The following is a 1,153,433-nucleotide window of genomic DNA, read 5'->3' on the forward strand; positions in this document are numbered from 1 at the left end:
ATGGGTTATTGCATTTCATATTCATAATACAGTAGCATAAACTCAAATAAACCAGAGCTAATTTCCTGTAAGCAGAGAAGGTCTACATTATAAAAAATTATTATTCAGATTCTGCACTGCTTTTACATCCTTTTATTAGACCTGTTGTTCATAACATCACATTTTTTGCAGTATGCAACTCATGTGAGACTGCAATTACTTTCAGTGAGATTTATTTTTAATTTGTTTTATTTTGCGTGTTGTTGCACCAAATGCTTCGCCATTTAAATGTGATTTATGAGTTAGATTGTTTTTATTAATACAGTTCTGACCCATTAATTAGTTTTCCGGTTAATTCATAAATGTAACCCCCCCATGGAAATAAGTTTATTGCTTTCAATATTATCCCATCAACCTAAGCTATAGAATCCTTTTGTGGAGATTTTCCAGCTGTTACTTGTTGTCAGCTGAATGGCAGGGCCTGGATATATCAAAGTGTTTTTCAATATGTTCACTCAGGACACCATACATCTGTTCTGGTATATCTGATTCCCCGGTTGCATAACCGGCTCTTGAGTAATGTAATAACCTCTACACATACATCTCTTGACAAGTTTGGCACCCACAATGACAATGTAGGCTAACTGTAGACCTTGCAGAATCTCTGCACCGTAAAAAACAACATACTGTCTGAACCCAGGCAAAGAAAAAAGTAAAGTTCTGTAGAAGGAGAATACTAAATGTCATACACCCACAATATAATTACATGTAGAATGTATACATTCAGTATTATATTTGTATTGGAAAAATCCACAAAACATACACAAAGTACATCAATGTTTAGGGTTTGGTTTTCGTTTATTTTACATTGTGGTTACTAGGTTTGAATTGCTTTCTTCTCAACAGGAGACATTCCTGTGACATTTTGAATTTGTGATCAGCACCAGTTCTTCTGGATGAGACACAAGATTTCACCGCTGCACTTATATGCTTATATTAAATGAAGAATGAAGCTGAACATGCATAAGATATAGATGTAGAAACAGTGACAACAAAAACAATCAAGATTGACACTGCAGTTTCAATACCAGAGAGATAACAGATGGAACTAGACCTGCTGAAACGTATAAATCAAACACTGACAAAAATGATGCATAACGTTCACTCTTCTCATATCTCTGCATTGCGTCCCTCACTGTGTATTGCTTCACTACTGAAACAAACCAATAAAAGTGTGTGTGTAAGAAGAAAATATTTCTGCTGATAAAGAAACAAACCATATGAGCAATATTTACTGATGAAAGTGGACTCGATGTAAACCATGGCATTTCTCTCTACATAGGGCTTTGCCTAGCAACCATGATTTCTCCTTTCCTCCTGAAGATTGCCTGTATACCTTACATTGCACTGTACAACAGCAATGGCGTTTGAACGACCAAGAATAACCAGAAAGCTCTTGGGTCTAGAGTACATAATTAATTACATTCAATGAAATGCAGTTTCACCGGAGCAAATCGTCAATAAGATTACACTAGAAAGAAACCATACTGGCCTTTAATAGTGTCAGATAATCAACAAGTTTAGTGCATTTGCCTCAGGGGTTGTGCTGAAATGAATGGTACCAATAATACAAGATGATGCAGTAATAAGATGGGAAAGAAGCTTCCAGGGCTAACCTGAAATCACACAAAGGAGAAGCAGAAGAACAAGGTGTTTACTGTAACGTTTTTCAATTTTTTCAAAGCTTGTTGTGAAAATCAGATTTGAACATATCAAAACCATATTCTCAGGACTAATGGTCATAGTGTCCATGCTTACATCATTTAAATGTAGGAATGCAAAGGTTCTCTGACATACAGCTATATATATCATTAAAATTTTGATCTTACCGGTGAAAATAAAACCCTCTAACCTTCCTGTGTACTGATAAACTAAATTATTTAATAAATAAGATGTGTGTGATCCACAGCTCTCCTTACTATCTGTTAGCTCTCCTTTACAGGTTTGTTTCTCTGACTGATTGAACATTGTATTGTAAATTATATAAAATGTCATTCATTATTAAAATGTATGTTTTTGAAATGAATTTCCAAGAGACATCAGAAACAGTAACTGTTCAAACCGCAAGTGTGCCACTTTTCACAAATAAAAGAATGGTATAATTGATCAGCTTTATTTCCTGAAGTATTGATTACATATCAAAATGGAATATTATTATTATTATTATTATTATTATTATTATTATTATTATTATTATAGAAGCTGGTACTTCTATCCCACACATTTTAAATAAGACATTTGTAAACTGTATAAATTACTATGTAGAAAAGTTATCAAAAATGGTGGGATTCAAAACATTATATATACTGTGAAGCACAACCAGCACACACCAAGGGGCTAATTGGTTGTATGAGTTGACAGAACCGCAAGAGATATGATTTAAAATATCCAGCCCCACTCTTCCCAGCACAGCTATCAGTGTGCATGCAGAGGCGTGCCATTACCCAGTTATTCCGCACCAGTGCACCGCCTTCCCATGCCTCCTCTTTAAGCCCTTCTGCCCCTTCATAGACTACTGGAAACTGAAATAGCTGCCAATCCGCCCATGAGAAAGCAAAACCATAAAACACAGGGATATCATATGCCAGCTTTATGGAGTCATCAAATGTCAATATTACGGCTTTGCGAGATGTCAAAGTGCATTACTTTCACCAGAATAAGAACTGCTGTTAAAACGAATACAAAATTCAGAGCAGTGATGGAGGCTGAATGTTGTCAATTGACTTACTAGCCTTTGATCTCTGTAGGCCTGCTTTCATCTCACCTCATATTATATAACACTGTTTACAAAGATGACAGTAGGGCTCCCAAGTTTCCACACAATCGCAGAATCAGGCATTTGGAACAGAACTGGGCATTTAAGGCAAGTTTTTTGCTAAATTGATGAAATTGTACTCCAAAACTCTGGTGCAGAATTAGTTCCACCAATATTTAGTCATGTGACTTTCTTCTATAACTCAACTTGTAAATAACAATAAAAACATTTTAAAAAATCTGCAAAACGTCCATCAAGAAAGAGAGCAAGAAGATTTTCTGAAAATCTAGGAATACTGAGGCCAAGCCTGTATGAGTTAATACCGTGAAAGATTACATTACCATCCCTTAAAAATATGTAATGCAGGCCTATAAATGCAATAATTTGAAAGCACAGTCATGTAAACATTGCTCCTTCCTGGATATTGCAGTAATCTACAGTATGAGACTGCTTAGCTGACACAGCGTCACAGTCCAGGCAAGGGTTCCAAGACACATTTCTAGTAAGAATACAGCAACAATACAAACATTATATTTGTAATACATAGGGGGAAAGTTTACTGAATTGAAAAATAGAACTAGGCATTTCCAAGAACAGAAAATCAGGAACTGTACAACAGTGAGTTTCAGAAAATATAAAGCATTAAACTGTACAGCACCAGGTATGTAAGTGACATACACAGTTGATTTTGTCATTGTTGCTAATAAGTTCAAATGATGAAGGCTGCCTGCTTTCAGTGTGTATTTCTGCTGCCTCAAACTGCCTTGAAAGCTGTAATTAGCATTGTTAGTCAATGTCCATTTCTCAATCAAGGAGATGTCATGACAAATCAATCACTAATTAATTGCTTTCCTTTAAAATTACACTGTTTAAATTGCAATCACTACCCATTTGGAATGATCTAGTCAGTGTGCCACCGCACAATTCGTCCAGTGAAAAGAAAGACTCATTAACAGAAAATCTCATTCATTAGGTTGTTTTTTAAAATACAAGAACAGATCAGCTATTGAGATTTGTGCACAATGAGTCTTCCTTTTCACTCTAAGAATTACGCTCCGGCACACTGATTGATTAGTTAACAACTCTGCACCACCAAGTGGCATTTTAAGGATGCATGTGGGATTCATTACCAGATCCCTGGGATATAATTGACAAACATACATGGACACAACTAATTACTAATCTCTCTTTAGATAGAGGTAGTGACAGCAGAAATAAACACTGAAATTAGGCAGCTCTAATTGTAAGGCATTTCTGCAGCAGGCAGGAGCTATGTTATTGAGGCAGCTGTCGACGAATGGCAGCCGACATCATTAAAATGGTGGCAAGAGCAGACCTGCCAACCCTGGAAAAAAAAAATGGAATACCATTTTTTGAGTAGCACATCAGCAGCGTAAGCTAAAGATACTTAAAATTGTTGTGTGCGTATGCGCAACATTCCTCAACCTGTCCATCAGAAAACAATACAGTATGCATATACTTTAAATAACTCCTTTATTACTTTGTTTTTATGTTAACCTGGAGTCCTGGTATCAGGATAGCGCTCCCTGATAGGCTCAATATAAAGTGCAAGTAAATTATTAATCAACAAAAACAGAGCCTCTATAGCTACATGAAAACAAGTATAAGTAGCTCATTGCTGTTTACTTTAGCTCTCACTACAAAAAGACAAGATTTAATGAATAAATAAAGTGAACAGCAGCACAATCAATGAATAATACCTAAAATAATAATGCACTTTTTGTTCTAGCTAACCTTGCTATGCCATGCATGGCTGCAAAAAGGCACCACACGTTAGTTTTGTTTCCAACACTCAGACATGAGACTGGAAAGTCAGAAGGTCTGGAGAGGAGCGCCAAAGGCACTATAACCTAGGCCAGGGGTATGGGGGCTGCCAAGGCCCCCTTTGGGGTCCACGGGTGAATCCCTGGTGGGGGTTCCAAGGGGGCTTTGCCAGGCATTTCTGGCTATTTCATGAGTGTATCTGGCACTAGAATGCCAGCATTGAACCTAATTAAAATCAGCCCCAGAGCTTCATTATGTGGTTGGTGTTTTTATGTTCAGTATTTGTAATCCTCCTTTACACAAGTAATTAAGGTATGTTCTATGTTCAGTATTCTACTCCATGTATACATGTAATTATGGTTTACTCGGTTTCCTAGGTGGTATTGTGTTGAGGGAGAGAGCGGTTACTGTGTTGAGAACGAGTAATGTGTGGAGACAATACATTGTGTTTAACTGCAGTCATCTCTTGTCAATTTAACAGGTGCTTGTAATTAAATCTCGACCAGCTCTCTAATAACTTGTTTACAGTTAATATAAGTGTTTGCGGTTTACTCAAATGATCATGATGGTTTCGAGTAGACACTTCTGCTTCAACATGTGTCTCGACTTACGTGGTGTCGACTCGTGTCGCCGGTCTCGGATCCAAATTAGGACGTAACTTCGGGGAAGGACTGCATGCAAATGAAATCCAGTCTCTGCATCACTGTGACTGTGCCTACAGCGCTCTTCACATACCGGTATACATACACATACACATGAGACATTCTCTTTGTACTTTGATGTCAAAATGCGTACATGTTGGCAGGTTTGCAAGGAACTGATAATTCAGGATTAAAAACATTAGGGTGTGAATATTGAAAGGTATATAGAAAACCCAAGGTGACGTATGAAAAAATTAGTTTTTAGGAATTCCACTATTTACTCTTAAAGCATCAACATACTCTTTATTTCACCAATCCATCTCATATTCTGTCAGGTTTTTCTTTTACAATTTTATGGAAGAGAAGATCCATAATTGAGTGGGAGTGGGTTTAAGTCAGGTCTGATGCAGGCTGGAAGAGAAAGGAACAGTCTCTGCCAGTACCTGCTGACATTGGGTTGGATTGTAAAATGCTGTCAGCCATCACTTTTTTACATCACTGAATCCAGTAAAATATAAAATAAAAAATAAATCCACGAACTGATCACATTTCTAACGCTCTTGGAGCTTTAGCTCAGTACATAACACTCTACACAGATGTCAAAACTTATCATTTAAATAAAACAAATCAAATCAACAACTGTTAATAGCAATTCCTTTTTAGACCTGATTTATTTAGTTGTACACAATCCTCACACAGATCTATAGAATTGCTTTAGTGAAGGTGGTTACTTCCCACCCTCTAACAGGTTTGCGATTACTTGGTCACCGGCATAGCTGTCAGTGTAAATCTCTCTCTCACAGGACTGAGTTGGATAAGGCTCTGGTTCAAAATAAATGGTCATTTGTAAATCCAGAAAAATGTATTCACAGTGATGTGAGGTTAAATATTCACAAAGCATGCCCCCCTCGCACACAAACACACACACACATCTAAAAGGGGATCTGTGCAGGACAATTACCCATTAGTGACAATCTAATAAGGTGTTTAAACTTTGAAATGCTGATTGTGTTTAAAAGAGAAGACCTCAACCTGCAAAACAGAACATTTGAGTACAGATTGACAAGAGTGTCACCCTACTCACCCTAAAAACAGAGGATCACTCCAACAGTGTTAACTAAAGCAGTGGTGGGCAGCCTGTGGTAAAGAGAGGACTGTATTTATTGCCCGAAGTCACCTGTGGGCTGCAAGATCCTCTCGAGCACATTTACAGCATATGATGTGTTTTTATCCGTCATACAGTATAAAGAGAGAGAGAAAACTAGTTAAACCTAATTGGAGTCATCATAAGCATAAAGTATTGTCATTGCTCTTCAGTGGAAATCATGTCTGCAGGCAACACTGCACCCAAGGGACCAGCAGCTTGTACTCCCCTGGACTTCAGGAAAGAGTCAGTCTCCAATAGTACTGCACATGGATAGGCGTGCACCATGAGTAGCTAAAACGTAGAGAACTTAAATAAACATTCAGTGAAGAACTGGTGCTGGTGCATGGTAACCATAACATGAACTCTGATGTATTGGAGGAAACTTAAAGACTTCCAAATCCATGCATTGGGCAAACGCAAGAAATACATTGATTAGTTAAAAATGCAGAAAATGGTTAACCAGAAACATAAACAATACAAATACTGAAAATGCATATGAATCATTGCCACATTCAATTCAATTTGTCTTTCACTTGTTTATATCATGAAGGGGGAGGAATTTGCTCTGTGTAAAATGCAACAGGTTAGTCATGGTTAAAGGCTTTGGATATTCTCATACATAAGCTATCAACCTCCCTGGAGGGTGCAGTATCGAGCTTCTGTGCAATCCCAAGGCATTAACTGAATGTTAAACAGAGTTCAGCTATAAATTATCAATTTCATTTTCTATTACATACTACTCATAGTCATACACTAGTTTTAACACATGTCAAAGTGTGATGTAAGCTACATCTTCCCAAAGCAATTACATCATTAGTCTACCAATAGTTACTACATGACAAAACTAAATGTAGAATTACAAGCTTGACATTGGTAGTTAAAGGGCACATCAGATGCATTTCAAATTACATACTTTGTGATGATATCTGATATCTCATGCGATTCATTTCAATCAGATTTGCTGCTAAAACTATACATTAAAAAGTAAAAAGAACAGGTACCTGTCTCCTTGTCACATACCCGATGAAAACATAAGTGTCTTACACTTCAAAGTCCATGTGCCCAGTAGCGCTTCAGTTCTGACAGAGCTCTTCACACAAGCTTGTCAGCCTGTCTCACAAGATAGTTCAGAGACAGTGCAAAATGTGTCAGCTTTGTAGACAATTATAGACAATTTACAGTGCCCAGCATGACACATCAGCATTGGCTTTGAGTTGTAATAACTCGACTGTGTGAGTAGCTCTGACAGGGCTACAGAATACCATTTTGTGTCTGGACTACACTGTCCTCATGGAATCAGTCAGATACAGCAAGACTTCAGTATAACAGGGAGAAAAGTACCTGATTTTGGGATATATAGTATTTCATTTTATGGCAATTGAGTGGACATAACCTGAAATAAATACAATTTGTTCAAAGATCATGGTAAGGTATAGGTAATGTAACTGTCTTTATACACTAGAATAATTTGGCAAGAAAGATAAAGAATATCAAAATGATGTTTGCACAAGACTGACATTGTACAAGCACATCCCCGATAAAATGTTTTTCCATTTCAACTGCCCAACTAGAAATAAATCTGCATCCAATAGTATGTTACAATCTAGCCTCATGTCGCACTGCATTATTTAAACAGAAACACCTTTATTAAATGTCTTATTGTCTAGAGGCATGAAAGAACAGACCAGACCAGGCAGACTACCTCTTTCATAACAGACCTACTCTATTTATAAAGGACATTTATGCACAGAAAACCCACTTCCATATTGAATATGACCTCAATAATAATAGGAATGAATGCAGTGTCTCGAGATTTGAAAACGCAAAAAACAGAGCACGCTTTCTGCTTGGGGCTTTATTTTAATGGAACCAAAATAATTGTCACAAAAATATAATTGGTTTAAACTACATGGTAGACTAGTTTAGTGGAGAACAGAACACCATTTTATTTGCCAAATTATGTCAAAATCTATTCTCTTCATTCATAACATGTTTTGAAGAGAGCTTCATGATTCAAGAATGAAGGATTAGGAGATTAAAAAAATCCCACTTATCCCATAACAGTGGATCTTCCATAATCGCTTTTGAACAACATGGCAGAAATCCAATCTGTCCAGCACTAACAATATATGTATATAATATATCCCTTACGATGTACAAGTTGTGCAACTGGGAAGATACTTTCATCTTTATCCATAGTGACCACAAATCCTTGGCTCTTTTAACGAATGCCTTTTTTGCACAGTTCCTGACCGCAGAGTGATGACTAAAGAAAACCAACATAAACAACAAAATACATAAACACAATTTTGGTTCAGGACATCTGTGATTCTTTCTGGGTTGCATGGCTTCAGGAAAACTGGTTAAACTGATGTGCAAATTATATGTAAAGCACGGCCTAGTTAGGCATCACTATTTGCAGTCAATTTACTGGAGGTTCAGTTCTGGCCTTGTGGGGTTTGCGTTTTCTCCGAGAGCTCCTTGCCACTCCCAAAGATGTGCTGCCTGGGTTGATTGGCTTCATGACATTTCCCTGTGTGCATGACGTGTGTGTTTGCTGCCCTACAATAAACTGGCATCCCATCCAGGGTGTGCCCTGCCCTGTGCCTGTCCTATGCCTGTCCTGTGCCTGCCAGGTTTTGCTCCGGCTCACTGTAACCCTGCACTGGATAAGACCTTTATTGATAATGGATACATAAGCAATTGAAAAATGAATATTTAAGTGATGGATTTTATGAATGCCTCAAGTGAATATCAATTAACTATTCAATGATAATCTGCTGTTAAGAAAACCAAATTACAAATGTACAATGCTTAAGTGATGGTACTTCAACACCACATCAAATTGAACAACCTAATCAGAATTTGTATTAGAAACACATTGCAGAGAAATGGGGAATGATTTATAATGTGGACCTTTCATTAACTTATGGAGGTTCAGTTGATGTTTAATTAATTGGAAGTATAGTAATGCAGTATCAATATTAAACACAAAACCTTTCCTGATGCACTATGATGTAATAAAAGCAGTCATGGATTGAGCAGTACCACAAGTTCAGGCTAAAGGTCTGTTTATTCAACATGAATACAGTGAGCAATAAATTAGTGCCAAAATAAATTAATGATAACAAAACACATCTATCTTTATGTGTTACAAATTCTTCCAGAGTAAAATACATTAAACCATATATTATGTATCTGCTCCATTGTTCTACACAAGAGGTGTTTATTTTAAAGAAAAAGGGATAATGAATTGAATAGCAGCTTTACAAATATAATATAAAGTATGTTGTGAATGGTAAACTATCCAGCAGAAGTAATACTTAAAACTATGTGTATGAAAAAAATCTGAATGTTCCTTGCAAATCCAATCTACATTTAAGTAAAGACATTTAAATTAAGTTGGCCTAAATGATACAATGACAGAAGATATAAAATAAACAACTCATAATCCTTAGTTCAATAGGTTGAAAATGAAAAGCCTTTACAATTATTGATGGTAAGAGATGCTAGAAATATATCTGGTTCTGATTTATCTAACCACTAATCAATTGGGAAGCTAAGATTTGATTTTCCTTTTCCTTTTCCTTTTCCAATTTCCAATTCCAATTTCCAGCCTAAAGAGGTCTTCTCAGATATTAATTAGATATTAATAACACGTTGTGCCCCCTAAAATGGTCTGTGCCTTTATTATATTACACAACAGTAATAAATTAACAGATAGTAATGTAATATCATGTAAAAGAAAATATCATGTGTAGGCTATTTTTATGAACAAATAAGTTGCCCTATGTCAAGGCCTCTGACAAGAAATGAAGAAATAATACATCAATATAAAAACAGACCCTGCCAAATTATGACCAATAAAAAACAGTAAGAGATATTAATCAATAACCTTTTTTCCTTTCCCTTGATTAATGTGTTTAGCATGCAAAACATCTGGTAAACAGATGTTTTAAGCAATTAATACATCCATAAAATGTGTAGGAATCACCTTTGTAATGCGATTTTAATATAATGAATTAGTACTTCTGTCAACACCCATAATTTACATGATCAATAAACAATGATAAATACCCTCAGGGTCAAATGTTGTAATGCTTTTTTAACAGCATTCATTAATATCAGTTGTCAGTTTTGCTGATTTCCACCAACTATGTTTATCTTTTCCACTGGTATGAAATTGTCCCCGGAAACACTGATTAATGAAATTCAACACATCTGGCACCAAAATCAAAATGTTCATTGCAATTCAAAACATATGCCCTATGAACACAGTGCAAATACACTGACATATGTGTTGACACGGTCACAGCTGACCTGCACGTCATTTACAATTTATTTGATTTCTTACTGATATTAATGTTTTCTATGGTACATGCAAAGTGTCAGGAAATTTCAATACTCATTGTAGTTTTTGTGCATTGGCTCATAGCTTGCCTATTGACTCCCTACTCTCAGGGTTACCATGAACAAATCATTACATTTACATCATTGTTTTGTAATGCTTGGGGGTTTCTAACAAGCAGCTTTAATTCTAGGAAGTAGATGAATCACATACTTGACTGATCTTGAATATTCATATGAAGACCTAACAGATTGTGTGCAGCATGGCGCACAGTGAAAGTATTGCATATTCCACAGTGAAGACTTGACCAGTAATGTACTTCCTGTTTTATTCTGTTCAGTAGAGCACGTAACTTTGTTGTAAATGGGTTCTAGTTCTAGTTCAGAATTTGTTTCTGCTCATCTCATACATTTCAATCACTTGTGCTTCAGTGCAGTGTACTGAGTTGTTAATCAGTAAAGGATTAATTTCCTTCACTTTCTAATGATTTCAAGAAAACTGTAGAGAAGGGAATGGGAAGCATACTGAAATTTATATCTAGAAATAACTGGATATTGATATTAGGAGATAAGTATTGTAGAGCTCATGTGTAATTTTATTTCTGTTTTCATAACACAAGTTATTTTATTATATTACAGACAGTGTTCTTGTTTCACATGTGCAGCAAAGTTAATAAAGGATAATATTTAATTAGTAAACTGTCTCTCAAATATAGCTGGAATATTGACCTCTGGATTGAGATTTCTTAGAAGCCCCAACCTCCTATTTCTAACAACAAGGTACCTTTTTAGTACTTTAGAATAGGTTTTCCTGCTGTGGACTGCCATGTTATTATAGTTATACTGAATGTTTCCCTTCATCAGTATAGTGAAGGAAAAAAATCTGTTAGGAATGTACATTTCCCTGTATTGAAACCAATGACCTGGATGAAATATATGTGCCAACTGACTGGAAGATGGCAAATGTCATACCAATCCACAATAAAGGGGACAAACAAAGCCAGGAAATTAGAGACCAATCAGTCTCACCTGCATCACTTGTAAAATGTTGGAAAAAATTATTAGACAGAAAATAGAGGAGCATCTCAATGAAAACCATATTCTTGGAGATAGTCAACATGGGTTTAGACAAGGCAGATCATGTCTTACTAATTTATTAGAATTTTTTGAACATGCAACTGCAGCTGTAGATCATGTGAAAGCATATGATATGATATACTTAGATTTTCAAAAAGCTTTTGATAAGGTTCCACACCAAAGACTGATCCTCAAATTGGAAGCTGTAGGCATTCAGGGTAATGTAAGTAGATGGATTATGAACTGGTTGATGTATAGGAAACAGAGGGTGCCGATTAGAGGAGTTGCTTCTAACTGGAGTGAGGTTGTTAGTGGAGATCCACAGGGATCAGTACTAGGGCCTTTGCTTTTTCAAATCTATATTAATGATCTGGACTCTGGGATAGTTAGCAAACTTGTCAAATTTGCAGATGATACTAAAATAGGTGGCTCAGCAGATATAATCTCGGCAACACAGGCAATTCAAAGGGACTTTATTCAGTTGTGGGCCGATACCTGGCAGATGAAATTCAATGTGGACAAGTGCAAGGTATTACATGCAGGTAACAAAAATGTCCACTATAATTACACTATGGGAGGAAAAGAACTAGATGAAGTATCGCATGAGAAAGACGTAGGAGTCTACATGGACTCCTCACCTCTCCCCATCCAAACAATGTGTGGAAGCAATAAAAAAGGCAAACAGACTGTTAGGGTATATTGTCAAAAGTGTAGAATTGAGAACAAGGGCAGTGATGTTCAGACTGTACAATGCACTAGTTAGAGCTCATCTGGATACTGTGTACAGTTCTGGGCTCCGCACTTCAAGAAAGATATCGCTGCTCTAGAGGCAGTTCAGAGGAGAGCAACCAGACTTATTCCAGGTCTGAAGGGAAAGTCCTACTGAGAGACTGAGGAACTGAACCTTTTCACCCTGGAACAGAGGAGACTACGTGGGGACTTGATCCAAGTCTTCAAAATCATGAAAGGCATCGACCACATCAAACCAGAGGAGCTTTTCCAGATCAGCAGGGACACTCGGTCCCGGGGACACAAATGGAAATTGGGCTACAAGGCATTCAAGATGGAAAACAGGAGACACTTCTTCACACAGAGAGTTGTCACAATCTGGAACAAACTTCCCAGCGATGTGGTTGAAGCTGAACATTTAGGAACGTTTAAAAATAGACTGGATAGGATCCTTGGATCACTTAGTTATTAATGGACACCAAGCGAGCACAATGGGGCGAATGGCCTGCTCTCGTTTGTACATTTTCTTATGTTCTATATTCTTATATGAATTGTAGCGAGGGATATTATTATTGTTTCCTCTTCCTATGTTGGAATTTCGAACTGAAGGAAGAGTGGGTCTCATATCAGAAACATCACAGACCTGAAGGGATCCAGCAATATTATTTGGAACAAAAAGCTTGTATTACTTTACTAATGTTCTAATAATGCATGACCATGCATGATACTACAAAGATGCACACCTCAGTTTTCTTCAAGTTACATGCCACTTATCCAAGCCATTGCATTTGAATATCATTTACTCAAGTTTTCATGAAAGTGCCATAAAAGCTCCAGAAATAATCTTATAAGTTTTCATATTTCCAGTATTTAAAAATATTTTCTGTTTAGTTTTTATTGAATGCCTGTGAAGTAACAATCTATTAATGAATCATAACACTTCCTACATTTATTGATACTGACCTGAATATTAATTATTCATTAAAGGTCCCTTAAGAAAGTTAAAATGTACAATCAGGTAGCTACAAATGTAGCTAGTATGTTGGTTGCATAGAAGCTTTACTTTCCCTTACCAAAATAAATTAGGGGTCAAAGTACAGGTCACAACAATATCTAAATAAACCGAACACATTTGCTTTTCAGATTAAAGTAAGTAACAATGCTATATTTTGCATCCTGTTTCATAGTGTGTCATTTCTTTTCTTGAAGACATCTGACTGAAGGCATGCAGTGGAAATTCTCCTTCTCTCTGCAAAAGGAATAGGCCAAACAGACGGCAAGGGCTGGACACCAACACACTATTGTAAGCTATTGTAGACTTAAAGAAATCAAAATACAAAAACAGAGCACAATTATGAAGACAACTAGAAGAAGAAGAAAAAATTATAATGAAACAAACCAAAAATATATAAATTTTGAATTAAGTTTAAGAAGCTTTCACTTCATTAAGTTCTACCAGAACTGAACGAAAAACAATGCCTTCAGGTCTGCTCTGCTCTGTCTGACTGGTTAGTTGTTCTTTCAATGAGAATTTAGCAATTCGTGGTCTTCTCAAGCCAGCCACTAGAAATTGCCACAAAAGACTAGTTTTGTGTTAACACACTAACCATAAAAGTATTAGAATAAGGCAAATTATTCTGTTAGACCAAATCTATTCCTGAAAATGAGGATACTTTCACTTTTAGAATTAAACATTTTTCAGCCCCACAAAGCTTTTTAATAATCTTTGTTAAAAGGTGGGTGTAATCTATTCGTCACAGCAAGCTGGCGGAATTGCATGTCATTCAGAGCTTTGATCTCTCACTAAATGGTTGCATCTGCAATCGAACAGACCTGAATAGACTATGATTAGAAACCCAACCACTGTCTTACAATAGCTTTTTTTTTTTTTTACTCCCATGAATGCTGTGCCGTTGATCATATTTCACAATATGACACTATATATTGGAGCACTGTGCTGGAACTTCATTGTCTTGGTTGTTTTTTCAACACAGAAACCACTATTACAGGAAATCTTGAATTCTGCAATGGTAAAGATTCTTGAAGCCAAATACATGCATTATATCATTGCCATTGGAATGCTAGAGTAGATAAGGGAGAATTTTAAAATAACTGGTATTCAATATTACATTTTTCAACAAAGATAGGTGTGGCACACACACACACACACACACACACACACACACACACACAAAACTATGCCAATGTAATTAGTGGTACTGTCTATACAGGCAACAGCAATTATATTGAATAGAAGAAGCTAATATGGTTGACATGCTGAAGAAAGATGAATTGCAGGAGAAGGTACACAGCTGAAAGTGATGGAGTACCATAAGTAACAGATCGAATTTTTGTTTAGTTACTAGGAACAAGGTTGAAACTAGGTCTTTACAAATGTATGCCATAACTGAAACCAATTGGGGACACATTGTTCAAGAAATATGGCAAGTTCCTCTGGTGCCAATGTTTTCACCACTAGGTCTGGGGCCCCATTGTAAATAAAGTACATTTACATAAAACTTGAGTTTAATCAAAATCAAACTAATGTTTTAAAGTATATAGTAATGTGAAACTAGTGACCTATACATTAGATATGACATCTGACTGGCACCTAGCATTTGGTTTTAAGCAAGCAAAACATGAGAGGAGAGAGAGAAAATGGCCATGTGACCGATTCAATTTTCTTGAATATCTTGTAATGTAGGCTACTTCATGCAGCATTGTATTCCAACCTTGACATCAGTGCAATAAGACATTTCTGAGAATTTTTTGTTTTTATAATTTAACTAAAAGGGTCATAAAACACAATTTGGTTGCCATGTGATCCATCAGTGCAATTTGCATGCAGGTTACTGCATAGTGCCATTACCACACGTGACATAGCTGTAATTTCATGCGCTTATATTTTGTAAGTCGCCCTGGATAAGGGTGTCTGCAAATAAATAAATAATAATAATATTGTAGATTTAGCAGCAAAACATTGTGTAATTTTAGTGAAAATTTTGAAAATGTAACTTACAGAATTAACACATTATGAAAATTTGTATCACTTTTACACAATGTTCGGTCTCTAATCATGGTGCAATGCTGTACATTTCCATCCCTGATCAATAAAAAAATATATACCTTTTTTCAGTCTATAAGCATAATAAATGCAGGCTATATATTACATTCATATACACTGATCAGCCATAACATTATGACTACCTGCCTATTATTGTGTAGGTCCCCCTTTTGCCGCCAAAATAGCCCTGACCCGTCGAGGCATGGACTCCACTAGACCTCTGAAGGTGTGCTGTGGTATCTGGCACCAAGACGTTAGCAGCAGATCCTTTAAGTCCTGTAAGTTGCAGGTGAGGCCTCCATGGATAGGCCTTGTTTGTCTAGCACATCCCACAGATGCTCGATTGCATTGAGATCTGGGGAATTTGGAGGCCAAGTCAACACCTTGAACTCGTGATTCATCAGACCAGGCCACCTTCTTCCATTGCTCTGTGGTCCAGTTCTGATGCTCACGTGCCCATTGTAGGCGCTTTCGGCAGTGGACAGGGGTCAGCATGGGCACCCTGACTGGTCTGCAGCTACGCAGCCCCATACGCAACAAACTGTGATGCACTGTGTGTTCTGACACCTTTCTATCAGAACCAGCATGATCTTTTTCAGCAATTTTTACAGTAGCTCGTCTATTGGATCGGACCACACGGGCCAGCCTCTGCTCCCCACGTGCATCAATGAGCCTTTGGATGCCCATGACCCTGTCGCCGGTTCACCGCTTTTCCTTCCTTGGACCACTTTTGATAGGTATTGACCACTGCAGACTGGGAACACCCCACAAGAGCTGCAGTTTTGGAGATGCTCTGACCCAGTCGTCTAGCCATCACAATTTGGCCCTTGTCAAAGTCGCTCAGATCCTTACGCTTGCCCATTTTTCCTGCTTCTAACACATCAACTTCGAGGACAAAATGTTCACTTGCTGCCTAATATATCCCACCCACTGACAGGTGCCATGATAACGAGATTATCAGTGTTATTCACTTCACCTGTCAGTGGTCAGAATGTTATGGCTGATCGGTGTAAGTATGTTATGCAAACATATGTACACACTAGGGTTGGTAGCGTACTGGCTCCAGAGCAGAGTGGGACAGTTTTTGTTAGCTGTGCTCCAGAGCCTGGAGCCAGAGCTGAGGTCATGGAGCTGCTCCACTCTCCCCTCCCTCCATTGAACTCTCCCAGATATTATGTTCAGTTTTCTTGAATTAACTAAATTAATAACTTCATAGGTATTGTTAGGTGTTGGGGGTTATAAATAAAATCAGTTCTCACACCGGCGGTTAGTAAATCATATTTTTAATGAATTGAAATTCTATAACACCTTCACTTTCTCTGTTCAAGAAGTGATTATAGAATCTCAGGGCACATCTCTTCTAGACCACTTGCAAAAGAAGGAAAGTCTATATACACTTTTAAGTATCTCCAACTGATTTAATTTTATCCAAATTATGCGTCTGCCTAAATTCACATCATTTTACAGCCATCTGTTATCAGCAATTTCCTGAATTTAGATTTGACAAAAGTTGGTTGCCAGGGCATCATGGTCATGTAGGAGTCATGGTACGGTTTTCTACTTTTTCATGTTTGAATGATTAAACAAATGTTTATGTTATACATATTTGAGTTCTGTTAAAGTTATTTATACAAATGTTTATATTGTATATATACAGACAGGTGAAAAATTAAGGAAAAAACAACATAAAGTGTCTCAGAAAGATGTTGGGGCATCATGAGCCACCAGAACAGCTTCAGTGCTCTTGGCACAGATTCTATGAGTCTCTGAACTCTACTGGAGGGATGAACACCATTCTTCCAAAAAATATTTCCTCATTTGATGTTTTGATGATGGTGGTGGAGAACTCTGTCTAACATGTTGGTCCAAAATCTCCCATTCAATTTAATTGGGTTCAGATCTAGTGACTGCGAAGGCCATAGCATATGATTCACATCATTTTCATACTCATCACACCATTCAGTGACCGACCCCTCGTGCCCTGTGGATGGGGGCACTGTCATCCTGGAAGAAATGACCATCAGGATAGAAATGCTTCACCATAGGATAAAGGTAATCACTTAGAATAACTTTGTAGTGATTTGCAGTGACCCTTCCCTATAAGGGGACAAGTGGACCCAAACCGTGCCAGGAAAATGCCCCCCACAGCATAACAGAACCTCCCGACCCTCTCACTGTAGGGGTCAAGCAGTCAGTCCTGTACCGTTCTCTTGGCATCGCCACACATGCACTTGTCGAGAATATGGTGAAGGATGACTCATCTGACCATATCAATTTTTCACATCTCTGTAGATCAGTGCCTATGATTTTTGCACCACTGAACTCTCAAATGTGCATTTGTCTTTGTAATGAGGGGTTTATGCACTGCAACCCTACTATAATATCCTCTCTGTGTTGTTCTCGATGGACTGTTCTTGCTGACACAGTCTGATCACGTGCTGCATTGACATTCTCAGTCACCTGGGAAAGAGCTGCTCTTCTGTTTTTCCTTACATATCGCAGTAATGCACGAGCATCATGGTCATTGAATGTGCGCTTTCAACCACAATTTCCAACCCTATTTACTGATATCTTTCACATAGATCTAAATACAGATGTAACTTTAGTTACTGTTCCTATTGAAACACTAGCCAGTTGAGCGTCTTTGTGACTGCCATTCATGCCCCAATAATGACCCCACTTTCAAAGTCACTTAGATCCTTTCCTCTTGCCATCTTGATACAAAACTGAGGTCAACTGGCCTTCTCGGCATTTTTATACATGCCACAGAGCATGTTAATTGCTAAATTTTATCATGCAGTACACCTGTTTGGAGGCATCTGCATTCGTTATGTTCCTCCACTCATTTATTCAGGTTTTTCCTTTAATTTGTCACCCGTCTGTGTGTGTGTAATGTATGTGTATATATATATATATATATATATATATATATATATATATATATATATAAAATACACTGAATATTTTTATATTCTCTCTTTCATCACCTTGGAAAATGTAGAGCAAAGTAATTCAACTTAAAAAAAATACAATGATCCCATCCTAGTTTGCACTGTTTTTTTTGCACTGGAGTTGGAGCTGAACCTCTGGAGCCACTCTGGAGCCAGAGCCAGGAAACCCGAAGCATTTCCAACCCTAGTACACACACAGTGCACAGAATTCTAGTACTACAAATAAGATGGACCTATTCTAATACAACTGTAAAATATATTTAACTTATAGGGCCTTGATGAAAAGAAATGCATTTTACATTATTTACATTTTAAATATGAACAATACTTCTATGCTATTTTTGGTTTGTGAAATGGGATTAATTTGTCTCTAAATTAAATTTAGACAGTGCATCAGTATATAGCCAATTTATTTAAGAATCTTAAGTGCAGTTTGCTTTGATTAACGTTAATTTTAAATTAAATAAAGCTTTTAGTCTGATTAAAGAAATCTGGTGCTTTTCCTATAATTTAGTCAAATTATCTGTCATCAGGGAAACAGACTTGTTCTCTGAGATACAATAGTTGTGAACTGTAGTTCATTAAAATAATTGCTTTCCCTAGCCTAGTCTGTCTGAATTATTTAGGAGAAGCACATGCTCATATCCTGTCTCCTGCTTTTTATGACAGCAGCACCGCACAATTCTTGTCAAACAAGGCAACGATGTGTGATTAACTACCAAAATGTTCTTCAAAAACGTGTGCTTAATTGTATAGCCAAATTGATAAACGCATCATGTTGCATTTTAAAGTCTTCCAAAGCCTTTATAGATCATATATATATATATATATTGAAAAGTCGAAAAGGAAAGTTTTGAGTGAGGAAAAGAGGGGTTCAATTCTGGCTTTACTGGCAGAGGGATATAGTGAGCGTCGGGTTGCTTCCATCCTTAACATTTCAAAGACGGCGGTTCATAAGAACAAGGTCGAGCAGCAGACAACAAAGCTACAGACCAGCAGAGGGCGTAAATGACTCTCCACTGACCGGGATGACCGCCAACTCATTCAAATGTCACTCAACAACCATAGGATGACATCAAGTGACCTACAAAAAAATGGCAAACGCAGCTGGGGTGAAGTGCACGGCGAGGACGGTTCGAAACAGGCTCCTAGGGGCAGGGCTGAAGTCGTGCAAAGCTAGAAAAAACCCCTTCATCAATGAGAAGCAAAGAAGAGCAAGGCTGAGGTTTGCAACAGACCATAAGGATTGGACCGTACAGGACTGGAGTAAGGTCATCTTCTCTGATGAGTCCAATTTTCAGCTTTGCCCAACACCTGGTCATTTAATGGTTAGACGGAGACCTGGGAGGCCTACAAGCCACAGTGTCTCGCACCCACTGTGAAATTTGGTGGAGGATTGGTGATGATCTGGGGGTGCTTCAGCAAGGCTGGAATCGGGTAGATTTGTCTTTGTGAAGGACACATGAATCAAGCCATGTACAAGGTTGTCCTGGAAGAAAACTTGCTTCCTTCTGCTCTGACAATGTTCCCCAACTATGATGATTGTTTTTTCCAGCAGGACAATGCTGCATGCCACACAGCCAGGCCAATCAAGGTGTGGATGGAGGACCACCAGATCAAGACCCTGTCATGGCCAGCCCAATCTCCAGACCTGAACCCCATTGAAAACCTCTGGAATGTGATCAAGAGGAAGATGGATGGTCACAAGCCATCAAACAAAGCCGAGCTGCTTGAAGTTTTGCGCCAGGAGTGGCATAAAGTCACCCAACATCAATGTGAAAGACTGCTGGAGAGCATGCCAAGACACATGAAAGCTATGATTGAAAATCAGGGTTATTCCAACAAATATTTATTTCTGAACTCTTCCTAAGTTAAAACATTAGTATCTATGCATTATTCGAGGTCTGACAACACTGCATCTTTTTTGTAATTTTGACTAGGGATGCACCGATAAGAAAATTATTAGCCGATGCCGATACCGATGTTTTGACATTTCTGTAACTTTCTACCCTGTCATAAATTAAGTAAAAATGTTGCTTTTGATGAGGCTGATAAGAATCTCAGGTAATTTTAATTAAAAAAGTTTTTCCATACATTTCAATAAGAAAAGAGTTCTACCCCATTCAAACATACGATTTTTTCCTGCTACGGAGGTAGTCTATTTTACCTCGGATTTGTATGAATGGGGTACAAGCGTTGGTGGCATTTTGTAATTAATACTGTAGTAATAGTTTCAATAAGAACACATTATCTGTGATACAATAGGCTAACGCAGTAAGCTAATTAAATATGTACATAAGTGCACATCTTGTTCAAATTCTTGTTAAGATTATTATTCACTACTATAGTAGCAGTCTTCATGTGTTATGCATATGTCATCTGAAATGAGCAGGGAAGGAACATTTATATATATATATATATATATATATATATATATATATATATATATATATATATATATATATATATATATTTCAGACAGACGAGTTCATAACGTAGTTTGGGGTCACATTACACGATTTCTACAATCCGACCCGATTTTGTGAACAGTGCGCAGCTCACACATTTGCGTCGTGAAGGAGCGCGCACTACACGATGCTTCCGTACAGACACACATTTCATGACTGATCTGACATCCGTGTCGTGGATCTGCGCCACAGCCTCCAAATCTCGATGAAACACGCGTGATCCACACAGAGAAACGTCAACAGACACGGATGCGCACATGTACAGGTCACGGCTGTGTAGCGCAGATCTGCGCTGCTGCACCAATGGGATCAGTGGATTTCTGCAGATCTGTGCAAAACTGCGGAAACGCGACCACAAGCCGCTGTTGTTGTTTGTGTTCGTCTGTGCAAACACAAACAGCGTATAGTATTTTAAAATAACGTGCCCCGAAACAACCATCGGTAGTTCAAGTATTTAAATAAATACGTATGCCCGTCTCTCACGGCTGCTTGTCGTGACGATCAGTGCCGATCTGTGTGAGGGCCAAATCGGGCTTAAAATCGTGTCGTGTGACCCCGGCATTACGAACTGAGCCGATTTGGTTTGAAACGAACCCAGTGTGAGGGGGTAACATGTTTGCCTGTATACAGATCATATATTTTGTATGATTTATTGGTACATAACTTCTGACATGTGTGACAATAGTTAGCATTACATATGCCAACCTGTTGGTTCATCAATAACACTCAGAATTGCTGCGACTATATTATTTCCAACCTCCGCCATTTCTAACAACCCAGTGCGTTTCTTGTTATGGTCACAAGTCCTTGGTCAAAGGTGGCTTAACCTTGTCATGTTGTGGTCGCAAAATGCGCCCCTATTGTGATTGGTTACGGAGTTAGCGGACGCACTGCGAGGCCACGCAAGGACTTGATGCTGAATTTGCCAGCAATCATATTCCGGCTACAGTCACACAGACACTTGCCGGCAATTTGACTAGGACCCTTGCCGGAAAATTGCCGGAAACGATTTGCTGGTAATGACCCATTCACACAGACAAAGAGATTGTTTCTTAAAATTTGTAATCTTCAGTTATTTTTTGCCTTTGTAATCCAAGTTGGAATATCTATTTAATCAACTGAACAAACACTACAAGTCTGTGTTTCAGGAGGAATGAGAACCTTTTGAAACGCACAAAGAACCATGTTCTTTTTGAGCTGCAGTATTTTGCACAGCTTGAACTGCTAACAATCTGACCATACAGGTAAACCGCAATGTCATAGGAAGTTAATGAACTGAGGATTCCCCATCCAGCTCCTATGCAGCCAACCCCAGTGACACGTCATTGTCATTTTAAGATCTTCACTCTTTCAATTATGTACCTTTAGTTATACTCCAATGCAGTTTCCCCCACCCCCTCTTGTTATTCCAAGCATACATCTTTCTATTCTTAATTATGTTGTCTGGACTATTTCAGGCTTACTTTTAAGCAAATGGGCAGATTTCCACTCAGTGTGCCCTTTCTCCAAATGCGCTCCATTCCACTTGTTTTTCTTTTGATTTCTTTTCAATCTGTGCTGATTTGTTGGTCAAGATAGACAACTGGCGACTTCAAATTCCTTTTGATCTAAATGAGTCATAGTTTATACAAAACTTTTGAACATGACTTTTGTCTTCATTATTTTAATTTCCCACTCTTTACTTGCATTTCAGAGTTTCTTAATTTAACACTCTAGGCTTACACCCATTTTGGCAAAGATGATGATGTAATTGGCAAATGACTTAACTGCATGAAAAAGGTGCCTTTATCTTAATTCTTTATCTTCCCGAAGTCCCTGACACACTCCTTTGCAGTTCTTGACCTTGTCAATGTCTTGATGGAGTCCGATTGCCAATTGTCAGTTTTGCATTATTGTATATTTTATGAGATTAATGCAAGTTTCCTCAATGTTGTGATTTCTCAGAGTACTGATGACCAAACATGTAGTTAATCAGGCTGTAGGAAGTTTGCATTTCCTGCATCATTCTCTGAATCCTGCTTGTTCTCTTGGATTGACTAACACTTCTTCTGTAAATACTTTGTATACGATGTGAAGACGACTAATGGGCATATAGGCCTAGTTCTTCAGATTTTCTTGGTCTCTTTTTATTCTGAGACACTTTGTGAGAAGTATTACAATCTTCTCAATTGTTTCTCCAGCTTCTTTCAGGATCTTAACAGTGATTCCATTACACTCCAGGTCTTTATCCATTTTCCATTTTCTTTATGGCATAAACTACTTCTCCTGGAATTAAATCTGGTATTATGCATGCATTTATTGTACATGTACACTGCTGCTATCACAACTATACAGATTTCTGTTGAACTCTTCCCCTCTCTTGATAATTGCATCTTGTTCTTTTTTGTTTTTTTATTATTGCACCATCATTTTCCAGGGAAATGGTTTGATTATTTCCTATTAGGAGAAATTCACTGCATTTACATGGTCAGTATAATATCCCCACTAGTATTTAGAAAATTCTAAATATATATTCCGTCATCTGAACACCATATCCAGAATATGGCAAAATGAGGAAAAGTGTTTAAGTAAGTTAAAAAAAAAATCTATAGGAGGTTTATTACTTTTAACTTAATAAATCTTAAAATATTATAATAAAATAAAATAAAACAACAACAACAACAACAATACAGAATCTTACAAAGCTGGATGCAGTGACCTTGAGAAATGTCACGTTTGATAAACATGAAAAACTGCCTGGATATGGGCTCATCACAACATATCTTTCAGTTTCAGATTTTGTTTTCCTCCATCTCTCAGCAGGGTCATTGTGAGGTCAGGGCAATCAGATGTGAGGCTTCCTTCTTATCACCTAACATATTACAGTAAGATTGTATGTTTGGCCTCTTGATTTGTCAGATATTTCTGAGAATCTTACTTTCAAATGTAAGAGCAATAGACACTTGTTGCCCCAACTGGCAAGACTTTATATCTCCATATTTTCTGCTTTTACCACTGAATGAAAACAATAATTATTATTCTGAACACCTGTAAAAAGTACAATCTGTAAAACTAAAGCATGAAGACATTGTGGTATCGTTTTATTAAACCTTGTTCTAAATTCCCTTATATTTTTATCTAGAGGGAAATAAAACCTGTTAATGTTCCAGTGCTTGAAGTTGTTCAAGGATAGATTGCATACAAATGTAATTATATTTAAAAAAAAAAGTGAGGTTATATGTGAGGATCAATGTGATGATCAAAATACAATAAGAATTTAAACACTGAATAATCTGAATAATAACTGCAAACAATATGTATAATACAGCACACGTTATGTAATACATTATCAAAAGTAATGGGACAAGCCTCCATCTACAAGTAAAGGCTATAGTAGAGGCCATGTGCCACATTGAGGCAGTGTGTATTTTACACAGCACTATTCCCAGCAGTGATTTTTCTTTTGCAGAGGACACTATTAATGTACACAGTAATGCACCGTATGACAATGCTTGGAGTGTCACAGTTTTTAATGGAGAGTAGCACTGAATACCTTTTTATGGCCTTCTCAGAGTCACAAACTCCCAGAGAACACTTCTGGGAAAATTCTGAAGAATGAATCAGGAAGAGCACTTGGTAACCAATTTCTCTCAGTCATATGTGCAAGAATTATGCAGTCATTAAGCCCACCAGTGGGTCTACCACCTAGTAAGTGCACGGTGCTCTTCTCCAGCTTCTTATAATGTATACCATCTGTCACTGTGATTATATTATTCATCTGTTATGGATCAGCTGCTCAGTGGGGGCTTCCCCAAGATCGCTTCATGAACTTCACTCTTTCGTGGTCTGCATACCGATTGGACATAGGGCTGGGCGATATGACTTAAAAATAATATCTCGATATTTTTAGAAGTTTGGGCGATACACGATATTTCTTGTTTTTATCCAATCAAGCTACAAAATAAGACCAAAGACATTCAAACTACAAGTATTTCGTTAATCCTTCAATAAGCAAAACTAACAAATACCACGTGCAGGCTGTCATGGTAAATATATGCAGAATGCAACACATTACAGCACAAGTGTTGTGTGATTATTGTTTACTATTACGTGTGTTATGTTGTTATGGGATATATATATATATATATATATATATATATATATCCCATAACAACATAACTAAATCTACCTGAATCTATACCATTATATATATATATATATATATATATATATATATATATATATACACTCACCTAAAGGATTATTAGGAACACCTGTTCAATTTCTCATTAATGCAATTATCTAACCAACCAATCACATGGCAGTTGCTTCAATGCATTTAGGGGTGTGGTCCTGGTCAAGACAATCTCCTGAACTCCAAACTGAATGTCTGAATGGGAAAGAAAGGTGATTTAAGCAATTTTGAGTGTGGCATGGTTGTTGGTGCCAGACGGGCCGGTCTGAGTATTTCACAATCTGCTCAGTTACTCGGATTTTCACGCACAACCATTTCTAGCGTTTACAAAGAATGGTGTGAAAAGGGAAAAACATCCAGTATGCGGCAGTCCTGTGGGCGAAAATGCCTTGTTGATGCTAGAGGTCAGAGGAGAATGGGCCGACTGATTCAAGCTGATAGAAGAGCAACTTTGACTGAAATAACCACTCGTTACAACCGAGGTATGCAGCAAAGCATTTGTGAAGCCACAACACGTACAACCTTGAGGCGGATGGGCTACAACAGCAGAAGACCCCACCGGGTACCACTCATCTCCACTACAAATAGGAAAAAGAGGCTACAATTTGCACAAGCTCACCAAAATTGGACAGTTGAAGACTGGAAAAATGTTGCCTGGTCTGATGAGTCTCGATTTCTGTTGAGACATTCAGATGGTAGAGTCAGAATTTGGCGTAAACAGAATGAGAACATGGATCCATCATGCCTTGTTACCACTGTGCAGGCTGGTGGTGGTGGTGTAATGGTGTGGGGGATGTTTTCTTGGCACACTTTAGGCCCCTTAGTGCCAATTGGGCATCGTTTAAATAATGGTATAGATTCAGGTAGATTGAGCACATCCGGGTTTATAGTGGCACATTTAACATCTGCTGCTAGACAGGTACATTTCTCCTCTGATGGTCGCCTTTCGATTCTGCTTACCAGTACAGTACGCGTTAATACAAAAAAGTGTTGTACCACTTCACCATCTTAATAAAAAGAAAATGAAACATTCTGCATTTGTTTACATTGCTTTTCAATTTATTGAAATGCAATCAAACTTTATTCTTTAATTTTATACAAATTATATCAGTCTATATTTGCAGGCGTGGGGGGTGCTTGCAGATCGAGTTTAGCCCGGCGACGAGAGCGGGGCGGAACATGTGCGCTTGTGCATTAAAGTATCTTTTGGTTATTTTGGTTATTCTTTGTCAAGGTCACTCTCCTCCATGTTTGTTTGTGTTTCTGAATGCACATGTCTTGCCTGCATCCGGCACATGTGGAAGAACCGGGAAGAACCCAAGGGGGCCTCCAAATGACGAAAAATGTTGCTGTAAAGAGTGGGATTTGCGACACAATGCAATAAACAATAGAGCATAATATGAAACGATAGACGTTTTTCTATCGTCACACAATATTATCGTCATATCGCACAGCCGTAATTGGACATTGTTATCCAGAGTGCATTGGATAAACTCAGTTACAAGTGAAACAAGTGTAAAATCAGTGATGGTAGCAATAATTCACAATGAGATAATGCCCTGTATGTTCACAAAGCCCCACGGTCATGCTCAGAATATATTCATAGCAGGTGCTCTGTAAGAATAATGAAAGGGCTTTTATTTTTTCACTTTGTAAGTGCTCTGAAGTTTGTAGTGATGTGAAGTGTCATTATCCATTTAACACATTCAAATTCCTGTGAAACCTTCTCTAAGTGAACTTAGCAGAGTATCTTTTACAGCTATCAGGGATGGATCATTTCTGCATGGTAGTGCAATACCTTGGCTTATGATCTTTACATATAATGTGTGTAGAGCTCTATAAAAAAATCATAACGATAAATAGTTAACGTATTACAACATCAATTTCCATATTACCTTCACACTTTATAAATAGAAAGTCTTGGAACTTTTGCAATCTATAAATTCATCACAGACGTCCTGGCTGCATCCTGGCATTTTAACACACCACACCACACCACACCACCAGTCATAGATTTATATACTAAAGTAATATTTCAAGACACAGAATGTATTGGAAAAGCAGTGAAGATAAGCACATAGTGCAGTTTGTACAGTACACTTGTCATACAGCCACCTGGGCAAAAATCTATTAAGAGACTACACAGCCTGAGAAAAATAAAAGGTCTCTCACTGTCCAATTAGCACACAAAAACAAACTTAAGCATTATCTGGAGAAACATGGATTCACCAGAAACACAAAAGGAGAATAACAGAAATTATCTAGATAAATCAACTGATGGTCACTTTTTTGTAATGACCAAAAGAAGGTTGAAATGCATAAACGGAAGAATAGACTTCATAAAATAGTATGGCACAGCAGTCCATTATAAACCATGGGCTCCACAAGGAATGCCATGCAAACACACAGTGCAGGGCATTCAAACAGGGAACATAAACATGAGGTACAGAACATTCTTGAAAGCCACACGGTGCCTCTTTAAAAAGACAGGAAGGTCCTCACAGCAGATCTGAGCTTGGTAATAGAGAGCCCAGTTCAGTAATGGGTAACAAGGGGCAAATACAGAGCAGAGGAGTGCAACGTGAGTTGGAGATTAAATGGCAGCACAGCAGAGTCTTTTATGCAGGAGATGCGGTCGCCCAAAACATGGGGCATGGACGAGTAGAGCTAGATTGCAGAGATCCATCTGACACTTCCGTGCTAAAACATTCAGCTGACACAGTCGATGAACTGCATTCATTTATAAAGAGGGGGAACACAACATGAAAGTTGTGCATGAGCAGGCAGAATCCTACAATGAAGACAGATTGGAAAATAGATATTCACTGAATCTTCATCCCTGAAGAGGTGGTGCAACATTTGTGCTATTTTTATCACAATACAGTATTCTTCTCTATATGCTTAAAAAAAAAAGTTAAAAAAACATGGGATATAAAAAATCTTTAAGACATGCCGGACGCTTACAAGGGTGTTTCCACTGGCTTAAGCGTGCGGGTGCAGCCTAGGTTTTGTGGCCGGTTAACTATCTGCTGCCAGACGTGGCCATAAGCGTCCGTCACCCACTGAGGAAATCCTTCTCTTTCAGGAGGAGATGAGTGCTTGACTTGCACACAGACAGGGAAGAGATCAGATACATTATGTCAGAAGATATAATCTCAAATGCCGTGTGGGATCACGAAGAAATTACAGATTTATTAGCAGCATGGAGTGAATTCTACATACAGAAACAACTAAATGTTTTACTGCTTACATTTAATATCCGAGTGCATTAAAAACTTGGATTTCACAGCACCGGTTAAATGAATGAATAAATAAATACAGCAGATCTGGGTTTCCCTCTAAAGACTGGTTTAATAAATGCGTCCATAAGTCCATAAATGCCATGACTGAAATGCGCACACTTTAGTTACATTATAACCTGCTATATTGTAGCTGCTGTTACTGTATGATTAATCGTGAAACGTGTGTATTTTGTTTCAACTGTAACTTGCCCTGGTTAAGGGCATCTGATAAGTAAATTATAAATAATTCGGCAAAAAGTGTCGTTTGCAGTTACAAATCTGTAGTAAGAGTAATAAAGGGAGTCAAGTTGTGCCGTTTAAAATACATATCTACTAGCACATATCTTGATGATGGTTACAATAACAATAAAAATAGCAAATATGTATTTTATTGTTGCACATGGAAACGTTTTCTTACGGTAATAAGAACATAAGAAAGTTTACAAACGAGAGGAGGCCATTCGCCCCATTGTGCTCGTTTGGTGTCCATTAATATCTAAGTGATCCAAGGATCCTATCCAGTCTATTTTTAAATGTTCCCAAATTTTCAGCTTCAGCCACATCACTGGGGAGTTTGTTCAGATTGTGACGCCTCTCTGTGTGAAGAAGTGTCTCCTGTTTTCCGTAATGCTTGTCTGAATATAATGCTGCCTAAACAGGTCTAGCCATTTCTAATATCTCTTAACAGAAAAGTGTATGTATTACGCTGTCTCCAATCATGTAAAGCATAAAGAATAAAATGGGCACAAAAGTCCTTTCCACATCAGACTCTATCGCTATTAGTGTTGCTTTTAAAACGAAACACAAACCAAACCCACAATCCCTCTGCTCCTCGCACAACAGGGGACGGACAACAGCCTGGTTTTACAAACCCCTCTGGGCCGGGTAAGCACGGCACGGCCGCGTAGGCCTGTGGAAGTGAGGCACGGCCATTTTTAAAAGGGTGATGTTATACAGCACAGGTTCCCACACTGATCCCTTTACGGGGAAAGAGCGCAACAGGTAAAAAGTCAAGACGAGACACAAGAAATCCCCGAGGCCATCTGACAGCTGTTGATTGCCGCCCTGCTGAAATCGCACTGGATAAACTGATACCTTTTGCATCGACCTCTCTCTGTGAAACAACTTTTTCCACACTTACACACATTACACACACTGTACTGTCCGACTCACACGAGTGGAAACTGGGTCTCGGTTATTTATTGGACTCTTCCATCTCCAGTCCCGGCCAATCAGAGTAGAGGATGTCAGTGTCTGTGAGCCGCTGATTGGTAGCTGATCACAACACACAGCAGTTTATATGAGGTGTTAATTATAGTAAAATAAATACATAAGAATAAGAGCAGCTCCAAAATGTCATCGAGTGGAAACGAGCTCGCCAGGACTCTCTGCTGCCATATTTTGGAAACGCTTTAACAAAAAATACATTAAATGCGAAATAATGCAATGTGACAAATTTTGCAAATGCAAGAAGTTCTGAACTTTATTTTAAAATACTCATCTAACACAACAACTTTATTACATACATTCGGAAACATACCTGTGCGTTCAAGTTCCAGTGAAAACAAAATATATAGCAATAGCTGGCTGTGATATTAGTTTGTTTGTTGCTCCTCTTTCCTTTTCTGTCATTGCTAGTTTCACGGAAGGGTTTCCACGCAGAAATTCTCTGAGATTAAGCCATTGGTCTTGTTCTTGTAGCGCCGCAGATCTGCGCAGATCTGCAGAATTGCACCGATCCCATTGGCGGAGTCGCGCAGATCTGTCATTGTCAGCCAATCACAGACAAGAAATAACAAGACCCTCCGGTCAATCTTCATTACAGCTACAGAGAGCCAATCAACCGTACAGGCTTTAAAATACAATTATTATTATTATTATTATTATTATTATTATTATTATTATTATTATTATTATTATTATTATTATCTAATGTTAGATTCACTTGTCGATAGTGGCCATCTTTAACGAATATATTAAATAACTCGTAAAATTGTATAAAATGGAAAGAGCGTTACTGTATCTTTTGTAACTATGTTGATTCAGGCTCATCCTACTAGATTAGTAAGAATAGGTTCATGCATAATGAGATTCCAATGTGAATGGACAAATACAATTGTGAAAAGAGAAATGCAAACAAGTTCTACATATATTCATCCTTGGTAAACGTTAGGGCTTTCAAAATAATAATAATAAAAATAATAATAATTAAAAAAATAAAATAAAATAAATAATAATAATAATAATAATTATAAATGGAAATATTAACATGTGGGACAAGGTGGGGGGGCGTGAGCTGTGACCCAAATGTTTTTGGGGGTCGCCACCCAGAAAGTTTGGGAACCACTGTTATAAAGAACATAAAATCTTATGTCAACATGTCTTTATCTGCTCCGTATCCACTCAATACACTTCTTCTGTACCTATAATACCTGAATCGTACAGCAGAATTACTTTTACTTTGTATTTTCACACTAATCCACCCCCTACCTTGGCAATACCCTCCATGTTTCCCTATTGTAATTTATTATGTAATTATTCTTGCCTTTTTAATCACGATATTGTAAGTACCTCTAGATTTTTGGTAATTCTGAAGATGTTACGAGTAGGGTGAGTAAAAAGGCAAACTGCATCAATGTAACTACTGCACTGTATTTTGTACTTGTTTACCTTTATTAGAACTTCTGCTGTGTATTGAATTTGGCAATTACTGTAATATGTAATGTTGGATTTTAAAAAGTATTTTTATGTCTAAGTCACCTTGGGTAAGGTCATCTACAAATAAATGTATCAGCTGGAAATATGGAGACACTTTTGCCAACTAAATTGTATATTATTGCAATTCATAATACTTGCCAATTTATGTTCAGTATTTCAAGGTGAAAAATAAATTATGGAAATTGATGCTTTCCAAGCTAGGCCCCATGAACTGCAGTCCTGTCTGGGGGAATAGAATAGAAAACTAGCTGCTCAGATCGTTGGGGGATGCTGACTTACATCAATGATCAGTGTTCCAGAACTGCTCAATACTGTATCTAATGCAAACCGTGGCATCTGTCTCTCTCTTTCTCTCAGTTTAGCAAAATAAAAACAATAATTCTGTTCCTTATTTACTTGTTGGAAACCTAGGTAACCCATTTCATCCAACAAGGTTTAACCTTTTAGATCAGAGCAGATGCATTCTGCAATTACTTTGAATTACAACAGGAGAGAAATCTATAAAGCTGATTCAATTTATGGAATAAAAAGCTGAAAGTAACAAATGGATTTAAAACAAATGCACCTCTGATAAAAAAAGGACTTGAAGGCTTAACAGAAGCTTCATTTCCAGTGCTTATGGTATAGATGTTATTTTTTGGTATTCTAAATGAGAGAAAACACCAAGGCTAAATTCAATAACTAATTTAGAACATCTCTGTGACCGATATGTAATTTTATTCCGAGCTGCTTAAAGGCTTCATATAATCCTATCAATAGAGTATTAAATACCTTACATACCTTATCAGGGTTCCCAAATTATTGAATATTATCAACTGAAAGGCCGACACGATCTGATTAACTTAAATTGTGTCTTTCATGTTAAATAAGTTACATTTAAGTTTTTAGTCCCATAATGTGGAAAACATGCATAACACTTCCCAAGGATCAATGCACTATAATTGTATTTATTTTTTCCATACAGTAAATTCCAGCATTATTTAAGAAAATATATTTGCCTGTGGGATAAGAATTATTTTGAAAATAAGAAAAAATGTATTGTTTTTCAATATACTCAGCACCTTCTGCTTTATCACTTTATCACTTTTTTTTGGCAAAACATCATCTCTCCATACTACAGTGCTGCTTGTAGGGGTGATTTTATCCTGGAAAGATAGATAATACATCTAAGCAAGGTAAATTAAAAATTGCAATTTGCTAATTTTTCTTATATTTCAGGTTGCTGGTTAGATGAAGAATTACCTTCAAAATCATAACATGGCTAAAACAAGACAATTTGCAGATGAAAAGATTTTATGTCTCACAGTGTGGCATGCAAGTAGAAAGTAATGTAATGAAAAACAAAGGTCTAAAGTTTTTTTGGTTTTCTTAATTACAAAAAATGAGGAAAACACTGGCTGAGAAAATGAATTTAAAATAGGTTTATGAGAACTTCAGGTTTTTAATATCAGCACAAAGAACAGTTTTCAGATGCCTTTTTTTAATTTATAGAATTTCTTGCTTTCAGATACAAAATTGCTCTCCAAATCCACAGGGCAAAGTTAAAAACAAATCACAAAACTAATATCATTCCCTTTCCAGAGTAATGATATTTGTTTGCATTCATAGCTTAGATTTCCATATTCATAGTCCACAACCTTCAGTCTTCTGCAGCAGTGCTATGTAGCTGTCTGACATTTAGAGGCAGATCTGCACCAATACACATGTTTAATCTGAGGACATGATGTTTGCCACTCATGACACGGTACCAATATCAGCTTTGCAATCAAATAAAAGGAAGCTTCCTTTATCCGAATGCTGTCATATGTAATTTAGATGTTGGACAGTATGCAGCACTGTCTTTCTATGATCACCTACATTCCACATGGAAAAACAGGTTATTACCACCCAGGAAATGAGTCTTGACTCTGTAACCCAATCACTGCATCAGTGTGCATAATGCATGGCGCGTGCATCTATCAAATCACAAATGGACTGTCCTCCCCTTATGCTCTCTGTATCACCGAAGGTTTGCCATTATAATTCATAAAGGTCACAGATTTAATTCTTATAAGATTTATCTGAGGTATTCAGCCATTATGTCGTCACCTGTATGGTCACAACAAATTTTCTACAGAACATCTAAAATGTACCTTAAAAAATAATGTTTGCATTGCACAACAAGTGTCTTCTTCCACAACATTATTATTCAAGAAAGTGTTGTCTAACGGAAAAAAAAGAGAAGAATGATACTGTGAGTTGTTTTTAACAAGGAAAAAATATGAATTGGTTTTGTACACGTGCCTTCATCAGGATGGCATGTGATTTTGAGTCCTAATAGCCAACAGATATGCAAATTACTTCCATTAGATATTTAGTAAACAAGGGTGAAATTAAGAAAAAGCTTAAGAAAGGTTTCAGCAGCACCCACAATATAACTGGAGACTCTACAACCTGAGACACTCTGGCACCCCTCAATAATGGTTTTCTTGGGAAGCAGTGACTTTCAATAATGCATGTTCATATCTAAATCGAAGAAAGTACTTTTATTTATTTTTTGTTTTTACAATTAAAGAGAATTTACAGTATAACACCTACAAAAAAAAAAACTGAAGCAAACAAACAAGGAGGTCACATTGTTGGGGAAAGGTTGGAACACTTACCATTTGTTTTTCCACTGATACTGATTTTACATTAGTCCATACTTTCCATTACGGTTTAAAATATTTCAAATTTTAAAACCTAATCTAGTCTTCCTTTATGCTGATAAAGGCTCAGGACAGCAAACAAACTAAGCCTGCAGTACCATAGCAACAGAAATAATGGAAACTGCAAGCCTTTTCTTACTGCTACTTTTGATTCCAGTAGGAAGGAGAGGAAAACACATTATCTGGACAGATTGGCATCGGGTGTGTGGTTTTAATTAGTTTACTATTGTTTAGCTGGATTGGATTTTTTTGTTTGTTGTTGATGTGGTTTGTATGAGATCAACTTATTTAATGCTCACACTAAATATTTTTTGAGATGTCAAGGAATATAAGGCTTTAAATAGATTATCAGTTTGCGATTTCCACATTGCATTAAAAAGGTTTAAAGAAACCTTCAACATAAAACCATAAGACCACTCATAGCTGAATGTTTTTTAAAACCTATATTTGCCTCATCCTTACACCCCATTACTGATGCCCTCTGCCATTATTTACAATAAGACTGCAAGAGAAAAGAGGGCCCCGAGGGTGAACAGGAATCTGCAAGAATGTCCGCAGATATGTTAGGCTGTAAATGGTTAAAACAATGAATATAAAGTATGTCTTTTGAACAGTTGACATAAGGAAGCAATAGTGTAAGTCAAACAGCACTGCATCTTCCTGATAAATGGCCATCCCATAGAGACAGCTGGGGGGTAATAGACCTAGGTAGGATGATTTATTGTGAATTTGTTAAAAACAAAAAAAGTCTGGTAAAATACACCGAGTGGAAAAAAATGAAACTCTTGTCCTGCAGGCAACTGGTATGTCTGGTACAAAGCCCACCCCTCAAGTCAACTATTTTTAAAGTATTTTCTTTATGGGGAAGATGAAAAGTTTTTCAAATCTATATTTTGTTATTCATATTGAATGACAAAACTGGAATTTGACAATTCCCCAAAGAATACACTTAATAACAGTTCAAAGATGTAAAGCAGGCATTTTCATTTATTAATAAGTCCTCCGTTTAGTGTTCAACACCCCACCCCCCCCTCCCCGAATATTCCCAATTAGCCCTGCTTTGCTGAGGGCGAACTATCCGATTTGATACAGATGTGTGCCTGCATTTTCTGTTCAATCGTTGCTAATTTCCATCGATTTTAATTGGCCTCACCATGATGGACAACTGTGTTGAATAAGCAGAGTTCCTTCATTGTTTTTGAGTGTGTTTTGAATGCTGCTGTTAGAGAAACTCACACCAGAGGTACAACTATACATTGCATAATGGAATTAGCTTTAAAAATGTTTATTTGGAACAGAACGGAAATATAGCTGGTCTATATTTAATAAGAGAAACCTTGTCAAGTCCAAAGAGATATTACAGGGTAGTCTGTCTTAGACACTGTCTTTTATCTTCTGTTCTCCCCTCGTCACAATAACTAGTTCCCAGTCTTGATTGTTAACTAGGTAACCCTGGGAACAGTCCTGATAGATCCGAGACCTACCACCTTGTGATGGGTATTATCACATTTTGCTCTGCTCTCAGAGACAGCAATGCCAACTCTCTGCCACTTTGTCCAACAGACATGAAACACAGGTCAAAAACAAGTTGAATAATGTATGTAGTCAGAGCTAAACAGTGAAATAACCTGAATAAGTCAAGCTTATAACAGAGAAAGGTGAATAAAAGGCTGTAATAAACAGCCTGCACATTTGCTGAGTATGGGTAGATGAGTCTATGATACACAGAATAATACTCCCAAGATGGCAATGTTTTTATCAGCTGTTCCCTAATTTCTTAACCTTATCTTGATATCTCCTGCTCTGACTTTCTGATGCATGATATTCAATCTCCAGAACACAAATTATATTAGGAGAGGATGTGCAGTTTGAATTTCAATACATCTGTATCTTTAGGAAGCCTGGTTGCAGTCTCTTAGCATGCTGATTATTTCAAACATTGTCCAGCATTCTGTAATATATTCTTTTTCAATTTTAGATATTGAAAAAAACCCACTATATTATATTTCTGCATATAACTCCCATGAGGCCCGTAAAGCATCTCAGAGTCAAGATCCCGACTGGACACGCAAAATGAATTCCTGGACTGATATGGAAAATGATCAGATACAGTATTATTGCATTTGAGGCAGCAGTACAGTTCCTTAAATGCGTCACTTCTAATTTCAATCCTAGGCCTGATATTCAGATCTAAAATATTAACCTTAAATTTGATTTTTAAAGATCCTCTGTGATTAAAGATGTAATTCTTAATTGTTGTTTCTTCTGCCATGATACAAAATCAAATTTTGTAGGTTGAGCAGTGGACCCGTTATGAATATGAATGACTATTTGTGTTTTGGCTCTGTCTTCTCCTCCTCCCTCTGCTCACCTCCATGTATTTATGGTTTAATGTTGGCATGGATATTCCTCCATTCCCATCAGCCAGTCCCAACAAAGTAGAGTCTCCTCCACAGAGTGTCTGTTCGTGTAATAATTCCGTGCAGTTCATGTGTAATTAGACATCACACTTACCTATAATGCATACAAATGAGCATATTATACAATAACGGTAATAACCCATTGGTTGATAAATAATGCGGTTATGAAATGAAGTAGTCATGTTTATTATAAAGTTATCGATTTAATTACGTATACACATCCCCCATAATACCTGGGGTGCCCTACAGTCTTTTTATTCTGTTTCAGTATGTATAGTGCCACAGCACATGAGCCTGTAGGTTACATCGTTTTCATATCAAGCACCACCCGCATGGCATTATGGGAAGCAACTGACATGCACTTCCGCTCTTAATAATTGTATTCTATTGACTGGGACACGTGTTTCCACCCGCGCTGGAGGTAGTGAATGCAGTATGTGTGAAACGTTCGACAGGCCCTTAGTGAAACTGTAGTATTTTCATCATTATTGAACGAGTTGAGTTCTACAAGCACTAAACTGTTTTGCTTTTGCGGCTAGATCAAAACCGGGGCCGGGAGCTAAGCTGGATGTGCTCTTCCAGCAGCTGAAAGTATTTATCCAGAGTGCTGCTGTTTCAGAATGAGTCATTTTATGTCAAGAAAGTTATGCTAAAATTAACCAAACCCTTAGGAAATGTGTGTTAAATTTGCATGTGGAAAGCTGAAGAGTGAAAAAAAAAAACCTCTGTAGTTTTTCGTGCTGTGTTTATTAATCAGTGGGTTATGATTGTGATGATGGCTGGCAGGCCTTCTGCTTGCTGTCTGTGTCCGTATACAAAGTATATCCTTAAACTCTAGCTGGTCCAAGAGCAAGGTTAAAGTGCTCTTTCTAATTAATTTTATAGTCTCCTCAATAATGACATAAAAGATCGATACGTATTATGCTTAAAAACAACCATAAAAAACAACAACCAATCATCATTATTAGAAGCATCCAGCGCATGCATTGGTATTAGAAGGTATTTGAAGCAAAATGTCTATATTAACATTCAATGGTATATTATCATTTTTTGTGATCACTTTGTAGTCTTCCTGGAAGAGAAACATGCTGCATTAAACATACTTTAAATTCTGTGGTGCAGGGGAAATTCACAGCAGAGAGTAGCTTTAATGTTACAGTCGTCACTTAACCTTAATATTGACAAACCAGAAGACAGATGGACCTCAGTCTATTATATAAGACTATGTAAAGCACGTACGTCCATAGTATGGCTGTATAAGCAGTAGCAACTCTTAGCATCCATAAACTGCTGATTTATCCTGGGTGGGTTTCACACAAATGTTGTTCATCCTCTGATTAGCATTATTAAACAGATGGGAAATTAAATAGTCGAGCAAGCTAAAAATGAGCTTGTTACACTAAAATGCTATACATGTCTGTGTTAAAAAAAGACCCATCTGAATAACTGGTGAGAACAAAGAAGCAATCAACAAAAAGTCTCTTAATATAAAACTACTCCTATTTGTAACTGCAAGGAGCCAGAGCTCACCACACCACAGAGATTCAAGTGGACAAAAAGCTGTTTAAATAATTCATAGCACGCACTACAAAGAAATAACAGAGGTGACTATCTACACCAAAGCAGACAGATTAAAAAATAATGATAATATTACAATAGTAATATACATTCACAAATACATTTATAATGGAATTGTTTTAAAATTCATCAACACCAATTGACAATACTTGACACTGAAGGGATATACAAAATACTGAACCATTTGAACCATTGCCTCAAACTAATACAATAGATTTTTTATATTTTCAAAGGAAATTGAGTTTTTGCATTTCAGATTGATGTTAATTACTTTAAAGAAGAAACATTATCTTCACTTCTTCTCCCTGATTCCACAGCGTGTTAGGGAATTTCAACCAGAACAAATAAAACAAAAATCAGCACAATTAATTGATTTAATCTATAAATATATAGGTTGTGTGATGCGTCTCTTATTGTATAACTAGAGATGTTATCTAGTGAAATTTGGGCGAGAAGACAGTGAAGCTCAAAGAGTTTCATACAATAAGAGACACTACCTTTCACATGACATATGAACTTTATATCAATCACATATGACAGGATTAGAGACACAAAAATCTTTACACAGTGGAAAAAAAACCCCATTTATTTTCATTACATGTCACAATCAACCCCTTTCTCTCCATCTAAAAATGTGGTGGTGCAGGGTCCACTGTAACTGACCTACAGTAGCCGATCTATGTTGTGTTTTCATGCTGGTTAAATGTTCCGAAACTATTAAAAACCAGTACTTCATTTGAAACCTGCACCACTAAGTGACCTGAAACATTTCTGGTAGGTAAAGATTTTTTAAATACTGATAATTATATGAACAGGATGACGTTCATACACAAGATAAGAGGTAAAGGATAAGGTCGTCTGCCAAGAAATAATAATAATAATAATAATAATAATAATAATAATAATAATAATAATAATAATAAAGGAGTTTTTGGAAATGCTGCTTTGTAATTGCATATGATTTATAATATATGATCAAACCATCTGAATGGTGCACATCATGCTCCATGATGGGATCCGATGACTCGTTGTCACCTGTTTCAAACTAGAAAAGATGTGGACAGGGTAGAAAATACACTTTGCACATGAAACATTTTATCCTTACCATGCAGATGCGAAAACATGTCTGTAGAATATCATCTGTCGGGTTTTTAAAATTAGACTAATATTGAGTGGATAGGAGTCTTCAAACAGCAATGTTAATTCACTTTCTTCTTCATTTTCAAAATCATAAATCATCTTACGTGCCCTATTTGAACATATTTTGCTTCTGAAATTATTGACTTAAATTATTCTCTACTGTTCATGGCAATATGGTTCATATTTATATATATGTAGTGTTTGTCCGTTAAATTGCACTCTGAAGATCTAATTTTAATGATAATTAAATAAATCCTCACTGTCTCCACTTCGCTGAAGTACTGCTGGACACTTGGCTTCTCTTACTGACAGATTAAATCACACACAGGGACCAATCTTGCCCCCTTAATCTCTTCAGACAGAGGACCCTTCCATGTCTTTCTGTCAGACAGAGAAACTTTACATGATGTCTCATGGGGGGGTTGTTCATATGAGAATTTATCCAACAATGTGATTCCTCTTGGTGAAAATGTTAAATAAGATTAAGAAATTGATTAATTATTTATTGCACGTACGAGATCCTTGATAGTTAAACAAAAAAATACAGGGTTAAGAGATAGGTGTAATTTATATCCAGTTTTCACAAATACAAATACAAGTGCATGACCAAAGAGGAGATTGCAGAATGAGAACAAACTATTTCCACAAAAACCTGAAATACTACTCACTTAATATCTATAGACTTAATACAGAACAGAAAACACAAATGATACAGTTGGGAGCTGAACTAAAGGCTATAACAAAAAATCGTTTACCTGCTCCTTTCAGCAAAATATCACATTTTAAATTGAATACACTATTTTATTCTACAGGGATACACAAGAAACAACCCTGTGGTTTTGTGTTTTACTACAATGATGCCAAAAAACCTTCAACATCATACTGTATATTAAAATCAGAATCTAAATATGCACTGTTCTTAGTAATGCCATTCATGTTATATTGCATTTCGAAACATTGTTTCACCCTATAAAAGTGTGCTTTAGGTTTCAAAAGCAATATCAAATTTGCAGTCTTCTCACATAAACTATAAAAATCCATATTCACCTTTGCTGAACTTTGGTTATTATTTTCAATACAAAACTTTTATAACATGTAACACCAGCAAAACACAGGAAGACCCGTCAGTGCTTCTTTTTCCAGATTATTCTACCGTTAGGTGTCGGTTCAACAGTGTATATTTATCATGATAAATGATTGCACATTTCATATGGTAGGCATGGCTGCACGTTTGTTTCTGTTGCTGAATACAGGAATCTGTTCAGGATTGATGTTAACGTGCCAGAAAGTGCCAGAACCTTGCAAATCAATGAATCTCATGTTCAGACACTCAAACGCTTACCTAGAAAAATAATTCTGACAGCTCCTTGAAAAACATTTTCTGGAAATAAGCAGTAGATGTGCATGCTTATCCCATTTTCTTGAAAAGAAAATCCTAAGTCTTTGATTCTCCACTGTCCTGCATTTTGAATTAACTGTTCTTGTTTATCTTGTTTATTTGAATGAAACAGTAATTAATTTCCACACACTTTTTTTTTTTTTTAAACTGCTCGCCCTCCTTTGAAGCAGATTAGTTTTCTTCTGCCCTTGGCTTCATTAGCCTGTTTTCAAAACTTATTTGGGAAAATGAATATGAATTTCTCCAAGGGTCTCTAATCTGCATCACAGCACAGACAAATAAGATCCCTTGCTATCTCTTAATTTCTCCTTGTTTTGGGGTTGTTTATCGGCATGTTTAAAAGCCTCATGATGCCACAAAAAGTAACTCGGTTAAGTCTTTAGAGTTATGCAGTTTTCTGTAATTCGGCTGAGATTTTAAACAGATGGCAAAGAAGTTATTTTAGACAGCCAAAAACAAAACCATGGTAACAAAACAGCTAAACATGTTTTACGTGAAGGTTATTAATATATTTTTTTCAGTTGTAAATATAATTGAATGAATCTGAAATGTTCAGTTTATATATAAACAATTGAATATGCATACAATCTAACATTTAATAAAACTTAAATTAACTAAACTTATCTAAAAAGTTAAGTGTTTATCTTATAAGGTCAAAAACCCATCTTAGAAAGTATAGAGCTATTTTGGAATTAATGTGCAAAGTAGGATATTTTGTTTCTGTTAAAACCCACTAGCATTTTACAGGTATGTTTTCAATAGGACATCAAAATACTGATTCAGTTGCCAAATGGATTTGTCAAATTATGGTGTCAGTTTCAATAAGATTCACAACTTCATATGAAAGCCTGATAATGGCTTCTCAAAATGTACTGACAATAGCACCCTGTTCTTACATATTATTTTTTATATCAGGAAATAGGAAATGCACTACATTACAAATAAGAGCAAATGTTACTCCATCCATGCTTCTTCTGTCTTGATCGAAAAACGTGTGAAGATTATTCTAGAAGTGTCCTTGTTTAAACTGGTTTTAGTTTTGACTGGTTTGCTGAAAGCATATTATCCTGTATATGCATCATATTTTCTGATGTTTGTCTCCTGGTTGTGAAGCAAATAATAATAAAAAACACAGAGGGAAGCTAAAAATAGTCTGTTTAGCATTTACATCACCAAGCACTCAGATACCTGAATTGATCCCCAAAAAATCCCTGTGTGAATTGTTCATTCCCAGAATATATGATCTCTTACTAGTCCATCCATTTAGCTTTGCTGAAAATGTATTTGGATCAATAAAAAGGAGCTTTTACTAAAAGCATTGCTGGGCTATTTTAAAAATTATTTTGTGTATTTACAAAAATAAGATCTATTCCATGTCATTTAATGCTTCCAAGAACCTCAAAATTAACTTTCCATAATGCAAATACAATACAGTACCATACAACTCTTATAAATACAATACAATACATTGAAAATAACAGGATATTTCTAGAACTTAAACTATTGCTGATGACGCTAAAAACGTAGACCTGAATCCTACTGTTCCAATATGTATGTCACAGAACAACTGAGGAAATCGTCAATCATAGAAACCGCATAAATATTAACATTTAACTTGTATTTTGTTTGTTTTGTCTTTATGCACTGTGATTATTTTTAATTATTTATGCAAGATATCTTTGGACTCTTGATCTGATGGCAATTGATCTGCTTGGTGCCATGGATGTCAGCTCAGAGCATGAAGCCATTGTGTCCTCCTCAATTGGACCCCAGGACACCACAATTCAATATATGCATGGCTTTGATAAATGAGAGCTTACAACTGCAGCTTTCATTACACAATGCTTGATTTAATTTCAGATTAATTTGAAGATGCTGGCAGTTCAAATTCAGAGAAATACAGTTAGATTGTTAATTCCATTCATTCTCAAAATTAAGGTTCTAAGTTTCCTTCACAATACCAGATCAGCAGCACACCTGGGCACCAAAAAGCATGTGTCAATGCATCCAGCTGTGGTGCTACATGAGAGGAATGGTAAGGGACAATGTCGCTGTAACATCTGTCTCCCTGAAATCTCTGAACTGCTGTTCTACAGTGGATGTCAGGGATAAAACATTAATTGAAGTTAATGTTTACCATATTAACTAGTTTATTCTATTCTCAGTTACTAAAAGGTAATGTATTATGCAACAGCGGATGTGCCATTAATGCACATACATTACATTCATGTATCATTTTCATTATTGATTCTTTTCAATATAAATTCAAGTCACAGTCCAAACAAACTAATTTTCGTCTATTTTAAAAATGATCAGTTTGTGCTTTTCTTGCTAATACTCCAGATACATGCAATCCTGGATGATCCCAGAGTAAAATAAATAAATAAATAAATAAAAATAATTTACAGTGTATTTATTTTATCTGAATCTTATGAAAGTTTAGTGAAGTGTGGTGAAGGTCAGAAAAATCACTGTAAAGTGTCGAGAGGTTTGGCGGTAACCATAGCAAAGTGTAAGTATTTTCAAGCTTATGTAATTAAAAGGACTATGGCAGGTTCACAAACTTAATTTGTTTCAGCAAGAATAAAAACACTTCAGTAAAGAAGCAATACACGTTATACATTACACTTTCACAAAGCCTTAGGTAATCCTAAGATATTTAAATGCTTATGACAAAGTAAGCCACAAAATGCTGATCACTTACTGGTATTTAAATGTATACCTGCTCTGTGGCAAGGTAACAATATAGGCAGTTCATATGCAACTCTCTGATTAGCTCTCATTGTTTCAGCTTGAGTCATAATTCAGAAGGAAGCCTTCAGACATTTTTGGTGTCAAACCTCATGAAGCACAGTGTACAGAATTCCTCTCATTAAAGACTGAATTAAGTATACAGAAGTATGCCACTCTAGCAGCCTTACTTGCAAAACTGCAACATTGTTTGAAGGATAGTGATGGAAAATAGTTATACTGGTACTAAATATACAGGGTCATCAGATTTCTAAGTTATTCAAGTTGGAAACCCCAAAGTTCTTTTACCCAGTTCATATCAGTGGCTAAAGACCTGGTACAATGTAAATTTGATTAAATGATTAAGAAAATGACATCAATTAATCAATCTGCAACTCAGGATTTGAATTTTCAGCATGCAGGTTTAAGCCCACGGAGGAACGAAGCCGTCCAAACTTCTTGTAGAAGTCTTCCTGCGCACGTACAAGAGCCTCTTCATCGATGTAGACCGCCGCCCTTTTGGCTAGGACGTAGTATTGCACTTCCCTTATACTCCACCCTGTGACATACATGAGGAATCCACACACAGCTGCCGTGGATCTGCCCACCCCAGCGTTGCAGTGCACGTAGACTGTGTGTCCGTTTTCCAGCAACCCATGCAGGAGGAACACAGCCTGGGGGAGCATGCGGATCCGGCCTGCAGAATAGACATGCACCAGACAGCAAGGTTAAATACTCATAGATACACCTGTATAGTTCAACAAGGTGATTGCTACAAACGATAGCGATGCTTGTATGGCAAATTAATATCGTCCTGGTAAACACCGACTATATCCGCTCTAAAGGAAAATTTGAAGCATGATATCATCCCTGCAACCTTTTTGTCATAAGAGGGCAGTCCACTCTCCCTTAATACCTGACAAGCAAACAGATACATAAATGAATAAATATGTGCTGAAGCAAGGTTTTGCTCTCTAGAGCTATTTAGCAGCTGTTGTGAAACGGTCAAGTTCAAGGTAAATTAAGAAAATGAGAGTATTGCTTATAGTATGACTTCTAATCAACTGTTTGGCATTTCAAGTCAGCTATTTTAGTCCCTAATCATCTAATGTGCTGTTTAGTCAGACAATCTCAGGTGAGCAGGAGATGAAGTGGATGGATCAAACGCTGCACCATCTCATGATTAATAGACATGATCTATTTATTTATGTTGACGATTTATACAAGGCCTCTCGCATTTAAACACAGTAAAATACAGATGATTGTACCAGTAACAGTGTAGAAAGTTACACATAATAGAGTACACAATAATAACTGTGTTTCTCAGTGATGAAGAGTATGGAAAAGACATACAGAAACTATGGCTGTTACTGTATAATGTCATTGAACAGATGGTGCTTATGACTGGAACTTCAGCATGGGTACTGTCAAGCAATGCAGGGATTATTTGATGTTGCACCAGCTTCACCCACTGATTTTTAAAAACAGCTATATCCAGAACTGGGTCACAGTGACCCGGAGCCTAACCCAGCAGCACCAGTCCATCACAGAGCATCAAACACACCACACTCACATGACAACAGGGCAATTAAGAGCCAAACAAGCGAAGCAGCATGTCTTTGGGATGTGGGAGGAAACCAAGGCTCCCAGAGAAATCCCACTCCGATATAGGGAGCACAGGCAAACTCCACACAGGCAGACACCCAAGGCTGGGATCAAACCTGAGAGGCAGTTGTGCTAACCACTGCACCACCAGGCCACCCACTTTGATTTGAACTCTATCAAATGTAAGAGGAATCCATTCAGAAAATCAAAACTCTTTAGGTATGATTGTGTTGTGTGCAAGCTCGATGCCTACCTTCGGTGCTCATGTCTGGGGTTGGAATCCACACATACACGAGTCCGTAGTCTCTGTACAGTTCCATCATGGTCTCTGGGCTCATCACTTCTGCTTTCTTGCGTTTGCACCCAGAGGAGTTCTGGATTACGTCCCACTCGGTCTGAAAGTTCATCACAGCGGTCACCCCAAGTTCATGCTTCAACTTCACTGTCACATGTTCGAGCTGCCGTGGGCAACTCCCCAGCCAGACCTTTGGCAGAATCCTGGGAAAGATCAAAAACACTGAAGACTGTACCCATATATCCTTCGTTTATTTTTTCTTTCACAAAAGTTCCTATTTGCTTGAGTGCCAAAGGGGTGATTTTCAAAGTTTTGCTGGCACCAGAACACATTTACTTCCTATTAAAATAATAGTAAAACAAGTTTCAAGAGCTCAAAGTAACCATCCATCATCTCTTCACTCTGTAATTATTTTTTTCTTTCCTTTTTTCCATCGAAACCTACAGCCAGATTCTTAAATCTCCTTTGCTAATGAGAGGAACTGACCTGACTGATAATGAGAGCCCACAAGTTCTTATAACTCTGGTAACACGAAACCCTCTAGGCAGCTACTATGTGGGTGTCTGGTACGTACCATGCTATGGATATGTTCAATTACATGAAGATATAAGATGCTTGAGGATATAGAGTGTGAGAAGCCCAAGTATATATGAGATAATATGCTATGGAACCATAAACTCCAGAGACATGTGGTAAGTTTTCTTTTAAACTTACAATGCAAATTATAAAATTATAATTAAAAGTAATCTTTTTATTTATATATTTTTTTACAAACAATTTAATCCTGTGAAATTTGTAAATGTAGCATACAGACTTTTTTTATAATTGTGGTAATTCATGTAAAAACATATAGAGAATTACAATCTCTCTATAGATAGACATAAGCCCCATTCACAGTGAAATGCCAGCAAAATGCATTTGCCTGCTTTTTTCCTGTTGCCCCCCATTCACAATGGCTTTGAATGCCGGATAATTGCCGCCAAGGACCCATTCACACGAAAAACAGAGATTGCCGGCAAGAGCGCTGTGGCCATGGGAACAAGACGCTACAGGAGCCTGTGGATTCGGGAGAGGAGACATGGACAGATATTCTGGATGTGTTTGTAAAAGTGATAATTTCCCCATTTTGACAGTTTCCTTCCATTGTGTTTACTGGGCTATTGGTTCTAAGCAGGGTGTCGGTTCGGTTCAGACTCACTACCAAGAACAAATAGTCAAGAGGGAAATGCAAACCATATGTCAATCTATGTAGGTGCGTATTCACGCTATGCCCAGTTCATCAGGTTGTATGATTGTGTGGTTTTGTGGTATTGTCACTGGACCCAGCAGTCACAGATCATTTGAACCAGTGAACCCAGTATAAACTTGTGGTTCATCGTCGAGTAACGAGAGGCATTGTGTGGGGTCTTGACATATACTGCACCGAAGTTAAATCAACTAAAATCATTTTTTATTTTTTAAATTACTCGATTTCTTAGCAGACACCCTTATCCAGGGTGACTTACAATTGTTACAATATATCACATTATTTCTGACATTCACTCATTTTATACAGCTGGGCATTTAATGGAGCAATCTGGGTAAAGTACCTTGCTTGAGGATACAACAGCAGTGCCCCCACCTGGGATTGAACCCACAACTGGTTTTGTTCTTTAAGAAGTGGAAGACTAGAGAGAGAGCAGACATTAGCTGATCTAGAATTGGAGTGCAATTTACAAATATTGAGTATTCCAATGTTTTAGAATTCAGGTGCAGCATTAATTGTGCACCACTCCAAACTGAGCAACAGATTTAGAGAAAGTTTACTTTATTCATAAACAGTATTGTATTGCAATTCTTGTTCTTACAAAGTCCAGCAATGATCAGTATATAATGCTTATCTATACCTTGTATGCTTGCTTTACATTGGCACCAAACAGGATATGTGCCAAGAGACTAGGTGGGTCAAAAACAATAAAATCATAATTGCCACACGGTGGCACTACACAAATAATAAAAAGGCTTAAACGATGAAGGCCCGGTTTAATACAGTAGCCTATTGTAAATATATATGTTAATTTGTATGGAGCTTAACATGCTAATAAAATAGATTTTACTTGCAAAACAAATATATAATATGATATTATGTATAATTAAATGTATTTTTTCAGTAAAGAATATGTAGAATGGGGGGGCGGAGTCTAAAATATATTTTTAAATTCTGCAGCTGTTTCACTGTGTGTCATCATACATGCTGGGTTGGTTAAAATAATTTGTGCTTAGGGGTCCCTTCAGAACAGAGATACTTTAAAAACAGTCTATAATGCCAGTGCAGTGCCTGGTGTTACAAAGAAAGCTGTTTATTAGACTACATCATCAATTAACTAAACTTGGCTAATAATGCTGTATGATGTCACTGCACATAGAACATCACATTATGCTTAGAAAAATAAATAAAAAAGCAAACTAGTCCATACATTTTCTTAACTATGTAGTCAAGGTTTAATTGGGTTATTACAAAGTACAATGCCCTGGTCCTCTCCTCTGAGCTCATTAGACAAGACTTTTGGCCTGCAAAGTGCTGTCACTGTGACTTTCTGATAACTGATAAAGTTACATTGCAGATGTGCTAATAACACAACACCCAGCAATGTAGAATGCATGGTGTCCATCGTTGTTACATAGCATTGGACTCTTTACTGTTTACATATAAAATTGTATTCCTAAGGACACACTACATCCAAATCCAAGAGAACCACAATATGTTACTGCTTGCAAAGCAACACAGGCTCTGTCCATCACAATTAGTTGCACAGGAACATTATATTTGAATTCATTCTGATTCTTTATGCTAGTAAGCACCCCAGGGAGAACTTTTTTATTTATGATATGGTCACTTTCTTAGAACAGCACTTACAGAAGAAATGGATATGGGAACATAGCAACCGCCAAGGATGAGAAATCTGCTGTTTAGGGGGTCATCTCTCCAGAGACGAGCAGTGCTGAGGGTTTCTTGAGCAATGTAGTCTATTTTGTCATGCATGCTGTTGCCATCCATTTAACACTGCTATATGTGATTCCTCCATTAAAGACACAAGAAGAGATAGATTTGTCTTAAAGACATCTGGAATCAATCTCTGTCACTTTAAATGGCATAAATTAAACAAGTGTGCCAGTATACATTAATCCAGAGTTACTCTATATAGAAATGCATTTGATGGACCAGTATATATTGTTCATGAAATTACAGTAATTGTCCTGTCATTAGCAACCAATCAGCCAAAGAACACCCCTTCGCAGAGAAGGGAATGGGAAACTGACAGCGATAGACAGTGAGGATTGCTTTCTGCTCCAGCAAGCTTAGAATGAAAAAGGATGCTTACATTTGTAAACATTAAGAAACAGGGCACTCATGTTTGTATGTTTTAGTAATCTTGCCATGTTCATAGGACACATTTGTATTGTAAATAAAAAAAGCTCACCAAACCAAAGGAATAAGCAGAATGTAACAGAAGGACGATGGCTCATTTGGGATTGAATCATTCCTACTGCCAACCTTAAAAATAGCAGTGCCAAGCAGTGATAAATGCTGTTATGATGAGTTTTTATTTGTAACATGTTGTTTGGCATTCAGAAGTGTAGGTGGTCTCAGATCTGCAGTACACTAGGCTAAAAACAGCTATAAAGTAGCAATGAGAGTTCTCAGAAAAGGAGTCTGGATTACAAATATGGCTGTGATGCTTTTTTCTCAGCTTCCCTGTCACTCTGTCGCTTCCCTGTTTCAATAGTTAATGCTCCAGGATGAAAAACTTCAGAAAGGTCCTTTATTGTATCATACATTAAACTTAAAAAAAAAAAAAAAAAAACAGCTAATCAAAAACAGAAAATTGCACACTACGCCACACTGAATTTCAACAAAGTCCTTTTAACATGCAGATTTCTAACCAAAGGAGACATCACTATAGTGCGTCTAAATACTGGATCTGATTGTTCAAAGCCCAAGGTACAGTTATCATTTGATTTTGCATTCAACAAGGAAAAGTGGTATCTACAATGCAGGCAATGAGGATGGCAGACCAACATCTACTTATTATAAGTAATAACGACTGAATCGGACTTGATTTGCATCCAAAATATAATTTTACAGATGAGTATTCACATTCCATGCATCTGTTCTTTCTCAAAGAATACACTGTTGCTTCAAAAAAAAATACTTAATTAATTCCAAATACAAGAAAAACATAATTTCTTTATTTTTATTGTGTCAGATAAATACAAAATGGTATCAGCTGGTTTCACAGACCTTGATTAGCACTAGCCTACATAAAATAACATTGGGTAGTCCAAGACTCGTGATAATCAGAGTCTGTGAAACCACCCCTAAATGCTGATGTTCTACAGCTAACATTATATAAGAGTGTAGTTTTTGGACAACTTAATTATTTTTTAATAATTTCATATAATATAAAGCATAATAAGTTATGAAAGTTATGTTATGAAAGAGTATACAGCTCTGTAACAAATTAAGAGACCACTGCAGAATTATCAGTTTCTCTGGTTTTACTATTTATAGGTATGTGTTTGGATAAAATGAACATTTTTGTTTTATTCTATAAATTACTGACAACATTTTCACAACTGTCTTTGGAAATGTCCTGCACTGCATGACCAGTATCTGAGCACGACTGCCCTCTTGTCTTCCAGCAACAGCCTCCTCTGAGGGTCCAACGAGGCACCTCGTCCCGCACCATGGAAGTCTGATGAGGCACAACCCATCCCAGAAGCACCTCACCACGGAGGGTCAACGGGGCATCCACACCCAAGGTTTGACGAGCCATTGCAACCCAAAGCCTGTTGATGGTCCAAACCCTCCACCCCCGATGGCCAGCGAGAGGCCTCCTCCAGAGGGAAGAGCACAGCCAGCAGCACCGATAAAGAACTTTCTGATCTCCTTGCTGCTGTAATAAATATACTGCCTGGAGGGGAGGCAACCATTAGGCCTAGACCCTAAGCCGTGAAACCCCAGAGATTCATTTTCTCCTACATGCCATCCATAGGAGTTTTTTGTTTTTCTCTCCTCCGTGCCTAAATGGTTTATTTACTTAAATGTTCACTCACTTTATTCTAGATCATGTAAAATGTTTACAGGTCTATATTTTATTTTATTGTATTTATGTATTTTACTTTGCTGTACATTTGTTGTATGTTTACCAGTCTGTAAAGTGTTCTGTGGCTACCCAGCGAAGGGCGCTATACAAATAAAAATTGATTGATTGATTGATTGATTTCTTCCAAATTCCAAATAAAATATGAATGGAATGGAATGGCTGCCATACATGTAGAGATGCTGATTTAAGAAAAATTTGCAGTGGTCTCAATTTTTTTCAGAGCTGTATATTGTAGTAAATGTAGTGATATGAATTACTGCTCAAGTGTGAGGCAAGGCAATGGTCAGATAGCGTTAAAAGAGGATGCTTTCATGGTGCCTACTGCATTAAAATGATTTCCAATTTTCCTATTATTTTAGGATAGTTCAATTAAAATAAATAAATAAATAAATAAATAAATAAATAAATATGATTTGAAATTCATCCCATTTATAATTTAGTGCTGTCAGGAGACCAGCTGTTCTGATTAATGTTCTATTATGTCTTTCTCTGAACTGACACATAGCAATTGAACCCAGTTCCGTTCTTGAATCAGACACTTGGGTGCCGCTGTGGGTACGTTCTCCAGATTGCTTTTGTAAAGGTAAAAAAAAATTTTAAAAAGAAGTTGGCCTGAATTTGTCAGCAGGTGCCTTTTTTTCCTGAGATACACAGAGTGCAGACACAAATTATAAACACAATGGCAAAAAATAAATAACATACATAAAAAGGTGTTCCCTTTTGTTGGGATTCGTAATTACAACATTCAATTTTTCTGATGAGAGTTTTAAGAATTATTAAGTGAAACAATGTGAGATAAAGGATTTAAAACTGGACAATTTCTATTGTATAGAAAGCATACAACTATATGCCGCTGGACACTCAGGCACTGACACACAGTCATCAGGGGTGGAGACAGTTCATTCATTGTTCATGGGAGTGATAGCGATCGATACACTGCTGCACCTAAGTGTCTGATGTAAGACCAGAAACACGTTCAACTGGAGAAAAAAAGACCATGAGAAAAAAAAAAAAAAAACATCTTAAGCTTGAATCAGTGCACATTTTTTCCCCATATTTCACAGGGTCAAAGTGCACAACTGAAAACCGAACATGTGTAGGATGAAAAGAAGGGAAAGATGAGGCTGCTTCAAGTGGACACTTGAAATTCTCGCTCCAGGAGCATAATAAAGTGTGAGAGATGGACACGGTGGGATCCTTCAAAGACTATTGTAAGATCCCATTCTTAATCTCTAAGCTTTCTAGCTGTCCTGCAGGATGAGCAAAGTATTAGTCATGGAGTCCCAGTGGTCTGCCCCTATAAAAATCAATTTAGGGCCTTTAAGAGATTGTTTTAATCTCCTGTCTTCTAACGGATTGAGCTACTTAAGAGATGAGCCTTCGATAACCCAAAGGCCAATGCTCAATTTCAAACTGCAAAAAACATAGGCAAATATACTCAAAGTTAATGGAGATATGACGTTTTCACGTTTTAACCTGAAGACATTTCAAATGCATTTAGTTTAAATATTCACATATAAATATGTTAACCTTCCAGGAAAAACATAGCCACCCCACTGTGCTTTTTCAACTGATTGCCAGATACTTATTTCCCAAGAATTCAATTACGTCCTTTTTTGTTAAACATATTAACAAATACTTGTGACATTATTACTGAGTTAATGGAGTCACATAATGTTTTTGTTTTGTTTTTAAGATTTGTATGTATTGGTTAATTTCTTACTAAGTGACAGACAGTAAATTGAGACACTTAGTTTACTTGTTTTCGGGTCTGTAAAATAAATAATTACAGACAGGAGATCATACTGGGAACATTATTATAAACGAACATTATAAATAAAAGCGGTTTGAAGAATTCTTCACAAAGGCATAATTACAATCAAACGCTACCAGAGATGCATGTTTTAAAAGCTCTATTAAGTGTCATGCCACTTTGCAAAGGACCTGTCAGCCTTGGGGAACATATTCATTTTAAAGCATTCAAATATTTTTTTTTTAACACATGGCTTTTCTATCTCACCTCATAAACACCAGGGAAACAATGGCTTTTGTTGAAGAATACAAATGGCCTTCTCTGCTAGCTTAGAAATAATTATGCAAAGCTATTATGAACAGAGAACCTCCATCTCACTCTTGTAAAAGGGAAATATAGCTCACTGATAGCCAGCTGTCTCATGTCTGCAGAATATTAAAATGTTACTTTTGCTAAGAGAAAGGTAAAAAGATGAACCCGCAAGATTAGGCTACACATTTAAGTAGGTAAATAAACACAAAGCCATCATAGTTTTCAGTAAATAAGAATTCCATAGCAAATCATAACATTATATTCTGAGTCATACTTTTGCCAAAGTGGATACGATGCATAATAACCAGATTGCACTTCATGGTGGAAGTTCAGACTGTAGCACTACATAGTCATTTTCCCCAGTAGCAAATAAACACTTCCTGAACATAGAGCACAGCGTGTGAAGAGCAGTGGGAAACACACAGTCCCATGACTGCACCTGGGGACTGCTTAATCAGCCAGAGCTGGGATACACATCATAATGAGTTTTCTAAACCTGCCCTGCAGATTTCAGGTACATTATATGTGTAGGGCCTGGGGGGGAAGGAAGGCATAATGGTTGGTGGTCTAATGAGAAACAAATAATGAAATGAAAATGAACATTTGGAACTGGTTTTAAGGGTTTGAAACAATGGGTTTAACAAAGACAACTCTTAGGATACATTCATTTCAGCAGCAGAGTTACACAATGATTGATATGGTTTAAAAAAAATGCAATCCTGGATATAGGAATGTAAGAAAATAAGAGCATATGACTTCTATTGCTCTTTTGCTTTCTGATTTGGCAATGCATTGCAATACCATGGGATGCGGCTGCACTTTATTTGCAATGCTCCTGGCTGAATCGAAGGTTAGGGAGCTGTGGTGCAGTTGTGTGTGAAGATCAGTGCGTGTCACCAATAAAATACATTGCAAGGGCTCCAATGAAATTTCAGATCCACATAAAAATGGTATTTCAGACACTTACCTGGAGTAATGCATGGAGTGATGGTCAGCAACACTGAAGTAAAAATCAGTGGTGTGCTTCATCTCATTAGTGTAGCCAGTAGTTTCTATCCAGTGTCCTGCTGGGTGAGAGTAAACCCCATCCACCACATTGCTCTCATCGTACTCAAAGCATCGATCATGATGTGGACCATTTCCTGGGGACAGTAGTAAGGGCAATGTTAAACCTTTTCAGGCATTCATTCATTAAAGGATTTTATGAATAGGAAATTAGTATTGCCGTGCCAAATCTAAATACATTTTATTACATTACAAAATTACCTAAATATAAGGTAAATACAGTTAGGTTCATACATATTTGGACAGTGACACAATTGTCATCGTTTTGGCTCTGTATGCCACCACAATGGACTTGAAAGGAAACAATCAAGAGGTGCTTTAAGTGTAGACTTTCATCTTTAATTTGAGGGTAGTTACATCCAAACTGGGTGAACGGTGTAGGAATTACACCCAAAACTGAAGGCAAAACGCCCCAAGAACAAGCAGGAACTAAAGACAGCTGCAGTACAGGCCTGGCAGAGCATCACCAGGGAAGAAACCCAGCATCTGGTGATGTCTATGGGTTCCAGACTTCAGGCAGTCATTGACGGCAAAGGATTTGCAACCAAGTATTGAAACTCACAATTTAATTAATGATTATGTAAGTTTGTCCAAATATGTTTGAGCCTCTAAAATTGGGGGGACCACATATAAAAATGGGTGTAATTCCTACACCATTCACCCAGTTTGGATGTAACTACCCTCAAATTAAATATGAAACTCTACACTTAAAGCACATTTTGATTGTTTCCTTTCAAATCCATTGTGGTTGCGTCCAGAGCTAAAATGGTGACAAGTGTGTCACTATCCAAATATTTAGGGACCTAACTGTATGTGTACAGTACAATGACAGTGGCATTGCCAGTTTCCTCATATTTCATGTCAATGCTAAGCAACTCTATCAACAAGGTGCATTGTGAGTAGGATGGTCTTAACAAGGTTTATGTCTCCAAAAGTGAAATATCCATGTATTACTATAATGTTTCATGTCACCTTAGCCTCTGCAGTATATATTTGATAATACAGTACTGTATTTAAATATTTGTTTTCAAACACATGTGTGTTAATATTTATTAGTGTTTTAATGTCTTAAGACTGGTCTGGCAGTAATCGAATTCATCCAGAATGGCTACTGATAAATGTAAGTTAATAATAGCTGATATATGATATCACCATTATTATTATTATTATTATTATTATTATTATTAATAATAATAATAATAATAATAATAATAATAATAATAATAATATTTCTTGGCAGACACCCTTATCCATATTATCATTATTAGAGTTAGTAAAATGATCTTTTATAATACCAATTATGTTAAAATGCAACAGTGTTAAGTAAATATTTTATTTATTTTTAATTTGAGGTTTTTATTTGTTACCATAAGCATTAAAAGACAGTATAAATAAACATCAAATCTGCCAAAAAGAATGCAACCAAACGATAATTGTAACAAGCTGTAATACATTAAATAATCCTGTATACAACATGTAACACGGCGTGTATTTCATAATTTCCCTCGGTCTTTGTTGATATGAGAAAAATACTTTTGTACAGCAAACCTAAAAGTCTAGCCTTGTTCTTATTATTATTGTTACAGTGTTTATAATTATTCCCTGTTGGCACGTAAACCCCAAGGAAAATAAAGCACACAAACATGCTTTCTGAATTTAGGCTAAGACACAGTATTAAGTATTGCTTATCATCACAGTGAGAGTTTGAATGGGAACAATAATGGTAATTAGTGTAAGTAGCCTATCCTGCTATCTGCATGATGATGACCTTAAACGATTTGTTCTTCTCAAAGGAAAGGCCAATAAATCTATTAAATGTAAATGTATTCTTTTACGTTAATTTGTATTTAGAGTCCCTCCATACAGAACACACAACAAACAAATCCAGAGTAGATTATTCAGTTAAAAACATGTATTGCCCATATACTGTTACTATACATATATTGTTGTAAAAAATGGCGGCTCATCCCTGTAAATCTGTTAAATACAACAATTTAAAGCTTCAATAAGTATAAGTAAAGACATTAGAATATATCATGAATATATATTTTATATGTGTGTGTATATATTTATCAAATATACCCAATTGCCTGAAGAGAAAAGTATTTGATTAATGCATACTACCAGTGCTCACTTGGCTGTGAAACCTGGTCACTAAATGCAAAAATGTTACAGAAACTGCGGACAACATGAAGAGGCATGGAAACATATGCTCGGAATAACAAAATGATAAGAAAATAAATTAAGGGATCTGAGAACAAATTAAAATATTTTACACCACTGAAAGAGTGGAAATATTAAAATGGCAATGGGCCGGACACATCGCAAGATGAACATATCAAAGATGGACAAAGGAAGCTATCAAATGGATACCAAGAGATTAAAAAAGACATAGAAGAAACCACATAAATGAAGGGAAGATGAAATAATAAACTATATAAGCTATAGAACAAAGTAAGTGGAAACATCTTGGGGAGGCCTTCATCCAGCAGAGGATCGATATAGGCTGATGATGAAGATAATGATGATATAAAAATATAATGGGTAGAACGAATGTAAATATTGAAAAACAATACCAGGTTAAAGCTAAGATCCAAGCTATTCCAGTCTAGTTGGAACTGAGTACAGCGGCCTACCGTATTGTAAAACTGAGATGCTAGGAAGACATTGTGGACAGTCTGTAGCGATCAGACTGGAATGCAAGATCTGCTAGGATGAGTCATTCTGGAAACTAAGAATGTAAATGTGAAGGCAGAGACATTTCAGCTCTTATTGTCTGGACGGGTGATTGTGTGAACAGCTGGAATACATAACCTTATGTATTCCCTAATGTAAATGTGTCACAACAGACAGCTGTACAACCACTGAATTTGAAATAGTAAAAAGAAAAAGGGGATATTAAGGGAGCCAAAAACCCTCCCTTCCTTCCCAAATTATAGACAAAAAAGCAAACTACTTTCTGGTCCTTTGGGAAAACCAGTCAGTCAGTTGGGGCTGCAGTACAGGCCACATGTGCCTTTCCTGCCGATTGGAACAGCATGAATCTATCAAAGACAGAGATCAATGCCATAATTCATTATGACCCCCTCCCAATACCAGTATGCAGTGATCATGCTGAAGAAATAATAATATAATAATGGCAAATGCCAGATGTCCACTGTGAAGATATGCATTATAAATCTTTCTGCAGACCAATGCTATAATTGATCAGTGGAGAGAAAGAGCACCCCAAACTTCACTGTCCAAGTGACCTGGATGGAGTGCTCTTATGCTCCCACTTGTCTCTCTGCAATGCAAAATCAATAACCAGCCTTTCATACAGTTCACATCTGCATAGGTGATTCTGTCTTTTTCTGCAACAGAAAATAACTTCCCATTGCCTTATAAAGGACCCCAAACAACTCCATAGCTGTTCCCCAAAGGTTTTACTGTTGTTTACCATGGAAGAGGCTTTGAAGGCAATACGATTTCATAAATGAATTTTACACTAAGGGAAGAATTACTTCAAGAAAATATCAACAAATATCAAAACAATACCCAACCATGCATTATCCCTATTCCCCAGATGATAAATGTAATACGGCTATTTCATATGACAGGATTCGTGGTCCTCCTGACCACAAATTTATCAACAAAATAATACAAAAGGTTAGTTTTTGTACCTCCATAAATCACTGAGTTACAATGCAATTCTCGCCCAGCTTAGAGACTCCGAGCTGGGCGCCATATCTCAGTGATGAGTATTGAACTCACAGTCCAAGGTAAATCTCATTAACCTGTTAGAAACCTTACGGAGTTTCATCACATCTTGTTTGACATACTTCATCTTGACGACATTGCTCTAGACAACCATAGTAAGGCAGTAGCTGAGGCAAAGTAAATGAAATTCTCAAAGAGGAGCATAACAATACAATATTTAGAGATAATAAATTCATGCCACCACTCATTAAGCTAATTAATTTTGTTATGGGAGTCCATTAAGTACTTGTTTTTTCAACATTTGGAAGATATGCAGAAAAACAATCAACATTCAAATACTAAAATTACAATATCCAAACCTCTTTATGATAACTAAAATATGATGACTACCAATAAAATTGCTCATTTTATTTAACTAGTTTATCATGAACAGATTTAATTTTACTTCAAGAACCTTATTAGATAATGGTACAAAAAAGTGTTTCTTTCTGTGTCTAAACTCTTGTGTACATGCTTCAAATTTTGAAGTGCATGTGAAGATATCAAGGATTTTACAGTTATGGTCTCTGTTTCTCACAAGTATTGTTCCACCCCTCCACATTTCAGGAAAAGAGAAGAGAAACACAAGGATTTTTCTTACATGCCGAGGTCATTTACCACGTATTGACATGGGAGCATAAATTACAAATTAAACATGTCATCTACATGGAGATTGATGTTAAAAACCCAAGGTCTTTTCACAGGCGAAGGCAAGTTAAACAATAGCCAGATCTGCTGACAACGAACACACAAAACCACACATCCATGTTGATTCGCAGTGAAGTAACCCTGAGATGTCACATGAACAAAAATGATATGACCTTGGTCTTTCGATAACGGTGTAATGAGAGGGCAAACAACCACCAACACCCCTTTCCCTAAATTTAAAGAACACTGCTGTTAAATCTAAATGTGGCCATGGGATCGACCTTTCTCTGGGTTGCAGACATAAGTCTTTGGGTGTGTGTATTTCTTTTTCAAGACTGGTAAGGTTCAGTACCAAGGACAGCATATCTGGCTGTGCTGCACTGCATTATAGATCTCAACCATGACAGCACTTTCAATTGCAGTGAGTTCCTTCCTTCACAGGCTGTCAAGTGACAAAGACTATTTCAGCCAAACCCACCACTGTCATAGATTACTGTGGAGTTAAATATATCCATTCAACAGCTGGCACTGATAGCCTTCTACTTCATTCGCAGGTTAAGTTTCCAAACATGATAATCCACAAATACGCGGGTAGTGTCAAGTGCTTACAAAAGCATAGCAAGTATTTCTCACTAAAGGCATTTATGTATTTATGATAATAAACATGGAAATTACACAGAAAACCTACTAGGAAGTAATTCATATAAGTAAATAAGTGTTACAATATTTTGAAAACACAAAATTGAAGTACTGCCTTATTTTCTAAGTTCTTACAAGCATTGTGAAGTGGTGGTTTGTAAGTCCCAGCAGGGTCATCGATAAAAAAAGGCTTTGCTTTCTGGCATAAATGAGAAATGCACAGGAGCAAGAAAGGTGGAAATAATTATAAGTCAGGCAAGCATAGCCATTCAAGCATTATTCACATTAAGGTGATGTTATGAAAGCTGCACACTAGATGCTAAAACGGAGCAACTGGATAGTTGTAGCATAGCATGCATTGCCAGTTATATTTCTTAGCACTTATAAATAATTCTGGAAACTAAATACCTTGAATTTCTGTGACACCTAGTGAATAATTTGCATCCAGAAACATGCTTTAAAGTTCCTGCACTGGAATTTAATAATTGTTGCATTGAGTTATCTTTCAAATCGGAAGCAGTGCCCAGGGGGATGGGTTTTTGCGCACATCCGTAGGAACCCGATCGAAACGTCACTCTATCAAAGCTGCCACTGGCCCCTGCGCTCATCACTCAAACAGGTCCCTTTCCACTTCCTGTTTGATAAAAGGTAACATCAGCGCAGGTTCATCCTCTTTTGCCATTTCGCTGGACCCGAGAACGTGAGCTCTCTGTGTCTGTGTGTTTTTTTGTGCAATAGACTCTTTAATAGCAGTTGGCAAAACCGAGGGGCCGATGCATTTGTCATGCATGCCTTAGATTTATTTAATAAGCATGTGATTCCCTGTGCATCAGACACATCAATAAATAAATGCATACATTTCAGATTTAGAATAAGTGAAAACTTGTTTTACCATGCACAAAATTAATTGTAACAACATATACAGTGAGGGAAAAAAGTATTTGATCCCCTGCTGATTTTGTACGTTTGCCCACTGACAAAGAAATGATCAGTCTATAATTTTAATGGTAGGTGTATTTTAACAGTGAGAGACAGAATAACAACAACAAAATCCAGAAAAACGCATTTCAAAAAAGTTATACATTGATTTGCATGTTAATGAGGGAAATAAGTATTTGATCCCCTTCGACTTAGTACTTGGTGGCAAAACCCTTGTTGGCAATCACAGAGGTCAGACGTTTCTTGTAGTTGGCCACCAGGTTTGCACACATCTCAGGAGGGATTTTGTCCCACTCCTCTTTGCAGATCCTCTCCAAGTCATTAAGGTTTCGAGGGTGACGTTTGGCAACTCGAACCTTCAGCTCCCTCCACAGATTTTCTATGGGATTAAGGTCTGGAGACTGGCTAGGCCACTCCAGGACCTTAATGTGCTTCTTCTTGAGCCACTCCTTTGTTGCCTTGGCTGTGTGTTTTGGGTCATTGTCATGCTGGAATACCCATCCACGACCCATTTTCAATGCTCTGGCTGAGGGAAGGAGGTTCTCACCCAAGATTTGATGGTACATGGCCCCGTCCATCGTTCCGTCCACCCCCAAAGCATAATGTTTCCACCTCCATGTTTGACGGTGGGGATGGTGTTCTTGGGGACATTCCTCCTCCTCCAAACACGGTGAGTTGAGTCGATACCAAAGAGCTCAATTTTGGTCTCATCTGACCACAACACTTTCACCCAGTTCTCCTTTGAATCATTCAGATGTTCATTGGCAAACTTCAGACGGGCCTGTACATGTGCTTTCTTGAGCAGGGGGACCTTGCGGGTGCTGCAGGATTTCAGTCCTTCACGGCGTAGTGTGTTACCAACTGTTTTCTTGGTGACTATGGTCCCAGCTGCCTTGAGATCATTAACAAGATCCTCCCGTGTAGTTCTGGGCTGATTCCTCACCGTTCTCATGATCATTGAAACTCCACGAGGTGAGATCTTGCATGGAGCCCCAGACCGAGGGAGACTGACAGTTATTTTGTGTTTCTTCCATTTGCGAATAATCGCACCAACTGTTGTCACCTTCTCACCAAGCTGCTTGGCGATGCTCTTGTAGCCCATTCCAGCCTTGTGTAGGTCTACAATCTTGTCCCTGACATCCTTGGACAGCTCTTTGGTCTTGGCCATGGTGGAGAGTTTGGAATCTGATTGATTGATTGCTTCTGTGGACAGGTGTCTTTTATACAGGTAACGAGCTGAGATTAGGAGCACTCTCTTAAAGGGAGTGCTCCTAATCTCAGTTTGTTACCTGTATAAAAGACACCTGGGAGCCAGAAATCTTGCTGATTGATAGGGGATCAAATACTTATTTCCCTCATTAACATGCAAATCAATGTATAACTTTTTTGAAATGCGTTTTTCTGGATTTTTTTGTTGTTATTCTGTCTCTCACTGTTAAAATACACCTACCATTCAAATTATAGACTGATCATTTCTTTGTCAGTGGGCAAACATACAAAATCAGCAGGGGATCAAATACTTTTTTCCCTCACTGTACGTTAAAAAAAGTATTACATTCAACGTGGTGTTTTATTATATTCCTTGTTTTTCTTTAAATGCTATAAAATATTAATAATTTTGACCTTTTTTTCTCTGCATAGCTCATGGTTTATGAAAGAGGGCTGTTTCTTTGTAAATGGATATACTAATATATATTGAGATATTTGGACATTTACAAACTGTAACTTAATAATAATTTAAAATGCATTCAAAATTGTGTGCTTGCATTTCCCCCGAGTAGAAGCTTTGTGTATTTCTCAATGGCATGCACATCAATTATTCTTACATAAGTTGTGAAATTATTCAAATTACTTTTATTCATTTATAGCCTTCCTCTGATTATGACATGCTATTCAAATCTAAGTGCTCCACAAACCTTAAGTTTTGTTCTTTAAACAAACTTCACCAAATAAGGGAAATTAAGCAACTAAAACAAACCGAGGGATGAAAAGTAGCTAAGTATTAATTATAATCTATTAAACAAATACAAATAAATATTTTTTTAATTTACAAATTATGAGCTGAGCTGTTCATGAGTTAATTGAACAGATTATGCATTCAGCTAAAACAATGTATCAATTTTCTTAGGTATAACACAGGTAAAGTCTTAACAAAATCTATAAAACCTGCTGGATGATGGACCTCAATGCCCTAGTTTAAAAACCTTAAAAAGTGAGCTAGGTAACGTTAATTTGGAAACTATTTTGAGCCTACAAACTACAAGGGTAGCATATATAGAAGTTGGCAAAACAGGAATATATCTTTATGTAAAGAAAATAAGACTTCATTAATTTGCCTCAAGCATTATTATTTTTGCTATAGATGTTCTCTTTGGTAATTTGCCCAACAAGCTGCACAGAAACTCAAAATGCAGACTATGCAATGACAGTCTGGGGAGATCAGCTGTACAGTGATTGGTCTCTTGGTGGTATTTCTCCTCTCGTATCGTTTCTCTGTAAATTCTACTCAAAACAGTACAGTAGTCTTTTCTTGGAGTTCAACAATAATACTTTCTATAGCAATTTCCAATCCTTTCAAATGTACATACATTAGTGCCCAAATTAAGAAGACAACTTAGAAATGCTATTACAACACAACTCAGCATGGAAGAATCGCTGTAAACTGCATTTATAATGTGACAGTGCATATACTTTAGCAGTTATGGTTTGGAAAACTTACCTATTCCAGTTATATCCCATTTTATTAGTTAAGGCTCCGCACACTCTAGGCATTGTGTCACAAAAAATTTGCCTCTGGCTTTTTTATTATTTTCCCCCTTCAATCCAAAATGTTTCCCATAACATTTTTACACTAGTAATATTTCTTTTTTTTTTTTTTTACTTTCCTTGACACACTCATCCCATAATCTTTATAACTGTCCAGATGGTTTCCGAACCTGTTGTTATACTATCTGGTCTAAGCATTTTTCAACTTTGTCAGGCTCTGAAATTAGCATAATAATATTGAAAAACAAACCCTTTACCCACAATTAATCCTCCTTAAGGTTACTGTGTGATTTTAAATAACTGAATTACATCATTCCAAGTTTACCTTTTCTTTTTACTATGTCCTGTCTGTGCTCTGGCAGAACAAACTCCAAACCATATTATCACCTCCACCATGTTTTTCTTTAGGCACTACAAAACATTATGACAATCCCTTGACTGTTATTCTTCTTGCATAACATTTCAGATCAAAACATTATTTCCTCTGAAATGACACTTCATTCTCCATTGCTCTTTTCACCAATATGTAGAATTATCTTTCATAAAGTGACAGCTGGACTTGAAATTAGGAGGAAGTGCAGAAAGGGGGTATAAATGCAAATTAAATGCCAAGAAAAGATGTTGATTTGCATTATTGTGGGCAAGACTCAATACACCCAATGATAGACTGGCATCTATACAAACACAGCAAACTGACTGTTCCGAAATCCTAAACCTATAGTGTATAAAAAGTGTATCCCCATGAAGAAATAGTATCTAAGAGTAAAACCAGGCAATGTGCTACCCTCCCCAGTCACCCGACTCTAACCCAGTTGAAATTGAATGTAATGAGTTTGAAAGGAGAGTGAAAAAATGAGTGTAACCCGCAGACGTTTTGGTAGATGATGAAGACTGGATGAAAATACACCACGATACACTGTATGAGGTGTGACAGATTGCTTAGAGTATGTGCACCTGTCGTCTTGCTAAACATCTCTGGCCTCTTCTTTGGAGTGGTCATTTTTCATACAAATATTTCGAACCTTCCTTGCTTTGTTGTATTGCAGGAAGAATTTTAGCTGACCCTAAATATTTGACTGCCTGTATATAAATATGTATTCCCATTTCTTCTGCAAGTACTGATTGATTTTCCAGACAATGAACTGGAAACAACTTGTTTAAAAAGAGATGACTTGTCTTATCTTTCACCGACCATTTGAAGTGGATTTACAAGTCTGTGTCACTGACCTTTACCAGGTATACAACATGTTTCATTAACGATTTTGAAAACAGGCATAATTAAAGTATATCAATGACTCATGTTCATATTAAGCCAAAAATATTGTCTGCGCCCTTATGTGCCTTTATAAGAATCTCATAAAGAGTATGAGGCGCCTAGATATGTTGATATTCTCTGACATCTAGTGGTCAAATAGTTTTGGTTGGAAACATCTGTAGCTAAATGGGCAGCTGTAGTTGTCACAACAAACACGTCTTACCAACAACTAGCAACAACATATCCTTTTCTGACAGACCAGTACACAATTAACTTATTTTTCGTCAAAATATCCAGGCATTGGTTAATTTCTAACTCGTATGTATTGAAGGAGTTCTGAGGTTCAAATGAAGAAGAAAAACTTAGTTAAAACACCATATTTAATATTAGTTAGTGATTGCATTGTGTTAGGGTAATATGACTTATTTCCCACGCAAACTCTTAACAGTAACATCACAGGGCACACTTAGTGTAGCTGCCAGAGCCCTTTATGTAATCTAATGTAGTCAGTCTGATCAGGCATTTAATACCTTAAACACTTAACTTCTAATTATGAGAATTCACAATTGTACAGACTAATCCTAGACCAAAATAAATGGTGCTAGAACCGCGTAACTACAGCTGTGCGCTCTGTTAACACCATTAATATCAAAACCTCAAGAGAGCTTGTTGTTGTGATACGGGGGAAATGCTAAAAGTCTTACAAAACAATACTTGGTCTAAGCTATTCCTCTTTTTCTAGCTTTGAAAGTGTCGCAATGGAGGCGCTAACGGGGCACACTTGGCTTGTCGCAGTACCTTCCCAGGTGAAGTGTCCGCCGCGGCGCCGGGCGTATTTAAAGCGGAACGGCTGGGCGAAGGGCTCCAGCAGCGGGATCTCCGCCGTCCAGAAGCTCGGCTCGCTGGGGGACAGGGCGGCTTGTGTCGGTTTCATGGCCACCGCCTTGTCGGGGTCCCACTCTCCCATCTCTCGCCTGGACCCCAACACAAACACCTCGACATCCGTGCTCTCCGGAGTCAGAATCACGCCAAACCGAAACAGCATCATTTTCCATTCAGGTGTGGGAAAACGTATAGAGAAATAATGTAAGTATTCACATTATCTGTTCGCAAGACTGGAGAAAATGAGCAGATACAGATACTCCAGTGCTACATGCCGAATGTAATGCATTAGGTTAATGTGCAACAAGCTTCAGGTTCAGTGACGACGAGTGGCTTGTGTCTAAAAATATACTGGGGTCAAAAGCACACTTGCACTTGCGCAGTAGCGCGGCTGAGACAGGACAGTCTTTCTTATTGTGGACCTTTGGGGAAAACGGCTGTCCACATTTCAGTCTTCCTTTTTATATGTATGACTTTATAAATCCCACATGGCTACATTTCTGAACTATATACCTGAAAAAGTAACGCCTTTTGAGGAGTGTTGTGCAAGACAATAGGCTCATTAGGAAAAAAAATCTAAAAGCAAATCTGCCCTCTACTGGCTTGGAAGAGAAACTGCTTTAACTGCATGCGATTTCTCCTTTCATTAATCAATACCCTATTCAGGCACAGTGCAGTTGTTTGTTATGCATGCACTGAAAGTAAAACTAGATTATTTTTATTTCTTGGCAGACGCCCTTATCCGGGGCGACTTACAACATAAGTGCAAAACAAAGTGCAAAAATAAAGGCATCAATCATTACAAATTCAATTTAAATAAAACATAGCAATTCAAAATATAATTAGGCTAATTCTACTTTTGAAATTCCTTGCAACAGGAAAACAAAACAAGACTATTTTTTTTTCAGAAAGTGTTGTCTGGATATGTTATCGCATTATCTTGCAGATTTCCAAACATGTAACTTTCACACCAATGTGATTTCTTTCTGTCCTTCAATTATTGCTTGGCACTTTAACTGAAATTCAGTGTTATCCCCCAGTTTCTATCCTTATATAATGACTTGTGTAATTGTATGCTGTTGTATACCTCTGTCCTGGCTGACCCAGAGTCTGTACATGAACTGAATAAAATGCACACATACGGGTGTTCATCTTATTCTGGTAATAAGAAAACGTACTCCCTCTCAAAACTATTGCTATTTCACACAAAGCTATATAAACCAGGAAGGTCAACACATTTGAAGTGTGTGTGTGTGTGTGTGTGTGTGTATATATATATACACACACACTTTTTTTTTTCATTGTGCTATTGCTATTTCGATCATTGCCATTTCAAATGCACAAGGACTATACAGATCTTGACACTGTACACTGATTGTAACATGGGGTGAAGGAAAAGGACATTTTATTAATAATCAAAGTCATAAATATATGCAATGGATGGTACAACTGAAAAACCATTTAAAGTGAAGGGATTATTGAAAAATACATAACAGTGAATTGAGTGTATGATTAACAGTTTAAACAAATTACATGGGGGTACAAATACCAGGTTTGTAGGACCACATGAGAAGCATGAATTATATATTGCATGTCTCCAACACACTACTCACTTTTTAATGAAGACCACACAGTGAAAGTAAACCTGAGTTATGATCAGATGGACTCTGAATTTCAGACTCTCACAGTTTCTCACACACCTGCATTGAACAATAGTATATCCTGTGAATTTTAAAAGGAAGACTATTCATTGTGATACAAATATTGAGTGTTAAATGTTTGTGTATAGAAAACTGAAATACCTCAACCTAGAAAATGTTAACATTCTGAGAATAGTATAGGTCAAATAGCCTTCTTTCAAATATCCAAATCATTTGTGCATAAGGTTATGTGAATTCCTATCCTTTTAATGCCATACAAAATGTTTACCAAACTAAATGTGTCAGAAAGTCACTCTTCCCCACCAATGTGGTTTTCATTGATTTTATGAAGTTCAAATAATCATTTGTTTTTCACCAATAAATTACTAAAGGCTTTTCAAAGGAACCAAAACATTTGTCATCTAATCTCAAATTCTACAAAGCTGTTATTTCAATTATAGCTATATAAAAAACCAACATTTTTAAATATGCAAAATAAATGTGTTTGTTGCATCCTAAAATGGATGCAATAATTAAAGTCAAAACTTTATAAAATTAATATTTTCAAAGATCAATCTTAAATTTGCATTCAATTTTACACTCAAGACCACTAACAAGGTGGTATTAATCAACACACTCACAATTATATCTACCCAACCAAAACAATGACCTTTAGCAAGAGGAAGAAGTAATATTTTGTTAATTAAAAACAGAACTTACATTGCCTTAGAGACACCTCAAATTATTATTGTCTTGAATATATTTGTATCAATTTAAATGCCGTGGTCTTTCAGATTGCACATCTTATCAAATGTCTACCGTGCATTCATCTAAAATGTGAAGTATTAGATGAGTGATTAAGGCAAGCCACACAAACTGATCTCAATACATCAACACATTACTTAGTTTCTACTTCAATAAATGCATTAAGACAGGTATATTTTATGTAAACTTTTAATCCCCTTAAGTTTAGGGCTAGTGTTCATCATTTAAAACCAAACACACACAATAAAAACTCAACTGTATAATACTGTATGGTATCATGTATAAGTTCCTGTCACCATATAGCAATTGTGGCATTGTATGTACAACAGTCTTTACCAATTGTTATACAAGTTATGAAAACGTTTAAAAGGGTGTTCTACAGAATCTTTTTCTGTTCAACCATGATACATATAAAACATTTTAGAGATCTGTTTTAATGAAATACTGCTTGGGTTTGGATGACAAAAAATAAATAACACAAAAAACATGAACAACAACAAAAGAAAAAGGTGCAGAATTTGCATGCTGGACACAGAGAGAACAAGTTGACTTTATATAGACAAAAGCTAGACTAACAAATTCAATTCCATCAATTTGTTTTCCTATTCAAATTGTCATGAGTTTAAGGTTGAGGACAGTCAAGAAAGAGAACTGGCCTTTTGTCCAATGACACCTCAGTCTTTCTGGTGGGAGTGACTGGGCAGGAGGATAAGACAAAACCGAAAGGCAAGGACTTACTCTAGGATTGCACTTTCCTTTCATTAAACCACATCAAAACCACAAATATAGGCCCACCCCACTGAGGATCAATGCTAGTTTAAAATTTCCTTCACATCCACTCATAGCCATCAGAAAGGATGCGGTACCTGGGTACCTGAAAACAAAAAGCTTCCCAGGTAGCCATACGAGTACCTGGGAAGCTTTTTGTTTTCAGGACCCTGTACCTGCTGGTTCCCCTATGTAATAAAGTAGGGCTTTGTTAAATTTGTTAAATAGTATTTACTGTACTGTACTTTGTGTCCAGTGTGCAGATGTCTAGCATAAGAACTTAAATATGGTATTTGTAGTTATATTCAATGTTGTACACACACAAAAATACATTAAGGTAGTAAAACTGTTCATGGTACATTTTTGAACATGTTTATATATATATATATATATATATATATATATATATATAAAACATACATACAAACTACTAATCTTTGGGGTTATTTTAAAAAACTTCTTTCTTCTGTGTCAAAAAATATTAGAGGTGCACTACAAAATTAAAAGTAAACTTAAAATTACACTTCAACAATAAAGTGCTATTGTGATCTTTATACTACAGTATTTTTTTGTTTTTGTTTGTTTTAAATTAGTTATTACAATAAGATAATGTGCACAGTCTGGAAATCCAAAACAAATGATATAACATCTGCATAATTCAACATTGTAATGAACCGTGAAAATATCCTGCAAGCTTTCCCCATGCAACAAATTATGAGCAAGAACGTAAGGTGCATGACTTCACACCCTACCTGTATTTAGGCCATCAGAGGATTGTTTTCTTTAAGCCTTAAATGCTGTCCTAAACCCTTGAAGTGTCAAGATTCAACTGTATGGGAGAAGGTGGGATATGGCTGGTAGAAATGATTATACAGTGCCCAGCATTTCAGATACAGAGAAGAGTGATTTATACACATTTGCTGTTTGGTCAGTTTCTAAATAAAATCCTTGAGTATCTTGCTAAAGTGTGCATATTCTTAATATTTGTAAATTACCCAGATGAAGGGCACTCATTAAATATCAAACCATGCAAGATAATATAACAATATACAGATATCAGAGTCCCGCAGGGAAAATTAATGATAAAGATCAAAAGAAACTTATCGTGTCCAGCAAGTCAAGTGTTATTTCATACATTAAGGCTCCTCTTTTCAACTTTAATACAGCACAGTACTCACTTTTATATAAAAAATAATTTTAACATCAAAACATTGTTTATATACACAGTGATAGATTATTTTTTATGTATAAGTAATCTGCAGTACATTGATAAAGTATCATATTACAAAGAGGTTACGTTTGAGTGTTTTAGCTCTTTAATCAGACTGGAAGAAATAAAGTAGAGGATCTGAGTTTTCATGATACTGGCTTCAGAACTGATCGCAGAGACCGTCCTTCTTTAGTGAGCTCCCTTGTCACACACATGCACGGCAATGGGATTGCTTCTTCTCGCCGATCCACAGTATTGAATCTGCACTTTTTCAGATGGTCGGCCATGCTAGCAATGTTGGCAAACTTCCACTCGTGCACAGTGCCAAACGCTGTGCTGAATCTCCACACCTGGGGAACACAATTACTTAATTAATGCCTTCTTCACAACAACGCAGGCAGCCCTAACCTCTGCTAACATAAATAAAACAGATTTGACTTATGTGCTTGTGCACCTCTGGTTTGTGTCCTCCTGTCAAACCCCGCAAGCTGAAGTGAGACGTACTCATAACTGAGTAGTCACAACCAAAGCAATTCTGCAGTTCTAGGAAACAATGCAGAAATCAGTCCCAGCTCTACAAATTGAAATTCATTGCAGACAGTGGGGGAACAGCATACAGTTCTTCTTGATAAAAATAGAAAATTAAAAAACAACATTCTTTCATGGAAACCCCAATTTAAATTAGGCTAATTAGACAAAAGGGGAAAAAAAATCAAAAGATAAAAGTCAAACGGAAAGATGTTTTGTAGGAAAGATGTCCCTTTGTGCAGAATAAATGTTTAAGTGCAGACTTCTTACAACAGGATCTAATATTTAATATATAAACCCCACTATAGACACAGTTACCAACCTTGTCTTTTATCTGCCATGATGGGGGTCCACTTGGATAATGCTGCTTTTCCCACAGAAGGATGACCATTCCACGGACCTGCAGCAAGCTGGCACATACGTCCCTCATCATCCGCGATGCTCTCGACAGCTGGCACAGACTGAACCCATCAAGAAACCCAGCAATGTGCTGCAGGACCTCGAAAGGAAGATTACTCAAATGGTCAAAACGAGGCCCAAATGAGCTTGTGTTGCTCGGATTCAGTTCAGTCAATGGTGTTGGAACACTAGGCTGGACTCCAAACGACCTAAGATGGCGGTCATGGATAATTCTGGAACCTTGGACAGAGGGGCAGAACCTTCTCTGGGAGTAGGTGCAGCCATAGTAAGCCAGAGGACACCTGTGTTCCATCCACCCATTCAGGCCAGCATGAATGTCCCCGTGAACATTTTTAAAATGAGAAGAAAATTCATCCCTCCTGAACAACTGTCCACAGACAAAAGTAAACATGGAGCGTTGCTTGGTTTGGTATCTAGCCACACATTCCAGAACCAGGTCCAGCCTGAGAGTCTGGAAGGGAGTGGGGTTGGAAAGTTGTGGGTTTGCGTGATCGCATGCAGAGGCTGAAGCGATTTCACCCACCATGGTGTTTGTCGCCAAAATGGCTGAGGGAAACGAAAAGGTCTGCGTACCAAAGTCAATACGATAACCATCGACAAATCTACTGTCGGAAATTCCGCGGCCGCCGGGCGAGTCTCCCAGACAGAAGAGTAAGGCAGCTGTGATGAGGTCAATGCCGTGAAGACCCATCGGATCTTCCGCCACTTCTAGGTCAGATGTGTCAACAGCTTTATCTTCCATTTTTGTGCGAAACAAATATGGGTCAGTAAACAAAGTTCTGCGTCCGTTAAACGTGAACACACTCATACCTCTGAGAATCTGGAGATTCTGTAACTTGCGCTCAAACCTTTTGTCCTCAAAGTCAATGGGCAAGTGCTGGAGTGCATTATTCTGCAGGATTTCAGGAAGTGGGAGTGGGAGTGGTAGCGGAAATGGTAGTGGTGGCGGTGGTGGTGGTGGCTGGGAACCAGAGGGCTCCTGTGCTACAACCGGTATGGAACGATAAGGCATCAAAGGCCTGTGTTCAGGCTTGCCAACCAGCCAAGACCCATTGATGACAGAGTGTTTAGATTCAGCAGCATCTAAATCCATTTTGTCTTGCCCCAAATTAGCCTGGCTACACTGTGCACTGTGAAAACCATTACAAAGGGGTTTCTCATCTTTAATCTTTTTTACCATGTTCATAAGTCCTTCAGTTTCCACATCTTCTTCTCCTTCTTCTTCTAAAAACTCAAATCCATTTGGCTCTGACCACATCTTCCTGTCACTCCCACTTTCTGCTATACAATCATGATCCATTCCACCCACCGCTCCGAGCTCACAGTCAGACTCCTCGTCATGTTCTTTCATCTCTACATTCTGCAGGTCTAACGCCTCCTCCACGACACACACATCCCCATTCCTTTCAGGCTTTTCTTCAGGAAGACTTCCATTAATTAAGTCCATATCTCGGGTTGCATTACTGAGGATGTCCAAAGCTGCAGCTAAGCTTCTTGTCGTTTCTACTGTAGCTCTGTAAAGTTCATTATAAGACTCCTCATCCATAGCAATAATTCCATTTGTGGGTTTTTCTTCTGGTATGCTCAAAGCCACAGGCATCTTCTCACTAGCACCAGGTGGTTTATCAACATTTTTTGATACCATGGTAGCAACCTTAAGAGATTCTAGCAGCATTCTCTGATCCTGCAGTGCTAAAGCCATATCAAGTTGCTCTACTTCATCAACATCCTTGCTTAGGTTTTCATATGACTTCCTATCAGCATAGCTTACTGGCCACCGATTCCATTCCATAGTGCAACACACCACACTGGCTGGGCATATTTCAAGGTGTTCGGCTATTTTGTTGCGAGCAACTGTAAAGGGACATCCAAAGCCACTGTTCAAACAAGGCACTCTCTCAAGTGGGCACAGCAGACGATGCTCTTCTGCTTTACATGAATGGAAAACCGCACCGCAGACCAAAGGGCAGCCAATTAGGTCGCAGGAAACGCCAGTCTCTGGCCGGGCCATACACCTCCGGCTAACACAGTTCATGCAGTGCGTGTGCTGCTCCTCCATTTTGGGAGTCACCAACCCTAAAAGACAATTAAGGAAAATCTTATTAACTGGATTTTATTCACAATAAATAGACAGCCCCCTAACATTTTTAGATGTCTTAACTGATTGTCTTAACTACCACTGGACACAGCATACATTCAGAGACTTCTGCAGGATATATGTAAACTCACCAATAATCATTTAATAAACCAATACACCAACAGCATTCTCAGGTCTCTTATTTAATTTTTTTTGTAAACTATGCACCAGTTACAATCAGCAATAACAAAATGCCGTCACTGTGGACATATTTGTGGTAACCCTAAAACATTTAAAATTAGAAACAAAAAAAACAAATAGAACAAATATCTCTACTGAAACTTTATTGGCCAATAAAAATATTTTACTATATACTACTAATTATAATTATACATTAATTACTACTAATAATAATAACAATAATACTTAGAAATATTTTCTTCTATAAAAGGAGTTTAGATACCATTTTGAGAATGAAATAAAGATGATACTAAAAATAACCTCAGCAGTGCAATAAGAACATTATGGTCCGTGACTGCTGCCAAACCTTGCGAAATTTCACATTTGTACTGTTTTAAAATCCCACACCATCATGCCTGCTTGGTTGTAACTGTTAGTAAAATATTAGATGTATTTATAGCCACCACCTATTATTAATACACAGAGATAATTTTGCAACTTGCGGCTATGAACACTGCATTACTGTTCAAACCCTTCGAGATACCTATTACCAAATCAAACTTGGGCTTGAGTAGTAACTGATATCAGGGTCTATAGACTCTCTATGTAGTCCTATGACATCACAACACTACCAAGTTCTTCAATCTTCAAAGTATAGTGCACAGAAATATATCTCTGCTTTTCTTAGCATGTGTCAGAATAAATACGATTCTGACAAGACTGTAAATACGATTTTCAATATAAAAATATACTATGCCTAGCTCTTCCTTAGTCCCATCATCATCACAACTTGGCAAATGTCTATAGATAAAAGGATTAGTCTCTAGTGAAGTTTATAAAAACGATTTCTTATTAATCATTAAAAGAATAAACCCGGTTTCCAACTACCACTGTACAAGACAAGAGCTGTTAATTTAAATCAGGAGGATGCTTTAAACTGTCTTGAAAAGAAACATCAGCTGGTGTGAAAAAAATATTTCTTGTGGGTTCAAGGTGTACAGATTGTGCAAGACAGTAAATTTTTCATATTAAAGAACAACAGGCAAAAATGTTATGTGCTTGTTTTTGAGTACCATAGCAAATCAAAATGGTTTAAATTGTGCTATTTAATCCACAGAATTGTATTTCTTTTCTTAAACAAAACCTGTCAGGTAATCCAAGTCACAAAAGTAAGAGTGTAAACTTTGTTAATGGATGATGTACTGGAAGACCATCTGGTCAACTAAAAATGTGTAAATGACCACTGTAATAAAACCACAGCACCAAGCAGACCCACACAGCTGACACAAAACAGCTGTATTTTACTTACTGACTAAATGTCAGCGGCTCAAATGCTGAAGCAAGCATGTGAGCTTGTCTGAACTTGCAGAATAAATAAATAAATACGTACATACAATTCTAGTGCCAGGACCTTTGCCCCATCAATAATAACTGACCTGTATAAAAACACAGTATTAAAACATTCTATTTTCTGAACTATAAAAGTTAGATTAGTAACTCTGATTTTGGTTATTCCTGTTACAAACTTGCAAAAAGCAAAGATGCTTATAATTAGTCACTGCCCAGTGGTAGGCAGCAAAAAGTAACTTCAGCAGTCACAAGGATTAGCTAATAATATACAAACAGAGGTGCCTGTTGCAGTGCTTGGGATTCAGGTTCTTGGAGTGATTATGGGACATTTGACTTGGGGTCAAATGCAAATACATTAAATTTAAATGAATATGCTTAAATTATTTGCATTTCACTTGACTTTATCATACCCTCTACTACAAATATTTTCATTTGTATTTAATGGAAAAAAAAAAAAATGATATTCACGTACTATATTAACAAACAGTATTTAAGTTGGTCGGTTAAGTATGTGCATGTGTGAAAACTCTGTTCATCAAAATGAGACCTACATATCATTGCCCTACCATCAGAACTGTACTCAACTCAGCTGTATTAACCTGTTCATGATCTTCTCAATCTTTGAAGTATGAATATTATTAATTGTATGACTATTATGTTGACATTGCATACACATTTTGAAGGGTATGTTTATAAGAAGCTAAAAGACCATCTCACATGCTTAAAATACATTCCCATTCACAGGTGAGGAAAAACAGTGCCTAGTGAAAAGTGCATAATGAAGATGCTGGATCAACTTCCAATGAAAATACTGTAATGTTTTTGTACGAACGAAGAATACCGACAGACATAACTGGAAAAAAACAATGTTCAATGAATCGAAAAAACGATGTCAGAATGTCTGGAACTTCTGCCTCGGGTCATTTCAAGTCAGATCACCTGACACAAATACTTAGTCTAAAATAACTTTCCAGAATTTTTTTTATATTAAACCTTCTACACAAGGATAATCATAGCAATTTTTTTTCCTGGTCAATTTGATTGCTTTATTTATCAGTAAAAGCTACAGAGAATTATTAAATATATGTTGTAACCCAAATAACACAGTTAATCTGCAATATTCAAGCACTTTGCCGATCTGTAGTATTGAATGATAGAAACACATGTGGGCTATTGGCCTACATATTAATTAATTTGTGTCTACTGGAACATCTCCGTAATATCAGACAACTTCACAGGCTTGTAGGGAAAATAAAACTTCTGAATAAACAATCTGCTATTAGAGCCAATAATGAACAGCAAACAGTGGCTTCATGATGTACCACCACTTAGATTAAACTACCCACATGAGGTGAAAACTCAGACTGCCAACTTGAGAGCTGCCTGGCATATAATCAAACATTTATCCCCGAGTGCAATAAACTTTCTCAGAATCAAGGCAGTTAGGCAAGTAGTGTAGGACACATCAAAACCTATGATAAAAAGATTTTGCTACACTCACTGAAGAATGACTGTAACATGACCTGTCAATTTCTCTATAAATTACACAGCACTGTATTAATGCCCCTATGTACCCCAGTATACTTTAGTCACTAAATAATCCATAGCACCCTTTTGTGTGGATTCAAATTATTCCTGATTCTGATCATTTGAGCTTAGCAGCCATTTAAGAACATACATTATATTAATTAAAAATGTGCCACCCCTTCATATTCAGTAAAGTATCAGCATTTCAATCTTCAAAAATATGGTTATTTCATTATGAATTTGCAATACTTCATAGCTAAGCAACAATATCAAAATCACACCCACACAAATGTATACATATAACCAAACTTCTTCTATTTTACAATGATTCCAGAATAGATAACACACGTATTATATAGTTCCATAGACATTATCTAACATTATAAAAGTCTGTAATAGTGTATGGGAGTATGAACATGCACAAAATTCAAAAGAGACATTTTAAAGCCCATAAGTTTTTCTGTGACAATACCTCATAAAGCCTATAAATAATTAAATTATTTGTAATACAAATAATATGCAAATACTGACAAGATCAGTGTCATTCTTCACTTTTGGCGACTTTGTTCAGTACTACATGTGGTGCTGGTATTTTTGACAGGCACAGGCTAACTAGGTAGTTGGTTCCCCTATTGCACAGATAAATGCAAAACCAGCAGCGCAGGTACATGAAACAGCTCCTGCCGTGACGTACACTTCACTTTCACTTATGAAATATGCAGTCCAGGCTTAACTACAGATTTCTATTCAAATGACCTACTGTAGTTCACTTTATTTTCATATGCACACACTATTTCAGGTATTAATCTTCAATACATAACATCTGTATATATGTATGCATTACTTTTAAGTGTAGTTGTCCCACCTATCAGGCTTTAAAATGTGAATATGGACACCATTTAGCTCCATAAATAGAAAACCACGCAAAACAGATGAAAGGCAGTGCTGCACAGTGACGGCAGCTCCGACCTCGGGAAGTAAACACATGTTCTTGTCAGCGCAGAAACAAAATGTCACGGCATTAGGAAGTTTCACGTACACGACATTAAAGCTGGATTAACCGAGGCCCCCTCGTCCCTGGTCCTTTGACAGTTTTGCTGGTCTGTGTATCCAGTGAATACTAAGCCAGTGCCGGAGTCTCCCCCCGGCCCATGCACCGCTCGGCCTGCACGGCCACTTCTGAAGGGGCTCAATCGAGGCTGTGCTGGACGACTTGGGAAGCTCTCTCTCTAGGAGGCTAATTTCCCCACCCTCTACACACAAAAACACCAGCTGAAAGTGTCCGGGCAGCCCGCCGGGGTTCACTTGTGATGCCCCTGGCTGGGTTATGCAGCTGAAACCGAGCCCTGACGAAGCAGCTCCTTTCTGCCTGTGCTGTGACTTTGCTCGATTGAGGACTAAACTTTCTCCAGTCTCACAAACGCCACACAACTGCAACTTTCTTACCGACGCCGTCCATCCACTCTTCCCTCTTTGTCCCCGTCAGCTTTAGTTTTCTTCTTCTTTTCGGGTCGTCTTGTCCAAAAGTTCACACAACTAACGTCTTTCTGTCTTTTATTTTGCTTTTTTTTGTTGGGTTTTTTTTCAATCTCACAGTTTTCTCTCTCTCTCTCTCTCCCCCTCTGTCGGTATCTGTTCTTGTCTGGCTGGGACGCCAGTCTATGACGTCAGCACGTCGCGGTCAAAGTTCGGCGTAACAGGAAATAGATTAAAAATACTTGCGTTTTTTTCACTGCAACCTGTTGTTTTAAATTAACACTTTATCGGGCTGGCCATGTAATTTTAAAGTATATGTTTTTATTTGAGAAGGTGTCACTGGAATATACAATTTAATATTTATTATTAATATTTACCGGATACATTCACCATCTTATTATATTCTCTAAAGTTTATAGGGCATTTTATTTTGTAATGTTATATTTATTATTATAATAATAAATATTATGGTATTATTTGAACGCCTCCGTTTTTACAATAATAGTGCACCACCCCCCATCATTTTAATAAAATGTATATACATTGTATGTAGCTATATGAATGTGTTTGAAGATTATTTATTTTCCACCAAAGTAACATCAGTTAGTCAGTTACATAATTATAATAATTATTGTAAACAACGCTACTAAAAATGACAGTGAAATTAAGAATGTGCTATAATGTGTTGTTTGTACACTTCTTCATTAGTAATTCATTTAAATTTGTTCCAAGAATAAATAGTACACAATTTGTTGTTTCCAAGACCAGTACTAAGGAAACTTGTGGCTGAAGGGTAAACATCATACTGAAAAACAACCCCTTCACCCAAAAGTTTCCTTATTGAGGGTACACTGCATACTTGTGAAAAATAGACTATTACTATCATATTACCATTATAATATCACAGTTAAAAATGTGAACTGAATATTACAATAGATGTCTGGAGTACATTCTTAGTCAAGAAAGACAATCATATATTTTCTACACATGGATCGACAGGTAGCATCCACATTATATTTCATTGAAGCTTATATTTGAAAGGTGCAGGCTGAGTTTCATAGCTATGCGTAAGTGTTTGATTTTGATGCTTAAAAAAAAAGAACCGTTGTATCAGCGCAGTCAGGGCTATTGCAATTTTATTTTTCTGTTTCATACAAAAATGATAAAGTGTGGGTTTTTTTATTCTGTAAAAAAGAAACGTTTCGATAAACAGCACACAAACAAATTCTAATGCGTTTAACATTTTACAAATGTAATAATAATAAAACCTGTATTCATTTATTGACATTCATTCTAAATATAACTCAAAATCTTCCTTGTGAATCTGAAAAGATTTTGCAATAGGTTGTATTTTATTTCACACAACTATTTTTGCCAAATTATTATAAAAAAAATGCTACTGTACTGATGGATAATGCAATTACCATGAATTGAAGAGACATCCAGTATGTACAAGCAAGAGGTTTCTATACTTTTTAGTAAAGTAGTGTATGTTACAAAACTTCAGGAAAGAGAGGTAGGACTGGGTTTAGGAGGCGACCTCTGAGTGGTGGTGAATATTTGACAAGGTGAGCTGAGCTTGCATTGTGGGATATGCTCCTCTGGACCTAAGCCACAGTTTCCCAAATACTCCTGTGATGAGCAGAACAATCAACAGCAATCCTCCAAGTACCAAGGTTTCCACTGGCAACAGGTGTCCAGTACCTGTAGGATTGAAGACAAGAGAAAGGAATGGGTGGAATGGGTCTACAGAAAACGAAATTACTCTCAGTAATGTGAATACAGCCGGTACAGTACCAGTAAAAACACATCAAGCAAGTCAGGAGGATGATGAAGACAAACAAGGCAATGACAAATTGTATTTAGAAACAACGTGTAACTTATTACTTAAAATGTGTTTATGTTTATACATAATATACCATCTTCTATGGATTTCTTCAATGTGCATATCATGTAGCCAGAAAATATGAAGATATTAAGGGCCAGTTTAGCCCTGAAGAATCTTTAATATTTCTCAAAGATATTCTCTCAAGATATATATTATTTTTCAAATTGATAAACTATAATAAGGCAAATTATAAAAAAAAAAAGATTTTATAATTTACTACAAATAACGACTTCTCATTCATTGAGTTTTCATGCAGGTTTCAATCATGCCAAATGTGCAGCATTCATGGTGAAGCAATCCCATTTCCCATTTGAAATGCGTCAAAATTTCAGGTTGTAATGCAACAAAATGTGAAAAAGTACAAGGTTGGTGAATACTTTCGATCGCTGCTGTACATGTCTGTGTGACACTGCTGTTGTAACTCTGCCTTACACACTGAAATGTGTCACTTCAAGCATGATTGAATCATGGATGAAAACGCAGCCACTGATAGCGTAAAATGATTGTGTAAGGAACATACACTTACTTTGACCCGCTTCATCACTGTTGTCTGTCACCCGCTTTATAGGCCCGAAAGAGACAGTATGAGATGGCTCAATGTCTCTCCTTATCCGAATAGCTCCTTCCTCTCCAGAGCAGTTCTGTTCAATGAAGGATCATTTTCAAACTAGAGAGTACGCTTATGGCTTACATTTCACAAATAGGAAAACGGTTTTAGTCCCCCCCCCCCCCATATTTTAGAGGCAGTACGTTATTCTAGGGTGCTCACATTCAAATCAAGTTAATTAGCAAGACTAACACGATACATATCGTCTTAATATTCTCACAGGGATACCCAATCCAATCAACATCCATAACTAAATTATATTCCTGTGAAGAAAAGCTTTTTCATGACTGACTAATATGCTGACAAAATTAGCACCGCATGACAATAGTTTTACTTAATTTAAGTATTACAGGAAAACATCATTTTTCCTTATCTTATTATAACAGTTAACATAAAGCCTCATTTTGCAAGTGATTTAAAGTGAGCCAAAAAAAGAAAAAACCTTGACTCAAAAGCTCAGGAGCTCTCTATTATACTGGTATAGGGTGTTGGAGGACACTGGTGGAGGAACACTTACAGGTTGACAAACTCCAGCCGTGTTGTGACAGATTTGAACATAGCAGTGCAGAAACACGTCCTTATAGGAATTGCCCATGAACTTGAACATTTGTATCCGAAACATTGCCTCTGGACCTTGGCCGTTCTTTAACACTGCTAATGTTTGCTCGTTAGTTATTTCTGGACAGCTGAGAATGAAAACACAATTAAAATCAGACATTCATCTTTATAGGCATCAGTCATTGCCATTACATGGGGCCTAGGTTCCCATTCTTTCCCCACCCAGACAGGGCCTGTGATGGAATTCCTCCAAGCACTGTATCCTGTACAACCTTTTCACTGGCAATTAAGGGATGAACGGAGAGCCTCAGAAAAAATCCTTAGAAACTTTTCACCCCACGGCTGTCAAACACAGAGGACGCCAGTTACACAGCTGAGAGGAGAGAAAGGCAGCACTGTAAAGTCATTTGCCAGAGTTCAAGCTCCCAGTCTTGGTATGACATCAGCAGACTACCTCCAATGGGATTCATTTAAGTGTCCTATTGTCAGAATCGGGCAAGGACAGGCATACACAGCCCAAAGATGACTTCTTTCTTGTGAAGTCTGCACAGATTAAATATTTCTAGCACTTTAGAATTTTTTAATATATATTTTAACTTATGAAATACCTAACAGTAGGTTGTGGCATGATAATATACAGTGGGAGACATTTCTGAATCTTTTCTGGAGATAGTTCTTGGAAAGAAAGTTTAATACAAATCTGGAAAGCATATGCACTGTTTACCATATTTTGAAATGACATAATATAACGGTACTATAAAGATTCAAGTTCCATTGTCCAGCTCAAGGTCACCCTACTTACACCTCTGTAAGCCCATTACATGGAAAGGGTTTTAACACGCATTATGAAGATTAATCACTGAACACAGGAGAAGGCTGCTCCTCCGTGTTTGTACCAAAGACCTGACTTTTCAGGTACCATTATATGCTTACATTTCTTTCTGAATTAAAATTTCATATGACAGAACTGTTTGCCCATCATATATTTTAATCTATCATTTATTTAATAATGACAAAAACATCTGTGACACAAAGATGATTTTTAAAATCTAAAAGAGTGCCACACAGCTAGGCAAACATTCCTGCTTTGCACAGTACAGTAGTTTCTTACAGAGATGGAGGGAAATCACAGTGGATTTTGTAGTTACCCTGTTGCTAACAGAACCAAATACTAGCGAGCTGTCAAGGGCACGCACAGCTGTTGTGTTTAAGTGTTTATTACCACAGCCCTGTCTTAAACTGATTAAAGCCACAAAGTTGTTTTTGATTTCCTGAACAGTAACTGTGCCCACTTTGATATAAAACCACAAAAAAGAATAATAAAAACATGCGTTAGGTCAGTTGTTAAAGATTTTTAGCACCTATTTCAAAATAATGACTTACTAACCCCCTTATTTGCATCAATTGATGTTATCTGGGAAGTTGTTAAATGTGTTTGGTCAGAGCAGGGGCAGTCTCAGTTTACTGAAGAAAAAGACATGCAGATAATTACGTAGCATTAGCTCCTTTACCACCTGGTGTGATCACAGACCTTTCCCTGATGAAAGTATACTGAACATTGTTGTATGGATCATTGGTTGGGGTAGCCCAGCATCGGCCCAGACGCAATATCAGATGAGCAGGTAGCTGCAGGGCAACAGATGAATAGGCACGTTAGTAATACACAATAACATATATTGCCTAGCAACAGGCAGTGCTATAGTAAGCAAATATTTCCACAGGGAAGTCAACAGATGAACTGTGAGCCTGAGTTAGCAGCTCTCAACTTCAGTTGGCTTGCACAACATAGCTGTGACTGCAGGTCATCCGTGGCTGCATTAGAAAACAGTTTTATTATTACAATCTTGTTATTTCTAGTTAATGCATACATGTTTCATACAAATGAAAATTCTTGATAAGGAACTGGATGAAGAAAAATATAATTGGTTCCTGAAGTTTTGTAGATTTATAACTAAGTGGTTCTGATTTTCAGAGGTAGAATTGCTTTTCAAATTCAGGTTAATGATTTTTAGAAAGTCATGTAGAATTTTTAAATGAAATAATCGTATGGCATTTTTAATATTTGGGTAAAAATCTGGGTTTATTTAGAAATAAATTGATAAGCATAACACCCACATAGAAAGGAAAAGTGCTACATCTGATGCCTATTAACAGACAAATTCTTAACTTGAAAAACACATTGGGAGTTATTTCTCAATTTCTTTATTTCTTTATTTTTCTCCAGAGTTGCAGGTATAACACAAGGTAGAATAAACAGAGAAATCGAAGAAAAAATCTTAAAGCTACAGTGCCATTAGTGAAAAATACAAAACATGTAATCTTCTCTGGAGTTTAATGCAGTATTTTCCACTGATTCTGGGATTTTTCAAGTTTAACCCAAAGCAGAAATATCAATTTTGAGGGGATAAAATCTGGTTAAATTGACTAAAATGTGAAAATCAGAGCCCCTTGTTATATTACTGGAACACTGAGAAAAACATGTAACTGTCATTTTAAGCCCCATTGTTAAAAGGTAACCTAATTCAAATTAGTTACTGAATCCCCAAAAATGCGTTCAGCGGGTAGAAATTGGGTTAAATTGTTTAAAACAAAATGTTTTTAAGCAGTGCACCTAACCTTCAGTTTCACTACAGGGTTGGTAGGTAAAAGCTAAAAAGGAATAATGCTTTATGAATGCTGTATGTACAAGTGGGATTTCCTCCCCAAAGAAAGGATCTTTAAACCATTGTGTTGTTATAGTGTGATAAGAAACTAAACTATCAAACTAAAGTTTAATTTGTCAGCATTAAAGTTCAGTGTTTTTTGTCTAGAGGCTTTTGAAGGATTACAACACACATTCTGGGTAATGACTAATAGTGTGTTTTGTTTTGTTTCTCAAGGAGTTTACTTATAGAGACCCTTTGTAGTAACTGCCTACTTGTTGGGGTAAAATTGCCCCCTATGTATTGTATATACCCACTGTATAACTGTTAGAAAATATAAGAAACTTTCCAGTAAGTTACTAGTTAAAACTTATTATAATTTCTCTGCTCAGACTTATCTGTGTGGCAGATAGAAACAATTTCTGCTGCCGTGGAATTTCTTTGGGTAACGAACCAAAATTATCTATTAATACGTTCTTATTAGTACAGTGTGTCCTTGGTACCAGCACTTCCATATCTGAACTAATTAAAAAGAAAACCTTATGAAATTTTGTTTACTGTGTCTTTGATATCAACGCCTCCATGCTTAAACTAATTATAAAGAATACCTTATTAATTATCGCTTCCCGTGTCTTGGAACTGCCCCGGACATATGCCAAGAAGATATCCAGTTTCGGGACTGCCCCGAAACTCCTTTGAAATACTGCTTGTAAATGTATAAAAGGCTGTGTGAAACTTTCAATAAACGAAGTTAACGAACAGACTTCAGTGTCTGTGAATTTTTCCTTCCCGAGCGCTCATCTCCTGCAGAAAGGTCTCATCCATTACTGGAAGCACTGATTGGGGTGCCTGATTCACTGGGACCCGAAGGGTTGCTTCAACTGAAGCATTGTACCTCAACACTACTGAACTGTATTATGGAAGTAGGCACTAGATCCAACAGAGAAGTTACGGTGGTTTCCTGAATGCCGAAGTATGTAACTAGTGCACTTCAGAGCATTCACTGGAAATACTGATGTCTAACGGTGTTTCTGCTGTTCCGTCTAGTTTAGGTTACAGTTGATTTGTTTAGTTTAGAGAATTTACAATAGGAATGAGGTGCTGTTGGCTCTCCTTGTGTTAAACTAATTTCCTTAAAGAAAAAGAAAATACATTTCTTATGGGAGGAAGAAACATTCATATGATATAAATAAATCACCTGGTGGAGTTGTCAAAACCAAGCAAGAGAGAAAAACACTGTCCACTAATAGCTCCCAGAGGACAGTGTGACACAGACTCTCAGGCCTCCATTACTGATGTTTATCTCAATCAGTTTGTGCTGTAGAAAACAGAGTATTTCCTGAAACAGGCATTGGGAGGAGAAGGAGATTTCAAATCATGCCTATAGGGCCAACAATATCTGGAAGATGATAATCCTAAAGCAGTTGGTTTTAGTTGACACGGCAGAATCATTAATATTCATATTATGTGCTGTAGATGCATGATTTCCCCATTTATAATTCCCATTTGCTCTGCTCTGGCACTGAATATGACAACAGACACTTGTAGCTTTAAAGAGAAGGATTCTCTTTTGCTTCAGACCCATGGTAAATGTTTTCATTTTAAATTGCCTAGGCAAGGTTTCTGCTGGTTAGTTTGTTTTTGTTTTTAATGACATGAATCTCACCATTAAGACTTTGACATAAATGTTGTCTTCCAAAGTGAGAAATGGTACTGTTGTCCACTTGTCCTCAAAATCCTCATCCTTATACAGCATCATGGACACAGAGAAGTTACCATCCTCTGTGTTGAGTGTGATTGTCCTGCAAAATATGAATATATTACAAACCAGACTGACACTCATATGAATGTAGAATACAAATATACTGATACACCAAAGGAGATTTTAAAATGTATTTATTTATACAGAATTATTGCTGTTGGATGGATTACTGGGGACTATTGTAAGATCATGTATAACAATTGCAAGATCTTGTATAACCTAAGCATGTTTTTCACCTGTCCAGGTTTCAAACTATTTATTTAATTTAATTGTAGTAAATTAATATGTAAAATGTAATGTGCATTTACCATATGTATTAGATAATACAAGGTTAAATCTATTGTAAATCAAATACATGGGTAGTACACAAAAACATAGTTTACTACACATGCTAAACAAAAAAATAGTTGAATATGAACGGTAATATAACTTTATAGTATTCTGATAGTGTAGTAATGTAAGGGACTGGGTATGTGACATAATTACCTGACATCAACACTTATCATATTTTCTCCATTGGGTTGCCGAACCATGTAGTTGATTGGATAGCGGCAGACAAAAGTTATATTGACGTAACTCCTCGTTATAACCTCAGTTTCATTATTGTGTATGGTATTTATGAACATGATGTGGGTATCATCTGAAGCCTGCACTTAAAAGAAAGATTTGTTTATGAAGATTGAATTTATGCGATAGGTATCAGTAAGACTTTCTGAATAAAGCACTGTACAGTTAAATGTAGTGTGGTATAACCTGTGGAGGAACTAAACTGATTGCACTCACAGGGTGTAAAACATTTATTTGAACTTGTATTCCTTAAATATCTGATCTGAAATCTCTACTAAAATCTCTTCTACAGTTCAGTTACAGACTTTGCTCTTTCTTTCTGTTGGTAGCATGACGAGACCCTCAAGTCCTTCTTGATTAATTAACAAAGGCTGTGGCTGACACCCAGTGAGAGATTTAACTACATAATAACTTTCCTATCTGAAACACATTTATTTATTTACTTTTTACTGGAACTGTATATAGTCCTACAACACTTTATATCTTCCTGAGTTCCTTCACAAATCCAAAGACTTTTGTTTGTGTATATACATCTATATAATCTGGAATAAGTCTGTGACAAACCCAAGGTTTATGAATCCACCCTGAGGAATGTGTCACAGTGCAGCCTGTCTTCATTGTGTCATTCCTCCCTTAGCTAACAATCTTTTTTTTACTATAGATACTATAGAAACCTGTTTAATATCACAGCCTGTTTTAAACTATGACATTTACATGGATGTGACAATGAGAAAGAAGAGAATAAAGGAGAGATTGTGGTGGAAAAATGTTTTGTACCGGGAGTTCTAATCACAATTTATTACGTGCACGGGAGGAACAGCGCAACACAGAACTCAAAGGGTTTTAGGCATAGCATTGTTCTCTGAAAGTTTTAAGATAGAACAAAGCTTTTATATCCCCTCTGGGACATATCATAACATATCATAACCAGTGTCTGAATGGTCATTTCCAATAACCAGCAGTGATTTCATTGGCATCCTAAACTAAGCCTTCCCATCTCATCAATATTATAATCAATAATCATGCAATCAAGTAAATCATTAAGTAATGTATCTACATTACCAGTTGCAAGAAAGGAATGTGAAATGCTGATAATCACTTTAGATAGGATAGGATGTTAATATTTTTCCCCCACAAAAGCAAATCAACTCTTAAGAGCATTTCCTACATCCTGAACAGAGGTTTATGGCCCCCTTGGCTATTGAACTGGAAGAATTGCTCATTAGCCAGTTGGCGAGACACATTTTATTGGCCCAGACTACATACAACCCTCCTCCATCCCACCACCTCCTCTGAGGGACAGGGATTCAAGAATCTTTATCTTACAGAAAGTGAGGAATGCTGTTTTTAATGTGGAACAAACCATTGCAATTCTGTACTATGGGAGATCATTATAAGAAACAATTTTCAAATTTAAACAAAATCTAAACTTTCCCATAAATGATCAATGTATCCTTCACTAGTTTTCACAATTTATATTCATGAAAACCAAGATAAGTAAATTCACAAAAAAAGTAAGTTTCCATACAAACTAATATGGAGCTGGACAGTCGGCCATTTAACTCTCTTTTTGTGAATTCATATACATATATAACTATATATGAAGATCAGCTATCCATATTTTAAAACACATTCACAATTACGTAATACACACCACAGTATGCAATACTTCTAGGAAAGAGAGGGCAATATCTAAAAGATAATGGACACACAAAACTATGATATATCATGTCATAAGTTTATAATTGCACTGTTGGTAAAAGGCAGTTCATATTACCTGCATTTGAAGCACACACCTGCTGTACAAATGGTATATTTCAGAAGGTAATAAAGTTATCTTAAACTGTGAAATTCAGTACAAAGGGTAACTGTATTCTACATTTAGGAAAGGAACTAAATTAAAGTTTTAAGGAGACAAAAATATCAAGTTACAAGTATTGTTACACAAACTGGGTAGCAGTTGTAATTCTGTAACAGTATTAACAAAACATAACCTTGTTACGTAATCCAGTCATTTTTTCTATATATCCACACAATCTGTTTACTCTTCACTATCTATTCAGCCGAGCTGAGAGCAGTAGCATGTAGAATTGGAAATAGTGCTAGTGGGCTGGTTTGATGAGATATATCCATTATAACACAGGGCCTCCCAAATGGCCATTGCTTAGCTCCTTCACAATTGAGATAAATGAGTTTGTTGCATCGTCAACAGAATAAAACGAGGATTCAGCTTAAAGAAGCAATAACTGCACTAGGATTAGAAATGAGGGAAAATCAATTCCCCAATCTTCAAAATAGTAAATCACTTTAGTGTCAGCTAATACAAATCTGAACATGAATGACCAAAATATCTAAACCCCAGAACACAGATTAATTTGACCCCCCTGATTAAAAGCAAATATTGTGTTCCTCTAAACAGGCTTTTTAAAGGGAAGCAGACTGGGCATGTTTTACTGAATGTTTCAGAAGCCATTTTAAACCTTGTGGAATTAATCTTTTGAGGAATTTAATATATTTTGCTTCAATAAAAGGCTGATGTGAGTTTGTTCTTTCTAGAGATTCTACAAACTTTTGATTTAATCATCAAACACCAAGCAAACTTGCCATCTCTCGTGCCATGCATGAAACAATACAAAAGCAGTAAGCCACAAATAACAAAAGTTATTTTGTTCCCTCTCCCCAGAACCTCTAATGGTAAAACTCTGATATAGGCGAGTGCTATCAGGATTTGGAGAAGTTATGTAATTTAAAATATTTTATGCTTTTTGAAGAGAGAAAATCCCATTTGTCAAACAACATTTTAACTTGGAAACATTGTTTTCTCTCCTAATATAGCTTGACAATCTACAGATTTATGCTGTGTAGTAAAAAATCAAAGTAAGACGTTTTACAATAAAATAATCAGTGTTGATTTTGATATCCGTGTTTTGCGTAGTAGTAGCTAACACAATTCAGGCTGACTTTCGTTCTCATGTGGCTGGTATGCAAAGACCCTTGTAAAACTGCTGGAGAGAAAGACATTTTCTCCCCCACAAGGCCAAGTTAACCTTTTACATGCTTTATAAGGAATGCACTTTGCATTCTAAGTGAGCATTTCAATGATACTTAATGTGGTTTTGAGTTATATCTTGTCAGAGAGGAAACTGTCATCCTGTCTTTGTGGTCACTGCATGAAAGGAGAAGGAAAAATAGTCAGCTACAAAGCTGGACGTTGACATATGGTCAGCCTATTCACAGATCCTGAAAACACAGCTATAATTTCCATATAAATCCAGATAATTTAGTGCTGTGAGCCAGTGTCTCCATAGAATCACTCGGGAGAATGAATGTAGGAGAAAAGCAAGACACTCCTCTCTTTTGGCAACTAAAATACGTTATTCTTCTGCATGTAACAATACACTTCAACATGCCTAAACACACATCATCCTTCACTGAAGACACCAAATCTACAGTTGTTGAACCAAGTGGCTTACATTATAATACATTCCCTATTAAATAAGAAAAAGAAGCCAATCATTATATTGTGGTACTAAACAAAAGGGTAGGAGGTCCAGCAATGAAGTCAGCTGTAGTAAAGCCACTTGTAGGATCTGCTATTTATTACCTCAAGAGACCCATAGTAGAGGTGTCATAGTAGGAAAATACTATTGTTTATGTATTTTACAATGCATACTCTCACTGGATAAAGTTCATGAAGTTCAGAATCATATTGTACCATCATTTTATTTTACAACAAAATATAGCACACCAGAAAAAAAAAAAAAAAACGATTTCTTCATAGTTATAGTAATACCTTGGAACTTTTACTTTATACAATTACCCGTATATAATGTGGTTTAAACCATAATTATTAAACATGGTTAATTCAACATTATTAAACATGTTTTTCTTTACATATATATTTAAAAATATATGACAAGTGTTTTCAGTTTTCTCAACAGCATAATTTTTTCTTAGCTTAACAGTATTTGTTCTTACTAAAGTCCAAATATCAAACATACCAATAATACTGGTGACATGAGACTGATAGTCAAAACATTTATAAACACAAGCTGAAGAATACTTTTGTCTAAGGGATATATAATATGATATTTGAATGGAATAGGAAAACACCAACAAGATGAACACATGCAGAAGGTGAAGGTAAGTAGTCGACCCAATTACCGTAATTGTTCCACAGTCCGAGAGGTTGGTTTTAATGCTGAAGACATAGTCATCATCGATCTCCATTCCACGACACTCAGGGTCATTCAGGTGCAAATCCCAGATCTGCAGAACAGGACATTTCCCCCCCCCCAAAAAGGAAAGTTGATCAGCAAACAAACAACTAACTGACAGGTAATGTGTACACAAATATTTTAACTGAAGTGCTTCTTCAGAAACAGAGACGGATACAGGTAAATGCTTGTACTGTATGCATCTACATTTTCCAAAATAGTAGGTTAATAAACTTCAAATTATTCAAGAAATAAACATCATCTACCACTGACTTTCAGTGACTTTAACACGTGTGTTAATGTTTGCTCTGAAATAGGGGGGCCCTGATTCAAGCCCTGAAGCATTAACACAATAGATTATATTAACTACACATTTATGATGCCCTTGTCTTGACTGAAGTTCTCTGCATAAAAACACTGAATACCTATTGAAAATTCCACTAGGTGTGGATTCTACTGGTTATCAGGACAGAGGACCACATTAATCACCAGTTAACATGGCGCTGAAATGTAAGCAATATAAAATAGCTTGGAGCATCATGTCTTCATTTTACAACAGTAATATGTGTGAGAGATGTGGAATGTATTCAATAAAGAGCGGTTGGCACTTATGGAGATGAGAACTGAAGCAAGACAATTATGAGGTAATCCCTTTGTTCTATCATCTCTTACCTTGGGGGATATTTATTTATTTATTTATTTATTTATGATGTATTCATTTATTTCACTGGGAAGTCTTTGACTAGCTTTGAAAATCATGGTATAAACCCAGTAACACAATGCTTTTTGAAGCAGCACTGTTACTGAAAACTACTAGGAAACCCATCTTTATCCTGGTTTGTATTAGAAGTACTTCTTCATTCCAAACTGAAAAATGCACTGCTATTATCTTCATCAGTCATAATTAATAATTTGGCTTTGAGCAAATGTAAAACGTTATTTGATAGCAGGCTATGCTTCAGCTTTTCCTGGATTCCAAGAGCAAACCTTTTCTACATAAATACATACAATAGTATAAAACACAATATGGGTCAAGAATGTCAATAATATTTCCAAATAGCGTGTGTGGCAGTGGACAGGCATTGGCTTACATGGACTGGAGGAACTTTGCTGAGAAAGAATGCACTTGGAATGCTGACTTCCATCTGGTCATTGGTGCAGACAACGGTTTCATTAATTTCTGATTGAAAGAAGAATAGAGAAGATACATTTGTGACCAATCACATGCAAATGGAATACTAATGTAGGTGTGCAACATTCTTTGACGTTTCACAGTATTTTGTACTGGAGATGTTTGCTGTTACATACCCAAGGTGCTGATAGAGAATGTATCAAATTCATATGACAAGTATGATTATTATGTTAAAAAAACATTTTTTTTTGTCCAATTAGATACATTAATTGCATAATAAGCTCATTTGAGTAGTCAGTTGAGTAGGCAATCCATGCAAATGTAAGTTTTAAGCATATATATAACATATATAGTTGCTGTACTAAAATGTTAATGATACTTATCTAACTTTACATTCCATTGTCATGCTTTTATTGTGGATTCCTGTAAGTTGCCCTAGAGACAGATGACACATCACAAAGTTTTTTTACTCCCTTTAGGAATTCTACATAATAAATAAATGAGATACACTTTGATTTCTCAGTCTTCCCAAACACATATATAACACTATATACTTGTTAATCAAGTTTTGTAAAATAGTTTTATTTTCTAAGATTTGATATGAAACAGAATATCTCCATAAAAAAACACAAATACCACTGATGATTTGCAAGATACCATATAAAATGAGGAATACTTTATATTGACGTAAGGATACACAAACTATTTTATTAAATGTACAGTCATCAGACTTACCCTCCTCAGGCTGAAAATAGGATGAAGTTGAGGAAATCATCCTGAAAGTCAGCAAGGAACAAGCAAACACGAAACGTATGGATGTCATCATCAGAGACTTCAATAAACACGATCAGTTTTGCCCTTGACTCCTTAGATGTTGTAGAAAGTGGTGTACTTGTAATTCAGTTACTACTGCACACGTTAAGCTCTAGGTTATCCCCCTTACTCTATCAAACAGATATTGCTCTGATGCAGTCACAGCCTGCCTCCAGCCCTGAAGTACCAGCCTGAATGATGTTCAAACCAACAATGAGATTCCTAACATGAATGGGGAAAGCCGGGGGAGACCAAGGTAACACAAATCTACTTGAGAGAAGGAAAAAACAAAAAACAAAAAAACATCTGTGACAATCAGGATTGCACACATGGCAAACATCCACCACCACTACTACAAATAAATGAGTGAAATACGTAACCTGCTTCACACGCAAAGACAATCCGAGACAAGGTTTACTCATCTTTTTGTCTTTTTATTTGGTGCTCTTCCCAGAACAAACGGATGATGTGGCAGACCATTATTTTTGCGAGAATCTCAGTTATGGGTAACGAGAAATTGTGCGGTCAAATGAAGGGCACCCAACTCTGAGATTAAACTTTGGACATTATCATCCTTTGCAGAGTGCATGTAGAAACACATAACAGAACTGAGATATGCTATGGTGGCTTTCTGCTAAAGAATATTTGTTGCTCTGAACCAAAACCAGTATAATTTTGTTTTTTTAATTATTTATTTTACAGAAGGATTTTCAATCTTCAACCTGACTTTTAGAGTGCTACAAAATGGAAACAGGGCCGGTGTAATAAAACCACCAATTTACTTAAGGTAGTGAAGTCACTTCCCCCACCCACTGATTTCATCTGCTGGGGGTCCAGAGTAAATTAAATAAGTATGGGAGTAGAAGGCAGCTCAGGGAAAAAAGGATCTAGACCTAAATACACTTCATAGCAAGAATACATATGTTGCTCAAAACAAAGTAGCTAGGTTTCACACCTTCTACAGAAAGGATAATGTAATTGTCAAAACCTAATGAGTGATGTGAAATAAGCTTAAAACAGCATATAATTGCACACTGAATATAAAGTGATAAAGTGTAAACAGATACAAATGAAAGGGATCCAAGTTACCCTCTCTGTCTGCCTAAAACAGAAGAGGCCATAGCCAAAGTGCAATCAAATCCAATACATTATTTAAAAGCTGTGCTCACACAAATGTATGGTGAATGCCAGCAAAACCCAATCAAATGCAGATGGAAAGAGATACCATCAGGCACAAGCCTATGTGGAGGCTTAAGTCACCTGCAGACACCCAGAACTATCTGCTCTTCTTATGTTACTGCGAGACAGAACTTAAAACACCTGTATCTCAGAGCTAGAAGTAGAAAGAATAAGTTAGCACTAGGGGCTGGTGCCATAACATGTAAATATGATGTGTTTAATGTTACTTGGCTAACAGAGAGAAATGGATATTGATATGCAGTGGTAAGAAAAGACAACATTTGTTGGAGTACTACTGTGTAAAAAAAAATGAAAAAAAACGAAAAAGATATAGCCAAGAATAATTTGGTGACTTTATCTTCAGAGTACAGAAATCAAAATCAAAATGGTAGAAATGGTCAATGCTTGCTTTTTAAGCCAATTTTGTCATGGCATCTGCTTCTCTTCTCTCTTCCATTCATTGAGTCCATTCAAAAATAATATGCTGAAGACAACCACTGCTGTTGTGGCTTAGAGTCAATGTTGAGAATACTCAAACAGCTCAAACAGAGTACTTACATTACTTTATTGGTTATGTATGCATTTCTCTTTTGATTGTAGACCCTAGAAATACAGAGGAAATGTTTTGTGAAGAGGTTGAGAAAAAACAAATCAGAGTGGGGAAAAAATTTATTTGGATAATGTTTTTGTGTCATTTTCAAACATGAATTTTTTACAGGAACAGTTTAAAGCTTTAGAGACAGAACACTGTTCCTCTGCAGTGACTACAGTGGTTGAATGGCACGTGCCTCACAGAGCACAATTATCTGTGTTATCTCAGTCCTGCAATTATCTCAGTGTAAGTGCACACCAATCATGTCTAATTGCTACACAAGTAAACGATAAGTAAAGCAGACTCTGGCTTCCTATAGTACTTACAAAACCTCCCTCGTCAAGGAGGTCTTAGTAGGAAATAAATCTGGGCTTTAGGTGACAGGAAAGGGTTTATCTAGCTGTCCTGCAGCCTCCAATATACAGAAATAAAGGTGAAAATTCACTTTTTAATGTGAAATGTGTTTAGAAATGTTTTGCTTAATGTTAACCACAAGTCTACACTCCCATTGTACTCTGACAGCTATTTGTTATAGTCTAGGGTTGCTTTTAAGTATGTAAGTTTCTTCTTAACATTTCCTTTGAAGGAGGGTGCAAAGAATCACAGCAGTAATCAAATGCAGATTTTCTCAAAAGTGAAATTAACAACGGTAAAAGTGCACAGTTTTGACCAAAATCCAGATCTGTATATATACACACACACACACACTCTGATGCTGATTGACCCAATTACCATAAACACTTTGAGAAAGCGGTCACTTTGAGGTCAATGATCACATGGCAGATTTAGTGGGGATTTATTAACTGCAAATAGAAAGGTAAAAACAGAAGAGGTCAGTCTGGGATGAGCAACCCGCTTCTTCAGAAAGGGAACAGGGAACACAGCAAAATTCAACCATACAGATTGTGTTTCTGTGGGTTTTTGGGGGTCGGCTCTGATACGAAAGAGATTGATAAAAACCCATCACCAAGGTTTCTTGTGGATGTTTTTTCAGAGGATGCCGTTTACTGAACAGCTAATCTGAAAGATCAAATGTAACCAAACTTTGCTATTCATTTCATAGCTGTTCAAAACACACACATAAATCAAACATACATAAACACAGGACATATATACGTTTAAAATTAGCTGCTTTCATTAGTTTTATACTAAAGTCTGAATCTGCTGCAATGCAGGGCAGTAAAAAGATACAATACGCCAACAGGAAAAACTGCCCTATAGAAACAATCCATTGGTATTTAATGTCTAGTACATTTTAAGTACCAGAAACATTTCAGAACTGCAATGAATTACAGCCACCTTTTACCAATGTGCAAGAAATTCTAATGTACACTGCAGTCCTATTTGAGATCATGTATGTTTGAGGATGTATGAAAGGATTTAGATGTAATACCATCAACTAAAATAATATTTTAATTGTATTGATTATTATGACCATGACCTGCTTTATATTCCATTTTCTAGTTCGGATTTACAATAATATTATCTTAAGAGGGGGCTGTTGGTTAATAGATACAGCATTATTAGAAAAGAAAACACTGACATTACAACTTTCTGTATTTTGTTAACTTCATTTAATGAAGATGGTGCAAAAGCAAAATTAACTTTACACCAAAATATCTTTGGTGCAGAGGTGAAACATCAGGAGGGCATGCAGCTTCACTTCCACATTTCCATGGGTCCTAAAAGTCCATCAATCCTGATTGGCCGAAACCATTTTTTCTTGTATTTGTGTGTCCTTTTTTTTTTTTTTTTTTTTTTAACAAGGTGGCTTACCAGGAAAGGTTTTTATTGACATTGAATCATGTTTTTGTCTTGCAAATAAAGACAAGCCCAAATGTTAAACCCAATTGTGTACAAGCCATTCCAGACACAACTGTGAAAGAATCCAATGAATGGAGGACAATACCAGAAAGTCCTGTCATGCACAGATTACAAGGGGCAATGGCTTCCTTCCAAGCAGCTTTAACAACAAGGAAATAATCCAGCTATAAAGTTCTCTTAATATATGACAATAAAAAATTCAAATAGGGACGTTAAAGCATTGATTCATTATCTTTGCTGCATTTACATAAATACATACTGGAATAAACAAAAAACAAAACAATAAAAAGCCTCTGTATATTTAAATTCCTTAATATATGTTACTATATTGAAGATATTGGTGTACATTCTCAATGCCAATGCTCTCCTAAGGACCTGGCATGGCTAGGGAATCAACCCTGATGTTAAAGACCTTCATAGCATACTGATCAGTGAAGCTAATGTAGCTTGGTCAAGACAAATAAGATAATTTAAAACCACATAATTAAATCAAAGAGGAAAATCTGGAATGCCTTCAGACAGTGCAGCAAATAAAATTACACCTTTTAGATTTTCTTTCTTTTTTGCACCCAAACGTATCCAAGATCATGGATGTGGAATGGATTTAACATTTGTTATAAAGAATAACACAACTTGGACTGTGTACAGCTACAGGAAGACACAAATTATATAATGGAGTATTGCAATTATTGCAAGTAGCTTCATTCATCTTGTCTATTCCTCACATAAAATGTGACAAAGTGGACAATTTTACTCACGTCAATTATTTTCATGAGCATGCTCACATTAATTACAACCATAAATGAAATTGCAATTTAGACATTTTTTGTAGAAAATGAGTAATATACAGTCTACCAAAATTGTAAAAAGGTTTAGAGATCAACCAGGCTGATAGTTGTATCTTTTTTGTATCTAAGTATTATTTTAATTTCTTAAATTGAAGACACAGATGCTCAGAAAAAATATGACCATGCTTCCCATTGTTTCTCTTTCCTTAATGAATTCAGCAGAGGGACCACTCACTAACAACCCTGAACAGGAGAAAACTGCAGTTTTGGTCCACTATTAAGTGTAAAGGTAACTATTGAGGTATGCCTCAAAGACTATGGACTCTTTGTAAAAATGAACAACCAGACTAAAACAGGATTACCCTTGATGTAAAATATTGTGGAATACATAAAGACTAGGTTTGTTAACTGCAATCTGAATTAACATAATCTAGGATTTAGAGAATTATTTCCAACACCCTTTAGAGAGATTAACTGGCAATGTCTTACAGCAAGTATAGGCAAACCCTGACTGTTCCAGGTCAGTCCACTCAAGTTCTCAATTCATACACGGCCTGTAATTAATCTCATTTGGGTTTCATTTCATTCAGATGAATTGTAGAGAAACCACATTCTGTGTTGGAATTCATCTGGGGGGATAAAAATATCACTGAATAAAACAGGTTAGGAGGACAATTGTGTGTCATTTTCCTTTAATCCAAGGAAGCATTTAGTTCAGATCATAAGCAGACTTCACAGACAGTTGATAGAGGAAGATCTGACAGAAATAATTTGATAAAGAAGTCTGCTTCCTGGTAAAATGTATCTCTTTGATAACTGGGATCAGTATCTTTTGTTTAAATTCAGAGTGTCTGATACTTCCTAGTGATTTCCTCACTGCTGAAGCCACTCCTTAGACATCCATTCTAGCACAGTAACTCGGTTTCAATTACTGTTACAGTTCAGGAAAGGTGAAACTGAATGCAGCCTTTCAGGTTTTTTTAGGTGTGCATTTTGTTACTATTAAAAATCCCCCCCAATAATAAATAAAAAAACAAGTGGAGTTTTGTTGTCTTTTAAAATCATGCTGATGCTGTGTGCTTTTGGAAGGTGCTGGAGAGAGAACAATGGATCACCGGGCCACGTGAAATCCTCTCTCTATCCACAGAGCTGGCTCTGTTCAACATTTTGGATTTGACTAGGAGCTCAGCAATGATGCCTTACATTATTTAAGGGCTTGCAAGACCCCCAATCCCCAATTTAGGGTTGTGGAAACTCTTGTAGGATTACCAAACTAAATATTTGGAAAGCTATCTTATAACCATACACGATGGTGGACCGTGAAGACAGCACACCTATTCCGGCATTATAGCTTAGGCTGCCTTCAGTTCCATTGGTAGCAGTGGTAGTAGGTTGACTCATTGGGGCCCTTCACTCCAGCGTCTCAGTGTCCTCTGTAAAGAGATCTGCCAAATCTGCCACGGTCAGAACAGCCGCCTCAGAGTGCTTCATAGAGGTCATGCCATGACTAGACAAATCAAAGATAAAAAATAAAACAGTGTTAATCATTCCATGGAAACAAAGCTTTCTTATATTTTTATTTGGATTATCCAATTATTTTCAACCCAATTTTAAATAGACAATTATTAAAGTTTTCACTTCTATGACCCTGCCTGCTTTTTCAGTAGGGATGAGACAAGTACAAGTCCTCTGACCTGCTTGCCATGAACTCTTCCTGCTAGGTTTCCCATTGCAAAGCCCAGAATATCAACTGCCCATCTATCACATCAATCATAGGATCTGATGTACACAGAACGACTAACACCCCAATGACCAATTATGCGCCACCATCCAGGAACTCCTGGCCTCACTACCAGGGCAACAAAGAGGCATTAGCAGCTCGCCTGTATAGTTGGACTCAATTTTCCCATTTCTCTGAAGGTCAAGGCTTCTATAGTGACTCCATGAGCAGATGCGAAAGAGACCATGTGAGCGTACCTTCTTTCAGCGGTTTTCAACATGGCCTGCATTCTTTCTTCTATTGTTGATTTTATGAGGAACCTATGAACAAAAGTAGGCCTGAAAACAAAAGAAGATGATGTTAAACGTTACAGTATAAGTAAATACCAAATCTGAACTGGTCTAATATCTATATAAGGTTGTTATAAGGCTACACAATTTCCAGGGAGGCAAAAAGCCATTTAAAGCTTGTAAAAATGTAAACAGCTGTAATGTTTACACTTGGAAAGTGTCGTTTCTGGCTCCTTCACAACCACAGCCTAATTATAGCCTCTTCGGGCTGCAATAGTACTGGCGTCAGCACTCTTTCGTTAGTTCCTGTCACACTGACCAGGAAAGAAAAACAAAACACAAACACCCAACACGCGCAATAGCAGCAGTTCACCAGAGGTCAGCACCAATATTTCACAAGCCATGACTGATAAAAAAAAAAAATATATATATATATATATATATATATATATATACACACACACACACAGTGCCTTACAAAAGTATTCAGCTCCTTCCTCTGGTGTCGCATTTTGTGAAATTACAAAAACTTAATGTTTTATTAAAAATGTGAATACTCATTCGGAAAGACTTTTAAGGGTATGATAAGTTACAGTTTATGTGAACAAAAACTAAAGAGAAAAAAGGGAAATAAGTTGATTGCATAAGTATTCAGTATTCGTTACACCAAAGGGTTTGAATACTTAAGCAATAATGACTTTCCCATTTTTATGTCATATTAATTATCTATTTACTTCTTTCTTTTTGTTTTTGTTTGGATGTGATTGGGAGCCGTTTTGTTTGGTATTTGTCTAATTACAATATTTGAATTAGGACGTCCTATGTGCCAGCTCACAGTACACATACATACATATATATCTAACTATAACCATTCGAGAATACAGATTGCAGTGAAAAATGTTATGTGATGTTATGTGATGTTACAAAAATTGTCTAAATGTGAAAGTGAAAAAAGCCAGCGCTGGGTGTTTACTTTGTCTGCCCGATGCGATGCACTCTGCCGATGGCCTGCAGCTCGTGCGCGGGGTTCAGGATGGGCTCCACCAGCAGGACGTGAGTGGCTTCGATTATGTTCAAGCCGTTGGAACCGGTGTGCAGAGGAAGCAGTAAGATGTTGATTTTCTCCTCATATTTGAATGACGACAGATTCTCCTGGAAGATGAAGATGAAGATGATAATGATTTTTTTAATGATAATGAACAGACATAAAAAGTACACTCAATTTTTATGATTCTGGTAAGAAGCAATAAAGAGATCTGGTCTTATTTAAGATTGAATTAAACTTGAATCACCTGGAATTTATGAATCCCATTGATCTGGGAGAAATCCATATTGTTGTCATATAGAGCTTGAGCAATGATATCCAGTACTCCTTGCCACTGTAATATAGTCCGCCAATTAAAAACAAGAATAGCAATGTATTAAACAAACAAAAACAAAAATACAAAAGTAAAGTTGATTTTGTAAATAAAAGTACATTTTCTAACTTTAATTTCTTAATCCTCAATTAAAGGCATCACTTTTTAAAATGGCATCACATTAAGTAAATATGTATTTGTAAATAATATTTAGTAAAAACAGTTAAAAAACAAAGTTAAAAAAAACAAAATGCATTTAATATCAAAGTATAAACATTGTTCACTGAGACTCTTTGGCTGTTTTCCAAATTTATCAAGATCTTGTGAGCAGGACTCTCCCTGTAACAGGTAAAATGTATTTTTCAGAGTCCCTAGCGCTCAGTAATTTCTCAGATTAAACACTGCGCTGTGAGTTTAATCACAGTAACACCAGTAGCCGCTGAAGACAGCTCCACCTCTGATATCCCCCCTGGCTCCGCACAGTGTGAATATGGCCACACATCAAGGATAGCTCTCAGCACTGAAACCTGCTTAGTGAAAACATGAGTCAGTGCGATGGCATGAATTGAAATACGCTTGTCAGATTTATTTTTAATGATAGTGCTGGTGAAATACACTACGCCTGCTCCAATGAAAAGGTTCACCCAATAGACCCCCTTACCAAACTTAATCTCATATGATCTCATTTTGGGAGACGGTGTTCAAGGGCAACTGCTTTTATCATTCAACCAAAGGATATTTAAGTACCGTGGAGAAGACTAATGATTTGGCAGCAGGGTCTGTCATATGGATCTTCTTTAAAGCTCTGACTACCGCTTCAACTTTGGTGGAATGGCTGCCCTGCAGGAAAGAAAGCGTGGTTATTAAACAAATACAAAATAATGAGATTACAATGTTATGACAAGGATCGGAATTATATTCTTGCTGGTGTCCCTTTATTATACAAAGAGTTATATTTCTGAGAGCTTATTCATTAGCAAGCAGTCAGGTGCTAGTTATAGGCTGGTGGCACTTCTTAAGGATTCCAGTCAAATCCACTGGAGTAATAAGATTGTACTGGACACCATGAAAATCTATTTTTCAAGTTAAAACCATCCACAGCATCCTAATAGTGATTGTGGCTCAATTAATCTTAAAGTGATTACTGAGATAGATGGCTAGTCCTGACAATGTGTATTTACATGATTAAAAGTATAGAACCTCAATCTGTTCAAATATTTTAAGATTCCTACAAATAAATGTTTGGCTAATATCTGTTGTTTTTTGTATTGTAAACATGTCCTTTATCACTGTAGGAAAACCACATTCTCTGGAGAAATACAGCAGTTCTCACACTAGGAAGCAAGCGAATGTAAAACAACAGCAACAACTAAACATGTGTATGGCATTTGTTACTGTGTACACTTGTAGACATATTATTAGGCAAATATATGATCTTTTTTGTAAAAAGCCTCCGTGATAACCAGAGTTGGGGGTAACGCATTAGCAACGTAACACGCTACTCTAATAATATTACTTATCTTAATAACGAGTTAATATAACACGTTATAGTTGTAATTTGAGTAATAATATTAGTTACTTTTTGTAAAAATAATAAGCGAGAGGTTTCTCACTACATTCTTCTAAATGATGTGGTGTTTAAATCAGAAGCAAGTAGAAGTAAATTCAATAAGACTTATTTACTCATGTGCACCATATCAAAAGCACAAAAACAGTCCGCACAGCATGTAATGTCTATGCATTTCTCCTTGGAGAAACTGTCAATCATTTTTTTATGCAGCCGATCAGTTGCAGAAGACACTTCAGTCTTCTGATGCGCCCAATCGCCTTCTTCATTTATAACAGTAAGGGGGGAACTTTTTTCGTTCAAGGTTCATGTTGTCTAATACAGACAGCAGTGCATGCCTTTGGCAAGATGTCACTTATATTTCTATGTAGATATATATTAAAATCTCAATTAAAGTAAATGATTAGGCTAAGTGCTGTTAGTTTTGTGAATTATTATAGTGAAGCTAGAACATTGCAATATTTCGTTTGATTATAAAGTGTTGATTTTATTTTGTACCTTAACAGCCTCCTTAGCAGTGAATTCCATGTAGGAGATGTTGCGCAGTGATCTCTACTGAGCTTCCACTTTATTTGTATTTACTGTGTTAATTGTTACCCAATTTAGAGCAGACTACTGGCAGATTACTTTGTTTTCTATTATTGCTGAGCACTTGTAATGAAGTTGCCGATTAATAAAATGTGTGTGGAAGTAAGATAATATCGTCCAGCCGGATCCATTCACAGTTTTCTACACTACTGACCCGAGAACCAAGGTAACCCACGGCTTTAAGTTACACTATTTGTTTGGCACACATTTAAAACACGCATTACCAGACTATGGAGATTAGTCACTTTGCACAGGGCAAAAGGAAGCAAAGTATCGGGTAATATAACGCGCTACATTTTAAATGAACTAATATGTAATACTAATATTACTTTTTTCTCAAAAAACGAATAACGACTAATATTATTAAGTTTTATCAGTAACGACCCCAACACTGGTGATAACGAATACTGCAATTATTTGGTAACTTTAGCAAATTCAATTGAGAACCCAGTTCTTACTTTTTGTACAATTACAAATTGGCCTAGAGGTACTGCAAGACAGCACAGACAATACACCAAAACACCATAGACTACTATTACTACTAATAATACTGTACATAATGGACGGCTTCCATTAAGAGAAGCTAAAAGCACAGTGAGATAAAGGTGTGTGTATGAAAAAGGTGACAGGTCACTGACAGGCCACCGACAGGCCACTGATACCTTGACTGGGATTTCCTGTCCTTCACTGGCGGTCTCGGCTGTGAAAACATAGGAGATCTCGGTGTGGGAGGTTGTCTGTCTGCAGATGGCACACTTGATGGCCCTCCTGCGGGTGCCCACGCTGTACTGCTCCACGATGATGGCGATGCACTCATTGCAGAAGCAGTGGCCACAGGTCAACACTGCCCACTGGGGGAAACAGAATTAAATGCTCACATTTCTGAATTTTCCAAAATTTTCCCCGTATATACAACTGTAAAGAAACATATGGTTGAGCTAAATTCAGGGAATAAAATGTCCCAGCTCTGATATTCCCCTGAAGAAATGTTAATTATGGCTGATGAATTAAATGAATATTAAATAGATTATAAATGGGGAAAGGTCAATTGCCAGCTTTGAAGCCTGATTATTCTTCAAATGTCAATTGATTCTGTAATGCGGCGTCTGAAAAAAGCCCGCTGACACATCCTCAGTAACAGAATTAGCTCACACTCCACGTTTGCATCACATTGTTTTTTTAGTTTGTTTCTTTATTTATCTTGAAAAATTGTCTCCAGCTTGCAGTCTCCTCCTCATTTCTGATTTGCAGAGGCGTTAATGTTATACTCACTGGGCACTGGGCAAAGTTAAAACAGAAATAATGATTATGGTTTAAACCAGGGATCTAACTTTAGCTTTCATGGCCTTTATTTTTTGTATTTTGAAACTGATGTTCCTTTTCAACCAAAGAAGCCATCACACTAGGGCTGACTTTTACTCAAGCTTTAACCCTGACCCTAACATGAACCAACAGCCCAGGCTGCATGCAAACCAAAGCCTTATCCTTTACCCAGACACATTATGCCTAGCTCACCAGTCAGTACATCTACTACACTGTTTACACAAGACCTAGAGAGATGCGATATTAATGGACTGTGAACGAGATCTGTTGATGTGCTCATTCTAAAGTGTTATTTTCTCTGACCTCCCTCAATGCCTGGCAAAAGATAAAACGAAGAAAAAAGCAAACAAACAAAAGAGAAGGCCACTCAATCCAGCACGCGCTGAAGAGTACAATACTACAGTCATCATGGCAGCACTAAACTTAGAGGAGATGCGGATTAAAGCATGTCAAACTGCTGCTTACAGCATACCTGCTGTGCATGGACACAATACAGATGTATAGATGCACCTGTGTATATTCAGTTTTACAAGCACACTCTAGAGTTACAATAGCTGTACACCAATCAGCCATAACATTATGACCACTGACAGGTGAAATGAATAACACTGATAATCTCGTTATCATGGCACCTGTCAGTGGGTGGGATATATTAGGCAGCAAGTGAACATTTTGTCCTCAAAGTTGATGTGTTAGAAGCAGGAAAAATGGGCAAGCGTAAGGATCTGAGCGACTTTGACAAGGGCCAAATTGTGATGGCTAGACGACTGGGTCAGAGCATCTCCAAAACTGCAGCTCTTGTGGGGTGTTCCCGGTCTGCAGTGGTCAGTACCTATCAAAAGTGGTCCAAGGAAGGAAAAGCGGTGAACTGGCGACAGGGTCATGGGCGTCCAAAGGCTCATTGATGCACGTGGGGAGCGAAGGCTGGCCCGTGTGGTCCGATCCAACAGATGAGCTACTGTAGCTCAAATTGCTGAAAAAGTTAATGCTGCTTCTGACAGAAAGGTGTCAGAAAACACAGTGCATCGCAGTTTGTTACGTATGGGGCTGCGTAGCCGCAGACCAGTCAGGGTGCCCATGCTGACCCCTGTCCACTGCCGAAAGCGACTACAATGGGCACGAGAGCATCAGAACTGGACCACGGAGCAATGGAGGAAAGTGGCCTGGTCTGATGAATCATGAGTTCAAGGTGTTGACTTGGCCTCCAAATTCCCCAGATCTCAATCCAATCAAGCATCTGTGGGATGTGCTGGACAAACAAGTCCGATCCATGGAGGCCCCACCTCGCAACTTACAGGACTTAAAGGATCTGCTGCTAACGGCTTGGTGCCAGATACCACAGCACACCTTCAGAGGTCTAGTGGAGTCCACGCCTCAACGGGTCAGGGCTGTTTTGGCGGCAAAAGGGGGACCTACACAATATTAGGCAGGTGGTCATAATGTTATGGCTGATCGGTGTATGTTGCGCTAGGTTTGGAGCCACTGTATACCTTCCTGAGTGAGGCTGTGATTTCCATGTATGTGACTTTACCTGCTGGCCCAGTGGTCGTGCACAGATGGGACACGGCTCTGGATTGAGGCCTCCAGTGGATTTATCTTGTGACTGTGAAACAAAATTCAAACACTCATTACCAAATATATACATTGAAAAGTACTTATTATCAGTTTATATTATGACCAAACTAAATACATTACTACTTACTCACAATTTCTCTCTACATTCATAAACATTGATCAACATTAATTTAAGTATAATTTCTGGGTGAAATTGAAGGATCTTATATATGTATTTGTGTAGTTTCTGTGCACATGCCTATTGGAAGAGACATTTTTAATCATTATTCCTATTTTTTCTAATAGGAAAGAGTACTCATACTCACTGTGTATTTTAGTAAAATAAAAAAGCACACCCTATTATTAAATATGTACTAACTATCAGTGTCTAATTACACATTTATAGGTCACATTTTATATTGTAATTCATAATTGTTGGGGAAACAAGTGACTATGGCAGGAGGTAAACACCTTGAAGACACAAGCTAACGCCAATCTCAATAAACCTTCAAATAATACAGACTTTAAAGGAGATCGGCACTCCCACATGTGATGGACTCCTACCTTCTCAAGGTTGGTGAGGTACAGAAGCTGTCCTAGTTTCTTCTGCAACTGGGATTTTGCAACAGCCCTATCGTTGAGAAGTTTCACTCTGTTCTGCTCCACCTAAAACAAATGACATTCTTACACCACATGCACAGCAGACTTACTGAAGCTTGTCATCCTGTGTAAAGATGGTGAACTATGTGCAGGTTTGGTAAGCCATTGTCACATTTACCTCATGAGGCTCAATGATGTGCAGCACTTTGGGCTTGGGTTCATCAGGGTGGCGCACACGCAGGCGCTCCGTTGCCATCCCCAGCTCATCGATAGCTGAAACATGGTCCCTCAGCACCATCCAGTATTCGTGCAGCAACTGAACACAAACAGAGGCAGCAGACACTTAACACAAAGTTCACTGGACCGCAGAAGAACAAAGCAGAGTGCATTTCTTATTTCAATTGGGATCAAACAAATAAAACCTGCATAGCAAGAATCTCCTTTTATTAAATCATGGCCATATTAGACATTGGAAAGTACTGATAAACGTTTTTCAAAACAGAACATTAAAATTTCAGTATTTCACATGACCTTGAGAACGTGGCATCACAGATTCAACTGTTGGCTTAAATATCCTTAGTCAGACATATCAGGAATTTCTCACAGGCGGCACTTCCTTTAAACTTACACTCACGATCAAAACCAACAGGGACCTCTGTGTGATACACGCATAAACACCCCCTCCAACATCCTTTAATTAAAGATGGAGGATGAGGGAAATCTGAGGGTTACTCAATTTAAAGGCTCTTAGCTGAGCCAGTCTCCTCCCTTGATTCACTTCATAATGACCAAGGTCAGTCTTACAATACTGAAAATGGTTTATTACCTATATAATAAAAATGACCAATCTAAGATCGAAAAAAAGAGACTAAAAATACCAGAAACCAACTGATATTGATTCCCCTCGTGACAGGAAGACAAGACGCATACAAATTTAGAAATAATCAAGTCTTGAATAGCTTCCTCCATTGAAAGCAGGGCATACTTTGTATTCTTTCTTCCAGCTTTCGAACAGCTCCATAAAGGTGTTTCCCTCCTCTATGAGGCCTGCTTCCATGCGGCGAGCCTTGGCAAAGGAGAGGACGGCCTTCAGGGCACGCTCTGTCTCGCTGGTCGCCCACAGACCACGGCTGGTCGTCGGCAAGCGGTCATCCACCAGCCCCTCCTCGTCCTCAATCATCTCCTCAAAGATTGCCGTCTGTCCTTTGACACTGTAATGGCCACCAATCAGGCATGTTCAATGTGTTTTATACAAGCAGGGAGATATCACATACCATAAAACTTAAATTAAACGCCCCTGGCGTTTATTCCAAATAACTGCAAGAAGACCGGCAACTGTATTAAACACTCATCAATAAAAAGACATCACGGACTCATGCAGGGTAAGAAGAGCCTGAAAACACTGCTTCATTGCAGAAGTAGGCTAATAGGCCAGGCTTTTATTTATTTATTTAAAAAAATATTATTATTTGTTATTAATTTGGTTTCCAAAGATGCAAACAGATCACATTCAATGTATGGTGAACTACACACTGGATTGAAAACAAGATACCGGTAAATTGTGTTAGCAGGCTAAGAGTCGATATACTGTGATATACTGTGGAAATACGCTTTAAACCAAACCAGCAACATTATACTTCATGAATGCATTGTTTATGTCACAATTGACAGTTAGTTCAATCACTACAATTAATACCAATACAAATATAGAGCAATATATATATATATATATATAGTTAAAGTGAGAAATAATAAAAACACATGTGAAGGTATTTTTTTAATTAATATACGGTGTATATATATATTTATTGAAAACAAGAAAGACTAAAAATAAAAATAAAAGTTTACATAAATATGTTGTGGAAGGTTCTTTCAAATGTGTTAATGCATCTTTAAAAACTATCGATTCTACTGTCAATGATTCCACTAGCAAGCACTCTAATAATAATGATTCTAATAAAAACAGTGATGAATAAAAAAAAAAATGCATCTGGAATTGAGTGCTTTTCAAACTACAGAGATGGTGTTGTTTTCATTTAAATTCTGATAGTTCTATAATTTAGGTGGAAGTAGGAAAACATATTTGGCAGCCCATGTGTTTTCATGCTGGGCTTTTCTTTATACTGGAGAGACAACTTTATCTTTAAAGTCTGTGGCACAGTTTTAAAGGAAGCTATATTCTAAACTATTAATAAGATTGGATTGAGCAAAATACAGCCAAGCATTCTGTACAGCATCTTCTGCATCCAAATACTGGACATGTTCTGTGTAGCAGCGTATAACATGAAGATCATAGCTGTTTATACTTACGTGTGAGAAAAGAGCTTGGATTCATAATCAGTGAAAAGTTCATCGGTTCTGCAAAACACACAACTAGAAAACAAAATATTGTGGAGGTTAGCATATTTTTTTTGTTAATGAGACTCACTGTCTCTGCTTTGGCAGAGGACTAATCAGTGAGGCTACAGAGCTTTTATGGGGAACAGATGCAGTCTGGTACTAGTGGTACAGAGCTTTACAAATAAAAAAATAAAAAAAGAGACCAGTGATGTAGGTGTCAGTCAGAATGATGTCTATTCATGGCACTGTGGAACATATTTTTAACAGCAGCATCCGACTGCCTCATCCTTACAGGTCCACATGATGATAGAGTACAGTAAGGACATGTATTTTATAGGTTATGGAGTGTCAAGAGGCATCAAAGGAATATAAAAAGAGGTTTAAATTCAGAGATCAAATGGACCATTTCCAACAGTGGTACCTGTTAAATACTTAATAGCTTTAGATATAACAACTGTGAGAGACCATACTTTATAACATTTACCTAACTACAATCCAACAAAATGAAATTAGTATTCCACATAAGCAGTGTAGTGCACTTTTACCCTTAAGTTTGCCTTCAGTTATAAAATGAAACATTTGGGAACAAAAAAAAAGTTCAAGCAGACTGTTTAGGGTGAAAAGGGCTGATACACTTTTTCAGAAGCATCCCAGTTATTAGGAAAGAACACAGATATTAGGAGCTGTTTAAGTGTTACATTTAGGAATGGCTCCGTTACATATAGTCTCTCAGTACATTTCACATGGTGATGCTTACATCATGGGAGCTAGGAAAAAAATTAAAAATAAAGTTAATCTGTCACCACTTTTCAGTTCAAAGCCTACTTGTTGAGGGGCAGGCGGACTGGTCTCAGGTGACAGATGGTGGTCTCCTCAATGACTGCCCGTGAGGGTGGGCCCTCCAGTTTCTTCACACCATCACGGACAGCTTTCTGGGCCTTGATCAAGTCATCCATCTGTGAGCTCAGCAGGAACTGCAGACCTCTGCTGTCCCGGAACCTGGAAAGACCATGTGATAGAGCCGGTATGAACCAGACACACACATCTGTCTCTGCAAGGCCATGGGACACCAAGTCCGGCCTGCTGCACAGAGGCGTGTGTTTTCTGTGAGCTCTGTATAAATGCCAAGGTCGCTCTTGCCTAAATGGTAATGTTGCGTTGAAAAGAAAGGAAGTCCAAGACACTTACTTGTCAGCCATGGACAGTTTGCTGGCCTGTTGCTTGTAGTTGCAGGTCAATTCGTTCTGAACGCGAAGCACCAGGTCATCATCGACGGCATACTGAAGTGCTCGCTGAATGACATCCAGCCACCAAGGAGAACCCGGATGGATCTACAGCACAGGACACTAAATCGGTACACCAATCTGAATAAAGCCATCATAATGGGTCTCCAGGAGATATACAGTGTGTGGATATGAATCATTAGTTCACCTTAATATATAAACTCAACCAAACTGTGATTACTTACTGAGTTAAATTAAGGAAATTAAATGTGAAAGGTTAACCACGAAAAAAAACGTAGCTTAGCAGTCTCTTGTGCCATAACTTAGAAATCCGCTGTTTAAACAAATCAGCTGGAAGATAGGCAAACATTCTCAATATTTGATTTAGAGAAGGAACTACCATTGCACGGCCCTTCGTCATATAAATCAATATGCCAAATAGTATTTGGACCTCTACTGTGGTATTGCTGTCTTGTGCACCCTGTGGATCAATTACATTTAGAATCTATCTTATCATATCCTGTGTCACAATAAACCATTTTTGAATTCCACGTAGATGTAACCACCGATAACCCTGCATCTGTCCAGATTTCTCAGTTTCATTTTGTATAAACGTCATCACTCGAACCAAGTCCGAATAGTGTGTTCTCCTGTATTCTCCAAAACTCTCTCAAAGTTTTGTAACTTATAATAACACTGTGGCCATGTACTAACATTGCCAACATCTTATTATTAAACACAAGTCTGAAGCACAATCTTACAAGATCTGCTATTTGAGGCATATTATAGATTGAGGCACAATGCATCTCCCTCACATTTGCATTTGGTGGAGCTACATGATTGGAGTTTTAAACTGGCAATTTCAAGTTTTTAAGTTGAAATGTCATTAAGTCGAAATTTAGTTTTTTAAACTCGAAATTTTGAAAGCTGAATTTAAAAGTAAAAAATATAACGTTTTTTTTTTTTTTTTTTCACGGGGCCCCAGGGCTCTTCCGTAGTTTCCTAATGCCTCTAGGTGTATAATGAATATTACCTCCTACCTGCCCAATGACTTGATTTCATGACTTGATGGGCTGAAGTTATTATTCCTGTTTGCTGGCATATTGATTATTACATTGTTTTATACAGGTGAAATTGCATCAACAGCATTTCTCTTAAATGTATAAATGTATCTGTGTTGGGGAAAAATAAATCCACCACCAAGGCCTGATGTTTCTTCATTTTGTTACATTGTATTCTGCTGAATAACTGCAGACTAAAATATAACAAAATACAGAAACGCTAAGGCTTCTGGTGCACTTTCATATGGTAATGTTTGTTTTAATTAGTTTTCTCCAGAATTAAAAGTAATTAATTGGTTTCGTTCTGTGCGGAAGTTAATTATTCTTGTTTGATAGCACATTGAGTACCCTTTATTTGCCTGTATACTTCTGATTGTTGTACAGAAGATACCACACAGCTATTGTATTCCGCTATTGTTTTTAAAGGTAATCTGTGTTTGACATCAGCATGTTTTTGGGATATTGTTTCTATACCTGTTGCAATAATTTAATTTACCATTTGTTTCGCAGTGTCATTAATGCGTTCATTTTTAATGTTACATAAAAAGTGTGTGTTTTCTTAATTTCGTGTCAGGGTTTATTCACTATAAAACTCACTTGATTTGGTCTGTGCATTTTTTCATTATTATTATTATTTTTTTTTAAATATATATTTGAACATATCCCTCATTTTCAGTACCCCCAGTAGAAAAATCCCCCGTCTGTCGCTATTGTTTATTGTATGATGGTAATAAAATAATATGGAGAAACAGGTGATATGGAAGATCCGCAGACTCAGTGAAGGTTCTGAGCCCCAAACACAAATAGGTGTGGTTATTTATAGGTTGAGATCTCGAAAGCGAACAAAGAAGAGTCTGTATCTGGGAAAATTTAGGAAGAATCAACGAATGTGCATTGAATACTGATCAATATGCAAAACTAACAGATTATATTGTCTACTAAATAAATCAACAATATAGCTAATGAGTAGATATGTCAAACCCTCTGGTACATTTCCACTTCTGTAACCTTGTGGATGACTCTCAGAAACAACAGGAAGGTTCATTATCAATACAGCCATGTTTATCTCATCCCCTGAAAGCGTCAAGGCAGGGAAATCAATTGTTTTGATAACTGAGGATCTCTGACTGCTACAGTCTTCTCAAGACACAGAAATAAAGGCAGATACACACAGGCCATGTATGAGTCAAACTGAATTAATTTGGATAAGTTCAATATACACTCACCTAAAGGATTATTAGGAACACCATACTAATACTGTGTTTGACCCCCTTTCGCCTTCAGAACTGCCTTAATTCTACGTGGCATTGATTCAACAAGGTGCTGAAAGCATTCTTTAGAAATGTTGGCCCATATTGATAGGATAGCATCTTGCAGTTGATGGAGATTTGTGGGATGCACATCCAGGGCACGAAGCTCCCGTTCCACCACATCCCAAAGATGCTCTATTGGGTTGAGATCTGGTGACTGTGGGGGCCAGTTTAGTACAGTGAACTCATTGTCATGTTCAAGAAACCAATTTGAAATGATTCGACCTTTGTGACACGGTGCATTATCCTGCTGGAAGTAGCCATCAGAGGATGGGTACATGGTGGTCATAAAGGGATGGACATGGTCAGAAACAATGCTCAGGTAGGCCGTGGCATTTAAACGATGCCCAATTGGCACTAAGGGGCCTAAAGTGTGCCAAGAAAACATCCCCCACACCATTACACCACCACCACCAGCCTGCACAGTGGTAACAAGGCATGATGGATCCATGTTCTCATTCTGTTTACGCCAAATTCTGACTCTACCATCTGAATGTCTCAAGAGAAATCGAGACTCATCAGACCAGGCAACATTTTTCCAGTCTTCAACTGTCCAATTTTGGTGAGCTTGTGCAAATTGTAGCCTCTTTTTCCTATTTGTAGTGGAGATGAGTGGTACCCGGTGGGGTCTTCTGCTGTTGTAGCCCATCCGCCTCAAGGTTGTACGTGTTGTGGCTTCACAAATGCTTTGCTGCATACCTCGGTTGTAACGAGTGGTTATTTCAGTCAAAGTTGCTCTTCTATCAGCTTGAATCAGTCGGCCCATTCTCCTCTGACCTCTAGCATCAACAAGGCATTTTCGCCCACATACTGCCGCATACTGGATGTTTTTCCCTTTTCACACCATTCTTTGTAAACCCTAGAAATGGTTGTGCATGAAAATCCCAGTAACTGAGCAGATTGTGAAATACTCAGACCGGCCCGTCTGGCACCAACAACCATGCCACGCTCAAAATTGCTTAAATCACCTTTCTTTCCCATTCAGACATTCAGTTTGGAGTTCAGGAGATTGTCTTGACCAGGACCACACCCCTAAATGCATTGAAGCAACTGCCATGTGATTGGTTGGTTAGATAATTGCATTAATGAGAAATTGAACAGGTGTTCCTAATAATCCTTTAGGTGAGTGTAGCTGATCAATACTAGAAATTCTTACAGTGGAACATTTTGAAAGGGGGAGTAGATTTCATACCTGCATACCTGTTTATCTCCCTTTTTGCTTTGCACAGCAAACAAGCAGTAGTGAAGCCACATTATAATGTGGATTTGGTGTGTTTGGTATGTAACTTGATGATACCATGATAGGGTTGTAAATGTGTAGAAAATGTGTAGTTTAGTATCTGGTAAACTATTTAAGTTACCTTGGACAAAACTGTCTGCTAAATGACCCAATAATAATAATTTTAGTCTGCTATGGTTGATTTTAGTCAACTACTGACAACATTTCTCCCAAATTCCAAATAAAAATATGAATGGAATGGAATGTAATAGGTATACCGCTAGCTTACATAATTGTTATGAATGCAGTCACTGTACAATAGTAAATATTCCATACTGAAGCGCCCTGGTCGTCCAGGTAATGACGCGGTAGGGACCACACCATTTTTTAATCTTGAGAGGAGACGCCTTTTCTCATTATAGACTTGAAGAAGAGAGCTCGAGCACTTTCGAATAACATTTTGACAATAAAATGTATTTATTTATTATAATTGTTATTAATATGTATTAAACGTAATCATGAAAATATAAATCTGAAAATTTAAAAGAATGAAACTGATTTTATATGGCCCCACATATAACTAGCTAGTTAATTCTGTACTGCATTTGCAAGTAGGATCATAATTGTAATTAGAATTTATAATCTATTAATTGTTTCAAATCATGAAACCTGTGTAACTAATGTTTATTTCTGCTAACTACTGCCACCACACCTGTGAACCACGTCTCTGTCTGCGCTTGTTGCTCTGCTCTCTCAACCTGCTCTTCCCCTCTCCCTGGCTAAGCCGCTTGTTTTACCATCTTTAGGGTTTCGGAAAGCAATTTCCGACTATCCATTAGACTTGTATAAAACTCATTCTTGTATAAAAAAACTAATTATTGTATGAACTTTTAAATAATAATTGGACCATATAAAGATTTGGGGCTGGACCAAAAAGATTCAGGGCTGAAGCCTCAAAAGCCCACCCCTAACGACACCACTGCCCTGAACCGTTAGAACAAACACAAGCTTAGAGACATAACTGCGATTAAAAAGGGAGGCTGTACAACATAACCTTCAAGCCCCTGTAGAGAACACTGCACAAGATAACATCAAGGTGCCAGTTTTCCTCTCACTGCTCTGCTACAGTATCGTATTGTGGGTTGAAATTGTGCAGTCTGTGTTAAATAATGTAAGAGAGGATACAACTGAGAGAGGTCCATTATTCTTGTCCGTTACGCAGGTCAGTATTGCTCTCCTGGAGCCTGTGTATCTTCAGCACCGAGAGCGAGTCGCTGCACACTACAGGACTTCAGTCAAGACTGCTTCCACCGAATTCCCAGCTCTCCCAGCTAATTAATTACCTTACGCTTCAGCTCTCTGATGGTCTGAAGCACTGGCTGGAGGGCCTGGTGTGCGTCTGCCACTTCTGAGTTGGACTTGGTCATGTAGTGCTTCCTCAGCTCATCGGCCTGATCACAGACAACAATGACAAACTGTCAGGGCTGCACGTCTCAGAGCACACCATCAGCGCTGCAGTGCACTGAGCCAGGATTCACATCCAGAGCTTACAGATCCAGTGGGGAAACTGCTCCATATTAAATATTACCCTCGATGTGGTGTGGCCATGCAGTTGTAAAACACTCATTCTTACACAGCCTGTGTTTTATAGATCCAAATGCCAAGAAATGCAAGGCGGGGGGGGATAAATACATACTTGTGTGCTGCACCTAAAGTTGAGACAGTAGATGAGTGAACCTATTGGCTTTTGCTTGTGTTAATATTCCCTGGTGTGTTTCTCTGTAAATCATGCAGACAGAAACTTGAAAAACAACACTTCTGTCTGCTGAGGAATATATAATAAATACTAATCATCATCATCTCACTATTTTCAGGGGGTTTGATCTATTTCACAGGGGGATATACAAGATTTTACAAATACTCACAACATACAATGTTCTAGACAACTATACAAGGGTAACGACATCACCATAAGTAAGATGCTTTCCACCTCACCTCCTCTTTCAGGCGATCATCCCGCAGAGTCGGGGGAATACCTGGATGCTTTGCATTCAGCAGTTCCATTAAGTTGTGAGTAGCATGCAATCTCTGGAAAAACACAAATATAATACTGACATATGAAAAGGAAACATCTTTCATAACCCAAGGCTAAACAGTGTATATTTCTTTACTTAAAAGGTGGAGGCTGTAAAAAAAATGAAAATATAAAAATATCATTTCACTTACCTGAAGTGAATCAGTTTTCAGTTTGTCTTTGTGCTCCTCAGAGGATCGCAAAACCTCCCGGTACAGCTCTACAGCGGAGAGATATTCACCTACAAAAGACAAAAAGCCTCCTTTATACATCATTTCAACTTGCTGTGTCCTTTAAGGTTTACCAGGACAAACACATATTTCAAAAACGTTATGTCACAATGGAGAGAGCAAGATGATTGGTTACAAGCTGTGACCAAAATATTTCAGTTCAAATTGACAGGAGTAGAAATGAAAGACTCTTGCAAAAAACGGATGCATTCGTTTTTTAATCGGAAAATAAAAAGTGCTTACATTGTAATACATTTAAATAAAAAACAATCATACTGTTTACAGTAAACTATATCATGACAGCTGTGTTTTTACAATAGGAAGAGAATCCAAGGAGATTTTAACATTAAAACTGCTGAATACAACATAACTCTAATCACTGTTTAATACCTTCTTTTGTAACATGTTAGTGTTGAACCCTGCTCATACTACCATGAATGGAAAAAACTATAGGTATGCAGATCTGTCTTCTCACCTCTGATGATGTGAATCCCAGACAGACCATTCAAGGCACACACCAGCTGGCGATGGGCCTCCTCACACTCTACTCGGCATTTCTTCTGCAGGGACTTCAGCAGCTCCTCCATGGTCATGGTGCTGTTCGGACAATACAAACAGTCATGGAGGGGCTCCGCTCAGAAGGGGGGTGCATGGATATTGTACCACACATGACACAAGCACAGTACCCTGAATATGGCACCCCTACAGCTACATCGCACCATTCCTGCTTTAACTGAAGCTAAGAGGCAATAGTAAGAAATTTGATCATTTCTAAATAGACAGCTGCAATTGACCCTGGATTGATTTTTAGTAGTTGTTCAGTGAAATCAGTCCCATGACTGGCAGAGGACAGAGGCTTACCTACCTCTTCTGGAAGGGCAGGAACTCCCCACGCACAGCCTGGGGGTGGCAGCAGGCCTGACGCAGCCGGAGCAGGGGGTACAGAATGGAGTTCACTGTCCTCCTGTCCAGACTGCCCAGCTTCAGGGTCCAGTCCGAGATCTTCCTCAGCTTCACCAGGGCGTCTTGGGAGCAGACCTCGTGCTGGCGATGGTAGAAGTGCCCTTCAACGGGAGAGAAGTTCAGCCAGTGGATCTCTTCTGTTTGTGAAGGAATCTGGATCTAGGAAAATAAAACATCCTTGAGTGGTGCTTCAGTGTTTGAAAAATATATCTATTCCTGTCACAGGTGAATTACCAATGAATCTGTTCTAATTGGATCATACTAATGTCGGACTGTTATGCTCTAAACAATTAATCAGAAGTTGAATATTAGTAATAATCATGTCTGTTAGTCAATGATTTACGTTATATATTAGTTCAGGTTAATTTAAATTAGTTACCACATTCTCAACGAAATAGGAAATCACATTGTCATTCAAAATATAGGCTTTCCATTTTTTATTTTTGTTTCCAAGGTTGATAATGAAAATCAACTAAATATTATAATATATTTATTTTCAATATTTTTTAATTCAAGCATTACTCGACTGAAATAATCATGTCATTCTGAATGCCCCCTTAGTCCTACTCAGTCTCTGTACTCCATAGTGTAGATCTCATACCTGGTCAATGACGTCTTTCTTGGCAGATCTCCACAAGAACCGACCAATCACATTGTACAGCGGCTCTGAGTTCCCCCGACGATACGGTCGGTACAGGAGCTGGTCCCACCAATGTTTCACCCAGTATGGGTCAACTCCCAGGAACAGCACTAAACCATAAAGATCTGAGCAGCAAAAAAGTTATTTGGAAATCAAATAAGTTTAGGAGACCTTTATATATAATGATAAAATACATGATATGAATTTGTATATATATATAGTGTGTATATTTACAGATCAGATCTAAAGGGGATCATCTTTTAAAGGATTGTGGGAGATTATTGTTGTAACATGGAGACCAACTCCAGGTTATGGCTTTCGGAAAAAACATGGGCAGGTACAAATTAACACAGGGCAAAAATAGAAATAGTCATATATGTACAGCTAACAACTTGTGGTGACTGAGCATTGTTCTGAGCGCTGTTGAATCTTCACGGCTCACCTTCTAACCCCCGCTGTACCGGAGTCCCACTAACACACCAGCGATTGATGGAGCTCAGTCTCAGAGCCATTTCTGCTGCCTGGAGGAAATACACGGGGGAGGGAATGAGTTAGAGAGAGAATTGTTCTTTAAAAATGGCTCTAGTTCACTCATTCATACATTTATTCCCAGCTTTATGGCATGAAAGGGAACAACAAAGACATATCCTGGGGTTACCTACTAAGGGGCCATTCAAACACTATACAGATCAAAAGCTGTTTGACCACCATGTATGTAATAAAATCTCTACATATTAAGCCTGACAGGAGTTGCAGTCAGTAGCTTATACATCTTTACAGCTTCTAGAGTGAATCAGTATTGAGCAAACTCAGAAAAGACATCATGGATGATTATTTAATGAACGTGACTTATCAAACTGTACGGATAACAGACTAACATTCTATCACATGAGAGGGGTGTGTGAATAAATTCCAATACAATGGGGCATAATCCCCCAGATGACCGTGATGCATGTGGCGCTGATGACACGCCACAAGGGGGGTCCCTCACCTTGGCAGTGGTGCACTCCACCATCTGAGCTTCATCCAGGCACACCCTCCACCACTCCACGGCCACCAGCGGGCTGGGCACCGCCATGTAGCGCTTCTGGTTGCGGAAGCGCCGCCCGTCCTCACTGTTGCTGTGGGGAATGTCCACATAGTTGAGCTCCGTGCGCAGGACGTCGTAGGTGGTGATGACCACGTCCTGCTCGGCCAGGACATGAGGCTGAATGAAACCGTGTTTCTTCACGCCCTGGTAAACCTGACAGGAAGAGGCAGGTGCTCAGTGCCCAGGTTTTGAAGCAGCACGGAAAGAGAAAGCTCTCGGGTCTCTTTTCAGCAATAACTGTAACTGATGTTTTAAACATTAGGATGCATTTAACACGAAGGGAACAGCATAGTCTGGGTGATGGAACTGTACTTATCCAGGCATCATCAGCCTGTCAACTGCAGCTGTATTGTCTGCTCCATTGTCCACCTTTGTTAGACTGTGGCAAGAAATGCACATTCGGCACCTTCAATATCACTGTCCTTTCTGGTTTAGTGTGTTAAAAAATAACAGCACTTCACTTTCGATTGGTCAGCATTAACTTACACTCACGGAACGCTGTCACTGGGCTTCCTAACTACCTAGGCCAGTTTACTGAGCTGAACAATCTAAATAATTCAATGAACAATTCAAATGTAAAGAAAAACGTGAGCAGCACGTGGGGGCACATTTCAGTGACTCCATCTTGTAGGGTGTGCTTTTTACGAAGTTAAACTCTGCACTTTTTTAATGTCGGTTGCTGCTTTTCCTCCTTCACATGGCGACAGCTTTAATATGACAAATTTGAACCTGTCTCCTGGAATCAGCGAGGAGAACCTGCACAGAGCTTGTTTGTCACGGCTGAGTGCTCCGCATCACAGAATATCATTAGCATGCAGGAAGGCACGCAGACAGGAACCTAAAATAGAACGCACTGCTTCAAACCCTCTCCTGCGTTCTTCATCTGTCACACTAATGACAGTGAAGAAATGCCTGTGCACCTTTATTCTGAGTCTGGGTGACACATCTGAAGGTGGAGACCTTTGTTTTTGCCCTGTTGTTGGCATAAAGGAAATTAAATATTTAAACCCTTTTAACAAATGGAAAAGGAAGAATTAAAGATCCCTAGGCAAGGGAGTGACCTTGGGAAATGTAAAACACACACTGCTCGCTTTTTCTCTTTTTTACGAGAAACTGTAGAAATATGGGGATTCCAAATATTTTCCTAATTCAAAGGAAACATGTCTCAGTCACCTAAAATTCTTCCACTGTACATTGTGGACTTTACAAAGATGCATGATGGACAAGTAAGTTAGGAATATTCTGAATCTATAATGTTTCCTGACAACAAACATATAAGAAAATAACATTAGCTAGTACTTAAAATCAGAAGAAAAAACTCCTGTCCATATGTGGTAACAAATGTGACCTTTGAAAAGACTGTAAAACTGAAGACACTCTGTCTGTCAGGTTCTCATAATACACAAACTCCAGCCTCTAACAGGGACGCAAGTATGGACTCCCACTGCACTACTGTTTGACCCATGTTGGGTTTTAAGAGCTGCAGCCTCCTGTTAAACTTGAAATAGTATTTCAACAGCACCTGTCTCTTTATGCAATTCATTTTAAATAAGGTAACAAAATGTCCAGTGTCTGGGGCATTCAACTCGTACAACCTTTAATGGATCAAAGTGCTGTGGGAGCCTCAACTCTTTTCTCATAAAATTAGGCTAAGAGTCAAGGGAGGGGAACAAAAAGGGGTGTCTTTTACAAACGGCTTACCAGGACTCTCAGTGAAGATGACCTGAGGTGGCGCTTGATCTCTTCCACCCACTGGTGGCAGATGGAGCTGGGGGAAATTATTAGCGTTGCTCCTGTGGGCACCGGTGTCATGGCAACCAGGCAGTGTGGACAGTAGAAAGGGGTGGTGCCCAGGCTCTCTTCCTTGTAGTTGACACACTCAGCATGCTGCCACAAGAAGCAGTTTAAACACTGCACTCGGGCCTTGTAGTCAATGAGGCCCAGCTCCCCACAGATACACTCAAACCGGTAATTGGAAGTGTTAAAGGGCAGAACTGTTGCGGTCCTGGCAGGAATAGATGCGTGAGAGTCTGATTTCACCGTGTCCTCGTCCTTCACTGTGGCTTCACACCTCTTATCTGTCATGATCTGCAGAGAGCTGCTGTGTGCCTCTTCATAATTGATGACAGAGCTGTGGTGTCTATCGACAGGCACCTCATCTTCTGTCTTGTTTTCAGGTACACCTCCCTTTGAAGAGCTGAGTTGAGCAGCCCCTTCTTTGTTCAGATCGCAGTAGTTATGTTCAGCCAGGGGGGGGCTCAGTGGCATGCTGTTTTCCACAGCGGCGTCTTGAGCAGGTGACTCTGACTTTCCAGACTGCACCACAGCCTCCTGGTCCTCCTCTGCAGGCTTCCGAGACACTGTCTGGGGTCGTCTGTGAGCCCTCTTTCGGCAGGGGTCAGGTTTCTCCAAAAAAAGATAATACATTTGAAAAAACAACATAAAAAAGGGTTGATATTGCAAATATATCAGATTTCCATTATTATAAAGGTCAAGAAAAGTTTATACACATTCATTTCTGTTTGCTTTGCTTTAGATTAAACTATGCACCTGTGCTGCATTAAGAGGGGGAATCTGACCAGGCGACCAACCTGTTTCCTGGGTGAGCTGAGCAATGTGATCCTGGCACTGCTTCAGTAAATGTAAGTGCTGAGCTACACAAGGATTTTCCAATATATATACAGTGAGGGAAAAAAGTATTTGATCCCCTGCTGATTTTGTAAGTTTGCCCACTGACAATGAAATGATCAGTCTATAATTTTAATGGTAGGTGTATTTTAACAGTTAGAGACAGAATAACAACAAAAAAATCTAGAAAAACGCATTTCAAAAAAGTTATAAATTGATTTGCATGTTAATGAGGGAAATAAGTATTTGATCCCCTATCAATCAGCAAGATTGAAAAAATAGAAAAACAAATGCTGCTACAGTGAGGAAACACTGCATCCCAATTGCAGGTTTACAGTTTTCTCCCTCCTAAAAACTCACAGAAAAACCATCTACTTACTGGTTTTACAACAGTCTTCCTCCTCCTTGTTTCTTTGTAGTTCCTTCCCAGCTTGAATGACCCAGACAGCCCTACACCCTTCACCTGCTCCAACACCTGCTCCTCTATCAGCTTAGCCAGGGTTTTCCTGATGAGGTGACGATTTCTCTGCAGATCATACCGATATGTTGCGCGCATGTAGGCAAAAATAGCATTGACTGAGGCTCCCTTACCAACCTTCATCTCTTTAACAGCAGTGACGAGCATCACACGTACAGCTAAAGGCACAGGACACAAAGGAATGAAGGATTTAATCAAAACACACAAAAGATTGAATAGCATGATTTTCTGTTGATGTAGACTGATATATAGTGGGCCTAGGATAAACATATTGCACAAACACGTATATACAGATAAGACTTCAAAAGAATAGCATACCACACACCTTTAAAAATAGCTAGCCTTAAAAGGTCATGCATTTTGAACTGAGGAAATTTAAAAAGGTGACCCATACAAGAATGTTGCTATTTTAGCTGGGATCCTTTTTCCACTGGTTGTCACAAGTTGAAGCTCTTAATCTCCTAAGTAGGGTTGAATGTACTTGTTTAATTCTTTGAATTATTCAGCTTCAAAGTTTTCCTCGGCATCTACTTTGTGGTCTTGAAAAAGGTCGCTATCTGTAATGAACTTAGTATATATATTTCAAAGACGAAAAGTAAGAGACAGGTGGTGGATGCGATCTGATCAGAGAAGTGTTCTACAAGTGTGTGATGCTGCAGAATTTCTTCTGATTATCTTGCAAAATCTTTCAAAAATATTTCTCCAGTCCCATTAGGATTATAAAGACATGACCAAAAAATAACTAGGCTAATGAAATCTATTCCGTGTTTACGATACAATAGTGACCACTAAGTATACCATATGATTTATTTAAATATTAAACCACAGATAACAAAAAAACTGCAAAATGCTGACCTGGATGGGTGATTTTCTCTTTTGGTTTCATATCACACTTCTGAAAAAGTTGTTTCTCCTTTCTGTCTGTGGGAGGCCGAGGAGGGACAAAATAATTTACTGATCTTCCCTTGAAAACACAACGAAGAAAGTTTACACATTTTTAGACTGTCACAGCAATGATGAAGTCATTCTCAATCAGGAAATCCTCACATTACATCATATCACAATTTACCAATTAACTTGTTACTATTAACCACATATTAATGCATTCATAAACACAGAGCTTCAGATGGCTAATGTTATTTATGAAACCTTAATACAGAACTTAATTTACGGTACATGTTAAGATCTTTAGATCTTCTTCACTGGAGTGACTACACTAACACTTAAAGGTCACATTTATTATAAAACCCAGCAAGTGAGAATGGGAGTACCTCTGGCAATATGAGTCCTTGCTGACACAAGCCTTGTCGAGTGTTGTAGAGAATGAGGGCCAGAACTTCCACGGTCTTCCCCAGGCCCATCTCATCTGCCAGGATACCGCCAGGCCAGTCATTGCCAGCAACTGGATACTCATGGGTCAGGCTGTAACATGGAAACACCAAGCTAATTCAAATGTCTAATGTTTAATCTGGAGAACGATTAAACAATCCTGGGAGCGCCGGACAACATCCAGACTGAAGCCATTTTCCATTCACATAGAAAGAAGCTACACTCCATTGACTTTCTTTTTTGTGATAAAATTAGTTTAACTTGGCATTTATGATTCATGATGTCCTACTGAGATGCAGGTGCAGGTGGCATATTTGGAAAAGACAGCACTCCTTTTGTTTCAGTCCTGCCGGAGTTCACCGGCGTTATTGTCTCTTCTAAGATTTAAAATGGGCAGATATTTTTCACTGATGAAGGACCACACATGCATCTTATCACAAAGATTCATGGAGGGAAGCTGCACAAATACAAAGTAGAGCTGGGAGTCCACATGGAGGACACAAACACAAATCTGACTCATAATTCCACTGGCGAGGTGGTCCTATTGCATAGGAAACAGAGGATGTACAGCCAGTGTCCCCTCACCCAACACCATTCATGGTCAGCTCATTAACTTGAAGCTCACTGAAACTGCAGTCTGTTAGTGGCACTCCCCATCTGACCTACTTTGTAAGACATCCTGCACACAGAGTTGAGCCTTCAAATGTTCTTTGACTTGGGCTCCCCCTTGAGATCAAAGTTGAAAGTGCATTCCTATGTAGCTCAGTTATTTTAACTCCTAATTCAAATAAAATGCTACTTCCAGCAACCTTGAACTGTCTGTAGACTAGATCAGTGTTTCCAGATTCTGGGGTATCCGGGTTTTTGATCCAACTAACATGTGTTTGCATATTTAAATTTCATATTGCTATGCACTGTGTAATATATACAAACACATGCTCATTTACTTTAAAATAAAAACCAATAGGTTGGATCAAAAACTTGGCCCTGTTTTGGGGAAGTCTCAGAATAGTTTTGGGAACCACTGGACTACACTATCAATCTCCTATAGATGTGGGGGCCTAACTTGATTCTGGACAGGCTTGAGCCCACGGGCTTTATATGTCTACATAAATATTCAATGTCTAAAGATTATAGCACTTTCTAACAGCTGTGGAGGTTATTTGTCGAATTTCAAATATATATTTAGAATGAAAAGCATCAAAAATAAGAGTTGGTCACTTAATTATTCCCCTGTCCTCGGGACTCGACACTGATATTTTCACACTGAGTCTTACCAGCCTGTGTATGGGTTATAGAACAGCGTCTTCCCACATAGCGTTGATACTTCCCGCCATAAGAAATGCAGAGATTTTTCTGAAAATCAAATGTATTGTTTAGGGTTTGGTGTTGTTGGCAGGGGAAGATAATGAGCATTTATCCTACTAATAGGCTTGTTTAAAATTAGTTTTAAATGTTGTTTTGGTTATAGTTTTGCCTTAGTCCCTGATCTTTAAGATTTTGAAAAGTGATGTTGGGAAATGTTCATTCAGTGCACTACTTCCTAAAGCCCGTTACATAAATAATGAATTAGGAAGGTAGCTAACCTGCCTAAAAAACTTAAAAACATACTTCCACTCACAAAACCTGGAAGCAAATGTATGGAGTCTAAATCTATATTCTATATGAGCACTTCAGATTCTGTTTAAAGATCAACTCTGTACTATTTTTATTAGAACTTTAGAGTCACTTCCTGATCAAATAATATGTAAAAAAAAGCAGAAAGCCATTATTTCTCAATGAGTTCCTAATTGTTTCTGTGAACCTACCACCTCCTTGTATTATGTTACACGTCTGCATCAATTGGTGTACTGAAACATATTTTGGTGTATTGCTACTTTACACAATGTTATGTAGCTAACAGTATAATATATACAGTACATAAATATCCATAAATTGAACACACACACACTCATAAAGGTCATTTGAAAAAGGAAATTGTAAAACTTCATGACAGAGAATTTTCGCCTGGAGAATGAAATATAAATTATATAATTTAAAATAATGTAATGACCTTTGAGGACTGGATTAGGACATCCAGTATAGTAAAGGACACCAGCTAATTGAGCTTAGCAAGTCAGAGCAAAGAAACATACTGGACACTCTATATGACAAAAAATGACAAACGTATGATAGGTCCAAGCACATACCCTGTGGCCCTTCACTTTTATATTTCTCTCTTCTTAGCATCCAGTTGACAGCTTGGCACTGGTAGGGCCTCAGCACAGGGATGAGCCCTGGGTGCTGAATATCTTCCTTCAGATCGTTGCCCTCATTCTGGTGGAAGTGACGGACATAATCATACAGCTCCTCGATGTTTTGCCGCTCCAGGTCTGTGTCGGGCTCCTCCTCCTCATTCTCGCCATACTCTAGGAGAACAAACTTCACAGTGACTGCAGGACTCGATGAGCAATTCATTCACAGTGCAAAGCCATAAGGAAGCTGAATTCACAGCCTTAATTTCCTGTTGAGCAATATTAAAGTAGGATGTGTGATTGTTTTCCCCTCAATCAAACGGACTTCCTTTTGTTGTGTATTTGTATTACAGGAAAAGTCAATCCTAGAGGTGGTTGCATTAACCTTTAAAGATGAAAAGTACTGCAGAAACGTAAGTAACTGCTGCTTCAAAAAAATAAACAAAAGACAATTATTTTCATGGTGTGTTGAACATTTCTGTTGTTATTTTGTATGAAAGAAAAGTATGCACTACACGTATTTATTTTCCCAAGAATGTACCTGGGATTATGAAGTCGTAGAAGAGCTCCATCAGTTTCTGGATCAGCTGGTTTGCTTTCCTTATTCGCCCATTTCCTTCACTCAAGAACTCTGGCTTCCCCAGCCCAGCCTCCAAGATGAAGATGCCCAGCTGCCAGCCACACAGAATTCATGAAACCCACATTAAACCCAATTACATTTATGTTTCAGGTAAAACGATCAGAAATAATTGTAATACTAGTATTACAATAATTAATAATTATAATATTATAGTAATAAAATAAACAATTATTATTATACATGATAATTACAATAAACCCTGGCATCCCATTCAGAATGTACCCTGGATCACTGCAACCCAGGAGTGGATGGAGTGGTTAGTGCAAATGCATGCATAGTTGTAATAATAAATATACTAATAACAGTAATTAAAAGATACCTACTTGTATAGAATCACTGTCATCTGCTGTTTTGTGGCAGAGCTGAATAACGCCCCTCTTCTGTAGCCACACCAAGTCCTCCAGGACCGGACCAGCGAACGAGCTCTTCACCTGGCACACGAGCTCCTCACTGAGGCCAGGCCTTTCCAGCCCATCACCTTCACCCTCCTGAAGGAGATGCACACTGAGCTCCCCATTGCTCCTCTGGAGAGTGAAGCTCCTGGATGCGACCTCAATGGGATATCGCTTTACGTGAAGGCTAAACTCCCCTATCAAGGCCTTCCAGAGGAGGTCCAATTCAGAGCAAGGCAAGACTTTCAGTGTCAGGGGCGTGGGTATGTCCGATGGGGGACAAGGGGGCTCCTCTGCTGGCTCTGAAAACCACACCGGACTGGGGACTGTCTGTACCAGAGCGCTTGAACAGCCTTCCTCTAGATCCACTTCACTGACCGAAGGAAGAGGGGCTACCCTGGAATTGGACTCATCTTCCACTAGAATGACATCCTCACTCCGGAGGTCCTCCATGTTCCAGCTGAGCTTCTTCTTGGCCTCCTCATCCACCCGCACCGGAGGGGCTCTCTTCCTCCTGTTGCTCATGGCTGCGCTACTCCCACTTCACTGCTCCTCTGGGAACTGAAAAGGTGCAAAGAAGAGACATTAAAAAGTACATTTTAAAAGGGTCATTGACCTGAGTCACAAATCTAGCTCCTGGCTGGTTATTTCTTTGTCTGACTACTTTATCTAAAGCAACACACTAAACAATATCAATGTCAGTGTTGTGCTGATGTCCAATATTGAAGATTAATTATTAACTAAATAAAGCATTATAGTGAATATCAGAAAAGAGTGATTATAGACGCAATGCAGGACTTAAGAGTTGAACAAGGGTGCTTGCTTGAAATCTGTATGTTTATAAAATAAAAACCTCAACTGAATTTAATATAAGTGAAATACATCAACAGACAATATACTAGGCGAAAAGTGCGTGAAAAACGTGGTAAAGACAGATCAATTTAAATCAATGAATTCCGCCGACAGCTTTTTATTTCATCACGACACCTTCACAATCAAGATACAGTCGCGGTATTTGCATAACAAGTTGTATTTTATCTCGCCAACAACATACAATAGTGTTTCAAAATGCGTTGTTTGTATACATTGACACACATATCTTAGTACTGCTGCTGCTACAGCAAACAGTGGAAACTGCACTATTTGTTATCTGTATCCTTTGTCAAGTTACAAAACAAAGCGACATTGTTTCTTTTATTAATAAATGCACATTTTTAATTCCAGCAGTGCTGCAAAATAAAACTAGTAATTGCTGACCACACAGGAAACAAAACTGTAATCAAATACAACGTACTTGCAGGTATTATTGACCCATTAATATTATCTCACAGCAACCACGACTCTACTGTTTGGACCGCCATCTTTAAATGCACAGGAAGTAAAACCTTCACAGGCAAACGGAACAGTTGGGCAAGGAAGTGTATTCACACCAGGTGGCAGTGCAGCTCTTTTCACACAAAATTCATAAATCCTGGGCTCTCTGTTGACATAATATTGAATGCAATACATGCACTGCAAAGTATCAACATCCTTCCTCTTCATAAAAAACAAACAAAAAACAAAAACGAAAACAACAATGAAATAAAACTAGTCTTGCTTACAAAAATGTATTTATTTCACCTTTTGAGACAATCATATTTTCGAATTTTACATTATTTAAATGAAAAGAATCAACAATTATTTTTTATGTATGACTTATCAAGACTGACCTGTCTCTCACACATTCACTGCTGTTTAAATGTATTTATTCATTCATATATTTATGTTTATTGATTAATTTGGTAGATGTCAACAATGCATTACATATTACACATTAAGTTTCAATTTTCAATGTACTAATTTCTTGAATTTATTATAAGGCAAAATAGTAGTACTGCAAACAACCTTTGTATTAATTTCAGTATGATCAACCATGTCACTGACATTTTACATTCTAGAAATCGCATGACAATAATTAGTCATGTTGGCAAATTGACACTAACATTTAATCCACAATTATATTTTCTTTTGAATTTTTTATATTTTATATATATATATATATATATATATATATATATATATATATATATATATATATATACATATACACATACACATACACATACACATACATATACACACACACACACACACACACACAGTGATGGAAAAAAGTATTTGATCCCCTGCTGATTTTGTACGTTTGCCCACTGACAAAGAAATGATCAGTCTATAATTTTAATGGTAGGTGTATTTTAACAGTGAGAGACAGAATAACAACAACAACAAGATCCAGAAAAACACATTTCAAAAAAGTTACAAATTGATTTGCATGTTAATGAGGGAAATAAGTATTTGACCCCTTTGACTTAGTACTTGGTGGCAAAACCCTTGTTGGCAATCACAGAGGTCAGACGTTTCTTGTAGTTGGCCACCAGGTTTGCACACATCTCAGGAGGGATTTTGTCCCACTCCTCTTTGCAGATCCTCTCCACGTCATTAAGGTTTCGAGGCTGACGTTTGGCAACTTGAACCATCAGCTCCCTCCACAGATTTTCTATGGGATTAAGGTCTGGAGACTGGCTAGGCCACTCCAGGACCTTAATGTGCTTCTTACCACGAGGTGAGATCTTGCATGGAGCCCCAGACCGAGGGAGACTGACAGTTATTTTGTGTTTCTTCCATTTGCGAATAATCGCACCAACTGTTGTCACCTTCTCACCAAGCTGCTTGGCAATGCTCTTGTAGCCCATTCCAGCCTTGTGTAGGTCTACAATCTTGTCCCTGACATCCTTGGACAGCTCTTTGGTCTTGGCCATGGTGGAGAGTTTGGAATCTGATTGATTGATTGCTTCTGTGGACAGGTGTCTTTTATACAGGTAACGAGCTGAGATTAGGAGCACTCCCTTTAAGAGAGTGCTCCTAATCTCAGCTCGTTACCTGTATAAAAGACAACTGGGAGGCAGAAATCTTGCTGATTGATAGGGGATCAAATACTTATTTCTCTCATTAACATGCAAATCAATTTATAACTTTTTTGAAATGTGTTTTTCTGGATTTTTTTGTTGTTATTCTGTCTCTCACTGTTAAAATACACCTACCATTAAAATTATAGACTGATCATTTCTTTGTCAGTGGGCAAACGTACAAAATCAGCAGGGGATCAAATACTTTTTTCCCTCACTGTATATATATTGGAAAATCCTTGTATATATGTATGTATATATATATATATTTAACAGTAGGTATCAACATGGAATTCTTCTGAAGCATCATATACATATCAAGCAGCATATGAGAGATCGTAGGCTTATCATACTCAGGAGGATGAAATCAAAGGCTTTGTTGGCATGACCTGGAAAAGAGTCCTGTACATTGAAATAAGTGGAAACATCTTGGGGTGGCCTTCATCCAGCAATGGCTAAAAAGTGATGATGATGATGATATTAATATTTTTTATATTTCAATACTGCTGTATGAAGGCTACTTGTTTCCATTTGTTTCAATCAACTTGGTCTCTTTCAGGTTATGACATTACAACTTCTGATCTCATCTTCCGATCCTCTGAGTGGTCTTGATCATTTTTAATCTCTTGGGATCCATTTAATAACTTATTTAGTCCACCTGTTATCTTTTTTCCTTGCAATGTGTTCAGACCATTGGCATTTTAACATCTTCATTTTTTTCAGTGATGTCACATACCTTTGTTGTCTTATCCACTTACTTGTTTTCTTTCTTTTCTTGTTATTCCAAGTATATATCTTTCCATGCTTCTTTGTGTTGTTTGTTGTTTCTGTGCCATTTTCACATTAATGACTGGGTTTCAGAGCCTTAAGTGAGCACTGGTATTATGCATTTGTCAAATATCATTCTCTTGAAGAAGATGGGCAGATGTCCTTTCAATAGTGCTGCTTCTGCCAAATGTACTTCATCCCATTTTTATTCTTCTTTTGATTTCTTCCATAAGATCTCCATCTGTGCTAATTTATTGGCAAAGTTAGACATAACTGTTGAGTTCTTTAAGTTTCTTTTGATCTACGTCAAGCTTCTGAGTTTTTACAAAGCTGTTGAATATGACTTTGATCTTGATCTTTGATCCAGTTTTCTTACTTGCACTTTAGAGTTCCTGAATTTGAACCTGAATATTTCAGGTGTGTTGGAAAGAAGACAATGTCGTTGAAATATTGTCATTTGCTCTAATAGGTTCAGTTTATCTTAATCATTTGATTTTCCCAGTCCAAAATCTTAAATACTTCTTCAAGTGTTGCTTTGAAGGCTTGTGACTCCTTGATGGACTTTGTTGCAGATCTTGATCTTGTCAGTGTCTTGGTGGAGTTTCATTGTGCATGTGGTGTTGTCGTAGATATATTTGATGACATTTTATTATTAATCAATTTAGTGATTTCATAGAGCACTGATGACTGAAAATGTATAGATTGAATCAAATGCTTTCTCACAGCGGATAAAGCCCAGGCATAAGGGAAGCTCGTATTCTCTGCGTCTTCCTAAGGCTTCTCAGACAACATTATCATGATGCATCATGTTATATCATCTTCTGAATCCTGCTGTCCAGGGTGTCTTGAAGGCGATATGTTAGTACTTTATGGGTCTATAGGTCTTCAGATCTCCTTTGTCTCATTTCTTGTGAAAGAGGATGACAGTTGTGTTGAGTCACATATATTGGCCCACAAGCCACTGGATAAAATACTTAATACATTTCTTTCTCAGCTGATTTTCAGTACGGTTTTTTGCTTTACAATCACCTGCAATTGTTACTGTCAGTGTATATGATAGATTGAGTCCTACCAATGCTCAACTTTTAGCTGGACAAAACCATACTCTATCAAAGTCAGATGCAATTCCTTTGGTAATTCGTTGCCAACAGCTGAAAGAGCAATGTAGTCATAATTAATGACTCTCCATCATGGATTTGTTAAATAAGAGATTTTGTTATTATTTATTATCTGTCAGTTTACATATGAATGGGGCAAATAAAATAAAAAATCATGGTTAATGTCTGTACCCTGCATATGTTCACTTATTTTCTATGAATTACAGTCCTGCATCCATTGTCTCATGACACCACACAAATGTAAACAAATTCCACCCTGTGATGTTGATTTAATTGCCTCTCTGCTATAAATTCCTGCAACTTCTTTTTGCCTGTTGTTTTATTTATCTTCAAATGTTTAAGACAGACACTAAGTACACATTGTGTTTGCTCATGAGTGTGTAAAGTATGATTCAGCCCTTTTTCTGTTCATGTGAAATGGCAAGACTGATAAGAATTTCATTGCAAGACATGTCTGACTCCAAATTTAGGGCAGGCTTTAGAGTCACATTGCATTCCTTCTAGTCTGAGGAACAGTTACTTCACAATCTCACTTCATTTGTGTGTACATATTTAAGTGCCTCATCATTTGACTTACAAATGCCAAATTATATTTCAAATCAGTTACCTAATTATTTAGATTACGATCATTCACTGAAAGGCCTCTCAATGAAGGCAAGGTTATTTAAATAGGTTTTTAATGTGTTTAAAATAAAACTTTTCAGAGATAGATTTCGTTTTTTAATTTGATTTGTTGAATACATTCTTGTCACACTGTTGCTGTAATCAGAAGGTGTTTAAATGCTTGTTACTAGTTCAATTTCCCCTCCTTTAATTTCAAACCATGAATTAGCAATTCGCAATATATTTTTAGTTTTTGCACTCCTAAGCTGTCAGAGATGGTGGTTGTCATGGAAGAATAGTTTCATGGGAATGTGTTAGGCACAGAAGTGTGAGGGTTTCTATAGCAAAGAGTTTTTTACAGGTCTCTCCTGATAAGGGACATCTGTTTTTGATTGCATTACCATGTATCTTTCATTTTATTTATTTATTTAATAATGTTTATCCTGAATATGTATGGCTCTTGTACAGCTTAGAAATGAAACTACAATACAAAACAACAAACATCATCAAAGGTGCAGAAGTTAAACTCAGTTGATCTTATTTGTTGTAGAGGTGGAAGTGGGTAGATTTTTGTTCACATTTGTGTTCTCTGAAAAATGAAGGAATTGTAGATGGTGTGAACATAGCATGTAGCCTAATCAATTCTTTGCAGAGCACAGAGCATGTACAATTTAGTTGGTTACTTACACAGAAGGGTAAAATGTCACAATATACGTTTTTTAACAGCATTTTGCATAGATTCTTAATTTAAAAAAAAATGTTATTCAGAATTATTTGCTACAATTTCTGAATTTCCTCATAATGTGGAAAATGGATGTTGTATAAATGAGGGGGCATAAGAAGGAAAAACTAACAACTGCTAACTAACCAGCTGCTTAACAATCAACCATTTCTTATTTTCCATTCTAATAACTTATTCACAATGGAGAAGTATATATATATATATATATATATATATATATATATATATATATATATATATACTGTATATATTGGACAGAGGAGTAAGACAGTGCCTTCTAAAATTTAGACAGATTAATTTTTCAGGCATTTTACAGTTTATGCAGTTTAATCTGAAGATCCAGATGTATTGCACCCTGTATATACATCTAGTTTCTTTCACCATGCCGAGGCAGTGTCCAGTGAATTCAATGAAGTCAGTCTGTGAATAAAAATGTGCTGACGAGAGCTTCCCTGGCTTTATATATTTGTTTGTGCAAACCATTTCCAGTCAGGTACGTCCTCTGTCTGGGGTCATTCATGCAGGTGACCCGCTGGCATATGTGGTTAAGAACATCCAGGTTGCTGGCAAGAAAGTGAGTTTTATGAACCGCTTTTACTTTGCCAGCAGCCTGAGACATAAGTCAGCCTCTGCACCAATGATAAAACCCAGGACGCACTCGTGGGATTCCCCGCTGTTCTACAGGGTGCTCTGAGCCTTTGCACTTGAAGTAGGCCTCGATTAAGCCTCACTGGTCTCCTGGGACTACAAGACCATCTGTAGCCCGATGAGATCTACCTAGGAGACCAGCAGAATAGAAGACATGGCTGTATGGCTGTAAGTCGGTGTCTCCCCACTCAAGTATTCATGTACATATGGGGCTTAGCCCTGGTTGACACCTGCCCCCCACAATGGCTGCCTGAGAAGATAGAGGCTCACATATTTAAGGAATACCCCTCTGCGTGCAGGGTCTGGCCCCTGTTTTCACCGTTCCTCCACAGGTTTGCCGTTCCTGCGCGGACGACCGCCCAGCAGATCCTACACGGTCCAGTCAGGCTTAACATCTAAATCTGTGAGGTGCTGGTGGTGAGTTGTCTGCGCGGTGAAACAGGCCCTGTGGGAGGGATGGAACTTCTGTTTGTTTAATAAGCAGGAGCTGGACCCAAAGACCATCGCACAAAGGGGCACAATCCTAGTACGAGATCATGTAAATCTGGAAATCCATCAGAGGGGCAAGGAGGAAACCTTTAAGAACTGGAGACTCCATGATCTGGGGAGGTCAGAATCCCATGATGGGAATACCATCTCCGGGGATGGATACTCCCCCTGTGGAGCCTGAGTCCAAGTGCTTTTAAATGTATAAATGAATGTGTTTTACTTGTGTTTTAATACTGTTTTTAATGGAAAGACCTGTTTTAAAATGCATTTGTTTTTCTTTCGTTTTGATTGGTGGTTTTGTTTTGTTTTCTTTATCTAATGCATTGACTGTTTTATATTTTTTAAATGCATCAGATTGTTTTGGTTTTTTTTCTTTGATGGTTTTGTTTAGTTTTTGATTTATCTGATGCATTTTCCATTAATTATACAGTGCACTAGATTATTTTGTTAAATCTTTGTTGTTTAAACAAACGTATTGTTTCATGTTTTAATGTATTTGTTTTAAATTAACTTTATATTTTGTTTTCTAATCATTTTAAGATTTTAACAATTTAGATTTGATTTTAGAATTGGATTTTTTTTTTATCCTAAGTATTACAATTTTGAATGTTTTAATCTTTGATTATGTAAAATACTTAAACCCAATAAACAGTATATATATATATATATATATATATATATATATATATATATATATATATATATTTGTGTGTGTATATATAAAGGCTATATATATAGGCCTATATACACTCACCTAAAGGATTATTAGGAACACCTGTTCAATTTGTCATTAATGCAATTATCTAATCAACCAATCACATGGCAGTTGCTTCAATGCATTTAGGGGTGTGGTCCTGGTCAAGACAATCTCCTGAACTCCAAACTGAATGTCTGAATGGGCAAGAAAGGTGATTTAAGCAATTTTGAGCGTGGCATGGTTGTTGGTGCCAGACGGGCCGGTCTGAGTATTTCACAATCTGCTCAGTTACTGGGATTTTCATGCACAACCATTTCTAGGGTTTACAAAGAATGGTGTGAAAAGGGAAAAACATCCAGTATGCGGCAGTCCTGTGGGTGAAAATGCCTTGTTGATGCTAGAGGTCAGAGGAGAATGGGCCGACTGATTCAAGCTGATAGAAGAGCAACTTTGACTGAAATAACCACTCGTTACAACCGAGGTATGCAGCAAAGCATTTGTGAAGCCACAACACGTACAACCTTGAGGCGGATGTGCTACAACAGCAGAAGACCCCACCGGGTACCACTCATCTCCACTACAAATAGGAAAAAGAGGCTACAATTTGCACAAGCTCACCAAAATTGGACAGTTGAAGACTGGAAAAATGTTGCCTGGTCTGATGAGTCTCGATTTCTGTTGAAACATTCAGATGGTAGAGTCAGAATTTGGCGTAATCAGAATGAGAACATGGATCCATCATGCCTTGTTACCACTGCGCAGGCTGGTGGTGGTGGTGTAATGGTGTGGGGGATGTTTTCTTGGCACACTTTAGGCCCCTTAGTGCCAATTGGGCATCGTTTAAATGCCACGGCCTACCTGAGCATTGTTTCTGACCATGTCCATCCCTTTATGACCACCATGTACCCATCCTCTGATGGCTACTTCCAGCAGGATAATGCACCATGTCACAAAGTCAGAATCATTTCAAATTGGTTTCTTGAACATGACAATGAGTTCACTGTACTAAACTGGCCCCCACAGTCACCAGATCTCAACCCAATAGAGCATCTTTGGGATGTGGTGGAACGGGAGCTTCGTGCCCTGGATGTGCATCCCACAAATCTCCATCAACTGCAAGATGCTATCCTATCAATATGGGCCAACATTTCTAAAGAATGCTTTCAGCACCTTGTTGAATCAATGCCACGTAGAATTAAGGCAGTTCTGAAGGCGAAAGGGGGTCAAACACAGTATTAGTATGGTGTTCCTAATAATCCTTTAGGTGAGTGTATATATATATTAAATCAAAAGCTTACCCAAGAATATGTCATCAAGATTCCTCTGAGAGAGAATAGAGCACTCAAAGGTTTTTTACCAAGTAATGTATTTATCATATGCAAGATGTATTTTTCATCAGATACCAAAGGTGATATTTCGGCATAATGCTAAAATCATTCTTTATAATTATTTATCGATCTATCTAATCTAACAATCTTTCTAACAATCTGTAACATAAAATTAGATATTATATGATATAAATAACAATTATACCTTTACTTTCATAAAGAACAAAACCTACACAAACATAAGAGCAGAGCAAACAGTATATTGCTTTATTTTAATTGAGACAAATGCAATTTCCACCTTTTAAATGGGTGATATACTGGCTATTCACTTTAGAATATATTTATACATTTCACTGAGAACCATTCTGTCTGTTCCAAAGGACACACTTGTGTAGACCCTCAGACTATGGAGGCAGAACTACAATCAGTGCCTTTCTAATTCAAACAGACCATGAGTGTCGGCTGTAAAGAAGGAGATGTATTAAAATAATACCTAATGACATCCATGCTTAATGAGTGACAGGATAATAGATCCCAAAACAGTGCATATGTGGAAGGAACAGTACTGTCTTTGTCAACGTACAGTTGTGGAAGTCTGGTTAGGAAAATAAAAGGCTGTTTTGTTTTCTTCTTTCTCTCATCTATTTTCAAGATTCTTAGAGTCAAATATATTCCTCTTATGTTAGGTTATTTGGTTGTAAGCATACTCAGTAGGGCTTATTTCAAGGAAGTATGTCATTAAGTATGTCAGTTAAATATAATTTGTTTATTAAAACACTTTATTTGTTTTCTCTCCCCTCGCCAAAATATACCCATGCCATCATTATCTTCTGTTTCATCGTCTGTGAGAAGCTTCAGGATGCTACATCACAAATTTCAGCTCTGTAATTTGATTTTCTTTATTTTTTTCTGTATTGAGGCTCTTACAATGCTCAAATATTAGAAAAGAGAAAAACCAAGAGCTCTGAGGACTTCATTCGTGCTAGTCTTAAGTTAGACATTCTACAATAAAAAGATTGTTCAATTTTTCTATCTTTAACTTCTGCTCACCTTATTAGTCTTGTTTTACCTTTATCTGCATGAAACAGATGGCATTCATTCGCAGGAACCCGACTGAAGCCCTGAGGATCCAACTATGAGAATTCAAACAAAGGGTTTTTTGCAGTAGCCAACATTCAGCCCACGTGCAGCCCACTTTTCTATTAGTAACTGTAGTAACTACAGCTAGACATCAGATTCAGCTATTTCTCAAACATTTTGCTTAGGCGGTACATAGCTGGCAATACGCTACTGAGCAGACAACAGCAGACATGGTCTTCCATCTGTTTGTGTGTATGTTTTATTATTTATTATGAAACATAAGTGGGATTTAGTTAGGTATCCAATGCCTCAACATTTACATTAATTTGATATTTTTAGCAGATATGTTTGCTTTACCTGCATATAATATGAATTATCTACATTTCTAAAGACAACTGAACTAAAGACAACCAGACGTAGGAACAGATATTCTATTTTGGAGCCTGTCTTGTATTATAGCCAAGTTTAATTACGGATGCTAACGATAAAGGTTTTTATATGTAGCGCTAAATGTGAATTTGTTGAAAAAACAAATATTGTAAAATATATAGTGTGAGTGCTGCTACAGAAACATTTTTTTCATTATATATATATATATACACACACATATACATACAGTGAGGGAAAAAAGTATTTGATCCCCTGCTGATTTTGTACGTTTGCCCACTGACAAAGAAATGATCAGTCTATAATTTTAATGGTAGGTGTATTTTAACAGTGAGAGACAGAATAACAACAAAAATATCCAGAAAAACGCATTTCAAAAAAGTTATGAATTGATTTGCATGTTAATGAGGGAAATAAGTATTTGACCCAAGATTTGACAGTACATGGCCCCGTCCATCGTCCCTTTGATGCGATGCAGTTGTCCTGTCCCCTTAGCAGAAAAACACCCCCAAAGCATAATGTTTCCACCTCCATGTTTGACGGTGGGGATGGTGTTCTTGGGGTCATTCCTCTTCCTCCAAACACGGCGAGTTGAGTTGATGCCAAAGAGCTTGATTTTGGTCTCATCTGACCACAACACTTTCACCCAGTTCTCCTCTGAATCATTCAGATGTTCATTGGCAAACTTCAGACGGGCCTGTACATGTGCTTTCTTGAGCAGGGGGACCTTGCGGGCGCTGCAGGATTTCAGTCCTTCACGGCGTACTGTGTTACCAATTGTTTTCTTGGTGACTATGGTCCCAGCTGCCTTGAGATCATTAACAAGATCCTCCCGTGTAGTTCTGGGCTGATTCCTCACCGTTCTCATGATCATTGAAACTCCACGAGGTGAGATCTTGCATGGAGCCCCAGACCGAGGGAGACTGACAGTTATTTTGTGTTTCTTCCATTTGGGAATAATCGCACCAACTGTTGTCACCTTCTCACCAAGCTGCTTGGCGATGGTCTTGTAGCCCATTCCAGCCTTGTGTAGGTCTACAATCTTGTCCCTGACATCCTTGGACAGCTCTTTGGTCTTGGCCATGATGGAGAGTTTGGAATCTGATTGATTGATTGCTTCTGTGGACAGCTGTCTTTTATACAGGTAACGAGCTGAGATTAGGAGCACTCCCTTTAAGAGAGTGCTGCTAATCTCAGCTCGTTACCTGTATAAAAGACAACTGGGAGCCAGAAATCTTGCTGATTGATAGGGGATCAAATACTTATTTCCCTCATTAACATGCAAATCAATTTATAACTTTTTTGAAATGCGTTTTTCTGGATGTTTTTGTTGTTATTCTGTCTCTCACTGTTAAAATACACCTACCATTAAAATTATAGACTGATCATTTCTTTGTCAGTGGGCAAATGTACAAAATCAGCAGGGGAAAAAATACTTTTTTCCCTCACTGTGTATATATATATATATATATATATATATATATATATATATATATATATATATAGTGATGCCATGCTGGATGCCCCAAACTGCCCTGCACCTCCCTGGACACCAGGGGAGGAAAATTATTGGGGTAACACCTGACCTGCTGTTCCCTAAGATCCTGGGTGGTCCCAGCCACAGGGAGAATCGCACCCTCATATCCTGTGTCATAGTGCACACATCACTAAAATGTGAATGGTTTCAGATCTCCATACAAAATGTAATATAAGACAAAGGGAAGCCAAGTTAACACAAAATTCAGTTTTTAAATTATAATTTTATTTATTTAAGGAAAAAAGTTATCCAATACCAACTGGCCCTGTGTGAAAAAGTAATTGCCTCCTTAGTTACTCAATCAACCCATTACCCAGATTTAAATGATCATTGGATTCAATTAGAGCAGACACACCCAGGCTTGATTACTGCCATCCCTGTTGAATCAAACATGACTTATATAGAACCTTACCAGCAATGTGAAGTAGGCTATAAGGGGCCAGATTAAATAAAAACTTTGACCCACCTGCTAATAGAAAACTACAGAACTGTACTCAGTTGTGGCTGCATCTTTTTAGTAAGATGACACTTTCTTCTGATCATAAATTTAACCGCTATGATGTACAAGTTTGTAGTTTGCTATTAGCAGGTGGGTCAAAGTTTTGATTTAATCTGGCCCAAGGTCTCAACAAGCAGCACCCACTGCCGCAATCAAAAGAAATCCCGCAAGAGATGAGAACAAAAGTTGAGGAGATGTATCAGTCTGGAAAGGGTTACAAAGCCATTTCCAAGGCTCTGAGAACCACAGTGAGAGCCATTATCTTCAAATGGAGAAAACTTGGAATAGTGGTGAATCTTCCCAGGAGTGGCTGGCCTACCAAAATTCCTCCAAGGGCGCAGTGATGAGTCATCCAGGAAGTCACAAAAAAAAACAGGATCTAAAGAACTGCAGGCCTCTCTAACCTCAGCTAGGGTCAGCTTTCATGATTCAACAATAAGAAAGAAACTGGGCAAAAATGGAACTCATGAGAGAATTGCAAGGCGCAAACCACTGCTGACTGAGAGAAACATTAGTGCTCATCTCACATTTGCAAAAAAGCACATTGATGACCCCCAAGCCTTTTGGGATAATGTTCTGTGGAGTCAAGAGTGAAACTTTTTGGAAGACACAGGTCCCGTTATCTCTGGCGTAAAGCAAACACAGCATTTCACAATAAGAACATCATACCAAGAGTCGAACATGGTGGTGGTAGTGTGATGGTGTGGAGATGCTTTTGCCTCAGGGCCTGGAAGACTTGCCATCATAGAAGGAACCATGAATTCTGCTCTCTACCAGAAAATCCTGAAGGAGAATATCCGGTCATCCGTCCGTGATCTGAAGCTGAAGGATAATTGGGTTATGCAGGAGGACAATGATCCAAAACACAAGAGTAAGCCCACCTCAGAATGGCTCAAAAGAAAAAAAATCCTGACTTGAACCCCATTGAGATGCTGTTACAGGACCTTAAACGAACAGTTCATGCTCAAAAACCCTCCAATGTCACTGATTTACAGCAATTCTGCGAAGAAATTCATTCCACAGGGCCAGTTGGTGTTGGACAACTTTGTTCTTTAAATAAATAAAATTATCATTTAAAAACTGAATTTTGTGTTTACTTGGGTTATCTTAGTTTTATATACATATATCTGAAACCATTCAGTGTGATAAACATGCAAAAAAATTGGAAATCAGGAAGGGGGCAAATACTTTTTCATAGCACTGTATATATTGTGAGCCATTTCTAAATAGCAGGGGCCACACAGGGCTGCATTCTCAACCCTGCAGCCATTTAAGTAGAGAATCTCCCACACCTAAAAGAAAGTCTGCCTTGTGAGGGCAGGCACTCTGATTAATGGGTGTGGCAGTTCTGGTATTCAGCTGATTGATGTGAAGTCAGAGAAGGCTGCTTGGATGGCTGATTAGTTACACCTGGAGCAGTTTGGACCTCTCTACTCTCCGCAGTGGATTAAAGCCTCTCTTAAGTCTGCCAGGTTTCTGGTAGTAAGGCCTAATTGTTGTTCATTTGTGTGCTATAATTTGTATGTTATGGTCATCGACTGTTAAAGAGGTCTGGAAAACTCCAAGGAGAATTTGGTTTACTCTTGATGACAGAGAGATACTGATATCATCAAGGCTAAGGAGTTATTTTCAATCAGTTTGTGTTTCTGTTATGTCTTTGTTATTTTTTTGTGAACTGCACCAGGTCCCCAACTCTTTATGTCTAAACCCTGCAGTACAGGGAACTTGTTTACAATATACACTACTGTTCAAAGGTTTGGGGTCACTAATTTTGGAAAGAAAAGCACATTTTTTTGTCCATTACAATAATGTCAAATTGATCAGAAATACAGTGTAGACATTGTTAATGTTGTAAATGACAATTGTAGCTGGAAACAGCTGATTTGTAATGGAATATCTACATATGTGTACAGAGGCCTATTATCAGCAACTATCAGTCATATGTTCCAATGGCACGTTGTGTTTGCTAATCCAAGTTTATCATTTTAAAAGGCTAATTAATAATTTAAAACCCCTTTTGCAATTATGTTAGCACAGCTGGAAACTATTTTGCTGATTATTGAAGCAATAAAACTGGCCTTCTTTAGACTAGGTGAGTATCTGGAGCATCAGCAATTGGCAGTTGGTGGTTTCGATTACATGCTCAAAATGGACAGAAACTTTCTTCTGAAACTCATCGGTCTATTCTTGGTCTGAGAAATGAAGGCTATTCCATGCGAGAAATAACCAAGAAACTGAAGATCTCGTACAACGCTGTGTACTACTCCCTTCATAGAACAGTGCAAACTGGCTCTAACCAGAATAGAAAGAGGAGTGTGAGGCCCCGGTGCACAACTGAGCAAGAGGACAAATACATTAGAGTGTCTAGTGTGAGAAACAGACGCCTCACAGGTCCTCAACTGGCAGCTTCATTAAATAGTGCCCACAAAACACCAGTGTCAATGTCAACAGTGAAGAGGCGACTCCAGGATGCTGGCCTTCTAGGCAGAGTGGCGAAGAAAAAGCCATATCTCAGACTGGCCAATAAAAATAAAAGATTAAGATGGGCAATAGAACACAGACACTGGACACAGGAAGATTGGAAAAAAGTGTTATGGACAGACGAATGTAAGTTTGAGGTGTTCGGATCACAAAGAAGAACATTAGTGAGACGCAGACCAAATGAAAAGATGCTGGAGGAGTGCCTGACCCATCTGTCAAGCATGGTGGAGGCAATGTGATGGTCTGGGGCTGCTTTGGTGGTGGTAAAGTGGGAGATTTGTACAGGGTAAAAGGGATATTGAAGAGGGAAGGCTATCATTCCATTTTGCAATGCCATGCCATACCCTGTGGACGGCACTTGATTGGAGCCAATTTCCTCCTACAAGAGGACAATGACCCAAAGCACAGCTCCAAACTATGCCAGAACTATTTAGGGAAGAAGCAGTCAGCTGGTATTCTGTCTATAATGAAGTGGCAGCACAGTCACCGGATCTCAACCCTATTGAGCTGTTGTGGGAGCAGCTTGACCATATGGTACATAAGAAGTGCCCATCAAGCCAATCCAACTTGTGGGAGGTGCTTCAGGAAGCATGGGGTGAAATCTCTTCAGATTACCTCAACAAATTGACAACTAGAATGCCAAAGGTCTGCAAGGCTGTAGTTGCTGCAAATGGAGGATTCTTTGACGAAAGCAAAGTTTGAAGGACACAATTATGTCATAATTTCTAACCTTGTCAATGACTATATTTCCTATTCAAACCAATTTCATGTATGTTTTCATGGAAAACAAGGACATTTCTAAGTGACCCCAAACTTTTGAATGGTACTGTGTGCGTGTGTGTGTATGTATATATACACTCACCTAAAGGATTATTAGGATGTGCATCCCACAAATCTCCATCAACTGCAAGATGCTATCCTATCAATATGGGCCAACATTTCTCAACATACACTCACCTAAAGGATTATTAGGAACACCATACTAATACTGTGTTTGACCCCCTTTCGCCTTCAGAACTGCCTTAATTCTACGTGGCATTGATTCAACAAGGTGCTGAACGCATTCTTTAGAAATGTTGGCCCATATTGATAGGATAGCATCTTGCAGTTGATGGAGATTTGTGGGATGCACATCCAGGGCACGAAGCTCCCGTTCCACCACATCCCAAAGATGCTCTATTGGGTTGAGATCTGGTGACTGTGGGGGCCAGTTTAGTACAGTGAACTCATTGTCATGTTCAAGAAACCAATTTGAAATGATTCGACCTTTGTGACATGGTGCATTATCCTGCTGGAAGTAGCCATCAGAGGATGGGTACATGGTGGTCATAAAGGGATGGACATGGTCAGAAACAATGCTCAGGTAGGCCGTGGCATTTAAACGATGCCCAATTGGCACTAAGGGGCCTAAAGTGTGCCAAGAAAACATCCCCCACACCATTACACCACCACCACCAGCCTGCACAGTGGTAACAAGGCATGATGGATCCATGTTCTCATTCTGTTTACGCCAAATTCTGACTCTACCATCTGAATGTCTCAACAGAAATCGAGACTCATCAGACCAGGCAACATTTTTCCAGTCTTCAACTGTCCAATTTTGGTGAGCTTGTGCAAATTGTAGCCCCTTTTTCCTATTTGTAGTGGAGATGAGTGGTACCCGGTGGGGTCTTCTGCTGTTGTAGCCCATCCGCCTCAAGGTTGTACTTGTTGTGGCTTCACAAATGCTTTGCTGCATACCTCGGTTGTAACGAGTGGTTATTTCAGTCAAAGTTGCTCTTCTATCAGCTTGAATCAGTCGGCCCATTCTCCTCTGACCTCTAGCATCAACAAGGCATTTTCGCCCACAGGACTGCCGCATACTGGATGTTTTTCCCTTTTCACACCATTCTTTGTAAACCCTAGAAATGGTTGTGCGTGAAAATCCCAGTAACTGAGCAGATTGTGAAATACTCAGACCGGCCCGTCTGGCACCAACAACCATGCCACGCTCAAAATTGCTTAAATCACCTTTCTTTCCCATTCAGACATTCAGTTTGGAGTTCAGGAGATTGTCTTGACCAGGACCACACCCCTAAATGCATTGAAGCAACTGCCATGTGATTGGTGGTTAGATAATTGCATTAATGAGAAATTGAACAGGTGTTCCTAATAATCCTTTAGGTGAGTGTATATATATATAATAAATAAATCATATTATACAATGTAATGCTTCACAGTATTGGAATATTGGCTTTCAATGAGCATATACACAAAAATAAGTTTGTTTAACATTCCAGCTGCCTGCCAGAAGGGCTTTTGCAATTAAAAATTGATGTTAAGAACATCAGCTGTACAAGTTAGCCCCAATTCATTTTTAATGACAACATCATATCTGTTTTACATTACATTTTTGACTTGAGATTGCATTTCAGATTAAAGAAAAGCATCTGCATCAACAGGACAATAAAGATGAATGATGTTGCCACTGGATGGAAATACCTGGTGCTTAATAATCAGATGCACACAGCTCTTAAAGGATTGTCCTCAAGAATCACTTGATCATTCTTCTCTATCCTATTTCTTCTCTACCTTGGCTTTCCTTTATTCTGTCACCCTCTCCCCCTGCTCCTCTATCAGAAACCAGGGTGTTAGCCTTGATCCCTCCTTCTGTTCATCCCAGCCCCTCTGCCCTGGCACACTTATTTCTGTCTCACTGACATCTGAATGATCATTGAATTCATAATGACCTACTCTACACAAGTCCTGGTCCATGTCTTAGTGTTTATTAGACTGAAATTATGCAGGTCAACATGAACATACCTGATCAACTATTGCCTATCAATCAAATCCTGTGTATTCAGACTACACCAGTAGATCCATGATCAATCTCTCTGCCTTGCAAATCATTCACTTTTAACAGTTAAGTGTAAGTAGACTTATTTGATGAAGTTGCCCATATTGTAATTTTACATTCACTTTGAAACATATTGCAGTTATGACTATAATTTTTTATTGTTTTAATCACTGTACTTACTATTGCACATGATAAGTGTTTTGGCACCCTTTGTGTTAAGTGTATATGCTAAGAAATACATATTCAATAATATTAATTTTACAGTTACCAATAAGATTTGAATATGAAATTATACAGAGTTTATTTTCAGTATACATTAAGTCTGTTTAGGGTCTGCCAAGAAAAAAAATAAAAATAATAAAAAAAAAAAAAAAAAAATAATAATAATAATATATTTCTTTTTCATGTAGCTCACAGGTTGACTTTGAAAAAGTGTATGTTTCTACTTTGCTCCATTCTGAAAATGGAAAAAAAAACATTGTTCATCCTTTATTCAACATACATTGAATTTGTTGCTGTATGATAAGTATATTTTTCTTTTAAGGGTGCCTTGTCTCTGAATTGATTTATTAATATTACTTGGCATATGAAAATCGTTTTGCTATAGTAACATTATCACTTAAACAAATCAAAGAACTGTGTTTATGATTATTCATCATTACTTAACATCACAAAACTATTGATTCTTCCAGAGAGTAATACTTTTAATACTGAATGATTTTATCTTAATTTTTCAGCTCTAACAAAATAGCTAGAGGACTTGAGGCATTTATCACCCAGTCAACTCTCCATATTTTCCAGTTTACAAATAGAAAGTTTTGATTCCTCTGACAGCAGATGAATATTCTGTGTTATATCAGAGATATGCTTTTCATCCATGTCTGGTTGGAAAATAAAATAAAAAATGTACATTTTGTCTTGGGTGACCTTGGAATCGGGCTGGCATTATAAAGCTCTAAACTTTGATTTGACAGAATTCATGCTGGTACATTTTACACTGCATAAATTTGAGGCTAGGGAGGTGTCTGCCAACAAGATAAATAGCTTGCTCTTCAGAAGATTACTTCTGTAGAATCCTTAATATTTTATCCCATTCCAAAATTAATCCAGGGAAACTGTGCGACTCCAGTTTAAGTACTTTCTTCACTGATTTACAAAATAGAAATCAACATTATGCTCCACAGTCATCATTTATTTTGACTGCCACCACCACCAAACATTCTGAAAATCAATGCTCTAAAGTTTAAAAAGTATTGATTTTCTGAGATGAGAAACTCTTGGTAAGTGAAGGGACTGAGCTACACGTTAAGACCTGTAGCACTGGAAAAATAACAAAACTAAATGAAAAACAATGGAGGACTGACCACCACCAATGAAATTAGATGTTAGTTTCAGTAGATCATATTGGGAAAAAATGCAGATGTTAACATTTCAAATAACTTAAACTGTATACAAGCAAAAGTATTCTGAAAAGTAAAAAAAAAGTATTTTCCCCTTCCTGAAGAGAAGACCTTTTGAATGGATTTTAATGGCTGGGCCATTGGGGACTCCTAATACAGATGACATCAGCTGGAACTCTGGAAGATTACATCCATCATTAGGGCTGGAGAAATGTATAAACTGCCCTGAAGCACAGTTACAATAAAACATAAACTTTGAATCAGCTTCAGCCACTGGACTACGACATGAACAAATTAATACTTATTCTGTATTAGATTTTGTCGGCCGTGGAAGGGGGGGGTGAGTGGTTGGGGGTGGGGGTAGAGATAAGCACTAATAGGGTGAATCAGAAGAGCTTAGTCTTTGTATTAATCTAACATTGTCATACCTGAAGGCTCTATTGTTTTCCACTCTTATGAAGTGCACAGATAATAGCCAACTATAAGTCTCAGTTATCTCAGCAGTTATGTTACAGTTGCAGGAGTTTATATCTCCAGATCTGAATGATTTATAACTATGGCTTACAACCTCACCTTATGATTAGTGGTTATAAATCGTGCACATTGCTGATGCCACTTGACTTTTGTCTGCTCTGCTGCTACTATATTTTCTTTTGTAGGCTGCAGAACACCGGTGGAGAAACACTGCTCTAGAACACAGGATAGAAAGTGCACTTTGGTTTAAGTAGTGCTGAAAAGTATGCATCCTTATAATTGTATTCATCACAGCGGTCCTGACACTAGACACACCCCGGTCACACACATTCCCTTTCCAAAACCGTGTGCTTCCTCAACCCTGCCTACAGAGCCCTGACACCGGGGTTATCCTACCATGGTGTTACACATGCAACTACCTGTCTGCCCCGGGCAGTTTTCAATAAAAACACTTAAGACTGGACACTCCAATCACAACTGTGTTTCTCATGTTGAAGGAGGCTTTTAAAGAAATTTAAAAGGTGGTGCAGAAAAAAACAGGAACATATATATTATTCATATTATATAAAGATAGCAATTTTAGTCTTAAAGATGAACCTACATTTGAATAAGCTTGTTTATTTCCTATAGTAATAATCTGCTGTACTATATTTTAATAATAAACTGAAAAGGTTTCTGCCAGGAAAGAGGGGAATGTGTTAAATGGGGAAACAAAACAGTATCTGAATCTGGTTGCATAACCTCCACTATATGGTCTCATATATAGTGCAGTGCAATGTCACCCTCTATCGATTTATTTATTTTTATTCTGTATTCATCTATTCAGTTACAATTCCCATGCACCGTTAAATGTATGTAGTAGATTAGTAGTTAGTAGTTAAAATTGTAATAAAATAAACCTTTCGGGATGTTTAATATAAAGTTAAAGTTAAACCTAACTTAATTTTATACGTTACAATTTTTTTTCAAAATTGCGTTCACTCCTTACATACACTACAGATGTTGAAATGGGCCGGCATACAACGATATGCCATACCGGCACTTCTCAAAAAATACCAAACGTATGCTGCACATTAACAAGGTTTATATACACTAAAAAAGTTTTAGAACACCTCAAATTTTATCTAAATTTTTGACTCATCAAATTAGCCACCTTTTGCAGATATAACAGCTGAACACATTCATGACATTCTTTCTACAATGGAAATCAAATATTGTTTGGAAAGTGCTTCCCTGAAGTAGAAGTTTCCACAAATGTGTTGCACTTGTAGGTTGCATTGCTTTCACCCTTCTGTCCAGTTCATCCCAGACCAGCTCGATTGGCTTTAAGTCTGGAGACTGTACTGGCCATTCCATGATTTGAAGCCTACCATCTTGTTCTTTTCTTCTAAGGTAGTTCTGACATAGCCTGGAGGTTTTGGGTCATTATCTTGCTGTAGGATGAACCCCTGACCAACTAGGCATATGCCAGTGGGTATTGCATGTTGCTGCAAAATGTTGTGGTAGCCGTTTTGGTTCAGGGTGCCACTCACTCTGTGCAAGTCGTCGACTCTGGATCCAGCAAAAGAGCCCCAGACTATCACGCTTCCTCCTCCATGTTTGACAGTTGGTGTCACACACCGAGGAACCATCCTTTTGCCTACTTGATGGTGTATAAAAACCCTGCGTTTTTGATTAATTTTGATTAATCGGTCTTCAGTAGTCCACTGGCAGTGCTTCATGGTCCAGGCAAGCCTCTTTTTCTTATTTTGTTTTTAGAGTAAGTTAACAAAATTAGCAAGTTAGCAAAATTATATGTAGACTATGCTATGTAGACTGATATATTTTAATATGTCCTAATAGTTGGGTTAAAATGGGGCAATGTGATCATTACTACACATGCTTGATTGGAGAATAAAATCCACAAAATCAATCAGGAATAATGGAAATGCAAAAATACATTTAACTGTATCATGTTTAGTGTACAGCAAAATAAAAATAACTGATCAGACCAGATCAGATAAACTACATTTATTAATTGAGCTTTGAACATCAGGAACAGAGAATATACAAATCAGACATTTGAGGTAATTGTGTTAATTAATTAAATAATACAAAATTAAAAATCATTGAAAAAACAAGTGCTTATTTTGTTGGTAAGAATGTAGTCTATAAATGGACATGTAATGGATTTAACATTTCTCTCATCAGATACATTTTATATGTACACATAATATACATAGGTCTGATTAAAATGTGTATTATGAGTAGTAGTAGTATTAATGTTATTAATTTTAGTGTTTATCATAATAAAAAGTAAGTAGAAATGACAATACATTTAATAATTACATCACCCATCATTACATTACATCATTTAATTTAGCTGTTAACTGAAGATCTGCTTATCAAAGATCCAATAAGCTACTCCAGACTGCTGAACAGATGCAGTTTATATGAATCTGTGGACATTTATATATAAAAAAATATTTATATAGTTTTTATCTATTATTATATTTCTTAGTAGGCACATTTATTTATTTACATTTATTACAATATATCACATTGTAAACAAGTACCCATTTATACAGCTGAGGTTTTACTGGAGCAATCCCAGTATAGCACCTTGCTCAATCTTTGAACAACAGTGTCCCTCACCCAGGATTGAACCCACAACCCTGCACTCCAGAGTCCTCTACATGTTATTGTTACCAAATGATTAAATGGTCCTTGATAAGGGCTGCAATAAGTGTAGCCTAAAGGTTAATTTATTAAAAAATTGTATTTATCCTACTAAAATGTATATTCAATTATTTAATTAAACTGATAGGGATGCACGATGTTAGTTTGGTAACCTTTATTTTTAAATTTTTTTACTGGTCACACATTTTAATAATGGACACCAATTCTTAATGAATTAATGTATGATTACTACAAAAATTACACATGAATACCTTATGCACTTCATCTGAGTTCTGCTGTTAATCACATGTATAACAAAGTTAAGACCAGGGTTGGGTATAGAGTTACAGACTACGTTTGGAGTTAGGGCTGATCAACATCATCAAGAGGTGCATGAGGCATTCATATATTTTATTCCTGTGGAATTTATACATGAATTAAGTATTGGTACCCATTATTGTATAATGTTACCTTTAAACTTATAAAAATTACATTGTATTTTTATCTGTTGCTGTAAATATAACATGTGGCTCAATTTTGCTATAAATATAACACATGATTCAAATAGATATTCAATTGCATTTATTCCAGTAGACCAAGGCAAGTGGGAACAGCAAGCTGTTGTCTTGCAAAGCTTCTCCTGATATCAGACACAGAGTATTTATTTTGTTCAAATATTATTTTTATATGCATGTTATTAGAAAACAAACACAACTTTGGCCAACATGTTTCCATCAATTTTAGAGCTTATTCCCCACCCTGCACATATCACCCGGTTCTTAATGTTTCCATTGCTAGATATGATGGAAGTTTCAGGATTGTATTAACTCAGCCCAAAAGACTTCAAAATGCAAAATGTAGTCCACCTCACATGATTTCAGGTTAAATACACCTGTCTCTGGGAGGTCCCGCAGTTGGTTAGTACAATTCCTAACAAAAACTACATCATGAAGATTAAATGCAAATCCGGAATAAGGTTCTTCAAAAGCACCAATCAGGGGTAGGATATAAGAACATTTCCAAGGCATTGAATATCCCCTGGAGCACAGTGAAGTCCATTATTAAGAAATGGAGAGAATATGGCACAACTGTGAATCTGCCTAGATCAGGCCGTCCTCTAAAACTGAGTATCCAAGTGAGAAGGGCACTAGTCAGGGAGGCCAACAAGAGGCCTATGGCAACTCTAAAGGAGTTACAGTCTTCCACAGCTGGGCTGGGAGACACTGTGCATACTGCAACAATAGCCCAGGTGCTTCACAAAAGTGGTCTTCGTGGGAGAGTAGCAAAACGAAAGCCATTTTTGAAAAAGACTCACATCAGATCTCAGCTAGAGTTTGCCAGAAGGCATATGGGAAACTCTGACACCAACTGGAGGAAGATTCTATGATCTGATGAGACAAAAATATAGCTTTTTGGCCTCAACACTAAGTGCTACGTTTGGCGCAAGCCTAACAACACACATCATCATGAGAACACCATCCCTACTGTGAAGCATGGTGGTGGCAGCATCATGCTATGGGGATGCTTCTCTGCGTCAGGGCCTGGAAACCTTGAAAAGATAGAGGGCAAAATGGATGCAGCAAAGTACAAAGCAATCCTGAAAAAACCTGCTGAAGTCTGCAAGAGACCTGGGACTTGGGAGAAGATTTATCTTCCAGCAGGACAATGACTCCAAACATACAGCCAAAGCCACACTGGAGTGGCTTAAAAACAAAAAGGTCAATGTCCTGGAGTGGCCCAGTCAAAGCCAAAAAAATTCACTTTGACATTATGGACATTTTCTGTGTTGATCAGTGGAAAAAACTCATGATTAAATCCATTTTGATTTCATGTTGTAACCCAATGATATGTGGAAAAGTCCAAGGGGGGGTGAATACTTTTGAGAGCCACTGTATAGGTGGGATCTAAATTGACAGGTAACTAACATTAGTACTCCAAATATACAGTGACCACCGAACAGTACAATTAATTCCTGATAGGTTGAATAGTGAGGTTATGCATTAGATGGTAACCAATTACAGAAATTATACTTGTATTATTGGGGAAAGACAATATAACATTTAATGCGACTTCCATCAGCTTGAGTAAGATCCTTTAGGGAAAACACCCACAGGTTACTGGGTGGCAGAGATGTAGTCAAGATGATAACCTGGAGACCATTACAGAGATGAAGACTGTAAACGCTGAGACAGAGACCAAGACACAGACTGTGTTATTAAATACTAGGGAAGCACATTCTTAATTTTAATTATACTGTAACTGCAAGCTGTATTCATGAGGTTCTTACTTGCTTTATTCTGACCAAGCATCTTCGACCAGTCCACAGTTGTCCATGTTTAATGCTATTTTACCCATGTTAGCCTCATGTCTTTACTTTATATCCTTTGAATAAATCTTCACATAGTAATCTTGTAATTGATAAATGAGACAGGGTAGTACAAGTGCTTCATTCAAATTCTAGAGAGTGTTGAAAATGCAATAACACAATCCCTGTAGCCCTTGATGGCCACTGTAATATTGGCTGTATGTGGAATTGATTAATCTTTAAATGTAGTTGAAAGTTTGCATCTCTAAGAACTGTTATCTGGTAGAGGAGCATTATATAAGCTTTGCAGTCATATAAAGTCTTATTCTGCTCAAATTACTGAGCTATATGCCTTTAGTGAAATATCTTCAAGATACTATGGCTTGTGGACATTAAGTTGCAGAGAGTTTAAACGGAAGTCCTAAAATATCATGTTGTATTCGTACTAAAAGTTATATTTTGTTTTAATTGCAAATTCTTAGTTAAAAAAAAAAACATGTGACAGTTAATGGTGACCAATATGATTTTGTCAGTGCTATGTGTGACACTAGAATAAGCATGACAGTTAGGTAGATATCACGTTGCTCGTTTAAAAATACTGGAATTGCTTTTGACAAATATGCTATCACATATTTATATATTTATTTATTCATTTATATGTCCTTCCTCTTTGTCACGGGCGAGCACTGCAGTTTAAGTGACCCGGTTTCCTGCTGTAGTGAACTCCTGACAAAGATAGGGGGCACTTGCGTTCATGTGAAAACAAATCATGCTGCTGGAGCTGTACAAACTCAAGTATCACAGCCAAGGACTGCATGGTTCAGAAGCAAGACGAGGAAGAGACACACGTTTTTCACGGATTCAGGTATGGCCAAATTTTATATAGAATGCATTTAAAGTTGTCCTGTGTACGTGCTTTTTGGGGATTTATTCGTGAACTTGACATGTAGGGTAAGATATGTGAATGGAAGGGAGACTGGTCCTCAAATTGTCTTACGTTTTTTTTTTTTTTTTCCTGAGTGTGATCACTCATCAGACAAGACGAACCAAGGTCCATTAATTGTAACATCATGCACGTAGAATCAAAGAAAACACAAATTTCAACGAAAATGAAACAGTCCTGATTTAACTGCAGGGCACACTTGTAAGGACCTGTGATTCTTGCAAGATTTTAAATCAACTTGAGACTTTACATGTCCTAAAAATTCGAGGTTTACTTGTTGTGAATAGTAGCACCTGAGAAAATATTTTAAGATATGCATACTCCGTTATTTGCACTGCTTGCTTCTGAGCCGCTCCTCCTATACATTCCACAGCAGTAGCATGCTTTTTCTTAACACATCCAAATGGGTGTTTTTGCACGAAGGATTTACCTTGACATAAAGCTTTCAGCATGATAGTATGTGCGTGTGTGCGATTACATTGCAATGGCAGGCTCAGCGAGTCACTGTTACCATACTTTCAATTTCACACCAGCATTAAAGATATACCTCTGAGGAACAAATGCGTTTTTCTGTTGTACATATCATTTCCAAAAGGCGTTACTGTCACACGACGAAAACAGGAATCATGTTTTACACTGAGCAGGCGTTGCGCTGTCCAGAGTGCTGAAACACAACTCGCCAGCACTAGACACAATGGTTCAACTGGGCGAAGGGGTACATTTTGCTATCTTCAATTAAAAATAAAACAAACTTGTGCACAGATACTGTTTGAAGTGGGAAATAATGGTAAGTAATTTATACTGTATTTTTGTATGCAATACCGTTTTAATTGTAGTTGTTTTATTATTATTAATGTTTGCAGATCTATAATTTCGTGCATGTAATCTGATAAACAACTTCCATACTATAGATACTTATAGTGGTATATTTTAGTGTATAGTTATTTCCCAATAGGTGTGATGTATCTTTTTAATTTCAGTTTACAATATTAGTTCTAGTTCAGATGTTCAGAACTCGTGTCGCTATAACAACGGGAATCTCTCCATAGTTGCATTTGATCCACTTATCCAATAAGGACATAGGTGTCAAGGTGTGTTTAGCTTTGCGTCGTGTAGTATTTAGATGTATAGTAATATGTCTGTCCTGTTAATAAGGAGAATATAAAGCAACTTCACTAAAAAAGCATGGCAACGTAATCTAAAAATGATATAGCCTGTAGTGGGTTTATTTTTAACAATAGACATTTACATGAATCTGTGTTGTTTCTCCCTATACAATATCGACTGTTTATCATTTTCTTCCTAGCAGGTATTCTGGGACAAGGCAAGAAACGATGTTTGGTAATCTTGGTTGCTTTATCAAACTTGGATTTATTGAAAAACACCCAAGACTCCTAGTCTACTGACATAAAGGGATATGATCGTACCGCTGGAACCGCTGACATGACTTGGATGATGGCACGCATCAAAATGCATGTAATCGGAGTTTTGTTTATCCCGATGATATTCTTCGAAACACTCGTTCTTCCTAACAGCATCTATGAGAGGTCTGTGGTTTCGATGGGTTCATCCCGCTCTGTTGCCAGAATGGACGGGGATGTAATCATCGGTGCCCTTTTTTCTGTCCACCACCAGCCCCCTGCCGAAAATGTCCCGGAGAGAAAATGTGGGGAAGTCCGGGAACAGTACGGCATCCAAAGAGTGGAAGCCATGTTCCACACGCTGGACAGGATCAACTCGGACCCCACTCTGCTCCCCAACATCACCCTGGGCTGCGAGATCAGGGACTCCTGCTGGTACTCCTCTGTGGCTCTGGAACAAAGCATAGAGTTCATAAGGGATTCGCTCATTTCTATAAGGGACGATAAAGACGGCTCCAAATGGTGCATTGATGGGACACCTTCAACTCTACCGCCAGGGACCAAGAAACCCATCGCTGGGGTTATTGGGCCCGGTTCCAGCTCGGTGGCTATACAAGTACAAAACTTACTACAGTTGTTCAACATCCCTCAGATCGCCTACTCTGCAACCAGTATTGACCTGAGCGACAAAACGCTCTTCAAGTATTTCCTAAGAGTCGTGCCCTCCGACACCCTTCAAGCTAGGGCCCTTCTGGACATTGTGAAACGCTACAACTGGACCTATGTTTCTGCTGTTCATACGGAGGGTAAGTTTACATTAAATACATGATTACATATGTGTTTCTTGCCAACAAGAGATCCCAAGCTCAGACCAGGGCACTTCTCGATGTTCCTCTCTGTTCCTCCACCAAGCGGTGCTATTTCGATACTTTTCCCCCCTGGTAAGCTGTGCTAAGGTCAGTGCGGTGGACACATTCATTCAGTAGAGAATTCCACTTATAGCCCAGAAGTCTCACGGGAAGTGCTGTAAATTATACCTAGGTCAAAAGGTTATTCATGTTCTCTGATCCTAGATTACCAACCTGAAAAGCGAGCTTCACTCTGCGTTTGGTCTTATTGAGAATCATTTGCAGATTTTAACATACAACTCCAATTTATGGCAATGATGGCAATTTGAAAAGTAACTTGTGTGGTTTCGGGTGGTTTGTCAGATATCTCGGATTTTATGGTATATTTTTTCTTCTTAAAAACAGCTTACAACAATAGTTGCATTAATTGTATGTTACTGTTCATTCCGTGATCTAATTGTATTGTTAACATGTTCTTAATGCAATTTTTGAATTATATTTTTTAAAGCAAACATATTGATTCTGTGTTTGCTAAACACGTTTATTTTTACGATGTAACCAAATGTATGTATTGTTCTTGTCACTAATGTAATGCGTATGTGGACACATATTCAACAATCGTCTGGACGAAAAATATAAAAAAGAAACTACTGGGCGAACACATCAATCAATCCTTTACATCTATTCTGACCTTAATGATCAATTAAAAAACATTGAATACAATATAATATTTTCAAAATGTCTTGTCATGAAATTCTTACATTGTTGTATCGTTTAGTTATAGATACAACAGCAAGATTCCTTTACTAAAAAAAACAAATGGCAACGTGTTTGCAAATAATTATTGACGTATTCAGATGCAAAAGGCAAAAGGGCATTACACTTCCTCATGCATTCCTATATACAACATTAATTTGTTCTGAGCATAAGAAAGGTATTTCTGGAAAATATGCACATTTCTAGTGTTGTCATTTTAAGGTTGATAGATTCAGAGATAGCAGGGTGATAATGGAGCAGTATGTATGATACACTAACTAATGTGTAGCAGGTGTTGCAGGAAGCTAAATAGATATTGCAACTGCATACAGAAAATAACCTCACTTGAGTTTCTTTGTGCTTAGAGTGCTTTGCATATCAAAGCTGTTGAATACAAGGCTAATGATTACAGTCAACGTGCTTGCACATGCATGTATACTTATATATTCTCATGGTTTTTATTTATTTTTGTGTAATTTCTTTAGAACGAAAGAAAAAGTAACTAGGGAGTGAGGAATGAAATGTGACATGACAGAGGATGTCCTTTTGCTCCAGAGCCACACATTGTGAGGATTATTAATCTTAATAAAACTATACACCTCCATAACAGGCAAACCCTCATGTATGTGTTGTTGATGGTTCATTAAGATATCCCTGTTTGAAAGCACTGAATAAAAAGTTCCCGCTCCTAAAAACTATTTTTTAACACTTCCAATCCACAATTTCAAAGCTCCTGGGGTTAGGACATCCTGCAAGGAGTTACTGCTTAATTAAATACTCCTCCCACCATCAAAATCATCAAATGCAACGCATAGCCAGTATCAGGGAATTAATGACATTTAATTATAATCTTTTTAAATAGCTTGTTATGCTTCAATCAGCTATAATTGTGTGACACTAAATTATTTACAGTGTAGTGCTGATATGAGTGTTTATGAAAATCTGTGATATTTCATTTTAAGTATTGTCATCTGCTAGAGTGAATATAGTAAAAGTCTATTATATACGAATCCCAGTCTATTATCTGAAGGAGATAATATGGTCTGTACACTAGAAATATGTTGTGCCACTTACTCCCCAATACAACAGCCTGGTAGATCCTTGGCATTGGAACAACATAGGCAAATGGGCCATGTGTCATGGAAATAAACAACAGCACAGTGCTTTTTGGAATAGGGCGCTTTTGTGTTTTCAGAGCAATCTAGGCTCTATTGTTTTCTGTCTAAGCACAGAGTTGGTGGTGAAAAAAGGTCATTACCTAGGAGACAAAAACAGTAAAATATTCAGAGTGATGCATCTATGACAAAAAGCTTGAAGTGAAGCTTGAAACTCCATGAGGCTGATTAGACAATGGATCAGCCTGCAAACACAGTGGCATGGAGTGTTGTTAAGAATTTTTGTGACATCACAAATTAACTCAAAACAGGGATGTGTTGGTTGTTAATGGACTGAAATGTGAATGTCTTGAAGCCTCTTTTGGAAAACAAAATTATGAAAATAGTATTACACTGGTGAAAGCCCTCCCCCTACCCCAGTATCATCCTACTTGTGTCTAATTGGATAAAGGTTATCTCTTAACATAAGCAAAATCAGGGCATATTTTACACAGGTCTGTGTTTTGAACTCTCCTGTAACCTGCTATATTTTGGGGTTGATGCTGAATGACTTATTCCCTAAGCATGGAATTGGGCTCTTTTTAAAACTTCAGAAGCTATGGGGTCTTGCAATGAACAAAAACAACCTGTTTGTAGAGCACTGCAGATATCAGGCTGGACACAGGGGTTGTGGTTACATACTGAGACAAAAATCATCTGGCATATCAGACCCCATCCACTCCAGGTTATCATAGCACTGCTACTGGGACTCCCAGACACACTTTATGACTGTGACATATGTTGAATTCAAACAAGGCAATAAGGACTTATGCTTATGCCACAAATTAAGTACATTACTGTAAGGGCCCCTTGAGAGCCACTGCTGGACATTTTTGTAACATCTGACCCCAAATAAACTGGGAGGTGAATAACTTTCTCTTGCTCCACAACACATTTCAACCTCATTGCATTTGAAGCTTGAGAATCAGCTTTGGGGATCAAATTGGATTGCTGATGAATATGTCTTTTAAGTTATATTTATAATATATCATGTTTATTAATATTATATATATATATATATATATATATATATATATATATATATATAATGTATTTTTCCAGAATATTTATCTTGAGGCTCATTTGTTTATTTGAAAAATGGTCGGGAAAGTCCATTTTCAAGTTATTTGCCTATCTATGCAGGCCAAAACTAAATTAATTCAGCACGATTAATTACATACATGCCATTTCTGCATATTTTTTAAATTATGTATTAAAGAGTACTGTATTTGATAGTGCTAAATTTGTGTCAGAGCGAGTGAAAGTAAATAATTTTGCATCTTCAGGTACATGCACACATATACTGAGAATTTGGCAGACAATATCACAGCAATTTATACAATCTTACCAGCTCACAAATCTAGATCTAAAAAAATTGCAACACTGCATAACAAACATGGAAAGTCATTTCACAAGCAATAATGATTGAAGCCCTATGCTTGTACCCTTCCATCACAACCCAACATCATCATTCCAGTCAGAACCATATAGACAGTTTACAGTTACTTCTGATCCAAAGTATCCCTTTGATGGACCTTTTCAAAAGGTAATGCAGCAGTTTGGTTTGCTAGCATTTTCCTGTCAACTGTTGCCCCCCTAGTTAACAATTCCAGCTTAACATACACTTGGCATGCAGTCAACCACCTTTCGCTGTGTACCTCCATCTATTTTAGCTCACTGAATCCCAAACATCTGTAATTGCATGCTTGCTGATATACTTCCACTGTCAAGATCATTTTATAAAATTCCAACAGGGTTGAGGTCAGAAAACCGGCTACAGTATTTGATTATAATGTGTTTTTCTTCCTTTAAAAACTAATAAAGTGGTTGTGTGTTTAGGGATATTGCAGGCTTGAAATCCAAACCATTCACCCACATGCTGACTTCACTGGGGATTGACATGGCTTTGAAAAATTGAATGATATTGTTCAAATGTTCCATTGTTTTCTCTATATTGTCTGCTTTGCACCAGCAAAACAACCCACCTATTTTATTGATCTAATCATTAAATTACACAGACTACAGCATCATGCTGAGATAAGTACATGTGTCTGATATGTGATGAGATTTGTTGCGGTGCCTGCCAGTGGCACATAGGTAAAGATGTAACAGCAGTCATTAAAGGTATGTAAGTGTGTGCTTCTCAGACAGGTACCGCAGTTAAAGGTACATCACGTTTGTTAGTGTCCTCTAAGGCATTAGAGTTTATCAGCCATTTCACAACAGAGTGTCTGACAGTGGAAACAGCTGTTGTCATAAACCATTATTTACAAACAGAGCAACTGCATGATTAGACAGGCATGCCAGGTATTACCATAACACAGCAGATTATGAAAAAAGTGATACAATGTGATTAGAATCAAAGGGAAGAAAAACAGTGGCTGAACCCTAGTGTCATGCAGAGGCAATGACATACAGGCAAGAGACTGAATGCCATTATATATAACTCCCAAATGCCTACAATACACGATTGGCTAACATGATTTAGTTTAAATGGATACATGTATAAAGCATATGCATGTGCGATAGCCAAATAACAGTTGTTGGCAGTTGTCATGGGTGTAGGGGTGGAGTTTTTGATAGGGGGACTGCCAATTCTAACCTCGAATGAAAATGTTAGGCAAAAAAGATGATAAAGTTCATAGACAAAGGCATAGAGGGAATAGCATAACTTGGTACTGACTTCTGCGATTTATTCCTTATAAAGATTTTATTTGCCTGAATGGATTGTCAGGTGTTGATTGAAATTTGCCTGACTTGACACCCTGACAGCCTCATATGCCCAGGTCAGGTTTTGAGTTTAAATGTACCTTGGGTTTTATATAGTAGGGATTTCAGTCTGAAGAGCTTTAAGAGACTCCTGGTGAGTAGAAAAAAAAAAAAAACACCTGCTGTCATCTTGTCAAATGATGTTGTGTATCAAGATGATAAAGAAGACAGCTGCTTGTTAAGTTGATGAATTGGTGCTTTGCAACATGCAGGCAAGTGAAGCTGATTAGTAGGACTGGCTGATCTTGTTAAACTGTGTATAATACTATTTGGTTTGATTGGATCTTTAGAAATATGCCAAATGAAAGGCAACACATTACTCCACTTTCCTATATGATTACCTGCTAGCTGGCCACTAACAGTCACTTGTTGCCAATAGCAACTCTATGAACATTCTAATTGAATTAATCAAGTGAATAGATTAACAGAACTCAAAGGATTTATAGTCAGGCGTTTCAATCAAGAAAACTGATTACGGACAAACCTATTCCACCCTGGTAACGTGTATACAATATGTTTAAAGATTTTATTTTCTCAAAAATATTGACACTGTGTTTTAATGACTTACAAGATGGATTCAATAAACTGTATATTTAACTGTAGATTTGTTTTCACCCGTGCCACAGTGCACCCGAGAACAGCAGATTTAGGAAAGTTAAGTTTTCATGACCAAAGATGTGGTACTCGATAATGTGAATCACAGTTTATGAAAACATTTACATTATTGTTAAAGATGCATATTTTATGACTATGGTAACAGTGGCATCTGTACAGCTGCTGCTATTATGGCCTCTCTCAGGAATTTCACCTTACACTCACCAGTTGTTAAACTTGGCATGTAAATAGCCGGCTACAGATTTAACTAGAATGTGGAGGTTAATATTATACCCAGACCCAGACCCCTGACAGGTACAGATCCTCTGCACAATGAGCCCCTGCACCCCTCGGGAAATGTGATTGATATTTCTCACTAACCTTCATAAATTGTTGGCCAGTTACTAGAGCTGCAAGTCACATTACTGCCAAAAAAGAAGGCAATTAAAGGTGAGAGGGGTGCTTGAGAATGTTGCAGATAATGATACAATTAGTGAACAGACTAGATAGACAGTCAGAACAGAAGAGAGAGGGGAAAAAAGGTTTTCTGTGGTGTCAGACTGAATGATTTACAGCGTGTGTCACTTAAGGAATGAGCCAGTAGGCAGTTTCAGCATGCAATTAGGTTGCATTTTGGTGTGGTTTGCATTCATGTAATGCAAGTCTGAGTCAAGTTGAAGGGCTTTCGGGGTACAGAAATATTAGGACATAATCCCTAATAATCCCCAGCATCAACTGCCTCTGACTTTGAGTGTCTTTCTGTGTTGATGTTCATGGGGTGGCAATCAACAGGTCATACCCCCCTCTCTTAATTAAATCAACTGGAATCTTTAGTTTTCTTTAGGTTGAATCGATATGTATTTTTAAAAACCTGTGAAAATATATAAATGAAAAATATTCAATGTTAATTAACCATATTTATTAATTTAAATTAATTTGTGAATAGTATTTTTACAAATGAAGGGTGTGAATACTTTCGAGTACTACATAACTACATAGCAATTTAATTTGGACGATAATGTGAACAAGCATTTTTTTATGTATGTATGGTTACCTGCTATATTCACAATGACGCGCATCTTCAAAGAGTTACATCATTGGCATTTTCCAACATGGGTTTTTTGAAGACAGTCAATTCAGATGTCCTTTTCTATCTGGCTACAGTGTGGATTTCACTGACACTAATCAATAGGCGTATTCAGTCTCCACAGACACTTTGCAAGCCATGCTGCGGTTTTTCGGTCGCGTTCTTTTAGCCCATTGGTGCATATATATATATATATATAAAATCACTGCATATATATATAACACTTGGTTCCTAAGGGTGAAGAAAAGGTCAACACAGCGATACAAATTAATTTTTAACTGTAACTGTCACTTTCTTGTCTGCCTGTATGAAAAAACCCAGGAAACTATGGCGAGAGCGGAATGGAGGCCTTCAAGGAACTGGCGGCGCAGGAAGGTCTCTGCATCGCTCTTTCTGACAAGATCTACAGCAATGCCGGGGAAAAGCACTTCGACAGGCTGCTGCGCAAGCTCCGGGAGAGGCTGCCCAAGGCCCGGGTGGTGGTCTGCTTCTGCGAGGGCATGACCGTCCGGGGGCTGCTCATGGCCATGCGCCGGCTGGGGGTGGCGGGGGAGTTCCTGCTCATTGGGAGGTAAGGCAACCTGCAGAGCCTGCCCTGGCAGTTTGAATGTAGTCTGCAGAGGGCTCACATTGAGTGAAATATGATATGATATTGATTTGCTGCTTTCATGCTCTAAACTCTAATTTTTTTTTAAATGAAGTGAATAATGACTTACTGTACTAATTCCAAAGTAATTTAGCCACCCCACACACGCTTTGTCAAGGACTGGGTACATTCAAAGTATGCCAGATATGTATTTCCATTTAAATTATATATATATATATATATATATATATATATATATACACACACAAACTCACTCACATATATAATCTACAATGACTTTAGCTTATGCAGCTTGCATAATATTTGAATCAAGTGGGATACATTAGGCAGAACTCTTATGAACAGAGCCAAGTATGAATGCCTTACAGGTATCTAGCTAAGAGAGTCTATGGAAAAGGCTTTATTTCAATAGGTCAGTCCATCACTCTGTCACAGAACGTGTCCCACGCTGCATGCTACGGTTGTGAGTTAATTTAGGAATTACTCCCATGGTACTCTTTGTTTTACTTTTAGTTGCATGACATGTTCAGTATGGCATTTCTGGATTGAAAAATGTTTACTATACTCATCTCCACCAGAAATGGCTGTCCTTTTAGAGACAGTTAAGTGTGTATAGAGTGGGCCTGTAAACACTGCAAAGTGGTTTACTGTTTTTACACTGGCACTCAGTGGGTGATGTTAATATAGAATTGGAAAGGGCAGATTGCAAAGAGTTTGTTTGGTAGAGAACATCTTCACTATTGCACTCTGAAGCTTATGACTGTCCAAGTAGTCTAATAGTACCAGAAAGGATTCAGGTTAATGTACGAAGTTTCAGTACTGCAGCACCTGCAATATTACGTACAATTCACCCATTTTGGATGTAGTCAACACTTAAAACACTTCTTGATTGTTTCTTTTCAAATCTATTGTGGTGGCGTACAGAGCCAAAATGATGACAATTGTGTCACCGTCCAAATATTTATGGAATGAACTGTATGTCCCACTAATACAAATGCATAAAACCGCAAACATCCCAAATGTCAAACTAAAATATATTTATTAACATACATTTAAACTGACTTTCTCAGGCACTATTGAGGTGCTTAGTTTGCCAGCTCTGATTGATGTATAAAAATGTTTAAAAACATAGGGACATTTAGAAGGAAATCCCTGGACTTTATGCACATCTCTTTTGATTCTGCTGATCCCAGACTTTTTTGATACACAGTAACAATTAATTTCTATAGATACTGTAACTGGATTAACAAATGTATTCAAATGAATTGAAATTAATTACTTCACAACCCTTATTCCCTCAATTATCATAGCATTATTATGATGTTTATACATTTGTTGACGTATAGTACAAGATGGGCCCCACTCAACCGATCAGCTTGTTGCCCAAATATGGCGGTGATGGTGTTCAGCTCTCTTAGGCTGTAGGGAATATTTAGGTTGAGATTAACAATTACAAATGTACAATTTCAAAATCAAGCATATAAAGGTCATATAACATTTCATAGCATATTTTAAGTAATAGTAATGGAAGTTGGCAACAGACGGAAATAAGGGTGATTATGTTTACAGAGGCAAAAGATAATTTGGTTGATGTCTAGACAATTCTGGATTTTCATGTCAGGGCCTACCTAGGAAGTCCGTTCGGTCTGCATAATTATGACTAGCAAACTCTCAAAGAATAAATAAAGACTTGTGTGGATCTACTGCGCAGTAGGAAATCCACAGCTTGTAATTTATTTTTCTGAAAATGTTTTGAAAAAATTCCTTACGTATGCATTTTTCTTTCATATTAAACCTGCAGGCTTATTTTGTAATAAAGATAAATCCATTAGTTAGTTTACTAGCTCAGTACCTGGTGATTTGACATTTTGATTCTTTACAAAATGTTCTAATGTAGTTCCTGCTTAGGTGAATATGGAGTCATATAGCTTAGATATACATTTGAATAATAATCTCCAATACATATATATGTTAATGTGTGTTCTGTGATTTTCTGTTTCTTCAATACATGTGGTGGCCAAGTTCTTTTTCAGTGGAAATCTGAAGCTGTATATGTGCACTTTTTAACAAATGTTTCAAGACAAGACATACCAAAGGGAGTCTGAAAAAGTAATTTAGGAAGAAGTCCTTTGATTGTTGAATTGAATCAAAGCCAGGTCTCACACAATGTAATGCATGAGTCATAATAACAGGCTGTGCTGAAGAGGGGGAAAAACGTAAAACAGCTCTTGTGTGTTGATGAATTGTGAAGTAACAGTTTTGATGAATCCAGCTGAAATGATGAATGCTGCTGTGACTAAGGTTTAAGGATTACACTCTCCAAAAGCATCAGTGTATTTGGTAGATGGTTTTAACCTCTGAAACGCTCTATCCATCAAGTGCTCTTGCTAACACGGGGTGCTTATAAATAGGACAACAACTATGTGTTGATTTTAGGCTGCAATAGGTAAACATCTCTTTTGTTATTCGTCAGTAAACAGGCAGTCAATTAAAGGTCAACAATCTAAGTCAGCTGCCAATTAGGGGCAGACTAATGTGCAATTGTGGCAGCAGCCTTATCTTTTATAAGAGTGCAGTTATTGATTTCTTTGAGCTTTGAATTTTCCTTTCCCATCTCTCTGAATTAAACCAAAGGGAGATCTCCAAGAATCTGTCAAATAAGACATGGGAGGGAGGGTCTGACAGACTAGTGCCAAGTTAGTTCCCACCAAATCATTGAGTTCTTATTTGTTTATATAAACCATTCTGCTCATGTTCTCTCCTTCAGTCTGGGAAAGATTTACACATACTGAAACGAGTCTCTCTCCAAATGTCCTGCAGAAACGGGACATTTGCAGCACAGAGAGAACTCAGAATATTGCACATAGCTGCCATCCTCGACACCCAGACATAGATGGCTCTGGTGTCAGAGGCTAGACTGCAATACCTAAACTTCTCTCCACTGCACTAGATAAGGTCCAGGAGAGATTCAGGCCATTTGTAAAACATTCAAGTATCCATTTCAGAATGTTTCAAGGTGCAGAAGCAAAATGTGTAGACAATGATGCTTACATTGTTAGCGGGAGGGGAGAGGGATAGCCATAACACCTCTAAATAATCACCAGCATAATACACGATAGACTTTGAAACAAATCCTTGCTCAGTGATGTTCAATAGAAATCCTTAATGAAGCTTGTAGTCGAAAGGAGTTAAAAATGAGATTCACATTTAACGGCTGATATTTTTATCCACTCGTAGGTGTTCTGAATGCATTTCATTACAATTAGTGCATGATGTGCTGAACCTGAATTAGCATTGTAAATCTCCTAAGAGCAATTTGCATATCTCATTAAAACTGTGGCTCTGCTATTCTTTGTCAGGTTCCAAGCCCATCCAACATTTTTTTTTAATTATATTTATCAACAGCAGTGTATCACATAAATGGATGGCACTCTATACACACAGAGAGATTTGAAACCTTTTAGGTTAAAAGCTTTGTGAGATTCTCTTTTTTTCTCGCTTCTTCACATCAACTTTGGTATTTCCATAGCAACCGTAGTATTTGCAAACGGAATGAAAATTTCAAGAGGTTACATGTACCTTCGTGCATTCATATTTTTTTCCTTCACATTGTCAGCATTGAAAAATAAAATATTTACTAAATATATTATTTTATTACCCTTTGCAAAGGCAGTATTTGATAAGCAGCTGAATGAATGGATGTTGTACCATGTTATATAAGAAGGCAGTCATTTTTAAGTACAAATACAAATATACACATTTGCACTCTAATTACACCCCCGAAATCAAGTTACCCATTCATTTGCAGAAGAAATAATCAGCTTTGTGTACTGAGTATGAAGATTATCTTCAGCACATTGTGCACCGAGGGTCATCTTCAAGAACATTGTGTTAAAAAGCATTTCTTAGTTTATTGAGAAGTCTGGCGGTGAAACAAACCTTAACAAAATATCATCATCCAGTCCTCTTCTAATGATGGGAGTCTTTAATGTCAAGTTGCCGGTGATTGTTTTAAAGGTACTTGTTTTAGGAGTGTGGAACTATTTGACATTGTAAGTGGTTGTACTTCTCATTATCGCCAATATAAACATGATTCACCTTCCTGAGAGTCAAACATAAAACAGAGGGGAAGAAATCCTATGACAAACATGCTATATGCCTTTTATCATATTAGAATTAATTGCTAAACTACCAAACAAAGCAGAGAGAGAACAATAATTCTGTAGCAGATATCTTAATAATCGAAAAACAATACAGCTCGTAATTAGTCCTAGAAATCCACTTCCAAAACCACCTACTAAACAAAGACTTCAAATGAAAATAGGCTTTGTATTTTCAGTGTCTGATGTCTCTTTATCCAGAATGGATGACAGTCTGATACAAAGTTCACAAACAGACCACGCTAAAATGACTACAAATAAACAAAAACAGAACCATTTATGTCTTCTTGTTCGTTTCCTTAATAGGACTTCTTCATTTTGGGAATATGTTAGTATTACTAATAATACAAATTACAGTTGTATTTCCTATAAAAAAGGTAGTGTCATATTTCCTACATCAGTCCGTTTCAACTGGTTATTTTCCATTCTAACACACCATCTATAATGTATTTTTCATGTATTAATCTTTTGGATGACAGATCGCTTTGGGGGATATTGCCTAACAAATACCAATCTTAAGGAATTCCATTTGAAGCAGCTTCAAAATAATTGTTTTGGGTAGGAAGTTACAGACAACAACATACTGTAACTTCTTTAATACAACAGTTTGCCACTCTACAACACACAAACACACATTATATATATATATATATATATATATATATATATATATATATATATATATGATAATTCATATATACAGTGTATGTATATATATATATGATAATTCATATATACAGTATGTATATATATATGATAATTCATATATACAGTGTATATATATATATATATATATATATATATATATATATATTTATACTGTAAGTATATTTATTTCTGTGTGCACACTACAGCTTTAAATATGTAAAGATCTTACTGTTTTTTGTTAGTCAGCAGTGCAGTAAAGGCTACATATAACAGCAACTACTTTTGGAAGTGAAATTAGGACAGTATTTTTTAAGGAAGTAAAACGATTGCAGTGTAAAAATCACATGCATAATGCATTAAGGAATAAGAAAGATACAGTCTTCTGCCAAAATGTGCCAAATGGAGGTACATGAATAAAATATAATTATATGTAAATAAATCATTTTGAAAACATTAAAAGGATAACGAGATGAGCCTATGCTATATGTCTTTTAGAGAATAAACATTGCATGCCTTTGGTGCATGGGTGAACTACTCTAATATGGAGAAACAAATCCAAATTAGTCATCCAATACATCTGTTTTGATGCATTTGAAAAATTCCCATAACCTTCAAATAAACTTTATATCACACATAAAGTTTAGATATATGTAAATGTGAATGAGATGAAAGGATTCACGTTTGCATTTTATGCACATTTGGAACATTTTAAATCTGAATGTCATTTTTGACACCAGAGAACACTTTCAACATATGTTTTTATCTTTCCTTCGGTGCAGGGTTCTACAACACCAACAATTCGGCAGAATTCTAGATTTTTTTTCTTTTTGTCTGAATCCTTCATGGTCTAGCGGCAGGAGACAAAGCATTAATGAGAAGCAAAGAAATGTAGAATATTGTAACTTAGCTATGTAAGACTCAACATTCACTATAAATGCAACAGTAGTGATCCCTCTGACTTCTGGTCATAACTTTTAAACTTATTTGAGCAGGTTGTTACATGTAACTCTTGTTTATGAACCACAAAGTAAAGCATTATTGTCCCTTCTCCAGCCAAGGCACACATATTGTTATTCATACATATATTACATGCTTTTCCCATTTGTCCAATTCTAATTGAAGGCAAATGCTGTTTAAAGGCACCGTTATGTTTCTTTATTCTTCACACAGTTCTCCACCCTGTTCCTCTGTTGTGAAGTGAATGACACATCTGACTAAAAAGTGCATATGCCACTGAATACAGTAATCTGCAGAACCAATGGAGCTAAAACAAAGAGACTCTCAGAGGAGAGCGTCTCTGAGACTCAAGAGGTTTGACTCCCAGCAGCAGAATCTTCTACTACCCCAACAGCACTCAGCTTATGGTTAGAATACTGTTAAAAGTTCTGTGTGAACTCCTAGTATGAGTTTTATTGCAATTGCTTCACCACCTTCATGGTCAAAAACAGATTTCAGTTTGAACAGCCAATAAAACAAAATGTGTCACCCCAAAAACGAAGCCTGAATAATTAACAATGAGCAGCACTGCACTGGATTGCACTGTAAATAGGGGGAGCGTGCCACCTTTCCCCCTCCTGATATGCATCTTAAGATACGTATTCTCCTCTGTTTTTTTTTTTCCCCATACATTATGTCATTGTTGTCAAATGTATCCACACCCTGAACTTAAAACTATTATTTGGAAATCTTTTTTATTGAATAAATATTGTTAATTAAAATACACTTTTTATTCAATCATGTATTTTCAACATATTTTGTCCAATGTAATCTGTTTTGTTCATCTGACAGAAATGAAAACTAGCTCATGCTGTCTTTTTCTTTTTGCAAGCAATATTTTTGTATCTGGATCATTGTCATTGATTACTTGTTTTCACACAGATTTTATAGCGTGGTACACATGGTACCATATGTCACTATATAGGGAGTTTCCCTGTATTTTGTAATATGAATATTTTTTATTTTGTTGCATGAAATGCACAAGTATGTGTAAATGTAATGGTAATGAAAAGTATTTTAATTAGAGCTTTAAGAACTTGTCATTTTGTTGATTTATATTCAGTCTGGCTACAGGTGTGGCCATGTTTTCAATTGCAAATCATGTTGATGTTGCAGTGACAGATTCATATATTTTCATTTCATTCATTCATTTTATTTGGTCGTTTATTACTGTATTTTGTCATACTAGTTGGCTTAGTCTGGCCTAGCACTTAAGAAACAGCTATTGCCTGGTCCCTTTTCTGCCTCATTCTTTCCTAGTTAATGGTGTCGCTCTTCCTCTTCGCCTTGTTCTCTCTTGACAGATATTCCCCAAAGTATAGGGCGAGTACTCCTTCATTTCTGTCCACACACCTGCTCTCTAGGCTCTCTTACTTTCTCCAGTGGCATTCTTCATCCACATCTATGCTGATGACTTTCCATTCCTTCCCACAAAATCATTTTGACATTTCTTCAAGGATACCTAGCTGCCTCTTCAAAACATTCAGTACTTTAAGTATAAGAATATTGTCCTGGAACACTGAGTCTATGTAATCTGTTAGGATTATTAAATGCATTTTGGTAACACTATATCTAACACATCTAGTGCTAGATTTTAGATCTTATCAAATGACTCATAAAAAACAACAACTACTTAGCGAAGGTTGATGCTTCAGATTTCTCATAGTGTATTTAACCGGCCTTTTTATATATTGGAAAGACTACTGAGTATTTCAGCTGATAGGGAGACATGTAAAGAAACTCAAAGAACACCCAGGGCCTGATCAAGTCAAATAATTCCAAAGTAGTTTATTCAATAAGAATGAAGCGCTCCGGAGATGACCAGTTGGGAAGACTTGTCTAAAGTTTTTCTAAAAACATACTATCATATTGAAGATTACTCCCTTGGTTTCTGAGCGACTACATTGATGTCAATCAGGTTACTAAGGTACCCCACACTTTATCACAGACTTTTTCTTTGTCGTTTGTTCTCTATATGACCTTGGATGTAATTGTTTTATAGAAAACAGCTACACAGAAACTGTACTGTACTGAACCTGACCTGCCCGAAGCAATACACAAAGCTGAAATTCACATGTGGGTTACACAATCATACTGCAACAATGATGCAAAGAGAATATATTTGGCATCTAGACAGGGCAGTGCCCTGCATCACAGGAATCCATTGGCTGTTTGGGCTAGACTAAATCAAAACCCGCAAATCGCAAATTACAAAGTTGTTCCCTATCACGTTTTGATTTATAACAGTATAAAGTGGCATCTGACAATAAATTAAGAACATTAGACAACAAGTGTTGATATTTCAGAGTTAAAATCACTATTTCAGTGATTCTGTTTCAATCCAGCTTTTGCACAGTATTGGGGCAGGGGAGCTCAGTGCCCCACTCCTGCAGGCGGGTTTATTATCGAGCCTTGTGGTCAAATATGGGGACTGCAGGAAGAGCTAATAGAGGCTCATAGGGCCAGCTGAGCATCTGCCGCTCACACTCGGAGCCCTCCACTTTTCTCTTGTGCCAGTCCGCATGGGTAGGCGCTTGTAAAGACAGCGATCAATGCAGCTGCACTACTGTGTGCAACTGTAGTTTCTTTAAAAAACAATGGTTGAACGACTACAATTACAATTAAGTAGGTAATTAAGCAGCTTAATCTGGGGTGAGAGATTTGAAACACTTTTCAGAGCTCGCTAAGAAACACAAAACACAACCCTTTTTTCTCCTGAAGGCTGGTCCTATTTCTTGTCAATTTGAAAACTAACATATCCTTCTCAATGTTGTGAAAATATGTTTAATTTGGAGTAAGCTATTTTTAGGCTTTAGTTTATCCTCGTGCCTTTGTGGTCGGGGACACTTGGGTTATTATGGGATAAAGGAAATCCATCTTTTAAAGTATGTAGGCAACCAGAGCATTTTGTATCTACTAGCTGAAATGGTCTCAGTACGCTATTTACTGTCAGGTGACAGGTGACTCTCCACTGCCTGAATTCCATTTAATTTTCACATCATTATTCAAATAATTATTTCAGAAGTGGGTGTGGTTAGCGATTCAGAGACTGCCCCACCAGTATTAATGGCCACAAACCGCTACTGATACTGATGTGTATCCATGGATACATACTCTTCCCAATAATGAGGAAAAAATGCTGCTTTTTGTGAAAGTGTAGGCCTATATGTCATTAGGAATATACTATATTTGGGTAAAATACACACAACTGTAATTTGTATTTATTTACCGTGCCTGCATTGCATGAAAAGATCAATTATTATTTGTATTATTATTATTGAGATAATCTGGGGGCAAAGCAAATTAATTAGTGGAATTTTTCCACATGTGACATTTGGCCAAAATGTTTGGGGAAAGCCTCTATATATCTTTCACCAGCTGGGGATGGAAAAGGGTCTTTCGTAAACTTGCTACTTCTGATCCTGAGACCTGGAGGTCAGCTTGTCCGCATCTTTTCTGATCCGTCATATGATAAGAACAAATGAAATCATAACATATGCTATATTAAATATTTAAAACATGACCATCTGAAAAATCCATAAACATGCTACGGTTTACTATGTGCCAAACATTGAAATATTGCCTGAATCTTTTAACAGGCATGTTTTTTTTTATAAATTATTCATTTTGCCAATGCCTGTCAGTTACAAGGGCAGATACTGGGCCAACTGAAAATATTTGTCAGCCCCCGTTTCAGTCCCTCCAGTTCCAGAATTCACAGTCATAAGTGTATCATTTAATCGTGGACTGCTTTCTTTAGTCAACTTCCACAAAATCAGTTGTATTTTGCCTAATAGCCCGAACTGTCATAGGAGGCTTCACCCCCAAGAATCATTGTCTTTCTTTTCCTTTCTATAATCTATCAGTATAGGCTGTTTGTGCATCCAGACCTTTGCCACCATTCTATGGAGATATTTGGTCTGGTGCATAAAAAAGTAGAGAATTAAATACATGCCGAATTCATGTTCTGTAAAACATGCAGAAGCTCCAGCAAAAAGTATCGTGGCTGACAGCAAAATATTGCCACCTCGTTAAGTACCAGTCATTGGCTGACTTACCTTGTTTGCGTAATAAAGCAAATACATATTACTCTTCTATTTAATGAACAATTTAAAAAATATCCGCTTAGCATGAATTTTAACTTACCTACAGTTCTTACAGCACTGTTGCAATAATAGCAAAGTTCAAATAGCTGAAGGAAATTTGATTCAAAAACTATATATTTTCATTTCAAATGTGTTTTTTCAGAGGTGTCTGTCCTAAAAATGATAAAATAATATCACATAATAATATTTTCAACACCCCTCACCCCCCTTTTCTCTCTCTCTCTCTCTCTCTCTCTCTCTCTCTCTCTCTCTCTCTCTCTCTCTCTACCTTTGTTTGGAGATATCAAATTCAGGCTCAAGGTCATCATCACAACAAGAATACATAATGGATGCACTCTGTAGAAGATCTTCTGTAGAAGAAGACTCTATATAGCATTCTCAATGTATTCCTATATCAATGTAAAATTTATGTAAAAAACATAAAAGAAAGTTCAGAATACATTTGATTATAGTTTGTATATACAGTACTGTGCAAAAGTTTTAGGCAGGTGTGAAAAAATGCTGTAAAGTAAGAATGCTTTCTAAAATAGACATGTTAATAGATTATATTTATCAATTAACTAAATGCAAAGTGAGTGCAAAACTATTGTATAAATGCATACAGAAGACAAATGTGCCTTCAAAACAGCATCAATTCTTCTAGGTACACTTGCACAAAGTCAGGGATTTTGTAGGCATATAGTCAGGCGTATGATTAAACAATTATACCAAACAGGTGCTAATGATCATCAATTCAATATGTAGGTTGAAACACAATCATTAACTGACACAGAAACAGCTGCGTAGGAGGAATAAAACTGGGTGAGGAACAGCGAGACTCAGCTAACAAGGTGAGGTTGCTGAAGACAGTTTACTGTCAAAAGTCATACACCATGGCAAGACTGAGCACAGCAACAAGACACAAGGTAGTTATACTGCATCACCAAGTCTCTCCCAGGCACACATTTCAAGGCAGACAGGCAGGGGCGTTTCTGGCCAATCTGGCACCCTAGGCGAGATCTCTAAAAATTCCCCCCCCCCTCCCAAGACAAATACCAGCTTAAGGGGAAATAACACTTTTTAATTTTACTAATATAAACACATAAGGAATACAAGTGCAACATTTTAAAAAAGGAGAGTCAAAATATTGTGTGCAGCTATAAAATAAAACCATTAAATAAAGACAACATAAAAACACAATATTTACTAATGTGCAATCAAATATTTAACAGGTGCATAAGGTGGGTAAACAAAAAAGACACTAAAAAAATACAACAAAATTGCATTATGTGTGCTATTACAGCAGATGAAGGGCAGCCCACCGTCCACACCTAGCCCCGCCCTCCCTCACCACCATCTCTCCAGTCAGCAATATAATTTCACTGATAACAAATAATTAAGTCTGGTCTTAATGTGTTATTCATTTTATTTTTCAGTGTTTCTCCTATGTTATATTCAGAGCGTCTCCTAAACTGTTTCCCGGCACTCATGGACCTGACGTCCATGAATTTAAACCGTGACTTCTAAATGGCTGTTGGCTGTTGACGCTATTCACTAGCTGGACTGCTAAAAACATAGCTGGATAGCTGGATGGCGCAGAAGCTCTGACAATGATTTTTTTTTATGATGAATTCTATTGTCGAAATTTGTCAACAGCCCCCCTCCCCCCGTGAACATTTTTAGGGAAAACACTGTTTTTATAATAATTAAAAATACATATATATTGATTTTTTTTGTTTATTTTTTGGGGGGTATATATTGTTTAGGGCGGGTGAGGGCGGGGGAGTGCCCAATTGGCGCCCCCCCTGCAGGTGGCGCCCTAGGCAACTGCCTATGCCTAAAAACACCCCTGCAGACAGGGGTTTCCAGATGTGCTGTCTAAGCTCTTTTGAAGAAGCACAAAGAAACGGGCAACATTGAGGACCGTAGACGCAGTGGTCGGCCAAGGAAACTTACTGCAGCAGATGAAAGACGCATCATGCTTACTTCCCTTCGCAATCGGAAGATGTCCAGCAGTGCCATCAGCTCAGAATTGGCAGAAAACAGTGGGACCCTGGTACACCCATCTACTGTCCGGAGAAGTCTCGTCAGAAGTGGCCTCCATGGAAGACTTGCGGGCTCTAGGAAATCAGAACATTGAGGAAAGCTGTATAACTTATTAAATATATTTGCAAAATTGCTACATCTACAATCTGACTCATAAAATCAAGATCCCCGAAGGAGATCACGGCAACTCTTGGAAAAGTGTTCAAGACTTGGGAAGAGAAAGGAATCAAGTTTAACAGAACTTACTTGAACAACTTACGATTTGCCGATGACATTGTCATAATTGCAGAATCACCTGAAAACATGCAGCATGTAAGCAAGAAAGAAGGATTTAAAATGAACTTTAGTAAAACCAAAGTCATGTTCAACAGCTTTGTTCAACATTAAAAATTGAAGTAAATAAATTGATACTTAAATTCAAAAGTTATGTGTACCTTGGACAACAAATCAGAGCAGGTGTAGATATTATGAAAGAAATCAAAAGAAGGCAACAGCACACTGTTGAAAGGAAATCTATCCATTTGCTTGAAGAGAAATGTATCTGATCAATGCATACTACCAGCAGTAATTATGATGATTATGGACATATAGGTGGAATAGCCACCTCAGGGTACAGTGTTGGCACACCATTTATTTTTAAATGACCCCTGTTGTACAAAAGACAATGCGACATTCGAAGTAGGGAAAAGCAGATGATAATTAGTAGCTTAACATTGCTTTGGGAAGCTTGTACTGTAAGAAAGTTACAATTTACTTTGCGATCACAATCAGTTCTGAAAACAACACACTTAACATACAATACCGTAATTTAGCTTATTCATACAAACCAGAGGAGGCGAGTGGAATGATTCAAGTGAACCAAATATCGAAATGCACTGTGATCAAAATGATTGCAGCAGATTGCCGTTTTTTCTGTTTGAATGTGGTATTGTTTACTTTAACAAACAATCTCTACTGTGCATTAATCACTCCTGTTGTTGGAAAGGAGAAAATAATAACTGTCTTCGCTGTTTTCCCTGCAGACATGGACACAGCAAGTCTTCATGTTGTCTACGGAAACTATAATTCATATCAAGGATCAAGTTTATGAAATGCTCACACTCTGTTGACTTAAGTTTAATAACTTGAATAATAACTAATAACTTTGAATAATAAGTTGAGTTCCTGGGGGGAGAACAAATCCAACGCTTTTGTTGTTTTTTCTGCTGTTTCCCCGATTCAGGAAATTATGACACGACACATGCTGTAACCCTGAAATAGCACACTTTTGACATCCACCATTATTTAGTGAGATTTACATTTTTAAGTTTTAAAACTTGCTTATATGATAGAATGGACCTGCAAAAATGACATACATCTAACATATACACTAATTACAACACATAAAGAAGCACAATACCATCATAAACCTCACTAGTGCCCCATTAAGCTTTAATGCTCCTACATTTGTCCATGCTTAAGCTTTGAGTCTCTTGACACAGGGCTTCTTATTTATTGTCCTATTTTACATTGGTATCCAACCATCCCTCATTTCTAACAAGGGTACCAGGCCTGGGTGATACATTATAGTCCCAAAGCAAAACAGATCTGCCGTCACAGAGGGGATAGTATTCCCAACATACAAGTGGTGTGTGTGTCCTAAAAATATATATTTTGGTTATATTAAACTACAATCATGCATTGATCCAAACTGATTTGAGAGTCATTCAGTCTTGACCTTTGTATTTTGCCTGGGTGGTGTCTGAGCTTCCTGGAGACCTGCAGTGGTCATTTTGTGTTTTGAGCTTTAAAAATCACTTTTCTGACTGTACATTTGGGAAACAAGTTTGTATGTCTTCCTTGAGCTCTTTGTTCATACTGGGATGTACATTTTATGTTTGTTTTTGTTCTCCATAGCTGCCATCTGGCTTGTGAAGTTAACCTTTTGCCTGATTATTCTGGAAAATTATGTGACTTTCCCTACTATGACAAAGGCTAATGACTTAATTGGTCATTTGCTCATCCTCATTTATTACTCAGTGGAAATCAAGGTGACTTTCAAATGCATCCAAGTTTTGCAAAAGAACCAAATGACTGAAAAGCAGTGTAGTATAACAATACCAGCAAATCTTTTCAGAATAGGTACAGGGTATGGATATTTTATTTAATATTATACACTTATAAGTAGTGTATATAATTACTTTTGGGAGGTATACTATAATACAATGCAACACGACTTGTTTTCTCTCCAGCGTGTGAATATTTCATGGGTTTTTCGCATTGTTTTGTCAATGCTGTATGTTTCTTTGTAACCTATCATTCATAAAGGAAACAATTACAGCTGATGCTAACAACGCACAGGTTCTGAAATAAAACTAGGATGGTATTTTTCAGGAACAAAAGTGTTGGAAGTGTAAAAATCACATGCATAATACATTGAGTATTAGAAGAATAAGGCCTTCTGACAAAATCTTTTAGTGCCAACTGGAGGTACATGAATAAAACATCAGCATAACCCATTTCTGAAACAGTTTTAAGGATGCGCTGAATGTTCAAAAATAATTAATTGATGGTAATAATAAACAAGAGAAGCAGAATATATACATATAATTGGTGAAATAATGCCACACTTTTCCTTGTCAATTTTAGCAAAACAATAAACAACATGTAATCCTATGTTTTTCCATCACAGTTAAACCACTATGACAGTAGCTTCTAACTGTGATTTTCAGTTAGCGTTTAGACTGCTGATGCCTATCTCTTCAATTCACTTTGCTGGACTGAGTGACTTAGCAAATATTCAGTGATAAAGCTGATGTCTTGCAACATTTAGGAAGAAGAGAAAGGCTGAAATATGCAGTGCCAGTGACAGAATCGTTTATTTTCAGAAAACTACATTTAATTACCAAATATTTTAACTTATGTAATACAATATCTCCTGTTAGAATTAATCATTATTTAAAAATGAGTGAAAGCAGCCTTCGTTACACCTAGACTTTTCACAAAACTATAAATTTCTTTCAGTGTTTTTCAAGGCAGGGATATGTGTGATGTATTGTTGATGTATTTTTTTTTTATTATTATGTCCTCAGTATTCAGAAGTTAACTTTATTGGAGAATGTGTTAGGTTTCCAAGTATTAGTTTTACACAAGACAAGTAAATAGCTAACAAGCTAATAGATTTGCTGAAAAATATATGTGTGTTTAAACATATTATGAGGCTACAACAACATTGGCAGGGTGTGAATACATTTGAACATTTGTTATTTACAAATATATGTAACAATTTTGACAGTTGTGCTAAAGATACTGGTTATTATATATCTCCAAACATATGAATACAGTTGGAGGCAGCTGTTTACATATATAGTGGTTGGGCAAGGCAGTTTTGGCTGGGAAAGGAGTTCAGATCTCTAGGACTGCAGGCAAGCCAGTAACTACATTGCCGAAAGGGACAAATGGCCTGGCAGTTAATCAGCTGCTATGTACATCCTTCCTGTCTGCAACTATAACAGGGGCATACAAATTTATAGTTATAATATATCATGATATTCATATCGGTAGTATAACAATGTGTGAAAATTGACTGCTGCGATCTCGATTTATATTACTCAGCTCTACAGTTTACCTGTACATCTACCGAATGCAAATAAGCTATTCATTCAAATTCCAATGGAATTGAATTCCTTCTATAGACAGAAGTAATCTCTGACCCAGAGTTTTTCAATTTATAATTCATATGCTCTGGAGCTGTCACAATGTTGGCATGGACATTCAGGGACAGCATATCCCCACACATGCACAAACAGAGTAGAGAATGCTTGATTGGTTACTACAAACTATTGTCAGCTATATTGTCATACAGAGTTACAGCTGCCTGAAATTCTCATGTGGTTTTATATTTAGTTTTGTGTTTTTGGGTGATTAAATGCAAAGCTATCATAGTTTAGTCAAATCCTCTGTCAGTGGCCAGTATTTTTCCATGTTATTAGGGGATATTTTACAATTGGTCAGTAGATCATATCTTTACATTTTAAATTATTAATTGAACAGCCTGTTGAGGTTTAGATTGAAAATTAGGTTAATTTGCAGGGGCTCTTGATATAGGATAGTGATAACTTGTTGTTTCTTGACCAATTGCTGCTGTTTACATGATATACCTTCTACCAGCCTCACAATTAAGTCTTGGGAAAATTCTTAAAAATATATGAGATTGCTTTCAAACATGCTTTGGTTTTGGAATGTGCAGGGAGTCCAAGGATCATGCATATCTGATAGATGAAAGACAGAGACAGTGAGCCTGTACTCATCAAAATGTGATGCAAACCCTGTCTCAATGTGCATTCAGTACTCAGATAAAGGCATGCATAGATTATCTTGAATCCTGAAATCTTAATGCTTTACACACAGTGTTGTGCTGTCTCTTTTTGCAAGCAGAGCTTTGCACTTTATGAGGGAGAAATAAATGGGTTGAAATCTAGGTTATGTAGTGTCTTTCTAACGTAAGCCTTGTTAAAAATGATTCAGAAGCTCAGCTGCCCAAACTTTTAGCTGCACTGCATTCATTGAAAGGAAGCATGGAGTGGACAAACACAAGTAACCTCAGTTCTTCACACATAGACTGCAGCTGTGACCTAACACACAAAGGGCTAGTTTCACAGAGCCCAGATTAGCACTAGTCTTGACCATCCAATGTCATTTTAGGTATAGTCCAAGACTAGTGCTAATCGAGGTCTGTGAAACCAGCTATTTTATCTAAAAACTTGCATCTGTCAACATAACAATTGTATTGAAACATATATTCCTCATTTAACGGCATTCAGAAAATAATCACTCATTTGTTATCAATAATCATTTGTTTGTTTTCTAGAATCAGATACAGCACTGGTGGACCCCATAGGTTGAGAAGCACAGAGTTTTGAATTATGCTTTCACCAAGACATTGTGACTTTGTAATACCAATATTACCATGTTGGAGAGGGTTTGACAACAGTATGCCTGATTTGGACTTTATAGTAACATTTAAAGACCATGGTAATGTAAATCATTCATCCATCCATCCACCTTTGAAACTGCTTATCCTGATCCCAGCAGGCATACACTGCAAGGCAGGAATACACCCAGGATGGGACGCCACACACACACACACACACACAGCAATTTAGAGTGACCAATCAACCTCTCCCACATGTCTTTGGATGGAGAAAACCCACGCAGACATGGGGAGAACATGCAAACTCCACACAGACAGGTCCCCCGAGCCGGGACTCAAACCTGGGACCCTGGAGCTGTGAGGCACCGTGCCACCCGTAAATCGTTCATATATTCACTATTTCCTGTAGTTATCCTTTAAGATAATTTTAAGCATAGTTTTACCCTTGTATTAAATAATAGTGTATTTAAAAGTGAGAGTGAAGATTATTCACATTTTTAAATTGCAGCACATGGTTTCCTAGGTGACTTTGAGAGTTTGTTGTTCTTATTTTCCATTTCTGTTTAATGGTCACACTAGACTGAGCTAAATAAGTTTTCCTCTGTACACAATTGAATGAGGAAATGCAAGTTCAATGTTAATTAGCAAAATGTAGGGTCAAGAAACCTATAAGAAACATTTACACCACAGCGCTTCACAGGAAAACCCACTATTTTCATGTGTGACATAAATTGCTTAAAAAAAAAGTGTTTTATAATGGTGGCTCTTTCGCAGTTATTTATTTTATTGCCCAAATTGATTTTGGTGGGAGGGCATGTGTTTATCAGTAGCTAACGTATTCCTTTAATTTTAAACAAATAAATACAGGTAATTACTTAACTGAAAGGTATACAGTGCCTATAGGATGTTTTTACCTCCCTTGGATTCAACATGAAATCTTGATACATTGAAATTGTTTTCTTTTCTTCTGATATACACAACCTTCTCCACACTTTCCATGTTGGAAAAATGGGGGGGAGTGAAAAAACAAATCAATTAAAAATAAAGACCTGAAAAGTCTTCATTAGATAAGTATCTTCCCCCTTTGCTATGACACACCTAAATAAGCTCAGGTGCAAATTGAATAAATTGAATTGAGTTAATCTGTGTGCATTAAAATTGGTTCACATGATTTCAGATTCAACTGAAAACATTGAACGTAATGCTTTTACTTTGAGAGAATTAACCTTCAAACCTCTTCTATCAACATATTTCAATGCCTTGGTATCCAGTGCCAAAATGTAGCCATATAATAGTTTGGACACAAGCTATTGTAACTGACCTATTTCTTCTTAACTTCCATGCTGTTGTTACACAAGGAAACAGTATGAATACATTAACATTTCTGTGTGTAGCTGGCTTGGATTAACCTTCAGCTCTCAGAACTGATGTGTAAACTAGATTAATCCTGTCGTGCTTATTTAGGGCTGTTTCATCCCCTCTCATGAATTGAACCCTGCAAGATGGAAACTGAGATTTCTCCAGTACCAACCTGTACCTGAAGTGATTGGGTTTCTATAACACAGACAACTGGGTGACAGAAGTTGCCTCTTGAGGAGGAGAAAGCATATTTGGCATCAAACATTAATATTTAATGAGCTTTCATACTAAACTAAATTAATGAATTATAATTTGATTGAAATGCTTCTCATTGCTAAGTACAGCACAAGTTAAATCTGCTGTCAGGATATCCATATTGAAACTTGGGAAAATTACATACTGTAGTTGGCAGTATTTTTTAAATGGGTCACAATATCAAGGGGATTCATCCCAATTTAATTTTAGATTTGATTAATAATTATATGTATTCATTAGTTTGCTTTTAAATAAACTCACATACAACATACACCCTTCAAATAAATATGTACCATTTGTTTTTTCACTTTGTTACAACTTTTTTTTGTCTATACTATTATTTATTAGTCTTTATTATGAAGTTAGGAAAAATCTCTTGCATTTTCTAATATTCATCATTATTATCTTACCATTTCCTTCAGTCCTTTTGTGCCTTACTCTTTTTGGACCTTTATTGTCATCACACTTTTTGCGTAAGAAAGCTCAGTGCTCCATTGAAGTGAAACTCTCTTTGTTAAATCTAAATTATATAAATTGGCCCAAACACAGAAATAACAAATCAATTGGCTTTTATCGAATTCTTTTGAGTGACCATCACAAGTTTACACATGCCTTTTCTCTTAACTCAGTTACTTCACCTGGAACCCTACTGTTTTCCTCTAGGCTAAATCAGTGTTCAACAAACTCTGTAAAGTTATTGCTAGAGAGGTGTAATTTTATGAACAATATTTAAAAAAATGAAGGGTTTGAACTTTTAATTAAAACTATCTATCTATCTATCTATCTCTCTCTCTCTCTCTATATATATATATATATATATATATATATATATATATATATATATATATGACATCCCAGCAAATCATGCAGGTTGTTTATGTAGTTCCTGTTCTACATTCCATCCCCAAAGACAACACAGTGAAAGAAAGAAATATCACTCTGAAGGTAATTTAAATGTTGTAATATTTAGAGTGTCTTTAAAGAACAAACTGATTTCAACTGAGTCTTTTCAGCACCCTTCAATTTATCTAGTATATCCATGTATTCCTTTTGGATGAACTAGATTAAAATGAACAGTATGCTGAGTGTAACATTGTAATGTGTATAGAGCAGCAACATGCATGTCAGTCAATGTATCTCTTTCATAGAATCTTTACTTTGAAGAGCTTTGATTTGCAGCTTTTTAAAATATTATTGCCACTATAGGATGGGTTAAAATGTCCAATAAGATCTAAGACAGAAGTCATTGGGCCATTAAACATCCATATATGCAATCCTCTGGGACCATCAGGTAAGAGATAAGAGAGCAAGATGTAATCGCATTAAGTCCTGGAGAGATTAGCCTTGATGTGGAAACATTTAAACATGAGTAATTGGACTTTGTCAGCCACTTCAAGTTCTCTTAGGAAATTATGAAATAAGGGAATTTTCTTAAATAATTACTGGGCTTAAAATGAAATTAGTACCAAAATACAAAATGACTAAGCAATTGCCATACTACTAGGTTTCATCACAACGAACTAAACTAAAAAAAACAAAAAAAAAAAACATGATATAATTTAAAGCGTAATTAGACGTGGCCACCAACTTCATATCTTGTCCCCCTTGAAAATCATGCTGTAGTGTTAGTGTTTACAAATCATCTAATACTGATCTTAAACATCCATTCATCTATTCAATTTCTATTAAATTCCAAATCATCATTATTTAGGCTACTCTTTGTGTGTAACATAATATATTTTGGTTTATTATTTAAATCTTGCAGAAGTCTATTGATCACATTCTAATACATTGTTTAATTTGCCAGGCTGTTCTACAGACAGCTTGGTTTATTTGGTTCAGTGCCATGGTTCGGTAAACTTCAAGGGATTTTTGTAAATCAAAAGCCTGCCAGTCATTCTAATGCTAATTTGTACACTGCCTTCAAGTGCGAGGTGAGAGGCTGTTAAAAACACAGACAAACACGTAGAGGGCTGCTGCAATCAGGACCAAGGGTGTTGAGAGGCTTTGTTGCTTTGCAGCAGTGCTTGCTGAAAGTACCAGGTGTGTTTTTATGTCTGTTTCTATAAAAAAGCACTCTTTTGTTGCCTCAGGACCAAACACAAACTGGGCAAAAAAGATACATGGAATTTGGTTAATCCTTCTTACAGATGTTAATAGTTTGTTGAGTTTTTTGCTGTTGCTGTTATTTATATCTTTCCTGATAGTCTCTTTTAATTACAATCTCAGTTTAAACCAATGTGCAGATTTTAGTTTTGACCTTCATTTGTTCTCTGGACATACAGTAACCCTGAGGCATTTTCATTTTTTTTTCTTTTTGGACATTTATTTCATGTTTGTATAATTTTGTGGGATATGTTTCTGCTAATGTTGTTTTGTGGCTTTCAGGAAAGTTCCAATTATCTGCACATTATGTAGGTAGAATTGTTTTACATATCTAAGAATGTATAAAGAATATCTTTGCAGATAATGAAACAAAGTGTATGACAGTGGTGGTTAGACATTAGCACTACTGCCTCACAACTTCCGGCCTAGCGTGTCTGCCTGTGTAGGGTTTGTAATGAGTAGTCTTTACTTCCAGTCTGTGGTTTCCTCCCACATCCCAAAGACAGGCTGCTTATGTTGGTTGGCTGCTCTCAGTTGCCCCGAAGTGTGTGTGCATGTGCGTGTGTGTATGCGTGTGCATGTGCATGGGCATGTGTGTGTGTGTCTGTGCTGCCCTGTGATGGGCTGGCATCCTGTCCCCTGCATTGTGCCCAGGGTCTGTTGGGCTGGGCTCCAGCTACCATGGCCTTTGCTGGATGCAGTGGTTATTGCAAAGGGATGGATGGATTTATGTTAAGGAAATGCATTTCTATAATGTTGAAATATATTTTAATTGTATGCTATTTTATTTAGTCGAGACTTTATGTAGAGGAGAATGATTTGTTTTATTTCTGACTATATTTATTTCATGTTGAGATTAACATACAAATGCATTCATACAGAAAATGAGTGGGAGATGTCAAGAATCTATTGATAGTCTGATGGGAGTGAGGATATGTTCATTATTATTGAAGTAAGCTTAATGTGTGGCATTGATACAGTGAGGGAAAAAAGTATTTGATCCCCTGCTGATTTTGTACGTTTGCCCACTGACAAAGAAATGATCAGTCTATAATTTTAATGGTAGGTGTATTTTAACAGTGAGAGACAGAAGAACAACAAAAAAATCCAGAAAAACGCATTTCAAAAAACTTATAAATTGATTTGCATGTTAATGAGGGAAATAAGTATTTGACCACTTCGACAAAACCCTTGTTGGCAATCACAGAGGTCAGATGTTTCTTGTAGTTGGCAACCAGGTTTGCACACATCTCAGGAGGGATTTTGTCCCACTCCTCTTTGCAGATCCTCTCCAAGTCATTAAGGTTTCGAGGCTGACTTTTGGCAACTCGAACCTTCAGCTCCCTCCACAGATTTTCTATGGGATTAAGGTCTGGAGACTGGCTAGGCCACTCCAGGACCTTAATGTGCTTCTTCTTGAGCCACTCCTTTGTTGCCTTGGCTGTGTGTTTTGGGTCATTGTCATGCTGGAATACCCATCCATGACCCATTTTCAATGCCCTGGCTGAGGGAAGGAGGTTCTCACCCAAGATTTGACAGTACATGGCCCCATCCATCGTCCCTTTGATGCGGTGCAGTTGGCCTTGTCCCTTAGCAGAAAAACACCCCTAAAGCATAATGTTTCCACGGGCCTGTACATGTGCTTTCTTGAGCAGGGGGACCTGCAGGATTTCAGTGCTTCACGGCGTAGTGTGTTACCAATTGTTTTCTTGGTGACTATGGTCCCAGCTGCCTTGAGATCATTAACAAGATCCTCTCGTGTAGTTCTGGGCTGATTCCTCACCGTTCTCATGATCATTGAAACTCCACGAGGTGAGATCTTGCATGGAGCCCCAGACCGAGGGAGACTGACAGTTATTTTGTGTTTCTTCCATTTGCAAATAATCGCACTAACTGTTATCACCTTCTCACCAAGCTGCTTGGCGATGGTCTTGTAGCCCATTCCAGCCTTGTGTAAGTCTACAATCTTGTCCCTGACATCCTTGGACAGCTCTTTGGTCTTGGCCATGGTGGAGAGTTTGGAATCTGATTGATTGATTGCTTCTGTGGACAGGTGTCTTTTATACAGGTAACGAGCTGAGATTAGGAGCACTCCCTTTAAGAGAGTGCTCCTAATCTCAGCTCGTTACCTGTATAAAAGACACCTGGGAGCCAGAAATCTTGCTGATTGATAGGGGATCAAATACTTATTTCACTCATTAACATGCATATCAATTTATAACTTTTTTGAAATGTGTTTTTCTGGATTTTTTTGTTGTTATTCTGTCTCTCACTGTTAAAATACACCTACCATTAAAATTATAGACTGATCATTTCTTTGTCAGTGGGCAAACGTACAAAATCAGCAGGGGATCAAATACTTTTTTCCCTCACTGTATATATATAAAACGTGCAAAACTTTTATGCGAAATATGTTTTTTAGTTTTTGATATTCTAGTGGAACTTTTTATAAGTTACAAATGCATTATGGCATCTTATTTGCTTGCTCTTGTCACTACCTATGAGATTACCAGTTAATTAGCAAGCCTGCCTGCCTTACTACCAACAAGTGTAAAGAGTGCTTGTATGCTTTGTCATCTCACAATGGTCATGCTGCATTCAGATGCAAGCTGTCAAGAAAAACCCTGGATCTGCATTGATATGTAGGGCCCACGCTGTCAAAATGATTGCCGCTACATTGCAGCTTTGTCAGCCTTCATTTGTTTGTGTTGATAGCCATTACAGTTTAGTTACAGCATCTTTTTTTTTCTTTTCTTTCTTTTCTTGTTTTGACCTCGATTTGAATTTTCTGATGACATCTGTCTCTGCTTCTTACATAACCTTTGGACTGTGCATATGCCACTCACACTCGGTGGTAGACTCATGATTGACAGGAAAAGAAAGGAATTGAGAGGTGATTGCTAAGCAATACACATAGTTATCTATACCTATGTCCATCACTGCTCATTGCTGCCTCATCTCATTTATTTTTCTCTGCAATTTAAATTACATATGTTTTTTTATTTTTTAACTAACTAACAGACGCAAAAATACCTAATTTGAAATTACAGGCCTTCTACAGTACCCAGTAATATTTATAACATGTTACAATTAAATATTGATAATAAGAAATATATTATAATAAGAAAAGCACGGCTGTTCCCTACAGTATGATAAAAGGAAACGTCTGTTTCTGTGTAAAGCCTGAGACCAGGCAGTAAACAGTGGCAGGGGTAAAGGGACAGATGGCTTGATGGTGTGAAGACAGCCAGAGAAACAGAAGCCTGGGGGAAAAGGAGTAAATGAGTTGTTTCGAGCCAAAGAAATGCAAAAACACACTCGCCCCAACAGATAACAGGCTCTATACACTCACCTAAAGGATTATTAGGAACACCATACTAATACTGTGTTTGACCCCCTTTCGCCTTCAGAACTGCCTTAATTCTACGTGGCATTGATTCAACAAGGTGCTGAAAGCATTCTTTAGAAATGTTGGCCCATATTGATAGGATAGCATCTTGCAGTTGATGGAGATTTGTGGGATGCACATCCAGGGCACGAAGCTCCCGTTCCACCACATCCCAAAGATGCTCTATTGGGTTGAGATCTGGTGACTGTGGGGGCCAGTTTAGTACAGTGAACTCATTGTCATGTTCAAGAAACCAATTTGAAATGATTCGACCTTTGTGACATGGTGCATTATCCTGCTGGAAGTAGCCATCAGAGGATGGGTACATGGTGGTCATAAAGGGATGGACATGGTCAGAAACAATGCTCAGGTAGGCCGTGGCATTTAAACGATGCCCAATTGGCACTAAGGGGCCTAAAGTGTGCCAAGAAAACATCCCCCACACCATTACACCACCACCACCAGCCTGCACAGTGGTAACAAGGCATGATGGATCCATGTTCTCATTCTGTTTACGCCAAATTCTGACTCTACCATCTGAATGTCTCAAGAGAAATCGAGACTCATCAGACCAGGCAACATTTTTCCAGTCTTCAACTGTCCAATTTTGGTGAGCTTGTGCAAATTGTAGCCTCTTTTTCCTATTTGTAGTGGAGATGAGTGGTACCCGGTGGGGTCTTCTGCTGTTGTAGCCCATCCGCCTCAAGGTTGTACGTGTTGTGGCTTCACAAATGCTTTGCTGCATACCTCGGTTGTAACGAGTGGTTATTTCAGTCAAAGTTGCTCTTCTATCAGCTTGAATCAGTCGGCCCATTCTCCTCTGACCTCTAGCATCAACAAGGCATTTTCGCCCCCACAGGACTGCCGCATACTGGATGTTTTTCCCTTTTCACACCATTCTTTGTAAACGCTAGAAATGGTTGTGCGTGAAAATCCCAGTAATTGAGCAGATTGTGTAATACTCAGACCGGCCCGTCTGGCACCAACAACCATGCCACGCTCAAAATTGCTTAAATCACCTTTCTTTCCCATTCAGACATTCAGTTTGGAGTTCAGGAGATTGTCTTGACCAGGACCACACCCCTAAATGCACTGAAGCAACTGCCATGTGATTGGTTGGTTAGATAATTGCATTAATGAGAAATTGAACAGGTGTTCCTAATAATCCTTTAGGTGAGTGTATTTTCCGACATAATTTGTGATTGCCTGCTTCTCCTTTCAGAAATTAGATTGGACCTATGAACACTTAGCTCTTCAACCATTACGAGAAACTCAGTATAGAGAACAAGAATCAATCTCCTGCAGACACGCTTTAACTCCTCTCCAAGAAGTACAAAGACAAAATGCCAACATTTTTCTGTCACTGTACCATTGTCAAAAGTCTGTTTGGAGGATATTGTTTCTCTCGTTCTCTATCCGTTTTGGAAGTTGGGCCCCAGCACCACTTTGGTTATTTAAACTCACCACAGGAAATCTGCCTGATGGCCATGGGCTCTAGTGTATGACTAAAGTTCATGGATACATATTGCTTTATTGTAATGAGTTTTTGACACATAATTTAACTATTTAAAACTCAATAAAATAATTATATGATGCTAATATTTTAGATTATTGAAGATTATTGAAGAAATGTCCTAGAAATCGTTAAAACAAAAAGTGCAAATATTCCTGAAATGTAAGGGAAAAAACAAAACACAACAATGCAATACAAAAGACCATCAGACAATTTTGAGAAAGAAAATGCCTTTTGCCTATTGCTTTCTCACTCAGTGGGTATGCATTGATCTAAAGAAAAAGCAGCATCAAATTGCCTAGTAATATATCTTTAATACACTTTCCAATCCCTGTGTAAAGAAGGGTCTCCACTTAATTTTCCTGTTTTTCTTTCCGTTCCAAGTCTTTTAACTCAGGCTAGGCTGGTTATTCAGTGTAATTTACCTGTAATCCCAGTAACGCTTTCAAGAGTTTGAAAACCACATCCAAGCCTCCCTTTGCCTCCAAGTTTATACATATGTGTATCTATGTATGTATGTATGAATGTACATGTGTGTATGTGTATGTGTGTAAATATGTATGTATTTATTTAAATATTTATTTGTTTGTTTGTTTGTTTAAACCAGCAAATATACACCCTGTAATTCTGAACTGTTAATTTTCAAAACATTCAAGAACAAATACATTCTTAATTAAAACTCGACTATATTACCCAAATTAGAATGGGGAATTTTCATTATTATAAATTAAATCCTTCTCCATTCTTTCTAGTAAGTGGCTAAAAAATCTATGTGGTATGGTGACAGCACTAAATTTGCTTTTGGCTATTCCTTATATTGGGCACATGCATTACCAATACACCTGTTTAATTAAACAACCAATTTTAACCTTTTAAAATGAACTGCAATTCAGAATGCTCTTTCTTCAAGTATGGTTTAATAATTGATTATACAACTATAACCTGTGAAAGTGTTATATAGACCCTTTAGGTGGCATTTGTTATACACAATTCAATAAATGTCCAGGGCTGCAACACTTCTTCACATTAATTCTTACACCAAGGAGAAGTTAAATTGGTGTGCAGGAAGATAGACTGTGCTAATGAAATCCATCAGGATTGCAAGACTCACTTACTAACCAAAACTATAATTCAACTAAAGTAGCTGATAGATCTTTTTAAGCTGCACCAATAGAACAGAAAATCTCTGTGCAATAAATAAAGATCAGCCCAAGGATGGGCGACGTCAAGTATCAGCTATCAGTCTCATGCATCACACAACCATCTGCTATCCATATAACTATCGGCAACACCAATACTTGCAAGATTCTTTTACACTTGCCCTGTCTGCCTACGATAAGCTAATAAATTAAGTTAGCAAGTCTGTCCTGAACTTCAGCTTAAATTAGATCAGGGACATTTACATAAATGCATTCTTGTTTTGTTTTCTTGCTCCATATCATTCATGAAGGTATGAATTGAATATTGCTGAACTCAACTATATGATTTAAAAGGCATCTTATGGCAAGGGCACTGCAGTTAGTTCAGCTGGAACATTTGGAAAATGGGAATGGATCCATCTGCTATGCAATATCTTGTTTCCATCTCTGATTCTGTTCTCTTCTTCTCAGGAGTTTGGATACATAGTTCAATGTAATCATTATGATTTCAGACAGACATATATGGTGCTTAGTAGCTGTATTCCAAACCTGGATCCTTCCCAATGATTCTGGGAAAGCTGGACAGGTGTCAGCACTCTGGGGTGGGGGCTCCCAATATTCCCAGGTTCTGCAGAGACGGGCTCAGGCGAAGTGCCCAGTCCCCTGTGTGCCACATTTCAAGTCACCTCCCTGCTGTTGATAAAGGCTGCCTGTAGTGTTCACTCAATGTCATTCCCATTGTTTTGTAGCGTGGCATCATTTATTTTATTTTGTACAGCTGTACAGAAGCGGCTTACAAAAAAACTTGTTCCTGACAACCTCCTACTGCACTTGTTCGGCACAGCCAGCCGTTATCTCAGCTGTTCCATCACCGGCACTGAGAAATCTTACTCAGCCACTCTGCAGTCATTACACTTGCAAATACAGAATACATGCTGTAAGTTGTGGATTCTGTTAAATTGTGTACATTATATTAACAAATATGCTTGTAACGCAATTCTAGGTAACTATTATTATTATTATATATTTCTTAGCAGACGCCCTTGTCCAAGGCAGCTTATAATTGTTACAGTATATCTAATTATTTTTACATACAATTATCCATTTATACAGCTGGGTTTTCTAGAGCAATGTAGGTATGCTCATGATTATAGAAAGTCTACATTCCCTTTAACTGTTTTTCACATTTTGTTGTGTCAGTGCCTCAGAGTTGGATTTTCGGGGTTCTGACTGGGCTACTCAAGGACATAAACCTTTTTTCCACTGGGATTAGGACTCAAGGACCTTCTTGTCTCTCTACCATGCAGGCCAGTTTTGTGGAGTGCTTGGGATATTGTTGTCACATGCACACATTGATCAGTCTTGGCCATAAATGCCTGCAGCTCTTACAAAGTTGCTTAATAGCCTTTCTGATCAGTCTCCTTCTTCCTTGTCATCCAGTTTGGTGGGACGACCTGATCTAAGCAGGGTCTTGGTGCCATAAACCTTCCACTTCTTCATAATAGTCTTGATCGTGTTCCAAGGAATATTCAAGGCCTTTGATATTTGTTCATACTCATCTCTTGATCTGTGCCTTCAACAGCTTTGTCAACTTTGCTCTTTGGGCTCATGGTTGAATCTTTGCTTTGAAATGCATGACCCAGCAGAGGAAACCTACAGGAACTGCTGAATTTATCCTGAAATTGTGTGAATCACTACACTTGAATTAAATAGTTTGTATTTAATTTGCTTATAATGAAAGACAAAATAGGAACCATCTTCTTCCAGCTAGTTTGTTGCACAAGGAAGTGTTTAAATGTCAAAAACATTTTGTAACAAACCTTGACCTCTTATGGATGAAAGGAAAGGATATTGTATATCCCTATTTTCATTTATCAGCTCTTATGTCTGAATGTGCTATCCAGACACTGTGAATTTTCATAGAATCTATACTCTATGCGACAGAGAAGCACCCCTCTCTTTTCCCTTGGGTTCCTGATGAAAGTGCAGCTCATGGAATTTGCATTTACCTGTGATTTACTGTCTGCCTTTTAACATTTCTGCATGATTCTTTGCCATGGTTTGCTTTGTTTGTCATACTAAAATAGTCACCATTTTGTAGAACAATTTGTCAGCATGAATAACAACGTATGGAAAGTCAAGTGGTGCATCTTGTATAGTATAATATGCACCTAGGAAGAAATAAAGAAGAGTTAACAAGTCATTCCTTAACCTGTAGCAGTGGTTATGAGAATTGTCTCCATAGCTGCATTTAGTTTAATAAATGACATTTGGAGAAAGGAGGTTATGAATAAACAGGTCACCTACAGGTGCGTCACTTCACAGTCCTGCTTTTGTTTCACTTTCAGCCAAGTGTCAGAGCTGCACCTGTGAGCTTTTTTGTATGTAGGTCGCACGGGGTATCCTGTTATTGGCTTGGCTTTTCCAGGACTAGGACTGATGCACAACTCACTGTGTTCCATTAACAACTCCCCCCTCCTTCTTTGCTGGCTCTAACAGAAAAATGAAGCAATTTTATTGATACTCTTGCCTCTCCTAAAAAAAAAAAATACTGCACCAAGCAGACTCCTTACAACTAATGCCTTGCTTTCATCCGTTCTTTGTTGATTTATTGATTTACCAATTGCCTCCTTTATATGGTTAGTGATTGTGATGATTTTGTTGCTTTTAGAAAAGGCACACAATTCAGAATAGTCTCTACATCTCTGATTGCTTTTAGCTGAACCATTCTTGATTGCTGTAATACTTAGTAATGCTATATGTATGTGTATTTTTACTCATGCTAAGTAATTATTTTGATTTAATCTGTGTTACATTTTTACTTAATGTGAATTGTCTTCTACGATGCCTTTTCATTTCGATTAGGCTCTTCCCCTGCTTTCTGTCAGTGTTTGCTGTTAGTTCCTTCTTGTAATGCATTCATAGTGTATCTAGAGACTTTGTTGTCTTTCGACTCTCTTCTTGTTGCCAAGTTTCATGGGTAGAAGTTGTTTTTTCATTTGGTAGGCAGTGGGAGTTTTGTCAGGAGGAACTTGTTAGCGTGCGCCTTTAAAAAAAAAAATGAACGGTTCCTGTACTTATGAAACAATAACACGGTTGTCTTGTTTTGGGAAAAAAATACATTTACAAACTGTTTACAGCTATAGTCTGTTCTTCTCCACACCTTGCTAGCCAGTTTCATTTTTTACTATTATAGATTTTTTGTAAACAAGTCAAATAAAATCCCAAAGATTTTTTTCAGATTAGCTAGATAATTAGACAATTACAAAGATGGTAGATGGGAATTTGAAATTAAAAAGGCTTATATATTTGCATCAGAGAGCAAAACAAAATTTCAATAATGTTAACGACTAAATGAGGAATTGGGTGTACGGCTCTTATGATTTTTTTATGCACTTGGAAACATGCATTATAGTTTTGTTTTCAGGGCAAAAATTGAGCACACAACATCTTTGGATTAAGGGTTATGTTTAATGTGGTGAAATAATAACATTTAAATTAATACGCTCTCCCTCACACACTAGTAGTTAAACTGTGAAACATTTATTTTATTAACAGATTAAAAAAAACACCAATATCTCAATAATCACATTTGATTGCATGTGATGTATACGCATTAAACCTAAAAGGCTAAAAGGCTAATTTTGCTCATTTTACTCAAAGGCAAACAATTATGGAAATAAATGGTGCTCTAAATCTTTGAAAAGATCACAACTCTGTACCCCAAGGCCAATAAACTAAGCAAAGAAAACATGTTAATTTACATAAAGGTACTGGCATATGATCTTTGATATAAAACATATAAAATAATTGTCTTAAAAAAACTATTGTTTTGTTGTTATTTCAATCACTTAATCCTTAAATTAAAACTCCCATACATTTCTGTCTTTGACTCTTATCACCACACTTCTCTAAGTCACATTGCACAGTACCTTTTTAACCTTTTGTATGCTTTGTTTTTTTTCCTTTCAAAAGCTCAGTATATTTGTCCCAAAATACACTGAATTAGTAGGTCAGCCTTGCAGTTATTTTTTCTCTAGCCATTGGGGAGTGAGCAGTGACGAGGAGACAGGGCAGACATGTTGATAGATTGGGACAAGATTAGGACAAGGTAACACTGGAGTTATTCTGTTGAGCAGCAGCCTATCTGCTACATGAAGTCTGCTTACAATATAACACCCCGATAATGAGTGGCTTAACTCATTACAATGACCCTATTTATTGTAGCAAAGTACCAATGTTTTAGCTGATTTAAAATTAATAATACACAAAGAACATGTGTAGAATCAATCCATATGGTGCATATTTTAAATATATCTAAAGAGCTTTAAACTGCAAGCATGTTTGATACCTTATTTTGCTACTATGTACCCACAGCCATCGTTAAAAAAAGCAGTCTTTAATACTATAATTGTCATGGATGAGATGTGCAACTGATGTGTAGTTTTCTCTGCCAACATGTCACTTTTAATGAAAGATTTAATTGAAACTCCTAAAGTAGTGTATTTCACTCTACCCTGTTTGATTCATTCAGTGATTAGCATTTTGTTCTTGTTATTCTGATTCAGCTTCCAACCTCCTGTCATATAAAAAATAAATAAACAAACCCATAAATGTAGTGATTGTCTGAGCTGATGTCGATGTTCTACAGTGGTTTCAGAAAAGTAGGCCATTTTACTCCAGGGGTATGATTTGTATCAGTAGAACAGTGCAGGTGTTAATTTCACAAGTACATTATCAGCTGCTTGGATTTTTTTTTTTTTTTTTAATCAACATTCTTTGGCCCCTGGGATAAAATGACTCAAATACTGCATGTATGTTATGTGGAATGGAGCTGGCTGGCTTAAGTGATTGTGTTATAGATTTCTCAGCTATGCACAAAAAAGGTTGAGTAGTCAGGCGTTCAAATGCAGCATGGAGTTGTTTTGGGAGAAGTGAAAATGAAGGGTCTTAATCAGATAAAGAAGAGCAGGGCATTCCTTACTGTTAAATGTATGGCACCAGTACTTTTATACTCTCTCGTCACATTTAGTGCCTCCAGTCGATATGTGTATGCATGTGGAGTATTACATTTTGCTGAGCAGCCCCCTCATGACCTCTCTTGAGGAGCTTTTCTGTAAAGCTGTGAAATGTCCCTGTACATGCAGAGCCACCGGTCAGTGAAATGGGGGGCAGTTAGTCATAGCCTTTGTGATTCTGATCCTCTTTAAGTTTATGTTAAACTGTTCTATTTATTTATTAATTTATTTGATGAATGGATTGATTTATCATAGATTATAGTTCCCAATTACTTTAATAGGCATGCAGATTAGTTAATTATTATGAGACAATTGGACTTATTGGTCACATAAACTACCTGACAATGGACATCAGTATATTATTGATGGTTTCAATCTGTGCCCAGAAATCTAATGTAATAATACAACTATTATTGAGTTATAACATTAATCCTGTCCAAACTAATTAATACATAGGTAATAATGAAAACATAAAAGAAAAAAAATCAACTCAACTGGAAAATATATATAAAAAAGAGAGTTGTATGTTCAGTTCAAAATTATAGTTGTTAAATCAGTGACATTAAAATCCTCCTAAAAGAGAGGGAATTTAGGTCCACAGCAGTGGTAACTATCTGTTCCTAAAGTGGGACACAATGAATAAATAAAACCCCTTTGATGGCCTTTTTAATGGATGCTGGCAGGCATCTTACTCTTCTGTAGTCTCTGGGGTGTGGGGAGTTGGGGGGTAGGAGGTGGATTCAGTTGATGTTACAAACAGATGCACTCTTCATATGAGAAGGGAACGGAATTACAAATATATTAAAATCTTTTTTATTTCCTTGTAATCAGGTCAGTTACTTTGCACACATCTTTGATTTTTGTGAAAATAGGCCATTTGAGTTTGGTAGTTGCAGAACAGTTTGAAAGGTCCTGAGCACTGAAGCTTAAGAAAAGGTAATGCCAGTAGTTTTAGGCTTGGGTGAGATATTTTACAAACCAACTCACCCAAATGCAATATGTGATTCAAGATGTGAAGCTGTAAATCTCAAATGAAAGGACTATTGTCTTCAAAAGTTTCACACACAGTTCAGCAAATTACCTAACTTGAGTGGTCACATTCCCAGCATTCATTTCTAATAACATTCCTGAAATAAAGCGAAAGGACATACCACAGCATTTATAGATGGTGCATATACTATTTTGTGCATGGTTAATGACAGCAAAATTTGGAGTTTATAGTAGGCATTAGATGCTACGTAATCAATATATAATAATGTTAAAATCTTCAGAAAGGCATTTGGACTTTTTCTCTCAAAGTTATTCACATCTGGAAGTTGGGATTTGGATTTGTTATGGGCAAAAATAAATATAATTTGGTGGTCTCAGTTCAGCTGTCAACAGAAAGCATGCAAGTGATAGAAATTCTCAGTTTATGAAAGCTGAAGGGTATACACATTTGTTTCTTGTAATTCTTGTTACTAGGCCTACTTTTCTGCAAAGCTACATCTGTGGACTGTACACTCAAGTTCATTTATAAATACTGTTTTCTAAAATGCATTTATTAAATGTTAATTATAGAAATATTTTCAAATCCAAGTTCATTGTTGAAGCTTCTAGCAGGCTGAATGCATTTCATGGCTGCATTTGTAAATGAAGATCGATTATCCTGAAACCATTGATTGAATATGAAAGAGTTACAACAAACAAATTGGATCTAGATGGGGTAAATATGCTTATGTATGTAACATTGGTGAAGAAGCTACCCATTCTGTTGGCTTTCATGTGACAAAATAGTGGCGTGAGGAGTTTTGTGTCTATAAAAATAACTATTATAGAAATCTACAGCCATAATTGTGCATCCAGATTTAACAACTGTATTTATATTGAATTATACATGTAACCACAGCTGTTATAGCTGCCCAGTTCCTTTCAATGGATAGCATTATTAAATGTCATTAAGGGACTGCCTTTTTCTTTTTAGAGGAAATAAGAGAGATGCTCTTCTTCAGATCTTAATTCTTAAAACCTTACAGAAAACGGACAAAAATCACTGCTCTTCACAATATATTTAACGGAATGGTTCTTGCAGTCATTTTGATAGACAGCCAAGGGGATTCTTCATTGCAATAGTGAAGTTACAACAATAATAACAACTGTAATTGGTGGCTGTGCTCTAGGTTATCCAGCTGTTCTATGGTAATGAGGTCTGGACTCTGAGGACATCATCAAATGAACACTGTTCTCCTTGAATATGAGGTGCTATCCTGTTAGTACATGATCTCCAGTACATTCCATTGCTGACAGAGGGAAACTGGTACCATTACCTGTGCAAATATATTGTAATTCACAGGTTTAATGTTTCTTAATCCAGTAGGAGTTGAGAGCTAAGTGAGAGGAAAATGTATTTTCATCTATACACATCTTTTATTTAAAAACACGTTATTTTTCTTCATCTCTTGGCAATTCAAATATCCCTTCTGCTCAGAAATGCCACTCTTGAAAATTCCTTTTGCCTATTTTTTCTTTTTAAACACCCTTGGAGATCATTGAGGAGAACATCCTCCTCAGGCATCTCACCCTCAATTTCTCCCAGTACAAATTAACTTCAGAGGAAATTGCATCTCCCTTGACTCATTTGCTGATTAGTAGTTAGCAGCTAATTGTACTGGTATTTAAATAAGCCAAACTTTATACAGTAGATCTGGTTGAAAATATTGATATTAAACAATTCCCTGGATTTGCTTGTCGTATAAAAAGTAAAACCCACATTTCATTGCTTAGATTCCTTTGCCAATTAAAGCACTGCAATTTGACTCTGCTTTTTATGTAGCAGGAGGTTTCGACCACCAAATTCTTATGCTTCCATTAGTCTTCTTTAAAGTCTCGATTCAGAAGCACCGGTAGCATGAACCTGAATATACTTCCCTTTCAAGTCAAAAGTAACCACCATGTGGTAAGGGGAGTCACTACTAGAGGCACAGGTGGTAGGTTTGCAAAACTGCGAAGGTGACCTCAACAGGCGGTAATGCAGTAAAGCCCCTCTCCCAATGGCATTAATAAAACCTTCTCATACTGAGCTGTCTCTGTTGCTTCTCACGGGTAAACGGGTATTACTCTTGTAGACTGTCTCCTTTGCTTGTGAAATTGAGGTGCTGTATGTAGCTAAACTGATAATTTAGCTTTTGGAAGCTGAGGACCACCCCTTCCCTGGATTTTGCAAAATGTTTTTCTGCCTCTGTTTATTTTCTTCCTTTTTCTAAACTCCTGCAAGTGTACGACATCCATAGGCATCCTATATATCTCGTTTTGGCACTGGGACTTTGGGTCAGCCTCTCTCCCAGGTAACACCTGTCATACTGTATTGTGGGCACATGACAGTGGCGAGTGTGATATAGTTGTGGTGTATTGTATCCTTTTACTTTAATTCTCAAAACTCTCTCATAGATTGTAATGAGACTTCATTGAGCATAAATGCTGTAAGTTTGTTTTCTGCATAATTATCTTCTCTGTCTGAACTGTCCTTTGTTTGATTGTTTATCCATTTTATTTATTTTGTACTGTGTATTGCTAACATAATACAGCCTGTCTCTGAGTGTTTGTGTGTAATGTTTGTGTATTTCAATCACACAAGCACAGTGTGACACTTAAGTCAAGGGTCTATCAACTCCCGTCCTCGGGGACCCTGAAACTCCAGTTCTGCGATCAATCCAACACTTACAATTGAATTGTAATGTACTTTATATATGACAGCCGTGTGACCAAGCTTGAGCACCATCATATTCAGAAGGAAATGCTGTCTGTGATCTGATAACCTTTAAAAATAGTGCTTCTCCTTTTGAATGCTTTTGCTAAAACTCTGTATCTCAGACATGATGAGGATTGTATCTTTTTCTTCTTTGTCATCTAAATGGGCTAGTAAATGAAAACCCAGTGGTGTGAACAGAACCACATTGTTGTACCAGAATTATGATGTTGTCCCTCAGGTTCAGTAGGGTCTTGTATATTTACTCTTAATTGTACCCTTAAGGGATATTTCCGTTCATGTTAGAAATTATTGTTGGATCATCAGTTGTTTTAAGGATAGAGCTCTTTACTGTTATTACATTTCCCATGATGTGTTTGTGAGTACAGAAAAAATGCATTACAGGAGTAAACCTGTGAACTATCCCACTGGGAACAAGATGTGTCTTTCTGCTTAACACTGAGTACTGGTGAGAAATTGTAGCATTGGGAATAGAATAGGCCTGGGGATCGATGCACATTGTTAGAAAAAGAAAAGAAAAACCAGTGAATAAGCAGTTTCTAGTTCTTCCTGAGAAGTAAAAATTGTCTTTTTAAAATCATTTTTAATTACAATCTTTCTGTATGGTAGGCAACTGTGTCTTTATAATGTATCTTTCCTATACATTCTTCATTTCAGCTTTGTATTATCTTCTTTCTGTATACCGAGTTAATGTAGATTTAATCTGAGAAGAATTAGTGTACACATTCTTTATCTTTTTTTTTTGCCCTGAATTGATTTGGAGAGTTGGATTAGCGTTTTTCATTTGAATGTTCTTGACAACTGGGTGTTCTTGTCTCGAAGGCCCAGAATATAAAGTGGATGCCGAAGAGACAGTAGTTGCAAATGGCCTGTTTCCTTCATGCCAAAATTATTAAACTTCTTATTCTTTCACCGTCTAGTATTTATCTGTGTCATTCCTTTCCATGTAGTTCTATTAATTTGTGATATAAAGCTGATATTATCTTGCTAACCCTCTTCATGTTAATGTAGGGAATAAGAGCCCAGGTGTATTATGGGATGTGCTTTACTAGCTGCAGTTTCTGGATTAACTACACATTTCCACATGTGTGTGTAATGGGGCTCATTGCATACATGAGTTCATTATGGTGACGTAACCCCTCTGTGAAATCAATAGACTGATTTTCTGTATCGGGTATCTACTGGATGGAAATGTGTGGTACGGAGCATTCAAATCCCTAAGCAGGGGGCTCAGACCTGCACATGCTACACAAGGCAAAACTAACAGTAACCCTAACCTTTCTCTTAACTATTACTGTACCTGCAACTCATCCCTATAAACAACTGAATACACACCCAGCCCTACCCCAAGTATTACCTGTAAGCCTGAGTTTATACCTTTGCCTTAATCTAACCCTTTATCTAATCCAACTGTGACCATAAGTGTAACCCTATCGCCATCTCTCCCTCTAAGTCTTAGCTGTACCCAGTTAGCTGTTATCCTGCTTAAACCTAACATTTCATTTGCTGTCCAACTATACAGTATAAACATCAGACGGCATACTTATTTCAGAGAGTCTGGGGTGGCATTTCCGTGGATGTACCAGCAACCTTCATTGCATTTTGTTTTTCAGTGACGGCTGGGCGGACCGAGACGAGGTGATTGAGGGGTATGAGCAGGAGGCGGTGGGAGGCATCACAATGAAGCTGCAGTCGGAAGAGGTCACCTCCTTTGACAGTTATTTCCTGAAGCTGCAGCTTGATACCAACACTAGAAATCCATGGTTTGCTGAATTCTGGCAGTATCGCTTCCAGTGCCGAATCCCGGGGCACCCTCTTGAGAATCCAAACTACAAAAGAATTTGCACAGGTACAACAATCTCTTTTTCAAGTGACGGCATAATTACTGGAAAGAAGTATTTTTCAACTGAAAGGAAAATAAGCCGAAAGGTTTTGTTTTGTGTATTGGGCTAACCACTATATTTCTCAGGAGAATCAAATGAGATTACATTTAAAAAAATCTATAAATACTGTGAAAAAAAAGTAAAACAGACCAGTGTTTTTCAACCAGTGAGCTGCGGTACATTGGCATCAGGCGTGAGCAGGTATGCCATGGAGTTTTGGGAAAATATCACAAGAGAAAAACTAAAATAATAATGACATAAACATTTCTCATTTATTATCATTAAGCATGTTCCTTCCAGATTCACATGGGGTCTGTGCACCAAGACATGCTCAGGCTGCTCACTGACAGTGAAGTTTAATTTGTTGATAAATGGGGAGGGCGTGCAGGCAGGAGGGCAGAAATGGCTACTGTGCCACACAAAACTGTAAAGTTAAGTAAGTGTGCCTTGAGCTTAAAAGGTTGGGAAACACTGCTGTAGACAGATAACACTGTGGTTTTGTAAGCGCTAGCAGAGAGTGGATATGATACTCTAACTAATCAATATTATCCTATGCTAAATGCTTTACTTTGGCATTTGATAGTGGATGTTTATGTTGATCTTAACTGTGTTTCTATTTTTCATTCTTTCCTTAACTGTGCACTCTATTATGCTGGCCAAAAGGTGATCTAGGTAAATTAACCGATTATGCCACTGTTATTTAAGAAAACACTTTTAGATTCAAAACTTTAAATGTTTAAATTCAATTAAATTGTATTAAAATATTAATTTAACAGATGAACTTCCAGTATTAACCCAAGTCAGTAATGCAAAGGTATACATAATTACCTAATTTATATTTTATTCATGTAATGACATTTATATCAAGAAAGTAAGAGATATTTCTATTCTGGATTTTCTTCGCATCTTGAGTTACTTAGCAGTTCTGAAATTGGCTACTGAAACGTCCTGGAGTGAAGCAGCTTTTCCAGATGAGGAATGACTATCAGTGATACAGAGCAATTGTTTTTTGTTTTTTTTCAAATTTAAAAGCAAATGAATACACTGCAGCTTTAGTGCCCTTAAAATGCAGTCTGTGGTTAGAGTTTACTGTTCTGTCACTTCTGTTGTTTGATAAAATGATACTCCAAGAAGGTAAGTGTTTATTTTATAATGAATGGAACCGTTTTGATTTGAGATACACGGCTATTGGGTTGTTTTTTATGTCCTGCAAAGAGACAATAAGAAAATGTAGGCATAATAGTAGCATTACCTTCATAATTTCTCTCGATAGACGACTGAGGTGTAAAAAATACCCCAATAATATTTTAGATGCATTGGTTGTTTGGAACAGTAAGTAGCACTGCTGCTTATTTGCATATCTGCATGTGCGCTGACTAAATATCACTCTGAAACACCTCCTTTTATTGGACTAGGAGATGTATTCTTTTCAAATTTCATTGTTGTGTTAAATTGTCTTCTATGTTCAGTTGAATGAATGGTTTTTTGCACTTGTTTTAATCATAACAATGCAGGAAAAGAAAAGCATTTTCCATACCAGATTTTATGTGTATGAATTGAGTGCAACACATTCATTAGGGCATGTTTGGACAATTCTAATATGAATTCATGGCTTTGCAGTTAAAACAAATCATCATTCACAAGTTTGTCGTCAGACATGTCTTGAACAGAGCAAACAGAAAACTGCCACTCTTTTCTGAATGGGAAATAGGGGTAGAGTCACTAACATTTAAGTAAACACATCAAATACCTAAAATGATTGGTCTCTTTCATCTACAATTTGAAACAAATGTGAATCTGAAAATAATTCACCCTGATACACCAATGGAATTACTGACAAACACACAGCAATCTGCAGTATTTAGCCATGCATATAAGACAATGAATATAGCAAGCGTGCTCTTCTAGAAAGTTCAGTTCTCATCCCAATAGTTTGTTTTTGGACGAGTTTTAGCTTCTGCCCACCTGTGGTGGTTTCATCTGCAGACATACAGTATATACAGCAAAACATGTAATGGTGCATAGCAGTTCACAAGACGCACAGATAACCCATGAAATGAATATCTCTGTTGCCCATTTCCCCTGAACCACACCAACAGCCGAATACCGTTGTGAAATTAATGATTAAAAAATGTTTCTCGAAGGTAATCACACCTCCTGTTGCTGAAATGAACTGTTCTGAGTTTTGTTGAGGCTGTAGCTTAATGTTGTGACATAGTATATTAAAAATACCAAAAAATGTGCAGGATACAAGTTTCAAATCGTAAACTTCCCAGGTGTTCCTATAGCAGGCTTGCAAAAATGAATTCTGATATCAGGTAACAAACCTGTTACAGATCGTACACACAGCAGGGGTTGTAAGAGGATTCAGACTACCTGTGAAATACTGAATCTGCCTGAGCTACAGGAATGCTTTCTGAATAGAAAGTGCAATAAAAATGCCTTCACCCCTGCTATTCAGATAAAGAGTTTCCAAAGTTTTTGGATATTGTCAGACTTTTTCATATGGTTAATTGGCCTGTGTAGAAATGGAAGGAAACACGCAGTTGTAAGTAAGTTGGAGATCTCAATATCATGGGATATCTGTATGTTATTATAAACCTATTCTCCTTTTACCATAATTTAACTTTAATTTGTTGCCTACACAATACTCCTAGAGTAAAAAGTACAGATCCCGCATAATACACATTTTCTGTAAAATGTGAAATGACACTGGAGTTATTCCTGAAATGATCGTTGAAATCCCCTACCTTTCCCAGGTAACTAGATGCACGTTCATTAATTGTTGCATATTTGTCAATAAATGCCTTTACCCATTTCCTCAGAATAACCAGGAGTTTATATATGGTTAAAAAGAATGAAGCAGTCTGCTAACTGTTAGAAAATATCAGGTCAAGTCTATTCTTGTATGATCTCCTGCGGTATTGCCTTTAATATTATTGCAGGCCAACTTCATGTTCTGAAATTAGATGTAACAGACGTCATGTGGAAGGCGACACAAACAAATGTTATGATTATTTTTTTTAAATCATGAAAGTAACTTTTGAAAATAATTTACCGTAATCTTTAGTGCAGTACTACCAGTGGTTATCAGAGCATTGCCCTTCTTTGCTCTTTTACCATCCAATATTAGCATTTTCCAGATAACCGTTTTTAGATTTTTAGCCTTAAATATTCATAATTCATGAGTGCTGTGAATAGTTTAAGCAAAATTGATTTTGTGGCACTATGTATTGAACTGAGGAAAAATTATGTTCAAAACCATGCTGTGACTGACTGAAAATAAAACTGCAAATCAGGATTCAGTTAATGTGTATATTCCCTGTAGTGGACCAGTGGTTCAAAAACTGGTTGATAAAGGTTCATTAACTTTTCATAAAAATGCTAATTGACAGTTTCCACCAATCTTCCATATCTGAAGTAACTTTAGAAAGGGTTTGTTGTTTGTTTTTAGGTAAAAATGTTTTGCACCACTAAGTTTCAGTATTATCCAATATTATACATCGAGCAGCCATAACATTATGACCACCTGCCTAATATTGTGTAGGTCCCCCTTTTGCCAACAAAACAGCCCTGACCCATCGAGGCATGGACTCCACTAGACCTCTGAAGGTGTGCTGTGGTATCTGGCACCAAGACGTTAGCAGCAGGTCCTTTAAGTCCTGTAAGTTGCGAGGTGGGGCCTCCATGGATCAGACTTGTTTGTCCAGCACATCCCACAGATGCTCGATTGGACTGAGATCTGGGGAATTTGGAGGCCAAGTCAACACCTTGAACTCGTGATTCATCAGACCAGGCCACCTTCTTCCATTGCTCCGTGGTCCAGTTCTGATGCTCACGTGCCCATTGTAGGCGCTTTCGGCAGTGGACAGGGGTCAGCATGGGCACCCTGACTGGTCTGCGGCTACGCAGCCCCATACGCAACAAACTGCGATGCACTATGTGTTCTGACACCTTTCTATCAGAACCAGCATTCACTTTTTCAGCAATTTGAGCTACAGTAGCTCGTCTGTTGGATCGGACCACACGGGCCAGCCTTCACTCCCCACGTGCATCAGTGAGCCTTTGGACGCCCATGACCCTGTCGCCAGTTCACCGCTTTTCCTTCCCTGGACCACTTTTGATAGATACTGACCACTGCAGACCGAGAACACCCCACAAGAGCTGCAGTTTTGGAGATGCTCTGACCCAGTCGTCTAGCCATCACAATTTGGCCCTTGTCAAAGTCGCTCAGATCCTTACGCTTGCCCATTTTTCCTGCTTCTAACACATTAACTTTGAGGACAAAATGTTCACTTGCTGCCTAATATATCCCACCCACTGACAGGTGCCATGATAACAAGATTATCAGTGTTATTCACTTCACCTGTCAGTGGTCATAATGTTATGGCTGATCGGTGTAAATTTATTTTTATTGCTGCTCTTACAAAGGAAGGCAGCTCAGAAACATATCACAGTGTATATTATAGACAATTTGCTTATCATATTTGACTTTACTCCAGAATGTTTTACCTATAAAAAAAAGGGGGTAAAATATATCGATATTTTATGTTTTAGTGTGTGATTATGGGAACTTGGAAATAAATAATAATAAATTTAATAATATATAAATGTTGCTTTTCCTTTTATATAGGCTATACTGGAGTGTAATAAATAAGTATATAATGCAGCAGAAGCAAAAGTGTTTGGCTATGCATAATAGTTTACTGGTTACATTTATTAACATCTTATCAATCTTTTATTCATTTGTTATTATGCATTTTATTTTTGGATCTTGAGTCAACTCCAATTCGGACTAAAATTGCATATTTTGGGTATGCGTATCTGCTGCTAATAATAATAATAATAATAATAATGATTATGATCATTTTCATCAGCATTTTCATTATAATCATATGTATAATTTAATAAATATTTTAACTCTAGTTATAGGTATTATGTAACCATTTTAAATTGAGAGGAAACCATTTGTATTTACAGATGAACTACATTTTATTTTTCTGCAGTGTTCAAAATAATTGAGGCTCTCTGTATACTATTATTACTCGAACAGGACTAATCCGCTTCAGCTAGTGTAGTTTTGCAGTGGAGGTCTTGCTCCCAGATGTACAATCAATATGTGAACTCCTTTGCTTCATCTGTCTTTGCATCTGCAGATGCTGATGTTGATGATGTGGATATGTTATCACTACATAGGAGTATGTATTTATTTATGTTTCTGTCTTCCCTGTCATTGTTTATTTCCAGGCAACGAGAGCTTGGAAGAAAACTATGTGCAGGACAGTAAAATGGGATTTGTGATCAATGCCATTTATGCAATGGCTCATGGGCTGCACGACATGCACCGTAGCCTGTGCCCGGGACACGTGGGGCTGTGCGACGCCATGAACCCCATCGATGGAAGCAAACTGCTGGAGTTCCTGCTGAAAACCTCCTTCATTGGGGTGTCTGGAGAGGAGGTGTGGTTTGATGAGAATGGGGACACACCTGGCAGGTAAAGTAGTTTCCACCTTCACGATCCTGCAAGGGTTTACAAGAGAAAATGAAAACTGTCTTATGAACCCCTTTTATCTGCATCCTTCTTTCACACAAACTAATTAACTAAGTGGCTGCTAATGTTTAAATGGTGTGTGTGTGTTTTGTGTTTTTCTTCCTATTTAATAGAGAACATTGCAGTTTTCTATATCAGTTTCAGCTCTGGAGCACTTGCTAGGAATCTGATTCAAGTTATAGATGAACTTGATCTCAGTTCAGTCTTCACCAATTTTTTAGACCACATCATTAAACCTCTGAGTACCTGAGCAGCCAGGTGGTTTTGCCTTCTGGTCTAGCAGTCAATATGGCAGGTGTTCACTAACACTGAAACAATGGGATGACTGCTCTCTATATTCACAGCTACTTACAGGAATACATTTGGTTCAAGTATAAAACATACGAGATGTCGCTGTGTGGAAAAGCAGTAATGTTTTTTCCATGCAAAGCTGTTTATCAGCAGTCTTTGAGTCCCTGACAGCCTAGCACGCCTGGAATTATGTTATCAGTTTCATTTAATCCTATTTTAATCTCCATTGACAGGCAGCATTGTTTGTGACTGTGACTGTGTCCATTCCCAGATATCTGACTGACTTTCTTCTGACAGATATGACATCATGAACCTGCAGTATGCGGAACATGGCCGCTATGACTACATCAATGTAGGGTCCTGGCACGAAGGGATTTTACATATCGATGACTACAAGATTCAGATGAACCGCAGTGAGATGGTGCGCTCCGTGTGCAGCGAGCCATGCTCCAAGGGGCAGATAAAGGTAAACTAGGACCTCAGAGCAGAAACTTAAGGTTTTCATGATTTAATCTGACCATTTTGGTTATAGTCCATTGGTTCAACCCATTTCCACCTACATTGTTATTCAAAATGTCTGAAACTATTTTCTTCTCATTCCTCATGTTGCAAGAATGCTTACCTTTGCTGGAGGGGGTTGAAGTTAATCATTCTGTAAGAGTCATCTAAAACTGTTGTAAAGACTTGTGATAGAAGACAGTACTATGGGATGAACTGTGGACACATTATGATGAATTTTCTCTTCCTTTTTCCATTTCACCCGCAAGTATTCTAGCATTGAATCCATTAGCACCACTCTTATGTAAATATCATTTTCTTATCATGCAAAAAATATCTTTAGTCTGACTGGCAAAGTTCCTTTCAAATATATCACGGGGATATGCTGAAATAAAATATCATGCTTATGGGATATCTCTAAAGGTACTGAATAGATAATACAATCATTACAAAAAGATCAAATGCATAAAAATAAGTGTCAGGCTAAGACTTGAACACTAAGCTGTCAGTGGATGTACATTAGGAATTCCTGCATATGTAAGAAGAAGTTGTGCACACATGTCTGCTTATTATAATAATTTGTTTAAATTAGCGTATGAGTAGCGGTACATTTTTATTGATTCTTATTGATGTTGGCCTTCTGTTCTCCATAGCCTTATGTCTCTTAGTCTTCTTATTTAAAAAAGTATGTATCCAGCCAATATTTTGTTCTGGCAGTATTTATCATTCAATGTTATAGTTTGGATGTATTTTGGTTGTGACAAATATGATGGCAGAAAATGTTTGTAGAAACCTATTACCCTGAAAAAAATACTGTGTCATTACTGTTCTCTGATTGTTGCATAGTAACGTTGTCTGTACCTGTCATAGGTCCATCTCTGGAATTTCAATATGTATACGCACAATTGGATTATTTCGCATGAGCATATATATATATTTTTGTTGTTGTTGTTTGTTTGTTTGTTTGTTTGTTTGTTTTATTGCAATTTACTTAATATTTTTATTCCAATTGATCATTTCTGATCATTTTGTTTCTCCTAAATGTAATTATAAACATCTAATTTCATAATGTGGCCACATGTTATTTGGTTTGCTGGGTACTCCATGATGGGTTTTGTATACACAGGTAATCAGAAAAGGAGAAGTGAGTTGCTGCTGGATTTGCACACCCTGTAAGGACAATGAATATGTCCAGGATGAGTTTACCTGTAAAGCCTGTGACCTGGGGTGGTGGCCAGACTTGGAACTTGAAGGTAACTGATCTTTCTTTTTTTATTACTGACCTTATGGTCAAGCTGCTGGTGTTGCACTGCTTGTGATCTTCTAGAAGATGAGAATGCTTGCAGCTGAAAACAGCTAAAACAACAACAGCATATTGGTGTTCTTTAGCTTAAGTACTTTTCCTAAGAATGTCTCTTTAAAAAGAACCCCCTATGGCAGGAAGACACCAGTCACTGTACATTGTCAGTTTTATCATGCCTGATAGATTGTTTATTTTTATTTATTTTTTCCCTCTCTGCATTGTTCCAAGCCTTATGATTCCCTCCAAGGTATCTTTTTAAGACCTTCTGTTCTAAATGGAAAAGTACTGCAGTTATTTCACCCCGAAGGAGGTGGCCTATCTTTTAGGTTATGCAATTTCATTATATATATATATATATATATATATATATATATATATATATATATATATATATATATATTAAAATTTGTAAATCTGCAGTGTGAGATTAAAATCAGGGATGGAAATAAGGAAAATATAATATCCACTTACTCTGGAGGTTACAATTAAAAGTACCGTCCACTTCATAGAGGATGTGCAAAAAGTGCCTCTTTATCACTATCAGTGAAATCTACCCTACACAAAAACAAATATTGCCCTCTGTGTCTGAGCTTCTCTTCAACCGTTCAGATGGTGCTGCTAATCTTGGGGTGACAATCACCAGCTTAAAGCTTATTCTCCCAGTGGGTTAAGGAAGAATCTCTGGGGGGCAAAAATCAGCCCTTAAAAGCCCTCAGCTCAGCTATTTGGACAAATCAGTGAAATTGAACTTCACAGAAACAATTACTCCCAGTGTGTGTTTCAGTAAAATGAGTTAGCAATGTCTAAAGTTAGACCACCACACATAATGGGGAAACTTGTTGTTCCTAATGAGAAACCCTCCTGCTATTTGTATTGTGTTCACTGCTGGATTTCATCATTCATTTGTATATTTGGTCATTTTTTGGAAACATAAAACTCTAAAACTTACACTGGGGATAAATGTGTATCTTTCTGCTCTGCCTGTGCACCTGTCATGGATTAGCAATATTTTAAATTATTTGTTTTGTAATTGATATTGATTTTTATTTTTTTAACAGGATTAAAAGCTTCAATTGAAAAAGCTTGGTCAATTATATGTAGTATTCCTGTGAAAAAGCTGATTCATTCATTACATGAAAAAGCAGATTTTAAACCTACAAATGTATATTTTCAGTTTAATTTCAAGGGGAAATCATGCCTATGTTTACAGTACTTAGTACTACAGTTTTACCCCTAAATAGCGTAGCCTCAGATTCAGATAAACTGATTTCCAGAGCATTGCATTTCTTCCGCATGCAGCAACCCTTGTCTTTTCTGCATTCTGCTTCTGGAGGCTGGTGTGGTCATCAGCACACTCTCACACTGTAAAAGTAAGAAATAAGAGTGAGGTTTTCAGACAGCTAATTGTTCCCAATTATAAGAGCATTGGGGATCATTAGGAGTATGGGCAGAAACACTGATGTAATATCCATGGCTTAACCAAACACACACACAAACACATATGTGAAATATGGAAAATTAAATCATGAGTTGCCTATAAAACATGAGTAAAGAGAAATCCTTTTTTTTCATTATAAGAATGTCCAGGTGACTGTGTAGTAAAAATTGACATTACATACATGCATGCATGCATGCATACATACATATATACATACATGTATACAAAAAACGCATCAGCTATTTTTTCAGTATTGCATATGCACCAGTCTCTGAACAGAAGGAATTTATTTTCAGTTGAACTAGAAACCTACTTTGATACTTGGTATCTTTTCAAAATCAGGGCTTCTTTGCCAGGTTCAGATGGCCACTATCAGAAAGCCAAAGATGATATCCAGTCAAATAGAACATATTCTAATTTAGGCTTTCTGCTTACTACTAACACAGCAGTGCCATTATTTCATGTCTGTGATCTTATATGCAGTATCGGTGTTTAAGAATATTTAAAGAGCTTTTCTCTCATCCTATTCACATGTACAAATAGGTTTTCAGCGCTATTAATTGTTAAAGCTGTGAATATTACTTAAAATAGTACGGGAGGCAAGTATACAAGGACTATGTTTCATAACACATCTATAATCTGTATTTATTATTTAGGACACACTAATATGAAAAACATGCATACAATATTATTTTAATCAGCAAACCAATCTATAAGACAGGGAACCTTAACATAAATATTAGACACATTCAAATTCACAAAAAGTCTTGCCTGTTCAGCTAGTGATCTATCTTTTAACTGGATTTGTGACTTTCAAGGTTGATAATTTAACTCCAGACCCGTACATTCCTGCTGTACACCTGTGTTTGTCTCCCCCTGCTGCCCCCCATTACTTGGTTTGATAGAAGCATAGCATCCACACTGACTCCATGCCCATAGCTTGGCTGCAGCCAGATATACCAGCTACCACTGGATACATTTGCCAGCAAATATTCATCATGCTGTATAATGCATTATATTTGTGCATGGGTTTAATCAACAGCTTATCACACACATTTTCCTCACTACATCTAATGGGTATTTACTAGAATCAGGACAATCAGGTGAAATAGATTTCTTCTGCTCGATTCTTCGTTGTTGAAGAGTGCATGCTTCTGTATCACAGTGCCCTGTGCCCTAATGATTTTAAATGATTAATTCACTTTTGCAAGCCTTCCCTCTAGAGTCTTATAGCTCTCATGTTATCTGCAAATCTGATTTGATCTGCCTTGTGACCTAACCAAAGAATTGTACAGTGCTAATGGAAAGCTTCTAACAGTTTCCTGTCATTCTCCTCAGCAAGACCAAGAAATATGTCAAAGTGAAATAAGCTCTATGTACAGAAAGGGTGCAAGGTTACTAAACTTTTGTTTTATGATTTCAAACATGTTTTATTTTTGTTAAAAAGAGCTGCACCCTAATGCAAGTTTACTATGGTAAATTTACCATAGACATTTTGCACTTTTAACATAGTTTTACAGTGGTTTTACCATAGTCTTACAGTGGCTTCCAAGGGGATTCAGCATGCCTTCACTGTGTTTCACTACACTAGACCATAGGGATACCATGATCTACCAGGATACATATTTCTAAGGCATGTTAACTTTGGAAGACCATGGATTATTCATGGATCAGTATAGTAAGGGAATAAGGAAGGTCAGTCAATGGCAGGAAGCCACTGTAAAACTGTGGTAAAACCGCACTAAAACTAAGCAAGCAAGAGCAAAAATCGTATCAAATCTACCATGGTAAACTTGCCTAAGGGCAGATAGACTGGAGAGTAAATATACCATTGAAAACACAGTGTAGTATTTTCTTCAAATATTGTCTTGTTGAATTTGATCTGCTGGTCTGATTGAGTTTTCTCAGCTGTACTGTTTTTAATCTTGCAGTCTGTGAGCCCATTCCTGTGCGGTACCTTCAGTGGAACAACGCAGAGTCCATAGTGGCCGTGGTTTTCTCCTGCCTGGGGATCCTGGTCACCATGTTTGTGACCTTCATCTTCGTGCTGTACAGAGACACTCCAGTGGTCAAGTCCTCTAGCCGTGAGCTCTGCTACATCATCCTGGCTGGGATCTTCATGGGTTACATCTGCCCATTCACCCTCATTGCCAGGCCCACAGTGGCCTCCTGCTACCTTCAACGGCTCTTGGTGGGCCTGTCCTCCTCCATGTGCTACTCGGCTCTGGTGACCAAGACCAACAGGATTGCTCGCATCCTGGCAGGCAGCAAGAAGAAGATCTGCACCCGGAAGCCCAGGTTCATGAGTGCTTGGGCCCAAGTGGTCATCGCCTCCATCTTAATCAGTGTGCAACTCACCGTGGAGATCACCCTTATAATCCTCGAGCCCCCAGAGCCTGTCAAGTCCTATCCCAGCATCAAGGAGGTCTTCCTGATATGTAACACCAGTAACCTTGGGATGGTGGCTCCTCTTGGGTACAACGGGCTGCTCATTTTGAGCTGTACCTACTATGCCTTCAAGACCAGGAATGTCCCGGCAAACTTTAATGAGGCGAAATACATAGCCTTTACCATGTACACCACCTGCATCATATGGCTGGCATTTGTACCCATCTATTTTGGCAGCAACTACAAAATAATCACCACCTCGTTTTCCGTGAGCCTTAGCGTGACAGTGGCGCTAGGGTGCATGTTCACGCCCAAGATGTACATCATCATTGCCAAGCCGGAGAGGAATGTGCGCAGCGCGTTCACCACGTCGGATGTTGTGCGCATGCATGTAGGTGATGGGAAAGTGGCCTGCAGGAGCAATAGCTTGCTTAATATGTTCAGAAGAAAGAAAAACCCTCCTGGAAATGCCAAGTAAGTTAACATAACTCAAAGCTGACAAGTTTGTTTTATTATAGGTAGTAAAGTAACACCCCCCAACCCCCAGTACCCACCAAAAAAATCAATAAAAGAAACAAATATGGAGACACATCTAACTTTTAAACGTGTAGTAAATGCTAAATGTAGACAATACCTTATAAATGGATATTAATGAAGCTACCAATTAGAGGTTATAAAGACAGCAAGCATACAGTTGAGACGCTGAATAATTAGTACGGTGCTACACATGAGCAAATTAAGAGAGAGAGATTGAGTTTTGGCATCAGTACATTTCCCCCATAGGAGTTCTAGTGAAAGCTCATCTTATCTTTGATATCACTCAGGTGCAATCTGACTATATTTTAAGGGAATATCAAAAAACTGTTAAATGTATTTTGTTACATTCTGGAAGCATTTGGGAATAAATGTGATTTTAGCTAGAAAGCTCTTGTTAACTAAAATCATAACAACAAAAGACATTAAACACTTTCAGAATTCTAATATACATCATTTTATTGTGTAAATATTATGATCAGTTTCATAGCAAATGTGAGCTATTTCAAAAAAATGCTAACAAACACCACTTACTGTAGTTCTGATTGTTTGCTTGCCTTATTTTATGTACATAAATATATCTTAAGTTGCAGTAGTGGCTAAGTTATTGGTTTTGTTATCAGTACGTTTGCTTAATAGAACATGTCAATGGTTGGTTTCCTAATTTAAAATAAAACCTTTTTTTATCAAAACTGTTACATAAGTTTGATTTACCAGCTGTTAAGAAGTGCAATTTGTAACTAAAATGTAGACGACATCCCTTGAACAATGAACTGTCAAAAACAAAATATAAATTGTTGTTTACGGAGACTAGATCTGTATGAAATGTAGGCATTTGATTCTCAAAGGGTTTAATGAAAATTGTTCTAGTTCTTCAGCTTCTAACCTTATTTAATGAATGAAATCCATTTATACTGCAAACATAAATTGTAAAACATAATGAATAAGATGTCGACTTAGGTTAGAAGGTGTTTTGTTCTATATACCATTTCTTATATAAAGAAAGAAAGGTTAAATGCATAGTATGCCCTTTCATGTTGATGTTTATAAGTAATGACATTTTTTACATGAACCAGAAATGCTTTATTGTTTCCACTTTCTGGGTTCCTGTGAAATAACAGTCGTCTTTATTTTGTTCATAGTTCTAATGGAAAGTCTGTGTCATGGTCTGAACCAGGTGCAAGACAGCCACCGAAGGGGCAACACATGTGGCACAGATTGTCTGTCCATGTGAAGAGACAGGAGGCAGGGTCCAATCAGACGGCAGTCATCAAACCCCTAACTAAAACCTACCAGAACAAGAGCCTCAACTTCTCAGACCTGAGCACCAAAACTTTGTACAATGTGGCCGAGGAAGACGAGAGCGACCCAATCAGGTACACTCGGCCTGTTAGCCCTTCCATGATGGTACACCGGCGAATCCCTGGCATGGGACCAATGAAAGAGGGGGAAGACGCCCAAATGTATACACCAGAACACATGCAGAACAGCATCCTCCCCCAGCAGGTGATAATGGATCAGCTCCAAGAAGTGGTGGACAAGTTCACTTCCAGCATTCCCGACCTCAATTCCATGATCACCCTCCCAGGCCCCGGCAACGGAGTGAGGCCCATCTATCAGCCCCACTTGGTACAGCAGCAAGTCCTTCCTCTGCAGATGGACACCTTTGGTGAGGAACCCGTCTCCCCAGTGGAGGAGGTGGAGGGCGAGCGCTTCAACCTCATCCATGGCTACATGTATGACAATGCCGAGATCCACGAGGAGGAGGAATTGGTTCAAACCAAACTGACCCTGGAGGACTCCCCAGCGTTGACGCCACCCTCCCCTTTCAGAGATTCGGTGGGCTCCGGCAGCTCCGTCCCCAGCTCGCCTGTCTCTGAATCTGTGCTGTGTACGCCGCCGAATGTGACATATGCATCTGTCATCCTAAGGGACTATAAGCAAAGCTCCTCTACGCTGTGAGACTACAGAGCAAGAAACTGGACACTTAATTAACTATTTCTGAGCAAAGCTAGCCAGAGCAAAAAAGACATAAATAAATCAAAAGCGAATTGAATGTCTAAATAGTAATTAGTTTTCAAGGGCTGTGTGCCTACTTTGGTCAATTTCAAAATGTAGGAACAGAGTAACTTTTTTTGTAGCTTATGTAACAAGGAGGTATAAAGAAGCACAAGAGAAGATTAAAACTGACTAAGTTTTGCTGATTTGTTTCTGTTTCTGTATAAAAGACAGAAGAGGAGGACTTCCAGAACAAGTCCAGAAGCTGTGCCTCCAATATTCACTCTAGTGTCCCCTGAGGCAGAGAGCTGAGGCTAAAGACTGAGCTGTCTGAAAGTGAGCAGCAAAACAACCTGGATGTGACGAAAGGCTACTCTGTGTACAGATTCTACCTTCTCCAGAGGCACATTGATCAAAGAGCGCTGGTGGCTTTGCTAAAAGTCACAGTATCGATAACTGTGATCACCTGTGTAAGGACTATGATTCTCCATTATACTTATGAACAAGAACCTCTGAGCAATTCAAGCACTTTCAGCTGAACATGAGAAAATATTCACTCTTTACCACTAACAATCAGATAGTATATTTTTTTGTTTTATGTTTTCCTTTTTCTCAATTGACCTGAATCAAAAATACCCGATATATTGTGATTGTGGAAAATATTTTCAAAATTAGATCAAATTCCGTCCTTCCACTAGCTGAAAACATGGAATCAGGAGAAGGCATACGTTAGATTCTCATAATATAAAATGTTCTTTAAAGAAAATGGGTCGCTTAGATTTAAGCTTGATTGTTAGGCCTACTTTATTTAATAAATACATAAATAAATAAACCATAAAGATATTTTGCAAAGTGCCAGGAGGCTGTGATTAAGATGAACATATGTATTCAGTATTAATATCTTGATCCTCAGATTTTTATGTCATTGTAATGATTTTGGATTTTCAAAGTTTGTATAATGTCAAAATTTGTTCTTTTTTCATACAAAGATGCTATGTTTGTAAAACTGTAATTGCTTATATATTCAAAACATGTGGAATATCTATAATCTTTAAATTGTCTTAACGGATGTTTTGTGGAAACGTATATGTTCGCATTAAATTTGAATAACTTCTCAGAGAATATATTTACAAGTCAGTATTAAAATCTTTTAAAAGCTATAGGTTTAAGGTATATCAGTTTGTAGTTGCTTCTAGTGATAAGGCGTTACAGTTAAAATCTTGTTCAAAATTATCTACTCATATGAATATTTTGCAGCTGTAATAAATTACTTCATTCTAAGTCAGTAACTTAGCTATTAGACTGAAACTGTCCAACGTATAAATACATAATTAAAATGGATAGTATTATTGTTATGATGAATTGATATACTTTTTAGTCTTCATAGTGTATGCCGTTTTGAAAACAAAAATATTTCTTGGAACTTTAGGTCATAGAGAAGCCTTCTGTTTGACATGGTCAGAGCTACAATGGAACAAATAGATTTTTGTCAAGGTTACTTAAAAATTATGTAAAATAAATATTTTCTAGTTAAAACACTTTGGCCCTGTATTTATTCTAGTCCCTTCCTTTAAGATGTCTCAAGTAGGGTATTTAAACTAGATTAATATCACTATCCTTCTTGTTTTGTATGGATTCATTTATTCATTTATTTAATCATTAATTAATTAATTCCTGAATTTCAATATTTTTATATCCAATTACAGATTTAGCCTGTGTTTGAGCCATGCTATCATTTTCACAAAATGTATCTTGTAACTTTATAATTTGTGGCTGTGTAGAGCCAAATGAGCCAAACTGAGATTTTAATTAGATTTTTGGAATCAGCAATTGATTAATTGATCTACAGCACCTTTCATTGAGGAGTACAGGTTAGAGTGAGTATCTCAGATCTAAGACTGTGATTTGACATACTTGGTATGTTATCGTCAAAGCTAATTGTAAAATGAGTGTTATTAGCGACTTAAAGAAATGTAGCTTTCAAAGAATGTAACTGAAATTTAATTTTTTAGCATGCCTTGCAATTTTTGTAATTCAACTCTTGGTTTTATTTTTAGAAAGAGATGTGTGTACGTATTCATCTAGCCTATAGCAGTCTATTGTGGGAATCATTTCAAATGTAACTGATCATTGATCAGAAATCAAGGAGGCACCTGAGCCTACACTTTGCAAACTCACCTTATTGCAAACGGGGTCAGATTAATTTTGATTTGTTCACTTATGCAGTTTTAGAAAGCCTAATTAAAACTAAAGCAATCCACTCAATTTGTGGTCAACCGAATAGACTGTTTCCACTAACTCCTATATTGTTTATTTTTTGTTTAAGTGTTTACTTGTGTATTTGAGATTTTTTTTCTCTTTTCAATTATTGTATATTTACATATTTGAACGTATTTCTTGTTTATTTTATTCTGTGTTCCTCTTTCTCATTCCTTATAATAAAGCAAATTAGACATGTGTCATGGTCCTCTGGTGTAAAAATGTTAGTAGAAGTAGAAGTGCTCCAGGAGTGGAGTGTAAGTGATGCAGCATTTTATTTATTTAGCCATTTTGTTACAGGCACTCACAGTCCCCTCTGTGACAAATTAGCATCTGTAGTAACAACACAGGTTTCAGTGAACAGATCATGGGTGAGTTTGCAAAGTAAAGTGCACGCCAGCTTGCCTCATATGTTATTTGTCTTGTTCTGTGGAATCCAACACAAAGCTGCTTGCTTTTAAATGTGTCCCGGTAGGCACTGTATGCGATACATTTACAGTATTTGAGCGGATTTGTAAGCCGTAGTAATATGATTGCAGTAAAAAGTGAGCAGAAAAAAAAAATAGTGAATGAAGAATTAGTGACATGTTTAAAAATGAAAACTGGAGATTTATACTACTTACTTTACTTTATATTAATTGTATGTAGAGGCAGACAATATTATTTAATGAAAAATGTTTACCAAAAAGTTCCTTTTTCAACATGCACAATAGGCTGCATTTATGTCAGGATACAGGAACAATCAATGTCAATAGTCTGCAATTGTAGACAACAAAAAACTTGTTTTGTTTTTTTGGAGGGGTGTCTTCTGTGAAGTACATTACAAATTAAATAATAGTTAAAATACAGTACATATTCCCTCAAACTGCATGATTTGTAAATTGAGTCTGCGAACCAAAAACTTTACACTTCCTCAGCAAAACACACACCCGCCATGTATCTGTAATCACTGACAGAAATCTGAGCTGAGCAGAAGCGAGGCGTGTTGAAGCCGAGACGCCGGCTTCCGGGTCCGGTGACTGTCAGGTGGTTTAGACAGAGGAGTAGGACGAGCGGACTGCGCCGCCCGGCTGGGAGCCCCGCTCGTTCCGGCAATACATAAACCAGACGGGAGCCAGTTTGAAAGGGTTACATGATGGCGGGCGGGTCGGTTTCGGAGTGTAGGGAGTACTTGTTTAAAGTTTTGGTGATAGGGGAGTTAGGAGTCGGGAAAACCAGCCTTATAAAGCGGTACGTCCACCAGCTCTTTTCTCAGCATTACAGAGCTACTATCGGCGTCGATTTCGCCCTGAAAGTGATCCACTGGGACAGCAAGACACTGGTGAGGCTGCAGCTGTGGGACATCGCAGGTAAGGCTTGAGCCACTCTCGGCCACAGGCATGCTGAGCCAGCCAGGAGTTTGCAGAGTTGCCATGTTGGACTTGTGTTATGTGACTTTTCTTGCTTTTGCACACCGTCCGTTACAGCGTCCCAGCAGCACATGCAGTAATGAGTACCCCAACATGCAGAAGTGGTGCGGTGCTAGTAGTACTGAATACTGAACGTGTTTCTCTCTTGTTATTGACGTACGCCTACATATTTAGAGGTCTTATGTCATGTTACTCAAACACATGCAAAGCATTACAGTGTACTGGGTTGGTTTATTGTAAGTATGTGTTAAGAAACACAACACAAAAGCTGTTGGAGATCTTGGTGTCTGTCGTGCTGTCGCTGCGCGATACTGCGCTTTCCGGCTCCTGCTGTCTGCAAACTGCGCGCCGTGCCTGACTGCGGAGCCCGCAACTGCAGCGCCTGCGCAAACACACACTTACTGTAATTTTCAGCTTGCAATGAATGTCCTGAGCAGAAATTCGATATTGATTTGCATATAAATGTTGTGCACAATTTTAAAGCGAAATTGTAGCTTTACTAGTACTATTAAGTGGTGTTGACTTGCAGATTCTTTTCCTACTTCTTTATTTAGATGGTTTATTTCCGACACATAACATGAATACTGATTCTCCAGAGTGTAGTCGACTGAGGTTTTAAAAGTTAACTCTGAAAGTTAAAAGGTCTGTTGTGCAGCGGGTTTGCAGGGCAATAGATCCGTGTTGGTGTTGCTAGTAGCAGTAGGAACCTTTGGCAGGCATTAGGAACAGTAGTGATGCCCAGAAAGTGACCTTACAACATTATATTTCATAGGCAGCATCTCTGAATTGCAAATCTGAACACCACCTCAGATTTGTTTGCACAGCAGCCATATATAACAGGCCTAACAGGGTCCAAACTGGAAAAGATCAGTCTGATGTGCAGATAGAGGAAGCTAGATCTGAGTGTTTCATAATGGTCCCGTGGAACTTGGTAGGTTCAAAGACAGCCAGACTTGAGAAATCTCTTCAGTTAAGAGGAACTAGCAGGGAGTTATGCATGCACAGCTCTCAACTCATGCTTAACTCTCCCAGGGACAGGCAGGACAAGAAGGCCCAAATCAGACGCTGTCAGTTGATGCTTGGGAACACAAATATGTCTTGCAGTAATCAGAACCAGTGGTGTGGAAGGATTTCCTAGGTGTTTTTGAAGGCTATAAGTGATGACCCGTGCCGAGGATCCCGGTGTAGATGTATTTAATAGTTCAAGTAGCCTGGTACACTACTGGTCAGGACTGCATTTTGTTCTTTGCAAGAGAGTGGCTAAACTGACAGGAACCTCAAAGGCTTTTGAAACTGTTCAGTGGTTTAATAGGGCAATATTTTACAGTAAATGTAATGTGGGAATTAATGCTGTACCAACTAAAGGTTTCAGAACAGAAGTGGATAAAGGAGGTGTGTTTCTGAAGTTGTAGTTTCTGAATGCATCAGTATGAGCTCAGTTTGCCTAGTTTGCATGTGATCAAAGTTCACAGGACATTTCAGTAGTAGTAGTAGTAGATCTGGAATGTAATTACCTTTCACTGTAGCCTTATTGGATTCATGAAAGGTATTTCTCCAGGTCACATGAGCTCCAGTAAAGCCCTTGATGTGGCTCAAATCCACTGGTTTCGTTTGCATTGTGTGGCTTACAGTGTGTGGCGCTTGCTGCTGATAATGTGGGTTATTTGGGGTAATATTTAGACCACAATTATTAAGTTTTGATGTATTAGCCTAGATGTGTAACTCTGGCAGAACTGGACTGTTTGTGTACATTTACTTTTTAAATTAATTATATTGTATATCTTTATAATGCAGTGTCACTCAAAATTGGGCTAATAGTAAATAATTAAATTACCAAATTAGTTTTGAATTTTAAGTAAAGCATTCTGGTTGAAAAACTGACATGGCTATTTGATTGTTGGCTGGCCTATGGACATATTGAGGACAATTTAAAAGGAATTATATTAAACTGGAACACATAGTTAACAAGTTATATACTCTATTAAATGTAATTAAGTACTTAACCTTTTAATTATTATTTATTATGATTTAAATAAAGATATAGTAGCAAAAAGATACTGATTTACTGATTTAAGAGTGTCAAGATCTCCAGTGACATCATAACACAGAGTACTTGAAACATGGCCATATTTTAAAGGTATTAACATTTTTGAATAGTAACAGGTTTGGATTAATCGGGATACACTAATGATTAGTGTAGACCAGTGGTGGGCAATCATGAGCACCCCACCCCCAAAAAGAAAGAAACTAACTGCTTATTATTATATCAATGTGTTAACCCTTAATACATTGTTGTACACTCACCTAAAGGATTATTAGGAACACCTGTTCAATTTCTCATTAATGCAATTATCTAACCAACCAATCACATGGCAGTTGCTTCAATGCATTTAGGGGTGTGGTCCTGGTCAAGACAATCTCCTGAACTCCAAACTGAATGTCTGAATGGGAAAGAAAGGTGATTTAAGCAATTTTGAGCGTGGCATGGTTGTTGGTGCCAGACGGGCCGGTCTGAGTATTTCACAATCTGCTCAGTTACTGGGATTTTCACGCACAACCATTTCTAGGGTTTACAAAGAATGGTGTGAAAAGGGAAAAACATCCAGTATGCGGCAGTCCTGTGGGCGAAAATGCCTTGTTGATGCTAGAGGTCAGAGGAGAATGGGCCGACTGATTCAAGCTGATAGAAGAGCAACTTTGACTGAAATAACCACTCGTTACAACCGAGGTATGCAGCAAAGCATTTGTGAAGCCACAACACGTACAACCTTGAGGCGGATGGGCTACAACAGCAGAAGACCCCACCGGGTACCACTCATCTCCACTACAAATAGGAAAAAGAGGCTACAATTTGCACAAGCTCACCAAAATTGGACAGTTGAAGACTGGAAAAATGTTGCCTGGTCTGATGAGTCTCGATTTCTGTTGAGACATTCAGATGGTAGAGTCAGAATTTGGCGTAAACAGAATGAGAACATGGATCCATCATGCCTTGTTACCACTGTGCAGGCTGGTGGTGGTGGTGTAATGGTGTGGGGGATGTTTTCTTGGCACACTTTAGGCCCCTTAGTGCCAATTGGGCATCGTTTAAATGCCACGGCCTACCTGAGCATTGTTTCTGACCATGTCCATCCCTTTATGACCACCATGTACCCATCCTCTGATGGCTACTTCCAGCAGGATAATGCACCATGTCACAAAGGTCCAATCATTTCAAATTGGTTTCTTGAACATGACAATGAGTTCACTGTACTAAACTGGCCCCCACAGTCACCAGATCTCAACCCAATAGAGCATCTTTGGGATGTAGTGGAACGGGAGCTTCGTGCCCTGGATGTGCATCCCACAAATCTCCATCAACTGCAAGATGCTATCCTATCAATATGGGCCAACATTTCTAAAGAATGCTTTCAGCACCTTGTTGAATCAATGCCACGTAGAATTAAGGCAGTTCTGAAGGCGAAAGGGGGTCAAACACAGTATTAGTATGGTGTTCCTAATAATCCTTTAGGTGAGTGTATATTTACTGCATTATGTTTCTATGTTTTAATTAAAATGTAGCATGTGTGACTTTAAATTGTTGTTAAAGGGGTCTTTGAAGCCCAGGCAGTTATTTGACAGCTGGACTTGCGGCCCACTGATTAATTTAGGTTGCTCACCACTGCTGTAAACAGTAGTGTGTACAGTTTCTACACATAGTATAAAAACATTCATTCATTGTAAATACCTGCAGGATCCTAATAACTCCTGTGCTTCTGTAGCAAGTAATGACTATAAATTCATGTATTTAAATGGCAAACTACAGCAGTTTCCTTTATTTAAAGATGTTCTACCTGTAGGCCATCAATTATCTCCGATTAGCTTGGAAATTATGACTATTATATATTATTGCTTCATAAGTGCAATAATGTACCTTCAGTCCTCATTAATGCACAATTAATAGCATGATAATGAACATTTAGCTTGGGAATTTGTTAATAATGTAGTGTGTGTTTAAAATATTTTCAATTTAAAATTACCTTGATATTTACATGCGCTGGATATCTGGGCTGGGTGTCATGAAAATGAAGCAGTAAAGGGTGGAGTTCATGTGGAAATTAACCAGCGTAAAGCTTTCTTGCTCTTGCCACGGGAGAATGTCTGAAAGTGTGCTTTGCATACACAGAGAACAGAGATGTGAAAGAATTACGGCATGACGTTTGTGGTTGTCATGTGACATCTCGTATCTCTGCCCTCTTGGAATGCACACAAGGAATGTCCTGGCTCTTTTCATGCCATAGGGTGAATGCAGGTAAACTTACAGATGGCAGAGGTTGTGGATTTTTCAGAGATTGTCACATTTTTGGCTCTTTTTGACCCCAACATGCATGTGCGTCATCACTTTACAATACATAATAACTATGTGTAAACGCCTCCATAATTGTGCATGACTGGTTCAAGATTTCTTAAGACGCCTGACGAAAAAGTGCCAGAGGTACTTATTGTTAAAATCAATGAATTCCAGAGTGTGTGAAAGCTTACTGCAGTGTGGCCTCATTGCTTTTTCTTTTCCTTGTTTTTGGTTTTGTTTGGATTCTTTCCAGTTTGTACATTAAGTGGATTTCAGTGATACATTGGTCACCTGATTGATCAATAATAAAAAGAAAATACTTTTATGTAGTGAATCTATTACTGAAATACCTTGTACAGACCATGGGGTATCCTCTGCCATCTACAGCTGCAGTGTCTACCCCATGTTTTGTCTATTGTCTGAAAACAAAGAAGCGTTGTACATTTACTTCTTTCTAAAGCCTCCAGGAGTAGCAGTAATTGTGGCTTGTCTTCAGATGTTTTTGCAGTGGCTTTGAGGAGATTAGCCTTCACTAGTGAAAGTGAAGAGCATTCAGTGTAGCTGACAGCCTGGATAAAGGTGTGAACCCAGTAGAAAATGAGCTATTCTGATTTGGACTCCTCTCTTTGTGCAATTCATGTTTGCAGATAATTGTGTAACAATCTTCCAAAAAGATAAATGTTTTCTTAAATTCAGAGTGCCTTTTAACATAACCATCAGAATGTTTTGTTCTCTCTTAACTACATTTATTTTCCAGTTGTTACATGTTCTGTTGCAGTGTTCTAACTTACAAATAAGGAACCTGTGCACTAATTGCATAAATGGTCACAAGTTTTCAGTCTTAGCCCTGCTGTGATTCAGCAGATATTTGATTGCTTAAATCTATCATAAAGAGGAAATTACAATGGGGCTGTTTTTCATTCATGTTGAATAAGCAGCAGTTAAATCGTTTTAATTGAGGCTACACTAGGAAGAATGTGCATTACATATGGATTTAATATCTAACTTAATATGGGTTTATAATAGATTTGAGTATGTTTAGTGTATTGCAAATGGCATGTTATGTAGCAAGTTACCCTCAGCAGTTTCTAGTACTGTATCTTAGAATCTAGCATTCTAGTATCAGAGTATCTTTGAATTCATGGGGTCTGAATATTCATATGTATTAATGTAGAATTACAATACACTAGGGGGTCTGAATTGTAGTCCATTATATCCACATACTTAGTGAGACAAATGTTTAATATATTGGCCTACAGAGACATGCCATATGAACACGCATAATAATAATAATAATTTACAAGGCTTCAAATGATATATATTTTTATTTTGCATAAGATACTCACCAAAACTCTTATATCAATGATTAACTAAAAGAAGCCACTTTGGTGCCTGGGTAGTTTGTTGAGTAATATTTTATGACAAAATGGTTTGACAGTTGTGGCTGTCGTATCTTCTGCCCATCTGGAAGGTGTGAATTACTGCAGTCACAGTTGGCAGTGGTTTTACAATACGTGCGACTACACCAGGGGAACTGGGCTGTCACCACCAAAAGTCATTTTGTGTTAGATGAGTTCAGGAGGAAATAATGAAGAAAGATGCTCAGCAGTGGAGAGTACAGCCTACTTGCCCTCATCCAGAGAAAAACGAAAACACAGGTGACCATTTCATCAATGTATGTCTAACTTTTCATGAGAGAGTCAGTTGTTTAGAAGTCCGTACAGTTTCCTCTAGCATGCAGTCATGGTAATGATTGGAAAAATAAAGGGCATTTTGGTCTTAATGATCACTGTCATGAATTAAATAATAGTAATCAAGCCTTCTAGAAATGTGTGTAAAAGACAGCCCACCCCCTCATCCTGGTTGAAATAGAAACACTTCATTGGCTCTGTCTGTGTGAGATGAGATGATTACAACTGTGACTTAAGCCAGTGCCTTGTGCCAAGGATTTATACGTATTAAAGGAGTAGCTTTCTTACCTATAGCGTGATATAGGAATGGAGGGGGAGGTGCGAAGGGGGATTCAACAATTGTATTTTTGTTTTTTGAAACTGAAATGGACTGCAATATACACTGATGTGAACAACAATGTTTCAAAGCCCGGCTGAATGGGAAGTATGGGAACTGTGAAAAGCCTTGTACTTCCTCTGTGGAACACGTAGGAGGAGCCATGTTTTGTGCTACCTTTTGGAAATCTTTCTCACCTGGGAACTGGGGGAGCTCGGTCCAAGATCAGACTAAAGCACCAGTCTATTGATGGTCTGTTAACAAGCACAATTCTTGTCCTTCACTGCTTTATTCCTAGTTGAATCTTCTGTGTCTTGGCTAGTTTCCATAGAAACCCACCCACAGATATCTAGATAAATGCCATATAAGAAAAAAAAGGTTGCTATGGCCTTTGATATAGACTCTTTTACATGCAGAACTGTGTATAGCAACATTTTCATATTGTACGGGAGTGCAGTAGGCAGTTGCTCCATGAGAAATGAGTGTTTCTTGGATTTAGATTACTTTGGGGGCTGGCTCTGAATTGCACTGCTGATCATAAATGTTGTTATAGATCTCTTTTGTAAAATTGCAGTTTACAGTCTCATTTTCACCAGTATTAGTGTCTACAAACAGTACACATTTTTCTGAGATCAGTGAAGAGTGGTACAGTACTGTAATGATCTGGGACTGTTATGTGGAATGGAGGGACTGCAGTGTGTGTGTCACTTCATTCTGGGTTGGGGGGGGTGCATATCGTTTGGGGATTTAATAATATATTAAGGGGAATTATTGTAGTTTTCGGGGTTGAAGGTTAACCCCATGTGGCAACAGGGTGGGTGCTGTGATTGGGGGAGCTGGTCATGGGGGGCAAGGAGATATATAGGAGTGCCCCGGTTCCCGCTGGGGAGAAGCAGTATAGTGTGAGTGAGACAGAGTTTTGTGTGGTTCCTTTAAAGCTGCCTGAGAATAAAAACTGTTGCTTGCCCCCCCAATTTGCTCTCATTATTTGTTTTGTATGCTCTGCTGAATCCAGTCACAAAAAGCCTAAAACACACATGTACATATGTAGACAATCTCATTAGGTCAGACAAATTTGACAATGATTGAAATAAATGTGCTGTCAGGAATTACAAAATTACTAAAAAAGAAATAAATGTTAATTCTATTCTTTAATAATGTTCAGTTTATATAACTGAATAGCACAATGATGGAGTGTATGCGTGTGTGTGTATATACAGACGGGTTACAAATTAAAGGAAAACCAACATAAAGTGTCTCAGTAAGATGTTGGGCAATCACGAGCCCCAGAACAGCTTCAGTGCTCTTGGCACAGATTCTACGAGTCTCTGAACTCTACTGGAGGGATGAACACCATTCTTTCAAAAGATATTCCCTCATCTGGTGTTTTGATGATGGTGGTGGAGAACTCTGTCTAACACGTTAGTCCAAAATCTACCATAGGTGTTCAATTGGGTTGAGATCTGGTGACTGCGAAGGCCATAGCATATGATTCACATCATTTTCATACTCATCACACCATTCAGTGACCCCTCGTGCCCTGTGGATGGGGGCACTGTCATCCTGGAAGAGACCACTCCCATCAGGATAGAAGTGTTTCACCATAGGATAAAGGTGATCACTCAGAATAACTTTGTAATGATTTGCAGTGACCCTTCCCTCTAAGGGGACAAGTGGACCCAAACCATGCCAGGAAAATGCCCCCCACAGCATAACTGAGCCTCCGGACCCCCTCACTGTAGGGGTCAAGCAGTCAGGCCTGTACTGTTCTCTTGGTGTCGCCACACATGCACTCGCCCACTTGTCGAGAATATGTTGAAGGTTGACTCGGACCATATCACTTATTTCCACATCTCTGTAGATCAGTGCCTATGGTTTTTGCTCCACTGAACTCTCAAATGTGCATTTGTCTTTGTAATGAGGGGTTTATGCACTGCAACCCTACTATAATATCCCTGTCTGTGTTGTTCTCAACGGACTGTTCTTGCTGACAGTCTGATCACGTCCTGCATTGACATTCTCAATCACCTGGGAAAGAGTTCCTCCACTCATTTATTCAGGTTTTTCCTTTAATTTGTCACCCATCTGTGTGTGTGTATATATACATACACCGATCAGCCATAACATTATGACCACCTGCCTAATATTGTGTAGGTCACACTTTTGCCGCCAAAACAGCCCTGACCTCTGAAGGTGTGCTGTGGTATCTGACACCAAGACCTTAGCAGCAGATCTATGGAGTGAATTCACTGTCAAAATTAGTGAGCACAGAAATACAACCTGTACGTTCAAAACTACACTTACGGTTTTTATTTTATGCTTACAATTCAATTCTGTGCTCGTTCAATATCGTTTACATATTTGCGGTTTCGTTTACACATTTGCAGTTCTGTCTGCGCTCGTTCAATCTCGTTTTCACATTTGCAGTTCTGCCTGCGCATTTGCAGTTCTCTCTACACGCTCGCAGTTCTTTTCGACAGTGTTTTCACACCGACTCAAAAAACAACGCGTAGAGCAGGCATCCTAGATGATCATTGCACTATCGATCTCCATCACACATGGCTGACCATGGCAGACGCTAAAAAAGCTTAACATGGCTTAATGACAAGACTGACACTTTCCAAATCGTTACACAAAGGTTTGGATGTTTAAAGTGTCGTGTTAAGCCCTAGCCAGACGCAATTGCGCTTAATGTTGAACTCGTATTTTACTGTACTTCAAAATATAACCATTTATATTCAAACTTTATAATTAACAAGACTGGCACCACCCAGGCTGATAGACAAAATATGTAATGTTCAAATTGATATTAAAAGCAGAAGTATCTTGTTAAGCCTTGCTGTAGCCAAGTGTGAATTGTGCGTCATATTGAAAGTTTATATGTGGTTATTGTACTTAAGTAAAGCACTTAGATCCTAGCTTTACTAACGACAAGACCCGCACCTACCAGGCCTATACAAATGAAGAGGCAACTTCATTTGACAACAGAGTCAATATCAACGTCACATCAGTCTTGTCATTTATTAAATTGGATATGGTACAGTAAACCACATTAAGCACAATGCAGCTTGGCTACAATACAATAGGGCTTAGAAAAGACAAGACAGTTATGCTTTTAATGTCATTTTAAACATCCAATCTTTTGTGTAACAGTTTGGAAAGTGTCAGTCTTGTCATTTATAGATGGGATGTAAACGGCTATGTTTTAGTACAGTAAGTCACGTTGAGTGTTTTCTAAGTGATATTCACCTAAGTGAATTATTATACACAGAGTAAGGTCATAATCATATTGTCTATGTTAGTAAAAACATATCGATCCTTTATTCATAGTAGGACGTGCCTAACTTTAAACGTACAAACTCTGCAAAGTAATGGTTATGCTGAAAGCACATTAAACCATGTTAAGCTTTTTTAGACTGTCCCTCTGCTGCGGTGTGGTCAGCCATGTGTGATGAGAATGGAGATCGATAGTGCGATGATCATCTAGGATGCCTGCTCTACGCACTGGGTTTTTTGAGTCAGTGTGAAAACACTGTCGAAAAGAACTGCGAGCGTGTAGAGAGAACCGCAAATGCGCAGACAGAACTGCACATGTGTAAACGAAACCGCAAATATGTAAACGATATTGAACAAGCGCAGGATTGAATTGTAAGCGTAAAATAAAAAACGTAAGTGTAGTTTTGAACGTACAAGTTGTATTTCTGTGCTCGCTAATTTTGACAGTGAATTCACTCCATACAGATCCTTTAAGTCCTGTAAGTTGCGAGGTGGGGCCTCCATGGATCAGACTTGTTTGTCCAGCACATCCCACAGATGCTCGATTTGGATTGAGATCTGGGGAATTTGGAGGCCAAGTCAACACCTTGAACTCGTGATTCATCAGACCAGAACACCCCACAAGAGCTGCCGTTTTGGAGATGCTCTGACCCAGTCGTCTAGCCATCACAATTTGGCCCTTGTCAAAGTCGCTCAGATCCTTACGCTTACCCATTTTTCCTGCTTCTACACATCAACTTTGAGTTCAGTTGCTGCCTAATATATCCCACCCACTGACAGGTGCTATGATAACGAGATTATCAGTGTTATTCACTTCACCTGTCAGTGGTCATAATGTTATGGCTGATTGGTGTATGTGTGTATACATATATGTATACACGTGTATATATAATGTGTATATATACATATGTAAAAGGAGCATCTCTGCACTTCAGTGTCTTCAATCCCTCAATCCCCAAAAATATTGAATGAGAGAGGGTATCTGTATCTCATTTTAACAGTATTGGACAAGACTATTTAATTTACAAAGTTTCATTTTATTACTTTTAGTAATAAAAAAAAAAAAAAAAATTGTAAATGATATATCTATATGATATTACTATGGGCTCTATCATTGTGTTTTCTGTGCTTCCTGGACTGCTCTAGCCCGAGATATGCTGTTGGCCAGATAGACTGTTTAAGCCTTTTTTTTTTTTTTTTTTTTTCATTTTCTTTTTTCAATGTTCACTGTTTTAAGTTAGGACTTGTTTGTTTTTTCGTTTGCTAACTTGTAGTATTTGCAGAATTGTTATGCTTTTACACAAACAAATGTGTATGAATCGGGCTCGTGACCTGCGGTGACTTGCGTTAATCTGGGTTCAGAGCTTATTTCTAACAAGGACAGCTGCATTTTTTCTAGAGGCCCCAGAGTCCAGGGACTGATGTAGTTGGATTAAATGAATTTTCAAATATCATAAGCAAGTCTAAATTCATCTACTCATTAGAAAATGTTTTTGAACTGTCAGGGCTGATGAGCCACATCCTTTGAGGCGTGCGCCGCAAAGGCTGATTGCTTTCACACTGAGGTATTGAGACTGTAAACCACAACAACTGATTGAATCCAGACACGACTTCATTATCAGCCACCTATTACCGCATGTGCTCTGCAGACCACAGGGGATCACTGTTTAATGGCAAACATGGCATCCCACACCCACCAGATTGCTAATTCCCATCGCTTGGCCAGTTGTGTACAATCACTGCAGACTGCTGGGAAATCTGATCGCATGGAGCTGAACCTTGCAAGCTTCAGGTTGTATAACTATCAATACTAACACACCAGTGATTGACAGGGAGACAGGTACATTTAATTACCTAGCTGTGCTATTGGATAATAGAGCACTGTCTGCTGTACTATCCTGTATGGCCGCTATTCACCTTTTTTTGCTCATTTACCACACTCCAGTGTTACATCTTGTAACATAATAGCTGCAACTTTTCAGTATTTCCAGCTCAGGAAGTCACCCTGCATAGAGGTGTCAGCCAAATAAATAAATCATATAGTATATCTAGCAAAGGGTCAGATGATGTACAGCGATCGCATGGAAATATTGTGAAAAATGAGCACTGTACATTGCAATCTCTGCTGCTTAAATGCTTAATCACATACAACATTATCTGCTACTCTGAGAGGAGATAATGTACTCTGGTGTCATCAATGTAATTACAAAGGACAGGCTCCAATCCACTTTGTAGAAGGTTTGCTTTGTTGCATATTCCAGTGAGATGGCACTGTGGCAAACAGAACTCGAATAATGCACTCTTACACTAATCAGACCCTGCAGTCATCTTTCTACTGAATACCTGGGGCATGCCAATCCTTTGTTTTTAACTTAATCTCCACTTCGTTTTTCCTCCTTTTTTTTCCCCCAAATCTCGGCTCACCGCTACAACCTCCGTGCTGCTTTAACAGGGATTAGACACGCGTCCTCCAACATGCATGCAGTCAAAGCCATCTGCAATTGTTTTGGACGGCAAGCCCAGAATGCCTACTGTCCCTCTATCACACCAATTGAAGGATATGATGCAGATGGAACCGCTAACACCTTGAACCTGCAGGCGACTGATAAGCCACGCGATTCTCGTTTGTATGCAGAGGACCGAGTTTCCTCCAACCGGCGCCCACCTGCCCTCCCCCAGCTGCTCTCGGCCAATTGCGCGTGCTCTTTTGTCGCTCTTAGCCAGCAGTACTCTGAGCTGGATTGAAGTAGCTCTTGCCTGTAGGACACACCTTGCACTCCAGCCGAGTGCTTTTACTGCATGTACCCCTCTAGAGCATATACACGAGAGTCTGTTATTTTATTAGAAGCCGTGTATTAAATTATTATGAATTCCATCCACTAATATTTAATTGGCACTCTTAGTGAAATGGTTGAGTGAACCTACATGGTTATGCTTTTCTCCTGCTTAGGTCTTTGTCTTGACCCAAATATTGTGGGTTTCAATTTACTCATTGTGTCTTAATGCTGTGCGTCACATTTGTGAATCTGATCCTTAGGACTGAACATGTATATTCTGGGCTCCTTTATTTAAAGCAATTTTTTTTTTAGTGTTTGGTTCCTAGTTCATAAATCACTTTGCTATACTGTAAGAGGCATGTGCTGATGAAAATGTATATTGATTGAGGTATGGAAATGTGCAGCAACTGTTCCAAAAAAGTTTGGAAATTGCCCATGAAATATAAAAGAAGAAAATTAAGAGAAAAAAAAATAAGAATACGAAATATAAATGACATTAGGGACAAGGTATCAAGTACGTTGAAACCCCAGCCTCCCTGTGATGTTGTCTCTGAGCTCACTGAATGACTCACTGCTTCGACAGCAGAACTTAATCAATGAATTAGCTCCCTGGCCTTTTGGGGTGGAACAATTTATTGAAGAGGAGGTTCTGATTTTGAGCATGCAAGGTGCTTGGCAGAGTACTCTAGAAGCAAAGCACGGTGTTCATGTAGGCAGAATTGGCAGAGCGCTTAAAGATAAGATAAAGAGGAGGCTTGCCCCTTTTAAAGTATTGCTCAGAGGAAGAAATGGCATAAATGCTTTTACGTATGCTGCCACATTTCCAAATCACTCTTATAAAATGAATGTTTTCCCAAAACTTCAGTTGACTCAGCAGCCTGGCCCCTATATTAAAGCAGTATTTAAAGTTGTATTGTATACAGTTTGTTGCGTATGGGGCTGCGTAGCCGTAGACCAGTCAGGGTGCCCATGCCGACCCCTGTCCACTGCCGAAAGCACCTACAATGGGCACGTGAGCATCAGAACTGGACCACGGAGCAATGGAAGAAGGTGGCCTGGTGATGAATCATGATTTCAAGGTGTTGACTTGGCCTCCAAATTCCCCAGATCTCAATCCAATCGAGCATCTGTGGGATGTCCTGGACAAACAAGTCCGATCCATGGAGGCCCAACCTCGCAACTTACAGGATCTGCTGCTAACGTCTTGGTGCCAGATACCACAGCACACCTTCAGAGGTCTAGTGGAGTCCATGCCTGGATCTATCAGGGCTGTTTTGGCAGCAAAAGGGGGACCTACACAATATTAGGTAGGTGGTCATAATGTTATGGCTCATCGGTGTATATTGTAAAAAGAAGGTCTGTCCTCCGTCCTCCGCCCAAGGGTTGCAAGGTCACGTGGGACTCCAAGCTCCCGGCAAAAGAGGACAAACCTGCATTGATGTCACGTTTTATAGAACAGGAAGCGGGAAGGGACCTGTTTTGAGTGACATGCGCGGGGGCCAATAGCAGTTTTGATAGTGACGTTTTCGATCAGGTTCCTACAGAAATGCCCCTTGGGCAGTGCTTCTTTTTTCAGATACCCGGGGTTTGCATCCGCAACCTATCATTACCATGTATTTTAAATTTAAACAAAAGACAAAAACAATAAATAATGGACATTATATAAATAATACCTCAATTCAAGCTCCACAGCAATCCACACATTTATCTTCTTCAAGTTTTTTACTCTTTATTTGGATTTGTGTGCTGTTACTTAACTGATCAGCAACAGTTCGTGTGAATCGCTCATAAGGATATTTTTGTATTCCTATTGGCAAGAGCTAGGGTTGTGAAGCAGAGCACTGTTGAGACACATTTGAACTGGAAAGAAAATGAGTATTCATGTATTCATTTAAAACTGTACCTGTATTTATAAAAATTGCCTATATGGCCTTCATCCTTCACCTCTGTTAGACTGCACTTGCAGGTTCTGTCATCCATGTCCCGAATGTCTGCTGCCCCACCATTAAACCGCTATTGCTAGCATGGTGCCCACCACAGCACATCAGATTGCAAGTTGTTTGTTGTCAGTTCAGGAACTGCTATTATCATTTTATGTAAGAGGATGGTGGGTAACTGATCGTATAGTCACTTCAAGCATTCCTCTGTTTTGTTTAGTTTCCTTCATTTCACCCTATTTTGAGATCATCACTGTTTGCGTCTGGGATGGCCATATTTCAGTGAAATTGAATTATTTTTCCATGACTGTTCCCATGATCATAGCACTCCTTATCCACATGACCCTTATTTAGATATTGCATTGAAGGTCTCCTTATGTCCTGCTCAGGACTTTGGAACTGATTACATTTCTGTGGAAATTTAACAAATTATTCACTCTCTTTTGAAATCCTTTGTGTTTATTTTATTTAGGTCAGGCTTCTAACTTCTTCAGCTGTGTTTCTCTGACTGCATAACAACTGCGTGCTCATGTTTTGTACTGCAAGCAATTCTGAAAATCAAAACATGTTTCAAAATATATTTGTCTCCTCAGTCTGCTCTTTCCATTCCAGTGTATCTGGCCAGGCTTTCTCTCGACATGTCTTTAGTCACGTTTTCTTGTATAAGATTGTAAAAAGAATTGCTGTGAATTTGCTCAGCCTTAGAATTAATAATTGATTTTGAAACCAAGTACGTTTGTTTACATTACTGCCTAATGTAGATTTCAGTTTGAATACACAAAGCGTATGCCCCAGATTGAGATTAGATATGTTGTTACGTAAACTGCTTTGCCAAGGTTAGCTATGGCCATTAATGCAGTCATTTTTCCTCCCCTCCCAAAAATGAGAGAAACCCTATGGGTTTCTCCACTGTAAAGCAATTTGCCACTCAAAATTGTCAATTCAAAAGCAAAGACAAAATTGTACTGTGTACAGTAACCTTCATAGAAGAACTGGTGATTTAAAAAAATAGTCCCCTGTGTGCTATCATCTATTCTGCCTCTCAAACAGCTCTCTGCCTGCACTGCTGCTTTTATTTACCAGCTCTTACAGGCTTACATATGTCTGCTGAGGAAAAGTCTGATGCACTCATTTTGTACAAAAGTGATGTCTCTGCGTTAGGTGAAACCATTACAATTGTACAAACAGAAAAGAAAAGGAGAAATACCAAATGCACATCATTTTGTTGACTACACGCTAGCATTAAAAAAATATATCAATGTACTTCTACCACTCCATCTATATCTCTATCTATCCTTCGAAAGTGCATATCAGTAAAAAAAAAAAAAAAAAATTAAAAGCGAACACTCTTATCTGGCCTTCTGAGGATTTAGGACTGTTATTATATTTATTTCTTGGCAGACATGCTTATCCAGGGTCACTTACAATATATGTTTTGATAGCATAACAAAGAGGTGTAGGAAAGGGAGTTTACAAGAAAATGAATCACTAATTGGTCCAAACCCAAGTAAGTTTACCGCATTGCTACAGTCCACCAAGGCATGGACAAAATCAAGATTTGCAAAGAAGTGCATTAAGTAGCCCAATATCTTTGCAGCAGCACTTGAAGGAGTATTTAAGACTTTGGCCTGGGAGGAAAAGTAATTAAGATAAAAGAGCATACTTGAGCCAGTAACAATTTGCAAGTTATCCTTTTTGCCAGGAAGCCTAAAGACCTGCAACTTTGAATAGACCAACTCTTGGATGCGTGTAAAAAGACTGGACTCAAAATTAACTTAACTAAGGTGAAAGTCTTCACATTATACATTATCTGGCAAAGTACAGTTTGTATTAATTTGTTTTAATCTACAGTATGTAGGATTGACCTGTAGTTTTAAATGTGATTTCAGTTTCTTTGTACTTGGTTGCAATTCAAATACAGCTTTCCTTGTGAACTAATTAAACTCAATTTCAGATGAGACGGTATTTTTTTTTGTTGGATATGATTTCACCACAGTGTGTGGTTTCTTGTTTCACAATCTCGAGGGACAACAGCCGAATTAGAGGTGTTATGAAATGGAACGTTACATCAAATGTCTGGTTAGAATATAATTTTCAGTGTTCTACTGAAGAATATTTTAAATTTAATTCAGTTTAATGTTCTTTTCACAATGATAGTATAATTTTCTTAGAACATATTTTTCCCTTAGCAACTTTTCCTTTAGATTTCATCCACTGATAGAACCAGTGTCTTGTAGAGGGGTTTGTGACTTGCCATATATAGGCTATACAGTACTGTGCTGAGTGAAATGAAAACTGAAGTGCATTTGTCTGGCATTCTTCTTTTGAATTATTCTCCATTTCCTTTGTAGACAGAGCTCTTCAAGCACAGTGCTTCATTTTAAGTGAGTCATGAAGTGTTACTTTAGGGTCATTTCAATAGCAGCAGTGTGAAATTAAGCCATCATTTAAAATGTTAAACGATGTCAAACTCCTGTGTGTGCTTTTCCAGCATAGAAAGCAGAGCAGAATATTTAACTAAAATGAATGAATGAATGAATGAATAAATGAATGAATAAATAAATAAATCAAGGATTTCATCTGCACATTTGTTGCATAAAAATGATGTATCCAATGTGATGTAAGAATCACATCAGTACATTAGGTTAATTCCATATTAAATTAATTATTTTGTAATATTAAATGCATAGAACAATGCTGTCTGGGATTGTGTGGGTGATGTTAGATCTTTCATATCAAATAAAAGCACAGTATTGTTGTGGCTTCAGTATCCAGTAAAATGAAACTTGCCTTGCAATGAAAACTGGTTCTCATCTGTGCCTTGCCCTTAGTGAATTCACCTCATTTAGGCTCAGACTAAATTTAGAATAATAAGGTACAGTTATGGGGCCAAAACAGTTTCAGCTCTACTTTTGAAATATTTTCACAACTTAAATGTCATTAAGATTTCCGCTGAAACTGACAGAGTGAAAAACATGGTTTATTCTCATTTGCTTAATATTGTGAGTCTGTGAACAGAAAAATTGAAAATACGCCACAATGGATTGCACTGATATAATTTGCATTACTGGAGTCAAGGGTCGTGGCTTGTATACATCTTCGAATACCTTTTGAACCAGGAGGCAGGAGGAGATCTAGTTGTCTGGGTAATGAATACGTTATGCCGTTTCTCAAACTCTGCCAGGAAGCTTTGTTTAGTTATGTAATGTAATAAACACCTAGGCTTCAAAAACGGATGTATAAGAAGGCTTTGATCCAGAATTATTTGGCATAGATCTTTCAAAGTATTATTTTTGTTGTATTATTTTTTGTAGTGTATTCTTCTTGTAGTATTAATGTCTGTTATATAATTTTTTTCTTTCTCAAAATATATAACACTAATTTGTGTGGCAACTGCGCAACTTGGTCTTCAACCACAACAACAGTTTAAGCTGTGAGTACGAACCAGTTTCCTAAGTGACTCCCACAGAAGTGTGCTCCACTTCAACAGCAGTTCTGCTTAATTAATTTATTAACCAGGGAAAACATTAACAAGTGACCTTTCTATAAACATATATATTTTGTTTGTTTTGTTTTGTTACATATAATAGGATGTCTGGATGGAAATATTTTTTAGACATGTTTACTGTTTAAACTCTTTACAGCCCTATATATTTCACATAGTGATTAAAATTGTTTTTGAAAGTCCTGCAAATCGGTGCGAGTGAGCGGTGTACTGGCAAGGCATGATCTGTCACCGTGCTCAGCGACTGTGCAGGATGCATCCCTGGCAGCTTGTTTCAGCTGCTTACCTCTCATCTCAAACTGCTGCTCTTACAACTCTTTCCTTCAAGACTGGATTCAGAGGGCTAACTTTGAGCACAGGATGTTCATTGACTTAGTCACTGCCTTTTTGCAGTTCACAGTGTAATGCAGCATGTAAAAAAATGCTTCGAGGTTTTGTTTGGGTTTACACAGCGCCCTTGAACAGAATCTTAGAAGAGCGTAGAAGTGAAACCTCCTGTAAGTGTATGGTTTGAAGGGAAACGGATGATCAGAGCACTGTCATTTTCAATTTACACAGACATATCCTTTTGCCTGCGGGTTGTGTAGTGTTCAATGGAGTGGAGGTTGCATTCCTATCTGAACAATGATCCGCAGCCTTTTTTTGGTGCAAGCCAGAAAAACATCAATAAAACAACCCGATGTAAGAAAAGGGACAGAGGTGAGAAAACAGACTTTGTAAATGGAAGAAAAAGTACCCAAGTGCAACAATGTATTTACATAGCCATAAGGTTTGAATTAAAATATATATCAATAAACCTTAAGACTCTGTCTATGCCCTTGTGTAATGTGTATTTTAGAAGTGACTGGGCGTTCACACCTGCTCTTTGGCTTCCCTGGAGTCTGTCTCCATGGATACAGACTGACATGCCTCTGTCTTCAGTGCTGAAGTGACCAGCTCACATACACGCACAAAACTCATCTCTGATAATATCCGGAGCTGCACTGCCCCCAGGGCAGTAAAGTGCTAAGTCCTGCTCTTTCATTTCTAAGTCTTACTGTGAACGTAAATGCTTTTCAACGCTCTTAAATTATAATCTCACATACACACATTTGCAAGTTCTCATTTCTAATTTCATACATTTTAAAATTGTGCGTTTGCCATATTCTTTTTAGATTATATTAAAACATATTTTTCCTCTCTTCAACCATTAAAGAGCCCCAAAATTCAATCTGCAATAATTGGTTTAACTTGAAGCATGTGTATACTTGTCAACAGCTGCTTGTTCCAGACAGCAGTTTGTTGTCTGTGCAGCACACACCCCTTTATACACTTGCAAACTGAAAAGCTAATCTCTTAAAGAGGAAATAAGTGAAATGTGTGCAGAATGTGAAAATATATCGAGAGAAGTAATTACAAATATAATAAAAGCAGGACTGCAGTATTTGCAGTAAAATTGTGATTAAAGAAATGATGAAGGGCCTTTTATTTTTTGTAATGACTAAATGTCTGTTAACTTTCCACAAAAGATTTGCTACAATTAGAGCCTCTGGGTGGATTATTAAGCAGGAGTGGTTGGCTGGGTTTTAGCATTATTTAAGTTTTATAGATAGTCAGTGCCTGAAGTGCATTAAGTAGGTGTGGTGACTTAATATTTACACTAATTAAAAAAAAAAAAGCTGCACCTTAAATGTATTTAACAACACAATAATGTATCACATGTTAAGGAGTGTCCTTATATAAATTATTTGGCACTATATCTGTCCATTGCCTCACAAATTATTTTAGATTTTTAATGATTGGTCTTAACAAACCAATAGGTGTTTTGTTTTTTGCTAATGAGAGAGTCTTGCCTTCATATTAATAATAAGACGCATCTTGTCAGAAATTCTAACAAGCTGATTACCTGGAGTGAGAATGTGTGACTAATTATTTCCGCCTGTTATTTTACAAGCTTGACTGTTAGTCTGCTATTCCTCTGAGCACTCGAGTGTAAATGATTTTGTGTCCATGTTTCTGTAGCACAGCCTTGGCCAGACCACTAACGGTGCTTGCTGGAGGAAGTGCATTATGTATAGCTAAATGGCTGCTAAATGGTTTCTTATTTAAAATTCTTCTTATGGTGTTACAATTAATAAGAATATTGTTTATAACTCAAAAAGAAAAGAAAAAACAGAAATATTTTTGGAATCTCTCCAACAAAACCTAAGAGGTTCTTGCAGTCCTTTTTTTATTATTATTATTTTATTGGGCAACTTGACAAAAGATGCCTGCACTGATCACAACACCCACTGCTTTGGCTTGATTTCTTTCCATAGGGAGTACAGTCAACTGATCATCTTGACAAAAATTTAGATTTTTCTAATTAGATGCTTCATATTTCTTAATGTTATTAAGTAGGCTATCCCACTATTAAACAGAGTACAGTGCCCAGACACAGGAGTTATTATGTAAAGAGATTTAACGACTTTCTTAGATGTCGTGCAGAATTTAATTGAGATGTGCACTATGTGCACTAATACATTAATCTGAATGTTGATAAAATTAAATTATGCTACAGTTTGAGCTCATCTGTCATTTTGATACTAACCAGGAAACCAGAGTGGATGAATTGATGCACTGCAACCTCACACAGAATCTTAAACTCCAGTGTCATGCACATAATCTTGGAAAACACCTTTCAGACAAAATATCGGTCTAACGACTTTCCTGGAGAAAATAATGAAGAAGAAAAAAAATTGAAATGTGCCATTCAGCATGTCACTTTTCTAGTATTATAAGATGGAGAAGAAGAAAAAAAAAACTTTTCAAATCTAATTACACGCCTTCCCTCCCCATTCATCCAACTCTGATTTTAAAATATTTTTCAAATAAGTTACTTGAAAACCTAAGGCTTGTATTTATCAATCTTACATTTGTGCTCATGAACAAATCTATCTCTTGCTAAATATAGCTCTGCACTGAAAAAAGGTTGTAGATGAAACAAGAATGACTTTGGTTTCTTTTTCTGAATCTCTTTTTAGGGCTCTTGTAGGATCAATTCTTGTGGGGACATTAACACCTTCAAGGGTGGTTTTAAACAAAGACCTGAAATTAAAGGCATATTTGTGTTGGTAGTGATGCCACTTTATATTCTGAACATTGTAGTATATTTTTAACATACTGTGCATCATTGCTTTTTAATGGCAGATTATTGTTTGTTTAGTTAGTTTGTTAGTTTATTGTTTGTATGGACAAACTTAAGGCATGCCAAGTTTGACATCTGACCAGATAATATTGAAAGTTGCTACACAAGTAGAAAGGAGACTGCATTACAAAGCAGTTATGATTCCTCTTTGGTAAGGGCCAGGAAATCCTAAAGAATATTATATTTTAAAAGGTTAGTTCTCTGAAATGTTAATATACTGCAAAGAAAATGTGACTTTTACATTGAAGGTTTCACTGTAACTGAACTATGACGCAAATTAAAATGGAGATGTTTTTTTTTCTTAATGAGTGCTGTGGTGTGGTAGTCAACATCAAATATTCAGTTTTCTTGAATTCTTTGAAAAGCTTGACAAATGTATAAGACACTAAGAAGGAGTAAGCAAGATAAGTTCCTCCATATAATCACAGCATAAACAATTGCAGTACCACATAGCAGGATTTTTTTTTTTTTTGTCTTTGCTCACTGACCTTTGAGTATTCTTGCAGGTCCATGTTGAAGACAAAAATGCCTGAATGATTTAGCATATGAATTTAAAATGTTTATTAGTACTTCACTAGTTTTTTCTAACAGTGAAATTGTGCTTGCTTTTTGAAGGTCAGGAGCGCTTCGGCAACATGACCAGGGTGTACTACAAGGAAGCAGTAGGAGCGTTCGTCGTCTTCGATGTGACCAGGGGCTCCACCTTCGAGGCCGTATCAAAGTGGAAGCATGACCTGGACAGCAAAGTGAAGCTGGCCAATGGGAGCCCCATCCCTGCGGTGCTGCTTGCCAACAAATGTGACCAGAAGCAGGACAGCACGAGCAATAACTCCTCCCTCATGGAAACCTTTTGCAAAGAGACTGGCTTCCTGGGCTGGTTTGAAACCTCTGCAAAGGTGAGAGATGTCTTTCAGCTCAAGAGTGCCAGAGGTATAGAATGTATTTTGCTCAGAGCAAGGAGTTGCAACTGTAATATGTAAATAGTGACTATGCTTTAAGCCCTTGCTCAGAATGTTTCAATAATTTATGATCAATAATATTATCTAATTAAATGTACTAAAATGTATTAAAACCAGTGACATTTCTGGACACTTAATGGGAGTGGTGCAAATGCAAGTTTCACAGGATGTACATCTGTTTTGAATAGTACATTTAACCAGCTTGAAAACATAACACAGATCAGATATTGTAAGTCAGTTGCAGCGGATCCTGGAACAAAAGATTTGAAGGCGTAGAGAAAGGGGGTTGATTTGTTAAATTTAATGAAAATAAGTTCTCTTCACAGTCCTCTCACCCAAACTGCATGAAATGACATCTCTTATACAGTAACCTCTCTTCACAGGACCTATTGTATAATAACAGCACTTCTGCTTCAGTTTGGCACATGTTCTGAAATGGCAGCAGTATATTGCATTTGAAAGTTGTGATTAAACAAACTATGAATGGCCTTTTATTTATTGTAATGATTGTTAACTTTCCCCAACACGCTTGCTACTGATTAAGCAGGAGTGGCTGTCTTGGTTAAGCATATATACTTTTTATAGATAGTCATTAAGTAGGTGTTGACTTAATCTGTACACTCAAAATCTTCCACTTTTGCCAGATGTGTAGCGTATTATAAGGACTAGAAAGAAGCATATAAAATAAAACATGCCATACTAATAAGGTATATTCTTTATGAATTAGAGGAAAGCAAATCTGTCATTCTATTGTAAATTAGTCTAAAAAGAAGGCTGACATGTTCCAACTTGCCAGGGCAGGTATGTTTCATGTTTATGGCTACAAATAATGGTTGCCATTTAGCAAATATCCATGTGCTTTCACCATTAGTTAAGGCTGGCGTTCTAGATCTGCGCCTACAAACCTCAGTGGAACGTTACCTAGCATTGACTAGCATGTCACCTAGCATGTGGCCAATGCTAAATGCTCTCTGGAACCCCATTGCCTACACAATGGAACAAGCAGTCTGTAGAGTTGGGCGTTTGATTCCTGCTACGGTGCCACACGTTCGAAAGACTGCTCTACTCTTTCTACTATTCTGTTCACGGTGAAACAACATAAGCACTGAATCCCCGTGAGTTCTTTGTATTCACAGAACACTCGATACTCAATTCATTTATTACTGGAGTGTTCTACTCATACAGGGAATTGCCTGGAATTCAGTGATTACGTTCTGCTCCGGTGCATCTACTGTCTGCCTGTCTGTGAGAGCTTTCTATGAATTTGTGGATTTGCTCACATGTAAGTGAGTTATTTTGGACTTTGCTTTAAGGCGCAGTAAAGACTTTATTAAATTGATTGTTCACCATACACTATAGATTTGGTGAGTCACTGAGAGTAACTTAATATTCTGTTATAGAATGTTTATTGCAATGCTTTAATGATAGCCAAAATATAGTTTTATAGTTATATTTCTGTATAGTTTATCTTTGAGACTCTCAGCTTTCTAATGATGTGAAGCATTCTCTGATGTGAACAATTTGGTTTGTATACCCCCCCCTCGCAATTATGCCACACACACACACACACAATTAAATGTGCTGGTAGCCAAGAGAATAAGCTTTCAAACGATGTGTGCATTGTATATAGCTCTGAAATGTACATTCTTTTTCAGTTTTTGGTAACCTAAACTTATTGTTTAACCTCTGGCAGTTTACCACTTACCTTTTTACCATTTTAGGTTATTCACTGGACTTTTTTTTTTTTTTTTTTTTTGAAGGGGGCAGGTGACTCTTGTCAGTCCCATTTAAAAGAAGAACCAGTTGATTGCAGATTCATATTTTTACCCATGATTCTGTTCAATTGAAAATGTACTCTCTATTAGTTAGTTAAAAACAATAAGCATTAGCATGATCAAACTGAAAACATAAAACTTGATCATTATGGATTTATTAATGCTAGTCCAAATGTATAACTTGTATACTGAAGCAAAGTGGTATTATATATAGAAGATATAAATACATTTCCTCAGCCTGACAAACTGAAAACTGAAAAAGTTAAACAATTCTAGGCACCTGCATTGTAATACATCTGTTCTTATTATAATACATCTATTGGGATTCTTTTGTACTAGGTATATCGGGGAAATGAAACTCAAAACAGAACCAAATGTTTCATGCAACGATAAACCTCATTCTTATTGTATTCCATGATGAATAATTTGTGAATAGTTAATTTTCATCCCAATAGACAATACACATAATTATAAATGAATTCACTGAAATAATTATTTTAACACAAATCTTCACTAGTGCTTGCAAATCACTCAGTCATCTAATTAGCTTTTGCCTTAGCAGGCCAAAGGTGTCTGCAGGTCAGGGATTTCTATGGTGATTTGTTGAGCTTGACTTAAGCATTTAATGAAATTCTTTGCTAATTTAACACAGTATTTTTTAATTACTGAGTACATTTGAATATACGGTTTCATAAATTATTTACATTTCTACCTTGCATGGAAAAGGACATGAAGCTAATAAAAGTATCTGAAAATGAATCCAAAGAAACTCACCATTTAATTGTACATCGCCCATATTTCTAGTGTAAAACAAACAAAGCTTTACTATGTCTATTTTGTTTTGATTTAAACTTTTTGTATTAAGTGTTTCTTTTTTTCATATCAATTAGTAAAGGTAAATTAGGAACAGAGTTTTAGAAATCCATCACTGCTCTCCAATAGCTCAAGGGAAGGACTATTAAAGCACTTAATACAAATGATCTAGAGAACAACCACTAATTACCTTAACCAAAGCTGGCTTTATCATCGGTGGCCCATAAGACTTGAATGTTTTTTATATTAAAGTTATTTGCAATGGATATAGTTTGAATACTTTTGACTTTACATGTCTTGTGTTGATTTAAGCCCTGCCAATCAACGTGCCAGAATGGCTCTCACTGAGAAGCAGGCTAGACTTGGTCAGCTCAGACCAACTCAGAAGAGTCCTGGATTTTCCAGGAAAAATAAAATGCACCTTCTCATTGTCCCTGTCCTTTGACTCTTCTGACACATAGTGATGTGACTGAACTTGAGTTAGAACTTAAGAACATAAGAAAGTTTACAAACGAGAGGAGGCCATTCGACCCATCATGCTCGTTTGGTGTCCTTTATGAACTGAGTGATTCAAGGATCCTATCCAGTCTATTTTTAAATGTTCCCAAATTTTCAGCTTCAACCACATCACTGGGGAGTTTGTTCCAGATTGTGATGCCTCTCTGTGTGAAGAAGTTTTTCCTGATTTCCATTTTGAATGCCTTGAAGCCCAATTTCCATTTGTGTCCCCGAGTCCATGTGTCCCTGCTGACCTGGAAAAGCTCCTCTGGTTTGATGTGGTCGATGCCTTTCATGATTTTGAAGACTTGGATCAAGTCCCCACGTAGTCTCCTCTGTTCCAGGGTGAAAAGGTTCAGTTCCCTCAGTCTCTCAGTAGGACTTTCCCTTCAGACCTGGAATAAGTCTGGTTGCTCTCCTCTGAACTGCCTCTAGAGCAGCGATATCTTTCTTGAAGTGCGGAGCCCAGAACTGTCCACAGTATCCAGATGAGGTCTAACTAGTGCATTGTACAGTCTGAACATCACTGCCCTTATTCTCAATTCTACACTTTTGACAATATACCCTAGCATTCTACTTACATTACCCTGAATACCGATAGCTTCCAATTTGAGGATCAGTCTTTGGTGTGGAAGCTTATCAAAAGATTTATGAAAATCTAAGTATTTCATATCATATGCTTTCACCTGATCTACAGCTGCAGTTGCATGTTCAAGAAATTAGAATAAAGTAGTAAGACATGATCTGCCTCGTTTAAACCCATGTTGACTATCTCCAAGAATATGGTTTTCAATAAGATGCTCCTCTGTTTTCTGTCTAATAATTTTTTCCAACATTTTACAAGTAATGCAGGTGAGACTGATTGGTCTGTAATTTCCTGGCTCAGTTTTGTCCCCTTTCTTGTGGATTGGTATGACATTTGCGGTCTTTCACTCAGTTGGCACATCCCCTGTTCTAAGTGTCATTTGGAATATTTGAGTTAGCAGCCTATAAATAATTTCCCTCATTTCTTTAAGTACTGTTGGAAATATACCATCTGGCCCAGGTGATTTGTTTGTTTTTAATTCTGCTAGTCCCTTTAGTACCTCCTCCTCATTTATCCTGATCTCTCTTATGGTTTGATTGGACTGGTTGTTAACCTGTGGCGTGTTATCCATTTTTTCTTTTGTAAAAACCTTTGTGAAATACTCATTTAAAACATCTGCCAGATCTTGTTCATCTTCCAAGATACTTCCATTTTTGCCCTCTATCTGTTTCACGTCCTCCTTTATTAACCTCTTGCTGTTGTAATATTGAAAAAAGCTCTTTGCATTAGTTTTAGCTCCAAGAGTATGTATGCCTCAAAGCTAACCATAATGTGATCACAGCTTGCCATTGGTTCTCTAACTAGTGTCCTTCTGACTCTATCTTGGTCATTTGAAAAGATCAAGTCAGTGCATGCACTTCTCAGGTTGGTTCCCTGACAAATTGAGTTAGAAAGCAGTCATTTACCATCTCAACCATTTATATTTCTGCTCCTGTAGTCCCAGCTGGGCTTTCCCAGGGAAATTGAAATTATAACAGCCATTATAACAGCCACATCCTTGCTACATGCAGTCCTGATTACATTGTACAATGCAGCATCTTTCTGAATATCTGAGTTGGGTGGTCTGTAACACACTCCTACCACTAATCCTCCAGATCTTTTATTCAAAAGTTTAACCCACAAAGACTCAGTTTCATTACTGGGATCTAATTTGAGTTCTTCTGCCTCAATGTCATCTCTGACATATAATGCTACCCCCCCACCTCTTCAATTTTGCCTGTCCCTCCTAAACTGTGTGTATCCTTTCAATTTGTATTCATCCCTACCATTGTCTGTAAGCCATGTTTCTGTCACTTCTACAACATCATAGTCACACGCCAGCACTGTGGCTTCTAGGTCTAATGTCTTGTTCCTTATACTCCTGGCATTGAGGTACAAACATTTCAGGACTTTCCTACTAGCAGTTTCCCTTTGTTTTCTCTCCTTAGAGGAACATCTACCATTGTCAGAGCTCCCTGCCCCCCTGGTCCCTAGTTTAAAAGATTCTCAATCACTCTGCACATACGCTCTCCAATGCATTAGCCCCCCTTCTGTGCAGATGTAGACCATCCGGTTTGTACAGGTCTCATCTATCCCAGAAGAAATGCTCCATAAACCTAAAACCCTCTTCCCTACACCAAGATTTCAACCACATGTTAAACTTTCTAATCTCTGCCTGTCTCCTTGGCCATGCACATGGTACTGGAAGTATTTCAGAGAAAACTACCCTGGAGGTTCTGCTCTTTATTTTCTTTCCTAACTCTTTAAATTTGTCTTCCAGAACCTGTGCCCTACCTTTTCCTATGCCATTGGTTCCAATGTGGACCATTACCAGTGGATTCCTCCTGTTCTTCCAGTTTCCTTGTTTCTTCTCATGGCCTCTTGACCATTTTATTTAGTATTCTGCAGACGTATGGTGCAGAGTTCCTGTGTGTAAAAGCCCTCCAATAATAAGTTAGACTGCACTATAGATATTGTAAAGAGCGAAGATGGAACTATTGCTTTTTCAGGCAGGAAATTGTTAGTGTCCTTGAACATTATGAGGTGTCACTAGGATAATTGTTTTCTATTATTCTGCAAGAATGTCAATGCTGAGAAACCTTTTGATAAGACGAATGCTGCGTGACCTGTGACACCCCTTGAGCTTCCTGTCAATTGGTTTCTTTAGAATTGAACTTAATTTAGATGGTATAACAAGCTATAAATGTACATTTAAATTAAACATGGGTGAAACAGTTTGTAAGACACATTCTCCACATGGCTCGGCAGCAGTGATGCCTGTATGTTACCAGCTGCCTTCTCACCCACAGTGCCATCAGTCAGACCTGTTATAGTCCCCCCTACAGTGCTATATAGCTTCCCCATCTGCCTGAGTATAGATGTGCATGACCTGGCAAGTTGGAAGGACACATTTCAAAGGATGTGTGGCTTCCTGCATCAGTTAAACCTTATTATAAGCAATGTAATTTCAAAGAACCAAGAAAAACAATTGCTTATTGATCGAACAATACAGTTTCCCACAGGCCAGGTGGCCCACCTGGCCAAACATGCATGAAAAAATTGAAAAACTAATCTTTAAAGCACAAGCGCACATGCTCCGCCCCCTGCTCTCATTTGCCATAGCTAAACCCCATCCGCAATACGCTAACCCCACCCCCTAACCCCCCCACCCTAGGTACTGTATCCAGATTGTTCCAATAAATTCCCAGCTGTATAAATGGGTAAAATGTAAAACAATGTGATATATTGTAACAATTGTAAGTCATCCTGGATAAGGGTGTCTGCTAAGTAATTAAGTAATAATAATAAGCAATCAGCCCCCCTCCTCAACAATTCAGTATCAGACTACCTTGTCTATGCAAATGTCTGAGGGAAAACCTGTACATAAATAGATTTATTTTATTTTGAACCAAATATATACTTTGGAATGTATAATTACCACTTCTTGATTTTATTTTGAGTATTTTAATGTTTTTTTTTGTTTGTTTTTTGTTTTTTTTTAACAAAAGTGGGTCAAAGGAGTCTGTTTCAGAAATATACCCATTGCTAAGTACATTAAACTTACTCTCAGCCTTTAATCCCCTGTGGTGCACTGATGGGATGCATATAGACTGAAAATGGGTCAGGGGGGAGCAGCATGTCATAAAGGAAGATGCAGTGGTGCGCAGTTCACACGGAGGTCTACAAACCTTAACCCATCTTTGTCACTGTTATGCGAGGTGACCTTGGGATCTTAAATAGTTTGTTTTTCCTTGGGATAACTCACTCCTGCATAACATTGCCTGTGTGTTTCATCGATACTTCAATTGGCCACCACAAATATAATCACTTCACAATCACATTGCAGACAACTTGGGCATAAACACTGGAGCCCCACAGATACTGGACTCGGAGATGTCGCCTGTTCCTGGGGAAGGTCATGATGCAGCTGGTTTTGCTCAATATTTTCTGGAGATGGATGGAGAAAGCAGGTTCCCGTACACAGGGACCGTTCACAGATTCCAGTGCTTCCAATATTGATTAAATGTATGCAGTCGTTCTTTGTGGTTAGTATGTAAATTACTTATTTTAACCGTTAACAGAACCATAGTTCATCCCTTAATATAACTGATGTAACTTTGTGTTTTTTAGAGCACACATTGCCGTACGAAAGCCAGAAAATAATTTCTTATCAATATTTTATAGTTCAAAAGTTTGGGGTCACTTAAAAATGACCTTGTTTTCGAAAGAAAAAAACATCAAATTGATCAGAAACGCAGTGTAGACATTGTTAATGACTATTGTAGCTGGAAATGGCTGATTTGTAATGGAATATAATAATAATAATAAAACTTTATTTGCTATAGCGCCTTTAAAAGTTGCATCTCAAATCGCTTTACAAGAAAAAATTTAATTAAAAATGTTGAAATACAAAAAAAACAAAGAAAACATACAATCAGAATAATTTAAGAAGAATACAATAATAAATCACATCATAATCACAGAAAAGCAATCCTAAAAAAGTGAGTTTTAAGAGAAGATTTAAAAATACTAAAAGATTCAGCATGTCTAACCTCAGAAGGAACAGAGTTCCACAGTTTAGGAGCAAAAGAAGAGAAAGCCCTGTCACCCATAGAACGTAGATAAGTGAGAGGAACAGTTAAAAAAAAACTGATTCAGAGGAGTGGAGATCACGCATTGGAGTGTAGGGGGTTAAAAGTTCAGACAAATACTGAGGGGCCCAACCATGCAAAGCCTTATAGGTAAGCATGAGAATTTTAAAGTCAACACGAAACTTGACAGGGAGCCAGTGCAAGGACTCCAAAATAGGAGTGATGTGATCACTTGTCCTGGTCCTAGTCAAGATTCTAGCAGCAGAGTTTTGCACAAACTGCAACTTATTTAAAGTAGATTTAGAGACCCCAACAAGTAAAGCATTGCAATAGTCAATACGAGAAAATACAAAAGTATTGATCAGTTTTTCAGCCACCGAGAAATATAACATGGGGCGCAGTCTTGCAATGTTTCTGAGATGGAAGAATTATGTTTTAATAGTATTCTTGACATGAGGATCAAATGTTAAATTTGCATCAAATATCACCCCCAAATTTTTAAATTTAGCTTGAAACTCCAAAACGGAGCCATCCATATTTAAGATTAAAAAAACAGCTTTACGAAGCTGGTGGGGTGAACCAATGAGCATAACCTCAGTCTTGTCACTATTAAGACACAGAAAATGTAGAGACATAAAAAAAATTATCTCAGTAATACAATGTTCAAGAAAGGCAGCAGCCACAAAATCACCAGGTTTTTAATGGATGTAAATCTGGGTGTCATCTGCGAAAAAATGATAATTAAGACCAAGAGATCTTAAAAGGTTGACCAAGGGGAAACATGTAAATGCTAGAAAGTATGGGACCCAAAATCGATCCCTACATCCACCCAAAGAAACAAACTGCCAACGATTAAAGAGATAAGACTTGAACCAGTTTAATACAGTATCAGTAACACCAAAAACTGTCTCAATACGAGTGAGTAAAAGGGAATGATCTACAGTGTCAAAAGCGGCACTGAGATCAAGAAAGATAAAAATTGAAAGACAACCAGAGTCCGAAGCTATTAACAAGTCACTTGTGACCTTAACTAATGCCGTTTCAGTGCTGTGAAATTTTCAAAAGCCAAATTTGAAGGGGCTCAAAAAGATTGTTTACAGTAAGATGAGTGTATAATTGAGAAGCCACAATTAATTCTAAAATTTTTACAAGGAAGGGAAGATTAGAAATGGGACGAAAGTTGTTAAAATTGTCTAAGTCCAAGTTAGTCTTTTTAGGTATAGGGGTTACAGCAGCAGTTTTAAATGCTGCTGGCACAACACCAGTACCCAGGGAATCATTTATTATACTCAAGACAACAGGACACAAAGAAGCAAAACATGATTTAAACAAACAAGTTGGAATAGGATCAACTATGGAAGTTACAACTTTCATTTGTGATACCTCATTACCAAGAGAAACCAGGTCAAGTAAGGAGAAATTTGAAAAAGAAGTATAAGAGAAACGTACCAGAGTCCGTGCTGCGGGCACGGACGAGTACAAATGTAACGTATGACACAGAGCATAATACAGTCCTCAGAGCAGACTGTGCAGGTGGTCGATAAGAATGAGTAAAGCGTGGATATACTGTTGTCAAAGGATGTCGGGAGCGGGCTATTCACACAGTTCCAGTTCCCTGCTCTGAGCAGCCTGGCAAGATATGTTCTTGGTATCCCGGCAACAAGTGCACCTTCAGAGAGAGCAATTCAGCCTTTGTGGTCGAATTTTGGAGGAGAAACGTTCGGTACTGAAACTGTCATCAGTCAGCGACATTCTGTTCTTGCATGGATGTTTTAAATAGTTAGGTAAAAAAATAGTAATTTGATTTTGCAGTATAGCTAGTAAGCCAACAGTTTTCGTTTGTTCGTATTTTTTGGCTTATAATTTTGAGTGACAGATGTCGAATTTCATTTATTTTTCTCTGTGATGTTTTTCTACTGTGTTGACAGTAAATATGTTAAAAGAATGAGGTATCTTAACAAGACAAATAAAAATAACAAATACAATTATTGTATAGCCTACATTTTATATTTGTTATCCCCAATCTCTCTCTCTTTCTTTAGGGGAAAATTTAAATGTGAGATTCTGGAAATAAGATCAAAATTTAGCGGGATCAGTCAGGTCAGGAAGAAAATCATTCTAAGCCAATAGCAGAGTGGATTTTAAGCGGGAGCGGGCAGGAGCAGGATGAAAAAAACAGTCCCGCACAGACCTCTACATTAGTGTCTAGTGTTAGAAACCGATGCCTCCTCAACTGGCAGCTTCATTAAATACGTCCCACAAAACACCAGTCTGAACGTCAACAGTGAAGAGGCGACTCCGGGATGCTGGCCTTCTAGGCAGAGTTGCAAAGAAAAAGCCATATCTCAGACTGGCCAATAAAAAGAAAAGATTAAGATGGGCAAAAGAACACAGACACTGGACAGAGGAAGATTGGAAAAAAGTGTTATGGACAGACGAATGTAAGTTTGAGATGTTCGGATCACAAAGAAGAACATTTGTGAGACGCAGACCAAATGAAAGATGCTGGAGTTCTTGACGCCATCTGTCAAGCATGGTGGAGGCAATGTGATGGTCTGGGAGTGCTTTGGTGGTGGTAAAGAGGGAGATTTGTACAGGGTAAAAGGGATCTTGAAGAAGGAAGGCTATAACTCCATTTTGCAATGCCATGCCATACCCTGTGGACGGCACTTGATTGGAGCCAGTTTCCTCCTACAACAGGACAATGACCCAAAGCACAGCTCCAAACTATGCAAGAACTATTTAGGGAAGAAGCAGTCAGCTGGTATTCTGTCTATAATGGAGTGGCAGCACAGTCACCGGATCTCAACCCTATTGAGCTGTTGTGGGAGCAGCTTGACCATATGGTACGTAAGAAGTGCCCACCAGGAAGCATGTGGTGAAATCTCTTCAGATTACCTCAACAAATTGAATACCAAAGGTCTGCAAGGCAGTAATTGTTGCAGATGGAGGATTCTTTGATGAAAGTAAAATCTGAAGGACACAATTATTATTTAAATTAAAAATAATTATTTCTAACCTTGTCAATGACTATATTTCCTATTCAAACTCATTTCATGTATGTTTTCATGGAAAACAAGGACATTTCTAAGTGACCCCAAACTTTTGAACAGTAGTGTATATACAGTTCTGGAAAAAATTAAGAGGCCACTGCAAAATTATCAATTTCTCTGGTTTTACTATTTATAGGTATGTGTGTGGGTAAAGTGAACATTTTTGTTTTATTCTATAAACTACTGACAACATTTATCCCAAATTCCAAATAAAAATATGAATAGAATGGAATGGCTGTCATACATGTAGAGATGGTGATTTAAGAAAACTTTGCAGTGGTCTATTAATTGTTTCCAGAGGTGTGTGTGTGTGTGTGTGTGTGTGTGTGTGTGTATATATATATATATATATATATATATATATATATATATATATATATATATATAATATATAATATATACACTCACCTAAAGGATTATTAGGAACACCATACTAATACTGTGTTTGACCCCCTTTCGCCTTCAGAACTGCCTTAATTCTACGTGGCATTGATTCAACAAGGTGCTGAAAGCATTCTTTAGAAATGTTGGCCCATATTGATAGGGTAGCATCTTGCAGTTGATGGAGATTTGTGGGATGCACATCCAGGGCACGAAGCTCCCGTTCCACCACATCCCAAAGATGCTCTATTGGGTTGAGATCTGGTGACTGTGGGGGCCAGTTTAGTACAGTGAACTCATTGTCATGTTCAAGAAACCAATTTGAAATGATTCGACCTTTGTGACATGGTGCATTATCCTGCTGGAAGTAGCCATCAGAGGATGGGTACATGGTGGTCATAAAGGGATGGACATGGTCAGAAACAATGCTCAGGTAGGCCGTGGCATTTAAACGATGCCCAATTGGCACTAAGGGGCCTAAAGTGTGCCAAGAAAACATCCCCCACACCATTACACCACCACCACCAGCCTGCACAGTGGTAACAAGGCATGATGGATCCATGTTCTCATTCTGTTTACGCCAAATTCTGACTCTACCATCTGAATGTCTCAAGAGAAATCGAGACTCATCAGACCAGGCAACATTTTTCCAGTCTTCAACTGTCCAATTTTGGTGAGCTTGTGCAAATTGTAGCCTCTTTTTCCTATTTGTAGTGGAGATGAGTGGTACCCGGTGGGGTCTTCTGCTGTTGTAGCCCATCCGCCTCAAGGTTGTACGTGTTGTGGCTTCACAAATGCTTTGCTGCATACCTCGGTTGTAACGAGTGGTTATTTCAGTCAAAGTTGCTCTTCTATCAGCTTGAATCAGTCGGCCCATTCTCCTCTGACCTCTAGCATCAACAAGGCATTTTCGCCCACAGGACTGCCGCATACTGGATGTTTTTCCCTTTTCACACCATTCTTTGTAAACCCTAGAAATGGTTGTGCGTGAAAATCCCAGTAACTGAGCAGATTGTGAAATACTCAGACCGGCCCGTCTGGCACCAACAACCATGCCACGCTCAAAATTGCTTAAATCACCTTTCTTTCCCATTCAGACATTCAGTTTGGAGTTCAGGAGATTGTCTTGACCAGGACCACACCCCTAAATGCATTGAAGCAACTGCCATGTGATTGGTTGGTTAGATAATTGCATTAATGAGAAATTGAACAGGTGTTCCTAATAATCCTTTAGGTGAGTGTATATATATATGTATGTATGTATATATATATATATATATATATATATATATATTATATATATAGCTCTGCAAGAGACCACTCCAAGTTCAGAAATCATGTTAAGTGGTCTCTTAATTAATGGTCAGACTGCACTTTGTTTAATCTTTTGTAGATAAAATACCAGAAAATATGTATATGTCAACATGAACTTTTAAATACCAAAAATAACATTACAGTTGCTTGGCATGTTTTCTTTCCTTTCTGGCCGTATCTTCCTACAAGTCAAGCAAATTCAACTGGCATGCCTGAAACCAGGTTAGGCTTTCCTTTTGATTGATTATAGTGTACGTGTAGCTTCAGGTATTAAATTGGGTCATTTCTATTTCTGTCTCCACTGCATTAGAACACTATTTCTTCCGGGGATTGGGGTTTTGAAATCTGTAAATATTTGCCACATAACTTTACAAATTTCATTTGTATAGCAAGTATATAAGTACAGCCACTAAGTAATGTTTATACTAAACAAGATGTAATTGTGTGGCATATTGTATATTTGAACTGAATTTGGGATTTAGATGGAAAACCGTGTGAACCAGTTTTATTAAGTGTGAATTCTTGTTGGTCTGGCTATATTATCTGATGCTAAATCCTGTGAATATCTATTAAATCAACCTATACGTTGTCAATAACTGTATTGTATCCACTGCTTCTCATTTAATTTGAAACATGCGGTGCAATAGATGTATTAATACATTTCAAGCAATACACTAAGCTACTGCGCTTCTTAAACAGACAGAAAACAGACTGAGTTCTTTACACTTCAATCCCTCCTTAAAACAATTTCTGCATTCACCAAGATAACAGTTTCCCTCTACTAACCAAATAACCCTGTAAGATGGCAATCTTTGAAACATCCTTATCATTGACATTTGTAATAAGACAGAAATGTTCTTGTCAGCCACTGTATGATGCTGTCAACTGTTCTTCCATCTCTTGCGTTTCTCAGGGCAGCTGCGAATTTCAACTGAAGCACTCTTTTACAGTAATTATTGTGAAAGCATATTTAATTTAGTTACAGGGTATCTAGAAAATGAAAAAAAACAATTTAGATAAGGAATTGGTAATGGTTGACCCAAAAGCTTCTGCAAAACACTAAATCAGTTTTGTGGAGTCTTTTTTTTTTTTTATGTATAAAATGATTGGCTATGCCCTTTGTATGGTTGAATGTGTAAACTCTGTGTTGATCCCTGAGTACTTGTACTTGTACTGAAATATTGAAGATGTTTTGTACAAGTCGCTTTCCATCAACAGCTCTATCTTATTCAAAAAGGTATGCATGTGTATCTGTGCGTATATACGGTGACCTAAAATGTGTGAAATAAGCCCTATCTAAACAAACTAAAGCGGAGTTAGTCTTTAAGCAGTAGGTGATCCTCTGGGACATAAAAGGTTATAGAGATCTGAGTGTCATGCACAGTCAGCAGCATCAATAATGTCATGAGGCTATATGGTGCCACGCAATTTGGATCAACATTGCAGAGGAAGGCAATAAGTTACATTCCTAAGAGGCTGTGAAATGCTTTGTGAGTCGCTAACAATACAATCACTGAAGCACAAACAGCTCCATTGTATAGGAGGGGCACAACTGTACAATCACTGTGTTTAAAGGCTTTTCTTTTAAGGTCTGATTTCAGTATTCACAAGAAAATACTCCTTGAACCCAACCTTATAACACCACTGGTGCACTTTTTTTTTTTTCTATTTTTGGTTGCAAAAGAGAACCCCATCTGTACTATTCCTCGATATGTGTGATGCATGGATCCGAAATAATAATAAATAAATAATGTCAGGTAAATATGGCTTTAGCCGTTGAAAAGTATCTCTGCTGACAGCTGTGTTGGCTCCTTAAAAAAGTTAAAAAAAAAGACCCTGAAAGTGCTGGGCTAAATATCACCTCATGGAATCATTCATCATGAGCTTCTCTCCTTATTGACATCTTGTCAAAGAGCTGTCATCTTTTTTCCTCCTCCTGCCGAAATTCAGTCGTACATGAATATAGAGTGACAACAGAGCTTTTTATTATTTTTTTGTGTGCATGGCCTTCCATATCATACTGGAAACTGGGAAATGTCCTTTACAGATGGGTATAAGCCATAATTGAAATATGGAGGCCTAGTTATTTTCAGCTCACTCCTAATAATCACAGGACATTACATTTCACTAAAATCAATTTACATAATTAAATGTGACTGATATATAATGATTAATAAATAAATAAATAAATAGACACCTAGAAGAGGATAAAGGCTTACTTATTAAAGGTTTGCTCATTGACATGTGATGTGTATCAGGTCCCATTAAGTACACCCTCCTTCTAATTGTATACAATGAGTATATGGAAGCTGTTTTTCCACCACCTTGTTTGTCTGTTGTTTATTAAAGTACTGAAAGGCATATCTACAGTGTCCTCGGTGAACCAAGAATCACTCTGTTCCTCCTGCAGGGGTTGAGGGCTTCTTCTGCCTAGAGATATCCAACCAGCTGCTCTGTATTTTCACACACAATATACTAGAGGGTTCTGACCTAGCCTGTAAATCTGCACAAGGAGTATGCATCTAAAACTAATTCTAACAATAAGCTGCATGCCATTGAAATGTGCTTTAACAGTTATTTTTGGAATAGTATAGTTATAATTGAACCTTCAACTGTAGGTTCTCTCTTGAAACCACTTTCACTAGACCACTGAGGGCTGGATATAGAGTTCTATTGGGTGTATAAAAATATATTCCCACAATGCACTGGAAATTATGTTGTGCAAACACATGCTTTTAAATAATTTTGCAATCTGAATCCCCTGCTCTGCCATGCCTGACTGTCTGTTGTATTGTGTTTCAGGACAATATAAACGTGGATGAAGCCGCCCGTTTCCTCGTGGAGAACATCCTCGCCAATGACCAGGGTCTGCCTTATGAGGAGAGCAATGGGGACAAAGTGAAACTGGATCAGGAGGCGGTGGCAGCAGAGAGCAAGTCCCAGTGCTGCTAACATACACAGCCTGGGAGGAGGGTTGCCCTGCCAGAGACTGCAATGCAAGAATCAAACCGTGGTCGGGATGCTGAAGTCAATAATGCTAGACACAAAGCCATATGGTCTGTTAGGCTCCATCTCAAGAGGTATCCACAATGTAATCAATCATGAGTTCTTAAAATCTAAGTGTTTAGCTAAAATGGTGGGTCTAGGATCACTTTTGCCTCATCACCAGCCAGGATTTAAGCAGTGGTGCAAGTAGATTTAAATTCTTACTAGTACGTCAGCTTCCACGTGCTATCAGGTTGCAGAAGTGGCTCTTCTATGCCTTTGTGGTCTATCTGTAACTAATATTTAATCTTTAGTTTACGCGTGAACATTTTTAATAAGCTTTGTTGTACTGCCGCTATTTGTATTGCCCCTTGCTAAAAACTATCGATATTCAGTTCATCAATTCAACCACCTTCAATTTCACTGTAAGTGTAACCTACTACAGAGCACCATTTGGGACATTTGTGAATGCATCTTGTCAGTGCAGATGCAATTAAGCAATGCTAATTATGATTTAAATCATATTTTATCTTTCATATGTATATCTGTAAAAGACAAACGTTATTCAACACATTCTTAACTCTTCATATAGTCTCTTAAGGGTTTTACCAGTATGGTGTACTCCACAGTACCAACTTACTTGCACCACTGGATTTAAGTCACTTTATTCACTGGTTAAAAAATACAAATCTATATATTTTTTAAATATCTGTTTTGATAGATCATAGAACAACAATTATATCCGATTCCTGTCTTTTCATACTGACTGAAGGCATTAAGAATTGCTGCTTGTGTTCTTACTGCACATCTTAATTCTTAATCGGGAGTCACCTCATTTCTTCATAAGTGTTGTGGTGGTGTTCTTTAATTGTGCAGTAAGAAAAAAAAAAAAATTTGATTGCCTTTCTGGTGTTGTTTGCTTTCAATTAAAGACCCCTGAGTAAGTGCATAAAGCTCAAAGCAAAAATTATCTTTTAATTACTTTTATTTATCTGGTGTGCTGGTAAAGAGTGTTGTGTGGTCATACAAATAAAATGTTCTTTCAGTAAACTGTAGGACATGAGCCTCAAAGCAAAAGCATTTTAATGGAGGGAACATAGTTTTTGGCATTTTTTTCTGCATGAGTTGGTATATCCTTGGTGTTTTGCTTCAGAACATTTTAAAGGGTTCAGGATTTATTTGGTTGATTTTAACCCCTTTTGTCACGTCCTATATTTTAATGAAACCTCCAGAGAACATGTGAAGAGCTTTTCTTAAGGCTCTTGTAGGATGTGGTGGTATACAACATTAATGAATACAGGTTCTTATAATTATGTAGCACGGCCACCTCGATTACAATGTTGGGTAAAGGTCATTGAATCTGCCTTATTTTCCAAGGGTTGCTTTACAGAGATAAATGGAAGCAGGTTAAAATTAGCATCCTGACAAAAATGTGCAGTTTAAAAAATATATAGATTTAAACTCTAAATCATGTAATCACTCAGTTAATAGGACACCTAGTCTGTCTTGCCTTCATTTTGAAACCTATAAAGAGGATAGTGTATGTATGCATTTTCAGAACTAGCTAAACCACTAAAGATGAAGGTTACTTATTCAGATTAACTTTTATATAGGTACAACCAGTTATAGGTATATATTGCAATCCATGCTTTTGTTTAGCTTTTAGAAAGTATTATTATATGTTGACTTGACAATATGCAAATCTGTTCGGCAGATGTTTTTTAACATCTGTTTTGTTAAAAAACGAAATCGGTATACAGCTGCTAATATCAGTATTTAACTCCAAACATAGTTGTTTTCCATATAAGGCTGTTGAAAAGTAGAACAGTTATTGGTCAGTCATTAACATTAAGTAATTGGAAATGCCCTGTTATTAGATTACTCTGCTGTTATAAATCTTAACTGCTCTAACAATTGTGAGCCTTAAATCTATAGCAAAATCAAGTGCTTCTTTTTCTTAATGCCATGATGCCTCATTCTCCATCAAATGTCATTATCTGGCACAAGGTTTAATATACAGACATGTCTTTTTATTTGCTAATTAACTATCATAAACTGTCAGGTTTTGTTTATAATCATTATTATCATATTTTTGTTTTTAAGGAATTGTCCATCTTCCTATATGTTTGGGGCAGCTCTTTACATCATGCACATTTTTGTTTTTGTTTTTATTAAATAGATTTTTACATCAAGGCATTGACATTATAAGAGTGTTGCATATTCTGTTCTTATTAAATAATAGTTAATGCCACTAAATGTGTCTAAAATCATAAAATTACTAAATTACAAAATTGTAAGTGAGTTCTGAATGTGAAAAATTAATGTATTTTAAGGTACAAGGATATTTCAGGTTCTTGTTGCGTGTGACTATGCTGTCTCAGTAGATGGCACAGCAATTTCAGAAACAAATTTAAAAACAGCATTGCAAGGGTCCTTTAGGTAGTTTTACTCTTTGACATAAGGTTTTCATGTGTCTATTAACAATCTTTATGACCTCCCTAATGTCAGCATTTGCAAACCCTTAACGTGTTTCTGCTGTGCACCTTGTACCTGCGTTACTGTTGTCAGTGGATATTTTGAAAACCATTTACAAGATTAACTTACAAATATGAATTTAAAATATGGAAAAAAACAAAAAGCATTTTAATTGTATTGTTTTGTTGTCTTATTTCCTTGCCCACTGCATAAGCTAAAAAAGCTACTCCTTCATGTATATTAAATGTATTTTCAGTCTTTTTAATGGATCTCTATTAGTATCAGGCTGTTCACATTTTGTAACCTCTCTTTAATTGCCTGGTGTGAGAGATGTTGATGTTGAGATCTATTTATAAAATATATATAAGAAAAACTGCCTGTTTATACATTTCTTATATGAGTGCTACAAAAGTTGGCACATACAGAAACAAATGCTGTATAAATCTACTATGTACATAGTATGTTTGAGCTGTAAAATAATACATTACTTCAAATATGTGTAAGAAGTTAAATACGATGGTTGTTTGACACTATATGGTTAATATATGGGGCCCTACTTTAAAATGGTTAATGTGCTTCCTTGCTCAGGAAGGATTGGAGGATGTTTGTATCTGAAATCAGCCAGTTTTCTTGAACTGATTCATATAAGTGTATTAGGATGGATTGATTTTCCGCATTGAAGTGGAAGACAAAAGCACATAGATTACCCACCATCAGTTTCCCTCTACTAGGATATAGTTGTGAAACTAAATGTGGCTGTCCTCCACATATTACAGGGTAAAATATCCGATTCTGTGACTTGATATGTAAAGGTTGCATTTTGTAAAAGACTGTACTGCTTTTTCAGTTATTTGAACACCACTTCCGTGTCTCACAAGTGGTAGTAATATAACAAGCATTTAGCAATGTCCCTTCTGTGGTAGGGATTAAATAAACTTTTATAATTAACGGCATATATCCACTAGTGCTGAAATATAGCTAAGGTTTGGAAATAAAGGTTTCTCCTAGAAAAAGACAACCCATTCCATTTCAGGTGCAGGTGAGGTTAACAGGGAACTCATCACATACAAACGTGTCCTTTCTTTCTTTCTTTTTTCTGAAGGGGAATGAAGAGTGCACCGATATTATTATTATTTTTTCCTCTGGAGCTATTACACTTCTCCATGCAACCCTGTAAGTTATAACTCTTTTATTGGTGTAACTAAGGTCATATTTTAGTAAAATATGGCTGTACTTCTGTTTTAAATGGGTGATTATCTTTTGCAGTAGGCAATGATTTCTTTTATAGATTGAATCTCTTCATAGGTTCCTCCTCCGTGAAAAATAATGCCCAGACATATATTTTCTCCCAGGGTTCTCTGAAAAGGCTATTTTATAATTATATACGGCAAATTTCAAAGAAATGTTTGCTGCGTCTCTGACGTTTCCTCCCTTTAACTTTAATTACTTGTGAGGAATGATCTTCTGGAGCGAATAATCTTGACACTAAGCCCATTCTGACACTTCTCCCCATAGCCTTTGCTTCTAAATTTAGACACAAAAGGGTGCTCCTTAAACACTTGAGACTTTGCTTCCCTATTTATGTCTGCTCTGTCCATCAATGCTCCTCTTCCCTGAAGTTCTGCCTTTTGGCTTTGGATTAATTCACACAGTTGGAATAATATTTAATTTACTTTGTTATACAATATGAAGAGGTTTTATCTGAAGAAGGGGTGGCAGAAGAGTGAATTGCTCTTGTGATCTTGTGAAGCTCAACACTCAGGCCAGTCGAGTTAGGTGCTGGTGAATCTGTTGAATAAGTGGGATCATGTATGCAGTTGATTTATGAATGAAAAAATAATTATACCGTAAGGCTCACCATATAGGAAGATTCCCCCTTGAATTTTGGAGAAGTGCAGAGACATCTAAGATGTGAAATGTATTCTCTGCGCCCATCATTTAAGGAGTAAATTAGACTGTTAAGGCTTATTAATTGTGAAGTACACTGATTATTGTCACTATGACAGGGTTTAGGGAAAATTATTTTTAAATGTTTAAAATTGTTTAAATTGTAATATTTAATGTTTACTGTTTTTTCCAAGTAGTCATACAACCACAGCAAGATGTCTGGACACTTAATCAACTTTAATCTGTCTGTGTCCTTAGGTTTGATTAGTGTTTCAATTTGTCTGTATGTTTACAAATAACATCTGCCTCAAATAAAACCACAATGTTAAGGTTTAGCGGATATGCTTTCCACAAACGAGGAACTCATACAGAGAGCAAACTTTTTTTCTTTCTCAGTTACTGTAATCTGTGCACAATTGATTAATAATTTGATTGTATTCAAATCTTTGATTTATATTTCTTTTTTCAGATACTGCTTTCTGCAGTTGCAAGCATTTTGTGTTCATAAAGGTTTTTATATTGTACTGTAAGGATTGATGTATACCATTTGTTGTGTTCATGTTATTTTACTTCTTAATTGTTGAATATTCCATTAAATCTGTATTGTATGATACTCTGCAGTTTGTGTTTAGATTCATTATTTCAATTGAAAAGTGATTATTTTCAGTTCTAAAAAGGAGGATGTTACGCTGGTATGTGTATAAATCTTCTTCCTGCTAAGGAACTTCCTTCTCTCCTAAGTGTCTTTTTCATCTGCCAATTCCTGGCAATCTTCATTGAATTTTTTTTCGGAAATGATTTTTCCTGGGATAGTTATGCATGACCAATAGAGTGGAAAAACAAGGACTGATTCATGTTATTTGCTCATAACATGATGTTAGATGTTTAATATAAGTAACCACTTGGAAGATAATATTTTAACCACTAACATTATTAAACAGCCTTTGCCAGTCGGAATATTAAATCTATACCCTACTTCAATTCCTCTACCAAGCAATTAATTTTGAGCACGCAATGCATTGTATATGACCACACTACATTTATAGCCTTGCCCTAGAAATAATGTTTCCTTCCTGCTAAAGTGACAGCATTTCTAGATTTCTGTAATATAATGTTTTGGTTTCATTTTAGGTTTGTCAATGTAAGGTTTTACCAACGCCACTCATTCTATTAGCACTAAATCCTTGTTGAGCTGCCTTTTTCGTCACAATCAAGTTTGTGCTTTTAGGATTTCAAAGAATGATCTTTTTTTATATTAAAAAAAAAAAAAACTTTCATCGTTGAACTTTTATGTCAGATCTGTATTTTTGATTTCTGTATACTGCAACAACAGAAAATGTGATAAAACAAGATATGTAATGCAGTACACATTTTCAAAACTGAAGAACTATGTTCAATTTTACTTTCAGAATGGCTGGAGCTGCAAAAGAATGATGGCCAGCCAATGTTTCAATTCCAACATCATTCTGAGCTCTTTTTTAAAAGTGAAGAGAGAGAACATATGTGCATGACAGAAACCACTGTGTTATGTTTAATCTAAAGGTGAACAGTATTCAATACAGTATTCAGTTCAGTATTGATTAGGTGGATTAGTATTTGTTGGGTTGTGCAAGGATCGCACATGACACATGAGTTTGTCACATGCTAGGATTCCAACGTGCATCATGTGGTCAATACTCTTGAAGTCTTAAAGACCTTAAAGGGGAACTGCATCCCAATTTGTTTTATCTTGATTACGTTAGCTGTATATATTGTTTTAAATATATTGTTTTAAAGCTGGAAATATGGCTGAGAACTCAAAACTATCTCTGTGAAAAGTTACATTTTACCAGGTTGAGTTTCAGCTAGTTCCTTTGACAAATAAGGAAAAGTGGACCATGGGAAGTAATTTGTTTCATTTCCAGTATCAATTACTATTAGCAGTAAAATGTGATGAGGCGGAAGTGAGAGATACAAACATCTAAATCTTTAACGAGGGGCAAACGTGTAAGCCTGGGTGGTTATTTCTTAAAAAATCCATTCTGTAGACTGTTAAAATAGATAATCTATTTCTGCTTCACATCTCCAAACTATATGGGAAATGCAGTCTGGGACTTACTGATCTCCCCGTCATCAGAGCATTGCATTTGGCTTCCTTTTCATAAAACTTGCATGATCCACATAAACCCGGCGTTCCTCTAGGGAGAATTCTGCAGCGATGTCGACCATCTGAGACGAGTGCAGATTATCCTGCAATAGATTTGCTCGATCTGGAAGCACACGTCTCTGTGACCACTACCTGCATTTACTATGTTTCCCTCTGTGGGGCATATCTGAGAAGAGCCTTATATGTGCAATATCATAACAGGTCAACGCATTTGCTTTTCTAGTTTATTAAATGTGTGTATTTTAGTTTAGTTTTCCACAAGCAGCAGACAAACAACAAATCTGTTCTGGTTTTAGCCCACTGTTATTATCTGCTTTGTTCCATGTCAGTGTACAGAGCCGACATGTGCTGTCACTTTACATGGTATTTAAAAGTCATCAGACCGCAATCACTGGCAGCTCATGCTACTCCACTCTCTGATCATTAGTGGTAAACATGCTGTTCACAAGGAAGAAATTGTCTAAAGTTGACAATGGTCTGTACTGTAAACTCATGATTTTTTCACTAATGGATTATGGAATCTATTTCCCCCTGATTCCATTTCTTTCATTTCATATCTCATGTTTGGATACATGTATCTCATGTAGCAATACATTTTTACACCTTATGCCACTTTTAATTAAACCGATCCAACAAAATACCTATGAATTCCCTATAATTAAAAAAAAGCTAATTTATGAGTAATAAGCAAAAGCAGTGAATGCAAAATGTCAAAATGGCTGCCATTTATTTGCTTACACACAGGCAGAGCTAGACCAAGATGTAATCGATTCTAGGCCACACTATTCTGTCTTAGTTTTCAGTTTAAAATTAACCATTTGATCACTTGGACAGAATTGCAAATATATAAAAAGAAAAAATGCAATCCCATTTCTATGGCAACAATAACCATAGAAATGGAACCTCATCATTGGATCCAATAGATTTTGCCCAGTAAGTACAGTAGTAAAGTAAAAATGCTATGTGTTTTAAGCCATACAAACAATGTGGCAAAAGCAGCAAATGCAAAATGTCAGAATGACAGGTAATTATTTGTTTGCAGGCTGAACCGGCACAAAATCTAATCAGATGTTGGCCAAACCATAATATATATTTTTTCAGTTTAGAAGCAAATTATTCTCTTGTTTGGACAGAAGTGTGAACAGAGCACATGCAGCAGACAGAACATATTGAAACAACAATCATTTGTTCAAACCTACCGGGCACTAAGACTTTATATGCATATTCTTTTCCATGGCCACATTCTGGTGTATATATTTTACAGACCTCTTTCTTCACCCTTGATTCACCCAAATTATTTTTTAGAAATCTTAGAATGTTTCATTTTTTTAAGTAACAGAGCACAGTACATTCATTTGGTGGATAATATTTATTTGTTGTTTATCATCAGTAGAGACAGCTTCCCATTAATGATATTTTAAAAGGTCATAATTTTGTAGGCCTATTACAGGACCTTATTATATAATTACATTCAACTAAACCTCATCTGAAATCAGCAGGGGGGAAATGAAAAGCATTATATTATAGCTCCACTTTGTGATTAACTTTCTTTTTAATGTTTTCCTTGCATGTAAGAAACCAAAGGCATATATAACAGTTTTAGCTTCATTATTTTGTGTATTAACTAATGCAGTGGTTATCAACCCTGGTCCTGGTGGACCCCATACCCTGCTGTTTCTTTTTTCCAACCAAACTCCATCCATCCATCCATCCATCTTCTACACCGCTTGTCCTGGTGAGGGTCGCCGTGGCAGCATACTAAGCAGGGTGGGCCAGACCTCCCTTTCCCCAGCGACAGATTCCAGCTCCTCCTGCGGGATTCCCAGGCGTTCACAGGCCAGCTGGGAGATATGGGGTCTCCGCCTAGTGGGGTGTGCCCAGTAAAGCTGCACAGGCAGCCTCCCGGGGGGCAGTCTTACCAGATGCCTAAACCAACTCAACTGGTTCCTCTTGATCGAGAGAAGTAGCGACCTCCCGCACTCCTGAGCTCCTCACCCTATCCCGAAGGGTGAGTCCAGCAACCCTGCAGAGAAACCTCATTTCCACCGCATGTACCCGCGATCTCATCCTTTTGGTCAATATCCAATGTTCATGACCATAGGTGAGGATGGGGAGGTAGACTGATGTGTAAACCACGAGCCTTGTCCGAGGACTCAGCTCCCGCTTCACCACTACGGACCGATACAGCGCCTGCAATACTGCAGACTTTCAATCACTCGTGAACAACACCCTGAGGTACTTAAACTCCTCTACTAAGCAGCTGCTCCCCCCTAACCTGGAACGAGCAAGCCACTCTTTTCCGAGAGAGAACCATGGCCTCAGACTTGGAGGTGCTGATTCTCATCCCAACCTCTTCACACTTGGCAACGAATCGCCCAAGTCCGTGTTGGAGATCACAGTTGGATGGGGCAAGAAGCACAACATCATCTGCAAACAACAGCGATACCACCTCAAAGCCCCCAAACTGGATACTCTCCCTACCTTGATATCCTGTCCATGAAAATCACAAACAGGAGTGGGGATAAGACGCACCCTTGGCGGAGTCCAACACCCACCATTTTTTCAACTTAACACCGAGAATACGGACACAACTCTCGCTCTGAGAATAATAGGACCAGATGGCATGCATAAGCGGCCCCGGCACCCCATACTCCCACAACACCTCCCACAAGACATCCCGGGGACAAAACACATGTACACTGGATTAGCATACTCCCATGCCCCCTCAAATCTGTGAAATGACAAAGAGCAGGTCCGTTGTTCCACGGCCCAGATGGAAACCACATGATTCCAAGGTTCAACTAATGGATGAAGTCTCCTCTCTATCACTCTGGCATAGGCTTTACCAGGGAGGCTGAGGAGTGTCATCCCTCTATAGTTGGAATATACCCTCTGGTCCCCTTTCTTGAAGATGCGGTCTACCACCCCAATTTGCCAATCCAGAGGAACTGTACCTGCCTTACACGCAACATTGAAGAGGCACGTTAGCCACACCACCCCAACACTGTCCAGAGCTTTCAACATCTCTGGACAAATCTCATCTACCCCTGACGCTTTACCACTGCGGAGGCCCTTGACCACAGCAGCAACCTCAGCTACAGCGATGGATCCAATCTCGCTGGAGCTATCCAGCACTGCCTCCTGCAAGGAGGGCGTGTCCACCGGGTTGAGGAGTTCCTCAAAGTGTTCCTTCCACCTCCCAATGATCTCCCCATTAGTGGACAGTGTTTCCCCACCCTTGCTGAGAACAGCTTGGGCGACGCCCCACCGTCCCCTCCTATGGCGCCGAATGGTTTGCCAAAACAACTTTGAAGCCGTCCAATGTAATTGAAGTCATTTTTTGCTTACATTTGACTATTTACAATTGTGTAGCTGATAAAAAGTTGGTTCCTTACAAAGATCATACAGTTCTTTACAATTGTATACTTAAATTAAAACCCCTACTGTGAAAGAGAGAATGATAGATATGATACAATCGATCTGGAAGAGTGGTGTACATCACACTTTTACACTATAGCAACATTTAAACATACATAAAACCAGAACTATAGGAACCTTGTACATTTCTCTTTAAGTTAAATGTCTTTTTAATTAATTTAACTCATTCAATGCTGAATCCACCTCTTTCTTATGTGTGTCTAATACCTTTGTCTAGTCCCATTATGCCCTAATACACGAACTGCAAAAAAAGAATCCAGCTGAAGACACTTTGTAAACAGTAAACCCTGATACAGAATTATGAATAGCCAGTCAGATAAAGGATTAATGTGTTCTGCATGAGGTACTACTTCATTTTAGAAACAAGAAGAAAGAACCACAGAGAGGCAGGCATATTCTTTTCTTTACTGAATTAAATTATAATGTATTAATAGATTTACAAATAGTATCTTCATATGATGACAGCCTTTCTAATTTAGCAGAACAGTATTATGATGATCACAGGTTTGAGAACATGTCTGAAAGCTAATGGAAACAGTTACACTTACTGCAGAGTCCCTTGTAGTCAATGGCTGGTTTTCTAATGCATTCTCCACTTTTGATCCCCCATATGTCTGTCTTGGAAATTGTCATGGTTGGGAGCATTTCCTCTCTCTTTTACAAGACAAGCACCATTGATATTCAGTATATATGGTTCTGGAAAAAGCATACATTCTTAATTAGGATAAAATGCATTTGATATCTTTATGTCAACCATTTATATAAAACAGTATTAAATAAACATAAAACACAAACAGTAGGTGTATTACCATGCAGATAGGTGTATGTGCTAACCAGATAAGCATTTAGCATATCATAGAACATCCACTGGAAGCAATGAGGAAATTTAGCTTCTGGGTTCCAAACATTAACTAAGTATAGCTGTCATAGCATGTCATAGCTTGACTAGTTTTGGGCCTGAACTGAGGAAATGAATGAAATATGATGCTGAAGCCCTTAGAGACATCAATTTTTCAGCACACAGTAAGCCTATGGCAGAAGCCAAGCTTTTCATACATGTTTATCTGACATTACCAGTGTAGTTTGAAGCAATGCAGAACAATTATTTTTTAATTTTGTACTTTACAATGTGTTGACATGATATTCAAGCTCTCAAATTTCTTTCAGGTTTTCCCATGGCCTTATAGAGTGCTCTCCTGGTAAAGCATGCATGCCTCACTGCATCCCAGTGATGGTGTGTGATGGCTGTTTCATGAAAATAATTTCATGTTGCTGGTTGGAGCGGAAGGTGTCATAAGCAGTGGCTCCATTACACATTTACACACCATTAAGACTTAAGAGACATGTCAGTTCTGATATAAAGAGCACCTCAAGGATAGTATTACGAAAACATAAATTTTCCTTGTAAACCCCAATCACAAATTGTTAGTTAAGACCCTCACCCTGGCACAGGAGAGATGAAGACAGCTGAATGTGGATCATGCTTCCCCCCCCTCACACTGCAAGCACACACAGAGGGTTTGATGGAAGACATCTTATTAAGTCTCTCACTCAGTACACTGCAGATGAGCAAACAGCTCCCGGGGTCCCTTTTACACTGATCCCAGAAAACATCAGCTGACATCAATCCAAGCATTCAGGATATCTGTTGGCCAGCTTTGCACTAAACCCATGAGAGTTTAAGATTAAATTCAGCCCATATATGTATGAGGATTTTACTATTTGATAGTGTGCAGTGCATCACCCATCACACCAAAGACATATACAACCTCCTTTACCTACTTACTGTAAGTCTGAGTATATTTCACAGGAATACTTGCCTTACTTCCACAGATAAAGACACAATTTGTGGAATCAAACAAGAACTGGAAATATTTTTATATTATCTTGAAATATACCCAATTATACAGGCAAAGACTACAATATCGTTAACCACCTAATGTGATATCTCCCTTGAATTATATACAATGGTAACCAATATTTTGTATTTTTTCTGTACACAACTTTAGTTTTATCTATCTGTCAATATCTATCCACACTTATACACTGAGCCCTATGCTTCTTTACCTATTAACATGTTTAGAGATATTTACAGACATGTTTGCACAGCCTTTCCAAATACTGAAAACCAGAGCGATGAAGGACTGCCCTGAAGCATCGGGCGTTAAGACCCAGTGACTGCGGAGTTCCTCATTTCCTAGTGGAAGTTTGCGTTGCTTAGTTACGCACCAAACGTGTCCTGTGCACAGTAACGTGAAATCAGCCGCCATTGAGCTGCGTTTATTTTGTTTGACTCAGTTTCCTTTCTTTTTAAATTGTATCACTCTGCTCGTCATGTCGAAACAACAAAAGAAGAGAGAGAGCTCTTCCAATCGAGTCAGTTCTTCCCACGGACAGACCCCGAATAAAGAGTAAGATTGATACTTTATGGCAACATTACAAAGTTTCAGGCGTTTACGACAATTCGTTTCCAAGTAAGACAATTACGTCAGTCCTGTTTTACTTCCCAAATTTAGATCTTATTATCATGCATTTTGTGTTATTTGTGCTTTAAATAATGTATTAATGGAAATTCCCCATACATAAAACAAGGTTTCACAGAACAATTCGTGTTACACTACCTACATTATATTGTGTAAGACTAGTGCTAACGTGGGTCTAAATTGAATCGTACCTGCTTTCCTAAATTAGTCAGTATCCCTTGCTGGCCGGAGATGCATGTCTAACGCCTCAGTGATCAGTGATGTGTTGTCAGATTGGGTTCTGTGTGCATCACGTGTTTCTGTGTATGTGGATTATGTCATGCTGAGTCATTTAAACAGACCACTAATTATTCAACTATTCGATAATGAGAATCATAATGTGTATGTCCATGGCAAGAGGAGCTAATCACTTAATATACAAAACTAAAGTGTGTGATTGATACATACTTGAAAAATGGTGCAATATGGAAATTACGTTATGGAAATATGGCCAACTATAGAGCAAATAAGACAGCAAGAGGGAAAACGATCAAGTTTCTAAATTGGTCATAACACAATTCAACCAAAATCGTATCGGTGGTATATAAAGCAAAGCCTGGATGCCACCAATCTGACTGGATTTACAGCTGCATGGAAGAAAGTGGAAAAACGTCACAGCACAACTTTTTATTTTCTTTCTTGTTTTTTTTTTCTTCTCTTGAGTGAAAGGGGTTGTCCCTTGTTGTTGCTGACTGGCTAATTTGTATGTAAACAAGCCTTGTCATTTCTCTGTTTTTCAAAGGTGAGGATATTGGAAGGAAATGAAGATAAATTAAGTGGTGCTGTGGTGGACGTATTCAGGCCAATTTATCTGGGTTGATTGTGGAGTGTAAATTAAACTTTTTAAAAAAATCATCCCACATTTGAACAGTTTATTTTAATATGAGTATTCCAAACTATAATAATAATAAGTATTTTTTATTTCTTAGCAGACATCCTTACCCAGGGTGATTTACAATTGTCTTTTTTTTTTCTTTAGGTTTTACAAAGTGTAGTAAATACAATTAGTACAAAATGCAATAAGCATACATCTGATCTTGGTGAGTAGGTCATTCCACCACAGAGGGGTGAGGGTAGGGTGGAAAAGGAGCGAGCTCTGGAGGAAGGGGAGTGGAAAGCGGGTACAGTGAGTCTTCTGTGCAGGACCATCGGAGAGGTCTGGAGGAGTGTATAAAGAGATAAGAGTCTGTAGGTAGGTAGGTGCAGTCTGCTTGAGACAGTGGTCTTAAACTGGATACAAGCTGATATTTGGATTCAGTAAAAACATTTGTTTTAATAAATATATTTCATTTAAAGTCTGCAAGCTGATGCCACTTTATTTAATTGTCCTTATTCCACTTTCTGAAATGATCTAATTTCATCTTGGTAACTATTGGGAATTGATGTTTAGTTTAAGGTGAACAGGCTATGGGTATATTTCTATAAATTCAACATTACTTTTCAGTAACATTTTATTTTAAAATAGAATATTGGCAAATCATTTTCTGAGGTTAAGATAGCTTTGAATAGTAGATCTTAATGAAAAGTGCTAATGCTCATGGGATAATGGACCCCATTATAATGGAACTTTTAGTGTAGTGTTTATTTATTTGATTTGCATCCAGCACTTTCCTGAGATGCACATTACAGTGTTACTGTTGCGGTCACATGAAGATCAGACTTTGAGCTTGATAATTCAGAGAGGTAGTCACACATGCTCATGGGGACACAGCTGGCATCTTGCCCGAATGTCTCCTTGAAAATGGTGCCCTTAGGCTTGTCCAATTGCAGCTTTACTTGTGGGATCAAGGAATTATTTGTGTCTTTGGCAAACATTAAAAAAATGATGGCCCCAAACAGTTTTTTTGTCCTGGAGAGTTACCAGATGTCAGCTTCTTTGAGTCAGTCAAAGATTACATCAGTTATGTGCCATATGTAGTTCTCAGTATTACCCTACTTTCACTTCTGTAAATTACAGATCCAAGAGATGCTGTTTCTGGTTGATATGTGTCTTTTTAAATGTAATTTTAGATTGTGACTTCTTTATATCAGGATGCTTTAAGTAAATCTGACCTTATTCACTTAAGGAGGTGCATAGGTTCAGTAAACAACAAGGCACAAAACTGCAAGTGATAGAAATAAAGAAAGAGATGATAAAGAAAATCAAGTTGTATTTTAGTGGTCATGTAAACTTTAAAATATACATATATGGTCCATTGATAATCCAGAGTTACTCTTAGAATTGATGACACATTTTCAGTCTAAAAGCACTCATAGAATTGGAAACAATATCAATCCGGTAAATAAAAAGCCTGAGAATAAGGTTATCATGCCAGGTCAAAATGCAGTCATGGTTAAATAATATACTTAACACTGAGATATAAAAATATCACTCGATAGCACATGTTATTTAAAGGTTAATGGCCAATACCTTGTAGCCTCAGTACTCTGAGTTTTGAATCATAGTGGATAGGAAAAATCAGTTACACCAATTTGTTTTCATATTGCTCTATCTGGAAAAAAACAAAGTTTAGGCTAGTTGCACATGGGAAATAGCTCATTACTGTTTGATGCAAGCGGGAAAAAAAATCACAAGGGATATCTTTTGTTGTTTTGCACTACATCCGCTACAATCCCTGTGCAGTTCTCCAGCAAGCTTCCCATACAATAGTCATATCTGGTATCCAAGGACCTTTTGATGCTATCAGTACATCATTTGATGGAAGGATGCATGTTTTTCATTTTTTTACGCAATAATTAAAAAAATTAACTAATTGTGATAGTTAATAAAAAACAATGCATGCATTTTTTCTGATGTGAGTGCTATTGTGGATTACAGAACCTCATCTTTGACTGCCAGCTCCTCTGAAAGTATGAATGAACTAAAGAAAGGGAAGTTTCCCATCTGGCCGGAGTGGAATGAAGCAGATATAAATGCAGAAAAATGGGAAGCAACAAAGGGTTCTAAAGATCGTGAGAAATCTGGAAAAAGTCCCTGTGTTGTAAGTCAAAATGTATTGAGGCAAAAACCTTTTTTGTTTATTGCAAATCTAACTATCTATACTGCTTATACTACTAGGAGTTTGTCTGTATTATCCTCCAAATAATAGGTAGTCAAATATATTAAATAATACACTGTCATGGATTTATTTTCAGATAAAATAAGTATGTGTTGCAAATGTCAGTACAATTTCATATGAATTTGGTTTTAAGAACCTTTTAAATGCGTGTGCATAAAAGCTCACTTTCCTTCTATTTAGGAGAAAGCAGAGAAGGTAGATTTAGTACTTTCTGGACTTCCTTTAAGTAGGCCAAGTGCAATAAAGATTTGACAAGAGTTCTTGATATTGAGTTTTTGTTTGTTTGTCTTTTCAGCTCTTCTTTGAAGACCCTGAAGGGAAAATTGAGCTGCCCCAGTCATTGAAAGTTCATTCATGGAAGCGTCCTTCAGAATTTATACTGAGCAAGGTGATGATATTGTGTTATATAAATTCTTCTATTTAAACGCATATCAATTCCCAAGGGTTAGGAAACAATCAATGCATTCTAGAAGTGCATGTGCCTTAAATAATAATCTTCATGAACTCTTTTTTGTCTTTAAAAAATACATTTTTCTTTTCCTTTTTAGTCGTATTTGTTTTTAACTCTGAGATTAGTAATCCTGTTGTGTCTCATACTTTAGTAATATTATTATTATTATTTTAATCATTGTCATTTTACAAAGATTATGTGATGTATCTGTATAGTCATTGGTATACCTGATAACTTTCTTCAATCTTTCAAATAATGTCAGATATTCTATTTATTTGATACCAGGCTCCCACCGTCATTGAGAATGAGTCCTGGTTTGACCTTTTTTCAGAAAATGAACATTTAGTCAGCAGTGAGGTAAGTGCTTTATAATGTACTTGTATTCAAAACTTTTTTTTTTTTGTATTCTTTACTAACTACCGCTGCATTCAATTGTCATATTGGTATGCCATGTCTACATTTAGGAACACTGACACCTGGGGAATGGGAAGAAAATGTGTAATGCATTGTTTCAGCAAATGTAAAATCTTCTATGGATGCACAATGTGAGTCCAGAGGGAAGTCTCTTGCTTTGAGAATAATATGGTCATGGATTCAGTTATTCACCAGCATCCACTGTGATTTTCCAGACTGAAAGAAGTTTAATTAATATTGCTCATTAAACTATATGTATTATTAAATATATAACCTATATCTTAAATGTTTGCTAAACAGTTTCAACCAAGAGAAATCTGTTACATCTCCAGTTGATTGAACTGAGTTAAGACTACCATTGTGTAAATCTTGCACTGCCACTCAATGGAATTTAATTGGACCCTATACAGACATTTGTAAAGCTGTGGTAAAGTTCCACCCTTTTTTTTGCATGGATATAAACCCCTAATACCCTAGCTCAGATAGATGCCTTAGGAGCATCTGAAAAGACTGCATATATAACATAAATAAATCCATACCTACAGAAGGTATGAGTGGTTAGTCATTAGAGGCCCTTCCACAGGAGAACATGCCTCACATTTGAAAACAAAGGATTTTAATCATTCTTTGACATCTAATCAATACCTTTTATTAAACTGAGAAGAAGTGAAACAGGGTTTAAGCTTATATAATGTTTTTTCTATGCATCTTTTTGTAGCTTATGCGATGGATAATTAGTGACATCTGCACCCTGTGGAAAGTGTGCAATGGAAATGTACCAAGTCAGGACAAGCAGAGTTCATCAGATTCGTCTCATCTGCAGTGGAAGCCGTGGGAGCATATCTATTCACTCTGTAAGGCTGTGAAGGACCACATGCCACTGTACAATGTCTATGGGAAATATGTGGTTAAACTGTATTGGATGGTAAGTAACAATTCACAGTTACATTGGCTTTATCTCAATAAAGCTATATTACACTTTAATTTGGTTAACTTATTATGACTGTGAATTATTTTGATTGGATTTTAATTTGACATTGTACCAGAATAGCTTAGTGAATTAAACATTTTGTATTTATTTATATTTTTTTTGTACAAAACTACAGTCATAAACATACAGACAGCTCTTGAGAGCATCCTTGATAATTCTTTAAATATATTGTGTTTGTCTTTGGCAACAAATATTCTGTATCCTGCACTGTAAAAATGAAATCTCAGTTATAAAAAAAAAGAGAGAAAATCTCCCTACCACGTTCAATCCAATTTCAAAAATTGCTGTCAGCAGTCACAGACTCTGTGGGATTTGTAATAAACACCCTGTCAATCCGTTCAATGTTTGCTTGTGTCCCCTTTAATCCATCAGCCCAATCAGCTGTTTAATAAATAGAGCAGCATGACTGAGGATAACTGAAGGAAGCTCACCATTCGGACTTTTAAAAGGTTGAGGCTTTCATTCTTCCGTTGAATGTCGACTTAAGTGGTTGATGGGAGACCGTTGAAGACCTTTTATTGACGATTTGCACAAAAAATAGATGTGTTCTTAAATTCAGTATAACCACCATTTATAGACCTATTGTAAAGGGGGACTTGACCTCATCAGCTTGGCATATGTCACAGAAATCACTCCCCCTAAATCCTGATTTCTACTTAATGGACGTTTTTGTTGTGAGCACGGGAATGTCTTGTATACATAGATTGCGGCACTATATTTACAAAATCTAAATTGTTACATACCCTGCAGCAGATCACCTGTGCTGTTTCTTAGCGTTTGGGCCATATTTTTTACCACAGTGTGTCTTATGCCCTTTCAATCTTCTTGAGCAACCAATAAAATCACAGAAAAGCAACACATGTAATTGACCCTTCCACTTGTGCTGATGAACACTTTTTCAATAGCTGGCGATAAGAGCAGACTATAGTACCTGTTGACTGCGACCCAGGTTGTTGAAATGAATGCCAAAGCTATGGAATAAGCCCATGACAGATGGTACTGTGAATAAGTACAGGGCTGGAAGGTTCATAATGAAGCTTCATTGTGGTAAAGCTCCTCAGTATAGGGATACTTATTCCAATGAGCATTTGATGATGAGTTCTGCAGCTGTTAACAGTCATTCAAATTACAGCTTTTGTCAAAAGATGGAATAAATAACATAGTGAGATGCCTTAAGACAGATCTAAAGAAGGGTTCTGTGTAATGCGTTCGGAAGCGGTGCGTGGTAGGCAATGATTTCGACATGGTTTCAGACAATTGGCAATAGATTAGCTGTGAAAGTCATACTGACTGGGTCATTTAGCTTTCTAAATTGTAGACTTGGTAGCTGCTCTGTTCCCTGGTAGTGTCAGTCAGTAGGTTTAGCTGTCCTGTGGGATGTGTTTTAGTATCATGGACATTGATGAGGATGGGATCGGGTTGGCGTACATGGATCTTTAGCAGAGGAAAGCCTATTGCATTCTATGTTCTTTCATTTTAGGCACACAATTACGATAATGGCCTTACCATGGAAACGGCACTGAAGTGTGTTTGTTAAAATGGAGTACGGCTAGGTAGAGGTGGACTGTGGAAGTAATGAGGATGTGTAACACCTCATTCATAGGGTTTCATGAGGGTTGTAATAGGGCTTTATCTCTTGATTTAATGACTTTGTATGGAAGAGTACTTTCTGAACTCATTACACGCCTAATATTTAAACATGCTTTTTTATTCTGTAGCTGCCATTAAACTCGTAAACTCATTATAGAGGGCTCTATGTTAATGGCCAACCCAGTGTTACTTTTCTAGTTGGGAATTTAACCTGCTAATGAATTTATCACAATTTCTCTGAATCCCACATATAACACTAATTTATTTGACCTGGGTTACTGTTTCTTACACTTCCATTTAAAGTATTATTTTTCTTTTTTGATACATTTTTACATACATGTATAACTCGGAATACCAGTAAGGTGGATTTCCTCATTAGTATTGTATGGAAATGTATACATTTATTGGTATTCATTTATGTATGTATTGAATTGATCAATTGTAGCCCACAGCAAGCCTCATGTTAACTTGTAGCACAGTGGATTTTGTTAAAATATTTTCACTCATACCTTTTTTTAACAGTTTGCATGAAATCAGATTATAAATTGGAGTTTGGAGAAGATTAGTGTCAGATGAAGAGAGTAGAGCTGATTGGGAAGATAAACATTCATTGCTTTTGGCTGCATTCTTCACCTTCTAGACCCAGACAATCTCACAGAAATGGTAGATCCCTGTAGAAGTATAGTGTCTTACTGCCTGCAACAGTGATAAGCTTTGAGGAAATTAGTGCTTCTGTATTAATCTCGCTTTTCCCAGAAATAAGATGACAATCGGTCCATTGAACGCAAAATTTTCAAATATTTTTTGGCTGGAAAACTGATATGTAGCCTAAACTAACAACCTTTCAGATTCCAGGTTTACAATTCACGTGATTTAAAATAGATACTAGAGTTTATTGAGTATCTATCCCACTGAAGCAAGGCTTTGACTGTTGGGGAAAATGTCCCTTTGATAATTCAAGCTGCTGTTTTGTTTTAATAGAAAACCGTTGCCTAGTTTTCAGTGTAAAATTAACCATGTCAATTACTTGACTATATATATATATTTTTAGAAAATAGTGACATTCATATTTACTGTGTATCTATAAGTACAAGGTTTATATTACCTAAAACTACTACTACTACTATTATTATATTTTTCAAACCATCTATGGACACGTGCTGTATTCAAAGCTTCTGCTTGACATATGGACCATATTAACTACAAAGCACATCTCTTTCCACCAGTATTAATATATTATGATTCTGGTTGCAAAGACACAGATGAAAGAAAATCTTACTATAACAGGCATTGTCCATGCAGTTGCTTATGGCTAATGACGTCAGAGTTCAAGGTGGTTCTGTAGATGAACTTTCCACCATATAGGACTAACAATGTTGATACAAATAATAGGCTTACTCTTCTAAAGCATAGCGGTAATGCCCACATAGATTCCTTTTCATTAAAACATCTGAGCATTTCCTTCCTATTTTAACTTTTTGCCTTGTCTCCTCCCCCCAGGGTTGCTGGAGAAAGATAACAGTAGATGACACATTACCTTTTGATGAAAAGAATAACATGTTGCTTCCAGCTACAACATGTCAAGCAGAACTGTGGCCAATGCTGATGGTCAAAGCTATAATTAAATTGGTGAACACAGAGTAAGGATTTTATTGTATCTTGTCTTTAACTTCCCTATAGATAACACAGTAAAGCTCAGAAAAAAATTAAGAGACCACTGCAAAATTCTCAGTTTCTCTGGTTTTACTATTTATAGGTATGTGTTTGGTTAAAGTGAATTTTTGTTTTATTCTATAAACTACTGACAACATTTCTCCCAAATTCCAAATAAAAATATTGTCATTCAGAGCATTTATTAAAAAATATGCAGTGTTGTCAGACCTCGAATAATGCAAAGAAAATAAGTTCATATTCATTTTTAAACAACACAATACTAATGTTTTAACTTAGGAAGAGTTCAGAAATCAATATTTGGTTTAATAACCCTGATTTTCAATAACAGCTTTCATGCGTCTTGGCATGCTCTCCAGCAGTCTTTCACATTGATGTTGGGTGACGTTATGCTACTCCTGGTGCAAAACTTCAAGCAGCTCGGCTTTGTTTGATGGCTTGTGACCATCCATCTTCCTCTTGATCACATTCCAGAGGTTTTCAATGGGGTTCAGGTCTGGAGATTGGGCTGGCCATGAGAAGGTCTTGGTCTGGTGGTCCTCCATCCACACCTTGATTGACCTGGCTGTGTAGCATGGAGCATTGTCCTGCGGGAAAAACCAATCCTCAGAGTTGGGGAACATTGTCAGAGCAGAAGGAAGCAAGTTTTCTTCCAGGACAACCTTGTACATGGCTTGATTCATGCTTCCTTCACAAAGACAAATCTGCCCGATTCCAGCCTTGCTGAAGCACCCCCAGATCATCACCTATCCTCCACCAAATTTCACAGTGGGTGTGAGACACACTGTGGCTTGTAGGCCTCTCCAGGTCTCTGTCTAACCATTAGACGACCAGGTGTTGGGCAAAGCTGAAAATTGGACTCATCAGAGAAGATGACATTACTCCAGTCCTCTATGGTCCAATCCTTATGGTCTTTTGCAAACCTCAGCCTGGCTCTTCTTTGCTTCTCATTGATGAAGGGCTTTTTTCTGGCTTTGCATGACTTCAGTCCTGCCCCTAGGAACTGTCCCCGCCGTGCACTTCACCCCAGCTGCGTTTACCATTCTTTTTGTAGGTCACTTGATGTCATCCTATGGTTGTTGAGTGACATTCGAATGAGTTGGTGGTCATCCCGATCAGTGGAGAGTCGTTTTTGCCCTCTGGCAGTCTGTAGCTTTGTTGTCCCCAATGTCTGCTGCTTGACCTTGTTCTTTTGAACTGCCTTCTTTGACATTTTAAGGATGGAAGCAACCCAAAGCTCACTGTATCCCTCTGCCAGTAAAGCCAGAATTGAACCCTTCTTTTCCTCAATCAAAACTTTCCTTTTCAACTCTTTTGGCATGGTCAATAGTTATTTTTTGATTCCTATTCCTTTTGAGGTACTACTAGCACTGTTTTTGCCATCAAGCTGGTCCTATTGCAAGAGGATAGTGATGACCACAGCAGTGGTTTTTATACTTTTCCTCGTGAAATAAGATTTGGTTGAGGTGATCACCTAATCAGTACCTTCAACAGACACTGGAATGGAATGGCTGCCATACATGTAGAGATGTGGTCTCTTAATTTTTTCCAGAGCTGTATATATATATATATATATATATATATATATATATCTATATATCTATATATATATATCTATCTATATATATATCTATATATATATATATATATACACATTGCGATGCCACGCTGGGTAGCGCAGTTTATGGTTGCTCCTCACTGCATCACCTAGCACAGTGTCACTATATAAACAATAATTTCACAGAAAATTGTATTGGCCTGCTTAAGGATTCTGGGTAGACAGTGTTGAAACTCAAATCACTAACCAAGAGTAGGTAGGTTTCATATGATTTTGCCAAAATCAAAAAGATAACCCAGAAACTCATTCAAAATCTTAGGTAATGCTATATGACATTGCAGTACTTTACAGGACTTTTCATCTTGAAATTATGTGTTGTATAAATCAATATGATAGCTGTATAGAATACTTACATCCTATACTTAGAGCCAGATCAAAACTTTGACCCACCCGCTAATAGAAAAATACAGAACTGTACTCAGTTGTGGCTTCATTTTTAGTTAGATGCCACTTTCTTCTAATCATAAATGTAACCGCTATGATGTACAGGTTTGTAGCTTGGTATTAGCAGGTGGGTCAAAGTTTTGATTTAATCCAGCCCTTAATCTCTAACAGACAAATCTATTCTAGCCCAATAATCTGTATTTTATCAATCAATTTGTGGCTTTGATAACCTTGTGAAAATATTTCCTGAAGACTTTTAATAGAATCAGGCACTGCTCATTAATGTTATCAATAACTGAAATACAAATCAACAATTATGCATACCACTGCTAAATGTATTTCCAACAATTTAACACCTTACATTACAATTTTGTATTTGGATTTAATATATGATAATGTTTTTAAAGGCTTAAAAACAAGAATATATATTATTTATGTCTTATTTCTCCTTTAGGTGAAATTATTTGTTTTAGATGAAAGCCCTAAAGTAATTTTTAGGCAGCAGATATTCCGCTCCAACACTGCTTGGGGATTGAAAAAAGAAATGACAAAATATTGTTTTTTATGCAACAAAATAATTATGCTTTGTAAACTTGATTAAAAGAGCAACATAAGCCATGTTTTACCAATTTGGCTCAATTCATTGTCTTGTGGTGTGTCCTGGGAGTTCCTCTCCTGGACAAACAGCCAGTAATCCAGATATAAAAAATATCAGACCGTAAACTCATTTTCACTGAGTTTCAAGTTTAAGATGTTAATTCTACAGAAGCAAATAATACTGCAATTATCCAGCAATGCAGTTAGCAATAGCAGAGGAGCAATCAGCACTCGCTCTCCGCCAGCAGGCTGACCCTTTGTAGCTGAGCTCTCTGGGTACGCAGTAAATGGAGGCTGGGAGCAAGCTTTCAGATCTTGCTCAGGTGCTGCATATCAATTTGAACATTTTTTTTAAAATCTAGTTACAGGTTACAATATTAAAACAAATGAGGTACAATTTCTGAACAGTGTATATGGTAGGCAGAATTATAGCCTCAATAATTAAGTGTGACAAAGCAGATTTATATAAAATACCATTTAGAATACCATTTTTTGAAATGTCACCTTTCGTTTAGCCTTGCAGTCTATTAGTAGCAGGTCCTTTCCTAGTCTTAGTGCCAGTATATTTTATGCCAGATGTATACATATAGGACTTACAAATAAACTCAGCTTTTAAAGCTGCTGAAAAAAACAGCACTATTTCACACATACAAGAAATTAAGGTGAATGAGTAATTAGATTCAAGTAACTCAGGTTTTATGAAAGGTATATTACATTACACAATGCCAGATGTAGAGAGTAAATAAAGACAAAGTGAGAAGTGAAAGTGACATAATATTGACTTGCATTAAATGTAATTTGCAACAAAAAATCTACTTTAAGACTCTTGAATGGAATGAAAAACTGAATCTATAAGGCAAAATGAGCAAAATAATTGGAGTCTGTTAGTCCAAATAAATCACAATAACACTTTGTTTATGGTTTGTTTATTGGATGCAATATGTGATGTATTATGATTTTTCTTATGATATGAATTAAAAACTTGATATGGATAGCTTGAGCTCATGTAAAGACTCCAGTAACTACATAATCAACTTTAAGAAGCTCTCACATTTGACTTTCACAAAACCTCCCATAAAGTTGATCTTAGAATTCGGATGAAATATTTCTAGTACATTTCAATTAAATGTGTGGAGTTTGTTGTGGCTTATGTATGATGGCAGCCTGAATGCAGTGTGTTTGCAGTAATTGGTTTGTTCCCTTGGGAGAAGGGTACAGATTTCAATGCTGCTAGGTTACCAGATTGCCAAAAGCAATATTTGTTCCCTTTTTAATGATCTAGCTGTTTCTTAATTAATGTCATTCACAGTGTGCACTTGTGTCAAGGAAGGGAAGTTGCGGAGTTCTCAGTCCTGCATGCCCTTACTGGGTGGCTTCCAGAGGTCATTCCACTTCAGTATGTATCTTTTCCAATTCCAATATCATTTATTTTTAACCTGTTTTATTGTAGCAGTCTTTTCACAGATAACTTTCAGGTTAACTCTGCACTGTTTGTTAAAAGTTGCCTGGATCTTCAAATTGTTTTTTCTTATTCAAACTATTTCCCTAGTAACATTAATCTAAATACAGTAATTACACTTGTTTCAGCTTTTAATAGCAGAACCAGCAAAATCACAATAGTACAGTCTTCTTCAGCAGATTTGCTTGATTTTTGCTTGCTTGAATCTTACACACATAATTGTTTTCAGTTATGGACAAAGGTTTACACATTATTAATTTGTAGTATGGTAGTGTTGTGCTTTGAAAAATTGTGATTAATATCCATTTCCTAAACAAATATTTTCATGTAGATAACCAATAAAATTAGGCTTTGTCAGATTGGTATGCTTTTTGTGACTGTGCAGTTAATCAGGAGGTTTAAACAAAAAAAGTTATTCATTAAAATTGTGGTCTTTAAAGTCTAAAATTCTTTGCCTTGTCATTTAATTTCCATAAGATATTACATTCACAATGGTTGTACATTATTGTTACTGGCAACCTTGTTTTTGCATCATGTTTGTTCCTTTTGGGGGTTCTTTCTGCTGTAGATTGTTTAGATAGCTTTGTTCAGAGCGCTTTACTTTTATAGTCGTAACCCTGGAGACCTTATTAGCAAAATATGTTAGACAGTGTATTCATTTTTTGTCTGCGCATACATCTGTAACACTTTGCTAGCAGTAGGTGTACTCCTCGTGGCCATAACATTACTCAGCAACATTATTATTCTTAGTTTTAACTGCATTTCCAAGGGAACCCCCCAAATGGTTAGAAACATTGTAGGTATTGAAAAGTGGATAAAGAAAAACCTTAAAGCATAAAGTTCCTGTCACCAAAGTCAATCTCTCTACTACTGTTTTCTTAAAAATGTGATGTATTACATTATGAATAGTATACTATTGTAACTACTTTGCAGTTAATCATTTATGTTTGCTTTTTGGGCTAAATACACCAGCAAAATGATAGTTTACTAAAATGCTACTAAACTGGGTTTAGAATCTTATATTCCCCATTCAATATTTTGGAATTATATTGCTATATTTATGTATGCACTGTTTTAGACATATATTGTTTTTTAAAAGGGTAAAAAGATGATCAGGAAATGTTTGTTATATGAGATACTCGCTTTAGATTTAGTGGAAAGTCCACAGCTGTAGCATTGAAAACCTATAGATAATTAATAGTTAATGCATTTCTTAGCCGCGTCAGCAGTTATCTTTCAAGCACTGCCCAAGTGGGAGGGGTTTCTGCGCACTTCCGTAGGAACCCAATCGAAAAAATGTCACCCTATTAAAGCTGCCATTGGCCCCTGCGCACGTCACTCAGAAAAGGTCCCTTCCCACTTCCTGTTCTATAAAACGTGACGTCTGTGCAGGTTTGTCCTCTTTTGCCATTTCGCTGGACCCGAGAATGTGAGCTCTCTGTGTCTGTGTTAACAATAGACATTCAAACTGCGTATTTCGGCTGGCTGGCTTCACTTCATAGTATTGTTCACCACCGTTTTTTCACTACACATCGTCTCTGTCTTGTGTGTATTTAGTTATTATTATTATTATTTTTATTTCTTGGCAGACGCCCTTATCCAGGGCGACTTACAACATAAGTGAAAAGTGCAGAAATACAGTGAAGTACAAGGCATCATATTATTTATAGCTAATCCCGATTCTGTTCCGTCCGTGCTCTATATAGTGCCTTATATATTCCGACTATATAATCCGAGGCCCGGCTGCCCGGCCTGAGCCTCGGTGTGTTGTAATAGATCTCGCCTGTGTGAATGGCTCCTCCGCTGACTTGCGCCTGCACTATAGCCTTCCACTGTGGCTGTAGGAGATCTTGCTCTCTCAGCTCGCTGAGAAAGGCCACGGTTTTAGATCCCATTATGGCTGGAGGTCTACTACCCTTGGCCCCCTCGGACCCCAGACCCCGGATCACTCGATGTCCCCAGAAACCCCGGCACACGGTGTGGTTAAGCCTAAGGGCCTACGCGGCACATGTATCCTGTACCTGGTGCTTGGAATATACAGTGTTCTGTCCGGCTGTAACAAGGTTACGTCTGGTTGTTGTTGCAGTGCCCCCAGTGTCCATAAACCTTGCCTGGTGGAGACGCACTTACAGCGTCGAGCCCACTAGGTGCTCCACTTGTCGAGGCAGCGTTTCAGTTGTTGTGAGGCCCCTGGTGCAAACACTGACCGGCGCCCCCGCTGCACATTTCCCTGGTCACACGGGTGTGCGATTGGTGATGAGCTCTTCTCGCCCCTGCAATTGCACCACTTGTGACCGATTCACCTTGCCTGCCTGGAGTGGGAAGGTCCTGTGCCCCATCTGTCTGGGCACTGACAGCGGGCCTGCCCCAACAGGCAGTGTTGCATTATGGAGAAGCTGCTCCGGAGGGCATATGAGGCAGGATCCCCAGCGGCCCACCTCAGTAACACCGAGATCTGGCTGGCCCTGTATTTGGCCCAGCTGGCTGAGCCCTCGGAGCACGATGATGCTTCACCAACCCCACCCCCTATTTCTAAGATAGCGGCGAAGGTGATGCATCAAGGGGCAAGGGCGACAGGGTGATCTCTGGCAGCCATTGTGGCGTTGCGCTCCCAGGCCACAGCCCAGGCAACAGCCCCACTCTCCTGCCGATCTCCGCCACCGTATCACAGGCAGGCAGGCGCCCCGCCCAGGCTTGTCGCCCTGGCCCCCAGCAGCCCATGGCACCTCGTGGTAGGAGGAGGTCTGGCCTGACCACACCTCCCCCACCATTACACCCCCCAGCAACTCTCACATTGGCAACAACGTTATTATATCATTATATCCAAATTATATCAGTTGGCTGGCCAACACGGCAGCGGACCTCCTCTCTCGCGGAGGCCCCCCTGTTTCGGAATGGCACCTCCACCTGCTTGTGATACAGCAATTATGGAGCCGGTTCGGCAGAGTGGATCTCTTTGCCTCGGCAGAGTCCACCCACTGCCCACTACGGTTCTCCGTCCGAGACCGCTCAGGAACCCTAGGGATCGACGCGCTAGCCCACACATGGCCGTGCTGTCTCCTTTACGCATTCCCACCATTCCCCCTTCTTCCGGTCCTGGAGAAGGTCAGGAGAGAACGAGAGACATTTCTGCTGATAGCCCCATGTTGGCCTCACAGATTCTGGTTTGCAGACCTGATCGCCCTTCTCCACGGAGAGCCTTGGCAACACCCAGTGAAAGCGGACTTGTTGTCCCAGGTGCAGGGCACGCTTTGGCACCCCAATCCAGGCCTCCTCCAGCTTTGGGCCTGGCCTCTGAGCGGGAGTATTTGATTGCCTGGGGTCTGTCAGACGTGGTAGTAGCCACTATTCAGTCGGTGAGAGCTCCCTCTACGAGGTCGCAGTATTCCTACCACTGGCGGATGTTTAGCACCTGGTGCCAAGATGGCAGTTAAGACCCAATTAATGTCCCCATTGGGGTCATATTACAATTTTTACAATGGCTGCACAGTTTCTGAAGGGAGCTCGACGGCTACGGCCTCCTTGCACCCCTTCACTGCCTGCATGGTGCCTTGATGTAGTGCTGGACGCACTTTCCCAAGCCCCATTTGAGCCACTGAACTCAGCTGAGCTGAAGCTAGTGTCACTTAAGACTGTTTTTGCTGGCAATCACCTCTCAAAATCCGTTTTGCGGGAGATGGCTCCAGGGTCACGCTACGGCCTAATCCTGCATTTCTCTCAAAAGTGCTGTCTCCATTTAATGTCAACAGGCCTATTGAGTTGATGGCTTTTCATCCTCCTCCCTTTGGTTTGGAGCAAGAGAGTCGGCTTCACCTGCTCTGCTCTGTGCGTGCCCTCAGGTGCTATTTGGAAGGCACTAAGGGCATGCGGCGCTCAGACCAATTGTTTGTGTCTTATGAAGCACGGACACAGGGCCAGGTGCTTACAAAGCAGCGCCTTTCACAGTGGATTGTGGACACTATTACCATGGCCTACAAGTCCACCGGGTCCCTGGTGCCAGAACATCTGATGGCCCATTCAACTCGAGGTGTTGCCACATCATTGGCCTTTTTTCAAGGCGCCCCCTTGTCAGATATTTGTGAGGCTGCAGCTTGCGCTTCGCCACTTACATTTGTCCGGTTCTGCAGGTTGGACGTGACGGGACCAGTCCTGTCCATTGGGAACCCAGTGCTGGCTGCAGTCGAGCCCCAGTAGCCCACAGGCTCTGGCTCCTGATTTCCTCTCCCTGTCTGCTCCTGTTAAGTGCATCCTGATGGAGCTATTGAACTGTGTATTCCCTTCCACCGGACTATACCTTCCAGTCGAGCACCCACGCGAGCTGCTCCTGGACTTGCTGACAGCCTGTCGATGTGTTCCCAGGGTCTGTAATGCAGCCTACAGGTATTTTGCCTTCCTGTATATAGTTTGTTCATTATTTTATTGTGTTGCGGTGGTGAATGCCTCTGGCCTGTACCCCGATATGAATATATAATGTGTAAACAGCAGGACTGTGGCTCCGTTCTAGCTTGTGTAGAATGTAGCTCACTGCCGCTGTTACCAGCTGATGGTGCTCGAGTTGTTCGTTGCCTTGCTATGTGCATAATTCCTTGGTCAGCAGGTCTGTGGCTCGCTCTGGCTGTGTGCTGCTGCTGTCCTCAGCAGTAAGCACTTGAGCAAGCTCTCGTATTCTGCTGTGTACATAGTTCATTTGTAAGCACAGTAGAGCTAATGTTGCCCTGTGTTAGCTGGTCTAATCAGGTAATCAAGTTGTCAGCACGGAGGCAGCATGAATGTTCCTGCTGCCACGCGATATACACCGACCAGCCATAACATTATGACCACTGACAGGTGAAGTGAATACCACTGATAATCTCGTTATCATGGCAACTGTCAGTGGGTGGGATATATTAGGCAGCAAGTGAACATTTTGTCCTCAAAGTTGATGTGTCAAGGCTGGTTTATACTTCTGGGTCTGCATCTCTGCACACCTGCGCGGGCGTCGTATGCAGACATTCGCACAGCTGTCTGCCAATATACTTGCACGTAAGGTTGACGCGTCCATAGGGGGCAGTGTCACATTAACACATCGCAATCTAAAGAAAACGAAACCCGATTTCTATGGTGCACCTACGATTGTATTGATGTAAATTAACACATACTGTTAATTACATGTTATTTTATTATTATTACAGAAACTACACGCACACACAAATACAAATTGCATCCTGTATGTGCAGATCTATATTGTCTTGCTATAGTTGGCTAGACACTTAACACTAGAACATACATACACACGTCTCTGCGTATGTGAATTTCTCCTGCATATCCGTTCTTATATGTTACTATATATTTGAATTAGATACATATATGGCATTTCTGCTGTAAAACTCCTCAAAATGAATGAGCTATAAATACGTTCTTCTCCAACTGCCAGACCCGCAGTTCATTTGATAGGCTATAGCCCACTGAATAATAAATATAGCCGACAATATGGGCTTTGTAATCAAATTAGTAATTGTGAAAGATTTATAATCATGTTGATTGGTGAAACACGCTATTTGCTACACATCATATATTAATTATTATCATTATTTATTGTATTGGATTTGCACTTGATATAGCACTCGTCTGATTGGCTCAGCAAGTTTCTAACTTTCCTGTGGAATTCAATCCTGATCACGTTGTAAACCCAGGTCCTTGGATCAATGTCTTGATCAGTCACTGTTTGATCATGATGTTATTTGTTCATTCCGTCCACAGAAAGCAAAGTACATTTTACCTTTCGTCCAAAATTGCCAAGCCCAAAATACATGAGCATTTCGTGGGATAAAATGTGAATTATATTCACGAAATGTGAATTATATTAAAGAAATGTGCAGTTCAAGGGACAAAATACTCATTATGTGGACAAATGCGTTTTGTGGATGCATTTTAAATACTTTCGTATGTCACCACATCGTTTCTCTGCGGCGGCGCCTACACACAGGCACACATCACACACCAGTCGCCCCAGCACTGCACATTTGACCGCGGCTCTCAGAATATTGCTGCTTAGCCAATCAGCGCTGGCCTGACACGCAGGATGCAGAGACGCAGTGACGCGCTGTTGAGATCTCGGAGGAGTGCGCGTTGGCGCGTCTGTGGGCCTCTGCGGGCTACACTTACCCACAAACCCCAGCTCTGTGTTGCTATGCAGTGATGCATACTCGTACCTATGCAGAAGTATAAATCGGCCTTCAGAAGCAGGAACAATGGGAAAGCGTAAGGATCTGAGTGACTTTGACAAGGGCCAAATTGTGATGGCTAGACGACTGGGTCAGAGCATCTCCAAAACTGCAGCTCTTGTGGGGTGTTCCCGGTCTGCAGTGGTTAGTACCTATCAAAAGTGGTCCAAGGAAGGAAAGCGGTGAACCGGCGACAGGGTCATGGGCAACCAAGGCTCATTGATGCACGTGGGGAGCAAAGGCTGGCCCGTGTTTTTTGATCCAACAGATGAGCTACTGTAGCTCAAATTGCTGAAAAAGATAATGCTGGGTCTGATAGAAAGGTGTCAGAACACACAGTGCATCACAGTTTGTTACGTATGGGGCCGTGTAGCCGCAGACCAGTCAGGGTGCCCATGCTGACCCCTGTCCACTGCCGAAAGAGCCTACAATGGGCACATGAGCATCAGACCAGGGAGCAATGGAAGAAGGTGGCCTGGTCTGATGAATCATGAGTTCAAGGTGTTGACTTGGCCTCCAAATTCCCCAGATCTCAATCCAATCGAGCATCTGTGGGATGTGCTGGACAAACAAGTATGATCCATGGAGGCCCCACCTCGCAACTTACAGGACTTAAAGGATCTGCTGCTAACATCTTGGTGCCAGATACCACAGCACACCTTCAGAGGTCTAGTGGAGTCCATGCCTCGATGGGTCAGGGCTGTTTTGGCGGCAAAAGGGGGACCTACACAATATTAAGCAGGTGGTCATAATGTTATGGCTGATCGGTGTATATTGTTGTTTTCAGCTGTGTATTATGTTGTGTTTTTCAGTTGGTCTGTGGCCCCGCTCCTATCAGGGTTCCACTGCTATGGATGGTCTTCTAGCAGTCGTCTTGGGGCAGGTTCCCTTATAGCTCGCTGCCTCCTCCCTTGTGATGGTTTTGTTATACAGTAACCCCTTCCCCTTGGGCAGTGCTTCCGACTTGAAAGATAACGATAGGTTGCGAATGCAACCCCGGTTATCTGAAGCTCCCTGCAAAAGAGGACAAACCTGCACAGACGTCACGTTTTATAGAACAGGTGCAGTGGCAGTGCTTCCTTTTTCCGATAACCAGGGTTGCATTTGCAACCTATCATTTTACGCCAATTTCATAGAATCTAATACATGTGGATATTTTAGAAATTCCATAACTGCATGAAAATACACAGAATGTAGTTACATTTCTGGTTAATATCTTTTGACATTCTCGACTATTAACGAATCAGTGCTGAATGCCCACGAGATACACAAAATACTCAAACTGTGTGTCAGAACTGTTATAAGTAAGACTAATCACAGATCTTACAAGCCTGCAGTCATATATATATTTATATCGCTGCCTTATATTAGTGGATATCCACTAATACTGTAAACTCCAATAACCATAGGGAAATAAGAAATTCCATTCTGAAACAGCAAAACAACCGGCAGAGATAGAGTGACACAGGCTTGTGTTCAAAATCGGTTCATGAGGAAATATATAATTGTTCACATGATGTCAGTAGCAGTTAAAAGCAAAGCAGTTTTGGCAGTTTTGTGATGAACCAGCTGTTCCTGATTCCTGTTTGAGATCTGACTCCCATCTTTTGTAGGCTGTGTTTCAAATGTCTCCCATGAATGTCTCAGATTTGTTCAGTTGATCATGGGACATTATTGACAAATGTATATTCCTCAACTGGAGGTGGTCACATGTATGACAGGCCAAGGGCAGGGCATGGCGCTCATTTCTGGACTCTTGGCAGTCCACAAGCTTTGAAAAGCCCACGATAAGTGTGGAGAAGGTTTCTTTCAGTCACTATCGTACTGCTCTCTGTCCATCACGAGGAACCATGGCAAGAGGCTGATAAGATTCTCCCACACAAGGCCAAAGCCCAGCCCAGCACTCTTGGATGTCTAGCATAAACATTGACTCAGCTGAGCATATTATATCTGATCACCGGATCATGGTGCCTGGAAGTCACGGGGGAATGCTGAGTATGGTCAGCTGACTCTGAGGTTTTCTATCTTCCTTGTTTCGTAGGGGCTCATTGTATAGTCATTTATTATGTATTGTTGAAGGATCTTTTGTATGCCTAATGCTTATTAAGTTGGTCTTTGTTTAATTTGTATTGAATATTAGCACAATTTCTCCATGTCTTTTTCTAGAAATAACACTACATACATTTGCATCAGTATGGTACGCAGCACTGTGGTGCAGTGGGTAGCGCTGTTGCCTCACAGCTCTTGGGACTTGAGTTTGATTCTGGCCTTGCATGAGTGCCTGTGTGGAGTTTGTATGTTCTCCTCGTGTCCATGTGGATTTCCTCCAGGTGCTCTGGTTTCCTCCCACCTCCCAAACACAGGCTGCTTGGCTTGATTGGCTATGCTAAATAGCCTTGTAGTCAACCTGTCCGTTGTGTGCCCTGCCTTGTGTCCTGTGCCTGCCAGGTTAGGCTCTGGCTTACTGTGACCCTGTACTGGGGAAGTGGTTATTGATAATGGGTGGATGATTAGTATGGAACAGTTTTCTTTACTAAAATCATATAACCCTGAATAATCATTCTAAATTCTAGGGCTGGATACTTGGATAGAGTTTGGACATTTCTGGAAGACACAGTCCCTAAGTTTCAGTTACCAACAGATGACCCTTCGGAAGACAAGCCACCGCTGTGTGAGTCATCGGGAGGGAACGACTGCAGGGCAAACGAGTTGAAAAGTGAAACCCCAACAGCCAACAGAACCCCTGACAAGAGCAATAAAGGTAACTCGATCTCTTCCAATTTGATCAGAAATGATTGCTTATAGTAATATCTTAAACAAATTCCATCAAAGAGAAGTGGCTTGATGAGCTTTGGCATTGAGACAAGGAAACTTTCCACTTTATACCTAAAGTTCCATGTTGTTTAGTATGTAGTACCACAGATATTTTCTATAATCTTAGATTAATAGTATTAATTTAAGTGCTACTGAGGCTTTTTTTTTAAATAATTTAAATAATTTTGATTAGGCAGAAATTAGTGCATAATGTCTGAAATGGGATGTGATTAACATTTTAGGTCCATCCATTCAACCTGCCATTTTCACTGATTGACAATTCTAAAGTATCTCAATTCAGCCTTAACAAATCAAATCTATACCAATGTCAGGAGGACTATTTAATTGGAGTAATATTGGAGTACAGACTCATAAATATGAAACATGTACAGGCATATTAATAAGATAAATTCCAAGAAAACAATAATGCTTTCCTCAGTGCTAGATTCTAATTTCTCAACTAACATACATTGCTTAACGATTAAACTTATTTCTTATTTATTCATATTCCTCATATTTATTCTTTATTCCATGTATGCTACTGTTTTTTGACCATTTTATGTTGGAAAGGCTTTCTTTGTGAATGTTTATTTTTCTACCTTAGTACTCACCTGAAACCTACAAAGATCCATCAGCACTGCCCTATGTAGTATTTTTTAACAATCATTTGATTGCTTTAACGGTTTCACTCTACAATATTAAATTAACTTTTCCTCTTTCACATTGACTTTCCTGTTTTCACTCAAGCATTATTTATCTAAGCCCGGACAGTTTTCCTGATCTTAAAAGCAGTATACAGTGAGGGAAAAAAGTATTTGATCCCCTGCTGATTTTGTATGTTTGCCCACTGACAAAGAAATGATCAGTCTATAATTTTAATGGTAGGTGTATTTTAACACTGAGAGACAGAATAACAACAAAAAAATCCAGAAAAACGCATTTCAAAAAAGTTATACATTGATTTGCATGTTAATGAGGGAAATAAGTATTTGACCCCTTTGACTTAGTACTTGGTGGCAAAACCCTTGTTGGCAATCACAGAGGTCAGACGTTTCTTGTAGTTGACATCCAGGTTTGCACACATCTCAGGAGGGATTTTTTCCCACTCCTCTTTGCAGATCCTCTTCAAGTCATTAAGGTTTCGAGGCTGACGTTTGGCAACTCGAACCTTCAGCTCCCTCCACAGATTTTCTATGGGATTAAGGTCGGGAGACTGGCTAGGCCACTCCAGGACCTTAATGTGCTTCTTCTTGAGCCATTCCTTTGTTGCCTTGGCTGTGTGTTTTGGGTCATTGTCATGCTGGAATACCCATCCACGACCCATTTTCAATGCCCTGGCTGAGGGAAGGAGGTTCTCACCCAAGATTTGACGGTACATGGCCCCGTCCATCGTCCCTTTGATGCGGTGCAGTTGTCCTGTCCCCTTAGCAGAAAAACACCCCCAAAGCATAATGTTTCCACCTCCATGTTTGACGGTGGGGATGGTGTTCTTGGGGTCATTCCTCCTCCTCCAAACACGACGAGTTGAGTTGATGCCAAAGAGCTCGATTTTGGTCTCATCTGACCACAACACCTCTGAATCATTCAGATGTTCACTGGCAAACTTCAGACGGGCCTGTACATGTGCTTTCTTGAGCAGGGGGACCTTGCGGGCGCTGCAGGATTTCAGTCCTTCACGGCGTAGTGTGTTACCAATTGTTTTCTTGGTGACTATGGTCCCAGCTGCCTTGAGATCATTAACAAGATCCTCCTGTGTAGTTCTGGACTGATTCCTCACCGTTCTCATGATCATTGAAACTCCACGAGGTGAGATATTGCATGGAGCCCCAGACCGAGGGAGACTGACAGTTATTTTGTGTTTCTTCCATTTGCGAATAATCGCACCAACTGTTGTCACCTTCTCACCAAGCTGCTTGGCGATGGTCTAGTAGCCCATTCCAGCCTTGTGTAGGTCTACAATCTTGTCCCTGACATCCTTGGACAGCTCTTTGGTCTTGGCCGTGTTGGAGAGTTTGGAATCTGATTGATTGATTGCTTCTGTGGACAGGTGTCTTTTATACAGGTAACGAGCTGAGATTAGGAGCACTCCCTTTAAGAGAGTGGTCCTAATATCAGCTCATTACCTGTATAAAAGACACCTGGGAGCCAGAAATCTTGCTGATTGATAGGGGATCAAATACTTATTTCCCTCATTAACATGCAAATCAATGTATAACTTTTTTGAAATGCGTTTTTCTGGATTTTTTGTTGTTATTCTGTCTCTCACTGTTAAAATACACCTACCATTAAAATTATAGACTGATCATTTCTTTGTCAGTGGGCAAACGTACAAAATCAGCAGGGGATCAAATACTTTTTTCCCTCACTGTACATACCTGTGAGGATTACATCACAAACTCTGCTTCACAATAAATCTATAATTGTATGTTAATGGAAAGCTATGAATCTTTCTTTGGGGAAGACATTTGAAAGCATTACCCAGATGATGTTATTGAAATAACCAGCTGCTTAGACCATTAAAGATCTTTTTAGAAATAGGCTGCCATGCTGTGTTGACCCAAGGGTCTCTTCTGTGTAAATTATCTAACTTTGTAACTTGCTGGCACAGTTAGCATTTTTAAAATGAAGCTTTTCCTTGAATATGAATAACTTGCCTTTCACAGCTTTAATAAATCATAACATGAATGTAATGTACCACAAATGGGTCAGTGATTAGAGGTGTTTAGATGTCTATAAATATATATATTTTAAGATAAACCTGATGTGAAAGATTCTGTCAAGACAAAAGGCAAAGAAGGTGAAAAGGAAAAGAAATCATTGCATTCTGCACGGCCTGCTTCGGAGCTGCCTAATGTGTTAAATCAGACTGCTAGGGAGAGTAAGTAATACCTGAGTCTCCTATATATATATTGTCCTTATGTCTTTAAGATTGTGTCTATCTGTTGGCCTCATTGCATAATCATCTAATTTTGTATTTTCTAATGTTCAAACGGGGTTTGCAAAATATGTATATCTAAGGAAATGTATTTATTATAAAATAGTACTTTATATTTATATATAGAGGGAATACTATTTTATATTATTTGTTTAAACTCATAGAGGTTTCAGATCAAGAGATTGTATGTCTTTCATATCAGTTAGTGCAGTATTTTTTGTTTTGAGTAACCCTAGCTTAAGAATTATTGATTTGATCTCTATGCTCCACTAACTGCTCACTACCCTGTGGAGGTGTTCCTTCACAGTCCATCTGGACTAAATAATATAGCTGGAGGCTCCACCTGTTATTTCACAAATTACTTTGAACTGGAGGAAATCTGTGTTCTTGTATGAAATTAAACTATTAGCAATGTCATCTGAAATGTATAAGTAAGAGAGACACTGTGTTTCCCACTAAGATACTTTAATTATTTGTGGATAGGTCACTAAAGCACACTCAACACAAAAATAAACAGTGCCAAGATAGTATTGTCTTACCACAGCTGATGAACAAAATGTTCCCAATAATATAAACACAACTTTTCCCACACAGGGCTGTCTAAATTAATCCGAATTCTCATATATATATATACCGATCAGCCATAACATTATGACCACTGACAGGTGAAGTGAATAACACTGATAATCTCGTTATCATGGCACCTGTCACTGGGTCAGATAAATTAGGCAGCAAGTGAACATTTTGTCCTCAAAGTTGATGTGTTAGAAGCAGGAAAAATGGGCAAGTGTAAGGATCTGATCGACTGTGACAAGGGCCAAATTGATGACTGGGTCAGAGCATCTCCAAAACTGCAACTCTTGTGGGGTGTTCCTGGTCTGCAGTGGTCAGTACCTATCAAAAGTGGTCCAAGGAAGGAAAAGCGGTGAACTGGCGACAGGGTCATGGGCGGCCAAGGCTCATTGATGGCCCTGGCCCGTGTGGTCCGATCCAACAGACGAGCTACTGTAAAAATTGCTGAAAAAGATCATGCTGGTTCTGATAGAAAGGTGTCAGCACACACAGTGCATCGCAGTTTGTTGCGTATGGGGCTGCGTAACCGCAGACCAGTCAGGGTGCCCATGCTGACCCCTGTCCACTGCCAAAAGCGCCTACAATGGGCACATGAGCATCAGAACTGGACCACGGAGCAATGGAAGAAGGTGGCCTGGTCTGATGAATCACGAGTTCAAGGTGTTGACTTGGCCTCCAAATTCCCCAGATCTCAATCCAATCGAGTATCTGTGGGATGTGCTGGACAAACAAGTCTGATCCATGGAGGCCCCACCTCGCAACTTACAGGACTTAAAGGATCTGCTGCTAACGTCTTGGTGCCGATACCACAGCACACCTTCAGAGGTCTAGTGGAGTCCATGCCTCGACGGAACAGGGCTGTTTTGGCGGCAAAAGGGGGACCTACACAATATTAAGCAGGTGGTCATAATGTTATGGCTGCTTGGTGTGTATATATATATATAATTTAAGATTAACCATCACATGACAGCTTTTGTGCTTCCATAAATTGCTAATACTTTGCAGACATATTTTTTTCTCGCTTTTGGAAATACATTTGATATTAATATCTTGTGGCACTTATCATTCAGAAAAGAATAACAATAATTGTGTTATTCACATGTGTCAGTTGTAGCACTTTAGATTGCACTTCCAGCACGGTTCTGCCTAGCTTAATTATTAAAATGATAATGTTAGCAGGACCTCTCAACTGAAGCTACCCTGATTCTAATTAATCAGTGAGAGGCAACAGGCAATGACAAAGATATACATTTTACTCTATTTATTTATATGTGGACTATAGGCCCAGACATGAGTAAGATTTTTTATATAATTTTCTATTTTAAGTATTTAAAAATCACATAACCTTAAACTTCAGTAATAAGAGACCAAAAATACTAACCAAAAAGTATTGACACCTAGGCTGCATATTAATCATCAGACCATAAAAGACATGGTACATTTCTAATGGATGTATTGTAATGAATGTAATATGTCTTGTGAGTTAGGGCATCTGCTAATTAATTACATAAATATTACTACTAACAAAATACATGTCACATTTAGCATGCAACATCTAACTCAAATCTGGGTACGAACTGAAATGTAGTGTGTGAAATGGTATTGTTTAAAGTGTTTAAACATATTTTATTACCACTTAGGTTTGGAATCGCCACAAGAGCCACAAATGATTATTTGTGCCAGTTATGTACCTCTTCATCTGAGAGAAAAGAAGATATCAGTCCTTGGTCAAATGGTATGATTTCAACATTCTTTCTTGCAATTGCAATATTTAAAGCCTTTTGCTCCAGTGTACTTAAAGGGAGACACACAAGCAAACACATACCCACATACAGTACTGTGCAAAAGTTTTAGGCAGGTGTGAAAAAATGCTTTACAAAATAGACATGTTAATAGATTATATTTATCAATTACCTAAATACAAGGTGAGTGAACAGAAGAAAAATCTAAATCAAATCCATAGATGGTGTGTTCACCCTTTGCCTTCAAAACAGCATCAATTCTTCTAGGTACACTTGCACAAAGTCAGGGATTTTGTAGGCATATAGTCAGGTGTATGATTAAACAATTATACCAAACAGGTGCTAATGATCATCAATTCAATATGTAGGTTGAAACACAATCATTAACTGAAACAGAAACAGCTGTGTAGGAGGAATAAAACTGGGTGAGGAACAGCCAAACTCAGCTAACAAGGTGAGGCTGCTGAAGACAGTTTACTGTCAAAAGTCATACACCATGGCAAGACTGAGCACAGCAACAAGACACAAGGTAGTTATACTGCATCAGCAAGTGTCTCCCAGGCACACATTTCAAGGCAGACAGGGGTTTCCAGATTTGAAAGCATTACTGTGCTGTCCAAGCTCTTTTGAAGAAGTACAAAGAAATGGGCAACGATGAGGACCGTAGACTCAGTGGTCAGCCAAGGAAGACTTGCGGCCAAAAAGCTATACCTCCGACTTGGAAACAAGGCCAAGCGACTCAACTATGCATGAAAACACAGGAACTGGGGTGCAGAAAAATGGCAGCAGGTGCTCTGGACTGATGAGTCAAAATGTGAAATATTTGGCTGTAGCAGAAGGCAGTTTATTCGCCGAAGGGTTGGAGAGCAGTACACGGATGAGTGTCTGCAGGCAACAGTGAAGCATGTTGGAGGTTCCTGGCAAGTTTGGGGCTGCATTTCTGCAAATGGAGTTGGGGATTTGGTCAGAATTAATGGTCTCCTCAATGCTGAGAAGTACAGGCAGATATTGCATCATATAGATCATGCAATACCATCAGGGAGGCATCTGATTGGCCTCAAATGTATTCTGCAGCATGACAATGACCCCAAACATACAGCGACAGTCATTAAGAACTATCTTCAGCGTAAAGAAGAACAAGGAGTCCTGGAAGTGATGGTATGGCCCTGTGGTCAGAACTGTGGTCAGTTCTCCAAGATGTTTGAGTCAACCTGCCTGCCGAGATCCTTCAAAAACTGTGTGCAAGTGTACCTAGAAGAATTGATGTTGTTTTGAAGGCAAAGGGTGGTCACAGCAAATATTGATTTGATGTAGATTTTTCTTCTGTTCACTCACTTTGCATTTAGTTAATTGATAAATATAACCTATTAACATGTCTATTTTTGAAAGCATTCTTACTTTACAGCATTTTTTCACACCTGCCTAAAACTTTTGCACAGTACTATATATATATATATATATATATATATATATATATATATATATATATATATATATATATATTCTGTTAATTTAGTTTAATACATATTAATTTAACTATACTTATTTGTTAATAATATCTGGTAAGAGTTTATGGAACTGCAATTTACACCCCTTCAGAATGTAGTATGAATTAATTAACAGAAAGCTCTACAGTTTTAGAGTTCTGTTTGTATATTCATATTACCTTGGTTACAGGCATGACTATGTATTTAAATTAAATGTATGAATCACCTCCTTTCCTAACAATTTTCGCCTAAACAGTGTTGGCGTTTTTAAATCTGAAAGCTGTTGGAGTAGCTAAAGTGACTTTTTAAGTCCAGTGCACTAGCATTTATTCACATACTGTAATACCCTCTTTGTTTGTGGAAGCTTGTTTGGGTGTATATGAAAATGATTAATATAGCACATTGTACCAGTTATTTGTTTTTTTTTGTGTGTGGGGGGAGTGGTTACCAGTTAGCATTCCACATTTAATAGCAGTTCAAATATAACAGTGAAGATGGAGAAAGATGCTAAGTCTTTCAACATTACCCCTTTGCTTTGCTTTAATCTGGAACATTGTCAAGGCAAAACGCCCAATTTGCAGTGCCAAGGTATTAAAGAAAACACTTAAAATTGTATTGATGTTAACAAGCTTAACTGGGATTTAATTGAGTAAGCGACACAAAATAGGTCAGGTTTTGCTTTAAATAAGAGCAGGTAGCCAAAAATGAAAAAACAGAATTCAGATAACCTTCCCATACTCTAAATATGCCACGTGTTTAAAAAAAAACAAAAAAAATGTAAATTATATTCTCCTGTATACTTGCATATCACCATTCAATTTCTTATTCATCTGGATTAATGTGGCAGACTTCCTAAGAGGTTTAAATATTTCACTTTGAAATGCTACAGACGTAATGTAAGATGACTGTAATTTTTAACACTGTGCTTCCAGGAGGGATGTAATGCCTGCAGCAATAAAACACTGGGATTGAATATGAAAACCAATAGTTACTGTTATTGAACTCACTGCCTCTGCCATGGCCTTATGTTTTTAAATAATGTAGATGTGTTATTAACATTGAATTTGCAATCAGATATGGTGGTTGATTTGATGTTATCAGTTAGTCTGTCTTGCCCTACATATGAATCAAGGGCATTCTTGCTAACTATAAGGGGGTATTAAAATATGCTATACCTTTTTAAATATTGTAATGAGTGTATATTTTAAAGAGGTTTTGTCCTTTTACTTATCATATTAATATTTTATCATGAATTTTCAAGGCTGATTCTTCTGAGAAACTGCGTCAATATGGCCTGTCACATTTGTACAGCCATCCAGTGTTAGTGAATAGAACCAGGTCTTGCCCTCTTGTTGCTCCACCAAAACCTCCACCTGTGCCCAGATGGAAACTTATACGACAGAAGAAACAAACAAACCCGACTGATGAGCCAAAAGGTAGCCTTTCTCATTACCTTTTTGTTTGCCTTTTGAAGACTCCTTAAGTAAATAATTAATAGTCTTTAAACCTTTTGTCATGAATATGCAATTTGGGTTTTCTGCAGTCATGGTTTTTTTCCGGTTGCTGCCAAGTTTAAATACATTACGTTTTGCACAAGTACAAGTTCAGTGGATAATAAAAGATGGTTTCATGATGCTCACGCTAATCTTCTTAAGTTATGCATCTAAAAATATTTTAAACCTTTCCTTTTTAAATTATTCACATTTTCTGAGGTTAGAGGAGAACCAAGGCAATTAACTTGTTCTTTCTTGGATTTGATCAGTAAAATATGTCAAAGTCAAAGTTATCGTTTGTTTCAAGGAACCTACGTTTACATGTTTATACGGTCACTGATACTCTAAGTTGTACATTTCTCGTTTACAGAACCGCCAGTTCTCAAACCTGACCAGTTCATAGAGATTGCGAGCCCCTTTTTGAACTACAAACTATATCCTGTCAAAATACCTCTAGAACAGTAAGTATAGGTAGTAAAATACAAGTGTTTCAAAGGTAAATCCTAAAACATGCTATTGATCTTTGGCCTAATCTAAGCTTCTCTATCTCAGTGCATTAAAGGTTGATGTCGCATTGCTGTGGCAACATCACAAATAATCAGCACTAAAAAGCATTTGCAGCACAAGCAATTTGATTCGGTCTAGGCTATTGTGAGTTCATAAGGTGTAACTATGCATCAACATTTTCTCCGCCTTCATTGGCAGCTGTATTTTATTTCCTTTTTCCCCCTCCTTTATTATGTTCGTTCTACACAATTATGTGTTCAGGACTGTTCTCTCTTTAACAAATCGCAATGTCAGCTTGCTTTTGCCAAAGAAATAGCCCATAACGTTATGAATGGAAAAGATGATTGTATATCTGTATCACCTGTTGAACAATAAATATGACACTCTAGCTGTGTTATTCATCCTGCGATATTGAAATATGTCCTGATCTAGCATTCTGTCGATTTATAGCTCCAACCTGGCATCTTTCACTGAAACCGAAGAAAACTATCAGAAGGATATTGAGGACAGCGAGAGTGTGAAATACAGTGTAAAATCGCTTGATGCCATTGATACTGCAGAGGTGAGAATAAAAAAAATCGACTTGACCCAATTTACACAGCCTTCCCTGAAGAAGAAAAAAAAATAGAAATTGCAAGTTACTAATTTCCCCCCAGAGAGCTGAACTAGATATACTGCCAAATCAGTCACTGTTAAGAAAGTGTTTCTGTCACTGTTATAACAAGGGAACTATTAAAGACCACAGCATGTCAAGGCATGTAACTCTGCTGATTACTCTCATATTATAGTGTGTGAATGTGACCTTTTTATTTTCTGATTTGTTTAATAGCTTTTGATTTATTTAATCATTTTGTAATGTTTAGCTTTTGACTTATTTTATCTTGTTTTTTATATTTTCAAACAATAACATTAGGACTTGAGAAAACAGAATTAAATTCACTCACTTGTTCCTTGGTAGTGACAGGATTTCCCAAGGAACTGGATGTTAATGACCCTTGTAACACTGACATTAGGCTCAGTCAAAATGTGGGAATAGCGGAACATACTTTTCTTGATCAAAACTATGCGGCAGATCTTACTTGCATACATCTGAGAAAGGAGGAATTGAGTTGCCTTCTTGAGGATGCATTCTGACATCTGCATCAGCAGGACTTAAGTCATGCATTTGTAAACACAACCCAAATTGCCGTTGCAGTCAACACTGCTAAAGCCTGACATATTGGCTTCATTATCCCTTAAAGTAAGGGTTGGTAAGACTTTTTTTTTTTAACCTGCAAAACCTGTAAACACTTTTCTGGGGCTTGAAAAGTAAGAAGCAGCTTAGAATTCATTAGTAACTTAGTAATTATTTAGTAATGCATATTGTTTATAAAATAAAATTAAAACATTCTATTTATTTGTAAAATACATTTTCATGCTGTTAGGTGTTATATATATTTGACCTCATGTACTCAATGAGTTCAGAAATATCAATGAAATCTTACAATAGTTGAAGCCTCACTAGCCCCATTTCTGCACCTCAGTACAGTATGTTCATTAGAAAGTGATATGCATTTCGGCTCTGGCAATATGAATGTTGCATTGAATTTCACTTTGACTTTCTCTGGTGAGTTGTGTCTTGAGGGAGATTTCTAATTGTGGATCTCTTAGCCTGTTCCCAGAAAAGAATAGACCTATAGAAAAGTCAAGGTCAGGAATTCGGTACATACTTATATATGGAAAGATCTTGAATTTTGTGGGAAAAGGAAGCAAATTAGATTTGAACTCAGCAGTGCCTTTGTCTCCCAAGGGTAGAGATTTAAACATATCTTTTTATAATTATCATAATCAATTATAAATTATAATGTTATAAAAAGTATCTCTGCTGTCACATCAGATATGCAAAATAAGGAATGCTCTGTGTGATTAATCAAAATTAAATCCTAAGCATTAATGTTAAAAATATATATATTAATAAAGCCTATTACATATACAGTGGCTAGAAAACTAGCATTTTGAATATTAAGCATGGTAATAAGTATATTTTATGACAAATGCAATTTGTATATTTGTATCAGTAAGACTTATTTCAGAAAGAGGTCACGTCTGACATTTCAGCGTTTGAAAGAAACAGGAGTTTAGCAGTTTCTTTACATCGATGGTGAGTCATTTAATCGGTATGGTGACTCATCACCAATCCTTTTTGATGTGGCACAAAGAAACATGTAATTGTCAGCAATATTACAGTTGTGTTTCTTAAGATATGAGAAGGTTAACATTTTATTTTTCGAAGGACAAATATTTGGAGAGGCACTTCAGTTTACTGTTTTCTTGTAGTTTCATCAAATTTCTAATCTGCTAGTAATAACTATTGAAATGAAATTGAAATGTGTGTGTGTGTGTGTGTGTGTGTATATATATATATATATATATATATATATATATATGTATACAGTACTATGCAAAAGTTTTAGGCTGTAAAGTAAGAACACTTTCAAAAATAGACATTTATCAATTAACTAAATGCAAAGTGAGTGAACAGAAGAAAAATCTACATCAAATCAATATTTGGTGTGACCACCCTTTGCCTTCAAAACAGCATCAATTCTATTAACATGTCTATTTTTGAAAGCATTTTTACATTACAGTAAAACTTTACCTGCCTAAAACTTTTGCACAGTACTGTGTATATATATATATATATACAGTGAGGGGAAAAAAGTGAGAGACAGAATAACAACAAAAGTTATAAATTGATTTGCATGTTAATGAGGGAAATAAGTATTTGATCCCCTATCAATCAGCAAGATTTCTGGCTCCCAGGTATCTTTTATACAGGTAACGAGCTGAGATTAGGGGCACTCTCTTAAAGGGAGTGCTCCTAATCTCAGCTCGTTACCTGTATAAAAGACACCTGTCCACAGAAGCAATCAATCAATCAGATTCCAAACTCTCCACCATGGCCAAGACCAAAGAGTTGTCCAAGGATGTCAGGGACAAGATTGTAGACCTACACAAGGCTGGAATGGGCTACAAGAGCATCGCCAAGCAGCTTGGTGAGAAGGTGACAACAGTTGGTGCGATTATTCCCAAATGGAAGAAACACAAAATAACTGTCAGTCTCCCTCGGTCTGGGGCTCCATGCAAGATCTCACCTCGTGGAGTTTCAATGATCATGAGAACGGTGAGGAATCAGCCCAGAACTACACAGGAGGATCTTGTTAATGATCTCAAGGCAGCTGGGACCATAGTCACCAAGAAAACAATTGTGTGATAACACACTACGCCGTGAAGGACTGAAATCCTGCAGAGCCTGCAAGGTCCCCCTGCTCAAGAAAGCACATGTACAGGCCCATCTGAAGTTTGCCAGTGAACATCTGAATGATTCAGAGGAGAACTGGGTGAAAGTGTTGTGGTCAGATGGGACCAAAATCGAGCTCTTTGGCATCAACTCAACTCGCTGTGTTTGGAGGAGGAGGAATGACCCCAAGAACACCATCCCCACCATCAAACATGGAGGTGGAAACATTATGCTTTGGGGGTGTTTTTCTGCTAAGGGGACAGGACAACTGCACCGCATCAAAGGGACGATGGACGGGGCCATGTACCGTCAAATCTTGGGTGAGAACCTCCTTCCCTCAGCCAGGGCATTGAAAATGGGTCGTGGATGGGTATTCCAGCATGACAATGACCCAAAACACACAGCCAAGGCAACAAAGGTTTGGCTCAAGAAGAAGCACATTAAGGTCCTGGAGTGGCCTAGCCAGTCTCCAGACCTTAATCCCATAGAAAATCTGTGGAGGGAGCTGAAGGTTCGAGTTCCCAAACGTCAGCCTCGAAACCTTAATGACTTGGAGAGGATCTGCAAAGAGGAGTGGGACAAAATCCCTCCTGAGATGTGTGCAAACCTGGTGGCCAACTACAAGAAACGTCTGACCTCTGTGATTGCCAACAAGGGTTTTGCCACCAAGTACTAAGTCAAAGGGGTCAAATACTTATTTCCCTCATTAACATGCAAATCAATGTATAACTTTTTTGAAATGCGTTTTTCTGGATTTTTTTGTTGTTATTCTGTCTCTCACTGCTAAAATACACCTACCATTAAAAATACCATTATCAAATACTTTTTTCCCTCACTGTACATATATACACTCACCTAAAGGATTATTAGGAACAACTGTTCAATTTCTCATTAATGCAATTATCTAACCAACCAATCACATGGCAGTTGCTTCAATGCATTTAGGGGTGTGGTCCTGGTCAAGACAATCTCCTGAACTCCAAACTGAATGTCTGAATGGGAAAGAAAGGTGATTTAAGCAATTTTGAGCGTGGCATGGTTGTTGGTGCCAGACGGGCCGGTCTGAGTATTTCACAATCTGCTCAATTACTGGGATTTTCACGCACAACCATTTCTAGCGTTTACAAAGAATGGTGTGAAAAGGGAAAAACATCCAGTATGCGGCAGTCCTGTGGGCGAAAATGCCTTGTTGATGCTAGAGGTCAGAGGAGAATGGGCCGACTGATTCAAGCTGATAGAAGAGCAACTTTGACTGAAATAACCACTCGTTACAACCGAGGTATGCAGCAAAGCATTTGTGAAGCCACAACACGTACAACCTTGAGGCGGATGGGCTACAACAGCAGAAGACCCCACCGGGTACCACTCATCCCCACTACAAATAGGAAAAAGAGGCTACAATTTGCACAAGCTCACCAAAATTGGACAGTTGAAGACTGGAAAAATGTTGCCTGGTCTGATGAGTCTCGATTTCTGTTGAGACATTCAGATGGTAGAGTCAGAATTTGGCGTAAACAGAATGAGAACATGGATCCATCATGCCTTGTTACCACTGTGCAGGCTGGTGGTGGTGGTGTAATGGTGTGGGGGATGTTTTCTTGGCACACTTTAGGCCCCTTAGTGCCAATTGGGCATCGTTTAAATGCCACGGCCTACCTGAGCATTGTTTCTGACCATGTCCATCCCTTTATGACCACCATGTACCCATCCTCTGATGGCTACTTCCAGCAGGATAATGCACCATGTCACAAAGGTCGAATCATTTCAAACTGGTTTCTTGAACATGACAATGAGTTCACTGTACTAAACTGGCCCCCACAGTCACCAGATCTCAACCCAATAGAGCATCTTTGGGATGTGGTGGAACGGGAGCTTCGTGCCCTGGATGTGCATCCCACAAATCTCCATCAACTGCAAGATGCTATCCTATCAATATGGGCCAACATTTCTAAAGAATGCTTTCAGCACCTTGTTGAATCAATGCCACGTAGAATTAAGGCAGTTCTGAAGGCGAAAGGGGGTCAAACACAGTATTAGTATGGTGTTCCTAATAATCCTTTAGGTGAGTGTGTGTGTGTGTGTATATATATATATATATATATATATATATATATATATATATATAGTGTATGATGTGTACCAAGAAAGAAAAATGCAGCCTTACTGAAAGCATAGTGGTAAAACAATTTTTAGACTTCACTTAATCAAACAAGACAGAATTATGCCACCTCAGAAGAGCTGAATAAATGGCCAACTGTCCACTAACTAACAAGGATAGACTGGAGTTTTTTTTTCTCATTTTAAGGGTGAATATATAATATATATATATATATATATATATATATATATATATATATATATATATATATATAATCTCAATAGATTCAATACATAAATGTATTTTTGCAGAATCCTTACAGTCGGTTCATTATAATCTCTGTAAGCACTCCAATTGTATTATAAAAACATGATATTGCTTTCTGATTCATGATCATTTCAGATTTTTCCAGAGAAAGGCCATTTGCATTGTATAGTTGTATTTGTTAAGTAGTTTTCACAGATTGAACAGCAGAAAACATAGTACAACAGATTTTAATGAAAATCATGCAAAATAATCAGTTACAGAGAAAATGGTGGAAAGAGATTTCTTCCAATTTAGGATAGTAAATCTGATTCCTAATACAGTGAACATATAAGAGTGGGGCAGCCTGTTTCCACCAAAACAAAATGAGACGCCTAGCCAATAAAGTTGAAAAGGCCACAGAAGCTGATTCCAGCCCTGATTCCATACCTTAATTGGTATTTGCAAGAATCGAGAAAGGGTCTTATAGATAGAAGACCAGAATGGAACCAGTCTGGGACAGGACCAGAACATATGACTGGTGATAGTTTGAATGCCAGTGTAAGACTTTGAATTCAATAAGCTCATATCGGGCACAGATTGAAGAAGAATGTACATGAGCAAGACAAGATTTGGACAATGAAGGGCAATGCAGAGACAACATAACATTATACATTTTACATCGAATGCCCCTGTTTTGAGGACTGAATTCTAGAATGTAATCAATACTTGGTTTGAGCCACTTTGTTACAAAGGTTTGAATCTACAGAATGCAAATAAGTGTGTATGAGATATAGATTCGAGAGAGTTGCCTAAATGATGCATATTGTCAATGTATAAATCTTTAAGAGTTTTACCATTCACTGAGGGCAGCAACAGATGACTGACATCAACAGGGGCCTCCTAAAGTTGGAGCACATCTGAAGGGAGTGACACAGGAACAGGATTATCACTCAATTGCAATGTCAAAATGGAAGTGAAAAACACAAGAGGGAAAACAAGGAGGAAAAGTGACAGGAAGCTGAGTCCAGCGCCACTCCTGGAGGGCCATCTATCCCAGGATGACAGCATGATCAATCCAATAGATGTTGGTTATTAGCAACCAATAGTAAAACTGAAAGTTCGGCAAACCCACCCTCTCTTTGCCCTTTGGTTTGGTTCTTTGGAGGAAGTCTTTGTGGGACGCTTCCTGTTGCAAATAAACAAGCAGACCAACTCATCAAGAGTATTGAAAAACCTTTTGGCAATAAATACCACGATATATTGAAACAAAAAGAGTTACTTTAGGTGTGAGTTAATCTCGACAGAGCTGATGCAAACTGCCAGAGATGGGGGCAGAGTGAACCAGCAAGGCGGACGTCAAACACATCCATGGTATCCTCAACCTACCAAACCTTTTCACAGGATTCGAATAACATGGCTTTAATGGGAGCTATTGCTGAATGATTTTTTTCATCTCAAAGCATAACAATCTCATCCCGGATAACTTCACTGATGATCCTATGAACATCCTCTGGCATCGTGGAGCTACAGCCCCGGGCCCCATCCTGCTCTCTTCTGCCTCAGTGTTCATTGTAGTAGGATCAGCAGCAGCCATCATTTGTTTCCTTGTATTCCTTAAATATATTTTTAATGCAGATAAGTTAGACTCAACAACTTGTTTTAAAAGATGTTTCAAAGGAAGGATTGTGTAGGTGTGCTCCTGCTGCACACCTCTACTCCACAGCTGGCCCCCTAGTGGTCCTCAGGCCATCATTACTTTTGAGTGTTGCTGTGATGTCTTTGCCCTTCAGGAACAGCTCCCACAATTCATGTCCACTTTATGCCCTGCTCTTTTTTAGGTATCAACAGGAGACAAGAAGAAAGAAGACAGTCTCAGTGGTGGTAAGGGATGATAAATTCAGTCACCTTGTGCTGCTCATACAAAAATCATCCTCAATACCTGCTTATGTGATTCACTGTTAAGATGCAAAATGAGTCAGGTCTGTTTACTAATGTAATGCAAACCAAATCTATTGCTGGGTAAATTATTGCATGCAGTTTTTGTTTTTTGTTGCTTTTTTTTGTACCCCCGTTTTATGATACAGTGGCATTTAGATAACCAAACAAACACAAAAAAATGAAATGTAATTTTTTCCAGATACAGTGAATTGGCAGGTTTGCATAACCTTCTTAAAAGATAACAGTACTTGTCATGTAAATATATGGTCTTTGCTTTAGTTTTTCTTTTACCCACTACATGGATTTTACATATAAGCATACACTAGGCATCAATTACTTCATCTATTCAAAACAGAGTTAAAATTGCTTTAATAATTAATGCACATACGTTTCTGTATCCAGCAAGATACTGCTTTCACAATACTGGTAATCAGCTATACACCAAAGTCTTAGGTTTCTTTGTTTTGATTTCCCAACAGTCATAGCCTGGTCATAATATGTAGTTTCTTAATTTCATGATTTGCAAAGCTCAAAAGCACAGCTGGATTCACACTTTTGATTTGCTGGTTTGTTCAGATGCATTATTCATTTTGGGAGGAGGAACTCACATACAAAAACAAACCCACAAACACAACATATACACACTTAGGGTAGGAGACCCAGCTATGCAAAAGTATTGTTTTTATTAGTGTTACATAAATAGCTTCATGGAAATCATATCCTTATGAATGCTGCCCCTAGTGTAAAGTACTATGTGTTCTAGCAATTCAGCAGAAATATGGTCAATGTGTTTGAAAGAAGGATGGAAGAAACTCTTCAAGATGTAACTTGAATTTCAAAGATCACTGTTTCTATGTTTTTACTTCAGTTTTCCCGGAAATACAATTCTGCTGATGGTCAAGGCCTTGCTCTCAAATTGTTCATTTACAACTCATGTGTAAAGGGTTACAGATCATATTGCTATGATGTTCAATCCAAGCTCATTAGCTTTCACTGCAGTACTTCTATGGGTGCATGGGTGTTGTTGCTAAGTAACACCTGCAACTTAAGGCATGAACATTGCTTTGCTGTGTTTCAGTTATCAGGCTTCCATCATCTTACTTTGGTATTGTTTATGTACTTGCTTGTTTTACACTTAAGCAGATTTCTCTTCAAGAGAATACAACTGATGTGCAGAATGGTAGACTGATTTATTTAATTATTTTTTAATTTGTATCACAGACATTGAGTAAGACTGATATTTTGAGTGTCTCCTGAATGTTTTATATATATATATATGGTTGATAAGCTTTAGGTTTATATTAAACTGGCTCAATGTATATAATTGTACTGTATGTGTACTGTGTCAGTATCTTTACATGCATGATGGTAATATTCCTAAAGGCTGGTTTACACTTCTGCGTCTGCGTCTCGCACACTCGCACTGACAGAGACGCGTCCATAGGGGGCAGTGTCGCACTGACACAGCGCCATTACAGAGAAAACCCGCTTTCTATGGGGCACCTACGATTGGATGGATGTAAATTAACACGTACTGTTAATGACGTGTTACAGAAACTACACGCACACAAAAATACAAACCGCATCCTGTATGTGCAGATCTCTATTGTCTTGCTATAGTTGGCTAGAGACTTAACACCAGAACATGCACACACACGTCTGCGTGAATTTCTCCTGCATTGGCGTTTCTGCTGCTAAACTCCTCACGATGAATGAGCTGTAAACACCTTCTTCTCCCACCGCCAGACCCGCGGTTCCTGTGAGAAACTACAGCCCACTGAATAATACCATAAATATAGCCGACAATATGGGCTTTGTAATCAAATTAGCAATTGTGAAAGATTTATAATCATGTTAATTATGTATTGTATTTGATAAAGCTCTCGTCTGATCGGCTCAGCGAGTTTCTAACTTTCCTTTGTAATTCAATCCTGTTCTCGTTGCAAACCCGGGTCTTGATCAGTCACTGTTTGATCCTGATGCTAATTGTTCATTCCGTCCACAGAAAGCAAAGTACATTTGACCTTTCGTCCAAAATTGCCAAGCACGAAATACGTGCGCATTTCGAGGGATGCAATGTGAATCATATTAACACATTGCGCAGTTCGAGACGCAGAACACTGTTCCGCACAGACGCGCGTCGCGGATGAGGAGCTGCGTTTTCAAGGCTCTCAGGATGTCCTGCTCAGCCAATCAGCGCTGCCTGACGCGCAGGACGCAGAGACGCACAGACGCGCTGTTGATCTCGGAGGAGTGACGTCGGCGCGTCTTACCCACAAACCCCTGCTCTGCGTCGCTACGCAGAAGTATAAATCGGCCTTCAGGTGTTACGGAAGCAAGTGATTTTTTTCTCATGACTTTTGTGCTTATTCAAGAGTTTAGTAAACTCTTTTGGAATCAGACTTGGATTGAAAAAATGAGAGCACACATCCTGATATGCTTTAAAAAAAAAAAAATCTTAACCCTGTTGGAATTTTGTGGAATGAGATTGTTCTGATGTACTTCTTAAGTAAAGTCAGTAATATAAACTCAGTTGCATTTTGTTTATGAAAAGTTCATGCATTTCCACTCTGTGAGTTTACTGCGATACCTCCTTTCATAGTATACTTAGTTTTGTCTGCCAGTTTCTAGCAGAGTATTCTAATGGAGTGTACTTTTCTTCTTTTCTTACTATAATCTTGCATCCTACATCTCAGTAAAAAAAAAAATGTATTAAAGAAAATCCTCATTGTTTATAAATCACTTATCAACAGCAGGCCAGAAATATGTGTTCTTTCCACAGCTCAAGCATATTCCCCAGGTTCTTGGGAATGTAGGAGGTTTAAAGTCTGATTCCTTAATGGTAGTCAATATTTGGCAAGCAATACATACATCAGCACTGTCATGCATTAGAAAAACAAAACAAAAAAGTATTGTATTGGAATATGTGACCAAATGAGTACTCCTCACACAAAATCATTATCAGTTTTGACCATTAGGTGAAATGTAATTAACCTTTTAAAGAAAGAAGTTGGCTTAAATTGAATCATACATGGCCTCTCTGTTTGTGTTGCATTTTCTGTTAATAAACTTATGTGTTAATCCTCCCAGGTCAAGGTGCCTCTGGTGTAGCTTGTGTGACAGAACCAGACACGGCATCTAGCCCAGGGATGCTGCAATCTCAGGAGGAGATAGTTTCAGTGAAGCCCATCCTCCAGGAGACATGGATTGACTTTGAGGATTTCTGCAAGTGCTTCCAGTAAGAAAGCATTTAAGTGTTGCCTTCCCAAGCCCTCACTTGATTATTTTTATACTTGGCCCACTAAATGAAGCATTTTTTCCTTGACATGTGTCTTTGAGCAAAAAATATCAACTGCCATTTTATTGTCCAGACTTTAATCTGTTGGCAAATCGTGGACGAGGTAAAATTGAATTATATTTATTCTCAATAGGTCTTACAAGGCTTGTAGAAGATTATTGGTTCTTATTTCAGCTAAATCCAGAAAAACAACTTTGTTTTCAGTTAATTTCAGATGGAGCTACTTAAATTCTTATATACATTTGTGAACTTCTAAACTGTTAAATGTAGATGGTTAATACTAGGCTTTGGGTTGGAATGAGGTTAAGGTTACATTTCCCATAGAGTTGTGATTTTTCTGTGTTAACAAAGATTGTGATGCAGAATAACACAAATATAACCATAAGACTATTCATTACTTTAACTATATCGCTCATTAAATCTAATAATCCATCTGTTACAAACTGCCTCAATCATAAATTAATTTGGTTAAGCAATTTGTCCAGTGGAAAATTGATTTCAGCAGGGCAACATGATTTGTTATTAATTTTGTTGTGTTGTTGAATTAATTTTAAATAGTTTGCAGTTCAGATTAATGTATATATACATTTATACATTATACGTTTATAAAATATTGTTGTGTTATTTTGTCTTGTTTTTAGGACGTTGCTAGTTTTTCACAAACCAAATACGTACCCGCATCAATTCCAGAAATCTGAGTTTAAGGTAATGTATTTATTTGTATTGTCAGATTTCAGTAAGGTACAGATATGAGAATACGGTTTGATTTTTTTAAATGCCTGCTTAGTCTCAGATGTATGGGAAATTAATGCAAATACTTCTTTGTGATTATTTTATTACTGATATTTAAATTATTTTCATTGTAATTTACTTATTCAGGCCCTTTATGTCTAAATGGTCTAAATTGCTTTTGCAAGATTAGCTCTTGTGAGTTTGCATGTGGCTTATGAACTGCATCTTCACACAAATTCACTGAAATCACGGGGATGGGGGTTCAGATCAGGGGGAGCTTTGCTCACTAATTTCCAAAATGTTTCCAAATAATTTTCTTTCACAGTCAACCCCAGTGTAACGGTCAAAGCTGTTCTTGTACCATATCCATTGGCCATCAACTGCTGCCATTGAACAGCCTGCTTGGGAGACAAGTATCCTCCATGCATTGCGCATGACTGTCTCAGTAGGAATCATTGGACAAAAGGTCCTGCCAGTGAATGTAGAGCATGAAGATGACACATCAACCATTGAAATGCTCAGTGATCCTAAAGCGTCTTCTGTATGTCACCCAGTAATGCTGGCATAACAACTGCTCAGTAGACCAGCATTTGGAAGAAATCAGATTTTTTGTTTCACTACAACTATATCTAAGATGGCCATCAAGGTGTTGGATATTTTCATGATTGCTTTGATGGTGCATTTTGGTGTAAGGAAATGCACTGCAAACTACTAAACGAACATGTACAAGAAAAGCTGCAATATCCACTGTCTTCAAGAGATGTATGGATTATGTATTGGCAGATAGGGATATGTGACTCACCATGCAACAGGAACGTTTGGTATTCTCAAGAGGACAGCCGTAGGCATAGGTGGGGTTTGTGCAGTGCCTTGGTTAGACTGATTTTCACATGTAGTCACTTTCACATGATAGTCACATGTAGTTATTAAGTTTTCCTTCAAAGGTTGTTCTTATGGAGAGCCACAGTGTCACTAGTTGTATTGTAAATCAGTCTCAGTGGTGGTGGAGATTATAGTCTTAGCCTGAAGGCGGCTAAGATTAAGGAGCAGTGCATCACACCAGTATTGGATTTCCGATGCTACAGGATATGTCACACAGGTCATGATTGAGGAGACGTGTCAATAAGATGGTAAATAGGGTAGGTGCAAAAACAAAATCTATTTTTAAAGTTTCTAAAAATATATTGTTTCAAAGGCCACCACCTTCCAGTGTTTGTGGAGAGGTTGAATGCCCAGGTTGGATCTAATGATAAATGCTCGGCAGACCTTCAGTTCAAGTCCATGCATGCCTTTCTAAGAAGGACATCACTGAGAGCTGCATCATGACATAATCTTCAACTTGCCATGCCTCAAATAGGGAATGCTTACCTGAAGTCTTGAATTTATTTTTCTGACGGAATATAGTGTTGGTGGTGGTCCTCACATTTGCTGAGATGAAGACTCTAGTGTTGACTCACACACTCTTAAGCAATGAGATTTCATATGAGATGCATAGTCCAGCATACTTAATGGCTCTAGCATCAAAGTCCCCAACAAGTATGAGCTTTGTAGACAGTTGAGACTATTTAATTCATCTTTTGGATGAGAATTTAAATCAAGTAACTGACTCCCTGTGATCATTAGAGATCCCATGGACCCCCTTTAATAGGGGTGTTAACTCCAGTGTCCAGGTGGGGGTTACCTTTCAGTGGTTGATGAAGTATGTCCCCTTCTAATTGTAAAGTGCTTTGGCAATCTTTGGGATGAAAGGAGCTATTTAATACAAGATATTATTATTATGAATTAATTAATAATAAAAGGATTCTTTCCACAGCATCCAGTCTCTCTCTTTTTTCACAAGAGCAGTCCTGCAGTCAGGTCTGCTGTTGTCCTGGGTGTCCAAGACATTATTGTTAAGGATCTTCATCACTTTGTAAGTCCACCACAAGGGATGCGCAGAGCTCCTGTAAAGCTGCACCGTCCTGGATTCCAAAGTGAAATGCCTCCCAGCTCAGAACAACAGCTGGATAACACCTGTTTTTGAGCCCCTGTCATCTGACTTTCGGGATCTGAATCCAATGGCAGCAGATGCTCACAGTGACTTTTCCCCCCTAGTTTCATGAAGCTTCTGTAGAGCAATTTTGTCATAAACCCTCTCATTTTCCATGTCAAGTTAAGCATGTGCCACCTTTCTCAGCTGAAAGGGTTGCTATTCATGAATAATACTAAAGCAAATGTATACAGTAATATCGGAATCGGTTTCTACAGCAATATTGGATGGAGTGGCAATAGCAGTACTGAAGGAGGTATCTACGGTAATCTTGAAGTTGAAGAGGGTGTCTTTTCTATAGTAATATTAAAGGATGTGACTGCAGTGATATTGAAAGATATATGGTTATGTTGAAGGAAATGTCCATATAGTAACATTGGTGGGAAATGTCTAAAGTGATATTGAATTACATATATAAAATAAGATCAGCACAATGAAATTATTTAACATAAACTTTTCAAAGTTTATGACTTGAATCTGCTTACTTGTTTTTGGGACAAATTATGTTTCATTTTACAGGTTTTATTAATTATGTTATTTTCAGTGTCACTCTGAAGTGTCCCTGTATACAATCTAATGATTCTATATAGTGAGGCCTACAAAGTTACAGTGGGGGAAAAAGTATTTGATCCCCTGCTGATTTTGTACGTTTGCCCACTGACAAAGAAATGATCAGTCTATAATTTTAATGGTAGGTGTATTTTAACAGTGAGAGATAGAATAACAGCAAAAAAATCCAGAAAAATGCATTTCAAAAAAGTTATAAATTGATTTGCATGTTAATGAGGGAAATAAGTATTTGACCCCTTCGACTTAGTACTTGGTGGCAAAGCCCTTGCTGGCAATCAAAGAGGTCAGATGTTTCTTGTAGTTGGCCACCAGGTTTGCACACATCTCAGGAGGGATTTTGTCCCACTCCTCTTTGCAGATCCTCTCCAAGTCATTAAGGTTTCGATGCTGACGTTTGGGAACTCGAACCTTCAGCTCCCTCCACAGATTTTCTATGGGATTAAGGTCTGGAGACTCCAGGACCTTAATGTGCTTCTTCTTGAGCCACTCCTTTGTTGCCTTGGCTGTGTGTTTTGGGTCATTGTCATGCTGGAATACCCATCCACGACCCATTTTCAATGCCCTGGCTGAGGGAAGGAGGTTCTCACCCAAGATTTGACGGTACATGGCCCCGTCCATCGTCCCTTTGATGCGGTGCAGTTGTCCTGTCCCCTTAGCAGAAAAACACCCCCAAAGCATAATGTTTCCACCTCCATGTTTGACGGTGGGGATGGTGTTCTTGGGGTCATTCCTCCTCCTCCAAACATGGCGAGTTGAGTTGATGCCAAAGAGCTCGATTTTGGTCTCATCTGACCACAACACTTTCACCCAGTTCTCCTCTGAATCATTCAGATGTTCATTGGCAAACTTCAGACGGGCCTGTACATGTGCTTTCTTGAGCAGGGGGACCTTGCGGGTGCTGCAGGATTTCAGTCCTTCACGGCGTAGTGTGTTACCAATTGTTTTCTTGGTGACTATGGTCCCAGCTGCCTTGAGATCATTAACAAGATCCTCCCGTGTAGTTCTGGGCTGATTCCTCACCGTTCTCATGATCATTGAAACTCCACGAGGTGAGATCTTGCATGGAGCCCCAGACCGAGGGAGACTGACAGTTATTTTGTGTTTCTTCCATTTGCGAATAATCGCACCAACTGTTGTCACCTTCTCACCAAGCTGCTTGGCGATGGTCTTGTAGCCCATTCCAGCCTTGTGTAAGTCTACAATCTTGTCCCTGACATCCTTGGACAGCTCTTTGGTCTTGGCAATGGTGGAGAGTTTGGAATCTGATTGATTGATTGCTTCTGTGGACAGGTGTCTCTTATACAGGTAACGAGCTGAGATTAGGAGCTCTCCCTTTAAGAGAGTGCTCCTAATCTCAGCTCGTTACCTGTATAAAAGACACCTGGGAGCCAGAAATCTTGCTGATTGATAGGGGATCAAATACTTATTTCCCTCATTAACATGCAAACCAATGTATAACTTTTTTGAAATGCGTTTTTCTGGATTTTTTTGCTGTTATTCTGTCTCTCACAGTTAAAATACACCTACCATTAAAATTATAGACTGATCATTTCTTTGTCAGTGGGCAAACGTACAAAATCAGCAGGGGATCAAATACTTTTTTCTCTCACTGTATATATGGAAGAGTTTTTATTTTTTGCAGTCTTAAATACATTTGTAAAAACATCTTATTCTTCCCGGGGAGTGAAAGCAAAATAATGCTTGACTGTATTTGCTGATGTGGTATGTAGTAACAATGGGTTATTTTTGTGCTTACATCTGTTCAGCGCTGTTCCGTAGTTTTATTTATGCAGCGTTCTTTCACAGGCACCGGGGGATCTGTTCCATATACCACTGACATGCAACTGCAGAACTCTGCACTTGAGTTTCTGTACTGCAGTTATTTTCTATGTTTCTCCTAAATAATTTTTTTATCTGAATATATCCTGTCAGCACTTCCCCCCCACACAATTTGTATGCTAAATGCAAATTACATCTTCTCAGTGCACCTTCTAATATCCACTTTGTAGGTTTCTCCATCATATAAGAACATCATTTCAAATTGAAATTCTGAATCACAAGGATAGCTGTGATATTAATCTAGTGTTTCATTGTATGCTGAAATAAATAATGATTTGATCTTGAACTTTGTCTCATTTTCATTGAGCTCATTAAATCGTTTCACTTAGTTGTAGGCAGCTTCTTTTCTTCTTCACACGTGGGTTAGGAGAAGTAACGAACTCCAAGTTACTCCCACAGATCTTCTGTCATTAGCATTGAACAGAATGCAGAATAATCTCTTCATTTTCCTTTGTTATGCCCCACTCCCATCTTGTATGTGCCGTGGGTGAGGTGATAGGAAATATTCCAAAACAGAACAGAAAAGTACACTGATATATAATACATTATTTTAACAAGCTGTTGACTCTTCTGAATGTTTTCTAGTAAACACACCTACTGCGGTTTAGTTGGATTTTAAACATTTCAGATTTGTTGGGACAGACAGCAGCTAATTTTAAATTTCAAGCGGTTTGGATTGGTGCAATTTGGCATCTTCTGTTAGAAAGTTAAGAGAACTTTGTTGTTCCCCATCAGAATCTGGTTTCAGCAAAAGGATCATCTACTGTGGTGTCATCCAGCGCTCCTTCTGCGAATGCCACCAGCACGCCTTCCAAGCAGCAAGTGTCTGCTTCAGCAGCTGGCACACAGGTGGGTATCGGCCTGACATTGTCCCTGAAAAGGCTAATTAAAGCAAATATATCGCCACATTTAACCTACTTTAGTACGATATACTGAAGGAAGTGCATATAAATACATATAAATGTCAGTTATGTTTTTTTTTTAATCTTTCCTTCTCATGTTGTATATTTATTCCTAATTGTCATTTTACCAAAGTAAATACTTCTTGGGTATAATATGCATTAATCTATAGCTACAAAAAAGCAAGTTAACAAGTCTTATTTACAACAAGTCCTGAAATTACAGACCTCTACCTGGGGTATATCTAGTTGAAATGCAGTCTTTAATGTAAGCTCTGGAAAGCTTATTTTTATTGTAATTTTTAGGTATTCAGCATCAAAAACAAATGTTTTACCAGATTCTGGGAGTAAAATATATATGTATGCATAACGTGGAAAATACCAGAAAAAATTGTTTCATGGATTAGTGATTATTATTTTTTTTTCATTTGAGCTGTTATTCAGAACTCATTGTAGTAGTAATTTTATCATTCTTGTGATAGGTGTCAAATAATCTCCAGGGACAAACAGAGCTGCTGCCAATACTTTAATGGACATTTAACTGTCTTTAGGATTTCCCCAGACACCTCCCTGCTTCTTATTAGATGTATTCTGTCTTAAAAGAAAACATAAGCTTTCTTGATTAATAACTCAGGTAATGTTTTCAGGCACCAGATGAAAAAGGGTCTCACTTCCTGTTTGTGGACAACTTGAAGCCAGCAGAAATCTTAATAAGCTTCTCTGCATTGGTACACTGGGGAGAGGCTGAATATGACAGCAAGGAAATGTGTAAAGGTTTGTTATTATCCCCTCTCCATTCATAGTCATTAGAAGAAGAAAAAAACAAAACATCTACGAATACAGCAAGAGAGCTAATGTTGAATTGTCTGCTTTGTAAAGCACAGCAGGCATAGTGTTTTTCAGAACCAACCTGTTTTTCTTTCTCCTTTATTTGTGGATCTTTGAAAAAAATCTTTAGCTTTGTTATTACGTTACAGGTTAGCACATTTCAATTATAATAGGTTAAACAATAATTAAAATAAGGTGTTCAGAATGTAACAGGGATCTTAATTAAGCACTTCCATAATATAAAGGAAAGGGGTAGACTGTGCTTATCTCTCAAACATTTCAGAGTTTTTCTTACTTACTTCAATATCTTTTCATATATCAGAATAATTTACACCAATGATTGAATTGATGATCATCGGATATTCTGTACCCCCTTCACACCAGGAAATAAGGAAGTTATTTGAGTGTATAAATAGTGAAACATGGCATGTCTAGGTATTTACTTGTGTTAATGATTAACCAGCTGCAATCTGTCAGAAGGCCATCATTGTTATCTTACATCATGTTACAGTTTTCAAACAAGAACATGGAAATATAGTATGTGTGTAACAGAAAATTAGGTTCAAAAGCATGACATAGGGCTCTTCTAGTGGGGACACAACTTTTCAATTAAGTTTTATTATTTGATATTTAAAAATCATTTATAAGATTAAAAAGTCTTATTTGGCTGTGAAAATCTGTGTTGTTGCTGTGAATTCATGTTGTATATTGTTATATTGTTTGTTGTATATATTGTTTTTTTCAGTTTATAAGTTAAGAAATTAAACTATGAATGTAATTTAGCTGATAATTGATCTTCATACTTCAGCACACAGCTAAAATCGTCTTCCTACTATACTCTTATTCTTTTCTTTGGTATCACACATACACAGTTAATTGAATATGATGTTGAAGAGAAATCTAATCAGTGGCATATTGTTTCATATTTGGTGTGTGGGTTCTCAGAGAGTCAGAAGGACAGCAGTATGCCACAGCCTGGACTCCTCATCGCTGAACCTTTTTCCTGGAAAGTCCTGTCAGCTCAGCCTACTATTCTACAGATTCATACTTTTGCCACAAAAGCAACATTGCTGGTGCTTCCCACTGGGTAAGAGACAAAGCTGCTAACATACATTTCAATGATGTTACAACAGCATAGTTATGCATGGTTTGTTCTTCGCATCCAACCTTGATCCTCAAGTAGTGACCATTAAGGCATATTAAAGACACATGTATTTTCAGGTGAAATGTACAGTTGTTTTTTCAGTCCAATCCTAATGACAATTTTTGAAAAAGAAGGAGATTTATCATTACTTATGTGTCAGTTTACTTTTTTATTTATTTATTACATTTGCCATGTTGCTTGTGCATTTTGTCCATTTTTGGAAGTGCAGTTTAAAAAAAAATGCAAATTAATCTGTTTTCATCTCTATGTCTTGGAATGTCTTGCAAAGTAGAAACAATATTGTGTTATGAGGCAACACATTAGATCTCTGATAATCTATTTTCCAAATATAAAATTGAGATCCACATTAAACAAAGAACATATGGTGAAAGAGAGTATGAGTGTCAGCTTCAAACAGATGCCAAAGTTTCTATAAATTAATTTGTGTCCTAGAAGCAAGAAACCTAGATTCAGAGGTTAGGAAAATATACAGCTAACATTATTCTGGGTAATAAATAGAGTTCATTATAGTAAGCCATATTATAAGAAGAACATAAGAAAGTTTACAAACGAGAGCAGGCCATTCAACCAGTCATGATCATTTGGTGTCCATTAATAATGGAGTGGTTCAAGGATCCTATCCAGTCTATTTTTAAATGTTCCCAAATTTTTAGCTTCAACCACATCGCTGGGGAGTTTGTTCCAGATTGTGACGACTCTCTGTGTGAAGAAGTGTCTCCTGTTTTCCGTTTTGAATGCCTTGAAGCCCAATTTCCATTAGTGTGCCCGGGTCTGTGTGTCCCTGCTGACCTGGAAAAGCTCCTCTGGTTTGATGTGGTCGATGCCTTTCATGATTTTGAAGACTTGGATCAAGTCCCCACGTAGTCTCCTCTGTTCCAGGGTGAAAAGGTTCAGGTCGCTCAGTCTCTCAGTAGGACATTCCCTTCAGACCTGGACTAAGTCTGGTTGCTCTCCTCTGAACTGCCTCTAGAGCAGCGATATCTTTCTTGAAGTGTGGAGCCCAGAACTGTACACAGTATCCAGATGAGCTCTAACTAGTGCATTGTACAGTCTGAACATCACTGCCCTTGTTCTCAATTCTACACTTTTGACAATATACCCTATCATTCTGTTTGCCTTTTTTATTGCTGCCCAACATTGTTTGAATGGAGAAAGTGAGGAGTCCACATAGACTCCTAGGTCTTTCTCATGCGTTACTTCATCTAGTTCTGTTCCTCCCATAGTGTAATTATAGTGGACATTTTTGTTACCTGCATGTAATACCTTGCACTTGTCCACATTTAATTTCTTCTGCCAGGTGTCGGCCCACAACTGAATATTATGTATGTCCCTTTGAATAGCCTGTGCTGCCGAGATTGTATCTGCTGAGACACCTATTTTAGTATCTGCAAATTTGACAAGTTTGCTAACTATACCAGAGTCCAGATCATTAATATACATTATATAAAGCACAGGCCCTAATACTGATCCCTGTGGATCTCCACTAACAACCTCACTCCAGTTAGAAGCAACTCCTCTAATCGACACCCTTTGTTTCCTATACATCAACCAGTTCATAATCCATCTACTTACATTACCCTGAATGCTACAGCTTCCAATTTGAGGATCAGTCTTTGGTGTGGAACCTTATCAAAAGCTTTCTGGAAATCTAAGTATATCATATCATATGCTTTCACATGATCTACAGCTGCAGTTGCATGTTCAAAAAATTCTAATAAATTAGTAAGACATGATCTGCCTCTGTCCAAACTCATGTTGACTCTCTCCAATAATTCTGTGTAATATTTTTTTTCCAACATTTTACACGTGATGCAGGTTAGACTGATTGGCCTGTAATTTCCTGGCTCAGTTTTGTCCCCTTTCTTGTGGATTGGTATGACATTTGCTGTCTTCCAGTCAGTTGGCACATCCCCTGTTCTAAGTGTCATTTGGAATATTTGAGTTAGCAGCCTATAAATAATTTCCCTCATTTCTTTAAGTACTGTTGGAAATATACCATCTGGCCCAGGTGATTTGTTTGTTTTTAATTCTGCTAGTCCCTTTAGTACCTCCTCCTCATTTATCCTGATCTCTCTTAGGGTTTGACTGGACTGATTGTTAACCTGTGGCATGTTATCCTTTTTTCCTTTGTAAAAACCTCTGTGAAATACTCATTTAGAATATTTGCCACATCTTGTTTGTTTTCCAAGATACTTCAATTTTTGCCCTTTATCTGTTTCACTTCCTCCTCTATTGACCTCTTGCTGTTGTAGTATTGAAAAAACCTCTTAGCATTAGTTTATTTCTATTTCCCTCTTTGCTTTCCTGATCCCTTTCTTAAGATCTCTTTGTAGTTCAACATATTCTTTGTATTTTGTTTCATCCCCAACATTTTCATTCTCAATTTTTTTTGCATACTTCTATTTAACCATTTTGGACAGTGTTTTTTCGTCCTCAATTTGCTAAGTTTTGGTACAAAGTTTTCCTGAGCCTCAAGTAGTATATTCTTAAAATACAATCATCCATTTTGAACTGAATCTGTATCCAGTGTGCTCCAGTGTAATTCTTCTAAGGTTTGCTTTTCTAAAATTGTAGACCATTGTATTAGACTTGGTCCTTGTTTTTTGAAAGTATGCCTCAAAGCTAACCATATTGTGATTGCAGTTTGTGATTGGTTCTCTAACTAGTGTCCTTCTGACTCTATCTTGGTCATTTGAAAAGATCAAGTCAATGCATGCACGTTCTCTGGTTGGTTCCCTGACAAATTGAGTTAGAAAGCAGTCATTTACCATCTCAACCATCTATTTCTCTTTCTGTAGTCCCAACTGGGCTTTTCCAGTCTATGTATGGGACATTGAAATCCCCCATTATAACAGCCACATCTTTGCTACATGCAGTCCCAATTACATTGTATAATGCAGCATCTTTCTGAATATCTGAGTTGGGTGGTCTGTAACACACTCCTACCAATAATCCTCCAGATTTTTTATTCAAAAGTTTAACCCACAAAGATTCTGTTTCGTTACTAGGATCTAATTTGAGTTCTTCTGCCTCAGTGTCATTTCTCACATATAATGCTACCCCCCCCACCTCTTCGATTTTGCCTATCTCTCTTAAACTGTGTGTATCCTTTCAACTTGTTTTCATCCCTACCATTGTCTGTAAGCCATGTTTCTGTCACTTCTACAACATCATAGTCACCCACCAGCACTGTGGCTTCTAGGTCTAATATCTTGTTCCTTATACTCTTGGCATTGAGGTACAAACATTTCAGTAATTTACTATTAGCAGGTTCCCTTTGTTTTCTTTCCTTAGAGGAACATCTCCCATTGTCAGAGCTCCCTGCCCCCCTGGTCCCTAGTTTAAAAGATTCTCAATTTCTCTGCACATACGCTCTCCCAATGCATTAGCCCCCCTTCTGTGCAGATGTATACCCTCTGGTTTGTACAGGTCCCATCTATCCCAGAAGAAAGTCCAATGCTCCATAAATCTAAAACCCTCTTCCCTACACCAAGATTTCAACCACGTGTTAAACTTTCTAATCTCAGCCTGTCTCCCTGGCCATGCACGTGGTACCGGAAGTATTTCAGGGAAAACTACCCTGGAGGTTCTGCTCTTTAGTTTCCTTCCTAACTCTTTAAATTTGTCTTGCAGAACCTGTGCCCTACCTTTTCCTATGTCATTGGTTCCAATGTGGACCATGACCAGTGGATTCCCCCTGGCTTTGGCCAGTAGCCATATATATACACATGAAAAATTGACATGCTTGCAGGAATTCACTTAAAATTTCATTTTCTTGACCTGTTTAGCAAAGTGTTGTAGATCATTTTACCGTAGCATGATTCCTAAAAAGTATACTTTATCTTCTTAATTAAATTATATTAAATACAGATTCCTGCTTAATAAAGATTGTATTAGGCTTTCACATTTATTTTACTGAACTTTAAGATATGATACATTTATTTAACTCAAACTTACAGCAATTTGGTTGACATGTTTACTGAAATACATATATATATATATATTGTTTTTTTATATATATATATTTTTGGCAAATCTGGTGCATCTGCGTTTTTATTTTATTTCCTGTTAGGCGCCATGTATTACGCTTCACTACAAGGTATCCCCTAGGGTACCATATCCACCTGTGCAGCACTGTGCCATTTGTCTTCGGTGATGAGGAAACTGTCATGCCAAACCTTGACAGGGTAGGTATCACCATAGCAACCATAGACATTCTAGACATTCATTCACTGCTGATCCATTAGTCTTTCACATCCCCGTTTATTTACATTTGAACTAAAACAATCAGCTCAAAGTTGATCAATTTTGTCAGGAGAAAGGTCATAATAATATTGTTTGAGAGGAGTATCAAAATTATGCCCTGTTCTCCATTCATATTATGCATTCATTTCCAAAGTATACAATGTTTTTGAATATGTAAGTTACAGGAATTGGTGGTCAAAGATGTTTTAGTGAGAACAAGATTTTTAAATTATGCTTTCATATTTTATTATATTATAAATTATACAGGATTTACATTATAAAGGATGTGTATATATATATATATATATATATATATATATATATATATATATGTATTTGTATATGTGTGTGTGTGTTTAAAATTAATGGTTTAAATAATAATTAAAAAATGCAGTCAATAAAATGATCTTCTTCCATAGGAAAGCCTTTCATTTACAGAACAGGCAATGGTGATCATGAGATCGATTGGAAGAGTGGTTAAAAATTTCTCGGATGAGTATGAACTTCCTCTTGCATTGAAGGAGTTGGAATTAGCTCACTGTCCACCAAACCTCTATGGAACAGGAATGGTTAAAAGCCACTGCAAGGTAAAACAGACTTATTGAGTTTGCTTCGTCCCAAATCGCCAACAGATCTCCTTTTTTGTGCTGTTTACTCAGTGTTTTGTCTGCTCCATATTCATAGAATAGTAGGAGAATTTTGTAAACAGACTATTCTCTAACTGATCATCTATATGCAATGTAACAAAACCACAGGGATATAAGATTTAAGATTTAGTGGAAGCCTATATAATGCATGAAGAAACTAAGTTAATGACAGCGGATTATAGAATGTGATTGTAGAACATAGGTGTTAATTTGCCACCCTTAAGGATATTTATGATTGGTCATATTTACTCTATTACTTCACTGCATATCTTGGTATTCCCAACTCTTATTGAGCAGAATATGTGGATTTAATTGAACAGTTAAGCTTCATTAATTGTTTTCCTTTCTGTTAATGCTAATTACAGCCAATGTATTTCAACAGATGGCAAAGGACATACATGAGGTCTTATAGCATCTAGGCTGATTGCAAATTAAAAGAAAGAAATTGACCCCTTTATGACCTTTGACCCAGACATACTTTTCATCTAATATATAACCTGTCATATCAAACACATGGAGCACAAGACTTTATGCCTCACTCTCTTTTGCCATGCTTTTAATTTTAACTGGCACTTTCTTCAACAGTCAATTCTTCCGAGAAATATTCAGAAAGTGTCTTTGGAACCGTGCATTTCTTAGACATGGAAAGTCTCTCTGTCTTAAAGTCTATTGATGACTACATACTAAACATATAACTGATTAGATTTGTTTTCTGGTTGCCAGTTGATTTCCTTCCAAGGCATTTCATCTGTAATTCTTTTTCTAAACTCCATCCCTAATGTGCTGTAAGATATTAAATAGGCTACTATATGTGTTAAATTTGAAAAGTGTAACTTTCATGTTAATATTGCTTTTTCATTCCCTAGACTTTCAGCGATGCCCTGTACCGTACAATAACCATAGCCTTGGGACATAGTTTGACAGCTAAGGGAGTGATGGCGATCCGGGCTTTTACTAATGATCTGACTATTGCAACCAACATGAAGGAAAAAAAGAGCAGTCCAGGTATTATACAAATAGTAAAATGTACTAGTATCATTTAGGGAAGTTTTTGCAAGTAATGTTTTTATTAATGTTTGCTTCTGAGTGGCACATTTTGCAAGAGCCCTCTTATCAGGGCACAGAACACAGTCTACATTGTGAAGATAGCAGGTCCCAGCCTACACTGAATCATATAATAACTGTGGTTGTGAGAATAAGGTAAAATCAGCAGAATGGGTTTTCATCTTGTCCTTAAGTAAGGCTTCTGAGGGTCTGGACGATATGCGCAATCCCCGACTAACCTCCAGCTGACATTTAACCTTCGGGGCACATCATTTGCAGTCAGAGCATGGCATCACAGGAGCTTGAGGGATCAATGTTTATATGTATTTCCCTCAAGTCACTACACCGTGGTCATGATGAGATGCATCGAATAACAGTCGGCCATTCCGAATTGAGTAACAGTTGACTTGTTTTTGTAAGGCAGACTTCATATGGGAGTAATTTGTACAAATGGGTTAACCAAGTCTTGCAAGGTTGATCCAGTATCGAATCTGTTTTGTATCACACTGATTATCAGGCCTAATGTTTTATACTGAAAGAATCTTTTAGTTTACAGATTTTTGTGGTCTCATGTTTGTTTGTTTGTTGGCTCTTTGGTTATTTTCACTGTTGTTTCTTGGTCTGATGACTGAAGTGCCAGAGTCGTGGAATAACAGGGAACCCACTGTGGAGGAGATGCAGGCAGCCACCAAACTGCAGGCTGTCTGGAAAGGAGTTTGTGTTCGTGAAATCAGGAATGCCAGGAAACCAGGTCAGCGCATTTCTGTTACTGATCTCCATTCAACTTTAACAGCGGGATTGCATAGACAAGTCCTTAACATTTTTGTCCATATGGGTTTGCTGTGCTGCTCTGAATAAGGCTCAGACTCAGAGGGGAAGCTTTGTTCTGACATGCTTTGCACAATGCCTACCTCCACAGTAATTATGTATGAAAACATGGAATAAAGACAATGATACTACTATGTGATAAGACATTTTTCATTTCCTTGCCATCCACATTTAAGTCTTTAGTCCTGCTTTGTTTTACGTGATTTTAAAATGACATTTTTACTCGCCACTTAAAGTGCATTCTATGAGCAACTGGCATGGCAACGGCAGAGCTTGGATAGCATCCCAGTACCAATAAAATACAGCAAGCTGGTCAGGACAAAAATGGTTAAGACCTGCATATGTAAAACTACTGTTATAATTCAAACAGTCAATGGGAACATAATAAGCACACAAACAAGATATTTGCTTACCTTTTACATTGTCTTTAATTATAAATATATATATATATATATATATATATATATATATATATATATATATACACACAGCTCTGGAAAAAATTAAGAGACCACTGCAAAATTATCAGTTTCTCTGGTTTTACTGGGTAAAATGAAAATTTTTGTTTTATTCTATAAACTACTGACAACATTTCTCCCAAATTCCAAATAAAAATAGGAATGGAATGGAATGGCTGCCATACATGTAGAGATGCTGATTTAAGAAACAATTGCAGTGGTCTCTTCATTTTTTCCAGAGCAGTATGTACACAGATGGGTGACAAATGAAAGGAAAAACCTGAATAAATGAGTGGAGGAACATAACGAATGCAGATGCCTCCAAACAGGTGTACTGCATGATACAACTAAGCGATTAACATCCTATCATGCTCTGTGACATGTATAAAAATGCTGACCAGGCCCAGCTGACCGCGATTTTGGATTGTGACTTTGAAAGTGGGGTCATTATTGGGGCATGAATGGCAGGAGCGTCAGTCACAGAGACTGCTCAACTGGCTAGTGTTTCAATAGGAACAGTGACTAAAGTTAATCTGTATTTAGATCTATGGAAAAGATATCAGTAAATAGGGTTGGAAATTGTGGTTGAAAGCGCACATTCTATAACCATGATGCTCGTGCATTACTGCGATATGTAAGGAAAAACAGAAGAGCAGCTTTTTCCCAGGTGACTGAGAATGTCAATGCAGCACGTGATCAGACTGTGTCAGCAAGAACAGTCCATCGAGAACAACACAGAGAGGATATTATAGTAGGGTTGCAGTGCATAAACCCCTCATTACAAAGACAAATGCACATTTGAGAGTTCAGTGGTGCAAAAATCATAGGCACTGGTCTACAGAGGAAAAAAGTGATCAGGTCAGATGAGTCATCCTTCAACATACTCTCAACAAGTGCATGTGTGGCGACGCCAAGAGAACAGTACAGGCCTGACTGCTTGACCCCTACAGTGAGAGGGTCGGGAGGCTCTGTTATGCTGTGAGATGCATTTTCCTGGCATGGTTTGTGTCCACTTGTCCCCTTAGTGGGAAGGGTCACTGCAAATTATTAAAAAGTTATTCTGAGTGATCACCTTTATCCTATGGTGAAGCATTTCTATCCTGATAACTGTTTTGAAATCCGTTTTTCTGGATTTTTTTGTTGTTATTCTGTCTCTCACTGTTGAAATACACCTACCATTAAAATTATAGACTGATCATTTCTTTGTCAGTGGGCAAACATACAAAATCAGCAGGGGATCAAATACTTTTTTCCCTCACTGTATACACTGATCAGCCATAACATTATGACCACTGACAGGTGAAGTGAATAACACTGATAATCTCGTAATCATGGCACCTGTCAGTGGGTGGGATATATTAGGCAGCAAGTGAACATTTTGTCCTCAAAGTTGATGTGTTGGAAGCAGGAAAAATGGGCAGCGTAAGGATCTTAGCGACTTTGACAAGGGAACCGGCGACAGGGTCATGGACAGCCAAGGCTCATTGATGCACGTGGGGAGCGAAGGCTGGCCCGTGTGGTCCAATCCAACAGCTACTGTAGGTCAAATTGCTGAAAAAGTTAATGCTGGTTCTGATAGAAAGGTGTCAGAAAACACAGTGCATCGCAGTTTGTTGCGTATGGGGCTGCGTAGCTGCAGACCAGTCAGGGTGCCCATGCTGACCCCTGTCCACTGCCGAAAGCGCCTACAATGGGCACGTGAGCATCAGAACTGGACCACGGAGCAATGGAAGAAAGTGGCCTGGTCTGATGAAACACGAGTTCAAGGTGTTGACTTGGCCTCCAAATTCCCCAGATCTCAATCCAATCAAGCATCTGTGGGATGTGCTGGCAAACAAGTTTTTTGTATTGGCCATTTTACATTTGTACAAATTAATAATAATAATAATAATAATAATAATAATAATAATAATAATAATGATAATGATGTATTTATTTATTAGCAGATGCCCTAAACTAGGGCGATTTACAGAATAAGATTAGTTCAAACCTGCATTAATACAGTATAAAATTACAGATCACAACATACTACAATTACAGGTTCAAGATTACACTAGTGCATAAGTAAAATGTATAGTTAAAATAAAATACAAGACCTACACCATAGATTGTGATAGCTAACAAGTGCAGACAAGATATGCTGAAGTCATAGTTAAGAGTTAGGGGGAAGAGGGCATAAGTGACATTGCAATAAACAACACAAGTACTAGCAATATGGTTGATTTTTTTTTTGTTCAGTTACTGTGAAGAAGTGTGCCAATAACAGATAACGCTGAGATTAATCCAGGTTGTATTTGTGTGCTTTTTTATTTTGTATTGTATGTTTATTAAAACAGTTCTTCTCTCGTTTTAACCTAGGTATAGATCCTATCTGTGTAATGTCAAGGGATGTCCATCTGGAATAGTGAGCCTTATTCTGTGTTTTTAACATGAAAGATACTGTGTTGGAACCAAACATTATATCAATATGTGCTGCTGAGAGCAAACAAGTATTTTGGAGAAAAAAACAACATTGTTCTGTATTGATTTCAAAACAGCAAGATACTGATTCTTGAGAAATAGATTTAAGTGAAAAACATGAATTCCATTTTGTGTAACCCTGGAGATTTGTATTTATATGGATCATAGTAGCAATAAATCAAATCAAAAAGAGTGCTCTGTAAAAGTATAGATCTTATGGACCTGGGCTTGTAGAAGCTTTGCAATTAATACAAAACATATTACTGCTGGAAATGACAACAGTGCTAACAAGAAATAAATTAAAAAGTGAATAGCTTTATAAACTAATAAATTACTTAACTGACAGTCACACACATCTATCTATAAGTGTGTGCAATTTTGTTTTTACTTTTACACTCAAAATAGCAAGGTGCTAATATTAAAATAAGAAGAATGAGTGACAATATGGACTTTGTAGAAATACCAGTGCCTGCAGCTCAGACTTCAAGCCATTGGTCATAGGTAGCATGACATTACTATGAAGTATTTTGAGTCTCATGTCTTATATGGCATACTTTGCCCTCTGCACCACAGATGGCTGAATGAGTTTGTCAGTCTTCCTGATGAAAATAACTCTCCCTGATGGGTGAGGAAAAAGAAAACCTTCATACTGATCATTTCAAAAGTCTGGAATCCATCATGATTTCCACAAACAGACTTTTGAGGTGTAAGACTGATATGGAATAGCAGCTCTATTTTTGCAAGGGCCCAAGGGTGACATCTTGTTGATACTCAATCAACATGTAACGACAATGTTCACTCAGAATATATGTCTGATCTGAGATGCTCCCAGCAAAAACACTAGACATTTTATGTAATAATATATTTATTTTCTTTCTTTCTTTCTTTTTCTTTCTTTCTAAATGAAAGTAAACTGGCATTTTAAAGTAGATATTAATTATTGTTATTGAATACATGTTATTTATTTAAATGTCAGTTTAGATATAATACTAGACATATGAAAGTTCTTTAGTATATTTCTGGACACAAGTAGTTTGGAATTTGTGGGTGGGTCTGAATGTTAATCTGAGCCACTTAATAATTAATTCACAAAATATGCTCTTATTACTTCATATTTTAGAAGATAAAGATTTGTAAAGCCTTTATATTTTTGTATAAGCAAGGGTCAAGCAGGGGAAGAGCTTATAAACTACTAGAAATATATATTCAGGCTTTAGGATAGTACTCTGTTATAAAATATCAGTAATTTCTTTCTGCTATGATATCATACAGTGGAAATTAAGGCTGCTTTTGTTTGTGCAGTGTAACTGAAATTAGTCTCAAAAGTAATTGTTTTATGATTATCTGTCCAAATGTTTGTACGTAGCCAACCATAATAAGAAAATGTGATAATTTTGCATGTCTTCTGTAGAACCCATTTTTGGAAACAATATGCTCTTATATATTTTATATACATTTGTACTAACATATCATTTACGTTGTGAATGTTATGGTGGTCACTACAAAATGGAAACAAACTAACTATATTTCTTAATCAGCAAAGCCCAAATGTATTAGAGTAAATTAATGAAAAGAAAAGTAATTATTAGAGATACTAATAGTATATGGGCTAGATATTCGTAGGGTTTGCATGTCACACATGGCTATCACGCAAAAATGCACATTTGCCATATCCAAAACCCCGTTTTACACGGCGTAATCCGTTCTGTGCCGTTTACCCTTTAATTGTATGCAAGGCACAAAATGGGGGGAGTTGTTGACATTATGCATGATTCCGGCTATTTTCATAGCTGTGCGCGCAAAAAATAGGTTTGTGATTCGCAAAATAACGTGTTGAAAACCATGGCGTTAACTCCGCACACAGCTCTATTTCAGGAGACAGCAACTGGACAGCGACATTCCAGCGCACAGTCAACAATGGGGCTGTCTGTTTTTATTTATGGTTGTATGTGTGCTGCACCAGAACAAGTTCCAAACAGTTTTTTTTTTTTTTTTGACAATGACAATACATACATAAATACATACATACATATTGTTACACTCTTTAGAAATGAGCAGACAAGGGTTGAGTTTTATTTTAATAACTCCTGACTGCAGCTGCAAAGAATAGTGAACATTTACAGGAGCAGCATACTGTAAGCCCAGCTCACGGCTTTACGAACACTGCCTTCTGCCTGGGCTTTTTATATCAGACACAACAATGTAAAAAACTGGGGTCACTGACACGGAAGGGAACACTCAGACAGGATGGGGAACAAAGAAACACAAGTAAAGTATCTGCCAGCCTAGAGTTCAAGTTGAATGGTTTCTTTTGCCAGTTTGTAATACAGCCCCCCCCAGCCCTTTCCCATCCTTGGGCAAGATAGGCGGCATCACGGAAACGGGCTGGCAGTCAGTGTTGCCTCTCAGGCTGAGGGTTCCGACGGCACTGCTCAAGCTGGGCCCCTGTTGTGTCCAGTGTAGCTGGCACGTGAGAATGCAGGGCTTTCCCTGAGGACTAATGGATGGGGCTCCAGGCTGATTATCTGGTTCAGGATGGTTGCAAAGGCAGCTGCAAGTTCTCTGATGACTCCCTGACAAATGTGGGAATGACCTCTGGGACCTGGGGTAGCAGAAGAGGGTCCCTCATGATAAGGGGCCAGGCGATCCCGGTGCAGTACAACTTTTCTTCCACCTTGCGGCATCTGCACCTGGTACACCACCTCACCCACTCGCTCTAGGATTTGCCGGGGCCCACCCATTCACTGTCCAGTTTGGGACACCGGCCCTTGCGTCTCCTGGGCGCATACAGTGAGGGAAAAAAAATCCCTGATTTTGTACGTTTGCCCACTGACAAAGAAATGATCAGTCTATGATTTTAATGCTAGGTGTATTTTAACAGTGAGAGACAGAATAACAACAAAAAAATCCAGAAAAACGCATTTCAAAAAACGTATAAATTGATTTGCATGTTAATGAGGGAATAAGTATTTGACCCCTTCGACTTAGTACTTGGTGGCAAAACCCTTGTTGGCAATCACAGAGGTCACACGTTTCTTGTAGTTGGCCACCAGGTTTGCACACATCTCAGGAGGGATTTTGTCCCACTCCTCTTTGCAGATCCTCTCCAAGTCATTAAGGTTTTGAGGCTGACGTTTGGGAACTCGAACCTTCAGCTCCCTCCACAGATTTTCTATGGGATTAAGGTCTGGAGACTGGCTAGGCCACTCCAGGACCTTAATGTGCTTCTTCTTGAGCCACTCCTTTGTTGCCATGGCTGTGTGTTTTGGGTCATTGTCATGCTGGAATACCCATCCACGACCCATTTTCAATGCCCTGGCTGAGGGAAGGAGGTTCTCACCCAAGATTTGACAGTACATGGCCCCGTCCATCGTCCCTTTGATGTGGTGCAGTTGTCCTGTCCCCTTAGCAGAAAAACACCCCCAAAGCATAATGTTTCCACCTCCATGTTTGACGGTGGGGATGGTGTTCTTGGGGTAATTCCTCCTCCTCCAAACACGGTGAGTTGAGCTGATGCCAAAGAGCTCGATTTTGGTCTCATCTGACCACAACACTTTCACCCAGTTCTCCTCTGAATCATTCAGATGTTCATTGGCAAACTTCAGACGGGCCTGTACATGTGCTTTCTTGAGCAGGGGGACCTTGCGGGCGCTGCAGGATTTCAGTCCTTCACAGCGTAGTGTGTTACCAATTGTTTTCTTGGTGACTATGGTCCCAGCTGCCTTGAGATCATTAACAAGATCCTCGTGTGTAGTTCTGGGCTGATTCCTCACTGTTCTCATGATCATTGAAACTCCACGAGGTGAGATCTTGCATGGAGCCCCAGACCGAGGGAGACTGACAGTTATTTTGTGTTTCTTCCATTTGCAAATAATCGCACCAACTGTTGTCACCTTCTCACCAAGCTGCTTGGCGATGGTCTTGTAGCCCATTCCAGCCTTGTGTAGGTCTACAATCTTGTCCCTGACATCCTTGGACAGCTCTTTGGTCTTGGCCATGGTGGAGAGTTTGGAATCTGATTGATTGATTGCTTCTGTGGACAGGTGTCTTTTATACAGGTAACGAGCTGAGATTAGGAGCACTCCCTTTAAGAGAGCTCGTTACCTGTATAAAAGACACCTGGGAGCCAGAAATCTTGCTGATTGATAGGAGATCAAATACTTATTTCCCTCATTAACATGAAAATCAATTTTATAACTTTTTTGAAATGCGTTTTTCTGGATTTTTTTGTTGTTATTCTGTCTCTCAGTGTTAAAATACACCTACCATTAAAATTATAGACTGATCATTTCTTTGTCAGTGGGCAAACGTACAAAATCAGCAGGGGATCAAATACTTTTTTCCCTCACTGTATATAATTCCTGAAGATAAATGAGAACGAGCAATTATAAGGAGATTAATAAGGCTTTTATACAGCTTCACTTCATTAGAATTGCGTTTCAATAACAGTACAGGCAACGTTAACTCCTAGCAGGACAATGGGACAATGCAAGGAAAATGAACTCATTGACATCCAGTTATACATAAATCATCCCTTTGTTCAGTGTAAGTAATGTGTCCAGACTCCAGTTCACTGCACAGTGTGGACTGATGCCAGATGTGATTTCTAATTAGATGTGTGTATGTGTGTGTGTGTATACAAATAACAGATCGTGAAACATGGCACTCGCCTCTGTCCAGCACACTGCCTTCATTCATCCGCATGCAGAGTCCTGTTGCTTTAATGCCGTACCTTATTAACATATGGTAATGACTCGGTAATTTGAAACGAGATGCAAATATATTCCGGGCTGACATTAAACCTGCTCATAGCCCAATCGAATTTGAATTGCGTGAAAGAATTAATTAGACTGAATATACCAGTTTTTGTAGCGATATTACAATAACTGCGCAAAACTGTTCAAACAGTGGGGATAACAGAGCACTGTGGAGTGGAGCAGGTGGGTTTGCGCGACTCAGGAAAACAATGCTATACTCCAATTTTCCCGCAAAGATCTGCGCCACGTTTGAATCTCTCTCCTTTTTTGGCCAGGTCACATTTTTCTTCTGCGGCACTCATTTTGCGCAGAAATTGCGCTAAGTTTGAATATCGCAATCTATGCCTAGTGTACATTGGGGGTTTAGTGACTACAATAATGAATTAAGATGAAGGTTCATCTTAATGTTAAAATTGTTAGTCTGACACAAATATCTAATTGCGTTTTTATTTTTGCGTTGAGTATTTTGTATTATTGAAAATCGTTATATCAATCTCGTTATCTAATGCCCAAAAAATAGTAACAGTTCCACTTAGATTGGGATGTCTTTGGCCATCACTAATTCTTCTAAGAATTGGTTTCAATTGCTTTAGATATAGATAGGGTCTATACACAAATCAATCTGCTTTTAAGTCTCGTTAAATTTAGATTCAAGATAGCTAACAACAGAAGAGTGATTATCCTTAAGGGCAAAGTGGTAATTCATTTAAAAATAAAAACACAAGGAACATTTACAATAATACTCATTAAGCTTGAACATGAAATACATTGAGGTACATCACTCATAAACCTATGTGTGCTTAGTTTATGCTTATTTCTTTAGTTCATTAAAGATTAGGCTGAGGGTTTTATCACTTAGCTTTGCAGAAAAGTGAAACCAATACAGGGCAGAAACAGAGAGACAGAGAGAGGAATTTGACTTCAAATCCATCCCAAAATTAAATGTTGTTTTTTTTTTCATAACAGAATTGAACAGACACTACCAACATGATACTACATGATCCTGTATTTCCCACTTCACATACAAAACTTGCTAGTTACACTTTTCTTGTTAATGCAAAAACTACTACAAAAAAGGTAATGAGGTTCTTTCCCATATGAGTTAAAGGTCAATTTCTTTAATTAAATGAATTATAGGCACAAAGGAGAATGCGGATGCCAAAGTCGCACTGCAGGAAATGTGGTCAGCACTGGAGCCGCAGGCCGAACAGCATGCTGTATTTTTATTAAGGTAAAGATCCGCAGACTCATTCATATTTCAACCAAAGATAGCATCTTATTTTATGTAATGATCAGTTTAGAATACATCAATTGATATAGAATTTAAATAGAACATAAAATGTAAAAGTGAAAATGTTTTTTTTAAGTTAAATGTTTAAAAAGAATGAATTATCGTTTTTGAGATGCATATCATATGCATTTATGTGCTGTTTATTAATTAATTGATATCAGGTGGATGTATGACTGCTTAGAGTGAAACTGGGAAACATTTCAGCTGAGATGGGGCCTTTATTGATATCAATCAGCTTGTTGTTCCTTGTCATCCATTTTCAGTTATTGAACTAAATTCAATACAATCTACCTTGGTGTGGTAATTATATTGATATACAAGGTGAAATACAACTTTATTCAAGAGTTGTAAAACACCTAATTAACAAATCTATCTAAAGAGGTACTCAACAACCCATCTGGCCAACGTGGTGAGTTATGGCTAACAAACCCCCATGATGTTTAAATGAAATGAAAGACCCTCAGTCCCTGGCAGCTAGACTGTCACAGACGAAGGCAGCAGTCAAGGCAGTATGAAAGCAGAAGGTGCTAAAAATCACTGGGTACAAACAGGCTACCATAGTCTTCTGACCCTGGCTATGTACAACTGTAGAAAAAAAAGATCAAGAAAAAGGACTTGAAGAAGTCCTAATGGTGTAAAAGTTTAAATAAATGACATCTTAATGAACCACAAACGTATAATAAAGACTGCACGGCCCTAAACAAATTAAATACTGAAAGCCACCACAGAATGGTTCAGTGCAGAATGCATCTCAATTCCAAAGTGGAAAAAATAAGACTGATGAAGAAACCAAACAAGCCAATCGACATCATGAACCTCACAAATCAAGTAAAAATGGGTTAGAATGCATGCTGTTGACAGGAAATCTACCCACTTGCCTGAAGAGAAAAGTAAGTGATCAATGCAGACTACCAGTGCTCACTTATAGCTGTGAAACCTGGTCACTTAATGCAAAAATGATACAGGAACTGTGAATAACACAAATGAGCATGGAAATATGTATGCTTGGAATAACGAGAGAGAAAATGAAATTAATGGGTCTGAGAACAAACCAAAATATGTGACATAATTGAAAGAGTGAGAATGTTAACATGGCAAAGTGCTGGACACGTTGCAAGAAGAACAGATAAAAGATTGTCAAAGGATGCTATTTAATGGATACCAATAGATTAGAAAAATACCTAGAAAATGACCACATAAAAGATGGCTTTGCAGGCGTGACATGGAAAAGAGTCTGTTGGACGAAGCAAGTGGAAACAACTTTGGGAGGCCTTCATCCAGCACTGGATCGATATAGGCTGATGGTGATGATATGCTGTTTCTGGACTTGGTCTTGTTTTTTTTCTGGTGCTGTGTATCATCTCATTGCTTCAAGTTGGCCCACACTGATAAATTATGAGGAAAATAAAAAACAACACAGTTCATTTATACAGTTAATAAACTCAGAGCACTAAGATTTACACTACATAACCATTAAAGGAATATTGTTGAGTATTGTGTTGTGTTGTGTTGTGTTATTATCATGTATAAAACACCTGGCTGAGCAATATTTTTCACTTGTTATTTGTTCTTATCTTTATTATGACATATAGGTACATGTTCATAAACAGTGAGAAATCAGCTACACTCTATCCATGCACCAAAGATGAATGGACCAGGATGTCATTTGCCAATTATTTGGTTTCTTATCAAGATCAGCCGCCTAATTCCTGGTTTGTTGTTTTCAGGTATGAGAGTCTTCAGCACTAAAGCTGTAGTCCAAACAAATCAACAATAATAAAGCTGTATGTGACAATCCAATAAACTATAAGTGTCTCATTGCACACAAATTAAATTAAGTAATAAAAAATATCATAAAAAGGGACCAGCCACATCCAAGATATAGGTTTGTTATTGGCTGCTGACATACGCTTGAGCTTTTTTCATTTAAGTTATTACTATACGGCATATATATGTGTGTGTCTCCTAATTGTTAGGCAAGAAGTTTTATTTTCATACAGTGCATACAAATATCATGATTATACATGAGAGGCTCTTTCACATCTATGACAATGATTAATGGAACTGAATAATAGTCACATTTTGCAAATATTGTATTATTGATGAAAACAGCAATTATTTCTTTACATGAAGAAACTGTGAACTGTGACTTAACCCCATCAGCACTATGGTATACAGTATGTCTTAAAATGTTACTCCGAGACATACTATTAGATTGAATATTGGACATGCTGTGTGTGTGAGTTACACAGTATTGATCACTCTTGATTTCAACACTCATGTATTTTGAATACTCTCCCTTTTATTTCCAAAGGGAGGTGTTTTTTGTTTCTCAAGACATGGTGGTTGTTGCGAAGGTGTATTCCTCCATCCCAGTCTGCATTCTTCATGTCGTTGACAATGATACCGGCGAGGAAATTCCCAGGGTCTTTCATAAAGTGGAACCCTATATGTACAGAAAGAACCAGGTTGTTGCCTTTTTTTTTACAGTACCTCTGTTTCCCAGATTATATTTTGAAAAGGCCTATATCATGACTACTGTCTTAGTTAAGATATAGCACTCTGGAATGCTAGCAATAAAAATGTATTGCCTTGGCATATTATCCAGTGGACTTCAGCTCTAGTGGATTAATCCACTTATTTTTCAATTGTTCTGTCGATACCTGCTAAAGTCACTGGTGGTCACACAATATTTTTCATCAAGTTACTCCAGCAGGCTTTCATAAAACTACATATAGCAGGTCATTTTTCAGATTGCTCATGGTTGGAAAAAAACAAAACCTCCAGTGTACAAATTTACCAAGAAAGGATCTGCCTTTGATGTTTGCTTTAATGGATCCTTGTGTTGTGAATGGTATCAACCAGCCCCCAGCAAATTTGCTAAAGCCCATTTATTCACTGTCTGTTGTGATCTACTGAGACTTGAAATCACAATCTAGCCAATATCAAGGAAATGCATTGCAAACTATGAAAACTGTTAAAACATTAAAAACCTCTTGAAATTGTATCGCCCATTCCCCATTCCTCCTCCAGCTACATTACCCAAGGGGACTAGGAAATCATGTCACAATTGCATATTGTAATGGGTTCAAGCAAGTCAGTACATTAGGCACAGATAAAATCCCTGCATCTTGCCATTGTGTGTACCTATCTAGTATATCCTGTGCTCATATTGATTAGGCATTTATTTACCTTTATTTTACATTAAATTCCAGTAGATGTATTAGCTCTGGATTAAAAAATAATAGTAGATGTCAAAAAATATGGCCTTCCATCAAATAAGGATATAAATGCTTGCCCTTTTTTGTTGACTTCTGTCTCTTTCACAACATCCTTAACCGAGTATCATAGTTTGAACCTTTCAAACAGAGCATACATAATCCAAATTCTCACACCTTCGTATATATATTTATTTATTTATTTATTTATTTATTTAATCACTGTGCTAAAAAGCAACACAATTCACAGGCTGCTTTTTCTGTTTCTCCTTCTCGTGTGCTTTTCCCTCACCCATGATGTTGTGTTTGTCTTTTGCTGTGCAATTTTGTTCATGCTTATGCTCTCAATTACATGGTCAGTGTGTGGCACATAGTATTAAAAGCAAATAGCCATCAGTTACATGCACATACTTTCACATACTTCTGTATTTATTCTTCATCAGAGGTCAACTTACACCTGTTGAGCATATTACCAAAGCATTCTGTCTGTTTAACCAATGTTTAAACTGGTCGTTTGTTGTAGAAAGGTTATACCTTCATGGCAGAGGCATACAGTGGAGACACACCCTTGGCAGCTGGGAAGTGGAGGATGCGACTTGTTGGATCATTTTTCCCATTGCCAGTTCTCAACAGGGAGCCTTCAAACAACAATTTTGCCATAAAGGAATTTAAGGATTATTATGTACCCAATGAAAGAAATCGAATTTGTAGGTGCGTATTTCGATATATCCATATGTTTGCTACTAAAAATGATTCACTGTTGATCTTTTTTATCTTTTAATGCAAGACTGATAATATAAAACCTCTTCTGTGTAAATCGTTTTTAAATTCCCAGGCATTCAGTTATGACTTTTCTGGCTTTTCAATTTCAACAGGTAATCGTTTTGTGTTTCATTTTATTTTTAGGGTATCTTGTACATTTTTCAGAATGTAGGCTCTTGCTGTTCTTAAAATATATGCATTTATTTTTTATAGGTATTCAGTGAAGGTCACAGCAGATCTTTGTGCCACTGTTCAAATACAGACTTCCAACCCAGATGTGTACATTAAACTACAGATTCTTGACAGCGAGGAAGAAGTAGCAAGCAATACTGGGAAAGGCCATGTTGTGATTCCAGCTTTCAAATTCTTCCCTAATGACTGGCCAACCTGTAAGTCAATCCTTATCCTTTCATTAATACATTATTATATTAAGATATATGTTTTATAAATATGTAAATCAGCTGTCAGTTTGGAACCTAAAACCAGCAATGTGAGCAAGATTCCTATCATCCCCATGCTGATATTTACTGACAGTGGTGACTTTGTGATTTGAAGTCACGTCCCTGCCTCAAGCCTAAGCATATTCGACATCTAATTTTAAGTAAAGTTGAAGTTATAGTTAAAACATTCTAACAGTTCTAAATGGGGTTACCATTTTCTTCCCTTTATATGTGGAAGGATATTTAAATTAGTCTGACTACAAATGTAAATGCAATGTAGAGAGTGTCGGTATAAAACGAATACAGAAACTTCACTGGAGATGGCTTCAGCTTGGGCCTCATAAAAATATGTCCAGATTCAACAGAAAATATTGAATTAGGGTTTCTGGGTCGAGTGAGTCCATTTACTAATAAACTTTTATCTGAAATAATAAAATATTTCAGTTTTTGTTGTTGTATTAGTATTGTTTGATTTTACTATATGTTATGTCTGCTTGTCCCCATCGCCATTTTGACTATGTTTTTATTTCAACAGCATCAACAAGTAAATGTACACAGATACAAAGTCACTCAGGGGGGAGCAAGAGAGAATGGTCCACCTCTGCCAACAGCCAGAAAAGTGCCAAACTGCAAAGTTTATCCCAGGCCCCAGGAGACGAGGAGACCACCAGTAGACCACCTTCTACAACAGACCTGCAACCTGGAAAACAAGTGGTATGAGGTTTGCCAACAAAGGCTTGGTATTTTTTATGTTCTTTATTCATATGTATTATTGTGATATACATGGCTTTGCAACTACAGTTAGGTCCATAAATATTTGGACACCGACACAATTGTCATCATTTTGGCTCTGTACGCCACCACAATGGATTTGAAAGGAAACACTCAAGATGTGTTTTAAGTGTAGACTTTCATCTTTAATTTGAGGGTAGTTACATCCCAATGGGGTGAATGTTGTAGGAATTACACTAATCTTTATATGTGGTCCCCCCAATTTTAGGGGCTCAAAAGTATTTGGACAAATTAACATAATCATGAATTAAATTGTGAGTTTCAATACTATGTTGCAAATCCTTTGCAGACAATGACTTACAGTGACAAATTATTCCCACTGTGGCGTCTCATGTGAAGAAGGACTGTGTGTCCTTCAGTCTAACTGTCTATTCAAAATGGTGTGAAAAAGATATTTTGTAAGAAGGCATTGGTTACACTAGATTTGCACCAAGTCTCAGTGATCTTTTCTCAGTGAGGTTTCTGTATACAACACTCTTTGCTGACTGAAACTAAAATACATCTAGTCAGAAATATGTATATATTTATATATTAGCATTATTTATATATTAGCTTTATTTTTTTTTACCAAATCAAAGGGCATGTTTAAACTGCCTATAGGGACTCAAATTAGTATCTGGAAAGTTGTATGTGAAAAAGGATACCCATTCTCTGCAAGGTTATTTTTTGTTTCTTGGATCAATTCGTTTTTCAGCTAAAGTGACCAAGCTTTGCAGCAAATGATTATCTTAAAAAAACAAATCCAATCACACCCATACAACCTTATGACTTTCCTAGAAATGGAATCTAGACTGACTTTACAAATTTACATTTGTCCCATTGCTTAACTGTGCCAGGAGCATTGTACATCCAATGTAGTATAATGAGACAAAGTGGGTGAAAAGCCTTGGGGATACTTGTACAACTACACATTTCCTCAGGCTCCTGGTACATATACTGTATTTCTTTTTAATAATGATCCGTCACACTCTGTCACATCCTGATAATGGTTTCTCAGACCCGTGTAATGTTATCCATGTTCGTTTCTGTTGAGATTAAATTTACAGCTGCCATTTGCCCAATTATGATTAATTAATAAATATGCATTTGTCCTCTAGGCTCCCAAATAAGAACAGCCCTTCCAGTATGAATGCAATTGAATCTTGCTCATTCTGAATGTACCAAAAGCAGGCATATGGAGAACAGGATCTTGCGTCCTCTAATGCAGATGCATTTTTATTGTACAGCCTCCTTTCAGAAATTATACATTCTCAATGATTACTAATTTATTAATATAATTTTTACTATTTCAATATTGTGATCGAAGTTGTAGGCATTTTCAACAAAGATATATAAAGAAATGTTGCATTTGTGATGCAAAAACAAGGTCACAGGCTTTTGATAGCCTCCAAAATAATTGGTGCATATATGCATTGATAAATGGTTTCATATTGCCCTTCACAATTCTACTGTTTTCGGAATCATATTATGTGTGGATCCTAATAAGTAAACAAAGGTGTTTAATATTATAGTCATAGTTTTATATAAACCAGTTATACCAGCAGCCTCCTAACCACAGTGTTCTGCCTACACAATATACACTCTTCCAATATTGAGCCCTACATGGTCAGGTGATCCCCAAACAACATTGTTAAATGATAACATCCTAAATTTAAGGGGTTTAAATTTCAGTTCAGTATATGAAGTCAGATTGGGTTCATGGATCATGCAAATCTGCAGATCTGCAAATTATTTGGCCACATTACTTGACACATTGTTAATTCATAATACCTCCCCACCCCACTTTTTAAAGGTGTCTCACAATGGCCTTTACAATGTCCCAGTCAAAAAACCCACTCATGAAAACATATGATTAGGTCATATGTGGAACTAAGGATGCTGCTCTTCATTGCACACCCAGGCCTTAATTACCTCTTCTGAATACATGTGGTTGTCATTAGTTAATTAGTAGTTACATCTTTTCTGCCTAATGAGCTATTTCCAATACTGGTCAGTCCTGAACAAGCACTGACCCACTGCCTCCACATGTTGTTTATTAGCTATGCCCAGAGTTATTTTCCTCTGCTTATTGTTGCTCCGTTTATGTCTATACACAGAGCCACAAGTATATTGTGCAAGCTGTGGTGCTGCAGAGAAGCTGGGCCCTTGACGATTCCCAGCTAGCCTTTGTGCAAGTGCTGAAAGAAATGGAGAAAAATGATCTAAAAGGTACAGTTGTAAAGACAGCAATGGCATGAATTTCACATTGAGCATTAATACTTACAGTTTCACTTCTGTACATACCATCTCTGCTGTTTTGCTGTGTCTAATGTTTTACATGTTATTATTATGTCATTGTAGCTGTGATAAAAGATAGAGACAAAATGCAGATACAATGTTTATTCTATTTGTACTGAATGTATTTTTGAAGATCTTTTCAAATATGTTCTCCGCCCCATTATTTTTGCATTGCTTCACTCATTAGAATCCATTAGAAGACACATTTTTATATGCGGGACAAATACAACTGAATTACTGCACCATACTTGGTTTCCAGTGGAAACTGCCGGCTGTTTGTTAAAGCTGGCTGTTTTATTGATTAGAGATGTGTTTATTTGGACAATAAATTGTATTTTGTTTAGCCTCAATACGATAATAACATTTGCTATGCAGAAATCACACAAAAAAAAGTATTTATCCTGCGTCCAAATCATGTTTTGTATAATATATTTGTCTATTATTCTTATAGTGTGTACTTTGAGATTTAAAGTGCCTCTTATTCAACTACGCTTGCTGTAAACTGAGTGCCATGCACTGCATCATGGGGAATGATATCTTAGGGATTTAAAGCAAAGCATTACATTTAAAATTAAAATATACATATTGAAACAATACCACACATGGAAGTCAAATATTTTCATGTTTAAATATGTAACCAATTTAGTACTTCATTTTTTAAGTTAAAGAGGTGTTACTTGTACATACATGCAATTCGATTTCCTTGACCTGTACACCTCTCATTGGTTAATTATGCATTGCTATTATTCATCTGACTCAAAGGGGTACTGTTTACTTTTTTTTGTTTTGGATTGAAAAAGGTATTTATTGATTTTAAGAAACCTTGTCAGGATAAATCTTTCACCCAAACTTCATACATGTATGTTTAAGAGTGCATGGGATGAACTTGTCAGAACTGACCCACTAAAACTTTTACAAATACATGTTAATCTATAAGGTTTGCAGAAAAAAACTGAAAATGCTGGAACTAGACCCTGATCTAGGTAATCATCAACCTAAAGTGGGTCAGTACCAAATTCAATGAAGTTAGCTTTTGCCCCCTAGTGGCGTGAGCTGTGTTCAAATACTTAAAACCATCTGGAAAAAAATTGTCTATAGCCACTCTTTAAAGTGGTAGAAGGACTCAAAATCCTATTCTAAATGCACTTCACATGATTTCCAAAATGTCAGTATTTAGACACGAACAGATGAGGCCCAGACCAAATCAAATCATCAACCTACTTGCAAATAACAATTGAAATAATGGACAACGGACTTTTGTTTGAAGGATTTGACACAATGCAAAGCTGCCATTAAGGACTGTGTTTTCAATTGGCATTTTGTGCGTGGGTTTTGATTTGGTCTGGGCCACATATACAGTTGTTAGTTGAAAGTATTCACACCTGTCTTTCGAAATGTGTTATTCAGTGATTCTTTCAGTTTCAGAAATGTTGTTCAATAAACTACACTTATTTAGCATTGGAATCTTTTAGGGGTTGCTGAACTCTGGTTCAGCCTATAGAGAAAATGTAAAAAAGTCAAGACAGGAGATGTGCAAACTCTTCACTGTCACTCAGTTCATTTCTGTTGAAGTGTTTGTGTCGGTGTCGTACACTTCAACTGTCTGGGATCAGTGAGCTGTAAATTAATGCTGCCCTTTTTTTTCACTCTTCTCTGAAGTAACTGCTGACGTCATTGAATGCCCTCAATTAATCAGGTTACATACAATCATTCAAGTCAGCTCCTGTAGTCCAGACCCTTGCATCTCTAAGCAGTGTACAGAGATTCATGAGTGACCCTGTGATTCAGTGTGTGGAGAGCCCACTCACATGTCGAGGCCTTACAAACCATTTCCTCCCTTTCTGCACCTCATCTCTCCATCATGCATTTCTACTAATCTCCTTCTGTTTAACATGAAAAGGCCAGCAGGATGGAAGACACACTCAGGTAAATAGATGTGCCCTTATATTGCAGTGAATCTAGAGAAATTAGCCTTCATGAATTATGTGAGTGAAGAAAATGGAAGTCCCTAACAAGCTTAAACTGAGCCCTTCCTAAAATGGCACAGATGAACAGAGAAGTCTGTTAACACTGAAAATGCACGCATGCTTTTGATGCTGTGGAAAAGATATATACTATTTTAAAACACTTCCCTCAGCATTGTAGGATATGAAAACAGTGCCATCTATTGCAGGCATCTTACGTCTTAAACAATTACGATATCAGAAATAAATTAATAATGTCAGCCTTGTCACCTTAAGCATACTAAGCATACAAAATGACAGTGCTTAGGACCATGCAAAGTTATAGATATAGTTTTAATCCCTCAAGATATGCAAGAGTTGTGTTCAAAATTGAATCTTCTGATTGGATGTTCATATATAAATCGCGTTAACGTGAAAATCCCGTAACTCTTAATTTGTGTATGAAATACATTTTCAAAACATCAGTAATGTAGTATGAGAAAAATACCTCATAGTAATGCATTGCTTAGTAATGATAGAAGCCCTCATATAATTAAATGTGTACTTTTATGGTGCAACACTGCCATCTAGTATGTAAAAGACCATGTCTAGTACATAAAACAACACAACATAACCTTAACTTTCAGCAGCCTACTGTTTGACTATTTAAATTGAAGACTGAAAAAAAAACCTGTGCACTACTGTCTGTTCTGACAAATGGTTCAATATCACAGAGAAAGAATGATGCTAAAATGACATAATATGTGCATTAGTAGGCAAAAAAACAATTAGGATGATCACTTAACACTTAACAAGCAACAGCCAGACTATATCCTGAATATATGTTGGAATACAGTATTAAAGCATGTTGGGTGCCAAGGCAAAATGCCACCCTAACTGTAGATTAAATTGATTCCTTTAGAACTCACATATCTCAGGTAAGTGCTAATAACGATGGGTTATTATCATAATCCTGGTTCCCTGAAAAAGAAAGACAGCCATTACCGAATGGGAAGAACCTTCTGACCTGACAATCAGTGAAAACATGTACCAAAGCTGCCAAATAGGGGCCCTGCTGGCAGGAGGAAGACCCGCCCCTGGTGTCTGTGAAAAGTCTCCTCCTGACTGCAGCTGCCTGCCATTTCTTCATCAGGATGGTTGTCTGGCTGAGCGACCCCTGAAGGGTAATGGCTGTCTTTGTTTTTCAGGGAACCGGGGTTATGATAATAACCTATAATTCCCGTTCAAATCGAAAGACAGCCATTACTGAATGGTAAGACTATACCAGAACTGTCGAGACACAGGGCAGTGTGTGTGTAGTCTGCGGTCGTCATCCGATGTTTGTGGAGGGGGGTAGAAAGACTCCAGGACAATCGGTTGATTAATGTGGAATGCCGACATGACCTTAGTTAGGAACACTGGGTTTGTCCTCAGAGTGACTCTGTCATTGCTTCCTGAGAAGATCAGACAGGCTTTATGCATGGACAAGCCGTGAATTTCACTAATTCTCCTTGTCGACGTTATCGCTACAAGGAAGGCTGCCTTGAGCCAGAGAAAGCGGAGCTTCGTTGTGGAAATGGGTTCAAAGGGAGCACTGCTAAGTCTTTGCAGAACTAATTCCAAGTCCCAGGCTGGAATTGTGTCCTTTTTTGCTGGTCTCAAATGTCTCACACCCTTCAGAAATTGGGTTGCCAGGAAATGGGCTTCTGGTGAGACATTGTCAATTTTATCATGGCATGCTGAGATGGCAGCCAGGTATACCTTCAATGTGGATGCAGATTTCCCATCTTCTAGCAGCTGATGCAGGAAGCACAGGATGACTGGCTAGACACCAGTTCACCACTCTACATCCCTCTGACTCCCATCCCATTGCAGACAGCGCCCCATCCTGTACCTGAGGTGTCTGTGGTGATGACTTCCTGTCTGTGCAGGCATCCGAGGCGGGATCCGAGGCGCAGATTGTTCTGATTTCTCCACCAGGACAGTGCCTGCCAGCATGTTGAAGTCACTGTCAATGGGTGGTGTTTGTCTCTCGCTGGGTGTTGCCTGTTAGCGTTTATCCACCTTTGTAATGGACGCATGTGCATGAGTCCCAGGGGGAGAATATTTGAGTTGGCCACCATCAGCCCCAACAGTTTTTGAAACTTGACTAGTTGGAGAGTCGATGCCCTTCTGAATGATGTGAGACAGTTCTCCAATGACTCAATTCTGTCTATGGATAGATAGGCAAGCATGTCCCAAGAGTCTATCCTCATTCCCAAGCCTCCTCTGTGTGAACTGCGAGACCCAGTGCAGTCACGTGACATATGGCTGCTGTATGTTTCTCCGCTTGAAGCTTGGAGTCTTCGCACACCAGCCAAGTAATTCAGGATCCTTATCCCCTTTGTCCTGAGGGGTGCCAAGGCTGAGTCCATTCACCTTGAGAATGTGCGGGGATCCAGTGAGATGCCAAATGGCAGCACACTCAATTCGTACACCTGGCCTTGGAAGGCGAAGTGCAGGTATTTCCTGTGCGCTAGGAGGATGGGGACGTGGAAGTAAGAATCCCTGAGGTCTATTGAAGTGAACCAGTCGCCCGGCTGGACAGACTGAAGGATATGCTGTGCAGTCAACATGCAGAAGTTTATTTTCTTCAGAAACATGTTGAGGCCTCTCAGGTCGAGAATGGGCCTGAAGCCTCCTTCCTTCTTTGGCACTAGGAAGTATCCTGAGTAGAAGCCTGCTCAAGAGTCCTCTGCGGCCACTAGTCGTATCGCTTGTTTCTCCCGCATCACAGAGATTTCCTGTGACAGAGCTTTCGCCCTTTTCAGGGCATCCAACAGTATTGGTCAGCACCCCCTGACGTATTCGATGGCGTATTCATGGGTCATCGTCGTTTGCACCCAGGAGTGCAGGCTTGCCATTGGTCGAGTCTGGTTGGTCTGTTGGGGGTTGGTGGAGGTGGTGATAATGGCTGCGTCCCTTCAGGGACACTCCTGCGGTTTCACAGGGGGCTGCCGAGGATCTCTCCACCCCTTAGGTCTCCAGCCGGAGCCTATTCTTAGCCCTCGCCTGCGGCTGACTTCGGCGGTGTTGTTCAGTCTGCGGGCCACTGGTCTGTTGTGGCCTCGGAGGAGGCTGCGCTGGTCTCAGCCACTGCATGTTGGGCTGCTGCTGGCTCCACTGGCGCTGTTATGTCTGCCTCCTAGTCTGCTGGAGATCCGCATATTTCAAAGCTGTCTCCTTAGCCTTAGGTGACCGTTCAATCGAGAGATCCACCGTCTCACCAATCGTCTGGCCGGTGGTGATAGGAGTTTCAAGAAGCACCAACTTCTTTGTGTCCTGGAGCTTGGCCTACGTGAGCCATAGATGGTGTCGGGCTGCTACCATGGCTCCGAAGGATCTCCCGATGGCTTTCCCTCACTCGAACAGCAAATCTGTCATATATGCAGACACAAGCTCCAGCTCCTCCGCATCTTCCTCATCCGACCCGCCAGGTCAGGGCCGGCGCTACCTATAGGCAGAGTAGGCAATTGCCTAGGGCCTCGGGCCTCCATAACCGTAACATCCCTATATGCAGTGTAACGGGGCTCAATCGTGTCATAATGAGATCGTTACAAAGTGACGTAACCCCTCGGTAAAAGTAGTATAGTGTTAATCCTCCTCTGGTAGGAGTCCCAGTCTGTTAGCATAGAGGGCTTAACACTCCGCTGCACTGGAGCCGGGCGGGGAGCCCCGACCCGCTTCGTCTACACCAGTCCACCAATCAAGAGGGGGGCCTCCAACATAAATTTTGCCTAAGGCCTACAAATGTCTAGAACCGGCCCTGCATCAGGTGTCCCATGTAGAGGACTAGGATGTGCGTTTGCTGCCCGGAACACTGAAGTTTCGGCGGAGTATGCTTTCTTGAGAATAGCATCCAGGGTCCTGCAATGGGGTTCTTTGCCTAACAGCACATTAAGGTTAAGTTATACTTCTGCCTCTTCGTCTCTGCGTACATGTGCGGGATTTGTTCGCAGAAGTTCGCATAGGTGTCTGCCAACATACTTGAACGTAAGGTTGACACATCCATAAGGGGCAGTGTCACATTAACACATTGCAATCTAGAGAAAACTAAACCCATTTTCTATGGTGCACCTATGATTGTATGGATGCAAATTTACATACTATTAATGATGTCACAGAAACTAAATGCACATGCACACACAAATACAAATTGCATCCTGTATGTGCAAATCTATATTGTCTTGCTATAGTTGGCTAGACACTTAACACTAGAACATACATACACACATCTGTGCGTATGTGAATTTCTCCTGCGTATCCGTTCTTATCTGTAACTAAATATTTGAATTAAATACATATATGGCGTTTCAGCAGTTAAACTCCTCAAAATGAATGAACTATAAATGCGTTCTTCTCCAACTGTCAGACCTGCAGTTTATGTGATAGGCTATAGTCTACTGAATATATTAAATATAGCCGACAATATGGGCTTTGTGATCAAATTAGTAATTGTGAAAGATTTATAATCATGTTGATTGGTGAAACACACTATTTCTACACATCATATTTTCATTATTATCATTATGTATTGTATTAGATTTGCGTCTGATATAGCTCTCATCTGATTGGCTGAGCAAGTTTCTAACTTTCCTGTGTAATTCAATCTTGATCACGTTGCAAACCCAGGTCTTGCAACTTGCTCTGGCACCCGGAGCACCAATGAAACGCCCCTTTAGGCTTCATCCTGGACAGCAAGAAATCTGTCCTGATGTCTTCCTCGTCCAGACCTTCGATTATATACGGACAATTCCTGGAGTAGGAGGACTTCGCCAAACCCCTCATAAGAAATACTGTCTACCTCGATGCTGTCGAATCGAACGTCGATTTCAGTCGAGGTTTGTCAACAGGTTTTGTCAAAGTCAGTAGGAGCCCTGCTCGCAAAGCTGCCCTATTGGGCATCTTTGGTACATATTTTCACTGATTGGCAGGTCAGAATGCTCTTCCCATTCGGAAATGTCTATCTTTCGATTTGAAAGGGAATTACAGTTACTTCAGTGTAGCTGGGTAGGTTGGCTGCTCCATCCATAATTCATGACATGGCTCTTGATGTGATTGGGTGAGTGACTAGCATGATAATGGAGTTACAATCCAGTGATCAGTCAGCTGGTCTGACACAAGAGGGAAACACCTCCAACCCTGTTAAAAGGCCAGGCTAAAGCAGGGTAGTTCAGTTTTGGTTCAGTTTCAATCCTAGTTTGTTTCAGTTCAGTTTGTCATATCTTGTCTAGGCCATTGTGCTCCTTCTGTTCCTCTGCTCTTCAAAGTGAGAGTGTGCAGTTTTGTTGATGATGTTTTCTTGTTTGTTGTTTATACTACAACACTTATGGGTCCTCCCTGTCCCCGATGTGACTGAGCCTGTCACAGGAATGTTTATTAGTATTGCTTGGGAAAAAAACAACAAAAAACAGAATTTGCCTCTTCATGAAGATAACTCAGCTTTTTTTTCTTTATTCAAATTGCATGTTCACAAATCTTAGCATTAAGGTTAAGGCATTAAGGTTAAAAGTATCTTGGGGGGGTTTGCTCTATGAAAACATCCTCTCAGAGGTCAGGATAGGTCTTATGGACTGGTTTTTGCCAGTTGAAATCCAGGCTATGTAACTAGCGGACTATAATCAGGAGCTCCAAGGGGGTGGCTTACAATAAGCTAAAAACCACTGACATCAGCCTATAAGTCTGAACACTGTGAAAGGGCTGTGTCCTTCTATATGCACAGTAAGACTGCAGAGTAAAATAAGCAGGTTGTGGTTTCCTGTGTAGGCTATCCAGTTAAAGCCTCTGTCTGGCATCCAATGCGAACAAAATAGCTGAAGGCTTTGACAACGTGTGTTTCATCTGTCCTAAAGAAGCATGAGTTTGAGTGGTTGGCCGAGTTGACTTATTGGCTATTTCAAATGAAGAGAGGTTAATACAAATTGCTTTCCTATGGCACCCCAGTGATACCACAGCAGAAAGAAAGAAAATACGCAAGAGTGATGTGTCTTGTGCTTTGGTAAACCTTGCACATGAATTACAAAGCAACATCATGCATTATTTGTATACATGGTTACAAATTAAAAATATGCACAAATTCATTAAAACAAATCCACATTTGTCGTGCCTGGGGCTCAAAAGATCCCAGAATTAGATCAATAGATGGATAGATAGGTTGTATGTATCAATAAGAAAAGTATACAGTTTATTATTCTACCTCAGCCTTCATTATTTTATTGTGAGAATTTGTTCAGTTTCCTTTCAATTCATTTATTTATTTACCATCCTTTGATGTTATCTGTTTAATTGCTATTGGTATTAATTATCCTAAGCCCAACCTCTAGTTCCAAAGGAGATCTGAACAAACAACACTCTCAAGATGAAGGCCACCTCAAGAAGCAGCAACATGACCACAATTATATATGTATTTGTAAAAACCTGTCTAATTATTTTCTCAGACACATGATTGAAATTGAATAGGAATTTGAATGCACAGGATACATGAATGGGAATGAATAGGTGTTCTGCATAGTCAGTGCTTTTTGTAGTGATGTACTTCCCTTTTTAAGCTGTTGGCAGCTGAGAAGCTGATGCATTTTTTGTTTACCAATTCCAACGGCTCCACAGCATTGTTAAGACAACAAAGGGGCTTTCGAGCACTTGGAGGTGACAGTGCTCTTCTTTAGCTGCAGCTTTGTGGAGAGATCTGAGGTGCAGCTTGGAGATCTCCCTCAGCACAGACTTGTCCTGTCAAATGTCCACTCATGCCCTTCATGAGGCAAATACTTACTCTTTAGACTTCAGGTCAGCAAGCATGAAACACATTTTCATGGCATGGAGCTTAATTAAGTGTCTTATTCTGCCCTAATGTGGATGATTCACCTCCATTTCAATGTTTTAGTGTATATTTTATTAGAAGCTTTTTGATGTACGAATCATTTTAATGGACATGTATAAAAACAATATTAGTATTTAGATGATGCACTGTAACAAAATCAAGTCCATCTATTGTTTCAACAGTTTATGGGGAGAAGCAGGAACAATCCACAACCCCAATAAATGTGGAGATGCACACTAGTGAAGGGAATAAATCTGCTAGGGCATCAACACCCAAATCCTCCAGAAAGGGAAAGGACAAGCCTGCTGAGAAATCTGAAAAGGACAAGTCTGGCAAGGAGAAAGACAGACCTCCATCAAGGCCAGAGTCCCAGGTAGGCCAGCTCTGTGTTGCCATTTCAAGAAGAGAGGAAGAAAAGCCAACTTGTCTTCATTCTTAATTGAATTAATGTGACTTTTCGTGCTGGAGTGTATCCCTTAAGAGATGATTATATGTTCCCTACTGAAAGTAGTTGTTAAAGTTCAGAAACTATGCAAATATTTTCATTGCTACTGAGCACATAGCCAATGCAAAATATCCCACTTAAGTTCTGCTTCCATGATGTCTGTACATGTGTCTTCAGTCCACGTACATTTATTTGCAAAATGAAAACAAACAGGTAATTCGTACTTTTTAAAATATAAACATGCAAGGTAAAATTGGTGCCAGAAAGAAAAATAAAAGTTTGCCCGATGGCTTAATTAGTAATACATTCCATGCATGGGCTTGACTGACAGGGGTGTGATCAGATAAGTTGTATGCTTTGAGTACATGGGTATGAGCAATACAGCCCAAGCAATCAGTTATTCATATCAGAAATTCAGGAAGTTCAATCAATTTTCCTGCTGACTGTGAAAACTATTTTAAATGGAATTCATCCATGTAGTAACATTGATAGGAAGTTTTTTCCTTTGTTTTAATATTGTTTAGGCTTTATTTTATGCCTGTTTAGGTAGAGAACTTCTTTAAAAGCCTCTCTATTATTGCTATACATGCATTTCTCACCTATCCTGTTTTTCAGGATGGTTTGTGTCTTGTCTCTTCTGTACTTTGAAAGGTTATGCTGGTGTATTATGAAGAAAATAAAATCTACATTACACCCTACCCATCAAATATGCCAATGCAAAATGTTACACAAGCCATTTGTATTGTCAGTTCTTTTGACTGTATTTTTCGAGGGGACTCATCGTGTAATAACTGCTTAGAGAAGGATTGGAATGAGAACCAATAGACTTTTCATTGCAGGGTATTACTTTCTATTATTTCAGAATGTGTCTGTTATGTATAAAATAAAATAAAAACCTAGTAAACTAAAACCCAACAGACAGAATGACTGCCTTGTGGAGTACAACTAAACAAATTCAATTGAACAATATGGTCCTTTCGGTGGTGATTTTTAACTTTAGGCCCTGGATGTCAGTAAACCATCCTGGATTCTTCGAGTTGTTAGTGACAGCAATGACGCAGACAGCATAGATGTCAGAAAAGATAGAGAACGAGTGGATGAAATCAGGGCCATGAAGCAAGCCTGGGAAACTGCTGAACCTGGACGGTCTATCAAGGTATTTCATTCTGTGTGTTCGTTTATTTGCTTTATGGTATGTAGTTGCTGTACGGGAGCTTTTATTTTATGGTTGTCATAAACATTAGGGTATCTGAATGCTACTGTCAAGACCACTTTACTTCAGTCATTGTAAAATGCCACATAGTGATCCAAAATGGTTTAGCCCAGTGTTTTGAATAATCTTACACTATATCCATTAATGATGTTATATCTGGTAAAATTAATACATAAATAATACAAATATAGTCTTGGGAAGAGAGGTATTGTACTGGATCTGAGACACACAATACTGCTACTGAAGCCATTACATTTTATTCAGTTGTGTACTCAAAACTTTGACCTACCCATCAATCATAAATGACATTCCAAATACTTGATTGTGGGTTTCCATTAAGGTGCAGGAAACACGTTGTGAAAAACAGTTTTGTAAATTGCAATTGGAAGATACATTTATTTGACATTTTGTTGTTGTTATTTTACAGGCTATGCAGTCCCGTCTGCAGTTCATTAATAAGCACCTACAGAAAGTCAATCCTGAGGTCCCTGCTGATGGGGGTGGGGTACTTATCACTGCGGTGGAGGGAGAAGGAGGTGCAGGGTTTTTGTACCCTTTGTTTTACTCACACTTGTTGATTTCGTTATGGTGTTCTGTACATTTCTGGCACAGATGCTATGCTTGGAAAAACAGGAGAATTAGTTAAAAATGTGTTTCTTTATGATTATGATCCGGTCTCAGAAGAACATATAACTGGTATTTATCTAAAGCAAGATCTCACACAGTGTAGGTTTTGAATCTTTTTATTAGAAAAGTGGGAAAGTGGATAAACAGGCTAATCCGGCTTTAAAATCATAGCTGAGACAGTGATTTATCCTTCTATCTCTACAAATACAATTTTACACTATGGCCTTTCTTTGACCTACTGAGATATACAATCTTGCGGTTTTTGCAAATTCCTTTAGAGGATCAAGAAGTGTTATTCTTGGGATCACATGCTCTTTATTTATATGGCAGTGAGAGTAGGTCCATCCTGGTTGTGATGAAGAAAGTTCTTAAAGAGATTAAGTCTGATAGCAATGATTATTTACTACTACTGCTACTTAATTCCAGTTGTGCAAGGCAGATGCCAAAGCTGATGTTTATTTGTTCAATTTATGTGTTTAATATAGCTATAGTGACTGGTCAATACAATGCATATGATAGAAAGCAAAGAATGTATAACATGTTAGGATCTGATTTGTGAAGAAATGCAGAGTATTTGCATTACTCTGCAGATTTGCTTTGTAAGCATAGTGGGCATGTTTTATAAGAACATATACATATATATTAATTTCTCGTAACAATATATATATATATATATATATATGATTCCTTTTGAATTCCTACAGCTACAGTGTCTCCCTCACCGGAGACCCCATCAACACCAACACCTTGTGATGCTATTCAGCAGGGAAGGGCCTCCTCTCAGACCAACCGACAGGTCCCCATGGATTTCACTCCTTTCATCAGGTCTGGAAGTAATGCTCATACATTAGTGTGTCTTTTTAAGTGATCATAATTGCTCAAGGATGTTTTTGTCCCCCCTCCAGTGAAGTCAACCCACATCTACACACACCACCAACTAGAATAAACACCTGCTTTCTGAACCAGACCATTTTAGTGCCACCACCTGTCACTGGCTGCTCCTCACAGTGCAGTAATTACATTGTGAAGCCTCATTTGCCAACCCCCAGGGAGCAAACACCCACTGTGACGTTGTGAATGTTGACCTTCTTTCAGGCCCAGCCACTTGGCGAATTATGAAATCACCCATGCATTTTCTTCAGGGAAATCTGAAGGAACAAATTCTGTTCTTCAGCTTTAGTGTCTAATTATTCATGCTGGGGTTAAAGTGCTAGGCCATGAATGTAAATGTTCCAATCTGTGGTTTATAAATATGTATTCTTTCCAACTAATAGCTTCCCTATTAAAACACATTTTTTTTAATTACTTATTCATTCGGTTACTGACTCCAGAAACCCATTTATTTCGGTATAGCTGTATTTGGAATTCAGATCTGGATGAAACTGTCACAAGATCATCTTGCCTGTGCTAGACTCCTGTGTCCTGGATGCTGGCCAGGGCACTGTCTCCATTTTCACCGAAGCTAGCTGCTCCTCAGATTCCTGCATCATAACTCAGATCAGCATGGCACCACATTGTGCATTCATCGCAGCGCTCCATTTCCTTTTACTGCATAAGACCCTACACGTATACTTTTCATCCTCCTAAAACGGATTTCCATTCAGTCTCAAAGGCTATAGCATCTCTTATTAACTACGTGTTTGAAGGTACAGATTTGTCTTGACCTTCCTACACCATTTTGAAAAGCCTCTATCAGACCTCTCCTGCACAGTAACAAAATGGAGTACAGGTCCTGTGTTTGTGTCAGGCTCTCGTGCCACAGAATGGTGAATTAAAGATGTGGCTCCCTTGTGCATTTAAAAAAAACAAATTTACTAGGTTTAAAATGATAATATTTTGGTGCATTCATTAAAAAGCTATTTCAGGTATACTCCCCTGGAGATAACCTTTTCTCACCCTTATCTTATGATTGCTGACACCATGTAACAGGATAATAGAAGGAGAGTCAATTATGCCATGGAAGTAAAATTAGTCTGCAATGCCCCCTCACCACCAGATTACAAAGGTTATTGTTCATTATTAATAATCCCTTTTTCATTTTTGCAGAGGTCAGTCACGCTAATATACCCCCTTTTGGTGATCAAAACTCTTTTTGGATTAGTTTTTCTGCTGTTTGTTCTTGTTATCAATATCAGATACAATGGCAGGAATTAAATCAATTACTTTGACCAATCCAATAATTATAAATGACCAACCTTTACTTGGTGGCAGCTTTTGATTTTGTCATAGGCTTCTTTCTTTTAGGCATAAAAAGACTGGGTTAGGATTTTGATTTAGTGAGTGATTTCATTTGTATTATTATTGTTACAATGTTTTTGATATATTACTATTTTATGTTTCTAGGAAATCGAAACCAGAGTCCGTGCTGAAAGATGAATCTGTAACCGCAGAACAGGAGAGACAGAAATCTGAAGAGATTCGAAGGTTCCGCCAGATGCAGGCCTTGGCAGTAGAGCGCAGAGAACAGGAGCAGCGATCAAGAAAGTACCTGAAGAAACAGCAGTTAGAGATGTATGAGCAGCTGCAGGTGAGAAACGGTGGATTGAACTGACCAATTAAACTGACCAATCCAAACAGTTCTTGAGTCATACCAATGGGAATACACAGTAACCGTGTTCATTGAACCAACAAATACCAAAAATGTGTTAAAATATGATATTCCTTATTTTAATTTGTACTCATCTTGGGTTCAGTATGTGTCAACACATTGGATATGATGAATAGTCTTCTATCAATCATATACTATAGTGCATTTCATAAGCTAATTTATATCCTGATTTATTTTTATGTGTGTTAGTTTCCCCCAACAGTGCACACTAATCTGGAGTAAATTAGTTTTTATATTGTATAATAATGAAAATTAAATTCAGACAGCAGCCCTGTAATCATCCACAGAGCTTTGCAGTCAAGCTGACTGAAAGTACACAAGGTGCTGCAATCAGGTGTCGAGACAATCATTTATGCAGCAAGCTTGATCCAAATCACCCTGCATGGGAAACAACCTGAAGCCCCACTCGGCAATTAGGCCAGTCTATGTGAAACCCACAGTAACGCGCTCTGCATAAGAGTGTCAGATACATGCTTTTCAGATTTTCAGTGTGGTACTGGAAATAATGTGGAAATTGGCAATGAGGAAGGGAATGTCAGTACTGTTATTTTCTTCTAAATCAGCTTCCTCACATTTTTGAGTGAAACTTGGGGTCTTAAACATATTTAAAGGAGTAATATTTCAAAATCCCTGTGCCTCACCTGTCAAATGGTGATGATCTGCTACCATCAGTGTTAATAAAATTAATCCTTCCATCTCAGAGGAAAAAGCCCTGCTGAGCTCATTCTGGTACTGCAGAGCTAAAAGGACCTGGCTGGATGCCTGGAAGCCCCCATGTGTGTAGTAGTCATATGTCCTGGGCAACTGTGCAGCTATTCGAAACTGCAGTGTGTAAAGGAAGAAAATGAATGGCTGGTTTTAAACTGATCAATTGAAGAGTGGGTGGGGTGGAATTGCAAAACCAGCTGTGTGGGACCATTGAGAATATTTATACATAAAGAAAGGGTATTTTTTTTGTAATGGAAAAACAAGATCCAGATCACTTCATCCATTTTAGGACTTATTTACGCATTATGCCTCCCTGTGTCAGGAATTAACCCACGTTTATTTAGTGAAGCATTGAAACTTGTTAAAATGTGTCCCTCGTGATCAGGTGATGCTGGATGAGAGCAGGCGCAGGATCCTGGTGGCACGGGAGGCGTACCGTTGCAAGCTGCTGCAGGCGGAGCACAGGAGGCAGGAAGAGGAAGCAGCTCAGGGAGCGGCCCATCAGGTGGAGCTGGAGAAGCCCCCCGCAGCACCGCAGAAGAGCCCCAAACCAGGCAAGAGTGCCGGCAAGAAGAAGTAGAGCACCTCACCACCAGTGTCACCATTCGGTTCTCACGTTTGATTGGCTGTAATACCCGTCTCTAATGAGCATCACCATGTTCATATGTTAATTAAAAATATTGGTTCTCAGTAAAATTGATTGTTTTTCAAATCCATGTAATTATCTTTGTTTTAAAGAAGAATTTTAAACCCGTTTCTGCTTTGATACTTTTTAATGTGTGTGTCAGGAGTGGCATAAAGTCACCCAACATCAATGTGAAAGACTGGTGGAGAGCATGCCAAGACGCATGAAAGCTGTGATTGAAAATCAGGGTTATTAAACCAAATATTGATTTCTCAACTCTTCCTAAGTTAAAACTTTAGTATTGTGTTATTTAAAAGTGAATATGAACTTATTTTCTTTGCATTATTCGAGGTCTGACAACACTGCAGCTTTTTTGTTAGTTTGACCAGTTGTCATTTTCTGCAAATAAATGCTCTGAATGACAATATTTTTATTTGGAATTATGGAGAAATGTTGTCAGTAGTTTATAGAATAAATAGGTATATATAGAGAATTATAGAATTATGGGCTTATTTATTGGTTTGTTTGATTGGTGATTGTTTGTTTGTTTTATTGTATTTTTTCCAGTAAGATGTTTGACCTCAGACACAGCGTTCATTAAAATGACTGTGGTGCCATCTAGTGGTGCATTATGATGACAACTATTTTCAGGAATAAAATAGAAGGCAGTTTAGTACTGAAGACATTATTCTGCTACTTCCTCAGTTATATATATGGCCCTCTGTTTAGCAGCATCTCTCCATATAATTAACACAGAAAACACAGTTACCATATTCCTACTGATACCTTTTTCCATAGAAGGCAGTAAACTGCTTAAATTAGGGGCATCCAGTGAAAAGTAAATACAAAAAAACATTTAGGTTACTACACAAGTTATAATATAATGATTTGTCTAAATAACACAATTGACATCCCTCATCAGAACATAGCATGGTCATGTTTTCTTGTTGGAGTTGTTGAATAAACTTCCTAGATATCTCTGATCACGGCTGCTCAGGTGCATATGAACGGCACCACTTGTGCGAAGCATGGCCAGATCAATAGAAAAATCTTTCCTCAGACACTGATCCAGTCCTGATCTAAACACCAGCCGCACTAAGTGCAAGGTCGTCTGACAGCAATTGTGTTGTTAGTCGGTGTTCCTGTAATGTCGGTCGCACCTCAGAAAGCGCTAATATAAAACCAATACCAGGGAAACACTGAATATTCCATCAATCTGAAGCACTTACGCAGCACAGGCAAGAAACCACCTGCCCTTGTTAGAGATGACCTCCCTTAAGGTATGAACATAATTGAGATTCATCGTCCATCCAATTCACACTTTCTCTCTGTGTGACCTCAGAGACATCCAGCAGGGCTCTATTGCAGAATTGGGGGGAAATGCAAACTGTTATGTTAGACGATGTGAAAATCAGATGGTGAGACTATATAAGAGCAAAGGAGAGAACGAAGCAGCGCTTCTTATATAGTCTCACCATAAGCAGGAGAGAGGTGGCATACCCTGCCTGGCACAGTGGCAGCTATTGCAGGATGATGAAGGGCAAACAAGACAAGAAGAGCTGTTGGGCAGCATCAGCTCAATCCTCTACTTTCCTCTAATTTCAGGAGTTGCACACAATGACCAATGTAGTGAGTGTGTCCAGAAAGCCGCTTTATGCGATGCTAACAAATGTTTGAAGGCCTAGGGGGAGCCAAGGCCTGGATCAGCTAACAATTTGCCCTCTTCTCCAGAAGATATGTCCTCACATGCACGTTTCGCATGGCGTTCTCCTCTTTAAGCCTGCCAGTCGCTCACTGGCCTCTGTGAAGCGCTGTGTAGGATGTAGTCTGTGACTTTAGTCAAGCTGAAAGATTTAATATTTCGCCAACAGCATCATCAAGCCTTAATTTAATATCCAGTAAAAGTTTCCAAAAACTGGTCCCTCTCCACACGTGCAACTCATGTGTGTGACTACAGGTTTGATATTGTATTTTCAAATTTGTAGGCTCTGAACAAATTATGGGATGTGTAATTTGTAGATTTTTAATGTTGTCTTAGTATACAAGTATAAAATCCTCTTGAGACTCCAATTAAATAATGCAATTCCTTTCTTCATTGTGTAGGACCTTATTTCACACCTGAGACCCGACGGGGGTATAATTGAGCCTCTCCAGGCTGTGTTTTTTTTTGTTGTTGTCATCTTGTGTGTGTTTCCCCCCCCAGTGTTCCAACTTGACATGAAAAGCAGGTTCACAGATATCCCTGGGCAAGTGGAAAGAACCTGGAGACAGGCAATGTATTGCTGTTGGAAAGCCTCTGCGACAGATTGCCATGGCGTTCGAAGATCAAAGATGATTTCTGCTGCACCGGCGCCAAGTGCCAAAGAGCATTATGAAACTGCGGTGATGTCAGATCGAATTCTGACTGGCACTTCAGTGGATGGTGTTTATTAAGATAGCCAGGTGGTACTTTGCTAAAATGAGGATTGGTTTTAATATTATTGGTACCCAGATTACCTAGTATGACATTATTCATGTGATGACGGGACAGCATAATATGAGGTTTTTTTAAAAGCATGAAATAACTGTAAGGATATTAGCATTCTACTTCTGTCTGTGTAAAGCAATATAATTATAGAGCTGGGAGATAAGATGAGAGAGCCCACTGTGTTGAGCTACAGCAAGGAGTAAATAAAATAAACTCAAAACGCTTGCTGATTCATTATAGTGGTGTTGAAATAAAACCAATTGTCCTTTATTTTTAAATGCCAATCGCACCAAATATTATTGTTATACTTTCTGTAGACAAAGGGAAGATTATGTGAAATCTTTAGAAAGAAAGTAGCTTGTAAAAATAATAATGGAAGTTATTTCAGAGCAAATGGCAGCAATTATACATTAATCGCAGCATTCTCTGGTATCTATGAAGCCCCAGAAGTTATACTCCGTAATGTGGGCTGACAGTCTCTAAGAATATCTAACCTTTTGTTAAGTGACCTCGATAACTAACAACATGAGCCCTGGATGTCATCTTTAATGGCTCCTTGTTACATAATGTATATCATGTATGTGTCATCCCATCCCTCTGTCATGAGATTTTTCACATTTTGTTTGTAATACATATCATGGGCTTTTAGAAGATCGTGACCGACTTCAGCATTTTAATCGTTTAGATACAATCCAGTTAATTACACACTGCTTCTGACATTGGAGGTGTCTTTGTTTCACATGACTTGTGACTAAACATCCTCAACAGCCAACCTCAGCTGTACCTCAGAGTTACCGTACGTCTCCCACTCAATGAGACTAACAGATGAGTCGTCCTGCGATCTTACTGATCTGCTAGAGCCTCACCCGGTGACCTCAAGGCCACAGGAGCCGCTGTGGCGAGCTGACAGTGAGGTGAATGCCTGTCAGTTCTGCCTCCTAAGCCCCTGGGGACACAGACTCCCAGATCAGTCACTGTCACCGAGTGCCCAGACAAGACAGGCCAGGAGTCCCTTCTGGGCGATATCCCCAGGTGCACGATTGACAGGACCGCTCACTCCATGCACGGCAGCAGAGTGGGTGTACCACTGCGGACCCCATACTCCCAGCTAACATTTCTCATCCTGGCAACGGTGCGAGAGGTTTTGTTTGGCTGTGACAAAAGACAATGTTGCACAGTAAGTAACAGTCGATTTAGAACGTTGTTTTTGAAAGTATTGTAACCCCCCTCAGGCTGGATTCCAGAAATGTCCATTGCCATAATATCACCGTGGTCTGTGTTCACTTTATTGCAGTGTGGCCACAACGTTATTTGGTTTTCTGTCCTCTTACCTCCTACAATCTAATACCACCTTGCATATGATGGGAATAGTCTTCCAGTGCTTTGGGCAGTCGTTGCATGACCTCCATAACAATAAGAGGGAACATCATTTTGTACACATCATTGAGTTGTGGTGTTGAGTTCATTCTCTAACAGCTGTCATTCCTTGGAAATCATACTTGCTTTGTTAATGCATATTGTGTAAAAGTTCATACCGGTGGCTGATACATATGATACAAAGAAAAATATTATCAAAGAAAAAATAGCCAGTGATACAAAGAAAAAATAGCCAGTGCTATTTCAAAATATGATTTCAAAATAATATTTTTCTTTGTATCATATGTACTTGAATACTATAAACATGACACAAATTGTACTGACACCTTCGTGCGTTTCTAAATACACTCACCTAAAGGATTATTAGGAACACCATACTAATACTGTGTTTGACCCCCTTTCGCCTTCAGAACTGCCTTAATTCTACGTGGCATTCATTCAACAAGGTGCTGAAAGCATTCTTTAGAAATGTTGGCCCATATTGATAGGATAGCATCTTGCAGTTGATGGAGATTTGTGGGATGCACATCCAGGGCACGAAGCTCCCGTTCCACCACATCCCAAAGATGCTCTATTGGGTTGAGATCTGGTGACTGTGGGGGCCAGTTTAGTACAGTGAACTCATTGTCATGTTCAAGAAACCAATTTGAAATTATTCGACCTTTGTGACATGGTGCATTATCCTGCTGGAAGTAGCCATCAGAGGATGGGTACATGGTGGTCATAAAGGGATGGACATGGTCAGAAACAATGCTCAGGTAGGCCGTGGCATTTAAATGATGCCCAATTGGCACTAAGGGGCCTAAAGTGTGCCAAGAAAACATCCCCCACACCATTACACCACCACCACCAGCCTGCACAGTGGTAACAAGGCATGATGGATCCATGTTCTCATTCTGTTTACGCCAAATTCTGACTCTACCATCTGAATGTCTCAACAGAAATCGAGACTCATCAGACCAGGCGACATTTTTCCAGTCTTCAACTGTCCAATTTTGGTGAGCTTGTGCAAATTGTAGCCTCTTTTTCCTATTTGTAGTGGAGATGAGTGGTACCCGGTGGGGTCTTCTGCTGTTGTAGCCCATCTGCCTCAAGGTTGTACGTGTTGTGGCTTCACAAATGCTTTGCTGCATACCTCGGTTGTAACGAGTGGTTATTTCAGTCAAAGTTGCTCTTCTATCAGCTTGAATCAGTCGGCCCATTCTCCTCTGACCTCTAGAATCAACAAGGCATTTTCGCCCACAGGACTGCTGCATACTGGATGTTTTTCCCTTTTCACACCATTCTTTGTAAACCCTAGAAATGGTTGTGCGTGAAAATCCCAGTAACTGAGCAGATTGTGAAATACTCAGACCGGCCCGTCTGGCACCAACAACCATGCCACGCTCAAAATTGCTTAAATCACCTTTCTTTCCCATTCAGACATTCAGTTTGGAGTTCAGGAGATTGTCTTGACCAGGACCACACCCCTAAATGCATTGAAGCAACTGCCATGTGATTGGTTGGTTAGATAATTGCATTAATGAGAAATTGAACAGGTGAGTGTAGATAGATACATCACATATAAAAATACATATTTTACAACATGAAATTGAGAAGTAAACTTGATCTTCTCTTTCCATCCTGCAGCCATGTGTGTAGCTGAGTTTATTTTAATGATGCTTAATTAGTGACAGATACATCAATTTGAGTTACCCATGGTGCTTCAGTTTCCCTAGGCATCTTCTTTGAGTGTCATTTTGCTTTGTTCAGTTGTTCAACAATTAAATGAAGGCTTCTTGTCTTTAAAAGGTAAACTGGTGTCTTTTCAGTGTCTTTGGAAGACGAAGAGTTTACCAGAAGGTTAAACCCTGTGGAAACCCTACTGCTTTCTTTTTCTCAACAATAGACATTCAGGTACCGCCACAGAAAAGCATCTCAAATTTATACTCAGGCAATTTCGGATTCCATCTCACAGTGTGTTTGTCCTTGGCATTTTTCCATTTGTATTTCAGGTTCATTTTCTTCTATATGTACTCACAATAAATTACTAGATTACAGGAGCTTCAAAGTACATTTTCAGAAAAATATCACAGATTTAAAAAATAATTGAATCACAATGTTCCTGACATGGTCTGCTGCAGACAGATCTGTGCCACGCGCCCCTGTCACTGTGTCAGAGCTGAGGCACAGGGAGTGAAATCTCAGATCAGCACTTCCCACCTCTGCCAGCAGGGGCCACTCTTCGGCAACTGTGTTTGCCTAAAGACCTTGCATGTTCTCAATCTTTCTGATCTTCATCAGAAAATGTAAAACTGAGTCGATGCCTGTTTATTATACTAATCTCCTTGGTGACCTTCAGTCCTCTTTCAATCATTAAGTCTTTGAATCTTCATCCTGCTGAGTAAATGGGCTAATCTTACACTTGATTATTGCCTTGAAATATAAACTTTTTGCTTTAAAGAATGCAGTTTTGATATTGATAGGATACTATTTATCAAAGATAGGGTGAAATATACATTGTAGAAGACAGTGAGGGGCTTAAAACAAACGAACGAATGAATGCTTTTGCTTTTGCAAACAAAATCGCTGGTTTCTTATATATTCATATAGTAGAAATTAACCATATGATTTGAACTTAATATATCTATGGATTGCTAAAATACATTTAAAACATCCCCATGCATTTTTAATATACAAAAAAGCTATGAAAAATGTATATGAAAAATATAAGGTTCATCCTGCTTCTACCATATATTAAAAATGTATGTTGGTTCCGTGTGGGCTCTCTCACATCCCATCTCACCTGAGGGTTTCAGCAGAAGGATGGGTTTCTGGCTCAAGGGGAGAAAATAGCTCAAGCCATTATTAAAAAAGAGCTAGAGCATTTGTTTTATCTTAGGGAAATTATTTACAGGCCAAGTTGTGAAGTTTCCTCATATAAGAACATAAGAACATATGAAAGTTTACAAACCAGAGGAGGCCATTTGACCCATTGTGCACGTTTGGTCCATTAATAACTTATTGATTCAATATTACAGCTGCTTATGTAACATACCTGTATGCTTTTAAGTATTAGGAAAATATTCAAGTCAATCTCATGACTTTTTTATTTCTCTTCTAGTGGCCTCGAAGGTTGCGTATGCCACCCTTACTGAAAGCAGCCCATCAAAGCAGATATTTTGGAAACAGAGTGAATCAGTGAGTCTTTTGCATTGAAAACAAGTAATATTTTTGTTTTTAGAAGGACATGACTGCAGGAAGAAATTATTCATGTCCATAACGAGGTATATTTCTAGTTCAAATGCATTTTTCAAACAACAAATACCCCAACGAGTAGAGACGGCAAAGAACTACTCCTACACAGCGCTGAGTGTTTGGAAGAAGAGGAAGGCATTGTAATGACAACATAAGTTATGCAGTTTCTAAATCTCACTCAAAACTCACTCATCAGAGGCTTTCAGACAGAAAACAAATCATTAATCTGCTATCTGGGTTTGTTTGCAGCTCTTCAAGATCAGAGTAGCACATACAATATCAGCTCATACAAATGTCTCAAATCTGAACTATTTTGAGCTGAGGTCGGTGTATTAACTTTAATTACATCTTGCTCAATTTCAAAATTTCAAACAATATCACCTTCAGTTGCAGAAGCTGGTTTCTCAGTCCTCAGTAATATGTTTTTAAGCATCTTATTAGCCTCCTTTTCCTGAACGCCACTTTTATGTTTCTGAAGTTTACATTTATTTTAAATCCTGAAAGTTATTCAGATGCACTCTGCTTCTATTTTAGTCTGAGCAGCACACATTATATGTGACACACGTTTATTTATTTATATAATGGACTAAAGAAGATATTGAATGGATCCCAAGAGATGACAAACCACCAAGAAAAAGAGTACATTGAAGATGGGATCACAGGTTTTGCTGGCATAACCTGGAAAAGACATGCTCTAGATAAGAACAAGGGGAAACATCTTGAGAGCTTTTATCCAGCAGTGGATCCACAAAGGCTGTTGATGATGATGATGATGATGATGGCATAGACCATATTTGCCTTCTGAATGGCCCAACTGCCGAAAGTATGCCCACCATTGATTTGAAACCGTGTCATTCTGGGATATTAATGGAATACATATTGTGGAAAAACAAATCTTTGTGGATGTCCGCCATCTGTTTTTTTGATGGAAAACAACAACAACAGCAATGACAGCTGCAAAAAGGCATACAGAATAAGGCATTGGAAACAAAACAAAAGCAATCCAGTGCTCTGACATCTAGGGAGCTCAGGGTCGTACAGCTGGCAGTGCAGTCTGTCCCAATCTTCCAGTGAGCAAGGGATTAGTGTGTGCATGCAGTGAAGGAAACTGACAGAAACTGAGAAGAAGGCCTTTTGTTTAGCTCTAACATGGCCCTCGCCTTGTCCATGTTTGGTTAGAGGCAGTCGCTTGCTCTCCCAGTGCTCTGTGATTGCTGGACTTGTGCTAAACACTTAGTGCCCCCCGGTGTCCCCTGTAACATCCACTGACATTTGCTACATGACCGCCTCATCCAGGGATGGGGGAACACAGCAATCTCTCTGGAACACATTCAGTTTAAACGTGGAATTGTACATCTTTTGTGTGTGTGTATGTTTATTTTTTTGTTTGTTTGTTTATTTATGCATTTTATGATTCTGGAAGATAGTCAGTAATGTCTCAGAAGCAAACTCCTCATCAACTGAGTCTCCATGTGCTCTCAGTCCCTGACATTCTGACTGGAGGCTCTGGACCAGTTCCAGACCACCCTTCAATCAGATTTAAGCTGAAAATGTAACAGTGCAATCCAAAATATATACATACATACATTTATACCAGTACAATAAAGTTCAAGTCTATGACCTTATGGAGGGAATTAAATCTACATTCTTGATTGGCCCATACAATCTCCAGACCTCAATCCAAAATAAAATTAGTGTTACGAGCAGAACGAAACCCACAAGCACCAGCTGCAAATCCTTGAGGAGCTGGAGGGGTCCTGCATGGAGAAGTGTTCGAAAATCCCTCCTGAGGAGATGAACGCATGAAAAGGCTACAGGAAATACTCCTCTCCATGTTAGCAAATATATACGGTATGTAGTTGAAAGTATTAACACCCATCAATGGAAACGAATGTATAGATATAATGTAAATATTGTTAATTTCACTATACATAATACCTTATCAGTGTTTATCACTGCTAGTCTAGAGAAAACAGTAAAAATTCCCCTTGATTGAAAACCAGTGGACTGACACAATCAAAATCAATTCATTAGAGGTGGGGGAGAAAAATATATAGATAAATGAGGCATTTTATTTTGCCATTCAGTTAAGCACTTTCATATATATATAATTTTAGCACATCATTTTAATGTGTTCTTCTCTCAAGCAGTTTAGCCACCGCTGGATGTTAATAATAGTATTGCTTTAGCTAATTCACTCATTACATTTTCATTCTTAACACTGAACATGGGACAGGTTACAAATTTGGTACACATATAAAGTATCAAAATCAAAATCTATTTTCATTTTAATATATTTTGTGTTTTATTGTTATATGAAGGTACCTAAATATGCAGAAGAATCATTCACCTATGATCATTCAGTCCTGTGTAAAATAACCAGCTCAAACCGAAGACATAACTATGGAGAAAAGTATAGTAAATCAAGGGTAATGGGGAAACTTTGATATTATAATGACATTTGCATACCAAGGTCGTTTGAAATTAAGATTCCTAGCCCAACTTCTTTAGCAGTGATGAAACAAAGGGGAGTCAAAATGGCATTAATATTTATCATGGGTATGTCTATGAATTCACAAATACCTACGAAACAACAAGAAATGAATGACTAATCAATAATACACAGAGCCCAATTTTTCTAGGTGTTTCTGGGGTAACATCCAAATCTCCGGTGTTCGTCAGAGTTTAATTTACATAATCATAAATAATTGACAAGTGCAAAATAACATGGGCTATCATGTGACAATGGTGGCATATTGATTATTCTGTGCTGAAAGCTCTCTCTCACTCTCTCTTCCTTTAAAAAAACAAACCAAATCTCACCCGATGTACTTACAATTAATTCTTCACAGAGTATTCAGCCATGGGAACAAAGCAGTTATGTCATAAACCATATTGCACAGCAAACAGGAGCTTGGCCTTTTGTTGTTTTAACTAGAAAATACCCTCAGGGAGTACATCTTCCCAGAAAAGGTGTCATCATAATTTGGGGAACGTGTGAATGCAGAGGACACAAAAGAGGGGACTGACTACTGTTCATGGTGAACTGAGAACTGTTCTTGTGCGTTTGTGTGTGAAGGAGCAGGCAGTGAGCAAGTGGCTTATAATGACTTGAACTCAGACCTGATAGAGGCCTAACAAACTTCTTTTTGTTAGGCGATATTTTAAGTTCTAGCAAAACCCTGTAAATCGAACACAGTCCAGGAAAAAAACTGTGTTCAGTTTGTATTGAAAAAACGCCAGTAGAGTGAGGTCATCGCTTATGTTTTCACCGAGCTGTCTGACCTCGACACCGACTCAATGGTGCTCTTGCTCTTTCACACAATTCTGCTGACCACGTCTTACTTGCCTGATTTCAGTCATGTCTATGAGCACAAATACAGTGAGGAAGAGTTGGGCTGCAGAGCTGGAAACCTTAGACAGTTGCAGTATTAAGTTTAACTGTGGGTCACAGATTAAGGGAAAAAAAAAAGTCTAACTATAATTGTTATTTTCAATATCAGAAGAAACATTTCAGCCACATTTCGCTGGTGAAAAAACGTAGGCGAACCAGCTGAGAATACAAGAACACGAAGGCCTTTAATTTAATACTCATATATATGGCTTGAATATGCTTGTCAGAGAAGCGCCACACATTTTAATTAGTGTTCGCCCACATTTGTACATCAGCAAAATTATAGACCACATAAATGTGATTAGTTAACAGCTGAAAGTCAAAATGTCTAAGTAGCCACTGTTATACCTACAATTACAAGTTTGGCTTTTGTTTTTCTTTGGTAAATGAACAATTAAGAATTGTGTGTAAGCAATGCCAGTTTATTAACTACAACACATGGGGAATAAAAGAGGGTTGAAATTGCCATTTGTATATTGCATTGCTCTCTTCCTACTTATGTTAAATATGGCACCCTATGTCTTCTGTGGGCTAACAAGAGAAAATTGATAAATTGACAGTATACCTAACTCCTATGCAAGCGAGGCAATTAGTTGATTTTCCCAGGCACATGTGCTTGCGCTGCACACTGCATTTTATTAGCTCATACATTTTCTCAAAAACCTTTTAACCACTTCAGAAGTGACAATAAATCAAATATTACCACTGACTCCTGTAGCAAACAAATAAAATGGCAACCGTCTCATTGTTATTTGAACAATTTGGTGTCATACAAACACACAGCTGTTTAAACTACTGAGAGCTTCTTTTTTCAGTGCTGTTTTCATAATGTTGGGTAAAATGTCATTTCAGTCCCTTTTGTTTGTGTTGCCTGTCCGTATCTGTCTGACACATCCTCTTCAACAAGGCTCTCTAACATGTGAACCTTTGAATATATGCATTCGTGGTTCTTGGAGACAGCAAGCGCCTCAATAATTACCCTGAGCCCTGTAAAGGTCAGCTGAGGAAAGGAAGCGCTGGTAAATACAAAGCCTTTCAAAGACGTGGAGTGATGCCCACAGGTTAATGTGGATTCCTCCAAATCAAATCAGCAAGGTGCAGTGTTTTTATGCAGCACATTTCATCTGATTCAGACTGGCCATTGCCAATTTCACTGTTTATAATGTTTATAATGGTATTTTGTTATTTTTGCCAGTAATGATTTGCCTGTTGGGAATGCAGTTCACCCTGGTGCACTGATTGCCTATGCACAATTAGTAACATAAAAGGAATACCATCTCTGATTTAACTATAGTTTTAAGATGATATGATGTGGTGTGCCTCTAGATCATTTCAAGTTTCTGGGTGTGCCTTCCATAAAAGAAGTTAAAAACCACTGATCTATAAGACATGACACAAGCACTTCTGCAAACCTTGAGCAACAGAGTGTCACCTAGAAACTTCTGTTCAGTAACAACTCAGAAGGAGAGAGAGAGGCATATAACATTACATTGAATTACTCAATATTAGTAGCATGCAAAAAGACAGAGACATTACACAGAGCATACCTTAACACCTAATTCATATTTATAGTAATTATGGGTTCTTCACTGCTAAAGAAAAATGATTTTTATACTATCATTTTCAATTACAGTATCTCCATATGTCTTTTGCAATCTCTTTACCCACAAGTCAGGCCTAAAGTGTTACATTTCACAGTTAAAGAGGAACTATATCTTGCACTCAAACATTGTTCTGTTGCATGGCAAAATGGAGAGTTTTAGATAATTATAAAGTAGTTATAGGTCTCTGAAGAGTAACAATGCCTATTTTTACATATCCTTTCTTTAACTTACAAGGCCCAGGCCTTCTTATGGGCAGTATTACTTTAGCTGAAAGATACAAAAAGTTGGAGCCCGAAGGGACGTTAGGAAGACAAAGGACAGGTGATTGACACCTGCCAGTAAGAGAGATTAGGTACCAATCCACTGAAGTGCAAGATCACAGAGCCAAAATGTTCCTGTCAGACAGTAAGTCAAGGCTTGATGATTAATGGTGTAAACTCCAGTGAGAAGTGGCTGTTTCTGCCAGAACGTGTTGCCCTTAGCCAGTAATTTGTTACCAGGAATACTTTTGCAATAGTTCAATAATCTGATCTTCAGACAGCTTGAAACTTGCTCACAATGAAGAAATACTGGGAGGAACTTATGAAGCTGTTCACACACCAGTATATTTTCCCTGATAGTTTGTTGCTTGTTTTTTGTTTGGTTGTATTTTATTTAAAAAAAAAGAAAACTGGTTGGTAACTGCTTCAGTCACAGAAGTAAAATGGTATACATTAAAAATAACAGTGTGATAGTTTACATTGAATGCAGGTCAGGATTTTGCTGGGTATCTTCTGCATCCTGTGACTTAGGGTTGAGGTCTGTGAACAAGTAACACCAAAGAGATGTGAAATGGTAAGCGTGGTACAGTGGAGATTGGGGAGAAAACAGCTGGCCAGCAGAGGAAGGTTGGGGAGGGGCAGGAAGAGGACCAAGCCATAGCAATGTCTGAAAGTCCCAAGGTGGAGACTGGGGGGGTTGACTGTGAGAAAACTTGATGAAAAATGTGGTCTAGATGAATGAGGACAGAGGAAAGTGTGGTAGAGCATGAGAGTACGTGTGGTGTAGACCTTCTAAAGGAAACGGCCAGAGAGCAGAGAAGTGATGGACGATAGGAAATGGAGCAGGAGCAACAGTCTAGGAGAGAAGAGAGGGGGAGTGGGATCCAATGGCCGAAAGCAGAAGGGCAAAGTTACACAGCAGAGATAAAGATGAAATTGGGATTCTAGGTGGGTGAGGGGTCAAGTGGGGAAGAGTGAGGGGAGTTGGGAGAATACGGGGAGAGGGACAGAGAAAAAAGTAGAATCACATACAGAATGTGTGCTGAGGAGAGAACACAAAGAAGGAGGATTGGGAGAACTAGATGAGGTAAGTGGGGAGGGAGACTGAAGCAGAAGAAAGAGACAACATCATTAAATGAGATAGAGGATGATATAAGAGGTAGTGGAGCCAAGATGTGGAAAAGAAAAAGAGCTGTCAATGGAGGCAGGGAGATGAGCAACGCTTGCTGTCAAGAGGGGGTGCTTGCGAATGGGAGTTAGCCATGCTGTAGCATGTGCGTTTGTGCTTTAAAGTCTCTTTTGGTTGATGTTTTTTCTTTGTTCATGCATATGCTTGGACATGCGGCACGAGGGCTTAAGAGGCTGAGGAAGATGCAGTTTATTTGGACCGGCAACCACCGCTTAAAGGAAATGTTGAAGATGGAAAAAACAGTGCATGGAATATAGCTGAATACAGAGTCAGTCCAATTACTATTTATGAATGGATCTTCTGAGTATCAACCCTATTTTTAATTCGTATGTGAATACTGTTATAAATGACCTTCTAGAGGGAAAATGGCTTGCTAGATAAAGGGGCATCAAATGGATATATTAGTAAATGTCTTAGAGATATGGAAGTCTGTACATCACATGGCAGGGAAAATCTTTCCCAGAGTTTATTGATTCGTCTTGAAGTGGAATTTGTCTCGTCAAGGGCTAATCAAGAACGTCGTCTCCGACGTGAATAGGAAAGTCATGAGTCAGTTCATGGATATTAGCTAGAATGAGGAGCTCTGGTATCTTTATCCTCCTTGCCAGTGAAATATGGGTTCTGGACAAACAAAATATGAACTTTAAATGAGTTTTAGAGCCAAAGGAGGAGTTTAACATTTAATCAAGACCAAAGCCCAGACCAATCAATAAAAAACTACAGACGGAAGCCTGAATTTGAACAAACAAAATACAAACACACAACTGCAAAATATCCATGTGCATCTGAGTTCAAAAACCGTGTAACTGAGATAAAAACCTGTGGAAATAAACAACATCAAAAGGTTTTGTTATTATTTTACCAAGCATAGAACTAACAATTGGGATATATTCATCTTGTTGTTAAAATGTAGTTAAATACAGAACTTTCACTGCTGTGTTGAAGCAAAATTACGTTTTACAAGAAAATGGGAGAAATGTAATCAAGGGAAGAAATTCTGTTATAGGCAATAATTAAGACGTAGAAAATTATAAAGAAAATTACCTCAAAGTAGTATGAATGACTGTCGAAAAACGCCTGACCGATATTGTATTTAATTTTTTTCAATGTATTTGCATTTTGAGGAACAGTTATGTTAAACTAATTAAATTGTTCAAATATTGGCTACATGCTCCAAGCGCCAATAAGATGTCATTCTTTATACAGTTAAAATGCAGGATGTTTTGAATTAAGCTTGTTTTGTGAACGATGACCACATTTCTTCCATCTGCAAACTACAAAAAAAGTAATAATTTAAAACCGAGAGTAAGAAAAAGGGCTGTGCAAAACTGATTTGAAAAATGTCATTTGTAGCCTCATCGTTATTGATAATGGAAGTCTGCATTGTGTGGCCTATTATGTGGCCTGATAGTTAGGGCTTGTTAATTTGGTGACTGTTAGAAAGTTTTTTAGAACAGCAGATTGAACTTTATTAAATTGCTTTTTATATTTGTATATTATGTATCTGACATTTTTCATGAAAGAGGGAGGGGAGGTGACATTGTCAGTTCTCTTTAAGTGCTGTTTATGAACCCAAGTACAGAATGTGGCAATATGAGTTACAATTTATTGATATTATCAGTTTTCAGCAGCATTTAAACCCAAGAGCAAGTTAATAATTGAATAATTCCCTAATCTTCTGCTCTCTGCTAGTACCGGTTATTTTATATCATGTTTTTGTAGTACATTCTTCTTCCATGTTTGGTTTGTTAATCTTGTGATGTAACAAGAATTCAGCTCTGTGAGGGTTAGCTACCTGAGCAAATTGGCGTCATATAATTAAGGAAGAATAACTACACACAACCCATGCAGTATCTGGACAGTCTCAAGAATCAACAACTCCTCGAGTGTCTTGGCCTGTTTGTTTCTGTGCTCAATGGGGCTGTCCATGGGGGTAGTGCACCATTTACATGGTCCTGCTACAGTTGTACAAAAGCTTTCAAGTGGTTTCCAATGGTTTTATCATGCCTTCACTGTCAAAGCCTTGACATATAAATTCATAGTAAAATCCAGTTTTTAAGTTTCAGTAGTCAACAACAGGGATCCTCAAATGCCCCATGTTCTCTCGGTTTTAATGTTTGCCTGAGCTCTTATTTAGCTTCTTGAACTAGGTGTATATATACTGCACACTTTTTAATATTTGTGACTGGTCCGTTTCCAAGAAACTGAAGAATCCAGCAGGACTGTGGCCTTTGTGGTCGGATGCTTAACGAAGACTCCTGGTTTACAATGTTGGTGTTTAGGAGGATGAATGACTTATATACTAGGCTTCAGTACTGCACAGACACAATGGTAATTTAAAATGATTCATGAGTATAATGATTTTACAGAATCACTGTTGCTCCTTTTTCTCTTCCACAATTGTTTATTTTTTTGGTAAAATTAGAAAGTGTAAAATAACAATTATTTTGGTTATTGGTTAAAATTTGTTTTAAAAAACAAAACAACATTGTTTTTTTCTCATGTTTCTTAGAGAAGGTTCAGGAAAATGGTTTACTTATACAAGGTAAACAGACACCATACAGAAGCTAGTGAATGGGCTAGTGATTTTGTGTGCTGTATTCACTGCTGTTTAAAAGCGCAACAGAAAGATCAATGGCATATTAGAGTCATCAGAAGCCATTGTGAGTCCGAACAGGTGAACTACCAGAACAAAGGAGTCAGCAATGCTTTTCAGAAAACTGTTGGCTAGGCCATTCAAGTTAAATACTTGTTACTTTCTGGACATGTGTCACAAACCCCTCATCACTAATTCAGAAGGTGCTTGTCAGCGTGTCAGCCTAGCAGAGAAAGGTGAGAGACAATGAAGGGTGTTCAAGCAGAGACAGATGGTTCTTGATTGCTTAGTACTTCCGAATGCCGATGCTGAACAGTCACCCCGTGTGAACAGTGCAGCGGCGGCCTGTGTGAAGGGGGAAGCGGATGCCAGGAGGAAGCCTTGTGTGCGTGTGTGTGATGTGGCAGGCATGGGGGAGAGAGCCACTGAGTCCCAGAGCACCATACTGGAAGCTACCTTGGCAGGTGGTAGCGTCTAAATTAGCATAGTGCCTGTGCTGAAGGACAGAAGTGGGGGGATTAAAACAGACAGAGAACAGATTAACATGCTGCATCTGACAGAAAGCATTTCCATGTGTGTGTAGGGGTGTTGGAGAGTGTGTGCTCACGTTGCCTGCCCATCTTTCTCTTCAGCCTGTTTGTGAGTCACTCAAATCAAAGACTAAACTAGTACAATGTTGTGTTTTGAGCTCTTTCACTCACCTAGACCTACGAAACCATTTTTAAACTAATGGCACCAGTACGCTACCTTTTGTTATGCCACTCGAAAGCGCTGTTACATAACACACTCCTGATTTTCAGCATATTTTTCTTCCCGGTTTGTTTAATCGAAATCTGTGTAGCTATAATGAACTTCAGAATGATTAAATTTGGCAATAGGACTGTCCTCTGAGAATTTGATTTTATACATTAATTATATATTATTTACATTTTATTTAAGAAGCTTAGACAAAACACTGCAATCCGCTTAACTGACAAATCATTAGCTTAACGCTTAATGCTTTACTGTAATCATTAGAGTATTATATAAAACAAAATGACACACCCACATTTTTGTAGTACTGGGGAAAAGGTTGGACCGCTTCTTTCAGACAGTATGAGTTTAAAACCTGTTTGATTTAATGCTGCATTGAGACTATGATTAAGATTAAGCTAAGAGTTAGTGGGTAAGTGTCAGACTTATAAGTAGGTGCAAGGACTATTCTGAACTAATAATTCATCATGGAGGCATTGTATGTTTCCAAAAGCAAAAGTAAATGACCTACTTATAACTATTCCGTTGCAGACATGTAAATGCTGTGGGGGGGGGGGGGGGGGGGGATTACAAGAGACATTGCCATGGATGAACACAGTTGAACTTGAAACCAGGCTTCACCACAGTGCATTGACACTGGACTGCAGAGACACACAGCAGACACAAAGTGAAGATTTGCATTTGACTGTTTACCAGCTGTCACATACCTTTATGCAACAGACAGGGATCTGTCTGATAAAAATACAAATACCTTGGAGCTTGCCTGGGTACACAGAGCACATTAAACAGCAAGCAGAGTCTGCCTGCCCAGAATTGTGCACACCGCCTTCTGGGAAATAGGATAGAGTCCCACTGCAGGGCCAAACCTGCCCAATTGAAAGAGACAGCATTACATAGGTGAACGACATCAGATTGACAGTTTGAGATGGCTGTGTCTGATATGTCACTTTTCCTTATTGCTTCAGAACCTTAAAGCAAACGTGAAGCTGCTGTTAACCAAGAATGCTCCCTTTAACCTACGCTATGGAAGAATTACAAAATTGAATATGAGTGAGCAGTGTATGTAAGTAGGTAATACTGAACACAGCCAAGTTCTCAAGTAAGGCAATTTGCTTTCACGGCAGGTTCATGAACCCTGGCTATTGCAATTACAGAAGGAAATTGTGGTTAAGAAATGTCATTTTTGAAAAGGGAGTTTGATGCTCTCACTTATCCACCAAAAGGCAAAATTTGAATGAAACATGTCTTTTCTATGCGGTATATAGTTATAGAACATGTGTTGGAGATATAGGGGCACTCCGTGTTGGACACTGATTAGTAAACAACATTGATTACGTATATGTATTCATGTATTTTTTGTCTTATTATGAGAGAGAGAACAAAACAATTTCTAAAGCTTTACAGTATTGAGAAGCGTCACCTCAGTAACACTAATTCCATCTTGTCTTTTGAACTCAGAGCTGGATATAAACTTTAAGAAAGAAGATCAACCAATTTTAGATGTGAAATAATAGACCCATGAAGGATAGATTCCTCTATCCAGCCATAGGAAGATAAGACTGGAAGCCTCATGTGATGCAAACAGCCTTAAAGCTGATAGAAATTCTTTATATTAACCTTTTTTTACCGTTCTTTGATCGAGAACTATCCATCTAGTATTGTGTGTGCACATAGTAATTCCTCCTGAAACAGGATGTGGGGATGATGAAGAATCAATTGCAAGTGACTTCCTGCTCTTGTGTGTGGGTGAGTGTATATATTGAGTGTATACAAAATAAACATTAGAGGGGATGGCAGGTGGAAAGAAACCCTGTGCCCACATTGTTTCATATTAATTAGATGATCTGTTATTCGCAGACAGTTATCTAAGAACAAATACAACCCAACCTGTGGGCAAAAGTTAGCATCCTTCTTTTCTCTGCATGTGTGCTGTACATTGATGGGATACTGCAGCATCATTTCCAACCAACTATTTCTTACACCAGGCTACATGGCAATCTAAAAAACAAAAACAAAACAAAAAGGTGAGGTAGGACAGGTTTCCAGAGAACTTCTTTATGTCGTCACTCATTTGCATTTTATGTCCAGGAGGGTGGGGGGCTCAGCTCATGCTTCCAGCCGTGCACCATCTTTTCATGGAAGTGGGGGATCCAGAATGACAAGAGTGTGGGCATGTGGTGCCTTCAAAATGGACACCAGCACTTTGGCCAAGAGGCAGAGATTTTGGTTCATTCAGATAGACTGATGGTGAACATCACAAGGTCACCAGAAAGTCATCCTGAAATTCTACCAATAATTGAAAATCATACTTGTAACTTATATTTATGCAACAGTTTTATCTAAAATGTTCCTTTAAAAGGAGTATAGTGGATACATTTAATTGTCATTTTAATCCCATGAAACTATTATTCCTTATTGTACTGTAAAGCAAGTTTACATGGCATGATTCATTCTGGATTGTGTATCCATAGTTTCCCTAGGTAACTCATAAGGTTGTATATCATGCACAGAATGCAGATGACTGCAATGAAGAGTTTAAAGAACGGTTATGGCAGCTGACTGTATACATGTCCCAGAAATGTATCCGCAATCCAGATTCCCATCACAGGCGTATGCATGGCCCCTGCCTCTGCTACACAAGTGTTAGCCTTGAAGGGTCAGCAGGGGAATACAGCTGGAGGGAAAGTACTATCCAATTCACATTGTGTTTCATCTAAAAAAAAAAGGAAAAGTAAATGAGTGTGCTATAGTCCATTAATACATTAATGAGAAGCCTTGAAGATTCTTTTAAGGAGATTTCTTATGTGGAATAGAATGTGATATAAGTGGAAACAACAACACAATTACCAATGATAGGATATCAATAAGTAAGAAACAAAATGACAATAGAAAAGGTCTGGTTTTTAAATTTCAACTAAAGTGTATCGAGAAGTATTTCCAAAACTAGATTTTAGGGAGCATCCTTTCATAGTTTTTGCATATTTGTTCTGAATCAATGAAGATGGGGTTGTTTATTTAGCTGGTTTAAAAGGGGGTAAGGATGTGAGAAAATATTTGCATTGTGCTACACAGTATCTACTTCCTACTCAAAAGCTACACTTCCAGTAATTCCTGTGCCAAAATTTTTCACAATGAAAAAAACAAGAAGTTACACAGAAAAGTGAAAGAAAAGAGAAAGTCTAACTACGGTATAAGCTATATCATGGAGTGTATAACTCACAATAATGTGGAATGCCCCACTGTCAATGTTATTTATGAAGTTTAATTTATTGGAACAGAAATCAATTAATTAGTACTACATGATAAATATATTTGTAGGACTGTTTAATTGTTTGGATGACAGAAATGCCAAAATTGTTGCTGAAAATGCTCAAAAGTGTCTTCCCCTTAAGCATTTCCTAAAAATATCTCGCATCTCTTTCCTGCACTATCCTCAAAGGCTTTGTAATGTATTTATTTTTTGGTTTGTACAAAAGGATGCACAGCTTATTACAAACATTTTCAAGTTTTTCACAATAACAGGAAATGCAAGCAGATGTCAATCTTCAGCTACTGTCTGAGGAACTACAAGGCAGCATTAGATTCAATGCTCCTCAAACAGTGGCACCTCTGGCACAGCAAACTGTTCAATCGTGTTAAATTAAAAGTTTTGCATTTAGCACAGAACTTCTTAAAAGGGAGATCATAACCATATCTCACACACCCAATAAAAATCCATATTAAAGCACAGTCAGATATTTTGTTTGTATTTTCATAGTACCAAACCACAGTTACATTGAAAAACTGAAGTCAGACTGGTATCTATATTGCCTTGAAATTATAAAGTCTACCATCCAGCCCACTAGAGAAAACAAGAGTCTGAAAAGAAATTGAAGTTGTATCAAAGCCCACACCCACACAACAAACTCCATACACTGATACCACTCTCTTTTCTCCAGAGAGGAGGACAAACTGTTTACTATGTATTTTAGTAATATATCACTGTATTTTGCCAACTTAAAATGAGAAACTGGAAAACCATCAAAAATGACAAAATTATATATCTATATTACCGGGGAGTCATTTGGGAGATTTTCAAGAAAAGTAACAAAATTAGAAGGTAAATAACAGAGCAGAAAACTAAGTTGAATATTTGACAGAATAAAGAAATTCAAGTATTGTAGAGTGGGCACCTAAAAGTGCATTATGTTGACACACAGGGCTTGCTGAGTATTTCTCATAAGGAAATTGTAACAAAATTGAGTGGGAATATTATTTAAAACACTGTCCCTAAACAGCAACTGAAAAATGTATCAATTTTCAAAGACACTTTTTTCAAATTCGAATAAATGAATATATCTAACTATTTGTGACAGTTCATACACTACAATTTCAAGCAAACAATTGAACTGGCAAATTCTAAACTGGTACAATATATATATTCTGATTCACACAGAAAATGAATAAGGAGATAGAAACAAAAAGCAGCATATGACAATAACCGCAAATACCAATAACTGGTATGGGAACAACCATATAAAAGCGAGAGAAAGACAAGCTTCTCTTCAAAACTGTCAAAAATATAAGCCTGGAGCTTCAGATATGTCATAGTATTAAATCACTTTTTTACACTTTTCTCTGCAACCAAGAATGATTTTGAAGCCCTTGTGATGTTTTGCACCCAAGGTCAGGGATAGTGGCACTTGCTGCAGTCTAGCATGTGTTACCAGCATGTGCAAAGATAGCCTGATGTCATCTCAGTCCTCAGCTCTCATTCAGCACTGGGTCTTCATCCCACTATTTTGATTAATCAAATATTGCAAAAGTCTGCTGTTGACTTATGACCTTGAATAAGGTCCAGTGAGAAATGCAGGAAAATAATTCACAATCTGCTGACAATTGCAGCTGGAACTTCCAAGAAATGGGAAAGGTTAGTGGTTAAGTTCACATGGGCTAAAGGCCTTGTTTTATTTCCTTATTTAAATGTTGGTTTTCTGAAATGAATCCACTAAGGAGCACAGCATGAGTCACAGTGTTTGATAGTGCTGGGTATGAATGACTAATCTATATGAGTTCCCTGGAGGTGTCCCCCTGAGGATGAATCTCTGACCTTCTAAAGTGCCTGAGAAAAGGTGTTCAGTGCAGCAGAGCACAGACTAATACAAACATGTGAAATTCGAAACACACCAATGCGAATAGGTTAGGCAATAAGAAAAGAGCCTAAGTAATATTGGTTAAATAACTAATAATATAATCTTAAATATATTTGTGTGTAATTTATTTGTACTGTTATTTTCTAATGTTCATGAATAATCCAAAACATTATTTTTTAGATATTAAAAATATCAATATAACATTTACAAGACTTTTAAGCTTTTTTTTCAACTTCCTCTGCCCACATGATCCTCTGCTCACTATCAGAACTGGGAAGGAAAGCTACCATTGTAAAGCATCATTTCCTTAATGACAAACCGCATACGTTCGTTATACCAAGATGACCCTTAGTGCACTTTCTTTTTGAACATCAACTTAAAAAAGAATGAAAAGCTGAAACCTAGAAGGCCCAAAACTCCAGGACTTATAATCAGTTAAAATATACATTTCAAAGTGGACACTGCTAATTAGGAGGAAAAGCCCTGGAAGTCATTCACCATTCATGCTTATACTAGCTAATGGTATTCATGCTCATAAGACTGAATAACCAGTGGCACATTTTAATATTTTGATACAGCATCAAATACAGTTTCATACAGCATGAATCTCCTAATATAATGCTGGGGTCATACAACTTAATCTAAGCATAAATACACATATTAACATTTCATTGTATTATGCAAGGATGAAAAATAGAATAATGTGTATTTAATGTTTTTTTTTAAGTAAATTCCAAAGCTGGTTCTGAATTAAGAAGATGAACACGGGCAATTCATCTGGCCTCTTATTCACAATGCTTCACTTCGGACGGCTGCAGGTCAAAGAAGATTGATCTTGAGGCTTGGTTAACCACAACAAAGGAAGTGGGCTGAGATGACACTCGTGGTACTGAGCTACACATTAAAAAAGAAAAGTCAGCAGACACTAAACACTAAACACTAAACTGGGTCATAATATATAAGCATAGACCTGCACTTATACAAAGACTTTTAGTTTTAAAGTTTCACAGCACCAGTGCACTTAAAAAAGACATTTGGCGGTAACCTATATTTCCTTTCTGCATCAGGCATACGTTTCTAACACAGACATGCCTTTTTAAATCCATCTGGATTACAAATCGGTATCATGCAGCATCTGCATCATAAGTCCTTCACTGCTACATTTTACACTCTAAACGCTCCAGATAGTGTATGGTCACCAATGAACTCGCTCATTCTGCCTCATGTTTGCAGTGGTCTCATTACTGTGGGCAGTCTAGTTGTTGTTTTACTTTATACTTACATACAAAAACTAGATTTAAAAACATATGTTCTGGGGTTCTTAAAAAATGTAATGCTTCATGAATGATATACTAAGGCAACTACATTAACCAATCCTTTTTTTTCTTGTTCTGTAAGAAAAACAGCTCTTACTCAGTTTTCTTCCTGTGTTTCACAGCTTCTTCCTAGCTTCCTGTGGTTCTCTCTGACTGGTTTGTCCGATCTACTCAGGTGTTTTCCGAGGAGTGGTGCTGAGACCCCTGACTTCTACACCTCGGGCTTCTGTTATTTTCAAGCTTGGCTGGATGGGAATCCTGGACCACTGATACCAGACAGCAGTACAAGCTCAGCGCCCATGTTGAGAATAGTTTTTAACTCTTATCAGGCTCGAGTGCAGAGCATGAATGCAATGCTGGGCAGATGTCACCTGCGATGACTCAGACACATATGATATGCAGCATGAACTACAGCAACCTCCCAATCTGCTATGTGCCTTTTTTATGTTGCATCCTGGAGTTTATCAGAGGACTCTACTTGTGGATTTTGTTTGGTCATAAGTTTGTTTAACGCAATTGTTTTAAGTACAAGTTGCTTTGAATAAAGATGTCTGCAAAATTATTTGTGTGATGATGATGATGATACTTTTTTGTGATGGTACACTCAAGGGCTAGTTGATCATTTATGCAATATTTTACACTAGTAAATAATATTACACATATTCTTTGTAGGTTTGTATATTTTGTGTTGATATAGCAACATGCATGTACAGTTACTGCTCAGTGTGACGGTGGCCTTTCATTATTAAGGTGCAGTCCTGATATATAGGGTTTGGCGTGAGCTCTTCCCATGACATGCCCTTCTGCTGCACCCCCTCTCATCCAGGTGCAGCCGAGCACATCCTGACGTGCGCAGCTCCATGCATGCCAGCCTCCCCGGCAGCAGCAGCAGCAGCAGCAGCAGCGCCTCTGCTCAACATCCGGGTGCTGCCCTGACTGCGCAGGCGCCTGGCCGTGGCTGCGTTTCCGCGTTAGCAGGGGGGAAGAGAAGCGAGACGAAGCTGGAGAGCAGCAGAGACGCAGAGGCAGCCGGAGTGGGAGAGGATCACACCGACACGCCACTGCCACCCCAGCCCAGTAAAGACAGTCATTTCCCAGCAACTCGCCCGCTTTCAGCGATTGCACAGTGGCGAGCACACGTTTTGACATGGAGACTGCAGTGACAACACACTGTAACATGTGAGATTTACAGAATCACACAGAAGAGAGCGAGTGTGCGTCCGTGTGGCTGTCTCCCCCCCTGTCCGCTTCTTGGTGGTTCTGTTCAGCTCATTTTCTTCGTGGTTCATCCTCGTCTCTGTGTTTCTGGGGGAAAAAAATGAAGAAGTTTAACATCAGGAAGGTGCTGGACGGCCTGACGGCGGTCTCATCCTCCTCTTCATCTGCCCAGCCTGGAAACAGGGAGAATGACTTGATCCAGGAGACCCTGCAATCCGAGCATTTCCAGCTCTGCAAGGTGGGGAATCAGACATTTTACTGTTTTAAAACAAATCAGTGTGTGTGTGTGTGTGTGTGCAGTTTTATTTGCATACTCACATCTCTGTTGGCGTGCAGCGCTACGTTTACAAGACATGTAAATAAAATGAATCAGAAATGCATGTTCTGTGGAAACAGCAGAGAAGTCGGCACCGTTGAATGCGACCCTGCTGTTGCTATTTTTATACGTCAAAACACACATCCCACGATTCAGTTGACTTGTGCATTATGAACTGATCACCTACTGGATTATGACAGCACGGACATGCAATGCTTTTCACCCCAAATGTCCACACAGTCGCACTACACTATGGTATTTACAGGAACTTGGGCAAATTTGTTGACGTTGCAAATTGGATTTCAATTGTGGCAAGGCTGGCACTAGCTAGGTTTTACACCGTGTTATAAAATAGTCCTTTAAGTCGTGTGTGTGAGCTGACACATGTCAACATTACTTTGTGGCCCTTGCGGTAAATATCACAGATGAGGATGAGGAACATACTCGCTGGACGTGGACGGGCTGTATGTGACAGATGCGGATGGCCAGATTGCCTTATAAATACAGTGATGGGTGCTTGACTTTTCGTGACTTTATGCCAATCCTGACCGATAACCAAACCCCCCGACTTCACAGTGTACATCAAACAGAGTCAGGCTGTGCATTTTGTAGCATTCATTCTAATCCGCAATAAAATAAATGCAATATATCTTCATGTTTTGTAGTGAGTGGGATTTGTTACCTGCTGGGATTAACATGTCAATTGCAATATGGGAGGCAGATGCCCTATGCAGGAGCGCAACTGTATAATGTATCCGCATTGTGGACATGACATGACAATCACTTCATATATAATACACACCGCATGCACATGACACTACTTTTTAACCTGTACTTTGTATTCATCTGTCAGGTGTCATCCCAGCATGTATCTTATATACTCATTTCAAGGTAATATTTTGAACAAATTGAAATATCGGTAGTATATTGCATTGTTTTCTTCTCATCCCGCCTCCATCAAGTTTAGTATTGTGTAATCATCATCATCATCATCATCATCATCATCATTAGCGCATACATAGGCTTGGTTGCAGGGAAAATGTCCTTATTATTATGCACATGTGTTGGATTGATGTAAAACGATCATGGGGAGATGTCCAGTACTTAGGTGATCAATCATAATCACTACAGATACCATAACTACATGGATGTGTGAAAAAGCGAAGGAGGATTTGTTTGCATGTATGCATGTATGTATTTGTACATGTCTGTGTCAGTATATAACATCTTAATAATTATATTGTCCAAAGCCTATTTAAAACAGATTATTAATAACGATGCTATAGCTATTAGCTATAGAGGCACAACCTTCTGGTGGAATATATATTTTTAAAAGAAGCTATGCGTATTGCATCGGTCCCATACTCGCTCTGCGTATATTTAAGTAGACATTACAAAGCTCATATTAACAAAAACATAAGGATTAAAATGGCAGCATGGCCTTTGATGCTCCTGGCAGTTAAAGGGAACTGGCTGGCAACTCCTTGGGGGAGGTGGTGCTTTGGAGTCAGATGATGATTTCATGATGCTGATCTGCGATATGTCTACGTACGAAGTTAAAATAAAAAATACAATACAAATGAAGAAACAGCTGCATATTAGCAGGATTTAGTTCGTTACATAAGAGCATATTAAATTACCCCACGAAAGCCTCAGCATGAGATTATCAATGGTGACGTTTTTCTTCATCTCTCCATGGCAATAAGCAGCTGAACGTAGAGCCGGTCCAGGGGGAGGAGGGTTTGTACATGAATAGATGATAGATTCTGCCTTTTACTGATGCACAGATAAATGAAAAACAAACTCATTATATTGCACAAACTGATCATGTGAACGGGAGTGACATGAAGAGGAAGGTGTGTGTGTGTGTGTGTGAGTGAGGAGGGAAGTGTGTTTTAGACGCATCTCTAAAAGCATCCCTGTTTACGGGAATCACGCTGGTAGCACAGCGCTGCACAGCCCGCAATGCTCTGACAACATTGCTGCATGAGAGCAGGTGTCTGTTACTTTGAAGAGTATGAATTACATAATGTGCTTTAGTGTTTCATCTTATTTAGGGAGCAAACAAACCCCCTCTCAACACTGCAGCTTAGCGTGCAACTGAAGTTACAAATGAAGGCAACTCTAATACACTATGCAGTTAAATGCACCTTTAAATCTATTTATAAATGGCATTAGTTTCTCATAAATATTGAGAGATCGCCTTTACAAAACAATTTGGCAGTTGGCCAGGTGACACTAGTTTTATTTCTTATTAATGTTCGAAATGTGAACATTCTTAAAATGACTAGAAATGACTATGTGTGGATGTAAGTAGTACAGGAAATATACAAATGTATATGAGCAATCACTGCTATAGGAAGGCAGTCTCCCAGCATTACTTGCATATTTTCCCTGCATGTTACCCCCCCTCCCCACACCCCCTACAAATTGCCATATCATGTATTTTCAGTCATTATTTTTTAAAACACACAAGTCCACCTGTTTTTTTGTTTGTTTTTTTTACAATGTCAATGAATTATATATGATTTAATTTACTGCATCGGTTTGATATTAAAAAAATGTCATTGTTGTCTTATCCTTTATTCCTGTGGCCATCTCCTCGTGACTGGATCTCCAGACGGTCCGACATGGTTTCCCCTATCAACCGTCGTCAATGGCTTTTGACCCTGTGCAGAAAATCCTGGCCATCGGGACCCAAAATGGAGCGTTGAGGCTGTATCCTTTCCATTTAAGCATACTCATGAATAGTTGCTGTATCTGATTTACGTCATTTACAGGATTTGATTGCCTCAATGTGAATTATTGACCTCCTTTCTGTAAGAGGTATGTCTTTTTTTTGTTTGTTTGGAGGTGCTGTGCATATGAATGAAGGCTGGTGGCTGGGAAAATTGGTAAAGGCTACTTTTCCAAATACGGTTATGCACACCGATGACGTAAACATGTGTGATTGTTGTTAGGAGCAGGATTCTCTGTGAAGCTTGTGATGGGGGCAGTATCCCATTATTAAAGGAACAGCCAGCTGATTCAGAATAGATCCAGGCCGACATGCCTTGTGCCAACTGTAGCATGTTAATGCATATCAATGTGAAGTGCTGTTTTTCTATTTTACTTCAGTATTTATACCAGGATTTTGTTTGCTTCATCTTGGTGGCATGAGTTATGCCAGAAACCAGTTACAATTCCTTGTAACAGCAGAGAAACTGATCACTGATTCGGTAATAGAAATTGCATGAGCAGATTTATTTCTGTTTGGATTACCTTTTCAAAATCCTAAGTGCTGGCCCATTTTTTCAGATCCTTTTGCGTCCTGATAATTCAAAATTAACTTTATCCATAGGGTCTCAATGAACTGGTATATGTAAATTGTATTTTAAGTCATTGCCTTGAGTTCTGTGTTTCAGTTGTGCCAAATGAAAAGCATTTTTGGAATATTCTTATGAATGTATGGTTTGGTAATTGTTTCATTTGTCAGAAGGATTTTGCCCTGCTGACTTTTGATCATCATTTTAAAATATCGTTTTTGTAATCGGTACATTCAAATTGAATAATGTCAGCCAGACTGTTCTATTTTTGGAAGTTCTTGTTATGAAAAGATCTGTAGTATGAATTCCAGCTGTAAAAGGAAGCTGCGGGTGTTAGTGATTCCCTTTGTTGTGCGCAATACAGTGGCTTTGTCTTGTTTCCATCCCTGATGCCTGATTTGATAATCGTTTCAGATCCATTTGATATAATCTGAGATGTGAGGGGTTTGTGTAGCCTTGAAAAGTAATTTTCCTTGTTGAGAGGGAAGAGGGTAATGTGGCTTCTGCTTTATTCTAACTCTTGTTTTATGTGGTGATCTTGAGAAACCTTGTGTGGAGGATTATAGCATGTCAGAGCAGGAACCTTGCATGACAGCAAGCTGAAGAGTCAAAAAAATTCTGACAAAAACTGAAGCTCCGCTGAGCTAAGCAAAATAGGTCTTGATCTGACTACTGCTTTATTTTCATACTAAACATGCTGTTGAGAAATTCCCTTACTGTGATTTTACTCTTTTTCAACAATATTAAGAATAAACGTAGGATGTACCCAGCACTGTTGCAATAGGTTTTATTGTGGCCAGAAAAATTCAGATGATATGGGTACAAATTGTGCATTAAGACAGTGTGATCATATATGTGTTTCTTAAGGCAAGGAAATATTTAACTACTGATCACATTGCTGCTTTGATTTCTCCAGACATGCTTTGTGAATTGGGTTGGAATGTTATTCCATATCTTGAGGCCACTGTTGAAGCTACTGGTAGGCACACTGCACACCACAATGCCTTCAAATTCAATCATTTGCACAGCTTAGTTTATATTCCAATGAAACGTTTGGAAAAACAAACAATTTGGATGGGCGGAAACTACTATTCTGTACCCAAAGATGCTTCGACGATACTAATTTAGGCACTCCTGTTCCGAAAGAGGGGATTATTACATGGGAAATCTGGTACTGGCTGGGCACAGCTGTTTACCATCAGGGACCTGTGTTGCAGATGACATGCAAATGAGAAGAAATCTAACATGACAAGGATGAAACAAGGCACCGTTGGATAACATTTAGTAGAGATGAAGTGTAGATAGAGAAAGCAGGGGTCGCTTTACATTCCTAACTAATATAATTTGCTTGAATGAATCTGATCCAGGTGCACTGCTACAGTGATGTCAGGTGAAGTGGGGCAGGGCAATTTTCAACAGGGACAGACATTTTTAAACGCTTAGGGAGACGTAAGGGACAAGATATTGTGATGGGAAGGATTCTCTGGAATAGGTAAAGAGGTTATAATTGTGGAGACGCAGTGAGCAGATTCAGGTAGTTTCTGGATGCTATAAACTTGAAACGCATGCTGGTTCTGCTGAAACCAGCCAAAACAACAGCAGAAAAATGGATGGTGCCGTTTCTGTGCCGTGTGAAGAGAGGTGAAGAATTGATGAGAAAATGTAAGAACAAAACAAGAAAGATAAATATAGCGAACACATTATTCACCCTGTACCTGATGGAGACATAGATTAATTGATGATGATAAAAAGAATCCCACCTGGTGAGACTGTTAGCAGTATGGGTGGTGCTTAAAAGGCATTGTGCCAAAGATTTCTCATATGCTTTGTTTGCATTGAGATATTTTTACTCTCCGAAGATGCAATTTGTTATGTTTTTCAGTGCACTTTTGCCTAACCTGTTGCAAGATTCCGTTACTAATTAATGGTTTAAATGAGATTAAAAAAAAAAATAAGTTAACACAACAGTCAGAATCGAATGTTAAAATGTTGTTTTGGTTCATAGTGTAGATACACTAAGTCAAGATAATTGTTGTGTCTGGAATGCTTAGGATAGTGTTTAAATATTTAATATAAAACATTGTTCCGCCCATTCACTTATCAGACTTATTTGATCTTTGTTGTACTTCTCTCTCTTTGACCACGGACGTGTAATTCCTATATTTTAGGTGGGTTCATAAAATAAAAAGTTTTTGGCTGATGTACTAAGGTTGTTGGTGCTTTTGTGATCGTAGTGTTTAATGTTTAATGTTCTGTTGCAGCACTTACACATTTGTGAGCAGTATTATTGTTTGCAACAGTACTATTTATTTTGATCAAGCATTCTCACACAGCCTATGAACACAATATTGCTTACAATCTTCGGATATAGCAGAGCACTGCAAATTGTGAGATTGTTGTTTTGTGCTAGCTCAGTTTACAGCTAATGTGAAAATATGTGTGTTTATGTATTTTAGAAACCAAAAATAAATGATTGACAACGGTTGTATCAATAACCTAAACACGATAAGCAGTCATGATTAATCATTTCATTTATACCAAATGACTGGGAAACTCGGACATTGTTACCAAAAATAGAAATATATTTGTTTACTTGGTTATGCACTTTGCAGGGGAACCACCATATGTATATTTATTCTGAATAGGGATCGAAGCAAGACATTTTTGCAAGCTAATATAATGGCATTATGCAGCTGAATGAAAAGCACAATATCATTTTTGACTTGAATATTTTGTTGCTCAGGACATTCATGAGACATAATTGTTATACTACTGATTTGGAAAGGAGATAATTATTCTTGCAGCCTTCAGTGGGCTCTGAGAAAGAAATGCGGTATTTTCCAGGTTAGGAACAATTTTTTCAGTGTGGTCCTGAGCTAACCATTTTAGATGATGCTCTGGAATACAGACTAGGCTTGAGGTTGTACATGTCTGTGGTTATGTAATGTGTGGAAGTGCAGCAACAGCATCAGTAGGGTGCAAGGCTGCTGCTTTGACGCGCATCTCTTGGAAGACTTTAACCCCTTCATTCCCGCTAGAGTAGCTTTTTTCATTTTTTTTTGGGTGTTTTCCTTCTCCTCTTAATCTTTGACAGTCATCCGGACTTAGAACTGACACGGGACAGGAAAGGGGGTTAAAAGCTAAATTAACACAGATTAATGATGTGGTGAGGAGGACAGAAAGTGCAGGATTAGAGCTTTAACGAACTTGAAAGTAAGAATTTCATCGGTCCAGACCTCCTCTCTGTCAGATGTTGTCTCTTTCAGCTGGACACTCAGAACCTCCCTATTCGGGTCCGGTAGTGTTCGGCAGGTGAATAGTCTATCCGGCTATATAGCATAATTTATTTCAGTGAACTTTGTCCAGGGAGGGGTTTCTCTTTCCAGAAATCCTCAATCCTTACCCTGTTGTTTATGGACCCAGTGGCTGCAGTAGGTCACTTGGCCTGTGAACTCAGTGCTATGCATGGATGGAGTTGAAAAATTACTTTTTTGTTTTTGTTTTTAATGGTATAGAGGGCAGATAATCATTTTATATTAAAACATCTGCACACACACAAAACAAAATGTAGGCTAGATTTTTCCTTCAGTGTATTTTCTGTACAATGTCATATCTCTGTGCAGTACCATATAACTTCTAAAAACACATTATACCTAAAATGAATGTATTCCCCTAAAAGCTCATTGAAAGTGCGGTATTTTTTTTTTAAGTATATTGCGATGCATCTTTATTTTACTGCAAACTGATCATGGACTAGGAGAAGTTAAATTGGCTTCTTAAATTAAAAACGTGGGGTATAGGCCTAATCAAAATGTCTCTTTATTTACAACAATGAATGTTGAAGAATATTAAAACATGTATTTTTTTTTAATTTATTGCATTGCTTCAAAAAGAACAGGCCTAAATTCATCACAGACAATATTTCATTTCAGTGTTTTCAGATATGCGTTTCTGTTTCTGTTCAGTATCCCAAGGTGGAGCATGGTCAATTGCACCTGGGCACTTTCCAGAACTGACTGTGTGTGTGTCAAATATGTTGTTTTGAGAGAGCACGTTAAGAAAGTGGAGAATGGTTGAAGAAAGACAAAAAAAAAAAAAAAAAAAAGTTTTCCAAATGGGAAAGTAGGCTACATAACGTTTCCTCTGGCCCCTCCCTTCTCTTATTTCCTAAATAAGAGTTTGATACATTGAATAGAAGAGAATGTTGGAATTAGTGGATAATTTGATTATAGCACTCAGGGAAATGCTATCCATAAGCACTACCGCTAATTATAAAATGTGTTCTTCTTGAGTTCTATATTAAATCCATACTTTCACACTCTGTTCCCAAGAAGGGGTGGATATTATTAGTACAAGGGAGATCACACTGAATCTCACAGTAGCTGAAAAGAAAAGACACAAAAAATCCAACAGAAATGACTGAACTGTGCCATGGCGATCATTTATTTGGGTGTTTTTTTATGGATTATATTTATGCGTGGACATTGGCAAAATATAATTGGCATTGAAATAATATGAATATTAAACAGTATTAATGTTTTATTTTTTTATGGTGTTTACTGTCTGTCCGTCTGCCTAGTCAGTCATCTCTGATTGCTGGATGAGTTAGCCATGATTCCCCATACTGGCCAGCTGTGAGCGTTTTTGGGAATCATATAAGCCACTCTGATTGACACCGTGCTCAAACCAGATGATCCTCCCACATGCATTACCTTTCATTTCACCAAGTTTTCACATTTTCCTCTTTCTCTCTTAAGGTAGCGCCCTTGTTTATGCCCTGCTCTCCCTGATCGCATTAGCAGTACTGATCAGCTGTTTATTTCTGGACCTCTGTCTATAGTGTGCCTTTGAAGCCCTTGCCTTCGTCTAACCAGGCATATTTCCACACTTTTAAGGGCTTTCAGTGAACCCTTTATTGGCAGTGAATTTCCTCGGCCTGATGTGTATTGATTGGTCGGGGGGAGGTGCGGTGCCAATGTGTTTTGATGTGTGTTATCAAGCAACTCCAATCAGCTGCAAAACCACATTTTCCTGCGTGGCACACTGTGCTGCACAGAAACAGGGGAAGCGTACACCAGCGACCTTATGCAATCCGGCGCAGAAACTGCTGAATTACAGCAGGAGGTGTGTGCGCTTACTGGATGATTTTTATTTTCTCAGCAAATGTTTACCTGTGGGTAACAAAATAAAGAAACAAGTATGCTTGTAGCCCAGGTGTCAGTATAATTTTGAATTAAAAAAGGAATGTAAATACTTTAGTTTTTATGTAACTTTCTTTGGTCCCATTTTGATGTATCATCTGCAGACAAGGCTACCTGCTTTTTTAGTCTCTGCTCAGTATTATAGTGGTATAAATTGCATCTTCATTAGATTCTGATTTGTCTGTAACCCTTACATTGTTTTAGCCTTGTGTTTTCATATGACTGTAAAGGCTTAATTTAAAAAGCACCTTGACTGACAGTGGTAATTGCTAATTCCCATTTGAAGCAGCCAAGTTAATTGGTGCTGTTAAAGTGTGTAAATTACATTATGGGCTGTATTAGAAAAATAATGTACTCTAGTAATGATTTGTATTTTTTTTCCTAAATGGAAACCAAAATGTTTTTAGTTAATAAATAACTTAGAGGGGTAATTTCAATGTGATTATAATATAGAATTTTTTTCCTGTAACTTGAAAAGAGAATTACCAGGAAAACAAAACCATATTCATTCCAAATCAATATTGATCCACATAAATATGGATGAGAGGGAATCCCGTTATTCCTTAGTATTTTCATGTTTAATAAGAAAAACTTGGATTGATTAATTTATTCATATTTTACCACATCTCCAAATTGTAAAATTGTTCAGTGAGAGTTTATTTTGGACTGACTATCATCCTAATTACTATTTCTTTTTAATATAACATTCCCATCTGCAGGGAATTTGTTAAATATATACGTGTGTCTTCTACACCATAATATGTATTTCCTAATTTGAAGTTTTGAATTGTGTGTACACTGCAGAGAGAATCCTGTTTCCATCCTGTTCCCAGCAGAATGCCAAGAAGTATCATTTGTGTTTCCTTGTGTATCAGACAATGGTTGGTGCATCGTCACACACTAGACCAGCTTTGTGCATCTCCGGTATTTGTACGAGCGCATTTCTTGGGATCCCTACCTATTTGCTAATTACAGTCAACAGATGGATGGTTTTACTTCAGTAGCTCCTTACTGATATTGTGTTACTGTTATTACGTATCATGTTGAGAAGCACTCTTTAAATGCTTTTGTGCCCCCCCACCCCCACCCCCATCCCCATTTGTTGCTGTGCTTCACAGAGCTGACAGAATTAGTGTGGTTCAAGCAAACAGGCTCTTCATCAAAGACAAGCTGACTGTTTTAAATTGATCTTCCTGTTTGGTCGTGAAGTTCAAAGACGCCTTCCCTCCTTGTTTTCTGTAACACCAAGTGAGACATTCAGAAGCTGCCAATATTTTTTTTTTATCCTTGTTAAATGTGGTGCGTTCCCTTTTTTATTTTGTTTGTATTTGTGGTCTTTCATTCCCCATCTTCCCTTTATAACCCTTTCCCTCATAGATTCTCTCAGGGTGTTGATCGCAGAATTCAATTTACTACCCAAACTGTTGCCTGAAATGGTTAACCATGTATTTAGATGTTAAATAAAAACATAAAAATAAATTCAGAAAAATAAAAAAAATCATAACCCCCCCCCCGCTGTAAATGAAAGATGTGATGTTGCCTGAGCTTATAATGCTTTTGCTCATGTCAAGCCTTCTAGAAGGTCACACTGTTATGACTAGTTGCATTGCAGACATATATTTTGTAGACAATAGACAGCAGCTCCATTTATTTTTATTTTTTTCTGCTTTCGGTATCTCTACAAATGGTGAACCTGTGAATGTGCAGCTGGTTTTGAATTTGAAAATTGCATCCGATAAGAAATTCTTCTGCTCTCAGGGGACTGGCTAATTGCATATTATATAGGTGTAAAGGACTAACCTAATTTAGTGTATTTAATCAAATAATCAATTTTAATAGCATCTAACATTTTCTTTTTAGTATACATATAATATATGGCTTGTTTATCATGTGCTGGAGCTCAGCTTTTAATTTTTGAGAATATGATAGTGTCTGATGCCCGAAGTAGTCTCTTGTGCAATGGTTTCTCATAGCCTTTGTAAACCGTCTGTTTGTGTTTAAGCAATTGTCAACCTCAACTTTGTATCAAAGCTGCATCCATTCCTTTACTCTTTTTAAATGATATGACCAAATATTAGGGAATAATAATATATTGCACCATTCTAATTGATAACTATTGTTGTGTTGCTTTGAGGCAATTTATGTTATGTATGTGAATGATATATTGAATAAAGTTTTTCACATGTGTTAAACTGCAGTTCTCACTTATGGGATTCCTGCCTTGATCTGTTTTTCAGTTAACATAGTTTGATATGGTAAATTGTATGTTAATGTTATTTAAATGTTGATAACTGTCTTTTTTTTTTTTAACTGGTCGCTCTGCTTTTTGAGTATTGAGAATGCTTAGTTAAAAATATAATCCATCTAGCTACTGTTCAAAATATGTCAGTACTGCCTGTGATGTTTTGTTTCATCTTTGAAAATTACATTGCATACATCTTCACTTCTTTTCTTTTTTTCAATGCTTTGCAGATCAGTTTAAAAAGCAAATGTTTATTCATAAGTAATGCGATGCCTATTATTCATTTATTGGTTTACTTTTAAATGCTGTTTCATACATGTACAATTCTGAGGACTTGTGAAGTTAATGATCTTTGGCTGAAACTGAACTGCTGCATTTATGTATTCTTGTCTTCATGTTCTTGTTAATATTTTGGCTGGCAGTCCAAGGTGTGGGATGTGGTGCCTGTCAATTTGCTAATGGGTTGCAGAGAAAAACTTTCTACATCAAGACCCAACACCGCAAAACTGTCCTTGTGTCTAGGTGCAAGAGTAATCAGTGTACTGTAGTATGTTGGATGTTCTGTCTGTGCAAGACTGTAAATATCAGTTTGAGATAGGGTTATCTGAGGCTGCAGGCATCTGCAAACATGGACTGCTAGCACGAGACGATTACGGTGAATTGAGTTAAGGTATGGTAATGCTTTCAGGGCATATCTCAACCTGATGTATTGGGCTGTTTGCCTGCTGTTCGTTTTCACACTGTTAAATGGTTCTTACCAATAGCATAAATTACACCTACAGTACAGGACGTGTTGTGTCTTCTTTCAAAAACACACAGGTCTTCTCATAGAGAGGGAGATACCTTATTTTATTTTTAAGTCAGTATGAAATAATTTAGTACCAAAGAGAACTCATTGAACTCGATTATATATATATATATATATATATATATATATATATATATATATATATATATTTTTTGTAATAATTATTTTTTATATCTGTAATGCTATTTATCTGGTATTGCTATTTTTTCAACCTCAATATGGTTCCAGTCTAGCGGTCATCAGTAAGGGCTTTTATGAATATGCCCCAGTCCTCCCTCCTTTCATTATTAATCATGGGGCTATTTTGAGGGATAGAGGTTTTCTGGATTTGGTGGCTCAACTGTTTCAAAGGTTTAATTCATGGAACATAACTGACACAATGACATTATACTTCCTTTATTATGTAAAGTTACCAAATATTACAGTTTCTTTATTTTTGGGTCTGGTATCAGTAACGTACATAACTTGGAAAGTGTTATGCTCTTGGAAGTCTTAACACAAGTTAGGCAGATGGCACAGGACTTCTGGGTAATAACAGAGGATGCCCACTGGAACATAAACTAAATATTCACTCAGTTGAACATGGTTTTAATTATTTCAGAATTACTGGATAGAAAAATAAACACATGACCTTTGTGAATCAAAATTTGGATGTGTTAGCCTTTCTCAGAAATATGTTTAATTCATGACAGCCATGATATACAGTTGAAACATATTATTGATGTGCGAGGAAGGATTAATACCATCTAGTGTTCTGGAGCTGTCCAGCACTTTCTGACTCATTCCTGAAAGGATTACGAATCGTTTCACATATTTAAACTTTCACTGTCCTTAAGAGTTAAGAGTTTAAACTCTGACCTTATTGGACCTTCCTGCGATTCAATCTGCATAATCTTATTATATATTTAGAAGTCTGCAATGAAGTATTCTTTCATTATGTGCTCAATCTTCTACACTCAGCTTTCTTAAATGAAACATGACACGTTTTTGCGAGGCCTTGAGGGCCATAAAGGTACAGACCCAAGCACCCATGCTTATGCTGCTCAGTTCAGTTCTAAGGACTTGGGTAATAATTCACTTGTGCAGTACAACTACCAAGCCAGATTTAATAGCTGTCACTTACAGTACATGTGGGAACCAGGAGGTACACAGAAAAAGTAGCCTTGACCCTGATCAGCCACTGGCAGGCATACTGAAATATGGTTTCCTCAATTCACCAGCTTTCTTTTGTGGTAGGGATTGCAAACCCTGTCGAATGTTACCCATCCCTATAGTCATTTAGCTCTCGTCACAATGTGGCGAACTCCCTTTTTTGCTTGTTTTAAAGCGGGAAGAGGTTTTTTGATGCCATTATGTGATGTGGGGACAATTTAATACCAAAGCATTCCTTCTGATTTTTGCTGCAGTTTACTGATCTGTAGCTGTTTTCGCCTTGGGTATACCGTGCCTGTGTGGGTGGGCAGACCTGCCTGTCTGAGGCTGTGAAGCTGAGGTTTGGATTTGAAGTGACAGCACATTTTTTCTTTTGGTGTCTAGGTGACCTTTCAGAAGTTAAAAATTAAATGGCAGGGATGCTTCGTGGCAGGATTGTTGATCACAAAGATATAGGAGGCAACTTTCAGGGGGATCTTTGTTGTGAAGGGTATTTACATTGTCTCTGATCCTGATAGATGTTGAACAGCAACAGCTTAGCACGCCGGACTCAACGGGGGGCCTGCAGCATGGCTGGCTTCAGGAGCCCGACTCTGCCTCACCTGTGAAGCTCTTTAGTCTGGCTGTCATGCACGATACATCTAAATGAATACATTAGTTGTTCACAACTGTGTTTAACAGTATGTAGGAACCTTAAACCAGTTGAGTTTCAGCTTGACTGAGTGTTAAAAAGCAACTTGATTACAAGTATTGAAGTGTTTTATAAAATCTACAGTTTAATATTTGCAACATTGAAATATTTTTAAGTGTTTTTTTCATTAACTTAATTAAGGTTCCTCTTCCACTTCCAAAAGTATAAAAGGGATGAATTCAGTTCCAACTTTATCTGTGATATTTGTTGTTGTAAGGAACATAATATGGATTAACCACATTTATGTTTTCTATCAGAGTTTATATTGCTGTACATTTTCAGTACAGTAGGATTTTATATTTTACAATTCCATTTTTCATTCATTCTCATCTGATCAGAGACAAATGTATCTGATGCATTGCATAGTTTTTCTGTCTGATTGCTGCAGAAAAAAAAAAATATATACTGTTAATTCAAACTCCTAGTCATGGCAAGCAATTTAATTTCAATAACGACAGCATGGCTATTTCTGCTTGCAGCAGCAGTTGGAGGGGAAAAAATACAACAAACTGCATGAGTGGTTTTTAAGCTTATAGTCAATCATGCATGTTGTCCTGCAACATGATTTCGTCCTGGCCATAGGTTATAGAGGTTATTACTTATTTATGCCCTAGATGGAAAAGGTGCACTGGCATTATTAGATTAGGCTCTCTAGGCCTGTAGTGCAAGATTCCCAGCTGTGGGCTTAGGGAGGGGATGCAGTCAGATTTGCTGCTCGCTGCAGAGTGTTACCCAGAGCTAATCCGTAAGCACACAGGTCAGGGATCAGAGGATCCAAGGGATATGACACAGGGCTTTTTTTAAACAAACAAACAAAAAACTTCTGGCTGCCTGAACACCTTCATAAATAAAGATTGTTGCCTCTGAAACCCTGAGAAAACTCTTGTTACTTGACAGTGTCTGTAGAACTATAGAATCCTATGTAGTTATGCATGTCTTTATATTTATGAATGGATTTAATCAGTTTAAGCCACATTATACATTAGCATCATGCTCTGTAAGTGTAAGGTGCCCTCTGCCAAAAGGAAAAAAAAAATCCTATCTGTTTTAAACTGGCTTTTGGTTGCTTTTCATGTATGTAAATGCATGGCCTCTGGCCCTAGCCAGTTTGCTGGCACCTAGTAGTAAGTGGTGTTTTTTCATTTGACTGTAACTGTAATTATGTAACCATGAATCTAAGCACAATATACATAGAGTACAAACAGACTGCAATTCGACCAAACAATTATGTATCCTTTTTATAGTAACTTGATGACAGTGAGTGTTCCAGGCTAATACAGTATTTACCTGAGAGGTATTTGATATAAAGGAATTAAAAATATTTGGTTGTGAAAATTCAACCTGAGAAGCGTACGTAGGCCGAAAGTTAGGATAAAGGGTTGCGGATGAGTGTAAATATACTCTTTAGGGTGTATGCTTTTTGTCATCCTGTAAGTGAAAAGCTCCTCCTCAAACTCCAGATGAAGATATATATAGTGGTATTTGTGCAGTATTGAAGCCCCTTGAGTTGGCATTTTTGATTGAATCAAGGGTTTGGTTAGAGACATGGGGAGCTAATTAACTGAACAGCCACAGCATGTAAAGGACTGGAACGTCACACTCGGCATCCTTACTGAGGTATTGGGCCCTGAAGCTGTTTGTCATCAGATTGTCTAATTAATGCTTATTGTGTTGTGAAAAGGAATGCCCTGTATGAAACCTGTACAGTGAGGGAAACAAGTATTTGATCCCCTGCTGATTTTGTACGTTTGCCCACTGACAAAGAAATGATCTGTCTATTATTTTAATGGTAAGTGTATTTTAACAGTGAGAGACAGAATAACAACAAAAAAATCAAGAAAAACGCATTTCAAAAAAGTTATAAATTGATTTGCATGTTAATGAGGGAAATAAGTATTTGACCCCTTTGACTTAGTACTTGGTGGCAAAACCCTTGTTGGCAATCACAGAGGTCAGACGTTTCTTGTAGTTGGCCACCAGGTTTGCACACATCTCAGGAGGGATTTTGTCCCACTCCTCTTTGCAGATCCTCTCCAAGTCATTAATGTTTCGAGGCTGACGTTTGGCAACTCGAACCTTCAGCTCCCTCCACAGATTTTCTATGGGATTAAGGTCTGGAGACTGGCTAGGCCACTCCAGGACCTTAATGTGCTTCTTCTTGAGCCACTCCTATGTTGCCTTGGCTGTGTGTTTTGGGTCATTGTCATGCTGGAATACCCATCCACGACCCATTTTCAATGCCCTGGCTGAGGGAAGGAGGTTCTCACCCAAGATTTGACGGTACATGGCCCCGTCCATCGTCCCTTTGATGTGGTGCAGTTGTCCTGTCCCCTTAGCAGAAAAACACCCCCAAAGCATAATGTTTCCACCTCCATGTTTGACGGTGGGGATGGTGTTCTTGGGGTCATTCCTCTTCCTCCAAACACGGCGAGTTGAGTTGATGCCAAAGAGCTCGATTTTGGTCTCATCTGACTACAACACTTCACCCAGTTCTCCTCTGAATCATTCAGATGTTCATTGGCAAACTTCAGACGGGCCTGTACATGTGCTTTCTTGAGCAGGGGGACCTTGCGGGTGCTGCAGGATTTCAGTCCTTCACGGCGTAGTGTGTTACCAATTGTTTTCTTGGTGACTATGGTCCCAGCTGCCTTGAGATCATTAACAAGATCCTCCCGTGTAGTTCTGGGCTGATTCCTCACCGTTCTCATGATCATTGAAACTCCACTAGGTGAGATCTTGCATGGAGCCCCAGACCGAGGGAGACTGACAGTTATTTTGTGTTTCTTCCATTTGCGAATAATCGCACCAACTGTTGTCACCTTCTCACCAAGCTGCTTGGCGATGGTCTTGTAGCCCATTCCAGCCTTGTGTAGGTCTACAATCTTGTCCCTGACATCCTTGGACAGCTCTTTGGTCTTGGCCATGGTGGAGAGTTTGGAATCTGATTGATTGATTGCTTCTGTGGACAGGTGTCTTTTATACAGGTAACGAGCTGAGATTAGGAGCACTCCCTTTAAGAGAGCTCGTTACCTGTATAAAAGACACCTGGGAGCCAAAAATCTTGCAGATTGATAGGGGATCAAATACTTATTTCCCTCATTAACATGCAAATCAATTTATATATTTTTTGAAATGTGTTTTTCTGGATTTTTTTGTTGTTATTCTGTCTCTCACTGTTAAAATACACCTACCATTAAAATTATAGACTGATCATTTCTTTGTCAGTGGGCAAACGTACAAAATCAGCAGGGGATCAAATACTTTTTTCCCTCACTATATGCCTTGGTAAGCAGTGATTTGTCCACTTTTACCATGGAAATTCATTTTCTGATGCAATTTTTCTAATTTATTTTCTAATTTGTAATATACACTAGTGCAAACATTTCTACCCTTCATCGCGCTCATGCGGTTGAATTCATTTAATCCCACTGTACTTTTATAGTGATTATCTACAGGAAGATTTTAAACACGGTGGGATTCCTGTTTTTCAGGATCTGATTCATTCCTTGTTGCAAATACTTCACACCTGATATTGTTAAACTTAGGAGGCTGCCTTAATTGGACAGTAATTAATTAGCCATTCCTTATCCTCGTTTCCTTCTCAAATTAGCTTCTTTTATGTACTTTTCTTGTTTCTTCCAGTCTCAACCAAAGATCAATACCTTCTGTGTACCTGTAATTAAAAAGATGTCTGAAATAATGCAGTTTTACATATTTGCTTGGCTTTTAAATCTGTTTCTCTCTGTATTGTATACCAATTTCAAGGGTTGAATACATTATGCAAACAACACATTTTCATATACCGTAGGTTTTTCTCTCTGTTCCGCCCTTCTGGATGTCTGCCTATATATCGTCATATGCTTGTAGAAAAAAAGTATGAATACAGTATGAAATTAGAGTTTTCTCACTGCACAGCCAGCAGATGCCAACATTGTTTCCACATGAACTGTTAATTATTTGATTTAATCGATTGTTCACATAATTTGCCAAAATGTCTGTTGTTTCCAAGTCTTAAGTCTTTGGTAATTTAAAGGTAGATAAAACCTGGGAAATGGTAGCTCTCTGGTTACAGGCTTTCACTGTTGCTGGCTGACTGCTTAAGCCCTTCTACCCATTTTTGGTGCAGCCATGCTTCAGCAGTGAATGCTGACGTAACTGCCGTATGCTGTCTTCTATGTCTTTGAAGTGATACATTTTATTTTGTAGTTGATTTTCTAAAAGAAATCATGCATCAAGATTCTGTGTAATTATGTAACCATGAACTAAGCAAAATATTCAAAAATAATGTATCCTTTTCATAGTAACGTTATTATTATTGTTATTAACCTGTTAGTCACCTGCAGGAATTGTGCAAAATAATTCAGGGGGAAAAAAAGAGTCCCTGAGTTTTGTGACATGTGACTTGTCCTCTGTAACATTTTTCCTTTAAGGTTTCCCTTCTCAATATCCACTGCTAGCAAAGATGTTAAATTACAATATTATCTTTCCCTGTTTAAGCATATGCTCCAGTCTTTTAATAGCCATGACCTCCGGAGCCAACTGCTTCCTGTGCAAGCAATAAAGGTTGTTTTAATAGGACCTGTCACATGAGTTTAACTATAGCAACCTTGCTAAACTACTTTTTGCATTCCATATCCATTTGGTCTGAGATTGAGTATTTTTTTAAGCTGAAATGTGGCAGATTTGGTGCTTTTTTAATCAAGTAGAAGCTAAGCTAGAGCAAGCAGTTACACACTAATTGCAGTGAGGTTTCATAGCTGGTAAGAGAAGTGCAGTAAGCCTGGTGACAGATATGAAGAATGACACCTGAAGAATAAATATCAATATGTAAGTCTTGCAAGACCTTCCCTCCTACACAGTTGTGGATGTGAATGAAAATGACATTGTAGTTGACAGTTCTGACCCATTCTCCACACAGCATAAAATATACATATGACTACTTCTGTCACATTCATTTAGAATTTTTTGGGAGAGACTATTGGTAGCAAAAAAACTGCAGATACTACTAAGATATTTGCTTACATGAAAGGTACTTTCTTCACCTCGGCATCCCAGCTACATAAACGTGAAAGTCAGTATCTACTACCTAGCATTATTTATTACTGCAATATTACAGCTTAATCATATTGTGCTGATGAAGTGACTAGACTGAAACCAGATAATACAAGCTAGAATTGCTTTTGAGCAATGATGGATTAATTAGGACTTTGGACAGACGTGGGAAAAAAGTGCACTTCTTTAAATGACGTAAAACTAAGAGTATGTCAATGCGTAATGGAGCTAACAGCGCATTTTTTTAGTGTATAAATCATCAACAAATATTAAACATAAATGGCATGTACAGGTGTGTATTTAGGGGAAAAAACAAGACCATAAGGTTTTTGAGATTTTGCAGTGCTTTTTATCATTTCCAAGTTGAGGACTGAAGTTGAATCTCTGCTCAGCCCTTTACTCTGTATTTGTTGGTTACAATAGAGCTGTCAGAAATGAAGAATGATTCATATTACACAGCATACATCGGGAACTTCATTCTCCCCCTCATTTAATTTTATTGCAGAGTAGGTAAAGTGTGGCTGTCAAACTCCTTTTATTGACAGTCAAATCCAAACCCTTGTTGTCTGCATTAAGTGACCTTGAGAAGTTTCTTTTTACGTTGAGGTCAAAGATGCTGTTTTCAGATTGTGTGCCAAACAATGAGCACAGAGATAGTAAGAGTTTCAACACCACCAGGAAGCCCATTTCAATTTGGATATCAGAGCATACAATAGGACAAATCCTAGCCTTACTTACTATACTTGTCCACAAAGCAGCTTCTTCTTTGAGCCCAGAACACCCATGAAATGTTCATACCTACAACTAAAGAGTACATTCCTAACATTATTCCATTATTCCTAACATTAAACACTGATTAATTATCATAGTTTTTGTACTGTAGTCAAATTCTTTCATAATCCGTAATCTTTATATTTGTTTATATAATTAGTGAACTATCCAATCAATAAACATAATTTGGGAGTACAAACCAAACATGGGTGCTTTTGATCTTTCTCCAGAACACACACTAGAAACTGAGAGGTTGTGCACTCTTACAAAAATGGCAATTCATTTCAGGCCTGTTTAGATAGAGAGATGGTTGCAATTTTATGTTGACCTATGCTGTACTATAAATCCTAATGGCAAAAAAAATGCAAAGCACAGTTGTCTGTTGTATAGAGCCCTGGAGTGAAGAGCGTACATTTCACATGGAACTCCCTGCGATTTCTGACATCATTGCAGCCTGTACATTAACAACAACCAAACAAAAGATACCAGTTTGCACTAAAAACCCCTGAAGTTGGGCGGTGATTACTCCAAGCTTTCTATAGCTTTTAGTCTAGGCAATTTACAGCCTATAATCTTTTTCAATTTTATTTTTAATGTGGTACAGGTCCCCTTCCCTGTAAAGTGATGCTGTCTATAGAGTTTGCAGTGCAAAGGAGTTGCATCATTATAGCATTTTGTGGTGTAACTAAGGTTTTGCCTAGTTGGAGAAGGGAATAATATAGTTACAGAAAGATCATTAGAGCCGCAGGTTTAAAGATGGCTTCAGTGTTTCCCCCAGAAAATTGCACAGGCAGGGTGTAAATGTGGGGTGGGGGTGGTGCAAGTGAATTTGTCTAGCAGGGAGGGGGGGTTTGTGGTGAACGAGAGTAGGGGGTGGAACGTACGCTTGCGTTTTTAAATTTGAGTTTTTTTCCCGGCAGTTCAAGGGGGGTGGGTCGTGAGCTTTGTGGGGCTTGCGAACTTGACTATAGTTATTGGCTTTAAGATGCAATGGCCATGTGCTCACTAATCCCTGGGAGGGAGCATCCTCTGAAAACTTCAGGTACTGCAAACCCATTGCATATATTAATTTGTGCAGAACACACACATTTGAGCACCCTGTGCATACAGTGTGTCTATGTTTGCTGTCTTTCCATGTTTATTTCCACATTCTCTACCTGGCTTTAAAGCTATACTTAGTGCTGATGATCTCTGTCGATTTCTCATTGTGGATTAAATCATTGAGATTAAATGAGAATTAAAGCAAGCAAAACAAGATAACTGCAATTAAAAGTTAGCAAGCCTAAATGCAACTTTATGTGCACAGCACTGAAAATGAGTTCATTTTAAAGTCTTCTTGCCAGACTTTGTGTAGGTGTGTGTCTGTGCACACTTCTGCAGTTTCATCAAACTGATTATTTAGGTCAAAATCCTTGTAAATCCTACATGGAATCTGTGAATCCTCCCACATGTCAAAGGTATTTTGGTGCCACTAACAGTATAAAAGCAGAATTTAAAAGGTCAAGGTAACATTGGGTTTGCAGGAAACAGTTATTTCTGCCCGCACAATTTATAGAATCTCAGTTTTAAATACTTTTCCTATTCTAATCTGTACCATACCATTCACTTTGCACACTGGATCCGATGATGCATCCAATTTGTACTTGGGTGAAAAGAGGAAAAAGAACAAATATGTACATTCCCTAGCTCAGCTTGCACACTGAGCCTGAATTGTTGTATGACAATGATGTGTCAATTTTGGAATCAAAGCAAGTTCAATTCAGTCCGATTTTACATGCGATAAAAATTACATTGACCAATTAAACTACGGGAAGACACATGGATTGGTGCAATTTGTATGTGTCCTCCAGGAAAGCTTATTGTTTGCATGTCTAGCCATGAAGAAGTATACAACAAAGCAAATACCTGTAGACAGGCAATATACACTCACCTAAAGGATTATTAGGAACACCATACTAATACTGTGTTTGACCCCCTTTCGCCTTCAGAACTGCCTTAATTCTACGTGGCATTGATTCAACAAGGTGCTGAAAGCATTATTTAGAAATGTTGGCCCATATTGATAGGATAGCATCTTGCAGTTGATGGAGATTTGTGGGATGCACATCCAGGGCACGAAGCTCCCGTTCCACCACATCCCAAAGATGCTCTATTGGATTGAGATCTGGTGACTGTGGGGGCCAGTTTAGTACAGTGAACTCATTGTCATGTTCAAGAAACCAATTTGAAATGATTCGACCTTTGTGACATGGTGCATTATCCTGCTGGAAGTAGCCATCAGAGGATGGGTACATGGTGGTCATAAAGGGATGGACATGGTCCGAAACAATGCTCAGGTAGGCCGTGGCATTTAAACGATGCCCAGTTGGCACTAAGGGGCCTAAAGTGTGCCAAGAAAACATCCCCCACACCATTACACCACCACCACCAGCCTGCACAGTGGTAACAAGGCATGATGGATCCATGTTCTCATTCTGTTTACGCCAAATTCTGACTCTACCATCTGAATGTCTCAACAGAAATCGAGACTCCTCAGACCAGGCAACATTTTTCCAGTCTTCAACTGTCCAATTTTGGTGAGCTTGTGCAAATTGTAGCCTCTTTTTCCTATTTGTAGTGGAGATGAGTGGTACCCGGTGGGGTCTTCTGCTGTTGTAGCCCATCCGCCTCAAGGTTGTACGTGTTGTGGCTTCACAAATGCTTTGCTGCATACCTCGGTTGTAACGAGAGGTTATTTCAGTCAAAGTTGCTCTTCTATCAGCTTGAATCAGTCGGCCCATTCTCCTCTGACCTCTAGCATCAACAAGGCATTTTCGCCCACAGGACTGCCGCATACTGGATGTTTTTCCCTTTTCACACCATTCTTTGTAAACCCTAGAAATGGTTGTGCGTGAAAATCCCAGTAACTGAGCAGATTGTGAAATACTCAGACCGGCCCGTCTGGCACCAACAACCATGCCACGCTCAAAATTGCTTAAATCACCTTTCTTTCCCATTCAGACATTCAATTTGGAGTTCAGGAGATTGTCTTGACCAGGACCACACCCCTAAATGCATTGAAGCAACTGCCATGTGATTGGTTGGTTAGATAATTGCATTAATGAGAAATTGAACAGGTGTTCCTAATAATCCTTTAGGTGAGTGTATGGCAAGCTATCTCAGAGGAGAATTCTTAATTTCTTAATCTGAAATGTTTACTGTGGGTTTTGGTTTTACAAGAATCTTGAGTGCTTTTTTTGTTTTGTTATATATTTGTAATACCTCAAAAAGGTTATTAAATAAAATATCTGAAGTGCAAACCTATATTTACCTATATATATATTAACACAGAAGTGATCCTTATCTTTTTCCCTTATGTGAGTTCTAAATCTGCACAGAAATGTCTTCCTTTTTTCCCTGAGTGTTTTACACAAGCAAATGAAAAACTCTTTTAAAGGCTCTTTTAGACTGCTGAAATTGAAGTCATGTGCTATGATTTATATTTATGTAATGTCAATTGTGTAATTTGCATGTGTATTACAACCAAGAACATGTATACTTTAGGTTTATTGTGCAAAATTGCACAAACATTGCATCATCACTGGCACTTTTTTAAATATGTAATTGATATTAAGATGCCTACTGTAATTACTTTAGGATCTAATCTTGTAATGAAATGCAAGTTCATGACCTCAGTCATAAACCTTCTGTGCCTCATTTTCTGCAAGAAAGATTAATACACAGCTTTGCTTTGTTGTTTTGTGCTTTTGTCTAATTTGTGTTGTGTGAAAATGCTTTAATTATTTGTACACTAAGCAAAGTGTAGTGATTATACAGTAAGCAAATCTGAGACCCATCCACATGCAGTCAGTGTTCAAACCTCATGATCTTTTGTGATTGTACAATGAGCTTAACAGTGGTATTATTTTTCACCTTTGTTGTAATTGTGAAATGTGTTTTATTCTTTTATATATTTTTACACTATCCTGCAGTATTTGTATCCATTTTGGACGGCTAGTTATTAAATAGCCCTGTGTCTGGGGAATGGGAAAGAGTTGGCAACAGCTGATTGAGAGAAACAGGTGTGCATGGTATTGAATGGCAGAGAGAACAGCCAGCAGTTCAGATAGGACTTTTTTTATATATATATATATATATATATATATATATATATATATTAAAAACATGTGTGTACTATTTGAAGTACTGTTATTCTGCAATTGTAAATTGATCAATATCATAATTTTATTTCTGTGATTTCTGCTTATTGCGGTTTACTTTCAGGGGGTTAAATTCATGTGCACAACACCTTCTGTAGCCTATACCCCAGTCGTTTTTTCTGCACCTAAGCAGTTGGTAATGTTGAAGTGGGTGCAGGTACAGAGTTAGATTTGAGCGAAGTCTAACTACACCCTAGTATATAATCATGGCACCTGCGTCTACAATAGCCCTATGAGCTTAATTAAGAATTAATTTTCTTAAAACAAATGTGCCCCACTTGGAATGTAACTTGGAGCATGAATTGTGGATATTGCTTTTTTTTTCAGAGAAGAATATATTAAAAATAGCCTATATTTTTGTAATGTAAATGTTGTTCAATTTTGAAAAAGAAGTGCAATAAGAAAAGTGTTTGCCTTAACAGTATTACACAATATATATCCTAAAACACAGACCATTTAATTAATAATGGTATGCAAATACTAGATGCTTGGATGACTTTGCAATATTCATGGTAAATTCTGACCTGCTTGAATAAGAATACACTGTTGATATATTTTGCTTGTCATGCTTTTTATGCAATTTTATGTTCTTCAATTTATATTTTGAAAGATGACTTGCAAATAGATAGTAAATATACTAGACAGACTTAAAATGCACTGCATGTTTGCATCCCTGTGTTCTTGTATTGCTTTGTTTAACATCTTTTTTAATGTAAAAATAATACCTCCCTTAAGAGTCATACATAAAATGTAAAATTCTCAAACAGATATTTTGATTGAGCCTATATCCCAAATAATACTGATTCACAGTGTGGGCATTTTATTTTTGTTGTCTTCCCGTCTCTGCAACACAATTTTGTAAGGCAGTGTAGCAAAACTGTGAAGCTCTAATCCTTGAAAAACATCACGCTGGGGTACAAAAACTGTTTCCACTCCCACACACATTCTATAAAGAAATTAATTGCACTCCGATTGGGTCACTGCATTGAGTAAACAGTGCATTTCACCACAGCATACAGAAATCTTATTAATAGCTTAGCATCAATGGAACTCCATCAGACATATCCTCTTACACTAAAGCACGAAGATGTTTTGCAGTCATTGCAGCACTTGCAGATGTTTATATTTTCTTACAATTGCACATTTTCTTTTGGAAGATTTCTCCTTTCATGCACTGAAGCTTCCAGTGAACTCCCTTTTCATTTGAAATTGGTGCCTAACACTAGCTCGGGTGTCTGTGCGACTGTGACTGTTCCTGTCAGTCAGTTGTGCAGAGATTCTTGGACTGATGTTGATGGAGGTTTTTTAGTTTTTTTTGTTTTTGTTTATGCCTCATTGCACAGAATTCAGAATAGGCTCATCTGTGACTGAGCCCATGGAGTTAAAAAGACTAATTTCCACTGATCAGAAAGTGTAGTCTTGTCTTGCTTTGCTTGTCAGGCCTAGATGCTGCAATGCTGCACCTCCTGAAGAAAATTGTGTGCGAAGCTTCCCAGTAGCTTTGTGAGCTCATTTTGGATAATCATTACCATCTGGTAAATAACATGCAAGTAATATATATTGGTACAGGAAAATGCTTTAATTAAACGATTAAATAAATACTTTAACAGGTCATTAAAACTCATCCCATTTAGACAAAGAATGTTCACTCCACGCAATTCTGACTCATCACATCCATCACAGTAATGCTGGTGTCTAAGGATTACCCGTGATTAAATAATTTAATAAATGTTTTATTGTACGTAGAGAAATGCATTCTTCATAAATGATTCAGGGGTCAAGAAAGCTGAAATGGGCGCTGAGAAATATGAGACGGGAGGCACAGAATATAAGATATACTTTCCTTTTACAGGGAATGGTCCTTTATTCTGTTAAAGTGATAAAACACAATCTGTTACCTCTTGGGTTTTATGACTTGCTTATTATCTACTCTTACTTATTCTTTATGAAACAACACTGCATGTGTGTAAAGCAGCATAACTGTGTGGCAGAGAGAAAAGATAAGAGCTGCGACAGCAAGGGTGTTAAAATGCAGCTTCTGACTCCTCTCCTAGTGTGTTGAACAACCCTCACCTGGCTTGCAGAGAAACTGCCGCAAAAATCTTGGAAGTAAACTGCCGAAAAATAAATGTCTAAAGATTAGTGTGCCAGTGTTAGGAACATTTTGTGAACTGCTGCTTTGCAATGAAGCTGTTGTGAAGCCTGCTGTAGTTCAGTTGACTTCTAACAGTTGTCTGCTTATGTTAATACAATTTATAGAATCAATTATTCCAGTCCTTAATGAAGGAGCAGTCTTTCTTAGTTAAAAGCAAATAATACAAAATAAAAAAAAGATGTAAGATCTACAAACATGGAACTTCAGATAATCTTCTTGCGTGTTGTATTTTTTGTGTGAAATTGATTCTTAGTCTATAGTTACTTAGCCTTTTATGGGGCACATGATGAATTTCACTTACTAGAATGTATGTTTGTATCTTGCACTTTAATGAAACAGATAAAATAAGAGAAATTGCTTAAGTATGCATATAAGTACATGTATGCATATGTATACAGAATTTGCTTTAGGGTCTGGTACTAAAAATGTACTCATCAGTGCTTATTCTTACAGTAAATAAGAAATCGGATGTTGATTAATTTTGATTGTCCTCGGCAATGAATATATATATTTTGCATCAGAATAAAATAATAACACAAAAACTCTTAGCTGTGAGCTTGTCTTTGGTTGTCCTGTAATCTTTAGGGAATAGTAAAGTGGAGTGTTTGTGGGGGTTTGTTTATCTGAGAGAGCAGGCTAATCAAACTGTCAGTGCATTTTTATGTGACGAGAATATGCTCAATTGGGGGAAAGCTGACATCTTGGAAAGGAGATGGAGGGCCCCGGGTTTATGGATGCTGTGTTACAGTAACAGTCGCATGTGGTACTATGATGTTTAAGAAAAACAAAATGGAAATTTAAATAAAGGTTACAGGCCTGTTGAATGGGTGTGTGGATGGGTAACCAAGCCAGCGTAGGCAGCAGATTCCCAGCACAGTTGATCTGCTGTGCTGTTCCTCGATGAAATGAGCTTAGGACCACGAGATTGTTTTTCAGGGGTCATCCTGTACTTGTTAGTAATTTGTGGTAGCATAATTTATTCTAGTCTAGGGATTATAATCATTTTCGGTAATAATTATATAATGAACATTATGTAAGAAAGGGGGTGGATTTGCATTTTTTATTTTTCATTTTTTTGCCAGAGTTAGAGCTGCTGGCTTTTTTACATGCTAGGATTACGGAAAGCAAATACTTTGTTTTAGAATCAGCTGTCATAAAAGTAGATCAAGTAGTGAACAAAGTGATTGAAATATTAAGCAATACTTCTCTCTGGTACCTTTAACTTTTGGGGGGGGGGCGACTCCAAATGGCACTGTACTGTAAATGTAATTTATTTGTTTTTGTCTCCCACATTTTCTAGTCTGGAGCACAGATTTAACCTTGATCTAATAGTTTTGAAGCAGTTCTGATTCAGAAGTACAAATGGGCTGATCCCCAATTAAAATGATATTTGACCTCTGCATTTCCCAAGGTGCCTTCTGATGTTTAGTAATGCTGATCTGTGCATCGAATATGGGGTCTGTTTGAACCAGGCAGGGAGGTCAGTGGTTTTATAAGGAGCTGTGCGAAGTATCCAAATGCTCACTATCATGTGTACCATTCTACAGCACCTAAATTGCTCCTTATGTTTTCTAATGCAATAACTGTTAAGGAAAATAATGTAACCCCCCCAAAAAAAAAAATAATAAAAAAATACCAACCAATCTTCCTTTGTCATATGATGAGATTTCATTTCTATTGATCTTCATCTAAACATCACCTACTCATCGTATACAGTTATCAATACAAAAATCCCAGAGAAAGAATTATGTGACCTTCAACACCTTTAAGTGCTTAATCCAATTTCACACAGCACCTGATTGAATCCCGAAATGCCCTGCAAGTTGCTGATAAAGAGATGCCCGGTGTATTGATAAACCTATCGGGCCTGTACCACCTCCAAGGTGCTTGGAACAACAACCGCAGAAGCAAAATGAATACTGAATTTTAGCCCTTCGTTTTCAGTAATGCATCACCCTAATTTGATGAAGTGGTTCAGTAATGTGATGTGGCATATACTGTACACTGGTTCTGCATTTTATTTCAAGCAGATGTATCCTCTCAGTGTGTGATATACCGTACTCCAGCAAGTCATTTTCACTCATAATATGGAGTAGTTGGTGTGTAATTTAATACAACAGTGCTATCATTGGATACTTGCTATCATTTGATACAGTAGTGCGCTCCCTCCTTGAGTCAATAAAGCCAGCAATTTGCATATTCACAGCACTGCAGCAGGCCTCTCACTGGCTCTCCCTGAGCCCGGCTCCTCATCCAGCCTGGCCATCCCCTTTTATTATGGCTTTTATTCTCCTCTTTTTTTTAAGTTTGTTTGTTATTGGAGAGTGGCGTTTTCAAAGGAAGTGATCAACCACAACATTGGTATCTGTACAAATAAGAGGTTTTACATCAAACCTTTGACTTCAGGTATACAATGATCAGTGCAATGTTAAGTAGACTTGTCATGAGCCTTTAATGTAAATACATTAAAATTCTTTGAGGGTTCCCTGTGCTGGATTGATTTTATTTGATTTGATTTATGTATTTATTTTTTGTTATTGCATAACTTAGCAACCATTTTTCAAGGCCCATTACATATTAACATGCAGTGCTATGTTTTGTGTTGGCAATCTGCAAAACTATTAAACCCTATGTCGCAGTTCTGGGACGGTCTTTGGGCTAGTGCTAGTGGTATAAAAAATATGAGTGACCTCATTTATGGGTACAATATATGGGGAAATATACTAAGCTCCAGTCTGGGTATAGGTGAAGGTGGTAATTTGTAAAGAAATAAGTAAATACATCTATAAATGAATACAGAGTTTGTACACGTCTGTAAGTTATTTACTTACTACTGTTAAAAAAAAAAAAAGCTCTAAACATTAAATCTTATTATTAATGTTAAGACAACAGTTGTGAAATCTGCAGTGGAATTCAAATCTTGCTGATTGGTTGTTTAGCAGTAACACTGACGTGTTACAGTTAAAAGTTTCACAGAGGGGCTCGTACTTACTACCCCCAGTACATAACCTGTTACTGATTTGCTCTTTTAGTTTTCAGTATTTAATATTTAATTGACTTGAATTATTCTCCTGAAACTCCAGTGGTTTTGAGACTGAACCAAAGTATTTTTTAAATCGTCTGTTTTTAAGTTTTCCTTCTTAGAGCACAGTGTGGGACTCTGAAATGGCATGAGCAGAAATGAATACCGTCGGTTCAGCTGTAAAGCTCAGCCAAATGCATCAGGCAAAATGAACCATGTCTTCCCACATAGTGTTTTTATCTCTTTCTGAAGGATTCCATGCTGTTGGCTTTTTAAGAAGTTAATAATTTAATAAATTTTGCTTACAGGTATATATAAAAATTATAATAACTGTTACAATTGATGTGTATTTCTCATCACAGCATTTGGAGAAGATGTTGTATTCAAAAGGGACTCAAGCCTTGTGTTTTTAGTAGCCCTGTGCTGGCCGAGCCCAGGCTGGCATGGGCTGAATTTAAGGTAGCCAAAAAGCTTTCTTCTTCTAAATGATGAAAAATTGTATTCATATTTTAGTTCTCTCAAAGGAGGTGTCAGTGTCAGCAGAAAAAAATAAAAGAAATAAGAGACCCTTATCTGTGTCCCAATCCACTTGAATTCACAGCATTCAGCGAACTGAATAGTCAATCAGTGGTAGATCTGCACTGCTATTGTCTTCATAACAAACCCAAGAAGGTAATGCATTGTAGGCTTTGATATTTGCCAGGGTTTTGTGATCTAGAAGGCTTATCCTTTTCCAAAAGTTGTGTCAGTTGTGTTCCGCTGATAAGCCAGGTACCGACACCAAACATGCCCTCAAGAAACAGCAAGTGGTGGGTTTTACATCAGCCTTTTCCTGCTACTTCTGATTTAACGTGTTCCCAAATTAAGTGTTTATGGTATTACTTTCATTTTTGTTTCTCATTATAACCAACTTGCCCAGCAAAACATGCTTCTGACAAAGATCGCCTAAGGCTGGCTTCTATGCAGATGCTTTACTGAGTTGTTTGTTGTAAGCAGCCTCCTAATCATTTTGAGAGGCTCACTTATCTCACAATGATATTTGACACTGTTTTGAGAAACAGTTGCATTTAGCTCGGCAAGTAACATGCACCAAAACAAAAATAAGAATCATGTTGATCACAACAGACCAATGCAGCTGGTAAAGAATAGACTTAATAAACTATGGTTCTTCTGGCACTAGAGTTTCTAATGAATAATTCTCTTGTATATTTTGTTTATTTTGCTTTAATCTCACTACATCCCTTTCAAACGTTTGTTAATTTTGTGTGAATGCATGCATCAGTTTGCTTTGCTTTCACACCTACCAACCCACAAAAGTTGTCTGTTGCTTGTGTTCACAGTGCAGTTTGTAACCTTGTTGAATTTAGTTTCTCAAGCAGAACATTTTATTCATACTTCTGTTCAAATATCCTTAGCTTATTTGGTCCAAAGTCTCATTATGAGTTCAATCTGCACTGGAGCTTAGTAGGTTAGTAGTGTTTTATTCAACACACAAAGTACATTATTTGTCATGTAAATAGATAAGGCCACTACACTAGTGTGCCTTGGATTATTAATATACAACTTTAAAACAAAATACAACAGCACTAAGCACTAATAGCATTTAATTTTTATATTCTGCTTGACTATTTCATCTTTCAACAACACAGTGTCCTCTGACTGTAGTCATTAAAATGCATCTTATTTACATGAGCAACTGGCTCATAGTGATGTAATAAGACAATCTGATCTCTCTGCTGGACTGGGAGGGCAGGTGCCTGTGACCCTGTGTTTATTCTCACCGATCGATGATCCCTCTTTCAAGTTGTCTCTGGTCCACCTGGCTGCACCTCCTGTCATAGTGTCTAAACGGGCCTTTTTGCAGTTCTGGTTGCTATTGACCCCACTGGGACGCCAATGTTAGGAGAGATTACTGCTCCAGTGTATCATTTCTCAAACTATTGATGGAGACCCCCGAGGGAGGTTGTGAAGGGGTCACAATGGGGTCGCCATATGTTTGATTTATGTGCAATATCTATTTTATAATCAAACCTTTGAATCTAATGGGATTCCCACACCATTATTTTTTGGTGATTTGATCCTATGATCCAAATTAATATTGTAGAGGCAGATAAGTTTACAGATAAGATAAGATTGTCACAGACTAAAACACTCTATTTTATCTTCTTTACCGTCTTTAAATACAAACGTATTTACTACTTCCTGTCTGATATGGACACAGCATAATGATTTCCCCACTTTCATTTTAGCTTTCTCAATATCTCTCTTCATTGCATTGTTATCCTAGCAGATATCTTGGTAATCTATGTAGTTTAACTTACCTGACATTTGTGGGTCAGGAGATGCTTATGAAAGGAAATACCTTGACCATCATTGCTGCAGTGGCTTACGGCCAGTCTGAGTCGGCTGAATGTGGGACTGTAGAGGGGAGTTTGACTTGTGTTGCTTTGAGTGTTGTTATGAATAAATAATATACAATCAATCCACTGTTTGTATTTATAACATTCCTTTGTCGTTTATTCTGCGTGCAAGCTTTGGTACGCACATAAATAATAGTGCTGTCTATGATGCATAGCGGCGTTTTTTAATACTGGGGCGAAAAAAAAGGTGATAGCCTCTTCAAGAGAGGTGCTCCTTCTACCACTCAGCCAGACATCCGCGTCAATTTTAATCAAGTGGTTTTCTCGACCACTTTAGTGATGTAAAATATTAACACAGCTAAATGCATAGATTGGTGTACAGTTTGCCGCATAAATTATTAAGCAGGGTAAAAAGAAAAGAAAAAAAAGGCAGTGAGATGACTATAGTTTTACTGCAGCCTCTCTCTCTGTCTCTCTCTGCCTCAGTCTGCTGCATGCTTAGCCCCGCCCCCTACGTTTATTTCTAGAACCTGGAATCACATTTTACAAATACCTCGAGTAAACATGTGGAAACAAGATAAAAATAGGATTTCCAGAAGACTCAGTGCCACTTTGCTGGGCCCCTTTTTTAATCTTTCATAGAGCAGACCCATAATTTGTTTTAACCCATTTGGTTTTAGGAAAGCAGTCATCAAATAGCAGTAATCTTGATTACAGCAGTGAAAAGCAAGGACGTGTCAACTGAAATTAAAAGATGGGAGAAACTAGGCCTCTTTATTATGTGGATTCCCACAGATCCTCAGAACGTTTTCTATCTAATTTTGTGTCTAATAGAGTGGTGTGAAGGATCCAAAATTAAGAGGATTGATGAAGAGACTTAATACTAGTCTCGCACATGGACAGTATGACCTGCATGTAGAGCTCTGAGTTGTTCCAATACAACATTTTAGCTCTTTTAAAGTTTATCAATCTTTCAATAGTTTGGGAGGTTTTGCCTACTTCACTCATAGAAATGAATGGCAAATCCATGTAGTTAGTCTTTACTACTAGAATAGTTGGCAAAGAAGGTGCAAGATTATTTTTAAAGTTGTAGAAGATGGTGTTAAGCTTCACCCCGATGATATTTATTTTTAAAATGTGAAGTAAAGAGTTGGGAATGCAATATGCACCTGTCTTATGGTTTGTTTGTTTCTTTAAGCATTGCATCTGTGTAAAAATCAATCTGATATATTTTAACAGCTCAAAAGACAAATGTGATTGTCTGCCAAAGATTAGCCGCATTCTTTAAGACATTAGAAGTCATTAATTATTATTATTTTTTTTAACTTCCAATAGCACAGCCAGAACTCCTTCAAGAATGAGCACATTGAACTGCAGCCATAGTGTCCTGCCATTTTGACTTGTATCTTCCAATCTGTACTGTTTACCCTTGATTAATGGAGTCCCAAAGGAACCAAATGGGTTTGTTTAAGGTCATTTATGCAATGGCTCGCTCTGACGGTGTCAATGTTATTGATGACTGTTCATGCTTGAGTATTCTGTCTGTTTGATTTGGGGGAAGTGGGAATGTCAGGGTTTTTAAGTATTTGTATGAATTAATTGTATTTTATATAAATATATAAATAAAAGATGTATTAATTAAAAGGTGAGTTGACACCATGAAACTGAGATTGTCTTTGTACACCTTCATCTCTTTATACTACATACGTTTGTAAGCATGAGTTTTTCCGGGTCCGGGAATAGCAGGGGCTAGTCTGATAAAGATCATTCTGGAGGTATTCAAGACCTTAATCAAAATGCAGTTGCAGGCTTTGGTTGCGTAGGAATGAAGCGACAAGTCATTAGGAAAGGATACAGATCATTAGGCTACTTGAGAGAATGGAAAGGATTAATTTAATGTGTGAAACATGTTTACTTGGAAAGCACAGCAGCCAATCTCTCTCACACCGACTGAATCTTTGTCGGGTGGAGTTGTGGTTGTGGTCCACACTATAAACTGAGCTGGCCAGCTAGGTTTTGTTTTGCACATTTTCACTTGTTTCTGTTTTCCATATTTAGGGGAATTTGTTTCCAGATTTGCACTCTTCCCACACCCTGTGGCTCCTCTGCTTGAATCTGGCCCTTCCAACATTCATTTGTTTTTGTTTTTGAAATATTGTATGCCTTTGCAAAAAGGTGCTAATACATCCTTTAAGAGTACAGCAAATTATCTTTGCTAAAATTAGCCGGCAACTTCCAATGAAGGTTCACGTCATTAATGGTTTCTGCAGCATCTGGGAAGTCATGGCACTTCTCCAAGAGCCACTCTTCTCCAGAAACCACAAGTATACTGTAGCAGATACAGAGAAAAAACAGACCGACTGCATTCACAACATATGGTCTTTACTTTCTGGATGTTTTCTTTCTTTCATAATTTCTTTAAATAAACGTTTGCATTACATTTTTTTGTTTAGTTCACCTACTAAATAATTACGTTTTTTATATAATACCACAGTTTAGGATACTTTAGGATAGAATATTATAACCAGATTTAAAGAAGACTGTTTATCTAGCCAGTATAAGTCCTTAATACTTAAATTGAATTAAATCTGTAAAACGTGTAGTATGTAATGTAACAAGCTTAAAGGAGTACTACTATAGTATTTAATAAAATAATCAATATTAACACTAACTGCTCTTTTCTTTTTAAGATTAAGTGCATTTAGTTTGCTTTGTGTTGTTGTGTTGCTCTCAGTAGACATTTGGTTGTTCGCTCTGTCAATTACAGACTAATTAAATTCCACAGTTGCATGCCGTGGGTACTTTATCCTCGTCACGGCTCTGTCCTGTCCTTGCAACTAGCCAATCAGAAACCTGCAGCGTCACGTTGCCTGGACAGTAGAATGTAACTTCCAGAATGACATGCACTGACAAATGAGAGAACAGCCGAATTCACCAGATTTTAGTACAATTAGGCCGGTGACTGTTTAATATTATGTATTAGACGCATTAACTCCTAGTGTAGTCTACTACATGTGACTGAATGAGAGAGTGGTTCAGACGGCAAACATGCTATAATTCTTCCTCTTTAGAATCTGAGTTCCAGAAAGCGATAAACCCCCAAACACGTATTTGGTAGTTAGCATCAATACTGATTTTTTCATGAAATATCGGTAAATAGTCCGTTAACGGGAGCTATCTGAGTGTATGTGGTGGATAGCAGTGTGGAAGTGCTGTTTTTTTTTTTTTATATATATATTCTATATGGAAAATACAGCATATTGGAAAACTTTCCCTTGCAGATGGAATCATGTTATGGTCAGTGTCACACCTCATTCAGGATTCCCCATTCATATCAACAGACAATTATGATACTGTAGTGTCCTACATCTTAAAACATATCCGTTTGTTTGTTTTTTCTCATAGAAATGTTTAACTGTTGGCCTTCCTTGTCAACCAAAATGTCAGTGGTGATTTATTTATTTGAAAGGGATATTAGATTTATAGATTATCATCATTAAGTAAATATTTAGTCCCACTGAAAATGTCAGGGACTATTTAGCTGTCATGGTGCTCTTGTGTGCTGTTGTGAATCTCTCCTTCTGTTGTCTGTGCTCATCTTTTTAATACTCTATTGTTGAATAACCCTGAATGCTCTTCAACCATGTGTTGCTTTTTGCTGTAGTTTAATTTGTTGTAGAGCTAATCTAGGAAAGGAAAGGAATCTGTGAGGCTATCTCTTCCTGCCCGCTCTTGTTCGCCACAATCCAGTAACAGACCGCCCTGCGTATGCTAATTTCTGGTGGAAACACTGGCCTTTAGATTGAGTTTGCTGACGAGGTTTATTCCCACCACTTTGATAAAACAATTACTCTAGTTTTCACTTTTGCAACTAAACCAGGCACATTTCATTTCTGCTGCATTTTTTATTCATGATGTAAGTAATTTGTTCTACAGAACATGCACTTTTCACGAGGGTATACTAATTCATTGCATCCCTCTTTTCTGATTTTCAAACAGATATGAGGAGACAGTGTAGACAAATAAATTGAATTTCAGTCACGTTGTGTTCACCTAGTCAGCCAAACTAGTTGTGTATAAAATAAACATGATGATTTTATTCCAATGTAGATTTGTATTTTTCTCCCTTCTCAGTTTACTCAGGGATCTCTCTTGAAGGCTTCATTGTGGTTGTGCTGCAGTCTGAATGGTTTGCCTGTGGTGTTTTGCATGTTGTATTTCTTGTATGTATTTTTTAAGTTTGTTTAATGATTAAACAATTTTATTTTCAAATTCAAATATCAGCTCAAAATGTATGAACCCAAATTTGCCTTTTAATCAAAACACCTTGCATGCTCCATCTTAATGTACATAGTGGATGCTGATTGGCTGTCTAGTTGTGGCAGGTGTCTGCTCAGTAAGATGAACTCTGATTGGGTGCCATGACTCATCACCAGTATATCTTTCACTCCATTCCCCAGGGCAACACAAAACAAACCCCTGTTGATTTCTGGGAACACTGCAATTGGGGTCTTTCAATTGCCTGTTTTTTTGTACAGGTCATTTAATGAATCTGCAATCATCTCGTATGTATTATGCTCAACATCATTATATTCAGTACTAGACTACAGTAATTACTGGTTGCAGGCATGTTATTTTTCAGTAGGATAGACTGAGAATCAAAAAGCTTAAGTTCCCAAGAGTCTTGTTTCAGACCAACATGGGCTACTTGAAATTCCTGTCTTCTGGCTGCCACTCCTGAGCTGTAACCTGTAGGCTAGAGTGTCAAACTCAATTTGATCAAAGGCAGCAATGTAATTTCTTATTTGAATTGAGGGCAAAAGAAACGCCCCACATTCATGCTATTACTACAAGTTAATTTCTTCTGGAATTCGATGTTGTATCTTTAGAAAAGGACCAATTCTTAGCCTGTACAAGAAAATAAGGCACATCGCCTACCCCACAAAATCCTAAAACACTCTCTTTCTGATCCAGGCGAGAGATGTGACTGAGCATCTCTGACATCAGTTTATGACTCAGACCCTTTGCTGTGGGGCTCTCCGTTTCCTAAAGGTTGATGGGATTGGAAGTCCTCCAATTATACTTTTTGTGATGCGGAGAGCGCCCAAGGGCTCGACCAGACAGAAACCGAAAGGGATGTACATTTTCAGGGCAATGGAAACTGGGAAAGCTTTAATTCTTGGTTGAATTCACAGTACAATAGCACAGTGATTGTTTTGGTTAGAAAATATAATATATATGCATACAATATAATGTTAAAAGAAACCTAAACCCAGAAAAAAATGCCTGGAAGGGTATTTTTAAAAAGAAGAAAGCTAAGGGTGTAAATATTGAATTACAGTGATGGCTTTAGACGAATGTGACCTATGTTGTGGACATTGTTGTAACGGTGAAATTCATAATATAGTAACATGGAAAATCATCTGTTCAATTATAGATTTTCCCACAGAGAGACAACTAAAGCTAAAATAAGATGGTAAACTTAATGGAAATAACATTTCTAAGTAGTTACTGATATGAAGCTGTTTCATTACCATTGAGTCATAGCTAAGACACATAAACGAAAAAACAGTCTAGGAAACAAAGAGGAAGTTAAATTATGGCAGATTATCTGAGAGTTGCTTTTTGCTGAACAAAACAGTCTTTCCCTGTATTTGCATGCCTGTGTAAAGATAAAGTCAAAGGTCATTCAGTCCAATGTTCATGTCTTGAAATGGAGTCCTTTATGGCAAAGAGACAGAAATATAACAGTTTCTCTGAAACAGGATGGGAAGTGTGTTTTCTTTGACAGTGCATGGGCCTTTCCAGGATTATCTTGAGTTTCCAAAATACATATGACACATACATTAATCTGCACACCATAAGACTTGGAGTGCTTAGTCCAGTAACACAGCAAATAGGTTAATTTGGTAAGGATTACAATTTCCTTCTATTTTGATTTGTGCTAAGATGGCGGTTTGGGCTAATGTATCTGGCACTGTAGTAACATAGGGATCCATCAAACACTATCATCTGAAGCTCTAAAGTAATTTTAAATTTTAGTCTTTGCTTGATAGACTTTGAAATGACAGAGCTTTATCACAGTATTTACCAGGGGAATTCTTCCCAGAACACAGCAGACGCAGTATTGTACATTGGCTTCTAAAATGCAGTGAATTAATACAAAAAAATGCTGTGTACACACATGCACACTGACAGTTACAATTACAGGACTGCCTGGAAATCATAATGTAATGCAATTAAAAATGAAGGAATTGACATAAATGTCATTTGTATGAAATGTTTTAACATTTGATGTAGAATTGAAAGGAGCAGTAAACTGATTGCAGGTTAGGAAACAATAATGTTTGGACTTGGACACAATCAGTGTCACTCTTTTTAAGTTTGTCTTCAGAGATATCAGTTTTTGTTTGAAATCTTTGTATAGTCTGTCTGTACACTTTTCAGTAAAACATTGCCTTTTCTCACCCTCAACCCTATTAATGATAATGTTGGATAAACAATATAGTATATTCTGCCTTGGTGCCTTTGTAACTCACCATACAGTCCTATATGATGTGATAGATGGCAAAATGCCAGTTCAATGTTAGAATAAACTGTTCAGTGAACTGTTAGAACTTATTTTCAAATGGAAATTACATCTTTTTTGTAATCCAGTGTTTTGGATCTTTCCCATCTTAGAAGGATTTTAATATATCTTCCATTGAGACTTGATCATTTTCACACCTATTAGTGTCTAATGTATATATTTTTCTCACTCTAGCAGCTAAACCCCACTGTGTTTCTGAACATTTTCCTCAATGACAAAGTGGAGGTGTATAATTACATTTTATCCTCCAGCATGTTTTACAACCTAGTATATTTCAAACTTCACCTTGTATGAACAATTAAGCTCTCATTAAGTTATACAGCTAATCACAAAGGCTTTTTCATAATTGCCTACAAAAGGTTTGAAAATATCAGAAGGAGGGTTTGTCAGATTTTCCCATTTGGGAACAGGCTGAGAAAAATGTCTCTAAGAATTCATGACTCTTAACCGAGAGGTTTGTCTGGATTTGATTAGCAAGGCTTGTGCTCTCTCCCAGCACTGACAGATTAGATTTGACTGTACAGTATTTACATCCTGTATTTTTTTGGCCAACCACAACCCCATAAGCAAATGTTGAAGTACTTACACTAATTTAAACTTTCTTGAAAGTCATCGGCCAGTGTATGTATGGTTTATTTTGTTAACATATGAAATGTTAAAATGTTGCGAAATGAAAGCCATAAATGAGTCAGTTGTTATCACAGGTGCTTAGCTTTTGATCTCTTCTGTGCCAAGGCTGATAATATTCATTGTGCCTGGTGCGCTAAAGAGTATGCAGTTTTTCTCAATGCATTGTCTTTAATAAGCGTCGGGTAGTATTTTATTTCAGTGTCCCTGAATATGTTGATTGCCGTATTTTGTAGGAATTGTAGTGTGATATTCTGTTTAACTTAATATTTGTTCTTACCATATGTGTTTAAGTTAAATATATTGGACTATGACTTTGAATACCCAATGCACCTATTGTATTTGTTCTATGTATGTGGTCAACTCAACAGTTAGCAAGTTTGCCTGCTTTTGTTTATCAGATATTTCTGTGCAGTGTTTAGTTTAATCGTTTTCCTTATGTCATTTTTAATGGGGGTTCAGTACAATGTTCTTGTTTTCTGGGAGGAACAAATTGATATCAAGAAAGTTGACTGAAGACATACCTTCATGATTATTAATTCTTTGTACTGTTTCCAATACAGAAAACCATCACTGTGCTACACAAGTTCATATTCTGAAGTGCTTGTGCACACAAAAGGACTGATAGTTGGCTGTATTTTTTCGAAAACATGGTGATTTCATGCATTCATTTTATGATACAAATTACTGTCTTTTTCTTCGTCTTTCACCATCATCTCGCGCAGGTGAATTGGAGAGTCAGCTATAGCACGATGAATGGTGTGAGCCACAGCCCTTCCTTGTATACATCACTGCCACAGGAATTTACTTGGCCTGGCAATGGAAAACTATTTGGTCTTCTGCTTTCATGCACAAAGTGCTGTTTGTCTCATACTTGTAAAACCTAGTAACAAACTCAGGAATTGTCTGCTTGCTGCAAGTGTAGTTTATTTGTAGACATATACTATATACACATATTTGTATTTGTATTCTATATTATTGTACATGGTTTTAGCTGTGTTCTGCTCATATCCTGTAAATGATTGAAGTTAAATCTGTATAGAAGTGTTTGTTAAAACAGGACCCTGGATTTATGAACAAACTGTCTTTGGACTTTATATAATGTATATCCCTTACTCACAAAAGGCTTGGCCATACGACTCCATGCTGGAAGAACATTTACACAGTTTAAAGTGGCATAAAGGATAATATCTGGATGTGATTTTAATATGCTTTTTAGTGTAATTGAGATATTGGTGTTTTGGTCACATGATCAAGCAGCAGTTACTGCACAGAGTTCCCTCATATAGTCTTCAGATTCTGTGGGAATGCAAAGTATATGTATAACAGATCTGCTTTAATTTGCAGTACAATTACACCACTGTATAAATTAAAGTAATATATTTAATTACAGTGAACCCGTTTTTCCTTTGATTTATGCTTTCATTTTCTATGTTATAGCCTATGCTCCCAGGTAACGCACTGTAAAACCCCTGCTAAGACAGTGCTACATTGATTTGTTATGATGTGAGCAGGAACGCTGTGGGATTTCAGTCTTCACTAAATGATGTCTGAGGAGAAAGTCTGATAATTCCCATGATCCTCTTGTTGCATTTCCTACTGATGCTCTAAGAGCCCGAGTCTGTAACGGTTTTGCTGTAAAGCTGTGTGGGAGGGAGAGAGATCAGTGTAAACTCCAGGAGCAGGACGAGTGTTCGCTTTTCCTTTGAAGTGAGACCGGCCTTGAAAACTGCTTGCATATTCCTCCCACTCCTCAGAGCGAGTTCGTAATTGCCACTGTCACCAAAACAATGGGACTCACTGTCTCGAAAGATGCTCCCCTCCTTGAAAATTCAGTAAATACAAAAATATGTACCAACAGTTGCTGCAATGCAGCGAGCTTCTTCTGCCAGAGAATGGTTGTTTATGTTGGAAGATTTACATAATAAGAATCACATATATATTTTTCTAACACTATATGTTTTAAATATGGCACATCTGGTGAAGGGAGGGGGGGGGAAAGACAAAGTATTATGTAGGGGGCACTAAATATTATTATTATTTTTTTGATATGAATGAAACTTCATGCTAGAGAGACCGCTCTTGGCATTTATCTCTGTCGTTCATGTTCTGCTAATCTCAGGATGACATTTTGGATTGTTGTATGTTTATATAGTTTCTATCAAGTGTTCTGAGGAATGGATATGCCAGCAGACACTTTAGAGTTTATGTGGATTAGAAATGATGATCTCTTAGGGTCATGCCTTTCATGCCTTTATTGCTGTATTATGGTTATAGTAACTGATTCAGATTTAGATCCAAGTACTTTTGTCATTTATTGTGGGAAGCTTTTATATTACAGTGTTTGCTATGGTTATTTTAGTCTTAATCCACTTGTTACAGTACTGTAAGTTATTGCAACCCTTCTGTATGCAAATATGCTCCTTTAAGCCTGTTTGTGCTGCTCTCATGGTGAATCACAGGACAGCAGAGATTGGGGATTTACTGCAGTGATGAATACGGGTGACCTTTTATGCCCACTATGTGGAAATACTCATGTGTCAAGACAGCTTTACTCTCCTTCAGTCCAGCATGTTTGCTTGCAGAGCCAGGTGAGCACTGCGGGCCACGAGCCGACACTGTGCCCTGATCTCATTGGCATTCAGAGCACAGTTGCCACACCAGAGCAGTGAGAAACGCATAGAGAGAGCCGTGGTTGAAAAGCCAAAAAATGTAGAACAAACAAATAAAGGAAACAAGTAACAGTCATTCAACCACTTTGTTTTTCATTAAATTATATATTCAATAAAAAACAGTGTTTGAAGATGAGAAAAAATATGTGCTGCAGTCTTTACCTTATGTATTTATTTATTGTGGGTCATACTGAAGCTTTTTTCCAGTGTACAAATCTGTTGGTGTTCCTCTTTTCCACAGGTTTTTTTATACATTTTGACTGTAGGTTAACAAACATTTTGCGTGCAAGTCAGATGAGTGCTACCAAATATTTCATTACAAAAGGTCAAAGCCTAAGGTCACAGGCTCCATTTCCACAGTTAATTTTGTGGTTAAGGAGTTTTGCTGAATGCCTGGTAACTTGACAGCAGTAAAAATATCACTTAAAGTAAGTTTAGTGAGATGTGATACAGCAGAAAATGTATATAAAACCAGTATAGTGGAATCTAATTATTTCAATGTTAAACGCTTGTAAAAGTAAATTGTAATAAATACTGTAGAAACCAAAAGGTAGAGGAAAGAATGTACAGATCTTTCTTTTTGTAGGAATCAAGTCCTTTGCATTGTATATGCCTAACTATGTTTTAAACAAATTGAAATATGTAGATAGGTTATATATTTTGGATGTAGATTAGAATTAGCCTTTTGTAAATGTTCTGTATTTTTTGTTTCTCCAGAAGCTTAAACCATTTTCACCTAACAACTTATAAAAAACTTTCTTGCAAATATTTACTTTGGGGGGGTGGGGGTTAGTAATAGTAGGGGGGGGGACTACTAACATTATACAGTTTTTTCCAAAAGAACCCCCCTCTCAAACACCACCACTTGTTGCCAAGCAACCCCAGAATGCATTCTCAATTAAGTCAGTTGCATTAACTACCACTTGCTTTACTCCAGGGCCGATTCTGTTGGGACAGTGGGATGTCTGTGAGAGCGCTGGATCTCAGAAACTCAACAAACCATAACACAGTCAAATCAGCACAGCAGCATTTACATATTGGAAGACAGACAGCTATTTCAATTCACTAAATTGAGCACTACGGGGTTATGATGCATGGTTTATGGTGCTTGTGCATGAAGGGGAGGGTGCTGCTTCAGTAAATCACAAGATCAACACGCAGCTTTTTTTGTTTTTCTTTCGGGTTTTGTGTTACTGTAAAATAACCAAGCATGTGCCATCTGGTGGCTACAGCATATGTGGGATAGTGTAATGTAAAGTTGTGGGCTGTAATCCTAAGCTTTCAGGCTTTGCTTGTGATAAGAATTGCTGATGTAGACATATCATAGAGTGGAGGTACTGTAAATGAATAATGACATTGTTAGCCTTAGCCACTGACATACAGCAGCCTGTCACGGGTACTGATATAGCTCGTCTTGCTTCTCAGCTGCAAAATGTATTTAACTTATTTTATTTTCCTGTGTGGTGCTTGCCAAAGGTGAGAGATGGAGGTTGTTTGGAGTTCAGCTTTAAGATGAAGTTGTACGGATTTGGAAAAAAAAAAATCTCGTAATATTTTTTAGCGATGCCGGAAATGGTTTGCCTAATAGTAGGCTGGAGATGTTTTAATTTTGATAACTATATCCCCCTCTTTGCATAGTATTTTATTTTTTTATTTAGCAATTAATTTTAAATCATACTTTGCACTGAAGTGAATATAATGTGCAGTCTTCTTCTAATGTACAGCAGTTCTTAACTGTATACTCTCTCACTCATGGAAACCATGTGAAGATGTCAACAAAATAGTGAACAACTTCTCTAGTTAAAGTAGCCCAAACTGTCATGTTTCAATATGGTTAATTGCTTTGATGAGCAAAAGCCTTTATACCATTAATTATGTGGTGGCTGTGGATTTTGGGGAAAACATTTTCACCACATCAGAGTGTAACCAGTAAATCTGCAAGTTGATCACGTGCAGTGAAGAGCTGAGTTATAGCCAAAAGTGTCCACTGCAGTGCTCTGTTTCTGAGTGAGTGTCTTTCAGAAACCTTATTCAGTGAACTTCCTAAATTGTTTTGCGGTATGTTTATGGCAATGTCAATTAGATTAGAGTCACGACACATATTGAAAGTTGAAGGCCTGCTTTTATTCTTTTGTAAACTATTGTTATGAACATGTAGTGGGAAATATTACTTTTATTATTCTTTATATTGTTAATGTTGTCATGTTAATTTCCTTATGTTTATAAAGAAATCATTAGTTTGTGCTTACTACTTTCTTTATATTAGTGGGATACTTCTAATTATTAGTTTCTTGGAGATGTATAGAGCTATTGTCTTGGGGTTAGTTCAATCAGCATGAACAGTTTAAAGGTTGTGTGTTTTGGGGCTTGTAAACACAGGTATTTGTTTAAGGGCTTAAACAAAGGCTTTGATGTTAACATTTGCGTCTTGGAGTTTGCTGACCAGCAGTAAAGGCTGATATCCTTTTGACCAGTGACACATACACATAAACAGTTTTCAAAACACTATACACAACTACAACAGTAATAAATAATCTCAGGCATATGTTTATTATTATGCATATGCTAATTCTATTTGTACAATTGGATTTAGCAAAGATGTAGTGACTTTTGATAGGTTAAGACTTCGACCTATTGTCCATCTCTGGAGAAACAAAAAGGGTTCTCCTTGTCGTGATCTTTAGTTCTTTTCTCTACTTCATATGAGAGGAGAACTCGAGGTTAACCTGTATTTATTTATTTTTGAATCTTTTTTCGGTGTCTGCTGAGAATTTCTGAAACCCTTCCAATTGATATGACAAGTCCAATGGAAAGGGCCAGTGTGTTAGTGATTTCCCATAACCAAGACCAACTAGTATTAAGCAGCTCTGTAGGAGCCTGCTTTCTGTCATGTACTGCAAGAGGATGTAGACAACTGCAAGAGAGTACCTTCTGTGTTCAATGTGCTGAGGTACCTTGAAATGCAAATGCAAATTGACTGCCTTTTGGAGGCAGTTAAAGATACATGGCCGTTTGTTTATGTAAAATTCCAAACTCCTCAAGTTTTCCCTGGCTAGTACATCTGTGAATGAACTGTGATAGTGAACGAGTGTTTAGAGGAAATGTTGATGGCTTACGTCTGCGGCCTTCGCAAAACCTACCTTGGGACATTTCACTGAAGAATAGCAGCAGCAATTAAAAGTGAATGTTACCCTGTAATATGATGTTGGTTCCATCTGTTTTGGTTTGAAAACTCAAGCAGTGGTAGAGTAGTGGCTATCTTTGTTGTTACACTAGGGACTAACACTACAGGAAGTGCTGAGTTTTCTTGACTTTACATTCGAATTGGGAACTGAATGGGGCATTAAATAAAAGCATTTAAAAATATGCAGGAAAGCACTCCAGAGATTTGTTGGAACTACAAAAAACTGTCTGTAGAGGTTGAGAAGTGTTTACACTAGTGTTGTTATAATTTTGATAATTATATAATCTATTGTTATCAGCTGGTGATGTGAACTATTATGTTTAATGATGGACAGTGTCTTGTAGATAAAGATGAATACTTACAAACCAGGTGGCAATTGGGTAGACATTAATTAAAAGATGGTGTCCTTTACAAAATGTAAAGAACTGGTTTAAAACTAAATTCCTTTGTTTAATGGTTTCTCTGATGCATTTTAGTAAAATCCAAAACACTAATGTATTTTGTAACTTAAACCCTTGGGAGAGACCATTTCATTGTTTTTTAATGCTAATTTCAGTATGCTTTTCTGTTTTACCATTAAACAAATTGTGCAATGCATGCTTAAAATTCATTTGAAGAATTTGAAGAATCACATTCAAAAATTGTCCGCTGACAGTAGTGCTTTGAAAGTTTTTTGTGTTGTGTTTTTCTGATCAAATAGTGTCTAGTGCTGGAGTGGTTTCATCTGGATAGAGTTGCAGATTGTGCAGCAGGCAAAAATACTCCACTACTACAGAACTGAAATTTGCATTTATGGTATTTGTATAACACAATATCCTCACATGGAGGACACTGAGCTTAGCTTTCTCCCTCATGTAATTAGGAGCCTACTATAACATTTCTTAGGTCAGTGTGGAAATGTCTCTGTCTGTTTAGTTCCACAGATTGTAACCAGTTATTAGGGAAGTGAAAGGTAATTCAGTTTTCTTTCTTCCTATGCAGCTCTTTTTCTTTTATCCCTTAGATATATGGTAGGTCTAACCTTATCTCAGTGAAAGAAAGTCAAAATAGAGATACGGTTAGATTTGTTTCTCCCTTCATTGCTTTTTCTAGTTTGTCCTTTTTATACTATAATTAACCTATTTGTTTGGTACAGATAAATGGTTGATATACATTTTGAACTGGTGTCATGAACACAATGCTAAGCTAATGGCACATCGTTTCATTGTTTAATGGCAAGTTTAATTGAATAGTATTCTGTGCTATCAAATTGGCATGCAGTACAGCGTATTATTTTACAAATGCAGTAAAACCAGTTCAAACTGACAATATGTGTGCCAAATATGTTGGTTTATTTATGTTGATGACAAGACCATAAATCAGTTTTTTGGGGGGAATATATGAATATGTGTATCTAACCTCACTTACCCAATTGCTTGCGCCTGTGTATTGTATTAACTGTTTTTTCTGGTTTACTCAACAAGAGTAATTCTTTGATAAAGCTCCTATGCATGAGCAATATACAATTTTGAGTGTATTAAACTACTGCCACACAGGCAGAGCACACACATGCTTACCTTAGTTTGTGTCTTTAGGATATTGCTCATTTCATGGTGGGTACTTTTTCCCCCTCTTCCGAATCATGGCTTTCATGTCACTGTAGTGGAAATATTTGAGAGATTTGGAGGGAATTTGCAAAAGTTTATTGACAAGTAGCAGGGCTTAAAAAGACTGATGCAGATGTGTAGTAGGTGGTTTAATCTGAGTGTGTCTATACCCTGTTAAAGATGGGAGTACCACCTACAGCAACATGTGTAAGTGAAAAACAATCAAACAAACAGAAAAACTAACTTGACACACTATCAGCTTGCATTGTATTGCCTTTTGGGTGCAGTTCTAAAAATACATTTTCCTTTGTGTCTTTTTTAAATTGCATAGTATGATGATGAGATTTGTAACACAGAGTCCCATGTGTGGGAATTTATGTGATCGCCTAGGGCTACAGGTGTGAAACAGAATACAGTAGTTTGCTGACATTTTTCAGCTGCAAATAAGTCTTCTTTTTTTGTTTATTTGTTTATTGATGCATTTTGCTAACTTTGTTCCTTTGACCTTCCACCCCGATGCATGTCTTTGTTGTCAGCATTTATTCCAAGCTGGTTGAAATGACCATGTTAGAGAATAATCACTTTATTTTTGTGGGGCCCAAACAAGATTGCTTTCAATGTCAGTATAACAAGGACCCCCGCTGCTCTTGTACTGGCATATGATGCCTGCAGGCTTTAAAGAACAGTAGAGGAAGTGGGTTAAAAGAAAAAAATAAAATAATAAAGAATATGTGAGGGATGCAATGAACTTTCCAAATAAACTTTTTTTTCCCCCTCTCTCTCTCAGTTTGGAACTCAGAAATGGATTAAACACGTACAATATTTTTGTCCTGTACCATTAAATAAACCCTATATTGCATTTGGGAGTAGAGAATCTCTAGGTTTTAGATTTGTATTAATTTATATTAAAGAACCAGTTAATGTATCATGTTTTCCTCAGGATTAATTTATGACTGAGGCTCTGGTGCTTTTGTATTTGCTGGATTGTCCCTGAAACCTTTTACACTAGTACTCTACATCTTGGGCAGAATTAGATGTAATCACTATGTTTAGACATGATAAATGAAAGGAACTAAACATGTGCCAATGAAACAATGGTGCAGATAGGTGAGATAATCTTTTTTTTTTTTCTGTAATTATTTTAACTGTACGTATTTGATTAACAGTAGAGAAGTCACAGGAGACGTAACCCCATGCTTGTGACCCCCCTGCTGGGCACTAATGCTGCTGTCATTCATGTATCTTAATATCCCTGCTGATTGTTCCTTGACCAAGTGGATGTCAGCTTCGGCCGTCCAGGGGTGGAATGCTACTGCCAGCACGACAGCGGAGCCGCAGTGATCCAGCTCCAGTTCCTAATTAATGAGGTGAGTAATCAGCCCGTGCCCCTTCAGATGAGGAGGGATTCCACTCTGATCTTGCCCCAGGTCTGTGTACCTAGTCCTTGTGCTTAACTTTGTGTGTGTGTTTTTTTTTGTTAAATTTAATTTTGTATTTATTCATACCTTTCCTGTTGTTTTATTAGTTGCAACTTCACCTTTCTGTCAGGATGCAGGGTGTTTAAGGGTTTACTGCTACTTTGCATGTGTTTTCCTTGAGTTAAAGCTTATCCAATACGCAGTAAGAGTTCTATTTTATATTTTATTTTTTATCAGCCATTTCTGCTAGATTGTAAGTGATAGCCTTTCCCATAAATGAGCCATTACTGAAGCCACTGTTATGCATCATGGTGCTATATCACACATCTGAACTATAAAACCTAATGTAATCCTCGCTACGTTATCTCTGTTTATTTTATTTTTTCCAATGGAGATTGTGTAAATTAGACTGATCTGACCAGACTAAGATTGCTCCTAAGCTGCTCCGTGGGACTGAATGTTTAGCACAGAAGGATAAAAGCTTCCACACTGTTTGGCTTTCTAGATCAAGTCAAGCATCAAACCAGGCCTATCTTGAAAGAAAACATCAATCAACATGATCCTGGGGCAATTTAGTCACTGGGCTACAATCTGATGTAGGAGAGATGGACAAATTTGAAATGATGTATGGATATCCATCAGCCTGCTTTTTTCACACAGTTGACTGCTTTTTCTAATCCCGAAAAGATAGATATCAATTTGTATTTTTCTCAGTGTTACGTCACCCTAACGCCTGACAGCAAAGCAAGCTGCAATCATGTTTTGTATCCCAGAATTAGGCAGCATTAGTCAGCATGGCATTGCAAGTCAGTTTTAAAATGTGAACCAATTCCAAGGTTTCATCCAAGGAACCAAACTTCTACCCCTCTGATGGATAATAAGTTGGAAGCCTATAAATACACTTCTTAAAACCAAACTCTATCCTGTCAGTTACTTTGTATGTGCTGCTCTATTTATAAAATACAACTGAAGAATAAACTATATAAAGCCGATCCTAACAAAGTGATTGCAGACCTCCTTGTCCTTAGCTTTTCTCTCACCTTGCATTTCCATGTCCTGGGTATTCAAAGCCAACAGAACGGACACTTTTTGTCAGGAAGACAAGAGAAGAACCCAAATCCCGGCAGTCGACTGCAAGTGTGATTGAACTCCTGATTTTAGCTTATTTTGTGGTCTGCGTTGAAGCTTTTCGGTCGGTCTCTGTATGTTCCCAAATCAATCTATACTTGACGGATGGCTACAATTGGACAGAGGCAGTGTTTTTCCATGATGTCTGGTTTGTTAAATGTTTCCTTCGTTCAGCCTGTTTCGCTTGTAATTTGGCTGAGATGTTTTGAATTAATTGCCAGTGCCTGAGCTTAGGGCAGAGGCTATAGAGCTAAAAGGCTGCTGGGCGTCCCTATACCAATAGCTGCCTTATCAGTGCACCTTGCATCTCTGGGAGGAGTGTTCCTGCCTCCCGCTCAGTGTTGGCCTGCAGGCTGTGATGCAGGTCAGCCCCACCGGAATGCTGCAAAATTGCCTAATTTACGTTTGCGCTTCCTTATGTGCTGTGCTTATTTCATGCTGCTGTACATTATTGCTGCATGCAGACCTGTTTGCTCCTAGCCTTTGACTTTAATAAGGCATGCATTATTATTTTTTTTTTTCTTTTTCTTCCTGTATTTTGTTCTGATCCTTTCTATCAGGTTTCCCCAGACAATATAGATGTGAAAACAATAAAATAAACTTAATTGTGTTCCCCTGCACGTGGAAACATTATTTTCATTTTTTTTTTTAGGTGTTTCTCTCTCCTCTATTTCAGTAGTTCATCTAAAAGGGTTTTTTCAAGCACAACACGTCCCTTCACTAATCAGCTTTAATCTTTGTTCTTGGCCTACACTGAGACAAAAACCTTGTTCAGTATCAAATGAGAAGGATAGTCAAGACCTGAATTGAGTGCAGGCTTATTCTTTGTTATTGTAATCCATCCAGACCCTTAAGTAGCCTTCATATCTACAAACAAATGCAAAAGTTATTTTTTTCTGCAAAACAGACTCATAAAGGGAACCAGCATCTCAACTCAACAAAAAGAAACACCTAAGATATCTTTAATCTTGTGCTCTTTGAAGGAATCTCTTCTTCTGCTCAACATGGCTTCCTGTCTGCTATTCTGCTACTTTCCCTTCCCATATTTTCTTTTCACATTCTGTCGGCCCCATTTTATTCTGTCGTCTTTTACATCCTGCTGCAGTGTTTGTTCAATCACTCCCTGTTGTCTTTTGTCTTGTCACTCTCCTGGCAGAGTCCTGTGGTCTTGCCTGGTCTGTCAGTGAGTCAGCAGGAGCTGCCCCTGGGCCTTGGGGAGAGCAGAGCCTCTTTGCCACTGCTTGTCCAGCTCTGTCTATGACTCACAGTGGCTTTGTTGAACTCTGATTCAGCCAAAAGAGAAGTGTGAAGATTCCAGTTGATTTTTTTATCTCAAATTTTACGCACCCCTCATCTTAACTCTGTTCAGTCAGCTGGAATCTTTATAGCTGAATCAGTGTTCCACAAACTCTGGAAATATAAGTCAAGTTCAACTGAAAATATTAATTAAACTTAATGCATCGCAGAATAACAATGTTTCCAGTGAAGGGTATAGGGGCCATTAGTCACTCTCTCTCCTAGCGCCCTGTTTACTTTCTCTGTCTGGGTTCCTGTACTCAGATAACTGTAATGTTGACATGTTATGTTAAACTTTGACTACAAGGAATGTTGCTTTATTTAGACCATAGTCTCTAGTCCCTTCGTGATGACCATGTGACTGTAGGTTGTCATCGTCTCTGAGCCCAGGTTGAGGGATACGGTTGGAGTCCTGACGTACTCATTGATTGGGGTTTTTCTCTCTTTGCTAGGGAGCCCTCGTTAGTGCCTTGGCAGACGATAGCATTCACCTCTGGAACCTGCGGCAAAAGCGCCCCGCCATTCTCCATTCCCTCAAATTCAACAGGGAGAGGTAAGGACACATCCTCTACTGTGGGAAGTCGGGAAAGGTCAATGGTTTGTTTCCTGGAGGTAAAATGAAAAGCCGCTGAACAGAAAGGTTACCATCCCTGATCACATTCAGATTGACCTCTTATACCTCCTTGTCGCTCACTCTGAATCTCTGTGGATATAAGTGACACTAATCTTTACTTGCCACTAATATTGCATTCCCAATTCTGGCAACATCTACTAAATAGAGATTCTACTCAGCCATCAATAGTTTTTTCTCAGAAATAATTATTTATGTGTATTAAAGTACAATGTGCAGTTCTCCTGTGAATATCTAATATCTATTTCATTGAGGGCAATTCAGATTACTAGTTATGATTTCTGTAGTTCTGGGAATCAAATGACTGGTAGTCAAAGATTTACACGACCCGTCAGCTCAATTCCGTTCAGTCATCTGGAATCTGTGCACAGTTGTCTGTAGGCTGAATCAACGTTCAACAGCCTTGCTGTTGATGAATAAGTATAATTTAATGAAGTATACTTGTTAATGTGAAGGAATCGCTGAATAACATTATTTCAAATGAAGAATGTGAATACTTTCAACTGCAGCTGTGAAGGCATAAATGACACATTTAACTTCCCAATTCACCCTGCATGCAGCTTTACCTTTTTATTAGATGGTTAAACATTGAAGAGATTTTGCTCTTTGACCGAAAGTAATTAAGATGTGAAAGCGTTTTGTTTCCAGATGAAGCTCTTGATTTCCACAGTAAATGTAGACGTTCAATCCAGTATAAAAGCAGTGGGGTTTTGTGTGTGCACCTCCTTAAAAAATCCACACCTAGCCTTATTCAGTTATACTTTGAGGCTTGAAGATTAAACCCCAGGCATTAACCATACACATTTTCTGGGTTTTGACCCGGGGTCAGTATAAATGACCTCATATGGCAGCTGATTCCTGAAGCCTGGTGGCAATCTTACAGATACCTTTTTTTCACATCACAATTTATGCTGATTCAACAGAATTAAAACCAGTCAGGCAGCCAGCGTCCATCTCTTTGTTCTTACAAAATTTAACTCTAATTGTAATTCACAGCACTTTACAGTCTCACGTCTTCAGCTTATTTTACTATGATAATGTTTTACTGTTTCTAGTTTCCTCTAGATGCTTAATAAATTATATGACCTACTCTTTTTACAGATTAAAATTGATCAGGAGAGATGATTCATTTATTAGTTATCTTATTATAATCATGAATCTCTTAGAGATATGCACAGAAAAAAAGTACATAACTTGTATTTTATTCATTAACAAACCTTTTCTGCTTTCTGTTGATATAATAGATTTTTGGCACTGTTTTTTTTCTTTAGTTCCAAAGATTACTGTGGTTTTCAGGTTGGCAAAATTATAGTATTTTGAATAATACATATACATATACATTAAGTTTATCTTGGTTTCTTTGCAAAAGCAAATTGCACATTGTGTAATGTTCTATATACCGTTTTTTATTCATATTGATTATATTGTACTCTTGCAAACGTTTGTAAGACATTGTAAAGGCATTTTGCCAAATTAATAATTACTACGACTTCTACTAATAATAAACAAAAGTGAAAGATTAGCTTCTGTTCTGTCCAAGTTGACAAGTTATCACTTAGTTTCTTTACAAGTGTCTTCTCTCATGTTCTGCCTCCCAGGCAATGTGCTGACAGCCAAGAGTGTATAAGTGGTGTGAAAATCAAGAGCTATACTCAGAGCACCATGGCTGTTAATAGGGTGCTAAGAGTGCAAGTTCTAGGAGGATGCTTTTGCAAAAGCAAAGGACAGGGTAGTGTATTACTTCAAATCAAGGCCTTTCACAAGAATATGCAGTATCAGTAGAAAATATATTTTTTGCCCCCCACCTGCTCCTGATTACAAAAAAATAAACCCTGCTGTATGAAATATGGAAATGTATGCTCCTTCTTTTCATATTACATTTTTCAAACCTGGCCACAAGATCCTCAGGTTCAAAATACATTATCTGGTTGTTCTAAATAAATAAATAAATAAATAAATAAATATAATAGTTTGCTGTTTTGAACCCTCCTTCATCTCCAATACATGTATGGTTTTACCTGAAGTGTACAGCATTTCAAATGGCCGTTTCGTCTTTATTAGCATTGTCTTTGTGGGCAGACCTGTCAGAACTGTCAGATGCATTATTCACAGTTCAACTTGTGCTCACCATTTTATATTGAGGCAAAGTGGAATGGGTTAAACTTCAGACTTAATCACTGATTATGCACTTCAAACTTGTTAGACTCTTTGCCACTGGCACGTTTAAGGGGAAAATGTGCGAGTCGGCTCTTGACATTTATTTTGCTCCTGAAAATGCAATATAAGCTAAACTCAAAACTGATGCTGAAAAAGTGGGGGAAAAAAATCAGAGAAATGCAGGGACGACATCATTTAGAAAGAGAAACCACCGTCACCTTTAAGATTTTGATTCCCACACAATTATTTTGGCCATATTTGTTTAGAGATCATGCAAAATACTGGAAGTGAATGTAGATACATCTGACATTTGCAAATCACAAATGAGGCCGAGGGGAGGGAACCCTTTGGCATTTTTGTTTCATTTCAATAGTTATGAATTGAAAAAAATGCTGCTGTCATATGTATTATGAGAACACAAGGCCTGTGACTTCATCTACTAAAGCATGTTGCAGTTTTTGGGGTTCAAGCATCATCTACTAATGTAACAGAAAGAAATGAAAAACACTGTAGAATGTGCTGTTTTTCCAGTGTAACAGTCTAAATACCTCACACTGCAGAGTATAGAGAGGCAGCTTGAGGATGACGATGTGGCTTTCTTGCTCTCGTGTTGTTTTCTTTCTGGCAGCAGACAGTAAATGATACTGACAGAGTAGCACCATGCTGCTTTGTGCATTTCTCCTTTAAGGGACCAGCACTTGGGAGAGAATACTCTCATACTTGACTAAACCTTAACTCTCATATCCTGTAAGGGACACTTTGGGTTTTGTTGTTCTTCCCGTCCCAAAATGTGCCACGAACTGAAGAGCTGTTCTTCTTTTCTTTAGTTTTTCCTTTTGATTTCTGCTTCATATTAGCTTTCTTTTAGCACAGTTTCTGCCCTAAGATGGCATCCTGTTGGTGTTTTATTTTCTCCCACCCTTCAATTGTGCTTTTTCTTGCTTCCCCCCAGCAGCGTTACTAGAGTTGTCATTATTCTGGTCTCTTGGCAATAGACCGCCTGTGATACTGCCATTAAATACCTTTGGAGACAGATTGAGCTTCTGCCTGTTACTATTTCTTCCTTCCCTTTCATGTGATTGTTGGCAAGTTTTTACAGTTTTAATGCTTTGCACAATGCCCACACTTTCTCTGGTGCCTTTTGCATATGACGCCATCTTAATCCCCATGCTAGGTAACCATGGAGTATGAAGGGCAAGCGGCAGCCTTGCCAGACCAGTTTGGTATTAATGCCTGATCATAGTTTGCCTTTGACGTAATCTGATGTGCAGAGCTAACTTAAAAGGTTAAAAGAATAAATCCCCTTCTCCCATGTCATTTGTTTACCTAATGCAGTACAATCCTGTGTTTGTCAGCATTGTTAAGTGCTATGTTCAGTACTTTTACAGCTATGCAAATGAGACCTGTCAGATACCTCAAGCGTGCTGGTCTGCTGGAGCACAGAGAGAGGAACTCACTGACTAAAGAGCAACACTTTTAAATACACCTTCCTAAATATAGGGAGGTCAAGGGCTTCCCAGTCACACATCGGCCCATGATGTCATGTTCATGAGTTGGTCGTAATGCAAAACAGTATATGTGGTTCTGAAGATCTGTTGTTTTTCCTTGTGTTTTCAATTAAAACAAAGATGACCTACAGAATACAGGCCTAAAATAAGTTTAATAACATGATAAATATAAAAAAAACACATCAGAAGATAGAAACTGACTTGATTAATAATGCTTTTGTGATTGACTTGCTGCATATATCACTTCACAATGTGAACAAATACAGGAGTGTATTTTATTCTATAAATATAACAAATAGGATGTAATAAATACTTTTTTGTATCTATCTAAATGACCTTTATGTATGCTTTAAGAAAATTAATCTAATCCTTTATTTAAATGTGCTTTCTGCATTATATGAAGAAAAGTTGTTTTTATGGTCTGTTTTCAGTTCACTCAACAGGCAAGAGGCTGACGTTCTGGTTCCCAGAACTCCCCTGTGCATTTTTAACAATAACACAAATCATGCTTCTATGCATGTGAACCATACTTAAGGCCTTGCAAAATTTGCAGGTGAATTTGAACAACCTGACGACTTAATTTGCAGTCAGAACCAACTAATAATGTGTGACTATAAAACATGTATTCAGTTTGTTTGTTTTTTCACTTAGGCTTGCCCAAAGACCAACACTGTAAAAGTCTTGTTAATAAATTAATTTATCATCCATATATTTCTTAGAACATACAAGACCCTTCACCAAATAAAATAAGAGGGAAATCGCATCTTAATTTTATGGAGGGTTAATAAATCTCTCTGTATCTAACTTAGCAATAACAGAAGGGTCAGGATTCCATATTTAGTATGTAGCCAGTGGCTGATGTGTTGATTTCTTAATAGCACTGGCAGGTCATGTGTTTGTGGCAATTCATCTGTAACTTTCGCAAGGCTTTAGCCATATTAAAAGGAAAAACATATATAATTTCAGTATGGGAGATGTCTAATTATTTACACATGGGTTTATGCTCGAGTTATTTAAATGCCCATATTTCAAGTCACGGTTTTGCTGAAAACAAATATTGGACGTATCTTATAACACCCCTGGGGCAATTTACTGTACTTAGAAGCAGTTTAAAAATATATATATATTTAGTTTTTATTAGTTGTCATCCTATGTCTTTTGCGACTAACTTGTCATTAGAATGAATGGATAAATTATTCAATTTGTGATGGCTGAAGACAAAACAACCCGAAATATAACTATAATTTAATAATATAAATTCCTCTTCTGAAATTACGGCACAGGCATTGAATTAGGATTACCTTTGACTCGTAACTTCATTATCATATCAGATTCCTACATCTATATTTTCCAAATTAAAAAAAGTAAAATAAAATACAAACCAGTAAGAGAGTCAAGGAGCAGATTGAAGACGGCGCTATTATATAGAAGAGGGAGATACAGAGCAAAATCACATGCCATTAACGCCCATGGTGACTCGTTTCTCATTCTGTCAGTGCACTCTGAATGGCGGCTGCAGAAACTTTTGGTATCAAATAACCAAATAAATCAAGAAACTTGTGGAGAGTAACTTCTTGAGATGTCAACTAAAAACATACCAACTGGTTTTAAAAGCTCCAGTACTACCTCTCTTCACAGTCCTTTAACAATAGTCCACAAAACAACAGATTTGTTTTTTAAGATATTAATTAATTCACAAAGAATACTGCAAGAAGATCTGGTGTTTAGACTCTCTTATGACTTGAATAATGTATTCTGGGCCAGATCTACGAAGACTGCCATACGTAAGGGTCTGAAACGGTCACAAATAGTGACTGAATTGAGCATATACAAAAATCTTGCAAAGTCATTCTGGTTTAGGGACTCTGGCTCCCCCTTGCTGTGCCAGCTCTGTCAGAGCACTGTATTCCTCTCACATTTCAATTGTATCAACACTTCAGAGTTCCTTGGCAGCAGGAAAATAAACCCCTCTTTTCAAATGATCTGGCCACAAAGCAGAATGGGATATGTTGGGTGTCACATGAGAAAATTCCTTGTTGCTAAAAGTAACAAAGTGGTGGCTGCATTGTGTATTATTTAGTAGAGTGATATCATAAGGAGAGCTGGTATACCTTTTTACTTATGTGAGTAAAAACATATTATACATGTACACATACATCTATATATACATATATAGATACAAACAAAAGTGTTTGTACCACTCTCTAGAAGATATTGTCTGTAGCCACATCTTAATTTTAAAAAGGAGTCTGTCTGCTCTTCCCTCTGACCTAGTCCTCTCGGGGACATTTTGTATTAGCCTTACGGTTTGAAATATTGAGCATTTATAAGCTTCCCGGATATTATCAGATCCATTCTTAACCAGCAGGGTCATTGTATAGTACCCATGAATACTACCTACTTTGATGAGCATTTCTCTAAATGTCCTGTTTAGTTATTGTTTCACAAGCAAATATATTTCAATGTAGTGTGCTGAAAGTTTCAGATAAAAAATAATGTCACAGCAGTATTTTTTTCTCTTTTTCTTTGGTGGGGTAAAATTTGTAACCAGTATATGTGTGTGCCTGCATGTATATGATTTTATACACACATGCACAAACAAGGAAAAGGGAAGCTATAGATGGAAGCAAGTGGAAGCCTCTTGGGGAGGCCTTCATCCGGCGGTGGATCGATATAGGCTGCTGCTGCTGATGATGATATGTAATATATTAACGTGACTATTAAAGTTCCATCTTCTAGAAGCAGAAATTAACTTGAACAGAAAGTTAAAAGGATTTAATGAATTAGAGGTGTGATAATGAGAGATTAACTCTTTAGAATGTGACATATTTGTCACAAACATTTCACCAGTCTTGGCAAAAAGATAATAACCCATTTTACCAGGCCTCTGTATGTGACATGTATGTCATGTTGGGTTCCTAAGAGTTAGACACAAAGCCCATCACAACAGATTATTATTATTATTATTATTATTATTATTATTATTATTATTATTATTATTATTATTTTAAATCAAGTTTAGTTTGGATAATGTGGTTTGTGTTGTTATTCGAGCAGTATTTCTTACTGTACTTGACTGGCAACCATTTTAACAGCTTCATTGGTGACATGAAAATTAACATTTACATTAACTGTTTTCATCCAGCTATTTCCCTTGCTCTCATAAGAAACCAAATTGCATAGATCTTAGTACAGTGTGGAGAGAGCATAATGCTTTCTAAAAGGTCTGCAGCTGAATCAATGGTCATACACCAAACACCGCTGCTCTCGATACTGGAACATGCCTGTCAGTATGGCAGCATTCCAACAGGAGTCCCAGAGGGAAGAGCAGGGGGGATACTCTTACATGCTAATTAATTATTGTTAGGGGAGTTTAAACAGGGCTGATTGTAAGAACCTTATGTATAAAGCTGTGCCTTCCTGTCAGTTTTTCCCTCCCCCCGTCTGTGTTGTCCTTCCAGGGTAGAACCTTAAAAAACCTTAGCATCTTAAAATTGCTCCTTAATTAGTCATGTTATCAAGATTTTATTTGTATGGGCAGCAGTATGAAAAACAAACCTTCCCTCAGTATTCATGGTTACGCTAACATAATTGGAAAAATTGCTTTGTTTTAAGTAGACAGTAAGTCCAGTACTGAAGAAATATTTACTGATCCATATTTGTGTATCCATAATTCAGTTAGGTTGTCCGGTATTAATAGAAAATTATTCTAGAGTCCTTTTGGGAAATCTAGTCTTTGACCTTAGTGGTTTGCTGGATGCGATGCAGTTTCACTTAGATGCTTCAGATGTAAAATGGCATCCTGCCAAGTTGCTATCATGTTGCCACTTATTTGATTTCTTTCTTTTTTTTTTTATCTCGTTAAGCTGAAGAGGTGAGAATTTTGTAATGAATCATTATCCATACAGCAGGCAGGTACAACAACTTGGCTAAAATTCTGCATTTTTTGTTTCTGTTATGCAGTGTGTTTAACAGCTGCTTTGACTTCTAAATGAGATGGGGGAGAATGCATATACAGATACATAAATAGATACATATATACGAGCATAAACATATTGATTGGAGTTCTTCAGCTTGTATTAAGGTGACATACCTGATCAATTAATAGCATTAAATTCTGTATTTTCCTCTATGGTTTTATTCTGGAGATCCACCCACTTGGGCTTTAAAATGTATACATTCACTCTAATAGTTTTAACAAAACTGCTTCCTGCAGTTGGGAAGTTGGCCAATATCATTCTTGTTCCCCAGTTATTACAATGACTGACGTGAGAATGCCAACACAGGGCTGTAAGCTGTGTGAACCAGTAGGACTACAAATCAGAGGGTGTTGTCAGATCCCATCACTTGTCAGTCACCGCTTGTCCCCAGAGATCAGAAGCTACTGTGGATGCCTAGCTTATTGGGTCCATGCATGGGCGCTCTGTTCACCTGCCTGTGGACCTACCTCAGTATAGATGTGGCCGTTTGGATTTGCTGTGGTGCGGTGAGGTAAACCAGCTCCATATGGTTTTCCTCATCTCGCTCCAGGGAAATTTCCCAGCAGTCCCCCCAGACAGGATTTACAGTATCAGAATTCAGTCCAGTAGGCATGAGAGTACACGTAGGAGGGGGGTACTGAGGATTTCCATATTGCTAAGCTTTTTATTGAATTTTTAGAAGCAAATCCCCCACTCCTTTCTTTAGAAGTTTATATTAACATTATTAGGACATATTAGAGATCAACATTTGCTCCAAAGGTCAATAAGACACTGCAAACATTAATTGACCAATGTGGTTAATACTACTAATGCTACTACTGCTAGGAAAAAAATATATATTTTATTTATTTAGATTATGTAACTGAATACATCATGCCTCATTGCCTTTACCATGAATGTAAAAGCTGACTTTTTGTTCATCTTATAAAGGTGTTGGAAGTGGTTTAACATCAGGAATATATATAATACCTCCACTTTGGCATTCAGCATCAACTTTTGTAGAGCCATTTCACTTTCACTTGAATTCCTTTTTAACAGACGAACATACATCATTAACTGTATGGTGTGTTCAGCTGAACTGTACTGATAAAGTAATGTGACCTTTTATTTGAGTTTTCTTTAGACGCTTAGTGATTTCCCCAGGAAGCACACGGGGTTTGTAGAAAGATCACGTGAAGGTCATTAAAATGGTGGAAGGATGTAACCATTGTTTGATCTAGCATTATTCACATTCCTTTTCGTATAACAACTTTGATAACTGTTTCAATTTACTATAAAAAAGACTGAAATAAAAATCCATTTGTTGAATTACATTTCTGAAATCACAATGCCTATCTATTTTTTATTTTCCTTTAATTTTAATTTTAGACACTTTAATCGTATCAAGCCTATCGCCCACATGAGTTTCAGAATGCTTCAAGAAAGCATATATCCTATATTTATGTTTTCCAACTGTATTTCAGTTCAATCCATGGACAATCCTCTTTAACCAGGTGAATGGAAAATAAATAAAATAAAACCTCTCAACCCTTTCAGTCATGTTTCTCTCCCTGTGGTCCTTGGAGAAAATACCATGTAATTTTTAATTAAAATAATGTTCTATTTGAACATGACCTAAACTTAGTGGTGCTTATGTATGTTAGCTTTATAATGTATGTTTAGGATCTGATTCTGTACATAACCCTGTATTATTTATCATATTTAAGGTAGACTTGACTATCACGGGCCATGTGGGAGGATGAGATTTTAAATTAAAGATTAATGTGTTGCTGTAAATGGAATCCATAATGAGGTTTTATCTTGCTTTTTCTACATTGTTTACAAAAAAATACAGTAGTTTAAATTTAAAAGAAAATTAATTATTTGCATATGTGGTCTGTATTTAATTTTGTTGAATGCTTATTTTTTCCCATAATGAGTCTGTTTCTTCAGATGTTGAAGTATCTTGTTTTTTTCTGATTCAAAATAGTTATAAAAAGTATTTTTAAAGAAAACATTGTTCAAAGTAGATAATGTTAATAAAGGGATTCATTATGCATTTTTATATATTGAAATGGGCATAAGCAAGAACATTTTCCATTCTGCATTTTACTCTTCTTCCAAGTTTAGAAAAGAGGGTTAAAATCAATTTCTGAGCATGACATTCTCTTTATATCTAACAGGATCCTAATGGCAAGTAGGCTAATTAAGCAGTATGTATTTTAAGCTTAATAGGTTTAGATTGTAAACCACTTCAGTTTTAATAAGATGATGCACTTATTTGTTTTTTGTCCCATAGATGTCATGTTTTATTATCTGTTTTGCAAGAATAATGGGTTCTAAAGTCTGGCAAGAATAGTGAAGAACTCTTTATTCTCTTCCTTTTCTGTTCTTGCATCTTAAGAATTTAGTTTGTTTGTTGTCTCAAATGACCATAAAAGATTACTAAAAACACTTACAAATAATGCCATTCAGAGGCATGCACACACATTCAGAAGCACGAATATTTGACTGAAATGTAAGAAAAAGCTTTGTTTCCTTATCTTACATTGACACATTGAAAGATAGGACTATTCAGTGTATGACAGGAGCAGCTGCTGAGAGTGACAAACTATATTTAATTATTTTTAAAATTATTTAATTATTTTTATTTTCAATGAGCTTTAATTAATAGAGATTCACTTGTAAGACGGGGCTCTTTTAAGAGCGCTTACCCCGAATGGTTTTGTTATTGCTGATGTTGTTTGAGCTACATGTGTGTGTCAAAAGATATTTTCTGTGCAAACAATTTGGTTTTAGAGGTCAGAGGTCCTATTGTAGGTTGTAGCATACATTACTTGTCTGCAGTACACTGAAAGGATGGTTCAAGATTTTGGGATCCTTTAAGAAGTGACAATCAGATGGTTAAACTATGGAAAAGAAAACCATTAACAAAGAACCAAGACTAACTTGTCTATCTATTGTGAAATGAAAGTTGCTGCCACAGAAATGGTCTCTGGTGATGTTAGACTCCCTTCATATGTAGGTATTTACTCCCTATTCTAGTGTACTTGTCTTAATTGTATCTGGAAGCAACACAGTTATTGTTTTAGTATCTTAAAATCCTTACATTTTTGATGAACAAAACAATTGAATTTGATCAACTGAAAGTCAGCTGAAACTGCAACACTAGCACTTCAGTTTATGATGTGATCATCTGTTGAAACATTTATTACTATCTGGAGGGGATGTTAACACATTCGTTTATTGTTACAAGTCATTAAATTGTGGAGCAACCCTCTCATTATCTGGTTGAACATCGCAGGTCTGTTTGTTTTTGAACAGAAACGCTGATCTATTCTTTATTTAATTTTTTCCTGATGTTGTTACAAGCAGGTCTGAACCTACATGCAGGAAAGCACACAAAAGAACACAAGGCTCACTCCATGTCATTATTTGCGACCGTGTGTCAGCCCTTCAAAAGGAAGAAAATGTGTTTGTGGTCTGCAGCTCTTGTTGATCTGTCCTTAATTACACAGTGCTATAATAATTTGGGGGTAACTACTCTCAGGGACATGCTATATGCAAGACAGGCTGCACAGTAAAGGACCTGAGGATTAGAACGTTTTTTAGGGAGGAATCAAAGTGTGTGTATGTAGGTGTGTTGGGAAGTGAATGTACAGACTGCCTCTCTGCGGTACCTGTAGTGATAGATATTTGTAGGCCTGATGCAGGACCTTCATTTTAATGACACATTCAAGGTCTAATTACATGCAGGTAGCTGTAAACAAGGCATTGGGAGCTTCACTGAGCAGAGGCTTGTGGCTGCTGTTACCATCCACTCCCATCTCACAGCTCGGAAATCTCGAGAGTCCTGGAAAGGAACAGCACATTTTCACAGCCTGGGGGAGGCTATCCAGGTGGTGTTTTTTGGCGTGAAGCAGACGATACTGCCGCAGTACCAGCAAAAGTTACTTCTGTTGTGTGAAGATAAATTCACAGTCTCTTCTGCAGTCTACACCTCGGAAGTATTTTTTGATTTCTTTAACTTGTTTTCACATTAGGAGATAGGACAACATAGGACACATGAAATGCAATAACTGAGTCATGTAGCTTGATTTCAGCTTAGGAGGGAGCTACATTCGTCTGACACGTGTAAGTGATATATTCCTTCAGAGTTCATACTTCAATATTTCAATGGAACGATATTGCCAGGGTTGGTCATTTTAGTTTCTTAAAACATGGTTATCATCGCATATATTGTATATTGTGAGGTTGGGCATATTTTAGCAGTGCATTGTATGCCAGTTCTCCCCCATAACAAATGTACCAGGTACTTGGAAAGTGCCAGAAAATATCAGTCCTGACTATGGGTTTGTTTTTCATCCTCTGATAAACGAATGCAGGTTATTGGACATGTAGAACCATCCCTTTGAAAGCTTCGCCTGTTTCTGTAGTCCACCACGGTAGGTCTCTTAGTATCACGGTCAGACAGTTTTATATCCAGCAGATTTTCGTTTTCTAAAAATACAGTACAGCTTCTATCAGGGCAGGGCGTACATAGCAGGCCGAGCCCACCAATCATACCAGCCGCTTATATACAGATAGTTTGTTGATTAGCTGCTCAGAAGCCTTGGCGATTGTGCCTATACATTTCTTGAGCTTCACTGGTTTTAGAGGGGGAGGGGTGGTGTAGCTATTCCACAGTGCATTACATGATGTCTGCTAAGGAAGAGATATGCAAGTTTGCTGGCACTGTGCCTTGCAAAGGTTTTTTTTTTTTTTTTTTTTTTACTCTGTCTGATAGAGCTTGAGTAACTGGAGGTGAACTAATTTTTTGCACCTTCCATGCATGGGACGCATCCAGCTTATCACTGCCTCTACTTCGCAGTGTCTCGATAAACAGAGACCCGGTTCTGACATTCACTTTGCAGCCAGCTGGTGCATGTTGCTTGTCGTTTTCTACACGATGCATCCGAGAGACTCCAACGGTAGCCAAACACATGAGCTGGTACTCGACACCATCATAACGCTTGGTTTGTCCAATGTGATATTTCAAGGCATGTGTACCTGGTACCAGGTAGTCCTGTCAGTACACTTTATTCAACTGAAACTGAGACAACCAGAAAAGGTGATTTTAGGGTGTATACATTGGCTTTTTTTTGCCTAAGATTTTCCGGTCAATTGAAGGATCCTGTACTTTAAAAATAAATATATGCATCCCTGTCACTCCATTCACTGAACATATTTTGATAGTCAGCAGGCCTTTGTTTTTTCTAGAGCTGCCAGGCCAAATGACTTGACATGCAGTGCCATCTTTATAAATAAATGGCAACATGGTTACTTGTTGGACAAGATGTGTGTGTGTGTGTATATATATATATATATATATATATATATATATATATATTCATACTGACTTATCCAAGGGTAGCACTTTTGTGACAGTGTAAATCATATTTTCAAGCCATTTTTAAATATTAATTTAAAACCCATCTCAAGAGGCTGTTTATGATACCCCTTATCCTAATTGAGTGTACAATTATTTGAGATTTTGAGTAGAATTTATACTTTCAATACATTTTCAGCTGTTTGTAGCATAAGCTGTAACAGTGACAGACATGTTCTGCTTGTTACTACCTCTTGGTTTTTAGTAAGACCCACCAGTGATGCTGTGAGATCATACTGAATTGGTGATGTAACATTCAGCTAAATGCTTAATTGCAAACCTTGAAATGTTCCACTTTGAGAAACGTTGGGAATGACTTTTCTTAAAGAAAGGTAGTTTAGCAGTTTAGACAACAGTTTTTGTTTTGTTATTTTTTTATTTTATTGTCTAATTGTCTAAATCCATTTAGTGAACCATTTAGTGGCCAGTCGCATAATCGTACCATCTTAACACTTCGAGTCTTAAGCAGTTTATTACTAAGAAGTATATCAAGTAAACCGCTGTGCTCAAAGAGCGGACTACCACTTTTTACTTTATATCTTTATATGTCTTGAGAGCTGCTTATTATTTACTGCATTTGTTTATATATTTTCTGTCTCACTCCTTGGTGCTGCTTTTCAACGTTCTTCTCTGTTACTCATGAAGTGCTTTTCCCTTCTGCTAGTCCACTACTTCTGCATTTGAATAGCACTTGTACAGCCATCAGGACAAGCCCTCTTAACTATTGGAAGCCATAGTAACCAGAATGTGTCTGCTTTAATATCATGCCTTTTATTAAAATGCAAGGTTGTTGAAGGGTCTGTAGCGACCAATAATAACAGTTAGCCTAACCCCATGCAGGAGTTGATTTGCATATGTATATTTTATATTCCATCTCATTTTATTTCTTCAAAATGTAAGGTGCAATTATGAAGGAAAGCATGTGATAAAATGTTGTAACACTCAAAAGAGTATAACTGTTTTGGTTGCACATTTTGGGCGATAATAATACTGTAATATATATTTTTCTGTTCATAAACCAGAGCCATAAACTGAAGTAATTTCACATTCACACTTTGTATCTTACAGTTCATATTGCATCTTGTATTTAAGTCATGGGAATTAATAGGAAACAAGAAAATGAATGCTTTTCTTTGTTTCCATTTTTAATCGCTTGACTCAAAATGAATGATGGTGTTGTGATGGTGCCCAGTCTTCCGTCAATCAAAACTGAAATGCTTTTTGGTATTTGGTAATTAATTATTTATTTTGCATTTAAGTTAAAGAGGGGAAATACTGACAATATTTGGGATAATATTTACAAACTCCATGAAATAGTAAAGCTGTTGAAACCTGTGCAGATTTTTTTTTTTTTCCTTAAATTTTCTGTAATGTTTTTTAGTTTTCATCTTTTCTTAGAAATTCTCCCCAATACTGGGGAAAATTGTGTTTTTAAGGCACTGCACTGCTGTTTTCAGATGTCTCAGGAATGTTTGAAATCTTTGTATGCTACATACTGAACATGTGCCAAATGTCTTTCTTTGTGTTTTGCAGGATAACATTTTGCCATCTGCCTTTCCAGAGTAAATGGTTGTATGTTGGCACAGAAAGAGGAAATATTCACATTGTCAATGTGGAGTGCTTCACCCTCTCAGGCTACGTCATTATGTGGAATAAAGCCATCGAACTGTGAGTCTGTCTCTTCATCCATTATTTAACAATGATTTACTTTTGCAGATGTCTTTTGCATTATCATTTTGGCTTAACTGTGTTGAGCATGTCATGTCTATACCTCAAGCCTTCCTTGCACTGTCAAGGGCTTTTAACAGGAACTGATTACAAAATAAATGTTTAAGGCACAGCAGGGATTTATTTTTCATGAAGTGCATAATTTATCACTTACTCATCCCCCCCAAACATGTGTAAATTCACTTTTGTTGACTTGATATGATTCTTCTCTGCATGCTCAGTGGGTCAGGGTCCTGGGGAGGTGTGATGCACAATGAAATATCAATAAATAACACATTAAAAATAAACAAGTCTGTGTCTGAAGGTTTGATGGCTTGTTGGTTAGCAGGATATTTGCAGGTTTATCCAGTCATTCATGTAGTGTCAGATTTTTTCTCTCTTGCAATCACAAAACTTTTTCACAAAGGTTAAATCCTAAATCACATATTAAGTGACAGTCAAACGGCAGATTTAATCTTTCAATTTGTTTAATATACATTACTTTACACTACACTACTGTTATACTGGTCCCAGCATCTGTTATCCAGACAGTTCTTTAAATTTATTAATTTGCCATCTTTACAGCCAAATTTAGCCCATTATTGATTTAAAACGTCTTTAATGTCCTAAAAGTCTATGCTGTTGGGGATTTAATTTCTTTGTTATATATGGTTTTGCTGGAGACTGTTACTTTGTTCCATGTTGTTGTTTATTTATCATTATGTATTACATATAATAATGTATAATACGTAAGATTTATGTGTTAATCTTCAATAAACATACTGTTTCACTGTTAAGCACTAACGAAGCTCCTAAGCCACTTTGTTAATGTGTTCAAAAATTGAACAGACACTAACAGTGTAAGGAAAATGTTTCTCTTCACCAATGCAATGACTAAGGAGAATGGCTTTAGCCAAAACCGTGCAAGAGGAACCTGTAATTCACACAACAGTATACAAGTTTCACTATATTACACCACCCCTCTATATTTTATTGTACTCAGTTAAAAAACAACAACAGAAAAGCACTCATTTATAGATCCACAAATTAAGGTATATGCAAAGTACTGGAACATTTGAGAATAGTTTTTATGTCAGTCTGAATGGTTTGATTTACTTAACTAAAATGTATTGAAAGCTAATGTTATTTTCATTTGGATTGTATCTAGTGTTTATTTCAGTATAATATTACAGTAACCCTAAGCATCTTTATTGATAAAAATAGAAAGCACAAATACAGTTTTACATTAACCTCTTATCAAAGATAGAAATGCCTAATATTAGAAAATTCCAGTGAGACAATTATTTGAATAACTAGTTTAGCATTAACCTTATGAAGTTTACCATGGTAAATGTAAATGGTAATGTGCCAGTTTACCCTGCTTTAAGGTAGGATATATGCCAGCTTTTGGTATTATAGGCCCTTGGAGGTCTTCAGGAGAGCTTTTAGCTCAGTCCCCTGCCTCATAATGCTAACCTTGTGCTGCAGGTAAATGAATAAGTCAGTAGGACTGCAGGCCCTTGTTCAAATTTTTTAATTTGTGTAATATACGCAACATTTTGGCAGAACTATCAGAGATTACTGTGTATGCTGCTTGAAAAAGAAAATAAAAAAAATAATCCTGCTTAATTTAATGAAGATGTATTTGAATTTTACATAGGTCCTCGGCAGGCATAATAATTATTTAATGAAATATGTCTGTCATAAATGGCTGCCCTAAAAATACCCTCTGTAATAACTCTGCATTCATCAGTAATAAACAACACCCCAAGTGATGATTCTTTAGAGTAAGTTGCTCTCAGTGCTGCCAGATACACTTCTGCTTTTCAGCACCACATAATCTTATCTTATCCTTAAAGACTTTTCGCCTCCGGAAGGGTTTCCATAGAAACTATGAAAAAGTAAAAGCAAAAGGATGTTTAGTTGTTATTGTTGTGTTTAACCAAGTATTGCATTAGACATGCATGCAGTACTAAGCTCTTGTCGGCACTGATTATCAATAAGCTCAGGCTGACAAAAGTCTGAATATATATATATATATATATATATATATATATATATATATATATATATATATATATTATTGTAAGAAAAGGCCACTTAAATTGTAGTTTGTCACTAGAAGAAACAAAACTGAGTAACACAAAATGCAAGTAAAATAAAATATATTTTAACTTTATACCAAAAAAATACACCTTCAAATAAAATACTCTGGAACATATTTTGGACTGACATATTCTTTCTACCTAAAGATTTCCTATTGTTTAAGTAGTCTTGCAACATGTGTCAAAGCTGTTATGAATTGCGATCAAGTGATTCATTTTAAAATCTAGTGAAACATTCTTGAGTAGAAATAGTTAATACATTTTTTCTTAATTTAAATTTAAGCCATGTTTATTCACATACATCCTTGTTTAGTTAAAGTGTATTATTGTTTCAAGTATCACAAGTCTCAATGAATAAGCAGCATCTAGGAAACAGTCGCACATGGGCTGGGATAAAGTGCTGAATATATTACTTACAGTGGCAATTCCTCTCGAGCCAACCTATTCTATTGGTCCCTCTCTAAACACATATTAATAAGAGACCAGACACACAGCAACCAATCCAAATCTCTAGTGATGGGAAGATGGAATGATGCATTGAATCCTTCGATTAATCGATGGGCAAAATAAATATCGATGTCAGGAGAGGTAAAAATTTGCGAATGAGTTTTAGTCTTCTGTATTATGTAATCATAGTAAAATAATACAAGAAGACAAACCCCTTATGTATTACTCACTCGGGCATAATCATCACATAGCAGTAGGTTATTGACCATATACAGTACTGTGCAAAAGTGTTAGGCAGGTGTGAAAAAAATGCCGTAAATTAAGAATGCTTTCAAAAATAGACATGTTAATAGATTATATTTATCAATTAACTAAATGCAAAGTGAGCTAACAGAAGAAAAATCTGAATCAAATCCATATTTGTTGTGTTCACCCTTTGCCTTCAAAAGAGCATCAATTCTTCTAGGTACACTTGCACAAAGTCAGGGATTTTGTAGGCATATAGTCAGGTGTCTGATTAAACAATGATACCAAACAGGTGCAAATGATCAGCAATTCAATATGTAGGTTGAAACATAATTAACTGAAACAGAAACAGCTGTGTAGGAGGAATAAAACTGGGTGAGGAACAGCCAAACTCAGCTAACAAGGTGAGGTTGCGGAAGACAGTTTACATTTCTGCAATGGAATTGGGGATTTGGTCAGAATTAATGGTCTCCTCAATGCTGAGAAGTACAGGCAGATACTTATCCATCATGCAATACCATCAGGGAGGCATCTGATTGGCCCCAGCCAATCTGCAGCATGACAACGACCTCAAACATACAGCAACAGTCATTAGGAACTATCTTCAGTGTAAAGAGTAACAAAGAGTCCTGGAAGTGATGGTATGGCCCCCACAGAGCCCTGATCTCAACATCATTGAGAGTGTCTGGGATTACATGAAGAGAGAGAAGCAACTGAGGCTGCCTAAATCCACAGAAGAACTGTGGTCAGTTCTCCAAGATGTTTGGGCCAACCTACCTGCCGAGTTCCTTCAAAAACTGTGTGCAAGTGTACCTAGAAGAATTGATGCTGTTTTGAAGGCAAAGGGTGGTCACACAAAATATTGATTTGATGTAGATTGTTCTTCTATTCACTCACTTTGCATTCTTACTTTACAGCATTTTTTCACACCTGCCTAAAACGTTTGCACGGTACTGTATATATTTTTTTTAATGTAAATCAGGTAATATGAAAAGAGGCAGAGAATTAAAACAATGTAAGGCTTTGCAGAACCTTGGGGAAATACATTCCTCAGCTGCCATTCCTGAAAATGTAGATGAACTAGGGTTTGTATCTCCCTTAGTGTGCATTACCACATCCTTTGCACAGTCTTTAAGAGTAATGATGATGAATAAGGCTAGGTTTAAGGCACAAATTCATCTTCTAGCCAAACTGTCTCCTCTATTTTAAGGAATCTATTAATTATCTTTCTCCTTGCTTGGCTTCGACCAGCTGCTTGATTCATTCTCGCAGAAGTGTGTGGATGTTGCGTTGAACATCTCGACACACGTATAGCCCAAGATGCATTACTTAATGTGTACAGGATGCATGTGCTCATTCACTTTAGACCAATCAATATTGAGAGGATTAGTTAACCATACAGGAATTGTATTTCTAACGGAAAGGTGGAAGTGAATAAATGTGTTTTACAATAAAATGAGTGCATAACAGGATAATTTTATCAAGATGCATTCCTGACAGCATGATTTGTTACCCATGAATGACAAATGAGGGCTACAGTATAGGTATTTATTTACAAAATCAACACAATAAAACATTAAATAAGGGAGCAAGATGTAATTCAATTATTTTAAACAAAACATGTATACTTATGGAGCAAGACTACTTAAAAATCTTTAAAAAAAAATAGGGGAAAAGAAATTGAGCCAACAAACAGAAATAATCTCAATCAGCACTAAAGCCCTTTAACTGTCTCTTGTTCTTGCTTGCTCTCTCACAGCCTTGTGTATCTAGACTCAGACCCCTACAGGGAAAAGTGAAAGTATTTTTTTTTAAAGTGGGCACATCATGGTGACATGCAATTCTCCGAATGTTTTGCACATGGAAAAATCACCCTGAAGGAGGGAGGAAAGTGCGGATTGGCTGTACAAAAGCTGCATTTGTATATAGTTGTCATTGTAAACCAAACCAGTGGCTGTCAGCAAGCCATGAGTAATCCGACTTATATCTTTTGACTTGCATTATGGATTTTCTTAATTCAAAACAAATATGTATATCTGTGATGCTGTTTCTCTGGACAGAAAAAAAAAATTATAATGAATCAGCTTTACAGGGTACAGAGTAGCTCTATATGGGCTATACCTCTATTTATATAAAGTGGATTTATTTTAATGATCAATTACTGACAGGAATACTGAACCATAAATAGTAAACAAATTGACACAAGCAGAAATAAGTTATAGACATTTCTTCACTTGCAACATGAATCATGTTCAAACTCTTAGTACTTCCCAGATTGAATAGATTTTCATTTTGCCTAACCTTGTACTCTGCCTTATTTCACAGTCATGTTTTATTTCATTAAATCAATTTTCCATTACCTTTTTTTATAGAAATGATTAAAAAAAAAAAAAAGCCAATGTATAAATGTGCTTATAGACTAGAGATTAAACTTCATCCAGTGGATAAATGTGCATGTAGATTAGATAAAACCTTTTTTTTTTTTTTTTTTTAATGTGCGATTTCTTCAGCATTACACCACAAAGGCTAGACCAAATTAAAACTTTCACCTACCTGCGAATCACCAAGTAGAAATCTGTATCCTATCATGGTATAATTTATATTTAAAAGCCACTGTATACCATTTATACAGACATGCTCAAATTTGTTGGTACCCCTCCACAAAAAACGAAGAATGTTTCCTGTTTCCTGTTCAATGGTGTTCTTTTCTTTGCAGATGGAAAAATGAAGCTTTCAAACATAGAGCTGATGTGACTTGCCAAAAAGCTCTAGTTTTGACTCATCTGTCCATAGGACATTCTCCCAGAAGGATTGTGGCTTGTCAATTTGCATTTTAGCAAATTCCAGTCTAGCTTTTTTATGTTTTTCTTTCAAAAGTGGAGTCCTCCTGGGTCTTCTTCCATGGAGGCCACATTCACTCAAAAAGCGATCAGAAACTGACGTACCTTCACCTTGTATCTCTTTGGCAGTTATCCTTGGTTCTTTTTCTGCCCTTCGCACTACCCTTCTGTTCAATCTGGGGTTGATTTTCCTCTTGCGGCCGCGCCCAGGGAGGTTGGCTGCAGTTCCATGGACCTTGAACTTCTTAATAATATTTGCAACTGTTGTCACAGGAGCATCAAGCTGCTTGGAGATGGTCTTGTAGCCTTTACCTTTACCATGCTTGTCTAGTATTTGCTTTCTGATCTCCTCAGACAACTCTCTCCTTTGCTTTCTCTGGTCCATGTTCAGTGTGGTGCACACAATGATACCAAATGGCACAGTGACTTTCCTCCATTTAAATAGGCTGAATGACTGATTACAAGATTGGAGACGTGTGATACTAATTAAAGAAACTAATTAGTTTGGAATATCACTATAATCCAATTATTTATTATCTTTTCTAAGGGCTACCAACAAATGTGGCCATTGCCATTTTAGAATATCTTTGTAGAATGAGCAATAATTAATCTCTTCACAGCTTCTTTGCTTTATTCCATGACATACCAAAGGCATGCAAGTATACATGATGCAATAGCTTTTCATTTCATCACTTTTCAGGAGGAATTAAGCATTATTTCAATGAGGGTACCAACAAATTTGAGCATGTCTGTATACATTGCGGGGTCAAGTTTTGATTTGGTCTAGCCCTTAGACACACTACATACACTGTAGCTAATAGTAGTTTTAGTGGATGTAGGGCAGATCAATGTTTGATCTGTCACTAAGAATACAAATCTAAACTAAAAACTAGTGCATTAGACATGTGGATTGTGGAAATTATAGTATAATGTGTGGTTTTCTAACATAGTACAAGAGAATTGATCAAAATGGGTGCCTGCCACCTTTGTTTTTTTTCTTATATGCTTTGCCTTGTGATTGAAAACTGTTAACAATGTCAAGGAACAGCACCTGGGTGTAGGGTTGTGGCCATAAGGTAACATCAGTGTGTTTTACAACTTAGAGATCATCACAATATTCTGAACGGACACGAAAGTTTACTTTTAATTGAACTTACGTTGTGAAAAGGACAATTCAGAAATTGATTAAAAGGTGACAGAAAACATAGGCGTTTAATTGAACTGAAACTATTTCTGTTCGTAAAATGTAAAATTGCTTGTGGGGTACAGTCAGGCATCTCAGACATCAGGAATAACAAAACATTGAGGCCAGTAACAAGATGCAGGTACAAACATTGCATCTGTATTATTAACAACATTAACAGGCTGTACACAGCTAGGATCCCAAGCTCCACTTTCCTAACATACAAGTAAAAGAGAAATACAAGCTCATCTCCCCACACACACTCCCCCAGAGAGTCGGTCTTGTCACCCTCCGGTCTTCTCAACAAACTACTAATGCTGCAACACCAGCTAGATAAGACTCTGTGATGTCATAGTTCTGTGTCCGTATTCTGTGCACGTCTTAAAGGCACAACAACCCTAAAAAAAGATTGTTAGAAAAACTGACACTGGGTGAATGTCTTTATGAACTTGCATCAATAGCCCTATTATTTTGGTTTGTATGTTTTTGTTCATTTTTTACTGGCAAAAACAATACTGTATAATTCAACCCATTGACATTTTTATCCTGAATACAATTATACTGGTATACCACTACATATGATATATCGCCTAGCCATGCTTGGCTGGTCAGATTGACCACAGACAGACTGATCAGGTGTGCAGTACAGCCCCATAACCAAGATGAGGACCTGGCCAGGAGTTGTATGGTGTGTAGAAAGGGAGATTAATTATACCAGACAAGGAGAGAGGAAGAAAGAAAAGTACAGTTCTGTAAGGTCACAGGTGAGACTGATAATTTATTCAGCAGAGATGATGCTTAAGGTAAACTTCCCTTGGTGTCCCTGGCTTGAATCATCAGAATGTTCTTCAGGGAGCTGGAACGCAGACATGGTCCCTGTAGATAAAGAGGAAACGGCAGCATTATTATTTGGCTTTAATCTGTTGCCCTTCAGACATATGGCACTTTGTGGTGCCTCTGGGACTCCAGACTGGAGTTAGCTACTTTAACACAGGAGCGAGAGAGAGTGAGAGAGTGAGTTTGTTCCCAATGCAGGTAAATTATTATATCTGATTGCTTCCAGAACAGAAAATATTTACCATTGTACACTACACTACTCGGAATAAATACTTTATGTAAAACAAAATTACACCCAAACATTGCCCATGATATGTATTTAAGTTTGAAGTGGCAATCAGCCTTTGAATGTCATAAATGTGGGTGTCTATATCTATCTGACAGTAGAACATTTTTCATAATATGGTTATTTAAAAATAAACATAACAAAAAACAACAACAACAAAGAAATTGTTTTAGCACACAATCAGCATTAGATATTTCCCCCATAGTGGATCCATCTTTAATGGCTTACCAAATTACTAAGTTTGACATTCATGCTGGAAAGAAATGCAAGGTAAAATGAATTCATGTTGTGAAGATATCAGGTATGATGAAGACCAGCAAAGAATATCTGTTGTTTGGAGTTTTATACCTTGTCAGTTTACTCTGATTATGCCTGGGTTCTCAATAGCAGCTAAAGTCCCAGTGCTTTCTATTATGTTAGAATTCAGCTAATATCTTATTACATTGCTCAAGTAAATGTTGGCTGAATAGGGTGCATTTCATATCAGAGATCAGTTGAGCTGATAGCATGAGCAGTAAGGACAGATGGATAAGAAAAAGGCTATCTATTTTTTAATTGTTACAATGTTTATTAATTGTCTCATTCCATGTCCTTGTATGCTTCTCTGATTGTTAAACGGGTAAAGAGAGTTTAGACTAATGTTTTAGAACATGTTCTCAAGTGATACTATCAGTACTGCAGTGTATGTCAGATAAAATCTGGATGGCACACTTTGAGTGTCACTGTTGGTTTATAACTATTCACCCAGTTATGTCATGGTTGTTAAAACACATAAGGAATGTGTCTTTTATTCTAACTATTGTTTGGCTTAACTTCACAAGATCTTTCTGACTTCTAAAGAATTTAGTTTGTGCTGATGCATTGTGGACATGTAGTAATATCTCGTGGTGAACACCATGTGATACAGTCAGTAGATGCTATCTGAAAAACTGAAGACCACAGCTACTGTGCCTTGTACACTTGTGAACCCTTCACAAATAATTGCAGCTGAAGTGTGTCCTGCGGCCCAGAGCTGACAATGGTGAATGTTAGGAATTATGGAAAAGGAAGAGCTTTGTTTACAAAAAATGGAGGAAGGAGGCAATATTTAATTATAAATGACATTTTTGTTGTTGTTGTTTTTCTTTTTTCCTCATGTTTGGTGAAATGCAATGAGACTTGATTGCCAGCAGTATTTATTTTCTTGAATATTATGGAGAATGAGGAAACCCAATTTGTACTTGTATTGCATTTGTGGTTTTGCTGTTGCAGAATTAAATACTTTTTTTTTTTCAGTATGACATAGGAAGTATTTTTGTAACATTACAAATAACCTTTCTCTTCATACTTATGTGCAAGAATACACTTCAGTTGTTTTCCCTTTAAGCACTGTAACATAGATACACATACGTGTTTACTGTTTAGTCATTTGGAGGTACAATATTGCAGACTCAACTATAGTGCTTTACTGACAAACTAAAATTGATACAGAATACAGTGCAATAGTTACAATATTGTGTATGGTGTTGTGCTCAGAAAAAATACAGATAATACAGGAGCATTTTATACAATAATGTAATATATTTACAGGAATAATTCCTAAATAATAGTAGGGAACAACAGAGGGCAGCATATTAGTGCAAATGTGAAATGCATTTAAGTAATTGTGCCATATTGTCTAGGAGGGGGGTATTACAGGTACAGTGTGAACAGGTGTGGAAATAGCAGACATCAGATGGTGGTCAGGGACTGTGGTGGTCCGTTCCTCAGTGAGGAGGCCATTCCACTACCTAGAGCATCGAGGCCAGAGTTGTAGTTGGCAATTGTTTGCTTTTTAAAACAATTTGTTTTGTTAACGTAACTGTAATTTGCTAAGGCTTTTTCTTTTAAGATGCTACTGGTTCAGCTGTTTACTGTTTATCCTTTGTCATGTTTTATAGGAAAATATTTTATTTAAATTCCTATAAGTAAATAAATAAATTTGTCTCTAATCGACAACAATTTACATTTAGTTTTCCAACTGTCATGATCAAGAGTACATAAAAAACAAATTCCATTATAAAGAGATTTCCCGTCTCTTCAAATATCTTTTAAGAAAGCATTTGATGTTCTTTGACAATAAATTATTTATTCAAACTAAAGCAACATAAAGTGGCTGCAAGTTTTCTGATAGGGTTTAGACAGTTTGTCCAAAGTATGTACAGTGAGGGATTTTGTACGTTTGCCCACTGACAAAGACATGATCAGTCTATAATTTTAATGGTAGGTGTATTTTAACACTGAGAGACAGAATAACAACAAAAAAATCCAGAAAAACGCATTTCAAAAAAGTTATAAAATTGATTTTCATGTTAACGAGGGAAATAAGTATTTGATCCCCTATCAATCAGCAAGATTTCTGGCTCCCAGGTGTCTTTTATACAGGTAACGAGCTCTCTTAAAGGGAGTGCTCCTAATCTCAGCTCGTTACCTGTATAAAAGACACCTGTCCACAGAAGCAATCAATCAATCAGATTCCAAACTCTCCACCATGGCCAAGACCAAAGAGCTGTCCAAGGATGTCAGGGACAAGATTGTAGACCTACACAAGGCTGGAATGGGCTACAAGACCATCGCCAAGCAGCTTGGTGAGAAGGTGACAACAGTTGGTGCGATTATTCGCAAATGGAAGAAACCCAAAATAACTGTCAGTCTCCCTCGGTCTGGGGCTCCATGCAAGATCTCACCTCGTGGAGTTTCAATGCTTCGACTTAGTACTTGGTGGCAAAACCCTTGTTGGCAATCACAGAGGTCAGACGTTTCTTGTAGTTGGCCACCAGGTTTGCACACATCTCAGGAGGGATTTTGTCCCACTCCTCTTTGCAGATCCTCTCCAAGTCATTAAGGTTTTGAGGCTGACGTTTGGCAACTCGAACCTTCAGCTCCCTCCACAGATTTTCTATGGGATTAAGGTCTGGAGACTGGCTAGGCCACTCCAGGACCTTAATGTGCTTCTTCTTGAGCCACTCCTTTGTTGCCTTGGCTGTGTGTTTTGGGTCATTGTCATGCTGGAATACCCATCCTCGACCCATTTTCAATGTACCGGGCTGAGGGAAGGAGGTTCTCACCCAATATTTGACGGTACATGGCCCCGTCCATCGTCCCTTTGATGCGGTGCAGTTGTCCTGTCCCCTTAGCAGAAAAACACCCCCAAAGCATAATGTTTCCACCTCCATGTTTGACGGTGGGGATGGTGTTCTTGGGGTCATTCCTCCTCCTCCAAACATGGCGAGTTGAGTTGATGCCAAAGAGCTCGATTTTGGTCTCATCTGACCACAACACTTTCACCCAGTTCTCCTCTGAATCATTCAGATGTTCATTGGCAAACTTCAGACAGGCCTGTACATGTGCTTTCTTGAGCAGGGGGACCTTGCGGGCGCTGCAGGATTTCAGTCCTTCACGGCGTACTGTGTTACCAATTGTTTTCTTGGTGACTATGGTCCCAGCTGCCTTGAGATCATTAACAAGATCTTCCCGTGTAGTTCTGGGCTGATTCCTCACCGTTCTCATGATCATTGAAACTCCACGAGGTGAGATCTTGCATGGAGCTCCAGACCGAGGGAGACTGACAGTTATTTTGTGTTTCTTCCATTTGCGAATAATCGCACCAACTGTTGTCACCTTCTCACCAAGCTGCTTGGCGATGGTCTTGTAGCCCATTCCAGCCTTGTGTAGGTCTACAATCTTGTCCCTGACATCCTTGGACAGCTCTTTGGTCTTGGCCATGGTGGAGAGTTTGGAATCTGATTGATTGATTGCTTCTGTGGACAGGTGTCTTTTATACAGGTAACGAGCTCAGATTAGGAGCTCTCCCTTTAAGAGAGTGCTCCTAATCTCAGCTCGTTACCTGTAAAAAAGACACCTGGGAGCCAGAAATCTTGCTGATTGATAGGGGATCAAATACTTATTTCCCTCATTAACATGCAAATCAATTTATATCTTTTTTGAAATGTGTTTTTCTGGATTTTTGTGTTGTTATTCTGTCTCTCACTGTTAAAATACACCTACCATTAAAATTATAGACTGATCATTTCTTTGTCAGTGGGCAAACGTACAAAATCAGCTGGGGATCAAATACTTTTTTCCCTCACTGTATTTTATTATCTAAGCTCTACTTTTTTGCTGTTCCTTCAACATTGTGAAATACTTGTTTTGTTTTTTTTAAGACGTTTTGTTTCCTGTTTGACATAGGATGTCGAAACTGGCCTAATGACAAGTTTAACACTTTGCAAATATAAGCCTTTGCAGGAACAGAGCTTAGTGTGGTATATAGCCTCTGTCTATCTGTAATATTTAGTTTTTCTTTCTTCATGTTATCTGAGGATGTGCATCAACCACATTGCTTGCAGTTTATTGGTCTTGAGTTAACATAATTTTGTAACCTAACTGTCATTAGAGGGAAACCTACAATGGTAACCAAATCATTGTGTTTATGCTTATGTGTTATAGTGTACAACACAAGTAGGATGTATACCAGTTTTCCAGATTGATTTATATCATACAAGTAACTTTTTTTTTTTAAAGTTAAAACTTAACAAATAATGTCTGATGTCAAACTGTCATGTACAGTACTGAGCAAAAGTTTTAGGCAGGTGTAAAACTGGTGTGAATGCTGTAAAGTAAGAATGCTTTCAAAATTAGACATGTTAATAGGTTATATTTATCAATTAACTAAATGCAAAGTGAGTGAACAGAAGAAAAACATACCTCAAATCAATAGTTGGTGTGACCACCCTTTGCCTTCAAAACAACATCAATTCTTCTAGGTACACTTGCACACAGTTTTTGAAGGAACTCGGCAGGTAGGTTGGCCCAAACATCTTGGAGAACTAACCACAGTTCTTCTGTGGATTTAGGCAGCCTCAGTTGCTTCTCTCTCTTCATGTAATCCCAGACAGACTCGATGATGTTGAGATCAGGGCTCTGTGGGGGCCATACCATCACTTCCAGGACTCTTTGTTACTCTTTACACTGAAGATAGTTCTTAATGACTGTCGCTGTATGTTTGGAGTCGTTGTCATGCTGCAGAATAAATTTGGGGCCAATCAGATGCCTCCCTGATGGTATTGCATGATGGATAAGTATCTGCCTGTACTTTTGCAGAAATGCAGCCCCAAACTTGCAAGGAACCTCCACCATGCTTCACTGTTGCCTGCAGACACTCATTCTGCTCTCCAGCCCTTCGTCAAACAAACTGCCTTCTGCTACAGCCAAATAATACATATTTTGACTCATCAGTCCAGAGCACTTGCTGCCGTTTTTCTGCACCCCAGTTTCTGTGTTTTCGTGCATAGTTGAGTCGCTTGGCCTGGTTGCCATGTCGGAGGTATGGCTTTTTGGCTGCAAGTCTTCCGTGAAGGCCACTTCTGATCAGACTTCTCCGGACAGTAGATGGGTGTACCAGTGTAATATAATCTATGTCTATGATACATGTCTATTTTTGAAAGCATTCTTACTTTACAGCATTTTTTCACACGTGCCTAAAACTTTTGCACAATACTGTACGCTCTTTCAGTGTTTCAGGATGCGTCATGTCATAACTTTCTGCAAAGCGGAAAAACTACAAAAGGACCAGACTTGTCTTCCCTGTGGCACTTTGAGTCATTATTATCAAGTTAACCGAGTGTTAGCATTTGACAGTCTTACTCCATGATTGTAATTATAATTTCCACAGTCAACATGAAGTGATGCTGTGTCCATGGCTGTGGGAGAAACAGTGAGAAAGCTATCTTCTCTGTTTTCCCCCCACAGCTGTGGACACAGCAACACATCCATGTTGTCTATGGAAACTATAATTTCTATCAAGGAGCAAGACCTTGAAAGTCTAGCACCCATGTTAACTCGATAATAATGACTACAGTTGCCACAGAGAAGGCAAAACTGATCCTTTTGTGTTTTTTCCGCGATCCAAGAAGTTATGACACGACACATCCTGAAACAGTGAAAGAGCATAGATGCCAGAGTTTGACATTGTCCATTATTTGGTAACATTTTTTTTGTTGCTAATATGCTAGATTTGAACTTGAAGACTAGTAGACATCTTACTTATCCTCTTTAGCAACACATAAACACACAAAACTGATTTTAGCAATCGTGTGTTATGTTTTAAGTTGATTCAAAGATACCATAGACTCTTTTAATTGGTTGCAAGCTGCACTGCAATACACACCAAAACTTGCCCGAAAGCTGACATCTTATTGAAACACACATTTTATGAGCTTTACTAAAAATAAAGAAATAAGAGCTGTGTTTTTATCAGCAGCTGTTGTGTTCTTTAGACTAGGTTGGAATGACTGCACAGCATCATTTGGTGTTGAAATGGCTTTTTCCCTTTATTTTTTAAACATTCAACAGTTTGAAGTAGAGATTGAGCTTAAAGGCTCCTCTAAATTACCTTGAATCCTGATTTATTATGGGACTGAATTGTCTCTCTCCTTATTTTCAGACTTCCAGCATTGATTGCTTTGTATCTGTAGGGGCTGCTGCAAAAATCCTCCATCTTATTTATCAGACAAAGAGTCTGGACTTCATTTCAGAAGCATGAGTAACAAAAGAGTACCAGGGAAGGAAAAAAAATAGATTATGAATTATGAATACAACTTAATGTGGTCATGGAACTGAAGCCTACATACTTACAGTACAGTTCTGCTTGTGTGTGCATGTTTATTATAACACAGGTGTGGAATCAAATCTCTCGACTTATGCTTTTTTTTTTTTTACATTTTGTATAGATTTTCTGTCCCTTTTCAGTTGTAGATCTGTTTTTATGCCAAATAAGTTGCATACAGAAGGTACACATTGCTTTATATGTGTCTGTAGTTTCATTAATAGTGTAATATTATGTTTTCCTAATATCTTGCCTGCTTATCATATTATGATAGCCGTCATCCTTGAAGCTGTTTCCACTGCCCCTTCTTACTCCTGTGCCGTGTGATTTATGTCATAGTGCTCCTTTTTTCATTGCACTGCAAGCTCTAATTTTCAATTGACAGCCATGGTGGGGGCTGTGTCACTGACACGTTTGTTGAGATTGTAGTTTGTCTGTCCTGCTGGTGGAGCAGGTGTAACAGTTGTGCTATCCGTGGTCCTGAAAGCACTGAACCACACTCGTTCAGTTCACCACCTGCCATGGATTCAGAGGCCTGTTCTTTGAGCTGTTCTGTAATGCATCTTTTGATTGCATGCCAAAATGTAAAGTTAAGTGGATCTTCAGCACAGTGCAGTACAGTGTGCAGTTGATGTACAGCTCTATAAGTGGGTTACCTGGTGAAAACAAAAACTTGTGCTCATTCTATTGATTTTTTTAACAGGTTCGTCATGTAATGCACAACTGTTATCTCATTTAATGTTACATTGAAAACAAACATGTTCCTGGCAACTTCTACTTTTCTTTTCAGACTAATAAATTGTCCACTGTTCAGTAAACTATGAGCAATGTCCTGTTGAGTATTATAGAAATCTTCATTAACAGCGACCCCTTGGAGGGTAGCTGCTCGGGCATTCACTGAATATGACCTGTTCATGAATGCTTAAATAAACATTTCTCCCCGAGCACTATTTATTTTGAAATGCTAATATATGGCCAAATAAATAACACAATCCAAAAAAACAACACAATAATAGTTTCCTCTTTGGCTTTGGCTTAAATGTTTATAGTATCTTAGTCCTCAGATAGCTTACGATGTGTTTAGCACTTGTTCAGATATAAAAATAAGATGTATAGGGCTGGCTACTTTCCAGCAAGGTTATGGGAGAGATATTTCTGATATGTTGGACAGGCAGTATAAGTCAGTAAAGAGTGAGATGTCTTCTATTCATTTAACGTTAGAAAAAGGCCTAAGCTGCCTTTATCGCTGAGAATCCACATCCTGCTTTTGATGCTAGCAGTGCCCTTTAATTTTAGAGAAGCCTTACAAATGCCTTTGCCTTGCATACTCTGCATTGACATTTTAGGATCATTTGACTGCTAAAAATGTAATACTTTTAAATAAGTGTTTTTTTTTTTGTAGATTTTTTTAATTTGTGTAGTCCATGGAATTTATATAGTTCTTCTCCTGGGTCATGTTCTTATTTCAGTGCCTGACTTTGAGCCTGGGCCGTCAGTCTCGGTGATTGATACATGTCTCACTGCAGGCGGTATCTGACCCTTCCTCAGAGGTCTTTGTTTCCAGGCACCTCCTTACTTGTCTCCTCGTAGAATGCTGACTTTATGCGCTGGACCTCGGGCATTTGTTGACCGTGTCCTTGTCATCCAGCTGCCCTCCCTACAGTGAGTCTGGAAAAGTCATTTTGTCAGTGCACTGAGCTTGCGTCACTTCAAGGGGAAGAAACTTTCAAGCTCTTTCTGACGGTCAGACCCACATTGAGTAAACATTGGACTCAGGATTATAATATTTTTTAACAGTCTCCAGAAAAAACATATTTGTATCTTGCTCATTCATTATTTAGCAATGTTCTTGTTTTGCAGCACAAATCTATCTATCTATCTAGAAATATATATATATATATATATAATATGTATTATAGGTTTTATCACAAAGCTTCTTAAATCCCCCCATGGGTCTACGTCCAGCACTCCAAAATTCCTTTTAGAGTGTGTGTGTGTACAGTGAGGGGAAAAAAGTATTTGATCTCCTGCTGATTTTGTACGTTTGCCCACTGACAAAGAAATGATCGGTCTATAATTTTAATGGTAGGTGTATTTTTGAGGTTTCGAGGCTGACGTTTGGCAACTCGAACCTTCAGCTCCCTCCACAGATTTTCTATGGGATTAAGGTCTGGAGACTGGCTAGGCCACTCCAGGACCTTAATGTGCTTCTTCTTGAGCCACTCCTTTGTTGCCTTGGCTGTGTGTTTTGGGTCATTGTCATGCTGGAATACCCATCCACGACCCATTTTCAATGCCCTGGCTGAAGGAAGGAGGTTCTCACCCAAGATTTGATGGTACATGGCCCCGTCCATTGTCCCTTTGATGCGGTGCAATTGTCCTGTCCCCTTAGCAGAAAAACACCCCCAAAGCATAATGTTTCCACCTCCATGTTTGATGGTGGGGATGGTGTTCTTGGGGTCATTCCTCCTCCTCCAAACACGGTGAGTTGAGTTGATGCCAAAGAGCTCGATTTTGGTCTCATCTGACCACAACACTTTCACCCAGTTCTCCTCTGAATCATTCAGATGTTCATTGGCAAACTTCAGACGGGCCTGTACATGTGCTTTCTTGAGCAGGGGGACTTGCGGGCACTGCAGGATTTCAGTCCTTCATGGCATAGTGTGTTACCAATTGTTTTCTTGGTAACTATGGTCCCAGCTGCCTTGAGATCATTAACAAGATCTTCCCGTGTAGTTCTGGGCTGATTCCTCACCGTTCTCATGATCATTGAAACTCCACGAGGTGAGATCTTGCATGGAGCCCCAGACCGAGGGAGACTGACAGTTATTTTGTGTTTCTTCCATTTGCGAATAATCGCACCAACTGTTGTCACCTTCTCACCAAGCTGCTTGGTGATGGTCTTGTAGCCCATTCCAGCCTTGTGTAGGTCTACAATCTTGTCCCTGACATCCTTGGACAGCTCTTTGGTCTTGGCCATGGTGGAGAGTTTGGAATCTGATTGATTGATTGCTTCTGTGGACAGGTGTCTTTTATACAGGTAACGAGCTGAGATTAGGAGCACTCCCTTTAAGAGAGTGCTCCTAATCTCAGCTCATTACCTGTATAAAAGACACCTGGGAGCCAGAAATCTTGCTGATTGATAGGGGATCAAATACTTATTTCTCTCATTAACATGCAAATCAATTTATAACTTTTTTGAAATGCGTTTTTCTGGATTTTGTTGTTGTTATTCTGTCTCTCACTGTTAAAATACACCTACCATTAAAATGATAGACTGATCATTTCTTTGTCAGTGGGCAAACGTACAAAATCAGCTGGGGATCAAATACTTTTTTCCATCACTGTTTTTTATTATCTAAGCTCTACTTTTTTACTGTTTTTTACTTTTTTTTTTTTTTAAGACGTTTTGTTTCCTGTTTGACATAGGATGTCGAAACTGGCCTAATGACAAGTTTAACACTTTGCACTTTTCCCTCACTGTATGTGTGTGTATATATACAGGGCACTGCGGGCAGCCAGGCGGGGCGGGGGGTGACCATGGTGACAATGGTTCTGGGCTCTTTAAATAGGTGGGGTCTAGGAAGCACGCATGTAAACAGGCAGGTATGGTGAAAGGAGAGTGAATTTATTTTTTACGGTGCTTTTGATTCAAAGAACAGACCCACAATGTAAACAAAACCCTTTCTTCTCTCAAATTGAACTAAACATTGTACAGGTACCTCTCTACACAAACACAGATAAATGGACAGACAATCACATGTGGCGAGCAATCCAAATCTAACTCGTCAATCGCTCACCTTTTTTCTTCACTCCACACTCCAGTCACTGCTCCCTGACTCTCCACACCAGGAAGGAGACCACCTGCTTTATTGAGCCAGAGATGAATTCACGTGGGTGCTGCCAATCAGGCGCTTCCCTGCTTATTCCCCCATCCCCCCAGGATCTAGGGAGGGAAAGTGTGTCCCAGGCAGTCCAGCACGGCATCATTATATACATACTTATAAATGCTAGTTTTTGTTTTAAGTGACTGTGCATTGCATTTTGAATCACTTTCTTTATTTATTTATTTATTTATTTATTTATTTATTTATTTATTTTAGTTTCACTGCACCATTTTTATTTAGTATTTTTGGTATCTTCTGTACTATAAATTGGATACTAATCGATTTGGAATCTTTGGGTTGAACAAAACTTAAATATCAGTTCCAATGTAAAAGCAAAAAATGTATATTAAAATACAATGGAATGGTTAGGGTAAACAGAACCACTAGACAATGGATTGTCCTACATGTATTAAGAATATTCACTTGGCATTGGTAATCTCAGCCCTTCACTGATATGTTTAGTATATAATACTAATGATGGCACCGACACCAAGACAGTCCATTTGCTCTGCAACATCAATTTAAGCTCCATTATATCACAGCAGTGACACTGCATTTTACATTCTGCCTCCCCACTACCTGTCTCGCCATCCGAGGCTGCTGCTCCTGTTGCCATGGTAATGTGCTATCCAACATGGTTTGTTATCCGTAACAAGACATTAGACTTAAGGTTTGTTTTAAGCATAATGAATGCAATAAAAACTGAATGAAATGTGCCTGCTGCTTTACATGACAAAATGGAAATCGACAGGTACTTAATTAAATAAGGCTGCTGCCCATCAGAAACTCTTAAGCCATTTTGATATCCATGCTCCTCAATACGTTTTTGATGCATGCATTTGCAATTGATTCATACCAATCTGCAAAATTATACCTTAACAATCCTAAACAGAAACGTGTCAGTGGTTCAAAACCAAAATCAGTTCCTGTTAAAAGCTGGAAATAGTTGTGTACTGGGTAGATGTGCGTGTTACCACCCAGAATTGCAATCTTCTGCAAACATTGTAAAGCCATTATGCTTTTCCATGTTTCTTAAGACAAACAGAACAGGAAAAAACTCTTATTTCATGTAACATGCCACAATGCTTTTGCAGTGTGGTGTGAGAGATGCATGGAGATTAATGCGAACCTGCTTCCTTGTTACCTTGTCTGTTGTTGGTAATATAAGTTAGCAGAGTGATGGAAGGACAGTGGTGTGTGGAACAGGATACAATCCTCCCCCCATCCGCCTCTCTGACACATGAGCTGGAAAAGTCAGACTCTGTCTAAGGGCTTTAATGACCTCTGGCAGCAATGTACGCCAAACACTCTGTGTCCAGGCTTGATCTGCATTTGAGGTCCTCACAGGAGACTGCCTGCAGCAGATCCTGCTGTTAGTCTCAAGAGGGGGCAGAAGGGAGCTGTCTTGTGAAGGGATGGGTGAAGATGAGGACAGATGACCTCCAGGAGACGGAGGGAGACACACTCTTTCAAAACATTAAAGGAAACGCTCAAAATAAACAGTCGCTCCTTGAAAGCGTTAACTTCTCTTCTCCTAATTGTTGACTTCTAACATATCACGAGTGTTACGTAATGTACGCTTCCCTCCTTCACAGTAGTTACACAGTTCCTCGTGGAGTCAGACATGGTTCAGCCTCCTAATGAATAAAGTTCTGTTTTGGCTGAGGTCAGTGTTACAGTTCAGTGGATTTCATTTTTTACAGATCTATAAAGTTAGTCCATTTGACAGCCTAATTTTTTTTTTTTTTTTTTTATCCTTATTTTGTCTGTTTTTCTACATTTTCTCCTCTTTGGTTAAGCTGTGAGAAACAAAATATCATATTACCATCCTGTCAGAATAAATGTTTTTTTAAAGGATCTCAAAAGGAAGCATTGAAAACATGCTTATTCATTGAACTATGTGATCATGGTTTAATTATATAATGATTTCACAAAAATAAAGAGTGTTTGACTGTCTTTGGTTAAGGTCATCATCAGGATATTGGCATTTGTAAGCAAATAACACATTTTTTAAAGCGGTTTAATATCGACTAAGGCTGCTCCTTATTGAAATTAGGACATTTTTTCCTTTAATGTTTTGTTTTATTCAATTTTAACTTTCATAATGTAGCTTTACAATATTAGTTGAAGAGGAGGGGAAAGTGTTTTAGTGAAGGCAGTGTTTTTTTTTTACACTAATTTTCTATTCTGCAGTATTTGGTTTATGTTATATATTGTATTATTATTATTATTATTATTATTCACTACTTCAGATTAATTCTAGTATTTAACATCCATGTCCCTTGTGACAATCACATATATGGAATGATATGGAATGAAGGGGTTTTACTAGTCAACAGAGTTTTAGACCGATTCTTCATTTTACTTAGATATTCATGACATAAGTGCTATTCAAGGAACTTGTCAAAGGGTGAAGTAATTTTCCATTAAAGAGAGCTTGCTGCATCAAAACTTTTCACCTTATTGAAGTAGTCATGAAAGGTTCTCCAGTTTATGAAATATCTCATTCTTCATTTCTAAATTGTACCCTAGAATATCATTTAACATGAGATTTTTCATCTTAATGGACCTACCTAAAACATTTTACATATACTTCAAAAATAAACGGAGCTAGAAGATGGTGATAAGTAAGGTGAATATACAGTATATCTATATACGTGATAATTTAGTCAGAGGAATTAACTAACACTGACTGGGCCAACAGTGTGCCATCATATTCACCCTGGCACTCGCAGGCCTGTGTCTTTAAAGAGAACTTCAAGGCCCTGGTTCTGTATTTCAGGGCTTTGTGGCAGATTTAAATGCAGCCCTTTTCTCATTTCGTCTGTAAGGCCTGAAGAGCTGGTGGACTGTGACTTATCCTTGTGAACACTACTTATGTAACATTGCTGTCCTTGCTCTGCTCCCTAATCTTCTGTTACATTAAAGACATTGCTGAGATGTATTTATTTATTTCTATTTTACCCCTCCCCTCACCCACCTCATTCTTTCTGTCTTATTTTTCAGATCTTCTAAGTCCCACCCAGGACCAGTCGTCCACATAAGTGATAATCCTATGGATGAAGGAAAGGTATCAACTATACAGCTTATTAATATTTTATGATTTTTAGAAAGATCTCTGTTTAAACAAAGGAAACATGATGAGTCGCCAAAGATTTAAAAAGCTGTTCGTATCAGTGATGCGAGATAACGGCTGTTTAAATTTAAAGGAGGTATTCCGGGGAAGTACTTTGAATTGGGTTGTACCAATACGTGGACCCAAAACAGCATGTTAACATTACATTTCAATTCATTATGGCAAAGGCCAGTTTGTCGAAGATGACAAAATAAATCAGGATGAAAGGAAAAATAATAATTTTTTTTGTATATGTAAGTATGGACTGAGACTAAAGGAGAGGGACCGTTTTTTCCCGTTAACTTCCTGTTTACCAAGACATCCGACAGGAAGCAAACCTATGTCACAGTGGGTTGGACTCATTTTGGGATGAAGAGCAGATGTGCTGCAGAAGCTGAAATCACAGCTTCTTTCAACAGTGGGCCACTTTGTACCTGTTGAAAATAGACAGCAGGTGCCATAGTCCATACCAGAGATGAGAATGGCCTCTTAATTTGTATAAAACATCAAATGTATCCTCTTGAAAGGAATTAAGAGGAGAACTTGTTGTACAAAGAATCATGTCAGGCCTACTTAGTGTTTTGTTAACCTTTTATGCAGGGTAGCTAGTGACTGCTGAGTGATCGAGGAACTCACAGACTGAACATAGGACAGATCTGGGGAGGGATGGAGGGCAAAAATCTGAGTTCGGTTTAAACACACTTTTGTTAAATGTGTAAAATGTGTTTTGAAAATGTGCACAGGTCATCTTTGTGTGTGTGTGCTGAAGCAGATACCTTTTTAATATAAAAAATATATGTATTTTTTATTCCAGCTTATCATTGGTTTTGAGTCTGGGACAGTGGTGTTATGGGACCTGAAATCAAAGAAAGCAGACTACCGCTACACTTACGATGAGGTAGGTGAAGCTTCTTTGTTTCCTACATGTTCTTTAATGGCTGTCCTTTTTCTTTAAAATACCACTAATAATCATCTTTACATGTGGGTGTATGAGCTAGTTTGATGTAAATAATTGTGTAAATGCAGTGGAGCTTGCTTTGGATGAGGCCACTTTTCTAATAGCTCTTGTTTCCTTTTGTGATGCAACTTCAAAGGCATCACAGTTTGTTTAGCATTGGAGTATAAGTAGTTCCCTTGAAGCCCTAATTTACTGGCAGTCTGTTGCTTAATGAATTCAACCTGGTCTCTTCCGGCTTGGAAATGTGTTGTTAATACAGCTGTAATTTTCCTTAGGCAATTCTGTTGTCCTTTGCAGTAGTATGTATTGCTTCTTCTGCATTTTCTGGTTCTCTTGTCAAGTTGTGTTTGGTCTATTGCATGATATTCCAGTCGTTTCTGCTGTATTTTCCATGTTTACAACCTAATACTGCTCCTAATAAAAGTCGTCTGAAGGCCAGAAGAGTGAGTTTTGTTGGGATGCATGTGGTTTCTCGGTGGACACTTAAGCGTGGAGTAACGCTGATTGCATTTTTGTGTAATCATCTTTACAGCGGTCATTTCAAGAGCTGTTAAGAGATGTCCAAAAAGCTAGTTAGCACTAGAAATATGTATTTTAAAATAACAAAAGCAAAGCCCAAACACCCCACCCTTACACATACAGCGGCTTAACAGAGTAAATATGAGATCTTGCACAAGCAGTACCTCTTCCAACTCTGAGCTGAATGTCAAACTGTCATTGTCCTGCTCCTGAGTTTAACAACCATTCTGAAATAATAACTGATGGGGGAAATTATAGTGATCCTTAGTGTTTATTAATATAGTTGTTTTCTACAGTGAATGTCTGCAAGATTGCTCTGCACCATTTTTAAAATATTATACAGATTACCTGATATTAAAATGCACCAATATTGTGTGTTGAATGTGTTCTTCCATAGTTTTCTGGTGTTACGTTTACCACAGGAGATTGTCCATTAACATTTTCTATTACATTATGCTCACTGTAGGCCTTTGTGTGCCATAATATTGAGCTCTGTGAATAAGCTTGACTTCTCTGTAGTGTAGCTGTGCTTTGAAAATCGTAATGGGGATTGTTTTGTGTAACGGACATGGCCATTGCCAAGGTTTAACGACACAAATGCACACATCTGTGGTGTGCTCTTAAAAAGCTGCCCTTGTTTGCCTATAACAACTTCATGAAAATTATTATAAACAAATATGTATAGAGAGTATATTTTGTTCAATAAAAAGGGTGACCTGTGAAAGTTTGCAATGCATATGGGTTATATACATGCGTATGCGTGTGCATGTGCTTGCGTGTGTTTGTGTATACGTGTATATCCTTCTTTTGATGCAACATTCTTTGGTCATTCATCTACTTTATGGAGTTGCGATGGAGATAGTATAAACTATTGATTACCCCTATATTTCGCAATTGTTAACTCAACTGCAATCTTTACAGTTTGATAAATAAATATAATTCATAAAAAATAGTGTATAATAGAGTATTTATGAAACTTAACACATCATGAAGCTGTCTCCAATTATTAATATATAAATTGAAGTTTGCTACCAGGCTTTGGAGTTTAGAATTGGCATGTTTGTGACCTTGTGCTTGTGTCTGATATGATACCATTTACAAAAGTGCCATTTGCAAAACAACTGCTTATTCAGACCCAAAGCGGTAGCACTCCCTGTGCTCCACACTCATAGCTCAGTGTCTTATATTAGGCTCACAAGAATTTGAATCTGCTTCATGCTACTGTATCTTTGTCCCGTAGAGGCTTTTGCTGTACAATGCATTCACATTCCTTGTGCGTCATTCACCAGGAGCTGTGAGCGGATAGAAATGGTGACTTGGACTTATTGAGCCATAGCACAACATGCAGACCAACACGTTACAGAAAAACATAATAAAATACAGCTTTTTTTGTCTTATTTGATTGTAAGGTTATATTTGTGGAAGAAATCTAATACATTGTTGCACTGCAGTTTGTGACCCCCCCCCACACACCTACAGTACAGCACATCAAAAGGAAATCTAATATATAAAGCTTTCATTTCCATCTGCCATTTATCATTGATTCGTTTCACGCAAGGGAGTTGTAATCCATACTGGGAATATGTGGTGAACGTGCGGCATTCTGATTTATACTGGACAACAGCACTCTCTTTATTGGTTTGATTTAGTGTCTTTGTTCCAGCAGTGATATATCTGAGGAGGAACAGGTAGGCTACCATTCCTGAAAAAAGGGAGATAAGATATTTAACCCTGTTTTTTTACTGGCTAATATCTGTGCTCTTATGCTGCTGTTCAAGTGTTTGAAAGGATATGCAGTGGTGTCCTTTATCCTGTGGAGCTCTCTGTCCACTCTTTGTGGAATTTCACTTGAACCAAACTGTTTGCGTTTGATACGTGTGTATATCTCTTGGCTATTTATTTGTTATTATTATTATTTTGGTCATAAAAATTGTCTTTAGACCAGGTGGCTTTTCTTTTTTCTTTTTACACTTGTTTTTATACCAATAACATAATTACATTTTGTCAAAAGTAGTGGAAATGATTGCTAAAATAAATAAAAGTTTAGTTAACTTAACCTTGAATACATTTAGTGAAAGCAGCCGCTGTCAGTCTTATCACACTCTTTTCCAGAAGGAATCGTTATTTCAAATGTGTTTCATGTCTTTGATATAAGGAGTGCCTAAAGAGAGCCATTGAATTTTTACTAGATTATGTGAAGGTCCTATTGCCATTTGAACATGTCCTTTCTACAGTGTAGAATCTATATGTTAAGGTATCTCATTATAGCTCAGCTGTTTATTATCTACAGCATAGATCTTGTGGTGTCTAACAGTATAAATACTCCTGATGATTCCCATTCCTGGCCATCCTTTGCCAGAAGTAGGACTTCAGTTATTAGATTTCACTTGACTTTTAAATTTGAATTAGTCTTAATGGAATGTTGTGTTTACTATAAAAATGTTACTCTTAGCTTCAAGGCTAACATTAAGGAGACTTAAGTCCACATTTACAATAGTTATAAGTTATACATTATAATATCACTATTCATTTACTTATATTTAAGTACAGGTTTATTTGGTTATCAACAAGATAACAAGTCAAATGCTCTGGAATTATATGTCAGATATTCTGGAAATAATGAGGCTGAGAATAGGTAGGTGTATGGGAAGTATATTTGTCTAATCTGTCTACTTTCATATAGAGAGTAATATTACTAATAAAAGTACAAGCAATCACTTCAAGAGTCTTGTAAATACTTAAAATATTAATTTGCTAATTGATTTAAAAACATTCTTGGTTTTGATAGTTACTGATGAAAATAAAACCAAAAAGCTGGTGGGTAAAAGTTTTAATTGAATCCAGCCTTAAGCCCTGAACAATGTTTAAACATTGCTATATTCAAATGGCATAGGTGTTCATTCCTTAGTACACTGTCATGAAATTCAATACTCAGAAGGGACTTTTTTTTTTTTTCCTGTGGGCATTTTTTGCAAATTGCCTATTTAAACGACGTCCTAGATTGCGAGCAGTTTGCTGGCACTTCACTCAGGGAGGAAAAGGTTCCTGAATCTTATTCTGTTCAATTAGGTTATTTTTTGAAAGCCTAAACTTCGGAAAATTCAGTGAATCCAATAAGCCAAATTTGTCACACATTTCGTGAAGAGAGAATGACCCGTAGCCTGTGTCTGATATGATACTGAACAACAAGTGGCTAAGTGGGTTGTAGAGAAAATTCAACTTGTACCTCTCAGGAGACCAGAAACACTGCTCTAATTTACGATAGACATTTGTTTCATGAATGTATATTCCCCTGTCCGAATATAGCTGCCGAACTTTTATATTTGCTGATACGATTAGTTTATGGGCACTACAACCTGTAAATCAAGATGATTGTGTGTCCATTCACCTGTCTGGTGACCCTCTTGGGCTTCATGGTTAACCTGCTCAGTCTAGGTTTCAATAGTCCACCAGCCCACACATCCTGCTTCTATGCAGCTCTGACTTTGCTTTTGCAAGTCTGCTATATCTGTTCTTCTTGGAATAAAAACCTGAAAATCAATTAAGTAATCCATAGATGTTATATTGTCTTTTTTATTTTTGTTTGTGTTGTGAAAGAAAACCATGAAGGTGGTTGCTTTACTTCAACTGGAATCTCCCTGCACTAGTTTCTGAAGCCCGGCTGGAGTTTGTAGCTGTAATGTTTAAAAAAGCTTTGAGTAAGCAGGGTCTATCTTTAGCAGACCGCATCATCTCTCCCCATTAGCTCCCACTTCAGATTTACAGGTAGCAACCACAAGAACTGTGGATCTTGGCAACAAGAACTTTTCATCTCCTAATTAAGCCCGGTGACTGGCTGACCAAACAACCAGTAGGGTCTGTTTCTCAGAAATCTTATGCAACAGTGGGGCCTACTCTGCTGTCCTTTTTGTTGGAGATGTTGATAGGGCCATTTCTCAAGGAGGAGTACAGTGAAAAGAGGATGATCCTATGTGAATGCTTAAAAGGGGAAATAAATTAATATCTCTTGTATCCATCAGTGCATTACAGCAGAGCCCCTCCACAGGATTGAACTGTGCTAGCAGAAAAGCATGTAATGCACTGCCTTCCCACAGAGCAGTGGGTGGGAGGCTTGTGGAGCCGTTATTTTTTCATGTTTGATTTTATGAGGGTTAGCTGTTGTTCCTTTTGTTACGAGCCTATATAAATAGCTTCACCTTTCAGGAGCTCGCTCACTAGGACCGAGGCAGGACGGAAGTGAATGAGAGGACATTACAGTATTCTCTCCATTAGTGGTTCTGCACGGAGTGGATGAAAACACCTATTAAGATATGAAATCTTATGTAACAATATAAAGCAATGAAGCTGGTCCTTCATTTTTGCTTAACACAGTGAGATAATTACCCTCACATTTGTCAGAAACATTAATGACAAAGATCACATTAATTTAAAGGGAAATGTTGCGCTTCGCTCCTTTCTTTTCAGTTTTTTGAAGGATTGATTTTCTTCAAACTACACATTTTGGTTCCTTTGTTCAAATACCCAATTTTATTAATCCTGTTTTTTCCAAGGTACTCCTAGGTGGATGTCATTAAATAAACTGCTTGTAGCAGAACCATTTTAATTAAAATGGAGGGAATTGTATTTTATATTATGACACTGCTATTATGAGGGCAAACTAGAGGACACCAGTTGCCGAATGTTTGGAAACTACAAAATTGATCCTGGCAATCTGTTAGTATGTATTAGTTTGATTTATTTTTTCTGTATGTCAATGCAGTACAGTGCAGAAACATTATTAAAAAACATTAAACCAATGCTAGATAAAATAGACAGGTGCATTGATGTATCCTTTATTTCTCTCTCTCTCTCTCTCTCTATATATATATATATATATATATATATATGTGTGTGTGTGTGTGTGCGTGTGTATATGTATGTATTGGCTGTTGGAAATCAGTATTTCCTTGCGGTCATTTTCCTTGCTTTTGCACCAAACACAAAATATTATAATAATGACTTAGTACCAAAGTACATCTGAAAACTAATTTAAAGAAAACCAAAAGTTAAGTTAAATGTTTTAAAAAGTTTTAAAAGTGTTTTTTAAAGAAAAACTTTTTTTTTTCTCCAGTCACTTAATATCCTGCTTTTGTAAGATTAAATGTGATCATAAAGGGGAAAGTGCCTGTGTGCCTTCATGGGGAAGGTTTTTAACCAATCTGTGTTGTCTGTATAAACAAGGATATGGGGGGGATTTCAACAAAATGGCCACATTTGTTATCGGAGACTATTTGTTTTTAAAGATGCTGTAGGCTTGAAGGACACAACTTGTCATCATATTCACAGGTCTGTAGTTTTACATTTCTTGTGACAGCTTGTTTCATTATGGGAACGCAGTACCATGTTATGTAAATACATCTGCTGACTCACCAATGATGCTAAACATACTTGATGGATCATTTTCTCTGACATGCACTTCACTTTATAAAAGGTTATGGGATTAAAAGGATCTGTGTGACTCAGTTTGATTCTCTCATTCTGTCAGTTACTTTGACTGTGGCTTAGGACCTGGGTACCTTTCAGAGAGGGGCATTTCTGTGGTGATGCACACATACCGTTCACTGAAACACACACAGTAGAAGCAGAATGAGTAATGGTGTTTTGACATTTTATGTTAAGTATTCGTGATTAATTGCTTGTGTATAATATTACTCAAGCATTGAAGTTAGTTTGTATTGCAGCCTGTAGCACTTGTGCTTCAACTCTGGAAGACTGTCGCAGTAACTCAGCTAAAGATCACATATCCACGTCACCCTTACAGCTTTTGAGAATCCTGTCCAATCCTCAGGAAGCACTAACACAAGCAGCTTTGCAATGGACTATGTAAGAGTCTTCCTGAGGTTTTCTCAGTACTAGTGTTGGGAATGGGGCGGGTATAGGAATTGCTCTTACTTTTTCAAGTTGCTTCCATTATGTTTTTTTTCATTTACCTGCATAGTCTAGCCCAAAGGCAACATGAAACAGACAATGTATGCGAGTCAAATGAATGTAACAGAAGGCATCTTCAGGGAACTTTACCCAGATTGCTGAAGTAAAAACTAAGCTGTATACATGGGTACCCATGCAAGTCACTTTGGAGGAGAGACTAAATAAATAAATAAATAAATAAAATTAATAATTTATAGCAGAAACAACAATAACTTTAAGGATATGAAGCTTTGCCATAATTAAATAAAACATCTGATCTTGGTTAGAAATTGTGCAGTATGAGCATCATGTTGATATGTCGGAAACCCACAGGGTTGAAGTGTGAATGTGCTGTTTATGTGGGCAGGATAAGGTTCACACTGAGATGTCCAATAACTAATACCAAGTTGCCGTCCATCAGCAAAACCTAGGCTACTAATCTTTGATTCCCTGTTAAACAGAGGGGGTGGAGAGACAAGTTAAAGCAGACAGACAGAGCTGTCATGAATGGTTTGTTTTGTTTGTTAATGTTTGTCAAGGCCTGATGTTCCTCACTGTAAAGTAGAGATGGCTGGGAGGGGTTTGCACCAAGTGTCAAGATCTATAAATTATGGGAAGTTTCTCAAAAGAATAAGAAAATAAAAAGAAGACTGTAGTACTCCTTGTGCAGTATTATACCAGGAATATCCAAGTCATCCACCTGGACACCATACAGCTCACCCAGATAGTGATTAATTTGTTTAAATGATTAAGTGAGATGGAGAGCTATTATGGACTTTGATCCCAATGATGTAGTGGCCTTCCCGGGCTGGGTTTGAACCCTGTTTCAGTACCCACTGATTGCTTTAGTTAACTGTTTGACTGAGTGCAAGGTCTTGAATTCACACAATTACAACCTAGCTGTATTGTGGCCCGTTAGGTCCGGGGCAGTAGGCTACATGTACATGACTTGACACTGAATTCCAATAAGGAGATCTATTAATCAAAGCGCTTTAATAATATCATCCCTAACAAGATGAAAAGGTCCTCCTTTATGCTTCCCTGCCCATCTCTGCAAAACATGATATTCTTAGTTTTCTATCTTGTGGTGTCAAGTTGCATTATTTTCCAGCCCCAGTAGTAATGCTAATCTAGTCAGTCAGAGGTATTGAAAGTCAGTTGAAAAACTGCATGCAGCTGACTCATACTCCTCATGTTGATGCATAGAAGATTGGCTAGAAAAAGAAGCTATACGCTGCTTAACAGCTTTAATATAACCTAGTCATCTTTCTTATAGGATATCATTATTATCTTTGAAGTCATGAAATAATGTAATTGTCCCTACAGTTTGAAGGTAGCACTATCTTCTATGGTTGGAAATTGATAGGCATCCTTTTTTTCTAACTTCTTTCAATTTGAAAATATTACTTCATTTTTCCCCGATAACAGTCTTAAGACAATCATTGCTTTAATGTATTGTCTAAGTCATCATTGGTTGTAGATTTTGATTATTCTTTCATACCAAGGAAGCTTGGGTAAAAAAAAATACCCCCTCATTGTGTCAAAACAATCTTTACTGAGCAGGAGCTGAGTGTAGGAGTTAAGCCAAGCTGGGATCTGCTTGCTTCAGCAGTGAAATTGTTTAAATTGGGAATTTCAGATTTGGATGAATGATGCAATATGTGTTATATTTACTGTAGAACAGAATCTGACATTGATGTAGCGACCCATCAAAAAACAAACAAATATTAATGACTTTATATGCTGTATGTGTGTTTAAGCCTTATGACCTAAACAAAACAAAATGTGAAAACCATGCACATTGATAGAGAACTCTCATATAATGTAAATGTATCATACTGGCATGGACAGTAAAATGTACATATATACGTTTAATTTAAAATATTTATTTTAAACAAAATCATCAAGTCAGATCACACATGCTCATCATAGGGCTTCAGCTACAAATTACATTTCGCCAGTTAGGGGCAAGGTGAGCGGAGATCAAATAAGAAATTGCAGCTACGTCTCAATTTGAGTACTGATGTGAATTAACATAGAATTGATCATCTTGTTTTCTGAGCATCGCTCAATACCGTTTGATCAATTCTCCATGTATGCCTTAGTGCCATGTGCGCACACTTTGAGAGGACACCAGTATCATCTCTCAATTCCATTAGTCAACCTTCAAAGCCAAAGATTTTCTGACTAATATAATTTGCTTTGTGTACTTTCATGTTTTACATATGACTTTAACATAAGGACTTTTAAAAGTGATACACGGAAGGAGGAGGGCTGGAGGTGTGCGTGCGTGCGTGCGTGCGTGCGTGCGTGCGTGTGTGTGTGTGTGTGTGTTGGGGGGGTTACTCGACTGTGCTTGCTCCAGTACAGAAAAGAGCTGTTTAGGCATCATAATTCAATCTTTAGTCACGTTCTTTATTTGTGCATCAGGACTCTGTGTGTTAATTAGGAGAGAAGAGCTTCAGGGGCACAGGATCTTGCAAGACTTAGATATGGGCAACTCGGCACCAGTGTGGTTGTGTAGATAGAGCAATGAACCCCCCTCACTCCCCAGGCCAGAGTTTAAGCAGCTTTATTCTTTATTGACGGTATTCATCTGATCCTCACCTCTACAGTCCAAGGCTGCGATATCTCTTTGGGTACCCAGCTCAACCAGTTCTCGCTCAGGGTTTGCTTAAACCCTCACTGTCTTACTGTCTGCTCCTCTGAAAGTACCTGTAAAGTCCTGCCACCACATTTCTCTTACAGACTGTCTTAACTCTTGGTTGGAATGGTCCCATACCAGATTATAATTCATTTAAATTCTCTAGAGAATCTCTCCTCCCTCCCTCACTATGACACCAAATAATATCTATGGCAATGTGAACTAATACATTAAGACAACCTACTTTTGCTACTACCCCTTTTCCATTCCAAGTGGGTTTACATCTTGGAAAAATATGGGTGAGTCCTCTGGCATTCCTGTTGTAGCAGCGATGTTTTCACAAATCCCTAATCTCCAATACATTTCTCTGTTTGTACCCAATTTGCAAATAGTGTTTGATATTTAATGTTAATTCACCAACTTTGTTGAACTGAAGACGTTAGGCGAATCATTTTTTTCCCCTCTGTGAATCCACAGCACACAGCACAGCTAAATTGTTCCCCGAAGGTTGGCCTACGAATAATAACCTACCTTCAGTGAATGTGATTTAAGCTGGTTTATATTATGATAAAACTAACATGGTTCATAATTTCTGTCTTTCACTAATAGCCATATTCATTAACCATGGTAGTTTACAACACCATATCAGTTTGTTACAGTATTCAATTTTGAAATCATTTTAGTTCCCCCTATGATTTAATCCTTTAATCGATTACAATGGTGCCATATTTTGGATCTGTATCTTCAGCTGAGTAAATACTCCCACACTTCCACGAGTGTGCTGAAAATCTAAAGGAGTGCATCCAGGTCCTGAAGGGCAACGACAAGGACAAATAAAATGGGGTAGATTGAATTATATATAAAAAAACAACAACAAACCAACCAGTACATATGCATATTACACTTATATTATTATAGTTTACAAACAGAAGAACAATCCCAGTTTGCAGAAAATACTTCATCCATCTTTTTCAAGAATTCCAGCCATGGACAGGAAATAAACATCTGTATGACACGTTCCACCTTTTGTTGTACAACCGTTTCTTAAAAAACAGTAGGTGGCAGCACTATGAACAAGCTGAATAAGATTTGGAAAAACAAATACGCCCCTACAATAGATGATAATTTGAGCAATCATTTCTGAGTAAAGTAAACCTTACTTCATGACAAAAAAACGAAAACTGGATGGAACGTATATAAATGTGCTACAAATAGAAAATTGTTTCATTTTGGGGATCCTTGCAAAATCAATTGATTATCATTGCCTTAGCTACTGGTCTTTCTATTTTGTCTATCTTCAAAAAAAGAGGCGCACAGGGGAGCTGGAGAAGTTATAAAATCAGCTGTGCTTGTTAAATATACCTCTTCAGAGAAAATTCACATAATCTATTTGGATATAAAGTGTTACAGCTGTCATTCAAATAGTGTTGACTATAGTTGATGTCAACATGACAATTAATAATGAACTATATATTTTGATTTGTCTTTTGTGGATAATCAGACCTAATCGTACATGGCATAGTGGTTGTTCTCTGTTTATGGCTATTAACTTTTAATTTTAAAAATGTAATTGTGCACACTGGCACTTTTTCTCTATTGTTTTCAGTGTCAGAATCTCTGCCAGACTGTGTGATCATTTTCTATATCGGCACAATAATCAAAGCAGCAGGAATGATAGCACTTTCATTTTAGCCAAGTACAAAAATGACTTTCATACAAGTATCTATTGTAATAAGTATTTCATTCACATTGAAATATGTTACAGTTTCAGTGGACCAGTATGATTTAATTTTAGGTTGTACCCTATTTTTAGGTATGTAAATATCTGTCATGTTTTATTATACATTTGTGTACTCAAAACTGAATCTGGTTGTCAGAGATACCCCAGTATTACTCCCTCTTGTACCCTACAAAATTACTGTTTTTAATCATCATTAAGCATTAGCAACACACATCCCCATACTTCCATGATATACAATCGTTTGTTATACCTAGGCAAGCAATGGTTATGACCAGTGTGAAATTTGTTATTTCCAGGAGTCTCCAATCATCTCCAAGTTTTTTACAGCCAGTGGTGAATTATAAACATCCATATTCACACATTCACAGTGATCACGTTCCTATGGATTAATTAACCCCAAAGCGCTTTTATACCCGCTGCTTTTCAAGTGTTGTTCAAGTGCTTCTCTCCTGATTCTGGGATTGATTTGTGGGACCTCATTGCGCTGCACTTCGCAAGGACAGTGTCATCTTAAGCAATACTCTTCAGTACTATCCCTTCATGATTTTGCTTCAATCTGCTCTGTTGTATCTGGCTTTACTGTTGAGCATTTACATGAGGAATCCAGGTTGATACAAATATTCCAGTGGTTTGAAGTTGTTTCATAATTATCATTATGCTGATCTTCTTGTGATCTTATGTCAAGAACACTTTTTAGACACGAGTTGTGATATGAATTTGACGTAAATTAGGTTTTGTGTCCCCTTTTCACCTTTCTTTACTCTACAAATCGGCGCTGTATGAATAATCTTCAATCATTGGATTCCAGCAAGCATGTTCATATTTACTCTAGTCCAGTTATTTTTTTCTTTCTTATATAAATGTAGAAGGTCATAGGTTTTCGGAAGTGGGCTGTGCTTTAGCTTCTGCAGACGTCAGTGTTTTCATGCAAATCCAAAGCCGATCCTCCGAGTCAAGTGAACTCCATAAACACTGCGCCTCGAGTAGGAGTATTCCCAATTTGCCTCTAGGCTGGATTATAAATGATCATGTCTGTGAATAAAAAAGCATATGAATCACCAATACAATTTCTGGGCTTTCTCTCACCTTGTACTGTATTTGAGTTTAGCTGATCAGGATGTAGCTTATTATGGTGATTTTATGAGTAATAAATACTCCTTATACCACTCAGTGATCAACTTTCACTTATGTCCATTATCTCTGCATTTTGATCTCCAGTTTACATGGATGTGCTCAGTCACTGCTGGAAATGTGCCACACAGTAATTGGGTTTTGCCTCTGCCTTTCTGTTTATTTATGTATTTTCTGTTTCTGTCTAAAAATCTGGATACAGAATAAAAAAGAAATGCATTCTTCACACTTGTATCTCTTGTATCACATTTGTATTTTTGCCCCCCAAACCTGCCTCAAGGTTACTCATAATGGATTTTAATATAATTGAGGTACATCCAGGAGAACAACACCTAAAATGTGTTAAATAAATTATGGCATCCTATTAAAACCTATGTTATGCATTCCCGCATGCATAGCCAGAATTTAGCAACCGGAGAATGTAACACTATGAGATAAGAAGTGTCTGATGATCTGTATTCTGGGTAAATAGTTGCTTACAGTAGCAGCCAGACTCCATGGATCTGTATGTAAGCCAGGTGCTTTGCAAGTCGCTTTTGCGTATCAGCAAAGTATCCACTTCATATTTTGACAGCTAGTTTTACAGATTTTATGCTGCTAATTGCACTTGTGTGTCTCCTGTGGGTGCTTTTTGTGATGTCAATCACCCAGAGGAGAAAATAAGTTCTTATTGTGTATTAACATCCTAATTGGCCTCTTGACACCACAGACTTTGTGCAGAAGACCTCTGAGGCTCTTAACAGTGCTTTATCTCCTAAAGATGTTTTGCTTTGAAGTTTCAACTCCCACAGTAAGAGGTTTTCCATCATGATGCACTCTGTTGATTTTTTTTTTTGGTCTGGTTGTTTCAGAATGTTTGAAAGAGGGGAAAACACAGCCAACTGGTATTCAATGGACTTGCTGAAACATGCTGTCACTGCATATGAAGACAATTAGAGACTGACGTAGACTGAGAAAAAAGTAAAGTGACTGTTCAAAGCATAGACCGCGTTGCTGGCGTCACACCGCTTAAAACAATTTTACGTAAAACCATTTCTTAAATCGAAACACAAAATAACAAGCGTGCTGAATGCTGTCACTTCACATGAGCTTTCTCCATCGGTGTGACAAAGTAATCGAAGCAATCACATTCCCCTAATTGGTATGCTGTCCAAAGTAGTTATTCATCATGAACTAATAGTGCTATCCATTTTACCACACTTGTCATTTTTTGTTTTTTTGTTTAGTTTTTTTGTCAGATATACTAAATACCTATAATCTAAGCGATTAAGTCCACTTTTCCAGATAATGTGAGACAATACTAAACTCTATTAATCTGATAAGATTAGCAGTGTCAGGTTATTACTTGTGTGCTACTTTGGATTCCCACTGTATGTATGTATGTATGTATGTATGTATGTAAAACAATGATCAAATTAATATAATTTTAATATAAGGAGATTAATGTTATTTTCTCAAAGATGAAAGAATGTGGCTGGGTTATTTGCTGATCTGTGATTTAATTCATACCAAAAGTCTTTGAAATTCTCTGATATTATTGACAGAGGTCACACAGCAAGCTTCTTCTCTGTTGCAAGGTTTATGGAAAATTAGAAAGCTCTTTGTTTCCCTGCGATTATCACTGGTTTTATGCAATCTGGCGTTTGTTAGGAATGTCTATTAATACAAGGTTTATAAATTCATGCTGCAAGCAAAGAGCAGAAAAGGCACCAGTAGGCTGTCATTCTCTCCCGTTCATGTGTGATACACCAACCGCTTCTCACAATTGATTTGTGATGGCTTCAAAACTACAAAAAGACAAGAAAGTTAATTATCAGGATTATGGTTTGCAGGAGAAGAATGTTCTTAATTAAAAATTAACAGGACTTTTATTCCACCCGTCTGTACAGTCTGTACAGTTTTAGCTGCATCAAACAGCTGTTAATAACTTTGATTTCTGGAAAGGAGAAACCAATCTGGTAGTGCTATCAGCAGGAGGGGTTTAAGCTGCAAAAGAGGAACAGCAGTACAGTATAAAATTCAGCAGTTAAAGAAGTAGGACTAATCTTCCGAGGTGTGTGATCACATGTACTGTGGAGGAGTGCCTTGCAAAATATGCATTGAGTCTTTTATCGCTGTTTCTGGTTTTCATATTAAAAACTGGTAGACGTGTTTTTAAGTCTTTTCTCTAACATTGCACTGACCCACATCCTTCACTCCTTTAAAAGACCTCCTCCTTGCTAGAGCGATTGTTTGCAGTAGCTGATAGGACAGTAGCTTAACTTGCGAACTAATTTGTGGAAGTCTGTCAGTCTGGATTAATTGACACAGTGGGGTATAGGCACAGAACATTATCAGTGGTTAGTCATCAGTTAGAGGGAAGCTCATGGAAAATATGAAAAGCTCGTTGACAGGACAGTTTGCTTCCAATCGAGTAAAGTTCATGGTCTTTTTCTGATTCTTTGAAGGAAAATGGGGGCATTATTAAATCGGAGCCAAGTTGTTTCTGAACTGCAAAGTTGATTACAGTGGTTTTATGTTCTGCATATTTTTAAATCTTGTTAAATCAAATGTCACCTACACCTTTAAATATCTAGTTTTTTCATTCTGTACCCTGTGTAGTTTTTCTTTTTCCTTTTCATTCTTTCTTGTTCTGTTTCTTCTGTCCTGAAGTGTTGTCTGGTTGTGCCTTTTGTGATCTGCATTACTGTATGATGACCATATTAATGTATGATGTTTTGCAAAGCAGTGGCTGTATTTCTGTCTTCTTCCAGGCGATCCACTCCGTGGACTGGCATCATGAAGGAAAGCAGTTTCTCTGCAGCCACTCAGACGGCACTTTAACCATATGGAATGTAAAATCCCCTGCCAAGCCTGCACAGATAATCACGCCACATGGTAAGAGCAGAAGCAAACCACCCCACGTCCTGTTTTGTGGGGCTGTTGGACTCGCAGTGCCACAGCCTCGTACCCACATGCTCACTTTGCTGGTTTTGGCCATAAGGCAACGCTGCCCTTTTGTGTTGTTTTCTTTCCTGTTTGATTCAATCACATCTAGGCTGATTCAGTCATAAGAAAACAACGTATTTTTCCATTCAGCAAGAATTGACACAATATTACATGGGCATACATGACATTGTGTGGGTTTGTATGTGTGTGCATGGTTTTACATTATGGAAAATGTATTACATTTACATTTGGCCAGCTTGAAATGTAAAGGTAAAGCCAGAGTGAAAAGGGGACCATGGTGGCCTAAATCATAATTATTCAAAAATAAAGCTGTTATAATTGTTTATTGTAATTGTAATTTAGCACACACCTTTATTCCTTTTAAACAAGTTCAAAGAGAGATTGGTGAGTGTTCAAAATAAACCATTAAATCTGTATAAACTGCCCAGGAACAGACATTATATATATATATATATATATATATATATATATATATATATATATATATATATATATATATATATATATATATATATATATATATATATAATATTTTAATCTAGAGTAGATTTGTATACATTATCAACCTGGAATTAGTAACCTGGACAATATTATTATTTCTGAATCACAAAAGGATTAATCTTTTGGGAATCAAAATGTGCAAAAGGCAAAAATAAACAAATGTGGAAGAAATATTGTTCACACAATTATGGGGCTCCCGAAATACTTTTGTTAACCTGCATTGGTATTTGAAGGTCATTGTTTGGATCTGAAACATCCTCATTTTGACCAGTGGGGATACCTTTTTCAGATCCAAATCTTGACCTTTTGATGATACATTGGGCTAAATAAAGCATTTTTTGCTGTTTAGCAGAATAGCAATATTAAAGAGAACTATATATGTTGATCTCTGAAAGATGTTTAATGAATGTGTACAAAGTTTGTTTTTCTTTATATCAATATGTCTATCTGATTAATTACTGGAAAGGGAAAGAAAGGGCACTATATTTACAAATGTGCCATGACTGAGGGTGACATGTTCTGTTCCTGAAAATAATCTAATATTTTGGAACAAGTTAAATTGTCCAAGACCGGCTGTGAAGATGTGCTCTGACAGTGATGCAGACAGGTTTTGTGACATTAATTGTCCATTGTCTGAGGCTAAGAAAGTTTTTGGGGTGTTGAACAAAAAAAAATGGTTGTCAGGGTAACCAAGAGTAGTCCTAAAATATCAATATGTGACATAAACAAGAATTTCATGGTGACATTTAACCTTGTGTGAAAGCAGGATTTCATTTTTTTACCTCCTTCAAAATAAATGTGTGCAATTACTGAACATAAACCACTTTGGAGTTGACAGTTCTTTTAGTCTTATAGTTGTGTTAGTGATTTTCTGTGTTGTGAGAATATCTTCAATCCTGTCAAGACCAGCTTTTAGTAAATTGCCGCTTTCTGGAAACTTTGGTTTCATTTTAGTTGTTGTTTTCTAATTATTTCCCCAAACGTAACCTTCAGTATGTGGACATGACATGACATTTTCCAAAAAAATAGTGTATTTGGAAAAATGAATTTTTTGAATGTAGGTTTTTTTTTTTAAAACACACTTTCCTCTGTTTAACCAACAAGCCAGTTAAACTTCCACAGATACGATTTGCAAAGCTTAGGGAACTTGTACAAACGCCTTAGTAGACTATAAATTAAGATCAGTTTTCACATGGGCAGTAATCTATGAGAATACATTTTTCCAAAAAGTTTATTTACACGGCATGGTTTGTCCTCCCATCCAATTTGTATCCTGCCTGTATTCACTGGGTTTGGCCCCAGTTCACTGCCACGGTTCTACAATATGGATGGATGGATGGATATCTATCTGTCAACTGTTTACATCTTTGAATGTTCTGTATCCCAAGCCTTAGTAAAACCTCAGCTTCATTCAGTTGCTTCATAGAATAAAGAATGAAGAAGATTTGGGTATGTTTTGACATTTCATTAATAACTTAAAAAAGAACCAAGTCTAAAAATAAATGTAACCCACCAGTAAGATTAAAGGCCGTTTGCACACTGGATTTGATCATGCATCCAATTATTATGTACGTGGCAAGTGAAAAAGATGAGTATGTGCATTCAGCGATGTTGTGTCAATTTGTTCGATTTGATCTGATTTTATGTGCGTTAAAAATCGCATTGGCCAATGAAATATTACTAGGAAGACACATGATTTGATGCAATTCTTTGGTGTCCTTACAAATGACATATCCAGTGTGCAACAGCCTTAGATGTGACTTTGGTTGTCATGGTTTACTTTTAATGAGGTAACCTATTAAAATAAATACATATGTCAATCCTAAAGTGCTCTATGGAGTTAAACAGGTTTTTGGGGGGTTTGAAAATAATGATAAAAATATGCAGCATACAGAAAATATTAAATTAGTTGCAGAGGATTTAATGGATATGTTTTTCATAAAGTCTTAATATCCTGTTTATCATTTACAGGACAGCCTTCGGGGGTGAGTGTGTGGTTAAAAAAATAAAAGTGTAATGTTGGCAGGTAGGGGGTGTGCTGTCTTTGTACTGTGTGGTGGTGTGTCTTTTGGAGACTAATGGCCTAAGAAATCAGATGGGTGACCTTTTTGTTCCCTTTTCTTTAATCGTTCTTAAGTAGACCACATTCCTGACAACAAAGTCAAGTCCAAAGGATAATCAAAGACTGAAGCATTAGTGTTGAACCTTTTTAAGAAGTGTCTGCATTCATAAAGGTTACTGAAACTTTACAGTGACATTTTCAAAGGTGGGAACATTGATCTCACTCCACTGGAAGCCATATATATTTCTCCTGGCAGATTGTTTTGCATTTTTTGAGGGTTGTGTGACTATGAAAAGGAAATCCTTTTTGATTCTTAGACACAATTTTGCAGCATTACAATCTTTCTTTTTTATTAGTCACTAACTAATACTGTTTAAAATTTCTGATAACCAAATGTTTGTTTTACTGAACTTGGTCTACACTTAATACTGAATTGCCATTAATTGTTAATTCCCATATTTAACCTTGCTAGGATTTTAATTTAATTTAATTTTAATTTTATTGGAGAGCAGTTGATGTAGTGGTTTTGTTCAGAATCTTCTCATTAAGCCTTTCTGTATGTAGGTTTAATTGTGGTGTGAGAGGTATATGCATGTGGCAAATAACACAGACAAAATTATATTTATTTCCTGCTGTGTAGAAAGATATAGGAACAGCCACACAAATCACATGTTTAATATAAACAAGTTAACATATTTACACTGGCTTATAAATACAATTTCATTGTGTTAAAGCATATGTAAAGCAAGTGTATGATTTATAAACCCTTTTTCCCCGTTCTTATTTGTTATTAATATGCTATCTGACAGAGAAATTGAGAAAACAGGAATGCAAGCACAGACTCCAGTTTATAACATAATTCCTCAGTTTGTGTTAAATGTCTTATTGTTCCCTATCACACAATCTTCTATAAACATGATAGGCACCTATCTTTGTATATATAATCTTTCACTCAAACCCTAATAGTGTAAACTAAACAAACATTACACCAAGCTGATTATAACTTGGGTTAATTTCCAAAAACTATTATAATTTATTTAAAATGGTATGATAGTAAAAAATCATAGATGTATAAATCATAATATTATTATTATTAATAATAATAATAATAATAATAATAATATAATAATAATAGCAACATCTTTGTACTTTCATTAAGACAAAAGAGAAAGCTATACATTTCTGTTGGGGGTGCTGAATAAAGAATACCTTGTTTTAGAGTTAAATAAACAAAACCATATAATCAAATACATATTTTCATAACATGTAGCATTTAAAATTATTGCCTATTATTTATAACATAAAGATTGGTCTTTAGGGTTTACATTCGAGAACACAACCTGTGCCTGTATATTGCAGGCCACCATGGGAGCTTTTCCTCGTTCTGTTCAGCTTTTGTTTTTCTCCACTTCATTCCTGACTTGAAGCATTGCTTTGCTTTTATGCTCTGTTTTCTTCTGATTTCAGTTGTTTTTTGTGATGGGCCAGGTTAAAGGTCAACTGAGACCTCCAGATATTCAATTTTGGACCTGGGCTGCATTCCCATCTTTGGCCTTCACACATAAATGGCTAATATTATCCACAAACACTGATGGCAGACAAGGATGACCCATAACAGTGTCTCCTTTCATTCACACAGACTTGATAGCATTTATAAAACAAACATTGAACTATTGTATAAGCTTGTTGTTTTCTTTTAGGGTTTTGTTGTCAAAAGCATGCCCATTAATCTGTATTATGGGTTGTGTAATATCCTGAAGTTAAAAGTCTCTCTCTCTCTCTCCGGGGAATATAAAATAGCTGCATAGATAGTAACAACTGCAATATCAGGGGGAAACCGCTGAATTGGCCTATTTGAAAACTGTTCAAATTGTTCTATTTCAGGAAAGCAGCCGAAGGATGGAAAAAAGCCAGAACCCTGCAAACCTATCCTGAAAGTTGAATACAAAACGACCAGAGCTGGGTAAGGGCTTCTTTTCGCTATAAGGTCAAGATGATATTAGTTTTTTATCCTCAGGGATTTTTTTAAATGTACCTTCTCCTTTGTACGTACTTTAAAATGTAAATTGAAGGACTTCTTTTCAAGTTTAACTCCAGAGAACAAAGGATGTAGACCCTTCCAGAAAGTACTCTAATTGCAATGACTTTGGTTTACAACAGGTGGTGTTAAGATCGAGTCCTTGTAGGAGATTATTTGCAAAGTATTGGGGCAAGTGGTTAAGGTGAACGCTTACAGCTCTGCTATCAGTGTTGACACTGCTGCTGCGAGAGGGAAATGGAAAAGGTCTACACTTCACAGAACCCCTAGTGCTAGAAAGCAATTGATGGTGGCAGTTGCTAATGTCAGACATCTCTTAAAAAATGAAGAAAAAAGATACAAATGTAACACTTATGTAACACTGTGAGTAGATCAGTACGCTGTAGGTTTTTCAACTCAAATTGATGCAATTGTATCAACAGTTCAGTTAAATGTATTGTAAAAAATGTAATTTCATTTCTTAGTCCAGATATAAATTGTGAACCCATTGAAATGGCCCCAGTTATATTTAAAGTCCCTAAGGTTGTCCCCAAATACATAAAAACATACTGTCCTATAGCACTTTATCTTCCAAAATACTATTCTTGTTGTACCTTTTGTTTATTTTTAAAATATTTTTCCTCTGATGCCTCGCAACAAGTCTTTCTTGACTTCAATGTCATTTCTGTCAGCCTTGCTGACCATCTCTCTCTCTCTCTCTCTCTCTCTCTCTCTCTCTCTCTCTCTCTCTTCAGAGATCCATTCATGATTCTATCAGGGGGTCTGTCATATGACACAGTGGGAAGAAGACCATGTTTAACAGTAATGCATGGAAAGAGCACCGCTGTACTAGAAATGGATTATCCTATCGTTGATTTTCTAACCCTCTGTGAAACGCCATATCCAAATGGTAAGTAATTAAACTTGCCCGATTTCCTTCAGTTACCAGCTGAAACTAGACTTCTGCTGACATTTGACCTAATCACATTAACTTGTTGATATTTTTTGCCATATGGTTAATCAGTATTAATTCAGTCAAGATCCTTTTCAGAAGCAGACATATACAAATCATGACACTCTATTAAAAATATCTATGTAAAACTCTCCATTGTAAATTTGTATTTAGTTTAATTTTACAATTTGTACTTAAAGGTCAACTGAACAGAATGTCTTGAAGATTCAATTAAAAAAAACATTGTTTCCTTATTAGTTTTAAAGTTATGGAGCATTTGTTTGCTATACTGTGTTCTGTAGCTCTACTTTTAATGATTATTAAATTAAAGACATGCCTCTTTAACTGTTCGATTGACCTTTAATGGTTGGAAAAAATGGCTGAGGCATTTTTAAGAATTTCCTTATAAAACAGCTTATCTAACATCATGATAAAATATACTTATGAGGCTGTCTTTATAAATCAGCTTCTCTGATCGATTGGATCCATGTCTTAATCTCTTGATATACTCGTGTCTTCCTGGCCACTTAACTGCACTAAAGAAAAATCAGTAAATCAAACCATTTCACTTTATAGTTTTGAAAGTTAAATAACGATGGATTTTGAAACCTCACACACTAGCAAATATGCACTGCATCTGTAATTTAATTCACTACAATAAAAGAAAGCAACACAATTTCCACCCTGTTGTATGAAGGAAATATTGATCTGGTAATAATAATAATAAGTACAGTAAATGCATAGTATAGATGGTATTGTCAATGCAGATTTGCGAGATAGTTGTAATAGAAAGGGAAATGTATGTTAACAAGAGAGAGACTAATCTCATCAATTACTTAGGGTATCAGTACCCCTCTAAAGTAGCAGTCTTTCTGTGAGAATCTCTATCAGAGAGGGCGAGAAAGCAGTCTGACCCTCCCGACCTCAGGGACTCGAAAGGGTGATCAGAGCAGGAAGCAGATCATTTATCTCAGGATTCACCACAAGAAGTGAAACATATTTCATCGTGTTGATTTAGGCCTCGACAAGAGTTGAGCTTCCTTGCTTTTTGAGACTGTTGGGAGATTTGTATGTTTCAGCTGGTCTGCTTGTCAATCCTTCTTGTGCTTCCTGGGAGTATTTTTTTTTCTGTTGCTATATTCAATGAAGTACAAATCCGTATTTTTTACAGGCAGGATTTAGGTATGTATTCTCTTGTGCCATTCATGTAGTATTGGTTTGTCAATGACCAAATTTAAAGCTTTCTCCGCTCATGGGAAATTCAACAGAAACAAGACTAGGATGAGCCTTGAGTGCAGTTGGCTTAAAGTTTCTCAACATATTTTGTATGTAAACGTGATGCATCAGAAATCTGAAGCTCACAGTGATTCATAACACAGTTCGATAATATTATAGCAAATGGTGCACAGTATCCTGTCACTTTCAAATCATATGGTTTTCAATATACGTCATCCTTTTGAATCAGAATTTGAAAAGGTAGCACTCTATTTTACCGATTTGAAAGAAGAAAAAAATACATTTGCCTGTTATAAATGCAAATCAGATGAGAGATTATGTAGGGAAGGGTGACAAAATGGTTGTTACATTATTCAATTTCAGATTCTTCTGAGGTTTCTTAACTCCAACACACCACCAGTACCTTAATAGCATTTGTCTGATTGCTTTAAATGTATTTTTAATTTTAATACTGAGTGGGATTTGTTTTATGTGCAATTATGTTTTCATGAGATTTCATAGGCCCTCACACAAAGATTATTGATGTTACTATTTTAAGTCACTTCAGCTCTTAAGTTGTGACTCTGCTAATGATGATTAGTTAAGTGATTCAGGCCCACATTCAGTAAATGAGCAAAGTAGGTCTATATATAGAAATACATGCTCCATTTCCAAATTTCAGTGACCATTATAAATGCCTTTATCTTTAAACACAATCATTATGAACTAAGTGACTGTTTGTTACTGTAAATTCAAGTTGATTTGTTTTAATTTCTATTGGTCACAATGTGTTATTGCAGGGTAGCCACCAATATGTTAAGCCTCAATGTTGTTTTGGTAACTTTATTCTGTCTCAATATTGCTCTTAAACAAAACAAAATTGTATTACTGTGCACATAGGATGATGTGAGTTTTTTGATAAACAGTTTGCTGTATTATTTGGTTTGTAACTTAAGTCAAGGGTCTATTGTTTGAAAAGTTCAGTGGACCTTGAGCTAATACCTGATGAACAATTCTGACATTTCATGTAAGACTGAAGAATTCTATAGTTGTCAGTGTTTTGCAAATGTTTTGTTTGTTTGTTTTTTAATTATAAAGGGTAATTCTTAGAGTATTGATCCTGCTCATTCAGGTGAAACATTCAATGTCACCCTGGATTAACAGCAGCTGGTCTGTGATTGGGATTTACATGGTGAAAGGTGAAGGGGGATTGGGGTTGTTGGCTCTTTAGGCTTTTGTGGCCTATTAGTTTCCTGTGCTGTGGAGCCTAACCATTTGCAATTGAAAGAGATCTGGAAGAGCATTTCTGTTATATGCATTCAGTGTTCAATTCTGTGTCTTTAAAATGGTCTCAAGTGTTCAAAATGGTCTTCCTCTGTGTTTGTGCACTTGCAATAAAATGCTCAGGTGCATGTACTTTTTTGTTCTTACAAATATTGATGATACACATTTTGTTTTTTAAGTCTTTAGCTGCTTGGGTAATTAATATTATATGTAAGGACTTTTGGAATTACAGATTTATTTTCTGCTATAAGCTTGTATTCCCATACTTAAAGATCTTCCAGGAACATTAGCCTCATAAATTGTGATCTGTGTGATGTAGACTAACAGGCACAGGATTTGCAGATACACACCCTGTTGTAGTTTGGTTTCCTAGAGTTTTTATTAAGTTAGTTTTGTCAGTAACAGAAATGTTTCTGATCTTTTGTTTTAAATAACTTAATTTTATTTGACATGACATGCATCTGTTATCGATGCTTCAGTTTACATTTTACTCAAGGAATATGTTGATAGAATGCATTTCCTTTTTTTTTTTTTTTCGCTTCACATTACAGTATAACATTTATCGATAAAGATGGTCAAGCCCGTATCATATATGTACACTAAATCTATTCAAGTATTGTTCAAACCAAAAGCAAATTACTGAAAATATTTGGAAATTATGTGGCTTAATAGAGATTGTTTGTCTGAGCAGTGTAGCCATTGTCCAAGTGAAAGACTGAAAAATCATTCCATGTACAGAGTACCATGACATTTCACAATTTATTTTATTTTGAGACATTTATAACTCTGTGCTGAACAAATGTTTATCTAATTGAAAATGTATTTTGCTAAATAATCAGTATCATTAAGGTAAACAGTGATAATATTGCTTTAGCAGCAGAAAATGGTATTAGTTCTTTGAGCACAAAAATCTACAGAATTGATTAAGGAAAAAAAACATTAAGTGAAATACCTGACAGACATTGAACGAGTTGTAGGTTTCAAACGTATTATTCTTCGGGCCTATTTTGCTGATGCATATACCAAGTATTTAGTATGTATAATATTGTTCCTTCAGCATTACTGAAACAATCTAACTTTTTAAACACACACACAAAGTCAGTGAGCATCCATTAATGTAGGGGTTCCCAAAGTGTGGCCCTCAATGATGTTTGGTGCGGCCCCCCAAAGCCAACCTTCAATCACCCCTTTTCTGAAACTTTACTATATTTTTACACTTTATGGCAATTTTCTGTTACAAATTGCACATGTAATTTGGGGGAAATAATAAAACAACAATTAAATGGTCCTTAATATAAATGTATAGGACATAAAATCAGTGGTTCATTTTCTACTGTGGCCTCCCCATCCCATGCAACCTCTGGAAATTGGCCCTCCATCACCAGACATTAGGAACCCCGTCATTAATGCAAAGAAACACACTAGTCCTCATATTGCATTAGTGAGTTGCTTACTTGTTACTGGTATCTCCTTCTTACTGAATAATATTCCACTCTTCAATATTATGATAATGCCAACTTAATGATAATTTACATACTAACAGGGACATGGCTTGAATCTCAATTTTGTATAGTATAATTATGTAACAAAGAAAGAAAGATATAACCTATTAAAAGTATAGCACACCAACATACAAATAAATATAGTATATTAGTACTGAAATCATTTTTTGTCCAACAGTTTTGTCTAAAGGATGGTCTTACAAATAAAAACTGAGTTTTAAAACTTGCTTTAAGATGATTATATCTGAAAAGTGGCCACAACTTCTAAAGTGTAAATTGTATCCAGCTACAATCCTGAGTAGGGTTGTAAACTGCAGGAACATCAAAAAATGCATTCAATTTAAGTGTTTAAATGGCCTTGAATTACTTATGCAAAGTATCTAATTAGGCAATAAAGACCAGAGCCTAATATCTACCAAAGATATCTGTTTGGAGCAGGGGGGATTAGGATGTCTGCATGCTGCATAATCAGATATTATTCGGATTATGTTATTTAGTAATTTATAACAAAATGTATATGCAATATATCTTTAATGCTCAATTGTAATATTTGTTTATTTTTTGTTTTGTTTTTACAGATTTTCAGGAACCTTATGCTGTAGTGGTCCTTCTAGAAAAGGATTTAGTAGTTATTGATCTTGCACAAAATGGGTAAGTCAATTACATAGCAGGATATTGTAACTGAATCACACCTTTATAAAACAAGCTGTGCTTCAAGGTGATGACTTCATTACATTGCAGAATACTGTTAAGTCCTACCTTTAATGGTTACACTTTACTTTTTATGTATTTAATCTTTCAAAGTAAAATAAATAAATAAAAACAATCCAGTATTCAATTATTTTCTGGTCCATGAACTAGAAGAGAAGACATTGTAATAAACTCTTCTGTTGTAAAGTATTTTCCTTCCACTTACACTCAATAATAAACAATACAATAATACAATAATAAACTTGCTGTTTGTAAATACTGTAGCAAAACAGTGTAGCAGATGAATAGTAAAACACTCAGGGGTTGACAAACATATTCCATATGCCTGTAAATTTCATGTAGCTTGTTGCTTAGTTTCCAGAGAATCTGATTTATTAATTAAGTGATAGGAACTGTCTTCATATTACTAATTTCTTACATGTTTACGAAACTTTACTCTGTCTGTGACTAAATGCATTGGACAGCAATATTACCCCATTTCACTAGGAGAAATAGTGAAACCCTTCAGAAATAAGAGGTTTATAAATGCACTGGCTAAAGTTCAATACTTTTATTATTGTTTTGCATCAACTACCCAATGGCGAAAAATAGTACATTTTCATATTATAATTGTTTCAAATGAAAGCTATTTAACAATTTATCTTGAGCACATTCATCTTTTTTTTTTCTCCACATTGCTTTTCGTTAAGTGCCAAACAGGCCAACTTGGCCCCTCCTTTAAAAGGAACTTCATTTAAAAATTGTAAAACAAATCCTTATATCAAAAATATAAAAAAACAATTAAAGGCATAAAGGCAAAAAGTCAGACTCCTTGATTTAACCTTGATTTAAGCCTGTTTCAAATTGAGAAAACCTGCCTACAGAGACCAGCACAGTTAATTGTTATTTTACTAATTAAACCTGTAGGATATTACCCTGTAGATTCGAAGTGGGGCACCTTTTTTCCCATGGTTCATTATAAAAAAGAGGGGGAAAAAAAGTGTAGTATAGCACAATTAACTGAGCAAATGAACTGCAACACTTGTGTTAATGAAGAAAAAATCCAGCAATAGGGATTTCTCATGAATATTTAATTATTTGATTTACTACCACAAGGAGTATGCTTTAATAATTGGATGGTCAGTCCAGAATAATGGAATTGGGAGACGTATATTGCATACCACTTTACACTGGGTACAGGAGTTTGTATCACCCTAAGAAATGGGGTGGTGCTGAATACAACAGTTTACAAAATAAATTGTACAAAATCACTTTCTATCTCAGCAAGTCCAGGGTCTTTGCTTGGTCTATAATTTTCATGTTATACCATTTCTTGATTATTATTTTTTCTTTCTATAGTAAAAGACATAAAGGACTACATTCACCTTTTTGGTATCCACATAACCACGGTATTTATAGATGTAGATTTTATATATTTTTTTATGTATTTTTTTTTATATATTTTTTTTTCTCTCATGTCTTTGCAGTTACCCAATTTTTGAGAACCCGTATCCCCTGAGTATACATGAATCTCCTGTAACTTGCTGTGAATACTTTGCGGACTGTCCTGTGGATCTTATACCTGCACTTTATTCTGCTGGATCAAGACAGAAACGGCAAGGCTACAGCAAAAAGGTAACCTGCTATTTAATAACTAACCTTGGAATACTGACATTCAGGAGTATTCAGGAGTCTCAAATCTATCAGCCTATAGTTTAACATACATGTTGACCTCCTCCAATGTCAGCCATGGTTAGCAAAAACCATTACATAAGAAATTGTAGCTCATCCAGTTGTTAGCCTAAAATCAATCATTATGTTATATTGGAAACTTATTTTTGTTTTATTTGATGCTGCTATGGTTTTATTTAATGTCTCCACTTGGATTTTCAAAATTGTTCTTCAGCAAACGTATTTAAAACAGTAGTATGAGACCATCTGACCCTGACTGTGACCTGCAGCACATTCACTCCAGCCGCAGCGTTCACACGTGCCGGTGGATCGATGGCTGGGAATGTTAAGCAAGGGTTTCAAGTTGCAGACCAGGTCAGCGAAAGGATGAAGTGTCACTCAGGCTTTGATATGATGCAGCCATGAAGTAGACAGATTTCAGTCACTCTGTCACTCTTTAAATATTCTCCAGAACATCCAAAGTGCTCATATAGAGATAATGAAAAGACGATCTGGAGGTACTTTATTTTTATATTTTTAGATGATGTAACATATTTTCTTCTTGGTTTTTTTGTAAGTTATTGTGACTTGTATGTCTGCGTCCTGTTAAAAGTATTTTCTCTCCCACAAAGATGAAAAGCATTACTATTGCTAGTGGGTTAAATGCACGTGCACACACACACACACACGTATACATATGCATATATACATACATATACACACACAGCTGTGAAGATCGAACTCTTTTGGGAGTTCATTTTGAAATCGCCCACCTAGGAGTTTTTGAAGCATGTTTTTATGTATTGTGTGTGTGTGTGTATATGTATTTATGTATATATATATATATATGTGTGTGTCGTTTTTTATTATTATTATTTATTTAAGTAAATCTGGCCTTCATCCTCAGTTGCCGGCTGTTTACAAAATTCAGATTTTATTCTGCTCTGTATGTAAATGACAATTGATTTGAAAGCTTTGGGAAACTGTAGGTGGTGGTTAGGGGTGAGAATCTTCCATTCCTCCTCTGTGAAGGCGAGAGATTTTCAAGAAGCATATTTGCATATTTTCTTAACTAAACATTTCATTAATTAAACATGAATATATAACAAAATGTGGACTCTGTTTCTGGCTGCTTTGGGTTGCATTTGAAAATGTTTGTATTTGGCATGTTATAATCATTAAAATGGGGAATCATTTGGAAGTGTAGAATACCCCAAAACATAGATACACATGTACTTACATATGTGTTTGTGTGTAATTTTTGTTGGCTCTTAGGATTTCACTGAATACAATATTTGAATTCTGCTGCCGCATTAGAATCTAATAAATATATACAGTGAGAGAAAAAAGTATTTGATCCCCTGCTGATTTTGTACGTTTGCCCACTGACAAAGAAATGATCAGTCTATAATTTTAATGGTAGGTGTATTTTAACAGTGAGAGACAGAATAACAACAGAAAAAAACAGAAAAACGCATTTCAAAAAAGTTATAAATTGATTTGCATGTTAATGAGGGAAATAAGTATTTGATCCCCTATCAATCAGCAAGATTTCAGGTGTCTCCCAGGTGTCTTTTATACAGGTAACGAGCTGAGATTAGGGGCACTCTCTTAAAGGGAGTGCTCCTAATCTCAGCTCGTTACCTGTATAAAAGACACCTGTCGACAGAAGCAATCAATCAATCAGATTCCAAACTCTCCACCATGGCCAAGACCAAAGAGCTGTCCAAGGATGTCAGGGACAAGATTGTAGACCTACACAAGGCTGGAATGGGCTACAAAACCATCGCCAAGCAGCTTGGTGAGAAGGTGACAACAGTTGGTGCGATTATTCGCAAATGGAAGAAACACAAAATAACTGTCAGTCTCCCTCGGTCTGGGGCTCCATGCAAGATCTCACCTCGTGGAGTTTCAATGATCACGAGAACGGTGAGGAATCAGCCCAGAACTACACGGGGGGATCTTGATAATGATCTCAAGGCAGCTGGGACCATAGTCACCAAGAAAACAACTGGTAACACACTACGCCGTGAAGGACTGAAATCCTGCAGCGCCCTCAAGGTCCCCCTGCTCAAGAAGGGCCTGTACATGCGCTGTCTGAAGTTTGCCAGTGAACATCTGAATGATTCAGAGGAGAACTGGGTGAAAGTGTTGTGGTCAGATGAGACCAAAATCGAGCTCTTTGGCATCAACTCAACTCACCGTGTTTGGAGGAGGAGGAATGACCCCAAGAACACCATCCCCACCGTCAAACATGGAGGTGGAAACATTATGCTTTGGGGGTGTTTTTCTGCTAAGGGGACAGGACAACTGCACCGCATCAAAGGGACGATGGACGGGGCCATGTACCGTCAAATCTTGGGTGAGAACCTCCTTCCCTCAGCCAGGGCATTGAAAATGGGTCGTGGATGGGTATTCCAGCATGACAATGACCCAAAACACACAGCCAAGGCAACAAAGGAGTGGCTCAAGAAGAAGCACATTAAGGTCCTGGAGTGGCCTAGCCAGTCTCCAGACCTTAATCCCATAGAAAATCTGTGGAGGGAGCTGAAGGTTCGAGTTGCCAAACGTCAGACTCGAAACATTAATGACTTGGAGAGGATCTGCAAAGAGGAGTGGGACAAAATCCCTCCTGAGATGTGTGCAAACCTGGTGGCCAACTACAAGAAACGTCTGACCTCTGTGATTGCCAACAAGGGTTTTGCCACCAAGTACTAAGTCGAAGGGGTCAAATACTTATTTCCCTCATTAACATGCAAATCAATTTATAACTTTTTTGAAATGCGTTTTTCTGGATTTGTTGTTATTCTGTCTCTCACTGTTAAAATACACCTACCATTAAAATTATAGACTGATCATTTCTTTGTCAGTGGGCAAACGTACAAAATCAGCAGGGGATCAAATACTTTTTTTCCCTCACTGTATATACACTCACCTAAAGGATTATTAGGAACACCATACTAATACTGTGTTTGACCCCCTTTCGCCTTCAGAACTGCCTTAATTCTACGTGGCATTGATTCAACAAGGTGCTGAAAGCATTCTTTAGAAATGTTGGCCCATATTGATAGGATAGCATCTTGCAGTTGATGGAGATTTGTGGGATGCACATCCAGGGCACGAAGCTCCCGTTCCACCACATCCTAAAGATGCTCTATTGGGTTGAGATCTGGTGACTGTGGGGGCCAGTTTAGTACAGTGAACTCATTGTCATGTTCAAGAAACCAATTTGAAATGATTCGACCTTTGTGACATGGTGCATTATCCTGCTGGAAGTAGCCATCAGAGGATGGGTACATGGTGGTCATAAAGGGATGGACATGGTCAGAAACAATGCTCAGGTAGGCCGTGGCATTTAAACGATGCCCAATTGGCACTAAGGGGCCTAAAGTGTGCCAAGAAAACATCCCCCACACCATTACACCACCACCACCAGCCTGCACAGTGGTAACAAGGCATGATGGATCCATGTTCTCATTCTGTTTACGCCAAATTCTGACTCTACCATCTGAATGTCTCAACAGAAATCGAGACTCATCAGACCAGGCAACATTTTTCCAGTTTTCAACTGTCCAATTTTGGTGAGCTTGTGCAAATTGTAGCCTCTTTTTCCTATTTGTAGTGGAGATGAGTGGTACCCGGTGGGGTCTTCTGCTGTTGTAGCCCATCCGCCTCAAGGTTGTACGTGTTGTGGCTTCACAAATGCTTTGCTGCATACCTCGGTTGTAACGAGTGGTTATTTCAGTCAAAGTTGCTCTTCTATCAGCTTGAATCAGTCGGCCCATTCTCCTCTGACCTCTAGCATCAACAAGGCATTTTCGCCCACAGGACTGCCGCATACTGGATGTTTTTCCCTTTTCACACCATTCTTTGTAAACCCTAGAAATGGTTGTGCGTGAAAATCCCAGTAACTGAGCAGATTGTGAAATACTCAGACCGGCCCGTCTGGCACCAACAACCATGCCACGCTCAAAATTGCTTAAATCACCTTTCTTTCCCATTCAGACATTCAGTTTGGAGTTCAGGAGATTGTCTTGACCAGGACCACACCCCTAAATGCATTGAAGCAACTGCCATGTGATTGGTTGGTTAGATAATTGCATTAATGAGAAATTGAACAGGTGTTCCTAATAATCCTTTAGGTGAGTGTATAGTGGCACTGTGGGGGAATGACCTCAGTGCTGGGGCTCTTTAATGGGCAGGGTTTCGGAAACCACATTGACAGGCAGGGGTTTGGTGAATGGAAGTGCATGTTTATCTATATAGTGCTTGTGCAACAAAAATGTGTGGACATAAAACTTTAACAAAACCCTAGCTCCTCTCGAGTCTAACTCTATTGTAAATGGGTCACTGTTCAGTTCACCTCCCATAGGATCTTTGGAGGATCCTGTTCCACTCCTCCCGGCATGCATATGTATGTGTATTTATATATATATTTGCATATATATGAATGGATGCGTGGAGGAACAAAAATATGTGGCATCACTGCAAAAGTGAAAATGTGCTGGACACATTGCAAGAAGAACAGATCAAAGATGGACAAAGGAAGTTATTGAATGGTTCCCAACAGATGGAAAAAGACCTAGAAGACAACCACTTAAAAGATGGGAAATTTTAACCTTTGCAGGCTTGACATGGAAGCTGTAGAAGTGGAAACATCTTGGGGAGGCCTTCATCCAGCAGTGGATCGATATAAGCTGATGGTGATGATGATGGTGATATCCAGCTCTGGAAAAAATTAAGAGACCACTGCAGATTTTTCATAAATCAGCATCTCTACATGTATGGCAGCCATTCTATTCCAGTGTCTGTTGAAGTCCAATATAGGCAGACCTCATTCTACTGAATGAGGTACTGATTAGATGATCACCTGAACCAGATCTTATTTAACGAGGAAACGTATAAAAAACACTGCTGTGGTCATCACTATCCTCTTGCAAAAGGACCAGCTGAATGGCAAAAACAGTGCTAGTAGTACCTCAAAAATAATTGGAATCAAAAAATAACTATTGACCATGCCAAAAGAGTTGGAAAGGAAAGTTTTGATTGAGGAAAAGAAGGGTTCAATTGAGTGTCAGGTTGCTTCCATCCTTAAAATTTCAAAGATGGCGTTTCATAAGAACAAGGTCAAAAAGAATGGCAAACACAGCTGGGGTGAAGTGCACGGCGAGGACGGTTCAAAACAGGCTCCTAGGGGCAGGGCTGAAGTCGTGCAAAGCTAGAAAAAAGCCCTTCATCAAAAGCAAAGAAGAGCCAGGCTGAGGTTTGCAAAAGGATTGGACCATAGAGTAAGGTCATCTTCTCTGATGAGTCCAATTTTCAGCTTTGCCCAACACCTGGTCATCTAATGGTTAGATGGAGACTCACCCACTGTGAAATTTGGTGGAGGATTGGTGATGATCTGGGGGTGCTTCAGCAAGGCTGGAATCGGGCAGATTTTTGTTTGTGAAGGACACATGAATCAAGCCACATACAAGGTTGTCCTGGAAGAAAACTTGCTTCCTTTTGCTATAACAATGTTCCCCAACTCTGAGGATTGGTTCTTCCAGCAGGACAATGCTCCATGCCATACAGCCAGGTCAATCAAGGTGTGGCTGGAGGACCACCAGATCAAGACCCTGTCATGGCCAGCCCAATCTCCAGACCTGAACCCCTGGAATGTGATCAAGAGGAAGATGGATGGTCACAAGCCATCAAACAAAGCCAATGCCTTCTAGGAGATAACCCAACTAAAAACTTCAAAGTCACTTAAAATTGTATCTTATTTATGATGTCCAGTATCTCACACCTGCTGTTTCCAATTCCTTCCAGGAATGGCCTATCAGTGGTGGTAACTGGGGTCTAGGCACACAAAGTTATCCAGAGATTATCATCACCGGGTAAGTGAAACAGCAACAATGTATGTGTAAGTGTATGAAATTTTCAGAGCTTATATAATGGCATTGCTGGACATTAAACGATAAGTATTCCCTGTTATATATATTCATATACTGTATGTTTTCAGATACATTCTTGTGGAAGTGATATAAGATATCACCAGGCTATAGATGCCTATCCTGCACTCTTGGAAGAGGTGTTTAGCAAGTGAGCCCCAGCTTGCATTCTGCTTAAACTACTTCTCTTATTTTACTGATACTACTACAAATACTAATAATATTAATGATAAATGTCAGACATACTTAGTGGGGACACTATAAAAACACCTCCCTGCTGACATCTCTTCATTCAGCCAGTGCAGTTATTTCATTATCTTGGAGTGCATTTTCCAGGTCACTGGGTTGCTTTGGCATATTGTTTATAAAACACGAGAAATGTTGGAATCCTTACCTTTGCATGATCACAGACCCAATGCTTCAATGAAAAGGTCAAGGTAAAAATGTTGATTATCTACTGTGGCAAGTAGGTGCTGACCTGGAAAAGATCCCCCAAGGATATAAAAAAAATAAAAAGAGAAAAGGACAGTGTTCCCCTTTTCTTAATCAGCATTAAAGAGAGAAAAGTTTGACCTCCTGCTTCCATCTCTCCCCATTGTATTAGGTAACCTTTAGATAAAGGTTTTAATAATGTTACAAGCGACCGAGTAAAATAGTTAGTTCAGTTTGTGTTCGGAAGAAGAAATAGGCTTCCTGTTTGTTTTACAGAGATATGTGGTGTTTACATGCATAGCTGATGCCTCATCTGGTATGTAGGGTTTTGAAAAGCTATGAAGCCATCCCACACCACCTCCACAGTGTTCGTAGTCAGACCCAGGGAAGGGCCTTCTTTCAAAGCTTGAATCCTGGCCTCAGAGCAAAATGTAGAAGCCACGGCTCCACTGACGCAAATTCTTCCTACAATTGGCTATTCATTCCAATATTACATAAAGTCCAATACCTTTGAGTTCTACAATCAAGCGAAAAAGAATTATTCTGCCTTAAATAACTGCTCATAAGACCTTGAATTGGGGAGGATAATTTCCTTCAGGGAGGAATATGAGGATGAAGTCCTGTGCATTATTGAAGACCTTTACATGCTTTATGCCGTTTATGATTTATGTGTGTATTTTTCAGTGTTTGTCAAAAGGAAGGCTAGTGCACGGTATGCTTTTACTCTGTGATAATGTTTTATCTGGTATTTCTGAAAACATCTGTAAATCGCTGAAAGTCGATGGAGTCATTTGTATCATACAAATTATACACAAGACTAAGGTAGTAATTTAATGCAATTGCTTTCGAAGGTAACTGTGCGTTATCTATAAGTATAATCTTGAAATTATTATGGCCCACTTTAATCTTAAAATATTAATTTGGCTGAATTGTTTTATCAATATTTGTCTCTCTTTATATCAGACATGCAGATGGATCAATAAAATTTTGGGATGCTTCTGCAAGTAAGTTTGCATATTGCAATTGTTTTCATATATGTAACAACACAAATGTTTTAAAGCTGTATTTTTGTTTTTGGTTCTTGGTTCTTTCTTTTTTTTAATTCTGGGGATATTTACTTGGCACATGGTTTGTTTCTTGAGTGAGTGTATGCAGACTATATATTATAGAATAACACACCAGTCGCTAATTAGACCAACAGGAGAACAGAAGCCCCCACTTTGGCTCCTGTTAGGGGCATGTGGTATTCATCTCTGAAGAAGTCTGATATTCTCTGTGTGGCCTACCTGTTGCATGAGGATGTTTTGTTCAATGAGATGCCATAATGCAGATTCTTACAAAGATAAATATTTTCCAGTGTGCTTTTCAGACTTATTTTCTAGTGCTTGAGTACTTCACATCTAAATGTTGTTACTGGTAATAAATCTGATTAGTTCACTGCCCTCGAAGCACACAGGTGTTTACTATTTACAGTCCTGATTTGCTTTTATTACAGGGCCTCTGGGCATCTCTTCCTGTAACCTGTATAGAAATCCCATTAAATCCTTAGGTTGCCATGGGCTTCAATGGTTCATCTTTCCAGAACCGATTTCCTCTCTGAGGTCATTTATGGGCATTTATACGTTTTTTTTTTTTTTTTTTTTAATACAACTGAAATCCCCCCTGTTTTTACCCAATCTGAATTGTCAACTAGTCACCGAGAGTCACAGCCCCCCATTAACACTCGGTGCTGTTTTGGGGAGGGATGACACGTGTGTCAAAGCCATCTCACTGTAAGCCCAGCGTGCCCGCAGGCCAGCTATCACACAGATCTGGGGATTTGATGCACCTGGATTTGCTAATAATTAAATCTGAAAGTGCCCAACAAGCCTCATGGAGTAGCTTGAGTGAGGCGAACTGAGGAATATCCTGTTGACTTCTACACACCCTGTCCCAATGGCATATAGCCAGGTGTGTGCTGTACCATGAGTGCTGTAGCTAGGACTGGAGACCCAGGCTGAAGGCCTGTCCTGATTTCCACCCCAGGTTATGTTTGGAATTGTTCAAGCATACTATGAACACAAATTATTAATTATAATTTGCTGGCAAATATTTTAAAATATAACTTTCATAATTACCATCTTGGTTAGACTAACAAGCTCAAGTCTGTAGTCTATAGAAATCTGCTGTTCATGTCACTAGAAGAAAATGCTTAACAGTGCTCTTTATGGACAACCAACTCCTGTCTTCGATTTCCTGTAACAACGATGACTAAACAGAGATGAAAGTTCAAAGGGTAGACTCTCACGAAATAAGGATTGCATTTTATTTACTAAAAGTTGCAAAAACTGAAGTGTGAGAAATATTGTGCCACTGTGGATATGCACCATGTTGGAGTATCTCTAAACAAACCACAGACCCTTATGAGTTGTGAAAGTGGTTTTCTTTCTTATCTCAGAACCCTGTGACATGCAGTGTTTTTCAGCTTTTTTCAGCTCATTCGTTAATGCAAAATGAGTCTGTAAGGCTGATGTGTTTGATGTATTGTATACTTACGAGCTTTTTTTCTTTATAATAACCATAAAGGTTGCAGTTGCTGGTGTTAATAAATGTGCATGCTACACAATTTTGCAAGATTCTTTTGTTGGTTGTAGAAACCAAGAAACCTGTGACTAGAACTGTGATGGGTTTATGGATAAGATGAGTGTGAAGATCTTTCAGCACAGTATTATAAGAAACATTTTACTTGCATTTTACTGCAGCATTTTTTTTAAACCTTTTTACTTCTCTGTAAATTTAAATCCAATGGTGAAAATTATATAAATCAATCACTTGCATATTGTAAAAAAAACAATTCCATTAATAATTTTGAGGACACAGATGAATTCAGTCATTATCTTCCCTAGTCATTTTACGTTGAAAAGAAAGAATAAAAGTAGGTTTTTAAAATTCAGCGGTTGTGTTTTTTCCCCATTGTTAATTTTGGCTGCTTCCTTTTCAGTAACACTACAAGTACTGTACAAGCTGAAGACAGCCAAGGTGTTTGAGAAGGCTCGGAACAAAGATGACAAGCCCAACACAGACATTGTAGACGAGGACCCCTTCGCCATTCAGATCCTGTCCTGGTGCCCCGAGAGCCGGATATTGTGTGTGGCCGGAGTATCGGCCCACGTCATCATTTATAGGTTCAGCAAGCAGGAAGTGACGACGGAGGTGTTGCAGGTAACTGTTGAAAAGCGTGGTCAGTGAGCAGAGTTTTGGGAATTTGGCCAGTCAGCAGAGTTCTTTTATAGGGCACCTGTTTTGAAGTGGATCTTCATTTTTCTGATATGCATTCTCCAAAACATAGCAATTATTAATCCAAACAATGACTTGTACTCTCTCTCTCACAAAATATCTTCCTATGGGCACATTTGTTTACTAGGATGTGTAGCCCTTATGGGGCCATGTCTTCTCCCCTGTAGAACAACAAATAGCACTGCTTCTACCTGTTGCGTGCGTTTCTTTGTGGCACAGTTCAGTACTCGTGGGCCTGTGTTGTTCTTCATTAATATTTATGTTGACCCCCGATGCAAGCAATCGTGAAGGAGGCATCACTAAGCTGAAGACGAAGGTAGCTTTCTGGTGACATTTAATTTCCCTTTGTTCTTTGCATTACTTATTGGTGGTTAGCTCTAAATATACTGTGAAATTGCAGACCAAGCAATTTAAAGCCCTTGGATCCCCACCCCCCTGAGGGTTTTCTCTGTCTGATAAGAATCTGCCATTTGTTATTACATTTTTCCATGCATATTAATACATGGTATGCAATGGTATGTGAGGGAATACAATTGCAAATACTCTTACAGCAATATTTTCTCTTATTTGTGTATGATCCCTGAAGTTTAACAGAATAATCTTAGTGGAACGGAAAATATTTAACTTGCTTCCTGAAAATGTGATCTAATGAGAAAAGGATCAAATTCTACATTTATCATTTCAGTTGGATCGGTTGCCTTGATTTGCATTATAGTATTTGCCATTTAGAAAATAAAAGTGCTTTATGCATTGCAGTGTTCGGCAGTATACCATCCTATCTAAGCCCAAAAACAGGAGTTATAGGCACAATTTTTTCCCCTTAGCTTTTTGTTTGTTTTCCTCAAGATTGAAGTAGTCTTGGTTTTGCTGTATTTTGCCATCTCAAAGAAACATCTTCCAGTTCTTTAGGATACTTTCTTTAGGCTTGTTTGCTGTGATCCCCAAACGTTGATGTTTATAGAACAAATCCATTAAATTCAACTTGGATTAGGTTATACTGCACACCAGCACCCAGTTTAAAGGAATATTTATATGTTCCCTTTAATAGTGTTTTTATTTGTGTTGTAGCAAATAGCAGGGAAAAATAAGATCAACAGAAAACAAGCATTTAAACAGTATTTGAATCTGGCTGGAAAAGGGACATTTACATTAATCATCCAAACAGGGTAATAATAATCAATGAAGAACATATGTTGTTTTTGATCATCAGACCTGGAATGGGGTACCTCTCTCATATTGGTAGTACATCAATTGCACAGACCCTTGTGGCGCACAGTCATTAGAGTCTGTAAAATACGAAACATGGAGGCATTCAGGCATTGCAGCGGCAGGTACTGCCAGCAAACTCGCCGCTGTTCTCAGGTTGATAATGCGCAGAGTGCCTTTGGGGGGGATTGAAGAGAATTACAAGGGATAGAAAGAGCAGAAAATTAATCACTGTCACATACATGTAAATACTGCTGATAAGGTTCCCAGAATTCATAGCCCAGGTCCCAGGATTGTTACAAGCTGCATCCAGCTCCAAAAACCTGTCAGCGCAGTGATTTGCTCTGTGCGGCGAGAACCCAGAGCTGTATGATGTTTTATACAGTGCTTAATTGGAGTAAATTGAAGCGATTAGCACCGGGTATCCCTTTACTGTGACTGACACTGACAGCAAGGCTGATAGAGAAATCACCTGCAGGAAGTGTAGTTTGTGTTGTATAGACAGAACCTGGGCTTTCTGAGGCACACAGGCGAGCAGTGTCAGGTGTCAGGTTAAATGCATAATCCTGTTACATTAGAGTATGAGGCTTCAGCATGACTCACCATGATTTGTTTGGACACATGTAGAATGCATGCTTACAAATATCTGCAGTGAATTCTGAGCTAATTGTTTAATTAATATGTGGTTTAGTATTAAGTGCAACTGGATTGTCAGGAAAGAAGGCCCGGCATCCTCTTAGTCTGCACATTAATACAATGCTTCTGGAGGAGAAATTGTGTAGTTATGGCTTGCGCTGTCGAGCTGCAGTGAACAATTCAAATATTCAATAATCTGGTTAGAGCTTAGTCTGGGCTGTGCTTACAGAATGACAATGAGGTTGATTTTGCACTTCAGCAGAAGAGCAAATGCTTGACTCGTACTGATTTATGCCTGTTGCGGAGCGAAGCTTTGCAAAACTTTGCGTCCCGTTTATAAAAGTCTCTCTTCTCAGAAACCCTAGCTTTGAGTTTCTTTGAAGATATGATTTAAAGGATTGCCATTTTGCTGGTGTGCTAAAATCTCTCATACATATATCCAGGGACAGATAAGAGGAAGCATGTTGGAACATGAATGTACTTCAGACTTTTAAAAACGATTACATGATTGGTTCAATTAGAGCAGAATAAATGTGATGCGGTGCTGATTAGAGTCATGCATTTATGTTTCACTTGATGTCTTTTACAATAAGTGAGATGATGTTCTGAAAAACCGAAAAACATATTCTGGTCACAATGAAAAAATAATGCCAGGTTTAAAGTTCTGTTAGTATGTGTCATGTGTATTCCAAACATTTATACAAAGCATTCATCTATAGACTTACTTTGCAGTCACATTCTGCTCATTCAGCAATGCTTTTCTTTGGTTTTTGACTGATAGAATATTAGACTGCTTTCAAAATATCTCTTGTACGGGATGTTAATAACTGTTAAAGGACTCCTTTGAGCATGTGAGTCATAGTTTCCCATGGTAACAAGACCACCCCTTATCACCTTACCTTGTCTTATATCAAAATAAGACAAGTACATGCATTACCCTGCCTTGTAATGTAGACATCGTTTTACGAGTACATGATCTGCTGATATGATCTCCTTGTGGTATCGACATTTCTCCTTCTGTAAACAAGCTTTAACTCTGTGTCCCATCTTCGTTCAGAATTCTATTTAAAGAAAGCCACTGCAGACTTTACAAATGTTATTGGAGTGTGTATAATATATAAATATCATTTTATTATATATAAATATTAAGGCAGTGAGACGTTTAACACTTAAATGGTAAAAGTGGCAAAACAAAAAACAGATTTCTATACATTTAAACCCCAGGTAGTGGTAGTAGTAAAAGTAGTAGTAATAGTATAGATAGTAGTAATAAATACATCAATACATAAAAAATACACTGAGGGCTTATATATAGTATGTTTTTCCTTTAAGAATTAACCCTAAGCTAAATGCACAGATGCTTTATATTAGCACTTACAAAATATAGTGTTGTCTCTATAGCATTTTACACATCTGCGTGCTATCAAAGAGCCTTTAATTTGTGTTTTCCATGGAACCGGATGAGTTTTTAGACCAATCAGTTAGAAGTGGAGTGGAATCTCTGTCAGGATGTCGGTTTGATTTGACGTAGGCCGGCCTGCTGTCTGTCTAATGTCATTCAGTCTGCTAGAGAGACGCCTCTCTCCCCACTGTCATGTGATGGACCCCTGTAGCTCCTCCAGCAGCGAGTGACATCCCGCAGACAGCACCTGTGAGCCTGCAGCTGCCAGAAGAGTGTCAGCTGACATCTTGAATGGGATTGCAGTGGACTGCAAACATGTGCAGAATAAAAAGAAAATGTTTTTTTTTTTTAAATGCCGCAGATGAAACCATGTGATCTCATGTATAATGCCATATATTTGGGAATACGTGCCCTTCAGAGCAGACTTGTGATACGATGGCAGCAGTTTCGATGTATATACTCCATAGTACATGAGACCTGACAAGATCTAATAAGGGGCTGTTGGCAATGAGGCGGCTATTGTCTTCTTGTTTCCGGTGCAGCTGCTCGAAGTCCGGCTGCAGTACGAGCTCAATGACATGGAGTCTCCGGACGGGGACCAGACCCCTGCCACGCCCACCCCTGGGGCCTCCTCCAACTCTCAGCCCAGTGCTCCCCAGTCGCACCCCTCCACCAGCAGCAGCTCCTCCGATGGTATCCGGGACAATGTGCCCTGCCTCAAGTGCGTAACTGAGCCCTGCCCTGCTCTTCATTCTTCCTCTCCCCTCGCAGTGGCCCGCAGCTCCTGGGAGAGCTGCCTCCTCCTTTAGAGTTCCTTGTTGTTAATTATCTCTAAATGGATACTGACAAAGAGTGCTTATTATCTTAGGTCACAAGGTCAAATTAATTTAGTGCTTCCTAAGGCAAAAGCAAGCAGACTTGGTACTCATGTGCATGTAACGCTGACATAAACACTTCTGCCAAGTTTATAGAACACCAGCTGCATTAGCAGTTATAGTTCTAACTTTGTTTTGTCCAATGTGTAGCCATCGTCTTCCTCGGTAGACTTCAGCGGACATCATAATTGAAAAATACAAATGGTGGGATAGCCATTTTGCAGAGATTATCCCTCACACCCGACTCATTTTCCAATCACAAATATTCACATGCCTCTCACTCTCCTGGCATGCCTGTCTGTGTCTAATTGTTGCAGACATCACATTAGAAATCTGCTAGCGCTACAAGGGATTCAAATCAACAACTCCCAAATGAATTATACCACATTTGTATCCATAAAAAGACTTGCCTGCAGTCATGTTACAGAAAGAGTACCAAACATTTTTGATTAGTAAGCCTTCTCTTGCTCGTTGATTGGTGGTGATGGTCTCGAATTCCTCTCCCGTACAGAGTTAGAAGCACTCCGCTCAAGCAATCCGCCGGCTACCAGGTGGAGCTTGTTATTCAGCTGGTCTGGGTCAGCGGGGAACCTCCACAGCAGATTACCAGCCTTGGGGTCAACTCATCGTATGGGCTGTAAGTCCCGACCAAGCGCCGTTCTTGTTTGTGTGCTTATTACCTTTAATATACAGATGCGTAGGTCCATCTGTGAGAAAGCTGTCCAAGTAAAATGGTTGCTCTGGCTGACGTTCTGTAGCGTGTAACAAAATTCATCCATTTTGATATTCGCCTCCAATCCATTTTTTTTCATGAGCCCTTGGAATCATTACTCTTCTTCAGTAGAAAAAGCTCTACAATGGTGGTCAGAATGATGAGGTCCCTTCCCACGGAAATACTACACACAAAAATACTACTAAAAAGAGTATATATAGATTTTACTGGTGTTCATGGTTTACTGGGCAGGTAAATACTAGGTGTTTTGTTTTTCTTGTTGCTGTTTCTGCTTTGGCCACTTTTGTTCACATAGCTACTGTACTACAGAAGTAAAACGGACTTGCTTGTGAGGACTATGAAAACCTGATCACCACGCTTTCTCTTTCCATATAACATATCAATTCTATTTAAAATATGACTGAAACATACCTATTTATTTTATGTAAAGCAATGTTGATATATACTTTTCTTTTGCGTGCAATAGTTCCTGTTAACTCAGTCATTCTGACCACCATTGTATGTGTAACAAGAAAATGTTAATAGGTTGCAGTTGAATTGAATGTTAATGTTGTGAGTATGGAAATTCGGTTGAATAATCTTGTCTGTATTACTGTTTTTTTTTTTTTTTTTTTACATGTAAATAGTGTGGTTTTTGGCAATAGCAACGGCCTTGCAATTGTCGACTACATTCAGAAGACTGTTCTGCTAAACCTGGGGACAATCGAGTTATATGGATCCAATGATCCTTATCAAAGACAGCCTCGATCCCCTCGCAAAACAAGACAGCCGTCTGGAGGTAAGGAAATCATTGCATTCTGTTTTTGTTCCCCCAATTGTATCTCTAAAAATAAGCACCAGGGGATAATAGCACATATGGCTTATACTTTTTCTCTACATATAATGTTTGGCTCCATCCATTGCTGAACTTAAGCCAAAAAATATATATGTTTTTCAGAACTAGATACCAGAAGGTTCTAGTCATTCTCTACTATTTATTTCATCACAGTATTTGAATATCACTTGCTTGTTCCAGTTGTGTTTGGGAAAAAATACTGCCATAAACCCATCTTTCTTCTGCATTGACTTTCTCCTCTCCACAAGGGACTCTGTTGGTACAGTGTCCCATATTTTTAAACAATTAGAAAATCTTCACTATAATGCATGTAAAGAACAAACATTTGTTAGTTGTGAGACTGTCGTAATGCCTCTGTATCAGGACAACTTTTTATTAAATGGCCCTGCAGCACTGCTGATTATATATATATATATATATATATATATATATATATATATATATATATATATATATATATATATATACATATTGAACTCACAGCTAGTAAACCAGAATACATATTTATATATAGCAGAGAAGTCAGAAAATTAATTTGAACAAGAAGATGATAAGAAAGGTAATGTGCTGCCTCAACACTACCTTATCTGTCCCAAACATGGCCACGTGACACACAATTACATGTGCAACAAGATTCAGGATTTTGTGCTGAGCAATTTCAAATCTTAATGCGCCTTGTACCTGTGTCTGCATGCTTTACCTTTATTTTCTTTCTTTCTTTCTTTCTTTCTTTCTTTCTTTCTTTCTTTCTTTCTTTCTTTCTTTCTTTCTTTCTTTCTTCCTAGAAGCATGTGCTTGTTTGTATTGCCTCATTCACACAACAGGGCGGTTGGAAGTGCTGCAGTCTCTTCTCGCTGGGAGCTGTTACATTGTTTGTGTTTTCAGTTCGAAGGCCATAGAAAACGATACACCTCAGAGTACTTCATGACTTTCATTTGATTTTTTTTTGTTATTTTTGTCTCACACATACCCTTTCTTTTTCCATGGCTTCATAAGGCATGCTGACAGGGGCGTCTTGCATGTGCGGCCTGTCTAACTTATATTCTGAGTCTGTGAAAAAACTGCGCGCCTCTTATCTCAGTAAGTCACCTGACACTAACAGAACTCGCGTTGTCCTATCTGCCTATCATCTCTGCCTGTTTGGGCTTCGTGTTACTATTGCTTGTTAATTTAATTTCCTTTTTCCTGTTAAGGGTGATGTTTTGTTTTTGTTTAGTTTCTTATTTTCCATTACCTTACCTTTCTGCATCTGGTGCTCTATGTCTATAGCTCATTTCATGTGCATTTTTTAAACGGCTTATAAATCGGTTGAACGGTTTAAAGTAGAGTTCTGTACTATTCATAACTACTTATTGAAACCACTTACTTGCAGACATTAATCGTGGTCTTCATCCTATCAAGAAACTGAACCCAAGACAAAAAAGGTTAATTCTTAAGGCTTAGGATGCAAACTGGTATATTATATGTTGGCAGTTTTACCTTAACTTGAAATTTGACAGTTGTCCCTCTAGCAATGTGAATCGTTACTGGAATATGAGCTTCAAAAGACAGACAACATCATGTTGCCTGGTAACAGACTGCTTTAGATTCCAGAATTAGTCTTACAGTTCAACAAATTGTGTAGATTAAGTTGAATTAAACCATAACAGGGCTAGCTGTGGGCATGGTTAAATTCTTTTTCAGTGGAATTTTTTTTTAAATGATTTCACATTTTAAAATTGCCTGCCTGACACCTGTCCCTATCCACCGGGGCTATTAAAAATGGAGCTTAAATCATAACATGCAATCAAAATAAATAAAACCATAACATAGCTGCTGCTCTAGCTGAAGGAAATCCTGCATTATATGACTATATCCAATGCCTTAGTACATGTCACCTTCAGGAACATTCATTGGAAAAAGGGTCCGTTTTACATAATTGTACTGCAGTTACATGGGTCTGCACTTCAAAGCCAGTCTGGTATAACCGTTCGTGTCCACCCCTATATTCGTCAGACAAAACCAAAGTGCTCCCTTCACATTTCAGGAATGCAGTGAGGACTTAAGCTGTGCCACGGTTCTCACAAAGAGCACCCCCTGCTATGTAACCACCTCCATAAGAAATAAGTGGCGGTTTTCATATGTGGCATCTTGGCACAGGAGAAGGTGTGTCTTTAGCTTAGTCTTCCATTTAAATGCTACCTTTCTTGGAAGGGATTAGAAAGGAAATCATGCTTTACTAGAATCACAATCTTTGTGGCTTTGACTGTGTGGACTTTTTATGCCACAATGCCACCTACTGAATTACAACCACATTGCATTGCTGAAATAATAAAATAATCTCAAAGTGCATTGTGTAATAGGATACTGTGACCTAGCAACCGATTGCTGCATAAATTAAAACTCCATTTAGACAAACTGATGTAATTCACATCTGTAACCGAAAGTATATTCAGTCAGAGGGATACAAAAACAGCTGCTGTTGTTGCCATATCTTTGCATTTATTTATGGATTTGCTTTTTCTTGGTTTGAACAATATAGAATGGTCATGTATTGTGCAGCAGAAATTATTCTGGTCACTCTCACATATTGGTCTTAGTCTCTTCTTTCTCTACACAAGCTGCATGGTTAACTTAGAGATCATTCACTGAAATTTGCATCAGCTATATATTTTTTTCTTATAAAGGTTTTAAAATTATATCATTTAAAATCAGTACAACCATATAAAGATATTAAGAATTCAGACAATGTGTCATTGTTTAGTAAGACTTACATAGCCTAAGTTGTATTCCACATTAGAGTGAGAGCATTTCATTTTGATTATCTATACAATTAACCTACAACTGTTTGCTTCAAGGTAAAAACTACAATTTTGAAAACACAAGAAACTTAATCAAAATGTCCTCTACTTTACATATAATTTCCCAATTTATGTTTTTTGACGTACAGTAGAAATTGCTCAAATCTTCTCCTCTGGCCTTCAGCAGGCTTGGTCCCTCTTTCTAATTATAAGAAATGTCGTATCTTCTGACAGTGGCTCTGGATCAGGTGATGAGGAATTATCACTGGTCCTTGGAGTGTTAGGCTAAGTAAGGTCACCAGCATGAGAGATAATGGGTCCATGGCAATATCAGATCAAAACAAGAGCAATGAAGGTCATAAACCACTAGCAAACTCGGACAGATCTGTGTGTCACTATTAACCTTCATCATATGTGCTGTGGGCTTGGTTTATCAAGGTGTTTGTACCAAAATACACTTTCTAACATTGTCTCAACTCACCCAATAAAGTGGCAACACTGCAACCTTGCAACGCAGTGAAAGTAAAGAAAAGGAGGGGGTTGGTATCCTGTTTGCTTGTTTGAGGGAATTTACACAGGGGAGAGGGGCTCAATAATTCAAGATGTTACTCAGGTATCATCCCGGTTAATGGCTGACTGTTCTCGGGCAGAGAACCAGCATCCATCAATGATGACAAGTGGCATGGCCTCATTTAGCAGATGTGCCACCATGGCATTATTAGTGGACTGTCCCTGTGAGGGCCGGGCTGGAGAAATGTATCAGGTGATACTTTTCAGTCCTTTACAGATCGTGTTGAGCATTTTCTCTGAACACATCTTTGTATTGTCCTTAAGATCATAGATTAGTGGGTGAATATTTAATGTGTTTATTTTCCTGAATCCCATAACTATGAGATTGTAGAGACTCTTATGAGACTCTTATTTGAAATAATTATGAATGGGTGTCTGTTTCGCTCTGGTGTCTGCTAACTTATCTGTGTGCTTCAGCAGGTCTTTGCGATATAAATGAAGGATCCACAACTTCAGAAGATCGATGCAAATCACCAACTGCAGGTAATTTAATTTTGTATTTATGTATTTGTAAATGTAATTGTCATTGGCTGTTCTGCATTGTACAAAATGTCTCAGTTTAGTTTACAATTTTGATTCTAAGAAAGTTAAGAAAGTTGATAGATTTCAAGCTAACAATTCATACCAAGAACCTAGAAAACTTCATATTTTCCAGTTAAATCTTTTATACTAGGATCTTACAGAATTTGCTTCACTGGAATTACTCCATAAATATCAGAAGGACATTTCGGGATTAGAGCTGTGCTTTGCTTGATTTGATAAATTAATTTTAAAGTACATTATCTTAGCAGTCTTTTTGCTATTTGGTAAATATCATGGTATTCTGCTGTGAGATCCACATCCAATCCTGGTTCTGCAGAAGTGTAGACAAGTTGTCTGCTTAACATTTCATGTTGAAGCTAAATTATGAAGTTCAGCAAATTAAAAAAAATATATATATAAAAAATAAAAGAATGCCAGTAGGCCACCATATAGCAACTGGCCTCCTTTTGCCAAAAATCTGTGTATTTGGCAAAGTGTAACTTATGTGCAGTTAAGTGTTCAATATTTGTGCTCAAGTGTCCTTGTAAGTGGGAGAATAGATTCCTTTAGAAGCTGCTGGCTTTATCACTTGGGTAACAGAAGACAGTTTGCTGAAAATCGTTACAGAGTATAACAGTCTGTTCAAAGATATAGCTACGCTAGACCTTACATTGCAAGCCTATATAGATACCCCAAATTGATCTCATTCTACTGAAGTGTTAAAAGCAACCATATTGAACTCGCACGAATTATCTAAATTCAATCTTAAGATATATATGTATATGTTTTTAAACACTAAACATTTACTAAATGGTTGAAATGCAGTTAAGTTAGTAGTACTGACACCTGTTATCTGTTACTGTTCCACATAAAGTGAAAACTTAGGGACTAGCATTCATTTTGTATTAGTCACACTGGCTTTTTTTGTACAAAGCAAATACATTATTATTATTTAACGGTAATGTTGATTTCATACAAAGACACAGATATCAAATCAAAACTTTGACCCACCCTACCAATTCCAATACTCATTGACTAGTCAGCTTTCCTTTGGTAGGAACAGAAGGCCTCTATTAAGTCACAGGCTTGGAAGATGTAAATAGGCAAGTTGCTCAAAGTTTTAATTTGATCTGGGCTGTATTTGGTTGTCAGGGTTCAAGTAAGTTCACAAAGTCAGTATTTTAAAATAGGATTGACAATGAAAAAAGGGGAAACAAATTACACATTGCTCATTGCTTGTATGGGTTTAAAGGATGTTTTATGAAATGTGGATATATTTATTAATATTGAATAAAAAGCTTAATCCGTCTGATTTAAAACAGTAGTGAGAGCATGACATTTCTCACACAAGTTTGACTGTTTTAATAATTGAATTAAAAGGATATATAAGTAAATGTGTTCTATCATTGTATTGTTTGGGTATAAACACCGTGAAACAGCATGTCCTTTATCCAGGGTTGATGGCTGTTCAAGGGAGTGGTTGTACAGTACAGGGGTGCATTTTTCATGTCCTGTAACTTTTTGGATTATACTTCTGAATTATGCTAAGGCCTTAAATTCATAATTACACACTCTCCATTTTTAAATGAAAACAGAGTGTTTTAAAACAGAAACAAAAACTCCAGAACTCTGTGCACAGGAGTTTTATTAACTATGGACTGTAATATTTGTTTATGTGAAATGTAAATTCAAAATCTGGGCAAAAGTTGTAGTAATATCATCAGTAATATAATTGCCATTAGTAATATTGAGCTTCACATATAATTATTAGTAGTAGTAGTGGTAATGGTAAGCACATATTTCTGTTACAGAAATGCTTGTTAGATCATTAGCATTTTTGGCCAAGTATGCATAACAGACGAACAGCCTAGTTACATTTCATTACAGACATGAAGACCTTAAAAGCAGATATCAACTGTTAGTGTAGGAAAAAAATAAGATAATTTGAAAGCTCATGATACAGCCTTTAAATGCAACATTGACAGAAACTGTTGTTACTGTATAGGCTCTGCTTCAGCTTGCAATTCAGAAGACCATAAACTGCCTAAATTTAAAGAAAAGGGTACAGTATTGTATTGTTATTTTTCTCAAAAATATTACTCTTTATTTTTTAATAATGACATTGCTATATATTGTTTTTTAAAAAGCTTTTCATGCTTTGTTTTGTTTTTGTTCTGTTAAAAACATATATCCAGTGAAGACCAAATCCAGAATGTTTTCCAAGATGGTAGTGAATGACCTAGGTATGACAAAAAACACACAAAAAACCCGGCAACAACTCATTACTAATTCACTGGCTTCTTCTTGAGCACCACTAACTAAAATGCGGTAATTAAAGGTTGATCTGAGCACGCTGCTTTACTCCTTTCAAATCTTACTTCAATGCTTACGAAACCAAGCAAGGCTTTTAGTTCTTGCTAATCTCAGGTGTTGGGCACATACTGATCTCTTAATACTAATGACGGCAATCGGGGAAAGATGGGAATTAATTTTCATTTAAAGTGATTTGATGCGTTTAACATAAAGTGAAGTGCATGACAGTATCACCTCTTTAGTAAGATTCGGCTTTTACGGCCTTGACCTGCTGACCTCATGGAATGTAAGGTTCACCAGAACTTTATCGATCCATTCAAAATCTTACTAAAGAGCTGTTACTGTGAAATGTATTGTAAGACTGAAGGTTCAATCTGCCAGTGTTTTCTTGTTTTATATTATTATTGCTTCAACACGGACAACGTTTGCTGTCGTAATGAATGACACAAAAAAAATGACACTGAGATTCCAAATTTATTAAACATGTCATAAATGTAACCTTACTGTTATGAAATCCTACTTTGAGCTTCAGATTGAATCTTATGAACTTATGGTGATTGTTTTCTTACGTATAAAACCAAATGTTTATTTTTTATCTTCCCAAATAAAATCACATGTACATTGTTCCATCTAATCCTGTTGTTTGTTTTGAAATTACAGGCATTGCGATGCACCACATTAATACAGCAGAAACAACCTGAGTAGAAAGATGATAAGTGTGTGACTATCATGCTGCAATCTAGACGTAGCAGAACATAAAGTTGTGTTTTGTTCTTTTTGTTTTTCCCACAGCAGAAACAGTACATGCTTTAAGGGTTAATAATAAAATATTTGTTCACACATGAACCACACTTCTTGCTTTGAACTTCCTGATGCACTGTCACTCGTAACTTCTGAGTGCAGTCAAACCAGAAAACCCATGCTTGAGATCTTGCAACAGTACTTCAAGGTTGTTGGTGTTTTTCAATATACAAGGCAGTGGTATTTTAAAATTATGATTAAACTTGATTCTTCTTCGTGAGTACTGTAGCATGTTTTATCAGCAATCTGGACAGGTTCCCTTTGTAAATGACCAAGTCAATTAACATAACTATGGATTGCTAATAACAGCTGATAATATTTTAGCATTTAAAAGTTTGAGGTGTTGCAGTATTTAAAAAAAAAAAAAAGCAAAACATAATTTTAGTACCTACTCTAGAAAGGATTTAGTAGTTACATACTGTGATGTAGTAAAGAAAGACATGAATTCTGGGTAATTGAATTACATGATCTCTGTCTGATGCATTTTCATAGTTTTTTACATCGAGGCAGCTATGCATATCTACACTGAGTACTGTAACACAAGCTGATCCATGTTTATGGTGGCTCTCATCCCTGTTGCATTATTTTTGTACAATTCATATATATCCCATGTGATTTGTAAAGCATTTGACTGCAATGTTAAACTGTCTCCAAAGTGTTTTTGCTTTCATACAGTTACTAATGCTGTATAATTTCCTCTAAGCATAGACAAATATCGTTTTTTTTTTTTTTTTTTTTTTTAGCAATAAAATATTGGTTAATTACATTCAGAAAGGATAAAAAGAAGAATGTGCAATTGGTTCCTTAGTATTGAGGTTCCAGCTGACTCTCCAGCAGTTGGCAGAATAGGTACATTTTTTGTTTAGGTAAGAGTACATGTATATTATATAATAATAAAGTTAAAAAATATATTTCTTAGCAGACACCCTTATCCAGGGAAACTTATAATTGTTACAATATATCACATTATTTCTACATACAATTACCTATTTTATATAGCTGGAGTAATTTAGATAAAGTCCCTTGCTCACGGTTACAGCAGGAGTGTCCCCCACCTGGGACTGAACCCATGACTTTCTTCTCAGGAGTCCAGAGCCCTGACCACTTCTCCACACTGATAACTGAAATATAAACTTTATTTCAATAATTTCAGTGTAATGTGTGTAGTGAATGGAGTGAATATATACAGGGCCCTGGTCATCCAGTTTGTTATTTGTAAGTTTGAACTTATCTTGTCACATGTCCAAAGGTTCACTCAAAGTATGAGGGAAAAAAAAATCAGTGCTACTACAGTTGTAATGAACACCTTTCTTTATAACCATGGATGCTAAAATGGTTTGGGCGGATATACCCTGCTCAACCTCTGATCACACAACAGTGCTCTCGTTTCTAGTTAGTGACACGGTGGCAGGTTTGCAAACATGGTAGAGCTCCTTACCATGAGAACAATGGCTGAAAGGGACAGCAGGAGAACGGTCTGTTGTGCTGGTTTCTAACACAACCAGTAGCACTGGGGCTGGTCTAGCTTTAATAACCCAAACTGAAAATAGTGTCCATACTCCTTTTAGTACTCTTTAAGGGTGTTAAATGTTCACAGGTAATGCTGTGGTTTTAAGTCTGTTCAATAATACCAACCATTCAAGCCTACAGACGTTATGTATTTATTTATCGCACAGTACCCAGCAAAAGGGTAAAAACTGAATCTGATATTTCGGTGAATGAAGTACATTTATAAAAGCAGATGGAAAGGCACATGGAGATATACACCTAAGCCGTGAAATTGGCTAAAGCGCTAGTATGCACTGTAAAGCAACAGTAAAGGTTATTCCACATCGTGAGAATAACATCTGGAAAAATATCAAGAAACTTAGACATCCCCTAGAAAAGTAACAAGAATTACAAATTATTGAATCAGCCAAGGGCATGCATTTTCGGTCTTCCATAGAAATAAAATATGGCGATGGAGTTCATGCTGTAAATATCTGGACATGTTTCTATTTGTATTGTGTCACACTGTGTGTGATTTTGTATTTTTCCTGTTTTTTTTTAAGCCTGCTATTAAAGTTGCATGATCTTACGTCCAATATTTATAGAACAATTTGGAAAACCTATTTATATCCGCTTTTAAAATGATATGCCTAATCATATTAGCCTAGTGTTGAAGTCATTCACACTCGTATAGATTAATGGTGATGAATTATACTACTTTTTAAAATCTTTTGTTATGGAAACGATGCACACCAAATTTCATCCACAATGCTCATGTTCAACACTTGGCACATAGTGTTTCTGTCTCTAACTGCATTGTTACTTTACTTCCCAAAAGTGTTGACGTCAAACCATCAGCAATTCTACAATGGCGGAGGTAGAGGAGGTAAGAGTAGTCTGACATTTCATCAAGAAATTGTGGATTTCACATCACAATTGCACATGTAGTGATGTCGTTTTGTTCTTGCAAACAGTTATTGTTTGTGAAGTTGTCGCCAGTGTAATTGTGCTCAATCATTGATCAAAACTGATCAAAAACGTAAAGAAAAAATAATCCAAAAAGTCATTGCATGCTGCATATGTCTAAGTGACAAACACATCACACTTACCACATTGTTCAATGTGTTAGTGGCAGATGTACACAACTGCCAAAGCAATTGCAATCTCTACCCCACCACCCTCCCCCATAAACATGATCTGGTATGTGTTTTGTCAACTGGACTTCATACCACAAGGATTTTTCAGTCAAGTTATATTCCTTTTCTGGTATTATTTTTGTCTGGAGGCTATATTTGTGTGTAGATTTGAGAAAATCACCCAATTCCAGCAGTCTGTAGCTAAATGTTTTCCACTTTGACCTATACACTGAAATTGTCCTAGCATACCATTTTGTTTCCAGTCTTGAAATTCCCACAAACTCATATTAATTAGTATGTGGTGAGATCATGCAGCTTTAAACCTGAGCTATTGTAGTTATTGTAATAGACAAGGTTGAGCATTGAAACATTGTTAGAGGAAGTTGTTAAAGCATGTTTCCTGGAGGTATTATTTTAAAGAAAATCTTTAAAGATATAAATGTGTACCTGGAGTGTAAAGATTCTTGTGAGATCCATCTCAATCCATCACATAGCAGATATTTAAGATGTACAGTGTTAGTTGCCAGGAATCCCATTTCCATGAAAGAAACTGCATTTTCAACAGTGAAAGGGTGAAGGCATATTTACATTTTTCTAAGATTATCAGATAGAGACCCATTATTTGAAGGATGGGTTTCCTCTCAATAATAAATAGTAACAGGTGCCATTTTAAGAAATTACATCAAAAAGGTCCTCTGAGTTCCGCAGTAGAAAGCAAAAAAAAACGAAAACATACTGTAGCTTCCGTGAGTTGTTTATCGTGGTCTTGATACAGTACATCCAGCACTTGGCCCCTCCCTATTCCCATTTTCTTTGTAACCTTCTTGCCTAATGCATGTGTAAATGGCATGAAACCTTCAAATGACATGTTACATGTTTAAATATAAGTCCTTTTCTTTCCAGGGGATTGTGAAGAACCCTTGATGTCTGTCCGTCTCTGTCTGTCTTGCATGCATGCAGTAATCACATACAATTACAATGCACTTTAATACTGCTTTAGAATGGTTTTCTCTCTGTGAAACATTAATTAAGGAGTGAACAAAAGGACCAATCTGTAAAAGCATACAAGTGTCATTTGCCTTTTGTCTTCTGCATTAACATAATATGTACATTTCCAGTTAGAGGGCTAATTATAGATGTGGATCCACAAGATATGTTTTTGTAAAGATAGGTGTTTTCTTTCTTCCAGCAAAGATGTCACGGAAATTAAGCTTGCCTACTGAGCTAAAGCCAGATTTGGGTAAGCTTTTTTGTTTTTGTTTTTTTTCTTTTTTCTCCCCGTATCCAAAAGTATATTTTCCATTAGAAGGCAGATACAAGAATCTGGACGACATTTTACTTTGCAGATCTTGTACATTTTGTAATCTTAAAAAGCTTCCAAGCAGCTCACATTGTTTTAGATGTAGGGTTGGATGCAGTTATATCATATTAAGTAAACAGATATATGCTGCTGCTGTAAGTGCCTTCTCTGGAGTATTTATTTATTTATTAATTGATTTATTTTCACAAGGAGCAAAAAAAAAAAAAAAGCTAAGTAATGAATAAGTATAACAGCTGTATGATTGTTATTTGTGCAATTTAGTGTGGATTACAAGTTTATTATTAGTGGCCTAAACCAGCAAGATGTACTTTGTGAATGTCACCATTATTCATTATTTCACCTCATGAAGACATGATCTAATGTGCATTATCTATACATGCCTTCTCAGTGGATAGGAATTATTTGATCCAGATATACTAGTATACAGAATTATTGTATTATAAACTATATATACTTAAATTAAATATGTTCCCAGGTAAATTATATTTGGAATAAGATAGAATGTAATTTTCTTCACCATAAACAAATCTGTTTAAGAATAAAAAAAACAGGTGTTAGGCAGAAGTATTGTTTGTTTGCTTTAAAAAATAAAAACATGATGTGAGTCTACATCTAGGTCAGTAACCTGATCTTCCAGCCCAGGAGTATGAATTCAGTTTGTGATTATTGAACATTTTGAACAGACAAAAGGGAGAGACGTCACCGTGGGCTGGTTAAGAAGCAATGCAATAGTGTGGAGGAGCAAACAGAAACCCCTGAGAGAGGAGTTTTCCACAGGATGTTCTCAGCCCCCCTGTTCAGTGAGTCAGAAGGCTGAGGGATTTTGGCTAACCTTTAATTTGCATTGCTTGATTGTTGCGTGTTGACTTGGCATTCAAGCTTTTCCTTTCATCTCAATAACTGTTCTTATTATTCAAAGTCAAGGGATGCACTGTGTTACAAGTGGCAATTGTCTTCAGATGTTGGCAGTGTAATGGCCTGCTGCTCGACAGTTACTCAATGCTTAAAGGCAGTGTTTCCTATTCGGTCTCCTGGTTAGTTTTTGTTATGATGCTACATGCGAGGTGCTCTTCTGGTAGAGTCTAAGATTGGGAGTGTTGATCCTGCACTGAATGTCTTCCCATGCATATACTGCAGGGGACACTGGGAAAGGTTGTTTTGGCTTTTATCTTTTTATTTAGATTGATTAAATCTATCTAATGTCACGACTATGAAGGGCGCTCTGTCAGCCTTTGAAAAAGCCGTGGATCTGTCTTATGTTGGATCAGTTACTGACTTGCAGTCATGTAAGACTCACTGAAGAACAATATCCCTGATTTTCTTTTTAAAATATAATTTAAATCACATGTCAGTGGTGTTATACATTGTTTTTCTTCCTGGGAGCTCTGGCATGTTGCTGTGCTATCAGGAGCCTCGTTTCGCATGACAGAGATCCAGTTTAAGAAGTCAAGTCATACAAAACGCAGAGCCCTAGCGATCAGGCGAGAACAAGTGGGCCACAAAATGTGTCGCAAATGAGAGAAAAACTTAAATAATAAATAAATAATGTATTTACATTTCATAAGTTCCTGCCTGTTCAAGATCTGGTTCATCAACAGAAAGGTAAGCTTTATTGTCAAGTTCATAATGAGAAGGGCAGGCAGTGCGGATGTGGGCACTAAATTGTAAAGTTATGTGGATGGTTGAAATGGTTGGAAAACACTGGTGTAATGGATAGCTGGTGTTCAGATGTATTATTTGGATGATGGTGGTTGCAGCCAGCAGCAGTGTTTCAGAGTATCATTAATGCCTGGATCGCTTGTACTGATGATCTTAAATTTCAGTGCTTGTACAGTCTTTGGGCATTTATTTTTTCTAAATATTAGCTATGTTGAAAAAATACTTCATACTTCAAACTACAATGTATACTAGTTTGTTATTGTAAATAGAATATGAAATGGCTGTGGCCTGCCATTAGAATTTGATTGTAAACTACAGCCTGTAGCCCTGTAGTATTGTGAATGTGGAATCAACACTGAGCAAGCAAGCAAGTTTTGAAGCTTTTCGTGTGATTTATTTTAAAGCAAAATCCTTATCGGCTTGCATTAAAACTGATCTAATTGTTCATATTTGTATAATTAACTGAATAATATACTAAATACTCTGTCTGCTTCACAGCATTAACAAGGCTTCTACTGATCCATCTAGAGCATACATATTTTTTTGATTCATGTATAATTTTTGTGCACTTATAATTCTGCATTTAAGGCAATCAAGTGTGTATGCTTATATTAACCTCAAGCTGTACATACAAAGTCATGTGGTGTCTTACAGCTGACTGAACACATTTGTTTTTTGTATGTGTGGCCTATTGATGTAAACCATGTATTCAATTAAAAAGGGTAACTTTAATTAATGTGAAAAGGAGCTAATGTTCTTACACTGCAAAGAAAACCTGCTTACAGGACATCAAGAAGGCAAACGTGAGGTTAACATAATTACTAACATGACATCCCATCACCACAAATAGATGTATCCTTCCTTGCCCTTCCAGTAGAGGGAGCTGTTGTTGGTTAAACATCTCCACCTTGGTATGTCAGTCTCTATGGCATCCCTCTCTCACTCCCTTTCTTTCCATCCCTCCATCTCCCCCTCTCTCTCTCTCTCTCTCTTTCTCGCTAAAGCTTTCTCTCTCTCTCTCTCACACACACACACACTGTCCCTCACTCACACTGGCTTGCTTGCCTTTTGTCTTCGATCGGCCCCACCCAGATATCAGAGATAACTCCTTCAGCCGCTCTCGGAGCTCCAGCGTGACGAGCATCGACAAGGAGTCCCGGGAGGCCATCACCTGCTTCTACTTCTGCGAGACTTACACGCGGAAGACCGACAGCAGCACAGCCCCCAGCCTGTGGGTGGGCACCTCCCTAGGCACCGTGCTGGTGATCGTGCTCAACCTCCCTCCGGCAGGGGAGCAGAGACTCCTGCAGCCCGTCATCGTCTCCCCCAGCGGTGAGTGTCATCCCTGTACCCAGTGTGCTTGGTTTGTCAGAAAAGAGAGAACATCAAAGTGGCACAACCTGTCCTTTGGTTTTTGTTAGATTTTCAAACAGCACACTACCAGAAAATGTCACACATAAAAGATTACTGTACAACAGTTAGAGAAGAGTGACAACACTGCATGGGTATAACCCTCACAAACCCTGAAGTATAGCCCTTTATGCTATACATGGGCTGGCAGCAGGCAGAATCTATTTTACATATACTTTTTGAAGTCTGAGAAACATTGTTAGGTAGAGAGGCACTTTTGATGTATCCAGTCAGAAAAAACGTGAAATTCTTCTAGAAATGTTTTGAGCTGATATGAAAATGGTGACGTCGCCTACCTCCATTTGATAGATGAGCCAGGAAATTTTAAAAAGATAACTGGATATGTGCAGAAGATGGAAAACCCATATCTGGTCTTAAGATGCATTGTTGAAAGAGTAGCTCAGCGCAGTGTCTTTCGTTTGTGACAAATATTGCGGTGAGATTGAGAGATACGCTGTGCCTAGCACCTCTAAGTCCGCCGATATTGTTTGTCCTTCAGGTACATTAATAAGGCTGAAAGGGGCTATCTTGAGGATGGCATTCCTGGACTCCACAGGAGCAATCCTTCCCCCAGCCTATGAGGCCTGGCGTGAGCCCAACGCCCCCGATGACAAGGATGAAAAGGACAAGTTAAGGAAACGGCGGCCAGTGTCCGTTTCCCCCTCATCGTCTCAGGAAATCAGTGAAAACCAGTATGCAGTGATCTGTTCAGAAAAACAAGCCAAGGTTATTGCACTGCCATCCCAGAACTGCATATATAAACATAATATCACAGAGACTTCATTTGTTCTCCGGGCTGACGTAGTGCAAATGAGCAATGGCATCTGCCTTGCGTGTTTCTGTGCCAATGGACATATTATGACTTTAAGGTAATGTATTCCTGTCTAACCCCCCAATCCCGTTGTGATGACTAAGCAGTAAACAAACTAGCCTGATATGTATTCAGATTCTGCAGATAAGCCTGCGTTATTGGGCACATCCATGGGTATGGAAAAGTACACTGCACACACCAGTACCACATGGAGATAAACACAGTGGTCCTTTTTGTCCCGAAAGCAAAATCAGGCCATGAAGGCAAGGAAGCTCTTTGTCCTACCCTCAGAGTATTCAAGGTCCTGGTGACACTTGTAAAGATGTTAATCCTGGGATATAAACGGGGTAAAACCGCCAGCATGCAGTTTCCTCTCGATCATGAATCATGAGCCCTGTAGACCAGTTAGTGTTGCAGGCCTTCACTTGTGAATAAAGCACTTGTCTCTGGTGGGAAGGACCTCCACAGTATGTCACCTCTGCTTCTCTTTTTACAGCAAGCAAAGTATTGTCTAATATAGTGATGGTTGTAACATGTGCCCACGTCAATTTATGGGTTAAAATGTTTGAAAAAAGTGTTAAAATCTATATTGTGCTTTAACAGGGGACAGTCTCTTAACTTTTAACTGGCCAAACTATCTCTGATTGTGTCTATGACTTGCTAAATATTTATGCCACTGATGTGTAATTATTGCATCTCTTTATTGCAGTTGCTGGTCAAATTTCACAACTATATCTACTAATGAGCATCTGGTTTACAAAACGCAACTAGGCATAGTTGAAAAGCGAGCTTTTGAAAGCTAAATACATAGCTTTTTAAACTTTGACATAGCTATTTAAATTGTCAGTACTGTGTCAAACATTTTTTTCTAACTGCATGTTGATGATCCTTTTGGAAATGTGTAATTTGTTTTCTAGTAATGTCTTCTCCAGGAAGTTCAGTCGGGGGGTTTGGGTTTTTGCTTTTGGGTTAACTGCTCTCACAGAACAATGTTCTTTTGCTGCTGGGTTTTAGCTTCAGCCTGGGGGTCTGGCAGCCATCCCCCACATAAGTGTCCTCTGCCTTATCATGAGCCTCCTGGTTAAAGAGCTGTTTCTATTTAGTGAATTATCCCAGTTTAGGCTGCATGTCTTTATCAGTGATTGTAGGGCGACTCTGCAGTTTACAGTGCATGGGGACGAGATTTAATTTGTTGGCAGTTCATGTTCACTGGAAGCATTATAATAACAGATCCTCAAAAACTATGTACAGGAGAGTAAATCCAGTCAAAACCTCCACTCGGGAGCACAGGTTCAACTTTACGGTCCAGACCTGGTTCAGAATGGTACCATATCGAGATTCCCAATGGAGTGATGTGGGCTTGTGACACCCATGTTTTATTTTGGCTTTGCCACATAACAGCCGCTCTCTGTGGCTTGTCATGTGTTTGTGGGCCCACAGTGTTATCAGTGAGAGCCAGCTGTTTATGTCATGGGCTTGCAGGGTGGCTTGTCCTCCAGAGCATGTGCTGACGTGTTTACTGCCAACATCCCTCCTGTGATAAAACTGGAGTCAGAGCAGTGACCTATGAGGGCTGATTAACAGTTGGCAATTCCAAATCATTAGGGTATAATACGAAAAACGAAACAAAAAATGATGTATTTAATCCCTTTTCTTTATCATTCTGGTACTGGTCCCTGGTACTTTTACACATCATAGTACATATGGCCATGGCCATGAATACAGCATGATAAACACCTAACAAGGAGTGCCCATTTGTTGCTGATTTAAACATGTGATTGTTACTCTTCATGTTAGAATGCGATGCCTATCATCACCGTCACCAGAGACCTGTTGGATTGAAAGTAAACTAATATGACTCTGCCTTTTCCCCAATCAAGTTTGCCAAGTCTAAGACCACTGCTGGATGTAAATTACCTGCCTCTCACCGATATGCGGATAGCAAGAACGTTCTGCTTTACCAACAATGGACAGGCTTTGTATCTCGTCTCGCCCACTGAGATCCAGCGGATAACCTACAGTCAGGACACTTGTGAGAACTTGCAGGTAAGGAAGAAGACCATTACAGCCCAGGTTCTGTCGACCACAGTGTTTATAATCATGTGTTTATGTAACCAAAAAAGAGGTATTACTGCATTTTACAAACCTAGAATGCAGTGTGGATTAATTGCTTCCACATATACCTGTATTTAAACAAATGCACATAACAGAAAGAGTTGTTAATGTTCTTGGTATGAGTTAATCATAAGTGTTCTGTTGATATTGATTGTTTTTTGTATGTATCCAATCTCAGTTTGTGAATGACACAACGTGTCAAGTTAAAAGTAATGATATCACACTGGGCTAATATATCTTGTTTTTGTTCAATTGTGACAATTGTAGGAACCCTGGAGCTGTCCCCCAGTTTCCTTTTACATTTTAGATTCTTGTAAATTAGACAGAGGAAGCACTACAGTGAATACATTGTCAGGTCTAATTAAAATGAGGTCTTAGATGAGCTCAGTGCAAGTCTTCTGGCCCCTGAATTGCTCCTTACAAGGGCTGTGATGGAAGTAGATAATTGATTTATATTACATTGTCTCTGAGTGGCGAATCAGCTGTGTGTAACTCACGACTCCTCTTCTTGTTTAATAACACACTGCAGTTGAGATCAGTGCAGCAGGTTATTAGCACATGTGTTTCCCAAGTCTGTGTATTCTCTTATTCCAGTTAGTGTCTGATGCTTTTGGGAAAGAGTTGCTAATAAGATCAAATTTGAAATGGGTTTGAAGTTTGATATTCTGCCATTAGGAGATTTGTCTCAATTGTGGTTAATTGATTTGTAAGTCCTAAACATCTAAATAAGGTTTAGCTCCATAGGTAGAACTGATTCTTGTTCTTGGCTGCATTTTGAGTCAGAAGAACCTTTTGACCACACTCATCCATGTAACTTCATTGCATACACAACTCCTTATTTCACAAAAGCTTGTAGTTGGGGGGGTTCCTCCTGTCTATAGCATCTCAGGGATAGGAATTTGATGCTCAAGGACCTACAGCTGTGTTTGCTTTGTTCAGAGCTGCGCAATCAGTGTGCTTAGAAATAGGGCATCCCAGCGAGTTATATTGAAAATCCAATAAGAGTACTTAGAAGAACATAGAACAGGATAGAAGACTCCATGGTGGGTTGAAAGCAAAGAGTCGTGTATGGGGGAGGGATTAATTAAATACAATTAATTAGTCATATTCCTGTGGTTGCATTCTGTAAATCCAGGGTCAGAATAAGAGAGGCAGGTGGACCCAATTTATTATACAAAAATCTTCCTCCCCTAACATTCAGTTTTATTAATGTGATGATACGGATCCCAAATGATTTTATTGGGGTGCCACATGTAATGTGAGTGATAGCAGTGATAAGCACAGATTGCCTACGCTGATTGCCCATGTGATTGTTTGATTGTTATCATAGGAGATGCTGGGTGAGTTGTTTACACCTGTAGAAACACCTGAAGCTCCAAACAGAGGTTTCTTCAAAGGCCTCTTTGGGGGAGGAGCTCAGTCCCTGGACAGAGAAGAACTTTGTGAGTAACCTGGAATGAAACCTGTACACATCCTGTATCTCAATTTAAGAAATACATTAAAATCAAGTTTTAAGAGATCTTATTGATCCAGAAACCTAGCAAGTGGTGTGAATCACGACTACACCCCAGGATCATCCTGCCAACTGTTATGTGTAATACTGTTCAATCCAAAATATGCTGGTTTGTTCATATGTGTGGGAATAGATAGATAGCTAATGCATCATCTTTCTAATACACACGTGAAATTGAAGCAGACAGGACCAGGGAAAATAACTATTAAAATATTGTGTATGTCTGTTTATACCATGCATGTCTGCATATAATCTACTGTTGTGACCTGCTCTAACTCCACTGTACACAGCACTGATTTCATTTTTATATTTCACCTTTTTTTACGGGCTCTTGTTCTGTATTTTGTACTTGAATTTAGTTTAATTTACTTAAAGTGGGACATATACACCGATCAGCCATAACATTATGACCACCTGCCTAATATTGTGTAGGTCCCCCTTTTGCCGCCAAAACAGCCCTGACCCGTCAAGGCATCGACTCCACTAGACCTCTGAAGGTGTGCTGTGGTATCTGGCACCAAGACGTTAGCAGCAGATCCTTTAAGTCCTGTAAGTTGCGAGGTGGGGCCTCCATGGATCAGACTTGTTTGTCCAGCACATCCCACAGATGCTCGATTGGAGCTCGTGATTCATCAGACCAGGCCACCTTCTTCCATTGCTCCGTGGTCCAGTTCTGATGCTCACGTGCCCATTGTAGGCGCTTTCGGCAGTGGACAGGGGTCAGCATGGGCACCCTGACTGGTCTGCAGCTACGCAGCCCCATACGCAACAAACTGCGATGCACTGTGTGTTCTGACACCTTTCTATCAGAACCAGCATTCACTTTTTCAGCAATTTGAGCTACAGTAGCTCGTCTGTTGGATCGGACCACACAGGCCAGCCTTCGCTCCCCACGTGCATCAATGAGCTTTGGCCGCCTATGACCCTGTCGCCGGTTCACCGCTTTTCCTTCCTTGGACCACTTTTGATAGGTACTGACCACTGCAGACCGGGAACACCCCACAAGATCTGCAGTTTTGGAGATGCTCTGACCCAGTCGTCTAACCATCACAATTTGGCCCTTGTCAAAGTCGCTCAGATCCTTACGCTTGCCCATTTTTCCTGCTTCTAACACCTCAACAAAATGTTTACTTGCTGCCACTGACAGGTGCCATGATAACGAGATTATCAGTGTTATTCACTTCACCTGTCAGTGGTCATAATGTTATGGCTGATCGGTGTATAGTGCAATGTATTTGTATTGGTTGTACATATTGTAATACGTTTTTTAAATAGTGTATATTTTGTGAATATACAAATATATGGCACCCTATATATATGTTTTACTTTAGAAATGCTGAAGAATGTTTTTCTTTTCTGTTTCATTTTCATATTTAATGTGTCATATGTATTCTTTGCTTTTTAAGACTTTGCACATTTCAGGCATCTTCCCCCTACTTTGAATTGCTATTATAAATCACATATGAGAAACCAGCCAATCACAGAACAGCATTATTTATTTTTTATTTTTTTACAAAAAATCCTATTCCTATCTTATGTATAAATGTCAACTTGTGCAGAGAATTATCTTCAGATACCAACAACATTTCAGGACACTTAAATGTTAGTGGTGCCAGTTTCACAGGATGTACATTTGTTTTTAATAAATAGTTTCATTACATTTAGCATGAAAATACAACACAGATCAACTATTATATGTCAGTTACAGTAGGTCCCGGACCAAAGCATTTTTAGACAGGGAGATAGGGGTGAATGTTATATATATTGTTCCCTGTAAAGATATTTGCGTGTCTATTCCTTACATGTGTGATTTATAATAAGTTAATATGTCATGTGAGGGGTGTCTCTTGTTGTATAAAATGTCATAGTGCAGTTTATGCAGCTCCTCTTGACTGCCGTTGGTCTCTCCATTCCTCTCACGAGGGCCCTGTTCTCTGTTGACAGTTGGCGAGTCAGTCGCTGGGAAGGCCTCTCGGAGTCTGGCCCAACACATTCCTGGTCCGGGTGGCATCGAGGGCATGAAGGGTGCGGCATCAGGGGTGGTGGGAGAGCTGGCACGAGCCCGGATAGCATTGGATGAGAGAGGGCAAAAACTGGGCGAGCTGGAGGAGAGAACAGCAGCCATGATGGCCAGCGCCGACTCCTTCTCGAAACACGCCCATGATGTAAGCACATCCTCTCATCCCCTTGTGCTTAAAGACTTTTGTTTTTGGACTAGAAATGTTTTGTCCTCATCAAATTCATTTTTAAGAATGAATGAGGTTTTTTTCTTATTTCCTTTCTTACCCAATTTAGCTGTAATACGAATAATCACAATATTTAGCTTTTTACATTGTGTTAGGGATACCTGATGGGTTCCATAATGTTGATTTATTCATAATTATTCTCTGCCTTTTTGTTGCATCATCAAGCTAATGTTTGTTTCCTCCCCCAGATGATGCTGAAGTGCAAAGATAAGAAGTGGTACCAGTTCTGATTTCAAGTTTAAAACTAAGGAACTCAGCGATTAATGTACACAGCTTCATCTGGAAGATACTCGCCCTTCTCCCTCCTTCATTTATTTCTGCAGGACAAGGGGGATTCATCATGGAGTACTGCTCTTTCCTAGCACAATATCATGCACTGTTTTACCTCAGTCATGTGGCTTTAACTGAGGAGCATTCTAAAAACAAAAAAAGGATAAAAAAAATCACCTTGAAGGTGTTTTTTTTTTTTTTTCTGTGGCGGCTGAGAGTTGATGTTCTTCTTGGGACAGGAGCAGGGAACAAGAGACTAACAGGGGAGGGGGGCAGCGCTGGGATTCTCCTGTCTTTCATTTTCATATGCCAAATGTTTTGTGCTGTTGTCTCTGCTGCCAGTGTTTCATCCTCCCTGGGGCCAATAAGGTAAAACAAAAACATCAAATAAAAAAAAAAGAATTAAAAAATAAAAATGAAAAGACAAAAAAAATTCTAAAATAAAAAAAAATATATATATATATATATAAAGTATCAACTCTGTATTCACTTCTGGCTCTGTCAAGTGCAAAACAAGAGGATAAATAATACACAAAAAGGGTGTTTCTGCAAAGTGAATTTGAAGTAGTCCGTTATAGACGCATATGGGGTCCAAGTCTCTTCACCTTTAACAATCAGACTCCGGAAGGGATTCAAATTATTCTCTGGTCTCTTGGATTCCTTCTCCTCACTGTGTAAAGACTCTCTTCAAGACAGTTGCTTTCTTTTCCTTTTCCAAATTGCTTCCAAGTTAATTGAACATCGCATTTCATTAGGTATCTTAATCTTACATGTTTTATTTAATTTTTTTTATCAAAGTTGACCCTTTTCTCAGATCATTTTGCTAAAGTTAATAAGTGGCTGACGTCATTTCACAGATTTCTGTTTCCACAAAACTTTAAAGGGCTGGGACTGAAAGAAGACATGGAGTACAGTAGATTGATTCCATGTCAACTTTTATAGTATATTTCCAGGTTTATTTGTACGTAAATGTCTGACAGTTTTAGCCAGGGTGCTTAAAATAACTTCTACAAAATACTCCTTATCACTTTTGATAATTGATTTCGAGGTGTTTCCACCTACTCCTTGCCTTTGTGGCTCATGACTTGTTTGTTTTCATGGGTTTTATTGTGCTTTGAAGCATTTCAAAACTACATACAAAATTAATAAATACATATATGTATACATGTTCATGTATGTATATATATATATATATATATATATATATATATATATATATATTTATTTATAGATTCATTTCCATTTATTTATATGATTAATTTAAGCTCTGGGATACAAAAGCACTTTTGAAGAAAGTCTTGCACTGTCGTTCAAGAGCAAGACCATTTTGTACAAAATATCCGCAAGCAGCTTCAGCAATACTTTCACAGCATAAAAACATAGATACCTATCGTCAAGTGTTTATGTCTATGTCAGTTAAACAAAGGGACTATTGAGCCAAAAAAGTGAGATTAGTACAGTGTTACTGGGAAGGAAACGCTAAAAGATTCAATGCAAGGAAACCTGACTCTTAATAGCCTCAAATAAGATTTCAAGTATCTGTTTGGATCAGTCAGTACAGATCAGAATGCAAATGTATGTTTTTAATAAAAAGGAAACTACTGGAAAGTCTTGTAGCCATATATATATATATATTCCTTGTGTTGAAAGCCATTTTGAAAGTGAGTGGCAATCCTAAAGTGCTGATGGCCGATTAACCCCCCATGTGTCATTTGGCCTTTCTGTCTGTGGCATCTCTGTACAGGTGCTGGTGCCTGGTGTGCAGGGCAGGAGAAAACTTAGTGTGAAACCATTACCTTCTTCGGCAAATGGAAATTACCTTTGCAAACGAAGTGCATTGGAGTAGGTGCTCTATCATTTTGTATTTAGCCATGTTTACAAAAACTAAATTGCTTCATAAAGTTACCCTTTATACTATCGATTTGCAAAAACTGGGGCACTTCAGTTCACTGTGCCGTGCCTCTGAGTGCTCCTCTGTGCTTGCCATCGCCCATGAGTTTCTGTAGACTGTCTTCATCTGCGTGCCCTCGCTAGGAGGGCCCAATAGATACAGTGTGAAGCTGTGAGCTGTGGTAAGTAAGAGTCAGAGGCCCAGATGATGTGCTCTCTGTTTCCCAGAAGCTGTGGTCGGTTGGCGATCAGCTGTCCAGCTCCACACAGTGCGAAAGGCTGATAGCTGTGCTTACCGGGATGGTATCAGGATTTAAGAACCAAGGCAGAGAAAGAAACCCCGTCTCAAGATTAATGCCAGTATAATGGAAGCGACCACAGGGCCGGTTTAAAGGTGTTTGAAGCAAAGGAATGCGTATTAATTGCAGCTGAAGTTCTATTCCATGTGCAGCTTGTTAGGTATTCATTTTCTTCCTTTATTTAGTTGAATTCTCAGTCTTGGAGGACATGACAGCTATGTGTACTGTAAAGTATTTTAACGTTACCCACTGCTTTTTTAAATTCATTTTTTATTTTAATCGATCAGATTTTTCCAGAATATCTTCCATTATCACATGGATGGACATGCTTTCCTTATTTAAATGAAGCTTTTCGCAGCATCTTTTAGACAGACAAGGGGACACAGCTGCACCCACACAGAGCCCCACTGCAAGTATTAGAGCACTAGGACTAAAACCAGATCAGAATGGTCTCGATTATCCTCTTGGTTGGCATTTTAGAAATCCTTCAATGAGAGAAGCTTTTCTCCTGGATTGTTCATCGTCATGCATATATATGAATATCTGTATGTGTGTGTGTCTGTATGCGTGTGTGCGTGTGCGCGTGTGGAGGAGTTGCTACACATGCACATGTCATAATGCTGACACATACATGTATTTAAAAACACATTGTGTTGAGAAATATATTTCCTTAATGGTGTTTTCAGTGTAAGTCTTACTGGTTGTTTTCGCTCTAAATTTTCTTCTTTTTTTATGAAGTGCAAGAAAATGCTGCTATTTGTGTTATATGTAGGTGCATCATCATCTTCGGATGTGCGGTTTTGTTCTGTTCTGTTATAAGAAAAGGAAGGACAAAGATTTGTTTTTGCTCAGAACTTCTGCCAAATTTTTACACCTGTATGTAAATAGTGGGACAATCGGAGACAAATCTGAAAGTGTTCAAGTGGCTAAGTGACACAAGACGTCAGTTGCCATGTTCTTTTCTGAAGCCAAAGAGTTTTCTTTTGATATTTCTTTTTATTTTTTAACTAGGTATTACACACATCCCCCCCGACCAAATTCTCCCCTTGCTTCATTATGGAAGAGTACCAAGGTGCAGGTTGTGACTGAGTAACATCAATCGAGTAGCCAGAGAGCAAGAGAATTGCGAGAAATGATCCAAATATGGTGTTTATTTTTGTATCAGTGAGCAAAAGGGCGAATAGTCCCTATTTTATCTTTGCAGCCTAAACGAAAGTGTGAAAACAGTACTTCTGAGATTGTAGAAGTTTGTGTCTTTCAAAATATTGTACATCACAAAGCTCTGTCAAAAGAAAGGTTCCTGTTGTACAATTTGAGTCTGAAAATGTGCTGTCTGTTTATTATTGCACTATATTTAATTTCTATTATCATCTAGTTGCATTTGTTTATTATAGTAAGTATTTAACTTAATCAAAATCCTGTTTTTGATTATTGCTGATTTTATATTATATTTTGGCTTTTTGTTTCTACTTTTGTATTTCTGTTTCTGTGTAAAATACCTTTTTTATGTTGTCGTCGTTGTTGTTGTTGTGATGTTGTTTCTTCTTTTTTTTTCTTTAAAGGACCAAAACCTAATAAGAGACAAATGCTAAACTGTGTCATGGGGGAGTATCAATGAATGGCTGCACTTTCAGATTTGTTTTCCTGGTCAGTTTAACGATAATCTGTTCTATTTATACATTTGAAATGTCTATACTTTTAATTTTCAAGATTTGATAAATTAAAAAAAAATATCTTTATAATTTAACAAATCCTGCATTTTAGAACTATTTAATTCAGAGTGCTTAAAGGGTGTGTATATTATCCATATTTAAAATAACAATAAAATGGTAAGAATTATTGTTTCTAGTAAGAAATGTATTTGTATCTCAGAGGTACTGCTGTTGTTAGAAAGCTTGGACAGCAGAAGGTTGAGCCTTCTTTCCATATTTGAGATGAGTTCAATGTGTTATTGATGCAGGAAAAATATTACCACTGGTGGTTTCTTTTTAAGTTTATCGTAATTCTCTTAGATGTTCTCTTGCACAATAGCAGAAGCATGTTGTTCAATGTTTACAACCATTTTTTTTTCCCTGTTTGAGCCCCCTCTCATCTTCGGGTCTTTCTTTCTTTGGCCTTTTTCAGTTGAAGTGTACGCATCACAGAAGACATTCTTTCAGTAACATTTACGATTCCGTTTCTTGAGTTGATTATACATCGCTGTTCAGATGTGGTAGTCCTATCTTCCGAGGAAAAACACGACTTCAACTAAAGTGCCCTCTCTGTGCCCATCTCTGTTTTGTTTTAGTGTATTTGATTTACTCTACAAAAAAATTGATTGCACAAGCAGCCAGTACACTACTCTTGATGCTGTTCATTTTTAAAATACAGCTGAGGAAGTCTGTTTCTCATCAACCATCTTCTGTCTTGGAAAAAAGTTATCCGTGGGTTGCAGTATTTTCTCATTGTAGCCAATTTTCTTGTACAGTTTTATGCAAATTTCACATGGATGTTTATGACTTTATCTGCTGCCACAAACAATTTAGAAATTCTGTAGATAGAAATTACTGTGCAATGGAAAAAAAAAATATATAAAAAAATCAAATATACTCTTGTGTTTTCCAGTTTTCATTTATTGTTGTCCATGTGATTGTTCTTGTGTTAGATTTAGTCTTGCTTTTGAGGTTTTTCAAGACAATATTTATCCCATTCATTGGGTGGTCTTATATGATTGTGATCAGAACAAAATTCACATGTTTTTTTATTCCCTTAAAGTTTTGAATCTCAAACTGTTAACTCCAATAGTGCTTCATACTGCTATAGAAGAGATGAAGACAACATACATTTTTTGCACACTGTCCTTTCAGACTGCAAACAGCAAAGTTATGGCATTGTAGGAAGGCTTAAATAAGCTAATACTGATAACCATTTTCCTCCAAAATCAATAAATGTCAATTGAACTTGATTCCACAAATCTCACAGTTAGGTTCTGCTGTGTGTAATCTCCTGTTTTCCCTTTGCTTTCCTTTCAAAAGGATGGTCATCTTTCTCCTGGCCAGTAATTCTCCTCATTAACCTTATGTTTCACTTCACTTTTAAAGCCCTGCAGAAATAGATTTCCTTACCAATGGGATCGAGGGGAAACTTTTAACCCCCTGAAGAAATTGCACACGCACATATCTCAATGGGGAAAATGCCCCAGCCAGTTTAAAGCTGATATTTTGTTTAGTATTGTTTGGTTCAAATGCACTGTACACACAGCAAAACCTTATTGTGTCATTTTAAGTGTTCAACCTTGAAATGAAATATGTATGTTGAGAAAAAAACATAGGATAAATGCTCTGAACAGCTAGACTTTGCGCAGTTGTACTGATAAACCCCTGCAGTGCACAGCAAATTGAGGGCCCAGGCTTTTATGAGTTGGGTCAATCAGCCCCTATAAATCCACACACTAATTAATGTCAAGCCCAGATATGTCAACTCTTAATTGAAACTTAATTACGTGATTTTCTTTCCCTTTACCTTTTCAGACCCCCATCATTCACAGCATACGCCTGCAACAATCTGAACATGCTTCTGTTTTTCACATTGAGTTGAACTATCAGACATGGTCATTATCGACCAATTAAAACATTATCCAAGTAACACTTAGAAGATTGTTATTTTCTCCATCATGAATTATTATTGAAGGCCTGGTTTAGGGTGTGTTTTCAATAGCTTCACGATGCCCAGAACAAAGTCCCAGTGTCACCCTGTTCGAACATTAATTGATATGCATCTCTAATAACAAAGGGAAAAGGAACAATTGGTGCCATGTCCCAAATTATTATACATCATTAAAGAAAAAAAAAAAGAATCACAATTAATTTATTCTCAGTTATTTTTTCATGAATGCATGTCCTCATGTGGCCCCGCTAGGCTGTTCAAACAGGCGAAACAGCAAAATAGACCCATTATCGGCCAATTTGTGTCTCAGATGTGTTTATGTGCGACAGGATGGCAGTTTATTATGATGATATTTATTTTCACAAGCCCTTATCCAGTTGATACACCATTAAATCACGTTGTTGATGATGGCGGCGGCTGCGAGCAGCTCGTGTCCTCAGCTGACCCGCGGCCACATGCTGCAGGGCCACAGCTGCTGACGATGAGCTCGAGCACCATTATGACGTCATCCCCAGCTGTGCTTCCCCCGTTTATCTCACTCTTACGTTAGTCCTTGGTAGGGGTTGTGATCCCCTACTTGCTGCAGCCCCAATATTGTGTGCCTGGCTCCACAGGCGTAGGGGAAGCGTCCCCCCAATTCTGAAACTAAACCTACACCCTGCCTCGACCACATCAACACTAAATGACCCCTGAATCACAAATTACAAACAGGTACCTAATCTTGCATTTATTTAGTGCAAGGAGCCATTTTCTACTTCTTACAATGAAACACATGATGAGGTAGGAGTTTGTTTGTGATTCGTGGGAAGGTCGAAGCTTTGATTTGGTTCAGGCCAAAAACACTGAATGTATGCTCCCTTGTACATCCGTTCTTACAGAATCAGGACCAGTGGATTTTGGCTGCACTGTCACGTTGGGTTTTCCCCCCTGAACACTATAAGATTTGGGATATTTGGTTTATTAATGTCCTATAATGTGTATATTATGTAGCACCTGTTTCTCGAATTTTCTACACAAATATTATCATATGACTACTACTAATAATCTCGTCTTGCATCCTGTGTGAAGGTGGCAGGTGAAGTGATGAATGAAAATGGATGGATGGATGGAATACAATTTAAATTTCATATGAGAGCATCTGTGTATTAAGTACATATCCACTAGGTGGCAGAAAATAACCAGAAATCTAAAAAAGTAATAAATCCAAGTGAACCACTAACCCAACTGTTTGGAAGTCCCTCCACCAAACCTAAAATAATGACATGTTACTGAGCTTTGGAATAAATACAGAATACAGTTTAATTCACAAAATATGAAAGTTGCTTAAGAATGCGTCTCTGCATCAGCTTTTGTACTGTAGACTCCAGTAATGCAGACTTGGTATTACAGTACATTAGTTAATAAGGAATAATTACAAGTGCTTGTTTTGTTTTTGTTTTTGAAGGATCTTTCTATTTTCTTAGCTTGTACTTTTCACATTTGACTGAGTGAAACGACCCAGCAGTTTTCAAGATGGAAAACAGGAGATACTTCTTCACACAGAGTGTCGTCACAATCTGAACAAACTCCCCAGCGATGTGGTTGAAGCTGAAATTTTGGGAACATTTAAAAATAGACTGGATAGGATCCTTGGATCACTTAGTTATTAATGGACACCAAGCGAGCAAGATGTGTCGAATGGCCTCCTCTCGATTGTAAACCTTCTTAATCCTCCTTGAATATATTCAACACTGGAGTATGATATTAAACCTGGTTAAGCTTCCAGCAATATTAGTAATCTGCCTTTGAAATCAATGATCTTCATAGAATGGTCAGCTAAACTAATCTCCACTGACTGACTCATGTCTTAAATTGAAACAGTCTGGGTTTCACATATAGTTTCATATTGTTTGACAGTATCGTAACTAAAATAAAAACATATATTGCTCTGTTCTGCTTCTGGTCATTCCTAATGGCTGATTGTACACATGTGCACCACTGAAAGCCATGAGTGTGAGGAAAGAGGGGTACCACTCCTTCTCAGTGGGCCTGGAGACTTGGATAATACGATGAATTGTGAGAGGGTTTTCACTACTTTCATTCCTGGAGCCATTTTCAGCTTGACTAAACATGAGGGATCCTCTTCCAAACTGAGATGCTAATATTTAACTGACTAATATAGTTAGAATCAGATCAAGGGTTGAATCTGTTTAGCTGATAACATTTTTAATCTGTCACAATATTAAAGTGAAGATTTAAAAAAGGTCATCTTACATGTCATTTCCAGGTGCCCACAATCCACACAACATAACAGCAAATGCCCACTGAACTAAATATCCAGGATACTGAAGGGAAATGGGCTCTTGTTCAAAGAGTTCTGTTTAAATTCTGTAGTTAGCACAACTGTCTGTTTGAGGTGCATGTTAAACACAATTTAAGATGTAGATTTCAATGATAATGCAGTTGAATCAAGTAATATAATACAACAATTGGTTTAGAATAATATGTATCAAAAATTACAACAGTTAACAATGTCTAAACATATTATTATTATTATTATTATTATTATTAGGTTAATATTATAGGTTGGTAACATATTTGGGTCAATAACATTAAGGTTTTAAAAATGAAAAAAAAAAGCATAGCAAAATGGATGTAAAATACATTTTTATACTCACAAGAATGTATTGTGTGTATTCTTATTAATTTTATAGCTTTTAAGATGGCATTTATAATTTTTTTCATAAGATTTCTGATTTTACCACCCAAGAAATGTCAGGTGGCGCAACCGTATATTAATTAAAAATATATATACTTTTAATGTATCTCCCACAACTGGATACAAGTATATGTGAATCATTGTACTGTCTAAAATACATAAGACATACTAAATTTCAATTTAAATACTTTATTTATGGGGCTTTTATTACATTTCTTAGCAACTGACACTTATTTATGTTTTAAAGCATCCAATTTCCCATAGGGAGAAAGAAACACTTTTTTTAAACTGCAAACATTATTTGTATATATTATATAAGGTGTTAAAGCTATATGTATGACTTAAGTTTGCAGTTGCAATGCAAATTGATGTTTTAATGATGTGCCACCTGATATGCTCAATAACATTTTCATGCATTTTATTCTGGTTTCTTTTGGCTTTTAACACATTTGTGCTTGTTTTAAACTTCTTAGACTAAGCTTTTATATTACATTTTAATATGGACATTATAAGGAATACAGGTATGAGATACCTATCAAATGAAAAGAGACAAACTACTATAATTTTCTGCATAGTTGCTCATTATCAGACAAACTATATTATACTACTACCAAGTTTTTTTCACAAAAACAGAAATGTGTTTTTTGAAATAGACATTTTTGACCTTTTCCTCCATTAAAGTGTAAGGAACATTTTGAGATGAAATCTGATGTTGAAATACCACTCAAACTGAAATTTGTAGACATTGTTGGGTGAAAACAGCATAAGAAATGTGCAACTGAAATAACCTAATCTATGTGAAACAGTTTAGAGAAAATTTGTACCACAAAATATCTATCAAAATCACTGTTTTCATAAAATACAAAAGGCATTATTTTCTGAACACACATAAAATAGTGAAAACATCTTTGAAAATATTTTTTAAATACGTTTTCTATATGAAATGTATGCATTCATAAGCCTGGCAATAAATTCAGTGTATTACATACAATAGCTATCAAACATTCTTTCATGTATGACTGTGTCACTGTGGACTGGAGGCTCACAATGAGATGCTGGGTTAATTTATTTAGCTCAGGTGTTTCTTTTGAATGAAATAACATGACTTTTTTCCATTGGTGTAACTGTAATTCTGGTTGCACCATTTGACTAATTGGTTGCGCCGCCTGACTTTTCAAACTCAATTAAAATCTAACAAGCATTAACTTGGACACCTATACTAACATAACTGGTAGGTTGTAGGTTCAAATCCCGGGTGGGCAGTGCTGTTGTACCCTTGAGCAAGGTACTTCACTCAGATTGCTCCAGTAAAATGCCCCGCTGTATAAATGGGTACAAATGTAAGACGCCCTGGATAAGAGCGTCTGCTGAATGACAAATAATGTAATGTACTAACTTTTGGCCCTGAAGTAAAGTGTATACATACATTTTTTTAATAAAACAAATTGCTACAAAACCATTTTTGATTTGTAGTTTTCCAGGGGTCATACCACCTGACATGGTAACTTGACCCAACCTCAACATGGCTCAAAAATGACAAATTATCAAATATCTGTGAGAGAATTGCTAATCTTGTTACTGCAGCATAGGGGTCATTTGGGGGTCACCTTTTGTGATGTCATATCCTGTTCATAGTTTTCTTAGTGATATTACATAAAAATGCTTTTTTTTTTTATGGGTTGCGCCAATTGACATTTGGAGAAATGCATTTTTCAGACAAAAGTTATTTTTGTTTAAACAGAATACATTTAACATAGCACTGTTTCACAACTTTTAATACTTTATAAGCAATTTAACATACGATCATGCCAAACTATTTGATTAAGAATTTTATTAAGTAAAATAACCTTTTTACTACAGATTTGTTCTCTGCATATACACCACCTGACATTTTGGGACTTTGGAACACCAAACTCAATAAATCTATTATATTTAAATAAAATGAAAGTGGTTCCATATAAAGTAGATATCATAGAATAATGTTATATATTACATGTATTTATTTAAAAAATGTTTAGGAAAATAATGACTTCCGACATAAAAAATGCACGTCATGTCATTGATCCATTTGCATTGCAATTGTTCGTTTCAACTTTTACACTTTTAATTGATATTTTAATAAATATGTTGCAGTAGTTTCTGTAATTAGGGCCGTAGATAGCATTTTGGACCTTTGGCAGAAGCATTCGATTCCACTGACAGTAGTTCCACTGTGGACTGCGATATGTTCTGTAAAACAGCAGCTTCTTGTGTTGTACCCAAAGGGGCCACAAGATGGTTTGTGTGACTGTTGTCTGAGAGAAAACAAAGACTCTCCTCTGGAGTGATAAAACAACACATCAATAAGTCTGTTAGACTCCACTGCATTTCACAGGGAATGCTAACATTTAATGAATATGATGCTTCATATTTAATTCAGTTCATTTTTTCCATACACAAATGCAATGACTATCGAAGCAATAAATTAAATTATTGTTTATCCTGCAGAGATAAGGAGTAGTGTGTGCATTGCTGTTGTGGATTATTTATTTATTTAGTTAGTTTTCCTATTTGCAATGATAAAAGCCCTTACAGGATCAACAAACAAGGTCAGGAGGAGCCAGTATGCTTAGCAGCAATCACTCACCCAAAGAGCTCCTCAAAGAGGAGGCATCCCCATCTCAGCACATATTGAATGTTGAATATTTTTAACCAATTATAATTATCTGAGAGGGGATGTGTTTGCATTGTCCAGAATTGTGATTATGTAATAATTCAATTAAATAACTAATCTGTGCTTTTTATTGCACAGTATTATTGCAGGACCTGATGTAGTAGGGAAGGAGTTAGTGTATTTGTACTTATACTCATTTAAGAAAATGTATCCAGTAAACTGAAATTATGCATTTTATATCTTCAAAATTGTCAGTGATCAGCTGCACATGCAAGGAGAGACATTCATATATATACCTTGAATGGGTTCTAGCCTCTCTCTTCCTCGATTCAAGTCTTCAAAATCATGAAAGGCATTGACCACATCAAACCAGAGGAGCTTTTCCAGATCAGCAGGGACACACGCACCCGGGGACACAAATGGAAATTGGGCTTCAAGGCATTCAAGACAGAAAACAGGAGACACTTCTTCACACAGAGTCATCACAATCTGGAACAAAATCCCCAGCGATGTGGTTGAAGCTGAACATTTTGGGAACATTTAAAAATAGACTGGATAGGATCCTTGGATCACTTAGTTATTAATGGACACCAAACGAGCATGATGGGTCGAATGGCCTCCTCTCGTTTGTAAATGTTCTTATGTTATAATTTTAACTTATTATTAAGACAAGTAATATTATTAATATTATTGCATACGCAGAACTGCGTATTATTAAAATCTGGTGGCAACATTGCAATAATGTGAACAAACACAAATGTTAATACAGAGGATAGTCAAAATGTTGTAAAATAATGTTATACAATTACATATCATCATATACATTTTAATATGTAAAATTAAAAGAATAAAACAACATGTATGTTGTAGTTGTTTTATTATTTTAATTTTTAATTTGAAGATATACAATTTATACTATATATATATATATATATATATATATATATATATATATATATATATATAGTATAAATGCATGCACAAGAATACAATTGCACTTGATACTTATTGAAGTTCCAGAAGTGGACGACATGTACAAACATTATTATGCAACAATCAGAGAACATTAACAACACCATGTGGTCAGGGCAATACGTCTCCACATCACGTTTCTCACATCATATGTCAGAAACAGGAAACAACTAAACTACTAAACTACAACCTCACACAATATCGTCAAAACAACATATATGAGCTCAGGGGAGTAGCTAGATGAGACTCTGAGGGATCAGTTATCTACCTTAAAAAATAATCAACTCAAATAAATGTCTTATTTTCTTAAATATTTAGAACAATAAGATTGTTAATCTGAAGTGATCAAATATACCTGGAGGTTCTAGATGTCTGTTTTCCACCTAATGTTTGTCTCCAGATTTGCTAACAGCTCATGGAGTAAAATAGAAGTGAGCAGAGACACTCATCACTGTTTTATGGTGCCTTTTACAATCTGACAGTTGAGGGTCCATTACTGGAGCCAACCAATTTTAATTGTATATTAGTGGTGTATACTCACAATAGATGCAATCTTAGCAAGCCACTTCATTTAATTATACACATAGTCCATTGATATAATGAGAAGGGATAGCAGTAATTGGTTCAAGAACTAGCATATTTATCAACTTGTAAAGACAAAGCAATTAAAATAAGTATTGTGCTGATAAACTAAATCTCAGGCCACCATTTATTGGTTTTCATCCAAGTTTGGTCTATTGGTCAAAGTGTGAATTATTTGTTTGTAGTCGACAGTTTCAATGAACCAATTCTTCCGCTTCACGAAATGAAGGGAATTAAATGAACCAACAGTCGCATTCCCACACTGGCATGTAAATATGGTTATGGTGCAATGATGAGCAAAATTGGTCTGGATTCTTTTATCAAGCAATAAGCATGAATATGTATGTACTTTGAAACCCATATAATAGATCCCAATGGGAATTGTTCGTTTTATGCAGAAGAAAGGGGAGTGCAAAAGCTTCAAAGTACTGCTATCTATAAAGTGCTACCTATTTAAGGAATAATTGTCTTAGATGTAACTTATGCTGACAAAGGAATAATAATAATTTTCAAATGCTTTGATCGTATGGAATTCCATTGCGGATCTCTTTAAATGAAACCATTTTTAAGTAAGTAGAAAATAAACACAGGCAAGTAGATGAATAAATAAATGAATAAATAAGAGATCAGCTTATCAGGGTAAGGAAAAGACAAAATACATTCCAGTTGTGGGATGTGTAAGTGCATATAAACCATGATACCCCAGCAAAACACAAAAACTTACAAAAGACGACTGTTCATCGTGTATTTAGTGGCGTGTTGGTTTAGCCTTTGTTTCACAGACTGCTCCATAGCTTGATGGGAATAAAAACATATTCACAAAACACAGTGGCCCTGTCCAAACCCTAAGACACATGCCTACACTATTACTCCATATTACTGCCTCCACAATAAGCATTTGGGAATTTTCAGCTGGGATTCTTGCCCTGTTGTCTAAGGGCCACTGTTGCTGTCTCTCTATAACAAGCGATCACTGGCCTACTGCCTGGCCATAGAATCAGGGTGCGTACAAGTCCCTGTAGACACTTGCAGACATATCTGTGCAGTTGGCTATCAGGCCAGATATCTGGTTTCTTTTCACCGGTGGTTTCATAGTTCTTTATTCCTGGTCTGTCACAATCTTTCGGTCCGAGTCCCACTCTAGTGTATGCCATGATCCTCCACTACTGTACATGACTCCCCACAGTGGACTTCAAGAACTGCAATCTAATCCATAGTCGTACAAGAGACGTGGAAAACAACCACCATACCACATTGCAGTGCTGTCAGCCCCTACATGCAAATAACATGCTATCATTCCACTTGGTGACAATAATCCAATAACGGTGCACACACACAGGACATTTTACGGGATGCTTGTGCACCTCTGCTGGATTGCCTGGGTTTAAAAACTGCTTTTGCACAACCCACGGTGCGCTCCTCAGAGTTTTAGACAGAGGGCGCTGGAGCTTAATGGCTCCAGCCAAGCAAGAAGTATATTCTCCCAGTGTGGAGAGAAAGCAGGGGAACAGAGGTAACAGAGAGCAACTTCAAACTAGAGAGGGCAAGGGAGAGCCGCCGCATGTGCACCCAGCAGTCAGACGGGCTTCTCGCTCATTCTCCCGCAGAGAGGGGCGACCGAGCGGCTGCTCACTGCCGGGGGAAAAGTTTGCATCGAGCCGGGAATGCATGCAGCGGCGCCCCGGGGTTGCACGACAGCTCGTGTGTTTGAGCACCAGAGTGCAATCCACGCGTAATACTTCACGCAGGACCCAATTTGAAGTGGATACGAAACATGTCAGCGAAGGGGGACAGGATGGCCGCTCCAGCAGGACTAGACACACAGAGCCTTTACGGCATATAATACAGTATAGCAGCGCAGTGGGATGGACGCGCCAGTAACACCTCATTGAAAATAAAACAGCCAGCAGCAAAGACACAAAGTGAGGACAGAGAGCCCGGGAGGTGCAGGCGCAGGTCTCTGGACACGAAAACAAACCGCAAACTGCAACTTCGCGTTCACACCGCGCTCCGAATCGGAGTGGTGCCGCCGCTGCGGGACGGGACTCACTTATTTAGCTTTGGTCTCCATAAAAATAACAGTTTGTGCAGATACATACAATTCAGTCGCTGTTTGTAACCGCATTCACCGGTCATATTGTTGCTAGAATTGAACTTGTAAGCACGTACCATTCAAGCCAGGCGGCGAGAGACGGACCAGGTGTTTTCTGAGGAGACAGGAGGAGGGTTTTGCTGCCGGGGAAGCTTACAGAAGAAGACAAATAACTCCATGTGTGGTCAGTAACCTGCGACAAGTGCATGGTGATTTACCGAGGAGGAAAAAGTTACATGTAAAAGCACCAATTGTTGAATTGGCCGCTGCTGTGGCGGTGCGATGGAGCTGCCAGCCCGGCGTACCTGCTGACGGGATCCGCGGCCAGCTGTGCTTGCGCCGGGGCAGCCGGATTGCGTTTGTTTGTGTCGTTATATCTGATGGGATTGTTTCCATTGAATGTACTTCCAAACAGGAGAGGACCTGGCCAAACCAGCTGCCATTACCTTGAACTGGGTTTCCAGCGGTTTTGGAAATGAAGGAGAGAAAATTCAAAAAGATGAGGTGTGGAAGTGAATCGGGGCATTTCTGCCACATGTAAAGCAAGCGGGGGGGGGGGGGTGATCAAACTTAAACGACACGTAGGTTCATCTGTCTGCCTAGACGTCTTTCGTGGAATACAATACTGTTAGTCGATTTGATCTACTTTGCACCTTTTTTCCTCTCTCTCCCCCAAAATGATGAGCAGCGGCCCCAGCATTGTGTACGAGTGGCTGAAGACCCTCCAGCTCTGCCAGTATGTGGAGTCCTTTGTGGATAACGGCTATGATGATCTGGAGGTGTGCAAGCAGATCGGCGACCCCGACCTGGATGCCATCGGGGTCTTCATCCCCCATCACCGGCAGAGGATACACGACGCGGTGCAGAGGCTCAAAGAAGAGGAGAAAGAAACGGCCACTGGCTTGTACTTCACCCTAGAGCCGATGCCCCCCAGTGCGGAGATCTACACCAGCCACATGGTGGAGCAGTACGAGACCAAGCTGAGGGGGTCCAAGTCCTGGACCGAGCCCAAGAGCAGTGCCAGGGCCGGGGGGAACCAGGGGCATGTGGGCACCAGCAGGACCCAGACGCTTGGCACTTGCAAGGAACTGGTAACTTACCCCAAGCTGAAGCTGAAGATCATGATTAGGGATAAACTCATCAGAGACGGAATTAACCTGAGCAAGCCACCCTATTCAAACAAGGTAGGGATTTGACTGTATTGATTTGTTTGTCGACGTGTGCTACCTCAGCATGAGTTTAGTTTGCATCCAGATACAAGTGGATGAGCGTTGCGAGGGTGGTAAAATCAATGTTGGAGGCAGTACTGTGTCATGTGGAGATATAGCCGAGGCGCACACACAGTATTTACCTCGGCTCAGTTGCGCTCTCTGGCAACGTTGCTGCGCAGATCTGCAGAATCCCACACATCCCATTGGTGGAGCCGCGCAGAACTGCGTAGATCTGCGCAGTACGAACGCCAGCTCTCTGCTGCTGTCAGGCGCACACTGACACTGGGGTGCGCGTCATTACAACACATGTGCAATAGTAACGTGTGGTATAGTAGCTTTGTAAAAGTATTTTTTTTTTTCCAAAAGTATACTCGGAAATCAATCCTAACACAAAGTATAACCTGTTAATAAGAAGATTGGTAAGGTGGCCAAATCACGTCCACTGTACTTTAAAGCTCCCACTGGTAAATATTATTTATCTCAGCTGAAAAGGTCCGAGCTGTTACTTCTATAAACTTGAAATGATACGTCAGTGTTTATGAAATGTATTCACTCCAAGACTGTATTCTTTAATTTAACGTGGTGTATGAATGAACACAGTGGATGCACGTCCAATACTCGTGTACGCATGCGTGGCCCCCAGGTTTGAAGCTGTTGCTGATGTGGGCCTGCCTGGTTCTTTGAATGGAGAACACGTTTCGGCCTTTTTGAAGTAGCAGTGATGTATTCTGAAGGGCTTGCTTTTATCCTGTGCTGTTTTATGGTTATTGAGGTAGTGTCTGCCTCGAGTGAACAATAAAATACAACTCACCTCCAAGGTGTGATTACTCATCCACCTGGTTCAGACAGGTTGGAAACTAGTGACCTCAGTGGGAGATGTTTTACTTCTCCTCTGTATTTTCATGTTCAGCTTCAAGCCACAGCATTAGATGTACTATGGCCTCATAATGTCGTTTTGTATAAACAAGCGTTGCATGTTGGGATAGAAGCAAGGTCCCTATGAACCAGGAATCCTTAAAACTGATTTTGTGAATAAGCTCAAAGCGCATTTGCTTTTTGCAGGTCACAATTGAGCTATGTCTCCAAGATCTTGTAAAGTTTAGTACCTGCTCGTTTGAAACCTTTTTTAATTTTTCTGAGGCTGGTATAAAATGGTTTGACTATCAATGTAGCTAGTGTGTGTGTGTGTGTGTGTGTGTGTGTGTGTGTGTGTGTGTGTGTTTAAATGAGTGTTCCCTGACCTGACCCCCCCATCCGTTTGCCAGTAGAGCTACAATTGTTTTTTCATGATGTGCAGCTATTTTAGCTTGAACTATTGTCAGTACTTGTTGGAAATGATACTGCCCTGTCAGATACAGTCACAAGCTCTGAAGTTACAATCCTGCTATTCCAGGAATGTGGGTCTGTGTAATTGAACTCGAAAACATACCAACTGGATTCCGATTGTTTTCACATGACAGATGTAGTTTAAATGTTCAGTTTCCACAAGACACTGTTACAGTAGTTATTTTACATTAATAAAATGCCATTGCCAGTATACACAGTTGAACTTAAAATGACTCTCATACAAACATTCACAAGGAATGAAATAGTTGAATACGGGAAACCTGTAGTAAGTAAATAACTGCATTCTTACAAATGGGGGTTAATCCAAATAAATAAAGCAGGACTGAGGATACAACACTGATAGGAGTGAATCTGCTTTTTAAATTAAACAAACCTCAATTATACAAAGACATAAATGTTTAAACACACACAAAGCCAATTCCACAAGATAATCCAAAAATGCACTGCAGTTTTCCTTATGTAGCACTGAGTGGCACAACCAAATAAGGCTGTCTGTTTGGCTCACTGCTTGTGAAGGTTTAGCCTTTACTGTGCAAATAGAATGTCTTTGTGCCTTCAGCTTAACAAGGTTTAATGTGTCCCCACAGGGTTGTTTCACTCTAACGTGAATCGGCTCATCTATGATGTAAATAAAGTGCACTATACAAACCGTATCAAGTAGTTCTCTGCTCGCCTCTAGGCCAGAGACATGGGCGGCAGGCCTTCAATTGAAGAGCAAGGGGATAAGAAACGCAGAGATCTAGTAGACCCAGGAGATTTCATATGGAGCTCTGTTTGAGGCAGGAGGCTGTTTTGCAGCTTCTAAAGCAGTGCACCTGACAATCAATAGACAGGAAGAGGATTACCTTAATTAGTTTAGTGATTTTCTGTATGGGGAATGATTTACACCATGTTAATTAATTTGAAGTGACCTACTGTACTGGTGTGTTCAGAAAGTGAGGCATAATGTATTTAGTCATTATTTTAAATGCAGTTTTGAAGATTATATCAAGCATGCCGTGCTATACGTCATATGTATCCAAGCAATTAGTTTTAGCAGATGCAGTAGGGTCCAAATTAAGAGAGCTTTTTTCTTGTAGCCGTTAAACTAACTGTATCAGAAAGACAACATTAATTGGCAAATAGTTCCGATTCAATGAATCCACCCTAACCCCATGATGTACCCCCATGATGTGCCAAAAATGCTGGGAGTCAATATACTTTTCTTGATAAATAAACATACATCAGTCATTTAGACTTTTATTAACACTATCTTCAAACATAAAGCCTGTTTGTTAGCAGCAGCACAATCGTTTATGGTGGCTGCTGAGCAGGCTTCCCCATCAAGATCATTTAAAGCAATGTAAACTCACTTGAAGACCCAAACTGCTGTTCAGACAGAGTGTGCTGCTAAACAAAGGCAGTCAATTGGACTGCAGTATTGTGGTGAAGAACTATTTTAAAGAAAGTTTAAGCTTTCTTAGAAGGCAAGCATTGAAACTTGACATTAGTAAAGAGTTCTGTCACATGCAGCTTCTGAAGCGGACACTAATCTCTGAAATTGAATACTTGCTTTTTTGTTTTGCGGTTTAACAACAGTTACATAAGAATAGCGTGATGTCTTAGCGTTGCTCTCTTCCCTCTGGCAGTGGCTTTGGCTTTTGATTTGCAAACTATTTAATTGCAAAGCATGATAATTAGTCAAATGAAAGCCCAGCAGATGTGTTTTGGTTTAACACATGCTACTAATGATGTTTTGTAAATGTGTTTTTGCCTTTGCGTAAGAAAAGGCTAGAAAAAGGAAGAGCACACTTGACAGTCATTAATTATTTTGGTGTTAGAGCTGCAGTCACATTTCTGGGAGGTGTCACAGAGGATTTAGTGTCAAAATAGGAGTTGTCACCATTTGACATGTTTGAATTCATGATTTGTGCATATATGCTATTTCAATCACTTAGCAGCTCTGTAATGTATTGTAAATGTATTTTAATGAGGGACACATTTGACTGTTTTTGAAATTGCATAATTCAGAACTTCTGTTATGTTTCTTAGTTATTTAGAATTATAATGAAAATAGCCAAGTAAAAATGTTTTTATTCTCAACAGTGAAAGTATGGATTATTCTCTTGGAATCCTTTCATTATCACACAGGAAAACAATGCTGGAACCAATGACAATTGTTTCTAAGGTGATAGCAAGAGCTTTGGATATTTATCTATATAAGAATAATTATTTATGTATGTTTGCATCATCATAGGTTTAAAGTCCAAAACTAATTTCGACTGTAGGAGCAATTAATATCTTAGTATAATTATCTACAATGCATGCAGTATTAAAGAAAGACTACTTCAAAATAGCTTACATGCAATTTTTTGTAATATTACTTTAGTGGTATGATCCTATCATATGCAATCATATTAGACACAATGCATAACTAATCTGTCAGCTGTCCTCTAGGGAACTATTCTCTTGAAAGACGGAAGTGGAAACCCCAGTTGACCCGGTCTGGTTTCCAGTAGTTTCCTCATCAAGATTAATTGAAGAACTGAAGCTATGAATGATTGAAAACATATATTTTCAGTGCTGAAAATTCAGACAAATTCCTTGACTAGAATTCTATGTAAGATTATAAAGTGTACATTTCTTTCACTTGCTGTATATTTAAAAAATGGTATTAAGATCGAGTTTTAACAAATGTATTACTATAATTGATTGGTAGCAATTCTGTAACTATACCAAATCAAATGTATCCAAGAAATTTGGTGCTTTCCGAAAAAAACACATATTCTGTTTGGCAACATGATCTAAGCATTTAGGCCCTATACGTTATCAGTACATGTATTGAGTGTTCCTTTGGGTGTCTTTGAAACAGATGCTGAATGCTAGATTATATCCAGAGAAACAGGAAGTAATGTAATAAGTTTGTTATTGTCATAGTTAATAATTGAACTCAGAGACTTCCCTGTTGAGAAAATCTATATGTGTATGATCTAGTGTAGATTCTTGTATGATACATGATTTTATGGCAACATTCCCTGAGTTTTAATGCTAATTCCCATGGGCACTTTAAAATAAATACATATCTTTGTGCAAAACATTTATACAAAACACAAAATGGGCCCTGCACAAAGTATTCTTTGTTTCAGCTGTTTTAGTTGTCTCTCTGTTGCTGTTTCTAGACTGTGTTTGTTCCCTGCTTCGATTGTTGGAACACATTAGGGACTGGGGATTTTTTCTGGATTACTGGCATCATGAATGGTGAAGCACATCATCATCTCCCAAAAGGGTTAAATGTTTAGAAAAAGGCTTCTGTGTTTACAGCTAAAGCCTTGACATTTGCAGAAAGTTGAAGCTGAAGACAGCTCAGTAGTTCAAAGCCTGAGCTTTGTGTTCAATAGTAAAACTTTACAATACCTTCTTGAATTTGCTCCAGTTCAGCAGTTTTCTGTTCTAAAGGACATCAAGTATGAGAATTCCAATCAGAGAAGTAGGGACTGAAGCACATTGACTGAGCAATGGAGGCTGTTTGTCTTTCTCTGTCCTTGAAAATAGAACTGCACTGCTTTAAAGTAGGAGACAAGGAATCAATAAAAGGTCACTGGTGAAATGGTCAGTTTCTAATTGATGGCTTGCATCACTGATTTTAATTTATTTTAAACGCAGTCCAAAATAGCACATGCTAATAAAATAAATTAACATGCATAATTCTTTGACTTTATGCTTTCATTTGAATTATGGTTTTAGTTTAAAGCATATCATATATGCAAATTAGGTGTTTATTCTATGTCGGGTGATATCCTGTAGGCTAATTCCTCTGTGGGATCAAGGCAGTGGACTGTTCTGCTTTTATGCTCTCAATGATTGCAAACCTTTAACATCAGGTGTTTAACACTATTTGTTTTATTATCAAGTTAACTTTGAAGAGTATACCATATTTTGTATCTGACACACAGAAGCAACTGTAACCCTACTATCTCTATAGTTTCTTACCTTTTAAATCACCATGGACACTTGTGAAATTACATTTAAAAATATGCATTTCAATACTTTCCATTTTATTTAGGATTTTCTTAAATTGTTGCCTTGATGGATCAAATAAACCAATATAAACATAACCAAAAGAATAATTTTCAGTTTCCTGTGACATCGATCTATAGCATGCATAGTAGTTACAGCTATGTATTAATGAGTATGAACAACACATTAAAATCATATATTTCTGCTTTTATGACTATTCTGAAAATGTATATTAGTAATCGTTAATGTGCACAGCCTTGTGGGGGGGGGGGGGGACAGTGGCTGAAACAAACAAAGGGGCACCGGGGGTTTGCTGGCAGTGCGGTACAAGTTCTGAGTTGCAGATCACGGCATGGATCGGGACAAATAGGGCACTTCTGGGGGAAAAAGGGCAGGGTAATGAAAAGGGGCAGTGGCTCGTGCCACCCCGGCAACCCCCCTCTGCACATCCCTGTTAGTAATAAATCAATAAATATTATGTATTATAAAGAATCCTGAAACTGAACGAATATTCAAGTATATCCAGCTTAAAAAACATGAAGTCTTAGCCTGTGTCAAACTGTTTACATTGTGATTAAAAATTGATCACTTTGATTAAGAAGAAGGTGCATTTTCAGACCTTTAATTATGCACTACATACAGCATTTCAACAGAAAGTGATGAAATATTGAAAAGACATTCTTGGCTGTTCTTGTAATGGCACAGCGAACTGTGTCCATCCATTTAGCGCTGCCTTAAAGTACAACACTGAAAACCTTGCCCCAATTCCTTGAAAAATCCTTTTGTCTTGAAGGCTGTAAGATTGAGATTCTTTCCATAAATAATATAAGAGTATCATTGCTTAAGTCAGATAATGCACAATATGGGGGGTGAGCTATTATCTGTAATGTTTTTTTTTCCAAATGTCCCATTTAAATAATAAGTATATTGCAATATTCCATATTACCCAGGCCATGCATATAGGATTAGTGTCATTAATAATTACACTCTACCAAAATAGATGTTTTCTGTCTGGTTAAGACTGGAAAATAGAAATAAATAAAATAGACCTACAATTATTAATTAGCCTATATGTCTGAACTCAACCTTTTAATTTGAAGTGATGCATCATTTTCAAAATTAATTTTATAATGGAATCTAGACTCAAAAGCAGATTGATTATATAGTTTGCCCTACATGCAAAAAGGTTTTGATGTGTTCATTGTGCTGCGCTCCCCAACCGTCTTCTCATCATATACTATAGTATTTTCTCACTCTTTGCTCATTGTATGCTATAGTATTTGCTTGACTATACATATATATAATGGGTTATGTCTGACCCTATTTGTGGACACCTGAGGTTACATAATTTTGCTCCCAAAAAGAAAGGGAAATGGGCTTTATGGCAATGAAATAAAGGCTATTGAATATCTCAAATTCATGGGTTATTTTGTGATTTAATATACAGGAGATTTAAGCATACTAAAATGAAAGGCATTGCTGACAAGACGAAAAGCTTTTAAATTTTTCATGACTTACTAAAAACAGCAAAGAGTTATTTATCTACGACTGATGAATTATGACAAAAGCAATAATAAAAATGCATCACACATTTTTCATAGTTATATGCACCAGAATTCATAAAGCACTCCTCCAGCACTGACTCCTTTTGTAGATTTAAATTGAATTATTTTATTAAGGCTGAACAAACCGTTTTATTTCTCTCAGATTGCTTTTTGAAATTATGGTCCATATCTGATAGGGTTGGGGCGGGGACCTCAAACATTTTGGTACATGGGAAACAAGTGAATAAGGCTTTCTGTAATTCACAAAGAACGAGCGATAAATATTGAGCATGTTCTTTATTTTGAAAACATCCTAAGGGAGCATCTTTACTTACATAACCCTGAGCTGAATGCAATCTCGGGTTACTCATGGTTTAGTAACAAGCCATGAAGCTCACAGTGCTGCTCAAGGCTGTTCTCCTCCGTGAAATGTTTTAAAGCACAAAACCTTCCTAAGCAGACAATAGACCTCAGCTTGGCTACCAGGACTCCAGTGGGGATATTAAAGGTTGGCGCCTCTTGTATTGGTCTTGCAAGCGAGGGTTATTTCTGCATGATGGAAACTGAGTCTTTATAATGCACTTTGAAAGATTGAAAACATCACAACTGCAAATATAACATTTATTTTAATTGTGCCATGACTTTCACCAGGAGAAACAGGATAAATTGATGTTTTCATGGTTCTGCAGGGATTTAGAAATCCAAACTTTAGTAAATTACACACTATGGTATGGTATGGTTGGTATGGTACTAGGTAGCTTCCTAACTAACTTTTATTTACTGGCCAAATCCTCTTTTTAAGAAGCTCATAACATGCATTATCAATAAACACCTGATTTTAACCAAACCTATAACCTAACCTTTTATGAATGACATATAACTTGTATAGTTCAGCTCAATACACTGTAACTAAAGAATGTTAATCAGCTTTTAATATTGACTGTGATGCTTTGAATATTATGACAGAAATAAGTCTTGGTGAATAGTTTACTAAACTTATATATATATATATATATATATATATATATATATATATATATATATATATATATATATATATATATATAATATATTAATCCCAATATGTTAAGAAACCAATACGTGACATTTTTTCAAAAGTTAAAGAGCAGATTTTGATGTATGCTCAATGCACTCTTTGAAAGGATATGTTTTTAATGCTTTAATAATTAGTCTGTAAACAACTATGGACACACAAGACATCTAGTCAGTTGCTGGCTAATTTACACCTGTCATTTCAATCAATGCTGAAGGAGCTTAATGGATATTTGAAATGGTGGAGTTTGTAATTACTACAATTAAAGTATCCTTTGCTCTTAATTACTGTATAAAGTAATTTAGATCAGTATGGTTTGTCTTCAAAGGACACTGTATGGTAAGTTGTGATATCCTTGAAGGCTGAGCACCGACATAAGTGGAGCTGAACTTATGAATCCAAAGTAAGATGCTCATTGTTTTTAGGCATGTCTTTCTCCATAACTTTCACAATATAAACTGAACCAGTCAGTTAGCTACAGTTAACCATGAAACCTGACTGAAGCAGTTTTCCAAAGTATACCTTGAAATGCATATTAATGAAGACGCACCTAAAAATGTAATCGGAACAGTGTTGCTTCATGTAATATAGAGGTTGCAGTTTTCACCTTGAACTGTGCTTCCTTTTGTTTTGTTTTTTGTTTTTTTATTTTCACATTACAAATGTCATCACATTCTACTTTGCTATGTTGTCTTTCGTAATCCAATTCCAAATGTTTGCTTTGGATGGAGATAAAGCCAGATTAGAGCCTTTTGTTTAGAAATATTAATTGTTGTCGCCAGCTTTTCTTTATCCACGAACAAAAGCAGGGGAATATCTCATTAATATGCCTGTGCTTTTATGATATGACTCTCCTTTCAAGCTTTGTTCCTTCGACGTGAAGGATGGTTACAATGAGATTTCTTTAGGAGAAATCCCAGCTAAAAATCCTCTAAATCTGCTTTAAAGCTTCCAGGTTTAGTACTTGATGCCTTTGTGGGATCAACATGGATACATTTCATTCCTCTCACATCTCCACTATGGAGGCTGGACTCAGGCCTCTGAGCACACTGCAGTTTACTCCCTTTTTTTTTACTACAGCTCATTAAATCATCAATTAGGACCTTCACGAGTGGAAACCTGTTTGGACACACATCTGAAGGCATCTTTATATTCTCAGAGAAGGATTTGGGCGGCACTGGTGAATAGAGCAGCATTACATTTTCATCACTTTGAATCCTGATAATCAATTGGATTGAATTTGCATTATTTCAAGCAAAAACATATCCTTAAGTGTTTTATGCACGTTAGACAAGGAATAGTAGTGAAAATCAAATACAGTTGACTAAGCACTTAAAAAAACAGGCATTTACTTTTTCCCATGGAAGCACTGAGTCTCTCCTTAATCCAAAGAATGTTTCTTCGCAATCATCAAAGAGACATAGTCGTCCTCACAAAGCTAATCACAGGGCTTTTTTTGTGGAATTCCATATGGAGTTTACCAAACTGTTTTTTGGTGGTGTTTTGCATTTTAATCTTGCATACATTTTCTTTATTTGCATCTTCACATTGAAGTCTCGAACATCAAACCTCTTTTTTGTGCTTGGACTTGGCACATTAAACCAAATGACCTACAATTGATAAATGTATTGAAGGGTGGTATGTGTTTCTATTAGATAAGTCAATAATTTAATCTACATTTCAAAATGTAAGGAAATGCAAAACAAACTTGAGTGATAATTAATATTAATTTGATGATACGTGATTCTTTGTTTCATGTCATATAAAATCTGAGGGTATGAGAGTTTTAGTTTTTAGACAAGGAATACAAATCCTGTCTCTCCATGGGCGGTATTGCAACCATGTACTGAAGTAGTGTCTGTACTTTAAGGCTATGTTTCATTGGTTTCATGTGGCATGTGCAGGTCGGAGCCCCCTGCTTCTCCTACATATATAAAATGTATAGGATAATACAATACTTCTGAGGCCTGCAAGAAATCTGCTTGAATTTACATCCAATAATTTGCTAAATAAGTATACATACTAGTTTCCTTTAAAATGACCATTAACTCACTCTCTAGGAAGTTGCTGTATGATATAATGCCATTATCGTTAGAATTAATTGTACATTTACATATTTATAACTTGTTTATAACCTATTTGACCTGCTTCTTTGTATTTTATACAAAGGGAACTTTGTTCTTGTGAGATATAGTGGTATGGAACATTCATAAAAGTATCTGCAGCAAACTGTTTAGTGCATAGGAGCACTTTGTGATTTATTCCTGCCCTTTGGTTTAATTTGAAAATAGGCAAAGGATTTATCTGGAGTTGTTTAAGAAATTTATTTCAAGGCACTACTGAGTACCTCAGCCTTGCCTCTCGAAAAAAACAGATGTTTGTTTCATTTATGGACTGAGCTACAATGCAGACCTGGGACATTATTACCCCAAACCTCCATATGGAATGCTTTTTGTGGTCTATTATATTTACAGCTTTTATAGGAAATTTAAGAGGCAAACCATCCATGCTTGATAAACTCTTCTTGACTGATAGTAAGTCATAATTAATCAGCAAACAGTTGTAATGAAATAAGCAGTTGCCTTTTTAGTATTGTATTTGTTTATTTGTGAGTTTGCTAATTTTTTTCTTATAATCATGCTTCAAGTTTTTTCTTCCCTGCACTCAATAAAGTCTGAGATCAATCAAGTACTGCTTCGCCTCAGTCCTAATTCTTGTTTAATGAACAGGACTCTGCATCGTTTAAGATTTTTTTTCCCTCATGCCTAGAATACCACCTACCTACCTGACCTCCCAAATAGCTGCTGTGGTGAAGTCAGTGCCAGAGTTGAGTCCTGCAGCTTGTCGATTGCAGAGTTGGCAGTGCAGTGGTGAGGGATTGAATAGCAGTTGGCAACCCCATCAATGGGTACGAACGGTGAAAGGAAAAACAAATGTATGCATTAAACAATATTGGGGGTCAGAAGTAATATTATTCATGTAACTTAACCAGTTGTATATACATGTCTGAATTGCTTATTTAGACATGTTAAATGCAACAAGGGCTTTTATTTTCATTGAATATGTAGTTTTTCGCTAAATTTAATTTTTCAAATAAAAATGCCAAATGCATCACACACTGAATGAAGTGGTGCTAAAATATTGTTACATTATTCCTATTGTTTGCCTATGGTTAACAGTCCTCCATCCATCAAACACAATCGCCTGCTTTTGATAAAAGATAAAAGTCAGTTGGTTCTGCAAGGGAATTTCTGAAACTTTAATTTCACAGAATTTTTCTGCGGTAACAAAATGGAAGTTGTAAGATATCAATTTTTATTCAGTTAATAATATAATTGGAGATATATCCACATTAAAGTTATATGATGTATGAAACCTGTTGTTCCTCAGTATGTTCTTATGTATTTCAACTGATTGTATCCTGCTTTATGTAGAAACACATATTAAAGGGTTTTGACTAGAAGGTAAATAAGCAGATATATTATAATACAATCAAATATACTGAATTATGCAAATAAACACTTATCATTCTGATGTTAATTATGTCAACTTTAGCAGTCAGCTCTTCTCAAGGCAATATTACTGTAGGTAGATGGAGTTTGTTTATCATTGGGATGCTGCTAGTTAAATGGTACACAAATTAAAATACTATAATATAATATAATGAGTAGATTAAGTAAGTTAAAATAGAGATTTCCACAGTGAGAGAATGGACTCCAAAAATAGTGTGAAATTCATCAGCTAAATCTGTAATTCTGTTTTAGATCTCTTCATATAAGATACATCTAAACTCTTTTGCATAAATCGATCAAATTGATTTCTACTTTGATATAATTTGAAACTGCTTGGAAAGGACCCAACGTATAGAGAAAAACTACATTTCAAAAGAAGAGCAGTGCAGTGGGTATAAATTAGTTTTGGACACTTCATCTGAAGATTTGTTTTTCTTAATTCAATGATTGTTCCTATATTGACAACTTGGTCTGACTGGGTAATATACACGGTGGGCACTGGGCAGCAACTCAGCAACAGGGATTCTTCTCCTTTCCTATTCTTTTAAACAAATGAATAAGCACAATAATAATAATACACTCTCTAAATGTCTCTCATTCTCAATCCAGACGATCTCTATAAAAACAGTACCACATTATTTGTGTATAAAAAAAAAAAAAAGTGCTGTGCTGTGCTGGTCAGTTATGAAGGGATTGGGAATGAAAATCGATGGTTTTTGGACGGGCAAAAAGAGAAAACGGACATAAAAATCAACCAAAATATTTGAATACTTCTTTTAAATGCATAATTTTTTGTAAAGAATCAAGGTACAAATTGAACTTCAGATGACATCATATTGAGGACTAAACTCTGAAATGTTTAATGTTTTAAAAGGAAGTTCTCTAACCTGACAGATTTCATCCATTTTGATGCTGTTAGTCAGTTAATTTAGGGTAAAGTTTATGTAATGCCACAGGCTGGTTTGGTGCCTGTAAGGAGATTAGTGGCTTTCAGAATGAATAAACCAAAAATTGGCTGTGTCTGAGTGAAGAGGCTTATTTGTACATTCTTTTGTTCCACTATGATGGTGAGAACATATAGGTCTACTTTGAATGATTATTTTCAACAAAAAAAGAATGGTTTTAATAGAGGACAATATACAGAAACATGATTTATCCTGTTTTCTTCTGTAATAAACAGTTTCCAGTGAGAACGTAATAAGCTGATGGCAAAATTAAAGGAGACAATGCTGAACTGTTCTATCTCCTGTACATCTACTTAAAGATAGATTTTTAATTATATATAGACTATATTTAACCCAAAATTAGAGATTAGTTGAGAGAGGCCCATGCCAAAACTTCCTTCCTCACTGTCTTGAAAAGAATGCAAATGATTCTCCACTGAGAGAATCTACTGAGGTTTTGTTTCCTCTGAGTTAGTCTTTTGCTCATTATTTGTATCCTTTGAATAACCAGTATTTATTGCAAATTAAGGCGGTTTCCCACAACTGTAATGTGCGATTTGTAATTAAGAAAATCACAACCATTAGGTGCAAGATGTGAAAACAAACACAAGAAAAAACATCCTTCTGCAGCAGCCACTGTAAAACTGTAAAATACACCTAGAATACTGTGGGAAGATGTTAGCAAGTCAGTGGCAAAATGTCTATCTATCATTTGCACACAAGCGGCAAAAACAAATTGGTTTCGTGAATGACCGGTCCAGTGTGGCACCTATTTCGCTCTCTTTCTTATTCTTTTCTTCCAGTGGCAAACCTGACCCAAAATGCAACACAATTAAAATGAAAAGCATACCTGTATGATAATAAACCATTTATATAAAAGTCTTGGCAAAAACCATGCATTCTTATCAGTCATTGGCTCTCTAGTGTAGTGAGCCATGCTATAACAGGTCAGAGAGTTATGTCCTTGTGCTCCCATCGCCTGCTTACTGCAGTGCAAGAGTTAAGTCCTGTACATTTGCTACAAATGGCTGTGCCATGTCAGTTTGAATTTGTTGTAAATGTTTTCTTGTGTGAAACTGCTGGAAATAAATGTGGCTTTGGCTGGCAAATAACTGCTGTTTGTGAATCATTTTCAAAGAGCCTTTGAAGTATGTAAAGACAGACATTTGAAGTGTACATTTGTCCAAGATACTTTCTGATTACAGAATGCATTTTCATATAAGCCCTTGGTTTATTAGAGGGACCTGTACCCCAATCAATACACCACATCTACCCTACCCTCACAGAAACATAAGATCAACTTGTCACTAACCACAGTCTAGAACACGTGAAATAGCCCAGCTCCAGAACCACATAAACATGACTTATATTCCAACAAAAATAAGATAATGTATTAAGCTTAAAGTGATCATTATTATTCTCTGTATTGAGCCAATATACAGTGATTTTATGTCAGATGCATTTAGAAGCATTTTCATATGAATATATAATGCCCTATGACCTTTATGATGTATGCAAACACATGAATGTGACTCATATTTGTCCAACTCAATTTGTCATCCAGATGGAAACAAGGTATTGGTACTAGTAATAGTCCTAGTTTTCTCTCCACTTTGAGGCTTCCAGTAATACAGCATAGAATTATAAGAGATTAAATTACTCTGAATAGCCTGCACCACCCAGTTCAGGCATCATAAAAGCTTCCACGGGCAACCACTGATGTTTCTATGGTAACTACAAGGCCTACTTTGGGAGAAAGATGAGGGATTGATGCATACAATTGAGGCCTCATCTTTAAAACTCTGTTCATGAAAGTATTTGTTAGCCAACACCATGAATTACATTAGGTTCAAAGCACTGAAGAGCATTTGGTTTCACAATGTTGAAATTCATAATTGTCTGACCTGCATTTTGTGCCAAAACACATATTCAGAGCTACCATGTCTGTTATTCTTCAAGGTCTGTAACAAACCAAAAATGCTGCCATCTTTTTTTTTTTTTTGTATAAACAATAATGTCATGACCAGCTTCTAATAAGACTTGTCTAAAATTGCTGGAAAGTCTATTTATAAACTATTTTAATGTCACTATTTCTGTTTTAGATAACAAATGGCATAACAATGATTTTTGTCAGTGAAATGCACTCTGATCCCCCCGCCCACTTGGCTCTATTATACAGGTGTGGAGTCTAACAAGGAAAAAGAAACTAAAACAAAACAAGATGTTACGATTGTACAGAGTGTTATATAAGTGCATGTCTTTTCAATCCCACAGTGTTTTGGAGATTCAATTTCCTTCCATTCAATTAAATGCAGACGCAGTGTGTCCCACATTGTTTCGTCGGACATGTAATGAAAGAAAATGAAATGGCAGAGATTCAGAACCAACACGGATTTATAAATAGAAAGCATGTATGAGATTGCGGCTCTCAGGTACAGCTTGTAAGATGTGTGCTTTAGGAGAAATAAACTGTCCATGACAAGAACACAGTGCTTTTAATCACGCGTTGCCAGCCACACCAGGATTTTGTGTTAAGCTCTGAAAATGTGAATTGCTTCTTAGTGTACAAGTTTTCTGCAGGCTTGATGATTGAAGATGTGTTTTTTCCTTTGGGAATGTGGGTGTGGTCTGTTTATTTTACCTTTGTATCACTAACCTTGTTTTCTCTAGTTATTATTATTAATAGTAAACATAATAATTTGGAGGACACCAAGGCATGCCTAAAAGCAGCAGAGTTCAATTGCTGAGCTTGGCCTCCCAAATGGCGGTTTAGACCCATTCTCTTATGAATGCGAACCCTTGGTGCTTGTTTTAAATGGCAGATAGATATTAATATATACTATTGAAGAATCATTGACTTATTTGTAACATTAATGATGAACACGGATGCTTAGGCAGATGGTATGGATATAAGCAAGAAGAGCCTTCATATCTAGCTACGGGGCACCCCTTTTTCAAGGTTATTGGATTGTTTTGGCTAATGACACAACTGAAAATGGCCTCTTAAGAAACCCAAAGAAATGAGTGTAACAAAGACGCCTCCAAAAAGAGTAGTGAGTAATCTCAGCTAAAACATCTAGAGCAAATAAATTCTTTAAAGGAGGCTTTCCAGTAAGTCTGCTGACCTCAGCATGAACAAAAAGTTAAAGTAAACCAGAGAGTGGCCTTCTGAAACCCTTTTAATAGCAAACATGCTTATTTATTAAATAATGAAAATATAAAAGAACAGTGCAGGACTTTCTGTGCAGCCTCTCCAGCCGTACTACTTTACAAATCCTATTTTCAGTGCTGCCCTATAAATCATAGCTCTTCTCTGTGTCAATGTACAGAATATGTAATGAACCACTTGTCAAATGTGCGGCTGGCATGAAATAGGGAGGAGTAACCAATAGACTAAGTAGGAAGGAAATCCAAAAGCATTTGCACAGGATGCAAAAACTGGTCTGAGTCCAGACACATGAACATTAATATTGCTAAATACCCAGAGTGAAAAACCACTGCAAAATACAGAACTAGCTTAGTTCATTAAAATTATAGGCAGCCCTAATAGATAATATTGTTAGGCTATATTCTAGGAACTGTTACATTTAAAACAACTAGAGTGCCTCAACTATGATACTCTGAACAGCTGTGGTCAACATAATACAAATAAGATATCACAGCACAAGGTGATTAAGTGGTTATTGAATATGGATGGCTTGGTGAAGTACTAAAAAGAGTGCAGAAGATAACCAGAATGATATCAGGTCTGAAACTCTGACATTCTTATTTACTCTGTGTTAAAGTTGCAAATGAAACTAGGTAATTAAGAGCAGTTTATTTCAGGGATGACTGTCAGGAGACACTTCTTTACCTGAAGGTTTATTTGTATTGTAACACAGCGCGGGGACAATCCCCCATCATGAATCACAACCATGAGACAACCTTACAAACTGGAATATTTTCAGAGTGTTTTAATCAGGAAACCAAGTAGTGGCCTTTCTGAAGGCTCTTTACCTTTGTTGTTGCGTGGCAGTTTACCAATCCGGTGTGGTTTGCCAGCAGCTCTCAACCCTGGTGTCCGGAAACACACGTCCCGGAACTGTCATAGTAATTGGAATTGTTCTTGCTGTAGAGGGATTCAATTGTCTTTGTCTGATACTTGGGTCATTAAGGTATTCCCTTACTTAATCTCTAACCTTTATTATGACTTCTTTGTTATTTATTGTTGATTTAGAAGAGAACTCAACTGATTGCTTGTGTTGCTCTCTGATAATGATATAATGGAGTTATTTACCAAATGTACATTTTGGTTGAAATTCTAATTATGGTTAATCTGACACTCATAGTGACCTTGAGGTCTTGCCTCCCAGCTGCCTCTTCTCATCCCCACGTGTCTTCTCTTTATGCTGCAGTGTGTACTGGCCTATGCTGTCTTACCCATAGAAAATGATGCCTGAAATGGAAAAAGAAAGAAAAAGCTTGCAGTAAACAAAAGCAAGTATTTCCAGATATCAGACCAGGAATAACAATAACACTAATTAATAAACGTGAATAGCACTGATGCCTTAATTTTCTTTGAAAGTCTAGATGGTTAAAGCATATGTGATGATGTGTGTTTATTGAAAATATGATGACTGTTACTGACTGTGGTTGCAACAACAAATAGTTGTGATTGTGACAGTTGGCTTCTGTTTAAAGTGTTGTAATTGCTTCATGAATATGAATACACAAATCTTTAAGTAATTGGTGCAATAAACCAGCATAGGTTACCAAACCCTGAAGGGATACATACATGCATCGATGACAAGAATAACTTTTTTTAAATAGAAATTTTTGCTTTGACATGAATGTATAAATAATACATGAATTAATAGTACATTAATTATAACAACAACAATAATAATAATAGCAAATTAACAGTGTGTAAAATGGACTGGTGAAGTGTATTATTTCAGTGAAATGCCTTTGAGTTCTTTCGTGCACTCTTCTTAACACGCTGACTACAGAATTGACTTTGATTTGAACCTGTCAGCATAGATCAAGACGGGAAAGCATAACCTGGTCTTAAAGGAAAAAGGGAAAACAAGTTGAAGGGCTTGTTTCACAGACCCAAATTAGCTCTAATCACAGAATACCCAATGTTATTTTAGGTAGAGAAGTCCAAGACTAGTGCTAATCAAGTATAAACAGTATAATTATGTGTTCAAATCCGACCAATCCTTTTATTAGAACCTATGATTATTTTGGTATGCATTAAACCATGAATGATTTTGTTTTTAAAAGTTATTTATTTACTTATTTTTACATAGGGTCAGATATTTTCCTTATTTTCCACCACTAATTTAATAAGAGACGATATTAGTTTTTCTTTACAGCATTAAATAGCCAGTTACAATAGAAACTGACTCTTTTTAAAGCCCAGGTTCTAATATGACTCTTTAGCTGTGGCCTGGAGCTGCATTTAGAAGGACACAGGTGCCCGTGTGCTGGTGGGTTGAGTGGGGTCAGGGTGTCTGTGGTTTGCAGTGCCAGAGCAACACTCAACGGATTGGAAGGATTAGCAGAAACCCTGAATATTATATCTGCAAAAATTAAGTGTGCTATAAAGATGTTTTACCATGAAAGAATTCAATTTTACAGTCATAAAGGATAAATGTAGCCATAGCAAGTATAGGCAATGTCATACACTGAATTAACGTTCATTGTGAATTTGTTTATTGTCCGAATACAAAATGAAAATAAGGCATAATGACACTATTATAGTTAATTCCACTACAGCAGTGGTTTATAATATCAATACTGCTCTTTCGCCTTTTGTGTCTACCCTTCTCCCCAGGACTTAATTTAAATAACAAATGGCATCTTTATTAGGTTTTGATATTTGCTTATTCTAGGACCACTTTGTCTCATACTTAGTTTTCTTCATTATATTTTTTAATTAGTGCTGCATGAGCAGGTTTTTGTTGTACATGTTTAATCCCAGACCAGGGTAGCACATTGAAAGCAAATTTCAGAAATCACCTCTGGCATGTTACAGCACATTCTGGGAAATAATGTATTTAATTTTCCCCTCTGTAGATCTAAACCTACTTTGGATTTGTCTGTGTATTAAGCTGTGAGGCTATTGTACTGGTGGCCTGATTCTGTAAACTAGTGGGATTACAGTTAATGCTGCAGTGAGAATTATGCATAATTAGAACATCACTTTTATTGAATTTGATGCCATGCAGCTTTTACTAACCCGAATTAAAGAACCAAAAATTCCACAAGTATTATAATTCCTCAAATATCTACAGTGACACAGATGTGGTCTGAATGTTTTATGTCTTACATGTATTTTCTGTGCTGCCTGTCTGTGACTTTATGTAATTTTAGATCCACAGAAGGGAAATGACTTGCCTGTCGTATGTAGTGTCTGACACGACAACTGCAGCAAGGCTTTTCCTCAGCTATGGAGCCCTGTGTCTTTATGGATGCTCGGTATCCTGCACTGCCCCCAGCCTAGGACTTAAAAAACAGATGCGTTTTCCAGACAACCCTGTTTGGCTGCCGCTCCTTTCCCTAGGATATGGCACAATGCCACGGACTCTAAAATGCGGCCACCCACATGATTTTATGGTGCCACACAGCCCAAAACGAGGATCTCGCTACCCTAGACAACATTTCCATGATATATTGCACTAAGTATTTTCTACACAATTCTTTTGCAGCCATTGGGATAGACAAGGCCACCATGATATCTGGCTTGAGAAGTACTGTGCTAAGCAGTATGTGTCTGCTGCAGATGTTGCACACATGCACTGGTCTGAGTTGCCCACGTTATAAGTAAACCACTAAATAAGGTGACATTTTGAAGAAGTACATCAGGGTATTCTTTAAATAACTTACTTAAATGTTTAGATTTTGAGGTGATGTCTCCATGCCTTGGTACCATTGATACTCATTTATGATAATCTTTTAGACCAAAGTTTAGCATGAGTATTTTCAGCACAGCATTAGTGGTTCTCCCACAGAATGATTTACTTGAGGTCTGTACATCAGTTTTTGAGAAAAATAGGAGTTACATGTATCTGAACCTAAATCTGCATCTGAGGTGGATGTCTCCTTTTCATTTTTAGTTTTCTGGACCGGGCTTGTAAAACATTTGCTTGGCTCGCTATCTTTGTTTTCCAAAGCTTCCTAACAAGCTAAGTGTTCTGAGGTGGTCATGTTTTCACTTACAGAATACCGGTTTATTTCAGATGGCTTGACCCATTTATTATTTACTGTAGTTATTTTGGATGGCAGTATCTTTCCTATTGAAAACAACCTTTGTATGGAAATATTTTTAAAGGTAGATAAGTATAGAATGACTATGGAAAACCTGAGGCACTAATGATTGTAATGCTGATGGCAGATGCAGACCTACAGTCTGAGTCACTGAAGAGGTGACCTCAGATTTGACATGAAGATTCAGTTTATGGTGATAAAGGGATGTAGGTTCTTGGGATTTTTAGTGTTTATTTTTAATTGCTTCCCTTGTAATGATCGTAAGGAAACATCCAACAGAGACACTAAATCAATATCTCTTATATAATAGAAATGTATCCTGCGGGTCACAAATTACAAATAGGGTATGTGCTATTTGCTTTAGTCTTCCAAGCATAAGAAGAGTAAGAAACAGTCACAAGTCATTTTAACATTTTTAATTTAAAAACATGTCTGAAGATTAAATGTATCTGCCTTCAACCTGTAATTGCTATGCTTCATGAATAATTATTACTTTCTTAGTGACGTGTATCCTTCTTCATGTGTGTTCTTAATTAATTTGGAAATGATAAATGCAATGAAAATGAAAACAAAACAATTATCACAGCCATATCTCCCATATAAGTAAAGTAAATGGATTGATGTCACATATATAAATATGGTTTATAGCTAAACCAACATTTTGGTTAATGAAGAAAGCCAAAATCTGTTTATGTCAGCATATCATACAAATTGTTGACTCTGGGAACAGGTAGATATGGGATATGTTGTAAAAGGGTTTGAATCAGTTGTATAACTTGTGTTTTTGTTGTTTTGTCCTGCTGTGTATGTGATATGGTCTTAGTCTTAGGGATGCAATAGTAGAATGTGTAGAAAGGTTAAGTCAAAATACAGTTTCAACACTAAAGAACCAAAAGTCAGTTTGTCATTGGTGTCTAATGTTTTAGTTTCCATGAATTAAGTCAAATTATTGCACACCTGATCATTTTTGAACAGGTATGTTGGCAAAATGAAAAGTTGAACCCCTTGCACACTGTATATTGCAAATCACTTTGTAGTTAAAGAAAAAGACTATTTCAACACATTTCAATTATTCTTACAGAAAACATTATAGGTGTGGGCAATCTATAATTGTAATCCATTAAATCAAATCAGTCATTATACTTTAAATTTGAAGCACTTAGGAACACTGGTTGAACAAATGGGTCTGACCATAGGAATGTCTTTTGAGTCTCCAAGAATTGAACCTGAACACTGAACACCCCCCACATGTTCCAAAATTTTAAAATTGTACTTTTTATTAAAGTTGTGAGCTTTTAAATATTCAGAGACCTAATAAAGACAGTTTCAGCTGAAATGGAGAAAAGTTAAATTAGTATATACATATCCGGTGCTTATATCCAGTTATTAGAATAATACTAATCTCTAACTTTGCCAATTGCCTGTAGGATGAGAACGACAGGAAAGTAGACTCGTTACTGTTGGCCGCCCTACAGTGTGAGATATTTGGAGTGAGGACAAATGTTGAGTCGTCCAGTCTGGCCAATAAACTGGCATTGAGCCCAATGGAGCGCAGAGACTACATCTGAGAATGAAGGCCAGCGCATTATTAGATCAGTGTCTGTCTGGAGCTCTTGCAAATAACAAAATGCCTTTTTTTAGATGCTCGAAAGATATCGTTTTCTGTTAGATGGCAAAAGCAGTATTCACTCCCAGGTGTAGCAGAGAAAAACAGTCAGGAGACGCGTATTGTATGTAATTCAACGTAGACCATAGGTTTTTTGTCAGAGTTGTGATTTAATGTCATTGATAGTGTGTCTATGATGTAGGCTATTGGTTTACCCTTTTATTAAAAAAAAAATTGAATAACTTTTAAGGTAGTAGTTTAATTACTTTAACATTATAAATAAAGGAAACCATTAACAATACAGATCAATAAAACATCTCAGGAATTAAACCTCTACATTTTACTTCTCAGGCAATGGTCTATACAGAATTACAATTTATGCCACCTACTGACCCATTTCCATGCTGAAAATCTGTATAAGATAAGTGTCACTGAAATCCATACACAGACCACACAATGAGCCAGGAATTGATGCACATGTTCTGACAATGTAAACTCCGGGTTACAATGCAGCTTTTTAATGGGGCTTATTAACAATCTGTGGTATTATGAAATATATGAATATTTACAGCTCAATTTGGCCGGATTCTCTTTTACATTCCCTAGTAGCCTAGATTAGTTGGCTAAAAATGTCTGTTCTGCATCCCTCTACCCCTATTGTTTTGTTTTCTTCTGAAAGGTTTGTTTAGTTTACTTAGTATTAAGCAGTCTTTCAAGACATAAGCAGCAGCAAGACACCTGCTTCGAAACAGGAGGATCTGCTTAGAATAAGTAGTAGCTTTGGACAAAGGGAGATAAAGTTAATTATGAGGGAGGTCACATCATTGTTCACAGTTTGGAAAGATGAGTGCTGTGCTTAAAAGCTTTTTTTTTTTTTTGCTATGGCCTCCCTGAACAAAAGTAATGCAAATAACAGACTGGAAAAATCTGCCATCCGTCCGTGCAAAAATGGCCCTCCCTCTTCCGATTCAGGCAAACTTCTTAAAGGCTTTTTTTGTTTGGTGTTTTATAAAGCATTAAATGAAGTTTGAATGTGCTGATGGTAGCTTGCTTGCCAACCGAAGTGCGTGTAATCTTGACCTGCTTGAAAAACACAACCTAGAGGAGCCCCCAGAATTCTCATTTAAGAGAGATCAGGATAAATGAGGAGGAGGTACTAAAGAGACTAGCAGAATTAAAAACAAACAAATCACCTGGGCCAGAGGGTATATTTCCAACAGTACTTAAAGAAATTAGGGAAATTATTTATAGGCTGCTAACTCAAATATTACAAATGACACTTAGAACAGGGGATGTGCCAACTGACTGGAAGACAGCAAATGACATACCAATCCACAAGAAAGGGGACAAAACTGAGCCAGGAAATTACAGACCAATCAGTCTCACCTGCATTACTTGTAAAATGTTGGATAAAATGATTAGACAGAAAATAGAGGAGCATCTTAATGAAAACCATATTCTTGGAGATAGTCAACATGGGTTTAGATGAGGCAGATCATGTTTTACTAATTTATTAGAATTTTTTGAACATGCAACTGCAGCTGTAGATCATGTGAAAGCATATGATATGAAATACTTTTACAATAAGCTTTTGATAAGGTTCCACACCAAAGACTGATCCTCAAATTGGAAGCTGTAGCATTCAGGGTAATGTAAGTAGATGGATTATGAACTGGTTGATGTATAGGAAGCAGAGGGTGTCGATTAGAGGAGTTGCTTCTAACTGGAGTGAGGTTGTTAGTGGAGATCCACAGGGATCAGTACTAGGGCCTTTGTTTTTTCTAATCTATATTAATGATCCGGACTCTGGTATAGTTAGCAAAAATGTCAAAATTGCAGATACTAAAATAGGTGTCTCAGCAGATACTATCTCGGCAGCACAGGCTATTCAAAGGGACATACATAATATTCAGTTGTGGGCCGACACCTGGCAGATGAAATTCAATGTGGACAAGTGCAAGGTATTACATGCAGGTAACAAAAATGTCCACTATAATTACACTATGGGAGGAACAGAACTAGATGAAGTATCGCATGAGAAAGACCTAGGAGTCCATGTGGACTCCTCACTTTCTCCATCCAAACAATGTGGGGAAGCAATAAAAAAGGCAAACAGATTGCTAGGGTATATTGTCAAAAGTGTAGAATTGAGAACAAGGGCAGTGATGTTCAGACTGTACAATGCACTAGTTAGACCTCATCTGGATACTGTGGACAGTTCTGGGCTCCGCACTTCAAGAAATATATCGCTGCTCTAGAGGCAGTTCAGAGGAGAGCAACCAGACTTATTCCAGGTCTGAAGGGAATGTCCTACTGAGAGACTGAGGGACCTGAACCTTTTCACCCTGGTACAGAGGAGACTACGTGGGGACTTGATTCAAGTCTTCAAAATCACGAAGCGCATCGACCACATCAAACCAGAGGAGCTTTTCCAGATCAGCAGGGATACACAGACCTGAGGACACAAATGGAAATTGGGCTTCAAGGCATTCAGGATGGAAAACGGGAGACACTTCTTCACACAGAGAGTCGTCACAATCTGGAACAAACTCCCCAGCGATGTGGTTGAAGCTGAAAATTTGGGAACATTTAAAAATAGACTGGATAGGATCCTTGGATCACTTAGTTATTAATGGACACCAAACGAGCACAATGGGTCGAATGGCCTCTCGTTTGTAAACTTTCTTATGTTCTTAAGAAAGGCTTTGACTGCTCTACTACTGTACATTTAAAGCAGAGATACTTTCACATTATGCACACTTTAAACGCAAAGCAATGAGGTCAGATGACTTAAGGTAAATGCAATCTGTAAGTCATTAATTTTTATTTACTCAAACCACTTTGAGGTACTGGCAGGCCCTTAACAAGGCACACTGCCGGTTTATTGAAGCTGGGGTTAATTTGACGTGACTGCGGACCATGAACACAAAGCTTTAGGAGGCTCATGTATTGTTTTGAAAGTTAAAGAGAATGCCAACATTGTGGTACCCTTAAACTCTTATGAAGTCTTTTCCTTTCCAATCACTTAATCAAGCTATTTCCAGTCTTCTCAACAAAGAGTGCCAAACCATAAAAGCAGATTTGTTTGAACTTAAAGAATAAGTTCTCAGTTTAGATTTGAGGACTTTTTCTTAGATTTACTAAAAGCCCAACTGAAATTAGTGTGTTGTCAGATCTATTTAACACTCTTACCAACTTAAACCTTGACTCTCAGCCTCGTGTTAAAGTAGTACCAAAAGCAATCAATTTAACATAAGATTATTTATTTGTGTGTGTATGTGTAAACAGAATTTGTACAAACAGAGTTTCCTAAAAGCAAGATAACGGTATTCCTCTAAGTAGGCTAGTCATCAATGAGCAGTTATCTCACCTTAGTGTTTAGGGATGTCAGTGAGGCTTCGATAAAGTGTCAGCAGCTGGATATTAGCTTGTTGCTCTTCAGAGTGCAATACTATATCTGGACATGTTGGTTTGAGGTTTAAGGACATCCATATCTTAGAGAACTCTGGTCTTTCAGACTTATGACTTCTTTCAGACTCATGACTTCATTTCATTTTCAAGTGTCTCATTGACTAAGACATCTTCAGTTTCACTTTAAATTAAATGGGTTTAAGATATTCTCCAACAGCAGAGTATATGTGGCAGTTTTCCTACTACTGTCGGTCTTCAGGTGAGCGAAGCACTGTCCAAGAGGTGGCTGCAAATGTGGGAAGGAGGGTTGATTTAGAAATTAAGGTTCTGCTCTTTTATGAGAAGAATGCAATTATACAGGCATGGTAGAAAACATGGGTAGTGTGATCCAATGTTTAGTAACAACACCTTCATGGTTTCGGCATAAATTGGATTCTTGTGATTATAAGTTTGTTTTCAAATCTATCAAATACTGCATTCTTCACAGATTTATGTAAAAAGCTTTTTTGAGAAATTACATCAAAACATATTATGTAGAGAAAGCAGCGATTTGCAATTTTGACTTTATTAAGTTTTGTGTAAATAGTTGTGTCATCATATGATTCCAGGGTCAACAAGAGGCTAAAGTGGTACCACACCATTTCTGTACACTATACTAGTGGCCATAAGTGTAACTTAAATTAAGCCCATTAAGAGTATGTATACTACAATAGAATCAATCATGAAAACTTGTATCTGTGGATTATATTCTTGTAGTTTGAAACTCATAAGTGATGCAGACAGGCTAAATTAATCCAATAAAGTGAATCCAATGAGTGAAATGTTAGATGTGTTAATCTGTAAGGGTTCAAAATATGAATAACATTTAGCTTGTCAATTATACAAAGCAACATGTCTCGTAAACAATAATGCATCAATTAACTAAAAAAATAAAAAAATAACAGACACTAGACATTCCCTCATGTTGGAATCATGAAAAATTAACTTTTGTGGTATAGCAGTGCAAGTATTGCCATAATGAACTGCTAAATTGTTGATCAACACTCAAATGCTATAATGTGAATTCATTTTTTGTATGACACAAAACTGGTTTTGTGGTCTACTGACTGATAATGATTGTGTATTTCAGAATACAAACCCAGAACAAAAACATAAAACAATATGATTTATAAAATTGGATATTGATGCTAGAAGGTTTTATAGTTGTTACTCAACTGCAATCAATCACACTAATTAGTCAGCATTTGTATTTTAGCTATAAGGGAAAGAGATCCCACTTCTAAAAGTTGCGGACACTTAATGGAGAAATCATTTTCAATTCAAGATGCGACCTGTCCTTTATTGCTTTGCTAAATAAAATGTAAAATATAATTGTAGCCTTTTAATTAAGGTGTTAATTTGACTTCCATGTGACAATTAATTTCATGCCAAATTTAAATAACTACATTCTGCAGTAATTATAGATGTGGAAACAATGACTGTAGTTACTACAGTGGAATTAATTTAGTTCCATATGTGGACCAGGATGTTAGGGTCCTCAGTGAGGGGGGTTAGGCTGTGTTAATCGATTAGCATGGTAATCTCATAATTTTGATTGAGGTCAACACTGAGTTGCTATCCAAACAGCTGCTCATTCCTTTATGAACTAATGAGGAGTGACAGACTAGCACCACTCAACATTTGCTTATAACCGCTCTCCTGATGAGAATTTAATAAGTCTGGCTGATACACGGGTGTGATGAATTGACACTACCTACTAAGACACTAAGGACTGGAGTACTATTTCATAGAACCTGACAGGTAACAGGTAGCATGAAATTATGGTACAAAAACAAGTTTTGCTGTATCTAGATTAAAATGAGGACACCCTGTTATGATAATGCACAGGGGGCATTTTAGATACTGTCATTCATGTTGTTAGCAGCTGAACTGTACACACAGTGCTATTCTCTATGATAGTTACTGTACTGTAACTAATACTTAACCTCACCAGGTTGATTGAGCTCTGAACATTGCAATGTCACTGTTTATATGGTTTAACTGATGGCCAAGGGAATGACCAGGAGACCTTTGTGCCAAATATAAAGTAAGAAATATATTTAAAATGCTGCCATTTGAAATACTTTGTATTTGAAAGTACTTTGCTGAAGCCTTTTTTCAGAGTATAGATGAAAATGTGTTAATTTTGTCCCACAGACACTATTCTAATTTATTCATGTCCTGTCTTTAAAACTCCAATGACAAGGTTTTTTTCTTTCTTTGATCAGCTGTGCTTTTATTGTTCTATGGATTCAGATTGGAAAATTGTGGAAGTCCTGTTTGTGTTTTCCTGTGTATATTACAAACGTGCTGATATTTAATGTTTCAAATAATATGCTTTGATATGCTTAGTTAAAAAAAATAATAAGTATTGAGAGCAAAACAATACATTTAATAATTCCCAGATTAAATCACATCTTTGATCCATCCAAATAAAAAAGGGGAAAGCCCTCCCAAGTGTCTGGTGTGGCATTTGTGAAAGTGAGTGGGCTAAAGTTTAATCCTAGTCTAAGACCATTGCATTTTTTACAGCTACAACCTTATATTAGTGATCACTATGTAAAACAACTATCAGCAGTTAAAGACTAATTTCCAGCCTCTTACATATTGGGTAATCTTTAGTCACAATTCTTTGATCACAAATCAAGATGAGAATGACCTATACAATTGACTTTAACCATTAAATGGTAATTGGTAATAATCCAATTGCTTTATTGCCTCAATTTGTCCAGTCTTAGTTTTCAAATTATACATTTTTAAAAAGAAAAATGTAAAAACCTAGACACCGCAGCTCAGCTCAGGTCTTAGACATGGAAATCACAGGAAACAATAGGATTAAGTGAGAAAGCATTGTGCTGGTATAATGTTTGTGACAATCATGGACTGGATTAAGTGTGAAAGACAAAGTATAAATGCTTACAGTAAATACCTGCCGGTGGTTCTCCCACTACAGTGGATGGCATGGAGTGATAGTGTCTTCACTGCACACCTTCCAGGCTGGATTCTAAGACATAATTTTGCCTGCTGCTGCTGGGGGCCACTGCAGAATCACAGTTCCGTCATGGAAGTTGTACCAAAGAGTAATATGCTTTTTTCCTTAAGGAATTGTGTCTATTTACTGTCATATAACAACTGAATTAGGTACACAATCAACTCCGTTTTTTTTGTTTGTTTGTTGGAATTTGATGTAGGAAAAAGATAACTTTATTTAAGTTGAAGCTTAATGCAGCATGAAGAAAGTGTAGTGTGATTTATTCTGAAACGATGCACATTCTGTCAAATATATATTACTTTAGTTCACTTTTTTATGTGTGACAGTCTTCGGTGGGAACTTCTTATATAAGAGGGAGGTCTTAATACTAAATTCAGAAAATGTGGATGCCATATGGGACTTTCCCCTTGTCTTTTATACTGGCATGAGAAAATCCTTTGTAATAGGCTTAAACAATTGGAATTGACAGGCAGGGATAATTTGGTGCTCAGGGGAAAAGGAAAAGTGGACAAATGTCCATCTTTTTTTGTGAGGGGATTATTACAGGCTCAACTGACATTTTCTTATTTTCAATGTGAAATTATTTATGGACTTGTCCATAAAAAAAAAAGTAAGCAGCTGTTGTCTTTTTATTTCAGAGCCAGGGGGATTTCACACAGTATTTACCTGCCATAGCAGTGAGCTGCTGTAGTCCACTTCAGCTTTTACTTTGTTAAGTTTACGTGGTGTCACCGTCTATTATTAGAATTAGTGCTGACTACCACTTGCTTTTTGGTCTGATCACTGCGGTGCATTTTAAAATGGGAGTGATGGGATTGATGAGAGATGTGGTGCCTGCAGTGGTCTCTGGGACGTCTTCTGCTAGCAAGAGAAACCGAACCTCTGCAGTTTGAAGGATACCGTGTTTCAGTTAAGCAGCCTACAGTCTGAACATGCACAGCTGTTTCCCCAGATGTCACTCTGATATATTAAGAGTGAGGTGTGGTAATTCAATGCAAAGACCTATTTTTAATTTCTCGTATAGTTGTTTCCTTAATTTCCTTGAATTAGAGATGCTGCTTTGTAACTTGACATAATGCAAGGCATGCCATGCTGAGAAATCAATCACACATTATGCCATGTGAAGCAACAGCAATACAATCATTTATTAGGAAAGATCCTGTACAATTAAGCAAATTCAAGCCATCACCAGCTATGACATGTCATATCCAGCAAGACAGCTCTGTGACAAGCCACATGTCTGGATGTGTTAGGACTAATATGTCTGGGTTTTTAGTGTTTAACTTCACAATATTTTTTTATTTGTGTCGAGTGTTTCTCATCAAATACTAAATTTTGCATGTGCCTTATCCAAGGTTAATGATGGTAAGAGCCAGATTTAAATTGTTTATTCATACAAAGGAAGACTTATCTTGGATAGAAACCATTAATGAACTAACTCTTGCACTGCATTTAGTGGGATAGGCTGGTTATGATCTCTGTTTAAAGACATTTAGCTTAATCCTTCAATCATTAACTCATTAACTTACTACCACCCAGTATCTATTACCTCCATCTTCATCTGCCTTAGATGCAAACCCTTAATAAACCGCTGGGAAGATGTTACAGCTGCAGAGATTGTAACTGAAAATAACTCTTCATTGCTCCATTCATGTCAGCATCTAAAATCTGTGCCTTTTTTTCTTTATTGTGATTTTACAAAAATAATAATATAAACAGTGGTATATAGATTGTATATATTTATAATTGTTGAACCTCCAGCAGAATATATGTAATTGTAAGTTAAACTAACATTGCTGTTAAGAGACATAAGAACATAAAGAAAGTGTACAAACGAGAGGAGGCCATTCGACCCATCGTGCTCGCTTGGTGTCCATTAATAACGAAGTGATCCAAAGATCCTATGCAGTCTGTTTTTAAATGTTCCCAAATTGTCGGCTTCAACCACATCGCTTGTTTGTTTGTTCCAGATTGAGACAACTGTGTGAAGAAGTGTCTCCTGTTTTCCGTCTTGAATTCCTCGAAGCCCAATTTCCATTTGTGTCCCTGGGTCTGTGTGTCCCTGCTGATCTGGAAAAGCTCCTCTGGTTTGAGTGGTCATGATTTTGAAGACTTGAATCAAGTCCCCACGTAGTCTCCTCTGTTCCAGGGTGAAAAGGTTCAGTTCCCTCAGTATCTTCGAGTAATAAGTCTGGTTGCTCGCCTCTGAACTGCCTCTAGAGTAGTGATTGTTATTGCAATTGCAAATATAATTCATCCCAAGTCTCATGCTTTTGTGATAATATTTTGATATATTTTCATCACTTTAATCTGACTGTAATTCACTGAGAGACACTGAATCCTGCAGCTCTCCCATGTGATGTAAAATATGTAAGATAGTAATCATGACTTGGTTATTATATACTATGTTATATTATATTATTTACTTCGGACTCTAGCTTTCTGAGAGTATGTACTTGTTTTATATTATTAGTTTGCATTTAGTGGCACCAAGGTTATCAACATAGACTTTCAATGTCAAATCAAATATAATTATTATTTACAATTATAATGAAGTCAATGGCATGGGTTTAAACAAGACAGCGGTTAATTCCAGTTTGCAACCTGGTTAGTGGCTAGTAAAATTAACCATTTCCCTCAGCTCCTCTTGTGAGTCTGACCTGCTCAGTGACCCTTCACAAGAGTACTCACCCTTTAGGGACAGAGCATAGTGAATTAACAGAGGACTGCGGGATGTTCACACTGACGCTGCAAAAGCTGGGTAGACGGATGATGTCTGTTAGAACAACAGAGTTGGGAAATTAGCGGCGTTTACATGTGGACCTCATTCTTTCTTGCCTTATTTAAACTTTGAGTTGGATTAGGATAATCCTACCATTGTATGTGTGTAGTGTTAGGTTTACAAAATGCTCTAGTAAAGTAGTTTCATGTGATCAGCTGTCACATGTTCATACCAGCAGTATTGCTCCCTCCGCCACACCCACCCAATGTTGAAATGGTTTAGAATCTAAGGCTAGACCCCAAAGCCATAGGGAGTTTTAACATTGAATTAAGGGAAAGGAAATTATACCATTTAAGGGAGAACAGGTTAATATTAAAGCAGGATAAACCACAAGGTTAACCAGGGTTTCGTAATCTATATTCCACGGAGGTACTGCACATCAAGTCTGCCTTCCATGAACAATGTGTACTGACAGTTAAATCCCATCCTGTTTCCTTATCCTGCAAGGAGTATGTTGACTTTTGTGTTAAAACTGCATCGATGTTAAATACAGACAGCAGATTATACTTAAACTGGTGTGGTGTTAGAACAGGCTAAAGCAAGGTGCAATCTTGTGGGAGAATTATCTGATAAGCAGGCTTAAGAATGGTAAACCCCTTCAAATTTGCTGATGGGGAATTAGCTAACAAATTAAAGAGCCCCTTATCCATGGTAAGGACTATCTCAAAGTGCTCTAAAATAAGTTGTGTTATTAAGGACTGAAGGAGAGAGCATAGCAGGTGAGTGCAGAAGTTTGTCAGACCTTGCTTCAGCCCACAGTGTAAAGGATCTGCTCAACTTTTCTAAAAAGAACCCTTTGGGTCCTCTGGCTGTTTGTTACGAATAGCACTTTAATATGACAGCTGTGGGAGCTTGTCAGAAGAGGTAGAGATGCTTGTTACAGATTTTCCTTTGAGCTTCAAGCCAGCATTCCCTTCATATGCCATTCAAGCTGGTCTTGAGTTCCAGGCTATACCCGGGCCAGGTGTGGTTTGGGTATAGCTGTCAAGTCTTTGAAGGGATTACCAATGTCAATGATGCTTAACAAGGTATAATTTACTGCTGTACTGCACTTTCAATTGCTGGCTGCAGGTCCTATAGATAGAGAGTACAAACCCCAAGAATAGTAGGTCTGTGTGTTTTCACCTTTGACCAACCTACTGGCCTTTAAAGCTTTGCCAGTTCCCTTTACAGCACGTTTTAATTAAGCACAGTGGCAAGGAAAACACCCTCAAATATTTCACAAGCAAAAGCTCTTGAAACTCTTTAAGTCTGGTTATCACATTACACTTTGTTGGTACAGATGTCAACGCTACTTGCATTGCCCTGCGAGGTTGAGATAACGAAGGCATTTTCTGTGTTTGAACACAAGCTTGTTAACCTTCTAAACTATTTAATAAATAAGTAACTGGAAGTTTTGATTAAGTGGAGAACTGTGTGAAGAGGAGGTGCCCTTTGAAACTGGATTATGAATACAGAGCAATTAAATAATTTATGTTGTAGAGAATGAAGGTTCTGCAAAGTCATGGAGGGAAAATAATAGGTTTGTTTTGAAATTAATTAAAAAAATAGGCAGATAGATTCTTCTGAAAGTAACAGTGAAAACATACAGCCCGAATGGTAAACTGGAATAGATGGGAGTTTCCTTTACAGCGGGTAGAGGGGAGATGGCAGGGTCCATTAGAGATTAAGTAATGGGAGCATTGTCTCTAAGAGAAACATTAACTAGTTAAAACCTCACGGAAGCAATTAAGAGTGATTCACAACATGTAAGTGAGAATAGATAAATAAACCTAAATAAACCAAAAAAGTCTATAGAGAGGCAAAGAGTAGGGATTGAGCACATCAAAGTTAACCAGACGTTTTTATTGGCGGTACAGTTTTTATTTCTCATAATAATATGGCTTATGAAAATATTTAGTCAAGTTTGACTAATTATGTTCTTAAAACCCTGTATACCATAGCAGTGATAGCGCTGAAGTCTAATGAATTTTTGCCCTCTTCATGTCGTTCTGGGATATTGTACCTACCAGTAATTTTAACTCCTTACTTTGTGTTCCTGTCACTGAGAGCGAATAATTTGAGGCCTATTTCTTGTAAGCCCCTTGGGGCACATTGCACTAGTCACAATCCCTATTACATAAAGTACCTAAGATATATGGGTAGGCAATTGTAATCCTTTTGTCCAGTATTAAAAATGAAATCTCCTTGTTGATATTGTTTTCGATTTTATCATTTTGAAACTATCCACATACCCTGCATTTGCTGTGTCAGACTATATCACAGTGTCCCCAACTATTAGACATGTACCGAGCATGAATCAATTGCATGTTGATGGACGGACTTGTCCTTGACATCTACTCACATCTCCAGTCCCTTGGCGATTACCCCACAGTTTAGTTCATGCTTTGGTGAACACAAAGTTCAATAGTTAGTTGAGAATGACTACAATGGAGGAGAGACATGTTTTGTTTTGTTTTGTTGTTAACTAAATGATACCTTTTGCTATTTCTTGTGAGATTTATATCAATGGGATATTACTCTTTGATTATGCAAGCCAACAAAACAAACCAAAAAAACAACAAAGACCCTTTTCCCCAACCCGTTCCCTGTTGGAGAATCCATCATCTTGACAGACACTTCCTTTCACCCTATTGCTCAGCCTTTGCACTCCTATAATAGCAGTCAATTACTGTTTTCAGCATGGGAGTTATGCAGATTCATAACAGTGGATGGATCATGGCTCATAATCCAGAGCTCCCTGTCAGTGCCGGTTGTCATTCAGTTCTGTAGCACAACTCGACAGAGCCTCTTTTGTTTTGTATTCAGCGGGAAAAGCCGGTGCTTATCATAGCCCAATGACAAAGATAATCTTGAAGGTGGGAAGTTGATTGTTTTTCGTCATGGCACAATACCACGGGTGTGATTGTTTAGTTTACAGTAGGGGTAATAATGGAATTATGTGCAAGGTAGCAATATTCAGCAGATGAGCATTAAAGATAATAGTATAGGAAATAACGGAAACGTCCTTCATGTGCTTAGTGCCTATAGATAACCGTGTATTTGGCAATGATAAACACAAACTAGGTTGCATGTCAAAATACCTGCCATCTAAAACCTTCATTTTTCCAAAACATATCTAGAAAAGTGCTGTGTATTTTGCTTGACGTGATTTCACTAGAACAGTGAGTTTACGACATTCACAATAGAGCTTCAAATGAGATTATACTTGTGCTTTAACTGTAGTTTCCCAGTGTACCCAAAATGTATAATCTGCTGAACAAAAGACATACTAGAATTATGTACTAGATATTTCTATTAAAAAATGATAGACACATTTAAACCTCAAATGTCCCTTGGTTTAACTAGATATCCCTCTGGAACTATCAATGGATTAAAGGATTGTTTCATGCATCTCCCTCAAGAGTTATCGTGGTGCAAACTGCAAATTAAAAAATTATAGAACTTTGTACTTTGTTTAACCATATAAGGTTTTGTCTACTTATTCAATTAAATAGTCTTTTATTCTCAATATATTTAGTTGCAAAGGTATGTCACATGGCTATGTCATCATTGTAAATTGGAATGGTATTCTCCATTAACACCTGATTGTTTATACGTTTTTTTTGTGTGTACTTTGATTTCTAATATTTCTTAGCAGATGCTTTAATCTGGGGACACTTACAATTGTTACAATATTTCACCAGACATACATACATAACAATTATAAATTGATCATACAGCAGTGTCCCCCACCTGCGATTGAAGCCACAACCCTCTAGCTCAGGAGACCAGTGTCCTGACCACTAGTTCACACTGCTGCCTGAGATTAATCTGCAAGGTTCACAACAGAGTCAAGGCTGTGCCCATCTTTTTCTAGCCACAGTATAGCTGAGTGTCTAAATGACGTTTGCTTTTTTATAAACTGTTACAGGCATCTCATCTGTAGAAATAGAAAGAGATAAGAACAACTATCCACATCTTGGCATTAGTTAGGCAATCTGTTGCAACAATCTGTCAAACTACCCGCTAAGCAGTGGCATTCTCTAGATTTATCAGTTTAATGAATCATTTTAGCTTTACAGTCCCCTTCTGAATTTGTACTTATCCAGAAAAATAGGTGCCACGGTAACAGTAGCTCAGTTACATTAAAACATCTATTTCATTGACAAATCTATTGAGCTGTTAGTGATGAACTTCTCATCTGTACACCTTTTTATATCTTAAGCACCCATAGAGTCCAGCACATTGAGTACAGGTATTACTCTGAGGTTTTCTTGAGCCTAAAGATTGATACATACTGTTATACTTTCTACTGACACATTCCATGATGGCAAGGGTTAAATTCTAGTTTGGTTTGAGTTGTTTATCTCCTTTGCCTTTGATATGTATAGTATATGTTAGAGTAAATTATTGCATCCGTCTTCCTGCTTTTTGGAATTTTAATGCGGTTCCATTAACAATGTGTGACTTGGCCAGAGTTTCCAGCATTCAGGCTTCACAGAAGGATTTGGCTTGTATCTTCATTTAGGGAATCACATAATTTTTTATACTTTATGGTGTGATTTCTTCATTATTCACCTTTTCTCCTTATAAAGAAAGAAACCATTCATACATGGTTAATGATGGGAGGAAGATAGGTCAGACTTCCTCCTCTTTCACAGTCCCAAATTTCCTGGTCAATAGAGCTTTCCCTGTTGTAGTGAGAACATACTTCAATTTAACCTGTGATCTCTGCATCGTAATAAAACTTCTTACCAATCACTCTCTACAGTCAGGATTATACACAATGTCATATTCGAGGTGTGCTATGATATGCACAACCAGCCAGATCAAATAAAAGGAAGGCCTATCTGCATGATACTATATACTTTATTTGTCTACTCTGTGTCTCATCAATTGGTTGGGATTATTGATTTTCAGAAGATATTCTTAGCTACAATAATAACATTACCACATAAAGAAAAACTTGCTAGCTTTTGTAGGAAGCCAGGAAACACAATATGAATCCCATTAAAGCACATTTTAGGCTACATAGCAAGACTAAAATGACTAACGTGTCTGAACACAAAACAGACAAACCAGTTGCCTGCAGCAGTCACAGCTCTGGACATTGCTGTCAGAGATGTGCAAAAGTCCATGTGGCAAACATGTTTGAAACTTACACATTTGCAAATCAACAAATCATCTTAAAAGGAACTTGACCATGTGAAAGGGAACAAGAATATAATAGTATCTTCTAATCTTCTAAGACAGATTGTTCCTTAGAGGGGATATTAAAAATTCTTGGAAAATCGTTGATAAAACTAAATTACAAAACATGTTTAAGTATATTTATGTATGTATTTATTCAATATATATATATTTTTTTTTTGTGTGTGTAAAGCTCATAAGGTAAACTTTTCCAATCCATCTGTTCCTGCTCCCTGTAAAGTGCTATGAAAGTATTGGCACAAGGAAACATTTTTATGGCAAGAACCACACAACACCAAGCAGACCTTGGCAGGAAACGTTGACTTATGAACTGCCCTGGTGGTTTGGATTGGGGTGAGAGTTGTAAATTTGGGTGATAACCTAGTGTGTGTTTTTGCTGTTAAAAATTAGCTAACCCTCATGGGGGTCACAGACAGGGCGTGTCAGTCAGTGTCTGGGGGTCGTACAGAAAGGAAGGCCTAATTTGTTAAACAATGTGGATGCTCTCCGTGTCACTGCCTGCGGTACAGGGCATAGTGGCAGCACCATATTTCATGACCTGTCTGAGCCTCAGGGAGACTACAAGCCAAGAGCTAACCTTTCAGTGCATTACTTGCGTGAACTGGTAAATGGCTTGCTCTGGGCACATGACAAAGCACATCAAACACAAGGGAATCATGGCCTGATAATTAATACATATTTTACAGTTGGCATCATAGATGTATATCCTTATAAAAGTGCACAATTACCCCTTTCATTTTTCTTTTCTTTGGCATTAATCATAAAATGAAGACTGCAAAGTAATCTTGCTTTTGTTTAATTCAGAAAATGAGCAGTTCTCATTCTTAAACATTATTTAACTGTTGGTATTTTTTGTGGGATTTGAGACAAAGATTTATTCTGTCTTAATTCCACTGGCATTTGATTATTGAGCTTAGCATCAGGAGCTGAGGAACCTGTGTACTTTCTGTTCAGAGTCATTGATTTCAATGGCTGGATTCACACACACTGTTTAGATGGTCAGCATTATTTTTATTTTTTAAATTTAAAACTCAGTTTGTTAATCATCTCAGTATAATTAGTTAGGGTATTCAAGCAAGCTTTTAAACATTCCAATTATCCAATCAATTACACTGGTAATTAGTCATTGGAAAATCTCACCTTGTCCGGTGAGACATTGCTGTGTTTCCTGAGGGGCTTGGCTATATTTTTGTTGGGCATTTGAAGCGGTGTCTGTCAGTGGTACATCTGCATACAAAAATTAAAGTAAAACCTTCAAATCAGCAATTATGCATAGGTTATCATGCCAGGAGGTATCTGGTTCCCCTCATATGCCTTTGATACCAAATCTATGTAATCTTTTTATACTGAACTCACCAGATATTGAATAACCATCTGTGCATGTCAAAAGAGAGAAGACAATCTTATTAAAATGTCATTTAGCAGGAAAACTGAAATATGTGAATGCCCCCCTGAGAGTGTATTTTATGGGACTGTTTTCATAAATAAAAAGGCATTCATTTTGGAATCTAAGCCTGAGACATTATGGATTTTACCATCATGGCAACCACCTCTGTCATCAACCTGTCAAAGAAGCACTGCTCTCTGCCTGTGACATGCAACTATTCATATTGTGGCACTCATGGTTTACATTCTAATGCTTTAGATATAAATAAAATATAAAGTTTAGAGTTTAATTATTATTGTGTTTTGCTTTAGCACATCATTTACATCACAAATAATCATTACTTTGATAATCTCAGTAGAAATCTTGACAAAATAAAACAGACATATTTCCCCATTATTTAATCTTAAAAGCCAAAGGAAATTGCTATTTAAAACAAATATATTAATTATTAATACATTAATATCACCCCTGAAGGTAAAATATGAAAAAAAGTAGTTAATACGGTAATTTTCTTTAATTAAACTGATGCATCCTTTTCACTGAATTCTCATGGTTTTAAAATAGTTTTTATAACATAGCAGGCTCTTACTACAGAGGCAATATTATACTCTATAATCCTGTATTTAGCAGCAGTATTCTCTGTGTGGCATTTTAATAGTGTTTAACTCAATGCATCACTGTTTATTTTAACCTGTGCTGCATTCTGTTTATTGAATATCTAGCTGAAATCAGCTACTGTGTAGGCCTACATTTTTTTTTTCTGTGGTTAAAATAATATTGAACAAAACATATTTATGTTACCAAAAGGGCTACAATATCACTGTGTCTACCAATTACTAAATATGTATTGAATGTTATCTCCAGAGACTGTTTCAGTACAACAAAAAATGTATTATTTTCTGAACATGCAATTCCAAAAGTGTTACCATTGAAACATGGTTTTATACAGTGTGGTTTAAAGAAAAGCAGTTGTTGTGATATTGGGAACCAGAGCCTTCAGGGGCTGGGAGCCCTGTGCCCTGCAGCACCACTAACAGCAAACAGCAGCATTACCATCAACTTAGCTCGCAAAAAGTGAATTGGTACAATGTACTAAACTAGTTAATAAAAAATGTATGGTATTTCTTTGAAGCACAAAACTGGTTGATACATGCGAGTCTTTGGGGATCACAATATGCATCTTATTTTATATTGATTTCCTCCTTCACTGGCATCTACAGCGAGAACTGTTTTTGTTTGTCTGTAACAACAAGTAGGCTTGGTTTATGAAATCTATTATGATTACTGTAATGGGTTATTATACAATGAGCTGGCAGGGAATGAAGGCTTGCTTCAAGTAGTGATACAGTCTGCCTGTCTGGCACTGCCGATCGTTTTACTGAGTGCGCCTTTTGAATGTTTCCATCAATCCATCAGCTTCTGTTCTAACTGTTTCAGACGGTAAAACAGTGTTCTGGGTTAGCTTAACGTCTGAATCCCATTAGTGGTTATGGTGGTTTGATTGCTCCTCTTTTTAATATAATTATGGTTAACGTAGATTTTCTTTACAATTAAAAGTCTCTTATTGTAGAGACTAAATTTCAACAATAACGTTGACTGAAATGGAGAATAGCATTTATCTGACAAACGCTTTGACAGTCTATTATTGTAGGCACTGTTTCACACAGGAGTTACATAATGCATTGGCCGGGTCACCAGGGCTCAAGTGAGCAAAATGACTTAAGAAATAGATATATGAAAGCTAAAGCGCTAAAGCACTAGTAGTGGTGGCAAGGCATTGATAAAGGCAGCATTCATCATCCACTTGAGTAGTTTTTAGAGAGGAAACTAAATGACAGTGAAAACCCTGTTTTTAAAGGGTTAAAGCCTGCGTATTAGATGGAAGTCAATTTGTGACTCTCAGGTTGCACTGTGGCCCTTTACTATGGATCCTTCAATGCTGAGAGGATTGGCTCTCCAGTTGCAGGAGGTGCCGGGTGACCTTCGTTGTGCGAAATTGTGGTCGCTGATGAAGGTTAAAGGTCATCTGCGAGGAAAGCTTCCTTGCCTTGTAGAGCTCATGATCAGCAGACAAAGCCTTCTTTGAGTCACTTGTGGTGTCACTAATGGCCACATACAGTAAGGTATGTTCCAAATGAAACTGTTGTTGCATTGTGTTATGCACCCTCCTCTCTGTTTTTCTGATACTGGGTGTAGGTTTGAGATGTTATTTAACTGCCAAACAGAATTACAAAAATGATCTTCTGTTTTGCATGTATGGCCTCATTTGCCTTCCCAACATTTCTCTCCCAGCCAACCTCACTCATTTTGTGTCCCTTAGAAGAGGCACCAAGTGAACTGTGCAAAACCTGAAGCGTGAACACAAGGCAGTCAGGATAACTGACGTGTATCAACGGGCTAAAGAGTTGTCAAAGTTGTTTGGATGAAGCAGATTCTGTTGACAGATCCCGATGGAAGACTTGGCAACATATCTGTCTCATCACTGATCCCCTGTTGGTAGCAGCTCTCATCCAGATTTTTCCTTCTAGATAATCAGCCCGTCTGGCACTAGCTTTGACATGCAGCATCCCCTGAGAGCTTCCTTCAGTGTCAGGAGCTGAAGGAGATGAGCAGTCAGGCCTTCTGTCAGAGAGGCAGCTGAGGAAAAGTTGACTTTAGCAAGATTTTGCTTTTGAATTTCTACTGTTCAGATGCTTCAGGGTTGTTGGGAAAACATTTTCAGTGAGTGCTCCGAACAATCTGATGGACGTTAGAAAGAAATCGATTATGTGCAGTCTTTTACAGTAGAGCTGTAATGTTTCATTAGCAAGTGCAGAAGTCAGAATAAGAAAAAGTGGAGCTTGTAAAGGTGATTGTGATTTGTCTAAGGATGGCTAATTATCATGGACACTCATATGTGTTGGTGGAATTTCTGAAGCTTTAGTGTATAAAATATGTTCTTGCTTTACTTTGTTAGCTGTCCATGTGAAATATACATTTGAATTATTTTACTTTCAATAATGCAATCAAGTGCTGTGAGAAACAGATGCATGACCTTTTCTGTTTTGGCAGGTAGTAGAGGTTGCAGTCAGTTGTCCCAGAGCCTGTATCATCAGGAGAATGTAATGAAGTCCTCATCAGTAGTAAACAAGAATTAAACAAATAAAATAAATAAACCAGACAGCATTGGATAGACATGCTTATGAAGGAAATGACATATTTAGAAACCAGTGCTGTGGTGCTGGCTTATACCCAGCACTAATGAAAAGACTGCAAGTGTCATAGTTGAACCACAGTAAAATTCATCGCTCGGAAACAAAAGATGCACCACTGGTTTCAGAGGCATTGACCAGAATGCAAAGCATTTCATCTCGAGACTGCTGTAAGTGGATTAGTGCCCCATCCTGCTGGGGTGGGAAGGAATGTGTGGTCAGAAATGTGCCCATGGGACTGGGGGAAAGTGAAATTCAGGCACTGAGAAGAGTTGACAGCTTGTAATTAGGATGTCTGATGTTCCTACTAGGTAGGAACTTGCCATTATGCACATTTGCCGTAATATAATTTGGTAAATTCCAAGACATTAAATCAGAATATATAAGAGGCAGCAGTAAAGATCTGCTTAAAACTTTGATTTCATCTTCTGAAAAGCTGATCTTTTGCTTAGTGTTTTTGCTTTGGATAATTCAGTCACAAACTGCAAAATATGTGATTTCTCACTTTAGCAATCACCCATGCCTACATTCCTTCACTTAGACACATATTAAAATACTTCCCATATATAAAAAGAGGAAGTAAAAGGGGTAAAAACTTACCATCACCTGTCTTAACCCAGATCAATGGAATCACTAGATTCGTTTTTTGGGGGTGCTGAATCAGTGCTCAACAGTGAAAGATAGCAGTTTTAATATGTATAGTTTAAGGAACAATGTATATTACACAATGAATAATATTGTTTAAGGGTGTGGATATTTTTTAATACAACTGTGTATAAATGTATACATTTTATTCTTATACTTATGTTCACTCTCTTCAATTCTAAAACCGGATCCACAATGAGACAATACACTCAAAGACAGGCTGTGGTTTAAGCACTGTTATTCAGGAACATATAATCCATACACCATTAAAACAACACATTACAGTTTACTCCCTCTAAGTGGTGTCTGTACAAGGCATATGATCCAGTCAATATGGATGCATTCACTAAAAAACATTTGCAATGCTTTTATTCTCAGACCATGCTTTTGTCTGACATCCGATTGGTTTAATTGCTCTTGTAAATTTTGGGTTTTCACACCTCTGGATACTGTTGTCTGTTTTGACAGTTGTGATTTCAAATAGCAAGGGCTAACAATTGAGATTTTACCCTTTTCATAATTTGTGTTTTGTAGAACGGACTGAAGTTAAAACATCTGTAATAGTAGGTTGACATTAAAATTGTTTGACACTGTGATTCATCCTATCTTTATGGCTTTTAAAGATAGGTGGCATATTTGACATTTATTATAATTTTTTTTCCTTGATAATAGCATTAGTTCTTGGGAAAAATTACAGATCATCTGATGTTGTCAAAATGTAAAGCGGCCTACTATACAGTTATGTGGTTGGAGTCATAAATCAACACTTCAGTCGATGGGCTTGTTTTCTTTTAAGTTGCGGGTTTTATGAGCTGAAAATCCCTCAACAGTTAAACATAAGGGCTTGAGTCGGTCGCTCTGACTTTCCTCAGGATGTTTTTGAAGGTGCAAGAGCGCTAATTATCCTCCCAGTTCTGGCAGAGAGACAATTGTTCCTAAGATAGGGGTCACTCCATTCTCAGGAAAGAAAATGCACCACCGAGTTTCCACTGGTAGGTTGCTGCCAAACATGCAGTGGGATGTGGCCAGACATAAAGGCCAAATTACAAAGGCATGGGCTGGATGCATGGGCTCTTTGAGCTGAATTAGGACTCAATTAATCTGAGCACAGGCAGCTGAAGGCAGGACGGGAGCAGAGCTGTAAACTTGAGAGCTTGGCAGAGACAACTCACTGCCTTTTCAGAGAGAGAAGGAAGTGTTCCCCATGCTTCGGCAAAACCTTCTGTAGATAGATTTCCAGATTTACCCTCTGGTCTTAAAATCCGTAAACACGTGCCCATGCTTAAGAGCACACTATACAAATGCAAAGCAACAGAGATTTGAGGGACACCAAAATGCTCAATGTTTGAAAGTGAAAACTGAAAAAAGACAAGGTCGAGTATATGGACTAATGATATTTGTGGATTTTTCTGTTTGTCACACAATATATGGATAGCTGCTTGTTGGTAGAGAGCTCAGTGTTTTTAATATACTTATCATACAATGAGCCAGAAAGATTAGCTCAAGTTCCCTTTTACATTCTTCTACCATTTTCTGCCCACGCTGAAATCTGAAGCCCACATTCAAGTATCCACTGAAATGTATATTTAATCATCATTCATGACCCAGATGGGATTGTACTGTTGTAAACTTTGAAAGAAGAACACAATTCTGAGTGGAATAAAAAACCTAAATCACTGTGTATTTAACTCTGCTGGGGAGTTAATATCTGTAATCATTTCAGTTAATTTCCTCACAGCTCTGAACTCAACAATGGCAAAACTGTGTTCTCACCCTTCTGCTCAGATATGTCATCTCACCTTTTATTTGCTTCTGATTGATATGTTTGCCCTTAATGTTTCAATTGAGTGCTGTGAATTAATACAACAGTAGTATTTGAACTCAACACAGTGGGGCTCCTGCACAGCAGGGTGCCTGTCCCGAGGGTGCTTAAAGGAATGGAGAAGGCAGCAATCAAACATGTGCAAGATAAAAAAAGAGTACAAATACAGAGCAAGAACACCAAGCTAAGGAAATGCATAAATAGGTTTGACAAGTGAAAAAGAGCTGCATCATTACAATCACCACTTCTGTCAGTATACTATTAGGACTTAATAGTGAAACTGCTACTTGTAAGAGGTCACAGCAAAATCTAGGAATTAAAAGTAAAGTGTGTCTGTCAGCCACAGGAAAAATAAAGCTTCATTACTCACCAGAGAGAGGTATTTTTTAAAATTTACATTTTTATTCCGAAATATCTAGAAATGTATGGTCTGAATTGTAGCCACATGCATAACCAATTGTGTGTGCGTTCTGTATTTTAAAAGAGTTAAAGATGTTACTGTAAAAGATGGTCAGCTGGACTGCTTATTTTTTAGTTTTTTGCTGTGCTAATAGTTCTCACACTAATGCTGCTGCTGCCACTGAAACCTCTACGGAATCTTCCCATGTGAAAAACTTGTCATGTTTTCATAGATCTCTGCAATCTATTCTGTAGGGTGGACATGCGAGCGCTCTGGGGGAGAAGTGACTTGTACTTCTAATTGTTTAGCTTTTTCGAGGGGGAAGGTTCACCTCCAAGGTTTGGCTGGACTCTTATGTGTCAGAGCTTGTTCCAGGAGCAGTTTAGTCTTGTGGATCCAATTATTCAGAAGGGGAACAATTCTTGGCACATCTTCATTGCATATTTTTTCAATTAAGTTTTGACTTTCAAGAAATGTATGAATGGCTGCTGATTGCTTTACATACGTGCCATGACAGGGTTGCATATATGTAAATCTAGCAATTTCTCTTGTAATCTGCATTTAAAAAGGCAAGTTTGTTGTGGTTTTGTTGTGCTGTTTTTAGTTACATTTTATTATTCCATCAGATTGATCACAGTTCTGATTACAGGGTGCTGTGCCCACTCATATTAGACTTGTATTTGTATTACTGTGTTTTCTGTTTTTCATGTTGTCTTTAGGCAGTTCCTTAAACTGCTGATGATCTGAATTCCTGCCAATACAACCCACTTGTCAGAAATGTATTTTTCAGTTTTGAGGGATTTACAGTCCCTAGTCAACATCAGCTGTCATGTAGGTTGTGTATGAGTGGACTCGTAGCCTGCAGTTTGAATCTATACAGTGAAGCTCAGTACATTAATACAGGCAAAGGAGGATAACAAAGGTGCATGCTGTGCTTAGATAGAAAGGCACGATTGAAATACCCTGTGCTCATGGCAACATATTGGATCTAAATCACCCCAAACAGGCTGACATACATTTATAGAACTACCTTAAATCAGTTTTATAACCTACAATTCAAAGTACAGTTTCATGTCTTTCCTTATGGGCTCTTTAGCACAGAGAGGGTGACCATTTAGCTTATTATAACGTAATGATTTAAAAAATAATAATGACATGTATTAACCTTTTGTTTTTGTTTTTTTCAGTGTAATTGTGTTTCTAAAATGTCCACCAATCAGAGTGTAGTCTCGTTGGAGTGCAGTAGGGAAGCTGATTATCTGACAAAAATGTGCCAGACATCTAATCCCCAAGTGGAGATTTCTTGTATCATTATTTTTTGTATCATTTGAGCATTAAGAACAGTAACTTGGCATTTGAAAAGCTCTTTGAAACTTTTAGTGTGCCAGGAAAGGCTTTTAATAGAGCATTATTTTCTTACGATTCATCAATTCACTTGGCCTCCACTGTACTTTTAGTACGCAGACATTAGGCTAAAGACTCTTTATGTGGCTCTCCCCTCATTAAAAGAAAATGTACTGTGTATTCATGAAGGAGCAGTTTGTAGTCTTGTACTGTAATGTGCTCTTGACTCACCCTATTATTTATTAATCGCTGTGTATTTCTAGCTCTCTTTGTCTTGGTGTCCATTACTTTTTTACAGCCGTGCTTCTAAAGAGATTAATTGTGTCAAGATTTCTTGCTGATTTCTTCAGTTATATTCTGGATGTAAATGTTCTTTGTAGCTATACATTTATTTCAGGAATAAGAGCTAAAAACCCTTCAGTCAACGTATTTATATGTAGGAAACTGTTCTGATAAAAATAATATCACAATAGAAATTGTGGTCAGTTTAAACTTGCTTTCCTGTTGCTTTGTGCTACAATTATTCTGTCTTTGTTGCTCAGAAGTAAAATAATGAAGGACGTCTTGTCAGGCAAGGCCCTCAAATGAAAATCCTGTGACGTTCTTAACAATGGCCACGTCCCTTCCGATCCTGCTGCTGTTACACTACTGTCCAGTTAATTTATCTAACAGTTGTTTGCGTGGCCTTTGTCAAAATATCGTCCTATGGCCCTTGCCCATTTCATCTGCTGAGAAGCTGCCAGTAGAAGCGGCACCAGCTGGCACCTTTGACAGAAGGCTCTCGTAGAAGCCAAGGAGTGAATAGGCATGGCAAATAAACAGCCCTCTTTCCCCTATAGAGGTTGCAGGAGCAGCTGTCTCTGTCTTTGTTTTGTGTGTACAGTATTTTGCAACGCATATAAGATTAAACTATATACTCGGCATGTAATTTATGTATAAGAACACCTCACTTTTCAGTCCGACATCTTTCTGCATTAATGTAAATTATTTAAAACAAAACTGATGTTTAGTTTGTCAGGTTGGGTTGGGACATTTTCTTTTGTCTAACCGTGAGCCTATATACTGTGGTTGATCACAGGGAAATCGAAAATGACAACAACAAAATGTACTTGAACATTATTCTTTTGAAAAAATAGTTTCTTTAGTTAGAACACATTAAACTGATTGATGTGCTGCAGAATTGTGTTTTTTGTATCTTTATCCATGTGGAATTAACATTCTTTTTATAATCAGGTCTCCATAAGGATATTTGTATTGTATTTTGTTATCCTCACTCTTTTTTTAGGAATCCTTTTTCTTTTTTCTTTTTTACTTTTTTCTATGCTAATTTTGTCTCATAACATTCTTTCAGTCTTTTTTTTGTTCACTGAACAGTGAATTCTATACTTTTCTATACATTTTCCATGTTCTTGTTAAAGACACAAAATGAGTGGAAAAATATATGCATTGGCCTGTAGGCTTGGATAGGCCAGGTAGAGGAAATGCTGCCATGCTGAGGGACCAACTGCTGCTGGTGATACAGGAAGGAACAGGCTGGGCGTGTGAGCTTGTCTTGAGTTGTGCCTTCTTTTCCCATGATGCAAGTTCCCATTAAAAAAGAAACACTTTCATTTGAGGAAATAAGATCAACAGTTCACTTGTGCTATTAATAACACAGATGTTAACAAAATGCTCATCCAAAAAAGAGATGATGCCTATTGTGGCACTTAACCTTAATGTGTTTTTGTATTGCTTTCCTGTATAGTGAAATACAATCACGCAATGTTCCCAGTCACCCCTCGGTCTTGGAGAAGAAGAATAATTGTAATTCTACCACCGCTTTTTTTCTTAGTATGCCTTTGCTGTAATTTCAAGCTGTTTAATGTATTGTCTGTAAGATCATAAAGATAAACATTTACAGACATTCCTATTGCTGCAAGATTATACAAACACTGCAGTTTTCTATTGTATCTTAAATCATTTTAAGGTTATGATTAGAGTTAGTGCTATGTTAGACAATTTTGTTACTTTTCATGAAAACCAAAACCTAAACCCAGAACCCCATGTGCCAGTTGCTCTTCACGTATTTAACATGCTTTAAATGGCTCCAAATGGCCTGAGGAGTTCTCTGAAGGTAATTTTATTTCTGTGCAGGCCCACCTCGGTACGCCTCAGCTGTATTATTGAAGATGCACACTCCATGAGGCAAAAGCTCTGGACTGTTATCTTTTTAAAATTGTCTGTTTGTAAAGGCAGTGTTCCTTCTTGGCTCAGTTGTGTAATACAATTCAGATGTGTGTGCTTGTGGACAACTGTCCCCTTCACACAGACACATAAACACATACATAAAACTGACTGATGATCACAGCTTTAGTCCCTTCACTGTCAATGTGCTCAAAATGCTTCATCATCGATCTATACAAATATTTCATTATTCTCTTCTTAATAGTAATGTCTTACTTGATTTAAGAACCACAGCTAAGCTACAGATGTTTTTTACTAGAAATGTGAAAAAGGGTTTGCAGCTTAAAACTACTTAGCATAGTTTTAATGATTTATTCTTAGAAGGTAATTTTTACCATGTAGTTAATTCTGTAGTACAGTTTATTATATTTTTATTACATTGTATTTCACCATAAATTGCTTCAACTTTTTAAGTAACATGTGTCTCTCTTTGTTCACATCGTAATGAGTGTTCAGAAATCATCAGCTTGTATGTGTGCTGGTGTCATGTCCTTGAAGCCGTTATCTGTCTGACAGCACTTGCAACTGAAAGAAAACCTCTTTCTCCAGATTTTGACACCCTAGTTGATGTGGCAAAAGACTTGACATACTGCAGGAAAATATCCTCTGCTTGAATTAAGTATTGAGCATGATTGAATTGTAGTTAAAACATGCATCTCTAAAACCCCTTTAGGATCAATTAAAATAGAAATACAAGTAATGCTACCTAAACAGTTGAAAGGAAACGTGGTGTACACTATAATAAGATAAAACTATAAATTGGTGGGAAAACTGCTGTTTCTGGATTAGTTTCTATAAATGAAATACAATTGCATGCTATACTTTCATACATCTAATATCTGGTTAACCTAAAATTGACAACTGGTATTTTTACATTTTTAAAGGATTTCAAATAATGTCATGTAGGCTAAGCCTACATGTGAAAAGGTAGAAAAACTTTGCAACTCTACAAAGTTGACGTGAATCACAGTCAAGTGCTTAAGCTGCTATTCACTGGCTTCAAAACCCTCTGACTCATTGCAGATCAGCTTTGAAATATAAATTCACCATTAAGCATCAGGAGGAGAGAAGAAAGAAACAATTTAATCATGGCTTCACAACTGAAAGGCACAAACCCATTTCCAGAAGATCTTGAGCTTATTGTGCTGATTATGCAGTAAAATACAAATTCAAGGCGAGCTTGGCTGTTTATTCTTAACAAGGTGTCATGCAACAACCTTGAAGTTAACACCAAGGACAAATCATCACACCTGGGTATCCCTGTATATACTGTCACTAGTTATTGTGTTACCTGTATTATTATATTAAACAGTGGCCCATGATAGTACTGTACAAGTAATTCAATGCATGCTTCATTGGGATTGATTTTGCTTCAAACTGAATTAATCTGTAATCATATTCCTGCTTCATAAAGAATACAAGTGGAAGTCCAAAAGGTGTAGCTCTTCTATAGGCTGACAAGCACTGAGACACTTCTATAAAATAAAACTGTGAACATATCTTACATGTTTAAAGAGGGACAGTACAATAACACAGTGATTTAGAAGTATATTCGTATGATGAAGTTAACAGATAAACCAATGAAAAAGTTTGAGGTTTCCTGCATCAATTTCAATTGTTATTTCCTAGTTATAACTTTTTCACGTTTGGTGGCATGTCAGTACCATGACTGTTCAAGATATTCCCCTTCTGTATTGGTCTCAGTCCTCTATAGACCTGTGAACACACTGATATCTCACTGTAGAGGACATACAGCCAGTAACAGAGAGATTTTCTCATAGTGCTCATTTGTATTAGTTAAAACAGTTTTCATGTCTGGCTTTCATCACAGCAGACATTTTGTCTTCTGCTGATATAAATTACACATGCCTCAAATTTGCGTCCAAGTTTCCTGACCTTTTTGAAGGATTCGTCTGCTTTTCGAATATTGATGAGTCTCTGAGCAAACATTTGAATTTGTTAGCATGTATCTGGCATTGTGTAACATAACTACCTCTATACAATACAGTTAAACTATCCCAATTCGATAGAATATTCGTTTTGTTGACATTTATTCTTTCAAGAAGTTAGTAATGAAGGTGATTAAACTTATTTGTGTGTGGATAACAATAATTGATGGATTCCTGTATGATTGATAAGTAATGTGCTTCATGTGTTCTAAGCTTATCTACTTCAGGGTCAAAAGCCTACAAAGCAAAATGTTTAGATGTAAATCCTCCAGACATTATATGTAGGCCTCAAATGTAAAAACAGAAAAGAAAACAAGTACGCTTTCATTGTCCTGCGCTTATCCTTGTATGGTCCCTCACAGAAACCATGTGCTTCAGTGGTCCTGCTGTTGTCTTTGTCAGCTCTCAGGGACTTCTTTACCAGCTATCTAAGAACAGTGCTCCCTTTCCCCCACCAGCTGCTTGAACCATTACTGAAATAAAGACCCCCCTCCCAACGCATACATGCATAACACACACAACACTCACAAAACAGCTAAAAACAGTAGGAACACAAGCACCTGCTCCAAATGTGTCCAGGAAAATGTCTCTGCTGAGGTGAATACAAAATTCTCTTCTGTCTTCTTAAATGCCTCCTGTGGATTTCGTTTGAACAGCAGCTCCCCTACAGATCACAAGGCAGCGCTTTCACATTCGATGCATGTGGCAGTCAAAATACTGTTTCTGCCAGCACCCAGGGCATACTCTTAACTAAATGCTTCTGACACTGGCAAACTGTTGATTCCCTATGGCTAAAAACCTTTAGACCCACTTGCTTTGCATGACCTTCTACTCTAAGTCAAGTTAAAAAAAAAAAAAATACACAGCTGTAAATATAAAGTGGTGTGGAGCTATGTTCTACAAATCAGCAGTTCCTCTTTATTCAGAAAAATCGTAGTGATTTAAGTTGACACTGATTTACTTTTCTTTATGACATTAAGATCCTAACTGGTCACATGATGCAATGACAAATTCTCATCTGTTTAATTTCCCCTCCTTGTTAGACTGTGTATCAAAGGACAGCATATTTATCACAGTTTCACTTTCTTTGTAGACTTGTCAACTTGATTGATGGACTGTAATCGGAATTTTTGTAGGTTCAGCTTGATGTGAGAAAAAGTAAAGAAGCAATGTGTAAATGAAAATGTTAACTCTAATGTTGTTGAGTGGCACTAAAAAAAGCAAATTGGTCTTCATGCCTAGCCTAGTCTGCTATATGTGATTGTCAGAAAATTGAATATAATCGTTCACACTACAGTTTGCTTGAATGGACTTACAGTATTCACCAAAAAAGACAAAGCAAAAAAAAAAAGTTCTCCTTTCTCACAAATGCATCTTTGACCAGTGTGTTAGAACATGAAAATGTACTGGGCAAAGATACAAGCAAAATAAGTCATGGGTTTAGTCACCCTTTTAAACCGATGACTACATCTGTTTTGTACAAGAGACAGTGAATATATTCCCATGTTTTGTACTGTATGAGTAGTGCTAGGGGGGGTGTATGTGAATGGGTTGTTCTGTAATTCAGGCCAGTTTCCTTGAAGGCACTGTCCTTCAGTCTTTTCCTATATGAGACTGGGTTAAGAGCTGGAATTTTACATCAGCCCAATTATTCATGATGATATATATATACCCCTAGAGCAGTTAATAATTGCCCTCACTCAAAGCCTTCCATTAGGAATCGAGTTGTGGCCATGAGAAATATCCAAGGGGAGTCTGAGTATTGAAATAGCTTCATTCTAGTCTTCATTTTACATTTAAAACCAACAATAATAAAGAGGCAGGTTAGTGTTACAGCTTTCCAGGAACATTTGAAGACACTGAAAGAAAATAGTTTTCATTTTTCTAATCAATCTATCTGTCTATATATCTATTTTATTCACCATCTATTGTTTTATTTTGCAAAACAATCTATTTCTTCTTTAAATAGTTTTATTCATTAATTAAGTTGAATTCGCCATCAGACAAATCTGTACAGTTACCTTAAGCTCCATTTCTAGCTCAGTGGAACAGATGGGAAGTTAGATACATATGAGGAATAACTTGTGGCACACACTGCATTTGTGATTATGAATGTTTCACGAGCCCTAATGATAATTTGATATTATGACTACTGTGTTCATTGTACACCACATTGTGAACTGAATGTGAGGGATATTTATTTAGGTCAATTTGTATGACCTTTTGGATATGGATGCATAAGAACTGAGGTGAGAATTCAGTTTGTAGCCAAACCCACGGGGTGATCTTAGCCATGATTGGATAAATTGCTTTGCCCTGTGAAAATCCATTAACATGTGGGTCACTTGTCGATGTGACCCTAGCAGATTGACTATGCCATCAAGTACCTTTTAATTATGATATCACACAGTGCCATCTTCTCTGAGTTGTATCTGTCACTTTCTTGGTAAAGGGGAAAATAAGGTCTTATCTCCTGCCATATATGGAAGACAAATATCAAATAACTGCAACTAGCTTTGTAGCCTTGTAGTCCCGAATGATGTGATATTTTTACAAGGCCAAGGCAGGGATATTAAAAACAATCAAGAAGGTGGTAAATCTGTGGTAAATTAAGTCTGTTAACACAGGCAGGACTGTAGGACAGTTCTGTTCTCCCCATCCTTTCATGTGAAAAGTGACGCATTTAAAAAACAAAACCTGGAACTGAACCCACATTTGCAAGGCTCCAATAGCTCCAACACAGTCTATCCAGTATGGATTACATAATGTGCTATAGTAAGTAATAGTAAAAAACTGTAGTCATGATAAGTTGTTTTATTTAAGCTCCCTGCTTATCATGCATATAGTATACTGTAATATGAGACAAGTTCATCTTTGCTGGCATTGATCCTATTTTCAGACTGGGTTTTAGATGACACAGTAATGGCTGTGAGGATATTTCTGCCCAGTAGTGCACTGATGTACAACACAGGTCAGTTTCAAAGCCCATTTCAAGTCAGAGACTTCAACATGTCAGTCATGCTGTTTCAGTATATAAAAGAAGTCATAACATCAACTGCCTAATTATTCCCCCGATAGGCAGGAATAATGCTACGATAGATGTGCAGAGATAAAGATGAGTATAACAGACTGCTGTCTAGAATATAATGACATGCTGATGGATGTTGCATCATTTTTCTCTTGTAGATTTGTTTTTTAATGATATATTGGACTTATACTCAAAATTATCATCACCCCTATCACAAGTTGCTGATGTATTACTTGGTTCTTATTAAAATCAGATTAATTGCTTCACATTTTCCAGTTTCTGACTGAATAACAGGCGATAATTCAAATAAACCATTCATTACAGCAGATCCTGCACATACTGGTCTGTTTGAGTAAAGGCCACAGAGGGCCTGTTTTTTCTATTTAATAGAGAAGTGAATACCAGAGACTTTAGTAACCTTAGAATTTGAAGGAATGAATGAAAAATAATCATGGCAGCATTCTATAGATAATGGCAACAGGCTTGAGTATAAGATACATTTGATAAGAGATCAGACTGGAGGTCAGTTGATCCTGTTCAGTATCAGTGACACACAGTTGCCAGACATCTCCAGTAAGATTAAGACCCAGCTGCTGTTCTTAAGACTTGCCACATTCTGTTTTTTAAGTTGTAAGGTGGAAACAAGAACCCGGTAATATTGTATACAGTCTAATGGCCTGCTGAAAACCATAGTCAGTTGTAAAAGGTCTGTTACATATTCCCATTTCCACTGAGCAAACAGGGAGTCATCTTCAAGTATTTCAAGGCAGTTTTAACTGAAAGGGGAGGAAAGGTTAACAGCATCCGGTCTGTTCTTCCTTCCCAGGGAGTGCAGTTTCACAGCTAAAGCTGAGGTCAGTTGTTGAAGTGAGGAATTTCTACTGTAGGTTGTATTATTTTTGTGTGTTTGCGTGTTTGTATTGATGCTCGTGTATAATTATCCACCCAGTGTAAAGCACTGCTCTTTGCTTCAAGCAGAGAGAGCAGTGTGCAATACTGATAACTCCTGTATCAGGGCAGGATGTAATGAGCTCTGATCTCAGCCATTAGATGTCACCGCACAGGCCATTCATATACAGCATCCGGACTATGGCAGGGAATTGGGTACCTCTTGTGTTTAGCCCGAGTGGGCTCTCTTTGGAAACACAAATTGTCAAAAGGCCCATTATGGGCTGTGCGGCCTGTTCAGCCTCGCACCTCCACACATTAGATTTTGTGATACTAGCATGAGCCTGAACCACCTGTCTTTGGGAGGAGGTTATCCTTCCACCGAGATAGCCTTAAGTTCAAAGAAATAATCCTCGACGGCCTGTGTGGGGAATGTAAAGAGTGCTTCAGACAGCTTTACTGTAGATAAGAGCCCTGTAACCAAATCCCCGGAGTACAGAGAGGATTTGTTGGCATTCCCCTCTCAGTGAAATATGCTGACGGAGTTAGATCAGTGGCCTGGGGGCACTGTCTATAATAGCTTCTAAAAGGTAACTTCTGCAGAATGTAACAAGGGCAGTTAATTATGTTGTAGCTTTACCAGGAAGGTGGTTACTGTATACAGAAGCAATCTGGCATTGCACATTATTCAGACTGAATAACACACCACAATCTACCGTCAGAAGAAATACGTTAACTATTCTACAAAATAATAATAACAATAAGTTTCCACACATCCTGTAATAAAGATCTTATTTTGGACATAATTTAATATATTATAAGACCTGTTTCTGACAATAGAAACTTGGTTTTGAATCATAGTGAATCAATCTGTTTTTTGTTTGTTTGTTTGTTTTTATGTATAAGGGATATTTGTAATTTGGTGTCAGAAAAGCATTTATGGGTTTGGAGCCTAATCAGGTGATAAGATATTTTAGTAATGAAATGCATACTAATACAACACATTACATTGTTTCATGGTTACCTATATTTTAATTGTAGCTGTTAATGAGTGCTCTCTTGAAAAGGGAGCAACAAAGGACTGTGAACTTCTTCCTTATTTCAACATCACCGGAAATGTACAGAGAAAATTTTAATTTGAAATCAAATTTGAGGATTTGCTATACTGTGGGTAGAATCCTGTACTTATTTTATGTCCATGAAATAACAAATTAATCTGTGTAACTGAGTTTGAAGCTATACAGGAAATAGTACATTTGTCTGAATTGGATAATGCATCCTTTACTCATCCATTGATTTACGTAAAACTGCCTCTTTCATTACAGTCTTCATTTAGACAAATCAGCAGAAAGGGTTTTTAATTACGACAGGACAGAACTTAAATGAGTTTGGTGCACTATTAAATTATGTTCCCATTTGTGACTCAGACACATCAACAAATGCGTCGTCTGCATTTCAGAAAATGAACGAGTTGGCCAATGCAAGGAGATATGGGAGCTGGTATAGCTTTGGCTGTGTCTGATAATGAGCACACAGCAGAACCATCTGGACAATTTTGCAGACATTAGACCTTAACCAGCACTAGTACCTGCTCAGGCTCAAATGCTAAATCAAGCATTCAAACAATATATAACTTTATATGTAATGATTAAAATAGCTTGAATTTGTTGCATTTGTGTTGATACAGTGAAACTCCACTAGATGTGCTGGGAAGAAGGGAAATAATACGTGTCTTGCACAACTAAAGCTAAAAAATAAAATGCTCTTTTTCCTGACTCTGTAGAGGGATTAGTAATGAGCTCACATTTTCCACAATGTTCTCATTTTCTCTATAGATGATACAGCAGCCCAGCTGAACTTTTGCAGGGTACATTTCCAATGGTACACTCATAGGAAGGAACATTCATCTTTTTTTTTTTTTTTTTCTGTTGAAATAAATTATCCAAATGTTTGTTTGACTTACTAATTAATGTACATTTTATTTTGTATTTCTTAATACAATTAGGTCCCTTATATTGAAGATATCTGCAAAGTTCCAGCAAGTTAAATTACATTCAGTTAGCAGTAATACACATTGCATGTAAAAGCCAGACCACTTTCTCGATTTCTATGCATTTCACATATTTTCTTCCATCACACCTCCCAGGATCAGCTTCCAGCTTTGCCTTGGTCTCTGTTTGTTTCATCTCTGAACAAGGCCATTCCCACTTAGTCAAGCAGGTTTTGAAGTCAGACTTGGTGTGTGTTGAATTTTAATTAGTCCAGAAGAATAATTTTAATCATTGTGAGCTGTGGAGGTACAGGGTAGTCATAACCTACTAAATTCCAACAAACAGCAATAAAAATGCATTACAAAGTGGCTCAGTGTAGATGGGAAACCAAACATATCTATGTACTTTATCTTTTTGTTCTTGTCACCTCTGACTCAACAGTAATGTAAAATATGTATTGTTTTGCTTTGATTAATTATATTTAACGTCTATGAGTTACAGATAATACATTTTGACTATGACATCTGGCCAGTGAGTACAGTGACTCATAATGTGGTTAGATAAGATCTTTGTGCTTCACTGCTCTGCACCCCTTCCCAAATGTTTACTATTGTTAACCAGTTCCATCAGCAGTCTGGCCTCCAGAGGGCTCCACAACTATTCCTGTCTTCCTCTTGAGGGTCTTACTAGTTAGTCTTTGATCTATGTATGGTATGACGGTCTTGGTTGCATGTCTGTCTCCTGTACTGTTTTAGATATTTTTTCGAACAAGACTGACCAAAGCCTGCTGAAATTGGCCCACTCAGCAATATCTGTACAGCACACCTGCGGGGTTAGTTTTTGCAGGATTGCCTGTTTTTATTGACTTCATTGTGATTCTGCTTTCCTGAAGTGTTGTATTTTCTTCCAGCTTGTATTCCTCTAAGCTCTTTAGCAATCAGCGATCAATACAGGACCTACATATTTGCTGAAAGGTTATAGGCATTTCATGTAAACTGTTTTTGTACACATTTATTGTTGATATGTTGTGATGGGGGACGGATGGACGATGGCAATAAACCGGTGACTACACACACACACACACACACACACACACACACACACACATAGACATAATAAACTTAAACTCTCAATTTCTATCAGTTAAAAGAGTTACAGTGAGTGTACCCCATCCAGAATAATCTCAGGTTATGTTCCTACTTGATTAATACTTGAATGCCAACCAATGTGAAATAACAATGGAAAACGGAAGCAGGCCAGACTGGTCAGTTGAAACCATATGTGCTGCTCTAATTATACAATCAGAGTCAGTCTGAGCCCAGTGTGTCAGAGGCCTGAGTGGGAGAGGGATGAATTACCACATTTAATTGAGCAGCAGCACAAATCTAGCCCATGATTGCGCCAACCTGCTACCTTTATTAGTCTCCCCAGCTTCATCACTTTCATTTCCACTTTTACTTGGACAGATAAGTGAATGATGCCAGTGTGCAAACATGACACAGGTTTACAGGGTTTTCAGTTGGCGAAAACGGCATTCTGTTCAATAAACTTTATTAAACAATGAAGTTGGGTATTGATTTTTTTTTCTTTTCCTCTGTCTTTTTGTAAACGACAATAAATTCTGGCTTAGAACTCTGTCTGACCTTTTGGATTCTTACCATTGAACACAATTGTACAGGTCCAGGCTGTTCAGAAACCCCTCTACTTCCTTCATGTTAAAGGACAGTTCTAGTGTGAAACCGCATTCATACGATCTGTGTGTGAATGTGCTATAGGTGGAGGTGCCTTCCTTTGGATGATGTTAAACTTTACTATTTGAGAGCAAATGTAATATTCTGAGGCACCTCTCAAGTGAAGACGTGTTGTTACTATTATCATTATTTTTAAACATATTTAACAAGGTTTTTATGGTTTGTGGTCCAGTATCTTCTAACCACATTCACTTTAAAATGGCTAATTAGTACAGACAGGAAGACAAGTTGATGTTTTTTCAGAATCTTTTGTTATTTATGCATGAACGGTTCTAGTATAAACATGGATGTCTTTTGTTATTTGCTTAACAGATTAGTAAATCTGAGTCTCCGAGGCCAGAATAGCTCCAGTCATTAGTGTGATTGGATTTGGTGGTTTTAGATTAAAACAAACAAACTAAATGCTGCCTTTATTACATATGAGTTAAACTATTTTTGTAGAGGATTGAATGCCCTTTTATCCCTTTTTTTGTTTTTTTAAAGTATAGCCAATCTGACTTTTAGTGATCAAGTTTATTTAATATAGTCTGTATTTAATGTTTATCCATTCATTAATGTATTTATTAAAATGTTGATTGCACCTCACTTGTTGACATTTTCATATCCACATTTCAATAAAGACAAGTGTCTTCTTCTGATGCCTTTGTTCAGCAGAATATTTTCTACTGCCACCTGTTGACTGATAGTTACCTCGCATCTGTGTGCAAATATCGATGGTTACCTTCGGAGCATGTTCTTCAGTTTCCTCTAGGGCGATCCACCCGAAGTTAATAAATGGCTTTATCACAGAGTCATTTATCTACTTGCAAGAGCCCATTACAGTCCATCTGGATGTTCATTACTTATCTGTGAAATGTCGTGGAAATCAGTAATACAGAACGGAAAGGAGCAGAGTGGCTTTCCCTGACTCGAGCTGACATACTGTGACGTTAATATTCTTTTGTAATTATTACTTTTCTTCTTTGTTTCTGTTCCTGGAAATCAGTCAGGGCTGTGCATGCAAAAGGCAGACGTCTGGCTTTTGTAATAATTAATGTAAGTAACCATACTTAGTGCAATTGCATAACACATGCAGATGGGTTTCGCACATTCATTTTTAACACATGAAATACATTAAGATAAAACTGAAAACCTGACATGTGAAGTAAGAAAGCTCCACAATGCAGGTCATGTGCCAAGAAGTTCTTCAAAGTCTCCCTATCTGTTACACATGTTTCAGATTGTCAGATATCTATTTCTGAGTGCTCGAGGCATGTGAAAGCCAAGGCTCTTTTACAGTGTTCACTTTCCACCCTTAGGCATGTATGTTTTCCCAGGTCCACAAATCTCAAGAGAAAGCCTAGCTGAGGGAGAACAACGTGTGCTGTACCGTATGCACTTACACCACACTATAGCTGCACAGACTGCTCCCCTGCTGACTCCTAAAGCCATCATTCAGATAACATGATGCTACACTTAAATCTATACTATACTGTTAATTAGCCATGCATTGACATTTCCAGATTTGTTCTTTCTGTAAATAGTATCTAAATCATTTTAAAGTAGGCGTCCTATCAGAGTGAATGTTCTGGCGCTTTCCTTTGCTTCATTTACAGTGAACATTTTGGAGTCACTTTTGCCGAATAATTATTGCGGTGTTTAACAATAAGCAATTTTAAGCGGTACTGTTCATAGTGCAGGAAGTAGAATTATATACATTTTTCTTTTTCAAACTAGTATGACTATGCCACATGCAGTATTGACTGACATTTTCTAGAAACATTGCTGAACATGCTTGTATTTGATGGATAAGTGATTGTGCCCCAGGGAAAAGAAGAAAAATTATATCACCTTGATTTGACTGAACTGTTGATCTCCAAGGTAAAGATTCCCTTTAGACAGTCTTACAAAAGGAGCATCTCTGGGCCCAGTGCGAGAGCAGCAGCTGTGAGGGACTGCTCTGCACACTCAGGCTGCACTGTTTACAATGAAAGTATGCCAGGAGGTACTCGCACAAGGCTCTATTTACTTTAACTTCCAAAAATAGAGGTAGTTTTTGTATAAAAGTATGGCTGCCAGATTCCCAACTGCAGGGCTTGCATCATGTTTCGGTTCTCGAGTTTTAATCAGTTTAAAGTTGAAACAGAGTGCACATGTTTTTCAGCTGCCAGCTGTGTCTCCCAAAGCCAGTGTGACAAACCTGGCAGCACATGTCTACTTTGAAAGTGAATAACTACATGATTCAATAAAATGCACAAATCTCATCTCTGAAAGTGAGCTAAATGCAGTAGCTTCACTTTGGAGCAGGCAGTATTAAACCATATGCCATATCCCCATTATTAGTAAAAAGTTTTAAAGACAGGCATGTCAAAGAACTTTTTTGTGTGAACAATGAGATGAATAAATCACATAAAACATTTGTTTGTGCATACAGATTACAAAAACAATTTAATTATTTGTTTTTTCACATTTATACTACTATTCTATCTTCTAACTTATGTTCAAGACACAGCTTTACTGCAGCTCAGAGGAAAGAACTTCTGTAAATCCTTGCATATCATTATCATATGTGAAACCAATCAAAAGTCATAGCAAGGGAATACTGTAAGTAACATGAAAACACAATAGGATACAGGTTTGTACTTTGCAATGTGTGGGTCGGTCAAAGGTGAGACTTGGTCTAGCCCCAGGGTAGATTCCACTTGCTGACTGACAACAGCCTCCAGGGTTGTAATACCTTACTTCCACTGTGGGAAAGTGTTTACTTATATTGTTACGGTGGTGTATAGAAGAATAAGGTAGTGTACAGGGAGTTCAGTTAGCTTTGCCAAAGATCCTGGTGTACGGCTTGCAAGAACGACAGATGGATATATTTAGACTGTTCTAAGTTGGCCAAAGGAGTGGTTTGTTTGTAATTCTGTAATTCTATCTCAATTTGTCTGTATAGCGATCTCTTTTTGTTTATTTTTTTTGCATGATGTGAGGGTGCCTGTGGCAAGTTGTGACACTGCTAATCTCATTGACCAAGTGTATCTGTCATGTACAGCTCCAGGTCCTTTTAAACAGTGAGGGGATTTAACTCACATCTGACACTGCCACACTGTTTAATTTTGGAATTCACCATCATGCCGTTAACATGAAGCTGTAACGTACAGTAAAGGGAAGGCTGTCAAGTCCAAAAGTGCTAAGGAGAGATTGTTTGTGAACAAACGGTGATAGTATTGTCGATATTTGTGTTGCGTTGCCATATTTTGATTGTTTCTTTGAATCAAATTATCCTTTGAGTTAAGACCAGAGATCAGAATACAGACCTCAATTCAATGGTGTGAAGAGAGACTGATTTATCTATCCAAATAGGTAATCTATCCAAAGTATTGTGTAAGTCAGTTAGGCCAAGGGTCTTCTATTACATACACTGTAAACAGCTTTTTTTAAAGGTATTTAGGTGTCTATACTGTAATGCAATCTAATGTATTTTCTAGGGCAGTGCAACTCATTTGTTATCCTGAAGCTAGGCAGTGCTCATAGGTCAATTGAAATTACTAATTGAATGACTAATGACCTGGAGACAATAGTAATGTAGGCAAATAAGATAATCATTGATTCAGTTCCATCTCGTAGAGCTTAGGTGGAATGCAAACCAGAAATATCCCATGGTTTCCTGAGATGAACATGGAGCATTACTGTCTGAGAGTGTATAGCACTTAAAACTGAACCGCCCAGGCTGGGTGTCTCAGGTGTCTAATGTTTTTGATTTCACGAACTGCATATTATAGGATGTGTGTGTGAGTTACAATGGTTCATAAGGTTTTCAGTAATATTATTTTTAATCATACAGCGGTGAGGTGATATTTTGGTGATATGACACATGCTTTTTATTTAATCTGGTCTTTTAGTTGCTGTCATGTTGGTATTCCAAGGATATGTACATCTCTTTATAAACATGAAGTGCAGTGCTTTAAGAAATTGTCCCTTGTTTACATTTGTGCATTTAGTATGGTTTTTAAATCAAAAATGAAACACAAATGCTGTTTGTACCAAGACATTTGATTTCCTTTATCCATGTTTTAGTGTCAGAACCACAGTTTGTCTCAGATTTCTCCTCCCCTGCCATTATATGATAAAAATAAACCTCACAAACCAATCGTACTACAATTTTGATTATATGTCAGAGGATTTGTTTTACCCCCTCAACATTTTTCCAAGTTTGCAGAAATGAAAAATGATCTGTTCTCTGCTTTCTCACAATCAACATGGATGCCCACTCATCAATAAACAAAACAAAACAAAAACATTGCTCTTTTATGTCCTTCTTTTTTGATGCTAAAAAGCAGAAAGGGTTGAAAACAGGGTTGACGCAATTATCAGATCATAATGTAATCATGATTTGTACTTTAGTTTAATCCAAAGGCATGATCAAAAACAAATTTGTTACAAATTGGTTTTGTATTTGTATCACGTATCGCTTTCTTTACATTAAATGTGTTCAGGTGATGGAGGTCTCGGAACTGCCACCCTGCCACAAATAAGATGACAGTCCGAGATTTCTTTCCACAGAGCAAACTGCAGTCACAATGACAGATCCGTTTTGATTTAACAGTATTTATGAGCCCAGTTAAGCTGCTTATAAGCTTATGCTGCATATATTCTGGATGTTCCAATCAGTTATTTTCTTCCATGTAAATTATTTTCAGTCAATGACCTGTTTCTTTTGTCCCCACTGAAGCTTTAAACAGCCAGGCATATTGCTGGAGATGGTTCTGTGGTTGCCCTTCCCTTTAGTCATGCTAGGAGCCTCGCTGGCTGCTCTGACAGCACTTTAAAAGAGTAGCCAAAGGAAGCTTTCCACACTCTCTCCAACAAACAGTCTGAAGGGAAACTTCCATTCAGGAAACTGTCACACAGCAAAAAGACAGATGACCCATAACACAATTCGAAGAGGAAGATGGATACATATTATACAGCATAGACATCTATATTGTATGCAGGATATGGAATCATGCATTTCATTCCCGACTAAGAAAACCTTTGGTTAAAGGTAGAACATTCCCAGAGTTCATTAGAGGTTTTCTGGAGGTCAGTCATTTTAAGGCCCATGTTTTCTGAAGCTGTATTAGCATAGCAAACAATACACAATAGAAAATCGCACTGGAAACAAGTAACAGGAGAAATACTGTATGAAGTGCAATAAAGGGAATATGGCAATACCAAGTACTACTTTAAAGTGAATGAAAATTAATACGCATTGGGTGAGTAATTACATAACTCTTTCCCTGAAGCTATGGATCTGTTTTTAAAGTTTTTAAATACAAATTTGGACTTATTTAATATTACAGACCTATTTTGTTATGTTAATATATGTAAAGAATATCCCCTGCCAACTCCACTACGTACACAAATTCAGGATGGCAAATATACTATACTGTTTTTTGTTTTTTATATCATTTCCATGCATTCATTTATCAAAAGGTAGTCCAAAATATGTAAATTATATTAAAGAGAATTTGAATAATTGATATTGGAAAGTACTGGTGCAGTAAATATCCTTGAAATTCGCTGTAGTTGAGAATTTTGTAGACCAACAAAGGAAGGTATTTCCAGGCAATTTTTCAGTGTAATTAGAGAATATCAGGAGCATTGATGTGAAACCCTGAAATGCTTTCAGTCTACCGAGCATGTAACCATTCAAAATGCACAGCCATGGCTCTGCAAATTATTTTTAACCTTGATTTATGACACAAATTGAGAATTAATGCCTTTCAGCATTCATCTTCATTTACAAGGTAGACATCTTATTTACAAGTAAAATCATAAAATATATTTTATACATAATAGATCACTTGGATTCCAGAACTACATAGACAATTAGCTTGTAATGCTTGTGTTATAAATTGCTTGTCGGATAACAATACTTGTGAGGTGGGGGGTGGATTTCAACCACGGCAGCACAGTTTTTTCATATCACAACGACATTTACTGTGGAGTCTTCAGATTGGCAACTGAGCTTCAGAACTCATTTCATGGAGGAGTGAGCTTGTTTTTTCCCCAACAGTCCTGTTTCTTCTTTACCAGATACCATTGTATCATAGGACGGCATGGATTCAACCAGAGGCTGTTGTTCTTGAATTGCAGTTGGCTGATATTGTAACTTATGCATATATAAAACATGCAAGGTTGTGTTTTAAGTCCATGTAAATCCTACTAGATAACAATTCCAGTAAAAGCTGGTGCTTTATTCACTTTTTGGTCATTTTAAGAACCAAGCATGCATGAAAAATTGGAGTTTTAGAAAATTACCTTGGAATTTTCTTTTTTTGTGTGTGTGTCTATGTGAAATGTATCATTATCATTAGCTTTGCCTCAGCTGAAAAAATGTTAAAATTCAAGAACCACATCAAAGCAGGTGAGGTGAAAATGCTTTTTTGCCATTGTGTGAGGGACTGAATTTAAGCCCCAGTAGCTGCAAGTGTGAACTCAGCACCTTCCCAGACACTTCCCTTGACTTCCCTGCTGTTAGCCACCTTCTAATGTTGTCTTTGTAAAAGCCATTTGTTTGAAATTCCTGTTCAAGGCTTTGTGTGTGTGTGTGTATATATATATATATATATATATATATACACACATAATATGTTATATAGATATATACACACACACATACACATACTGCTAGTTACACATGTTTTTTTTTAATATAGTAACTTTGTGCATTTTATATGTCACTCTTGCACATTCACAACATAAAGTCTCATCCACAGCATGACATTCAGACATTTGTGTAAATATTGTGGGGGTGCATATATTTATCTTCTTTTTACTATATGCTGTGTTGTTTACTTGTGTATTTGATAAATACCGAAGATCAGTTGCATGACAGTGTTACTGTAGCATCATCAGCATCTTGACACTCATTTCATTCTTGCTGATATATTCCAGTTTATATATGTATATGTACGTGTATATTGTAGTGTTTGTGCAAGGTTGCTGGATTTACTGGAGAGAGTGAGTCTGTGGGGGTGACCTCAGTTATACTGACGCATGCCTGGCACCCACAAAGGTTATAAACCCTGGAACATTCTCGAACTAACACTAAAAACACTTATATACAGGTTGTTATGTATATTCACACAGAACACCCCCTGTTACATTACAATATGTATACATGTATCATTTTATTTTATCACTGTCAGTTCTTAACCTATAGGGTGCTTGCTGTCATTGTTTTGTAAATTAGTGTGGGTTTGGGCAGTTTAACTATGCCGTCACTTATAGGCCTCATAATCTCACGCATCAGAGTATTCACAAATTGAGATCTCTGGGATATATTTATTTAAATATTGTTAATTTGGTTAGACTCCCATAGTTTCCTCAGGGGATGTATTTAATAATTCATGCTCTGAGTACATCCTTTGTTCAATCATCAAATTGCCCTTCGCAGTCACAAAGGCCATCTCCGGATGACAGGTGTGAAAGTGGCCCTGAATAGTAGGACAAGTAAAGGTTGTGTGAAATAGTCACGAGAAGAAGAAAAAAACATCCTGAGATTCACAGTTACAGTTATAAAAAAATCCTAACCATTTCACTATTACGTTAACTTCATTTATTTATTTATTTATTTGTGGCCATGAGTATTCTTCAGAGCCCATTATAATCAGTCCTGCTATTGCTTCACACAGAGCCAGCAAACCGCAAGTCTCGCCTTGAAGATGTAATGGGGAAGAGGTGAGAGGCTAGTTGTAGATTATCACAGACAGATTGAAAATGTGGATGTTTCTCTGTACTTGGGCCAATTTACATTTTTTTCCTTACCCCTTTTGCTCACCCTGCTAATGGCATTAAATATAGCTGGCTCATTGCATGTGAGAGTCAATCAATAGCTTGCCTCTGACCAGCTAGCTGTCTGATAGCTTTAAAATGAGTCTTTCTGAGCAGCATTGGCCATTTTTTTTTTATTCATGCAGTGACAGACCTATACTGATGGTATATATTCTATTCTGTAGTAAGAGTGATGCACAGTAAAAATAGATTTGTAGATGTGCAAAAACAACTCTACAAAACAGTGCAACTCACAAATAAACAACAACAAACCTAGTTTGTTAAAAGCCAGCTTTGAAGAGGGTGGACTACTAAAAGAAAAATGTATTTTTTTAAATGTTTTTGTAAGACGAGTTGCATTCTTTATGCATATGCTAATCCAGGCAGCAGACACCTGTTAGCAGTCATTGTGATATTCACAGTAGAGGTGCTGTACACACACTGAGGTCAAGGCAGTGAAATCAGCTCCATATGGCCATATTATTTGACCTGTCTATTACACATACTGCCTTTGCACAATCACAGATTGAACAGGGTTTTAAAAAGAAACTGCTGTTTATGTGTTCTGCAAACCCCCACACACCCCAGTGCAATGTAAGGTAACATATGTACTGTTTGTTTATTTTATTGTTGTTGCTGTTTTTTAAGATTGTAAGATGCCTGAAGCTACGGTTACTTAATAACTCATGGATATTATTAAAGAAATGTAATGTTATTAATAAAATATGTATAGTATAATTAAAATTTTCGATAAACCTCAATTAGGGCAAAACTGAGCGAACTGTGTGTGAGGCCTATAAATTAATATGTTAGAGATCAAAATATAAGGTGCAGGAAATTATAATTCTGCAATGGAAATCTATTAATTCAGCCTACTGAAAAAAAGACATCATACATACATTAATGGAAGGGCTTCAGGAAAATGTTACTGAAACAAATGATCTGTTAAAGATATCGTGCTAAGAATGCAAAACAGCGGCACTGTGCTTTCTAGAGAGTACCTGAGGCCAGGCGGGGATACGGTGAGGTGAGGATCTTTGGGAAGGGGATTGGTGTATTACAGTTTGCTTATTACATAATTGCTTGGTGTTTCTTGTCCAAATGGATATTGGATGGATGAGAGGATAGACAGGAGGATTTGTTTGCAAGTGTGGTTGCGTTTAATTTAGTTTATCTTCATGTTACCCTCAAGAACAAGAAAGACTTCAGCAAAAAGATCCAAGCTCGAAAGGGATTTTTTTTTTTTAGCACTTTCATTCAAGTATCTGTGTGTGTGTGTGTGTGTGTGTGTGTGAGAGAGAGTGCTTCTCTGTGACTCACAAATCAAATTACAATCTGTCCCTTGGTAAAATTGAGTTTGACTGCTCTGATTTATGTATTTAGCACTGTCTGTGTCAATTACTCTTGGTCTAGCCATTGATTTCTGCAGCCTGGGGCGTCCTGCCTGGTACAAGGCTGCTTGTTGTGGATGGGTCTGATGGAGTGAGCTGTAAATTAAAAGCTGGGCTAATACTGCAGGTTTATTTCTTAGTTATAGCTTCACTCATTTTTCATCTCAGAAAGACTGCTCAAAATATTAAGCTAATTCTGTGGAGAGCAGCAAAATGTTTACATTTTTCTTCAAGATTCGTGGGGTGGTGGGGGGGGGAGCATTTCTAAGGATCCCTAGAAAGATCACAACATTTCTCTAGAATGGAAAACACTCTGAACGTTTGTGAAGCAGACCTGTCCACACATGTATTCAGTTCTTTGCAACTTGCTCTGAATTTTCCACTGTAGTTGAATATGAGAAAAACAAACAGGAAGAAGTTTGTTGTTGTTATCTGTATGTCTGAATTAAAATGCATTCATTCATTGAACAGTATTCATGGTTGCTAAGAAGGGCGCTGAATGAAAATCCTTCAGGGCTTAAGAAATGACGCATAAACTGCATTTGCCATCTTTCCTGGCAAATTCCATTTAGAATGCATAAAAGCAAGTGCTTGACCTTTCTCCCGGCACCTAATCTTATTCATGTGTGGTTTCATGTTCAAATGGAAACTAATGAAGGAGCTCATTTCCAATTTTAGACATGGGCATGTCAACCTTTGAGCTGTCATTGATGAACCTAAGAAAGTTCTAATTGTCACTGTCTTTATTTGAAACGGTTTCCAACTGTTTTTGTTAAGGCAACACAGCACACAAACTTTTGCTGTTTCCTTTAGGTCTTGTTTCATAACGCTTTCCCACTGAGTTATTGGATGCTGTTTTGAAGTTTTCACTGGAAACAAATAAATACATAGATTAAACTTTAACGACATCTGATTTAATAACCGAATGTTAACATTTACAGTGTGTGACAGGAGAGGCTGCTGGTGTTTTGCATATGTAAGAGTAATATAATTTAACATGGATTAAAAATAATGAAAACATTTCACACTCATGATGTTAAAAGAGCAGGTAAGACCTTTATTGTGAAGCTATTGTCAAAAAATACCAGAGCACATTTGTTCAGAAACGCATCATAACCTGGTACTATTCCTTTGGCAGAAAATGTGCCACTCAAATGCCAGATAGTTAGTAGAGCCTCTTCTTATCTGGGTGAGGCTGGGAGGATGTGCACTTAATCTTGAGGTCTACTAAACTTTCTCTTTTCAAACCATATCAGAAAACCTGCGGCACTGTTCCAGGGAGACCTGGCCGTGTTCAACGTGCTCATTAAAGAAATGTCTCCTGTACAAATCAGAAAGTTAATTCAGCACAAGCTAATAAGGAAACCCCGGTGTTCTGCACTTTATTTCTCAATTACAGCCACACTGAAGACATACATGTTATTATTACAGGAAGTAATAGCCAGGCTGGGGAGGGTAAAGTCTCCCTTGGCACTCAAGAGGAAGTAAACTGTGACTAACAGCTAAAATACTATCATAATAGTATTGTGTGATGTGTTTTTATCATGTGTTGCACTGAATTACTTTTGTGCTGAAAATGAGGGTTAATATTAAGTCATGTTCTGACATTAAAGAATATATACAGCTCTGGAAAAAATTGAGACCACTTAACATTGATTTCTGAACTTGGAATGATCTCTTAATTTTTTCCAGAGCTGTATATATTCTTTAATGTCAGAACAGAGCTGTATATAAATCAGTATAATGTGAAAATATTTGTTTCTTAAAAAAACACAACACTAAGTATTAAATGTGTAGTTAGCCTGAAATTTAGTTAAATCTGACAATATGCATTAGCCTGGACTGCTCATTATTATTATTATTATTATTATTATTATTATTATTATTATTATTATTAGTTAATATTATCTGCTTTAAAGTACATTGTTTAAAAATGTATGTTAAACTTGGCATAGCAAGCTATATTGGATGATTCCTCAAAATGTCTAAACAGGTGGTATCCTAAAACACTAAAGCCCAGATTAAATCAAAACGTCAGCCCACCTGCGAATCACAAATTCCAAACCAAATACTTGATGGCAGCTTTCCAGTGGGTAGAACCAAGAAGCCCCTGGCAAACAGAAAGCTGATGCAAATGCAGCTGGGTGATGGTTTTATTGTAAATTGGTTCTATAATGTCCTGAAAATGGCATTAAATTTTTGAATTCTGACAGCAGACCATCAGAACATCACTGTGTCTTTCACTCTGCACTGGTATAGGTTCAGCACTACTAATCTGCATACTGGATAATCTGTTTAATTTGTTTTCATAGGAAAACAAAGTACCGCATTGGTTTTTACACTCATTGACTCCCTAACACCTGAAATGAAATGCACACGGCTTAATTAAAAGGGATACAAGTAGAGAGAGAAGAAATGCCAATGATAATTTACTGGGAGAAATTGCCTCAGTGCCCTGGTTCAGACTCTGCATATTGCGTGTCTGCAGTTATTGAATGCTCCTGTTCGTCAAATGTATTTATGATAAATAGATGATTCCAGCTGACACTGATAGCTTAGATTAAATCTGAGGTATTTTACTACCGTATCCTAAATCCGTCAGGGTTGTATGCTATAAAATGCCTGTCAGCCAAAAGTGTGAAATTGATCTTTAATCACAGCTTGTATTTCTAAAAAAATCAACATACCATTTCTTAAAAAAATAAAGTATTTTTATATACATTCTGTACTATTGTCCTGTTCTGGTACTTTCTTTCTTGTATCTGTGTTATCCTTTTTTATTTTCTGTTGTCTCTATTTCATGATTAAATGTAAAACATTTAAAAAGTAAAACCCAGAGCTAAATGGAAGTGGTTAATGGTCCTCAATGATTTCTTAGACAGGCTGCAAGTGGCCCACAGGCCATGGGTTGCGTGTCCCTGCCTCAGACTGTTAAGCATCAGTATGATTGCCTGCAGAGCACAGGCTTTTTTTAGCAATGGACATGACACATCTGTCCTGGGACCAAACACTCCCTGTGCCATCTCCACTCAGTGCCTTTTTAATTACTAAGTAAAGAACTTTGATGTTCAATTCCAGCAGTAAACTAACAATGGAGCCCAGTGGGAGGAATCTTGACCCCTGCTGGTTATAGCTTCATTTGTTCTTCCTGCACTTGAAGACCAGCTTCTCTGAACTGACAACTGCCATGGCAATCGAGTAATGTCTGAGCGTTTCTGTCACACGGAGCCCTGGCTCTTTCAGATACCCAGACAACATGTCTGCTCTGCAACTACATCATTTCGATTCGGTTTCCCCTCACTGTCTTCAATGCCCAGTTTACAAGGGCAATGTACTTTTTCTAGGGTCAAAAGATAGTTATTGTTTTGCATTAGCATGCATGCTAAATAAAGGTGTAAGGGATTGCTGCTTTTTTTGCACCTCTGTACTGATATTTAAGACACAACACATATGCTTCTCTTCTGTACAAGTTTAAGAAGTTGAAGCTTTTCCATCAGTGAGCAGTGTTGACCAAAGCAGGTTTTGTAATCTACTGTAAAGCATGGAGCTGCATCATAATCAGGGATTTAGTATCACAGGGCCAGAAGCAGAGCAAGGCATTAGACAAAGACCCATTCCTGGAAATTGTTAATAACCTAAGCTTATTACTTTTACATAGAGCAACAACCTTTATTTTAAACAGAATAACTGTTACACATGGCTTTTTGGAAAAAATAAATAAAGTCAAGGCTAGTGCAACAAAAAATAAAAGCTAAATTTCAATAGCTTTTTTGTGATTTCCAAACAATTTGTAGCAAAAGACAAGGGTAATTACAACTAAGTAACAATGAGGACAATGAGTTTTTGGCATTTATTTCATACATTGGAAGAGGGCATCTCTCTGTTTTGTATCGTAGGCCTCTTGATTAATAGATCCATTGTTCCTTTATGAATATATCTCAGGGAGAGTAGTTTTATCTGACAACAGTAAATTATTCGAACGACTTATTCAATCTTTCATGAATCACATGCAGTTTCAGGGCAAACTTTTTAAATTCATAAAAATGTAATGTCTAAAACATTCACATGACTGTGAATTACTAATGCATTAGCCTCCAAACCTAGCCAGTCCATGTAACTGTGTCCATACTATATGTACATTACCTTGCCATAATACAGTGTCAATTAATGGTCTATGCATTGCACAGCTCAGGAACAGTAAGACCACTGTTCCAGTCTATATTGGGTAGAAGCTAATATGTATACATCAGCTCTTGGTAGCTTTTTCTAACACCCTTCTTTCAAACTGTAACTGAAATCCTTACAATCTTTCTGAGAAAAAGCTTCTGTTGAGTTTGTAACTTGTAACAATCTCAAATACATATAGAACTGCTGGTGTGTGTTTATATTTCAATGAATTAAGATAATTGGGGATAAGATGATTTGTCTGCTTTAGCTTTTTTCTAGAACCATGAATAGTTATGTGGATTGGTGTACTCATTGAGCAGGTGTTTTACTTTTGAAAGTGGTTGTGGAAGATGTATGATGTCACCAGATATAATGTCTTCTGTGTTAAATAGTCGCCAGGTCTGGATTTGTGGTTGTGTTGCAACACCCAGCTAAGGAATGTCCAAAGTGATAGTGAACCACATTTGATAGGATCCTGAGATGTAAAAACCGCAGGAAGCAGCTTAATAATGTTTCAGCAGTGACATTCATCTCAATCTTAATCTGACTATAATGTGTTTCGTTTCTGTGTCTTGGGGCGATAGATTAACTTCCATTAAATGCTTTTATTGAGTACATATGATTTGACATCCCTTCTTATGTCTAAAAAAATAAATAAACGTTGGTTATTGTAGTAACATGTGAACCACTTTTTTAAACCACTTTCTTTAAACATAAGCCAAACAATTTTGGTATTTTTAATTACTAGGTTCTTTATAATAGAGTACCTTGTTAATATATATCATCAATAGGTAATAGGTAAATGGGTAAAATTATTCTAATAATCATAAATAATTAAAAAGAGCACAGTTACAAAGAGTAACTAATACTTACTGTTTAAAGTCTTCATAAGGTGCCATCTCTCTGTTTCAGGACCCTGTAGCACTATGGAACAATACTTTTGTTGTTTGAAGCTTGGTTAGTGTTTTTGAGGAGCTGTTATGTTGGTGTTGGTGTTTTAGGTGTGCTGTACCTTTTTTAAAGCTTAGCATAATAGATATGCTATAAAGTCAAATAATGTAATGGTAATGCTTTAAAATAGTGAATGTGGTTAGCTCAATTTCTGGAGGATGCTTTTTGGTCCCTGAACTGTTCTTTTCTGTCTCAATAGCATTGTGTCTTCCAGGTCAAAGTCTGAAATAATTGAAAATAGCTTAAATGAAATGAAATGTAACCGAAGATTAGCTTTATTAAAGATAGGTTCTGTTAAAAATAAAACCTGAGAGGATTGGACATTCATTATCACCACAGATTAATTAACATTCTGAATGGTGGCTATTAACAACCAGGCTTTTTTGTTGCTATGCTCAGAAAAGCTCAAGCTGTCTATTTAACCAAACATGATCTTAATCTGGACATAGCACATTACTTCTTGTGTATTTTTGCCCAAAGCAAGTGTTGATGTTGTATTATTACTGTGAAAAATACTGCAGGCAAGTCAGTACATGTTCCATAAAACATTTAGGCTAAGGCATGAAATAGTAACATTAAACCATTTATAGTTGGATTGCATATTTGTATGGGGTGTGCAAATCTGGAAGGCAAAGCTCAGAAATGTACTTTGTACTTTTGAATCAGCAGGATTCATACATTTTTTACAAGATTTATAGAAAGGTATTGTATCACTGAGCTGTGCAATTGTCCAAATAACTGGATGTAAAGTCTTGAATCTGTTACACAGCCTGCCTGCAGCGTTTCTCGACTTAAAGTTATAGGGGGGCTTCTGAACAGTGTTTAGCTGGTCTGGCTGAACACTGTGTTAGTGGGGGGGCGGTGCTGACAGTGTTTTGTCTGCGATGTTAGCAGCGGGCGGGGTGACGGTGTTTTATCCACAGCGTTACCTGGGGGCTGCCCGACCGTGGCCTTACTTCATACTTCTTTGGTTGTAATATTTTTAGGGGGGCTGAAGCCCCACTAAATAGGGTCTAGCAATGTCTAGCACTGCAGCCTGCTAATAACAATATATATAGCTTTAATATTATGTTCACCAACAGGTTAAAACATGTATATATATATACTTTTAGAATGGAGGAACCTCTGTTTAGCTATATTTGGCAAACAAAAGTCCTGGCTGGATAAATGACAGGCGTGTGGTGCACTTTGAATGTTGGGTGTCTGAGCTGCACATTCAGCACTGGAAAAAAAAGACCAAAAAAATGGCAGATCATCAAAAAGATAAAAAGGAACAGACTTAGTCAACCAAGCTGCCCAGCCCCTACTGCTGTTAGCCTCCCACAATTTTGTCAAATACTTAGGCTTATGCTAAAGCCTTTAATTACCATGTTATAGCAGAGTGCTGTGTATACGATACATTGCATGTATGTATTTTGTTTCTGTTGTTACCGTTTCTATCATACCACAGTATCAACGGCTTCAATAAACCTAAATATGCTGAAATTTTAAAAATGAAATCTCTGGTTACAGAATATAACACTTTGTGCACTTTTGACTTATTATTATTACCACTATTGATCTCATTGGGAGACGTGTTTACACATAATCTAACAGTACTAAAGTACAGTTTGCTTGGCACTACACGCTCTGAGGTAAGTACAAGTCCGTGTGTCTCAGATGTTCTGTTCCACTGTTCTGCCTCCTGATCAGGCCTCTGTGTGTGTCGCTATCTGTTACCCCAACTGTTGTCAAGAGGTAAATGGAAAAAGGTCATGTCATGATGGATTCTCCGCCATGGAAGTGTCATCCGTAGTTAAGAGATCCCGGTGTCACTAGGGAAGAAGTCACAACACAATTAATTTTCAGTAAAGCGTCGGGCCATATCTGAGTGCATATTTCTTTACATTTGTTACCCAGAGGCGAGGAAACAAGATGAGTAATGGGCCACAGATGTGCAGGTCAGGCGTAAGGAAGTCCAGCACTGTACAGTCACCTTACAACTTGAAACATGCCTTCCTCTCCAAGGTGATGTTCAAATACGCGAGGTTTGCAATGTGATAAGTGTGCTGCACTATCTGCCAGGAAACTTTTGCTTTACTGCACACAGCCCCCTTTGGCATATGTCCACATATTTTCCTGTCCCTGTGCAAGTTGGAGTTTTCCTCCTGCAGCGTTCATTGACAGATGTTCCTGTACATAAATATACACCCATCAACTGTTATTTTGTTTATTTTTAGTATGTTCTCTTTTCAGCTGCTCTCTGGCATCATGTGACTTTCTATAGCCACCTTAGGTTCCTGGGGGTAACCATCTGAACCAGTGTAGAAAGGTCAGACTCCATTGCATGTATGTGAGATATCAGATTACATTGACCTATTTTTATTGTCCTGTTCACCAGAGTAGAAATAATTATGCTGTGTTATAGATTCTGAAATGTTGCTTACATGTCACAGAGTATAGCATATGAAACTCTATTGTAATTTATGAAGATCCACTCCTAGTTTCCATATGATATGGTAAATGTACCTTTGTATTGATTTTTCTAGTACATTTTGTCTGCTAAGAAATAATTAACATTTATGGCCCTGATTTTCCAAGATTGTTAAATGTATTTACTCATGACTCATAACTCTAATAACCATACATACTGCCCAGACTCATTAGTAAATCTTTCACCAACTTTAGAAAATCAATCTTTGTCTTTAGACCTATTTTCAGTTGCTTTCAGTATTTTAAATTTGCCAACTAATATCTCAGATTTGTATACCAAGCATACATAGCAAATGTTGTGTTTTTTCCTCTCAGACCATGTATTGTAACCAAAGGCATACACATTGAAATATTTGAACCATATTGCTTTTGTATTGTCACAAGATCCAGCCACATCTTTCTCATTGTGTTCATGTGATTATGTAGCTCTTGAAATGCACCCAATTAACTTTGATCTTCTGGCAGGTACATTAGAGCACCAACCAATGCATTCCTGTGAGTCTTTTTAAATACACATCCGATGGTATTAATGTTTTTTGAAAGATGGGAAAAAAATAAGGCAATGAGGGATGTTAAAATTATACCGCATGCATAATACGATGGTCTAGTGTGCTAGAATGATTTATATTTGAGATATTCTCTTTATCTTTTAGAAATTATATAATTGTGTCATTAACAGTGTGATTGTGATGAATGGCATAAACAAAGCAGGCTCTAGGGCTACACAGGGGCACAGCTAATCCAAATAGGCACTGAATCAGCCTTTCATATTACCATGTTACCCTTAAAGATAAGTTGATTAGTGCTGTTGGAGGAAGATCAGTCAGAAAGCAGTAAGAGCACTTAGCAGGTCAAACCCCGAGCATGTGTGTTAACCGTGCCTCTATTCACAGCTATGCGTTATGAGTCCTACACCGGTTAAGATGAATGATGGTATGAAAATTGGTATGATGTTCTGTGACAAGTGTTTTTTTTCTATTTTGTAACATGACCATTCATGCTCTGTCACTAAGACAGAAGAGATCGGGTGCTATCCCTAGTAGAAGTTGATGGTTAATGAAAAAAGAAAAAGCCTTTTCTCTGGTTACCAGTATAGCGGACTGATGTAGACCAGTAAACTAAAACAGTGCCCCAGGCAGCGCTGCTACAAAACTGTCAACTACATCACTGCATTGCTGCCTCATAGTGCTTAGTGATATTATGAGTACCCACGGTCCGAGAGGAACTGGTCTGCAGATTAGTCTCCTTGTTCGTTGTGAGAGGAAAAACTGTTCAGACAGCGGTGAGGGTGCTTGTCAGAGATAGTGGTCACTAAAGATGTAATGTACTTAGATTACTCCATTGTCACCATTCTGGCTTATCAGTAAAGAAGACAATAGAAGGCAATCTTTGATTGAGGAGGACATTAACGGGAGTTTGCAGTTAAATTCATAAAAAGCTTATAGCATTGTGTGGGTTTGTGTTCCATATAATTTTATAACGAAACCAAAATCCAATAGAACACCTCTTGTTTGAACTGACAAGGCGCGGACATAAAATTATTCTACATAGCTGAACGTTTTGTCCTAGCCATCTATGGAAAAAGTCCCTTCCTACGAATGTAGCAGACATGAAGTCCCATATTTTATTAAATACATTCTTACCATCTTTATTTAATCATTTTGTTTGTTCTACCAATGTTTTTGGAAATGTTGTATGTATGTATGTGTATATACACTGTATATGTATCAACCCAAGGGCCATTTTGCTTTTACAGTCTGTGTGGTAGCAGCTGTTCCTGTCACTGCTGCAGTCAAACAGTTCTCCTTAACCGAAACTATAAATCTTTGCATTAGCCACCCTTCGCTTCAGATGGAGCCCAACCCCAGCCCGGTTCCCTACAGTGTAAAAAAAAAATTCTTTACAGCTCTCTGATTTCCCCAGCCAAGGCGCAGAGCGATGGGTCCAGAGAATAGTGGTGTGAAAGAATCATTAAAAGGTGGCAAAGATTGCCTAAAGGACACAGTTGAGGGACTGGATGTGGGTGGCTGAGGAAGAAAAATAAGGCATTTCGGAGAACTGGTGATGCCTTACAGCTTAATATGATAGAGAGATTTCATCAGAAGACAGTGAATTTGTATTTTAATAAAACAAATGTATTTGTATTACTATTTTCATACATCTTACAGACTGAGGTAAATAAACTCAATATGGGAAGTTCTAGCTTTGTATTCAGGTGTGTATCTCTTGTATAACATGTTCTGAACATATGTTTTCTAATGTAATACATTAAAACGTTTGCCTGGGCATATGCGGATTTATGCAGTATAAGTAGGTCCTTTACGATAATATAGATGGTTAGAAAAGATATACTAAATTGGAATAATTCAATAGGTGTGAATTGTGTGCATTTTCTTCCTCCACTAACGTGAGTTTTAGTTTGCATTTCAGTCTGTTCTCAAAATGTACCTGAAATATGATGTGTTATTGTATTTCATCCTTAAACTAATTCCTCTGATATTTTCAAATTCCCTGCTCACTATAAAGACAATTTGTCATGACCAATATCGGCTTCAGAGGGACATATGCTCATGTATACAGCATGCAAGCTCAAGATAGCTATTTTTCACCTTTATTGTGCCCCAGTTGTGAAGCCCTTTTCCATGTTTGCCCGAGTGACCTGTGTGATTGTACCTATGATTCTCCCGATATTTTACGTTACGCTCCGTAAAGACGACAGTAAATGGAAAGTGGCTTTCATCATGCAGTCTTACACCTCCCCACAACATATACTGTGTGCTATACACAGCTGTCAGGGTAATGACAGGTCGGCTGCTGCAGGATAATTGGGTACTTGAAGAAGATTCATAAGGCAATATGCTGCAGAGAAATGTGTGATATACCCCGAAGGCAGGCAAAATCGGAGATTGGGAGAGAATTGAAATCTGTTCCAGGGTATAAAATTAGCTGGTTAAACAGAAATGTAATGGCGTTCCTATTTTAAAATGTATTGCGTATGTTGCAGAAATTACTAAAATTTAAAAAAGCTTTCAGGGTAATTCAAATACAGCAAGGTTTAGTTGATATTCTCTTTGACTAATGTAGATTTTGTCACTTATTTTTTGACGCACATGTTCTGTGCATTTTATATGGAACATTTTCTGTAGATCAGTTTCCTCATCTGGTGGCTGTATAATGGCAGTGGTGAATTTAGTACCACTCTCCAATCAGATTAATGTGTCTAACTATGGGAAACATAAATATGTTTGAGAATGTGTGTCTTATGAGCTTTATTTAGTGCTTAATGCATTGGATTTGTATTGTATACTTATTCATATGGAAGACACTCAAATTCAAAGTGCCTATAATGATGGCAAACCTAAGGTCTGACTGCTTAAGCTACATTTGCTCTTTTAAAAAGATAGTAAAATCCCAATGACTGTATCATGGTTAATCCACTGAATATGTTTTTGTTTAACTTTGTTAGGGGCTGGTGCATTTCTCCTACATTAAGCTGGGGAATGAGTGCAAAGCAGTTCTAAGCAGAAATGATGGGAGATTTCAGATCAGTTAAGGTCCTATCAGACTGACACCTTCCACAAAAAACATAATTAAAAGAAAAATATCCAAAGAGAGAGAGCAGTTCTGATCTAGTTCCTGTGATTTGTAAGAGTATGAGACCTAGACTTCACTGATGTCTGGCAACATGACAGTTCAAAGCAATGTTAATCCACAATATAATCTGGCAATGTATTTATTTGAAAGTCTGCTGAGATGTCCTGTCTTGTTCATAGAGATGGCCCATTGGCGAAAATTACTTTTTCCGCTTCACATGAGATTCTGGAGATATTCAGTGTTCAGCCTTCTCAGACTTTATGGTCTTTCAAGTACAGGCAGAAAATCCTTTAATAAAATATAATGGATTAGGGTCAGTGTCAGACCAGTAATATATAGAGGGAAGGACAAAGACGCAAAGAGTTAGCTCAGATATAGCCACAGTGACTGATCTCTGGGTGTCTTTCAAAGGAGCTTTTATTAAATTATTGGGAACACATGAATGGTTTCGTATTAAATGGAATGATAACTGAAGTATCCTTCTGCTTGGTTTTTATCAATGTTAACCTGATGAAAGGTAAGTAACTCCCAAATATAAAGACTACAGATATAAAATGTCCAAAACTTGTACATTATATTTTAAATGGAAAGCCAAGAAATTCAACTTGTAATATTTTGCCTTTCAGTTCAGCATCAACCAAACTGCCTATTTTGATTTTCTATGTTATGAAAGAATCGAGGTCTGTTGATGCCATGATTCAATGAAGTGTGATTTATTTTCTCACAAGTATGACATGTCTTACATTCACAGTATTTCCCCAGCTTCTGCTTCGCTAAGCAGTACAGCTTAACATCTGTCTACTCTGCATCCTAAACCTAAACACTCCACAACACTGCGGAAATGTACCACATACACTTATATAATTCAGCGCCTGATTACTCTTACATTCACAAAATTAATTGTCATGTTCATTTCCCAACATTTTTCTGGAGAGACAAGGCCTAGACCAATTCAATATTTGACTTCAATTTTGAATCAAAAATGTTGTCCATGTTTGTGGTTTGTTTTAATGTTGGAGTCCACTTTCTACAAGTTATTTCAAAGTGCAATAGGATTTGTAATATTTAATTTGCGGCAAGGTCAACATTTGGATTTGGTCCAGGCCAAGTAAGAGCTTAAGTGATTGTCAGCAGGAAAGGCAATTGTTTGTTCTTCTATGGCGGCTACTTCCATAAAGAACACTTGCAATGGTGTTTGGGATTTCATGGGAGCTGGAGAAGGAAAACGAGGCTTTGCTAATTCCACACCACCTAGGAGCTTGCACTACAACCTTTAGGTTTCCAGCAAAATACAAGTTGATTAGAACAATGTGACTTTGGACTTTTCTTTTCACTTTGAGTTTTAATTGCAAACTAAGTGGTCCGTTGCTTTCTTTCACACAAGCAGTGTTTGTTTGGGCTTCCCACAATGGACCGTAGCCATTCAAAAACAGTTTCAAGGTGGTCTTCCTGACACCCGTTGGGATGGGCACAGGAGAATGGACAAACACAGGTCCGTGCAAAGGCAGTGTAATCAGTGTTTTTCAGTCTTCCTTTTCTTTTTGTTCATTTTTGAATCTTCATTTGGGAGACAATCTTCTTTCCTGTGCAGAAGGACAGAAGAACATTGCAGTTTCATTGCAGTATGCCATAAAAAATACATTTTACTTCTAAATGTACCATAACAAGATGATGAATGAAAGGAGGATCTTGGAAATAATATTTTAGAATGATGTATTTTTTAAATCACTCTGACAATAATATGTTTTGTATTGCCTGATCGACAGTCTTCTGATGATGGACTGACTAAAAACCTGTCAAACATAGTGTTTTGTGTAGATACATACATACATAGGATTGTGCTATGATGTTGTCTGACATTATCACGGACAGATTTTGTACCTCCACTCCCTGCAATTCCACTCCCGGCAAACTGCCTAGACTGTAATCTCCATTTCAGACAGTGGCACTAATTGTACACTGATGCTCCGTAAACTTTTCACAATGTTTGTAGCACAATTAAAAAATTAATACCTTTGCGTACCTTAATAACCTAGAAGGTTTATGTATACTTTTATAATCAGAACAGTGGAAGGAGTTTGTGCAAATGTTATTGAGGGCCTTAACATTATCTTTTTAAACAATATCACCATATTAGAAGAGACTTTAAACCAGCTGTGACTTTTCACACCATTCTTATAAGATGCTGGTGTTATTGAAAATGTCTCAGCAGGAAAGGACCTTGTTCTGCAAGACATTCCTTCTGAAAGTAATTAAAGTAAATGACAATTACAGCACCCACAACTGAAATAACGGTAGCTGATTCAATTACAGCAAGGGCTAATAAATTCACTCTGTCTGTAGCCTGCAGCCTGCGCTAGTCCCGGCTGGCATGGAGGGATAAATAAAGATATTCTGGCTGATGAGAACAATAAATCAAGTTAGAAGTAAGTGGCTTATTAATGGTTTCCTGTGGTAGAAGTCTTTAAGTCTGGGAAGATGTGCCCTTCAAATGTATGATCATTTCACATTATTTTGTGGCATAAACTATTCTAAACACAGCAAAATCCAGTTATTGTAATGCAATGCATTGCATCAGCTTCGGCGTATAAAACCTACTCTATGCAGGTGTCTGACTGAAGCTATGCAATGCTTTAAACCTCTGGCAAACAGAGAAACACATGTTTTGATCGGAAAATCTTGATGCTTCTTTTGACCCACAAGTATTTTAGCAAAACACACCAGATTTAAACTAGACTCTACATTCCAGATTAAAATCATACAAATATAGTGCAAGCAAATCAATGCCTCTTACAAACTTTGCATTTCAAGTAGTATGGCTGCTGAAAGGTATTGTGTATTAATCAATCACAGTAGAGACGCAGGAGCAAAAAGTGGATTCATCAGGGACTGCTCTGTTTGAATCTAACAGTCTGGGATTTGACACTGAAGCACCTACTTGTCAAAATATTGATTTAGGAATAATTATATCCTGGTTAGTAATTCTTCACATGTGTTCTGCTGTGAGCCTCATGCGTGTCACTACATCAACAGACATTAAGCATTGCTTTTTGCTTTTTCCCCCACCAATTAAATATTAAGACAACATTCTGTCAGAGAGCTGTCGACAACACAACCACCTATCTTTTAACACATCCTCTTCTTCTCTGCAATTAAAAATTGAAGGCATTTTGTAATGAGCAGGAGAGCTGTTTTGCTGCTTGAATAATGGATTATTTTCTGCGTGAAATAGAAGAGTTTCGCACTTTTGATACGTATCTCATCATGCTGTCTCAGTAAGCACGGCTGGAGGTAGTCCACAGAAGAAGTGACCAGATGGGAAATCATGTGCTCAAGGTAGGCACAGTTGTCGAACAGTAGGTCGTTCTCTTCCATGTGAGGCTAAGAATGTGACAGGGGTCATTCTGTGTCAATTCAACGAAGACTGTAGTCCAATGCTACTGTCTGAGAATTTGGTGTTCTAGCTAAAAAAAACAGCATTTAAATTTTAGCTTATTTATTGTGGAAAACAGTAAAAAATTATACTCCATCCCTGATCTGTCTCTTTTCACAACTTTATCCCAGAGTGGTTTTGAAAGCTCCTTGGTCTTCATGGGGCCGTACAGAGAGAGGTGTATTTCATCTGAAATCATGTGAACCACTTTTATTGCACACTGATGGACTCCATTCAACTTTTGTTGCACTTAAGCTTAATTAGCAGTGTTAGGGGGGTGAATGAAGAGTTTTCTTCTCTTTATTTTTAATTGATTTGTCCCCCCCACCCATTTTTTCTTCACGTTGAAAGTAAATCCTGTTTAAATACATCGATATTTCCAGTCAAAATGTGAAAAGGGCGGTCAGAACATCCTCTGCTACATTAAGGATTCAGGAAGCTACATGCAGTGCCTCTGGGGATGAAGCATTCAGATACACTCTTGGTGATAAATGCTCTTCTTACAGACCACCTCAAGGCTATGAAATTCTCTGGCCCTTAGGTGCCATTTGTCTTTGGATAGTAAATAACAGTGTAACTGTTGAACAGCAGACTGGTTGAAGCTCAAGTACTTAAAATAAAACACACTAAACCAGCAAATTTATTAGGATCTTAATGCTATCTGATTTGATGTGAGCAATGCTAAGTGGACAAAAAGAAGGGTACTTTAACACAAATTCTGGGAAACATTGACAAAAAGAACTTCATGTGCCACAAACAAATGAACACACATCTTTTTTTTCTATTTTTTCTTAAGGTATTTATCGAAATTGTTTGTATGGAATATCTGTATTTAAAAAGTTGTATTTATTTAACTTTGAGACTGAGTCTTGTATCAGATTTTATTTAAAATTAGTAATTCGTTATTAAAATCCTGATAGGACACAATACTTTATAAATTATATATGCAATGTATTATACATCTACAATTATTCATTCATTATTCAATTTCTAGTACAAGTGAAGATAATTTCACTTTTTCAAGTCAAAGCCAGTGCTTTGTGGGGAAGGGGGGGGACTAGACTGAATTTTGAAATGACAGCCTATCAGGAGGGGGTTATTCTCTGTACTTCTGGTTCCTCAACTTAGATAGATTTAATTCCAGGAAGGAAAGATCCTACAACTGTGTATAGTCCCTCCTCGTTAAACAGATCTCAACTGAAATCTAGGAATACTTTAAAGTAAATGCAAATTGTCTGACCTGCCTTAACTGAAAGCACAGTTTGTTGAATGTATTCAGTTTTTTTCAGTCATTAAGGTCTTGCCAGATAGTGTGCCAATGAAAGCAACTGTCAATGCAAATTTCTGTTGTTCTTGTATTACTCCTGGCAACTTGACTCACTGTAGTTATAACAGGAGGCTATTAAAAATGATCAATTCTTAGTGGTCAGATAAATAATTTTTTCTATGTATGGTATGATGTTTTTTCACGCATATATGGATGTGAGAAGTTATTTTCATTGTGAAAGTCAGTTCTATATTCTCCTTTGAGTTTTTTATTTGGCAACCAAGGTTACTTATTCCGAATCAGTGCTTTTAATTTAGTTCATTCCCATTGCACTTGAGCTGGCTGCTCTTTCTCTATAGTTACACATTTATTTTCCAAGAATAACCACGACACCACAGCAGTCTGAAGACGTCAACTGCTTCTGACAAACAAAATGATGGTGCCCCAGAGGCCTGTTAGCAACTTCAGTGCTTTAACATCTTCACTTATCTTTTGAATCTGTAAAACATTTAAACAGGTTACACACAATCAAACTATTTTAAGATATCAGTGCCTGACAATGTCTGACAATTTGTGTCTGAACAATTCAAAATGTACGCTCTCTTTAGAATATGACCTTGATCTGGGGGCCAGAGAACGCTCTCAACATGGCTTTATACATTTATTTTGGGTCAGTATGATTGAATGTCAAAAGACTATCTACTTAAAACTACAGAAAATCCCTCGCTCTATCAAACACCATTATAACAGGCTCTTAAACAGAGTTCTGCATTGAAGCTTGGTATTTGTTGCAGCAGGTTGTGCCATTAAAACGTGACCAAGGCTGTCTTGTATTTAAAACAGCAACAGAAAGTACTGTGTTGTGAGAACAAGGGATTTAAACCTAACAAAGGCTGAATAGGTCTGTGTACTTTCTACAAGTTTTTGCTTTGTAATTGAAAAGCCCGAATCACCAAATGTCCTAAATCTGGTTGATCATATGACACCTTAATTAAACTACATTAAATATGAGATTATCCCTCTGTATCCACTGGCCACTGGAGTTGTCTCACACTTGTATATGTTAAGCACAATGATTAGTGAATGAATACTCAATAATCTTATTAAATCAGGAACCAGGGAGCAGAAAAGAGCCAAGTGCCAAGGCACAAGGTTACATAACTATTTTTCATTACTTCCCTGTCCTTTTATTTTGAGAACATGATCACAGAGCAAAGTTTGGGGTAGTGAAATAGAGACCTGCTTTAAAGGGGTATAATTGTCAAATAAAACCATCACGGCTGGAAACACATTTGTGTACTTTACATTAATATTTGTTTATCTATCTCTCGATCTGTCTATGAGTGAAGTATCTATGTCATGTCTCTTTCAAATGTAATACATAATAAATTGTATTGGGTTTGTTGATAATTCTCACTCATTCCCCCTGCATTGATCTGGAGTTTAAGGCAGTGGTCTGTGTGCAAATGTGTTCTGAGAAATATAATCATTCACTATCAAATCCATTTTATATTTACAAACAAATCAAAAAATCTGCATCAGTTTCCCGCATAAAGTGTCTTAGTCACTAAATGTATTTTTGGTATGTTTGTGAAAAACTGTCCACAAGTGCTTTGGCACAGCAGATCCACACATTTCCTTTTGTGCAGATTTCTAGGACTTGGCTGCCTCTGTATTTGCAAAGACAGTGTAATTTCCTGTCTCGAAAGCAAAACCTATTTAAATATAAAAAGAAATTAGAGATATTATGAATATCTAATGTATAGCTGTGTCCTATAGAACATAATTATGAAATCACTTATTTTGGCTTTTTTTTAATTCCCATGACCACATCCCCATACCAAATGTTTCTTTTTTTTTTAATCTTGTGTTTTCTGTGCCAAATGGAAGACAGGGAAAAAGCCTTGCTGCTAAGGCCTGGTACTGTAGGGGTCTGACCACAGGTGTTGACACCTGGATTCAAGCCTGTGATATCTGCTTAATAGGCCATACCACACCATGGCATCATAGACATTTACTGCATCTTGAACAACCCCACAATATAAGTATCTGGTGCATTGATTCACAATACTCTAAATAAATGTGTCACATGCAGAACTTCATTTTCTTGTTTGCTTTTTGTATGCATCCATACCCAGTGTTATCAGTTCTAAATATATGTTGATGATCAGATGTCTGTTATGATGGTCAACTTTGTATTTCAGGATGTGTTCAAATTGCGGACCACTGTTGAAGTCTATACAGTGTGATGCCTGATAGCAGGACTGCATGGAGGGACTTTGTGTACGCGTTTGTTATAATCCTCTGTTGTGCATTTAAGGATATTTTGATTTATTATCATACAGCTTGGTTTCCAGTAAAAACTAAAGTGAGTCAGAGCTCATATAAGAAAGGAAAAGTCGCCAGATGGCTTTCAGTCAAAATATTTCCCCCTCTAATGCCGTTTATTAAGAGGAACCAAACTCAACATTTAAAAATGCTTTCAGTGAATGGCAGGCATTTCAAGTGATGTATGATGGTAAATTACAGCTACATCATTGTCACTTCGGCACGTTGCCCTTACACTGACCTCTGTAGCTTGTTATTGTCACACAAGAGAGGTACAAGAGGAGCCGAACAAGCAGTATCCTGCAGCTATTTTCTATGGTGGTACACAAGCAGAGGAATCCATACCGATGCTCTGACATTGTTATAAGCAAGACAGTTAGATTTTAAAAGACATCACTTAGTTGAGGAGTGAGACGTGTCCAGATTTGGTATTCGCCTTCTGACGTCTGTTCAAGTTGTTGCGAGCTCTCTGTGTTGAATCGGGTGGATGGAAATTATTAGTCTTAATTTCTCATAGAATTTTGAGAAAAAACAATAACAAAGGCATTGTTTTTTTGTACTGGTTTTCAAACCCATTTGATGTGTATGTTAAAGTCGAATTGAAATTCCAGCTCCGTTACTGAAGTACCCATGTCGTACGCATTCTAATACTGGTTACTAAGACAACTGGAAGGCAGTTGAATATTTTACATAATAGAATAATGGTAACTGGGAGAAACCCATGCTATTTCTAGGTAATGATGGGGCATGGATGTCTATGGTTGAAATAATAAGTGGGTTGGAATTTTAAGGAAATTATAGAAGCAGGCAAAAATATACCACAGTTAAATGAAAAAAAAAAAAGTATTGCAAAGCTCTTGCTATGTAGATGACAATACCTTACTGTTAGTGATGAGCAATTTGAGGACAAAGCATTCTTCTGGGAGAAAACCAGAGAATTAGAAATCACCTTCAAAAAATGAAGACAAAACACTTTACTGGAATCCCAATGCTTTCCACAATAGGTTTCCAGTCTCATCTCTGCTCAAATGCATGATGTGTGGTGGGCAACAGATCACTGAGCCCTGCATACTATATGTCAAACAATGAATTGTGGCAATTTCCACCTTTTTCTCCTCTTCTTTTTATTTATCTATCTATCTATAGAGAAAAGCAGATTTTGGAAAGGTTTCGTCTTATCTGGTGTGTTAATAATGTGTTGTTTGAAGTAGAAGGGTGTGAATTAGGGATGAATCTGTGATGTAATCTCCTTTAGTCATGTTTGCTTGTAATTAGTCAGCAGTATGGGGGGAGGGGAGAGTTTCAAAATGTTTAATTGTTAGAGTCTCTTGTTGAATGTGTCGGTAGTTTGGAGGGGTTCTTTTTACCGTTTTCTTATCTATACGGTTTGGTGTAAATTTTCAATGTCTTAATGGTTCTTTGGATTTGTTTAATACCTGAACCTATCTGTCTGTCTTTCTATCTATTTTTTAATTTTCTGTTTTCCTTCTAATGAAACAATGTCCTGTCTTCATGTAGATTTCATTATGGTTAGACTGCAAAACAGCAGGCCTTTCCTTCAAATTATTCTCTTGAATTAAATTATACTAATTTGCCTTCATTACCTTTTTATGTCTGCATAATTGTGAAAATATTTTGGTAATGCCTCAGCTATTCCCTTTTTAATCTTCTAAATTGCTAAAAAGCAGTCTCCTGAAGATTTTACAGCAGTCTTGTGTTAACTATTCCAGGCAGGGTTCTGTGAACAATGCCTTTAATGTTAGCTGCTCATTTATTAAAACACCAGGGCAGTATGACTTAGTAACACTACACAGGCACATACATTTCCTTATGCCACTTTTGTGGGATCTTCCCACCTTCCCACACCAATATTTATTTATTTCTCACACCATCCAGTTTACATGTATTTAAATGCAGTGTGCAAGTCTAGAAATAGATACTGTTAAAAAGTACATCCTTCATTTCAAGCTGGTATTCTGTGATTAATTTAATTCAATAAATTGTGAATTCAATTATATTGATTTATGATATAATTTCAGAGGTTGTTGAATACAGATGATTAAGTCTAATGTTCACTGTAAAGATGCCAGTTGGTAGAGCAAAGTTACCACAGGGGATGTGTTATCATTTGACCACCACTTTAGTGAAATAGTCAAATAACACAGTTTAACTCTGCTAACCCTGTTTAAAATGTTGATTAAAATATGCTATATATGCACACTATCGTTGTCTCTTGTTATTTGTGCTTACATATCTAGAAATAAATAATCTTCAAAGAAAACTTGACATCAGAGGAACATTAAGCTGTAATATATATATATATATATATATATATATATATATATATACACACTCACCTAAAGGATTATTAGGAACACCTGTTCAATTTCACATTAATGCAATTATCTAACCAACCAATCACATGGCAGTTGCTTCAATGCATTTAGGGGTGTGGTCCTGGTCAAGACAATCTCCTGAACTCCAAACTGAATGTCTGAATGGGAAAGAAAGGTGATTTAAGCAATTTTGAGCGTGGCATGGTTGTTGGTGCCAGACGGGCCGGTCTGAGTATTTCACAATCTGCTCAGTTACTGGGATTTTCACGCACAACCATTTCTAGGGTTTACAAAGAATGGTGTGAAAAGGGAAAAACATCCAGTATGCGGCAGTCCTGTGGGCGAAAATGCCTTGTTGATGCTAGAGGTCAGAGGAGAATGGGCCGACTGATTCAAGCTGATAGAAGAGCAACTTTGACTGAAATAACCTCTCGTTATAACCGAGGTATGCAGCAAAGCATTTGTGAAGCCACAACACGTACAACCTTGAGGCGGATGGGCTACAACAGCAGAAGACCCCACCGGGTACCACTCATCTCCACTACAAATAGGAAAAAGAGGCTACAATTTGCACAAGCTCACCAAAATTGGACAGTTGAAAACTGGAAAAATGCTGCCTGGTCTGATGAGTCTCGATTTCTGTTGAGACATTCAGAGTCAGAATTTGGCGTAAACAGAATGAGAACATGGATCCATCATGCCTTGTTACCACTGTGCAGGCTGCTGGTGGTGGTGTAATGGTGTGGGGGATGTTTTCTTGGCACACTTTAGGCCCCTTAGTGCCAATTGGGCATCGTTTAAATGCCACGGCCTACCTGAGCATTGTTTCTGACCATGTCCATCCCTTTATGACCACCATGTACCCATCCTCTGATGGCTACTTCCAGCAGGATAATGCACCATGTCACAAAGGTCCAATCATTTCAAATTGGTTTCTTGAACATGACAATGAGTTCACTGTACTAAACTGGCCCCCACAGTCACCAGATCTCAACCCAATAGAGCATCTTTGGGATGTGGTGGAACGGGAGCTTCGTGCCCTGGATGTGCATCCCACAAATCTCCATCAACTGCAAGAAGCTATCCTATCAATATGGGCCAACATTTCTAAAGAATGCTTTCAGCACCTTGTTGAATCAATGCCGCGTAGAATTAAGGCAGTTCTGAAGGCGAAAGGGGGTCAAACACAGTATTAGTATGGTGTTCCTAATAATCCTTTAGGTGAGTGTATATATATATATATATATATATATATATATATATATATTGCCATTAGAGAGCATCTTAGAAATGTATTCACTTAATTACAAACAGTCCTTTTACCATAGTGGTATTTATAATGTGATGTTAATTGAATTGAACACTGTGTATTTTGTCTTTGTTACAGCAGCACTAGATAGCTTCATTAACATCCATTGATAAACCCCCCATGGCAACAACGGACTGTTTAAAGTCATTAGCACAGCAGGAAAGAAGTGCTGTCAAATGTTAATGGGAAATCTAGTGTAATTTCACTTTAACTACATACTGGTTAATTGAATTAAGTTAAATAAGTAATAACTTAGTAATTGGTCCTAAGACTTTGTTGTAACTATATTATAAAAAACAACCCTATTACAATGTTATAACTGTGTATGTGCAGTGCAGTTAGTCTTACAAAATCAGAGCTAAATGGGGGAAATTAGGCCTATTTCATTGTGCTGCTGTGATCATTATGTGACCCTAATAGTGATTTGTTTCCTTTTTGAACTTGGCTCATTAGTTTGATTCTACTCTGCTTCTCAGAAAATAAAACAAAGCTGAATATGGGCTTGCCACTCCCTCTTAAAAATAAAACATACAAGCGTAAATGTATGAAATAACAAATCATAAAAAATATTTTCTGAAATGTCCATCTTTTACCTACATATAAAGTTGTTATAATAATAATAATATTAAAAATAAAAATAATAAGAGGCCCAATACAATACAAATTGTTTGCTGTTTTTATTGGGTTAAATTATTTAAAAACGATCACGTTATGCGTCTAATTTAATGCTGTGTTTTAGTACAAACTCCAGGATTTGATGTTGTGGTTTCCTGTTCAAACAAACCTATGGAATTAACTGAATCAAATGATTCAGACTGCTTCGACAACCAAGAGAATTCAGCGAATCAACTGAATCACATGAAAAGATTTAGTAAAATTAATTGAACTGCCCATCACTACACCCTAATTGACTAAACCATCTTCCACTATGCAATCTGATTTAGGGAATTTCAGCAATGACAAAATATAATTCTGATTAATAAAGAAAAACCTACATTCAAATTAAAATGAAAAATATATCAGTATATATATCAGACTCCTATTTTATATTTGTAACTTAAAATTGTTATAAAAAATGTATAGGCAATCTATATTTTCTGAGCTCCAGAGCAGCACCAAATTGTTTAATGTGCTAAATGGAAAACGTTAAATTAAGACTAGAATTGAATGTGTTGTCCCTTGTGCCTGAGACCAGCACTGATATACGAAGCACTATTATGGGTGCTGTATCTGTCACAGCAGCCCAGGCCCACTTCTTAATTTCATTAGTGCTGCAGTCATTGATTAGCACTTCCCCGCGTACTACTGCGACTGGCTGGAGAGAGACGTTGTGTTACCTACAGTTGGTAACGCACTTGAGCGCTGCCTCGCACTCCATCTGCTTAACCCGGGTCCCGGTGTTTAATTAGCACCAGCCCAGGTAGCTCCTCAGCTTACAGTGATGCATGATCCGTGGGCTTTGGATTGAGTAAATCACACCGGCCTTCGTTGCAGCTGACCCCTCCTATCAACAGGGACTCTCCTTAAAACACATTCATCACGCAGACAGGAATTAATTGCCAGAGCGCCCCTGTTGCACTGCCCCGCAAAGTTATGGCTTTTGTGCGGAAACTTTAATATGCAGCCCCAGAGCCGTAGCCCGTTCACCTCTTCCTGAACAGATTAATTACAATCAATGTTCAATTATTGGATAAGTAATACAGCAATTATGGCTCTTACTGGCGCAGTTCCTTGTTTATGCATTGCTGCTATGGACCTAATTTAAAATATCTGGGTTACTGGACGCTATTGTCTTCTGCTGCTTGCTGCGCTCCCTACCCTGTGCCTAACGTCACACGCAGTCAGCAATTATTGCCATCTGTTGTATTGTACTATACAGATTAATCTTTGTATCGAAACGCTGTACGGCGTGTGCAATAATTTACCAAAGTTAAAGGTTTTACAGTAGACCAGACATTTCATATCATATTTTTCTTACAATACATCCATGGATTTTATGGAATCTAAACGATTTCCATTCCCTGCTTATCCCATCCATGTCCTTTCTTTGCTCTGTTGCACTAGAATACTAAATGAAGTCTGCCTTGTGTCAATACGAATTTTGTATTCTGTTTTTGCTCTGCTAAGTGAGTCTTAGCATTCAACACACGAAGCCAGAGCAAACAAGGATGTTTCAAACAGGTAATCCCTTTCTAGACTAGCCCATTATAAAACATGGCTGCTGAATTGAGGCATAAGGCTCCCAGGTATATTGAAATACGGTCTGCTTTGCTTCCATAATTGCTTTCTACCCCCTCAGATTTACCTGTAAAATGAAAATGGGAGACAATGATGTATCCATCACATATCTCATGAATAGGTTATGCAGTCGACTGTAACACTGAAGTAGCTCATAAATTTACTTCTGATTGCAAGTTGCCTCGATGTTTGAAAGTTATATATGTGACATTTAAAGTTAAGTGCACCCTGTTGTGGTTATATGAGCAGCAGGTTATTAATCCAGAGACGCCCGATATCATGATGAAAACAAAGTAAAAAGGCAACAACATAAATTTTGCAGTGCATAAGCAACAGTAGTTCCACTCGGAGTGTCGGCCATCTCGCTCAACAAGCGGGACTGAATTCACAGGGCAATAGTGTAGCCAAATAAAATAGACATCCTACATTAGAGCAACCCTTTAATTGATATAAATCAAAGTTCTTTATTATGAGTAACGTAGGAAGTCTTAATTTTAATTTGCAGTTTAAAGTATATTCCTGTTCACACAATTCTGTTTTGGTACAATTATATTGTATTTTAATGTATTAATATGTAATAGGGTAGCCATTTATACCAGATGAGCTTATCCAGATGTACAAGGACACACGGACCCAGGGACACAAATGGAAATTGGGCTTCAAGGCATTCAAGACAGAAAACAGGAGACACTTCTTCATACAGAGAGTCGTCACAATCTGGAATAAACTCCCCAGTGATGTAGTTAAAGCTGAAAATTTGGGAACATTCGAAAAAAAAATGGATAGGATCCTTGGATCACTTAGTTATTAATGGACACCAAATGAGCACGATGGGTCGAATGGCCTCCTCTCGTTTGTAAACTTTATGTTCATTATTTATTTAGTAAAGGGGTCTTACAGATCTTCCATTGACCAAGGTTTTGAGCCTGTAGTTTCCTTTTTATTTTATTATGCATGTGTACTTTGTATTCTAAATTGTGTATGCCTGGGGTGGGTTACTGATGAGTTTCAATTGTCTTGTTTCCTAACAAAAGTGGTGGGCAATTAAAAACAAAACAAAAAAAACTAAAAAAGCAAAAGAAGCACACGTTTAAGAAATAAATAGAAGTGTGGAGTGTGGACGGCAAGGTCTTTGCATGTTTTCTGACAGAGCAGAGCCAATTTCCTCAACTTATCTGACCTGCAGGGCCTGACATCCGTTTTTGCATGGGCCTTTTTCAGCTCCACTCTGACTGGCTCTCATTGTAGCGAAAGACTGTAAATTGAGATATTTAATTTCCAGAAGAGGAAGCCAAAGCCAAGCAGACTCTGTTCATTTGTTCTCTAATAATGCACACCTATATTTAAATCATGACTTTGAAGGCCTGTTGTTCCAGTGCTCAATCTTCTCCACTGTCAGTCTTTTTACATTCCAACCGAACGATAACGTATTAAACACGCAAGCTTTATTTCTGTTTTCCACACTTTTGTTGTCATTCACTATATTTGTGCCCTCAAACTCCAAGAGTATATTCTGTCCTTGAGCTCAAATGGCTTTGAAACATGCTGTGAATCCTTTTCCTTTGTATATAAAATAAACAGTGATAAACTAGAGGATGTTATTATGCCTCCAATAGGCCATTCAGTTTTATTTTTATTTTATATTTTTGTTTTTTGCTGAAGAGGTAATTTCAAGTTCATTCGGGGATTACCATTTCATTTTAATAATGGTAGTGAAGTACTATAAATAGGACGGCGTTTAAAGGAAAGCTGAGATCTTCACAATAAAGGAATTATATACATGGACCATTTAAACTACAGAGAAGAGATTGAGTGTGTGGTTTTAATTCTGTGAAAGCAATTTCTCATGCAATTAATAAGATTTCCTGGAATTATGCTCCTGACCATTTTCACTGTAAAGAACATATAATAGACAGACTCCAATTAATATCCAGTCCTGATTTCACAGTCTTGATTACTTAGCTGCTTTTCTTGAGCAGAAGAAGAAAGGCACAGTAGGATTTTCTTACTACAGCTTTTCATCTTACATATGGTGATCAAATACCAAACTGCCATACTGTTTCCCTGAGATAAAACACTGGCAGATCCCAGGTATTAAGAGTGCCTTTTTTTCCTTTTTCTTTTTCTTTTCTTTAGCAGGAATCATTGTTTGACATGGGCTGATGAAAGAAAGTTGAATGAATTTTACTTTTATAGATGAAGTCTGGCTGCAGCTCATTTCAAAGCTGTGGATTGTTGTAGTGCCTTAAATATCTTACAATGTGAGCTGCTCCTTTGTTTTTTGTTCATATTGAATAGATTCAACATACTGGGTATATATTATGTCAATCAGAGACCATGTTAAAATACATGTGCTCCTAAAATCGCCTTTATAAACCATAACATTTTTGATTCATGTTATAATAAATGTTATTACATCCATCACTTACCTGGTCTTTACTGTATTATTTCCATGTAGGTACACCATGTAGGTGAAAATTGTCTTTTGAATTGTCTCAGAAGAACACTTGGGTAAAACACATTTTAAGCAATATGCGTTGTATAAGGTACAGCATGTGTGAATTTGTTGATATCTATATTGTACAAGGAATACCCTTTTTGTAACAGGCTCTGCCTATTAGCTTATCTACTCAGAAAAGATAAGCAAGGCAATTAGTGCTGCATTACGGACAATCCTACAAGGCCTAGCTTATTGTAAAGTACACCTTGCAGTACCTTTGCTTTCACTAAATTGGCAGTGATTATCACACACACATATTTAAAGGGGATGCAATATATATAAATAAAGGATTTGATTTTATATTATTTTTTGTTTTAGGGATTTGTCCAGGGTTAGAATGTAATATTAACAGTTAATTAAGTTGGGACACAAAAATAAAATCTGTGATTTTGTAGAGCAAAACAAACCTTACTCCCACTGTCTGATTGAAGTCACCCTGTACTGTACAGGATGTTGCATTCTTGCCAAGTGAATAATGAGGGGGAGAATGTCTGACTACCCCCAAAAAATATGCTCTGTCCCCCATGTGTGCTTTTAAGGCCCATGCATGATTACAGTAACATATTATGTAAATTTAGAATCCAACTCTATGATTGCAGCCCACAAATTAAATTTATAGTTTTGTTTTCGCAACATTAACAATCTATATTGTTGTATTATCTGTAACTAATAACCGATGGCAGCATCTGAGGCTGAATCGGCATTCTTCTATATATGCTTTCACTTCCGGCAGCTGCACTGGGATTTATTTTGATGACAATATGTACTTTTAGCTCATAAACAGCCCCCTCTCCTCCCTCCTTGCTGTTGATTAATTAAATAATGATTGTTAAGTGCTAGTTGAGGAATGACTGAACAGATTCCAAAGGACATTTCTACATAGTTGTGGATCAAGAGCCCTCTGACTTTTGTGATTAAAACCCTTTAATCTGTAAAATAGATGTATTTTCCATTAAAAAAACGAAAACTAAAGGCATATCTTGATCTTTCCACTTACGTGTCCCAGCATAAAAGTTAATGAAGCAGATACAAGGAGTGGATATTATTTCTTTCTGCTATAGTGACTGAAGTAAGGGCTCTTCCTGCTTGGTACAGTCACAGCTGTGTTCAAGCCATGGCAGATGTGGAGGCACAGGGGGTGAAATATGCTGAGGAGACAGGAATATACAAGAGAACGGGAATTAGGCTGTCAAACATTCAGTTTCTGGCAGCAGTGTAGTGGACGTCTATTGGAGAGCAGTTCCTGTTTTCATATCTGCCAGACAGTGAAAAGTGTAATGTTTTATATGCTTTGTATGTAAAATTATTTTGAGAAACCAGCCAATCACAGAGCAGCATTCCACAAAACGCCTATACCTCTTGTCTTGAATATCAATGCCATCGCGTGCACAGACTTATCAGTATACAAATGAATAGGTCGTGTGAAGGGTGTCTCTTATTCCTCAGCTTCGCATTGCGATCCTCTCGCCCCCCTAACTGCACAACAACATCTCTAACTGCACGACTCTTCACACAGCCCATTAACTTATAATATAAACAATTTGTGGTTTCTCTGAGAAAGCAACAACAGCAAGGTACATTTGAAATTGATTGGCTATTTTAGAGCAGGCAATCCATAAAATACATTAATGGATTCTCTATTGATTGAAGTTACATTGACATTGACTTTGACATTGTGCAACTTGAAAATCCTCTCTAATTAGAATAATGAATGATTTGCTCTGTAACAAGGTCCTACAGTTTTATGCAAATTAAAAAATATATACATTTAAAGTATTTAAAATGCCATTAACAAATGGAAATTATGATGTACATTATATGCATACAGTGGTGTTAACAGAATGGTTGGAATCACTATGTTCTAAGCCACCAGGATGGGAAAAAGAGAAGTGTACAGCCCATTTGTATTTCACTACTATAATCCGGTAACTGAAAACATTGCTACAAAGATGCTTCATTCAAATCAAATGTCTTACATGTACCTTTACATTTCTGTAACCCGAGTGTAGGTTACCCCCCATTGCCAACAATGTGCTGTGACTTGTTGGACTGATGTAGTTAGTAGTGCCATGTTTGAAAAGAGCAGCCACCCTGTCACAGTGCATCACTATGAACAGATGGCACCTCTCACTTAAGATTCGAAAGGGCAGCCCGACCTCAAGTTAAAGGTTGTAGGAAGTGAATAGCTTCCTCTGGGAGATCTGTAGTGCTTAAACTGCCAATGAAGTTGGTGAGTTGTTCACAGAAGTCAGTTCAATTTGTTTTACTATGCCAATTTTTTTTGTAATGGTTTTCCATGCAGGCAGTTTGCTGCTTTTTCAATACCTCCTTATGCTTTGCATAAATCAGCCCTTATTAACACCTAGTTTAAAGTTTGTTGAATTTCCTATATGCTATTGAACGATGAAACTCCTTTTTTCTCGTAAAAGTGCAAATTTCAACATCAGAAGTGTGAGTGTATGACAAGGTAAAGTCACTACCTTGCCTTGCTGTTTTGGATAATCTCCAAGTGTGCTAGGAAGCAGATAAATAAACCTCTGTACTGAAATGGGAATCCATCGAATGTATATCTGTCCTCTTATTATCAAGTAGAATCTCAAGTCAGATAGTTTGTACTGTGAAATTGTTTGCAGTTGCTTAATGAGTCCTTCACCTGTGTGGCAGACCTTTGGGGATTAGGAAGTTTTAATGAAGTCTGTGTAATAGCATCAGAAAATCAATGGGACCAACATGTAGAGAGACTTTCATTGTTGGTCATAAATTGTAAAGACATGACATAGCAAACTTGTATATGTGAATATAGAGACCGGTCAGCACACTAGATTTTAAGTCACTGTAAACTCGTTATTAACAATATTTAAACATGAATCTGCTTATGATGTATGCTTTTAGTCCTGGCATGCAATCTGTCTTGCATGTTAGGAAATCACATTTTAATCCCCTGTGTCTTTTTTTTCTCATTTTAAAAGCCAATATCCAGCACCTTGAAACAAATCATAGCTTTAAGACACCGCCGTTTGGGTTTGAAGTCTCAGCAGGCTATTACATAACCCTCTGAAGACCTCTTTGTTGAAGTCAACAGCACCATTATAAAAGTGACTAATCCTTCCCACACAGCAGAGAGACAATGATAATTTGTCACTATGGTCCAGACCCTTAAAGTTAATCTGAACCTCCGTCTAATGGAGCACAGCTGCAATGGGAAACCCTTCTTGAGACCTATTGCCATCATCCACCCACCTTCCCCAGGCTATGATATGTGTTTGGTCACATTGTATTTTATTTATGATGAATCACAGCTGCGTTCCCACCCCACTTGTCTTTTGGTTTGAGTGGTTTATACTGGACAAAAGCCATTACTGATGAGAAGCATAGGTGGGTCTGAGGACTGAGGGTCCAATTGAATATCTCTGTATGAGAGCTGAGGTAAAAGCCCTTTGGTCAAGAGACCTATATTCCATTAGCAGAGATGTGTAATAATCTAAACCAATTTTCCTTCTTAGAACTTATTGGTAGTTTTAAATGTGATACCTTTGAGAAAGGTCACCTTTCTCAGTTGACATGAGAGCCCAAAGGTCCTCTAATAAGCATTTGGACAGATTGATATCAGAATCTGTATGATGGTACATTTTAGAATGTAATTGACATAGATAATATGAACTAATTTGATTGTTTTTATTTTAATATGTAAAAGTCAGTCAGTTACTGCTAATAGTTTTCCAACCTTGAGAGAAGCATTTTATACATGAGGTAAGCCTTTTTTGCAGCAATGTGCACTAGTGTATTGATCACAAGTGTGGCAGGTTAAATGTACGGGGGTTGTGCTGTACTGGGAAGCAGAAGAAAATTAATAGAGGAATTGCAGGTGATCTCAGCTCTCTAAGCAACCATGTGTTTCTGAGTGACTGAGTGCATTTCAAGTATACGGAGGCATTACACGAGATGAAGAGGCAGTAGGCTAAACATAAGATGCCATCCTTGGCAGTGAGAGCTTTGAATTGCTGTATAAAACTGTTTGAAAATTTGTCAGAGAGATGCTGTGACAGGCCTGCAGAGTCTCCTGAGACAACTTGCCAGGCCAGACTTTGAGCCAAATGTTTGCTAATTGTCTGAGCAATAACTTACTGGAGCTAACCTTTCAACAAAGACCAGCTTTTGAACTTTTCAAAGGGGAAGGAAATACAGAAAACAAAAGTACGGTAGACTGTTTAATTCACAGTGTATAGTTATCAGTGAATTATTCATGAGGATCTTTTTATTCCCCTCTTTGCAGTGTGATCTTAGAGTAGAAGCTGTTTCAATTTGTGGACATTGCACACATCGAAACTACAGTACTGTGTAACACAGGTTTTCCTTTCCCTCCCAGTATACCAAGATAAATTTAACTGAGTTACTCAATATAAAAAGATAATCATTATTATTAATTATTTTTGATGCAATATGTATTGCTTTATAATTAAGAGATAATTAAGGACTGGTGTTTGTGATTCTTTCTGCATCGTTCTTGTGAAGTAACCTCAAATCTTTGTTAGACACATGGTAGCAATGCATAAAAGGCAGAAATATCTCTTCAATCACATTAATTTAAATGGAGCAAAGACTCCTGAGCAATAGCTGGCAGGTGGCTCCTCCAGGACTGGCCCAAAAACCTGGAGGTTAGAATCACTGACTGAAATCCTAGCAAAGAAATACAATTATATAAAAACACTGTTTGAGTTTTACTGTAATTTGATCTCATATATAAATAGACTTTCCTTTCCCCTCTCAGGGTGCAGTCAGCTTTAAAGACAAACAATGATACAAGACAGAACATGTGGATTGCCCAGTTTGATTATGTTTAGTTTTTTTTTATTAAAGGAGCATAAATCAGGTAAAGGAGGAGTGTATAGTATGTGAGGTACCATGGCTACAAGCAATGAACTTGGATTTGATTGTGTATCCATACATTCATTATCCTTTATAGGGAAAGCTATTGTGTAAGGGGAAATTGCAGAGAAAGTCAGTGTCAATGGGAATAAAATCAAAACACAATCTTTGGTAAAAAGAACTTCCTCACATTAAAGAATTCCAGATTATAAGTGGCCTACATTTTTACAAAATATTATATTCTGAAATGGGGATGTAGAACAGGAAAGGCAGGTGTTAAAGAGTGAGATAGGGCTGAGATTTATATATGAGATCAAATTAGGTTGTGCTGCAGAGAATAGGACTAGTTCTGTTTTATAATCAACAACTCATCTGCGTTTTAAGCATAACCTCAGGAAACCCAAGATTACATTATTGATGGTTTATCCTATGCCAGTGATGCCATTTGTTTCTCTAAAGTAAATAAAAGTGTGCTTAAGTACACCTTATCTGACAACACCTCAGCGGAGCACAGTCCTTCTACAAGGGTTTTATCTGTTATCTTTCATAGCGGAAATGAAGAAAAAACTCGCATCATGGCAGCAGTTGGTAAAGTATCTGCAGGATTCATTGCCAGCAACAGTGAAAATAACACTCTGGGCATTCACAACTAAATTGATATCCGTCTCCTGACAACCTGCTGTTTATCACTGAGATGTTCCATTATTTGCATCTATTTCTATGCACGGCAGTCACGTTGAAACTAATTTCCTTTCATTTATCTGTTCTCATTGTATTATATACCGCTCACTCTAGTAAGTATATGGGGCTGGAGGCTGTTTTCCTGTAGCACTTGACAGAAGACATGACTGAAGTGATCTCCTACCAGTCATTGTCTGCCCTGACTGTGCTGCCTTTTGTTTGTATGCACAAGCAAGCAGAAATAGTGTGATTTTAAAGCATCTATTAGTGTCTGTATTTTTATATTTGATCACATTATTATTATATTTCTTTGCAGACATACTTATCCAGGGCAGCCTACAATTGTTACAATATATTACATTATTTTACTGTTTTTACTGGAGCAATTTAGTTACAGTACCTTGCTCAAGGGTACAACAGCAGTGTCCCCATCTGGGATTGAACCCACAACCCTGCTCTAAGTCCAGAGCCTTGACCGGGACTCCACACTGCTATAATTGATCTTTATTGGATGTATAACATTAATTGGTATAATGTTTACATTTCTAGAGTATATTTTAGTAGGCATAGCAGGGAGACCAACACTTCAGTGATCACCACGCCATTTTGGTATAATAGCAATCTCTTATATACGATTTCCCTAATGCAGTGATTTTTTAATGACATTTTGCTTTTCATTGACATTGATAATTACTGTTCTTCATTTGCTGTTTATCCACCTGGCTGTTAGCAGGTTTTGAACCTATGCAGCATCATGAGTAAAAGGTCAGAGAAATACATTAAAGTTACGTTCAACTGTTTTTAGTTCTTTGCTTGTGAGTGAGGATTTCAAATGATTACACACAAAAAACAAATCCAGGTTTTAAAACGGTGCATATTTTAAGTTGCTCAGCCCAGCCCAGAATGCTATACTTTAACTTACTACCTAATATATTAGTCACTGTAACATATGAGAATGGCCTGACCATATTTACTTTTAATCAAACTGTATAAACAAAGATTGAATCTTGTTTAAGTTATGTCTCACATTTATGTTCCATTTACTCACATCACTACATAAGAAAATGGAATTCAGATCACTTTGAAAATGCTGATTAAACAAATCAAGACAAATCAAGCACTTAATATAACAAATTAGCTCATACTGTTGAAGTAATAAGTGAAAAGCAACCTTAGCTTTCTTGTTGAAAGTTTGAAACCTGTTTTATGTTTTCCCTGTTTCCAAGCTAAGCACTGCTTGTAAAAGTTTTCAAGAACCGTGAAAATAGTATATATCCTAGGAGTTCACCGCCATGTCAAACTTTACTGTAAACTTCCATGAGAAATCCAGAATGTTCCCATTCATTTGTTTCAGATTTTCTGACCAGAGTCCAATTAATAATTCTCCAGTGTTTCCTATGGCTTGTCCTTTTCATATTGTGCTTGTGGGACACTCTGAACTGCTGAATCAGGGGGTTAAAAAGTCTCCTGTGATGCAGATGGACGCCTGCCAGTCCAAGAATCCTTTACAGCTGTGATTATCCTTTATGGGCAAGCACATCCACGGCACTTCTGCATAGCTGCCACGCATTGTCACCTATTACAGCAAGTCTGGGGCAGCCCATAATTAGGCCTCTCCCCCTTAATCTCATTCTCACTGGACAATTTTATGGGTACAATTGGAGGCTGGTTCAGAAGTGTCTCAAGAATTTAACTATGAAAGAAACTTACATGTTCAGTTGTGAATACATGGTTGAATCCACAATTTTTGCATTTTATAATTAATAGTAATAGTAACCATAATAGTAATTAGTATTCTGCTTATTTCTGTTTAGGCAATTTAATTATGAGTAAAAAACTGGACAATATGTCTTGTTATCATTGTGATTATTTGCCTTAGCAGTCTTCCCAGATGGGGTATAAACCACACAATGGGGTATAAACCACACTTTGGCAGTGCACTGACTGCTGGGAAGCCTACAGTAAAGTACTTCTAGGGAATTGTGTAGGCAGGGCCACTCAAGCGACAGAAATCTCTGCATTGCACACTATTGCAAGTTGGAATCCCGTAAGTCTTAATCAGCACCTCCTAAAATAGTGGAGGAAAAGTGAACGTTAAATATGTAAATGTTACAATGAGAGAGACAGAGCCTTGGCTTCACAATTCCGTGTCAGGCAGTATAGAAGACCTGCCTGCAAAGATGCCCTTTAGCCTCTTCCTGGCTTTACATTTTCTTGTCCATGATGGAGCACTGTGAGGAAGACTCCTAAAATGAACTGCTGCTGTCAATCAAAAGTGTGGCCCACTAAGTCATGGACCAAGAATCAAGGCACATGCAGACAATTAGCATTAGCACAGGATTTGTTTTCTGCCAGTGAATGAGCTATAATAGTATGTTTTTCATCCCCAAGGAAGCTGGAATTGCTGTTCTTGACTTGAAAACCAAATATTATGAATGATTTTACAAACATTTCTGACTTGATTACAGTAGGAAGGATTAACTTTCTGCAATTCTGCCAGTTTTACAAAATGTGAATCACTCATGTAAAGTGGACAAAGGTGCAGTCAGGGTTCCAAATTAAGTTCTTCTTCCTTCTTGTTGAAAAATGTTTACTTATTTTCCTTGTACTGTATTTTTACTTATACCTTAATTGAAGTTTATGTAAGGTCTAGGATCACTTTTCGTTTTAGGATTTGATTGATTGAGATAAACAATATTGTGTTCTGGTCAGGAATGAACACTGCCCAGCTTTCTTTTTGTCTACAGCTCACATCAGCATATTATACTGCATGTCAACAAATTACAAATCCACTATTTACATGATCTACTCTAAAATATTGTTTGACTTACACTATGCATGCACTCTGAAGCTGACACACAAAATTAAAATGTTTATATAAAAAATGCAGTGATTTATATTCTTATGTCATTTGTGGATGTAGCTTAATTCATTTATGCAGAGTTATCGGTCTCTGGCTGTAAGAGAAAGGCAGACTGCTTTTAAAATCATATCCCTGTAATTGAAATCAAGAGAGATGACCTTAGGTATATAAAGATCCCAAACGCATTGCACAATTTCCATAAGCAATCTGAGTCATCCATGCAACTAATTGAATGATTAGAACAACTTGGAAAAATATTTAAGCCTCACTGAATGTTTTTCCCTTTGTTGTGATGTAAACAAAGCTGTTAGATTAATATTCTGTGTCAAGATGGTTTTGTGTTTCGATGATGGTTTTGGTTGTGATCACAGAAACAATGCACGTTCTTCTAAAATTGAAAGTTTTTCATTTCAGTGAATGCGCAGTTTTTGCTTACTGCTTACTTTACATTTATATTTTGTCAACTGAGGTCTGCATTAACAACAAGATGCTTGTTTCAGCAGGGAATACAATCCTAGTCAATAGAAATAGACTGTGGTGTTTTAAAGCTGAGATAATTTGAGACAGTTAGATCTTAAATGTTACAAATCAATTGCAAGGTCAGAGGATTTGCTTTGGGTCACAGACAGTTCAGTTGTTGATCCAGGATTAAAATGTACCATCCCTTGCTCCCTCACTGTAGGCAGCAGGATTTATGCAAATTTAATTTGTAAGACCAATTTTGATAATGCTCTCCAGAATCATGTCTTCAATAAACACTACCCTAGTTTGGACCAAATACTGATTAGTGAGACCAGTCATCACACACTGCTTAATGAAGCTAATCACCTCAAATAAATACATAAACCAAACAAATGTTAGTTTTACTATTCTGATTTGCTGTGCTGTGTTGTTACTTGAACTATATAAACTTGGTCATATTGTACATAATACACTTTTAACACATACTGTACAACTCCAGAATATACTCACAGTCACAACTTTTTTAGTCTAATTTATATTTTGATATCTTGATGTATCTTCATCCGTAGGTGACCTTCTATTAACAAGGCAGTGTTCCTGCAGATAGCATGACAATAAACAGCTCATCGTGTGATTAAATGTACTCAATGGTGTGCTGTTCCTTGGGGCGTATGATTTTTTTTCTCTCCTTCTGTATAGGAAACACTTTTTCTGTATAATAACTGATGCATTGTTAATGTTAAATGGAGAGATCAATATTTACAGACATGACAACAAATAGAATACAACGGGCATCACTTGTCTATAGCTTTATCACTTTTGGTTATGGTTGTTTATACTGCTCTTTTCCACGTGTGCACTTACTTGTAATCCGGACTTACTCTTTGTACTCTAAAGCACCCGTGTGATATTTACAATGTAAATAGATTAGTGTATATTAATTAGGCCTCTTTTAATGTTTGTAAGTCACGTAGGATAATAGTAATAGATAATAGTAATAGTTTGCTGTTTTTGTACGTGAGTATCGGTTTGTCCGCTAAATGTTCAGTTGACATCATTTCAGCTGTTTGAATATAATAGCAGTTCGCACAGGTTTGATGAGAAGTGGCTAAACAGGACAGTATTTGCTGAAAAAATGTTTAGGGAACTTCATTACAACCATGGGTACTTTCACTAATATTTAAGAGGGTAGTTGTTAATACAACATACTGAATGCTGATAAGCACAATAACCTTCCCCTCTTTTATTACACTTTATATGCCACATTAAATTGTAATGTGTTAATTTTATAGAATGCTAGATTTATGTTAGTGCAATGAATGCTAAAACTCTTCCCAGCATTTTTACTCTGCAGTGTCTGATATGTTCAGAAGCATAAATTCCCATCTTGTGATGACAGTGTACCATCTTTTTTGAAGGTGTATTTATATATCATTACAATTCATCACATGAGATTCAAAGCAGTCAGGAAGTAAAAACATCCAGAATAATTACTACTTGTACCTGTTTCATATATGCAGACAGCATAATACATTGGCTGGGTTAACCTAAGCCTCCCCAAAAACCACATTTGTGAAACATTGACAGGAAAAACAGAAGGCAGATTAGGGAAAAAAACTGAGAAGTACTCATGCAATGTGTGTGGAACATGTAATTTAAGATGCTTTCTGATGCAACTTAATTGGTTGTATCGCAAAATATAAAGTCAGTCAGTGGAACAATGCAAAATGTCCTTGTGGAGGAGTGATCAGAACTCCCTCTTAATTAAACCTACAGAAACTTCTCTGAGCAGCGCTTGACGCAGTGGAAACTCTTTATACAGGGTTAGTAAAAGAATGTAACTTGTCAAGAACAAACAAAAATAAAAAAATAAAGCTGAAACAAAGGGCAATAAAACAAAATAAATAAAACCTCTTCAGCCGAATCATTTAGTGCTTCAAGGAAACTGTCAGAGACGCTTTGAAGGCTCACAATGAAGGATGTTAATAAGTGCCTGGGCCAGCAGCTTAATTCCTCTATTTGAATGTGGCTGTCATTTATCTGATTGCTTGCACAGCGTTACAATGGATGAAGGATTCGTTGTACCGGATCTGCTCAGCAGCAGAGCGATGGGCAAAAAAACAGCCACCCATGACCAGCCGCTCTGAAGCAGCAGGAAACCAGGTCAATTTCCAGCCTCCTGTGTTTTAAGCTCCCTGAATGGGGAGGATTACGCCTGGACAATATGACACACAGATAAAATCATACTCTGATGGGGTGGAGCGCTGCATTTCCCACTGTTGTGCACTGATGCTGATTGAAGGTTTTTACAGTATAGCTCCCATGCCATATATTAGCTTTTCACAGGCATTTCCTCTCAGCTGCCATAGTCAGATCCCTTCAAGGATTAGAACATAGGGAGCCGTGTACAGTATGTTTCAGATTGCACTGATTGATATTTTTATTACCTGCAATTGTACCAAACCACCCAGTATGTTAAGCAACAAGCTTTTAATTACAAGACCAACCATTCCATGCTGTAACTCATGTAGAAATGACTATTAGACAACACCCTGGCATTGTTGCCCAGCATTGACTCGCTCCTTCCGCAGTCAGATTTTGTGTATTTCATAACTTGAAAGGGAAATAGGTTTTTAATATAGAAACATTATCAAACAAAAGACAGAATTCTTTGCATTTGTAGAAATCTGGTCCATTTTAGGTTTTCCAAGGTATATGTTGTTGCCCAAATTGTACTCATCTCATTTTCAAATCAGTCAAAATAAATTGATGTAAGAGCCTGCAGCTCTTCAATGTGGAAATGGATCAAACTGTAATGCAGTGCATGCCTTATATCTATCCCTTGTTCATAGCTAATCTGTCAGTCACACCTACTGCAAGGAAAAACCTATTTACCTATTTATTTATCTTTTTGCAATGATTTCATCGTGGGACTGTGCGTGCACTGTCTGCCACACTGACACACTGACTTCTGATCCTGAAGCTCACCCACTCTGCTGTCTCCACAGTGCTCCCTGCTGGCGGGAGCTGAGACTGAAGCACTTCTCGCAGACGAACATGATAAAGGGACAGTTTAAGTGGCCAGCTCTGTCCCTCCCTGTGACAATCACTTCCCCTGCCTCATAATGAAATGTTTTAAACTGCATCTGATGCACTGCTTTTACCAACAGCTGCACTGAATTTTGTGAACACACCTGGGTTTGTTTCCTCTTTCAAATCAAGTAAAACAAATATTTAAAAAAAGAAAAGAAAAACCTCCACATATGTGACTGAATTTTGAGCCTGTGCTTTGGCTCTTGTCTGATTAAGAGAGTGGTGAAATGAAGACCAGGCCATCTCAGCGGCACAGGCCTGGACACGTCCAGCGCTCAGGCCCACACTGTGTGCAGGACGAGTGCAGTGGGGTTGCAGCCCTCAATTGTAGTTCGGCTTCAGCTATGTGCTGAAGCAGCACAATGCTGACACTTTTGTGCGAGTGCCCTGATGTGGTGTAACATCTCATTAACCTTCCATAACAGGTACTTACAATGAGCAAAACCGCACTGGCATCTCATTTCACTCCAAATGGTGGTTGTAATTTATTGCCTGCAGCTGTGGCATAAAAGTAAAAGACAAAAAAAACTGGAGTGCATAAAAAGCAAACTAAGCCTTTTTAAGTCTACTATTGGTTTTATTTTATTTTACATATAAAATGCAATTTCCCTTGACAAATGTTTTCCATCTTTCCATCCAGAGGTATTTTTAATTTGCTTGCAGGGCATTTTATGACCTTATTAAGAGGAAAGATGCAAGCAAAAGAGACCACAATGAAACACATCCAGCAACTGCGAGCTTTTACTAAATAAATACTGTAACCCTCCTATACACATCTCACAATTACCAGCGTGAAATTTTGCAGTTTTTATTTTGATGGATTCTAAATGTTGTATATGTAGAATGTGCCATGATTATAATACAGGGTTATATTTACATGGGAACTAGTATAATTTAAACACACACACACACACATATATATATTTGTGTAAAACGTTTGTTAAAATTGATGCATTTTTAAGTTAATTTCCTGCCAAGAAATAAGTAGTGCTCAGTATATGTTATACTAAAGAATAATTTCTAACATTTGAAATGGAGGACTCAGGGTTATTATTAGAGAATTTGTAGTGGTTATTGTCTTAGTCAAGGCAAAAATGCCACTTGCATAATCTCATCTTCCCTTAAGACTTCAATCACTTATTAAATAGTTGTAGTCACCTGATTCTCAAGTGATCACAAATGAATTTGCATAGCATGGATGTCAATCACAAATTGAGAAGCTACTGCTGGCTATGAATGCAAATTGCAAAGGAGGGAGGAGGTATAAAATTCCATAATGGGAAAAATCACAGAAGAATCTGATTAATAGCAGGTTGTCTAACCGGGGTTTCTTTTTCTTGAGAGGTTTCTTTAATATCTGTAAAAGCCCTTTTGGTTTATTACCAAACAAATATGTAAGGCTTTTACATCTGCATAATACACAAATGACCATAACCTTAGTTATTGCTTTGAGGAAATATTCAGCAATTTATGGATCAATTGATCTAACCCTGAAAGGGCTAATTTTCAAACTGGTTATGCATGGATATTTGAGAGGTCACTGTTGGACATAAATAAGAATGAATACATGAAAATGGCCTTCTCAAAAAGAAAGGGCAAGACATCTAGAAAACAAAACCATTGAAAAGATTAAGTTCAACGGCCCCAAATGCTGGTCGTTCTTGTTAGTAAGGAGAGCTTCCCGTCGCCCTTTCATACTGAGAGCAATTTGCTGAAGAGGATACTGTCCCTGGTTTGTGTCAAGATGGAAAGCTATCATGAGACTTAAAGAAGCAAAGAAGAGAGAAGAAAGCCGTGTAGTCAGCCGCTATTGTCTGTGGAGAAACAGCTTTGTCTGCTCAGTGGGGTGGAAAACATACGCCCTCCCCACTCTCACACACACACAAAACAACACAAATGAATAATGTGTTCATGTTTCCTTTGTAAGTGGCAGTTAATGTTGCTACAGCATGAGACTGGAAACTTGTTCATCAGCAGCGTCGTGCGGGTGGAGACTGACACTGTTACCACAATGTGTACGGTTTTGAAAATGGTTTTGGTGAAGCAGCAGCAAGATTAATTGTGCAATCGCTCTGGTGTAAAATGACTGATATGTTTTATGATATTTAATGACTGACATGTTCCTGGGAGTAGCTGGGCCTCTTTATTAGGCCACAAGGCCGCTGGGTTGCCGCTGTATTCTCAAGAACAGAGACTTGTGTTGACAGTCATGCTGGGCTGCCGAGTCATTTCATAAGATAAAGTCCTTTTACTATTATATGGAGAAGCTGATTTATTTCCCGGATAAAGATTTGCTGTGCAAAATGATATATGGACTGACTTGATGACTAATATTCCCATACACAGTGAAAAAAAGGAGTGACAGTTTGAAGGTTGCAGCGACAGTTATAATTTAAAGTGCTATTCGATAATGAGAATATGAGAATAAATAATAAAAACTATGGAAAATCAAAGCTTAACAAATTAGGAGCATTTGCAGCCGAGGAATAGATTAAATTTGACCTAACCATGTCATTTTGCCTTCGATTGAATAATTAGTCATCTTTGAATTGCACAATTCATTTTAAAGAAGGCTTTATCACCTCAGCAATCCTAACAATTAGTTTGTTTAACAAGAAATCCCTTTAATCTAACCCCCAAAGGCTCAGTCAGAGGTCCAAAGCCACTGAATTACAGCCTATCCTAATACCAAAGCATTATTATATGGGCATTCGTCTTCAGAAAATTAGAAAACTGGGCAATCCCACTTCTTTATTCTTCAGCAAGAAATATAATTTACAAGAATTATTGCATGGTGAATAAGTAGATATTTAGATTTAGTATATTGTTACATATTAGAAGCCTTTAAAAAAATCACTTGAACTGTATTGTGCAGCTGAAAGACAATACTGCAGTCTTGGAGAGAAAACAATAGGAGCACAGAGCTTTCAATCTTCAGGTTTACGAAAGAGAATTATCCTATAATCTCTGCAGCAACTCACTACAGGAGTCTCACTAAATTACGTATTATTATTGTTGTTTTTGTTGTCATAGTATTGTTAAATATGATAATTAAAATACATTTAAAAGAATAGACAGATATGTGTAAAATTCTGTGTTATACATTTCTTACTGCCTGTCTTAAATAGTGTTTCCTCTAAGGCTGGTTGAAAAGAAATGGAAGGACAAGAAAAAAAAAATACTATCTCCCTCTGAGGCCAAGGTTGTCTGAGATGTGAATGCCTGAGAAATGCACATAAAAAAGCAGTCTGATAGGAAAATAGATGGATAGGCAGCCTTCAGACAGCCCGATATGTGGAGAGAAAATAGGCAGTCAAGTAGATGACTGCCCTGACAGATCATTTCAGAGGTGGCACTGATAGGCAGGTGGATTAAATGTTGAAAAGAAGATTAATAGAGAGCTGTACTGATGGATGGATAGACACAAGTAAAAAAAAAAAAAAAAAAGTTAAATATCAGAAATGTATAGCATTAACAAAAGGGAAATACTAATAGACAGGGAAATTTGAAGAAAAAAGTTATCTAAGCTCACAAAAGTTCCTGTCACAACATGTCCTACACAGGACTGTATCACTATTAGATATTTCAGCATTGTGTGTGGAAAAGAGCTCTTTTTATTGTGTGAGAGGTGATTGGGTAGTATATTATTATTGTTCTTATTCTTATTCTTATATTATGTCATCATCATTGTAAATAAGCTGAAAACCATTTTTCTTACTTAATACTTATGGGATGTGACTCAAATCTGTCACCTCTGGTTAGGGTCAGTGATGGGGATTTGACGTTGTTCCACAGAGACAAACCTCCTTCATTCATTTCCAGCAGAGCTCCATGTTGTTGCCGTTTTCATCAGAGCTTTGCAGCCCTAATTGGCAGCACCATTCTTAATGATTTTAAAGTGGTCTTTTCAGCCATGTCCTTGGAATCATGTGAAAGCAGAAACCTTTGTTCAGACATCAGCACTAAACACAGGCCATTTAATTCCTACATCTCCCCAACGCTCTCCCCACAGAGACGATTACAAGTGTTTGTCACCGGTGTCAGTATCCCTGCTAGCAGAATTCCCGCTGTTTTATATGGGGCAAGGTTGAAGGGGGTGGAGATACAAAAGATCATTAACTATTGATGCCAGTGCACCCGGTGCTAATGGGAGCTACAACAATTTAAATTATTGATGTGATAATTGACAGTTTCTTTATTTTATCCTTTATCCCCCAAGGAGGGTCGGGCTTACAAGCAAGATGCATGAATCTACATGTATGACATTGACGGTTTGCCAGTTGCATTTGTGCTACAGATGCAATATGCAGAAAAGGTGCAGGGACAGCCAGAAAACCTATTGTTTTCACTTTTGTAGACTAAGCTTTGATAGCAGTCAAATGCGTTAGGCACAGATACAGTTAGGTCCATAAATATTTGGACAGTGACACAATTGTCATCATTTTGGCTCTTTACACCACCACAATGGATTTGATAGGAAACAATGTATGCTTTAAGTGTAGACTTTCATCTTTAATTTGAGGGTAGTTACATCCAAATTGGGTGAACGGTGTAGGAATTACACCCATTTGTATATGTGGTCCCCCCAGTTTTAGGGGCTCAAAAGTATTTGGACAAACTAACATAATCATGAATTAAATTGCGAGTTTCAATTCTTGGTTGCAAATCCTTTGCAGTCAATGACTGCCTGAAGTCTGGAACCCATAGACATCACCAGATGCTGGGTTTCTTCCCTGGTGATGCTCTGCCAGGCCTGTACAGCAGCTGTCTTTAGTTCCTGCTTGTTCTTGGGGTGTTTTGCCTTCAGTTTTGCCTTCAGCAAGTGAAATGCTGCTCAATTGGATTCAGGTCAGGTGATTGACTTGGCCATTGCAGAACATTCCACTTCTTCGCCTTAAACAAGTCTTGGGTTGCTTTCGCAGTGTGCTTCGGGTCATTGTCCATCTGCACTATGAAGCACAGTCCAATGAGTTTTGAAGCATTTGGCTGAATCGGAGCAGATAATATAGCCGTAAACACTTCAGAATTCATCCTGCTGCTTTTGTCAGCAGTCACATCATCAATAAATACAATTCCCAGTTCCCTTGCAGCCATACATGCCCATGCCATAACATGCTTCACAGATGAGGTGTTATGCTTCGGTTCATGAGCAGTTCCTTCCCTTCTCCATATTCTTCTCTTCCCATTATTCTGGTACAAGTTGATCTTTGTCTCATCTGTCCATAGGATGTTGTTCCAGAACCGTACAGGGTTCTTTAGATGTTTTTTGGCAAACTCTAATCTGGTCGTCCTGTTTCCTGTTTACCACAAGATGGAACAAGTGGAATGTTCTGCAATGGCCAAGTCAATCACCTGACCTGAATCCAATTGAGCAGCATTTCACTTGCTGAGGGTAAAACTGAAGGCAAAACATCCCAAGAACAAGCAGGAACTAAAGACAGCTGCAGTGCAGGCCTGGCAGAGCATCACCAGGGAAGAAACCCAGCATCTGGTGATGTCTATGGGTTCCAGACTTCAGGCAGTCATTGACTGCAAAGGATTTGCATCCAAGTATTGAAACCCACAATTTAATTCATGATTATGTTAGTTTGTCCAAATACTTTTGAGCCCCTAAAACTTGGGGGACCACATATAAAAATGGGTGTAATTCCTACACCATTCACCCAATTTGGATGTAACTACCCTCAAATTAAATATGAAAGTCTACACTTAAAGCATAGATTGTTTCCTTTCAGATCCATAGTGGTGGTGTACAGAGCCAAAATGATGACAATTGTGTATGAAATTATTTAATATTGCTCTCAAATAATGTACTTCATTCAGGCTTCAGTGATTGTAAAAAGTTGCTTCTCGAATGGATTCACAATGAAAAAGCTGTACTTGTTAATGTGTTATGGCACAAGTTTCTATAGGAATATGTTCTGATTAGTTTCCATTACTTCACTGTATTGAAAACTGATTTTACCAACTTTTCTTCGCATTTGTGTTCCTACACATTTTAGGGGCATTGACTTATACTTGATTGCACACAAGAAACATCTTGCCTGCTCAGAAGAATGTGTTTTAGTAGGGTATGCCACTCATACCAGACTTGTTTGAGAAAAAGCAATGTATCAGGAGAAAAAGATACACTTATGGATGTGAAGATAAGAAGTTGCAGTTTGTTATATTTGAATGTGAGATAAAGGGGTAAAGAAGCAGCTACAGTAGAGTGAGTCATACACGGGTAACTGAGTTATATGGCCTCTTGTGAGTTGCATATTTTAGCATTTAGCATTAGCATTATTTTATAATATAATTGTTCTCAATTTGCTATGGGAAATTCAGCACACTGTATCATACAGTTTTACCTTTGCAATCAGGCCTGCTCTAATAGACAGTTTGGAGACTTTTTTATCACATTGACTGGGAATATGAACTCATAGTTGCCGGCTGCTCCAGCCATTAACTGAGTAAAGAGGAGCTAAAAGGTTTTTCTTCTTCTCCTTTTTTAATGTAATTGAATTACCTTTTCAAGTCTGATTTACAATATGGAACCATTAGTCTCACCTAGACCCTGTGCAGCTTAAACATAAAACATATGAAATGTAACATTATCCTTTAAAGCACAATACATTAATAATTTGGTGTGTGTGTGTGTGTGTGTATGTGTGTGTGTATTTGGTTTAGTTCAAATTCAAACCATTTTTAAAATACTAATTAGATAAATCAGAATACGTAACCTGAAGAAACTTTGCGGAACTTTTTTTTTTCATTTGAGAAATTGAGTTTGAAGTTCTGGTGTAAAAGACAATTGAGAAAAGGAATGTGTCTGAATAAGTTATGGTCTATTTTCAGTTATTGCTTTTGACCCAGTAGATCCAACACTGCCAGTTCCTATTAACCTGATTTTGTCACTGCTACCTTCATACATTGTAAAGCTGTTTTTACTGTTCTACCCTTTTACGAAACAAATAAAGCAGTTGGAGTATTTTGCAGATTAAATATAGTGGAGATAAGATTAAAATGTTAGCAGGAGATGACAATTCTTGAAGAGGCAGTTTCTGTGTACCAAGGTGAAATAAGGAGAAGTTGTTTAAACTGCTTTTCTTCTCTCCAGCTTGATCTCAGGGCACATTGTTCAAGTAGCACATGTTTCTGTGGTGCTGAAGAATACAGACGTGTGCTTTACACTTGGCAGAGTATTAGCTGTAGATTGTCACCATGAGCAGCTACAGGCTGTAGGCAATAGTCTCGCATCCTCTGTTGACTTTGCCCAACCACAGACTGTGTTGTAAGGGATATTTTGTTCTTCTGTCCACAAAGTGCCGTCATTCTTATACTGGAACTTTCCACATGGGTACATTTCCATGATATGATCACCGGCAGTAGTCCTACCATGCCGCCGAAATTTTCAAACGTCCAGTGGCAATAAAGGTCAGTACTTTATAATAGAATGGAAAATGCACTGTAATAATAAATTAACCATGTAGATTGTGGCATAAAACAGTTTAATTATTTTCTACTCTATGCAGAATACCTTATGTTATTAAATGCCTATTACTGCGTGTACTTCTGTTAGGGCAAAAGGTAAAAGCCTATATGAGGTATAGATCTTTATGCACAACATATGTGTGGTATTTGTTACTTCAAAATTGATCCCTGTTTGATTGTTTATCAAATCATTCTGTAAATTCTGCTGAGTGACGTCGTTTGTCTAACATGACCTACAGCCCCTTGCCACGCTAGTGAACTCCAATCTGCGTCTGTTAAAATGTTTTGAGCAGGTTCATGTAAATGTGCTCATTAGACTTGCTGAGCGGCATAGACAATCTCACCTAATCCCTCTTCATTTGCATGCACTTACAGCACAGATTGAACAGAATTTAGAGGTACGGATAGAGATCCAGGCTGTTTGACAGAAATATTGTGGGATTTTCTGAGAGTTTTTACTGCTTCAGCATTTTCTCAGAAGTTTTTTTTGTTTTGTTTTTCATTCTTTTGTTTTCTTTAATATTTGATGTTCCTTATATGGTTGAATTTGCCTATTGTTTTGTTGTCATGAATTAGTAACAGATGTGAATACATTTTTTTGTTTTCATTGTAAAGCATTGTTAAGACAATCTGCTGACTAATCACATGCTGTGCTTGAAAAGAATCTAAAGTTTGGTCCCAAAAATGTATTGTAGAGCCTCTCTCTCTTCCGCCACACTTTATCACTTCAAGCAGGGAGCTTCGAAGTAATCATGATTCCAATCATCGTATGGCAGCTTTCCTGATTATATACTGGACCCGTTCACTGAAAGAACATTAGAGATTTTTCAGGACTCTGTTTTAAGGAAAAGAAGAAAAGCACCTTAGCCAAGATGGACATTTCTGGAATAGGTTCTGAAACCATGAGGAGTTATTTTAGGTTATCGTCACTGGTTCATTACTGCACTCTCAGTCTTGATGTTCATTTCCATCAATCAGAGAGGTGTCTTACATTACTGTCAGGAGGGTAGGCGGGCTCCCTGTGGTGACCTAAAGATGAGCTGTATCATGTTTGTCACCTGGAATGTCAAACACGTCCTCTTTGGCTGTGGCGTGGCATAAGCACTGACCATGTTCCCCCACAGGAAGAGATCACAAAGTCCTTCCTGGGGTGGAAGGAGATATCAGTGCAAATGTGTGGGATTGCAGTAATGACATCGGCTAGAATGTATTTTAGACTGCAGAATTAGTAGCACATTGTCAAACACTCTGATTAATGACTGCTATTAAAACCTGTCTGGAGGACATAGGGGAGAGAGAGAAAACAATCTTCAGTAGACTGATTGATAGAAGTTGAAATGGTACTTACCGCAGATGTCATACGCCATTGGAAAAAATATTGATGTGTTATCTTGAAGGTTCCAGACAATCGGCTTTTACTGTCAGATGCTTAAAGCTGGGATGGTGATAAGGTACGGGGGAAATCTGAATGATTGCTGTCAGTGGGGAAAAAAAAAGAAAAAAGAACAGCTTTGGAATGGAAGTTTTTGTAAGATAATCAGGGGGTTAGCTGTGGTCCACTTTAACATCTCTCACACGGGGTGTTTAAGACATGCTAATCCAAGTCTTGTGATTATTTATTGTGTGGGATTTAGGGAACTTGTGCCTTGACTCTCCTTCAGGTATAATCTTAAAAAAAAAGTTGAAGTTTGTGTTCAAAGTCTAGCCTCCGTACTGAAAAGATGAAACGATTTTACAGATTAGAACATGAAGCATTATTATTATTAAACTGTTCAAAGAGCAGCAAAGTCGTAAAGACATCAGAAAAGTTATTTTATGTACCTATTAAGTGATTTATGATGTATTTTAAATATTTTTTACTCTTATTTCATATGCACAGGGGCTCTTCCTTGATCCAGTTTTTCCACACACAGAGCCCCCAGGAGATTCTTATATTTTAATCCTAATAAGATGGGTGCCTCTGGGCATCCTGTAATGGAAGGAGGGAGAGAGAAGGCATCAAATAATTGGCGATAAATGGAACTATATTATGAGTTGAGATGCAGCGTTATGCCTGAGGTGTTATCCAGCACTGACATACATTAGTCGCTAATTAGAGCACATCCTCAGTTTAATTATTGATTGATTGCATCACAGCCTGTCATTTACTGGAAAAGGCCACACTCTCTGAGGAATGATTCTGACCATTTAATGCAGTTTTATATTTTTTCTGTGTGATTAACATTAAGAGAAAAACATGTTTTCAACCAAATTGCCCATAGATCTTGATCTCTGTCTACAGACAATGGAGCAGCATTCATTTCCTGTACCTCAGAGACATCTCAGAGGCTGTTGTCTTCCCTCCTTTTGAGGGGTCTTGAGACTGGGGGCTCAGTGTCTGTCTCCTGCTGAGAGAATGATTTGAGGAGTCTTGGTATTTTTTTGTATCTGTATGTAGTCACATCTGGTAAGGCAATCTAATATGTATATCATATTATTTTCAGCAAGTGTGTTTGATGTCAGAATTAATTTCACTTTTGTTTTATATTTAATGACCTGTTGCCCCCAAAACATAAGCTTGCAAAAAATAGTGTATTTAGAAAAGTATTTCACCCTAACACAAATATTCAGCTTTACATACAGCAGACAGTTCTAAGTCTGAACCTGCACTCCTCAGTTAGCCATCAGCTGTAAGCAGCGGCAATTAATTTGCTTCTGGCACTTTGTTCCTAGTGGCAGGCCTCTGGTTTTCAGAATATATATACGAGAAGGCCATGTAGCTTATATAATGATTTGGTTTGCTACTATCTTATTGATCCCAACACCTCAGATCTCTGTGAATCAGCCCCAACGGTTTCAGGCCCCCATGGTTTCTGTAATTCCATCTCTAAATCCATTTTGAATTCACCTACATCCTGGTATTGTGCAGAAGTAGGCAAACGCTTCCGTTAGCTATGGAGCAGCAGAAGCAGAGGAAGCACTTCTTTTTAAAAAGCTGGCTGCTGTTAACGGGGTAAATATTTACTCTGATTTATAGTGCTCCGCTTTTGTTATATATATATATACATTTATGTCTCTACTGAAACGGTTTTCATTTTTTCGCAGTTTCACTGAAATATAATGTCCTTTCTATTATAAAACTAGATCAAGAAAAATATGTAATGGCAATAATGTACTATTTCAATCGGACTCAGAATTAGAAAAGCACTGATGACATAATGAACAGAACATTTGACATGGTTTACTTTTCTATCCCATTCAGTTGCAATGTAGAGAATTTGCATAATATATACAATGCGTATGAACATGTGAAGTGTTTTTCCTACTTTTCTATATTGTTTTATCGATGCCTATTTTCCCCCCTCCTGACCTTTTCCATCTTTTGGGGATGACGTATTGGCCCTCTGTCTCGCCTGTTAAGATACTAATGGATAGGCAGGGTAGGTCAGATAATGAAAGCCCCTGGTACATTAACTTTCAATTTCATGTATGTCTAAATCATGCTGAGAAGACAGATAACAGGGCCCGGGCAGGTATGGACGTTTTGTGTGTGTGCGCTGCAGAATCCGGGCAGACCTCAAAGAAACCTCTGGTCCCTTCCTGTCACAGAGATCTATAATGCGTAATCGTCAAAAGTCATCAAGCAATGCAGATGCAGCCTAAATCATTAACTACTCAGCCATTCAGAGGTTCAGAGCAATAAGTGAAGCTTACAGATCGATTCCTACGATGTATAGTGGTACTTCATGAGATTTTTGTGCAATTGATATGATACCCTATGTTGTTTTCAAAATACACTGTTCTTAGCAAAGTAAGCCTTATATACCAGGGCTGTGCTCTTTTTCCCAGGTGGGGTCTACTGAATACATCTTAGAGAAATGTGGTGTAATCCAATGTGGGATTTTGCATCATTAAATTCTTATTCAGTAATATTTGCATATACCTGTAAGAATGTGTCGTTCTCGGCTATTGTTACGTTTAAAACCTACTTTAAGGGGCAGCACAAATAATATTTATCTAATCTAATTTGTAGTAGTGTACGATGTTTCTTTCACAAAGAGAAGCAATAAAACATCTACCAAGGCTAGAGATCAATTGTGTACCACTAATGTATAGAAACAGCAAACAAATGCTTGCTTTTGGAATATATTTTGCTGAATGCATATTGATTGATCTGTTTTTTCTCTTCTTTCTTATAGGTAAGAGAACATTTTCCACTTTTGACCTTAGAAAAGGTGGATTGGTGAGTCTTTCAACCGTTTCAGAGGTTATGACATGTTAAAATGAATGTGTAAAATGTGTACCCAGAATTGGACAAGGATGGCATATTTATTTTTGTGAGCTATTGATCGTCAAGAGGGATAATCGTCTTCCTGATTTTAATCTCTCCCTGAACTGTGGATAAAAAAAGACAATTAGGAGAGGTGGTCAGACTGTAAATGTGAAAGAACTGGATTGAATTAGCATCTTTTACTTGACATGTAATCAATACTTTCAGTGAGTATTGAAGGGGCATGTCAATATTTGCTTCTTAGCCAAGGAGAGAAGCATTGTCACACTGGCGTTGTCCATTACCTATGGATTTAGAAGGAGCTCAAAGTTAACACTCAATACAGAAGAATACAGTTCAACTACTTACATGGAATACGGTTTGCTATTAAATGAATAGTATTTTATGTATTTATTTATTGTTAAATGCTGAAAATAAATCATGGGACCACAGAAAGGAATCACTGAAAATCAGAGATTGTTTTAAATAGATATATGAATTCCTTATGATCATTCAGCATTTGGATATATGTTCCTTATTTCACAAAATGTTTAAAGAGATTTGCAGCATCATTTTAATAAGATGACTCACAGATGGTGTACAATGTTCTTGTGCTCAGTAGGTATCTCTCCCCAAAAGAGGCAAGAAATAAAAGAAAAGCAAAGAGAATTTGGAGGAAAATAGTTGTTCAAATAGGCTCTGTCCAGATGAAAGCATTTAATTAAGCATTTGATCTTGTAAATGATTAGATGATGAAGGAAGGACAGCAGGATTAATTCACACCTAATCTGGGTTATTAATTAATTGTTTCTCTGTGTGCCATGGAAGTACCGTTATTACTGCCTCATTAACCCCCACTTAAGAGGGAGCGATAACTGAATCAAAACACAAGATAGAGCTGCATCCTGGTGCTTTAAAAACTGAACGTCTATCTCGGATCTTCGGTATTTACAGCTCTTGTGAAGAATGAAGAAACAATGGGATATGTTTTATATTCCATTACATTAAAATGATGAATATTCATGGCTAGCATTTCTCAGATGCAACTAACACTAAGGGATTATACATAAATTCATTAATACCTGAATATGTCAGCTGGATTGATTCAGGGCTCCAAGAAATCAAGGTAGTACTGAATATTCATGCACCACATGTGAGGGGTCCTGGGAATGTGTCCTCGATGTGGTTTACGTGCCACAAAATAAGCTACTGTAAAATGTTATTTAAACAAACTGGAGCATTTGAACATCTCCCATTGGTACTGACAATACATATTTCCCAGTTTCTTCCATCACCTTTCAGTTTTTAATGACCTATTTTGTATTTCCTCTTGTTAGTCACCTTGGATTCACTCCATTCTTAAAGTCTTACGATTGCCAGTAGCAAGTTTTGCCATCTGGTGTGGTTGTCACTTTGTGGGGGACATGCTTTTCAAATTGCTATGCCAGGAAGCATTGCGGTCACATGACCCACTGAATCCAACTTCAACTGCATTGAAGCTGGACAGTTGTGAGCAATGCAGTTGAAGTCCTAGCCTTTTCAGAATGTGTCCTGGATGTATAAATGATGTGTCAGTGCAGGGATGCCTCTTGTATTGGTTGAGCTCACAACTAAAGACATTGCATGTGAAGATGTGGGTCGAGACGTATTTCAGTCATCTACAGTGCATCCGGAAAGTATTCACAGCACTTCACTTTTCCACATTTTGTTATGTTACAGCCTTATTCCAAAATTGATTAAATTCATTATTTTCCTCAAAATTCTACAAACAATACCCCATAATGACAACGTGAAAGAAGTTTATTTGAAATCTTTGCAAATGTATTAAAAATATAATACAAGAAAAGCACATGTACATAAGTATTCACAGCCTTTGCCATGACACTCAAAATTGAGCTCAGGTCCATCCTGTTTCCACTGATCATCCTTGAGATGATTGGGGTCCACCTGTGGTAAATTCAGTTGATTGGACATGATTTGGAAAGGCACACACCTGTCTATATAAGGTCCCACAGTTAACAGTGCATGTCAGAGCACAAACCAACCCATGAAGTCCAAGGAATTGTCTGTAGACCTCTGAGACAGGATTGTATCGAGGCATAGATCTGGGGAAGGGTACAGAAAAATATCTGCAGCATTGAAGGCCCAATGAGCACAGTGGCCTCCATCATCTGTAAATGGAAGAAGTTTGGAACCACCAGGACTCTTCCTAGACCAGGCTGCCCGGCCAAACCGAGCGATCGGGGGAGAAGGGCCTTAGTCAGGGAGGTGACCAAGAACCCGATGGTCACTCTGACAGAGCTCCAGCGTGTCTCTGTGGAGAGAGGAGAACCTTCCAGAAGAACAACCATCTCTGCAGCACTCCACCAATCAGGCCTGTATGGTAGAGTGGCTAGACGGAAGCCACTCCTCAGTAAAAGGCACATGACAGCCCGCCTGGAGTTTGCCAAAAGGCACCTGAAGGACTCTCAGACCATGAAAAACAAAATTCTCTGGTCTGATGAAACAAAGATTGAACTCCTGTCTGGAGGAAACCAGGCACCGCTCATCACCTGGCCAATACCATCCCTACAGTGAAGCATGGTGATGGCAGCATCATGCTGTGGGGATGTTTTTCAGCGGCAGGAACTGGGAGACTAGTCAGGATCGAGGGAAAGATGACTGCAGCAATGTACAGAGACATCCTTGATGAAAACCTGCTCCAGAGCGCTCTGGACCTCAGACTGGGGCGAAGGTTCATCTTCTAGCAGGACAACGATCCTAAGCACACAGCCAAGATAACAAAGGAGTGGCTACAGGACAACTCTGTGAATGTCCTTGAGTGGCCCAGCCAGAGCCCAGACTTGAACCCGATTGAACATCTCTGGAGAGATCTGAAAATGGCTGTGCACTGACGCTCCCCATCCAACCAGATGGAGCTTGAGAGGTCCTGCAAAGAAGAATGGGAGAAACTGCCCAAAAATAGGTGTGCCAAGCTTGTAGCATCATACTCAAAAAGACTTGAGGCTGTAATTGGTGCCAAAGGTGCTTCAACAAAGTATTGAGCAAAGGCTGTGAATACTTATGTACATGTGTTTTTTTTGTTGTTGTTTTTTTTAATACATTTGCAAAGATTTCAAACAAACTTCTTTCACGTTGTCATTATGGGGTATTGTTCGTAGAATTTTGAGGAAAATAATGAATTTAATCAATTTTGGAATAAGGCTGTAACAACAAAATGTGGAAAAAGTGAAGCGCTGTGAATACTTTCCGGATGCACTGTATAAACAAAGAAGAGCTTGGTTTAACAGAGAACCACCACTCACTGTTTAAGAATGGAAACCTGTAGAAACCACCAGTTGTTGGAGTTTTTTGTATGTTTTGGTTGCCCCATGCTAAAAAGAATTTCAAAGACTTTATTTTCTAAATGTTTATGTGGAAAACAATTAACTCGATGTGTTAACATCATGTGTTAATGTGTACCAACAGTTTAATGAATAGGATACAAAACCATTTAAAAAAGCATAACAAAGCCATCTAATAATATTGCATTATTGAATTATTTCTGATTAATTAAATAAAGATAAATAAAAACTGACTTAAAGTGAAGGTTACAGAATGTCAAATACCAAAAGCTGTTGTTGAATTCAGTGAGTTTTTAGGAGACATCTCCCCTGGTGCTGTGGGTTGAAAGCTGTCAGTGCTCTTTGGTTAGTCAATTACACGACCTGGAGATCTTTGAAGTGTTCGAATGGGTCTGCCTGAAGCACGTGACACACATGACATGAGTGCTTCAGCAGGACAGCTTCAGGAGCTCGTATCGCCCTGAGTTAAGCTCAGAGCTTCCAGGTTATAGTTTGGCTTTGTTGCAGCCCAGAGCACTTTCAGTAATTAGAACAGCTGAATTATTTTTAGACTTCATAAGACACCATATGCAGAATACAACTAAAAAAATATCTGCTGATGTTATTGAATGGATGGATGTAAGTGAATTGTTAAACTTATCATGCCTTTATGATCCTGCTCTCCTGTGTTAGTGTTTCTGGGTCATATCCCATGTGTGCATGTGTGTGTGTGTGTGTGAACATGAATATTAGGACTTGATTAAAAAATGTTAACATATTAAATACAAATGTGCTGAATGTTGCAAGCCAAAGAGATAGAAAATACCTGTGTTCCTCCAAAGTCATGACTTTGTGACATAACATGCTTATTAGCATGCTTATTAACATCCCATTTACCGGGAACAATCTCATGTTTCTGTGCAGCACGAAAGACACACGTACGCGAAACATTACAAATGCTGGAATCTTCATGGCAATTATTGAATCTCTCTTCATAATATTAAGTTATTCCTTCCTGAATTAGGTAGTCGAGGGCATTTACATATACAATCCTACATATTAATAGACATGGAGTGGAGTGTGTCTGGTTTGTCTTCTTCAATTAGAACTGCCTAGCAACGCACTTCCTGAAGTGTACAGCCCATGAACACAACTAAAGACTGAGGTCTGCAGTCTTCCAGCGTTTATATCACCTGAACTTTTAACTACCTAATGCAGATCCTAAGTAATTGGACCAATTGAATAAGAGATTACAGTTCTTGCAATTCTGATGACAGAGACTAAATTAACCTTCTAGATGAAACCTCTAAACTACATCAGTCTGTAAGACCAGTCAAGATCAGAATCCTTTGCCCGTCAGAGTTGCCTTTTGTCCTCTAATAACTATTAATTTGAACAGGCTGTCTCCCTGTGCTGTAATTAAATGTCCCTGTACATTAAGGATGGCTTAATTTCTTGTGCTACTGAACAATAATTTCTCAGTGACATAAACATCTATTCTGGGGGTTTCACATCAGTACTATTTTGATTATAAATAGACAGTATGTTAGCGCAAATTATGTTTTAAAAAGATGAACAGGAAAACCACATTGACAGGTTGACATGACTATTCTGAATGAACCCAAATATTAATTTAATACAATTAAAATTACAACTATGACTTTGTAACATTTTTGTTCTAAATATGTAACATAGAAAATACTAAATAAATGTATTTTTTCTTTTACACTGGTAAAAGTAACAACTGCATTTGAACACGCAGTGAACTGCATGAATGACTTGCTTCTTCTTCGTATTTGTATTACTATTATTGTTGTCACTGCTGCTGTTTCATAAAGAATAATGAGAAATGATTGATCCCTAAACATTTTTATTTCATATTTAATTTTTCATTTCACTTGGCCTTTTTATTTATTACTTTATAAAACAATCACCCCAGCCATAGTGCCAAAGCATATTATAACAGTATTCCATTATTACTGTTCTCTCATGCTATTTAACCATAAAAGATTGTGCGTTTTAATTCTATTCACAGACTCTGACCACCACAGTAGTTTTCTAGACATGTTTAAGCTTCAAAAGAACTTTAATTTTACGTTTAATTTGAAATGTCATGATTGGTTGACCCCCTCTCACAAAAAAATAATAAATAATTTATTTACTGTATGTTGCACTTTTTCCGTACTTATCGGATACGATCACTAGGGTTTTAACGCTTGAGCCAAAATTTCGGCCCACTCTTCTTTGCAAAATTGCTTTAATTCAGTGACATTGGAGGGTTTTCGAGCATGAAATCTCAATGGGGTTCAAGTCAGGACTTTGACTAGGCCACTCCAAAACCCTAATTTTGTTTCTTTTGAGCCATTCTGAGCTGGGCTTACTCTTGTGTTTTGGATCATTGTCCTGCTGCATAACCCAATTATGCTTCAGCTTTAGATCACGGACTGATGACCAGACATTCTCCTTCGGGATTTTGTTGTACAGAGCAGAATTCATGGTTCCTTCTATGATGGCAAGTCTTCCAGGCCCTGAGGCAGCAAAGCCTCAGTTTGACTGTTGGTATGATGTTCTTATTGTGAAATGCTGTGTTTGCTTTACACCAGAGATAACAGGACCCATGTCTTTTTTGATTTCCTGCATGATAATGGCTCTCACTGTGGTTCGCTGGAGTCCCAGAGCCTTGGAAATGGCTTTGTAACCCTTTCCAGACTGATATATCTCCTCTTTTGTTCTCATCTCTTGCAGGATTTCTTTTGATCGCGGCAGTGGGTGCTGCTTGTTGAGACCTTGGGCCGGATTAAATCAAAACTTTGACCCACCAGCTAATAGCAAACTACAAACCTGTACATCATAGCGGTTACATTTATGATCAGAAGAAAGTGTCATCTTACTAAAAATGTAGCTGCAACTGCGTACAGTTCTGTAGTTTTCTATTAGCGGGTGGGTCAAATTGCTGGTAAGGTTCTATATAAGTCATGTTTAGATTCAACAGGGCTGGCAGTAAACAAGCCTGGGTGTGTCTGCTCTAATTGAATCCAATGATCATTTAAATCTGGTTAATCGGTTGATTGAGTAACTAAGTAACTAATTCATTTTTCACACAGGGCCAGTTGGTGTTTTTTTCCTTAAATAAATTAAATTATAATTTCAAAACTGAATTTTGTGTTTACTTGGGTTCTCTTCGTCTTATATTACATTTTGTGTGGAGATTTTGTATGTGACAAATATGCACAAATTTAGGAAATCAGGAAGGGAGCAAATACCTTTTCACGATTTGATTTGCATGTTAATGAGGGAAATAAGTATTTGACCCCTTCGACTTAGTACTTGGTGGCAAAACCCTTGTTGGCAATCACAGAGGTCAGACGTTTCTTGTAGTTGGCCACCAGGTTTGCACACATCTCAGGAGGGATTTTGTCCCACTCCTCTTTGCAGATCCTCTCCAAGTCATTAAGGTTTCGAGGCTGACGTTTGGCAACTCGAACCTTCAGCTCCCTCCACAGATTTTCTATGGGATTAAGGTCTGGAGACTGGCTAGGCCACTCCAGGACCTTAATGTGCTTCTTCTTGAGCCACTCCTTTGTTGCCTTGGCTGTGTGTTTTGGGTCATTGTCATGCTGGAATACCCATCCACGACCCATTTTCAATGCCCTGGCTGAGGGAAGGAGGTACTCACCCAAGATTTGACGGTACATGGCCCCGTCCATTGTCCCTTTGATGCGGTGCAGTTGTCCTGTCCCCTTAGCAGAAAAACACCCCCAAAGCATAATGTTTCCACCTCCATGTTTGACGGTGGGGATGGTGTTCTTGGGGTCATTCCTCCTCCTCCAAACACAGCGAGTTGAGATGATGCCAAAGAGCTTGATTTTGGTCTCATCTGACCACAACACTTTCACTCAGTTCTCTTCTGAATCATTCAGATGTTGGCAAACTTCAGACGGGCCTGTACATGTGCTTTCTTGAGCAGGGGGACCTTGCGGGCGCTGCAGGATTTCAGTCCTTCACGGCGTAGTGTGTTACCAATTGTTTTCTTGGTGACTATGGTCCCAGCTGCCTTGAGATCATTAACAAGATCCTCCCGTGTAGTTCTGGGCTGATTCCTCACCGTTCTCATGATCATTGAAACTCCACGAGGTGAGATCTTGCATGGAGCCCCAGACCGAGGGAGACTGACAGTTATTTTGTGTTTCTTCCATTTGCGAATAATCACACCAACTGTTGTCACCTTCTCACCAAGCTGCTTGGCAATGGTCTTGTAGCCCATTCCAGCCTTGTGTAGGTCTACAATCTTGTCCCTGACATCCTGGAAGAGACCACTCCCATCAGGATAGAAGTGTTTCAATATAGGATAAAGGTGATCACTCAGAATAACTTTATAATGTTTTGCAGTGACCCTTCCCTCTAAGGGGACAAGTGGACCCAAACCATGCCAGGAAAATGCCCCCCACAGCATAACCGAGCCTCCGGACCCCCTCACTGTAGGGGTCAAGCAGTCAGGCCTGTACCGTTCTCTTGGTGTCCCACACATGCACTCGCCATCTTGTCCAGAACATGAGCCAGTTGAGCATCTTTGTGACTGAAGCTCCTGCCATTCGTGACCCAATAATGACTCCTCTTTCAAAGTCACTTAGATCCTTTCTTCTTGCCATCTTGATCCAGCACCAAGGTCAGCTGGGCCTGCTTAGCATTTTTATGCCACAGAGCATGATAGGATGTTAATTGCTTAATTGTATCATACAGTACACCTGTTTGGAGACATCTGCATTTGTTATGTTTCTCCACCCATTTATTAAGGCTCTTCCTTTAATTTGTCACCTGTGTGTGTGTGTGTGTGTGGCTTTATTGTGGGCTCACCAAATGTTCTACATTTTATTCACATCAGATGGACAGAATATCCCTTCCTACTCTGTTTACATTATAGGACTGAAAACCTCTGCCCTGGAATGTAAATTGTATTTTCACTTGATGGATTTTTGTAGCTCTGGGATCCTAACCCAAGCTCTGTACAAAACTGATAAAAATTGCTTTCTTTCTCAACAGAATATAATGCAATTAATTTCAAAACTATAATTAGTTAAATCCCCTGTAGAGAATTAATAACAGATTTGTGATTTTCTCATTTGCTCTGTCAATAACATATGATGTTTTTGTTATGGAAATTTGGACTGTATTTTTAATTTTAATGTACAAAAGTATAATTTGTCAAGTTTAGTTTTTGACTATAATTACTATTTTAACTAGGACTGAAACTTCACTAATTATTGCACTTACATTCTTACATGATCACAATGCACATCATTTCTAAAGGAGAAAGAGACGTGGTGAAGATGAGAAACTGCTGAGCTGCACCTGCTAATTAATTTACCTTGCAAGGTGACTTGTCAGCTGTGGCATGTGTTTAATATAAAAGACAATAATTAATTTAGAGTAATTAGTCTTGAAATAAAAAGGCCAATTTCATGTAACAAAGGAGTTGCAGCTTGTTTTATAGGGTCAGTTAGACCAAAATGAGAAATCGCTTTCAGACGGGAATTAATCTAACAAAGAGGAGCATGAAACAGCTGGATAACATATCTTATGGATAGTAATATTAAGCACTCTTAACTGAAAAATTTGAATTCATAGCATAGAAAGATATAACAATTGAGATCTAGGAGAACAAAGAGCACAACAAATATATTTTTCAAGCTGAAACACCAATTGTAAGATGAATATAATAATTTAGTTTTGACAAACATTAGTGATTTCATTAAAAAAAGATTCAGACTTTATACAAAAGAGAGGTTTAGCCTAATAAGGACCTGTTTAAAAAAAAAATTCTATAATGGAATAGAAAACTTGATTGTCTCATAAAGGTGCCCTAGAATTGCACCTGTTAGACAATGTATTTATTATATTGAGGTTTCAGCACATTTTATACTTTCTTTGGGGGGGGTTCACGGTTTTTAATATTAGGTATATTGTTCGATTAAAATATGATATTTTTACAAAACTAATATACACTCACCTAAAGGATTATTAGGAACACCTGTTCAATTTCTCATTAATGCAATTATCTAACCAACCAATCACATGGCAGTTGCTTCAATGCATTTAGGGGTGTGGTCCTGGTCAAGACAATCTCCTGAACTCCAAACTGAATGTCTGAATGGGAAAGAAAGGTGATTTAAGCAATTTTGAGCGTGGCATGGTTGTTGGTGCCAGACGGGCCGGTCTGAGTATTTCACAATCTGCTCAGTTACTGGGATTTTCACGCACAACCATTTCTAGGGTTTACAAAGAATGGTGTGAAAAGGGAAAAACATCCAGTATGCGGCAGTCCTGTGGGCGAAAATGCCTTGTTGATGCTAGAGGTCAGAGGAGAATGGGCCGACTGATTCAAGCTGATAGAAGACCCCACCGGGTACCACTCATCTCCACTACAAATAGGAAAAAGAGGCTACAATTTGCACAAGCTCACCAAAATTGGACAGTTGAAGACTGGAAAAATGTTGCCTGGTCTGATGAGTCTCGATTTCTCTTGAGACATTCAGATGGTAGAGTCAGAATTTGGCGTAAACAGAATGAGAACATGGATCCATCATGCCTTGTTACCACTGTGCAGGCTGGTGGTGGTGGTGTAATGGTGTGGGGGATGTTTTCTTGGCACACTTTAGGCCCCTTAGTGCCAATTGGGCATCGTTTAAATGCCACGGCCTACCTGAGCATTGTTTCTGACCATGTCCATCCCTTTATGACCACAATGTACCCATCCTCTGATGGCTACTTCCAGCAGGATAATGCACCATGTCACAAAGGTCGAATCATTTCAAATTGGTTTCTTGAACATGACAATGAGTTCACTGTACTAAACTGGCCCCCACAGTCACCAGATCTCAACCCAATAGAGCATCTTTGGGATGTGGTGGAACGGGAGCTTCGTGCCCTGGATGTGCATCCCACAAATCTCCATCAACTGCAAGATGCTATCCTATCAATATGGGCCAACATTTCTAAAGAATGCTTTCAGCACCTTGTTGAATCAATGCCACGTAGAATTAAGGCAGTTCTGAAGGCGAAAGGGGGTCAAACACAGTATTAGTATGGTGTTCCTAATAATCCTTTAGGTGAGTGTATAGTAAAACTGCTGAAATTCCTAGTGTGTAAATCTTTGCTGCCTTACATCTGAAAGCTTCTACCCTCATTGAGGAACAGATTAAAAAAGAAAAGCAAAGATCTGGACATATTTGCAAATTCAGATTCGGTCTCTCCTGATTTTTGTTTTTGTTTCCTTGTGGAATATTTTCTTACACCACTTCCAAAATGTAATGTAGTGTAACTAGGGATAAAATATGTTTGATTATACTTTGATTCATAGCCAAAGGCAGTATTATGTGATAAATAATAGAAGGAAGGTGTTGGTTTTAAAGCAGGACTTAGTTAGTTACTATCATGGAGGCAGGTTCTGGCGGTGCTCCATAGTTTAGAGTATCCATTCCACAGAGTATCAAGGAGGTTTTCACTGATCATTTATCATTGAGGGGCTGTGATTTGCTACAGGAGATTTATACCCAGAACGCTTATACTCTGTTGCCAAGTCATGTAGAGGCTTATAAAGTGACAGGCCAGGTCACTTGCATCATTTGTTTTTTGGCAAGCTGCAGTAGACATCCCTGAGGCTGAGACAAACATTTAAAGTTGTTTAACAATTCAAAGGTTAGATCCAGGGGGTAATTTTTTTTTTTTTTTTTTAAGTTACCGGAGGGCAACAGTCAAGTACTTGATTTGAGAAAGTTTGTATTGCAGTTGGTTTGTTTTTAAATGCCATGCTGAATAATGTATTGCCTTTTTAAGTGTTAGTATCTGTTAGTAAGAAGTGACTTTGTGATTTAACTGATGAATGTTATGTTATGAATGGGAAGTACTTGAAAATATGGTAGGATCTATTTTCTTTAACACCTTTAGTGAATGAGTAGTCAGAAAAATTTGGGTGGGTTGCTGGAGGGTGGTACGTAGAGTGGTTACGATTAAGTGTTTCCATACTTCTGAAGTGCTTTCTAAGATTCGGTTTTCTTTAGTTTTAACTGTCACTTTGCAGAGTGATATGCTGACAGACCTAAACATCAGTCTGTGGTCTTGAGAAAAATAACTTACAAACTGAAAACACAGTATGGCATCTACCATCAAGGCATTACTCTATTGATTTCACATCAAGAAACAGTTGGTACCCATTAAAAAAAACTAAAATACAACAACAATAAAAACAATAATAATGCCACATTTAATCTAAAATCCCAAATTGGGAATCCACAGAGTTTGCTATGAAAGTTCTTTATGTGATGCAGCGAGACATTTTTTATTTTATTCCCTCCAAAATAGTGCAAATTACACTTTTATGCGACATCCTTGAAAGTCCAGGCCTTTTATCAGATGTGTCAGGTTGATTATGTAACAGCTGTTTGGATGCAGAGCAACACCAAAAAAGACTGGACTATACTGTACTGGTATACATTGTCCTTGTGTAATGTGTAAAAATGGCTTATGTTTCGCAGGAAAGTATGTGATTTGACTAAAGGTATTACCATTAAGAAACATAAGAAAGTTTACAAACGAGAGCAGGCCATTCGACCAGTCATGATCATTTGGTGTCCATTAATAACTGAGTGATTCAAGGATCCTATCCAGTCTATCTCCAAGAATATGGTTTTCATTAAGATGCTCCTCTATTTTCTGTCTAATAATTTTTTCCAACATTTTACAGGTGATGCAGGTGAGACTGATTGGTCTGTAATTTCCTGGCTCAGTTTTGTCCCCTTTCTTCTGGATTGGTATGACATTAGCAGTTTTCCAATCATTTGACCAGTCAAGACACTTTGGAATTACAGTTCTTATTTTTAACTGATACAGGATGGTAACAAGATGATTTTCAGGTTAAGTTCTGGTGAATACTGAACATTTACAGGTATACATAATATCTGGACATCCATTCTTCAGACACACTCGTCCAATGCCTTGTTTAGCATGGTTCACAGGTTTTATGGTTTAAACTCTCTGAGAAGATTATTTACTTAATTGAAAGCAAAGCAATATAGGCTTTGAATTAACGAGAGACTCTGATTTGCATATTTAATTAACCTTTTCCACAGTGACATTTTAAAATATCTCCCTGCCTTACATTGTAGATGGAAATTGATATTGAATATCAGCAACTGGGAAACTGAATTAGTTAAAACTATCCTGTAATCCCAGGTAATCATCATGTCTGTAAAATTAAATACATGTCCTTATGTATCTTAAAACTCATATTAAACACATGCATTAAACATATCAACCCTGGCAAATTCAGCAAAGAAACGTACACAAATTCCATGGCACATTCTGTGGGAGGCATAGCCCATCTCTATACTTTGCCTATCTATTAAAACTAATCGATCACTCCTTGGAAGTGTGGGTCTCTCAGCAGGGCGTTTTATGTGGAATATATTGCAGATTGTTGCTTTAAAATATTTTTCTATCAGACCTTTAACTGATTCCACCATGAGACAAGGAATTTTATGGAAATTCTGCATCCGCCAAATTACATAATTCCCCAGGGAGACGCATGCTTCCTTTTTTTGCATTAAAGAGGCTCTTAACAAAAAGCAAAAACCATAAAGATAATTATTAAAAATGACAAAGTGAGGTGAGATTTGATTGAAGTGTCGCACTCTTATAGAAGTATATATTAAACATGATGCCCTATGGTTGTGAGGTTTGAATTTGGGAGCTGACACCAGATTACATTATAGGCTGCATTTTGATGAAATTGCAGCAGATGGAAAGAAATAGTATAGATCTCTGTTCCTAAGCATTAAAGGGTGCTGTTTGCCGGAAGAATGGATTGGTCTGTCCTATCTGAGCCAACTGCTGATACATCATCAAATTGTGGCCAAAAAGTATTTGGTTTTGGTCAATACCTAGTTAATTTTAAAGGCATACTAGAATAGCACACAAGAATTCTGAGAAGAGACTTACAACTGAACTCAGATTGTCTGGTTCTAATATTTTGCCCCGTATCTGTGCTGCTTTAATGTTACGCAGCTGAAAACCACATAATTTTCTGATTGTACTTTATGTATACAAATTTACCAAAATCCAGCATGAGGGAAAGACATTTGAACCCCTGTGCACAATCACATGAGTTCAGCCAATTCCATTAGCACTCAGTAGAGGAACGTGAATGTGTCTTATACATGGATATTTGTAATAATTGTACATTATAAGTGAAAGTATAAAATCAGTAAACCAAAAAAAAAACATTAGGTTATGGATGGTTCCCTGAAGGAGAAAGTAGCAACATTAAAAGGTTTTAATGGGTGTTTTAGATGACCCTCCCAAACTCCTTTCAGAAAAGAGCAAGGTGAACAGACCAACAGAGAAAAAATATAGTTTGCTGTTGACCCTAAAAAAAACAAAACAAGATCAACTCATTTTTAAAAACAGCAAGAAAAAACATTGTGAATATTGTAAATGCATTGTGGCCTATTGAGATACTGTTGTAGTACTATTGTTGACCAACCAAAATGAGACATGAAACATCTGACTGTCCAACTTTTAAACAAAAAGGCAAGTTTCTCTCAGCCAATCACAATGTATTTTTTTAAATTATCCAATTAAGAGGCATAAAGGGTGAATACTTATGTATGAAAAGCAGGCTTTTTACATCTCCTTTAACCAACTGCATTTCATACCTGTCAGGTACAGGAAATTAAATGAAAATCCAGTTTCACAAAAAACGAATGTATTTGGAAAACTGATTTTCTGAAGACTATACACCACCTTCAGAACTGAAACTTGCCACTTTGTTAAACAGATGCAAAAATTTTGTGTGGCCTTTATATTCCACATTATTTTAAGAAACTGTATTTTATTGGACATGTCATTTTTCCTGCTTTCACAATTTCACAATGTACCATTATTTTATATTTTGTTGGCAAATATGTGATGGGGTCCCTGGGTATCTTACCGCAGAATTACTCCCAGACTTAACAAACCTTACTTTAGCCTACGATGCTGGGCACACTGGAATATTAAATAATATCCTAGATTACATTAATATTTAGTTGAATTGCTACCCTGAGAAATTTGTGAGGGTAGTATGTGGGTAACTGTGCATGAAATTATAACAGATACACAATGCTATATGTAGGAAGAAACCATTTCAAGCATGCATTTCTTATTATGATGTTTTAATAAATCAGCAAAATAAAAGCTGTTTCAGTTCCAAAAACATATTAACCTTAACTTATATAACATGACCTTACATAAGAAGCTAAATGGGGTGGGGATATGGATGTGCTGCTCTAGATTTGGATGTAAAGAATCTTATTTCTAACCCTGAACAGCGAAATATCAGTATCAGAATATATGAACGTAATGCTTGCTTTTTCTTTCTTGCCTGATTTTTGCTGTTTAAAATTATTAAATTATTAATTAAAAATTAAAATAATCCAATTTGCTTATTTAAGTAATTAAAAGTTTCATGTGGGTGGCTGATCTTGGATTAATGATTGCATGTTTTTAGGGCCCTTGAATAGAATGATTTGAACCAATTCAGTAGTTTATAGCTAAAATAAGTTTCCAAATAGAAGCTGACAGATGAGTTGGACAATAAAGTGACTGATGTCTAACAAGGGATTGTGTTGTATTTAATGCATGTGGATTCTCAGTTTAAAGCAGTTGTTGTGCCTGATTCACACTTCTATAAACTATAATTGAAAGTCTTTGGTTTCACTGTGTCTTAAATGACTGTAATTTAGGAGGTGTAATTCACAAATTGTTGTGTATTGTTTAACAGGATACTTTTCAAGAAAGGTCATTGAACCAAAACTGTAGCCAGTTTCATTAATGTTATTTATCTTAACCCTAATCAGCTTCTACTGAGTGATTCACAGTTACAATCTAATTACTTTTCTTAAATAGATACTATATGCATTTGCTTTGGGTTTCCTTTTTTTTAAAATATGAATAAATATTGTTTTTCATAAACATTGATAAAGCTATCACAGGAAGCTCACCTTTATGCTATACTCAGCATATATTAACATGGCAATGTGGCTGAATTATGACATCTGCCTCATTGCCTTTTGGAAGCATACTGTTTTAAGAAGTTATTCACAAAGAAGTTTCCAGTTAAGAATCATAGTTTTAATATCAGTTTTAATAACAGAAGATCAGCTGCTTTTCTTTCAAAACAATATGTGAACTTCAAACCCTTTGTTATTGTTGCTGATACTATAATTTATCACAAAGTTTGTTGTTCTTTATCAATAAGTATCTTAGGAGTATACAGTAAGATGTATTAAATAATCATTATTTTATGCACCGTGATGTTATATCTAGTGATGGTTTTTCAAAGACCTATCCTTTGTAAAATAATACGTACGTACATACATACATACATACATACATACATACATACATACATACATACATACATGCATACATAAAAAGATTTATTCACAATGAAGTATGTTCCAGATTGGCCCAAGGCTCTTAAATGGGAAATATCAAAAGCCAGGAACCAAAGCCTATATTTATTTAATGACTTGCTTATTTATATGCTTTAATAGAATAGTAATGGTTTGATATTAGGTCACGGTAAACAGGAAGTTTGAATAATTTGAATATAACAAAAATGTGTTATGCACCTGTTTCACTCACTTGGCAGTGCCTTGACATGTATACATAAAACCAAATGGTCCGAATTACAGATTAAATAGTCCTCTGTTTTGAATGGTATATTCATGCAGTTATACTGAAAGCATATTGTATTGATTTTGTAAGTGAACTCAGGGAATTGGTGAATTGAAAAAAGTCAACCTGCCACATTGCTATTAAAACAACTTAAAAAAAAAGTAACTTTCAATGTTATGGTTGTTACATTTCTCCCCCTGTCTATTATTCAAATGGTAACTTTATGTAAAAATGTATGTAGTTAGTTGCTTTACCTGCCTTCATGCATCTATTTGCTGCAGACCATACAGAAATAGGTAGCTTACTATACATATAAAACACCAATTTGTATGCTTGGCCAGTTAAACGCCATACGACATAATTTGGGGGACTCATATTAGCAGAGAGTCATGATTTTGACATCTTTCAGTTACCATACACCTAAACAGCTGTGAGGATCTATTTGTATTGCATCATATATATTAAATGACAGCACACAAACAAACCAATTCAATATATATAAGTATGTATTTGTTTTCATTATTTAAATGTCTGGCAGTAATACTGTGATTGTTGAGTACTATAATCAATTTATAGAAGAGACTTGTTTCTGGTAGACGATGCAAAATGACTCCTTGCGCATGACTTAATTCCTGCCAAATTGTGTTGAATACTAGTTTAGTTTCCCTGCCATCCCAATGTGCTTGTAGTTTACCCACATTCAAAATGGTAATGCCAATGTTGTTTTCTGTAATATGTCACTTAAAGTTAGTGGATTGAAGAAATGTAGCATATGTAGTTTAAGAACAAAGGATTTTCTGCTTTAAAAACTGTCTTCTGTTTATATCTATCATGGGGACACTTGTTTTTCCAACTTGAGTTGATTTTGTAAATAATTCATTGTAAAATCAAAGGGTTGGCTGAGTAGAAGTGGTGTCCTTGTAGACCATCTCATCTCTTTTCACACAGTTCTTCTGCATTGCCTTGCCTTGATCAGAAAGAGACATCCGAAGGCTGACTGTGACTGTTGCTGCTTTTGAGTGCTAACCAAACCCCAACAGCTCTTCCTCATAAGGTTGATCTCTCAGAATGCTCATATGCTGTGGCGTCTTCATTACAGACCCATAATTCATGAAGATTCTTCCATTAGTTATTAATGTGCAAGCAGGCTGGCTCTTGAATTGGGATATATAAGGCTACTCAAAGGTTGATAAATAACAAGCTTCAGGATGTCAGATTAAGGATATTCAAGTGAAGCTCCAAGTGGTGAATATACCCTTTGATTTAGTTGTGTTGCTCAGTGTTGTTCCAATCTTTCCGCTGTTGTTTATTTTAATCCTTTAATTTGTTTAAAAAAAAAAATATGGATTCATCAAATCTTTTCTATTTTTTTGTAACTTGTTTGTTTTTCTGTTTTGTTTTGTTCTTTGTTTCTTCCTCTACATTTGTTGGTTTCTGAATATTTGGTTGCTCTACTCCACCAGCATTAAGAATTGTTTTGCATTATCTGGTATAGTAATGAAAGTGCCCATTCAATAACATTAATTTACCCATGCCTGGTCTACAGTTTTACTTGAACATGAATGCCAGTCCTTGTCCTTTCCCTAATGGAAAATAATTGTGGGCATGTGAAAATTGTTGCTGCACTTCCCTAATTACACAGGATAAATGTGTAGTTTTCCAACAGATGTCATATGGAATCCTAAAAAAAGCAGACACCAATTTTTTGTTGTATGGGTTTTAGGGAGTAAAATAATTTAAGGAAACAAAATGTTCTGTTGAAATTCATGGGTGCTTACATAAAACGTTCCCTATTTTAGTTTTTGGGGCTGTTTTACGTGCATGTGTTTATTTGTTTCTGGTATTTTACAATAACCAGTGTTTATTATAGGCCTACTGTTTGTGTTGTTTGGCATTCAGTTATTTTGCTGTATGTGATCAAGGAATGAGTGCTTCATAGGTGTCATAATACATTACCGCTTGGCTAATCCTACTTTTTGAAAACTGGAGCACAGAGCTGAGCTGAGCTGCACTGGATGAGCACAACTGGAGGCCTGCAGGCTGTCTTTCAAGAACTCAGATCTCTCTGCTGCTTAAATACCTTTACACCTATTTTAATGCAGCTCTGGATAAAATAATCTGTTCGCACAAACAATGCAATATTTGTGTGATTGCTTGTAGCATATGCGAATCACATGGAAAAAGACAATAATATCTTAATATTTGTAATATAAAGTAAGTGGGAATATCTAAACAAACTACAAGATTAAAGAGATGTATGACTGAATAAATTATTTAAGGCTTTTAGAGTTGACTCTATGCGGTTTTTACATTTTTCTTGTCTGCAGCAAAACCGTCTTATGTAGAACATCTTCTTGGTTTACCTTTTATCTTATAAATGGAAAGATTTTTGTGGATCTGAAATCAGAAGGCAGTTGAATTCTAGTCTGAAACACATTGGTCTTGGACGTCAGGTTGTTTTCCTCTTTCTGCTTAGGCTATGTTTATTTGCATAGTCAACAGTTTTTACTGATCCCATTAAGTAAAACATGGGCATTTCTCTTGCTGAATGAAGGGAAGCTATGCATACCCAATTGTCATATTTAGACAATATTGCTCCCCCGAAGCTATATTAACATCTTACAGTCATATGGAGGATCAGTTTCACAGTAGTAAACGAGGTAACATATCACTTTAACATATCCACATACTATATAATTTATACAAACATACATTATAAGTGGATAAGGAACATTTACATAAGCCTCTAGGTTATGTGTAGTACACAGCACATATGTATTTAAATATAAAACAGTTCAGAAGGCAGTTGAGGAATTGCATGTCGCAAAACTCCTTTCCTTGGCTATTGCATTGTCCAGTCCAAGCTGCATTTTCTCTGTTTCATGGGAATGTAATAGGAAAATATATAAAAGTGTGATGCAGTTGAGCAGGACCTGTAATTACTACTTCACCTCATGTTGTTAAAGATACATTCTGTGGAGAGAATATCATCCCCACTGCAGTTTATGTACAGTTGGCTGTGTTGTAATTGAGTGCACACTAATTATGGTGCTGTAAATGTGTTCCCAGATAGCATGGGCTCAGGAAACATGGGGGGCATGGCTGCATGTGAGCACTCTTTACCAGGCAGGGGGATTCCTCCTTGTGGAACTGCTCGACTGCTGAGGAACTGCGGGGTGCATTTCTGCTTTCTCTGCGGGGTATTTCACTTTGTAGAATGTAAATACGTTAAAGGAAATAAAGGCCGTTTGCATGCCTGATTAGTGATACTGAGGAGTTTTTCCATCCTTTAAAAAATCTGACTTCACTGTCATAAATTATTATTATTATTATTATTATTATTATTATTATTATTATTATTATCTGTGTTGTAGAAAAGTTAACCAGTTTTACTGCTACAATGCTGTAGTAGATGTTTACATACTAATGCACTGAACTGCTTGCATTTATCAGAAACACTTTTCATCCTTGTATAATTGCCAAGAACCCCACGGAACAGAATATCCCGAAACACAAGCACATTTTTCCAGCTTTTTAGTTGCCTGAAAACTTCATGAAGTATTTCTTGTATCCAGTGTGCTAAAGGACTTAGCAGTCACAATTATGCATTGAGTCTCAAAACTAAATTAGTAATGACAGTATACTGCCCTTGGAGCACAAGTCATGTTTGTGCTATTAGACATCTGTATGTTGGGTCAAAAATTTGATTAGTCATTTAGTTCTGAAAAGATTAAACAATTTTGGAAAAAGGAAAATAATGGAATGCAATAACATTAATTGCTTTTATGTCAGAGTTGTGGCTTTGTTTGAAGTCTAAGATCAAGGATCCAAAAAATATATGACCCACACTCTCTTTGAAAGTCACATCATACACAGAAAGGTCTTGATGGAGCTGAGATCTTGAAAGTGAACATGGTAGATATAGGTATACATTTTTAGATTATAAAAACTGTTAAAGGTACAGTAACTGAGAAGTAGAAGCAATATTTTGTTGTGTAATGCTGTGTATTTCAGAACTCACGTGACAATAAGATGCCTTATTGTATGAATTGCAGAACAGGAGTCCGTTGTTTTACAAACTGATTTGTAGCATAGTTTGTAGCATCAGCCGTGCAAGTAATCAGGGGATTCAGAGAATAGTGATGAATTAATCTGTCAGATCAGTTCACCAGGATTCCTAAATTGTCATTGTTTACCCCAAAATACTTTCTGATCTAATCCTAAACCCTCATATCACAGAGGCTGATAGAATGGCATTGTCAGCCTGCCGTCCTGTGCTCCAGTGCACACTGTGGTCGGGTGGTTTGAACACAGAGTGAGTTATGCAAATGCAGGGATTGAATGGGAACTTCTGGCACAGTGATTTTACCCGAGATGCTAGCTAAGAATGGGGAGGAATTTGCTTGGTGTTGCTTTCTTGGCACTGCAGTTCCAGCCACAGGACGTGGCACAGTTTGTTAAACATGATAAATGTACAACTGGGAAGCTCGTTTTAAATCTCATTAAATTCCAGGAGCCCCTGACCGCTTCGCTAGTCTAGTCGTTTATTGCATTACTTAAAATAGCTTTGCAGCTCTGCTCTGACCTTTCATCTGTAATGAAGGACCTGTTACCTTTAATAATGACCTTTCTAGATGAGGTGGTGTTACCTAGCCAGTGTCTGTTATATGAAGAAAATAGACATGCTATGATGAAAGCTGATTATTTTGGAGGCTATATTAATAACATTACGTGTTAGACTACCAATGCATTGTATTGTTATTTATGAATATTTAAGTTGTTGTTATTATTATCTGTATTATTTTCATTTACAATGTGGGGAGGCAAGGAACAGAATTGACAATTAATATTTTAATTTCTATGTAACCATAATGTCAACAATTTGCATAGAGTCAACTTTAATATTTTAGTTTTCTAATTCAACATAAGGTCTCTGAATATATGTATGTAGACACTACATTTGCTTCAACTCCTGTGATTACTTGCCTCCCCCTGTTAATCCTAAGGGTTGAAAATAAGGTTGTAACATAATGGCGATGCAGTTGTTCTTGGACATACAGGCCTCTTCTAAGGACCATATATTGCACATATGATCTTGTGCTGTCTTAGAGTGCGCAAGCAGAAACTTGAAGTGAAACCCGGTGGGTGATGTTACGGCGGGGAGAGTCAAGAGCAGTGATTAAGACTGAGTCTGCGGTGCTCATGGAAACGAGCCTGGGTCCCTGCACAGTAAACAGTGACCAAGACAAGGTGGTGTGTCATTCCAATTTAAAAATCTTTAAATCACGCAAAAGGGCTGAGAGTCTGCAATTCCCACATGCCTGTTCCATAGTAAACCCGTAATTAGATCTGCTGGTGATATAAAATCATTCTAATCTCATAATTGCAAATAATTTCTGTTTTGTCACTTGCTTCTGGAATATACTTTTCACTATTCAAAGTGTGTTTTGCTCTGTGTAAGACGGTGAATGTGAACACCTTAGGAATGCCAATTACCTTGAAACTTGCTGTTGATTTGGAGAATTACTTCTAAAGCAGCTGAAGTTTTCTGATAAACACACTCTGCAATGGGAATCATGGTATTTGGAGGGTGACAGTTACAACTAACAGAGAAATGTTCCTTTCTGGATGCAGTTCATACGTAAAGAGGCTTAGAGATCTGGGTACTTAAGAAGGAATAAAATATCAAGTGTCCCTTAAAAGGGAATGATTTGCATTTTAGAAATGCTAGTAGCTACTTCCTTAAGTAGTACTTTAAGAGGATAGTAGGAATTGTCGACACTAGGGATGGTAAATGGTCAGACTTTGTATTTAAAGGAGAGAATTTTACTGTTTGTCTATTAGTTACTCTTGTTTGTGAAAATAATTAATCAAGGTAAGGTAACATTGAACTACAGAGCTTTAATTAAGTGCTTTTGATGTGGACAGCTATACAGCTTTTCCAACCTAATATTTAACTTATCAGTCTATTTATGATACCTGATTTGCAATTGTATTTAGTTATATTTTTCTAGTGGAATTGATTTCAACATACACATGAATTAGTCAACATAACCAGTTGTCTATTTGTGTAAATACACTTAAAAACATTTTCTTATAATAGCCTTCTGTATCATGCAGTGGACAATCACGTGTTAAATCACAAGTCATCAATCAACATCAAAGAGTTTTGTATGGCAAGTTTTGTCATGCTTGCCAGAGTAAGGAGCTTCAGGATCTGAAGGATGAATTGAATTCCATAATGCCACTGAAAAAATTGAAAATAAATAAATAATCTTACATTATGTAGCAGTTTCCAGCTTTCTAAAGGAAAGGAATATCAAATGCTAACCAATGTTTTGTACTTGACTACATCCATATATTTCTTGAAGAGGAGATTTGCACTAACAAAATGGGATGTGGTTTCTTATACCTTTGGTTGGTGTTATCACTTTCAACATGACTGGAGGCCTATTGCTGTGGAGAACATTGCATATCACGACAGGTGAGATCCAGTGTTCCCTGAGGGAGATTACAGCTCAGGATTTTGAGATAGCATGGGGGAGGTTGAAGACAAGCTCCCTTACAGCTGGCCAGCTTTAGTGGTTTGCCTCTTCTGCAATATGATCTGTTGTATTAGTGAGGTATCTCCAAATGGTAGCTTATCGGCCATGCACCCATAAGACTTATAAATGTTGCATTTATCCAGTTTGAGCTGAAAATTTATTGAATTGAAGGTAATGAAGAGAAATGTCATAATGCTGAAGTATGAAGATGCATATCTCATATAAAGGGATGACTCATTCATATCAGATATTGCCAACATTTGTTAGGTTTCCACTGTGATATAGTTTAAGAATTAAGCCTAAGAAAGTAATCTGTGTGAGTGATATCAATATTGAATATATTTACAATAATTAATCCTGTTTCTAAGTTAAATTAAAATGGTCATGTTTTAGTATATGTTGTATGTAGGATAATGTATGCAAGTATATTTTGCTTTCACTGGTGTAGGGTATATTGAGTCAGCACTGTTTAGAAAGCTTTGTATCAGTGTAACTTTGAGATGAGCATTAATACATACAGTGCTGAAAAATCAAATCATCCTACTCCAAATTTAGTATAATTTTTACAGCTGCTCACTTCATCCTTCAGATCTCAAACATGGTGACAGAGGAAGGCTCTGAAAGGATATGGTCCATTTTGCGCACATTGTATTCTAGATAGGCGGCTTCATGACATCTTTGGGGTATATTTTATGTATTGATATCTTTGATTTGTATTATATTAAACACTTTAAACATTTTTGGAAATGCTACATGTTGTTTTAGAAACTACTCTGTGTGGTATTGTAGCAGTATTTATGTAATATGAGTGCAAAACCTTGAGTACAATATGAGTACTTCAACAACAAACATTGCTTCTGCTGTAAATTATTTTGTACACTTTTTTGAGTTCAAAGTAACATTTTAACTTATATATATATATTTGTTTTTATTTGCAATCAGTTCCATGTCAATTTCACTGTTCTTACAGAATACCTTTCTAGTCTGTTAATCTCATGAAGCTTTGAACTAGGAGGTATCTTATGACTCACTCCTACCAATGACATCATAAATGTTCTCCGAATACATTAAAAATTGCATGAACACAAACAACACAAAAGGGAAGCTGTTGATCTGTTCATAAAACTAATTAGTCATTTCAAATCCATTGCCAGTCGGAACATTCCTGTGTAATAACATTTCTTGGAATTTGTTCCACATGAAAAACTGTAGTCTGAAAAACATTAAGATCTTCAGCTTTCTTCGTCACATGCAGCACTTTCTAATATTCCCTTTTAAATTATTTAAACATTGTATTAATCATGTATATTTTTTTCTATGCTGTTTCTGCTTTGATCTATATTCCGCATGTTTCCTAACCTTCTGTGGAACCAATAGAAGAAGAAACTTCAAAAAGCAGATTGCTAGTTCACAATCCCAACAGAGACTGTATCTGTATTTTGTTCCTCCCAGAAACATGTTTGCTATGCGGCTCTGTCATACAATGAAGTTTTGCAAAGTGAAAATGACAGGGAAAAGTGAAAAGCAGGGACAAACTGTAGCAAAAATCTTATCTTACACGTGTATTTCCGGCAACCCTTTGACTATTCTTACAGGAGTCTGGTAAAATACACCTGTATGCAGACTTGTGTTAGGAACTGTGAAGATATTGCACAAATACCATTGTAATGCATCTTCCATAGATTTAGCCTTTATTTTTTGCCTATGAAACACAACATTGCTTATAATTAATTCACTCATACTCCATTCTGTCATATTGTATGTAGCCTACTACATACAGTCTAACACACTGACATTATTGGATCAGAAAGGGTTAAAAGACACTCTTTGGAATTAAACTCTGGGGTAAAGGGATTGGAAGCTGTGGAGGAGGTTACCTCGAGTGGAGAGAGTGAACAAGAAGAACAGGAGTGAGACGGGCATTAGGTGATGTCAGTGCTTCACTCTCAGCTATTGGTATTCGGCCTCTTTTAAGATTCAGCTATTCAGCTATATTAATTTGCAAAAAATCTGAGTTCTTAGCTGTTTATCATTTATGGAAAAACTCCACTCCACTCCACTCCAAACCCCTCATGTTTAAACTGTTTACCTAAAGGTATAGATTACATAAATGGGCAGGAAGCCATATGATTTATTTATAATGTTGTGGTTTTGTGTATGTAAGTATCCAAATGTTACACTCTGGAGACACAATTGTATACTTCATTAGAAAATGGGTAGTCATCTATTGTCACGAAGATGTGAGTGAACCAGTTTCTCTGCAGCAGGTTCATAATAGATAGGGTTGTCCTTAGCGGTATTACAAAGATAAAAGAAAGCATGTCTTGGTATTGAGAACATTTTACTTTAAAATTGAAATACTTATCAATAACGATCAAAATGTTTCCCTGAACTAAATTCATATCGACTTCCTTCACAATTTTCTGTTTCAACCTGCTCTCACTCAGAGGCTTAAACTATAATATTAGTTTAATTAGTGCTGAACGGCAAAAATATATTTTGGTGCGTACATTGCATGCAAATCAGTTGTCACTTATTGAAATGCTGTTGGTTCAATTTGCTATTGTCCTTGGTCCTGTATAATCGACTCATTACTCCTTTGCCTACAGATACTGTCCATTGTACTTTTTGCCGCTATTCCAGATTGTCAGTCCTGTGCTAAAGTCTATTACCAGCTATCAGGCACAGTCATGGAGTGTTCTGTAAGGTTAAGACTGTAAGAATATGTAAACCGTGCATCAATTGGAGTAAAGGTTATGTATTTTCCTGTCTACTAAGTTTGTTTTAAAAGTCCAGAACATCATTTCTGACTGAACTGGTGTCCTAACTCACTCATCAGCATCACTGATCTTTCAGTATGCTCTCTACAGTGTATTAAACAGTCACTAATCGCCTGAATTTCTAAATTATAACAGTAGCTAGACCCAGTTAAATACTAGACCCAGAAAACACAAACTGATGCGTTGCAGTTTGAGAGGAAAACTAGATCTGAAGGTGGAGGTGGTGGGGGCAACAGGAAAGATAAAAGAGCCAGGGAGGAGAGAAAAGGGCTATTGAGTTTAAATGTCCCGATTTACCATTTCATTTGCAATGCCTTTTGCTGATTATTTTAGCCCGAGAGCTCTGGATTTAAAAATGCTACTGCCTGCGTTTTGTATCTGTTACCAAGCTGCAAACATCATATCAGCATATTGCTCCTCCTGAGCCACGGGAACTGGCTTCAAAGGAATTTCATCCTCTCATTACTGCCCCTCTTTTCTCAAGAAGAGGCAGATATGCCTGGCGCTAGGGATTAGTATTTAATGCATATATTATTTAATTTGTCTCCACTTCCTTCTCCCACTGAGCATTTGTTTAAACAATTCATAGAAACAGGCTATGTTTTATTATGCACTTTTTTATTTTTTATATTTAATCCCCACTCCTCCACCATCACTGCTCTGAAACCGCTGTGTCCGGTGTCACTTGGTTCAGCGTGGTTGGTCTCACTGGTTGCTACTCAGGGATCGTATACTGTATAAGTTGTAGATTTATTGGAAAAATTGGCCACACACACTTTTCCTTATTTACAGGTTTTTTTTTTAATAAGGGAAAACGTAACGCTTCCACAGAGGGTTTCACAATCACCATCAGTGATTCTATATTCTACCCAGCAGCCTACAGTGGCCTGACCCACCCAGCTACACCACCCAAAGAGAGGCTTCTGGGAACTTGGTGGACCAAGGCTAGAAATGTTCTGAAATATTATAATAATAATAATAATAATAATAATAATAATAATAATAATAAAATAGATCCACAGTCCACTACTAAACCACTGATTTTATGGTCTTATATGTCTCATTATCTTCCTTATTCTGCTTTGGGGTCGCAATCCCCTTTTGATTCCCTCTCACCCCTCTCCCATCTTAACGCACAAGGATTCCTACTGTGCAAATCATTTCTGGAATAAACCCAGTTTTCCTGGCAATCACAGCGTGAGGCCAATCAATAGGAAAGCTGCCAGGCTACACACTGGAGGAAGCTGATGGTTACAGTTAAGTCTGCTTCAGGCGATCTCCATGGCAGCTTGGTGGTGGGCTTTCTGTGGTATATAGTTATAGTTATGAATATCCACTCTCTATAATACAGTTTGTTGTTTGTTTGTTTGTTTTGTTTTTTTTGCAATTACATCTATTAAAAACAGATTTAATTTAGTTAATGGACAACATATTTTTTTGAGTGGGAGGGATAATACCTTAATATAAATAAGCTGCCTGGGCATATGCAGCTTTACACGAATCCTTTAATGTACAATTTGAAGAAAATTATTGTTATGTATATGTGTATGTATTTGTTTATGCTGTTCTGTAAAATTACGATAGAATGGAGACTCGGAATCAGTTTAATTCAAATCTTAGTTTCATTGTAGATTAAGTACAGGCCTGGACAGCTTACTTTCATAGATCAAGTATATCTGGTATAGGCTATAACATCTTAGTCTGTGTTATATAACCTGTGATCAGCTTTGTTTATTTGGGTAGCAATTGTTCTGTTTGTGAAATGCCAAACAATTAACTTTTGTTCTGGTAATGTGGGGGGGATCTTTTGCCTCGAAGTGCAGTGGGAGCCATTATATTATGAAAAATGACCTTTAAATGGCTGATGTGTAGCACAAAACAACCCAACAGCTCCAATCCTTACTTTATAAATGACAGAAATTGAATCTTACACAGAGGTGACTGCCAGGCAGTGACTGTAAGTGGAGGCTGTCATAGATTAAAAACCAGGTAAGGGTCTTTACCTAAAGTGTATTTTGTTTTGACCTGCAATTTTCCCCAAAGTTGAATTGTGATAAAGAGGGGCAGTGTGTCAGTTCGGTTAGGCCAGAGAAAAAAAGTAAATGCAAAAAGAGAAACAACAAACAGATGGGAAAGTATTTCTGATGGGGCTTTTTTGGCCTCTGGGAATTATACTACAGTCGGATGATTCTTCTCACAGTGCACTTGGAAAAAAAAACAAAAAAAACAATCAGTTTGGAATATTTATGAAGTTACCGTTTGAGTATTAACCTTGCTAACAAAGCATTTATTGTCATCAGTGTTAATGAAACCCACTACACATGGTAATCCCACCAAAGTAATGATTTTCTGGGCCATTACATTTTGTAATGTGCTATTTATACTATGCTTGTGAGGGGTCCTAATGCTATTATTACGGTCTCCATAATTTTCTTCTGCTTTTCTGCTACAGTGCAGTTTTAATAGGCATTTGTTAGTACAATTATATTTCTTTATCAGCCACTGAAGTGTTTTTTATCTTATTGAAAATTTCTTTAGGTGCGCATGACAGTTGTGCTACAAACCAATATAAATTACTGCAAGAAACAAGTGGTGGAGTGATATTTAAAAAAGCAACAATACCAGCAATAAAACATGCTAGTCAAAGTCAAGTCACCATTGTTTTCTATGTGAAAAGGGTTACCACAACAGAAAGCACTGACAGTGTATATTTGAGTGTTATATTAACAATTGTTTATTTAAAATCCCACAGTTGCACCATGGTCTCTGTTTCATAAATTTTTACTGTATATTTTTAGTGAACTGGGAAGAACATTCACATTGCTAACAATCATTTTAACCCGCAGAACGTATTTGTTTTCAGACAAATAAGAAGTGATTATCCTGTGTGTATGTTTTATGTATATTTCTAACAGAAATCACTCATTATTCACTGCAGGACTGAGCACTAGGAAATAGACCTATTAAAAATAAAATCTAATGTAGTACATTGTATGTTGGGCTAGGAAATGGAATATATAAAATATTAATTTCATTTTGAATCAGGATTATTATTATTATTATTATTATTATTATTATTATTATTATTTGTATTATTTGTATTATTTGTTTTGTTTCATGATCCTAGTAGTGATTTGCTAAGTATTTGTTTTCCAAGGGAGTCAGTAAGTATCAAAGGTCCTCAGCACACAATGCCACCGTAGCCTTGGCTGTGAGGTAACACATTAAAATGTGCAAAGTAGACAGCTCTTTGTGTTTCTGAAGTAACACTTACCAGATGTAAGGAGGGCCATAAAGGATGCTTTGGGAGATTTTCCTTGATGAGATCATTGTGGTAAAGACGTGCTTGGGCAGTCTCTTGTCAACTTGAGCAACAGCCAATGATTTCTAATGTTGTCTCATTTATTAAACCATATAATTTTGTGGCTCTTTGTTAGTTGCTACTTTGACTTGTTTGTTGCCATAGGGAGATTTCATTTGTTGAGGTGCAGGAATGAACCATTTTTTTCCTACCAGATATCTTTAAGTGAGTAACTAACATCAGACAGAAGAAGCCAAGGCTTTAATGACCTGTGTTTTGAGTCATAGTCAATTTCCTTGGAAACCCAGTTTTGAATTCCTTTCTAGGCAATGCGCTGACAGAAGCAGTTATCCGCATTACCAGTGATATTAATGGTTTTGTGGGACACAATAGGTGACTTTAGGCAGCCTTGTAGATTAAATGTAAAATCAATTTAAACTATAACAAAAGCTGCTAATGGAAAAATAACATGGTAGGATGTGTCTTTGGAAACCTGTTCAGTTTCTAATTTATATGCTAAAAAAGTGCTTACTACATTTACGTGACAATGAGTTCCATTTTAACCCAAATGAAAACTGCATGCACAAAAAAATAGATGAAGGTTATTAAATTATTTTTTTTAAATAAATCACATTTAAGGCTGAACCCCAGTGTTTTAATAAAATAAAGTAAGAATCTTCCTGTTTGAAAACAAGTTACAGACTGATTTTGTGCGTCACCACGGTAATTAATTATTCGGCTTTTCATTGTTAATATTCAGACCTGCAGGATATGAAAGCCCTGGTTAATTAGGTGTGTACTAATGCAGGCCTGCCATAGGAGAGAGCACAGAAGTCTAACCGCCTTTTTAGGTATTGTTTGATGGACTCTGAATACTTCTTCACAGGTGTTATAATAGACTATTGTATAGGTCCTTGGGTGCTCATAACTCAGAGATGTACACTAGTTTAGGCAGCCTTTAACCAAACCTGTTTAGGACTCAAGTTTGCCATGACAGTCCAGACATCTCTGTATTGGGACACATAACATAATGTTCATCTTTAGACTGTAATAGAAAGTAACATTCCTATTGTGTGAAATTGCTTCAGAGCAGATATAGTAGTTTTGCTTTGCAGGGCATTTTTTATTGAATTTGATGCTCGAAAAAGTCCCAAATACCCTTTGCTGTTCATTAGCAAAAGAAATGTTAGTGTAGTGTGAGCTGTCAGGTCCTGATGAAGCAAGTTGTTTTAGCGCCACCACCCCCCCAAAAAATCTGCTTCAAGCAGGCTTGCTCTGAAGATTGTATCCCTGGGGTGGTCTGTTTTCTTGCCTCACACAGAAAAGTTGATGTATCTGAAAGTAATGGAAGGAAGTGTGGACAGCTTCAGGTATTGAGAGGGTATACAGAGGCTCAGAAGCAGCTGCTACCAAGCAGTAATGTAGAGTTATCCATCTTATCTGTCCAGAGGGTTCTGTAAAAAGGTCAGCATTTTCAAAAGATGCAATTATAGAGAGTATAAATTTAGATGCTGTATAAACTACATAAAATGTGAAGAATACAACTGTCAACATTTTAGAGGATATATTAGTAAAAGAGCAAGATAAGAGTAAGGTTGAGTGTATATAGAGCTACAACAAGGTTAAAACACATTTCTACATTATATTATGTTGCTGGCTGGGATGTGAAATCCTTGGATCCTTATTTGTGTGAGTTTCTTGGTGCATGTGCTGAAAAGGGTCTTAATCTAGGCTTAGACTGAAGGCTGGTTGAGGACCTCTATATCTGACCCACTAACATTTTACTTGTAGATTTGTGCTGCTTCTCTCAGTTCAGTAAAACGGTGCTTACAGGAGTATCGATTCACAGCCAAATCAGTGAAGGGTGGTGAGGAGGAGGAATTGAACACAGGTGGCTGAACAAATGTTTCTTTAATCCTGTTCAATAACATGGCTGACGTTAGGCTGGAAATTGCTGCCTGGATTTGATTTGAGCAAGGTGGTTAGGAACCAGAACGGGCCAGATTTTCACCAGGGCTGCAGAACCTTTGCATCTACACAGACAATGTTTTGTTCGCATGCACACTACCAGACTGACCACAGTAATCCCCTCTGCCCTGATCTTCTAAATCTAAAAGCAATTATTTAAGTGAATACGGTATTATTATTGTTATATATAATTATAAATTAAAGTAAATACATTATCATTGACTTTAAGTTCTAACATTACACTATAGGGCTAATAAAAATGTATGGTCTGTGAGGGGTAAGTAACAATGATACTAATAATTTAGATATTGTCACCAATATTTGTATCTGGGAATGTCCTATTTTATTATTTTTTGTAAGCCTTCCAATGTTCTTCAGACATTGGTAGCAATACAATTTGGTTTTCAAATTGGTCTTGAGTGAACGTGACTCTTGAAATGCCTCCTTTACAATGTCAGTCATCAGCTGAAGGATTGCCACCTTTCCAGATGAATATGTAATCATTGCAGCAACGTGGAATTGAATGGGACTGAATTTGTATAATGGTTTTATTTTATAAACCAGAACATTTCAGTTAATGGTCCTGTTCACTGTAAACAATTCCTTTATATATTTGCATATACGCATCAATATAAATATTTATTGGATAAAAAACTAGGGAAAAAGGTCTGTAAAGCAAGCCATTTCTACACAATTACCTGATGACTATGATCTTTCATGTCTGCACACTAAAGGGCATTTATCACGATCTTGCCATTTCTTGGATGTTTTGTAATGTGTAGTTCAGCTATTCCTTGGCCACGGATTTCTTGACTTGTTCTTGCAAGCCAGACGACCTCCTTCAGTTTTGTCGCTGTCAGAACAAGCCTAGAAGAGGTGTACTTTGAATGGCATTCATGACATTTTTCAGTTATTACAAGATGAGTGTAAATCTTCACACTGATAACAGTATGCAATGCTGCCTCCAGCAGTCTCCAGGAAACTGAACAAGCCTGTTTGAGAAAGACAAAACTCCAAAGTGCAGTGCTTTTTGGTGAAGAGAAGCCTGTAGTGCAATCTCCCTCCCAGTTACCTCAAATATATTAATAATTCTGTTTTCAAATCACATCTGTTCATTTTGCATATGGAAGCAGGACTAAAATAAGGGTCTGGAAAAATAAAACATCAATTTACCTTACTTGTAGAATATTGTGATATTTTTTTATTTTTCCTGAACATTATGTTGAGAACAAAATGTTTTCATTGGGAAAGAGAAGTCATGAATTATGTGTGTGAACACAAGTGGAAAATAACCAAATGGCAAATTTTATGCATGGTATCACAAGTGGCTGCTTTTCAATACACCCTCTTCACACTTATGTAAAGAAGTACAGAGCAATGCACTTGGTAATAGCTGAGTGTTGCCATTGGCTGAGTTCTGCCTAGTTCTGGATGCTGTCAGGATCTTCTGTTGTTTCATGCCGGCTGAGCCATTGATTGTTTTTGCTTGTTTTGCTCAACAGATTAGCAAGAGCCTGCACATTAGATATCAATTTGGTTGTTTCTGCTGGATAATCCTCTGAAAAATAAATATATTTATTGTGCTTGAATGGGGCAAAGGTTCAGAGCAATCAATGAGGCTGTAATTAATGTAAAATTTAAAACGGCATAGGCTGACAATCAATAAAATGATCAATAATTCATGTTCAAGTCTGTTTCTGCTCTGTGTTTATTTTAGCCCACACAATGCAGGTAATTTCTTCAGTGCTCTCTAAATTATTACTGAAATTACAAATCCACTATAAAAATCAATGGTGCTAATTGCAAACTAATAGATTTCTGAATGTGAAGGAGCTGATAGGTATCCAGTTATGTGGTAAGAGGCTCTGTGTATCTTGCCAAAGCCACAGGCCATGGGAACACCCTGTGTTTTACAACCTTGTAAACACTTCCCAAGGTTCATATCCATCGCTTTGTTCAGTGAGAATTAAAATGATCATTGATAAGCAACGTGTATTATATCTTTAAAGTATTACACAAGTAAAACTGTCAGGAATAGACTTTTTCTTACTGAGTCCATAGTTCCAATATAACCTTTTCCATGTTGAATTAGGGGTCTTGTTTTGTATGCATCAGCTCTCAGAATATGGCCAATGCACTAGATTTAGATGCAAACAAACCCAGGTCTGACTGAACCAAGGCATTACAATAGCAGCTAGAAAAACATCCCCGGAAATGGTTCTGTTCATGTCTCTCAAATTCTGGCTAGGTTTGGACAGTTTATTCCCTTGGCTGAAAAGCTTGGAATGGCTTGATATACTACTGTCTGCATGCACCACTGTTTAAAATGGGCAAGTACAAGAAGTCACAACAGCTAGCAGACCTGGGCTGTCAGCACGAAATGTGTCTGTCTTTCAGTTAAACGCTTAATGGCATGTGTGTCTCTCTTCAGAGCAGGTGTGGTCGTAATTATTGTTTTAGCTTTAATTTACCAATAACGAGTAATAAACCAGGCAACATTATTGACTAATTTAGGGGAGGTGTGTTCAGTGACTGACAGTACTGGATCTGATATGTCGGTCATAAACTGTATAATATTTCCCAGTCTGGTTTTTAGTCTTTTTTTTGTAGTCTTTAATTTTTAATATAACAAAAACAACAAAGGAAAAAAAGTGGTTTCTGTAATTATCTCCCAAGGTTTGTCTATATCACCCCCTGCTGAAAAAGGGGGTGTCTTCTAAGAGCCTGTGGGGTGAAATTATATAATTGTCCACATGCATTTTACATTGTTGATCCCAGCTGTGCAGTAAATTTCATTTGGTTGTACACATTATAGAACAAAAGAAGGTTTCTTGGACTGAATGTTTTAAACTTGTGATATTTATGATATCTTAGCAAGGAACTCTGTATGATTGTTGTTGTTTCGATTGAATTATGAATTGTAATACATTTTGTATTAAATATTCCAGTCGTTCTTTTACTAGCTTTTTGTTATTTTGTTTTTGTGTTCGAAGTATTTGAAAATACAATGGCCACAAGAAATAAAGACATCAGAAATGTTTATGTTTAGCACAGAGAAAATGTATGGGAAAAGTATGTATTTTGCTCTTGTAAAACTAGGGAAAGGTTCTGTGGTTGCTTATAACAAAGTACTTTAATAGCCATTCAAAATGTTTCTTTAGGTATGTTGACCATCCTGTGATTCCATAAAATACAATTATCTCTGGTATCAGCTCTAAGATCTCAAATCCTCCCCCCAATTACCACCACCACACACACACACACACACACACACACACACACAGACACAGGCACTCACACTGACTCCCCCCCCCCGTCTTCTGAAGTCATTTTCAATGAAGTGCTCTTCAAACAACCCATTTCTGATTCTTCGTCTGTTTGATGGATACAAACGCACACTTTAAAAACACTTGATAGGCTTCACATGGTTCCTGTAGACATCAATTACAGTTTCCTTGCAGTACAAGGGTCTGTATCCAGAGCGCCTGGGCTGGGCGGGGCAGTGCCATTGACGTCAGGCCTCAGCAGGCTCCTCGGTCACAAAGACTGTGAGGGCTTAAGAAGGCATTTGCTGGAAGGTATTGCCTTTTAGCTTAGCACTAGGCTTGCTTCTTTTAACAAACAAAATCTGTTTAATTGAAGATAAAGAATCATAATACGATCTATCAGGAGGAGGAAAATATATATTTTTCCAAAGCCTTCTCAAGTGAAATGGAGGCATCTAGATTTGTAATATTAAGTTTGTGTTTTTTTCAGATACTTCTCCAAATACCTTCTGTGCATTTTACCTTTTTTAATTTAATTCTACTGAAAGTGGCTGATAGATCTACAAAACCTTTTCAGTTTTGTGATTTGTTGATGGTCTGACCAGGAGAAAATTACAGTCCTCGCTATCCACTGTATATAGCTATAAAAGACTTTCAGAACCAAAGGGAATGGGCAAGAAATGCTGGGATTTACCGCCTCTTTATGACCATGGTACAATGTATGTATCTGCATGAGCAAACCTCCACTGTCAAGTCTTCCTGTCTATTATATCTCTTTAAGAATGATTATTTTATTCAGATTGGAAATACAATCTTCCTTAGTGCATTTAGACAAAATAAAGTCCTAGTGCCCCTTGTACCATAAAGGGGGGACAGCTGTTGAACTCAATTTGCTTAAGTAGAGATTTTCGTTATTGCATCCAATGTAATGAACCCTCAGTCAGAGCCTGAGGACATATTTCCACAGCAAAAACACTCCATAAACATTGCTTTACTTTTTATGCTCTTCCGGAATATCTCCTCTCGGGGGAGCGCTTGATGGAAGGAGAATGGAAATGCGCACCTCTAAAGGCCAGTGACAGGGGGGGTTTGCGCTTGAGGTCATAATGCACCCTTGAGGGTCATTAGCTTCCGGGTTTAGTGCAGAGGCAGGGCATTAGAGTTATTTCACGGAAGTCCAATTATTTCTTTATTGCGCTGGCTCTTTATGTTACGCTTGGATTGACTATGGCTAGCAAATTGATTACAAGAAGGGTTGCCGTCCACGTGTACAAATTAAACAACGGCGAGGTGAGTGGCTGGGAAAACACACCACCCTGACATCACTGGGGCTCTCATTTTTCATGACTACATAACCTTGAGCTACAACCGAGAGGCATCAAGGCCCTGCATCGTTTTCTCTCAGAGCCATGACAGACAGGAGAGCCACAGCCTCCAGCCAATATTCATCGGTGTCAGACCCCACAATCGCAGAGAGAAGAGTCTTTCTCCAGGTGTACCTCTCATTATAGAGGAGATCATGCATTGGCAGATAATGAGAGACTAATACTCTGTCTTCCAAAATAATCTCTAGTATTTATCAGGAGCCTCCCTTGTAAAAGCCGGACATTGTTTCTATAGCTGAATGGGGTCATCTGTTGTCTTACTAAGTGTCTCAGTTGACTGTGCCGAGATCCAAAATGGATATGATGTATTTTGTGTCAGAATTTAGAGCAACATTTTTTAAGAACTATTCTTTTAGAGAATGTGAGTCTTCTATATTGATTAAAAAAATCAAGCTGTTATTTGTCTCAGTTATATGCATCCAACAAAATGGGACATTCTGTTCATGGTTTTGTTTTTCGGATTTTATTTTCCCTTATATCTGACAAACATTGCCTTCCCACTTAATACAAATCCAGAGAATTGAACAGTAATATTTCATGCATGCAGGAGAATGTTAATCACAGCAAAGCAGATGTGCGACTTCCTGCTATATAATGTTTCATGATTGCAAACCTAGCGGGTTTCCATACCTCCCAGAGAGCAGCATTTACTATGCAAAGGATGCCCTAGAATGCCTCTATTGCACAGAATTCAGCAAAGGCAATGTGTTACTATTGAATGTAGCTGGATTTATGTCTGACTCTGTCTTTTCATCACGACAGAAACAGTGTGAACATTGATATTTCTTCTGGAACCCAGGGGATCATTCTGTAGAGGCTGAGAAATCTGCTTGAATGCAGGCACAGTAGACAACAGCAAATTAAACTCAGAATATCTTTAGATTTCTATTGACCCCTACCTAGAAGGGGTCTAATTTTCTGTTTAATCAAGTGTGTCATACCATTAATGTTGAACTCTAAATGTGCCAGCATTATATAGACAGGGAACACTGATAATACGCAATGCCTAATTCCACATACGAAACTCCAAAAACAAGTTTTAACCCACATTAAGCCCAGTTCAATCACTAATATTGTGTTAATTTTTTCCACGGTTTTTAATTAAACCCTTTTTTAGCTGCAACTTTGTATTAATTTGTTTGTTTGTTTTTAAACAGAGAATTTATGCTTCATACAAATTAAAGCCATGCTACTGATAACATAAACAAAGTCAACTGATGATGTATTTGATTGTTAATAGTGAAATGTTAATCCCTTACCACAATCTGCTTAATGGCAAGAAATTTTTTGAGCCTCATCTTGATTCATGATAAGCTCCTCTTTGGTGCAGACTTGATACCACAGTATGCAAACGCGTTGCTTTGGTTTGCGTTTGTCATCGTAATGCAAGGAGATTAACTGAGTAAATTGCAGCTGAGCGGTATTTACTAACCTTTTCAATAATTCAAACATAAAGGACTTTCCAGGCTTTATCCATTAACCACACTCTGGGATGAACTGCAAACGAAAACATAAACTGTTCAGGTACACAGAGCAAAACAGAAGGTGTTCTATAGAGATCTTGCATACTGTGCCTCAAATTAATCAATAAAGGATTTGTATGGTCCTTTGTCAGGGCTTTAAAAAATATGAATACAGACATAAAACAAATAAATATGTATTGTTTATAAACTCAAGGTGTAAAAGCAGTGATGCTGCTAGGAATGGCATGTGCATCAGGTTGTTCTTCTTGTATTACTAAGTGGGTTTTGATCGGATCTGTGTGTGCTTGGCCTGTTTTTCAGTAACAGATACTTGTTTTGCACAGGAGGTGACAGATCACTTTATGTACTGGGGCAGTGGCATGCATGCACACTACTAAAGAAGGGAGACCTATGGAAAACAGCTGGATTTATTGGCCCATTGTGACTTTTGACTAAATATTTGTAGCCTATTGAAAGGTTTTCAGAACCACCATGCTGAGCTGTGACCTGTCAAGGTTCTGTGTATATAGTTTTTTTTCTTTACAATTCATCTGTCCTTTCTGTATCTTCTTAACTGATCATCAAAGTCTCTTATAGAGTCTCTTACTCTTACTACATACCTGCTCTTCTTTAATAATCTACGGTTATTTATTTCTGAGTGACAGTGCCTGATAACTTAATTGACTAGGGACATATATATTTGCCTGCAGGTTTTTACTCCAAATCTGACAAGACTGTTTTCAATGGAAAAACCCCACCCCTCATGTAGAAGATGCAGGAGATTAAGGCTGGGATTAAATCAAAACTTTGACCCACCCGCTAATAGAAAACTACAATACTGTATGTTTATTCTGTTTTGTTTGACTCGACATGTTTATTTTATTACAATATCATTGTTACCATACAGAACACACAAGCCTGTTCATACAGTAATTAACCTTAAATCTTCAGTATTGTAAATAAAATAATAAATAGCTGCTTGTCAACCCATTAAGGATTTTGGTTCAGATATCTCGCATTCTCCAAAGTCAAATAAAAACACAAACGCAAAAAATTTCAGCACATTTGACTCATGTATTTGGGTGAAATGATAATGGAACATTAAAAGAAAATAAAAAAATGACGCTGTCTGTATATGCCTCAGTGATCAGTATAAAAGTAATTGCAGTCACTGAACAAATGTTTGCTTTGACTTGCTACAGCCTTTCTTCTGCATGTTGCTTGATGGAAAAACAAACTGGATTTTATAATGTAAAACATTTCACTTGTCTTTTTGTTCCTCACTAAAAGCACATTTAGTTTTGTTTGTTTTAAATGAATAATACCCTAGAATTGCTAGAAATTAAACCTCCAACTTCCAATTTAAAGAGGGAAAATGCTTACCGAAATGCTGTCCAGATTGCTTGATATAGGCTATATGCATTTTAGTGGTAGTGCAATTCTTGTTTGAAGACCAGGACATTATGCTGTTCAGCATAACCTTTAACTGGTACATTTATTGGTAAATGCCCTTGCTAGATAAATACATTCAACCGTATGCAACAGACTAATGTCCTTTTTTAAAGTATTGAATTGTGTTTGAACAAGATTAGCTCTGCTACATTAATCTTATTAATATTTTTGCACAGAAAGGTTACAGATTTGACCATTCTTTTTTTCTCTTTTCTAGGTAAGTGGAAATGTATGTTAATCTCTCTGACTGCTGATGTTATATGTGATTAAGACCGGTAAGTGCCTCATATTGGATTTACACTAACTGTTCATGTAAAGATCTATTTTAATTTAATACATGTGTGTCAATACATCACTCCCACTCGCACCACAACGAGTGATAAGAACTTATTTTTCACAGGTTTACGTTCTGAATTTATTTTCTCTTGTTACCCAGTTCAGGACCATCTGTTTAAAAATAAGTCCACGCTCAATGTTTGGCAGTAGTTTAAAATTATGGGGAAGATATAGAGTATTTTTATCTGGAGTATCTGAAGTATCAGCCATACATGGAACCTTATATTTGCCCACCCTGCAGTTACCCTGCTGTAGCAGCCTCTGAGTTTGCAGTGAAAGCCTGTTTTGTGCATTCCCACTAAAATAAACCCAGCTAACCCACCCAAGGGTCAATGAAGCCGAGTAGAAAACGAGTAGAAAACATATTAATCACACGCACATCTAAATATCTTAGAAGGTGCTGGGTATCGAAAAAGATCATATAGAATAAAAATAAAGAAATACCCACACACTTGCTACAGATCCAAAACAATTATTTAGCTCACGCGTCACAGGTTTTTAGCAACATTTCGATCTCCAGAGATCTTCATCAGGATATCCTTCATATTCCATTTCATATATTTTTTTTTTTCACAAGGAAATGGATGACACCGAATTAATTGATGCATTTACAGGAATGTATTTTCCCCGCCTTTCATGGACATTCTGCAAACAAGCAAATAATTCCTATCCATGTGTGGTTATAACATGCATGGCATAGCAACTGCACACACAGGAAAAATAACATTCATTTCTGTGGTGGTGGCAGCCAATGTTTGAAAGCTGGGCTCGAATTTTGTGCTGCATTGCCAGAGATAATGAAGTGCCAGAATTCATCAGGGACCTGGGTCTGGTTTTATGTCCACATGTAACGTAGAAGAGATGTTCAGATTACAGTTGTGTGATGTTATGTTACGTTTTCTCACTACAAACCAATAATATTTTAAGAATTGCTCCCAGTGTAATACTATACAAAAAAAAAAGTTTCCGGAGAAGTCCAAGCAAATAAATTATTTGCTGAAATGATTTCCTGTATACAGAGATCACCACTGCTTAGGGTGGGTGGTCCTACAACCTGGGAATATACATATCTACAGTTAATAAGAGAAAAATAATCGAGGTAGTAGTATGTTGATCTGGTTCAGAATTAACTGTTCATTTAGAATTCAAAAATGGTTACCTTTCCCCAGATTAGTCTTGGATTGGAAATATCAATGCTATATATTTTGTTCTCATTTTACAACATCTCTGTTCTTCAAGGAAAACTGTCCCCGTCTTTGACCCCTATCGTTGTTGTAAATTGTAACACTTCAGTTCTTTTGTTATACAATTGGGACAAGTGCCATATAAAATCACATTAGCATGCTAGCCTCCCACAAGGAAAAGTAAGCCTTGAAATAATTCACATAAAACATCATTTAGTAGGAGGCACAAATATGGAAGTTAAAAAAGCTGTGAAAGATTGGACCAAGAATCCTTGCTTGTAGATTAAATGAAAGTGCTCCTGAAGAGACTGCACCTCTTTAATATTCTAGTTGGGTTTTATCACTCTATGTTCTTGTTGAATGCTAAACCTGTTTGTACCTTGCAAGCAAATAAACAAGACGTGTTTGAAATCCAGGACCTAATTTCTAAAAAGTTGATTTAGCCAAGGAAAAAAGTGTACATTCAGTATTTTATTGATTGTTTATGTATTTATTGTCTGCAGCAGCAATCAAATAGATTTTTTGATAAATTAAACATTTATCAAAAGGCATTCATAACATAATAACCAAGGATAAATGTTGTTGAACATGTTGTAATTATAATTATATGTGATATATTTTATTACAGGTGGGCTATAAACGTGTAGTTATACATTTTGGTTTATACATTTATTATTTAAAAATAATAATCTTGCTTGTATTGGTGGACATCGGTATATGATCGCATTGCAGCTTCTTTGCATTCATTCCACACATGGCTGCCGGTGGAAATCTCAGATGGGCATTTAAACTCATAATGAGAGCAAGGAAACTTTCCAGGTCGGTATTGAGCTGGCTTTGTGATACATCCTCCTAGGGGTTAGCAGGAGAGGGAGTTGCCCTCTGCCATCGATTAACATGGCTCACATTTCTGACCTGCAAGCAGGCATCTTGACAAGCAATTTCTGGGCAGTAGACCTCCGAGGCTTGTTACTGGTTCACTGGCCCTTTCTGTGGGAAGCAGCTGGTTGAATGAGAGGATTTATATGGCTTTTCTTTAAACGTGAGAAGTTCTCTAAAGACTGAGTGAATTTATACTCTTTTCTAGGTCTCAGTACACAAAATGTGACCTAAACACTTGCTATTTTAAGATTATACAGCGCATGCTAGCATGTGAGGCATGGAATTCAACACTGCGTTCTCCTCCCATGGTAGATGTCTTTTAACCTAACCTGAACCCAGACCTCCAAATTAACCACCAGTGGTTAATTCAATAGGATTTTCAAGTCAAAAGCATAGAAACCACAATTCTCTTTACTGTTGCTTTCTAATGAAAAGCAGGGCCAGTGTTTAAAACTTTGTCCAAAGGTCCTTCGGGAGTCACTTTATTCAACGTCGGACAAAAGAGTGTTTGTGGCAGTGAGCTGGATTGCCTTAAGGCATGAACATTCCTCTACTTAGCACACTTCTCCAAATAGTTTTAACCTCTTGAAAAATATGCCTTTAAGAGGTTGTGTGTGTGTGTGTGTGCGTGTGCGTGCGTGTGCGTATGTGTGTGAATGTTGAATGAATGAGAGCTGGCCAACACAATTGAACCAGGACCAGTAAAGTAAGAAGGAAAACACATTACCTCTCAAAAAGAAATCCAGAAATATTACATTAAAAAATGAAATAATTCAACTTTTATTAAATGTGTCAACAGACTACGCCATATTAAAGGAAACCACGTTTCATCATTGAATCTCCTTTCAAAACATCAATCTAAATTTAGATTTATCTTGATTTCTGATGTGTGCTTGTGTTTCATTGTGCTTCATTCTTATGACCTTAATTTTAAAATACACCAAAATAAATGTCAAGCCTGTTCGAAACAGTCAACAAACACAAATATAAATGAAGCAAGAAACTGCATTTTCTTCTATACAGCATCAAAGAAAGAAGAATACAAATCCAGTGTATTTTTTCGTTTGCTAATATAATGATAAAATTGTGATGGCTTTCAAGAGAATTGGGACAGAATATGCCCTCGTTGCCAGATGTGACCATTAGTCTGTAAATACCACAGGCATACACCACACTTGAAATTCATCAGATCATTTTGACAATTTACTGCAGGGAGAACAGAGACAGAGGAGTGGGGGGGGATTTAAATGAGTGTCCTAACGAGTCTCTGATCTGAATGATGTCACGAACGATTCTTCTTGAGGTCAGTGCTGTGGATATTCAGCCCTGCGCTGTGGGTTACAGAGGATATTTCCATAGAGGTTCTTTTTGTTCTGAAAAATGGCTTCCTTTTAGGGTGAGAGCATTTGATGATGCCAAGTTTTGTTTCCATATTAAAATACAAGGAAGAGGAAATTTAACTTTAATTTTCTATTGGACTTTCTCTGCCTATTTGCCCCCCCACTTTATTTTCATATGTTATGTCAGTGACACTAAGTTAGAGGAAATGTTATTTTTCTAAACCCAATTATTGTTTCTTTCACAATGCCAGAACAAGTATGTGTATGTGTGAGCTCCCCACTGACACATGGGCTTCCTGTGCCGGTCTGGGAGGCTTAATTGACTGATTGGTCAGCATGCTGCCTGCAATCATGTACGGCTAGCCAATCAATCAATTATTCCCCTGTACCGGCACCACACACATTTTTAAGAGACTAAGGAGAGAGAGGGGAGTAACAGGGACTGCAAGACATAGAGAACTGAAAGACTGAGAGTGAAAGACAGACAGACACAGACTGGAAGAGCATTTTGAGCTAGTGTTTTGTGTGCCAGTGGTTTTATTTGGTGGTTATTAAAATAAAAGTGTTTGTATTTACTTAAATTCTGTTTCTGCCTCCTGGGTGTCGGCTCAAGATTCAGACTGGCAGAGTTAATTAAATACTGCTTTATGGTTTTGACAAATTAATTTATTTTGTTTAATAACAAGCTGAATAGAGGGCTTTGTTCTATTTTGTATTTAGGTTTTCAGCTTGTCTAATTTTAATACTAAAATCACTGTTTATAATTACAGTACACTGGAGCTGGAGATGCATTCTTGTATAAGTGCTGGAAGTTAGCATGATCTTTATTTATTTATTAGTTTAATTATTTAAAAGCATGTTTGTGATCCAAATACCTTTTTTTTTTTTTTTTTTGCTGCCTGTTATCAATAGTTTTTTGAAGGGCTTTTGCATATTGTTTCACAAGGTTCAGTAAGATAAATTATGTTTCCTTCCATTAAATATATGCATGAAAGTAAAAGGGGTGTAAATTATGAACTGAAATATAATGTCAGTAACATTTTAGTTGGAGGGGAGTTGCAAATGTCTCTTATAAATTATTCATAAACAAATCTATTAGGACAAAATTATCCATTTATAAAGCGTCAACATATGGGAGCAATGTACCTATTGTTCATAACATAAAGTTAATCATTACTGGATGTCAACACTTGTTATACTTTATTAATATATGTCCAATTATGAAGCATGATTGATTGAAAGTCCTACCGTAATGTATAATGTACATTTAAACACAGAATATTACCTGGTTCTGTTACAAAAACAATTTTGACTCCTCATTGTTAGTTGTTTCTCAGTGTTTTTTTTTTTTTTTGTTTGTTTGTTTGTTTTTTACTTTGAATTTCATTTGTTTTTAATTTTTCAGATTTAGTACATGGCGGTCACACATGACCTTTTGCAAGAGGTTGGCCGCCTCTCTGATTTATTGGTTAGAGAAGTGTTCAAGCATATGAATCTATGATGATAGTAATGATTATTTACACATCAGCTCCAAGGGGAATCCTTCAGGGTTTTTGATAACTCGAGGGTCAACCTCCCATGTCACCCAATTTCATTTTTGGCATTGAACTTTCAAATCTGGTGCTTTGGTCTGGAAATAACAGGAAGTGAAAATCGGGCATCAGATTTCTCTGCTTAAATGCCTTGTTGTGCGCTTAACAGTTCATTTTCAAGAGAAACAGCCTTTTCCCACAGGAAGGCTTTTCCACATGTTTGGGGAGCCTCCCTGGCTCTGCTGGCTGCTTCAGCCTCCTTATCACGCATCACATCTCCTCAGCTGCGTCCCTCAACACACTTCTCACCTCTGGGCTTCGCTGGCTGATTCTTGGTGCCAAAAGAACAATAATATTATAGCAGCCTTCTGTAAATACTTATTTATCTGCTGCGGATGAAGGTGTTTGGGGGAATTGGTGGGTTATATTTTGTCTGGCACTTTATTTTTTTACCTTTGATAAAAATGTTCATCATTAGGATGTTGGAATTCCTGTTGGAACCACTCAAAGTTCAGAAATCAATGTTAATTGGTCTCTTAATTTTTTCCAGAGCTGTAAATTAATGTATGTTAGCTTTAGGCTTAGCTCTTTACAAAGAATACTGGAAATGTATTGTACTATTTAGAAAAAGTAAGACTGCACAAAAACGTTCCTGTCAGTGTGAGGACTTATTTTGTCATTCAAGTTGGGAATACAAGGTGAAATGATGGAAAGTATAGCTCATCACGTTTACAGTTAATCTATGAGGTATCTGTGAGTAAATACTACAGCCATGAATGGGTTATTGACTATAAGCCATGTTTATCCACACTCTCACTTGAATTTATGAGCAGCAACAGTGCAGTGGATGTATATCCATTTTGTAGTTACAATTCTTGCAGTGTTTTTGTTCTGAATGTTTTATTATTTCTTCTTTATATTGTGTATTTCTTAAAGCTCTTTGCCCTGAAATGAAGCACTCAAAATAAGCACTGTCAACACCTTGTACTGCTTTCTGACTGAGTTTGTGACAGAACTGTATTTGATCATATCTGAGGAAAAGTTTCATCTTCATGCTAAGCCTGATACTTTGAAGGGTCACTGAGTTGGAACTAAAACAATATGACAAATGTCTTTCTTAAGACCATAGTTTATGGAAATTGCACTCTCTGACATGATTGTGGAGTCAGCAACTGATGTGTTTCTCTTGTCTAATATGACAAAGGAGTGTCTCCATAAATCTTTTGTAGGGTGTTCCCCAGACAAAGACTGGCATTAGGATTGGAGATGCAGATACTTCTCATAAGATAACTACAGTGTGAATCAGCATCAATGTGGAGATGCCAGTCAGCCTATAAAAACATTATCAAGCTAATAAAGCAAGAATCTTTTGCCACAGGCTAATTGGCAGAATGCAGGGCAAAAATCTTCTTGTTCTGAAAGGTATTTGTGGGACTGTGAAATAAAACAAAAAACTGACTTGGAATGTGATTGATTAAAAGGGATCAATTCTCATAAATAACACTTGAAAGCTTAAACAGTTTGTTAGTTTATTTAGAAAGGTGGGCTACAGCTGTTAAACATAGCTTTTATGTATGTATGTTCAGTACTGTGCAAAGGTTTTAGGCAGGTGTGAAAAAATGCTGTAAATAAGAATGCTTTCAAAAATAGACGTTAATAGATTATATTATCAGTTAACTAAATGCAAAGTGAGTGAATAGAAGAAACATCTAAATCAAATCCATATTTGGTGTGACCACCCTTTGCATTCAAAACAGCATCAATTCTTCTAGGTACACTTGCACAAAGTCAGGGATTTTGAAGGCATATAGTCAGGTGTCTGATTAAACAATTATACCAAACAGGTGCTAATGATCATCAATTCAATATGTAGGTTGAAACACAATCATTAACTGAAACAGAAACAGCTGTGTAGGAGGAATAAAACTGGGTGAGGAACAGCCAAACTCAGCTAACAAGGTGAGGTTGCTGAAGACAGTTTTCTGTCAAAAGTCATACACCATGGCAAGACTGAGCACAGCAACAAGACACAAGGTAGTTATACTGCATCAGCAAGGTCTCTCCCAGGCAGACATTTCAAGGCAGACAGGCAGGGGTTTCCAGATATGCTGTTCAAGCTCTTTTGAAGAAACACAAAGAAATGGGCAACATTGAGGACCGTAGACGCAGTGGTCGGCCAAGGAAACTTACTGCAGCAGATGAAAGACACATCATGCTTACTTCCCTTCGCAATCGGAAGATGTCCAGCAGTGCCATCAGCTCAGAATTGGCAGAAAACCGTGGGACCCTGGTACACCCATCTACTGTCCGGAGAAGTCTGGTCAGAAGTCGCCTCCATGGAAGACTTGCGGCCAAAAAGCCATACCTCCGACATGGCAACAAGGCCAAGTGACTCAACTATGCACGAAAACACAGAAACTGGGGTGCAGAAATATGGCAGCAGGTGCTCTGGACCAATGAGTCAAAATGTTAAATATTTGGCTGTAGCAGAAGGCAGTTTGTTCTCTGAAGGGCTGGAGAGCGGTACACGAATGAGTGTCTGCAGACAACAGTGAAGCATGGTGGTGGTTCCTTGTAAGTTTGGGGCTGCATTTCTGCAAATGGAGTTGGGGATTTGGTCAAAATGATTGGTCTCCTCAATGCTGAGAAGTACAGGCAGATACTTATCCATCATGCAATACCATCAGGGAGGCATCTGATTGGCCCCAAATGTATTCTGCAGTATGACGATGACCCCAAACATAAAACAAAGTCATTAAGAACTATCTTCAAGAAGAATAAGAAGAGATCAATTTCAAGGAAAAGGGTGGTCACACCAAATATGGATTTGATTTAGATTTTTCTTTTGTTCACTAACTTTGCATTTAGTTAATTGATAAATATAATCTATTAACATGTCTAGTTTTGAAAGCATTCTTACTTTACAGTATTTTTTCACACCTGCCTAAAACTTTTGCACAGTACTGTATATCTATGTCATGTTGTGGTCACATGAAGAAGCTTACCTGTATTTAGAGATGCATTATTTTTGTATATTCTACTGTATTAAGTCAGTTGATCTCAGCTTGGCACAATACTGTTATTTGTTTATTTGTGCAAGATAAGACCCTATTCATTGTCTCTCTACTGCACAAACTTCAATACAATTGAGTCAGGCTCATGCTGACATTTGACTGCACTGTTCAGGACTAGATAATATGTAGCAATTAAATTGTTTAAACATTATATATATATATATATCAAGATTTGTTTTCATAAGCACAGTCTTCTTTATTATTTAACAGTGAAACCATTAAAGTGGAAACTACATAATTATGTCTGAGACAAAAAAAAACATAACTCTTGACATTCTAATTATTGAAGAGAATTATAATTTTCTTATTCCCTGAAATAGGTTTGATTTCTTTTCCCCCTCAGGACAATAGCATACAACCTGTCATGTTTGAGGCTGTCTTAATATACCTACTTTAATTGGTGGTACCAGACTGGTACTATAACCACAGACATAGTTTTAAACCTTCAAGCTGGAACACATCTAGATACTCTCAATGGAAATGCCTGTGGTCTGTATAAACTGTTAGGTAAGTGTAGGAAGTGTTTCAAAAGAGACCTGTCCCAGAGTTCTTGAATTACATATATATATATATGTGTGTGTGTGTATTTATGTATTTATATATACACAGTTCATTTTCATTTGAAAACTAAGGAGGTTTGCTTCCTAATGTTTTGTTTCACAGTACAGAGACACTGTTGAAAGAAATGTACATAGAGACTTCTGTTTGGAAATCATCGGCTGATATGCAGCCAATTTGCACCTTGTTATTGTGGCTCCAAAACAATTCTGTCCTGTTTTTAGTGGTGACAAATTTAGCAAACCTTGTGTTCATTATCTGATATTGCTTTGAGGCAGTCTTCATTATATTATTTATTTATTTTATTTTCCTTCCCTAGCACACCCTGGAATCTTTGCCAATGAAATGTATATATGTCTATAACATGCAGGATTCCCTTTTATGATTGTAAAAGCTTTTGCTCATTAATGATGTGATAATTCAATGACCCAAAACCAGCATGTACTGCAACATGGGAGGACAGGGGATTTTCTGAAGAAAAACACGTTTAGTGAAAACTGGATGTTTACAGTCTTTAAAAAGAGAAACCGTCCCAGCAACAGAAAACATTTACTGAAATTCAATGGGGAAGCACAGTATAGCTTCAACAGTTTTGAGAGCTAAAAACCACCACATTCAAATTAAAGTAATTACGGTTATGTATTCGTACTTTAATATGCAAGTGTTCATTAAAATTGCAAGCTCAAGGAGTTTATTGATGTAATGTTTCTTAAGCATTGAGAATATCAGGACTCAGTCTAGCAGTTCAGTTCTCCAAAGATATCTTGCATCAGCACTTACTTCCCTTTGCTTTTAATCATTGACAGAAAATGGGTTTACAGGTTCAGTCCGATAAAGTGTGTCAGTCCTTATAAAGCACTCCTGTAATCTTCCCTGACATTCAGAAGAATGTGCACCCCATTTAAATCAATAGGACTGAAAACACCTAGACGATAGGCAAAATACAGTCCGTTTACAATCATGGAATAAAATCAATTAATATAGTACATTTGGAACGCTCAAAGTAAAATGTATAAATGTATATATAATATACATACATAGGATATATTATGGACAACAACAACATTCCATATATATATATATACACTCACCTAAAGGATTATTAGGAACACCTGTTCAATTTCTCATTAATGCAATTATCTAATCAACCAATCACATGGCAGTTTCTTCAATGCATTTAGGGGTGTGGTCCTGGTCAAGACAATCTCCTGAACTCCAAACTGAATGTCTGAATGGGAAAGAAAGGTGATTTAAGCAATTTTGAGCGTGGCATGGTTGTTTGTGCCAGACGGGCCGGTCTGAGTATTTCACAATCTGCTCAGTTACTGGGATTTTCACGCACAACCATTTCTAGGGTTTACAAAGAATGGTGTGAAAAGGGAAAAACATCCAGTATGCGGCAGTCCTGTGGGCAAAAATGCCTTGTTGATGCTAGAGGTCAGAGGAGAATGGGCCGACTGATTCAAGCTGATAGAAGAGCAACTTTGACTGAAATAACCACTCGTTACAACCGAGGTATGCAGCAAAGCATTTGTGAAGCCACAACATGTACAACCTTGAGGCGGATGGGCTACAACAGCAGAAGACCCCACCGGGTACCACTCATCTCCACTACAAATAGGAAAAAGAGGCTACAATTTGCACAAGCTCACCAAAATTGGACAGTTGAAGAATGGAAAAATGTTGCCTGGTCTGATGAGTCTCGATTTCTGTTGAGACATTCAGATGGTAGAGTCAGAATTTGGCATAAACAGAATGAGAACATGGATCCATCATGCCTTGTTACCACTGTGCAGGCTGGTGGCGGTGGTGTAATGGTGTGGGGGATGTTTTCTTGGCACACTTTAGGCCCCTTAGTGCCAATTGGGCATCGTTTAAATGCCACGGCCTACCTGAGCATTGTTTCTGACCATGTCCATCCCTTTATGACCACCATGTACCCATCCTCTGATGGCTACTTCCAGCAGGATAATGCACCATGTCACAAAGGTCGAATCATTTCAAATTGGTTTCTTGAACATGACAATGAGTTCACTGTACTAAAATGGCCCCCACAGTCACCAGATCTCAACCCAATAGAGCATCTTTGGGATGTGGTGGAACGGGAGCTTCGTGCCCTGGATGTGCATCCCACAAATCTCCATCAACTGCAAGATACTATCCTATCAATATGGGCCAACATTTCTAAAGAATGCTTTCAGCACCTTGTTGAATCAATGCCACGTAGAATTAAGGCAGTTCTGAAGGCGAAAGGGGGTCAAACACAGTATTAGTATGGTGTTCCTAATAATCCTTTAGGTGAGTGTATATATATATATATATATAATGTATAACATGCAGTAGATCATACAATGTCACTGAGAAATTAAACTGAAGGACAGATATGAGACATTTATTATTGGAAGCCTAATGAGATAATGCAGAAGAAAACTTTTCCATTTATTTATATAATAAAGTGTATACAGGCATTTGTACTTGTTTATAGAGCCAGTGCTCTATCAATCATTCTTGCAGGTGAAATGAAAGCTAAAGCATGATGGATGGCTGTTTGGATAGGACAATAGAAAACAGCTTGCACATTTCTAAATATCCCTTAGTCCAGCAGTAATATTTAACAATGTCTCTTGTTAATTCAACCTCTAGTATCGTTATATATTGCCACATTTAAAGATACCCATATCTGCTGCAAATTAAACCCAACGTAGCTGCAGAACCTATATCTTTAACAGAGGACGCCATCACTATTTCATTTAAATTACAAAATACCTTTTAAACGCTGGCCTTGAAGCTCAATTCCCTTCAAGTGTTCTGCAACAGCCTGAGGACAGAAAGGTGTGCTTTGAGAGCCAAGTGTATATAGTGTATATAGTGCTTTCTGCTTATCATAAAAGAAATAGCACATTTAACAATCTTACTGTCCTAATAAAGTCTAAACTTAATTATGTCCATGAACATTTCCAAAAGACTCACAGAAATACAAAAGTTTGCCTTGTTCCTCTTGTATCTTTTTATCCTGTTCTATTAATGACAAAGTGTTAAACTGCGAGGAGGTCTGGAGTACAGTAAGATTAATATAATTGATTTTAAACCACATGTGGTCTGCCCAGCTTCCCCATGAATTTGTACTGCATCTCCTGAGGGTTTCCTTCTGCCTGCAAAAGACTAGCTATCTATCTACCTTAATGGGTGGTGTTGAAATGCAGGTTTAAGTTGCGTTGTTAGCAAATTAAACATGATTAAAGAGCTGGTTTGCCACAACTGAAATAGGAGGTGAATTACATTTATTAACAAACACCAATAAAAAGTCTCCAGATTGCAAGGCCTCCACCATTTCCTATTGTGTTTTGTTCTCAGTGAATGGAAGTCAGGAAATATCAAAGCCCGGAATACTGGTAGTTTTATGGGTGCCAGCGGTGGTGTCTGGGGAAATTCATCTCACTGTATCAACAACAGCAGTGGACTAGGATCAAAAAACAGCCCTGGACTCTTACCCGGGGGGGCGGGGGGCAGTCCGCCTATATCAACAGCCACTTAGGTCAGAGACAAAAGACTGTATAGCCTAGACTTAAGAGAAAGGCTGGTAAAATTGAGAATCTTCAAAGGTATTATTTATTCTTCTCTTGCCTAACATGCCAGGTTTATGTTAGGTCTCAAAAACTACCTTCAGACTCCACTAAGGAAATGAGACTCCTTGAACTTCTTAAGGGTTATTAATGCTTGGCTTTTTTTGTTCTCCTAAAACAAAAAAGCAAACCGGAGAAAACGTTATTTTTGCTTTGTTTTTCTGTTGAATGTATTCTATCTCTTGCTGGCCCATAATACCTTACTCCACCTGCAACACATGCACTGGGGCATATATCAACCTTGTCAATCCTCTGTGTGTTTACTCCAAACTGATAACCTATTAAGAGATCACAAACACAGGGAATAATGTGCCAATTGCTCCCTCTTGTCCAATTATCTCTAACAAATGGTTTTGTTAAGCTCCAGGTATTGCCATTCAATAGCTTCTCTGCCTATTCTCTGTAGTCTACCAAAAATGCCAGTGCAGGAACTGTGGTAGATTAATTTGTCTTGAAATGTACTCATTCCACTGGTTCCCTCTCTTTTGAAAACTACCTACTTTCAAATAAATGTGAATCAGAGACCTTTCAGCATTTGTAACCATTAAGTCAATAAGGGATTTGTGAACTCGCATGACACCCAAACCTTTACAGCTGTTGAAAATGCTCGTTATTGAAGCCATTTTGACAGCCAATGCCCTGATTTATTCAAAGCCTTGAAGTGTGAAAGTCATGCTAACATTTGTTAAATAACAAAAACAAACCCAAAAATGATTTCCATACTGTTTTACTGTGGGAATAGTTGTATTATTCACACCCCTGGCAAACAGACAGCTTTTTGTGGACACCCAGTTGGTATGGGTCACGGGTTTACACTATTGATCTCCATATGCAGAATTCTTAAAATATCAGGCGGCCCAGTAACCATATTAGCCAACTGAGCCATATGTTTACCACGTTCTGTCAGAGATGAGGGGTTGGAGGTGATAAATATTTAGCAGGATTCTTTGTCATTTCTCCCCACCGCTTCGGTGCTGTGTGGAAACACCAGAAGGAACACAAGACACCTGCTGGAGCTGTCAGGTGGCGGGTTCACTGAATCTTTATGACAATAGCACATGGATGAAAGCAAAGCCAAAAGGGAGGGAGGGGTAGTCTGTCCTTTATAAAAGAAGAGCCGATGTAAAAAATGTTATTTTCACTGCCCGAACTATAGTACTCCATTACACTTTTACTTTTTTATTTGACAATGTGTTCAGTGTCAAAGCTCAGGAATGTCCCCATGACTGTTTGTTCACTGGATGCAGTTCTTGTTTTGTCTCTTGTAATAACTATATGACTTTGGTGCAATGTGTTTGATAACCCATGTTCTTTATGAGTATTAAACAACAGTCCAGATTAAACCTAAACTTCAATTTATTCATTGGCACCTACTATTCGAGGCAAAGATTATATTTTTTCCAATTATTGTGTTATTTGCACACACCATTGACAGTGCTTTTCTATTCAATGTGATGATTTGAAAATATGTATAGTGATATGGGCAAGATGAGTTTGTGTTTGTACAGCTATTCCGATCAGCATGTAAAGAATGTACACATTAGAACATCTGCTTAATTCTTAGGGTAGGATGTTTTCAGGACACATGGCCACTACACTTTAAAATGAGCAGGCAGGTAATGTAATGTACTTTTCCTGCTGAATGTACAGAAAAGAAGTCTAGCATTCTTCCTTTAGTCTTGTATCCAGAAAGGATGTGGATTTGTGCGTCTGTGATCCTGCATAATTTATATTAAGCTGGTAGATCTGCTGTAAATACCCCCCAGTCTCCGGGGACTGTCTCTTTATGGCAATTCACAGCATAGATAATGCCCATTTCAATTAAAATGCACTGCTGTTTTTCTTTCCTTCATCTTCTGGAAGCCTTGCTCTTGCTCTTGAGCTCGCACGTGCCTAATCAAAACGAGATAACCACAGAAATGAAAGCCAGCAGTCATCAGCCTGGATACACAGCAATAGGAAGTGGAATCTGCTTAACATGTATTTATGCAGAGTCCTGCAAAAGTGGCTTAAATTAGCTAATTACATTTGTTCTCCTCCTGAAATCAAACAAGATATTTAAAATTGGTATTGGAAACATTCCCTACTGAATGAAAACTGAAAGTACCTTTTGGACAGCTGGATCACCTTTCTGATGGAGTGCATGGTGAAGGGGACAGCTGGAGAAAGTAGTACTTCCCGGGGGTCATATTTTAGAGCGAGGCTGCAGCTTCATCGGTCATGTGCTTTTTTGGCCAAATATAGAAAAGTATTCATAGCAAAGACGTGGCCTCGGAACAAGGTAATTATTTTCCAATTACCATCGTTCTAATCCACAGCACCTTATTATCTTTGAGGAGAACGATCTTGTGCCCAAGTGCCTAATGAGGCTGCCAAGTGGTCCAGCAGTAATCAGTGACATGCTCTGTGTAAAACACAAACAAGAAAGGTGAGGGCGTTCCTTAAAGCCAATCTTCCTTCCTGTCCTAATAGCTGCACAATTATAATGTTGTGGTGCATCCCTGAAAAGCTCCATTTGAATCGGTGGAATAGAAAGTCAGTGTAATTCATAATTGAACAATTAGGCATGGGATAGTTTTATGAGCTTTCAGGCTACGAAATACTATAAGTTTATTGCTTCCTTTGCAGTTTGCTTATCATGGAGTACTAAACATGAATAATGTATATGTGCGTCTGGGAAAACTATCCCTGAAGGATTTTTTGACGTTATCATTTAAATAAATTAAAAAATGCTGATCATCTCTCTATCACACAGAGAGGTCTTTGGGTCATCTTTTTTCTCAGCGTTTTAAGCTTTTTAAATTACGTGTATAATGGGATTCATCAGGTTAATCATGGCAAGGTTACATTTACTAAGCATTCCATCTGGTATCTGTCTTATATACCCATTGGCATATTTTCCCTTTCAGATTTTATATTTTCTCCTCTATATTGTCCTTTTGGATGCTGTAAACATTATTTTAACCTTATGTATTTAATGTGAATTCTGCCGAAGAGAAATGTAAAGGAGATAAGTGTATGTAAAGAACCACCAAACACTGAAAAATGTGTGCTGATTTAGAAGAGGTTACAACTTTGTCAAACGTTACTTAAAAATATAGGGAAAAACTTTTAAATTAAAATACCTCTCGTTGGTAACAGTGTCTAGACATCTTTACACAATACAGGTGAGAATGAGCTTGATTCTGCAGTAACCAAAATGATGAGGCCATAGTAGGCCAGAGTAAAGGGAGCCATCTTGAGCAGAGATCATCTCGATTGAGTAACACGAATTGGACAGCTGTCGTTTAGCGATGACGTGTTTTCTACAGTACAGGACATGTGGGCAGTGAGTCAGTTCTTTTATTCGAACAGACAACTTAAAATGCCTTGGGTGCCCCACCATTTCCAAAGCCTCATGACTCGTATATTGGGTATTTTAACTGTACACAAACACACCAACGTGAACATGAAATTCTTGATACAGATCTCTTGCATGTCCAAAGGCAGTACACACTGAAATTAGATGCTGCCGTAGAAATGGAGTTCAGCACAGCCTCAGATGCATGTAAACCAAACTGGGTCTCGTTTTGCTTTTTCCTTTGAAAGACATGCTGCTCTCTGTCTCACTGCCTGACCCTCCTTCCTTTCATACTGCCGTGATTGGTGTGGGGTCCAAGCCTGTCTGACTGACTCACTGAGAAAGCAGAAGACAGGTCTGCTAACTGAAAAAAGTTTAATGAACTGAGAGTCATCTTTTGTTTTATCATTCCAGCTGTTCTTGTGTATTTATTTTGATGTATATATTTTTTTGCAAGTGGATGACACACTCTCACATGTTCAGTATATCTGCTCAAGCTTTGTTGGTACTCCTACCAGATCCACCTAGTAATGCTACCCTGACACCAATCCTCACACACTAACCTTCTGTATAATTGTGGAGTACATACACCCCTGTGCAGCATCTTTCGTGTTTAAACAATAGACGTATCTGGACAGATGTAATTTACTGACCAAACCATGTGGTAGGAGACATGCAGGGATCACTGACCCTTAAGTGAATGGAAATCTGATATTTTTCCTCTTATTGTGCAATGTTACCTCTCAGTTAATCCTTTCATATTTATCTGTGGAGAGAATATGTGATGGACCAAGCCTCCCACTGTCCACACATACTAACATATCACAGCATGTCTGCCCTAACCTTATATTTTGTCAGATGTGGCATGTCTGAAATGCTCCAACCTGACAATATACATGGTATGCTCTGCACAGTGCTGTCCCCCTCTCTCACATTTCCAGTGTCTGTGGGATTGCATGGACTTTTCAATTAATGAATCCATTCCTCTGCTGTCTCAAGGGAGTGATTTACAAGGAGGAATTGGAGGTATTTGGAAGGCATTTCCATGAAAACCATATGGAATCAACATAGTAGAACACTACTGAGGCACGTTGTTGAGCCGCTATAGAGCGTATCATGTAAATAAGATATTTTTTGTTATATTTCCATTGATTTCTGTTTGCAAGTTGTGCATATGAATGTGTCCAAAGTGGTCAAAGAGATAGTACAGAATCGATGGAGATTAATTTTGATGGAGTTTGCAGCCTTGTAGATCAATTTTAATGAAATTAAGGAGTTAATGCTCTGCATATTAGTATTGATTTGACTCCTTATGTTAAAGTCGTCAGTATTTTTATTACCTATGATATTATAAATACATACTGGCCCTGTACGGCTGCATGGTGTTTGCCTGGTCAGTGGAGTTGGACCAATCTGCACGAGTTGTCTGTTATACTGACAGGTTGTCATGGTTGTCCTGTCAACCACCCCTCCCCCACCCCCCTGTTTTTGTTACAAATAAAGACAATTCCCCAAGGTCTCTATTTTGACTCTTTCAAGTCAACTGTAATCTTATTCTGCTGTACTCAGAAAACCATGCATTGTATAGAGAGGCATATCTGTGACACAGGTAGGTTACCCATATCTGAAGGTTAGTATAACTCAAGCTGAGCCAATAATATGATATTAAACACGACAGGATGTTTATTATTAAAAGGTAACATCTATTTTTAGTATTTATTCTTTGTATTATCATAAATCTAGTCATTTCTAAGTTGACAAATTTATTTCAGTGATCAGTTTCTGTCTGTTTTGCCATGTTATTGTAGCTCATGACGCAATGTGTGGTAACACAAACTTCAGCTTCATAATTGTAGTTGCAATTCCCTCACATGCTTGAGAACCTTTTCATCTTAATTTTGCGAATAACCTGAAGCTTTGATGGACAGAGTGGTACATAAATAAAACTTGTGGATGAATGTGCACACCCCAGGCACATGTGTTCTGCCCTTTTGTTCAGTTTAACCCCGGGGAGGGTTTTTGTGATTAAGCCTCCTCTGTGGAAACCTTCCAGTAATAAAAACTTCAATCAAGACAAAAGCAGCAGACTGACTGCTTGCATTGCTTTTGGTATTTGTGTTTTCAGCATGATTCACCTGAAAGAGGTTTTTGTGTTTCCCTTTTTATATATGATGTTCTGTGTCAGGGTTCCTTTTGGGAAATGTAAAGATCAGACAATTTTGCTAATACTAACCATTCAATCAAATATGATGCTTCAAAAAGACTAATAAATCACTAAGATTCAGGGTTATTTTACACCTAAAATACACCTACACTTTTTTTAATATGATGCTAAAGGCAATTTAATATGATTCTCTATTATTTGATATCTATGGCACTTTGCCTAATACTTTTATGTTTAAGTCTTTATTTATTTATTTATTTATTTATTTAATTATTTAATTAATTGTCTCTTGTGCCAATTTCTCCTCAAACGCCTAGTGCTTCAAATTACTGACTGGCAAAAAGAAACAAAAAATGTCATTATTATGGGCTTTTAGTATCATATTGTAATTCTTGTTCCTATAAATGAGTTTGAAGCTATCTCTCCTGAGGATTTGAAATCTGTCAGCATGTAGGATTACTGTAGCAACACACCTTGTGAGTAAATTGCAGTTCAGCTAGACTATGTGAATATCTGTTTTGTATCTTGCGTTTTAAACAAATATATTAAAAAACTAACTTTAGTGTTGTCTCTTGTACACAAAACATTGATATAATAAAAAGATGAAAACTGAGAGTTTAAAATTAATACGTCTCTTCTTCAGTGAAATGGCTGTGTCTCAGAATAGCTCTGCTGGCTGCAGGTAATGCTGGACATCATTATCACAGTGTTTTACTTGTTTGTTTCCCTGACCTGCTACAGCTGTGCAATTGTAGTCTGATGGCATTTCAAATAAACCAGTATCTTTCAAACAATCACAAACAATTAAAATGTAAAGGGAAATAATACCTTTACAGTTATTGACAGAGACATTAAAATAGATTTTTACTTATGTATGTGTAGGAATGAAATAGCTGTTAAACTAAAATAGCAAAATTTATGTTTATGACAAGCTGGCATTATCTTATTTAAAGTCTGCCTTAGGAAACAACAAGAAAAAATCCCTTTTTCATAAATTAGTCTTTGATCTCCCTTGCTTTTGGCTATATCCAGTCTGTTGAAGCCTTGTGTCTGGTTAATAGTGCTTTATGTCATGAAAATAATTATAATTGGTACATCTTCAAAGGGAACAATTTGCAGTCCTATTTGCTGGCTTTTTGTTAAGAGAAAAAAAGTCACAGAATTGCATCCTTCTTATCATCAGATATTATTCTAAATTACTGCATATGCCGAATGACCAATGTTTACTAACCTTACGGCTCTGACTTTTTTTTGGGGGGGAAGGGGGGGGGGCTTTTTCTACATCTGTTTAAATATCTGACTTGTCTAATTTCAGTAATGCATAGTAGTGCCCTGCAGCTAAGCATTTGTTCATGCATTTAAATAGGAATATTATTATAATCACGGATATGAGTTCTATTCCTTCCACGGGTGATCCATCAGTCTACACTATCTATACTTTATTCCTCTCAATATTAATCCACAGTTTAATTGTCAGCAGTGAGGGGTGTATTGAGGAGACAAGCTGAAACATTTGACCTCCTTGGCTAATCGGCTAATCATGACAGCAGTGCCAAAAGGATTCAATGTCAATCTTTCAACAGAACCCCCTGGCACCGAAACGTTTCTCGATGTATAGTCAGACTCAAAATGACAAGTTCAGAATTGCTGTTTATTTTTAAATTGGTTTCCTCTTTTAAGTACATCAGAAAACTTTCAAAGAAGAGGCAATTATTCATAACTAATACAAACTGATGGAAAAACCTAATGTTAATCCCTGGCTTTAGGAGGACCAGGATATATGAAAAGCTTTATCATAACTGTTGTGTGCTTTCTTCCTGCTCCTAGCACTGGATGAACGATAGCCATGTCGCAGAATTTCAGTTTTAAGTTATTAAAATTATTGTCACTTAAATTTTGTACACAATAGCTTTCAATATACAGGTGTAGTCCTGAAACAGAAATTGATTGTGTAACTTTTCCTCGTAATTTCAGATTAGGTTGAATTTAAAAAGGATTCCTCCTTCCCTTAACTGATAAGAGAACATATTAAATTATCAGTGGAAGGAATTAAGCCAGGAAAAAAACAGGAGAATTTGCAGGCAGACCTCTGCAGGCAGAAGCTTGATTACCCTGTTCTTTCTGTAATACTTTGGACAATGCACTTGACGATATATCAGTATTTTTCTATTTTATTTACTTTTCCCAGACATAAATGATTTCCAAGGTCAGAAAATTTAACATTCACATCAATTTAAAATTCGAAACTGCAGGAGGCTAATAATGGCCAACAGTTTTCACTTTCTGCAGAGCAGCGCAGACTAGCAGGTAGATATATATTCACACTTGTGTTTAATGGAATGATAATCGAAAAGTCTGAAGCTCACATTGATTTGAAATAGGTTCTTATGCCACCAGAATTAATCAGGTCCCACTTTGGAAACAATCCATAACTTTCTCCATAAAACCATTACATTCCAAGACTTAGGCTGGGATTAAATAAAAATTTTGACCCACCCGCTAATAGAAAACTACAGAACTGTTCTCAGTTGTGGCTGCATTTTTAGTAAGATGCAACTTTCTTCTAATTATAAATGTAACCGCTATGATGAACAGGTTTGTAGTTTGCTATTAGCTTGTGGGTCAAAGTTTTGATTTAATTCGGCCCTTAATCACTGTCTGGGGTGGAGTTATTCACAAATAACATTTACAAAGTCAAGATCCAGATATTACTAATTGAAACGATTTCTTAGGATGTCTAGATTTCAGGCTGACAATTGCAGAGGTTAAAGAAGATATGTAATGACATGGATGGGGATAGTTGGAGATTAAACATCAGTCTTTGTGTGTGTATTTGTTGTTGTTTACTCACATATTGCCATTCAGTTCTGTCACATTGAGTTAATTCAGTGAAGGTTAACCTGTATAACAATTAGTAGTTCCAACTACTTCACTAACATACCCCGTACTTATCATCTTTGTGGCATGCTTTTGCTCTAGAAGTCTCCCATACTAACAGATAATTAAGAATTCTCTTGGCCGTTTTTGCTGGACTAATTGCTAGCAGTTTAATGACTAGGCATCTGGTTAAGTGCAGGAATTTTGCCATCAGCAGTTCTCAAAAGAACAGTAAGCCAACATTACACGCAGCACTCTTCGTGACCTCTAAACATGTTTTGAAATATACAGTACAATAATACTTTACAGTACACATTTTCTATTCACATGCATATTCCAAATATGAAAACATTTTATTAGGGACAACAAATAGAAAATGTTTAAATGACCTACATACAATGTAAGCAAAGGAACAGATGTCAGGAACCATTGCTTGGCATCTGGCTTTCTGGTAGTAAATAAATCCACTTATAGGTTTCTTATGCTACAGTATTGGCTGTGCTCAGCTGTGAGCTATTATTGGTGCCTTGTGCATTGTAATGACTATTGTTTATTATACATTTACATTATCTCGCAGATGTATTTGAAGAGCTTAGTCTTCATTATTTTAATTGAGTGCTATATTAGGATCAACTAGGTTTTGTTTTGAAAACCAGACAGAATCTTAATTTTAAATAATATAACCTGGACATTTGTAATAATTGTAAATGTATTCATTTATTTGACAGATGCTTTCATCGAAAGTGACTTTCCTCAGTACACATTTATACAGTACTGTTTTGACTGGAGGCAATGGGAGTAAAGTACCTTGCTCAAGAGTACAACAGTGTCACCCCTGATGTGAACCCACAACTCTGATTACAAGTTCAGAGCCCCCACGACTAGCGTAGTCAATACATTTTCCTTATATGTCACAGATATTGATTGTATTGTACATTTTCTATTCAACATTAATTGTTAAATGATATATTTGCCTTTAAAACAAATAGGCCTAAATGGTGTAAAATACACAAGAGCAAAGCAAAGCTCTTAGATTAATTTTACAAAATAATTCCCAGAGCAGTATATGGTGCTATGGAAAGGCATACTAATATTAATGTGATTTTAGTCATGGCAAAACCTTTCATTTCCCATCATTATTTACACTGTTGGAAGCTGTGTGTGTTAGATCCGCTCATCATTTGGAGGTGAGAAAGGCCTAAATGGGTTAAGGGAAGGACAGGCTATTTTAGGCTTCAAAGCCCAGCTGTATTCTGTGACTGCAGGGGAGTGTGAAGTATTAGTTGTGCAAAAAACACAACAATCAATCAGCTAAATCCTTCATAATTTTCTCCCCAGTGACACCTCAGATTAGTCTGGAGGCCTTTCTCCTACAAATGCAACTACCAGATCTTCATCATGAGAAAACTGCAGGACGATGGTGTTGTCCGACAAACCAAGATGTCTGATCTGATCTAAACAAAGTATACTTTCCACGCTGTAGTGCTTGTTATAATAATAGTTGGTTTTCCCCATGAAGTAACTCTTGAAATACGTTTTGCCAGAAAAGTCCGATTTATTAGAATAGATTAGACATAACCACAAGTTCAAAAGATACAAACAGCTTTTTATTATAAAACAGGTTCACTGACTATGCTGAATTACTAAAATGATAGATAAAATAGGCAGTTAGATCAATTGTATGACAAAGGGATAAAAGTTACTTTCTGTAATGATTATAACAGGTTTGATCATAAACTACAGTACAGCAATGCGAAAAAATACTTCTTGTATTGTATTACCTATTCTGGCACACTGAGGGACAGGAAATCTGTTAAGGATTGTGAATAACTGAGTCTCAGAATATAGCCTACACAACAAGACACAAAGAAAAGTAGTGCAAAGCAGAAGTCTCTTTTGTTTTATGAGTACCTTTGTTAATTCCATTAAGTTTTTTCAAGGTTTATGAAAGAAGTTAAAACAATATCTCAGTCAGAGCACCAGCTACACTTAATTGCAGTTGTCAACTGTCACATTGAAGTTCTAAGGTCTGACTTGTTCCAAGTCTGTAATCAATGAGGTCTTTACTGTGCAGGGTTCTCATTCAGTCCAAACCCAAAGGCATACCATGGTCATCCTTATTATATAGTGACGTAGATGACCTTTCTCCTGTTGCTCTGGATAACCTACACCTGACAGCGTGCCCCGTGGGTTTCTGGGAGATGGAGTTCTGAGACACTAGCTGTCACTCTCCAGATATCCACTAGACACAGCTGTCTGTTACAGACCTTAAGGAACTCTGTCCATCACTGTTACAATATTGAAAAAAAAATTAGATTCTTGTGTTCTAAAGTAATAATTATATGTATAATCGGGAGAGTTGACATTTCTCTTGAATAACATTTTAAATTGAGGATAGCTGGAAAGGAATGAAAAACATAAACAGATTTTATTTTATCTTATGCTTGTTTTGACTGAACATTTATAGTTAAAATGCCAAAATGTGTCTGGTTTTAGTATCATGTTGATTAGACCAGAAATAGTACTTTCATATTATGGCAATGGCAACTAGAACTAGCATTTATGCATCTTGTATTTTTTTTTTTTAGTTTTTCAAGTAATTTCAAATTTTTCAAGTAATCTGTAAAAACATTTTGACTTTTAAAAATTTGAAAAGAACAGAAATGAAATGTTTGGTTTGTTAAAACCTATTACTAGCATAAACACCCATGTCGGAATGGGATGACAATTGGATTCTAAAATATTCCTTATAGACCTCCAATTTCAATCCTTTCCATTCGATACAAATTGCTACTGTCTTTACCGAGCATTAGCCAGACAGTTACTGTTCCTCTTTTGTTTCTAATTAAAACACAGCTTAATTAAACAGTCAGTGTGAATGGCCAGTGGCATCTCCAATGGAGAGATAGGAAGGCTGAGTGACTAGATAACACATGGAGACAAATGGACCAGGGTAATTGAGATATCAATCAGGGACGTAATGGTTTCACTGGTGTGGTTGCTTGGCGCTCTAATGCTTTGAACTTTTAGAATGCCTGGAGAGCCTTGGAATGAAGAGGAATAAAGCAATTTATGAATGCACATCTTTTATGAGTGTTACCTCTTTTATGAATTGACAAACCAAAGATGGAACTGCAAGTGGAAGTGTAGGCCTCTGTATCGTATTAAACAGTTATTGTTCCCTGTAGTTAAGTGCTTTGCTTTGCTTCTCCAATAAGGTGCTTCATACATTCACATTTTACATTGTCAAATATCACAACTACTGTCTTTTAGACGATCTTTAAGAGTTTTATAGGCTAAAAATGTGACAGACCTTTTAATGTCTAAGTTCTGCTGGTTCATTTCAAGTGTGTGTCAGTGGTATAATGTAACATACTCTAGACTTCCTGTCTGAGGCATAATAATCATATTTTAATGAAGTAAAGCAATAACATATTAATTTTAATTATGAAGCTAAGGACCTATTTTCGGTCCTCAACTATTAACAGGTTTCTGAGCAATGTTGAAGTGGGGCAGGCTAGGTAGAGGTTCAGAAAGCTTTTCATTAAATATCTATTAGAGGCATTTTCACTTGGATTTACCACTGCGAGGGAACTTAAATGTCATAGGAATATATTATTTAATATGAGATGTCATGTGTTAATAATATATTATACTTCAGGTAAATGCAATTGCTTTACTGTGTTTAAAATGCTAAACCCAGTTTGCGGCTAGGCTTTGGAGGGAATGTGAACCCCATCTCACTGGCGCACCTCATTGAATTCTCATGAAAGTAGATTATTTAGGAGCCTAATGATTTAAATATTCATCCACAATTTTCTACTCAAGTAATCTTTCTTCATGAAATTTTAAGTATGATACATGATTATATATCAAAGTGTATTTCCATTACACTATTAATGGTGTCAGACTATTTATAAGGCATGCAGGTAGGAGAATTGTGCTTGTCAAATAACCTCACTGTTTTAATGTATGCATGGTAATATAACTCAGAAAACCTTGTAAAGGCCGTCCACACTACTGCAGTGCAGTGGCTGTATTAGAGCATCATTCCTGTAGTCGATTGAAATACAGCTTTCCATTGACAGTTTATAGTTGCTAAATTTTATTTAGAAGGAAAGAGGAAGGAGAAGCTGTATACCCACCAGCTGTTCGGGAAATGTAATCAGTTGTGTAAAATGTCACATTATTCTGAGACTTAACCTATATTATGATTTATGCATAAAAGACACGTTCAGGGAAAACAGAAGCTTGCCTTTTTCATAGACACTGAAAACATATTCGGCGTCAGACTGTGGGTATATGTTTGAAAGCCAGGAGTGGACAACAATGGTTCAGTTTTGTGGCTGGCAGTGATAAGACAATCCCAATCCAGCCTCCAAAACACAGGCTTTTCATGCTCAGCCAACACTTTCTGAAAGGTTTAGTTTTCCCTGCTTTGCTGAGCATGAAATGGAATTGACAGGCAATATTAAATGGGTTATTAAACGTGAAACAATCATTTTGAAGAAAAGCCTGTCTCTAAAAATGTACAATGTAACCGGTGTTTGCTCTCTATGCTGAGTGATATTTATGCCTGATAAACCTTGCCACCAAGTGAAACTAACATTCGTGAATGGCCATGCAGAGACATTAATCCCAAACACATAGGAAAAGACTAACTGGTTTTAAATGGAAACATTTGGAGTGCCTAAAGCAATGTGTTCTTAAGGGTATGTTGTAGAGAGTTAAATCAATATCGCATCTCCTTTTGTAGTATAACAAGCCTTTGTTTAGTATTGTAGTGTAATGTGAGCAAGCAGTAAGTACTGTATTGAAATGTTATATTTTGTACTTGGAAAATGTGGTTAATATTAATATTATTGCTAAATAGGACTTTATTATTTTCCAGTTCATGAAATTACATTAATGACAGGCTGTCAGTTTTAGGTATACATAAATAATGGCTTAGTTTGAACTTGCTCTAAAATTGTTTTAAACTAAAATAATGTCTGAACTGAGCAAATATTTGTGTGTAGTATTGCTTCATTCTGGTCATGTTTAAATAAAAGCAATGTGAGAAGGGATAATTCCCAATATAATGAAATCTTACTTATCAGATATGACACTATGAAATGGAAAAAAATAAACTATTTAACTTTTACTATATAAATATTTTAGATCACTATTGTATAATATATTGTTGGAAATGGTCAATGTACCTGTATTTTAACATTTAAAAAAAAAGTAAACATATCAACCATTTCACTGGATCTCTACATATATATCAGACTTACTTACAAACATAGCGTGGAGTTGGTAAGCTTTTCATGGCAATGCACAGAGCTAGAAACATGAGTGAGTTCATCTTTTACTTCATTTCTAAGAGTTGGCAGACATATAGACCACAGGAGGAAGGAAACATCTGGATTGTCTATCTTCTTCCCTATGGGTTAGCATTGACCTGGCTGGGGCACCTAGCCCAAGAACATTTGGCAGCATAATCCATGTCAAATGCATTTTGTCTTTGTACATAGAGTTTACAGAATTATAAACAGATTTTACAAAAGTTCTGTTTTGTTATGATTCTTGATATGCCTTTCGGGCATCAGTTTTGTTTTACTGCAGAAATCTGTCATTTTGCGTGATTTCTTTATCCGTTTCATACTTTATTAAAAAGCCTTGCAGTTTACTTGTGCTACGTTACCATGGTAGTTTAGGATTACAAAATGAGAAAGTATACCCCTGTGAGAACCATGACATTTGTATTTTCTGGGATGAGAGAAGAAAGCCTTTGACAGTTGCACAGCTGTCTTCAAAAATGTCCTTCAAAATGGCCAGCTTGTTGTACTGTAGGCAAGTAAAGTGGAAGAAGTCTGAACAAACAGTCTCACTGAAGCCCTAACTTCAGTATAGTCTTGAGAGGTTAGCTTTAGAGATGGTTACATATCTCTGTACACATTTCCTTTTTGGGGTGTCTCTTCATCTTAGCATCAGTCCACTGGCCTGTACATGGAAGCAGGTTCCACTGAGAGTACAGCTTGCACATCAGGGTGGAAGAGCAGGAATCAAGGTGTTTGGGAGTCTCTGTTCGATCGATGATGAGTTGAGTTGGCACAATGTGAAAGAAACCCAGAAGGCCGGTCAAAAACTTCTGAACTGTACATAAACAGACAAATAATGCCCTAGGAAATGTTTGCTTGTCTGTGTTTAAAAAATAAAATAAAAATGCATTCATGCCAAGCATCTCAACACTTTATTGTGTATCAAATCATGGCATTAGTGTTATCCAAAAAGCAGCCCCCTCCCCTATTATGCAATAGTCTGATTAATCTGGGATTTGGGGACTCTAGCAACCAGAATCCCATCGAGTCTCTCTCCCAAAGTGCACTGTGACCTCATGCACTCAGCCAACACCTTCCTAACAAAAACTGACTAAAAAAGCCCCCAAGATCACGTTTGTAGTCCACTATTTTGACATTACCTGGGCTCTTTATTAAGAGAGAAACAGTGCTGATGGGAGCTGTTGAAGGTGTCCTGAGGGTACAATGCCTATATTGTTGCGCAACATCTGATTATAATTTAATCAAGTTACAGCAGGGGAAGAGTGACACAGTCTTAATCGGGCTCCCGTAGAACAATCCCTGTCATTATCTGGGGTCTCTTTATCAGTTCACATCACAGGCCTGGTGCAGATCAATACCATCAACAAAGAGAGCTTACTTTTTTTTTTTCTGCCGAAACTCATTACTTCAAACCTGAAGATCTCGAAACAGATCTCCTTTTTGTGTAAGATGTTCTGATGCTCTGTAGAAAGTGATGCCTGTTGTTGAACTCAGGGGCATTGTACGTTTCAGGCTGTTTTAGAAAAAAAAAAAAGTGTTCTGGTGCGTTACAAAATGTGATACTTTCAGACGGAAAATATGTTTTCTATCATTATCATTCTGATTTTGAAAAGTTACAGCAATTTCATAACCATCAGATCTGGTAACAGACACTAGGAAATATATCCCGTTGTGTTTCAGAGAATTCATCTGAAGTGTTTTCTGAGGAGGAATTAAATTGGTTTGTCATAATTGTAATAACATTCATAGAAACTTTGGCATTTCTTTTTTTTTGTTGGTGTGTGCAGCCATCCCCAGATTCTAATTACATTTCTGCTCCATATGGCTTGTGGCTCATTTTTTTACCTATAATGTAGTTCTTTCAAAGGTTAATTGCAGCACCTTCTGGTTCCCCATTTTATAACTACGTTTTACAGCCCAGTGACTCTTGTAGTGTGTTTTGGTCAATAAAAGATTGTCTTCTAAACTGCAGGGATTTAATAGCCTATAATGTACTGTATATAGCATGCTTCTCAAGTCTGCAATTAGACTGGTGGTTCATCTTTCTACAGTGATTCGACGACATAAAAACTTTATTGTAGAATGCTAAAATAGCATGTATTCTATATGTGGTAATACCATTTAAATCAGAGTTGCCAAAGTTTCCAAGCAGAACTGTGCATCTCATTTCAAAGGGCTAGTTAGTAAGGACTATGTATTTCATTGTTTTGTTTAGTATCTGTGTATGCAAGTTTTTTTTTTTTTTTAATTTCATAATCCTAGTCATAAGTTTGACATCTGCATATGCTTTAGCCAACATGTGAAAAAATAAAACAGATTCTTTGCCACTATTTTGTGTGCATATCTGTGTGTGGGAGCACGAGTCTAAACAGCTCTAAGGCATTTATAGACAAAGTCAATATCCTCGGAGGGTGTATAGACAGAAACTGGACGCTTGAGCTGCAGTGGGGAGTGAAAAGTCATTTGCTTTGCAGGCACGCACATCCCATTGATTCAAGTGTTCATATTTACAGCTCATGGATTGTTGCTTTAATTGTAATGGTTTCTCTCATCAGATGAACTCAATCTACAAGGAACCGATACTGTAGCTAAAATCGTGTTTCAAGTTCGTTAATAAAGGTTATTTCGTTTTTTGTAAGAAAGAACAATGTTGAGTTGCCGAGCGGGATCGGATTTGTCAGCATCCATAGCGAGCAAGATTGGGCGGCTAATTTCAGACCCCAAACAAGACCTACTTGTTAGTATAGAATGCAAACATGTCCGCCCTTGTGCCAAGTCAATTTCGAGATCAAAAATAAAAATAAACATTGTGCAAGCACAGATCTTAACTCACATTAATTGCACCTATTGTACTGAGCCACTGTGAGTTTTCCTTGTATACACTATGTCAGGCAGTTGAATCCAACACAGAGTATAATGCAAAGCTGTCCTACTGTAAGTGTTTCTTAAAGCAATTGCCATGCACTTGGCGTGTTGGTCAGTTAGAAACAATAACCACAGTAAATATAGAAAATAGGCTAATGTTAACACAGACATAAGAGGACTGGTGTCACATTAATGAAGAACATCATAGTTTTATTAACATAAAATGATACAGTTCACATAACACTGTGTGTCGCGGTTACCAGCTCAATCCGGGATAAATCAATGCAGCCTGATTTAATCCACCAAACACCGACCCCAGCAGCTGTCTGAGCTATTGTGACGGGTTTTGTGTTTGTTTGTTAGTTTGTTTTTTTACTCGTTTTTATAAGTTGATTGTGGAGACGCTTTTTGATTATTGTTTTTGTTTCCTTTTTATGTTTTACTTAAGTACATTTTTTATGTAGCTGTGCCATTGCCTGGACCGGTTTTATGTGGCTACTTGTAGTTTTTATTGCGCACTTCGGTTCACCTCACTGCGAGGACAGGCTCAGGTTTCCGCCGAGTGTGCGTGTAGTCTGAGCACGATTATTGTAAGTATGAGTTCAATGTCCGTTTTATGGTTGTGGTGATCTGTTTGGGTTAATTTTGCACTGGTTATTAATGTCTATGTATGTTTGCGTTATAGCCTATAATTGTACGTGGCGGCTCTGTCCTATTCCCAGTGCTTGTAGGTGGACGGCCTTCATGTTTAAAGCCGGGAACTCATACACATACACATTTTCAATCCATGACTTCCTTGTATCATTTTGAAATGCATTGTTCGTTAATATCACCCCGTTAGATTTACAGGATACTACTTCAGTAATTAATGATTTGATAGGTGCCGAAACTTTCTAATCCTATTTTCCCAGTTGACGTGTCTCCGCCTTTATGTTTAACGCACAGAGTTGTGGGACTTCAGCGCTAAAACACGTCCGCATCAGTGTCCTGCCCCCCGTGCTAGATCATGTCATTGTGTGGAAGTCATGAGTCCCCCTGTACGTTCTGTATTTAAATTGAACATAATTATGCTGTAGCTAACAGTGGTAATAAACAATGTCGCTATTTCCGATATGTATCAGCGGTGTGGCGAAACCAAAACCGGAAGTGAGCGAGCTGCCGCGATTGCACCGGAAGTGCGTAGGTTATATGCGCTTGTAGATCCGGTGTCTCTGTCTGGCGATGTAGCTCAGTGGCAGAGCGCCTGCTTGACAGCAGTCAGACCTGCGGTTCGATTCCGGGCGTCCCCAGACACTATTTTTCTCCCAGTGCAGGCGACTGGAACAAAACACCATAAAGACCCCCCGAGGGATATTTTTGTATTTAACAATATTAAAAACATAAAAAAGTCAATTGGTACGTGTAACATTATTGACAATTTTTGCTACAATGTGATTGGCTGCATACAATATGATTGACAGTTAAGGAATGGCCAATGTCAGCGTTTCGAGTCCCGTGTGGGCGTTTCTCGCCTGCAGAAGGAGTGGGTTTCGAAACAGCGCGCCGCCGCCACTGCGATTGCGCAGCCGAGCAGACGACACTGGGGCGGGGCTTCAGGTTCTCAACATTGAGGGGGCGCCTCCCCCCTCAACCTGCGCCTGTTGTACCACACATGTCAACATGAAGCAGATTATTAAACACTTCTGTGATACCATGATTAGCTACACTGCAACACATTTTGGGCTTTTGTCAGCCTCAATAATGAGTTTCTGGCTTCGCAGTATTGCTCCTGGTTCTGGTTTAGGGGAATCTGTGCATCTTTAAAATTAAATCTAAATACTTAAATCTGATATGTGTTCTAAAAAAAAAAAAAAAAAGAATGATGGTTTTATATGATAAAAAAATGTATGTGTCTTATGTATTATGTACAGTATTAATTTGCAGAACAAATTCAGTGTCATAGTGTATATTGCCACTAAATCTTTCGCATTTGGTATGGATTAATAGCTGTCCAACAAAGGCCAAGCTTTTCCTGACTGAAATGCATAGCAGGGGGGTGTTTTTATCAAGGGGGAGCTTGCAGTGGCATTGTGATGTAGCCTCTTCTCTGGTCAGTCACTTCACTCTGTATGATTCCTGAGCATGCTAGGAAATACATTACACAATCCAGACATGACAATATACACTGTTAGATGTTAGTTATTTTTCTCTGTGTAGTATAATATGTATATATAGCATGTATCATTATGTTTAAAAGACATCCACCTGACTACTAATAATAATGAGAATGAGAAAAATATTAGTCTTGATATCTGGCTGTGAGGAGGACTCAGTCTAAAGCTTTTCCTGTTTCTCCCCTACAGTGGCAATCTTGTGGCCTTGGCATGTCTGTGTTGCTTGAACCAAATGCCCATTTTAAACACAAGCTTGGGTTATATAAGGCAGTCTGCACAGGGGATTTGTATCAGCTGTCGGTGTGGTGGGATGTGACTGCGATTGTTATTGGGTGTTATTTGGCCCTGTAATGGCCCTCAGTGGCTGGTTTTATTCAGAAAACTGTCTTTCTGCTGCTTGTCGAGAAACATAATTAAGGAGCTTTTTGCTTCTCTCATTGGTCCATTGGGCATCTCGAGTGCAATGTCTAACAGTTCACAGCTTCTCCCCCAATGACCAATTATTGCACTTATTTCATGACAATATTAATAAAAGACAAATAAGCCTAGCATTGATAATAATACTAATAATAATACTACTAATAAGGGGAAGGGAGGTGGGAGTGGGGGGGTGGGAGAATTCATTTGAGTGTTTGTACTCATTTATATCCTGTAATTTTGAGCATTTGTAGTAATGTATGACTGCTCATAACCAAAAAAAAGGCAACAAAATGTAAGAGTGCTCCCCCCCCACACACACACACAAAAAAAGTGCCTGTTTGTTTAACAATACACTAAGCACAATACAATATATAATAAATTAATAACAATTAAATGTCAATGTATTGCAAATAGAGTATCTTCAGTATTTCCAGCTGTCAGTAGAAAGGAGAGTGTGGGCTGTGACAGTATAGTTAGTACACCCTTAATGTTGATGAGTGAGGACTTGTAAGAGAGGGGATATGTTGTGCAGGGTCTTGAAAGGTCTGTAACAGGATTAATTTGCTCTATTTTTAAATTGCTGATAGCTTCATAAATCATACTTTTGCTTTTCTCCTCTTATACTGTCTGCTATGTGCTGTATTGGGAAGTGCACAGAGTTTTCTCTATCATATACCATCTTCAGTTATGTGTGTGTGTTTTATATTATTGCCTCCTAATGTATTCTTACCTTTCATAAAGTGTCACAAGTAGATTTGGCCAAGAAAATTCAAGTGTGCATACATTTTTTGTGTGTCTTTTTCTTAATTAAAAATAAAATAAAAATGTCAATGTATGACTGCAATTATCCTCTATATCAGTGGCATATGTTAAAATGTGTGCACTCTCCATTCAAGACATTGTGGAGCTTTTTGTTGTGTTTTTGTGCTTTGTGCTCAGCCTCTCTAGCCACTTCAGGTTTCATGGCTTGCACAAGTGAACATCAGTTCATACTATAATAAATGTTTCATTGGATTGTGTTGACCAAACCAGAACACTGATTTTATATATGCTGTATAATGTTGTTTTAGACTTTGATGTGTGCTTCACATTATTATCCTCCTGGAAAATTAATCTGTGACCAAGATTGAGCTTCATGTCAGAGTACACCAGTTTTATGGTTTTATTCTTTGTTTGATTTATTTTCTATCACAATATGCTGGTATATTGGTGCACACGTACATGCCTATATATTTGTGTGTAAAATGAATAATTCAATAACTGCCTCAGATGGTTGAGTGTGTCCTCAGCTGTCTCTGAAGAGACCAAAGGACCACGGGCTCGAGTAAATGTGGAATCATTTATTGATTCTTAAGGAATTGGCTTCTCTGTCATCTTGCACCACTGTTCATAACAGACGTGTACCTGAAAGCCACCAGATCATTAGCGCCAACTTACACTGCATATGTTGGTGAGGAAGTCAGAGTCAACAAATTAACCTCAGGGTAACAGTGCACAGAGGTGTATTATCCTGAGAGTCAAGAAAGGGACTGAAGTGCAGAACCTGTCCTCAGAGTCATTAGGACTGAGAACTTCCCAGGTTTACATTAATAGATGCTTCCACCTTTTAAAATTGTTTGGAAAGCTTTTTTTTAAAAAGGTTTATTTTTGATATACATACACATCTAGGGCAGGCCTTCATGTAGCAGTGGATACATTTACAGTGAGGGAAAAAAGTATTTGATCCCCTGCTGATTTTGTACGTTTGCCCACTGACAAAGAAATGATCAGTCTATAATTTTAATGGTAGGTGTATTTTAACAGTGAGAGACAGAATAACAACAAAAAAATCCAGAAAAACGCATTTCAAAAAAGTTATAAATTGATTTGCATGTTAATGAGGGAAATAAGTATTTGATCCCCTATCAATCAGCAAGATTTCTGGCTCCCAGGTGTCTTTTATACAGGTAACAAGCTGAGATTAGGAGCACTCTCTTAAAGGGAGTGCTCCTAATCTCAGCTCGTTACCTGTATAAAAGACACCTGTCCACAGAAGCAAGCAATCAATCAGATTCCAAACTCTCCACCATGGCCAAGACCAAAGAGCTGTCCAAGGATATCAGGGACAAGATTGTAGACCTACACAAGGCTGGAATGGGCTACAAGACCATCGCCAAGCAGCTTGGTGAGAAGGTGACAACAGTTTGTGCGATTATTCGCAAATGGAAGAAACACAAAATAACTGTCAGTCTCCCTCGGTCTGGGGCTCCATGCAAGATCTCACCTCGTGGAGTTTCAATGATCATGAGAACGGTGAGGAATCAGCCCAGAACTACACGAGAGGATCTTGTTAATGATCTCAAGGCACCTGGGACCATAGTCACCAAGAAAACAATTGGTAACACACTACGCCGTGAAGGACTGAAATCCTGCAGCGCCCGCAAGGTCCCCCTGCTCAAGAAAGCACATGTACAGGCCCGTCTGAAGTTTGCCAATGAACATCTGAATGATTCAGAGGAGAACTGGGGGAAAGCGTTGTGGTCAGATGAGACCAAAATCGAGCTCTTTGGCATCAACTCAACTCGCCGTGTTTGGAGGAGGAGGAATGACCCCAAGAACACCATCCCCACCGTCAAACATGGAGGTGGAAACATTATGCTTTGGGGGTGTTTTTCTGCTAAGGGGACAGGACAACTGCACCGCATCAAAGGGACGATGGACGGGGCCATGTACCGTCAAATCTTGGGTGAGAACCTCCTCCCCTCAGCCAGGGCATTGAAAATGGGTCGTGGATGGGTATTCCAGCATGACAATGACCCAAAACACATAGCCAAGGCAACAAAGGAGTGGCTCAAGAAGAAGCACATTAAGGTCCTGGAGTGGCCTAGCCAGTCTCCAGACCTTAATCCCATAGAAAAATCTGTGGAGGGAGCTGAAGGTTCGAGTTGCCAAACGTCAGCCTCGAAACCTTAATGACTTGGAGAGGATCTACAAAGAGGAGTGGGACAAAATCCCTCCTGAGATGTGTGCAAACCTGGTGGCCAACTACAAGAAACGTCTGACCTCTGTGATTGCCAACAAGGGTTTTGCCACCAAGTACTAAGTCGAAGGGGTCAAATACTTATTTCCCTGATTAACATGCAAATCAATTTATAACTTTTTTGAAATGCGTTTTTCTGGATTTTTTTGTTGTTATTCTGTCTCTCACTGTTAAAATACACCTACCATTAAAATTATAGACTGATCATTTCTTTGTCAGTGGGCAAACGTACAAAATCAGCAGGGGATCAAATACTTTTTTCCCCTCACTGTATGTCTGATGATGACAATTAATACATAATATATATTTGTATGTTTTTGTAACAATATTAGGGGATTTATTGCAGTGTATGGAAATGCTAGAAATGTTACCAGCAACATTAATCTTTGCCCAAAAATCACTGATCCAGGGACAACATCCTAAATGTCTCCAAGGCAACAGACCTCCCGCTCGTCTTGAAAAGATTAATTGAATTTTTTCCATTGAGTGTAGGACAGTGAATTGCTGGGAGATGTGTCTGTTCGATTTTGCTCCCATTGCTAAGAGTGACAGAGAGGTGTGTGTGTGTGCGCTTCTGGGTGTGACACACATACTGATTTTCAGCCGTCTTGATCTGCTGGGACTTTGCGTGTGAGACAGAGGGAGGTTTGAGATGGTCTTTGTGAATTAAAATGAATGTTGACCCCTTCGCTTCAAAGAACTGCTCTTTGCTTGTATTGTTGGGGATTCCCTATGGAATGCCATCAGTACCAGAACTCTCTAATATTCCATAACATGTCAACATTTAATACTATGGGGTTCTTTGAAAAGTAAATGAATTGTATTATTGTTTTGGCTTGTCAACACTGTGTGACTGTTGGCTATTAGATCAATGTACTGCAGTTTTTCTAAGAAGCATCAGTACTTCTGCATTGGCAGTGACTATATATTTGTGATTGTCAGCAAATATCAAGATACTTACAGTTTATAGCAACAAATCTAAGCTAAATAAATACATATACAGTTTTCAGCTAAATATAATCAGAATACAATGTAACCCTGTCCATGTTGTAATCAATTGATGCCTTCTTTGTGATTTAGGTTAAAATGCAGATTACAGAATATGCTATGTTCTAGTTATATTGTTATGTTTTATTGTGACTCAGACTGTGAACTTACACATAGCAGTGGTCCAGAACAATTCCAGTACTTGCCAGAACCATTTGGATGCTCAGCTCATAAATGAGCATGTTGTCACCCTTGTTCTTTAAGATAGCCTTTTTAAAGGTGGGGAAAAGCATACCAAACTTAATGCATGTACTGTAAACTAACAAAGGTGACCTACAGATATGCCACTGGCAGGATACAGAGCATTTAAAGTTATCGTCTGGGTGCTAACTGAGCTTCATAGAGCAGATTTAACTCCAATTTGTGTTAATGCATACTGTCATATACCATTCATTTTTGTAAACTCTGTCTAGGTGGAATATTAGGCAACATTCTGAATTAGGATTATGATTTTAAGCAAATCCAATTAGCTTTCCCACTATACATTTAATGTACAGAATTGTGATACCATTTTATTTAACACCCATCTGACTAACATACAATAAATAATTTAATGCTAATGCTAAGTGGTTAGAGTTAGGGTTACCCACTTTCAAAAACAAGCCCATTGTGCTGTTTAAACTGTGAGATAAAATAACATGAACCACAGAAGTAGGTCAAGCTATACACATCTCTTCTCACATTGCCCTGGCTGTAGCTAGATCTTGTAACACAATTTGACAAAAAGCTAGCAATGTTTTGATATTTATTCTGAACATCACTGAACATCACCTTGCTTGACACTTCATGCTATTCTTGTGCCAGCCTGGCCTTAAATGATCCTGTCAAAAGCTCCTGCCTCCTACACGTTGTCACAGCAATGCAGTGAGTTACTAATGTGTTTTTTCTGTCTGTGTTTTAGCTGTGCAATCTTAATCAACCTCTTCATGAAAGTATCACTGTGAACTGATTTTCTATCAGCTGTACTCAAACATGCCAGTATTGTACATCTGTGTACAGCCCTGCTAACATGCATGTTGGGTTTGAGTACCTCTACCACTGAAAATGATTTAGCCTAAGTATTTTTCTAAATCTCAATATTTAGGAAATAAAACAGAGCACTTTTTCTTTAGAATGGAGATAGGAGAAACATCATTTTTTGTTAACACCCAGCTCTAAATGAAGTTAGGCTTGACATGAAGCTGTGGGTATGTATCGGCATCAGCACCTAAGGATTGTAATGCCTCTAATCATGTGTTCAGTGCTGACAGCAATGCACTGCTGAACTCACAAAATATTAGCCTAATCTTTCAATGAAAGAGGGCTTCGTTTACAGTATAATCTGTGTGATGACCTTTGTGCTTTCTTCTGTGTCCCACTTTAATAAAAAAAAAAATCTAATCCTCTGTATTGTGATACAAGCTTGACTTTTCCTCACTGTTTCTATATAGTTTCTGATAGACAAATGTCCTAATAGAGCAAAATTATTTCCATATCATAATTGTATAATAAGATTCTCTACCCGTGGGATTGTTTAGAAGTACATCCGGCTTCAAGATGAATGAATAGAAAGACTGCATGAATGCACAGATTTTTTATTATTATTATTATTATTTAAGATCATTGCCTAGAGCTGTAGAGAGCCATTCCCTGTATACTACCCGTTTAATAATAGTAAATTAAAAAGCTACTCTAATGCATTAATTATGCATTAAACAAGCCTTTCATGTTTGCAATTGAAAATGTTTCAATTTCATCAGGCTCGATAGTGGGTTTTCTGTCTAAGGTCTTGGGGATATTTTTGATGTTATAAAACGAAGCTTATAATTTTTTTCTCAATACTTGAATCTCATTTTAATTAAGGAAAGATATATAAAAAAATACATTCTTTCTTACTTCCCATTTCAAGGCCAATAACTTGCTCAAGGCCTCCTTTAAAATACGTTTTTTTGTCAGAAAGCAAATTATTCATATGCATTTTATATTATTCTATATAAGAATCCAAATATTGCAGAAAACATTCAATAAGTTGGATGATGATAGCAATAATTTAATATCGCACTTATTAACAAGTGTAGCTTGTTTTCACTTGTTGACTTGTGTTCTACATATTGCATGCAATTTTATGTATTGCCTTACAGCATCTTCAGCTGTACATGGCTATCTTCGATGCTTTTGTGAACACCCAAAATATTGATGCTATCATATCTGATGTATTTTACCTTCAATGTGTCTAAAATGTTAGAAAGTGTCACAGTATTTCCACTGTAAAACAGCCTATCAATCAGCACATAAATAACAAGTTGCATTCGGGCACCAGGAAAGCTATGCATTTATCAAGACTGGAATTGTTCCCCGTCCTGGGGTCTTTAGTGCCCTGATCCCACACATTGGAACTGAGCTCCTCCTGGATTATCCCTGCTATCTATAATTAAACGCAGCCAGCAGGAACACTGCCATATGTGAATGACAGAATCCATATTTTATCAGGGACCTGGAAATTGGGTTTTCACATGCCTGTCATGTTAACCTTGATTCCAGGCACAAGCAGGACTCTCTGTGCAAACCCATCCTTATATATTTATACACATGCATATAAAATCTGCCATGGCCCTGATAGAATTTTGCACTTTACAGCATAGGACCCTGATATAATTTACTTCCACACGCTTTACAGTTTACTATAAATCTCTTAAGTGTTTTTAATCTTTCCTTTTCCCCCTTCCTCTGACATTTATTCAATTTTTATTTTATGCCAGTATAACTGTGCATTTTCCATTCCAGCTCCTATTTCAGTAGAATTATAGTCTTTCTTGATAACAAGGACTCTGACCCAGGATCAAAATCACAGAATCAAGGAGGCTATGTCTTTCACTGATTTATTTTATGGACAGGATTAGTTTGCACCGTGGGATGGAAGGCAAACAGCCATAATTTTACTGGGAGATCCTTTGTACTGAAATAAATCCTTTTCCGAGATTCAATTAGAGCAGCAGAGAAAGAAGTATAAACATTTATGACACGTATATGCACACTGCAATTTTAACAATGCAGAAAATCAAAATTGATTAAAAAAATTAAACACAATAATGTGTCTGTCTTAGTGCAAGGTATGGACTCTGAAGATAAAATATTCTGAACACTACAGGGAAATCTATTGTGCCATTTTAAATAAAGCCAATTCCCCTACATATTTTTTTTCCCTACTCAACACAATAATAGATGAATGATTATGCAGACTGAATCTCTCTGGTCTGCATGAAGCTGTTTTGTCCCATTGTTTTCCGTCTTTGTACAGACTAAACATTCCCTTTAGCGATATGCTTGTACAACATATGCATACACACATACGATCACACACCCACTGACCATTGCAAACCTATCACTTTACACTTATTGTTTATCATGTATTCAAGTTTCTGAACCATAAGGTTAATCTGTTAGGGAAGTTAATTTTTTTTCTTCACATAGCTACAATACAGCTTAACACAATAACAATCCATAAACTGTAATCTGGCACCAAAATGAACTGCATTTGTTGTTAGAGGCAGGTCAAAAAATCTTATCATTCTTCACACCTCTGCACTTGTTGAGTTTGTTTATTTAAAAGCAGTACCAAAAATAAAAGCAACAGATATGACTTCACACTTTAATCTCTGACTAATTCAACAGAATCCTCTTTTGAAGAAGAACAATTCTGTAGACCTTGTCTAGGTGTTTCCACTGTGGCTCAGGTGCACCTCCGCCTGTGTCGTACATCCAAACTGGTCTAGGCAGACGTGCCGTTGCATCCCTTTATGTATCCAGATGCCATATCACTGCATTTTGAAATTGTAACTACACTAATGGAGGCCACTATCGATGCAAGGCCACTTCACCTTGGGAAGATGATGAAATTAGAGCACTTACTAATGAATGGTTGGAAAGTGTCATACAGGATCAATTGCTTAGAGCAGTAAGACATTTAAAAGTGTTTGAAAATATTGTGAAACTCCCGCTGGAGAAAGGATTGCATCGGATTACAATACAGTGCCGTGGCAAAATACATTCACTATTTGGTATAAAAACATTCAAACATCAAAAAGTGTAAGACTGTTAGATATTGCAAAAACATTTCAGTCCAAAATTGATTGCATTTTAAAATGTAAGGTATTTTGAACACAGAGAATCCTAGAATACGTTTTGACCTTTGGTGTCTCACAGTCACTTCCTGTGTAAGCTATACCTAATGAAAATGCAATGGAAACACAGGCAGCGTTGTTTAGGTGTATGGGTATGGCACGGACATGCCGAGGTGCACTTATGTGTGGACAGTGGAAACGGGGTGTAAGACTTCTTATGAGTTCCGTTGTAATATCATTTTTGTTTTGTCTATTTGTTCTATTTTAGGTATTCCACATAAAACATGTGACACAGACACATTTTAAAGAAAGTGGGGGGTGTCAGGTAATCTCTTAGAAGCTAATGATAGTTCACCATGAGTAACTCCTAGTATAAAAACATCTCATAGGGAATTTGTGATAATATCATAATAAAATAAGGCCCCAGTCATCATCAATTTCATCTACTTCAGATGCTTTTTGATCATTACTAGACTGAAAATGTGTATTTCTCACAATAGAAGAAACAGAATGAAGACTTAGTGTCTTCACATAGTGTCTTTACCTGCCTCCTCCCCAGCAAACTATAGGCCTCTTTCTATGGTCTTACTCAAAAGGACAACTGGAGTTTTGAGCAGCATAACCAATTGAAGAGCACAATGCCAAAGGATTGAGATGTTAGTTTAATATGAAAACTGATACATTGGAATGGTTTACTGAAGTTACCATATTATCACCTCAACAGAAATCATCTTTATAGAAAATCCCATTATCCTTGTATGGCATTATCTGTTCCCTAGTTTCTTTAATTGTGTTGCTTAATTGTGCTGGCATTAAAAGCAAGAGGAGCACATTTTAAAATGCATGGCAGTGAAATACCTACTCCACAATATATATATTTTTTAATTCTTTTGTAAGGTAACTGTTAATAAAGTGTTAATAAAAATAAAATGGCCAATACGCAGAAACTGTTTTAGGTCACTCATTTATAAGGGTCCTTTAATTAATTATGCTTTGCAATCAGTTATATTATCCTGATTGAGGAGGCTGGTAATGATGTATAATCATTCTGTCATGTAATATAATTATATATCTGTTTCAATCTGACATATGTAAATGTGTTCTGAGTAAGCATTTTCTTTGTTTCTATAGTATTCCTAAATTAAATGTGATTAGACCAACTTGTTAATGTTTTATGTATGTATGTATGTATGTATGTATGTATGTATGTATGTATGTGAATAATCTTGATATCAGAAAATATTTGAGGTGGCAGAATATCAGGTTGTTGAAAATATATTTTGAAGAAAGTGCATGCAGCACTTGTATTGCCCTCTGAAAGAGACAGGTTGTGGTTAGAACAGTGGCAAACTGTTTGGATGAAGACAGATGGGTTCTCTCTGTGGCTCTTTATGCGGTGCCTCTTACCAGGGGTTGCACTAGTGAATTGAGGCCACTCAGTTTTGAACCTTGATTCATTCCCAGCAACAGATAAAGTCCAAGCTTGTCTAGCTGAATGCGGTGCGTTCTAATCACGCACTAACACAGAGGCTTTGGATTGGCTTGGGCCCAGACTCTCCGTTGCTGTTTTTTTTTTTTTTTTTTTTTCTACATCTGTACTGTGCAATTGAATATGCTGATGGGACAGTACAATGTATATTCCTCTGTATAATCAAATTGGAAATGAACAGATAAGACTCCTACACAAAGGCTTCAGACGAATATCTTTTATCATACTGATGTGCTTGATTACAAAGGCTGCTGTCAGACCTGCATGCAGTTCATCAGTCTGTGTTCTCAGAGTAATTGCATCTTCTCTCTGTATGAACTCGAAACATCTGGCTTTTCAGTGGGACTTCCAGAGTGGAAAAAGGCCCAAGCTAGTGACTGAACAATGACAAAAAGAAAATCATCTGCAATTAACCAGTCTGGATTTTTTTTTGTTTTACTTATGAACCCCCTATATAATGAATCCATATTGCAATGTGTCTGGCTTCGGTAACAGCTTGACTTGTGAAGCCTGAGCATGAATCAGCCCTTTAGCAACTCCAGTCCTCAGTACAACATTTTGTATGAAGTATCCTTGGTATTCTATATGTACCCCAAATTCACCCATGAGTAAATGTAATTAGAAGAATGTAACACGTTTTACAATCTATGTGATTATGTCTGGGTACATACAAAACATTTACCTAATGTAGTCAATTATGTGCAATTTAGTCAGTATAAGTCTGTCAAATGCATAGTAGAAGGATGTGTATTTAAAAGCTATACTCACCCTAACAGGATGCAGTACAGACAATGAAATCGGATCAAACTGAACCAACCTTTAACCCTTTCAGTAAGCAGCCAGGTAAATTAATCAATCGTTAACCATTTGATTTAAAAAAATGCTGTCCGGATTCTGTATATTTATTTGGTTTAGTAGTAGTATTTCACACACACTCCTCATTCCTTGAGGTTGAGCTGTGTTTAGGCAGAAAGGCATAATGGAGGAAAAATAATTTGCCACAGAGAGATATCTATGTACTTGTAGCACCTTACTGTCTTTTCCGTAGCTCTTTCCTTGTCACAAGCAAGAATTCATAATCCACAGGAATTCAGAGCAATAAATGTCTCCCATTCAGCAGGAATCTTCTCCACCTTGTTCAGTGTCTGATAAATTAGAAAACCCCTTTTCTTGACAACAGGAGGTTATTTCATGGGCTTATAATTAACTGTTAAAGTGTTCTTAATGAGGTGCAGTGTGCTCCTTTGACTTACTGTAGTGAAATCATTCTGTAGACTCTTCAAGGAATTCTGCCCTTCTCCTCATAGCTAGTTAAGAGTGGCAGAGACAGATCTGTCTCCTAATGACCCCTTGACCAGTGGCACAATGTTCCTTAGCTTGTCTGTCTCATATGGCAGCTGTCTGAACACTTAAACCACTCCTGTAATTGTTTTTAATGGGCTGTGTGCTGTTTAAAAGTGTGCAAGCGGTTCTACAAAACATAATAGTGTCATTTGTTGCTCCCCTGGGTCTAGTTTAAAAATGCGATATTTTAGTTATGTAAATCTATGTTTTAATATTTGTCTTCAGTGTTAATCATTGGTAAAGTACTGGACAGATCTATATTTAGTTATCTTATTTGATATGTATGTAAAATGTTTATGTATGAATCTATGTCCATGTATATGTAAGTAGTGAGTATATTTACTTTGTTACCTATTCATTTGTATCGTGCTAAGGATCAAAAAGATGAAACATCTCTAAGCTCTCAATTTGGTTGTTCGTTTCGTTGACTAACACTGACCTTTGGCCTTTTAGTCTGTGAGTAATTTATAGGATTAACTCAGCAGTATTACCTATAAGGTTAGGTTTTTCTGCTGTTTCAGTGGGGTGAATCAGGCTGTAGAGAAAGTATCAATGAAGTATCACATTTCAGGAAGTAAATGTGCATAAAGTGAGATTTTCTCCATGAATTAAATGAGATTAAAACAAGTCTGATGAATGTAAGGGCTACTTATTAATATAAGACAAATTTAAAGATTTGCAGAGCTTTGTATCCCTGCCTTTATATCTACTTTGTCATAAGCATACAGTTAGGTCCATAAATATTTGGACAGTGACACAATTGTCATCATTTTGGCTCTGTACGCCACCACAATGGAGGAAACAATCAAAATGTTCTTTAAGTGTAGACTTTCATCTTAATTTGAGAGTAGTTACATCCAAATTGGGTGAATGGTGTAGGAATTACACCCATTTGTATATGTGGCCCCCTCAATTTTAGGGGCTCAAAAGTAATTGGACAAACTAACATAATCATGAATTAAATTGTGAGTTTCAATACTGAAGGCAAAACGCCCCAAGAACAAGCAGCTGCTGTACAGGCCTGGCAGAGCATCACCAGGGAAGAAACCCAGCATCTGGTGATGTCTATGGGTTCCAGACTTCAGGCAGTCATTGACTGCAGAGGATTTGCAACCAAGTATTGAAACTCACAATTTAATTCATGATTATGTTAGTTTGTCCAAATACTTTTGAGCCCCTAAAACTGGGGGGACCACTTATAAAAATGGGTGTTATTCCTAAACCATTCACCCAATTTGGATGTAACTACTCTCAAATTAAAGATGAAAGTCGACACTTAAAGCACATCTTGATTGTTTCGTTTCAAATCCATTGTGGCAGCGTACAGAGCCAAAATGATGACAATTGTGTCACTGTCCAAATATTTATGGACCTTACTATATTCTAAACCAGAGAAATTACATGACATAAGGCTGTTTTTGTGTATAGATTAAACAGAAATAACACAATCATTAGCTGTTGCCAGTTCTGTTGTTTCCTTTAGAAAACCTCCGGACAATGAATGGGCAATGATTGAAGAGGGACATTGATTCTGTTTTCAAAACAGATCATTGTTAAACCTGTTCATTTCAAAAGATGTATGCTTTTTTCTTCCTGACTAGTTGTGCATGTATAGCATTATTCTTAAGAATGTATCGAATGGGATGTGTTTTCGGCAGAATATGTGGTGCTTTCATCGTGTTAGGTTGTTTGTGCTCATAGGGTACAGCTTGTCTATAACAGGATTTGAACATCTTCCAGCACTCTGATGGCAAAATTGCCCAATCATGCAGACTGTTCCTTTTCCTCTCCCTTTTTCCTATTCTCCCCCACAGAAGGGGGCATTTTCAGTAATCCTGTGCTTTGTAGTAGAGCAAATCATAGCCTGCACCCAGAGATCCATATCAGCAATGATTGGTTTAACCCACTCTTTCAAAAATGTATGTTAAAAAGAAAAAAATATATACAAAGAATAACAAAATATAAAAAGAAAAACCCTGGTCATAGGGTTTTAAATGTTAATGATTGTTCGGATTGTACCGATTGTAGCAGAGTGGGGTTTAGATGTAAAAAGAAGCTATAATACTATGATATGATATTGCCTTTTTAAACTCCACCATTTTCCTGCCAACTTAGGCAGGCACTTCAGCTGATTTTCCCATAGGATATCATAGATACCTCTTTGACATTTACTGACAGCAAAATGGCAAAGCCCCTTATCTGAAATGTGTTAGCTCATTCTGAATTAAAATATAAACACAACAAAGAAAAAGAGGAAATACCATTCAGCAATGAAAAAGCCCTCATTAATTAAATTGCATTTCTGTAGATTTTCATCTTTAACATAACCATATCAAGGTGTACCATACTGTTTCCGCATAGATTTCAATGTAAGCAATTCTGATGTATGCCTGCTTTATTAGTCATTTAAGAGAGGTTTTCTTGGATTTTTTATTTCTGGCAGCTCTTTGAAAGTTGCGCACAAAGCTGTACATCTGAGGATTTAAGAAACATACAAAAAAAGCACAATAAAAGCACTCCTATCCTGTCGGGCTCAAAGTCGTCAGCAGTAATCAGGCAGACGGGGAGACGGAGCATTCCCTAGGTATCGTCGGAGCTGGAAAATTCAAGGTATTTTATCAGCGAGAGGAGTAATTTAATATTTCATAAAAAGCAGTGGGCAGACCCGTGCTGGAAGCCCAGTCTGCATTTGAAAGCAATGAAAAATCCCAGAATCAAAAGGAACGGTATTCACAAGTAATCAGTGGGAGACGGTGGAGGGATGTCTGTGTGTGCTGACCTACGCTGACAGACTCGCTGGTTTGCAAGGATGCTGCTGTTACTTTGAAATCCAATTCTTTATCAGCTACAGGTGCTGCAGCAACCAATTGTCTGTAACTGTAGACAATGTGAGGTGACCGGAGTCAGAAACGGGCAGCTTGCTAAGCTCTTCCTGTCTCTTTGTTCACCTTATTTATTCTTTAAAAAAAAATGTGTACAGTAACTTAACAAAAAAAGCAGCAATTCCAACGTGTTATTTGCCATTGTATCTGTGTGTAGCCTTTATTTATGGTTAGATAACAGTTACACCTCAACATGATGCGAGGGGAATATTTAGCGCTTTGCCTGAGCCAAGTCTGGATTGCAGTGAGCCACTTCTTCACCGCCTGTCAATTTCCTTTGGACAGCAGCGAAATAAGATTTGTCTAAAATGTTATTCACCTGACATCATTTTCATTAAACAGCTTTCTTTCTGCACTTAAGTGGTTGGAAAGGTTTTTCAAGGGGATGACGGCTGAGCATTTTACTTATTTGATTTGCACGTCTCCCTGAATGTCTGTCTGGTTCTTCCTTCCTCTTCCTGGAAACAAGTATAGTCAATTATTACAGTATAAGGCTGATTTTTAGTAACACCAGTGTTACAGTGATTGGCACTACAGTAACTACTCTGTATTACAGTCTTCCATTAATGTTCAAGTTTGAACCCAATAAGCCACAGAGGGTCAAAATTATATTTTATTCTGTTCTCATTTTGTTCTGACTGGTTAAATAATGGTTAAATATACACTCTTCACTCTGACAGCAGCCTAATCCCTTCTGGAAATGTAGCTCTATTTACTACATCCCCAGAAGGAGTATTCCCATGGGTCCCTGCACACTGCCATGAATGCCAGAGTATCCCACCCTGGCAATGCACATTATTATTACTAGAGGGCCTCAACCACAATGAAAAATACAACGCATGCCAGCAAATTATAAATTATTATATATGCCGGTGCATGAAAAGTTTTTAAAACTCTTCTTCAAAGGCAAGGTGCTTCATCCAGAGATTCATTTCCACTGTCTCATTTACCAGACAGACAACACACACAAATATGAAGCGCATGTTCATGCCAACTTTGCAGTTGAGAATTAGCTCTATTTTTAACAGCCATTAAGTGCTTATGCCTTTCACCTAGAGCTCTGAGGCAGACACATGATTTTAAATTAATAAACATGGGTGAAGGTTTTGCTATGTTGAAGATGCAAATTTAAAATTGAAAATAAATATTCTCAAAAGGTGCTCATTTGATCAGATTGAATACATTTCAATGACAGTCAGGGGGAAAAAAAAAAAGATGCAACTTTAAAAGCTGGTCGCCATGTACTTGAATTGCCATGCAGTTGTCTGGCTTTCCAGGCTGGCAGAGCTTACAGGACATTAACAGATGGAGTTTCTTGCCAAGAAAAGTAATGGCTCTGAAATTGCAGAAGGAGAAATAGGCTGTTGATTGCACAGCAAATCCATTATTGCTTCTATGCAGAATACAATTGCACCAACTTCATCAGCTCTATACTGCCATAATGGCCTTAGATTGAGTGGGTAGTGGAATACACTGTTTGGCCTTTCTGTTTACTTCACAGAATGGTTCTTCTAAGCTCTATGTGCCATATATATAGGTGTGCCTGTGGCACGAGGCTGGACCTACGAACACTGATAGTTAACTGCAGACTGTGAGGCTAAGAAATGTAGCCACAGGAAGCAGGGGATCAAAGTCTCATAATACAGGTTAGAAAAATGATGATACCCCAGTTAACCCATCTGAATCTGCAGCACTGAGCTTATTGGTGACTGACCTTCACTCTGGTTGTTCCCTTGATTAAACGTACGTTCTTCTTACCAAGAACATAAAAAATGAATGTGATGCACATACATCTGAAAAGGAGTTAATGTAGAAGAATCTCTATCAAGGGACCTGAACTTAAGAGATTGATTTAAAAGGACAATAATGTGCTGTAGTGATGCTATGAACATGTAGTTAGTTAAAATCCCAGTAATGTACATGTACTGCATGTGATTGTGTTTTGAGGGGCATGAATACTCCAAATACACTGAAAGGCAGAGAAAATGACATTGTTTTCATCCAAATGGAGGCGGCCTCCAAAAGAAAATGAGACTCCAGCAGACACTAAAATTCCCATTAAGTGTGAGGTGATGGACTGTGGCTATTTTGGCACAGCCTCTGTGTTTTGTATGTTGCTAGATGGCACATTACAGCATTACATTTGCCATCTGCCCTGCTGTAATCCTGATTTGTTGCTACTGATCTAATGTAATCTAATTCCTGATCCAAATAGAAAATACTAAAAAAATATATTATAATAATAATAAGTACAGCCCTTATAGCCACCACCCCCATCCATCTTTCTTAATCCAAATCCTTTGCATTGTGAAATCAAGAGATAGAAGCTGTATTGTAACTGGCAGCAGAAGACAAAAACGTGTTCTGTGTAATGCATTAATGGTCCTGTTAAGCATTTGTTAGCTGCGATCAAAATCAGACTGAATCAAGACAGAAACGATAAGATTGAGGGAGTATAGATCTCAGGATACGTACGCACGTGCACACACACACACGCACACACTTACACTTACTTCAGTTGCCACTTTAATAATGTTCAAGAGATTACCAAATCTTCCGTTTCTGAGATTAAGTAAACAACAGAAAAAGTGGTTGACGTCAAGAATTTGGGTGCAGGAAGATGGGGAAAGGGTGATGGGAGTTGAGGGGAATGGAGATAGAAGGTCATGACAGTGAGAAAAATGATATATACACAAGGGCAGCTATATAAATAATCCCTCTCTACAGAAATTGATTAAATTCATGCAGTGTTAATAGATTCCATCACTACTCTTTGTTGAACTGAAAATGCACTGCAAATGTATTGCATATATAAATGTACATGTCATGCGGTTTTGAAATATAACCAGTCCAGCAAAAAATAACTGAAATTATTGGATCATCTTCTATAAAAAAGAATAGAAACTTCACTTTACTCCAGTTTGTGCTATTTGTAAAGACCAAATGCTTTTTTGGTAACACAATCCATTACATTGAAAAGAAAAATACAATTTAATGGAATTTGATTTTTAAATAGGATTCAGCCTGAGATTTTGTCAGGATTAACTGGAACAGAGTGAGATAGGGCTGATTACAATCGTGATTCATTAACTTTCTTTTGACCGTATGTATGGTAATAGCTGTGGGGTAAATGTATATTTATGTCTGCTAAGCCGTTTATAATGAAACCTCCCAGAAACCCTCATTGTCAGTGCTCTTTATTTGCTTCTGAAAGTGTGGCCAGATTATTATACCTAGATGTAGATTGGATTTAGCTGTATTTTCGGTGTTTTGTATTATTTTATGCAATTTGTAACCAGCTATGTTGAGCCCAAAGCTATGGGTGTGCATTTGTAGCTCAACACAGAATAGTGATGGAATCTGTTAACACTACATGAATCCCATCAGCGTTCATAGCACATTTGCAGCCTGTTGTAATAGCAGAGAGATAGGACATCATTTTTTGTGAATGGTAAGTGGGTACCAGACTGTTGGGAGATGGAATACATGCCTCTAATAGTGCACTTGGTGAAAATTGTATTCAGTTAAGCAAATGAACATCTTACTTTTAGATGCTTTGTTTTAAATGAAATGTGTTGTCATTCGGGCTTCATAGAATGCCTGGATTGTCATTCATTCAAAATAACATTGGGAACCAACATTGAAGAGACTATGATGACAATATGGATGCAATAAAGATGCCCATATGATCTAAAACTACTTAAAAGGACAGAATTCTAAATGTTTGCTGAACGTTTGCTCATTGATCTCATTCTTCACCAGTCTTCAGTTATGTAGATCTTAATTCTTTCAACCAAAAAGGTTATATTTTGGTTCCACATCAGTGGCTTCTGGCATTTCAAGCTCCTCTTGGCTCCCACCGCCGAGTCGCACGCTTTTCTTGTGAACATCTACACAGATTCCAGGCTGCCCACCGTGTCCTGAGAGCTGAGCTCTGTTCAGATTGATAGGATTTAAAGAGACAGCTTACCATAGCTGCTGTCTGTCATAGTAATGCGACAGAGACCAGTGAAAGAATAATGTTAACGTGTTGCATCATTTTAGAAGCAATTTGAATATCAATTGTAATTATTTCATGTATGTGTTATTCTTAGAGTTTCCCCAGTTTTCTCTTGCTGATGGTTGTCCCTCTTTTGTTGACAGAATACTAAGTCCTCTTGTCTGTGTGTATGTTGTGTGAGGATTTCTGCAATTTAGGAATCAATAAGACACGGCTTGATTAAGGCTTCTTTCAGCAAAGGATATTAAGAATGCAAATATACCGCTCTCTTCCCGTGCTCAAAATTGTTCAAATTAACAACTAAATGAGCTCCCCAGTGTGGGCAGTAGAACAAAATTAAAAAGAGCTGCAGCTAATGAGTGAATGCTGAAAGTTATCCAAAATCTCAGAAAATAATTGCTTTTGTGCATACACCTTTACAGCAGAATGGTGTGCTTGGAACCTGTGTTGCAAGAGGTATTTGCTGCAGCTGGTTTTTCATCAATGACACTGAACAAAATTATAAAGTGATTTCACATTATTATGGCTGGCTAACAAGATACACGGTTTTTAATATTTGTTAAGTAAGAAGCAGATTTTGTTTCCAGTCTCACCACAGTGCTGAAATTCTATGCATTATTAAAACATTCAAATAACATGACCTAGATTTGTGCAGAAATGATTTTTTTTACTTTTTGATTGCTGTACACTATAATATATGTGCTGTGCAAAACATACCCTGTAAGCATTCAGGAGAAAGATTTTAAACTGACCACAAATAGCCTGACAGCTCTTTTTGTAAGGAAGAAGGGGACACACTGGAGCCTTCAAGATTAGAGCCCCGAACAGGAGAGATTTAACATCCTTGCACACGCACAATAGCCACGGTTTATACTTCCAGCCATTACAGTTATCTTTTCCATCTGTCCCTGAAACTATGATGTGACGGCTGCCTGTATAAGAGCTAAAACTGTCATTGTGGGCCAAGTTCGAGTTCTGAGTCAGGGAAACCATAACTTATACAAATTCAGAGGGGGAAAAAGAAGGGTAGCTGTCAAGATAATTTCAGGATGAAGCTCTGGAATTTTTGTAATGTTAGCTTCCCATAGTCACCTACTTTAGAGACCAGTGTGGTTGAATTCAGAGTGCTTCAGTGAGCAGCTGTGGCTTGGCTGTCAGGAGTGCCAACCGAGCGGCCGCCGCCCCCACAGCCACAGCCCCGCTGGAACACGTCCTCTGGCGGTGTAGCGCTGAGGCCGTGCAGCTCTGGCTACTGACAATCCGCCGACAGTTTCCATTGGTGATTCCGCCGCTGTGTGCTGTGAATAATAACAAGGCAGAAGACGCGGCCCTGGCCTGTGTGTGCCGTATAACAATAGGCAGAGTCACCGGGGTCCATGAGTTCCTTTAAGGGGATCCGAGAGGAAGGAATCGAACAGCATCAGCCTTTGTCTGAAGTGGCAGAGGTATTTTGGGTTCGCGCAACAAGGAATGTTTCACTCTGCCGTGGCTTAATTGTAATTGTGATGCAGCCTATTGCACTCGAGGATTAGATTCAAAATACATGTTTCATCACAACATGCCAAAACAAATGAGAGGTTTAGACAGAAGGGTTAAAGAAATGGCCAATTACATTTTTTATAGCTGAAACATTTTAATTGCAATTAACTGGCTAATATGTCATATTAGTACTTTTTTATTTGTATTTCTTTGTGCTTAGTCATTTACCAATTGATCAATTATTAATTCTTGTTTTCCATTTCCTTTTCATGTTGTCCAATGGGAATCTCTTCACTTCTTTCCGTCCCCATCACACACAGGTAAATTCCAATTTCCTTTCTCTAGATGTAGGTGTTGTCCTAATAGCACATAGGTAACACTGTGGGCAGGCCTTGAATGCTTATGTCAGTTCTCCTTGTCGTCCGGCCTGTTTACAAATGCAGTGAGGGCTTGTCATCACATTACTGGGGGGAAAAGTTTGCATTTCTGTTATAAACCCATCAGTCACAGCAAGGCAATTTGTCGCTATATAACAGATTAGAAAGTTACCCAAACTATGACAGACAGTGAAGTAAAAGTACAGTGTTCAGATGAAAATAACTTTATATCTGTCATGAAATATAACATGGATATATGGAAAAACATGTTTTGTATCCCACCACATAATTTAGCAAGGCTGGTTTAGGATATGCTCAGCCATTCATTTTCACAGTGGATATTTGCTGCCATTGTTCAGTATTTAAGACTTGTTTGTATTTTATTTTACACACACACACATTCTAATTGTAACTGACAAGATTCAAATATGTTCCCTGTGTTGGCGGTATGCGTGTGTATGTGTATAATATCGAATGGGACTGAAGTGGGCAGAAGGAGATCTATTTTTACTTGACAGTCCTTTTGTGTCTGAGTGAAAGGACTCAATGCATTTCTCGCTCATTTTAATGTTCATGAGTATTATGTATTAGGTTGCTGTGCATTTGGGATTAGTTATTATTAGTATTAATTTATTCATTGATTTATCCTTGTTGTCCTCAAGCTTTTCAACACAGTGAACAGTACAAGAAGGCTAGAACACCTGTGTGTGATGTGTGTGATGTGTGTGTGTGTGTGTGTGTGTGTGGTTCATGTATTTCAGCAAACTGCCTGAGCAAAACAGATTCAGAAGAACACTAGCCCTTTGCTGCCACCTAGCGGCCCGCCCTCCGTTTGCTGAATTATTGACCTTGGCATGATTCTCACACCTGCTCGGCAGTACTGTAAAGTGGGCTTGCTCCAATCATTCTGTATGATTAGCTAAATGGAACAGCTCATTAATGAGTGTCTATATTAGTGGAAGCGGGTCAGCCCGAGTCAATGAGCATGCTTTAATTCAGCTCCTGTTATTACCAGGCACTGAACTACTTGTCTGAAATTTGCATATAAATTGCTTTAATATAATGTCCCTGGTTATCCTTAATAGCTACTTATTTAAAATTCAGAGATCAGTTCAAAACTAAAGACACAGGGGGAGGGAGCTTGTTTTTAGTCTTTGCAGAAGCTGTCAGGTGTACCTTCAGCACTCAGTAATATCTCATCGTTGTCTGTCTCAGCCTGACTTGCTTACTTTATCAGCTCAGGTCGGATGAACACGCAGCCTGGTTACCCAGGCTGCGTGTTTATTCGACCTGAGCTGATATCAAACCAAATTCACTTTAAATGCTTTAGAGTTCAAATTCAGCCGTTGGACTAAAACGAAATGCCATTGATATACATGTAAATGCAGTCCTGCTTTCCTATTTGTTAACCATCAGCCGTACCAAAACCTGAAACTGCAATATTCACTGCAGGCTGCTGCTGGTGTGTGTGTTTCTGCTCAGTGTTATTTTGTGAAGTGCCCTTCTATTTAATCAGCCTAATTATGCTCTTCACCTTACTCTCCGTTTTGTCCTAGCTATGGGTAGAGAATGTTTATGATTGGACATGGCGTGTCCTATATTATCTCTGTGACATTTAAAATGTAGCTTAATAGGTAAGCATATTTATGTTGTTTGTTTTGGTTTTCCCCATATTCAAAATACTCTTCATGGATATTGAATACAAAAACCCTCTGTCTTTGCACTAATAAAATTCAAAGATATTCATGATATTATCAAATTCTTCACCAGGCAGTCAGCTGTCAATTGCTTTGTGAAGCGTTTCTGTTTTTTGACAATAAGCAGGCATTAGTATTTATGGTATTCAAAGTGATCAGTTTGATGTGATTTTCCTTGTTAATCTTACACAAGAGCAAGGGGAAGAATTCTAACAATAGATTATCGGTATGAAACATTACATTAAGACAAACATTTGCATGGAACCTACAGACCTTGGATTAAAATAGGCTTTATTCTCCTAGGATGAACTAATTAATGCTAACACTTGACATTTAAGGGAAGGCGGCCTGGATTTAACAGATGTTTATCTGTATGAGATCATACAGCCTTGCTTGCAGAAAATGAAGGCAGAAATATTGTCATTTATATATTTATGTATAGTATGTCATTTGAAAGGAAAACTAACAAAGCCATAGAAAATACTGTTTGGCATGTTTATTTAAAACACTGCACAATCTAGTCCCTCATAGCAAGATGCACACACGGCTCAGGAAATGGATCTTGTCTCCTGAGCACACTGTACAGATTGAATGGAGGCTGCTCAGAGGTATACAATATTGGAATCTAGTTTGTTTTCTCTCAGGCCTGTGAAGAATGCCTTGGGTTATCTCTTCAAAGTTATCATTTAACCCTCCCTTGCATTATCTCTCAATTCACTGGGCACAATATCTTCCTCGGATCTGCGGTAATAAGATTTATTTAGTTTTGTTTTTTTATCTGTCAAATTTTGGTTCAGCTCTGTCCATAGTGTGGAGAGAGGGCTCCAGTGAGTATGCAATGGAAATGTTAGGTAGGATTGGCTGACAAATGTGGTGATGCACTCTTCAGCTTCTCACTGTGAAAACCATTGTTCCAGGGGAAAGCACCTTAGACTTCAGTCAGTGTGGCCCGATTGTCCTTGGTGCAATTTAAATGTTTACAGTTTTTAGCACCTGCCTTATTATCCATATTTTAACAATACATCATCCAGATAATCTAAACATCATTTATCCAAACTGCATGAATATGTTTTTCTCTGTGTGTCCTGCGAAAATAAAGCTATTATGCACAGGAGGGGATCCTTCAACCCCTGGCAGTTAGATAATTGTGACTTCTCTAAATCCCTTCTACTGGTATCTTTAAAGATTCTACAAAACGTATTGAACAAACAAGAAAGCCTCTGCTGGCATTGGAAACATTTGAATTGTGCGACATTTCAGTGAATATCTAATATAACCTCCTGTTTATTGATTGCAAATTTATAAAGGTCAGGAGTGCAAAACTCGGGGGTTGGTATTAATTGCCATTCAGTCTGTATTGAGGTGATCGGTCCTGTATTGTCTTTTAAGCACAGATTTTAACAATGCAAACTCTAACTAGAAAAAAGCATGCGAGTCTTGCATCCTGTAGTGAAAGTTGCCAATCTTGCCATATGAAGCAACTGTCTTTATATTTTGCAGGCAAAATATTGCAGTGAAGTTTTACGTGTCATTTTCTTGAAGTGACAAGAACAATGAAGCATAAACATTTGTAATGGAATACATTTTCCACATGGCTAATTTATCTAAGAGGACAAGTTACGTTTTTTTTATTTAAATAGAGAATTTTTTTTTAAATTTCACAACCAAAAGGTTAATGAAGCATCCTAGGAACACAAGTGTTGCTGATCGACACGTCTCTTTCTTGTTCTCTTACAGTTAATAATATTCTGTTTCTCACAAAAATAATCCAGAACACTATCAAAAGCAAAATCAACCGGAAAATAGAAGTTTATGTGCAATATAGTGCAAAAGGTATTGACAACAGTCGAATATCAAACACGCATCTGTTCAGAAGGTGGTTAATATATGGGCACTCCCTGGCCTGTATGACTGCTGCAGTGCTTTTGACGGATGATTGGATGATGCAGTTTCTGTTGAAGCGAGTTGGCGTCTACAGTCTAAGATCAGGGGCCGGCAGTGGCGTATTTTAATTCCTGTTCTCCTTGAACCACAGCATTACACCCTCATCATTGTGACTCTGTGTTATTGTATTACTAGGTGTAGGCAATGCCGTAGAAAAGTTACAAGAATGCAGTTTGTACACTGTTGTCCAAAATACCATAATGCAAGAAAACAAATCCTCCAAAAAGCACAATGAAAGTTTACACTGATATTTAATATTAAAGACCAAAAAGTGCTAAAAAAGAGAGAACAAAACGTAATTCAAAAGTAGTTTATTACATACATATACATGTTCTTTAAGAGGATGAATTCTTACTTTTGTCAGTTGAGGTCTTGTGGCTGAAGGAGGTTTGTGTCTCCTGACTGCTGGGGTCTTAGCAGTACAGGCCATGAACATGTGGACGGCACCGAGAGGAGCAACACTGCTGACAGTGCAGTTGAATTCCTGTCCAAGCTTGCACATAACATGCAGACGAGAGAAACTGGAGCATATTTGGGTTTTTAATCTAGTGTTCTCCCAGCTCCAGAGTTTTGTTGTTTTTAATTTGGCATCAATACTCATGTGAATTTATGTGAAAACGCTTGCGTATTATTAATTTATGTATGTAGCTTCTCCTCTCATGTGGGGGATTACAAAATAATCTCACGTAGGTGTTGTTTATGCTGGAGGCAGTTTAAAAGGTTACAGTAAACTCCTAAAACAATCCTGTTTGTAGTTTGTTAAAACTGACGGGCCTCCTGGTCCCAAGCCCTCTTATCCTGCCCTGCTCTCTCCACACAGACCGACTCCTCTGAAGGGCTGCTGAACACGTTTCCTCAGCCAGCACTGAGTTCCCTTCATAAAAGAGACTCTCCCATATTCTAAGTACACTGCTAAAAGAACAATGCATAAATACAGTACGTTTTTTTTTTTTTCCACAGTTCAGTTGACCTGAAAAAAACAAAAACTTTTCAATGACTCATTCAAATAATTGTTGCCCTAGCTGGATTGAGTTACAAGTTTTTGTGCTGTATTGGAGCCTTTTACAAACTCAGGGCTTTCAGGAAAGGGAAACAAAAAATGGGCAAACAAGAGCCAAACCAAAGAGATCTGTAATTTGTAGTCTTGTTTAAAATTGTATTTAAATCTAAATGCACAGTGTGTATTCCTGCTGGACTGCAGACAGAAACCACCCATGGGATGGCTCTGGCTGCAGTTTTGTTTTTGGAGGTGTGGTGCTCATACATTACAACAGGAAAACAAGAGTCACACTCCTGGACGCTCTGCAGATGGTAATGTGGACTGGAGACATTTGCACTCATTTGACAGCTGTGATTATAGACTGTGCGTGCCGCCAGTTAGCTTTAGTAACTCGCTTCTCAGCTGAATCATAATTTTCTATAAAGGACACCACCCTAAACTTCATATTGCGTCAGCATTTCACCTCCCCAGAGATCTCATTTGATTTATGTGGGCCACTTCTATGATACTGTTCTCAAGCAAAGCATGTATTGTGTTCTACTGTACGTGCTCAATAAAGTTGCTAAGAGGAGTCAGCAAATCCAGCTCTGCACTAATTTGATTGTGAGAAACTTCAGGGCACTGTATACAAACGGTAAGTAAATTATTCTTTTTTTTATCCCTGGTCTGCTCGAGATAGGAATGGTCTCATTGTGACCGGAGTGTGGGGCCTAGGGGCTGTGTAAATGTAAGATTTCGATAGGTATTTAATCTGTACTTATTTGTAAAAAGCTCTGCTGGAGAGCCTGAGTAAGGACTTCTCAGACAGGAGATGTGAAGAGCAAGAACATTTGACACAGAAGCTGCAATACAGTGAACAGAGGATGACATGTGTGCTTTTTAGATACTTGGGTTAGAAACATTATTTTTCTTTCAGGCACTGCACTTTTATGTTCTTCTTCTTAATCAGTGTTACACAGTCCATAACTTGTTACCATGTGCCACTTATAAGGAAAATAGGTCACTTGAACCTGAACATTTAGAGCCTGTTTCAGTCAAAAGTGATCAACTGATTAGTAATATTCTGCTTTTCATTTTGGAAGTTGCTGTAATGAATTATGCTGTTTTTTATATGATTTTATGTATGATTTTTTTTTTCTCTGTCTTGCTTAGCAGCAAAGATCTTACTAATACAAATACCCTCTTTAATTGTTACAAAATTCAAAGCCAGAGTTTCTGTTTACCCTGTACAGCACTGTTTTTCTAGGATCCTGTTCGACAACTTATCTCACTGACTGATTAACATTTGTAAACATGTTAAGCAGCAATAACTCTCATTCTCTTTTGGTCGTCATTATAGTTGCCTACTTTGTATTGAATGTTTTTGTGAAGACAGCATTTGAAGCTTTGTGTACTGTATGATGGGAATGTTGTTGCATCCTGTTAGGAAATTACCAGATAAAAGGAAGATGCTTTATTACTACTAGTCTTTCATTCAGAGGGAAAAACCAAACAAAATCAACATCATGGCACTGGAAAAAAACATAAACCAGCTAAGCACTGCTACTAAACCTGTAGCCCAAGGCCTTTTATCATTGGATTTTTTTCTCCTCTTCTTCCGAGTCCATCTGGCACACAGACACACACACACACACACAAAATGTGCTCTCTTCCTCCGCCTCATTGTTATCTCTGAGAGGAGATGAAGGAGTTTACACAATCGGCAGAGTCAATGGAAAAACTCCCTTATTCTATCAAGTGCACATTTGTTTGCTTCCTTTTCTGCCCGATGGGGCCCCCTTCAACTTCTCAACGCGGTGCCCAGATCGAGACTGAAGAGATGCTGCTGAGGAGGTGAAAGAAGTTCACCGTGAAAATTCCTAATTGGACCAACAGCACAGCACAGGAAGCGCGTTGGGGCTTACATTGTTGTGAGACACAAAAAGGAGCCCGAGGCAGAGAAACAAACAAACCCCCCAAAAATGTAGTAAAACCGTAAACATGGTTTATTTAGAGAGACTGACTACAATTTGATGCATTCCGGGGCTTAAAGAATGCTGTGCTTTTGTTGCCTTAACAGTATGGTTTTGTTAACTACATTGCGGTGACATTAATTATCCTCCCTTTTCCTGTGTGTGATAATCGATTGTAAGTGAGTGCTAAGCTTTGCAGCTCATAAGCATTCCTGTCAACCCCTTACTGGCTGAGATCCCACTGGGCCCTGCCTCACAGGGGCCCTTTCTATTTGAACATGTCAAAATGATCGTCTGGCTTATTCTTCCGTCTCGCTACTCCTCGGAGTGTGTCACCCAGGGGAAGGTCTGTCTACTAATCAGCCATCAGAAGGCCTGGTGTCAGGGACCCAGAGTACGGATCTTACCTGCCCCCACAGATCGCCTGTCTTCATCCACGTCAACCATTTTCAAAATGAAAGGGGACGTGAAGAAGAATGGTGTCTAGAGGAGCTGCTTTGCATTATTTTCCGAAAGCAAGTGATTTAATGCAGTGAAGGGGTGAAGGTCTGAATCACAAACTCGGCGGCATGGTCAGTTGCTTCTGTCATTACTCTGAGAGCCTGGTATAGGAATGGTACTGACAATCTTAAAGGTGAGCTAAATGGTACAACCAGGACATGTCTGTTATGAATGTTGCCTCTTCCAGGTGGCAGATCTGTGCTGGAGACCTGAATGGTCTGTGACCTTGACACTCTCAGGGAAATGGATCTAGTCTTGACATTTCTGATCGCAGCACAGCATCCCCTGCTAACATCAGACAGAGCTTGACCGGGTTCAGCTTTGTGTTGTGGGTCACAATAACACAAAAGCCTCCACTTGCTTTTATTATGCTGACGAGAAGTCTGGACTAGAGCTGAGAGTATAATGTCCCTCTTCATAATTGTATGGTAGGTATAAGTTATGAGCTTCAGTACAGGTCTATAAATGTAAACGTAGGTGACAAATTCTCCCCCAGTTAAACTCAATACTGCGAAAAATGAACATCTTCCACAGGCACAGCAAAAGACCATTTACTCGAATGCGCTTTATGCCTCCCTGTGCAGTGCTATGCCTTCAGCCCATGCTTACGAATGATTTGTGGTTCTCATTTCACCCCTTTTGGATTTTATTGCAGTTAAGGAACTGTGGACCTAATCGTAGTAATTGTATTATTTTTCTGCCTTCTATCTCCAACATTGCTCTTTGTCTCCAGGTAGAAATGCCCAGTTGGTCTCTCACTGCTTGAATAGACATGTCTGCTTCTCTGCATGTGCAGCTCCATGTGTTGGCCAAGTGCTGTACCCCTATGGATTGTGCACCCACTCAGTTTAGTCACGCCAGTCCAGCCAGCCAGGTGTGCTCTGTCCTTGCCTGTTTTCTTTCACTTCCACAGGAAGCGTTCTCTCCCTTGGCTATTCACACTGAAATAAAAAGAAGTGTAGTTTTATTATATTATATGTGGCAAATATTTTCAATGCACAGTGTAGCTTGTTCTCTGGTGTTGTCACAGCAGAGTTCATTCAATAGCAAACATCTGGAGAACGTGTGACCTTATTAAAGCTGCATCCATCTGTTAAAATACATCTTAGGAATGGTGCTCTACAATAGAAGACATTTCCCAACCAATAAATCTGCTTCTGTAGCACGGGACCTGCGTGTGAGATTGTTTCCTTTTTCTTTCTTTTCTTTTTTCCGGAGGGGGTGGGGGTGATGGGGGTGGAGTGTAATATAAAGCCAGGCTGCATTCTCTAATGAGTTTCTCCCATAATAGCTTCTAATGGGAACAATCACATATACGGCCAATCACAAAAGGAAGATATCATCTGAAGAGCAAGGGGGAGTAATAATATCCATGAAAGTTGTTTAGTTTTTTTATAGTTGTGAAACCCTAACCTTAATACAATTGGTTGAGAAAGCAAATGACTCCCCCCCCCCCCCTCACACTCATATCTATAGTTAAATCTAATAGGAAATTACCTTTGAGTAGTGAAATAACACTTTCAAAAGCTGTGTTCCACTTGACCCTGAAAGCAGGTTGTTAACATTTTTAACATACTAAAAGATGTACACCTCACGGATGGGTCTTATCTCTCGTGTTCAGTCTTCTCCTTTACTCAGAGCGCAGACAAACTGTCTAGTTAGAGCTATTTGTCTTTTAGATAACTGTCAGGTGGCTGCTGAATACTGCTTTCCTTAACATGAGAGCAAATTGGAGATTCATCACTGTCGTGCGAAAAAAAGGGACAAAATTTCAACTGAAAATCACTTGTAAGAAAGACCAGCATTTAGATTTGAGAACCTCAATCTCCACAATCATCTGGTACTTTGAGATAATTAAATCAGGTAAATGCTAAAACTGAAACATTTTTGTCTCTAAGCACATGCAAGTTTTTCTCTCTGTAGTCAAGTGGAGAGGAGCACTTTGTGTCTTGTATAGAACAGGTCTCTCAGGTAATCAACTGGATTCTTAAACAATAAGTTTGGGTAATATTAGCAAGAAGCTCTGTAGAAAATATGCTTCTGTAGAGACTGAACCTTAAAATCGATCATTTTATCATTATTTCCATTTTGCCATAACATAGAACCTGATGTGAGTTTAGTTATGTAATGGTTTCAGGCAGTATGTTTGGAAAGTTGCATTCTTTTTGTTTTTACATTAACTGCATAACAAGTTTCAAGCATGACCGTAGCAATATGAGAAACACGGATGTCTGTACAATATTAGGAAATAGATATAATGTGATTTTTTGGTATTTCATTTCTTCATTGTGATATGCCTGGTGTATGCATTTCTCTTGTTATTTTAGATTAAGTAGTATCATGTCTTAGTATTTTGTTACCACGGCACGTCTTAGCATACAGAGGAGTAAATTGAGCATTGCACCACCCCACCATGCAGGCAGGCATGTGCAACACACTTATACTTTCCCCTGTCATTTAATCTCATTCATATATTACTTATTTTTATTTGATTCAGCTTCTGAAATAGAAAAAATAGGATTATGCAGAACACATTTAACTAGATGTGAAACAAGTGGGAACTGATATCATGGCAAAATAGTGGATGTTTGTGTTATTGACACATTAACTGCTATTCCCACCCCCTCGGTCCTCCCTTCATTTTGTTTTATTTTGACACCTCCCTATAGCAGTTTTCGTGCCTGATTCCAGCCTCTTGGTTCCTTACACAGGCCTCATTACTACATGGAAAATGTTTTATAAGTTTGCTATAAAGTGGGTCTCTGCACTACGTATGCACTAGACAATAAACTCAGCAGGGCGTTAACAAAATAGTAGTAGGACTCTCAGCACTGCTGTTGCAGTTTGAAGACCGATCGAGGACAAACCTGTTCCCAGCTGGGAAATTATCTGCCCGTTACCTCTGGGATAGAAGAATAGAACGATATTAGAACAGCGGGCTGTTTCAGAAGCTGCTGGGCCATATTGACAACACATTTCCCCTCGTGCTAAATTAGCTGTTGTTTTTCCCCCATGAGGAAAAAGAAAGATAGTGGGGAATGGTCACATAAAGCTTCCAGAGGGTTAACTTAAATTATCAAAATTTAAATCCAAAAGTTTTTTTTTTTTTTTTAATATTTATTTTTATACCATGCAGTGTTGCTTAAAAAAAAGTGGTAGATTTAACATGATGTTGATGTTTTAAGAATATGGCACACTGTCTTTAAAAGGCATGCTTTCAAATCTCCTGTGAGATTTGACTGTACAGTGAAGAGATTATGATAAGATGTATTATTCATAACATTGTTATTGTTGTTGTACTACTAGTAGTAGTAATGTAAGATAACTTTCTTTAAAAATGTGTTGAGGTGTGTTGCCTTTAGCAGCTCTGCAACATTGCAGCACTTTTCAAGGCTTATCTTTCAGATTATTGAACTCTGTACTTTAATTGAATTCCTTTGTCTATTGCAAATACACACCTAATGATTTGTATTTAAAAAATACAAGGGCAGTATTATGTTTGCCAGCTATGCTTATTTGAAATGCATCTGGTTGTGCAACTGAAATAGGGTTGTTTGCTGTTCACTAAAAAACAGGAGATATCCCAATGATTCATCTTAATTAGGACATCAATTAGATGCAAAAGATGTGCTGTAATAGTATAGAAAAGTGAAGAAATCGATGAATATTGTATTTTTAATTGTGTGTTGTATCATTAAATTAATAGATTGATGATTGAACAGCCTTGAAATGTGTTGTTAGTTACAGTAAATGGGATCGATTGATGTCCATTTAAGTGGTTGAGGGGTTGTTTATTGTGTTTGATCATGTTTATACCCCGATGATTTTGTGAAAGATGACAGAACTGTAGTTTTTAATCTATTGCCCTACTGGCCTGCACGATAGCAGATAGCAGTTCATACCCTGTTTTGTGAAATCTCTGTTGTTCTTTTGCCTTTGTAAGGTTCTAGTACTTTAGGAAATAATAAATTTGCAAAAGACTTCTCAAAGTGGAAAATAATTGCTGCCTCACACAAGACTTTAAAAAGGGGTAAACTGGCATCCTTCAGTCTACATAAACTCAACTGTGGGATTTTATTTTATGTTTTTATTCTCTTGGAATAGTTCAGTAATATATACAATTATCTCAACAAAAATATCAGGCTCACCCCCAAAACGAGAGTGACATGAGTAGCTGATATAATAGAAGAATACATGTTAGGCTAAGATACTTCTTCAGCCCACACAGCTTGCAGTTGGTCGGTCCATTTAATTTTTTATACCTCCATCATCTGCTCATCCTTCATAATTTTGCGTCTCTGTTCTGCGAGAGAGATTACAGCTGCTGTGGGCTTGTACAAATCTTAAAATGGGAGTGTGTTGCACAGCAGGAGATTTAAAACTGCAATTAAATGGCCTTTATTACCTAAGTAAACCTGCCCAGGAAATAGGATTAACAAACAGTTTACAGAAAACTCATGGGCAATCTATCAGTGTCTCTTTTGGTATTTCAGAGTCAAAATATTTCATATATCTCCATACAGACTGGCATCATAAGTTAAAATGTTGCTCCCTTTGATTTGGACATGTAGCCCCATGGAATTGTTCTGTGTTGATTTGAAACATGCTAGATACCCTTTTTGTTTGTGAAGTGCATAGCTAATGAAAGCCAAGCCCATCCTCTTTCAGTCCGTCTGTTTTTATAGCACTTTCAATACCTCGCTTTTTTTAAAAGGTTAACATACAGAGGAAATTTGCTACAACTGCCACGGGTTGCTGAGTAATTAAATCAGTTTATGGAGCTACTCAAAAAGGTCTACCTGGATAAAATGTATTAGTGTTTTGGGAGGTCAGCGAGCCCAGCAGAACACATTAAAATGTCAATAGATGGTGTTTTCCTTGCTCCACCCACTTAAACGCCATGCAGGATGGAAGAAAATTAAGATATGAATCAACGTTCATGATCGCAGCAGTACAATTCTCTAGTTTGATATAGAATATGAGGGTCTTTTTTAATGTTTGGCCTTTGAATATTGTATTTTGAACTGTAATTTGTGTGAGCAGGCCATGGACTGAAGGAAGACATCTGACAAGAGTAATGATTTGGAGGAAGATCTGCTTCATTCATGTTTACTTTGCTATAAACAATCTGTAGTGTACTCTAAACTTGGGACTGAGTGCATATTTGTGGGATGCACATAGATTGGAAACAGCATTTCAATCTGATTAGACTACTGCTATTTCTAAAGGCAGCTGCAACTAAAGTGAAAGAACTCGACACCCTGGGGAAGATGGTCCCTTTACCATTTCTACACAATACATTGTACTTACAATAGAGCTTAACAAATGCCCATGGTAATGTAGTAGTGGACTTGCTTTATAGATATTTATGACAGTATACTGTTTATTGGTTTAAGTATTTTCTTTTCATCAATAAAAACAATTCAATTTTTAATACTTGTGATTAAAAACATTGACATATTAATCCTTAAAATCACTTACAATTTTTAAAATCTTGTGATTTTTAACCAAACTAAAACAATAAACTTTAAATAAACGTGCTCAAATCAAATAAAGAAAACGTGATAAAAGCAAAAAATTGCACACCAACAAAAGAGTCAGATACATTGAAAATAACTGAAAATGCATTGAACAAATTAAAAAAACAATTAAAAAGGAAAAAATAAAAAACAAACAAAAAAGGTCCAATGCATTTTAAATTAAACCCAAAACGGTCAATGTATCTGACAACAAAATATAACAAAACTCTACCAAAAACCCTAAACAATTGTGATTTAAAAACAACTAAATCTTTAAAAACAATTAAGATTCATTATTTAAAATCTTCTTTTAAAAACAATCATTCTTAAAATCTTTAAAAGATCTTTAAAAGATCTTGGACTCGGGCTCCAGCAGGGGGAACTAACCGTCCCCGGAGGTGGGTCCCATCATGGGATCCTGAGCTCCCCCAGATCTTGTATGCGCCAGTTCTTAAAGGCTTCCTCCTTGCCCCTCTGATGGACCTCCAGATTGACGTAGTCTTTTACAAACACCATGCCCCTCCGCGCGATGACGATCGGGTCCAGCTCCTGCTTATTAAACAAACAGATGTTCCGTCCCTCCCACAGTGCCTGCTTCACTGCGCAGACGACACGCCACCAGCACCTCAAGGTAGATGTAGAAATTCCCTTGGCTGGACCATATAGGATCTGCTGGGCGGTCGCCCGCGCAGGAACGGCGAACCTGTGGAGGAACGGAGAAAACAGGAGCCAGACCCTGTGGGCGGAGGGGCACTCACTAAAAATGTGAGCCTCCGTCTCCTTCCCCAAGCAACCCTTATAGGGGCAGGTGTCATAAGGAGCTATGCCCCTTCTGTGCATGAACACTCGGGTGGGGAGACACCGACTCACAGCCATCCAGGAGACATCTTTCTGCGTGTTCGTGAGGCAAACGTGCGTAGCGTTAGCCCAGATAAACCGGCAGGTTTCGGGAGGGAAATCTTCTATCCGGCTGGTCTCCTGGGCAGATCTCATCTGACTACAGATGGTCTTATAATCCCAGGAGGCCAGCACGACTTTATGGAGGCCTACTTCGAGCGCAAAGGCTCGGAGCGCCCTGTAGAACGGCGGGGGATCCCACGAGTGCGGCCTGGTGTTGTCCATGGCGCAGAGGCCGAATGGTCTCAGGCTGCTGGCAAAATAAAAGCGGTTCATGAAACTCACTTTCTTGCCAGCAGCCTGGATGTTCTTAACCACATAGGCCAGCCCCTGCGCCTTTATCAGCCGCACAACGTCCGGGACCCCCCTGCCTCCATCCAGGGTACCCTTCACCATCTGCACTCTTTTCAGCCTCTCCATTTTGCTCCCCCAGACAAACCGAAATATAATTCGGGTCACTAGTTTTTTGCGATACCCTTGTCTGGGGGGAAGATCATTCCTACGTAGAGGAGTATCGGGAAGAGGATGGCCTTTACGACCAGCACCTTACCAGCCATCGTCAAGGTCCTTGTGCTCCAGCCGTGGATCTTCCTTTGGACCTTTGCTATGGCCTCCTCCCAGCTCCGGGTGCCCGTGTTGGTCCCGTCGATCGTGATCCCCAGAACCTTGATAAACGGCTTCACAGGGAACACGGTCGGCGGGCCCCGGCCGACAGGCCATGCCCTGGAGAGGTAGACCTCGCTCTTGGCCTTATTCACAGCGGCCCCCGTCGCCCTGCAGAAGCCGTCCAGCAGTTCCTCGACCCTGGCCACGGACGGAGCGTCCGTGCAGACCACGGCCACGTCGTCCATATAGGCCAGGGCCTTCAGTTGCTCTCCGCCGGAACCCGGGAGATGGAAACCTGTCACCCGGACGTCCCGGCGGATCGCCTGCATGAACGGCTCCAAGCAGAGGACGTACAGCAGGGCCGACAGGGGACAACCCTGCCGGACCCCCGACCTGACCGGAAATGGTTCGGTCAGGTGGCGGTTCACAAGGACCCTGCTGCTTAGGCCGCTGTAGATGATCTTGATCCACTTCCTCAGGCCAAGAGCGAGACCCATCCTCTCCATAACAAGCTGCAGGTATTCGTGGCCCACTCTGTCGAAGGCTTTCTCCTGGTCCAAGCTGATTAGGACCAGGGGAAGCCTTCTCTCGTTCGAGTAGGCCACGACATCCCTGAGCAGCATGGCGTTGTCGGCCGCCGATCTCCCCCGGGCACCACAGACCTGGTCGGGACCCACGACTTGAGGGAGTGGCCGCTGCAGCCGGAGCGTCAGTGCTTTGGCCAGTATCTTGTAGTCGGTGCACAGGAGGCTGACTGGCCGCCAGTTCCTCAGATCTTTCGTGTCTCCCTTCTTGTGAAGAAGGGAGAGGATACTCTTCTTCATCGAAGGGGCCAATCTGCCCTCTCTGTACATCGACCCCAGGACCTGGCCCAGATCTTCCTTAAGCACCTCCCAAAAGATCTTATAGAACTCAGCAGGGATCCCGTCGGGATTATGACAGTATAGGCATGACTGGCTACACCACATTTATGGAGGTTTTCTGAGTGTATGGTTTTATGTTTTATATGTACATGTAGTCTACTGTTACCAGCACATGGGGTCTGGGTTAGAGCTATAAAAAGTTATTCAACAGGATAAGTATTTCCATGTTCATTTGCACATAGAGTCACTGCTTTTGTTACATCTCTTTAAAACCTGAAACAAGGTAAAGTTTTGATTGTTTTAATTTTAATTTTATTTTAACAGGGATTGTCTATCCACAGTAAGTGGAAATTGCTCTACTGCTCAGAGACTCATCCTATTACTAATGAATACATTTCACCAAAATAGTCTGTCTTTTCAGTGCTCAGCTGTGTGTCTGTCGATGCTGTCATGCCAGTGTATAGTCCGCATCATTCATCACAGCGGCTACCATGCCAGTCAGTACAGAGAGGTTTGAAGTGGCCAATTAAAATGTCTTTTATTTGGCAACAGCCTGTTGTGAAGTTCATAGCTGTGGAGGACAGCCAGGATACAAACAGTTTTGAGCTCTAGATATGTAATTTTAAAAATGAATGTTTTTTGTTGCTTTTTTAAGGACTGCAGTGCTAACCATGGAAACATGTGTTGAAGACCACATAGTCTTCCTATAACTGATATTGGAGGGAAGATCATTTTTAAATGCAGAAATGTATTAGTCTGCATTAGTCAGGCAGTGAAAAGACAAAATAAATGCATTCAGTTGAGAGAGAGAGAAACAGAATAAAATACTCTGCTTAAAAAATAACTTCAAGAAGCATCTAGAATTAAATAATGTATTTTAAGTAAAGATAAATTATGTAGTGAAGTGAAGCCTGGACTGGGAGAGTGCTGTAAAGTTAAGTGCCCTGATTAAAAGAAAAACGGATCAGAGACTAAGACTGGGGACTAAACCATTAAAAGTGTACTGTTTCAATGCACTGCTTTGCAGGGATATTATAAAATGTTGCTTTTTGTCTGTGATCTGGTTGGCTGGCCTAGGGTATTGTCTCAAGGGCGTGCTTCTACTGGGTAATGGCTGGCAGCCTTTATCTATAAAAGTGTTTTGTTTTTTTTTACTCTGCAGAGTTGCTGTGTTTTTGGGCCAGTAAAGAAAATGGCATCTGTTCATTTTTATTTGCCTTTTTTTAATCTTCTGTAGTACATTGTGAGTTAGGCACTTGCTCCTGCTTTATTGCTACTGCACCCATCTTTTAGCAGTATGTTAATTGAGTTTATAGTCATCAACTCTGTGCTTTTTATTTTTCAGATATAAAAGTAGTAAGCTTATTTATTTATTTTCTTTTTTATGATTTAATAAATATGACCAACATTATGTACATCTGATGACTTCTAATCTATAGAATTGAAAGTGAAGGCATCTGCATATCTTGCTTAAATACATTTAAGTGCAGAGGGAGCTAGGGACATGCACTTAGTCACCTGAAAATGATAAAATTAGTATTTCTGTGTGCTCAATGGTTTGAGAGAAATGGTCTCTTTTGTGCTCTGGAAGAGACTGTAATTGTGCATTGATATTCTGATCATATACTGAATGGTTCAAGCAGCCAGATGTGCATTTCAAATGTTTCAGTTCTGTGAGCATAGTCTAACATTTATAGAAGAAGAAGGTCTGAACAGGGGGTTAAATATAATGCCTTTAAATCATTACTATTATCGTCTCTATTATGAATAAAGCGTTCTTACTGAAAAGGACAACAGGGTTTGTTAGAGCCACATAATGTCTTACAAATTGTTGTGAATTTAAAAGCTACTTAAATATATTCCTTTTTAGTTAATTATATACACTTATAATATAGTAAATCTGCCTCAGTCCAGAGGGTTTCTGTTATTCACCTTGGTTTGTCTGACCTGGGTCAGGTGCACAGCCCATATCTCAACAGACAGTCTCCATGGAGGGGCCGCAGTGTGCGTGTGCCTGTGTGCACCTGTGTGTGCATGTGTGGGTCTGTCTGTGCCTGTGTGGGCTTCTGTGGACTTGTGTGTGTCTGTGTGTCCCTCTTTGGTTTTGTATGTCCCTGTGTGCTTACATGCAATTGTGTGCCCATGTGCATTTGTCTGTGTGTGTGTGTGTGTGTGCCTGTGTGAGCCCATGTGCACTTGTGTGTGTGTGTGTGTGTGTGTGTGTGAGAGAGACAGAGGCAAGGGTCTTCTGCTTGATGAGAGGATTAGAAGTATTCCCAGTCCACCTTGCCAGGGGGCTAAGTTCATTGGTTTGTGGGCCTCGTACGGTTGTTAAACGATGCCTCGGGGTATTGTCAAAGTGTGAGTGCATGCTACAAACTGATGGTATCTCTGCAGAGCCTCTCTCTTTCATCCCACATTCATATGAGATGTATTTGAGGAGCCCTCTCTGGAGGGAAGGCATTCAATGCAAGGAAGCCCTACAGGCTAGCAAGGTGTGGAAGCTGACACAGGCCGTCACAGATGTGCTTTTTCTCTGAATACTAAACAAGTATTGGTGGCAGTTTAACCGTGGCTTCAGTAAAATGGATAAATATTTATTTTACATGTTCTACACCTAAATAGAAACACTATCTTGGGGGCAAATACAGTACTCTTAGAAACACTGTTATTATTAATTATTAATGTTCCTTTCTACTATTCAGCCCTTTTGTGAGCAAAAGTGTGGTCACCAGACCCTTAGAGACTCCAGTGAGTTGAAGTGCTCTGCTGGTGGTGAGATGACGCTGTGCCACCATGCACAGTCTCCCTGAAGCCTTGCAGGGGCCCAGGAGCCAGCCAGAGAGAACAACAGTCATCTGTTCCCATCCCAGGTCAGCTGAATGTCAATGACTCTGTACTACCTCAGTCAGAGACTGTGTTGGCCATTCACACCACAGACTACTTAAACATTCAGGCAAATTTTGGTGAAAGTTGTTTATTTTAGCTTACCCTATACATGGGTGTATGCAATGTAGGCCAGTAAGAAAAAAAAATGTTCTACTTAGTTAAGTTGATTAAAATATTAATTGTTGAAGGCAATTTCTACTAATTATTATTAGACCATTATTTTTCTATTATACTGAAAGAACATATATATTTGAAAATGTTATACGTTGTTTCTCCCTGTGCTTCTTCTTTTAAGTCTATTGTCTATTGCGTAATGTGTGTGTTGACAGTATTCTCAAAAACCTCATAGAGAAGGTAGTTTCCCAGTGGAAAAATTACATATATCCTTTGAAAATGTTAATAATGTATTTTCACCTAAACTTCAAAAGCTAGCTTACCTTAACAACATGCATTATAAACATTTTCAACACAAGTCTTGCACCCATTCCATGTACACCATGTTTTGTTTCCTTAAAAAAATCTCTTTTGAGTTGAAAGACTAGATTTCCAGTGTTACTGTTACTGCTCTTGGACCACACAGTCCACGTAAGCAACAGACACTCTGCCAGGGAGTTGGGCCTCCCGGCCCAAACACTGAGGCAGACCTTGGCTGGATTTCTCTTCCCCAAGATCCTTCTCTAAACAGCTGCAGACTGAGACTTTCTCTAAAACGTTTAACCATTTATACATCATTAATAGAAATTTACAGTCACATCTTATAGTTACAGGACCGTTTGCCAGTGTGTATAAGTCAAAAAGGACCCGCACTGAATCAGCATTGATCATTAACGTATTGGTTATATCTGAGTGATATCTGACTAATATATTTCAGAATTCTGATCAATTTGAATAGGCAACATGTCTTAGTAAATTCCTTCGTACTACAATATGTTTAAAGCATGTCTTCTGGGCTGAATGTTACATGTATGTCCCTCTGCTACTCACCGCTAAGCAGGATTTTTTACACTGAGCTTTGGCATGGGCCATCAGACTTTCAAAATCCTCAAGTGAACAGCCCACATGCCATCCTTTTACCCTTTTATTCGTATTTTATTCAAAAACAAACAAATGTTGGGTTTGTGTCATGAGTTATCACTTTTACATCCCCTTAAATGTTTTTTTCTTTGAAAATGCCTTGACAGTTCATTATTATAGTTTTAAGATTTTGATGGGTGTTCATATACTGCGCTTAAAATTTAGGACAAATCACTTCTATGAAGCAAATGGCTGTGATGTGTTTCACCCAGCAGCAGACAGACAAAAATGCAGAGACTTCCTATACTACTGCGTTACCCACATTTTTATCTGATTACAAAGAGGTTTGTCTTTGAGGTGCTAAGATAGGAGTTTAGCATTCAGCCTGTAGTTTAACATTAAGTTCAACAAGCATTTATTGTCAATTCCTAAACATCAAGTCACATTATACAGATGTGCAATGAGGGATTTTTATTTTCTGTTTGGCATTCATTTAAATATCTGGGCTAAAACCAAGTATAAATCACAGCAGAAAGTAGAAAAAAGGGTATGCGATGTATATTAGTCACTGGTGATTTACATTAAGAGTCATTCTGGACAATCTGCATTTTCTTCTCCCAAGCTGCGTTAAATAGTGGTTAGAGCAAAACGGGTGGAAGGGCTGGTTACTGTATAGCTGAATGTTAGTAACCTAGAGGTATGTGTTTATTAAATGCTGCACACTAAATGTCAGTAACTGCTCTGTTCATTAAAAGATTTGTGAGGTCAGTTCACTGTATTATGCAGTCTTTGTTATGAAGAAATTAATTAATTTACTCCACGTAGCTGAGGTTTTGACTTTTTTTTCTTTTCCTTTTTTTTATTTAACTTTTTACAGCTTGCTGAAGGACTTTTGTTCATTCCATCTCTTGTAATCCATTTGGCTCAAGGCAGTTCTGGCTGAGTTCAAACTCTGTCCCCCACCAGCAATAAATGAGCTCCTTTTGGAGTTGTAATGATTATACTGATGTTTGACATGGGACATTGACCCCACTAATCCTAATTTTTGACTTTATATAGAAATATATAGAAATTAAGTACATTTGTTCAGTAAACAGTAATATCTTATCATGCAATGTGTAGTAAAAAGTGCATTACAACCATTTATTTTTTCCCCTTTTGTTGTTGTTGATTATTTACTGTCCTGAACATTTTATTTTACTTTCTGGGTGTTTTCATTGCAACTAAGAGATATAACTCATATTATAGGCAACAAAACAAATGTATCCTATTTGAAGAATGAAACAAAGACCTTTTACACTTTGTGGAAACATAATGAGCTGTTAAAAAGTGGAAAGCCCACATTTTCTGCTGTATTTTGGAGCGAAGTTAAAGAAAACCCCTTCCACGTGGATGTGCCTGTTAAAAGTACATCGTGTCAAAATACCAATGTAATCCCCGGGGATATTTTTCCAAGTATTGCAGCCAAAAATGACTTAAGTGCAGATTACTCTTTAATAATTTGTGGTTTTATTGGGTAACTGCGGATTGTTGTATTCAGCGGGTCATACTTGTACATTCTATACTTACCAATATGAAAATAAAACTTTCACAGCTCACTCTCTCACCAAGCTGCAAGATCTGATTAATGGCACTGAAAATTCTCCTCCTGCAACTGTTTGTTTTCCAAAGCTTTTACTCAAAATGTTATTTTTTTCCCCCTTTACATATTACAAACATAATGTATGGTTAAAAAAATACTGCCAACCCAATACTTTCTTCTAAAGGAACGCATAAGTAAAACCAATATGTATATGTATGTATGTGTAGCTGTTACTTTATTTATGTGCACATAAACATAGGTTTGTTAAGGTTTTCCATTTCCATTTGTAAGCATTTTATGGATATTCAGACTGCAAAAAGCACATAAATCAGTATGTTAAATGTGCTATATCTTTTAGAAAGACATCATAAGATTTAAAGAAATCAGACAGGGAAAGTATTACTTTATTTTGTGTGTGTGATTGTTGTAGTATTCAAAAGAAAGATAAAAACGTTTACACAAACTATCGAATAATGAAATATCTCCAAAAGCTGGATCATAATCATAATAATTACACATGAATGTATTTGGGTATAACAGTATTGAGCTGATTTAAAAAAGAGCCTGTAGTACATTGTGAAGCTACACATTTAAGGGAAAAGGTTTATTTTTTTCTGGAGGGAGAAAGGGTGTCCATTTTAAAGTTGGGCCAATGCAGTAGGAGCAGTGCAGTGTTTTACTGTTCATGCCTAATCAGAGCCAACAATTAGAACATTAAGGAACACAGAGCAAGCCTTGATTTGCAATCAAACATAATATTATACTGTCTACTACAAAATCCAATGTAAACATGTCTCCTGCTTGTTAAAATTGGATTAAGGAAAACCTTGGGACATGACTTTAGAAAAAGGACGATGAGAGTTGTGCCGACTGGGAGGAGAATCATAAAAGTTTATTTAGTCTTCTAAGGAGAAAGCCCCTTGAACAGCGAAACGTAATGTTCCATAAGGTCAGATGTGCGCTTTGGCTGCAAGAAGTCGACCTTGCTGTTAGTCTTTCTTTCTGTGACTCTCTGATGAGTGAGGGACTAGAAAAACTAATCTGACACAATTCATCAGCATTTTTCCATCTTCTACACATTTATTGATCTGCTTTTTCTTTAAATAGACTATAACATCTGTATTAAATAGAAATAGAAAAAATATTGACAGACAGTTTATGAAATGTTAACCAGTGTTGAAGTATGCTGTTAATAGCTCAGAACCATTTTTACATTTAATTTTCTACACTACTCGCTTAATTTCTGTACTGTCGAAACCACCATTGGCTAATGTCCAATGTCTGTTTTTTTTAATAAAATTTTTGGACAATAATGTAACATTTGGTTTACCCTTTTTAAAATGAAATCAATAATTGTTACCAGTCTATTAAAAGCATTCTCTGAGAGGAAGATATATAAGACTAATGGAAACAAGTTGTACATGAGAGATTCTGCAATCTTGAACCCTTAGACCAAGTATTGTGTGTTATTGTGTAGCTCTACATTTGATGGGTAGACTTTTTTCTATCTGGCTATTGTGTTGGCAGGGTAAAAATCCACATGCAATCAACGTGCTATTCTACCTGTGGGAGAAAAGTTGAAGGGATTCATTGAGTGGCATCTGCAAAGGGGAAATATAAATCTTCCATATGTACCCAATAGCATCTGTCTAGCCCTGGGCCTATGTTTGTAGATCATTAAAATATGCAAGATGTACAGTAACACGTGAACATGTAAGTGCGTGACACTAGCATTTACTGAAGGAAGAAAAATAGGTGTACATTTTAACTTTAAATGTTGATGATAATATGTGACACTGCTTTGATCTCTGTGACTGACAGAAGATGTATTCTAAAGGATCCTTTCTTTGTCACTTAATTTATCTTGGGGTGAACACTTATGAGAAATGTGGTATTAAACCGAATGTCTGTTGTAATTTCGTTTTAACCCAGTCAGAGTATTGCATTATTAATCTTTTGTTGCACCTTGAATATTTCCTTTTTAAATTACATTCCAGGGCAGATTTGTAGGCCCCGTGTCAAGTCAATGAACCAGACAGCTAGTAATTTCATTTGTATTTAATCAAACTTGAAAAGAATACATAGAAGAATAAATATATCTTCACGGTTCAATGCTTATTTTCTTAGTCCAAAAATTAAATTAATTAATATTTTCTCTTGTATTAACATTATAACCAGAAATATTAATTAGTGTTTGCCTACTTAAAAATTGTATTTTTTTTTTGTACAGTACTTAACCATAAAATGAAGGTCAGTAATTAGTCTACCATATGCTTTTTTGTTTTTATTGCACAGTTGCCGCTATTGCCAGCAGGGGGGAGCAATTGACAAGTTCAGCACATTGATGAATTCAGGTTGAAAATGCTTTCCATGCTTGAGTACAGAGGAAAACACATCTATAGATCTTACTTACACTTTCTCTGTAGCTCTGTACAATAGACAATAGTGCTTTTCTAGAAATTATGTTTTGAAATACTGCACAGAAAAAACAGTTATGGCTGAAATTTGCACTTGTATCAGCCTTCGATTGGCACATCGGGAGAGTTTTCCTCCCATTAAACAACTTTTGTTTTAAATTGACCTTTTATGGCTTTGGCATCACACAGAGGGTTACTGTATGACCAGATGTATTTGTTCAAAAAAATCAAATTCAAAAAATCTTATTCAATCCTCATCTTTTAGTTCCCACTTCTCATGTTTAAAAAAAAATGTAGTTATGAGATGTAATTTCCAAATAAAAACTTGCCATTGCCATTTTTTGCAACTGGAACAATAAACATAAATATAAACATGGGGATTATTTCATGTTGGTTCTATAATTGTAGTCTATCTATATTGAATTATGATTAAAGGAATGCTTAATCAACCAGAAATATTACAATTAAAATGGGAAAATTATATTCGTAAGGTTTCATAAAGTTCCTGAATTATGAGATTTATTTGCATGCGTGTGCACATGGGAAATCGTTTCCAGGAACCATACGCTTTAGTTTTAGAGACTGCCAAAAGGTGACCGTGCCTTTCTTAAGATCCCAGCTAATAAGGTCCTGAGCTTCCAGGATGATATGCAATAATTCCCACTCCTTTCAACTCTGCAGACGCTTCGCTTTCACTGTACTCTACCATGCCTTGACTTCAAAGTCGGGTCACACCAAGGACCAGATGGAGAGTTTTATCAGGCTTTTTACACCTGAGTGCAGTTAAACACAGAACTTGTTAAGCAGAGAGTCTTTACTATTGCAATTCAATTTAAGGCAGCCGTTTTCTGTCCTCTTCAAAAATATGGACAAAATATATTTTAAGATACACTGATCAAAGACATGAAAGCAATATTTCTTTCGAGTTCCAAATTGTGGTAGATAAAACAATCTGTAAATATTAAAAAATGAATTATATAATATGTTTCTTTTTAACACATAGATAGCTTAGTTTTTCTTTTTCTTATCTGTTTATGTAAAATGTACTAATCAATCAGTTTGACATTTGTGTGGCTATTTAAGTCCAGTCCTGGGGAAAATTGTGAGTTCCTCAAACTTAAGATGGATTCAAATAATGTTCTGTTCCTTAATATGTTGGTAATGTTCAGAATCAATTTAATACTAGACATGGTTATGATAATGTATGGATGTGGCATGGATTTCAGAAAGCCCACAGATTGCAAAATATCAGCATCTAAAATGGTCAAATTAAACTTTAGAGGATTATGTTTTTGCACAACATGGCACTCAATGGATGATGTTACGGATATGTGTAAGCAGTAACATGAGACTGTTTTGTTTTAATTTTCTCTGGTTTCTTATACATTTTATAAGCCCTAATGTTGAAAGGAAATCAACAGGGATGTTGCTGAAATGTTCACAGTGGTCACTGTGTTACGTGCTCAGTAAATGGCTGTGATCAGCTTGCGACAGTGTTTTGATGAGGGCTGTTTCGGCTCCCTCCTCACAGAGCAGAGTTCCTGTGTGAGATAGACGGCGCTGTCTGGGCTCGCTGAGCTGGAACGGCCTGGGAGATGAGCTACTCAATGATCTGATTGAAAATTATGCGCTTGGCATTAACGGCGGGTCGTGCTGGCAGGGCAACCGCAGCTGCCTGCTTAGCAGTGCTGTATCTGATCTGATTGCTTTTTGGCTACCTACACCTGTACTCCGTCCCTGGCCTCTCACGTACGACTGCTCCAACCCCCCCAAGATTATCTACATTTCAATATTTTCTTTGCCATTAGAACACCAACCTCTGTTAAAGAATTACTACTGCTGAAGGTTTAAGCTTCAAGTTTCCCGGAGTTCCTCTTTTTCAACTTGCAGCCAAATGAATACCACAAGGTCCAAGGAAGCTTAAAAAGGGGGTTATATTTTGAGGAGGCAATGTTGTTAAACTAGAGACAGTGAGTGAATTTGGTGACTCGTGTTTCATTGTTTGTTTTTGAGTAGTTTTTGTTTACGTATTTATCGTCATTGTTTGGTTGAATCCATTGGTGCCAGAGAGCAGCAGTATTGTATATATTATATATAAGATAATTTGATGTTCCAATCAGATCAAAGTAGTGATTAAGACAGACACATCTGCCAATCTCTAACTCAATTAAAACTGAGATTTTAAACTTGAAAATGTGCAATACTTCTGCTAGCTGTAGTGGTCTTGTATAAATGTGGTTTATGATACAGAGTTTTGTTTTTAATGGGGGTGCAAATTAAAGTCAATGTTTTGGAAACTTCATAATTTGATGCTGATTCTTGGAAATACTCAAATCATAAGATCACCCTTGTGTGTTTTTTCAGTGCTGATGAGGTCACTTTGCACTTGACTAATGATAGTAATTAGTCATGAGGCCAATTTGGCTGCTGTCAGTACTCCCATTTGAAACAAGTGGAGTGTGTTGTGAAAGAAATTCAGGAATGACCCTCTCCTGTCCTAACTGGTGTTTTGCGGTGTTATTCTGTGTATTCTTAGGTGCAGTGTCCATGGCCAGGGTTTTGATATGGGAAAATCTTTATCATCAGACTAATGAAAATTGATTTGGAAAATAATAACATTTGCTGTGATCTCAGGAAATGTACTTTATTATTATTATTGATACTAAACATAATCAAGAGTTTTCAAAGTAGCTCTTGTTAAGATAGAATTGTCTAACACACCAACGCATATGAAATATACACAGAGGATGACTTCAGTTATTCTCAAACGTACAGTCAGCCTGCAGTGTCACTTTTTTATTTCACTTGTGTTGTACAAGCTACACAGACATGAGCACAGCTGCCGCAGTGAATGTAATGCTCTTTGTTGCTCTCTTTCTTCCATGCTATTTAAAATAGTATACATAACTTGAGTATCCAAATAAAAGTAGTTTTGATCTAATTACCCTTGTATTATCACAATAAAATGAACATTTGGAAATACAGCCTTCTAGCAAGAATGTGATTTCTGGCCAATTCGGTTTTGGGACAAAGGTACATCATAAGATCTGGGCCATCCCTTTCAAATATGACTCTGCCTTTTGGACATAGGCTTCTAATTCAGTCCAGGACCTCACAATACTGCAGGTGGAAATTATTATTTTGAACTGTAAGCCTGTGCAGGTCAATGTGTAACAAGTCTCTATCTGAGCATGCACTTAAACACAGCCAAACTGGTGAATACAAATGTGGGTCTTGAGAACTGGCTGGACGATTCTGCAGAATATCAATTCATTCCAGATAGCCCTGCTGTGTTTGCTGACAGACAATGCACCCATTAATCTAGCAGGTGCAGTGTTTTATGGTGCAGCTTTCTGAAAGCCAGGAGTTTATTTAATGGTTCTACGTGAAAGAGGTTAAATTGAATGAGAAGATGTGTTTAACACAAGAGACCTTCTGTGTGTTATAACTGTCTGTGGTTTTCTCACTCCTTGGGTTCTTTGAAGGAGCCGGACCAGACAAGTCACTGTAAGATCAGCACTGTTCTCTCAAAAAGCTCCCCTTCCATTGTCATTGAGAATTTGATTAATGTTTGTGTTGAAAGTCTACAAGGCAAATTACGTGGCAGTTATGTTCTTTTTAAAATATTTTTTAGCTTTTTTGTGCATGTGATTTGTTTTTCCCTTTTAGAATATTTTTAATGGACGATCAAACCAGTATTTGCTAAACATTACCACAGGATTTACATGCATTTTTGTTTTTCTGAAACCTTGAATAATTTATTATTTTGGACATTTATATAAGAATATGCCTTGTTGTTGTGCCTCAGATGTTGGGAGGGGTAAATTAATTCCAGATAGTATATGTTCGATATGGGTGCGCCACTGTCTGGCAACACTGCCAGTTCGTTTAGTGAACTCTGAGAGACTGGGATCACAGATGCATCTTCCTGTTGCTCTGCATTGATATGGATATTTTCAGACTGTGTGCTGAATCAACAAGCTGCCTTCCCGTTCTTAATTAGCTCAGGTTTACTGAGGCCTGAACCCAGGGATTCTGTCTGCTCTTGAGTGGCTCTGCTTGAGGTAGATTGGATACCTACAGGTAATGTGTGCTGAAGGCACAGCAGGATCACATCTACAGCAGACCCAGCCGGGGGTCTCTTTATAAGCTAATGACCGTGCATAGCAGCACAAGAAGTACCATCTACATCTGGCTACTTATCAAAGGGAGTGGGGGAGGGATCCTCTGATAGGAAATCAATAAAGATTTGAAAAGACTAAAAGACACAATTACCACTATTTTAAAGCTCCAAACCAAGTTATATATATATATATATATATATATATGACTTTTATATTTATTTAAGAATATATACTGAATTGAAATGTGAAGAAGGAAACATTTTAAAATAGTGTCTAGCATTTACCTTGCAAGTGAGGTCCTCTGCATCTTCCCTGTCACTGCATCCTATATAACTTGGGCAGCAAAGAAGCTCTTCATTAACGGCTTGAGTTGCCTTTTCAGTGTGTTCTGGCATCGGCCCGTACATCATGCAGCTGTTGCTATTTACCAGACTCTGTTTTCAGGGAATGTACGCTGGCAGTGAATACAGACGGGGAATAGAGGATAAACTCTGAATTTCTTCATTACAATGACATGTCCACATAGTTTGGAACAAATAACTGTCTTTGAAATGCTGAAATATTTAATATGTCCATAAAAGTTTGATTTCAAGCTGTGCTGCTTTTCTTTGCTTGTTTATTTTATTTGCTGACTCTGCTATGTAGACTTTGTTACATTTTAATGAAAACATTTAATGGACACATTGCAAAGTGTGAACATGCATACTATCATCCACAGAAAAACAACCTTCCTTTTTGGGGAACTACCTAAACAGTAGAGATTGTTTGTCCCTGCCTTACATACGTAAACAGGCTAAGCTTTTCCTCTTAACCTAGCTATTAAACCAGGGAAATGCTATCTTTGAATATTGATGGCTTTTCCACCTCCAGTCATTCACAGCTTCCTCGGGCTCTTTGTGTTCATTCTGTTGTTAATGACTCCACCTCTTAAAAATGAAATGACTGAATGCATTTAACTTGTTTTGAAAAGGCTGTGTAGAACTCTTCAAAACCCCAGTCACAGACTTTCTTTACTGTGTGAAGTCAATTGATCTAATCAAGGGCTTCCGTTGATACAGAAAGTCACCCAATATATCTTCACCTGGTCCCCCGTACAGTAGACAATAATAACACCATGGGTTCCTGTGCACTTTCATGATTTCATTGGCCAGTATGTACCCCGAGAACACTGCTGATTTAAGCCTTTATCTGATACTAGACATGGCTTTTGAATTTGTATTTTAGTTTTCTTTGCTATTGTGGGTAATCCCTACAAACTGTTGAACTTAGAGGGACCGTTGAAATAATATATAGTAAAATCTAAATTATTAGGTCAGTCGCATTCACTTTGTGACGTTTTATATATATGTGTGTGTGTGTGATGGAAGGTGCATTGCTGTTATTTTGGATCAAATAACTTAATCGTTTTTCCTAAAAGGCTGATGTTTAGAGTAGGGGTGAGGATAATAGCCCATCTGACTTGGTCAAACCATTATCAGTAACTGCAGAAGGACAGACCCTGGCGTGGCCTCCTGCAATTGCTCCCAGGGAGGTAGAGTAGAGCAGGAAGGTTAGCTGCTGCATTGTGGGTGTCATTATCCAGCTTGTTACTCCGGCCACTGTGGCATTCAGCAGCTTGGCTATGTGGGGGAAATGACATGTCTAGCAAAAGGGGGAAAAAAGTTTACAAAAGGAAGGGCTACATTTTTTAAATGGAAAAAGGCACCCCAGCTGCAGACAGTCTTTGTTTATAGACAAGAAGAAAAGGAAAAAAGAAATATATAGAGTCCAGCTAATGTCTCTGGGTAATGGGCAACCTTTTTGTTTTTAGTACAATACTGAATATCTGCAGAAGTGATTGTTTTTCTTAAACAGTGTTGGGCTATAACTGCAGAGCATACACTGGTTGGAACATCTTGGGAAGTTATTTTGTGGAGAATGTGAAAAACGTTTATGTCAAGTCCAAGAACTGAAAAGCTCTTAATATCCATGAACAGAATGAACTGATACTGTGCATATGGTGTGGAGTGAAGCCAAGGCTGGGAAGGAAAAACATTTGTATTGGTGGAAAAGTTGTGGTACATTCTTGTCACATGGTAAGTACTTCAGAAGCTGCTGATGGGTCTCTCTGCTGTCTCTGGTTTTCACACATTTTCAAAACATATTATAAAGCTCATTGAATGCTCTATTTTCAGTGCATCCGCTATGTAACTAAATTGCAACTATGGAACAATGTGTTGTTTTTGGTTTGTTTGTTCGTTCATATAATTCAGACTTAAGTTGATAACAAAGCAAAAAGGAATTCATGCCATTAGCCTTGGACTGATGAGTTTACATTTTATTGTTATTGTTATTTCTGTATGAAATGTATTACTATTAGACTAGTAAAGATGTGATTTATTGATAGACATTTATTTCAAATTCTTGAGTGATGTATTATGTGACTTCTGCTCAGTGTAGCCTGTGTTACTTAAACTATCCTACCTGAAATAGTCAACAATGTTATTTATTTCTGTAAAGATGCATGTTGTATTATCTTTGACACATCATATAAAGATCTGTGTATACTATTTTTTAAAAGGTATCATTCTCATTGTCATATAAATCTTGAAATTCAATTCAAAACATATGATATTTGAATCGTATTATAGGGGGAAAACAACTAAATCAACGCGTTAAGTTTTAGAAAGCTATAATCTGCCTATTTCAATTTTGTGATGAGAACCTTGTGTTTATGGCAAACTCACAAAACCGTATATGTGTAATTAAAAATAAAAAAAGAATATAAGTAATTCCCTGGATGAACTTCACTGAAAAGTTGAATTGTATAAAAGGAAATTGAAAGAAACGACATGCTATTTATCATGTGCAGGGTTTCCAGTTATACTTAAATGTGAGCATAGAAAAGAGAAGCCTAGCTTTGATTGACAGCGTGAAGAGCTCATTTGCTAAGTTTTTGCGGCCAGGTGGGGGCGGTTAATCACGGTTTCCCTTCCTTTTCCCCCAGATTTTTGCAATGCTTACTATAGGACTGCATAACTACAGCAGTCTTGCTTTGGAAATTACTGAAAATAAGCCAGGCTTTCCCAGGTGTTTTTTAATAGCTTGAAAGCACTGGCAACGAATCAGTGAAACTAAGCCACAACTGCCGGTAGATCTCAAAACTTTGCTGTATTTGCAAAGCTTACAAAGCAGCTATACAGTACTATATAAAGAAAAGAAAAAGAAAAAGCCCTCATTAAACTTGACTCCAATGTCTAAAGGTAGCAGTGTGTTTGCACAAGTTGCAGGTATATGCTTATGAAAACAGTTTTTTCCTCTTATTTGCTACTACTACATTTGACATTTATCCATTCATTGATTTTATAGTGTAATCTTTGATTTGTATTTTTGTTAAATATGCTGGTTTCCTGTCCAGATCTGATTTGGGACGTCTGTGGTTCAGCAAAAAGAAAGTCCAGTGTTGCAGTCTAAATATGGCCATTACATTGTATCAGTAGTGTTTACATTGTTTTAGTGTGCGTAGCTGTGTTGACTTTGTGTGAAATTGTGGTTTAATGATTAATTTAATTCATTCTGAATGCAAAAGACATTTAACTGTTTTGGCACTTCGTTTCTACTTAATTGCGAGGAATTAGCATTCAACGAATCAGCTCATTTACATATGTTAATCACTTCGTGGATTTTGTGTTGGTCGGCAACGTGGAATTTGTTAAGCGTATTATCCATGTACTGGATTTTATGGTTTCTATAAAATTAATGTTCAATTACAAAAATCTGAAATAAACTGCTCTTAAGAAGACAAAAACTTCTAAATATAACTATGATCCGACGATCAACATAACCCGTATCGAGCAGCAGAGTTTGGAAACAATAACGGGTTTGTTAAAATGTATCTGCTTGAATAGGTCATTACCTACGTCACTACGTGCTATATTGTATCAGGGCGCTTTGTTTTATAACAATAATGTATAGCAAGGAAATCTATTTCTGTTTCTACCCAAGAGACACGTGTCTGGAAAACTTTCGCGGAGCAGAACTAGCACATTCAAGGTTTGCATGGCAAGGAAACAGTTCACCAGAATTATAAAAGGTTTTTACGCACATATTTATTATTGTTATCTGGAAGTTTTCCCAAAATATGACCTAATAGTTTGCAATCACACAGTCCGTGCTTTCTTGTAAGCGAGTTGTTGCCTTGCTGTGCTTGTGGCTCATTTCTATGCAAAGGGAGCTGACACCCGGGCACCTTTTGTTGCTAAACGCTGTTTTGCTGGGAGGAGAGAGGACGATCATGTGAAATTAGGAGTAGTTCATTGTAGGAGGAGGGAACTTGGAGAATTTCAGAAAAACATAATCACTTAAGAAAGAGCCCACATGCCGTTTTGCGTGTTTTGAAATATGCTAATATCCTAAAAAAGTCTTGTTTTTTCTATGTAGAAGTCTGATAGATGAGGTTTAATTAAAAATAAGTGCAATTCTCCGCTGAAGTGTCCCCTTGCGGCCACTTGGTGCACGCCCGTGTACAGGCTGTGAGTTGCGGAGGGCTAATCCAGTCAACTTTTAGCAAGGAATGTCAACTTTAGGCTTTCTTTTTTTGTACTGCGCCTGTGGGATAAAAAGTGACTAGCAGAGAGGAGAAGTCTCTCGAGTGAAGGAAGCATATGCGTATTGCCTTGGATTTTGTGGTGGAGTGGTTTTTTCTCTCCCCTCTCTCAGTGGGAATACCGGATTGTTATCTGTGGATCAGTTATTGACAGGAATGGTGACAAACGTACGGGCTGAAATTGAGAGATCTTTCTTGCAAAGGTGGTTGGCACCGACAAGGGAGAAGCTCAGCCTTTGACAGATGGTCGCATACAGGTTTTGATGTGCCTGCACTGAAAACTTAGCCAGATCAACAAAAGCATGGAAGGGGATCAAGCTTCCTCCGGCCCCGAGGAGCCCCAGGCAGACAGCAACGAGTCTGACAGCTTCTCCAAACTATGGACAGATGTGATGGGGATGCTGGTAAGTTTTGCGGGGCAGTATGGGGTGGGGGAGAGGAGACCGGAAGATAACAACCCACTGAGTCAGCCTTTTCACGCATGTTACCCAAAAGTGCTTTCAATTGTCCACTTGGTAGTTGGCTAATAATGGCATGACAGTGACATGTAAAGTGCGATTTCAAGACGCAAGCAAGCGAAAACCGCTTGTTTTTAATTTAACTTTTTAACTTTAAATTAACACTCCTGTTCTTCATGAATTTGATTAAATTAGTTTGGAATAACAACTGAAAAACATCCACTTGTGTATGAAGAAGCGCAACTCTTCGGACTGAGTCAGTCGTGGCGTTTGTCCTTCCAGAAATCGTTTCAAATGGTATGTGGTTACAATGTTCCTAATTTAATCTGTCACGACATTGTGCAGTGCGGAGCCTCAAGGAGCATTTTTTGTTTGTTTGTGTGAGCTAATCCCACTGGCCTCTTCCACCTGTGCCAAAACCCGCGGATTTGGAGATGACCCAATTGGATCAATGGCATCGCAGTGCGCACGGAGAGATGCACTTTTCCAAGTAAACGCAGCATATAAGCGAAGTTACTGCGTCGGTGCACAGCGTTGCATCTGAATTAATAGTTCAAAATGGTCTGGCAGTTTAGACTACATTTTCAGAGAGCAGTATTCGCAGACGAGGCAGATACACAACTTCTCAATAAGTGTCCCGTTGGGGTTTAAACACTTGTTGCTGAGTTTCGAGTGATTTGAATCCTGGCAGAGAAGCGAACCTGCTGTGAAGCTCAAAAACAACCCGGCTACTCCAGTATTTTCACATTTGCTATATAGTCTGCTGCTTGCTGTCACTTAGATAAACCGTTGCTATCGTTTTGCTCCCCGATGTTCAACAGTAAGCGTGAGTTAATGTCTTCAGTGGTTGGGTTTTAACGTTGCCTAATGGTTACGTGTTTAATCCTCTGTTGAAATAATTTTACATTCTGGGGTGTTAACTTGTGAAATGAAACGCGTTGAATATTTTCACAATATGCTCCGTGTTTAGAAACAAACGCACACACTTCCAGTGCATTTCACTTCAAACTTGCCAAACTGATTTTTTTTTTTTCATTAACTTTTAGCTTCCACAATTTAAGGCTCGTCAAGCTCTTGGTAGGCATTTTTATCAAACCATAGTATGTTTTCTTGAATAATTGTATTAATCACCAATGTAGCATGCAAGTATAACATCTTTATTTAAAAGCTGAATATTCCATATGTTTCCGACATAACAATATTTTAAATTGATTTTATTTGAAGTTCCCATTTGTTAGAGATCTTTACATATTATGGTCCAAACGCTTGAACGAGTAACATCACTATTGGCTTTGTGTGTTAGCTCAGTATCCATGAGTATTGGGATATCATTGTGACAGTTTTTTTTATGCATTAAATGTATTATCATGGCTTTAGATCCTCATAATGTAGCATTATTGCTTTATTTGTATTACATGATACTTTAGTTACCCTTTCTATCATAGCAAACAACCTACCTTTGAACCAGAATTCTTGAAGCAGATTTAGAAAATTATTTATGGAAAAACTGAGAGCTTCAGCATTAAACTTTCATTTCAGTTTACTGCTTCAAGCTTCATATTATGGCCTTTAACCCACACCATTGGCAACATAACATAATTTACATGCATGTGTGATAAGTGTATGACATACCGCATGCCACATATAGCCTAATGGTGCTAAATAAAGTCTTTTTTTTTTTTTTTTTATTAGTTTTTGTGCCTGACAAGTATCTGCCTTTAAACACAAAAATATGTGTGAAATCTTTCATCATGGAAATTCCTGTCATATATATATATTAGAGTTGTTGTAGATTTCCTCAGGATTTTCAGCTAAAAGTGCCTACCTGGTGTATCTCCAAGTGGAGTCAGATGCTTAATTGTAGTCTACTGTATTGAGAAGTGTGTAACTTGATTATACATTGTGGAATTGTTGTGCTTTACCCAGGCATGCTTTACCGTATATGGTCTGTTTTGAATTACAGAAATCTGATGTTTCTGCAGTTTACGGGAGATTTACATGCTGCCGTGTTCTTATTTTGACTTATTTCAGGGGACACACAAGTCTGCATACATGTAGGCTGGAGTTTCTGCTTTACCTTTTGTGATAACACACTAATATGGTGAAAATAAATGGCTTATAACATGCACAAATCTGTATGATGTAATTAAATGAAACAAGATTGGAGCTGCAAATTCTTTTCTTTTTAAGAACGCAGTCCCGTGCATTCAGGAACGTCTTTGTAGTTTCCATGACCTCATGTATCTGGGTTTGATTGGAGAACTGTATCTGGATTGTTTTAAGTTCTCTATTTAAATGTGGATCAGCAGATGGATGCCAGGAGCTTTGCCATTGATAAACTTTTGGTTGCCTAGAGATTCAGATGCAAAGTTAGGATCTCTGCCATGACCGTGGAAGAGAATCTCTAGTAGAGTCCCACCTTGAAGTGATCTCTGCTAAAACGCTTTGGCTTCTAGATTTTAATTTGTATGGTTTCTCTCACCGTTGGTGGCAATGCAGCTTAATGCTCCACGCTATTAAACCTTTAACCTTTTAAAGGTGAGCTTCAGAGCCACCTAACGTCCCATCTACTGTGAAGTTTATTAGTCTGAATTGAACCCACCATGGACATCAGGCTGATTTGTGGCACTGATTGTGTGGGGGAGAGGCTACCGATTTATGAGTCTGAGTTTGATCTAGTGTCTCAATCCACACGTAAAGGGGCTCTTTGAGAGCTATGGAGGGAGAAAGTCAGCAGTAGGCTATTCTGCTGATATAATTTCAGAGCCATCCAGTTCCTCTTTTATTTTACATTTTGTTTGTGCATGTTTGTGCATAGCTGGTAAACAGCTAATCTGTTGTGTACTTTTACCCAATTAATGCCAGCTCAGAATTAGAACAAGCATTGTAACAGATTGTCTGATTTACACCCTTTTGTGGGTATCACTGCCTAAATAATAGTCTAATGCTTAAGATTTTGTAGAAATATTTGTATAATTGTCCCTGAACCAGGGATTTGGAGCAGCAAAATGTTTGAACTGCTCTGCTCCTGCTCTGCTCCAGCTCTGCTCTGGTCAGTTAGTGGCTACTCCAACTCCCTTCCAGCTCAAATTAAATTATTTAACTATATAATAATTTGATAGAAAGGGATTTCAATGATTTGTGGTAAATAATTTGTATTTCAAACTGCATTCTGAGTTTTTTTTCCATATGCACTAAATCATTAAATGCTTGAATGCCATGAAGAACGAAAAAATACTAAAATAGAATATAAAATGGTCAAACATAAGATACAGCATTATTTTGTAATAAACATTGTCTAATTTCTGAAGGATTTTGTTGTATTGGAAAACTTAGAAATGGAAAAGCTTTGAGATTGATCAAAATGCAGACAGGTCAGTTTCTACAAAACCAACAAATTTGCTTCCCAACATTCCCATCTCATTTGAGGCTTTCAGCATGAACATTTTGAAGAGAAAACATTGGATCACGCAGCAGGCAAAATATTCCTTGCTCCGCTCCAGCTCTATTCAAAAACTTGCTGCTCTGCACGCCAAAGCCCTGCCCTGAACTATGGGCACTAAAGAGGCAGGGCACAATTTTATATAGGCAGCAAAATGGCAACTTAAGCCCTGTTTGAATATCAAACACTCAAATTTCAATAGCCTTTGTTTGTGGAGCTATAGAAAAGAATGTCAATTTCTGCTTTCAATTAACTATTTTGCTGTAGGTTTATTTTAGAAAGGGGTTGTGGGACAATGATTCAATAAACCAAAGCAAAAACAAAATCTATTTTCTCCTGCAGCTGCAGTATTGTATTGTTTATTCATTTTAGGTAGATCCACTGACCTTCAATCCCTAATAAATAAGACTAAGATCACAGACATCAAGCCTTGCATGCCACAAAATAGTAAAATCTCACATCCTTGCCTGCAACCATAATTAATGCTACCACAAGAGCCCTAGTCCTGTCATAGACGTGAAACCAGCCTTTCCATAGCTATCCAGAGAAGCCAGAACATTGTAAATCTTAGTATGTGAAATCAAAAATTAATATTTCTGTCTGGTTTCTAATCTAGTAAACATTTCTGTTCCATTTCACAAGTTGGATTGTCAAATCGGTTGCAGAGCTGGGTGAACTATCTTGTTGCTGCAGTAACTCAGGCTCTAAGCAATATAGGAGGGATCTGATCCAAGATCCTTTGTGTTTGTCCGAAAGCGTTTATCATCAGTGAAGTGCTACTTACAGCAAACTATGTGAAACAAACAATGAACCCCAGAAAAATTGTCCACTACACTTGGTGAAAATGTTTCCATCTGGTGCATTGTCGTTGTGTGTTGAAATCTGTGTGAATTTGGTTTTTGGTTTTACATGTGATTGCTATCAGTTCAGTTGTTATTTTAGGATATTGTCAGTATCCTGGTTTTATCAATTCAAATTAAATCCTCAAAAGTCACAAAAGTTATTTTTATTTGCGGCAGTTTTCCATTTTCATCAAAGGAAAGTCACAGGCACAGATTCCTTTAGTAGCAAAGACTCCTCAGAGGTCATACCTCCAGGCTGCCTTAGGTTAGGGTGTAATCTGCAGTTCTCTGTGTATTTGGTAGCCCAGATATTTCGCATTCCCTTGGGCACAGCTTCTCATTCATTGATGAAAACTATCGGTTAAAATTGCATAAAATCCCAAATCATCTATTGTTACCTCTTGTATTTTGATCCAAGCCTGAGGTACTGGCATACCAAGGAGAGTTAGTGGCTTTAAAGCCTTTTATAATCCCTAATGGGTTTCTAGACAGCTTTCATTAGATATAACAGAGGACACTTTCTTTTGTTTGAATGCCTGTTACTGTAGTTTTTTCGCTGGGAGCCATGTGCAGATCCCGCTGCCCCAGGGTCATTATCAGTGGCAGGGGGATCTGGAGGTGTCTGGGGAGTATCAGTGTGGTGCCTTCACAGTAGCCTTGTCTTTGCTGCCCTTCCTAATGGCATAGACTCATCAGGAAGACCCGATCCCCCCCAGAGTGCTAAAATGCCACCACTGTCACAGAATTGTTATCGAAGCCCTTAGTTTGGGTCTCTTCTGGACTGTACCATGCAGAATTAGCTGCCTGAATTGACCAACATTCTGCGATGTTCATGTGCGTGGATCCATGCTGCCTGACAGGATCCGTATCGAGTGACTAGGCTGATTCCCTCTGTTGGAGATGTTGATAGTGAACTATGGTGTGGTGTAATACTGTGAGCTCTGGGCCAGCTGTCTGGTATTCATTCTTATTGTCCTGAAGAATCTTCATTCTTCTGTTAGAAATTGAGTCGCCTCTGACTATGTTCCAAGAAAGAAGTAATAATAAACCTATTTCAGGACCTGTCATCTGCAAGACGAAGCATAGGCCTAAATGACGAACAAAACAATCTAAAATATTTGCACTCTGTTTCACTGATACTCAATAGGGCTATAACTAGCTACAACAGGTCTTCGGAGATTCCTTCTCTATTAGCCTGAAGAACCATTTTAATAACCCTCCTAAGTGTGTATATATATATATATATATATATATATGTATGTATGTGTATATATATATATATGTATGTGTATATATATATATGTATGTGTATATATATATATATATATATATATATATATATATATATATTTCACAGGTATACATCTCATATTTAAGAGTTTCTGCAGCACTGCATTTTCTCTTGTTTGTGAAAGGTCAGGCACTGTACTTCCCTGCATCCATCACTGAAAGCTTGTCGCCCCTTTCTTTAGTGCTGCAGATTTCCTCAGGAAGCCTTCCTGAAAAAGGGTGGGTTATAGTCAACACCTCCACATGGTTTCCTTTGCAGGCCGTGGCCATTTCAGGACATGTTTAAATTTGTGTGAGTGTGTGCGTGCGTGTATGTGTGTGTATTATGGGTTCTTTGACAGACCATCTGCAGGAAGCTGCTCATGGGGGTCAAACGGGATTGGCAAATTATTGGCATTGGTATACTGTCACAGGGTAGATTTGGGAAATGGTGGGAGTGTGGGAGTTGTTACTCATTCATTTTATTTTACTTTTTATCCCTCCGTGCTAAAGTGGAGGCCCTTCAATGTAATGTTTCCTTATAAAGTGCTGCTGCTACATGTTATCTTGTTCCTGTATAAGATGCACATTATCTCACTGATGTCTTCACCTTTGTCTTTTGGAGCCCCTGGGATAAGGGGTAATTGAATGGAACATTTATTTTCATCAAGGGAGTCCTATAACTTGTGCCATAGTGATATGTGGTTTCAAACGCCACCTGAGAATGAACTGAATGAGTTGCCCCTTTCACTCACCTGTTAGCAGTTGTTCATGGCATTAAAAATTAAGCAGTGTTTAAATGTTTTGAAACCTGACAGAGTAGGAAGCAAAACTCTAGCTGTCTTTAACAGCAGACATCCAAATGAATGCGCACACACAGCTTTTTAATACCTATCAGTCTCAGTTGATTGCTCTTTTGGATCCAGCAACAAAAGCTGAGAGTCAGCTGTTTACACATCTCCTTGTGTTCATTTCATTTTCACATGGCTGACAATAAGTACAACAGAGTGCAAGATGTATACTGATCAGATTTTATGTGTGCGCTGTCTATCCAGAGGGCCAATTCAGTTTGATACACATGATATAAAAGGAGAGCGCTGTAGGCAATTCAAGCCATATTTGACTTGACAAAACCTTCCCATATTTTGATCGTTCTTAAATGTCGCCCATTTCCATATCCAAAAGTGACCATTTATTTTTAAAACCATATACATTCTAAAAGAGGTGACGTCTTCAATGCAAAAACAAATATCTAGTGGTACATAGCATGCAACCCCGAAGTAATATGTGATGGGTCGCATTATGCTGAAATGTGTAAACAAAAATGCCTGGTTATCCACAGACTTGCACTGAATATCCTTCTTGGCTATTTATGCCAGAGTCTATGGGATTTCAGCTTGTTGTTGTGGAAGAGGACGGCACTGTGTTCACAAAAAGGAATTTGCAGCACAGCGAAATAAACCTTGAATTAATCACAGGCTGCATTCAGGAAATATGTGCTGCCAGATTAAGAAGTGTGAACAGTTCTTATCGAATGTATTTGTGTCAAGACAATGAGCTCTCGGTTTACATATTTATAGTTGTTTTGCTTGAGAGGAGGGGGATCCGGTGTAAGTTCCCTCGACCTGGTTTTGTAAACCCAGATATCTGAAGAATTGTAATGCAGCATTCTTCTCTTTATTTTGAATTAATGTGTAGGTTTGAGTTTGAGTTTCTGTACAAATTAACACGCAGAAAGTAGCTATCTAAACCAGGATACATATAAAACAGTAGTTTGAAAGCCTAGATATCAGCTCAGATACCATATCAGTTACCAGCTGCACAGAATGGGAATTCTTTTCAAGGCTGCCTATTCTAACAAAGGTTTCGGTTAATGTGAAAGTTTAAGATAATGAGTGCTGTCCAGTAAAAGCTTAGCTACCCACAGTTCAGAGTGTGGAGTGTGGAGACTGGTGGAGTCCAAGGCTGCTGTTTCCAGTGGCATTGCTAGATTGGCTTCAGTAGAGTCAGCTTGTCGCACAGCAGTGATACCTGAGACTGACCGGGCTTCTGCATTCAGTGGCGTTCAAGACCATCTTCTGGTTGGCATTTAAGCACTTGTTTTTCTCCAGTAGAGTCCAGGATCGGATTATGTAATGATACGTGATTTCAAATTAGATGGGAAAATAATGAACTATTCTCAAATTTAGAAGAACACAATTGTAATTTGTTTACCTTCAGCTGCCATACAATATTTTTTTTGGAACAATTAACTCCAGAATGTGCATCATCTGGAACAGGTTCAGTTATCTGTACTGTCTTCTGACAGGTTATAGTTTGTTATGTTGTTCATTAAGCCTCATGTCCACCAGCCAAGAATGAGTAAGGTAGATTTTAGCTTTTGAGAGGACTTAAGTGCTGAAGACATTTTAATAAGTCTGTAATCCTAAACAGTATAGTCTGAATTACAGGAATGCTTTAGCTAATTGATTTGCCTGTATTCATAGCTGGCATAGTTCACTGGAAAGTGTCGGCAGTCTGCCATGTTTTTCTTCAACAGCTGTCTGCCACTGGACAGATAACTGTGGCACTGTATCAGTGACTCCTCGTCCAGGAAAATAGGTTCTCTCAACAGTTTTTGAAACTAGACCCTAGAACTAACTTTGGTTCTGTGCGTCGACATTTGACTAACAATATTTAACAATAAATGAGTTAGAATAAGAGTTCTTGGTTTTCTGTTCAAGGAAGGAATGGAAAGTTCTTTTAAATATGTGTTTGAAAGTTATTTTTTTAGTTTTTTTCTTTACAAAATTGGTCTTATTGCCGGCATAGTTATAACTGCTTTACCAGTCATTTAAAATACACATACCTTTTCCATTCAAATGTGCCTCTATTGGTTCCCTCACTAGTGGTTGCTGAACTGGATTCAGACTGTAAAGGTCTAGATATCTTTACTGGTATTTTGGATATTTAAAGTGAATCTAGCTCTTCCAATTATTGCAGTTGGTCTTGGACATAACATTTAATATGGCAGTTGGGAGCTTGGAAATTTATGTTAAATGCTTTGAGAGTCCAGTTTATTTCCAGTTTATTTCTCCAAATTGAAATGGTTACAATTTGTACACAATTGATGAAGTGTAATATACTTCTAATTGACCACAAGCCAGCAGAAATAAGGTATTGTGTGTAATTATTTTGAATGTATTTGTTTCAGTTTGTATACTGTATTTTATCAGAAAGTGAAACTTGAGCAAGGCAACACTGCAAGAAGGATCCTTAAATGGACAATTTCAATTATAAAGGGGTGCATTGAAGATGATACCTTTGACTTCATGGTTAATATATTCATGTTCAAATACCTGCTGTATGAATACATGTTTATGAATATTCATGTAATGGGGTAATTTGTACACCCACATGACCTTTGGCTTGTGTAATAGTATTTGTTGTTGCACCCATCTATAATGAATGTGTATTGAGCATACAGGGTGTTCCTTGTTTCTTTGTACTCATTCTGCTCTGATAACGGTTGACACCTCGGACAACAGCGAGGGGACAGACAATGGGCAGGAACCTACCAGCTGAACAGAAACAGTAGTGTAGCTATTTATGAGGCTCGTACAGTCTTGTACCTTATCGTGTTTGACCTTTGTGAGCTTTACTTTGCAAGCATAATTTCTTTCTGCTTCACATCAGTAAGTCACCATTATCATCAGTGTGCATTTATGATATGAAACACAGGCCCGTTTTCTTATTTTCCCAGTAGCTCTATCCCATTTTAATAGTTTAACTCAACACTTAATTGCTCATTGTGTAATCATTTAAAGATGTTTAACAGTGCTTAAATACTGAACCGCGTTAGGGTATTACATTTTAACTGTATTCTTAAGGATAATTAAAGTAATTAAATTCACTTTATCTGGCATCAAACACCCAGATGAGGTTTGAGTTCACAGCTGAACCAAAAATGCCATTGACTTTGACTAGGGATGATGGGGTATTCTCTGGGTCCATCTTGTAGCCAGATGCTTTTCCCCTCCAGTGACCCTGCTGTCCTATGGCTGTTGGGTGCTGGTGACTTATTGATCTCCAGATAACAGGACTCAGATCTGCTCCCCACCTGGCCATGTCTCTCACACAATCTGTTTGCATCAGTCGAGGCCTTTTGTTTTAACATGCTGTACTTTACAAGCTGCTCCAGTGAGTTTTGCATTCGAACAAGACGGCTCACATGTGTGCATCAATAAACAGCTGTCAGAAGGCCTCTTTGTGCTGTTCCTTTTTGCTCCTTGGGACCTGCCTTGAATGTATGAAATGCTAGTATTTATGTTTTCAAATTCCTTTGCAGAACATATTAATTTAGTTCTGTTATATATATAACTTTTTTTTAATAAAATGCAATATGAAGGTTTTCTCTCCAGTGTAGGTTTCTGAAACTTTAAAACTCTGCTTGGTCAGATGTCTTCAGGTTTGCTGTAAATGAAAAAGGGCTGTGGAGAGATTACGTGGTTCCTAATTTTGTGCCGGTCAGGGTTACAGGAATCTGTTATTGTTCCCACGGTAACATCATTCTATTCTATTCATATTATTCAACATGAACCACATCCTGAAAATGTGTGTATGCAGTGTTCTTCAAGACCGGTCAAGCAGTCTTTAGCCATGTAACGAACAGATATGTAATTGATTGTAATGAGCAGTACTTTTACTTTTGTTGTATTTTTTTAGTACATACATGAAACATCATGTCTATAGCATTTAAAACTTTTTGTTGAATGTGTGCTTGGAGAGGAGCCCTTCCTATGTTTGGTGAGTAAGATTAATGGATTTTAAAATAAGTTTATAAATTCATACAAATATTTTTTGAGTCTTGCCCATCATGGCTTGGGAAGAGTAGCACAACTGCTTCAAGACTGGAGCTGTATTTAATTAGGTTTTACCATATTTGGATTTTAATTTCATGTGCACTTTTTAAAGGTCATTCTTTAGTTTTTGTTTCCAACACCATTCCTTTGCTTTTATTATTCTGTTTATATGGGACAGCTACATCGTCAACATGATTTTTCAATGCAGACACAAGTTTCTACAATACATTGCGTCTAGTTTAAGGTTATAACTTTAATTCTCATATGTCTTGGTGAGAAGAAGCTCTGACATATCAACAGATTATCATATTCATGGTAACTCTCAGGAGATTGAGTATTTCCCTGTCCTTACTTTCATTGTATTCTGTCATCTGTGCATTTAATTATAGACTTGTGTGTTAAGCGTCTTGCTGCTAACCAGAAAAGCTATATGAGCGTATGACCAACTGCTGATTTGGCCCAATTCTGCATATCTTTGAAAAAGCTGACAAAATCGCTCTTAACTCTTAATTGCTTAGGTCAGAGTTACCACTAGAATGCAAAAATATAATAATTATTAATAGCTGTTGTCAGGAAAGTATTTGAAGAACCGTATGCACCCAGAGTTTGAAATATTATGCATTCTTCCTCCTGCGATTCCCTAGGCTCCTGACCCAAAGTTCAATCTCAAACAATAAATTTCAAATTGTGCAAGATTCTTCAGCATCCTATTTTCATTTTTTTTTTTTTTGGCTTCTTCTTTTCTTTTGGCTTCCTACATCTGCCCGAGCATGGAGATCCACACAATAACAGGATCTCTGTGTAAGGTCGGCTTGTGCCTGAAACAATGTGTTGTATTTAGTTCCTGGGAAAGAAATAAAAACACATTTCTCTCTCGGTTGTATGAAGCAATGGACTCTACTATGCCTACGTTGCTCAGGGGAGCTCCTGCAAGGTTGCTGTTGCTGTCACCAGGTGCCTCTTGTTAGCAGGCGGGCAAGGCAGGATTTAACAGTGCATGGATGCCACGGCTCAGCAGGAAAAGACAGAAACTTGGACATATTTCTTGATACATGTCCCGTCATGCAGCAAGCCAGGCACTTGTTGTTTCTCTTAAGTGTACATTAGGGGGTCTGGAACCATAGCGAACGAAGTTGCTACTTATAAAATGCATACAAGCACTAAGTTGGTAGCAAGGGTGTTTATTTATGAAGCAGCAAATTAAAGGTAAAAGCATCCATGTGTAATTTAACATGAATGAATGCTGCACATACTTATTATTTGGCGCCCCTGTCCAGACTATAATTAAAGCTACATGCAATTTGTTTTTATGAACTTTAAGCGTATGTCTTTCAATTGTATTTATATTTTTCTTTACCTGGAACTTTGTATCTATATCCTACCCATTATTATTATGTTTAATAATACTGTTTACATGCTTTTGCATTCTGCTTATATCTTCGTTCTCCTATCTGTCTCCTTTAGGATGGTTCACTGGGAAACATTGATGACCTGGCCCAGCAGTACTCTGAGTATTATAACACCTGTTTCAGTGACGTGTGCGAGAGGATGGAAGAGCTACGCAAGCGCAGAGTGTCGCAGGACATTGATGTGGTAAGATCAATATAGCCCCTGGTTTCCATTGGTTGACATAACTGTGGTGCACCATATTATCTACCTTCACCGCTCAAATGAAATGACCTTCTGTTTTCTTTCTGTATTTTTAATGTAATTTAAAGCTTGATGTCTTAAATATTCCAAATCACACAGGTATCCTTTATGTAATGCTGCTTTTATAAATATAAATGGATTACATTTTATGTACTTATTTTAACTGGGTCTTTAAGCAAATCTTTATTCTACACACACCTGTTTTGCCAGCTTGGTATGTTTTATGAACTGGGTGTGTTTTAAGGGTATAAATTCTTTAGGAGAAAGTTCCAATAGTAGCAGTGTATTCTGAGCTCATGTTCACTTGGGAAAACTGCAAGGAAAAACATTTGCCACTGAGATGAAGTGGGGAGGTGTTGTAAAGTAGTAAATCATGGACAAATACGACCTCATGATTATTTAATCGGAATGTATTTGTATTCTTAATTTTAGTGATTGTTGTGACTTAAGTGACAAACTGAAGTTTGGTTTGTAATTCGAGATCAGTCAGGAGTACGAAAAGGAATCGGTAAAGGATATTAAGCACCACATTTATTTTTTTGAATCTATTCGGGTATCGGCAAGTTTTCCTATAGCATCATTGTTTGGTATCCCTGCCATTGGTGTTTACAGTCTTGAGGAAAATATTGTATACCCTCCTATATTTTTAATGTAAAATTATATCAGATAAATCAGATGTGATCAGCTCTTTGGATATATGGAGATCTAAACACTTTACATGCAATTTGTTCCCAGATCCTGATGCTTTTTTATGCTTTAGAATAGTGTGTATAATAATTAAAGTTAGTGATTTGCTTCATAATTTTAAAATAGAAACGCCTTACACAGTGGTTCTTTGTTGTGTTGACATTGTTTGTGAATACGTCACTAATCTCCACAGTTCCTAGGTGATGATGATAATGTTGCATTGAAAAGATAGTGTTTTGACCAAAAGTTTAAACTCGGCAAAACCGCTTAACTGTGTCTGATTGCCGTTCTCTATTGAATCCTGAAAGATGTAGGGTAGTGGGACACCAAGATTGATTAGTAACCAGCAGGAATTAGCAGGAACCTAATTTCTGCTTGAAAATGCCAATAATGCTCACTCATCATATAACATTTCCTTTCACAATAACTTTAAATGCTGATTATGGGAATCATACATTTCTCTTTTTCTCTACTTGTGAACTATATTAAAGAAAATGCATCTTAGCTGTCATATTTTAGACATCATTGTTTGCCTTTCAAAGTATTGTTGCCTGGAGTAGTTGTTAAGGAAGCAGAGTACCCACAGTGTCATAGTTACTCATACCACAGGTTTGAGTATTAGGTAAATTTAACTTATGATTCAGTAGGAACCATGTTTACAGCCAAACAAAAGATTATCCCTGAATTGCAAATATGTTTTTAAAAACACTGACCCACTACCGATTGTTTCTCTTTATCTGGGGAGATTCCAAACTCCCAATCAGAGCTCTTGTTAATCTCTCACAGATTGCAAAGAAAGCAGAGTGCACGGACAATGATCATTAGAGAGAAGTAAGCAGTAATTACAGCATCTTGCTTTGTAAATGAAAGAGGATTGGTCTCGCAGTATGGGCAGCAGAATATTGCAAATGTACAGTATAGATAACTTTTAACCATATTGATGGCTTTTTTTTTTTTTTTTTTTAAGTAGAGCTGTGGATTTCTGTATTCCACTTTTCAGCTTTTACTGGCAAAATAAAAATATCTCAAGAGTCACAGGATTTGGAAACGTTCAAGGGAATTCCCGGAAAACTTGGAACTACAAATAAAATCGACCCATCTGTTTTCCTCGCCAGCTGTTCCTTAGTTAGAAGAAAAGTACAAAGGTTTATTTACTTTCATTAGAGAGCTAATTAAAATGCATAGCAGCATATCATCAGGAAGCACCATACACATTATACATGACATCTCTGCTGTGCATTGTTTTGAATAGGTAAGTAAATATTCATATTAATCATATGACTTCTTAAATATGATGATAATTAGACTTGATTGATTGAAGAACACCTTTCCTAAGCTAAATATGAAATATTTGAAATTAACACGGCACCTGCGGCATTTCTGACATTCATGGAAGGAATAGATCTTTGCTTGGTTTTAAGTGTCCAGATTGGAAAACGAGCAGTTGCTGGCCGCACTCCACCCTTAAGCCCTGTAGCACATGACCAGTAATTGATTATATCAAAGCAGAAGCCCAATTAGGCAGTTGATATTATATTTGTATGAAGCGCTTCACTGATTTAACCTTTGAGACAGTTTGTCATATCTTGAGTGGTGTCCACTCAGCCATCTCGTTTTTAACCTCTCTCCCCCTAGTCACTGCAGTGGACTTCACTAGACTGAGACATTGGCTTAGTTTTGTGTCACAGCTTAGCATTTGTTTTTTGTTTTTTGTTCAGTTTCATTCCCAGTCAAATCTTTGGATACAAAAAGTGTCTATCAAGACTCTCACTTTCTGATGGAGAAGAGGTGGTGTGAGAGGTCAGGTTATTTCTATTTTCAACTCACGTTTCATGTTGTGACTTGGGTCAAGGTTCAAGAGAACAGAGTTTGTTAGTCCTGTCCAGTTATTACTCTTGGAACTTCATTTAATTTACTAGCTATGTGTCACCAGTATGGAATCTAAGCCATGCTGTGAAGTATTTATTTCCTTCGTTAAGTTCGGACTCTTTATTTCACAGTTTATCATTTAGCTTATTTTAATTTGTTTTAAAATATTTTCATTCTCTTATAGGTACTTATTTCCTTACTGACAATAACACTGAGAATTTGTATGGTTGGGTTATATTAAGGTTCACTGGTTTTGTTGCATAACTTTCACTTTTGTTCTTGACCCCAGCTCCCTCAGTTTCCATTGATATAAAATGGGAACAAGGAGATTATAAAAACTGCACTCTCCTCCAGTGTCATGTATTCCAACTTAATTTTTTGTAATTCAGTTTTCCACCTTTCCACTGAGACTGCAACTGAGATTATTACAAGCAGAATGCCATTTTGTGTTTTGTGTTTTAAATGGAGAAACAGCTAAATAAACACTTTGTAAATTTCAAAACGGGGTCTATCACAACCAGTAGTTCACAGCTGCAAAGCAAGATTCTCCTGCTGCTATTTTCACAAACGATGCCTGAATGAACTTTGAACTTTCATGTAGTGTGTTAATTAAACATGGCAGTCCTTAAATCAGTATTCAAAAACATTGTTTGTGACATTCCATACAGTTTTTGTCTTTGATGTTGTCTCATCTTTTTGACTTGTTTCTTACCCTACTCTGGTCTTGGTGCAGGGAGAAGTTCAAGTACAGTTGGCAATACTATCTTTGCTATTCTGTGAAAAGAAAACTGCAGTGATGTATGGCCATGCATGCTAAACATATATGAGCAGCACACTGTGGCAAGATTGGGCCTGTTTTGAACAACTGATTAATTTCTTCAGAAATTAAAAGCAATGTGATCCAAAGTGAGATGAGACACCTTTTCTGAATTAATTATCATTGTAATCTAAAGCAGTGATGCTGGTACTATAAAACAAAAAAACTAAATCTTGGCAAAGACTTAACCCCACCCCACCCAGAAAACATTGATTTGATAATTAAATATTACTTTTTTTACTTGTCATCACACTTAATGTAGCAGGAGTCTGGAATCAAACACCTCTTGATTTCAAATTACCTTTTTACAAAGTCATATAAACTATTTGTGGTTCATGATATTGTTGGCAGATCTTGCAGAATATAACATAGATGTGCTCAGCAACAATAGATGTGAGATCCATGTAAAAGATCGAACATAATGGAGCAGAGTCAGTTCATGATGCTTAAATGTTTGTGTTTCTTGTGACTAAAGAAATATTTTATCCATTATACCTGCCACCTTTTGAACTTTTTTTTTTATCTTCAAAGCTTGATTGATTCCTGTATTATATTCTAATAATGGAAAAAATAGTGTGCATCACTGCTTATTAAACTGAATGAATGTAGGACTATACATTACAATTGGAATAGCATTGTTACAGTATGTGCCTTAGGATAGAGCTTTATTCCTACCTTCACTTTTCTGTGGCTGTCTCCTTGATATCAAAGTCTGTAGCATTGAGTGTCAGTTCAAGCGGGGAACTAGGGAAAGGCACTGGGTTATGTGCAAACAAGCAAACACTTAGAATACAGTAAATTAATATTATCAGTATATATCATTTTAACTTTCCAATGAAAATAACTAAAAGCTCCTCTCATGCGTGGCATAGGAGTAGGCTTCCTGTTTATGTCAACAACAAGGAATTCTTGTCCTGCCGACCCATTAGCATGTTCCTGTTTATACTGTAACCTCACTGTCGACCTGGCTTTCCTGCTCAACTCTCCATCTGCTCCTAGGATGCCCTGATTGGTCCACCAGGTCCACTGATTCACCAGACGTATATGTGAGTGTAGTATAGGGAGTCCTTCTCTTTTTAACCTTGGTAAGTTCTCAAACGTAAATAATGGGAAGCCTTTCTATTTGTTATCCAGAGGAATCCCCATTCCCTGTGGCTGCTCGTGGAATTTGGCAGCAGTCTGTTGCAGCAATGAACCCGAGTTAATGGACAAAATGTAACTTCTAAGGCCTTATTTTATTATTGCAGGAATATGGGCAACTGTATGACTGAGATCTATTTTCTATTGACTGTAAAGCTTTAGCTGTAAAGCCGATGAGCTAAAGTTTCCAGACTTTCCTAAGTAAATGCTAAATATATTCAAATAAACCAAATTTCTTACTATAATTTTGGTTTGGACAGTTGAATCCACTTCCTGCACAGGCAATGTTTTGCTATACTTCAGTAGGTAAGTGCATATTGTACATTTCTGTAACTAAAAAATACAATTCAAAGAGTAGATATTTGTAGAAGATTGATTTTAAAAAAGTTCATTCTTGGTTAGACGAGTAATTCTTTAACAATGGTATTGTGATCCTTATTACAAGGGATTTTTCTTTCGATCACTGAGCAATTTAGAGGATTTGATTTAACTAGCAGTGGCAGACTGAAAATATGAAAGTCATGCAAAAGTAATAAAATAACACCAGCAAAAGTCCAACATTTCAGCAATGTCGGGGAAATTCAAAAGCTTCAGACAAGTTCCTGTTTTTCTTTATAGTCAGTTTGTTTTTCCCCAACAGGGATTGTTTCACTTTTAATAAGATGACTTCAAGATCATTGTGCAAACATTTTCTATAACAGTTTCACAATAAAAAATATATATATTAGCTTTCAGCCATGACTTCTGGAACTCTGGCGTATCATTTTATTTTCAGTAATGCAATTATTTTATGAGTAAGATGAGAAAATGACACCTTCTCGTTGGTAATTGTTGATACAGGAGATCATCTCACTGCGAGGTACATCTGGGGCTGTGCATTTTTTATGATCCCTTTCCATTTTGTTTGTGCGTGGTTTCAAGAAATGTGGAAATGAACAGATAAACACTGAGTAGCGTGTATGTGCAATTCGGCATTTAGCTCTGACATGAAAGGAAACTGTAGAAACAATCGCAGTGTGTTCTGTGATAATCAGAGAAATAACAGATGTCTTCCCAGTTATGCAGTTACTAGGGACTCTGAGGTTAGCAGCTATACATCCCATGCAGGGATAAGCTGGTGTGGCACAGAGAGGTAAAATTAAATCTATTGTATGGTAATCTTCACTAAGCACAGGAAAGCTCTAGTTATGAAATCACCATAGTAATAAACACATTTCTCATCCCAAATGTGGTGCATGTTTTCCTTGGCTTCACTGTTACCTGATTCAGCCTTTTAATGGAGAGTCAAGCAGCCAGAGTTTTTTAATCTTTTTCTTAACACAAGTTCAAATCAAGGTTCTCGTCATATCAGTCAATCATGCAAAGACTGTGTTCACTGTAACCACATGAGGATCTTTAAATATTTACATTAAAGGTTTTAGTTAGCATTGAAAAAAGTGGGTAGTTCCCTTAGTACACCCTGTTGAATTGCTCTATAAAACATTATAGCCTTAAAGGTCAACATGACTTAAAGGTTAACAGCATTTCTTAAAATAATTAACAAAAATAGCTCTTTGTTTGCTCTATCAGGTTCTAAAGCTCAACTTAAATTTGTTTTAAATAATTGCAAAAATCCTCTCTCTAGCTCTAGCCCTATATGGAGATGCGTAAATGCGCGTACACGTTTTTAAGAAGGTGGTTATGCATTTACATACTTCTATACTGTGCATAGAGGGGGAGAGAAAGATCATGTGCAGTTATTTGTCGCCACAGCGACCTCTTAAAACTGATGAAGTAATCTTTCCTTGAGAGTGAACCACAGTCTATACAGTCAAAAGGCAATATAAAAATGGAGAAAACTGACACCAGAGACCATTTTCCACCATACCTGCCTCATTGACTACTCGCTGATCGAAATAATAGGCAAAGAAATACCTGACATAGGACTCTTGGCAGATTCACAGTTTCCCATTGACCCATGCTCCCTTGTTGCCAAGCAAACTCTCTGACAACACAGCCCCCACCTCCCGCTACTGGCCGCCTCGCGCCGACACAGGATCTCTCTCTCTTCACATCGGCCTGTCCTGCCCCTGAGGATGTGTGCAGAGGGTTATTTTTATTTTTATTTTTTTGCAACGATCTTAGGAGTCACACAAGTGGAATGATGATGAATCAGCCTCAGAGTTTTCCTCTTCACATCGGCTGATGTTGTTTCAAAACATTTAAATATATCTTCAAGACACTACTTTCAGCTTTAAATATTTATTTATTTATTTATAGCATATGTGTATGGTTATGGTTGCCAAGAGTGCATTGGGCTCGAGAATACGCAGACACAAGACTATTATAAGACAAAACAACTATTATAACTGTTATTTACATGTGTTGGATTTCCTGTTGTTTTACAAAGCACTTGTACAGGCCTTTCAAATTATGTACTATATAAAATAGATTTATTATGATGATGATGTCAATAAAGTTTCCAAGAAATTATGCAATAGTAAAACTGAGCAGCTTATTCTTATTTATTTTATTTTCACCATATTCATTATGATTTACCCCTAAATTCTCTTACATTCCTGAATAGCAGGTTTGAACAAGCTTGCTTCTCCAAAATCCATGAAACTGTATTAGTATAAGTACAATGTAATTAAATAAGACTAAGGGAAATTGCATCAATGGTGTTCTAGGCCAATTTCTAGACCAAAAATAAGAAACATCCATTAAAATCAATCTGTTTATCTCAAACCTCACTATTGCATCTCAGCCCAAGATAGTTCTGTATTAAATGAAACATAAAAAATGGTAGATTAAGGATGCATAACCTGTGAAAAGGTTACACTGATATCACTTGCAGAAGCCATGTACAAAATAAAGATGTTGGAGTTTCACAATGATGGAGCATCAGGACTGCCCATTGACCTCATATTGAAACCCGTTCTTGAAACCAAGCAGGAGTTTTTCATACTTATTTAGTCTGTTATTTTGGCATGAAAGAGAGAGAATAAGGTGACAAAGTATTTCAAAAGAGTGACTTGGCTGTTTTGAAATTCACTATGAAAAGGATTTGTTCTTTTGAACCCCTGAAGTCACACAAAGGTTTTAATAAACAGAAACTGCTTGAACAGATTTCTCTGTAGTCTTAAAGCTCAAATATGTGCCAAGGCTTTTTTGGGGTCGGTGGGGGGGCAGTGTAAATAATGATAATATTCCATAGTGACTGTTTAATCTATATTTAATTACAGATGCAAACCTTCTCCTCAGGCAGTTTTGGAGCAAGTACACTAAACAGACTGAATTTCCAAATAAAAAATGTACCATTGTGAACTGCAAAAATGACATTTAGAAATTTGAGCTGCTATGTTAAATGTATTCAATTTAGAATTTGGCAAAACTATATAGAAAGAAAAATATAGGGCCTACATTTAATTTGTCATTTCAGGGGGTACACATGCTTTAGTACAACAAGCATCATACTACATTTAATAGCAATATCTCAAAGGGAAGTTTGGTTTAATTTTAGCTTATGACGGATAAGGCGATTCATAGTTTTTTGAGATATCAGACTTATGTTAGTGATTTTGGCCAGACCCTTATGTTCAGTGATCTCTACAGCACAAGTCTCGAACAGACTCTATGCATTCCCACCTCTATCAAATTCACAGTGGAAAATCCTGCTATATATGTCAACCCCAAAATAAAAGTTACAGCAGCTGGTTTAAAAATTTGCAGTGCAGCTTTTTTGTTTTGTTTTTTGCATTTGGAAAAACATTTAAACTGAGAACACTTGTGGGAAAGTTCAAAAAACAAATTATGAATTCCTTTCTACGAAACTAATTGTAAGATTCTTTGCTGCATATCATTACTTTTTCTACAGATTTCAGATGCTAATAAGCTCTTAATAAACTCCACACTACCCTCATTATATAAAGATTTATTCTAGACAGGCGCTTCTTTACTCTGCATGCTCTGCTCAGAGATTTTAAGTGTTTTTTGAAAGCTTTTTCTAAGATCTTAATGGAATGGTATGGAAAATGTGCAAAGCCTACAGCTCTGTTCTTGTTTTTTATTTTGGATGAAGTCATGTTTTAAGGCAAGGACACTGATTAATAGTTAGTGTTGGAATTTACTCATCATCAACAATGCGAAATAGTCAGATTCAGAGCCTGGGTCTATTCCTGATTACCTCTGAGATCCTGACACTTTCTCTTTATTAGTGCAGTATCACTATATGTCTCTGCTTCTTTGTGACTGTATCTATCCTTTGTTTCAGGATAAACCTGACACCAGCGGAACGTCACTCCAGCTACGATCCCAGATTGAAGTAAGTGCAATATGTTCCGTCTCCCTTCAGACATGAGTGACACTGATGCGTCGTGTGATTGACACTCATGACAATGCGTTGTCTGTCTATGTCTACAGGAGTCCCTGGGATTCAGCAGCACCTTATCCACCCCTGAGATGGAGAGGAAGTAAGTGTGGTCTGGACAGGCTCAGTTTGTAAAGGCACTTCCAGAGCCTTTCTAGAATACTGCTGATATTTCATGTTTTAATTTCTGGATGTATTTTACTTAATTGTTAATATTTCCAGGGACATATTTAGGATATTTTACTTCCCCCTTCCCCCCCCAGCATTTTTTTTTTTTAAATAAATATAATCCGTATTCAAAATCTAACAATTACCTCACCAACACTAAACACTATAATTTATAAAGCAAAAAACTATATTTAGTACTGTAGCACAAAACTTCCCCTCAAACCGGAATGCCGGGGTTGATTAGTTTAGAGATCTTTGTGTGTGTTTGTTTTCCCCCAGCAAACCTCTGCTTAGCAAAGCAAGACAGGCTGGTGAAAACATACTGTATATCTGAGAAATATGGGTCCTAAATCATAATGGGCAGGCGTTTGTGCAGGCTGCTGCCGGATGTAGTCTGTTTGCACCATATCCAGTAATACAGTGGGCTCCCTGTTGTCTCTACTGCAGCCAGTAGACATCATGACATAAAGCAGTGCAAAATAGGGTTTACAAGAGAAGCATTTCTGTGGAACAGCAGCTTCTTTCTTTTTCTGCTCTAGTACTTTTATGGTAGTCGAGAGAGGAAGCTTTCCGATTAGCTTTCATGTGCTGTGAAAGTTATAGGAAAAAGGTCTTTAACCTTTGGGTTAACATTGAAACAAACATTCATACAACCAGTTTTGTATGTTGAGAAATATCAAGAAATAAAATGATGTCACTAGACTATAAGAGTGAAATGATTCTTGAAGAATTCATATGACCATGATACTTTTGAGTTGTGAGGATCTTACTCATTTTGAGGGTGAAGTTGGACTGAGAAGAGGAAGTGAGTTTTAGTTCCAGATGTTGCCTGGTACGTCACTGACAGATTCAGGCCCTCTGATCCTTTGAACCGGACGTCGGGCTACACTTTCAAACAGGAAAAATAATAAAGCATCCTGTAGCTTCATCTTTTTTCTTTCTCTTTTGTACATTACTGTCTTCTGAAATGTAAAGTGAGTAAAGTATAAGTCACTTAGAAGGCATCATCGCTTTCTCTGTCACATCCTCCAGTGGCACACGGAAGCCATGTTTCATATTTCCTGATGACCTTTTGGTCAGTTTTGATAAAATCACCATTTACAAATGCAGAGCTTCCTTCCACCTTTTGTCTCCTCGTCTAGATGGAGAATCCTGATTGTAAATGAAACAAAATTAGCAAAAGAAAAACAAGCTTCTGAGCTGGACCCTTTCCAGCAACATAAACACACATAAACAAAGCTCACAAAGGAGAACTTGATTGTTGACTTCATGCGTACAGTCACACACACATTCACAGATTTACATCGCTCACCCCATCGAGAGGCTTGTTCTGTAACATGCATCATTAAATCATTTCTTATGATTTGAAAGACTGAGATATTGTCCCCACAGCCAATTGAGGATGCCAGATTTTAGCTTCCTCTTACAGCTGCACTGTGAAGGAGACTGCAGGCAGCAAGTGTTTTCCAAACTCTGTCGAGCCAGATTTTCTTTCAGCCCTAAGAACCTAAATTGCCAAGCACTAAGGGACTTCACTTGGCCAGAATAATATCCACCTGGCCATCGTCTCTGAAGAGGAAAATCAAAGCCAGCCAGTGATGCTTCCGAAGCACCTGCTATCATCAATGCCAATTTGTGTACTTCCAGCTATCCCCCAAAACAAGTTTGGGATTGGTGTCTGTCTTCTCACACCGGCATTGTCCCAGACACTTGCATAGCGTGACATATTGTATGTCAGGGTAGCTTGTAAAATAATCTACTAGTTTGAAATAGTTCATATTGTGTTTAGAAGGATGTCTGAGGAGAAAAATGAGCTTTAATCGGATTAAGAGAAATGTAATATTTTAATCTTTCTTCAATTAAGTCATTCATCTCTAGTAAAAATGTTTTACCTTCATGAGAATGCCCTCATCTTTACTCTGAGCAATAGGCCACCCTGAGAAGAGCAAATTGAATTAGTGGCAAAATATAATGTATAGCACCTTACACTTCATGTGCACGATGCAGTTACTGCAGAATTTGCACCGAATGTTGAAATTCTCCGTAAGATATGGAAATGTTTACTGACTCAATTAACCACTTGCCAAAGCCAACATGTAATTTATTGAGTAGAAAAATGCCAGTAATTAAGAGATCTGTGGTGATTTAAGCACCTCACACAATCATGCTGCACACGACTCCAAACACATTCCACACTTCCCTGTTTTTCTCTCTGATTGCCCCGAGGCTCACCACAGAGCTCTCGTCAGACTAGAAAGAAGTGGGTACAAAGCTGATAATGGCAAAGTATCAATTGTAGTGCTAAGGACAATAAGAATGAGCAGAGTCAAACTTAGTTAGGAATGCAGGAGACTGAAGGGTTTTCTTAGAGAGGACTTGATTTCCAACATTCAATGTTAAGGAATTTCTGCGTAAGAAATGTGCGGGACTAGAGCATAATCCCCTTATTTAGCAAGCTGTTAAAGAGATGCACACTTCCTTTACTGCGGTGTATAGAGGATGTCTGCCAGTTTGCCATTGGTCAGTATGTGAAATGAAAGTAGATTCTTTGAAGGTCTAAATAGTATTAGAACAGTAGGCAGGCCTGTATGTCAGTGACTGCCCTTACATGTGGTGAATGGTCATCCGTACGGTCATGGTCAGATAAAGTGGAGAACTTCATGTGTGAGCGACGGTGTCATGTGATTTTGTTGAGCCTCATGATAGCGAAGAGATCACAGTGAAGTGAAGGCACAGAGCCAAACTCCTAGGAAATCCAAACAAATTCCAGCCACCTTGACCTCCGCATGGTTCATCCTGTCTATCTTTCCTCGCATATATTCTTTTTGCTTTTATATTGTTGTACAAAGGGGGTTTCCATTGTTCCTCTGAGGATGGAGATATTTTTATGACAGATGCTCGGCAAACAAAGTTCCCTCTCTGGATATGTTATAAACCCCTAGACCGCTTGCCTTTTGCTCATCAGCAGTTCTTAGTCACAGTGAAATTGAAAGGTGAAGTGGAAAGCCTTTTTTTTTTTTTGTTTTTTTTTTTTATTTATTTAAACGCTGTGCTGAAGAATATTTCTGTTTTTAAAGGTTTAAGAGCCGTCATTTTCCTTCGCAATTACAAACTGACATATTTTCTGAAATGGTTATCATTACATTTGATGTCATAAAAGAACCCAAAAGAAATGCATATATGTTTCTGACAGCATACAGTGTTCCTTAGCACCATAATATAATGGCTTGCACTTCTTCAGCACTTTCCTGCAAAAGCTTTTCAAGTGTCTAGCCTTCCGTGGCAAGTTACATCACCAGTAGTAATAACATAAAATAGTTAATAGGTGGCTGAGATTCTTTTAATTTATTTATCAGCATGTTTCATGCTGGAAATTTACTGGGACAGGTTCTGTACTTTATATTTGTTTTGCACCCCTCCCCCCCGCCCTTAAATTCAACGCATATATGAACACAAGAAGCATATATTTACTGAGTAAAATATGCCCAGTCAAAATGTTTTGCTCTGTGTGATGTACTATTTGCAAACTTGCCTCTTCGTTTATAACTGAAGGCCTTCATTGGAGTTTGTTTAAAAATGTGGGTGGTAATTTGCTGGTGGCTAGAATCAAGCCTGACTCCCCTTAGAGCTGAATGCTTATCCTTACACACCATTTGATTTTCAGTTCCTTTTTTCCAGTTATAAGCACACAGCGTATGTATAAAAGTGTGTTATAGTAACTGGTAACTACTAACTATTCTGCTGGAGTTTTGGGAGGGGCTTTCTTGAGCTGATCTATCACTTGATTGGGAGGGAAGCAGTCATTCAGCTGCTTTCCTGTACCTGCTGTATAGTTAAATAGAGCTGTTCTGTGCTGGGTGTCCCAACTCATTTCACTACCAAGGACATCAAAAATACATATTAATCCACACTTGGCCAATCCTTCTGCTGACAGGAAGCCATTGATAAAGAGATCCTTGTATTTGCACAGTGGTGTCAGAAGCCTCAGACTTGGCACAAATTGTTGCCTAGGATGCTTTTCTCCGAAAACATTCAGATCTGCGCATCTGACCCAAGCATCGCTTCCATCGCTGAACAGCATCTCAATTGACTAGTATCATTTGTCCTCAGATAAGCAAATGAAGTCATCAGATGCATATTGAGAGAATTTCTTCTCCAGTGGACACACTGACACTCAGGCAACACAAAGGAGGCCTCCGCAGTGCCCTTTATATGTTAATGAGCCATTTATGACTTTAAGTATTCTCATATGTTCAGTGTTTCCTGAGGTCTGTCATTTTGAAATCTCTTACTGCCCCAGATGAGACAACTGGTAATCTGCACTGGTAATGAGAGTGCTGCATTATTCTATCTGTGTAGTCTTCAAGAGGAGTGCTGCTATTTGGGTTTGAAGTATATTAGTGTATAAAGTACACACCATTATTGAAAGAGACACAGATTCCTTCATGGGAAAACTGCCAAGATAATTGAGGACGACACACACCTTAACATCTCTCTAAAAAAATAATAATAATAATTTGGTAAAAATACTTTTTTTACCAAAAAAAAGCTGAGAGAGGAGTTTTTGTGTTCTCCATAATTTGCTGTGGAAGCTGGTCCCCAAGTGCCACGTAGAATTTACACTGTGTGTGTGCATTCAATTTCTACTAAAACTACAAAAAATATTGTCAAGACTTTCCTTTTCTGGCCTGATTTGCGGAAGAAAAGTGAGATTTACAACTGAGCTGTACCAAAGGATAGCAACTGTATACACTTCAATGATCATAAAATGAGCAATTTATTATCTTGACTAGTATTTTCCTGTTGAACCAACAATACCAAAAATAAGCATGTGTAGTCTTATTAAGACATTTAGTGTCTTTGAGTGCTGAATAATAAGGGCAGCCATTTTGGCTGTGGTGAAATGGATCTGTGTTTGTGTGCTCTGAGAAAGTTTTGACCTGCTTTAAGAGTAGATACCATGGCAACATAATGATATGATAATTGAATGGAGGCCTCTTTGCTTTCCACCTTCTTTCTCACACTGATGCCAGGAAGGTCAAGCCCTAGTAGCCTTCCTTTGCCTTTGGGTCCATGCAAATTTGACAATACTGAAGAGCCATTTTGCTCCAGACTCCCTGCTCCTGTTAGATAAATTATCCTCCATTCAGGAGAAAACGTTTATAGGAGCAGGCAGTTTTCACACTGATTATTGGCCTGTCTCTGGAACAATACTCACAGAAAATTGTACTGTCACACTCATTTGCTGCTGTTGTTTTTTTTTTTTTTAATTTACATTCTCAGAAACCTAAACTTACCCCTACTATTTCGTAAATGACAAAAAATAAATACAACTTTGTCAAAGGCCAAACAAAAAAATCCAAAGGGTAGGTTTAGGCAGTAAACTCCTCAAAAATCAATCTGAGGATTTCTCCTTCATCCAAGAAGAAACAGCAATTACAAGGGGCGGAGTCTGGAGTCCCAGACAAAACCAATTCAGTATTTAAGAAAAGGAGGACAACTTTCAAAAATGCAGTTACAACAAGAGCAAATAAAACAAATTTGACTTTTTTTAAATACATACACAAAGATTTACGTATGTATGTATTTCCCTGTGAAGGATAATTAAATAAAATACAATATTCTCCATACCTTAGATGCTCCATATGTTGTAAAGGCAAAAACGTAATGCCAACATTTAGCTAGATTTTGATTGTTTTGCCTTAAAAAAATAAAATTAAACATGGCACACATACTAGACTGTGCTGTCCACTTGTTCACCAATCTTCCTGTTACTGGAATGAAAACAGGATTTTAAAAACCAGAAAGTTATCTGCTCATTAAGCAGAAAATGCAGTGTAGCTTTATCAATGATTTATAGTAATTCCAAAGCATGCATTATCTTAATGTTTTTACGAGTGACTTTATCAGTATGGTGGTTTGCCTCCTGCTTCATTATAAATGCTGCTTATGGCGTGCCTCACTTCTGCTTTGAGCTCTCATCATTCCCATAAACATTATCTTGCATTTATATATGATTTCTCTGGCTTTTCTCTGCCTGTGGCCAGCTTTGGCTTTATCTGTCTTTGCGTGGAAGCAGCCACAGCTTCCAGGATAGCCTACAGCTCAATTAAAGGGAGGCTTGCTGTAGTAGCCGTAGATCAGTTCTCTGTAAAGTAAACCCCTTCCCTCCTCCACTGGAGTGAAATCGTTCTTGGCTGCTTGTCAGACATGCAGTGTGGAGTCTGGTGCCAAGTGTCACTGCATCATTAACTTTCAGGACAAAGTTAGCAGCATATGAATGCCAAGACACAAATCACTGGCATTGTTGAGGGATCCCAACTTTTACTAAGCAGAATAAGTAAGGATACAAGCAAACTAAGCATGAGAGTGGTGTTTCTTACACTGTGCCCTCGGGGAGGATTTATACAGAATATCACTTTCTGTGAGTGTGAAGCCATCTCAAGGCACTCAGCTAGGACGCCAAAAGCAACATTCAGGGGTGACTCTTCAGTTAAGACTTAAAGCAAGACAGTTTCAGAAATATTCCAAAAGACAGTAAGCATGAGACCAGCATCTCCCTCGATGGTGATCAATGCAAACGATTGCATTCTAGATCTATGTTTGCCATGGAAGAAAAAGGCCAGTGCATTACAAGTAAATGCAAAAATGTCCCTTCACCTTTAAATATCATGCACAATCTTGAACTTTGGTAATAGTTAATTTACAGAATAGATCAGTAGACAAAATGTATTAATCTGAGAATGCAGAAATAGTGTTAATCTGCCTACAGCACCAATAATCAATCATTCACTGCATCTGTATTTCTTCATGAGTTCAGGTGAGGAGAGTCCTCAGTGAAACCGATGTGCAATTTTTTTTGTTAAAGTATGAAAAGCATAGAACTCCAGAAAGCAATAAAGAAAAAATCTTCACAATCTTAAAAATAATCATTAAAAACTTTTTTTAAATATACATTTTATTTTAATAGTGTCATTTGACTTTCAAAGATCAATGCCCACATCAGACATTAAGCTCAAGCATGGTCTCAGAAACATGTGGATTTTATAGATCTAAACCATATCAATATTTCAAAGCAGAACATATTTAGCTGGTCGTGGGCAGGTCACATGGAGATTATATTAAGTGTGTCGGCTGGTAGTTGAAGCTCTCGGCAGTGTCGGTCCTCAGGCTGCTGCCTTCACTGGCTCTCGGTGGGGGGGTACGCTAGTGCAGCCTCCTATCTCTTCAGGATCTCTGGCAGTCTGCCACCCATCCCCACAGTAATTATCTCCCCACCCCAAGCAGGATTGAATTCCACCATTTGTGTTCGCCGATTGCATTCTCATGCAGGGACCAGGCTGGGGGGAATGGGCTGAAACCATGACATTGCAATTTGCAGTGATCCTGTTATACTAATGACTAGGCAGATGTGCTCCATAACACTGTGTCATTTAAACTGTTAAATGAGCTATGTTCAGGCTGTAGAAATCTCTTCTGGGCACTGGGAAGCCATATTAAACAAATAGAGCTATTCAGCTTTTCTATATATGGGATTGTTCAGCTTTGGCAAACTTTATTACAGTGGAATGTCACACAGTGTAATATTAAAAATCAGTACATTTTTTGTTTAAATCCAAGTTTCCTATGAACTGAAGGTTGTTGGAAGTGTGACAGTATTTTAGAAATCATTCCACTTGGTTGTGCATTTGTGTCAGGATTTAGGTGCAGTGAGTCTGGATTATACTTGGTTAGCTGCTTGAACTATCCTTTTGTACAAACATCTTATATTAAAAACATATTTGACTGATTTGAAATTACTATTTGTTTTTGTGATTTTCCTAAGTCACACTATTCTTACGATCTGTATGTGTATGTATCACTAGAATGTTTTATTCCTTTCTCTACCAAAGAGGGAGAGAAAGCTGAGTCTGAGTGTTTTTGTGTATAGGAAAAGTTACAATGTATTTCCATGAAGAGGACAATTTATGATGAAAGCCCACAAGGATTTTTTTCTGCAAGGACCTTCATTTTTACCACCAAAAAATGTTTGCAAATCAGCTTTTTTGAAGAGACTCTGAGAAATAATAGTTGGGCCTTTGACTGTCAGTGACTGTCTGAGGTTAAATTTGAGCCTGATTACAAATGGTGGTTGGAGTTTCTGTTGACCACAAGGCACAACATGTCTGTCTTGTCGTGGAGTGAGACAAGCCCTGACCTTCAGCGGATTTCACAAGTCTTGTCGTGTAGCTTATAATTTTGTAGGAAACATACACGAACAGGGCGGGGGGGGGGGGGGGCGGAGGATGTGCATTGCTATAGCATTTCAGTATGTGTTGGGGAATGTGTTTTGCAGAGCGGATGACATGTGGGCAGCAGATGGATCCAGTCTCCTGTGTTGGGCTCCAAAGTAAATTACCAGAGGGCGCTGTTTTTTTTAATCTTTCCCTTTTCCTTTTTAATTTTCTTAGATATTTCTGAAGACCTATGTAGGAAGAAATTTGTTTAAGTGATTCCTAGTAATTAACTTAAATAAGTAAATTAAATGCATACATAAAATACTACTCAATGTCAGCAAGAAAACAAGCATCCTCGCATTAAACACAGGGAAGATCATTCACAGGAAACTAATGAAACCATTTTGAGCTGCATTCTTCCCTTTTCTGGGATGATGATTGCATTGGCAGATTCTGTTGATCTGGAATTCATTTTCTGTGACATCTAGAGACATCTACTTTGTAAATTCGTCTGCTTTCTTTGTGTGTTTACCTATTTATTTTTTGTAATTTCTATTAATGTTCATAACATAAGCTGCTGATTTGACATCATGGACATCTGTGTGTTTTTTTGGCCTGGTGCATTGCTGGAAGCACAATGTATATTCTTATATTCAAAACAATATTATTTTTATTACACGATAGAATAAACCTACTTACTTTCCTCATTTCAAAAGGGTTGCTTATATATTTTAAAAAACTAAACAGGCTGGCAAAGTGATTATACATGAGATTATCAGAGGACGTCCCTCATGTTTTTGGTGTAAGTCACAATTTGTTTAAGTCTTTCTATGGGCCTGATATTAAATGCACAATTACATTCCTGGCATACTGTATGGTTTGATTTTGATGAGGGATGAATTTGTGATGTCTGAGTGCTTCTTTTTTTAATGTTATTTCCCTAGTGAAACTTACTGCCCTGGCACTGTGAATGTAGGCTGAGTGGGAAATAAATGTGTTTTTTTTTTTTGTAGGAAACCCCCCCAAATATCACCATGTTTAGCTTTATTTAGGAAATGTTAAGCAGAAGTGGAATTCTTACATTTTTATCTCTAAAACCTGTCCTCAGTCGCCGTAACAATTTCATTGTGTATAGAATTTCTGTTGTTTCTTAGTAGCCTTATTTAAGTGGTGATGTGTAAATGCTCACAGGAGAACAATGAAAGCACTAGTACATGTAGTGGTGTGCATTTTATATTCTGATAACCAAACTTAGTATTGGCTACTTTATTCTGTTCATTTTCCTTTTCCGTCCAAGAGCTGCTACCTCCCTCTTGTGGCTCTCTAGCGGTACTGCCCAGTTAACACAGTATATCGTAGCTAACGTCAGCAACAAATGTCAGCTGATGGAAGAAAAAAAAAGTTGAAAAATGTTGGTAACACGCGAGCGCTACGGTTGCAGCAAAGCCGAGCTTGTTTGTGAAGAGGCTCTATTGTTTCAGGGAGGATCACAGTGGTCTCTACCCTGTTGAAAACCAGCAGGATCTTTTTTCTTTTCTTTTCTTTTTCATGCAATTTTTCCCCCCCACTCTGTAAGACTTGCCTCTGATTGGCCTACAGCACATGGACTTTTTGTAATGATGGGTAAAGGGGACCAGTAACCAGCAAAACTAGCACCAGGCTTATTCATTTCAGTTGGGAAGTCAAAGGGGGGGCAGTACAGTCTACAAAAATGTCAAGATAACATGGCACAATGAGGAAAACTGTATTTGAAAGCAGGTGAGATGGTTATTGATGACAGATGTTTGATCTTTTTTTCTGTTTTCTTTAGTTTTTAATTCCATTTTTTTTTTTTTTTGCTTTTGTTTTTAGGCTGTCCCTTCACAAGTCTAGCTCAGAAGATGGATCTGTGGGTTAGTATCATTCTGTTTGTTTGTTTGATGTGCTGCTCAGTTCACAGATAACACTATTTAGTTTCTTGATGTATGCATTGTAACTGTTACAGCAGGGGGTTCCCTTGCATACATATAACACAGTATGCTTAACAGCTGTATGTAAATGTAAAATAAATGTATATTTTGTTTGGAAGTGACTCACTGTCATGTATTAGATGACTACAGACAAACTGGTCACTTTATCTTTTTTTCTTTCTTTTTTTCTTATCCCTGAAAGAAACTGATTCCTCCCTCCTGGGGTAGCCATTCTTTAGCAGTGGCTAAGGTGGCCCTGTTAAAAGGACTTAAAGATGCAGATTTCTTGCAGCAATCTTTTGAATCTCACAGCTGAGATAGATAAGCGGAACAATCCTTCCACCTGGTTGTACGATAAACAGTAGCCCCACAGGATCAGATCTGAAATGGTTTGTTTCAGCACGTTGTCTTTAAGAGCAGAGCGATGTACGATGTGGCATGATTATGGTTTGTTAACCCTCTGGAGGCAATGTGAACGGGTCAGGCGTTTTTTTTTATTCCAAATCAATGAGTCACACAGACCTCAAGGTTCATGTGATATTTGAAAAAAATGCTGCAACTTTTTTATTCTGCTTACTTGTGTTTGATATATTTGTCACTTCTGTCCTCCTGCTCATCCGCCAGGTGTTAAACATGAGTCGCTAGACCCCAAGAGGTCCAATATTAACTATCTCCAGGGGTCAAGCTCTGGGGTCACTCGGTGTCCGTCCGTCCCCCTTGTTAGTAAATAAGCCTCATTCCTCTCTGCAGGAAAGACACTTTACAGCTGTTCTTATACTGTCCATAGCGCATGCCATTGGACACTGTTAGTACGAAGTGTGATGATAAGCACAGCTGGGCAATTCTGTTATCTGACTCGCAGCCTGTTGTGGCTTTGGTTTGCATCCCAGGATACAGTATAAAAAGGGAGGTGGGGGGGGATGAATGAAGGCAGCGTTCCTCACAGGAAATGCTATTGGTATGCATTGCTTCATAGCAAGACAAGGACTACCCTCAAGGCTGCCTCCCAGCATCATAGGTCAGGTGCTGTTAAAAGACCGCACTGGGTTTGTAAAGAGATTTTTCAGAGGGGATTGAACCAAATTGTGCCTGTATTATTATTAGTTTTCATATGTAATTTATAACAATATAATCTTTGGCTTCTTTATCTTACCCATGCTCCACAACTTTTTATTTGCAATACCTTTCTATCAAGGAATAAAATCCAGGAACGGTATGTTTTTACTGTGGCTTTAACAGTGAAAAGCATGAAAGTATATCTGCCCACCATCATGTGTTTTGAGTTTAGCTATATATGTAGTCATCTCTTCAGTCTGAATGATTTTATCTTTCCAATAGGAATATATTAGCATGATGAATTCATACAAGAAAGGACTTTAAAATGTAGCAAGCTTGCATTACTGACTATTTTTAAACCAGTCTTAATCAGTTGAATAGGTTGCATCTGTGCATTCTTGTGATTTCTTGTTATTGCAAACAAATTGATACGTTCTCAGGGAAGGGAACATTTCCACTGCCAACTTTGCTAGAGGCTAAGCGGGTATTGGTCCAGTTCTTTCTCCGCACAGTGTTTGCCTGTTTAACTTGTTTTCAATCTCTTATGAATTTTGTCTCAAAGGGAAGGGCGACTGTAAGAAGAAAAACAAGTCATTTTGGCAGAATTTCCGCAAGTCGCAGAAGGGGGTCATGCGGCAGTCTTCAAAAGGTACGACGAGTTAAAGAAGAATCTCTGTTGGCGGCTTTGAAGACGAATTATAAATCTCAGAGTTTACCAGTATTAGATCTGATTTTGTCTGAAGTATGGCTGTACGTATCCCGTCATTGATCGATTGGTAAATCGGTGGATCGGTCTTCCTGCTGCCTTCTGTGTTTGAATACTGCGCAGATCTTGAATGCCTGTGGGCGTCGCCCCTCTTGTCTGATCTGTCCCCCTCCTAATGCATGTGTTCTGCGGTCGCAGGAGAGGACATTGGCTATGTGGCCAGTGAAATCACCATGAGTGACGAGGAGCGCATCCAGCTGATGATGATGGTGAAAGAAAAGATGATCACAGTGGAGGAGGCCCTAGCCAGGGTAGGCAAAGCCGTCTGCTCAGCTCGTCGTCTTGGAGGGGCAGATTACATCAAACCCAGCTCTCGCACCACACCCCTCAGAAAGCTCGGAGATCATCTCGGGGCACTTTGATATCATCTGGCCCCTGGAAGCCGGAGACAGCTTCACAGGAGACACGTTATCAGCCGCAACACATGGCAGTTCTTGTCCCAGCTCCAAATTATAGCCACTTCACAGTGCAGCTTCCCTTGTCTTCTCATTTACCTTTACTAAAACCCTTTACAGATTAACACTTTTCTTGTCCAACTAACAAAGCTGCGTTTTAACTAAATGGCATATGTGAATACAGAGATGCTCTGTGCTCCTAGGGCAAGCATGAGTCCCTAGCACTGATGCACTGCTGTGGGGAAAGGGGCGCCCTGCCACTGCATCTTGTGTTTTTTATGCATGGTCACCTGTAGGATGGATCTTGTCATCCCCTGCTTCCCTGGACAGCAAAAGCAGTCCCCAGTTTAGGATTTAGGCAATAAATATGTATTTTAGAGATGGAATATATATATATATATATATATATATATATATATATATATATATATATATATATATATTTATTTTATTTTTTCCCCTATGAGAAAATAGATTGGGTGTCACTAAAATACAAATACTCTGCTTTATAAGGAGAGACATTGATGTTATTGGACCTGCATCTCTCTGGTTCTTGTCTTTGACTGTTTGTCAGTGATTCGGGACTAAAAGACATTATTTATTTTGAAAATTGTACAAGGGGAACATGTTGATCTTGATTTGGTGTGCTTTAGTAGCCGGGTGGGGGGAGATTGTGTAGAATATAATGATAATCCAGACTGTGGGTGCGTGTTAGCCCATGCAGCCCACATTGCACATTCTCGGGCACAGACCTGAGGAAGAGCTTTTGAATCTGAGCCATTTTCTGAACTCTTCTTCTCTGTAGTTGAAGGAGTATGAGACCCAGAGCAGACAGTCCAGCAGTACTGACAATGCAGAGTGGACTGATGGATCCAATCCTAATGTAAACGAGTCCTCAAACTGCAATGTAAGTACCGCCTTTTCTTGTCTGCATTAAAATTGATCAAACCAAAAGGTGCACAGTAAGTCAGAGCTAGTTGTTTCAATGTTAAAAATGTTATGATCTGAACCAAGATTGTGACAGAAGAACAAACTGTTTTGTGTGTAATTATTTGTGAGGATTAAATTTAAATCAAAAGATGATTAGCTAAATCTCTCCATTTGTATTCTGGTTCCTGTAAATTGAAGGCCTCTCTTTTCTGTTGGAGACTGCTCTGGTGTGCTCTTGTCTGCAGCTGTGGATGCTCTGTGGATGTTGTATGGGAATGAAGATAATAGAGATTGCAGATGGTTTTTCTCATACATAGCATACATAACACGTAAATGGATTGTAAACAAACAGGAATAGATGTACAAGCCCAGTCTTCCTTTGGCTGATATGTTGAGTCTTACCAGGGCTTGGTGACAGCACAGTAATTTTTAAAATAAAATATGCAGCTGTTCTCCGGTACTAGGAGTATATCACGGCATACTAACAGTTACTGTGTTAATGTTTCAGCCTGAGTTGCTATAGCTTCTGTAAGTTATCTAACTAATATGTTAGCTTCAGGATATTGATCCTGTCTTTAACAAGGTTATTGTGCATGAGGCCCAGTTCATTAAAGGAGGGAGTGAAACTTGGCCGCTGCCTGATTAAGAAGTTGTTTTCTTAACGAATGCCTTGCGATGTGTTCCTTTGCTTCCTGATGCATTTTTTTCCCAGCAGATGGGAAAATAAGAGCTTTTGAAAACTGAAATTGTACAGAGCAGATATTAGTATATCAGATGTGTTTGTTAGCCGTTGAAAAATAAATGCATTTCCACTTTAGGCATTTTTCCTTTGCAGACCCTAACATGATATTTAAAGACATTGAATTAAAAAAGGAGAGAGAGTGGAGGAAAATAAGAATTAATACAAGCAACATGGCATCTCGGTTCCTTAGGGTTAATTTCTGGTATTATGTAACCACTTGTGCTAAAGTGGAATATGCACTTTGGCGTTCGTGCAACATTCTCCAGGTATTCTGGGGGAAATCCATGTAACTGGGTGTGCTGTTAGGAACCAGTGTAACATTTGTTCTGTCCTGGATATGAACTTGTGATTCAATGAGCCAAGAGCACCACTGGGGCCCTCTCTCAAAAAACGGGGCATTTGTGTTGTTCTCTATTCATGTCCCTCAGTGCGTTAAAACCCTATTGTCAGGCACAAGGGCACTGAATTCAACACACTGCTCTGTTGTGGAGGCAGCAAGTTTGTGGAGGGCAGCATTGTGACAGTGTGATTAGGGGTCTGTTTGGGCAGTATTGTGCACATGAGCCCGGGCCTCACTGCAAAACCAAAAGAGGCTCCAAAGCATTTGCAGCAACAGGGACATAAGAAACTATCCCGTAGTGTGGAATTAATCACGCAATACAGGATTCATAACACATCTATTCGGAGGCATTACTGGTCATATCACGATGTTGGTGTATTAGTTTTATTTATTTTAACTGGCAGACACAATCATTTGCTGCATCCACAGTAAAATGTTGTCTTTTTTTTTTCTTTGTAATAATGCAAAGCTCTAGTATTTTTGTAGAATAAAACATATTTTCTAAAAAATTCATAACAAAAAAAGATGAAGATAAACCGGTAATTTGTTCATGCTAAAGTCATTGGAAAGATGATTAGTAGAGCTTTGAATGCGGGTTTCTTTAGAGATATAAAATTGGAAATTCTATTCTACATGTGGAATACGGGCACTGTGATCATTCTGTCTTTAAATCTATCTTGTCTCCAGGTTATTAAACTAAGAACTTTTGTTTTAGCGTTTTGACGGGTATATGTATGAGTTAGTATAATTAACCCAGTTTCTAAATCCCGACCGGGGGATTTGTGGAGTGTTTTGCAATGTTCAGCATTCATCCAAACAGAGATGCTTTTGTGTGTCAGCCTGAGGAATTACACATCTTATTTCTTTGAAAAGATTATGAACCGCTACTGCATTTGGCTTAAATGTGTCTTTGGAGAACAAGCATGTGTGTGCGTCTGCAAGGAACACATATAAAAGTGGAATCTTTGTATTATATGCTTGTTATTTTATGCCCCATATTCCCAGAAATCTCAATTAGTAGATAAAACCCTTCTAACCACACAAGCAGGGTTTATTCCATCTTCAGTTTCCCCATTAGAAGGGTGTCTGAAAGCTCGGATGCCTTTTTGGTAGTGTCTCAAGTCAGATTTTACTAAAAAACTTTTGAAAGGGGCTTAGAACAGTGTGAAAAGGGAAAATGTCCCGGTCTCCACAGTAAGTTCGGCTTTGAAAAGTAGTGTTATTGTATACTTTACTAAGAAAGTACTTTAAAATAGTTTTAATGAATATGTAGTGCATGTTGGAATGCATTTGAATGTCAAACCGTGTGGCTGTCTGTGTAGTTAAGTATTTTGCCCAGTTTGAAGCTTAAGAGGTGGCAATTTCCTTGTCAACTCGGTATATATACAAATGTAAGCTACAGCTCTTGTTTAGTTTTGCTGTCTAATACAAGAGAACATTGAAAGTTTTGCATCTGGTAAACTAAAGATACAAGAGCCACCTGAGAAATAATACTTAAATGAGGTGTAAATTAATATAATGCTTTTATGGATCTTTCAATTTGATCTTATTAGATATTAAAAAACAAAATTTGGGGTGTAGTGTAAAACCTAAGTTTACTTATGACACCATGCAATGTAATGAAATCAAGTATTGATAGCAGCTGTGGTCGCTTTTGGGTTGACATGGGAGCCTCTAATTGTCAAGTTTGAAATCACTTCCGCTCAGACTGGGGACGATTTTGGCCTCTCTTTGTGAGAATGAAAGGATAAAGTTGGGAAGCACACGGGGGGGGGGGAAAGAAAAGTCCCTAGGTTCCCTTGGATGTCTTTCTGGGAAGTCAATGCTGATCTCAGAGCAACAAAGATACAGCATTATTGTGTTGTGAGCTCAGTGTTGGCAGGCAGGGACCACAAAGGAAGGCCCGGAGCCCCAGGGATGAGTCTTGGGGATACAGTGGATTAAAGACAGGAATGTGTAGCTGACAGATCACAGCATCACAAGATAATGACAACCATATGAAACTTCGGAGTGAAACGTATAAATATTTATACTTTTGCACACATGCTGCCAGGAGAGAAAATTGCATTGAGATAATTTCAGAACAATACAATGAGAATGGTATCACCATAGTTGCTTTAATAAGACAAAGAGAAACAACACATCTTGCACAACAGCTAATTTATGATGGGAATTAATTAATGGGTAACAAAGACTGATTTTAATTCTAATTATAACTGAGCAGCATTTTAATTTTAGCCATTGAAGTAGTCAGCCATTTTTAGTATGTGTTCAGTGTCTGTTGTACACTGCTTCAGCTGACCTTTGAAATTGGGGATTGTATTGTCTGTGATATTCCCTGAAATAAGTCTATTATATGCAGTCATTTCAGTGCATTTAACACACTATTTAAACACTGATCACCGTGTTGTATATTGAGAGACTAGATAGATAAGAAGACTGAATTAAATCAAGATGTCCAAATCATCTGGCAAAATGCCTGGTCTTTGTCATCCCAATTGTTTCCAGAAAGTTTTGTGAAAATGACTATCAGGGAAGGAAGTGCACAGAAAAAAGGAGCACAGACTCAACACATGAGAGGGGAAAAAGCAGACGAAGAACTCAAACTGTAGAGCAAGCTAATGGTGTTAATTGCATGAGATATGGTGCCTCTTCTGCCAAGACTTTTTAAAGGAATTAAATCATCTCAAGCCTCCCAATAGTTAAATGATTTGTGTTTGAGCTTGTGGCTGTTTTTTTTTTCTTCCCGTTTCTGCAAAAATTCCTCCGACAGTAATTAAGGATATGGAGGCCAGAAAGAGGTCAGATAGCCTTGGTCAGTGAAAACAGGGATTGTTTGAGATGCACAACACTCCTTTTCTCTGATTTTGAATAGAAAACTTGCAGCACACTGACAATCTGGCCCGTTATTACAAGTTGTGTGGCGGGCCAGTAGTTTGCCGGATTTGCTGGCAAGTCGCTAATAAACTACAGTTAATCTGATCCTTTCTTCATGGATGTGCACATTCAAGACACCCAATTTACAGTCTGTGGGGCAACTGAGCAAAGTACCGTTCAAAGGAGTTCGTTTGGATTGCAGTTCTTAACTTTGGAATGGGGATTTAAGGTTGTTTTGGAAACCACCATAAGCAGTTTGGGAGATTGTACTGTAACCTGCTAAATGCTGAAAGTGGTAAGTAAGGAATCCCACAAAATAGTTTTTGATGCAGTGTTAGGATTGATTTAGGTATGGATTTTGACTGATCATTTTATCTGTGAAAAATAGTATATTGTGTTTTTTAGAAAAATTGAGAAAAATTTAGAAAAAGTGTGGGTCCAAGTGTGCTAATAATTGTCTGTAGTTCATGTAGGACATTCTGCATCTGCTTTGAACATGATTGTGTTTTCCTGTACTTTAGAATGTTGTGAAATGTTTTATAATTGAAAAAAAATAATTCTACAGGGTTCCTTTTTTATTTTTCAGTGAGAAATACTGGATCCTTGTTTTTCTAAAACACTAATTCTTCAGTATCAGGGTTTGCCCATTTCCAGTCTTAGCCATGAAGTTGTCTGATGTAATGATGGCTCAGTCCTTTAAAGTATCCAAACATCAGAGATTCATAGCAGTTCTGCTACAAAGCTGAAAATACTTCTGGAGATAGTCTACATCTCAGTAGATATATTATGTTTTGTTTGTTGTTCATTTTAATATTTGTGTATTTCTTTTTTCTATTTGTTGCATTTCATCTAGGTGGAATTTCTAAAGGATAATTTAATGAGTGTTTGATGGAAACCTTTTTGATCTACTCTGCTTTTCCTAAAAACTTACATTAATTCATGCAGCATTAACATTTTCTTGCATAGTTGCATAACTGTTGCATTTGCTTGTATTTTATGTTCTTCTGTTTTGCATTTTCATACCGATCATATTTTAATAAATTTTATACACATTCCATTTTTTTTTCCTCCCATTAGTTTTTATTATATACACAACACTGCAAAAATTGACACACAATCATGTTTTATTTTTTTCTTATTCTGCATTGTCTTGATTGTGTTTTTTTCTGTTTTGTTTTTGTAATATGTGACTGTATGTATGTGTATATGTGTGTGTGTGTATGTATATATATATATATATATATATATATATATATATATATATATATATATATATATATATATATATATATATATACACACACTAGTTTATAATATATATAGTACAATGCACAAGAAATGGACTTGCTCATGCTCATGCTATGTTTCAGTAAGTCTGTGGTGCAAAGGAAAGTCTGTGATCTCTAAACGCAGATTGTCTGTGAAAAACAAAAAGACAGCATATGAATGTCCCTCTGTCAGGAGATTGTGTTGACTGTAGCGCCCGCATTTAATGTGGTCTAAAATGAAGAGTGCCGTGAATGCATGTGAATGGAAATGAAGGGAAACGAACAAGGAGAATGACTCATGAATATAAACTCTGTATCGCAGCATGTTAATAGCCTGATTTCAGAAGTGCGATGCCCTTCGATTGAAAGTGGCGCAGGAGTGCGGTTTGACAGCCAATGCTTTTCAGAGCTACAAAAGCAAGAATGAGGTCAAATTGTAGACTAATCTGTTCATCCCCAGTGCAGAGTGTCTGTAAAATAACAATCGCAAGAACAATATTTTAGAATGATTCAGTGTTTACCATTTTCTAAGTGGTTCTGCTGACTTTGTAACACAATATTTGAAGATACAGATGATGTCCTGAATACATTTTTCCTGCTGGAAAAAAAACAAACATTTTGCAGCCTTGCTTTCTTAGTTTTCTTAGCCGTTAGCATTTATACGCAAATGCATTATAATTAGTGCTGTTAATAAATTACAGACGTTTTGTTTCTTTTCAAGACCACTTCCTCTGGCAGGCAGATAGAGCAGAACATCTTTTCATAGTTTATAGGGTTTAGTATTGGCTTTCCCCCATACTTTGGCTAACCCCTGTTTTATTAAATGGAGCTCAGCTGCTGCATGTGGTCTAGACTAAATGATACACGATGTAAAAATAACTTTTTTGCATGACTAAGAACAAGAAAAGGAGGCCACAGCTTTGTGAGGAGGTAGACAACAGAGTGAAAACCCTTTTCAAGATATTGATTGACTCTGTGCTTTACCGGTACTGCTTCTGTGAAATGTGTTTTGAAACGTGAGAAAGTTATTTTATTTATTTATTTTGTCTATTATTTGTTTGGGAAACATTACACTCAAGGCCATGGCTCAGAATACACAGAGCATGTAGTTTTCAAATTAATTATTTCAACCAGCAAAACTTCTCTTCAGACCACTGAATGTTTTTTTTTTTTTCTTTTTCCCCTCTCAGTTCCAGTCATTCTATGTCCATGTCTGTAGGTACGCCATCTTAAAGTCTGATCACATCTGATCTTTAAATCTAATCAGGTGTGTCTGGAGTCATAATAAGGGTAGGGCTGCCTGCACAAAACATTTGGTACTCTTGTTGAACCACTTTTCCTTCTGTGCTGAAATGGAAAATTGTAAAACCTCATAGACTGGTAATTGTGGAGAACTGTGCTATAGGGGGTCCAGTTTCTGGATGAGTTCCTGTGTGCTCTGAAGTTCCCATGGTGTCATTACCAGACAGCAAGGGATGCCAATCTTGGTGTTATGGCCAAATATAAAAACATCTAATTTGCTACATTTTTTTTTTTCTTCCTGCCCACCAATTTGCCTATTAGACTGTTTAGGAGATCCCACATGCTGTACTGTGCAGTGGTAAAAAAAAAAAACACATACACACAAATAAATGCATGCCATGCTCCACCACAGCCAACATGGTGGCCATTCTAATGGACATGAGAGTTAGTGTTAAAATGCTTGGGAAACATTTTGGGTGATTTCTTTTACACATAAGGTTCTTCATAGATGTAGATTCTTATCTTCATTAGAAGGAGACAGGAAAGATTGAGCCTTGGGCTTGATCTCTCTCAAATATAGGTTTCTAGCAACCTAACAAATAAGCCCACTGTTCCTTTAACTCCGCTGCAGCGCTCTGCACTGAGTTGGCCAATTTGCTATGGCTTGAACAGTGGAGCCAGCTGTCTGCAATATGATGTAATGTTGCTCTGGAAACCAGTGAGAGAAAACACTAAGGCATTTACCACAAAATTACTTCAGCTTTTGCCAAAATAATTTAAAAATGTGGCCATATGGACCCTGTGATGGAAAATTGTCAGTGTGGCTCAATATAGGCATTTCATTTTTTATTTGGCATCAAATGTTTTCTCAGGCCATGATACAATCTGTCATGTACATCGTCAGCACTCTTCACACTGCTTGTCAGGGACTCAAGCTTGTCTAGCACGAACAATGGGGCTTCGTTATTATATGTACATGGCTACATGAAAATGTTAGTTTACTGTTTTTAATTGGTTTCAGTTGATGTACAGTACAGCAAACAACTGAAGACCACATGTTTAAAACATTGAGGAGGAATTTTGCATTTAATTTTGTTCTTTGTTTTAATTATACAGTATTCAGCATGTTGAAATGTTTTAAGATTCTAAGATGCAGATTACTTAGATTGGTATGTTTATCATTTACTAACCATGGATTTCACTGCACTTTTATCAGGCCCAGCAGTTTCAAATAAGAGCTGTATTTTTAATCTTTTGGTGACGATGTCACCATACAGCTAGTGTACAGTTGATTGATGATAAATGATCACCCTTCCTTACATACTTGCAGAATTGCACTCTGTAAAGTTTGTATTAAACAGAAAGACATGGCATAGGCACTTTTGAACTCACTTTGAATTTGAAAATGTTTTAGAGATGTGGCCTTAGGAATGCCATTCAGATACCAGTGTTTTTTTCTTCACATGCTTTCACATGGCAAGCAGCATTTGGGTTTCATTCCTGTAGTTGCATTCCAGCGCTGTTGAAAAGCATTATTTCCAACAATCCATATTAATTTGCTTTCGCAACTGCCCCCTCTGGAGGCTCCTTGCTTTCTGAATGCTCATTAAGTTGGCGGTACTCTTGTTTCAGTCACGAGAGCAGTCTGAGGATGAGACAGAAGAATCTGTGAAGTTCAAGCGACTTCACAAGCTGGTCAACTCCACACGCAGAGTGAGGAAAAAGCTGATCAAGGTGGAAGAAATGAAGAAACCAGGCTCTGAAGGTACAGGAATAATGTTTATTCCAAGATTATAAAAACAAAATTAAATATATACATATGCTTCCCAACAACATTTAAAGGCCATATGTGTTTTGTATGCTGTTGAAGAGGTTTTTCTATAAACTAAAATATAAAATTGGTCAGGAAAATTCTGTACACTGAACAAAGGAATACTATCAACCTCATGTTTTGGGACTACATGTGAGCTTGCCCTGAAATTGCACTAGAAAATAGGTGATGCAGAGTGTTGGACCACCTGTCGTAGAGACATGTCACAGAGCCAGGAGGAGTGACTAGGATTCTGTTCTTGTCATTAAAATGATACCTGCCCTCTTACATACAGCAAACTATAATAAAATATTTGCTTGATAAGAAAAAGATGGTGGCCAAGCGCTGACTCCTCTTTTACACACTGCAGCGCTGGGCTAACGGTCAGCGTTTATACCACGTCTGCTACATTGGTGATTGTTCTGAAGCATACAGTTCAATTCCTCCGGCTCCTGCATATGGAGGAAGGGCTAGTAAGCTCTTACTTTAGCTGATGATTTGAGGCCAGCAGGTTACTTTAATTCCCATCACATTAATGAGGCACTTAAAATAAGCGGTCTCCTCACGTGACCTTGAGCTGTGTAATACTATGTTCCAAGAGTCTTCTGTGGCTTTTTACTCTGCTAAATTAAAGATTATGGTGTGGGATAGTGTTATAATAAAGACTGGCCCTGAAAACGTGTGTACTAGTATAGTTAATTTGCTGTCTAAATTAATTAACAATTTGAGGAATTTATAATAATTTCAATTTCATACCATATATAATGCAGCCATTTTAACTAGGTTTAAATCATGGTAGAAAATTTCACATATTTATGGCAGGGATTTTATGTTTGTATCTGTGCAGAGTTGAGTTTTGAGGCGTCCCCGACATGTGATGACAATGCGGCACTCTACACCGGGGTGCAGAAGAAACCCTCGATCCCCAAGGACAACTCTCTGTCATCACTGCTGCAGGAGCAGTTGTCCCAAGATGGCGACACAGACAGCCTGACCACCTCGCCCTCCACCAGCAGCCTGGACGTCTGGACAGGCCGCAAGCTGGTAAAGACCTTCGGCAAGTCCAGCAGCAGCCAGGGCCTCATCCGGCCCTGTAAGAAGGCCAGTGTTGGGGGGGACAGTGGCTCCTCCTTCTCCGAGTTGGAGGGTTGCGGCGAGGAAGAACAGCAGCAGAAGGTGTCCCGCTCCATGACGGATGGCGAGATGCGCAAGGCCCTCAGCCCGCTGAGCCATGGGGTAAGTAGCGAGAGCGTGTATGGCTTTTATGGCATGACCAGGCCTCGGCATCACCTGCTCATGTCCCTGGAGGAGATCCAGAGTGTCAAGAAGCAGGTGCGGCTGAAGAAGGTGGACGCCAATTACTCGTACTCCAGGCACTTGCTCTACCAGCGCCCCTCTACCAAACTATCGGTGCCTGTGCAGCCCTCCCCTGCCCACTGTGACCTCCAGCTGCTGCGGGAGAAAGGCAAGGGCAGTGTTGGTGGAGGATGGGCCTTCCCCAATCGCAGGCTGAGGGGCAGGACAGCAGTCAGCGAGTTTAACATCACCTACGTGGTGGAACGCAGCCTTTATGGACACCTCAACTGGTCCCAGTTGGTGCGGCCAGTGGCAGACAGGACTTTGAGCAAAGCCGAGCGGCAGGACCTGCGCCGCTGCCTGCTGGAGGAAGAGGGCGAGGCGGAGAGGAAGTGGGCGGCGACTGTGGACCGCTGCACCAAAAGAGTTCTCTTACGCATTCAGCAGAAGTCTGTGAGTCTGTGAGGAGGGGGTCCCCAGAACCTCCCTCCTCTAGTGGGGGTTTCTCATTTTCTTACAAGGTTGCAGAATAATGTTAGTGATTTGTTCTTGTTTCCATCGTCTGGATGTTTTTTTTTTTTGTCTTTAGCTTGTTTTAATGATGTAGACTTAAGCAGTTAAGATCTTGTGACTACTATGTAGGGTAAAACTGACAGCTAGGTTCTCATGAATCTTTCAGGAGAACAGTGCCAATATTAGCACCCCCTGCATTGGATTTTGCATGCTTCACAGCAGAAACAGTTAGCTCCTGCTGAGCACTGGAGCAGTGTCTGTTTTTTAAGTAATGCTTTCAATATTTCGTTCCCAGACTCTGCTTCTGATGAGTCCCACATTTTTTTCATTCTTCCTGGCTTGGGTGTCCATAACTCAGTTTGTATGTTAGGAAAAGCTTGTTTTTCTGTTAGTAATCACTGGTGGGTGGTGATGTTTAGATATAAGTGGATATAAGGTCAACAGGAACGGCTGCTATCTAACATAAAGGCAGTACCTCCTTATCACTGATTATCACGGATTATTGATAAGCACTGCTTAGTACTGGAAGAAGTATACCCCATGTATGTTTAATCATAGTCATAGGTAACGGAAGACTCTCTTGCTGCCCATGGAGTTGCTGCTTTGGGATTACGTCAGGAGTTTAAACTTTATCTACAGGATTTAAATGCCTGAATAAGAGCTTAAGCTTGGTGTTTATTAACCATGGTGAACTAAGTGCTTAGCACAGGTCACAGGTTGTGATTCATATCAGAGAGGGATGCCAGGGTGAGATGCTTTTGTTTTTTGATCATGTCTAATTAAAGATTTTAAATGTAACCGTTTATGTAATAATACTCATAATCATACAAATTGCAGTAATACAGTATTCATTATTATCTATGCTTCCCTATTTACCTCTAACATTTCAGTTGAGTGGATTTTAGGCTGTAGTTTAATAGCCAGCAGTAGGAACTCTATATCTGGTGACAGTGTGTTCTTGTTGTTCATATGAAGACCGAATTAGTGTGTGTTATTCTGCAGCCTTGAAGAAACTGAAATGCCCATTTTTGTATTCAGTGGAAGTGGTCACTGTGCCTTGCCATCCATTTTCTTTTAATTTTTTTTGTTAATAGTTTTCTTTTGTGAATACAATCGCATGGTAATTGATGTACTGGAAATTATTTTCCGTTTTTAGTGGAAAATGTTTTTGCTTGCATGACCATTCCATTGAATATCAAACATTATCCCATTTACAGACTTTTATTTGTTGGTGTTATACATTCTTCTGCCGTGATTTGGTTTTTCTGCCAACAATGTCAATGGAATCCCAATATGGAGTGACTTGGACCCATAACACCTTCTCTAATGTGCTGATAGAAAAAAGCAAGACTACTGGTGACCTATACATAGACTCTATTTTTTATTTCTCTTTTGCCGTTTTCATTTCGATCATTTCGGAGAGATGAAAATGAGCAGTAAACAGTTCCATTGTCTATAAATTCAAAACGACAGCTTGTTTTCCCCCATACATAAATAGAAGATTATGTTTGTGTTAAATCAAGCCTGTTGTTCTTCTGCCTGGGAGAGCCTTTCTGACTTCCTCTTAACATTTTCTGATATCAGCTCTCTGCCTCAAGAGATGAGAGCTTATTCTGGTTTCCCAGAGGTCAGAGCTATCTCAATTAGGGTGACTTTTCTTCCCCTGTCATTATTGTAAATCTTTCATCTCTATTGACTTTTCCCCCTGACACAAAGTATTAAAACAAAATGCACAATACTGGGCACCATAAATCCCTCAAATAGCAACAAGAACAAACGCATTACCCTAAAGAAGAATAGATGTTCATAGCTGCTAAAGCAATAAAAAACAGCCAGCAAACAATGTCATCATGAAATGCTCGGATGTGTATATTGATGACTGACTTGTCATTTGTCAAAACATGGGCACAGTTTTACCAATGAAAGGTGATGAATTCGAGAGGAAAAACACCTTCAAAATTGTTTCTGAGGCTTCTCTCTCTACCATTTCCTGTTGTTAGTCATACTTCTTGTAGATAGAATTAGCTCAATTTCTTTACAAGTAATCCATCTCTGTGACCTGTAATGTACTTGGTCGTGGTGTCTTTCTTAAATCAACTAGGAATACAGTGTTTCTGGATATAAGTATAACCGAAACACAAGAAGCCATACAGGCAGATACCAGTCGCTTCCATTGTGATAACAAGCATGAATCATTGTGATTTTATCATATGAAGAGAAATGTTCTCCTCCTAAAGAATAATGTTTTCTTTTTTTTCTGTAGAGAACCTGTAGTTTTGGGGGATTTGACCTGTCCAATCGGTCTCTCCATGTTGTGAACAGTGGCTGTGAACCCACTGTGAGTACACATCTTTTTCTTTTAGTCTAGCCTTTGTAATGAAGAACATTTAATAATGTTCTTAAAATAATAATTATAATGCCTTTAAAGTACTGAAAATACCAGAAAATGGGTGACAAAGGATTTGTGTTATTCTATTTAAGATACCAATTTGTCTTTCGGGAGTTGTGCAATTCACAAAATAAGAACCAACTTCCACAGTGCAAGATCCCGGTGATTTGATCCAAGGATTGGTATTTTTGGAATTACAGGAGGCTAGGTCATCAAAACCAGTACAAGGTTCCCTTAAAAAAGCTTTTGACAATCATGCCTGTTTGCTGTCTGTCTGCCATAGGAACTGTCAAGTTATTCATTTTCTGATCTATGAATGTTGCCATATCCTTCAAAAAAGCATTGGACAGCCAACTCACAACTTTGTAACTTCTGTGGTACAGGGCAAAGAGCGAGAGGCCATTTACAGGGAAGTAGTGAAGTCTCCCACCACCTCCAGGATGTCACTGGGCAAGAAGGTGAAGTCTGTTAAGGAGACCATGAGGAAACGCATGTCCAAGAAGTACAGCAGCTCTTTGTCTGAACAGGTCAGTGTGTCGCCATCCCTTCATTTTGATGTGATGTCATCAGTGCTCAAACCTCACAGTATTTGTGATGCTGCACTTGGAGAATCAAACATTCTCACAGTGTAATTGGTCTAGTCGAATTTGTGGATTATCCTAGGCTGGTTTATCACATGTGGGTTGTCCTCAATTAATCCCTAGTTACCACTGTTCCAAGACCTTAAGATCCAATGCCAGAAAGTATGTGTGTTTTAATAGATATTAAACACAGTTCTTCACTTCTTGGAACTGAGATGCAGAAGTGGCATTTTACAGACTATTTAAGACCCTTTAAACAGAAAAATACATTAAACTAAATGTTTCAGGACACTGGTGTAAAATAACAAAGAAAGTAATAGAGACAATAATGAGGCTTCAATGACGTTTCCATTGTGTCTGGCTGCAAATTAAAAGCTATTGTGGAGACATTTAAAAGTGGCTATAGTCTAATGATGATTGCGAAACTGATACTGCAAACATTCCCCCCCCACCCCCTGTTCATATTGAGCTGGCAAGTCCAATTCATCAGAAGAATAAAACATAAAACTAAAGTCATCCTATTGGGGTCTTTTACTGTCAAAATTTATACCAAGACAATTATGTTGTGTTAACTGGCATGATGACAGCTGAAACACTAAACCATGATTAGTACTAATATTTGTATTTTCTTCACTCTTGTGATGTGCAGTGTTGTCTGTGAATGTGCTGCCAGGAATACAAGCGCTTTAAAAGCTGCTAACATTTTAGATGAAACTGCTTTGTTTGTTCTCAATACTTTCAGATTGTACTTTAATGCCATCTACTGGTAGGTGTTTGCCACTGTAGCTGCATTCATGTGAAGGTTTATTGACCTGATTGTCAAACCCAAGCAGAACTTATTTACAGTTTGATGTGAAATTTTACCAATTAAACATTATTAAATAGTGTTATTATTATTTATATATTTGCATTATGAAAAAGCCACATGGGCGTGATTGTTGCAGAGTTTAACAATCATGTGATTTGTGCACAGTTGAAATTAACAAGACTGTGTTTGTGGTGTTGTGTAAAGCAGTCGAGTCCTGATGGGACGCCCGGCTCACCCCAGTCCCCGCAGCCAGACACTGACTCCCTGGAGAAGCCCAAGCTGAAGGCCGGAGGGTCGGTGGAGAGTCTCAGGAGCTCCCTGAGTGGACAGAGCTCTATGAGTAAGTGTGTGTGTGTGCATTACATTGGTATGCCATTACCTTGACATTGCCTGCTGTCTCGACAAGAGAGCATCGTAAAGGCCTCACAGTCTGCTTCATAGCTTTATTCATAACAAACTCTGGATAAGCTTACCTACTGATGCTGAAGACATTTTTGAGCTGTTTAATCACTGGAAACTTGCTGTTCCCATCACTTTAGCAACAGAGACTGTAAACTAACGTCTCACACACTGAATAACTATTTTGTCTTCCAAACTGTGTTTGACCAAACAGTTATGGCTTCTGGGAGTTTTCGAATTGTCTTTCACTTGGCTTTGGTTCTTGTTGTGTTACTATGGATGCAGGATGTAGTGGACAGGGTGTACGTGTAACTGTCAGGCTCAGATGAACTGTGTAATTGTCAGGAAGAGCAGATTGTGTGTTCAAAGTCAGAGGTCAGGGCACTGTCTTTTAGATAGTCAATTTTCTTGTGGCGCTCTGTAGATGTTCACTGGTGTCAAAATGAAAAACAATTATTTCTTTGCATGTGTTTAAAATCAAGCAACGATTTAATTCTGTCACCCTTAGCTTGGAACATGAACTATACTTTTTTTTTTTTTTTAAGGGATTAGTTTCTGGGCCCTGGAAGTCCTGTGTAGATCTGGTTTGTTTGCCCAAGGAAAGTATTTTTTTACTGGTTCTTCTCAACCACATCACAAAAGGATGTTGGAGTAAGGGCTCGTAAATATGGGTAAAGAATAAAAAAAACTGGAAGAATGACCAGTACAAAAAAGCTCAAATTTCAGTTCTCTGCAATCAAGGTCCAGTTGTATTGGTTAGAAAAAACACACATTTAATATGAAACACATGCAAGTGTAAAATGTGTGTGGCTTCTGTCTTGAAAAAGGAGTTAAAACATCTGCAAAAATATGCAACATGCAATGCTAACAATGCAATGCAAGCTGAGCTATAGCATATAAGTAACCAACAGGGGACACTGTCTCCACATTTAAAGTTTAGACTTCTTACAATAGAATGTATTTTTTAGAGAAATGGAAGGTTTTGTGGAACAACCATCATTACATGAACAATACTGACTGTTCTTGTTTTTACAGAAACCCAAGACTCCTTTAGAAGTCTTTCTTTTCAGTTTGTAAAAGTGTTATTTTTTATCTGAACTATAAGATGAGAGTGGCTGATTTTAGCTCCAGTAAATGTTTGTACTTCATATTTTTCAGTGTGTATTTTTGGAAGAGTGTACAGTTTGAAGATGTGTTTTATTTAAATGTCTTGTTTTTTAAATATAAGAAAAACAAAACACACTGTCTGACGCACATGCTAACCATTTTTCGACAGCCGTTTCTTTTATTTTGTCTCCCACACTAATCATTACCTTCTCCTGAAAGCATGTGGAGGGCCCAGCATTTAAATTGAAAAGGATTACCTTCTCTGTCTCTCTGTATTGATGTATCTGGAGATTACTTCAGTCTTCAGAGCAAGATATCCTGTTTAGAAATTTAAAATAAGACTGTTTTAGTGGGTCCTTTGATTGCAAAGTTTCTCAGGATGTCTCAGGAGTCCTGGCAAGGTTAAACTTCAAGTATTAGAAACCTGTATTTATAAGCTGCAGCTCAGAAGACAGACCACATTTCAAGTGCTTGTCAAGGTCCTTTCTTATATGTACAGTCTTTATTTGAGACACTGTTCCAAATGACTGAATAACAAAACTAATTGTACTGTTATAAGACCAACTATTGCATCACCCCAGGTGTCATGGTTTGGGTGAAGGTTACACTTTTAAATGTTACTAATATAAAAAATCATATAATTTAATTATACACTCCTATTGACACATTTAAAATCAGTACAGTTATCTTTGTCTGATAAGCAATCAATTGTCTAGGTTTGAATTTTAAATTTAAAAAATCAAGTATTTTGCAACTTGTCTCTTTATCTGTGCAGATGTTACCATTGAGTATTGGCTTGACGTTCAGTTTGCTTGTCCCCCAGGGGCAGTTGTGTGCACTGGACCCCAGTCCTGTGAACTGACTCTCTGTGCTGTGTGTTGCAGGTGGGCAGACCGTGAGCACGACAGACTCGTCCGCCAGTAACCGGGAGAGCGTGAAGTCCGAGGACGGTGATGATGAGGAGCTGCCATACAGGGGCCCGTTCTGTGGGCGTGCCCGAGTGCACACGGATTTCACCCCCAGCCCCTACGATACCGACTCCCTCAAACTCAAGGTACCTACCTACCTGTCTGTACATACGATGTATTGCCGCGCCACTCTAATGTAGAGGGAATGCACATGTCAGCACAGGGCCACCACAGTGTAAACAGCACATTTAAATCAATATTACAAGTCTGCAGTGGTAATAGGGTATATGTGCGTAGCTTTGGATTTTTGATTCTCCAGTTAATGTATCTTTTTGTTTGCTGTTGATTCTTTCTTTGATCTTGTTTGTTGCGTGCCTGAGCTGCTGAACGGGCCCGTCTTTGTTTCTGCTCAGACACTCTCCATCAGTATGACACTCTTGATTGCTGTTTTGCAGAAAGGGGATGTCATAGACATCATCAGTAAGCCCCCCATGGGCACCTGGATGGGCCTGCTGAACAACAAGGTTGGGACTTTCAAGTTCATCTACGTGGATGTGCTCAGTGAGGAGGAGGAGAAGCCCAAGAGACCTGTGAGGAGGAGGAGGAAAGGCAGGCCACCCAAGCCCACCTCGGTGGAAGAGCTGCTGGAGCGCATCAACCTCAAGGTGAGCCCCAGAGCCCCCCCACACCACACGCCTATTGCCACAGGAACAGAACACATTTTTGATCTTTGTCTTCTCTACTGGGTCATGCCTGTATATATATATTTCTGTATTTAATCAGCCTAGATTTTGACAGTAGTCAGTGTGGCCTGTATCGTAATTGTTTTACTAGAAGACTGCCACACTACACTTATGTTGCATTGCAGGTTATTAACACAAGAACAGTTTGTCTAGTTTGTAAGAGAAAGAAAATAATCAGACTGTTGCTGCGCTCAAACTCCTCCCATGCCTGTCTTCTGTGTTGCATACAGTTCCAGTGCGTTCTAAACCAGCTTGTGTGTGTGTCTTCTGTGTAAAGTTGATTTTTATCAGTATTTCACAATTCACATGTTATTAAACCTACACATCAATTACAGCTGTTGAAATGGATTAGGGATGCCAGTGCCAATTTATCTGTATTCTTTATTAATTTTAAAACTCCAACAGGTTTTGTAGTCCATGCTCACCTGATATCCTACATGTTTATTGTATTTTCCTTTCCCCTCATCTTTGAAAAGATAAAACAAAACAAAAAATTAATGTTTTGTAAAACCTCTCCATGCCATTCAATAATCCTGTACTATGTGTGTCCTAGGAAAATATATGATGTGTGGTCACCTGAGAGCCCTGAGCATAAGCCTTGTGTAGCAAGTCTGTTGTGCATAGTGTCAAATGTTAATCAATGCAGCTGGCTAGGTGTTACTTTTTTCATTCAGAAGTCATGCATCCGTTATTGTGAAATAAATACATTGATAACACTATTTCTACAATTTGAATAATATCACAGAAGCAGCTTAAAAGGCAAAAAATAAAAAAAGTATTTTGCAACATTAGAAATGGTCTGTTGGAAGAACAGAAACTTGCCAGTGTGTTGGTTTTTTTTTTTGGTTTAAAGTAATGGAAATATTCTAACAGGCAGAACAAACATGCCTTTAGGAATGTTTCAGAGAGAACCTATTATGTAGAATTCTAGTTTCAAATTTTAATAGTATGTAAAAGTCTTGCAATAGCTTAGTCGTTATTGTTGTTTTAAATGGATACAGATAAAAAATAAGTGAATAGATGAATAAGGCAGAGACTGTGGTTGTACAAGGATGAATCTTCTGGAGAGCAAAGTCATTCACTTTTTTTCTACTGTAAACTTTTCATCTTTACCAAAATAAACATTCAGTTTGTAGTTTTCCTTAGAAATAACAGGAAACACAGAATTTAAATTAAGGGGTGTGGTGCTCGGCAGACATTGTTTACAATACCAGGGGTGGTGGAAGTGTACAGTTCTTAAAATACATTGCATCTGTGACCAAAACTATAGCTTTGTCAAATGTTATTTTAAGTGAGTATAAGTATGCTTGTGAATATCCATGATATATGTATTGTGCATATAAAGACTCAGACCCCTCTCCTCTCCCTCTCTGTTTATTAATGTACAGCACCAGTGTTGTTTCTAAATGTGTTGTGCTTCGGTGCTGTCTTTCTGTGCACAGGAGCACATGCCAACCTTCCTGTTCAATGGCTATGAGGATCTGGACACCTTCAAGCTGCTGGAAGAGGAGGATCTGGATGAGCTGAACATCCGGGACCCTGAGCACAGGGCCGTGCTGCTGACTGCTGTGGAGTTGCTGCAGGAGTATGACAGTAAGTCAGCCCCAGCTCCTGACACTAGCTTAACAGCGGTGTCAAAGAATGTCAGGCAATCTGGTGACTGCTTTGTGAACTTGAAGATTGTTTGAAATCTGCAGTCTCATCTCCTGGGGAATTCGGTACTCTTATGCAGCTCCCCTCCCTCCCCCATCGTGTTTGAGACTCTTTAACTTCAAAAGCCTTTCTTCTGATTCTTCTATTCTGCTGTTTTGTGGTGTTGTACAATTCTAGCATCCTTCTATGATGTTTTTGTGCCTCTAAAGTGGCCTGATGTGTGAAGTTTGTGTCTTCTCTGCAGGTAACAGTGACATGGAGAGGGGCGGTCACTCGGGCTCCCAGGAGAAGCTCCTCTCGGACGAGCAGGGCCTGGTGGGCGACTCTCCCCGCGACTCGGGCTGCTACGAGAGCAGTGAGAACCTGGAGAATGGTAATGAAAGCCTGCCAGATCTGTGACAGCAAACCCATCTCCTGTCTGGGTCGCCTTCTCCTGCCATGCTTCAGCATTAAAACAAACGCAAAGGGAGTCCTTGCTGCTGCTGCTCCTATCGCTTGGTGCTCATCTTCTCTGCCATCTCTGTCCGCTTCACCCACTTCTTTTCTGCATAGCGGTGTACAGGACTTGCACGCCTACACCTCATCATTACCGCCTTGTGACGAGACCGTCCCGTCCGAGGTCCGCAGTGTTGTTTGCATCGTGAGGCATCTCTCATCTGTTCTGTTGTGACCCATTGACCAAAGGAGAAAGGACAACATGCCGTTAGCCTGTGCTGTGCAGTCAGGAATAGGTTTGCAGAGCGCTGGACAATGACTTAACTTTAGTGTAGTTTGCTCCGCCATTATGTCTGGAAACGGCCGGCTAAATCCTCTTTCTTGTCCCTTAAAAACACTAAAGCTGCACATTGCTGTCAAAAGCTATATTTGTGGGTTGATTTACAGACCTAGACATTCATTGTGTAACATTTCACAACCATCGCCGTCTGGCCAAGAGATGTTGGTTTTCTTCAGCTATAAAATGCAATAAAACAATGTTCAGTCACATATGTGAAATATTTTTCTGATATTTAAACCTATATACATTTAAAAGTGCACAGTCTCAGTGCTAGCAATAACAACAATGGAGGCAGTATTTAAATGCCCCATTTAAATGTTTTTAATTTTTTTGTTTTTCTATTAGTGCCCAAAAGCAAAGATTTTACGAATGTTAATAACCTTGGCCAAGATCTAAACATGTCAGACTATATTTAATGCTTGTACATTTCAGGATTTTTTCTGTTGCTGTGTTGATTTTATTTTTATAGTGACCATAATGTTGCACAATATCTTATGTGCCTAAAAAGCATAAACTGTTGTTATATGCAAATATTTTTAAACCATAGTTGAGATTTTAAGAAAAAACCTAGAGGTATCTGTCTATATAGAAAAGTGTAATAATGCTGGTGATCGTAATAACTTAGTGTATAGTTACATACTATAATCTTTCAAAATAGTTTTAATGTCTGCTTTTAGCTGCCGTGAAGCTGTTTTCCTTGGTTTATCCATAAAACCAGTACAGTATTTAACTTCAGTACTTGAGTCCTGTACGGAGTGTGTCTTAAACGGTTCTAAAGATGTTCAATTGTCATGGTAGAGATTGAGTTCTGGAATAAACTCATCTGTGATTGAAATGGACTCTGCCTGCTTGCTTTTTTCCCTGCTGCTACCTCTTGCCATTCTCCTATACTTTGCTAACCATCAGCTGCAACTTTTGCTTATCCCCCTCTCGTTTTGTAGCAAAATCACTAACCTACAATTATTCATTCTGTCAGGTGAAGGTGTGTAGACAAAAAAAAAAAAAAGATCTTCAGTATAAAGTGTAATGAAATAAGTATTACATGAATAAGACCCTTTCTGTGTCTTTGAACCTGCCGTGTTATCAGTGATCATCACATTAGCCCTCCCTGCAGTATTGTATTGCTTCACTAAAGCCACTCAGTGTGAAAAGAAGCAGATGGATAGACATTACACCTTTTGGAGGTTTCATGCATGATGCCATCATCTCTCCTGTGCCAAGTCAATGAGCTGGAATGATGAACTAAACTGATTAATGATTAGAGGTCCTACACTGGACAGATTAGTGGGAAAAATTTAATACAATGTACATTATATTCTTGGAGGGGGTTCTGTTTGAGATCTCCAAATAATATATTTTAAAGCCTGGTGGCCAAATAAATCAATTGGAACTTGAAACTTTTGTATTTATTTATTTGTGTTTATTTTATTCCAGTTCTGACTGGGAACCACTGGCCGATTTAAAGATCTAGAGAGATCATCCAGAAAATTGTCTTCTGCTCACGTGTCTCACACTAAGTAGCATTTTACATTGGATGTCTTTTTTTTTAAGTTTTGGGGGTTTGGCAAAAGTGACATTTGATGGCAATGAGGATCTGGCATAAAAAATTATAATACTGTTAAATTTAATATCAGACAACAATGTCATTAGTTCAGATAAATGGAGGAACAAGACAACATCCATAAAGATAATGCATGTACTCTCCATTTAAAGACCAAAATAACAATGCTTTTAGGTACTGCAAAGTGATATTATCTTGTATAAAATATTTGGAAAGTATATTTGACTAAACATATTCTTTACAGTAGTCTCTGGCTACTTCTGTTACACTTACTAAAAATAACTGGTGGCTACTTGAAGGCACATTGGATTTGGGAATATCTGGAGTTGGAAGTTTTATACATTGAGAAAATTAGATTGTAAGGAATGTTTAGAAAAAACTATGGTCAATAGGAAGCCGCAGTGTAATTATTATAAGCTTTTGAGTTATTTCAGGTATTTGTGCTAAAGAGTTGTCTGACTGGCTATGCACATTTTTTTTTTTTATCTGGGAAATGTATGCTTTATGATCTTTGTCAAATATTTTTGAACGTATTTTATTTCTGAACTTTATCAATTGTGGAGAATGAGCAGATAAGCTGGATAGAAATTGATAACCTGTCCTGTGTTTAGAACTCCTCTTCATTGGATACCAGCAATATCGGCAAGACCAAGAAATAAGGCTGTGAAAAAGAGCAGTGATTCTCTTTGCTTAGAACCTTTACGGTCCTAAAGGTGTTTATTTTATGCCGTGTTGAAAGGAAAAAAGTGAAACTATTAGTGATGTTTTTGTTATCTTTACGGTTCGTAGTGTGTTGGCTCCAATTAACTGCTGATTGCCTAACAACAGGTAATACATGTTCATTCACAATCCTGTTACCGAGTACATGTTCTTCGGTGGGATCCTGAACACAGTGACCAACTTGATTTCGCATTTGTCTGCAGTGCTTAAAAGTATATGAATTGTTTGTTTTTTCAGGTAAAAGCAGAAAGACTCCACAGTCCACTAGGTCGTGTGGTGACTCGGAGGCCAGTAAGCTTCAGCTGGTGGACTACCCTACACTTCTAATGACCAAGTCTACTGAAGCCTTGCAACAGGCCAAGAAAGAGCGCAAGTTTAACAAGCGTCACTGTCCCAAGCCCTCCATTAAGACCTTCAGCATCCTCAGCTTAAAGAAAGCCCACCGGAGGCCCCAGGTGCCCACCAGCCGTAGTTGTGAGGACCTAGATGGTTCTGCGTTGGCACAGGAGCTGTGGAAACGTTCTCGCTCACTGGGGGACCTCCACGGAGAGCAGGCCTTCGACAGAAAGAAAATCCACAGCCTGGAGTTCACGGCTATCAAATCGGCCAGTGTTGACCCACACCGGTTTCACGGGCAAGGCCACACCAGGCTCTCCCGTAGAACGAATGATGGGGGAGGAGATGGAAATCAACAGCCTTCAGCGCCACAGTGTCAATCAAGGGAGTATGCTTCCGTTTGCCTTAAGAACCGTGCGGAGCGGTCAAGCCTAACGTCGCAGCTGTCAGTCAGGGCACCTCTGAATGGGCCACAAATTACTGAGACGGACCTTGGCTGTGCCAGAAGCCCCACAGAGCCAGCCTCAGAGGAGGGTAAAGCATGGACACATTCCAAAAAGCCATCACAGCCTCCCCCAGTCCCAGCCAAGAAAAGCAGGGAGCGCTTAGCCAATGGACTATGTCACCCATCCTTAGGTGTGCCCAGCCAAGGTGCCCCTTCATTACCAGTGAAGAAGACCAGCCCTCCTAGTCCTGCTGACTGTGTCCCTTCCTGCATCTCGCCAGAGGAGCCAGGAACCCCTCCCGCTGTGCCTCCACCTTGGCTGTCTGACCTCCCAGAGACAGCCTGTCCTCAAATGCATGGAGTCAAGCTGACTGCAGGGAGGAAGATCTCCCACACCAAGGTAGCTGGGCTGGAAACACTGATGGAGGAGAGACTAGAGTCCGAGGGGATCGACCTTACCGAGGAGCCTTATTCAGATAAGGTTAGTTTGGTTCAAAAAACATTCTGTTAAAGCAGCGCCCATGGGCAGGCCCACCACAACTTGTAAAATTGAGAGGTATACTACAGCCAGGGTTGTGTGCTTTACTGTAATGAATTTATTACCCATTGCTTCTGCTTTGAGGTGACCGATCCATATTGTGTAAGAAAGATCCTCAATATTGTAGAAGAGAAAAAGAAGAAGAAAGACAACATAAGTACAGACCAGAAACAGGAGCTGAAATCTTGTGTCTATTGCCATCAAAAGTGCCTTTTCTGGTTTTAAAGAGTGCAACAAAATGCCAGGTTAACCGCACATGAGTTCTGAGGTCTATAATAGAAGTAAGACTATATTTTTAAAAGCCCACAGACAATCTTTTTTATGAAGAATAAAATAAATATTTATGGCCGTTGGATGGTATGTGTTGCCGCCTTGTCTGACCATGTGGTTTGTCTGTATGCTGAGCGTGAGTGGCTCCTCGCTGTGCCTTCGGTTAGTGCAGCACTTGAGATAATTAACGCACCCAGCTGTGAAGTTTCAGTCAGAACCGCCGGTTAATGTGCGTTCTGATGTGAACTGATCACAATATTGTGTTTTCCGCTCAGGCTTCACTGGAAGTGCTGAAAGCCACAGTGACTTGGCAGGCCTGATTTATATTGTAGTTCAGTTTTCTCAGTAATTCCCCCGCCTGTTCACTAAATGAAATACTGAAACAAGTGTACGAGCCAGCATAGCACAAAGATGCGTTCATTTCTCTCTCAATCTGCTGTCCCCAATGCAGAGGTTATGCTTTCAGATGAAACTTTACTGATTCCGCTTGGAGTGATGAATTGGGCAGAGTTCTCTGGCTTCAAGATCCATGACAACAGGCAAATACAGTACAAATACAGATGCAGTCTTGGTTTCAAAACCTCATTGTACCATTACTCAATCTTTGGGTAGCACACTGGTTATATGTTAATTTATTTTGGAATATGTATACTATACAACCACACTATCACCCCCACTTCATAACCAATTTAAAAAACATAGTGTAAGCTGAGATTTTATCTGTAAAACAACATAACCAAACACCAAAACACATTTGTGGCTGTCATGCTACATGATGTGCTTTTAGATCAGATTTGTATCTGTTATTTGTAAGAAATTAGAGATGGTGTCTCACAAGTCTTTAAACAACCTAATCATGTTGAACAAAATCTAATAAATAGAAAATGCAAGCTACACCCCCTAACATCAGTTTCCGCTCCCTGATACATGCCACACTGCTAGAAGCATTAGCTGACAACCATCACAATTTCTAATTAAAGTGAGGTAATACTTTAATTGCTTGATTGTTTCTTGTTTTTGTGTTACATGGCTAGACTGTCTGGGTTTTTTTTTTTTTTTTTTTTTTGGTTTGTTTAGTGCAGCAAAACATCTGGGACCAAGATGACTTTAGCATGAACTGAAATTACCTGATTCAGATAAGGACTAACTAGGACTACAGCATATTGTGCTCAGTCTGTAAGGAGGCAGTATTTAAAATAATAATAATGGGTTAACTGGATTATAACTTACTCAGGATTCTGAAGAAACAATAACCCTTATTAGAATGGCATAATACTTTAAGGAAATGAGCTCAAACAGTGTAATCACTCTTGTTGCTGTGACTGTATGGTTGACTTACATACGTCTTCAGATTTCACTGCACTAACAGACAACACTTCTTTGCACAGAGAGATGACACTGAGAATGAAGCCTATGTTCTAGTGCTTGAGTAGCTACAATATTACATGTCAAGAGGCTATTTTCACAAGGAGCTCTGGATAATCTGCAAAAGCACTTAAAGCAATGTTACAATGGCCCAGTTTAACTTTTTATGCATTATAGACCAGGTGTGTGTGTATATATACAGTATGTGTGTAGAGTTACATCTACATTAATTGGCTTTAATAGAGTTGACTGAAAAGTTGATTAAGCTAAGAAAATGCATGGGAAAAGTCAACTGACCTCTATAAAAAATAATCCACCTGTTTGCACCCCCCCTGTCTTGCCTCAAATTGAACCTTTGTTCTCTGTAGTCCATATCAGCATTCACAACACTATCAACAGCATTGATAAACAATATTAAACTAAACTAAACCCGCATAACATTGTTTCAAATGAAGGGCATAAATACTTTCACCTACAGCTGTACATACATAGACACTTTGTTTTGAGAGGGCAAAATGCATGTTAACTCTACTGCCTGTTTACCAGTGTTGATGTGTTGCCCAATTATATGGCCCATGTTCACTGAAATGCATGTGACTGTTGCAGCATGGCCGCTGCGGTATCCCACAATCCCTGGTTCAGAGGTATGCTGAAGACCTGGAGCAGCCAGTGAAGGATGTGGCTTCCACCATGGACCATGTCCGAGTGAAGCACCTACGCAAGCAGCACCGCATGGCGGTAAGTGTGGTCAGCCCTGCTGGGCTCATCCAGGGACATCGAGAGGTTAAATGTGGGAAATTGAAAGCTTCGTTGGGACAAAATACATCCAGCAGGTTTTTAAGTATTTGGGAACAAAAGACAGACAGAAAGATTTACTATCATAAGCCAACATGTCTGAGAGCTTATAGCACGTCTGCAGGTCTTTGTGGAGGTGTGCTGGTGAGGAATTCCTTGGCCGATTCTCATCAACACTTCATGCCCTGCCTTGTCTTGAGTGAGCAGTAGCTCATTGCTGGCTTTGTATGAAATCCAAACAAATATCAAACGTAATGTTACACAACAAATAAAACCAGGACACATTTTGTAGGCATTTTAAACACCATTTTCTATTTTCCTTTCAGTGATATTAATAGAAAAAAAAATGATACCCTATGAACAAACTGACTAAACTGTACAATTTACAAAAATAAAATCCATATTTCCAGAATTGGAAATTGGCCGCCAATTAAATTCAATGAGGATTTCTCAGAATAAAAAATACTTGTTATATATACTGGAATAGCTTTAAAAACCATAGCAGCCTCAGTGGACAGTGGCCTATATATATATATATATATATATATATATATATACTCACCTAAAGGATTATTAGGAACACCTGTTCAATTTCTCATTAATGCAATTATCTAACCAACCAATCACATGGCAGTTGCTTCAATGCATTTAGGGGTGTGGTCCTGGTCAAGACAATCTCCTGAACTCCAAACTGAATGTCTGAATGAGAAAGAAAGGTGATTTAAGCAATTTTGAGCGTGGCATGGTTGTTGGTGCCAGACGGGCCGGTCTGAGTATTTCACAATCTGCTCAGTTACTGGGATTTTCACGCACAACCATTTCTAGGGTTTACAAAGAATGGTGTGAAAAGGGAAAAACATCCAGTATGCGGCAGTCCTGTGGGCGAAAATGCCTTGTTGATGCTAGAGGTCAGAGGAGAATGGGCCGACTGATTCAAGCTGATAGAAGAGCAACTTTGACTGAAATAACCACTCGTTACAACCGAGGTATGCAGCAAAGCATTTGTGAAGCCACAACACATACAACCTTGAGGCGGATGGGCTACAACAGCAGAAGACCCCACCGGGTACCACTCATCTCCACTACAAATAGGAAAAAGAGGCTACAATTTGCACAAGCTCACCAAAATTGGACAGTTGAAGACTGGAAAAATGTTGCCTGGTCTGATGAGTCTCGATTTCTGTTGAGACATTCAGATGGTAGAGTCAGAATTTGGCGTAAACAGAATGAGAACATGGATCCATCATGCCTTGTTACCACTGTGCAGGCTGGTGGTGGTGGTGTAATGGTGTGGGGGATGTTTTCTTGGCACACTTTAGGCCCCTTAGTGCCAATTGGGCATCGTTTAAATGCCACGGCCTACCTGAGCATTGTTTCTGACCATGTCCATCCCTTTATGACCACCATGTACCCATCCTCTGATGGCTACTTCCAGCAGGATAATGCACCATGTCACAAAGGTCCAATCATTTCAAATTGGTTTCTTGAACATGACAATGAGTTCACTGTACTAAACTGGCCCCCACAGTCACCAGATCTCAACCCAATAGAGCATCTTTGGGATGTGGTGGAACGGGAGCTTTGTGCCCTGGATGTGCATCCCACAAATCTCCATCAACTGCAAGATGCTATCCTATCAATATGGGCCAACATTTCTAAAGAATGCTTTCAGCACCTTGTTGAATCAATGCCACGTAGAATTAAGGCAGTTCTGAAGGCGAAAGGGGGTCAAACACAGTATTAGTATGGTGTTCCTAATAATCCTTTAGGTGAGTGTATATATATACACCGATCAGCCATAACATTATGACCACCTGCCTAATATTGTGTAGGTCCCCCTTTTGCCGCCAAAACAGCCCTGACCCGTCGAGGCATGGACTCCACTAGACCTCTGAAGGTGTGCTGTGGTATCTGGCACCAAGATGTTAGCAGCAGATCCTTTAAGTCCTGTAAGTTGCGAGGTGGGGCCTCCATGGATCGGACTTGTTTGTCCAGCACATCCCACAGATGCTCGATTGGATTGAGATCTGGGGAATTTGGAGGCCAAGTCAACACCTTGAACTTGTGTTTCATCAGACCAGCCCACTTTCTTCCATTGCTCCGTGGTCCAGTTCTGATGCTCACGTGCCCATTGTAGGCGCTTTCGGCAGTGGACAGGGGTCAGCATGGGCACCCTGACTGGTCTGCAGCTACGCAGCCCCATACGCAACAAACTGCGATGCACTGTGTGTTCTGACACCTTTCTATCAGAACCAGCATGAACTTTTTCAGCAATTTGAGCTACAGTAGCTCATCTGTTGGATCAGACCACACGGGCCAGCCTTCGCTCCCCACGTGCATCAATGAGCTTTGGCCGCCCATGACCCTGTTGCCGGTTCACCGCTTTTCCTTCCTTGGACCACTTGGAACAACCCACAAGAGCTGCAGTTTTAGAGATGCTCTGACCCAGTCGTCTAGCCATCACAATTTGGCCCTTGTCAAAGCCTCTCATATCCTTACACTTGCCCATTTTTCCTGCTTCTAACACATCACCTTTGAGGACAAAATGTTCACTTGCTGCCTAATATATCCCAAACAACGGACAGGTACCATGATAACGAGATTATCAGTGTTATTCACTTCACTTGTCAGTGGTCATAATGTTATGGCTGATCGGTGTATATATATATATATAGATCATAAGAGAGTCAGAGGGGGTTTGATTTGATGTGATTATTGGTTGATGTGATTATATGCAATTTATATACCAATATTTTCTCTCTGCCAGATACCTTTTGGAGGCCTGACTGAAATGTGCAGGAAGTCGCTGTCTCCAGGGCATGTCAACACAGTGTCAGAGTGGCTGGTTTCCATTGGACTGCCTATGTACATTAACTCCTTCACAGCAGCAGGATATGACACGCTGCACCAGATAGCCTGTCTGACAGAGACTGAGTTCTGGGAGGCGGGGGTGAAGGAGAAGCGGCACATCCACAGACTACTGGTGGCGGCCAGGCTAGTGCAGGCAGACAGCGCTCAGTCATAACGGAGCAACAAAGACTTCTGTGTCCATTCTTAGTTTTATTTTTCAGATGTTTACCCTAACATTGTTCTGACTGCCAAGAATAAACATGGGAGGCCTTTACATATATAAAAATGAGCAAACATTAATCTCTTATTGAATCATGTTTACTTTAGAAACGAGTGCTGGTCTAACATGGAAGACCAATAACTGCCTTTGAAGATATAGCACAGGTTTATCATTTGAGGTTTTGAGTTTTCTAAAGATATAGACTGTTTTCTGTATGTTTGTTTTTTAATAAGTGCTTAATTTAGTCTCTTTTGCTTGTTATAGCACTAGTGAGCAAATAGAGGCTGTAGCTAGGCCAAAGCAACTTTTGTTTTTATTATTACTCCTACGTAGATTCCATCTGTTTTCATCCTAACTGTTAAAAGTGGCTACACATTTTTAGGATGGGTCCATTCCCTCTAGTCTGTGACATATCAGAGCAGCATGCAGTAGTTAAAACAACAGTCCACCTACAGTTCATTATTTTTCAGGAATTATCAAAATGCTACCAAGCTGTCTTTTTTTTTTTTTTTTTGCCTTGAATTTGAGGACTTGGAAGATTTCCAGAAGAGGACAGGGCTAATGTGCTGTGTGTGGACTTTCTTGTGCAACAGAGAGTCAATGGAGCAGTATCAGATTTAATATCTGTTACATGCTTTTAAAGAAACAAAACAGACACATTCTTTAAATGTGTAGTCACTTTAACAAGGCTCTTAATACAGTACTAACCTACAACAAATATTGTCTTGATATATAGAGCGCGTTTTATGTTGCCTTACGAGTATGTAAAACACATTTTAAAGACTATCTACCTGTGTAATCGGTTCTATTAATAATCACACCTTACTGCAGTCTCTACCTACTTTTAAGTTTACTCCCATTTTTTGGTTGAATGTGATTAATTGTGGCATATCTTTCTTAACCAGGATCCTATTATGCCAGTTTGTTTTGCTGGTCCTTTGGTCAGTGAGGTTTAGCAGTAGCTGTGTTTTTAGGCAAGGCAATCTGACAAGGTTTCCAATGCTTGGAAAGTCATTCCACTGGCTTCAGTTTCAGCACAGCAGTAATATTAAAAGCTTGGTGCCGCAGATATTGTTGAGTTATTTTGATGTAGATCTGCCACATTAATGACATCGATCACATGTGACTGTCTGGGTCATTTCACACCTTCAAAGTCACATGGCATGTCAGAGAGTGTCAGGATGGGATCATGTCATTTAAAGATGATTAAATACATTTCAAACATAATGAATGGATGGCATAATACACTTGATGTTTCTCTTAACTGCAAAAAATGCCAGATGTTTACCGAGGCATGCAAACTTGAAGTATTTAGAAGTACTCAGTAGCTCAGACTGATTCAAATGTTCTACCCTACATGGATTTTACATCTCTTCAAGACGATGAACTGCTCTCGATGTCCCTTGAAGCTGACGCTGTACAAAGGATTTGCGAAATGTGAATACCTGTACTTTCTGAGGAAAATAACATAGCATATTGTGTATTCATTCGATACACACTATCATGGAAATGTTATTTAATTGAAAGTAAACTCTGCTCAAATATAGCAGTTTCAGGGTGGTCCAGACTGCAGGGAGACCCAATTAATCTCAGTTGGAATGGGACTAGATCAATACTGTTGTGTGGATCGACTAAAGAGGAAAGCATACCGATAAATACCTATTCTCATTCATAGTGAGACTTCTAAAACAATACCATGAAAGGAAGAGCTAAGCAGTAGGATCTTTTAAAACCGAAATGTTCTCAAACAAGACCTACAATCAGCCTAGTTCTAAACCGGAGGGAAAATCTGTTTATATGAATATGAATACCTTTGTTCAAATAATGTGCCTGGGTAACACTTTTGTATAGTATCTTGTAAATCAGGAATCAATGGAAAAAGCACGACAATATTGTTAACAATGCTGACAGGACTTTGGGGTAGATATATATTTTTTTTTTACCAACTGACATGAAGAGTTTCAATCATACTTGACCGAGACTGGGTGAGACCCAGTTCATTTCCTGAACTCGCTGACTCGAGCTGAAATAGGCTTCTCCAAAAGGAGGCGAAGTCCATCTTTGTGAGCCTCCAGCAGCTCAAGGGGAGCCGATATACTGACCTGCGAGTGGGACTGTGGGCGCCATGTCTATTGTCTAAGGCAGCTGGTCAGACACCTGCGACGGTGGCTGCACTGGCTTGAGTGATCCACACTGGAGGACAGTTAGACTGAAGTGACAAAAACAAGTTGTGTAATGTGGCTTTGAGTGACATACATGAGGGTTTGAAATCACAGTGGGCTCTACACTGCCTCACACTTCCGGTGCCTTCCCTGGCCAGGAGTTAACGAGGAGTCAGAGAAGGCAGTGCCACTAAGGATCGCACGTCTCGGTTTCACAATTAATTTAGCGAGGGATGTCTGTCTTATCTATATAAATGAAGAACAGGAACTATTTTCATCCCATTTTGCTTAATTTCCCACCCCCATTACCAATGCAATTATTAAAGATTTTTATACTTGATGGATTTCTTCCATTTTACAGTAATTCTTACTTGCAGCTCAGTTTTCCAATATCTCAATACATGCATAGATAGGTAGGAGATCTGTTCCTGTCTGCATACACAACATACACACCTAAACATAGATGACTGTTAAGAATGCACTTTACAAAGAATAAAATACATTTTTTTGGAGCAACATCAAATTACCACCTAATCCACATAGTAGTTAACAGAGGCTGAATATACACAAATAAAAAGCCTCTTTGCCTAGGTCCCAATGCCAAGTCAATTCTGTACAAATGTAATGTACTAATTATTCACTAAATGAAGCTGTGTTCAATAAACTCCAGTTAACAGTTGCAGCCCATGTCAAACCCTTAATTACAAGTATGTAATAACTAACAAATGTTGCACAATCTGTATATGAAATTGATATTTAAATAACTTATTTTTTTGCCTTTTTTGCTTTTCATATAAAATGTAATTATTAGCTGTATTATACCAGTAGCAATACATTCTTGCATATTGTGTTAGCCAGTGAAAAGCTACAGTATGTTTTGTAAAATATAAATGTGTACAAATTATTTTATGCTGTTTCAGCTAGCTAATAATTGTCCATAAAGATTTTTGCCTGTGTATTGAAACAACAACAAAAAAAAGGTCTATAACTATTTGTCATTCTGAAAAATAATAAAACAAATTCTTGGCATCAATAACCTTTGAATTGTTAATTTCTATTCCAAATACAGCCCACTGACATGTCTGAAGTGTTTAGGAGTGGGCATTGTGGAGGAGTTTTAGGGCCCAGTTAGATCCCTATTAATCAAAACATGGGTGGCTCAATGTTAGATTTAATAGCTGACTTTGTAATTGTGTCTCTATTAAATATCTATTCTATAAATAACTTGTATTGTTTTTGACTTTGATTCCCACTTTGTAGTCTTGTAGTTTTAAAGAATTTCAATCAGCAATTTATCAAGACCTGTAATAAGCAGGTAATCTTGTTTTCCTAATAATGAGTTCAATTAAATTATTAATTAACTAAAATCAGCAACCCCTGTGGCCCTATAGGACTGGAATTGCCCATCCCTGGCCTGGTGCATAAAAGGTTGGTTTTGGATGACCTTCCTTTAAATTTCTAGGGCCCTGCGTTTTACATGACCATGATCGCCATTCACTTGCTGTCCTGCAGGTGTCTCTGTAGCCACTTCAGGTCAACTAAAACAAAGTCATAATGAAGAAATTAACATGTTAAGCCCTGAAAAATTAGACAAGAAAACATAATTAAAATTAGTATTTGTGACCATTCAATAAATCAAAGCATTTACAGAAAGTTTGAGACTGCTGTCCCCACAGGGTACGAAACACTGATGTTATATCTATACGCTTAAATATAATCAAAGAATATAACGCACAATAAATCGTCTTGCATTAAGTTGTGTGTTCTCCAAGTACGACTTTCTCTTCACATTATAAGTGCATGCTGTACAGCTTAAATATATCTTATTGATTTCAGGATTTTATATATAAGAATGTTCTGTTTTGATACTATATCTTGCATCTGCCAAATGTTCTAAAATATAATATTGTCATATATAAGCCCTCTGGAAAAACGTTATTTTTTAAGATATAAATCAGGCTGGGTTAGAGAAAAAAAAAGGTGCACTTTTAAAACCTGTGTGTCTATTTAGCAGTTTGCCTTTTCCTTATCCCCCAATAACCCGTTTCACACTTTCTGTAACTAAGGATAACTGAATGTTAAAAACATGAAAATTGTATGCTGTTTTCCTGACATACTAATTACTATCCTCTCTGACCTCAGGTTGTTTCTCTGGGGAATTCTTAAGTTGCAGAGAAAGTGTTTTCAGAAAGATTTATTGTAATTAGGTGTTTAGTTGTGAAGGCCTCATCTCAACAGTGCAGTGTAATAATGTGGGTCGATGGGAGATGAAAGAGGGTAAAGTAACAACTAACAATTTAAATCTTCTTCTGAGAACCCCCTGCTGTCCATCTCATGGCCAGACGTCATGGCTGACTATTGGAGTGTGTTCAATATCATGTAATGAGTGTCTTGAACTGTGTAACCCTTCATTCATGAAGGATAATTTTTTCCCCCCTGGCAACAGGTGTGCTGGGCCGTTAAAGCGCCTGCAAATTAGACTGAGCCCAGTGTGAGCTATATATTGGGATGTTTTTCAATTTAGTGATGTTAACCTGGACACAAACTTTTTTTTTTTTTCTTTAATTTGTTTCTTTGACTTCTTCCATTGGCTAAAAATAAATGCTTATTTCTCTTGAAGCAGAAAACTTTTCCTAAGTGCAATTTTACCAAATGGATTTAAAATCTTATATGTAAAACCTATAAATAGGGCCTTGACCAAATTAAAGCTTTGACTTCTCCGCAAATCACAAATTACAAATTTAAACCCATTCAAGGTGTATTTTATGGTCAGATGCCAAAATTGGTCTAGGGCTAGATCTTAGTTTACATTTGTCTCCAGATTGGTTCTGAATTTACATGCATTTAGAAAACATTGCCTTAAAGTTTAGACATCTAAATTGCAAAGTCTTTTTCAGACCTATAATATATTTTAAATTAGTCAGACAATTTATGTATTCATGTATATATACATATCTATTTAGAAAGCAACGTTCTTTGAATAAAAGTATAAGTTATGTGTCAGTGTGCAGTTTCCCCTATCTTACAGTACTGTGCAAAAGTTTTAGGCAGGTGTGAAAAAATGCTGTAAAGTAAGAATGCTTTCAAAAATAGACATGTTTATAGATTATATTTATCAATTAACTAAATGCAAAGTGAGTGAACAGAAGGAAAATCTACATCAAATCCATATTTGGTGTGACCACCCTTAGTCATCAAAACAGCATCAATTCTTCTAGGTACACTTGCACACAGTTTTTGAAGGAACTCTGCAGGTAGGTTGACTCAAACATCTTGGAGAACTAACCACAGTTCTTCTGTGGATTTAGGCAGCCTCAGTTGCTTCTCTCTCTTCATGTAATCCCAGACAGACTCGATGATGTTGAGATCAGGGCTCTGTGGGCTGTGTTACGCTGAAGATAGTTCTTAATGACTGTCGCTGTATGTTTGGGGTCGTTGTCATGCTGCAGAATAAATCTGGGGCCAATCAGATGCCTCCCTGATGGTATTGCATGATGGATAAGTATCTGCCTGTACTTCTCAGCATTGAGGAGACCATTAATTCTGACCAAATCCTCAAGTCCATTTGCAGAAATGCAGCCCCAAACTTGCAAGGAACCTCCAACATGCTTCACTGTTGTCTGCAGACACTCATTTGTGTACCGCTCTCCAGCCCTTCGGCGAACAAACTGCCTTCTGCTATAGCCAAGTATTTCACATTTTGACTCATCAGTCCAGAGCACCTGCTACCATTGTTCTGCACCCCAGTTCCTGTGTTTTCGTGCATAGTTGAGTCACTTGGCCTTGTTGCCACGTCAGAGGTATGGCTTTCCATGAAGGCCACTTCTGACCAGACTTCTCCGGACAGTAGATGGGTGTACCAGGGTCCCACTGTTTTCTGCCAATTCTGAGCTGATGGCACTGCTGGACATCTTCCGATTGCGAAGGGAAGTAAGCATGATGTGTCTTTCATCTGCTGCAGTAAGTTTCCTTGGCCGACCACTGCGTCTACGGTCCTCAACGTTGCCCATTTCGTTGTGCTTCTTCAAAAGAGCTTGGACAGCACATCTGGAAACCCCTGTCTGCCTTGAAATGTCTGCCTGGGAGAGACTTGCTGATGCAGTATAACTACCTTGTGTCTTGTTGCTGTGCTCAGTCTTGCCATGGTGTATGACTTTTGACAGTAAACTGTCTTCAGCAGCCTCACCTTGTTAGCTGAGTTTGGCTGTTCCTCACCCAGTTTTATTCCTCCTACGCAGCTGTTTCTGTTTCAGTTAATGATTGTGTTTCAACCTACATATTGAATTGATGATCATTAGCACCTGTTTGGTATAATTGTTTAATTATACACCTGACTATATGCCTACAAAATCCCTGACTTTGTGCAAGTGTACCTAGAAGAACTGATGCTGTTTTGAAGACAAAGGGTGGTCACACCAAATATGGATTTTATTTAGATTTTTCTTCTGTTCACTCACTTTGCATTTACTTAATTGATAAATATAACGTCTATTTTTTTAAGCATTCTTATTTTACAGCATTTTTTCACACCTGCCTAAAACTTTTGAACAGTACTGTATATCATGAATGGATATATTTATATTAATTGTGTCTTTCAAAGAAACATGAGTGGAACATTAAACATCACCTGCAGATACTGAGTTTGCAATTATTTTATGATGTCACACATTTGAATGATTTTGAATGCATATTTCATCATGGAGAATACCAACAATGCAACCTCTTGCTCTTACATGATTTTATAATTCCCTAAATATAACTATATATTTAATTACTTCATGATGTGAATCATACAGACTGCAAAACTCCCCACTCTGAAATCAGTCTTGTCATTTATTTTGTGAATGAATCAAGCAAAAATATTAAGGTTCTATCCCCAAGAGAGAAATGAATTTACTAAGCCTAATTAGTGTCATTATGGGTAAATTAGCCAGTCCATAGAGGCAGCCCTTTGTCATGGCATATCAGTCCCATGATGCATAGATCAATCAATGGGCTCATACAAGTCATGAGAATAAGTGATCCTGATGATGTGCAACACACCGTCTTTTCATTTGATGTATATATATATATAAAAAGAAATTGAACACAGCTTAAAAAGATTACTGATTTTCTCAAACTATTAAATTGTAAAGATTTAGCACTGTTACCCTTATTATGATGATGAAATAATACATATATATGTTATCTTACACATGTTCTAAAGCATAATCTCATGTGAATAAGTTTTGGAAAGAATACAGTATTGTACATGATACGTGAAAAGAAGTGCACAGGTAGAAAGAATAACTGTTTATAGCAAGAAACTTCACTCCCTGGTGGAAACTGTGATGTATTTGACGTGAATAAACCATTGATATATATTTTTCCCATCTCTTCAATACTTTGGCAGCAGAGTTAATATTATACCTACCAGCCTACTGGGTAATTTCAAAAGCCAAGTCCAAATGTCTACTTTCAGAAAAGGACATTCACTCCCACAGCGACAGTTCTACTCTCAGAATGACGCAATGATGCCGAACCTGTCCAATACTGTCAACGTCTTAGTTGATGTGATGTTGTGTCTGAAGCTTCCTAATATTTATATTTTATTTTAGTGTAGCTCTTAGTATTGATTTACAATTAACTTCAGTTTTAAGGTTCCTAATATCTTGGAAACTCAGAAGAGCTTTGCAGCTTTACAGTGATGTGTTATTGTGCCCAAACCCAATTAAATGTAGATAATATGTTTAAATGAATCATGTAGTCATATTCTTGGTGTCTGTGTAATGAGGCTGCAAGGACTATTATTAGTGAGTTTACAGTTACAGTTTTCTTTTACAAAAACAATGGTGTTCATCAAGTTGTGTATCTTATTTTATTGTATAATACACGTGTATTGGACCTTAAAAATACATTTATAAGTTTGAGTACCTGTGAAATGATGCTGGGGGATTTTGCATGAAGCTAATTGTGACATTTGTGATTACCATCTATTCATATGTTTGGAAAATAACTGTACATAAGAACAGAAGAAAGTTTACAAATGAGAGGAGGCCATTCGCCCCATTGTGCTCGTTTGGTGTCCATTAATAACTAAGTGATCCAAGGATCCTATCCAGTCTATTTTTAAATGTTCCCAAATGTTCAGCTTCAACCACATCACTGGGGAGTTTGTTCAGATTGTGACAACTCTCTGTGTGAAGAAGTGTCTCCTGTTTTCCATCCTGAATGCCTTGAAGCCCAATTTCCATTTGTGTCCCCGGGTGCGTGTGTCCCTGCTGATCTGGAAAAGCTCCTCTGGTTTGATGTGGTCAATGCCTTTCATGATTTTGAAGACTTGGATCAAGTCCCCACGTAGTCTCCTCTGTTCCAGGGTGAAAAGGTTCAGTTCCCTCAGTCTCTCAGTAGGACATTCCCTTCAGACCTGGAATAAGTCTGGTTGCTCTCCTCTGAACTGCCTCTAGAGCAGCGATATCTTTCTTGAAGTGTGGAGCCCAGAACCGTACACAGTATCCAGATGAGCTCTAACCACGATTCGCACACGCTACTCCACTGCTCCGCTCCCTCCACTGGCTCCCGATACCGGCACGCATTCAGTTCAAGACACTGACCCTCACATACCGCTGTCTCGACCACACTGCACCAAGCTACCTTCAGTCACTTGTCTCTCCATACATCCCCTCCAGACCACTGCGCTCCTCCAGTGCCAGAAGACTAACTCTGCCTCCTCTCCACTGTCCTTCCTCCTTCTCATCCCTGGCCCCTAAATGGTGGAACGACCTGCCCACCGAAGTCAAAACAGCAGAGTCCTTGACCTCCTTCCGGCACTTACTCAAGATACATCTTTACTTGTAATATTAGTCCTCTATCCCTGCTAGATAGCACTTCACAGTTTTATTTGCTTCTCGCGTTCTTGATTGTTTTCCTCCTTGCTCCCTTTCCCGTAGCCCCTGACTGTGACCCAACATCTTGACAGCACTTAGCTTTCACCGTCCAGGATGTAGGACCTCACTTACTGTACTTGCTTGTTTAAATTGTAAATTGGAATTTGTAAAATGTATTTTGAATTGCTATGTTTAGATTAATTGAATTTGTAATGATTGATGCCTTTTACTTCACTGTATTTTTGCACTTTGTTTTGCACTTATGTTGTAAGTCACCCTGGATAAGGGTGTCTGCCAAGAAATAATAATAATAATAATAATAATAATAATAATAATAATAATAATACAGTCTCAACATTACTGCCCTTGTTCTCAATTCTACACGTTTGACAATTATACAAGTAATTACATTTGAAACAAATCATATTAGGCTGTGGGTTTCTGATTGATGTTGCTTTTTCCAGTTTCCATGACTGTAGTTGCAGATGCATACATGACCGCTGTGCTGTAATTGGACGCAACTCTGACGGAGATCAGGTCGTGCGCTTCTCCGCCACAGGGGGTCTCTGTCGTGCAGGAAAGCACCCGTTTCGAGGCACTGATCAACTTTTTCCCCCTGCTTCGGTAATCCGACACCAGACTAACCTAAAAAGCGAAGGGGTAGGATGGTTTCCCAACTTCATTTGCAGTCCAGACGTATAAAAGAGACGGGCTGAGGGAAAGGGAGATAACAGAAACAGCGCTGGCCTCTCGCTCCAGTCCCGCGGACCTTGTGCATTCCTCTTGAACACATCACTCTTCTTCCCCAATGACCTCCCAGCAGAAAGTTTCACTCTGCACAGGCGGATGGGTGACGACCTTTCTCGGCGGCTGCATGTGAGGAGGAGATGATGAAGAATCACAGCAGCGGTCCCCGGCACAAGGGTCACACCTCGAACCACAGCAGGAACAGCAAGGGCAGCCGGCTGTCGGTGATCGCCCTGCGCGTTTCCCCACGGAAATATGGTTGCTGCATGGCTGCGCTGCTGCTCTTCTGTCTGGGCTCCCTCATCTATCAGCTGAACGGGGGACCCCCGCACATTCTCCTGGAAGTCCGGCAGTACCTCGGTAAGGAGCATTTATACGGTCTGCGCTGTTTTACTGCGCAGGTCGAGGACGCAGAAAGAGTTGTACGCATTTAGTTGTGAGTTGGGGCTGCTTGCGTTCGTGTGGCGCGGTGGTCGCGTTCTGTTCGCGCAGATGTCCACAGGTCTGCGAGAGTCTGCGCGGCTCCACCAATGGGGGCGGCGGGTTTCTGCAGATCTGCGCAGAGGTGCGGGCATCTGCGCTTCCAGAACGCGGTGAAGACGTGTAACGGCAGGCTAGCAGTCGCGCAGCGCTGCCTCCTCGGCTGTGCAAGACTGAGCTTTCGGTCGCACGAATAGGGCCCCGATCTGTGCAGTGTCCTCTACAATGATGTACACGCATATTCACAGAAAAAAGCAGTTCAGTGATTTGATTGTTGTATAAATAAATTCGTACATTCTTACTTGGCTAGACTTGGACGTCTGGAAGTATCAGTTCAGGTCCACATGCTTTGACACATGCATATCTAAATGCACTTTAATATAATCTGACTCGAAATGCATATTCACTTCAATGTATGACGTGTATGACTCGTTTGCTATCTGCTTAGATCGCGATGCTGTTCCAATCCTGCAAGTGGATGACTTTCAAAAAGTAATATTCACTGCCATCCTGCTCAGATGCTTACATTGATCATATTCACAGCAGCTCATAGAAATACAAATCCAGTTTTTAAAATATCAATTGTATCTGCTTTGTCTTGGTGTTGAACAAACAAATCTAGTTCAATATTAGCTACTATATTAAGGAGTTGAATAAAAAAAGACATTTGCCATCGAAAATCAAGCAGGCTTAACATCATCCAAACTAAAACAAGACCAACAGGGTCTATAAAACATTCTCCTTTTATTTCTCCAAATTTTGAGTTATTGCTTAGCCTCTGTGGACATTGGAGTTTGTCCACATTTAGAAATAAGGACAGACTGTTATTGGGAATATTACTACACAATACAACTCAGTTCATATTGGCATGATTTCAGCTGTCAGGAAATTCCATCCCCATCATGTCTGAATATTACATAAAACCCTGAATCTGAAGCAGAAAATCTAATCTTGGTGGTAATCCTTGCAGTTAAATTGTTTATTAGTTAACTTATTAGGTTATTAGTGAATTAGAAAACAAACACATGGAGATGCGTAGGATATTATTTCTTTCCATTCATCCTCACATTGCACACAGGACATTTTTCCTTCCTTTTGTGAACAATGAAAATGTGCCTCTGGACTTTAGGAGCAAATATCCATATATTCTTGTGATAACTTTAGTCTACACTAGGCCTCAGGTGTTTGTGTTTCTGTAGTTCATATCATGCGGCACGAAGTCAAAAATGTCCAAATTTTGAATCGCCTGATTGATTTTTGTAGTTTCATCTGGTTTCTTGATATTTCTTGCATCCATAGTGTTTGAGCCTATGAGACTTGCAGAAAAAGTGATATATGAATTGATTCTCATCAAATTTGATTGCTGCATGAGAATTCTTATATGCCTGTTCCTGCATGTGTTTTCATTTAATCTACCAGATGATTGTTTTTCTTGATAAAATAAAGTAGTGTAATTACCTTAGTTGTTTTTTTTTTCCCTGAAATTCCCCTGAACTGTGTAAATCTTGCTGTGTTAACTTGTTTGATTTCCTATGTTTTTGTTTGCATGTTAGGCTTCTTCTGCATTAACTGAAAGAGCAAAATAACTTTGAAGTTTTTCTTGTTCTGGGACTATATTCTGCCAAAGGGGAACAAACATTCAATGCAACATAAATAATTGTGCCTTCCCTGGAACTGTTTCCCTTCTCTTGCATATTTTGAGTCTGGCCCTTATTGTATGATATGATACAGTGGGTATAACATAAATCAGTTCATCACTGAATCCTAATCCCTTTGGTCTTAGCCTTGGTCTAGGTCAGGGGTTTTCAAACCGGTCCTGGAGTACCCCCTGCCCTGCTGGTTTTTGTTCCAACTGAGGTTTTAATTGCTTAATTGAATCGTTAATTGACCTAACAAAGCAATATACCATTCAATTACATAATTAAGACCTAGGTTGGAACAAAAACCAGCAGGGCAGGGGGTACTCCAGGACAGGTTTGAAAACCCCTGCTCTAGGTGGTCTCAATTTATTGTATTCAGTGGAAACTAAAGCAGAATTGTGACACTGTCATAATGCCAAAGTGAACTTAAACATAAAAGAAATTTAAACAACCATTATACAGGTAAAAGCTGTAAAAGGCCTTTTACTATTGACCATTTTCACACGCATTTCGTATAAGAGCAATATTTTATCGATTCAAGAACAACGGATTTACCTCCCGGGATGGGTGAGAAATGAGAAATGTCATGCTTTCTGTAGCTGGTGTTGAATTGACTTCTAGGGATTACTGTAAACCCGCTGTATTGCTGCTTGCTCCTTCACACTCTAGGGAACAGGCAGGGTTTTGTTGCCCTGAGGAGTTTGTCTGTCACTAAACGTTGAACTGCAATCACTGACCCATCAGAGTTTTGCATGCTCTGCATCTACTGTAACTTGTGTTTAAGTTGAGAAACCACCTAGCTGGAGCACTAGACACAATGTATTGCATTATAAACTCTCTCAGGTGGGCCAAAAATCTGTAGTTCGACTGCATTGTATGGAATTCATGCAGGATTTAGAATTTCAGTCCCTTGGCGTTCCGGGATAAAAGAATGATTAATGTGCCGAAGCTAGTGTCTGCATTTTTTAATAGGAAACAATGGGAAGCATTTATTCAAATAATTTGAATATAGACATTGCTTTCATTTTTAGTTGGTGGATTTGGTAGCCTTATAGAACACACTGAAGTAAGATTTGTTGGCTTAAAAGTATTTTCCTTTAATATATGCTGAAATTAAAAGGTTTAAAAAGCAGCACACAGTTCAGAGAATAATACTGCCCTTTCTTTTCTTCTCATCATTTAGCTTTCTTCACTGGCTTCTTCATAAACAGCCAAGACATGTTGGCATACATTGTCTGTATTTTGTCACAGAAATTGACTCAACTGGGTTGGCTAAAGTTTCAGAAGCCCATTCCTCCTACTGAGTGATATTAGCCACACTGAGTGCTGCTGGCCTCTGCTGAATCTATTAAGACAAGGGATACACCAGCATGTTGTTTATGAGCATTATCTTTGTGCTACAACTCAAAGATCTCTCGATTAATCATCTGTAGTTAAAGTGTTATGACTTGGGTATGAACGCACACAAAAATGGCAAAACGTATTTTATTTATTTTCCCACGAGACATTGCAAGGTGATAAACTGGAAATTATTAAGGAACAGCACAGCTTATCAACAGAGGTTTACATTCCACAGTTGTCTTATTAGTATAAATAAACACCCCAGCATGTGGTAAAACTGTTTACAGTGGTACGAGCACATTAAGAAGCTTTGCATGCATGGATGATAACGTCAAAGGGACACTGCAGTTGTTGGGAATTGGTGTGGGCCAGAGAGGCATTCATAGACTTTCTTTTTAATCTGATATCAGAATCATAATTAACCTCTTCATGACTGTTGCACTTTTGGAGCACAACCTTAACCAGCATTACAATACAGTATGTGTTTCTGACACTAACCATCATATTACTTATATGGAAATGTATGCAGGAATATGTCTAACCCTATAATTTTAAGCAGGTAAGGAACACAACAGATTTGCAGTGATTACATTGAAGTCACTTGTTTTGGTGAGCAAGAACGTGATTAATTCAATATTCCTGTGGGTCTCTGTGGAGGCACAGCCTGTGCTTATGCCCTTCATATGAAAATTCATCAACCTTGTGTGAAAAGACATTCTGCTGACATTTGAATGCAAACATTTGTCAATATAATACCATCCTTGTTAGCAATCACAGTTGAACATACTTTGGGGATTCTGCCACACCTTTCATTGTGTATTGACATTTATAGGCATTGCTATATTTTTTATCACCTCCCAGACATTATTTACATTAGTTCCACTCTATTGCGACTTTCATTTTCATGTAATTAAAAGACTATGCTGATTGTAACTTGCTTAGTTCTACATCGGTGAGCTTGTGAGGTGTCCCCCTCATTGTTAATACCAGTGTACATGACAGGATGAGGCTGTGATGTTTCCGAGAGTTAACACTTGTCAGTTTATTCTAAGCAACTTAAATATGAAAATATTTGTGTGGATCAAAAGTATATTTGTAATAGCTCATTTAGAGGGTAGGGGGTGGTGTCGGCATTGATTCTCTAAGCTGGGAATTCCTAATTGGCCAAAATAAACTTGGTCAGCTCATTGTTGCTTGTGGATTCCTAGTTGGCATGAGCAGAATTTCTGGAAACAAACAAATGGTGATTTGGAGGCAAGGACTGAGTCGACAGTGATCAACACACTACAAATCTACAAGCCTGAGCTGATTGACACACTTGCTGCTTTTGGATTTGTATTTTGCAGTAGAAAGATTGTGTATTTCAAAAGGCCTGCAGTGGTTTGAAAGTTCTCTGCTGTGTCAACCAATTTGTGTAATGATTTTGATTTGAATAATTGGGAACATTACTGATAATGCCATGTAAATTATGAATGAGCAATCTTGTTAGAACTGCCGTAATGTTATGTGAACTTGGCACACCTGCTCAATCACATCTTAACTTCCCCTTTGCGAAATCAAAATACACACACACACATATATATATATATATATATATAATTTTAACCCATATGCCTGATTGATTAAACTACAAGGAGCTCCCCTTGACTTGTTCAGCTGGAAAGATTTGTCCTTGGGAAGAGATGCAAGGAAAATTGTAGCTGTCTTGTGTGTCTGTGTGGCTTAGAAATGTGTTTTTGACATTTCTAAGTGATAGAAATAAACGATTAAATAGTGCTAAGCTGTTGAACAATGAGCGCCTTTTTGTATTTTTAAAATTTAACGTAGGCTAGTTGTTGGTATTGTAGAATCTTTTGCATGCTGCCTAATCCACCCTATCTAGATATACAGTGTATGTGTATTGACTGATATTCAAGCTGTGATTAAAATGAAGAACTGCCTAAATCCAGCTGCCTTCTGCCTGTACTCTCTAACATATCATAATTTGTACCTCAGGCCATGTGCAGCCCCATTCTGCAGTACATCAGTGCTACATTTTTATTCTTCGGATTCTTTTTCACAGCAATACAATACATTATGAGAAAATGGTTTGTTTAATATCTAATTTCACCAGAAAAGCAGTAACTGGGGTACATTTCATTGTGATAGTTTTCTATAGTTAGTTATTGTCATTAACAACCACACACACAAAGGTGACTCACTTTTGATGGCACAGCCAGAATGCCAGATAAATGGAAATGCTCATCCTGAGAAGAGGAGATTGAGAATTGTTAGCCCGTAGTCGCACTTTCCCCAGTTCTCTTTGGGCCGTATTCAAGTAACGACTCGGTTTTAATTCTGCTTACTGGGAGATGCGCTGAACTGAACTTGGCACACATAATACATGTGACTGAAGGAACTGAAAGAATTCAAAATATTGTCACTGTCTCAGAGTCTTTAATGTCGCACTGAGTTATTATGATGCGGGGGAGTGGAGAGGCTGGGTCACGGCCTTGATCCGAGACAGAAAGGAAATCTTGATGATTTTCCCACACAGGGATAAAACCTTAGCCTTCTTTGTCTTTGAAATGAGAAATCAGTTGCTAATGCTCGAATCAGAAAATAAAGCATACATCCAAATCAACTGCCAAGGGTATTTGCACACTGAACATTTTAAATGGGAAGGACAGAATTAAATAAATACTTTTATTGTTCAAAGAAGAAAATAGTAGACCTGGCACCTCGGCTCTCCCAGGGCCTTTCCTGTTCCTTTATCCTCTCCAACCAAATGAGGAATGGTTTAAGAGAGAGGGTTTTTGAAGGAGCCTATGCAGATCAGATACATCCCTGCAGGGAAACAACATGAGACGTATTCAAGACATCCGGTATCTTCCCAGTAGATTGGCTCTGTAGACTCGCCGAAGATTAATACACTTGAACTCTTGGTTCTTCCCTCTGCAGCAGCAAGTCAGTGTGTAATGAACTTTGAGATATGAAATAGTTTTATTTTTTTGTCAGTCTTCTTTAAATTAACTGTTCCTGAATATAATACTGTTTCAAGTTTTGCTGCATTTTAATGGAATAAAATAATTGTTGAATTGGCTACTCTTTAGTTCAAAACATGATTGTTCTATCTATTGTATAAGAAAAACGTTTTGATAGATCTGATTGAACTGACCTTCTTTCAAACTGCAGAACTACTAAAAACAAATCCCCTGAAAATTGGGGAATTTGTGATTGGTTAAAATAGTTAAATACGATTCATATTTCCCTGCAGTAATACTAGAATGTATTCCTGGCAAATCTACTATAAATCCACTCTTAAAACAGGGTTTGTTTTGTCCTGTAACGTTTTTTATTGCACAGTGTATGAGATGCTTTTCAAGTATTAAACGCATGTTTTCACTAGGTGTTAATTTCAGTGTGGAGTTAAAGTTACTGTAGCAACGAAGTGCTGAAAGGTATGGAAAGATGCTGATGAGTTAAACATGGAGTTGTTCCATCAAAAACATGAAATTCCACACTTCTCCATTCCTCATGCGCCATGTACCCTCCCGCTTCTGAAATGGGAGTACATGATGTTTTGAAATGCGTTCATCTTGGCTCTCACTCATCAGCTCTTTGGGTTGGTGAAACTATGAGGTGTGGTGACCTCCAGACTGCCAAATACAGACTCGAATGGGACATGTTTAAAAGCGTCCATCCTCCAGAAAGTTAAGTTAGATTCTAAAAGTTCAAGTTTTGTGCAATTTTATTTTACCTTTTATTTACTGAACAGATGATTGATGTTAACAGGCAGCAGTGAGGAGTCGTGGTCAGGGCTCTGGACTTCTGTGTGCAAGAAAAAAAACAAAAAACTGCTGTATAAATGGGTAATTGAATGTATAAAATAATGTGATATAATGTAAGTTGCCCTGGTTAAGGGTGTCTGTTAAGAAAATGAATAATATAATTACATACTTGTCACCTTCTTCTATGAATCCATAAAATAGACATTTCTATTATTGAAAATAAACTCTTTCTAACAGTAGGTAATTATGATGCCATGAAAGGCAGAGTTATCGTAGGAAGGTAAGGCAACATACTCCACAGATCCTTTTATAATCACTCACCTACAATCCTTTTTAATTGTAAAGAACTATAACACAAAAGTGATTATGACTTCACCTATATGACTAGAAGCTCAACTGTGGATCTAATGTGTGGTATACGTTTTGTCATCCAAACTGCTTTCATGTGCACTTTTAAAGACAACCAAGTGGTTTAACTCTCAATCTATGCTTGTACAGATTTTTAGGGCATCTTTTCTGCTACATTTTCATCATATGCAAATATGTAAAGGTTTGTAATTTGCCCAGAGCCTCAGCTGCTTTTTCAGCTTCCACATGGCTAGTGCTCCCTCATTGAGGTTTCTTAAATGTGTGCCACTGTGGGTGGTTAGTGTCTCTGATGTGGGTAAGGCAGGGTTGGCAGGAGGTGGTTGTCCCTATACTTTTGCTGGGATGGGCTATCTACAAGGAATCATGATTTCACCCAGTGAAAAGTAACACAAGTGTCTTCATTTAAAAAAATTCCCCCATCTGGCCTGCTGTAGCTATGGTTTGATTTTGCTGATAACAAGTACATATTGTGGTCTCATGCTCCTTTAAAGTGAACAACCTTTAAAAGTCACCTGCCCTGTAGGCCTGTTTCATGAAAACATAATACATTAGTGAAAAACATTGTTTCCTTACTAGTGTTAAGATGTAGCGTTGGTTTATGTTCCTTACTGCAGGTCTAACTTTAGTGATTTATAAATACATTTATCCCTGCTGTCTCCACTCCTGCCCTGCTAAAAGACGTGATTTGGCTACTTCCCACACAGGGAGCGACCCCACTACCCTGAAACTCCTGTCTCTCTTTCAGTTCAGAAACCGGAAGCTGTTGACCAGACAGTCATGGAAAGTCCATGGATTTCATGCCTCAGGGAGTTCCAGCACAATATGCTCTTGCACCTCAGGACCAAACAAATTCTAGGTTATTTTTGAAGTATAAAATGTATTTGGTTACTCATGAGTGAATATCTGTCATGTCAAATTTGTGGTTATTCACTTGATTCTGGTAGAGCACCAAATTGACTTAAACAAATAAGTAATTACATTTTTGTTTAATTCCATGACATTTCTTCAAAGCATGTTGTTAATTCTACTTGGCAACAGTCTGCAAGATATACATACTATATTATTATTGTATTTCTTAGCAGACCCATACAGTGCATCCTGTCCCAGTACATTTGTAACATAGTTTAACTCCAGAGAGAAATATTGGTATAAAACATCCATTTTGTACAGACCAAATGTGAAAGGATATTGAATAGCCAACTATTAAATGGCTTTCCAGGTTAATATTATTGTAAGCACTCTTTCTAAATGCTGAACCTCCCAATCTGGTAAGTGCATTTAGTGTTTATTTAATCACAATAACAAATAAGGTTCAAAATAGAAACTTTAAATATACAGTAGGCAGATATAATGTAGATGCCCAGCCCATGTTGTTTAACCACTAGTTACTAGTTAGGAAAAATGTATGCTGTGTACTTTTCAAGTTTTATGTCCTTGGTCTTTCAGCAGAAATGTGTTAGAGACCAGTGCTTTTCCAGGATTCCAGTTCATGTCATTGGCTTAAGTGTCAACAATGTATTTTTGTTTAATCTTTTGTTTAACGTTTCATTTTTGGAAAGGCTTCTCTGGATTGTGTATGCAAATAATGAACAAGGAATGCATACCCTTTAACAGTAAACAAGTTTTTTTGCTAGCAAATATTTCAATAATTGTGAAATGTGGTGTTGATGATTCTTCAAAAAGAATGAAATCCAACAGAGAAGCTGATTTACAGATCTAGATTTAAATAAAATTAAAGAACAGACAACTAGAGCTGCCAAGACTTTGTGGTAAAGAAACATGTCATGGCTTTATTTAAACATATAGATTTTTCTTGCGGTGGGTTATTGTTTGCACTGTGTTAATTCATTATAAATACATGTCAGTTATTTGTGTTGTCTTAAAATGCAGAGGCAGTAATATATGGCACTCGACATTAAGTGACAACTTTGATTTTCTAAATCCAAATATATATACTGCAGTACTGAAACAACAGGAAGTATAGGGGCCTAATGTTTATCCAGTTTTGTAATTCATTTAAATGAGGAAAGCATTTTTTTTGTAACCTGATAGAATTAATAATAAGCAGTAAGCACTAATACAAACAAGCCTGAAAGAACAGTCAGACTTATTTTTAGGATAAAAACATGATTTTTTTTATGCTGTTTCAAAACATGCTGTACTTCATTTGAGAATTAGGTTTTGGCTTTACATACTGCAATATTCTCCAACAAGTACATGGCTCTGTAGTTTTGATGCTGAACATTTCTTAGGGTCAGTTTTTTTAAGGTAGCATTACTATAATAAAGCCACCATAATGTACAATAAAACCAAACCGGCCTGATTCATGTGGCTAAAAACCAATAGTATAGAATAGTAACTGGATGTATTTGGCTTTGGAACAAACTAAGATTATATATTTCTGAAGATTTTGAATTGCCTACAATCCCATCTAATTCACTGGGAAAGAAAGTATAGGCATTCCTCACAAGACGGTGTGTTCAGTGTCTAACTGGCTCTTATTCGCTCCATCGGTTTCAGAAATGTGTTTTGCTTCTGTCAATACAAACCCTAGCAGCTATGCTCTATATCTTTCAGAATAGTCTAATAAACCCTCTTTCATGCAACCCTAAATTAATTTGGGGAAAGAAGGTAACAAGTGAACTGTAGAAACGAGCAACATTGATTGCAAAGTCAATGTTGCTTGATTTTGGGCCCTTGATCAGGTCAAACTAAACTCTGGTAACTGTGCCACTCAGCAGCTGGCATCACAAATGCATCATCTGTACTGCAAGTCTCTAGCTTTTCTTTTGCCTTTTTTCTTTGTGGCCCTAATGCCAACTTGTGTCACCCAGGGCCTGGAATAATCGGTCTCAGGAGAGAACATATTGCTCCTAAGATGTATTTGGCATCTATCTAAACCACAGACTGAATGCCCAGAAAAGACAACTTCCTACGGTCAGGTCTGAAAAGGCCTGGCTGTGCAGTAAGGTTGGAGGCTACCCTTCATTAAAACTCTGCATTTGTAAACTTAAAAATAATTTGATAATGACTCATTATGCTGAACTCTGTATTATTTATTAATATGATGGGATGAAACTTTTTTTTTTCGAGGCCACCCAGTCTGTAACTTAAAATATTGCTATACAATTTGTCAGAATGTGTTATGTCTGGGAAATTGTCTCCTTTGATCACCTTCTCTTTATTCTCTTTCCAGATGTATTGCTTATTTTCAGTGTATAGCATGTATAATATGTAACTTCAGAAACTTTTATGTGCTAATGTGACTTAATTACTGCAAGATATAGACTATTGAAGGGTGCGAGTATCCATGACATTAAGCAGTTCTATATGTGTGGTCTCTGCCATACGTTCTTAATACTGGTGAATACATTGACCTAGTGACTGAAATATCTGTTATATCATCTTGCCCCAGTGTCTATTACAAAAAAGGAGGAGTGTACAGGGTTTAACTTTTTAAAACAATTTGACATTTATCACTTTTATGACTTTATTACAAATTTTGCATGCCAATGTGTCCGTAGGTATTAAAACCTGTGCATATAACATTATTTAAACTTAACCCTGAATTAGTGTACACAATTGCCCATCAAACATTATTTTCAAACAGAAGTTGGGCTGTTTGCAGTAAGGAGTTAGTGGACTTCCTACTCCTTCTTAATGATGAAACACAGAGCAAACTCCCCGGCCAGGTCACTGAACTCTCCTTACGTTGATTTAGAGTTGCCTTTGTTGAGATTCTGAGAGTATTAAATAAGCAAGATAGGCCACTGTCTTCCTCTTATTTGTGATCATTCTTTATGTTCTTACTTTTAAAAGAGTAGCCTTTTCATTTTAGCCTGTAACCCTTTTTAAATGAACAGATATACATTTACAAAACTGTGACGTTTCACGTCGTACACCCAAAGCATGGGACAAATGAATGGTACATGGCTGTGTTCAGGCCAGAGTATGTGTTTTCTACTGAGAAGACAAACAGGTGGACCCCTGGGGATAGGTGTGTGCAAAATTTGTCCAGGAACATATTAATGCCTCGCTGGTATCCTAAAAGAACATAAAAATATAAGAAATCTTTCTGCCTAGAACATACTGTAATTCCTACTGAAAAGCAGGAAATGCCTAGAGATGTGATGTATGCTTCACTTGCATTAACATTCACTTGACAGTACATATTAAGTTGAATAATGTTTTCTTAAAAGCAATCAAAACATTACAATGCTTATACATGTTTAAGAAGCTTTTTAAGCTTGGTTTGGTGAAATTTTCACTTTGGACTGGGAGGAAGAATAATTTTAGGATTTCATGTTAACAGGGACATGTGTCTCTAACCTCTTCATGCAGCTCAACAAATGTGTCTGTTTGTTTGCAGCCAATGTCTGAGAGCTCAGAATGCAACTCCATAACAATGATCGTTAGGTTTTCAATTTAAATTGAAAAAAAGGCTCATTGAGAAATCGACAGTACCAGTAATTATTTTTAATTTAGATATCTATTTTGAATTGTACCAATGTACATATATGGGTGCTAAATGATCCATATAGCCAACAGTTGCAATACTTCTCCAATACAGCTTTTGCAAACAGCATTGTAAGTAATTAAAATGAGATCATGCACGATCATTTATTCGGTTTGTCACAAAAACATCCAGAGAGAAAACCCTTTAGGCATCCAGACAGTTATACATCTTTTGTTTCATTTGACCCCGGTTCCTGTGGAAGTAGGGGGATAGTCCATATTCTGCAGAGGTCTCTTGCCCTTGGCTGCTGGAGGAATAGTTTTATTAAAGCATAACTGTAGCGTTTTGGCCTTGGGATTATAGTCCGCACTTGTAAGTGCCAGTGGGAGTACAGGAAAGGGCAGCGGTTTCAAGCTGGAAGCCATTCACAGACAGCCAAATTCCAGAAGGTAAGGTTTGCGGTAGAAGATATAAAAACGATGTCCAACTTTTACGTCTCACAAATTCACAGCCTGAATGGTGCGATTCTGTACTTGGGTAGTCTGGAAAGAAGCACTTTAAGGTTTGTTAACAGATGAGCGTGAGTGAGTGAGAGAGTAAATCAAGAACTTAACATCCAAATAAATAATTGAAAGAAAGTTGGACTTTGTGGCTGTACATTTTGTGGTTATTTATTTTATATTTATATTATTTTAAGGTTTTTCCCACCCAGAGCAAAATTTGCTCCATTGGAAGTTCAAAAGTACAAATGTAGTAAAAGTCTGGTCTGACTGTCTGGTTCTCCTTAAAGAAGCCAGCTGGATTTGGGCTGTGCTTTGACTATAGTGGGCACTGGATAAATCTGGCAAGTTTTTATGTTTTGAAAGTAGGAATGATCAAGAAAAAATAAAAATAAAAAACGATGTAATTTGTTCTTTACTTAAACAAAAGCATACAAACATGGGGACCGAGGTTTCTGTATGTTGAGATCACCATTAAGAATGATCTGACTTTGGGGTTTAGCTCATTCATGTTTTAGGACTTTTAGGTTTTTATATTTGATAGTTTTGAGGATACCAAGTCTTGCAGATTGTTTCCAGGAAGGACGTAACACAATTTGCAAAGGCAAAACATACACAACCACTAAGCAGTTACAGAACAGCAACAACAATCTGGCTTAAAATCGGTATTTCGAAAACATTCAAGAAGTCTGATCTAAAAGATAAGTGTGAAGATGCTAATTTTCAGAAATCCAGCATATGAAACAGAAGGCTTGGGTAAACCACATATCTTTTTTATCAATGTACTGAAGGACTTGAAAGTTTTTTTAGTTTAGTTTTTTCTTGAAAGTTTAAATTAAAGGGGAAGAACCTCCATGAATAAAACTTATCACACAAACTCCCTGTGATGTTGGTTTTAAATTGTCAGTAAGCCAAATCTGTGTTTCATGTTATATCGTATTTTTAATAGTGTAAGGAATCACAGAACCACAGTGAATCAATAATATGTTTATTAGAGGAGCCCCGGATTCAACAAAGGTTCTACACAAAAAATAGGTGCGGTCAATTATAGGTCGAGACGACTTCAAAGCCGAACCAAGATAAAGTCCACCTATGGGAATAACTGGAAGAATCAAAGAATATGAATGAAATGCTGATTAATATGCAAATCTATCAGATTATATTTTCAACCAAATCAACAATACAGCTAATTAGTAACTAAGAGACTTCAGTGATTCAAAACTGTTCTCTGTTAATATAACAAGGAAGGGTAAGATGAAAATAGAGAGAGAGAGAAGAGAGAGAGAGAGTGGAAAGGCGTGTGTTGAAACAAGTGGAAATGTCTCCAGGAGGCCTTCATCCAGCAAGGGATCAATGAAGGCTGATGATAAGGACGTTGGTGTATTGAAGCGTTTTAAATGGAGAGCTATATGTAGGAGGCTACAGACCAATAATAAAAGCAGCAGGAGAGAGGTTTATTTCCCTGCAGAACAACAGCCTAGGGGCTCTCTCCGCCAAGCACACGCCAGTGAGGAAAATAATGAAGCGACCCTCAGGGTATCACTCACTCCTCAATCATTCCCCAGCCAGCTCCCCAGTTCTATCACAGATAAGATTGCCCCTGTTATCTGACACTCGCCTCTGAAGCCTGCAGGACAGCTCTAACATCCCAGACACTGCCACATCCATCTGGTGGGGACCAGGGCGTGATCCCACCCTTCCAATCACTCCCCTGCTGTTCCCCCATAGGGTTAACCTATGACCTCGGGAACCATAATTCCCCTCAGTAAGGGGTGGAGGAAACACCAGCTACTTCAGCGACCCTCTCCCCTGCTGCCTCTGTGTCTTGGCAGGCACACACACACTCACACACCTGACTCCCAAACCACCACAACCACACAACAACCTGCCCCACCACACATACACACCTTACAGTTTTACCCCTCCTGCTATTAGCTAAATGGCATGGGTTGCTTCACAATTCACAGAACTGACGGACACACACACACACACACACACACACAAATGATATGGCAGTCTCTGATTAGCCTAAAAACATAATTCCCAGTAGAACAATTGTTTTCAATGTATTTCCTGATTTGTTTTTGCTGATATATCTCTAGTTTTGCTTGAATCAGGAAGTAGCAGGTTGATCTGTTTCCCTTGCTAGAAAGACATGCATCCTGTATTTCTGGTTAGAATAAAAGCAGGTTCTAGTGACCTCCCAAAGAGAGCATTGCTTTAATTTTGTTTTTTAGTTTACCTTTTTCATTGTCAGTATTATTTTATTTTGATAGTTAAAAAATAGTACCTGTTTCTTTCATTTGTTAAGCAATGTATATTGTCATGTTTTGCTTACATATGCATTTTATGTGTGTGTGAGTGAGTGAGTGTGAGTGAGTGAGTGTGTGTGTGTAGGCAGACTATTCGATCACATTGCATTTATTGTTGAAATTTCTTTTTTCCATATCGATCAATTTATACCATGTTGAGGAATATTCCACAGCCTTAACTCTTAATGTGTTTTAATGTGTTAACTCTTAATGAACTTTCATTCATTGTAACTCTACAAACGAATGATTGGGTGTATATTTCAGTGACCTCAAAGAGGTAAGAAAGGTTACAAATGAGAGGAGGCCATTGATTGTATATGTAGAATTGCACAAATCTAAATTACCAGTGATGACTTCTGTGGTTCATCATGAGGGCATAGAAGGTGTACAGAAACAAGACTGAAATTATAGTGAAAGGATTCAATAGAAGGCACTTGAATTTATGTTAAAGGCACTTAGACATTCATTCGAATTGCAAGAAGCTGAACAATGCCTCAGATTATTTCCAGAAATGTTTGTTGTATGGAACCAAGACACAGTTATGTGAGAAAAATATCATGGGGGTTAGGAAGGCGAGCAGTTGAAGGGCAAGCCAGAAAGGAAGCATGTGTCTCCAGCATATGTTTGAACAATTGGAGGACAATGTAAGTCAGACTGAGGGCGTGACACGGTTAAATGAATATCCACATGTCTAACCTTCTTACTCAGGAGATATGGGGAAGAGTAAACCCCGGTGCTTTGCAAGTCAGGGCGTCCGCAGAACAGCAAACTGATCAGGAGCAGTGCTGTGAGGCTCTATTTTGTATGTGAAGAGAAGCTTGTTAATTATGTCAGTAGCCAGTGTTGACTTTCTACAGGATCTTTGGGAGCTGTAGCAAAACCCTTATAAGGCTTTGATGCATGGAGTGTAATATTGTATTTAGATTTGGCTTGAAGTTACTTGGCTGAGTAAGTGATGGCCCCCGGCCCCCCGCCCCCCCCCCCCCACACACACAGTGTTGAATACAGAATTATTATATAATTTGTCTTTCATTTCAAGCTACAATACTTCATATCAGAGAACACTGGCTACATCTGCAATACTATATCAAGTGTGATGCCAAGATTTAAAAAAATAATAGTTTTAAGCTTTTTAAAATTCGTCTCATGTGTCATGCAGTACCCTGTATGAAATTAACATTGTTTTTCATTGATATAGAGACACGAACATTGCATGAACAGACACGAACACTTTGGCAGTTAATTTATTTGTAGTTCATTGACGTGTTCACTATTAAGGGCAGCATTATGTTCTTGCATATGTTGTATTTGTTGCACATTTTTAAATGTACATTTGTGGACCTTTACCATTGATGTTTGGTAGCTATAGGCCTATAAGACATAAGTTGTTTCTTGTTCAGAACGGTAACAAAGCACCATGTATAGCAAACTAAATCTATGATTTTATTATATATTATATATGTATTACTTTATTGTAGATTAAATATCCATGATGTACTAAGTTCTAATTGCAAAATGTGGTTGTTGATACTGTTAGTGTAAAATAAATTGTTACTAAAATCCTTAGTCTATAGAAAGAGTTACTGACTTATGTCTCAACCAAATCAAAACTTTGACATATATATGAGAGAGAGCAAGAGAGAGAGAGAGAGAGTCACAAATCCTACAACCAACTTAAATTATTAACACCCAATCATACATCTAGGAACACAGAAAGAGGAGGAGGCTAATACAGTGCATAATACAGTGCATAGTGTAACAGTAATTCTGTGCTTAGCATTTTTTAATTATGCACTATTGCTTTATGGACAAGGATGTGTAATGACTATACAGCAAATGGCCTTTTTTAGTGTTTTGGTTATTTCCCTGAATCTCCTGGCTGGGGGAAGTTCTCTGGAAGGTCGTTTCCATAAATACATTTCTGATAAACTACATTTTACACAAATTAAGGGTACAACTGTTTTATTATTGTTGTTATTATTTGTTTTTGTTGTTGTTGCCGTTGTTTTTATGTTGATTTCTATTTTATTTTTGTTTTAGTTCCTCTAAGAAAGCTACTGGAGAGATAGCAGTGGAAACAGATGTCCTCTATGTATCCACCAAGTAAATAGTCTGCGGGCAGCCACAGCTTCGTTTGCCTATATTAATGGATCACTGTGCCTCTGCAGGAACTCCCTCTTGGATGAGAGGATCAGTCTCCAAACTAATTAATGCCTCAATACAACTTTCAGCACTGTTCTCATATCTGCTTAGTTGCTTAGCCGTTGTTGCAGTTGGATTCTGTATTAAGTTGAAAACACAACCTTGTTTTGATGAATCTTCAGAAGCTTAAGGATTGTTAATTAGCTTCATCCCCAACCCCATACCTTAAACAACCTCTTTTCACAGACTTAATGCTAAAATTATTTGACTTGAGTCATTTTTCTTTGTTGTTGCAAATACATCCGTAAGATGTGACAATATGGGAAAAAGACTTTGCTTAATGTGGGTTAGTCAGAATAAATATGTAGATAATGCCATCAACTTCCACATTTTCTTCAGCGATGGAAGTATTACACTGAAAATGCAGTCTGTGGTCTAGTTCACTATGAAGCATTGTATAAATGTCAGCCATACCTGACAGCAGGAAGAGTGTTTATTTGTATTTTCTTGGCCTGGTGGTATCCTATTAGCAGGATGTTTAGAGTGTGGGTTGCAGGAGTGGAATATGAGGCTAATCTTGTCTTTACATGGAAGTCACAGTTGAAGGAGCTCCTTGGTGCCTCGTTCCAGGCAGCAGACAGGTTGGGTCCTGAGAAAAAATACCCTTTACTGGTTTTAATCTTGGTGAAGAGGATTTCAGTCATGTGAAAGTTTATTTTTATGATCCCATCATTTTGATTAATTGTAAAGGTAAAGGGTTTTTAATAGCCTAGTGGAAGGGTTGAAGGACCTAGTTGTCAGGGGCAGAGGAGGAGGGAGAGAGAGAGTGCATTGACTGTGCGGTTATGCTTGAGAGTTGGGTGCTTCCCAAAGCAAGATTAGGTTCTCACAGTCTTGTACATTCAAGGCTACTGTCTACTGATGGCAGTAAGAATTGTTACGAATTGTTAGGAAGTCTTTTAAATTCATGGAGGAGACTTTATCTGGGGTGTAGGGATCAGGTGATGGGAGCATGATTGGTGCTTTTGTGGTGGTGGTTTTTCTTTGTTGTCATGGGTGTCCTATGTCCAGATCTGTCCTGGACTGCTGGCTGTCCTCTGAATGGGGTGCTTCAGGAACATTTGCTCACAGTGGTCAAGATCCCTTCACCTAACTGATTTCCCAGAGATCCTTCTGTGTTCTCATGATTATTAAGGTATATTTTCACCTGTTTAAAAGAGGTCAGATGCTTCAAAGGCCATAGGATCTGAGACTTTATAATGCATTGCAGTTTCTCTTGTATGGCTGTGTCATGAAACTTCACATTCCTAATACTTCAGACCAGTCACTGTGTATAAAAATAAGTTTAATAGAGCATTTCCATCAGCAATGATTTGCATTTCATTTATGAAACCTGATTGCAAATGGTAATTGCCAGGCAGCTTTGATACTCCATCGGGTTGTTCTTGTCATGCTGTTTCAATGTACAGAATTAATCTGTATAGCGTGCTTTTAGTGAATACACTGGGCAGTGTAGAGAGAATAGGCAACTTAACAGTTTATTTTTGGCCCTTCCAATGTGATAATTAGTACAAGCTGAGTGGCTTCATTTAAATAATGTATTCATGCTTTTGATGGTCATAAATCCTAGCTGTGAGCCAAGAAATCTCAAGAAGAGAAAGAATTGCAATATTGTAGTGTCACAAAACTCAAAGAAATTTACAAAAGGTTCTGCAGGTTGGAATTTGTGTTTATTTTCTTGGGAGAGGTAGAAGTTGCTTGTGGTTTCTGAGAGAGATCACGTATACCGTGTTTTTGAGATAGATAAAGTCACAGCTCTAATTCTAAATTAATGTATTGGTATCGAAGCCATACAGAGAGAGGGAAAAAAAAGTGTTGATACAAGATAACATTGCGTTATTTCGCAATAAATATTATGTTACAGTTAAATGGCAAATAGCATTGTTTCGGTTTAATAAACAATAAACCAATAAAATATTCTTGAACACCCATGCAGTCTCGAAAGAACAAGGAAAGATTCCAGGTGTTCAGATTTAAGTAACTCATTATATTGCAACTCTACATATCTGTTTAAGTGTCAATAGAAAAGAGCTTAGATATGGTTTCCTCTAGGATTTTATGTCGGTCTGGTTGCAAGTGTCGACAGGAGCAGGGAACTGGCGACATCTAAGGATTTTCCACATAGCTTTGTATATGCTGATACTCATATGTATTTGTTTAAGTGTCAATCTGGTTTTTATTTTCTTTGAGTACCAATTACAAATGCAGCTCTATATGTTTGTAAGTGACCCTGCTGAAGATACTTGATATTGAACCTCCAGTGAACACCACACCAGCACCGCCTCATTGTACATTCCCCCTTCAGGATCTGTAAGATAATTACGATACACCACCCCCTGGTTAGATGGCTCGTGTTGGGGTCCAATAATAAAACTATACATATAGCAATACATATAGAAACAGAATGAATTACCTTTAACAAATGGTATATTGTATCATTTGTTAAAAAAATAATACACAGAAACGCACAATGTTTTGCTCCCTCAAAGCCTAGACCATAACCAAAACTGCCATATCTTATCACTTTATAATGATCTATTATTCTGGAGCAAATATCAGGGGTTTGGGAGTTAAATAGTGAAATTGTGTACAAATAAAAAATATACAGTTCACTATAAGGAAAATAGTGGATATTGTGATTAGTAACTACTATAAAAGCTTGCAATCCCTTGATATTTGGCTCACTAGAAGCCTGCATGCTAATCTTTGAGTAAGACAAATACCAGGGGTTTTCCAGGTCAGCTATAGTGTTTATGACTATTACAGTACAATAGTGCGGTACAAATCCATGTGGAAAACAATCGACAGTCGTTTCAATTTCTTATATGCAGCAGTGGTGTTGTTTTAATGTAAAAATAGCACGTTAACACAACATTGCGTTATTTCAATATAATTATTATCTTGTATCAACACAATATTTTGTTTCTCTGTGGCGCTAATGTGTCCCTTAACTTTCTGTAGAATAAGAGGGAGTTTCTGGGGCTGTCCATGGTGTGGTAAAAAGGGTCATCATCAGAATCTAAGCCAGGGTCAAAGGGTTTATTGACATCTATGTTTTTTGCTTTTTCCTTCTTCCATATTCGTGACTACTTTCATGCATGCTGTGCATGTACTCTGGGTGTTCTGAGATCACTTAAAACACATGCCTGAAAAACTAGCTGTCTGAGAGACTATTTTACGCATTGGAACATCTTACAACTCAATGAAATGTGTAGCTGTACACTGAGATGTTGCCACTTACTTTGCCCACCAAGATAATATCACACCTGAATAAATTCCTGAGTAGGAGACTATTGCCATATGGCAGTGTAGAGCACAACACACTGTGCCCAATGTCATACCCTCCCATATAAGTATGAATGAATAGTGGAAAAGAACCAGCCTGAAGTGGTGGAAAAATCCAGACTGGCTGATCTCATGAAAGGTTGAATGGCCCTCAGACTGATGGACTGCAGGGAGGAATGGCTCAAATCGTTAACCACACTCTCAGCCCCCACACAAGGAAAGATAGCCCTCTCTAATTAAAAGAGCAGAACTGGCTTTTATAATAAGGTGTTTCTTTTAAGAAAATGTTACTTAAAGCATAAAATTAAAGGGAGCCTTGATCTTTAGGTCTAATTGACCCGGTGCCAACTTTTCCAAATGCTTGCGCAGCACACCACATTGTGCGTTTTTTTTTTTTTTTTTCTCGTTTTTTTTTTCAGCAAACTGAGAGGGCAGTCTATTAAAAAAGCAGTGGGTGGAACTGTCTTGTGGCCATGCACCGCAAACAGAAATTACATGCCACTTGTCTATTTTTATGTGTAAAGATCGTAGCCATTTTACATAAGCAGACTTCTTGAAGCAAACGCCACCAGTGTTGGTATTTGGGATCATCTAAGTAATTCCTTACATTCCTCCGGCAGCTTCCTGCACTTTCATGCCGGATTCACAAAAGACAGTGTCTCTCTCAGGGGACATGGGGAAGCCTTTTATTTTTGGTCATGGAGACGTATATATGAAGTTGAACATCTGCCCTGTGTGTGCATATCGGCCGAAGTTAGCTCTCTGCAGTGCAGGTGGAAATCTGTAACAATGTAGACCCATATTATGACGTACACAATACTCTGCTAATTTGGTCTGACTTCTTATGTAAAAGAGGAAGCAGAGTATTCTTGAATGCATGGCGTTTGTAGCTAATGCAGTTTTACCACATTTATGGTCATTATCCCAGTGATAATGTATTTTACTGTATTTTCTTAATACGTTGTAAGAATGGGTTTCGGTAACACTGTCATAAGTAATTAATCAGAAAATAATTGTAGTAAAGATTGTCTTGAGAAGCAGTTAGGAAAACATGTGTTTTGCTATACAGGCAGCATATTAATAGTAAGTGAACCCTAGGTAGACCTAATGCAGTTATTCTTATGGGTCAAGTTTAAGATTTCCAACCACTGAACTCCCCAAGAAGCATCTCAAACTCCGTAAGAACACTGTGCTATTTAAAGCCGTGCAGCTATCCAGCGAAAGTATATTTTTCCAAATGACATTTTTAATTTTGGTGGGAGGTTAAAGCCAACACAGCACATGACAAACCTCGAATGTCTGTCTGCCGGAGTTTGCCGGATTGAAGGCACACGCTCAGAATATATACACAATAAAGCATATATTCGTAGAGAGAGGAGTCGATTAATATTTTGACAAGACCTGAACGTTAATCCTTAACCATTAGCATGAATAAACAGCACTTGTTTGGAGAGCACTCGGGCATACGTGGAGCAGTAAACGTGTCTCAAACAGCCCTCTGTGCTTTTAACACCAACAACGTAAAGGCTGCTTTTATTATTAACCTTGAACTTGGCAGATTTAGAGGTCTCTAAACATCTAGTTGATCCCGAAGCATGTATACAGAGCAAGTAAATACAACCTAGACTTTCCAATTGAGCTGGGATTGATAGTGTAATATGTTGTAGTGATGCTGTAATGATATAATGACTTGAGTGTTGATGCTCATTTCAGAATGGTTTTATTTTGTATGTGAATGGTGTTTTCTCTGTTCAGGAAATTCTCCTGTTTTTATAAGGTATTTTTTTTAATTGAATTTATTTTATGTTATGGTCTGTTTCTTCCCTTCTTCTCCAACATGAAGAAAGTAATCTATTTCGAAGAGTGTTGTTTGTTTTGTCCCATCTCCCCAGTGCCATAACCCTTTCTTTGCTTCTGAGTTCTGTTAAAATCTCTCTAGGGATAGTGTCTGATGCTTTGGCATCGTATTATTTAATCATTTGATGCATACAAATCTTAAACCTTTAAAAGAAGCAGCAGTCCTAATGTTTGACAGATAAACACATCCAAAAAACCCAAAGGATTTGAACAAAAAAAAAGTTTCCTTTTTAGATGTGTTTTGGCACAGGGAAGATCGGATAGAGTATTTATTCCAATGACAGGAACAGATTCAGAAACAACTGCTAATTCTATTAAAGGTGAACGATAAAAATGTTCAGTTATTTCAGCCGATTTACCGTCTTTGTTTTCACGTAGTGTAGTCTTAACCTACATTTTTAAATGAATGGCTCCATTAAATGTGTGTAGAATTCTGTAAACATAGTCTTGATTAGACTTTCTTTGTCTGTATTGTGTATTTAATTGGGGGATTCATCACTGGAATATATCCCCAATTTAAACTGACAGCTGAATACTTGGCCCCTCAGACAAATTGCTGTGCAGTGAACCAGATGCATAGCGGAGCAGCTTTAACCAGATTAAAAGGTGTCTTCAGTACTTTGTGTAACTAGTTTTCATAACTGCCAGGCAGGTAGTTGCTACTGATGTACAGTAAACTGTGGCTGTGTCATTGGAGAATGGTAGTAAAGCATTGCAATGACTACGTAATACCACTTTGTATTCTGTGGATCTGAATGCACCTTTGTAAGAGCTTTTGATTTAAATAAATACATATTCATGTCCATTCAAGGCAAGCTCCATCATTGGTATTTATTGTCTTTTTGTACTACCAGTTTAATCTACTACTCTTTAATCTAACTGTACTGTACATTTTGAACCTGCCTTTTCAAAAACTATTTTATCTCACAGTCTGTGTGTCTGGTTATCCTCATTACTAGAGGACATTGGTGAGCTGTTGAGCCCAGTTGCACAGGACTCTGCTCAGCCCACCCGTTTCTTCAGACAGCTGTGGCAGGGGTGGATCAAATCCAACTCGGACCACTTTCTTTCCCTATCGTGCTGAGGTCAATGTAATACTCCTTGTTGATGGATGGGAAATCTGTGCCATTTGGGCTCTAGGCAGCAGGAATTTCTGTGTACATTCAACAGTTATGTGTTTTAGAGAGGTGAGCAATTCACAGAGCCATGCACAAGTAATGTATGTGCACAATATGTACACGTGAGGAGTCTTAAAGGGGAACTAGCCTGGTTCCTAAAATGAGGTTTTATGCATCTTCACGTGTTGTGTTGCTAATAGTGAATAAGTAAGGTATATGGTCACATAAGCAACTTTAACACATGAGTCATTAGTTCAGTGGTGCTTTAGCGTTAACTTCTTACCAATTCATAATATTAATATACCCAATCTAAGCACTGTGTAAAAAGAAAATGTAGATTATAATAATTTAACAAAGAAATTAAAGTCACAAGAACTAATCAATTTAGATTTTAAATAATTGTATTGTCATGTTTTTGCATAATCCATAACTGACATGCCTGAGATGATATTTCTTATTTTTCATACCCTTTCCCCAAGACGTCTAATGAATCCAATTCATCAGTGCCTAGTCCCTCAACATTTTACATACTGAAACATGTTTTTTTTTTCTAAGAAGAAGAAGAAGAAGTGGAGGAAAGGTCTGCTGGCGTGGGCGAAAGATCCGGTTCTCTGTCCTACAAGACACAAACAGCATTCAATATGCCTTCCTTCAGCATTACAGTATTACTCTGTTTTCACATAATTTTCTCCTGCATTTTGCACTCCATGAAACCCTGAAATAACATACAGCTTGTAAGGATTTTGACATCCATTGTTATTTTTGTTATTAGTATGAAAATGTATTTATTTGGTGAATTTTGCATTTTAAAGAGTTAAAAGATGCTTGTATGTTAGAATCTAACTGTGAACATGCCATACATCTTACATTTAACTGGAACACGTAAAAATGCATAAAAGCATCATTGTAGGAACCACGCTAATGCTCCTTTAAGTGCTAACTACTGTTGTATTGTAGCCTTCTGTGGTGTGCCACATGATTACATAAAAAACAGCTGTAATGGGCAGTGTGCTAGAGTTGTTTGAAGTCCATAATAAGACATTAGGAACTACATGGAATTGTAAAAGAAGTCAGAGAACAAATATATCTTCAATCACATGAATCATGGGTGGCTGTAGATAGCTAGCATCGCAATACAAAGGCATTTGGAATTTTGAGCATGTGAAGAAGGTGCTTGACAGTAGCGGTATTAAGGAGCAAAACCCTTGCTTTAGGTTTTTTCGGCTTTGACAGAATGATTCTGCTTCTCACCTTGCCTTCACATTGGTTTAAATCAACAGTGCTTTTCCTCTGAACAGGGGCTTCAACAATGCATGAAGACAAGACACTAAAAGCATCTGTTCCATTTTCAGGAAATTATGGGACACTATTAAGTAGTTCACTGTGAATAGGCAAGGATTGATGGATGAACTTGAACATACTAGTAGTTTGATGGGTCTTCATAATTTAATGAGTAATCCAACTGGGCAAATGCTGGGCATAGTGAAAGAGTCTCTTTTTTTGGTTTTGTTTACTGCAGGCAGGTTGAAGTGTATTAATCCAGTAATCATTTTTTTGGAGGAAATGTATGTATTTTATTTAAGTTATTTAAAAGTCTGGCAACAACCAGGGATAAAGAGGTGAGGAGAGTCATGGAAGGTTGTTGGTAGAGTAGGGTCTGTTCTCCTCTCACTGATAACTGGGCAGCAGGGCATCTCGGGGGTGTGTACGTTTTGATATTTTATATGTATCATGTTTGTGTGTAATGTGTAGTGTGTTATGTATTTTATATTATAGTATTTGGGTATGTGGCATTCATTGCCGGTGACTGTGAACATTTCGATTTGAGATTTGTGAAGCTCAGACATTTCTTCTAATGAGATGAAGTCTGTCATTAGACTCAGCCAGTGTTTAGTATTGAGTTTTTTTTTCTAGTTTTCCAGTTAGAGTGATAGTTAGAGAAACAAGAATGGTATTGTCTGAGAGGTCACCTAGTAAACATAACATTGGAGAGACTAGAATGCTACAATTCAGAATTAATGACGTAATTGTTATGACTCCTTTCCAGAATTGTTGTACTGGTGTACATTGCCAGAAGGCGTGAAGATAAGTGTCTGGGGTATTAAGGGTACAATAAGTACAGATGTCTTTATCGATGAAGCCCATTTTACAAATCTTATACTAAGTGATATGTGCTCTGAATGACCTTGATTAGTTGTAACTTGGTGGATGTTGACATAGAAGAGGTGTTAGCGAAAATTTGTGTCGAGAAATTGTTATGGATTGCAACTGTTAGATCAGATTCCCTCTGTGTGATTGGAAGATAAATAGTGGGATCTATATTTTTTAGAAGTCTATATAATTGTGAAAGGTGTTTCTTTGAAAACGATATTCCTAATGGCTCATAGGTGGAAGGACAAGCTGAAAATGTTATCTTATTGAAGAAAGCTCTCGCTCAGCTGAAACATCTCAGTCATCAAAAGGCCTTTGTTTTCATTGCATGGTCAACTCATCTGAACCACACGCACCACAATCATCAAGCTAACCACCACCATTGACTGCGCTTCCTTACAGTATGGCGGTCTGTTATCATTGCAGATTAGGCTGTCCTGTGCAGTTCCTTCCTGGAGATCACATGACATCAGTCCATGAGTCGTCTAGTAGAAAATGAGACTTAACCCCAAAAATAACTTGGATGATTTCACCTCTGAGTGAACTTGTCTGGAGCAGACTGCTGGTTTTGCTTAAATAAGAGATAATTGTAGTCTCAGAAAAAGAACATGTTTTACATTTAGATGTATATTTTTGATTTACTTATTGATATAAATATTTGTTTTTACATTGCTGGGTATATTTTGTGCTCCCTTGTTTTTAATTTTTGCAATCATCACCATTCTAAAATGAATTTTTAAACCCTGCAGAAGATGACAGATTTTCACTAGCAAGTGTTGCAGACAGTTTGTAGGAGCACTGTTGCAGGATTGCAGGACAAGTGTATTATTTACTTCCATGTTGAGGGCAGATGCACCAAGCACAGTCCAGGCAGTGATATATGATCACAGGACGTCGGGGAGCTCGGGACGTTTAACTCTGCCGTCTAACTGGATGAATTTTAATATTCTACGTTTCCTCAGTGGAGCTCTTGGAGTGTTATAGCAATAAAGAAGGAAATGTCTTGCACAAGACATCGAGCTGGAGGATGGAAATTTCCATGTCTTTAACTCCAGATGTACCCTCTATTTGAGAGCAGCACATCTGAATGCTGATTGAGTTTGTTAGATCCAGTAAAGATAGAAATCTCTCATTTGTTCATTTTAATATTGAAAACATTGCCACTGTTATTCACTATCTAGACTGAATTTTCCCTGGGTGATCCTTCTCCCCCAGGTTTTTTTTTTTTTTTTTTTTTACATTTTATTAAATATAATTTCACTATCCTATATTCACACTAGTGGGGGCACATATAAAAAGCTAATGCAGGTCCTGTGATTTTTCGGCTGTTTAATTTTGCCTGAACACATACCGTTCGTTTCTGTGTTTTGCCAGAGATAACACAGCTGAGTGTAGTTTGTAATGCTTGGCGGCTGATGGATCTCTTTCTATCCAGCATCACATCTGCATTCCCTCACTCGGTACAATGAAGTGATTTCTGGGCCTGTTTTTCTGCACTAGCTTCAGAAGAGCGCCAGAAGTCGCATGGTGTTTTTCCGACCGCAGCACACCTAAACCACCTACAGACCTTTAAGGAAGTGCTTGCCAGTGGGTAATAGTACAGTGAAGTTTACTTGCCCATGAACTGTAACATGCAGTTGTCTGCTTGACATCCGATTGTGGAAAAAACAAACAGGTGATGAGTTCAGGGACATTTAAAAATAACCAACTAGAGATGTATAATCGGGAAGAGAAAGAAGAAGAGCACCTGACTTGGTGAATTTATTGGTATCTGTGGCGACTACTTCTGTGTGAAAATATGTGACAAAGTTTCTTTCTGCAGTAATTGGGAACTTCGTCATGTTTCAGTTTCTTTGTAAGACTGTACAATGATTAATTGCAAATGTGTCCCATGGTGAAACCTCTGTTATGTTCTTGCTTGTGAAAAAAAAACAATTCTCCCAGCAGGTCAACACTCAAACCTCTGTTTTTATTAGGAATTATAAATAGAAAGACAAGTTTGCTAACTTAGAAATATACCGATGGATGCCTAAGTAAGGACTTTAAGTTGGTGTATAAAGTAATTATTATACCAAGTAGTATTTCCTTCTCTAGAGGAGCTGAAATTCCATCCTACTTCTAAGATGTCTCCGTCATATTTCTGATTCAAGAGTGTGGACGACGCCAAGATATAAATTGTAGAAGGTAAAGAGAATTGATTTTGGCCTAGACTTGTTCAAAAGAGGAAATAATAATCTGTCCATTGGGACCCCCTCACAAGGTTGATTAGTTAACAACCTGCTACCAAGGGATTGTTTGGTTGTTTGTTTGAGTAGATGGGAGTAGAATGTGGGATTGGGGTTATCCTTCTCTAGGAATTTATTTTAAAACTCCATTAGAGACAATGTAATCTCTTGGAGGTCTCCTGTTTTTTTGTTTTGTTTTTCCCAGGAAAGATTTTTGGTCTAAAGCAAGAACCGCAGTCATGACAGATCTTGTTCATATATCATATGCAGTATTTGGGCATTGCCCACTTATTTTAAAGTATTGTTTATTTTAAAGTATGAGTGTGACAGTGATTTAATTTGGATGATTTTAGTTGCCAACTATATGCATTTGATGTAGAAGTTGACCAGCTACTGCTTTTCTGTTGAAACTTTCAAGACTTTGTTTGTCATAATGAGAGGAACAGGTTTCAGAGCAGTGAAGTAATTTCTCAGATGCTGTAACATTTGGAAACTAAATATCACCTCCACTGAGCTCTATAAATCAAGATTGTTTGGTGAAGTTTAGGTAACCAGGCATAAATCATCCAGTAGTTACATTATTCCTGCTTCTTTTTTCAGCTTGTACCATGGAACTCTAATTAAAAACACTAATTATTACTTAAGATTGAAAGATGTTTTGTTTTCCATTTGAATTCTCCTGCAAAATAAGAAAGGTAGTGCAATATTTTTCAGCACACATGTTGTGCTTGTGTATATATTTCGGACAACCAAAATATATCAAATGTATCAAAATCGTTTTCTAATCATGACCTAAATAAGAGAGCCTAATTAAATTTCTGTTACAAGTTTCTGCTTTCCTCAAACCCTAGAAAAATGTTATCATATTGTGATTGTTATACTATCATGACATAAGCTGGTAATAGATAAGTCTATAAAATATAAGGTTCTGGATTTCCTTTTCTACTACATACTCTTTTTGACCACTACCACTTCTGACATCCATGTCATTTATTACTGCAAGTGAAGTGTGTAATATAACAGTGTGATATTTATAATGACAGTGTACATGGAGAGAGTGCAGTGCAGATACAGGTAAATGACTTGCCATAGGGATGAGCAGGAAGGATGAGCCAATGAAAACTCAGAGGCTGGGGAGAACTCACCCCTGCTAGAGACTAGGGTTGAGATTTCCAACCCGCTCACCCCGGGTTGAGAAACATTCTTGTGAATCGTCACTCGTGTATTGTAACACCAGGCCTATATGAGTGCAAGCAGGGATGAACTCAGGTGAGTCAAGCTGGGGCCTCCCTGTGTCCACTCAACCCGGGATTAGATGGTGGAGTGTGAATACCGCTTTAGAGAATCTGCATCCAAAACAATGTTATGTTGGTTATGTGTATACACTCAAAATGATTTGTTGAAAATAACAAATTTATGTGCAACAGTTTACAGCTGCTCTCATGCCTTCCTCACGCATATTTTAATTCAGCCCTTTTATCCATCCGTTTCCCTTGGCTTTGCCTCTTTTATACTAGTTTCCTCAAATTACTAAAAATAGGAAAAACTAACAAAAAAAACCCTTGCATAATTCAAAACAGGGTTCAGTTCTAAGTAGAGTATGGGACTTTTTGCTTTTCATTACAGTTTATATCTACCAGAATACTCCTGCATTCTTAGCTACAGTAAGATGTGGCTATACATTTTCAGGTGGCAAGGGTCCAGTGGCAACCAAATTGCACACATGGTGTTCAAATGCATAACCTAGGAAAATAACTTTACAGTCCCTATCTCCCTCATGGGATGCAAGGCAATATTAGGAAGCTGTGTTCTGTTCAAATGAAAAGATAGAAATAGCTGAACAGTAGAGAAAAAAGGTGTCACGATGCCAACTAGTCAAAGGGAAAATCTTTATTAATAGTGGATTATGTCAAGAAGCACAATAGCATATAATGTTTTGGACACATTTCTCTCATTTGAGATGTTTCCAGCTATTGCAATGAATCTCAGATCTTCCCACAAGATTGACACTTTTTTTGTAACCTCGTATGCAGTGTAAAATAAATATTCTGTGATGGAAACCCCTCAAACTGACTGGAACAACCATTCAAAGCCGTGCGACCTTTATAACGTATTTTAAATTGCAGTGTATTTAAAAACGCAAACATGTGCAGAGCGTATGTTATACAAAGTTTTTTTTTTTTTTTCTTACTGGAAAAGCTGTGTTCATCAGCTGTATGAAAAAAAGTAGTTTTCTAATGTCATTTGGATAACAGGTGGCTAACTGCAGTACACACAGTTTGTGGTCATTGTGGGAACTGTGGTTAGATTAGGGTTGATTTTAGGATGGCAGCATTTAAAGGAGAATGTCTTAAGATGCAGTTGTGGCTTACTTGGCACTTCCTGTTGTTTACAATCCAAACTTTACTGCTATTATGAATTTTTTATCTATCCTTGAAGCCGCTCAGGGCAGCTAGAGTATGGATTTATGTACCAAATGGGATTTGGAGAAAGCATCTTTCTTGTCATACTTTGCCTTATTTTGCTCCTTTCTTAAATATCCAGTATATGAAGACCTTTTCTTTAGTTGCTTGTGAAGATAAAGCTCACTTTTCTCACATGTTTTTATTTTAATCTGTATCTTTCATACTGAGTGCCTGAGACTATGCTTTAAGCTACTGTCCCTGATTGGTTGAGTTTGATTGCATATTCAAAATGTGTCACTGAGAACATGCAATGTTTGACCTATTTTTTCATATCAGTGGAAGATCTTATCTGTAAAATTGAATATAATGTAGTAAACATTTTACATATAAAGAGCATTATATGGTGCACAGTGGGAAAGTAGAGTTCTTATAATGTACAGTGGCAAAGGTCAAACCACCCCTCCGTCAAAACGTGCTCTCTAAATATAATGTTTATTCTGCTTATGCATGGTTGCTAACTGCTTTGTATGCACAATTTTGTGTTCCGTCAATGGAAAATCAGTGATTTTCCTTTCTAATAAGAATGTCAAAAAAGTTAAGCTATTATTTGAAATAACCAGTTTTTATAGCCGGTGCTGTTTACTATGGCCTGAAAATGAACAAACCGTGACCACTGCTCATTGTTAGAGACCTGTTATGCCTGAAGCCTTTTTGTTCAAAATGTGCATTGAAATTTCAGAAAGAAACTTAAATGGCTTCTTAAGGAATTTAAGGAAGTAAATGGTTACTTAGGGAATTTGGATCAACATGTATTTTCCTTTTTTATTTAACTGATACACCCCTTAAAACTACTGTTGCCATGTAATTAAAGTGCTTCCTTTGTATAAAATAGGCTTATATATATTTAATTTTTCACAGCCCCTACATGTGGTCTTTACATCCTCTTCTGTTTCCTGTCTCACAGAGAGACACCCAGCAAACTGTGCCACTGTTACAAAAAGACACTTACACATGCATGTCTCTGTCCTGCTCCTGTCAATGAGCAATTCAAATCCAGAAAGGATGTTTCAAATTTGGTTTTCTCTCTGTGGGTTCCTCCTTCCTCTCGTTTAATTTTGTCTAATAAATGTATCATCCAAATATCGCTCTGACTTGAATTTCTTAATACACTGGGCAAGGGTCATGTATTATTCAACTTCAGATTTTTAATGTATTACTTTTGTGAGATTTTCTCACCCTCTTAATGTTGCATATGAAGTACATTATATGTTTTTTTTTTAATCATGTAAGTTGGATAGAGGCATCTGCTGAATAACAGAATATAGCTGGTTGAATGAATGGAAAGTAATTGTAAAAGCTAATTATAAAAATGCCTTGGAGAAAATGTTTGTGTGAATTGAGCTTTAGTAACAGTCTCGTCCATGTCATCTAGCACATGGCACTCTCGACCTGAGGGTGTTTGTTTTTGAAAACCTGTCAGTCAGGCTTCATAAATCTGTGAGCTGAGCCAAGTCAATTACCAGGAACAACCGCCATGTGATGAAATCACTTTCATTCAGTCCACGTTACCTCTGATCTACTACTTAATGTTTCCATTCAGACAATCAAAGAAACAAAGTTTTTCAGTGTCCCAATAAAGAAGTAAATTGAGGATGAGGGGGCCTGCATTCAGGCTTATAGCCTAGCAGTTCTTGACCTCCACATTACTCTTGGAATTACATTGCTGTGAGAGGGGGGAAAAGAAATCCCTTCATATGTTTCAGCTATAGATCAGAACTCATTAGTACTTAATCAAATTGTATGAATTATAAAGGGAGTACTGTATCTGGTGTAAATAATAATAGTGTTCCACAATTTAAGTTACTGTAGTTGAGTCTGTAAGAACAATTTTTTCAGGGCCGTAGTCAAGGTGGACCTCACTGTTGCTTTTAAAGGTGATTTAATGTTTAATAACACATTTTTATTAACTCGTGTCCCGCTTTATTAGCCTGTTCAAACTTGTAGTGGTTAAGACACTTTGAAAAGGCATCTGACTGAATCTGTTTTACACAGGCTTCATGATGCTCTTCGAACAAGGATGATGTAACTGTGATGCACCGCCTCCACTGTCTGCTGGAGTTCCATGCGTTGGTGTGATTGTGGAGAATCCTTCTGAGCTCTGAATTTAAAAAAGAAAGAAACAAAAAACAACAACAGTTAGTTTACTTGTTTATACTTAAATAACATTGGTAATCACAAGTAATACTAGAGAAACAAACTGCCTGCCTCTAATTAGTTCAAACTAATGGAGTCATGATCAATTATTGTTCAGTGAACGGTCTAATGCATTTGAGGAAGACGGTTTACAGGTGATAAAAAAAAAATGAGAATGTGACTGCTAAATTTCGCAATATAATCACAACAAACAACTGCAGATGATTAATAGTTAAAAGGTTTATCCATGTATAGAGCACATCATTTGTATTTCAATTTGAATTAGTTCAAATTTAATTGATGTGGTTTACTGGCTTCATTATCAGGTTAGATATCAGATTTGTTTTGCTGATACTGATTCTGTTATCAATCAGACAATGTTGCTGTAATTCTCTTTCAGTAAAATTGTCCTGATTAGCTGTACATCATATAGTTATCAAATTAAATCATAAGTAAATTATTAAAATTTGGAATTGGTATAATTGTACTCTAATAAATCACTTGTATTAATGCAGATGGAATACTCAACCATGGCACTTCCATGTAATTAAGCATTTCAACATATAAACCATGAAAAGCTCTACTGTATCCTCAAATCTCAGAGTCCAGTCAAAATCATATTCATATTTTTACCACCAGTCAACCGCCTTCCTCATATTATGTACATATGAACAAAAGGCAACATTCAAATTCCTTCAGCTGTGGTTCTGTAAAGTTTTTAAGCTGTCACACAGATTGTATCCTATCAAATCCATCAAGATTATTCAAACCCAGGCAGACACAGCAAATACAACATGAATGTAAACAAAGTGTTACATCTAGGCAGTAAATAAATCTGCTTTACATACACACAGGCGATGATCTTGAATGAGAACTTTTTTAAAAGACTATAGTAATGTATTACAGTCTTATCTTCTAAACATAAAATTAATTTAGAACTAAGAACACAGTTTTGGCATTTTTAAAAAGAATGTTTGTGGTCTTTAACACAATACAATCTACTTTGTGAAAATGGCAAACTTGTCCAAAGTACCATATTACTTTCTTTGGCCATATGTCCCGTTTATCTTTTTAAATTTCTTCTAAATGATCCTTGTTGTCTTTTACTGTGATTTCTGTAATTTTCTTCCTTTTATCGTTTTTTCTTATGTTTTAGGGCCAAGAATATCAATTTCCTTGTTTCCTTCTCTAATGACCTGGCTTGAGTCAAAAGTAAAACCTATTTTTTTGGTTTCATTTCCTTTCATTGTGCAGATGTTTTTCTTGAATTGGATTTCATGTCACATGAGATATCACATGAAGTTATTGAGCCCTGTGGCCCTTAGGTTCTCCTAAGTACCCCATTTTGGCTTGTTTAAAGCTGCTGTCATGAGGGCTGTTGGACCTTTCTTGTGGAGATGAATGACAACCATTTACACAGAGAATAGACCTAATAAACTTTCGCTAAATAACTGATAAACTCTCCTTGACATAGTCTTGACATGTTTTGTACTCTTTTTCCATATATAACGAAAAACAAACTACTCAGCACTGTTTTTTTAGCTAATTATTTTAATTGTTTCATTTATGATGCTGTAATTCTTTTGATTTTGTTTTATTAGCTTTATTGGATTATTCTTCCTGCATGCTTATTCAGCCAAGCAATAAGAAGTAACTTGTGATGGTAAGCATATTGTCTGCTTTCAGTGACCATTAAATTACTCCAGGAAGGGATTAATTAAAAGGCAGCCACAAGTACGTCGACGTATAACAAAACATCTTATTCTTTCTTTAAATAGTTACAGAGGTGAGAAATATGCCATTGCATTAATCATGAAAACAAATTCTCATTACACAATAGCTGAATTTTAAGTAAGCTTTAATGTTATAACATTTTAAGACATTAATACTATAATAAAGTACCTTTAATTGAGTATCATTGGCTGCAACAGGGCCAAACATTTCACATAACTCACATATTGATAGTTAATTTACAACCCTAACAATTTGTGTTGTTTTGTTTAGTGGAAATCTACCTTTTGAAATAAAGGATATTGAAAGTAGAATTGTGCAGTGTTAGAATTGTATAAATATCAGAAAAACAACCTATTTCAATGTTACCGAATAACATTGAATAAATCTGAGATAGAATTGGAGTTGAAAAAAGGAACTGACCTTCACTGACACATTAAATATTATATATCAAAGGTTATGGAGTACATGTTAAGGAGACGGTTTCTTATATTATTGGTAAAGGTTCATTCTTTAGGTTGTGGACAGATCCTGACCAGGAGCCAACAGGTATTTTTTATTAATACACATTTACAAGACAATATTCTAAAAATAGGCTGTAGAAAACAAATCTTTTTACAAGTGTTTGTGGGAAACTTAATTCTTCCAGCAGAATCATTGGAAGGCAAACAGCCCCAAAGGCCAATCAAGAGGACCTGAATGGGACTGAACTGAGTTCCCAGAAAAAAAAAAAAAGAGAATTCTGGGAAGGCCATTCAGGAAATTAAATATGCAACTAGCTGAATAAGCGATCAGTAAACGGTTTACAGTTCAGGGATTTGATTTGTGATTTCTCCTTGACCATAACAACTTATTGACTCAGAAATTACTATCAGCCCCTAAATAACCTCTGCATCAAGCACAGACACAGCCGTGTTTGTGTATGCTCTGTTTCAGGCCTGTCATTTTATCCAGGTTGTAGAGGAGAATCACCTTGTATTATTAACAATTATGCTCTTTAAATAGTTTTCAGCAAGCTGGTTTCAAACGACATGACTCCAGCCCAGCAGATCATAGGAAACAAGCTATATTCATATACTGTTAATAATGACTTTATAGATCTTAAATGGGCTCATCATAATGTTCATTGGATAGCAGCTATATGCTAAATACATGCTACATACGAAAACACATGCAAGGATAGTAAAACGTCCTTTAATCATTGTGCGTTTCTCTACATCTGAAAACAAATTCCTGTAGTTGCAAATTTACACAAGAATATTATTTCATATTAAATTCTCATTATTGCAATGATAACAGTAATACTTATTGCGTAATTCCATATAGTTATACAGTATGTGGACACACCACCCAGTGCAAACCCATAGTTGCTTGTACAGAAATGGCAGGCAGAATAAGTATTTGTTGTACTAGTCTAAATGGTTTGAACAAATAATGGATGCCTCATGGATCCCACAGTTTTCATGCTCAGTATTAGCTGGAAACTGAGGAGTTTCTAATCCTGAAACCCATATTACTGACTGATTTATGCTTTAACTCTCTGTCAGTAAACTGAGAGCCGAGGGAAGGATTTCCCCGTCTCTGCTGTGGGGCTGACATCACGAAACTGAAACTGCTTCCCCACCCTGAGCCGTAAACTACACACCAGCATCCACACACACAACAGGAGCTGTGCAATTAGTACCGCGCACAGCTTGCTTATGTTTGGGGCAGCTCTTTCTGTTCTCTTCTGTTTCCCTGCATGGTGAACCACATACATTCTCCATTAACAAGGAAGAGACAGCAAAGGAGAAGGAGTGACCCGCACTGTTACCACGACGTTACCAGAGTGTCTAGTAATATAGCAGTTCATGGGTGGAGCTCTTCTTCTATATTTAGAGTGAAACATTTGGCTTAGGGCAGGGTCTTTAAGATCTGCAAAATCAAAGGAATAATATTTACCATATATACATCTCTCAACCTCAAAGTATAAATTGCAAAAAGAAATCACTTTATAGGTTCAAAAATCAAAAAACAGAACAAAATAGTGGTGACAGCTCTGAAATCCACCCTGACGTGTTTATTTGATTGTTTGTAGTTGTTGCCATGGTCGTATTTTAAAGCATGCAAACTAATCTCAAAAATGGTGTAATTGCTTAAATTGTAATGGCTTAAATACGTTAAATATTTCTCTCAATTGCACTATTTGAACTGTTTTTTAATGAGCTTGGTTTAACTCCCTTATTTATTCCCCAAACTCAATCAGGTTCCAGTCATTAAATCCACTGTATCCAACTTAATGTCCTTTATAGTAATATGTTAAGCGTCATAATAATGTAGCACCAAATGTAGTATAATCTCATTTTAAGATGCTCAGTTACTTTTATGAAACATTACTGCACCTTGCCAGCATTTGTATGAAACATTTTTATGCTGTTAGCAACAGCATAAAAAAACTAATAATCTTGGAAATTGTATGTTTTCTGAGGAATCTTCGAAGAAACCGAGAACATGGTTCCTTAATGAACGACACCACTATTCTAAGCTAAATACTGAGAATATTCTATCAGCGATATCTATCAAGATATTTGCTTGGTAACGGGAGAGAGAACCTGAAGCACAGAGATGTACAGTGAGGAAAAAAGTATTTGATCCCCTGCTGATTTTGTACGTTTGCCCACTGACAAAGAAATGATCAGTCTATAATTTTAATGGTAGGTGTATTTTAACAGTGAGAGACAGAATAACAACAACAAAATCCAGAAAAACGCATTTCAAAAAAGTTATAAATTGATTTGCATGTTAATGAGGGAAATAAGTATTTGATCTCCTATCAATCAGCAAGATTTCTGGCTCCCAGGTGTCTTTTATACAGGTAACGAGCTGAGATTAGATCCCTTTAAGAGAGTGCTCCTAATCTCAGCTCATTACCTGTATAAAAGACACCTGTCCACAGAAGCAATCAATCAATCAGATTCCAAACTCTCCACCATGGCCAAGACCAAAGAGCTGTCCAAGGATGTCAGGGACAAGATTGTAGACCTACACAAGGCTGGAATGGGCTACAAGACCATCACCATGCAGCTTGGTGAGAAGGTGACAACAGTTGGTGCGATTATTCACAAACGGAAGAAACACAAAATAACTGTCAGTCTCCCTCAGTCTGGGGCTCCATGCAAGATCTCACCTCGTGGAGTTTCAATGATCATGAGAACGGTGAGGAATCAGCCCAGAACTACACGGGAGGATCTTGTTAATGATCTCAAGGCAGCTGGGACCATAGTCACCAAGAAAACAATTGGTAACACACTACGCCGTTAAGGACTGAAATCCTGCAGCGCCCACAAGGTCCCCCTGCTCAAGAAAGCACATGTACAGGCCCGTCTGAAGTTTGCCAATGAACATCTGAATGATTCAGAGGAGAACTGGGTGAAAGTGTTGTGGTCAGATGAGACCAAAATCGAGATCCTTGGCATCAACTCAACTCGCCGTGTTTGGAGGAGGAGGAATGACCCCAAGAACACCATCCCCACCGTCAAACATGGAGGTGGAAACATTATGCTTTGGGGGTGTTTTTCTGCTAAGGGGACAGGACAACTGCACCGCATCAAAGGGACGATGGACGGGGCCATGTACCTTCAAATCTTGGGTGAGAACCTCCTTCCCTCAGCCAGGGCATTGAAAATGGGTCGTGGATGGGTATTCCAGCATGACAATGACCCAAAACACACAGCCAAGGCAACAAAGGAGTGGCTCAAGAAGAAGCACATTAAGGTCCTGGAGTGGCCTAGCCAGTCTCCAGACCTTAATTCCATAGAAAATCTGTGGAGGGAGCTGAAGGTTCGAGTTGCCAAACGTCAGCCTCGAAACCTTAATGACTTGGAGAGGATCTGCAAAGAGGAGTGGGACAAAATCCCTCCTGAGATGTGTGCAAACCTGGTGGCCAACTACAAGAAACGTCTGACCTCTGTGATTGCCAACAAGGGTTTTGCCACCAAGTACTAAATCGAAGGGGTCAAATACTTATTTCCCTCATTAACATGCAAATCAATTTATAACTTTTTTGAAATGCGTTTTTCTGGATTTTTTTGTTGTTATTCTGTCTCTCAGTGTTAAAATACACCTACCATTAAAATTATAGACTGATCATTCCTTTGTCAGTGGGTAAACGTACAAAATCAGCAGGGGATCAAATACTTTTTTCTCTCACTGTATGTGTCCGCAAGGGTATATGTACGGCCAAGCACAGCCCAGAAAGAAAAAACAACCGTTATGGGGATGATTTTATGTATTTATTGAGATTATTTCATAGTTTTGAATCCATTACCAAATACAATGGGAAGGATAGGGCTTATGTTAGCAGCTGCATCTGGAGACGTCTTCAGCACCATGCTGTTATGGGATGTCACTTGTACAACATTGTGAAGAAACGACTACAGACACAAGACGTTATTCCACTAAAGGAATTCTATGTACAATAATGTTACACATACAATATTATAGCATACAGTCAGATTTGTCTTTTTCCATAAGATAATTGTAACTGGATAACTGTAGCGTATAATGAAAGAACTCTGGCTTCATCAATCTTGTTGATGCCCTGTCAATTAGTTACTGTTTCATATTATTTTATTATTTTTGTTATCCTTGTACTGTCATGTAATACATTATCTGTTAGTGTCTAAAAAACTTTTTTCACCATGGATAGATAAAGGAGTCTACTGAATGATGGAGTATTAATGATAATAATGAATGCTCAGTGCATATTGAATTAATTGTGTTTATCTTTAGGTTTGTTTTACACACACATCTGTATGTTCTCTGATAGCAATTTTCTTGGAAAGGCTAGTTAATCTTAAACAAACCAGTACATACAGAACACACTGTTACAGTCCATTTTATTGCTTCCAATTACTTCACACAGAAAATTCCTAAAGCGTCTGTTTCATTATGTTGCTGGCACTGATTCTGGGAATTTAAATCGAACTCTCTAAATCCAAGATGATGAATGAGATGATTAATGGAGACATTGATATGGCTGATTAGTCTTAGTAACCAAAGCCTCTGTTAGTCTAAGGTTGCTCATTATGATTCTGTTGGTCTTGTTGTACTTTAATCTGCTGTCCAAGGCCTCTCAATCAGAACAGAGCGCAGTGTAAACGTCATTCTCACATTGATGTTTACTGGACATCAAAAGTATAGCTGTGCATCTGTGCTTAGCTGTAGTGGGGTTTATCTTCTAGTGAGCTTTGCCACATGATTGAGAAATTCACTTAGTTTAAAATTTAAACATTTCCTTTTTTTAATTCTAGCTTCACACACTTTATTAATCTGATAGGATGTTGTGCTCAAATGGTGCAGATTATTTTATATGTTGTCCTTTTACAATCACAGTGTGCTCTGTGTACTTTCAAAGTTAACCTAGCTTGCCATACAATAGACAAACCTGTGGGACACTATAGTTTCCTGAGTACTCGGCCTACTTATAATGCTAGAAGTCTGTTTGCATTTTGGGCTTGATTTTCTTCATCTGTCTTCAGTTATGAATGCCCAGAATTGTTTTGTTCACTCCGATGGTTGAGAGTTCCAAGAAATTTAAATATGGCATATAGAGTTACTGTCCTTAACCATTTGAGAGATAAATGATCTTGTCAGAGGTGTGTTACCTTCCTGCCCACCAGCACCATTGTCTGCAAGACCAAAATTACACTGGAGAGTTCATCATTATTTGCTTGATAATTTAAGATCCCCTCTTGCTGCTTTTACTTATACCTCATCCAAGCTGGTTAGGTATGCCCTCTCACAACCAATTCATCACATCCAGACCATCTTGTTTAGCATCTATTATGAGATTAGATCAGACTCCAAGACTGTAGCATGTCTGCAGGAAAGAAGTATGTCTGTAACATGAAATCTTAACATGAAAATCTGTTATCAATAGACCTCATGGGGAAGGCTTGATTTTTAATATCCGAGAAGGAGTACTCCTTTTAAGACTCACAAAGGCATTGTTAATTTGTTTCCCCCATGTTGGATTGGTTTGCATTAAAATTACATTAAACGTTGTGTAGTCTTACTGCCGGTAGGACTCCCATTACTCAGAGCAATAGGAGGGGAATACCAGATGAGTTTTTGCTATTGCATTACGTGCTATTCCCTTAGGAGGCTTTGCTGGAGGCAGTTCTAATGCGTATGATATTTGTGTGCTTTTTGCACACAAGCCTCGATTGTAAAATTCCACTGAAACAATTAGCTGTGATAGGATATGTCATGACATAAATGTGTTCTGAAGAGTTCTGAGAAATGTAAAGAGCAAAGGATGACTCTTATTATATTTTTGGTCCTCCCGTCTCCCCGGTGGCCTTAAGTTTTGCATCCCTTAGCATGGCCTCAAACTGAAAATGCAGTTGGACCCTGCAAATGCTGTACCATGTAACATGAATTGTAAGGTCACAGCTCATAACTCTCTGGACTATGTGTATGAAGAGACGGAGTACAGGATGGTAGCAGTGTTGTAGATGTATTGTAATATTTACTTAATTGTCTGTTTTATTTGTGTTTTACACAGATTGTAAAAGGTTTGCTAGTTCCATGTTAAAAATCTGTTCACTTTTGCCTGGAATCTGATGTTATACTCTATAGTCCATATGCACTGTCGTTTCTATATCCTTTGGAGAAGTGATTAGTCACATTGAACCTTAGTCTGACTATTAAGTTTTTTGGGGGGAGGAAAGGCTTGCTATGTCTAACAGGCAATTATTCAGTTGTTCAAGCTGAAAGGAGTCCTGCTCCTAATAGTTTTTCAGTGTCACTTGAAAGTCAGTGAAAGAGAGTTTTGTTTAGCCTGAAAGGGCTCTATAACTTCAGTAATACGAGGTTCCCATACAAATGATAAAAAAAAAAATGGATGCAGCAATGGTAAACTGATGTCTATTGTAGCGTGTTTCAACCTTTGGAATCAAGAAAAAACAACCCATCATAAAGCATTGGAAAATAACATCATTTGAAAGTGTTCTTCTAATTAATGTACAGCAGGGGTAGAATTAAGCCATTTAATTACATTTTGTGTAGCACTGGTATATATAGATGTATGGGTGTCTGTTTATATGTGCATACATAGTAAATACATGTACTGTACTGATCACCATTTACTCCCTAGTGCAAAATCTGTTTTTACTACCTGTAGGTCAAGAATAAATACATTGTCTTCTTCATCCATCCATTTTTCAATTACTGCCTCATCCAGTGCACAGTCACGGCAAGCCGGAGCCCAACCTGTTGAGTTTGTCATCTTTTCCTTACATTTGTCTGCTAAGAACCTTGATGTTAAAACAAATTGAAGGAGGTGATTATATCTCTACAAGATATCGATTCATTTTCTGTTTACTGACTCAAAGCGTCTTGCATGAAGCAGTGTGACCTTACCTCTTGTGTTTGTTTCCAGGGTTTTGGTACAAGCTCTACATAATAATAAAAAAAATATGTATAAAGATGTATAAAGCTTACACTAACCCTTGTTTATTTCTGTCTTTTCTTTACACAGGAAATTCCACTTTTCAGGATGACCACGGACCACCAATCCCAAGGGTAAGGACAGTCTTTTTTTCTGTTCTTCATTTAGATACTTCCCAATCCTCTCTGTGTGGTAGAAGGATAATAACCAGGGAGAACCGAGAATCCTAACAAAAAACACAACCCTTAAACAATACAACCATGCAGGCCTAAAATCAATCTCAATTAAAATAAAATATTCTCTTTTTGTTAATGCATATCAAAGTCCATGGTATTGCAAACAAATTGGCTTAATTGTTGAGGAATGTGACATTCAGAAATGTCTCCTAAATGCTTTGCCCATTTACAGTATAAACATGTACAGACAATAAAATCTCAGTAAAGACTTGGATAGATTTTGAAAATAGTCTGTCTGGAAAGTCCAAAATGCCCTATAAATTAAATGTTATGGTTTGAATAAGATGCCTGTCATTTATGTGTGTGTAAATATGTAGTATTACTTGGTTTTGCACTCTGCAGCATAACTAATTTAACAGCATATAACATTTTAAATAAACATGACTAAGTCAATTGGATATTTCTAAATAGTTAATGATGATGAATTTAGGTATTTGCCCATAATGTTAATATTGTATGTAAATGTTATATCTTTTCAGATATAACTCTGTATAAATAAAAATAAATATATATAAATCATTTATGTAAATTTAAAGCTTTGGCGAAGAGCAATCCTTTTCTCCAATTACGGTGCCTGTTAAGATTAAGATAAAAGCATATACATATTTAATTTTCTAAACATTTCCTCTTTGTCTCTCTGCCATGTTTATCTGGGCAGGCCTTAAACTTAGAACAAGTTCCTTTATGCATTTCTTTGAGGCACACGGACTCGTGTTTGATGTGAAAGGAGGCCTTGTTTACCGCTGGCAAAATGTTTCTCTCTAAATTGGATGAGCAGCTGCGGTTTCTTCATGTTGTTGCATCTCTAATGAAGTTAGATATTAAATTAATTATCAATTGTAACATGTAAGATTCTGCCAAGCGCTTACCAAACAACAAGTCTTAGGTTGAAGTGTTAGGTTAAGGCTTCCCATCTTCAGTGTTGGTGTTCTCTTCTGGAAGCCAGGCTGCTGTTGGTCTGTACGAGTCCATGTGGGAAGGTCCATGCTAATCCATGCTTAGGATTCCACAGGCGCATGCTGAGAGTCATACTCAGTGCATCTAGCAGAGCTGGGCAGTCATGCGTGCTCCAGTATATACAAGCCCTTTGCTTGAATCAAGGAGGCCACCCTGAGTCTGAGACGTAGCTGTATCTCTGGAACACCTGGGGGGCTTCGAATGACGAGCAGTGGGCTTCCATGAGCGCAATTCTGTTCGTGTACAGCGAAGCTCGTACCTTTCTTTCGTCTCTGTGCCCCCAAACACATAGTATAGGAAACTGTTGGACTACAAAGTAATACACAGGGAGAATACAGTCTAAAATAGTGAACATTGTCTGTGGCATTGTTTTCGAAGCTCACGTGTAGTACCGCTTGTATGCACTTGGGAAAATTCAGTAGTGAGGAGGTCTACATGTCTGTGCTATAGTACACAAAGTCACCTGCTTTGAGCCTTTTATACACAGCAAAATCTATACTGTTAAAATTACAGTGTTAAAATATAGTGTTAAAAATCAGTTTCATCACTCGCTGGGTGAAAGTAGCACTGAGAGTTAAACCATCTTGGGAGTCAGTGTTAATACTGGGTGTCAAAATAAAGAGTGTTTAATTAACACTGTACTGGTGTAAAACCAAATAACGAAACTTTCCCACAATGCATTGTGGTAGTTTCCAGAATAATTGATGTTTTATTGTGTTATTTTTTCTTAATTATTGTTTAAATATTAATTATTGTAAAGCAATTATTGTTTGAGTGTAACATGTGTCTTTACCCACCAATGTATTTATATTTGTGTTTTTCTACCCTAGTTTATAAGTCATGTCTTTGAGTCAATACCTAACAATTATTTGTTTTTGTTTTGTCTATTTCTCTGCTTGTGTGATGCTTTTGTATAAGCTTGACCACTTTGCTTGTCTTGATGGGTCTGGGTATTTATTTACTTAAAAGATAATTATAAAGCTAATGAAATTAAAATATGTAGTTATATAACATTTCTACCAGTCCTTTACATACATATATGTATGTAAAGGACTGGTAGAAAGTTGGGAACCCAAAAATGCATGAGTGTTGATTTAAAATTCTTGGATGGTCGTGGATGTACACTTTAATAGGGTTGATTTTAACACCTACAGTGCTAGTAACTAGGGATATTAATGATTAATCAAAGATCGATTGATTGTTGATAAGAATTTGATCGACGTAGGCCATTTCAATTTAGTATCACTAGAGGACGCTATGTAATTGTTGTTGGAGGGAAAATTACCTGAAGAAGCTACAGCGGTAAAATCCAAAGAAGGATGAAACAAGCAAAAAGAAGCGTGGTTTGGGATCACTTTGATTTAAAAAAGGATCATGTCCACTGCAAATACTGTGATTCTGTGTTAAAATATAACACCACGACTACGCCAATGATGTATCACCTGACAAACTTAATGAATTTGATGGGACCGGGATATAGCATTCCTTCACGAGGCACAGTCACTGGGCGCACAGAAAGGCGCTACAGAGAAATGAAAGCAGATCTTAAAGCACAATTGGCTACAATAGAGAAAGTGGCCCTAGCTACCGACTGCTGGACTGCCTTGACCACGGAGAGTTACATCACCATCATCTGCCATTACATCAGCGATGATTGCAAGGTGAAGTCCACAGTCCTGCTAACCGAAAGTCTGCCAGTCCGACACACAGCAGACCACCTTGCGGAAAAACTAAACTAGGACACCTTATTTTTGATTGATCTTTTGACTCCATTTCTGTTTTAAAATATAATGTTTTCATGTTTAATCCAAAAACGAGGTAAGAGCATTGGGTTCGTTTTCTGATATGTGGTTATCTACATGGTGTCAAATATGTCCACGTCTTATTAAAATAAAGATTTTATTTAGGAAAAAACACACATTGGAAATTTTCTGTCATAGGCATAACCCCCCACTTTTTTATAAGCTTAATCGATTGATTGATCTTTGATCTTTAACGATATCGACGATTGATTTAAGGAAAAGTCTTCAAATTTGCAATCCTACTAGTAACACAAGAATGTAAAGTGTTATTGTTTTGATTTATTGACACTTTCAAAGTGATGCATTCCAAACTCGCCCTGCCATAGGGTCAGTGGACTCTGGGTTTCTGGGAAGCTGCTTGTGTTTTGAGCAAGAAGCAACAGGGTCCCACTGAGAACAAACAGTGCTAAATTCAGTTGTTGGCATTTAATCTATCTCTCATACTCTTGTTCTTTATTTGGAAATCCCCAAGTTGTTGGTTAATTCATGACCTTTTTCTAGAACGTTGTACTGCGCTTGCTTATAAATAACCGACAACAGGCTTTCAACACACCGGCTATCATAGAACCCATAATAAAAAAGAACTTCAAATTTTGTGTCGCAGGCTGTAATGAAAACCCGGTCATTTTGACCGCCCTCACTGAGTTTATTTAGAAAACAGAAGGATGATAGTAATCATTTTATATATGGACAAACCCACAGAAGACACTGACTGACCAAGCTCTTGATGAAAGATAACCATCAGTTAGTGCACTACAATTATTGTATGGTAACCTATTGAAATAGATCACAAATGTAAAAATAGAAAATGAAAATGTAATCTGAATACAAAATAACAACAGAATGAGCTTTTTAAAATATGTTTTACATTGAAATGAAAACAGACAATAGCACAGACAATGGCACCAAGGCAGTCATGCAGTCTGGCATACAGTCCATGTTGTGTAGGTGTTTCCTTTCTGGTTGTCTTGAACTAGAACTTCTAGACGTTGTATTTAGGTCATGAATTCATTGCTGAGTCTCGTGCATGCAGCACCACAGTCTGCTGATTTGATAGACACCTGTCTTTTGACGTCTCCAGTCACATCAAGACTCTTAATCCTTGCCTTGTTAGCCTTGTCTGACACCAAGATCAATCACTGTCCCACTGCAGCCTACTTCCACCATTCCTTTGCTCTTCGCCATGTAGAACTTGGCAAAGGGGCCTTTTTACCAAAATGTACAAAGTGAAACATTGTCTGTACATTTGCTTTTTTGAAAAGGGATCTAATTTCCTCAAAACAATATCCTGTTATAACTGTATTATACCATTTATGTACACAAGGCACAGGTGAATTCCTTGACTGTTAAATTTCAGATTATATACATAGTAAGTTCAGAATTCAAAGGGTTACTTAACGTGTATTGCAATTTTTTTGTATGTAGGTTGATGGAAAATGGTGTTGGCCTATTTATGCATCTGCTACACAGACTACTAAACAGAAACCATATTCAGTAGTAATAACCATGTGTAATATATTGTAGTTCTTACTGTCGCACCCCAGAAATAAATCAGTTTCAACCTCTTACTTTTCTCAATGTTGAAGCTTAACGTAAAAACTTGCTGTGTCATGAAAATTAATATGGTCACAAATAATTGCCCATTTGAATTAATTTCAAACCCATAAACAAACTTTTGTTCCACTTTGCAATATCACAGAAACAACCACAAGATATGTATCCCAGCACAGAATATTGTTTCATAATTGTATGTAGTATTTTAGACTTTATTTTATTTTGAACAATCCCTTCCTTATCTTTTGTATTGCTCAATTTGCAAGATCCCTAAAAGCCTAAAGAGCTACTCCTTGTTCTGGGCTTCTTATGCTCTATTACATATCAAAAGAGGAATTCCACTTTTCCTTTTTCCCCCCACACAGACTCTGTTACCAATCTGCTATTTGAACTCCAAATGCTCAAACTTGAACTTGCTTTACTCTCTGATGGACAGTGCCATACAGGGTCTGTACACAGCAACTGACCAGTCAGTGCTTATCTAAAGGGCTGTTCTTTTTAAAACAGCTAAGCAAAGGCAGGGTTTCCTTCAGAGACAAGTGTCTCTTTGTGCTGCTCTTGTCACTATTTTGTTGTAGTGTTCCAAACCCAGCAGCGTTCCTCTACATCTCCCTTGATCATTCTGCTGTAGCCCTCGGCCATTCATTTATCACATTTCTCAGCATCTGAACTTTGTATTGTGTCTGGGGGAAAAACTACTTTAAAAAGAGGAAACTTCAGATTTATGTTTCGGTCATATACCATTCTATTTTTTGTATCTTTCTTTTTTTGGCTGCTTTCTGTTATCCAGCAGTTTCTGACATTTCTTAATTTGTAATGTCAGTAGTTTTATTCACCACTGTGGTTCAAGTAAAACTGGTGACACCATTAGAGAGCTTGCTGTTCCTCTTATTTTTGCTCCACACTTCATAAATGAAAAGGGCACACTATTTAATACAACATAATTCAAGTGAGAATCCAGGGTAATGTTTCTGTGTCTCACACACCTAATGCTAAAAATTGTAAATCGCAGACACATGATCAACTTTCAATAAACTTAAAATGTGCATGTAACATCACTGCTATGAATGTGAGACAAATACAGGTATAACATGGAAATATGAAAGTCAAATAAACCAATGGCTAACAAACCAGCTGCTTTTAATGGATTTTTATAGGTGTGTGCACATTACAAAAATATTATACAAAGGCAAATATTCTGTCAAGCTCCTTCAGGATAGACACAAAAGTAAACGTGTAAGTGTGCATTGGCCTCCACCTGTAGTCTATTAAACTGCTTTACAGCCATTTTAGCCTTTTTTTTCCTGAGTCAATGAAGATGGAAAGAAAAACATGCAGAGGTGCTGTATCAAAGCACTCTTTCAGTAAAGCAAGCACTTTTTGGATCTTTGCAACTGTTTTAAGAGTCACTTTGTAGATGGAAAGTTTTTTTATTGTTATTATTTTTCTTTTTTCTTTTTTTCTTTTAGTTCTTTAAAACATTTAGTACTTCCAAGAAAATATTTTGGATTTTATTAAAACAAAATTAACCGGAGACTTGAGGTTTCTTTTGTGTTCATTTACATCCTAACATTCAAAGCAGATTCACATCATGAACGGGGGTGAAAGTAAGCAGAGTTTAAAACCGGAAGCTGACCATCCACTGTCCTTCTGGCCTCTGGCGAGAGCTGACTAAGCCTGCTGTGGAAGACGCATGTTGCAACCGCAATACGGGTTCCCCAGTTAAAAGTTAAGTGGAAACAGCGGTAGACTTTCTCGGTTACAGCTGTTAGCTGCAAAAATGGCTGTACAAATTAAGAATTTTGGTTCAAGTATCAAATAAGTGGTGCCTGGCTGGAGTTCGCAAAAAGTTATTCTGATTTGGTTTGGATCTTAACTTGCCTACAAATACCAAGAGCGTTATTTTTAGGATGTCGAAGAATTTCCATTCAAGTGGACAATTTTGTAAGAAAATAAAAAAGATGGCATTCTTGTGCCATGTGTGTTCAGTTAAGGTCACCTGTTTGCGTTCGTCTCCGTTGGTAAGCTGTTGGTAAGTCAAGTTAGCTTCTGTTGTCGTCACATTGCTCTTCTTACTGCAGTAATTTTAAGACTACGATTACAGGGAGCAGAAGCCCAGTTGCACCGTTCTATAAAATACTGCCACATCTATCGGGGTGACTTTGGAATAAACTGCAACATGATAAAGCTAATCTTTCATCCTCTGTAATGATTTCCTGTTATTGGACTCAAAATGTGCAGGAAAGGCATCATTAATAAAGTGATGTTGTGTGCTGAAACTGTAGCCAAAACCATTATGAACCTTGTGTCATCATATCAGTTGCAGTCCCCTGCAGTCATAGGTTACGGACCCATTCTCCGAGTTCCAAGAATTTCCCAATGTTCGACCGTAACTCTGCATCAGCAGGGCAAAGGACTGTTCTTTCCTGAAAAACATTTGCTCATGAACTATATCTTCATAGCAGCCTAAAATCTGTAATTAAAAAACTTTTCTAGGTTCATAAACACCATCAGGCCATGTACGATATTTACAGTGGTTTACAATAAATGGTATCACCCTTGAAATCTTCTATCTTTATGTACTGTAATCTGTATGAACTATATATTTTTTCAAATGTATAAGAACTACATTAAAAGCAATAATACTTTCATTAAGAACATTATTTGGTTATTATTTGATTAATTAACAACTTTCATTCTGCTCTGTCTGCTCCATGGGAAGGTTAGCTCCAATCAACTCCCAGCAGTCCTTGACTGGGTTTAAAACTGTTTAAAGATTTAAGTGGTAGACAGTTAATTACTTATTACTAATAGTCACTCATGATTTCATGGCAAATGTTTTTTCTTCATGAATATATTTTATAGTGCAATACATTATTTTTAAACGCCATCCTGCAGACAACTAAAGAGGTTTCTGAGCTCTTGACATACTTGTTTTTTGTAGCTGATTAACAAAGAAAGTTTGAATACCTGAAATAAAATGCACCTTCAACCGACTCCCATGATAAATGGTCCCACTGACTTGACCATAGATTTGGTCATTTTACTCGGGCACTGTAATAGACAGCTGCATTTGTGCAGCTATTAGAAAGATACCATTTGAAAGAGAAGACCTGGGACTTTGAAATGATGCCACATTTGGGCACAATCCTTAGCTAGGGAATTATATTTATTTAAAACTTTATAGTTAATGAGCACAAATCTAACAACCATGCTTTTTAGAAAGCGGAAATAGGACCTCAAAATGTCATGTATGATTATTGTTATTCAAATCATACAAACATGTTTGTCATTTTTGGAAAACCATTGACCTTGAATTTCCAGAAATATTCCAATTGAATCTCATATTTAGTGGTTTCTGGTAACTTATCAAAGCACTAGAAATCAACTGAACAATGGCAGGTCTTTTGTCTTCCCATCTCTATAATTTGTATATAATTTTGCACATCAATAGCCATTTTGTGACTATTGTGTTACTGTTGTTAAATTGAGAGAGCCATACTTTATGAGGACAAAGCCTGCCATTTGTATTGTGGGGTTTTCCCTTTTCTTTTTTAAGGAATATGAGAACAGCCCAGGAGATTCTTTTGGGATTTTGCCAGAAGTGTGAAGTCTTGTTTGAACCACAACTTCATCTTTCACAGGCCTAGTCATTTGCCATTTGAAGTGGTTTCATTCATTCATTCATGAATCTCAAAATGTAAAACCTGGTAGGATGATTTAAACAGCAGCTTGCTGTCTTCAGTATAACTTAACAGGCCTTAATTAATATCTTCAGCAGGAGTTCTTTGCAAGCAAGAAAAAATAGAGGAAGGAAAACCTAATGAGAGTTGTAAATCTTCATTGGGATTAGAATAAAGTCATTTCTGCCAGAGAAACTTCAAGTATTCAGATTATATAGAGAAGGATGGAACAGTTTCCATTGTAATGTGGGGGATAATTTTAGAAGATTCATATTTGGGTAAAGGAGTTAAGGAATGTGTGAGTATGGTGGCTGTGTAACTTGGAGATGGCCTTTCTGTAGAGCGCTGTGATGCTGAATTAATTTTGCCGGCAGGCATCAGATGTGACCTTGAATTTGGCTCTAGTGTGTGTAGGCTTGGCATCAGTCTGCAAGTGAATCCAAGTACATCCTAGGATGAGTCCTATCTCGTTCAGCAGCATTTCCTGTAGCTGAACAGGCACCTATAGACCTGCATGATGTAATAAGGACCTTTTTTTTTTTTTTTTTGGTTTGTTTGGCAATTAAACCACCATTGCTTTCAGATCAGTTTACAATACACAGAAGAGGCCGCCATGGAAACCATGCCAAAGTTCCTGCTAACACATGGTGTTCAATTAGGATAACCTTTTTTGTGTATTCCTTGTCCATGTGTGGAAATGTGGTGAGATAATTTATCGAATAATAACTGACCTGCTATAAACTGATGTTGAAACCGAGAAAATGTATTGCAGAATGAAACATTGCTAAAAGACTACATACTGTATAAATCCCTTCCTGGCATCAGTTTTTAAAAATATGTTATTGTAAGGAAAATGTTCTTTTATCATGTCCTGTCAAAAAATATCATCTCCAAAATCCTTTACAATTTTTTTCTAGATGAAATTTGTATCCACTTGTCTTTAATCATTGCTTTGATTCTGTGGGGAGGTGGGGATTAAGTAGATACATATTGCCTGTTCATTCCTTTCAGTTAGTGAGCTCTGCGTTCCACATGGGATAAATGCATGGTCTATCTGTCTTTAAGGAGGAAAAGTCTGTTTCAATATCGTATGACTTTACAAAAAAATAAACTAAACTCAGAGAATGGGGAGAAATGTACAAGTGTGTGTTTGGAGAATGTTGTTGTGCTTTAACACTCCACTTCCACAGTCCATGATTGCAATGGGGCTGTCAGCTGTAGGATGGTGTGGTTCAGTGGTCAGGGCCCAGGGCAGCTGTGCCTGTTATTTTCCACTTAATGGATTCTCTCTGGCTGCCTAGTCCTGCTGCACCCAGCTCCCCCAGAAGGAGAATGGAGAATACTAAAGGTCACAACAATCAAATGATTTGTATGAAAACTGTCGCCGCTTCCAACTGGGAATGTGTCTTTGACTTGTGTAGATGTCAAGACCTTTCCTAAAGCAAGCACATATCTGAAAACCATTTTCATTCTTTGAGGGCACAGGGGTTGATCTCACTCCATTCCTGTCCTTTGGTTAATCTAGAATCCCCTCATTGACATGGATATCCTATGGTTGCCTTCGACCTTGTAATTGAGTGAAGCTAGCCAGCACCTTACACCGAGATGATTTTGCCAAACCACATTTTTGCTGCTGATTTGCTGGAATGCTTATACCTAATAATATGAAGTTCTTGCATCAATCTATTGTGCAACTACTAATAAGAATCAATGTACAAATATGCCTTGTCCCGTTTTTAAACTTTATCCCTTTCTTATGTAATCAGTATTATATCTATTCAATGGCATTGACTTCATAATAACTTAAACAAAATAACAAAAATGAAGTAGACACTGGAATGATATTATGGACAGATTTACATGATATTAAATTGGGTTCATGTTTTCAATATCGCTGGATACTGAAGTAAATCAGAAGCTGAACTATATGAAAAACAAATGTATCCTGCCAAATAAAAGTAACAATAACAGGTGCCGTCACTTCTCCTTTCTGATCAGTGGTGTTGGTCGTTTCTAACCTTCACTGCCCTGGTGCAATAGGGCCATTAAGATACAATTATGATGCTTTATGTTATTATTTTGTTTTGTCATAGCAACATGCATTCCCCTGCACCCCCACCCCTTTTCCTCTAGTTCACTAGTCGCTTAGTAAGTGTTACTGTGCAGATGAAGACAAGGCTGTTCAGGCTTGTAGGAAAATGGAATCGCAGCTGTGAGTGGTGAAGTTTCAGCCCTCGAGAGAGCACTTTTAATGAACTTTAATAGAGAGACAAATCAAGATTGTCTTGGCCAAAAAAGAAAAAGACAAATCACTTTTCAAATATCAAGTCACAGACAGAAAGGGATTCTTAGCATGAAGCTTAATTGCCTGTGTGGATTTATTCCATTATTTTGATGTGTGTGCACTTCAGCTGTATAAAAAGACACGTGTACAAGAAAATGTGAAGCACGTCATGGTATAAGGAGGGGGATAGCAGGCTGTTGTATCATGTGGGGAGAAGGAATTTGTTACTGTGTTTGAAGATGCACATGAGAATTAAGGGGTTTTGCTACCTTTTTTTCAGTCCTTAGTTTTTTTGTCATGAAGGTGCCAAGAGCCGTACGTTTATGGGCCCCCAGGCTGGTAATTTCAGTGGACAGGCCGGCTGTACTTCTCTTTCCTAGCTCTTAACTCACAGCTCCACATTCCTTAATGGCTTCAGATCTCATTATTCCCAATCTTCAGTTTTCCAGTTACTTCACCTACAGAATTGTATAAGTATTTTTGTATGCTTTTCAGTTGCCATTGCATTACCCAAATTGAATGATTAAACACATTTTTGTATTCCTGTAGATCTAGAAATGAATCAGACTCCAAATCGTTCTCCACAAATACACCTGTGTCCCACTGTTTTCATTCTTAGCAAATATTAAACAAAATAATAATAAACATAAAAAATGAAATCCCTGCATTGTTCAGACTGTCTGTTTGCTTTTAAGTAATGCAATCTTAATCTAAAATGGCAGACATTTCGTTTTGCAGTGGTGAAACTGATAAAGCCATTAATTAATTGTCAACAAGTATTTTGTACTAATAGTTTGCCAGAGTATTTTTGGGAAGAGGCAGACTTTATTTCATCAGGAGGAAGGAAACTGAGTGAGATTCAAATGACCCAGTCAAGAAGGGCAAGTGGGAACAGCTCCTCTGAGAGTGAAAAGTAAAGCAAAGTGTAGGTTTTCTTTTTTTTTTCTTCAAAGAGAGAAAACACTGGAGGCCTAATGAGGGGAAGCTTAAGTCGGTCATCAAATTCTGTCTTCATGAGGGGGATCAAGACCGGCGGACCAGTTAGGCTTCTTAAATGATCTGACATGTATTTTTCTGGGTGGTTTAACACTATTAAGCAATTATGAAAATGCTGAAATTCTTGGAAATTAGAATACTGTGTATGAATTCTGGGTTCAGAGATATTAAATGTGATTCATAAAACAATTAATAAAACTGTCATCAAAGCTGTGTGCAAATATTTTGAGCATTTGCTTAATCACAAATGTGTCCTTTTTCATGTGCAAAATCAATTATTATGGCATCTATAATGTTGATTTTCTCATTCTGTGCGCCTCTATTATAGTCCAAAGATGACCTAGTCAAAATGTACACTTTACCAGAGATAATATTACATTTACAGCACTAATCATTCACTGACAATTACCAATTAAAGTATCAGTGTCCTTTTTATATCTCAGTCATCAAAGAAATGGTATGTTGCACATAATCTTAATGTGAAAGTCTCCATAATCATCCAAAATGTGCATTTGGCAAATAGGCCTACATTTGCTTAAGAGTCTTTAAATGTTACAAAGGGGTTAAAGCCCCTTGTACCAATGCACTTTGTTCTGTTCTCTTTCCTGGATTAGGACCTGCCATTCCCAAGCCAAGTAGTCTACAACCGAGTGGGCAAGTGTGGCAGTCGTACCGTCGTCCTGTTGCTGCGAATCCTGTCTGAAAGACACCAGTTCAACTTGTTCTCCTCTGACATCCACAACAGAACCAGGCTCTCCAAACACGAACAGGTAACAACTGCAAGAAAACCTCCTTTGGCATCTTCTTCATGCATTTGTTTGAGTTGGTTGTCATCCCTGTTAAAAACCTCTTAAATCAATACTTAATGCCTACGGCAAGTGGGGAGAATTTCTTGCACCTGGTGACCTGAGCAAACATTTCAGTATCCTAAAGCTGTTCAAAAGAACCGTAACATAATTGAATAATCCTTAATTTAACAAACAAAATGACAACAACAGCAAATGTGTGGTACAGATTCAGACATTTGATTTCTCTCAGGCTAAGGTGCACTTCAGTGTGCTTTAGTCCCATCCCTGAATCTCCCTCTTTTAGTGACTCGCTGGTTTTCTCACCATAGACTTTCTGCCATTTGGAAGCCACTCCCTTATGATGTCTTTATTTCAATTGAATTAACTAATTTTCAGGACATTATTGATACATGTATTTTTATATTGAGGATTGTATCACAAATGATGAAAAGAGAATCAAATCCGTGCTGGGAATTGGGTATGTGGGTACAATCTACAGCTTACCTGGAAAACTAAATTCACTACAGACTTGTAAACTATAGAACTGTGGTAACTGCAAAAGAGTGGGGTTTCAATGCTATTAAAAATAAAATCTCTTACTCTGTTTTTTCTTTTCTTATTATGATTTTTTTTTTGTATTTTGAAATAAACCATAACCTTCAAAAAACTTTCTTAGAAATATTGCATTGACATCGTGGATACAGTTCTCTCTCATGTCCTTTTAAACACCCTAATCAAGGATGATCTCATGTTTTTGAGCATGCATAATGCCTTTACCGCTTAATATCCTTGGAAGTTATTGAAAGGGCTTGGAATTACTAACTCACTTACTGCTGAACTGCAAGCACAACATTACACAGCTGTCTATAACACTGCACATGGAAAACTAAGGGAGTTATAGAGGTGTATTAACTGCAAAAGCAGTGCAACATGAACAGGGAAAATGGAATCGGTGGAAAGAACTGTGCTGGATTTTCAGTGCATCATGGAACATTCCAGAACAGCATTTCAGCTGAGGGAAATTGACTTCATCCATGCTTCGTGTTTTACACATCCTGAGAAACTCCAGAAGGCCCTTTGGCAACTAGGATCAAAGTCTCTTTAAATGTACCTGTGGAAAGATGTTTTGGAGAAGCAATTGATGCCAGAGTAAAATTGTAGATGGTGACATTGGAACTCAATAACTAACAACACCAGCATGAGTAATGCACTCAGTTGTAGGAGGTCAATTTCAAGTGTGTTTGTTTTCAGGAGAATGGCTTCCATGTTTCAGGTTAAACTAAATCATTAGAAATATGAAATCCCAAAGGATGCTTGTAGAAGTTGTTTAAACACAGCAACCCACGATTCCATTAATTTAATTTCGTTTTCCACAGCTGAAGTAATGGGTTCCAAAGAAGTTAATATCCATTTTGTTTTATGGGCTCTCGTAAGACACACTAAATGCTCATAATGTGTTGTGTTCATAGTTCACAGGGTTTATAGAAAAAGTGGTTTTGCTCAAGTGTAATTTTATTCAGATGATATAACCATTCTCCCTTTTAGCAGAGTGTGCATAGATTTTTAAACTGGCTACAGTCAAGGAAGTAGATTTAAGGAAATATTGCATTTCATTTTGTCATGTTTCTTTGTACAGGTAAAGCTTTCAGATACAGGAATGTTGGCACTGCACAAAGAGTCTACAATTATAAAGAACACTGTAGACTTCACAGAAATAATCTGAAGCTATAAGCAAACCCAAACAACCTTCTCTCAAAGAGGTTGTTGTGGAAGCCCATAACAGCAACGTCTATGGGTGAGAGAGATGTTTACAGCTTTGCTCATGTAATTTGCAAACCATATCCAAAGCCTATAGGAATGTAGGAATTATGTTTCTGTGAATCTTTCTTGAATACTTCTCCTTTGAATACATTGTTTATGATCATTTTATATATTCCAAGGCGACATCACACTGTTGCAGCCAAATGTTGTACTATAATCCTAACCGTACACTGAAAAAGCAATAAAGAGATTAAAGAGCAGTTTTATTTAAAAGCTGAGATCATGCCAGAGATCTTACAGATGCACACAGTCTTAATACGAGCTTTTATTGTAAGCTCTAGTCAACATGTTCTCAAAAAGTGGTTTCCCCCTATACACTGAATAGTTTTGTGTTACCAGAAATGAGGAAACATTTCCTGGAGTAGACCAAGGATCTTGCTTTGCAAAACATTTTTGCATTTGAGTCATAGATCTAGTGAATATGCCAAAGAGCCAGATGTACAGAGTACAGATGACTGATGATCCTTCAGAGAATTTTATTGATGTGTGTGTTGACAAGACATTTGAGCTAAATGTGAAAAGCTACATAAACCATAGTCAAAACCCAAAGGGAAATCCTACAGCTTAACTTTATTGCTGCAATTTCTCCTGATTCAATTAGGTTTAAGTGTAATTTTGCAGTGCATCACCATTCAGTGTGATTGGGTGTTGCCCCTGCTTTGGACTATACAGTGGAATTGTTATTGGTTCTGAACTCTTTAAAATGTGGTTTTGTGAATGCTGGATGTATATGTAAAATGTGGAGGGAGGTTTTTGATGTTTATTTTTTACAGAAAAATGTGGCATAGGTTGCATTACAATTTGACTAAAAAGCAGGAAAGGCAAATAAGTTTATCAACCTTGGTAATAGATGTTTTTTGGAGTTTTTGAGTTTCATTTGAAATCTTTTCAACTTCCAGATTTGTTTTTATAGGCCAGCCTCCTAAGTGCAATTTATGTTAAGTTTTAAAACCCTTTATTATATTTCTGTTCCATATTTCACACCAAATGATTCACTCTTAGCTTAAAATAATCCTTAAAATAATGTTTTGTCAAACCAGTAGTCATGGTTTGGTTGAAAAGACAGCTGTTTCCATTTGTGTTGATGAATTAAATGTTTGTGCAACACAGTACAAACTATTTATATCATGCAAGAAGATATATATATATATATATAATATATATATTCCGGCATTAACTGAAGAACTCTGTTAGTGATGTGTCAGAAAAAAAAATACTTCACAGGCAGGTTATTTCTGCCTGTATTCTGTCACTTTCCTGGATTATGTAGCAAGTTTTCCCCACATTGGTCATAATGTTGCACATCCAAAAACATTTACAGAAGCATCTCCCACCAAAACAACATCAACAAACCGACAACTATTACTTGGAAAAGGTTCTAATCAAGACAAGCAGTGCCTTTATGCAGTGGGTTCCGGTCTTTTGTAAACACATGTTAATAAGTCCATATTTACACAGAAGGTAGAAGATCTAACTACATGACAGGGAAAAAGACAAGTTGTTTCACACTATATATATCGGACCTTCCTGACTGTGCCCTGGAGTGCAGGTTCTGCTTTTCAATGGTCACCATTTGACAAAGTAGTGGTTACAATACATGATGATGATGAGTATTATTATTTAATTTGGGGGCGTTTATTATTGGAGGCGAATTATTACTTTACTTGAATTGACCCCATTGATTACTTTAATGGTTAACTATTTATTGACTTAAGTTAGTAATTTGTAAAAAGTATTTTAATAATTGTATCATTAATATTATCATCATTAATATTTATTAGTGAACTTTTAGGAGCAAGCAAAGGAGCTGGGAACAAGACAGAGAGGAGATTACAACTAATCCCTGTTATTCATAAACTCATTGAAACTCAACAGGCAGAATTCAGGGTGACCAAAAGGGCACAGCAATGTTTGACACAGCTAGAAGAGATCTTTTCTCTGCGGCCTCAGTGAGTTTGCGCTTCTTAAAATATTTATAGTGGTCATTTGGGGTTTCATGGCTGTCTCTGCATGAATGCCTGCTGGAGATGAAGATTTTTCCTGTAGCCCCTCTAACCGCACCAGCCATCATTACCCACAATATTAGGCATCTGTGGCTGAAGAATATGGGGACACCACTTGTCTGCATTTCCCAATAGACACCACTGTCATTTTGGGATTCTTCAAAACTAACACAAACATATGAGTATATATATCAAATAAATGTTTATTTAAAAAAATCACTCATCCAAGAAGTGGCATAAATGTACACTACTGTATATTATGAAGTGTCTGGTCTAGGTGCTCTCTGTCTGCTGTTTATGTAGCCTGAATCTTCTGATGAAGGCAATTAGAATTTTTAACTGCAGTCAGATCAGGAAGTGAAGGGGGCAGAAAGTATGCCTGGAATTCCAGACCAGATTTCACTTTAACACTTCCCAGCCCTGCCGGACTGTAATTGAGTAGGCAAGAGGTAAAATCCAATGGAAAGCGATTATTTACCCAAACATGCTTTGGATTCTAATTTCATTAGACGATGCTTGAAGTAAACAGTGGGCTAATTGGATTGGCAAGTCTGTGGAAAGAATCGTTGGGGGTGATAGCTGAGCAGACAGTGGAAATGTTCTGAATCTAGCATGGGCACTGACAGGGGTCTCTATTAGAAAGGGAAGTCCAGTTTCATTTATATGCATATTGCTTACGCTCATCGTTAACTGACCTATCTGTCGATTATAGGGAGCAGGTATTATTAACACAGTAGCATGAGAGCCGACACCACCTGTAATAACCTGGTCTGATAAGTTGTAGAAATAAAAACAGTCATGCACAATCAAGTGAACAACTTCAATTCTGAATATTTGGAAACGATGTAAACAAAACTCCCATTAAAGTGTCACACAGTGAAATCAAAACAACTACTAAAGAGAGAGAAGAAAAAACACCCCAGATACATTAAATACAATACCAAAACAAAGTGAAATTGTGGCAAAGGCCTCAATCAGTCTACACACAGAACTCCCACTAGACACCAGAAGTAGTTCACTGGAATGCCTTGTTTTCAAAACCCTTAGATACATATTTCCTGATCCATTTGAGTTGGAGTTTTCAAAACCAGAAATCAGTGGTGGGACATCTGGAGCTCTGAGGGCCTTCAGCATCAGTGTCTTAACAGCATTCAAGACATCTTCTGTTGGTTTCATCCATTTATTTTGTACCACTTTAAACTGAAAGAAGGACTGAACCTTTTCTCAGAGGATATGCTCAATATAAAAATAAATGTGAGTCTTCCTATCTTGAATGCTTTTTATTTCTTTTCTGACAGGTACTAACTGGGTTTTTGTAGATTCCTAGCCACGGACTTTGTACACCGATCAGCCATAACATTATGACCACTGACAGGTGAAGTGAATAACACTGATAATCTCATTATCATGGCACCTGTCAGTGGGTGGGATATATTAGGCAGCAAGTGAACATTTTGTCCTCAAAATTCATGTGTTAGGAGCAGGGAAAATGGGCAAGCGTAAGGATCTGAGCGACTTTGACAAGGGCCAAATTGTGATGGCTAGACGACTGGGTCAGAGCATCCCCAAAACTGCAGCTCTTGTGGGGTGTTCCCGGTGTGCAGTGGTCAGTATCTATCAAAAGTGGTCCAAGGAAGGAAAAGCGGTGAATCGGCGACAGGGTCATGGGCGGCCAAGGCTCATTGATGCATGTGGGGAGCGAAGGCTGGCCCGTGTGGTCCGATCCAACAGACGAGCTACTGTAGCTCAAATTGCTGAAAAAGTTCATGCTGGTTCTGATAGAAAGGTGTCAGAACACACAGTGCATCGCAGTTTGTTGCGTATGGGGCTGCGTAGCCGCAGACCAGTCAGGGTGCCCATGCTGACCCCTGTCCACTGCCGAAAGCGCCTACAATGGGCACGTGAGCATCAGAACTGGACCACGGAGCAATGGAAGAAGGTGGCCTGGTCTGATGAATCACGAGTTCAAGGTGTTGAATTGGCCTCCAAATTCCCCAGATCTCAATCCAATCGAGCATCTGTGGGATGTGCTGGACAAACAAGTCTGATCCATGGAGGCCCCACCTCACAACTTACAGGACTTAAAGGATCTGCTGCTAACGTCTTGGTGCCAGATACCAAAGCACACCTTCAGAGGTCTAGTGGAGTCCATACCTCGACGGGTCAGGGCTGTTTTGGCAGCAAAAGGGGGACCTACATAATATTAGTCAGGTGGTCATAATGTTATGGCTGATAACCCCTTTATTACCCACCGCAGTGACTTTTCGGCCCAGTGAAATCTAGCCACATGTACTTTACTATTTAAGTTCAAATTTGTTTTTCTCTGCTTGTTTTGTAGGGGGAACTGACAAAAAATATTAGTATCCTCCCTCAGCCATTCCTGTACACTCGGCACGTGCACTTTCTCAACTTCTCAAGGTAAAGGTTGCGAGCAGTTATTTCATCATACAATCTTTCATGAACCACTACTTGCCTCGGAGATGCAAAATTCCACAAGCACCTGTATGATAGTGTGCATCCCCAATCTGACAGATTTTATGATAAGAAAACAGTAATTACCTTCAATTTATTTTTGTTTCTATTTACTTCCCTATTCTGTGATACATACAACAGGATGTGTTTTAGATTGGTAACCAATTTACAACTGGAGACTAAGTTTCACATATTTCCACTCCTACCACCTTGTTTTAATAAACAGAAAAATGCACTTCCAGTAAATTGTCTGTTACACTGGAAGGAACATACACTTAGCACTGAATATTAGAAGATGTATATAGGCCTTTGCATGTGTCTGACAAATATACACATTTAATTGAACTTACTGCAATAAGTGCAAAAATGAAGTACACAATACAGGGCAGGTTACGCAGAGTTCAAGTAAAAGCCTCAGCTACCCCTAATATTGTTTATTATGCATGATTGACACTGAATGTAACCACTGACAGAGTTTACAATTGAACTGTATCATAGTCTTTGGGCTTCAGTATTGTGCATACACCAATGTTTCAGTAAAAAGTGTCATCATACACAATGTACTACTCATTTCTGCCTACTGAAAAACACTATCAAATAAGCTAGGAGAAATTATCTGTATGAGGACTGCCCTGCTCTGTGTGAGTCTTCACATATCTGGCATGTCCCTCAACTTTATGAAAACGAGTTGCCATAGAAATTAAGTATGCGTGCTGTCTATGGATGCTTTGATTTAACAGTTGGTCTTTACAATTATAACCAGTTTGATAATCTCACCTTTTTTCTATAGAAATGAAGTTGCCCACTTTTCTGACTGGCTGTTGCGCATGTTGTCTGTTTTTCAGGTTTAGCAGAGAGCAGCCTGTGTACATCAATATAATCAGGGATCCCATAAACCGATTTCTGTCAAACTACTTCTTCCGCCGTTTCGGTGACTGGCGAGGAGAGCAGAACCACATGATCAGAACTCCTCGCATGAAGGACGAGGAACGATATTTAGTAAGTCTCTTTTATGTGTCTTCTTTTGATGAGGAGGATTATTATTCTTATTCTTGTATATGTTATATAATTAATGACCCACAATTGCTGGTGTTTACTGGTCTCACCATTACAATGTACAGACATGTTGCTTTATTATTGACAATCAGTGCTGGTTTAGTACCCTTTGTTCCATTCGGTGTGTTTATAAATGCAAACACTATGTAACGTGATTACTTAAGTCAGCTCCCAGGGGGCAAATGTTGTGGGAATGACTCAGATGGGTTTGGTATGCTGTAAATCAAAGGTAGATCACCAAACGCTACAGTGATCAATAGCAGTTATAATAACATGGCGAATGCTGAAATACAATACCCATAAGATATGAAACCAGAAAAAAATGTGAAGTTTGAAATTCAGTTCAGAAACTCTGGAGGGCATTACTACCACGAACCTGGACTTCATCAGTCTAGGCACTTACATACTCAGCACCTTCATATTGTATGCCACAGTGCCACAAACGTATGAAATATGAAGATAAAATACTGACTAAAATGAGTGGATCATTTCAACAGCTCCCACGGAGGCAACCCTGTAGTTCTTGTATCTTCTTGGTTCATGTTCTACTGAAGAAAATAACTTATTTTGAAACAACTCAATTTAAATGGGTTTCAACATTTTTAATTTCTCCAAACCACAGCCGTGCCTGTGTTATATACAATTTCCATTGTAAAGAGGATTTACCCTACCTTTTGTCTGTGGACATTTAATTCGCCCACAAACCGAATTTTCAGAGGCCATTTTCCCGCGAATATCACCACTTCCTGTGTAAACAATTGCACATGGTGACTGAACCGCAGATGAATGATCATATATTAATTTGAAATGTTAATTAGAAATTAGCATGATTCTGGCTGCCTGCATGTACAGTGCACACAAAGCAAACTCGCATTTCCAAACCTGAACCCACAGCCAGTCAAATCTTTTATAGGAACTGGTAGTAAGCATCCGGTCTGAAGTTAAGTAAGTGATTGTATTTCAGTTCAGACCCTCCTGAACTGAGGCATTGAAATGAGCAGTCCAATACAGTTTTATAGTTGATTAAATTAGCCAGTTGGCTCCAGCACTAAGCAGGCAAGCCAGGGGAATTGAATTCCCAGCATTTGCAGAGCAGACATCACCTCCCCTCTTTTAAAGCTGATGGTAATTACCAATCGATTTCAAACTATAAGTGGGCATTAGCGTTGATGTACAGGATCTTGAAAGTGGGGATGAGCATGTTTGCTTTCTTTAAAAAAAAAAAAAAAAAAAACATGTAGTTGAACATCTGCTCTTGACCACATTCCTTAGAAAGGGGATGCTGGTCCCTTTGGGATAAAGTAAGTCAGGCTAGAGAAAATGCAAGTACTTTCCTCTAAGTAATGTTAGCAGCCTGGCTCATGCTGGGCTCATTATGCTACTGAAAGACAATGGGCTGATGAAAGGGTGATTAGGAGAGGGATGAGCGCGAGTGGCAGACTGAAGGGGCTCTGTAGGCTGTGCTGGCTTCAGGAAATTACATCTGAAGTGGCAGCCATCCCGTAAGCTGCTGCTCAGCAATAAAACAGATTCTGGCAGAAAGTATGACTGGTGTTTACATAGCTGCAGTGGATTTCATCTACCTGGAGGCTAAAACCTGGGTTACCACAGCATACTTGAAAGCACTGCTAGCTAGGTTAAAATAAAAATACAAATATTTGTTTTTAGAGAGAGAGAGAAATATTGCCAAGATACTATTTGCTTACGGCAGGAAAAACCGAATGGGTCACTTTCTGGTTTTGTTTTCTTGAGTTTTTAAAGAATTCTCTCCTGGGTGACCATGGCTAAGTTGATATATTTTGTAAGTCGCCCTGGAGAAGGGCATCTGCTAAGAAATAAATAATATTATTATTAATAATAATAATAATAATAATAATATAGTAAGAAGTAAGATTATCTCAAGATAAATTTCAAAATCTCATTCATGGTGGGTAATATTTTAAAATGTAAATCTGAAAAGGCCAATGTAATTAATTAACTCAAGTATTTGCCTGTCCACTGTACCATTTATACACAGACAACACTGAAGCAGTAGCAGCAGCAGCTAATGTTGAACAATAATATTTTTTAGTTCCTATTTATTTTCCTTTTCCAAAAAATCAAGAGAATTCAATTTACTATCTTTTGTTTTTTTAAGATCATTTTTCTTTTGTTGATTGGATCCACAAGTTTAAGTGTTGCAGCTTTACATTCCTTAAGAGAAATTGATATCCTGATGTCTTAAGAGCCCTACAGCACAATGTAGGGGGCTGGGATGCTGCATTTCATGTGTGACATCCACATAGTGTTAATATTACTGATGCCTGTTCTCAGCTGCAGGGAAAAGGTATATTGTGTGCAAAGTTAAATCAATACCTGTCAAGTCTTTCACAGCATGATCAGGACAGGTTTCTGAGGTTAAATGCTATTACCTCTACACTTAATACTATTTGATGCTGTATATAGTGTCTTTTTTGTTGTTGTTTTTGCAAAGCAGATATTTTTGGCAGATCTAAGACACAGCTGTTCATTATGTCTTGTATGCCATTTGGTCTTAGACATTATCAATTTGAAACATGCTTGTGCCAAATCTCCATTCCTCTCTGAGGACCAGCAGGGAGGGCATCTTTACTGCCAATATGAAAACTTAAAATTGGTGTTTGCAGAGACATTGTGCTGGGACAGTAACCCCTGCCAGAGCATTTAGTTTTTGCTTAGTATTCCAGTAGCTTCAACTGCTCAGACAACATGCGAAACAGGTCAGATTAGATCGTGAGATGAAAAGATACTTGTCTACCTGCAGGGTCTTCACTTACAATTAGAATGTAGCAGTGAGGAGACACTTGAATGGGGCATTCCAAAACAAGGCATTTCCTGATTGTGGGAAATAGACTTTACAATAGTTTCCTGTGGTTTCAACATGCCTTCACTGGGCTTTATTGCACTCTACCATGACTAAAGCAGGGTTTTCTACAGTTGCATGACTTGGAAAGGCTTAGAAATGTATGTATTGGAATTTCCATGGTCCAGTGTAGTAAGGTACAGTGAGCACTTGCTGAATCCCTGGACAACCATAGTAAAACAATCCTAATACTACAGTAAAATAATGTGCACACATCCTATGCTATCTTTGCCAGTGTAAACATGAATAAGGATAATCCTATTTGTCTTCTGTATGTTTGGATCCCTGTGACTTTCTTTTGAGGCACATTATAAAGGTGCTCATCATTTCCGTGGTATTTATTAAATGGATTATTTTTTTATTTGAATATGCAAACAATAACCATGGATAACGGAGGTGTTGGAAGAGAACAGCCCCACATAAAAGTCTTCAATTGCATTAAAACCATAATCTGCAAAGTCTGTTGTACATCTGAGAGAAATTGTCTGTATAAAACGCATGGATCTGCTGCCAGCTGCTTCCTAAATGACTACTGAGTCTGACTCTCTGACCCAATCACGCCTGTGCTATTGGAAGGTGAAGTCACTGTGGTCAGTGAAAATGTCACACATCTTATTTAGATGTATTAGTTTCTTTGTTTCCCCCTGACCCTTTGTAGTGGGGCTTTCTTTTAAATTGTTAGGATTTTTTACACTTTAAATAGAAAGTTATAGAAATAGACACATAACAGATCCTTATGCAATACTAAAGTAGTATTTGTTGTCTAGTTATTTATAGACCCATATTGATTCCACCTTCTAAAAGAATGTTCTGTAACAGTGCTGAACAATATAACAATGTCTGTAGATAATTTAAGATCTAAGGATTAATGATTTACATGTACCTTTTCAATTTTTTTTATTGGTAAGTTTCAGTGTGCATACATTGATGGGTTTGCTTGTTTCACGATGTCTGCCGTAAACATAAATAATTAATTAGACCTTTTTTAAAACCGCAAACTATGTCTTAATGGTTTGGAGTGTTTTTTATATTTTAGTTAACTGTGATACATTAATTTTGCTCAAACTGTTTAATTTGCCACAAAACAATCAATAAAACAACAATATCTTTGCAGTCTTTTGTGCAGAACAATTTAATTTAGTGTAACCCCAGGATATCCCTGGACCCTAGCATCCTTGAGCAGTACAGTATCCTACAGATCACTCAGCAGTCAGTCTGTGAAGGCAGGCCAGTCACAGTCCAGGATGAATAATGCTTTACGTTTGTCAACTGCTGATAATGAAAATAGCAGAAAAAGGAATCACTATAGTCAGCGTTACTTCTCACCACTGTTTCATGAACTTTTCACTTTCCTGTATAGCAGGGGTATACAAAATTTCCAGACACGAACACTGCTGTACCTGTACACTTTATATTAAGTAAATGCTTCACTGAAATTGTTTCTGTGCTGCTATTGTACAGTTCTTTCTTTAAAAAAAAAATACATTTTCATTCTTTTTGAATGAACTCTTCATAGTTATAAGGGTCCCTTTTAAAAAAAAGTATAGTCTCAGATCTTTACCTTATTTCAAGTATTTGTCATCTTTTGAGCTGTGTATCCTTTGGCAGAAGGAAAATCTGAAACTTTTAGCCCAGCCTTATTTGTGAGTGCCACATTCTTGTTTTGTTTGTTGTTTGATCATGTGCCCTTCTCTCCACTAAGATCCAAGGCCCAACTGCCAAACATCTTCACATTACAGCGTCAGCCATGTTTAGGTCTAGGATGCCATTGATAAAAAATGACTGTGGTAAATGGCACTGGGCCGCCTTCCACTTCTTTGTAAACTTTCTATTATACGATGTACAATTTGCTGTTCCTCATGGCTGTACAAAAGTACAAAACTATATTTCAGTGCAGTGTATACAATGAAACTGTGTCCTAGTTGATCTGAGGCTACTTAAAAGCTGTCAGCTTGTGTCTCCATGGCTGCAGTCTATAAATAGGCAGTATTCTGTAAGATACAGTGGACCCATCACCACATTAATAAACTTCCTTTACCTGTTTCCTCCACAATCAGATGGAAGTGAAGTTCCTTCTATTTAAACATTACACTTACTTTGAATTGTTTTTCTTTCTCTGAACATTTGTTACTTCTGCCCTTACAATGTTGGCAAACAATTACATAATAATTACAATACATATTTTTCTCAATCTTTTGGTAAAAATAATAAAAATAATTACTTAAATACATTGCAGATGTTTATAAAAGTTCCACTGTTAAACCATAGAAATGTTTAATAACCTTTTAGAGTCCACTAATATTCAGACAACGGTCCCTACAATCACATTACAGACTTCACACAGTTAATAATCTAGCAATTTGAATGCTTAAATTGTGAAGGTTAGCACAAATGATGCGTCACGCACACAGCAGATGTGAATTGTTCTGAACTATGGTTGTTAATCCCCCTGAGTAGAGAGATTGTGGAAGTAAATACACATTGACAAGTGTGTATTTCAGAAGTCCTCTGTAGCACTCGAATTTCCATATTACACCATTTCAGCACTAATTCATTTCCAAGAGTTGTATTCAAATGCTGCTGCTGCAAAAAAAAAAGAAGAATCTGAAACTAATTTGTGCAGGAGTGTGAATATCATATTTCCTAAGCATGAAGTTGAGTTTAGATTGGTAATCAAAACCCTCATTAGCGGGCCAGTCTATTTGTAATATTTGGGGGAGCAAAGGCTGTCATCTCTTTTTGTAAATGGGTATGAGTGTACAATCTCATCCGAATGCTATATTTGAAATGAAGTGAAACAAAAACAAGCAGGTGACTAACAGTCCTGTAAATCTTGTCTGGTATGCTTTAAAATAACTGTATGGCATTGGCTGCAGATTAAATAACATCTGTATTCAGTCATTAAAAAAAAAAAAAAGTCAGATTAAGCTTTTTGAATATTTCCCCGCCTTTTTTCTATTTCAAGTTATGACACGTTATTTTCCTCAATCACTAGCTACTTGTTCAGTCATATCTGTCAAGTGGCTTTATTGCCTTGTTAAGATTGAGATTGTGCAACATTTTTGTTTCCTTGTGGTGTTTTTCTTTAAATTGAATGTTACAAGCAGTTTCACTTTAGCTGTATGTGCTGTACTCAGATGTGGCCTGCTCATTGGTTCACAATCTCTTCCAGGGTTACAGTTTGTCCACCATCCACTGCCTAGAATTCCTTGCTGAGTCATACGATTATTTTAAAGCTTCACTTTCCTTTGCTAGACATCTGGTAGCTCTGTAAATAAAAGTTTTATAGGCAGTGAAAGAGGTCCCAAGGTCCTGGGGCTTTATTTAACCATTCTGGTGAGGAATACGCCTGCTGTTAGAAAGATGAATTGCTCTTGTTTCTGACAGAATAAATACTTTCAGAAGATCTTATCATTCAGAAATTAAAGTGTGGGCAAGTAATCACATGGCCTTCCTTTAAGTCTTGGTCTAATCTTGGTTAAGTGATGCATGAATGCATTTGTCTTGGGTTTTTCTTTGGGCATAACTCTTATGCCTTGTAGTTACTCCTGTTTCTTGCTTAGATTAAACTACTGGAAATGCCTAGTTGCATAGTTGCTGTTAAGTGTTGTCAGTTGTCATAACTAATATGGTCAATTAATATATTCCTCCTATTCTTATCCCAGTCATAAAATTACATTTCTCCCTTATCAATTACATCTTCACATATTTGTCGGGAGCTTTCTGATTGCTGTGCTTGACCAAATTCTCTGTAAACTATCATATTATGTTATGTCTATAGACAAACAGATTGAATTAGTGGTTATTGTTGAACTTTGAAGCCTTGGGAAGCACATTCATTTGTGCAGCCTACAGTTGGCATTGTGTATCTGCTCTTTTCGGTTTCTGGGGTGATGTGAGGTGAAGCAAATATCTTTTTTTCCTCCTCCCTAACCTGGTGGTGCTGAGGTCATATTTTGCATTCCCCTTGGCTAGGACTTAATGCAGCACACAGTCAAAGATTCAGCTGGTGCATTGAACTTAATGATTTAGAGAGCTACCTCACATGACCATGACAAAGGTTTTCATTGCCAAGTATTTTCTCATACAATCCTTCCAGTAATTTCTTTAGTTTATTGTTCACTTTTTAACAAGAGTGCCTCCCACATTAGCAGACTTGGTTTTATTATCAAATTAAATTGGAAAAAGTAACATTATTGGATCCTGTTCTGTGATCTTAAAATGTATTTTATGCTGATGAGATGAGGATTTTATTCTCTCTCTCTCCCTCTCTCTCTCTCTCTCTCTCTTCATTGCACCCTGATAATAAATGTAATTTATTTTTATTTTTTCAGTTCATTTTCTTCTACTTTCATTTCTGCATACTTCAGTTCAAGAATTCAGTATGATATATATTTTTGTGCTCCAGTTTAATATGTGAAATGCAGAATAGTTTGTTTTTAAAATCGTAATATCAACCATGTCTCAAGCTAAAAAAATACTTTTCATTATACGTTGCATGATTTCTATTCAGAGCAATGGTGCAGTGTCTAGCTTGTGAATGCCTTATTTTGATAACTCACCAATATTGTTCTAGTCAGGTTCTCAAAAAAGAGAAGTCGTGGCATTCAAAAGTCACAGGAAACCTAATGCGGTTAATTGTTGTGCAAATGCTAGTATTTCTCCAAATACCATAAATCAGGGTGTGTTTTAGATGTGATGCAGTTTGTAAATGACCTACCTAAAACAGGAAGCAGCTGAGGAAAAGGAAGATCATTATCTGTATAGAAAGGAGCAGTGTGTGTGCGTGTGTGTGCGTGCGTGTGCGTGCATGTGCATGCGTGCATTGTGTGTGCATGTGTGTGCGTGCATGTGTGTGCATGTGTGTGTGTGTGCGTGTGCGTGTTTCTGATATTGAAAATGTTTTAAAGATGTAGCTGCAAACATAAAATTAACAAAGAAAAGCAATATACAACTGAGAAAATACTTAAAAATTGGTGTTGAAAATAGTGTAAGGTTAGGGGATATAAAAACATAGTGTTCAATATGCTTCACATTGACATTCTTCACACTAGGTGATATTGTTATCAGACAGGATATACAGTTATGTAGGCTTGTCAGTCATTTTGGTCACAGTGTATATGGGGGTTGTAGAAACTTAAGGTCTTGTTGATATTGGGGCAGGATGTGGTTTTGTGCTAGAGTGTCAATGTGTGTGATAGCCATCAAATATGCTTTTCTCTCAATATGATCTAAGTGTGTGTCTCCTGACCCCTAGTGATTGTATGTTGTTGTTACACCACAGATTCGTGCTGCAACCTGTGCTATTTGCAGGTGCTTTATTTTTCATAGAGGATCTGTGTATATTTTTAGTCTGTGTAAAGCTTAGTATTTGAATTAGGTATGAATGTAAATATAACTGACGGTTATATAAATTACAGTTAGATACATTTATATATTTTATTTTTTTATTTTCAGGAATCTCTGCAATAATACAATCTTGCAATAATAGGATTTAAAATACAATACAAAATAAGTAGGCCCTACTGTTTTGCATGAAGTACACTATAAATATATTATTTATATTTATAACTATAAATATAATTGTAATGTATGGATTGTATTGTAGATATGTGTTGTTGTTGTTGCTTTTAAACAGTGACCCAATAAAGAAACATAGTGTTAAAGGGGTTGCTCCACCGAAAATCCATATTTTCTCAGGTTATTCTATAAGTAGACATATTTAGTGGAGTGAGTTTTTCATGTCCAGCTCCTTCTATGGCCAAGAAATCAGAGATCGAGAAATCGTTCATGACGTCACAGGGTGCTAACTCGTTGCTTTGCTGGAAGTCAATGGAGAAAATCAGAAAAGTCACGAAAATCATTAACAAAAATACAAATTTTTGCACGTTCAATGGCCCCATCGCCCTATTTTTCCAAAAGATCCATCGGTTTGTAGTCGTAAAAAGTTTATTTCACCACCCAGAACTGTCGCTTTTATTTTACATTATTATGTTATTGCCGTGTCAGCTATAACGAGTGCGAACTGCGCGCGCGTTCTCCAAAGCCGAATCCCGCAATTTTCAGTGCAGTTTCCCTTTAATAACACATGTGACAGGGCTGAAATAGGAGTAGGCCTACATCAGATTTGACCACGTTGGCCGTTGAAAACAATTTTTTGAGCTGCGCTTGTTACACTCACGAATTGACTGGATATGTGTTTTACTTATTGTTAATTACTAAAATATTCCTCGTAGGGTCTTTAGGTTGTTTTGTTCCAGTTGCCTCCAGTGGGCGGCCACCGAGGACATCAGGAGACACTGAGCGGCTCTGTGCGCACTGACCACTGCACACTTCCGCTGCGATCTCAGCTCATTTACTTCAGGTTTTGGTTTCTCCACATCGGTGTTAGTTCTAGTCAACAATTTTGCTAAATATAATCTCTTAGTTTTAAGACATATGTTCAATTTTAATAGATAACGTATTTACATTTTTCATCTATCGAATTACCCTAACAGGGGGACTCATGACTTCCACACAATGACATGATCTAGCACGGGAGGGCAGTAGTAAGGCTTAACACGCCTGTGATCTGATTATTTCTATTCACAGGCTGATCTCTGATGCTTTTGGTGCAGTACAATTATTTTTGAAAGGGAAAATATCCCCCTGACAATGTTTTAACAATAACACCCCATTCCCACAACACTTATCATCAAAAACGCAAAGGGGATAATAATTCAACTCAATTTTGGGAATAAAGAGGAGTTCCGCTTTAATTATGATTTGCAGCTACTGCAGATACCTCATTTTTAGCACTGCTTATATATGAATGTACATTTACTTGTTAAATTAAAACTGTTCTTTGATATAATGATATATGATTTAATTAATAATCACTGAAGTAAAAACTAAATAATTCAATGAATAATATCAATAAAAAATAATAAATAAACAATTTACTGTGAAACACAGACAGTTTGAATTGAGATGCCAGTTTTATGGTAAACTTGAAATGTAATATATTTTGTAAGTTACAGAAAGATTGAAGTAGCTGTCATTTTTTAAGATGTGAATTCCAGGAATTTAGGACAACAATTTCTCACATCTGTCATTTCCTTCCTTAGGACATTAACGTTTGCATTCTTGAAAACTACCCAGAGTGCTCCAACCCTAGACTTTTTTATATCATCCCTTACTTCTGTGGGCAGCATCCAAAGTGCAGGTAAGGGTTGTTGTTTTTTACTAGTCATTTTGGATATTAAGGTGATGACTTGAAAACTTGATAATTAAAAGTAGTGTGTGTGTGTGTGTGTGTGTGTGTGTGTGTGTATTAGAGTTCACCAGGCTCTGAAACCTGGTCAATAGGTACAAAAAGTATACAGAAATGGGAAACATCACAAAGAAGCATGGAAAGCAGGAGACAGAAAAAAAATGGATGAGAGGACAAACAGAGGCCTATGTGACCTAATTGAAAGAGTGAAAATGTTAAAATGGCATTGAGCCAGACACACATTTTAGAAGAACAGACCACAGCCCAGAGATGGACAAAATAAGTGACAGAATGGATCCCAAGAGATTTAAAAAGAAGCCACATGAAAGATGGGAGAATTAAATAGGAAACTCTGCTGGCGTGACCTGGAAAAGAGACGCTGTATGTATATAAAGCAGCTGCTGTGATTGGGTCCTTGCAGAAAACACACATTTTACACTTCCCTTTAAGTCACTATCAATTGCGTATATCTCTGTTGTTTAGACTGATGTGGGAATGTGGCTTAAAAAAAAAGTTTCCTCACATAATATGACATGCCTTCAAAGCTTGTTTTGAATAAGACTAAGGAGCATAAAACGACCTGTTCAAGGTCAGTTAATAATCCAGAATTAGAAATGTTTGTTAGATGTTATGTATTTGCTCTCCTAACATTAAGAATTAAAATGTTGTTATTTTTATTGTGGTGATACTTAAATTCAACAAAGTAAAGATAGAGAAAGAGAACTTGCTTTTAACCCATTAAATAAAAGTAATTTAATTCAAGAACACTTCAAAGCATAGCCACATAATGCTAGCAACCCCAACCCCCATTTTACATATACTATATTCATGTTTATTCAAGCTAATTCATAAGTCAGATTTGTTTAAATATGGCAGGCATATGTGAATAATACACTACCCTCTGAGGGATGGGGACATTTTTATCATTTTTGCTGAAATTCCGCAAGATCCCGAAGGAAATCATTCTCACACAAAAAATTATAAATTAGAAAATTGGATCAGTTCAAACAGAACAGCTGGAGAATGACATAATTCTCTTTCCAAGAGCTTCATCTTGGAATCAACAGCATTTAATCAGTTTGTGGTGAAATGCAACTGACATTTAGCATTTGATGGGTTACTGCTTCAGATCAAACCACACATAGACTTTTCTGTGTCTATTACCAAATCAGAATTTCTTATCACAGCATAAAAGAGTGTTATTCTTGCATGGCATTAGGTCTATTAAACTGTGATTCTGCTTCATTCATGTTTAACCTTTAAAATGCCAAGTCAAATCTTGTGGCAATTTTGCATGAACTAGGATTTGTGTATGCAATGCATTCAAAGTTACCACAGAAAATCCCTGGCCCTGAATGTTTTAAGATGATAGTTTTACAGTTTTACAGTTTTAATCTTCTGTAATTGTGTTGCATGATTATTTGCAGATTAATAGAGGACATACAAGGATATGTTATTAACATGATGTGTTTTAATCAACAAAGCTTTCTCTTTGATCCTCCTACTATGAAGAGCATCTAACTGGCTCTAACCACTTAAAATAGGCAAGGGTTAAACTATTAACTATATCAAAGGCAGCTGTAAAATAAAACAACCTTTTATTGAATTTAAAGAGGGTTTAAAATTTTGCTCTGATTTAACCTGTTACAGTTATAATTACATGGTCAGTAATTACAAACAAAAAAAGTACAAAATGATTTGTTCATAGTGAGAAACAGCTTGTGGAAGCAATTGAACTTTTAGAGCTTAGAAAATTTAAAAAGGAAGTAAACAGCCTCTGTCACTCAGAGCAGTTTCCTCTCCAGTTACTCTGTTTTTTACTCTCTAAAAATGTCTGAAACAGATTTATGACAGAATAGGCAGTCAAATTCCCCATGGCATATATTTTCTCCACTGTAAAGAAAGCTGGAATTCTGAAATTCATATTTTGTGTCCTCATTATATTTTCACCAAGTCTCTTATGTTCTTATAGCATGTGAACCATGTAAACAGTCATTTAACTGCTCTGCAACTGCATTTGTTCCAGACTATTTTATTAACAGATACTACATTTCAAAACTTACAATAATTTATTTACAAAAATATTTATTATTGCAATTTCATATGGCCATTAAAAGAAACGTATATTTCTTTTGAGAATATATAATAAAAAACTGAATTATTTAAAGTTATTGATAACTATATAGATTGCCGTGATGTTTTGAATAATATAAAATGAATATTTACAAGATGAAATGCATGATGGGTAGAATCCTTTTTTTATTTTATTACTGTACATTTGTACACAGATTCTGGAATTCTTGGACACGTAAAGATATATTAATATGTCTCACAATCTTACTGATTAGGCTTTATGTTGCTATAAGTAAGTATGAAAAGTTGAATCATTATTTTAGGAAAGACTTTAAATCCAGAGCCCAGAAACAAGAAATGCAATATTTTATACCCTGCAAGGCAAAATAATGTTTATATTGGATACATCATATATTAAACATGCTGTGTGCAGTGAATTAATGAAAATTCTGCAACTCACCTGACACAGACCAAAGGAAAATAGGTGAATAATCATATTTTAAAAGAAAATTGTACTTTTAAATAACTAGCAAAATAGATTAATTAAAATATGATTAGTTGGGAAAAAATAAATTGATTAATTGTGGATGCAGCTTTCCATACCATAGGGCAGACTCTCAAATGAGCATATTGTTTCCACCAAGAGGGTTTATATCTTCTGAGTAAATACTTGATTTTATTTGCCCTGGTGTTTTGCTGCATCAAAAGAGTTAATGTAGCCAGGGCTGGGGGTGATTTGCAAAACACGGGGAGTGTGTATTTTTCAGAGATCGATTGCTAATGTTTTTGTTTGATTTCTCTTTTCTCTGGAAGAGAGCCTGGTTTATGGGCATTAGAGAGGGCGAAGCAGAATGTCATCGAGAATTTCCTCCTGGTGGGAATTCTGGAAGAGCTTGAAGACGTTCTCTTGTTACTGGAACGCCTCTTACCTCATTTCTTCACTGATGTGCTCAGCATTTATAAAAGTCCAGGTACAGATTTTTTCTTCTTCTTCTCTCTTTCTATTCGACAGTAAATTTAAGTTATATGGCTAGCCTGCATTGAGAACTGCCTAAAATACTACTCCAGCTATGTATAAAACTCTTTGAAAAACCATCCCTCGTGTTCCTCATTGAGTCTCAGTTCACCTTGGATAGTAGAAGTGACATAATAAAGTATTCTAAATAATCTTCAATTGTCAAAAATGCTTTAAACAGACATGGTTTGGACAAATGGTAAGACTTTAACAATTGATTTATTATGGACATTGTCTAGTGCAGTTGTAAAGCAGGGCCTCAGATTCCACTCTCATCCCTGTGCGACTGGATCCTCTTATTTCAAAACTGTAGTATTTTGAAATAGATCATTTTCATCCGTTGACTCTTGGGATAGCTTACATAATATCACAGAAGGTCAGGTAATTTGATGTAGTGCATAATAAAGAAACTTGAAACAGATTGCACATTTCCCATAGTCTGCAGTCCTGAGAATTTATTGAACCCATATGGAATCACATTGTGGTTAAAATCATAGCGGTCAAATGTTGTTACACTGAAACTGAGTGAGTGCGCAGGTTCAAAAGCATCTATAACTTTCGTTGGCTTGTTATGAAAGGTCCTTTCAACATTGTTTAGTCTTTATTTGTAGAACTTTATCCAAGAACTCTTATAAAGAGGTTCCAACTGCATTTTTTATAGTTTGTAAAGCTAAGTGGATACATACTTGTTAATATTACACTGTCTTATTTGCTTGGCCGATACAAGACACAAAACCAATACTGAACTATATTTGACTCATTTTATGTTATTGTATCCTTGTCCACTAGATGGAGATCTATGCCTAGTTTAAAGCCCTGTTCAACATGCCATTCATTTAAGACCAATGCCTAAATATGATTTAAATATGATTACTCACTAACTTTAACTGATTTGATCTCAGAAAGTAGTTTCAATTTTTAAGTAATTTATTTCTATGTATATATAATCATATATATACATACACCCCACAATGCACGTATTTATTGTAGCATGAATTTATTAAATTCATTTTAAAATTAAATTTTAGAAATCATTAAAATATAAAATATTAGCCAAACTGAAGCACAACACTTGCCTTGTATTGATAGATGGCATGGCAGTTCATAAACAATTTTCAGTTAGACCTAATTAACTTCATTGTTTTAGTTTTAAAAAGAGAGCGATCATTAAAAAGGATTAAAAAAAGTTTAAATGGGACCAACACATGTTTCTAAAGTGAACTCGGAGAGAAAATGAAGTCAGGAGCCAGAACCTTTTGAGTTAATTAGTATTTGTATTATTGTTAATATAACAAACCAATTGTCTGATTAACAGCACATTTTTATTAATGTTTAAGTAATTTTAGTGTTGAAACCTATCCCCATTAATTAAATTTATTTATGACCCTGTTGAGCACAAATTGCGTTCAGCACAGATTGTTCAGGAACCTCTATCATATATGTGTGTGTGTGTGTGTATACAGTTCGGGAAAAAAGTATTTGATCCCCTGCTGATTTTGTACGTTTGCCCACTGACAAAGAAATGATCAGTCTATAATTTTAATGGTAGGTGTATTTTAACAGTGAGAGACAGAATAACAACAAAAAAATCCAGAAAAACGCATTTCAAAAAAGTTATAAATTGATTTGCATGTTAATGAGGGAAATAAGTATTTGACCCCTTCGACTTAGTACTTGGTGGCAAAACCCTTGATGGCAATCACAGAGGTCAGACGTTTCTTGTAGTTGGCCACCAGGTTTGCACACATTTCAGGAGGGATTTTGTCCCACTCCTCTTTGCAGATCCTCTCCAAGTCATTAAGGTTTCGAGGCTGACGTTTGGCAACTCAAACCTTCAGCTCCCTCCACAGATTTTCTATGGGATTAAGGTCTGGAGACTGGCTAGACCACTCCAGGACCTTAATGTGCTTCTTCTTGAGCCACTCCTTTGTTGCCTTGGCTGTGTGTTTTGGGTCATTGTCATGCTGGAATACCCATCCACGACCCATTTTCAATGCCCTGGCTGAGGGAAGGAGGTTCTCACCCAAGATTTGACGGTACATGGCCCCGTCTATCGTCCCTTTGATGCGGTGCAGTTGTCCTGTCCCCTTAGCAGAAAAACACCCCCAAAGCATAATGTTTCCACCTCCATGTTTGACGGTGGGGATGGTGTTCTTGGGGTCATTCCTCCTCCTCCAAACACAGCGAGTTGAGTTGATGCCAAAGAGCTCGATTTTGGTCTCATCTGACCACAACACTTTCACCCAGTTCTCCTCTGAATCATTCAGATGTTCATTGGCAAACTTCAGACGGGCCTGTACATGTGCTTTCTTGAGCAGGGGGGCCTTGCGGGCGCTGCAGGATTTCAGTCCTTCACGGCGTAGTGTGTTACCAATTGTTTTCTTGGTGACTATGGTCCCAGCTGCCTTGAGATCATTAACAAGATCCTCCCGTGTAGTTCTGGGCTGATTCCTCACCGTTCTCATGATCATTGAAACTCCACGAGGTGAGATCTTGCATGGAGCCCCAGACCGAGGGAGACTGACAGTTATTTTGTGTTTCTTCCATTTGTGAATAATCACACCAACTGTTGTCACCTTCTCACCAAGCTGCTTGGTGATGGTCTTGTAGCCCATTCCAGCCTTGTGTAGGTCTACAATCTTGTCCCTGACATCCTTGGACAGCTCTTTGGTCTTGGCCATGGTGGAGAGTTTGGAATCTGACTGATTGATTGCTTCTGTGGACAGGTGTCTTTTATACAGGTAACAAGCTGAGATTAGGAGCACTCCCTTTAAGAGAGTGCTCCTAATCTCAGCTCGTTACCTGTATAAAAGACACCTGGGAGCCAGAAATCTTGCTGATTGATAGGGGATCAAATACTTATTTCTCTCATTAACATGCAAATCAATTTATAACTTTTTTGAAATGTGTTTTTCTGGATTTTTTTGTTGTTATTCTGTCTCTCACTGTTAAAATACACCTACCATTAAAATTATAGACTGATCATGTCTTTGTCAGTGGGCAAACGTACAAAATCAGCAGGGGATCAAATACTTTTTTCCCTCACTGTATATATATATATATATATATATATATATATATATACACACACACATACACACACACAGTTTATATATTTGTTCTTGCCCCTAAAACTCTAAAAATAGTTTAAGTCAGCAGTATTAAAATGTGGTTACCAGCATGGGCTCCAGCACAGGTAGACAGCAGTGTGAACAGATTATCAGACGGAATTGTTTTACTGCAGGAGTGAGGAATACTTCTGGCTACAGCCGACTCTTATCTACTTCAAAAAGCTTTTTGCATAACAGTGGAGTGTGGAGAGGGAGAATACTGTACTGTACTTATTACTTATCTTTTTCTGTTGTTATTGTCTTCAAAGCAAGAAAAATATTTTTTGTCAGAGTAGTTGAAAATCCTACCCAGGGGCTTGCATCAGAAGATTATATATATGATTCCCATTAAATATTTGTCTTGTTTGGAGGTTCTGGACTCTGCTGGTACATCATACACAATTGTGATGACAGAATGTGCAGAACCCTTTTTTCTCTTCCTTTTTCTGCTTGTTTTATTATTCTTTTGCAACGTACCCTTTGCAATAAGGGGGCTGGATTAGTGATTTACAGTTAATATAAAGACCCTTTATTGTGGAAAGACCATGAACTTCAGAGAAATTGCTTGTTTATTATTATTATTATTATTATTATTATTATTATTATTATTATTATGCTGCGCTAGTAAAGTAATGGCAGTAGACAGTGGCATTATGTATTTTAAGGTGGTACAGCAGGATTACAGTGTTTTGGTTAATTCTGCACTAATGCAGTTTCTTTTCTCCTTTGTTTTCTTGCTTTTGTTTACTCTGGGTTTTGTGTGTGTTTTTTCGTTTCAAACTGGAATCAGCCATAACCACCTTTTGTAAGTCTGCTCTGCTGTCATGACCTACTTATTTACCAGCATGTAAACATGGCCATTGTTCAATGTTAATGAAGTCTTGAAGGTATTGAAGGCTCAAGGCTGGCACAGTTGTGAAGATGGATTATATGTTTTTCCTTGCAATGAAAACATATTATTCACTTATCACCTTTGATTTCTTAGTTGTATGATGGATTGTGCCTTGTGGTCAGTGGTGAGGGTATTAAACAGTTTAATGAAGGAAACTTATTTTTGTTCCTGCCAACTTGTAGTGTCAGGCAATATGAATTATTTTTTTGCTCTATCTGTTTGAAACTATGAGACTGGGCCTAGAAACAAACTGTTGTTAACCAGGGAGTTCAATGAAACTGATGCTACAGTATGACTGGATGTTTTTGAATCTGCAGAGGTCACCCCTTGCTGTCAAGGTCATTGAAAGCAGATGTTGCAGGAGTCGGGCAGCGAGGGTCAGGGCCAGTTTGCTGGGACACAGTACACTGTTTCCTCAAGACTCTCACTTAAGATCTCAGTGTGAGATCACTCCCCTTCACAGCAGTGTTGTTTAACAGTGGTCTGGACCTGCATTATGCTTGGAAAGATTCCTAGAAAGCTCAGAGGAGGCTTGGATGAAAAAACTGCATTACAGATTCCACTAAATTTATTCTTTGCCCAATTTCATGGACCCATCCAGTTAGAAAACACCTGGCACTCTTAATACTTCAGTTACTGTTGCAGCCTGTCATTGCATTTTGGTCTCGTTTGCGAGTTCTTTATTAATCAACTTCAGTCTAAATCAAGTTATTGCGTCAGTAAATTCTAAAGTATGTTTTTGTTTTCTATGTTTGTTGGTATTTATATGTGGAGTAATGGACTCTGGAGGGCATCATACATCTGATTTGAACTTGTGATTCCAGGATGGGGGTTATAAGAGCCAAATGTTTTCCAACGTTGTTTGAATACTCTTATACTATTGTCTGAGCGTACAACAGGTTTTGAACATGTCTTATTGTTTATTGTCTGAATTGCAGGATTCATCCCAGGCCTTGCAAATGTAGTGTAAATTAGTATAGGATGTGTACTAACCAGGCCTTCAGAAAATCCTCATGAATATACAGAGGACTTAGGAACAAAGGAATAAAACACTCAGACAAAAGTAAGGAGTGGAAAAAATTGAAACATGGCTCCAACGGAGAAGGAGATAATGAGAGAATGGATAAAAAAAAAAATGCTTGTGTGTTTGTGTGTATTAAGATGTCAGTTTATTCCATTTCCAACAGCCTACACAGTATAAATAGTAGCAACAAGATATTGTATTCATGTTGAGTGTTTGCAAAACATGAAAATTATAGATTTGAACATGACTACTTTTCTTACTATCTTGTTTACAGACACTGAGCTTATTATTATTATTTGCCTCAGATGTACAACCTGTAAAAGGGTTATTCAGCATTGTAGGAGAAATGTTTCGACAGCCAGTCCAGTGGCAGTCACACTCATTTCACAGCGCTGAGATGGCATTCCTGGACGAACCGCGGGAGTCCTTGTGCAAATACAACTATACAGCCGTCATAAGAGCTCCGATTGTTAAACTCGGGTCATCTAGTCAAGTCTCCTATTAAAGTCATTCAACTCTTTGCATTTTTTTTTTAAAGGGGGGGTGGGGGGGTTGGGGGGGGACCCTGTCCTGAAGCAGCACCAGTCAATTGTTCTTGGCTCGTCTCAGATGTTTTTTCTGACTTGGAGACAGACTCATGACTAGTGTGAAATAATATGAGTTATTGCAGTTTTTTTTATCTGGTTCACTGGTTCACGTGGGGGTGGGCGATGTTTCACTTGAATCACCACCACCTCTCCTCCAGTTGTGCAAATAATGAGAAATGTTTTTTTACAGCAGATTATACAATTACAAATGTGTATACATACACAAGGAGGCAGTTTTGTATGCTCAGTAAGTATATAAAACCAAAGTTAATAAATAAAGCAAAATATTGTATTCTTCTAGGAATGAAGATTGTATTGTACTTGTATTATTATGAATGTGTTTTAACATGTTATTGAGGTTTAGCTTTTGAAGGTGAGTGAAGTCTCTTGTCTGTTCTGTTTTAAATGTCAGAGCATGCATCATAGTGTGCCCTACTCCCCCTGAGAATCTATGTTGCCTCCTATATTATCTATATTGAGATGATCATAACCTGAAGTGGAGCAAGGAGAATCAATCTCCTAGTGGACAAGTGTCTTTCCTTGTCATTGGGTCAAAATATAGTCTACTTTAACCCTGTGTGCTGGGAATCACATTCCAGGCTTTGTGTTTGTCATGCTCTGTCATATCCACTTTCTTTTCACCCCATCCTCTGGGTCTGCTTGTGGCTTATCTCTCTTTAATGAACTGCCAGTGGTATGGACAACTCAATACTCCCTACGTGCAGTTAAAATTCATGATTCAATTAAAAGGAAGGTGTATATTCCATTCCTCACCAGTAAAAAAAACAACTAATGAATAATTCTAAGATATGTAGGTCAAAGATAAACAATCAAGGTTTCGAAATGTTCCTGCTTCCAGTGACCTGTTGTCATTATCAAATGCATGTTGCTACATAACTCCAGAAACTGAACATTATTCCCCTTTTGGGAAAATAAAAACAATCCAATCTTAATATTTCCTGGCTTGAATCACCAATTAACAAAAAAGAAGTGGTACAAAGGATGTAGAACTCACAACAAGGAGTACATTTAAGCTGCTCTGAAGAATTGAACATGAGTAGTTTGAAAAGTCATGAACCTAATAGAGAGCGACCAGAAACCATTGCTGTTGCATCTACATAAAGTCTGTTTAATATACTGCCACATCAATCTATCCTACATTGCGTACAGCTGTTTTGTCTTTCGCGGATAGAGCACATTGTATGTTAAAAGTAAAAACCTCAGATGCTGTGCTGTCAAGAATGAACCACATTGATCCAAAGAAAATTATGAAAGGACTGATTTACTTAAGTTTACCATTCCTCATGGTCCTAATGTAGAAGACAAAACATAAATCCACGTAGAATATTGTGACTTGGCTTTTTTGGGTGGGCTTACAGTGTAACGGTAATAGCAGTGGTACCTGGTGTGTCCTTGTATATTAGGCTCTTTGCAGACAATCCTGTTCGTCTTCATCTTCAAATGTAGAAGACCATAACAGAACACCCAGCACTGTAAGATAGGGTCCGAGATCGGCTGGAATGGGAGCACAATGTTGAATACTCCAGCACCGGTTAACTGTAGTCCTGGTTCTGAGTTCTGTCTTTTCTCTTCTCTTTTTCATACTACTGGGTTTACTGCTTTAAAACCCAGGTCATCTCTGCTGGAGGAGAGAGTCATGTTAATGATGTCCACGTCTTTATGTCGCTCTCGTCTGTTTTCCAGATTACAGGAAAATGGGGAACTTGACAGGCACGGTGAGAAAGATCACCCCGACGATGGAGGCCCTAAAGGTGCTCTACCACCGCATGAAACACGAGTATGACTTTTACAACTTCATCAGGGACCAGTTCCACCTGATGAAGAGGAAAATAGGTTTGAAGTCACATTCACGCACAACTCACACCCCCCACTTCCCCCTGGGCATGGAGCTCAGCACACTCCAACCAGCGGAGGAGGAGGAGGAGGAGGAGGAGGAGCAGCCGCAGCAGCAGCAGCAGGAGGTGGAGGAAGAAGAGGAGGAGGAGGAAGAGGAGGAGGATGCCCACAGCTGGCTGGTGCAGCCCTGAGCAAAGCTGTAGAGACCCCAGTGCCAGGGGCCAGGTTCTCTGTGTTGACTGCAGCCTCCCCAGCAGCCCGGGGGGATGTGGATGAAGATGATTGTCCGTGTTTTTACGGATGCTGGTTTTTCCATTTGGGTGCGCAGACTGAGGAAGTGATTGTTCTTGTTGTTTTTATTTTAAACAATAACGTTTGGTCACTTACAGGGGCCTTCCTAACCATGCATCTCCAGGTGAGATATGGACGATTTGGATCTTTAAGAACTGGTAAAGGAGAAACTTCCTTAGGAGAAAAACCTGTTCTCCTTTCTTTAACTTAAGAAAAATCATATTGGATCCTTAAGATGGACCCTGAAGATGGAGCAGCACATCCTTTAGATCTACCAGTTGACATGTTGATTGTGACAGCCATTGGGCTTCCATGGTCACTGCAGAGTCTCCACTGTCCCAAGCTGCAATAAGGTTACACTAATTGGGTGTGTTTTCTGGCCAAACATCCTCCAGTGTTTGTCATGTTCACAATTGTTTCTTCGTGTGGATAGAGGATTAAAATAACATCTCTGTATATTCACATAGCAGCTGACACTTGCAGATAAGACATGGCTGATATTCATCTCTGTCTTGTTTGTGAGTTACAGAAATGAAATGGTATACACTGTATTTTTATTATTATTATTATTGTCTGATTTAATTGTTAACCAGACTTTAACAAGGCTAGTCAAGGGCAGCAGAAAGCGAACAGCTGGTCCTGCAGTGACAGAACGTGTGCTCCCTTGTCTTTGAGTTGAGACTCTGGGCCGTCAATGGAAAGCGTCTGAATCATGGTAATAAAGGAAAGCGGAACTTGTGGCTTTGTGCCTGAGATTCATTACCCACTATATCTCCAGATTGCAGATACCGAGTATGGAACTAGATGGGCATATCAATGTCGTACCAAATCAAATGATTGAAAATCAAACTAAGATATGGGTCTGTAATGGCTGCGAGTGCCATGTTGCCCTTCAATCAGCAGAAACTTTGTGCAAAATGTCACAATTAATAGTATGGGATGGCAGAGCCTAGTTTTATTTTTTTTAAACAGATTTGTCACAGCTCTGCCACAAACTACCATAGTTAATGGTTAAAAGCAAAGCACATTTGATGGACAACGTTCTATGGTGTCACTACATTCAAATAATCCAGTGAACTGTAAAGATGCACATTAGTTGAAAGTTGAGTGCACTGCATACATTTGAAGGCATACATTATGCGAATTTAGATTCATCATTACAGTTAAAATCTGTTACAACCCTGACATCCCAAGCATAAGCAATAATGTATGCCGACTATGAGATTCATTTGTTATTCAATTTGCATCAGATGTTGGCACATAATGTTTATTGTTGCATTGTATTATCTGGTATAAATACACTTGCCATACTACATGCCAGTCTAATATATAGCTTATATAGTTTAATTTAAAAAAATACTTTATTCTGAATTATCGTTTGACAGATTAATTTATTGTTTGTATTCAGTCGCATTCCAGATTTAAGTTTCTCAGGAAAAGAGTGTTGTTGTTTTTAAACATTGTGCTTAGGCATCTCAAATTATCTGATGACATTGTATGTAAATTAAAAATGTTTTGGAGCCGCTTGAACCCTTTTTTCCATAAACATAGAAAGAGAAACCTGCAGTAGTTAGAGTGAGAGATAACACTGAATTAAACTAAAGGTCCTGTTTTCTTGGACAGTTGTATCAATTGCCAAATTACCTTCAGATTAATCTTTTAGCAGTCTTGTGTTTATGTTTATATGTGTGTGTATGTGTATATATACACAAAGAGAGCAGCACAAAGCAATTGTGTGCATTAAAAAAAATCTATGATAGACAATGAGAGAAGAGGAGATTCCCGTGTTCTGTCCTCTGTCCTATTGGCTGCGAATCTTGAAATTTTAATTGGGTATTCTTTTAATTTATACACAGTCAATGAAGACACTTGAAAAAGCAGGTTCCCTTTTTTGACATTACCCTGCATTTGTGCCTCTGAGAACCATTTTACAGAGGGATCTATACAGAGAGGCTTTCAGTGACTTTTCTTTGAAACTGGTGGGTGGGAAATTTTAAATAACATTTATAAACTAATTCACTAAATTCAATTTTCAAAGCGCTTGTTCTGTGCTCTCTTCAGAGAACTTTGCTATTGTATGCTATGCATTGTAATGAATATATGGAAACTTACAGTATGCCTGTTTCGCTTACAATAAGGTTTCAGACATTTGTAACATTTCTCAAATATATTATTTGAAAGCAAATCGATCATGAATGCATAATGTCTTTTTCTTTCTGTTCTTGCACTGGCTGAGCAAGAGAAGAATACCGATGTGGCAGTGTTCGTTAAAACTAGAAATTCCAGAGATTTTTTCAACAGCTTGCAAACCTGATGCAGAAGGTACATACCAACCTATTCAGAGCAGTGTGGTGCAACAGTAGTCAACTGAAGACCATTCACCTGGAATAACTGTTGGTATTCGCTGCTCTCCCTTTTGTGTCTAGTCAATTACATGTTGGTATCTAAAGAGCCACACAATTGAGGTTCTGCTAACAGTGGTCGCTAAGATGCTCACATTGATGTTCAGTGCTTTGAATAAAAGCTAGACTAAAGAAAAAATATTGACGATATGCCATTTTTTCCTCCCCTATGATATATCAACACACATTTTGTCTTAGGGTATATGTAAATGCTATGTATATATGTTTTATATTTATTATGATTTTTTCATTTCTGGTTATATAGTAAATTTCTTCTTAGTTTATTGCTTAATCTACATATATAAGTGTGCATTGGATTTCAGTACATTAATTTATTAGATACATTCAGTAAAGGCTGTAATCCTTTTCTACCAGTAGAGGGTAGTCTTAACATGTTGCAAAGAAAGGCCATTAAAACTGCATAAATCTCAAGTTTGAGGCCATAATTGCATGGGTTCGCTGACTGTACTTAGGTTGTTGTTTTTTGTATGACTGTCAAAAAAACTAAAACTAAACTTTTAGCAATGTGTGACACTACTACCAGTCAGAGAAGTATCAGTGATGTCCGCCTGCCTTGTTGCAGAATCCCCATCTGAAACTGCTCAGTACTGTGCTTACTTTGTGTTCATCTGTAAATTGGAAGTCTCTGAAATGATCAACACAGTATTTATTTAAACCATTATAAAATGTATTGGCTTTTATTTCATAAATGTTGACTTTCTACAATGCTCATGTGTACAGCCAAGATCGTTTATTGACTAATTGTGATCATTAAACATAATTAAAAGCAGAGTGATACATGATACAATTATAACATCTTGATCACCTAGCAGTCGCAGGAATGTCAGAGAACCTCGCTTCTGCAGTTCTGAGCGCTCGTTTCCTGCACCACTCAAGTCAAAAATGAATTGCTCAATCCCAAACAACCATTTTAATATCAGCAATTGGGCTGCACATGAGCGACTGGAGTTGTAACAAATCAAGAATGAAAGGTAAATTTAAGGAGAACTCTTATGAAAACATTACAAATTCATATAATTATCCATCCATCCATCTTCAAAACCGCTTATCCTGGTGAGGGTTGCGGGAAAGCCGGAGCTGATCCCAGCAGGCATTGGGCACAAGTCAGGAATACACCCAGAACGGGACGCCAGTCCATCGCTAGGCAACACACACACACACACACACACACACACACACACACACACACACACACACACACAGTGAGGCAGCAGCGCTAACCACCGCACCACCCTCATATAATTATGTATTTATTATTTTATTTTATTATTATTGTTCAGCGCACAACTTCACCCAATGCAGATTTACCCCTTTTAAATGATTATTGAATAAAACTAAATGCCAAAATAATGACAATTAAAAACCTTTTCTCATTTCCTGCATATATGACAGAGTGTGGTTTGTTGTCTATCCTACTCCACACCATTTCCTGCCTCACAATCTGGATGGTAGAGGCCGGTCACTCACGCACTGCTGCACCAGCTGCAGCGTTTCCAGGGCCGTCCCCCAGCTCAGGGAGATGCCTCCCCCCCCGTGGCCGTAATTGTGGACGATGGGCACCTGCCGATTTCTGAACTGGTACATCTCCCTCTCCAGCCTCAAGTTCCTCCTGCCGGGTCTCAAGCCTACTGCATCACCCAGCTGCAGGCTCTTCTGCAGGGAGGGCTCCAGCCTGCAGCAGCGCTCAAATATTTCCACCCTCTCCTCGCCGTCTGCCATCAACCGCCAATCACCGGCCTGCCGCGTGCCCCCGAGCGTGACACTCTTGGCCCCAGGGTAGATATAGGTGAGTCCGTCGCCATCCCTGATGAAGTGTTTCAGCCAGGGTGCGTAGACCTTCAGGATCTGCCCCCGCACCGGGTGGAGCTGCCGGTCGCCTGCCAGGGCCGTGGATCCCAGGCCGGAGCAGTTGACGATGATGTCATAGCCCTGGCAGAGCTGCCCGAAGTCTGTCACCCTCCCAAGCTGAATCTGCCCACCAGCTTTTCTGAATCTGAAAGATTTCTGTATTATTGCAACCAGGAAGAGAGATGCTACTAAGTGTTAAAGCACAGATGATTTTTAATACAGTTCATTCCACTAAGAGTTACCCCCTTCATCCTTCAGTCAAATCATTCTGACTCCCAGCCTGTGGAATGGAGTGCATGGTATATCAAACCCTGGATGAGTTTTTTTGTGAACCAATGCTCACAAGCAAAGCCCTCTGCAATACGGCCCAGTGATACTTTAGGGTACAGCTTTCTGTTGCTCTATTGAGGGAATTTTCATCTTTTTATCACACCTTCAGAAATAGTGAAAGCATACTTATGCTCCCAAATTGAATTGTAATCCTAGGCTCAGAAAACACTTTGGGCACTAGTCTAAACATCACTGCTTAAAATCTGGACGATATCACAGCTGACTGACCTGGTTGCCCCAGGGCAGTGCCTAACTGGCTGAATACTGCAGGGGTGGGATGGAACTGGGCAGGGTTTCCTTACCCTCGTGCTCAACAGTGACCCCTGTAGCTTTTCACCAAGCTGCATTAGGTGCATGGACTTATATATTAATTCAGCTGGGTCATCTCTATAAGACTCTCAGAAATGCATCTGTGGCACAATTCTCCATGGCTCAATGCTATTATGCACCCAGGTCTCTTAGACACTGCAGTTTGGAAAGGTTAACAAAACCCCCAATCAGCCAGTTTGTCCCCCAGGCAAACCCAGTCTATCTGCAGCATAACATTTACTGCGCAATTAAAAGCTTGATTTAACAAAATCTGCAGCTCATGTCATAAGTCAGTTCCACAAATGAGACCTATCGTTTTCTTCGTGTTCTAACTCCAGCTGACTTTTTCCTCAGGCATTACAGATGGACTTAATTGTGACATTTTTTATATACTACTCCTACTAGTCAGACCATTTGTATACATGAAATCCAATACCACTTATTACACTCTTTGCAGTGTTGCCCAGGCTAAATCTGAGGTCCTTCCTCTTGCCATTCAGTTTATTCACTTGCTTCATTTTATTTTTCATCTGTCCACTAACTCAGAGGTACCAAAGGATAACAAGGGGAAGATCCGATACAAGATGCATGGATTCACACAGATTCTACTCTGCATGGCTAACCTTCCTATTTCTATTTCTCCCTAGTTAAATAAAATGCTCATTATGTCAAGGCACTTACCTGTACATTATATTCTCTGAACAATTCCAGAACTGGGCAGTCTTTCTGATAAGTGAATGTTTGAATAACATAAACCAGAAATGCCAGTCAAAGAACCAATGGCAACAATGCAATTCTCCAGATGATACTATCCCTTGAAAACTTAACGTTCCTTGAAAAAGCTTACTTATATATCCTATACGTACTGTACAGTGTTTTGCGACAAATGCCTTTGTGAAGTTTAGTCCTAGCTCAGCCTTGATTTTAATTAAAACAAAAAACTAAACTAATAACTGTTCTTTCTAACACTGAAACCAGAAAATAAAGTAATGACTGCCTAAGAGATTATCAAGAGGTAATTCAGAATACACCAAAAAGCTGCAGAATTGTATTCGATTTCATCATTTATTTTGTAATTGTATTTTTAATATTCCTTGTGTTATACTGGTCGAGACCAATGTTTCATCATTCTCTGGTGAAGTCTATCCTTTCTGCTGGAAATAGCCAGAGCGTTTTGAGGTTTCACACCCACTGGCTGGCAATCATGTATACTCACTGTCCGGTCTTTCTTGGAAATTGGGACCTACATGTGAGAGGCTCAGGTTTCTTTGCACAACTATTTCCTAGTTGGGATGCTAGCCATGACCCTTAAGGCACGTGATACATTACATAGCAGTAAGCAAATAATTTGAACATTAATAGCCAACACTGTTAATAATAAACTTGTAACGTTTCTCAAAGGCAAGGTGTATAGATCCAAGTGCAGGCTCCTAGTAGCAAAGCAGAAAGGCAAACAATCCAAGAGGGGAAATCCAGAAGGGAAAACAGGAACAGTTCAGGGTCGCTCGATCAGGCAAACAGGTTAAACTGGGAGATCCAAAAGAGGTGGTCAGGGACAGGAAAACAGGAGTCTAAACACGGTAGGTAAACAAGGAAGAATGCTCAGAGATGTTTCAGAAGAGAAGACAAGACTTAGCGATTATACTAAGGAACAAAGGGGTTTATATACTGTGTTTAGGGAGAAAGGGATGACTGGGTACAGGGTGAAAGACCAATGGGGAGAGGGGAAAGACAGAACAAGTGCACGTGAATAAAAGGAATGTAATGTGACTGAGTGATCCGGGAACTGAGAGAAAGAAGCACAGGGATTAATACTCGGGAGAGAGAGACCTCTGGTGGTGAGCTGAATGAATAGCAGGTGAGACCGTGACAAAACTCACCCAGAAGAGACACATTCTATCAGGACTGGTGTGTTTGTGTGCAATAATGCGGAGGGCAAGGGTCCGTCTTTACATGCTCTTAGTCCTTCCACCAATAACTGTTACTGAAGAACATCAACAACTCTACACTATTACAGTTGCTTACGGACTTGCATGCTTTAGCCAGAAGTAAACGTGTACCTTGTTATACTTGTATTAACGGTTATATATATGATCGTTCTCCAAGCTGTCGCTTCTTGTTTAACTTATTTTGCCTCCTCAATGTTGCTACGATATTCCTAATTGTTTCTTCTCTTTACTCTTTTTACCATATACTATCTAAAAGGTCTGCTGAATAGACTGAAAGTCTTATTTCACTCTTGGTAGGTATAAACCTACCTGGTGCCCAACAAAGCAATACAGAACAGTTACAACTTACTATTTTGATCATTCTGGGGATGGATTAACCAAAAGTTATGTGGTTAATTGGAACTGCCATGCAATAATAAATGTATGGTATGAATGTACCAAAAACATGTGCATTAACATACTTCTATTCTGTAATTAAATATGCAATAATAAAGTGTACAGTCAAAATGGATTATCTTGTGGGAATTTCAACCTACCTTTTCTCAAGCCAAGGCAGATAGGTAAGGCACTCGCACTTAATGGTGGTAAAGGCGTGTCCAAATTTGTGCTGTGGGAACTTCTTTAGCTCAGCATCTGTCATGAAACGAAATCCCAGGACATCTTGTGACCAGAAAGGCCTTTTCTCTCTGGGCACCTCCCGAAAAATCTCCCATCTTATTTACAAAAGAAAAAAAAAAAGTTAGATTCTAGACATTAATGAAGCTTAGATTCCCAACAAAGTGTTGGTTTTGGGATCCATCAATGTATCTACATATACTTTGTGTGTTTGTATTTTGTTTTAAAACTATTCCTGAATAAACTACATCAATCAATAGTAGTCATGGGATGTGTTTATATTTTCATAATTTGGAGGGCCAGTTGCTGATATTCGTTGCAATACATTAACAAATGCTGTGATTGCTGATATCCTGCAAAGTTGAAAATTGTCCGCGTATAACTCTTGCTCTCATTCTATTCCTGGTCCCCAGTCAATTAAAAGCAGAATGCAGCACGCTGCTGCCTCATGGTTGGGTGGGAGTATCCGTTGTTTTCCATTTTTAGCCCTTGTGCTGGTTGTTTTGCCCCACAACCTGTGCCTGTGCAGACTTCTTTCTCACATTTTTTTGTATATATGTATAAGTCGACAGTCTTCTTAATTTTAGGAGCTTCCTGATGAAAGCTGCCGTGCTCACCCGAATACCAAGAACACGCCCGCATCTGCAGCCTCTGAGGATTCAGAAATAGCCAACAGATGATCGAACGTATTCTTAAACCAGCGCTTTTGCCGATCCACTGGAATATCTGTGGAGCAAATTTATGAAAGTATATGGCAACTTATTCTAGAACAGCCTGGTCTTGCAACCTGACTGGAGTGTCACTTCTAATATGCTACTTAAATTCATTACGTTCATGTAACTCTTTTGGAATATTGCCAATGATTCCAGAAATATCTGATGCATTACAAGCTTTATCAGGAAAATCATTGTGTATATTTCAATGTACTGAAAATGTATTTATCAGTTTAAATGTGTGCATATTCAGACAGACATTCATTTTTTATTGGCCTTTTTAATGGACATGTTCTATGATCTCCCCACCTGGGAATAGAGGAGCATGGAGCATCCCTGCAGCTACGTCGCTGGTAGTGTCAGGGGAACACTTCTCAGCCAGGACGGTCACAGAGCAGTGTGGAATGGACTCCGCGATGCACACTGCCGTCGAGAGGCCTACGACTCCAGCCCCCACCACAATGATTCTGACGCGCTCCATAATCTCTGCTGGGGGAAAAAAACGTGGTTACAGACAAAAAGATAATTAGCAATCACACTCATTTTATACCCAGAACTGGATAAGAGAATACCTGATTAGAGAAACCTATCAAAAAGAAGAAATATCACTGATGTGGAGATACAGCTAGTTGCATTAATTCTGGTAAAAGTGTGGACTACAGGAGTCTCCTAAAACACACAGATGTACATGGTTTGTATGAAAACATGACAATTCAAAAGTAACTTTGAGCCAGTCTTAGCAATATAGTGCACATGAACTGTGAATAACTCATAACTGAGTCTGAGCAATGCTTTCAAAAATATTTTAAACAACATGCCCTTTCATTGTTAAAGTATATTAAATACAATCTTGCCTGCACTTTTATTAGAACAAGGCTGTATGACTTATATTTTATATGAACTGTGTATTTTACCTATTCACTTCGTGTAATTTTTAAACTAATTTGTATTATGCCTGATTTGTAATTGTATACGATATCTTTGCACTTTTGTTTTGCTTCTGTTGTATCCTGTAAGTTGCCCTGGATAAGAACTAATCCTGTCTGAGAACTAATATTGGTAACAGCATCCATGAACTGGCTTGACTTCCCAAGATATGGAAAGGCTGCCAAAAGCATTGCACTGTTTTGCTAGAATACCAACATCAAACTGATGTGCACACATTACCACTCGACTGGAGAAGCCAGATGAGTCCAGATATAGCAAGCGGAGATGGAATACATGGATCTGGTCACAGATCTTAAAAACCTAATAAAATAAATCAAAAACATTTACATTTGTTTGGGGGAAATGCTGTATTAGCATTCCGTAGATTGCTACACTCACATTCCTGACCTTGCTTGGTTTTGTTTTTAAGCATGGTATCAATTGTAAATGTCAAAAAGTAGATTTTTTTTTAAAATCTCAGGTTTATCTTTACAGTATGCCTTTGTTCAGCTTTCTTGTAATACAAAACTGAAGACTGGAGATAATTCAAAGCATTCATCAAACTTGGAACACTACAGAAAAACTTCAATTGATTACCCCTGACAAAGATGGATCTGCATGATTACAAATCACACAACTCTGAAGCTTCCCAGCGTTATACAAACTTGAAGAGAGCATTTTTGTATCAAGGTATATTTATGAGTTGTTTTTTTATTCTAAACTACATTGGTAGAATTGTGTTGGGCTGTAAATTACATCATATAATTGCGGTCTTATTAATCAGAATTAAATCAGTATGATCTGGTGTTACCTTTGTTCTGAGGATCGGCACACAGATCTTTATGTATTTATTAATTATATTGCGGCGTTTTAGGCTCTTATGCTAAGTGGATACAGCAGCACTTGACCTCTGACCCCAGTATTTCCTACTAATTAACATCAGCTCGCCAGCTGCCCCGCGCCCACCCCACACACCGTGTTTAGCACAAGCCTAAATGGAAAACAGGAGAAATGTGTTATAGATTTGATATACATGTAAAATACACAGATGTGTATGTGCTATACCTTTATTTCCGTGTCCATACGTGAATCGGCTATGCCCGTTTGAAGGTCAGACGTGGATGCACCGCGGCGCAGGTGCGTACTTTGCCCTCGGAGTCAATATAGGCCGACTTTCCGGTTCATTTAAAGCAGTCAAACAACGTTAAGGTATATTGGCAATCAGGACATTTCTATTTGTTTGTTTTCAATTCAGGAATAATTGTAATTCGATGTTTACCTAAAACATCAGCAAAACAACATGTACAAGAAACGGTCACTAGAGATGAATGCAGCCTGTTAAATACATCCGTGTAGAGAGCCTGTGATCATATGCATTGCATTCAAACTGTATGTAGTGCATCTAAAAACTGCAGTATATTCACAAATAATCTATCTAAAAGATATGTAAGACTAAACTATGGACACTGTGTATTATAATGATATAATCTACAGTTCAATATCTGTCATTGTGCTACATTGAGGGATCTTTAAACACTCCTCCACAATAATGTATGTAGATTTGTTATTTTAGTAGCTTAGGATGTTGTTTCCCAAACCTACCAGTTTTATTTTACATATATTTTTAATACTTGTGCATTGTGTATTGTGTTGAACTTTTTTAATGTAATGTTACCACTTGCCATTTTGAAGGATCATAGTTTAAAAAATCCAGCAGTAGATATTCTTCATATTCAGTATATTAGTATCTGAGGAGAGTGTCTTCGGCTTTCAAATATATAAATTTGGAGGAATGAATGATCAAATATAGCTGTATTGATCATTTGTCCTCTAATTTTGCCCCACCTGTGCTTATTTTGTGGTACCCTATCTCAAAAATCATACAGTAGATATTTTTCATAATTGTAAGCTACTACCTAAGGAGTCTTTTCTACACTGACCAGTTTTCAAATATATATTGCTTCCAAATACTGAGAAATAGATTATATATTTTTAAAAATATGTTCTTCTTTGTAAGTTGCCCACTTGTACCCACTTTGAGAGATCAGATTTTAAAACACCCTATAGTAGATTTTCTTCAAATGTCTTGCATTAGTGGCCTGGTTTTACTCCTGACCTGAATCATCCCTTTAAAGTTTAAACAAAGATCATCAACATCTCTATTAACTAAAATCTTTATTATCCCTTTGGTGCTCTGTCTTTTGTGTTCACAGTAAACATAAAGATACGTTTCAATGTCCATATTTGTTATGTAAACATAATTTTAGCTGCTTACAATACACATTTTTATATACAATAACCTTGTGTTGCTATTGCAGTTATGTGGACAACTAATCTAACACGAAATATGGTAAACCATTAATTGACAACAAGTCTTGTATGTTCCACTGTTTCTAATGGTCAAGGGGTGCAGCAATGTAAAAGAGCAAGGACTAGTTGTTGTATAAGCCCTGGGGTGTTTCAGATGTATGGGCTACATTTATATTCACTTTACACCACATGAATCTGCATGAATAAACTATTTTGTAAGCAATGGCTGCTGCTAAGTCTATCACCCCATGAATGCATAATGAACCTTCAAAGGTTTAAAACTACCTAGACATTCCTGGATAGGGAACAAAGCTTTTAAATGCAGCTCTACAGGGCATTATAAGGGCTTTGAATTGCTGACCAGCAAAAAAATCTGCCATCAAAAACAGAATGATTGAGCTGAATTACTCAGCCATGAGAGAGAAGGCAACACGCCAAAAGGTCAAATGATTAAGACGTTGCTGGTGGTCAAAGCATATTATCTTATGTGTCTTTCCCAAACGTGAAAAGAAAAAACCTTACCAATATCAGTTTTGGGGCTGCCATGACAAAATGTTAATCTTTGCAAAGACATTTAAATGAACTGCATGAATACAGTTCAACAAGACCTCTTAAAAGCTTATTCACACAGTTCTGCAAGCTCCAGCACTGGCTTAATTCTCCAGCACTAGTCCTTCATTACACAACTATCCTTTGTACCAAAGATTGAGGAACAATTCATGAGAGGGAAAAGGGTGTATTATGACTAGTAATACAATGGTTTTCAACCTCATCCGAGTCCAATGATTTCCACACAGAATTATTTGAACAATCAGTGGTAGTCACGACAGGTTTACTAAATGTTGTAACCACTTTACACGGTGAAATACGGTAAAAAGACTATATTACTGGACCTGAAATAAACACTGTAATCCTATAGATCTATGTGTACCCATAGACGATCACAACAGGGTCAACTGGTATTGTTTTCGGGTTTCTATTATCCAAATCAAGGCATACTGTAACATATTAAATTCAGACAACAAAAAAGAAATACATTGGGAAGTAATTTGTACACCAGCAAGAGTGGCAAATGTGTTGTGAAACTCATTCATATGGGCCTACATGCATTTCAGTAGGAATGCGACGTTTCAAACTAACGTCTTCACCACTAAATACCTATATATTGAAATAAATACTTACATTGTGGGTTTAGTTTGCACTCATTTAGCATAACACGCTTCCGTTATTCTCCTTGGGTCGTTGCAATATAATAAAATATACGTTTTAGCGTGTTCTTCTTTGATTAATTAGTAAAAGCAGCAGGATCGCAGCCCACATCCAGTCACTAGACGCACCGAGCTGAAGGCCACAGGGGATACCGTAAAGCACATAGTATAGGACCATTAAAACTGTGTATACTTATCACCGTAATTGTTATCATCATGATTTGTGTGTGTTTTATACACGGTCACAAATCTTACTGCAAAGATGAGTGAAATCTGACATTAACTGGACAGTGACTTAGCTAGGGAACAGGCACTGCGTCTGGTCTTTCCAGTCAGGGGCAATCTGACATTGCTTGACTGTTGCAGAAAACATGGCGCATGAACGCCATGTCATCGAAAATAAATTAATCATTTATAAAAACATCCTTCAGCTCTAAATATGCACTTCAGAGAAAATGTGTACACTTGGATTTATGCAGATATGTACTTCAAAGGAGATTTGAGCCTTCAGTACATTGTGCTGCCATGGTGTTTAGTTTTTATTTTTTTATCCAGCATAATTGAACATAACACATTGGCCATGATATTCCCCCAAATATTACTCTTTGGTTAAAATCCACTGGCAACAAGCAAATGTATACTTGATCAGTATCAGATTACCTTAGATTAATTATTATAATGTCATTATGAGTTTTTATCAATTGACACAGTCTAAAACATTCTGTCCTTAGGGTGTTTTAATAGGAAAATATTTGTTTGCATCAAAAGTCAACAACCATGCACTTTTGTATCTCATTTTTGTTTTAATATAGTAATTACCCCCTCCATCTTCTCTTCAAGAAAGTTTTAGTTTTCCTGGAAATGGTCTGCATTGTCTGTTTTTTGGAAACACAGCCAAGACATTTCTGATGATATTCCTGTCTAGGAAAGGGGCGGGAATTAAATATTAAGACATCAATGACGTTTGAACTCAAAAGTAACTCAATAATGTTACATCTTTATTAAACATTTTGTTCTGATGTACAAAATCCCCATGAGGCAGTTCAAAATGAGCTCAGTTTCCTACACAACATAGGAAATACCAGGCATATATACAACAGCAGTCTTGTGTAAACATTAGTCTCATTTTGGCATAGAGCTATGAAGCATAAGCTTTTTATTTTCATGTTCATGCAATATATAAAGAAGCTACACAGTGATGTAACAAAATTACTTGTTTCTTAAATGAATTCAAATGCATGTGTAATATTTGTACACTATGTCAACCAAAAGGAAGGAAAAGGTGCCAGAAAGATGCCTCATGTTTAAGGCACCTTCCATCCCTTGACACAAACACACATATGAAAATCATGTATGGGTCAATGACAAATTAAGGTTTTCAAAATGGAAAGAAAAAAAAAACAATTTAAATATCGTTTGCTTTATTTAAATAAATCTATTTAAAAAGTGTTTGTATGTATATGTAATGGGTGTAACATAAAATGTATTAATAGTTTCACCTATGAGATGTATTTAAGTTAGATCAATGCAAAATAAATTAGTTTGATTGAGAGACCATGCTTTGCGCATGTGCGAGACAACGCGCCCTCGCCATTTTTCTCACTGCCTTTTTTGTGCGCCTTTTCACCTTCTGGCTGCAACGGCAAGAGACACGACTGCAGGTATTCATTTTTGCAGTAGTTTAGAATGTACCTCACTACATGCATAACATGCATTCTGTAATATTGACCGAAATATGTGCAACCATTAAGCCATGCGAATTTTGCACCGTTTTGTCCGAGTTGGCAGGCTAGCTGGCTAGTCTAGGTAGGTACTGTACAACAGCCTAAGTTATATGGCGTTGATTTTTAATGATACCTAGCTAGCTAACATTTCTTAGAATCTGCCGCCACTTTCTGAAATGTCTTGTTAACGAAATGGACCGAAAACACAAGGTTAACACTAGATAACTAGCTAGCCTAACACTGTTTGAGGTCAAATATTGCATGCACGTCTAATGTGGTTGCAGCTATTGCGAATTCACGCTTGTTTAATATACAATGTTAATTCCCACATAGTATCTAATTTAAGGAAATGTAAATAATGCAAGCATGTACTGTATATGTATGTTCAATATTGCAGTAAAACGATTGCTAGTCCCATATGCGTGGACTACATTTTAGGCAGACTCATGGGCATTTTAGGGGCAGTTATCACTATCCTTGTCCATACACAGATTGCCCCTGTATGTTTAATACATGGAGTAAGCTACTAAATCACACATACAAAAGTCATGGTAAACCGCAAACTTCAAAGTAGGGCTGAACGATTAATCGAAATCGAATCGCAATTGCAATTGGAGACGTTGCGATTAGCTAATCGCAAAAGGCTGCAATGTGGATGCGATATGAAAAATATGCAGCGAGTCTGTCCCAGAGCAAAAGCATGACTTCTCTCTTTGTGTGGCTGTCTTACTAACCAATAGAGTGAGCGCATCTCCGTTCTCCCCAATCAGCGCTGCCCAGCCAACTGCGTAAACGCTCACCATTTAAAAAAAAAAACAGGAAAGTGCGGTGGAGTGGGATTATGGCGTCTGCAGAGTCAGAACGATCATTAGGCGAATTAATACCAAAGAAAAACATCACTTTGGTAATATGGGATTATTTCGGCTTCGAAGTGACAGACACCGAACAAAAAAAGGTAATTTGTAAGAGCTGTCGTGGAATTGTTGCCACAACACGTGGGAATACAACAAACCTCCACCAGCACTTGAAAAAGCACCACAGGCGGCTGTTTTAGGAGTGCTAAAAAGTCGACTGAAAGTACTGCCAGTGACGCTCAGTCTAGTAGCAAGCAACAGCAAAGTACAATTTCAGAGTTGTTTGCGGCTGTTACACTATTTGAAAAGACTTCACAAAGGCACCAGGAGATCACTAACGCCATAACCCACTACCTCGCTAAAGACATAGTGCTTTTAATGCAGTGACCAAAGAGGGGTTTAAAAACCTCATCTGAATGCTGGACAGGAGATATACAATTCCCTCTCGCACATATTTTAGCTGAGTTGCAATCCCACAGCTGTACATTGAATATAGGAATAAAGTTGAGACGGAATTGAGACACGTGGAATTTACACCCAACAACAGACTTGTGGTCAAGCAGGACGACCGAACCGTATCTTGGTCTCACTGTGCACTTTATCAATGATTACTTCGAGCTGAATAGTCGCTGTCTGCAAATGGCATACTTCCCTGTAGACCACATGGGACAGAATATTGCCCATGGACTAAGGGAGTGTTTATCCAGTTGGCATGTGAACAAAGAGGGACAGACGTGCATAACCACTGATAATGTAGCAAACGTTGTCAAAGCTGTGGAGTTAAACGAATGGACAGACTTCAGTGTTTTGCCAAAGGCTGCATCTTGCCATTGGTAAATAGGCCTCTCCCTATGGGTGTGTACTAGTTAGTTGCAATATGCTTGTTTATTATCTTTAAGTGTTGCTTTTGTCTTTTAGATGTTATTGTTTGAATATAATCACTTTGAGACTAATTGTTTGTATAACTTAATTACCTGCTTTATGATTTATATTTCACTTATTGTTAATTGCATTGCTTTCTGTGAAGCACTCTGCCCTTGGCTTGGTGGAAGGTACATAGGGTTAACTTTCCAAGGCTGAGCAAACTGGCTCGTAAATACCTATGTATACCACCACAAGTTCCCCATCGGAGAGACTCTTTAGTGCTGGCGGAAACGTTGTGACATGTGAGCGCTCATGTTTGAAACCGGCAAAGGTAGACATGTTAGTGTTTTTGGCCAAACATTTGTAAATACTCTACTCAATCAAGTGTTGACTTGGGGAAAAGAAGAAATTTCAGCAAGTGATTGTAAGACTTCGGTTGGAGTCAAGATTTGTTCTGCACTTTATTTTGTAATGCCACTTACTGGCAGAAAATGTTAACAAGTTCAAAGTATTTGTACTTGAATGTGTGCTGTGCAATATTTTAAATGCTGGTTATCTGTCCTGACAGTTTTAGTTGATTGTGAATATTTTGTGTAGCATTTGTGATAATTATTTTGTGTTTTGTCAATATAAGATAGACCTACCTTATTTCTTCCTTTGTTCTTACTGGACATTGTTTGCCTAGAGAAAAGTGAGACTGTTTAATTACTGGATATTTAAAAATAAATTGTAATAAATGTTGGAATCAGTTAATATCTTTTCAGTTATTTTTCTTGAATTAGAATGCATTCTGTAGGCAGCACTGACTGCATTTTAGCAGCAAGAAGCTAACCATCTATTGGATAGAAAGGCACACTGCATCTGCTAGACTACAAGGTAGTGGAGGGGTCTACAGTTAAAGGCATGTTGTTCTCTAATTTAGAGTGTGTACTGCACACTATTGAGAATATTGAGCTGAAGCTTGACTTTACAAAATTAAATCGCAAATCAAATCGCAATCGCAATATCTGTCAGGAAAATTGCAATTAGATATTTTCCCCAAATCGCACAGCCCTACTTCAAAGCCAGTAGAAGCATCTACATTCCAGTGTCATGTGTGCTCATACAGAGACCTAGCAACAGAAAGATTATTTTCAACACATAAATCGACATCTCAGGCATGATGAAACGGTTCCATGTATGTTTCTAGGCAGTGCTTAATTTGTAAATCAGAAGGTGCCGGAACGCAAAGCGTATATGAGAGTGGAGGGTTGACGAATCAGGCGCTGGTCCTTGAACAGAACAGTGCAGAATGTGAGAGCATGGGGGGTGACGGTCAAGAAATGTGAGTGGGGGGGGGCTGACGGGCCAAAAACCTTGAGAGCGGGTGGGGGGGGGGTGGCGACGGTCAAAAAACTGTGAGGGCGGCTGTGATGATGCAGAATTACACCTGCCAAATGTTATTGCTTGCATTTTATTGAAGTTGGAAAATATTGTTGACATTCCAAAGACAGTTATTGATATGGTCCTTTCTGAACTTCACTACATATTAAGCATCTTCACAAAAGCTAACAAAATCATTTTCTGTCTGGTGAAGGTTTGAGATTAGCTGTAAATCTTTATGTTGATGATTTTGAGATTTGTAACCCTCTTGGGACATCTCGTAAGAAGCACAAACTCTGTGGCGTCTATTGGGTTTTGGGTAATTTTCCACCAGGTTCCCATTCAACACTAACCTCAATCTTTTTAGCTGTTCTATGCAAATCTGATGATGTCAAGGCCTATGGCTATGAAAAAGTGTTGGAGCCTCTCTTGCAAGACTTGAGCATATTAGAACAGCACGGTGTCTTTATTTCTCAGCTTGGTCAGTTTGTTAATGGTAGTGTCCAGTGTGTAATAGCTGACAATCTTGGTGCCCATGGAATAGGTGGATTTGTTGAGAGTTTTTCTGGTGGGTCAATATGCAGGTTTTGTACTGGAGATAAATCAGAATTTCAGACTAAGGATGTCAAGTCAGGTGCTTTCCAACTTAGAAACGGAGACATCCATGATGTTCATGTCCAGTCTGCTCTGGAAAATGCAACTATTTGCTGTGGTGTCAAAAAACAGTGTATTATAACAGAGCACCTTTCACATTTTCATGTTAGCACTGGCTATCCTCCTGATATTGTGCATCTCTTTGAGGATGTTGTTCCTGTTGAACTTGCACACTGTAATAGTTTATTGATCTCCAAAAAATACTTCACCTTTGATGGCCTTAACACATTGATCCAGATATTCCCGTACAAATGGGGGGACAAAACCAATCGCCCCCATACCATACCATGCTTTTTCAAATCTAACAACACTATAGATGGCAATGCGCATGAAAATTGGGCCTTGCTAAGATTGCTTCCCTTTGTGATTGGGCAAATTGTGCCAGAAGATGAGCCAGCATGACAGGTGATTCTAGATCTTAAGGACATAGTTGGTTGTGGCCCCTGTTCACACAGATGAGACCATTGCGTATCTTGAGGCCAGAATCTATGATCATAGATAGCGCTATCTTGAACTCTTTCCACAAATCAAGTTCCTATCAAAACATCACTATTTAGAGCACTATCCACAAATGATTTGTTGCTTTGGACCTCTAATTGCACTGTGGACGATGAGATTTGAGGCTAAACATAGCTTCTTCAAGCAGGTTGCTCGTCATACTAATTGCTTTAAGATTATACCTTGTTCACTAGCTATTAAACACCACTTCATGCTTGCCTATCACACACATTCCTCCAGTCTCAAGAAGTCATCCTTAGAGGCTGCGGACGTCTCAATCATGCCTGTTGATGTCCTTAATGAGGGAGTAGTGTCTACTCTGAAGCAGAGATACCCAGATCTGACTGAGGTTCATATAGAAAAAAATGTATCTTGCATATATGGTATATGTGGTATATGTTACAGTGAGGGGATGCTTATTGTACACGGATCTGTAGATGGACTGCCTAAATTTAATGAGATTATTCAACTGTGCATTCTAGGAAGAAGTTGTGTTTTCTAGTGAAACATGTTTGTGCTTGGTATAAGGAGCATTATGGTGGATTTGAGCTGTCTGCCTCTCCCACTAGAGAGGTTGCCCTAATTGAGCTTGGTGACTTGGTAGACCCATATCCCCTTGTGGAGTACATGGTTGGAGGTTTGCGCATGGTAATGTTGAAAAGATTCGTCATCATTAAAGGTTTGTGTCATCGTTAAACCCAAATAGTCTGAGCTCTGGATGCCAGGCTCCTACAGACTTTCTTAAACTATTTGTATTTTCATCTCAAATATAAGCCTAATGTACTGGTCTCTTGTTCTCCTTTTTCCTTTGACTCAAGAAAACTGCCCCTGGATTCTGGAATTCCAGCAACAGTGGAGGAACTACATACATTAGTAAAGACATTCTTTCAATTAAAAGAGGACTTCCGGTTGCAATACATGGATGCTGACTTTAACGAGTTCATGAACCTAACTTCTGTCTTTGAAATTGAACATAAAAGCACACTGAAAGTAATATACATTCCTATCTTGTCACCTGTGGAGCCCTGCATCGCTTTGTACACAGTAGACTCATCTAATGAGATCTTGATTACCACTTGCCCAGAGCCTGAAACCCCTGCTTAGTCAATAGCCTCATCCTGCAGTTATGATACATTGTGCACATCAACCCCACATTCATCCCCAGAAACTCAGCCCTCACTGTTCTCCTCCTGGCCCAGTGTTTTTGTGGTCCCTAAACTCACCTATGAGGCAGAATTTGAGCTACACCAAAAGAATACAGAGTTTGAGACAAATGGCCCAAGGCTGAAAGGAGTTATCCTTGATGGCCTAGCCCAAGAAACGATGAAATACACAAAGTACCCAAAAGACTATCAGTGTGAAGAGGTAGCAGCAGCTTTGACAAGGGCCCATCCTTGTTTGGGGGAGCTGGGATCCATGACAGGGATGGAAACAGTCACTTAAGTATAAAATGCAAAACTTTCTAACAAAGCTTGGGCTACTCGGACATCCTGAAATCCATGTTAACTCCTTGAAGCACAAACGAGAAGGCCAAGGCAAAGCTGCAGCCAATATCAAGAAACCTAGAAAGGCTGAAGTTAACTACATTCCTCTGCACCCAAAAGGTGAAACCACAGAAAGCTTAGAGAATGGGAGAATTGCTTTATTAACTGAAAAAGCGTGACAATGAAGTGGTAATGAAATCAAAAATGGAAAAAACCTTCTCCCACAGATGACTAGAGATTGTGGAGCAGAGGCCCATGATACGAGAGTTCAAAAACAGATAGCCTGCCCTGTTTCAGCAGAGTGAAGTAAGTAAATGTGTATGTTTGTATGTGTAACAATTTTTATTATTTTCCATGATGATTAATGGCTGCACAATTTGAATTTGCCAATAATCCTGCATCCTCATATGGTAGTAATTATAACTAACAAGTAACAAATGGCTGTATTTTGTTAAAAATATTTTTCAGGTGAATGCAGAGTCCTTGTGGATCACCATCAAGCCACTGCAATCAAAGTTCATGTCACAGCTAGACCACTTCTCAGACAAGCTGATACAGATCTTCAAGAGAAAAGGAGGAGTGAAGGGGCAAAGGATCAAAGACGTCTTGGCGATCATAGATTCGGTTAGTAGAAATGCATATAACATCCTTTTCATTTTATTGGGGTGGTTATTGTAAGGTTTTCTTGTCCATCACTGCTCATTTAAACACATTTGATACATGGTGAATGGCCTGTTCATACAGTGCTCTTATCCAAAGCGCTTTACAGTTTTTGCATTTCATTCACCCACTCACACCAATGGCTGTGTAAATCACGCATTTGGCTAAATTCTGTCTTGATTTTAGTGTGACAACATCAACACCAGAAGGGAGTGCATCCTGAGAAGCCTTGTCATTTACCTTAATGAAGATCTAGACGCTTTCTTCAAGGAATATCTGGTAAGTTTATCACAATATGTTCCCCATGAAGTGTCAAACAGTGTTACCCACTCTTATTTCTCCCAAGGCACACTATTTATAATGAGAAAATCCTATGGCACACCATCCCTACCCACGGCTAGATAAATTGCACCAAAATGTGATTTGGCAAATGACATCTGATTTTGACCCCGACAACCAATGAACTGATTGTCTAGTCTGCTTCTATAAACTGCAATTGATGATCTAAGAATACCTTTTTATCTTTTATATAGTTTCCGGTTTGTGGTGTGTGGCATTTTATTTAAAACAAGTGTCCTGTGTTTGTCTTGTTGTTCAGGCCTCCGCCACTGAGGATGCAGATAGGGACATCGTAGTCACAGTCGTGGGGATTTACATGATCCGAAGAGATGGAGATGGGGAGCCAGAGGATGTGGGAATTGTGATCGAAGGCATCAAAGTCCTGAGCAATGTGGGCAGTATCATCATGGGGTTCATCATGGTGTTTGGGCTCATTTATTCCCTTGATCTAAGCTTCCCAGACAACCTCAAGTACACCTTCGAGTTTTTCCAGAAGGTCATAATGAATTTGGATGGGCACAAGCTGAATGCAAAGGTACAGCAGCTGAAAATCAAGTTGTTTGCATAAGAAGGGAAACCCTTGTGTACATTGTTAGTACATTGTGCTTATTTAGTTAGACCTACCTTTTTAGTTTTACATTTGCTTGAGATAGTACATGTAGTACTTATTTAGTTGACCTTTATTTAGTTTCCTCATGATCTTTTGGGAGTTTTTTTTTTTTTTTGGCCTCATGAATCCTTATTCTGACATTTAAAAACAATGTGAGCTGCACATTTTTTATCTCTTTTTTTTTTTTAAATGAAGTTGTTTGCATATAGGGAACACCATGCACATTGTAAGTACATTGTCCTTATTTAGTTAGTCTTACCTTATTTAGTTTACCTTTATTTAGTTTCCTCATGTTCTTTTGCAAGTTTTTTTTTTTTTTTTGACCTCATGGATCCTTATTCTGGCATTTAAAAACAGTGTAAGCTGCACTTTTTTGAGTTTTTAGTGCTTTAATTTCCTGCTCAGTCTGATATGTGTTGTATACACATTTTCAATAAAAACACCAACCAGGTTTTGTCTCTTGTGTGTCTTGATGGGGGATCAAATGGAAAATCATTTAACTTATTTAATTTACAATTAATTATATTAGTTTGAGTTGGACAAATGTATATTAATTTCACTTAGTCAATTTAATTAATGTAATTATTTCATTTTTGCTGTATTTGATCAAAATGAGTTAGGGCTAGATATATTTATTGGATGGTAATCTTGCCCACAATTAAATTGAGTTCATCCAATGAGTTATTTTTTTGAGTGAGCTTTTAAGATGGCATTTATTATTTTTTCATAAGATTTCTGATTTTACCACCCAAGAAATGTCAGGTGGCTCAACCGTATATTAATTAAAAAATATATACTTTTAATGTATTTCCCACAACTGGATACAAGTACATATGAATCATTGTACTGTCTCAAATACATAAGACATACTAAATTCCCATTTAAATACTTTATTTATGGGGCTCTTATTACATTTATTAGAAACTGACACATATGTATGTTTTTAATCATCCAATTTCCCATAGGGAGAAAAAAAAATATTTGTATACATTATATAAGATGTTAAAGCTTAATCTATGACTTAATTTTGCAGTTGCAATGAAAATTGATGTTTTAAAATATAAATTTAAATATATAAATATCACAAAATAACAAGAAAGAAGTTTCTTTCAGCTTTTAACTCATTTTTGCTTATTTTAAACTTCTTAGTATATATATAATAGTACATTTTTAATATGGGCATTATAATGAATACAGGTATGTGACAAATCTTATTTAACGAGGAAAAGTATAAAAATCACTGCTGTGGTCATCACTATCCTCTTGCAATAGGACCAGCTGGATGGCAAAAACAGTGCTAGTAGTACCTCAAAAGGAATAGGAATCAAAAAATATCTATTGACCATGCAAAAGTTTTGAGTGAGGAAAAGAAGGGTTCAATTCTGGCTTTACTGGAAAAGGGATACAGTGAGCTTTGGGTTGCTTCCATCCTTAACATTTCAAAGACGGCAGTTCATAAGAACAAGGTCAAGCGGCAGAAACTGGGGACACCAAAGATACAGACCAGCAGAGGGGGAAAACGACTCCACTGACCGGGATGACCACCAACTCATTTTAATGTCACTCAACAACCATAGGATGACATCAACTGAACTACAAAAAGAATGGCAAACGCAGCTGGGGTGAAGTTCACGGCGAGGACAGTTCGAAACAGGCTCCTAGAAGCAGGGCTGAAGTTGTGCAATGCTAGAAAAAAGACCTTCATCAATGAGAAGCAAAGAAGAGCCAGGCTGAGGTTTGCAAAAGACCATAAGGATTGGACCATAGAGGACTGGAGTAATGTCATCTTCTCTGATGAGTCCAATTTTCAGCTTTGCCCAACACCTGGTCGTCTAATGGTTAGACAGAGACCTGGAGAGGCCTACAAGCCACAGTGTCTCACACCCACTGTGAAATTTGGTGGAGGATAGGTGATGATCTGGGGGTGCTTCAGCAAGGCTGGAATCGGGCAGATTTGTCTTTGTGAAGGAAGCATGAATCAAGCCATGTACAAGGTTGTCCTGGAAGAAAACTTTCTTCCTTTTGCTCTGACAATGTTCCCCAACTCTGAGGATTGGTTTTTCCAGTAGGACAATTCTCCATGCTACACAGCCAGGTCAATCAAGGTGTGGATGGAGGACCACCAGACCAAGACCCTGTCATGGCCAGCCCATTCTCCAGACCTGAACCCCATTGAAAACCTCTGGAATGTGATCAAGAGTCAGATGGATGGTCACAAGCCATCAAACAAAGCCAAGCTGCTTGAAGTTTTGCGCCAGGAGTGGCATAAAGTCACCCAACATCAGTGTGAAAGACTGGTGGAGAGCATGCCAAGTATTGTATTAGTATTGTGTTATTTAAAAGTGAATATTAATTTTCTTAGCATTATTCGAGGACTGACAACACTGCATCTTTTTTGTATTTTTGACCTGCTGTCATTTTCTGCAAATAAATGATCTAAATGACAATATTTTTATTTGGAATTTGGGAGAAATGTCAGTAGTTTATAGAATAAAACAAAAATGTTCACATACCTATAAATAGTAAAACCAGAGAAACTGATCATTTTGCAGTGGTCTCTTAATTTTTTTCCAGAGTTGTGTATTACACTACTACCAAGTTTTTTTTCACAAAAAATGAAATGCATTTTTTGAAATTGAAATGTTTTACCTTTTCTTCCATTAAAGTTTAAGGAACATTTTGAGATTAAATGTGATGTTGAAATACCACTCTGAAATTTGTAGATGTCGTTGGGTGAAAATAGCATAAGAAATGAAGGAATAATGTGCAATTGAAATAACCTAACCTATGCGGAAAAGAACATTTGTACCACAAAGTGCAAAAATATACATCAAAATCACTGTTTTAATGAAATACAAAAGGCATTATTTTCTGAACACACAAAATAGTGATAACATATTTGAAAATATTTAAAATACATTTCTATATGAAATGTATGAATTCATAAGCCTGGCAATAAAGTCAGTGTATTACATACAATAGCTATCAAACATTCTTTCATGTATGACACTATGTGTATGTGTCAATGTGATGCTGGGTTAATCTATTTAGCTCAGGTGTTTCTTTTGAAACAAAACATAGTTCAAATAGATGCACTTAAATAACTTTATCATACAGAAAGATTATTATGATCATTAAAATGTGTTTAATATATTCAACATGAATTAACATGACTTTTTTCCATTGGTGTAACTAATTCTGGTTGCACCATTTGACTTATTGGTTGCGCCACCTGACTTTTCAAACTCAATTCAAATCTAACAAGCATTAACTTGGACACCTATACTAACTTTTGGCTCTGAAGTAAAGTGTATACATAAATTTTTAAAATAAAACAAATTGCTACAAAACCATTTTTGTTTCATAGTTTTCCAGGGGTCATACCACCTGGAAACTTGACCCAACTTCAACATGGCTCAAAAATGTCAAATTATCAAATATCTGTGAGAGAATTGCTAATCTTGTTACTGCAGCATAGGGGTCATTTGGGGGTCAACTTTTATGATGTCATATCCTGTGCATAGTTTTCTTAAAGTGATATTACATAAAAATGCATTTTTTTATGGGTTGGCCCATTTGACATTTGGAGAAATGCATTTGTTTTTTGTTTTTTAAATAGAATACATTTAACATAGCACTGTTTCACAACTTGTAATACTTTATAAGCAATTTAACATACGATTATGCCAAACTATTTGATTAAGAGTTTTATTGAGTAAAATAACCTTTTTACTACAAATGTATTCTCTGCATATATGTTCGGACAGTTACATCACCTGACATTTTGGGACTTTGGAACACCAAAACTCAAAAAATGTATTATATTTAAATAAAATGAAATTGGTTCCATATAAAGTAGATATCATAGAATAATTTTATTTATTACATGTATTTATTAAAATGTTTAAGAAAATTATGGCTTCCAACACAAAAAATGCACGTCATGTCATTCACCCACATACACACACATTCAGGAAATTTGTATATCTTTAAAACATAAAGATTTTCTCTTAAAGTAGCAAGCCATCTTAGTTATTATTTTTTCTAATTCTCAGAGTGAAAAGGTTGCTCTTTAGCCAGTTCTGTGACCAGGGCAACATACCAAGCATCTCAGACCTGGCAGGTTCACTTGAGGTCAATTACTGACGTGGAGAGGACGAACCCGGAAGTAAATGAGCTGCCACGACTGCACCGGAAGTGTGTAGATGGTCAGCACGCACAGAGCTGCTCCAGTGTCTGCTGATGTCCTCAGTGGCAGAGCACTGCTTGAGAGCAGTCAGACCTGCGGGTCCATTCCGGGCGGCACCAGACACTTTTTTTCTCCCAGTGGAGGCGACTGGAACAAAACAACATAAAGACCCCCCGAGGACTATTTCAGATTAAAGATCCATTAAATCATGCTGATTGTTTTTAGTTTTTTAGCATTACAGGTTTGGTCAGCAAGGGATGATATTTATTAGATCCTGTACACCAGGGGTCCCCAACCTTATTAACTTGAGGGCCAAATAAAAAACTGTACTCACCACCTGTGGCCGGACTTGAATTGGTGAGACTATAGATCTCCTTGCCCTGAAGTTTGATGCTGAGGTCATTTATGTGCTAGGTGAGATCAGTCAGCAACGCAAGCTTCCATAGACACTCACCATCTGAGAGTTATTTCCCAGGTGTGCCTTTTTCAGCCATGAATGTATCGATTTCAATGAGCAGCTCTATAAATGTCTTCACAACTTTGCCACGACTCAGCCACCTGATGTTGCTGTGATCTGGCATTTCACTGTACAAAGCATTCACTCCGTCCAAGTAATTTCAAAATTGCCGATGGTTCAGTCCATGCGAACGAATTGTTTACTGTTGAAACCACAACTTTCATAACCTCATCTAATTCCAGTGCTTTTCCACACAGCAATTGCTGGTGGATAATGCTGTGTACTCCAATAGGTTCTTCAATGCCCAAGGACTCACAGTGTGCAACGATTCTTCCGATCAACCCTGCATGTTTTCCTGTCATGTTTCATACTCTGTCTGTGGTTACAACCTTAAGTTTATCCCACTTTAAACCCAAAGTGTCCAGGGTTTTGCTAACACTTCCAAAAATATTCTCTCCTGTGGTACTGCCCCTCAGACTTTGCAAAGCTGCAAGCTCCTCTGTAACATTGAACGATTTTTCAGTTCCACGAATAAACACGAGCAACCGCGTTGTATCGGCGATGTAAGTGCTCTCATCCAAAGCAATGGAGTAAACATCACAATTGTGTGCCTTGCGTCGCAACTGTGATAGCAGATTGTCGCTCCTCTACACTCCTGGTTACTGTGGTAGCTGAGAGACTCCCCACTTGAAATACACATCTTTTCTCTGGGTAAACCCCATCTACTGCTTTCATGATGCATTTCTTGATCCACTTGCCCTCCGTGGAAGGCTTTCCTGCAGCGGTGATTAGGTCCCAGATTCCAGAACTGGATCTGAGAGGCGAAACATCTGTGTCGAGCCTCCGGACATAGATGCCTTGTTGGGAAGAGAGATTTTGCTTCAGATGTTCAATTTTTTCCTTCCTCTTTTCTGTTGTTAATTCCCATAGCTTTTCCTCGTGTTTAGTGTTAAAATGTCATTTAACGTTGTATTATTTGTGATCTTTTCTTGGCAGATCAGACAAACAATTAAGTCCTTGACCTGCACACAAAAGTATTCGTTTGTCCATCATTGTTTTAAAATGAAGGCATTCTGAGTCTACTTTCGTTTCTTTGACATTGTGGATTCTAGGCAGCTAAAACTAAGCCATAAAATGACTGACGGTTTATTCGCAAATGGTTCGAATTAATATTATTAATTAAGATGAATAATACAAATACGTTATCTATTAAAATTTAACATACATCTTAAACGTAACAGTGTTAGTAAACAATGTCGCTATCTCCGATATCTATCACCGATGTGGAGAGGCTGAACCCAGAAGTAAATGAGCAGCCGCGATTGCACCGGAAGTACATAGGTGATAAGTGTGTACAGAGCCGGTTCCAGTGTCTGCTGATGTCGCTCAGTGCTTGAGTTTGAGAGCAGTCAGACCTGCAGGTTGATTCCGGGCGTCACCAGACACTTTTTTTCCCCTAGTGGAGACGACTAGAACAATAAAACCTAAAGACCTGAAGAGGAATATTTTTGTATGCAAGAATATTAAAATGTATTAAAAACTAAATTTGTACGTGTAACAAGCGCAGCTCAAAAAGCAAGTTTTCCACGGCCAACATGGTCAAATTTAATGTAGGCCTACCCCTATATCACCCCTTTCACATGTATCCGATTCTGAGCATCTACAGACATTTATTTTGTTCCCCTTAGTGGAGGCAACTAGAACAATAAAACCTAAGGACCCTACGAGGAATATTTTTATTTATAACAATATTTAAAACACATATCCAGTCAAAACTAGCGCAGCTCAAAAAGCAGTTTTCAATGGCCAACGTGGTAAAATGTGATGTAAACCTACCCCTTTATCGCCCCATGTATTATAATATTAATGATGTATTATTACATTTGGAGGCAAGAGGCAAGAGGCAAGAGACATTATATTGAATAAAGCCAATACTGCTGCAACAGCAAAAGCCAGGGAAGAAGCCTGACAAACAATCACAAATAAGTGATCTGCTTAAGTTTATTGTTTTGTAATTGCATCAATGTCAATTACCCCAAAACATGGTGATGTTCGATATCATTTATCCCAGCCATATGCAGATATTATATAGAGCTCAGCCAGTTCACATTGATGGCTGATCCAGTCACCACACATATGCAACTGTAAAACTGCCTCCCCAAGATTCCAATCACTAACCTATTACCAATCCAAGTTAAACAGATCCTGTCCAAGTAAATACAATTGCTGACCAATCCAGATATAAAGTTACCTTATACAAGCAAATTATATTCAAGTGACTAGATGCTGCAATTGCAGTATGATAGTTTGCTCATTATTTTGGGGGGTCTGTTCTGACAGGCTGTCGTTCCTCTCTCCCAAGCAAGTAAAGCCAAAGCTTTCATATAACCAATCGGTCACGCCAAGCCTAAATTGGTGTTGCAAACTACTGAAATATTCACTCATTATGACCAGCTACACAAAAGAAAATTACTGTATTTGTGGTGATTGATGTGGCATTACTACCAGCATAAAAAGGAAACGTTGGTAAAATGTATGCCAGCAAAGTACAAATCCACCACAAACACCATACACCAAGGTACTTCTTACAACCAGTGAGTTGGTTGGTTGGTTGGTTGCAATTTCATATGAGGTGTCAAAAATCGACTGCTCTTTCAAACACAAGGCAAAGCATTTTAGAAGTGTTATCTCAGTATGTCTTTTTATTTCGAGAATTATCAACACCTTCCTTGTACACCAGTAATGTGTGGCTGAATGTGCCCTGTGCAAGCCAGCTGTGCAGTCCATTGACTATATAGTTTCTAGTATTCGGTAGCATATTGGAAAATGCATGAGCCAATCTAATACACCGAATAGCTGGAGAAGTCTGTTCATAAACAAACATTTAAGAAAGCAAATAGTAATAAAACGGTAATGAATTACATTGATTGCTTATCACTATGAATCTGCTTTTGTCACCTTTGTTTCTTAAACATAATGTTCTGCCAAAATATTATGGCAATGAAAATTAGAAAAATGTTTTAACAAGAGACTATAGCTGCTTTCACACTGGACAGCTGAACCCAGGGTGACCCCGGGTCGAAAATCAAGTGCTTTCACATTGTTATTTTCAACCCGAGACAAAACTCGGAAGCTGTGGAGAACTCACCCCTGCTAGAGACTAGGGTTGAGATTTCCAACCTGGGATGAAGTGCTCACCTCGGGTTGAAAAAAGTTCACGTGAATTATATCGCAAGGCAAATGTGAACACAAGCAGGGCTGAACTCAGGGGCGAGTCACGGCTGGGCTGCCCTGGGTTCACTCAAGGATTAGGTGGTGTTGTGTGAAAACAGCTTATCCGTGTTGTGTGTAGTTCTATGCTGACCTGAATCGACTAAAATATTGAATTGTTTATAAAAAAAAATACATTTTTTTTTAGAGGTAGTTCTTTGGTCCCACACATAATGATATAAAGGAGGTTCTGCACCCAACAGAACATAGTCCATTTATAGTTTGGAAGACAGTGCTGCCATCCCCTTACATTAACGGGACTGATTAAGATATCTTGATCACATATGATACAGGAAATATCACCAGTCGCATTTTCAAGGTACTGATGTCAAAAGCTCCTTATTGACATAATATTAAGATAATTAATATTAGTGAGTGTTTATGTTGATTTAAAATAAAAATAAAATAAGTCACACTTTTAGCCACACATTTATAGACACCATATTAAAACCGATAACTGTTGCAAATTCTTGCACTCTCCAAATCTTTCTCTCGGTTTTGAGAGTTAATTTCAATGTTCTCTTCGGCAGGTCCAATTACTTCTTTGTCCTTGTTTTGTTTGGATCCCAGTGCTTCAGCCTCTTCCATTGTGGTTGTCAGTGGTTGTCCAAGGGTTTCTGGGAGCATCAGAGTTAATAAGCCAATCAGGAAAGCCAAAACTCCAATAATTACCTAGGAGAAGAAAAAGCTGAGTCAAAAACATGATTATTATGTATACAATGTATACACATTTTACCAACTAACAGATACAGCATCATGTTAGTTAAATGTTCTTTTATGTAGGTTTTCTGCATTGAAAGAAATGTCTGTGTGTAGTCATATTAAATTAAAACAATTGAGATGAATCAGAGGATGACCTTCTCCACTTGTACCTGGCACTACAGCAAAGACTCTACTCCTCAAGTAATTGAATAAACATTAACACCTGCCTTTAAGCATCGTTTTTTTACTCTGTGGTCAATGTGGTCTTACCTGAGGCAGGTGGGTCCAAATACTTGTTAAATACACACAGAAAGGAGCCACTATACTCCCAACACGACACATCATACTTCCACTGCCAACCGCAAGAGTCCTACAGGAACAAAATAAATGCATGTAATATATGGGTTCAATTTTACTACAGGAACACTCGTTGAAACTGATGGTGACTTAAACCAGTAAAGAAAACAATCAGAATCTGTCATACTGTCTCTTTCTGAGCATTGGTTAACCAATGGAGAGAAGAGCCTTTCACAGCTTTATGCTCCAAGGCAAAACTGGAATTTGCTATAAGTAAATGTAAGCCTTTTTTAAAGAAGTCTAATGGTGAAAATTTAGCAAGAAATATAATCGATATTTAAAACACAAATGTAATACATTCTCACTCAATACTTCTGCGAACACAAACATTGTCCTCATATTTAGATTTTCTACACAAATGTACTAAATCTTTTTAACTGAACACATATATTTGTATTTGATATATTCTGATGTCTATATGTTTCTATCAAATGCAGTATGATCAGGAGAGATAATATATTTTGAAACATACTTACTGGCTTCATGTAAAGAATGTATTAATTAAAAACCACATACCGTACTATAGTTGGGTAAAGCTCGCATGTGTAGAGGTAGATGAGACCAAAGGCAATTGCTATGGCAAACTTTCCAGTCATGCTTAGTATTATTGCCACTAATCCAATATTCTGTGGAGAGAGACCACATTTATGAAAATAAAATGAGAGGGTGCAGTTAAGCAATGAGACCTTTACATGTATTCATTTTTTTAGGCTCATCATGTAATTAAAGTCTCTATACAAATTTATATTATTAACAGCTGAAGTTGACTCACTTACAAGACACTAAGCAAGACTAAAGGAAATGTATTATGTTGTGGTGGTACCTTTGGCACTAATATAACGAGAGCGCATGCTATTCCACTCAGGAGAAGCGATGGAGCTAAAGTGTTCCTTCTGCCAATTCTGTCCATGGCAATGCAGGCAATGATGTATGAAGGGAGCTCCACAGCACCTGCCAATGAAAACAAATGATGAAAAGAACCTCAGGGACCAGAATACTAAATGTGCAGGGTGATCAACATGGTCACGTTAAGAGGCATTATAAATGTGACCATTATATATATTGTAAAATAAATATTATTCTTTTAGTTCCTCAAAAATAAATTCAGAATGAATATATATGTGTTTCTTTTAATGTAGGAAAATGTAGGTAGTTTTAATTCAAATTTTTTAATTGATAATTCATATAGCATAGCACTGTTGTGAAAACAGTGGTTCCATAAATCACTTGTTGAGCATTTTCTAGTGGATTCATGGCGATCTGTAAGGGATTGTCCTTGAATAGACACCTATAGAATCGGATGCACAAAATTTGAAAAGGCCCATAAGAACAAGGTTATACTTCATACAGACATTATACACTCACCTAAAGGATTATTAGGAACACCTGTTCAATTTCTCATTAATGCAATTATCTAACCAACCAATCACATGGCAGTTGCTTCAATGCATTTAGGGGTGTGGTCCTGGTCAAGACAATCTCCTGAACTCCAAACTGAATGTCTGAATGGGAAAGAAAGGTGATTTAAGCAATTTTGAGCGTGGCATGGTTGTTGGTGCCAGACGGGCCGGTCTGAGTATTTCACAATCTGCTCAGTTACTGGGATTTTCACGCACAACCATTTCTAGGGTTTACAAAGAATGGTGTGAAAAGGGAAAAACATCCAGTATGCGGCAGTCCTGTGGGCGAAAATGCCTTGTTGATGCTAGAGGTCAGAGGAGAATGGGCCGACTGATTCAAGCTGATAGAAGAGCAACTTTGACTGAAATAACCACTCGTTACAACCGAGGTATGCAGCAAAGCATTTGTGAAGCCACAACACGTACAACCTTGAGGCGGATGGGCTACAACAGCAGAAGACCCCACCGGGTACCACTCATCTCCACTACAAATAGGAAAAAGAGGCTACAATTTGCACAAGCTCACCAAAATTGGACAGTTGAAGACTGGAAAAATGTTGCCTGGTCTGATGAGTCTCGATTTCTCTTGAGACATTCAGATGGTAGAGTCAGAATTTGGCGTAAACAGAATGAGAACATGGATCCATCATGCCTTGTTACCACTGTGCAGGCTGGTGGTGGTGGTGTAATGGTGTGGGGGATGTTTTCTTGGCACACTTTAGGCCCCTTAGTGCCAATTGGGCATCGTTTAAATGCCACGGCCTACCTGAGCATTGTTTCTGACCATGTCCATCCCTTTATGACCACCATGTACCCATCCTCTGATGGCTACTTCCAGCAGGATAATGCACCATGTCACAAAGGTCGAATCATTTCAAATTGGTTTCTTGAACATGACAATGAGTTCACTGTACTAAACTGGCCCCCACAGTCACCAGATCTCAACCCAATAGAGCATCTTTGGGATGTGGTGGAACGGGAGCTTCGTGCCCTGGATGTGCATCCCACAAATCTCCATCAACTGCAAGATGCTATCCTATCAATATGGGCCAACATTTCTAAAGAATGCTTTCAGCACCTTGTTGAATCAATGCCACGTAGAATTAAGGCAGTTCTGAAGGCGAAAGGGGGTCAAACACAGTATTAGTATAGTGTTCCTAATAATCCTTTAGGGGAGTGTATATTTAATGATTCTATACAGGCCCTGTATTACTTCTTCTGTATGGATATCTCAGTCATACACAGAAACTAATACTATTAATAATGGCAGAACGGAACACTAAGTTAATAATGTACATTGTATTAAAATGTACCAGATGAATGATGAAATCAGTCATATTAAACAGTATCAAGCGAAATCTAGTTTTAGTTGTTTTCAGTTATTTTTCTTCTTCTCATTTTTACAATCATATTCTTATTCTTTTTTTTTGGATGGAATGGCAGCGGCTGCATCTGCAGCATCCTCCTCAATGTTGCAGGCAAACCTATGCCTATGGTGGTGCATACAGAACACCAAAAAAGTATGCTAAAAATACTCAAATGTAACCAGCTTGATTATGTATTAAGTAATTGATGTTAATTAATTCATTCAAATATATAGTTACCAACAAAATCATAAACACACTTCACTAATTAATGTAGTGTCATAAACACTGTTTCAAATGACACCTGTTTATGAAAGTGTGTTCAATGTTAAGAAGGAATACATGTTCCACTTGAGGTAACTAAGTTAAGAAAAAAGAAGGCTTACATTATATTATTTAGATGCAAAATATAGTAATAAAAATTGAGTTTCAATGATCCTTTCATTGTAACACCTGACCTTTTTTGTGATTCTGTGTGGGGTGCAACACTCCTACTAGCACTGGGCAGGTAAGGAAAGAATTCATGCAATGTGCACTGGCGGTTGTAATTGTGCATTAATTTGGAGGTAGCATCTCTGGACTATAGGGCACATCCTAAACTGCTGGACTCAGTGAGCCACGTATTCTAGCAGTTCCTGTTACATATTTGTTATACTTAATGAATAAAGGGATAAAATGACACACTTAAAAAGCAGTTAATTTTGAAAATGAAACCATAACCTGTCCCTACCTGCTATAAATAGGTTTAAATATTGGTTTCCTCCCAGATTGACAGATCCCAGGGAAATTACATAATACCCTAAACTTGAAGTGAACCAAACTAGCCACAAGGTGATCGACCTCCCAGCTAGTTTACGTGTGCGAAAGAGGTCCAGGATGCTGAGCTTCTTCTGTTCCATGTCCTCCTGATGTTTTGTGGCATCTCTGTCAATCATATTGTCCCCATTGGATTCTATGAAGTCTGAAACCTTGCAAGAGGTGGTGATGTCATTGACCCTGGCTATCGTATCTATGAGGACTTGAGCTTCTTGGTATCTGCCTTTGGCCAGCAGGTAAAAGGGGGTCTCGGGCAGCTTCCAGCAGATGAAGATGAAGGGGAGGGTGCTCAGGGTCAAGATGATCTGATACATCCGCCAGATACGCACTAGGTATCCCACTAGGGCCACCACCATAATGCCCACTGCAAAGGCTGCATGGACGTGCATGGAAGTCCATGTGCGAACTTTGATCCCAGTGAATTCTGTCACATAGACAAACACTACCACCAGGTAGCCGCTTGTAACCTGTGACAGGGAAGAAGAGCAGCAAGGTGAACATTTTATTTTTTACAAATGATGCTGTGAACTGTTTGCATTTATAACACACAAATATTGTACAAATATGATTCCATCTGGCCTTAACCGTCTCTGAGGAGATTTATTTTATTGGATGTAGCATTGTAGAATGAGGTATTATTGACCTTGAAACTAATTTCAACACTTTGCTCGAGAAATCAGAGTTCAATAAACAAAAAGTAGTTTAACAAATTTTATTAAACTAAATAAACCACCATGTAACACTGTTTCAAATGAAGGGTTTGAATATTTGCAGGTACAGCTGCATGTTGTGTTCATACCCTTGTGCTAGTATAAAGGTTAATCTACAGTGGTAGAGGTGGTCTCGGTTGACTGAGTTACCAGATAGCAAAATACAAAATACATGCCCTGAACTATGCATTGTCAAACATTCTGATATTTGTGGGACCATGAGCCCAGAGATCTGGCACTGACAGAGGATTGAAACAGTTGTGATAGTACCACAGACTTCCAAAAGGGGCCAAAGTGAATGCCCAACATATAAGTGGCTGCTTGTGCCCCACCCCCTCAGAGCTTCAACCGCATTCAGCAGCCACTCAGGCCAAATTCAGAGATATGGAATATTAGGAGACAGCATGGTCTCAGTATGACTGCCTTGGGGGCATGTGTGGTTTGGAAGCCATCTGATGGTAATAAATAGCCTCACAGATGTTATACACTTGGAGATCTATTCCAGGCTATAAGGTGTTTCTTATTCTTAAAATGGTCTTTTAGTATTCAGGGGATCACTGCAGATACAGAAATAGTTGTAAATGTCATTTAGTTGTTTTATAAGTTGAAAATCCTACAAGCAACAACAGGTTTATTGCCCAACACTAAAATCTTTAGATTAGCTGGAGGTATTGAGACTGGAAATAAAATATTATATATAATATATATATTTTTTTAAATGTAGGGTATATTTATTTATGTAAGAGCTATTTATGTAAGAACTAGAACGCCTCTAAGAGAAATGCCGGAGCAGTGAGTGAGCAGCAGGGTAGTGGGGAGTTAGAATCCTAATACAAGAAAAGGACAGAAAAGGACAGGAAAATGTGCCAGTTTTAATATCTTGTTGGATACAAAATTACTTGGACTTTTTGTAGGTTCATAACCAAGGAGTTTGACTTCTATTGTTAAAATACTGTGGCTGAAGACCACGTCACTTACCATAGCCAGAAGAAAACGCACAATAACAAACGAGTAGTAGTTGTAAGTGAAGGCAACTGCAATTCCAAAACCAAACTGAGACAAGCTTGTCAGCATCATGATTGGGCGTCTCCCCACTCTGGAAAAAACAACAGTGTTACAGCAGTGTGTTACAAGTGTTACAAACAAAGCCCCTTGGGACTGTTATGTGAAAAGAACAGTTTATTAATTACTTAATATAGTATAGCTAAAAAGGTAAGAATCAGATACAAGATATTGATTTGTATGGGAGTGTATACATTTCTCAAAGTAAAATGTAAGCTTTAAAGCTTTGAAAGGCAAGCTTTAACCACTCATATCAAACCATAACAACCATGGGCATTTTTTCTTGTATATTTAGAAAATTTTGAAATCATGCCAAATTAGGTTGGCATACAAATGTTGGTACATTCATTATCTGTGTAAAGTCTTAATTATGCATAATGTAGGAGATGGAAGTTCTTCATTATGTTGTTATTTCAGAATTGCAGTGGCCTACTTGAACATTTAAATCAAGACATTTAGAAATCACCTGTTTATTTAGCTATATTGATGTACTTAATCTATAATAATCTAAAATAATAGTTTTCTCTATGGCTTGGGGTGTTTACAGTGCCTATATGACTTATTCACCCAACTTGGCTTGGACGTTTTCACATTTTGTTATGTTACAACCTGAAATATTGATACCTTAAAAAAAAAAAAAAATCTTCCGACCTGCACAACCTAGTAATGCATAATTAAACTGTTCTTATGAGTAACTACATATGTAACTGAGTTACTGAGAACCTAGTATGTAAATACACTGTAACTAGGGAGACTTATTGTAAAGTGTTAATGGTGTAACCAATTGCCTTTGGTTCACACAATAAGTTTAATGATTTCAGATTAAATAGACTTCTCTGTAAGGAAAGCAAAGATACTACAATGAATACCAAAGAGCTTTCAAAATATCTCCCAGATAAGGTTGTGGAAAGGCACAGATTGGGGAGGGGTATAAAAAGATTTCAAATGTTTTGAATATACCTTGGAGCACAGTAAAGCCACTCATAATCTGCTTAGAGCAGGCCGTCCTGCCAAACTTATCAGCTGAGTAAGAAGGGCATTGATCAGAGAAGTCAGGCCAATGACAACTCTAAAAGAGCTACAGCGTTCCATGAATGAGATGGGAGAAACTGTCCATGTGTCAACAACTACTCAGGTACTCCACAAATCTGCCCTGTATGGAAGTGTGTCCCACATTAAATCCCACTCCCAGATTGCAAAAAGGCATGGGGAAGACTGAAAATATGTGGCTAAAGATTATTTGGTTCGATTAAACAAAAACTGAACTATTTGGCCTAAATGCAAAGCGTTATGTCTGGACAAACCCAACACAGCATATCACCATGGTTCTATAATTTCTCTGGAAGCATGGTGGTGGCAGCATCATGATATGGGGATGCTTTGCATCAGCAGGGACTGGGAAACTTGTTAGGGTAGAGGGCAACATGGATGAACCTAAATACAGGCAAATCCTTGAGGAAAACCTGTTCAGTCTGCAAAAGACCTAAGACTAGGACAGAGATTTAACTTTCAGCAGGACAATGACCCCAAACACACAGCCAAAGTATGAAAGTATTACAGTTAATGCAGTAGAGTGGCCCAGTCAAAGCCCAGAATTGAATCCAATTAACAATTGTGCCAAGAAGAAACCACATATGGAAACCTGGTAGAGCCTTACCCAAAAAGACACATGTAAATGCTGCCAAAGGTACCAAGTATTGATTCAGGGGATGAATACTTATCTATTCAATATATTTTTTTCATAAACTCTTAAAATCTTGTTTAAATTCACAATAAAAAGTATCTTGCCTCTGCAATGCATCAAGATTTCAGGTTATAACACAACAAAATGTGAAAAAGTCCAAGGGGGATAATACTTCTTATAGCCCCACACCCTACTCACACAACCAATATTATCTATCTTTTCATTCATCTTTAGCTGTCACATGAACTACCGTGTTTGCCTTGACCACACTAAAAGTTTTTAATCACAAGAATGTTTTGGATATTTGAACTTGAAGATTTGAATATCTGTCTCTGTACTTTTCTAATGTCTGCTACATCAGGACATTGCCCTATGATCCTCCTCCAGACACATCCTACTCCTGAAACATTACTCTGCAGTTGGTGCTGAAGATGTAATTGAATTTTACCAGCACCTTTCCTGTCAGTATGATGACGGAATGCATCTTAATTAATTAATCTTAATTTAAATGTGTATATTTCTAGTTTTAAGTATTTTTAAGCATCTTTAAAAGTATTTCGAGTAGCCATGCTCACTATGAGAATTTCACAACTGTAGAGTGGAAGTTCACATTATGGTCTTTTTCCCCATTTGCCCTGTACCCCAAAGAAGGGAGACTGTGGTGTTGGCAACAATAGCAATGAGAAGATCTCAGCTATCTCTTTCTCATTGGTTAAATATATGTATTTTAAATCATTCCCATACAGTAGAATATTTACTTGAAATTAGAGGTGTGTCGTAAGAAATGTAGGAACACACAAAACGTACCTATCGGCAAGGTCTCCAAAAATCAGCGCTCCAGTGAGAACGCCAAACATGAAAGTGGGCTGGGACAGCTTAGCAAGCCACTCCTTCTCACAAACCAAGTTCCAGTCTGTCACAATGCTTTGCTGAACCTCACTGTAATCATAGATGTAACTGTCTGAGCAGGAGTACACAGTTTTATTGCCGCTGAACTCGTAGTCAAAGTTAATGCTGCTGATCCTCCTGGCGAGGCTACACTGACTGAGTTCCCACTGTGATCCACTTTCTGTCCCCACCAGGACATAGCTCTGGCCTGCAGACCAGTACTCCCAGATATCATCCATAGTGGTTCCACTGTAATTGCCATAGAGGACTGAAGTGATGTTCTCTGGAGCTCGGCAGACAAACTTGGGAGTTGCAGTCAGAAACACAGATGCTAGGTAGTGAATACCACAGGAAATAGCCTGGAAGACAACTGCAAAATACACACATGCCTGGAACCTGTGCAGGAAAAAAAAAAAAAAAAAATCCTTTGAAATGCATTACAAGGCTGACACAATTTGTTTCAGGTTGCTTCTATAAATACACTGCTGACAATACATTTCATTATACAAACCAATACACAGTTTTAACATATAAAAAAGTACATGTCTGTCCGAGACCATGCATAGGTCAGAGGATGTGTATGCGGTTTTCCATCACATGCCAGGGTTTTAGCAGTACGCTCATTAACAATTACCAGATACCAAAAAAGAAAATGGTTGGCTATAACAGAGAAATTTCCCTTTGAAAGCAAGTCCCATTTTATATATATATATATATATATATATATATACAGTAGCACACTTTAGTTTCTGTGAGTCTAGTTAGTGAAAGATGCAAGGGAAAGGTGGCATACAGTTGCAGCTGGTGTCTTTATCAATCAAAGTACAGGTTTCCTAGAACTCCTTAAAGTAAGGCACACACTGTTGTTTCCTCTGCAACAACAGCTGCAGATGCCAAGTGCAATGAAGACTACTGAGACACTCTAACTGAAACTTAACCACTGAGTGTGCAAAATCCCTTTTGTCAAGATTTACAGCTGGGCTGTCAAACTGACTGCTCTAAAGCCATATATGCATATTCTCATTCTCATTATCATAGAAATGCACCAATAAGCAGCAATCCCTGTAACTAGATGCCATATACCATAAGTAACTAAGTATAAATAACAGAACTCAGAGGTCAGTATAGGTCAGCAGTGATTTCTGACAGCATGGTCAGACTATCTATCTATCTATCTATCTATCTATATATATATATATATATATATAGTCCTATCTCCATTTCTTATGCAGCTCAATACCTGGATTCTAGTCCATCATTGGTCCTTTTTCTTATACCATTGTCTATATGCTATGTTGATTCACAATGTACTTACTCTAATATTCTGTGGTATACACAATAGAAGCATGACACTTTATGGTACCACAGTCAGAGGCGGCTTAACGGATTAAAGTGAGAGGGCCAAAGTGCATTTCAGCAAAATGTAATACATAAATAAATAAATACACAAAACACAACGTTTGTACATTAAAAAATGTATTTTTTCATGATTACTAAATTCTTTGCTTTTTCTTCTTTTTTGTAATTGTCAATATAATATTCTTCTAAACTGTGCTTTCTTTATTTCTATTGCTAGTACTACTGCTTCAGCCATAATATCAGTCTAGTTTTCTGGCTTTTCCTAATGAATTTACTTCAAATACAAATAGGATCCCTCATAGAGAAAATGATGGCAAATTATTTATCACAAAAGACTCTTGAAAAAATGTTGTGTAGATTTTGTTTCTACATCAGAACAATTAAACTTTTTAATGTTTTGGGTGATATAATTCCATATATTAACACATTACTTGAATATTGAAAAAGTCCCATGTGTTTTCAGATGTGATTTTAAGAGGAATGTATTTCTCATGTATCTCAAACATTTAGAGAATAAGAAAAAAGCTTAATTGTAATGATATAGAAGAATTCGGATTGTGAACATGATATTTCAAATATATTTAGCTTTCGAAATACATGATTACATTTATGATAATGCCTTTATTGAAACTACCGGTATCAGGTCATTGAATAGTATTTCGTTCGTATTTCACTAGAACACAAAGCAGGACCAAAAATAAACCAGAGAATATGATCCAGTTTTGGCATAACCATAACTTGGATATATATTATATATTATATATTTTATCAGTTTAAAATATTCTACTAAAACGATTGCAGTATACTTGTTGCTGCTGCCAACAGAGGAGCAGGCTGTTCCTGTACCAGTGGTAGTAGAATTACGCACTGCTAAATTTAGAAGTTACCTTTTAAAGTGTCCCAGCTTGTCAAACAGTAGCTCCACGGATCTCATACTTTCAGGTAACGCAGATCTGACCCTCTTTCTTCTTCCTATCGTCTCAGGGCAGTGCAAAGGGGGCTGTTAACATGCTGACAGTTTGTCAACCTGCTGGGGGGAAGGAGGGGCAGCAGTGAATTTCCACATTGAGCTATAGGGCACTGCATTATACAGTCCTGCAATAGTCCATATTATGTTTGCTTAATCACTAGCGTGGTTTCCGTTTCCCGAAAAAAGCTATTTCAGTATGCTTAAAAATGGAGCCAAGTTTGCCTGCGTTTATACAATTTCTATTTATTTATTTATTTTACTAAACAGCTACAGGTAGACTACACGCTGAGCACTATACTGACAATTTCAGTAACTTTGATCTTTGTTGGCTATGGATTCTTTTTCTTCGTGTAGGTTTTCAAACTTCACATACAAGGTATTTATTATAATTTAGAAATGCTTAATGTTTCCTCATAATGTGTTGTTGTTATATAGAGAGTGCATTGTTATATGACTTTTATTTGCTTTGAAAACGAAAACGGAACATTGAAACTGTTCACACCGGGCAGGTTTCCATCAACACGCACTGACTGCAGTGTCCAGCTCTTATATTTACACACACGCTGACGTGGTGTCTCCAAAAGTAACAGCTGGACTGTAAGGGAGTAACTCCACCCCCCTCCCCTGCCTCCAGTTATATAAACTACACTGTGTAATACAGAACATAACACATATCAAAATATTTACACATTAACACCATTATAAGGTAATCTAACGGTGTATCCTATGCCAATATGCAAGAATTAGTCCCCAAAAAGACCACAGCTCAACCTACATCACCACAGAAAGCGCCCGCTGACACGCTACACTGCCCCCTTCTCTGAAAGCACTCAAACGAATGCTAAAGAAAATTAAGCAATTCAAATCATAAACAAAATTAAATGGGGTCCTAACGATGACAGATTGCACTGGTGAACAACACCTCGCTTGACCTAACCTACACACTCATGTCCCACCAACTCACCACTATTAAAAAGTTACCCATATCCCCCACAGTAACTACACCGACCTGCGCCCACGTGGCCATTCCATCCAGCAGTGGAAAAAGGTTCAATAGACATCTTCATTGCATCTTGAGGGTTGGGGTCAGAGTTGGCCCAATAAGAAAGACTCTCTTTCCACTTCAACACAATAAGGAGCACTATGGGGGCCTTGTTCAGGGGCCTTTGAGGTCTGGGGGTCCCTCTCCTGGTAGTGGGCCACACTACCCCCCACCGCTGGCCTCCATGCAGGTCTTTCCCCCTTCAGGAACAGGTGCAGAGGGGCCATTCCCACTCCCCTCATCAATGCCCTCTTTGAAGACCACCCAGCAGCAGTTAAAATTATCCATGTCCTATAGTTGTTTTTTGTTATTCATATATTTTAAAATGATAAATTTTATTAAATTGTCCAGATTAAATCAACTCCTCGTGGTCAAGGTTGGCATAAAAGTAAATATTTACATAAACAGCTACCCCTAAAAGATATGGCACAATACATAATTGAAGAGTAACTTTGTGGAGTTTGGTGAAAATAAAACATGGAAAGTTCAAATTCCAATTCCACTGTGTTACCAGTGTGTCAGTCATTTTGAATGCTGTACGAGACGCCCTTTAAATTAAATATATTGATTCAAGAAGAAGCATTTTCATTGCAAACAGAGGAAAATGACCAGCCTGGTCTCACTGGTCTCAACCTGGTCTCACTACAAAGACAAAACAGTATTGTACACTCCTTTTTCAGGCAGCTCAAAAAGAAAGTTCTACTGCTCAGAAAGTACCTAATGTTCAGTTATAGTTTCTGTAGTCTTCCTTTTTACCAGGCTTTCTTCCTTTGAGGCCACATTAAAATGCAATATTGACCACCTAATTAAAAATTTAACTACTTATGTCTCAACCTCCTCTGTTGTTGACAACTTGGACCATGATTGAAAATTACTTATAATTATGCAAATTAGACTTTCTCCAGTTTCTCACTTAGAATATGATGTCAAATTTGCTGTTCTACACAGTATGGTTAGTCTAGGTAATTGGGTAATTTTCCATACAAGAGAAATGCATCATTAAATACTTAAATGTTGCCTAGGATTTCAACTATATACTCAGTTAACAGTAAAACGCAATTTCACAGTGTGTACACCAATCAGCCATAACAGAAATGGGCAGCGTAACCATCTGAGTGACTTTGACAAGGGCCAAATTGTGATGTCTAGACGACTGGGTCAGAGCATCTCCAAAACTGCAGCTCTTGTGGGGTGTTCCCGGTCTGCAGTGGTCAGTACCTATCAAAAGTGGTCCAAGGAAGGAAAAGTGGTGAACCGGCGACAGGGTCATGGACGGCCAAGGCTCACTGATGCACGTGGGGAGCGAAGGCTGGCCCATGTGGTCCGATCCACTGCCGAAAGCGCCTACAATGGGCACGTGAGCATCAGAACTGGACCACGGAGCAATGGAAGAAGGTGGCCTGGTCTGATGAATCATGAGTTCAAGGTGTTGACTTGGCCTCCAACTTCCCCAATCCAATCGAGCATCTGTGGGATGTGCTGGACAAACAAGTCCGATCCATGGAGGCCCCACCTCGCAACTTACAGGACTTAAAGGATCTGCTGCTAACGTCTTGGTGCCAGATACCACAGCACACCTTCAGAGGTCTAGTGGAGTCCATGCCTCGACGGGTCAGGGCTGTTTTGGCGACAAAAGGGGGACCAACACAATAATAGGCAGGTGGTCATAATGTTATGGCTGATCGGTGTATATACATATATATAAATTGTAGTGATTTTGTGAATTCTCATGATACACAGATGAAGAAGTAACAAGTTTATTACAGAAAACATAAATAACCCGGAGCCCTCCTTCCACATGAAGTGAGGAAAATAACTTGGGATGTGAGTTGGAGAAGGCGTTTTATATCTTCAGATAGACAACAGATTAGTCTATCGGAAGTGATTATATCTTATTAAAATACAGTTGTACAAAATTGATGAGTTGATTGGTGCTGGTCTTAAGTCCTCAATCAAATACCTGTGCCCCAAAACACCCAGTCTTTATACTGTTTAAATGTTTTAGCTGATTGAATATCCTAGAAGACAGTGGCTGAATGATTTAACCTAAAGGCAATAGCTTATTGAATAATTCTAAAGACAGTAGTTTATTGAAATAATGAAAAGACAATAGTTGTGTGCAATCCAAGAAACAACGAACCTAAGACAGAGACAGGGCAACATGAAACCATTAATAATATAAAGAAAATTATACAATGTTTATACATTTACCCACTACATATACACTCACCTAAAGGATTATTAGGAACACCTGTTCAATTTCTCATTAATGCAATTATCTAACCAACCAATCACATGGCAGTTGCTTCAATGCATTTAGGGGTGTGGTCCTGGTCAAGACAATCTCCTGAACTCCAAACTGAATGTCTGAATGGGAAAGAAAGGTGATTTAAGCAATTTTGAGCGTGGCATGGTTGTTGGTGCCAGACGGGCCAGTCTGAGTATTTCACAATCTGCTCAGTTACTGGGATTTTCACGCACAACCATTTCTAGGGTTTACAAAGAATGGTGTGAAAAGGGAAAAACATCCAGTATGCGGCAGTCCTGTGGGCGAAAATGCCTTGTTGATGCTAGAGATCAGAGGAGAATGGGCCGACTGATTCAAGCTGATAGAAGAGCAACTTTGACTGAAATAACCACTCGTTACAACCGAGGTATGCAGCAAAGCATTTGTGAAGCCACAACATGTACAACCTTGAGGCGGATGGGCTACAACAGCAGAAGACCCCACCGGGTACCACTCATCTCCACTACAAATAGGAAAAAGAGGCTACAATTTGCACAAGCTCACCAAAATTGGACAGTTGAAGACTGGAAAAATGTTGCCTGGTCTGATGAGTCTCGATTTCTCTTGAGACATTCAGATGGTAGAGTCAGAATTTGGCGTAAACAGAATGAGAACATGGATCCATCATGCCTTGTTACCACTGTGCAGGCTGGTGGTGGTGGTGTAATGGTGTGGGGGATGTTTTCTTGGCACACTTTAGGCCCCTTAGTGCCAATTGGGCATCGTTTAAATGCCACGGCCTACCTGAGCATTCTTTCTGACCATGTCCATCCCTTTATGACCACCATGTACCCATCCTCTGATGGCTACTTCCAGCAGGATAATGCACCATGTCACAAAGGTCGAATCATTTCAAATTGGTTTCTTGAACATGACAATGAGTTCACTGTACTAAACTGGCCCCCACAGTCACCAGATCTCAACCCAATAGAGCATCTTTGGGATGTGGTGGAACGGGAGCTTCGTGCCCTGGATGTGCATCCCACAAATCTCCATCAACTGCAAGATGCTATCCTATCAATATGGGCCAACATTTCTAAAGAATGCTTTCAGCACCTTGTTGAATCAATGCCACGTAGAATTAAGGCAGTTCTGAAGGCGAAAGGGGGTCAAACACAGTATTAGTATGGTGTTCCTAATAATCCTTTAGGTGAGTATATATATATATATATATATATATATATATATATATATATATATATATATATATACACACACACACATACGGAGCATAAAACTTAATTAAAACTCATAATGCCACTTTAATGTGTATTTGGTAGAACCACATTTAAAAAAATACCCCCAGCAGGGGTGTCGCTACACCCTGTAACGGTGCGGTCAAACAGTCCGACCAAACACCGTCAGCCCCCCAATAAAACACAACAAAAGAATCCAAGAATGAAGAAGTAACTCCACAAAACACAGTCAGCTCCCCCTTCCCCCCCAACATGAGAGGCCCAATGCGAAAACACATGCTGATAAGGGATAATTCCCAAGGTTAGAATGTCCTGACCCTTCTACAGGTGTATGTATAGTGGCACACTCTAATTGTTAGAGATATAAATAGCTGTTAGTTTAACCTCACATTGCATAAGCAAGTTAAGTTCAGATGTTTTAAATCAGATGTGATGAAGACTGGACAAGTGCTGTGTAACACTTTCAAAGGTCACATATTTGTCCAAGATTTGAAACTGAGAGTTTCTCCTATTGCAAGTGTGGGAAAGAAAATAGCCAAATACTCAAGAAAACTCTAGTTGCACAATACTCCTAAAAATGTACACCTACAAAAAGCTACCAGGGGAACATCTGCTTGTCCCCATGGGAAATAATCAGCTTGAAGCCTGACTTAATGAATTAGCACAAGAATAGTATAAGAATAGTAGAATAGTATTTTAACTGCAGTTGAGCTAAACCATTATTTAGTAATGACGAGGGATGAAATTAGTGGTTTGTTGCAATTCACCAAGTGCATTGAAATTTAAGAAATATAAACTATTTTTCTTTGGAAATTAGTCTTTGTGCCGAGATACTAACTGTCATGTCATTATCACTCACAGCTGTGTTGTCATTTGCAGTGGTTACTATTGATAAAAACTATTCTGTTTACTCTGTAGCAGACCAGCATCTAGCGCATATGGACTAACATTAATAAGTTTATGGTTCACACAGAATGTCTTTGTATTCAAACCAGCCGTTAAAGCAGACATTCATAACAGAGGGCACAGGATCGGGCACCAAAATGGGAGGGTGCAGCAGGGGACCATGACCCTGTGTTAAACAAATAGAAACCTTCAAATGTCCATGTACACAGTTCAGTAATGTTAATGGAATAGATTAACAAATAATTATTATGACCTATAATGGCCTATAATAATCTCTAATGAAGACTATAAGTTAGTTTGCTTTGAGTAAGTGGCATCAAAAATGAGATCATGCTAAATATTTGAGACAATTTATTTTTTTGCCTGGGCCTTACATTTTTTGGCTTGCTTAACGCACATGGATGTTTCAGTTTGCTTTTCCTGTCGTAAGCCTTCTGGAAAGATTTGCTTTCTTTGCCCCAGAAAACCTTTTGGAGTTTAGGGCCACTGGAGTGCCAGGGTGTCTGGCTGTGCTTTAATTCCTGGACTGCCCTCTGGTGAGATTCTCAACCCGGGGTTTCAAAATGCCTTTCACATTCCAGGATGCTTTACATTCTAGAGTGCAGGAGTCAGGAAAGTTTGTGTTTTTCTAGTAAATGAAAATGTTGCCTTCTACCCCATGCCTGTCGATACTTTTATATCCCCATATTGCTGGCTCCTCGGGAGAACCACCCTGAAGCACCTTGGTGCAGGCCACCACCACCTGCTCCTCGTCAATGGCCCCCCACCCTTACTCTCCAGCCCACTTGACCCACTGGTAACTCTGCCTTCCAGATGTCAGGATGATTCGCACAGGATATGCCCCACAGATCTGGCTAAAACTACCTGGATTTAGGGGTGCAATAGCAATCATAGCAATCGGCTATCAAGCTACTTTGGTTCAAGATGCTTATGCTCAGCACCATCTCACAGTCCATCCAGCCGGAGGACTGGCTCATGACTGTAGGTCTCAATGATGAGTAGCTTCACGTCCCCATAGCACCAACTCACAGGAAACATGTGCTCTTCTATTTTCAACAGAAGATCAGTTTTGCATCCTTCCCTGTGGTCTCTCCTTGGCCCCTCAAACCTTTTCCATGTGCATGGATGACATCCTGTCCCACCTGCAGGCTCAAGGTGTCAGGGCTCTGATATTGTTAAACGACTGGCTCATTTGTGCTCAGTCGTTAGAACAGGCAAGGGCTGACATGGCACAGGTCACAGCCCATCTGCAGGTGGCTCGGCCCTCAGGTCAATCTAGAGAAGAGTCAGTTGACACCACACCATCAAAGAGACTTTCTGGGATTGCGCCTGGACTCTGTGTCTTGGGAAGCCTCTTTAATATGCCAGATGTGGGGTAGGGGACTTTACTTGTAGCAGAAGCTAGTGGGACAGGGGTCCATCGGATGGTGATACTGAAAGTGGTAGATATCACAGCTCACAGCTACCTGAGATTTTTTTTTTTTAATGGAGCAGAGGCTTGTCCAGGAAAACACTCCAGGGTTTGTCCAGTGTGAAAGATGTGCTACACAGTTTACTCTAGCTAGTCAATGCCTACATGACTGACTTGCTGCGAGAAGGGGCAAAGGCCATGGGGAGAGCTCTCGCAGCTATGGTTGCAGCCAGACGCCATCTATGGTTGACGGAGGCGAAGCTCCAGGACAAACAAAAGTCTGTCCTCCTCGATGCTCCCATCACCCTGGGCCAGACTTTTGGAGAGACGGTGGACCTCTCTATTGAACAATTGATGTGGGAAAAACGAGTGATACGACTAGTGGCCGACGAAGACTCTTGAACAGGCTTCTAATCCAGGTACTTCCTGGTGCCAAAGAAGGACGGAGGCTTCCGGCCCATTCTCGATCTGAGGGACCTCAACATGTTTCTGAAGAAAAGACCGTTCTGCATGTTGACGGTGCAGCGTATCCTCCAGTCCATCTGACTGGACAACTGGTTCACGTCGATAGACCTCAGGGATGTTTACTTCTACGTCCCCATCCTCCAGGTGCACAGGAAATATCTGAGCTTTGCCTTCTAGGACCAGGCGTACGAGTTCAGTGTGCTGCCGTTCGGCCTTTCCCTGGCTCCCCGCACATTTTCGAAGTGCATGGACGCAGCCTTGGCCCCCCTCATGACAAAGGGGATAAGGAACCTGAACTACCTGGATGACTGACTGGTGTGCGCAGACTCCAGTCTTCAGGCGGAGGAACATACAGCAGAGGTTATACGTTGCGTGACTGCACTGAGTCTTGCAGTTCACATAGAGAAAAGCTCTGTTGAACCTGCACAGAAGGTAGACTTCTTGGGAATGAAACTCTCAAAAAATGCTTGCCTGTCTGTCCAGAGACAGAATTGAGTTATTGGAGAAGTGCCTGGCGTCATTCAAAAGGGCATCGATTCTCCAGCTGGTCAAATTTCAAAAACTGTTGGCGTTGATGGCAGCCGCCTCGAATATTCTTCCCCTGGGCCTGCTGCGCATGCGCCCACTGCAACGCTGGGTAAACGCCCACAAGCTACACAAACACAGTCAACTGACAGTGACCATGGCGTGCTGGCAGGCACTGTCCTGGTGGAGAAACCAGAACAATCTGCACGTCAGCTCCCCCCTCGGATGCCCGCACAGATGGGAAGTCATCATCACAGATGCCCCTGGTACAGGCTGAGGCGCTGTCTGGAATGGAAGGGGGGTCCAAGGAGTGTGGAGCGGCCTCTGGTCAGCTGCACACATCAATATACAGAAACTGAAGCGGTGCGGCTGGCACTGCGCCACTTTCACCACGGTCTGGCAGACAAACACATCCTGGTAGGGATGGACAACACATCGGTGGTGGCTTATATCTACCACCAGGGGGGTTTACGCTCCCCCAGACTACATCGTGTGGCATGCAGACTTCTCCTGTGGGCTCAAGACAATCTCTGCTCCATACGGGCAATACACCTGCCAGGCGTGTCCAATACAGCAGCAGACATTCTCTCCAGGGGAGGTCCAAACAGCTCAGAGTGGAGACTGAATCCTCAGGTGATGGAGCAGATTTGGAGGAAGCTGGGAGGAGCTTGGGTCGACCTCTTTGCTACACAGGCCACAACCCACTGTCCTCTGTGGTTTTCCCTGGAGACGGGAGGCGGCTCTCTGGGTGTGGATGCTTTTGCTCACCCATGGCCATAGGAATTGCAGTACGCCTTCCCTCCACTGCCACTTCTTCCACTGACACTGGAGAGGATTCGCCAGGAAGGAGCTCAAGTTCTCCTGATTGCCCCCTAGTGGCCGAGACAATTGTGGTTGGCAAAGCTGGCACAGATGATCAGCGCGGATCCATGGCAGCTTCCGCTTCTACGGGATTTACAGAGGGACTGTTGTGGCACCCCAATCCAGCACAGCTGCAGTTGTGGGTTTGGCCCCTGAAAGGCACCGCCTGATGTCTCTGGGGCTGCCTGTGAATGTCGTGGAAATGCTGCAATTGGCCAGGGCCCCCTCCACCAGGGCCCAATATACTTACAAATGGTTAGTTTTTCAGAACTGGTGTATAGAGAGGCCTGTGGATCCTGTGTCGTGCCCCATATCAACAATCCTGTGCTTCCTGCAACAGCTGCTTGAAGACGGGAAATCTGCATCCACGTTGAAAGTTTATCTGGCTGCCAGATTGACATTGACATTGTCTCCCCAGGAACGCATTTCAAACAAGACGCTTGAGACCACTGATAAAGGACACAATTCCAGCCTGGGACTTGTAATTAGTGCTGAATGGACTGAGCAGTGCTCCATTTGAGCCCATCTCCACAACTCTGCTTCCTCTCGCTCAAGGTAGCTTTTCTTGTAGCAATAACATTGGCAAGGAGAATAAGTGAAATTCACACCTTGTCTCTGGATAAAGCCTGTCTGATCTTCTCGGGAAGCAAAAACAGAGTCATTCTCAAGACGAACCCGGCCTTCCTGCCCATTGCATTGGTCTTTCTTCTGGGATAGATGGGACCTGTACAAACTGGACGGTCTACATCTAAACAGAAGGGGGGCTAATGCATTGGGAGAGCGTATGGACAGAGAAATTGAGAATCATTTAAACTAGGGACCAGGGGGGCAGGGAGCTCTGACAATGGGAGATGTTCCTCTAAGGAAAGAAAACAAAGGGAACCCGCTAGTAGGAAATTCCTGAAATGTTTGTACCTCAATACCAGGAGTATAAGGAACAAGATGTTGGACTTAGAAGCCACAGTGCTGGCATGTGACTACGATGTTGTAGGAGTGACAGAAACATGGCTTACAGAAAACGATGGGGATGAATACAAGTTAGAAGGATACACACAGTTTAGGAGAGACAGGCAAAATCGAAGAGGAGGTGGGGTAGCATTATATGTGAAAAATTACATTGAGGCAGAAGAACTAAAATTAGATCCCAGTAACGGAACAGAATCTTTGTGGGTGAAACTTTTGGACAAGAGATCTGGAGGATTAGTGGTAGGAGTGTGTTACAGACCACCCAACTCATATTGATATTCAGAAAGATGTTGCATTATACAATATAATCAGGACTGCATGTAGCAAGGATGTGGCTGTTATAATGGGGGATTTCAATTTCCCAAACATAGACTGGGAAAGCCCGGTTGGGACTACAGAAGCAGAAATAGAAATGGTTGAAATGGTAAATGACTGCTTTCTAACTCAATTTGTCAGGGAACCAACCAGGGAGAGTGCATGCATTGACTTGATATTTTCAAATGACCAAGATAGAGTCAGAGGGACACTATTTAGAGAACCAATGGCAAATTGTGATCACAACATGGTTAGCTTTGAGGCATTCTTTAAAAAAACAAGGACCAAGTCTAATACAATGGTCTACAATTTTAGAAAAGCAAACCTTGAAGGTATGAGGCGGCACTTAAAAGAATTACACTGGAGCACATTGGATACAGAGTCAGTTGAAAATGGATGATTGTATTTTAAGAATATACTACTTGAGGCTCAGGAGAAATTTGTACCAAAACTTAGAAAATTGAGGACGAAAAAACATTGGCCAAAATGGTTAAATAGAAGTATGCAAAAAAAATAAAGAGAATGAAAATGTTGGGGACGAAACAAAATACAAAGAATATGTTGAACTGCAAAGAGATCTAAAGAAAGGGATCAGGAAAGCAAAGAGGGAAATAGAAATAAACTAATGCTAAGAGGTTTTTTCAATACTACAACAGCAAGAGGTCAATAGAGGAGGAAGTGAAACAGATAAAGGGCAAAAATTGAAGTATCTTGGACGAGGCAGTTCATGTCTTACTAATTTATTAGAATTTTTTGAACATGCAACTGCAGCTGTAGATCATGTGAAAGCATATGATATGATATACTTAGATTTCCAGAAAGCTTTTCATAAGGTTCCACACCAAAGACTGATCCTCATATTGGAAGCTGTAGGCATTCAGGGTAATGTAAGTAGATGGATTATGAACTGGTTGATGTATAGGAAACACAGGGTGTCGATTAGAGGAGTTGCTTCTAACTGGAGTGAGGGTGTTAGTGGAGATCTAGAGGGATCAGTACTAGGGCCTTTGCTTTTTCTAATCTATATTAATGATCCGGACTCTGGTATAGTTAGCAAAAATGTCAAATTTGCAGATGATACTAAAATAGGTGTCTCAGCAGATACAATCTCGACAGCACAGGTTATTCAAAGGGACTTAGATAATATTCTGCCGACACCTGGCAGATGAAATTCAATGTGGACAAGTGCAAGATATTACATGCAGGTAACAAAACTGTCCACTATAATTATACTATGGGAGGAATAGTACTAGATGAAGTATCGCATGAGAAAGACCTAGGAGTCCATGTGGACTCCTAACTTTCTCCATCCAAACAATGTGGGGAAGCAATAAAAAAGGCAAACAGGATGTTAGGGTATATTGTCAAAAGTGTAGAATTGAGAACAAGGGCAGTAATGTTCAGACTGTACAATGCACTAGTTAGAGCTCATCTGGATACTGTGTACAGTTCTGGGCTCCGCACTTCAAGAAAGATATCGCTGCTCTAGAGGCAGTTCAGAGGAGAGCAACCAGACTTATTCCAGGTCTGAAGGGAATGTCCTACTGAGAGACTGAGGGAACTGAACCTTTTCACCCTGGAACAGAGGAGACTACGTGGGGACTTGATCCAAGTCTTCAAAATCATGAAAGGCATTGACCACATCAAACCAGAGGAGCTTTTCCAGATCAGCAGGGACACACGCACCCGGGGACACAAATGGAAATTGGGCATTCAAGACAGAAAACAGGAGACACTTCTTCACACAGAGAGTCGTCACAATCTGAACAAACTCCCCAGCAATGTGGTAGATGCTGAAAATTTTGGAACATTTAAAAATAGACTGGATAGGATCCTTGGATCACTTAGTTATTAATGGACACTAAATGAGCACGATGGGTTGAATGGCCTCCTCTCGTTTGTAAACTTTCTTATGTTCTAACTGATCTAAAAGCCCAAACACTGGCTGTCATTAGGCTATACAGAAACTGTACAGCCTGTCAATATGTTTTATACGCCATCATCAAAAAATAGTTAGGCTAAATGTCAGACCATTTTCAAAAATTACTTTACTGTGGCAGATTGAATATGAGGATGTTTATTTTAAGGGAGTCCCACGAACAGCAGTTCACTGTTCAAAGACTCCTGTAGTTAAAGTTAGCTGACTGCAAATGAGAAATGAAATACTGGGGATATCAATTTTGTGTTCTCAGAAGGACACTGAGCTTTATCAGCGCATACTCATTACTATAGTAAACCTGGAGTGTTCTCAGTGACTTATCAATGTGTTAAGATGAGTCTAATTATAAACCTGCGTGTCCTTCCACACGCAGCTGTGGATCAGGTTGTTCATGTCACACCTGTAAGTTTCATCACACTGTATCAGATCTGTGGAGAGAGAAAACACTCCAAAATAGTCCTACACTCTTCTCTCACAATCCAAATACATATTTTGCAATGAGGTGCACTTCCCTCATGCAGGTGATCACAGCCCTCCTAATTCAGGACTACAAGACTACTCAACTTCTTGTTTTCCCAGTAAATTTTAATATAGCTACCTTCCAGAGTTATTTTGTCTTCAGCTTTGAAGGGTTGTTTTTACTGACTGCTTGGCCATGCTACAACAGTGATGAACTCTAGAACACCTGACTTTTCATTTGGAAGCCTAGTGGCTTCTGAAAAGTGAAATAAATTACATTCATGAGGGGAGGTATCAGGAAGACTAAGCACAGCTTTATCTTCACTCTGCAGTCTTAGGAACATACTCTGAACATAAGCCTACAGATAAATAATGAGTATGTGGCATGTATGTTTAAGACTTTCTTAGTGATATTGTACATTTGGGTTTTAAATCTAAAATGTGCTGCCTCAATGTTGCCACAAACGCATTTTCACATTTCTTTATGCTCCCCTTCTCTGTTTCTTGCTGGCCTCTGTATTGGCGATGGGCCCCTGTGACTCATCTCAGACAAAAGAAAAAAAACTGACTGCATTCTGCCAAGGCATTTCACTGGCAGTCTGGATAGACTCCTATGCTATTACATAGAGGGCATTAAGAAGGTGAATTTATCCCTAAGATTTGTAAGTAATGTATAGTAGGTAGTTAGAGAGTAGGTACATTAAATTAAGAAGTGTGAAACTCTGAACTTTGTTTCCCTTTCTTTGCATGACTGACATATGAAAACAAATTTCTAGTGTTTGTCAGTCCTTTTGGCAGAAGAAGAAGTGGTGTATATTTCCACTGCCCCTTCATTTTGGTATTTTTTGTTTTGTTTTTATTTTTGTTCTTTAAACTCAGTGGGCAGCAATTCCATGGTGGAGATAGTCAAATATCTGGGCTGTATTCCAGTATATACACTGCCTCCTTAACAGGCAAGTTTCCATAAGGTGTTTGTTTTCATGTGATGCTTGTGCAAACAATGGTGAAAAACATAAGCTAATCCTCTTTTTGCCTAAATAAACTGTCCCAGAAGAGGACAGGGTTCATTACATGTCAGTCTGGGAGCCAAAAAGTTGAAATCCACATATTTTATATATAAATAATGTTTTGTTATTTCCTTAAATAACCAACATTAGAAGTCACTGTAGAACAGTTATGGCAATCCAGTGAATGCATCCAAAATACATTAGCATGGGATATAAAGGCTTAGGGATATGTTGATAGGTACAATATGTAGCGGTTCATTCTCTCAAAGCAAAGGTACAAATTGCAGTCTTCTCAATCTAGGCATCACTGAAGAGTCCACAATTATCACCATACATTTATTTCATTTTTATTGCGTATTGTGTTTTATGTTATTACTTACATGAATACTACCTGAAATAAAGCTACTATTACTTGAGCAAAGTGTGAGACAAACTTCTATTTATTTCCAATATATTTAATAAGGAATTATTAAAAATGTGGAATGGAGGGGAAAAGTACAGAATAGTGCATTGATTGCCTAATTAACATACAGTATCAATGGTGTTGAAGCCAGTTCAATTAGTAATTTATTTAGTGATTTATATCAAATTCAAGCAAAATCACCCACAAGGAAGGCAGTAACTTCATTCAGGGAATAATTACTTTTCTATTTATAATGATGTCAGCACCTATACAGACACCATCCTCAAAACAACATTTCATGTGGCTTTCTGCAGATTCACAGTGTGAACTAGATTATCAAGTTCCACACGGGACCTGGGTGGCTGTCACTGAACATAAGTGTGCTTTACATTAATTTCATTTTATTCTGATTTATATCAGCACATAGGACTTTCTGAAGGAACAGGAAACAAACATATTTGGATTAAAGTTAAGATAGTGTATCATTTTTTTTCTTGCTCAAGAGCATCACAACTCTACTGTACTGTACTCTCTACTCTACTCATTTCATACAAACCTTTATACGCAAATTGTCCAACGACCCAAACATTCAGGAGCTGAGAGATAATATACTTTAGTCAGATCTTGTTGGATAATAGCAATATAACATAATATACTGTAGGCAAGTGTAGTTGAGCTGTATTCAGATACACTGAAGATAATTGATTGGTAGTGAGAAGGAATATTAGGTAGTTTTAAAATGTAGCACAACTCTTGTTGATTGTGTTGATCTGTGTTACACAGCCTACTCTGTTATCAGCAATATTTTTGTAATGGTTGGAATAATTACATAATTTTGGACCCTCTGGAAAACAGCATATTTTTGCATGTTGTTTTTCCAATTCATTTAATAAATACATAATTTTAAAAGACATAGCCAGTGTGTGGCTGTGCTCTCCACCTCCTTCTCCTTCTGGAGATGAACCAATAGAAACTTGACTCCTTCTCCACTCCTCCTTCACAGCTGGTAAACGTACAGTGTTTCATTGTAAATACCCCTGGAATCACAATGCAGTACTTCAGTTTTTGCAGTATACCAAACTCCTCATTCCACTTCAGCTTAACTGCCTTTTTATTCTCTCTCTCCCCTGTGGATTTGTCTTTAGAAAAGTTAGAAAGACTTTGCTATGCTCATAATGCAGTTACCATGACTCTAAATGGGCACCATTCTTTCAAAACCAAAACACAAAACTTGATATTCGAATAGTTATAATTGTTCTAACTGCAAGAGCTCTTGATATAAGCTCCTGAAGTATGTACAAGGGGCTCAATAATAAAACCCTTCTGTGTCTCATTCAGCAGAAAAGTTAATTCCCCAAAGTATGAACGCAATGGTAATTAATGTGAGAACTGTGTGTTGCAGAGCATTTTAAAAAGACAACACAGATGTATTTTATGTGGAATTCTCCCAGGTGGATTTGTGTCAAGACTTATTTTGCTAAAGGTTACAGTTTAGCCATGGACTTTACTCCTTTCAAGGCTTAGTTTATGATTTATTTTCACAATTATATGTCCGTAATCTCTTCCACACTGTTTTTTAGTTGAGGGCCCTCTACTGTGTGAAAGTCATCAGTGCATTTAATGTGTGCTAATCAGTAACAGAAGGACTAATTCTTCAGAAAAACAGTCAGTAACATTTTAATTAACATTCTGGCATCAATTCAAACTACAACTGAGTGTTTTCTTAAATGCTTTTTTAAACTATTTGTTGCGTATGGGAGTTGCTGGTCTGATCAGTTTTCTTGGACATCTTGTCCATACTACCCCAGGTGATCCCAAACTTTACCTGCCATTAACTAAGACTGGGTTCACACATACTCATATTATGTAGGCTATATTATATTGTGTTATATTGTGTTTATAACTTATAAAAAGACTTTCACTGCACAGCAGATAGTTCTACCTGTGTGGGGATTTTTTGTGGTTAGACCATTTAAATCAGTCTCTCATGCTAAATACTAGCCTCGAACACTATCACCTTTCTGTTACTGAGACACCCCGTGACTAGCTACAAATCTGAGTCCTTCCCACAAAACAGTCACCCTGCAGAACACAGACAAGTGGAAGAACAAATATTTTTCATGTACCCAAGCAATCTAAGAACCTGCATTACTGCAGCAGCATGTGCTAAGCTGAAAACATTGATCACCAGTAGTAGTTAAGTGTGAAGAGAAGAATGAGAGAAAGACGGGTAAGTCACTGCATTAGAGAGCTCATCTCTCCACTCCCCCTCAGCAACACCTTCTGGCTGCTCATACATTATAAATCAAAGTCACAAAGAGCCAAGCTTCCATTGCATTGCCTTTGATCTGCTTATTCCCTGGGCTGCACTTACTCTATATTTATCTTCTTAGTGCTGTGTTTATAATCTTTTTTTTTGTAGTCACCAGACCACTGACACTTCCAACACAGCAAACAAGACGTTAAATTAAACATGATCATAAGAAACTGTATAAAAACCCGATCTTTTACAGTGATAGATTAAAGTTCTAGGTACATGGCAATTTTTTCATAAATTATATGTAGTTAATTACACAAATCTCTTTTTGGGGGGCTGGTTTTTCATTTTATTTTATTGTTGTGCAAAAGTCAGAGTATTTTAAATTACATTACTGGAAAGGTAAAGAAACACAACGAAGCTTTGCATCTAGAAAGAAGTGTGGAGAAGAGGAGGGTGTAATAAAATGTAATTGTGATTTTTATCAAATATTTAATTTTGAATACAATATACAGGCTTCAACAAGGAGAGGACAGAGCACAACTGAATAGCACTAACTATGCTCTGTGAATGTCAATGGCCAGCCAGACATTTTTATAACATTTCGATCATTACAAGAACCTCAATGACACACTTGCAGACAGTTCCTTGTGGTGGTGCAGTTCAAACCAATGACATTTTATATGTCTCCAACAGATGGCAGGCACGTGCTATCAATCTGTTTAGAGTTAGTATATGATATGTGTATTTGTGTGGCTTCAAAATTCATTATTATTTCATTTTAAAAACTTTGCCATTCTGAGTGTGTGCTGCCTCCCTCCTCTGCTCCAAAGATCCAGTGTTCTTTTGTTTGGAGCTGCCATATCTGTACTATTACACTGAATTACATTACAGTTGCCATTGTAGCCTGCCTTCTCTCTCCAAAGATTACACTGTTGCAATGTGCATTGTCTGCCAGAGATGTTGTTTCTTATTTATTTATTTAAGTAAATTTAACCTGAAGGGACATTACCATCAAGCAACACACACATTTCAAGGGCAGATTAATGTATTTTTCAATTTTATTTTTATCACACCAGAAAGAAATGTAAATTGAACACAAAGCACAAATGACATTTTACTGTTTTGCCTATTGTATTCCCCATAACTCACATATATAAATATGGTCTTATTAAATATTCCATATTTTTGGAGGCTTCCTTTCACTTCCATTTACTTTCAATGAAAGTGTTTCTTGTCTTTTGTCTTTAACCTAATGCTTGTTACTTTGGTAACTAGCTGAATCAAGCAAAGAAGCTGAGACAGAAATAATATTTTGTATTCAATTTAAGTATGCTTCCACAACACTGGTGAAGATAAATACCCAACTGAACAGCCAGACCAACAGACAGAGATGCAATGAAGATGGTGAAATGATATGTAGCGTGTATAGTCACCCAATACCAACACCAAAAATGTGCACTCTAATTAGTGAGGGATTATGTCACTGTAAGGAATTCATATACTGTAAACCTCATTGAACTCTCCCCTCTGAACACCTCCTCTGGAGAAGGGTGCATTAGTGTGGTGATGGTCATGAAGTGGTGTCAATGTTGGAATGCATGCCATTTTCTTTTTACTTTTTTGAATGTAGCATATCTCTTGCATAAACAATCTCCCTTGTAGGTTGATCTCCCCTGATGTTGGAAGGTAAAAGTTGAGTCGAGGACACAGTAACATTTCATGTTGTCTATGGAAACTATCAAACTAACTAACTAACTATCAAAGAGTAAGACCATGAAATGTTAACACAGGGTTGACTTAATTGTTGCAATGGGGAAGACAAATCAAGTGATGAAGACAGGGTTTCACACCCGATTGACCTTGTTTATTTCCCATTGTGGGTGGAAAAAATGCTTTTGTTGGGTACCTACATTTTGGGCTACAGTTTTTTGTGTATTTTGAATGAATTCCAAATTATGTCTTATTTTTATAAATACGAAAGTGGCAGAAACACTCTCCATTGTTGTTTTCATTACTGTTGCTAAATGTTGCTAGATGGATTATGAACTGGTTGATGTATAGGAAACAGAGGGTGTCGATTAGAGGAGTCACTTCTAACTGGAGTGAGGTTGTTAGTGGAGATCCACAGGGATCAGTACTAGGGCCTTTGCTTTTTCTAATCTATATTAATGATCTGGACTCTGGGATAGTTAGCAAACTTGTCAAATTTGCAGATTATACTAAAATAGGTGGCTCAGCAGATACAATCTTGGCAGCACAGGCTATTCAGAGGGACTTAGATAATATTCAGTTGTGACACCTGGCAAATGAAATTCAATGTGGACAAGTGCAAGGTAATACATCCAGGTAACAAAAATGTCCACTATAATTACACTATGGGAGGAATAGAACTAGATGAAGTAACGCATGAGAAAGACCTAGGAGTCTATGTGGACTCCTCACTTTCTCCATCCAAACAATGTGGAGAAGCAATAAAAAAGGCAAACAGAATGCTAGGGTATATTGTCAAAAGTGTAGAATTTAAAACAAGGGAAGTAATGTTAAGACTGTACAATGCACTAGTTAGACCTCATCTGGAATACTGTGTGCAGTTCTGTGCACCACACTTCAAGAAGGATATTGCTGCTTTAGAGGCAGTTCAGAGGAGAGCAACCAGACTTATTCCAGGTCTGAAGGGAATGTCCTACTGAGAGACTGAGGGAACTGAACCTTTTCACCCTGGAACAGAGGAGACTACGTGGCGACTTGATCCAAGTCTTCAAAATCATGAAAGGCATCGACCACATCAAACCAGAGGAGCTTTTCCAGATCAGCAGGGACACACAGACCTGGGGACACAAATGGAAATTGGGCTTCAAGGCATTCAAAACGGAAAACAGGAGACACTTCTTTACACAGAGTCGTCACAATCTGGAACAAACTCTCCAGCGATGTGGTTGAAGCTGAAAGTTTGGGAACATTTAAAAATAGACTGGATAGGATCCTTGGATCACTTAGATATTAATGAACACCAAACGAGCACGATGAGTCGAATGGCCTCCTCTCGTTTGTAAACTTTCTTGTGTGTTAAAACCCCCGAATCTCTTATTCTGTGCAGCATTTGACTGTCACCCATGACCTTGTAGGAAAGATGTCTGTGAACATGTGGCTCAATTGGTTTGCGTCTGCGCTGAATGATTCACGAGAGCGAAGTCAATATGCACAAGATTTTGTATGTTTGCCCACTGAAAAAGAAATGATCAGTCTATAATTTTAATGGTAGGTGTATTTTAACAGTGAGAGACAGAATAACAACAACAAAATCCAGAAAAACGCATTTCAAAAAAGTTATAAATTGATTTGCATGTTAATGAGGGAAATAAGTATTTGATCCCCTATCAAGCAAGATTTCTGGCTCCCAGGTGTCTTTTATACAGGTAACGAGCTGAGATTAGGAGCACTCTCTTAAAGCGAGTGCTCCTAATCTCAGCTCGTTACCTGTATAAAAGACACCTGTCCACAGAAGCAATCAATCAATCAGATTCCAAACTCTCCACCATGGCCAAGACCAAAGAGCTGTCCAAGGATGTCAGGGACAAGATTGTAGACCTACACAAGGCTGGAATGGGCTACAAGACCATCGCCAAGCAGCTTGGTGAGAAGGTGACAACAGTTGGTGCGATTATTCGCAAATGGAAGAAACACAAAATAACTGTCAGTCTCCCTCGGTCTGGGGCTCCATGCAAGATCTCACCTCGTGGAGTTTCAATGATCATGAGAACGGTGAGGAATCATCCCAGAACTACACGGGAGGATCTTGTTAATGATCTCAAGGCAGCTGGGACCATAGTCACCAAGAAAACAATTGGTAACACACTACGCCGTGAAGGACTGAAATCCTGCAGCGCCGCAAGGTCCCCCTGCTCAAGAAAGCACATGTACAGGCCCGTCTGAAGTTTGCCAATGAACAACTGAATGATTCAGAGGAGAACTAGGTGAAAGTGTTGTGGTCAGATGAGACCAAAATCGAGCTCTTTGGCATCAACTCAACTCGCCGTGTTTGGAGGAGGAGGAGGAATGACCCCAAGAACACCATCCCCACCGTCAAACATGGAGGTGGAAACATTATGCTTTGGGGGTGTTTTTCTGCTAAGGGGACAGGTCAACTGCACCGCATCAAAGGGACGATGGACGGGGCCATGTACCGTCAAATCTTGGGTGAGAACCTCCTTCCCTCAGCCAGGGCATTGAAAATGGGTCGTGGATGGGTATTCCAGCATGACAATGACCCAAGACACACAGCCAAGGCAACAAAGGAGTGGCTCAAGAAGAAGCACATTAAGGTCCTGCAGTGGCCTAGCCAGTCTCCAGACCTTAATCCCATAGAAAATCTGTGGAGGGAGCTGAAGGTTCGAGTTGCCAAACGTCAGCCTCGAAACCTTAATGACTTGGAGAGGATCTGCAAAGAGGAGTGGGACAAAATCCCTCCTGAGATGTGTGCAAACCTGGTGGCCAACTACAAGAAACGTCTGACCTCTGTGATTGCCAACAAGGGTTTTGCCACCAAGTACTAAGTCGAAAGGGTCAAATACTTATTTCCCTCATTAACATGCAAATCAATTTATATTTTTGAAATGTGTTTTTTTGTTTGTTGTTGTTGTGATTCTGTCTCTCACTGTTAAAATACACCTACCATTAAAATTATAGACTGATCATTTCTTTGTCAGTGGGCAAACATACAAAATCAGCAGGGGATCAAATACTTTTTTCCCTCACTGTATTTACAATACAATACAATTTACATTAACGAATGGGAACATGATTTTTTTATTTATGTAAATGTAGTGGAGTGTGAAAACACCACATACATTGATTTATTTTGGTTTCCTCATAAAAATAATATTGGACTGGTTTTTGGCTAGAATTTTATTGATTTTGGGTTACTAGTGCATTTTGATTTGTGGCAACAACGATCCGGATGTTATGACAGCACAGATCCTGATGAACTGAGAGTGTGCATGCTGAAGTTTGACATCCGCCATTATTTGGTAAGTTTTATATTTATTTATTTTTTAAGTTGCTTATTGATTGACTCGATATGGAAGAGTGGTATGTATCATATTAGGTATACTCTATAACAGCTAATTGACACATAAACCGTGATTTTAAAAATGGCCTGACTTCCCCTTATCTAATTATGTCACAATGATATATTATGCATTTCAACAATAACCTCTTTTATTTATTTTTCATTAATTTCTGTCAGAACAACATCATAATCAATGTTCCATTAAATGTCAGAACGATGGGAACATTACAATTTACCAGTTGTTTAGGCCTTTAACTCATGTCCAATGCCGTATATATTGAGGTATTACTCAAATTAACATCTTGACCTGGTGTGTGCCCAGTCAAACACACACAGCACCATTCTGCCATGACAGTGCTGGAGATTTAACATGCAGACCAGTTGAGCAGACCAACATCTTATAAAGATAATTAATTGAAAGAAGTCCACACCATTATTTTTTAATGTTATACTGTGTACCTTAAATAACAAGAACAGTCACAAACCAGCTGCGAACAGCTTTTAATACGAGTACAGAGTATGTCTGCATTCTGTCAATTTAATCCAATGGTCAGATCTACAAACTATATTTGTTTGTATTTCCTGAGTTAAATATAACTCAAAAGACTTCAGGCACTGAAAACAAACAAGCTATTTAAAACTGAACTAATATTCCTAAGAATGTATACATCATATTGAATCTTCTAGTGTAAATAAATATTACATCTTTATTTTAGTTTTTTAATACTTGACATTAAGAAAATTGACTCTTTTCAATCAAGAACGAAGCACTTGGGTTTTGAATGTAGACAAAGTTCATGTCTAAAAAGGGTTCATGCAATCTAGTTAATATCCACTGATTAAGTTCCTACAAAGGAAACACTTCAAACAAGAGGCACTTTACTCTCATTATGGTGTAAAATGTAGGAGACGGTTGTTTTGTAAATCCGTTGCTGTGACCCTCTTCTCCTTGTACTCATACATTTGCTGGTATTATTGACACTGTGTGGAACTACAATCTACTGACATTCAGCACCGCACCATGGCAACAGTAACATTCCACAAAAATGTGCCATCTGCTACCATAAAGTGTCACATTAAATAAGAACAAAGGGTGCAATACAAACACCCTCTATAGACACAAGGCAACCTTGTGTTCCGGAAAAGGAGTATATATTTTTTTCAGCTAATGTCTAACTAAAACAAAAGATTGCAAGATCTGAGAAAACCCTGCTCCTCGTTTAGAGTCAATTATTACACGATCGGTCAAAAAGAGTTCCTGTCCCAAATCTTTTTACGATCCCTGTCAATTTGTTTGCCTTGAACGTGGATTGCCCCTATGTATTCATATCCCTCATGTCAACAATGTTAACTTTCTTTAACGTGTGGCTGCACTTGGTAACTCAAAAAAAAACCTTTCGCCTCTTGCTAAATGCACAACAGGTTGTACTCCAAACAGTCTAAGGAAAGTTTACCAGGAAAATCAAATGCAGTAGTCAATATGCTGAATCTTTATTTATGGACAATGCTTTATCATCCACTTCACCACCCTATTATTCTTATTGTGTGCCTTTGCCAGACAGTCCAAGGTGATGCCTCACTCACACACTATCCCTAAAACTTGTTAGCTCACTTTTCCTGAGCAATTTAATGTAAATGCCCAGTAATGTAATCTCCTGACTTTGATTAATAATCACTAACCTTAACTAATGATTAATGTACTCTAACATAAAACAGGCTATCAGGCATTTATCCTTTCCTGCACTCTCTTAGGAAATAGTTTTCAGTACTACAGCTCCTATATAGTAAAGCATTGGACTGATTGAATAGGCATTTGATTAATTCTAACTGCCCTGTCTTTGTAGTAAAACATCTCTCCACTTCCACTTCCATCTTGAATTGAAGACCTAATGATTATTTTCTCCTTGTCTTTCATAGCTGTAAATGGTATCCATCATTTTAATACAAGCTCAGGAATTACAAGGTCACACACACAACTAGTGTAGCTATAAGTCATCTGGATTGCACACACTGCTTATGCCCTGTTGCACTGCCAGCAGGGGGAGCTATCTCTCCGGCTCTCGGGTGACTATATAGCTTGCTTGCTTTCATTATGAGAAATGCTTCCTCTATGCTTTATGATGGTGTGAGGATTACATTTTCTCCTCTGAATCACTGAATGTGATAACAAAAGAAGCTGAATCAAGATTTGCCCCTTTCTATGGGGTTCTGTCCTTTTTTATATACACTGTGTCCTTATCGGTGTAGCTAACATGAACCTTTTCAATGCTTCACAGGAAGGCAAATGAACAAAAACACGAATTTAATTAAAACCTATATAAATGAATAGCTGTTGCTTCTTAGATCAGTAAACAATATTTGGTGTTGATGATTCAAATGCTTAAAGTTAGCAATACATGCAGTCTCCTTGTTTAATCATTTGCATGTGTTGGATTTGAATGCATTGTCCTAACAAGATTGCTTTCATTGTATATTATTGCTTTATATTTAATTGCATCAGACCACGTAGTTCTTCTCATACTTGGAAAAACAGTCTCTTCCATAATGTTGTAGCTCAAAAACGAGGTCCTATATTTAACTGATGCTTTACAACAGAAAGAAAAGAAAATGAAAGAACAGTTTCAAGTTCTGAGAATGAAGAACATGGAAATTCACCCCATGAATTCACCCACCCAACATTCTTCTGCATTACATTTACAGTATTACTATGCATCCTCCAACCTTCTGCTGGCACAATTTTGTATCCCCACATCATACATTCATATTGTACATACATACATATATACATACAATCTACGTCATGGAAAGAATGATTCCAAATGATGATGCTCAATGAATAAATTACTTCAATCCAGACCAAAGGCAGTTGTTTGTAAATGAATGGACAAAGAACTATCTGTTCTCAATTTTATTCTCCTGCTTTGCTGTTCCAATGCTTTTTTCCCTGAAGCTGAAAAATAATGGTTCTCTCTTGCCATGCTCAATTAAGCCATTTGTAAATGAGGATTCCTGCACTGCTCCATTCCTTTGGTCCCATGGTTTATGTTTATCAACGATATTGATGCAGCATTGCAGTCACAGGTCAACCTGAGACACATTATCATTGGTTTAGCTCGAGCATTGCTGTTAATTACATGCTACATAAAAGACATAATCTAATCTGGATGTTTGGGCACTATATAATACTGTTAAGGTCTTTCAAGTTTCAACAGAATTGCCATTATTTGAACAGAGATTGTTCCTTTCAAGGATCCCGAAGACAATGTCATCTTACACTTCAGATCTTGTATTTTGTTCACAACCAGTCTTTCTGTAATGCAATATCTATAGCACAAGTTTCAAGTGTCCAGTGGGGTGCAGTATTAACCTCTTTCTTGGTTTCTGGCATCAAGAATCACAACCAGATGCAAACTGTGGCAGGTTTCCAGTTCACGTCTATTTTCCACTTAACACAGATGAATTAAATAAAGTATTAGGAAAGAATCATCACAGCTATGCAGAGTATGCACTGGACTAGGACACGCATGCATGGTGTACAGTTACTGCATTGGGAGACAAATGCCTTAAGTTGTAAGTTCACAGGGATTGGTTGACTTTCACACATGAAAGAATCCTGATCACATGGCAATGCATTTGTTGTTGGCATGGCACAGGTTACCTCTTAGTGAAGGTGAGCTCAACATCCTTATACACTTGGTGTATGTAGATAGCTACATCTGAATAATATTTTTAAAAAGTTTAAACCTTTAAGAAATTTACATCAAGGGAACAAAATCTGTTTTCATCACTCTAGGTGTATATTTCTTAAAAAAATCATTATTTCAGTTAACTGTTATTGTATTTAGCGTAACCAGGGCTATAGTCTTAAACCAGCTGATAAGGAAACCTGATTGGTGCTTCATCTTTTATGCAAATTTAATTTAACTGAGTTGTTTTCTACCTTTATACAATTACTTCTGAAAGACCCATTAATTAAATTAGATTATGCCTTTTCGTTCCCTTGTATTTTGGTTTTCTTGTTTCAAATCCATCCATAAACAATTATCTGTGTTTCATTTGTTTTCTAAGTAGTTGCTTGTGGAAATAGAGGTAATTAGTCATACAGCTTATGAGGTAGCAGGTGATCAAAATGCCCCTCATTTGTTTTGAGTTAATTGGACTTAAGTTATTTTCTAAAATCTCTCTCATTGATTCCACTGCTATATTTTATTTAGATAAGAATAAAGCTATCACTGATTCATTACAAATGTGAGAATCATCAATATATATCTAAGATACTTTCTTGGAATGAAGGTTTTATCTTAACAATATTTCATTAGCCTTGTCAAAACACTACACGCAGTTATTCAGTCACAACTTGTGTTTGAATATAAAAAAGTGTAAATTCTAAGAATGCTACCTCACAAACCCAATTGGGAGAATGATTCTCATTAATTTCAATGTTCTTTTCTCTTCTGTTGATGTGAGCCTCTGAGTTGGAGAGGTATTAAGCGAACAGGCCTCTTATGTGGCAGGCTGATCAGCGTGCATGGCTCGGTTTAAAGTTACAGAGCAGCTGAGTTAGAGGGTGTGTCCCAGTGAATGTTTGGGGGAGGTACAGGGGGACGTTCTGAAACTTCTCAATGAGAGCAGAACATTTGTCCCCTTCCTTCGCTGGTAGTTTCTCACTTAGCAGAAATGCTCTGCTTGTATACAGGTCACACACAGCACTGTAAACTAAGGCAATGCATTTTGGAGGAGCAACGGCAGGAGGGAGACTGAGCTTGACAGAGTGCATGGAAAGGAAGGAGTCTGGTGGGGGGGAACTGGCCTGACAGAATGGGAGAACTACTAGTTTTCTACTGGAATGGAAAAGCAAGCCTGACAGAGTGAAAGGGTCCAGGCTAGCGGGGACGCAGGATGCACAAGGACAAATCGAGGAAGGCTTTCGCACTCGTGCTCTGTCTCCTCTTCACCGCAGGCTTCATCTGCTTCCAGGTCTATGTGGAGTTTGGCAAGAAGGCCTTGCCGTTTTTCTCAGGCCAACACACAGCTGCTGCCAGTCACACTCCTGTGGACTCAAACACCGGCCAGGCGGGCCAGGTGACTTCAGCAGAGAAAGGTGGCATCACAGGGGACTCGAGAAGTCAAGACGGAGTCATTAAGAGACAGGTGACCTACGTGAGGACTTTGAAGAGAGATTCGGCAGCCGCAAAAGTCACGACCAGCAGCACTGACAAAGCAGTCTCCTGCTGCCCGCTCTCCAACAATCACAGTAAGGTCAGTGTCCAGGGGAGATGCTTGTATCACTTACTCGCCTCCATGCAAAATGTTTAGTTTAGTGACAAAAACAAGATCTACCCTGCAATCTGTCACACATCTTGAGGGCTTTTCACCTTCAAGACCCTGACACAAGGTATAGCTGCAGGTTTTATAGAGTAGCAGCAAGCAGGATGGACTGGTTAATGGTTCTGCTAAAGAAGTCTATAAGGTGCAAGATGTCAAAATATGTAATTCTATCACTGAAGCAAAGCAAATCTATGTCTAAATCTGCCTTCATCATGGCTAAGACTGCAGGCATGATACCAAAATAAGCAATTCTTCACAGATAGCTCTGATGAATGCATATCAACATATGTTGTCACTAGGCAGAGAAGAAAATTTTTTTAAACCCTAACCCTTTGTGGTTAAAGTAGGAATTTTATTTTTCTTGTTCTTGCTGCTCCTGTTTTCTTTGAAATATAAACACATTCAAAATACCAAACTCAAAATAGAGCAGACAAAGAACTTGGTGCAGAGCAGGGCTATACATATATATACTTTATGCTATATGTACTACAACTACACAAAACTGTAGCCAAAAATATGAAGAGCCTTAATCTAAAGCAAAGCTATTCTGTTATCAGTTTAGTTTAATATATATTGTACATTACTTATTATTCAAGTATATATTTTAAGATAAAAAAAATCCAGTTGTTTGAACTGAGTTACAAATGGGGTTGCAAATTGTGGATTGCAACTCCATTGATTTCTACAGTTTACATATTCTGTAGTTTATGTATTCACTGATTATATGTGGTACAAACAAAAATGTGTTAAATCCTTCTGAAAATATAGGCTAACCCTTTCCTCCTTTTACTATTTCTGACAACCCACACCAGATTAGACCCACACCAGGTTATTTTAACAAAAGGGATATTCAGAAGTCATTACAACACACAGTACTCGGGCCAATAACCTCACACATCAAAGTGGCAGATTAAGAATCAAATTGCATTAGTGAGCTATGTTTTAAATATATATATTAATCTGTTTGGTCTATTCTATACAGAAACAGCAGAGGAGAGCACTAAACCAAATTTACTGCCCGCTATGCACCATTACTGGATTATTGCACAGGCATTAGGGCCACTTTTCAAAGGAACTATAAGATATCTGAAAAGATTTAAGATTGTTTTTTAAGATTTATAAAAATGGAAATGCAAGTGCCTCAGTCTAAGTTAGATGACTCATATACTTTCAGTGGTGGATCATGGTGTGGTGTACTTGCAAAGAAATAGTAATTTCAACAAACTGGTTAAGTAGAAATTGAAAATGGAACAGGATTATCCTTTTCTATCACAAATTGAACAATAAAGGAAACTTATGTCTGTCATTATGTAGGAGCATCCAACAAAACTACATAGCCATGTAGGCTCATATGGATTTCTGAGAACACTTAGTACATGCTATTGATTAGTAGTCTTAAATGTGGAATAAACCCCTTTCTTAAAACACTATGAACACAGTACTTCCTACCCCGGGACAAATCCCACCATGCTCCAGTCCAAAAAAAATAACCAATTTCAATCAGCTAGCAAAGTAATTCTGAATAGATTGTATTACTTTATTTTGGTACTTTTTCCAATATGGTTTTAATTTTATAATAGCGGGGTGCTGGGATTTCATTGCAATAAATATAAAAAAGGACAGTGAATATCTGCAGATTTTTCATTTCAGAGGACCTTGAACTCACCTCAAAGTCTCTGGTACAAGGGTCATCTGTTTCCTTTCATTATTGTAGGGCCCATCAGCCAGGCAGCCCAGCATTAGCCACATAATAATCACTGCTTTGTTTATAGAAATAATACATTATCAAAGGATGATACTTCTTAGAGTGAAAGGATTTGGTCACACCTTACAATAATGGGGACCAATTTTTAATGCATTGTTGTATGAATACCACAGGAATAACACATGAATACCTTATGCACTTCATCTGCGTCCTCCTGTGAATCACAAGTATAACAAGGTTAGGATCAGGGTGGGGGGTAAAGTTACAGACTAGGCTTGGGGTTAAACATGTGGTCAGCATCAGAACTCAGTGGAAGTGCATGAGGCCATATGTTATTCCTGTGAGAGTTAAACATTAATTAAGTATTGGTGCCCATTATTTTAAAGTGATACCAAGATATTAATGAAAGAACAACTATTATTTAAGATATTTTTCCCTGAATTTACAGTAATTATTTCTTTCCAACACTTAAATACATGACCCTTCATAATGTTTTTAAATAAATAAGTCATCTATCTGGTAACAATGATCCTGTGAGACTGAATTCTTATTATCTTTAATTTAGAAAACAAAACTTAACTATCACTTCTTGTTACACACACTGCAGTTTCGAAAGATATGGCAGTCAGATCGAGTTGGTGAAACTATCTTTACCGTGACATCCTTATGGAGCATCACTCACACTGCACATTTTCACATTTTATGTTGTCCTACCTCTGCAGCATCCACCAATTAATTCGATGCCGGGTCAGACCAGCACTGGAAATGTTTGTGGCACAAGTCAGCCAGGCTGCATGAGGTTGTTTTTCTCTGTGCTTAGGAGAAGCTTTATATTTCAATTAATATTGACAAGCCAGTGTAAACATTAGAAACAAATGTTGCTTTCTATGAAACTGTTTGACTCTGAAGGGATGTTATGAAAAAGAAGCTGGTGCGAAGATGAAGATGTAATTTCTCTGAAAACAGAGCTTATATTCCTTTTTTTTTTAAGTTTTGTTCAATAAGACTGGTCCCCAATCCTTTGTAAGTATATCTTAACAAAGCTTTACTGAATAAAGAATTGAAAAACTTGCTTCATAAAAAAACATTCCTGTTGAATAACAGATAACCAGAATTCATTTTGATGATCAAACTTCGGCTATTTTGAGATTTTAAGTCCTTCTTTTTTGTATGGAGTCTTTTTTCATTCACTTGTTTGCCACAAGATATTGTTATTTTGTGTTGAGTTTAAAAAACTCACAATCTGGAAAACATTATAATTCTGACAAGACTTATCTTAAATGTTATATTTAATGTCTTGCTGTATTATGAAAATACTAAGGGAAAGTGATGTTCTCACATACTGCCCTTATAATCATGCAGATTGGACATGGCAATAAAATGTGCTATGACTTGTAAGTACAGATCTTTTCCTGAGTGTGCAGGCACATTTTTGCACACAAATTAGGGTATAAACTTGTATAGTGAGAAGCTTTTTACATTATTTCTGTCACGCCAGTTTTGAGCAGTCATAGATGGCAGCCAGAGAAACTAGAATACTAGGAAGGAAATAGACTTCAGATGTCTTTTTGTGAATGGGATGAGTTTTCCCATTGGATAGTGACACTATGGTCAGTGAATATTCGTAATCTTGTAGGACCTGTCAATGGACAGGCCTGCTTCACACAATAAGTCAGTTTAGAATCAATGTAGATCTTCCTCCAAAGCAGTTTTGCTGCTGACACAGTATGAATTTTCCAAACAGGTTGGGTAGAAACTCTGTCTGATATCACGCCTGGCCATGTTCAAAATGTACTTATAATGTTGGGGATGCTGACGGTGTTTAGTTTTCATGGCCACCCCTCCCCCCCCAGACACACCCCTGCACATTACATAACCAACAAACACTAAAAACACCTTCAACCAAGAACTGGTCAAGAAGGCTGGAAAGTATTGTTATTTTTATTAACAAATGTAAGTAAATCTGTTACACTGAGAGGTGTTCCTTCAAAATTAAAGCAACCATGACTTCGCTATATGTTACTTGCATTGGCACACACGCTGTAAGTGATTTAACTCGAGTCACTAGCACACTTTCAGAGTCAATTCGTCTGCAGATATAGAAAGAGTTGAGCAAGAGGGCATTTGAAATTGACTCCTGTAAACTACACAAGACTACAAAGACCAAAAAGACTCGATGAAAGAATCCACCTGCAATATTTGATCAGTGCCTTAAACACAGTTTAAATCAAATCAAGCATGATTATGACCACATTGCTTTTTTAATGGCCGGAAACAGAAGAACAGAGAATGGTACAGACTTCTGCTGCCAGGTGTATTGGTATTATACAGCCTTTGTGTCTTTATTCGAGACTCTTTCCGTCTCAACATTCAATACAGAATCAAGACAGCAACTGGGAGCTCTCAGGGGAAGTGAGTGAAAGCAGCTGTTAATCCCACAGGGGTGGCGGAGGTCCAGCTTGTTTAAGGCCATTCTGAAAGGACAATGGCCTTAAGATATACTATGCAAATCAATAGTGAAGTAATACATGTCATTACAGGTCACTGCGGGCGTCTTGTTCTCCGCCAAAGCATGAGACTACACAGACCAATAAACAGACTGTAATCCTATCTGCTTTTCCTGGCTTAAACCCAGCTATCTTAAATTTAACAGTCCACAGAACAGTAATGGAAAATTCTAGCAATCAGACCATACCTAATCACTGCCGCACTGGTACTGTGTGTGAAGAAAAGAGAGAGAGGGAAAAAAGCACAACTAACAAGCAAGTCAATACAACTTTCTCCTGATGTCAGCTGGATAAATTGCAATATGTCCATATGTATGATATGCTTATTTTCATCTGTAATTCCTGTTTTTAGGTGTACATTTGAGTGTATTTAAGTGCAGAGAAAGACACTGTGGTCTTCAGGTAATTTTTCCTCTCCTACACATCAGTAAAACCCATTTACTAGCACCAGAATGAGGAGCATAACAGGTGTCTCTCAAAATGATGCGTGGCCACATGAAAATACCAGAACCCTTTAAACATTGCAACATTGCTCATTAGAGAAAACTCTATTATGCTTTCAGAGTCAGACGTATTTTTTTCTTTGACTTTAATACTCTGCAAGTACCCTTCAAACGAGATGAGAGAAAATGGTTAAAAAATAAGACTTCCAAGCTTTCTCTGACAATATGCAGCAAAATTGAAAGGGGTCTACTTTTGCAGGTAATCAAGTTTTTTCAACTTATCCTTCAGGTTGCAATGGCTCCTATGTAGGGAAAATTGTCTTCTACTGGACAGTACTTACATCCTCTCAAATCCACTTCCAAGGCTTTTACTGTATTATATTATTGGCTGCAGTAGAAAGAGTTCACAAAAAACACAACTGTCCCCAAAGAAACTAGAATTTGTTATTTTGAATATTGGATATCTAATGTGTTTGTAAGTTGAATAGCACTACAGTGACAAGAGGAAAGTGCTCAAAAAGAGAAATGACTCAGCTGCACTATACAAAAAGTCTGAGGTGCAATAATAAAATGATCAACAGAGACACTATTCATATGTAATTATAAATATGTAAGTATTGTGTTGATAGTTTTAAAAGAAAAACACAAACTAAGTTGATCTCTGAATATAATAAACAACTGGCATTCAAATGGATTTGCTGTTTTGTTGCAGGTTTTAATTTAATTGCAGGAATTTACTACTAAGACGTGTTCAGACATTTGATGTTCCCATAAAAAGCAGTGGCCTTGTTCTTAATGCATTCAGTTTGTACTTATTATACAAATCCCGAAGCTGCACAATCATACCTCCTCCAGGATAGACTATACTCTGTTTGGCTAATGTTGACCAGATTTTAATGTCACCAGAAACCCTTCATATGCTTAAAATATAATTTCGACTGCAGCCGACAAATGTTGATTTCCTTCACATGGGGTACTGTGATGAACATGATGAGTGAAAGTTAACTGACACACTTAACAAGAGTACAGGGAGGCAAAGCAAAGCATGAAGTGGCAAGGGGAAATGATGCAAACACCACTGGAAGCTGATGCTGTAGACTAGAGGATAGAATAACAACATACGACTCCGCAGGGAAACCGCAGAATCCTTCATGTTTGTATTCTGATCGGGGATATTACATTATTCCTCCACTGGCTGATTTACAGGCATTTGCCATGGTATGTCTTGCTTAATGATGCCAATAAATTAAAGTGTTGATAAATGTTTTGTATAAAGCATGTTACGGTAGAGGACAGTATGTTATTATTCAAGTCCCGTGGCCTAGATAGCATTAATTATTTTCTGTCAGAAGGAGCGAAACATGAGCTTTAGCTTGTGCTGGACTCACTTAAAACCCCCCTTTCCCTTCTCCTCCGCAGAGCAGCACAAGGTTTGCCTGAATGAATTGAAAGCACACTCCTCACGCTGTCAGAGGCTGCATTGCAATTATGTCTGTTTGTTGAAGCTTCAAATTACACTTCTCGTCAGGAAATCCAGTGTGTTGAATTTTGAAAGAACCCTCTCTCCAGCGACAGGCACCTCAAAATCTGTCTCCTTCATTGGCAGTGAGGGGGAATCCTAGGGGCCCAAGCCATTGAACTTTTCACTCCATTGGGTTTTTGGATTGAAGGGAAACCGTCTGGGCTTTTTTCTCTCTCCCCAGGCTTCTCTAGGGAAGCGAGTCAGGTAAAGCCAATTCCTCTCCTCAAGGGTTCTTCTCCTGGAAGACAGTATGGATCTGCACAATTTTCCAGTTCAGCTAATTGAAAAGAAATCTCTTTTCCCTGCAATTCTTTAGAAATGGAAAAAATAAGGATGTTAAAATCCAAGATACCATTATACTCCGGGGTCTGGTTCACAGACAAGGAAATGTATGATCCATATTTTTCTTTGTTGTTTTTTTTTAAGCTAGCAAAGTAGATTTAGAAAAACGAAATCCTTGAAATTACATTTCCTTTTCAATTAAGAGAATCTCAATATGTTCAATGTGGTCAGTCTGACTTGCCAGTAACTCATCTGTTATGAAAAGGATGCCCTATTATGTAAATTATAAATGTACTTCAGTATCTAAAATGTACTTCTAGTTTACTTAAGTATACTTAGTCTACTTAACCATATATTGCACAAGCTATAATTAAGGTAAATAGCTGAATAGCATAATTATAGTCACCATATTGCTGCAGCAATCAATTGTGGTGTGTATCTCTGGAATATTACATTACTTTTCATTGTTTTTCTTTAAAATATAACTTGTACTCAATCTATTAGTCATTGTTATTTTTATGCATTTCATCAATATTGTTATTGCTATTTTTTTTTCAACAGGGGACTGCGAACATTAAGCATCATGTCCTGAGAACCTTAACTTCCTTATAGCATTAATTGATGACCAATCTGTTAAGTCAATTCGTGCTGGAAAGGAACTGGTTTAATAGCAGAGTGTCGTTTCTAAGGTGACCATTATTAAGTTTGGACACATTTGGGTCAATTATATGCACCAGCGCTCTTAATTTTCCCTGTGAAATAAGTCAGTGTTGCTGAGGAAAACAGAGGTGTATAATGAGCAACTCTGTTTTGTGAAGCTTAGTTTGTGTTTTTTTTTTAATTAAGCTGCATTTTTAATGGTGGAAGCAGTTACATGTAAATATTAATACGCTTATATTGTTTCAGAAACTTGATATTGTTTGTTTATTTGTTTGATATAACATATGTAAGGCCAATTACATCCAGATATTTAACACATCTCAACAACACCACCTAAACAGACTTTAATATAAATAAATCTGATTTTGAGTTATACTTAAATGGTAGATGTTTTAGATACCATGCTTATGTACAGAGCACTCCTATATTGAACACATTTTGTGTCATTAGTGAATGCATTTATACATTTTAATGACCAATGGTGGATGTTTGTTGAACTTATATGCTTAATATACAAACTGTTTTGTATTGAGGAGTGACATAACATATGACAAATAATAGGTCAGGATTGTTCAATTTCAGAACCCTGGGTTTGATTCTAAACTGTATTTGGTAGCCTTGGTCTAACTCCCAGGGAAAATAGTATATTCCAAGGCAAGCACAAAAAAGATTGCTCAGATACAAATTTGAACAGATGAAGGCATAATATGCTAATAAACTATTGATGAGACATATTGACTTGGACCAATTCATAATTCCATCTGCTTCTTGTGTTATTGTTATTTGTTTGGAGACCATTGTAAGACAGCAAAGAATGCATGCTGGGTAATGTAAAGGCTGTGATTTACAATAATGGGCAGAAGGCCGGACTTAGAGCTTATAGGCCTGCATGTGATCCACAACACATGAGATACTTATGTGATAGTCCTGTGGTAGTCCTACATTCATGCATGTGTTTCTCCTCATCCCCTCCCCCCACAGAAGCACCTGTGTTTTATTTGTTTTCTGTGTTATTTTTCTTTTCCTGATTTCGTAATGCAGGATGCGAATAATCCAAAACAGACCTGCCCTGTGTTCTCATATTCTTGCTTAGCTTGTGATTTTCCATGAACCTCTTGACTTAAATTACATTCAGCAATTTTCGACTGTTGTGCCTCCGAGACACCCATGTGTATTTCCTGCTTCACTCAGAGAGCCATCTAACTTGTGTTTGAAGTTAGAAGTATGAAAACACGCACTGAGGGTTACAGTCACGGTTATGATTCTGGTGAAGAGCCTATCTCTGTGGAGTTACTAACTACTTTCATTGTTTAGGTAAAGTTCAGCCACAGGCCTTTCAGATGCCTCTCAATGCAGGGCCAATCCTTACTGGAAATGGACGGGTTCAGAGGTGAGCTTGTTCATTGAACTGCAGCTCCCAGGTTTGCCATTGCTTCAGTCAGCCTCATCCTCCGAGGCTACTGCACAGCACAGTGAGAGGCACTGAAGCATAGCAGCTGACCTGCCATATGAACCTGGAAGCGCAAAGCTCTGATAATGAGAAGGGAGAGGAATTCAGTACCACTGGCTGTAAAAGACTTATGCACAATCTGTCCTCTGTGTTTTACTTTGATGGATAATAGGGACTTGGAGACAACGGAAGAATAACGGCACTGGTGGTGCAGAACTCCCAGCCAAGGGAGTGATATCTGTAACTACCATGAGTGAAAGGGCAAACGGAAAACTACTGTCTGTTAAGGTTGCTGACAGAACTGCCCTCATGCAGACCTATGATAAAATAGTGATATATATGGAACCATTTGGGTAAACAATGGGCAGGAAATTCATATATATGCATGCAACATATGAAAAGCTGTCCTGAATGGTCTAGTTACTGAAGAGTGATGTGTTCTGACATTTCTTACATTTGTTTTCCAGCTAACTGGAAATAAGTGGTATATAACTGAAAAATTAGCTGCATATAAGCAGTGGTACAACGACTTTAAAAGCCTTAGTCCTATGAATGTTGTGTTTAAAATGGAAGCAGAGGCTGCCTGCTTGTTTGGGAATGCAGGGAAGGTGCTGAGAGTGGCTTTCTGTGGGAGTCTGTGTTTTGTCTTGGTCTGCTTTTATTATTTTATTATTTATTTCTTGGCAGATGCCCTTCCACTTTGTTTTCTTTCTGTGCTCTCACATTTGCTGTGAACGAAAACTGTGGAGGTGAAAATTTGATTACTGTATTTGCAAATTAGCGTGGACCTTTATCCTTAACAAACTTCAAGGAACACCGCAAAGTCGTGCCTTTAAACTGACAAGTCATTTCACAATATACAGCTCTGGAAAAAATGGAGACCACTTAACATTGTCTCTTAATTTTTTCCAGAGCTGCATATGAACAAATCCATACAATAGAATTAAGTTATCAAATATTAAGATATTAACAACTTAGGTGTATGTAATGATATTTATATTTTAAACTTGTAGTGGAATGGTAGCAATAAGAATTGTAATAATCTGGGTTTGGGATTTCCGGGGTCCCTGGCCACCTTTGATTATGTGATGTGGGGGTAAACTGTTACCTGTATAACTGCCCAGCCAGGCAGCTCATATTATGACATAATTATTTTAACCTTTGTCAGCTGTTCACTCCGCTGTTTATTGCTGTACATTAGTTCCTCCAGCTGTGTGCTTCTCCTAACAACCTTGAAAGGATCCCTTAGAAGCCTTAATAGATTTGTGTAGCTCACTAGCTGTAAGGGATGCATTGTTCGACGCTGCACAGTGTAATCCGAGGGGCGTCCCTGATGCTGTTAGTAGGCCGCAGACCTTGCCCTTTCCTCAATGTGGAGGCGTCCACGTCTCCCGCTGAATTACACTTGCGTATTTTCACCTCATTACAAACCCATTACACAATTCGGAAAAAGGTTTGTGTTTATTCGGCCCATTAGGCAAACCATCCCAGACATGAAACCCCAGGCTATTGCAATAGGCCCTGCCAGAGGCTGAGGGATGCAGAGACTAAGCTTTTGTTGGGTAGCCAGGCTTCTGTTCCCAGCTGAAAGCCTGGCGAGGAAATCTCTGCAGATGTTGTCCTTGGAAGGTTTCAGGAGAAGCTTAGATCAGATTATTTCATGAAACCCATGGTAAAAATAAACAGTGATTCCCACACAGTGTGGAAAAATGCAGAACATGGCGTAGGTGTCTCGTGGTGATGTGAGGCTTTATTAGTATAATTGTGCTTGGGAGTGATTCTTCCCCCCCCGGTATAATCAGCTCCAGCAGATTAGTTCTTAAGGGTTCCTTAGTGTATTTCTGTATAATGTTCTATTTATCCTCGCAGACAGGCTACCCAATGTATATGGAGCGCTTGGCACAACTTTTTCATTATCCATTATGATGATGCTATTTTAGGACTGGGATTCCTTCCTTTAAAGTACATTACATAAGTATTCATTCTACTCTGCATGCATAACCACTGTCAATACACGTGTAACGGCTCACATACCATGCCTTTCACTTAAAGGTCAGCAGGCACAGAACTCAATTATTTATGAGAAGAATCCTTACACTGAACTCACTTCAAACACAAAGTGGCCTTTTCGTCTCTGTGAATTCTGAAAAATAATGTTGGGGAAGAACATAATAAATATATATATATATATATATATATATATATATATATATATATAGTATTCTCAAAGAGTTCTACTAGAATGAATACCCTGGCCTGTCTCTCAATATCCCTCCCAGGAGCAGCTGAAATTGTCTGATTGACTCGCATTTTCAATGATAAGAATATAGGATTCCCTGTGGAGAAGCCCCACTTATTATAAAGTTGTGGTTGTCTTCTCTGTAGATTAAAGTTCCCTGAGTGCTTTGTTAGGATATTTTATGAGGAATTTCAAGTTCATTTGATGTCAATGACTAATCATTTTACTATTTTCAGGAAGTAATGTTACAATTCCCTAATAAAAGCACAGTTTACTTTGGCCCTCCAGCCTTGTTTATTTGATTTTGATTTTTTAATTTAAAGCAACAACAGTGACCACAACTGCCAATAAACAACGAAACAATGAAGATTACATTGTAAATCTGTCTGATCTTCAGCTTCCTTGCAGTCCTGTCAGGTCAGCTTGTTCACATGGGCCTGTCAGGGTTCCTCTAACATGGAATGACATTTTGATGTCTTGTCTCCTCGAGTTGGTTCCCCTGCACGTATATTTGATTATTTACAGCTGCTTCAGAGAGTGGCTTCCGGGAGCTTGATTGACGGCCAAAGGACAGACCATATAATCAATGTGGGTTCACAGTCGCATGGTGAACCCTCTCAGGATTAGCATCAGGTTCAGTGCAGTCTGCTTCATGTTCGCACAAACCATTGGAATCATGTTCATGCATGGTGAGGTCATCAGAATCTGGCCTTGAATGCAACCTGGTTTTCTTCAGTGTCTTAAAAGCTCCTTTCTCCATTTTATATCTTATCTATTTTATCAAGGTTTATAAAAAAGAAGTACTTGCCCAGTGTCATGTTGTGTATATGTAACGGGGCTTTGAGCCCCATGAAATTATAAGATTGTATGTTTTGGTACTGTTGTTGTTGTTTTGAATTTACATTAATCTGAAGTGCTTCACCCATAATATCACCTCTAATTTGATGAGGGAACAGGGTCAGACAAAACATCTTTGGCTTGCTGGATTAAAAGTGAAAATCCTACATCCCCATTGCTTAACTTTCTGAAGTATCCTGGGTTCTAGCAAGTACATGGCTTAGAGAGTACGATGAACATGAGGCCAAAGGCTGCAGAGTCATCCAAAGCCAAAGCTCAATTCCATAACAGATGATGGGCAGTGGATGACTTGATTCAGATATTCAAAACCCTAATAGAACCTGACAGAGGTTATCCAAACCAATACATGTTCAGCCACTGAACTACAACCAAAGGATACAAATGAAGTCTTTTCAGAACAGAAAACAAAGAGGAGCCTCAGTGTTGTGAGTGGTTGGAAAAACCTAACAGTGTTTCAGTTTGGCAATTCACTGCAAATTCTGCGATTCACTTCCTTCAAATCTACTAGCAGCCACAGGAGCAAAATAGGCTGTTGTTGACAACCATTCATGCGTTCTTTTGTTCTTATTATGGTTGGCTTTGCTTGGGGAGAGCCACCTTGAGACCCTCGCTCAGTCTCCAACTTTCTTTATGTGCAGAGAACAGATATGGGCGGAAATGTGGGTCGAGGCAGCTGTACTTTGCATTTTGTTCTTCGGGATCTGCTGTCCAAATTTTCTCTGCTGTTGTTTTTGCACATGCGAGAGATTAAAATGACATTGAAGGGTGCAAAATAGAATTGGCATAGTGAAAGTTTTTCACTGCCACAACAAGCCTATTATCTCACAGCAGGAGCAGCTATACAGTGGAGGACATGCAGGCAAGAGGTGGTGAAGGGAGCTTAATACTCAGGTGTCTTACTAATTGTATCTCTTGGTTGAGACCAGGCGTTCATTAGCACTTGCAATGTGCAGTTTGAATTTTATCACAGCAACTTGCAGTCACCATTTTTTTTTCCGGTGCTCTCTAGTTGTACTCGGTGGCCATTTGACTTTTTAGGTCATTTTACCAAATCAGAAATTCAGAATAGACTTATCAGATTTTTTTTTTCCCTATATGTGTTTTTAAAATTCTGATGTATATTGCTGCAGATAATTTATCTACTGATTGATTGAGATCCATTCTATTTTCATGCCAGTCAGGCAATGCTAAATGTAAAACGGTAATCTAGTATAAAAAAGGTATGTAAACCATGCATTATGATATGTTATCCGGTGACTTATCATCCATCCTATTTGAATTCATTTTTAATGTGGGCTTGCTTTTATTTTTGGGAAGTGTGATTTGCCGTGACAGTTTCACCGTTGCAGTGAGACCTCAAATTATTTTCTCTGCCACATTCAATTTCATAGTGTCAGAAGTCAGTGTTCAGGCCTGCTGGCCTACATCATCACAAGTTGTCCATAAAGAGAAAATGAATAATATAAATGTCAGGTTGGAACAGATGTTGAAGACAAAAGCTTTCATTTCATTCTGACTGGAAGACAAATGGAAATGTCTGCACAGTGAATTATTAATATTTTCACAGGGCTAAGGTGAGACTCAGTGGCAAAGCTGCTGCATATGAAAACAACTCACTTTGAATTGCAGTGAGAGCGAGAGATTTGTTCCACAGTCAGGCAGTGCTTTTTTACAGGACAATCAGTGTTGACAAACTGTCAGGTCAGGTCAGTAACACTGGCCTTAATATATAATTTCACATAACATAATGTACAGAAACATAGATCTGCATTCTTCTAATGTTATTTTACAAGGTTAACTATGATACGTGAAATAATAATTAGAGGATTTCCTCAAACAAATATTGTATTTTCTGGTTAAACACAAAGTGGTACGCTGGAAAATCAACCAAAATACTGAACTGTACCAGTCAGAGAACAATGCTTTTACTCATTGAATAAATATAAGATATGGTGCAATAGAGATAAGCCATCCACCATGACCAGACACAGACAGAGAACATGCTTTATTTAGCAGCATAGCTGTCAGATAGTTAGGTACACCTGCGTTGCTGTATATCTGCCAAGTGCTTTTAGAAACCAAGCCATTGTTGTCGGTAGACCTGAATGCTGATAATTACTAATTGAATGATATTCATTCCAAAGGCATATGTCAGTGGTCGCAAATAGCTGATATGAGCCAATCGACTGAGGACTATTTGTGGTAGCAGAACTGTGTTCATAGTGTTTCACAGTGCTTTCAGTACGCACAGTGTAAAGCTAATAGGAAAGTTTATTGGGATTTGCAGCTCTTGGAAAACTTTTCTTTCATCTTGTGTTAGCACAACACATCTAATACAAATAAAATGGGTATTTATTTTATGTCTTATTTGTAGGGAAAAGAAGCTAGTATGCAGGCTTAACCCATAAGACCTCACATGGAGTGCAAGACATTGTGAAGGAGTAGTTTTCGCATCAGGCAGGATTTTTAATGAGTTGTGTGACACCAGGTTTGCCTTTCTGAACTAATCACATTTCTACCAGGCAGCTTTAATTATGCTAATGGCAACACATTGTGCACCACCCTCCTCAGCATTTCTGGGTTAACTAATGAACTGAGACATGCTTTGGTCACACCATCTTTGTGCTAAGTATATTTTCGTATCAGCTCAATGGCAAGAAGCAGTCTATATTTATAATGAAAAGAAAATTAATACAATTATGTTGCAAAATGACAAAAAAGTTACCCCGATGTTTTAAGTTGGCAATGGTAAGGCAGCTTTCTCATCACTGGAGTGAAAACTATACAGAAAACAAATATATAAGTGTGATTAAAGTTTTAACTGGCTTCCTAGTTTGATAAATATCACTGCAACTGCCAGAATAAGTTTATATTTATCTACAGTATCTATCTATCTAGAAAATTTCCAGCACATGTCTTTGACATACCAGTGCTTTTTCAATGTTTTTTGTTCTTGCCTTAAAAAAGAACTTTGAAGTGATTTGTGTCATGGCTAAGATTAGCAATTTGTGCAGTACACAAGAACAGCTGCTTTTTGCCATCAGAATCTAAAACATCTGAGAGAGCAGAGACATGAACCATCAGCCATGAGCTCGGGTGAAAATGAGAAAAGTAAAATAAATAAATAACAAGAAGACAATGTACTTGACAGATACTCTATAAAACACCTGTCGTCTGAGAGATCGCAAATCGTCAAGTGTGCCCCCGCCTGCGACAGCCTACTGTAATCATTGAAGCTGGAGGCTGCTGCTGCTTATTAAGTATCTTGATTGTTAGGGGCTACATGTCTTGAAGTGTGGCCTCTTTTAGGTACTGTCCTGTTTCAGTTTTGCTCTGCTCTGTGTTTCAGTTCCCACGCTGGCATATTGACCTACAGCCCTGGGCCAGTCCTAACCATTCCTTGAGTGATGAAGCCATGCGATTCCTCAATTATATCAACACACCTCAGGTAGGTTTCAGTCTCCGGCTACAGGGATTCACTTCAGATGTGCCAAATTATGTAACCTGGTTTACGGTGGTCCCCACTTACCCTGTAGAACTAGCATTGAACACACTAGATTAAACATTGCAGTCATAACTGATACCAGCTGGGTGTCTGTCTCTTTAAGGAGGTATTTACATTTTACAGGGACCTTAATGGAGACAGGAGTTGTAATTATTGTCTGTGTCTATGCACCTGTGCATGACTTTGCATTTTGCTTTTGCTAACAATACTGTCTTTATTACCTGCATTGCTTGATGTCTCACGTAGGAGCGAATGTGTTTCTTTATTAAAAGCCATATTGAAATTTGCGAAAGGGAGAGTTTCTGAACTAACCGAAAACAATCGTCTCTCTGTTTCAAAATAAAATCGAATCCTTCTGATTTCACTGAAAATGGGCAGTGGACTATTCTGGACTGCTGTGCTTTGTCACAACACAGCATGATAATGAAGGAGCCATTTAGTTGTGTGTGTATATAAGAAACCTCAGTGCTAAGTCCCTTGTGTTTTCTAAAAAGCTGACCTATATTTGAGTAGCATTAAGTTACCTCTTCATTCTCCCTTGTGTGTATTGTTCTGTACAAATCCCTGTTGAGAGTTCAATTAGAATTCCTTTTCACCTTTATATTTTCTTTTAATGCATAGTGCACAGCCATGAAAAGCTATACTGGTATTGAGAAGGCTAAATCAATCAAGCCTGCCTGATCAAACAGATGATCTTCACAGGGTGCCTGCGCAGAATCAAGCTGAATAATGCAAAGCCCACTGCCTCTCTGTGCTAGCACTCTTCACAAGCGTGGAGTACTACTCCAATGCAGGTACATAAAATACACAGCGGTACAGGTTATGTCATGGTCCTGCAGCCTGATGCACAGCAGTAACATTGCCAGTCAAGCCACTGGAATAAATATAAGCTTCAAAGTGACACTTAAGTTTGTAGTATCAATATCCTGTATCCTCAAGACCAAAAACATATATTTTCAGATCTTTGTGCTGATGAAAGCCACTTGGAGTTATCAATATGAAATATGTCAATGTTTCACTTAATTGTATTTTGCCTTGAAAGAAAAGGAAGAAGGCCGTTGAACATAAACAAGAAAGCAAAGCATATTCCTCACAAAGTATTTATGTTGTTGTCTATAAAATCCAGGCCTTTCTAGCCACTAGTATAGTTTGAGGTTTTTAATTGTGACAGCAACATACCTTTTTTACAGTAAGCTTTGGATTGCTCAAAAACTAGTTTAAGATAACTTGGTGCACTATTTTTGGAATGACTGCTTTTACAAATCTGATGGTACATTTACACTTTCACAAACAGTACCTGTAACTGTCAATTACAGTCAGTTTGGATCTGGGACGCCGCAACACTTCTGCCCCCTAATACAACATCACAGGTATAGCTTGAAAAAGGAAAGGAGAATATTCCAGACAGACCTCATCACTCAGAGATGTAGGCAGTTTAAGGGGAAAAATACATACTGTCAAATGAAAGTTGTTTATTTCCATGAACTGCGAACACGACAAAATGTCATTAACGCAGAGGATTGTGACCTCAGTGGCTGGACTTCACTAAAGCCCCTTCTGCAAGTCCCAAGGGCTATCTGGCCAGACTTGCTTGTTCTCAGTGATCTCTGTTGACTGAGTAAACTTGGCAGTGTCTACTTTTGCTCCAGCTGCAGATGAGGCATACACATTGCTGTAGAGCCCCGAGTTCTTTCCAAGTGTTCAACCCTGCTCTTTTCTCTGGAACAAAAAGTGAGAATTTAATTAATCTTGGAAATCATGCTCTTCTAATTTGGATACTCTGCTTTTGTCAATTTGTTTTCACTAAATGACACTGAAACAATGCAGTAACTTGCACTGTAAAACATTCCACTATCTTTCTTCTATGTGCTAACTATTTTTGTTATAATCCTTTCTTACTATTCCCCCCTGGGCCTTTGTCTCCTGAAATATGCAGCACACCCAATTCTTTCCCATTTAAAATTGGCTACATTGAGGCCAATAATCACAGGTTTCCACTTTTAAACACGAGTTTGTATGCAAAGTGCAAAGCTTTGTGTCTTGTACAGATCCCTGCAAAATTTTTACATTTAAAGAGCAATTGAAATGCAAAGGTCAGCCCACTGCATTACTTTCTGCCTCAGGCCCTGACTGATGAACAAGCTGAGCTACCAGAAATGAATGTGTCTGTATCAGATCCGCTCTTTTGTTTGGTGTCTTGATGCATCGATTTGATGTAAAGGCCATTCATTTCAATGTGATAATTTATCATACTAGTTTGAAGCGTATTTCTTCACTCATCAGTGGATCTGTTGCTAGGACGCAAGGAACACTTCTCTCTGAGCTGCGAAGGATGTGCAGACAATCTTGACTCAATCTTCACTTCAATCCAGTGCCAGAGATAAAAGAAGAAAGAATGAAAGAAAAATAATAAAACCAACATCCTACATTACAATGAACTAATTCCATTAATAATTAATTTACATATCTTGGTTAGAGTATGTTTGTTTTTAAGGTTTATTACTAATTTATACACTGTCACATTCCACTGACAATACCCAAACAAATTATCCACAGTGATTCCTTGTATCATGTGTTCTTTCAAGCCTGTATTGCATTGCATGTTATGAACAGGTAGGTAGGTAAAAGGACTGAAGGTTGAGAACTGTTATTATTATACTCTTTTTCATTGACTTAATTGCCTTTCAAATTTATGTTTTCAGGGATTACATCAAAGTGACACTGAAAGCTTCATTCTCAGTAAGGTCTTTGGTTGACATTTCTATAGAGATACTTTCATCATTTTTTTTATTGCAAGTTTTTAATTTCTTCAGAGCATTTTAGACAATCTTAATATTGTGAAGTATACACTCACCTAAAGGATTATTAGGAACACCTGTTCAATTTCTCATTAATGCAATTATCTAACCAACCAATCACATGGCAGTTGCTTCAATGCATTTAGGGGTGTGGTCCTGGTCAAGACAATCTCCTGAACTCCAAACTGAATGTCTGAATGGGAAAGAAAGGTGATTTAAGCAATTTTGAGCGTGGCATGGTTGTTGGTGCCAGACGGGCCGGTCTGAGTATTTCACAATCTGCTCAGTTACTGGGATTTTCACGCACAACCATTTCTAGGGTTTACAAAGAATGGTGTGAAAAGGGAAAAACATCCAGTATGCGCCAGTCCTGTGGGTGAAAATGCCTTGTTGATGCTAGAGGTCAGAGGAGAATGGGCCGACTGATTCAAGCTGATAGAAGAGCAACTTTGACTGAAATAACCACTCGTTACAACCGAGGTATGCAGCAAAGCATTTGTGAAGCCACAACACGTACAACCTTGAGGCGGATGGGCTACAACAGGAGAAGACCCCACCGGGTACCACTCATCTCCACTACAAATAGGAAAAAGAGGCTACAATTTGCACAAGCTCACCAAAATTGGACAGTTGAAGACTGGAAAAATGTTGCCTGGTCTGATGAGTCTCGATTTCTCTTGAGACATTCAGATGGTAGAGTCAGAATTTGGCGTAAACAGAATGAGAACATGGATCCATCATGCCTTGTTACCACTGTGCAGGCTGGTGGTGGTGGTGTAATGGTGTGGGGGATGTTTTCTTGGCACACTTTAGGCCCCTTAGTGCCAATTGGGCATCGTTTAAATGCCACGGCCTACCTGAGTATTCTTTCTGACCATGTCCATCCCTTTATGACCACCATGTACCCATCCTCTGATGGCTACTTCCAGCAGGATAATGCACCATGTCACAAAGGTCGAATCATTTCAAATTGGTTTCTTGAACATGACAATGAGTTCACTGTACTAAACTGGCCCCCACAGTCACCAGATCTCAACCCAATAGAGCATCTTTGGGATGTGGTGGAACGGGAGCTTCGTGCCCTGGATGTGCATCCCACAAATCTCCATCAACTGCAAGATGCTATCCTATCAATATGGGCCAACATTTCTAAAGAATGCTTTCAGCACCTTGTTGAATCAATGCCACGTAGAATTAAGGCAGTTCTGAAGGCGAAAGGGGGTCAAACACAGTATTAGTATGGTGTTCCTAATAATCCTTTAGGTGAGTGTATGTGTACTTTGGAAGTGTTAAAAATAACAAAGTTCTAGAATAGTAATATGATGAATAACACAATTAGATGAAATCCACAGATCAGAAAACTATTGAATTGATGACAAAAACAGATTAAAAATAATTTTGATATCTCAGTGTTTTTATTATGCTTTGTAGTTATTATGCACGTCTACTATCATTATGAATTATATTGTAATGTATATGTGTACTTTATTAATTTCTGAAAAGGTTATAGAAATTAGTATCTAGTATAGATGAATAGCATTGTTTTTGCGAAAATGGAAGGTCCTGGATATTCCACAACCTTATTGTTTCAGTAATCTAGTGCTCTAGATTGTTAGTTTGTCCTTTCCTTATGTGTTTTCATTGTGTACATTTTGTGTATGTTACAGTGTGTACATTTTGATAACAGCTCATACATATTCAGCAAGTGGGTTTGACCTTAGCTTCACTAACTTATATTTAGACAAATATATAAATCCTTTTATAGGGACATATGAGCAGGGAATAGTTGAGGGGAGTTTTCTCAAGCTAGCTCAAAAAATACAGCCCTTTGTAAATAGATTAAATGAATTAAACTGAAGGCCAGTAGAACTGCATGGTAGGAATTTAGGAACTATGAATACACCAATTCATTGAAGCAGCAGTAATACCTGGACCTGCAGACCAGCTGAATATTCCTACAGACAATATTTATTCTTTGGGTGTGACTGTTTACCGTGCCAGTTTTGTGTATTTATGTAGTTAATGTTTAATGTTACTGTAGACTCCTCTGCCTATTTCACCTGGCTTTCTCACTTCAATCCATATCAAGCATGAAGCATCCACGTAGCAATATGCTAACAGTTCTTTGATTCTGATGAGCAGCGTCTCTAAATCTGAAATTCAACTGGTGAGAACATGCTGTGTCATGTCAAGTCATTACAAGATTATATTCATTTTCTATTTAATTCATTCAAAATGGCATTCATAAGAAAATACTTTTTTTTAAATAACATGGTGTCATTGAAGACAAAAATCTTCAGATACTAAATTTATCAGCAAAACTTGTGTACATTTTTTTTCATCCAGTGTGTATCTGCTTAATATCCATAATATCTGGTTGTTTTTTAGTCAAATCTCTGAAGACCACGCAGGAAAAACAAAACAAACAACAAAACACACTTAAATATGCAAGGGAGACCTTGGTGCAGATTTTAAAAGGTATAATTAATGGATTGGACTGCATGAGAATGAGTGAACTAATCACGTCCTCTGTCATTCAACAGATCTCTTGTGGAGACTCTCTAGGAAGTGAAATGGTTAAAAAGCCCGAGGTCAGGGGGAAGCCCTGGATGGTCTGCTTGGATGACAGTTACAGCCTGGCGCGTCAAATCAAGAGGAAACAGTGTCGGGTCTACTCGCTTGGGTGAGTCAAGGCTTTCAGACCACTATTCCCCCATTTCAATGAGCAAATTTCAGAGCCTCAAAAAAAAAAAAGGATTAGCATTCACCACTTTATCAAATGAGGACAGAAAGAGAGGCCTGCCAAGCTTAAGAGATTAAAGATAGAAGAGCAATGAATCTGTGGTTTAAACAAGCTTGGATAAGGAGCTTCTCAGTGGCAAAATAATAGCTGTCAGCTTGACTTGGGAGGGGAAGAAAGAAGATGCCAGGGAAAGAAATGCTGTATATGGGTGATGAGAGAAAAAAACAGGTGTGTTCATGTTGAAGGGGAGGGGTAAGAGGATTATTGTTTATAACCAGCATTCACACTTGCCATTGAAAAGGTCATCTGAGCTGGGTGGGAAATGCCAGCTTTCTTTTCTCCTTAATGAATGTCAAAGAGTTGTTTTTTGTGTGTTTGTTTTCTCCTGTCTCACTGGTTGTACCAATGATGGATGATGTTATTAAACAGGGGGGCCTTGGTTGTTCATGCATGTGAATACTTACATTTTTCCTGAAATATGCATTGCATAATCTAGTGTAAGCAAGGGCTACATTGAATAAACGTTCTCATTCTAATATCTGATGATTTGTGTAAAGACTCAGAGCAGATAATAAACAACAAGACCACAGTGCAGTCTGTGCATGGGAAAAAGCAAATTATAAACTTAAAGTTACTCCTGCTTTACCAGTATTCCTTTGTTGTTTATGTGTAATATTCATATTTTTGAGTCTTTGGATTGAAGTAAAATATAGTTTTTCACAGCATTACTTCATCCTAGACAGAAAACAAAATGCATACTTGTCCTAGTCTTTAATGCAGTCCACATTCTGAAACTTACACAAAAGATCTGGAAAAATAACCTACAGAAAGTGTACACATTTGTCCTACCAACATGTTACATCCAAATGTGAGCTGCAATCTTAACATCTTCCATCTTTCCATCACACAAAGAGTATCTTACTATCACGAAAACAAACAAAAAAACAACTCCTTATGTTACATAATCAAATGGAAATTTGGAAACTGCCCTTGATGCTTTTTTGTTAACAACCTGGGATGTATTTGGGACATTGTCTTTTCTATTGTTTTCTTATTTTGAACACAAGTGTAAGTAAACCTGACATATACTTGCTTTCCACCAACTGCCTCTAACGTTTTTGGTAGAAGTCTGAGATTGCTTTTCTGTGATTTGTTGATGGATGATGATGGATTTAAATCCTGCATCACATGATCACAAAGCTCCAAGAGTAATAGAGGACAGACGTTCTGTTTCTTTGAACAAAATCCAGGAGGAAAAGCATCCATCTAGAATATTAATGATTGGAGTCTATTGTGCTTTTTAAAAGACAAAACAGATGTGGAAAACATCAATACTGTTATCTAAAAATAAAATATAGAAAATTAGACCATTCCAAATCATTTCCATGCAAGCCATTTATATCCTCCATTTACACATTGTTATTACCATGGATAAATTATTCCAAGGTTTGGTGCTTAGTCCTGTTAGCACTTTATATTAGAAACTTTTTGAGGAGCTCTCCCTCCCCCAATATAAGCTTGAAACGTCTTGTGGCACAGCTCCAAACAAATGTAAAATTAAGAAAAGAGACTCGTTTAGCGTCTATCTGGGCTGTGCTGCTTGAATTTTAAGTGTAAGACACGTGTTTGTAGATGAGAAACAAAATCTGTTCTGTGCTGTAGGCCAGCTGCGAGTAAGAAGCTTTTTTCAGGCAGTGTACTGGAGGTGCCCTGCCTGGCTTCCTCTGAGCTGGGCTGTCAAGAGATCATATAAAAATAGGTGTCTTGAGCAAGATAACAGCTTCTAATGGGTGCTTTACAGGAAAAAACAGATTATTCATAAACAGCAGGGCCACCTTCAGCTTCTGCACATTATAGAGTGAGATCAAATATATTCACATAGGCTTTGGACAACATCTGCCTATTTTCAGGAACAAAATTAATCGTGTCATGAATATCTCTGACCTGCTTTACATTAAGATCCCTTACTGGCATTTTCATATCCAGATCCTCAAGTAAAATGTAATTCACTGTAGGTAAGAAGTGTGCCCATTATATCCCAGGATATAACATTTCCCCCATCATTTAAGCTTTAGTTAGAATCCAGCTTCCTCTATTGTGGACCATAAGATGTAAAGCCACTCCCTACAAACCTACCTGATCTTGGTTGTACATCAACAAGAAGACAGGAATGTGTGCTCTTTTGTGCGCAGGAGAGACTTTCTATCTATGTTTCTGTTTATTTACATCTTTATGGGCTGGGAGATTGGTCTCCCATTTGGGCACAATAAAGGAGAAGCTGATCAAAGCCTGGTTTTCCTGGGCTGAAGACCACAACACAAAGTCTTTTGAATTGAGAAGAACATAAATTAAGATTATTATTAATAACGAAAAGCGAATAATGTGTCATAACAGGGTGAGAACCTAACTTATTGATAGAAATAACGTTGCATTGCATTGAAAGGCCATTGAAGGAAACTAGATAAATTATTTTATTCAACCAGTAAAACCTTCCGATTTATGTAATAGAGTATTGAAGGCTTTATTCTGTGCATTTGTGGCAATCACGAGTATATGATGAACTCTTCATGAAACAGAAAGCCGGATCAAAAGCCCGAAGAATGTAGTTCAGGTTACATTCTCTAACAATAATCAAGACAACTAACTCTATGAGTGGGAGTTATTTAAATAAACTACAGTTCATTTGATTAATGAGGCCATTTAAATCATTAAATACCCCATCTCCCCACCTCCCTCCTTCCCTCCTTCTGACATTTCTACACTGTAGGAGACCCAAATTTACCACAGGCCACAAGAGATCACAATTTTCATAATCTTGGTACACAATGGGCCTCGGTTTAATGATGCACTTCCCTTTGATCTGCTGCTGTGCACATAATTAAAAACGCAGTTATCCACTGCTGAGAGCTGGCAGTGCATATTGCAGTGTTTCCGGACTCTGACCCGGACCCTGTAGAGACCTTACAGTAGCACAAGGGATGTGTCTTGAAGATGCTCTCCTGTGCAAACACAAGCCACAGACTACTAATTACATGTTAAAGGTCAGTAAAGCCACCAGCTGAGCGCATTACGCTTTGTCCCTTTCTATCCCCCAGAGATCAGAGCCCCAGAAATAATCAGCAAGCTCCCCAGGGAGAGATGGGAAATGGAACTGTGCCTGTCAAATCTAGGGCGTGTGACCTAGGTCAAAGTCAAGCCAGAGTCAGTTAAGAAACCATTTAAAAATGTGTCCACCACCGTCGCCAATACAATAAGACTTCTGCATCTGAATACAAATCTCCCTAAGTCCAGAGCAAAGACCTTGGGATTTTCGTCTGTGTGTCCATTCTGAAAACTTGAATGTGTACTTCATGTTGCTGGAGAAAGGTCCTGGAAAATTACATTCTACTCATAAAGAAAAGCTGGTCAAGGCCGCCCAAAGTTCAAGCTATCTTCACTGACCTGTCAATGAACTGTATCTCACACTTGATGATTTAAATTGTTTAACCATCCCAAAAACGTTTAGAATACAACTACTACTACTGATAATAATGAAGGCCATAACTGAGTAATTTAGAGCTTAACTATAATAAATAATGGCAACTCATTGACGCAGTATATCTTCATATTCAGCTCTGTACATCTTATGACCATGTATTGCCTTGTCTGGCTCCCTGACAGAGAGATTTAGCTTTATTCTTCCACTCCCTGTAGCTTGAACAGCAGGCTTATGCTTGTACAACAACAAAAAACCCTCTCAGATAATATAGCAGTATTTGAAAGATAAGTGCTATTTTTATTTCCATGCAAACAAAGCAAGCTGATCTATTACCCTTCACACACTTTTTTTCCGTTTCAGAAAACTTTGAATTTGCAAATGTGAAGCCCACGCATACCAGGACATGCATGGGCAAGAGAAAAAATCAACATATTGGGCTGTTTGCTGAATCTGTAAACCACTAAGTTTAATCATTGAGTGTAGAACGGCTCATTTGCATACCATTACACAAGGCCTTTTCAGCCTGGCTTGTCAAGGTGAGCAGATGTGTCTTTATTGGACACTCGCTCACAAATCAGTGTGAAGAGTTCTGATATATGGAGCAATTAGACTGTCAACACCTTCTCACCTGGAGGTAGAGAGACAGGACTCTGTGTTAATTTTATGTTTGTAATTTATTCAGGCAATTCAGAGACTGGAAAGAGTGAAATATGTAAAATAATGCACAGCTAACATCCAATAACTATGTGTCCGACATTTGATTGTAAAAATTGTAAAATGTTCAGCCTTTTGTTTTTACATGTACTTTTCCTCAATGATAACGACGAGACGATAATTTGACATATTTGTACTGTGTTTCAGATTATATTTTACCTATTAAATAAAAGCAGTATCTTTTGAGGAGTTTTAATCCTAAGGACAACACACCTACATCCTCATATGACGGAAGATTCAATGACTCCAACAGCTCATTAGCTAGTGAGGGGATTTGCACAACTATACAAATGTGTCTGAAATGGAATTGTTTCAGTGCTGGAGTATGTCTCATTATGAACAAGTTAGCAGAGAAGCACACTTCAAATGCTACTGAAGAAAGAGCTGACAACTTTATTATACAGAATAACTTGCATGAAACAACACAGCTAGACTGTGACCTACAGGAAACAAAACTTTTTTTTTTTAATGTAAACAAATATAAACATATTCCTTTTTAATAAATAAAAAATGCTTCTCCCTCTACTTTTCTTACATATAAAATACTGTTAAATGAAAATGTTGTTTTGTACATTACTTCTTCACAGAAACCTACATAATTCATTCATTTTGGCCATTGGGTTTGTCAAATCCACCTGAGATTAATTTAAATGTATTATCTGGAGATGAAAACTAGAAATAAGCAAAACGACAGAACAAAGTGGTTGAAGAAAACTTTGGTAGTGATCAAATCATTCCCTGATACTGGCTTGGTGTAATTAGGTGTCAGAGAATAGCTACCTTATCTGAAGTATCTTGGTGAGGGAAAGGAATCCTAAACTCCCAATGGGAATTCTCATAACAGAAAAGAATGTGTTCATCAATGAATTATGAACTTGAAAAGTTATCCCCAAGGCGACCCTAATTAACTTAATATCCAAAATATTTATGAAGCCTGAAAATTATTCACTTAGGGCCTTCCTGTTTTTGTTTCTTATAAAACAACATTAAAAGCTCATATTCCTACTTAGGAGCGTTGTTTTGACAACAGCCGAGTATCTGGCATCCAGAGGTTGTCATGGCCCAAAACCTCTACTTTAAAAAATACCACTCAGGGGATTTCATGAATGCAGAGAAGTGTTGTGGGAAAGAGACACAAGCTGCATTCTAACAAACTGCAATTGGGTAAAGGGGTCGAGGATCTGAACTTCAAAGATGACTGAACAAAACCAAACAAACTAAATATTGGTTGAGGTAAAAAAAAAAAAGTTTCAGCAGGATATAAATATTGTATCTTAGTGTGGGTGTAAAGGGGATAAGTCTGTAAGTACCAATCTGGAGGAGATTGTGTACTCCCTGCTGGAATTCAGCATGTTTTTCTCAAAGCTCTGAATTGGTCTTTAAGGACATTATGGAGGAGTTATACTGCAGAACCAAAGGCTTATAAAACAAGAAATACGTGCACTGTATGGGATGTCCAATGTCAAGCCTTTTTTGACCCATGTCCTTCCTAATCTGTCCAGAAGAATCTCTTCTTAATATCTCCAGCCCCTGGAGAAGGACAGCAATTGTAAAATCAGGAATCTGTACCTGTTCACACAAGAAATGGTCAGGAAACAGGTCGTTATTACCAGCACACTGGCACTAGCACACTATCTGTTTACCTTATTATGAAAAACTAGATGCTGGTTTCTGTAAGCACATTTCATTTAGATTATTCAGAGTTAGCAGTTCAGTCTCAGTGGAAGGAAAGTTTGCCTTTAGCAAGAAGAGATGAACTTAAGTCAAACTCTGCCAGCCGCCGATTGGCCTCATTGGACTGAAACAGTCTCTGTTTGTATCTTTAAAAAAAACCTCAATATTATTAATCTCTTTAGCAATTATTCTAACCCAGTTAAGATGTGAATTTTGGAAATCATAGACAATCGGGGTTCAGTCAATGCAGCCATCCCTTGATGTTTTTATTTTTTCTTCTGTTCTAAGTCACAGATGGTTGCAATTTCATATTGTTTATGGAGCATTTCTCTAGGCAACACAAGCTTAATTAAAGCTAAAGGAATGACTCCCTGCAAACAAAAGCCCTTTACCTAAAGTGTGTCAGCTCACCACACTGTTGCTTCCCAACAGGCATAGTTTTCACTAATTAGAAACTGTATAAATTCAGCATGTTAATCTTATTGCTGTTGTGAGCTGGAGGGGAGACATCTCTCCCAATTATAAGTTGGTAAAAAATTGTACACACTGCATTGGATACCATCAGCTGAACTGGAACGAGGGGTCGAGAGGAAAGTGTTGCAGCTGAACTGTTTCAGTTTAGTTTACCAACTGCAGCCCAGTCTGTCAGATGTTTCACAAACTGTTATTGTGGACATAGTATTTTTCATGTTTTACACTAGAAATTAAGCAATGGAAACCATTTTTGTCTGGACTCTCACTGGATTTATCTCTCTGATTGTGCATGTCACTGGACTTGTCATTATCTGCTCTAAACAAACCCAACAACCTTATTTCAATGCTGCTCAGAACTAAGGAGTCTTCCTGTGGGCAGAGATTAATGACTCATTACCAGTGAAACGCCAGGAGTCAGAATGGGATATCAGTAGTTTATCAGTGATTCAGTGCCTTACAGTATATGAAGTTTAGGGATGATATTCTCTCCCTCTCCCCCCTTTTCTTGCCTGTCACTCTCCTTTGTTGACTTGTAGCCAACTAACCACAATATCTCTCTGATTCTTGTGCCTCTCTCATAGACCGAAGTCCTATTTATGACTAGACGTCCCATACACTTTATATGCCTATATTGTTCTTTTAATAGCAAAGGAAGAAATAGTTGCTCAACAGATGTAATACCATTTAGTTCGGCATCTTTCCCTTTGTGTATTTACAGCCTGGGGATTGACGACAAACAGATTGAAATGAGTTTGGCCAAGGTGGGCTGTGAGGTCCATTTCTTCGACCCTAGTATTAAGCAGACCCACCTGCAGGACTCGGAGCTTCGGATGTGGTACCACCGCCTCTCCGTGGACTGGAGGGATCCCAACCCAGCCATTCCCGCCCATAAACAGAACAGCCACACCAAGAAACTGGGCTCCATCTTGAAAAACTTTGGTCACCGAAAGGTAAGACCCGAGAATGGTAATGCTTTATGTCTGCAACAAAAGAGGCCCAAGAAATATATAGGCTTCTCTACACAAGGCTTTACAAAGATTTTTCAGCTGGGTGTTTGAGTGTTTCTCATTAGGGTATGTTGTGAAGGGCTTGCCTTGGCAGGTGTGAGGCAGTGGATGTTCTGTAAGTGGCTTTTTCATTGAATATTTGTGCAAATGAGGCACAAGTAGTTTATCGAGGGCTCTTAGCTGCAGATGTAATCCTCTTGAAATGGCAAATGTGTAGAACAGAGTGTCGACTTTGCATAAGATTGGAAAACTCACTTTACAAACCTTAACTCTGTGCTGATTAACTTGGCCTATAATTGTTAACTTGTTTTCTGTTGCTTTGTGTGGCTAATTGATCACCAACTGATATACAAATCCTTTGTTTTATTGCTGCCATTTTAAATTGTGTGAATGGACATTATGACATCACCTATGTGGTGTCCGCAGTATTGTTCGCACTGGGCAGTGGCCAATAGTTGTATTTCTGACTAATCATATTTAAATAAATACAGTATACATGCATTTACAAAAGCCTCACAAGCCATAGATACAGCTCAAAGAGCTTCAAAACTCCAGGTGTAACAGAACATTTATATATAGATAGAAGCTTAATATGAATAATGGATTAATAGAAGAGTAATCAGTATGGATGACAAGAAGGAAGAGAGCATATCAAATATCACAACAGTTATCATATTTAGTTAGTTAGCATTCTGTTCTAAGAATGAAGGTTATGACTGCATCACGGCACATTCCTAGGTAAGAGACAAATATGAGAGTGATTTAAATAGTACTTTATTAAAATGAAAGAAGTTCAAAGCATACAACAGTTTCCCAGAATCCCTAATTTCTACAGTAGAGGCATCATTACAGATGTGTTCATCAAATGTACTTCTCAGTTGATGGTGATTGCGTTTGATCGCTCGCAATGATGAAAGTGTTGGGGATAAAACATTCACCAGACTTTCCATCATTGTTTTTCTATCTTTTTCCACCTGAGGTTGTGAACAAAGTGATTCCCCATTTACACCCCCACCTCCCCTATTTCAACAGGGACCCCCTACTGCAGCAAAAGTGATTAAGCTACAGTGTGTGTAGTATTCTGGCTCACTTCAAAGGAAAGGAAGACCATCTTTATACAATAACGACAAACACAGCAACAGCGGCGACAGAAGGCAAAACAGCGATACATTAAATCTGCAGCGAATAATTAGTGTACATTTGGAAATCTTGCTCAAATTTACATTTTGAAGCAAGTGTTTAAACTGTGCTGCGAGGATTAGTGTTGGACAGTAATGCGTTTGATGAGGCCCATTCTCACCCCCCTGGATTTTCTTGTGGGAGCTGCCTGGGCCTTTGGAAAACCACTGATCCTCATCTTGAGGAGAACTGAGTTTGTGACATACATTACTCAACTGTCAGGCCATCAGAAGTTCACATGGATACATTTTCACAGGAGATTAAACTGCTATACCACAGTGGTAATCCAGTCGCACAGCTGTGTCGCTTCACGGTCTCATCCTGAACCCTGTGGGGCGTCTGTACTCTCTCACTTGTAGAACATCCTGCATCTTCTCTTATACCCTGATTTTCTCTACGGTGATGTTTTTTTATAGAGATGTTGTTACTCTTATATTATTGTGTGTATATTGTAGCATTTGTGTGCTAGCAAGACGGATTCACGAGTAACCAAAACAACAAATAAGAGAGCTTTACTTTAGACTTTTTCTCTCCTGCGGGAATCAAAGCACCCCTTTTAAAAACTTTTTCAACAAGTTATTGAATGTATTTTATTTTACTTTAATTTTATCTAGTAATGGTGTTTTTAATACCAACATCAAGCTACATATTAAAATATATTGACCTTAGAGTCTAGCAATGGCCCATGTCTCTATTTTAGCTTTCAGGACCCACTAGAGCAGCTCTCTACTGCCAATAAATAAATAATACATACAGTTAAATCCACTGATAATACAAGCCCAAGCATATACATGTAATTTACTAACATTTACAGGATATTATTATTATTATTATTATTATTATTATTATTATTATTATTATTATTATTATTATTATTGTTAACAGTTAATCTTTCTTTTTGCTTTTATCAATTAAATAGGCAGTAAATATTCACTGTAAGTAATCATTAATTGTGGTCCCAGAACAGCAGTCTAATGTGCTCTGTGTCAGGCTGCATGAATTAGCATTCATTTTGGTCTCATTTTATTTGGGTTACTCATCAATTTTTAATCATTGCTGGCCTTAAAAAGTAAAAATAAAAAGCAATTTGCACCATCATGAGCAGAGCCTGCTTAGATTGTGTTTAAGAAAGATAAAATGAAAGTGAGAAATCGCAACCTGGTTAATATATTTTTTTCCCATTATCAGAAATGTGTACATATAAATAATAATAGATTTTTGCAGTTTAAATGCTAATGTGAGGCAATTTCTGACAAGCATGCTTTAAGTGTTGGTTTTGAAGCCCTGCATGTGAAAACGTGTAATCCTTGTGTAAAGTCTTGCTCCGTGGATCCCCAGGCCTGTGTTAATTTGGGTGAACGCCAAGCCTCTGCAAACACAACGCCTCATTTATATTTTACAAGGATGCATAAGCAAGATGCTGTTTGACTCATGCAGCTCTGAGAGGCTTTTCATATGTACCATGGCAGTCCAAAGATTAGAAGAAAAAGGAAATATGTATAAAGCTTTGACCTCTGAACAAACTTGTCTGTCCATTTGAACAGACAGCACAATATTAGGCATGTTTTAATCGCATTTCATTTTGGTCACTCCCAGGACATTATTCCCCTCTGTGTACATTGTTTTCTCAGTCAGAAGGTTGAAAACAGTTGACAGAAGTCATTAAGACAGGTCCACAATACACTAAGATTGGACCAAGAGTTACTATTCCTTTTAAACTTAGAGCCTTAGAAAGCAATGGGATATCAGAACCTAGTTTGGTAAAGGAGTTGCCATCGCTCCAAGGAAATTAATACATGTTGATAATTGTCTATCTATAACTACCCAACACCAGCTGTGGAGTGGAGGGTTGTGGGTTCAATCCCAGGTAGAGGGCACTGTTGTACCCTTGAACAAGGTACATTACCTAGTTACTCCAGTAAAACATTTAATTGTATGTAAAATAAATGTGATATATTGTAACAATTTCTTTCTTTCAAAATAATAATAATAATAATAATAATAATAAGAGATGCATAAAAAACAGTTGTAGCACAAAGGAAAGTGGTTGAATTAGCAAGAGGAAAGCACATGAAACAGGATTTTTTTTCGAAAGTCTAATCTTCTCTGTACCATTGCATTCCCTGCTGCTAATATAAAGGTCTCGCCATATCACAGGAACATTAGGCTGCTATGGTCTCGACAGTGTGAAGCCCTGGAGTTTTATACAGCTGAGTCTGGTATATGGAAGGGGATCACTGCCAAATGCAAAAACATTTTAAAAACGAATAATAATTGACAGATGTGTGCATTTGTGTGTACGTTTTGTGGCACATGTTAATTGCGTGTGCAGTGAATCTCTCCAGGCCCTACTCAGCTGGAGATTACAGGGCTGAATTAAATCGAGAGGTGGCTCAGTCACACGGCTCGCTCGCAGCAGGTGTTACAGAAAAAATCTTTTCATTCTGCTCAGGTCAACATGTTTGCTAAGGAGGACGAAATAAGAAAAGCTAAATAAAGATAATAAGATAGTCAATGTGTTCAGCTATCCATACCTGTCTATTTGGCTGTTATCAATGCTATGAATATGTACCTTCTTTATTCAAAAGATAACCATTATATTTATTGTATGAAGGTATATTCAGTTCAATCCAAGAATGTATGAACAGGGCGATAATCATTGGAGAATAGGAGGCAACAATGTTCTCATTGTTAAAAGAGAGGACTAATAAACATTAAGATGTACATATCAAGATGTGCTAGTGTTAAATATAAGAGTGAAAATAGTTTAATTGAAAGGCACATGACTTAGGACATTTATTTTTTAATGTAATTGTAGTATTATCTGGTCCTAGCAGTGATGACAAAAAAGATTAAGGGAATCTCACAGCCCTCGTCATCTTTGCCTTTTATGGAATGTGCAACAGGCCCTCTTCTGGAAGAATTCTGTCCATGATTTAGCCAGTAGTTTGTGGACAAAGTGATCACTCTTTTACAACAGATTTGAAAGCTTGGATTCAGAACACCAGGACTGCCATAAGGCCACTGGGAAAAGCTTTTTAAAGGAAGCTTAATCTCTCTCACTCTTCAGCAATCATTTAAAGGCACTGCCAGTAAAGATTACTTTAGAGTATGACTTGACTCCTAGAAACGTATTTAATGAAAACAAATAACATCACTATGTCCACATGCAGCCGACAGGCATGAATCAAGCTTAAACTCAGACGTAAGCTTGGATCTGAAACATTTAACAAAATATATATTGCGTGTCTTCAATCACACTTGGAGTTCTCCTTGTAACGTACTTACAGTTCAAGTCCTGACAAAGTGCATTACTATCTTATAAACAAGACATATATGCCCAGCTTTTTTGTTATATGTAGCTAATTGGTCCTACAATCTTTTCTAAACATTTGTTAAGAAAAACAAAACAAAAAAACAATAGAAACAATAGCATTTTAACTCTGAAATTCTGATCTTTCCACTTGTCACAAACACTTACTTTATATTACTAAAATGAAATACATATAGTGTTGTGATTCACAACTTTCTATTTGCATTTACAATTTTGAGATTTTTTTGGGGTCTTCATTGTGTAGTATATCCCATTGAAGTCAGCACCATCATGCAGTGGCCCAGGATGGCTGTTAACTATCATTACACATAGTGCTATATATCCAAATAAATATAATGAGGGGACACAGGCTATTTAAGTCAGCAAATTGCATTTTAATTGAAAGAAGGATGATCATAATACTAGAATGCAATGGGTAATAGAGATAATGTACTTCATGTCACAGAATTGCAAGATATACACTGATGTGAAACTGTTTCTGTGACAAACTCTGCCTATTGTAGCATATCCATGAAAACTGATGGAACTTGCAATTTGCTGCACACATTAACATTCACAACTGCATTATTCAGATCTGAAAATTAACAAAACCCAGCAAACAAACAAACAAACAAAACAGTTTTCGATTTGATCATTTCAGCTGTGAAGAATATACAATTTGTTCACTGTTCATTCTAACACTTCAGTATTTGTTGCTTAGGGAAATCAAGATACAGCCATTAGTGTCTTGATATTTTAACTGTGTGACTGATTTCCACACAGTGTCAGAGTGCTGTTACTTTGCTGATTAATGGAGAGGGGTCACAACCCTACAAAGGAAATAGGGCATTTAAAGAGGCACATCAGATTTACTGTCAGATGATTATCTTCTTTAAAGTCCAGAGCATCATAAAATACTCTACACCGTAAACAATATTTATTAATTTCATGGCTGAATTTTGTGGCAGTGGTCTAATACAAATAAATTGCAGTTTGTGTTGGAATCCTGGAAGAAGTGTGATACACTATTTATTGAATCACTTGTTTTAAACTTATGCCAACTTAGAAAATTAATGATAAAGCAAACACTGGTAATCTTGAAGCTATTTGAATTGAATAAAATGAAATGTGGCAATGATCCTCACACACCGGTCAATCATGGTTCCATTCTAACATCCACCATTAGCAACTGTTGAGGAATAATGGCAGAGCCTTTCAATATAGCATTGGTGGTATAGTGGCCTGGGCTCAGCATCACTGCTGCCAGTAACTGAGGTGGAAATGAGGCGACTGAAACCCCTCTCCAGCTCCTGCTCACCCTGAAACAGTCCCTTTACCATCCAGCTACAATATCATCTTCTATAACTGTAATGTCTGCACTTATTAGTTAATTGTACTAAGATTGTATTACTGTCCTGTAAAGCTTTAAAATGTTTCTTGTGCAAACAGTAAGCCACTCCTAAGAAATATGTAATGATAATAATCTTCTACCTTACCTTTTATCACAATACAAGAATAGAGTCAACAATGACTGATTCCTTTCACAGTAGTGCCAATCATCAGGATACGGTGTTATAATGTTGAACAGTATTGAAGCTTTTCATTGGCTTTGCTCTTTATAAAAGCCCAGTCTGAAGCCTCAGCTAGATCCCTCTAACCAATACCCAGGGGTTTCCATGTTCCTGTTGCTTATCAAGAATGCAACTCATCGAGTAATGCATCTCCACAAACTACACCTGGATTATGTGGAGACAGACAGAGGGAACGGTTGCCAAGAAAACGTCTGTAAATCATCCTCGTTGGTGATGGATGTAAGGTTGTGATTCTGCTGATGTGTCCCATTAAAACACGATTGGCATATCATTGGCCAAGCCGGATTAACCTCCATGTGCACCCGTGCAAATACGTGACCAGAGCAGAGAATCAGCAGCACGGCAATCTGCGCTGAAACCGATCTCTTTAATGCCACATTAAATACTGCAAAGTACTGCCAGTAATCTTTTGGTAATCACTGTATTATTCATATTATGATAATTTTGTCCTTAAAACCTATTCCCGCAGTGAGGAAATTGGAAGGAGCTTCAGATGACCAGACGAGTGTTGAAAGTTGTGAATACCAATGCATTGCACCAGACTGACATGTTAATTTAGTGCATCCACATCAACATATGTACCTTTAAATCCTTTGCTGGCAGCAGCACAAAACACATCAGCTTGTGGTTGTAGATTCACTTCCGCTCTGGCTGACAGAAAATGAGGGTATTTTCCTCTATCAGCTTTTGACAAATCAAAACATTGTCCACTCTAATTGGATTATAAAATGGTAATTCTTCGGCAATTATAACTATAGTTTACTTTTTATTTTTTATTTTAAACAACAATTGTTTATAACTGTCACAAGTCTTATAGGTCGAGATTTTTGACTGGATTGCCTTTTCTATGCAATGGCATGTTCATAGAATTAGCTCTTGGGTTTGATGAATATCCTTTTTCATGTCAATATGACCTGTTCCTTGAATGTATTACCAGCCCGGGTTATCTTAACTATGACCCGTGCAGAACTCTAGATGCATTCTGAGAATCGTCTGGGGGAGTTATTGTCCTTAACCTTAGGATCCTTCAGGATATGTGGACGGATGCACTAGAATAAAATAAAATAAACTAATGAAACAAGTGTAGATATCCTCTCAGTTCTGTTCTGATGAAAATTAAACCATGAAGGTCATGTATTTATAACTCATTGATTTATGTAGACAGAATTTGCAGATCCTGTAGTGTGGCTCCATCCATTAGACACATAATCACAAGATGCTTTTCAGACTCAAAGACCTTAGTTAGTGACCATGGCTCAATGGTGTGTATGACATGCTTTGTACTTGTCTGTTAGGATATTAGTCATTGTTACAAAGGCCCATTACATTATGTGCAAAAAGTTATTACATTATTGTCACATTATTACATTATCGGGAGTTATTACAGTATTAGTTGCTACAAACACTTATCCATGTTGACACATCCTAAATCTAAGTCAGTTTTGAACTTGGAATCAATGCACCCTTGGCAGGCACACAATATCTGACTGTAGTTTGCGAGGAGCGATATTGAACAGTAATGAGCATGAACAAGAAATTAAAAACAAAACAAACAAAAAAATAACTCACAATATGTTTTGCCAAGAATATCTTGAACTAATTTATTTAAATGGGAAACCTGAGTGTCCATTTAGGAATATATTTTCTGAAGGTACAAACCAAAAAAGCTTCCAATTTCTCTTTTGCAATGTATAAATTGTAAACAATTTCAAAGCATTGAATGCATTCATTTATAGTACCTAACTGTGCATGTACACTTTAAAGTAAGTGTGGCTGGTTTTATTATACAGTTTTTATAATAGCCTCATGCTGAGTTCCTTTTCTTCTGGTTTGACAGACCTTCATGTTTAATGTTCAGCTGCTTTTTTTTAAAAGGCACAGTAATTCAGTCCTATTTCTATTGGCTCTCACAGAATGAAGTTTCCAGAAAGATGCACATGTTTTTGCTTGAATCTTTTGAAGCTCTTGTTGCCAGGCACTTATTTTTTTTTCCATTAAAGAAGGGGATAATTTAAGGAGTTCAAATGTCCATAATTGTACTTTGATTGATGTCTCAAACAAACATAGCATTAAAGATCATTGTGATGGACAAAGTAAGGGAAAAGTGGAAACCTTCTAAGGCCTTTTGGAAGCTCTATTCATGTTTTGTCACTACATGAGAGGCACAAACTCACTGAAGCTTTTCTTTTATTATGTATTGCTGCTGATAAAGGTCAATACAGAGTCAGACTTGCAGACACATTCACATTTTGACAGACTGAAAAAGCTTGGATTTATTTATGCATCCTCAAACCTAGTCTATAAAACCGTGTCCCTAAACTTGTTATACACATGATTAACAGCAGAACTCAGATGAAGTGCACAAGGTATTCATGTGTTAATCATGTGGTGCCCATTATTGTAAAGTGTCACCTGTTTATAGAAAAAAGTAATGTTGTGAATTGCTTTGTGTTGCATGTATGTACAGCACACTATAACCCATCATTGTGTAAACAGACATCTCCAAATGACATCATACCCAGCTGTGAATGGAAATGTGGGATATTTGGTCTTCTGGGAAGTAAACCATGATCTAAATTGAGCACCGTGATCAATGATAATGTAGAAAAGGATATGAAATTGTCTTTGCACCGAAGTCTTAGTAAAATATATATGAAGGGTTTTCTGAGTAGTGTAAGGAGATGAAGATGGCGATGAAGATCAGGTCTGTTTTCGTGATCAAAGAGCTCTGCCCCTAATTCCCACAGCCTTGGAAGGGCGCTGTTTTCACCTTTTCTTGACACCGCTTGCTGTTAAGCAACTGGGGGATTAACAGTGTGATTAGAAATTAAGTTTAAGGGAAAATGTCCTGCAGTGCACTCACCACCCAGAGAGACAGCGTCTTCTTTGATATCTTAACCTTTATTCCCTTTCCTCCTTTAATAACTCTCACCTAACCTTGTTCAGCTTTTCAAGAGTTATTCATACTTCGATGGAATTCGCAATTGCCTTTAACCCCATAGGTGTATATGTATATATACAGCTCCGGAAAAAATTAAGAGACCACTCCATGTTCAGAAATCAATGTTAAGTGGTCTCTCTTTTTCCAGAGCTGTATATATGCTCCATATATCCATATGCATTACTTTGTTTTCTTAAGAAAAACATAAGTGTTTTTTTTTTACTAGAGAATTAGCGAATATGGCAGCACGCTTTGTAATGGGGACTAAGTTGTGGTCCCATATCACTCCAGTTTGAAGAGATCTACATTGGCTCCCTATCTGAGACACAATAGATGTTAAAATCCTTTGTATAGTGGAATGGAATAGGTCCCATCTATCTTAAAGTGATGCTTAGTATTAGAAATGCCATAGAAAATTAATAAATAAATACATAAATAAAATAGCTCTTATTTTGTGCCAGTATGGTTTATGAGAGAGGCACTGTAACAAAATGTGTGTGGCAGAGGATTCAGCAGACAGCAGGTTTGGTGGATGGAGTGATAAGATAGGAGAAGGCTAGGTTTCGAAGGCAGGGGCTGTGAGAAGTGCCAGTTGAGCACAAATTAAATCTCATTTAAGTTTGTTGCAGCACAAGCAAATGAAGTTCTGCACTCAAGAGCACCTCCAGTGCTTTTATTTTCCTGTTTTATGTCCTCAGTTTTTCCACCAGATAGAGTTCCAGGGACGCGTAGACAGAGCTGATTTACAGCCCAGCCTTAACGAGTTCTGCACAGAGCAGCGCCTTGGCAACAAGGGGGCTTCCTTCGGGCCTGTGATGAATTGCAACAAGACTCCTTCTTCTCTCTCCCTTTGTTTAAACCTTAAAAGCCTGCTGCTTTGCCTCTGGAGCCGATTATGTATAACGGCTGAAAAACACAGCTGACAGAGCATAGCAACAGCTTTGAAAAGAAAAGTTAAAGAAATAACAGAAACAATGAATGGAAACCTGATTTGGATTGGCAGGGTTTGTTGCACTTGACACCGAGCACATCTCCACTGTCTATCCCTGGCTCATTATGCATTAAGAGCATTCCACTGATAAATATCTTAGCCTCCCTTAGTGGTTGTTCTAGCATAGGAATGTGATCTATTACACTGTAAAGAGACATTCTGTATCTGTTTTGGATTCATAGTGAACACATGAATGCCTATTGCCGACACTTTCTAGTTTAAACCACACACAAAAAAACATTATTAATTAATAATGACCAGACACTTATCTTTTCGGGAACTTGGACTGTTTCAGAAAAATGTCATTCTAGAATTTATACAATCCATCCGTCTATTTATCTCTCTCCAGCCTTTTTGTCCGTATGTTTATATTGTGTAATTTTTTTTTTTTTTTTTTTTACAACATAGCATACATAGCAGTAAATAGATATGCAATTTACAGAAAGTGACCTCATCAACACAGTAGACAAGAGAGTCACACTAGAAGATATTCAGGGACTGGCTTCCAATTCCCATTCATGCTCAGATAAGGAAACGCAAGAGAGCTGTGCAAATACAAGGATGAAATTACTGCAGGTTGGTTGATTCCTGGTGCCCTGTAGGCTGAGAGTAATTGAGAATCGAAAGTATGTCATTACCATGAACACACAGATCACTTTTCTTCTCTCCAAACCAACTGGCTCCGTTTGAAAGTTGTGTGTGTGTACTACTGATGGCACCCATTCCCTTTTCACTGATCACTCTCGGACCACGTCGATAGATCTGGGTTGGGGGGCTTCATTGGGACATTGGAGAGGAGAAGATGTTTGCTGATGTCAAGGAGGAGGGGGCCATAGAAACCGACATTGTTTCAAAATCTGTTTGAGACTAATTACTTGTGATTGTGGAGTTCAAGCCTTTATAAATCAATGCCAAGCTAGGATCGTACACAAAACATGTAACATCTGTTTTCTATTCTGTTATTATATTTTAATCAAGTCCTCAAAACTGGCAAATGTAGCTTGGCTTCCCTATTCCAAAACATACATGTAAGGGCAAATTAGTTCAGGGCCTCTTATTCTGTAAAGCAAACTTCCAAAGCTCTGCTCTCAGACTGGCACCAAGAATAAGTAATAATATGGTAATTCACTGCTGATAATCATTTAAACAGTCAGTTTGTAACATTATACTTTTATAGAGGTTTATATACAAAAAGGATTTCCAGTCAATCCACAACTTGAGTAGGTCATTAATGCAAAATGGCTTTCAATCACAGTCAAAAATAAAGCACCGTTTCCTTGATGGTCTTGGCCAGCCTCCTTAGAACACCATGTTTGCCCATAAATTGCAACTTAACATGTCAGACATCATGTAAACTTGCTTTGAAACACAAAATATGAAAACAATTGATAAAAAGGTTCTCTCCCACCACTGAAGATGCTTTTCCTTCACAGTTTAGAAAGGCGGCTGTGATGATATAAGCCTGCTGCAACACATTAAAATTTAAACTAAGGATATCAATTTTGAAGGTTACTTTTTTTTTTTTGGCTGCCAAACACTGAGATCCAGCCTGCTGGTACTCACCCAAGCGTTGTAGTAACATGTTTTTAAGATGAACTGGCTTCACCCCACTGCCTGATCAATATCAGCAGAAAAAAACTAAAGGAGACCAAGACTGACGTTTGAAAAATAGGTCAGCAAAGGCTCTAATGTTCTCAAATAAGACTCACCTGCAGTTCAGTGTGGCTATTGCTATTGTGTGGCTAATGAGTCTTGTCATTATACAGAAGATAAAATACCATACAGTAATTATGGAAGAATAATTTGCATTGAAATGACAATTAGTTGCCACTGAGGGCGAAAAGTCCGTAAACAATCATAAACAACTGGAATCCTCCTTTAATTAGTACGTTTCATATCATAGAATGTGCTGCACTGGCATTATATGTGTATGTCAATCATATTGATAAATGTCTAACAGCCGGTTATTTGGCAGGTTTTTCAGAGCATGCTGCCCAAGTAACCAATTCAGTTTCAATTGAAATCTACATAAAAAGAATATTATAACAAGCCTGTGGTGGATTTTGTAAAACAGAACCACACACCCTTTTATGCAATATATTCAAATTGCATCAGCAATTTGGCATCAACAAAAGGCAGTGAAAGATTGTCTCCATATGTAACTAGGGCAGCACATGAACACAGCCCGCCTGTTTGAGAGGATGTTCTGTCTGGATTGCGGCCAGTTTTTAATTTACAACCACTTGTCCAATTATGTAGGATAACTGCCACCAGTAACTGGATTCTACCCTCAGAACAAAAAAGCATTCCTCCTTCTGACACCGTGTTTTGAGATGCAAATAGCACATCAGATGTATATTTGTTAAGAGCTTCAGGTTGGTAAGAGGGACAAATGAATAAAGAAACCACTGTTAAGAACGAAAACATACTTGGGGTCCAAAATAAACTCCTTGTGCAAACCGCTCGTGGAAAAGGCTGTTCACTGACACAAAACCAGTCAGTAGGAGCCTAGGTGACACCACCGTATACTAGAATATTATCTCAATTTCCGGAAATACTTTCCATGTGCTTCCGTTGTACAAGTAGCTGTTCCAAGGCAGTTTCTAATGCCAAAAACCTGGTAAAAGTGGACACATGTTCAGAATCTGTCCTTCTCTCCTTCTGCAGATTGACGTGCTGAAGGCTGACATGGAGAGCGCCGAATGGAAGATTCTGGAAAACCTGATACTGGAGAACGTCATCGATGACATTGGACAGCTGGTGTTTGAGGTGCACCTGCACTGGCCCGGGTTTGAGGTGAGTGGTGATGACAGCACGGTAGTACGCTACTGGTACAGCCTGCTGAAGGAGCTGGAGAGGAGCCACTTCCACCTTTTCTACAGCCACACGGACACCAGCAAGCCCCACCTCTTCCTGCGCAAGAAGCTCTTCAACGCCAGCAGCACCTACACTATGGGCTGGATTAACACCAGGTGGAGGCCACAGTGATGAGGATAGAAGGCGTTGCTTCTCAGGTCACAGACATGAACCAGGGAAAGCTGAACCACTCCAAGGCAAAGGCTCCACATTGGTCCGATCTGGGAGAGAGCCAGGGATGGCAGTAACTGAATCTCTTCCTGCGATTCATGCTTTTTTGAAAAACACAAAGATGCCAGTCATATTAAAACCACTATAAACATCTCCAGGTATTTTGTAACTTTCATCTATATGAATATGTATCTGTACGGCGGCCTGTTAGCAAGCCTGCCTTTAAACAGTTTGCCTACAAAATGATGTGATCTGTGCTGGCAGTGAGTCAGCATCCCAACCGAGTGATTCTTTAAAATGAAAATGGTCCAGAGTAATGGGGTGAAGGCAGGGACATTTGTCTGAACATACTTCATCTACTGAGCCTATGGAGCAAATCCAGAAGATTGCATGGAACATTACTTGTTGTGATGGGAGGGATCGGAGACACATTAAGAAAATGATTAAACTTTTCCTGTGAAGTCCATGTTTCCACAGCAGCTTCGATCTATACTCTCTACAAGGCAAAAAAAAGGGCTCTAACAAAAGCAGTCACCTATATATACATGTCAAACTTAAATACTCAATGCCATGTTTAAATGGCTGTTTTAGAACTACTATGTAGTGAAGAAACAGTGTAGCATTATTTAAGAATTGTTGAGGAATGTATTACTTTAAATCATATCATCATAGACCTTGCATTTTATGTTGCAAGAGATTACGACTTCTCAAAAGCACATCACCTGATGTGAGAAACTCATCCACGTGTTCTAGAATACCATAAGAAATGTCTGTTATACTCAATAGCTACAGGTTTTTTTTTTCATTAAATGGGATGCAAAAGCAACTTGCTGGTTACTTCAATACAACAGAACAGACAGTCTTCACCACACACTACCAAGACAGTAATGAGTTCCTGTAATGAGTTTTCCTCCCGTCTAGAAAATAAATTCTCTTCCCTTTTAAATAACAGAATTACAAGTGGATGCTGCAAGGATTATTTCTCCCCTCCCACAACCCCATTCCTCCCATGTCACAAATTTTTATATATTGAGCAGTAGAGTTATTTTTTTCACACTGGGGATTAGGCTCAAATACTTCTGAAGACCTCAATTTTAATTAAAATGTATTTTGAAACACCCCCCCAACCAAATCTTTTGATGTTGTAAAAAAAGAAGTGAAAGGATAAATCCAAGCGGTGCCTTTTGGTTAACCCGAGCCACGAGGTCTTCATTTGAATGTGCATTAGCAATGTGCACCCAAGTATGACTGTTCTCCACAATACAATCACGCTCTGTGCTCAAAAATGTGTTCCCTTGCCGAGTGTTAATAAATCAGAAAATTAAAAACAATTCATATAATTTAATTAAACTATGAAAAATAAACAAGTGAACAGAAACTACACACTATATTATATACATAAAGGAAAGCAAACAAGACACAGGAAGCCAAGAATCCAATCCCCACTTTTCACCCAGACCCAGACATACAAGGGTTTGAGGAGCTGAGCACAGTGGTGTCTGGAGACCCTCCTGCACGTCTCTGCCTGACTGATGCGACGGACAGACGACACATCCCGTCTGTTTCAGCTCTCCCAAACACCGCCTCCCCTGCTGGATACCCGTCTCAGTCAGCATGCTTCTGTGCACTTCCCGTTCATCAGCTGAAAGGTTAAGCGACACTTGGGAGGACAGAACTGGTCTTCCCTGCACAGCGAGGATAGTATAAGTATTGAGGCTCGGGCAACGAGAAATCGACATCTGACACGTGATCTCAGATCTTTCAATGAAGAAAAAAAGGGGTTTGTGATTCTACTGATAGGAAGGAAAAAATATTTAATGATGTGGATAATTAATTCACAATGTCTGCAGTTTACCTCTCCCTGCCATATATGCCTTACCTCATGGGTTTAATTATGACACAAAAGCACCACATTCATTCCACTGTGGGGCTGAACATTGTAGAGTCAAGCACCCCAGTTAAAAATAATGACCCGGAACCTCAAGAAGGAAGAAAACAATCATAAATATGAACCTGCTTTGCAACTGAAAATTGTGAATAGATTTTTTCTATTCAGAGTTCAGAGTCCTATAGCATCAGTTATTACCTTCTATGTTATACACACTCAGACTATATATAGAGTCCAAATTATTCCAAAAGAGGCTTACTAGAAACATATGAAAGTTTATTATGACAGGAGTCTGCAGACATTGCTAAAGAGCTGAAAATTGAGTTTTACATCAAATGAAAAACCTACCCATTCAATTCAGTGAGAACTTTGGTAGTTAAGGGGTTATGACAAAATTGTTTATTTCAAACATCTGTAATAAAAATAAAAAGGTATTGGCAAGCACAGCAGTCTGATTAATTGCTCCGTCCCCAGCACTGCCAGCGTCCGTTCCTGGAACCACAATACCAAAGAAAATAAAAACGAACACTCCCACCGTTGGACTGGATGCCAGCCCTACAAGCATTGCTGGAGGTTTATGGGGGCCATATTAAAAATCAATGGGAAATCAAAAAAGGAAGTTACTCTTCCCCTCATGCCAGGTGTGTGAGCTGTTGGCACTGTGGCCTCACTAGTCCCAGAGCTTGATCTGGCCGTCCCAGCCACACGTGATGACCTTGGAGGTCTCATGAGGATGCCACAGTGCGCTGATGCACACTTTGTCATGGGCCTTGATCCGGTGATACAGCTTTGTTGTTTTCCAGTCCCAAATATTCAATTTCCCATCAGCATCTCCTGAAACCACATAGCTGTGGAGAATTAAGTCAATCATGTTAAAAACCAAGGAGTGTTTCTTCAAAATAATTTCCCCATAACATGGGAATGAGTTTAAATACATCCTTTGACCACCTACAGATTGCTATCAAGTAAACACACCACACAGATGAAGAAACTGGCTTTTTATCTTGACTGGGCCCATGTAATGTATTGTGGGGTTTTTGGGGGGCATTTTAATATTCATGGTTGTCTGCAGCAGCATGCATGGACAGAGAGAAGAATTTTAGAGTTTATAAGTAAAGAAATGGAAAAACACTGTAAAGCAATGCATTTGATTTAATTATACTAAGCTATTATGACTATTTTTTAAAAAGTTTAACCATTAAGTATCAATAAATGTGTGTAAATAAGAATGTTTTATGAAGAAAGATTATATTAGTTCTCTTGCTTTCATATATTGATCAATTAAATAAATTTGTATTAACTTGTAAGAGATGCATTTAATAAATATTTGATGGCACAATTTACATTTTTCTTGTAGTTTTGCAATTACATTGACCATACTATATTCTGTGAATAATTCATGTTTTTTGTCTATATACATGACAAGTTAACAACACTTCAATTTGAGCTCAAAATGTGTTTATACAACGACTGGTAATGAGTTCAAACATTCCTGCCAATCAGCAAACCTTCAGGGAGTATTATTAGCTACTTGAAGAGGAAAGTTTTACACATTTGTCTTTTCTCAGAATTAAGAGCACATATTAAACAAGCCTTTGTTGTTCTTATTGGGAAATCCACAGAACTTTACTCTATATTATGGTTTCCTTATGTTTGCTAAACAAAAGTAAAATACAGTAAACATGTTGACATACTTAGATATTAATTATTCTAATTCTTACTCTTGTATTTTTAAGTCATCTTGATTCCTCTCCCTTATTCCTAATCTATACATTTCCAGGTGTATTTGAAAATATCTGCACATTATAATTAAAGCTACACTTTCAAAAAATTAAACAGACAGGTACAGTAAGTAGGAAGAGGTTTTCCCAGGTTCCGCTCAGAAGGTCTATCAGTAAGTGTGTGATTTGCTTGTGTTAAGAAAATTACAGAATAATGAAAGAATATTGAAGGATAAAACAACACTACAGACATTGAAACATTTGTTAAGATGATTACTGGTTATAATGAAAAAAGACAGATCAACCCCTTACCTCATATCGGGTGAAAAATCCACTTGACAGGCATAGCCGGCCACCATGTGTCCCTTGAAGATCTTCTTCTTGTTCAGTCTGAATCTGTTCTGGGCTCCAAAGATGAGGATCTGGTTGTCCATAGACTGACAGGCCAGCCACTTCCCTGAAGGCACAAATTCAAACATGCCTGCTTCAGCAATACCAACAAGACCATGCTTAGATGCTCTTAAAATGCTAATTCTCTTCTCATTCATTTCTAAGATCTTAACCTTGGACAAATACTTGTGTTTAGGGCTTCAGAGGCTTAATGGTTTGACCAATACTGAGAATTAAATTAAGCCAGCACAGTCTGTTATAACTTGCGAGCAAAAGCACTGGTATACTGACTGGCAAAATTCATTACCAAGGAAAGCATATTAGCCTGTTAGTAAATGTAACATCCACTGATGTGTAAATATATCAAGAAAAGGAGTCATCATTCCTGATTATACACTTTTTTTAAACCTTAGGTGAATATCTTGAATAAATTGAAATTGTAACATTCTACAAACTACATCACCATTGAGCATTTCCTGAGCATTGCTAATTTGTATTTGTGCTAATTATCCTCTTGGTAATGAAATGGAATGTATTCAGCTTCTAAAATAAGACTTGACTCCTAGGAGTTATTCTCATCTGTGAACCCATCTGTCACATGTTCTAAACTTGTACAATTCTAACACATATATATTAGCATGTGTAGCTCTGAATTCCATGTCTCTGATTACTGTGAATTAAATCCATGTGCACTAAACTCAAGGCAGCAATAAAATCAGAAAATCAGTAATGTCCCTACTTTGAAAATTGTCAGAGGTTTTCAGTTTGATTTCATGCACACAATGAATTATAACTACAGAAGCAAGGGGGCTTTCCAATGCATTTATATACTACTGTGTTTCTTAGAATAAATATGAAGCAAGCTACTGAGCTCTTGGTGTGGAGAGGAATAATAAATATGTGCATTTACATTCTGAACAGGGGTGAATATGCTGACGGCCATCTAATAAGATTGAAGTGTGCAGTGGGGAGATCTTTGGATGTTCAGGGGGTAAACTTTGTCAGCTGGACAGCTGGCTGGAATTGTTCAGAAAAGCGAACAAACTCACCATTTGGAGACAAAGTCACAGCAGGCATCGAATGCATACTTGGCTCTGCGATGTACTTGAAGTCAACAGGAATGTCCCTGTTAAATAACAAAAACACACACAAACAAACATGAAATGAGTGTCCCTGGCTTAATTGGAGGGGTCTGCAAAGTGTGAACAGATTGTCTGGACCGTTTGCATTCACACAGGAAACGCTGAGCTAAAAGAGCAGAGCCCCAGAAGCATTAACTGTGGAGTCACACAAAAGCAGGACTGTCAGGATGGCAAGGAATGGAAATCAAACTAATCTGATAGAAAGGAAAGAGGCTGTGCTCTGAACAGCCCCATCAGGGAGCAGCACTAATCCCATTTCAGCACACAGTCCCTGTGGGAGACTGACAGGGCAAAATTAGCCGCCCACAATCCGGGCCATTTACTGAACGGGGAAATTTGGTTAATTTATTGTAATTTTTAAATCTCATTAGAACTGCACTGAGTTAAAAATTCCAATGCAATAACCAAGTATTGTAGTGGAAAAACTCCCATGACTCCCATTGTCATCTCTGTATCAGGATACAGTCCATTGTTTTATTTAGAAAATAAAATAAAAACCTTATACACTGCTAATAGAAGCTCAGCTGCAGGGTCTATTTTCTCCAAAAAATAGACATGTTCAGGTCAGAAAACAGCACATTTCAGCAGAGGAAACAACTGCAATGCTAAGTTTGTTTTTTTTCAACCCTCTTAAAGACATCAAAACCACAAAAATGACAAAATCTCTCACTGCAACAATTGGAGCACACAATGGAAGCTAAAAATAACAAGCAGGATGAGGTTACGCAAAATCATTAAAGACTCTTTGGCCAGAAACTGCAAATCAACAAAATGCTTGTAAATTCATTGACCTCCATTTATGAATTAATCTCTTGAGGTACATTTTTAAGCAGTGTTATTTCAAGATGCGTACCTAAACCTCATTATCTAGCTTGCTCAGTTATGTAGTACGATGTGTAGTAGTTAACCTGTGACTTCAAGTGGTCCCAGGGATGAGAAACACTAATGAAAGAATGGAGCAGGAAATCCTGGAGATTGTCAGAGGAGTGGGCCGTGGTTATACACTGTGCTGAACACAATCAGCACAACAACTTCTCTCTTGCACAGATCTCGTGTCACACAGCAGTTCGTATATTTCTATAGGTTGCTGTATCGGACTGATGTTTTTCAGTCTACAAACTATCAGTGGCTTCAGCATTTCTATTTGGTAATTTTTTTCATTATGCTTTATCTTCCACTACATAAAAGCATCAAATAGTTACTTTCAGGCATGCTTGTTTATATTTCAAGGAGGGCAGGAATGATGGTTACAAAACACTGTTACTACTACTGGAGCTGAAACATTGGGAATTTGTTGCGAGTACATTTACATTTCTTTCAGAGGACAAAAAAAACTGGACAACGTGTTAAGCTTGACAATGGTAATGGTCGGCATTGTCATACTTACCAATTTATTAAAGTCCTGAATAGAAACCTGACTTTTTATTATATATGTGACTGGCACACTTGAACAGAGATCAGTGTGTTGAGGATCAAATTTACTAATAAGGAATCACCTATGCAGAATATCAGACCAATAATTCGTTTTCTGTTGGCCATCTTTGTTAAGGTTGCCAGAGAGTATAGACAGTCATCCAGGTTATAACAGAAAAGCCCCCTAGTGGTAAAGCAGTAAGTCACAACACACTGATATTCTCTATTCGCTGTAACACTGCGATGTCGCTTTGGAATCAATGTGTTCAGACTGCTTTAGAATAATACATTCATGAGCATAGAGATTTATTTATGCATATCCTTATCAATCGTACTGGTTGAGAAATTAATGACATGGTTTCATACACAAGCCACAACAATAAGCTCGATCCCTGTTGTTACAATAATGACAGTCCACTAATCATGATGCAACTTCACTGGCCCTTTGTAAAGGAATCAGTATACATTTAGCCTAAAAAAGGAAATGTCAGCAGTGGACGCAGTACAATTTGTATGTGCAAAGTGACACGGAGACCCTATCTATATACAGTGCTTATTAAAGAGAATTAAACTGGTGACATTGAAGGCTAGGATTGTACAAAATGTATCCCCCCCCCATTTTTTGGGGTGGTCATCTGGTCCAATGTGCATTAACGTCAGTCATCCACCACTCACAGAGAAAGATTGTATGGGAGGATACCAAAAAAAAAAAAAAAGATAAAATAACCTTAAGAAACTAACCATAAGCATGTGATTTCTGCTAACAGAGTGGGTATGCGTCAAAGGGTTACTTTACAAGTGGAGATTAAAAGGGTTTTTGAGGCCTGCGTTCACCTCGGCTCCTAAGTGGGTTGGAGTATGTTGCAGCGTGTTGCCAACTAAAGCAAGAGAAACCAACTGAGAATACCATTTATGAAGGTAGCATTTCAGCTATTGCATGTGAAGTATGAAAAATCTAATATATAACACAGCAAGAGAAATGCAGTCTAAGGATGGAAGCCCAAATGAAGGGAAAAGAGGTTCAGTGAAGCACCCAAGCCGTTATTCACTGTCAGATCTTCAAGTTCCATATACTAGATAAATATTATAACAGCTCTTTCAAGTGTATTTATTACTATACTTGAGACTTTTTGAGATTTAATACTCACTAACAGGGTTGAAAATACACAGGGATGGTGGGCGATGGGTGAACTCTGAAAAATCACTATCCATAATAAGGAGGCAAGAACCAAACAAATAAATTAAGTAAAATAACTATTACCCTTGGCTTCATATAAGTTAATAAGTAAAGTGAGGGGTGCATAGATATTCTCTGCTTATGGGAGGGTATCTTACTATACAAGGTATCTCCTGCAGTTCTGGCTACATACAAACTGCAATAAAATCTCTTGTACAATAATTTAATTTAAAATGATGCATTAACCAATTATAAATCTCATACAAGAATATAGCTTTATGAAGGATTTTTTTGTATTTGTTAAATATAACAAAATCAACCTTTTTCTACCTGCCATTGTATATTTTCTTATTCAAGTAAATAACCCATTTGCTCATTTATTGTTTCTACAGCTGCACAGAAGAACAAACTGACTTTCCATTCATATCTTTGTGCATCTGATTTAAAAAAAATATATATATATATATATATATATTTACAGTCAGCAATCAACAGATGGATGAAGATGAAATGAAAATGTGATGCATAGATGGTACAGAAATACCACAGTGTTTGCTGGCTGTTAAATACTGTACTGTTAAAGACAGTAGAATACAATCTTAAAGTTATATTTGTATGGGTTTAAGTAATGTGGTATTAAACTGAAATGTCAAGTACAGTTTGTACATAAAAATATCCTTCCCTAATGTCCTCCCAGTGATGCTGTTAGAATGCATCAGCACCCACTTAACTATGCCACTTGATAAGAAGTTATGCAATATAAACAAATATAGAAGAAAAGCATTGAAAAAGTGCCACCCTTAAATTATGAATTGCCACCATGGCAATTTTCACAAAAGCTTTTCATTTTTATCAACCCTGCTTACTAAGCAGAATGTGAAAGAATCCTCACTTTCAAAAGTGACTTTATTGATATTGGTTTGATCGGTGTTTAAATCACTAGGTGAAAAGGCCTAGGCTTACAAATTCCAACAAACAAGAGACCATAGAGGATTCAAGGACCTGAATACTACAGTAACTTAAATTCCAGACACTGTTCAATTACATGAGAAACAATGCCAATATTTCTCGGTGGTTATTAGAGTTATTCAAGTGAAAAATGCACACTAACAGTTTTAGCTGAACAGTCATATCTGGCTACTGTTCTCAATCACTGTAGTCTCTTTAGGACCTCTCTCTCACTAGATGGAGCAATGATAACAGATGAAATTACTATGATATGCTGCATTCAAAAATACACCTTGATTGATTCACATTTTTTTAAAATAAATCATAAACTGAAGTTTGGATTGTGGACAAAGAAATTACCAGGAACACCTAATCACTTTTTCCCCAGTCTGTTTAGAGAAGGATCTCTTTGCAAAAACCCAGTGGGTGAATTCCAGGTCAGGCATTTGCTGGATTGAGGCACTGCCAACTTTCTGCTGGCTTTCCACTGGCTCCGTTGTACCTTCCAGTCCTCACACTAACTCAAATGCCAAATGACTGCAACTGAAACGGTTTGACTGCAACCGCAAAAAAAAAAAAAATGTACAGCAGCAAAACAGAACATGAATTCAAGGTGCAGCTGTGGGCCCACACAATGTCTGCCTTGATTGCTCTGCCATGGACCAGTCCTCTTTCCTCATTTATTTTAGTCTAAAATCAGGATCTTCAGGCTCACCATCCTCTCCCCAATCTCCCATTTCCTTCATTCGTAGCAGCTGAAGCAAAAGGCAACAGAGCTGTACGCGTTTGGCCTCTCTCCATCTCCCTCTAAAGCCAGATTGACAGCAGCTGTGCTTATTTAGAGCAGAATCCCATCACAGATACCAGTAAACACTTCCACTGCCACATCATCTACAAGAAAACCAAGGGCTCAAGAAAAGTGCAGTGCGGGGATTCAGACATGAACAAGGTCCTTCAATGCAGATCTGGATCTCAGACATCTATTTCACGACAGGTATAATGGGAGACGTTTTCAGAAGTTGTTGCTCCAAGAAACATTTTAATTTAAAATAAAATATATTAATTGTCATTTGCCTCACATCAGTAACAGAAAAATAACAGTTTTAGGAGAGGTGTCAGACAAAACAGTTTAGTCATGTTTTACATTTTATTTTTAACAGCGCACTTTGGTAAACTCTACCTTCAAACTCATCACCTATTGACAGGAATTGCTAATCTGTATGAATCATATTAACCTTGCAGCTAGACTGCTTCGCAGTATTTGCAACCTACAAAATTGTACTATTGTACCTCCAACGTTGCAGATGAGATGGGAAACCTCGAACGAGACTGCGTGTTTCTAATGAGCGAGCTCTGCTGGTGAGCTATCTGGGACAGAATAAATCACACCTTCATCTGCGCACAATTCCTCCAGTAATAAAGCGCCTCTCTGCGAGATCATGCTTGGAGGTAAATTTTGTCAGGCTACAAGGTAATTTGACTAATTATATTAATACAAAATAAAAAAGCCTGTTAAAATGAGGTTGTAAAGTGATTTGGTTTTGATTAAAAATCGGGTGTGACTAATCGGCTGCTACCTCGGTATAAGAACTGCTGGGGGAAGCGAAGGTGCTGAGGAATTGGAGCTAATGTGGTTTAATGGTACGATTAAGCAAATTCTAAAACCTTAATAACTGCTCTATCTTTATCTGGATTATAACTGGTTTAACGCGCTAACAAAAACATGAAATAAACTGCTGAACACTTGATAGCAGAGGTATCCTTTTAATAATGTAAGTCTCACAAAAATACAGGCTCAGAGAAATTAAGATGAAAGCCCCGTCCTCTACATTCATTCAGGTCCAGTCGAGCTAAACACACTGAAAGCTCTGGTGAAAGCTCTGGTTCATGATGTCAGTCGAGGCCAAGGGAATCAGCATTTCTATTATCATTATATTTCTTAGCAGAAGCCCTTATCCAGAGCGACTTTCACATCATGTTATTTCTACATACAATTAACCATTTATACAGCTGGGGTTTTTACTGGAGTAATCTAGGTAAAGCTCCTTGCAAAAGGGTACAACAGCATTGTCGGCCCTTCTGGGATTGAACCCACAACACTTGGATCAGGAGTCCAGAGCCCTGACCAATACTTCACACTGCTGCTGTTAATGAACTGGGGTTAGTTCTCCTAACGTACCCTGCCTTAACATTCCTCAGGTATGTTACATCACAACAACGATACTGTTGGTCAATGTGGAGTGGGCCTAAACCAATCTGTAAAGGGAAAAGCTCTGATGGCTAAATAAGAATGTCATGTGGATTGGTGGAACATTTCTATGGGTTTTATGACAGGTGTTTGGCTTAGCCTACAACTAGAGTTTAATAGATTTACAATACACCGGACAACAGTAAATACGAGACAACGATCTAGATTTCTAGTATTCAGATTGCCTAATGATACACTTAAGTGAGTCTTGAGGGCGTGCAGTGTTGAAAAAAAATTCTGTATAGAACTGCTGCACAGAAGTGAACATTTAAAAGGCATTCGGCCTATAATAATGAATGGCTATGAATACGAGGAGACGTGAAACAGCTAAAGGAAAAAGCAACACTGCAGGCGTCATCCTACAAAACCACCCAAGATGACGACTGCACAGATCACTCTTAAATATTTATGTTCTACTTTTGGATTTTTGTTTTCTTTTGCTATTTATCACTATGGAAATCTTGACACACACATTCTTGACAATAACAAATTCAGAAATTCACATTATGAACTGAAAATGTCCATCATATAAATATTTATTTTAGAAGAGAGAAAAAGGATAAACAAAAATAATGTAAACAAGTAAAAGTCTGTGAACCAAGGGGCATCTTTTGAGCTCACTTAAATAGCACTGTCAAAAAATGTAACAAAAATAATTAAATAAAAAAAATCTAAACATTTAAATGACTGAAGTGAAACCACAGATAATGAAAACCAAATGCCCAAGTGTGCCCAAGGGCTAGGAACAGAGCAGCATTGAATAGATGAAGAGTTTAAGGCAAGGCAATATTCAAAGAACAAGTTTATTTCTTAAGGAGTTAAAAACTCACCATTCCCAGACTCGGAGGCTCTTGTCATCTGAGGTACTCACAAAGCGTCTGTTCTCATCCACAAAAGTGATGGTGTTGACAGCCCCGAGATGCCTATCGTATTCCTGAACAACTTCCCCTGACCGGATGTCCCACTGCGAAATTAACAACAGCCGTCAGAAAGCGATGTGGACAAGTCTGCAGTGCCGAGATAGCGATCAGAGATACTCTGCACTGCACAATCTCAAACACAAGGCTTTGAAAACAGAACAGGAATCACAACCTGACAAAAATCAGCATTTAAACTGTCACGCTATCTGCTGACATGCATCTTGATATGGGCTTTCATTCGATTTCCTTGAAATCTAATGCACGCACAAAATACAGATAGTTTCAAGCTAAGGCTTTCCTGGTTTGTCCAATATCAAATATGTGAGAATGTCTGATACTGTACCAGAGAGACACATGTCAAGTCTTATGAGTTATAGACAAATAACTTATTTTAGAGGGATTTTGTGCCATTTATTTATTTTCTTATCGATATTTTATTCCAAATCAAAAGACATTGTGGTTAAATGGCAAAATCTTCAGGTTTCCACTTAAAAGTATTAACAATACAATTTCAGTAGCTCTTTCATGGTCAAATTATTCCATAGTGATCCTTTGGAACAGATCCCTTTTACCTTAAGAAAGTAAGGTCAGATTTTACTACATCAACACTACAGAAATCTCTATAGATTTCATCTTAAAGTATTAGAAGTCAAAATGAACAGTCATAGTAAGAACAATCCATTTAAAACATTCTGCTAACAATGGTAGATTGCCTAATATTTCGTAAGATAAAAACTGGTGTGTGTTAAATGCATTGTTTTTAAAATCCCAAATCATTCTATGCATCATGATTGGTATAAGGGTGCTACATGGATTGCAACTGGGGATTCAACTTAATTTCCTCTATGTGAAAAAACAGCAAAATCTTTAGCAATCAGCCCTGATCTTGAAAGAGCAAGAATAACCATCCTCTATAATGGATTTCTCAAACCACAATAGCAGTGACACAATTAGACGTGTATTTGTGGAAAGACTGAAAGGTTTCCAACATTATTTCATTTAAGATTGAATGCTGTTGCTTTGTCCTGGGAAATCAGGGTTAATAGCCTGTCTAAATGGAAGCAGGCAACTTAAAACATTTTTCCTCCAACTCTCTTCATAATTTTGACCTTGAGGAAAAAAAATACGACATTAACAGAACTCTCTACCTGCAATTGCAAATAAATAGCTTTTACCCAGAGAACCTGGCTATGAAATATAGTGTTTATGGTGTAATCTATAGAGCATGGAATTTGTTTCTGGCTAATCTGTCAAAACACTTCTTATGCTGTGGCATGTCTACAGCATACTGCTGGGCCCAAAGGAGCCAAAAGCACAAAGTAGCTACAAGCACCCATTAATAAAATGAAAAGTGAGATGAGAAAAATATAAATAAAAAAGCACATCTACAAATGTTACCTGCACTATTTTCTTATCAGACATTCCAGCCACAAAGAGGTTTTGCTTGTCTTCATCGGGATTAAATTTGACACAGTATGGGACTTTCCGGTTTGTGAATCTTGAAATGCATTGCCCTGAAAAAGATGCAACAGTCGGTTAAATCTTGCAAAGTCTTCATGCTAGGGCATTGAAGAACGCATCCCAATACATGGTTTAATAGGGTTCAATAAAGATGCACCAATATGAACTGAAACAAAACCACAGGGATTAGCTGGACAAGACAAATATGCTTTAAATGTGCCATGTCTATTACAAGTATCATAGATGCATATAAACACAAAGCCCTTTTACAGTTAACTGCATCACCCACAGTAATGTACACTCTACATACAGATAAAAATATATATATATATAACATTATACAGCTATCTGGGGACTCCATGAAGAGTGATTTGAGTGTTAAATGCTGAGATGCTGCCAACACGCAACATGAGTTGAGACTATTTACTGGGAAAATGGAGTGGAAAGATAATTTCTGTAAGTGGAGGTGTTTTTTCAGAGTGACAGGACTTCAAAGACTGTGGTTTTAGACAAGAACGAAATGGCTAAAGATGGTTACAGGGTTTTCACTTTCGTCTTCTGAAGGGGAATTAACAATTATCACCGCAAGAGAGAATCTGCTTCTCATGTTATTTTATTCTAATTACATTTTTGACATGAAAAACAACCTCCCATTTAGATCACTGGGATATTTTATGGGCAATTCATCTTGGAGAGACTGTTTTAAAGAGAAAAGGCAAGAAGCAAAGTCATTATAAGGACACATTTTCAGCTCCACGTTGAAAAGTCCCCCTCATTTACATTTACAAATATTTTTCCACATTGAAAATGCCTTTACACAAAAATAAAGTGATCTATTTCAGGTCGATCCATCCAAGTGAGGACTTGAGGCCAGCAGTGAAGCATGTCACCACAACAATCTTAACCTTTATGTGAACTGTGCTAATGTACAAGTGACCTCGTTAGATACACCCTGTTAAGTGGTTCAGGACAGGACTAAAAGAGGAAACCCAATACTTTTGCACAAATTAAACAGAACATAAAACTATAATGATACCTTTAAAAAGAGAACTACCCATGTTGTCTTGAATCATTTCTTCATGAAAAGTCAAAGACACAATTACCCCCATTATCAGTCAGAGAAGACACTATCATTATTTACAAGAAGGCTTGTGCAGATTTCCATAACACAATGCAGGGAAATATAGATGACAGATGTGGTACCAAAACCATCCTGATGTTTTATAATAACAGCCTGTACGAATCCTTTCAAGCAAACAGAAAATCAATGACTACAGTGGACATCTCTAATGCATTTATAGATGCAACACAGACATCCTGCAGTCAAACCAGCAAAGAAGACAACAGGAAATAGTAAGCTTTGAGAAAACGTTGGCTCATTTTGATGGGGATGCCAGAAGTAAGGCTTATCAAAATATATAAAAGGAAGATTTAAATAATTTAAAAACACTGCCTAAAAATATATACTAATTTAAGGCAAGACTAACAAGGATCAATTTGTGTCATGTTTTTAAATGATATATGCACATATAAAGTGTTCAGTTCAATCACAATGCACAAACAATTCAGATTGATCTTACAAACCACTTGATATGGTTTAGCGGAGTGTGCTGTGTGAACATTTAAAGGAAAGTATTTCAACCTGCAAAATAAAATGTTGCTTTTGATACAAGAATTGTAAAACCAATTTGAAACCAATAATAAAAGCTTTGAGTCAAATGGATGACATTAATGGAACTGAATCAGTCATTTATTAAATGGGAGTAGAATCTGCATCAGCCAGGATTTCCAACCTCCCCTCAACTGTAACAACTCCCCCTCACACAACGCTGTGTTATACATTAATTAATGAGCAATTATAGCATATCATGCATATACAAATCAATAATAGAATGACACATTACATTATAATCATTTTATTTCTCAAATACTGGCTCAGATTTTAGAATTGTTCATCTGTAATTTTTTCTCTTCCAAAGGCAAATCGGTTCCCAAGACTAGTAGGCATTCTAGTCCTGGAATTAACCTCATTCATATTTTTGATTGATTGAATTTGAAATAGTGGATGCTCCTGGGTTGCTGAAATTGCTGACATGCTTACTTACATCTGAAGAAAAGGATTTCTTGTTCAGTGTTTTAGTTAATCTACTGTACTTTCCAGCTATGTTCATGGAAGACACATGATCTACATCTACATACATAGACAGACACAGACAGCATACATTCATTTGACAAGTACACAGCCTTACTTCTTTTTTTTAAATGGGCAAGCATTAACAATTTAAATAGAAAATCACTAGCTTCCACAAAAGACAGATGGCTTATTTAGCTAAATCCCACAAGTAAACATCACTGTGCATCCCAGCATCCCTATTTGAACTGCTGTCTAGATGCTGTGTGACGCTCAGTCAGACAATCCTTTTTACAGAATAAGAAACTGCTTATCTTCCAGAACAAGAGAACAGACTGTTAACAACACAGAAACCCCTTTCATCATATATTCATGAAAATGTGTGAATTTGTAAAAAGTTTAAATCATTATCAACAACCATATAAAGCAGCTCAATGGTCCTTAATGGTTTCAAAAAAATATTTAACTTATGGTTCTGAAATTGGTTCACATTAGAAATAAAAACACGTTCAAAGAAAAAAGCCAGTGATTGCTTAATTAACTTTATCAAATTTGTTAAACCACGCATCTTGACAGTTCTCTCTCCAAGCGTTCACTGGTATAACAGGAGCAGGATGATTATAAAAAACACCCTAATTGATACATTTAAAACAGACAACCAGTCCAACATTTCTTTCTAAAGAAGATTTTACAGAGATAATGACATAGAACGAGAAAGGAACATCATGGAAAAAGTGCTTTCAAAACATTCAATTGTCTTCTATTACCACTGAAATAAATGTCTTCCAACAAGAGCCATAATATTAGTCACTGTCCATAAAACACATTAGATGGAAATTAAATCCACTGTTAAAGGAAAGCCCAAAAGACCACATGCTCTTATTCTCCCCTTTATCTGTCTGCAAAGAGGAATGATAGTTAAGCCATGCCTTCGCATTTGAATGGTTTAATAGGAAGCAGAGGAACTGCAAGAATTGAGTGTGGATAAGGATAAGATTCTATATTCAATAAAATAAATAAATAAATGTGCAAGCAGACTAATGGTATTTATATATACAGTGGGGGGAAAAAAGTATTTGATCCCCTGCTGATTTTGTACGTTTGCCCACTGACAAAGAAATGATCAGTCTATAATTTTAATGGTAGGTGTATTTTAACAGTGAGAGACAGAACAACAACAAAAAAATCCAGAAAAACGCATTTCAAAAAAGTTATAAATTTATTTGCATGTTAATGAGGGAAATAAGTATTTGACCCCTTCGACTTAGTACTTGGTGGCAAAACTCTTGTTGGCAACCACAGAGGTCAGACGTTTCTTGTAGTTGGCCACCAGGTTTGCACACATCTCAGGAGGGATTTTGTCCCACTCCTCTTTGCAGATCCTCTCCAAGTCATTAAGGTTTCGAGGCTGACATTTGGCAACTCGAACCTTCAGCTCCCTCCACAGATTTTCTATGGGATTAAGGTCTGGAGACTGGCTAGGCCACTCCAGGACCTTAATGTGCTTCTTCTTGAGCCACTCCTTTGTTGCCTTGGCTGTGTGTTTTGGGTCATTGTCATGCTGGAATACCCATCCACGACCCATTTTCAATGCCCTGGCTGAGGGAAGGAGGTTCTCACCCAAGATTTGACGGTACATGGCCCCGTCCATCGTCCCTTTGATGCGGTGCAGTTGTCCTGTCCCCTTAGTGGAAAGACACCCCCAATGCATAATATTTCCACCTCCATGTTTGACGGTGGGGATGGTGTTCTTGGGGTCATTCCTCCTCCTCCAAACACGGCGAGTTGAGTTGATGCCAAAGAACTCGATTTTGGTCTCATCTGACCACAACACTTTCACCCAGTTCTCCTCTGAATCATTCAGATGTTCATTGGCAAACTTCAGACGGGCCTGTACATGTGCTTTCTTGAGCAGGTGGACCTTGCGGGTGCTGCAGGATTTCAGTCCTTCACGGCGTAGTGTGTTACCAATTGTTTTCTTGGTGACTATGGTCCCAGCTGCCTTGAGATCATTAACAAGATCCTCCCGTGTAGTTCTGGGCTGATTCCTCACCGTTCTCATGATCATTGAAACTCCACGAGGTGAGATCTTGCATGGAGCCCCAGACCGAGGGAGACTGACGGTTATTTTGTGTTTCTTCCATTTGCGAATAATCGCACCTACTGTCGTCACCTTCTCACCAAGCTGCTTGGCGATGGTCTTGTAGCCCATTCCAGCCTTGTGTAGGTCTACAGTCTTGTCCCTGACATCCTTGGACAGCTCTTTGGTCTTGGCCATGGTGGAGAGTTTGGAATCTGATTGATTGATTGCTTCTGTGGACAGGTGTCTTTTATACAGGTAACGAGCTGAGATTAGGAGCTCTCCCTTTAAGAGAGTGCTCCTAATCTCAGCTCGTTACCTGTATAAAAGACACCTGGGAGCCAGAAATCTTGCTGATTGATAGGGGATCAAATACTTATTTCCCTCATTAACATGCAAATCAATTTATAACTTTTTTGAAATGCGTTTTTCTGGATTTTGTTGTTGTTATTCTGTCTCTCACTGTTAAAATACACCTACCATTAAAATTATAGACTGATCATTTCTTTGTCAGTGGGCAAACGTACAAAATCAGCAGGGGATCAAATACTTTTTTCCCCCACTGTACATTCAGAGATTCATACGTATAAAGATGTGAGGTGCTATATGGGGTGTGGAAATGGCTCTGGACATGTGACCAGGGAAGGTCACTGCTGGTGCACATTGAGCTCCAGTTAAAACTCCAGTGTATAAATGGAGACCCATGTAATTTGCTTAACATAAAATAAGAATGTGTACAGCGATACATATACAAGGAATTTGTTATTTACATTAGTGGTCCTGGAGAGCCCCTATCCAGCAGGTTTTGGAGGTAACCCATCTATTAACAATTTTTAAACACCTGAACATATTTAATTCAAATCAATTAAGCTGGTGGTTTGGTAAGTGACCTATAAAGTGGATTGCGGCTCACCAGGACCAGGGTTCGAGATCACTAATTTACATATTTAATCAGCCAAAGTAGCAGTTTCATAGTAAAATCATCACACAAATAAGGAAGATGATTTGTCAGTTGTAATTGAGCATTTCTATTCCTTTTCTGTTGGAGTAGTGTAAAACTTATATAATAAAAAGACTTGATGGAAAACCGTAAAAATCGTAATTTAATTTCCAGGAAAATATCGCAATATGCATGTATGGGGATAAAAATAATACGACTATTTTGTAGCATTACGTTTTTTTTTTTTAGAGGCTAAAATGGGATTAAGAGAGGTAGAGGAGACTAGAGTGTGCGTGTAAGAGACTCTCAGTGTTGAAGGATTACTTGTCCTAACTTAGAGCTTAACGCACTCTCAAGCCTGCCAGCCCTGTTCATTTTGTTGTCAGTCCCAGAGCCAGGGACCTGTGTAGCTCCCACACACATCAGGCTTCACTCAATACGAGTTGTGCTGCAATCCCTCAGCTCTTCTACCCCTTTGCAGAACAGCTTGAAATGAAATTCATAATCAAAGCATTCATGCCTCGCCACCCCCAGCTGGGCGGCACTGCTCTGCAGCTGCCCATCGTAGAGAGATCGTGGCCATGCAGAGCTGCAAGCTCTGATTTCCCCCGTCAACATACCCTCAGTTCAGGGTCCTGGAAGGGACACTGTCACTGCCTTCAATCAATGTATTGTGGTATCCTTACTTTTGGTGGTGGGGGGGGATGGATTTTGCTGAACTTTGGCTGACATTTACAATCTGAACAACAATTTTTATAACTTAATTCTAGGTTTTAGTGTGTGTATTCCTTTTTGTGGGTGTAATAAAACAATTTGAACATTCTGTCTCTTAGCTGTTTAAACAGTGCAATGAAATGTAATAAACCATCCTGCTGCAATGTGGGAGTAGCGCAAGAGCAATGCGAGACCATCATAAAAGCCATGATTAACAATTAGAGGAACTGAGGTTTTTCATTCAGCAAACGCTAGAAGGAACTTGGAAAAAACTGAGCTGGTCACGTTGTGCACGTTGTGTTAATTTAAATTGTTCAAGCCGAACTGTTGATTTGCTGCCACCTGGTGACTAAACAGATAAACTGCCTGCAGTAGCGAAATGCCTACTGATCAATTAATATGTTCAGGATCTCCAAGACCGTTGTCAATTAATTTTGCAGTACGACCATTATAACCAGAGAAAAATTACAATGGAGAAGAATTGCTACACAATTTGTAAATAATCTGAACCCTAATACAACTTGTATAAATTGATGGAAGTAGAGACTCCCTAATTATTGGTTTGTACTTCTGACTTAAAAAAATATATCTTCAACCTAAGATTTAACAACTTCCATAAGTATACCTAAAGAGAATTCGTTTATTTTTCTTTTTTTTAGCAGTTTAACAATGCAAGGGAAATTTCAACAGCAAGCAATTCTGGTTCAAGATTTGAATTTCAAACACACATTGTAGTTTCTTACCGAATGTTGCAAATGTGCGTAGATGAAAATATGCAAATGTATTTAGGAAGTGCTCATCCAGAATGAAAAGCATGATGTCAGAATGTAAAGAAGTTTGCATTTTTGGGAAACACAAAGGGGTATATAGGCTAAATCTAAATTATTCTTGAAATGAGCCAATTCGTGAGAAGGGTGGCTTTGACTCAAAGTATCTTCAAATCAGTGTTGGAGAGCCAAGTCTACTGTAAACTCTGATCGGTCTGAATAAGATTGAAGATGGCTCTTGAATATTCCAAAGGTAACTGACCTTAAAAAACAAACATTGGACATGGTGTGTAGAATGAAAAGTTGCCCACTGTAAAGTATAACAGTGAGATAGACAGGACTACACTAACACACTAACCTGTTTCCGTGTCCCAGAGCTTGAGATACCGGTCATATGCTGCACTGAGGAACTGAGATCCGTTGTTATTGTAACAGATGTCTCGAACAGCTTTGCTATGACCTGCAATGGAGAGACAACAAAAGAAAACTCATTTCATGGCACTTTCTTTCCTCGTCAATATCAGAAAAAAAAGCATATATACAGTCATACTGTGTTAAGCTAAGTGGCAAAGTGATAATACATTTAAAGCACAAACCTTCACATTTCTTCATACAACATCCAAAATAAATGAGAAAATGTACGAGTAAAAAAACATCCAATTTGATGTAGCCCATGCAGTGTAATGTAATGTGTGGTTGTAATAAAGATATATGTGGTGTAAACAATTAAGGTATTTAAAAACTGCCAATGACAGGTGTTGAAAGCCATTTCTTCACACCCCAAGGATAATTAGGCATAAGCATCAATGAGTATTCATTTTATACCATAGTTCATTTACTGGTGTATCATTCACTGATGTTAATCCTGGGCAGAAGACTGTTACACTGCACTGAGAAACTGTAAAATGCACACCTAATTAAATAAATGACTGAATAAATACAGGCTGGTATATCAATACAATTTAAAGTACTACTGCAAATGACACCTCATGGATAAAGGTGCCCATCCTCATGTTTAAAATCATGCATAATGCATAATGTGGATCTCTATAGTAACAACACATAATGGTAAGAAAAGCTTTGGCTACATCCAGCTCTCTTGGTTAAGCATAGTTTCACTCATCACAGAGCAGCCTTATAATAAGAGAAGCAGGTACAGCATCCTGCGCTCGGCAGCGGCTGACTGACAGATGTTTAGCATGACACTTGATTTCCCTGCAAGATTCTCCACTTATTAACTGCTTGCATTTGGCCAGGTCCAACTTCTGCTTATCGAAAATGCAAAATACAATAAACTAAATAGCTTGAAGGAAAATCGTGTATATGTATGAAATATAAAAATAGCCATGAAGGAAATGGGATTCAAAAGTGGAATGAATCTAGTGGATGTTTGTTCTTCATTTTTACAGCAGGAGACTTTCTTCTCTCTAGCTTTGTTCATTTGCTTCTACTCCTTAATGCTGCGAACACAAGTGGTTCTGGTGTTGCTAGGAGCTGGGAGCACAGATTAACAGTGGCAATATGCCATATCTCGTGTACTGATTCAAAAGGTACAAAAAGATCTCCAGTAACTGAACTATATGAGAAGGGATACATGTATATATGTCATGAAAATCAGGGTAACTGTCTGTTTTAGATGCGATTTAGATCTGAATGATGTCGACAACTGATGTTGAACTTCTATGGATTTGGTAGCGCAACTGGGCTTTGGTGCCCAGTGAGATACTGAGACAGGTTTACATCATGCCAATTTCCAAGGCAGAAGGATTATGTTAATAGATAGAAATGCATTTCAATCTCACAGGTCCTGAATCAATACAGGTACAATCCATGTGTAATTCTTACTCGTTATAAGAACATTTACCAACTTTATTTCACTCTACCATGTAATTTTGCCAAGCATGTTTTGCTTCTGATGAATTTCCCTATAGAAAAGCCCCCAGAGAATGTGCACCACCACTGTGCCTCACCTCCCTCTTCTTATTTTTCAAGATCACACATGATAAATCACAGCTAAGTGACAGTCTGTCCCCCCAGACAAACTGCACCCGAACACTGAGCTGGCAAGATCCATTTTATCAGCATAACACAAAGTGAAAAGGGCAATAAAGAAGGCCAACACAATCAGTCCCCTGTTGATCTTAAAGTCCTACACCTTGTGAGCCAACAGTTAAATCAGGGGTGTATCATTAGCATTATATGTTTGATTTATTTATTATTTAAACTGCTGGATCTACTTTTCAGGCAGCAAGAAGTATAATTATTCTGGCAACTAAGAAAACTGCTGTGCTTAATGATGCAAATGCCAAGAAAGTACATGTGATAAGAAATGTTCCACTATAAATGAAGTACAGATTAAAAATTGTAAGCTTTTGGAATGGTGCCAACTTATTTACCTGGTTTCTTCTTTAACTCACCTCAAATAAGATCAGACAGCAATATGGTTTTATTAGTCTTACTATTCTACACTGCATTGTGCTTCAGAAACACACACATTTAAATGCATTTATTCAGCTTTATTCCACACTGCTCCAAGCACTGTTACACCCCTCCTCTTCTTGCTCTGCCATCGTGAAATAACTTCAAAAGCTTCCTGCACTTCTACAGAACACTCACTAAGATATGAAGATACTTAAATGGAACACCCCCCCCACCCCCACAATACTTATGGTACATGAATTCTACCTGTGAAATAAGATTTGTATGTTTTATTATGAATAAATGCAGAAACAATCCTAGCTAATAATTGGTAATAAATAGTTTTATCATTGCCATAATATTTGATTTTATTCTGGGAATGGAAGGTTAAAATGGATACCAACAATCAATTTAAATGGATTGGAAAAATATGGTACTTACCAATAAATGTTCGTAAACACCTCCTTTCGTTGTAAACTTCCCACAACTAAAATGAAAATCAAACAAAAACACAAGGTATGTTTAAATCATGCTAATATCACTTTATTTTAACTTCCATTTATCAGAATTGTGCAAAACTAAACAAACTAAATCGTAGCAGTGGTAGAGGGCTCTAACTGGAACAGCTGTATAAATGCAGTCTGAGGTGAAATTCTGGCAATCGTGTGAAATGGTAGCAATCAGCTTGAAACGCAACCAATAACAGTTGCCACCAAGCTCTTCTGAAGAGCCAGGGATGATCTCTCCAGCTGGCTGTCCATCCAAATGAAACTCTTTCGCATACATTCTGGGTATGTCAAGAAGGTGAAAGGGATCAGCAGGAGCTTTTGGAAAGGAGTCTTATCTGGACATCAATGGTTAGGAGTTCAGCTTGTTATCCAGTGTAAGACTATGTTCCTGTGGTGCCATTTGATCTGATTAGAAGCCGCACCACTTTTATGAATAAAATAACATTGTGTTGAACATGATAAAGCAGTGAACAGCCACAAGGCAGGTAAAGGGCCATCTAGACACTGACATAGCTTATTTCAGGATGGACATACCTTGATCTTGCAGTCCATTGAACTGGACAGCAACAGATGACCAGACAGAGGAAACAGCCTGATGGCACTGACACCCTGGAAGACAGACATGCATGTGTATTAGTGGAACGGGACAAACCAAGCTCAACAGCCCTGCCTCTGCCGACAACTCAGATGGTCTCGGGTCACATCTTTATCTATACCAGGCAGCCATATAACCATAGTGTATATTTAGCTGGTGTGAAGGTTACACTTTTTCCGAAGATAAGCCAGAATTACTCGGAGACATGAAGTGGGGGAGTAGAGAGGGTGGCACTCTACACTTCCCAGGCATCATTCTAATAGCAAGTTACATGACTTAATGGGATGCGTTATCACTTGATTGTCTTCCTCGCTACATTCTTTTTTTAAAGGTTGAGCTGGCAGATGAAGGTGCCTTAAAGTTTAAATAAACCATGGCCGAGTCATTTCTTTCCTCCATATCTTTGAGCATTTTGTCTATAATTATCCCTCACAACAGGCATATGGAACAGGTGGGTGTAGATTCATGCTTTACCAGCTACACTGAGGACAAGCTGCTTAAATGTGTACCTTGAGGTTGTTATGGATGCATTCTTCCAGTGAGACAAGCCCTTTTGGGTTTTTGTAGAGGGGAATATCACAATATTGAAATGGCACGTGCACTGAATGCTTACAAATGGACAATATTAAAAAAATTATGAAGGAATCACTGAATTAGTATGTATAGATATTCTAAATATTCTTTAAGGTAGGCGATATATATTTTTAAGGATAGTTAAAAATCGATTTTCTTTAAAATGGCTAATGTAATTAACTGGAACGATACAATTTGCTTCGGTAGGTTATTATTCATGTATTATTTATCAACATAATTACATGTTTTTTCCAAGTGTTTTGCTTCCCAGAGAAAAGCAAGGCACAGATGTAAAGAGTAAGTCATGAAGAAAAAAAAAACTTGTAATTATCCAGCAGACACTATTTTCTAGGCAGCCTCTACCCATGGTAGTAGTATTAACCAAACCTAAGGTTAGAACAGTGATTAAGAAAATGATAGGATCACGGTTTCTTTGCATGCAAATTCTAAACAGGCTAAACAAAAATCTGTAAAAGTCTCGAAAGACGTTACAAAACAACCCTTATCTAACCTTACATATATTGTCATGGATCTCAAGTAATTGTAATTTCACAAGCTAAAACATCACATTTATATTCTTCCTTTATTATAAATCAGTATAAATGAACAAAGAACAAAAATATATGAACCCCCAGAACCCACAATCAAACCTCCTGTAAAGATCTATTTGAGGCTCTTCAATGGCTTAACTGGTAAAAACGTATGCAATTTTGGGGTCAATCTAGGAAATGTCACAGCAGACTATGACCAAGAGTTGCAGGAGGGTGCCAATGCTCCCATGGTTGGATGAGCTTGGTAAGTAATTCTGAATTCAAACCGGCTGAAATGGGAAGAATATGGGAGAAAACTCTCGAACTCTTTGAAAACTTTACATCGTAAAGCATTTCTTTAAGAACACACAACGGAGCAATCCAGCTTGAGAGCACATCCTATAATTTTAGAGACTCACTTGTTATGAGAGGGTGAAAGAGAAGAGCTGTCCTTTTTATAATCGTAAACTTGCTCCCCCCTTATTTCCTCGGTTTTACAAACATTTCTTTCCTGCGAGAGGCCTTTGTTTAATCTGCCGTCTGCCATGTGAATCTGGCACAGGCTGGGCCAGACAGAATGAATAAACAGCCGGGTTTCATTAATCTGCAGTGCGCTGGTGGGAGGTGGTACAGAGCTGAAACCAGTCAAGACACCAAGGGAGGGCTCCCCCCAGGCAGGGTTATGGACAATTCATGATTTTTTGAAGACCACACAATGCTCAATTTTGCCCGGAATTTGGGTGTCATCGCAAAGATCCTTGTTCCTTGAAGTGAACACACAGCTGTGCAGATTTACTGATCATATAAAGAGCTAAGTGCAATGAAGTGTCCAAAGCAAGCAACACCAACATCCCACATGTTGCCAGTTGTTTGTAGGAATTTTATCATACAACTCTAATGGCAATCTGTTTTAAATTTTGGAAAAGTTATGGTAAAACTACAGGCAAATCTCTATTATTATTGTTATTTTATTTTTTATTTTACAAAACAGTCTGCTTGCTGTCTAGCAGATTTTCTTCACACTTTCAGAAATTAAATCCTTCTGAACTGTTTTAGTCAAACGTACTAGACTTGCAAGAAGTGAAAATATGAAGCAACAAATACACAGCTACTGCAACATGATGTCCTGTTTAAGTGACTTTTAGTTCAAATTAATCAATGTATGCATATTAAATTGTTTTTTTCAGCACTTATTTACTTTTTAACCACAAAAGTCATCTTAGTAGTTTTTAAGGTGAGTGTAAAAATAGAAATGAAAATTAATAACCATCTACATGAAATGGAGATTGTATTGAGATTGTTTTTTTATAGTAGGTTATACCAAGTATGGTAAACAGCATTAACTACACAGGATAAATGTATGAGATTACCTGCAAAATTATACTTCTTTTTATGCACAGTACAATCAAAATGACCTTCGTCTCTACCCTGGTTTATGGGGACCTTCCAAGTTTATTGCAATCAGCCCTTCAGATCTAACTTATTAGTAACATTCCTTCCCCTCAGATGTCCTCCGTGGCCACAGTGTAATTACGACAGACTGCAGGTGCAATGTTGAAGAATGGTTCGGTTTGCTCCTGGACCTCTAAAGACTCACTTATATATATATTTTTTAACACTGATCAAAGACAGAAAATTCCTGCACTGTGCCAGCATGTTATGAGAATATTAACAAACTGCTCCATGGTGACCACATATAGGAACACTGCAGTGTCACTGAATTTCGGGGGCAGGAAGGAGTCTTGTAGAATAGATCGAAAAATCAAATAAGCATTTCACAGATTCCAAAAACAGGAGGTAAAAGATAAACAAATGAGAGATGGTTGAAGAGTCTACAGAGGTAGCAGTGATCAGAGGTAATTTAAATGTATACTCTGATCCCAAAGAGAAAGTTAAAGTAGGAAGAGGTTCTCAGTCAGTAGGTGTATTTTCATGCTTTGTGAAATTGGGATGATGAAATTGGTTTAACCTAAGGCTTTTTACATTTTCTTTTTTTAAATCTATTTTAAGTTAATTCAATTCCCCTTATATAAAGGTCAGATACCACATATGTCATGCATATAAGCAAGAGTGCAGATTTTCCCTACTCATACTGGCTATATTAAACAGATTTGTTTGACTTGACGGGAATTAAACAGATTCTCTTATAGTACAAAGCAACAGTTCATGGCTTTGTACAAACACTTTTCTGAACAAACAATTGTGAACAGTAATTGTGCAGTATTAACACTTTTATGGCTTTAATGCACAACCTAGTGTTTGGATGCGTAATATTGTTGGCTGTAGAAATGTATGGTATGACCAGAAGTGGGTGTGGGTGTGTGTGAGCATAGTTGCAATTCATTCCATACATTTCACATCTAGAATGAGAGTCACAATGTAGCTCACCTTTGTATGTCCAGACCAGACGTGAATCTGTTTTTTGGGCAGGTAGCACTTGTCAGGAATGTCAGCCGTGCGCAGATTGATGCCCACATCCTGAGGAATGTGCAAATATGACCTGCCCTGGTAGTCATATGCATCCTTGACTGGAGAATCAGACACGAGAGCATGATGTATTACAACACATTGTATTAAAGAACCCACCTGAGACTGCTATGACCAATACTTTTCTTATCAGCGGTCTTTGTCACCACACCACCACATTTGTCATACACTAAGCAATAGAGCAGTAGGATTTGTGATCATATCGGCATTGATATCATATCCCCCACCCCCCCTATTCATTTGTTTTCTTTCTCCAGTATATAGGAAGACATTAGTCAGAATATGGAAATAGTAACACTACATCACTACTTTCATATTCTCTCTGAAAAGGCTTTTAGAAACTACAGGAATCAGAAGAGTTTCAGAGCTCTTACGAACATGGTCCTTTGAAATTTTAAGGTTATGCAGAGGCAGATTTGTCAGATTATAAATGATCCTCACTAGGAATTTCAATATATCAGCCTAGCTCAGCAGTGTTAAATAAATAAATACATAAACAAACCATCAAATAACTAAATGTGGAGCTCTGCTGTCAGCCATTCTGAACTAATGGTGTAGCAAATTCACACTGTTAATGGAACAGCAGCTCCTGATGCTGTAGAATTGGGATTTGTTATGCAGGGCTGGGAGCAGAAAGTCCTGGCTTACCGTGAAGAATTGTCTTCTCGTCTGCCGGTGCCTCTTCCTCATGTTTGCCTTTCTTCTGTCTCTTGGCAGTGATCTCATCCAGCTCCTTCTGTTCTTCCTGAGGGAGAAGACATACTGTTAGTTACCAAAGCCCTGCCTCTGCTTGAAAATAAAAACAAAGATCTTCTATTCACTTCATTAAACATCTGCCCAATGGACACTTGGATTTGTCAGGTCTCTGCTGAAAGGTTTTCAAAAGCTTTGGATTTTAAAATTACCTAGTGTGCTTTATCAACAACTAAACAAAAATTCAACATCTCTAACAACATGTTTCAAGTAGAATTTGTGTATTTTTAACCAGATTCAACTGCAAGGATCCTTTGGAATTCAAATGTTTATGGTCACTTTACCAAGGTACTTCTGTCAATATGTGCAAGATGTATTTCAGAAAAAATGCAGCTCTTCATTTTCATTTTATTTTTGGAAAACCAGCGATTAGCCTTCACTTGTCCTGATGACAACCTTAAATGTTTTAAATATAACCTTTAACATGTACTTAGCTATAGCCCACAGCTTGATAATATCATTAGAAAGAATACATATTTTCCATGCAGTTTACATAAATGATTTAAGTTACTTAATAATTTAGCAACAGCCCTGTTCTTTTAATTGTACATGTTTGATTCATGATTTAAGGTAACCAACCAATCTTTGTTCTGTGGAAAACACATTTATGCAACAGATGTTCTAATTTGTGATTTATACTGCAGAAAAAAAAATCATTACTTTGTAATACTGCCTGGGGAACATTATTGTGATTATAAATAAGAGGCCAAGGAAAAAAACTAAAACAAAAGATAAAACCTGATTTAACGTTACACATATGTGGTATTAAACCTAACCTTTTATTTGTGTCAAAGGATATATAGAGAATACCTTTGGTACTGATAAAGAACATTTAATGATATATTTTCTGTCAATTAAAAGCCTACGGTGTTTTAAAGGTTGTATTTTCATTTGGGAACTGTAAATGCTTGGATGAAAGTCAGTCAGCATACAAACTAAAAAGGTTTTTTTCTTGCTATTTTTGATTTACACAACACTTAACCATTAAAACATTTATGAAAGTTTGATATACTATGACTAAAACTATCCAAAACTGGACACATCATGGTAATAAAGCCGCTAATTCAGGCTGAATAGAGCTGGTTCACCTCTTGAGCATGTACACATGGAAACAAGCTGTTAGAAAACTGTCCATTGACCAACAAGTCTATCATTGCTGCTGGGTAAATTATTTGGCATGGCTTCAAGATTAACATAATTCTGTAGACACTATTTCTATAAGCAAAAGGAAAAGAGGTGGATAGCTTTCCTCCAATTTTTGCATCTCAACTTGTGCTGGGATTCAATGCCCCATAGATTAAACACTGCAGTCGAAATAATTGCTTGGACTAACATCAGAATCTTATTATTCATTACAGACATTTCTATTAAAATTGAAATGAAATGGATATCGCATACTGCTTCTGTGAAAAATGGGCTGTGTTTTCCCCCCACACAGTTCATGTTTCTTTTCATTTACAAATCTCTTTCACCAGATTTAAAAAAACAAACCTAAACGCCAATGCTTTATTTATGGGAATATTCTCTCTCCACCTGTACATATTATTTTCTTTATCAATATCTGTCCAGTTCAGGATGTAACCACTTGAAATCCAAGATTAAATTCACCTGCAGGGATTACTATTCATGCTGCAAGTGTAATGATTTACATGCAATATTTAGTCACAATTCTCAGAAAGTGCACAGCAAAGAAGGGTCATATTATGCCAATAGAGAAAAAGCCTGATCTTCTGCTAGGGATACTTTTTCAGTTTAAAGGAAAACAGACACTACAAAGAACAAGGCTTAATGCCCCCTTGAGTGTGCTTAAATCCATTAATATTAACCTACACTTTAGGGTGAATTTGACAAAGCTGACCTTTTTGTATAGAAGAAGTGTCCAATGACATTCTGTGGAAGCCATGTCACTTTTACACTTCAATCCCACCCGGACAAATTGAGATGTCAGGATCCGTTACTTTGACAAAATGGATTATCTTAAGCCTGACACTTTCTTATGCTTTAAAAATCCAATGTAGGTTGTCAGAGAAAGAGCTTTTGCCACTAATGTGCTGTCTGCAATTTTTCTCAGTTATGAAATAAATGCATTGTTTGATCTTTTCCTAACGATATAGACCTGTCCCAAGCTATCTCAAAATCATTCAACCCTTTTGGTCATGACTTGAGATGAAATCCCAGTTTTTTACAGTAATTTTATGATTTTACTCAATATATGCAAATCCATCTTAAAGCCGTGTGCATTTACACTGCAGGTAGGTTGTCCCTAAACCTCTTAAGCAGGTAGTTTCTAAGCTGGATTTTAGACTCAAGTCTAACTGTGCAGTTAACACTGCCCTAGGTCGGCCTAGAGCCATCCTGAAACGGACAGTGTAAATGCAGTAGAAGTGAAATAATTAAAGCAACAAGCAATCATACTTTAATTCACCAAACACAAATCCTTCAAATCAGCAGCTTAGAAGGGAGCAAGAAAACCTATAAATCAATTTTAGCAACTATAAAGAATGCAACCATACACCGGTCAGAAGAATGGAGCAACACTAAGTATGCAGTATTCCCTGCTCCAGAGCCACAAAAATACAATCAATGTTTTGGTTTTCTTCAGCTAGAACATGCAGTATAAGCTTACACAACAGAGCTGGAACCATGTGACAAACTAAAAAATATAAAATGTTCAACCACTGATCTGTGAGTCTGCATTAAGGACACAAGTCCCTGGATGACTGGGACCCTTATACTGGACTGCTACTTTCTTATTAATGAAAGCAGCAACTTACTTCTGAGGGTTTAGCCACATCTTTTTCATCCACATATTTCGCCCAGGGTCCCAGGAAGCCATCAATGTCAGAAGCGTCCGTTCCTTTGACTTTTTTCCTTTTTTCTGTTTTCTTGGCCCCTGCCTCAAAAACTGTTAATCCTGAAATACAAAAATAATTAAATAAGCTACTTTTCAGGTCTCATGGGTGGTGAACATTTTAAACGAATTAATTAAAATATTTTCAATGTTTATTTAATGATTGTGTCAGACCTATATTAAAAATATCTGTTAAGGAGCTGTTTTATTATTGTGTATCTGCTACAGCTAAGTGAGCTGCCAGGAGATGAGGAGTAGTAAGGAAGCTAAATGAATAGCTGAAAATGAATTACTAATTACAATAATTTTCTTGGCTCTAATTAATTTTGCCTTGAGACGTGGCATACTAATAAACAGTTTAAATGATATCTGCAACAAAGTAGCAGGTTTACTTAATGCAGAAAGTAGAAAAATTAAATGAAAAATAAGAGCTGGAGAAAGTTGCACACAATAGTGTGTATGATGTTGTTGTTAATCTGTATGCACAGCAGTACTTCTTGAACAAAGTGAACACAACGGATCAATGCAAATTATATATTATATATATACATACATATACACAAACACATATATATACATACATACATATATATATTTGACAAGCTCACGAATTTCAAAAAGGATTTTCAACTTCAACAAGTGTGTAGTTTGGAACAGTGCCAAATAAACATTAACTTATATCCCTATAAGAAGGCTACAATGCTTAAATTCAGTAACACGATATAAAGGGACTGGACATTTGTCTTTCATGAGTGAAACAATTGAGCTATACAATTGAGTGACATGCCAGTGCTCCTTGCAAAAACTTTAATGTTTGTACAACTTAAATATATTACTGCATTGATTTTCTGATTTCAGAATGATCTCAGAATTAACAAAACAGACATGATTTAAAAAGCATCTGCAGCCATGTTCGTCGCTCTGATAACCTATGACCAAATGCACATATTTTTTAGTAATACAATGACTATTTCAAAGTATTAAGGTACCACAATGGGCTGATTGTTCAATAAGTAGCTTCAAAGCATCCTATGCCAGCCTCTTTTAAACAGAGGACCCAAATAAAGGTTACAAAGTCCAGTCAAGATAAACCTAACGCTTTAGTAATGAGAAGTGTTGTCAATTACTTCTTATAAATGCATAAACAAATAAGTAATAGTCTTAATTGGGAAAAAGAAAAGGGATGCAACCACTACCTATTCCTTGAGAAGACTTTAAATTTGTATTGATATATAAAGAATAAGTAATGAGAAGTGTGGTCAATTGCTATTGTATCAATATTTAAAAAGAAAGTAATGAGAAGTGTTGCCAATTTCTTTTTATTGATGTATAAAGAATAAGTAATGAGTTGTCAATTGCCATTTTATCCATATGCAAAATAAATGAGAAGTGTTGTCAATTAATGTATCGATGTATACAAAATCAGCAATAAGTAATAAGGAAATAACTGCACTGAGGCTTCAAAGTACGTTGCACATTTGGAGAAGAAGAAATGGGATCAAAGATGGATAATTGCCCCCTGCAGGATGGCCATTAGGGTTCTTCTAGAGCACATCAGGATTGCACAAATATCACAGCCCCCCAAAGCTGCTCAATTATGCCCCGCTTCCACTGGTGGACGAGGCTGGCCGCGGATGCTTAAATGGGTGTTTCCACTGGCTTAAGCGTGTGGATGCATCCAGGTTTTGTGAGTGGTTAACTATTGCCTCGGTCCCACTAGCTTAAGCAACCCACAATCGCTCTGCTCCTCCCACAACAGGGGATGGACTTGCTCCAACAGCCTGGTTTTACAAAAAGCTCTGGGACGGGTCCGGTATGGCACGGCATGGCACGGACGCTTAAGCCAGTGGAACCGAGGCATTACAGAGCTGGCCACCATCGCAAACCAGAAAATTGGTATTACACAGTGTGGTCTTTACAGCCTCTGTGACATTTATAATGGAGAACATTTTAAAAGTAGTAACCTTTCCCCAAGTGCAAATCAACTTTCTTTAACCCAGTACAGTGTATTGCTCCATCATTAAGTCCTTCAAGCTTCAACAAAACATATACAATATATACATTTTTCCCCAACAGAAACCCTTTGTACCAAGAATATTGACACAAAAATCACAGAGGTATATTGAGCTCCAGGACAAAATCTCTGCATTAAAGATTAACATGTGAAAGTCCTATGCAAGGGGAAAATATTATCAATGTTTTATATTCTTTTGGCAAAATAAGACAAATTACTTCACTAAAAACAGACAGAAAACACAACATTTGTGATGTAATTCAATTAAAGCTGTAACAGAATAAAAACGGTTTAATAAGACAATTTAATAAACAAACAAGATGAGTTGTTATAATAAAAGACATCTCTGCTGTCTGGAGATCCCTAACCAGTAGTCTTAGGAAAATATTTGATTAGTAATGCTACATTGAAAACATTTCCAGTGGTGTATGTAAACTGACAGAACAAAAAAATATAATAAAAAATATATATATTATTTTAAGAATTGCAGCTCCTATTTGAAATTGTTTATGAAATCGTTAACACCAAATCCACTGATTCAGCAGAACAGCTACAATAAATATTCTGATAATTCACTTAACATAGGTTTTGATTTGCAATGACAACTAAATAATTCATAGATAATTATTTATATCTGGATTGAAAAAACACAAGCTTTGTTCAGACAATTGTTTTCCTGATTATCAGGCATGCTATTTCCATAATACTTTTATTTTGGGAAAAATCATTACCCATTTGAAGACACCTAAAAAAGGGTTTCGTTACACTGTGATTATGAGATCTTTGATATTCTGTTTATACAGCACATAATAAATGCTAGGCCACCTGGGCATATCATTCAATGACAACAGAAATTGTAACAATACTGTATATTTTTTAAAACAAAAACAAAAACTAAAACTATTCTGACATAAAGGGACCTCTTGTTGCAAAGCTGGAATGAGGAACACACCATTATTTTTTTTAATACAATTAGGTCTTCAGACATTTCTGATGTTTGTATAATACAGTCAAACAGACAACATACCTTTGTTCTTCTCAGCCTCCTCCACTGCGCCAATAAAACTGCTGGATGAAAGTTGACTGTTGTCCACGGAGGGATCCAGAGCATATCCTGGGAAAAGAATTACAATTTTGAAATATTAAGCTCTGCATCACAATAGAACAGTAGTAATCCAAACAAGTTGTTCTGTTAGATTTGGTTACACCTCACAATGGGCTACATACAATTATATTACGCATAAGTAATTTCAAATCTTATTACTTATTTCTGTGTATTTCTTTTACAAATTACAAATCGATAAAAAACAAAACAAGGTGGTATGTAATATCTGAAGCAATTTTCTGGTCTAATAAACACATTCATCTTCATTGATCATAATAACGTTCTTGGAGCAAAACAAATCGACCCAAGGTAATGGAAGAGGATGTCTCAAGAACAACAAGATATACATTTCCCTTCTGGGAAAAAGGTAAAAGTAGCTGTGAATATTAATATTTTAATTCATTGTTTTTTTCAATGTTATATCACCATACGCAGATTTATGAGATGTCAATGATAAAATCACTTTTTTTAACAGGCAAATATCCTGAATTATGTTTTTGTTTTGTTTGTACATTGTATAGTAGGCTATATATTAATATTATCATTATTGTTTCTAAAAGAACCGACTACGGAATACCGAAAGATTTCCTTTTTTTTGGTTAACTTAAAACATATTCAATACAATGCATAGGTCACTGAGGTTGGTTATCATAGGTTTTCTGATTATCAAATATGATCCAGATATACAAAATAAGTCAGAACTAAATAATTATTTATGAAAGCAAGCTGACATGTACCAGAACAAAATGGTCTCACACCGAGACAGTTATACATTTTAACACGGAATTTAAAAAATCAATTTTATTGGGAGTGGCAATGGAGTGTGGTCAAATTGATTATCACAGATATATTCTCCTCTTGGAAACATATAGTTTATAAAGCTAGCAGCAAATGCAATATAACTGTATACTTATTCTACACCAACACTGCAGTGGTATTATATATACACCACTATATATCTGTTTATATATTATATATTACCACTGCAGTGGTAGGCAAATCCTTGAGGAAAAATGTATTCAGTCTGCAAAAGAACTAAGACAATGACCCCAGGCACAGAGCAGGAATGACACTGCAGAGGCTTAAAGCCCAGGCATGAATCTGATTGAGGATCTGTGGCAAGATTTGAATATTATGACCACCAATGATCACCAATCCAACTTGACAGAGTTTAAAAAAACAATCCAAGAAGAATGGGTGAATACTGCAGAATCCAGATGTGCAAACCTGGTAGTCTTATCCTAAAAGACTCACAGCTGTAATTGCTGCCAAATGTGATTCTACAAAGTATTGGCGAGGGTGAATACTTCTCTAACCAAGACATTTATTTTTCATTAACTGTTGTTATACAATACAAATATTCTTACTTACTAGGTTGTGCAAATCAAGGGTAAAAAAACAACAATTAAGTGCATCAAATGGATTTCAGTTTGTAACAACACAATGTGAAAGTCCAAGGCGGGTGAACACTTCCTATAACCATTGTATTTATGCCCTATGCCTTCTTAAAGACCAGATGCCTCTATCAGATACATTTTTGTACATCACATTCTCTAACCAGTAATGTAAACCACTTGATTCTTCAATGCTGTCCTTGCTTTCTGTTAACTAAATAAACGTAACCAAAAGTAGTGTTATTATTGCGTATTTTTTATATGCCCCAGTGTTTAACTGTATAACTGTTTATTATTAAACATAACGACTACTACAAAACTCAAAACTTGAAGCTAAATCTGCTAGCAATATTACAACTGACAGCCTACAATTTATAAAGCTCCTGGATGACTTCACCTCTGCTGCTTCACACTGCTGAGTATTAAGATAACACACAGGTGTTGCATGGACAAATAAATAAATAAATAAAATGATACTTAAGCATGGTTTTGGAAATACCATGGTATTTAATAGACACACTAGGGAGTCTACAGAAAAGACTGGAAAAGATGTATTCTACATTAAGGAAAAAATACATGAAAGATCACTTATAAATTAGTTTTTACACATTATTGTAGAACCCCTTATGCTAAACTAGTGTTAGGCCTACTACATTATTTTGGTATTGGCATTGTTAGTGTTATTATTAACTTGCATACAAGCCATACCACCAGCCTGAACTTGTCAGGTATTAAACATCAGGTTATTTGCCATACTCGACATTAAAATGCTATAAATGTTTTAAATGTAAATATTAGGTCTGAAAGTTTTTTGTTTTTTTTTGGTTTTACTGCAGTCTTCATCTGTGTGAAGTTAACTCTTTACTATCACATAGAATACATTAAATTCAATGCACGAATCAATTTTTTTTCATTAAACAATAGTGTAAAATGGAGCACCTGAAAGAGTAACACGGAACACTAAAATGATGAGATGGTCCATCAGTAACTGATCATGGCATTTTGCAATTTCCCTCATAATTCCCCCTGTCAACAGCTTACCGAAGGTGGAGAAAGTCCTCCTTTGCTGCTCAAACATGAAGTCGTTGACGTGGGCGGGCTCTGCGTAGCCGGAAAGCATGTTTCGTGGGGCAGACATCTGCTGGGTTTTAAATGGGTTCACAGGGCCAAACTGAATTTCAGGGGAGAAAATAATGAAGGTATAGAATGAAAGGTCAACTTTTATAATAAATATGTCAAAGTAAAAAAGTATATACAGCTCTGGAAAAAATGAAGACCACTTAACATTGATTTCTGAACTTGGAGTGGTCTCAATTTTTTCCAGAGCTGTATATCACATAGACATCCCCTCAATAGCTCCTTCACATTCAGTACATAAAATATATATATTCAGTTTTCTAGATTTTCCATTTCTATTTGTAAGTGCACTTTGTATTGCGCTTGTATTTTGTAAGTCGGCCTGTACAAAGGCATCTGCTAAGAAAATAATAATAATTAAAATTTTCTTTAAATATTTACATGTATGCATGTTATCTTGTATAAGCATTAGTTATCATGATTCTGGATTTATCTTGTTGCATTTTGAATGATTATACCAAACATTATTTGCTAACACAGGGACTTCATTCACTATTCAATACAGATTTGTACCTCTGGAGCAAACATAGTCTCATATGTTGGGTTAAACGTGACCTCCTTGAGTGAAGGGTCCAGATGAGATCCGGTTTCCACATCTTCCTAAGTATAAAGAAACATTCAAACAAAAATTACTACGTAAAACTGCATGCATCCAGGTTCAGAAATATTAAATATGTGTAATGCTTTCAAGAAACTTAGTTCAGCAGTAGTCAAGGCCACACGAGTATCTCAGATTTCACTGCAAACACCGTTTTTATATCTTATTCATAGGCAGGTCGAGTGATCAAGGAACTCGAGAGGTCTTGATTGAAACGATCAATCCATGAACAGGTGAGATGTATAAAAATGCATCACACTATTCTGCTTAACTACAACGTACCACAGTCTGACTGGAAAACAGCTCCTTATGAATCAGTGGTAACATCCACAGCCATATACTAGATTTAGTTTTGCAAATTGTAGCTGCATATTATATTATATTATACTGTATACTTGACGACAAGAACTACTTTATCAGAAAATATCGATTTACCCAGCGGCTAATAGCTTTGCAAGATAGAAACTGAATCTGTTTGGCAAAATAGGCCGACGGATATGCTGCTGTACTGCAGCAGTTGAATCAAGCATGACGTACTGATCTACATGTTTCTGTACATCTGTAGCATTACACATTTTAATGCATCGCATCTATATAGTTAGGGATACTTGATGTATTGGCCTATTGAAGTTTTAAAATTAAAGTTAGTGTACTTTTCAGTGTCTGTATTTGCAACAATGTCTTCTCATGCCGCGTTTTCCTTACCTTTACAGCGACCTCCGGAGCTGAATTAAGGCTCGCTAATGAGGTTTTCTGCACAGAAACCAATGGCCGAAGGTGTGCAGTAGCATCTGGGTCGTTTTTGTCGGGGCTGACTTTAGTATCGCCATCAGAATCTGAACCAGAATCGGTACCGTAAGAAACGAGGGCTGAGATAGTGGCCGACATCTTGAATTTGGTGTAAATATCCGGCCGCACAGGTCCTAACAGTGACGTATATATAAAACCATGGTACTATGAGTAAATTGTATAAATTATGCACAACTACATTTTAACATATTGTATCCACTAAATTTAAATGCCGTATGTTTAATTTATATATATAAAATGAATCCTGTACATTTAGAAAAAGATTAGTATTTACAGTGTAATGTATGTACCTTAAAGGACATCAGAGGTCCTTAAACCCATTGGCTATTAGTTTTATTATAAAGAAATTGCCTGTAAAACCTTCTAACGTTTTATTCAAACACGCATTTAAATACATACAGAAATAAAGTGTCTAGTTTGATTCTAATGTATTCTTTTACTATATATTGGTATCGTTTTGAGTGACAGTCCTAAGTAAAATTATTTCCCAAGAATACGAGAATCCTGTCAAAGAAGAGTTTTGTCAGTTTTCTACTATATGCAGACTATTGTATACAAATAGATAATTACTGTAGAAAAGAAAGAAATGGACAATTTAAACTTATCAATTAGAAACAAAATATACGTCTAATATGTATTTCTGGCATGTGTCGCTAATATATTCTGAATCACTGACATTTACCACTAATCAATGCTAAAAAAACAGCTGTGATTCGTTACGATTACATATAAATACATGTGTGTACAGATATAAACTAGGACAGTGTCTAACTGTATTGGTATAATTATGTCCTTGACTTTCCGTGGCTACAGCGGGAGATACAGCCCTACACATTCAGCAGCACAAACATACGCACAGTTGTAATTTAATCCAGGGAGAAGATTAGAAGATACCGTGACCTGCCTCCTTTACTTCGGATTGGTCATGTGCGGAGAAAGGGGCGTTTCTTACCAAATATACACCAATCACAGTACTCCAAAGATGTTCTGGGTTAGGTTGCTTCGCGGTGGTTAGGTTGCACGGGGTCGTTCTTCAACAATGAAAAGTGGAATGTACCATATTGGAAATGGTGCGAGGTTAACGCATTGTTACAGATACGGCTATGTTTTGTAATTGACTGAAAAGAAGAGGCGCAGATGGTTTTGAATACATACCAATACCTTTAAAGTGGATCTAATTGTCGACATATTGATCTATAGCCCCTATATATCTTATTTATTTTTAATTTGTATATTTTTTACTCCCTTTTTTGTTAAGGAGTAGTGTGTTGACCCATCGTTGTTATCCAGACGAGGTTCTTATCTTATGACAACAGTGTAGAATGGGACTGGATATCTGAGCCGAGGAGCAGCGCTGAGCCCGGCTTACACATTGGGGGCGATGGCAAGAAAGTAAAAAGAATCACAGGTACGTGGTTGGCTGTTTCTATTGTTACAAAGAAAATAGTCTGACACATATCAGATATTATTTTAATTGTATTTTTCTTGTCAAATGAAGGCACCGCTGGCCTATTCGGTGTTGTTTTTCTTCTCTTTTGCATGTGTGGAGTTGCCTCTATTGCTGTGGGAAGAGAAGAGTGTGTTCTAGCTTGCAAAACACATTAGGGACACATTGCATTACTATTGTTTTAAATGACAAACAAATAAACGCACACATAATGGAAGAGTGTTGTAATTAAAAACTGCTACCAGTGTCTTTTAGGAAATCACTCATTATACAGATAGCAGTGACAGGTGTTGAATAAATTAGCGAAAACAATCATTACCTTTGCCTATGAAAAATGTGTCTCCATCTGAACTGCCTGTTGTGTGTGTATATATGTGTGTGCAATAATTCCTAAAAAGTTTTTTTTTCTCCTCTTTGGAGAAATATTTTTGTGTCCAAATAATAATTGGGAATAGGTGGAAGATCCCATAATGATGGAGATTCGCCTAAAATAATTGAATAAACGCCTGCATGTTGTTATGCTACATTTTTAATTAGTGCAAATTGGACCATCTAATTTAGATAAAGGGATAGCAGCGGTTTTGTTAACAATGCATAACTAAAATAATAATCATTTGAGATCATGATGTACATATATTGTGGGAGACTTCCATCATCATAACATTACCATCGAGATTAATAAATTAATCTAGATGAAGTGTTGGGGAGATTCTCAAAGCATGTGTGAATAATGGATTAAAGAGCTCAGGGTAGATGCTGAAATGCATTTTGAATGAAAAGTGCAACGTAATACGATTTATTTTCCATTTTGCATGAATGATCTATACACATCAATGATTTTTCCTGTGTATTGTTGTAATTGTAGCAACACAATGCACGTAAACATGCCAGTCGTTTTGCTAAATTTTAGGAGTAAACATCGTGCAATTCCAGCTAACAGGAGGCTATTGTGTTTTTACCGAGGCTATACAATACAATTATTCGTTTTCTCCAATCTTGATTTCAAGGTATGCCCATTGACAGCAGTCGGTAGAAACATCGTTTTTTTCCGTAGAAATGCTTTATTGTATCTGAAAGATATACTTGTCTCTGTGCTCCGAGTTGGAAAGCATACGTGAAAAATAAAGGAAATTGTTTCCTTGTCTTCATCCATATAGCCTACTGGAATAAATGTGAAGCAAATCGAGGATGGTTCGCTAGAAAATAAATTTGATTTATTTTACGCAAGATATTTCTGTGGATTATATTTCTTCGTTGTTGTGGTTTTAATGTGGTTTGTGTTATTGTGATGTATTACCGATCTGTCTAAACCGCCCTAAAATGCAATTTTCATATCAATTATTTTAGTAAGGTCTTTTATGTAATGTAATCACCAAATACCTATCCTGCTAAACATGAATACTGTATCGATTTTTTTTTTTTTTTTAAACATAGGCATGCTATAATAATTTGCATTATGGTGTTAGTCCCCATCCGGTCCTATGTACTAGTGCTATTTTTGTCTGTCGTTCTCCTGTGTATCCAGCTCTTGCAATGTTGATGTATCTCCCTGTATCACAAAGCTCCGGGATCCTGTGGAAAACTTCAATTTAGAAATGTCACATGATGATACGTTTTAAGGGTTAACATCGCTCTGTTGTAGTTTGGTATTGTTCCTGCGCTAATTGTGATGCAGAGGCAGACAGTGTTTGTATTTGTATGCATGTTTATATGATTTCTGAAGAAACTTCCAATTAGAACAACATATATTCATACTACATGAAACCATCATATTACATTTAACTCCATTTTATTGATACTCCCAGGGAGCCACTCTTTAACTAGGTTTTTCATTGGGTTACATACTAGGATGCTGGATACATTTCTCTGTTGTATGTGGGTTTCACAATACCATAGTCAAAGATTGGGTGGGAAATCTATAAAAAGACACTGGTCCTTCTGAGGATGAGGTGTGATTGCAGCTGCTGGAAGTATCAGTCCCCAGTAGAGACATCTGAAACCAAGATTGACTGCTGAGAGGAGTCCAGACCTTCCCTTTAAATATTTACATAGTCCAGAATAATTTGTTTACTGTGCTGTCAATGTTCAGCTTCTGCAAGTGGTGCATGGGAGTGATAATGACAGTTACCCTGATAACTTGGTCAGTGTCAACCATCCCCCCTGAGTTGAGGGGTAGATTCAAGTAATAGGCTACTGTCTTTATTTGGGGAAAAAAAATATGTACCCATACAAATAATAGGTCAATTGTAGCAACGACTATTGCCTGAAAATATAGAATCATCTTGCCACCATTCACGAAAGAGAGGATGTTATCTCTTCAGATCCAAAGACAACTTAACTCAAATGGACAGGAAATTCTACTTTTGCAATCTTATGGAAAGACTTTGAGAGATACAAAACCAAAATGTGATAGTAGGGCATTAACCAAAATAAAATAAAAACAACTGAATGCATAATTTCAGCTGAATTTGCTTGGGTAGCTAGATTTACATGTACAGTAGCCATCATTATCTGATAAATGAAAAACCGCCTTTTTATAGACTAGTGGGTTCATGGAATTCCCTTCTTAATGGCACATTCTACACAAACAACATTCGCTTCTGATGTCATTGTCTACTGGAATAATAATGATAAAGAAACATATATTACAGATCACAGCTCTGCTTGTATTAATGCAAAAGAGTTTGTGACAGATTCAGTATTTGCCTTGGAGTCCTCACGTGTATGGGGTAAAGAGCCCTAATATATTTCTTGCGAGTAGATTGGAATATAAATTGTGGAATTGCTTTATTTAGTGTAGTCAGTCTTTCGTAGAATATGACGTTTCCACTGCTATTCTTTATAACTTTGAGTATAATTCTAAGCAGCCAGATTTCTTATTTGGGTGGGTATTCCTGTACCCTGTTCATCAATAGTGGAAACAACTAATATCTTTTTTTTTTCTCACTTGGCCAACTAATGTTACTCTTCCAAATGGTCAGACCCCTTCTTATTCCGTGAACCAGTGTTCTGTGTAAGACAATGGTAGTGAAAACTTCTGAAAGGTCTTTGTCTGCTTCTGAATTTTTTTTTCACTGTACCGTAAGACAGGAAAGATTACAAACAAGAAAGGCCATTCAATGCATCTTGCTTCATTGATTGCTATTAACCTATTGATCCCCAAATCGTATCAAACTGTATCTTGAAGGTTTTTCCATTGAGTTAACTTCAACCACATGGATGGCTAGTTTTTTCTTTAACTGCATTTCTGGAGCTTCCTGAGGTGTTTTTGGTATTCTATAAAACAAAACAGAAAAACTACGGTAACCTCATTTACAGTTTTAAAACATATTACACTTAAATGTGGTGTTGATCTTGTATTGATCAATTAACATAAAAAAACAGCTCCTGTATACTTTGTAATGAATTAAACTACGCTTTAGGCTAAACTGCTTGAGGATTCCTTGGCTGGGAGAATTGGGAGAGCCATCCGGCTATTGAATATCCCTAAGGAGAACCCTGGGGTTTTAGCTATGAATAATTTAAATATTCACAACTGTGTATATCAAGGTCAGAAGGTAGTGGGAAATAATGTAGTAACTATCACTAGAAAGAATGGAAAGTTTGTCATTATTACAATTAGGTTATTGCTTAATTAAATATTTTTTATTTGGAATGGCTTTGTAGTGATTGTTCACTTAGTTGTTTTAGTTTTTTCCCTTTATAAACATGTTTTAAGTTATTCTGAACTCTTGCTGAGGAAATGGATTTTGCTCTGAATACCTGTCTTGATTGTGTTTTAGAAAGTCACGATGAGAGAGAGAGAGAAGCTTTCACCTATGTTGGCTCTGCATGTTTTATTAACTTTTCATCAAATAGCAATGCGCTGTGTCTGCTTTGAATGCCCTTCTAGGCGTTCTGGTGGTTCTTAAACCTCTCTGGTATTTTATAAGTGTTGACAGATGTTGAGTCTTATGTAGAACCTGAAAGATTAAATACCAATGAAGTCATCTGCAGATTGTGCAGATTTTATAAAGTCTACTAAGTTTGCTGAACTGGTCCATTCAATCTTATTAAATTTGTAGCTGACCAGCTATCTAATTTAAGGTACTGAATGCTTTCTGAAACTGAGCATGAGCAGCGCAATGCAAATATATATTTTTTCTTTGAGGGGGTGGAACACGAGGCTGAATGGCTTATGATGTGTGTAATTGAGAAAAATAAGACAATGAAGGGGCTGAGGGGCAATGTCTGTCTAAAGTTGGAGCCCATTCTGATTACGGTTGCAGTTATTGTAGCTCCCACATTGCTAAAGTTAGACTGTCTTTACCCCTTTGTTGTGACCTACTTGGGTTGTACTGAAAGTCATTTGGGTTGTGATTGGTCCTCCAGAGTCCAATGTCTTGATGCTTGAGAGCTTCCTCTCTGAGTGTAAAGATCAGTTTAGGGTAGAAAGACTGAGGCCAGATAAAGGTCCTGCTTTTCTGTGTTTGGTCATGAGGTAAGATCAAGTACAATGCCCTCAATTGGTGTTCTGAAAAGGTAGAAAACTGTGGACAGTTGGACACTTTAAATACAAAAGTGAATGGATAACTTGTAGCACCTTGAATAAATTTCCAAATGTAAAACCTGAAGTATTAAACAAAATGAAAAGTTTAATAAAAATATATGTAGTAGTTGTAAAGGTGGGGAAAAAATTAATTCTACCCTGGCTGCACACTTTTCAAAAGTAAATTACTTTACCATCATTAGGCTATATTATAGCCTGCTAGGTGTTTTGGGTTTCAGTAGCACATGTAGTCCGTTTTTAAGAATGAGCATTATTTTTCACCGGCTAGCACTTTTCTCGAAAGCTTTGAACCAAGAAACTGTGGGTCCAGTTTAGAAAAAAATAAAATAATAAGTGGCACTAATATGCAATTTACATTTTTACCTCAAAATGTAAATCCTGTTTTTTATAACTTCACCCTTGTGTGCATTTATATTCACATTGTGTGCTCTTTTCTTTACATTAACTTTCACAAGTGTCCTGTTAATTCCTTTAGATCAGTTTTTCAGAAACCTACAAAATTGTTCCAAGCCAAACCATAAGAATAAGAGCATAATGCATATATTTAGAATACATATAAAGGTCATAAAATTAAATGGAAACATTTGTGACCATTTTTATTTTGGCAAACTTAGGAGTTTTAATTAGAGGACTGTTCACAAGAACTTCTCAAAATGGAAAAAGTGCTTCAGCCACATTACTAATTCCTTGAGGTTTTTGAGGAGCTGAAGCAAGCAACAAAACAAAATTTAAGTGATGTCTGAAGAATTAAGTACAAAATTCTGATCACTGGCTTCACTGATGTTTTGTTGTTAGACTATTGCAGCATGATGATGTATTTTGTAATTATTTTCTTTTTGAAGCTTTAGGTTATGTTTTTGATGGGGCTCATGGATGGATTGATGGGGCTCATGAAGGTTCACATTTAACATCCTACTGAACTAACCCAAGTTTAAAAAGTGGATTATCTAATATCTAATTATCATTTAGCCTAATATTTTTATTATGTTTTAGAAAATTTTGGGGGGGTTGCAAAATTGTAACCAATAAAGTAGCTCAATATACTGTCAAATGGCTGTTTGAAGACATATAAAATACTTTATCTACTCCAGTATTTGAATACTCACACAGTGGTAGCCTTTGTTCATCAGTTTTCTGCAGTTAAATGCTGTAGATAATGAAGCCACTGTCCTGTTTGCAAGAAAGCATCTATGACTAATACCCCTTATGTCCCCATGTCCGCCTACCCTAAGGGCTAGCTAAACTAGTAATGTACCCAGCAAATCTACTTACTGACTCCTTGTATTATTGTGCCTGTTTTAGCTAGGTGTAGTCAGTGCACAGATTCAGAATTATATCCTATTGATCCACACTGTCCATACACTACAGCTCTGTACTCAGTCAGTGCACCTGTTTTCAATTTAGCCATTATAATGAATATTTTTTTGCAAGGGGAGACTAATGCTCTGCAAACAGTCAAACTTAATATTCCATTGATCTTTTCTCGCTTGAAATAAGCACTGGATCTGTTTTTGTGCAGTATCTGCTGTGCTATATATATATAACGTGCTAATATAAATGGAGTATTTTACATGAAAATTAGCTCTTTTTTTTATATTTGAGCAGATATAATATTTCAAATGTGAATCGGGCTGTAATTGTTAGTGACAAACCGTTGCTTCAGGCAGGTGATATGTCATCATTTAGCAACATTTATATACATTGAGAGAGACTGGGATTATATAAATTATCTAAGGAATTACTTTCAGTGTCTGGTTTCAAAGGTGTGGCAGTCCTTTGTTTAAAACATAATGTGTGGGGAGAGGGTTTCAGTGGTTTCCAGTAGAACTTGGAGATATTTTAGAAATGGGATAGGAGGGCAGACCTATTTGTGATTTTCTATAAAGCAGTGAAGCTGAGAGCACTTTTATAATGATGTACTGTCTAGGTGTAATCAAGCCTGAACTCTCATTATTCTCACCTACAGAGCTGAAATCTAGGTCAAAACAATTAAAATGATATCTTGCCATTCAAGCACATATTTCCTCTGTATTTTAGAATGCCTTATTAAACCTTTCTTCAACAGAGCAGATTTTGCAATGCACATTTGATTTGGACTTTGGGCAGCTAACATGCTAAAGTGAGCACACTACATTACAAAACTGTTGAATGATCTCTACTGCAAATTAAAGACACTGGCATTGGAGGGCAGTTTTCTATGGCTTATACCTCTTCATGCCCACCCCATCTGAAAAATCAACAAAGGGGTTACAAAATGTAGTTGTATGCAGGTTGCTGAGTTTTTAAACCTAAAAGTAAGTCCAATGCCATCACTTTCAAAATGTCACCTTCCACTTGTGCATGGGGCATGTCCTTGAGGCTACTGCACTGTGATACACAGATATTCACAAATCAATATTATGCAGGCTTGTTCCATAGCTGATAAGTCCGTTAGAAACATGCTGGGAAAAGGTTGTTACAATACAATTTATAAAGAAACTTTTCTCTCTACATTTTCTTGCTACGATAGAGTATGGTTCCTCATACTTGTCCTGTTTGATTATTGGAATTGGCATGAAATTCAGGTGTAAAGTACATTAGGCAGTGTATGCATTTCAAACTGCACTGAGAGGGGTCAGGGAATCTGGTAGCAGAAGGTGATGGAGGGACAAATGCAAAATAGGCTACATCGATCGTTCATATTTTTTTTTCTACATTCTTTTCACAATTAAGTGAAATTTAGTTTAATAATTCTGTATTAATAGTGTTATTTTTGTCACACCTTGATCACACACTCACATGATGTGCCATTTTTCAAGGAGTATCTGAAGTGTGATTTAAATTCTCTGCTTCCAGAACTGAGTTTCTTTGCAACTGAGCTGAATATAAAATGGTGTTAGAAAAAAATCCATTATCTATAGGGTGAAGCTTAAAGACTGGAATAAAGAATGTGATGCTTTTCTTGTATTCTTCCTGCCAAGTGAAAGGAAGCAGGGCCACAAACCTTGTTTAATCTGGCAAAGGAAGCTTTTTCTTTACCTTTTTCAAATTAAAAATACTACATTGTACTAAATGAAATGAAAGACCTAATTTATAGCCCTTGTAAGTAATTTCTCATATCCTTTTACTCTTAACAGTCCTCTACTGAGTCTAGAAAATACACGTATTGGAAAACGGTTAGGTCAGTGCAGTCTTTTGTTGTTATTACTTGTTTAATACTGTTCTAAAAGTATTAAACAGGCAAGACCGTTTCTTCCTCTTCACCTATATTCATATCATTTTATGTTTTTTGTGCTAGCGGGTAGAGTGGAATTTGCCCCACCACTAGAGTGGGTTTGACTGACATTGCACCACAGCATAGCTCGACTAAGGGAATCTCTGCAGTATGTTCAGTGGTGCTGCGGGCTGCCAGTGTTCATCATGATGAGTCCCGTTGGGTTCTCTTTCCAACGGAGCTGATCCCAGCAGGCATAGGTCACAAGGCAGGAATACACCCAGGATGTGATGCCAGTACATCGCTGGGCAACACACACACACACGCACAAAAATTTAGAGCGACCAATTAACCTAATCCACATGTCTTTGGACAGTGAGAGGAAAACGGACTGCCCGGAGAAAACCCACGCGGGCATGGGGAGAACATGCAAACTCCACACATACAGGCCCCCCCCCCCAAGCCGCGGACTCAAACCCAGGACCCCGGAGCTGTGAGACAGCAGTGCTAACCACTGTGCCGCCCACAAATCATTTGCATTCTATTGATATTTTCTTTGGCAAATAATTAACATCCCCCTTTATAGGCATTTCATTCTGCTGTATGTACATGCAAATGTTTAAACCTACTAAATTATCAAAGAAATATAAACTGAAAATGAGCTAATATTACTGGTAAAATGCCACCTATGGCCTACATTCACTGAGACTGATATTGACTATCTATGTAAATGCTCTTACTACTTTTTAATGATAATGGGAAATGGGTAAATAACAGTTCTATGCTCTTATCTGAGACCATATTTAATATTGTTCACTAATTTATTTTTTTACAGGGATTTTAGAGTAAAAGGAAAATGATTAGTGTGAAGATGTGCAGCTACAGGACAGATATCCTTGAATCTTTTTAGCCTTGTAAGGGACACAGCTGCACCAAGATGTTATACTGCATTGTTCTGCAAAGTTGGCAGATGGAAGTCTGCTTATATAGGTTACACCCCAGCAGGTTTTAAGCCCATGCCCTTCTGGTGGGAGAGAGGTGAGAGCCACATCCTTCTCATAGTCTTCAGTTTTAATTAATTTGGATCATTGGAGTGATAATGTCTTTTGATTTGTGGCAATCCCCTTTTTTTATGGAATCCAAGATGTGCCCAACCTATGTGGTGTAAATAACAGTCATACTCACAGCGGAAGAATACAACAACATACAGCAAGTGTAGAAATCAAATAAAATACACGGTACTTTCAGGAAATCCCTCTGGCTTTAGAAACTACCAGGTTTAACTGACTTAGGATATAGGCTCCCCAGGATCACACTGGGATTTCAAACCTGTATGCCTCTATAAAATAATGAAATTTGATAGATACATACATACATGCATACATACATACATACATAAAGCTCCTGTTCACCTGGCAAACCATTTTCAAAATTTATAAACTGGGCAAAATAATTGCATTAAATTTTCTTCACTCTTCACTTTACTTCTGTGGGTGTTGTAGGCTCTGTGCCTGTGCCAGTTTCTAAAAATGAATCTTACTGCTATTTCAGTATAAGGCTGTATTTAAAGCTTTAAAGATTTTTTCACTTGCCAGAAAATAACGCAAGGTATTTTTCTACCTTTGAAACATTGCTAGATATTCACACAGTAGATAGTTATGTATTTGTTCTAAATGATGAAAAATTATTTCAGTTCCATAAAAAGTTTCTTTTAAAGGGCATCTGGATGATTAATGTATAAGCTAGGTAATAATGGACACCAGTCACTGGCAATCTAAATGCTCTGAATCTTCAAAGTGTCAAAATCTACCTTTCCCTTAGCACCCCTATGCATCAGCCTTGGATTCAGTGTTTATGGTTGAGGTTTGCTATGTTATTATTCAAGCATGGGTATTCATCATTAAAAAGCACAGCTGTGCTAATGAACTGTCTGTGTACTGTAAAACAACTTGACCATTTGCCTACTTGTGTTGGATGTGTTCCTAGACTCTCACTGTTGAGTAGTCTTCAAAACTAATCCATTGGTGTCAGTGTTGCCATAATGCAAAAGGACTCAATATGCTTTGCAGGATATTGGTGCTGGGGTGCTATTTTAGACATTGAGTCATTCAGTGGCAAGAGATTTCATTAAACTGCCAAAGAGAATAATTTCTATATGCAACCCTCCTTTTTCTATAACCTGCACAAAGCATTGAGATGCAATTCTAAAGGCTGTGAAAGAGTTCATTCTTTATTCTGTCAATAGACAAACCACAGTTGCTGGCACTTACTCTATCTGTGTTCATTATTTTGTTGTATGATATTGACTAAGAAGTTAAAAGGGGAATTCTAAAGTTAAAAATTTCAATTCTTTTTTTAAATTCACTGCTCAAAGACATTTACAGACAGAGTAAATGGGGAAAGGCAATGATTAATAGGTATTTATAAACTATGGTCAGCAATTAAGGTTTTATGTATGAATGTACGCTGATTCTTTCTGAACGTGCAGAGGGAAATGTATGTATTTTTAAAATCTGAAATCTAGATAGGACTGAACTGTGGGAAATTCATGCAGGATGTCTTAATATGAAACACTCTTGTAACTGGAAAGAATGCATTATCAATGCCTGTGTAACTATAGGTCAGTCAAGAATCATTAAGGGTAAAAAATGCCCATGTATGTTTTATGTTTGGTAGAAAACAACTGCACTAATAAGTAGGGCTTTGGTGATTATTTTTTTTTATATATATATAGATGTATAGTCAGTATATTGATCCATTTACGTAAAGAACAAGTGCACCTTACAGTGCAATATTACTTGTAATTCACTAACTACAATATTATTATATTGTAACAACTGCAGCTCTTTGTTAACCTTGGTGATGTTTACATGCAAAATGTGAGGTTATGAGAGAGAGAGTTTGCATTTGGAAGGTCAGTCTCTTTAATATTTAAATAATCCCTCCCATATTTTATCAGAAAAAGCACTTTGAAGATAGTTGTGCACAATAAACGATACTGTACCAATAATGAACATGGGTTAGCATGAGGTGTTCTACTGGACAGAGAGTCAGTTATCCTTAAAATTTGAATTAATGCCACTGATATGGAGATGACGATGGTAATAAAGAGGAGACCTGCTCAATGGAGCACAGAGTAACAGTCGGACCTGAAGGTAGCACAGCAAGTGCTGTGCAAAGCATGACTTCCATTAGCAAGAAAATACAATATTATATACATGCATGTTTATTAAAAATAAGTAAAATGATACAGTACATCACTAAATATCTATAAACCAACATTACACCATTTTTTTTTTAATAAGATAAAATGTTATGCACAATAATATATCTTTAAACCCTAGAAAATAACACATACATTTTAAAGGGTTCCAGTGCTTATAATAAAGTAGTGAAGCAGCTTCAGGCTTTCCACTTAGTCAGGGGAGATCTCATACAGTCTGAAATGACGTTTCTACAAGGTTTAAGAGTCTGCTTTATTAAAAAAAAAATGTTGATTAATTTATTTTGTATCTCTTAAAAAATCTCATTTTACAGGAGTACAGCATAGGCAAACTTTCTGAGAACAGCTGAGCTGGAATATTTATAGGTTTATCTTTCATGATTGATTATTTACTAAACACTTAGCCTTCTCTGAAATGTGTTTGGAAATAAGATACTGAAAATAGTGTTTCGTTATTGTTGTTTCTTGCTACACTTGAAGGTTGAAAGGACAACATTTAAATAAACCATCTTCTTGAATGCTGAGAAAAACAGGAGGAAAGGTTCCTCCCTCTTGAGTAGTATGCTCCCCTTTTATGGAAGCACCTTTTGTTTCTGAACAAGAAATGCAAGGAGCTGTCAAAAGTGTAGTTTTGTAAGCTGCTTCTGAGAAACCCTAGAAGACATGATATTTTTGTGAGCTGTCAGATGAGATTGTGTGGGTTGTAACTTGGCACCCACCATCAACATTCAGGCAAAGTATAAAGGATTTTTTCCTGGAGTTAAAATGGGAGTTTTGCAGATTTCATGCCTCCCAGCTTATTGCCTACACTTTACCTTAAGGTTGGTTTTTATCTAGCTTTGCATGAAGTGCATATCATATTGCTCACACAGGGAAGTACAGGGAAGCACTTCAGACCAAATGAACCTTGTTACAGATTCTGTTTGTGAAATGAAGATGAGGGTGGGTCAGTAATTGGTAGAGAATCCTAGTTTGTGCTTAGTTTGTGAGGGGGCAGAAAGTCCTATAATCAGTGCTTTGTTTTGGTTCACTTAAAGTGCTGCATGCCTTTTATATATTTGGAATTGCAAAACATTTATTCACCCATTCTTAATCAAACTCACTACTGCAACCCCTTATAATAACATGGAAAGGCAATGATCAGATATCTCTGTAATGTGCACATCCACTTATTTAAAGTCCAACATTAAATGCAAACACTAGGGGTGTGACATTGAAGGGGGAGCTAAGGTCAGTATTGTGTCTGATTTACGACCCAAAATCACATCGCAGTCAGTGGTCTCCGATGATTGAAAAGATCAGCTGCCCTGCCACAAGCTGCGTCTTTTCCGAAAAAGTAATTCCGTCTCTTCTTTTCCCAAAAGGTACAGGGTTGGAAACTGTCAACATTTGTTGTGTGTCACACAACCACAAATTGCATACGTGTCTTCATCTGATGTAGAGCATTTGCCTGTGAGAAAAGTATAAATCTGCCTTCATCCTTTCAGTATCACTATAGATTCACTGGCGCACAGTAAGCCACAGGGGTCACTGTTGTATGAAAAGCCAAGGACACACTGGCTAACTTCCGGTCCAGCCATGTCCGGCAGCACTCTACTAATGGTGCAAAACTCATTTGAGAATGCTGATCAAAGTCTGCTGTGACCTGGTCCACAATCAAACTAGCAATTCCTGGACTACCCTACATGACCAACCGATACACTTGAGTGGCGGCTTTTTACTGATTGAGACACTCAAGATCCACCTCCATGCTTTTTATTTGTACTGAGTTATAATTAAATAGTCCAAAGAATCTGGGATAAATACATTGAGAGTCTTCCAAGTGATTAATCTGCCAAGTGCATCCAGAATTCGTGAGTCCTGCAGCCTGGCGTTTTGCATTTGAGAATTCTGCTGCTCCACCTTTTTGACTTTGGGAATCAGGTGGCTTACCAGACTGCACAGACCACAGTCACTGGCTGTACACCTGCAGGACTAGGTTATAGCCTACCATTTGAATTTTTAAAATGCAAGAAAGAAGGATCAGCATATGAAACAAACCAGAAGAGAATTTGTGTAACCTCTGACAACGATGACTACTACTATGAATAATAACAACAACAATCACTGTTTTTTCTTTTAGGACATTTCAGTTTTGTTTAATTGATACATGACTCTTAAACACAGAACAACATGTACCACTAGAGGAATGGGTCAAATCTGATCCAAAACAGGAAAGATCTATTCACATCTTGCTGCACTTTCCCCATGTAAAATAATTTCAACTCCTTGCCTTCATTCTTCATCATCAATGCTGTGTATATTTTATTACGATCAAACTATGGGTAGCTATGGGTATAATAACCCATCATGGATTAATCAAGTCTTCATATTGGCTGTATGCTTAGTCTTCCAGGATCAAAGCAGATCTAAAGGGAATTTTTGATGAGCAGGCTGTAGACCTAGGAAAGAAAATCTATCCACAGAGTTCATAAGCAGCCTGGAGTGCAGATCACCTCAAGTCAAAAGGGTACAATCTGACATGAAAGACCTACACTCACCTAAAGGATTATTAGGAACACCTGTTCAATTTCTCATTAATGCAATTATCTAACCAACCAATCACATGGCAGTTGCTTCAATGCATTTAGGGGTGTGGTCCTGGTCAAGACAATCTCCTGAACTCCAAACTGAATGTCTGAATGGGAAAGAAAGGTGATTTAAGCAATTTTGAGCGTGGCATGGTTGTTGGTGCCAGACGGGCCGGTCTGAGTATTTCACAATCTGCTCAGTTACTGGGATTTTCACGCACAACCATTTCTAGGGTTTACAAAGAATGGTGTGAAAAGGGAAAAACATCCAGTATGCGGCAGTCCTGTGGGCGAAAATGCCTTGTTGATGCTAGAGGTCAGAGGAGAATGGGCCGACTGATTCAAGCTGATAGAAGAGCAACTTTGACTGAAATAACCACTCGTTACGACCGAGGTATGCAGCAAAGCATTTGTGAAGCCACAACACGTACAACCTTGAGGCGGATGGGCTACAACAGCAGAAGACCCCACCGGGTACCACTCATCTCCACTACAAATAGGAAAAAGAGGCTACAATTTGCACAAGCTCACCAAAATTGGACAGTTGAAGACTGGAAACATGTTGCCTGGTCTGATGAGTCTCGATTTCTGTTGAGACATTCAGATGGTAGAGTCAGAATTTGGCGTAAACAGAATGAGAACATGGATCCATCATGCCTTGTTACCACTGTGCAGGCTGGTGGTGGTGGTGTAATGGTGTGGGGGATGTTTTCTTGGCACACTTTAGGCCCCTTAGTGCCAATTGGGCATCGTTTAAATGCCACGGCCTACCTGAGCATTGTTTCTGACCATGTCCATCCCTTTATGACCACCATGTACCCATCCTCTGATGGCTACTTCCAGCAGGATAATGCACCATGTCACAAAGGTCGAATCATTTCAAATTGGTTTCTTGAACATGACAATGAGTTCACTGTACTAAACTGGCCCCCACAGTCACCAGATCTCAACCCAATAGAGCATCTTTGGGATGTGGTGGAACGGGAGCTTCGTGCCCTGGATGTGCATCCCACAAATCTCCATCAACTGCAAGATGCTATCCTATCTATATATGGGCCAACATTTCTAAAGAATGCTTTCAGCACCTTGTTGAATCAATGCCACGTAGAATTAAGGCGAAAGGGGGTCAAACACAGTATTAGTATGGTGTTCCTAATAATCCTTTAGGTGAGTGTATATTGACTTGAATTGAGATGATGTTAGTGTGTGTGTGCATATTTATGTACTCAAGCATATACGTCCATATACGATTGTAATTGATTTAGCCTACACCCTCCATTTGAAACTGTTAAAGTGAATAACAAAGTATTGTTTACATTCTGCTAATTTATCGATCTTATATTTTAAGATTTTGCTTAACATTGATTCAGCCTAGAGACAATTGTAAAGATGCCAGTCGATGAAAATAAAAACTTGACTGCCGCTCCATAAAAATCGATTGAACCAAAAGTGATTGTTGGCAGTATAATCCATTACTTTCTTTGATTTTGATTTGTGTTCATGTTTTGTTTGTTTATTCCCTTGTACAGATACTTTGACAACCCCTTTTTATTTTTATCCTTTATTTGTCACCAGCAATTGGCCTACAGATAGGGATGTACTGCACAATACTCACATGTTTTATTTCCAGCCATATCCAGCACTTTCCTGTGAAGACTGTGGTAATACAGTAATGCAGCTGTCCAAATCTACCTTTTAATGCATCACCTATACTTTGTGTCTTTAAATCAGTCTTCAATTAGTCTGATATATCGACACATTTTGTAACTGAGCTAGTGAGGGACAGAAACCTGAGGATCACGGAACCATTTCTATAATAACCTCACAGTTATATTCCAACCTCTCTGTGCATTTCAAAGAGCTTAATCTAAAGCTGCTTTTGATTGAAGTTCACCATGTGGATCTTTAGTGGTAGAGAAAACGAACCACACTTTTTTTTTGGTTTTGATCTATTTATTTTTCGTGCACTCAAATCCAGCCACTTTCTTGGAGGCTCAACTGCAGATTAGCTTGACCCAGGGCCATGATTTGTTAAACACACTACCTGTTCAGAGAAACAACTGTGTTGAATTAATTAAGTCTAATTAGAATAGGTGTGATGTAATGGAGAAATGAAATGCTGTTACTGAGATTGTGTTTATGATGGTATAACAGGTGTGTAAGAATATTCTGTGGACAAAGTGGTTTTATACCAGATTGTGTAACTGATGCATACTGAATATTTGTCCAGCCCCAATTATCTGTCAGATTGTGAAACAAAACTATGTAGGTATAAATGGTGTTGTACCTGTGAAAGTGACTCCCTTAGAGTTCCCTTAACCACTGACCCTTATTTTAATCTTGTAATAAGTTTACACATTCTGTAAATGGTTGAGATTTTATCACTAGCTATGGTTTGTATTGACAAATGCACTGATTCACTATCCTGATTTCCACCTACTTGCTACTCACTTCTGTCTAATCACTACTGTAAGTGTGTGTGTTATAATATCTAGTTGACACATACAGAAATGGCAGCAGCGTCTAAACTGTCAAGATAAATCTCTCTTTTAGAGATGAGCTGTGCTTTTGCTCTGGCCATCAGCTACAAGTAACATTTATGTAACCATGAGTGCAGCAGAGCTCCCAGTGACATTTTGCAGACATCTCGTCTGTTCTCCTTGAAGCAACCAGTACAATACAGGGAAAGGCCTGTCCAGTTAACCTTGATTAACTGCTTTTTTCTTTAATGTCTGCACTACTCTGATGAAAACACTTGATAGATATTTTTATGTATAGTTTTTTTCTTCACAATGCTTGGCAAGAGAGCTTTTCATTATGCATTGGAGACTGTCAAGCAGGGGTGGTGAGATCTTCCTGCAGAAAGTTGCTGTGAAAGTTTGTTAGCACTCCTAAGTCCCACATGCACTCCGCTGTTGTGTTTTGGGATTACAGACACAGCCTGGGCAAATCTCCAGTTATTGATTGCTTACAGTATGTGGAAAGCTGGGGGCTGTTTGGAGTGGGTTGATTTTTGTTTGCAAGAACAGTCTCAAGCTCATCTCCACCATCGCTGTTTATTAACCTGTGTATCCAGAGGCCCGTTAGTGACACGAGCCAGCTGAGGAGGAGACCACCTCTGTAATGGGACAAACAAGTTTCAACCAAGCTCTCTGTCTCCAAGATATTTTCATGGATTGAGCCACTAACTTTTTTAAATCCAACATCAATGGAATAATACTCTCCATTGTAATGTACAGAGAAGGAATCTAAGAAAAAATAAACTTCATTTGAATCCATAGTATTTTGCGTATACATTAGATGTGTAGCCTATGCAAAACAAAAAGCTCTGATTTAGCATCTCATTTCAAATGGTCCTTCAGCGTCTAGGCCATTGGAGCTGCCAGACAAACTGTGCTGCATTTTAAAGGTAGTGTTACCAGTGCAATCTGAGCTTCTTGATTTGAGGGTGTTGCATGGGCACACAATATATGAAGCCAGAGGAATTTATATTTCTTTAATGGACTTTTTCACAAGGGAACTCCTCACTTCTTAAAGTAGGACCGATCTACCATTATGCAGAAATCATAATAAAACAAGTGCTGATTGCACTTGAAATAGTTTTCTGTTTTCCCCTATTAAGATCATTAGCGCTCAATATTATAGTCATCTTGGCAAGCATGCATCACACTGAAGTATAAATTGAATCCATCCATTTTAATTGATCAAGTACATTTGAATGCAGAAACCTTTCTTTAGTTTAGTGAACGAAGGTGGTTCAGTTGCTAACCATTTACATTTTAAGAAACATAATTTGTTGTGTTTCAGCATGACAATCCTGAGCACTGTCTGGCAAAACCATTTTCCCACTATAAGAAATGAAACCCTTAGAGAGACCTAATTCTTCAAAACTAGCCAAGAATATTTTATTTTATTTCTTTAATATGAGCCTTAGTTTGTAAGATCAGTTTTTCTCAATTTTCAACATGCCCTTGGGACTTTCTTGGCCTTGTGGTTTAAATCATGTTGAGATGGTTTGGTATTTTTAGTGTATATGTACAGTAGTGTGCAAAAGGTTTAGGCAGGTGTGAAAAATAGACATGTTAATAGATTATATGTATCAATTAACTAAATGCAAAGTGAGTGAACGGAAGAAAAATCTACATCAAATCCATATTTGGTGTGACCACCCTTTGCCTTCAAAACAGCATCAGTTCTTCTTGGTACACTTGCACACAGTTTTTGAAGGAACTCTGCAGCTAGGTTGGCCCAAACATCTTGGAGAACTAACCACAGTCCTTCTGTGGATTTAGGCAGCTTCAGTTGCTTCTCTCTCTCCATGTAATCCCAGACAGACTCGATGCTGTTGAGATCAGGGCTCTGTGTGGGCTACACCATCACTTGCAGGACTCCTTGTTCTTTACGCTGAAGATAGTTCTTCGCTGTTGTGTGGGGACGTTGTCATGCTGCAGAATAAATTTGGGGTTAGTCAGATGCCTCCCTGATGGTATTGCATGATGGATAATATCTGCCTGTACTTCTCAGCATTGAGGAGACCATTAATTCTGACCAAATCCCCAACTCCATTTGCAGAAATGCAGCCCCAAACGTGCAAGGATGCTCCACCATGCTTCACTGTTGCTGCAGACACTCATCCATGTACCGCTTTCCAGCCCTTTGGCGAACAAACTGCCTTCTGCTACAGCCAAATATTTCAAATTGTCACTCATCAAAATGTTGTCGTGCATAGTTGAGTCGCTTGCCCTTGTTTCCATGTCGGAGGTATGACTTTTTGGCCACAAGTCTTCCATGAAGGCCACTTCTGACCAGACTTCTCCAGACAGTAGATGGGTGTACCAGGGTCCCACTGTTTTCTGCCAGTTCTGAGCTGATGGCACTGCTGGACATCTTCCGATTGCGAAGGAAAGTAAGCATGATGTGTCTTTCATCTGCTGCAGTAAGTTTCCTTGGCCGACCACTGCGTCTACGGTCCTCAATGTTGCCCATTTCTTTGTGCTTCTTTAAAAGAGCTTGGACAGCACATCTGGAAACCCCTGTCTGCCTTGAAATGTCTGCCTGGGAGAGGCCTTGCTGATGCAGTATAACTACCTTGTGTCTTGTTGCTGTGCTCAGTCTTGCCATGGTGTATGACTTTTGACAGTAAACTGTCTTCAGCAACCTCACCTTGTTAGCTGAGTTTGGCTGTTCCTCACCCAGTTTTATTCCTCCTACACAGCGGTTTCTGTTTCAGTTAATGATTGTGTTCAACCTACATATTGAATTGATGATCATTAGCACCTGTTTGGTATAATTATTTAATTATACACCTGACTATATGCCTACAAAATCCCTGACGTTATGCAAGTGTACCTAGAAGAACTGATGCTGTTTTGAAGGCAAAGGGTGGTCACACCAAATATGGATTTGATGTAGATTTTTCTTCTGTTCACTCACTTTGCATTTAGTTAATTGATACATATAATCTATTAACGTCTATTTTCGAAAGCATTCTTACTTTACAGCATTTTTTCACACCTGCCTAAAATTTTTGCACAGTACTGTATTTGTATGGTTTTTGTTTGACTGCACAGAGTTGTCTTACTGAGATGCTGAAGTTCACCAATACACCAATGTGATCCTTTTAGTTTATAAAACAAACTCAAATGGAGATGTACGGAAGCGTATTGCTGCCACACGAAAAAAAAAATCTATTGCGTAATTACGTGATAACTATCACGTTTTTAAATGATGGGGAATTGTCACATAATAACAGACTGAACTAGAATAAAGGAGACAAAACAATGTCAGACGTTAGGGATTTTGTACGAAATTACTTTAGGTTGGGATTCAGCCCCAGGGAAATGTTACAGTATTTGGCTGTTTTATAAACAAAATCCCATAATACTGCAATTTCACTATGGTAAAATACTGATTTATACTAGAGATTTCAAGGAATAGAGGTCATATATTCAGAAAATACACATATTAAGTTCAGCATGTGCATAGGCATGTTTTGTGCGCGTGTCCATATATGTTTGTTTTACTCAAGATAATAATGTGTGAAGGTTACAAATAAGCTTGGGGAGTCATATATACTGCGTGTATGTATGTTTCCACCCAGGCTAAAACGATAGTCTGAAGATATAAATACTGTGCATTTGTTCAGGATAATTCATTTTGAGTAGTTTCTATTTTTAAGTTATTAGATTGAGATGTCCCAGATTCAATTTGATTACATGATATATTTTCGTGTGGCAGCAATACGCTTCCGTAGAGATGGAATTAGACATTTAACAATGTTTTCTGGTACACATTTTACACTTCTGTCATATCTAAGTAACACCTGCTTACCTGTGGCTTTGGTAAAATAGCACTATAATGCTTTGTGTGAAGTCTAACGTATATATTACTTTAAGTGCTTTAAAACTTGTATTTTACCAAGCATTTTTCCCCACAGCCTGATGATAATCAGGAGCAAGTATACCCAGAGGAAAGCCTGTGGCTCATGAATTTCACCTTCTCCAGTAGGAGTCTCTGTCTGTCAAAATGGATATTATAGTCTGCAGGCCTGAGATATGAATTATGCTTCAGACATTGGCCCGCAGCTTAGCTGAATTGTATGACTGGCTTGCACATTTCCATGCCACCTAATATTGTTTGACATAATTTATTGCTCTGGAGTTGTTTTATGGTTTAGTTGTATGGAATCTAAATTGAAATATTTAATTGCAGATTAAGTTTTAGCTTGGTTACTAAACAAATAGAGATTTCCTTCCCTTGTTTCACTGTGTGCAGTAGTATAAAACAGCAAAGCACTATTTAGATATAGCAGCCACTTCGGTTTTTTTCTTTACTTAAAGCCAGCTTTCTAGGACTAAATTCTACAGACACTTCTGCGCTGTGCTGTAGGCCTGAACTTGCCTACGACGCTAGTGTGCAGTAAGAAATGCATTAGAAACAGCTGTATTCTGTTTTCACTGGTATCCATTTCATGTACAATTATCTAAATCTTTGATCCATAAATAGGCTCACATAAGAATAATACTGACACACTGGGTTCACCCTTCTGTTTCCATGCTGGGAAGAAGCCTTTGTTTTGGACTTCGTGGCTTGAGTATTTTAAGTCTCCCTGTTGGCAATGAGAAGGCAGTGCATTAAGTCAATGCTGATCTTCACTGCCACGCATTTCTGATGCAATAATACAATTTTTTTAAATGTTAAAATTATGTAAATATTAATTTACACTTGTTAGTATAGTATTTTAAATTTCATGGCAATAAAGCCTTCTTTAAACAACATTCCTTATCCCATAATGAATACATTTTTTTTTATAAAATGCATTGCCTAAATTTAAAGCAATTTATCCAAAACTACAAACCCTGCTTTGCAAAAACTACACTTGCAATCTCCCAAAGCTTTCCCAGCATTATTCATTATACTATTGCAATAAGGAATAAAACCCAACGAAACTCTGCTTGAAATGCAAATTTTAAACAAAATGGCAAGTAAAAGCATATGCTATGTAAAGTGTGCAGCAAAGGAGGTATTTCTGTTTATGACCAGGTGTTTTCTAAGGTTATGCTGGTTAGGAGTTATGAGAAGGAAGTTCCTTCCTTCTTGCTGACATATTTCAGTCAGGCTAGACAAAATGTCAGACTTCCTTCTTATTTGGTTCCGTTTATCATCGCATCTCCTTCGTCCCAGACTGTGCTACAGTGTCCAGCTAAATATAAATTGAAAGGCATTCACTTAAAATGGAACATGAAACAAGGGGTCTAAGCAAGATTACCTTCACTCATTCATTACAGCTTTGCTATGTGAAGTGGCATTTTCAGTATAAAAGCTGCATATTACATAATTCACATTTAACTGTGGATTCTTTAAATGTTTTACTTATTTTCCTTTCTCTGCATCCACCCTAATTCGATGAACAAGCATTCTGTCACACATCACAGGCTCAATGGGACTGGAGAGATTTATCTTATTTTTTCCATTATTAATATATAAAAACACTCCACTAATTTCATTGAGCTGCAATAACAGCTGTAGACAATCTTCAATAGTTGACATTGGTTTAGCATAAAAAAATGCAACAATGCAGTAAGTTTTACAGTGAAGCAGAGCAATATACCGTAAGATCTATAAAACTATAGCAAAGGAGGTGCGGGGATACAGTATGCTCAAATAGCAAGCACACAGATCACATTAAACAAGGACTGCTTTTGATCTGATCTTCTGTATTGGGCCATGTGAAGTTTATAGGTTGCATCATAGTTGTGAGCATTACATGACATAAAAGGGATTTGTTTTTAACCTTTGTTTTTAACAAAAGCACTACTGCTTTATCAAAAGTATGTATATTTACAGTAGTTGTATTTGTAAGCTACAATTGAATTGGTAAAGTGAATTATTTATGCAGGTAATCAGATCACTGTCTGTGATGATTAAAGTGGTATTATTTGACCTTTTTCCCTCATGGATAATGAAGTAATGAACAGGAGACGCTTCTTTACACAGAGTTGTCACAATCTGGAACAAACTCCTCAGTAATGTGGTAGATGCTGAAAATTGGGGAACATTTAAAAATAGAATGGATAGGATCCTTGGATCACTTAGTTATTAATGGACACCAAATGAGCACGATGGGTCGAATGGCCTCCTCTCATTTGTAAACTTTCTTATGTTCTTATGTTATGTTCTTAAGTTTCCAGTGGACTGTCTGGACTGACAGCTTTGCCGTATCGTGTGTTGGAGGTGGGAGTGGGACAGAACAGTTGCACAGTTATTATGTTGCTCAAAGTTTAAGATGTCTGTGAAAGTTAACTGTTTGGAAGAACTCAGGAGGACAGATGACATGTGCAGCTGAATGTGAAGATGAAAATTAGATTAAAATTATATATTTAATCTAAAGTTTAAAGTAAGTGTGCCATGCTGGAGTTTCCTCTTGTGGAAATGTAACCTAAAACAAAAAAGACAGGATGAGCCAGTAACATTTAGTTATTGATTAGGACTGATACAGTTTGTACATCCAACGTCTCCGCTGCTTTTTCCCAGCATTCCTGTGGGTTTGGATTTCTTGATACAGAGAGAGGTAACCAAGGTAATTTACTCTAACCTGACACACTATCTGTGTCAAGCACCTATAGGGCTTGTATTTGTTTTCCAAATTTTTCTAAATAGTCCTTTTGCCTGTAATGTAGTCCTCCTGCCACAAGTGAGCACAGTGGTCTCCACAGTGATGAAGTAATAATGAAATAATGATTTTCACATTTGTTCTGTATTTTAATTTAACCCGCTGAATAAAACTGGTCTCTTTTTTCCCATTTTCATCTGTGATGTTTATGCCATAAAGAGGGAATAATAAGGTCCAACAGACGCATTTCTCTGTCAAACTGGAAATCGTTGTTTTTTTTTTTCTGGGCTTTTCAACTATCCAACCCCCCTCCCAGTATCATCTTTTATTAATTAATATTTATTAGATGTTTTTCTATGGTAGCATTTGTGTCCATATTGCAAATTGCACACACACATTAAACTAATCTGTACAGTATACATTCATTATGAATTAGTGGATAATTTTAAATAAAATACATGTATTGATTTACTTCTTGAATTTTTAAATCCATTTCATTTAAATGTTTAGTCGGGCATCTTGAGGTTTCAGTCTAATCTGCAAACTTCTCACATGGAGACTGAAATTGAACCTGAAACATTTTATTCAATACAGTTACTCAATAGCTTGAGTTTTGCTATGAATACAAGGAGGAATGCTAAGTTCCAATACATCAGCCCTAACTATCTTTCCTAAATAGCTTACACAGATAGCAGCTTCTCTGATTAATGACCATTAGCTCTCTAGTGAGCAGTAAAGGGACTTGTTCTGTTGTATATAGATCAGTTAGGTGCTTCATGAGAAAAAAAAATCAGAGGTAGGGGTAATTTTATTTATAGTTTTCCTATGTCATCAATTTGGATTTCATGCTGAAGTCATGAATTACAATAGCTGACACTTCAGATGCAGTAGGGTGCTATTGTAGTCTTAGTTGGGCGGCTGGTTTATGGACAGAGATGTATAAACCTTTGAAGTGGTTTGCAATGCTGTGCAACATTGGTCACCATGCTGTAATATTTCATTGACATTACAAAGGGAGTGGTGTGGTTTTTTTTTTTTTTTACATTTTTTCTTGGTACAGAGTTCCTACTGTTGTGTAATTGTATTTTTTTTTTTCTGATTTTTGAACTGAGATGCTCTCTGTTATGGGCTTATGATTATGAACAATTGGGTGTTTTTTTAAGCTAAAACTGATGTTTACAAGTGCAAACCAAAAAATGTTTATGAATAATGTACAGCAATTGTAAGTAACCAAAGTAATTCCTTATTTTGTCCTATTGTGAGCTACACCCCACCCCCTCCCTAATATATATATTTTATTGTTGGTTGAACAAGAGCTTCATGAATTTGGGAATATAGGTTATATTAACATGGCACTGTTTGGTTTGTATTTACTTGCATTTAAACTACCTTAAAAACCTGTTTTTAATGTTGATGCAATGGTTACAACATTGAGATTGCTGCTTTTCCTGCTGAAAGGAACTCTAGGGGTCTAGTTGTAGAGTATAAGGATGCCTCATATGGTTTTCGGTAGGATTTATACTTGGTCTGTCAAGTCATGCTTGGATTGGTGTTTCTCATTTGTCAGTGTGATGGGGGTTGCCATCTTCAATCCCCAATCTTTATCTTGTAACTTCAATGATAAAACCAAACTTGTTGAAGGTAACAATTAGCTCTACATTTTTAGCTGCTGCTAAATCAGGATTATGCTGCTGGGATATTCTCCCATCTGTATGTCCAACTTGCCCATTCTGGAAGTGTATATGATGCTGTGTTGCCCCATATTGTGAAAACAAATTAATAATAATCAGGTTGCCTTTTTGTCAGCCATTTCTAACATGCATGAAATGTGCTCATGAGATGCATTTCCTGTTCTGGATTGATAACAGCACTGTAACATCTATTACAGTTCACAAAGAAAGTAAATGTACTGCATTTACATTGTAGCCAATACTTTTGTGGTTGGTTCAGCATTAAATGTCCCTACACATACTGTTTTTCAGTCTTACTTGTCTCCAGTTATTTTTACAAATATGCTAATTTATTATTTATTTATTTATTTATTTATGTATGTATGCATGTATTTAGTTAGTAGTTTGGTGTAATTTCACAGTTCAGCAGTGCCAGGTATAGTTTCTCATGATGTCTTCTGCATATGACCTGATATGATCATTATAGGTGTAAGCTCTAATTCCTCTGTGCAGATGCTTCTCTAAGCTGCAGTAAAAAATAATTGTGCAGTAATTAAATCCTACTCTGATGTAAAGGGTTACATTTTAAATATCACCACACTTTCTTGCCAATTATATACAACAGTGCTGTATGTATTCAACTATATAACAATTTTTATAGTTGAAGGTTATATTATACGAGTCTGAAAATGATGTAGCACAGGCTTATCCGTTGTATGAAAGATTAGTAGTTTTCATAATGGCTTCTTGCTAAGGGACTTGCAGGACACATTCAGGATCATTGTTCTACACAGGAAAGGAAAAAAAGTGGAATACATATGCCATCTTCTCTATTGCTGGCAATAATTGCTCTCTTCTTTCTATGAAACTGTTTCAGTGCTCTCAGACTGAAACTATAATAAATTGGAAACTGATAATCTTGAAGGCTAATGTCAACTCTTGGAAGCTAAGCAAGGCTGTGCTTTGTCAGTGCATGGATGGGAAACCTCTGAGCCTTGATATATATCAGGTGTGCAAGTAGGTGTTGCTCCTCCCTCTGGACCAGAAATTCAAACCATTGCCCCAGTATTGTGCTGTGGTAGGGTGCTTGATGACTGGAGACAATACACATCCTGTGGTCCTCCTCACAGGAGCAGAAATATTATCCCCTGTTTCATGGCATGGGTATTGCATTAGTAATGGTATGTAAGACCCATGGAAACACTTGCATATGTTTTTAAACTCTTTAGTTCTCAGGTGTATTTCATTCAAAATCAGGATGGGAGAAGTATGCCTTCCAGTTCCAAGAAGATTTACTGCTGCTCAAAATTGTCTACTGAAATACAGATTCTTGGGTAGAGTGTGGAACTATAGCTGCATTTAGGCTATTTATTTTCAGTTTCTTTAACATGAGGGAAGTGATCAGGTACAGAACAAATGAGACCAGTACCCCACATCCAGCCCCAGGTCCCCCATCCCTAACCCCAATATCCCAGGTGGCAACCCACTTGTAAACCCCTATATCTCTGCCCAGAGGACCTCAAGAGCTTGAGTTTAAGTTATGATATCTGGAGACAGGTTCATTATAGCTCTATCGGATTTAGCAGTGGCTTTCCAAGCCCCCACAGCTGCAGGAGTTTCTATTGACTTATCCACACTGTGGAAAGAAACCTGAGAAATCGATTCACCTGGCAAGACTGGGACAAACCCTGATAACAAGGTCATGTGAAGAAGTCAGATCCTGGCTTGACAGGTGAATCAGTATCCCTTAATCCTTTTCACTGTGTAGAAGCGTTTTATCCCCCAGAAAAAAACATCCCATTAGTCAAAGTTCAGCACTTGGAAGGTTTGATTCCTGAACCAAAGCAACAAGGACACAAACTCTGTTCACTGTTACAGAAATAACAATGGCTGCTGACAAGGTTTAAAAACAACCACAGCCAACCACATATTTTTATATATAGTTAAAAATAGATATTTAAATTACCACAAGTGTGTTCAAATGTAAGGACAAACAGCTTAAATCCATGATGACCAAGGATATTTTCTGTACAGACACCTGCAGTGAAGTAACCAACACGGACACTACTGTTATCTTGTTACCAAAGGAAACCCTGACCTACAAAAAATGTTGCCGTTTGCAAGGTTTCTGGTTTGGATGCTTTCCATCCTAATCTCTGTCTCTCTTGAGGAATAGCATGACATTTGATGTCTTGCTATTGAACACACAGAGGAGGCCCAGCTGCTGAACAGCCGTTCACACTTGAGATTTAGGCCGGCCCTGTGCCGTGTCAAAACTAGTCCCGTTTTTCGAAATCATCTCGGAACATTATGCAAAGGAAAAGGGCATTAAGCGTATCTAGACCCTGAAGCAGTCTGCTTTTGAAGTACCACCTTATTAAGTGTTGGTCCGTCCTTCTATTTCCCCTAGGCCCTTCACGTACTTATTAGTGTTTAATTAGTATTATACCCCTCCCAAGTGAGTACTTTTAGGTTTTCTACAGAGTTTCACAGATACTTTGTTTGTCTGGACACTCAACTTGAACCTGCTCCAGTGCATTTGAGTTGGCTGGACTTATCTGCAACAAATTCAATGAGGAGAGTAACTTCCATGATTTGCAAATGTGTGTGTGTGTGTATGTATGTATGTATGTATATATGTGTGTGTGTGTGTGTGTGTATGTATGTATGTATGTGTGTGTGTGTGTGTGTGTGTGTATATATATATATATATATATATATATATATACTTTTTTTTGTGTGGAGATGTACAGATATTTCTTTACAATGCAACACTTACAAATGTACAGTAAAAATTGATGGATGCATCTTCATGCTTTTATATACTGTACCAAAACCTAGGGAAAGCACAATTTTCCCTAAGAAGGTCCATATTTCTCTGTTAAATGATTGTTAATATTCTACACATCAATGAAACCTTATTTAGTACATCCTTGGAATCTTACCATGTGATTATTCTGTGCTAGGGCTAGACCTAATCAAAACTTGGACATACTCGCAAAAGGCAAAGTACAAACTTGTACCCCATTGTGGTTTAATTTATGGTGAATAGTCACTTTCTGCTGCTTGCAAATCAGTAAGTTTGTAATTTTTCAGTTCTCGGATAGGTCAAAGTTTTGATGTTGGTCTTGACCAAATAACTTTGAGCATAGGAGTCAAAGATGGAAATACCATTCAACAGATTTAAAAAGAACATGATACTGTGCAAGAACCAGCACCAAAACCTGTTGATTGGTGAAGATCAGCAGTGTTTTCCATCAATATGTAAACGTTATGTAGAAATTCATCTTGCAGCTCAATTCTTGACCATTGAAGGGTTCTTCTAGATGTATTTTATTTTAACCTAATGTTCTGCTGTGAGTGGACCAACCATAAAAGATGCTATTAACTCAATGGAATCATCTGCTCACTTAAACTGAATCTTTTTATTTAGGCCTACTTATTTTTTACTTTATTTTTCTCCTCTCTGGTTCAAAAATCAATATGATTTATATTGAAGTTGATTTAGGGGTTATTTAAACATGCAAGAATACATTTTATAGTCCACCCAACATTCAGCATTACATTTCTTCTATCTTATAAATACTGGATAAACCACAAATAGTTATTGAAATTAAATTGTTTTGAAATCTCTGGGGTTGTTTTTTTTTCCCCCAATGTTGTATTCACAGCTCCATCTGGTTACACTTCTGCTAATCAAGCTCATCTCAATTGCGATCAAGGTCTGCTATGAAGAAGTAGTAACAGTTTCTTTCACTTTTTAATCTGTTTCTAATATTAGTTTTGAAAGGGGAAACAAACTAATTTCTATCGTATAACATGTTGCATATGCAACTGCAGTAGACTCTTCCAGCTTTCCTTCATGAATTACACCAGAGCTCCATTGTTGAGTTGTCTAATGGTATTTATTATTCCATTAGCATTTAATTTCCTTCTTGATTGCAATATTGTGCAGGGTGTAATGAGCCATGCAAGCTGTCTGTACCGGTCTATTCAGTTGCCTTGAGTACAATAGGCAGCTCCTTTTTTTCTCTTCATATTCTGTGTGTGTGTGTGTGTGTGACGAGACCCTAGTCTCCTGTCATAATTTTAGAGGTTAGCAGTTGTTTCAGAAAACAAAAACTGTAATTATTTCTTGATCTCCATACATTTCAAGTTTGCTTTTTATTCTCACCCCTTCTCTAGCATGATTGGAAAAATGTGGAGAACGTGGTCACGAGTGGGGCGGTGTTTGTCTTTTTTTTGTTAGTCGTCTCGGTTGTTGCAGCAGGAGGCTGTGTGCTGAATCCTAATGCCCCCGTGCCTGGGCCAGGGCTTCTCCCAGCCGGCCCACTGACCAGAGGAGCATTTGATCTGCACACTCGTGCCACCCGAGTCCCTCCTATGGCTGTGAGAGCCGTGCCTGTGCTCTCGCATGAATAGCCCATGACAAGACTTGAACAGGGAATGTAGCCGAGGTGAAGAGGGACTGCCAAGGTACAGTGTCATGCATTGTCCCGTTACTGATCCGTTTTGTATAGGGAGGACTATAGTGACGGCTATAAATCGGACTCAATTAAAATTAACTTTTATTTTCCTTTCTCTCTCGCTCTAAAACATTCTGCAAATTTGTCATTATCACAGAATTCATAGAAACAATTGTAATTGTAAAATGCTGGTTTTGAGGTTTTGAAAGGGGGTTGAGGAGATTAACATTTATCATCCCCCCCCACCCCCCAACTGTTTTTTTTTATTTTATTTATACAAGTATTAATGTTGTAATCCAATGTATTTTTCATTTAGGCTGTAGAATAAGGTTTTCAATTAGCCCTGGAAAGTGTATCATATGCATCTGCAGGTTCTTGCAAAAGTACTAACAGACATTTGTGGCAACGTTTTCTTTTGCACTAATTTGTGTTTTTCATAATTATGACACATTATCATAATCCATAAAGAAGTAAACTTTGGCTCAGAAGGAATTACAGAAGATTAAGGGGTATTGGTTTGACTTAAATGAGTATGAGCTAAGTACAGTCACTGACATTTCTCAGCCTATTGTGCTACCCACTTTGCTGGTTCAGGATTCCTTTTTTATCCTGAAGATTGAAGAGCTGGTTTTGCATTTCTCCTCATGAACTTTTCACTCTTGCTGGGTTTTGCAGCACAAATTAAACTACTTCCTGACTACATCTAACCATTTCAAGTGTTTTGAAAATAGATACTAGATACTAGGACTGTATCTTTTACATACACGTTACATCTTCCTGATTCACCTTATCTGTATATGTGTGTATGTATAACCCATTTAAAAATAGAAAACCCACATGTTAATCAAACACACATTTCATGCCCCTCAAAATTTTTGCATTCTCCACTGCGATGTAAAATGTTTTTTTTCAAAATGCAGTGCTGTCTCATTACATGGTCTTTTTGTATTGCTCTTCTCTGATGAGACAATGGAAAATAAATGGCTACGGAAGAAAAAAAAAATCCACTTGGCAAAGTAAAGCTGTGGTGTGTTGTTGAGCCCCTAGGAGACGCAGGATCTCTTGGTAAAGTGGCACCACACTGACTGAACGAAATTTACTCTATTTCTCAAACTCATAGTGAAACTCTTAATAATTGGTGATTTTAAAAGTGGATCTGAATGTGCTGTAATTTTATGATGAACTGTAATTTTAAAACTGCTGTGTAGGCTATTTGTGGTCCGGTCTATATTTTATAACCGATGAGAGATTGAAATCCGTTTTTAAAATATGAAGAACTTTCAAAACAACTTTCAGAATAGAATAAAGGCCAATATAATTGTATATTGCATAGCACCAGAAAGACTCTTCATATCCCAATCAAAAGAAGCTTTCTAATTGTATCCATTATGAAAGATTCTAAAGGTTTTAATAAGGCCATTCCAGCAACAGGCCTCTGACCTGTGGTGTACAGCAATAAATGGGACCATTCACTTTAAATGGTGCACCTTTTACATCCGGTTTTATCCATCCCAGGTTTAAGTGTAATATAATTCTATAGAGACCAGCTCCAAACTGCAACACTACTGTAAATGTATAGTATTTGATGGAAAACTTTATTTAACTGCAGAGAAAAGATCATGACACAGCATTACAAACAGGAAGGTTATTCATCCAGCAATATCTCCACTTTAACAAACACAGTAGCATCATTGTGGAATGTGCTGTGCAACACCACTGACAGATGCCACTAATGCAAATGAAAAAATAATGTCCCAAATCTTCTCTTCTCTTTTCAGAAAGCTGATTAAAACATTTTACACACATCCGTAAAAGTCTTGCTCACTGTGTTAAATAATGATTATCACATTTAGGGGTACTTCCTCTTATATTTTAAAGACCGAATGCTTTAATTCTCATTCATAATATTGCCATAAGGATATGTAAGCTTCTAAATAAACCACTTGAACCACTCGCATGAAGAACTAGGGTGGTATAATGGGTGGTATAATTGGGTTTTCAAGTTATGAAGAAAAATGTGTGGGGTGGGGGGAGGAAAAAAAAATTTTTTTTTTAATTTTGATAAAATCAAAGCTTTGACCCACTTGCCAATTACAAATTGAAAACCAATACTTTACAGTGGTTATCCATTGGATAGATTGAAGCCTCCAGCAAAAAAGAAAGCCTCCACAAAATTATAGCTTTGGAATTTGGCTGTTGGCAGGTGGGTTCAAGCTTTGATTTAATTTGTGCCCTTGTCATACTTCATAGTAAACTGTAATTATGGCATTTGGAGAACTACCTTTGGACATGTGAGAAATATTAAAACTGGTTTTCAGTTGAGTTGAGCATTAATAAAAGTTGTATTTCTGGCAAATCGATTGGATTTTTTTTTGTAGACCGTGTTCTGGGAATTTCCTACTTGCCAATGTGTTAACATACACAGGCCTATATAGTATTTTTTTTGTTTGATCCTTTAGGCCTTCATGATAAGTGTCTTTTTGTGCTAGTACAGAAATGATCTGCCTTTGCATTTTGGTCTTGAAACTATGGTGTTAATTGGTGCTTTGTCTCCAACATTTAAAGAACAGAAAAAAATCATTAAAGCAGGGGTGTTTTGGATAATTACAAATTGTATATGAGTTCCTACCTTCCAGAGTAGAGCCATGAAAATATGTAATTTTGCATAATGGATTGATAGATCAGTAGAAAATGTTTTTACTATATTGCTTCCTTGTTCCTCCTTTTATCTTACAATAAAAACTCTATCATGTAGTAAATGGCAAAATATTTTTTGTAACTCTAACTTCCATAAGAGACTAGAAATGTCAGAAATGTCTATAGTACCTTGTCTACAGTTAAGGTGAGAGTCCTCTTCTTTTACAGAATACTGCAAAAAGATATGCGATCTGGGTGCTTTTACTGACTGCATATGTTTTAAGTGGTTTTGATTTTAATGGATTTGGCAACCTGTAACTTATGGAGATGTATGTGATTTTGATTTTTGTCAATTGTTTCTAAAAAGTGCCAGTGGCCTCATGAGAGCTTTTAAATAACAGACAGAATAAATACCATAAAAATAATTTAAGCTTCTGTAGAAGGCAAGGTCTTGCAAAACACTAAGCACTGCAGTGCCAGGTAAATTTGCAGTGGTACTTCTCTTAAAAGCTTCTGCAATTAATTTGGAAAATAATCTCCAGAGAAAGCCTCCTTACTTATCTTTTAAATGTATTTTTAAGTTAGTACAGCATGTCTCCATAGCACACCAGTTTGACGAATCAAAAATACATGCCATACTGCATAAGAATTAAATTGGTCCCATTTTTCCAACACATTATACTTGAGTTTCTGCTCTGATGGTTGTTTCTTTCACAAAGTTCTGCAGCTCTTAGGAATTAAATGAAAATCAAACTTTATTTGATGGCTGTACCAATGTTTCAGCCATTTGTCTTCATCAGGGTAAGTTAAGTCCTATGATAGTTCTAACATGCACATGAGATGTAGCTACCCTTCATTCAGGAGTCACTTTCAATGTACTTCTTTCATTAATCACATACTTTGTGCCGAAACCAGTTCCTTAGTTGTGCACAGTAACTTGACAGCTGGAGAGAGAACATCAATATGAACAACTAAAAGTAAATTTCTTGTGGGGAAGATGATGTAAAAATCATCTTCAATCAATAGTCTGTCTCCGTTCATTCATTGTAACCTAAATTGAGTAGTTTATAGATTTTGTCTAAGGCTATGAACTGTAAAATCAACTCCTGCTACAAAAACTGAACATTAATATTGGAACAAGTTTACCTGTAACTAAATTGATTTGCCAACCAATTGAAAAGGTTCTACGGAAGACATTGGAGGAATCCCTGTAGGTGTGGGGGGTGTAGGGAGGCCATCTGAGGAATACATTATTTTTAGAAATGTGCAGTGATCTACAGTACAGGTTTGTACCAATAACCCATTATCATTCAATAGAGTGCAAATAATTTGTGTCACAAGGGGAGAAATTATAAATCTGAAATTATCGGTGTATTTGAAGTTGAAGGGTGTCCTGCTTTCTACAAGTGGTGAAGAAACTGCCTGTATTGGCAGAATCCAACACAGCAAATGTGGCTCTTGGCATAACTGTCCAGTTGGACAATCCATTACACAAAAGAAAGTCAGCAGAGGTCTCTAAAGGGAAGGCTAATCCATTCTCTTAAAGAATTTGTCAAATGAAAAAACAATCATTTGATCCTCCCTCCAATAGGGTTGGCTCAAAATCACATTTTCACCATTTCGGAATCTCTTTAAAACTGCCTTTTTCATATAATACAGGCAGGAAATTGCTGGTTTTTGACTCTTAATACTAAAGATGAAGGAAAATGAAAACTTCAGCTGAGTAGTAAATTAAGCTGTATCATAAAACCATCCATTTCTGAGTAGTCAACTTCATTTGAAGTCAAATGTGTACTGCTGACCAGTCCTGAAGCAACGGTCGCATTGTCTTGCTGGTGTGCAATACTTCACACAATGCGACGTTTCATCCTACCAGTTGTTGAGGTTAATCTATAATTAAAAGCATCCAATTTGTAATCTTATTTACGTTGTAATGTTATGTCACTTTTTATGTTGTTAGTGTTTTTTTTTTTTTATGTGGTACCAATTAAACTTCCCTGCCTGCTGCATGCTTGGCTATTGTTTGGTGGACAGCAGGTGAAGCATTGAGGAATGACTTTGACACTTCAATTAAAAAGTTAACCAGTGCGTATAGTAATACAGGACTGAATGGGCTAAGGGAAGGAGTCGTAAATGTATGGTAATTTCAGTCACTTAAAACAACTGAAAGTTGTACACAACATTTGCAGTTATGGTTTCATTTTTGTCATTCTTTTTCATAAAAAAAAATTATGTATATTTCCCTTAGAGATATGAAAATATATTAATTTCTTGATTTAGTTTTTAATGATTCATCTAAAAATATATATCCCAGTTCAAACAAAATCTAAAAGGCATAAAAGAAAGTACATTTGCATTACAAATTAATATAGCCTAGATAACCTTCTCATTTTCTGTGTTGCATTTTATAGGGTTTCTTAATCTAAAGGACCAACAGACCTGGAAAGAAAGAAATGGGACACTTGAGTGCATTAGTTTTCATTAAAACTTAAGAAGACCTCATTAGAAGTAATTTTGTTGTGGCAGTAAAAAAACATTTCAGCATTTTGACAACATAATGTACTACACTGGCAAGATTGTTTTTGTGAGTGTAAAACTTTGAGCTTTGTCTTCTATTTTAGATGCACACTATGTAAGTTATTTTAAAAACATCACATGTAGTCTATTAGTTTTAAGCTGTTTACAAGGCAAGATTTCCTTTTCTAATTAGGCATACAGGGAGGAAAAAGTAAATCTAGGCAACAGCTAAAATTATTTTTCTTTTTAAATGATGTTTCTTTGTGGTAATAACTTCACATTTCCAATCCAGGTGGCTCCATTTGTAATTCAAGACTCGTCTGCAGAAAGTCTTGTCTTCACTGAATTGGTCCATTTTAATCCAAAACAAGCCATCTCCAATGTGCTGATTAATACTGGTGAAAGTTGCAGGGTGAAGCCCCTTACTGGAAAAATAAATGGAGGCTGTGACTTTGGACTAAATTGAGTGTGAATTGAGAATATTAAACATTGGAATGCAGTTACCGTGCCTGAACAACTATTGACCAGAAGACGATAACAGCAGTTTGTTGCAATTTATAGTTTTCTGGGATGCTTCATCTTATGCAATCTGTCTGATCACCAGGTAGCCTAAAGGAGATACCACAGAACATTAGCATGTGTGTGCGTGTGTGTGGTGGGAAGCATTTGGCTAAAGTTAGCTTCCAGATTCCTGTGTTTCAAAGATCGATAGTGTCTCAACACTTTCTCTCTCCTCCTAGGTGTCTTAACCTATAGACCGACCCCAAAATGCCATTAGTGAAGAGGAACATCGAGCCCAGGCACCTGTGTCACACAGTGCTGCCCAGAGGCATTAAGAATGAGCTGGAATGTGTGACCAACGTCTCCCTGGCAAATATCATACGGCAGCTCAGCAGCCTGAGTAAGTGTGCATGCTTATTATTTTCTGATTGACATGGCTCCGGGACTGTTCTCTTGCAGGGATTAGACAGTTTAATGCCACTTCCGATTGTGCTGCCGTTACATCTCAGGAGCTCGGCAGATCTGGAGACTCAGACGCACGCTCCCAAAGGAAGGCAAGTGTTGCAAGAAGTGCTGTTTGACGGTACAGTCATGGGTGGTTTGGAATTATTCATTGCTGCAACCCTTCATTAGCAATTCATTCCACACGACAGGAAACCATCCAAAGATTGAATTTAAGATTTATTTGAAATAGCTCAGTTCAGAACTTCTCATTACACTTGTGCTAGTTTTGGGTTTCTTTTTTTACCTGTACACCTGGGTAAACACTATTTTAAGGTAGAAAGTGGTTTCTGACCATAAATTAAAGCACAGTGGGGTTCAATTTTGTACTTTGACATTTACAAGTATGTCAAAGTTTTGATTTGGTCTAGCCCTAGCACAGAAGAATCACCTGATTTAACATTGCAAGAATCTACTAAATAAGGGGTTCATTTATGTGTATAATATTAACATAAAGAAATTAACACTGAAATATGGACCATCTGCTCAAAGTTTGAGTTTGGCAATTACTCGGCTTTGAAAATTGTGGTTTCCCTATGTTTTGATTCAGTATAAAAGAATACAGATGCATCCATCCATCACTATCTAACTGACAAACAACTGACATTGGTTGTTTCCAAACAATATGCTTCTGATTTTCTGAGTAATTGTAAAAGAACATAAGTGCAAATAAAGAAAAGCAGACATTTTTGTGACGGAGACATTTCTTTCCTGGGTTATATTTGTAGATGAAAAATTGTGTATCAAGATTTTGCATTTGGGTGTAAAATAAATTCATAGTTGTCTAGTTGGCCAACTCTGTGCTCACAAGTCATGCTCCTGAGTCTTGAAATAATTTGCTTTGATGTCATATTACTAGCAGCACTGTGCAGTTTTAACAACCCTTTTTTTATTCCTATTTTATGAATCTCAGCATCTTAGTTGCCATTTTTATTGCTTCTGTGTCGCCTGAATGCTGACATTGATGAATCTGCCTTCGCTTATAAATCTCCCCCCCACTGCACTTTCTAGGTCTGTGCTATATATATACACCCAGACACACACATCCGCACTTTTTTTTTTTTTTTTTTTTTTGGTGTTTGCCTGTATTCAGAATTTTGCAGTTGCTTTTGTTGAATTAAATTTTCCATGCATCTTATCTAGATTACCTTGTATTGACCTAGGTGAGTCCAGAGTACGAGCTATTTTTGAATCATTGTACCATATCGGACCAGCTTGCTATTCATACCTTGTCAGTTATGTCCTGTAGCCTGTATTAGGAAAACTAATGACCTCCCCTCCCATCTTATCAGCAGTGAAGACTTCAGTTAAATGAATATAATGTAAAGGATACCCCTGTCTATTCTATATGTCTGGTATTCCAAAGCCCACAGGATACAGCTCTATGTGCATTAGTTGATAGAATTGGGAAAGGGGAGTTCTTCAGTGTGCCATCATTTCTCCCAGGTTCATAAGATGTAACTAGCATTTGATGGCAGTAGCACTTGCTGCAGCTGGTAGTTTTCTATAAAATACAGTGGGACATGATGATGTGTTTACTGGTCAGATTATTAAGCACCATATTTTCATAGCTGATTTTAAACATGTAAGGTAATATTTTTACTGACCACAGGATATGTTCTACTTGGGTTTGAATGTCAGAGTGAACTCACTACATTTCTGCACAGCCAAAGGACAGGCTGCCCTTCCTTTTCCCCCTCCATGCTGAACTGATAAGGTTTACTGTAGGAACACAGTTGTACTGAACACATATGAAATGCACTCTTCTATCAGTTAAAATAAGATTGATCTTCTTTATTCAGAGAAAACATTTAGTTTTGCTGCTCTGATTCTTTTAAGCATATCAACATCTGACATTTAACATGGTAATCCTATATCCAACATAACGTTCACCCTAGGCTAGAACACTTGAAATAACTTTGGAGCTGATGCTTTCCACAGTATATAAATGGTGATGACAAATTAAACTGGAGCGTAGTTCACACAGGGGAGTGGTTGTTTGGTGTCATACAAAGTTGTATTTGCAGATTTGAAGAGCATGCAAAGCAGCAGTGAGGTGATTAAATGGAAACAAAGAAAAAAAACTATGCCAACTTGTTCAAAACAAATTGGCTTTTTAACCTTCAGACAAATTTGAACGATAACAACCCTCTGTTTCTCCCTGAGTGAGGGGTACACAGTCCATGCAAAATGAGCAGCAAACCAAATATCAACAATGTGGTAGTTAAAATATTATGTACCCCAATGCCAGTGGTCACTGGAGCTCATGATATGAGAGGTTTGCTTTTTCCAGGAAAGGGGTGAATGTATTTTTAGACTCCTGGAATGCTGCAGCTCTGAGATCTAGGCACCCACTGAGGCTAGACACGAAAATTGGGCCTCCTTGTTTGGGTTTTTATGCAACATCTCCTTTTTCCCTCCCCTGACCTATGTGTGATGTCTAAATACGAGCTTAATAAACCATTGAATAATTTACTGTGAATAAGATCATATTCTATCAATATTAACAATACCACAGAGCTATTTTCTGACCATTATTTTGTGGTATCATTCCATTAACAACATGGTTGTACTGTGTTATAGACAAAGGTTTGAAGACCAGCACTGTTTATAACCCCTTGAAGTCTCCAGTCCCCTAACAAGTACCTAATTTTTGCTTCAAGTTGAATCAATTTCTGAGGGGTCGTCCTTTCATTGAGTACAATGACCCTCCAGCAGTGTTCCATACAAATCTTGAGTTTCCGTTTAGAACATGTAGAACCCCAAGTATAAACCAGTTGGAGAAATAGACTTCTGACCACTGGTTATCAGCATTACCTTTTAGTTGTTTCATTAGCATAAGGTGTTCATTAGCTTAAGGTGTTACACAGTTTATGTATCTGTAAAACTCATCTAATATTTGATGTTTTATATCCCCTGGTAAGGTCTTTTATGCTTCAATCCAATTGAATCTCACCATCAACTAATGTACCTCATGTGTGCCATTCCTGGGAGGGACACACTTTTCATTTGCTTTCAGTTTTTGATTATTCATATTTTGTTCTAATCAAGTCACATTCAACAGGATAATGTTTCACACAGTTGAGTCGGGACTCAAAGTATGCTGAATTTAACAGTCTGTTGCACAAAGTAATTTGGAAGCTAGCTAAACCATCAGGTTGACTTGTTTTTAAATGTTGTAATTCAATCTTAAATAATTTAAGAATCTCATATACTTAATGGCATTCGCAAACTGAGCAATATTTGTAAGCAGAACATTTGTATACACTTCTGATTTGTGTATCCCTTACAAAACTAATGAAACGTCTACATTTCTGTGCTGGCCTGGCAGCACAATTTAACCAGTGTTAGCTGTAATCGTTAGTACTTGGCAATAAATCTAAACATTTTAACTTATTGTTTAAAGTTAGTTTCACACTTTCTAAATATATCTACAGATCATTTTGGTTCTGTTTTTTCTCATATGTCTGCCTACCTGGGCTCACTTTTTCTTCTCTTGCCCCACAGTGGTGAAATGAGCTGCCCGTGAGCATTAGGGTTGCACTGTCTTAAGCCCTTTTGCCATAAATTCATCAATAGCCTACCCAGATCTGACATTCTGCCTTAATTTTATTAATTTTATTCTTAGTTGTATTTACTGTAGAAATGTATACAGTACTATGCAAAAGTTTTAGGCGGGTGTGAAAAAATGCTGTAAAGTAAGAATGCTTTTAAAAATAGACATGTTAATAGATTATACACTCACCAAAGGATTATTAGGAACACCTGTTCAATTTCTCATTAATGCAATTATCTAACCAACCAATCACATGGCAGTTGATTCAATGCATTTAGGGGTGTGGTCCTGGTCAAGACAATCTCCTGAACTCCAAACTGAATGTCTGAATGGGAAAGAAAGGTGATTTAAGCAATTTTGAGCGTGGCATGGTTGTTGGTGCCAGGCGGGCCGGTCTGAGTATTTCACAATCTGCTCAGTTACTGGGATTTTCACGTACAACCATTTCTAGGGTTTACAAAGAATGGTGTGAAAAGGGAAAAACATCCAGTATGCGTCAGTCCTGTGGGCGAAAATGCCTTGTTGATGCTAGAGGTCAGAGGAGAATGGGCCGACTGATTCAAGCTGATAGAAGAGCAACTTTGACTGAAATAACCACTCGTTACAACCGAGGTATGCAGCAAAGCATTTGTGAAGCCACAACACGTACAACCTTGAGGCTGATGGACTACAACAGCAGAAGACCCCACCGGGTACCACTCATCTCCACTACAAATAGGAAAAAGAGGCTACAATTTGCACAAGCTCACCAAAATTGGACAGTTGAAGACTGGAAACATGTTGCCTGGTCTGATGAGTCTCGATTTCTGTTGAGACATTCAGATGGTAGAGTCAGAATTTGGCGTAAACAGAATGAGAACATGGATCCATCATGCCTTGTTACCACTGTGCAGGCTGGTGGTGGTGGTGTAATGGTGTGGGGGATGTTTTCTTGGCACACTTTAGGCCCCTTAGTGCCAATTGGGCATCGTTTAAATGCCACGGCCTACCTGAGCATTGTTTCTGACCATGTCCATCCCTTTATGACCACCATGTACCCATCCTCTGATGGCTACTTCCAGCAGGATAATGCACCATGTCACAAAGGTCGAATCATTTCAAATTGGTTTCTTGAACATGACAATGAGTTCGCTGTACTAAACTGGCCCCCACAGTCACCAGATCTCAACCCAATAGAGCATCTTTGGGATGTGGTGGAACGGGAGCTTCGTGCCCTGGATGTGCATCCCACAAATCTCCATCAACTGCAAGATGCTATCCTATCAATATGGGCCAACATTTCTAAAGAATGCTTTCAGCACCTTGTTGAATCAATGCCACGTAGAATTAAGGCAGTTCTGAAGGTGAAAGGGGGTCAAACACAGTATTAGTATGGTGTTCCTAATAATCCTTTAGGTGAGTGTATGTATCAATTAACTAAATGCAAAGTGAGTGAACGGAAGAAAAATCTACATCAAATCAATATTTTGTGTGAACACCCTTTGCCTTCAAAACAGCATCAATTCTTCTAGGTACACTTGCACACAGTTTTTGAAGGAACTCGGCAGGTAGGTTGGCCCAAACATCTTGGAGAACTGACCACAGTTCTTCTGTGGATTTAGGCAGCCTCAGTTGCTTCTCTCTCTTCATGTAATCCCAGACAGACTCAATGTTGAGATCAGGGCTCTGTGGGGGCCACACCATCACTTCCAGGACTCCTTGTTCTTCTTTATGCTGCAGATAGTTCTTAATGACTGTCGCTGTATGTTTGGGGTTGTTGTCATGCTGCAGACTAAATTTGGGGCCAATCGGATGCCTCCCTGAAGGTTTTGCATGATGGATAAATATCTGCCTGTACATCTCGGCATTGAGGAGACCATTAATTCTGACCAAATCCCCAAGTCCATTTGCAGAAATGCAGCCCCAAACTTGCAAGGAACCTCCACCATGCTTCACTGTTGTCTGCAGACACTCATTCGTGTACCGCTCTCCAGCCCTTTGGCGAACAAACTGCCTTCTGCTACAGACAAATATTTCACATTTTGACTCATCAGTCCAGAGCACCTGCTGCAGTATTTCTGCACCCCAGTCCCTGTGTTTTCATGCATAGTTGAGTCGCTTGGCCTTGTTTCCACGTCGGAGGTATGGCTTTTTGGCCGCAAGTCTTCCATGAAGACCACTTCTGACCAGACTTCTCCGGACAGTAGATGGGTGTACCAGGGTCCCACTGTTTTCTGCCAGTTCTGAGCTGATGGCACTGCAGTTTATCTTCCGATTGCCAAGGGAAGTAAGCATGATGTGTCTTTCATCTGCTGCAGTAAGTTTCCTTGGCCGACCACTACGTTCCTCAATGTTGCCCATTTCTTTGTGCTTCTTCAAAAGAGTTTGGACAGCATAGGGTGGTCACACCAAATATGGATTTGATTTAGATTTTGATAGATTATATTTATCAATCAATTAAATTTATTAATATGTCTATTTTTGATAGCATTCTTACTTTACAGCTTTTTTTCCACACCTGCCTAAAACTTTTGCAGATTACTGTATTTTTGCGAATGGTGTTTTATAGCTGAAGAAGAAGATTGTGTCTGTTTGAGTATGCTAGTTGCCTTGTTTAAAGGAACCTGCTAAATGTTCAACAGCAGTCCAGGTAGAATGACTTGAGGCTTAGAGGTCAAGTAATGAAATCGGAATCTCCTCTAACTGGCTGTGTAGTTAAGTCAGTGGGTTAAATAAATGAGCTTCATAAAAATCAATTCCATTTGCCTGGAATGATAACTTTATCCATCGTGTTTGCAGTTTCTTGTTGGGGAGTGGCTACTGATTTAAATTGTGGCATTGTACAGTATAGTGGTAAGAAGCAGATGTTTTAAATCAAATTAGACCAAATCTATCTTTAAAATATGAAAAGGATTTTAATGTAGAAGTAAAATTTACCCCTGATGACAGTTGTTCGGCGCTGTCCTGCCAAATAACACTTTCAGTGTTTTCTGTTGTTTGTGTAAATGTATATATTTGTGTAATGAACATTTGTCAGTTTGTCCACTGTACTATGTACTATATAATAAAGGCTAATCCAATCATCTGCACACATCTGAGTCTGTAAATGAGATGCATCTTTTAAATAAAAATAACCGCGAAACTCAAGACAAGCTGTGTTACAGTGCAATGTCTGACACATTCACAGGGAAATATCACACTCAGTCATGTGAGAGAAAAGGCTTTGCTTCTCCTCATATTGCATTGCTCTTCATCTTATTCAATCCTAATACAACACCCTTTCCATTCAAGGAGACCAGTTATGTATCTTAGGTTTGGTCATCATTTCCTGACAGAAAAATCAGGATCAGCCCATTCTAATCTCTTAAGAGAACGGTTTATGGGAAAACTGGAAAATAAAAATAAATCAATTGAACTGGTTTGCATGAATATGAAGTACAGAAATAAATACTACTACTAAGGATATACTATGTGTGTGTCTCTCTCAGAATCCCTGGCTTTAAGAGACATTTTCACAGAAATGGTCACGGCTTTTTGGACAACATTGAATCTACTTTTTTTTTTTTTTTTACCAGACGCCTTTACCCAAGATTTCTGGTTCTCAGTTGTACCGTGGGTTCAATGTTTTGTAGGAGTGGGTTCTGTAATTCAACGTTAACTCATTCTTAATGTTAATTCTCTAATCGTTCTGTCCCCCAGGTAAATATGCAGAGGACCTGTTTGGGGAACTTTTCAATGAGGCGCATACCTTCTCCTTCCGGGTGAACTCTCTGCAAGAGCGCGTGGACCGCCTCTCCATCAGTGTCACTCAGCTGGACCCCAAGGAGGAGGAACGTAAGTGTGCCTCACCACACCGAGCCTCCCGCCATATCCTCTTCAGCAGCACATAGTCACCCGACAGCTCAGCCGTTTCCATGAAACCTGAGTCTGACCATGTTTAGTCACTTTACCGAACTCAGAGATTTTTGATGATTAGACCAGTTCAAACAGGTAGTGCATGTTAAATACAGGATGAGAACATTCTCTCTGGAGATACTTGTGTGTAATGTGCCAATGATTGGGGAGACTAAATTTGGCATCTGTAATTTACAGTTTGAAATTGGTTTGCTTATCCCTAGCGTACTTCCCTTCTGCAGTTTGTCTTTTACATATTAGACTGAAAGTGCTTCTCCACAGTTGGCTAAATATATTTTCCTTTACAAAAATAGAATATACAATGCCAAAAATCAGCACCTAAAATGCTATGGGTGCCATAAAGCGACAACTCAGCCATTCTGGAGATATTATCAAACTGGTAAAATTTATTTTTCTCAATCTTCTAGGTGTAACTCGTGTCAAAGATGATCGAGTAAAGTGTAAATATCTTTTGAGTTTTAGTATTGCACTGATGACAATGTAATCCTTTCTAAACATTTTTTTTTTAAATTCTTCTTTTATTCTTTGTTTGCCCTCTTGGGATTAGGGGAATTTTGGGAAAACCCCAAGAATTATGGTATACGTTTAGCTGACATGTTCTTTATAACAGCTCTGGAAACAATTGAGACCACTGTGAATTTTTCTTAAATCAGCATCTATACATGTATGACAGCCATTCCATTCCATTCATATTTTTATTTGGAATTTGTGAGAAATGTTGTCAGTAGTTTATAGAATAAAACAAAAATGTTAATTTTACCCAAACACATACCTATAAATAGTAAAACCAGAGAAACTGATAATTTTGCAGTGGTCTCTCTCTCTAAGAGCTGTAGAGCTGCTTAGCATGTGAGAAACCTTATTATTGAAGGAACTAAGGAATTTGTGTGCTGGAAATGCCTCCTCTATGCTTGTGCTCGTCTTTAAATGCACTATTGCCCATGTTGGTTCAAATCTGCACTCCAGTGTTCTCTCTCGTGTCTTCAGTATTCAGACTATCCTTGACTCACCTGCTGGCAGTTTATCCCCTTCCTCCTCATTATTTTGAAAACATTTCAAAATAAATCTTCACAATCAGCACCAGAGACCTAGTAAGCTTTAAGATGTCAAAGTCTTAAAATGATAGTGCCGTTTCTGATTTGTGAAACAAAGCATGCATGGTAGCAATGAGGGAAATCCCAGGGAAACAAAGGATGAAAGGATATGAGGGATTTTAGGAATAAAGACTAAAATGTCTTCTGAAAATACCTGACTTAGTTCAAATTCTTCTTTGTTCACTATTAAAAATGTTTCCATTGTTTTAAAAAAAAAAAAGTGTCTTGCACAAAGGCTGTAAATTAATATCGTGTCCATCCCAGTGAGAATATTTTATAATGATATATTCATAACATGTCTCTGCTTCAAAAAATAATTACTGAGAAATAAGGTTTCTATTGTACAGAACAGAAGTAATGGCTTTTTAATCGTTTTTTTTTAATAGACCTTTTTTTTTCTCTTCCAAATCGAAAACAAATGTAATTTTGGTGTAATTTTTAAAGGTGGCAAATTGCCTCAATCTTTCCATGCAGCGTAGAACAATTATTGTCAAAGTCTGCATAGAGACGCTTTACAAAGGAATCACTCTTTAATATTGCTCTTTTTAAATTAGATTGTTATATTACGGCACAATCAGTAGTTCTCTTTTCAGTTACTTGTAGAATACTAGGCTAAAAATAATGAAGGGCTTTTTCAGAAATAGAAATCTCAGGTGAGGGTTGAAGCAAACGGGTGAATTCACAGGCCTGTACTAACACCGTGTGGAAAACAGGTGTTGTGTTCACAGCTTGCTATGATAAATATCCCAAATTGATTTCAGGAAACCAGTGACTTAACTTTATTTATGCCTACTTTTTCATAAATAAAGTTATTTTGGTGTACTTGTTCTATTTTGCTTCTACCGCGTTCACACTTGAGATTTAGGCCGGCCCTGTGCCGGGTCAAAACTAGTCCCGTTTTTCGACCCGGCCTAATGCGGCCTAAACGTGAGTGTGACGCGCCGGGCCTGCGCCGGTGCAAAGCGTCAGCGTGTGACGCAACTCCAGCCCCGCCCCCAGAGACGCGTGTTGAGAGACGCGGAGTAAACACGGACACCGACACAGCATCGGCGCTGCAGGACACAGTATTGTCTCTTGTTTGAATGTCATCTCGATCTATAGGCTTAAATGTACTGATACATTTCGCCAGCTCACATCTTTTTATATACATTAAAAAAAGTCAAAAGATGGGTTATAATGATGTAAACGGTTCAAACTACTCGGTGGATTAAAATAAGTGTGTAGTTGGTAAACTTGCTATTGTTTGTTCTTGTACTATGATTGAAGTCTGAAATTTAACAGCATGCATTTTACACGTGGAAATTGCATTGAGAAATTGTGAACGGGACCATAACTTTATTAATTATCCGAATTTTGCATTAAAACGATATAAATTTAACCGGAGCAGGTTTCCATTCAAATCAGTGCATTTTAATACGAGACCAGATGTTTATTCTGCAATCGGAAATGCGATTTATTTTGAACTGAGCAGTACAAGAGGTAAAAACTGGGCCGATGCAGAAATGAAAGCGCTGTTTGCAATGAGGATGAGGATGAAGTTAAAACGGAAACGGCAGGAGCGCAGCTGCTGTCTGAGGATATTATAACTGTAGACGCGTCACAGAGGCTGCTTTCCATGCACACGATATTGTGATTTAATGCAGATGTGCTAATAAAGGTGCTTCGCTTTCGGGTGGATTGCATAACAGAACCGAAGATAGACATTTGAAAAGGGAAATGTATGAATTAGATTCCCCATTGAACCAGCACATGTTTAATTATTTTAGAAAGCTTTGGCTGCAAAGGGTTAAGATTAATTTCAAATAAAATACAGAACCGAACAATAGCCAATCAATATTAATAAGTTGTGATTATAAACGCATCGCACACACCTGTAAGCAGACGTAATGTCCTGCGTCACTGGTTGTTTGAGCAGAGGTTTATTCCCGGCATGCATTTCGTTTAGGCCGCTTTTCGCCCGCTAGTGTGAACGGGGTCTAGGAGTGTGAAGCGAGCAACCGGGTCTTATAGTAGGATGATGTGTGTCATGTATTGGGAACACTGTTTCCAGGGCAAAGTTAATGCAGTCATTTAGGAATAAGAATACAATTAAATAGCATATTAAACTGGTATTGATTGATATAACCAGTCACTTCCATACGTTTGAAAACGTAATGAAAACATAACGACTACAGAAGTTAAATACTAATAATTATATAAACTTGTAGGTTTGTTTCTTATGGGTAAAATTATACCTGTTTAAGCAACTGTAGTATTCTGTAAATGCCAGTATGAAAATATACATTACTCTTTAAAATATGCACTGTACTGAATTTACATTGCCTACATATGAAGATGTAAATCCTAGATGCACTCGTTTACACTGGACATACGAATGGTACGCTGGTTTGTGATTTCTCCACAGGCCTCAGGGTGTGAGATTCGCAGATCAAACCACTCCATCCTGCTCATGGGCTTGTCTGCTGAAGGACTCTCGTAATCCTAGTTATAATAGTCTCCCAGGTCATCCCCATAGTCAAAACTCACTGTAAATTCATTATTAAAAAGGAAATTAAAAAATACAATTAAAAAACAAGTCCTCATGTACAATAGCATTGCTGTAATTTGTCTTAAAATGTATATTATTCTCAGCTTACAAATAAACATCACTACAAATGAATTAGAAATCTGAACTATTCATCTAACAATAAAGAGCAACAAGTATGATTGCAGACATGAGGATGCCACCCGCCCTCTAGTAGCTCCTTAATCGCAGTGAATCAGCAGCAGAACAGTATAGCATAAGTGTCCACTGCACCTACAACTCTGCATGTATAGTCAGATTAAACTATTCAAAATATAGTTATTGTAATAATAGATTTCACTGATTTTTTTTCTGTGGAAATACACTTTTGGCTGTAAGGAGACGAACTATTGTGCTTGTTTTTATTATTCATAATGATTTGATAAAATTTAAATGGGTTAAAAAAAAAAAAAAGAAAAGGATTGTATCCTATCAAAACCAATAACAGTTTATTAGCAGTCCAGACATAGAAAGTATGTTCTGAAATGTAAACCTTTTTTACACTCCAAAAGCTGTTGGCGGTTTAGTGCCATTTGATTGAGCTGATAGACATTCCTCCCCTCTGATGGTATATGAACAAATCTGGAATTCTTCTCCATTAGCCACAGTGGGCTGTGTGGTTTTTTTTACAAGCATGGCTCAGACATCTTCTTAATCCTATTCAGAAACTTATGAAGCCTCCTGCTCTGTGTGAAACCTACATGCACCAGGGAGCTTCACAGAGATTTTGTAAATCCTCACACATGCTTGCAGCTAAAAATATAAACACTTGTGATTGGATTTTTACCTCATGGTTAGTCTTAACTTTCACAATACTTCTCATTACTTTCATAGTAAATCTCACATGAACAAAAACAATTTACCTGTCCCCTATCAGAATTTGTATAAAAACTGTTTTGCATTAGTAATCCTGGACTGGTCTGAATCGGAGTATTTTGTATTATGTCCTTTATGTACTACATTGCATAGCCAAGGATAACTTGCAATCAAATGGCACATTTCATGGGCTTTTTTACATAGGCCAGGTCACCGTGTTGACTGACTGCACCATATCCATGTCATTCTTATTAGACCAGCAAAGAGTTGAAAGAGACGTGACTTGCATTTCTGTGAAAGTTTTCTCAAACTCAAAACTGGGTGTTGAGTTACCACCCAGAACGCTAAGGTGTTCCAAAAATGAGTAGTTAACCAAAAAGCAAAGTTGTTTTGGACACATGGAGCCAGTCACTAAGCATAAGGGGGGAAAAAAACAAAACCAAAAAAAGTGGTTTGTTTAGTAAATAAGTAAATAATAATTTAGTAAACATATTTGCCTTTAGTTTTGCACATATTTTCAAAATGCATTGAATGGACATTATGAACCCTTTTGACACTTGTAACTTTCTTCTGAAAAATATGACCCTACTATACCTCTTGCCCCACACAGTGATAAATTATGCTTTGGGGCTGTCCTTGGCTCCACAGTGACACTTGCTGAGTAAGGTTGATATCTCTTGGCCAGTCTGGTTCCTTAGTCAGCAACATCATATGTGATGTGGGAACGCTGACCTTGTCAGTGTGTCTTCAGTTGAGAAAAACTAATGTAGCTGCTAGGGCTGGGTGATGTATCGAGTTTTTGCGATATACTCGATTTATAAGCATTTTGAATTTCACCCAAAATAATACATCGCAAGTATGAAGTTTTTCATTTTTATGCAAATGTATGTTTAACTGCAGACCTAGAAACCATGGAATGTTGCAGGCGAAACTATATTGTTTTTATTCAGTCAATCACTTTGCAGGAAATGCTTGTCAATCTTTGTGGCCAGTCACTTGCAGAAGATATGTCAGTCTTTTTTTATTCGGCAAATCACCTTCCTAATTTATCAAAGTAAGGTGGGAGAAGGAATGAAGAGTGTGTTACAATCTAATCATTTGTGTTGATGTTAGTAAATTAGTAGTTTTGAGGTCCTTAATCAGGAGATGCAACTGCAGTTACATGTTTATTTTACAAACCGATGGGTTCGTGGAATTACAATCAATGTTACACTCGCTATATTAAGATTTTATTTAAAGCAATGGAAGTGAATAAACAAAATAATAGTTATTAAATGTTTTAATTACACACTAAAAACGGAAGCGAATGCGGATATACACCGATCAGTCATAATATTATGACCACTGACAGGTGAAGTGAATAACACTGATAATCTCGTTATCATGGCACCTGTCAGTGGGTGGGATATATTAGGCAGCAAGTGAACATTTTGTCCTCAAAGTTGATGTGTTAGAAGCAGGAAAAATGGGCAAGCGTAAGGATCTGAGCGACTTTGACAAGGGCCAAATTGTGATGTCTAGACGACTGGGTCAGAGCATCTCCAAAACTGCAGCTCTTGTGGGGTGTTCCCGGTCTGCAGTGGTCAGTACCTATCAAAAGTGGTCCAAGGAAGGAAAAGCGGTGAACCGGCGACAGGGTCATGGACGGCCAAGGCTCACTGATGCACGTGGGGAGCGAAGGCTGGCCCTTGTGCTCCGATCCAACAGACGAGCTACTGTAGCTCAAATTGCTGAAAAAGTTCATGCTGGTTCTGATAGAAAGATGTCAGAACACACAGTGCATCGCAGTTTGTTGCGTATGGGGCTGCGTAGCCGCAGACCAGTCAGGGTGCCCATGCTGACCCCTGTCCACTGCCGAAAGCGCCTACAATGGGCATGTGAGCATCAGAACTGGACCACGGAGCAATGGAAGAAGGTGGCCTGGTCTGATGAATCACGAGTTCAAGGTGTTGAATTGGCCTCCAAATTCCCCAGATCTCAATCCAATCGAGCGTCTGTGGGATGTGCTGGACAAACAAGTCTGATCCATGGAGGCCCCACCTCGCAACTTACAGGACTAAAGGACCTGCTGCTAACGTCTTGGTGCCAGATACCACAGCACACCTTCAGAGGTCTAGTGGAGTCCATGCCTCGACGGGTCAGGGCTGTTTTGGCGGCAAAAGGGGGACCTACACAATATTAGGCAGGTGGTCATAATGTTATGGCTGATTTGGTGTACACATACATACACACACGCATGGTTTGCTGCAGTGCTATTCAAGCTAACCCTGCTAACACACAAAGTTGCCACAACGTTGTAGCATGTATGTTAGCTGGGAAGCGGCACCCCATGCTAAACATATGCGTCGCCAGGCTAAACTCGATCTGCAAGCACCCCTGACAGTATGCCATCGCACCCCCCACCCCCTGCTAATTTATATAATTTGTATAAAATTTTAAGAATAATAAAGTTTGCATTTTAATAAATGCAGAATGTTTCATTTTATTAAGATGGTAAACTGGTACAACAGATTATTATTATTATTATTATTATTAATATCATTATTATAATAACTATTTTGTATTAACACGTACCGGTAAGCAGAATTGAAACACGACAGAGAAGAAATGTACCTGTCTAGCAGAAGTTAAATGTGCCACTATAAACCCAGCTGTGGTAAATCTACCTGAATCTATACAATTTTACAGCGCATGTGTTGCGTGATTACTATTACTTGTGTTGTTATGTGACAGTAAATCCTACTGTGTGTGTGTGTGTGTGTGTGTATGTATGTATGTATAATCTCCCATAACAACATAATACATGTAATAGTAATCACGCAACACTTGCGCTGTAATGTGTTGCATTCTGCATATATTTACCATTACAGCCTGAACGTGGTATTTGTTAGTTTTGCATATTTTATGATTAAAGAAATACTTGTAGTTTGAATGTCTTTGGTCTTATTTTGTAGCTTGATTGGATAAAAACAAGAAATATCGAGATGTATATCGTGTATCGCCCAAAGTTGAGAGTATTTTTAAGTCATATCGCCCAGCCCTAGTTGCTGCCCTGGATCGCAGTTGTCCTGAGTCAGCTTACAGTACACACACAAGTTTCTGAACCATTGTACTTTGAAGATTTTAAAACTGACAGGTTTTCAAATCTAGCTATTGATGTTACACTCAAGGGCTTGTGATTAAAGACTGAAGCTCCAAATGGCAGCACTAGATTTAGTTTTGCAATGGAGATGAGATGGAGTTAAAAACTCATTTACATAAAGCTTTTGCAGAAGACTATTTTATTTAAACAGGTTCAATGTAAAATGAGTCTCCTAGAATCTATTTTGCAAGTTTCTTCTGATGTCATTCAAGTGTAGTATTATGGGTTGGGTCACATGTAGCATTACAAACATAAACGCATCTAAAATCTAACCAGAAAGACAGATATTTATACAGTTGCTATGGCAATGAAAGCTAGAAAAGCTGGCATCAGAAGCCCACTGGAGTGTCCAAATATTTTTGAAGTATTTTTGGAGTGTAAAGAGATCTTTTTCTCTTTTATCAATTTTTAAAATGAAGTGTTGCTTTGGGCCCTCTTTTCTTCCTTTCAGTAGAAGGATAAACAAATGGGTTTAAGCTGTTCTTTAGTTTTGCTTGGATTTGATGTTTTATCAAGTGTAGGCAGTTTTCCTTAGTTATAAAGATGTTAAAGTGATTCATGATTTTGTCTAATCTTTGTAGCTTTGACATTGTTTTGAGATGCACTTCCCCTCTCTTTTTCTTAATTATTCGAATTTTAAGAAAATCCTGGTGAAGAACATTGTCATGTCATGACATAATTGCGTCACACCTTGCAATCCTAGTTTAGCAAGTTGTTTTGCCATATTATTTTCAGAGCCTTTCATTCACTATAGTTTCAGGTTTTCAAATCTGAGAAGAGCCCTATTGGTCTTTTATATTTATTGGTTTCAGTACATTAAAAACTTAAGAGAGACTACTAACAATCAAGGCAAGTATTTTTAATCCCTTTGGTCAGGAAGCTGTATGCTGGGCTCTTGCTGGGATAGACTCTTTGATCTCCCAAGATGGTTTTAATTTTTTAATCAAGGATGTGTGAATTACAGCTCTGTTTAACATGCTCTGCTTTCTGCAGTTTTGCAGGGAGCTCTCTTAATGTTTTCCTCATGTCCACTTTATTTGAAGTGTTGCTTCCAAACTAATAGTGTCTAAAGGTAATCGGGGGTCTAGTATAGTCAGGGGTGTCGCTAGACCCTATGTTAAAAAATAATAAGATAATGAAGTAACTGTGCGACGAAAGTCAGCCGCCCCTTGTATTTTCTCTCAGCCCCCCTAAAAATAATACAGCAAAAGAATCCAAGAATGAAAAAGTAACTCCACAAAACACTGTCAGCAACTCCCACCCCCCCCTACTCTGACACCGGAAAAAACGCCCCTGCTCCTAGTCCTAATCTTTCAAAGGTGTTTTTCATTTGAAGAGTTTTGCGATTGTAAATTAAAACAAATCAGTAGCAAATACCTTTTTGTTTGCACATCTTATTGTAATTTGTATACATTCAAATTTAAAGCAAGGACAGTGTCTATAGGAAGTATTCACACATACACCCTTGGACTTTTACACATTCTGAAATTTGAATGTGATTTTTTTTCTTTGTATACAACCTACTCCAGACTTTCAATATGGGAAAAATGGGGGGTGGGTGCGAACAAATCAATTAAAAATAAATACTTGAATTGAAAATTGAATATTTCTCTGACCATGACATTTCAATTATTATTTTTTCCATTAACTGTTGTTTCATAATAAACCCATAATACACATTATTTTGCCTTTTCAAAGTGTTGAGTAAGTTGTGAAAATCAAAGAGAAAAAAAAAACAATTGTAAATGCATCAAAATTTCAGTCCAAGGGGGGTGAATAGTTCCTATAGTCACTGCATATAACAAGGCACTAGAGTGCAAGTATTTTTGCACATGCAGTATTTTAACAGAAATGCATGGACACCAGGAGAATACTAGAGAATGCAGTTTCTGGAAAGCGTGCTTCTGAACTCTGCCCTCCGTGAGAGTGATGACAATAGGAGATCAACAAGTTGATGATGGCACACTGGGACCTACAACAGAGTTCTTTGTTGAATTGTGTATGAGCTAATAATTGGCCGTTTTTATTATTGATTTATTTTCTGTTTTGCCAGAAAGTCTTCCCCTTTTCTATCCTACAATAGTGTTGCATTTTACTTTTTTTTTTTTTATTTATATATAACTAACGTAATTTAGTCTTATTTGTGTCAGTATCCGCTTATTGGCTGATGATAAATAGGTATATGGAAATGTGCTCAAACCTGTGTTGGGGTCAAACCTACAAACCTTCAAACCTAGTCAATACGAAAGTCAAAGGATTTCTTGAATTGTAATACCATACTATTGCACATTCTCTGATGGTAATATCACAAAATAGGTTTTCTGAAGATGGTAAAGGATTGATATGAAGGATTTACACAAGCAATTGGAAGAGATCTTACTGTTCTCTGGTTGTATTGTTCCCAGTTTTAAAAATGTATTCCTTGAATAAAGCTAACCTTGGTCTTAAATGAGCATCTCCATCTGATAAATACTGACTTTTCATTTATTTTTTATTTATATTTCATATGTAACAAAAAACCTCAGACAGGATAATGCATTGAAAAAAAGTCGGAAAAACCTGATGTTTACTGTACATATAAACTGACTTTAGCAGACCGCAGGCATCAGGCAGAGTTTCAATCCCAGTAACGCCATCTCATACCCATTAAATGTAATGGATTTTGCGTTCCTCAGATTCATTATGCTGGTAAAGGCCATTGGGCAGGGAGGGTTTGATTGCGAGCTCTGTGATGCTTTAAGAGTTGGAGCAGTAAATCAAGTGAATGTTCACACAGATGAGGAAAAGGCAGTTTGTGACAGTGTAGCATTTGAGGGAAAGAATGGTTTTAGTGCACAAGTAGGAAACGACTTCAATATGAAGACGGATTGAATTATTCTGGTCAAGAGAGAGGCCTGGGTTTTCTCCTGCTTTTAACTTAAGAGCATTTAAATATTCACAAGCACTGGCCTGTTTATGCAATGGGTCTGCCCTTGAAAACCACCTTTTCCCTCCTTCAGTGTTGAAACTCATATGATGATGTCCTTCAGGCTTTTAAGGTTTCTTGCAGTGCCTGATTGATGGCCCTTTCCTCTTCACCCTGACTGAAGACCGTTTTTGCTCCGTCGAGATTCAATATCATTCTTCCCAGAAAAAAATAATGGCCCATATTGAAAGTTTAATGACCGTATTATCTCACCTAAATGTCCTTATATAATAATTGACATTGCGAGACAAAAACCCAGCAGGGTTTTGCCCCCCCTAATCCTACTAAAAAAGATTTTATAAAATGACTTTGTTTAGCTGAAGACATATTACAAATTACAGTATTGTAGCAGAATAGCATAGTGTTTTTTTGTTAGACAGCTTTAAGATTTTTGTAGTCTCTTGTAAAAACAAAAATGTAAACAGGCATGCACCTGAAATTTAAGGAATTCTGTGTGTGTGTGTGCATGCATGCATTTATGCATTTTATTTGTCTTTTAATTGGAATTAAATTTGCTGCTGGATGAGTACAAGTCAGAGATAATGCAGCTATAAATTATTAGTGCTGGTAAACTATAGGTTTTGGAGAAGGCAATAGGTAATTTTGTAATTTTTCCATCATTAGAGTAAAAATAAAGAACATCATAATCAGTGAATCCCAGATCTTGAGAAACTCTAGCATGGTCCCCTGGGGCATTTCAGCTTGCTCCAGAGTTTTTGCAATGTTATTGAATTTGAGTGTTTAGCTGGTTTCTTGAGAACTTTAAATACTTTTAATACAAAGATTTTGTAAGAGTGTCTGCAACTTCTCTCACTAATGTAGAACTGAGTCTAATTACAAGGCTTCAGCTTCTAGTTCAGCTTTTTTTTTTTTTTTACATCCACCCATTACACTGATCAATTGCTTTAAATGCATCAGATCATATGAATACATTTGAAGAAAAACTTTTAGATTTCCATACAAGAGAAGGCTAAGTGGTCTGGATTCCTTTGTTCTCAAATAGATTCTCTGTGCTCTGCAAAATAAATTTGTGTAGTGGTTAAATGTCCGGGCTTTGAAAAAGAGCTCTACATTTTGGTATTCAGCTCATATCTATCTCCATATATATACCTCTGTCGCAGATTCTGATATGTAGATCACAAATTGGTTATGGGCTTTGAATTGGGCTAATCTAATACCACGGAGTAAGCTGCGAGATGGTATCGCACTGTTTAGTATTCTGAACGAGCAGCTGAGCATCTGAAGGGACCTCCTGAAGATGAACATTTCCAGCACTCAGCAGAGAGTGTCATAATGTTGGAATTACTGTGCTTCTAACAAACTAATAGAGAGAGGGAGATTTCCAGCTGTGGCTTTGCTATAAATGGACATCCGTTGTGACAGCTGCTGACATGTCACCTCTAGATAGAGATTTCACTGTTGCTTTCCTGTGGTGCTCCATTGCATTTCCTGATTGAGCAGAGGTTGCTGGAAGGAACAAATGAAGCCATGTACACGAGTTCCAACGCTCCTCTGAATACTCAGTCTTAAGGGGGCAATTCCTCTTGACGTTGCTGCCCCTCATGAAGCCTCTATCTCTTCAGTTCAGCTGAAGACAAAACCCCACAACAACCCTCATCTTCAATAGGATTCTATGCATACAAATCTATGTATTTGAATATTTCCATTCAGAAATGCAATGGAGCCATATGTATATATAAACCACATACTCTCTGGTTGGAGGTAAAATAATATGAGGAGCTTAATGACGCTTGTTGGGAAAGAGAGGTTCAATTGTATTCTGGCATTTTACTTAAGTATTCTGCAAAGGAAATTGAAATGGGTTTTCACTTAACAGCACACTCATGAGGTTTTCTTCTCTCACGAGGCAGCCCTCCTCTGAGATGGGGAAACTCCGTGTTTATTTCCCTTCCTAACAAAAACCATCAGAGCGACATGATACTCTGGCATTGAATCATGGGATACAATATATGCAAAGAAAATTGGTTTGAAATTTACATAATGGTTTAAAATTCATAGAGTTGATCATGCTTAACCCCGTTTCTGAAACTAAACAGTGGTACCCAACCTGAATGCTGTGTCTGTGTCGGGGCCTGGAAGCAGGCAGATCCACAGAAACAAGACAAGTCTGAGCGTCATTCACAATCTGTGAGCTCGGCTAAGGGTTCCAGAAAGGGATCTGTAGCAATGGGGCTTATTCTGTCTTAGGTTATCATTTGTTGATTGATTAATTACAATAGAATAATTAATTTCAGTTTCTCTGCCCTTTTTTGCTATAACCAGCAAAACTAATGTAAAGATTTAATGCAGAGACTTGAGCATAATACCATTCATCTGTCTTTCATGCATTTAGACACATTTTCAGCTCTGACATTGAGTAGTTTGAAATGCACTGCAGCAAGCTTGACCAACCGAGACTCTGAGAACCTTTGGATTTTGTCTTTGCCTAACCTTTTATACTCAACGGACTGATTCCGTTTCTGCGTAGGTCAGAATTACCATTTGTTCCAGAAGCACTGTGATTGATAACATTGAGACCCCTGGAAATCCTGCAAGGTTGCAACTTTCCAGGGCCAGGATTGGTCAAGTCCTAGTCCAATACAGTCTGGAAACTGTAAATGAGGCAGAAATATAGTAACTACTGATATTGTATTGGTTTACCCATCTTAAAGTGTTTACATAGTGACTTTAGAGGTTAGAGGCTGGAACTATTTGATCATATCTTGGTATTGTATAGTGGCATAATCCCAAAATTGGTTTGAATGCTTTTTTCTACAACAAAACCAAAGGTCTAGTAATTCCCAATAGATTATTTTACATGTTTTATGACTAATATATTAAATGGATAGAGAGAAAAGTTTCAGATTCTCAACATTTTCAGAAGTCAACATTTACATTTCTGAGAATTATATCTTCCACAGTATGATTATGAAAGATTTTTAAAATTCCCAGTCCACAATTTCCAGTACAGTCTTGAAGTACAGATCAATAAATAAATAGATAATGGATAAATATAGATTTCGTACACCCTGCTTTCTCAAAATCTTCTATTGCTGTGTTTATTGTACATATCCCGAATGATTCATATTGATGAAATGTATTATTTATACCTAGAATTTGCTTCAAAGTCTTTTTTTGTCTTTTTTTCTTTAAGAACCTCAAAGAAAAAGCAACTTCACTTGATTACTTCTGCTCCGAATTCTATATCAATCTAGCCAAGGATGTGTATTAAATGAGGGGTCTATCCTCGGTCTATTTCCCCTAGCTTACAAGTTCTTGTTTACAGATTAGGGTGTGATTATTTAATTAGTTCTCATTTTTTATATAGCTATTTCTGATTCAACTTATGTCATCAATGCTATTATTGACTGCAAACTGAATTCTTTTGGTTTAGCTATAACTGACTATAATTCTTGCAGATCTTTAGGGTTATTTGAGGGATAGGCTACATCAACCCAAGTTAATGGAGTCACTTCAGTTCCACTGCAGAGTGGCTATAAGAATTCCCATTAAGTTCAATAATGTAATCTCAAGGGTGTTGAATTCCATCTTAGAGATTGCAAAATCATATTCCTCGCATATGATTTATTTTCTTTTAAGATTATTACGTTTACCTCTCTTATAAATCACTTAGAACCCTTGGGTTCGGATTTCATTTAGGTTGCAATATTAGATAATTTTTCCAGTTCCAGATGCATCTTTGCTATTGTCCAGAAATGAATGTCTGTGACTCACATGTGGAAAACCCTCTGTGCAAAACTGTGGCCTGTTTGACAGAGTTCATATTCTTCTACAGAGGAAAAAAAAAATGTAGGCCCTGTAAATGTCTTGCCCAGACAGTTTGAAGGGAATGGTATATGTAAAACCTCAGAGTATAGTTTGTTCTGAGGGGGATATTTAACAAAAATATAAACAAACCCCACAGGGACACTTGTCTACAGTTCTGTATTGTGAAGTATTTTGTGTTTTCTCGCGAGTTCCCCGCTGGTCTTGTCACTGCAGGGACATCTCTGTAAATTGGTTCTTGCATCTCGCAGAGATGTACTTGATTGACTAAAGTCTTTTGAAATAAATGAAGATCACTGGAAAGGACTTCACAGTTCTGCTTGACCTCACAAGCTATAAGTGATGATCTTCGACCAGCCAAGCATGAACAACAAAAATAAAAAATAAAAAAAGTTGAGCAAAAAGAATGAGTGACAATACAGATAAATCTGCTTTGCAGGGCATTGTACTTCATTTACTTGCTGATTTTTAGTTCTAGATGTGGTCCAATATTATGTATTTTGAGTTTATAAAGATGTGAATCAAATCTTTGACTGTACCAGCAAATACAGACGTGCTCAAATTTGTTGGTACCCTTACAGCTCATTGAAATAATGCTTCATTCCTCCTGAAAAGTTATGAAATTAAAAGCTATTGCATCATGTATACTTGCATGCCTTTGGTACAGTGAGGGGAAAAAAGTATTTGATCCCCTGCTGATTTTGTATTTTTGCCCACTGACAAAGAAATGATCAGTCTATAATTTTAATGGTCGTTGTATTTTAACAGTGAGAGACAGTATAACAACACAAAAATCCAGAAAAACTCATTTCAAAAAAGCTTCTTCTTGAGCCACTCCTTTGTTGCCTTGGCTGTGTGTTTTGGGTCATTGTCATGCTGGAATACCCATCCACGACCCATTTTCAATGCCCTGGCTGAGGGAAAGAGGTTCTCACCCAAGATTTGACGGTACATGGCCCCGTCCATCGTCCCTTTGATGCGGTGCAGTTGTCCTGTCCCCTTAGCAGAAAAACACCCCCAAAGCATAATGTTTCCACCTCCATGTTTGACGGTTGGGATGGTGTTCTTGGGGTCATTCCTCCTCCTCCAAACACGGCGAGTTGAGTTGATGCCAAAGAGCTCGATTTTGGTCTCATCTGACCACAACACTTTCACCCAGTTCTCCTCTGAATCATTCAGATGTGCATTGGCAAACTTCAGACGGGCCTGTACATGTGCTTTCTTGAGCAGGGGGACCTTGCGGGCGCTGCAGGATTTCAGTCCTTCACGGCGTAGTGTGTTACCAATTGTTTTCTTGGTGACTATGGTCCCAGCTGCCTTGAGATCATTAACAAGATCCTCCCGTGTAGTTCTGGGCTGATTCCTCACCGTTCTCATGATCATTGAAACTCCACGAGGTGAGATCTTGCATGGAGCCCCAGACCGAGGGAGACTGACAGTTATTTTGTGTTTCTTCCATTTGCGAATAATTGCACCAACTGTTGTCACCTTCTCACCAAGGCAATGGTCTTGTAGCCCATTCCAGCCTTGTGTAGGTCTACAATCTTGTCCCTGACATCCTTGGACAGCTCTTTGGTCTTGGCCATGGTGGAGAGTTTGGAATCTGATTGATTGATTGCTTCTGTGGACAGGTGTCTTTTATACAGGTAACGAGCTGAGATTAGGAGTACTCCCTTTAAGAGAGAGATTGAACAGAAGGGTAGTGCGAATGGCAGAAAAAGAACCAAGGATAACTGCCCAAAGAGATACAAGCTGAACTCCAAGGTGAAGGTAAGTCAGTTTCTGATCGCACCATCCATCGCTTTTTGAGCGAAAGTGGCCCCCATGGAAGAAGACCCAGGAGGATTCCACTTTTGAAAGAAAAACAAAAAAAAAGACTGGAATTTGCTGAAATGGATATTGACAATCCTTCTTGGAGAATGTCATTTTGGCAAGTCACATCAGCTCTATGTTTGCAGATGAAAAAAAATAAGCTTTCAAAATAAAGGACACCATACCTACAGTGAAACCTGGATGAGGCTCGGTTATGTTTTGGGGCTGCTTTGCTGCGCCTGGCACAGGGTGCCTTGAATCTGTGCAGGGCACAATGAAATCTCAAGGCTATCATGACATTCTGGAGTGAAACGTACTGCCCAGTGTCAGAAAGCTCTGTCTCAGTGGCAGGTCATGAGTCCTCCAACAGGATAATGACCCAAAACGCACCGCTAAAAGCACCCAAGAATGGATAAGAACAAAACATTGGACTATTCTGAAGTGGCCTTCTATGAGTCCTGATCTGAATCCTATCGAACATCTATGGAAAGAGCTGAACCTTGCAGTCTGGAGAAGCACCCATCAAACCTGAGACAGCTGGAGCAGTTTGCTCAGGAAGAGTGGGCCAAACTACCTGTTAACAGGTGCAGAAGTTTCATTGAGAGCTACAGAAAATGTTTGATTGCAGCAATTCCCTCTAAAGGTTGTGCAACAAAATATTAGGTTGAGGGTCCCATCATTTTTGTCCATGCCATTTTCATTTATTTTATTTACAATACTATGTTGAAAAACAAAATCAAAAGCAAAGTCTGATTTCTATTAAATATGGAATAAACAATGGTGGATGCCAATTACTTTTGTCAGTTTCAAGTTATTTCAAGTTATTTGTGCATTCTTTGTTTTTTGTTGAGGGGTACCAAAAATTTGAGCACGTTTGTATATACTGTTCTGCTATGAATATTTTGTAGTCAAATTTATTGTTCTAAAGTGAGAACATAAAAGCTTCAGAATCCGTGGCATTCCTCTCCATGAAACCGGAAAGTCAATCTGTCCAAACGTGTCTGCGTTTGTTTTGCGTGTGAGCATATTTTATATGATAGAAACATTGTGAAAATCCATCCATCTAAAACTAGTTTTAAAAATCATAACTGCTAAAAATATTGAAGATTAAAAAGATATGTAATATATTTTGCAGAATAAGTGACAATCTACAAGTAGTTGCTGAAGACTTGTGCTTTGCTTTCAAAGGCCCCTCTCCTGACCTAATTTCTATTGTAGCACAATATCTTAAGAGACTGTATCCCTTCCATTACTCAGCATATCATAAGATGATAGCATGTTTCTGTTTATATTTGGTCAGCACTGCAAACTTTCCTCCTCATTTTCAAGTCTAATGCCCTTGTCAGTCTCTTCAAAATAGAATTTGTCAACAAATGCATTTTTCCACTTGACCATTGTATTTTCAGATTGTGTTGACCCCATACAGGTCCCCCACATGACCCAAGTACAGCATCCTGAGCATGTTGAATTCTCGTATTTCTCTCACCTTGCATTCACCTAGAAACTCCTACATCAGCAGTGGAAACCACTTATTTCTAATGAAGACACATTTTTAGCAGGCACACAAATCGAAAATCGTGCATCCTCACCCGTTTCAATTACAGAGCTCCACTGAAATGCATCTTTTTGATTGACAAGCACCAGAAATCATATCTAGATTGCCTGCATAATGTCGGTTATGTGATTTTTCACTGTCCTATAATGATGTGTGGTTGGGAAGCAAAGATCTATGTTTGTGTCAAAATCTGCCTGATTTCATGGAATGTTTTTGCTAAGTTTTTCGACTTCGAAATGATTCGTGCACTTTAGGTCTCCAATTTTCAAAATTTGTTGGAGGAGGCCCCCCAAGACTCCCCACCATGGGCTCCCACCTGCGGCACACGTTCATTTTGGACCCAGTGTCCGCGAATTCCTGGTCCTGGCTACGCCACTGCATTTGCAAAAAAGCACATCAACAAGCTTTCAAAGAAAGTCGTTAAACTGATTACACTTCTTATGATGATATTTTATTATTTAGTGTACTGTAAAATAAAGGTAATTAGCACTTATCTTGCTGGTATCAACCGAAACAACATTCACACATTCACACAGGAATGTTGTTTTCGACATGAAATATGAATATATTTCTAAGAAAAGCAACACCAAAATAAGCATTGATTGCATTCAAAATAACAGGGATATTGGCCTGACAGGAAGACATTTGGGACTTTCCATTCATTTGGAACACTTTTTACATACAAAACTTTGCCCTGAAATTAACCAGTATTTGGAGCAACATTCAATATGCTTGATACCCATGATTCTGTGCATGAAATTCAGACCCTGTTTATGTCCCTTTGTTATCAGTGACTCAGTTACAAAGGCACCTAGGATTCTGTCAGTAGGATAACTTGCTCTCTACAAATGTAATGGTGTCGATGTTGTAAGTCATTTAGGGGATAGTACAGAGCTGCAGATTAAGTTACCAGTATAAGACGCTCCTCTGGACCCTGCTCTGGTAGTGAGCAGTGTGCCACAGCAGCGATCGTTTTCTCCATTGTGACACATTCTGCTTTCATCCAAATATTAGCAGGGGAAACATTTTTCAAGAAAATTGCCAAGAGTATTTAACCCCCCCAATATAACAAATAATATTTTATAAATGCAGTATTTTCACGGAAAACAGGGCCGCAATACCTTCTAACTTTTGTGATTATTGATAATAATTATGAGATCAATAATTACTAAAATAAACCTTTCAGTACAGAATAATCAGTGTGTGCAGCAGATTGGAAAGCTTTAAAGTGGTGCCAAATGACTTTGATCTTCGGTAAAAAAAAAAAGTCCTGTATTTTGAAAATGCTCCAGTGTTTTCTCAAGTGCTAACATGGCGTTCATTCCCGTTTCAGTTTCCCTGCAGGACATCACCATGAGGAAGGCTTTCCGCAGCTCTACCATCCAGGACCAGCAGCTGTTTGACCGTAGGACGCTGCCCATTCCTTTACAGGAGACGTACGATCTGTGTGAACAGCCACCACCACTCAACATACTGACACCTTACAGGTTAGTGAGCGGCATCAAGCCAGCTGCTCCATTCGTCTTCAGGTGCTGCCAAGTAGCTCAATCCTCAGCGTCTGCAGTGGGAGGATGAATGGAAGGGGGTGGGGGTGGCAGCCTTTGTGTAAACGGCAGTTCCTAATCTTTAGTAATAAAAGGAAAGACGGTGAAGTATAAATGCTTTTTGTTTTTCTTCCTCCTCTCACCGAAGTGAAATCGAGTCAACCTAGTTCTTATTAACCATGCAAATGATTTCTAACCATGCAGATGGGTTTCTTATAAATAGAACTACAGTGTGTGGGTTTCTTGTAAATGTTACAACATGTACTTTTTCTTGGAGAATGGTTCTATGTGCTGAGTTTGAAAACATTAGCCCAAGACTTCTAGCTGAGCAATTTACTGTCTTTTTTTTTTTTAATCTTTATCTATTTGGAGTGCCTAACTTTCATGGCAAATTAGGATGCAGTAATAAAGGATAACACTAAAATAAAAGTCACAGTTCACTACAGTCTTGTTTTGTTGACATAATTGGTACATTTACATTCACAATTTTGAGCAATCTGTTAATTAAATGTTTTCTTCAGTCACATCTATTTATAGGTCAACAAAACCTGCTCTCAACATAGCTGCCAGGTACTCTTAGTACAGAGCTCTGTGTGCAACAGCCAACTGTCCCAGCAGAACAAGTTGAATGCACTAGCAGTGATTTAGAGAGAACTAAAATTCAATTGTTCTATACATTATATGATATACAATCAATGTACTACAAATAAATGAAAAAAACTAACTTATTAATTCAAATTAAATGAATTATCAGTACTGCTTAGATTAATTTAAAACTATTCATTAATTCGCTGAGGTCTCATTTACAAAGATGGCCTGGCATGATAGCAGTGATTTTACACCATTTAAAACTGAAACCATTAAGACACATTTAAGTTTTAGTTGTTGCTCTGTGTTTAGTTTATTCCAGTCATTTATGTACTCTGCATTGGAGTTCTGCCACTAATTGCTCTTCTGCCGATACGCAGCAGCGTCTCGAGTGCATGATGAGTTAGTGAAGGACTACATCATAAACTGCACTTCAGTGTATTTACTTGTAACATCAACCCTAAATAGTAGGGCACACCCAGTGTGATCACTGTATACACTTCAATGACATTCCCCATAAAAATCTAATTACTGTCTGCAATTAGTAATGGTAGACTAATACAAATGCTTTTTTTTTTTAATTGCTTAGACCAAAACATTCTCCTATTAACAATCACAATAATTTATTAACCATTATTTTTTATTAATTTTTTTTATGAGAATTAAATATTTTAACCATAGAAAGGGAAGGCATTTGTTTTTAGATGTATGCTTTGACTGTTGAAATATGCAAATCTGATTTCACCAATGGAAACCAGGAGAACGATAAATAATTTAAAGCAATGTCATTGATCTTTGGCGGTATCTTTAGAGGAAAACCTTTGGAGTATTTGTTTGGATACCATTTACATAATCCATTTAAAAAGTACTTTTTCATTCAAATTGGTTTGTAATTGTGGAAAGGCTGCTACCAGATTATAATGTTTAATTTAGGGGGGCATAATTTGTTGTTGCACACAGCACTGCACTAACAGCAGCTGGTTCATTAAGAGTGGGTCTCCTTGCAGTGAAAATGGACAAGACTGAATTAAATGTGACACTAATAGGTACCTCTAAATAATGAGTTTAACTGCAAATACAAATTATGTGAACAAAATTGGAACTGTTCAACCAGATTTGTTCGTTAACTATTTTATAGAGCCCACATGACTCGGCGTTCTCCGCTGCCTCCTGTCTCATTGGCAGACAGATGTTCCAGGACTTTTCAGCAGGAATCCGCAAGGCCTGTCTGGGCATCTATTTGTATTAAGGACAGTTGGGGGGGGTCACATGTATCCCACCTCCAGGCTCAATCAAAGGTTCAAATCAAACCTAGCACTGTGGATTCCCTCACAAAGCTTGTCAGCTTCTTTCTGGCTTCCTAATTAGCCCCAAGTGTCATGTGCTGCTGCCTGCACTAGATGAGTCATTGGAGACTAGCCTGTTATTTTCGGGCTTTGTCCCTCACTTTCTTGCTTACATTGGAATAAAATGATTTCCTTTAACTACAAGAATGTGTGAATAGGCTATTAGTATTTGATGCATCGTTAATTACCTGCCCCCCTCCCACCTGCCTCTTAATTCCACCATCAAAAAGGTGTCTGTCCTTTACTCTGTCACCTATAATTTATTTGTTCTCATCTCCCCTGTTTTTCCCACCCAAATGCAGCACATCAGTATTTCCTGACAGCAATCTTATTTGCAGATTTGCTCCACTATTCGTAACAATAAGTGACAATTGAAAGGGAATTGGTTTGCAAATTTATTGAACTGAATTGCTCACCAGCTGCCATCTTGAGCCAATTAATCACATTGTGGCTGAAGAATGTCTAGTTAAATCTTCCTTCATCACTGATTAATTGATAGCAAGGAGAAAAGGTTAATCATAGGAAATAAACCAATGCATTCTTGTTCTGGAATATTTGCATATTGTTGTTAAGCAGTTTCTTAATCTTTGTCGTCTCTTTGGAAAGTTCAGAAGAATATAAATACTATCCAGTGGGGGAAAAAAAAAATTCAATCCCTTGTCATGGGGGTTCTGAAGTGATAATTGCTTTCCATTTTAGTTGGTTGCTGTGATGTGTAATCCCAGGGCCATGCTGAGCATTTTAAGCAGACAGTCATCCTCAATGCGCACAGTGTTCTCGTCTGTTGATCTGATAAGAATGAAACATCATTGGAAGGAATCCTTTATATTTTTGCTAATGTTTGAGAGCAGTTTGCACTTTTCAGTTATCTCAGGGTTGTTTTATACAGATCAATAAAAAAAATGCATTTCTAACTCTACATTAAAAAAAATCGAGCCGAATCTTGGAATTGTCTCCGGGGTGGAGCTATGGGCAGCTAGGGGAATTCCGCGACACCTTAAATTGGGACAGATGTTCCTATGCTCACTAAATATTAGGTTCAGCAATCCATAGTGACTTGGTATAGTGCTGTAATTGTTTTTCAATGTATTGTCACATTGCTATGTGGAATTAAAATTGATATTGGATTTCACTGCCTTCCTACACTAATTAAAGTACATATACTAATTTTTAAAAAATGACTCGTGCTCCAATAAAAAAATGTAAACTGCATTTTAAACTCGACTCTCATTTCTAATATTGTCCCCCCTATTTCGTGCTTCGATACTAGAGAGAGTGCAATTAGAAATAATTATCTGAAACGTGTTCAGCCCGAAAAGAAACATGACAAAACATATGTGATTTCATTACTCAAGGTATTGAAAGGCCTTCACTGCAGCCTCAGAGTTTAGTTGGTCCTGGAATCAGAAAATTAGCATCCCTGGAACCTGGATGAGTTTGGTCTTTATAATTAAAATTGCGTGTCTAAGTGCAAGTTCATGTCTCAAGCAAAGCTCCGTTTTTAATACTATCCCTCTGCAGGGATGATGGTAAGGAAGGATTGAAGTTCTACACCAACCCATCCTATTTCTTTGACCTATGGAGAGAGAAGATGCTACAGGACACAGAGGACAAGAGGAAAGAGAAGAGAAAGCAGAAGGTAAGATTCTCAGAGCAGGAGGTTCATGACTTCTGGGAAGCAAACTCTCTCCAGACATGAAGACCCAGGAGGTGCTGTCCTGGTTGACTTTCTTTTGATAGCATAACTTTGTTTAAAATATCTGCAATTGTATGACCAATTTCAGAATATATTTTTTTTTCACTCTTGAGCAAAATATATGAATATAAATAGTTTCTAAAATTAATTGCTATATTTTAAAGGGGGCAAATCTAGCAAGGTACAAACCATTTTAGTTCATTATATATAGTTCATTAGTTCAGTTAATATCTATCTTGCATTTAAAATAACACTATTTGTAAGTAATGTGCAGCTTCGTTGTTAAAGGGACAATGTTTGTTGGGCACAAGCACCCATCTCTAACTGGGGATCTTTTACCACAATCGGTTATCTTTGAAGCCTCAGTTTTCAGATCTTCACATTGCTCATAAGGAGTATAGTTCAGCATGGTATGAGACTGGGCTTTGGGCACACCCTAGGGATTGACCCAGGTTGTTTTCAGTGCTTTGGGAAATTGCTCAAACCAATCTATTTAAATCATGTTTTGGTTGTGGCTTTTTGTTTATTTGTTTTTCTTTGGTTAGTTTTTCTTTCTTTTGTGTTCTAATGCTAGGTTAATTTAAATTATAAGTTTCCCCTCATATATTTTTGGTTAACCCGGTCCTTGTGGCTCTCTAAAGTCTGTATTTAGAGCTCCCTGCAGCACATCTTGTGATGTAACGCTCTGTGTCAGTTGTCTAGGGTGAGTGACTCAAATCTACAGAATAGTTTCTCTGTAATGGACACACTTGAATTGTTATTAGAGAGGGATTCTTTATACCATCAGTGACCATTTTTATCTTGTTACACATAAAGCACAGTGGCCCATAAGTATATGAAATGGTGGTAATTCCATGCCTGTGGAAGCTATAATAATTACAGGGAAGTATTAATCATGTGATTCATAATACAACCATCTGTTTTACGGTGCAGTAATGTTCTTAGATCTGATTTACAGTCACTGGTTGTTACAGTTCTTTTGCAAGGATTGATCATTACAAGATCATTTTTGGCTATATTGCTAGTTACACAATGGCATTATAACCACTGTTTGTAGACAAATAATCATTACAGAAATCTGTTTAGGAGCCTGCAAGAGTTTGCGGGGAGGCGATTTTCTGAGGCTTAATCCAAGTAGCTTGTTAAATATGGGTTCCATACTCATCTGATATTTAAATTACACAGGGTCTCCCCTGCAGAATAAACAGAGGGGTATTTGTATTCAATAACAGTAGTGTACTCTAATTAAAATGCAGGTATGTGGGGATATTGTTCACCTAATCATGTGTGGTTAAATTCCAGTAAATGTAAGTTTAGAGCACAATACATTGTTGTATAGCATGTTATTTCAAAAAATATATATATCTTCAGTGGCACTTTGTGCTGTTTTTATCTTGTATTACACAATGTTGCAATGTTAACAATATTCCATGCACAACAAATGTGACCATAACTTTATGCTTTGAGGATAGTAGCTAATACATAAATCAAGAGGAATGAGGAGCACAGAAAGTAGGATTAGGATTAGGGTCCCTTATTTATATATTCTTATAAATAGACTGAATATCTGTTTATATTTAACTGTTTTTAAAAATGTCAGAAGCTGAAGTTAATACATTAATTGTTTTTGTTTCGTCTGGCTGAAGGAATGAGAAGAAATAAGAGACTTTCTCAAAGGTTCATATGAATGTGGAGTTAATTAGTAAAACAAATTACTTTTGTAGTAGGTGTTTATATTACTGACTGAGGATACATATCAAATAGCTTAACACCACAGAAAATGCATATTTATCGTTTGTTATCAGGGAAACTCGGGAGATGTGAAACTGTCCTAAACAGCTTGATTTCTTGTCAGAGCAGGTGATGAAGTAGACATAATAAAAATAGCCTTGAATCTACAATCTACAGAAGGAAGAGTAGGGGAAACATTTACTGTGATCCCTGTAGCTTTAAGAAAAAATATTGTCAGTTGAAAGATTTTAAAACCTAGTTCAATCTTACTGCATTAAATCCATGTATGTCAATAGGTGCTTTGAGAGCGAATGCATATTCTATCATTCATAGTAAGCAGAAATACTTTTTCTTTGTGGTAGCTTTCCTGTTAAAGCCCTGGAAGTGTAGTGATGATTTCTGCACCCGTCCATAATCGGTGCAGATCGTGTTTCTCTAATCTGTGCGAGAGATTTTTGTATTCACTGTAAAATTGAAGCACAGGCCCTGACCACTCTGCACCGCCAGTCGAGGCAAAGTACGGGAAGCGATTCTGGAAAAATGAACCGAGAGAGAGAGAGAGGGCTAATCGTACTCTGATGTTTCCTTCAAATTCAATGACTTTGAAAAGCTCGTACAAATGATTTTAAAAATAAAACCACGCCAACACAGTTAAAAGAATATTAATCTGCCGTGACAGGAAACAAGCTCTGATATTTCGATCTAATGAAAACACACTGCAGGGTTTGTCGTCAGTCTTCATTGGAGAGAGAGAGCGGGATGGCTGGACACTAATAAACTTCCAATTAATTCTCCCAGACCATGCTTGATTCGATTTGAACTTTTACGAAAGAGGAAAATCTTCATTATACAAGATAGATATTTTAATCACTTTTAAAATTATGCTGAAATCTGTCATAATGAAGATCCTGAAGGGGGACCAGAAATAAAGTTCAGTTGAATCATTCATGGTCTCGCCCTTCCGTCTGCTGAGAGACCCTATTTGTGCCCCTGTTTTTTATTAATCGTCTTGTGTGTAACATGTTCTGAATGTTTCACATAAATAGTTACCAAGACATGGCATTATCAGAATGGCAACAATGAAAGAAATGTTGAAAACTTTCATACTGTGCGTCTTTTATATCTTGACCTTCTATAGTTGTGTTTTGAGTGGAGGCAGGTTTCCAAGTGGAATCTCTTTAATGAATGTAATGAAAGCAAAGTCTAGAGGTGACATTTCAAGCATCTAATTTGGATAGGAGTATTATTGCTATATTTTAAATCAATTTTCATACCATAAAATTGCACTTTAATGTTGCAGAATGTTGCATTGCTATATGCAGGAGGATTTTGTTCCAAACACTGTTTATATACATATGATATGTATGAGATGGGGTGATTTCAATCCGTATAACAGTATGATTGACTGAATACTTTATTGGCATTTCTGCAAAAACGTTGATTCCATTGAGGGAAGTATAAAACCAATTTACTGAAGTCAGTTCCCACCAACTGTCTGTTTAACATTTATGTGGAAGACAGTTGGGCACTGCTAAAAAGACCCCTTTTGATTGATGGCTATGAGTTTCTAAGAAGTCTCTGATTTAAACAGCTGTACTGATTCAGAAATAGCTTTTAATACTGTTCTTGCTGAATTGCTAGGCAGATAGGACTCCTCATTTACAAGAAACTCAAAAGTTTCATGGATGTTCACCATAATTATATTTTATGTTAAAATGGGCCAAGTTAGTGAAGTTTTTTTTGTATCTACTAAAGAGAGATCCACATCTGATTAATACTTTTCAAAATGTACTGAAATGAAGGAGAAAAAATCTAATCTGGTCTGTTTTGTAATCAGCATTTTTCTAATGATTGTTAATTTATCCTCAAAGTTGGTTTTACAATGAAGCATGTTATACTGCACAATTAGTTGTCTGTCAAAACTCATAGAAAGAGCTAGCATGTTTCAAGAGGTTCAGTAGCATAGGCACTTTAATTCAGCTGCATAAGGGTGGGACATGTGTAAAATACACTGCTTGTCTAAACACCTGTAGTTCTAAATGTGAAAATTTGGACAATATCAGTCAGTACGCTTGGCACATAGTCAGAGTTGTAGCTGTTCTTTTGTCCATATACCCTGCTGTGAAGTTGGAAGGACTCAGCAACAGAAAATAGGTTAATTGTGTTCAGATTGGGAGGAAAAGCAGCACCATCAAAAATACACTAAGGCCTTCTGAGGATTGTATTTCACATACGCCAGCTAGTGTGTTCGTTATAATACACAAGAGCCAAAGAGAGGAACCAGACTGCTCCCCATAAACATCTATAGCAAGAGTAGGGTAGAGGATGGGTTTTCTTTAGACAGCTTTTTTGTTGTTTTAATTAATTTGGGGATCTAACTAAAATTGATATTCCCTTAAAAATGAATCCCCAAAGTAGAACTTCTTTAAAGATTATGTAATCAGTGGCATTAATGCCTTCACTTTGTCTGAGGATGCTTTTGCTTTCTCATGACTGAGTATATTTCATACAGGCTGTCAACATGACTCTCTCTTTATTGTAAATGTATGTTTGTCTTCCACTATTATTTCAGAGGCATGTATTTCACCTTTAAGTTATTATCCACGGGCAAGGTGCATTTTGATGTTAATTTTGGCCGTCTGTCCCTACCGTAAAACTGTCATTTGCATTGCTAGTCCCTGTCTGTTTCTCAATTAAATCACGGTGATCTCAAGATGATTAATGCATTTATTAATAATTGATTTCCATTGAACAAATGCTCTTAAAACTTCAACCAGTAAATACATGCCTGTTAAGAGTAATGAACTTGTCAGTGTCATTGTATAGTTTTCTCAGTTGTGAACAGATCTCTTTTAGTTTAGAGTTTATTTCTTGGCAAATCATTCCTATTTACTCAAAGGATAACACAACTAGGGAATTACTCTGAAAGGTGCATTGTGTTTGACCTGATTTAAACCGAATCTATTATGAATAAATGGTCGATTCTTCATCAGATCTCTGTGATTTGATTGAGAAAAGGCATGGATTAACAACAGCAATTACAGCAAAAAGGGCAGGTATGAAAAGTAGAAATGTTTGATTGGGGAAATAGGCTTTGTAGATTTCAATCAATCAAATGGATTTTCTAACAGACTTTACAGTATTTAGAAACGAAATGGACACATACTTACTTCACCAAACCCATGTTTTTGGTTTCTTTGCATTTTCTACAGTTTGTTTTGTAAAGCTGAAAGTAGCCAACTCTACATAAATACAAGGCTGTCATGACTGAAGAGTGAAGCACCATCTGTCCACTGTACCCAGTAGACTCGCACTCGTCTGCTCTGATGGAACACATCTGGAGCTTCTGCTGCCTTGTATCTGTTTATGCAGCCATGATTAACATCAGTCGTAGTACTAGAACGCCGGTCCCTCAGGGCTTCCCTTGGATTGTTACAGTAGTCCAACGTGCTCCACTTCTCCAAGGGGATTACTTTCTTTATGAATATGAGAGAGTGCACTTATTTTACCTCCAAAGCAGACTCGCATTGATGGAAAATATAAGGACCAAAGCTTGTATAATGAATTGTATTTGAAAGATATTAAGTCATCACAACGTAAAGTCAAAAATATTGTGGTTACTTTTGTCAGATGTTTAGTGCATTAATTTTTTTCCCCCTGAAGTTCCCTCAGAGTTTATGTATATTAAGCTGTTCAAGACCAATAACAGAACATAAAACCTCAGGGCCAGATTAAATCAAAACGTTGACCCATCTGCTAATAGAAAACTGCAGAACTGTTCTCAGTTGTGTCTTCATTTTCAGCAAGATGCCATTTTATTCTAATCATTAATGTAACTGCTATGATGTACAGGTTTGTAGTTTTCTATTAGCGGGTGGGTCAAGGTTTTGATTTAATCTGGCCCTTAGTCTGTTGTGTGTGGAGAGCTTCTTTTCCTCCACTGTTATACATAGAGTATTGGATATTGAAAGTGTCAGGAATACATTGCACAGAGAGGTGAAATTAAGTAAATAAAATGTGGTTTAATTCTTGCAGGCTGCAGTCATTTTGAGGTCTCCTTGCTCGATAATGGTAGTCATCCTGCTGCAAAAGCCATTATGTTTTTTAAAATAAAACATCTTCATAAGATGTAGATGTCAGCCCACAGCATAACTACATGGGTGGTGGTGGTGAGGGGGCAATTATACTTTACTCTTGCCGTACTTTCTGTGACAAATCTAGGCATTCAGTGCTTCATGATCTGAAATGGAAATGCTGGCTTCACATGCCTTTTTCCGGAATGAGCAGCAGAGTCCGTCATTGCAGAACTGGTTGGTAGACTGGTTCACTCGGAGGATGTTGCACTTATCTGTTGACGCCTCTAAATTTCACTGCATTTTCACAGAAAGGAGATAAACAAAGCATTTGATCCAAGCTGGAAAATCCGGGAATAATCAGTCTTGTAATGTTGTCTTTTTTTCCTGTTCTTTATTTTAGCTTCAAGAAAAACAAAACTATTTACACATGCATTGGCTTTTCATGATGTGTGTGTTTTGTGTCTAGTGTTCTGCAGCCCCTACCTTTTGA

At 37.8% G+C, this 1,153,433-nt stretch overlaps 15 protein-coding genes across 42 annotated transcripts in view; 8 read left to right on the plus strand and 7 right to left on the minus strand.

Annotated features, from left to right (window-relative positions):
* Nucleotides 1-38,431: 38,431 nt before the first annotated feature.
* Nucleotides 38,432-64,596, minus strand: epm2a (EPM2A glucan phosphatase, laforin). The gene is made up of 4 exons (XM_066700799.1): nt 64,091-64,596; nt 53,210-53,384; nt 44,989-45,233; nt 38,432-43,827 (listed from the first exon to the last, which is right to left on the minus strand). The coding sequence occupies exons 1-4, from the start codon at nt 64,338-64,340 to the stop codon at nt 43,511-43,513; spliced, it is 987 nt and encodes a 328-aa protein (XP_066556896.1). The 5' UTR covers nt 64,341-64,596; the 3' UTR covers nt 38,432-43,510.
* A 953-nt stretch (nt 64,597-65,549) lies between these two features.
* On the minus strand, nt 65,550-76,301 carry fbxo30a (F-box protein 30a). Its single transcript, XM_066700813.1, has 3 exons — nt 76,086-76,301; nt 69,408-71,581; nt 65,550-68,907 (listed from the first exon to the last, which is right to left on the minus strand). Exons 1-3 carry the CDS (start codon nt 76,096-76,098, stop codon nt 68,704-68,706), a joined length of 2,391 nt encoding a protein of 796 aa, XP_066556910.1. The 5' UTR covers nt 76,099-76,301; the 3' UTR covers nt 65,550-68,703.
* Nucleotides 76,302-77,307: 1,006 nt separating this feature from the next.
* On the minus strand, nt 77,308-90,487 carry LOC136759979 (pancreatic secretory granule membrane major glycoprotein GP2). The gene is made up of 9 exons (XM_066715170.1): nt 90,224-90,487; nt 89,448-89,536; nt 88,304-88,408; nt 84,059-84,219; nt 83,477-83,612; nt 80,700-80,794; nt 79,128-79,296; nt 78,530-78,644; nt 77,308-77,819 (listed from the first exon to the last, which is right to left on the minus strand). Exons 1-9 carry the CDS (start codon nt 90,312-90,314, stop codon nt 77,644-77,646), a joined length of 1,137 nt encoding a protein of 378 aa, XP_066571267.1. The 5' UTR covers nt 90,315-90,487; the 3' UTR covers nt 77,308-77,643.
* A 1,751-nt stretch (nt 90,488-92,238) lies between these two features.
* shprh (SNF2 histone linker PHD RING helicase) lies at nt 92,239-124,897 on the minus strand. Of its 2 annotated transcripts, none has more exons than XM_066700834.1 (30): nt 124,830-124,897; nt 123,467-124,096; nt 123,045-123,174; nt 122,459-122,677; nt 121,547-121,625; nt 120,212-120,362; nt 119,796-119,904; nt 119,058-119,098; nt 117,536-118,240; nt 115,736-115,987; nt 115,187-115,265; nt 114,706-114,869; nt 114,007-114,263; nt 113,617-113,738; nt 113,064-113,152; nt 112,833-112,925; nt 112,181-112,288; nt 107,213-107,355; nt 106,850-107,023; nt 105,995-106,057; nt 104,670-104,895; nt 103,863-104,000; nt 103,649-103,750; nt 103,062-103,133; nt 100,870-101,058; nt 98,800-98,892; nt 97,987-98,073; nt 97,668-97,846; nt 96,662-96,742; nt 92,239-96,191 (listed from the first exon to the last, which is right to left on the minus strand). In XM_066700834.1, the coding sequence occupies exons 2-30, from the start codon at nt 124,058-124,060 to the stop codon at nt 96,095-96,097; spliced, it is 4,836 nt and encodes a 1,611-aa protein (XP_066556931.1). In that variant the 5' UTR covers nt 124,061-124,096; nt 124,830-124,897; the 3' UTR covers nt 92,239-96,094. The 2 variants fall into 2 exon arrangements, with proteins under 2 accessions (XP_066556931.1, XP_066556922.1); XM_066700825.1 differs by having other exon boundaries at nt 118,842-119,098.
* Nucleotides 124,898-149,333: 24,436 nt separating this feature from the next.
* LOC136758954 (metabotropic glutamate receptor 1) lies at nt 149,334-212,360 on the plus strand. Its single transcript, XM_066713728.1, has 9 exons — nt 149,334-149,395; nt 150,780-151,640; nt 158,364-158,613; nt 195,633-195,868; nt 201,150-201,396; nt 202,042-202,210; nt 203,369-203,495; nt 206,915-207,845; nt 209,048-212,360. The coding sequence occupies exons 2-9, from the start codon at nt 150,917-150,919 to the stop codon at nt 209,865-209,867; spliced, it is 3,504 nt and encodes a 1,167-aa protein (XP_066569825.1). The 5' UTR covers nt 149,334-149,395; nt 150,780-150,916; the 3' UTR covers nt 209,868-212,360.
* Nucleotides 212,361-213,180: 820 nt separating this feature from the next.
* Nucleotides 213,181-251,162, plus strand: LOC136747719 (ras-related protein Rab-32). Its single transcript, XM_066700847.1, has 3 exons — nt 213,181-213,511; nt 235,185-235,465; nt 250,821-251,162. Exons 1-3 carry the CDS (start codon nt 213,295-213,297, stop codon nt 250,968-250,970), a joined length of 648 nt encoding a protein of 215 aa, XP_066556944.1. The 5' UTR covers nt 213,181-213,294; the 3' UTR covers nt 250,971-251,162.
* Nucleotides 251,163-263,193: 12,031 nt separating this feature from the next.
* Nucleotides 263,194-352,714, plus strand: adgb (androglobin). Of its 2 annotated transcripts, none has more exons than XM_066700861.1 (36): nt 263,194-263,360; nt 266,290-266,452; nt 266,826-266,918; nt 267,267-267,338; nt 268,114-268,320; nt 271,477-271,616; nt 275,556-275,642; nt 284,482-284,669; nt 287,475-287,600; nt 289,871-289,965; nt 292,721-292,895; nt 293,323-293,413; nt 293,910-294,021; nt 300,922-300,964; nt 304,112-304,259; nt 304,961-305,024; nt 310,225-310,338; nt 311,036-311,162; nt 312,162-312,303; nt 316,454-316,568; nt 317,046-317,213; nt 318,140-318,278; nt 318,952-319,068; nt 327,958-328,051; nt 329,704-329,838; nt 330,426-330,579; nt 331,853-332,040; nt 332,305-332,480; nt 333,067-333,245; nt 335,420-335,531; nt 344,582-344,772; nt 345,845-346,000; nt 346,485-346,593; nt 347,389-347,509; nt 349,028-349,211; nt 350,386-352,714. In XM_066700861.1, exons 1-36 carry the CDS (start codon nt 263,284-263,286, stop codon nt 350,578-350,580), a joined length of 4,797 nt encoding a protein of 1,598 aa, XP_066556958.1. In that variant the 5' UTR covers nt 263,194-263,283; the 3' UTR covers nt 350,581-352,714. The 2 variants fall into 2 exon arrangements, with proteins under 2 accessions (XP_066556958.1, XP_066556966.1); XM_066700869.1 differs by having other exon boundaries at nt 346,485-346,557.
* Nucleotides 352,715-374,915: 22,201 nt separating this feature from the next.
* LOC136747737 (syntaxin-binding protein 5) lies at nt 374,916-530,745 on the plus strand. 14 transcript variants are annotated; one of them, XM_066700883.1, is made up of 30 exons: nt 374,916-375,406; nt 378,105-378,202; nt 422,386-422,467; nt 425,395-425,495; nt 440,159-440,293; nt 461,795-461,858; nt 462,718-462,801; nt 477,596-477,719; nt 482,239-482,317; nt 483,127-483,281; nt 487,903-487,975; nt 489,502-489,649; nt 495,497-495,564; nt 497,014-497,054; nt 499,031-499,251; nt 503,113-503,291; nt 503,957-504,082; nt 504,805-504,956; nt 508,781-508,846; nt 510,891-510,947; nt 511,081-511,128; nt 514,326-514,373; nt 515,813-515,863; nt 516,628-516,744; nt 518,696-518,935; nt 519,513-519,882; nt 521,705-521,870; nt 523,270-523,381; nt 525,397-525,617; nt 525,887-530,745. In XM_066700883.1, the coding sequence occupies exons 1-30, from the start codon at nt 375,269-375,271 to the stop codon at nt 525,926-525,928; spliced, it is 3,606 nt and encodes a 1,201-aa protein (XP_066556980.1). In that variant the 5' UTR covers nt 374,916-375,268; the 3' UTR covers nt 525,929-530,745. The 14 variants fall into 14 exon arrangements, with proteins under 14 accessions (XP_066556980.1, XP_066556986.1, XP_066556995.1 ...); XM_066700889.1 differs by lacking the exon at nt 514,326-514,373; XM_066700898.1 differs by lacking the exon at nt 514,326-514,373 and having other exon boundaries at nt 508,784-508,846.
* A 10,623-nt stretch (nt 530,746-541,368) lies between these two features.
* Nucleotides 541,369-845,552, plus strand: LOC136747795 (SAM and SH3 domain-containing protein 1). 10 transcript variants are annotated; one of them, XM_066701012.1, is made up of 20 exons: nt 541,370-541,983; nt 791,277-791,405; nt 800,228-800,278; nt 800,377-800,426; nt 810,559-810,599; nt 812,275-812,361; nt 812,617-812,729; nt 813,679-813,780; nt 821,905-822,037; nt 822,930-823,318; nt 826,155-826,229; nt 826,664-826,807; nt 827,874-828,009; nt 830,060-830,229; nt 830,539-830,748; nt 832,269-832,419; nt 832,724-832,852; nt 835,773-836,797; nt 839,096-839,227; nt 842,052-845,552. In XM_066701012.1, the coding sequence occupies exons 1-20, from the start codon at nt 541,477-541,479 to the stop codon at nt 842,307-842,309; spliced, it is 4,032 nt and encodes a 1,343-aa protein (XP_066557109.1). In that variant the 5' UTR covers nt 541,370-541,476; the 3' UTR covers nt 842,310-845,552. The 10 variants fall into 10 exon arrangements, with proteins under 10 accessions (XP_066557125.1, XP_066557109.1, XP_066557116.1 ...); XM_066701019.1 differs by having other exon boundaries at nt 827,877-828,009; XM_066701070.1 differs by lacking the exon at nt 541,370-541,983 and adding an exon at nt 752,306-752,645.
* A 6,428-nt stretch (nt 845,553-851,980) lies between these two features.
* LOC136747845 (uronyl 2-sulfotransferase) lies at nt 851,981-936,419 on the plus strand. Its single transcript, XM_066701101.1, has 8 exons — nt 851,981-852,489; nt 893,687-893,730; nt 905,723-905,878; nt 912,059-912,138; nt 913,038-913,191; nt 923,236-923,333; nt 926,268-926,425; nt 933,787-936,419. Exons 1-8 carry the CDS (start codon nt 852,270-852,272, stop codon nt 934,128-934,130), a joined length of 1,254 nt encoding a protein of 417 aa, XP_066557198.1. The 5' UTR covers nt 851,981-852,269; the 3' UTR covers nt 934,131-936,419.
* An 879-nt stretch (nt 936,420-937,298) lies between these two features.
* Nucleotides 937,299-947,021, minus strand: ddo (D-aspartate oxidase). Of its 2 annotated transcripts, none has more exons than XM_066701125.1 (5): nt 946,837-947,021; nt 942,727-942,903; nt 942,322-942,430; nt 941,626-941,802; nt 937,299-938,646 (listed from the first exon to the last, which is right to left on the minus strand). In XM_066701125.1, the coding sequence occupies exons 2-5, from the start codon at nt 942,896-942,898 to the stop codon at nt 938,088-938,090; spliced, it is 1,017 nt and encodes a 338-aa protein (XP_066557222.1). In that variant the 5' UTR covers nt 942,899-942,903; nt 946,837-947,021; the 3' UTR covers nt 937,299-938,087. The 2 variants fall into 2 exon arrangements, with proteins under 2 accessions (XP_066557222.1, XP_066557212.1); XM_066701115.1 differs by having other exon boundaries at nt 942,727-942,906.
* A 16,218-nt stretch (nt 947,022-963,239) lies between these two features.
* Nucleotides 963,240-975,194, minus strand: slc22a16 (solute carrier family 22 member 16). The gene is made up of 8 exons (XM_066701137.1): nt 975,057-975,194; nt 972,730-973,206; nt 970,155-970,272; nt 968,381-968,933; nt 965,710-965,837; nt 965,403-965,512; nt 964,800-964,899; nt 963,240-964,499 (listed from the first exon to the last, which is right to left on the minus strand). The coding sequence occupies exons 1-8, from the start codon at nt 975,101-975,103 to the stop codon at nt 964,272-964,274; spliced, it is 1,761 nt and encodes a 586-aa protein (XP_066557234.1). The 5' UTR covers nt 975,104-975,194; the 3' UTR covers nt 963,240-964,271.
* Nucleotides 975,195-1,000,886: 25,692 nt separating this feature from the next.
* Nucleotides 1,000,887-1,045,910, plus strand: mettl24 (methyltransferase like 24). Its single transcript, XM_066701162.1, has 5 exons — nt 1,000,887-1,001,508; nt 1,016,593-1,016,691; nt 1,022,090-1,022,229; nt 1,029,348-1,029,579; nt 1,042,320-1,045,910. The coding sequence occupies exons 1-5, from the start codon at nt 1,001,149-1,001,151 to the stop codon at nt 1,042,638-1,042,640; spliced, it is 1,152 nt and encodes a 383-aa protein (XP_066557259.1). The 5' UTR covers nt 1,000,887-1,001,148; the 3' UTR covers nt 1,042,641-1,045,910.
* cdc40 (cell division cycle 40 homolog (S. cerevisiae)) lies at nt 1,044,823-1,080,516 on the minus strand. Its single transcript, XM_066701149.1, has 15 exons — nt 1,080,289-1,080,516; nt 1,079,499-1,079,585; nt 1,078,890-1,079,019; nt 1,076,377-1,076,463; nt 1,073,259-1,073,398; nt 1,070,380-1,070,476; nt 1,069,633-1,069,772; nt 1,066,081-1,066,155; nt 1,065,479-1,065,524; nt 1,062,978-1,063,079; nt 1,055,925-1,056,040; nt 1,054,437-1,054,570; nt 1,047,728-1,047,804; nt 1,046,601-1,046,745; nt 1,044,823-1,045,415 (listed from the first exon to the last, which is right to left on the minus strand). Exons 1-15 carry the CDS (start codon nt 1,080,469-1,080,471, stop codon nt 1,045,238-1,045,240), a joined length of 1,737 nt encoding a protein of 578 aa, XP_066557246.1. The 5' UTR covers nt 1,080,472-1,080,516; the 3' UTR covers nt 1,044,823-1,045,237.
* Nucleotides 1,080,517-1,081,534: 1,018 nt separating this feature from the next.
* The window catches only part of wasf1 (WASP family member 1), a 92,623-nt gene continuing 20,724 nt past the window's right edge, over nt 1,081,535-1,153,433 (plus strand). For 2 of the 3 annotated variants that reach the window (XM_066701186.1, XM_066701196.1), the window contains exons 1-5: nt 1,081,536-1,081,801; nt 1,116,518-1,116,678; nt 1,124,014-1,124,148; nt 1,143,296-1,143,449; nt 1,146,962-1,147,079. In XM_066701186.1, coding sequence (XP_066557283.1) covers nt 1,116,546-1,116,678; nt 1,124,014-1,124,148; nt 1,143,296-1,143,449; nt 1,146,962-1,147,079 — 540 coding nt within the window. In that variant the 5' untranslated portion in view covers nt 1,081,536-1,081,801; nt 1,116,518-1,116,545. Of the gene's footprint in view, nt 1,081,802-1,116,517; nt 1,116,679-1,124,013; nt 1,124,149-1,143,295; nt 1,143,450-1,146,961; nt 1,147,080-1,153,433 lie in introns of all 3 variants that reach the window. The other variant, XM_066701176.1, reaches the window with a different exon arrangement.

This window comes from Amia ocellicauda, chromosome 1, assembly GCF_036373705.1.
Source record: "Amia ocellicauda isolate fAmiCal2 chromosome 1, fAmiCal2.hap1, whole genome shotgun sequence".
Lineage (NCBI taxonomy): Eukaryota > Metazoa > Chordata > Actinopteri > Amiiformes > Amiidae > Amia > Amia ocellicauda.

What these genes read in the sequence shown, in the direction of transcription:
- epm2a (XM_066700799.1), bottom strand. Translation starts at nt 64,340, where the DNA reads ATGATGCTGTTTCGGTTTGGCGTGATTCTGACTCCGGAGAGCACGGAT. An exon ending in CGGACACTTCACCTGGGAAG is followed by an intron (nt 53,385 to 64,090) that starts GTACTGCGACAA and finishes TACTGTCCCCAG; the next exon opens with GAAATGGTCCACATCATGAT. An exon ending in CACTCCATGCATTACTCCAG is followed by an intron (nt 45,234 to 53,209) that starts GTAAGTGTCTGA and finishes GATCTTTCCCAG; the next exon opens with GATTCTGCCAAAGGTCTGGC.
- fbxo30a (XM_066700813.1), bottom strand. An exon ending in CATGGCAGATAAAAGACAAG is followed by an intron (nt 68,908 to 69,407) that starts GTTGGTAACTGT and finishes TGTGTTCCCCAG; the next exon opens with GTGTGGAGATTCAGCACAGC.
- LOC136759979 (XM_066715170.1), bottom strand. Translation starts at nt 90,314, where the DNA reads ATGATGACATCCATACGTTTCGTGTTTGCTTGTTCCTTGCTGACTTTC. An exon ending in ATGATAAGTGTTGATGTCAG is followed by an intron (nt 83,613 to 84,058) that starts GTAATTATGTCA and finishes CATATTTTGCAG; the next exon opens with GACAATCACACTCAACACAG. An exon ending in CGGCTGGAGTTTGTCAACCT is followed by an intron (nt 78,645 to 79,127) that starts GTAAGTGTTCCT and finishes TTCATTGAACAG; the next exon opens with AACTGCTCTGGAGAGGAAGG.
- shprh (XM_066700825.1), bottom strand. Translation starts at nt 124,060, where the DNA reads ATGAGCAACAGGAGGAAGAGAGCCCCTCCGGTGCGGGTGGATGAGGAG. An exon ending in GGAAGACTGTTGTAAAACCA is followed by an intron (nt 118,241 to 118,841) that starts GTAAGTAGATGG and finishes CTTTTTTTGGAG; the next exon opens with AAACCTGACCCCTGCCGAAA. An exon ending in TTGAAAACCGCTGAAAGAAG is followed by an intron (nt 96,192 to 96,661) that starts GTACGCTCACAT and finishes TGATTTGTCTAG; the next exon opens with TCATGGCATGACCTCTATGA.
- LOC136758954 (XM_066713728.1), top strand. Translation starts at nt 150,917, where the DNA reads ATGACTTGGATGATGGCACGCATCAAAATGCATGTAATCGGAGTTTTG. An exon ending in TTCTGCTGTTCATACGGAGG is followed by an intron (nt 151,641 to 158,363) that starts GTAAGTTTACAT and finishes GAAAAAACCCAG; the next exon opens with GAAACTATGGCGAGAGCGGA. An exon ending in CTACAAAAGAATTTGCACAG is followed by an intron (nt 195,869 to 201,149) that starts GTACAACAATCT and finishes GTTTATTTCCAG; the next exon opens with GCAACGAGAGCTTGGAAGAA.
- LOC136747719 (XM_066700847.1), top strand. Translation starts at nt 213,295, where the DNA reads ATGATGGCGGGCGGGTCGGTTTCGGAGTGTAGGGAGTACTTGTTTAAA. An exon ending in GCAGCTGTGGGACATCGCAG is followed by an intron (nt 213,512 to 235,184) that starts GTAAGGCTTGAG and finishes TGCTTTTTGAAG; the next exon opens with GTCAGGAGCGCTTCGGCAAC. An exon ending in GGTTTGAAACCTCTGCAAAG is followed by an intron (nt 235,466 to 250,820) that starts GTGAGAGATGTC and finishes ATTGTGTTTCAG; the next exon opens with GACAATATAAACGTGGATGA.
- adgb (XM_066700861.1), top strand. Translation starts at nt 263,284, where the DNA reads ATGTCGAAACAACAAAAGAAGAGAGAGAGCTCTTCCAATCGAGTCAGT. An exon ending in CTGGAAAAAGTCCCTGTGTT is followed by an intron (nt 266,453 to 266,825) that starts GTAAGTCAAAAT and finishes TTGTCTTTTCAG; the next exon opens with CTCTTCTTTGAAGACCCTGA. An exon ending in CAGCAAGGAAATGTGTAAAG is followed by an intron (nt 311,163 to 312,161) that starts GTTTGTTATTAT and finishes GTGGGTTCTCAG; the next exon opens with AGAGTCAGAAGGACAGCAGT.
- LOC136747737 (XM_066700883.1), top strand. Translation starts at nt 375,269, where the DNA reads ATGAAGAAGTTTAACATCAGGAAGGTGCTGGACGGCCTGACGGCGGTC. An exon ending in GCCTAAATTTAAAGAAAAGG is followed by an intron (nt 510,948 to 511,080) that starts GTACAGTATTGT and finishes ACATATATCCAG; the next exon opens with TGAAGACCAAATCCAGAATG. An exon ending in TCTCGAAACACGCCCATGAT is followed by an intron (nt 525,618 to 525,886) that starts GTAAGCACATCC and finishes TTCCTCCCCCAG; the next exon opens with ATGATGCTGAAGTGCAAAGA.
- LOC136747795 (XM_066701012.1), top strand. Translation starts at nt 541,477, where the DNA reads ATGATGAGCAGCGGCCCCAGCATTGTGTACGAGTGGCTGAAGACCCTC. An exon ending in AGCTACGATCCCAGATTGAA is followed by an intron (nt 800,279 to 800,376) that starts GTAAGTGCAATA and finishes CTATGTCTACAG; the next exon opens with GAGTCCCTGGGATTCAGCAG. An exon ending in GCAAGCAGCACCGCATGGCG is followed by an intron (nt 839,228 to 842,051) that starts GTAAGTGTGGTC and finishes TCTCTCTGCCAG; the next exon opens with ATACCTTTTGGAGGCCTGAC.
- LOC136747845 (XM_066701101.1), top strand. Translation starts at nt 852,270, where the DNA reads ATGATGAAGAATCACAGCAGCGGTCCCCGGCACAAGGGTCACACCTCG. An exon ending in CACTTTCTCAACTTCTCAAG is followed by an intron (nt 912,139 to 913,037) that starts GTAAAGGTTGCG and finishes TCTGTTTTTCAG; the next exon opens with GTTTAGCAGAGAGCAGCCTG. An exon ending in CAGCATTTATAAAAGTCCAG is followed by an intron (nt 926,426 to 933,786) that starts GTACAGATTTTT and finishes TCTGTTTTCCAG; the next exon opens with ATTACAGGAAAATGGGGAAC.
- ddo (XM_066701115.1), bottom strand. Translation starts at nt 946,867, where the DNA reads ATGCTAAATGAGTGCAAACTAAACCCACAAT. An exon ending in GTGCAAACTAAACCCACAAT is followed by an intron (nt 942,907 to 946,836) that starts GTAAGTATTTAT and finishes TTTTTCCCCCAG; the next exon opens with CAGAGATTATGGAGCGCGTC. An exon ending in CCATGCTCCTCTATTCCCAG is followed by an intron (nt 942,431 to 942,726) that starts GTGGGGAGATCA and finishes TTTGCTCCACAG; the next exon opens with ATATTCCAGTGGATCGGCAA.
- slc22a16 (XM_066701137.1), bottom strand. Translation starts at nt 975,103, where the DNA reads ATGAGATCCGTGGAGCTACTGTTTGACAAGCTGGGACACTTTAAAAG. An exon ending in AAGCTGGGACACTTTAAAAG is followed by an intron (nt 973,207 to 975,056) that starts GTAACTTCTAAA and finishes TTTCCTGCACAG; the next exon opens with GTTCCAGGCATGTGTGTATT. An exon ending in CTTTACCCAACTATAGTACG is followed by an intron (nt 964,900 to 965,402) that starts GTATGTGGTTTT and finishes TTGTTCCTGTAG; the next exon opens with GACTCTTGCGGTTGGCAGTG.
- mettl24 (XM_066701162.1), top strand. Translation starts at nt 1,001,149, where the DNA reads ATGCACAAGGACAAATCGAGGAAGGCTTTCGCACTCGTGCTCTGTCTC. An exon ending in TCTCCAACAATCACAGTAAG is followed by an intron (nt 1,001,509 to 1,016,592) that starts GTCAGTGTCCAG and finishes TCTGTGTTTCAG; the next exon opens with TTCCCACGCTGGCATATTGA. An exon ending in ATTATATCAACACACCTCAG is followed by an intron (nt 1,016,692 to 1,022,089) that starts GTAGGTTTCAGT and finishes GTCATTCAACAG; the next exon opens with ATCTCTTGTGGAGACTCTCT.
- cdc40 (XM_066701149.1), bottom strand. Translation starts at nt 1,080,471, where the DNA reads ATGTCGGCCACTATCTCAGCCCTCGTTTCTTACGGTACCGATTCTGGT. An exon ending in AGCCTCCGAGTCTGGGAATG is followed by an intron (nt 1,047,805 to 1,054,436) that starts GTGAGTTTTTAA and finishes GTTATTTAACAG; the next exon opens with GGACATTCCTGTTGACTTCA. An exon ending in TGTGACTTTGTCTCCAAATG is followed by an intron (nt 1,046,746 to 1,047,727) that starts GTGAGTTTGTTC and finishes TTGTGCCTTCAG; the next exon opens with GGAAGTGGCTGGCCTGTCAG.